General features: G+C 42.3%; 2 protein-coding genes, 2 long non-coding RNA genes and 1 other non-coding gene across 9 annotated transcripts; 2 read left to right on the top strand and 3 right to left on the bottom strand.

Annotated features, from left to right (window-relative positions):
* Positions 1–113,501: 113,501 nt before the first annotated feature.
* LOC117346879 lies at positions 113,502–126,850 on the bottom strand. 2 transcript variants are annotated; one of them, XR_004536674.1, is made up of 3 exons: positions 125,901–126,850; positions 116,633–116,717; positions 113,502–113,615 (listed from the first exon to the last, which is right to left on the bottom strand). It is a non-coding gene; the product is annotated as an uncharacterized LOC117346879 (long non-coding RNA). The 2 variants fall into 2 exon arrangements; XR_004536675.1 differs by lacking the exon at positions 125,901–126,850 and adding an exon at positions 117,463–117,526.
* A 62,786-nt stretch (positions 126,851–189,636) lies between these two features.
* On the bottom strand, positions 189,637–189,718 carry TRNAL-AAG. Its single transcript has one exon. It is a non-coding gene; the product is annotated as a tRNA-Leu (tRNA).
* A 257,548-nt stretch (positions 189,719–447,266) lies between these two features.
* On the top strand, positions 447,267–448,572 carry PRMT6 (protein arginine methyltransferase 6). Its single transcript, XM_033916099.1, has one exon. It carries the CDS (start codon positions 447,339–447,341, stop codon positions 448,350–448,352), a length of 1,014 nt encoding a protein of 337 aa, XP_033771990.1. The 5' UTR covers positions 447,267–447,338; the 3' UTR covers positions 448,353–448,572.
* Positions 448,573–472,585: 24,013 nt separating this feature from the next.
* Positions 472,586–536,438, bottom strand: LOC117346477. 2 transcript variants are annotated; one of them, XR_004536600.1, is made up of 3 exons: positions 536,342–536,438; positions 476,227–476,269; positions 472,586–472,994 (listed from the first exon to the last, which is right to left on the bottom strand). It is a non-coding gene; the product is annotated as an uncharacterized LOC117346477 (long non-coding RNA). The 2 variants fall into 2 exon arrangements; XR_004536601.1 differs by lacking the exon at positions 472,586–472,994 and adding an exon at positions 475,946–475,966.
* NTNG1 (netrin G1) lies at positions 536,149–1,147,359 on the top strand. 3 transcript variants are annotated; one of them, XM_033916096.1, is made up of 6 exons: positions 536,149–537,270; positions 580,329–581,021; positions 826,310–826,950; positions 929,250–929,422; positions 959,031–959,057; positions 1,146,069–1,147,359. In XM_033916096.1, the coding sequence occupies exons 2-6, from the start codon at positions 580,776–580,778 to the stop codon at positions 1,146,293–1,146,295; spliced, it is 1,314 nt and encodes a 437-aa protein (XP_033771987.1). In that variant the 5' UTR covers positions 536,149–537,270; positions 580,329–580,775; the 3' UTR covers positions 1,146,296–1,147,359. The 3 variants fall into 3 exon arrangements, with proteins under 3 accessions (XP_033771987.1, XP_033771989.1, XP_033771988.1); XM_033916098.1 differs by having other exon boundaries at positions 536,258–536,273; XM_033916097.1 differs by lacking the exon at positions 536,149–537,270 and adding an exon at positions 568,324–568,402.
* Positions 1,147,360–1,153,433: the final 6,074 nt, after the last annotated feature.

The raw sequence follows: 1,153,433 nt of genomic DNA, 5'->3' as shown, positions 1-1,153,433 counted from the left end.
CCGTACCTTAAGAAGGACATGGCGTTACTCGAGAGGGTTCAGAAGAGCGACATGTCTGATAAAAGGGATGGAAAACCTTTCATACGTTGAGAGATTGGAGAAACTGGGTCTCTTTTCCCTGGAGAACAGGAGACTTAGAGGGGATATGATAGAGACTTACAAGATCATGAAGGGCATAGAGAGAGTAGAGAGGGACAGATTCTTCAAACTTTCGAAAAATAAAAGAACAAGAGGGCATTCGGAAAAGTTGAAAGGGGACAGATTCAAAACGAATGCTAGGAAGTTCTTCTTTACCCAACATGTGGTGGACACCTGGAATGTGCTTCCAGAGAGCGTAATAGGGCAGAGTATGGTACTGGGGTTCAAGAAAGGATTGGACAATTTCCTCCTGCAAAAGGGGACAGAAGGGTATAAATAGAGGATTACTACACAGGTCCTGGACCTGTTGGGCCGCAGTGTGAGCGGACTGCTGGGCATGATGGACCTCAGGTCTGACCCAGCGGAGGCATTGCTTATGTTCTTATGTTAAAAAGCAGCACATACACCCCCCTCCCCTTTTACTAATCCGCAATAGCGTTTATTAGCCCAGGAAGCCACGCTGAATGCTCCACACTGCTCCTGACGCTCATAGAGTTCCTATGAGTGTCGGGAGCAGAGCGGGGCATTCAGCGCGGCTCCCTGCGCTAATAACCGCTATCGTGGTTTAGTAAAAGGTGGGGGGGATAGTTTGGTGGAGTAAGAGTTTTCTAACAAATAAACAGTGTTTATGTCAGGGACCCCCCACCATTCAAGTTACATTGAAATGAATGCGTCACTACATCATGTCAATGTGTACTGCCCCTCATCTGAACGTATTTCTCTCATCTTACGTAAACAAAGCAAATGGTTGTACGTCAGCTGTTAGACACTTTACCACTCATCAACTTATTTCTTATAAAGTGCACTCTCTCTGAATTCAGATAAGTATTTGCCCACTTAGCAAGAATGAAGTGTGCAAATCACTGCTATTTATTTATTTAATTCATTAATTCATTCATTTTCTATCCCGTTGTCCCCAAAGAGCTCAGAATGGGTTACAGGTTAAACATACATAGTATACAATTAACAGGTTACGATTTACACTGGATTTGCCATAATTTCAGTACAAGTTTACGATACACATTTTTATCCCAAATTGTCATATACTAGGGGTCTAATACTAATATATGTGAATGTACAGTTTACCGATTGCAATTTACCATAGCTATCCTTACAGTACAAGTTTTCCAGTACAGGTTTTATCCTGACACACAAAGACAATTTACAGGTTGGATTTGCCACAATTACAGTACAAGATTTTACAATACGTTTTCCTTATGTGACACATACTGGATTCTGGTACTAATATACATTTCTTTGTAATCCATCGGTCAAGGGCAGGGAGGTTAGGTGAAGAGGTACGTTTTTATTGCTTTACTAAAGTTGAAGAATCCTTCTGAATGTGTTTTTTTTCACAAAAACATGCAAGGTTTGAAAAAGCTCCAGAAAGGTGTCAGGGGTGTAACTGTGTAGCAAGATCCCGGTTCCATCTATCGCTTAAGGTGGTCAAACGCCCCTGGGAAGCGGAGGAACGAACCACCCGATACCAGACCGAGAGAGAACTCATGGAGGCCGGCCACTCCTCGCCATACTGCAAACAAAGACTCTGATAGTAATGGCGGGCTTGTAAATATGCAAAGAATTGATTTTTGGGAATATCCCACTTGTCCTGAAATTGGATAAATGAAGCAAAAGCAACCATGTCCCCATCCAGCATATGGGAGAAAGTCAAGGCCCCATTAGAAGCCCAAGCAGCAAATGGAGAACGGCCTAGTCCCGGAGTGAAACTGGGATTACCCCGGAATTACAAAAAGGGAGAAGCCAGTGGGGATCGAGCCTGTGCCCGATGCCACCACGCCAAGCCTGGAAAAAAGGATACAAAAAACGCAATTTGGAAGGCAATGCTCCCCCTACACCTATGGGTGCATGCACAAGATTTAAAAAGGTAAAGGGTGCACACCAACCTGCCATCCATCCCAACGTGGAAAACCAAGCAACCCCCGTCACCCCCTCGTGAATAAAATGCATAAGAGCCACCACATTCTATGCACGAACATCAGGGAGTCCCAGGCCCCCCCTCCTGCTTAGAGAGTGTCAGCTTCACATAAGCAATACGCGGCGCCCAGTGACGCCAAAAAAACATAGAGAAAAGAGAGCGAAGTTTCCCTACTGACTCCCTAATAAAAATGATTTTCAAAAAAAGAATGTGTTTTTTTTCACCTTTTTTTTTCAGAGCTTTCAGGGCATATTTTATAAAGGACCATAACCATTGCTCCCTCTGAGCTGAGCAGGAGTCCTCCACCCACTGTCCTGCCAGTGGGGCGTGCTGTTTCACTAGCACATTTTTTCAATAGTGATGGATAGTCAGGCTGTGCAGGACTCCAGGGAACCCACAAGTCTCTAACGATTGAAAACACAATTTTGAAGCCTCACCGTCCACTGAGAGTAGTGTAGTTGGAGGACTCCAGATCAGCTTGGAGGAAACAGAGATCATAACCACTGATCTCATAAGAACATAAGAATTGCCGCTGCTGGGTCAGACCAGTGGTCCATCGTGCCCAGCAGTCCGCTCCCACGGCGGCCCCTAGGTCAAAGACCAGTGCCCTGAGACCAACTCTACCTGTATACGTTCCGGTTCTAACTTTGTCTTGAATCCCTGGAGGGTGTTTTCCCCTATAACAGAAAGAGTTGTCCTCGAAGAGTGCTCACAAAATTGTACTTCACCCCTGTCAATCGGAATTTAAGACTGGCCACAATACAAAGACTGCCTTTACTTCCCTTCAAAATGTCTACCACTTTTGACAACGGAAAGATCGCCTTAGTCGTCTCCTTCAACCTCTCTGCAACCCTTGATGTTGTAGATCATCAGATATTATTGTCTAGACTAGCAAAGTTACAGGCACAAATCATTGCTGGTTTGTGTCTTGTCTTCCATTGCCATTATTCTTCATTTTCAGTGCATGTTTCATCCTCCCAATAACACTTTACTTGGGTCCTATAAGGCTCCATCCTTGCTCTGTTTCTATACAATCTTTTCCTCAGCCCTCTTGATCTCCTTATCCAAATTTACAGTATTAGTGCACATTATATGGATGATAATTCTCTTAATTCACTTGTTGAATTTGATTAGATTGGGATCTTCAAATCTGGACAGATACCGGACGACTGGAAGATAGAGAACGTCTCACCAATTTTCAAAAAAGGATCAAGAGGAGAACCGGGCAACTACAGACCTTTGAGCCTTACGTCTGTCCCTGGAAAGATGGTTGAAGCACTCATCAAGGATAGCATAGTCCAACACTTGGATACACATGACCTGATGAAACCCAGTCAACATGGCTTCATGAAAGGGAAATCATGTTTAATGAATTTACTTCAATTTTTTGAGACTGTGAACGAACAAATTGATAGTGGAAAGCCGGTGGACATAATATACTTGGACTTCCAGAAGGCGTTCGACAAAGTTCCACACGAAAGACTTCTCAGGAAACTACAAAGCCATGGAATAGAGGGAGATATACAAAGATGGATAGGCAAATGGCTGGAAAACAGAAAGCAGAGAGTGGGCATGAATGGGAAGTTCTCTGACTGGGAGAAAGTGACTAGTGGTGTACTCCAGGGCTCGGTACTTGGGCCGATCCTATTTAATATTTATATCAATGACCTGGAGGAAGGAACATCCAGTGAGATCATCAAGTTTGCATACGACACAAAGCTATGCCGGGCAATCAGATCACAGGAGGATAGTGAGGAACTCCAGAGCAACTTGTATCAGTTAGAGAAATGGGCAGAGAAATGGCAGATGAAGTTCAACGTGGAGAAATGCAAAGTAATGCATTTAGGCAGTAAGAATAAGGAACACGAGTATAGAATGTCAGCTGCAACTCTGGGTAAGAGCGAACAAGAAAAGGAATAGAATGTTGGACATGATAAAGAAGGGAATCACGAGTAGATCGGAGAGGGTCATAATGCCGCTTTATAGAGCAATGGTCAGACCCCACTTGGAATATTGCGTCCAACATTGGTCTCCCAACCTAAAGAAGGATATAAAACTGCTGGAGAGGGTGCAGAGGCGAGCAACAAAGCTAGTAATGGGTATGGAGAAACTGGAATATGAGGATCGACTTATGAGACTGGGATTGTTCTTCCTTGAGAAGAGGAGGCTGCGATGGGATATGATCGAGACCTTCAAAATACTGAAAGGAATCGACAATATAGAGCAGAAAAAACTATTTACATTGTCCAATTCGACACAGACAAGAGGACACGGAATGAAGCTGAGGGGGGACAAGTTCAGGACGAATATCAGGACGTTCTGCTTCACGCAGAGAGTGATGGACACCTGGAATGCTTTCCCCGACGAGGTTATTGCGGAATCGACCGTCCTAGGATTTAAAAGCAAACTAGATGCACATCTCCTTATGAAGGGCATAGAAGGATATGGGTGACTACAAATTATGCCAGGTGTACACCTGGGAGGGCCTCGGCGTGTGTGGATCGCCGGACTTTATGGACCGAAGGTCTGATCTGGAGATGGCACTTCTTATGTTCTTATGACTGTCTGCTATTTCTAATTGGTTACTTTCCAGCCATCTTGTCTTTAAACCCTGTTAGCTGATAGGTCACTCTCCTCAGCTACTTTTGTCTCCCATTCTATGTGGTTGATAGGAAGGCAAAACCTTCATGTAGATCATGTAGAATCAATTAAGCTTCTTCAATTGAAGCAAATAGCATCTCCTAGCGCTTCAATCCGGTGCTATCGCTCATTTGGCTACCGTTCCGGCTTATTAGCAATCCATTCAATGTGGTTTACAGCAACTACGGACCCCTGAAGGTCTTTTTTTGACTTAAACATGGACCGTGTTGGGTCCATACCACAATTCTTTTGCTGTGTTGCCTATAAAGACTTAATTAAGACTTTATTGCCTATAAAGACTATTAAGATCATCAGTTCCACAGTTGCTTTCCTTGTTTTAGTTTTAAGAGGCCTCACATTTTACAGCTGAATCCACTGGTTTAACTTAGACCTCTGTCTCATATGACTTGTCTGGAAAGAGAATGCTGGGCTCGATGCACCCTTGGTATGACTCAGTAGGACAACTCTTATGTGTTTATGTTCTTATGTCTGTCTGTCTGTCTCTGGAAAGTAGGGACTATCTAATATATGTAGATCTATTTTTTATTTATTAAAAAAAATTTGTTTATTAATTTTATATAGCAAAATATAACTGATACACAGTGTAAGAAAATATACATAAATTAGCAATATGTTCAGAAAACACCAAGAAACTATACAAAAATAACTTAAGACCAACCCTCAACCCCCCAAAATAAGCCCACCCCCACCCACCTCCTCTATGTGTATAAAAGGATCTTGAGCTGCAACCAAATCCAAAAGGGTACATTTTATGCGAGTATGTTTAAAGATAATTAACATATGTATCTAGCAGACCCCATGTTTCTTTAAATTTTCAAAATTCCCCTGATTTTTCTGACATCTCTCTTTCAAACCTATAATATTACATACAGTTTCCCACCAGAATGAAAAATTCAAACAATCTCAATGTTTCCAACTTCTCGTTATCATCTGTATTGCAATTTCGGCCATAATTAGTAACAGTTTATCTTTATCTGCTCTAAAATAGATCTAATATACGTAGATCTAATATATGTAGATTTTTATAAACAGTTGTATATGCCTGAAGCATAACATTAGCATTCGTATTCCCGTCACCTGCAACTGAAAGCTAATCACCATCAATCAATAATCACACAACTCAGTTTTATTGGAGTAAATATTTGACCGCAGCTTTATTATCTATCTGAATATTATCTCCACTTACAATACAATCTGTGTCAAAAACCAACAAACCCCCAATGCATATTTCACACACCCCCAGGGAGCTATTTGGTGTCGAAACTAGCTCCCATTAAGTCTTTAAATTTATAACATTCCCCCAAACATGACCCACGGTGACGCAAGGCCATACTTCCCCTCCCCCCAAACATGATCCTCGGTGACTCAAGGCCATGCTTCCCCTCACAGCGGTATCGCATACGAGTGTTACATTTATTTATTTATTAACTGCTCATCTCCCAGATCCAACTGGGTCAAACCTCATTTTCCGCCCCACCCAAAGCTGCGACCACCTCCCCCCAACCCCATAAGCTCCACCAAACCCACCCAAGTCGACATATAACATGTACACCCCCCACCCCACCCAACACTGACCCAAAACATAATACCAGCCCAAATGGGAGGGAGGGAGGGATAATCTTTTCCTGAAGAGACTACTCTACTGTTCCCCTTTCCTCACAGAATTCACTCCAGCCTGTCACAACATCCAACCAATCACATGACTGCTCCACCTTAGAAACCTCCCTAATCATTTTTATTTCTTACAATCTCTGTCTATTAATCCTTTCTTACCTCCTCTTATAAACTTGTCAATCCTTATTCTACAGACTCTTGACAACACCTCATATATTCCCCTCACCCTCTGCCCCCTTCCTCCCATTTTACCCACACCATCATTCAATAAATAGTACAAGCCGGCGACATCAGCTCAGCTAATGTTATATCATACTAGATGAATCTGGTGTTCTTCTCTATAAGTGTAATAATATTATTATAACCCAGAAACATTTAAAGATCAAAACTATCCATGGACTTGTGTATTCACTGCTGTACTTCGCATGAGATTCTTTATAAGTCAGGTCATAATATGTTTGCTATTTAAGATTTAGATTAAATACATATTTAGAATTTAAGATTATTTGAAAAAAAAAAAATAGGTACGTAAAACTAAACTTGCCCACAACTGTGCCAAACTTCCTCTTGAGTTTAGAAACTACATTTATAACCAAGTTATTACACAGCTTTATCAGCAAGCCAAGCATTGTTTAGCAGTTTTTAAAAAATGTAGCCAATATTGCAGACCTGGTTGTACATATAATACTGTGATTAAAGCACATTCAGAAGCAGCTACTTCTAGTGCATTTGTACAAATTTGGTGAAAGATATGTTTCCAGTACTTACCTTTAGCTTTTGTTTCAAAAACAGGAGTTGAGTTTTAATAGTGTTTAGAGCAGAGGTTGCTCATTCTGATATGCAGCAGGCTTTGCTGAGTTGGACTTCTTGTGAAGTCGAATAGAACAAGGATGCCTGGGAATCAAATGCCATCTCTGCATCTGAATGCTGTTAAGCAGCTCCCATGGCATTTTTCACAGTCTTTCAATGTGTGCCTGTCACTAAGCTTCCTCCTGGAGATAAAACAGAAAATGTGAACTCCTGCGGGAGGAAGCATTGAATAAAAACCTTTCTTGAAGCCCTGAGAATGTTACAGCTCAGTCAATCATCCGGCCTTCAATCAGGAGGCTCATCTCACCCTGTCTACAGAAGGTTTTGCCATCTATGGATATTAGACAGAGATGGTTGAGTGTTTAATATATACAGGGCAAGGTATAAAGTGAAAGTTCCTGTTTTAGACTTTGCAAGTTTCATCACTTTCTCCCGAGGATTCTTCGTCTTATAAAGAAAAACTCAGCTGAGTGACATTGCATTGTTTCAGACGGAAAAATGGTTGCTTTTTTAACTTGAAGCTGATTATTCTTTTACTATTGGTTTCGGTCTTTAAATTTCCAATCTTTAGATCTAGAATGCACTAGCATTAAGGGGTCTAATTTTGGATATTTATAAATTGATAAAGACCCATGAGTTGCATATTTTAAATGCATCACTTGTATTTAAGACAGTGGCATTAGACTAGAACACTGTTGCCGTATGCTGTTGATGTATTAAGTAGAGCTGTACCGAATAACATACCAAATATGGATAGGCATTAAATTTTAGAGCAACAAAAAGAAATCCAACCAAATCTGCAGGAAAACCACCGAAACAGGAAAACCAAACAAAAACTGCAGACAATGTACATGATATACACCAAAAAACTGGCCTTGTGAATAATAAACCAGTGAAGGGTGATCGAAACAAAATTATAAGAAAGCAGTTTCAAGATTTGGAAGGCACTTTGTTCCAGCAGCAGTTTTCTTCAGCTGCATGTCACCACAGCAAATTTTACCAGCATGAAAGTAATGGAACCTGTTTAGAGAATCAGCAATCGGGTCCCCTGAAGCAGGGTATCGAAACGGGGCCGCGTTGGGTCCCCCCCTAAACCTGCTTATAAGTTAAGTAAACCTGTTAGAACTTGCCATAAGTGCAGTGACAATTGCAAGTTTTAAACCAGTACCTTGTTTGGACATTTTTTGAAGTATTTTGAAGTGGTTTTTCATATAACACCTTTGGAGGAGTGATTAAACAATTTTCATAAGAGGACTATGACTGGAAGGTAAACTCTTTCCCTAAGGGAGGCCTCAAAACCTTCCCTTCAGAGTTTCAAATCTCTGAGCTTTCTTATAATTTTGTTTCGATCACCCTTCACTGGTTTATTATTCACAAGGCCAGTTTTTTGATGTATATTGATAGCTTTTTCTGGCTTTGAGTCTATAAATTTCATATCCCTGAAAGTATTTCGACAATGTACATGATGCAGGCAAGAATTACTTTTGAGTGACTTCATTTTTGGCAGCGTTTTCGGCGTATTCAACACACAGGCATTTGTTGTTATCTTCATTTTTTGCGGTACATTTTATACCTTACTATGGACCCCTGACGAAGGCGTGTTGTCCGAAACACGGACCGTGTTGGGTCTCTTGGTTGGTAAAAAGGTTTTTATATTACTGCATTTTAACTTTGGTACAATAAATTCTTGCCTGCATTGTGTACATTGTCTGCAGTTTTTGTTTGGTTTTCCTGTTTAGGCATTAAAAATTTTAACATAGCAAATTATAAAAGAAGCAACGTGAAATCAGAGACCTAGGCCCAAATTCTGTAACCAGCGCCTAATGTTAGACACCTATTTCGGAGGCGCCCAACCAGATAGGCACCTATCTAAATTGAATAATGCTCAATTAAGCTTTTTAATCAGCAATAATTGAAACTTAGGCGCCTATCAAGAAAGAGCGATTCTGGAATAAGGCGCCTCTAAAAATTTAGGCAGCCTTAAAAAAAAAAAAAAATCGGCACTATGTATATTAGGCATGGGCATGGCTACATGTTTGGTGCCTTGTTGCAGACTCTTAAGCATACTTAAGCACTTGCATGAGTGCCTAACTTTTAGTTGTGTCTAGAGCTCGCCTATTTATTGGGTGCCTCCAAAATAGGTGCCGCTCAGAGTGATTCACTAAACAGCACCCAATTTTACTTGAATCAAGCTGAACGATGCCTAATTCGGAACCTAGCTTTTGTGCGTTTCTTATAGAATTTGCCCTCAAGTGTTTATTTCAGTAGGATATAGCATAGTAAAGCCCTGGACTACTCATATACAAATTTAAGTCTCTATTCGGCTAAATGCAAATTATGTATTCAGGGCACTAATCGGGGGCCAAATTGAACTGAATACAAATATTTGGTACAACCTTATAAGTATCAAGTAGAAAGCATTATAGGCTTCAGAGTAGAACAGTAAACATGGTGTCGGGGAAAAAAATGGGACTCCCAACATTTTTCCAAATAATCCAAAAATGTCCTACAGCAGCAGATGCTTCTTCCTGAAATTCGAAATATTTCTGAGTATGTCTCCCTCCATATTCACAGGGGTTAGGGGCGCAGCCCACTCACAAATACCAAAATTCATGAATAACTTTAACTCTTCTCCATATCTTCCTGCAGAAGCTCCCTGAGACCAGCAGCTGGCCTTGTTGGTTTTTACAGGAGGAAGCCGGTATGCCAGTGTCATTCTCGCTTCTCTTGCCACTACTGTGTACAATCAGATCAACAGTCATCCTCAGAATGCAGCGCGGGACTTTTCCAGCCGCATGCATGCTGATGAATCTACAGCAGCCCGCCTGTTAGGACACAAATTTCCTATTTCTCTGAGATCAGGATACTATAGATTTGTCAGCGCGCATGCGACTAGAAAGATCACGCACTGCCTTCAAGCTTCGCTAAGTCCTTCCTCATATTATTCACACCATCAGGGGTGCCTGCTCTATTGTAGATTTTGGTATCATCCACAAAGAGGCAAATCTTACCCAATAGCCCTTCAGCAATATCACTTATTAAAATGTTAAAAAGAACAGGCCCAAGAACCAAACCTTGAAGCTCACCACTGGTAACATCCTTTTCCTCAGAGTAATCTCCATTGACCACTACCCTCTGTTGCTTTCCACTCAACTAGTTCTTGACCCAGTTCATCACTTTGGGGCCCATCCTGAAGGCACTCAGTTTATTTATTATACGTCTGTGTGGAATACTGTCAAAGGCTTTGTTGGAATCTAAATACACCACATCTAGTGCACTCCCTCTATCTAATTCTCTGGTCACCCAGTCAAAGAAATTGATCAAATTTGTCTGACAAGACTTGCATCTAGTGAATCCATGTTGCCTCGGTTCCTGTAATCCACTGGATTCAGATGTGTTGAAGTTAAGAATTGAAAGCAGCTTCAAAGAAGTGGGCTTTGAGCATGGATTTCTATACTGCCAGAGACCAAACTTGATGCACTGATTCAGGCAGTTTTTTCCAGGCAAAAGGTGCAACAAAGTAGAAGGGATGGAGCCTGCTAGTAGTCATAACATTTACATGTGTAACTGGCACATAAATATTACTGTCTACTATATACCTGTAGAATTATCTCCCACATAAGCACCCATCCTTGAAATTTAGAAGAACTATATGGAAAGAGTCACTGAAAATTCTTCAAGACCCACTCCATCACTATCTGGATAATGATTGGGTACTGCAGTTTGTGGGCACTGTACGTAAGTCTACAGATAGCTAGTGATATTCAGAAGCTCTTTTAGGACAGTAAAAAGGCTGTCATATTTATCTGTAGAGCTATATAGATTGCTGCTGAATGACCCTGGTTATCCATAACGTGGCAGTACTCATTGCTGCATACATATATTCAGTGCTGCTGCAAATCATGGCATAGAACATATTGAAAATATCTAAATGCCACTGCTATTGATTGTGGCTTTTTGAATATTGATCCAAGAGTATTTATAGCATGCAGCTAATCACATTTTAACAATTACTTGCAATAATTCTAAATAACATACATAGATTATTCCATTTTTTTTAAACACTGCTTCTAAAGTGCAGAAATGTAGTTGGCCTACCCCATTCTCTTTGTTTAGAGGGAAAAAAAAGGAAAAGAAAAATTGGCACTCTGAAAACTTAACATAAGTATATACTGTATTTTTTCAGCCTGTATGCACTTTTTTACCTGCCTTCTAGAAATGTTCTATCCACCCCATTACATTTCTCACTCAAAATCTCTCAACTTATCCCTGTGGGTGGGGTTTGAGCTGCCTGAGCCAATCAGGCCCTAAGGCCAGCCATTCAACGGATGGCTGGCCTGCCAGACGGACGGGCTTGGCACCCGTCCGTCTGGCCAACGATTTAAAGGTAGGAGGGGGGATTGGGGGTGGGGGGATTGAGGGGTCAGCGGGGGGGGGGGGGTACATCGAGGGCAGGAGGGCCTAGGATCCCTCCTGTCCGTATTTTAATGGGGGGGTAGTGGCTTCGCTTGGGCAGGAGGAGGTGAGCTCCCTCCTGCCCGATTTTGTAGGGGGGGGGTCGTGGCCAGGAGGGCTTGGGCTCCCTCCTGGCCATATAATAATTGGCGGACAGGGAGGGGGATCGCCGGGGCAAGAGGGCTTGGCCTCCCTCTTGCCCCGAAGCTGTCGGGGACGTTCGGGGCTGGCGAGGCAAGAGGGCTTGGGCTCCTTCTTGCCCTGAAGCTGACGAGGACATTCGGGGCTGGCAGAGCAAGAGGGCTTGGGCTCCCTCTTGCCCAGATGCTGTCGGGGGTTCGTGGTATTGCCGGGCAGGAGGGCTTGGGCTCCCTCCTGCCCGATCATAATCGCCTGGGGAGGGTTGATCGCTGCAGGAGAGATGGCTCATCTCTCCTGCTGCGATGGTGATCGCTCACCCCTCTCCAAACCGTGGCACTTCGGGGTGAAGATCGCCGGCAGGGGAAATGCCCTGCCGCAATGCTCACCCTGAAGTGCCGCGGTTCGGAAGGGGGTGGGCGATCACCATCGTGGCAGGAGAGATGAGCCATCTCTCCTGCAGCGAACATTGCAGTAGGGGGTAGGCAGATTGCTGGGGCCGCTGAGCTGAAGCGATCAGCTCAGCGGCCCCTTTTGGCACTTATACCTGTTTTGACTTGGTCTAAGTCAAAACGTATAAGTGCCGACTAGGCAACCTGCCTAAAGTTTTGGTTATACCTGCTGCACATTTAGGTCTAGGTTGGCCCACTGCCCGCCCTTTCCCCTCCTCTAAAAACTCCTCTTTTCGCTCTATGCATTTAGAGGTAGGGGAAAGGCCTAAGCTGGTTTTAGATACGTCTAAAACCAGCTTTGATTATGGGTATTTGGACGATCAGGCTTTTTGATCGTCCAAGTACCCGTTTAGACCACTTTTTAGACGTTTGTTTTTTATTATGAGCCCCATAGCTAGTTAAGTGCAATATTCAACAGTTAACCAGCTATGAGCACTGCATAAAGATAGGACTGACTTTTATGTGGTCCTATTTATGCTTAACCGGCCAAGTGCTGACTCTGATCCTGGAATTCCCCCAGCAAATCTGGTTTTCAGTTCGGCACTAACTAGCTCTTTTCAAGGATACTAACTAGTTAAGTGCTGCTGAATAGGACTGGCTAGCCCCAGACAGACAATTTTTTCCATTCAGAAGCTGTTACATGCCAATTAAATCATTTTGAATATTCACACAACTAATTGTATAGTTATATCTGGAGGGGCATAATAATTAAAAAAAAGGTCTAAGTCTATTTTGGGCCTAGGGTGCTAGTCATCCCAAATCAGCAGCGTCTAAAGTCCTTGCAAGTTTGAATAGGCTCCCTCAAATTTTACCCTTGACCCTGAAGTAAGGTTTCACTATGAAACATGCATGTTGGGAGAGGTGAATGAAGGACAGATCACTATAAAGCTAAGTGACATTCTTCTATTTGACATTAATATATTGAAAATTAAAAAAAAAAAAAGACAAAATTAGAAAATGAGTCTAAATGAATAATTAATAAAGGCTGGACCGACGAAGAGCAAAGCAACCGGTAGCGTTGTCTGAAAGTCCATACAATTGAGAATATCGATTAGAACTGAGAATATTAATTGCATTTACCATCTGCCTTTGGTAAGATACCAGTAAGACAAAGTGAGGTATCTTAAAAGATTGACATTCTTTTCCTACAGTGGTCAGTAGCTGGTAAAGATATGAATATGTTTAAGTGCATTTCACTGGTCACCTAAAATTTAAAATGCACACAAATAACTTTTATGCACATCTACCTATAAACTAATTTGTATGAGAACAATTTGCATGTGCAAAATAGTTCTTGTTCTCAGGCTGTGCACAAAAAAATCACACTCAATAATCACAAAACCTGTTTCAAAAACTAACTAAACATTCTTTGGCCATGCACACTCCCACTTTCTCCTGAGGATTCTTCATCCTATAAAGAAAAACTCAGTTGAGTGACATTGCATTGTTTCAGACAGAAAAAGTGTTGCTTTTTTAACTTGAAGCTTATTATTCTTGTAGTATTGGTTTGGGTCTTTAAATTTCCAATCTTAGATCTAGAATGCACCAGCATGAAGGGGTCTAATTTTGGATATTTACTAACTAACCTCAGAAATCATCCACCTCTAACCAGTGTAAAAAAATAATATCTAGGAACCCTCATAAAAGACAATGAACAAGTAGAGCAGAGAGACTATCTGCCTGTCAAAAGGGAAAACTAACAGTAAAACATGCAGGGACTGAAAGGTTGTTGAAAAGTCTGCAATAGGCCTTTAAGTGTTCATAGACCAATGGTAGATGCTGCTGGAAATGCTGACTTCATGTTTTTACAGCCTCTAAAGACCCATGGAAATTAGTATTGATCAGTTACAAACAGAAAATGTTTCCTATTTAATACCAGTGAGATTAGAGCAGCTTACTTTATATTTCAAAAAGACAAGTTTGTTTAACTGTACTACTCTGTTGCCAGTTAGATGCTTATCGGTCTGCTGACTATACGCAAGTGCTTTTAAAATTCTGCCATTACTGTTTGTGGTTTCAGTAGTCTTGGAAAGAGAATAAGGGGGCTACGCATTACATGTGCTGGAATATTTGAGAAAAGGGCATAAGCAACCTGAGATTCTAAGCCAGGGATCTCAAAGTCCCTCCTTGAGGGCCGCAATCCAGTCGGGTTTTCAGGATTTCCCCAATGAATATGCATTGAAAGCAGTGCATGCACATTGATCTCATGCATATTCATTGAGGAAATCCTGAAAACCCGACTGGATTACGGCCCTCAAGGAGGGACTTTGAGACCCCCTGCTCTAAGCAGTACAGACAATAATATGATGCACATTCAAGTTTCATTAAAAATTTGATTAAATCGCAATGTCAAATCTCAAGCGAAGTGCAATTTAGATAAAAATCTAGGGAGCAAAAAGCACGTAAAGACAAATACAGCGACTAACATGCACAAAGGGAAAGTGGGGAGACCTACAACAAATTAAAGAAAAGAAGGATGAAAAAAAAATACATATCTACAGCAATTGCATTGGCTACCAGTTGCCTTCAGAATACAATATAAGACAGTAATGATCTGCCATCAATTCTTGTATGGAAACATCCCAGAATTGTTTAAAAAACTAACATGTCCAGTTATACACCAAACAGATCATTACGTTCTGAAAATTCAGATTTACTGAAGACGAATGTAAACCCAAGGCTTGTTGAGACTGGCAAAATGACTTTCTGCTGTGCAGGAGTTAAAAAAAATGGAACTTCCTTGTGGGCCAAATATGAAACTGCCATGTAAAGGGTATGTTCAGGAAATTACTCAAGACACAGCTATTTGTAGATGCTTTCTTCTAGTTAATAATTACCTTTTTCTGCAAATTGTTCACGATAAACTGTTCACGATCATTGTTATTATGGCTTTAGTTTATAAGAATGTTTTAACATGATTTCTTAGGATTATTTGTATATCATGATGAGTTTTAATGCCAAAAAGTGTAAGGTTATGCACCTTGGCAGCGTAAATCCACGCAGAACTTACACCCTGAATGGTGAGACCTTAGCAAGAACTGTTGCAGAACGGGACCTAGGAGTAATCATCAGTGAAGATATGAAGACTGCCGATCAAGTAGAGAAAGCATCATCCAAGGCTAGACAGATGCTGGGTTGCATCCGTAGAAGTTTTGTCAGTCGGAAGCCCAAAGTTATAATGTCATTGTACAGGTCCATGGTAAGACCTCATCTGGAATATTGTGTTCAGTTTTGGAGGCCACATTATCAAAAGGATGTGCTGAGAATGAAGTCAGTTCAGCGAATGGCCACTAGGATGGTCTCAAGCCTCAAGGATCTCCCATATGAAGAACGTTTGGATAAGTTGCAGCTATACTCTCTCAAGGAATGCAGAGAGAGGGTAGACATGATAGAGACGTTCAAATATGTTACTGGCCGTATTGAGGTAGATGAAGACATCTTTTTCCTTACAGGACCTACAGCAACAAGAGGGCATCTGTTAAAAATCAAGGGTGGGAGATTTCATGGTGACACTAGGAAGTATTTCTTTACGGAAAGGGTGATTGATTGTTGGAATAATCTTCCACTTCAGGTAATTGAGGCCAGCAACGTGCTCGATTTTAAGAAAAAAATGGGATAAGCATGTGGGTTCATTTCGAGGAAGTACTTAGGGGGGAGAGTTCTTAGAGTGGGCAGACTTGTTGGGCCGATGGCCCTTTTCTGCCATCATATTCTATGTTTATGTTTTATGTTTCTATTCTGTTTTTAAATTATGTATGTAGCTTTGTGAACCGTTTAGATATAAACGGATAGGGATTTTTACAATAAATGAGGCCTTGTTCTTTTTTTAGAATTTATATTCCACATATCCTACGCGGATTACAAATTATTCAGGTACTCAAGCATTTTTCCCTAACTGTCCCGGTGGGCTCCCACTCTATCTAACGTACTTGGGGCAATGGGGATTAAGTGACTTGCCCGGGGGTCACAAGGAGCAGCGCAAGATTCAAACCCACAACCTCAGGGTGCTAAGGCTGTAGCTCTAACCATTGCATCAAATGCTTCCACACTCCATTCAGTTTTGGATCAGCAAATGATACCCAGTTTATGTTTTTTTAGGCCTTGATATGTAGCCTTCAGTAAAAACACAAAGGGGTTTATAATAAAACATTGAAAAATAGTAATAATATTGGATAGTGAAGCACAAAAATAAGATAGGGAGAGAGAACAAGAAGAGAAGGAAGGGAGAAGCTAGGAAAGATGAAGATCGCTGTATGCTTTTGTCACTCCTGCACCCTGAAGGCCAGAATGAGCAAATGAGTTTTCAAAGCTGCTTTCTATTTGGAATAGTAGAGTTCAAATGAAAGGTCACAGGGAACGGAGCTCCAGATAGGCAGCAGAGAAGAATGTACTACACCTAGTGGAGTGGGAGAGTTGTGGTGCAGTAGTTAAAGATATAGCCTCAGCACCCTGAGGTTGTGGGTTCAAACCCACACTGCTCCTTGTGACCCCGGACAAGTCGCTTAATCCCCAATTACTCCAGGTACATTAGATCGATTGTGAGGCCACCAGGACAGACAAGGAAAAATGCTGGAGTCTGAATAAATTCATGCAAACCATTCTGAGCTTTCCTTGCAGAACAGGATAGAAAATTGAATAAATAAATAAGAGACTAGTCAAGCTCAAGAAACTGGGAGAACAGAAAGGTGATATTGAAGTGAAGAGTATCCCCTCTTTTTTAAAAATTTTAATTGCTTATACTGTATTTTTGTGTGAATGCTTTTTATTAATTGTAAACCATCTAGATACTTTTTCGATAGCCTGTATATCAAAGAAATCATAAACTTGGAAACTTAGAGCTCCTTTAACGAAGCCGCGTTACCGGCTTTATCGCGCACACCTTTGTAGCGTGTGCTAACCCCCGCGCTAGCCGAAAAACTACCACCTGCTCAAGAGAAGGTGGTAGCAGCTAGCACGGCCGGTAAATCAGCACGTGCTATTACGCACGTTAAACCGCTAACGCGGTTTAGTAAAAGGAGCCCTTAGAGGCTTCAATGGGGTATATGTTAGCATGTACTGTAAGGTTGTCCAGATAAATCTAAAGTTGGAAAAACTGTGTAAATTGAGGTTTCCCCCATGAATTTGGGTGTGCTTGATCAGAAAATAATAATAAAAAAAAATTCTTTAAAGGCAATTCTGGGGTCCCTCAAAGTCACTGATTATAAAGCTGTTTTTCTTAAACCCTGGGTTTTACAAAAACGTAGAACAGCTGTTTACCATGGGCTGGTGAGCTAAATGCTCTGACACTCATAGGAATTGAATGAGTGTTCAAGTATTTACCACGCCAGCCCATACAGTAAGAAGCTCTTCCAGTTTAGTACAAGGAGCCCAAAATCTATTATTTATGGAGCAAACTTTTTGGTATTATAGCTATAACATTTACGTATTCACACTCAGCAATGATACATTGATAAAGACATTTTAGGCAAAATATATATATATATATATTTTTTTTATTTGTTCATTTTTATAGCCCATCCTCCTCAGGAGCCCAGAATGGGTTACAATAAAATAAAATTAGGTACTTGGAACTACCCTAACTGTCCCGAAGGCTCACAATCTAGCTAAAGTATCTGAGAAAACAATTAAATAGTAAGAATATAACAATTTTAAAAAAAAAAAAAGAATAACATTAAAGTAAATCAGAAACCTCAAAGACCTAAAGCAGTCCAAGCAAGACAGAATAGAAGTCCAATTGGGCTCTAATCAGTGTAAGGCAACAGAAAATACAAGAAGAACCCTCGATGATAGTCTTTCACTGGCCGAAGATGATCTCTAGATCCCAAGGGCTAACGGCCGAAGATTGCAGGTAGAAAGGAGGAGGCAGGCACAGCTGATCCACCGACCACAGCGGTGCAGCACACAACATTCGTGGGTTCTCCCTCCACAGCCTCTCCGACATCTGACCGGCCAATTCCAGTTCCCGATCTAGCAGTATCTTATTAAATGAACCTTCAATTTCTGCAATGTCTTCAATTTATTGTAGAAAATAACATAAATTCAACATACTTTGCTAGTAGCTAAACATGTACACTGTGGTGTGGTCATCAACCAATGGCGTTCTACTCAAGCATTCAAATTCTTCTTGAGATAGTCTAGATAAAGCCTGAAACGATGTTCAACTCCTTGCAACAGGGCCTCATGATGCACTGGGTCTGTGGTAGTGCCAGTGGCAAAGTCAGTTATCAGTTTGACACCTCGCTTATCGCAGCATGAGACATTGTTGCAAGGAGCTGAAGTATCACAGGCTTTATCCTATCTCAAGAAGACATTGAATGCTTGACTGTTTGGAATGTCTTTGATAGATGACTACACCAAAGTATATCTGTTTAGCTATTAGCGAAGAATGTTATATTTCTGTTAGTTTCCACAATAAAATGCAGATATTCAGGGATCTTCTATAGTTTCTTCCTTTATCCTCCTCCTCCTCCTCATGAATAGTGGGGGTCTGATTCCCTGTCCCAATTGATACCTGAAGGTTACTAAAGCAGCTCAAGAGTTCTTGCATTGCTTTTCTTTCCCTGTATTTCCAGGGATGAGGGTACCAAGGACCTTCTTCCCTTTGCTGTGTGGTGTGATGGCTGAGGAATAAGGAGCCAAACACAAAGAAATTCAAAAGTGGCTAGCTGTATATTTTCCCTCAAAGAGGGGTCTTGTCCTTCCATTATCCCACTAGTCAGAAGAACCCTTCTCTAGTTGCAGTAGCTATGAGAGCATTTACAGGTCAAAGTACAGTGCATTAGTAAAACCACTAGAGGGGTTTTTTTTTATTTCATTATTTCTTTCTTTCTGCTGGAAACAGAACCCTAGCTGTCTCTACAGGCTAAAATACAAAAATGAATTCCTTCTCGTCAAGTACTACATACAGGAATATTTGGCAGATTAAGCTCTAACAGTAGTACTACAAGACTACCACTAAGGGTCATAACTGCTCATTTGGAACCCAGCACTGGAAAGGTCAAGAACGACTAAGGGTTGTTCCTATTCTTAGGCTGCATATGCCTTGGAACCCCCAAACAAGTACCAGGGGAGTCTTCAGGGGTTAAGGGACAGGGGTTGTGATCTTCTATGGGAGTTGGGGAATAGGGGGTTTGATCTTTTGCTTTGAGGTGAGAGCGAGAAGGTTTAGTTTTCTGTTTCAGGTGTGAGGAGGGTTTTAGACTTCTTCAGGTGTGTAGGTAGGAGATCAGGTGAATTACCTTTTATGTATGGAGCTGCAATATATGCATCAGCAGATAGCATGGGTACCCTGGTGCTCTGTTGATGCGTTTAGCATACAGCCAGTATCTTCCCTGTGCAAGAAATGCAGCACAGATGCTTGCCATACCCCTAGATTGGCACTTATTGCACTTTTATTTCACTTATGATATGGTAAGTGCAAAAATTTGCAATTTAGTTAAACAGGCTCCTTGTATTTTTATTATTCTAAAATCTATTTCGCTATAAAGCATCTCACTTCTATACAGTATAATATGAATATATTCTTTAAACTTCTATAGATGACATTTGACTTTTACTCTACAGAAGGTTCTAAAGATTTGATTTAAACATCTTGAACGGCTTTTCTTAGCTAAGGGCACTTTTACCATTGACTGATTTAGTACTAACCTCAGAATATTTGCCTCCTAGACTCACTCAAGTCTCATGATTACTTGATGTCAATTTAAAGCATAAATGCTCTCTATGGGCTCCAGATATTAAAAAAATATATATATATGACTTTTATCTAAGGAAGTTGTCTGTTTAATTAGTTGCCATTCGCATGAGCTGTTAGATCACATTAACAAAGAAACAATGGATTCCAGATATAAATAACAGCAGATGCTCAGAAGAGGCCTTACCACAATGCCTTAGATAGTTGTATGATAATCTGAAAAGTGCATCAGTGGTTTAGACTCAATTCTTGCAATTAATAAATAACAAATAGTAAGGGACAGCTTATGTTTTACTACATGAAAGATGTTTGATATATCACTAAGGGGTCCTTTTAGTAAACCGCACTAACAAATAGGCAGAGTGCAATCTTACGCAAGCCTTTCTCATGCCTTAAGCCCATTTCTAGCATGGCCATTAATAATGGCTCTTTTCAATTTGTTTCATTACTGGCAATGCACTAATCTTAGATGTGAAATATGGGGGGAGGGGGGTCACCATCTCGGCTGTCTTTTCTTTTTAAAAAAAAAATCTTTTCAAGCCCTTATTTCACACCCTCCTGAGGGGATTTTGCAGGTGGTTGACTGTAATGTGAACTGAATTTGAGCCTTCAATATTGATTTAACTGAACTTTCTCAGGCAACTTAGATTACTTTAATTTTTTCCTCTTTTTTCTTTTTTTTTGTCTCCAAGATGTAAATTGCTTCGTTTTCCTTGAATTGTGGAATTGATTAGAGATTATAATGCAGTGGTGTGTGGTGACATTTATAGCAGGGGATTCAGTAGATGAGCTAAACCTTGGCTTTCAATATTTCCACAATTCATATGCATGAGATCTATTGGAGGCCACACGTGCAAATAATCACATGCATATTTATTGGAGAAATCCTGAAAAACTGACTAGATTGAGGCAGTCAAGGACCAAGGACGGAAACTCCTGTGCTAAACATTAGTGCAGTACATACCCTTAACCAAGGTTAACGTGCTCACTGTGCTGAACAATGTCATGTCTTGATCTCTTTCTGAGAATCACCTATAGCATTTCCTACTTCTCCTTTTGACTGCAGTATTTATAAGAAGAAACTTAAGTTCTGCATCATTACCACCTTTCCAAAATCTGTCCTTCAGATTTATACACAGGCTTTGTGATATTTTGAGGCTGAAGCAGCAAGTTATGGTGGACCCACAAACAAGAGGCAAAAGCAGCGAGCAGCAGACACATGACCTCCAGGGTTCATGCAACAAAATAAACTAAGCTTTGCCTTGTCACTCATTCCTTCTGCAGGTCGTACTCAGATAGGAGTGACAATAGGCAGACAATGCAAAGTCACTGTTACTGTGAGCCAAACTGATGGTACAGTTATCTAAAAACATTCATGAAAATGTCCTTAACATTGGAAACAGAACCTGATAACAAGATCACAAATCTTGTAGCTTTGGGATGAAGATTTCCTTAAAACATGAAACAGGACCATTGATAAGCTCAACATATAACAGCCCCAGAAAACCAAAAAGAAGGACTCAATGACCTCTCACCCCCAGAGAACACAGCAAGAGAGGCCCGGCAGTCCCAGCATATCACCTCTCACCCCTAGAGAAAACAGCAAGAGAGGCTTGGTGGGTCCATCACAATTCTGGAGGCCATACCTTCAAAAAGATATAAAAAGGATGGAGTTGGTCCAGAGAAAGGCTACTCAAATGGTGTGTGGTCTTCGTGATAAGGCATATGAGGACAGACTTAAAGATCTCAATCTGTATACTTTGGAGGAAAGGCGGGAGAGAGGAGATATGATAGAGTCATTTTAGATACTTACGTAATATAAATGTGCATGAGTCGAGTCTCTTTCATTTGAAAGGAAACTCTGCAATGAGGAGGCATAGGATGAGGTTAAGAGGTGATAGGCTCTGGAGTAATCTGAGGAAATACTTTGTTTATGGAAAGGGTGGCAGATGCATGTAACAGCCTTCCGGAAGATGTGGTGGAAACAGAGACTGTGTCTGAATTCAAGAGGGCCTGGGATAGATAATGGTTACTGTGGATGGGCAGACTAGATGGGCCAGTTGGCCTTTATCTGCCGTCATGTTTCTATATTTCTATCACATCATCTCTCAATGGGAGGTTATAAGTTGGGACTGCCAAACCTCTCTTGTTTTTCTGAGACATACCATACTTTAGTTGCCAACACAGTACCATGAGCATGCTCAGATCATGTATGAAAACGATGCCTGCTTGTGGTGCCAATGTTAAGCTGCTATTGACTACCATCTATAGCTGAGAGAGGGCAGCAGGCATGCTCCACATTCCTTCAGCTGGTGTCTTTTTGGCTACATTACTGGTGGAAATGATCCATAAAACTCACCATACATTTTGGTTCTAATGTAAATCTCAACAACAGCTGTATAGTAAATAAAAATCTTTAAAACAAAAAGTTACTTAGAACCTAGAACAAATTCACAATGCTACCACTAACTTCCAAAACAAAGATCATACCTATGATATTTTAAGGCCCTAAAATATTAATACATCTATTGGTAAAATGACAAACCAAATAGTTACAGAAGGCTATATAGAAAATCCATACTAACAAAATACCTCGGTCACATATACAGAACAAAAATGCTAAATATATAATCACTTGGCCATAAACTATAAACAAATTTAACTAAAACTCTAAGAAGCTAGACTTTGCATGCAGTACAATATCAGAGAAAAAGAGAGAGATTTATTTCCACCTACACAAAATATAAATTAGAGCTCATGCCAGGGAAGTTGTTGTGAACGGGGTATAACTACAGCAATTGCCCTTGGTCCCCTGGTCAGAGAGAGCCACAAGACTGCTGGAGGCTGAAGATGATGCAGCTTGGTGATAGGTCTTGGGATTCCCTTCCCAATTTATGCCCTGGGGCCCAGCCATGAATAACACCAGCTCTGGCAAGATATACATTCCAAATCTGACATATTGTAATCAGAAAATAGAAAATAAAGTTATAGGGTTTTTTTTTACCTTTTGTTGTCTGGTCATTTTATTTTTAAAATCAAGATGGTCCCAGTCTCTGGTTTCTTCTTCCCTTTGTTTTCTCTTAATGCACTCACCAGGATCTCCTGTCCATTTGACATTTCTTTTCTGTCCTCCTTTTTTCTTCATTTCCTACCGTCAGACATTGATTTTTCATTCTCATCCTTCTCCAATTTGTATACTTCTCAAATGTCATCCCTCATTCCCAGTCTTCAAGGGTTTTTTATTTTACTGATTCTTTCTACCTCTTTCTACCTCTCCATCTGTCCCCATGATCCATGTCAAACATCTCCCCTCTCCTCCCTCTCCATCCATATCAGGCATCTCTCCTGTTTTCCTATCCTTCATGCCCAGTCATTTCTCTGATCTTCCTTTCTACGTTCCCTTCTGTCCATCATCTCTCCAATCTTTCCTCCCACCAAACTCCATGTCCAGAATATCCTCACATCTTTCTACCATATCCAGCATTCTCCTTGATCTCCTGGAGGAAGGAAGATAACCAATGTGACACTGTCATACCAGAGTACAAGTTATATCGTAGTGATAGGATGGATCAAATCAGTGGAGGCATAGCATTATATGTTAGGGCCTTGAATCAAATAGACTGAAAATTCTACAGGAGTAGAAACACACCTTGTAATTCCTATGAGTAGAAATTTCATGTGTAAGGGGGAAAAGGATAGTGATAGGAGTGTACTCCGTCTACCTGACCAGGATGAACGGACAGATGCTGAAATGTTATCAGAAATTAGGGAAGGTAACAAATTGGGTAATGCAGTAATAATAGGTGATTTCAACTACCTAATCACACTAGACGAGAAAAATCAATCACAAGAAACACTATTAAATTAATCTCCTTCTACTGGCGAGAGGGAAGCAAAATTGCTGTACACCACTGTGAAGGAGAAAAAGACCTCAATTCCATCAAGGCACTAATCATAACAGAGCTATACTGTAAAAAGAGTGAGCCCTCAAATCATTAGTCATAAAAAAAACTCCTTCAAATAAAACAGCAATATCCCTTCCCAATCCACAGCAGGAATTCACAGGAAAGGGAGGAAAACGGATGGAATAAAGAAAAATTGCTCTTTATGAGAAGTGTAGTGTAACTGAGTAAGTAGTCTAAGTTCCAGCAGGAAAAAAAGAAAAGAGCACAAAGTCCATGCCACGACCCCCCCCCCCCCTTCCCCAGCAAACTTCTTATCAAAACTCAAGCATGAAGACCAATCAAAAACAGGTACTTATCCATCCAAACTGGAACTGAAGGAGTCTGGGACTGGTTTCTTAAGTGTTGAACTAAGTTTTCTCTTTAATAAAATGCTGAATTATGTTTAGCTGCAGACCTAACTTATCTCATGTTCTAGGCTGCCTGTACTGGGTGTTAGCTTAGACAAGAGCGTATCCATAGGACCAACTACAGATAAGAGACAGCCAAAATGACCTGTTTCATGATTACGAGTTTACACCCAGTAGCGTCTACCACGAACTTTCAAGACTCAAAGTAGACAAAGCCATGGGACCTGACAATCTACACCCCAGGGTACTCAGAGAGCTGAGTGAAGTTCTGGCTGAACCACTATCCGTGCTCTTCAATCTTTCCATGCGCACGGGAAAAGTACCACTAGACTGGAAAACAGCTAACGTAATTCCACTCCACAAAAAGGGCTGCAGAACAGAGACAGAAAATTACAGACTGGTGAGTCTTACATCCATAGTGTGCAAACTCATGGAAACACTGATCAAACAGAATCTTGACAAAATTCTAGACGAAGAAAATTTACGTGATCCACACCAACACGGATTTACCAGGGGAAGGTCCTGCCAAACTAATCTGAATGACTTCTTTGACTGGGTGACCAGTCATCTGGATGCCGGGGAGTCCCTGGACGTGATATATTTGGACTTCAGCAAAGCTTTTGATAGCGTCCCACACCGTAGGCTGTTGAATAAACTGAAATCAATGGGATTAGGGGATACTTTCACTAAATGGGTAAGGGATTGGCTAGATGGTAGGCTTCAGAGGGTGATGGTGAATGGTATCCCCTCCAAAACGTCAGCAGTGACGAGTGGAGTACCTCAGGGCTCTGTCTTAGGGCCGATTCTATTCAATTTATTCATAGGAGATTTGACCCAAGGGCTTAGAGGAAAGGTATCACTGTTTGCCGACGACGCCAAACTATGCAACATAGTAGACAAAAGCAGTGTGCCTGACTTTATGACGCAGGACCTACGGCAGCTAGAACAGTGGTCATCAACTGTGGTCATCAACATAAAAAATGTAAAGTAATGCACCTAGGCAAAAAAAATCCACACAGAACATACACACTAAATGGTGAAACCTTGTCCAGGACCACGGTGGAACGAGATTTAGGAGTGATCATTAGCAATGATATGAAGGCTGCCAATCATGTGGAGAAGGCTTCGTCCAAGGCAAGACAAATGATGGGCTGCATCCGTAGGGGTTTTGTCAGCAGAAAACCTGAAGTTATAATGCCACTGTACAGATCCATGGTGAGACCTCATCTCGAGTATTGTGTTCAATTCTGGAGACCACACTACCGGAAAGATGTGTTGAGAGTTGAGTCGGTTCAACGAATGGCTACCAGGATGGTCTTGGGGCTCAGGGATCTCACATATGAAGAAAGGTTAAAAAAACTGCAGATGTACTCACTGGAGGAGCGAAGAGAGAGGGGGGATATGATTGAGACCTTTAAATATATCACGGGGCGTATAGAGGTGAAAGATGATATCTTCAGTCTTACAGGGCTCACGGTAACCAGAGGACACTCGCTGAAAATCAGGGGAGGGAAATTTCAAGGTGATGCTAGGAAGTACTTCTTCACCGAAAGGGTGGTTGATCATTGGAACGAGCTGCCTCAGCAGGTGATTGAGGCCAACAGCGTGTCAGATTTTAAGAGAAAATGGGATATTCATGTGGGATCTATAGGAGAGTAAGAATCAGGGAGTGGGTCATTGGTATGGGCAGACTCTATGGGCTATGGCCCTTTTCTGCCGTCAATTTCTATGTTTCTATGTTTCTATGTTTCTATGTTTCTATTTTAACTTCTTATGGCTATCTCAGCATAAACGACATGCAACAGAAAGACTGCAGGGCTTAAAAAAGTGACCTGCTAATGATCTACTAGTATGAGCTTAGCACCAATGATTGTTAAGAAAAGTAACACGTGAAAAGTTTTTCTAGAATTCAGTTGTATAGCCAGAAGAATGTATAAATATCTCTGCAATGTCCTGTTTTCGGCACTTCTGAAGCCAGCTTGGAGCTCGGGAGTCGCATACGTATGCTAATAAACTATCTGTGCCTTCTTCAAGTCTCTAAGTTTTTTGGCTTCCCAAAGTGACCTTTCAGAACAGGATACTTTTTGTAAATCCACAGTCACTTCCTTCAATACTGCAAACGTATGGCTCCAAGACGTGCTGCTGTTATAGTTGAGGACCCAGCCCCCCTCACGACGCGGAAGCGAAACGGGGTCTCCCGTTGGGGCGTTTGCACTGGCATTTAAATACTGGGTGAAGAACTTGCGCTACAATCCACTTGTGTTTTTGTTTTGGAGTTTGTTTTTGACTTACCTGGTTTTGCATTGTTTGACTAAACCAGTAGCAGTGGAAGAAAAGGTGAAGTGTGAGCTGAGCAGGATATGTTTTTTCCTTTGTTTTTGCACCCTCCATGAAACTACTGTGACGTTATATGGAGTGCTGAACTGACTTTATACAATAAAGTACATTTCTTTTCCACTTTAAAAACCTGTCTGTGTTTACTACATTCTCTACTCCACACTCCAAGCCTCGTCTAACCACTCGGCCGAGGTCTGTGTGCTCCGGGCAAGGTCCCTAACTTCGGCCAGTCTGGCCACGCCCGATCACAATACACAGAACAGAAATATTTTTTAAGCAATTCATTCTTATCTTTATCAGCGTCTACATATTTCTCCCCTTCACTTTTGAGTTTAGATAGCCAATTCTTAATAAGGACCGGAGACTGGCGTGGACTTGAAATCAAGACTGTTTGGAGAAGTAGAGCAGTGTTATGTCCAGCAGGTTAAAATGTTGGCCTAGAAAAATTTGAACTAGCAGAGGGAAAGAGCCTAATGGTAGGGCCCCTGGGAAAATGTTATTAAGTCTTAAGTCTCAAAAAAAAAAGAATTTGAGGAGAATTAGGAAGCTGAAGACTAAGGGCCTCTTTTACTAAACCGCGCTAGCGTTTTTAGCGCCGGGAGCCGCACGGAATGACCCACGCTGCTCCCAACACTCATAAGAACTCTATGAGTGTCGGGAGCAGTGCGGGCCATTCAACGTGGCTCCCTGCACTAAAACCACTAGTGCGGTTTAGTAGAAGAGGGGGTAAGGCATGAGAGTATGAAACTAGTCTATTCTAAAACCAGAAAGGATTTGTTTATTCATATTACCAGTTTTTACTGCCAAACTGAATCTGGGATGGTTCAGAAAATTCATGAAACAGCAACGAACGTAGAGTCAAAACTGTTGAGGAATGCAAAGAATTACAAGGAGACCTGAACAAACTGAGTGAGTGGGCAAAAAGATGGCAGATGAGCTTCAATGTAGAGAAATGTAAAGTCTTGCATGTGGGGAAGGGGAACCCAATGTACAGCTATATGATGGGAGGGAGGGTACTGGGGGAAGGCTGCCTAGAAAAAGATGGGGGTATTGGTGGATAAAACAATGAAGCCGGCGGCGCAATGTGCAGTGGCCTCAAAGAAAGCGAACAGAATGTTGGGCATAATCTAAAAGGATATTACTAGCAGAACGAAGGAGGTTATTCTACCACTGTATCGAGCGATGGTGCGCCCACATCTGGAGTACTGTGTCCAATAATGGTCGCCCTACCTTAAGAAGGATATGGTGATATTCGAGAGGGTCCAGAGAAGAACAAGGATGATTAGGGGCATGGAAAACCTTTCATATGCTGAAAGGTTGGAAAAGCTGGGGCTCTTTACCCTGGAAAAGCAAAGACTTAGGGGGGCATGATAGAGACTTATAAAATCATGAAAGGCATGGAGAAGGTGGAGAAAGACAGATTCTTCAGACTAACCGGGCCAACAAAAACAAGAGGGCATTCAGAAAAATTGAAAGGAGACAAATTCAAAACGAATGCTAGGAAGTTCTTCTTCACTCAGAGGGTGGTGGAAACCTGGAATGTGCTCCCAGTGGAGGTGACAGGGCAGAGTACAATATTGGGCTTCAAAAAGGGATTGGATGATTTCCTGAAGGAGAAGGGGATTGAAGGGTACAGATAGAGGGTAACTATACAGGTACTAAATGAATAGGGAATAAAGAATTTTAGTTTAAGGACCACTTACAGGTCACGGACCTGGGGGCCGCCGTGGGAGCAGACTGCTGGGCATGATGGACCCCTGGTCTGGCCCGGCAGAGGCAATGCTTATGTTCTTATGTGACCAACTGGTGCTCAATCCTTTTTATTGTGTTAGATTTGACACGATCGTGTTTCGGACCTCTTCGGACCTCTTATTTATAAGATGTACAAATTCACATGCTCATTATTAATTGAGTTGACATTGAACCATGAAAAACACCACCGCTTGTAAAAACAGTGTTTGCTACTAACCGCACCAAATTGAAAGTTTGCCAAGCAATGGTTCAGAAAACATCAGACCCTGAACAAGCAATGGCCTCTTATCCCATGGAGAAAGCCAGTGCTCTGGTGTTGAGGAACTTAATTAATCTTGGCTGGGAGCCAGAAAAACTTATAGCATTCAGAAAAACAAAAGTTTTAGAATTCAATGTACAATATGTATAAATCTATATTATTTTTTTAATCCATATAAGCAATATACAAATAGACTTTACCCTATAATTGAGTTATGACCCCAAAGTTTAGTCCTCTTGATGGCTGAAACATTTATTTTTACAGGACCTAAGTTATATCGAGGCTGCATCAAACAGAGAATAGTTTGGTTGACAATAGCATTTCATATTATGTCAGCTCATTTAAATAATAAGCAAATGGATTTGCCATATTTTTATTGTGCAAAAATCCATGTGAAATCATGTCCTCTTTTGCAAGTAAACTTAACTATGCCTTGTCGAGCTGCAGTTCACACAAAATATTTATTTTCACTAACAAGCTGATTTGGATGATTTCTCTGCTCATTAGCAATTTAATATAAATTTTGCATAAGCTTTTGCAAAAGAAAAACAGCTTAAAATTGCTAGCGGGCATGTGCTGTTTACCACAAATGCGATATTGCATGCTATTTGGAATTTGTATACATATTATCACTTTATACAAACTTCTTTGTAGCTTCCAGGAATGTAGCAGCTGGAAAGATATGTACAAAAAGTGATTCAGCGGTCTCCAGGTATGTAGCCTTTTTTCAGATTATATTTCCTTGCTTCTTACCCCGCATATATTTTTCTTTCCCTTACCATTTTCTCCAGTCTTTGAAGGCCACAGCCCAGTCAGGTTTTCAAGATTTCCGCTATGAATATTAGGGCTGCACATTATCCATGATTAATACATTAATTATTAGTCACAATGTAAAAATTAATCATAATTAATAATTGTGTGCAGCCCATGTGCAAACCACTTTCTGCCTCCCTCTGCCTACCTACTCACCGCCTGGTTTGGCATCTCTCCCTTCCCCCCAACCCAATGCAGCTGTTCTTTTCCCCTCCCCTGCAGCCAGCTCACCTTGACATACAGTCTTCAGTCCTACAGGCCAACAACCTGTGCTGGGCCTTTCCCCCTCTGATCTGGCCTGCCCCTTCTGACACAATTTCCTGTTTCCAGGAGGGACAATCTGGGTCAAATGAAAGGCTTGAAGCAGGACACAGGCAGCTGCCATTGGCCTGTCAGGATCAAAGACTGAATTCCAATGTAGGCCAACTGTGTGGAAAGTGGTGAAGAGTAACCATGGTGAGTCTAGTTGGAAGAGAGTAAAGATTAGCTGCAGTTGGACCCTAGTGGGGGTGGGGTGGGGAATGGGTTGTAAAGAGCAGCTGTGGTTGTATTCGGGGAGGGATGAAGAGCAGCTACAGTTGGGTTCTGGGGATGGGGTGAAAAACAGCTGCAATTGGGTCCGGGGGCGGGGAAGGGAATTGCAGCTGTGGTTGAGACCAGAGGGGTGACGAGCAGTCACATTGGGTCTGTGGGGGAGGGAGGGAGTTGGACCTGGAGGTGGATGGGGTGAAAAACAGCTACAATTGGGTCCGGGGGGGGGGAGGGAAAGTGCAGCTGTGGTTGAGTCCAGAGGGGTGAAGAGCCCTGGACATTGGACCTGGAGGTGGAGGGAGGGAGTTGGACCTGGGAGTAGAGCAGGGATCTCAAAGTCCCTCCTTGAGGGCCACAATCCAGTCGGGTTTTCATGATTTCCCTACTAAATATGCATTGAAAGCAGTGCATGCACATTGATCTCATGCATATTCATTGGGGAAATCCTGAAAACCCGACTGGATTGCGGCCCTCAAGGAAGGACTTTGAGACCCCCTGGAGTAGAGGGAAGGGGAAAGGAGAGAGAGAGTTGGACCTGGGAGTAGAGGAAATCTTTCTCCGTCACTCCAAAGACCAGGACATAGGATGGGAACTCCTACGTTTGATGCTATTCAAATCCTAGTACTAGTCTATGATATTTATAAAGTTTAATACATTGTTAACATTCATTACCATATTTATTTCTGTGAGAAGTTATATCACAGGTTTCAAAATAAAGTGACATTTAATCATGTATTGGAGCATTGAGTGACAGCAAATCAGCTGTTAAGCAGCCCCACATTGTGGAAACGCACGTCAGATGTTGCTAAATAAGAGCAGTTCAATGCAGTTGCCATCTTTGCTGATTTGAGCGTTAATAGAGTCGCTGAGTAAGTTGGGATACAGAGGGAGGTATCCTTTTATTATTCTTACTCTGACACTGCTGTGTTCTGTGTTTTTTATGCACAGGAGTCCACCGCCCTGACGCAACTATACAGCGAAACGCCAGCTAGCTTTACGTTGGCAGGAGCGGACCAGCAAAGGAACTTTATTACATCAAAAACTTCCCTGCCTAAGCTAAGTTTCATGTTTAAAATTTGACAATTTTGCTGCAACTGAATCTAAGGCAGGAGGGGAAAGGGGCCGATGAGGTTATTTCCTTGTCCAGTGCGGTTGTTGAGTTAACTTACTGACAACGCACGGGGACCTGAGGCCCCTCCTCTTATAAAATATCTTTAAAGTATAAGATTGTTTGAGATAAGTCTAACAAAAGAGTACTTATCATTGTTCATATTTTTAAAATTACTGAAGAGTTTAAACAAGAGAGGTATTTTTGTGAACTCCTACCTTTGACCCTGCTTGTCACTAGACACTAGAGAGACTTTCCTCATAGCATGAGAGAGGAGCAGTGGCCACAGTATAGCTGCTTCCTCTCCTCCACAGGTCAGCCATAGGTGAGTATGTGCCAGGGCTCAGGCCCAAAAATCTGCTTAACCACAGTGGGTGCCAACAGTCTCCTGCAAATGAATGAGGGGCGAGAACTGACAGCCCTTGAGCATGTTCAGATGCTCAAGGCCCTGCAAAGGTCCAGAATAACTGCCAGAACAGTAAGGATTAATGCTGGGGGGTTGGCAGGGTGAAGGTTAGTAACAGCAGTCATCAAGGGATGGGGTAGCAAGGGTCATTGGGTTGAGTGCAGGAGAGCAGCAGCTGTTATTGGGGAGTGATGGGAGTGCATGAGAGTAGGTCATCAGAGGTGGGAGAGCAGCACCAATCATTAGGGATATAGTGGAGGAGAGCAGTGCTGGTCATTGCAAAGCGAGCATTGGCCATTGGTTGGAAGTGAATATAAACCAAACCCCCCATTTTGGGGCCATTTTTTAGGCTCAGACATCTCAGTTTATATTCAAGTATGTAAGGAAGTCTAATGTTAGAGCAGCAGACTTAGATATAGGGAAGCTTAGATCTAATCCCACTGTGACTCCTTGCAACCTTGGACAAGTCACTGAACTCTCTCTTCTGTAAGATTTCTAGGGATAAGGAACATTCTGGTCTTAGCCCAAAGTGACAGGTACTTTTTATAATCACTTTTTTTATAATCTACTTCTCCAGCAGTGCCGGTTTTCCACCTTGCAATCTGTGCAAAACTTCCCCCTTGCAATCAGTGCAAAACTCTGCTGCACGACTCATCTTCTACCAACCTCGCTACACTCATGTCACCCCTATCCTTAAATCACTTCTCTGGCTCCCTATCCAACTTCAAATACAGTTCAAACTCTTACTGCTGCCCTACAAGTGTGTTCATTCTGCTGCCCCTCAATATCTCTCTCTTCTCTCTCCTTATACACCTCCCCGAGAACTCCGTTCCTCAGATCAGCTGCTCTTAGCTGTACCCTTCTCCTCCACTGCCAGTTCCAGACTTTGTTCCTTTCATCTAGCTGCCCCCTATGCCTGGAATAAATTACCCGAGTTTGTCCGCCAAGCCCCTTCCCTTACCTTGTTTAAAAGCAGACTGAAAACCCACCTTTTTTATATAACCTTCAATCTATAACCCTACTCCTCTGCTCACCAATCCAGCCAGCTGATTAACCGTTCTCCTTAACTGTATCCATGACATCCTGTTTGTCTGTTTAGATTGTAAGCTCCTTCAAGCAGGAACTGTCTATTTTGTAATTCTGTACAATGTTGCGTATGTCTGGTAGTGCTATAGAAATAATTAATAGTAGTAGCAGTAGGTCTGTACTGGCATTGATTGTGCAACAGCAGAAGAAAGATATGTACAGCTCCCCCTCCCGATTCACAGTTTCCCCAATAGCAAATTTGGTTATTCGCAATTTTTTTGCTTCTTGATTTTTAATTGAGAAACGCTGCCCTAGACATCCCCCAGACCTTACCTGGTGGTCTAGTGGTGACGCGGGGCAGGAGCGATCTTCCTATGTTCCTGCCCCTTGCACAGCCATCATCAAAATGGCTGCCATGAGATACAACAGGAAATCATGGCAGCCATTTTGATGATGGCTCTGCATGGGGCAGGAGAGTAGGAAGATTGCTCCTGCCCCATGTCGCTGCTAGACCACCAAGTAAGGTCTAGGGAAGGTCTGGGACACGGGGGTGGGTCAGAGCTGGCCCTGAAAGTTATCCGTGATATTTCAGTATTCGCGAGCCGGCTCTGCCCCTAACCCCTGCGAATATTGAGGGTCTGCTGTATATTGAGGGTCTGCTGTATTTAACTTACAATTTTCCAATAGTAGTTCAACAAGACTTACATGCAGGTATAGTAGATATTTCTCTGTTCCTAGAGGATTTATAATTCAAATTCATGCCAGGAGCAATAGAGAGTTGTCTACAAAGAGTATCGGGATATACGAACCATCATGCTACTCCTTCATGTCATCTACCATTCAGTGATAACTGTGAGAGAATATTCTTGTCAAATCCTTTTCTTCATACATATACCGTGTTAGAACAGGATTTGTTTGGACATTAAAAAGTGAGATCACTCTGTCACAATCCAGTAAATCCTGCACATCATCAGTGATCTAAACCAGTGTTCTTCAACCACTGGTCCATGGACCGGTGCCGGTCCACAGAAATTTCCTGCCAGTCCACAGGGCCAGCATGTACATCAGGCCCAAAACAGTGTTCTTCAACCGCCGGTCCATGGTGCGATCGATGCGGCGTTATCTTCGAGCCAGCTCCCTCTTCCTCACTGATTCAGTGCACAAAGCCACAGGCAGTGGCTCCTATGAGCATCCTGTGCCTGAACGTCAGAGGAAAGGCTTCTAGATGAGGCACAGGATGTGCAAGGAGCTGCTGCCCACAGTTTTGTGCACTGCATCAGTGAGGAAGAGGGAGCTGGCCTGAAGATAATACCGGGGGCGGCATAAAATAGCCAGGTGGGAGCAGGCCAGAAGGTAAGGCATAGCATGGAGAGAGGGAGACAGCAAAAGTAGGGGGGAATGATTTTATTTTTGAATTTAGTGATTGAATTATGTCAATTTTGAGAATTTATATCTGCTGTCAGTGTGCTTTGTGTAGTTTAATTTTGTGGTTAACCATTATGTGTTGTTAATAAGATTATATTGTGTATCTGTGAAAAATGAATGGAAAAAATAGTATTACAATTAGTACTATTCTGGGGGCAAGGTCTGGGGTGGAGATTGGGTAGACATGGGTGGGGTCTGGCCCACGACTTAGCCCAGTGTTCTTCAACCGCCGGTCCACGGACTGATGCCAGTCCACAGAATAATTCTTTTATTTCTGCCGGTCCATAGGTGTAAAAAGGTTGAAAAACACTGATCTAGACAATGTTAGCAGGCATGCATTTAGATAATGACCAGTCTATAATGTCTTTTAATCTTATAAGAACCTAAGAATTGCAGATGTTGGGTCAGACCAGTGGTCCATTGTGCCCAGCAGTCTGCTCACGCGGCGGCCCTTAGGTCAAAGACCAGTGCCCTAACTGAGACTAGCCTTACTTGCGTATGTTCCAGTTCAGCAGGAACTTGACCAACTTAGTCTTGAAACCCTGGAGGGTGTTTTCCCATACAACAGACTCCAGAAGAGCGTTCCAGCTCTCCACCACTCTCTGGGTGAAGAACTTCCTTACATTTGTATAGAATCTATCCCTTTTCAACTTTAGAGAGTGCCCTCTCGTTCTCCCTACCTTGGAGAGTGTGAACAGTCTGTCTTTATCTACTAAGTCTATTCCCTTCAGTATTTTGAATGCTTCGATCATGTCTCCTCTCAGTCTCCTCTTTTCAAAGGAGAAAAAGCCCAGTTTCTCCAGTCTCTCACTGTACAGCAGTTCCTCCAGCCCCTTAACCATTTTAGTCGCTCTTCTCTGGACCCTTTCGAGTAGTACCATGTCTTTCTTCATGTACGGCAACCAGTGCTGGACGCAATACTCCAGGTGAGGGTTCCTGTGATTTTAAGGGACGTTCATACTTCCCAAAATATATGTTGAAGTCAGATATTTGTTCCCTTGTGTTAGAAACCCAAAGAATCTCCATTTTGCTCGAGTTCAAGCAGAGTTTGTTGCTTGCTCATTCCTGAGTTGCAATTAGACAGGCAATCAGTTTACTCAAAGCTGTGGGTACAAAGATCTGGTTTGAGTATGAGTAGTTGAACATCATCGGCATAGATATAGAATTTTGTGTTCATTGACTGAAGCAGCTCAGCCAGAGGCTTAAGGTAGATACTAAAGATGGGAGAGAGTATGGACCCCTGTGGTACCCCACCGTTCAGTACCCAAGGTAATGATGTGCTGTTGCTGAACAGAACTGATTGCGGTTTGTCTAACAAATATGATTTGAACCATCTAAATTCTGTGCCACAGATACCTTTTAAGCATGATATTATGATCCACAGTATTGAAGGCTGCTGAGAAATCCAACACTAGTATCGAGGCAGATTCCTTGTCATGGTTTCTGTGCAGATCATTAAGAAGGGACACAAGAACTTGCAGGCAAAAACCCTAATAAGAAAAAGCCCTAATAATAAATGCTCTAATTTTGCAATTAGCGTATCTTAGTACAAATACACCAGTAAAGCATATTGCTGCATGTATAACGCGGGGAGAAGGGAAGGGTTGGAGGGAGAGGCAGCAGTAAAGCAAATTCCTATATGTAACACGCGGGGGGGCACAATTTACTTATAATAGCATATCAATTGATACAATGTGTAATAAGAATAACCTATTTATTAGCATGCATATTTGTGTGATCCAGTGATACAGGTAAGTAGTGTATGCATTCAAAAGGACATATACCTAAAGAGGAGTATTAACACTCTTTCCCCAAAATGCATGAAAATACAGTATTCTGCTCACCATCTCTGGGGTACTTTTTCCTGTTATGAGTAACAGCCTGAATATCTTCACTGCCCAGTTGACTGTCTTATTGTACTGTCCAGGACTCTAATTAGAAATGTGACTTACTGCAATCAAAATTTTTTAATTGGGTGATTAATCACAATTAAAATATTTGATCAAACACCTAGACTTTTAACTAATAATAATATAAGCAACATAAACAGCATATGAAAAAGCATTAAAGAAATTATAATTTTATGAGTCTAAGGAGTCTAATCTGATCAACGTGGGGAACCCTGAATGCTTTTGTATTTTTTTATTGGAATTTGTCCATTGGGAGTTTCAGAATTAAGTAGGTCTTGAATTCGCAGAGGAGGAAATGTTTTAATAAATAATGCTTCCAGAACTGGGAGCATTGCAGTAAGTGCCTTGAATCTATCAGCTGGTTTGTTTCTTTGTGTTCCAGATGAATAGCAGTGGCTCACAATCCAAACAGATTTCATTCTTTTGAGCTTAATACAAAATAACATTTAAATAAGTTTAAAATTATGGATATATTTAAAGTTGATGAATTAAAGGACGTAACACATTAGATGCTATTTGCAAAAACTGATATTGTGATGTAACTACCCCAGATTTTACAGATGCACAGAGAAGGGATAATCTGCAAACACTCTAACAGCAAACAACACAGAGCAGACCAGCAGGTATAGAGAGATGCAATTTTATTACAACCAAATCCCTCATGTGACCACATTTTGACTTAAAAGGCTGTGTCGAGGGTAGAGCTGTCAATATAGACATGCTGGTACATAATAATTAAAAACAACGAGATAAAGTACATTCAAATTAAAATCACATGCAAATAAATTAACCAAATGAAATCAAAAACACTTTGCAATTTAAAACTATATAGATAACATTCCTAGACATAGAGATGGAATTACAAAATCAAAACAGTAACAGATGAAAATTCCATCAAATAAACGCATGAGAGGGGCATAATTTACTTATAATAGTATATCAAGTGATACATTGGGGTCCTTTTATCAAGCTGCGGTAGGGGGTTTAACGCACGTTAAACCGCTTGCCACGCTAGCTGCTAACGCCTGCATTGAGTAGGCGTTAGATTTTTAGCCGGCCACGGGGATTAGCGCGTGATGAAATGTCTGACGGGCTAATCCCGCAAGCACGGCTTGATAAAAGGACCCCAATGTGTAATAAGAATAACCTGTTTATTTAACATGCATATTTGTGTGATCCAGACAAATACTTAATGAGGAGTATTAGCACACTTTTCCCAATAACAAAAATTTATCATCCAACCTAAAGATGATTGAAAAAGGCCAATTTAAAAATAAGAGTTGCAAACTGACACCCCCCCCCCACACACACACACACACACTTTTACAAAATAGTGAAAGCATTTTTTTTTAGCGCAAGCCAGAGTGCTGAATGCTCTGTGCTGCTCCCGACACTCATAGAGTTCATGAGATTCGGAAGCAGTACAGAGCATTCAGTGCACCGGTCTGCGCTAAAAAACGCTTCCATGATTTTGTAAAACGGGGAGTTAGAGATTCAATCACATGTTAAAATAATGATTTAAAATGCAAGAGAGCTCAAAAAATACTCACAGTAGTAATATTCTGAACAGTGCAGCGGCATTTCTCCTCCACCAGCAGAACCTGTAGAATCATAAGAACATAAGGACAGCCATACTGGGTCAGAGCAATGGTCTAGTCCAGTTTCCTTTTTCCAACAGTGGCCAATCCAGGTCACAGTACCTGGCAGAAACCCAAACAGTAGCAACATTCCATACTACCAATCCAGGGCAAGCAGTAGCTTCCCCCATGTCTGAACATAAGAATTGCCGCTGCTGGGTCAGACCAGTGGTCCATCATGTCTCAATAGCAGACTATGGGCTTCTCCTCCAAGAGCTTGTCCAAACCTTTCTTAAATCCAGCTAAGCTATCCATATAACCACATCCTCTGGCAATGAGTTCCAGAGCTTAACTCTACTTTGAGTAAAATAAATATTTTTTTCCTGTTAAAAAGTATATTCCCATGTAATTTAATTGAATGTCCCCTAGATTTTGTACTTTTTGAAAGGGTGAACATTCGATTCACTCTTACCTGTTCACCACTCAGGGCAACAGTAAGAGAAAAGCCACACAATCAACGTAATCCAACCATACTATGCTCAAAATGCAAATGATTTATCTGTGTAAAACCACTTTAGCTAAATCCCAATAAAGAATAGGATTGCTTACATGTTCACCATTAAAATATTAAAGAAAATATCCAAATCCAATATCTGAATAAATATGAAGGGCAAATCTCTAAGAGGTGTGCATACTAGTGATAGTAGCCCTAAATTCAAGCCAAATGGGAGCTTGATCCGATATTATAGTATGACCAGTCACTGCCTCTATGACATGATGAAAAGACCCCTGACCTACCAAAATATATATATGTGAGACTGTGTCATGTGAGCGTGTGACAAATGAATAAAGTCCCATTCCATCAGGTGGAGGATACGCTAAGCATCCACAACATCCAAGGCTTCACAAAACAGGGGTATGTTTTTGGTCTTATCAATGAGTTGTTTACAAGCAGTATATGTTTTATCTACCCCAACAAGATGGGCAGGGCTGGTCAAACAGTGCATATGAGTTAGTATCTTGTGAAAAAATGTCTTCTTATATATACAAAGATTACATATCAGGAAAAGCACCTCGATCTATTGTTAAATATGCCATAATAAATTGTCCTGTTAGATCAATAATTGTATTGTGTTTCTCCACAACCAAACACTTAGACCCTCCTTTACAAAGCCACGCTAGCCTTTTTTTGCACCAGCCGTGACAGTAAGAGCTACAATGCTCATATGAACGTCTGAGTTCTTCCCACCATGGCTGGTGTTAAAAGCTTTATAAAGGAGGGAATTGTGAAAGAAAATAAGTACTCCAGCCTTTTTCCCAACAGCAGACACTTCTATCATATCACCAACTCTCCACATTTTAAGCTTTCTATGTTCCTCTGAGCTCAAATGGGTCTCTTGCGATAAAGCTAAAGCTATGTTTTCTTTTAGTTTAATAGGAGAAGATAGTCCCCCACATTCCAAGTAATAATTTTAATCGTCTATTATCTATCCTTTTTTGACAGCCTTTTAGACAAACCTCCCATCCACCAACCCCATCTCTCAATAAATAGGTATTACATAGGGCAAAAGTTATGAAAGAGAAAGTTGTTATGAAAGAGAAAAAGAGAAGTGTGCATCCAAACAATAATAATCCTAAAAAGCCTCTATTCAATTCATCTGAGAAGAATAATCTAATAGAAACATTCCCCCCCCAAAAAAACCTCAAGCTTTCCCAATCATCCCAAGCCCACACATTCCCATGCAATACCAATAGAAAGGCCTCTGCTTAGGCCAGTCACCCTAAACATCCATCCACTATTCCCAAGATGAATATAAACAATATAATACAACTCTCCCCACAGATTTATTTATTTAAGCATTTATATACCACTTATAGTCTAAGTGGTTTACATTCAGGTACATACTCAAGCATGTTCTCCCAAATTACTCTGCTGGCATAATCTTAACAGCAAGAAATCCGAAGGATATAAGTAAAAGATCAGGAATGAATAGTACACAGTACAATGAGCAGGGAGCAGAAATATAACTACAAATTAAAATTCAAAAATGAATACTTAAAAAAGGGGTAATTTTTAGTGATGGAGCAATCTTTCAGCAGCTATCAGAAAAGAAAAAACAGAAGCAACACAGAAAGTATAGATTGAAACTCCCATATAGCTCTCTTAGGATGGTGAAGTGACAGAACATAGCGGGTCCAATCAAAATAATTAATCCCTGAACAAAAAGCATCAAAAAGAGTCTGATAAGAGTTGTTCAGATACAGCACAAAGAAGCAAATTACGAAGAGCTCTGAACAATTCTCAGCCCAACCAACCAACTTCCTAAATTCCGAATGTTATTTTGTCACTATAGCTGAAAAGAGTGTTATCTTATTTCATTAAGTACCAATTTGCAGATATGAAATTCTATGGGGTCCTTTTATCAAGCTGCGGTAGGGGTTTAACGCGCATAATACCGCGCGTTAAACCACCTGCCGCGTCTATAATTAAGTTTGTCTGATCCATAATTTTTAGGTATTTTTTTTAGCATGTCGGTAATTCTTATTTTAATTATCCCCTATTTTTAATGACTTTGTATTTCACTTAGAATTATGATTAGCGATTTAATCAAATTTTAAATAAACTATCCAGTCTTTTATGGGCTTCCTCAGCACGATCAAATATTTGTTGAAGCTTTTTATCAAGTGCTATTTCCACTGACACTGTGATTTCTGAGGCAAGTTCTAAAGCCTAGATTGAGCTCACTGATGGGCTCATTGGGCCTTTAAGATCCACCATTTTAGTGTCAGTATCTCTGGCTTTCTCTTTGTCCTTTTGGGTAGATTTTCCAGCCATTCACGCCTAAAGAGCCACAAAGAACCTCAAAGAGTAAGCACCAGTAGTTCCTCTATCAAGCAGAGCACCGAATAGTAAGATTGTGGAGGGAGTTGGTAATTAGTAGGTAATAGCAAAGGGTTTGAAGGAGCTCAGCAAAATGCTACTGCTCCATTCCACAGTGTTGGATGACCTCCTGTAAATGTATTATATTAGTAGTAATACTGTTCCCTCTAAGCTGAGTGTGAGTCTCCCAACTGCATTGATGTCAGTAGAGGATGATGCTTCAATATTGCGCTTTCAATTGATAGAATTGGTGGGGTCCTGGAGTCCTACCTGTCTCTTACTTTTGAACATGTGGTAATGAAAAAGCACCCTCCTACTGGCAGGACTGTAGATGTAGGACTCCTGCTCATCTTAGAATAGTGGTTCTCAACCCTGTCCTGGAAGACCACTGGCCAGTCGGATTTTTGGGATAGTCCTAATGAATATGCATGAGAGAAATTTGCATATAATGGAGTGACAGGCATGCAAATCTGCCCCATGGATTTCACTAGGGCTATCATGAAAACATGACTGACTGGTGGTCCTCCAGGGAACAGTGGCTTAGAGGGAACAGTGATTATTAGCTCCCATTATTTTACTCATGTCAATGCATGTTTGTATTGAAAGGTTTACTGAAGGATGTCTGTAAGATTACAGAAGACAGAGGTATTGCCAATAGTTGAGAGTCTAGGCGTGGAAAAAGAATTGTTCTTGCCACCAAAGATAGCTCAATGAACGTTTGAAGTTTTTCAGTGTGGGGACATTTCCAGGGGGACAAAGACAAATGCATGGTATCTAAAGTCTAACCAATAAATGTCTTTCTAAGACGTGATGGAAGATAGGTCAGCCTTAAGGCCAGTGCCTTATTCTCTGCCAGCCCTACAGCTATTTTTCTCATTTATCTTGTTTGACCTACAGGATGTATGGGTAGAGCCTCACAGCCACAGGGAGCGGGGACTTGAGTGCTTGTCAGAGTAATTAGTGGCTCAGACGGCACCTCTCTCCCTGTGGGCAAGAAAAAAAAGCAGAGAGGCAAGTCTAATCCAAATTAGTCAATGAAAATAGACAAGCTGTCACTTTCCTAAGACAAAGCACTACCTGCATCTCCTCTTCAGGTTTATTTTCCTTTTTCCTACAGGCATTAGTTTTATTTTCAGCAGAACTCTCAGAGATCCCTTTTGCTTAATTAGTTCATATTATTAACAAGTAGAGAGAGAAGCAAATAGCTGCCTATAGACTGCAATTTTAACATATTTCTCCTTCATTTATCATGTGAAATGGCCCTAAACATCTGCAGTTCTCACTCTAGTTATAAATCCCCAGAGAGAACACTTTATTTTTTTTATATCAGGCTTCTTCTTTTTAAGTGAAAGGAACGTCCCAAAGAATCCTGGAAGGTTTAATTAAAACTAATTTAAAAAAATAAACCAAAACCCCTCTTGATTATCTTTTTACCAAGGCAACAACTAAATGACAGAGATAGAAAGAAATGGGCCAACAGACAAACACACAGCAGTAGAGCTGTACTTCCACAGAGTAATAATGAGTAGATTTCTGCCCACAGGGAAGAGAAACTATAATACCACTGAGTCACTGTTATTGTATTCATCTGTGGGACATCTGAGTTTACAGTACAAAAAATACATTGTTAGTGTCATAGGAGATACTGCTGCTGCATTACAACAGGACGAAGAAAAAAAAAGCATGTTGTAGGAATTATACAAGGCACCCCCAAAGAATACCCTAATCTTGGGCTCAGTTAGAAATACATGTCCCAGTAGCCACTATTCTTCTGTTTCTACTATATAGAAATTTGTTCAGTTGAATAACAACATAAGAATAGCCTTACTGGGTCAGACTAATGGTACATCTAGACCAGTAGCCCATCTTCACGATGGCCAATACAGGTCACTAGTATCTGACAACCCCACCTCCCCTCCTCCCCCAACAATAGCCACATTCTATGCTACCAATCCAGGGCAAGTAGTGGTTTCCACCATAAGAACATAAGAACATGAGTTGCCTCTGCCGGGTCAGACCGGAGGTCCATCGCACCCAGCAGCCCGCACCCGTGGCGGCCCATCAGGTCCATGACCTGTTAAGTGACCCTGTCTTTCCTGTACCTATCTCTATGTCTATCTATCCCTGCCTTTCCTATACCTATCTCTATGTTTATCTGTACCCCTCAATCCCCTTATCCTGTAGGTATTTATCCAAACCTTCTTTGAACCCCTGTAGCGTGCCCTGCCCTACCACAGCCTACGGGATCACATTCCATGTGTCCACCACCCTCTGAGTAAAGAAGAACTTCCTAGCATTTGTTCTAAACCTGTCCCCTTTCAATTTCTCCGAGTGCCCCCTTGTATTTGTGGCTCCCCTCAGTCTGAAGAATCTGTCTCTGTCTATCTTTTCTATGTCCTTCAGGATTTTGAAGGTTTCTATCATGTCTCCTCTAAGTCTCCGCTTTTCCAGGGAGAATAGCCCCAGCTTTTTCAACCTGTCAGCATATGAGAAGTTTTCCATACCCTTTACCAGTTTAGTTGCTCTTCTCTGGACTCCCTCAAGTACTGCCATGTCCTTTTTGAGGTACGGCGACCAGTACTGGACACAGTACTCCAGATGGGGGCGCACCATTGCACGATACAGTGGCATGATGACTTCCTTCGTCCTGGTCGTGATACCCTTTTTGATGATACCCAACATTCTGTTCGCTTTCTTTGAGGCCGCCGCACATTGTGCCGATGCCTTCAGTGTTGTATCCACCAACACACCCAGGTCTCTTTCAAGGTTACTTACCCCCAGCGATGATCCCCCCATTTTGTAGCTGAACATCGGGTTCTTTTTCCCTACATGCATGACCTTGCATTTCTCTACGTTAAAGCTCATTTGCCACTTTTTTGCCCATTTTTCCAGTTTCGTTAGGTCCTTTTGGAGGTTCTCACAGTCTTCCTTGGTTCTAACCCTGCTGCAGAGTTTGGTGTCATCTGCAAATTTTATAACCTCACAATTTGTCCCCGTCTCCAGGTCGTTTATAAATATATTGAACAGGAGCGGTCCCAGCACCGATCCCTGCGGAACTCCGCTCGTGACCCTTCGCCAGTCGGAGTATTGGCCCTTTACTCCAACCCTCTGTTTCCTGCCCTCCAACCAGTGTTTAATCCATCGGTAGACATCCCCTTCCACCCCGTGGTTCCACAACTTTTTAAGCAGCCGTTCATGGGGTACCTTGTCGAAGGCTTTTTGGAAGTCAAGGTAAATGATGTCAATGGATTCCCCTTTGTCCATCTGTCTGTTTATCCCTTCGAAGAAGTGCAGTAAGTTCTTAAGGCACGACCTTCCCTTGCTGAAGCCGTGCTGGCTCGCCCTCAGCTGTCCATTGCTTTCCATGTGCTCGCAGATGCTATCCTTGACCAGTGATTCCATCATCTTTCCCGGAACCGAGATCAAGCTCACTGGCCTGTAGTTTCCCAGGTCTCCCCTCGATCCCTTCTTGAAGATAGGTGTGACATTCGCTATTTTCCAGTCCTCCGGGATCTCCCCAGTGTTTAAGGATAGGTTATAGATTTGCTGGAGTGTAACCGCTATTTCATTTCTCAGTTCTTTTAGTACCCTTGGGTGGATTCCGTCTGGGCCTGGTGATTTGTCACTCTTTAACTTGTCTATCTGTCGGAGGATATCCTCTTGGCTTACCTCTATTTGCTCTAGCTTTTCGTCCTGACCCCCACTTATAATTTCCTCGGGTTCTGGAACATTGGATGCATCCTCGCTTGTGAAGACCGACGAGAAGAACTTGTTTAACCTGTCAGCTACCTCTTTTCCCTCTCTCACCACTCCCTTCTTATTTCCATCATCCAAAGGTCCCACTTCCTCCCTTGCCGGTTGCTTCCCCTTCACGTACTTGAAGAATTGTTTGAAGTTTCCCGCTTCCCTAGCCAGTCTCTCCTCGTATTCTTTTTTTGCTTCCTTAACCACCCGGTGACATTCCTTTTGTTGTTTTTTGTGTTCCTTCTGGTTTTCCTCAGTTTGGTCCCTTTTCCAATTTTTGAACGATATTTTCTTGTCCCTTATCACCTTTTTCACTGCGTTTGTTATCCACACCGAGTTTTTTGCTCGATTCTTTTTGCACCCTTTCCTAAACCTGGGGACGTACGGGTTTTGTGCTTTGTGCACCGTGTCCTTGAGTAGGGACCAGGCTTTCTCTACGGTCTCCATCTTCCCTGAGCTGCTTCTGAGTTTCTTTCCAACCATCTTTCTCATAGCGTCGTAGTTCTCTTTACCTTTGATGTTCCTGCTTCTAGTTTGTACTGGATCATATTGTGATCGCTGTTTCCCAGTGGCACTATTACTACTACCTCCTTTGTGGGTCCCCCTAGCCCGTTGAGGATTAGGTCGAGAGTGGCATCTCCTCGCGTTGGGTCCTTGACCAACTGTTCCATGAAACAGTCCCTCACAGCCTCCAGGAATTTTGTTTCCCTCACGCAGTTGGAGTGTCCAATACTCCAGTCTATCCCAGGGTAGTTGAAATCCCCCATCACTACCACACTTCCTCCTTTGCATTCCTGCCTCAATTCAGCCTCCAGATCTTGGTCGTTGGCTTCCGGCTGTCCCGGTGGGCGATAGTACAGTCCCAGTTTAATGTCAGCCCCATTTCTTCCTGGTAACTTAACCCAAAGTGATTCCAAAATGTCCGCCCTTACTGCTGTTTCCATCCTGGTCGAGTGAATGTAGTCTTTTATATATAACGCTATTCCTCCACCCTTCTTGTACGTCCTGTCCCTCCTATAGAGTTTGTACCCCGGTAGGACCACATCCCATTTGTTTTCCTCGGACCACCATGTCTCTGTGACTCCAATTATGTCTAGGTCCTCCTTGTTGGCTATGACTTCCAGTTCTCCCATTTTGGCTCTCAGGCTCCTTGCGTTTGTGTATAAGCAATTATAGTCCCGGTTGTTCGTTTTCCTTGCTGGTTTCTCTTGTGGTTTGTTGCTCCCGCCGACCCCCTCTAGGGCTGCCAGCTCTCGAGTTTTGTTTTGTTCTTCCTCCTTCTGTGTTGTGTCCCCTTTATCCTCAGCCTGCTTCCCCACTTTTACATGCCCCTTTAGCTCCTGCTGTTTGCTCTTCTTTATGCTCTCCAGTTCCAGTTGTTTCTTGGACCACTGTATTCCATCCTTAAGTCCTCCTCTACAGTTTTCCCGCTCAGTATCTTTGTTCGATACTCTAGTCCGATGTGTCGTTGTTGGATCGACTGTCGGCTTTCCCCTTCTCCTCAGTTTAAAGCCTTGTCTATTGCAGTCTTCACGTTGTTCGCCAGCATTCTTGTTCCCACCTTGCTCAGGTGCAGTCCGTCCCTCCTGAAGAGCTTGTTCTTCCCCAAAAAGTTGTCCAGTTCCTTACAAAGTGGAAACTTTCCTCCTCGCACCATCTCCTCAGCCATCCATTCATTTCTTGCAGCTCGGTCTGCCTCCTCGCATCCGCCCTCGGTACTGGCAGGATCTCAGAAAAAGCTATCTTCCTTGTCCTCCGCTTCAGTATCCTCCCCAGGGTCTTGAACTGCTCAGTTAGTGCAGTCCTGTTGTAATTTCTTCTGCTGACATCGTTGGTTCCAACGTGGATTATCACCGCTGTCTCCTCCGTCTCAGTTCCTTCCAGGATCCTCTCTATTCTGTCAGTGATGCCTTTCGTTCTTGCCCCCGGGAGACATGTCACCAGCCGGTCTTCTCTCCTTCCTGCTATGTGACTGTCCACTTCTCTCAGGATCGAGTCTCCCACCACGATCGCAGATTTCCCCTTCTTCTTCAGCTTCCTTTTTGGTCTCCAATCTGTGTCCTCGGTGCAATCCGGAGCTAATCCCTCTGGGCTCTGGTGGGTCTCAGCATCCTCAGTCTGCTCGATAACAGACTATGGACTCTTCCTCCAGGAAATTTCCTCCAAACATTTCTTAAAACTAGCTACGCTATCTGCTCTTACCACAACCTCTGGCAATGCGTTCCAGAGCTTAGCTATTCTCCGATCGAAAAAATATTTCCTCCTATTGGTTTTAAAAGTATCTACCAGTAACTTCATTGAATGTCCCCTAGTCTGTGTAATTTTTGACGGAGTAAAAAAAAAAAACGGATCCATTTGTACCAGTTCCAACATCACTCAGTGTTTTGTAGACTTCAATCATGTCTCCCCTCAGCCGTCTCTTTTCCAAGCTGAAGAGCCCTAACCTCATATGAGAAGAGTTCCATCCACTTTATCTTCTTGATCACTCTTCTTTGAACCTTCTCTAATTCCACTACAGTAGAATCTCAGTTAACTGGCAAAATAATCACTGGGGAAAAAAATAGTCCCCTGAGGGACCTTTGGACCTTTGGCAGTGGTCCTAAGCCACAATGCCCCCCCCCCCAATCTCTGTCCCTCAAACCTCGAAGCAGTAGCAGTCCTGAGCCGCGAATCCCACCTCACTCCTAACCTGAAGCAGTCCTGAGCCACAAATTCCCTCCCTTCCTCCCTCTATCCCTCAAGCTCCAAAGCACTGAAGCAGCTGATATGCGAACCTCCCTCCTACACCATAGCACGAGCGAAGCAGCGGTCCTGAGCTGCAAAGTCCTTGTCCTTCCAGCAAGCCCTGAACAGCAGAAGCAGGCAGATCCTGAGCCGCGAATCCCCTTGCTCCCTTCCTCCCTTCCTTACCTGAAGCGGCAGCCGTTCAGCAGGAGGCAGTGCTCAAAACATGCTGCTGTGGCTAGCCCCGATAGGGCCTTTCTTCTGATGCGTTATTCCGAGACATTACATAGTAACATAGTAGATGACGGTCCATCCAGTCTGCCCAACCTGATTCAATTTAAATTTAAATTTTTTTTTTCTTCTTAGCTATTTCTGGGCAAGAATCCAAAGCTCTACACGGTACTGTGCTTGGGCTCCAACTGCTGAAGTCTCTGTCAAAGCTCACTCCAGCCCATCCACACCCTCCCAGCCATTGAAGCCCTCTCCAGCCCATCCTCAACCAAAAGGCCATAAACCGACACATACCGTGCAAGTCTGCCCAGTACTGGCCTTAGTTCTTCAATATTTACTATTATTTTCTGGTTCTAAATCCTTTGTGTTCATCCCATGCTTCTTTGAACTCTGTTACCATTTTCCTCTCCACCATCTCTCTTGAGAGCACATTCCAGGCATCTACTACCCTCTCCGTAAAGTAGAATTTCCTAACATTGCTCTTGAATCTACCACCCCTCAACCTCAAATTATGTTCTCTAGTTTTACCTTTTTCCTTTCTCTGGAAAAGATTTTGTTCTTCGTTAATACCTTTCAAGTATTTGAATGTCTGAATCATATCTCCCCTGTCCCTCATTTCTTCTAGGGTATACAGTACATATTCAGAGCTTCCAGTCTCTCCTCATACGTCTTCTGGTGCAAACCATCTACACCCTCCCAGCCATTGAAGCCCTTCCCAGCCCATCCTCCATCAAATGGCCATATACAGTCACAGACCATGCAAATCTGCCCAGTACTGGCCTTAGTTCAATTTTTAATATTATTTTCTGATTCTAGATCCTCTGTGTTCATCCCACGCTCCTTTGAACTCACTCACAGTTTTACTCTCCACCACCTCTCTCAGGAGCACATTCCAGGCATCCACCACCCTCTCCGTAAAGTAGAATTTCCTAACATTGCCTTTGAATCTACCACCCCTCAACCTCAAATTATGTCCTCTGGTTTTACCATTTTCCTTTCTCTGGAAAAGATTATGTTCTACGTTAATACCCTTCAAGTATTTGAACGTCTGAATCATATCTCCCCTGTCTCTCCTTTCTTCTAGGGTATACATATTCATGGCTTCCAGTCTCTCCTCATATGTCTTCTGGCGCAAGCCTCCTATCATTTTTGTCGCCCTCCTCTGGACCGCTTCAAGTCTTCTTACATTCTTCACCAGCTACGAAGGTCTCTAAAACTGAACACACAACTCCAAGTGGGGCCTCACCAACGACCTGTACAGGGGCATCAACACCTTCTTCCTTCTACTGGCTATGCCTCTTTATACAGCCCAGCATCCTTCTGGCAACAGCCACCGCCTTGTCACACTGTTTTTTCGCCTTTAGATCTTCGGACACTATTACCCCAAGGTCCATCTCCCCGTCCGTGTATATCAGCCTCACACCTCCCAGCTCATACGGTTCCTTCAGTTTATTAATCCCCAAATGCGTTATTCTGCATTTCTTTGCATTGAATTTTAGTTGCCAGATATTAGACCATTCCTCTAACTTTTGCAGATCCTTTTTTCATATTTTCCACTCTCTCTTCGGTGTCTACTCTGTTACAAATCCTGATATCATCCGCAAAAAGGCAAACTTTTCCTTCTAACCCTTCAGCAATGTCACTCACAAACATATTGAACAGGATTGGTCCTAGCACTGAACCCTTCCTCCGAGCGACTTCCATTAATCAACACCCTCTGGCGTCTGTCCGACAGCCAGTTTCTAATCCAGTTCACCACTTCAAGTTTGTTCAACAGCCTCCTATGAGGAACCATATCAAAGGCTATGCTGAAATCTAAGTAAATTATATCTAGCATATGTCTTTGATCCAGTCTTAGTCTTGTTAACCATCCCTTTTAAAATAATTCCTAGCATCTTGATTGCTTTTTTAGCCGCCACCGCACATTGGGTGGAAGGTTTCTTAGTTACCTGAGCCAATCAGGGCCTTAGGACCCTCCCCGGTGCATCCCAGAATTCACCTGGAAGGGGAAGTCCCGCCATTTTGCAGTAGCTGGGGTGGAGTCAGGGAGTGTCAGGGGAATCTTGGGAGTGGCGGGGTGGAGTCAGGGAGTGCTAGGAGGATGTTGGGGTGTTGTGGAATATCAAGGGGTTCTTGAGGATATTGGGGTGGAGTCAGGGGGATATTGGGGTGTTGGGATGGAGTCGGGAAGTGTTTTATGGGGTTCAGAGATTATAGGGTCAGCAGGAGGGAATAGGCATCCCTTCTGCCGGGGAATGCCTCAGGGGGTGGCGGGAGTAGGGAGTGGGCATCCCTCCTGCCTTTGACTGTGTCAGGAAGGATCGCCATTGCAGCAGGAGGAATTGGACACTCTTCCTGCCACAGACAGTTGAGGGGGGGCTTCAGGGGTTCCGTCAGACAGAGTGGGCATCCTTCCTGCTGGCTGTCTTCACGGGGGGCTGGGTTTCCTGCTGTGGCCACTAAACTGATCACAGCAGGGAGATTCCCTTGCCACGATTAGCTCAGCAGCAGTGCAATTCTCTAGCCGGTGCCTGTGACATGGACACCGATTAGAGAATTGGGGTGTTTATAAGGGGTTAGGCGTCTGTCCATTAGGACAGATGCAATTCTATATAGGATGCTCATGTGCAATTCTCAAAAGTCACTTAGGCGGCTGCTGAAACTGAAAACTGAAACTGGGCACCCTGTACAGAATCAAGCCCTGTGTGTAACTGACTTCCTGATTTCTCTAAAGAAAGAAATCAGTCTATTGGGTGTAATTGTGGATGTAAGAGTGGTAAAGATGACATAAGAACATAAGAAATGCCTTCACCGGATCAGAATCAAGGTCCATCCTGTCTGGCGACCTGCACACACGGAGGCCAAGCTAGGTGTTCCCAAATGGACACCTTGATCACCCGTATCCCTCAACGTGATTTGCAACAAGGTGTGCATCCAACTTGCCCTTGAATCCCAGAATGGTGGTCTCTGTCACAACCTCCTTCGGGAGAGCATTCCAAGCGTCCACCACTCGCTGTGTGAAACAGAACTTCCTGACATTAGTCCTGAGTCTGCCGCCCCTCAGTTTTAGTCCATGACCTCTTGTTCGAGTCACTTTTGACAATGTGAATAACGAAGTTTCTATTTTGTCGAAACCTTTTAGTATTTTAAAAGTCTCTATCATATCCCCTCGCAGCCTTCTCATCTGGAGGGTGAACAATCCCAGTTTTTCGAGGCGTTCTTTGTAGCTCAAATTCTCCATACCTTTTATTAGTTTCGTGGCTCGTCTCTGCACCCTCTCCAGCAGGGTTATATCCTTCTTTAGGTAGGGAGACCAGTGTTGGACACAGTATTCCAAGTGTGGTCTGACCATTGCTCTATAAAGCGGCATTATGACGTCCGCCGATCTACTCGTGATGCCCTTCTTTATCAGGCCCAACATCCTGTTTGCTTTCTTTGCCGCCGCTGCGCATTGAGCCGACGGGCTTTAGGGTCCTGTCTGTCAGTACCCCCAGGTCCCTTTCTTGTTCGCTCTTGCCCAATGTTACACCTAACATTTTATATTCTTGTTCTTTGTTTTGCCTGCCCAGGTGCATCACTTTGCATTTTTCTATATTAAATTTCATCTGCCACTTTTCCGCCCATTTCTCCAGTTGGTTCAAATCTCTTTGAAGTGCATCTCTGTCCATTTTCGACCCAACTGCCCGACATAATTTTGCGTCATCTGCAAACTTGATTATGTTACTTGTTGTTTCCTCTTCTAGGTCATTTATGAAGATTTTGTGTTAAAATCTGTGTTGTCTGGATGGGATTTATGAGAGATATTACTGAGTACGGTGCTGTCAAAGTTGGACTACTACTATTTATTTCGATAGTGCTACCAGATGCACGCTGCAATGCCTTACATTTTGGTATTACTAGTACTCAAATATGGGCATTGCATATACTACACAATTCTGCTGCATGTTTATTGATGGGGGTGTCACACTTTGGCCACATTTTGCTGGTCTTACAAAGGATGCACTGGTTATCAGTGCTATTTCATTTGAATTATAAGATAATAATGTTGTACCATTGAATGTATGGAAAGTTGTCCTGGTATTAAAATGCAGTTCTGTATTTGTTGTTGTTGCACTGTTAATATTTGAAAATTAATAAAGATTTAAAAAAAAAAAAAAAAAAAAAGAATGTGAGAAGGCCAATTTCTAATTTACCTTTCATTTCCAAAACCACTGAAAAAGTAGTAGCAGCACAACTTTCTGATTTTCTTCATTGTATAAATGTGCTCCACCCACGCCAGATGGGTTTTCGGCCACATCATTCGACTGAACACTCGCTTTTAGGTCTTACTAATTATGTTAGATCAACCGTGATGTTGTTCTTTTTTCACTGGATATGTCTACTACTATTAATTATTTCTATAGCGCTACCAGACATATGCAGCACTGTACAGAATAACAAAGAAGACAGTCCCTGCTCAAAAGAGCTTACAATCTATAAAGACAAGACAGACAAACAGGATGCCATGAAGACAGTTAAGGGGAATGGTTAATCTGCTGGCTAGGTTGGTGGGTAAGGGAAGGGGCTTGGCAGACAAATTCAGGTAGTTTATTCCAGATATAGGGGACAGCTAGATGAAAGGAACTCTCTTTTAATTGGTCCCCCTCAATATCAACTTCGGTGTTTTCAGCTTGTGCAAAATACTGCACTTCGCATGCTTTGCCGTCAGTCTAAATATGATCAGATTACCCCTTTAATAATGTCTGAACATATACTTCCAATCACTTATAGAATTCCTTTCAAGTACAGATTTCAGATTCAGTCTTCAGTTCTTCCTTCTTTCTTGGTTAATCATTTGGTTTCTTATTTACCTCAAAGGAATCTTTGCTCTTCCCTCCTAACTTTGTTGACTGTTCCCTGCTTTAGGCAGATGTTTTTGGATGTTACTAGGGACTCTAGCTTTTCGGTAATGGTCCCCTACTTTGTGGAATTCTCTTTCATTATATTTAAGGCTGAAAAATAATTTATAAACTAAAGGCGTTATTTTAAAATAGCATTTGATATAACTTCCTTTTCATTCTATTTTATCTCGGTTAACATGAGGTTTTCATGTTTCCCTTTACCTTTGTTGTTTTCCTTCCCTTCTTTTACTAATGCATTATAACTTTTCCCTTCTTCCTTTTTCCAATTAGTGTTTGTCTAGTTTTATCTTGTTGTGTTTGATTTTTGAATTTTGAATTTTTGCGCTTGCTTTTATTATCGTAAACCACTTTGATTTATCTTTTTGTGTTTAATAATTGTGGTATATCAAATAAGCTGTATTACTGTACATTATGCCTGTATGGCACAGTATGCATTTTTGGTGGGTGGTTCGGTCATGTGGAATTCTATACCAGGCTATTTTTGATTATGCAGTAATGGCCTAATGTTTAAGAAATTATTAAAAACTAATTTCTTTGTTCAGGCATTCTGCAATGTGGGATAGTACGTGGTCCAGATTGCTTTTAATGCAGAGGAAAGAATTGCTGGCTGCTATTACCATAGTGATGTAGTCTAGTGAAGATTGTATATGTATTATTTTATGTGAATGTGGATGTTTTATTGTAAATTGCCGGGGTTTAAGGTGGGTAATAAGTGCTTGAAATAAGTAAATAAATATTTATTTTTGTACTTGGCGCAATGGAGGGTTAAGTGACTTGCCCAGTGTCACAAGGCGATGCAAAGGGTATCTAACCAGTTTACTAGGTTTTCAGGCTGCTGCACTAATCATTAGGCTACTTCTCCGCTCATGCATGTTTGATATAATGGCCTATTAAAGAATCTTTGGATTAACTCACCCTGATATATGATATTTTAAGATTTTAAAAAAATAAATAGCATGTTAGACATTTTGAGAGAAATAGAGGAAAGATAATTCTGTGGAGGATAAACTGTTTTGTAATGTGCCTATCGAAGATAACAGGGGGAAGGGGGAACCTTCCTCTTTTCTAGTACTAAAAAGAGCTGAAAATTGTCCTAAATAGCTATTTCATTGGATGGCTTGGTTATTGTTTATGATGGAAAATGGAGTAGCAGGAGTAGATTTGCTAGTGATGATTTTGCTCATCATTTCACCAAATCATTTCACCAAATCTTTCAATTGGACTGTTTCATGGACCACTTTGCCACTAAGATTGAACGTCTGGTGTATCCTTTTCATCAGACTGTTTCATGGAAGGATGCTGAGTCTTCAGATGCCATTAGGGCAGTGGTTCCCAACCCTGTCCTGGAGGACCACCAGGCCAATCGGGTTTTCAGGATAGCCCTAATGAATATGCATGGAGCAGATTTGCATGCCTGTCACTTCCATTATATGCAAATTTATCTCATGCTTATTCATTAGGGCTAGCCTGAAAACCCGATTGGCCTGGTGGTCCTCCAGGACAGGGTTTGGAACCACTGCATTAGGGAACTACCCACTTATTTATTTAGATTTATTAATCACCTGTTTGAAATGATTCACTCCAGGTGGTGTACAACAAGTACAATTCAACATAAAAAACTTACAATTTTGTTAACAGCATAACAGGAGTAAAAAAAAAAGACCGAATAAAAACAAATAAACTCAAAATCAGCAAATTGAAACTTAATAGTAAGACTACCATGAATCAGTTTGAAAAATATACTTATTTAATAGCACTGATAAAGCAGAGATATAATACAATATCAGCATAATACTTATGAAACATCTAATAAGCACTCTTCAGAACATTCTAATAACATAGATAGGATGCTAATGGTTTTCTACAATGCAGCTTATCCTATAGGCAAGAGGCCAAATGCAGTTATTAGATGGGGACAAAGTGGGTGGTACAGAGCCTGTTGGGATAAACAGGTGGGAGACTGCTACTACTACTACTATTTAGTTTGTAGCGCAGCCGGTACCTGTGGAAACAAGGAGGTCCGGCCCACGCTCACAGTTACGCTGCTCCGACGTGCCTCCCTAACTGAGGGAGATCCTGCTGGATACTATTCTCTGGCTTATCCATAAAGCACAAAGACAAAAAAAATCAATTATTCATTAATCCTGAGTTATCCACTTTATTCGGGGAAAAGTGTGATAAGTTTTGTCCAATAGTTTGTTCCCCAACACACAGTCATAAAGCAAACACTTTAAATCAGGAACTCAAGAAGAAGCGGTCACCAAAAGTAAAAGGGACCAACTCAGACCTTTAGTCAGGTAAGTAATCAAAAATCAATTATCAAAGGAAAAACAAAAGAGCATGAACAGTTCTCTTCACTGACACACAAAGTTCAATTTCACAGCACTGCTGAATCAGTTCAGGTGCACAAGCCTTCTGCTGTTCTGGCTTCTTCCCCAGCCAGTTCCACAAGAGTTGGAAAGGGGGGAGGGGAGCAAGTGAAATCACCAATTAAATAATCTGAATAACAGACATGCCACTAATGGCCCCACTAACCCAACCAGTTGTTTAGTGAATTCTTCCCCCAGTTTACTTCCCTCAGGTTCTCACATATACCCTGACAATCCCAGTCAGCGTAAAACCCAGCTGAACAATCAAACTTGCAACAGGAAAAAAAAACGTGTTTTTTTTTCCTTTTTCTCCTCTGCTTAATTCAAACAGTGCAGGCACTGCCAGCACAAGTCCTTTAAAGGGTTTTCCCTTAACAAACCCCCTTTCCTTCAAAGCAGTACAAACCCCAGCCACAGTAGGGAAATAAGCCTCACATTCTCCAGCCCTGCCACTTAGCTGACTTCCATAAGGACTTCTTCAGGCAGACTAGCACTTTCACTGAACTCCATACGCTCTACCCCGGGTAGCTGGTTGTCCAAAGGGTCTGTGTCAGGCTCCTGCATTTCCCAGTCTCCAAGCTCTGGAGTGCCTTCAGGCGGGGAGATCCTTCCCTGAGCTGGATCAGGCCAGACTGCCCTTCTCCCTCTCAAAGCAGCCTCCAAAGTACTCAAGGGAAACTGCCCTGCCCTTTGAGGGGGAGGAGTTTTCTGCTTACTTTTCCTGGCTGACTTTGGGAGCCTAATCATTCCCTGCAGCTGATACCCACCAGAGGGAGAGAGGTTCCTCAGTGGCTGTTGTGAGCTATTCTGAAGCTCCTCCTCTCCTCCCTGGAGATCAAACACCTCAGTATCCCAGGGAAGACTAGGTTTTTCCTTAGGCTTGGTCACAATCCTATCCCCGTGGTTTGCCCTCTGTATCCAAGGGCCAGGTTTCACTAAGACCTGCCCTGGTAAAAGTTGCGTTTTAGGGATAGGATTGTGACAAGTTACAGTATGCGTAGCAAGCTAGGCCTGGTGCAGAATGAGCAATCGCCCTATGCAAGGAATCTTGAGGCTAGAAATGAGAACAATTTTAATGATTTTACAAAGATTGACTAAGATCAAATTGTCTGAAATAATAAAGATAATGAAATCTACTATTTCCTACTTGCCTGTCTCTCACTATTGAAAATATGATAATGAAATAGTACCCTCTATTGGAGGACTCATGCTCAGCTTAGAGGGAACAGTGCTGCCAATCCTCAGACCTATCTCCCGTCTCCAAATCAGGCCACACACACCTGTAACCATCCCTGCCCCCTGCTCCTTATCTGCACCACTATGCAACCCACGTATGATGTTCAGACCCTAACTGTGAACCTTTCACACACAGTCCAACTTGAAAAGCAGCAGGATCCCCAGAGGAGGCCCAGGAAGGAGAGGGCTGGAGCCCAGAGGAGATGGTGGAAGTAAACTCTGGAGCCTAGGAGGTGCCACTTTGGAGCCTAGTAAAATCTGGTAACCCAGGACATGATTCGGGAGCTTAGAACACACTGGCAGATCCTGGTACAAATGGTGGGCTGCTACAGACCCTAGTACAACAGTGCTGACCCCCGAACTGAGAGCTGTAACAGACAGACACAAGAGTGGTCATACCTGGACAGACAGAGCATCCATCCAGCCCAGTAACCTATCTCCAACATTGGCCAATCCAGTTCACAGATATCTGTCAAGATTGCAAAGGCCACAACAGATATATTGTAACTCCTTCCTTCTCAGACTGAGGTAAAAGGTATCCCTCTTGAAATAAGATTTGTTTAGTAGTCGTGCACACCGAGGGTTAAATTGATATCTTTCCCCAGGAGAAGGGGTGAATTACATAAACAAAATAATAATATATAATAATATGGTATAATCTTGGAATAAAAATAGTTATTAAACTTATAATAAAATAAATATAAAGAAACACTAAGGATTCAAAATTTAATATAGAAATAAAATTTAATAAACAAATGCTGTAAATCAAATCTAAACAAAGAGATTCTACTTCCCTTCTGAGTAAAGTTTTTCCTCAGATTTGGGTATTTGAGGCTTTATGTTCTTGCTATGTAGGGGTACCACGTAGGCGCGCTGTTGCTAGTAGACTCTCTCTTGCTGGAACCAACCTACTACTCTGACTTAAACAAACCAATAAGGGAAAGCCCTATCCTAATCTAATAACCCCCAAATTGCCTAAATATACTTTCTAAGCTAGGAAAAAAAATAGATAATTGATGCTCCCTATACTTTTTCCCTCCCCAGAATTTCCTATTTCTAAAATCACTCAAATTTCCTATATCTCAAAACATAAATAAAACCCAAAGTCTCAATATAAATTTTACAGAAGATATTAAAAAAACTTCCAAAACAAGTTTATCAAATTTTCTTCACCAAAATTCCCTCACAACATTGCACAGAAATTTCACAGACTATTTCTAACACCCAATAGTCTCACAGATAAAACAATTTTTCATATCCGCCAGAAAGAAATATTTCAACCTTGGAAATTACCAGAATCTATGAATCAAACTTCAACTTCAACCACAACCTACAATTCCTATTCAAAATTAAATAAAATCAACTATAATTACCTTCACAAGAACCACACAAGCCAAAACACCTCCTCACAGAACCAAGTCACCCTCCCAACTGTCAAATCTGACATTTAGAATGTTCAAGCAGCTGATGCTGATCTCTGCACGAGGATAGCAAACCTGTACAAGAAATCAGCAACAACCAACCTCAAAATTACAAGAAAGCATGAAAACAACAAGCCAAACAATAAAGAAATAAAATAAACCAACATTCTTACCTGAAAGAAGATTTTCAAACTTTTAAAATCTTCTTTAAAACTTCTTTTTTTTTTTCACTTCAAGAATGTTCAGCACAAGCCAACTGTCAGCACGAGCCATTACTATGACAGCACTGACGCTGTCAGCTGCCCGCGTGCCAATCACAACCAAAATAACAAACCCGAAGAAGAAATCTTCAGGGGAGGCTCTCCGAAGTCTCTCCCCATGGCGCAAACTTCCTCCATTCTTTGACGACACCGCCATTAAACTTTAAAAGTTTAAATAAAAAAAAGAAAATCTGCCTGGGTGCATCTCGTGCCGGTCGCTGCACTACGCATGCACCAACATCTGGGACGTCATCATCATGCAAGCGTGATGACATCTTTCACAAGCTCATTGCCAGCGATCCGGCTCCCAACACCCCCGGACATCCTAACAGGCCCACACCGGCCCTACCTCCTCTTAGCGGCCTAACACACCACAGAACAAAACCCCAGAGCTCTAAATTAAAGCTCCGGGACGTCCTCCTCTTCGGGATGACATCAGGCCCACCGCGCATGTGCAAATTCCATGATGTCATCACATCCGCACGTGATGACATCAGACGCTTACGCGGCACCCGGGAATCGGCCTTCCTCGTTTATGGCTCCTCCTGCCCAATCAAAAACAACAGGGCTGCAAGACCCACAGCCAGAAACAGGCCCAAAACTTCCCAGTGGCCCAACACCTGCCACCAGCACCTCCCTGTAGGCCCGATGCGGCCCATATTTCAGCGGCCACAATTGGAACCACAAATGACCCACCTAACACATGGATCCAGCAAAATCCCGGATCCAAACTGCGGATCTGAACCTCCCGGATCCCAGGTAAAATGTTTTAATTTTTATTTTAACTTAGTTACAATATGCTGCATATCCGAGGCCAGATTGGTCCTTTTCCCAAAGCCTTATTAATCATGGCAAATGGCCATTTCTTGTATGGACATTATGCATATCCCTCTTTTAATATCTGCTGTACTAAGTGCTGCCACCACAAGCTCTGGCAGTGGGGGCCATAGTTCATTTACATGTTGATATTCTACTGACAATAGGGTGGCAGGACATATAGAAGAACATAAGAATAGCCTTACTGGGTCAGACCAATGGTCCATCAAGTCCAGTAGCCTGTTCTCATGGTGGACAATCCAGGTTCCTAGTACCTGGCCAAAACCCAAAGAGTAGCAACATTCCATGCTACCAATTCAGGGCAAGCAGTGGCTTCCCCCATGTCTTTCTCAATAACAGACTATGGACTTTTCCTCCAGGAAATTGTCCAAATCTTTATTAAAACCAGCTACGCTGGGGGGGCGCTGTTGAGCCCGACTGGGATGGTCGCTTGAACAACTAGCTCCAGCAACCTTTCTTTACTTTTTGCTCTTTTGCTGCAATATTTTCGTTTTTCACCCCTCTAATTACCACCTTCAGCTGTATGAACTATGGCTTCAACTACTAAGGGCAAGAGACACAAGCCAGACCCACCTTCTCCGGCGAAAAACTCCAATTCAGAGACTTCTGATACTGCTGCATCTCCCTCCATGTCTGACTTGTGGGAAGCAATTAAAACAGTTCAAGAACTTATGACAGACACCAAAGATGCAATATCGGAGCTTAAAGAAGATCTGGCAGTGATTCACACTGATTTGTCTTCATTTAAATCCAAATTGGCTGATTTAGAAATCAAATCGGCAACTACAGAGGCTAATGTTAAAGCACTTCAGGGCCATGTGAAACGCACGCTGGCCCTGGAGAAAGATATGGAAGACGCGAGTAATCGTTCTCGCCGGAACAATTTGCGTCTTTTGGGGGTCCCGGAAGGGCAGGAAGGAAACAATATGGTCACCTTCCTCGAAGCGTTCATCCCCAAACTGCTGGATCTTTCATTCACCCACGACTTCGAGATTGAGCGAGCCCACCGGTCGCCATCTTCCAGGCTCCCACGCGACCGTCGACCGCGACCCATCGTGATGAAAATCCTGAGATACCCTCAAGTTATTGCTATACAACAAAAAGCAAGATCTATGGCTCCCATTACTTATGAGGGTAACCGGATTCTTATTCTCCCGGATCTTCATAAGAACACAGTCAAAACCCGGCAGCAACTCCTAGCATTCCGTCCCCAGCTAAAGAAGATGGGCGCCCGCTTTGGCCTCTTTTATCCGGCGCGGATGCGGGTGACATATTTAAACCAAACAAAAGACTTCACCGATCCGGAGCTTTTGGCCACCTACATAGAAGAAACTTCGCCCACCCCGATTGACAATGTGTGAGTCTGATCTGCCCTGCTCTGCTAGCAGAAGCATGGCTGTGCTTTAAAGAGTGACTCTCTACTTCAGAGCAATGGAATTTTCCTCACCACGATGCATTACTTCCTTTTGTAATTATGGCTCAAGTTTTTTTCTTTTTGCACAATGTCTGCCTACTCTCCTTACCTCTACTGCACTCCTCTGCACCACGAGCTGACAATGTGCTCTCTGTTTGTTTCCTTTCCCGCCTTGGGCCTCGGCACCATTAGATTTAATGCTGCCTGCATCTGTCTCTGGAGCCGTTTTCGGCTCTCTCTCTCTAGCCTCTCACTGTGTGTGGCTGCCTTCTGCTTTCTCCTCGGTCACTCTGACACCTTGTTTTCACTCACAGCGTGCTCCTGTATCTGTTCAGCCCTGTTAGTTCTGCTTCAACTGTTTTTGCTACCTGGATTGTTATGACTGGTTATCTTTCAATTAGCCTAATAGCTCAGTTGTTTACTCAAGGTTTTACTGCTTGAACTTGCTGATATCCTGTTTTTGTTTTCCTGCAGCAAGAGCTCCTGTTTTCACAGTCTTTGTCAATAGGTTTGCTGGTGTGTGCTGTCCTTCGGCCTGGGCCTTGGCTTTGGCTTCTCAGCCCACCCATATTTTATGGCCTGCTGCTATTTAGCAGGGGGCTTTCTCACCTTTTCCAGTATATTTTATTGCTCTTTACTTCTTTCTCTCTTTATTGGTATTTCACTGATATTTATCACTCCTGTTCTATTTACTACAGATATGTATGCAGTTTCTGATGGGTATTTCATTCCTTATATTTTATATGCAGACAATTATCAGATTCTTTTTATTATCTTCAAATATCATTATCAATAACATCTTTGAATGTCAAGGGTCTTAATAATGTAATAAAACAACGGAAGTTAATGTCATATTTGGATGATATTAAATCTGATGTTATTCTGCTACAGGAAACTCATCTTAATTCTGCTGACTCTGCCAAGTTTACCAAACGTGGTTTTCTTCCTCCCCTTTTCTCCCCTGCTGAGGATGGTAAGAATGGTGTCATTACTCTGGTGAGACAACATCCCTCCATTTCCACACTTTTTAGCTCTCATGATACACATGGTAGATGGGTAAGTGCTAAGCTTTCTATTTCCAATCATGCATTGCGAATCATTAACATCTATGCACCTAATATTGATTCTCCAGATTTCTTTCATAATATCGCCAACCATATATTGCAGGATCCAGATACTCCCGTAATAATAGGGGGGGATTTTAACCTCATTCTGGACCCTAGTAGGGACCGGAAATCGCACGCCCCCTATAAAAAATCAAAATCATGGTATGCATTGCATGATATTATGACTCAGTTACAACTAACAGATCTTTGGAGAATCCACCATAGGGATGATGAACAATTTACATTCTTTTCTGCCCCCCATGCCACATACTCCAGGATTGATTATTTCCTTGTCAGCACATCTATCTTAACACACATTCTTTCATCTGACATTCACTCCATAACTGTTTCAGATCATGCTGCCATTACAATAAATTGCACACATTTCTCCCTAGAACCTCGCAGTAAGCAATGGCGGTTTAATTCTTCACTCCTTGCTGAGGACCATTTTTCGGATTGCATTAGTGCTGCCATTGAAGAATTTTTCAAATTCAACATTCCCACACATACTAATTGGATTGTTACCTGGGACGCCTTTAAGGCATTTATTCGTGGCACTATTATTCAATTCTCAGCCAAACTTCATTCTTCTCAGAAAACTGCACAACGGGATCTGGAATCCCGCATTCGTTTGGCTGAGTCCATCCATATCTCTGATACATCTAATATACAAGCTCTAACTGATCTTCGCAATCTTAAATTGCAATACAACTCTCTTTTAAGCTCCTCTGCTGCCAACTCTGTTTTTGTTCAAGCATCCACATATTACGCCGACAATAATAAACCGGGTCATCTACTTGCAAACTATCTGAAAAAATCTCAAGATAAGATTACCATATCTTCTATTAAAGATGTATCTGGGCAGTTATCTACAGACTATTCCTCCATCTCTTCTGCCTTCCATGATTTTTATCAACAACTATATTCATCAGAAACCTCCCCCTCTATTCCTCAGCTTACCTCATTTTTATCTTTTCCCCATCCTTCACTCTTACCTACCGAGACGTCTCCTCTCTCCTCTTCCTTCTCTGCTCAGGAACTCCAGGACGCCATTAACTCTCTAAATTCGAATAAATCACCAGGCCCCGATGGCATTACTGTTGAGTTTTACAAGGCCTTTCTTCCTACTCTGCTTCCACATTTGCTATCTTTCTTTCAGTTTCTCTGCAATCAGGGCGATTCTTCAGGCTCCTTTACAGAGGCTACCCTTATTGTGTTTCCCAAACCCGGCAAAGACCCCCAAGATGTCAAAAACTATAGACCTATCTCTCTAATTAATGTGGAGGCTAAAATCTTTGCTAAAATTCTTGCTACCCGGCTCCAATCTGTTCTTCCATCTCTTATCTCCCCTGATCAATCTGGCTTTATCCATAACCGATACTCCTCCAATAATACCCGCCTTTTGTCACATATCATCCACCACACTACATCTCATCCAGACAGACTCTTGATTATGGCCCTCGATGCTGAAAAGGCCTTTGATCGCCTAGAATGGCATTTTCTTTTTCATATTCTCCGTTGGTATGGATTCCCAGATCCTTTTATTGATATGATCAAAGTTCTATATTCCCACCTGACGACTCGGATTATGATTAATGGCCGTACCTCGCAACCTTTCTATCCATCCCGTGGCACCAGACAAGGATGTCCCCTATCCCCATTACTTTTTAATCTCGCTCTGGAGCCGTTATTAGCGGCTATCAGACACGACCATAGAATTAATGGCTTCCAGTCTGACCAATTTTCAGTTAAACTCTCGGCCTATGCGGACGATATCCTGCTCTACATCACCCCGGACTCTCTTTCTCCTGTTCTTGAACAAATTAGACAGTACTCAGCCATATCTGGCTATAAGCTAAACATAACTAAATCAGAAATACTTCCGCTAAATTGCATCGATGTCCAAACTGATGCAATTAACTCTGGCTTCATATGGTCCCCTACCAAAATTAAATACCTTGGTTTATTCTTTGGTCCTACTCTCGAATCCACATTGAAACTTAATTCTGATTTCATCTTCTCTATCATTCACACTTGTACTTCCAAATGGTCCCCCCTCAACCTCTCCTGGTGGGGCAGACTTTCTACAATACGAATGATGATAACTCCCAAAATAAATTATGTTCTCAGTATGCTTCCATGTCTTTTTTCTCCCTCCGTCTATTCTCGTATTGAGCGTCTCCTTTCTTCCTTCTTGTGGCACAACAAACAGCCCCGGATTGCCTTGCGTAAATTAAAGTGTCCTCGGGACCAGGGAGGTGTCAACTTCCCTAGCTTTCGGGAATACCATTATGCTTTTCTATTATCTCAAGGCTCCCTATGGTCTAATCTTTTCCTCATAAGCACACCGCCCACGTGGTTATCCTTAGAGCATTCTTTACTCGATCCGTACATCATGCAACATGCACCTGCCATTCCTCTGCCTTCAGAGGCCAAACGCAATCCGATTTTACATAGTACTTGGCAAACACTTAACCATATTGACTCCATCTCAGAGAACAAATTAGCTGATTCATTAGCGGCACCTATTTGGCATAATCCCAAACTTAAAATTGACAATTCCGTGGTACTTTGGAAATCTTGGCAACAGCAAGGTCTCTGTACTATTGCGCATCTTATCAACGCGAATAAATGGATTACCTTCTCGGACATTATGGCAAAATTCCATATCCCTCCCACCCAATATTTTAATTGGATTCAGCTGCATCATTGTCTTACTGCGAGGTTCTCATCTCCCGCATCCTTGCATACTACACCTGACCTCCACTCAAAGATACAACTTTTCTCTGCTTCCAAAGGTCAATCTTCAAATTGGTACAAGTATATGCAGGCAAAATCATATCCTTTCCTCGTCGAATCCATCTCTAAATGGGATCCGATGTTGCAATCCCCTATTACCGAGCAATTATGGTTGGCGTTATGGCCCAGATTATTTAAATCCCTTCACTCAGCCTCTCATAGACAAACAGCTCTTTTCCTCTATCATAGAGCCTTCTGGACTCCTATTAAATCAGCCAAAATAATGAAGTCCTCAGTTAACTCTTGCTGGTCTTGCAAAGCATCTGAAGGCTCCTTGCGGCATATGCTCTATGATTGCCCCCATTTGCAGATTTTCTGGAATTCGATCTGGCACACGATTTCTAAAATTTTCTCTATCACTGATCCTTTCTCATTTGATATTTTGATTCTGGGTTCCTCGGCACTCACTGCTCATCTATCTGTGTATCATGACCGCCTTTTTACCCTTTTATTAATTCTAGCCATTCAACTTATTTTACATAATTGGAAAGATTTTACAAAATTAGATTATAACCAATGGTGGAATTCAATGTGCCTCCACAATAAATTTGAACGACATATGGCTGACCGCCATAAATCTAGAGCGACTTTTGATAAAACTTGGTCGATTCTGGCAAACATCAGCACTTAGACCCTTGACCATAAACCGGATCATTTACCTATAGTATTCTGGTTTGATCTTTCCTTTATTTTCTCTTTATTTTATTTCATACTATTTTGTCATTGTCTGCTGACGATATACAGTCACATGTGCACTGTTTTAGCGTGGACTATATTGTATCTTATCTCTCTCGATTTACTCCCTTCACTATCCCATACGAAGCTTGTTCCTCGTTCTTATAGGCTTTTATGATGTGCATACTAACATGATTGATATACTGTTTACTGTTCATTTATCTTGTTATTGCCACTTCTTATTATGTAATTGAATATACTGGATGGGTGTCATCACCCGGTTTATAACCTGTGCTTCCTTGGAAGCTCTTCTTTTTGTACTTCAGTTTTTTTTTTATGTTTTCCAAAAACCAATAAAAATTTTTTTGAACTGAAAAAAAAAAAAAAACCAGCTACGCTATTCGCTCTTACCACAACCTCCGGCAATGCATTCCAGAGCTTAACTATTCTGAGTGAAAACAAATTTCCTCCTATTGGTTTTAAAAGTATTTCCCTGTAACTTCAGTGTTCTGCCTACCAACGTGTGTATTTCCAGTGTGAATCAAATGTCTGCACATCCTGAAAGGCAAGGCTGATGGATAGGCTCTGGCTCCTGCTCTAAAAGGCCTACATTTCCTTCACCAACCCATTCAGTGCTCCTCCAGGTTGCATTCAAGGAATGGGGGAAGGGTGTGTGGATGAATGCTGCAGAACACAATATGCACTGATGTAGTGTTTGGTCCAGGTCAGTGAAGCAACATCAGTGCATATTGTGTTCTGCAGCATTCACCCAGCTTCACTGACCTGGACCAAACACTACAGAGCAGGGCTCTGACACAGCATCATGAGCAAGGGTGGCAGGTAGAGACCCACCTATATGAGCAGTGCACTCTGGGAGGCACACTCAGGCCTGAAGCCACAGTTCATGTAGGCAGCAAATGTTGAGGGAAAGGTTTAGGATGATGGGGCTGCATGGTGTACGATAGCTGTATAGCTGGCCTGCTGCTTCCCCGGGCCAACTCTATGCTAGAGCCATGGGCCAAATATGGATCTTGCTGGCCACATAGGTGAGGTAGTCTGTTAGCATGCTGGGCCAGATGGGGGCCCACATTCTCAGCTGTCACCTACTTATCACCCCCTAAATGAGTATTCCTGCCTGACCCTTGCTGATTGCATCAAGAAAGCTGGACTAGGCCCACTTCTCCACAAACCACATACCCAGTAGCCCTACACCCTGGTCACCCATCCCCCCCACCACACACACACACAGTGAGAAATGCTCAACATAAAGGTCTGTGGTCTCACACTAGCAACCTATGAGGGACAAACACACCAGGTTTGGAAATGGAATGCATAGATTACTGTTTGTTCTAAGTTCAACATGGCTGAGGCTTTTAAGATATGCACAAACAGCTGCTTCTCAGCATCATGTTACAATGAAAGACATGTGACATATAAAATGTTAATTTGTTTAATAATCAAATCTTGACAAGGTCATGGTGAGTTTTACAGGTTGGTAATAACAGAGATGATACTCATATGACATCAGGTTGTCAATGTCATGAAATATACAGAAGATAAAACTGTGGCATCACTTCACAAGCCAAAGGTGATGCTAACAGATACCGCTTTCAATAAATAAATACGGATAACAATGTGACATCATATTTAAAAGGTTATGCTAATAAATATCATGGGCAGATGAAGGGATGGACACAGATGGGGGATATACATGAGAAGGACAAAGAACATCTATATACATGTCTATATCCAACCAGATCAATCTGTCAGGCATAGTCCAGAAGGTGTGCTCAGCCACTGGAGAGACTAGAATTTACTCAGGGGAGTAGAGTGGGCAACAGCCACAGCTTGGGGAAAGAGTGGGTAGCCTTCTGCGAGTACCTCGTCCCATTCCACCATAACAACTAGGACAGCAAGGACTGCAAGGGGAAGCTGTGTCAGTTGGAGGTGCAGCAGCTTACAAACCCCTAGTTCTGTGGGGATGGTTCTGGGATCGAGGGGGGGGGGTCCCTGCATTGGATCTTCTGAAAGGAGGGACACAAAATAAAGAGGGAGGGAGAGGTACAAGTCTCAAGTGTACAGAGCTTCCCTTGTATCCCTGGTGACTAGTGGATGTAGCATCTCCTGTCCAGTAGCCAGCTCCTGCAATACAGCAAGGAGTCCATTGTTAAAATAGTCAAGACAGCACAAAGAAGCAATGATCTGTGTATACTTTCACAGGCAATAACAAAAAGCGGACCAGTTGTATAAAAAAATGCTGTGATTTATTAGATAAGCCAAAACCCATAACAGAGCAGACCAGTGGTGTAAAAAATGCTGCAATTTATTAGATAAGCCAAAACCTTATCTAATAAATTGCTTATCTAATATCTAAATGGTTTATCTAATAAATCGTAGCATTTTTGACACCACTGGTCTGCTCTGTGTTATTGCCATTGTTAAAATAGAGCAGGACCAGCTCCTCTTCTAAACATAGGGGGACAGGTCAGATCAGGGGTAGTAGTTTACTTGAAGACAGGAACAGCAGGGAGATCCAGCAGAATCTAGTGTTCCCCAGCATCAGGCAGCTGCCCAGAATGGAGAGATAAATGGTTCATATTCCAGGTATAGCAAATTGCAAACAGTGAAGGCCCCTTCCAGGGTGCGAATGTTCAGATGAGTGGAAGAATCGAAAATAGCGACTAAGGGGCAGGACCTCTGCTAGGCATTTTACCAATTGAGACATAATCAAAACCTGAGTGAGAAGACTTACATTTCTGGGAAATGAGATTGAGTCATTAATTAAGCTTGACTTGTCAATTGTTGCAGAGTAATGTTGGAAATTAGACAAATTAACATTGTAAAATATTTGCAATCCTTGCTTGGTGCATTGACTTTTGCCTGACAGTGTACATTTTTGAGGAGGCTGGCTGTATGTGCAGTAGAAGTGAGAAAGCAGCATAATTTTATGCAGATATGCCATCAGATTTGTAGATTCTGAACTTGATTTTGCGGGTATTAAAATTTTAAGTTTGTTTTACAATCAGAGGAAATTAGCTCAGAAGATCTGCATTTGTTTTCAGATGCAGTTGATGGCTTTGGATTTACAGGTAGAGCTCAAGGTGTGTGTGTCACCTTTGGGAGAGTTGGGTTTCAGTATAGGGTCACTAGAAATATCACCTTCCTTGGAGGTGGATACACCACACCAAAAATTTTTTTTTAAACCCCACAAAAGCTTTGGATAAAATTTAGGGCTCCTTTTATTAAGGCGTGCTAGGGCTTTAACATGTGGAATAGCGCGTGCTACATTGCCGCGCGCATTGAGCTGGCGTTAGTTCTAGAAGCATAGTGCATGGTGTAGCGCATGGTAATTTCCTGTGTGCACTAAAAATGCTAGCGCACCTTAGTAAAAGGAGCCCTAACTGTTGATATTATTCACAGATTATATCAATTTAGTCTGAATTAGCCACTTTGTGTCAGAAATAGCTGCATCAGAGGAAAACAAGATTCCTCTTTTGATGTCAAAACTTACACTTGTTTTCTTCATTTCCAACGACAGACAAGTGGCCTGAAAAATGTATCAAACCACTCTATCAGCGAAATATCTCATAGTAACATAGTAACATAGTAACATAGTAGATGACGGCAGATAAAGACCCGAATGGTCCATCCAGTCTGCCCAACCTGATTCAATTTAAATTTTTTTTTTTTTTTTTTTTTTTTTCTTCTTCTTAGCTATTTCTGGGCGAGAATCCAAAGCTCTACCCGGTACTGTGCCTGAGTTCCAACTGCCAAAATCTCCGTCAAGACCCACTCCAGCCCATCTACACCCTCCCAGCCATTGAAGCCCTCCCCAGCCCATCCTCCACCAAACGGCCATACACAGACACAGACCGTGCAAGTCTGCCCAGTAACTGGCCTAGTTCAATATTTAATATTATTTTCTGATTCTAAATCCTCTGTGTTCATCCCACGCTTCTTTGAACTCAGCCACGTAATACAGACTCTGCATCTCTTCTTTAAAGGGCAGATGAAATGGACCAGGGTTTTAGTTAAGATTAAGCATCAGATTAGCAAGTGGGTCACGGACATTGGTGGGGTACAGGTTAGACATGACTGGGCAGCATTAAATTATCCTGGGGGAAGCAACAAACTTCAAATCGTTCTTCAGGTACATAAATGGGAAGCAACCAGTAAGGGAAGAAGTGGGACCATTGGATGATGGAGACAAGAAGGGAGTGGTAAAGGAGGAAAAAGAGATAGCTGACAGGTTAAATAAGTTCTTCTCGTCGGTCTTCACGCGAGAGGACACATCCAATATTCCAGAACCCGAGGAGATCATAAATGGGGATCAGGATGAAAAGCTGGTATAACTAGAGGTAAGACAAGAAGATGTCCTCTGACAGATAGACAGACTAAAGAGCGACAAATCATCGGGTCCGGACGGCATCCACCCAAGGGTACTCAAAGAGCTAAGGAACGAAATAGCGGAACCACTTCGCCAAATATGTAACCTATTCTTAAAAACTGGGGAGATGCCAGAGGACTGGAAAATAGCAAATGTCACGCCCATCTTTAAAAAGGGTTCAAGGGGTGACCCAGGAAACTACAGGCCGATGAACTTGACCTCGGTTCTGGGAAAGATGATGGAAGCACTGATTAAGGACAACATCTGTTAACACATAGAAAACAATGGACAGCTGAAGGCGAGCCAGCACGGCTTCTGCAAGGGAAGGTTGTGCCTCACAAACTTACTGTACTTCTTTGAGGGAATAAACAGTCAGATGGATAAAGGGGAATCCATAGACATCATTTACCTTGACTTCCAAAAAGCCTTCGACAAGGTACCCCACGAACGGCTACTTAAGAAGCTGTGGAACCACGGGGTGCAAGGGGATGTCCACCGATGGATCAAAAACTGGCTGGCAGGCAGGAAACAGAGGGTTGGAGTAAAGGGCCACTACTCAGACTGGCTATGGGTCATGAGCGGAGTCCCGCTGGGACCGCTCCTGTTCAATATATTTATTAACGACCTGGAGGCGGGAACAAAATGTGAGGTTAGGGTTAGGACCGCGGAAGACTGCGAGGACCTGCAAAGGGACCTAACGATACTGAAAGAGTGGGCAAAAAAGTGGCAAATGAGCTTTAAAATAGAGAAATGCAAGGTCATGCATGTAGGGAAAAAGAACCCGATGTTCAGCTACAAAATGGGGGGATCACTGCTAAGGGTAAGTAACCTTGAAAGAGACCTGGGGGTGATGGTAGACACAACATTGAAGGCGTCGGCACAATGCGCGATGGCCTCAAGGAAAGCAAACCAAATCATTAAGAAGGGTATCACGGCCAGGACGAAGGAAGTCATCTTGCCACTGTATCGTGCAATGGTGCGCCCACATCTGGAGTACTGTGTCCAGTACTAGTCGCCGTACCTCAAAAAGGACATGGCAGTACTTGAGGGAGTCCAGAGAAGAGCAACTAAACTGGTAAAGGGTATGGAAAACTTCTCATATGCTGACAGGTTGAAAAAGCTGGGGCTATTCTCCCTGGAAAAGCGGAGACTTAGAGGAGACATGATAGAAACCTTCAAAATCCTGAAGGACATAGAAAAGATAGACAGGGACAGATTCTTCACACTGTAGGGAACCACAAGTACAAGGGGGCACTCGGAGAAATTAAAAGGGGGCAGGTTTAGAACAAACGCTAGGAAGTTCTTTTTCACCCATAGGGTGGTGGACACATGGAACGCGCTTCCGGAGGCCGTGATAAGCCAGAGCACATTACAGGGCTTCAAAGCAGGTTTGGATAGGTTCCTAGAGGATAAGGGGATTGAGGGGTACAGATAGGAGTTGAGGTAGGTTATAGGAATAGTCAGGGACCATTGCACAGGTGATGGGCCTGGAGGGCCGCCGCGGGAGCGGACCGCTGGGCGGGATGGACCTCTGGTTTGACCCAGCAGAGGCAAATTCTATTTGAGAGGAATAGGGTTTTTTTAAATCAGAGGTTGAACATGAAGGACCAGGTGGACTCTGGCTAGAAAGGGTTTCTTTACTCTTTGGAAGCTTCAATGTATTAGAGCAGGGGTAGGGAACTCCAGTCCTCGAGCGCCGTATTCCAGTCGGGTTTTCGGGATTTCCCCAGTGAATATGCATTGAAAGCACTGCATGCAAATAGATCTCATGTATATTCATTGAGGAAAACCCGACTGGAATACGGCTCTCGAGGACCGGAGTTCCCTACCCCTGCATTAGAGCGTATTTTGATGTTTCATCATTTAGAATTTTGGTACAATCTCTTATATTAAGTCAACTTGATTACTGCAATATTGTCTACTTAGCAATGTCTCAGAAGAATATGCAATGATTGTGAATGATGCAAAATGTGGCAGTTAGGTTAATTTTTAGGTTGAAGAAATACGATCATGTAACACCTTCCTAACGAGTGCTGCACTGGTTGCCGATGGAGGCACGTGTGAAGTTTAAGTTTGGTTGTTTATGTTTTAACATTTTATTTGGTTTAGCTCCTAAATACATAAGAGCTTTTCTCTTTTGCAACCAACAGACATAAGAGAAGCTCACACCAGAGATAAAGTAGTGACTTTCCTCATGTCTACCTTAATAACAGTTTCTGAATTTTTCCTCCAGGAACTTGTCCAAACCTTTTCTTAACCCACCTATGATTTTATCACATCCTCTGATAATGAATTCCAGAGGATGTAAACATAAAAACATCAGCAATATCTTTTTTCATATCAGACTGCATTATGGGGCAAAAATTCAGAAAGAGGGCGCACTCTTATTGGGAAACCGAAAAAAAAAAAAAAAATGGCCAAAAAGACCAATTAAAATGAAGATTCCAGTAAACAATATGGGAAATGACACAAATGAACTATGTGAAACCAATTCCTGAACTTCTAAGAGTTAATGGTGTGGTTTATTAATGTAAAATGTAAATATAAAATACAAATGCAGTAACAACAAACACATATAAAGCCAAACACCATATTAATTGTTGAAATGCAGAAATTACTCAATTATTGTGCTTATAAGTAAGCTGTGCAGATGATATAGATGAGTCTACACAAATTATTATGCTCAGAATCATGGAGGGGGGTGCTGGGGATGACCCCAGAACCAGCCACCTCACTGCCCAATCATCGCATGTGGAGAGTAGACAACATATTATATCATGTGAAATATGTTTTGTTGTGAACGTCTAATAACTTAATAAGAGACTCAGCAAACTTATCTGTTAGCTTGCAGGTCCCGACGTGCACGTTTTGCCCCTGCCTCAGGGGACCAACAATGATATGTGGAAAAACAATCATGCGGTGGGCTCAAAGATTCAAAAACAACACTTGTCTCGCGCAACGAAGCGGAAGACAAATGTCACAGCTTGTTTCTTAAGTTCTTGCTGTAGTCAGATGGCCAGACTCAGCACGGGTCGTGTTTCGACAATAATTGCCTCCCTCAGGGGTCCTGCAGGGCTGTGGCTACAGCTCCATGCTATTATTCCCCAGCCACTCTGCTTTGCTCCCCCTGCAGGGGGGGGAGGAAGGAGCAGGAAAAGCAACAGAACGGAGAGCAAAGCAGAGTGGCTGGGGAATAATAGCATGGAGCTATAGCTACAGCCCTGCAGGACCCCTGCAGGAGGTAATTATTGCCGAAACACGGCCCGTGTTGGGTCTGTCCATCTGACTACAGCAGGGATAGGGAACTCCGGTCCTCGAGAGCCATATTCCAGTCGGGTTTTCAGGATTTCCCCAATGAATATGCATGAGATCTATTTGCATGCACTGCTTTCAATGCATATTCATTGGGGAAATCCTGAAAGCCTGACTGGAATATGGCTCTCGAGGACCGGAGTTCCCTACCCCTGGACTACAACAAGAACTCTATGCCTTAATATAGTGTTTGGCTTTCTATTTATTTCTTATTATTGCATTTGTATTTTATATTTACATTTTAACTCTTTGAAGTCCAGGAATTGGTTTCACATAGTTTGCTTGTGGACATTTGTTCTTTTCTGGTACCCAGGTCCAACACTGTGGGAGTTTGGACCATCCTTGTGGCACTGACCACCCCACAGTGTCTTTTGTTTTTTTCAAAATGACACAAATACAGATTTTTCTGTATGCTCATAACCTATTATATATGAAATACTGAGGTTTGATTTACAGTTTGACATTTGAATCTCATCTTATTGTTTTACACCAAATCTTAGTCCATCATTTCTTGCACCAACATCACCATTCCAATATTCAGAATAGGGAGAAGATGTATTATAGATGCAGCAAGGAAAAGCCTATATTTTTACGGCCACTGACATAAAAAGTAAAATCAGTAAAGTAATAATGGAAAGGCAAACTGCTTTCTCCAAGTTAGGTTTCTGTAATCAGTCCTGAAGGCAGCTGATCTAAAATGCATCAGCTGTCACCTGTTCAGTCCCAGTCTGACAGTTCAATATACCCCTCATCTTCTGAGAATGGCAGAGCTGAGCCCTAATTAAACTACCTCTGTATGCAAACTGTCAGAGAGTGCTTGGCATATCATTAGCACTGACCTCCACTGCTGCAGTGACAACAAGGCACATTATGGCCAATTGTCATCAGAGTTAAAATGAATGTATAGGGCACTGAAATTCAGTAGTCTGGAAAGGAAATGACACAAATACAGATTTGATTAACTACATAATTCACTGAAGGATCTCTGGATAAACATCAAAAGATTGTCAATCAATTAATCACAGCATTTTTAGATTAATATAGTTTCTTGTTCCATACAACTGCATATTTTTATTTCTTAATATACCTAAAAATATACATATTTTAGCAATCTATAGGAAATTAAAGTTTTGATTCACCAAATAATGAGAACAATTTGAGGTGATAACCTATTCAACTAATAAAAGGAAAAGAGAACAGGGGATAATAATGAAGGATCAGAGACGACTATGGATGGAGAGATGGGAGGATAAATTAAAGGAAGAAAGGTGAAAATGAACATCTGGAAAGTAATGAGAAAAGTTTGGAAAACATTCTATTAAATTTTGAAAATACAAGGTATGTGCACACACCTATTGCATTTACAGTGGTACCTTGGTTTTTGAGCATAATCCATTCCAGGAGCATGCTCATAATCCAAAACACTCTTTTATCAAAGCAAAGTTCCCCATAGGATATAATGGAGACTCAGACGATTTGTTGCTATGGCTGCCAGCGACCGACATAAACATGACAGAACTGGGGCTCTGGGGCACTGGGGCTCTTTCTACAGCTGAACCAACCAACCTTCTTTTTCATTCGTTTTGTGCCGTGGGTGCCTACCTTCGTGCCGGCTTTCTCCTCCTTCTTGCCACAGTGCTCGTTTAAAGCCGCGGGTAGCGGTTCCCACGTGCCCCCCGCGTCCAACCCGGAAGCCCTCCTTCTTCCGCCCCAGGATGATTGCCTTCTTGCCGGCTCCCTCCTCCTTGCTGTGGTGTTTGCTCGGGGCCGCGGGCGGCAGCTCCTGCATGCCCCCCTGCAGTCGACCCGGAAGCCCTCCCTCTGATGTCGCAACATCAGAGGGAACGTCTCTGGGCCAGCCGCAGGAGGCGTAGGAGCTGCCGCCCGCTGCCCCGAGTGAACACCATAAGAACATAAGAACATAAGAAGCGCCATCTCCGGAACAGACCCTAGGTCCATCAAGTCCGGCGATCCGCACACGCAGAGGCCCCGCCAGGTGTACCCTGGCATAGTTTTGGTCCCCATATCGCTCCAAGCTTCTCGTAAAGAGAAATGCATCTAGCCTACCCCTACCCATGTCACTTCATGCCACTCATAAGGAGATGTACATCTAACTTACCCTTAAATCCTAGAATGGTGGATTCCGCAATTACCTCTTCTGGGAGAGCATTCCAGGTGTCCACCACTCGTTGTGTGAAGCAGAACTTCCTGATATTTGTCTTGAACTTGTCCCCCCTTAGCTTCAGCCCTTGTCTTCTTGTCCGTGCCACATTGGACATTGTAAATAACGTTTTTTCCTGCTCTATTTTGTCGATTCCTTTCAGTATTTTGAATGTCTCAATCATATCCCTCGTAGTCTCCTTTTCTCAAGGGAGAACAACCCCAGTCTCTTAAGTCTTTCCTCGTAATCCAGGTTCTCCATACCTTTCACCAGCTTTGTTGCTCGTCTCTGCACCCTCTCTAGCAGTATGATATCCTTCTTTAGGTATGGAGACCAATGCTGGACGCAGTATTCCAAGTGTGGTCTGACCATCGCTCTATAAAGCGGCATTATGACTTTCTCCGATCTACTCATGATTCCCTTCTTTATCATGCCTAGCATTCTATTCGCGTTCTTCGCTGCCGCCGCACATTGCACCAACGGCTTCAGTGTCCTATCGATTAATACTCCCAGGTCCTTTTCCTGTTCAGATTTTCCCAGAGTTGCACCTGACATACTATACTTGTGTTCCTTATTTTTTCTGCCTAAGTGCATCACTTTGCATTTTTCTACATTAAACTTCATCTGCCATTTATCTGCCCAATTCTCCAATCGGCTCAAGTCACTCTGGAGTTCTTCACTGTCCTTCTGTGATTTGATGGCCTGGCATAGCTTTGTGTCATCTGCAAACTTGATGATCTCACTGGATGTTCCATCCTCTAGGTCATTGATGAAGATATTAAAAGATGGGCCCAAGTACCGAGCCCTGGGGCACACCGCTAGTCACATTTTCCCAGTCCGAGAACTTCCCATTTATGCCCACTCTCTGCTTTCTGCTCTCCAGCCATTTGCCTATCCTTCTTAGTATATCTCCTTCTATTCCATGGCCCTGCAGTTTCCTGAGGAGTCTTACATGTGGAACTTTGTCGAACGCTTTCTGAAAATCCAAGTATATAATATCCACCGGTTCTCCATTATCAATTTGTCTGTTCACTGTCTCAAAAAATTGAAGTAGGTTCGTCAAGCATGACTTCCCTTTCCTGAATCCATGTTGGCTGGCTTTCATCAGGTCGTGTGTGTCTAGGTGCCGGGTTATACTATGCTTGATCAGCTCCTCAACCATCTTCCCAGGGACCGACGTGAGACTCACAGGTCTATAGTTGCCCGGTACTCCTCTTGATCCTTTTTTGAATATCGGCGTGATAGTTCTCCGATTTCCACTTTTAGCTCTTTCAAGACTCTCGGATGAATTCCATCCGGTCCAGGGGATTTGTCGCTTTTGAGTTTGTCGATCTGGCGGTATATCTAGTCTAAGTCCACGTCTACTGTGGTAAGGCTGTCCTCTGTTACTCCTTTGAACACTTTCACTGCTTCTGGAATTGTTGCAGTGTCTTCCTTTGTAAAGACAGACCCAAAGAATGAATTTAGTCTGTCTGCGATTTGTTTGTCTTCCTTGATGTACCCTTTCCTTCCCTGGTCGTCCAGCGGTCCAACCGCCTCATTTGCGGGTTTTCTCCCTTTCACGTACTTGAAGAAGGGTTTGAAGTTTTTGGCCTCCTGCGCTATTTTCTCCTCATAGTCCTTTTTGGCACAGCAAGGAGGAGGGAGCTGGCAAGAAGGCAATCATCCAGGGGCAGCAGAGGGAACAAACGTATTGCCCTCGAGCGGGCCACACGGGGCAGCAGGTTGGACACCCTTACTTTGGGACATGCTCATATAGCGAGTCAAGCTCGGTTTACGAGTCGCAGATTTTACAAAATGTTTTGCTCGTCTTGCAAAACACTCGCAAACCGCAGTACTCGTAAATCAAGGTTTGACTGTATATGAAACTCTTCATGGAACGCCTACTTTTCATGTGGATACTTGTGTGTATTATCAGTGTAGGTGCCTTCAAGTGGCTGAAAATCCTCTTGCCTTCAAGGTTGACACACAGTATGCAGCGTAGCTCTTTTTGCCCCGTATCATGAAACTAAGATATGGTGTTTCCTAGGTCTCTAGACACTTTACAACATAATTAAGTGACTAGATTGGGGTTAGAGGAGTAGGCTGGTAACCATGGAAGCCAGGTTCAAATCTCTGTGATCTTGGACAATACACTTATCCCTCTTTTGCCTCTGGTATAAACTTAGGAGTTCTTTTACGAAGCTGCAGCAAAAAGTGGCCTTAGCATGCCCTTACGCGTGGCCTTTTCCATGTGTTAGGCCACTTTTTGCCATGGCTGACAATGGTCCTATTTTCCATTTTCCAATTTAATAGTCATGCACTAATGTTTCTAATTCTACTTTACTGTTGAAAAGGATTAAAACCACAGACAGAGTAAATAATCTATCTGTAGTAATGGTTTATTGACTTTTGTTTCAGGAAATTATCCAAACCTTTTTTAAACCCTGCTAAGCTAAGTGATTTCACCACATTTTCCAGCAAAGAATTCCAGAGTTTAAGTACATGTTTAGTGAAGAAATATATTGTCTGGTTTGTTTTAAATTTACTTAGATGCTTCATTATATGCCACCTTCTCCTAGTGCTTCTAATTTTTGGAAAGAATGAAGAAGTGATTCACATCTACCCTTTCCACTCCACCCGGTATGTTACAGACTCTATCTGAGCTGTCTTAGATGCCACCTATAGCTATTTATTTTTCCACATCCCAGTACTGAATATTAAATTGTGGATGTGATTATAAACTCAGAATCTTTTTGAAAGTGTTTATTAGCTGTAACCGTAGAAAACTGTTAACTTCTGTCTATGCAGACAAAATTACTATGTAACCTATTTATCTGGAGCACCAAGACTGTAATTAAAACTATTAAAGGAAAAATCTCCTTCCATTACAACATCGTCAGTTAACATTGCTGAGTTAACCAATTCAGATTCTTGAAAAGGGAGCTACAATATATTCAGGGCTTGATGGACCTTCGGTCTGTCCCAGTATGGCAACTTTTATGTTCTTATGCCTCTACCTACTTGTAATTCAAAGGCACCGAGGTAAAAACTGTCAAAACATTACTAAAGTCGACAAGGATATATGGTTCATTAGTCTAGGAATGGATGTGTTATGAACCAGTTTGTGAGCAGCCTGATAATTCAACTCAAGTTGCAAGTTTATGTATAACTACCAAAACTACATCATTAAATTTCAAATCATGCCCTGAACAAAGACGCTATAATTGTAGACATTTATCATCGGGCTGTAACTGGCACTTATCGTGTCAACTAAGCATCCGATCAATAATCAATCTGCGTAATATCATTATTTTAACAGGAAATCTGTAGTGCCGACGGTCTGGACACAACTGCATTGTGGTGTCACCATTAACAGAAAAATTAAGCCGTAAATGGCTGAACACCCACAAGTTCTTAAACGCTGCAGAAAAGGAGTTAACAGGGATAGAAATAAATTGCCCCTCTCAGAGCTCTCCCTCGCCTGCTTAAATTCAGCCAAGCGTGCATGAGATTGTTCAGTGCTGCTTACACCTGACAACACTGATCTCAGGAGGCTACAGTTTAAGCGCACAACCCGTTATTGAAGGCTGTAAAAGACATGGCACTTTTTAGTCATTCATCAGCATGTGAAGATTGCACTATACTGTGTGCTCTGTCAGGATAAACAGATGAAATAGTCAATAAGAACATAAGAACATAAGAACATAAGCAATGCCTCTGCTGGGTCAGACCCGAGGTCCATCGCGCCCAGCAGTCCGCTCACGCGGCGGCCCAACAGGTCCAGGACCTGTGCAGCAATTCTCTATCTATACCCCTCTATCCCCTTTTTCAACAGAAAATTGTCCAATCCTTTCTTAAACCCCATTACCGTACTCTGCCCTATTACGTCCTCTGGAAGCGCATTCCAGGTATCCACCACCCGTTGAGTAAAGAAAAACTTCCTAGCATTTGTTTTGAATCTATCCCCTACCAATTTTTCCGAATGCCCTCTTGTTCTTTTATGTTTTGAAATTTTGAAGAATCTATCTCTCTCTACTTTCTCTATGCCCTTCATGATCTTGTAGGTTTCTATCATGTCTCCTCTGAGTCTCCGCTTTTCCAAGGAGAAGAGCTCTAGCCTCTCCAGTCTTTCAGTGTATGAAAGGTTTTCCATGCCCTTAATCATTCGTGTCGCTCTCCTCTGGACCCTCTCAAGTATTGCCATATCCTTCTTGAGGTACGGTGACCAATACTGAACACAGTACTCCAGGTGCGGGCGCACCATTGCCCGATACAACGGCAGGATGACTTCTTTTGTTCTGGTCATAATACCATTATTAATAATACCCAACATTCTGTTTGCCTTCTTCGCGGCTGCTGCGCATTGCGCCGTAGACTTCATTGTTGTATCCACCAGTACACCCAAATCTCTTTCAAGGTTACTTCCCTCTAATACTAATCCCCCCATTTGGTAGCTGAACATCGGGTTTTTTCTCCCTATATGCATGACCTTGCATTTCCCTACATTGAATTTCATCTGCCATTTATTCGCCCACTCCTCCAGTTTGTTTAGGTCCCTTTGTAGATCCTCACACTCTTCCGTAGTTCTAACCCTTCTACAGAGTTTAGTGTCGTCCGCAAATTTTATAACTTCACATTTCGTCCCCGTTTCCAGGTCATTTATAAATATATTGAACAGCAGCGGTCCAAGTACAGACCCCTGCGGAACTCCGCTCGTGACTTTCCTCCAGCCCGAGTAGTGACCCTTCACTCCAACCCTCTGTCTCCTGCCTGCCAACCAGTGTTTGATCCATCTGTATACGTCCCCTTCCACCCCGTGGTTCCACAGCTTCCTAAGCAGCCGCTCATGGGGTACCTTGTCAAAGGCCTTTTGGAAGTCAAGGTAAATGATGTCTAAAGGTTCCCCTTTGTCCAACTGGCTGTTTACCCCCTCAAAGAAGTGCAGTAAGTTTGTTTGGCACGATCTTCCCTTGCAGAAGCCATGTTGGCTCGCTTTCATCAGCCCATTTTTTTCGATGTGCTCACAGATGCTGTCCTTTATCAGTGCTTCTACCATCTTGCCTGGAACCGATGTCAAACTTACCGGCCTATAGTTTCCCGGGTCTCCTCTTGACCCCTTTTTAAAGATAGGTGTAACATTTGCTATCTTCCAGTCCTCCGGAATCTCTCCAGTTTTCAAGGATAGGTTGCAAACTCTTTGGAGTATTCCCGCTATCTCGTTTCTTAGTTCTTTTAGTACCCTAGGGTGGATTCCGTCCGGGCCTGGTGATTTGTCGCTTTTCAATCTATCTATCTGTTGGAGGACATCCTCATGGCTCACCTCTATTGCTGACAGTTTTTCTTCTTGGTCACCATGGAAAATCACGTCGGGTTCCGGTACACTGGATGTGTCCTCGCTTGTGAAGACTGACGAGAAGAACTTGTTTAACCTGTCGGCTACCTCTTTTTGCTCCTTTATCACTCCCTTTTTGTCTCCATCATCCAACGGTCCTACTTCCTCCCTCGCTGGTTTCTTCCCCTTAACATATCTGAAGAATGATTTGAAGTTTTTTGCTTCCCTGGCCAGTTTCTCTTCGTATTCTCTTTTCGCTCTCCTAACCACTTGATGACATTCTCTTTGGCGTTTCCTGTGTTCATTCCAGTTTTCCCCAGTTTGGTCCTTTTTCCATTTCCGGAATGATTTTTTCTTGTCTCCTATCGCTTTCTTCACCTCGTCGTTTATCCATGCGGGGTTTTTTGTTCGGTTTTTTTTGCACCCTTTTCTAAACCTGGGGATGTACATATGTTGTGCTTCTTGCACTGTGCCCTTGAATAGAGACCAGGCTTGCTCTACCGTTTCTGTTTTCCTTGAGCTGTTTCTAAGTTTTTTTTTAACCATTGCTCTCATAGCATCATAGTTCCCTTTCTTGAAGTTGAACGTTGTCACTGTGGTTCTCTTCCCTTTTGCTGTACTTACTCCTAATTTGTACTGGATCATGTTGTGATCGCTGTTTCCTAGTGGTCCTACTACTTCCACTTCTTTTGCAGGTCCCCCTATTCCGTTGAGGATTAGGTCAAGAGTGGCATATCCTCTTGTTGGTTCCTTGACAAGCTGATCCATAAAGCAGTCCCTCACAGCCTCTAGGAATTCTGTTTCCCTCGCACAGTTTGAGTTTCCAATATTCCAGTTAATCCCGGGGTAGTTAAAATCTCCCATTACTGTCACATTCCTGTTGTTGCCTTCCCGCCTCAGTTCTGCTGCCAGATCTTTGTCGTTTGCTTCCGTTTGTCCCGGTGGACGATAGTATAGACCCAATCTTATGTCAAGGCCACTTTTTCCTGGTAATTTGACCCATAATGACTCCAGTCCTTCCGCCTTTGGTTCTATATCCACTCCGGACGAGGGAATGGTGTCTTTTATGTATAGTGCTATTCCTCCACCCTTCTTGTGGGTCCTGTCTCTTCTATAGAGTTTGTACCCTGGCAGCACTACGTCCCACTGGTTATCCTCATTCCACCATGTTTCTGTGATTCCAATGATGTCTAGGTTTTCTTTTTTGGCTATGGCTTCTAATTCTCCCATTTTGGTCTTTAGGCTCCTTGCATTAGCGTACAAGCAATTTAAGTCCTGGTCTTTTCTTTTCTCTGCTGGTTTTACATGTGTTTTGCTTCTCTTACCTTCCCCTAGTTGGGCTGCCAGTCCCTCATTTCTGTTCCTTTCTTCCTCATTTTTTGGTGTATCTTTTCTGTTCTTTTCTTCCTCATGTTTTGGTGTATCTTTTTCGTCTGCAACCTGATTTCCTGATCTCTCCTGTTCCTCTAAGTTTATCTGTTTGCCCTTTTTGTTGGTCAACAGCTTCTGTTGTTCGTCTCTTGCCTGTTCCCAGCATTTTTCCCGCTCAGTATCTTCTTTGGATACTCTTGTCCGAACCGTCGACGTCAGGTCGATTATCGGCTTTCCCCTTCTTCTCAGTTTAAAGCCTGCTCAATTCCTCTCTTGACGTTGTTTGCTAGCAGTCTCGTTCCTGCCTTGCTCAGGTGTAGTCCGGAAAAATCTTCTCGTATACTGGTTGTAATCCATGTTTGCCATATTCCCTTCTCAATTTTGTTCCTTTTTTTTGTAATAAGTTCCATTGCATTCCGAAGCCGACTTTACAAGTTGCATTTACAAGTTATCTCATTTGTCCTAGAAATATAATAGGACATTAGAGAAGGGCCCTAAGGTCCAATATATCTGCTCAATTGCCTTCCTGCTGCGGTGCTATAAACCCCCATTTGAACTCCAGCGTAACTTTCACGTCTTCACAATTTAAAATAATTTGTGCTCAATCTATGGACCAGGTGAGGCCTAGGCCCAGGGAGCCCGTGATAAATGACGTCAAAATCCCGGTTCGGCATCTCTCCCTTTTTGTCCTCCACTATGTGAGTAAGGAAGGAGAAATGCCAGATTGGTATTCAGGATTTTGGCACCCTTTATCATCAGCAACGTGTGTATGTGTATTAGGGGAAGATTTGAGAGGGGGGGGCTACCAGATCATGAGGGGGGGGGCTCCGATTCAAAAGTTGACTCAAGGTGCCACAGTCCCTTCAGCTGTCCCTGTGTGAACTTTTCTCAGTACTATCCAGATAGTGCATCTGAAAATTCATACAGATCACCCCGGTTCCACCACAGGGGTTGGCAACCTTGGTTCTCAAGCTCCAAAACTTAGACTGGCTTTCACCAAAGAACAGGGCCGGATTAAAAGATAGGCCCAGAAGGCACGGGCCTAGAGCCCAAAATGGTCAGGGGGCCTACCGGTGCGGTGCTTTAGGGCTTCACCCTTGCTGGATTCACCAGCAGCATAGGTGCCTATCTTCTTAGGCATGATTCTAAAAAAAGAATTTGTAAAAATATAATAATATATATATTTATCATATATTTTCTTTGGTTCATTTATTTTACACATCCAGGGGGGTAGGGGGTTGGAAGGTGGGGAATAAATATTGATAGCGATATTTGGGTAACTTTATTCTTCATTTGTATTAGATATTAGGATATATTCTGCTATTATTATATGTAAAAAACTGAAATTATTGAATGATATTTATGTTACCTGTAAGGATTTTAGTGTAATATATGTAATACATACTGTTTTGTCATTTGTATGACACTGTTTTTGATTAAAAATCAATAAAGAATTAAAAAAAAAAAAAAAGAAAAAGATAGGTACCTAATTCCAAAGTAGGCATGTTTAGGAGCAGAGAAAGACTTAGGTGCTACCAGGCGTGATTCTCTAAAGGACATAAGTGCCTGTTATATAGGCCTTTAAATCCTTGGCCTACATTTAAGCCGCCTGCGTTTTAAGTTAGGCATGATTCTGTAATAGGTGCCTATGTGTGATTGACAAGAGATAGGTGCCTATATTATTTGAGAAACCATTTACAGAATTTTCCCCCTTTTACTAAGCTGCGATAGCATTTTTAGCACACGCAGGATTTTAGCGTGTGCTAAACCCGTGCTACGTGGCTAGAACTAATGCCAGCTGAATGCTGGCGTTAAGGTCTAGCGAGCGTGTCAATTCAGCGTGCGCTAAAACCGCTATCGCAGCTTAGTAAAAGGAGCTCTAAATGCTTTGAAAATGAGCTCCTATGTCTTCCAACCGTCACTGAAGCACAATCTGATGTATACGTCACCATTCTGTTCATCTCGAAATCTTTATCACAATAAAACTGCTTAATTGCTGAAGCTATCACAGCACTTTCACAAAATAATTCCAACAATGTATTGAATCACCAGTTTTCCTAAATTTAATATATAAAATCAATACTTTTTTATATCTATACTTTCATCAACTATAAGTGTGTGTAAAGTTGATTGGCAGATTGCATCTGAACTATTTATTGCTATTTTGTATTTGTTGAATTCAAACCCTTAATTTTTGCTTTCCAGCTTTCTGTGAATTATTGTATATTTTGATAAGTGATCATGGATTTCCTGTACAGAAAGCATGGATGAATTAAGCTTGACAGCTAGAAGGCAATTATCAATTACAATTTCTAGCTCATCAGCAGTTGATTTTATTCTGTGGCACAAATTCTTTCCTCTCGTTTTGAATTTCAGAAGATTTGGTCCAATAGATTTTTCAAAGTCCTCAGTTCTGATTTCAAAGCTTTGTAATAGCATCCACATGGGTTTTAGGAACGAGGTGACATTTTAGAAAATCCAATTCCATTTTGTGCAGTTGTTTTGCCTGAACTACATTCAGTTTAACTTCTGCTTTCAAGTACTGTATATTACACAGATAAATAGGTATTTGAAAATTTTTCTGAAATGCACATTGTCCCACTTCCACTTATAACAGGGGTAGGGAACTCTGGTCCTCGAGAGCCGTATTCCAGTCGGATTTTCAGGATTTCTCCAATGAATATACATGAGATCTATTTGCATGCACTGCTTTCAATGCTTATTCATTGGGGAAATCCTGAAAACCCGATTGGAATACGGCTCTCGAGGACCGGAGTTCCCTACCCCTGACTTATAAAAATGCCAAATTCTTCTTCATCAGTTTCGTATTTGAATATTTATAACAGTAAGGCTTTCAGACTGAATAAGGACAGCAAATATGAACTGAACAGTTCTCAGACCAACCAGTGGCGTAGTAAAGATGAGTGGCACCTGGAGCAGTGGCATCCCTCCCCTGTCCTCTTCTCCAGCCCCCTGCTGCGCACGTGACTCCCTTCTCTTTCCCCTTCCCTTTTTAACTTCTCCACGTCAGCTCGCCCTTTGATGTCACTTCCCACCTGGAGCAGTGGCACCCCTCCCCTGCCCTCTTCTCCAGCCCCCTTCTGCGCACGCAACTCCCTTCCCTTTTTAATTTCTCCGGTGTGAGCAGCATGCCCACGTCCGCGTCAGCTCGCCCTTTGATGTCCTAGGCACAGGTCTCAGAAGTGACGTCAGAGAAAGTGCTGACGCGGGCAGCAACCTCGTGCCAGGGAAGTATAAAAGGTACGGAGGAAGGCAAGGGGCATGTGCACACGGCAAGGAGAGGAGCGGGGGATGGGGCGGAGGGAGAGAGCAGAATGTCACCGAGTCCAACTAGGAAGAGAATGATGTGGATACGGTTCAATCCAGGGGTCTCAAAGTCCCTCCTTGAGGGCCGCAATCCAGTTGGGTTTTTAGGATTTCCCCAATGAATATGCATGAGATCTATGTGCATGCACTGCTTTCAATGCATATTCATTGGGGAAATCCTGAAAACCCGACTGGATTGCGGCCCTCAAGGAGGGACTTTGAGATCCCTGGTTCAATCAATGATCGGAAACAATGTGAAAACATGAATTTTGGTTTCTGCAAAGTGGCACTTAACTAAATAAGATAAGTCTTTTCAGTTACAGTGGCATAATAACGTTCAGAATTTAGGAAGTCGGTTGATTGGGCAGAGAACTATTTAGCACCCCCTCCTAGCAATTACCTCTCGCACAATGCTCATGACCAGAAGTTGTAAGAAGAATTGCATGAGCCAAGAATCCTCTGGCTTTTTTCAGATGCCCTTTTCTAGGCTTTAAGGGAGGGAGAATAATGCAACCGACGTGCCTTTGATTTCCTCTCATTGCTTGCTTGGGCACCACAGGAAGATCTGTGCCCTGGAGCTTTTCACATGCTGTGTGCTTGCCTATATGTGCAGCTTAACAAAAGCTAACTGCCTCTTTTACAAAGACGCACGGCAACGGCCCTGAAGCCCTTTAAATCTCTATGGGCTTCGGGGCCATTAGCGCGGCTTTGTAAAAGAGGTCGTAAGTGTGGACTATAGAGAGAAGATAGAGCAATTCATTTATTTATTTTAAAATAAAATGTATAGCCCGCATATTCAACAATTCTATGAGGATTACATCAACACATACATAATTAAGTTATAACAAGGACATACACATAACAAATAAAAACAACATAAAACAATAAAAAATAACTCCATAAGACTACCAACAGTCTTGTCTCCGATTAAAACACTAAAATCATTAAAACAAATACCAGCAAAAAATGTAGCTTACTAAGGGCTCCTTTTATCAAGCTGCGCTAGCGGGGTTAGCACGTTAGACATTTCATCACGCGCTAACCCCTGCGGCCAGCTAAAAAACTAATGCCTGCTCAATGCAGGCATTAGCGGCTAGCGCGGCAGGCGGTTTGACGTGCGGTATTACGCATGTTAAACCCCTACCGCAGCTTGATAAAAGGACCCCTAAATCACACAAACAATCCTATGAAGAAGCTCTTCTACAATTTCTGGCATCAAAATGCCAACATACACTGATTCATATTGCAAAAGTGCTTGTATACAATACAGTTTTTAGCCCCGTCCTAAACTGTAATACATTGGAAGTCTGCCAAAAATCCAGGGGTAACCTATTCCAACAGATAGGGCCCCGTACTGACACCATAGTATTAATGTGACCAGACCTCACTACGCCCAATGGAGGCACATCCAAGCCCAGCTTATCCATCGAGCGTAGATTCCGTATTGGCTGATAAAAAGTGTAACAGGGAACGCACTGCCGCATCATTCAATATCTTACAAATTAGACAAAGAACCTTAAATTCAATGTGTGCGCTAATGGGCAGCCAATGCATGTCTCTCAAAATTGGTGTGATGTACTCAGACCTTGAGACATGCGCATTGTGCCGCCGGCTTCATTGTCCTATCCACTAAAACCCCAAAGTCCTTTTCCAGTTTGCCTTCTCCCAGTACCATCCCCTATTGTGTAGTTATACATCGGGTTTCCTTTCCCTATGGAGAAATGTAAAGTCTTGCACATAGGGAAAGGAAACCCGATGTATAACTACACGATGGGGGGATGGTACTGGGAGAAGGCAAACTGGAAAAGGACTTGGGGGTTTTAGTGAATAGGACAATGAAGCTGACGGCACAATGCGCAGCGGCCTGAAAGAGGACGAATAGAATGTTGGGCATTATCAAAAAAGGTATCACTACCAGAACGAAGGAAGTTATTCTGCCACTGTATCGGGTGATGGTGCGCCCACATCTGGAGTACTGCGTTCAATACTGGTCGCCGTACCTTAAGAAGGATATGGTGATACTCGAGAGGGTCCAGAGAAGAGCAACAAGGATGATAAAAGGCATGGAAAACCTTTCATATGCTGAAAGGCTAGAGAAGCTGGGGCTCTTTTCCCGGGAAAAGCAGAGACTTAGAGGGGACATGATAGAAATTTATAAGATCATGAAGGGTATGGAGAAGGTAGAGAAGGACAGATTCTTCAGACTAGCGGGGGCAACAAAAACAAGAGGGCATTCACAAAAATTGAAAGGACACAGGTTCAAAACAAATGCTAGGAAGTTCTTCACTCAAAGAGTGGTGGATACCTGGAATGCTCTGCCAGAGGAGGTGGTAGGGCAGAGTACGATTTGGGGGTTTCAAAATGGGATTGGATGATTTCCTGAAGGAAAAGGGGATTGAGGGGTATAGTTAGAGAGTTACCATACAGGATATTAAAGGATTAAGGAATATAATGTTTTAGGTATAAGATCACTTACAGGTCATGGACCTGGGGGGGGCTGCCGTGGGAGCGGACTGCTGGGCATGATGAACCCATGGTCTGACTCGGCAGAGGCTATGCTTATGTTCTTATGTTCTTATTGCAAAGCCTTGAGATCACATTTTGGCAAACCCAAATACAAAGTGTTACAACTGTCAACATCATCACAACGGTAGTTTTACAATTATCTTCTGAAAAATAATCCTCAAGTCTATGCAACAGTCGCAACTTAAAGAATACACTTGACACCACCAATTTACTTGTCTGTAAGTAAATAGGTACAGTTCTATTCCATGTTTACCTATTTAAATTCTAAGAAGATTATATAAAGAGAGCTAGATCAAACTGTCTAGAGCAGTGGTTCCCAACCCTGTCCTGGATGACCCCCAGGCCAATTGGGTTTTCAGGCTAGCCCTAATGAATATGCATGGAGCTGATTTGCAAGCCTATCACTTCCATTATATGCAAATCTTTCTCATGCATATTCATTAAGGCTAGCCTGAAAACCCAATTGGCCTGGGGGTCATCCAGGACAGGGTTGGGAACCACTGGTCTAGAGGTTGATATCATCTTATTAATTATAACTATTTTGTAAATCATATATTCAAAGATAATTGGTCCTCCAAATCCTTACAATTAAGCTAAATAATCTTTGTCATTTTCCTATCTTTTATTAAATGAATCAAAATTCAAAATAAGGACCTGATATTGCCTGGTAAATTTGACCACTTTGTAAGGAAACAACCCCCGCCCTTACAAAACTGTAATGTGTTTTTTTAGCACCAGCTGCAGCAGTAAAAGCTCTGATGCTCATAGGAATTCCTATGAGCATCAGATCATAAGAACATAAGCAATGCCTCTGCTGGGTCAGACCCGAGGTCCATCGCGCCCAGCAGTCCGCTCATGCGGTGGCCCAACAGGTCCAGGACCTGTGCAGTGATCCTCTATTTATACCCTTCTATCCCCCTTTCCAGCAGGAAATTGTCCAATCCTTTCTTAAACCCCAGTACCGTACTCTGCCCTATTACGTCCTCTGGAACCGCATTCCAGGTGTCCACCACACGTTGGGTAAAGAAGAAATTCCTAGCATTCGTTTTGAATCTGTCCCCTTTCAACCTTTCCGAATGTCCTCTTGTTCTTTTATTTTTTGAAAGTTTGAAGACTCTGTCCCTCTCTACTCTCTCTATGCCCCTCATGATCTTGTAAGTCTCTATCATATCCCCTCTAAGTCTCCTCTTCTCCAAGTAGAAGAGACCCAGTTTCTCCAATCTCTCAGATCAGAGCTGTTACCGCCGCGGCCGGCGCTAAGAACCATGCTACAGTTTTGTAAAAGGGGGGAAAGTCTTAAATAGTTTCCAATATCGTATATTTTTAGGGTTTGGGAAAGAGAACAGCTCTGAAAATAGTGTGATCATATCTCTAAGTGGGTTAGCTTTATGTATAGCATTACAGAATGAGTCTTACTTCTAAGGTATGTTTGGAATGATCTCAGTTTCTCAGATTTATTGCCACTGTTTGCCTTAGTACTTGTAAGAAGGGCCGCTGAAAAGTTCTCAGCCCAGCCAACAAAGTTGGTGGAGTCGAGGCCAGCAGCGTGCCAGATTTTAAGAATAAATGGGACGCCCATGTGGGGTCCCTACGTGGGTCAGGGCAAAACATTGGCTAATCTTAAGGGGAGGGTCTATAGAGTGGGCAGACTTGATGGGCCTTGGCCCTTTTCTGCCGTCATCTTTCTATGTTTCTATGAGTCTCCGAAGGCTGCAAACTTAATCTAGCGATTTTCCACTTTTTTCCGTTCCATATTTTAACGGAACGAAAAAAGTAGAAAGTCACTGGACTAATTGTATAGCCCTTGATGGAGACTTCCCCAGCTTGGTTGGCTGGGCTGAGAACTTTTCAGCGGCCCTTGTATATTGCTTCCAGGAGAGGTGATAGGACAGAGTACAATGACTTCCTGGAAGAGAAGGGGATTGCAGGGTACAGATAGAGGGTTACTTTACAGGATATTAAACGAATAGGGTATGAACTTTTTAGGTAAGGAGCACTTACAGGTCATGGACCTGGAGGGCCGCCGCAGGAGCAGACTGCCGGGCTCGATGGACCCCTGGTCTGACCCGGCAAGGGCAATACTTATGTTCTTATGCTAGGATGAGCTTCCTTCTGTAATTCATAGGATGCAGTGTCTACAGGCAACATGTCAAGATGATCAATACTTTTTTTTTTTTTATCACACCTGTGGACTCAGCATGAATGAGAATATTTCTTTATCTTTTTGCAGTATTTTCTTAATGCACTGCTTAGGTACTCAAGGATCTCCTTTCTGTCATGTATTATACTGAATAGTCACTTGACACTAATATTCCTATTAGCAATGATGACCTTTCGTCTTTCTCCTTTGTCACTATTATCGCTGATTGTAAAGGTTTCCTCTTCAGGAATCCACGTAATTATCACTGGTCTTTTTGACCTGATGAAGTTCTTCCTTGTACAGGGATCATCGTGGCTTTGAACTGCACCAAGGTTGCTAACTTCACCTGAAGAGTCTGCATTATCACTGTGATCATCATCAGCTCTAGTGCCTTTCTATCTTCCTGGCATACTTCAATTGTAGTGGTTATCTTGCGAAAGATTAAGGATACATATTTTAGAACAAGGTCACCACTTGGAGGTATGCGGTAAGATAAATGGCAAAAGAAATTTAGTCTCTCTCCTTTAGGAATGAAGAGTAGCTAGATTGACATCTCTGCAGATCTCAACAGGGTTATAAAGAATGTTTTGTGCTTCTCATTTCTTGTGCTTTTTTCCCTTTTCTACTGTTTTGTCTTTGTCTTCTGTTTTTCTCTGCCTGTTCCAATCCCCCCTCCCCCCCCCCCCGCCCCCACATACACCTGGGAAACAGAAATTTATCTGTCCAGTGCTTGGAATCAGCGATTTTATCTTTAAATGATGGGAATCAGCGATTTTCTCTGTACTGTATAATCGTTGGTAATCAGTGATATTCTCTGTGTGCAATTTGGAAGCAGCGATTTTCTTTGTAAAAGCTATGAATCGGCGATTTCAGTGACGTAATTGGGGTGGAAGAGCCAGCATACAAAAAAATCACGACTAATCGATACTGCGATTGATGAAACCGCGAATATGGAGGGAGAAGTGTAGTTCAATCTATCATTGAATTTTATTTGATAACTGAAGATATTGTATTACTTAATGACCTCTGTCATTAAGTAATACAATATTACTTATTTTTTTCAAATCCACATTGTGATAAGAGAGAAGGTGGGGTTATTTGCAAAGATTGATGTATATTTACTAAGATTAATATACCCCCTTCTTTGCTAACACGTAGCGTGGGTTTTAGCACCGGCTGCGGCGGTAACTCCTCCAGCGCTCATAGAATTCCTTTGAGCGGAGCAGTTACCGCCGCTGCCAGCGCTAAAACCCGTGTTACGCATTAGCAAAGGAGGGAGATAATGACTACAGTAGGTATAGAAGTGTTATTGTTAACATTGAGTTGAATATGTTATTGTGTTATTGCACCCCTTGGATTTTATAAACCACTTTGATTGTACTCGCAGAAACGTAGTGTATCAAATCCATGACACTTTATTCTTTTTCCCTACTAGTAAATATAATTTTAGATCTTATGAAAATTATCCACGAATTTTAGGGAGACCCAAGAATGCAAATATATCTTAGAAGCAAAGGTTAAAACTAATGAGCATTCTTAAACAAGAATTGCTTTAAGAGAGAAACAAAATTTTTCAATCCAATACAAGCTGTCTTGTGATATTTCCTCCACATGTGCTTTTTTCTTCAAGCTTTTTATTAGGGCTGCACATTTAGGGCCAAATTCTGTAAAGGATGACCGAAAGTTAAGCATCGTTTAGACGTCCAGCGGGAAATTGCTGAGTGCTATTCTATAATGCATAGATGTACTATAGAGAATCACACTCAGCAAGTCTAGACATGTCTAAATAGCTAGATGCCCTTTACACAATCACCTTTTAGGTGTCACATAGACATCTTCACAATGTCAACGTGTCTCATTATGACAGTGATTTTATGCTGTTTTTCAGTGAAATGCTGGCACCACTATTATATTTTATTTAATCCTTTTTAAAAAAAAATTATTTTGCTTCTGTCACAGAAAGCTGAGTGGGATTTCAACCAACAACGTCAGGGTGCTAAGGCTGTAGCTCTAACCATTGCACCACACACTCCGAGAGAACGGGAACCCAAAGGCCTTGAACATGCGCAGATGCTCAAGGCCCAGCGCGAAGAAGGAGGCAGATTTTCAGGCACCGGCACCGGCATGTCCTGTGCATTGGTGCCGGTGCCAAATGGGGGTAAGGAATGTGATCAGGTGGGTGGGTGCCTGGGGCATGCCGGATCGCGGGGGAGGGGGAGGCGCCACGAGCGGGGGGATGGTGGATCACTCGGGGGGGGGCAAAACAAGCGGGGGGGGGAGAGCAATGCCGGTTCTTGGGGGGGTTGAGCAGCACCGCTGGCCTCGGGGGATGGGGGTGGGTGGGAATAAATCAAGTGAGTTTCCCTTAGTTCCTATGGGGAAACTCGCTTTGATATAAGAGTATTTTGGTTTACGAGCATGTTTCTGGAACGTATTATGCTCGTAAACCAAGGTTCCACTGTATATATATATATATATATATATATATACAGTGGAACCTATATATACAGTGTGTGTATATGTATATATATATATATATACACACACTGTATATATAGAGGGGCATAATTAAAAAAAACGTCTAAGTCCCCTTTTAGCCTAAGGCCTTAAACGTTGAAAGTAGAAACAGGGAAAATGTCCATTATCAAAAAAAATCCAAAAGGAAGTTTTTATTAAATAATGGCCTGCCTCTACGTTCAGCTGTTTAAACGCCCAGACCACCACTACGTCTAAACTTACACCCATATAATCAACCTAAAAAAAGCCTAAGCCCCAAACATCCAAAACAAGAGCTTTTAGGCGAAGGAGGAGCCAGTCCTTCGCCTAAAAGCTGGATTCTGTAACCGGTGTCTGTCAAAAACAACATCGGTTACAGAATCCACCCCCCCACACACACACACAATGATCCAGGCAGGAGGGAGCCCAAGCCCTCCTGCCCCATCGAACTGCAACCCCCCCTCCCCTGCAGACATCGGGGCAAGAGGGAGCCCAAGCACTCTTGCCCCGTCGAATCGCAATTCCCCCCCCCCCCCCCGGCCGAGTCTGATGAGGCCAGGAGGGAGCCAAAGCCCTCCTGGCCCAGCGATCTCCAACCCTCCTCCCCCACACACACGATCCGACCAGGAGGGAGCCCAAGCCTTCCTGACCCAGCGACACCCTCTAATCCCCACCCCCCACGTCCACTTGCTCTGAAGCACAGCCCTTGCATTTCTAGGTCTTCACTTATAGAACTCACAACCAAGCTATGAAGTGAGCTGAACTGGACTAAATTTAAAGATGCATTACTCTGACTGATGAGTTGCCATAATTTCCTTGAGTCTCCTGAACCAGTTGACTGGAGAGATTTCCTAGTCCTTTAACTTATTTACTTTTCTTTTATTTATTCTCTTTTGATTATTGTAATTTATTATATTGTAAACTGTTCTGATGTGCCTTATGCTTTGAAGGGTGATATATCAAAACTAGTGTTATGCAATACTTATGTAAATCACAGCTCTTCCCATGCTTTATCCAAACTCCTCCCTTGAATAAGTCTAGAAAATAAGTATATGCTGGGCATGATCTAATTTTCTATGTACTCATTTACTGGAGTAGGCCAATATTTTAGGCTTGAACATAGTTTAAAAATTTACCCTCAATGTATTTTATTTCCTGTACAACTTTCTGGATGAGAGTCTCCTTACTCAAATCTTAGCCAGGAATGAAATACCATGATAAATAATCTAATATGCTTGGAATATGAAGAGGATATTATAGAATTATTTATAAGAATCTTTTCAGCAATGATGTGCATTAATTGCTCTCTTCATTGACCCTTTAGAGATAAAGTAAGCCAAGTTGTATAAAATACTTGGATAACATATTGTCTATCCCAAGGAGACACAGAAGAGATTTTATTTTCTCCTAAAATGAATTATCTTAAACAGTGCAGCATCAACAAAAGAACTGTTCTGACAGTTATGGATTACAATTAATATTAGCTATTAGAAATCCTTACTTTTCTGTAATGCCCTTTCAGTGTATCTCTGGGTCCGGGGCCTGACCTGGCTGGAGCCCCCTGAAGGCAGTCTCCATCAATCCCTCACTCCGTTAATGTTTGGTGCCTCCACCTGGGGAAAAGGAGTGTTAGTGGAAAAAAAAAATTTCTGTGTATAAGGTTGACTAATGTTTGAGGAAGACAGTTTCCTTAGGAAGGAAGGGGATTTTGGTGGGAAACTGAGGCGGTCAAGTTGTCCAGTACCTGAATAACTGCAACAATCATGATGCCAGTCATGGAAGCTTAAGAGAACATTTACATGTGTAATTAGTGCCTACATGTTACCACCAATTTTATATATGAATTAACCCCATAGTTTTTGCAAATATACTGTATAGTGAAGTTCATATATATATTCACACATTCTCTGCTGCTCTTATCATTTTTGTACTAAAGAGAAATTAAAGACTCAAAGAGCCCGATTCTGTTTAGGATGATGGTCTCAGCAGCTGCCTAAGAAGCGGCCGAGAATCATGTGTCAATCATGCACCGGCATTCTGTACAGAACTTAAGGCACAGACGCTTTACCACCCCCACCACCATCCCCACACTCCCCGATTCTCTAACCGATGCCTATGGCAATTGGCGCTGGTTAGAGAATCGTGCCTGCTTGACTGCAAAGGTAGACAGCTCAGCCCAATGCCCCCCCCCCCCATAAAGATCAGCAGGAACGATACCCACTCATTACTGCCACTGGATCCCTCCCTTTGGTATCTGGGCCAATCAGAATCTTAGGCCCCACCCAGTGCATCACAGGCTGCACCGGGAAGGGAGCCTAAGGCCCTGATTGAAAGAGGTGCCTAAAGCAATTGTGAAATGTAGGCCTACATTTTTGCAGGTCTACATTTCAGGCATCAGTTGCGGGTCATGGAGACACGTAGGGATGCTTAAACATGCCCAAGGCCACTTCCCTGGCAAAACCACACCCACACCCAGCCTTGGGCATCCTTAAGTGTCCCTATGCGTCTCTGTAGACACGCAACAGATGCCTACAATGTAGGTATCCTTCCTCACCCGAGTTCTTTTTTAAAAACACGTGCAGCCTGATTGGCTGCCGGACAGCGATAGGACACCTACCGCCACCTAAAATCGGGATGCACAGTTAAGAGAACCAGGCCCAAAATGAAGATTACAGGACTTTCCATTAGCCACTACCTCCACCCAGTCCAAACTTCTACAACATAATTTAAATCATGTGCTCCTTTACATCTTGTGCACATTATATAACAATGAGATTCAAGGAGTATCCAAATTCAAAAAATGCCCATGCTTCTTATAAACAATTTTTCATGAATCCTACAATTCAAGCATAAAAATCGCTGAAGTTGAATAATACCCACCTAGGTTAGCACTACCCAGATGTTCAAAAAGTCCAACACCTAAGCAGTAAGGGCTATCACTGCCTTTTGAACAATAACGAGTCCTCCTACTTCCAGGGCATTGATCACACTGTTTCAGTACAATTTCAAAGCATCATTATAGTAAACTCTTGCCAATTTAATCAGGCTTTTCAGACCACCTGTTCTTTTATAACATAAAAATGCAGTTCATATGTTCACCCTTTCAAAAATGCAAAGATGAGGTGGTCATGCCATTAAATTTCAAAAGAGTATATTTAAAAGAAATAAGAGGGTTTTTTTTTTTTTGTTCAATGCATAGTTAAGTTTTTAAAATCAATGTAGGAGGATGCGGTGAAAGCAGTCATGTAGCTGAACTGAAAAAAATATAGTTTGCGCACGTTCATGGAGAACCCCCCCCCCAAAAAAAAACAAAAAAAAACAATGGACTATTATTAAGCAGACATGGGAAAAAACACTGCTTATCTCTGGGGATAAGTTGTATGAAATCTAATTACTCTTTGGAATCCTTCCAGGCGGTAGAATAGCAAGGTCAAGGTGGTGGGAGTGGTCCACCCCAGATGTAGACCATAAGGGGGTGTTCTGATCCCTTCCCCGCACTGCAGCCTGCAATCATTGAGCCACCAGCAGTGTCAGTGAGCTAAACACACTGCCTTCAATGTCCTGGAAGCTTTCTCTCTGCAGCATCATGGGTATATTGATGTTCTAGTACTCACTGTAATGTTTAAGATGCTGCCTTTTTCAAATTATACCCTTGTGTGACTCATGGATTATTACTAAAATAATTTTTTTCATATAGAAAAGGGAAACATTAAAAAAAATGATTGGCCCAAGGTGTCAAATACACAGGGTACACCACTGCATCCAGGGACTTTTAACAGGATCTGGGCTTGATGAACCTTTAGTCTGACCCAGTTTTATAGTTACACCTCACAGGTGTTCCAACCCCCCCCCCCAAAAAAAAAAAAAGCCCAGTCTTTTCCCCTAAAATATATTCAAAATACATCTGCATGACTATCTTTCTTTAGTATTATTACAACAATACAACTCTTCAAGTTATTACATTGGTTGCCCATCTGCTTCTTACAGTTCAAGCTTCTAATCACCTACAAATGCATTCATTCTGCAGCTTTTCATTACTTATCAGTTCTTCTTTCTCCCTTCATCCTTCCTGATGAGCTTCATTTATTTGACAAGTCTCTTTTATTCTTATCTGTGCCTTTCTCATTCATTACTAACTTACAACTCTATCCTTTCAATCTGTTTGCATGAAACAGACATTCTGATTATGTCCTGCTCTGTTTCTGGCCATACACTCCATATGGCCATAAGGGAGTGTGTGGTGCAGTGGTTAAAGCTACAGCCTCAGCACCCTGAGGTTGTGGGTTCAAACCCAAGCTGCTCCTTGTGACCTTGGGCAAGTCACCTAATCCTCCCATTGTCCCGGGTACATTAGATAGATTGTGAGCCCACTGGGACAGACATGGGAAAATGCTTGAGTAACTGAATAAATTCATATAAAACCGTTCTGAGCTCCCTGGGGAGAACAGTATAGAAAATTGAATAAATAAATTCAATCCAGATTAAACATTCACCTTTTTGAGGTTACATTCAAATCTTGATCACTTCCTTATAATACATTTCCCTCTTGTTTGCCATATATGTTTGTCTTGGGTAGACTAAGGACTGCAGAGCTACATAGCTGCAGATCATAATCTCTTTTAAAAAGGCAATAGCAAAAGCTAGAAGGATGCTTGGGTGCATATTTCTTTCTCATTATCTTTCTTAGCTATGTCTCTTATATCACTTGGAGGCCTGCGTGTCTAATGGACACTAAAAGGACTCTTCCACTCTATTAGTATAAGACAAAAGCTTTGTTTATTTCTCCCCCGCCCTTATCCAGGGCGCGTTACATATGAACATACAAAATAAGACATTAACATTTGTCGTACAAATAATACAAAAACACACTATAACAAATTACATATGACATACACGTCACATCGACGATGAATATCATTTAAAACTAACGAAACCCTAACATACATCAAAATATAAAATTACTTAAGGCATACAAGATGCCTCAATGGTAGACATCATTATGCCAAATAAAACAGACCAGACCATCAAACACCTCCGTGACCAGCACTCAACACTCAACAGTCATCACTCCTTCTCTTTGGGATCCTTCCAGGCAATGGAATAGCCATCACTCCTGTCTCCATGAATTTGTATATGAATGAGAAAGTGTTTTCCCTCTCTCTCTTTCTCTTTCTCTCTCAGAAACTAGAGCTACCACTATGTCTTGGTCACCTGCGAAGACATCAGCCTTTACTAATCCTACAATGACCTTTAGACATTTCTTTAAAAGAACATAAGAATAGCCTTACTGAGTCAGACCAATGGTCCATCAAGCCCAGTAGCCCGTTCTCACGGTGGCCAATCCAGGTCACTAGTACCTGGCTAAAACCCAAGGAGTAGCAATATTCCATACTACCGATAAAGGGCAAGCAGTGGCTTCCCCCATATCATTCTCAATAACAGACTATGGACTTTTCCTCCAGGAACCTGTCCAAACCTTTCTTAAAACCAGCTACGCTATCCGCTCTTACCACATCCTCTGAGCACATTTCATTAAATGATAGTTCCTATGAAACAAACTTTTCTGTTATTTCTCCTATTTCCAGACCTAAATAGAATGCAAAACCAAAACAAGATTTAAAAAAATAGTGACGTCTAACAAAAAGCTCTCGATCCAAGATGGCGGTGACTGACTGGACACGCTGAGAGCTCCATTCAAGAGCAGAGTCCCGGCAAAGGATATACCTGAGATGCCGAAACGGAGAGGCCGGAGCACTGCTGCCACCTCACGGCGCTCCTTGGGTGCCTGTTTTCTGTAACATTGATAAGCTTCTGAGATGGATGCAGCAGGTGTCAGCAGAGTCAGGAAACAGCCTTCTGAGGACATAGGGTACAGATGCCGCTGCGGTTCCTCCTGGGCTAGAAACAATATTGAGTCCAGACTTAAGGGCTCCGCCCAAGCAGCCTCAGATTACCAGCTCTCCCAGGGGTGAGGAAACCCCTGACCTTGGTGTGTTTTACTCCCCCAGAGACGAGCAACATCTTGGTGGTTGGACCCTCAATTCAAGGGAACCCAACTAGAACATCTGGGTCAATTCCAACTTTGGTGGATGGATTGGGCCAAATGGGCGGACAACAAGAAGGTCTACAGACTGGTGAGAACTACTACACCTTTAATATCACTTGAAAAACCTGCAGTGGTAACGCTGGGGTCTTTATGGGACCTTATGGCTGGTTTGGTGAAGGCCATAAGTCCCAATCTTCAGCAAATTGAAAGGAAACTATTTGAAAATTCTAAAGAGTTAAAGGATATGAAAGTTGAAGTGATTGCCTCTAATGTCTTGCTTCAGAAACATGACCAGGAGATAACAATCTTTAAACAATTGCATGAGAACTTGATAAAGTACAATGTCAATCTTAGAAGGAAAGTGGAAATGCTTGAAAACAATTCATGTTATAACAATTTAAGATTGATTAATTTCCCTAGGCTACTTCTGTAACACCTAGGGAAATGCATAAAAGATATTTACTAGAAATATTGGGAATTTCAGAGGAAATGTTACCTCCGTTTTCTTCTGTATATTATCTTCCTGAAAAAAATCAAGTTTTAAAAACCTTACCAGATCAAGAGCCTTTAAATGTATCTGAAATGCTGGAAATATCTGCTAAAGAGGCAGCAGTGCCATCCACTTTGATTATATCAGTAGCTCTCTCAATTCATAAAACATGGTTGTTAAAAATGTTTCTTCAAAAATAGGCAAAAAGAATTTATAGGTCTTAAAGTACAAATGTTTCCTGATTTGGCAGAAGCGTCGCCATGAATTTTTGTTAATGAAACCTGGGGTTACAGCTTTGGGGTGCCACCTTTTATTTACAGCACCCTTGTAAATGTATTGTTATATATCATGCTGTTAAATATGTCTTTTTTGAACCAAGCCAGTTGACAACCTTTTTGTCGTTGTCCCTTCTTGGAAAAGGAAAAAACTTGAGCCGTTTAGATGAAATATACACCTTTACTCAACGCTTTAACCAGTCTTAAATCTTATTGAATTTTCTTTTGTTCTCGCTGGACTATACAATTTGAGGACTTGAGCATAATTAGCCAATTTATTTTTATTTTTTATATTGTTTACTAAGATGGAATATGTATGTGTCTAATATTGCTTTCTGTACAAGTTAAGTTTGGTAATTAAGTTTGAAAAATCTAATAAATATATAATAATAATAAAAAATAAGTGACATCTAAAATCTTTGCTTGAAAATTATAGTTGGTCCATTTCCTCTACTCTTGAAACATGATATACAATGGCATAAAATAAATTTTGAGTGCCTAAATTTGCTTTAAGACTATATACTATAAACAACAATAGATTTCTGTAAATGTTACTATGCTACATCAATAAATACTTTAGCTATCCCCAAATGATAGATAATCTTATGAATAAGTGAAATAATGAATCATGTTTATCATAGTCTGCACTGAAAACAGGAAAGCAGGATATAAATAAATGCCACGTGATCACCCACATGAGAATGAAATCTGTATCTCACATCCCTGGGGCCAGTTTTAATGGCATCATGGTTCCTGTACACATCAATAGCAAAATGTGCTGAAGAATTCACAGATCTGTTGTAATCTGGCAGAAGCAATGATGTGAATGATTTTACTATAGCTCATCATGGAACTGAAGTGAAATCTCCAATTCATTTCACATTGACTATCTGTTTATATCTCTAGTAATCTAATTTAATTTCTACCTTTGGTCTAGAGGCAAAAAATTAAGTTGTCCAAAAAATAGCATAAAGTTGCACTTGGACATCTTACTCGCCAAGATGTCCAAGTGCCAATTTTTGAAGCTGATTTTCTGGACATCTTACTAGGCTTCTTAGTGCCATGTGTTCAAAGTTTGAGGGGGGATGTTACAAGTATGCTATGGGCAGGCTTTGGGCAGATTTATCACTTGGATGTCTTGTGGGATAATTGTATAAATACTTTATTATTTCACAGCTCTAGTTCATCTATTATATATAATTAAAATTCATTCCATTCATGAATACACTCATTCAATGACCGATCAAGCTGGGAAAAAAACATAAGGCCTGTTGATACGGGCCGTATCTTCTTAATACTCCTGCCGCTAAAAATGAAACAACAGGGTGATCTAAAGTCACAGTCCCAGCGGATGTAAAATCATGTGCAAATAGTGCAGTTTGTGCAAATGAAAGCAATGAGTGCAAATAGTGCAGAAAAGTGCCAAATTACATTATGGTTCAATGCCTGGCCCCCCGACTCGAGTTTCGTACTCTTCTTCAGGAGGGGTCTGTATTAAAAACAAAACCTAAAATTAAAAATACTAATTGAAATCTGTATATATCACAATATATGAATCAGTGTAATTCCTTCTCTTCTTCACATTTTCATATATCACTAAACCTCAAATAAACATACCTGCATAGCAATATGTCCAGGATGTAACTTAGACATCTGAAACTAGACCTGTTTTAAAAGCATCTATGTGCCAGAAATATACCCAAATTGACCTCTCCCACTTCACAATGATCTGAATGAAATTGTTAGCAACTCTAACCACTAGATTTATGATGGGAAGTGTGAGGCCACCCAAACCCTACTATACTGCCATATAGGTGCCAGCTGCAGCCATAAGGGCTATTGGGGTGGTAGACAGGTGGGTATAGTAGGTTTTGGAGGGCTCACCAGAAATTCTAAGGGGTTTTGGTGAGATGTACCTCTGGCATTCTTTATGTGAAGTTTATAGCATTGCCCTCTAAGGTGCCCCACTTCTCTTGTTATGTCTGTGTGGCCAGTCCATTATAATACTGATCCCTCAGATGTCCAAATGGTCTGTATTTGGACGCTTTGAACTTGGATATTTTTGTGGTGAAAAAATGGTGAAAAAAAATAGGTAACCTAAGGTTGGATATCCCGATGGCCAAGATGTCCAAATAGGTCATTTTCAAAATAAAAGTGGACATCTAGTGGTTTTGAAAATGGATGTTTCCCCAACCTAACCTTTGGATGGCTAGCAAGAAACGTCCAAAATCAGACATCCTGTCAAAAATGCCCTTTAATGACTCTGTAGCATGGTGACAAGTTTCTTGAGTTTTCCAGACTTCACTAGCCTTACAGAACTTTTTGATGACCGACTAAAGACCAGGATTGGATTCTTCTTTCAAAAGGGTGCTACAATACATGTGTGTGTCTGTCTTTCTTTCTTTCTCTCTCCTTGGCCGCTGTCTGTCTTTCTTTCTTTCTTTTTTCTGTCTCTCTCTTTCCTCGGCTGTCCACCACCACCCCTTGCCTGCTCCCCCTGTCCAGCAACAGCCCTTCTCCCTTTGTTTTACCTCCCCTCCTGTCCAGCAGAAGGCCTTCTCCTTTCCTTTTACCTCTCCCTGTCCAGCAGCACACTTTCACTGCTCCCCCTGTCCAGCAGCAGCCCTTCTCCCTTCATTTTACCTCCCCCCTCTCCAGCAGCAGGCCTTCTCCTTTCCTTTTACCTCCCCCTGTCCAGCAGCAGCCCTTCTCCTTTCGTTTTATCTCCCCCTGTCCCTGTATTTCTCTGTTGCGCCATGCCTGCCTATCTCTCCATGGCCCCCTTATGTTTACCCCCCAGAGCAAAGCATGATTGCTGTCTGCCCCCAGCACACCCCTCCTCCCAAAGCAGCCCCTTTCCCTCTCCCTCTCCCCCTCCACTTCTTACCAGCATGGGACACCTCGCAGCACCCGCACGACAAACTCCTGCTGTTGCTGAGACAAACCACCGCTCAATCCACTGCACGTGCCGTAAGCCGCCCCAAGCCCACGCATGCACCACAAATGGAATGCGGCCACGGCAGCACACAACACAGCGGCAAGGATCACAGCCTCCTAAGTGTGCATGCGCGCTTAGGGTTTTATTATAGAGGATTGTTGGGGCATAAATTTATATAGAAGGTACTAAGATTTAGATGCCATGAATATGCATAAATGACTAGAATATTGTCTTACAAACATATAAGTGTGCTTATGTGTGTGTACATTCCAATTTTCCAGCTGGGCACTATTCTAAAAATGACACCTAAATATGATGAGGATAAGTATTCATATTGATGGAGTCTAAGCAGAGCCTTGCAGGGCACACACTATACTCTATATGGGTTCTTTTGCAATTTAGGATGTGATCCTTTACACTAGGGGTGTCCAACCTTTTGGCATTCCTGGGCCGCATTGGCCAAAAAAATGTTTCTGGGGCCGCACAAACACTGCAGCAAGACAGAGGAGGGAGCCGGAAAGACGGTAAACACCTGGGGACAGCAGAGGAAAACACTGCATTGCCCTCGATCAGGGCCGCACAAAATACTTCACGGGTCCGCATGTGGCCCTCGGGCCACAGGTTGGACACCCCTGCTTTACACCAACTCTATGGCTGGCATAAGTTACTGCCTTATTTCCAGGCATATTTGACATGTTAAGGTTGGCATGTTACTCTTTTGTTTCAAATAGAATACTGGCTCCCAGTGGAATATCATATTGTGGGTAAGATATTACTCCTGACCATTAAACTATTACACTCAGATTCCCCTTCATTTTTGGCCTTCAGTGAGGTCCTTAGGCCCCTCCTACTGCATCCTAAGATGCATTGAGACGGGGACGGTCCATCATTCTGAACTTGTGGCCCTATCGGCAGGATGGAGTGGGCTTCCCTCCTGCCAATTTGCCAGTGGAGAGTACGGTGTGTCGGGGAATGTCGAGAGAGTCCAGAGATGTTGGGGGATGTTGGGATCTGGAGATGTTGGTCGGGGAGATGGATGTAGGGGATTGGTGGTTTTGAGGGCGGGAGAGAGAATTTTCTTTTCTCCCTGCCGATTCAGCTGATCTTGGCAGCACTGCACTGAAACTGGCTTAGCTGAAGGGGATTCCCCTGCTGCAATCAGCCGATGGGAAGCCTATTGATTTCCCCCCCCCCCCACACACACACACTCTTTGGGTGGTAGGAGGGGGGTCGTAACCACTGCAGAAGTGCTTTAAATCTTCCAGTGGTCTTCTTGTCAGTTTGAGCACTTTTGTGCAAATTAGGGCTCCTGTTTACTAAGCTGCGATAGCATTTTTAGTGCGCGCTAAATCCATGCTACGCGGCTGGAACTAACGCCAGCTCAATGCTGGTATTAGCATCTAGTGTGCGTAGCAATTCAGCGTGCGCTAAAACCGCTATCGCAGCTTAGTAAAAGGAGTCCTTAGACACAACTAAAACAAGTCTAACTCCCTGCATCTAAGTTCTGGACAGTCCTGGGAAAGCTGTGATTATCTCTGCAGGATGTTTAGGTCTAAGCCCACCTGATGCCTGCCCATAATACACCTCCCAACATGCCCCTTTGATCGCTGAACGTTCAGCAGCTTAGAAGTGCTGCTGAACGTCCAGAAATTTGGTTTTGATTATCAGCACTTGGACGCCCTGGCTATTAGAACTTCCAAGTGCCTACTTAGGTGGGTTTTGGGAGATTTCAAATTTTTGATTATGAGCCGCATAGGCTACACATAGATGTGTTGTGAACACCAAAATTTAGGAGTCCTTTTACAGAATTGCCCTCTTACCCCATATCTAGTGCCCTCTTACCCCATATCTAGTGAAAAAGTAATAGAAAATTTCCCAGAAAAAGTAATAGAAAATTTCCCAGAACTTAAACAAATATCACAAACCTGGTTAGGCTGAAGTGAGCAGCATATCGGATGTTCTGAAGGCTAAATGGAAGATCCAATGAACAAACAAGAATGGTTGAGTAAGAAGAGACATCAAAAAACAGACTGAGTAGAAACGGGCACATTTCAGAAGAAAACTTCAAATTACAAAACCCCTAGCTTATGTACATAATCACAAAACAAAAGAGGGACATAATAAGTTATTCGGATTAGTTTGGGGGTCCATTGACGTCTTTTGTTACTTCATTATAATTGTCTCTTACCTTAATTTCCTCTAGATTATACACACATCAAGGGAAGGGTGAGAGGGAGGGAAGTGGGGGGGGGGTTATGAGGTTATTTCCTTTGTTTTAGTACTTGATTTAATCTACTGGATAGGGGGGTAATTCATTTTGTATTGTTACTTGTGGATTGTAAATGCTGAGTCTGATTACTAATGTATGTACAATTGTATGCACTTTATAATAGCCTTGACAACAACAACAACAACAACAACACAACAACAAAACAAAAACAAAAAAACCCTAGCTTAAAAAAAAAAACCAAACTATCAGGTGGTGGCGGCTGTGTGGAACCAGGATCTCTCCCCATCTGAACATGTCACGGGCCAGGGGATTCGTCTTCTGATGAAACATCTTCCTCGACTGACTCGTTCTGTGGTCCTACAGGAGCAGCACTTCAAGTTTCTTCTGTGGCTGCATGTCTAAGGGCTTATGTTTCTGGATATGCCTCTCATGCTCGGTGTCCTCGGTGCCAGTCCACCCCTGCAGGCTTGCTTCATATGTTCTGGTCGTGTGACCGTATTCAAACCTTTTGGTCTTTTGTAGCACTGTACCTGCGGTCTGCTCTGCGCAAGCAGATTCCCCTGAGGGCAGACGTTCTGCTTTTTTCTCAGGGGGCTCATTTGGGATTGTCTAGAGAGGGCAACACGTTATTGCAAAAGGTCTCTTTGTTAGCCCGGAAGTGTATCCTTTTGTTGTGGCGCCAAGCTGAAGTGCCTACCTTAACTATGTGGACAAATGAATTGTTTACTTTGTTAAAATTTGAATACCTGGATGTTCGTAGGGGAGGTCCGGGGCCCTGGAGGAAATTCCGGAGAATATGGGCTCCCGTTTGGGAGGGATTGTCCCTGAGAGCTCGTAGTTCTTTATTGAACTTTTGACACTGGAGTGTGTGGGGTGGGGTGGGGTGGGGGGGGGGGATTCGGGGGGGGGGGGGTTGGTTTCTGTGAGTCTTCGTGAAGGAAAACGTGAATGACCTGACTGTTTCTGCTTTTTGTCTTGTTCATTATGGTTGGTATGTTGTTGTATTGCTTGATTTTGTATACTTGAAAGAAACTTAATAAAAAATGATTGGAAAAAAAATATTAATACAATTCAAAATACAATAATAAAATGTGTATTCCGCTAGAAAAAAAACAAAAAAACTATCATTTAAATGAAAGGAAGTATCAGAAAACAGGTACCACACTAAGAGGGGATGCTAAAAAGTTTTCATCCCAAACAACTTCCTAAATTCTGGGCCCCTTTTATCAAGCTGTGCCAGAGGTTTTTAGTGTGAACCAGTGTGGTAGAATTCTTATGAGCGTCGGAGCACTTGGTACTTTGCCAGCCTGCACTAAAAACCACTAGCGCAGCTTGATAAAAGGGGGCGGGAGGTCTGAGCGTTATTTTGGCGCTGAAAAGAGTGTTCTCTCATTTCATTGCTAATTTACAGAAACTAAATTTTATGTTTTTGACATTGTTTCAGATCATGAATTGAACCATCTCCATGTCATTCATTCTCTTCTTGGTTGAGCTGAGAACTTTTCAGCACCCCCCTCCATAAGAGCTAGATTATTTTCTGCAGCAAACTGAATTTCAACACAGGCAAAAGTTTCTTCATCACTTGCTTTAGGGAGAAATAATTTCATCAAACTGCTTGTCTTCTTGCACGTGAACTCATAACAACCAACTCGGTCACCACAAAGGACTTGAAATGAGCTTTATACTTGGGAAATGCAGTTGATGAAAGATAAATCTTCGTTGGTATCAGTGACATAACTAGGGCAGGATTAGATAAGTACATAAGAAATGCCTTCGCCGGATCAGACTCTAGGTCCATCCTGTCCGGCGACCTGCACACACGGAGGCCAATCCCGGGGTTCCCTGCTAAGACCTTGTTTACCCGTATCCCTCAATGCGGTTTGCATGAAGGTGTACATCCAACTTGCCCTTGAATCCTAAAATGGTGGTCTCCGACACAACCCCCTCTGGGAGAGCATTCCAAGCGTCCACCACTCACTGTGAGAAACAGAACTTTCTAATATTTGTCCTGGGCCTGGTGCCCCTCAGTTTCAGTCCATGACCCCTTGTCCAAGTCACCTTTGACAATGTGAATAACGATGTTTTTTGCTCTATTTTGTCAAATCCTTTTAGTATTTTGAAAGTCTCTATCATGTCCCCTCGCAGCCTCTTCTCGAGGGTGAACAATCCCAGTTTTTCGAGGCGTTCATTGTAGCTCAAATTCTCGATGCCTCTTACTAGCTTTGTAGCTCGCCTCTGCACCCTTTCCAACAGGGTTATATCCTTTTTCAGGTAGGGAGACCAATGTTGGATACAGTATTCCAAGTGTGGTCTGACCATTGCTCTGTAAAGCGGCATTATGACGTCCGCCGATCTACTCGTGATTCCCTTCTTTATCATGCCCAACATCCTCTTTGCTTTCTTTGCCGCCGCTGCTCATTGAGCCGACGGCTTCAGGGTCTTGTCTATCAGTATCCCCAGATCCCTTTCTTGCTCGCTCTTTCCCATCGAGGGCCCCTAGGCACACAAGTACACTGGGCCCCCTGCCCCGCCCCACCCTACCATGCGCCCAGGCAGAAACAGGAAGCTACATCAGAGGGAAGCTTTGGGCAAGCAGCGCCACTTGCAAAAATACAGTTACCGTTGCCTTTCTTACCCGTGTTGCTTGCTTGTCTTACTTTCCGTCGATGGGGAGGGGGGGCCATGTTGCTAATCGGGGGGGGGGGCGTGTTGCCGATCGATGCTGGAGGGGCCCATCACTGTTTGGGAAAAAACAATGTTGATGCCCTCCTTCATCGGGCCCCCCTGACCATTTTGGGCCCTAGGCATGTGCCTACTGGTTAATCCTGCCTTGGACATAACTGCATCCAGCATTCAGTTAACATGAAAGCAGCATGTGCCATCAGGAGAAAATAAAATGTATAAAATCGGTATTGAAAGTAAAGGATTGTTAGTGCTGCAGAATTTATAAAAGACAAATATTAAGATGTGTGAATAAGGAAGCACTTAAGACAATTTTACAGAAATAAAGATGAATTCAAATCACTAATTATGCCTTGATGTTGTGGCATAGGATCTGAAAAACCATGGGGGTGATTTGAAAAATTTGGTAAAAAAATAAATCAAGTTAAATAGCGTAGTCTCCAATGAGGGCGACACACTTAGGGCTCCTTTTACGAAGGAGCGGTAGGGCCTTAACGTGTGGAATGGCGCATGCTAAACTGTCACGTGCACTAGCCACTACCGCCTCCTTTTGAGCAGGCAGTAGATTTTCGGCTAACGCACACTATAGCGCGCGCTAATCCGGTGCGTGCACTAAAATGCTTAGCGCACCTTCGTAAAAGGAGCCCTTAGTCCGGCAAGTTTCCAGAGTTTTTTGTGGGGTTATCATAGGAAAAATAGCTTACGAAAAAAATGGAAACTCGCTCGACTATAATGTACAGCCCTCAATGGAGACTACGTAGATTTATTTTTTTTACCAGGCTTTTCAAATCACCCTCATGGTTTTTCAGATCCTATCCCACAACGTTCAGGTATAATGTGTTTTGTTTTGTTTTTTTAAACCAAACTTTCAAACCACCCTCGTGAAACAGAGCTTGTTAACAGTTTGGCACTTTTACTTCAAGTGATTCCTATAGTACAATTTTCTCTATCTAGCAAACCCAAAATAACTTGTTAACAAATTGCATTTCCCAGCAGTGATACAGTAGCTGTCACAGCAAACAGCATGAGTACTCCTAAATGCTGTGGATGGCCTTCCGTATTGATCAGTTAAAAGGAACACAAACAAAATGTAAACTTGGGAAATCCATTTACAAGCACTGATGCAATCTTTAAGGCCAGCTTCTTGATATCTTGCTCACTTTGTATAAAATACTTTATTTTTTTTTTCTTTTAAAGATAAACATTATATAGCAACATGTTATCAATTAGTTTAGTATTCCATATTGATAAACTTGTTTCAGATCCACACATTTTTCAGCTGCTTGTGCTACGGTCACTAGGGACAACCAAAGTACGTAGTTACATAGGAACAGAAACATGGCAGCAGATAAAGGCCAAATGGCCATCTAATCTGCTAATCCACAGTAACCATTATCTCTTCCCAGGACAGGATTAATTCTTCGAGGGCCCCTAGGCACACAAGTACACCGAGCACCCTGGCCCCGCCCACACCCCACTTCAGCTCCGCCCTCTGCTACACCCCCATTTATTTACCCGTTTTCTTATTTGTTTTTATGCTTTTTATTAAATGATTTTATATATATATCCCCTTTTTTATTGTATATCACCTAGAAATCACGATAGGCAATAAATTTTAATAAACTTGAAACTTTACTTATTTCCACTTGTATTTCTTTTTTTCTTTTATTTTAAAATTCAAAACAAAGATTACCATACCAGTGCCTTCTTCTATGCAACCCCCAAACATCTCTGAACAAATCCCCCTCTTCCTTCTCTTCCCAAGACTTCCTTCTCTTACCGAGGACTTTTAAGTCTGAACCCTTTCCATCTGTATATAAAAGTGTACTACAACCTTGATTCATCATCAGGTGGGATTACCATTTGATTTCACACTTCCCACTAAACAGAGGAAAGTTAAATATACAATACCATACAATGATAAACTGCCCTGGCGGCACTGCCATGTTCAACCTCACCCAATCAGTGTCTATGTCACATGGAACAGGGAATCCCCCTTTGAACCCAAACCACAGAAAACCCCCCGAGGTTGACAATTTACTGGCAAGCAAGCAGGGCTAGCAGCCCAAAGTGATCAGATTTCCTGCAGATTTTACTGTCAAGTTGGGGGGGGGGCTGTGCCCTCTGCCTCTACCCCTACCCGTGCGTGACCCAGGCAATGCTGAGAGAGAGCTAGGAAAGTGTCATCCGGCTGCATTCATTGCCCAAGACTCGTTGTTGCTTTAGATTTATAAGTTTGCATACCAGGCATGTGTCAAAGAGGGGGCTCGCCCACCTTACATTTCTTAAAGTGATATGACTGCGTGAACGCTGGCCCTGCCCTGGCTCACTGCAGTGCGTGGGTGGCCGCTATGCAGGCACAGTGAGCCCAGTGATGCTGTTATATATACCTTGAGGATGGGAAGGAGAGAGGGGTAGACAACTGCGTGCAGGTCTGAGACTAGGCACTACACAATGTGCTTATCTCTGATGCATTTTCTTTGGATAGCAGCCAAGCAGAGGTACTCCTTTTTTTCTTGGCATCTCGTGAGTGAAGCATGGATCTTGTAGTTTATAAAGAGGGATGAATTAGAAGAAGGATCTTTGGAGGGCGCTACTTTTACAAATATGCTTCCAAATCATATGCATCTAAGTGTGTTGACGGGGAGGAGATTGAGGCCGACTGGGGCAAAGTTTTACAATTAATTTAAATCGCAAGCGCTGATTTAGAAGAGATTGTGGGAGGCAACAGGAGCAGAAAGCAATAGGCAGAACAGTTATTTTGATTTTTACATGCTATTCCAATGAAAGATGATTTTTTACCCTTAAGCTAACCCTTACTAGTGGGTATTGGATTCTGCAGAGCCCCCATGCTCCCCTTTTCAACCTTCGTTTTTCTCATAAAAATAATAAAATTTTACTGAACTTAAAAAAAAAAAAAAAAAATCTTTATTAGCAATTGCAAAAGGCACACAAAGAGCTGATCCTGCAAGCCTATAGGAAAACAGGTCAGGTGGATTATGAAGGGAAAAAGTTGCTGTTATTCAATGATTACTCTATGTACGTGGCTTTCCTTCGCAAGGAAATGGCGCCTCTCTGTACCATGCTTCATCATAGGGTAGTGAGGTTTGCGCTTGTGTATCCAGCGTCCCTGCGCATCTGGAGAGATGGAAAGCCCCAAACCTACACTGACAGAGCAGCAGCACAGCACTTTCTGGACTCCCTGCCGGCAATTGCTGAAGGTGGAGCGCCGGCGGCTGATCCGGTGGTTTGATGCTGTAGACTGTCTTTCGTGCTCTCCATCTGCGGCCTCCACCAGTACCCGCCACTTCTGGGATGGCTTGGACCACTGAAGGCAGTTATGCCTGGATTCTCCTTTTCAACCTTCCGTTTTAAGGATATTTTACTTTTGTTTAGCCCGGAGTTGCAGTCCTTATAGAGAAGATGCGGTATATAAGCTTAAGGTTTACTTTAGTTTAGGACATCTCGTTAAAATGATGTCTTTTAGAAGTGGCATTTGCCACTGCTACGCTCATTATCTTCTCTACATCGTATTTTACCAGAGACCAAAAAAAATCAGTTGATATTGAAAAATAAAATGATTTGGAAGACTCTGGAACAATTACGTGCTTCAGACTCTTGATGCAAGCCTTGTGCCGAAACATGACTCGTGTCAAGTCTAATTGTAGTACCGAATAAAGAGTGCTTATCTAATTCCATTGGTCATTGTCTCTTGCGCTGTTCTTTTTGTAGCCAGAAAAAAAAAAAAAAGGACAGATTGAGACATCCAGGTTTTACTTCCACTGAAATCAATGAAAGTAAAAGTTTTTATTAAGTTTTATTAGGATTTTATATACCGCCTATCAAGGTTATCTAAGCGGTTTTTACAATCAGGTACTCAAGCATTTTCCCTATCTGTCCCGGTGGGCTCACAATCTATCTAACGTACCTGGGGCTATGGAGGATTAAGTGACTTGCCCAGGATCACAAGGAGCAGCGCAGGGTTTGAACCCACAACCCCAGGGTACTGAGGCTGTAGCTTCAACCACTGCGCCACACACCCCATGGCTCAATCCATCCTCTTTTTTTTCTGGAGCCATAGGGATCCTTTTACTAAGGTGCGCTAGCATTTTTAGCGCACGCACAAGATTAGCGCGCACTAGCTGAAAAATTACCACCTGCTTAAAAGGGGGCGGTAGCGGCTAGCGTGCGCTATTCCGGGCGTTAAGACCCTAACATACCTTTGTAAAAGGAGCCCATAGGGTAAGATTGGTTCAATCACACCCAAAAATGTCAATTAGGGTATAACAGCTAATGAATCATAGAATTCACTCTATTCTGTTGTATAAGCTAAGCAACATGGTCTCAGGGAACAGGACTGCTGTCACTGTCAGTCTAACAGTGGTTGGTTACCCCATTGCATATTTGTCCATCCCTGAGAAAGGAATTTTATGCCTGCAATGTAAAAACCTTATTTACCATTGGATTCACTGACCTTCACTAGGTAGGTTAGTAAATACCCTGGTAAATTAGTGCACAGATGATTTATTTTGCTGTGAATTAATAAATAGGATCCTGCAGAATCTAAGCTTTACAGGGAGAGGGAAATATCCACCATATCCAAATAAAATGGCATGTGCTACATCCAAATACGCAAACAATACATATCACCTACTGTACAGTAATTTGAAGAAAGAAAAACAATCTGATGCTCTAAATGAATCCAGAAATAGTTTGCTCAGCATCAAGTTTTTTGGTTCTTGTTGCTTCTGCAGGTATACAATAGGCTTATGTTGCTTGTATTGTTTGTTTTAATCCTATGTTATTTTGCTCAGTGTGATATGGATACTTTTAGAACCCGTTGAATGGTTTTAGCAGCTAAAACACTGAATGTTCCATGGACTGATCCCACCTTGGGAGAGGGATACAATTTCTCACACTTCAGACTACACCACCACACAGGCTGGCACATTTAGTTTCTGAGGGGATATACTGACTGCATCGTTATTTCGGTACCTCTTGGGGCTTATCCATTTGGCATCTTTGCTGTTCACCTGTCATCACAAATAAAAGCAAAAAGCCGCTCTGAAAGAGACTGTATGTGGATTGACCATAAGGAAACATTCTCTGCCTGTGGGTTTGCTATGCTTAACTCCACGACACCCTTGCAGTCCCTCCAAAAATACTCATTAGGTCTGAAAATATGAAATGGGGTCTTTGCTGGTAAGGAATTGATCTTCGCTTTCTATACACAGTTAAATTTACAATTGCATTTATGTATAGGGAGTCAGTTCAAAATATCTCATTTTACAGTTTAAAAACTGTTCTATGGGCCAACATGTTTAGTCCAACGCATAATATTTTGAACAATATAAATGCAGACAGAGCTGCACTCCTGCCATTAAGGCCACAGATATTTATCTTAATTTTCATAAAAGCCAGTCTAATAGAGCCAGTAAAATTGAAAGAAGTACTTAAGTATGCTAACACATGCTATACATATGTTTAACTTGTGTTAATGTTGCATATCTTTAACTTGAATTAATGTTGCATTATTTAAGACACCGGTGCATTGGTCCACATTAATATTAATGAAGAGGTAATGCAAAAAAGCAAAATAAACTGTTTTGCAAACAAGCTCAATATAACAACTTATAGTGCAAACTCTGTGTTATGTCAGTTGTAATTCTACAACTTAAGTACTAAGGTCCAGATTCACTAAACGCACCGATCGTGTCCCGACCAGTTTGCTATCGCTCCCCGACCCGATTCACTAACCTTGTGGCCGATCAGTTTCCAACCCGATCCGCCCATGCAAATGAGGGGAAATTGCATGCATAAGTAGGAAGGCAGCGATTCATTAAACAGAAGAAGGAACACCGATTGGGCTTGCCGATTCGAAGTGAAGCGACTGCTGAGGACCATTCGCTTTACTTTCTTACTGACTCTCCTGCCCTCTTCTGCCCTTTAAAACCACAGGCTCGCAATACTTTAAGCAGAATATATAAAAAAGGAATTTTTCCTTTTTTATATATTCTGCAAAAAGCGCATTGCAAGCCAGTAGTTTTAACCCGACAGTGCCCCCCCCCAAAACAAAAAAATGACCCCTGCACCAGTTTACACCACCATCACTGCTACCATTGGGCCCGGTTCCCCTGAAAAAACCAAAACTCTGGGCAATCCTCAATGCTCCCACCTACCCCCTCACTGTGCGCGCAAATGAATATGGCAGGAGGGATGCCAACTCCCTCCTGACATCGCAAACCCGCCAAGTTGCTATTTTCAAAATTCTGAATTAGGGGCCCCTTTTACAAATCCTCAGTAGTGAAGCTACCATGGTAAACACACCGAAGCCCATTCAATTTCTATGGGCTTCAGTGCACTTATCGCTACCATGGCTTTGTAAAAGGGGCCATAAGACGTATAACTCTGCAGTTCAACTAAATTGCAAGGGGGTATGTAGGAATCATGTCTTGAGCAGCCTTAAAATTTGGACATTTTTCAGCTACAGGAACACAAAAAAAAAGGTCCAGAGAGAGAGAAAGGAAAAAAAAAAGAAATTTTATCTAGGCTTGTTTCAGTCATAAATAAGTCAGAAAATGGTGCCCCAACTGACCACAGGCAGGATTAAGACCAGGGCCGGATTTAGATGAAAAGAGGCCCTAGGCTATTCCACTTATGAGGCCCTTTCACCTCCCATTTTAAGTTTGTAAATTACATGAGAGATAATAAAATACATCATTACTGTGATATATATCAGTATGTTAAATGAAACATGTTGTTATTGGTATTAACCTTTATAAAAAATGTGACACAGATAATAAATAAAAAAAAGTCGAGAACACTTATTTGGACATTTATTCTCAGCACCATATATAGTACTTGTAACAATAACTAATCAAACATAACACACAACATTGCCCCTTCCTATGTCCATAGTGCCCCCAGTGCGTCCTTCCTCACCTCACCCTCCCTCCGATGCCCGCCTGCCTCCCATCCCCCTTTCACTGAACCCCCCCCCCCATGCCAATCTGGGCCGCCCTATCCTGACGGATCCACGTTTTGCCTCTCTCCCCACGGGGCTGGGCTTTGCCCAGCTGTTTCCGGACTGACGTCTTTCCCTCCCCGATCCTCCTCCCAGGGCGAGACAAAGAAAGGGAGAAGCCGAGTCGGCGCCCCGTTGCGGCCGGAGTCGGTTCCAATCCCAAAGCGTAGAATTTCTCCTTATTTTCGGTTCAGTGTTTTAGTGTTCACTGTTTTTAGAATAGTGTAATTTTAATTTTGCTAACAATTTGAATGTAGGCCCCTCTTGATCTTGAGGCCCTAGGCTGAAGCCTAGTTAGCCTATAGGAAAATCCGGCCCTGATTAAAGCATAACCCCCTCTTCATCTCCCAGTGCTCAATGACTTCTCCCCTCGCCCTTCCCCCCCCCCATAAACACACACACACCTCCCCAAGATAAGACAGTGATATTATGGGCATTCCTGAGAAAGCAGCAAGTAAATAGATAGAGTAGTATAGTGGTCAGTGTAATGGACTGTGGACAACAGGACCCAGGTTCAATTCCTGCTTTAACTCTTTCATTTCAGTACAAATATATGAGCCGTTCTAGTACATAGACATACCTCCTATACCTAAATATACAGTATATGTGACCTGTAAGCCTGAGGGATACTTAAGTGGTAGTTCTTTAGGTATAGTATGTTTTCTCACCATATAACATGAAGAGGTTTAGATGGGATTTTGTACCTGGGTATCATTACGTGAAGGGAAAAAACAAGCAAAGTTCACCACAGTATTTCCACAGAAACAAGAACAAAGAAGAAAACAAAAACTGTGGAACTGAGGATCTTGATAAAAACTTTATTTGAACAAGGGGCAGAAAATAAAATATCCAATAACTCAGAAAAAACCCCCCACAGTATATGAACTGTGGCATAGACCCGACACGGGACGTGTATCAGTTGCGACATGACCTTCTTCCAGGGTCCTGAAAACAAAATGAAATTGAAAATAAGAAACTACTTGGATATGTGCATGAAAGAATGGACGTGATCGACAGGTGAAACATAAGTGTACTACACATCCCCCTCCGTATTCGCGGGGGTTAAGGGCAGAGCCGGCCCACGAATATGGAAAGCCCGCAAATAATAAATCGGGCTGGTTCTGCCCTTATCCCCGGCTTCCCACAGCTATTGTTATCCCTGTAACACCCCCCCCCCCTCAAGCCTTACCTGGTGATCTAGCGGGTTTTCAAGCAGGAGCGATCTTCCCATGCTCCTGCCCCGTGCAGATCACTCACAAGAAATGGCTGTCTTGAGCTCCCGTAGTCTCTCAAGCCATTTCCTGTGAGTGATCTGCACGGAGCAGGAGCGTGGGAAGATCGCTCCTGCTTGAAAACCCGCTAGACCACCAGGTAAGACTTAAGGGGGGGGGGCTTATAGGGCTAAATAAAGCCTGAAAAATTAAAATTTATTTTTTGGTCAAAAATCACGAATAACCGAATCCGTAGATAAGGAATTCACGAATACAGAGGGGGAAGTGTATTCTGAATAATTAAATAGAAGTTGAATAGGGTGAATATGATAGACATAGATGTTCGGCATAGAGGCCGCTCAATGCTTATTTAGTTTAATTTATTTAATTTTCCTTTAAAGCGGCAGTTTTTCCATTCAGGTGTAATTCTTCTATAGTAAAATTATTTTTTACTTTAACCATGTATTCTGTGTCTAATTCACACAACACTACGATCTTAAACTACATTGCTCTTTTAGAGTCCCACAGTGTAAAATGGTAGAAGGCACATAAGAAGCAGTGAAAAGTGCAATTAAAGATGAAAAATAAATGTTAAACAATGCAAATAATAAACATAAAAAATAATTAAAAAGATGAATCAAAGAAGGCACCAAAGTGTATTGTGTCATAGTTTCAAGTTTTCTTTATTTTTGATATGCTGTTTATCATACAGGTATCTAAACGGTTAACAATACAATAGAATATAAAAATTTAAAAAAAACAAAATAAAAACATGGCTAAGCTGAAAGGAAGGAAGCACTTATGCATTTACGTACATGATTCGAAAAGGAAACAAGGGGAAACGAGAGTTATTAAATACATCAAAATGGAAAATAAAAATAAAGGGAGGTAAAATGGGAAGGGAAGTATAATTGGATAGCCAATGAAAAGGAAACAATTAAAAAACTGTGATATTTGAAAGGGATTGTACATACTATTAAAAACCACAAGCTTAGGAATTGCAAAGAAGCGAAACAAAATACTGTGTACTACAAAAAGATAAGAGAGTAATAATAATAATGAATGATAAAAGAGATCTTTAAAACAAAGCCATAGAAATATTAAGAAGCGTATATGTCTGTAAAAACAAACCAGAGAACATTTAGCAAAACGGAAATAAGATGAAAAACTGACTCTAAGAGAGCAATGTAGTTTAAGATCGTAGTGTTGTGCGAATTAGACACAGAATACATGGTTAAATTAAAAAATAATTTTACTATAGAAGAATTATACCTGAATGGAAAAATTGACGCTTTAAAGGATAATTAAACAAAATAAGCATTGAGTGGTGGCTATGCTGAACATGCATGTCAAAAGATGGAAGGATATGAAACACAAATGCATGCAGTGAGGGTACTTGATTAGTAACTTACCAAACGGACTTTGACACCTAAACGGTTTAAAAAGAGATGCCACGAGGCATATGAATGCAAAAGTCCAACTAAAATAACGTAAGTGCCGTATTATATCAGCGTAATAACAGGGAAACAATAATAATAATAGTATGATATGCAATGATATGGCTGCCGCATTGAATAAAGATCTAGACTAGGAGGACATTATAAGGCCACCGTGCTAAAACTTGCCAGTCTAAAAAATGCAAAACGCCAACTAAAATAACTTAAGTGCCATATTATATCAGCGTAATAACAGGGAAACAATAATAATAGTAGTATGATATGCAATGATATGGCTACCGCTTTGAATAAAGATCTAGACTAGAAGGCCATTATAAGGCCAATGTGCTAAAAACATGCCAGTCTAAAAAATGTAAAAGTCCAAATAAAATAGCGTAAGTGCCGTATTATATAGATACCACTCATTTCTTCTTAATCATTTCTTCACCTCGCCTTCATTCACCACAGGGGTCACCAAACAGCAGCATTTTAGTACTGCAGGTTGCTGACTTTTGTGGTAAAGGACTAGCACTGTTTGTGAGCCACCTTGAAGGTAGCATTAGTCCATCAGGCCACCAAGCTGTAGTCTGGTAATTCTAGGCTGACTCATAAAAGGGTCAGCAACAAAAAAAATTAAAATTAATAGGCATCCACAAACCCCTGTTGTATTCCTCCCAACCTGAAGGGCCCACCATGTGTGATCTCTCACCTGAAAATTCCACTCCTCTCCTATCATAATTTAAAAATTATCTGGTGTTTAGTGGGCGGGCAGGAATAATCCCCAATATCTCCTGACCTTGCAGGTGTCAGAATCGAAAATGACACCAACGATCTATGAGGCAAGATTAGAAAGGTTAGGGCTCTTCAGCTTGGAAAAAAGATGACTGAGGGGAGATATGATTGAAGTCTACAAAATCCTAAGTGGAGTAGAAATGGATCGATTTTTCACTTCGTCATAAATTACAAAGACTAGGGGACACTCGATACAGTTACAGGGAAAAAATTTTAAAACCAATGGGAGAAAATATTTTTACACTCAGAGGTTGTGGTAAGAGCGGATAGCGTAGCTGGTTTTAAAAAAGGTTTGGACAATTTCCTGCAGGAAAAGTCCATAGTCTGTTATTGAGAAAGACATAGGGGAAGCCACTGCTTGCCCTGGATCAGTAGCATGGAATGTAGCTACTCTTTGGGTTTTGGCCAGGTACTAGTGACCTGGATTGGCCACCATGAGAACGGACTACTGGGCTTGATAAACCATTGGTCTGACCCAGTAAGGCTATTCTTACGATAGTTTTTGTTTTATCCAGTCACTTACCTGATTATTGAATTGAGGGAAAAGTTATCAAGGAGTGATAAATGCAGGCTTTTACTGCACCTTGATTTACCATGGTTGTTGGACCCTGTGGAAAAATATTAACACTATTAGCCAACTCGCAAGCAGTATCAGTCCATGCACATTATTTTAGCCAAAACCATACCTGAAAGCATGTACTATATTGCTATTGAGGTGTGATGACACACACAAATGTATGCTTTTTTTGTTATCATTTCAGTTTAGTATTTTAAGTAATAAAAGCAGAAAATTGTGAACAATTATACAGGAAAAGGAACTTGAGTTTTCAAAACCGAGAAAATTGTGCTCATGCATAGAATGCAAACAACAGATCTTAAGTGAACATCTAATTGATTGTTAAACTACTGAGAATGAAAATTCAGGAGCAAAGATACTTTATGGACTTTCATTAGTATACCATCTTAATGTAGTCAGGAGCTGTATACCATTTTGCTACAACATTCAAAAACAATTTGGATAATGTCCTAAAAGAAAAGCCCATAAGTTTCAAGTTTTAATAAAATTTGATGGATCGCTTAATCTAAATACAAAGCGATGAACAGGTTTCAAAGCATGTAGCACATTTCTCAATGCAGGGAGATGGACCTCATTAACGTAGGCTAACCAACAAACAAAATGGACCCTATTGAGATAGGCTTCCGAAAATCCACTGCTTATTTCTAAGCAAAACAGTATAAAAATCTGTTTTATTCTTTGGGGATCTTGTCAGGTACTTGTGATCTGTTGGAAAATGGATTCTAGGCTAAATAGATCTTTGGTTTGTTCCAGTATGGCAACTCATATGTTCTTACCTCATACTGGGATGACTTCCAGGTTCTGCTTAACCCATATAAACCAGATGTGGACTTCTGCGGTTTTTGATGGATTGTTCTGTGGATTTGCTAGAGGAAAGATGAATTTCCTTAGCATTTGGCCTAAAGCTTTCTTATCTTTGGGCTAGATTCACTAAGATAGCGACAATCGCTCTTGGCCGATTATCTGGCCTATTTTCAAACACTATCATTATCAAGTTTATATGCTAATGATTTGCAAGGAGGTGAAAATCATTTGCATGTAAACCCACCGACTCAATCACTCAGTGAGCGATTGAGCCATGGGACAGACATGGTGGGACAGATGTTCTGTATGACTTGAACGCACACCATCTGTCCCATTAAAAAAGCCGATAATCACCTGCCCCCCTCCAAAGCCACCGTTCCCCCATCTGCCTGCCTGAACCCCCAAAAAACCGGCAGGAGGGATGCCCACTCCCTCCTGCCACGAAGGCTCCTGCCTGCCCGCAAACCCCCAAAAAACCGGCAGGAGGGATGCTCACTCCTTTCTGCCATGAAGACTCCCTCTGGCCCACCCACCCACTCCCCTCCCAAAAAAAATGGCATTTACTTAAGGGCCCTTTTACTAAAACTTAGCACATGCTAATGAAATTAATGTACTCTAAATGACAAGAAGCACAACTAACCCCCCCCCCCCTTCACTAAGCCATAGTAAAAGTGCTAAATGCTCCAATACTGCTCCGACGCTCATAGAATTTCTATGAGCTTTGGAGCATTTAGCGCCCCAGGCCATGGTAGAAACTTCTACCGCAATGGCACCATCAATGCTGTACAACCTCTAACACACCCCCTCAAAATTTTGACAAACTACTGATCAATAGCATAGATATCTGTCTAGAAAATAGGTTTCAAAAATTATGAACTGGGAGATTTTGGCAAGAAAAACCTCCATCTGTCCCTTTATGCCACTCTTTGGCCATTTCTTTGATTTAAAAATGAGCCCCAAGATGTCCCATACACAGGGTTTACAAAAATAATAAATTATTTTCAATATTATTAGCACTACAGATGCATTGACTTATAAAGCATGAAGATGATGGCAGCAATAATTATTTTTCTGTATAGTGACTGCAGTAAGAAAATCAATGCCAGTTACCTAAATAAAATCTACACTCTCCTTTTCCCCTTGACAGCACCTCCCTGCTGGCTATGCAACAATACTAATGGTCTTGCCTTGGACTTTAGGCATCACAGCAATGTCAATATAATTTTTTTTCCACTTTTCTTCCTTGCCAGCTCCCATCTGCAACCAATTCATATCTTTGGTTGCTCATACGTTTCCACAAATGCGTTTTCTTTCCACCTACACACTTAGCTGTCCCTTTCCTCACTTCAATGCTTCTCTGATCACAGTGACAGCCTTTACTGCATGTCCCTCTAAATCTACTTCACCTTTAATATTTCAGCAAAATGCCAATGAAAACTCCTTTCTACCCATGGGAGCTCAAAATCCTTTTTCTTTCTCCTCACACAATAGATAAGGCTATATTCCCATCAGACTAAACAAATAAGCAATAAAATCAGAATCAGGGACACATATTGAGGACTTGCCAACTGTGCCCTAGGAATATAGAGAGTTAGTTAACTCTTTAGAGAAAATATTCTGCTTGCTAAAATATTTATTTTCAGGAAATGCAGCAGACAAATGTAAAGCAAAATCACCACAGATGTATATTTATGAAATGATTGTTGGAATCACTTTGCAAAACAAGGTTGCACACTTTCAATGACTGCAGTTGATGCTTATATGATCTATAAAATAAACACTTTAGCTACATGGGTTTTTTTCTGGATGTATATAGAATAACTAGGTTTTGAATATCTAATAAAGGGGCCCTTTAAATAAAATGCACTAGAATCTGGGCATGGGATTTTACCATGTACTAAGCCTAGATTTAACACAGCACTTTTGGGGTATTTTAAAAATATATTTCATTGCAGGTCATGCAATAATGTCATTAGTGTATGATACCTGCTGTGACAGGAAAGCAGCTGTCACGGGGAAAAACCCTGCTCTAAAACCCACAATCCCTAAATCTAAGCCATTTCAGCCATCAGAGAATAGGGTTTTAGGCAGAGTAAAACAAGCAGGGTTAAAACAAGAGAACCATCCTCCAGGTAGCCCAGTAGGGAGGGCTCCCAAACCACAGTCTAATTGCCATTATTCCTTTCCTAAGAGCAGAGAAGTTTGCCTGCAAAAGCAAGCTGTGAAACAGAGAATCAACCCTGAAGCGGGCAGGGCTACACTAGGGAAGCTGCAGGCACCTAAGCTCTCAGACATGAAGCAAGAGAGGAATAAATTAACCCCAGCTGAGGCTAGGGAGGAGAGCAGAACACCACCCATAGCTTGAAGCTGGACCTTCCCTCCCCAGAGGAAGACAGACAACTTTTTGCCCTCCAAAAAAAGACAAACAGAACTGCCACCAGCAGCTAAATACTGGGACCTTGCAGAGGGGTTTGTCGGAGAAAGGCTAGGCTATGATACAGAGGGGGGACGGGGAAGATTGGCCAGCCCGCTCTTCTAACTACCCTGAAGGGGGAGGGGAATGGGAAAATGTAAATGCAGAAAGCAAGGAAATAGCTGATTTTGAATGTGAGACCGGTAGTATGGGCTGGGAGAGCCATACTAATATCCCAGAAGAATATAATTTGCCAGAAGAAGGCATGGTGTTGTAATGTAACTGCTCACTAGCACTGCTCTTTGCAAATGTTTCTCCAGCCAGAATATTAAATGAGCTAGGAAGTGGAGCATGTATTTGCTGGGGGAGGGCTACAGAGGGCTGACAAGACACAGTAACCGAGCACAAGTGCTAGGGGAATTAGCCATTCCCTGAATAAACTTCTAAACTGTGAAGTAGAAAGAGGTGCTTAGAAACTTGGGTGGGGCATAGAACAGCTGTATGCACAGGAAGGGTTGTTTTGTTTCCACCCCCACTGCTTGGCAGAACAGGAGAGGTCACAAGAAAGGAAAGCAGCAAAAGCTGAGAAGTTAAAAGTCAAAGAAAACTGTTCTGGTTTATTGTTTGGACTGGCTATGAAATACCAAAGAGGAGAGTAAGCTGGCAGAATGATCCGGAAGATATAACCCAGCTACCTGCAGGTAGGAGTCCCAACAGCGATTTTAATATTATTTTGGCCTGGGTTATTAGGGGCAAAGGAAGCCTGATGGCAATGAACTTTGAAATGAAATACAATAATGAGAATGAATGCTTTACCCAGGTTGCAGTGAAGACTGAACTGCATTGAAATTATTACTGGATTTAAACCCGGTATTTTGTTTTTTTCTTTGTGGACAAATAAAGAGTAAACCTTATTTTGAACTGAATCCAGGAAATTCCATGTTTTTCTTTACACCAACCAAATCAAAGGCGCCTAAAATCTTGCCTGCGGTCCGAACCGGGTCTTTCGCTAGCCAAGGACCTGGCTTGGCCACACTGCATAGAGTTAACATGGGAGCATTTAGCACTTGGGGGGTTAACACTTTCATGCTATTCTCTCTTCCCATGACACACTCCCTACCAAAAATCAATACCATGCATGTTAGCACACCCAAATAGAAAAAAAATGCTGCAAAACACTACCCCCCCCCCCCCCAATACACACACACACACTGTACAAAGCCGCACTAGTGGCTGCTGCATGGCAAAAGCCCTGAAGCCCTGTAAATAAATCCCTATGGGCTTTGGGGCAGTTACCGCAGTGGCAGCCACTAGTATGACTTTGTAAAAAGGGGGGGAGGGAGGAGGGTTAACACATTTCTGCAGTAGCCTGTTTCCATGAGCTAATTGCACATTAAGGCCTTAAAAATCTTTAGTAAAGGACCCCCAAATTCTTCATAAAATGTACATGAACAAACAGCCATGATACTTAAAGTCCTAGATTTCAAACATACGGACTTTAATGCAATGGGAGAGTACCTGAAGAAAGAGCTGTTAGGATGAGAGGACTTAAGAGAAGTGGAAAGACAGTGGTCTAAGCTGAAAGGAGCGATAAAAATGGCTACGGACTTTTATGTGAAGAAAATAAATAAAAACAAGAGAAAAAGGAAGCCGATATGGTTCTCCAAACTAGTGGCAGAGAAAATAAAGGCGAAAGAGTTGGCGTTCATGAAATATAAAAAAAAACCAAGAAGAGGAGTGCAGAAAGGACTACAGGGTGAAACTGAAAGAAGCCAAGAGAGAGATATGTCTGGCAAAAGCACAGGCAGAAGAACAAATGGCTAAAAAAATGTAAAAAAGGGAGACAAAAGTTTTTTCAGATATATTAGTGAAAGGAGGAACATGAAAAATGGAATTGCTAAACTAAAAGATGCTGGGAACCGATATGTGGAGAGTGATGAGGAAAAAGCAAATGTGCTAAACAAATACTTCTGTTCTGTGTTCACAGAGGAAAATCCTGGAGAAGGACCGAGATTGTCTGGCAAAGTTACACGAGAAAATGGAGTAGATTCTGCGCCGTTCACGGAGGAGGGTGTTTATGAGCAACATGAAAAACTGAAGGTGGACAAAGCGATGGGACCAGACGGGATCCATCCCAGGATACTAAGGGAGCTCAGAGAGGTTCTGGCGGGCCCTATTAAAGACTTGTTCAACAAATCTCTGGAGACGGGAGTGGTTCCTGGGGATTGGAGGAGAGCGGATGTGGTCCCTATTCACAAAAGTGGTCACAGGGATGAAGCAGGAAACTACAGGCCGGTGAGCCTCACTTCAGTTTTTGGAAAAATAATGGAAGTGTTGCTGAAAGAAAGGATAGTATACTTCCTTGACTCTAATGGGTTACAGGATCTGAGACAACATGGCTTTACAAAAGGTAAATCGTGCCAAACAAACCTGATTTAATTTTTTGATTGGGTGACCAGAGAGCTGGATCGAGGACATATGCTAGATGTAATTTACTTAGATTTCAGCAAATTATGGTTCCTCATAGGGGCCTGTTGAACAAACTTGAAAGGCTGAATTTAGGACCCAAAGTAGTGAACTGGGTTAGAAATTGGCTGTCGGACAAACGCCAGAGGGTGGTGGTTAATGGAAGTTGCTCAGAGGAAGGAAAGGCGAGTAGTGGAGTCCCTCAGGGTTCGGTGCTTCGGCCGATCCTGTTCAATATGTTTGTGAGTGACATTGCTGAAGGGTTAGAAGGAAAAATGTGGTTTTGTGCAGATGATACCAAGATTTGTAACAGAGTAGACACTGAAGATGGAGTGGAAAATATAAAAAAGGATCTGCAAAAGTTAGAGGAATGGTCTAATGCCTGGCAACTAAAATTCAATTCAAAGAAATGCAGAGTAATGCATTTGAGGGCTTAATAATCGGAAGGAGTATATATGCTGGGAGGTGAGAAGCCGATATGCACGGACAGGGAGAGGGACCTTGGGATGATAGTGTCCAAAGAACTAAAGGCAAAAAAAACCCAGTGTGACAAGGCGGTGGCTGCTGCCAGAAGAATGATGGGCTGTATAAAGAGAGGCGTAGCCAGTAGAAGGAAGAAGGTGTTGATGCCCCTGTACAGGTCATTGGTAAGGCCCCACTTGAAGCATTGTGTTCAGTTTTGGAGACCGTATCCGGCGAAGAACGTAAGAAAACAGAGGAAGGCAACGAAAATGATAGGAGACAGAAGACATATGAGGAGAGACTGGAAGCCCTGAATATGTATACCCTAGAGCAGGGGTGTCCAACCTGCGGCCCGAGGGCTGCATGCAGCCCCGTGAAGTATTTTGTGCTGGCCCGTTCAAGGGCAATACAGTGTTTTCCTCTGCTGGCTCCCTTCTCTGTTTTGCTGCAGCATTTGCACGTTTGTGCGGCCCCAGAAAAAATTTTTTTCAGCCCAGGGAAGCCAAAAGGTTGGTCACCCCTGCCCCAGAGGTTCAAATACTTGAAGGATATTAACGTAGAACAAAATTTGCCACGTCGCAAACTCAACTAGAGATTTTCAGCTACACATGCACTTGTTTATACCTTTTTTGCGGTTTATTTCATACCTTATCAACCATGTACCCCTGAAGAAGGCATGTTCTCCGAAACACGGACCGTGTCGGGTTCCTTGGTTTGGTATAAGGTGGTATTTTTACTGCATTAAATATTTGGTATAATAAATTTTGCCTGCATCTTGTACATATCAGTCTGCAGTTTCGTTTCTTGTTTTTGCTTGTCGCAAAGTAAACCTCACTGGCATAAAATAAACCTCCTCTTATTTAATTAAATACCATAACGCCTTGTGCAATGCATGAAGCTGAAGTCACTCACTGAAAGAATGGAAGAATAACGTAAATCTCATAAACATCTGTGGGGAGGCTCCAACCTTACACCTTATAATATATATATCAACATTTATTTAAGGGTTCCCATATTTTGTTAAATTTCCTCATATTGCCTGCAAATATTTGCTCATACTTAACATATAAAACACCAAATTCCACAACTTACTGTAATCCAATTTAGAAAAATCATTCAAGTGAAAAAGTATTGATTGAATAGTTATCATTACTAGGGGCTTCTTTTACTCAGGTGCATTAGGGCCTTAACACGCAGAATTGTGCACGCGCGTGCTAGACCTTAACGCCAGCATTGAGCTGGTGTTATTCTAGAAGCGTACCGCACGGTTTAGCACATGGTAATTTTGTGCGTGCACTAAAAACGATAGCGCACCTTAGTAAAAGGAGCCCTAGGTTTTTCAGTAATTGAGATTTATAGGTATCCAACCCAGTATCTATCCCAATAGTGCCCAATATAACTATTCGATAAGATACAGGTTCCGACAGGGAAAGTACCTTAGAAATAGTTGACCAAACTTTATCCCAATAATCAACCAAGTAAGAACATGAGAACAACATATGCTCCATAGTGCCCACTGCCAACTTACATGACCCACAAACATTCCTCCGTTTGCTATTTTAGATATTTTTAATGGCATCCACAAAGCTTTGTGTATACGAAAAGAGAAAGATTGGATTATACTAGCCCAGGGGTAGGCAATTCCAGTCCTCGAGAGCCACTGGCAGGTCAGGTTTTCAGGATATCCACAATAAATATGCATGAGATAGATTTGCATCTCAAGGAGGTAGTGCATGCAAATCCATCTCATGCATATTCATTGTGGATATCCTGAAAACTTGACCTGTCTGTGGCTCTCGAGGACCGGAATTGCCTACCCCTGTACTAGAAATATAGAAAAATGAAGGCAGATAAAGACCATAAAGCCTATCTGGTCTACTTAACCACGCCATCTTCTATCTCCTCCTCTCCCTTAAAGATCCAACATACTTGTCCCAAGATTTCTTGAATTTAGATACACTTTTTGTCTCCACCACCTCCACTGGGAGGTCATTCAAGTATTCACCACACTTTCCATGAAAAAGTATTTTCTGAGGTTACTTCTGAATCTATGCATTTTCACTTTCATCCAGAGTTTCCTTTCAATTGAAAGAGACTCACCTCTTGCGCATTTATGCCATGTAGGTATTTAAAGATCTATATATCCCCCCTCTCCCACCATTCCTCAAAAGTACACTTCTCCCTCCATATCCATAGTGGTTAGGGGGAAAGCCGGCCTGCGAATATTAAAAAACCGCAAATAATATTCGGGCTGGCCACCTTAAGATCATTACATACTATCACACCCAAGTCCCGCTCCTCTTTCATGCACAACAGTTCTTCACCCCCTAAACTGTACCATTCCCTTAGGTTTTTGCAGCTCAAACACATTGCCTTGCTTCCTAGCATTAAATCTTAGGTGCCAAATTTTGGACCATTCATTAAGCTTTGTAAGGTCCTTTCTCATGTTACCCACACCATCAGGGGTGTCTATTCTATTGACGATTTTGGTATCATCTGTAAAGAGGCAAGTCTTACCAGACAGCCCTTCAGCAATATCACTTATAAAAATGTTTAAAAATGAACAGGCCCAAGAACTGAACCTTGAGGCACACCACTTGTTAGCATCCCTTTCCTTAGGGAATGTGACTGCTGTATCTGAAAATTACCCTTATCACTAATATATAAAATAAACCAGCCCATCATTGTATTACACAGGCTTATTGATTACAAATGGGCCGTCATGGTAGACAGTGTGTCGCGCAGTGGGTGCTGGGACCCGAGGCGGGTACCCTCGCTGAGTGCAATTTATGATCTTGGTGTGCCTTCAAAAGATAAAAGCCCTGCTGGGAAAATGGTAGTCAGAATGGCACAAGCTCCCAAAATCACAATAAGGCCTCAGTCCAGCCACTGTTCATATAAAGTAGACTTATTTAGTACTTATCCGATGTTCAAAATATGTTTCAAAAGAAAACTAGCATTAGTCCAGTGGCCTAGCTTCCTTCGTTCCCTGAGAATCAGGGTCGCACAGTTTCTGCTTACAGGTGATTATTAAACTATCAATATAAAGACAAAAATCAAATAGTTCACCTGTTCCTGCAATTGCACTGCAGCCCCTCTGGCTGCTGGGTCAGCGCATGGCTGGCAACACCCTTGCTTCAGGGTCAGGGTAAGTCCAGGAATTCAAACAGCTGACATTTTGCCAGTGAAAAACAAAATCAAAAATACAAAATAGGTATTTAACAGTTCATCGAGTCCCAAAACTTTTCACTATCAAACTCACTGTGCCTGCCTAAATGTAGTTAGGCTTCCCCTACCAACTCTAATAAGTTTGGGGGGGGGGAGGGAGGGGATGGAAAATTGCTGAATCCACTTTAAAGAAATAGCCTTTTAGGACCCACAATCCCAACCCTTTGGTTCTCAAGTGGATTCTGCCCCACAACCCTCACTGTAGCAATCAGTGGCTTGTAACTTCAAAAGCAGAAGAAAAAACACAATACAAAGTCCTGTAGACAGCACAGATGAGTGCTCTCGGAGTTTAGCAGTGTTTTAAGGCAGCAGTGGCGACAGCCTTTATACTGTGTTCTTCAACAAACATAGCAAACCAAAAGTCCTTTTCAGGTAATAATAATAATAATTTATTTCTTATATACCGCCAAAGCCATAGTAGTTCGAGGCGGTTTACAATAAGAAGAGCTGGACAATCAGCAACATAGTTAGGGCAGCTTTCCCTGTTAATTGCCCTTGCAAACTTCCAAAACAGCTTCAGGCTGCTGGGAACAAAACCAGCCAGCAAAACACAGTTCTTTTATCAAATAAACACCAAAACAGTATCAGCTTCTTTACTCTAGCCAAAAAGTAGTCAAAAAGCAAGTTTCAACTCATGTCCATTTGTTCACCAACTGGTGGCAGAGCAATCTCCATTGCTTCCTGTGGTTCCAAGCATGGCAGATGATTAGCAGGTAAGGATTCCTCCAAATCCAACATTTCTATATCCTCTCCTTGCCTGACCTCTGGAGCACCTAGCCAAGGATCTGACTCCTCTCCTGGTTCAGCTCTGTCTCTCACTGACCTGCACTGCTCAAGCTGCCTTAGTTTGTGAGTGCCACACCCAAGTCTATGTGGGGGATGGGCAGACTTCAGCTTTCCCTGGGTTTTCTCCTGCTCTGCATTTAACCTAAGCAGGTGTGTGCCTAAAGGAGACAGTGACTTTTTCCTAGGCTGTGTCCTAACAGTGTCTGGCTTAGGTTTAAAAGTGTGTTTATCCCCATAGTGTCCCAAATCCTCCTAGGGCTCCTGCTCTTGGGAAACCTCCCCAGAATCTGAGTCCTGGTCCATGTCAATAGTACAGCTGCTGCACTGATCAGCTCTCTTCAGCTTCAGGGCTACGTTTCTAGGCTTTCTACCCGGAACAAGGCTAGCAATAGTACTGGGCTTGTGACAAGTGTCAGACTCTGCTGTAAGATCCTACTGGATCCAGAGGTAGCAAAGCCCCAATTTGTCCTACATCTTTTCATCATCTACCAGGCCCATAAAATAAGTATAAATATGTAATTATATTATACTGTATTAGCTTTATACTGTGTAAAAATATTACAGGAAATAAGATGAAAGAATAAGCACCCTCTCATCACAATTGTAAGATGTCAATCAAATTTAGATTACTTCAGAAATTCCTTCAAATAACAGAATATCAATGCATAAAAATCAAAAATCAATAGGTTGAGTTTGTTTGCCAAGGTTACTGTGAAATCAATATCGTTGTTAATATTGTTATTGCGTCTATGCCTTTGGCAGTATGCAGTCACAATTAGAGATCTATCAGAACCATTTCTAACTCCCTCCAGAATTTTGTTTTGACTGAGGATGAAATAACATGGAAATAAGAAAGGCAAATCTGGTAGTCCACCATACCTTGAGGACTTGGGATAAAAGACTTGGGATAAAAGACATGGGATAAAAGCTTCACGTTTACAGCAGTGACTATCTAAATTTATTATCTTACAGTTCTCAATACAGTATAGTTATGGGATGCTTATAGCAAATATTTGTAATATGCATGTATTTGTTAGTCTAAGAATCAGAATAATTACATATGTTGATTGCATTAGAAATTATACTTTGTTAGAAACAGCAGCATAGCCTGAACTAACATAACATAGTAACATAGTAGATGACGGCAGATAACGACCCGAATGGTCCATCCAGTCTACCCAACCTGATTCAATTTAAATTTTTTAATTTTTTCTTCTTAGCTATTTCTGGGCAAGAATCCAAAGCTCTATCCAATACTGTGCTTGGGCTCCTACTGCCGAAATCTCCATTAAAACCTACTCCAGCCCATCTACACCCTCCCAGCCATTGAAGCCCTTCCCAGCCCATCCTCCACCAAATGGCCATATACAGTCACAGACCGTGCAAGTCTGCCCAGTACTGTCCTTAGTTCAATCTTTAATATTATTTTCTGATTCTAGATCCTCTGTGTTCATCCCACACTCCTTTGAACTCACTCACAGTTTTACTCTCCACCACCTCTCTCGGGAGCGCAATCCAGGCATCCACCACCCTCTCCGTAAAGTAGAATTTCCTAACATTGCCTTTGAATCTACCACCCCTCAACCTCAAATTATGTCCTCTGGTATTACCATTTTCTTTTCTCTGGAAAAGATTATGTTCTACGTTAATACCCTTCAAGTATTTGAACGTCTGAATCATATCTCCCCTGTCTCTCCTTTCCTCTAGGGTATACATATTCAGGGCTTCCAGTCTCTCCTCATATGTCTTCTGGCACAAGCCTCCTATCATTTTCGTCGCCCTCCTATGGACCGCTTCAAGTCTTCTTACGTCCTTCGCCAGATACGGTCTCCAAAACTGAACACAATACTCCAAGTGGGGCCTTACCAATGACCTGTACAGGAGCATCAACACCTTCTTCCTTCTACTGACTTTTTTTTTGAGGAGGGGAAGAGGGTAAGGTTATCCTGGAGAGTGATCTATGCCAGTGGTTCATAAACCTGTTCTGGGAGCCTTCCAATCAGTTGGGTTTTCAAGATATCCCTAATGAATATGCATGAGGCAGATTTGCATGCCTGTGACCTCTATTATATGTAAATCTGCCTCATGCATATTCATTAGGGATATCTTGAAAACTTGACTGGCTGGGAGTCCCCCAGGACAGTTTTAACTGGCATTTCAGGTCTGAACTGTGCTAGTTATTTTCTTAATAAGAAATAATGCCTTCAAGAGAACCTGACAACGGACTTCTACATAGTCTGCAACAAATGCCATATATTGTGGGTGCCAGTTTCACAATATTTCAAGAACTTACTTTTGCCAAAGGCAGTATTACTTTTTTTTAGTGCCCTATGTTGTTACCCCTAACCCAGTGGATTATTAAGGAGCCCTTCACAGGCCTCTCTTTTGTTCCAATAATAACTTATTGACAGTCTGAACACCCTGTACATGTGCAGTGGGGTTAAAATAAGGCTTCTATACAAGTCAAACTTCTATACAAGTCCCCTCTGGTGCCAAATGCCAAATATGTTATGAAGTAATAAAAAGCACTGTAAAATCCCATTCAGAGCCTATAGCAAATCTGCCATACCATAACAGCACCGTCAGAAACTCACAGCAGTAACCCTGAGATCATACTTCACATACCTTGGCTTAGGAGTGAGGTTTATTGCTGTCATGATATACACAAAAATGATCTATTTGGAGACTTTGTCTCCCCCCCCCCCCCCCCCCAAGACAATGAAAACAGTAATAAACCTCCAATTAGGAAAAAAAAAGAACAAGTTGGATTGCTATAGATCATTACACAGCACATAACACTAGCAGAATATACCACACCTCAGTCACGCAAGTAAAAAGTGACAGTTTCTCACCAAATACAGATCACATAAAAATATATGAAAACAACCATTTAACTGAAAGCTTCAAAGTCAGTCTCTGTACGCAGTGCGAAACTGGAGAAACCGAGGTGCACATTTCCTAAAACTGACATTGCAAATAATAAATTTAAAATAAAACACTTTTTCTAACTTTGCTGTCGAGGGATTTTATTTTTCCAGTCAGTTAGTCCCAGGTTATATTTTCTGCTGCTGCTCTTTGTCTGTTTTCTTCCAATTTTTCCATGGTTTGTTGTCTATTTACGTTTCTCCTCTCTCCTGCCTTCATCCATTCTTCCTTTATATCTCTCTTTAACATTGATCTTTCTCTTTTAGCTCTTCCACTTTTTTCTTTTCTGACTATCCATTCCTTACCAAGACCCCCCCCCCCCAGGGCCTCTTTCTCTTGCTTCTGCCTTGACCAATATCTCCTCTCATTCGCCCAACGCCTACAATCCAGCATCACCCTCTCCCTTCCAATATTCCAGCTTTGCCCCTCTCTCCTTCCTCCACCAAAGTACAATCTCTCTGTTCTTGCTATCTTCCCTGACAGTGCAGCATCTCCCATTCCCCCATCCCCCAACAGTGCAGCATCCTCCCTCTCCAATGAGAGGAGAGAAACAGCAGCTCAAGCCTCATCATTTTTCTGTAAATAATCCCAAGCTGCTCATTTGACCTAATCACGACACCATGCAGCAAGTCTTATGGTTTCTCTCTGAGTGTGAAACAGCACACTGGAAGTGAAACCATAAGTGTCATTTGCTGTTGTGACCTGGCAAAGGAATGCAATTAATTACAAGAAAAAAAAACAACTCAAAAACTGCCACTTATCTTGCTATCAAGCATAGTCTCCTGCATGTCTTTCCTTCCCTAACCTTTCCCACTTGGTATCCAGCACTTCCCTCTACCTCCCAATTTAAAGGGCTCATTAAAGGGCTAATTCACACAGCCAATACAAGAAGAGTTCTGTAAAGGGTTTTTAAACTATTGGATCAGAAAGTCTACTATGACTTATACACACTTTCTCTAAAATGTATGGCTATATGTTTTATGTTCCTATGTGCCATTCTGCAAGTGACATTCTTTTTTCCTGGAATTGCGGGGCACAGGAGCCCTGGAGCTGGAGGGGGGTCCTTTCACAAAGCTGAGGTAAAAAAAATTGGCCTTAGCATGCTCTTACACAGGTCTTTCCCATGTGCCAAGGAAAATTTTCTATTGATTTCATTTATGGCCATTGGCTAATTTTGCTATTAGCATGTAAACAAAAAAAAAAGCACCAAGGGATGTCAAGCCTGAGACATAAGGTGTGGAGGAGTAGCCTAGTGGTTAGTGCAGGCTGAGACCATGGAGAGCTGGGTTTGATTCCCACTGTAGCTCCCTGTGACTCTGGGCAAGTCACTTAACCCTCCATTATCTCAGGAACAAAATAAGTGGTGTCGGGTCAAAAGCGCGCCGGGACAAAGGCGCGTGCAGACAATTGAGCGCAACGCGGAGGAAAGCGCCAAAGAAAATGACTGTTTTAAAGGGCTCCGATGGGGTGTGGGGGGGGGAAACCCCCCCACTTTACTTTATACAGATCAAGCCGCGTTGTGGGGGCGTTGTGGGGGGTTTTGGGGGTTGTAACCCCCCCACATTTTACTGAAAACTTCACTTTTTCCCTAAAAAAAAACCAGGGAAACAGTTAAGTTTCCAGTATAATGAGGGCGGTTACAATCCCCCAAACCCCCCACAACGCCGCCACGATCTGTATTAAGTAAAGGGGGGGTTCCCCAACAAAAACCCCCATCGGAGCCCCTAAAAACACTATTTTTATTCAGTGCGCGCTTCCGTCTTGCGCTCAGTTGTCGGCGCGCGCCTTTGTCTTCGGCGGTTTTGTCTATGAACCAAATAAGTACCTACAGTATTACATTACATTAGTGATTTTTATTCCGCCATTACCTTGCGGTTCAAGGTGGATTACAGAAGAGGATTTCTGGGCATGTCCAGAGATGTTTACAGAGTACAGCGGGTTGCTTCAGAGGATTGAAATGTTTCATACGGTGTTAGTTAGTCTTCATGGATTTCTTGAATAGCAGGGTTTTTATTTCTTTTCTGAAAGTTTTGTATTCTGGGGTCGCGATTAGTAGATTGGAGAGTTGGTGGTCTAGTTATGCTGCCTGTGTGGCTAGAAGGCCATCGTACAGTTTTTTCCATTTGATGTCTTTGATTGGAGGGTATGTGAATGGTGTCTGGGTTCTCCTGTGTCTGGTTGTGGTAATTTGGATTAGGCAGTTGTTCAAGTAGGCTGGGCTGTCACCATTTATGGATTTAAATAGTAGACAGTAGAATTTAAATAGTATTTTTGCTTGAATTGGGAGCCAGTGTGAATCAAGGTATGCCTCAGTGATGTGGTCGTGTTTTCTTAGTGAACCTGTATTTTGTACCATTTGTAATTGTTTTATCATTGTTACGGGGCAGGGAAGATAGAGGATGTATATATGTAAACTGCTTTGATTGTACCCACAGAAAGGGAGTGCTGAAAAGCTTTTACCCCAACCAAGAAGAGAACATGGAATCAATGATCTGAAACTATGTCAAAACAGAGAATTTCATGTCTGTAAATTGGCTCTTAACAAAACAACACTCTTTTCAGCTACAGTGACAAAATAACACTCAGAATTTAGGGAGTTGATTAGTTGAGCTGAGATGTTTTCAGCACCCCTTGTATATCAAGTTTCATTGATGGACCCATTTGGAAGATACCAATATTCAGCATTTCATTTTGAAGAGTTATTGTTTTTAAACTTATTATGCTGTTCCTATACATTTCTTGTTTGGTCTTCAGAGCTTATACCAACTGTTAGACCTCCAATACAAGCATATGACGCTGAAACACAGCCCATGATGGGTCCAGCAATAAAAAAATGTTGTCCCAGGCTTGACAGCCTTAGGTTTTTTTTTTGGGGGGGTTCCTTGTTCTTCATGTTGTGTGCTCTTACCATCGCCTCATTGTTGATACTAACATGTGGTCATTTTAAAAAATTACAATGGAAATACTTACTGCCACTTATTTTGTGGACGCCTGTTTGTAGAGCTGTTCAGCCTTCAACTTCTGGCTTGACGCTGTTTGTTCAAGTCAATAAGAGGATTCTTAAGTGCCTTTGTTATTAATTGGGTATTGTTTGTTTGTTAGGTGCAAATGGTTTTTTTTTTTTTAAGAAAATGTATTTTATGGTACTATAATTTAGCTCCAATTTTAGAAATGTAATTTTGTCTTGTATTCTGAAATTATGTTTATATTTATGGAAAACACTTTGTTTAAAGGCGGTATATAAATTTAAAAAAATAAATATGCTAACCAGTTAGTGCATGGTAATGTAAATATGCTTACCAGGTAGCACAGGAATGCCCACTTTCTGCCCCTGAACATAAGAATTGTCATACTGGAACAGGCCAAAGGTCCATTCAGCCTAGTATAACAGTAGCCAACCCAGGTCCCCGGTACCTAGCTAAATCCCAAGTAGTAAAACAGATTTTATGCCTCTTATCCTAGGAATAAGCAGTGCATTTCCCTAAGCCATGAGATGGCCTATGGACTTCTCTTTTAGGAAATTATCCAAGACTTTTTTAAACCCCGCTAAGCTAACTGCTTTTACCACATTCTCCAGTAACAAATTTCAGAGTTTATGCATTGTGTGAAAAAATATTTTCTCTGGTTTGTTTTAAATCTACTACCTAGTAGCTTTATTGCATGTCCTCTAGTCCTAATATTTTTGGAACGAGTGAACAAGTGATTCATATCTTTTCCACTCTACTCAAAAAATTTCACACAAATTTGTAGCATGTAACTAGTGCATTCAGATACATTATATATATATGTGTGTGTGTGTGTGATGCTTTAGCATTTCCTATATTAGTCCTCTTTTTTTTTTTTTTTCAGTGTTAGGTTAAAAAGGGGTTGCTGAAAAGTTCTCAGCTCAACCAACCAACTTCCTAAATTCTGAACATTATTATGCCACTGCAGTTGAAAAGAGTGTTATCTTATTTTGTTAAGTGCCAATTTTCAGAAATGAAATTCTCTGTTTTGACAGTGTTTCAGAACATTGATTGTACCATATCCACGTCATTCTCTTCTTGGTTGGACTGAGAACTGCTCGGCACCCCCTGGTAATAGGTTTTGACGCCTCTTCTGAAATTTTTAAAATTATCATCCTTCAGATATTGTGATGAAGCTTTCCATAAGGCCAGGGCTAAATACAAGAAAGCAGCTTGGCAGGTATCCAATCTGGCATTGACCGGAAAGGGCAACCCCAGGCAATTTTTACTTTGAGATCACAATGTTCTTGTGGGTACATAAAGGATAAGAAGCTCAAATATAAAGAGAAATCTATATGCACTGAGTTTTAAAAAATATACAAAGCTTGTTTTTCTACTTAACTCTGTCATACTTGAACAATTTCAATAAAATTTAGAATATATCATCCTGAATAAATTTGCAATAAACTTACTTGCACATAGATGATGTTGCCACTGACTAGCAATTATTGTCATGATTGACATAAACAATTACCATGGTTTTTAGTCTGAGCTGAAAAGTTCTCAGCCCAATCAAGAAGAGACTGTTATGGGGTATGGTTTGATCAATGTTCTGAAACAATGTCAAAATATAGAATTTTGTTTTAGTAAATTGGCACTTAATGAAATAAGATAACAATCTTTTCAGCTACAGTGGCAAAATAATGCTCAGAATTTAGGAATTTGGTTGGACTGAGAACCTTTCAGCATCCCCTCATAAGGTTAGAAGACAGCAAGGTTGTTTCTACATTTCACTGGAAGTGACGTCAGAGAAAGCGTCAAAGCCGACGTGGGCTGCAAGTTCTTCGCTGCTAGCGCCAAAGTTAAAAAGGTATGGGGAAGGGGAATGCACAGCGGGGGGAGGATTGGGATGGCGGACGGAGAAGAGGAAGGGTGTCAGCGCCCTGAGAAAGTCCCCGCCTGGGGCGGACTGCCCCCTCACACCTCCCTTACTACACCATGGGCCTAATCAGACTTAGCCAGGTTTTTTCCTGGCTTAATTTACCAGCACCTATCTCGTATGCCTAGCTATGCCACGCCTATTCTCTCGCCCCCTCACCACGCCTACTTTTCAGATAGGCATCGCAAGGCACCTCGACTTAGGCATTGCTAGGCGTCCTACGAGTTCCATGCAGAACTCTTAATTGGTAATGTTTTCGGGGTTTTTTGATTAGCTGAAAACTGGCATGGTCAATTGCCATGCCAATTAAAACTATAAACCCCTTTTACAAAATTGTGCAAGAGTTTAATAACATCAGCCGGCACGCTGAATGCTCCAGCTTGCTCCAATGCTCATAGGAACTCTATGACTATCAGATCAGAGCAGAGCATTCAGCGTGCCGGCCAACGCTAAAAACCTCTTGTGTGGTTTTGTAAAAGGTGGGGGAAGTTTCATGTAGGTTCTGAAGTAAGGTGTAGCTAGGTGACCTCGATTAGGGTGCCTAGAACATAAGAATAGCCGTAATTCAATTGCTCCACAAGTAAATAAACAAGGACAGAGATTAAATGTACACACAAAAGAACTTTCTGAATTGAAACAAGAAACTATAACAATTAAAACCGATTTACTGAAAGTTTCTACTGAGTTGACTTCCAGGAAAAAAAATCCAAGAAGCACTTATAATTGATAACACTTCTTTAAGGAAAAAAATTGGAGGCTTTGGAAAATAACCTGCGTATTCTAAATTTTCCTAAGATAGCTGCTGTTACTCCAATAGAGATGATAAAAAGAAATTTTAAAGAAATTTTGAGCATCCCAGAACAATCTATGCCTTCACTTGTAAAAGCTTATTATTTACCACAGAAATTAGATTTATTGGAGACATCAGATGTTTCTATTGCTTTTCTGGCAACACTCTTACTGAAGGAAGGAGTTCAAGAAAGGATTGGACAATTTCCTACTGGAAAAAGGGATAGAAGGGTATAGATAGAGGGCTACTGCACAAGTCCTGGACCTGTTGGGCCGCCGCGTGAGCGGACTGCTGGGCACGATGGACCTCGGGTCTGACCCAGTGGAGGCATTGCTTATGTTCTTATGTTCTTATGTAGCTCTTCTACTGGATAAAAAATGGATTTTGAAAATGTTCTTTAAGAATAGATCTAAGGAATTTTTGGGATATACAATCCAAATATTTCCAGATGATTCTTAGACCAGCATAGGAGGTGTTTTCTATTTGAGGTTTACTTGCAAGTGTGTGATAAGATATCAGTCCTTAAAATATGTTTTCCTAGCACCTTCACAGTTGTCCAGTTTCATATTTCTTAAACGTTTTGAGAAAGGAATGTAACATCATGATATTTGAAAGATTCCCTTCCTCATTAGTTAACTGTAATTTCCAGATAGGATTGATATTTTTTATTTTCTTTTGTAATCGATCTGAAGTAATCTGGAATCTCCAATTTGAGGACTTGAGACAGATTAGCATATGGTTTGTTTCCTTTGTTTAATTTATGATATAATTCAAGATACTTGCTTAATCTTTCTTTCTGTACAAGTGTTCAATGCTTGACAATTATTTTGAAAAGTATAAATAAATAAAAGAATAGTCTTACTGGGTCAGACCAATGGTCCATCAAGCCCAGTAGTCCAATCCAGGTCACTCATAAGAACATAAGAAGTTGCCTCTGCTGAGTCAGACCAGAAGTCCATCGCGCCCAGCAGTCCGCACCCGCGGTGGCCCATCAGGCCCATGACCTGTACGGTGATCATTGTCTGAACCCTTAAATCCCCTTGGTCTCTATCTATACTCTCTCTATATCCCATCTCTACCTCTATCTGTATCCCTCAATCCCCCTATCTTTCAGGAATTTATCTAATCCTTCTTTAAAACCCTGTAGTGTACTCTGTCCTATCACAACCTCCGGCAGTGCGTTCCATGTGTCCACCACCCTCTGAGTGAAAAAGAACTTCCTAGCATTGGTTCTAAACCTGTCCCCCTTCAGCTTCTCTGAGTGCCCCCTTGTACTTGTGGTCCCCATTAGTCTGAAGAATCTATCTCTGTCTACCTTCTCGATACCTCTCATGATCTTGAAAGTCACTATCATGTCTCCTCTGAGTCTCCGCTTTTCCAGGGAGAAGAGCCCCAGCCTTTCTAACCTGTCTGCATACGAAAGGTTTTCCATGCCTTTTATCATTTTTGTCGCTCTTCTCTGGACCCTCTCAAGCATCGCCAGGTCCTTCTTGAGGTACGGCGACCAATACTGGACACAGTACTCCAGGTGCGGGCGCACCATCGCTCGATACAGCGGCATGATGACTTCCTTCGTCCTGGTTGTGATACCCTTCTTAATAATACCCAAAACCCAGAATCTGGCCCTTACTGCCTACAAAATAGCAATAAGATCTCACATGCTAATTTTTGTTAATGGTTACATGTTAATGGTAACATTAGTGCATGACCATTAAATTTTTTAAAAAAGGAAAAGCGGCCATTTTTCAGCAGCAATAAAAATGGTCTTACCCTCCTTACCCTGCTTAAGGGTACACTAATGCTACATTTTACCACAGCTTGATAAAAAGGGCCCCAAAGAGTTCTTTCTCTCTTTGGTTTCCCAAGCAGGCCTGATCAAGAAAACCCAGGAAGAAGACAATGAGGGTTTTACATGAGGCAGGCTCCGACAATGTATGTTGAGCTTCTCTCTCTCTCTCTCACTGGACAATATTCCAAATTCTTCCTTGTAAAGAGTCCTCATTAAAGACTGCAGGAAGAAATTTTGAAAATGAGCTGCTTTTGTAAAGATTTTGTACCATTGGAAGCGAAGAGGTTTTCAGCACATTTTCTGAGAAACTTTACCAGGCTATTTCATTAGTTAGATGAATAAAATCTTGGCATCTCAATGCTACTACTTTGTTCGTGAAAGCTTAACAAATTTTATGTCTAAAAGCTATTACATTTAAGCATGAAACATAACAGAATATACGTATAGGTCAATACACCACATGAGGATGCCAGTAACAGGATGCAAATTCAGAAGTATCATTAAGCAGAAATGCTACTTACTTATATTTAATGTATTTTTATCATCTTCAAATGTTACATCAATTTCTACCAGAAGCCGGTATTTTGAATATAACAATCTAGTCCATGGAAGATGTTCTTATTGCCAATAGGCTAATTAAAATTTTATAACATAGATAACCACTTTTTTAAAGCTTTTATGCCTCTCTAATGGGTTTTAAGTGTATGCATATATCAAGTTACTGTACATCTCATATGAATGATATAAAAACGAAAGAAAGATGCATTATCGAGTTAAAATGCAAAGTGTGTGATTAGACTATAAGTTATAAAATCGATAGGAGGTAGAAATGGAGGAAAATGGTTTTGCAGCAAGGATATTATTGTGCTATTTTTTTTTTTCTTAAAAGTTGAGCATAAAGGTTGCAATTTGTTTTGTTTCTGTAACTATAACGATGTTTTAGAACTCCTGTACCAGTATGTATTGACTCTAATAAATATGCTATATTGGGAAAAGAACTGGACATATAAAAAAGCTCCTTTTTTAAAATTAACAGACTATGTAAACAAAAAACTTTTCAGCTTAATTTTGTATAAAATATCTGTTGAATGATCCAAATGATAATTTGAATAAATAGGTAGTAACTCCAATGGATTGAAATTAACTAAAATCACCATGCAATTTCTAAAGAAAATCAATCAATCATTTTTATTCCATGCTGGTATTAAATTAGGATGTGAAAAACAACATTTTTGGCCCACAAACACCACATAACCCACAAACACCACATAACCCACATTAATCTTAGTTCAAAACACAAGCTGCACATTAAAACACAATCCACAGACAAATAGTTTGGTGAAACTTAACCTGACCTTTTCTTTTCCTTCTCCCTCTACCGTCTGTGAGGATCCTGGCCACTAGTGCAACATTGTCACTGCAAGAACGCTGAAGGGACATGTCCTTCTCCCTAAACTGGGAATATCTAACACCTTTCTGGACCGTTCCTTATAAGTCAAACACTAAGGACAGCCAAAACTAATCACTTAAAAATACTCTCGTCCAGACCTACTAGAGGACAATTCCAGCCCTGGTTTTCCATCTTACAGAGCTCGAACTTTAGAATAGCTGTGGGTTGTTTTTTTTTTTTTTTCCTATTATCAGACCCTTCCCCCCATTTACTTACAACAGTAACTGAATAATTACTAGTGAAACCCCCATATGTATTTAGAGTCCTTTTTCCCTTCCCCACATGCAGGAGGACAAACATTCACCACCAAGCTGAGACTCAACCATACTACTTGGGATCTTGCTAGGTACTTGGAACCTGAGTTGGCCACTGTTGAAAATAGGATACTGGGCTTTATGGAACTTTGGTCTGTCCCATTGTAGCAATTCTTATGCTATGTTCTTATTAGTTAATCTGGGTTTTCACCTTCCTTTAACTGAGAGCTGCAATTTTCTCTATTACGGCTGGACACTACTCTTCCAGGGTTAACATATGGCTCAATTGCTCATCATCTTCACCCAGTTTTGGTTTCAGATTATCAATCTGCAGTCTCTAACCACTTAGATAGGTCTTGTATGTCATATCCCAGAAAAATTATCTTCTCCACTACTACTACTATTAGTACATGTTGGTAGCCTTCCTCTGGACAGACTCCATCCTTTATCTTTTTGAAGGTGCGGTCTCCAGAATTCTACACAATATGTATTCTAAATGAAGCCTCACCAGATTCTTATACAGGGACATCAATACCTCCTTTTTCCAACTGGCCATACTTCTTTCTATGCACCCTAAGCATCCTTCTAGTTTTCGCTGTCACCTTTTCAACCTCTTTGGCCATCTTAAGTTCATCACATACAATCATACCCAAGTCCCACTCTTCTGTTGTGTACATAAGTTCTTCACCCCTTAACTGTACCGTTTCTTTGGGTTTTTGTAGCCCAAATATATGACCTTGCATTTCTTAGCATTAAATTTTAGCTGCCAAAATTTCAGACCATTCTTCAAGCTTCGCTAGGTCTTTCTTCATGTTGTTCACACCATCCGGGGTGTGTACTCTATTGCAGATTATGGTATCATCTGCAAAAAGGCAAATCTTATCTGACTGCACTTCAGCAATATCGCTTATAAAAATCTTTAAAAAAAAAACAGGCCCAAGAACAGAACTGCAAGGCACGCCACTGGTAACATCCCCTTCCTCAGTGCGATCTCCATTGACCACTACCTTCTGTCGTCTTCCACTTAACCAGTTCATGACCCAACCCATCATTTTGGGGCCCATCCCAACAGTACTCAGTTTATTTATTAGATGTCTGGGTGAAACACTGTCAAAGCTTTGCTAAATTCTAAATACACTATATCTAGCGCACTCCTTCTACCCAATTCTCTGGTCACCCAGTGAAAGAAATTGATCGATTTGTCTGACAAGACCTACCTCTAGTGAATCCATGTTGCCTCTGGTCCTGTAATCCACCGGATTCCAGAAACTTCACCATTCTCTGTTTTAAAAGCATTTCTATTAGTTTTCTTACCACAGAAGTTAGACTTACTGGCCTGTAATTCCCTGCTTCTTCCTTACTTCTACTTTTATGTAGAAGGACCACATCCGCCCTGCTCCATTCCTCCGGTTCCACTCCTGACTCTAGAGTAGCATTGAAAAGGTCAGTCAGCAGAGCTACCAGAACTTCCCTAAGTTGTTTCAGCACCCTTGGATGTATACCATCCAGTCCCATCGCTTTGTCTACATTTGATTTAGCTAGCTCCTCACGAACACAACCCTCTGAAAATCGATCAGAGTCTACCACTCTACCATCCCTATTCACATTTGTCTTCTGCGGTCCCGCTCCCGGATCTTCAGCCGTGAACACAAAACAGAAATATTTGTTAAGCGATTCAGCCTTTTCTTTATCAGCTTCAACATATTTCTCTTCTTCACTTTTGAGTCTCACAATGCCACTTTTGCACTTTTTCCTATCACTGATATATCTAAAAACATGCTGAAAAAGAAAGACCCGTACCACACCACACTATCTGCCCACCTGTGCCTGCTTCTTGCTATAATTCTTCAATCCTCTTCCACACTGAACTTTCAAACAACAACTGATATATGTCCAATGGTTACTATCCAACCCTCTAGATATACTTCTCATGTGAGATTGATAGAAATTATGCTTTTGTTCTTTCCAGAATGCTCTTCAAGGATTTAAGCCTTAAAAGCTTAAATGAATGGCTAAAATCTAATATTTTTCTTTTAAAAGAATGGTAAATTATTTCAGTTAGTCCCAAATTTTCATAACATTTATGCAAATGGAGAATGTCATGCCATCAACTTTTTATTGGTTTTGGCAGACATCATCCTTCAAATTCAAAAAAAAAAAAAAGGTGCTCAAAATTGTACAAATGTGGGCGCGTACCCAATGTATGTGTGCAATTTATTTGAATAATGAGCCATGCTTTGTGTATTATTTGAGGACAATAGACAGACACTTTTAATTTAGGAGTGTATTTATCAATGGGGGCTACTGATAAGGTGTGTTATTTTACTAACAAGAGGCGAAGCTATCAAACTGTGTTAGAGTCAGGTTATTTGCACCTTAACTTGATTTAAAGGCCCTAACGCAGTTTGGCTTATTTTACTACAAAAATAAGATGCAAAAGCTTGCGAATGTATGTAAAGCACCTCCTTACTATGTAAAAAAAACCTCTAGTGTAACTTGCGGTATATACCTTTTTACTGCTCAAGAGCATCAGGCCACAAAGCCCAATACTCCCAGGCCAGCAAAACAACCTCCTTTCATTCAAGTCCCATTCCCCAAAGGCTCCAGGCCCCTCTAGATCTAGATTCCCATCACTAACCAAAAGGTTCCCCCCCTCACCCCCCCCCCACACACACACACTCAGCTCCATACCTTCCCAAAAACCTGAAGCTCCCCATATTGCAAAAGATACAAGCCCTCCCCACCATCCATAAGGCTCTAGACCTCCTCTGGCTCAAGAACCCCAGCACCCCCGAAATAACCTACCTTGCAGATTATTGGTGATACAGGGTATCTTCAGGAAGGAACAATGCCCAATTGTTTTTGCCCAATAAAGCATTGTCATCAAAATGGCACCTCTAGTGGTAGTACCAAATGGCTACCTCTAGGGGGGCATATTTCCATATAAGGAAACATGAACCCTAGTGGTAGTCATGCTATTTTGATGATGGTGCCAGACTGAGCATTACTGTTGCCCAAAGAACCTATGGATCACCAATAATCTACATTGTAAGCCCTTTTCAGGTTCTTGAGCCAGGGGATGTCTGGAGCCTTTCGGGATAGGGCTTGAACTTGGGGGGCAGGGGGGGAATGCTGATCTCAAGTCGCTGGAATAACATTCATGTTATTTTAGCACAGGTCCCATTTTACGCAGTGAGCCCTAGATACTAATAACCAGGGTTAATAATAAAATAACATCTTAGCCCACATTGAATCTTCCCTCCTAATTTTGGAACCCTAACTCAGTGTTTCTCAACTCGGTCCTGGAGTACCCCCTTGCCAGTCAGGTTTTCAGGATATCCACAATGAATATGCATAAATTTTATTTGCATGCTCTGCCTCCATTATATGCAAATTGCTTTCATGCATATTCATTGTGGCCGAGTTGAGAGACACTGCCGTAACTAATATCATATATATAGAGGCTCAAATGGTTTGTTTCATCTTTATAATAGCTTTTAACAAGAACTGTGCAGTGTGCTACTGCTATTCTACTTTTGTATTTTTTTGTTAACATATTCAGTGTCTTTGGAAGTGAATGTATTTCATGGTCATTACAGAATTGCTTTACCATGTATTCTTTGTTTATTTTCACTTTTTTCTTTTTGGTGTTGCGTTCCTACGTCAGCTTTAGAATAAGTGGGCAATGGCTGAGCATTAGTGCGATAGTACACCCTTAAAGGAGCGTCTTGACATTGACAACTATCACTGAAACTGTCTTTTATCTCACTGGTACCGAATGTTACCTTCTCATCCTATAAATAGACCAGTTTTACAACGTCTAGTAATTACCATCTTTCCCTCAGCTCCTTGTTGTTCCTTAGAGAACAGAAATCTTACGGCTCACACATTCATAATCCTGACATGACTTTTTTTTAGCGCAAATGCACTTTTTCTAATGCAAGCGTACTAGCCCTCCTTTCATCTAATGGCCTATTTATTATTCAACAAACAAAGAAAAGCAGGGGAGCAGCCAGTAGGATCCAAAGACCTCTGTTTGAATAAATATAAATGCCATTGCCCCCTGTTGGTCGATATGCATGTGAGGGTCTGGTTTGCTTGGCCAGGTGGATGTTTTTGGCCAGTGCAGGAGTTAACACGTGATGAAAAGTCACGCGCGTTAACCCCGCCAGCACGGCTTCATAAAAGGAGCCCTAAAATTTTTGCAAACAGTGCTCATATTATTTGAAACTTCTGTTGCCTAGAATAAAAAAATCCATTCTTCAAGACAATCCTGGTCACAGCCACTCCAAATAAAAGAAGCAATGCCTTATGTTATTTTATTTTCAAGTTATTAAAGCTAACCATGAGGCCATTTTACTAAACCACATTAATTACTTAAAGTGTAATTTACCACATGGTAACTGCTAGCGCACAACTGTGTTAAGGGGATTTTGTGGTAGTTTTGCCGTTGCCATGCAGTCAATTGCACATTAATGTTCTCCACCGGTTAGAGGTTGTAAATTTAAAAGTCGTCACCAACATCTTTTCTCACATCAAGCAGCATTATGGGTAAAGATCTAGAACAATTACTCGTGCCTACTACTTATAGGGAAATCAGGAAACACCTAAAAACATATCTGTTCCTGAAATACTTAGGAAACCAACCTATACAATCTTAGTCCTCAAGAAATGAGCTCTAAAACTGTTAATCACTAAGGCTGACGCACGTGCGGGGCGGGCCGCCCCCTTCCGTCCTCCCCAACATCGAGAGCGCCGGACGAACGCGAGGGCGGCAGACACCAGCAGGGGCGACGCAACCCTTCTCCCCGCGGCAGTCGGACCGACGAGGAGCCCTCCGGGGTCCCCCAGCCGCGAACGGAAAGCCGCAGGGCCGAAAACAAGCATCGGGCGTCGACTTACTTGGGACAGCAGCCGCGAGGCCCGTAACGCCGAATTCGGGCCGCTGCCGCGTGGCATCAAGAAACCGACAAATTCTTACCTGTCGCGTTGGTTAGTAATTTATATTTTCTGTTGTTTTTTTTTTTTATATATATTGTGGTTTGCGCAGGAAACTGGGTGGCGGTGGAGCTATAGGGAGATGGAAATGATGCCTCCTTCTCCAAGCTCTTGCGTCGCCGAAAAGGGTGCGTCCCCCTTCCCACTCCTCTTTTATCTACCCCCCCTTTCCTCCGCCCCCCCCCCCCCACTAGTGGCAACGGCTTTCGGCCGATTTGTCATCGCTCCTCCCTATGGGGATCGGAGCTGATTCTAAAACTGTTAATCACTAAGGCTGAACTTTGTTTATTCCACTCAATCTGTAACATCTTTAATCACTGTAAACCGCATAGAACTTCAGGGTCCTGCGGTATATAAAAAAAAATTGTTATTATTATTATTAAGGCCTGGATTCTATAAACGGTGCCAGTATTTGCGGTCGCCTAAAAATGGCCGCCGATCGCGTGTCAATCACACATTGGTGTCGTCGATAGAATCACAGCTGTTTTTAAAATGGGCACCTTAAATGTAGACCAGCATTTTACAGGCCTACATTTAAGAAACCTGTCTTGCGCCTATGGAAGTGCCTAGGGGCGCCTAAGGATGCCTATGGCTACTTCTGGTGGCCCCTACCAGCCTTAGGCATCCTTACACGCCCCTAAGCGCAATACTGATACATTAAATGAAGGCGCCGTTCATGCCTCTGGATTGGTTTGTTAGCTGGCGATAGGGCGCCCTACCACCGGCTAACCTTCAGTGCGTCTTCAAAAATTTCCCCCTTAAGTGCTTTGTCTATTGGGGGAGGTGAAGTGGAAGAGAACGGGCGTGGAAAATGTTCTGTGATTAGTGCACTACAAATGCCACACCATAATCTTCATGTTTGTAGTTTAGTGTAGAATCGCTTACCACTTCCTAAATAGGAGGCGCTAACTCCTAGATTGTACAAATGGTACCAAAATGAGTCATGATCCTGAGATCCATGATCCATGCACAAATAAATTAGTTAATGAGTTGATAACAGTCAATAATTGGCTACTAAGAATCATTGATGTTAATAGGGCTAGATTCACAAAGCAAACAGATCGTGTACCAATCAGTTATCGACCCCTTTGCAACCAGATTGCCCACTAACCTCTCCTGTGATCCGATTCGCATCCGTGCATGCAAATGAGGAGAAGCGCATGCAAAGTAGGAAAGGACATGATTCACAACACAAATTTCCCAAAACGACTGGGCTGGCCAATCATCCCAAGAAGCCACTGCTGGGGACCAGTTGAAAACGTTATTCCGACTCTCCAGCTCCATAGAAGCCCTGCGCTGCACCCTGATCTGTCTCCTGCCTGCTCTCCCCGAATGTCGCCCTGCTCTGCCCCGATGTCTCCTGCCTGCTCTCCCCAAATGCCACCCTGCTCTGCCCCGATCGCCGCCCTGCTCTTCCCCATCTCTCCTGCCTGCTCCTGCTCTTCCCCACACTGCGAGCCCGTGGTTTTAACCCGCGGGTTTAAAGCGGGTTAAAACCACGGTCTTGCTGGTCTACAAAAGTTTATAAAAGTTAAAGCAAAAAAAAAATAGTTGCGGCCCCGAACACGCCTGCCTGCCCAGACTCTCCCAACCTTCCCCTTAGTGCACAGGCTCCTTAAAAACAGAAAAAAAATCTATGCCTTGCCCGGAGGTCCAGTGCATGCACAGATCATCTACAGATGGTCTGCGCTTGCATTGGGATCACTATCGAGTGATCCGGGCAGGCAGATGGGGGCGTTCCTCCGATCGCCCCCATCTGCATATTAGGGTTTCCTGAATTCATTGGACCTGCCCAGATCGGGCCGGTTCGTGAATCTAGCCCTAATTTGGATTTGTGAACAAATCTGGCTGCATGTAATTCTGTAATGATCCACGCCCAAATCCTCTCATGTACAACTCAAAAAGGGGCGTAGCCGTTGATCAGCATGGGTGTGTCAGGAGCATTCCAATGAATTTTGCACAGAGTTACAGAATTTGCGGGACATGCGTCCAAGTTGCCCATCAAGAGTTACACCAGGTGTCAGCTGGCATAAGTTCTCGCGATTAAAGCTGGATATAAGAATCCCCGCTAGGTGATATTCTATAAAGGAAACCCATCCCAGAGAACCCTTTATTAAATAACAGTGAGTGCTAATTTTTCCCGCTATTTACTTCTCGGTGCCATCCGGCCCTATGTACTTCCATGTTAACCCCAAGCGCACAGCAGATGTAAATTTAAGGTGACATTTAGTAACGGCAAATGCTGGGAATGTCCCCAATGGTTGCTGCAGTAAAGTCTCACTTTAAGCCACAGTAACAGCAAATTTTACTGCACTTTAGTATGTGTATAATATGCAAAATACTAATTGGATATATAAGACAAAATAAAATAATGAACCTTTTTCTTTCCACTAAGATTACGCTGTGTTTGATGTGCTTTCATTGAAGCAGAAAAGGAAAATGTAGATGTGAGTAATGGTGCAGTTCCTGCGTGAAGGATGCAGTGTACCTAAGTTATGTCTCACATTTTCTCCTGACTTATAATTCAGTGCTCCAATCATTACACTACACCTCCTTCTACTTATAAGTAATTTTTTCCTTCATTCTGACAGAGAGTGTTACATGCTGTTATTACTTTGCCTGCTCAAGGCATTTCAACACAACTAATGAGTTTAATGTGTGAAATTGCCACCTTCAAATTATGGCTTCAGCAAACTATAAATCTTACAACTCTTTTTAATCACGCATGCTTGATTAGATCAGAGATCACACTAACGTTCTGAGCACAAAGTGACCAAGCACTTTGTAGTTATCTGCATGACTCCCTGCAGGTTTTCTACTTATCAAATGCATGACTCACACTATATCTAATTCCGGTTGGCCCAGGTGCCTAAGGCCTCCTCCTGTGGGCGAGGTTTGAGGCGCCTGGGCCAATCAGGCCCTAAGGCCTGCCATTCTGAGGATGGCGGGCCTGCCGTACGGATGGGCTTGGGACCCATCCGTCCGTCCAACTTTTTTAAGGTAAAGAGGGGTCTCGGGGGTGGGGCGTTGTGGGGTCGGCAGGGGGTTTCGCAGGGATGGCAGGTGGGGGTGGGTTTTGGGAGGCCGATAGGGGGTTCGGGAGGCATTCGTGGTAGGGAGCGTCGTGTACAGGAGAGCCTGGGATACCTCCTGCCCGTATTTTAATGGGTGTTGGGAGTAAGGGGGTCGCCTGGCCAGGAGAGGTTGGGCTCCCTCCTGCCCCGATTGGATCGGCGGAGTGGGGTGGTTGCTGGGACAGGAGGGCCTGGGAACCCTCCTGCCCCGATCGTGTCACAGGTATGGGTAGGGGTTTTGGTGAGGCAGGAGGGGTTAGGCTCCCTCCTGCCCCGATCTTGTCGGGGGGGGGGGGTAGATCACAGCTGGAGAGATTGGGCATCTCTCCTGCTGCAATGGCGATCGGCCACCCCCCCAAACCGCAGCACTTCGGGGTGAGGATCGCGATCCTCACCCCGAAGTGCCATGGTTCGGGGGCGAAGGGTGGCCGATTGCTGTTGCAGCAGGGGAGATAAGCCATCTCTTCTGCCGTGATGGTTGCGGTGGGGGGTGGGCAGGTTGCCCACCCACTGAGCTCATCGTGGCAGCCGCGATCAGCTCAGCAGCCCCTTTTTCAGCACTTATACCTGTTTTGACTTGGTCTAAGTCAAAACGTATAAGCGCTGACTAGGCAACCTGCCTAAACTTTTGGTTATACCTGCTGTATGCCTATGATTAGGTCAGTCCACCTCCCACCCTTTCCCTTCCTCTAAAAATGTTTCTTTTCGCTCTATGCGTTTAGAGGCAGGGGAAAGGCCTAAGCTGGTTTTAGATACGTCTAAAATCAGCTTTGGTTATGGGTACTTGGACGATCAGGTTTTTTGATCATCCAAGTACCCATTTAAGCCACTTTTTAGATGTTTTTTCTTTGATTATGAGCCCCATAATGTAAAGTTACAGGTTGAATTTGCCATAGTGACAGTGGAAGATGTTTCAATACTATGTTTGTTTGTTTGTTTTTGCTTGTCCTGTGGATTAAAGAACCAGAGGTAACATGGATTCACTAGAGGTAGGTCTTGTCAAACAAATCTGATCAATTTCTTTGACTGGGTGACCAGAGAATTAGATAGAGAATGTGCGCTAGATGTGGTGTATTTAGATTTTAGCAAAGCCTTTGACAGTATTCCACACAGACGTCTAATAATTATACTGAATGTACTCGGAATGGGTTTCAGAGTGACGGGCTGGGTCAAGAACTGCTTGAGTGGAAGGCGACAGAGGGATCAATGGGATATTACCAGTGGTGTGCCTCAAGGTTCTGTGCTTGGGTCTGTTCTTTTTAACATTTTTATAAACGATATTGTTGAAGGGTTGTCGGGTAAGATTTGCCTCTTTGCGAATGATACCAAAATCTGCAATAGAGTAGACACCCCGGATGGTGTGAATAACATGAAGAAAGACCTGGCAAAGCTCGAAGAATTATCTGAAATTTGGCAGGTAAAATTTAATGCTAATAAATGCAAGGTCATGCATTTGAGCTGCAAAAACCCAAGAGAACAGTATAGTTTAGGGGATGAAGAAATGGTACAATTTAAAGGGTGAAGAATTAATGCGCACAACAGAAGAGCAGGACTTCGTTGTGATTGTATGTGATGATCTTAAGCTGGTCAAACAGGTGACGGCAAAAGCTAGAAGGATGCTAGGTTGCATAGAGAAAGGTATGGCCATTAGGAAAAAGGAAGTATTGATGCCTCTGTATAAGACTTTGGTGAGATCTCATTTAGAATATTATGAACAATTCTGGAGTTCGCACCTTCAAAAAGATATAAAAAGGATGGAGTCGGTCCAGAGGAAGGCTACTAAAATGATGTGTGGTCTTCATCATAAGGGGATAGACTTAAAGATCTCAATCTATATACTTTGGAGGAAAGTCGGGAGAGGGGAGATATGATAGAGACGTTTAAATACCTACTTAATGTAAATATGCATGAGTCAAGTCTCTTTCATTTGAAAGGAAACTCTGCAATGAGAGGGCATAGGATGAAGTTAAGAGGTGATAGACCAGAGTAATCTAAGGAAATACATTTTTACAGAAAGGGTGGTAGATGCATGGAACAGTCTTCTAGAAGAGGTGGTGGAGACAGAGACTGTGTCGGAATTCAAGAGGGCCTGGGATAGGCTTATGGGATCTCTGAGAGAGAGAAAGAGTTAATGGTTACTGCAGATGGGCCATTTGGCCTTTATGTCATCATGTTTCTCTGTTTTTATGTCCAAATGAAAATAGTTTTAGTTGCTAGAGTAATCAATTTTCAAAAGAACTACATGTCAGAGAGAGAAGAGTTTATTATGCAAAAGACCTTCTTGAACCAACACAATGACATTGATGAGGGAATAAATTGCTAAACCAGTGGGTTAGAGACAATGTCATGAGCTCTGCCCCCAGTGCTACTAGTCCAAAGTGATGATGCAAGATGTCAGTAGGCCTGGATGTTATTCGCAGGAAACCATCCCAACATCATTTATTAAGGAGAGAGGGAAGAATCAGGGTATGAATGGGCACAACCACTGGCCTTCAAGTAGAGAATGACAGAATGACAAATTTCATCACCATTCCAATCTCCGTGAATAACCACAGGAAATAATCCCTTATTATTCTTTAGTGTCTATCTCAACCTCAGTCCTTCTACACCAGCATTCTTTAATGCAAGGCATGAGGGTCAGTGGCTATGCCCATTCATACTCTGATTCTTCCCTCTCTCCTTAAAGAATGACACAGAGATGGAACAGTGATGAATTTTGTCACCATGTCATTCTCTATGCAGGTGTAGGACTGAGGTTGAGACAGACTCTAAAGAATGACACAGGATTGTTTCTAGCAGTTATCCGTGGAGACGGATGGAAACAGTGACAAATTCTATTACCGTGTCATTCTCTGCAATTATTTATTTATTTGGTTCAATTTATATCCCCTCCTCCCCAACGATCTCAGAATGGGTTACAGGGTTGACATGCATAAATACATAGACAAGCGGATTATGAGTTTACATGCTTACAGTAATGTTAGATCATCTTAGGTTGACATATACAGAGAGACAAGTTTAGTTTAGGCATCTTTTCTCTTCAACAACAGCATCACTATACAGTAAACTAGGGCAATGGTATACATTCTCAAATAGGATGACAAAAGATTTTCTAACAATAACAGGTGTATATCTATTTATTTATTTTTTTTTACTTCTCCTTCTCCTTTCCCAGACCCCCCAGTGCCAATTGACTGGGCTTGTCACTAGCAAAAGCAGATAGACGCAAAAAGCAGGTGGACGCATTGATAGTAATATCCCAAGTAATATTTTCCTGGCAGGGACAAGGTTGTGGTCATTTTCTTGAAAATTTCCATTGGATCTTCTTCATCTCACCATCACAGGCACTCCTTCTTCCTCCTTTCATTCCATCAAAATCAAATACCAATAAACAATTCACAAAGTGCATACTATCTGTACAATAAAACAAATGAATTACGGTACCTCTTATTGACTTCTGATCTATTTTTTTTCTTTCTTCTAACTCCTTATAAAGGCCCAAACATTGCCTGGTGATATCACCTTGCACAAATCAGGAGCACAGCATTTAGGCTGCAGCCACGATGTTCCTGATTCTGCTTGCACATGTCTACTTTCAGCACACAAAGTTGCAGGTATGATAGAATAATGGCAGTAGCACATATAAATTTCATAAATAGCTACTAATTGGCTTTAACCAATTATTAGTTATAATTGGTGCCAATTGCTGTTAATTGGCACTAATTAACAATTATATATGCAATTGCCCGTTAGTCATGATTCTAGAAATTGAGCGTGCAAAATCCCTAGGATGCAACTGTTCTTGCAAGTATATATGCATGTTATAGAATACTTCATTTCATATATTCACACTTAATTTTCAAATATATTCTTTATTAAGGTCTCAAATAAATTTCATCCATTCAGAGCGTATATTTTTTTAGTACTGTCCATGAATTGACCTCATAACTAGCCTTCTTCAATGACACACGGAAGTACCACCTAGGACTCAAAAAATCTCATTGTCCTAGGCTTTAAGTACTACTTCCTCACTGGATCATATATTTGCACTTTTATATATAAATACTTAATAAATATTCTTAACGTTTCTTGTAAATAATTTTTTAATTCATTGTGTGATTACTTAGCTTTAATGTGGTCTTCCTTTCAGGGATAGCGGTGCCGACATATTTCACCCGAAAGTTTTTTCAAGGCCACTGATCTCTTATAGAAGCTTCGCGCCATTCCAATAGACCACTTAACCTACTTTCATACTTAACATACTTGCATTTATACTCGCCATTGAGCTATAATAGCAATTACGCATGTGATTACCAAACGAGAGTTCAAGCTTACCCTCAAATACTATATATGGCACCCTAATTTAGGTTAACTGAAGACACCCACATTACGAAGAGCCGCTGAACTGTTCTCAACCCAACCAACAAAGTTGAGACAGTCTCCATCAAGGGCTATATACTTAGTCCAGCAATTTTCTACTTTTTTTCATTCCATATTTTTCCAATGGAACAAAAAAAAAAGTGGAAAATCACTGGACTAAGCATATAGCCCTCAGTGGGGACTGCCCCAAATTTGTTGGTTGGGCTGAGAACTTTTCAGCAGCCCCTTGCATTTGGTCTTTTCCATTTTCATTATTCTTGGTAGTTTATTTTGGGTTTTAATGGCTTTATATTTTCCTATAATCTAGGTCAGGGGCTGGATACTCCTGTAGTGCAAACTTAAGCATGCTTTAGGTGACTTCCTAGGTTAAAAAAATAAATTATATGTTGTATTGGTGGGGGGGGCTCTATCTTTGTAATTTTTATTGATTCTTCTAAAGCTGTGTGTTTGTCGCGGTCATTTCTAAGTAAATATCCCTCATACCATATTTCTATCCTCTGATTTTTAAGTGGATTTTATGTCAAGTTATAAATTCAAATTTGCCCCCTAAGCAAGCACTGGATGCCAGAACATATTGGAGAGATGGGCTATTAAGTAAAATGTTTTGGACCTAATAACTCCACTTTGTATAAAGTTGTTTTCAATTAATTAATTTTAAAAATTAGCTACTGGCTCAATAGTTGTATGTCTCTGAAGCAGCCAAGTAGAAGAGTTAGTACAGAAGGCCATCCCATGGAGTATTCTGTGACAGTTTTACCAGTGTTTGATGGTTTACTTACTGGATAGAAAAATCTCAGGCTTAAGACTCATTTTTTATTCTAAAGCTTGCAGCTAAAATACATTTTCCTTACTTGCATTGAACAAATCAATTTAGAATTTTCTACTGTGTAACTGCACTCTGAGACCTACCTACTGCAAAACATTCTAGTTTCAATTATTCCATGATGTTTTAAACTATCTTAGAAAGCCATGATCATTTTACTATTTCCATTTGCTGCATCTGCACAATCTTTTCTTTTGATTAACTCTTTAAACAAGATTAATTTTTTTTTCTCCCAAGAAATTGACGCTTCCCGCCACCTTACAAAAGGATATATCTGCTCTCAATACTCACTGAAAACATAATGGGCTCCTTTTACTAAGCTGCGATAGCGTTTTTAGCACACGCAAGATTTTAGCGTGCCCGACACGGCTAGAACTAATGCCAGCTCAATGCTGGCGTTAAGGACTAGCGCAGTGTTATTCAACCTTTTTACACCTATGGACTGGCAGAAATAAAATAATTATTCTGTGGACCGACATCGGTCCGTGGACCAGCGGTTGAAAAACACTGGGCTAAGTCATGGGCCAGACCCGCCCATCTTTACCCAATCTCCATCCAAGACCCCGCCCTCATAATAGTACTAATTGTAACACTATTTTTTCCATTCATTTTTCACAGATACACAATATAATCTTATTAACAACACATAATGGTTAACCACAAAATTAAACTACACAAAGCACACTGACAGTAGATGTAATTTCTCAAAATTGACATAATTCAATCACTAAATTAAAAAATAAAATCATTCCCCCCTACCTTTGTTGTCTCCCTCCCTCCATGCTATGCCTTACCTTCTGGCCTGCTCCCACCTGGCCATTTTATGCCGCCCCAGGTATTATCTTCAGGCCGGCTCTCTCTTCCTCACAAATGCAGTGCACAAAGCTGTGGGCAGCAGCTCCTTGTGCGTCCCGTGCCTCATCTGGAAGCCTTCCCTCTGACGTTGCAACGTCAGAGAGAAAGCTTCTGGTTCAGGCACAGGATGCGCGTAGGAGCCACTGCCGTGGCTTTATGCACTGAATCAGTGAAGAAGAGGGAGCTGGCTCGAAGATAACGCCGCATCAATCGCACCGTGGACCGGCCGTTGAAGAACACTGTTTTGGGCCTGATGCACGTGCTGGCCCTGTGGACCGGCAGGAAATTTCTCTGGACCGGCACCGGTCCACGGACCAGTGGTTGAAGAACACTGGACTAGCGCATGCTAAAACCGCTATCTCAGCTTAGTAAAAGGAGCCCAAGGTGTATTAACAGTCCACAATGGGATTAAAATGAAAAAATTAGCATTGACTTGAAACTATGTTATAAAACCTCCTAAGTATCTTCTGGATTTTACATTTAGATGTACCATCTAAAATAATCAAATTAGTGGAAGATTAAAATTTATATCTGAAGGGTGTATTTAATAAATAAAAAGTTTTAATCTCATTTCAATGAAACGAAACTGAGCAACTGTGGTGAGCCACAATCTTTTAATAACTTACCACAAGTTCCATGGAAAAATAAACATACAAAAGCGCAACCATTCCATTTTGACCAGATATGTGCCTAAAAAATGATTTGAATTATAATTTATTGATGAAAGTGGATTTTAGATAGAACATAGAATTGAGACACTCAGGTCAGGACATCTCAAATTCTGCTACAATTTGAGAAAAGGATCTGCTGGCTTACTTAAGAACATAAGAATTGCCGCTGCTGGGTCAGACCAGTGGTCCATCATGCCCAGCAATCTGCTCACGCGGCGGCCATTAGGTCAAAGACCAGTGCCCTGAGACTAGCCTTATCTGCGTACGTTCTGGTTCAGCAGGAACTTGTCTAACTTTGTCTTGAATCCCTGGAGGGTGTTTTCCCCTATAACAGCCTCCGGAAGAGCGTTCCAGTTTTCTACCCCTCTCTGGGTGAAGAAGAACTTCCTTACGTTTGTATGGAATCTATCCCCATTTAACTTTAGAGAGTGTCCTCTCGTCCTCCCTACCTTGGAGAGGGTGAACCACCTGTCTTTATCTACTAAGTCTATTCCCTTCATTATCTTGAACGTTTCGATCATGTCCCCCTCTCAGTCTCCTCTTTTCAAGGGAGAAGAGGCCCAGTTTCTCTAATCTCTCATTGTACGGCAACTCCTCCAGCCCCTTTACCATTTTAGTCGCTCTTCTCTGGACGCTTCCGAGTAGTACTGTGTCCTTAACATTGTAAACCGTCCAGATACATGTGATGGGCGGTATATCAAGCCTTAAATAAACTTGAAACTTAAACTTGAAACATGTACGACAACCAGTGCTGAACGCAGTATTCCAGGTGGGGGCGTACCATGGCCCGGTACAGCGGCATGATAAGGCATGATAACCTTCTCCGATCAGCAAAGTAAGGCAGCAGCATCCATTTTGCAAATGTCAATGTCTACCATACCAGGTGAGGATCAAAGTGCAAAACTACCAGACAAACACAAAAGAAGACCCGCTGTCCATGTCGAGTCAGAGAATAAAGGTTTTTTCAAGATTTTGGATAGCCCTTGGTGCTTCTTTTGTGTTTTACAATACCAATGGATGCAACTTGGTAACATACATATAAGAACATAAGAATAGCCATACTAGGTCAGACCAATGGTCCATCTAGCCTAGTATCATATGTCCAAAAGTGCCCAACCTAGGTCACAAGTACTAGGCAGAATCCCAAATAGTACCAAGATTCCATGCTACTGATCCCAGCACAAGCAGTGGCTTCCCCCATATCTAGCCCAATAGCAGGCTACAGACTTTCCCTCCAGGGACTTGTCCAAACCTTTTTTAAACCCAGTTACAAGGGAGTACTGAAAAGTTCTCAGCCCACCAAGAAGAGAATGGTGTGGATATGGTTCAATCAGTTTCTGAAAATTGGCATTTAGCGAAATAAGATAATACTCTTTTTAGTCACAGTGGCAAAATAACGCTCAGAATATAGGAAGCTGGTTGGTTGGGCTGAGACCTTTTCAGCACCCCCTTGTACGCTACCTGCTGTAACCATAATCTCTGTCAATGAGTTTAAGAGCTTAACTATTCGTTGAATGAAAATTATTTATTCCTGTTTGTTTTAAAAATGTTACCATGTAACTTCATTGAGTGTTTCCTAGTCTTTGTACTTTTTAAAAGAGTAAAAAAAAAAGAAAGATTCACTTTTACCTGATCTACATTAGTGTTTCTCAACTTCTTTAAGCCAAGTACCCCCTAAGTCTAACAAATATCAATCGAGTATCCCCACCCAGGCTCCACCCCCAGTCCTGCCCAGGCTCCACCCAAGACCCACCCAAGTTCCGCCCCTGACCCCACCTCCATAATAATAGTACTAATACAAATGCAATTTCTTCCATCCATTTCTCATATGTAGTACACACAATATAATCTTATTAATACACTAGTCTTTAAGCCCGTTACATTAACGGGTGCTAGAAAGCAGCCCCCTTTCCCTCTCCCCCTCCAGTTCCTCCCTAACTGTCTCTCCGTAGCCCCCCTTCTGTCTTCCCCCCCCTAAGCAAAATGATCTGCCTCCCAGCACACCCCTCCCCCCGAAGCAGCCCCCTTTCCCTCTACCCCTCCAATTCCTCCCTGACAGTGTCTCCGTGGTCCCCCTTCTGTCTCCCCTCCCAAGCAAAGCTGTCTGCCTCCCAGCACACCCCTCCCCCCCAAATCAGACCCCTTTCCCTCTACCCCTCCAATTCCTCCCTGACTGTCTCTCCGTGGCCCCCCATTTTGTCTCCCCCCAAGCAAAGCTATCTACCTCCCAGCACACCCCTCCCCCAAAGCAGACCCCTTTCCCTCTGGCCCTCCAGTTCCTCCCTGACTATGTCTCCGTGGCCCCCCCTTCTGTCTCCCCCCCCAAGCAAAGCTGTCTGCCTCCAAGCACACCCCTCCCCCAAAGCAGGCCCCTTTCCCTCTCCCGCTCCAGTTCCTCCCTGTCTCTCTGTGGTCCCCCTTCAGTCTCCCCCCCAAGCAAAGCTGTCTGCCTCCAAGCACAGCCCTTCCTAAAAGCTGGCCCCTTTCCCTCTCCAGCTCCAGTTCCTCCCTGTCTCTCCGTGGCCCCCCTTCTGTCTCTCCCCCAAGCAAAGCTGTGTGCCTCCAAGCACACCCTTACCCCAAAGCAGGCCCCTTTCCCTCTCCAGCTCCAGTTCCTCCCTGTCTCTCCGTGGCCCCCCCTTCTGTCTCCCCCCCCAAGCAAAGCTGTGTGCCTCCAAGCACACCCTTACCCCAAAGCAGGCCCCTTTCCCTCTTCCTCTTCCTTCTTCCCAGTTCCTCCCTGTCTCTTCGTGGCTCACGCGATTTTCTCTTCTCGCGGTCTGGCCAGCTCCCCTAGTCCCTTGCCGCCGCCACCCCCTTCCCTTCCCGCGGTCGACAAACCTCTTGCCTCCAGCAGCCGCCGCAGCACTGTAAACATGCTGCTTCGCGGCCTCTACTGCCCCGATTTGCTCTTCCGTGTCCCTGATGAGGTCATCAGAGAAACGGAAGAGCAAATGAAGGCAGTAGAGGCCGCGAAGCAGCGTGTTTACAGTGCTGCGGCGGCTGCTGGAGGCAAGAGTTTTGTCGACCGCGGGAAGGGAAGGGGGTGGCGGCGGCGGCAAAGGACTAAGGTAGCCGGCCAGACCGTGACAAGGGTGGGCTGAGAGGAACCCGGGACCGTTGCAGAGGCTCGTTGCACAGTGTAAATACAGTTGCTCAGTGTGAGGCTTCATTTGCTCTTCCGGGTCTGCATTATGACTCCTCAACGCGCCATCTAGCGCATGCACAGTCTTGCGGCCACATCCCAACAGAAAAAGGATCAGGGAACACGTTTCGCTACTGTGCATGCGCGGGCTAGCATTTTATTATTTAAGATAATGGTAACCACAAAATTTTTTTAAAAACCCAAAAAACGTGGAGGGGCATAATAAAAAAAAGCGTCTAAGTCACCTTTTGGCCTAAGTCCTTAAACTTTCAACGCAAAAGCAGGGAAAGCGTCCATAACCAAACCAAACGTCCTTGTTTTGATTATGGCCTTCCTCTGCCTAAACATCCAATCACCACTACATCTAAAAGTACACCCACACTACTTCTACACTTTTCAGCCATAATGAAACAAAAAAACATCTAAGCCACAAATGTCCAACAGAAGGGCTTTTAGGCGAAGGAGGAGCCAGTCCTTCATCTAAAAGCTGGATTCTGTAACCGGTGTCTGTCAAAAACAACACCGGTTACAGAAAACCCCCCCACACACACAATGATCCAGGCAGAGGGTGCCCAAGCCCTCTTGCCATGTTGAATCACGACCCCCCCCCCCCTGACAACATCGGAGCAAGAGGGAGCCCAAGCCCTCTTGCCCCGGCCAACCGCGGCACCCCTGACATATCGGGGCAAGAGTAAGCCCAAGCCTTCTTGCCCCGCTGATTAACATCGGGCCAGGAGAGAGCCCAAGCTCTCCTGGCTCCGGCGACACCCCCCCCCCGCCGCTACTTGAATGGGCCAGGAGGGAGCCCAAGCCCTCCTGGCCCTGGTGACCCCCTCGCCGTTACTCATTCGGGCCAGGAGGGAGACCAAACCCTCCAGGCCCCGGCGACCCCCTACCCCCACCCCACACTACATTACGGGCAGGAGGGATCCCAGGCCCTCCCCCAATGACCGCCCCCCCCCGAACCCCCGATTGCCCCCCCCCAGCCGACCCCACGACCCCCCCACCCCCCTTCCCCGTACCTTGTTTCATGTGGCCGGACAGACGGGTGCCAAACCCGCCTGTCCGGCAGGCAGCCAACGGCAGAATAGGGCCGGATTGGCCCAGCCGTCCCAAAGCCCCATCCACAGGTGGGGCCTAAGGTGCCTGGGCCAATCAGAATAGGCCCGGGAGCCTTAGGCCCCTCCCGGGGGCGGGTTGGGCCCATGTGCCTTAGGCCCCACCCCCAGGAGGGGCCTAAGGCTCCCAGGCCTATTCTGATTGGCCCAGGCACCTTAGTCCCCACTTGTGGGCGAGGCTTTGGGATGGCTGGGCCAATCCGGCCCCATTCTGCCATTGGCTGCCTGCCGGACAGGCGGGTTTGGCACCCGTCTGTCCGGCCACCTGAAACAAGGTACGGGGAAGGGGGGTGGGGGTGGGGGTCGGGGGGTCGACCGGGGGGTCGCAGGTCAGCTGGGGGGGTGATCGGGGGTTCTGGGCGGGCGATCATTGGGGGGGGGGGGGGTTGCGTCGAGGGCAGGAGGGCCTGGGATCCCTCCTGCCCATAATGTAGTGCGGGGTGGGGGTAGGGGGTCACCGGGGCCAGGAGGTTTTGGGCTCCCTCCTGGCCCGAATGAGTAGCGGCGGGGGGGGGGGGGTCGCCAGGGCCCGGAGGGTTTGGGCTCCCTCCTGGCCCGAACAAGTAGCGGCGGGGGGGGGGGTCGCCGTGGGCCAGAAGAGGCTGGGCTCTCTCCTGTTCTACTCAATTCGGGGGTCGCCGCGGGCCAGGAGAGCTTGGGCTCTCTCCTGGCCCAATGTTAATTGCGAGGGGGGAGGGTGATGGATCGCGGCAGGAGAGATGCCTCATCTCCCCTACCGCGATGCCATCACTCCTCTACCAGAACTGCCGCGACTCGTGGCAGGAGAGATAGGGCATCTCTCCTGCCACGGGTCACAGCAGTTCGGGTAGAGGAGTGATGGCATTGTGGTAGGGGAAATGAGGCATCTCTCCTGCCGCAATGGTTGCGGTGGGTAGGTTGCCGGGCTGCTGAACTGAAGGCACCAGCGGCCATCAGCTCAGTGGCCCCTTTTTCGGCATTTAGACCTGGTTTGACTACGTCTAAGTCAAAAAGGTCTAAGTGCCAACTAGGCAATCTGTAAATGGTTTGGTTATACCTGTTGTATGCCTAGGTGTAGGTCGGCCCACCTCCCGCCCACTGCCCGCCCTTTCCCCTCCTCTAAACACACCTCTTTTCTCTCTGTGCATTTAGTGGCATTTACATCTAAAAACCAGCTTTGGTTATGGGTACTTGGACGATCAGGCTTTTGGATCGTTCAAGTAGCCATTTAGGACACTTTTTAGACGTGTGGGTTTTTTTTATTATTATTACCCCCAAAGCATACTGAATGCAGAGAAAATCTTAATTATCTTTTATATTTGGTTTTTTTTACAAAGAGGTCAAGGCAGATGACTTTAAAATATGCAATGTCACCTCAATAACAACTATAGAAAAATAGACAAATATAGTGCAAAATATAAACAGCAGATATAAATTCTCAAAACTGACACATTTCGATCACTAAATTGAAAATAAAATCGAGTTAGGTGCCAGTAAGCATTAAAAAAATGTTGGCACTGGTATATTAGGTCAGGGTTTTCTTTGTCCAAACTATCAATAACTGGCCCAATCCACTCCCAAACTCTGCCCCTAATCATGTCTACTTTACAGGTGAAAAACACCCAGTAATACACACTCAGGTAATTCTTATACTTAATGAGTATTGGGAGTTCAGATTTCACCAATTCAAACGAACTGGAATGGAGTGGTGCTCTTCATAATTCCCTTTTATAATTTTTGTTTCTAGTTTATAACTTAATTTTCTTTATAACTTATGTAGTTTAAAATTTAACTTACCTTTTTAGTCCTTCCGGGAAGGGGAACCGGAAGGACTAAAAAGATAAGTTAAATTTTAAACTACATAAGTTATAAAGAAAATTAAGTTATAAACTAGAAACAAAAATTATAAAAGGGAATTATGAAGAGCACCACTCCATTCCAGTTCGTTTGAATTGGTGGAATCTGAACTCCCAATACTCATTAAGTATAAGAATTACCTGAGTGTGTATTACTGGGTGTTTTTCACTATATTGGTGTGTAAACAAAGTTACTTTACAGGTGGGCACCTCGATGTAAATGCACATAAGAATAGTCTTACTGGGTCAGACCAATGGTCCATCAAGCCCAGTAGCCTGTTCTCACGGTGGCCAATCCAGGTCACTAGTACCTGGTCAAAACCCAAGGAGTAGCAATATTCCATGCTACTGATACAGGGCAAGCAGTGGCTTCCCCCTTGGCTTTCTCAATAACAGACTATGGACTTTTCCTCCAGGAACTTGTCCAAACCTTTCTTAAAACCAGCTACGCTATCCGCTTTTACCACATCCTCTGGCAACGTGTTCCAAAGCTTAACTATTCTTTGAGTGAAAAAAAAATTTCCTCCTATTGGTTTTAAAAGTATTTCCCTGTAACTTCATCATACCTACCAAGTTAGGCGCCCACCTGTAAATTATTTTTTTAATTGTTTTTTAATCTTGCTGTTCAATTAACAGTGCTGATTGAACCAATTAAAAAAATTAAGTTAGAAGCCTAGATCAGCTAGACATGCCGATCTAGGTGCCTAACGATAGGCACTTTGTATAGATTTGTAAAAGATTTGTATAAGATTTCAGAGACTGAGGTGAAAAATTCAAAAACACTGGGATCAAATGACTTACCCCAATAAGTACAGGTGTGGCATATCTAAATGGGGGAGGGGGAAGACATCTTAAAATGGCATTTTAAGTGAGTAAAATGTTAGTAATACTATTGGATTGTTGGTTTAATCATTTACTATATTACTATGTTAATTTGGCTTTAAAACTACTGTCTGCCATTGGCTGAATGTTGCCCAGTGAACTTGGCAGAGTGATATGGATGGATAAAGCCAACAAGGATTCCAATGTTCAAGGAAAACATATTTATTGGCAGTATTATCAACAGAATAAAATGAAACAACATAAAAATGCCATTAGAGCATACTTTATATTAAGTTCTGTAGAGAGCAGTCATAACCCAATTTGTTATGCTATTAGTTCAAAAGGTTAACTTTTTGGGGTCAGTCTATCACAGCACAAATTATGCAGCTGAATTATTTACCAGGTACAAACCAATTCAGAGGTATCTCTGATTTACAATTTAGATCTGGGCAAGATGCCAATGAAAGAAGGAACAGCAAATACAAATCAAAGAAGAGCACTAGAAAGAGGGGAAATAAACTTGCACAATTTTAATATCAATTATATTTTTGCAATTTATAGGGAAAAGGGAAGATGATTGTTCTTGAAAATTGCATTGTTTCCCAGGTTTGGACCATCAGCCAGTATACTTTCTAGAGCTTGTCAAGTTTCTTTACATAACTGAATATTACAGGAAAAATTCCTAAAATATACAATTTTAGCAAGTTGAGAGCATTAAAAAATTTGAGCAGCTCATACATTTTAATAAATTAGAAACAAAAAAATAAATGTTTGAATAAATTATAAAAGCAATTGTCTAGCTCATTTACTTATTTTTAGAGTTCTTAAACTCAGCATTTAAATAAAGTAGCAATTCTCCTTATATGGATGACTCCTACTGCAAGACTACCACTAGGGGTCATCAGCACCATTTTGAAACTGGTGCCGGAAGGAGACTGCCTCTGTCCTGGGCTACTAGACTACTGGGCTACTAGGAATTCTATGAGCATCAGAGCTGTTAACGTAACAGCTGGCGTTAAAAATGCTAGTGCAGCTTTGCAAAGGAGGGGGATAAGTGCAGCCACACTATTGGCAGTTGCAACAGTGCACTGCACTAAGAGAATGGGGACTTGTATACTGTCTTTTTTGTCACTTTGGTATTTCCAAAACTGATATTCAAAGCAGTGTGCCCAGGGTCACAAGGAGCAGCACTGGGATTATCTCACAAACTCTGGTTCAGAGGCAGCAACTCAACCAGTGAGCCACAACTCTTCCATGATCTATTTATCACAGCTAGCTATTCCTCCTCTCCACCCCTGTCATGCCCTTTATCCACTACTACCCATATTAAGTAGGTAGCATTTTTTTTGTGTGTATGTGTGTGTGGAGGCGGGAGGGGGGGTTGCTCCACTGGCTGGTTTTAATATCCTTTAGCACAGGTAGACACCAATGTCTACCACACAGTAAAATATGTGCTAGATGCTTATCAGAGCTTAGTGAAAGAACCTCAAATTTATTTATTCTCAATCCAACATCCAAGTCACATATCATTTGATTTAGCTCAATTCTTATTATTTTATAAAACTCTGTAACTCTGTAAATATATATTTTTATGTAAGAAAAAAGGCCTCAGAAACACCTCCTCCGTCCTTGATAATGAATTTGAATCTGACGGGAATGGCGGTGTAATATATTCCTCACTGGCCTCATAACAACATATGAATTGCCACTGCTGGGTCAAACCAGTGGTCCATCATGCCCAGCAATCCGCTCACGCAGCGGCCCTTAGGTCAAAGACCAGTGCCCTGAGACTAGCCTTACCTGCGTACGTTCTGGTTTTACAGATGCATTATTTATTATTTTTAATCTTTTCAAATGTTTTAACCATTCATCTTCAGTATCCAAAATATAAATATGTAATATGTTTCATTTCATTTTAAAATTTGTTTATTAATTTTATATAACATATATAGTTGATACATAGTTTAAGAAAATTTACATAAATTAGCAATACGCTCAGAAAACACCAAGAAACTATACATAAATAACTTAAGACCAACCCCCCCAAATAAGCCCTCCCACCCCACTATCCTGTATGCGTATAAAAGGATCTTGAACTGAAACCAAGTCCAAAAGGGTGCATCTTATGCAAGTATGTTACATTTAAAGAAAATTAACATATGTATCTAGTGGACCCCATGTTTCTTTACATTTTTGAAACTCCCCAGATTTTTCTGATATCTCCAAACTGATAATACTGACACCAGAATGAAAAATTCAAGTAATCCCAATGATTCCAATTTCTCGTTATCATCTGTATTGCAATTCCGGTCATAATTAGTAACAGTTTATCTTTATCTGCTCTAAGTGGATTTTTAGACAAAGAAGTGCTGAAGATAACTGTAGTATAAGACAATGGTAAAGTCACTTTAAGAATAAGCATAATTTTGCTCCAAATAGACCTCCCAAAAACCTTTATTAAAAGGACAATGAAACAAAAGATGATCTAAAGTACCTGCTTCAATTTGACAGTGCCAACTTCTGTTGGAGCGTGTACTATCTAATTTTTGTAGTCTCACCGGAGTCCAAAATATTCTGCATAATAAAAAATAAAGTGTTTGTCTCATTGAAGCAGAAGCAGTACAGTAGACTCTTTTATTCCAAAGCCAGGGCCATATAGCAGGAGATATATTATGGACTCCTTTTACAAAGCCGCGTTAGCGGCTTTATTGCACCATGATGTTTTATCACGGGCTAGTCGAAAAACTACCGCCTGCTCAAGAGGAGGCAGTAGCGGCTTGCGCAGCCGGCGATTTAGCACGCACTATTACAAGCGTTAAACCACTAACGTGGCTTCGTAAAAGGAGCCCTATGTTGTATTTCCGAACTACAGATATCTCGTAGGCCCCCAGTAACTATTTAGGTAGATATTTATTAACTTATACCACGCAGAGGCCTCATGTCCATGAAACGCCACTTGGAAACAGAAAAATGGAAGGCTGTGTTGACCTTTTAAAGTATGCCAATCCGGAATACCTTTTAGAATTGCCTGTTTTAATTGTCACTATTTAAAGTGCTGACTCCAAATGACTGTTTCAATTGGAGAAAATAATTATTCAAAAAGCCACCGTTGTATAATCAATAAATTATATAGGTGTTTGTCTTAGTAAGATTCGCTCTAAAGGCTAACCACTCTAACAAGCCATTTACGGTATTTTTCTCATATGAATGGACCTTCAGACCGCATTCGGTACTAAACTCCCGAATGCTTATGTTCGTCGGTCCAACCTTTATTTACATAAGCATTCGGGAGTTTAGTACCTAATGTGGTCTGAAGGTCCATACATATGAGAAAAATACTGTAAATTAATTGGAGAAAAGACATCAATTTATCTTGATGACAAACATCTTCTAGAGTTCTAACCCCAGCTTGCAACCATGTTTTCCATAGTATTTTTGTTTTCTCCACCATAATTTTAGAATTTAGCCATAAAGACTGGGATTTTGTTTTCATAATAGGAGTTGGGAGTAAATTATCCAATAATTTTAAAGTCTTCCCAGTTGCCTATGCTGATGATATTCAGCTTTTACATCCTTTAGATTCTAATAACCCTCTGGATATCATAGCAATTAACAAGAAGCTCGACCGAGTTCACCAATGGCTGGATACTAATAGATTAGCGCTTAACATTAATAAAACAAATGTGATGCTTTTTCCATGGAAAGATAGTTCTAAACTCATTTATCCTATTTCCATAAAAATTGAACCCCTACAATCAGTTAACAACATTAAAATTTTAGGGGTTATTTTTGATTATAAACTAACTTTCCATGATCACATTAGCGGCATTATTAAAGCAACCTTTTACGGGCTTCGTCAAATCCGCTCTCTTTCACAATTTCCCTGCTCAAAATCTCTTAAGATTCTCATTCACTCCTTGGTGATTTCCAAAATTGATAACATTAGCATTCGCATTCCCGTCACCTGCAACTAAAAGCTAATCACCATCAATCAATAATCACACAACTCAGTTTTATTGGAATAAATATTTGGCCGCAGCTTTATTATCTATCTGAATATTATCTTCACTTACAATACAATCTGTGTCCAAAAACCAACAGATCCCCCAATGCATATTTCACACATCCCCAGGGAGCTATTCGGTGTCGAAACTAGCTCCCGTTAAGTCTTTAAATTTATAACATTCCCCCAAATATGGCCCACGGTGACGCAAGGCCATGCTTCCCCTCCCCTCCCCCCAAACATGACCCACGGTGACACCAGGTCATGCTTCCCCTCCCCCCAAACATGACCCACGGTGACGCCAGGTCATGCTTCCCCTCCCCCCAAACATGACCTACGGTGACGCAAGGTCATGCTTCCCCTCCCCCCAAACATGATCCACTGTGACGCAAGGCCATGCTTCCCCTCGCAGCGGTATCGCATACGAATGTTACATTTATTTATTTATTAACTGCTCATCTCCCAGATCCAACTGGGCCACACCCCATTTTCCGCCCCACCCAAAGCTGCGACCACCTCCCCCCAACCCCATAAGCTCCACCAAATCCACCCAAGTCGACATATAACATGTACATCCCCCACCCCACCCCACAATACTAACACAAAACATAACACCAGCACAAATGGGAGGGAGGGAGGGATAATCTTTTCCTGAAGAGACTACTCTACTGTTCCCCTTTCCTCACAGAGTTCACTCCAAACTGCCACAACATCCAACCAATCACGTGACTGCTCCACCCCATCACCTTAGCAACCTCCCTAATCATTTTTCTTTCTTACAAGCTCTGTCTATTAACCCTTTCTTACTTCCTCTTATAAAATTGTCAATCCTTATTCTACAGACCCTTGATAACACCTCATATATTCCCCTTACCCTCTGTCCCCCCTCCCCCCATCATTCAATAAATATTACCAGCCGGTGACATCAGCTCAGCTAATGTTATATCACACCAGATGAATCTGGTGTTCTTCTTTATTGCAACGCCCTTTATAAGGGAATTGCTCAGAGTAAAATCAGACGTCTACAAATTATCCAAAATGCTTCCATTAAACTCATAACAAAAGCCAGGAAATTTGATCATGTAACTCCCCTTCTTAGGAAGGCGCACTGGCTTCCTGTATCTCACCGGATAACATATAAGTTATGCCTGCTTACTTTCAAATCCCTACTTTATAAAACCCCAGCATTTATTTATAAATTATTAATCCCTTATACTTCCAATAGAACGTTGAGATCTAATGAACAGCATTTGTTGACGATTCCTTCTCTTAAGGTTATTAATACGAGACGGCAATTTATTTGGAATTCTCTTTCTATTTATTTGAGGGAAGAGCACAATCTGGACAAATTTAAGAGTACCTTAAAAACTTTTTTTTTTTTAAAGATGCCTTTGATAACTAATTAGCCAGTTTTCTGACTAATTTTTTTTTGTTGTATAATATTATGGAAATTTTCTGTTTCCCGTGCCTTATGTATTTTCCTTGACTGTTCTGCTTTCTTTTAAATATTTTGTAGTTCACTTACCTTTCCTTCCTTGTGTTTATGGGTTTGTTAAGTTTGTTAATAGTCCTGTAGGACTTAATTATTGTTAAGTATTGTATTGTTCCCTAAATATTGTAATTTTATTATGTTCATCGCTTAGAAATATGATTAAGCAATCAATCAAAAACTTTATTAAACTTGAAACTTGCTTGAAAAATTACCTTTATATATTCTTGGGAGCTTAACACTCAATAAGAGATTAAGACGAAAAGGGGCCATCAATTGACTTTCAAGAATTAACCAATCCAGTAGTTCATCAAATAATTCTGGAAGAATCCAGTACATACCTTGACACAATATATAGGCCTGATGGTATATACGAAAATTAGGAAAATTTATTCCACCCCCCCTGATTTAGATTTCTGTAAAGATGATATAGTAATTCTGGGATTTTTGCCTAACCATCCGCAGCTTCCAGGTCAAATCAAAGTTGAGATGAATTTAAGCTAAGTATAAAATTCATCGTTTGAAACATATTACATATTTATATTTTGGATACTGAAGATGAATGGTTAAAACATTTGAAAAGAGTAAAAATAATAAATAATGCATCTATAAAAGTAGATATGTATTAAGGCCAGTGAGGAATATATTACACCGCAAGGGTGGAGGAGGTGTTTCTGAGGCCTTTTTTCTTACATAAAAATATATATTTACAGAGTTACAGAGTTTTATAAAATAATAAGAATTGAGCTAAATCAAATGATAAGTGACTCAAATGTTAGACTGAGAATTCATGTATTTAAGTCTATCTACTTAAAAGACTTGTGAGACCATCTATAGAGAGAACGTACAGTTTCAAATTTATTTAAGTCATATTGATCATGTGTTATGCCAGGGCTGTCAAATGTCGGTCCTCGAGGGCCACAATCCAGTCAGGTTTTCCCCAATGAATATGCATGAGATCTATTTGCATGCACTGCTTTCATTGTATGCTAATAGATCTCATGCATATTCAATGGGGAAATCCTGTAAACATGACTAGATTGCGTCCCTTGAGGACCGACATTTGACATCCCTATGTTATGTGCATCAATATCATAAAACCTAATATCACAATACAGTATCAGAATAGAACATTTCCCTCCCAAACTTCCCATTTTTCTTTTACCTTCCTCCATTACCTCAATGCAAATAGCCAAGCTTTGGCCAATTTCAGAAACCACAAGTATTTTTATAAGCAACTTATTAACATGTATTTTTATAAAACATCACACAAAAGGCTTCCCCTTTTGTTTTTGCAAAAAAAAAACCAACAAACCCACACAAACTATACTTGTAAAAATGGGGCTGGAGGTTTTGCATAGCTGGTGAAACTCCATCTAATCTCTGGTGGGCTAGTGGCTCATAAAATTCCCATAGCACCAGTGCAAGGTTACATGTAATACAAATGATACCCTGCATGCCAAGTCCCATCCCCGTGTGCCTAGTTCCACCTCTTGAAAAAAAAAAAAAATACTATATGGTTCCTGGATCTCCCAACCATTTCCCACTCTCCCCAACTCTCATTCACCCCAAAGGGATGTCCTGTAGTAAGAGGATGGATTCCTACTTGGTCCTGCTCTATGCTGGCCATCTTGAGTAATGCCAAAGCCAAACCAAAGAACACAAATCCTATAAATCATCAATTCAAATTAAACATAGGAAACATCATAAAGCTATAAAGAAAGAGCAGCCACTCCAGATAGCAATGTCTAAAAAGTGGAGAAAAAAGAGACCTCAGAAGATTTACCCCATGTTTTACTCAGGTGCGCTAACTGATTAGCGCGCACTAATCAAATTAGTGCACTCTAAACGCTAACACGTCCATAGACTAACATGCACGCATTAGCATTTAGTGCACGCTAAATCGATTAGCGCTCTCTAATTGGTTAGCGCACCTTAGTAAAACAGGGCCTTAGTCCCAACAACTCAGTCCAACAGTCCTGTTTAGGGGATAAAGCATAAACACAGAAAAAAAAACTCCACAGAAAAAAACTCCACTTAAACAGCATACAAAATAATCAGAGTAGCAATAAACTTATCTTCATAGCTGTATCCTAGGAACTCTTGAAAAAATTAAATCCAGACCGGTTTAAAAAAAAAAAAATCACCACATAGTTTCCAAATTTAGCTGCCAGAGAAAGTCCTAAACCCGACAGTGGCCTTGTTTCACAAAAGCTATTTCAAGGGCAAGGCATAATCCTCTATCTGGTCTCCGGTCAAAAATAACAAAATCAAGCAAAAATCTCAGTGAAAAAGATTCACAGAAATGTCACCGATATCTTTCTCATCTTGAGTAATGACATCTTCTGACCTACAGCAGTATGGTAGAATGTATTTGTAGTTTTCAAGATTGCTCCACAGGAAGGAATAGAACAGAACAGGTCATTTCTATACCGCATAACCGATAAGTCTGATGAATTTAACAAATAATACAAACTAAAGAAAACTGATCAACTTGCAAACAAATGTGTGTTCAGTTGCTTTTGAAAATGATTGTAAGTCATGGAACTCAATAACAAAGGTTTCAGTTCCTTGTCCCAGAAAGCCGCCTGATAAGAATTGTTCCTAACCTCTACTGAAGAGCATCCTTTTAGTATCATCTGGCGGATGCAGAGAGGTAGAGAAGCCTTAGTTTTTATACTTGTAGTCCCAAGACTAAGATTTGGAGCTCCTTTTTACTAAGGTGCACTAGCGGTTTTAGGGCGCTTAACTACAATGCCGCACGCGCTAAACGCTAACGCCTCCATAGAGCTTGCGTTAGTATTTTTAGTTTAGCGCATGCTAAAAACGCTAGCGCACCTTAGTAAAAGGAGCCCTTGGGCAAGAAAGCTACGCAGGACACTGGTTGCCTTCAATAAGAGTCTCTCCTAAAAGGGGCTTCTGACACCAGGACCAGGACACCAGGACACAATGCATAGGGAGTGACATTTTCTTGATATCTCAAATTGCCACAGTCGGGAACATGCTGAGTTTCCAATCTAGATTACATAACACATGTTGGGCAAAATTTAGCTGCAAGATTTAAATGAGCTAGGAGCTCATATATAGTTAAATTGTTCCTTACCTAGTACATTGGCCTGACTGCCTGACAAAAAGGGATCAAAAGTAATTTTATACATTCCAATTTTTACTGAATAATTGAATTACAATTAATTCTCTTTCTATCTCTGTCTTTCTTTCTCTCTCTAAACTCTTACAGAAGCTCCTTCAGACTTTTGGTCTGGCATTTGCCATTCAATCTAGAAGGTTCTTTTGATAATCCTCAGTGGTTCTTCCAAGAAGTGTATTGCACTTTAAGAGCAATTCTATTCCTTGGTGCTCGTGGTTACGCACCTCTTGCACGTGCAGATGCTCATAAAAATAGCACTTACCCCCCAAATTTTATATATAGTGCCCCAAAATATTGGCACTGACTAGAACAGAATTCAGTGTGATTCTGCAAGATTCACGTACCTTTTATGGAATTGTGCTGAGCACCTTAGGGGCATCCTTTTAGGCCAGCTAAAACCAGGCCTAAATGCCTGTGCCTAAATTGTACATGGATTGGACCTATTCTATAACAATGCACATAGCTTTTAGGAACACCTACGACCCACCTTGATCTTCTGACCATACCTCCTTTTCAAATTCATGCATTGCAACTGGTGCATACTTTTTATGGAATCATGCTTTCCAAGTTGTGTGTATAACTAGTTCCAATTAGCATCAGTTATGAGGTGTTATTTGCCAATTAAAAGTGATGATTAGGCCAATTAATCACTTAAGTCATGCATAAATCTAAGGCGCCGTATACAGAATTTAGGAGCATATAAACAAGCAATCAATGAAAAGAACAGTATTCCCTTTAAAAGACGCAGGAATTAACACTGTTGCACAAACTTAATAATGTAGAGAAAAAGACCTCAGTGCACACAGTACACCCCTCAATTCAGGCAATAACCAATTAGTCGAAAGGGCACACACCAATCGCAGGTCAGAAAAAATCTCCACACATCACCAATTTTGTCAACAGTCCATTCCCATGAACTTTTGGAATTAATAATCCTGGTGCAAAATCAAATCTCTATAACATCCATTTGCATGGGAATAGTTCAATAATCTAACAGATTGTATAACCCCAAAGCTGGTGTTTTCCTCAAACAAGGGAGGCAAAAATTGTTCAAAATCAAATGGGGAGTCCTGTGCTTTGCCAAGTCCCTGGCGTAAACCCCAGCAAGTCTAAACAATTCAGATCAGTTCAGTTCAATTCAATCTTTATAGTGTTCAAAACTCAAAATCACAAAACCCAAAAGGCAAAAAATACCCAAAAAACATTCATAATATTCCAAACATGCCAAAAAATTGAACAAAAACACTTAGCTGGTAAATGCCGCTCTCAGCAACAGCACAGGAGGGCAGGACATGGACGGGGCTCCCACATATATACACAACTTACAAAATACTGTAAGTTATACGCACCTTTGCTGCATGAATGAATGGTATAAAAATAAAACTTAAATGGTTATGTGTGGCCTTGATGTGTCAAATGAAGCTTAGATGGCGACTCCGACTGTGAAGAACTAAAGCTGGTACCGGGCAGACTTGCATGCCCTGTGTCCCATTTATGGCAATTTGGATATTAGGATGAACTGGAGAGGCCTATGATGGAAGCGCCAGCAATTTGGAATGTGAGGACAGTGTCAGGCAAACTGTGACAGTCTGTGTTCTGCAAATGGCAAGATGGTTTAGATAGACTGAAGTGAGATTCGTCAGCAACTCCAGTATTTGGAACCTAAGGACAGTACCGGGCAGATTTCTAACATCTTTGTCCCAGAAATGTCAAAGAAAGACAATTTAATCATGAACTATTCAGGTCTTTAGCTGCCGTCATTTACTATGGGCTCCTTTTACAAAGGTGCTTTAGGGCCTTAACGCATAGAATAGCGCACGCTAAAATGCCACGTGTGCTAGCCGCTACCGCTTCCTTTTAAGCAGGTGGTAATTTTTCGGCTAGAGCACGCTATAGTGCGCGCTAAAAATGCTAGCGCACCTTAGTAAAAGGAGCCCTATGTTACTATGGGGTACGTTAGGTAGATTGTAAGCCTGCCGGGACAGAAAGGGAAAAATGCTTGAGCACCTGAATGTAAATATTGCTTAGCCAACAGCCATTGGCATTGATAGGTGGTATATAAATAACCAATAAACTTGGCATCTTGATTCATTTTCAAAAGACAAACATGCCCCAAAATAGCATAAAGTGGCACTTGGACATTTTATTCACTAAACTGTTTTTAAAAAATCACCATTTTCAAAACCTATTTTCTAGATGGTTTTCTATGCCTTTTGTTAGTAGTTCATCTACATTTGAAAGGGGTTTCTTAGAGGCATGTTTTGGGTAGGGTTTGTATGTTTTGCAGCGATAATCAAACAATTTACAAAACGTCCAGGGCACAATTTGGATGTTTGCGGCTAGACCTGTTTTAATAATGAATAAGTGCCAATAAGGTGCCCAAACTGACCAGCGTGAAAGCATGGCCTCCTCAAACTCCCCCAGTGGTCATTGACCCCCTCCCACCAGCAAAAATCTGAAGGTAACAGTACATACCAGTCTCTATAACAGTTGCAGATGATAGGGCTACTTCTAGTAGAATGGCAAGCAGGTGTTTGGAGTAGCCTGGTAGTCAGTGCAGTGGACTCCAGACAAGGGGACCCAGGCTCACATCCCACTCTAACTAGTACACGGATGGTGGAAGGTGTGAGCCCAACAGAACCCACTCTACTGACATGTAGGTGGTGTTGGGGTGGTATACACCTGTGACATAGCCACGGGTTTGCCAAGGTGGGCCCAGGCCCACTCATTCTTGCATCAGGCCGACCCAGTCTAGCAGCCCTTGAGGCCCCAAAACCTATCAGTGCTGGCATCTTACTCCCCTCTCTCCCTCTTCATCTGTAGCCTGACATTTCTCTACGCCCCACCGCTAGTCTACCTGAAAGGAATCACTACTGGTGACATCTTTAGGCAACCTGTGACAGTTCTGAAGGCTTCCCTCTACTATATCCCTGCCATCAGTGATATCACTTCCTGCTTATTCACGGGTGGAAAAGCAGTAGAGCGAAGCCTGCAGAGCTGGCACAGATTGCCTATAGGAATTGCCACTAGCGGCATTTTTGAGGTATACTGGGGGGGAGGGGTAGCCTTAGAAAGAGACAGTCAGATAATGGGCCACAGGCCCTTGGAGGAACAGATGCTGATTTGGGGCAGAGGAGATGGAATGGAATAGAGAGGGAATGATGGATACGAAGGCTCAGAGGAAGATTTTAAAAAATGTCATGTTTGTATGGAAGGGGGAGGTAACAAGGACCTGCCCAGGTTAAATCTGGGCTCACCCAAAATGACAGGTCTGGCTAAGCCCCTGGTATACACTTGGGTACAGTTAGTTTAGGTGAGTTTTAGAGGGCTCCCCATACAAGGTAAGGAGGTTATGGTAAGATGTGTACTTGGGGCCCCTATATGAAGTTCACTGCAGTGCCCCCCGAGGGACCCATATCTGCCGGGATGTCTATATGGCCAGACTTACTAACATTTCTGGCCCCTCTACATCACAATGGTTTCTTTTGTGCATATTTCATTTGGACTTTTTTTCCCCCAAAAAAATGGTCAAAAAAATATAGACACACTAAAGGTGAACACATCTAGAAAGGTCATTTAAAATTAAACAAACTAATATAGCTATTTTGCAGTTTTGAAAATGGCCATTTTCTCCACCTGATATTTGGACGTACAATACTTGCAAAAATGTCTAAACTTGGCTTAGATGTCATATTGAAAATACCCCTCCACATGAACTGTGTATTTAAGTGGTTGCAGTTTACATCAGCTCCAAATGTTAAGCGTGCCAACACTGGATATGCTAATGGTCTATGACCACTGGGTGCTCAGCTGATATTAGAGAATGTGCTTCTATGATGTGTTATCAGAATGCCCAACTGGAGTTGCCCTGTTATTTTGGCCGCTGACCTCCTTAGGGAATGAAAGCAGTGCTGAACTACCAATTGCCCTGTACCTTTAGCAGACAAATAAAAGGCAGATTTCCATTTGTTGTTATTGTTGTCTGAGCACAAAGGAAAATTACCTTTGATGTCCAATATACTCATATTTTAATTCTGTCTGCCAAATTAGAACGGGTCTAGCTTTAAATAACCCATGTTTAAAACCCTTGAGCAAGCACTGCCCTGCAAAATACAATGACCCATTTTTCCCACTTTATTTCTTGAGTAACAAGCTATCGCTGTGCCATCATTAAAATATTTATGACTTACATGCCATCACTTTACAAAGCATTAAACACGGAAAAGCTGAACTTAAAACAAGAGAGCAGGTCATATGTTAAATAAAACAGACACCAAGGTGCCCAGTGAGATCAGAGAGGTATCAATAGCACAGAATGTCTCATGGTAATGTGGAGTGGAGAGAGTTGGAAACCTCCAAGGAATTATCAGATGATTATGACCCGATCAGACACATTTGTCCACATTTGTCATATTTGTGATTATTTGTCCATGCTTGTTAATGTATCTTGTATGAATGAAACTGCCATTTAAGTTTCAACTGATTGAACATCAAAACTGATTGAACTTTAGGGCTTACGGTGAGGGATTGCTTGAATAAGTATAATTAGTTCCAGAAACTGAAATTTAAGGGGGATCAGTCAAATAATTACTCATTGGCAAGGGAATTGCAAAATGCTTCTGAACTGTAGGGAACAATATTATATCTTACACTGACGGCATCTTTTACAAAGCCGTGCTTGCGGCTGCCCTGCGCTAACGTCCCCGAAGCCCATAGAGATTTAAAGGGCTTCGGGGCTGTTGCCGCGCGGCTTAGTAAAAGAGGCAGTGAATATGCAGTATGAACACTAAGGTGGAATGGATATGCTTAATGTGAATGTTAGAAGTGTGCTCTGACTGGTTGACTGAATCAGGTGGTCCAGATAAATAACAGGGCTGATGCCAAGTCTCTTAGGGCTCCTTTTACTAAACGGTGATAGAGGTTTCTACTGCGGGCCAGTGAGGTAAATACTCCGACACGCATAGCGTTAGTTTCTCAGGAGTACATGAAATGCCATTTGGTATAGACAGATTGTGGAATAAACACAAGTCCATGAAGCAGAGAGAGGCTTGGAAACTCAGTGCCATAAAATCTAAGTAAAATTTGTTGCAATATTAAAGAATTAAATATGAAAAATTATTTGGTTAGACTTGATTAGCCTTTATGGTACTGATGGTCCTAAAAAGTTGGACTCAATATTCAAATGGTCTCACTTTTTTATCACATTAAGGGGGGGTAATTCATCAATGTGCGTAACTATTAAGATGGGATATTTTACCACAAGTCATACAATTTTACCACAGTCCCATTTTATCCAATGATATCTTGTACTAAAGTTGCACAACTTGTGGTAAAATAACCCATCTTAATAGTAACACACATTGATGAATTCTCCCCTAAATCTCTTAACTCACCTCTGTAGTGGCTGAATTATCACTGCATTCAAAAATATCTCCAGGCTACTGTAAGTAGCTGTGTAAAAAACTCTGATGTAGATGACATACTTATTACATTTACTGCATGTGATTCCTAGTCATAACACATTCAAACAACATACACAATTATTTCTTTATGGATCCTCAGAAGGCTGACCAATTATATAACTCTCTGAACATGCAGCACAATCCTTCATTGATCCTTCATTTTCTCATTTTGTCCAATAATTTTTTTTTTTTAATAATCCAAAGAGCATTTATCTTAAAGAAGAAATTGAGAAGCATAGAAATATGATGGCAGAACAAGGCCAAATGGCCTGCTCAGGCTTCTTAAAAAATGGCAATCTGCATATGTGGCTGTTAAATGGGGAGTGGTTAGAGCTACAGCCTCAACACCCTCAGATTGTGGGTTCAAATCCCATGCTTCTCCTTGTGACCCTGGGCAAATCACTTAATCCACCTAAAATATATACAGGATCTGAGAAATATTCAAATAATAATGCAAAAAGGTATTTTGCCAAATCACTTGCCCCAGGTACATTAGGTAGAGTGTGAACCCATCAGGACAGATAGGAAAAAAATGCTTGAATACCTGAATGTAAACCACTTAGGTCCGGATTCTGTATAGGATGCCCGGTCTCAGAAGCCGACAGGCATCCAATACAAAATTGCGCCTAAGCTCGCCTAAAAAGAATCCAATTCTCTAACCAACATCCATGTTACAGATGCCGGTTAGAGAATCGGGTTGCCACTGAGCTTATCACGGCAAGGGACCTCCCTGCCACAATAAGATTAGTGGCCTTGGTCACCCATCACCACCCCAAACAATTGCTAGCAGGAAGGATGCCCAATCCCTCCTGCCAGAACCCCCACCCCCCATAGATCACGGCAGGAGTAATGCCTAATCCCTCATGCTGGAACCACACCCACACCCCCCATAGATTGTGCCTCCCCCACCCATACTAGAACCCCTTCTAACTCCAGTCTAACCCTCCGGACCCCCCTCTATATTTTTTTCGAAGGCTGGCCAACTGGCCCACCTCCATCTGAATAAGGAAGACCTGCCCCTTCCTAGTGCATTCTGAGATATACCGGGGAGGGGCCTAAGGCCTGATTGGCCCAGGTGCTTAATGCCCCACCCATAGGAGGGGCCTCAGGTACCTGGGCCAACCAGGATCTTAGGTTGGCCCATGCCTAAGTCCCCTCTCATGGGCAGGGCCTTAGGCAAATGGGCCAACCTAAGATTCTGGTTGGCCCAGGTACCTAAGGCCTTACCCATGGGAGGGGCCTTAGGCATGGGCCAACCTAAGATTCAGGTGCCCAAGGCACCTCCTATGGGCGGAGATTAAGGTGCCTGGGCCAATCAGGCCTTAGGCCCCTCCCTAGTTCATCCCACAGTGCACTGGGAAGGGGCAGGGCCACCTCATTCAGACAGAGGCGGGCCTACTGGCCAGAGGGAGAGAAGGCCCATCTGGCCGGCCTTTGAAAAAGGTTAGAGGGGGGTCCGGGGGGGTTCAGGTGGGGTTAGGAGGGGTTCTAGTGTGGGGGGTCTCGGTGGGGGGGGCAGTGCGATATTCAGGGTTTAGGGGGTTCTGGCAGAAGGGATTAGGTATATAAACTGTCATGATCTATAGGGAGGGTTGAGGGTTCCGGCAGGAGGGATTGGGCATCCCTCCTGTTGGCGATCTACGGAGGGAGTTTGCCAGGCAGGAGGGACTAGGCATCCCTGCTGATGCGATCTATGGGGAATGGGAGGGGTTCTGGCAGGAGGGATTTGGCATCCCTCCTGCCGGCAATCATTCGGAGGGATGGGGGATGGACGGGTGGCTGCAGCTGCTAAACTTATCACGGTAGGGAGATCCCTTGCCGCAATAAGCTCAGCGGCCACGTTTACTTACAATGCAGGCCTGCATTTTGCTGGCCTACATTGTACACGTTTCCCGCTGGCCTAGGTCTGCCTAAGGCTACTTCCAGGCAAAACCACGCCCATGCCTAGCCTTAAGCGAGTTTAAGTAGGCTTGCACACCTCCCTAGGCTCCCGGAGGTACCTCCAATGTAGGTGGCCTGCCTCGGGAGCTTTTTTTTTTTTAAACCATGTGTCCCTACCACCGCCTACAATCAGGATGCCATTTATAGAATCCGGGCCTTAGGCTATAAGTGGTATACATTATAAGTGCTAAAACAAATAAATAAATGTGAAAGTAATATAAATGTAACTATTCTATAAAGCAGGAACAAGAATAGTCAGAATACCCCTGACTCACCCATGTAAATTTTGTCTTTATTAGGCATGCAGTTTATAGAAGAGAGTTGTAGTAGCTGGTTTTAAAAAATGTTTTGACAAGATCCTGGAGGAAAATTCCATAATCTGCTGTTGAGACAGACATAGGAAAAGCCACTGCTTTCTCTGGATTGGTGGCATGGAATGCTGCTACTATTTGGGGTTTTGCCAGGTACGTGTGACTTGGATTGGCCTCTGTGAAGACAGAATACTGGGCTAGATGGATCATTGGTCTGACCCACTAAGGCTATTCTTATGTTCTTATATGCACAATCTAGCAGATAATGCACTAATTCTATATACTATTTCAAAGGGTGTGTCTCTTTAAGAACTTGCTCCAGTTGTAGTTTTTCAACTATTACAACCGTTCTAACGATCCTAAGTGGCACCACTTAGGGTTCAATATATCTCATGTGTCTAATTGTCTCATGTGTCTCATGTGTCTTATTGTCATTGGATCTTATTTTAAGCTTCTTAAACTTATTTATAAATTTAACTGAAGAAATTAAATATAAATAAAAACAAAAGCAAAAGTATAAGTTAAGCTTATATGCACAATGTCATATTAGTATCAATTAGTACTTGGTATTTATTGCCAATGTAGTGCTTATTAGTTAATTATGTTATATGCATAACTGGCCCTATCCTATAAGAACATAAAAATTGCCACTGCTGGGTCAGACCAATGGTCCATCGTGCCCAGCAGTCCGCTCACGCAGTGACCCTTAGGTCAAAGACCAGTGCCCTAACTGAGTCTAGCCTTACATGTGTACATTCTGGTTCAGCAGGAACTTGTCTAACGTTGTCTTGAATCCCTGGAAGGTGTTTTCCCCTATAACAGCCTCTGGAAGACCATTCCAGATTTCTACCACTCTCTGGGTGAAGAAGAACTTCCTTACATTTGTACGGAATCTATCCCCTTTTAACTTTAGAGCGTGCCCTCGTTCTCTCTACCTTGGAGAGGGTGAACAACCTGTCTTTATCTACTAAGTCTATTCCCTTCATTATCTTCAATGTTTCGATCATGTCTCCTCTTAGTCTCCTCTTTTCAAGGGAGAAGAGGCCCATTTTCTCTAATCTCTTATTGTAGGGCAACTCCTCCAGCCCCTTAACCAATTTAGTCACTCTTCTCTAGACCCTTTTGAATAGTACTGTGTCCTTCATGTACGGCAACCAGTGCTGGACGCAGTATTCCAGGTGGGGGCATTCTATGGCCTGGTACAGAGGCATGATAACCTTCTCCGATCTGTTCATGATCCCCTTCTTAATCATTCCTAGCATTCTGTTCCCCCTTTTCACTACCACCACACATTGTGCAGACAGCTTCATCGACTTGTTGACCAGTACTCCCAAGTCTCTTTCCTGGGGGGTTTCTCCGAGTACTGCACCAGACATCCTGTATTTGTGTATAAGATTTTTGTTACCAACATGCATCACCTTACACTTATCCATGTTAAACCTCATTTGCCATGTCGTGGCCCATTTCTCGAGCATGTTTATGTCATGTTGCAGGTCTTCGCAATCCTTCTGTGTCTTCACTACTCTGAATAACTTTTTATCGTCTGCAAATTTAATCACCTCACTCATCGTACCAATTTCGAGGTCGTTTATAAATATGTTGAACAGCACATGTCCAAACACCGAACCCTGCGGCACTCCACTCATGACGCTTTTCCAGTCCGCTTTTACCCCCACTCTCTGTTTCCTATCCGCCAACCAGTTTTTAATCCACGTATTTCACCCTCGATTCCATGGCTCGCAATTTTTTTGAAGTAGTCGTTCATTTGGGACCTTGTCGAACGCCTTCTGAAAATCCAGATATACAATGTTGACCAAGTCACCCTTGTCTATCTGCCTGTTTACTCCCTCGAAGAAGTACAGCAATTTATAAAATGTGGGGGGGTATAGGCATACAAAGAAGGAAGTGCTAAAGAATCATGGGATATTTGGGATCCTGGCAACAAGCACAACCACATGGCTTTTCCCCAAACAGCTCAAAATGTCCTGTGAAATTTAACCACAGTATACAAGAAACAGGGGCAATTTTCAAAGCAATTTACAGTGGCAAAAAAGCATTTTATTCCTACCAACTGATGCACAGCATTTGGCATGTGCTAATATCCATTAGTGCATGTTAAGTTTTAGTATAAGAGACCCTAAGTGGGCTAAGGCTATTTTTTTACCATAGCCAGAAAAAAATGGCTTTGCAGGGGAAAATTGTATTACTAGCCATGTGCTAATGTTACCCTTAGCTCATGGCCACTAAATAAATTTATCACATGAACCCTTAGGGCTCCTTTTACTAAGCTGCGCTAGCGTTTTTAGCGCACGCAGGACATTACCGCACGCTATACCGTGTGCTACGCTTCTAGAACTAACGCCAGCTCAATGCTGGCATTAAGGTCTAGCGTGCGTGGCAATATAGCGCGCGCTATTCCACGCGTTAAAGCCCTAACGCAGCTTAGTAAAAGGAGCTTTAATGATGCCCATTTTGTAGGTGGTAAGGGCTCAACACAGTATCTATGCGCTAATCAGCACACGCTAATGTAGCTGTGCTAACTGGTTAGTGCAAGAACACACGCTCTTCTTCTCAGACACACCGTCTCCCCCCACAAAAATATTTTTAGTACACGGTTAGAGTACAGAGGTTTGGGAGTTATCACAGGATGCCTGAGCGTGTCCCCCAGTACACAATTTTAAACTGCTTTATGAGGGGGTGCTGAAAAGTTCTCAGCCCAACCAACTTCCTAAATTCCAAGCACTATTTTGCCATTATAGCTAAAAAGAGTGTTATTTTATTTTGCAAAGTGCCAGTTTGCAAAAATCACGATGCTATATTTTGACATTGTTTCAGATCATTGATTGAATCATGTCAATGAAAAGTGTGGAATTTTAAAGTGTGGCACTCCAAGCCGTCATGAAGCTCCTATTCCTGCAGAAGAAACTCCAAAGGAAATCCATGAATGTGACAAATGCTCATGAGTGACAAATGCCCATCATACTCCACCGTAAAGAAGTGGCGTGCAAACTTTCAGCGTGGAGATTTTGAAATCGAAAATGCAGCAAGGTCTGGGAGGCTTCAGTGACAATTCCTGAAATTGCTTACCATGCTGGTGCCAACCTTTTGGAATGACTAATCACGTGGTTAACCCATTATCGTCCTGAGACAAAGCAATATTCCATGCAATAGCAGCACTCAGGTTCTCCAAGGCAAGGGAAATTCAATACTCAAAAGTCAACAGGTCATGGCCACGGTGTTTTGGGATCAGGAAGGTGTTGTAATGACTGACTATCTTCCAAGGGGGCAAACAGTTAATGCAGAATACTACTGTAACTTGCTGTGCCAATTAAAGGAGGCATTGAAAGAAAAAAAGAAGAGGGAAGTTGCAGAAAGGAATCCTCTTTTTGCAAGACAATGCACCTGCTCACAAGGCTGGCAAAACGATGGATGTTTTGACACAGTTGGGGTTTCTGTGCAAAGACTATCCACCCTACTCATCAGATCTTGCTCCTTCTGACTATTTTCTGTTTCCACCCTAAGAAGAGTTTGCAAGGGTGACAGTTTTCGAGTGATTCAGAGGTAATTGCAGTAGCAGAGCAGTATTTCAGTGACCAGACATCAGAATATTTTTTGGGAACGGTTATAGAAACATTAAACATGATGTGCCAAGTGTGTTGAACTTAGAGGTGAATATGTGGAATAACTTTTCATGTCCCTTCTTGGTTGAACTGAGAACTTTTCAGCACCCCCTCGTAGACGCACATTAGTATCTAATACAACTTAGTAAAAGGGCCCCTTAGTACATGCTAATGTCCTTTAGCACCAGCTAAACATTAGTGAAAGGGCCCCTTAATTTTAACCAAACTAAAGGAGGCATCTCTGGGGCATGTGTAGATGGATGGATAGGTATGCATGTCTGTTCCACATTCTAAATCATCACATGTATTCTTCCACCAAAATTCTACAAATACAGGAGACCATAGTCACTTTGTACATGCTACAAATCTGAAGCAAAAGCATACTTGCACTTACTGAATGACACGGCGACAAAATTCATCACCGTTCTCATCCCCACGGATAACCACGGGAAACCATCTCCATGTTATCCTTTAAGGAGAGAGGGAAGAATTCGAGTATGAATGGGCACAACCACTGACCCTCAAAAGCCTTGAACTGAAGAATGCTGGTGGAGAACGACTGAGGTTGAGATAGACACCAAAGAATGACACAGGATTGTTTCCCGTGGTTATCAGGGGGGGACGGGAACAGTGATGAATTTTGGGTGTCAGGTCAAATGTGCGCCGGGACAAAGGCACGCCCAGACAATTGAGCGCAGCGTACACTGCCGCGCCGCTCTAAATTACTGTTTTTAGCGCTCCGACAGGGGTGTGTGTGGGGGGAACCCCCCCACTTTACTTAATAGAGATTGCGCCGTGTTGTGGGGGCGTTGTGGGGGGTGTGGGGGGTTGTAACCCCCCACATTTTACTGTAAACTTCACTTTTTCCCTGTTTTTAGGGAAAAAGTTCAGTTTACAGTAAAATGTGGAGGGTTACAACCCCCCAAACCCCTCATAACGCCGGCGTGATGTCTATTAAGTAAACTGGGGGGGTTCCCCAACAAAACCCCATGCCGGAGCCCCTAAAAACTGTAATTTAGAGCGGCGCGGCGGCGCACGCTGCGCTCAATTGTCGGCGTGCGCTTTTGTCTTTCGCCGCCATTGTCTATGAACCAAATTTTGTTACCGCGTCAGTCACTGCAGAACCCACAGGCAAACATTAGATGCAGGGTTTGTCCACATGCGGACAACATAAGAATTGCTTCTCATATGGCTTGTAATGGATACCAGTGGTTATTTCCCATATTTTCGTGATATTGACCTATACCTTGCACTTCTCATTGTCCCAAGACATTTTGAATTGCTGTGATTACTTTAACTTTGGAGATTTAGAACTCAATAAAAATGTTAAATATCATTGTCTTGATTCTTTGTGTATTCAATTATTAATTCTGTAAACCTTTCCCATTTCTAATCAGATGGTGCTATTTAGCTTTGCTAATCACACATTAATGTTATCTCCATAATGGGATCTTTTTGTTCCTGAGAACAATGAAAAACAATCCACAGCTGTAAAGCAGAAATAACATGCAGTCAATTGACATGTTTTTGAATATACATTATCAGCTTTAAGAATATGAGGAGGGTAGGGCTGGAGTTTTGACAGATTGAATAATAAAATGAACTTGACTACGATAAGTCTCACGTAAGGAAACAGAAGAATAAAGCAATTTCCTAAGTTATTAAATGCTTTCCATGGAGAAATGTCATTACATACTTGAGTTATACTGGTATATAATTATGGGGGCATCACATATAACAGTGTTCTTCCATTTAAAAAAAAAAAAAAATCCAGAAGTTAATAGAGAAAATTATTTCCTGCCATATTTCCTAATTGCAAGTCCAGAGTCTGACTGATGAAATTTAAACAATAATTCACAGAATCGGCTCTGGTTGCCTTACTCCGTGGTATATCATTTCAATTTAGTGGCGGCCTGAAAAACAGATATAGTAGCATTATCATGATTATTTCATCAATGTATTTCTTTTACTGGCAAATACAGTTATAGGATTCTGTGCTCATAAAGCTATATTGGAGCTCAGATATCAACTGCTCTTACGGCAATGACCCAAATTATAAAGTTTCTTTAAACTGATGTGTGTATGATAAATCATAAATCATTAACACTGTTAAAGTACAGACAAAAGTATGGTCATGTAAGAGACCATAACAAGGACTCAAAGGGCCTGATATTCAGCAGACGGTGGGCCATTTCTGATGACTGGTATTGAACCAGCTCATCAGCATTTCTTATACACATGGACATGTATTTTCACACCCAACACATCGACCAATTAAAATGCTGCCAATGTATAGAGCCTTGGTAGATAATGAGGCCCTCAACTGCACAGATCTTCCTCAGTATTTCTCCCCTTCAGATACCTTTTCAATCCCTCTGCCTCCGATGACCTCAAACCTCTCCTTCTTAAGAACATAAGAATAGCCTTACATGGGTCAGACCAATGGTCCATCAAGCTCAGTATCCCGTTCTCACAGTGGCCAATCCAGGTCACTAGTACCTGGCCAAAACACAAGGAGTAGCAATAGTCCATGCTACCGATACAGGGCAAGCAGTGGCTTCCCCCCTGTCTTTCTTAATAACAGACTATGGACTTTTCCTCCAGGAACTTGTCCAAATCTTTCTTAAATCCAGCTACGCTATCCGCTCTTACCACATCCTCTGGCAACGCATTCCAGAGCTTAATTATTCTCTGAGTAAAAAAAATTTCCTCCTATTGGTATTAAAAATATTTCTCTGTAACTTCATCGAGTGTCCCCCTAGTCTTTGTAATTTTTGACAAGGTGGAAAATCGATCCACTTGTACCCATTCTACTCCACTCAGGATTTTGTAGACTTCAATCATATCTCCCCTCAACCATCTCTTTTCCAAGCTGAAGAGTCCAAACTGTTTTAGTCTTTCCTCATACGAGAGGAGTTCCATCCCCTTTACCATCTTGGTCGCTCTTCTTTGAACCTTTTCTAGCACCACTATATCTTTCTTGAGATAAGGAGACCAGAACTGAATGCAATACTCCAGATGAGGTCGCACCATGAAGTGATACTGGGGCATTATAACATTCTTAGTCTTGTTAACCATCCCTTTAATAATTCCTAGCATCCTATTTGCTTTTTTGGCCGCTGCCACTGCACATTGGGCAGAAGATTTAAACGTGTTGTCACGATGACACCTAGATCTTTTTCTTGGGCATTAACCCCCAAGGTGGACCCTAGCATCCGGTAACTGCGATTCAGATTATTCTTCCCAATGTGCATCACTTTGCATTTGTGCACATTAAATTTCATCTGCCATTTGGACACCCAGTCTTACCTTACTTAGATGGCTGGCCAGAGGGATGCCTACTCCCTCCAGTCAGCAGGCCTGCCTCTTCAAAATGACAGGCCTTCCCTTCCCCGGTCCATCATGGGATTCACCAGAGAGAGGGCCTTAGGCTCTGATTAACCACTGTGCCACACTCTCCCCTATCTTAACACCACCATATTTTTTTTTTAATATCTATTTGATTTGCATGATTTCAATCTGATCACTAATATTCATAGTCAGTCCTGTATATTTTTAAATTTTACAGTTCATTTTATTTGTAATGCATCATTCAGGTGGATTCTTCCAGTAACAAATATGAGGGTAATGGCGAAGTGTCATCCTTTGTCCAGGCTACTGGATCCAAAGCAAATTAATGGTTAATTTGAAGAGTAAGGTAAACTCATTTAAATCATTAATCTATTATAGCTATTAATGTGCATTGTAAGCCATCTTCAACAGCTAAAATATTCTTGACATTAAAAGAAATGAAGAGAGGGAGCAAGATGAGGCTACCACAATTTCCCAAGAGATGGGAAGCTTCTCTGAAATATGAATAAATCACAATTGCGTAAGGGAAGTTTTAACTTCAATAGAGGAAGGAAAAAATAAGCAGCAGATAATATTCCTTTTCTATCAGCTGCAGAACGGTAAAGACAAAAATGGGTAGCAGCCTAAGAAGTATCTTATAGACTAGCATTTCTGTTTTCAGCTCAGTTTTTTTATGCTAATAGGCTCATTATCTTTCAGGGAGAAAATATAAGGATGCAATGAAAATTGCATAAAGTGATGTGTTTCTAATTAGAGTTTGGAGGGTAGGTTTGCAGTACATTTTTTTTTATATGATTTAGCTGTATCCTTATTCTCAGTACAGTACTCCCCTGAAATTCACGGGGGTTCCGTTCCAGGACCCCCCCCCCCCCCCCCCCGCAAATTTTGAAAAACTGCAAATGTGTTTTTTAGGCAGGGGAGACAGGAGAGGGCAGCTAGAGCGCCGGCAGGTGAAGGAAATCACTCGCGGTCTGCTCTGACCGCCTCTTCCTGTAGTAAAGTTGGGCTACACCAATCAGGAGCTGCTTTGATACGCAGCTCCTGATTGGTGTAGCCCAACTTTAGTACAGGAAGAGGCAGTCAGAGCAGACCGTGAATGACCGGGTCCGTGATTCGTGAACTGCGAATTCGTGGGGGAACACTCTATATGCAATAGCGGTTCTCCTTTGGTTCATCAGTTTGCAGCTGTCTCAAATACAGTGGACAGAGCTGAGATTTTACATCCTATTACAAAGTTGTTGTTTTTCTTTTCTTCATTTGGCCTATGTGACTTCAAAGTGTTAAAACAGAAGAGCCACAGACTTGGAGCTTAAGTATTTATATTTTGTGGGAAGGCTGACTGTACAATCCAACAATTTCTCTTCCTTTCTGGTGAATTTGTCTGGACTAATCGTTGCATCCACAAAATTTAGCTATAGACGAGGAGGTAGCACAGAGGATATTGCCAAGAGGCAGCTAGACTTTATGGGTTAAATTTTATATATGGTGCCCAAAAAATCAGCACCCAAATAGTGCTATTCTATAAGCCGCACTTACCCCCCTCTTTTACTAAAGTGTGCTAACTAATTAGCATGCACTAATCAAATTAGCGCACACTAAATGCTAACGCGTCCATAGAATAAATGCATGCATTAGCATTTAGCGCACGCTAAATCGATTAGCATACGCTAATCGGTTAGCGTACCTTAGTAAAAGAGGGGATGAGGGGGTGCTGGGTGGCTCTTAGCCTGGGTTGGGTTCTTGAAAATGAGCTGCCAGTTTGCCATGGTGCGGCTGACCACTTCAGGCTGCTTACCGGTGCTTCTTCCTTTGATTGGACCTCTTGTGTTTACTTCTGTTCTGGATTCTTGTCTTTTACTTCATAGAGCATGTGTTTGTTGCGCTTTGGCTATACTGTTTGCTCCAATAAAGATATTTTTTTTTTTTTAAAAAGAGGGCCTTAGGGTCCTTTTACTAAGGCGTGTGCTAAAAATTAGCGTGCACTAAATGCTAACGCATGCCAACGCGCCCATAGGATATAATGGACATGTACACATTAGCGTTTAGCACATGCTAATTTGTAGTGTGCGCTAAGATGTACTAGCGCGCCTTAATAAAAGGACCCCTTAAAGTTAGGTGCAGTGTATAGAATAGTGCTATTCCCAAGAACTATGGGTGGGTCAGGGCGCTGGTCTTTGACCGGACAGTTGACCGCGTAAGCGGACTGCTGGGCACGATGGACCACTGGTCTGACCCAGCAGCAGCAATTCTTATGTTCTTATGTCAAGGGAGTTACTTTAAGGGCTCCTTCTACTAAGGTGCGCTAGCGGTTTTAGCATGCGCGCTAGACGCTAATGCCACCATTGAGCTGGCGTTAGTTCTTGGCACATAGCGTGCGCTAAAAACGCTAGCGCCCCTTAGTAAAAGGAGCCCTAAGTTACACACATAATAATAGAATAAGGGCTTTTGCGCCAAAATGGATGCATTTTCCCTGGTGCAAATGGCCATACCTAAATTTAGTTGTGGATACCCACAGCCTGCCCATTTCCAGACCCCTTTTTTGTCTTGCATATAAAATTTAGACGTATATCCCACACCTAGCTTTACACACGTAACTTGTAATTGATTTCAATTAGCACCAATAATTTCTTGTTAAAATGTCAATTACCTGTACTAATTAGTTTGTTATTCAATTAAATTGTGTGCATAATTTGAGTACGATATCAAAATTGAGTGCACAATTTTTAGTGTTTTTTAATAGTATCTGTTCACGGCCGATATCCAACAGTTGAATAAATTTAGATGAAAACAACTGTCTTAAAATTCATTTATTTACTAATCTAAGGTATGCATGAAACTGCTGTATTTAGATGCTAACATTTAAACCTACTAAAGACCTGGTATAAATGTGCAAGCCTATATTTAGACATGCTAATATTGATTTATGCTAGTATTCTATAAAAGTGTTTGTATGCACATGTGTTCTTATTGAATATATTGCGCCTTGAAGCACAAGTTAATGGCGGAATAGAAATCTCTAATGTAATGTAATGTAATATACCCGCTGCCCACACAAATATGGTGCCTCAATTGAGCCCATACTCACAGAATTGTCCCCTAATATCTTTTCAGTAACAGCAATTTAGACTCAGTACCAGAAATGTTGTGAAGTAATACAAAACCCTGCAAAAAGTCATTCAGGACCTACATCAAATACACTATGCCAGCACTAACTTCCAAACTCACACAGTAAAGGCCATACTTAGAAAAAAGCAGCACTATAAATGCACATTTATTGGGAAAATTGAACTAACCAAATTGTTCCAGATTGCACACCTAGAAAATCCATGTTAACAGAATATCTGGCCTCAGTCACATACGTGGAGGGGCATAATCGAAAGGGACGTCTAAGTCCGTGTTCGTCTAAGTCGCAAGTCATCCAAAGTCAAAAACAGCCTAGGACACATTTTCGTAAAGTACGTCCAAAATTTTTTTTGTTTTGAAAATCGTCTAACTATACGTCCTGCCGATCTGATCGTCCAAGTCGCTAAAACGTCCATCTTTATACCACATTTTCATCTAACTTTTCGTCCAAGTCAAAAATGTCTAGAACAAGCCCTGTTGGACGTGCAAAGTGATAGACTGAACACCCACCCAGACATGCTACCTAAATAGTGGGGTACCTTACAGGGCACTGCTGTGAACTTCACAAAAAGGGTGCCATGTCTTCTCCTCAGTACAACTCCCTTGGTGAGCCCCCCAAACCATCTCCAGAATCCCCTAGACTCACTTATCTACCATCCTAATAGCCCTTATGGCTGCAGGAGCCACTTATATGCCAGTAAAAAAGGGTTTTGGGGGTGTATAGGGCAGTGCACATGTTTAGGTATCAATGCAGTGATTACAGGGGCTTATGGGCATGGGTCCTCCTCTTCATGAGTCCCTAACCCACCCTCAAGATGGCTTAAGCTGCCTCTGTGCTGGACGACTAGGTTTTCCTATGCCAGACTGCCAAGTGATGATGGTCTGGAGGCTGAATTTTAAAGGTGTGATTAATATTTTTATGGGGGGGGGATTGTTGATCACTGGGGTAGTGTGTGGGGGTCTGTTTTATGTGTTTGCAGTGCTTATCTAGTGACTTTAGGTGGGTTTTTTGTGACTTAGACCATGTTTTACATGGTCTAAGTCACAACGTCCAAGTTCCGTCGCTCTTGGCCTGTATAACTTTCGGTTATACATGCTGTACGAATAAGTCTAAGCCGGCCCACGTCCCGCCCAACTCCCGCCCTCAACACTCCTCCAGAAACACCCCATTTAGCTTTGGTTGTTCAGCGGCACTATGAAAGCCTAGGTTGTTTAGAAATACATCCAAAACCCATTTTTATTAACGGCACTTGGACGTATTTGGGCAATGTTCGTCCAAGTGCCAACTTAGGCTTGTTTTTGGACGTTTTTCTTTTTCGATTATGAGCCCCGTAGAGCATAGATAGGTTCCTGACCATAAACTACTACTATTAATTATTTCTATAGCACTACCAGATGTTTGCAGCACTGTACAGAGTCACAAAAAGAAAGTCCCTGCTCAAAAGAGCTTACAATCTAAACAGACAAGATAGACAAACAGGATGTCATGGATACAGCTAAGGGGAAGGGTTAATTTGCTGACTGGGTTGGTTGGCAGTGGGGAGTAGGGATATGGATTGAAGGTTATATCAAAAAGGTGGGTTTTCAGTCTGCTTTTAAACAAGAATATACCGAATAAGAAACCACAAACTTAAAATAGAAATATGTAGGCAAAAATTAAACTGAAATACCAAGAAGCCAGTGTCGGCATGTAGTACAGCACCAGATGCATTTTCTCCTGTACTATGCAAAATATTAAAAAAAAAAAAAGATATCAGGGCAAGCATTAAGGAGTTACAACAAAACAATTGCCCTGAGTGCCAGACCAGAGAGACCCCCAAAGCTTGCCTGAAGCTGAAGCTAGTGAGCATTGGGGGTCCCCTCTCAGATTTCTGCTCTGGGATCCAACTGTGCCTAACATCAGCTCTGACATATGCATTCCAAAACTTGGCATAATCCAATCGTTAAATAGAAATGAAGATTCTTAATTCTACCATTGTTGTCTGGCCTTTTTAGTTTTCTAATTGTATAGGTCCTAGTATATGGTTTCTACTTCCTTCTGCCATGTCCAGCATCTGTCCTCTGTGTCCATAAGAACATGAGAATAGCCTCACTGGGTCATACCAATGGTCCATCAAGTCCAGTAGCCCGTTCTCACAGTGGTCAATCCAGGTCACTAGTACCTGGCCAAAACCCAAGGTGTAGCATTATTCCATACTACCAATACAGGGTAAGCAGTGGCTTTCCCCTTGTCTTTCTCAATAACAGACTAGATTTTTCCTCCAGGAACTTGTCCAAACCTTTTTTAAAACCAGCTACGCTATCCATTCTTACCACAGCCTCTGGCAATGCGTTAAGAGCCTAACTATTTTCTGAGTGAAAAAAATTTCCTCCTATTGGTTTTAAAAGTATTTTCCTGTAACTTCATCGAGTGTCCCTTTGTAATTTTTGATGGAGCGAAAAATTGATCCACTTGTACCCATTCGACTCCACTCAGGATACTGTAGACAAAAGGCACAGAATACAATAAGACCAATTCAAAGGTACAGCTTGGAAGTGGTGGGATTTGAACCCACACCTCCAAAGAGACTGGAATCTTAATCCAGTGCCTTAGACCGCTCGACCACACTCCGCTTGTCCACATCTCTGCTCTGTGTCATGAACCCCCCTCTTTGTCCAGCAACTCTTTTTCATTGAGCATTTCCTCTCTTTACCTCTGTCCCTGTCTTTCTATTCACCCCTTTCCTGATGATCCAGCATCTCCTATCATTAACTGCCAGAATGGAGCAGGGAAAGGAGTTATTTACAATGTCCAATGTGACACAGACAAGAGGACATAGACTGAAGCTGAGGGGGGACAGGTCCAGGACAAATATCAGGAAGTTCTGTTTCATGCAGCGAGTGGTGAACACCTGGAATGCTCTCCCAGAGGAAGTAATTGCAGAATCCACCATTCTAGGATTTAAGGGTAATCTAGATGCACATCTCCTTAAGAGTGGCATAGAGTGATACAGGTAAGGGTAAATTAGATGCATATCTCCCTTGAGAAGCATACAGTGATATAAGGACTAAAACTATGTATCTGTTGTAGAGGGAAGTAAAAGCCTCAGAAATTGGAACAATATATCTCATTCAGAGACACACCAACTGCTATATAGGGAGCTATTTTGTGTAAGGTTGAGGGTGGGTGAAGGTGAAGGGCAAAGTGCAATAAGCTGCTCAAATGAAAAACCCCTGACACAGTGGCTCATAGTGCCACAAAACGCTGGCTGCATTGGACGAGAGAAGCAACAACTCTTATTGCCACTAGCTTATTGGAGATATCTGAAAGTATTTTTTGGCGTGACTAAAAAAAAACAAAAACGACAATCCTATCGAGGATGTCAACTGTGTTTGAGATAAGTTTTCTGTTTTATTTATTGTTTTGATGTCCTGGATGTTGGCGACTTGATCCTATGTGTTATGTATGATCTGGATTAACATTTTACTTAAATCAGTATAGATATGTGACTGTAAGAAAATGTATTTTTGATACAAGAAGATTATCTAAATGAAAGAAGATTACTTAAATGGAAGGAGATTATTTAAACGAAAACTATGAAGATTATCTAAACATTTATAGATTGAGTTATAAACTGAGGAGGGAGGTTTGTATGACAATGATTGAAGCTGGAATATATAGCAAAAGAAACTCGGATATGTGAAATATCAATAGTATAATGTGCCACACTTTCACAAGATATATATATTGATGTCACAAATAAGTGTAGGCAGTGCTGCTTTAGTTTAAGGGAATGTATATTTCAGAAAAACGGAGGAAAAAGCCTCAGACAAATGCCCTCCCACCACCACAATGGCGGATAAAGGTGGTTGGGTGGTAACCTCATTGGCAGAAAACCTCCATTGCACTCCCTGTTAAATAAACTATAAGCAGGGCTGTCTATGCAATTGATAGATGAAAAAAACTTTCAACTTATCTATGATCAGTACACCAACGATGGCCAGCGTTTCACCAACTTGCTGCCTCAGGGTGTAACAAAATCCGATCAAGCTAGGGCCAGAAAAGAAAATTAAATCAAAACTGGACTTATGCATAACTTCAAACAAGTTTAAAGAAGCCACTTTGACATACCTTTTAACCGGGACGAGAACGTCTCCTCTGAGGGCATTTGATCAAAAAGATGGCCACATCACGACTGTACAGGGTTAAAAGCTCCCGGGAGATGACGTCAAAACCCGGAAGTGGTTGTTCAGTAAAAATGCTGATCAAGCTACTGACTCGCAGGGGATCAGTGTTACTACGTTGCTGATCACTGTGATTATCAAAGGGAAACTAAATGCAGCTGTGGTTCTCGAGGGACTGCAAAGGCTGTGTTGTCTTCCAAAAATGACATTACATTGACTTAGAAAATTACATTCTGTTAAGAATCTATATCTAATCCTAATAGTTTATTTGAAAAAAATGTTTTTATATATATGGAAATTTTTTTATATATATATGAAAATTTTTATTTATTTTATTTAGTATTTCTTATAATTTTTTGCTTTCACTTGATTTTTGTGATGTTTCTTGTATTTTTCAATTATATTAATAAAACCGTTAAAGAACTGTTCCAAGTTGTCTAAGTGTGTATGTCAAAATGAATCACTCATTCTAATTAGTGCTCACCAGCAACGCAGAACCATGGACTAACAATCCCAGAATGACGAAAAGGAGAGAAGAAGAGAAATATGTAAATGACTGGAGTTACAAAAATATACTCCATTCAAGTCTCAAATTCAACCCGTTAAGTTCTTCACTGTTCAATTTGTGGATCCATGTTTGTTCTGCCCTTAACAGTCGCTGCTGTCGGTCTGTATGGCTTGCGTATATATGGTCAATGGCACAACACTGTAGGTCCGTGAATAAATGATTGTGCTCTAGACAGTGAGTGACCATAGGGGCCTGAAGTCTTTTGTTACGGATACAGCTTTTATGCTCGATAGCCCGTGTTTTGAAAGGGCGGGTTGTTTGACCCATGTAGATCATGGGGCAAGGGCAAATGAAAATGTACAAAATGTACAAAAGTGGAAGTGCATGTAGTAGCATGTTTTAACTTGAACATTTGACCTGTATTTGGGTGAATAAAAAAAGTCTGTAAGTTCCCGTGTGACAGTACAAATAGAACAACTTCCACATTTAAGGTGGCCTGCTGGTTGAGCAGTGATTGGGTGTGAATCCATAATATCAGATGGACTTAATAGTTCTTTGAAATTTTTTTGACGAGAGTAAGCCATCCTTAAATGAGTGTCACTGAAGGTTGGATGCAATTCCATTATTTCCCAATGGCGTCTTAGAATCCTTGTGATACTGTTAATGTTAGGAGAATATTCAAGTACACACGTGACAATGTTATCCACTGTTTCATTGTCTTTTTCTTTTTCTCTGGGCAGAAATAGAAGATCTCTATTTAAGAACTTGGCCCTTTTGTAAGCTTTTTTCAGTACTGTTGTTTTTTCAGTCTGTGTTTCAGACGAGTATATAATTGTTTGCTCTTTAATTTGTAGTCTGCAGTATCTGCAGATAGCCTTTGCAGTTCCTCGAGAACCACGGCTGCATTTAGTTTCCCTTTGATAATCACAGTGATCAGCAACGCAGTAACACTGATCCCCTGCGAGTCAGTAGCTTGATCAGCATTTTTACTGAACAACCACTTCCGGGTTTTGACGTCATCTCCCGGGAGCTTTTAACCCCGTACAGTCGTGATGTGGCCATCTTTTTGATCAGAGGAGACGTTCTCGTCCCGGTTAAAAGGTATGTCAAAGTGGCTTCTTTAAACTTGTTTGAAGTTATGCATAAGTCCAGTTTTGATTTAATTTTCTTTTCTGGCCCTAGCTTGATCGGATTTTGTTACACCCTGAGGCAGCAAGTTGGTGAAACGCTGGCCATCGTCGGTGTACCGATCATAGATAAGTTGAAAGTTTTTTTCATCTATCAATTGCATAGACAGCCCTGCTTATAGTTTATTTAACAGGGAGTGCAATGGAGGTTTTCTGCCAATGAGGTTACCACCCAACCACCTTTATCCACCATTGTGGTGGTGGGAGGGCATTTGTCTGAGGCTTTTTCCTCCGTTTTTCTGAAATATACATTCCCTTAAACCAAAGCAGCACTGCCTACACTTATTTGTGACATCAATATATATATCTTGTGAAAGTGTGGCACATTATATTAATGATTGAAGCTGGAGCCATGTTGGCGTGTCTCTGAATGAGGTATATTGCTCCAATTTCTGAGGCTTTTCCTTCCCTCTACAATAGATACATATTAAGAACAGTAATACGAATAAGAATATTAAACTGGGAGTCATTAATAGAAAGCAGATACTTAAATGTAACACAAAGGGCTTTTTTGTGGGTTTGATACTAGTTTACTGACCACATAATATGTAGAGAGAGTTTATCAGTACATTCATTAGTCGTACACATGTTCACATTTGCATATCACTTGCACATCGAGAGAATTTCTCTTCGATTTTTGCTCTGACAAAATGATATAAGTAGAATCCCATGATTTTGGAACATGCATGGATTGAATTTGATTGGAGATTGATTCACATGGACTTTTAAGTATTAAATATAGAAAAAGAGAATATATTCATCACTCACATATTTTACTTTTTATTCCTATCTTTGCACTTTAGCACTTTGCACGTTACTTTTGTCATTTGATATTTTGTTTAGGGATGGGGCTTTTTGAGTCACTATCCCCTATATTTTTCCCTTTCAGGGTTTTTCACCATGCACTGTAATCACAGACGAGACAAATGATGTATGTGGCAAAGCTTATTTAGGTTTGCTTAAAAACCTGGTGCTGGTCACCTATGAGCTTTTGTCCGGGGCCGGGAAAGGTTATCAATATCGCAATTGAGCCCATACTGAAGTGTCTCATATTTATTTATTTATTTATTTAACTGCCTAGCAACTCTCATTGGTGGTTTTGATTGTTGGCTGCTGGTTAATACCCTTTGAGTGTTTAATATAGGGTTCTGCCATTATATTTTTGTTGTTAAGAATCCCAGACATGTCAGATACAATGCAGCTGATGTTCTTATTTGACATTTGATATAATTATCAAGCTATGGTTACATAACTTATAGCATCTGCAATACACATTTTCTAATTGTAGCCTGAAGACCTTGTTGGACTAGCACAAAACCGACTTTTTGGGGATTTGTAATTCATCAAGTCACTAGGACTCACACACACACAGTAGATGTAGCAGTAATCTTCCGGAAAGACCCAGAGGTTGAGAAATGCAACGTTCAATAATATGACAAGGTCAGTATGAGCTGGGACCAGCCTATCAAAGGATATAGATCAAAATCAAAGATCTTCATACAATGACCTTTGAACTCAATATGTACTGCTTTATCACCTCCTGCTCCATCAGGTTCAGAAATATGGTGAGTTGATGGCACAGGTGAAAAAACTGCTGTCCGCAGTCTTTCTATATAAGTAGTGAATGGTGGGCCTTCTCCAGCTCTTGGTCTGACTCACTTCTATAGGTATACTCTCTGCACATCCTCCTCCAGAATTCACCAGCCTCTAGGACAGGGATTCTCAACCCAGTTCTCAGGACAAACATATCTGCAACAAATATATATAAGATAGATTTGCACCAAATGGAGGTAGTGCATGTACTGTATTCATTGTGAATATCCTGAAAACCTTATTAGCTAGATGTAGCCCAAGGACTGGGTTGTGAACCTCTGCTCTAGGATAAAGTCCGCTATGTGGGTGTGTTTATATAAGGGATGTTTATATAGAGTGAAGGAAGCAAGAGATATGATTTGCGAGTGTGAACTGTTGGGGTAGTTGTGTTAGGTTCATATAGCCCGACAGCACCTTAGCAAAGGAAGAAGGATGCTGATAATTCAACTCGACCTCTCTGCCGCATTTGACCTGGTTGACCACACCATACTTCTTCAGATATTAGAAGCTATAGGGATCTCAGGCGGAGTATACAACTGGTTCCAAGGATTCCTAAAAACAAGAACATACAGAGTAAAAACAAAGGATCTCATATCGGAGTCCTGGACAAATCCCTGCGGAGTACCTCAAGGCTCCCAACTATCACCCATACTCTTCAATCTTTTCATTTCCTCCCTTGGCACCCTGTTAGACAAACTCGAAATAACCTCATTCAGCTATGCAGACGATATTACCATACTCCTCCCTTTTGACTCACAAAACCCCACTACAACAGATAACCTGGTAAAAACTCTAGAAGCAGTGGAAAATTGGATGTCAGAACACAAACTGAAGCTCAACCCAGATAAGACTAAATTCCTACTGCTTGAACAGGACAAAACCCCTTCTACAACCGAACTAGAAATAAAAACCACCAAATACCCCAAACAGCCCGCTCTCAAACTCCTTGGAGTAACATTAGACAGACGTTGCACTCTTCAATTGCAAATCAACAAAATCACACAAAAAGCATTCTTCACCATGCGCAACCTTCGCAAAATCAGAAAATTCTTTGACAAAGAACATTACAGACTCGTAGTCCAATCCCTAGTCCTAAGTCTAATGGACTATTGCAATATTCTCTACCTTCCTTGTCCCACCTACTTAATAAAACAACTACAGACCGTGCAAAACACTGCCCTCAGACTGATCTATTCCCTTGGAAAATTTGACCACATCACCAACGCCTTCCTAGATTCACACTGGCTTCCAATACAAGCCCGCATCCAATTCAAACTCTACTGCATATTATTCAAAACATTAAACGGAACGGCACCCACCTACCTAAACAACCGCCTAAACAGGAACCTCTCATCCAGACAGAGGAGAACCCAATCCCCCTTCTCCCACCCCCCTTTTAAAGGAACCAAGCGCAAAAAGATGTACGACAACCTACTAGCAACACATGCAGCTAAATTGGACCCCTCAATCACCAACTTACTGACAGCATCAACTGACATCAAAGCTTTCCGAAAAGAAATCAAAACACTGCTATTTAAGAAATTCATCCAAATGTACTAACCCCTTTTTCTTTTCCCCTCTCTCTCCCTCCCAGTATCTTCCCTTCAAAATTGTTTCAGACCTAACACTTTTAATTGTATTCATCTTCCTGGAAACGTCTAGCTATCTTCTTGTTGTATTAGGCCCAATGTCTTTAATTGTATCCCTCATCCTGGAAATGTCCAGTTATCTTTTGATGTAATCCGCTTAGAACTGCAAGGTACAGGCGGAATAGAAGTCATTAATGTAATGTAATATGTAATTATCCAGTTTGTGGATATGAAGGGTTTGGGTTTATGTATTGTAATATTTTTTATATTATTTTAGATGTTTGTATGTAATTTTTTTGTGTATGTTATTTTTGCGCTCCACACTGATAAAGGCAGAATATAAAAAAACAAACTAACTTCTTAAGTATGTTTAAAACTCATAGGCTGAGCTCAATGCTTTGCTTATAAATACTAGTCCTTGAGGTTATTTGATTCTTTAGCCAGTCCTCTGCCCTCATCTAGTCGCCATAATGTTAAGACTGAGGAGTTGTCCTTCTTAGGGCTAACTAACTACAGTCCCTTTCCCTACCTGTTGTTTACCTAAGTGTGCTTTATCTTAAATTATTGTAGTTCAGTCCCACTTCCCTATTTGTGTCCAGTTAGTATATGTGTTTATATTTAAATCTACTAACATGATACTGTATTGTACAATATTTTAATACTAATTGGTTTTGTTTCTTTTAAAGTTTACTTTTTATTATTGCTGTACACCACTTAGAAATTTGAATAAGCGGTATATCAATTTTTTAATAAACTTGAAACTTGAGTTCTAAATGATCAGTCGGCCATTGTGACTGAAGTACACCAAACACAAATACATTTGGTTTAATGTCCTTTTGTGGATAGGCTTGATTATTAGTAAATAGGCCTCATCACAAGCAAGGGACACTTGGGAAATAATGCATATTAACATGCACTTCAGCTTGATAAATAGACACCAATGCCTTCCTGTGATCGAACCATATTCTTATTATATTCTGAAGGCATCAAAATACATTTTTACCAAGAACTTTTATCCACATCCCCTTCATTTTTTCCAAGTTAATAGTGGCATGGCAAGCACAAATCTAAGAGCAGCTAATTATTGTCATCGAAAGTGTTTTAACAGTATATACAATACAAGGCAAACTTCTCTGACACTTTCACTATCCAATTCAGAGTCGCATATGACAAAATAATTTGAGGGCTCTAACTTGTAAAGACTTTTCTTACTTCTTCTTTGTCTAAAGCATACAACGGAATCTCTAGGGACAGCAGTTGGAAATCACAAACTCTGCAAAAACCAATGATTCTTCCAAGATATGCTTGACCAAGCTTCTTGTAGTACAGGATAGGTTTTACTTCAAGAGAATCCAGAAGACAGAGTGAAGGTTGAATTCTCAGTGGGATTCTTTATCTCTGAGCAGATTTGATCATTTTTTTTCTTCTTTGTAGTGTCTAGACAACTTGAGCTCAAGCTGATCAGATCTTTCACCAGGAGAATTTTTTTTTTTTTCTTCGCTGTTTATGAACTGCAGCCGCTTGCTGGTTTACCTCTAGGGCAAGAAAGAACAGTACAACTGGATGTGTTAAGCCCACTGTGCCTCAGCAGCTTTGTTGGCAATGGAAAGAAGGGCACCGCCATTAGGTGATGCGGCCCAAGCACTCATCCATTGCATAAGTTTCAGATTCAGTATTTCAAAGCCATAGGTATCTTTCCACTCATTACTATTGTTAAGATTGTCGTTCTTGATGACTTAATAATTAGTTAGCATAGCTACATCACCACACACTGCCCAATTAGTGCAGGATTCGCATGTGAGCCCTTAGGTCCTGATTCTATAAGTGGAACTTAGATTGATGGTGTCTAGACGATTTCCGTGTGGAAGTTAAATTTAAAAAAAAAATTGGTTTAATTTGTGTGATAATTTTCTCATTTTTCTTGGAGTCATTTTAATAAAAATACACGGAGAGTGCAGTTATTTATTAAGTTTTATTAGGATTTTTATATACCGCCTATCAAGGTTATCTAAGCGGTTTTACAATCAGGTACTCAAGCATTTTCCCTATCTGTCCCTGTGGGCTCACAATCTATCTAATGTACCTGGGGCTATGGAGGATTAAGTGACTTGCCCAGGGTCACAAGGAGCAGTGCGGGGTTTGAACCCTCAACCCCAGGGTGCCGAGGCGGTAGCTTCAACCACTGCGCCACACACTCATCCTTCTATAAAATCTTGCTGCTATAAGAGATTCCTTGAGAAAACTTTCTCTTTTCAGGCCGCTAAAATGAATATATGGCTCAGAAAAATGATGTTATAAGCTTCTTCTTATTTAGATTTTAGGAAATTACTAAAGACTCAATTATTTAATAGGCTGACATCGTAATGGTTTCGTCTTTTCTCTTATTTCAACCATGTTGCATTTTATTCTTATGTTTCTTACCTGCATGGTTTGTACTTTTATCTTGATCAATTTTATTGATATGTTTGTACCTTTATTCTGATAAATTTTATTGAAATGTATGTACTGCCTTTTGTTGTATTTTATCGAGATTTTTATTGAAAATGTATGTATTGTTTTTTTCTTCATGCTGTGAGCCGCTTAGAACCTCTCCGGTATGGCATATAAATAAATAATAATAATAATTATTATTATTATAATTGAAAATGCCATTAAACGCCAACTAAAAAAGATTTAAAAATAATCAAAAGGCGTCATCTATACTGGAAAACTAGGGAAGTCTCTTCTTTTCAAAATTACTGAGCTTGGTGAAGTTACAGGGAAATACTTTTAAAACCAATAGGAGGAATTTTTTTTTTCACTCAGAAAATAGTTAAGCTCTGGAACGCTTTGCCAAAGGATGTGGTAAGAGCGGATAGTGTAGCTGGTTTTAAGAAAGGTTTGGACAAGCTCCTGGAGGAAAAGTCCATAGTCTGTTATTGAGAAAGACATGGGGGAAGCCACTGCTTGCCCTGTATTGGTAGCATGGAATATTGCTACACCTTGGGTTTTGGCCAGGTACTAGTGACCTGGATTGGCCACCGTGAGAATGGGCTACTGGGCTTCATGGACCATTGCTCTGACCCAGTAAGGCTATTCTTATGTTCTTAAGTGGTTCAGTTGTGAGAAAATTTCATCAGCTGTGCTTTACACCTTGAGACTCGCTTTCTTTTTTTTTTCCTTTTCTTCTTTCCTTTTGTTCCCTTTTTATTAGGGTTTCTAGATGATTTTGATTTTATGTTTTTAATTTATGTTTTCTAATTGGGACCATCTTCATCTGTCATTAATAAAGACATTGTTTGGAGCTTATAGATCTGTTTTGGGTTTGTTTGTTTTGTTTCTTGGGGGGAGGGAGGTATTGTTTTGCTGTGCTGTTCCTGCAGTTATTTTTTTTTTTTTTTTAACTATGTCCCTGTTTTCTGAAATGGTTCTGGTCACAACACTGGAATGAGGGAGTTCATTCACAGACAAAAGGGAGCAATGATGGAAGGTGGTGAGCTGAAGTTACAGTGGTAGCAGTAAATACATGAGGAAGCAAATCCTTTCCTCTACAATTTAGCATTTCTTACTTGGCACAAAAACACTGATGCCAGTTCAACTACCCTGACTTCTGAGTAATGGGAACATAAAATCATTACCGTCAACACTTGTCTGACAAAGGTTACTCTAATAGAGAATTACAACAGTCACCTTGAAGAAAGAAAAAAAAAAGTCATTTCAACTGATTTGACTTTTTTGAGCTAACAGCTTTAGTTCTTATTTTAAATGTACAAAACAAACAAGTTAAACAGATCTGGAAATCTCATAAAAAATGTATCACCTCTTTGGTTGATATGCAATTCTTGCTTGAGGAGGCGGATTATTATTAGCTCTTACACATCACAAGGATGAGCAGTTACAAAGGAAAACTATTCCAGAATTAATGTTGGAGACTATAAGAAGCACCTTTATTTGTCAGCTTGTTATCCATTGTCTTCTCCTCCAGCTTCCTAGTTCTGTCATTATCAGTATATACACACACACACAAAGAAAACCCCAGTTATTCCACAGTAAAAAGGGAGTTCCAAAAAAAAGCAAAAAAGCTGTGGAATAAATGTTCTTGATGCAAGTGTGAGTTAGGTTCTTGTAAGATACACACTCACCCACATAGAAGAGCAATCTCAATAAAGTTTATTGGCAACAGTATAATCTCGTTATAACAGACTTCAAGGGGCCTGGAAAAACAGTCCATTATATCCAGAGTTGCATTTTTAAAAAACTTTATTTAGGTCAACTTGAAACAACGTACAATCAATGAACAACAGTCACTGCACAAGCATAACAAAACTCAGCAAAACATTGGTATGGCACGAAATGATTGAAAAAACCAGAACACTAAAAGCATTATGTCATACTGTATTGGAAAGAAAAATACTCTGTCATTTTCTTCTGGGCTGCATTTTGATACTATATCACCAGAACGCCTGCATGTTCTTTATAGCCGAACAAAACTACAGCTAAAAGCGGCTCTGGGGACCAAATTGTTTGCCCGTTATATGCGAAAGTCCGTTATATGCGAATCCGCTAGAGGCGGTGATTTTCTGCATGTTCATAAAGGCACACGGCCGAACCTGCATGTTCATAAAGGCACCAGCGGACCTCGTCTGCTATAAATGATATTCCGTTATAAGCTACTTCATTATAACAAGATTATACTGTATATGTAGGATACAAATTCATCCATATGAAGCAATAATAGTGCGGACCCAACACGGTCTGTGTTTCAGCTGTAATAGCCTTCCTCAGGGGTCCCGAGCATTGGGTGCATGATGATTATGAACACAAGTATGAATGAAAATGGTTTCTGCAAAACTCCTCTCTTCTAAATGAGCCTTTGGGCGTAGTGAACAGCAACTGCATTGCAAGTCATTATCAACAGTTTAGTGGAGTCCAAAGGCAGAGCCAACCTGCTGTTAAATCTACTGTATCACTGTTGATTTATTAATTATGTGAATTATACTTGTAATTCACTGTATATGAACAGTTCTTTATTTTGTTTGTTTGTTACTCGCATTGAACTGCAAGGTATTGTGGAAAAGAAATAAAATTTTATGTTATGTTCTTGCAGGCTTACGTGAAGGAAGCAGAATCTGTGAGCTTAGACTACCTTACTCGCTGCACTCATTTAACCTGGTACTGTTACTGGAACATGGTGATTGGGGGGAGTATGCTATGGGGGTATCTATTTTTGAAGCCAGTCACAATCTAGATATTGACACTTAATCTGGGTATAACATGCAGAGCCCTCAAGATACAGTCGTGCTCTCAGCCAACTTTTGCATTGTTGCCCCTCATCCCCTCCTACCACCTGTGATCCAATATCTCCCTGTGTCTCAAGTCTCCCTCTCCTGCTAGACCAGGCGAAGCACTGACTCAGGGCCAAAATCCCAGTCCAGTATCCCTCTAGAAGTCTGAAAGTAGACAACTGGAATTTTGGCCCCCTTTATCACTGGTGCCCTGGGACAGGGCCACACTTGGTCCACAGGTTGAGCCGGCCCTGATAACAATGATATTCAGCACCCCAGATAACTGTCCAGACACTTAGGGCTCCTTTTGCTAAGGTGTGCTAGTGTTTTTAGCGCATGCACAAAATTACCGCACGCTAAACCACGCGGTATGCTTCTAGAATAACGCCAGCTCAATGCTGGGGTTAAGGCCTAGCGCGCATGGCAATTTAGCGCACGCTATTCCGTGCGTTAAGGCCCTAACGCACCTTTGTATAAGGAGCCCTTACTGTGTTAAAATTATCCAGACACCAGTGCTGAATGTACCCAGGATCTACTTTGGACTTCCCTGGTGCTGTCCAGATAGCAGCAAGGCAGTCTGCAGAGATTCTCTATATTATCTGGAATGGCCCACTCGGGGGCACGTATCTGGGTAGCACAGTGGAGAGTGTGTGGTGCAGTGTTAGAGCAAAAGCCCCAGTACCCTGAGGTTGTGGGTTCAAATCCCGACCTTGGGTTCAAATCCCGACCTTCTGACCTTGGGCAAGTCACTTAATTCCCCAGTGCCCCAGGTACATTAGATAGAGTGTGATCCCATCAGGGCAGATAGGGAAAAATGCTTGAGTACCTGAATAATTTGTAATCCGCATAGAATTGTAGGATATGCAGAATATAAATAAATACTATCCGCGTGAGAGCTGCTGAATATACAGAGTGAAGAAAAAAAAAAGTAACCCCTAGAGTATTTTTGACATTTTCTCGCAGCCACTTTGAATTTCAATGAGAAATTTAAGTACTTCTTTAGTCATCATACGTATGTTTTACTATTAAACAACATTTAATTATCTTAAACTATGTTGATGTTACTGATACGTTAGCATTACTACCCAGCAATTTTTTTGTGTCACAAATGTTCAAGCTAAAACACACTAATTTGTCATTCAAATAGTACAATTAATAATGTGTCTGAATTTTACAGTCACTGTAAGTGCCCAAAGTATCCACCCCAAGCTTCAACACAGGCCTTCAATCACTTTGGGATGATCTTAACAGCTTTGTCGATTGGTCTCTGTGACAGGCTTTCCCAGATCGTCTGCAGCGCTTCCTTGAGTTCAGCGAATGATTACAGCTTTGGGTGGCGCTTGTGATAGGCCTCCATCACTATGACATTATCAGGGGTAGGGTTGACAGATTTTTCAATCAGAAAATCCTGTTTCATTTGTGGAAAATGGCTTTTAATAAAATTCCGCAACTGTATACATGTGAAAAAGTATGCATACGGAAAGACTGTGCCTATTATGGGATCCATGTGTAGGCATTCCTAGGGGCATAGTTTGGGCTGAGAGGAGGCAGAGTTGCAATGTAGAGTCAGTGACTTAACAAGGGAAGTTGGAACCCAGGGCGGTTGGACTTGGCATCACTGCGCTGTGCACCGTCTACTATTCTCTGCTGTGCACCCTGCATAACTCTTAAAATGTTTGCCTAACGATGCCTATGTTAAAAAGTAGACGTGGTTATGGGTGGAGAATAGGCATGGTTGACTTAGGCATCATTAGGCATATGACATAGGCGCCGCCAAATTAAATGAGTGAACAGCGGGCCTAATGGAGCGGTGACTACATATGTCTGAGATGCCTAGTGATACCTAATTCCACATGGGTACCACTAGGCGTGAATCTATAAATGACACCATTTTTTGATTGTCTACCATGCCAAGTGGTGCCAAAATGTAGGTGCTACTTGGTGCAAAGACGCCTACAGTTAGGAACCTAGATTGACAAGCCATCGATCTAGGTACCTTACTCCCACCCCCTTTTACTAAGCTGAGGTACAGGTTTCATAGAATTCTATGTCAGAGCAGCATCGGAGCATTTAGCATCTCAGGTCATGGTAGAAAGGGGGGGGGGTAATTTTTTTAATTGGCTCAGTCGGCACTGTTCATTGAACAGCACAATAAAAAACAAAAAACAATTATAAAAAAATTAATTTTTGAGTAGGTACTTAACTCACTAGGCACTATGTAGATGTCTCCATTTAGGCGCCTACCTGAAAAGTAGGTGTGGTTAGGAGTGGAGTTTAGGCCAAGAAAACCCTGACCTAATATTCCAGCGCCTAAGTTGCAGATGCCTAGTGGTATCCATCTTGATTTAGGTGCCACTAGACATGTCAATAAACAGTGCCTAACTAATGACATGCACCTACAAATGCACCTAGACACCTACAAATTTAGTTGTTGTTTTTAGAGTCAGGCCCTAGGGCAGTGTCTCGCAAACTTTGCAAAGTCACGGCCCACTAAACGTTGTGGCCACGGCTCGAAGACATTCGGAAGTGTGCAGACATTGACACGATGATGTCACATGCATACATGACATCATCATGTTGACGTCTGCACATGCGCAAAGGCCCTCCATATGGGGCCCTGAACCACCAGTCGGGGGGGGGGGGGGGGGTGATGGAAGGGAAGAGACATGAAGAGAAGGAGAGGCATTGTTAGGCATGCATTAGTGCCTAACACAGCTTAATAAAAGGTTCTCTTGCTTTGACTTCATGAGTTGTCCTCACTTTCCTCTAGAAGGATATAGCAAGTTTTTACCAAGAGGCTCTCATGTCTACTAAGAGAACAATGACTTGAGTCATGAAAAGCGACATATAAAAAAATGGCTGTTTTTTTCCATTTCATAAGATGAGTGCAGGTAACAATTGTTCAGAATAGGTAGAAAATAAGTGCCACTGCTCCATCCGTAACTTTTGCAGATATCTATAGGGAGGATATTTAATCAACAGAAATGACTGTACTGGGGATAATTTCTACCTTCGAGCTATAGTTAACTAAGTGAGGGGTACATGTCTGAAACTCATTTAAGGTTCTTTTTTTAGAATGCATCCCTCATCAACCCTATCTTATTTTATTCAAGTAATAACATACAATAAGCTCTATTTTGATAAGGGTTTATTGCAAATCTCAGATAAAGTGACAGCCTACTGTAGTGCCTTCAGCTGTCAGAGAAGAGCAATAATCCGTACACAATGGATGTGTCTGAGTGTCTTGTTGCTATCATGAGATAAACAGGAGAAAGGAAGAGGATGAAAAACAGGTCTTAGATCTACGGTATCCATGCATTTATTGGATGTCATTGACATGCCTGTCTATTATTGTGACCAAATGGAACTGCTTCTGTTCTCAAAATTTAACCTATTTCATGAGCTAGGATTTTAAAACATCAGGCGAGGAAAAAATAGGCATTTATTTCACCTGTCAAATAGGCATTTATTTCACCTGTCAACAAACAGAGTATCAAAATACCAAAACGATTGGTAAAAAAACGTTTTTAATTCCTACTCTCAGAACAGGCAACCGTGACTACACTTCCCCCCTCCCCATGCGCGGTTTCAGCAATCACGATTTCACATATTCGCGATTTTATGGGGAAGGGAAAAAAGAAATAAAACCCACAGTTTAGCCTTCCCCCTGGCGTCCCGGCCTTACCTGGTGGTCTAGCGGGCTTTTGGGGCAGGAGCGATCTTCCTACGCTCCTGCCCCGTGTAGATCGCCAATAGGAAATGGCTGTGGGGAGTTCCCATCGTAGTCTCGAGAGACTATGGGAACTCACGGCAGCCATTTCCTATTGGCGATCTGCATGGGGCAGGAGCATAGGAAGATTGCTCCTGCCCCGAAAGCCCGCTAGACCACCAGGTAAGGCTGGGATGCCGGGGGGAAGGAAGGAGGGAGGCGGGGGTGGGTGAGAGCCAGACCAGAAGATATTTGCGGTATTTCACCATTCGCGGTCCGGTTCTGCCCCTATCCCCCACGAATATGAAGGGAGAAGTGTATATTCATCGACAAATAATAATAGCAATAATAAGACCTCAGTACTGGAGGAACTGCAGTTGTCATTTTGCAGTCTTACCCCGGACTGGCGACTCATGGGTGAAAAGCACCAGCCTTCTGCCTAAATGAGTCTGCCCCCTACATCAGTAAATCTTATAAAATTTTACTTTCATTAATATGAAAGAATATAAAAGTGTGAATAAAACTTTTTTTTACTGTATTACTCTCAGTGCACTTTTCAGTGAGAAAGAATTTAAAAGACTAATTACTAATCCACAGACTGCCCTATTATTAACTTCATATGAAAAATAGTGATAAAACTGGTATTTTGCAATCAAAAATATGAAGATAAGGCAATCAAACTTATCTGAATCCCATAAGGAATACTGTTACTACTCGGCAGAGCTCCGTTTTGTTATCTTCGTCAGGAGCAGGAACAAATTTATCCTTTTGTTGAAAATAGATAGGCAGCAGTTCTTCTCTTCATTGGTACTCCTGTCAAGTTTGGAAATAAAATTTCAATATTTCATCTAGAGCTTTCCCCAATCAATGCTGAACAGAGTACTCATAATATCTTAATCTTTTTTTCTTTAAAAAAGAGACTAATATAGTTAAAAAAAAAAAAAAATAGAGCCATGTCCTTAAATTTAAGGGGGCAGTTATTAATAATAATAATAATAATAACTTTATTTTTATATACCGCCAACTATCTTGCGACTTCTAGGCGGTTTACAATAAAGAGGAGTGGTTTACAATATAGAGAAACTGTAGTTACAATATAGATAAACTGTAGTTACAATAAAGAGAGACTGTACATACAGCGGATTAAAGGGTATAACATTGTACATCTGGTAGTTCCAACATTAATAAATATTAACAGCAGTTTGTGTGCCGTGCTGCTTACACATGATTAGAAATGTTCCTTTATTAAGGTCCATTAAATCAGTGTTTTTCAACCTTTTTTGGGCAAAGGCACACTTGTTTCATGAAAAAAATCACGAGGCACACTACCATTAGAAAATGTTAAAAAATTTAACTCTGTGCCTATATTGACTATATATAAAGTAATTCTCTTGAATAGGAATCAAATAAACACAAAGAAAGTATTTTATAATTACTTTATTATGAAATATTAAGTAAACAGAATAGTGAAAAATTATAAAATACTTTATTCAGTGCGAAACCTGGGCCTGTTTGGCTGAACACAAAGCTGATATTCTGGCTGGAATGGAAGAAAGACACACACGTAGCTCTTCGTCAACAGCTCTCAGTCTCTCTCTGTATTTGGTTTTTATAGCATACAAAAATAGACAAATATACCCTCCATCCTTTTTATTAAACCACAATAGCAGTTTTTAGCGCAGGGAGCTGCGCTGAATGCCCAGCGCTGCTCTTGACGCTCATAGGCTCCCTGCGCTAAAAACCACTATTGCGGTTTAGTAAAAGGTGACCATATTGTAAAATATAGACAGCAGATATAAATTCAGAACTGTGCATAGTAAGTGAAGGGAAGTTTTCATCTCTGGGAATTTACCCAGTTAACTATTAAGTTATTTGGGCAAATTCCTTTGAAAACTGTGGTAATACTGCCTCCACTTTGCTAAATTTAAAATAAAATCATTTTTCCTACCTTGTCTGGTGATTTCTGGTTGCACTTTCTTCTTCTGACTGTGCATCCAATCTTTCTTCCCTTCTATCAGCCTGTATGCTTTCTCTCCTCCACACCTCATTCCCTCCCCCAACTTTTTCTTCCTCTCTCCCTGACCTTTCTTTCTTTTTTTCTGTTTCTCTTCTTTCCTTCTGTTTCCCTGCCTGCCCCCTTTCTTTCTTTCTCCCTGCCGTTCCCCAAGCCACTGCCACTGCCATCGGGGAACAGGACCCACCAATGGATAACAGGCCCCAAAGCCAATGCCGACGCATGCTCTCCCTGACGTCAATTCTGCAATCGGAGAGGAAGTTCCGCCCAGCCAGGCAGTGATTGGCTGGCCCGAACTTCCTCTCCGACTGCAGAATTGACGTCGGGGAGAAGAAGACTTATCGGCTCGATAGATTTTAGATCGCCAAGACAAAGTGAGTCCTGGGTGATCGACTCACTTTGCCTTGGCGAGCTACTGGCGCCCCTGCCTCGGGCCCCCTGTCAGCTCCGGGCCCCTGAATGCAGGACTGGTAGTACTGTCCTGATGGCGGCCCTGCGGCACACCAGGCAACATCTCGCGGCACACTAGTGTGCCGCGGAACAGCGGTTGAAAAACACTGCATTAAATGATCGCCTTTTACCAAACCACTATTTCCTGCAAGATTTAGCAACCTGCGATATCTCAGATTTGCAGGTTCCTAAATCCCATTTTAAAGGAATAACGCAGCTTTAGAGCCACTGCTAGAGCCACTGCACAAGTAATTATTTCAATGGCCCAGGATCATAGGGCCACAAAACTGGTGCCCAATATTCTTAGGCCAGCAGAGCAGGGTCTCTCCCTCCCCTGGCATATGGCCACCTCCTGGTTCAAGCCACCTCTTCCAACTAATGCCTCAATCACCCAAAAGTCCAAGCCCTGCACTCCTCCTCCCTCACCCTCAATTATAATGTAGCCCATGCCCTCTCAAACAGCTACCTTTTAAATACTGGTGGTTCAGGAGGTCTTCAAGCTGTAGTGATGTCCAGTCTGGTGCGGGCTTCAAAATGGTTTCTCTAGCAATAGTCTCATATGACTACTACCAGGGGGGTCTTAATTCTATATAAGGAAACATTACATTAGAAACTTTTATTCCGCCATTACCTTGCGGTTGAAGGCGGATTACATAAGAGGTTATCTGGACATTTCCAGGAGAGTTACAAAGTAGAGTGGATTGTTTCGAGGGAAGATCTAGACATTGTGCCAGGGTCATTACAAACTAGATAATTTGGTTAGAAGGTTGTAGGAAGATTGAAATGCTTCCTGCAGTGTTAGTTTGCCTTGATGGATTTCTTGAATAACAGGGTTTTAATTTCCTCTTTTAGTGCAACTGTAAAATGGCTATAATTTTCCTTTGTGCAATAATGGCCATGGCCAATCTTCCCTTTAGTGCATGAACCCTTAACTATGCCTATTTTGTAGACATTGAGGTCAGATTCTATAAATGGCACCTAACGTTAGATGCCTAGATTAGTGAGTCTAACTTACCCCCCTTTACAATGCCACGCTAACGTTTTTAGCACTGGCTGCCATGGGCATCTGAGCTGTTACTGCCGCAGCCAGCGCTGCAAAATGCTAGCACAGCTTTGTAAAGAAAGGGGTTAATTATTCAATTTGGCTTAATCAGTACTGTTAATTGAAATGTGCCATTAAAAAAAAATCAATAACAAAAAATAATTAGCTGGTAGGTAGGAAAAAGTTTCATAATTTTCACCGGTGATTTTTTTTTTTTTCTGAAGCTAAAATTGTTATGCAACACCTTAGGTAGCATGATAATGATGGTGATTATTTTTATTATCATTATTCCTAAACAGTTTCACTTATAATCAGCCAGCCAACGGCAGTCTCATTGGCTCTATGAAATGTTGCTAACCATCTAGTCTGGATCAGTGAACAGAAGTCAACATAAGATATTTCATCTGATAATCAGTGTTATTTAACCAGCAAGGAACAGTTAAATAGCACTAAGCTGGTACAACAGGAAACAACTGGCTACCTCTGCTGAATATTTGAGGCTATTGGCTAGCCTGGTCACTGGCTATGTCACATGACATAGTTGATTAGCACCAGTATTCATTGGCTATCTGGATTACTTTAGTGGCCAGACAGACTCGCAAAAATTGTAGGTCTATCTTTGGCCACTATAAGTTAGCTGGTCAGCTGATGAATATCAGCTTAATCGACTATGGGGCTCATAATTGAAAGTGAAATACGTCCAAAAAATGGCCTAAGTCAGCACTTGGACGAACACAACCGAAAGACGTCCAAGTACCGATAATCGAACCGGGTTTTGGACGTGTTTACAAACGACTTAGGCCTCCACAGTGCCACTGAATGACCAGAGCTAAATGCTATCGGAAGTTCACTGAAAGCTGAATTGCAAGCTAAACCAGAGACTGACACCCATTTTGGAAGACTTAAGAGTCTTTCGCTGTTACCATTTGGCTTCCTGAAGAAATTTTGAAACGTGGCACGTCAAGGCCAAAGAACTATACATAAAAGATAAGTGCTTTTTAATAACACAATCTTTCAAGTCATGCACATATAAAAGTGTGTTAAGGTGAAAGTTTTGCAATGATTGGGTGGTGAGGTTTTTGGGGGACTTTCTGTCCCCTTTTTCCTCCATGTCTCTGAACACAATCTATCCACTGATTAAAGTATAAGGAATATGGAGTTTCAAGAGGACTTTTAAGAAGTTACAGCAATTACACTAGAACATTTACATAAGCATGGATTAGTGAGAGAAAGCCAACTTGGATTTAGTCAAGGGGAATCTTGCCTCACCAATCTACTGTGGTTCTTTGAAGGGGTGAATGAACATGTGGAAAAAGGTTGATACCGTGAATTTGGATTTCAAAATGCACTTAACAAAGTACCTTATGAAAAACTTCTGATTAAATTAGAGTCATGGGATAGAAGGTAATGTTCTATTATGGATTAAGAACTGGTTGAAAGACAAAAAATAGAATAGGTTTAAATGGCCAATATTCTTAATGGATAAGGGTAAATAGTGGGGCTCCCCAGGGGTCTGTGCTGGGACTGCTGATTGTTTAACATATTTGTCAATGATTTAGAGATGGGAATAACTAATGAGATAATTAAATTTGCTGATGACACAAAGTTGTTAAAAGTTGTTAAATTACAGGAGGATTGTGAAAAATTGCAAGAGGACCTTGTGAGACCAGGAGACTAGGCATCAAAATGGCAGATGGCATTTAATGTGAGCAAGTGCAAAGTGATGCATGTGGGAAAGAGGAACCTGAACTATAGCTACCTAATGCAGGGTGTCACGTTAGGAGTCATTGCCCAGGAAAAGGATCTAGGTGTCATTGTTGAGAATATGTTGAAACCCTCAGCTCAATGCGCGGCTGTGTCTAAGAAAGCAAATAGAATGTTAGGAATTATCAGGAACAGAATGAAAAGCAAAGATGAAAATGTTATAATGTCCTTGTATCACTCTGGTACAGCCACTCCTCAAATACTGTGTGTGATTCTGGGCTTGATGGACCTTCGGACTGACCCAGTATGACAATTCATAGAATTCTTATGAGCGTCAGAACAGCGATGGAGCATTTAGCGCTCCGAGCTGTGGTAGAAACCTCTTCCGCAGCCTAGTAAAAGGAGACCTAAATATCAAAGTCATAAATGAAAAAATATATATTTTTGTACTATCTTAGGCCCTCTTTTACTAAGCCTTGGTAGAGGTTTCTACCATGGCCCAGGGCACTAAATCCTCTGCTGCTGCTCCAATGCTCATAGGCCGTAATAGAAACCTCTACAGCGGCTAAGTAAAAGGGGGGTTAGATAACTATAAAAATTAATTATAACTGCTCAGAAATACAAAAGTGTCATAAAATTCTGACTGTAAAGGCAATTCGTGTTTCCATCATTGTGCTGTAATTTCTGATGCCTGCAAACAATTGTAGGATTATAAGTCTGTAAATTCAAAAGTTATTTGAATTATGTGCTTATCTCAATAATGTTGAACATCTCCACAGGGTTTCATCAAAGAATACAATGTGGTTGTCCTTCCCTAGCGCATATGTCAAAATTATGAACTGTCACAACTGTAGTATATTTTCCTATCCTTCTCTAACACATAACCGTGCTTCACCACCAGGCTTTCTCAAGGGAGAACTTAAACAAACATGATCTTTGAGCAAATACAAAATATAGAGAAAGCATCATTATGTCCTTACAGTCCTATAACAGACACACAGCTGATGAAAAAAAAAATGCTTCAAAAATAATATAAACCTAACAAAGGAACTGTTAACATATAACAATTCGATGGAGGAAATTCCTTCTTGGTGATTACTCAAGTATGACTGACAAAAAAATGAAAAATAGTAGGGTCGTCCATAAGAGCATAGTTCACCCCTGAAGGAAAAGGGGATCCAGGGATACAATTAGAGGGTTACTATACAAGTACAAAATGCTCTAGAGTAATAGATCACTACAGGTCATTGACCTGGGGGGCCGCCGCAGGAGTGGACTGCTGGGCACGATGGACCCCTGGTCTGACCCGGCAGAGGCAATGCTTATGTTCTTATGTCTCTCCTCACTCAGCTACCATATTTAAGCATTCCATGTGTTTCTAAAGTGGATATCATAAGAAAAGATGGTTTAAAAGCAGACTGAAACCCTACCTTTTTGATATAGCCTTCAATCCTTAACCCTACTCTTCTGCCCTTCAACCCAGCCAGTTGATTAACTGCTCCCCTTAACTGTATCCATGACATCCTGTTTGCCTGTCTTGGCTGTTTAGATTGTAAGCTCTCTCGAGCAGGGACTGTTTCCTTCTTCTTTGTGACTCTGTGCAGCGCCGCATGTGTCTGGTAGCACTATAGAAATAATTACCGTAATAGTAGTAGTAATATGCCAATGGCTTTGAGATATCATAGTGAAAATCAAAAGAAACTGTGGAGATGATGTTCTTTTTAAAAAAAAAAAAAAAATCTTTATTCATTTTAAAGCTAAAAATAAGGGCAACATATTATACAGACATTTTACACTTTAACAGCACTTAAATTCTATCAACTTATATTTCATGACAAATACATATATCATCCCCCCCCCCTCTAACAATTGCACTCAAATTAAAAGTATTTCCCCACCCTGGACGTGTATGTTCAAAGGGCAAAATCAACAATCACTCCTTACAGAATCTTGTCAATGGCTCCCAAACCTCCTTAAATTTCCTATAATGTCCCTGCTGGATGGCAATCATATGTTCCATTTTAAAAATGTGGCATAAAGATTCCCACCAGAAGATATAATTTAACCAATCCCAGTTTTTCCAGTTCTTCAAATTGAGTTGTATGGCAACTCCCGTGATAATAAAGAGAAGTTTATTATTATGGGAAGATATTGGGCTTTATTCCTCATTAACGTGCCAAATAGCACGGTATCGTACATCAATGCCACTGGATTTTCCAATATTTGAGATGATGTTCTTGATGCAGGCTTTTTTATTCAGTCAGTTTGAAAAAATGCAGATAAAATTCACATGTGCATAAAAATGGAGAGGACTCAACACGATCTGTGTTTCGACGAACACATCTTCCTCACGGGTCCTATGTAGTGCTATAAGGTCAGAGAAAGCAAATGTGGATGCAGAAAAATCAACATAAAATCCACAGGACTACTAGGGAACCCACTGGCATCCTCTATTTCCGTACTTCCAATGAACTGAGAACTGCCGCAAATAAGAACTATTCACACAAACTTTCTTGCTCCCAATCTGGCCTGTGGGATCTGCCCCTTCCCCCGCCCCTCCCCCTTCTCTCTGCTCAGCTCCGTTTGTTTTTGTTTCTTTGCTTTCCAACCCAGTAACAGCGTCATTTCTATAGTGGATATCATAAGAAAAGATGGTATGCAAATGGCTTTGAGATATCATTGAACAGGTCCTAGTCCAGATGATCATGCAGAAAAGATTGGCCCTAAGGACCTGATTCTATAAATGGCACTTAGCAGTGCTTAACTTGTACATGCCACTTTGCGCTGTTGTCAATCATCCACTATAGAATCATGCCTAGCGGTGCAAACTTTTTATTTCTTTATAAGAAAGGTACTACTAGAATTGGTTGAGAGACGTGATCTGTTTAAAAAAAATAATAATTTCTTGCAAGTCATGTATCTTCTTAACAGAAGAGCGATTTAAGCATGCCAAACTCCTTGCTTAGTGCGGTGACAGCACGATCCCTGTCATGCTGGGATGGGGGTCATTCTTTTGAGTGACATCCAGTCATTCTGCCATTTAGGACACACTCTGGCTTGCTGGCTTCGGAGGAATGATTGTCACGTAGCAGCTTGTGAGGGAACTTCATTTGTTCCAGTTTCACCTTTCCTAGCCTGGGCCAGTAAAAGGTGACAGTGCTGATTAGTCCTAAAGATGGGCTAGAGAAAAAAAAAAAAAAATAGAAAAGACTATGCAAGATGCATTAAGCAACGAGGAACAAAGAGTTTGGTCCCAGAAAGAATAAATTGTATTATAACATGTTCATTTCCAAAGAGAAAAGATGCATTTTCTGTCAACAAAAATAGCTATTAATGTCATATTATTTAAGCATCTATTTAGTTTGTGTAATGAAATGAATACTGCTAGTTCCTAATTATTTATCAAGCGTAAAAATGTTCAAGAGAGAATTGCCCCTTGAAATACAATAGCACTTGAAATAATACGTCTTAAGTAGTGTTCAAGAACAGTACTTAGGACGTATTATACAGAAAAATAAAAATATCAGGGAGGGAACACTATTATCAAAGTGTTACTGTATTTCAAGTGTGTTTTAATCTTGATATACCGCACATCAACTGTCTAAGCAGTGTACAATTAAAAAGTAATGGGGACATATGAAATCAATGGGAACAGAAAGAGGAGAAAAGTAGAAAGAAGCTTAAGAAGGACAAAGTAAGGCAAAATAAAAGAGGGAATAGGGGGAGGAACTATGAAGGATCTTCAAACGTTTCCACACTTTTACACTTCCCTTCCGCCCCCCCCCCCCCCCTTTTTACAAAACTGTAGCACAGGTTTTAGTGCCAGCTGTAGCGGTAACAGCTCTGATGCTTATAGAAATCCTAAGTGTTGAAGCTGTTACCACCGTTGCTGGCGCTAAAAACTGCGCTATGGTTTTGTAAAAGGGTTTTTTAAAAACACTATTTATTAAATATTTCTAAAGCAAATTATATTACTTTTCCACATAATCACTCTGTCTTATGATACATTTTTCCCATGACATTCTATGACATGCCCTCTTACCACTTTGCCCGCCCCAACCATTTCCCACGAAAATATGAAAGCGCGGAAACTTTTTGAAGAACCCTCGTACAATGTCTTGATAGGAAAGGAAGCAAAGGGAAATAACTTGAGGGAAGAGAGAAAAAGATTAATATAGGCAATTCCATGTTCAGGCTGTAAAATGAAAGCCTTGCCAGAGGATGTGGTAAGAGCGGATAGCGTAGCTGGTTTTAAGAAAGGTTTGGACAAATTCCTGGAGGAAAAGTCCATAGTCTATTATTGAGAAAGACACGGCGGAAGCCACTGCTTGCCCTAGATCAGTAGCAAGGAATGTTGCTACTGTTTGGGGTTCCGGAATCTTTTGTTACTCTTTGGGATTCCAGAATCTTGCTATTCTTTAGGATTCTAAATGGAATGTTGCTACTGTTTGGGGTTCCAGAATCTTTTGTTACTCTTTATGATTCCAGAATCTTGCTATTCTTTAGGATTCTAAATGGAATGTTGCTACTGTTTGGGGTTCCGGAATCTTTTGTTACTCTTTGGGATTCCAGAATCTTGCTATTCTTTAGGATTCTAAATGGAATGTTGCTACTGTTTGGGGTTCCGGAATCTTTTGTTACTCTTTGGGATTCCAGAATCTTGCTATTCTTTAGGATTCTAAATGGAATGTTGCTACTGTTTGGGTTTTGGCCAGGTATTAGGGATCTGCATTGGCCACCGTGAAAACGGGCTACTGGGCTTGATTGGCCATTGGTCTGACCCAGTAAGGCAGGGGTGTCCAATGTCGGTCCTCGAGGGCCGCAGTCCAGTCGGATTTTCAGGATTTCCCCAATGAATATACATGAGGTCTATTTGCATGCACTGCTTTCATTGTATGCTAATAGATCTCATGCATATTCATTGGGGAAATCCTGAAAACCCGACTAGATTGCGGCCCTCGAGGACCGACATTGGACACCCCTGCAGTAAGGCTATTCTTATGTTCTTATGTTCTAAAATAGTCTACTGTAGTATATCATAAGCATCTCTGAAAAGAAGGGCTTTGAGGCTGGATTTGAATTTGACTAGAGAGGTTTTATGGAGAAGATATGATGGCAGAGCATTCCATACAGTAGGGGCTGTTACAGAAAATATGGATTTATTTATTTAAAAATTTATTACTCGCAACTATCCAACAATTCTGAGCAAGTTACAATCCAACGTACATAATTAAAACAATGTCACAAACTACAACAAGACAAACAATAATATTCTTCATAACTCAATTATTTACCAAAGCAATCATACATAGCACAATAAAAAAGATTCAATCATTTACCAAAACATCTCTTTAGTATTTTGTATAATCTTTTATTATTGTACACCACTTAGAAGTTTGATTAAGTGGTATAAGAAATTTTAAATAAACTTGAAAACTTGAACTAAATTTCTTGAACTGAAGTAAACTGATAGAATTCTTCATATCCAATGGTAATGCATTCCAGAACATTGAGGAGGAGTAGCATAGGTAATGTGATGCACTTGGGCCCCCTTTTACAAAGCCATGCAGCCAAGTTCCGCACAGCAAATGCTCCAACGCCCTTTTAATTCCTATGGGCATCGGAGCATTTACTGCACCGGCCCACGCTGTTGGGCTTTGCAAAAATGGGCCTTCGTTAGGAGTCCTTTTAGTAACCTCCAGTAAGCACAAACAAGTTTTTAACATAGGTTAAAATACACTACCGCAGGGTGCGCTCAGGCATCCCTGGGTAGTTTCGCAATTTGTGCATATTACCCATGTGCCATAAATTATTATTTTTTTTAAACCACTGGGGATGTGTTTAAAGATGAAGAGTGGGCATGGCTATGCTAGTCGATTAGTGCATGGTATTGCCATAAGCTAATTGATTAGTGTGATATTAACACCTAAGCCCTTAGGAGCTGATTCTGTAAGTGGCACCTACCGCGGAAGAGAACTAGAAAACGGGCACTTGCTGCGTGTCAATAATGCTGCTTAGAGAATTGTGGCTAGCAAGGTTTTACAGGCCTGCATTTTCGGCACCTAGGGTCCTTACAGAATTGCGGCTGATCTCAGGGGAGGGGGGGTCATTCAGGCAGGAAGGAGTGGGCATCCCTCCTGCCAATGGCTGAGCTGATTGCAGCAGGGGAATTTCCCCTGATCAGCAGAGCCAGCAGGACTCCCCGAAGCCGCAGCTTTGGGGAGTTCTTCTGGCTCAGTTGATTGGGTATTCCCATGCCAGGATCAGCTGCTGGCAAGCAGCATCTAGTTTCCACATTGGGAAATATAGGCCAACTTTTGCAGGCCTACATTCAGGCATTTGTCTCCCATCTATGGAGAGGCATAATGCTGCTTAAGCCCGCCTAAGGCTACTTCCGGGCGAAGCCACACCAAAGCCCTACCTTGGGTGTGCTTAAACATTGCTGGGTGTCTCCGTAGATGTGCTCCGGAGGCTTAGAATGTCAGCATCCTGCCTCAGAGAGGTTTTTTTTTTAAAACGTGCATCCCGATTGGCTGCCTGATGACGGCAGGACACCTACCGCTGCCTAAAATCAGGACGCATGGTTCGAGAATCAGTCCCAGAGTGCCTACCTAGATGGAAAGGGGATTGGGGGTATCCCAGAGGGCACTTCTTCATGGTGAGAGGCTGGGTGAAGGGAGGCTTTGTCAAGGGTCAGGATGGGGATTAGGGGGGCTTTAAAAGAGGAAAAAATGTTATGCTGGTCCAGTCAATATTCAACAAGCATCTGCATTGCTGTCTTATTTGGGTCCCTGCTGAAATTTGTCCAGTACCCATATATTGTAAGTTCCAGCAGCCAACAGTTGCCAAATTATCCCCCAGTATTCAGTGCTGGTGCCCAGACATGGTCCAACACTGAATATCTAGGACTAATCTAGCCAGTAATAGTCAGTGTTTAAAAAAATGTTGACTGTCACTGGCTAAATATTGGCTGGAATACTTCTCTCAATACATCAAAGAGACTGCCAATTCAATCAAGCACCTGTTCAGTATAGTAAACAGCCTACCGCAACACCAAAGTGTCCCTCCTCACACAGACATATGGAAATCTTTTAACCAATAGCAGAAGAGGGCCTTGAAAAAAATGCTAAGAGATCTTTAACCTGCTCCTTTGACCCTGTCCATCAAAGTGGGTCATAAAAAATCATAAACTCCTCTCTTTTCAATACATAGCTGCCAACAGCAGAACAACCTTGACCAGCACAAACTTGAAAGTTACCAGCCAGTATCTAACATCTCATTTCTAGGAAAACGTATAGAACAGTCTGTGTTCAACTCAACACTTGGCTAGAAGAGAGAAACTGGCAAGATCCATGTTAATCTGGATTCAGAATAATACCCCAAAAGGAGTATAAATGCCTTTAGAACTGGGACAAATACTTTATTTCAAATGAGAGACCCGACACTGTCAGTGTTGCAGCTTTTGACCTGCCTCGGGGCTCTTTTTAACTATCATGCACTATTTCTTTCATGGAGATTGCTCGTCTCAAAATCAGATTAAACTACTTCCACGACCCGTGGCAATAAATGTTTCCCGCGGTGTTATTGTGTTTTGCTGCATATTTGGATTCCCTTTTTTGTGTGTGGTACTCTAGATTTAGGCCCAGTTATGGAATGGAAACACTCCCCATATTCCTACTAAAATATCTTCACAGAAACTCATGCCGCTGTTTGCCTTGTTGTTAATATTGCTGGATTTCTCAGCAGCTTTTGACATTGTGGACATCAACATGATACTAGCACAACTGGTAAAAACAGGAAACAGTAGCACATGGACAGGAAACAGTAGCACAGTGCTTGCAATGGGATACCACAAGAATCAATACTTTTGCATATTCTGTTCAATATCTAGCTCCTGTGGCCACACTGGAGCTACCCTACTTATGCAAACCAAAGAGACTTGGGGGTCCTTTTACTAAGGCATGCTAACTGATTTAGCGCGCGCTAATTGATTTAGCGCATGCTAATGACTAGTGCGCACTAAATGCTAAGGTGTGCTAAATCGATTAGCGCGCCTTAGTAAAAGGACCCCTTGGTTAGAGCTATATGGCTGTTCTATAAGTACTCTGCCTGCTCCTTCCCAATTCCACCCCTTATTACGCATTAGCTCTCATTCCCCAGGTATCCTGAGTTGTGCCCACAAACCCCTCCCTCCCCATTTTCCTCTCCCAGCTTGTCTAGGGATGCCATGAGGCCAGAAAACATGCTATGTCCTCTGCCATAGTGAAGGGTGGCCTTGAGGGTTAAATGATGATATCCAGCTTCTCACTTGCTTTAGGGTTGTTTTTCACAGCAGTTAAATTGTTAATTCTTTTTTTAAAAAAATTTTGTTTGCAGCTAGGGAATTAATCTCCAGGGGCTTTATTGTAGGATTAACAAGGATAGGAGACAGCATTCATAAGATTGCTTTTCCTAAGATTAAATAATCATAAGTAAAAACACTCAGGGTCAAACCAAAGTCATCCCAAAAGCAAACAAGCATAGGCATACACAAAGATAAATTTATCCTCCCATAGCATACAATATGATGTTGGAACAGAATTATTAAGGATGAACTCATAAAAATCATCTCTAGCAATATCACGCCTTACTGCTGTCAGAATTTTTGGCACTTAATTTTTGGTGTTCTTTGTAGAATCTACCCCACCCGTATGCACTGAAGACAGCTATTCTGTAAACAAAAGTAGGGCATGTTTAACCATTAGGCATGACAAAGTGTTTGCCTAGGGCGGCACCTTCTGAGAGGTGGCAAAATGCAGTAACAAACAAAGCAAAACAATGAATCTGACAGTAGCTGAAACTGAAAAGAATCATCCGCTTTTTTTTTTTTTTTTAACCTGTGGGAAGAGTGAGCATACGTATATACATGAAGCAAAGCTGAATATTTAAACTTACAATGGCATAAAGGATTTTTATGGGAGGGGTGATGTTTGGATGATCATGTTGAGTTTAATTACAAAATTAATAGGTGGGGAAGGGAAGAGTTAGAGGCCTGAAAGTTAGTTGTAGGGAGAAGTTCATTGTAGCTGATGGTTCACCTGAATAAAAACAAAACAAGACTGTACTTCTAACCATAAGCAACATTTTTCATTGTTATCACCACAAAAAGACCGACTTATTCCTGAAAGCCTTCAGGAATCAAATTGGAAGTGGCGTCACTCCCCGATTACTTGATCCTTTTCTGGTTGATCTATCCCTTATAACCCATCCAAGACTCTTCAATTGTCTGCTCAGAATTTTCTTTCTATTCCGTCACTGAAGTACATAAAAACAATGAGATCTACCATTTTTTCCATGAATGCTCCCTCTCTTTGGAATAGTATCCCAACTTATTTATGAGAAGAATCAATCCTTTATCATTTCAAGACTAAGCTAAAGACATTTCTATTTCTCGATGCCTTTGAGATCTAACTGCCCTTGTAAGGGCGACCTAGAATGATTTTACCTCAGTATCCCCTCCCGTTGTTTTTCCCCTGAACGTTATCTTTTACCTTGAAAATTGTAGTTCTTGCCTTTTTACCACGTTTGTCATGGTTTTAAATGTTTTTGTATGTAATCGTCATCCCTAGTGATGCCTTTTCACCTTAAATCTGTATTTTAGCTAATGTATGTTTTTATGAATTTTTACACCGCCTAGAAGGCTGATTAGGCGATATAAACTAAGTTGAATGGCCTTGTCAGTTTGAGCCGAGCAATTATTATTATTTTTTTTATATTTCCAATTATTTATATACCACTTATATCCTAAGTGGTTTTACATTCAGGTACACTATCATATTTCCCTATCTGTCCCGGCGGGCTCAAACTTTATCTAGTGTACCTGGGGCAATAAGGGGATTAAGTGACTTGCCCAGGGTCACAAGGAGCAGCGAGAGATTTGAACCCACAACCTCAGGGTGCTGAGGCAGTAGCTCTAACTCCAGTGCCACACACTCCCAGAGTTATTATAAACCGCCTTCCTTTGATGGGGATGTGCTGTCTTTCTAGTTGTCTTCTCTTTCCCAGCTTAAGTTGATGTTACTTTCTATTCTTTATTTAGCTTGCTCACCACCTTGTAGTGATTTTCAGGAAAGGCAATGTAATAAATCAAATAAACCACAAATCTATATATATATAAAATCGGAGGTATGTATGTGTGTATGTGTGTGTGTGTGTATGTGCCGCGATCACGCAAAAACGGCTTGACCGATTTGAACGAAACTTGGTATGCAGATCCCTCACTACCTGGGATGATATGTTCTGGGGGTCTCGCGGCCCACCTGCACACGTGGGCGGAGCTACAAACATAAAATCAGATTTCACCCATTCATGTCAAAGGAAAAAATGTAAAAAGCTGCCATTCTCACAGTAATTCAAAAACGGCTTGACCGATTTGAACGAAACTTGGTATGCAGATCCCTCACTACCTGGGGTGATATGTTCTGGGGGTCTCGCGGCCCACCTGCACACGTGGGCGGAGCTACAAACATAAATTCAGATTTCACCCATTCATGTCAATGGAAAAAATGTAAAAAGCTGCCATTCTCACAGTAATTCAAAAACGGCTTGACCGATTTGAACGAAACTTGGTATGCAGATCCCTCACTACCTGGGGTGATATGTTCTGGGGGTCTCGCGGCCCACCTGCACATGTGGGCGGAGCTACAAACAGAAAATCAGATTTCACCCATTCATGTCAATGGAAAAAATGTAAAAAGCTGCCATTCTCACAGTTATTCAAAAACGGCTTGACCGATTTGAACGAAACTTGGTATGCAGATCCCTCACTACCTGGGGTGATATGTTCTGGGGGTCTGGCGGCCCACAACTCTATTTTGCTTGCTCAAGGCTGGGTTCTCCCAGCAATTTATATGTTCTTGCTCCAGGAGGTGAAACTAAAAATGTTGTTTATAATCACGTTTTGCGTTAGTTGTATTGTATTCATTTTGTCAAATATTTCACATTATATTTTGAATATTGTACTTTTTATTAAGCTGTAAAAAAATAATTTCATTCACCACTATAAAGTATCTTTATTTGAATCCATTTACAGTGTTATTGCTATAATTAAATACCCGTGCAACGCTGGAGCATCAGCTAGTGATTTTATAAAACTGGCATCCCTTGTATACCTAAAATTGTGTTAAAATAAGTAACATCATGAACGGTCATTCATGGAAATTTGGATTTATTTATTTATACCCCGCCTTTCCCAAGGTGGGTCACAAAAGAATACATACACAAACAGTACAACAAATCAAACATGAATAAAACATGATAGTGATCACGTAAAGCCTCCTAAAATTGCAAAGAGGCTACCAGTGCCAAAAAATTATAAATTTTTGACAGAAATTTCAATTTGACTCTTCAGATTTATTATTTCTGATAACCAGCTCTCATGGTTAAAGTGTATAGTGTATCATAAGAACTGCCGCTGCTGGGTCAGACCAGTGGTCCATCGTGCCCAGCAGTCCACTCACGCAGCGGCCCCCAGGTCAAAGACCAGTGATCTATCTGTTTTTGTAAGAGTATTATACTTTATATGTTTAAATATTTTTATTAAGGAGTCACATTAACCAGTCTCTAGTGTATCATCATTATTATTAACATTATACATTAGTTCAGTTGATTTGATATATCACAAATATTAACAAAAGAAGTTAAATCTAAAAGAAAAGGAAAGGGATCATTTCTAAAGCAGTAGACATGTAACACAATAGAATCGAAACAATAGACCCAAGAGGGAAAGAGATAGGAGAGGATTACAAAACTATTATAGGTAATGAGGGATGGGGAAAAGGTAAAAAGAGATATCAGTAAAAGTGAGATTGTAAAGATGTTGACTCAAAAGCCATTGTAAAAAAGTAGACCGCTAATTTTGACTTGAAATTTTTGAATGATGTTTCAGATCTTAAATATATCCCCTCCCCTCTTTTACAAAGGTGTGCTATGCTTTATGGCGTACGCTAAATACACGCTAAACACTAAACGTGTGCTAAAATGCTTAGCACACTTTTGTAAAAGAGGGCCTTAGTGGAAGAGAATTCCACAAAATGGGAACCATTACTGTAAACCAGTGTCTCTCAAACTGTGTGCCATGGTACTGTGGTGTGCCCAAAAGAAATTCCAGGTGTGCCACTAGAGATTCCAGAATTTTACTCTACTGAAAACTACTGGCAAATAATTTTATTTTTATTTTTCATGCAGTAGTTATCCTAAGATGAGTAACAAAGCAATCAATGCTTTCTTACCGTGTGGATCTTCTTATCTTTTTGAACTTGGATTTTCAGCTTTTACAGAAATTAAATTTTAAAAAAGAAAACGACCCTGCAGATGGTGGATGATGAAATGCATTTTGCTTGTCGACTATCGAGCCACATTTTGAGTTAATTTGCACTCAAAAACAAGCACATCCATTGCATTGATTTCTTTTTTGTTGTTGTTGGTTTTGTAATTTTATAATTTCAATTATAATGTGCCACAAAAGACATTTGATCCATTTAGGTGCCAGAGTTTAAAAAAATGTTTGAGAGACACTGCCATAAAACAAGAGTCCCTATTAACATCCAAGAATATCTGCCTAAAGGAAGGGACAGCCAGAAGATTCCTTTGAGGAGAGTAAGGAACTAAAAAACTAGCCAAGAAAGAAGGAATCTGAAAAGAGTCTGAAAAGAGAGAATATTATACTTAAAAGGAATTCTATAAACAATTGGGAGTATGTGTTTAGACTTAAGTAATGGAGTAATGTGGTCAGACTTGGAACAATGCTAGAATAAATGAATTGCAGTATTTTGCACAAGTGGAAGTCTGACATCAACACCGTAAAAAACAGAATAAGGTAATGGCCATACAGTATATATGTGCAATTGTGCATCACTACAGCTGGAAAAATGCAAAGTTCCCAGCTTTGGCAACACAAACCTTCTTGTGTGATATTAGCTTTAGGATAGAGAAGCACCAGCTGTTCATTTGTATCCAGTACCTAAATATTGCAAAAGCAGCTGCTAGTCTACAAAATGTTCACTAAGGATCCCATTTACTAAAGGATGTTGAGTCTTTGGAGCCAGATTTTATAAACGGCACCTAACTCAGTAATCACCTAGCAAAGCAGCACCTATCGTATGTCAATCTAAGTTGGGTGTCCTATGTAGGATCGCACTTAGCAGAACCTAAATTGACTTAGGCACTGGTAGGTATCATAATGTTAGGAACCAGTAGGTTAAGCCAGGGTTTTCTTGGCTTTCAAACTTAAGGTTTAGTTTAGTTTAATATACCAGCACCTAAGAGAGACATCTACTGATATCTAACTCAATCCACGCCCAAACTCTGCCCCAACCATGCCTACTTTCCGTGTAGATTTATTAACCATGTAAATTTATTCTGTTGGATTTATTACCGCGAGGTGGTAGGTGCCTATCAGCTAATTATTTTTTTATTGTTTTTAATCAGTTTTTAAAGACGCTTTCAGTTATCAGCACCAATTAAGCCAATTTTAAGAAAATTAAGTTAGGTGCCTAGATCGATAGGAATCTTAATGTATGGTTAGCCACAAAACATGTTAAAGCATTTTGTGGTGTTTTGCCTGTTGCATGTCCTAACATGTTAGCCATGTTTTAAAATATTTTTCAGAGGGAGAGTGTTGTGGGCAGAAAATGGGTATTCCCACATTATGATTAACACATGCCAAATAGACAATGCAGAGCTAACGTACGCACACCTAACACTTTCTAAATAACAGTTACTGCAAACTAATGACAACATTAGCACATGACCTGCACTAAGAGGCCCTTTTATTAAAGTGCAGTGAAATCTGGGCTTAACCCATTTTAATGTGGGACACTCTCATAGAGCTTGGTTCCTGCATGAGCACATCGGCAACTGGGTCCACGCCTTTTGGCACCATTCTCTCTGGAGTCAGAGGACATGTTTAATGGCTTTTGAGTCTGAAAGATACTATAAAGTTGCCGTCAGACTTGTTTCCTTTATTTGCAAAAAGAAAATTAGCAATAAAAAATGTTTCTATCTAGATCAAGAACAATTATCTTATTTAAGGCAGTACTGAGGATCTCTCCATGTGTCCACTCATGTCCTGGTCCAAACTCTAACCCCCTGTCCACTCTCCACCCTCCAACATGGGCCTTTCTCATGTGCTAATAATAGTGTAGGCCTCATTTTAATGCAGCTTAATAAAAGGGCCCCATGCTCCACCTTGGGCATGCTTAAGCGTCACTACACATCTCTGTTCCAGGGTCCTACAATGAGGGCATCCTATCACAGGGAGGTTTTGTTTTTGTTTTTTTAATGTGCATCCCTATTGGCTGCCCGACAGCGGTAGGATGTCTACTGCTACCTGCCATCGTGACACACGTTTTTGAGAATCAGGCCCTTACTGCCTCCACATAGGTGATGGTAGGGATTCACATACTAATGACCATGCGCTAATAGGAAAATTAGTGTGTGACTATTGATACAGAAAACACAAAAACTATCCATTTTATCCCTGTGGGAAAAATGTCCTTAGCATTCAGGAATGGCCCATGTACAGACATGCTAAGGCCACTTTTTATTGCAGTTTGTTAAAAGGGCCCCTATTTTTGCTATTTGAGTTTTTCACTTTACCACATAAAGTTGTACTGAGACCCTCCTCTCTGCAAGGATACTTATTATGGAGTACATGTCATGACTTCCAACTGCCCCACTATACCTTAGTAGACTTGACATTCCATACAGACCTTTTCACTATCTCCGTTCATCTGACTTAACTTCTCTGGTCTTCTGCCTCTGTCAAAAATCCGTCTCATGTCCTCATATCATTCAGCCTTCCATTACATTGGTCCAAAACTCTGGAATGATCTTCCATGTCACATTAGGAATCTAACTACCATCACTGAGGGCTCCTTTTACAAAGTCGCATTAGGGCCTTAATGGGTGTGCTAGCCGCTACCGCCTCCTGTTGAGCAGGCGCTAGTTTTTCGGCTAGCATGCGCTAATCCGGTGCGTGCATTAAAAACGCTATCGCACCTTCGTAAAAGGAGCCCTGAGTTTAAGAAAGCTCTTGAAACTCATGTTTGCAGTCATTCAGTAGTCCTTTTTTTCTGTACTGTTATTTAATATTGTATTGTTATGCCAAATGTAATTTTATATTGTACTCTGTAATTTTATTTTGTACCTTGAACAATAATTTTGTCTTATTATGTATACCGCTGTGACGCCCTTTCGGCCAATCCAGCGGTATAGTAAGTTCTAATAAAGGTAAAGATATACGTAACACCTAAAAAATTGATGCTGATCAGAACGATGCTTAGCACAATTTTTTCTATATATAGAATTGTGCTTAGTTGTCATACGTGACATAACATTTATAAATATGAGAGAAAGAATGCAGAATGTATGGGGTTTAGTAGTTCATTTAATAAAGTGTGGAGCATTTGTTACCTCGCAATAAGGGTCATGTATCTCTCCTTTTCCTAGCTTTCCTTACACATCCAGGGTGGGTGGGTGGGTGGGGGGAGGGAAATGTATTTTGAGGAATAAAATTATTGTAATCACATCATATGTTTTATTGTATTAATAATTGGGAGGAGGATTGGAGAAAATGATTATTTTATGTATTACTTGGGTAGTTAGTAGTGCTTTTTATGCAGTATTTTATGTTCAATTAATTGTATTGCACTGTCAAAGTTTGAAAATCAATAAAGATTTTTTAAAAAAGAAAAACAGCCTCATACATTCTACCAATATAATATCAGAATGTGTGCCTTACTCTTTTTTTACTGTATGTGAGCAGGAGTGCTTCAGCTTAAAAGAATTAGTAGGGAACAGCAAAGACCTCTTTCAGACTTTCAAGAAGGACTGCTTCAAAAGACAGTAATGCTCTTTCCATAATCACATGCACATCACAAATATCTTAGCCTTTGTCTAAAAACTAATCTCCTGGCTAATACCTGCATCATTTCTATTAAATTATATTTCATCATCCACCACTGTTCTGACTGTTAAATTGACAGGGCGGTAATCTTCTTTTCAAATGCTGCGAATGATCTCTGGAAGCACCACATCTATTTAAGTCCATGGATTTTCTCAAGACATCAAACTACAACCTAGTTATTTTCCTCTGAATCAGAACAGTGGTCTCCAACTCAAACCCTTTGCAGGGCCACATTTTGGATTCATAGGTACTTGGAGAGTCTCAGAAAAAATAGTTAATGTCTTTTTAAAGAAATGACAATTTTGCATGACGTAAAACTCTTCATAGTTTATAAATCTTTCCTTTTGACAAGTGTTAATAATAATATTGTAATTTATAGATAGACATATGATCAAGAAATTGTTTTATTTTACTTTTGTGATTATGATAAACATACCGAGGGCCTCAAAATAGTACCTGGTGGGCTGCATGTGGCCCCGGGGCCGCGGGTTTGAGACCACTGATCTGTAACTAATGGCAGAATTCTAAGATTAGGGGTAGAATAATCCAGCTTTTGTGATTGAACCCATCACCCAGAAGTCTAATGACTTGAAATTTTATTTATTTATTTAGTTGGTTAGTTAGCTTTTTGTAGAATGATGATACAGTGTGAAGATTGTAAATCATGACTCATTCTGGATTATTATTCTTATTTCATAATGGTGTTAATCTCCCTTTGCTGGTATACCTATAAAAGCTAAAGGCGTCTTTTACAAAGCCACGGTAGCAATTTTCACCTGGTAAATGCACTGAAGCCCATAGGAATTGAATGGGCTTTGGTGCACTTGCAGCGGGAGAATCCCTAAAATTACTACGAGTCTGTCATAGTTACTTCCTTTGTTTGCACTTTAAACTGGGATTTGTTATTATGTGCTTAAATCAGTGTCAATTCATGGTGAACCTTTGGATAATTATCCTGGGCTTTGTTCATTTATCAGTCCAGCAGCTAATTGTCGAGTTATTGAGTGCTTCAATTTAATTTTATTCTGTGTCTAATAGGCAAACGCTCATATAAATTAAACCTGCTAAAACAATGTTTTTCAATGCAATGCCCAAAGGCCAGTGGCGGACCCTGGAGATCTCTGGGGAGACCTCCATTCTCTTTCTTTTCTTTTTTTTTTCACTGTAGATGAAAAGAATTCATTTAAACATTTTATATCTTCTTTAGGATGCCCCCAATGAAAAGTTTGGAGGCAGGCTGATGGGGATGGATGTCATGTCATGGCTCCATTTGGCGGCCCTCCTTCGGCTTATTTGGATCCCAGTATAAATATTAATGACGACCACTGTTCTAAACATGAGCATATCAAGAAAACTGTGAAATAACTTATAAGTTTCACGACTCCACATCATTATTTTCTTGGTTGGGCTGAGAACTTTTCAGTGGCTCCTCATGCACCTACTGCAACCTGGTGTAAATCCTCATGCCCAACTGCCATCATTTACAGAAATCCAAGTAATCTACAACACGGTGCCTAATTTCTGGGAATGCCCCGACCCACCCATGCCCTACAATGGCTATGTCCCCTTTTGATTTGCATGATATGAAATTTAGGCACCCATATTATGGAATAAGGTATAAGACAGATGTGTGTAACACATAATTAGTGACAATTAATTCCAATAATTGATTGTTGGCACCTGATTGGCTGGTTAGTTTTTGTACATCCAGGATCTGCACCCAAATTTGGGAGCCCAACTTCAGGCAATCTTTATAGAATCTGGGGGTCAGGATACAAATTTAGGCGAAAGGTGAGAATGGCTTTTGTGAGAAGCAATGTAACCAGCATTAGTGAACCGCCTCGAACTTATATGGCTTTGACGGTATATAAGAATAAAATTATTATTATTATTATTATTAGTCTGGCAAGTTCTACCACTATTCCCATTTGTTGCTACTTCAATACAGATACAAGGGATGTGCATTTGCTAGAACATATATTCAGTTTCTTAACATATCTTAAGGGACCTTTTACAAAGCTGTGCTAGCCCTTAACTCAGGCGCAAATTAACTATGAGCAATAAGTACTTTAGTTTGTAGGTAGAGTTAATTTGCGTGGATGGTATCCCACTGCCTTTTTTTCTGATAGCTGTGTCTTTCTCTCTTTTTAGCTACGGGGAGCTACTGGGAATATCTCCTGATGAAGCCCTTTTGAGGTGAAACAGGAATACTCCATGGAGAGAATTAATACTTTATGGTCCTGGCTATTCACCCACCAGCTATAAAAGCTAAGTAATTTGTATTGTTTTTGTAGCTAATAAATGATTAGTGGTACCTATGTAAGGATAGAGATTTTTTGATTAATGATGATCTGACAAGATTTCTCTATATCTGACACCTGTGGGCACTTAAGGTCCGTTCTAATCTTTAGAAAATCTGGGTGTCACTCACATCTATCACGTTTGCCTTATTTTGGTGCATACCTTCAAAAAGATATAAACAGGATGTAGTTAGTTCAGCTACCAAAATGGTCAGTGGTCTTTATCATAATGTGTATGGGGACAGACTTAAAGATTTCAGTATATACAGTATACTTTGGAAGAAAGGTTGAAGAGGGGAGATATGATTGAGATATTTACCCCCGTGGCTTAAACGCATAGGGGTAAGTCTCAATTGAAAGGAAGTTCTGGAATGAAAGGGGCATAGACTCAGAAGTAACTTAAGGAATTACTTCTTCGTAGAAAGGATTTGTGGAATGGCTTCCCAGAGGAGGTGATAGAAACAAAAACTGCTTCTGAATTCAAGATGGCTTGAGACAAGTACATAGGCTGTCTAAGGGAGGGGAAGGGATAATAAATGGCATGGGTGAGCAGACTGGAGAGGCCATATGGTCTTTACCTGCCTTCATTTTCTAGGTTTCTATGAAATGTGCATCACTTTTGGCAGGCAGTAATAAAAAAGTGTTGGCGCTCAGTACCAGTGGGTAGTACCTGAAAAAAAAAAGCCTTGGATCTATCTATCTGGTAAATTTGAGATGGTAGCTATGAATCTGTTTCATATACTGTACAGCAACACATTTTTACAGGAGAGAGAGATAGAGTTGAGACGATCCCAATACAGGGGGCTGCTGAAAAGTTCTCAGCCCAACTAACAAAATTGGGGCAGTTTCCATCGAGGGCTTTACCCTTAGGGGAAAATTCTAGAAACGGTGCCTACATTTAGGTGCCGGTAGGCACTCTACTGGCACCTACGTTCAGTAACAAATGCTGTTTAAAAGAGCACCATTAAAGCACCTACCGGTGCCTAAATCATGCCTACATGGGCACTTTAGGCCACCGAATGCCACTATGGGCATGGCTAATGCTGGAAGTGCCTTCAGGCGGCCTAACGTGCCTGTGTAGGTGTGATTTATGACAAAGATTGGTGTTGGAAGTGTAGGGCCAAAGAACCCTGGCCTACATTTTGAGCATCTATCTTTCATGGAGGCAAGATTCTCTATAGGGCACTGTCCATATTTTTCAGATGGAACAAAAAAAGTAGAAAATCACTGGACTTAAACCATAGCTTTGTTTTTAGTGGCAGTAACAATGCTCATAGGAATTCTATGAGTGTCGGAGCTATTACCGCCGTGGCCAACGCTAAAAACCATGCTATGGTTTTATATAGTCAAATATATTTATTGAGCTCAACAATACTAAGTAACAAGCAAAAACAAGCAAGCTCAGTATTTTGAATAACAAAATCTATACCTATAAATAACCCAACACAACCCCCAAAATAAATAACCCCCCTCCCTCCCAGGGTCCTCCTTCCAAGTACATTCCAATCCAGAAAAATTTAACCAGGTAACCAGGTGAAAAGGAGGGGTTAGTGTATATAGTCCTTGATGGAGACTGCCCCAACTTTGTTGGCTGGGCTGAGAATCTTTCAACGGCTCCTCGTATGAGGGGGAGGTAGGAGCATGAAAATTAATTGGAAAGGGATGGGGGACAGAAAAGCTGATGATTTGCCCAGGGTGTACCTGTGCATTAGTTCTCCGGTGGAATTTATATTTCTGCATGGAAGAGACTTCTCACAAATTCTGTACAAAATAAATTCAAGAGTATAGCTACCCATGATGGCTTTCTATGTAAATTATCTTTCATTGAGTTTCAATTAGAAACAGAGAAAAAATGAAAACAGATAAAGACCATATGGCCTGTCCAGTTTACCCATCCATACCGTCTACTATTCCTTATTCAATCTTGACAAGATCTTTTTCTACATACTAACAGGATCTAAAGCAAATCTATGGCAGTACCCAAAAACATCAAAAATACTTTTCTCAAAAATCCCCAGCATAACTAGGATTTAAATAACACTCCATGAATAGTGTCAAGTATAGTTACACTGGGGATTTATGGAGAAAGTATTTTTGTCTATTCTATTTTTCTACCTGCACATTTGAAGTCGTTTATTTCCCTTAACGTGTTGAGTACCCAGAAGTATTTCATCCACAGTAAACTATTCCATAAGAATTCATCGGTTTTGTAGTCTCTCTAGCTTCAATTATACAGATTTAAGCTGCAGGCATGAGCAGCTGTTGTGCATACTTCTCTGGAAGGCGGATTTAAGATAGATTTCCTTTAGCATTACTAAGGTGAATTATGTTTATGACAATGTATCATTTTTCTATTTTTATTTACTTATTTCTGAGAATTCCTTGTGCTAGATTATTTTCTGATTTATAAAGCTTGTCACTCAAACAGTTTATTGTGTCCTAAAAGGTATTTTTTTCCTTGCATTCAGAGGTCTTAAATATCACATCTTCTAAAATCCTCTAGTAAAATCCTCAATGTAATTCCTAATCTTCTATTTTATTATTCCCCATTGTCCTACCACTTATTTCTAAAACACTGCTAGAAGCATGCCATCCTGATTCCATTCGATTAAGTGCATGATAATCCTCATTTCATTGGTGGATGAAGACTGACTGGCGCGTCTTCTGTAAGACATCTCAATAGTAAAAATAGAATTGGAGCTGCTAACATGTATTAATGTAGTAGAATGCTGCAGACTTATTACATTACATTTGTGATTTCTATTCCGCTTGTACCTTGCGGTTCAAAGCGGATTACATAAGAAGAAGCTGGACATTTCCAGGAGGGTACGTGACATTTAGGGTAAGACATAGTTGCAGAATGAGTATAGGCTTGGTAACATTGGATGAAAGCAGTTATATTACATTACATATCTAATCTTTTCCAGGCGTTGGTAGGTAATATGAATCGGTAGGATTATGTGTCTTCTTGTTCTTTGAGATCACAAGACAGAGCTTTTTTGTCTGTTACCACTCTTTGTTCTGACTCCAAAGTTGCAAATCGATCACGTATATTTCGGACCTTTATTGTGGAACTTGGTTCTAGATTCTATCCATCTGACCTTTGATTTTTTAGCATTTCAGAAAAGATTGAAAGCCCATTTTTTTTTCAACTTGACTTTTCAAATTTGGGGGGTCTTTTATATTTGTTAGCATTTAGCGCACGCCAGTGGCATACCTAGCATATGTGACACCCGGGGCTCATCATTCTTTGACACCCTCCCCCCCCATCTATTTGAAAAATATATTTTTTAGTAACAATCCACATATCGCACAACAAAAGTGTACCTAGGAAAAGGCAGCATCTTAAACACTGCAGTGAGCACTAGAACACCAACACATACATTATAAAACTAAACAAGCCAGATCCCGCACAGTCAATTGATCCTGCAGTCAATGCCAACTGAAAACTATGTCCTTTTCATACACACAGAACAGAGATACACCCTCGCCCAATATGGAATAATCACAAACTAAAAATATGTAGACAAACTAGAAATATGTAGACAAAAGTTAAACTGAACCGCCAAGAAACCAGACTCTGCATACAATGCAACACCACAACACCACAAAAACAGTGACACATGTCCCCTAATACTGTGCAAAATATAAAGACAGTAGATGTAAATTTGAAAAAACTGATACATAACAATCACCACTTTACAAATTAACAAATAAAAATAAAACAAATAATGAGAAATAAGAAAATACAATTTTATTGGACTAATCCATTTTTCAATTAGCTTTCAGAGGCCAAATCTTTCTTCAGAACAGTACAGTATACTTCTGTTATGCTATTCTGTCCTGAGGAAAGGGGTGTAGTCCAATAAATTGCCTTATTTCCATTTCCTATTTATAAACTTTTATCAATATAGTTACAACACTACTTGATTCTAAGTAAAGCAACAAAAAAAATCTTTCTACCTTTTGTCGTTTCTGCTTTAATCATCTTCTCTCTCTTCTTTCTATACAGCGCTTGTCCTCTCTCCCTTCCATGCAACATCTGCCCTCTCTTTGCCCCTTCCATCCAGCTTCTTCCCTCTCTCTCTACCCCTTCCATCTACTGCCCACACTCCCTCTGCCCCTTCCATCTACCGTCCACCCTCTCTCTCTCTTCCATATGGCATCTTCCCTCTTTCTATGTCCCTTCAATAAACTGTATATCCGGGGTCCATTCTCTCCTTTGCACATGACTCATTTCAGCTTTACCCCCTCTCCATTTTTCTGTCTCCACCCCTCCCCTATGCTTTGGCATCTCTCTCTTTCTCTTCTCCTTTCCTTCCTTCCTTCCCACTCCACACCATGGTGTGCTATCTCTATCTCCTTCCCTTCCCTCCCCCCATGTCATGGCATTTCTTCCTCCCCCTCCATGGTCTGGTATCTCCTTTCCTTTCCATCCCTCCCATGGACTTGGCATCTCTGGTTCCTCTCCCTTGTCTTCCTTCTCCCTTCTTCCCTCTCTCTCCCCAATTGGGTGCAGCAATAGCAGCATTTTTCTCACCCCCTTCCCTGTGCAGCAGTAGCATTTCTCCCCCCTTCCCTGTGCAGCAGCAGCATTTCTCCACCCCCTTCCCTGTGCAACATTTTTCCCCCTTCCCTGTGCAGCAGGAACATCTCTTCCCTGCCCAGCATGTCTGGCCAGTTCCCCTGCTCAAAGCAGCAGGCGTCTACACCTCACATGATCCGCGGCTGCATTGGAAGCCTTCTCTCTGACATTGTGACATCAGAGGGAACACTTCTGACACAGCCGCGGATTGCGTGAGGGCCGATACCCGCGGTTTTGAGCACGGGAGCCGGCCAGAAGTGAAACAACCACCGGTGGGAGCACAAGCTGGGACGGACACCACTGTTTACAGAAGGGATACCCACACTGTTTGGGCTTGCGAGTTACTTTTAAAATGAGCAAGTCAAAATGATCTACCAATAATAAAATTAAAAAAAAACACAAAGCACACTGTACACAGAGAAAATGTTAATCATCATTTATATTCGGGGGGTTTTTCAAAGAGGTCAAGGCAGATGACTCTATGCAATGTCACTTCAGTAACAACTAAACAAAAATAGACAAATACCCTCACCCTTTTTACTAAACCAAGATAATGGTTTTTAGTGCAGGGAGCTGTGCTGAATGCCCCGCACTGCTCTCGACGCTCATAGGCTCCCTGCGCTAAAAAACGCTATTGCGGTTTACTAAAAGGGGGCCATAGTGCAAAATATAGACAGCAGATATAAATTCTCAAAACGGACACATTTTGATCACTAAATTGAAAATAAAATCATTTTTCCTACCTTTTTGTCTGGTGATTTCATAAGTCTCTGGTCCTTCTTCTGGTCCTTCTTCTTTCTCTTCCTGGCCTCCCTTCTTTCTTTCTCTCTCCCCCTGGCCCCCTCTTTATTTCCACCTTTCTTTCTCTCTCCCCCTGGCCCCCCTCTTTATTTCTGCCTTTCTTTCTCTCTCCCCCTGGCCCCCCTCTTTATTTCTGCCTTTCTTTCTCTCTCCCCCGGCCCCCTCTTTATTTCTGCCTTTCTTTCTCTCTTCCTCTAGCCCCCACAAAGCCATCGTGCCAATTTCTCCACTTCCACGATTCTTTCCTTACACCCACCCCCAAGCCAGCAGCCGATTTCACCCTGCTCCTTCCCCGAGCCAGGCCCGACGCGTACATTCATCGGGCCCACAAGATTTCACTTTCAGCGTCATTTCTAACGGGGAGGAAATTGCAGGCCAGCCAGACAGCGATTGACTGGCCCAGAACTTACCCTCCGACGTTAGAATTGACACCGGAGGTGAAGCCTTGTGGGCCCGACGCTTTTCCCCGTCCACCAGCCCGCCTCACTTTTTGTCTCCATCTACCAGTTTCCGGCCGGCCGGCCGGATTAAGAAATGACTGCGGGGGAGCCGGTGCCGGGTTGCGGTGGTGAGACGGAGCAGCGGCAGAATAGGGAAGGTGGCCGGCTGTGCACCCCCTTGTGGCGTGCACCCGGGGCGGACCTCCCCCCCGCCCACCCCCCTTAGTACGCCACTGGCGCACGCTAAATCAGCTAGCACACCTTAGTAAAAGACCCCCTAGGTTACTTTGTAATCTTGTAATTCCTTGGCTTTTCATTTTAAGGCACATGTTGAATTTAATTTAACTTTTCCTGTTATTAACTTTTACTTTGGCCCTGCCAACTTTCCTCAATCGTTGGACTGGGAGCAGAGTGGAGGACTCCTTGAGCATGGAAGCGCACTCCGCCCCTCTCAGATGTTACCATGCTGAGCCAGTTGGAAGGCTCAGCATGGGAGCATCTTGAATGTAATTTAACTTTTCCTGTCTGAACCTTTAACCTTTGCCCTGCCACCTTCCTCATTCGTTGGACCAGAAGCAGTTTGGAGGACTCCTCGGGCGTGGGAGCACACTCCACCCCACCCCCCACCCCGACATTACCATGTTGAACCAGTTGGAAAGTTCAGCGAGAACATCTTCAATTTAATTTAATTTTACCTGTTTTAACTTTTACTTTGACCCTGCCAACTTTCCACAATGAAACTAATCTCACAAACATATCACCCTGATAATCCTACTCTTAACCAGCTGGAAGGCAGTAGCAAACAACCTTTTCCCAACACCCACCAGTTCAACTATGAACAAAACCTACCACCTAACCAGAAGAATATCAATAGACAGAAGCTCAAAACACCAGACCAATATTCAACACTCCATCACTCCAACATGGGGAAGAAGACCAACAAACCCCAGGACCAAACCTCACCCTCACTCTAGATCTCTCATCTACCCAAAAACGACCCACAACCTTTAAACAGAGCTCACCACACTTACATGTGCCTACTTAAACATCAGAGCCGTAGGCCCAAAAACAGAACATATCAAAAACTGGATAGAAAACGAAAACCTAGACTGCCTCTTCCTCACAGAAACCTGGCTAACATCAGACACAGATCCCAGAATAACTGAAGTCTGCCCACAGGGATACAAAATAACAGTGGTGTGCAGAAAGAAAAAGAGAGGAGGAGGTCTAGCAATCTTAATCAAAGAATCCCTAACCCTAAATATACTTGAAAAAACATCCACCCCATAAATTGAACTTCTAGCCTGCCAACTCTCATGCTCCACACTAAAAGGTACACTAAACTACATGCTCTGCTACATAACACCAGGAAACTGGACCACAGCAAGGCCTGAACTTGAAGACTTCATATATAGAAACTCACTAACAGCAACCTACAACCTAATCCCTAGAAGATCTAAAACCTACACCTTGAAGACCAATCATCCAAACAAGTCGATAACTTCCTTTTATTTCTCGATGCCTTATCATTCCAGATTTTAGACCCACAAACCACTCATGAGAAAGATCACCAACTTGACATTGCAGCCTTCATGACCCATCAACCATCTCAATCAAAAATTCATACATCTAATGGAATATGGTCCCGATCTCTCTGGTCAGACCACTACATATCAACTGGACCAAATACAAAACCACACCAAAATCCAAAAAAGTAACCTATACCTCACGCACACACATCGAGCCAATCAAATTCTGGAAAAAAATAGATGATACAATACAGGAATGCAACCCCAAAGACTTCATTTCACAATGGTACAAACTGAGCACTCACACCCTTGATGAACTAGCCCCAATACAAACCAGAACCAGCAGACAATCAAACCAATGGTTTGACAACGAACTACTCCTACTCAAACGACAATGTAGACGACTAGAAAGAACATGGAGAAAAACTAACCTTGAACATACAAAAACCGCCTGGAAAAAACTAAACAAACAATACAAACTACAACTAAAGGATAAGAGAAAAGTATACTACACCAACTTAATAGGCACAGAAACTCAAGACACCAAAAAACTATTTCAAATACTAAAAGATCTAACTGACACCAAACCCTACCTGACAACTAACATTATCCCCCCAGCCACCCTCTTATCAGAACACTTCAAGAACAAAATTACAAATGCCAGAGCTACCCTCAACGGTACCCCAACCCACTTAAAAGAAATCACAATACCCCCCCACAGAAAAAGAATCAACAGCTGCAGACAGAACCTGGTCCCTCTTCCCCACTATACAATGGTCCAACCTTAACAAATTCTACAGAAAGTACAGCCACGCTTCATGTGACCTCAACCACTGCCCATCTTAGAAACTTCCAGCATGAAATTCCGTACCCTACTCCTACAATGGATACAAACCATGCTCACAAATGGCCTCTTCCCAACTGACCTCAATAAAATCTTTGTCATACCGATCCTAAAAGACCCCAAAGGAGCAACGGATCAACATCCAATTACAGACCCATTGCCTCAATACCTCTCTATGTCAAACTAACAGAAGGGCTAGTAGCCAAACTCCTCAGCAATTATCTGGAAGACCACAACATGCTCCACCCCACGCAATCTGGCTTCAGAACCAACTTCAGCACAGAGATACTACTAGGCTCCCTTATTGACACAGCTAGACAACACCTCAGTACAGGCAAAAAAATGCTGCTCATACAACTGGACCTGACCGCACCATTTTATCTGGTTTTACCATAACATCCTACTGCTAATTTTGGACACAATAGGTATCACTGATAAGGTATACTCATGGTTTGAAGGATTCCTCAAATCCAGAACCTACACAGTATAGTCAAACAAAGAAAAATCAGAACCTTGGTCCAACCCCTGCGGCATACCCCAAGGATCCCCACTATCCCCCACTCTCTTCAATCTCTATACTGCTTCCCTCAGTGCCTGCCTGGACAAGCTAGGCCTAACCTCATATAGCTATGCTGATAACATCACCATTCTCATAACTTTTGATCAACCAAAGCCCTCAATGACAAACATACTACACTAGAAACAATAATAACATGGATGAGAGATCATAAACTAAAGCTGAACCCAGACAAAACAAAATTCATCCTCCTCAAAAATAACAAAGTCCCAACCATAACCAATATAGAAATTAACTCAATCAATTACCCCATTCAACCCACCCTAAAACTTCTAGGAATGACGATAGATAGATGCTGCACCATGCAACCACAAATCAATAAAACAATACAGAAATCATTCGCAATTATGAGAAACTTAAGACAAGTTCGAAAATTCTTCAATAGAACACAATTCCAGCTTTTAGTACAATCCCTAGTCCTAGGTCTTTTAGACTATTGCAACATTCTCTACTTCCCCTGCCCAGCAACAATGATAAAACAACTACAAACAATCCAAAACACAGCGCTGAGACTTATCTATTCATTGAGGAAACATGGCCACATCACAGAGGCATACCTCAACTCACACTGGCTTCCAATTCCGGCAAGAATACTATTCAAATTCTACTGTCTACTATAAACCATAAACGGCAACAGCCCAACCTACCTCAACAACCGTCTCATCCAAAGTACATCAACAAGACATAGGAAAACCCACACTCCATTCACGTATCCTCCAATCAAAGATGAATGTAATGTTCCTCTCAACCCTGGTCCTAGGAAGTATCACTAGAAATGCAGTGGCCATTTTGAACCAAGAACTGTATGGAGTAGGAATGGCTGGGGATGGCCCCTTTCCCATTCCACTGGACCACCAAGACTTCTTCTGGGTAGGCCAGGGGGGAGGGACTACAAGGGCTAGGGCATCAGGAGTTGGCCTCAAACTAGGGGTTAGAAAGGTACATCTAGGAGGAGGATTGGTTTGGGAAGTCTTTGTTTGGAGGAAGAGGGGAGGGAAATGGGGCTATTACTTATACAGCTCCAGTCCCTTTAATATGATATCCAAGAGCATCAGGCCACTTATTAATGGCTCAAATTTCCCTGCCAAGAAAAATTATGCCAGCTTTTAATTGGCATGAATTTTCCAAACTTTTTCCACAGATAATGAATGCAGTTCAACGTAAGCTGCATTATTATAGTTTTATAATAATGAGTTGTTTTGAATACATTTGCATGCTTAGCAACTTATTATTATAAAGTCCACAGTGAGTTGCACTGTTTAATTTAAAATTTTGATACAGCGCTCATAAGCAAACCAGTGTATGTATAAATATATAAAAGATTAAAAGAACAGTAAAGCATACAATCATATGAGGGAGATAAAATATATCATAGAGAGAACAGAAAAGAATGGCACTCTTAGATTTTCCAGGCTAGATCACCCTTCTCTCCCCCTTCCCCTTTAGAATGGAATGATTCAGTGCAATCATTTCATTGTGGCTGTTTCAGAGCAGGACATTTCATCCCAAATGTTTCAGCCTGGCTGTTTCATCATGGGCCATTTCAGCACGGCAAATTGACAATTTTGTAATAAAAATGCAACAATGAAATAGTCATTTCATTGCAGCATGCTGAACTATTCCAGGCTCTTCTCAGATGTATTGAATGAAATATGGAAATGTCAAGAAAGTGCAATAGTGAAACGAAAAAAAAACTCCATTTTATTACAGTAATTGAAATTTTATCATACAAATGTTGGAAACAGAATACTGGGCCTTATCAATATAAAGTTGATAATTTTCTTTCTAAAAAGCTATACCCCAAGTCCCCTTCCCAGCATTCTCACAGGGACGATCAGTGCCCGATCAGGCATCAGCCTATTTGCACCTCCTAGATCCTCAACTTGTAGTCACGCTGGTGGGCACCTGTAGGCCGGAGGACTGGTAGGGGTGGGGGTGGCCTAGGCATGTGGAGACTGGAGGTTTCAGCAGCCTAATGTAGCCTGGCTGACAACAGCAACAGATTTGGAAATGGGCAGAGAGGCTACACTGTGATGTTGACATATATCAGAGCTAGCATTTACCCAATTGCTTGAGTCGGGCCTAGTGCGTGGTTGTGTAATGGGGATGGGATGGATTGCTCTGCCCCTGGTGTGGTGCAGAGTTAGCAGTATTTCTAATGCTGCTCTTTTGCTACCATCACTTGTACTTGGGCATACATGGTCCCACAGGCTGTGTGAATGGTCAGCCTCATTGTCCCAACCTTCCCCTCCCCACTTTCACCCATTGTGAATAAACTTTGCTCCCCAAGGGTTGCCCCCTTACTATTATAATTATTTTGTTTAAATTTATTTTCTTTGTTTAGTTGGTTTCAGTGTTACAAATGCCTGCCTTTTAATTCAGCAGTCCAGGAGGCGGGATGGGATTTAGACCCCTGTACCAGGGTTGTTTTTGGTATCAAAGGAGGACCTAAGTCTAAATTACCCTTCCCTTCCTCTCCCCTTGTTAAATTGATACTCAATTCTATAGATGAACTCAATCACAATATTCTCTGCATTAAAGACCTGTAAATAGTATAAAACGTAGAACAGCCAGCGGTAGACCTATAGAATACTTGCACTAATTGTGCACACAATTGTTGGATTCTCTACACATACGACAGATTGCTATTGGAGGCGTTTTTCACAGCGATTTTCTTTTTGTATTCTGTTTTACCCACTTTTGAAGTAAACATCGGATGTTAATCTGTTTACTTTTACATCAAACTTCGAGACTCCTGATGCAGGCCATTAGGCCGAAACATGTACACGTTGAGTCTGTGTTGTGATATTAAGAAATAAAGGAAGGTTGTTTGCGAAACATCTGGAGCTCACCAGTCTTTATTTGGACTCCTCCACTCCTTTTGTGTCTACATATTGTGAGTGTGGATTTGATTCTCCTGTTTGACTCCATTCTCTATGCTGAAACAGCCACACTGAACTGATTGCACTGAACTGGCCGCAATGAAATGTTTCAAGTGTCAAGTTTATTTTTATTTTAATATACCATCTATCTACCAGTCTAGAAACATAGAAACATAGAAAGATGACGGCAGATAAGGGCTACAGCCCATCAAGTCTGCCCACACCATCGACCCTCCCTTTTAAGTCTAATGTCCCATTTAAGTAGATTTGTAAGAATGCCATTCTACTGACCCGCTCTTTCAAGTCTATACCCTAGTGATCCTATCCTTTGGCTGACCCTCGTAGGGATCCTACATAGGTATCCCATTTATTCTTGAAGTCTGGGACGCTGTGTGCCTCTATCACCTGCATTGGATGCTTGTTCCAATGCTCAATCACTCTCTCCGTGAAGAAGTACTTCCTGGCATCTCCACGAAACTTCCCTCCCCTGAGTTTGAGCGGATGACCTCTTGTGGTCGAGGGTCCCTTCAGGAGAAAGATATCATCTTCCACCTCAACCCGTCCCGTGATGTACTTAAATGTCTCAATCATGTCTCCCCTCTCCCTACGCTCCTCGAGAGAGTAGAGCTGTAACTTGCTCAGTCTTTCCTCGTACGGGAGACCCTTTAGCCCCGAGACCATCCTGGTGGCCATCCGCTGAACCGATTCTAGGCGGTGTACTGCACATCCATATTTAAAAGCAAAACATGGTTATCGAAGGGCAGCGTAAATAGACTTTGGACGGAGACTTGGTACAAGAGTTGGGGAGGAAATACTAGTTGAAATAGTTGCCTTATAAAACAAAGAAAAAAAAGAGAGGTAGTGGTACAGTAGGATTTGTCTATGTAGAAAAAGAAGAAGAGGGAAGAAAAAAATGTGAAAGGAGGAATTAGGTAGTGAAAGCATCTTTAAATAGAAAAGCCTTAAGATTGGATTTAAAGTTGCTTAGATTATCTTCCTTCCTAAGGGCATTCCATAAGCTCGGGGCTGTAACAGAAAAGATTGATTTCCGGCAAGTATCATACAAGATGTGGCGAATCGAGGGGACAGAGAGAAGATTTTGTTCAGACGAGCAAAATGATCTGAATGGAGAATATGGTATTAACAGACAGTTGATGAATGCAGGTGTATGTTCAGATCTCGTTTTAAATGTAAGCAGGAGAATTTTGCATGATATCTGATAAGTGACGGGGAACCAATGGGTGTTTTGGAGTAGCAATGTGACATAATCATACATTTTTTTTCTTGTGAATGATTTTAATAGCAGCATTTTGGATAATTTGTAGTCTTCCTTTTGAGTAATTCCTTGGTATAAGGAATTGCAATAATCTAGATGAGAGATCGCTATGGAATAGATTTGATCAGGGGTGTCCAACCTTTTGGCTTCCCTGGGCCGCATTGGCCAAAAAAAATGTTTCTGGGGCCGCACAAACGCGCAAATGCTGCAGCAAGATAGAGGAAGGAGGCGGCAAGACGGTAAACACCCGGGGGCAGCAGAGGAAAACACTGCATCGCCCTCGACCGGGGCCGCACATAATACTTTACGGGGGCCGCAGGTTGGACACCCCTGGATTAGACTATTCAGTGACTGGGGTTCAAGAAGACTGGCAATAGAGCTGAATCATCCTAGACCCTCTCCCAAGCTCCCAGAGCCACTTATCATGATGTACCTAACACTTAGAGAAAGGGTAGGTCTTAAGAGACACTGTGAGGAATGCTCCAGCTGAAGATTAAATGGTACTGAATCCTATAGTGAAGGACACATAAAAGTAAAAATAGAACTCGGCACATTGTTAAGGTGGGTATGTGTAAAGATTCTGTTGTATGGACTGAAGATTCCTGGAAAGGAAATATGGGAGTGGTAGGTGGAACAGAAATAACTAGGGTTACCAGATGTCCTGAATTCCACGGACATGTCTTTTGGATGGCTTTTCAAAACTCGACACTTTGTACCGGTTTTGAAAAGCTTCCAACAAATCGCCGTTGGACAGGAGGGCATCTGGGGTGGGAATGGATGGAACTTGGCGGGCCTGGGGGAGGGTCTAGAGGTCCAGATTGTCTATTTGAAAAATCTGGTAATCCCAGAAATAACAGAAATTCAGAATAATAGATTTTTTTTTTTTTTTTTGCACTGCCAAAATTTTGAAGATTGGTTTATAAGGAGCAGATAGTCAGTGTTTGGATTAAGTAGAGGTGTTGCATGATCATACTTGTATATCCCAGTAATACTAGCACAAATCCTAGAGAGATTGTGCTAAGATTGAAGACAGAGATATTACACCTGCTCGAGGGCAGGTATAAATATATCTATGAGGTGTAGGGTGAGGGCAGGCCTTGTGCAATACGCCTGATCATAAACTATGTGTATGGATTGTGGTTCTGCCCATAGTGTACCCAAAATCCACCCTTGAACAAGCCTATTGTACAAATACATGCCAAGTTGCACCATGACCTAATTTTTTAAGAACTTATTCACGTGTGAAAATGGTTTATAAAAACTACCCCACAGCAAAATAATGAAGATAATTTCCACTATGGACTACTTCTATTTATTTGGAGGAAAAGACCTCAGATACCACAACACATCTGGAAATGTGATTCATCTTTCATCGGTCAAAAAAAAATCTCCATATTGTAAACATTTTAAACTCTCAACTTTATTATTTGTTGAATTTAGTATTTTTTTTTCTTTTCCACTATAAAATTACTCTCCATGTGTGTGAGTGACATATGTGTTGAAAGCTTTAGAATTACAAGTCTAAGCCTGATTACTGGGCCTGTCTAGAGCAGGAAACATGTAAAAGGTGGTATTGTAAGGAGATGGATCTGAGCAACTTGACTCTACGGGCTGCTAGGCAAGGGGAATTGATCTTGTCATCGTAGGCTCTGATTCCATGATGTCGTGCTGGAAAAAATAGTCTATGGTACTGTGAAGTGCACAGCAAGTATAGAACATTCACAAGGTTTCCAAAATGATGCTTGATTGCACAGCATCCAAGGGTAACCTTCATATAACCTGATGTCTAAAAGACAAGGCAAGGGATTCTATAAATAATAAATCACAAGGCAGAACATAAGTACATAGATAATTGATAAAATAACATCTGTTGCTCCACTTTCATTTTATCCCCCAGGTTCTATTATAATCAAATATTATTTACTGAGTAAGGATGCACACAATTTTATTTTTAGTTCTAATTCTTTGTATCCAGGGGGATGGGGGGGTTAGAAGATCATAAGCCACGCAGGATCCAGAAGGGATCTTAATCCAAATCTGACAAAAATATTTAGCACCGAAGATGACACAAAGCTTCTACTCAAAGTCAGTTCCTTCTCCGGATACAGTTTGTAAAAATGTATCTGTTTGGAATGTGCATGGGAAACAAAATTCTGGGTCACTTTTCAGGTCATTTTTATAGCACACATTCTCCTGATTTTCAGGCTTTTTCTAAAAAAAAAGAAATCCTTTTAATAAATAGCAAAACATATAAATATGATGGTAGATAAAGCCAATTGGCTCATCCAGTTTGCCCATCCACAGCATCCACTATCTCCTCCTCTCTCTAAGAGATCCCACGTTGCTGTCTCACGCTTTCTTGAATTCAGACACAGTCTTTGTCTCCACCACCTCTACTGGGAGAATATTCCACCTTCTCTCAAAAAATGTATTTCCTTGGATTACTCCTGAGTTTATCACCTCTTAACCTCATTCTATGCCCTCTCACTCTGGAGTTTCCTTTCAAGTGAAAGAGACTCACCTCATGTGTACTTATGCTACTTTTGTATCAGCATAAACAACGCTGAATCAGTGGGTTGAATGGGTGGTGTTTTATGAGTGATAGCCGTTGTGACGTCATGACTCGGAAGTGCCCCCAGAAATTGGATCCTGTGGTTCTTTTTAAGCAGTGGGCTTCTTGTGCCGGTATGCACGGGAGAGCGGCAAAGTTTTCTTTTGTTGTTATTGGGTTGTTTTTTTTTATAAATTTATTAATTGTTACAGCATATAACAAATTCAGGTAATACAAACAGTTGTAAAGGAAATAAATAAAAATATACAATACTAATGTTATCCAGTCCACATTATTAAGAGCGGCAAAGTTTTAGTAGAACTGTATTCCCCGAGGAAGCCTCTGAGAGGCGAAACAAGGCACTTGTTGGAACTGAGCATGGGTTCTGGACGTTTTCATCTACAGTCGCCATGTTGTTTCATCGGTCTGGCCAGACGTTTCCAGCTACAAAGCCATGGCAATTTCAAACCATGGTTCCCAGCTAAGTACTTCTGTATTGATTTTTCCCTGTGCACAGTAATGGGTGTATATTGCCCTATTGATAATTACATTTTTGCGGTGGTGGAGTTTTTTGCCAATGATATTAAACTTAAGCAGATTTAAAACATTAAATTATTGATGTATGGGGGGGAGAAACAAGATGGCGTCTTGGCAGCAAGACGCGGTGACAACAGCTCCTGCCTAAAATTATTTTCTTGCTTTCTCTAGAACAATTACAGATATGCCAAAAAGAAGAGGTTGAGCGGCGCTAGCCTGACCACTGGAGCCTACCTTGCAGCAGCAGGGAGCTATCACCGGCTTCTTCACGTCTTCGCCCCGGGGCATTCCCGCTGAGCCGAACTCAAGGGAAGCATCGGTGCTGGGGAGCGAGATCTTGCTCAGCCCCTTGGGACCAGCACCTCCTTCGCAGCTGGGTGGAAGGGAAATGTTGGCAGCTACGGAGACATCGGAAGTTATGCTGTATACTGAGCCATCGGGCTTACTGACTCCCCAGGACCTTCCGACTGGATCATCTTCACTGAAGGCGGCTAAAGCAATTTCAGCAGTGCAGGGGGAATTACCAACTCTTCAACCCCTAGAGAGACCTGCAGAAATTACCCTGGAATCAATTTGGACTGCACTGGACTCCCTCCACAAGGTATGCCTGGGAATCCTACCACTTGTTCAAAATCAAAATATGAATATGCAAAAGTTTGAAAAGGTTTTAAAAGCCGAAGGGGAGAAAGTTAAATCTTTAGAGCAATCTGTTCAAGGAGTTCAATCTTCTTGTAATTTACTTACTCGGGACAAATTGGTGTTTTTGAGGAAAATGGAAAATATGGAGAATTATACTACACAGTTGAACTTAAGAATTTTGAATTTTCCAAAAACACTTACGATGTCCCCAAAAGATTTGTTCTATAAATTTCTGGAAGAAGTTTTTAAATACCCCAAAGTATACTTTATACCAGTTTCCGTTAAAAAAATCTTCTTCCTCAGAAGCTGTTCAATCTAATGTGGACTTAAGTCCTAATAATATATCTAGAATTTTTGTAGACCTCAGAGGAAGAAGTTGTACTTCGAACAATGCTTCTTGTGACATTTGTATTTCTTCAAGATAAGGAAGCACTTCGCCTATTTTTTAGGTTGAAAGAAGTCTCCTTTGTGGATGGAAAAATTTCTATATTTTCTGATGTCCCAAGAACAACTCAAACAAGAAGGAAAAGATTCCTGGAGTTGAAAGAGAGAGTTAAAATTTTGGGGGCAAAATTTCAATTGCATTTTCCCTGTAAATGTGTCATTTACATGGATAAGAAAACTTATGTTTTTTATGAACCTTCCCAATTGCAGCATTTTTTGGAAGGGAAGGAAGTTTCAATGCAGAATGCCAATTGATACTAATTTACTGGTCTGTTTTAAAATGAAGACAACGAGCTACCAACTGATTTTGTTATTCTAAATTCCTAATTTTTCCATTCCCATGAATGTGAATTGTTTTTCCCTTTAATGTGTGCTAGTCAAAAGTTTGTAAGTAATTGAATTTTGAATGAGCATTTTATTTTCTTTGTATATTTAATTTGGGAAAACTTTTGTTTGTTCAATAAGCTTATTTTGTTGAAATAATGATAAATGAATAAATAAATAAATTTGTAAAAAAAATATTGATGTATGACTGCTGAATATTTAGGATAATTTGAGGCTCTCCACCCTTTTTTATCAGGGCACTGCAGGCCATCTTTGGCGAGTAATATTTTTTCTAATTTTGTATTTTTGAATTTTGAGTGTTACTCTTGACATTTTTCTTGTGAGACAATTTAAACAAATCTATCATATCTTCCCGCTCCTGCCTGTCCTTCAAAGTATACATATTGAGATCTTAAATTCAGTTCCCGTATGCCATCAAGCGTCTTAGTTGCCTTCCTCTGGACCGACTCCATTCTGTTTATATCTTTTTGAAAGTGCTGTCTCCAGAATTGTATACAATATTCTAAATGAGGTCTTACCAGTCTTATTCAGGGGCATCAATACGTCCTTTTACCTACTGGCCATTCCTCTCCCTATGCACCCTAGCATCCTTCTAGCTTTCACCATCGCCTTAAGATCATCGCATGCTATATCACTCAAGTCCCGTTCCTCTTTCGTGCTGAAAAGTTCTTCACCCCCTAAACTGTACTGTTCCCTTGGATTTTTGCAGCCCAAATGCATGACCTTGCATTTCTTAGCATAAAATATAAGCTGCCAAATTTCAGACCATTCCTCAAACTTTGCTAGATCCTTCCTTATGTTTTCCACACCATCAGGGGTGTCTACTGTATTAGACATTTTGGTATCATCTGCAAAGATTAACATTAGTTAGTTAGTTAGTTAGTTAGTTAGTTAGTTTGTCCTCCCGAAGGAGCCCAGAATGGGTTAGAAGAGTACAGTCACAATATAGACAGAACATGACTTAAATGATAATACAGACTTAGCGGACATAGCATAGTTGATAATGCAATATTTCAGATACAGACCTAACATAAAGGTAGTACAGCTTTGCATTACAGGTCTAAATATGGTTGATAGTATAGCATTTGTGTTCCCATGGGAGCACACTTAAATTATACTGGGAGTGACATTTGGGTTAAGCAGGTAATACATTTAAGTTGTACTAGTGGCGGCATTTGAGTTTCAGTAGGTGTTCATTAGGTTGTACTAGGAGATGCCTTTGAGCTCCATCAGTCAGGAGTGGAGGTATTGAGTCACTGAGGCGCTGGGTTAGAAAAGAGGAAGGGCTTGCACTTAAAAAAAAAAATCTGCGCCACCTCAGGGTCCAGTTTCTTCTGCCGCTCAGCGGGAAAGAGCAGGAGTATGCTTTGGTGCTCCTGCTCAGTGCTGAGTGGCTTCTTGACTGGCTCCTGCGAATTCTTGCGACTCATGAGAATTTGCGGGAGACAGTCAAGAAGCCACTCTGCACCATGCAGGAGCACCAAAACTTGCTCCTACTCTTTGTCGCTCAGCGGCAGACGAAAGCGGATCCTGTGGCTGTTGCCACCAACTGGGTTAGCAGTGGGGCAGGAGCATGGAAAGGTCGCTCCTGCCCGCTGCCAGAGGAGGTAGGAGGACAGGTTAGGGAGTGGGAATAGGTTGCAGAGCCTGGGAGGGAAGGGGGCTGGGTGCAGAGCCTGAAAGGGGAGGGAGGGAAGGGGGCTGGGTAATACTATTATGGGGGCAGGGTCTGGGGTGGGGATTTGGTGGGGTCTTGGGCAGAGCTTGCAGGCCCCCCAAACAAAAAAGTGTTCCACTGCCTGTGGTCCAGGGAACTAACTGCTCTGACACTGCTCCAGTGATTAAAGGAATTCTATCAGCTTTGGAGCATTTAATGCTCCGGGCCATGGTAGAAACCTCTACCGTGGCTTAGTAGAAGGAGGGGGAGGAGAGAGATAAAATCCAGACTTAATGCATTTTAACATGGGAGTTTTCTGAGTACTACTGCTATTATTCATCATTTCTATAAGCTCAGATTCAAAAAGTCAGTATTTAGGGCTTTTGAAATATATATTTTTTGCAGATCCCATGCTAATTTTTCCCAAAATATTAATGCAGAAGAACCTCTTATTTACTGCTAAATGCACCCACGTTAAATCATTATCCAGTTAGCACATGCTGAGGTGAGCACACTAAATCAATAAAGCTTCCATGCGCACGACACATCCCCTTCCCAAAACACACAGTTAGTGCACACAAACTAGCAAATGGCCATACAACGCTTTAATACATTTTGCAGTAAGCCTTTTTTTTTTCCCCATTCTAAACATCTTAATGACCTTTAGTAAAATGACCTCTTAAGAATCCCATTTCCTAAGCTGCACTAAAAAGTGGTTGTGCTGAGACTAGCATGTGGGTTTCCCGCGCGCTGAACCCACTTGTAGCATGGCTGCAAAATGGCCACATTTTTCACATTTGTTGTAATGGTCATGCATTCGTTTTCCCGTTGGTGTGTGGCCATTAGCGCACAAGCCCTTAACTAGAACTATTTTCCAGGTGGGAAGAGATCCCACACTGACCATGTGCTAATCGGTTAGAGTCCAGCAATGTCCACATGGTAAACAATTAGCATAACTGTACCCACTCTCCGCCCCCAAACACTCACCCTTTGCAATTTTTAGCTCATGGACAGCATGTGTGCATGCAAAACCTACCGCAGGATGCCTGAGCAGTAGGCACATGCTAGCACTTATGCCAGTTTAGTAAAAGGGCCCCTTAGTTACTAATCTAATATATAAGGAAGTGCACAGGATCATCTCATCCCTACTTAGGATTGCTGGATCCTAATGGCCACCCTTTTCCTCTGAATATATTTTGCTGAAAAATATATAACTCCACTCCCCAAGCCATAATAGAGGTTTCTACTGCAGCCCAGAGTGCTAAATGCTCTGATGTTGCTCCAACGCTCATAGAATTCATTTGAGCTTTGGAGCATTTAGCACCCCAAATCATGGTAGAAACCTCTAATGCAGATTTTTAAAAAAAGGCCATAGGCCCAGATTCACTAACCTGGCCAATCGGGCCCGATCTGGGCAGGACCGACGAATTCTGCAAAGTTAAATATGCAGATTGGGGCAATAGGAGGAATGCCCCCCCCCCCCATCTGCCTGCCCGGATCGCTGGTGTGTGATCCCCGCGCATGCACAGACCATCTGCTTTTCCTGCAGATGGTCTGCGCATGTGTTTTGTGTCCGGTTTTTATTTTGGTTGGGGTTTTTTTTGGGACTCCCCGTCGGTAACTCTCCTCCCTCACCAACAAGTCGGTCACCGGACTGCATGGACCTACTACTCCATGCTCCCCATGCTCTCGCGAGCCTCGGCTCACTTTGCCATTTTTTAAATTTTTTAATTGAGCCCGTGGTTTTAACCCGCTTAAAGCCCGCAGGTTAAAACCATGGGCTTGCAGTGCGGGACAGAGCAGGGCGACATTCGGTCACTTTTTAATGAAAAATAATGCATTTTCACCCTTTAATTTTGCAACCACAGGTGAGAGACCTTACCCCCCCCTCCCCCCCCAGGACCAGAGCAGGGCGGCATTCAAGGTGAACAGGAAGGAGAGCTTGCAGAGCAGGGCAGAGAGTAGAGTCAGATCACCTCATTTGCATGCATGGATCGGAGTATGGTCAGCAGAGAAGTAAGTAAATCAGGCCGGAGGGAAATTTGGTCGTTAAGGGGTTGCAAACAGATCGGTACACGATAGGCTTGCTTTGTGAATCTAGCCCTTAGTTTAGATGTCTCCATCAGAGAAGTGAAACACATTTCCTAAATGAGAATATACTATGACAATTATACTCCCCACACCCATGTTAAACAATCTGGAAGCCCTAATGAGTGGATTTTTATATGTGTAAAGCACTGCTGAATTAATTGCTGGGATGAAAAGGTCCAGAATCTCCAAATGTCACAACATTTATATAGTGTTTTAATTGCCAGTGAAGTTATCATTGAAATTAATTAGAAAATTAACAGTGAATAAATATCAAACATGATTTTGGATTTATTTATGGGAAAAATTCCAGGAAAACATTTGTACAATGAAGTCTGAAACAAATTTAAAAAAAGAAATCCAAGGACCCCTTCTTACACTACTGTGAGAAGAAATAACACTAATGTGTGACCTTGTTGCCATAGTAGCTGTCAGAAGTTTTGCCTCAATAAAGCCTTTCTCAACACACACACTTAATAAGATATGCTTTCACTGATTAACACCTAAGAATAATGATATTATCTTGCTAAATTACTACAAGCCAAGCCAAATGGTGCACCTGCAAACTGATTCAAATATTGTTTCTCACCTTTCATGCTTTCATAAACAAACTCCTTAAGCAGCCAAAAATGATTCATTGTCATGTCTCGTTGTTTGAATTATAAATATAGGGGAAGACGAAGAAAGCCTCTATGGCACTTATTACTGGCGTTTCACTGGAGGTTTATTTAGCCGTTGTTGATATATGGAGCAATGTACGAGCGGGTGCTCAAAAGTTCTCAGCCCAACCAAGAAGAGAATGTCGTGGATGTGGTTCAATCAATGATCTGAAATGATGACAAAACAATAAAATTTCATTTCTGCAAATTGGCACTTAACAAAATAATACTATTTTCAGCTACAGTGGCAACATAACGCTCAGAGGGGCATAATCGAAAGGAGCCACTTATATGCCAGTATAAAAGGGTTTTGGGGGTGTATAGGGGAGTGCACATGTTTAAGTATCAATGCAGTGATTACAGGGGCTTATGGGCATGGGTCCTCCTCTCCATGGGTCCCTAACCCACCCCCAAGACAGCTTAAGCCACCTCTGTGCTGGACGACTAGGCTTTGCTATGCCAGACTGCCAAGTGATGATGGTCTGGAGGCTGAATTTTAAAGGTGTGATTACAATTTTTATGGGGTTGGGGGGTCGGTGATCACTGGGGTAGTGTGTGGGGGTTTGTATTATGTGTTTGCAGTGCTTATCTGGTGACTGTTTAGGTGGGTTTTTGTGACTTAGACCATGTTTTACGTAGCGCGGGTTTAACGCGTGTGGCAATTCAGCGTACGCTAAAAACGCTATCACAGCTTAGTAAAAGGAGCCCTTAGTGTGTGTCTGCATGTGATAATGTGATATCACCATTTAATAAATCTCTGTCTGAAATCTGTTCACTATATTTTCTGATCTGGACTGACTTCAGAGTAAATGCCTTTTACAATTCACTTGCACTGTTACAGCTATTAAAACAAAAATAAAAGTATAGCTACCAGGATTTATTTAAATAATGTTCAGTCTTTCAGCTTTCCCTAGTACTACAAAGGCAGTGATACTGTTATTAGTATCTGATATAGCAGTGACAGATGTATTCTGCATTAATTTTTTTTTCTTCTAAATACCAGTTCCATTTTTCAATCTGACTAGAATCATTCCCTTCGCTTTACACAGCATATGCTTGAAAAGGATGTGAGGTCTATTATTTGCACACCATATGCCCTTATGTTAAAGTGATTTGTATAGCTGCTGTCAATACATATATTTTAGTATGCCATGTGCCATTTTTAAAAGAAAATATTCATGAGTAGAATTAGAGGCAGTCTGTTCCAAGTCATTTTTAGTCACTTGGGGATATCCAATTATGTTATGCAATGATTATTAGTTATATTTGATTACTGTGGTTAGGTATAACTTTGTGTGTTTTGGTTTAGTCTTGTTATTTTGTTGAATATGGCATTGATATGTTTTGGAGTTTGTTCTAATTAATTATGGAACTTGTTTATGTATTACAAGGCCTTGATAGAGCACCATTATTGTCCAAAGGCATAGCACAAAGTTATTCTCCAGCTTTAGTAAAAGGACCCTTCTGATTCTTTGGATTTGCAAAACCAAGCCTATTGGATGTATTTGTGCAATCATTCACTCTTGGTATAAACAAACACCCCTGCCAATCAGTACTGATCATGAATCTTGGACTCCAAGTGATTTGTAAGACATATGTTTCAAGTATCTTCAAATAAATAGACGCACGGCCCAATTTTCAAGGGCACATATTCACATATGGGATTAGCACCTGCTGCTGACTAGGGCCAGTCATCAATTTTCTGCTGCCTTATCCAAATAATGCTGCTGAAATGATTGCATACTGCAGTGCAGATAGTAGCAATATTCAGAACCACTAATAGAATAACAGAAGCGGGACCTTGGGATGATAGTGGCCAAAGATCTATAGGCGAAAAAACAGTAAGACAAGGCAGTGGCTGCTGCCAGAAGAATGCTGGGCTGAATAAAGAGAGACGTAACCAATAGAAGAATCAAGGTGTTGATGCCCCTGTACAGGTCATTGGTGAGACCCCACTGGGACTATTGTGTTCAGTTTTGGAGACCGGATCTGGCAAAGGACACAAAAAGGCTTGAAGCGATCCAGAGGAGGGCAACAAAAATGATAGGTTTGCACCAAAAGACGTATGAGGAGAGACTGGAAGCCCTGAATATGTAGAGGAAAGGAGGGACAGGGGAGATATGATTCAGACGTTCAAATACTTGAAAGGTATTGACATAGAACAAAATCTTTTCCAAAGAAAGGAAAATGGTAAAACCAGAGGACATAATTTGAGGTTGAGGGGTGGTAGGCTCAAGAGCAATGTAAGGAAATTCTTCTCTACGGAGAGGGTGGTGGATGCGCTCCTGAGAGAGATGGTGGAGATGAAAACAGCGACGGAGTTCAAAAAAGTGTGGGATGAACACAGAAGATCTAGAATCAGAAAATAATAGTAAATATTGAAGAACTAAGGCTAGTACTGCGCAGACTTGCACTTTCTGTGTCTATATATGGCCATTTGGTGGAGGATGGGCTGGGGAGGGCTTCAATGGCTGGTAGGGTGTAGATGGACTGGAGTGAGCTTTGACAGAGACTTCAGTAATTGGAACCTAAGAACAGTACTGGGCAGAGCTTTGGATTCTTGCCCAGAAATAGCTAAGAAGAAGAAGAAAAAAATCTTCAGCTAGGAAAAGAGACGGCTGAGGGGAGATATGATTAAAGTCTACAAAATCCTGAGTGGAGTAGAACGGGTAAATGTGGATTCATTTTTCACTCCATCAAAAATTACAAAGAGTAGAGGGGATACTCGATGAAGTTACAGGTAAATACTTTTAAAACCAATAGGAGGAAATTTTTTTTCACTCAGAGAATAGTTAAGCTCTGGAACGCATTGCCAGAGATTATGGTAAGAGCGGATAGCGTAGCTGGTTTTAAAAAAAAGGTTTGAACAAGTTCCTGGAGGGAAAGTCCATAGCCTGTTATTGAGAAAGACACGGAGAAACCACTGCTTGTCCTGTATCCTGTATCAGTAGCATGTAATATTAATATACCTTGGGTTTTGGCCAGGTACTAGTGACCTGGATTGGCCACCATGAGAACAGGCTACTGGGCTTGATGGACCATTGATCTGACCCTATTCTTGTGTTCTTGTGTTCTTATGATAAGGCTAAACTGTTTAACAATGATTTCTGTTCCATGTTCAAGGATGAAAGACCAGGGTAGGACCACAGAAAACAAATGCAAATGGGAACAGATGTGTGGTAGACTGTGATAGAATCATAGAACACTGTGTTTGTGAGGAACTAGCTAAATTAAAAATAGACCAAGTGATGGGGCCTGATGGAAAACATCTGAGGGTGCTCCATTGTCTCATCTTTTCAATGCTTCTTTAGAGCCTGGATTGGTCCCAGAAGTCTGGAGATGGGCAGACGTGGTCCCTCAGTACAAGAGCGGAAGTAAGGAGGAGGTTGGATTTACAGGCCTGTTAGTCTGACTTCGGTAGTGGAAACGCTTCTTAAGTGGAGGATATTGAGATTTCCAGAACTGAATGGACTGCAGGACCTGAAGCAGCATGGTTTTATGAGAGGCGGATCTTGTCAGACAAATCTGATTGATTTCTTTGGGTAACTAAACAGTTGGATATGGGATGGGCGCTATATGAATATACTTGGAATTTAGCAAAGCCTTTGACATGGTCAAATGGAAGAAGATAAAGGGTAGTGGTAAATGGAGTTTGCTATGTGGAAAAAGAAGTTGTTACTAGAGTGTTGCAGGGTTCTGTTCTTGGGACCAGCTCTTTTTAACATCTTTGTGAATGATAGTGCAGAAGGACTGCCTGGTAAAGTTTGTCTTTTTGTGGTTGATACCAAAATCTGTAATAGGGTAGACACCATGGATGGTATGGATAACATGAGGTGGCAAAGCCTTGAAGAATGGTCCCAAAAATGGTAACTAAGATTTAATGCTAAAAAATGCATGGTCATATACTTGGGCAGCAAAAATCCAAGAGAACAGTATAATATAGGGGGCAAAGTACTTGTGTGTATGAAAGAAGAGCGGGACTTGGGGGTGATTGTGTCTGATGATTTCAAGGTGGCAAAACAGGTAAAAAAAAGTGATGATAAAAAGCTAGGAGGATACTTGGGTGCATAAGAAGAGGAATGGCCAGTAGGAAAAAGGAGGTGATAGTGCCGTTGTATAAGTCTCTGGTGAGGCCCCATTTGAAATACTGTATGCAATTCTGGAGACCACACCATCAGAAAGATATAAGGAGGATAGAGTTGGTCCAGAGGGCTGCAACAAAATTGTTTAGTGGTCTTTGTTATAAATCATATGGGGACAGATTTGGAGACCTCAATATGTATACTCTGGAAGAAAGACGGGAGAAAGGGGATACGAGAGAGATATTTAAATAGCTCTGTGGCATCAGTGTACAGGAGGTGAGCCTTTTTCAAATGAAGGAAAACTCCGGCATAAGAGGGCTTAGGATGAAGTTAAGATGGTCAGGAGAAATCTAAGGAAATATGTTTTTTTACAGAAAGGGAGGTAGATGCATGGAATAGTCTCCTGGTAGAGGTGGTGAAGACAAACTGTATCCAAATTCAAGAAATCATGGGACAGGTACGTGGAATCTCTTATGGAAAGAAGATAGTGGATGCTGTGGATGGGCAGACTGGATAGGCCATTTGGCCTTTATCTGCCATCATGTTTCTATGTATGTTTTCTATGTGTTAGGTGTGCATTAGTGCCTAATACAACTTAGTGAAAAAAGCCCGAGTCACTTGCATTCATTGACTCCAGTTTGCTATTAATTAAAATATGTCCCCTCATTTTATATAAAGCACTGAAAAATTGCTACACACATTTGGTCACGTACCCAATTTGCATTCACAAGTGCCAGTAATTGACATTATAACAAGCAATTATTGGCACTAACTAGAATCAATTGGAAGTTACATTTATACAGTAGGCATGGGATCTGAACCTAAATTGTATGCATAATGTCAAAAAAGGGGCATGGAACTGGGGAGAATCAGGGGCATTCCTATTTATTTATTCAATTTCCTATATTGTTCTCTAGGAGAGCTCAGAACAATTTAGCATAAGCAGCATAGAATCTGTTTTACTACTTGGGATCTAGCTAGGTGCTCCTTGTGACCCTGGGCAAGTCACTTAATTCCCCCCCCCATTGCCCCAGGTACATTAGGTAGATTGTGAGCCCGCCAGGACAGACAGGGAAAAATGCTTGAGTACCTGAATAAATTAATGTAAACCATTCTGAGCTCCCCTGGGAGAACGGTATAGAAAATGGAATAAAAATAAAATTAATGCTTGGGACCTGAGTTGGTCACTGTTGGAGACAGGATACTGGGATTGATGGACCTTCAGTCTGCACTATCATTCACAAAGATGTTAAAAAGAGCTGGTCCCAAGAACGTCTCCCCACTCCTCTCCAAGCTTCACTGGCTCCCAGTATACTCCAGAGTCCTCTTTAAATGTGCCTGCTTAGCCTTCAAGATCCTACATGGCGTCCTTCCTCCCGTTATCCCACTCTTTTGGAATTCCTCAAACCCACACTCCACCAGACCCTCCCAAAAACTGAAACTATCATTCCCCTCTATAAAAGGTATATCCCGCGCAGGAAAACTTGGAACATCCCTCCCCTTTAGAACCACAGAACTCTGGAACAACCTCTCATCCCCGTTCAGAAATTCAAGCTCCTTCCAATCCTTCCGCAAACACTTGAAAACTTAGCTCTTTTCAAAAATCTAATCACCTCCCATTCTCTAGTATCCTGTCCCTCTCTATCTTCTCAATCCCTCTCCTATATCCTTTCATTGTAGTTCCTTCCTCTTACCTCTGTAAACCGTGCCGAGCTCTGCGCTTGCGGAGATGGTGCGGTATACAAACCTAAGGTTTAGTTTAGTTAGTTTAGTTTAGTCTGTCCCGGTATGGCAATTCTTATGTTCTTATAGAACAACACTTTTTTTCAAAAATTTTTAGACATCATATATAGAATTTCCTTCATAATGTCTATCCTGGATCATAGACCCATATACAGTACCTAGGGGCTATAATTAGCAATCCTTGACCAATACTCCTTAAAATCAATAGAATTGATGTTAATGAATATTTATTTTTCTTAAAACTCCCTTTAATCCTTGGGAGCATCTAGTACTTTATGAAGCTCTTCTGTTCCACCTTTTTTTAATAAGTTACAGGGAGAAAGTTTTATATCTGCATCTTATTATGAAAGGCAGGCTTTCATTTTTCCCATGACTGCAAGAAAACAAATGAATGTATTAAAACTAGGCATAATTTTATTTTATTAGCCATATATGTATAAGCACCATCTTACAACATTTATCACTGTAAATTAATTTTACATATCCTGTAATAATCTTTGCTATCCAGCATGTATAAAGATAAATTATATCACAGCAGCTCACAGAACAGTATAATTAGATCTTGTTGGGAAGATTATTGGAAATAGAATATTTTACCTTTCATTCATTATAACAAAGTGAAAGAAACAAGAGAACAATGTCTCACTCTGCTGCCATTTTTCTTGTAAAAACAGAGAGTGGCTTGGGGAAGACCATTCCAATTTATTGTCTAGATAGTGTGTCCGTAACCAACTCTAAACGAAGAACATACGAATTATCATACTGGGACAGACTGAAGGTCCAACAAGCCCAGTATCTTGTTTCTAACAGTGGCCAACCCAGGTCCCAAGTACCTAGCTAAACCCCAGTAATAAAGCATATTTTATGCTGCTTATCTTAAGAATAAGCAGTAGATTTCCCCAAGCCATCTCAATAATTGCTTAAGGAATTCCATTTTAGGAATTTATCCAAACGTTTTTAAACCCCGCTAAGCTAACCGATTTCATCACATTCTCCAGCAACGAATTCCAGAGTTTAATTATTGCTGGTAGGAAAATCACTTAAACTAAGGTAACATCTGAATGTAAAAATAATTATATTTTTACAGAAACAAGATACAATTTTGTGCAACCTGAAGAGCACATATAACCAAAGCTGGCACACCAAGAAGCACCAAATTACATTAATCAGAGAGAACAATCAACTGCAAAACGGTTTTAAAAGTACAATTAGACAAATAAGGCCTAAGACCACATATCATGGGGAGTTTGAAAAACACATCCCATACCATTGCCTGCACTTGGCCCCTAAAAGTAAGCCCTGAGTTCACAAGGACTCCCAAATACTTTACCTCCTGCACTATTGGTATAGTTATATCCAGGAACTCAAGATCAAGTGGGATATCAGAGCCCAGGGACCTCCCAATACACATCACTTTCGTCTTTTGGATGCTCAACTTTATTTTATTACAGTTTATCCAGCTCTTTATTTATGCAACAACCATCTGCATCTGTGATATTGCTGTATCAAAATCACCATCAACAGAGAAGAATTGAATGTCATCAGTGTAAGTCTGTAAGAGACTCTAAGACCCATCAACAGCTTACAAAGTGGTGTAAGATATAGATTAAATAATGCCGACAGGGTAGACTCCTGCAGAACCCCTGTCCAGACCATCCTGCAACAGGACAGTCTTCCATCAACCTGCTGCCTGCCACACAAAAAAGATTCAAATCAGGAGAGCACTATTCCACCTACCCCACAGCTCTTCAATCTATCTAGCATTATTGCGTGATCAAGGGTATCGAACGCTGTGGAGACATCCAAAAATGCCACCAAATATGCCTTCCCATTGTCCAATCCACTCTGCATCTTACCCAGAATCGACACCAACAGGGTCTCTGTGCTGTGATGTTTCCAAAAAGCATATTGATGGTCATTAAGAATACAATGCTTCTGCATATACCAGCTTTTTCAGAATTTTTGCCATTACAGGTAAAAATGCCACCTGGCAAAAATTACTAATTTCTGTGACTCCCAGTTTTTTATCTTTTATCAGTGGTCTAATTGTCACTATCTTAAATGAATCAGGGACCTCACCCTCCATCAGCATTAGATTTATTATCTTCATGATTATCGGAATAACATTACAACAAGATGCTTCTAAACATCCACAGAGCAGATGTCTCCCGAAGATTGGGTGGGCCTACAAGAACATAAGGCCTCAGCCACATCCGATTTGTCCACTATCTCAAGCATATCCCACAACCCAACCAAGTTAGTAGAATTAAGAAGCCATGGTGCATGTCTGATTTTGAAAACATGAAGAGATATGTGACACAATGTAATGACAAGAAGACATTATACACACCAATGGTTTGCAACCTCACATATAAAGAATTGAACAAGGACAAGAACTTTGAGGAAATCATACAAGATGTGGACCTTAAGATGACAGAATATAAAAAAGACATCAAAACAGGGAAAATGAATAAACTTAAAAGGGACCGGGGGGTCACGTGATGGTAGCGGGCTCTGCTCTCCCTCAGTATAAACGCTACATATCTTGCTAGTAGTCAGCGTTTTTTCCCCGGCGATTTCGCTTCTCGCTGCTTGGGAACGCTGTGGCATTGCATCAGGAGCTCCGGAACAGTGCAGCTCGGTTCCATTCGGCAGGGATGCCGATCAAGACCACGAGGCCCGGCAAAGAAAGATCTGCTAAGCCTCCCAACATGGCCGCCGCTAGCCCGATCTCTCCAGGGCCGCCCCCGCATGATGCAGACATGCAGGTCTCCGTCTGCCATCTCTCCAAGCTCCTGGATGAGAAACTCTCCAAACTGCACACCGTGATGGAGGAGGTAAAAGACAGCATAGCGGGCCATGCTGCGCAGCTGCAGCAGGCGGAGGAGCGCATTTCGGCGCACAAGGAGCAGGCGGTGGCGGCGGAGGTTCGTATTAGTGCCCTGGAGGGACAAGTTAAGCTGCTGGAAGAACGGGCGGAGGAGGCGGAGAACCGCAGCCGTCGCAATAACCTGCGGCTAATTGGGGTGCCGGAGGCTGTCCGAAATTCTGAACTGGGCGAGTTGGTGGCCACGTGGCTTCCCCAAACCCTGGGACTTCCATCTTCCTTGGGCCCAGTACAAGTGGAGAGGGTTCACCGCATCGGGGCCCCGCGAGCTGAGGGAGCGCAGCCGCGCCCGGTCATAGCCCATTTTCTGAATTATGCCATTAAAGCCCGCATACTGGAGGCTTACCGGCGCACCCGCTCCCTGGACTACCATGGCACCAAGCTCCTGCTTTTCCAGGATTTCTCCATCAAGCTGTCTGAACGCCGGTGGGCTCTGGCACCATATTGCACCCAGCTTCATGCCAGGGGAGTTAAATTCTCCCTCCAGTATCCAGCTAAAGTCCGCATCTCTCATAACAACAGTGTGGTCACCATGGATACCCCGGCGGCGCTTCGCTCATATCTGGAGGGGCTGCCGGCCTCTTGAGGGGCTGAAGATGGCGGAGTCCATGTTTGGGTTTCTGCCCTACGACCCTGGATAGGGGATGGAGTTCTCTTTGTTTCCTGGGCAGGGGGACCTGCTTGTTTCTGCTTCCACCTTCGAGATTACGCCGGGGGGAGGGCGGCCCTGGGGGGATCTTGCCTCCTCTCCCTGAGTGTTTCCCTGCCCGTGGCTGCATTCTTGGACCCTGTCTCGGTTGATGATTGAACTACGGGGCACGGGTCTGTGCCTAGCCTGCTGGGGGCAGCATCTCTTGGACTGTCACCTGATGCGGAGACCTTGATGGGCATTTTTTCCTCTGCCCACTCCGGCGGGAGCTAGACTGTTGGTCTTGGTCCTGTTGCACTTATGCTGACTACTTGCATATCTTGCGGACCTTTGTTTACTGGAGGGAGGGGGGGTTCGGGATATTGGTTACGTTTATGGTTTTCAGGATGGGTTGTCTGTTGGGTGGTTGGATTGTTCCTGGGGAGGGGGTAGGGATGGGAGGGGGCGGGGGGGAGTGTGTCGGGTGGGGTATGCATGGGGATGTGTGATTGGAGTCTCGAGAGTGCGAGCTTCTTCCCTATCACAGAGGGGTGAATCCCATGGGGGGTCGGTGGGAGGTGGGCCTAGCTGGGGGGGCCTTCTTCCCTGTATTTTTCTCTTGCCCGTTTTACTCCTGCAGTTCCAGGCAGGGTAGATAATGGTTAATTTAAAACTTTCCACCCTCAATGTGGATGGGATCCACTCCCCGATCAAAAGGAAGAAAATACTTTCTTGGTTTCGTAGGGAACGTATAGACATTGCTTTCCTGCAAGAGACTCACCTCACGCCGGTAGACCATGTGAAACTCAGGAGGGACTGGGTGGGGGAGGTGTACTATTCCTCATATAGCGCCCGTCAACGGGGGGTAGCTATTTTGGTTCACAAACAACTCCCGTTTCAATTGCATAAGGTTATACAAGATAAAGAGGGTCGATATGTTCTAGTGTTGGGCGAGCTTTGGGGCCGGAAGTACCTACTTGGTAATGTATATGCCCCTAATATCTATAATCACGGTTTCTTTTCAGGGATGTTGTCGCGGCTGACACAGTACCCGGGATACCAAGTTATTTGGGGGGGGGGATTTTAACATCACAGCGGACCCTGCTCAGGACTGCGCCCCCGCCAAGCGCATCCCTCGAGACCTTATGGGCAAGGGAGTTAATTTTCTGACTACACAGCTTGGGCTCCTGGATATCTGGCGCTTATTTCACCCTACGGAAAGTACTTATACGTTTTACTCTAATCCTCATAATCTTTATACTCGTCTTGACTATTTCTTGCTCTCTCCCTCGCTGTTGCCCCTCGTTCATGCTGCTGACATTGTGGAGGTCCCGCTCTCTGACCACTCTCCTATGGTCCTCTCTTTTCAAATCACTGCTGATTCCTCTGATCGGACTTGGCATTTCCCGGGATACCTGTTTAAAGATCTTGCTTTTCATAGATTTCTGCGGGAAAAGTGGCTAGATTATTATAGTACCAACTATGCTTCTGATCTTGACCCGGGTCTCTTCTGGGAGGCTTCCAAAGCGGTACTGCGTGGCTTCGTTATAGCATATGTCGCTGGAAAGAAAAAGAAATTGGAAGCGGATCTGTTGCAGTTATCGGGCGAACTGCAACTGTTACGGAGGCGTCACCAGCGGACTCTGCAGGATGCTGATCGTATCCGCATACGTACTCTTCGACTACAAATTGATGTGATCCTCACCCAGCGAGCGGAGAGAGATCTGTATTTTCGTCGTTACAATTTACATCGGTGGGGGGGGCAAGTGGGCCGGTTGATGGCCCGTCTGGTCCGTCCCTATCGTAAGCGTCAAATCATTACGGCCATTACCGATCCAAAAGGTCAAACCTACACGACGGAAGCACACATCCAGCAACAATTTGTGACGTACTATAAGGATCTGTATGCTTGTCGGCCGTTCGCGGATGCGGATCGGGGCCACTTCTTTAGGGATGTCCTTTTACCGAAACTTCAACCGTCCCAGGTTCAAGCCTTGAATGCCCCGATTGATAGCCTTGAGGTGGAGTTTGGTATTAAGACACTTAAATTAACTAAATCTCCGGGGCCTGATGGCTATGGACCAGAATATTATAAGATCTTGTCTGACATCATCTCCCCTTCTTTGGCAGCTGCTTTTAATTCTTTGCATTCCCAGAAGGGTGTGGACCGCTATAATATGGCGCACGTTATTTTGCTACCCAAGCCGGGCAAGGACCCGTCTCAGGTGGGATCTTACAGACCCATATCACTTCTCAACCAAGACGCCAAACTGCTAGCCGCCTTGCTTGCTCGACGTCTGAACTCTTATCTTCGCCTTCTTATTCATGAAGATCAGGCAGGATTCGTACCGGGAAGATATGCCTCCATGAATCTTACGAGAGCTTTGATGGCCATTTATTCTCGTCGAGGGGGAGACAATAGGGCGGCTATAGTGGGCCATGATATGGAGAAGGCGTTCGATAGCATCTCTTGGTCCTACCTCTTTTGGGTTATGGGTCACTACGGGTTGGAGGGCGCATTTCTGGACTGGGTGCACAGTCTTTATTTTTTGCCCCAGGCTCGGCTTCTGGTTAATGGACAACTCACACCGCCATTTCCGCTTGAACGCGGTACTAGGCAGGGGTGCCCTTTGTCCCCGCTTCTTTTCCTTCTGGCTATTGAGCCATTGGCGGTTAAGATTCGTTCCAATTCACTCCTTCTTGGTATTAAAGTGGGAGCCAAAGAGAGTCGCATTAATCTATTTGCGGACGATATTTTGTTATATTTGGAAAACGCACCTTTACACCTCCCGGTGGCTCTCTCACTTGTCCGAGATTTTGGGACCATATCGGGCCTCTGAGTTAATTGTGCTAAGTAAGAACTCTTGCCCCTGGCTTCCCATAGACATGAGCTGTGGCATGACGATCTTCCCATTACTCCCGTCCGGAAACCCATGCGCTATCTCGGAGTCTATTTGAGCACCCATTATCATCTCCTCTATAAGTATAATGTTCTTCATCACATTGAGGCTATACGTCACCTTTGTGAGAAGTGGAAAGATTTGCCTCTTTCTTTATGGGGTAGAGCGGCATTGTTTAAAATGGTTCTTTTGCCAAAACTTTTATATCCGCTTCAAACGATCCCGCTCTGGATCCTGAATAAAGATGCTCAGGCCTTTCGGTCTCTCCTTCTTTCTTTCCCTTTTTAACATTTCCTTTTCAATATCAGTTTCAGGCCCATCTTTAACTCTATTAGAACCTACAATTGATTCTATCACTCTCACAGTACATGTAATAGCCCACATACATCAGAGCATACCAAGTCCTTCTACCATATAGTTCAAAACTTTTATGGTATGTCTTCAATCTTCATCATTATTTCTGGCATAACAATTATACACACTGATTTGTATTTTCATTTCCCTTTTTAAAAATATTGTTTTTGTTATCATTTATATTCGATTTTGGTTAGCACTTTAGATAATAGATCACCCTCTCCACATGGTTTCTCCCAATCAACTCTACAACCAATAGAATCGTCCCACATAACAAAAACTAGTATTTTGTTTTAGTCTCCCCACTGAATTCTCTTAGCATTTTTTTGCTACTTCAGCTTGTCTGTGATGTTCTTTGCTCACATAGTAAGTTTTTTGGACTTGTTATATTATAATGTTTTAGCATATTATAGTTTTTTTAGCATTTTATGTTACATTTTTAAGTTAAATAATGTGTCCAGTGGTGTTTTTATATCCTTTTGGCTATCTGGTGTGTCTTACTTCTGTTTCAGTTTTGAATTTATAGAAGTATATTTTATAACTTAAATTTCCATCAACTTGTAATTACACTAGAGGATATACACACTCACGGTTTTAGCATGCAGCCTTATTTATATCCCAAAGCCACATGGGGCTTTTAATCTTTTTGCCTTAACCTTTAATACAGGTCTATAAAGCTGTTTTTTCTCCACTTTCGTTGCTTTGCTTTTTACTTCAGCACAGCTTCCCTTTTTACGTGCTTTCTCATTTCCTAAATCTAACTATGGTCATCAGTCAGTTTTGCCTTCTGTAGACCATTAGTCCTTATGTATCATGCCATTTATCCTCATGTATCATGCCATATTTGTACCATTAGTCCTTATGTATCATGCCATATTTGTACCATTAGTCCTAATGTATCATGCCATTTATCCTTATGTATCATGCCATATTTGTACCATTAGTCCTTATGCATCATGCCACTAGTCCTTATGTATCATTAGTCCTTATGTACCATTAGTCCTTATGCCATTAGTCCCTATGCATCATGCCATTTATCCTTATGTATCATGCCATATTTGTACCATTAGTCCTCATGTATCATGCCATTTATCCTTATGTATCATGTCATATTTGTACCATTAGTCCTTATGCATCATGCCATATTTGTACCATTAGTCCTCATGTATCATGCCATTTATCCTTATGCATCATGCCATATTTGTACCATTAGTCCTCATGTATCATGCCATTTATCCTTATGCCTCATGCCATATTTGTACCATTAGTCCTCATGTATCATGCCATTTATCCTTATGTATCATGCCATATTTGTACCATTAGTCCTTATGCATCATGCCATATTTGTACCATTAGTCCTCATGTATCATGCCATTTATCCTTATGTATCATGCCATATTTGTACCATTAGTCCTCATGTATCATGCCATTTATCCTTATGTATCATGCCATATTTGTACCATTAGTCCTCATGTATCATGCCATTTATCCTTATGCATCATGCCATATTTGTACCATTAGTCCTCATGTATCATGCCATTTATCCTTATGCCTCATGCCATATTTGTACCATTAGTCCTCATGTATCATGCCATTTATCCTTATGTATCATGCCATATTTGTACCATTAGTCCTTATGCATCATGCCATATTTCTACCATTAGTCCTCATGTATCATGCCATTTATCCTTATGTATCATGCCATATTTGTACCATTAGTTCTCATGTATCATGCCATTTATCCTTATGCCTCATGCCATATTTGTACCATTAGTCCTCATGTATCATGCCATTTATCCTTATGTATCATGCCATATTTGTACCATTAGTCCTTATGCATCATGCCACTTATCCTTATGTATCATGCCATATTTGTACCATTAGTCCTTATGCATCATGCCACTAGTCCTTATGTATCATTAGTCCTTATGCCATTAGTCCCTATGCATCATGCCATTTATCCTTATGCATCATGCCATATTTGTACCATTAGTCCTCATGTATCATGCCACTTATCCTTATGCATCATGCCATATTTGTACCATTAGTCCTCATGTATCATGCCATTTATCCTTATGCATCATGCCATATTTGTACCATTAGTCCTAATGTATCATGCCATTTATCCTTATGTATCATGCCATATTTGTACCATTAGTCCTTATGCATCATGCCACTAGTCCTTATGTATCATTAGTCCTTATGTACCATTAGTCCTTATGCCATTAGTCCCTATGCATCATGCCATTTATCCTTATGTATCATGCCATATTTGTACCATTAGTCCTCATGTATCATGCCATTTATCCTTATGTATCATGTCATATTTGTAACATTAGTCCTTATGCATCATGCCATATTTGTACTATTAGTCCTCATGTATCATGCCATTTATCCTTATGTATCATGCCATATTTGTACCATTAGTCCTTATGCATCATGCCATATTTGTACCATTAGTCCTCATGTATCATGCCATTTATCCTTATGCATCATGCCATATTTGTACCATTAGTCCTCATGTATCATGCCATTTATCCTTATGTATCATGCCATATTTGTACCATTAGTCCTTATGCATCATGCCATATTTGTACCATTAGTCCTCATGTATCATGCCATTTATCCTTATGTATCATGCCATATTTGTACCATTAGTCCTCATGTATCATGCCATTTATCCTTATGCATCATGCCATATTTGTACCATTAGTCCTCATGTATCATGCCATTTATCCTTATGTATCATGCCATATTTGTACCATTAGTCCTTATGCATCATGCCACTTATCCTTATGTATCATGCCATATTTGTACCATTAGTCCTCATGTATCATGCCATTTATCCTTATGTATCATGTCATATTTGTAACATTAGTCCTTATGCATCATGCCATATTTGTACTATTAGTCCTCATGTATCATGCCATTTATCCTTATGTATCATGCCATATTTGTACCATTAGTCCTTATGCATCATGCCATATTTGTACCATTAGTCCTCATGTATCATGCCATTTATCCTTATGCATCATGCCATATTTGTACCATTAGTCCTCATGTATCATGCCATTTATCCTTATGTATCATGCCATATTTGTACCATTAGTCCTTATGCATCATGCCATATTTGTACCATTAGTCCTCATGTATCATGCCATTTATCCTTATGTATCATGCCATATTTGTACCATTAGTCCTCATGTATCATGCCATTTATCCTTATGCATCATGCCATATTTGTACCATTAGTCCTCATGTATCATGCCATTTATCCTTATGTATCATGCCATATTTGTACCATTAGTCCTTATGCATCATGCCACTAGTCCTTATGTATCATTAGTCCTTATCAAGAAACAAACTAGTAAAGGGACCCACTAGCTACTTCAAAATTCTTTTCATTAGGTGGTGCTCAGATTCCAAGATGGAAATAAAGAGTTCAGTATGGGGACCAAACCCCTATAAAAACTCTTAAGGTATCTATCATTGCACCGTATGAAGAAGATGTTTTAAAGTGCTCACAAGGTGAACTCATAATATGCTCAGAGTCTTTAGAAATACTGAATGAATGTCCAATCTTTGAATGAATTTCAATATGTAACAGCTTCAAAATATGCAACTATTCAAAAAAGGACTTAGCTGAAGAATACTGAAAGCGTGGATGATTGCTGGGTCCTGACGCGTTTCGCCGCCCTGGCTTCCTCAGAGAACCCGCGGCTTTCAGGCTTGTATTCAAAAACTTGTCCTAAAAGCACAATGCAGATGAATGTGTCAAAACATTGAATACAGAGTCATTATTCACTAATAAGAACCGTTTCCTGAGCTCTCAACGCTAACAGCTGGGTACCTGTGGTGAATCAATAATTTCTCCGTTTCCTATGACGTAAGCGCTCAGCTGAGCGCCCGGTATTTATGCAGGAAGAAATGTCAATCACCTAGTGGAGGAACGCCCACCACTCCACTTCCTTGTTCAAACCCAAGGGTGTCACTGTTTGCCAATGATAAATCCATCGTTGTTCATGCTTCCAAAGCCAAGCCTGATAATTTCCCCCTCTCTTACAGTGGGCCACCTCAAGTACTGTGAACTGTAAATCCTGTAATTGATGTGAGGAAGCTAACCAATGTTGTACTAGGGGGGCATTGACATCCCCCCTCCTGATTTTGCTCAGATGTTCAGTGATACGTGTCTTGATACTCCTGGTGGTGTGACCGATGTACAACAGTTTACAAGGGCATGAAATGAGATAAACAACCCCCTGCGTGTCACAATCTGAATACTGCTGCAAAACATGTTTCTTTGGTAACCTAGGGTGGTGTATACTGGTAATAACCAGTGCATGCGCACATATGGTACAATGTCCACATTTAAAATGTCCCATGGGTTCTTGAATCATAACGTCTGCTGGTGTACTAACAAAGTGGGACGAGGACACAATATCCCGTATATTTCTTCCCCTAGAAAAAGCAAAAAGGGGGGGTTGGGCAAGACTGGGGTGAACCTGCAACAAGTGCCAATGGGTCATGATGATTTTTTTAATGTGGAATACTTTGTAAGAGTATGGAAGGGTGCACACCATCCTGGATTCAGATTGATCAGTGGAGGGTTGAAGCAGGTAAGTACGATGGGCATAAAGGGCTCTTTTGTATGCCTTTTTGATGATGCCATTGGGATATCCACGGTCTCTGAATCGTTGCCACATATCACCTGAGCGGAGTTTGAATTCTGCCTTGGTGCTGCACAGACGCCGCAATCTTAGAAATTGACCCACGGGTAAATTATTTCTCAGATGGCGGGGGTGGTAACTCTCATAATGTAGAAGAGTATTCCTATCTGTAGATTTGCGATGTATGGTTGTGACAAAAGCCCCGTCTTGTATGGAGATGTGAATGTCCAAAAAGGCTATGTGTGTGTAAGAAGTACTCGCAGTAAATTGGAGATGCGAGTCACAAGTGTTGAGCCACTGTAAAAACTGCTGAAACAATTCCATGGTGTTAGTCCAAATCAAAAAAATATCATCAATGTAGCGCTTCCACACATGTATCTCTGAAGCATATGTAGATGAATAAATGTGTGTGTTTTCAAAGTCAGTGACGTACAGGCATGCAAGAGACGGGGCCATAGTGGCCCCCATGGCAGTACCCTGTATCTGCATGAAAAAATCATTGTCAAACATGAAGTAATTGTACTGCAAGGCAATAGTAGCAATGGTGACTAAAAAATCAATTCTAGCTGGAGATAACTGAAGTGTATCAAGATGTTTACGAACAACCTCAATAGCACTCGTTTGAGGGATGTTGGTATACAACGCCTGTATGTCAAGAGTGACCATGATTGCCCCACAAGGGATGCTTACTGACTCCTGGAGCCACACTAACATAGAGGTTGTATCCTTTATGTATGATTAAGCTTCAGACACTAGAGGTTTTAAATAGAAGTCTACAAAGTCCGACAGAGGCTCCAAAATGGAACCAATGCCAGAAACAATGGGGCGCCCTGGAGGAAAGGTTGCATGTTTATGAATTTTAGGGACGAAGTATATCACAGGGATAGTAGGGTAGTTTTGATGTAAAAAACGATACTCCCTGTCCGTGATAGTGCCCTTTTCTAATGCCTGTAAGAGGATGTGGTGAATAAGATCAGAAATGTCTGTGGTGGGGTCGCCAGGTAAAGCTGCATAATACTGTGCATCACTCAGTTGTCTGTGTGCTTCATTAACATAAGCAGCAGTATCCTGTATAACGATGCCACCACACATTTAGGAACCCTTTTGCTTTTTGAATTTACCCAGTTGTTTATATTGTCATTAGTCCTTATGCCATTAGTCCCTATGCATCATGCCATTTATCCTTATGTATCATGCCATATTTGTACCATTAGTCCTCATGTATCATGCCATTTATCCTTATGCATCATGCCATATTTGTACCATTAGTCCTCATGTATCATGCCATTTATCCTTATGCATCATGCCATATTTGTACCATTATTCCTAATGTATCATGCCATTTATCCTTATGTATCATGCCATATTTGTACCATTAGTCCTTATGCATCATGCCACTAGTCCTTATGTATCATTAGTCCTTATGTACCATTAGTCCTTATGCCATTAGTCCCTATGCATCATGCCATTTATCCTTATGTATCATGCCATATTTGTACCATTAGTCCTCATGTATCATGCCATTTATCCTTATGTATCATGTCATATTTGTAACATTAGTCCTTATTCATCATGCCATATTTGTACCATTAGTCCTCATGTATCATGCCATTTATCCTTATGTATCATGCCATATTTGTACCATTAGTTCTCATGTATCATGCCATTTATCCTTATGCCTCATGCCATATTTGTACCATTAGTCCTCATGTATCATGCCATTTATCCTTATGTATCATGCCATATTTGTACCATTAGTCCTTATGCATCATGCCACTTATCCTTATGTATCATGCCATATTTGTACCATTAGTCCTTATGCATCATGCCACTAGTCCTTATGTATCATTAGTCCTTATGCCATTAGTCCCTATGCATCATGCCATTTATCCTTATGTATCATGCCATATTTGTACCATTAGTCCTCATGTATCATGCCATTTATCCTTATGCATCATGCCATATTTGTACCATTAGTCCTCATGTATCATGCCACTTATCCTTATGCATCATGCCATATTTGTACCATTAGTCCTCATGTATCATGCCATTTATCCTTATGCATCATGCCATATTTGTACCATTAGTCCTCATGTATCATGCCATTTATCCTTATGTATCATGCCATATTTGTACCATTAGTCCTTATGCATCATGCCATATTTGTACCATTAGTCCTCATGTATCATGCCATTTATCCTTATGTATCATGCCATATTTGTACCATTAGTCCTCATGTATCATGCCATTTATCCTTATGCATCATGCCATATTTGTACCATTAGTCCTCATGTATCATGCCATTTATCCTTATGCCTCATGCCATATTTGTACCATTAGTCCTCATGTATCATGCCATTTATCCTTATGTATCTTGCCATATTTGTACCATTAGTCCTTATGCATCATGCCATATTTGTACCATTAGTCCTCATGTATCATGCCATTTATCCTTATGTATCATGCCATATTTGTACCATTAGTTCTCATGTATCATGCCATTTATCCTTATGCCTCATGCCATATTTGTACCATTAGTCCTCATGTATCATGCCATTTATCCTTATGTATCATGCCATATTTGTACCATTAGTCCTTATGCATCATGCCACTTATCCTTATGTATCATGCCATATTTGTACCATTAGTCCTTATGCATCATGCCACTAGTCCTTATGTATCATTAGTCCTTATGCCATTAGTCCCTATGCATCATGCCATTTATCCTTATGTATCATGCCATATTTGTACCATTAGTCCTCATGTATCATGCCATTTATCCTTATGCATCATGCCATATTTGTACCATTAGTCCTCATGTATCATGCCACTTATCCTTATGCATCATGCCATATTTGTACCATTAGTCCTCATGTATCATGCCATTTATCCTTATGCATTATGCCATATTTGTACCATTAGTCCTAATGTATCATGCCATTTATCCTTATGTATCATGCCATATTTGTACCATTAGTCCTTATGCATCATGCCACTAGTCCTTATGTATCATTAGTCCTTATGTACCATTAGTCCTTATGCCATTAGTCCCTATGCATCATGCCATTTATCCTTATGTATCATGCCATATTTGTACCATTAGTCCTCATGTATCATGCCATTTATCCTTATGTATCATGTCATATTTGTAACATTAGTCCTTATGCATCATGTCATATTTGTACTATTAGTCCTCATGTATCATGCCATTTATCCTTATGTATCATGCCATATTTGTACCATTAGTCCTTATGCATCATGCCATATTTGTACCATTAGTCCTCATGTATCATGCCATTTATCCTTATGCATCATGCCATATTTGTACCATTAGTCCTCATGTATCATGCCATTTATCCTTATGTATCATGCCATATTTGTACCATTAGTCCTTATGCATCATGCCATATTTGTACCATTAGTCCTCATGTATCATGCCATTTATCCTTATGTATCATGCCATATTTGTACCATTAGTCCTCATGTATCATGCCATTTATCCTTATGCATCATGCCATATTTGTACCATTAGTCCTCATGTATCATGCCATTTATCCTTATGCCTCATGCCATATTTGTACCATTAGTCCTCATGTATCATGCCATTTATCCTTATGTATCATGCCATATTTGTACCATTAGTCCTTATGCATCATGCCATATTTGTACCATTAGTCCTCATGTATCATGCCATTTATCCTTATGTATCATGCCATATTTGTACCATTAGTTCTCATGTATCATGCCATTTATCCTTATGCCTCATGCCATATTTGTACCATTAGTCCTCATGTATCATGCCATTTATCCTTATGTATCATGCCATATTTGTACCATTAGTCCTTATGCATCATGCCACTTATCCTTATGCATCATGCCATATTTGTACCATTAGTCCTCATGTATCATGCCACTTATCCTTATGTATCATGCCATATTTGTACCATTAGTCCTTATGCATCATGCCACTAGTCCTTATGTATCATTAGTCCTTATGTACCATTAGTCCTTATGCCATTAGTCCCTATGCATCATGCCATTTATCCTTATGTATCATGCCATATTTGTACCATTAGTCCTTATGCATCATGCCACTAGTCCTTATGTATCATTAGTCCTTATGCCATTAGTCCCTATGCATCATGCCATTTATCCTTATGTATCATGCCATATTTGTACCATTAGTCCTCATGTATCATGCCATTTATCCTTATGCATCATGCCATATTTGTACCATTAGTCCTCATGTATCATGCCACTTATCCTTATGCATCATGCCATATTTGTACCATTAGTCCTCATGTATCATGCCATTTATCCTTATGCATCATGCCATATTTGTACCATTAGTCCTCATGTATCATGCCATTTATCCTTATGCATCATGCCATATTTGTACCATTAGTCCTCATGTATCATGCCATTTATCCTTATGCATCATGCCATATTTGTACCATTAGTCCTCATGTATCATGCCACTTATCCTTATGTATCATGCCATATTTGTACCATTAGTCCTTATGCATCATGCCACTAGTCCTTATGTATCATTAGTCCTTATGTACCATTAGTCCTTATGCCATTAGTCCCTATGCATCATGCCATTTATCCTTATGTATCATGCCATATTTGTACCATTAGTCCTTATGCATCATGCCACTAGTCCTTATGTATCATTAGTCCTTATGTACCATTAGTCCTTATGCCATTAGTCCCTATGCATCATGCCACTTATCCTTATGTATCATGCCATATTTGTACCATTAGTCCTTATGCATCATGCCACTAGTCCTTATGTATCATTAGTCCTTATGTACCATTAGTCCTTATGCCATTAGTCCCTATGCATCATGCCATTTATCCTTATGTATCATGCCATATTTGTACCATTAGTCCTTATGCATCATGCCACTAGTCCTTATGTATCATTAGTCCTTATGTACCATTAGTCCTTATGCCATTAGTCCCTATGCATCATGCCATTTATCCTTATGTATCATGCCATATTTGTACCATTAGTCCTTATGGATCATGTCATATTTGTACCTGTCATTATTATTATTTTTACCTCACATGGTTGTTGATGCACTGTTATATATGGATTTCAATTTATCATGCCTTACTTTCACTGCCTTTAATGTCCATGAGTATGAACATTCAGCTTGCTCTTTAATTATTAGTTCATATATATAATCCATTCACATTTTTGTTTCATTCATTTCATGGGTGCATTATATTTCATCGTGACCATGTTTTACATATCTTATATCAGTTAACTTTAAAATTACAATATGAAATGATTTGTCTAGTAATTTGATAGCTAAGATTGTTCTGCTGTCTTAGAACCAAGTCATTTTATTCTGTTATTTTAACTGCATTATTCTATGTGTTCATGTCCTATTATGGTTTCTTCATGTTTGAATATGATGTCTTTTTATATAGTTTAAAAACAATAGACTGTTTTCAGTCCAATTCTTTATATGTGAGGTTGCATACCATTGGTATGTATAATGTCTTCTCGTCATTACATTGTGTCACATATCTCTTCATGTTTTCACAATCAGACACGCACCATGGTTTCTTCATTCTATTAACTTTCATTCTTATGGCTTCTCTTAGGCACCTTATAGATTCCTGTGCTTAAGTTTATACTCTAATACACACCTATGGCACTTTTTCCTCTCATGTCTCTTGTCGATGTTTCAAGCCTCTGTATATAGCATGTCACATTTGGCTCACTTGTTTTATCTTGCAGTCGAGTATAGACACTAATATGCATGCTCCAGATTGGCATCACAGTCACTTCTTATCTTTCTATTTTTTCATTTTTTATCTTTCTCTTTATCATTATTCATCATTAAATTTTCCTTTTAGGACCTCTGAGGAAGGCGTGTTCACTGAAACACGGACCGTATAGGGTCCGGTTGGATTTTTATCACAGTACTTTTTTATTTGAATTTTTATGGTTTTATATGTCAGTGTTTAATAAATTATCTCCAGAACATCTGTATCCACAGTTTTTGTTTTGTTTTCATCGGTGGATTGTCTTCACTGTGGATCATTGGGTCTCCCCATTTTTCTTTGTTGTACTGGGGATCTATGCCAGGATTTACACCAGGTTTGATTAGGTGTAAATCCTTGCACCCAAAGTTTGATGTGGAAATCAGCTCTAACTGCAATTCTATAGAGAGTATGCAATGTGGATATAGAACTCTGGTACTATTTATTGAATCTAGTCCTATGTGCAGGAACTTTCTCTGTCCTTAGGGGCTCATTAAGGTATTTTTTTCCCTGGGGGACTAGGAATTGAACCCAGTTTTCCAGGCTGTCAGCTCACTGCACTAACCATTAGGCCACCCTTCTTCCTGATTTATCCCCTTTTACAAAAGTGCAGAAGAGGTTTTTAGTTCTGGCCGGTGCATCGAATTCTCTGCGCTGTTCCAACGCTTTTAGAAACTCCATGATCATTAGGGTGGGCAAGTGAACCATGGAGAGGAAGACCCAGGCTTATAAGCCACTCTAACCACTACATTTATGATGAAACATCTGAACCCGCCAAAACCCTACTCTACTATCATATAAAGTAGGTGCCATCTGCAGCCATAAGGGCTATTGGGGTTGTAAACAGGTGGGTATAGTGGGTTTTGGAGGGCTCACCATAATCTATAAGGGAGTTAAGAAATCTATAAGGGAGTGAAGAAAAACAGCAAGGGTGACCCTATGGTGTTTAATTTCTTTATTGCATTGATTAAGACTCAACACATATGTGTTTTGGCCACAATGGACTATTTCAGGAGTCTAAAATTAAAATGACAAAAACTTATCAAAATATTGGACAAACATATCAAACCAACATACAAATTTAAAAAGAGAAATTTAAAAATAATAATATATGGTTAAAACATTGCAAAGATAATTTCAGAATCTAATGAAAATGTAAAAAATAGTACCTTGGGAAGGTAGCATCAACTGTTTCGTTGTAGATGATGATAGAGTGCCATTGAGTTGAGTGTAACTCACAGGGATCTCTAGACAATTTTCCAATACAGAATTAGGTTTTCTGTGATAAGCTTGATTGCTGCTGAGATAGTACTTTCTTATTGAGTCAATCTATCTGACTGCTGGTCTTACTTTGTTTATGTTGCCCTCTTACCTTTAAATCCTTAAAAAAGGCTAGAGCACAAGACAAAAAATCCAAACTGGATCTAATGGAGAAATTTTTTGAGGATCTCAAGCGCTCACAGCTATAAGCCCGATGTATCTTACAAGCTGATAACCATAGGGTGAGCTATCATCGGTCCTTTTAAATTCTCCAATTTACTTTATTATTTATCAAAAACATTCTTTTTGTTCTTTTATTCTTTTTTTATAAATTCTTTTTTTTAAAAAACTTATTAATTATTCTGACTTTCAGTTAGCAGCCAGTACTCCTATATTCCACTATATAAGTCATAGAGTACTTAACTTGATGACTTGATGACGACGGAAGATCTCCGTTTCGCTCTTACAAATTTTAGAAGAGCTTCATCAGGGAAAGTGCAAACATTAACACTATAAAATGAAAAAGAATAATACTTAAGCTTAGTTAATATAATAAATAATTTATAGTTTTAAATGCTTGTATTAATGAACGCTCTATGGCGGTACTTCTGGTTATACTAATAAACGTTCAGCCTAATCTGAACACTTTTCTAATAGTTTAGAAGTAAGATTTATAGCAACTACTTTCATAGAAATACCATACATATCAGACTTGCGAAAACTAAAAAAATGTTAAATTTTCTACGTCAGTTGTTAAACTTTAAGCTAAACTTTTTTGTTGTTGTTGTTAACCTATAGCAGCCAATCGGACTACGCATTTTAAACATACCTATTTATATCGGCAGCAGTTCTAACAAATGAAAGACTCCATGGTACAGAGGCACGACGTGCCCAACTTATCTCTCGCCGTCTTCAGAAAATCTACCTGACTTCGAGGGTTAAATATGAAGGCGTCTGATGTCATATCCGGATTAGAATACTCTATTCAAATTCAGAGCCATTTAAACATTGGGTCTGATGTCATATCCGGAATTTATCCCTTAGTTTTAATTCAATGTTGTTCTTAGTGACGTTTACATATTAGATAAAAACCAGCCAATTAATGGCTATGTTTAGGCCAGACGGTTGCAGGCTGTGAAGGCGATCTATCCACCTTTGTTCTAATTGTAACAGTTTTTTGTACATCGGGCTTTTAGCTGTGAGCGCTTGAGATCCTCAAAAAATTTCTCCATTAGATCCAGTTTGGATTTTTTGTCTTGTGCTCTAGCCTTTTTTAAGGATTTAGTGTGTTTCACAAAAATTTAGAGGTTCCTTAAGCCCTCTTACCTTTCCCAGCATAATATCCTTCTCCAGTGAAACCTTCCCTTTCATGCTATAATCAAATTATGAAAGATTTTACCTTTTATCAGTCCATGATACTCATGGTCATCTTTTCCAACACAATAATTCAAAGGTATTGGTATTTTCTGTAAAAATATAATTATTTTACACTCAGATGTTACCTTAGTTTAAGTGATTTTCCTATCAGTAATAATTAAACTCTGGAATTCATTGCTGGATAATGTGAGGCACCACTGGGTTCGTCCAACAGGAGAGCACAGCTCCTTGTTGAGACACTGAAGATAAGGTACATGCACACCTTGTAAACATTTTTTAACTTTATATTTTAATTTCAAATAAACCATCTAAGTAAAACACTCAAACAGAAAATAAGCATGGGTTATCAAAGCAAATACTTATAATAATCCATATGGTCATTAGAAGCTGCACATATATAAAGCACCTCCTTATGGAAATATCCATATCATATTGGAATTGATCTGAAAAATTTTTTTATAAAAGGAAAATATGTAAGTATATTGACAAAAAAAAAAAAAATCAGCTACCAGGTCTGTAAACACAAAAGTACCCACCTTCTAAAAAATGTCCCCATAAATAGCTGGTTGATTACAATAATAATGTTGCCAAATCTGCAAATATTAATGAATAAGACTGATGATATCAAATTTGTCAGATCATGTATGTTTACAGTAAGAGGAAAATATAACCCTGGACTCCTTTTACAAAACTATGGTAGTGATTCCCCCACAGCAAATGCACCAAAGCCCATTCAGTTCCTACGGACTTCGGTTCATTTGCTGTTACCGTGGCTTTGTAAAAAGAACCCTCTATTAACAAATTTGCAATTATGGTATAATAAACATTCGTTATATCTAACACCTCTTTTACCTATGTTTTCAGTATGTCTATTGTACTCTCAGGTAAGCGTAGCTCGCTAACAGTTCCTAAGGGTTACAAAGAGTTTGGGTTTTCACGATACTGCCTATGACTATACACGAGAGCAATTTGCATGCAGACTACTTCTGCTCCATGCAAATACATCTCATGCATATTTAGGATACCCTGTAAATCTAATCCATTTATAGCCCTCAGGGACTGGAAGTGAATAACACTGCCTTAGGTGATTATATCCCTGAGTATTTCAAAAATAGCTTTCATAACATTTAACTGTATAATAATTCATATCGAATAATTATGGATACCTTGTAACGCCTTATAAGGAATTGACATTTTGAAACCACCTATTCAGAAACTGCCGTATTTTCATACATACAGATAAGATCTGTAAAATGAAACCTGTCTTCTAATATATAAATGACAGCTTTCTTTGTGTGTAGCGCTTAAAACACTAGAAAATGTGTTGGTGTCTTTACAATCAGTGACTATTGTAATTTTAACAGATGTGCTCAGTAGCCATCCTTTTTAAGATGAAATTATACCTGACAAACACATATATCAGTTTAACATTGATTTCATCGTCTCTTAGCTATAAGAAGTTAAGATAAATTGCTGAGAATAAAAATATATTACAGATAGCAATAACATTCCCATGAAATATGAACTTCAAGAAAACAGGAAGTGAAGTAATATCTTCTACATCAGACCTTAAAATACTCTGTCTCTATAAAGACAAAAAGATCTGTGTAGCATATGCCAGTGTTTCAAGGACTGCTTTTTTAACTGCAAAAAAGGTGCGATCTCTATTGTAATATTAGCGTTCCTTTATTTTTCACTCGGTTGTCATATCACACCTCACAGAAAGGTTTTGACAACACTTCTAAAAGAAGACTGGTGGTATACAGTTACACAAGGAAACTGGGAGTTTGGATAAAGCCGGCAGCATCCAAAAGACTGATACATTTTCTCCTTCTGTAGAGACTGAGGTTAATATATTATTGATCTACTTCTTGAAGTAATGATTCTTTGGGCAAAAAAAAAAAAAAGCAATATTAGATAATTAGCATTTCTGTGGCTCAGACATTTTTGCACTGCACATCTTTTAAAGCAGACACATCAAGGAAAGTGTATATAATGAATCAACCAAATCCAAAGTCCAAAGAGGAAACACCAAAAGAAAACATCCAATGAAAGAGTAGGACTGAACGACGGACTTCCAAAGGGAGCCAGAAGAGTAGCCAGGTGAACAATTTTATTGAATAAATCTAGAAAATGTATAGGAGACCCAACACAGCACAGTGTTTCAGCAAAAGATGTGCGTGCCTCAAAGGTCAAAACATGATGCAGCTTACATTTTGGAGTCCTTTTTTCCAATATTTTGAAACAAGCTCTGTGTCTGCAGATTCTGTTTTGAAATCCTAATAAATCCCAAATAAATAAATAAAACAATAAACAAATAAAATACTGGTGAAACCTGAAATGTCCTGAGATTGATGTCTCAAGTCTAACTTCTACGTCCTTCCTAAAATGGGGCTGAATATGTATTTGGGAGTAGCTTTAAATCCCAACATTGTAATCCTAGATATACTTTCCCTTTCTGAAACAGGGAATTCACCTGTAGTTTTTGGTTCCACCCTAGTTCTGCCCAAATTTTCAGTGGCATTTACCTAGACAATGCCAAAGCAGCCTGAGTGGATTTTCAGCCAGGGTGGACACAGCTGGGATTTACCTGGCTTGCAACAACATTCAGTCCACTCCCCAGGAAATGATCTGGAAGGTTATACTATCATCATCCAATCAGTTATCTGGGTACCAGTCTCAATATCACAGATACTTAGATAAGTGCTGGTGGCTGCATTATGGGAAGATTAGGTTCTTATCTTGATAATTTTTGTTCCAGAATAAAGTCTTGATCAGTGGGTTATTAACTTCTACCCATGAGTTTTCTGAAGAAGGAATCATCTACAGCTTTTCAATTCTGCCTCCTTGTGTCAGTAAAATATACAAAAATAGGGCCAAAAAACCTCTCTAAATAGTCGAGAGTGGAGTGATTAAAAGTGGTATCTGAAAGCAATATGAAATAATCACTCAGGTATTCATAAATACATTCTTTCAACTAAATACAACTGTTAATGAGATTTATGCTCAGAGATATGGAGGTGATAACAGGGGCGAACCGCAACACTACCACCTCACCGCCCAATCATCGCATATTATCACTGTTATAAATACTTGAGTAGGTGCTCAAAACTACACTGTTGTTCACTTTCTAAATGTGTAAACATAATCTTAAAGGTCTGAACAGCAAACATCTTCTAGCTTGCAGGTTCCGACGTGACACGTTTCGTTCCTGCCTCAGGGAACTAATGAAAAGTTTGAAAGTTTTCAAAGCATATGGGCGTAATGGACTCTAACAACTAAACGCTTCTAGGTTATATCAGATTTTTTTTTGGGGGGGAAGGCCCATCATTCAGGACTGGCGGGCATGAAGCAGGAGTCTCAGAGCGGGCTTCCTGCTTCCAACTTTTTAAAAAGTTATGGGGGAGGTTTGGAGGGAGATTCAGGGTGTAGGGGGCGTCTGGTGGCAGGAGGGAGTGGGCATCCCTCATGCCATTTTTTGGGGTTCGGGGGGGACAGTATCTTGAGGGTACTTGGTGCAGAGGGGGCCATGATATGGGGTGTTCTGTGTGGCAGAAGGGATCCCCCAACATCTACCCGACATCTCCTCACATCCCCTGACAACCCCCATACCTTCTTATGACAAATCAGCAGGAGGGAAGCCCACTCCCTCCAGCCTATAGGGCCACATGCTCAGAATGATGGGCCTTCCCCTTTCCAATGCATCTTGGTACAGGGTTGTCGGGAAATATGAGGAGATATTGGGAGAAGTGTGTTTGGGATTGGTGGGTGTGAGGGAGGGAGGGAATTATTTTATCCCTGCTGATTCAGCTAATCCTGGCAGGGGAATCCACCATCAGCTGAGCACCGAAGCTGGCTGAGCTGATGGAGATTTTCCTGCCGCAATCAAACAAGGTAGTTGGGTACATCTGCAGAATTTGCTTTTATGTATTTTTCATGTGGATGGTTTTAATTTTTGAAAATGGCCAAAAAAGATAGACATACTAAGGACTAAAACGTCCACATAGGTCATTTTCAAAAATAAAAGATAGACGTCTTGTTGTTTTAAAAATGGACAATCTCTCTATTGGATTTCTGGATGATTTTTTCAAAATGTCCAAATTAGACTTAAGACATCCTATTGAAAATCCCCCTCATTGTGTCTAACCTGGGTGCTATAGATAGGCTTTAATCTAGTTCTCTCAGGTTTTTAGCTTTAGACAAAAGACAAATTGAAGGGGCTTTCCTTCAGAGTAGATGGTCAGATGGCAGGAGAGGATCTAAAACAATTTTGGTGCCAAAAGCAGAGTTTAAATCTTCCTTTGGGGTGTAGCTACTGCCAATATCCTACTCCTTCAGACATCCGGTTTTTACTTCCATTGCTTTCAACAGAAGTAAAACCCAGATGTCCTCCTTTTTCTGAAGTTATACAACTAGCGATTTATTAAGGTCAAAACAAAATGATTAATAAATATATGAAAAATACGTTTTGTAAAATCTAGTTATTAGTAGGGAAACATCCAGGTCATGTATACCAAAACCAGTACCTTCTTGAGAGGAGTCGGCTTCACTACCAACAAATTGTAAGAAGCATGGAGACAGCAGAAGATGGCTTTTTTCCCCTGAAGTAGCCCTTGTCGGGCGAAACAGAAAGTCTTTTCTGTCGGGAGTATGAGTTGGAAGCCTTTGGTGAAAAGCCTTTTTCAGATGAGTGTATTTTTTCCGTATTGTTTTTGACTGTGTGCTCCATACCTTTAAGAACTCTTACACTAATGTAATTAAGCTGTAGCCCTTGCTAATTAATTCAGTTAAGTTTGGGATTCTGGCCTGTATTACTACACACTGACGTTTATACACAAAAAGACTTTGAAGAAAAAAGAAGAAAAAAAGTGACCAAAATAAGATTTTGTATGAATGGAAACGAGTGAAGCAATTACTTATATATATGTTTACGGAGTTTTTTTATAAACCCATGATGATGTGTGGATGGTTGGGCACTTGTGTAGTCCCAACCTCCCTCAATTGAGGTTTATTTTTTCTCCGTTTCTATTTTTGGTTTATGTGTTGTCAGCTTTGGTTTTGGTATACATGACCTGGATGACTCCTTTTTCTGAAGCCATATGGTAACTCTACCTTAGCTTCTCCTAGAATCTGCTTCCAGAAACTATCAGAATCCTTGAGCTGGGCTCTGGCAGTTGCTGAGCCAGCAGGTCTGCACTGTGTTATCAATTCCCTTTGAAACACTCTAGCTCAAGTAGGTGCAAAGAGCTCCAGGCATACACAAACAGACAAGATAGCAGCTCTAATTACTAGGGCTGCAAGCAGATATGGCTGCAGAAAAACCACAGTATCAACAAACTCCCCTCCAGAAAGGTCCCCCACTAATTTTTCTTTATTATTTTTGAGCCTCAGCCCCACTACTCCACAGCATCAATAACCTTTCATAGTAGTGAGCTTTATGTGTGTGACTATAATACCTCTGGAAAAGAAACGGTTAAAACACATCTTTTGGAGTGCAGAAAAACCACAGCACATAATGCATTGAATAGCTTATAAGCAGTCATGTGAAATATATGCACACATACCCACAGTACATAATACAGTGGAACCTCGGTTTGCGAGTAACGTGGTTTGCGAGTGTTTTGCAAGACGAGCAAAACACTCAGCAAACTTTCATCTCGCAAACCGAGCACTGCCCCAATAAACGAGCACTTACAGCTGCATGCAGCGCTGCTTCAGGGGATTTCTCTTCCGTCCGCTGGCCAGCCTTCCACACCGGGTGCCTTCCGCATGTTGGAGAGCCTCTATCTGAGCCCACGCAGCCGAGTGCTGTCCCACCTGCACGTTGTGTAAGATCACGCACGTCAATCATCCAACATGCTCTCCAACATGCAGAAAGCACCTGGCATGGAAATCTGACCGGCGGACGGAAGAGGAATCCCCCTGAAGTGGCGCCGTGTGGGTTCAGGGGTTCTTCAGCAGCTGGCGGACAGACGAGGCATCCCCCCGAAGCGGCACTGCGGGGTTCTTCAGCGGCTGGCGGACGGAGGAGGCGTTAACTAGAGACCCGGCACCCGACACCCAGCACCCGACAGGTACAGACCCCTGGGCCACCCCTCGCCACTTCCTCAGCACCTTTTTGGGTTCTGTAACAAATTGTCAGTGTTTACATTATGGCCTATGGGGAAAGTTGCTTTGATATACAAGTACTTTGGATTACGAGCATGCTTCTGGAATGAATTATGCTTGTAAACCAAGGTACCACTGCTACACAAGGCTTATGACAAAAAAAGTTATTCAAGTACTGACTGGCCAGGACTCTGTCTTACTACATCCCAACAAGGGCTCTTAAAATATTATGGTTAGGGTTACCAGACATTCAGGAAAACCTGGACATGTCCTCTTTTTAGAGGACATATCCGGGTGTCTGGAGGGATTTCTAAAACCCGGCAATTTGTGCAGGCTGTGGAAGTTCCCGACCTCAGGCCTGTGTCTGGAGGGCGTCTGTGTTTGAGCAGACATCAACATGATTACATCATACACATGCGTGCGATATCATCATGTTGACATCTGTGCATGTGCAGACGTGGTCCTGAGTGCAGGGGAGGTTTATATGTGGGCAGGACTGGGGACGGAGTTAGAGGTGGGATGGGGTGAGGCTGGGGGTGGAGCCATATGTTCTCTTGTTTTATAGAGGAAATCTGGCAACCCTAATTACAGTAGACTTGGTTCTGTAAAGCAGAGGCTCAGTATATCAATTAGCAAACTGTACTACATACCAATTAACCTCCTTAATGCCAAAATTTCTTATTTAACAGTAATGGCCACATTCATAATAAAACACTTTGACCTATGGAAAATGAATAATGAGAGAAAAGGCAACTAGCAACATTCATGAAAGCAGATATTCAACAAATCAAAATATTTAGGATGCCATGAAAAGAAGATAATACAGAATGCACAAGAGGAGAAGTCTTCATAAACACTCACACAATGACCTATCATTCTCTTCAAAGATAAGTGAACACTTATTCTATTAAATACTTACACTCCTTTTATTCCTCTCCAGCAGTCCTCACGCACAAAATATTTTTGCTCATGCCTCAGGCTGATTCATTCAAGTTGGGCTCCGGCATCCACTGCGCCGATTATTTCCAAAGGGAACAATTTGCACTTTGTAGAAAAACGAACAGCTAGCTTGAACAATTTATCTTCTTTTATTCAGTTTGATAATGCTGCCACCAAAAAAAAAATGTAATCTCTGTTTATATCTAAATACCAACCATGCTTTAAAGGGTACTGTATTCAACAGTGTGAACTCATCATAAAACAAAGACACATTAATATATTGGAGGGAATTCTATAAGGAGTATGCCAATAATTAAGCATCAAAAATGCATGCAAATTGCCTGAATATGTGCTATTCTGTAAAATAGTGCCCAATTCAAAGATGTAGTTTGCTGATGGACATTCACAAGGGTGGAGTTTGGGCAAATTGGCCCGGATTCTTGTAACGGCGTCCCAAAGTTAGGCAGCGGTAGGTGTCTAAGCAATCGGGATTTATGTTTTTTTAAAACAATCGATGCGGTAAATGGCACCTACGTTGAAGGCACTGTTTGCATGCCTACGGAAGCACCTAGGCATGCCTACGGATGCCTGAGGTCAGCATGAGCGTGGTTTAGGCTGGAAGTGGTCTTAGGTATCCTTAGGAGATCCTAGGCACAAGACAGGTGATTTAAACATAGGCGTGTAAAATGCTGGCCTACATTTAAAGCAGCTGTTTTAAAAACAGTTGCAATTTTTAAACGGCGCTAATGCATGATTGACACACGATCAGCGGCTGTTTTTTAGGAGGCTGCAGATACCGGCGTCATTTACAGAATCCAAGCCATTATGATCAGGGCGCACATTTACACATATACATAGGTGGTCAAATGTTTGAGTAGGCAAAACAGGAGGGGCTAAGATGAAGTTAAGATGATGTAGGGCAGGGATAGGCTAGGGTGGGATGGTGCATAAAAAGATAACAGGACAAAAAGCTGCAGTCTAAATCTATCTCGAACACAGAGCAGCACATAAAGCCCGTAGTTATTTATTCAAAATTCACAATACAGCAAGTAGCTGTTTATTCAAATTCACAAAAATATCAAAAACAACCTTTATAATCAGTGGAGACAATCGGTCAAAAGCACTTCAAATATTAGCCCATCAGCCCAACATGTTTTATCATTTTTGGCACTCTTCTCTGTACCTTTTCTAATTTTGCTATATCATTTTTGAGAGGTGTTGACCAGAATTACACGCAGAACTTACACCCTGAATGGTGAGACCTTAACAAGAACTGTTGCAGAACAGGACCTAGGAGTAATCATTAGTGAAGATATGAAGACTGCCAATCAAGTGGAGAAAGCATCATCCAAGGCTAGACAAATGCTGGGTTGCATCCGTAGAAGTTTTGTCAGCCGAAAGCCCGAAGTTGTAATGCCGTTGTACAGGTCCATGGTGATACCTCATCTGGAATATTGTGTTCAATTTTGGAGATCACATTATCAAAAGGATGTGCTGAGAATGGAGTCGGTTCAGCGAATGGCCACTCAGGACTCAAGGTTCTCCCATATGAAAAACGTCTAAGTAAGTTGCAGCTATACTCTCTCCAGGAACGCAGAGAGAGGGGAGACATGAAAGAGACGTTCAAATATGTTACTGGCCGTATCGAGGTAGAAGAAGACATCTTTTTCCTTACAGTACCTACGGCAACAAGAGGGCATCCATTAAAAATCAAGGGTGGGAGATTTCATGGCGACACTAAGAAGTATTTCTTCACCGAAAGGGTGGTTGATCGTTGGAATGATCTTCCACTTCAGGTAATTGAGGCCAGCAACATGCTCGATTTTAAGAAAAAATGGGATAAGCATGTGGGTTCACTTCGAGGAAGTGCTTAGGGGGAGGGTTCTTAGAGTGGGCAGACTTGTTGGGCCGAGGGCCCTTTTCTGCCATCATATTCTATGTTTCTATGGTATTTGAGGTGCAGCCACACAATAGAGTGATACAAGGGAATAATAACCATTCTCCTCTTTGTTTTCCATTTTTTTCCCGATAATGCCTAACATTCTATTTGCTTTCCAGAGAATCACCACCGACTGAGATTATTTTCCTACGTGGCTATTGATTTTTTTCAGCGATTCAGCACCGATGGGTTCCTGATGAAGGATGCTGAGTTACTCAAACCGGGCTTTGTTAAACCCTGCCATAAGGGGATCTTTGAATGCGGTGATTCCCTGGATTTTCCTGCTAAACCAAAGGAAATTGTTTTCATCTAATCAAAGCTAAGTCTGAGTTTATTTGGGGAGTTGACTTGGGGGTTCTCAGAGTGGTCTTTCTGCTTGATTTCACTTGTGTGATTATTATAATTATTTATTACACTGTTTTTCACAATTTCTGTTGAGGCACACGTGAGATATCCGATGATGGTGTGCTGGTAGGGGTTTGTTTAGCCTTTGCCTTGCTGTTCAAAGCGCTGGAGGTTCTCCTCCCTTCACTGACCTCTCACACTGAGGATATCCCGTTTCACAAAAAAAAATATTTATATAAAATATTCTATTTATTGTCTTGTGTTAACACAATTTTCTAATCTTTAGAATACCACTCTTAGAACCTATTGACTTATTCACTGCCTTTACATTTGTGTCTTTTGGGATAGTGAATCCAAACATGAGCATTATAGACCTTATAGACCTTCAGAAGTTTTAGAAAATGTTGATGATTCTAGATTATAATGGTTTCTGTGAACGCTGTAAATAATTATTCTTTTTGAATGATTTGAAATGTTTGTCGACTGTATAAATTTTTGGCCTCTTTTACAAAGTCGCGCTAGCTGCTGCGCTGCGCTAACGGCCCCGAAGCCCATAGAGATTTAAAGGGCTTCGGGGCTGTTGCTGCGCGGCAGCCGCTAGCGTGGCTATGTAAAAGACGCCGTTTGTTTTTTTATGTGTTTATTCTATATATGTTTTTACTTGCAAAACCACCTAGGAATAGGCAGTTAAGAAAACCTTTAAATAAATAATAAATAGCATTGGACAATAAAAGATTGGCCTCGGAGGGAATATATGGTGGTTGGAGGACAAACTGTAATCAATGAACTTTTGGTAGCATGAGATAGAATCATACTGCCACCACTACATATAAAACTAGGCCTGATGAAAAAATTTGTAAAGGATTTGAATAAAGTTGGTTTGTGCATTGAATATAGAGCATACAGTATGTTACCTGGACTTACCATGGGAAAACTGGAATTTTCAATGGTCCACAGATCAGACAACTTACAAATGACCCACATTTCATAGCATCAATTAATGAAATCAAATTATGTGCCTGGTTTTCATTTATTCTTGTTGTGAAAAACTTTCTTGGCAACAAGAAGGCAGACAACTACACGCAATTAGTAGAGGATATGCTCTTTCATTTCAACAGGCTTGGTTGTAACATGAGTGTTAAAGTCCGTTATTCTCACAGTTACTTAGATCTCTTTCCAGAGAACCTTGGTGACTTAAGCAAAGAGCAAGGTGAAAGATTTCACCAAGACATAAAAACAAAAGAAGCCGATACCAAGGAAGATGGGATGCAATCATGATGGCAGACTATTGTTGGAATCTTATGTGGGATTGTCCTGAAAGATCCCACTCTCGGAAGTCTTAAAAAAGGAGCTTCTTGTGTGTTGAATGACTGGAAAGTTTGTATCATAAATTTGTGCTTTTGGTATGAAGTAAGTAGATTTTCACGGTGTACACTTTAATTTTTAATGTTTCCTTCATGCTTAAAATATATTAATTTAAACACATTACATTAAAATATCCTGACTTTTTAATGGGCGAGCAGAGTGAAGAGTGGTTTATGGCAAACATTCTGTATCTCAAAATCTAGAGAAAACTGGTGCCATTTTTTTTGAATTAGCAGGTCAAATATACCCAGAAACAGTCTAACATTTGAGGCACCAAAATGAGTGCTGGCCAGTGTTCATTGGCTCAATTGTAAAGTTGGGAAAAATAGAACAGTAAAAAACTCAGATAAAACTTTTTTGGACAGGACATTGGAGTATCAGGCTGGGAAGATGAACTCCTGGATAAATCCGCTGATTGCTCAAACCTACTCTTACTTTACATTTAGAAAATCATTAAAAACTTATTTATTTGATAAACAAGAATGTTGATTTTAATTTTACGATGCGGTTCTATTTTTTTTAGTTCGAAGATTTTATTAAATTTTAATATACGGACTAATTTAGCTGCAGTTCTATTTTTATCCTTCTAAACTTTTTATTTTTTAGTAATATTTGAAACTGTATTTTAACTAATGCTGTATCTGACTGCTGTATGAAGTAGTGATTTTTTATGAAATTGTATTTTATTCGCTGAAATATTTCAGTTTTCTTTTTCTGTTATGAACCGCCCAGAACTGTTGGTAGGGCGGTATATAAAAAAATAAACTATTATTATAAAACATTGGAGAAAAGTACTGGGCAGACTTGCATGGTCTGTGTCTGTATATGGCCGTTTGGTGGAAGATAGGCTGGGGAGGGCTTCAATGGCTGGGAAGGTGTAGATGGACTGGAGTGAGCTTTGACGAAGACTTCAGTAGTTGGAACCTAAGAACAGTACCGAGCAGAGCTTTGGATTCTTGCCCAGAAATAGCTAAGAAGAAAAAATCTGATTGAATCAGGTTGGGCAGACTAGATGGACCATTTGGGTCTTTATCTGCCGTCATCTACTATGTTAAAAACCTGTTCTTCAAAGCCCCACACATTTCAGTAATGGTAATAATCATAGGACTCAGGTTGACAAAACTAGCAATATTTTCTCCATAGTTGAAACAATTGCAGCATTTGTAAGCACAACCAGAGCAAAGCCGGAACATGCAAGCTCATTCGCTTATCTGTCACGCTGGAGCTCGCACTTTGAACCTTCGCATGAGCACTTTATAACTCCAGAATCGCCACAGAATTCAATGTAGAGTTAAAGTTCACTGTAGTCTTCTGATATTGGTAATAGTCCACCGTGATTGGGAAACAAAATTCTCGATAAGATCCTTGTTTCACGAACCAAGCCGCTGCATCTGGAGAAAACACCGGCACAAAAATCACTATTTGAATGTCCTAATGCATGCTTATTAGGCATTTCTGTAGTATTATGCTGACATTGTATTATATCTCTGTTACTTGAATTTTAGTGCTGTTAAATATAAATATTTCTGATACTGTTCATGGTAGCCCTGTTATTAACAAAATTGTAAGTTTTATGTTAAACTATACATGCAGGACACTGCCTTGGATGAAGCTCTTCATAAAGGCTGTTAAACCTCAATAAATAAATAAATATGCCTGAGCCTATAAGAACATAAGAAGTTGCCTCTGCTGGGTCAGACCAGAAGTCCATCGCGCCCAGCAGTCCACACCCGCGGCGGCCCATCAGGTCCATGACCTGTCAAGTGGTCCCTGACTCACCCTATAACCTATCACTACCTCTAACTATAGGTGGAGTCATGCATTAATGCACATGACAGCTAACCACAGTGGTGATGCCATCTGTTCCTTGGACTCCATCCTAACCTCAACATGCAGCAAGCAAAACCCCCTAATGACAAACCCAACCTACCCAACCAAAACCCCCTGCTCCTTCAAAAATTACCATCCCCAACCCTGCTCCCACCCTAGAGTCCTACCTCTGACCCTCCTGGGATTAATTCACAGGTCTACATTTGTGAAACAGTGAACCTGCATAGCAACCAACCTCCTCTGCTGCCACCTGGATTAAACCTTAATCCAAAATGGTGCAAATGACTCCCTAGCAGTAATCTTGCGGTACTACCACTAAGAGGTCTTCCTTCCACATAAGGAGATATACACCTTATATGATAAGGCACCAATTCAGATGACAGCTAGAGGAGGATATACTCTTTATATGGAAAGATTACCCCCTAGCGGTAGTACAGCAAAACTACCACTGGAGGTCATCAGTGCCATTTTGAATTAAAGCACCAACTATTTTTGAAAGGGGAGGAAAATGGACCTCAGATAGATACACATAAATTGAGCAGAGACGTACTGTGATCTCGCTGTAAGGTGTCTGAGGTCATTTTTCCTTTCTACTTCTATCCATTCATATAGTCATAATTGGCATTTGTACTGTGCACTTCTGTTTTCAACACAACACAGTAAACCATAGTGTAGGTTTGTACTACTATATACTTCTTTCTAAATGCCATGTTAATTACTTAACACAACTTAGTAAAAAGGCCCCTTCAAATATAAGTCCTCCGGGAATAGGAAATTATCTAGCATTCATGAATGTAACTCTCCTTGAGCTACAACTCCTGGCCTATGAAGACCCCAAGGTAGGGTTATTATATGGCTCCAGAAAAAGGAGGTCGGATTAAGACATTTGGGTTTTACTTCCATTGTATTCAATGGAAGCAAAACCCAAATGTCTCAATCTGTCTTCCTTCCTTCCGTTGCTTTCAATGTAAGTAAAACCCGGATGTCTCAATCCATTCTCTTTTTTTTTCTGGAGCCATATGGCAACCCTAAGGCTTGGGTAGGTGACACTGTAAAGAGGGGAAGAGCATATTGGAGGATGGATCAGAGCAAGATTAACTCTTTGTTGGGCCCTAGGCAAACAGGTATGTTGGAGCCTCTCATTGCAATTTAAATATATTTGAAAGCTCCCACAATGGAGCCTTGCATGATTGACTACAGAGGAAAACTGGCAAAGGAGGAAACAGCAGATAAGAGGCATTGCTGGCTGGCTCCCCCTGCTGATTAGAAAGCAGTACACAGGGAGTGAGGAAGAATAGACAGAACTCTGTGGTGAACAATGGCTCTGCGCCCTCCCGATTCTCTTCTCTGTGGCAGCATCTAATGTACCAGGGCAAAATTCTGCCCTGTGATTTGAGAGGGCCCCCTCCTAAATATTTGGGCCCTAGGCCCATGCCTAGTTTGCCTATGCTTTAATCCTGCCCTGGGCTGGATATTTGCCCAGGGAAGGGGGCTTAATTTGACAAACTTTTCAGAATGAAATGAAACAGGACATTTTTATGTTCATTTCAAAGAAAATCACATTTCTTTTGTATAATTACCCAATGATTCTAAAATCTAAGTGCAATATCTGTGGCACTCTATAGCTTAGTCTTAAAACTAGCAACATGATTTATAAGTAAGCAAATTTTTACTTTCAATTTTCCAAGCTTCCAAATCAGCAATTGTGCAATATTATGTTTCTCTAGCCAGATCAAATCTTAATTGATGTAGTGTGACAAACCCTATTAGCTGCAATATTGTACTCTTCTAATGAGTTACTAGGCATGAAAAGGAGATGCTGTGATTTAAACCCATCTACTCTGAATTAGGAAGACTGTCATTTTTATGTTCAATGAAACACATGCTAAAAAGAATACTCATGTTCATAAATTCTATTCCATTCACATTTAAAGTATATGTAGGAAATATTTCCTGCATCTATATTTCGAGAGTGACACAAAAGTCTAGACATAAAATTTTAATGACACATTTCCACCCATCTTCCCCTAAAGACATCACAGGAATACATATTCCAGCATTAAAAGCACAAAATCTAGTAATGCTTAAGGGTAGAGGGAGATTTTACTGAACATTGCATTCCCCATTATCCATGTAATATCTAAAATTAGTTTGACTAAAAGAAGAATACTATTTAGCATTTTAATGCATTCACTTGGAGGAACTGCCAAGCCAGTCAAATATATTAGCCTTTGATCTGTTGGACAAAAGGACGATGTAGCACTTTGTAGTACGCTAGGTGCAATATTTTGTAGCCCATGCTGACATTATGCAAGTGGAATGCAGAAGGTGTCTTTTAAGAGAACAGTGTCCTAGCTCTAGAATCCAATAAATGAAAAATGTGAGATGCATGAAAATTCGGTATTCCATAAAAGTACATCTGATTTCTGTGTCAATTTTTATTCTCTAGAGAGCAGCACTTCACATTGGTCAAGCACATGTTACCCCAGCACCATCAATATGGCATATGATGTCCAGAGTATCATAGGAATTCCTAGATCTGTACCGAGTGCCCAGGACCATCGCTTGTGTCCCAAATCATAATTTGCCAAGCTGGTTTATCTATGATTATTAGAGTTGTCCAGGTCTTGCCACATTGGGTAAGTAGAGCCAATGTTTCAGTCATCATGCTGAAACATTAGTTTCAATTACTCAGACGCAACAATTATGATGCCAGTCACGGAAGTCTAAGGCAGCATGGGTTCTCTAATTTTTTTAGTAATCAAACCTCTAATGATTTTAAAAAAAATTCTGAAAAATATGCACAAAATAAAATAGTAGAAGAATTACAGCAATGACAGTAAACATTAACAACTGTTTTTGACCCAAGGAGGTTAATTTTTTTATGTAACTATCCTCATCAGTGGATGTGGATAGTTTATATTAAAGTGGACAGTTTTATTAAGAGAAAGCACATATATATTTTCCTCATAAACCCCCTCTTTTATGAACGCATAGCGCGGGTTTTAGCGCCAGCAGCTGCGGTAACCGCTCCGACGCTCATAGGAATTCTATGAGCCATTACTGCCGCTGCTGGCGTTAAAACCCACACTATGGCCCTCTTTTACTAAGGGGCGCTAACCAATTAGTGCACACTAATCGATTTAGCGCACAGTAAACGCTAACGCATGCATATTAGTCTATGGATGCGTTAGCGTGTAGTGCACACTAATTTGATTAGCATGCGCTAATCGGTTAGCACACCTTAGTAAAAGAGGGGGCATGTGTTCATAAAAGGGGGAAATTACCAATTATACATGCAACCTGCAGTAAAAGCAAAATGCATTAACCAAGGCAGCCTACACCTTGGTTTCACCATGCCATGAAAGCACATGCAAATAGAATTAATCTAGCTTCATTGGGAAGTAAAAGCCACAGCTTTATTGCAAATGCCCTAACAAGTGTATCAGACACAGAGAAGTGTTAGAACTACTGCTAGAAATGATAAATAGTACAGATCTGTTGGAAAAAAAAAAGCATTTTGGAAATGCAAAATAAATTTTGGTCAATGCTAATGCTGCAATTTCTAGAGTAGATTCTCTAGGCACCCTCAAGCAGAATTTAATAATTTATTATTTTATTTCTAAAATTTATAGACCGCCTATTCCTAAGCGGTTAACAGTAAAAACATTCACAATAGTTCCAGACAAAATACATTTTAAAAAATCTTCAATTACAGTGCAATCATATTAGCAGAATCCCTCAAAAACTGGGGAAGCAGTGTATTAGGAAACAATGCTACGTTAAGGGCTCCTTTTACAAAGCTGAATTAGGGCATTAATGCGTGGAATAGCGCACGCTACATTGCCATGCACGCTAGACGTTAACGCCAGCATTGAGCTGGCATTTAGTTCTAGCCGCGTAGCGCGCAGTAATAACCTGCGTGCGCTACAAACGCTAGCGCACCTTAGTAAAAGGAGCCCTAAATCATCTCAATCACAATTCAAAATATCCAGACTTACTGGCAGAGCAAAATCAGAAAAAGACCTAAACATATAGCTCGGTCTTTAACATTTTTCTAAACTTTGACCAGTCAGAACAGGTCCTCAGGATGCCGGGAAGATAATTCCACAACTTCACTCCTGCCACGGACATCATTGCAGTTCTAAATTTAAATTTAACACATCGGACAACATTTTGCTTCGTAGAGGTCATTTTTATAAACCGCAATACCATAAGCAGTTCAAAGCGGTTCACAGTAGCAGAGACAGCTGACAGACAGCAAAGTTACAAACTGCAATTGAAATACAGCAGCATAATTATAAAGTTAAACAAATTTATCAAAAAGATAGGTACATAAGAACATAAGAAGTGCCTCTGCTGGGTCAGACCAGAGGTCCATCGTGCCCAGCAGTCTGCTTGCGCGGCAGCCCAAAGGGTTCAGGACCTGTGTAGTAGTTGTCCTCTATCTATACCCCTCTATCCTCTTTTCCTCCAGAAAATTGTCCAATCCCTTCTTGAACCCTAATACCGTACTCTGTCCTATCACACCCTCTGGTAGCACATTCCAGGTGTCCACCACCCATTGGGTGAAGAAAAACTTCCTAGCATTGGTTTTGAATCTGTCCCCTTTCAACTCTACTGAATGCCCTCTCGTTCTTGTAGTTTTCGAAAGTTTGAAGAATCTGTCACTCTCTACTTTCTCTATGCCCTTCATGATCTTGTAAGTCTCTATCATATCCCCTCTAATTCTCCTCTTCTCTAGGGAAAAGAGCCCCAGTTTCTCCAATCTCTCAGCATATGAAAGGTTTTCCATACCTTTTATTAAACGCGTCGCTCTCCTCTGAACCCTCTCGAGTGTCGCCATATCCTTCTTAAGGTACGGCGACCAATATTGGACGCAGCACTCCAGATGCAGACGCACCATCCCCCGATACAATGGCAGGATAACTTCTTTCATTCTGGTAGTAATACCCTTCTTGATTATACCTAGCATTCTATTCGCTCTCTTTGCGGCCGCTGCGCACTGTGCAGACGGCTTCATTGTCTTATCCACTATTATCCCCAAGTCCCTTTCTTGGGTACTCTCACTCAATAACATCCCTCCCATTGTATAGCTGTACCTCGGGATTTTGCTTCCTATATGCAATACTTTACATTTCTCTACATTGAACTTCATCTGCCGTCTCATCGCCCACTCCCCTAGTTTGTTCAGGTCCCTTTGTAATTCTTCGCAGTCCTCTTTAGTCTGAGCACCACTAAATAGTTTGGTGTCGGATGCTAATTTTATTATTTCGCACTACGTCCCTGTTTCTATATCATTTATAAATATATTGAATAGCAGCGGTCCAAGCACCGACCCCTGCGGAATACCACTCGTGACCCTCCTCCAGTCCGAGTAGTGGCCCTTCACTCCTACCCTCTGCTTCCTATATGCCAATCAATTTCTGATCCATCGGTGTACGTCTCCTTCCACCCCATGGTCTTTACTGTTCTTCTGAAAGACTGGTAGGAAAAAGCTTTCAAAATAGATTCACTTAACCAATCATTCAGGGCTCCTTTTATTAAGCTGCAATAGCATTTTTAGAGCACGCAGGATTTTAGCGTGCGCTAAACCTAACGCCAGCTCATGCTAAAACCACTATCGCAGCTTGGTAAAAGGAGCCCTCATTTACCAGCTTGAAATGAAAGCGTCCTATTCAAGAACATCTTATAATTCCAACTATGTATGGTCTACAGAAAATCTATAATTTGTTCCCAACCCCCTCCAGGAAGACCCTTGCTGTTTCTAGTATTGCTTCTCTATCACAATTCATATTGGTGTTTGTGGACCAATTTTTGAAACCTTTTGTTTATTGAATGCCATCCTATACTTATGATTCAAGCAACATCGTTAACACTTAACATTTGAATCCAGGGACATTTTGCTAGTTACATTAGATGTTCAGTCTCTCTATACCAATGTTCCACAAGGAGAGGCAACTGACATAATCAGAGCTACACTAAAGAAGAGATTTCTACTTTTTTCAATGTGTCTCTGATTATGTCAATTGCATCTCATAGAGGAACACTGGTAGAGACAGACTTTGCTTAATTCAATGTTGACTCTATCCCATTAATTGATATTGATCTGTGTATTCAGTGATTTTGTTCTTTATAATAGCTTTATCATTTATTAAATTATTTTTTTTTATTGAGAACTGATATAATGCACGTACAAGACAACATTTTTCCCAGAACTGACATCAAGCTCACTGAACTGTAGTTTCCTGCATCACCCCAGAGCCCTTTAAAAAAACTGACATCACTTTATCCACCTTCCAATTTTCAGATGCCATGGATGACTTTAATGATAGGTTACAGATTACTAATATTAGATTTGCAATTTCATTTTTTTTGCAATACACTGAGGTATATAACATATTAAGGCTTAAGGCCTTCTATTACTAAGCTGCATTAGCGGTTTCTACTGTGGTCCGGAGCGCTAAATGCTCCGAAGTTTTTAGGAATTCTATGAGCGTTAGAGCAACATCAGAGCATTTAGCACTCTGGGCCACGTTAGAAACATCTAACACAGCTTAGTAAAAAAAGGGGGGGGAATGTAATATATTAGATGATAGCAGATAAAAACCTTTATTGTGCATCCAGCCTGCTCAACAAGATAAACTCCTAGAAACATGATGGCAGATAAAGGCCAAATGGCCCATCCAGTCTGCCCATCCGCAATAACCTTTATCTCTTCCTCTTTCTAAGAGATCTCACATGACTATCTCAGGCTTTCTTGAAATCAGACACAGTATCCGTCTCCACCACCTCTACTGCGAGACTGTTCTGTGCATCTACCACCCTTTCTTTAAAAAAGTATTTCCTTAGATTACTCCTAAGACTATCACATCTTAACTTCATCCTATGCCCTCTCATTCCAGAGCTTTCATACAAATGAAAGAGAAACGACTCATGCGCATTTATATCACGTAGGTATTTAAACGTCTGTGATGGAGAGAAGCCATTTGTTACAGAATCCATAAGGCATCCGGTCAACAGTGAAACAAGACTCATGTCGGAGGTATATGGAGAATGGTTGAAGAACAGTGTGAGGCTCATGGATGTTTTTGCCAACTATAACGCTGGAAGACAGCACAGATCATTCTTCTTCAGTTATGTGAAAGCTTACTATTGTACTTTTCTGTACAGTGGTGGGTGGTTGCCCAGTATGAGATGAATATTTAATGGTGTGGAGTTTTTTGTGCCGATGGCAAGCAGAGTGGCAGTTTGAAGTCCTTTTGGACTGCTGTCATTATATGTGGTTATTTCAGGCTTTTTCTCCACCATTATTTGTTAAAGAATATCTCTTCAGGCCAGGCCAGCCCACCCCTGGCTGGTAGCATTTTTGGTGATCTTTTATTTAAACATATCGATCATATCTCCCCTCTCCCATCTTTCTTCCAAAGTATATGGATTGAGATCTTTAAGTCTGTCCCCATACGCCATTTTAGTAGCCTTCCTCTGGACAGACTCCATCCTTTTTATATCTTTTTGAAGGTGCGGCCTCCAGAATTGTATACAATATTCTAAATGGGGGGTCTCACCAATGTCTTATACAGGGGTATCAATACCTCATTTTTCCCACTGGCCAAACCTCTCCCTTCCTTTCAGCATCCTTCTAGCTTTTGCCATCACCTTTTCAACCTGTTTGGGTACCTTAAGACCTTAAGATCATCACATACAATCACACCTAAGTCCCACTCTTCTGTCGTGCACATAAGTTCTTCACCCCCCTAAACTATACTGTTCCATAGGGTTTTTGCAGCCCAAATGCATGACCTTGAATTTCTTAGCATTCAGTTTTAGCTGCCAAATTTCAGACCATTCTTCAAGCCTCGCTAAGTCTTTATACATTTTATTCATACCATCCGGGGTGTCTACTTTATTGCAGATTTTGGTATCATCCGCAAAGAGGCAAATCTTACCCAACAGCTCTGCAACAATATCATTTATAAAATGTTAAAAAGAACAGGCCCAAGAACAGAACCTTGAGACACGCCACTGGTAACATCCCTTTCCTCAGAGCGATCTTCATTGACCACTACCCTCTGTCGCCTTCCACTCAACCAGTTCTTGACCCAGCCCGTCATTTTGGGACCCTGTCCCAAAGGCACTCAGTTTATTTATTAGACATCTGTGTGGAACACTGTCAAAGATTTTGCTAATATAAATACACCACATCTATCACACTCCCTCTATCCAATTCTCTGGTTACTCAGTCAATGAAATTGATCAGATTTGTCTAACAAGATCTACCACTACTGAATCCATGTTGCCTCGGGTTCTGTAATCCACAGGATTCCAGAAATTTCACCATTCTCTGTTTTAAAAGTGTTTCCATTAATTTGCTTACCACAGAAGTCAGACATACCAGCCTATAATTCCCTACTTCTTCCATACTTCCACTTTTGTGGAGAGGGACCTCATCCACCCTTCTCCAGTCCTCCGGTACCACTCCTGTCATGACTCTAGAGAAGCATTGAAAGGTTCAGTCAGCGTAGCCACCAGAACTTCCCTAAATTCTTTCAACACCCTTGGATGTACACCATCTGGCCCCATCGCTTTGTCTACCTTTAATTTGGCTAGCTCCTCACGAACACAACCCTCTGTAAAATTAATCAGGGTCTACCACTCCTCCATCCCTATTTGCATTTGTCTTCTGCAGTCCCGCTCACAGCGCTTCAGCCTTGAACACAGAACAGAAATATTTGTTAAGCAATTCAGCCTTTTCTTTATCAGCTTCTACATATTCCTCCCCTTCACTTTTGAGTCTCACAATGCCACTTTTGTACTCCTTCTTATCACTGATATCTAAAAAATGTCTTTTCTCCCTGTTTTACCGTGTCAGCTATTTTCTCTTCCATTTGTATCTTTGCTTTCCTGACTACTCATCCAGCCTCTCTTAACTTTTCCAGATATTTTTGCTTGTCTTCCTTTCTGCCATCGTTTGTAGTTTATGAAAGCTAACCTCTTATTCCTTACCTTCTCAGATACTACTTTTGAGAACCAAAGCAGCCTTCTTTTCCTCTTACTTTTACTTACTTGCCTAACAAAAAGGTTTGTCGCCCATGCAATAAGTCCTTTCCGTTTTGCCCACTGCATTTCTACTCCTTCCAGATGTTCCCATCCAAACATTTCCTTGACATAATCCCCTATTTAAAGTTAGTTTTTTAAAAGTTCAGAACCTTTATTTTTGAATGAGCCCTCTCTATACCCATCTTAATATTAAACCGTATCATGCAATGATCACTGAATGCCAGATGACCACCCACAGTAACATCAGAAACACTTTCCCTATTTGTAAGCATTTAAGTCCAGTATGGCCCCCATCCTGCATGGGTTCCACTACCAACTGCTGGAACAGCTCTCCTTGTAGAGAATCCAGGATCTCCCTACTTTTAGAAGACTCCACAATAAGGATACTCCCAATCAACATCTGGCATGTTAAAATCACTTATTAGTAAAACTTCCCCTTTTTAGATATATTCTGAATGTCTACTATTAAATCTCTGTCCACTTCTTCCATCTGTGAAGGAGGCCTGTATATCACACCAAAGTAAATATATTTACCATTCCCTCTTTCCAAATTGAACCAAGTGCCTCTTCCTTGTCCTGCAGATCCTGCAATTATGTGGCTTTAATATGATCTTTAACATATAATGCTATTCCCCCTCCTTTTCTTCCTACCCTGTCTTTCCTGAACAAATTATAGACTGGTATAACTACATCCCATCACGTCTCTGTGATTACAACTATATCCAACTCATCTTCTTTCATCACAGCTTCTAGATCCAGAATCTTGTTTCCCATACTTCAAGCATCAATATATACTGCTTTCTAGACATTGCCCCATTTTCACATCCATGTGGAGGTATTCAGTGATGATACAAAGGAATTGAAATAAATCTTGGTGAACCTGAAAGATATAATAAGCCAAATTGACAAGCTAAAGAGCAGCATATCATCTAGGCCCACAGGCACCATCATTTCATAATGACCAGGAGTGCTAAACACAATACAAATTATTCTTCCTTGAACACAAATGAAGGAGCCTATTGGTTCTCAGCTCCTATGCCTGGACCATTTCTCATTTTGTTTTTAGTTTTCTGAATGTAATTAGAAATATTAATCTATATATCATTTGTACATCTCTTAATGTAAAGTGTCCAAAACAGAGCCATCTCAGAGTTTCCAAGTTACCCAGTTGCAGAAGGGAAATTTCTGGCAAATCTATCCTGATGCACTATGGGACGTGCAGCATTGATATCAGTGGGTGAAATCAGAAGCTGAACATACCATAGTGCTTTAGGATGTAAGTTCAAAACCAGAACTAGCCAAAACATTTCTTTCTTGGACCTGAAAAACTTGGTAGTTTTGTATTCCCATAGTACAGCCTCTCGTGCATGGAATAGCAGAATCTTCTGCACTGGAAGTGCTCTGATTATGACGTGCTTTTCATGAGATCATTATGCTAAGTTGTCAATGAAAACCTGCTTTGAATACTACTGCACTGTAGTGCATTGGCCCCATTCTTCATTCATTGAATCTACAGATGATTTTATTGGAGTGCTTTTATTTTTCTCTAGAAGCAGATTCAGCTACAGATGAGATGAACCAAAAGAATACAATTTGGGGCTGTGATCATTCCAAGAGGATTGCATAAAATCACCAGCAACAGCCCCGTTTACAGTAAAAGAGCAAAATGCAAAAAGATTTCCATTGTAAATAATGCATCGCTCCAAGTGACTGCCTACATGCTCACAGAAAGATTTTGCAAGTTCCTTTGCCAGTGCCTATTTCCCCCACAGTGATGCTTTTGCAGTCCTGCTCTTGAGACACTAAACAGCAGAGAACTGATTTGGTAAATGCAAAATCCACACCGTATCAGCATCACAGAAACATAACTCCTTCAGACACTTGTTTTGATTGTGTGATCGTGTAGAATTCTTATCAAGGGTGTGATGAATAATTAAGATGAAAGATTAAAAGAGCCTTCTTTTTGAATAATGCAACTCAATTAGTGTAAATGTCTGAAGTCCCCTGTAAACAATGAAATTTGGTGAAGACAGGAGGTAGCAAGTGCATGCTTGTATAAGATGCTGCTCTGAGCTGATATAAGTGTATAGGAAAGGAGATAAGACATGACAATCCTTCTGTCCTCATTGCAAATATCATTGTCCAGTGCATATGTATATAAGCAGTTTGTAGGATGATCTAAAAATATTTTAATAAGAAAATTCATCGCCAAGATAAAAATAATGAAGTCAATTTTCAAAGCCATTTGCCTGGGTAAATAGCAATTTACCTGAGCAAACTGACTGAAAAATCCCTTTTCTCAAGTTATCTAAATGTGTACACAAGGATTCTACAACATAACTGCATTCACCAGACTTGTAGGGGTGGGAGGTGAGATATTCCCAAGGGTGTGTTTTGGGTGGATTCTGAAAATGAGTGATATTTCTGAACTATATGCACTATTTTCAAGCTACATTTTGCTTGCACTAAAATCTGCTGCAAAAGAATCCAGGAACTTTGCACCCATGGCAGTTTTGTGTGTGTCAAGTTTGAAGGTAAAATGTAACCGTATGTTTTGCACCAAGGCAGCAAGGTTGTTGTTTTGTTAAAATGTGTCTCAATGCGACGGGTGGGGGGTGGGGGGGTTAAAAGAAACACGATATAGTGTTTACAGGAGTTTCCAAAGTATAGCCACATCTGGTCCGCGATATGATTTTATGCGGCCCGCGGAAGAATTGTGCGGAAATGCGCCAATTGGACTAATTTTCCAATGAGAATCCATTTTTTTAAAACCACGGGGTGTTGATAGATTTCAAATGCATTAATTAAAATTGTGTTCAAAATATATTGATATTCCATATTATATTAGTATTATTCACTTTATTTAATACTGAATCGTAATTGTATACTTTGCGGTATTTCTTTGTACTTGTTCAGCCTTGATCGACGATGTCAATTTGCGGCGTTGTAGGTAGCTCTGGCGCTGTGACTAATCTGTAAACTGAATATGGACGTTTGATACTAGTCATTATGGTTAATTGTCCGTAGGAATGGTACAGTGTAATACTTAGGGTTCCTTTTACAAAAGGTGCGCTAGCGGTTTTAGCGCATGCGCTAGCCACTACCGCCTCCTTTTAAGCAGGTGGTCATTTTTCGGCTAGCGCACGCTAATCCAGTGCACGCGCTAAAAACGCTAGCAACCTTTGTAAAAGGAGCCCTTAATTTTTAATTGCATAAATTTATATTTAAGGATGCATATTCACTTATTCACATATTTGCTTGTTAAGAACATACCGTGTTTCCCCGATGATAAGGCAGGGCCATCAAATAAGACATCCCCCCCTTTTTAGAAAAAAATGTAAAATAAGGCACCCCCCCGCAAATAAGCCACCCACCGATATCTGCGCTTACCCGAATCGGGTGGTACGGTGGATGACTCCGTGTGGTCCCTCCGTCTACCGTATTTGCCTTCATGGCTGCGTGCCGCGCCTCGTCATGAAGTGAAGAGGAGGAAGTGACAGGACTGCAGCGTGCGCACGTGACTCCGTGCAAGGAAACACAGGCAGCTTCCCTCATCCCTCCCTAACGGAGACTGCAGGAGTTTGTTCACGGCCAGAACATCCAATACAGGTAATAAAATTCTGTTTTTTTCAACAATAACTGTGTACTGTAGTCTTCTTCATGGGTAAATAAGGCATCCCCCCGAAAATAAGCCCTAGAGCATATTTTGGCCTTCCAAAAAAAATAAGACAGTGTCTTACCATCGGGGAAACAGGGTAAGAACATAAGCACTGCCTCTGCCGGGTCAGACCAGGGGTCCATCGTGCCCGGCAGTACGCTCCCGCGGCGGCCCCCCAGGTCCATGACCTATAAGTGTTCCTTACCTAACCTAAAATGTCCATACCCTGTTCGCTCAATGTCCTGTAAGGTAAGCCTTTATCTGTACCCTGTTATCCCCTTCGCTTCCAGGAAGTCATCCAGTCCCTTTTTGAACCCCAGAATTGTACTCTGTCTTATCACCTCTCCGGGAAGCGCGTTCCAGGTGAAGAAGAACTTCCTTGCATTCGTTATGAATCTGTCTCCTCTCAGTTTTTCTGAATGACCTCTTGTTTTTGTTGTCCCTGCTAGTCTAAAGAATCTGTCCCTCTCCACCTTCTCTATGCCTTTCATGATTTTATAAGTCTCTATCATGTCCCCTCTCAGTCTCCGCTTTTCCAGGGTAAAGAGTCCCAGCCTGTCCAACCGTTCGGCATATGAAATGTTCTCCATGCCCTTTATCATCCTCGTTGCTCTCCTCTGGACCCTCTCGAGTATTGCCATGTCCTTCTTGAGGTATGGCGACCAGTATTGGACGCAGTATTCCAAATGTGGGCGCACCATCGCTCGATACAGTGGCAGGATAACTTCCTTCGTTCTGGTAGTGATACCTTTTTTGATAATGCCCAACATTGATAATGCTCGCTTTTTTTGAGGCCACTGCACATTGCGCCGCAAGCTTCATTGTGTTATCCACCAATACCCCCAGATCTTTTTCTTGGCTGCCTTCCCCGAGTACCCTCCCTCCCATCGTATAGCTGCACATGGAGTTCCCCTTCCCTATGTGCAAGACCTTATATTTCTCCACATTGAAGCACATCTGCCATTTTTTTCCCACTCACTCAGTTTATTCAGGTCGCTCTGCAGTTCTTTGCATTCCTCAACAGTTCTGACCCTGCTGGAGAGTTTTGTGTCATCCGCGAACTTGATAACTTCGCACTTCATCCCTGTTCCCAGATCATTAATAAATATATTGAACAGCAGTGGTCCCAGCACTGACCCTTGCGGAACACCACTTGTGACCCCTATCCAGTCAGAGTAGTGCCCCTTTACTCCTACCCTCTGCTTCCTGTCCGCCAGCCAATTTTTGATCCATCTGTGCACGTCCCCTTCCACCCCGTGACTCCACAGTTTCTTCAGTAGGCGTTCATGGGGCACCTTGTCGAAGGTTTTTTGGAAATCTAGATATACGATGTCTACGGGGTCACCTTGGTCCAGTTGTTTACTTATCCCCTCAAAGAAATGCAGTAGATTCATCTGGCATGATTGGCCTTTATAGAAACCATGCTGGCTTGATCTCATCAGATTATTTTTTTCTATATGCTCATTGATACCTTCCATGATCAGTGATTCGGTCATCTTTCCCGGAACTGAGGTTAAGCTCACCGGTCTGTAGTTTCCTGGGTCGCCTCTCGATCCTTTTTTGAAGATCGGTGTGACATTCGCTATCTTCCAGTCCTCCGGGATTACCCCTGTTCTCAAGGACAGGTTGCAAATATGCCGCAGTAATTCTGCTGTTTCATCTCTGAGCTCTTTCAGTATTCTCGGGTGGATCCCGTCTGGGCCCGGAGCTTTGTCAGTTTTTAATCTATCTATCTGCCTGAGAACGTCTTTGAGGCTTACCTCCATGCATGATAATTTCCCTCTTGATCTCCCCTGAAGATTTTTTCCGGTTCTGGCACACTGGATATGTCTTCTATTGTAAAGACCGACGAGAAGAACTTATTTAGCCTACCAGCTACCTCTTTTTCCTCTTTCACCACTCCCTTCCGGTCACCCTCATCCAGAGGTCCCACCTCCTCCCTTGCTGGCTGTTTCCCTTTCACATATCGGAAAAATGGTTTGAAATTTCTTGCTTCCTTGGCCAGTCTCTCCTCATGCTCTTTCTTGGCTTTCCTGACTACTCGGTGACATTCTTTTTGATGCTTCCTGTGCTCTCTCCAATTTCCTTCGGTTTTGTCTTTTTTCCATTTCCGAAATGATTTTTTCTTGTCTCCTATTACTTTCTTTACTTCACTGGTTATCCATGCAGGGTCCTTCATCTGATTCTTCTTGGATCCTTTCCTAAATCTTGGTATATATAGGTTTTTTGCGCCTCGTTTACTGTGTCCTTGAATAGGGACCAGGCTTGCTCCACAGTCCGAGCTTCCTTGGAGCCGTTTCTGAGCTTCTTTCTCACCATTTGTCTCATGGCATCATAGTTCCCTTTCTTGAAGTTAAATGTTGTTGCCTTGGTTCTCTTTCCCTTAGGTAAACCTACTTGCACTTTGAACTGAATCATGTTGTGGTCACTGGTTCCTAGTGGTCCCACAACCTCCACACCCTTTGCGGGTCCTTTCAGCCCATTGAGGATCAGATCCAGAATCGCTGACCCTCTCGTTGGTGCCTCGACAAGTTGTTCCATGAAGCAGTTCTGAACAGCTTCCAGGAACTCCGTTTCCCTTGCACATTTTGAATTTCCAAGACACCAGTCTATCCCAGGATAGTTGAAATCTCCCATAACTATGGTGTTTGGGTTCTTGCATTCCCTTCTCAGCTCGGCTACCATTTCTGTATCCTCAGCTTCAGTTTGCCCAGGTGGACGGTAGAACAGTCCCATCTTTATCTCGGATCCATTGCTTCCTGGTACTTTGACTTTTTATTATAATTTACTAGTTTTTTAGCCCGTTACATTAACGGCTGCTAGAATAGATATGTAGATTTAGGCATTTCTTTCTCTCTTTCTGTATGTGTGTCTTTTTTTCTTTCTCCCAGCAGTAGCCCTTCTCCCTTCCTTTTACCTTCCCTCTGTCCAGCAGAACCCCTTTTCTGCTCCCCCTATCCAGCAGTATCCCTTTTCTGCTCCCCCTGTCCAGAAGTATCCCTTTTCTCTTCCTTTTCCCTCCCCCTGTCCAGCAGTACCTTTTCCCTGCTACCGCTGTCCAGCAGTAGCCCTTCTCCCTTCTTTTTACCTACCAATATTCCCATTTCCCCTTTTACCTTTCCTATTTCCACCTTTTTCTACCCCATCCAGCATCATTAGAGTACCTGTTGCATTGTTGGTGTTCCAGTGTCTCCTCTGCCTTGACTATTGTGGGCCAGGATTGCCAGGGGTGCCCTGTGGGATAGGCAGGGGCAAGGGTCAGCAGAGGTGGGGGAGTTCTGGGTGGCAGCGTGAGTTCACTCTGGTGCGGGGCCTCTGCCGTGTCGCGGGAAGCTGGTGTCTGCACTTCTAGCCACTTTCTCTAGAGTCCCTACTGCAGCGCGCAGGCGTCGCGTCGCGTCATGTTGCATGGCGGTGATGTCCAGACCTTGCACTGCCACGTCTCTCCTGAGCCACGACGAAGAGGGCAGGGGGTGCTAGCGGCTGGCAGCCGCCGCTCCGCACCGCCTTTCGTCTCAAGCCACCACGGCCTCCTCCCGGCAGCCACCGCTCCGTACTGCCTTGCCGCGGCAGCGTCTAAAGACAAGTCGGCCGGTAGGGCCGCATTGTGAGGTGGAGAGCAGGGAAGCTTGTCTGGCACGCATGCGCACTAGTGCCGCCGTGACAGATCAGGGAACACGCGGCGCGAGTGCGCATGCGCGCTTAGCGTTTTATTATATATGATGATAAAATATGAGAATTTAATCTCAAATATTCTGTAATTAGTTTATAAAATTTTCTGCTTTCAATAAAATTCATGAGTTCTCTCTTTTTTTTTTAACTACGGCCTGCTGAAGAGTGCTGAAGTACCCCATGTGGCCCTCATGGCGAAAAGTTTGGAAACTCCTGATTTAGAGCACTAAGGCCCCGATTCATTAAAGTCAGCGATCGTCGCTAAACCTGTTTTCACAGGTTTAGCGACAATCGCTGCTACCCACCCAATTCACTAAACGGCCCACCGCCAAATTTCCAATCCAATCCACCCATGCAAATGAGTAAAAACCCATGCAAATAGCCAAGCGATTGATTCACTAACATTTGCTTGGCTATTTTTCATCGGGTTTTACAATTCTAAAACCCGATTGCTGAAGACCTGTCGGTAACTATGTTACCGACATGTCTGCCTGGTTTGGATTTTTTTTTCATTTTTTAAAAATGGTACTGATATTTTGTGTGTATTACACACGTAAAATATCTGCCCAATTTTTTTAAAAAATGAAAAAGCCCCCCCCCCCAACAAAGTGCCCCCTCCCTCTCTGAACCATAAAAAATAGCAGAAGGGATGCCCACTCCCTCCTGTCACTAGATGCCTCCTCCCTACACTGGACCCTTGGAAGTGGGGTGTTTTGCCGGGGGTGTGCCGTGGGCAGGAGGGCCTGGGATCCCTCCTACCCATATTTGTGGGGAGGGGGCAGTTTGGGGGTGCCACCTTCGGCAGGAGAGATTGGGCATCTCACCTGCCGGTATTCACAGCAGTTCGGGGGGGATCACGATCGTGGCAGGGTGTGGGCAAGTTGCCGGGGCTGCTGAGCTGATTGCAGCAGTTGCGATCAGCTCAGAGGTCCCTATTTGGAACTTATACCTGTTTTGAATTGGTCTAAGTCCAAACGTATAAGTTCCAACTGGGCACCTTGTTAAACCTTTGGTTATACTTGCAATACAACTAAGGGCTCCTTTTACAAAGGTGCATTAGGGCCTTAATGCGCAGAATAGCGCAAGCTAAAATACCACGTGCGCTAGCCGCTACTGCCTCCTCTTGAGCAGGCGGTAGTTTTTTGAGTAGCACGCACTAATCTGGTGCGCGTGCTAAAAACGCTAGCGCACCTTTGTAAAAGGAGCTCTAAGTCTAAGTCGGTATACCTCCCGTCTCCCCCCCCCCCCTCAAAAAACACCTCTTTTAGCTCTAGGCATTCATAGGCCGGGGAAAGGCCTAAGCTGGTTTTAGATACGTCAAAAACTAGCTTTGATTATCTGTACTTGGATAATCTGTCTTTTGAACACAATTTAGGCTACTTTTTGAACGGGTTTTTTTAAAATTATTATTATGAGCCCCTTAGTTTGTTAGCATGCCTTTAAAAAATTGGTGTTTTCTACATCAATTCCATGTTAACCTATGAATTAACACTTGTGAAGTCAAGTAACACACATTAACAAATTTTTATTAAAACAAATGTGTCTAATACACTTACAAATCTCCAGAAATCCTGGGGAAAAGGCAGAAAACAACTTGAAAATGAACCATATCCTGTGCATGTCCATGGTGCTTCAGAAATTATCCAAACTAGATACAGAGATACTTTTAAAAAGTCAGAAAACAAAGGTGCCCTTCCTTTATGTCTGTTGTTTATTCTTAGCTCCATCCCAAAAACTGCACAGACAGCCTATGGGATTTCATTAGTTAACCACAGGTAATACATGAGGGTTGATCAGCCAATGTACTTGTCAAGGAAGACGCTCAACAGATTTTCATTAAGTGGATGAACTTGCCAAGTTGCAGATGCCTCAGAAAATCACAGGGGAAGGAAACAAACACTGACTATGAATAACAATTAACAAATAAAGCACTTATTAATTAATGATATGCAGCACTTTTGGGGGAAAATAATCAAACTGCTCACATCAGTGCAAACTCGTTGGGTAGTCATAATCCATGGGGGTAGTCATTCTGCTTTGATTATTGCTTCGGGGAAAACAATACCTGCCAAAATTTGCATCTTCCTTCACTACAGATACTTTTCTGGCCAAACCCACATGAGAAGTTTTGTCATTCTTATGGATCTTAGTTTCCAAAGTGTGATGAAGCCTTTGCGTGCAACTTGATCCACTTGAGTGGTCATAGATAGCTGTCTAACAAGGTGAACTCCCAAGATTCTAATCAAAGGGGTGATGAGAAAGGTATTTCTTCTCAGAATTAGGGTGTCCAAGGTGCAGTTGGTAGAGGTGGCTAGAAAAAAAAACTTAGTTTTTTCAGTGTTTAGTTTTAACTTGAAGTGTGCCATCCACCCTTCTATAGTGGATAAGACCGAGTCTATTCTTTGAATCTCTGCATGTGGTAGGCAAGTGACAGGGAGGATAATAGTAATGTTGTCAGCATAACTGTAGTGGATAACATTTAAGCTTTTTAGATGAGCTCCCAGGGAGGATAGATAAACATTGAAGAGAAAGGGTGATAGAGGGGATCCTTGAGGAACACCACATTTACTGGTCCATTTGTCAGATAGAGTCTCTCCAGACTGCACTTGGTAGCTATGACATTTTAAGCAGCAGCAGTAAGTCGTGGTCCACTAGGTCAAATGCACTATTGAGGTCTAGTTGTATCACTAGTGCATTTAGACCTTTACTCAGTATGTCATACATGTTATTTAAGAGGGAGGCAATTACAGTTTCTGTACTGAATGATGGTCTAACGCAGGGGTGTCCAACTCACGATAGTAAGGAGTGATATGATCATACTTCTTCAAGCCGTAGATCATTTTCACAGCTGTATTTTGTACCAGTTTAGCCAAATTTTTCTTAGTAGTCATCAAATATATAGCATTACAATAATCTAAAATACTCAAAAGTAATGTCTGGACTAAGAGAGTAAAAGCGGTAGTGTCAAAGTAGGATCTGACAGTACGAAGTTTGCACAGGGTATAATAACTCTTCTGAACCACTGCATCTATCTGAGTTTTCATGGTCAAAGACTGATCGAAGATGACTCCCAGAATTTCTCTGATTCTTGATAGGGTTACCAGATGTCCGGGAAACCATGGACATGCCTTCTTTTTAGAGGACTGTCCGGGTGCTCAGATGGATTTCCAAAACCCGGCACTTTGTGTTTTGGAATGCCTTCAGCTCAGGGCCATGCCTGGAGAGCCTCTGAGCCTGCGCAGATGTCACACGTGTGCATTGCACGCATACAACATCGTCACGTCGCATCCATGCAGGCTCGGAGGCCCTCCAGACACGGCCCCACGCTCAGGGAAGAAGAGATGAGGTTCATGTGGGGGCTGGGCTGGGCTGGGCTTGGGGCAGAATGGGGTGTGACTGAGGGCAGAATGGGGCGGCACCACCTGTGCTCTTTTTTTTTTTAATGAGAAAATCTGTTAACCCTAGTTCTTGGCTCACGGCTGCAGAGCTGCCAAGTTTCCCAGTTCCAGAAGGGAGACTTTTTTTTTGACAAGTCTGGTGGTTGAACTTGCATCCCAAATCAATGAGCGCTATTTGTAGTCCCTAATACTACCAAGTGAAATCAGTGCTTGATACGGTTGCCAGATATCCGGATTTATCCGGACATGTCCTCTTTTCAGAGGACTGTCCAGGCGCCTGGACGGCTTTTCAAAACCCGGCACTTTGTCTGGGTTTTGAAAAGCTGTTGAGATCTGGGATGAGTCTGGAGTCCATCTGCACATGCGGCAATGTCATCACGCCACATCAGCGCATGCGCCGATGCACTCCAGACTCGGCCTGAGGAGATGAGGTTTTGGTGAGGCTGGGGTTGGGGCCGAGGTGGAACGGGGTGGGGCCACATGTCCACTCTTTCTAGATGCAAAATCTGGTAACCCTAGTGCTTCAAGTCCCATAATGTACTAGGATAGGGTTGCAGAAATCTAGAACTAGCTCAGAATCTCCTTCCTGGAACTGGGCAACTTGGCAACTTTCCTGCTCTAACCATTAAGCTTCTCCATTTGAGGCATGTGCTTGCCTGGTCCTCCTACTCACCGACCAAGTATATCTACCACCATGTCCACAGATAAGCTCTGCACTTTCCCTTATACGTCTGGAGAAATGAATGTTGGGGGGAGGGAGTAAGGGTAGGGTTGCCAGATTTCCAGGAAAACCCCGAAGTGTGAGGCGCCTTGTTGCAGAATTGCTGTTCTTAAGCGTGCTTAAGCGCTCAGCTAGGCAACTAACTTTTAGTTGTGCCTAGAGCTGGCCTATTTCTTGGAAGCCTCCAAAATAGGTTCCGCTCAGCATGATTCATTAAACAGCACCCAATTTTACTTGAATCGCGCTGAACAGTGCCTAATTAGATGCCTAACTTTTGGGTGCTTCTTATAGAATTTGCCCTTTAACTTTTGGTGATCTGTAGAGAATTACCCCCGAGTGCACTTTTTACACATAAAAAAAATATGTGCATGCATACTCTCCTGTTGATGCCTGCCTCCCCAGTACTAATGTCTAAAGCTTCATCCAAGTTTTTAGCTGATCTCTACACATGGCTAGTAGACACGCTAAATAAAGGGGAGTTTCCCAAAGAAAGAGGCCACGTCATCATCATCAGACCTATCCCAAAAGACATGAAGAAACCAACTGCTCAGATTGAGAACTACAAACCCATTGCCCTAACTCCCCTCTTCATAAAACTGGACTAGTTCAATCTCAACTAATGAACCACAGAGAAAAGTTTCACCTACTCCATGATTCCCAATCAGGCTTTAGACCAGGGGTGTCCAACCTTTTGGCTTTCCTGGGCCGCATTGGCCAAAAACATTTTTTCTGAGGCCACACAAACACTAACACTAGACGATGAACAAAAAAAGGTTGAGCAGGTCTCAAATCTGCAATCACTAATATAGAGGATGTATATATTCTAATAATAAAATAATAAACACTTTCAATAATGGTTGATGCTGTGATGTCCTAAAATGTGATATAAGGACAGTATAGGCTATTAAATAACTCAAAATGAAGGGAAAAATCAAGCTCCGAACCACAAAGGGAGGAGCGAGTACAAATCGGCCGAAGCCTTGGGCCAATCGGCACGGAGGAGGGGGAGGGGAGGAGGGGGGAATAGACTAGGGGAGCGGAAGGGAGGTCGCCCTTCTCGAGCCGGCATCACACGAGGCGGACGCGGCTTCCCTCACGCTCACCCTCATAGAAACATAGAAACATAGAAATAGACGGCAGATAAGGGCCACGGCCCATCTAGTCTGCCCACCCTAATGTCCCTCCCCTACCTTCGCCCTGTGAATAGATCCCATGTGCCGATCCCATTTGGCCTTAAAATCAGGCACGCTGCTGGCCTCAATCACCTGTAGTGGAAGACTATTCCAGCGATCAACCACTCTTTCAGTGAAAAAGAATTTCCTGGTGTCACCTCGTAGTTTCCCGCCCCTGATTTTCCACGGATGCCCTCTTGTTGTCATGGGACCCTTGAAAAAGAAGATATCTTCCTCCGCCTCGATGCGGCCCGTAAGATACTTGAACGTCTCGATCATGTCTCCCCTCTCTCTGCGCTCCTCGAGCGAGTATAGCTGTAATTTGTCAAGCCATTCTTCGTATGGAAGATCCTTGAGTCCCGAGACCATCCGGGTGGCCATTCTTTGCACCGACTCCAGTCTCAGTACATCCTTGCGATAATGCGGCCTCCAGAATTGCACACAGTATTCCAGGTGGGGCCTCACCATGGATCTATACAATGGCATAATGACTTCCGCCTTACGACTGACGAAACCCCTTCGTATGCAGCCCATGATTTGTCTTGCCTTGGATGAAGCCTGCTCCACTTGATTGGCAGACTTCATGTCCTCACTGATGATTACCCCCAAGTCTCGTTCTGCTACCGTTTTTGCTAGGATCTCGCCATTAAGGGTATAAGACTTGCATGGATTTTGGCTGCCCAGGTGCATAACTTTGCATTTTTTGGCATTGAAGTTGAGTTGCCATGTCCTAGACCATCGCTCCAGTAGGAGTATGTCGTGCATCATGTTGTTGGGCATTGAATCTTCGTCTGTTGTGCGTTTGCCCACTACGTTACTTAGTTTGGCGTCATCGGCGAATAATGTTATTTTACCTCGAAGCCCTTCTGCCAAGTCTCTTATAAAGATGTTGAATAGGATTGGGCCCAAGACTGAGCCCTGTGGTACTCCACTAATAACCTCTGTCATTTCGGAGAGGGTGCCGTTCACCACCACCCTTTGGAGCCTACCTCCAAGCCAGTTCCCAACCCATTGCGTCAATGGGTCACCCTTGACCACGACTGAAAAATTTTCTCCTCACCTTCGGCCATCATCTGCAGCCTCGGCGGCGCTCGGCCACCAGCGCGGTGCGATCGCAGTAGGAGTTTCCCTCTCTTGCTCTGTGCCTTGAGGCACTGCATTTGTCTTCCGTGCGTCGGGGGTTCAGGTCTTGAAGCGGCGTGCACTCTCCTCCCGGAGACACGCCTGCTCGAGCGGTAGGCAGATGCGGCTTCGTTGCCCACAGCAGCCCCAGCGCTACCAGTAGACCAGCGGGTAAGTGCGCGGGGCCCTATCACCGGTCACTTAAGGTCTCTGGCTGCCCCGAGTGAGCGGGTCGCGCGTCCACGTGGCCCAGCGGCCGAGTCACTTCTCCGGCGTGGCCTTTTGAGTTCCGGCTGTCGGATCGTGCCCCCACAAGGCTCTGTGGCCACGTAGCTTCTCCGGCGCTGCCGCGCCCACGTGGCGGTTTGTTGCCATGAAGGGCTCCGGCGGCCATGGGGGAGCGGATTGGAGGTCCGACGAGGAACAGATTGGGCACCCTCACGGCCCTGCGGCCAAGTCGCTTCTCCAGCACTGCCGCAGTGCACGTGGCTGGGTAGTCGAGCCCCAAGGGGGGGTTTGGGCCTCTCCACACGCTGCCAGGGGGAGTCTCTGGCCCCGAGCGGCGGACGAGTGCGGTCTGTGCTGCGGGCTGCTAGCCCCAGCGTGGCTGGGGGGCGCATGCGGAAGGGTGGTCGGGCCCTGAAAGTGGGGGGGTCGGGCTGATGCACACGCGGCCGGGGGGAAAGCTCCGTCCCGGAGCGGCGACCGGGTGCATTGATTCAGAGGGTGATAACTTGTGGTTTGGGCTGTCGACACTAGTCAGGAGATAGGCGGGCTATTTTGAATGGAACATTGAGGATTTTCCCTCATAAACATGGGGAGACTCCACATGCTCATGTTGATTGGGGGTTTCCTTGTGCTGTTTTCTTCTAGTTTATTGATTTTACTATGTAAGAGGTTCTTGGATCTCCGGAGGAACTTGCACTCGGCGACGCGGCCCGCTAGCCCCGACGTGGCTGGAAGGTTGGCACGGTACACGTGGCCAAGTGGTCGAACCCCGGAAGGGGGGTTGGGCCGTTACACATGCGGCCAGAGGCCCGGAATAGTACCCCATGGCCGGGAAGTATGCTGGGCTACAGTGTAAGCGGCCAGTTGAACACGCTGCCGCCGCGGCCGATCAGAAGAAGGTAGGGCACCTGCCATGCAAAGGACTGTCCTATAATGTGATACAAGGACAGCATAGGCTATTAAATAACTCAAAATGAAGGAAAAAGCCTCAGAAAAGGGCCCTCCCACCTCCACTGAAGTGGTTTGTTAAAGGTGGTTGAGTGGTCACCTCATTGGCAAAAAACCTTCAATGTATAAAAGCCTTATGCTGTACTTCACTAATAAAAGATAAAAGAAAAACTTTTCAACTTATCTTCAGCTGATCGGTACACCATTATCTAATAATAAACCTTCATTAAGGGGACACTGTGAAGAGGAACCCAAAAAAGCAGTAATACTTACCCTGAAACATAGAAACATAGAAAGTGATGGCAGATAAGGGCCACGGCCCATCCAGTCTGCCCACCAATGACCCTCCCTTACCTTTCTCTGTGAAGAGATCCCACCTGTCGATCCCATTTAGTCTTAAAATCAGGCACGCTACTGGCCTCGATTACCTGTAGTGGAAGATTATTCTATCGATCAACCACCCCCTCGGTGAAGAAGTATTTCCTGGTGTCGCTATGCAATTTCCCGCTCCTGATTTTCCACAGATGCCCTCTTGTTGCCTTGGGACCTTTGAAAAAAAAATATATCCTCCTCCACCTTGATACGGCCCGTGAGGTATTTGAACGTCTCGATCATGTCTCCCCCTCTCTGCGTTCCTCGAGTGTGTAAAGCTACAAGTTATCCAGCCGTTCATACTGGAGATCCCTGAGTCCTGAGACCATCCGGGTGGCCATTCGCTGGACCGATTCAAGTCTCAGCACATCTTTGCGATAATGTGGCCTCCAGAATTGTACACAGTATTCCAAATGGGGTCTCACTATGGATCTATACAATGGCATTATGACTTCGGGCTTACGGCTGACGAAACTCCTGCGTATACAACCTATGGTTTGTCTGGCCTTTGATGAAGCTTTCTCCACCTGATTAGCAGTCTTCATGTCCTCACTGATAATCACCCCTAAGTCTCGTTTTGCTACAGTCCTCGCTAGGATCTCACCATTAAGGGTGTAAGTCTTGCATGGATTTTTGCTGCCAAGCTGCATGACCTTGCATTTTTTTGCATTGAAACTTAGTTGCCAGGTCCTGGACCAATGCTCCAGTAGGAGAAGGTCATGCGTCATACTGTTGGGCATTGAGTTTTTGTCAGGCCCTGTTGTGCTCTTGCATACTATATTGCATAGCGAATAACGTTAATTTACCTTGAAGCCCCTCAGCCAAGTCCCTTATGAAGATGTTGAATAGGATCGGGCCTAAGACTGAGCCCTGCGGCACTCCACTGATCACCTCCGTCGTTTCGGAGGGGGTGCCGTTCACCACCACCCTCTGAAGTCTATCTCCAAGCCAGTCCCCAACCCTGACTGAGTAGAGCCAGTCCCAATCCCTGTGGAGGCACGGGTGATTTTTAAATTGGGCTGTTTATATTACAAAGTAGCTTTTGGTGTTTATCCTTTATATCTTGCTGAAAGATTTGTTATCATGAGTAATGAGAGGAGTAGGAAAACCCATGCCTTATTTGCGTTCCCTCCTGTAAAGGGTTGTAAAGGTAAGAGACATCTTGGCCATTGCCTTTCTTATCAGGCTGCTTCTCATGATAAAGATTTCCACTGATTAGATCTATATCTTATAAGCACTATCGAAAATTTTGAAGACCTTTCTGTTTTCCATATTTCTGACTAACTAAATCTTCGCATCCCATTAACATTGTATTTCCTTATAGCATAATGTTTTGTAAACGCATTGAACTCATGGTTATGCGGTCTAGAAATCTGTTATTATGTTATACATGTTATGTTATGTTGTACAAGTCATTTTCATCTTCCATTGCATCTGGTATAAACTAGAGGAGCCAACAGATAAATGGAAGCAGCAAAATTTAAAAAATAAAATAAAATAAATCACTTTTTTGGTGTTTATAAAAGGATATAGACAGAGACAAGGCAGTATTAGGAGAGTGTTCAAAGGAATTTGCCCAAGAAACGAAATATCTAACTAGATAAATCCCCCAGGCTGAAAACTTCCCTTTCATTTTCTATGCACACAGATCCATTTGCAGGAATGGATTTTCAAAGGGAAGTTCTATTTATGTGACACAGCAATATACACAAATGCATGCACTCTGTCATCCACACCATCATGCAAACATACATATATAGTAACATTGTTTATGACGGCACATAAAGATCCGAATGGTCCATCCAGTCTGCCCAACCTGATTTAATTTAAATTTTTTCTTCTTAGCTATTTCTGGGCAAGAATCCAAAGCTCTACCCAGTACTGTGTTTGGGTTCCAACTGCCGAAGTCTCCATCAAATCTCACTCCAGCCCATCTACACCCTCCCAGCCATTGAAGCCCTCCCCAGCCCATCCTCCCCCAAACAGCCATATATGGGCACAGACCGTGCAAGTCTGCCCAGTACTGGCCTTAATATTATTTAATATTATTTTCTGATTCTAGATCCTCTCACGCTTCTTTGAACTCCATCACCTTTTCCTATCCACCACCTCTCTCGGGAACTCAATCCAGGCATCCACCACCCTCTCCGTAAAGTAGAATTTCCTAACATTGCTCTTGAATCTACCACCCCTCAACCTCAAATTATGTACTCTGGTTTTACCATTTTCCTTTCTCTGGAAAATATTTTGTTCTACGTTAATACCCTTCAAGCATTTGAACGTCTGAATCATATCTCCCCTGTCCCTCCTTTCCTCTAGGGAATACATATTCAGGGCTTCCAGCTTCTCCTCATACATCTTCTGGCGCTACCCTCCTATCATTTTTGTCGCCCTTCTCTGGACCGCTTCAAGTCTTCTTATGTCCTTCGCCAGATACAGTCTCCAAAACTGAACACAATACTCCAAGTGGGGCCTCACCAACAACCTTTACAGGGGCATCAACACCTTCTTCCTTCTCCTTGCTATGCCTCTCTTTATACAGTCCAGAATCCTTCTGGCAGCAGCCACCGCCTTGTCACACTGTTTTTTCACCTTTAGATCTTCGGATATTAACATGTTTTTGTCAGCACGTCATAACCATTTTACCCACAACACTAAGCTCACAGGCACTGAATATCCAGTTGCAATAATTATGATGATATTTATTTCTTTTAAAAATTTTCTAATATTGTGGGAAACTAGGAACCAGCATATGTGGAGTGATGATGTAATCATCAGTTCATCACTTGCGTTCCATCATGTAATTAACAGCACTGACGTCATTTGTCACATTCTGCAATGCACCATTTGAAAAAAAAAAATTTCCCCATTTATAGTTTTTACTTGAAGTTTGTGCGACTTGTATTTTGAAATTGAGTGACGATGATGAAGCCCAACAGCTTGGATACAATAGTGGACATGAAACCAAAACACTGCCTCGTAAAAAGGCAAAACTGCGGCATAAGCAAGCTTTCACGGATGATAAGAACATAAGAATAGCCTTACTGGGTCAGACCAATGGTCCATCAAGCCCAGTAACCCATTCTCACAGTGGCCAATTCAGGTCACTAGTACCTGGCCAAAACCCAAGGAGTAGCAATATTCCATGCTACCGATCCAGGGCAAGTAGTGGCTTCCCCCATATCTTTCTCAATAACAGACTATGGACTTTTCCTCCAGGAACTTGTCCAAACCTTTCTTAAAACCAGCTACGCTATCTGCTCTTACCACAAGCTCTCAGATCCTGAACCAAAAGACTGGATAAAACTAGACAGCGGTAATCGCCTTGCCACTATTTGTACAGTATGTAGCAGTACATTATGCAGTATCAACTTGTGTTTGAACATATTGGGGTTTGTAATACTAAGGCCCTCTTTTACTAAGGTGATTTAACCGATTAGCGCGCGCTATACGCTAACGTGTGCATGTTAGTCTATGTATGCGTTAGCGTCAGTTAGCACACCTTAGTAAAAGAGGGGGTAAGTAACAGAGTTTAAATTTATTTCTCATTGTCTGGGGTTTTATGGGAGTTTTGTTGTTGTTGTGGGGATTGGGAAATCTAGGTTGTTTTTGAAAACTCTACTGGCAACATAGCTGGCGAGTGGTGATCTTCTGTCATTGCCTATGACTCTTCCTCTGGTTTGCAACCCAGGGATTACATGATACAGCAACTGCTGAAGACTCAAAGTCATGTCTCTGAACTCAGAGACTGAGGGTCACATTCTGCAAGCTCTGAAGACTGCCCTTTCCTTCCTATCCCTTCTCCACCTTGCTCTGATACTTTCTTCTTTTCCATCTGCCCTTCCTTCTCTCTTGCGTGACCGTGTTTTCTCTCTCCACCCCTCCTTCCATTGTGTACCTTGAATTTTCTTCCTTCTCTCTTCTCTCCCCATGCTACTTTTTTCCCGTGCTGAGTTTTAAGCTCAATCATTTTTCTTTTAAAAAGGATAGCACTGCTGCTCTAGCTCGAGAGCAGAGAAATAGACTTGCCTGCTATGCCCGTACAGAAGAGGCAACTTCCTCTCCTGCTGAGCTTTTGAAGCACTGTAGCTCTCTCGTGTCTGCTTCTTTATTTAAAGTTCTTGCTGATCTTGAGGATGCTCCCAGAAACCCAGCTTCGTGCTTAAAATACAGAAACTCCAGACCAGACCAGGAGCGATCTGAGCTTTCAATAACTGTAACAGGTGACTAGAGCATAATATAGTACTAGGTTGATTTTTGCTTAGCTCAGAAGCTTCTGCAAGTCAAACCGCTTTAGGTGTAAGGACACTGGGTGCAATGAAGGTTTGTAAAAGCAGCACTTAAAGCAGAAAAAATAAAAAACAACTTATGTCATAGAAAAGCAATAAAATTCTCCTTTGCATCAGGTAACCTTAATATTTAAATCCAAATATATTCATGCATAGATGACTTTTTTTTTTTTTTTGCTTGCCTGGGCCAATCTACTGTCCTATAAAACTTTTGCAAGCTACACAAAACCCCTGCAGGAATACAAGAGTAAATACATCCAACATTTCATGCTAGAGTTCCAAATAGCTGTACTGTACAGTATATCTGTAGGGTGAAGCCAATCATGTTTCAGTTTCAAGTTCATTATATTTCCAATTTAAGAAACAGGAACTACAAGTCCCAGCATGCAATGGATACAAAACAGGCCGACAAAGCACTAGGTTTGCACAAAGGCTTTAAGGAAGTAATTTTATAAGGAGGCACAACTGTTCCCTCTAAGCAGATTGGGAGTCCTCCTACTGCATTGCTGCCAGTGTTTCAATGTTGCGTTTTCAATCACTAGAGGCAGGCAGGTTCCCCTGGATCCTGCAGAGCTTGCTCATGCCTCATTATTGAAAATTTAATAGTGAAACAGCACCCCACCTCCCTTCACAGTGGCTTTTCAAAATGGCTGCTGCAACCATGAGCTACTGTGAAGGGTCGCGGCATCCAATTTGAAAGCCACCACAAGGGGGCAGGAGTGATGCGGCTATACTCTTGCCCCCAAAGACCCCTGCTAGATCAACCAATATGAAGATGGTTGGAGGACCTACCTATACATTGGGAGAGCAGATGGGGGAAAACTTTGCTGTGGGCAGGGGGAAGGAGGAGGCATTATTGGGGGGAGTGCTGGAGATTTTTTTTCTGAAAAACTACTTATGCAGGCCTCTGCCTGATATTCATATTCAGCCACAGCCAGCATAAGATAAGCGGCACCGCCCTCATAGCTCACCCCTGACAGCACCCCCTTTTTTTTTGGGGGGGGGGGCAGTCAAAGCTGATATTCAGCGGCATTGCCCAGTTTAGTACTGCTGAATTGAATTAGAGGCTTCTGATTTTTCTTTGGAGTATGATTCTAAAATAGCATTTAAACACAGCTGCAAGTAATGACATCAAGAGATGGGGAGTAGAGAATGACACGGTGGTAGTTACTCGCGGCTAGCCACGGGTAACCTGCCGAAATGGTGAGGGGGGGAAAGTACTCACTGCGGGCACAGGGACAAGGCCATCCACCACCCCATGAAGAAGTGAATGGCCTTGTCCCCGCAGTTAAGGGAGGGAAGGCGAGTAGTCACTGATCGTGCGCGGCCCCTTCCCTACCTCCGGCCAAATCTATCTCCCTCCCTCCCCCTTACCTTCGCGGCACTTTAGAAAATAAACTGAAGCCGTCAAAGCCTGCCTGTGCCACTCTGCAGTCACGTGTGTGTGGGCGTCAGAGGAGAAGCTTCTGCCCACACACATGCGACTGCAAGGCGGCACAAGCAGGCTTCGCCGGCATCAGTTTCTTTTCTAAAGTGCCACAAAGGTGAGGGAGGGAGATAGATTTTGCCGGAGGTAGGAAGGGAGGGGACCACGAGCCTTCCCTCCCTTAAGTTTCTTTATGCCGCAAAGGTAAGGGGGAGGGAGATTCTTGGGCCGCTGAAGGGTGGATGCTGCAGTGAAGGGGACGGCGGAGATGGGACGGTGGTCCGGTGACGGGGCAGTAATGGGGACAGATTTTTTCCCCATGCCATTCTCTAATGGGGAGAAAGGCAGATGCTTTTCTTTTCCTTTGGGGAAGGAAGTGAAAGGGTGCATATGGTGCCAAGCAAGGTCTTTAGAAGGTTACTTGCCTAGTCTACAGAAAAAAAAATTTATAGTGTTCTTGGAAGCTGGAAATTCTAATCAGGTACTGTGACATTAATAAAGGTGAACGAAAAAGACTTCTCTGGGATAGAGGAGGAGACCCTGAGGGAGTACGACTTTGGATTTCAAATGAATGGGAGAGTGCTTTTGATTGAGAATCCTGATACTGTGTGGGCTGCAAAAGATATTTCTACAAATTTGTTCCTATGTTGGATTTTGGATCTGGACTGTAATCTGTACAGTTTCGTGGAAATTCATAAAATCTGAACTGAATTTCCTATATACTTTTCAAGCTTGCTTTCTTTGGTTTTGGAATACAATTTGATGTGAAGATTCTTTCTTAACAACTGTGCTACTCCCATTCGCAAGCATGTTTCCTCCCTGTCGTACAGTACTTGGCAGGAGCTTTTTACCTAAATAGGAATAGCCCTGGGAACGATGGCTTATATATCGTTTTGAGCTAACATTTTGAATGCTCTTCTTGTTTATTTTATAGTCAGCTCATCTCATGATTCTGTCAGCTTATTCTTTGTTTACTATATGGACAGGGAAATGGCTGTGTGGGTAGTAGTGATTGAGAAACGCTGAGCTATTCATTGAACTGTTCTATGTCTGGCACATTTCTGTAGTTTGGGAAGAATACCACTTTCTGATATTTTTATCTGAGATATTTATGCTTTCGAGCTAACTGTAGCACTGTTTCCTCTAGTCTAAGCTGAACAGGAGTTTTCCACCTACAACCTTAACAGCGAAGGACACTGTTTCATTATGTAACCACTGGGGTCTCTCAGAATGGCCAACAGTCCCCAAGTGGTCACAGAAAAAACTACTGGCCTGGGCGCGCTACTCTGAATGGAGTCAGCCCTGCAGGAACTAAAATAAAGTAAAATAAAAACACAAAAATTCTGGTTGCCAGAAAATTCTTATGAAGGTTTTAATAGTCAGAATGGGCCAGAGCCCTTCAATAAATTCAAGTTCCTCCAAAACAAAACACCAAGGAAAACTCCTGCCCAGCTTTCAGGATTTTCCTGTTCCAAAACAGAGAAAAAAAACTTTACTTTGTCTTCCCAAAGAATTCCTCTTATTTTCAGGAGTCCTCTGCAACAGCCTGCCTAAAGCAGGTTCCAGGAAAGTCCAACTTTAAACACTTATTCCAAACAACCATATAGGAGCCTCCAGCTGCTAGCAAACACAGCTGAGGACAGGGGGTTTGCCACAAGTTTGCCTTTAAAGCTACATGAATTGCTTTCAAAAATCCCTCCCAGGATGACAACAAACTTCTCCCCAAAGTTATTGGTAAACTTCAACTCTCTACTAGCCTGAGCTCTCAAGTGAAAAAAAAAAAACCAGAAGGAAAAAAAAAACCCACTCAGGTTTTCTTCCAGGCACTAACTAGTGCCCAACCCCCCACACAAAGTCCAAACAGAAAAAAACAGCCAGGAATAAAAATGCAATGTCCTTAACTCAGCACAGTCAGCAAACGTAAAAGCCCAAAATATTCTCTCCCAGAAAACCAGCACATTTGCAGCAAACAGAAACACAGTTCTTTCAAAAAGATTATAATGTCCCAAAATTAGCCAGCTCAAAATCAAACACTCACAGCAGTGCCTTCAGGAATGCCTGATAGCCAAACCTATATCCATCAGTTCTGGCTCTTGAAACAGCTCTGGTGTAATCAGCATTTCCTGAATTCCATTTGCTCCTCCTGGGCTGGAGCTGAAACTTCAGTAAAGGAACCTGCCTCCTCTATCTCCATAGGATCTGGCTGATTACCCTGGCTTAGTCTAGGAAGCTGCTCCTTGGGGAGAGGTCTATTCCTCTTCCCTATCCTCTCCAACAACCAGTAGTGGAGCCACAACCTAACCTGCTTGCTCTAGCCTTAGGTTGTCATGGGCTCCCCTGGTGGCTGTTAGGGAGAATGAATGACCTCCTAAAAACAGGACTACCAGGACCAAGGAGGGCACAGAGCCTGACTGGTCACAATTATCATATTTTCAATAGGGGCAGGCAAGCTTTGCAGGATTCTAGAGGACCCGCCTGTCCATAATGATTGAAAATACAGTATTGAAGCACCATCCCCTACTGGAATCAAAGCAGTTTGAGGACTGCCATTTAGCTTAGAGGGAGAGTGTTTTGCAGTGGTTAAAGCTACAGCCTCAGCACCCTGAGGTTGTGGGTTCAAACCCACACTACTCATTGTGACCCTGGGCAAGTCACTTAATACACCTCATTGCCCCAGGCTCATTAGATAGAGCCCACTGGGACAGATAGGGAAAATGCCTGAGTACCTGAATAAATTTATGTAAACCATTCTGAGCTCCCCTGGGAGAACAGTATAGAAAACTGAATAAATAAATAGTGTGAAAAGTTTCATCCTCTGATAACCAGAGCTAGTATTGTGACATCATAATGCCTCATTTCACCAATGCCTAGAAGTCACAATGATGTCACAGTGATGTCACAATGGCTTCATTGTCTTAAACTTGGTTAACTTCTACTACATTTTGATTTTTAGAGTGGTGCGGTGGTTAAAGCTACAGCCTCAGCACCCTGAGGTTGTGGGTTCAAATCCATACTGCTCCTTGTGACCCGGGGCAAGTCACCTAGTCCCCCCATTGCCCCAAGTACATTAGATAGATTGTGAGCCCGCCAGGACAGACAGGGAAAAATGCTTGAGTACCTGAATAAATTCATGAAAACCATTCTGAGCTCCCTTGGGAAAATGGTATAGGAAATTGAATGAATGAATAAATTGAAGAATCAGCATTTTGGGCCTGATTCTATAAATATCACCAACTGCATGTTATTCAAAATTAGGTGCCATCTGTAGAATTACACCTAGTGGTGCATAAGTTGACTTAGGCCACGGTTTTCTTAGCCTAATTTACTGGTGCCTAACATAGATGCCTAACGGTGTCTAAGTCTAACCACGCTCAAATTCCGCCCATAACCATGCCTATTTTTTCTGTTAGGCAGAGACAGGCACTTCAGTGTAGACTCCTATTCAGCACCTTCCAATGTAGGTACCTATCCAAAAATTATTTTTTTGTAAGCATTTTTTAATTGGATTTTAATACTATTCAATTAACAGTGCCAACTGAACCAATTTAAAACATTAAGTTGGACACCTACATTGGTAGGCATCCTTATCTAGCTGCCTACCAGTAGGTGCTATTTATAGAATCAAGGCCTTTGTGCCTAGGGGTCAGAATTTACAACTGGATGATGTACCTCAGGCTATATTACTTTCCTGAGAATTAGTTTTCCTCCTGAGGATTGTCTATCAAAGCACAGAACATGCTCAAACATTAGATGTCGGCCATTTGGATTCTAACTGGAAGCTTCATATTTCTAGTTTAACTGTGAATAACTAGCAATAAAATCTTAAAAGGCCAAGGGGTACATTCTGGAACTGGACCCCAATCCTCACTGAACACATACACATACACACATCTTCCAGTGAGACCAGAAAAAAAATCCCAAAAAATAGTTATTAAGCAACCCATGATTGGGAAAATAATACATTATTCATATCGGGCTTCATATACAGAGCTGAAGTAGAGGTTTCTACCGTGGGCCAGTGAACTAAATGCTCCAACACTCAAAGGAATTCTATGCGTGTCGAAGCATTTGCCTCACTGGCCCGGGGGGTAGAAATCTCTACCATGTCTATGTAAAATGATCCCTAAAGTAGTTATATTGCAATGAAATTGACTATAGTGCAATTTAATCTAGAGTCCCATGTACTTGCAAAGATTGGTTTATGCTTAAAAATAAATAAATAAGGAAAAGCATAACATGGTAAAAATGCTTCAAAATTAAAGATATAAGCATATGAGAATTAAAAGAGTTTGTCTATGTTCTGATTAAACATGATGCAAATAATTGTTAGAAAGTCAAGTCTTATCTATAAACTGGTTCTGTTGCAGAAGAGTGACTAACACCATATTCCTGGAGGGCATGTTTCCTTCATACAAGAAAGAAGACAAGTAGGAGCACAATCTTGTTACAATGCTCTTTTGGTGACCTCAGTTTTGACCAAAAGGAATTACCATCCAAAAACAAGTTGTTAATCACTTAGCAGGCAAGCCTGGTCTTGCACTGTACTCAGCAAAGAGTGACATTTGTACTGACTTAACGAAAATAGTTTAAAGATTTACATCACTATTTGGAACTATAAGGAGGCCAAAAATGCCACTTCATTTACAACAACTTGGATAGAGTTGATGCTCTCAGATGTGTAATTCTTCTATCTATTTCCCTCACAGCTCAGCATGCCTTCTCAAATATATTGAATGCTAGATACGACTGAGAAGGTAACCAACAAGAGAGCAACACATTTCCAAAGAACACTTAGAGAAGTCAAGGTCATTACAGACAAATACCTCCAGTTAAACACAGTTATATTCAGCATCAGGTTGAGGAGGTCACCAGAAAGACAGCCCATAGGAAGGAGGCCGGAGCAAAACAAGGATAAGCAGACAAGATGACAGCAGGGTCAGGCTACACAGATAAATGAAAAAGAAGCAGATAAATTTGAACTAGTATAGCCAACATGCAAGCTCTTGTATTGTTATGAAACTGGAGTTGAACCAAGAAACAAATAGTGCATCCAGTCAAAGATTGGGTTACCAAGTATCAATGGGGAAAAAAAGCAGAAAGGGTGAAATAATAAGAAATTGTACAGCAGAGGTTCCAAAAGCAGATCAAATGTTAAAAAATATATATTTGGAAGAGAATCATAAGGTATCTATGGTATTGTCTTGCTTGAGGATTGTACACAATTTTGTTCTCCTAGTTCAAATAGTTATAGCAGAAATAAAAAAGATATAGAATAGGGCAGCAAAATGAATAAAGGACATAGTATAGATTCCCTTTGAAAAAAGACTGCATTAGTCTTCCAAAGGTATTATTTTCTCTTAAGAAAAACTGAAAGTTGAAAATGCGGTACACTTATCTTATAAAGTAGATAGTGGGGACCAGCTACTGATATGGTCCTTGTCTCATTGAATTGCTTCAGAAGAGTTGGTCCGTTCTAGGAGAACATCAATATGGTGAAATTAAGAAGTATAAATTCAATAAAATCACCATTGAAAATAAAGACAGCATAAGAACCCCATGAAAGATCTATCTAAGGCCAGAGTAGACTGGTCTCCTATACATAATGTGAGGGGTGCTGAAAAGTTCTCAGCTCAACCAACCAATTTCTTAAATTATGAGTGTTATTTTGCCACTGTAGTTGAAAAGAGTTTTATCTTATTTTGTTAAGTGCCAATCTGCAGAAACAAAATTCTATGTTTTTGACATTGTTTCAGATCATTGATTGAACCATATCCATGTCATTCTCTTCTTGGTTCAACTGAGAACTTTTCAGCACCCCCTCATATATCCTGAAATTCCTAACCAGTCCAAGGATCAAACAGGTTGTGCTACCTCTTATAGAAGAGACAGGAAATTGTATAAAAGCAGGACGAGGTCTGAGTTCACCTTCTATTTAGGATCTCAGCCCTGCAAGGTAAGCAAATAATCATTCATCATTTATTTATTTATTTAAAAAAATTTATTTCCCACATATCCAGCACTTCTATGCGGGCAACAATATAACACACACATAATAAAAGTGCAGTCAAAAAACACAAGCAGCATACTAACAACAACATATAGTAAAACTACAAAACAATTCTCAAACGCAATAATATACATTAACTTAAATGACAAACAACAACATTCACTTTTACAATTATACAAAATAATAATAATAATAAAAAAATAGAAGCAAAAGTTAAAATCACTAAGGGGTCCTTTTATCAAGCCGCGCTAGCAAGGCTAGCGCGTCGGACATTTCATCACACGCTAACCCCCGTGGCCGGTTAAAAAACTAACACCTGCAATGCAGGCGTTAGCAGCTAGCGCGGCAAGCGGTTTAATGCGCGGTATTACATGCGTTAAACCCCTACCGCAGCTTGATAAAACTTCACTATAAAACCCTAATCAATCCCCCTGTTTTACCTAGGTGCGCTATGCATTTTAGCGTGCACTAAGCACTAACGCATCCATAGACTAACATGCATGCATTAGCGTTTAGCATGTGGTTAACGCACGCTAATATTTAGCACGTGCTAAAACGCTTAGCGCACCTTTGTAAAAGGAGCCCAATGAGTCCTCAGCAATTAGCAAACAAACAAAATGTATAACAGTCTGACTCATTTAACAAAAGTACATTCAAACACAGTTTTTAACATCTTTCTAAATATACTTCAACTATTTGGGGCAGGCGATGGTCTCCAACACCCAGAGCTCTCTTTGGATTTTACAATATAGCCTCCCCTAAACCCAAAGGATTGTCAGCATTTATGGCTAGAGTGATGCTGATGGGAAAGAAGGCTATTTTGTCCACTTGGCTGTCTGATGAGCCACCAACATACAGCCAGTGGAGATCACTGATGATAGTGCATGCTTCTTTGGAACGTAGGCAGTTTGCTGATGTTGACACTACTCCAGGACGTCGCTTTTGTTCGATTTGGGAACATTTTTGGATGGACCTTACTCCACATGCCCAGAGTCGATTATTGAATTTCTGAGGCTGTTTAATTTTGACCAGGGTGCTCTTTTTCTGCTCTGCCTGAAGGGGGGGAGAGGGGAGAAGCAGGTTGGATCGTAGGGTATGTATACATACTTGAAGCTTGCCTTATCTCCAGTGGCAACGCATTCCAACAAATCGGCCCCTGCACTGTTAACATGGTTAGGTGTTACAAGTGTTATTCAAACATATAAACCACTATGAGTAGACAAGAACTCACTTTATATGGCTACTCAGATAACCACCTTCTATATACAAACCTATATAATCACCTATAAATCAGGTACAATTGGGGACCAGTTTGGAAGCTAACTTCTTAACCAGAAAAATATGCCCAGATGCGCCTTCACACACCCTTTGAAATCTCAGGTCCATACAAGGAGTTAGGTCACACTTATTTGTGATTTGGAGATGTAAATGCCGATGGGAACATTTTCTGAAATACTGTATACAAGTATTCCCCTAGTAAAAGAGGAAATACAAGCCTGATATTCCAAGTGGTTTAAATGGGCAGGAGAAATAATCTAGCTACTGATATTAACCTGCTGCTGAACAGGCCATTCCCTCTAACCAGCTAGGTTAGGGACAGGCCAGGAGTGGAGTTTGGGTGGAACTACAATCACCTGGATGATGGTGCTATTCAATCTGCAACTGGCTAAGTAATGGCATAAAAAAGGCAGTTAATAAATCCAAATAAATATCGTTAAGACAGTGAAAAGACGGTCCAAATGTTATGCACCAAGTTAACTGGGTTAGCTGTACCTGGAATACTGTGTGCAATTCTGGAGGCCGCATTACCGTAAGGATGTGCTGAGACTGGAGTCGGTCCAGAGAATGGCCACCCGGATGGTCTCGGGACTCAAGGATCTCCCGTACGAGGAACGGCTGGATAAGTTGCAGCTGTACTCACTCAAGGAACGCAGAGAGAGGGGTGACATGATCGAGACATTCAAGTATCTCACGGGCCGCATCGAGGTGGAAGAAGATATCTTCTTTTTCAAGGGTCCCGCGGCATCAAGGGGGCATCCGTGGAAAATCAGGGGCGGGAAACTGCACGGAGACACCAGGAAATTCTTTTTCACTGAAAGGGTGGTTGATCGCTGGAATAGTCTTCCACTTCAGATTATTGAGGCCAGCAGCATGCCTGATTTAAGGCCAAATGGGATAGACATGTGGGATCTATTCACAGAGAAAGGTAGGGGAGGGTCATTGGGGTGGGCAGACTAGATGGGCCGTGGCCCTTATCTGCCGTCTATTTCTATGTTTCTATGTTTCTATCTTTTGTTTCAGAGATACAGCATGCTGGATTTCTTTCTTTTTTTTTTTTTTTTACTTTTTCTTATTTGCAAATGCTTCATTTCTGAAAGAAATATTTTTGAGAAAAGGTACAAATTTTCCTTAGTTGATTGGTTTTGGAGTTATCTAAAGACCCCTGCTGAGACATAGAAGCAGCTCGCATTATGATTCATCTTTTTAGAAAATGAAAAATGGCTTTCTGGCAATGAAAAATTATTTACTTCTTAAGTGACTAAGCCCTTGAATTTACTTCCATGACCCAAACACATTTTGCCAATTTCAACATATTAATTAAAATGTATTTTCAATTAAGAAAAATGTGTTTATAAAAATAGAGGCTATAAGGGCAGGTAAGGACACTCAGGCCCCACGAGTCTCCCTGTTTGCTCCTTTGGGCAGTGTAATGAACCACAATTCTCTCTAGCATTTTCTTCACAAAAGATTCCTCCTCCCTTGTCCCAAGCAGCATTTCAGTTATTGATATTGCCTGTACAGCTTCTACTGGCAGTTTCTTAGGTCGCTAACCATGGTGCTGAAGAGTCTACCAGCTTTTTGGCTCATATTGTGATCTCTTGTTCTAGCAATCCTTTTCAAATTAAAAAAAACAAAACAAAAGCACTTATCTTTTAATGTTCATATATTTCATGTTGAAATGTTGAATGTATGTATCTAATCTCCTCCTTTCTTCCTCTCATGTCCTCTAGAATATGCATATTTAGGGGTTAATTTACTAACAGGACATGTTATCTGTAGCAGGGCCCATAGGAATAAAATGGGTCCTGTAGCAGATAACATGAGCTAGCCATTAGTAAAAGACATCCTTATCTCTTTAAGTATCTGCTTTTGGGGCAGATTCCATACTCTGAGGACTTTCTTAGAGATCAGATTCCACAGGTGACCTTTGAAGGGAGAAATGCTGGCCTAGTGCCTAACCTTCAGTAAGCCTGGTTCTAAGAGAGGTTGTAGAGGCTCAGCTCAATTTACCAGTTTTCCTTCACTCAACATGTTTCTAGTTTAGTAAATCACCTGCTAAATGTAATTTATTATTCTCACATACAGCACGGTATCAAAACAATTACTAAAATCCAAGTCCCCCATCAAAATCTATAGTCAGTCAACTAAAGAAATTGATCAGATTTCGCGTAATGTCTAGCAGGTAGAAATAATTTGACTGAGATCCTTCAACTTACTTGATTTGAGATACTTTACTATCTCATAGTAATTTATCATTTATAATTATTTATCTTTTAAATCAGTCTCCATGGCCAATCTCTTCCCTATTTCCACTTTTATGAGGAGAAACAGCTGCCTTTCTAGAGACCTCTGGAAACATTCCTATCTTTAGAGATCTGTCACTTCAATCACCAGAATCTCTGAGCTCCCTTTCTATTCTAAGAAGTATGCCTTCTGACCCCACAGTTATTTTCACATTTCAGGGATGCATAACCCACAAGAAAAAACATTTAAAAAAAAGTTTTGGTACTCATGCTTTCATGCATGCATGTATGTCTCCTAAATGCTTGTGGCAAAAGTCCATGATTCCATCTCTATTCTTCTATGGTACAGAAAAGACCTAAACAAGTAAAGTAGATGATGTTCTCTCATTTAAAAAGGTTCTTAATTTTCTTAGATTTTCTTCCCTGTATTTAGTCATCCCCAACTGCCTCCCACTATATTTTCTTTTCTCATGTTCTTCACCAGCTGTCTCTTTCCTCTTTCCCTTATTTTGCCAGTTAACCTACTGAACAATTAGTTGGAGTTACTAAGAATTGTGGGTGTCTTGCAGATGCATCTGTCACATGATATAAATAGTACAGATGGACATATTTTTTAAATCCAAATCCATAGATGTTTGCAATCTGAAATCAATTCAAATCTTCAAGACTGCAGAGAATACAAATCATTCTGCTAGATAAGATCACATTTAAAATAAAAGAGCCATAATAGTGTTATTCAGTGTTGCCCCAGCCTGGCAGCCCCAGACCCAGCCATTGCAGGCCAGTCCTGGTAGCCCAGTGGTGAGCCGAGACAGGAGCAATCCTTCCTGCGTCCTGTCTCGACTGCTTCTGCTTTGCTCCACCCTGACTCCACCCTGACTCCCTCCTGCCCCCCCCCCCCAGCAGACACATGCACAGCTTACTTTTGATGCCCTGGTGGTCCTGAGGTAAACTGGGATATGAATGATGCTCATACGCTCCTTCCCCATGCAGACTCTTATGAGGTTGCTGTGGGAACTCGTAGCAGCCATTTTCAACAGCTGATTCTATAAGTGGCACCTGAAATGGCAGATGCCTAGAAAAATGGCATTTGCCGCATGTCAATCACATTCAGGTGCCAGTTAGAGAATCGTGGCTACCAGCGTCTAACAACAAACTTAGATGCTGGTAATGTAGGCCAGGGTTTTAAAGGGCTAAATTTCTGGCACCTAGGTTCATCGTAGAATCATGCCTAATAGCACTTAGTGATACCTAAGGTGAACTCCGCCCCTAAACACGCCCACTTAGGTGTGCAGCATCGTTAAGCACCACTTGGTGTCCAGGTGTTAGCCCCCAGTCCTGGGAGGGTCCTAGGTTTTCTGTTGTTGTTTTTTAAATTGGCTTTTAATGGTGCAATCAGTTATCAGGCCACTTAAAACCGATTAAAGCAATTGTTAGGCGCCTAACTTTAGGCAGCCCTTACAGAATTTCCCTCCAAACATATAAATTAAACAATAACAAAAAAAAAACCCCTCAGCATTTGACCATGGCTGCAAAGATGAGTTAATTGTAGCACATTGTCAATCATTGGTCTTTCCATTTCAACTTTAACCCCCACCTCCTCCCCTTTTATAAAACTGTAGTGTGGTTTTTACACCGACTGCAGTGGTATGTATGTAGCTGTTCTAAGACTAGAGCAGATGTTGGTTATTAGGTCTAAGTGACTGGGCAGGAGTATAAGATATTAAGACTCGGTCAGTAAAAGCAGGAGTTTTATAAAGTATTGATTTAAGACTTAGTAGGCAGATCTTGTAAGTTATTCGATGGGCCACCAGGAGCCAATGAGATTTCTTGAGGAGTGGTGAGCCATGGTCAAATTTCTTTGCTTTCCATATGAGTTTAATTGAGGCGTTTTGAATAAGCTGTAAGCGTCTACTTCTTTCAGGGGAATTCCTGTGAACAAGGCATTACAGTAGTCAATTCTAGAAATGACCAATGAATGGATTAATATATTAAGAGATTTGGGTTCCAACCATTTTGATACTGATACTGGATTTGTCATAGTCTTAAGAATGTGGATTTGACTACGCTGCTAATATGTTCATGAAAAGATAGTTTCTGGTCAAAAATGACCCCCAGTATCTTAATGGAAGTAACTGTTTGGAGAGTGATGCCTACCAATGTAATGGGAGCAAGAAGATTAATTCCATCTTTCCAAGGAAAAAACATTACATTAGTTTTATTGGCGTTAAGTTCCAGGTGATTTATATCAAGCCAGTGGTGAACTTGACTGAGTTTTGCATTGATGGATTGAATTTCTGTGGGGTTCTCAGGATCAAAAGAGGATGAAGTTGCTGGATATCATCTGCTTAGGCAAGCACACTGAATCCTATAGACTGGCAGAGGGTCATCAAGGGAGCAAGAAAGATGTTAAACAAGAGGGGTAAAAGAATAGATCCTTGGGGAATTCCAAAATTAGTGGTGAGGTTTTCTGAAATAGTATTATTAAATGAAACTGTTGAAGAACGATTGGTAAAATATGAGCAAAACCAGGCCAAGATCAGTGATATATAAGAACATAAGAATTGCCGCTGCTGGGTCAGACCAGTGGTCCATTGTGCCCAGCAGTCCGCTCACGCGGTGGCCCTCTGGTCAAGGCCCTAACTGAGACTAGTCCTACCTGCGTATGTTCTGGTTCAGCAGGAACTTGTCTAACTTTGTCTTGAATCCCTGGAGGGTGATTTCTACCACTCTCTGGGTGAAGAACTTCCTTACGTTCGTACGGAATCTATCCCCTTTCAATTTTAGAAAGTGCCCTCTCATTCTCCCTACCTTGGAGAGGGTGAACAACCTGTCCTTATCTACTAAGTCTAGTCTCTTCAGTACCTTGAATGTTTCGATCATGTCCCCCTCTCAATCTCCTCTGTTCGAGGGAGAAAAGGCCCAGTTTCTTTAATCTTTCACTGTAAGGCAACTCCTCCAGCCCCTTAACCATCTTAGTCACTCTTCTCTGGACCCTTTCGAGTAGTACCGTGTCCCTCTTCATGCACGGTGACCAGTGCTGGACGCAGTACTCCAGGTGAGGGTGCACCATGGTCCGGTACAGCGGGATGATAACCTTCTCCGATCTGTTTGTGATCCCCTTCTTTATCATTCCTAGCATTTTGTTTGCCCTTTTTGCCGCCGCCGCACATTGTGTGGATGGCTTCATCAACTTGCCGATCATAACTCCCAAGTCTCTTTCCTGGGACGTCTCTCCAAGTACCACCCTGGACATCCCGTATTCATGAGATTTTTGTTACCTACATGCATCACTTTACACTTATCCACATTGAACCTCATCTGCCATGTTGATGCCCATTCCTTGAGCCTGATTATGTCACGTTGCAGATACCTATAGCTTCAAGTCGTCCAAGGAAAAGGTCATGTTGTCAAATACTGATGAAATATCAAGGGATATTAAAAGAACGGAGTTGTGTTGATTCAGATGGTAGTGAATAACCATTGATATACCTAATAATAAATGCTCCGTCGATTGATGTTGTCTAAAGCCTGTCTGGTTAGGGTATACAATGTTTGTTTTTCTATGAATCCTGAGATTTGAGTACCCCTCCACCACCAAAGAGAGGTCAAAGCCAAGATGGTTGAAGATTGATGACTATGTTCCCCCTAGTTTACTGTTTGTTTACTTCTGATGGGGAAGTGTAAGAGATGATCCTAGATCGAGCCTCAGTTTCTCCCCGCCCTTCAATCTCTGGTCCTTTGGATAAATTTGTTGGGTATGAGAAGTCACAGCCTAGAAGCTCTGAGTGAAGCTGTGATAGAGATAGTAAGATCACTGGCATCCTCAAGTTTTGGTGTGATCATTAGCTCAGAAAACATAAACCCACTCATTCATCCTGATTGGAACACATAACCCCACCCACTCATCCATTCCCGTAACATCAGAAGCCAGGCAGGTGCATACTACTACTATTTATTATTTCTATAGCGCTGAAAAGCGTATGCAGTGCTGTACATTCTAACACACATATAGACAGTCCCTTCTCAGAAGAGCTTACAATCTAATTTAGACAGGACATTTCAGGGTTGGGAAAATTATAGTGGGGATAGGTATCTGACAGCAGTGAGTGGGAGTTAAGAGTTAAAAGCAGCATCAAAAAAGTTTTCAAAAAAGGGATTGATGGCCTGCTGATCCAAAGGGTTATAAACTGAGCAGAATCCCTTCTTGATTTAGGAGATCAATGTCCCACACTTGGTCAAGCTGGTTCTAGAGTCAGGGATTCATCTGTGAGTAGAACTATGAACCAAGTTGCTAATTCAACTGTACTTTACTCTCAGTTTCTGTCAGTATCTTTTCTCCTTTACAATTTTCATTGAAGCATCCAGATCAGTTCTTCTTGGAAGCGATTTGACAAGCTCTTTTGAAATTAGGTCAGGCTATTGTTCCCCATGTGAATAGCCTGTTTTAAAAATTGATGAACAAGAGATTAAGCTGAATAACTGTATAGCTGAACTCACAGATCTGAAGGAAAGCCTGGAAACATCTAAATCTGAAATGAGAATTATTCAAGATTTGGTCAAGAATAATTCAGTTCATAGAATGAAAGCGGGGGTGCTTTGGAAAACAAGGTTCAATCTTCAAAATTGCATTTAATAAATTGTTCCCCTTTATTTATGAAAGCCCCATGAGAAACTTTCCTTCAATACCTGACCGAGATATTGAATACACATTTATTATTTTGCTATGCCCTAGTCCCACCCCAAACAGGCTCATATTCCATCCGATAATCAGCGTGAGTTAACAATCTGGTAATGGCCGCTGCCTGGTTAACTTGCATTTCAGTGGTTAAGTGAGCATTTTCAGCAGCATTTAACTGGTTATTGCCATTGAAAATGCCCGGTTAGAGCCAAAAATAAAACAGCGATGGGGGAATTTCAGGGCGTGACTGATTAAGTCCTACAATTTGGAACTTAAGTGGCCAGGCTTAGCGGAAAAATGAGGTTACATAGAAAGTAGGCCTATCTTTAACTGCTAAGCTATGGCTCGTTAAGTCTGAATATCACCTTCACAAGATTCTACTTTTCTGTTCCAGAATATTTATTCCCAATCACCTGGGGTCAGATGCCTTCCTTCTGGACTGGACTGACAAGTTTCTAAAAGCTTTTCCTCCAATACCCTTAACAGGGAAAGCCTTGTTCAAACTCTGCCAAGAACCAGCTACTATGATCCTCATATCACCTATGTGGCCGCAACAACCATGATTTCCTCTTCTTCAGCTCAGTGGCCGGGAACCCATCCCACTTCAACTCTTCCCCACCTTGATAACTCAGAACAAGGTATCCCTGCTTCATACCAATCTGCATTTGTTGACTCTCGCAGTGTGGTTTCTATGTCTCAACAGGCAGATGTGTTCACACTATGTGCACCAGTATCAGCCATCATTGATGCTTCCAGAAAACCTTCCAAGCAGCATTGTTACCGCTTCAAGTGAACTTGTTTTGCACTCTGGTGTACCAGACAATCATTGCATCCAGACACATATCCTCTGACATCAGTTCTTGATTATCTCCTACACTTTTCCAACTCTTGTCTTAAAACCATTACAATCAGAGTTCATCTCAGTGCTAGTAGTGCTTTTCATACACCGTTGGATAGGAAGCCTCTATCTGTATATCCATTGATCTCTAGATACATGAAGGGGCTATTTCATACCAAACCACCAATCAAACCTCTTCCAATTGCTTGGGACCTTAATATTATATTTCAATGTTGATGAAGCCACCCTTTGAGCCACTTGTGTCTTTATCTCTCAAATATCTCTCTTGGAAAGTAGTATTTTTAATCTCTGTCACTTCACGCCGAGTCAGTAAACTGCAAGCTCTAGTCTTAGAACAGTTACATACAACATTCTACCACAATAAGGTGGTTTTTCATACTCATCCCAAATTCCTCCTGAAGGTCGTCTCAGAATTTCATCTGAACCAGTCTATAGTTCTCCCTGTCTTCTTTCCAAGACCACGTTCCCACCCTGGTTAAGCTGCTCTTCACATATTGGACTGTAAACAAGCTCTTGCATATTACCTGGATCAAACCAAACCTCATAGAACTTCTACTGAACTCTTTCGCTTATTCAATCCAGACTTGGACTTCTGTCACCAAGAGAATAATCTCTACATGGCTTGTGGACTGTATTACCTTTCTGCTATGCTCAGGCTGGGCTGACAATTTGAAAGGTCGTGTCACAACACATAAAGTTAGAGCAAAGGCAGAAAATAATGGGTATATATTGAAGAACTAAGGCCAGTACTGGGCAGACTTGAATGGTCTGTGTCCTGTATATGGCCATTCATTTGATGATGGGCTGAGGAGGGCTTCGACGGCTGGGATGATTTAGATGGGCTGGAATGAGCTTTGGTGGAGACTCCAGTAAATGGAACCTAAGCACACTGCCTGGCAGAGCTCTGGGTTTCTGTTATCAGTTGTCATATGCACATTTCTGATTTGTATCATCAGAATTTATACATGTATACAATATACACATCTAAATGCCAGGTTGGACATACCTAAAATACTCATTGGGCTTCTAAATAAACACCTTAATATGTGCCGATATTGAAATAAGGACATTAGGGTAGTTTTGGGGTTTGATTTTAATTTCCTGGTATTCCACTCATTTTGTGGTGGCTTTTACACCCAGTTTTCATACAGACCATTTTTGTGGTAAAATGGGCAAAAATGGCTTTGAAAATCACTCATACTCCAGTGGCTAATATTGAAGAAGTTTTTCTGGATATGGAAAATCCCTAATTCTCCTGCGTTTTAATCTGACAGCAAGGAAACAGAAGTGATTCCGTTTAATGAACATCAAAAATATCCTCCTTTTTGAAAGCAAGATCTCTTTTTTTTTCTCATGAGGCTATCATATTGGTGAATCAGCGTTTAGTAATCTAATATCCAACTCCTGTGGGCAATCAATCATATGATACTTTGCAGGGACTCTTGCTGGGAAGAGGTTCTACTTATTGAATTGCCTAATGGGATTAGAACTGAACCAAGACCCTTTACAACCTAGCAGTCATCAACAATGAGGAAGAAAGCTGCTAACACAGAATTTGCTTAATTAATATTATTATATATAGATATATTTTTTTTATCACCGCAAGGTTATTGAATAGAAATGGATAAATAGTGCAGGAGGATTATTTGACAAATGCTGCTGCAAGTTACCAAAAAAAATCTATGAAATTTATGACATGCTTGGGACTTTATGGCCCTCTTTTACTAAAGTGCGCTAACCGATTAGCGTGCACTAATTGATTTAGCATGCGCTAAACACTAACATGTGCATGCTAGTCTATGTACTCGTTAATGTTTAGCACGCGAAGAAGGGGTATATTTTTGAATTAAACAAGTCTCCAGACTATTCCCCTCTTTTACTAAGGTGTGCTAACCGATTAGCACGTGCTAATTGATTTAGCATGCGCTAAACACTAACATGTGCATGTTAGTCTATGGACGCATTAATGTTTAGCATGTGTTAATTCAATTAGCGCGCGCTAATCGGTTAGTGCACTTTAGTAAAAGAGGGGATATATTTTTTTATTAAACAAGTCTCCAGACTATTCCCCTCTTTTTCTAAGATGCGCTAAGTTTTTAACACACAATAAATATTAGCACGTGCTAAATACTAATGCGTGCATGTTATCCTATGGACACATTAGCGGTTAGTGCACACATTGATTTAGCATGCGCTAAATGCGTGCTAAAATGCTTAGTGCACCTTAGTAAAAGAGGGCCTATATTTCATAGTAAACTACCATAATTGTTTAAAGGATTGGTACGAGAGATTAGAATAGTTTGGCAAAATATTTGTACTTCTTTTCTGCTGTTCAGATATGATTTAAGGGCTCATGTTCAAAACAGAAAAACATCCTAAAAGGCCCGGATTCTCAAAACGGCGCTGATTTTTTAAGCGCCAGTAGGCACCCATAGCTCCGTAGTGAAATGCTCTAACACTGCTTAGTAAAAGGAGCCCATAATCTGGGGTTGATCAGTTGACATTCAGAATACCAAGGTATATAGTTTAAATAGCAATTGGAATTCAATTGGCAGTCGAAGCAATTTAAATAAGAATAGGGCCACTTTCTCACATCTTCCCCCCCCCCCACCTCCTTGCAAGCAAGATGAGCTGCAGTATTTTATAATGTCTGTAATTTTTTAAATAACCTTTTTGAACATCTTACATATGCAACATTACAATAATTAAAAGAAATGATTAATGACTATATTGATTGAATATTTAAAAAATATATGGATTCGTTGAAACTTCATTTTGAAGAAAATTTTCTTGATCAAAAAATTAATCTGAATATTCAATGTTAATTCTGGGTCTAAGGTGATTCCTAACATCTTTTAATTATGACTCAAACCAATATCTCTTGTCCTAGACTCTTGAACTAGACTCTTTTTTTTAACCATGAATAGATCTTCAGAAGTGCATAATAATAAGGTAATAACTGCAAATGAGAAAAGCTGTAGTTCCCTTGGAAAGCTGACCCATACTCATCAGAATATTAAAAAGAATGAGACAACAGTAAACTCTGAGGAGTACTACAAGGAAGCTGCCAGGATATTGACTCTCTATTCTTCATATTGGGGTCCTTTTACTAAGGCGTGCTAACCGATTTAGCACACGCTAACCGATTTAGTGCACACTGCTAAAGATTGCAACAGCCATTTTTACCATGGAGCAGGAGTCAGTGGGGTTCAGTCCTGCCCCATTGTCATGCCGGACCACCAAGTTCTGATATATCCAAGGGTATCTATTCTGACTGGTGGTGGGGTGGGGGGGGGGGTTGTCAGGGGTTTGAAAGAGTGATGTTTAGTTTCTGAGAGGGTGGAAGAAGTGATTGGACCTTGCTGGGGAGTGGGAAGGTGAGGAGGACATCAAACTGTGGGCTGGTTGGTAGTTATATGGGTGCCGACCAATATTTAGTGCCAGAATCCATATAACTAATTGGATAAAGTCAGGACTGTTTTTATGCTGTCCTTCAACCCCAATTATCTATGTGGGTGTCAGCAGTGAATATTTCTTGCATCTGAATAACTCCCAGCTCTGCCCCCTGATCTGCCCATTGAGGCCTAGCTGATTAAGTGGGGACATCATCAAGCAACTTTTTGGGTTTATCTCATCTTAACACTTACTAAGGGAATTTGCATGTGTTAAACACTAAGACCCTGATTCTATAAACAGCGTGATTCTCAATCATCTTCTAGGTGCCATTTATAGAATCACACTTAGCAGCATCTAAGCAACCTTAGGCACCGATAGGCATTGAAACCTTAGGCACACTCCCATTTAGGTCATGGTTTTCTTGGCCTAAATGAGTTCTCCTAAGTGCCTAAGTCAAACCATGCCCAAAATCCACCCGGAATCCACCCCTAACCATGCCTACTTGTTAGTAGGTGCTTCAGTGTAGACTCCTACTTCGAAGTGATAGGCACCTATCGATTTAGGCACCTACCACCTAGTTAACTTTTTAATGTGTTTTTTTTTATTGGGGGAGGGGGGTTTAATGGTGCTTTCAAGTACCAGTGCCAATTAAGAAAATTAACCTCCTCCTTTACAAAGCCGCGCTAGAGTTTTTAGAGTTTCACAATTCCTATGAGCATTGAAGTTCTTACCGCCTTGGCCAGCTCTAAAAACGCTAGAGCAGCTTTGTAAAGGAGGGCCTAAGTTAGTTGCCTAGATCGGCTAGGCGCCCCTATCTAGCCGCCTAACTTCAGGCACTGCTTATAGAATCTGGGCCTAAAAGCCCATAGGTTAAAATATGTGATTTAGAATTTAGTGTGCACTAATTCCCATAATGTGCATTAAAGGTGCATTAAGCCCTAATGCTCCTTGATGAATTCCCCCTAAACGTCACTGAATATTGGCAGCTGTGTGGGCACAAGTGATTTACACAGGTAGAAGCCTGTGCGACCCGCTTTATAGCACTTTGACTCTCAACCCATTTATTATTTTCCTGTATTTCACTTAGTATTTAAATTGCATTGGATTGTTTTGTCCACTTTTCTACTTTTTTAATACTTTGTTTCTTTTTGTTATTTAAAACACAGAAGAAATTTTTAATATTTCTATTGGGAAATATTGGACAAGATTCTATAAATAGAACCTAAAAACTTGGACCCAAATTCTGTAACCGGCACCTAATGTTAGGCACCTATTTCGGAGGCACCCAACTACAAAGACGCCTATCTAAATTGATGAACAAGGTCAATTAAGCTTTTTAATCAGCAATAATTGAAAAGTAGGCATCTATCAAGAAAGAGCGATTCTGCAATGTCGCCTCTAAAAATTTAGGCAGCCTTCAAAAAAAAAACAGGCGCTATGCATGTTAGGCGTGGGTGTGGATACGTGTTAGGCACCTTATAGAATTGCTGCTCTTAAGCATGCTTAAGAGCTCACATAGGCGCCTAACTTTTAGTTGTGCCTAGAGCTGGCCTAGATAAGGGGCTGGAGGAGTTGCCGTACAGCGAGAGATTAGAGGAGACTGAGAGGGGACATGATCGAAACATTCAAGGTACTGAAGGGAATAGACTTAGTAGATAAAGACAGGTTGTTCACCCTCTCCAAGGTAGGGAGAACGAGAGGGCACTCTCTAAAGTTGAAAGGGGATAGATTCCGTTCAAACGTAAGGAAGTTCTTCTTCATCCAGAGAGTGGTAGAAATCTGGAATGGTCTTCCAGAGGCTGTTATAGGGGAAAACACCCTCCAGGGATTCAAAACAAAGTTAGACAAGTTCCTGCTGAACCGGAACGTATGCAGGTAGGGCTGGTCTCAGTTAGGGCACTGGTCTTTAACCTAGGGAACACCACGGGAGCAGACTGCTGGGCATGATGGACCACGGGTCTGACCCAGCAGCGGCAATTCTTATGTTCTTATTTATTGGGCGCCTCCAAAATAGGTTCCCCTCAGCGTGATTCATTAAACAGCACCCAATTTTACTTGAATTGCGCTGAACAGTGCCTAATTAGGCACCTAACTTTTGGGCGTTTCGTATAGAATTTGCCCTTTGATGCTATTCTATAAACAGTGCTCAGAGTTAGGCACTATTTATAGACCTGCACTTGGCACTGGGAATTGTGCCTACCTTTAGGTGTGGCCATTTACAACAACTGAAATGTGGAGTAAATCCTTGCGCCTAAATTAGATGCGGATTCCCCCATTATTCTATAACTGCGTGTGAAAATTGCAGGAACACCCCTAATCCGTCACAGCCCCCTTTTTGGAACCATGTGTAAAATTTACATGTGGAGCCCATGCCTTCTCATATATATGTATAGTATGTAAATTTTAATAAATCCCAATTATCGCTGATAACTGCTTGTTAAGATCCCAATTATCAGTGCTAATTAGCTCTTTAATCAATTAAATTGTGCATGTGCCTAAATATGCACATGCAGTTTTTAGATCCTTTATTAGAATTAGGCTGATTAGGTGCATCTTTGCCTTATTTTGTTTTCCTTAATGGGAATGTAATGTAATGTAATTTATTTCTTATATACCGCTACATCCGTTAGGTTCTAAGCGGTTTGAAGAAAATATACATTAAGATTATAAATGAGAAGTAAGAAGGTACTTAAAAAATTCCCTTACTGTCCCGAAGGCTCACAATCTAACTAAAGTACCTGGAAATTAATAAAGAAGAGAAAATAAAGATGGTTGAAAAAAGAAAAATTCTATGTGAACTTATAGGATGGAAATTAAACTGACAGTGAAGAACTGTATGAAAAATACATATGAATGCAGTTAGAGAGGGTAGGTTACAATCTATTTATGGTATTTGTTTAATTGGAAGGTGTTAAGGTGGGTAATTTGGGGGAAGGTTATCTGAAGGTAGGTGAATCTTCTGGAGGTAAAAGAGGAGGGGTTAAGATATTTGGATGAATTTTTTGAAAAGCAGGGTTTTGATTTCTTTTCTGAATGTTTTGAAGTTGTCTGATATTGTCATAAGATTGGAGATGGAATGGTTGATTTTTGCTGCTTGTGTTGCCAGAAGGTTGTCAAACATTTTCTTGCGTTGTGTGCCTTTGAGTGGGGGGAAGGCAAAAGGGTTCGAGGTTCTTCTGTGTCTTGAGGTGGAGATTTGGTTTAAGCGGTTGTTTAGATAGGAGGGGGAAAAGCCGTGTAATGCTTTGAATATCAGGCAGTGGAATTTGAATTGGATTCGTGCTTGTATGGGTAACCAGTGAGAGTCTAAGAAGGCAGTTGTTATGTGATCATATTTTTTGAGTGAGTAGATCAATCTGAGGGCGGTGTTTTGTATGGTCTGGAGTTGTTTTATCATAGTGGCTGGACAAGGAAGATATAGGGAGTTGCAATAATCCAGCAGACCTAAGACTAGGGATTGTACGATTAGTCTAAATTGTGCTTGGTCAAAGAATTTTCTGATTTTACGGAGATTTCTCATGGTTAGAAAAGCTTTCTGGGTTGTTTTGTTGATCTGGGGCTGCATTGTGCATTGATACTGGTAGTTGCAAGGGGTAATCTATGGTGACAACTGTACTAGCTCAGGAAGACCAACAGTAGGAAGAATGGTTATTTTGCAACGGCAGCTGTGAAACCAATGGCACTGCTCCCTCCTATTGCTGTGATCACAGTCAATCAGTCTAGGAAAAGCAGCATGCGATCCCTGCCATTATATAATATACAGCTTTACAACAATAGCAGTACGACAGAACTATTTAAAGAGATGACATTTGCTTGCATTCACTTGTCGCAGCTGAAAGATGTCCTGTGATCATTTCTCAAAATGAATAGCAACTGTTGTGAAAGAACGGCAAGACTGAGTGGAGCAGATGCTCTTCTGGTAGCAGATGTATATATTCCTTTGTTCATAGGCTACCTATGTATCTAACAACATGCAATATCCCTGTAATGAAGTAATACAGTGGAAGGAAAAGAGAGCTTTCTATGGGGAATGAAACTGAGAATATTATGGGAAGATTAGGTTCTTACCTCAATAATCTTCTTTCTAGTAGAAAGGCATATGAGTCTTGAACCAGTGGGTTATTCTCCTTTACTCGCAAGTTTGCAGAAGGCATCATCAACCTTTTTCTCTCAGCTCTGCCTCCTGCATCTCTGGGCTGTGCCCCATCTCCTCAGTTTGTATCAAAGCAGTTGACAATTCCTATGAGGAGAAATAAATAATAATAATAATAATAACTTTATTCTTCTATACCGCCACAATCTTGCGACTTCTAGGTGGTTTACAATCAAGGGAGCTGGACGTTCAGCGAGTTGCAATATGCAGATGATCAGAGGAAATACAGAGTGCAGAAATTTTAAGAAAGCAAGAATATAAATATACAGTTTGCTGAGCGAGAATATAAGATATACAGTTTGCTAAGAAATTTCCGAGAGGACCCGATAGGAAAAGATCACGCATTTCAAAAAATACAGCGAAAATTACAATATGATAATAATAACAGTTTATATATATCGCTGAACCGTAAAGTTCTATATGGACTTATGGGGGGAGAGAGGGAATGGGTAAAAGGTTGGGAGGAACTTTATTGTGGAGAGAGAGAAGAGTGGGTCAGTTGTCTAGGTATTTCAGGAACAGGTATGTTTTTAAGCGCTTCCTAAATTCCTCATAAGTGGTCGGTGAAAGCAATTGATCTAGGTCTTTACCCCATATGGCTGCTTGGTGTGAGAGAAGGTATTCATGGTGTTTTTTCAGTTTGCAACCTCTAACTGGAGGGGAAACGTGTGCTTCTCTTGCGTCTGTTGGTGGAAGCAGAATGCAGGATACTGGGTACTCCTTGACCAGACCAATGCTGTTCTGATCTGCAACAAGTCAATGCCAATGTAATCATAATTGAAAATAAGGTGGAAATGAACAAGCCACCTACCTAAGCGCAAACAGCACTAGCATGTAGCTCCCCATTCTCTCGCTTTTCTCATTGAAACAGAGAGCTAAATCAGTACTCTTCAAATCTGTCTGCCAACAGACAACAACATCTGGAACTACATACATGTCTGAGTCTGCAAGCAGTCTAATTGAAATCTGACAGGGCAGGCCTTCAAGACTCATAAGCCTTTCTACTAGAAAGAAAATTATCAAGGTAAGAACTTAATCTTCCCTTCTAATGCAAAAGGTATATGTGCTTGAACCAGTTGTATGTACCAAAGCAGTCCACTGAGTCTAGGGCTGGGTAGATGAGCCTGCTGTGGCCACCGAAGAACCAAAAGTGTACTCCTTTTGTGCTGCCACCTCCACTCTGTAGAAGTTCATAAAAGTATGAAGGGTGGACCATATAGCTGCTCTTCAAATTTGCCCGAGACTCTGCCCATGAAGAAGCCATACTCCTCCTAGAGTATGTTCTCAAAGCAATATATCGTAGTTTACCACAGCCAATATACGCAGAGGCAATAGCTGCATGAATCCACCTGGAACTAGAAGCCTTAGAGGCTGTCAATCCCAGGCTGCTAGGCAGTGAAGTACATTTAGACACTTGTGCTACCAATGAATCCACTTTAGGTGGGACAAACAGTTGCTGAAAATCTGGAGCTATCAGATACAACTTTATCATAGTCCTGGCAACTTGCAAGGGGCCTTTAGGAGTCTTTCAATGTTCTGTCAGCATCTTGGTAATACCTGGATGTGAAAGATAAAATGTGATCTGAGCCTTAGAGCAGCTCAAAACTGAAAGCTGAGCCGCAGAGGTCTGTGGGAGCTTCAGCCTTAATTCCTGCAAGGATTCTATAATTATTTATAGCAATGTCGCCGGCTTAAAAAAACTCTAGTAAAAAAGTCTCCCCAACCTAGTTCTAGATGGTGTTGCAACAGACAGAACTTTAACTAACTACTAATCAATAATCAAATGAAACAAATCAAGACCAATGCTTAAATATGTAGTGTAAAGGGCAGGTCCTTGGTTTTCACAGCTTGCTTCGGGAAACCTCCCTCAAAGCATTGCTGCCACAATAGTACAGAACCTTACCCCTATGTGAAATATCAGTGTGAAGTCTTAATTTGTGCACATGCTGCTGTGTGCTTATTTGACTTTGGACCGAAGATACTGCAACATTTCTGTAAGTTGATGCTGCAATTCTTAAAAACCTATATGCTAAAACGCTATAACCTGTCATTAGTCATAACTTTAAAAGTTTACGTGACTGAAAAAAACTAATAACAGATCAGGAATCGTGAATAACAGATTTAGAAAAATGTGCTGTGTTGGCAGACGATTCCGAATATAAAATTTTTGTTGCCTTGTGTTATTATCATTCAACTGCCATTAAGGCTATTTATTAGAGCTCATACGTTCAATGTAAAGAGTTCTTCAAGTAATCTAGGAGCTCATAGAAATCAACTCTCCAGGACCTCAGTGATACCACTCAGGGATCAAGTACTTTCATAAACCTAGAGCTTTAAGTATCCACTCGTCACTTGTCCATTAATTTTCTTAAACTCATTTTCAAATATAATAGTTGCTTGGCTTTTAGGTTCCTTCTTCCAACACCAGCTTTCATAAACTTTAAAGTAATCTACAGGATTCTAGAAACTTGACCATTCTCTTTTTTAAAAGTGTTTCAATTAATTTGCTTACCACAGAAGTCAGACTTCTTTCTTATTTCCACTTTTATGGAGAGGGACCACATCCGCCTTTCTCCAGTCCTCCAGTACCACTCCCGACTCTAGAGACTCGTTGAAAAGGTAAGTCAGCAGAGCTACCAGAACTTCCCTAAGTTCCTTCAGCACCCTTGGATGGACACCATACAGCCCCCAACCTGAAGTAGAAGATACTGGATATACCTCTAATAGGGGCTACTTTAAATTTTCAACTATGGTTATGGGAGTGCGTGGTGCAGTGGTTAGAGCTACAGCCTTGGCACCTTGTGGGTTCAAATCCCGCACTGCTCCTTGTGACCCTGGGCAAGTCATTTATTCCCCATTGCTCCAGGTACATTAGATAGAGTGGGAGCCCACCGGGATAGTTAGGGGAAAATAATTTGCATAGAATTGTAGGATAAGCAGAATATAAATTATTAAAAGACCACTGAATCCGTAACATCTAGCAATTACCTATGCGATGAATATTGTAGTGCTCTGTTTTGATGTCCTCATCTAGTTTCTACAACATTTAGAGTTTTATCAGATGTCAGCCGGTACCAGGGTTTCATTCATCATGCTTACTTATAGTCAGAAAAACCATTATTTATGTTTTTACACTAACACCCCTTACACACTGTATTCAGCACCTGTTAATTTGATGGTTATAATCTTTATCACCTAACTTAAAACTAATTAAAGATAATTTAAACAGCCTATGCATTAAGTAGCCAACTGTTAATGTTAAATGATGCTTCAAAGTGTATTTATTCTTTCATCACCTCCAGTGTTCTGATCTTCTTTTTCATTTATTAACACGCTTGTCTTCAATTTGCCTATATATCATTATTCATGAAATCTTTCTTGTTACCCTTCCTCTCTCCTTTCCTAAGCAGTATCTCCTAAGGCTGCTCCGAGTGAACAATGCTCTTGTTACATAAACATTAGGCCTTCCCCACTGTGGTTCATACTAGATTTGTTAATCGAACGATGCAATGCAATTTAAAACATATAGGACCCAATTTATCTACAGTTTATTTTCTAGTGGAAAATTAAATCAGGACCTAGTGGTACCTTAAGTTTCAGATACTTGCCTATATTCCTTCTAGAATGTTTCAGCAATGTATATAAGTAAGATTTTATACATTTAATAAAAATAGGGCTTGATGTTAAGCCTAAGGGCTCCTTTTACTAAGCCGCATTAGGGCTTTAACGCACGGAATAGCGCACGTTAAATTGCCACGTGTGCTAGACCTTTACGCCAGCATTTTGTTGGCGTTAGTTCTAGCCACATAGCGCGGGTTTAGCGTGCGCTAAAATGCTGCGTGAGCCAAAAACGCTAACGCAGCTTAGTAAAAGGAGCCCTAAGTTAGAAACATAGCTGTTTTTTGTGTGTCTAAAATGTTAGCTCTGCGTCACTTTTTACAAAACCACTAAATTTCACTGACATAGAATTCAATATTCTTGCTGCTAGAAAGATAATTTAAGAATTGAAGCCCCTAGGAAAGAGGGATGTAATTTCATTAAACATGAAGTTGGGTATTTCTTCTTTTTTTTTTTTTTTTCCAATTTCATGAATGGTAGGCAAATGAGAAAGACATTTGACTATCTAAATAGACATCCTCCTCCTATAGAATATAATGGAAATGTGCAGGTCGATATCCAAAATAATTTTTGTAATTAGCATTGATGCCAAATGCATTTTTTTAAAATTTGCAGCAAATACATGCATTAATTTTGGATGCATAAATTACAATTACATTGAACGTTATATGCCTGGAAAAGAGAAATGTTTTGGGGTGGGACAAAGGGAAAGAAACAGCTTGAAATTCAGCCACTTAGCATATAAGTTATATTTCTAAATACCAAATGCCTAAAGAGCAGATATACAACTTTAGATAGATATGTATTCATTTAAAAATTATATGTGAATTTTTAGAAGTGGCATTTAGACATTTTTTCTCCACTGAGAATACTTATAAGATATACAGCAGCCTTTTAAAGCCTAAATCACTTATATCATCACAAACATACAGAGAACATAAAATTGTCAACTGGATTTTATTTTTCTGTTAAAATGAGAAGTGAATCACAAGCACCTCAATCCACCAGAGCTGTATAATATTCCAGGTGAAATATAACATGCATTCAAGGTAATTTTATAAGAAGGTGCCTGTAGCAAAGTATTCAAAAAGGTGCTTATATGCAATAAGCAGGCAGAACCTAATGCACACTGTGATAGGTTTCATAGCCCTGAAACTAGTAGAAAATCCATCAAGAGACAGGCTGGGCAGAGGAGGATTTAAATCCATTAGGAAGAAAAGGAGTACATACTCCTTTAAGGTTGTAGAACCAACCTGGAGCTCAGGTCATCCCTCCCCCCACCCATAACGAGAAGAAAACCAAGCCAGATGAGGTCACTGATTTTAGTGAGGAACCTGAATACACAGCATCTAAAGCTGATGTAGGTAAAACCTGAACTGGAGGTGAAAGACCCTGGGGGTGGGACCATTCCTATACACAGCAGAAGAAACTGACTCTTCCTCTGGGAGCCGAACCCAAGACTTCTGAACCTCTATTTAGGATTCCAACTAACAGTGAACTAGCCTCATTAATCAGGCAGTTATGGGAAAAGGAGGAGGCGATGGAGGTAGAGCCAGTGGCAGCTGAAAGAGCTGTAGAAAGAAAAGAGGAATGTAGTGAGGAGATGGCCACAGCCTGAGCTGGGTAAGCTGAACTGACTAACTTGCTGCAAAGGTATTATTTAAGGATTCCTTTCTGTTTTGAGAAGACGACTTTTACTGGCTGTTTCCTTCATGAGATATCTGTGGGAAGAGAGTTCCTGACTTAGCCTGAAGGAAGAAAAACAGATTCTCAAGGTAGGAAGGGTAGGGAAACCAGCCAATTATCCAGAGAATGAAAAATTATTTGAACCTGCCTGGACTGACACTGATTCAAAAGGGAATCATTAGGACTAAGCAGAGGAAAGCAAAAATTGTGTGAGGGGTTTGTGCACAAAAGTTCTTCACCCCCTCAACTGTACTGATCCCTCAGGTTTTTGAAACCCATATGTATGACCTTGCATTTCTTAGCATTAAATCTTAGATGCCAAATTTCAGACCATTCTTCAAGCTTTGCTAGTTCCATCCTTATGTTAGTCACACCATCAGGGGTGTCTACTTTATTGCAGATTTTGGTATCATGGTATCATCCGTAAAGAGGCAAATCTTACCTGACAGTCCTTCAGCAATATTGCTTACAAAAATGTTAAAAGAACAGGTTCGAGAACTGAATCTTGACGCACACCACTGGTCACATCATTTTCCTCAGAGAGATTTCCATTGACCACTACCCTTTGTTGCCTTCCACTCAACCATTTACTGACCCAGTCCGTCACTTTGGGGCCCATCCCGAGGGCACTCAGTTTATTTATCAGATGCTTGTGTGGAATACTGTCAAAGGCTTTGCTAATATCTAAATAAACCACATCTAGTACACTCCCTCTATCCAATTCTCTGGTCACCCAGTCAAAGAAATTGATCAGATTTGTCTGACAAAACCTTCCTCTAGTGAATCCATATTGCCTCGGGTCTTGTAATCCACAAAATTTCAGAAACGTCACAATTCTTTATTTTAAAAGTGTTTCCATTAATTTACTTACCACAGAAGTCAGACTTACCGGCCAGAAATTTCCTACGTCTTCCTTCTACTTTTGAGGAGAGAGATCACATCCATCATTCTCTAGTCCTCCAGTACCACTCCTGATTCTAGAGGGGCATTGTAAAGATCAGCCAGAACTTTGCTAAGTTCCTTCAGTTCCCTTGGATATACACCATCTGGCCCCATCACTATATTCACCTTTAGTTTAGTTAGTTCCTCACAAACACAATCCTCTGAAAATCAATCAGGGTCTACCTCACCTCCATCCCTACTTGCATTTGTCTTCTGCGGTCCTGCTCCCGGTGTTTAGCTGTGAACACAGAAATATTTGTTAAGTAAGTCAGCCTTATCTTTGTCAGTTTCTACATATTTCTTCCCTTTACCTTTGAGTCTCACAATGCCACTTTTGTAGAAACTGACAAAGATAAGGCTGACTTACTTAACAAATATTTCTGTGTTCACAGCTAAGCACCGGGAGCAAGACCGCAGAAGACAAATGCAAGTAGGGATGGAGGTGAGGCAATATGGATTCACTAGAGGAAGGTTTTGTCAGACAAATCTGATCAATTTCTTTGACTGGGTGACCAGAGAATTGGATATATCTAAAAAATGTCTTGTCTCCCCGTTTTACCCTGTCAGCTACAGTGGTGCCTCACACAACGAACTTAATTTGTTCCAGGAGCAAGTTTGTTATGCGAAAAGTTCGTTATGTGAAACGCGTTAAGTGCAGTGACTAACGACTGCCTGCAGTGCCTGCGCGGAAGGATGCAATACATCGGCAGCGATCGTGGAAGCTCGGGCGACTTCGTTGTGTGAAACGAAGTTCGTTGTATGAATCATGAAATGAAGTTCGTTGTGTGCAGCGTTCGCTGTGTGAGGCGTTCTTTATGCGAGGCACCACTGTATTTTTTCTTCCATTTGTATCTTTGCTTTCCTGACTACTTGTCCAGCCTCTCTTAACTTTCCCAGATACTTTTGTTTGTCTTCCTCTTTCTGCAATCTTTTGTAGTTTATGAAAGCTAACTTCTTTTTCCTTACCTTCTCAGCTACTACTTTTGAGAACCAAAGCAGCCTTATTTTCCTCTTACTTTTTCTAACTTTCCTTACAAAATGGTTTGCTGCCCTTACAATTGTTTCCAGAGAAAATCCAGGAAGAATGAACGACATACAAGAAATGAATAAGAAAGACTTCAGGAGGTTTGAGAATCCTCTGGGATGAGTATTGAAAGGTTATTTGTCCCAGAGATGATGCCCTCACCCTGACTAATTTTGTGGACTAATACCAGGACTCAAGACCTGAAAAGCCTTGGAAGTTGAAGCTTGGTAAGCCAAAGTATCCTGATGTGGCCAGAGCATTGCCAAGAGCCGAAGTGACTGGCAATGACCAGAAACTGGAGGTGACCAGAGTGCCCTGAGGTGACAATGTAATCTGAAGTGATTGGACTCCCAGACAGACCAGAGGTACCTGAGCCATCTGTCCAACATAAGGACAAAACGAAGGTCCATCAAGCCCAGTATCTTGTTTCCAACAGTGATCAATCCAGGTCACAAGTTGCTGGCAAGATTCCCAAAGAATAAAAGAGATTTTATGCTGCTTATCTTAGAAATAAGCAGTGGATTTCCAAGAAATTATCCAAACCTTTTTAAACTAAGCTAGCTGCTTTTATCACATTATCTGGCAATGAATTCCAGAGTTTAAGTACATATTGAGGGGTAAATTCTATAAACAGCATCCCAATTGTAGGCAGCTGTAGGCATCCTACCACTGTCTAACCAGTCAATTGGGATGCACATTTTCCAAAACAAACTCCAAAAAAACACCATGGCAGGTGCCTACATGGTAGGCATATGTGGTGGTTATGGGAGACACGTCGGGACACTTAAGCTCACCCAAAGCTGGGTGTCGGCATGGCTTCACCCAAAAGGGCCTTGGGCGAGCTTAAGCAAACCTAGGTGTCTCCCTAGGGCTGTGATAGACGCCTGGAATGTAGGCCAGCAAAATGCTGGTCTACATTTCAAATAGATGTGGCCACTGAGCTTATCATATCAAGGAAATCTCCCTGCCATGATCAGCTGAGCAGCTGAGGCAGGGAACCCAAAACCCGTGAAGACCCCAAACAGAAGGGATGCCCATTCCCTCCTGCCCCCAATCCCCCACAAAACACCGAGCAGGAGGATGCCCATTTACTCCTACCCCTGATCCCCTACAGTACACCAGGCAGGAGGGTGCCCATTCCCTCCTGCTTCCAAACCCCTACCCTCCTGCAGTATGCCAAGCAGGAGGGATGCCCATTCCCTCCTGCCCCTGAACCCCCACAATATGCTGGGCAGGGAAGACTGACCGAGGGATGCCTACTCACTCCTGCCACCACCACCCCAAATGCCCGATATCACACAAAGTTGAACTCTCCCTGACACTCCCCAAGGCTGCAGGCCCCACCATCATGCACCGCTATCTCTACCCCCCCGTACCTTTTAGTTGAAAGTCTGGCCAGAGGGATGCTCGTACCCTCTGGCCGGCAGGCCCAACACTCCAAAATGGCAGTCCTCCCTTTCTTGGTGCATTCTGGAATGCACCGGGGAGGATATAAGCTCGGATTGGCTCCGATGTATAAGTCCGCTCCCATAGGATGCACTGGGAACAAGGCCTAAGGCTCCAATTGGTCAAGGTGCCTAAGGCTCCTTCTATGGCATCCCAGAATGCACCAGGAAGGGAAGGCCCATCATTTTGAAGTGGCGGGCCTGCCAGCCATAGAGTGTGAGCATCCCTCCGGCCAGACTTTCAGCTTAAAGGTACAGGGGGTTAGGAGTTAGGGGTACAGTTATTGGTGCAGGGTGGTGGGTAGGGGGCCTGCAACCTTGGGGAGTTCGGGAGTGTTTAGCTTCATGCAGTATCAGGGGTTCGGGGGACTGGCAGTAGGAGGGAGTAGGCATCCCTCCTGCCAGTCTTCAATGGGGGGGATCCCTCCTGCCCGGCATACTGAGGGGGGTGGGGATTCTCTGCCACTGCTGCTGCCGCTGAGCTGATCGTGACAGGGAGATTCCCTTGCCGCAATCAGCTGATTGCAATGGATCCTTCGGTGATTCTCTAACCAGCGCCTGTGACATGTGTGCCAGTTAGAGAATCAGAGTGGTTAGGCAGGATTAGGCATCTGTCTCTTAGGGCAGACTTGATTCTGTATGGGATGCCACTGTGCAATTCTCAGCTGCTTCTTAGGCCGAGTAAAGAAATAGTTTCTCCTGTTTATTTTAAATTTACTACTTTGTAACTTCACTTTGTGTCCCCCTAGTGCTAGTTTTGGGGAAAGAGTAAATATATATAGATAGATTCTAGTTTTGCTAAGTCATATTTGCTTGTATAAGAGTGTAGGAGAATTAGGGCCCCCTTTACAAAGCCATGATACCAAGTCCTGTGCAGCAAATATGACACAGCCCATTCAGTCCCTTTGGGCTGTGTTATATTTGCTTCTTTGGTACTTGCTACCTCAGGTTTGTACAAGAGGCACTTCGAGAGAGAAAGTATTAGAATTATTGTGCTACATCAGAACCTTTTAGGAGTATAATGTGAATTTGGATTCAGCCAATCAGACAACATAATTTAATATTACAACATAGTGCCACCATATGAGGTCAATTCATTTTTATTTCCACTACATATTTTCTCATTCAATCAAATACATATATAAATGATGCTTAGCAAAACTAGGAAATCTTAGCATGTATGTATAATGTAAGTCTTAATGAAGAGAGGAAACATAATCTTTCTTTGTTTGGTTTATTTTTGAGTGGGAGGGGATGAGATAGAGGTTGCAAAATGAAAACCTTTTAGAACTGACCTTGATTTCATATATTTCTCCAGTTAACGTGTGTTATAAATATTGGATTCAAATTCTACAGTATGTTTACATTCCAAGCCAGTTGCTTTCGTAAATCATTTGTGACCTCTTCTCTGGAACTGACTCTTAAATTATTTTCTTTTGAGATGGCTGCGAGACATGGGTGCTAAATAGTAAACTCAGTGTAGAAGTAATTAAAATGAGATTTCTATTGATATTCACTATGCATAGAAGACTTGACAATAATGCTGAAGTTGGCTTTATGGTAGGATTAATTAGGTGTTACATTGGATGATGACTTCTGGCCCGTTCCCCAGGGGAACAATTGATAAAGGCATTGCTCTAATCATGGATTTGCTTTCCTTTTTAGCAAATATTATTTACTTTAATCACCAAGGGGACCTTTTAAAAAGATGAAATAAAAAGTGGCCTTAGCGTACACATTTGTGGGTCTTTCCTATGCGCTAAGGCAAATGATGGGATGTATCAATAGAAGCTTCGTCAGCCGTAAACCTGAAGTCATAATGCCACTCTACAGAATCATGGTGAGACCTCATCTGGAATACTGTGTGCAATTCTGGAGGCCACACTACCAGAAAGATGTGCTTCGAGCTGAGTCGGTCCAGCGGATGGCCACTAGGATGGTCGCGGGGCTCAAAGGTCTCTCATACGAAGAAAGACTGGGCAAACTGCAGCTCTATACCCTAGAGGAGCGCAGGGAAAGGGGTGACATGATTGAGATATTTAAGTACGTCACGGGTTGTGTCGAGGTGGAAAACGATATATTCTTTCCCAGGGGACCCTCGGTTACAAGAGGGCACCCGCTCAAACTTAGAGGAGGGAAATTTAGTGGTGACATCAGGAAGTATTTCTTCACAGAAAGGGTGGTAGATCACTGGAACAGACTTCTGGTGCAGGTGATAAAGGCCACCAGCGTGCTCGACTTTAAGACTAAATGGGACATCCACGTGGGATCCCTACGAGGGTCGAGTTAAGGAACTAGGTCATTAGCATTCAGACTTAATGAGGTGGGTCAATAGAGTGGGCAGACTTGATGGGCTGTAGCCCTTTTCTGCCGTCATCATCTTTCTAAGGCCATTGTTACGACATTACTTTATTTATTCATTTTTCTATACCGTTCTCCGAGGGGAGCGCAGAACGGTTTACATGAATCTTTTCAGGTACTCGAGCATTTTTCCCTGTCTGAACCGGCGACCTCACAAACTATCTAAAGTACCTGTGGCGATGGGGGATTAAGTGGCTTGCCCAGAGTCACAAGGAGCAGTGTGGGTTTGAACCCACAATCTCATGGCGCTAAGGCGGTAGCTTTAACCACTGCACCACTCTAGAAATCAAAATGTAGTGGAAGTGAGTCAAGTATAGAACAATGAAGCCATTGTGACATCACCAAGGAGGTTGGCTCTTAGGCATTGCTGGAATGAGGCATTATGATGTCACAATACCAGCTCTGGTTATCAGAGGCTGAAACTTTTCACACTATTTATTCAATTTTCTATACTGTTCTCCGAGGGGAGGTCAGAATGGTTTACATGAATTTATTCAGGTACTCAAGCATTTTTCCCTGTCTGTCCCAGTGGGCTCACAATCTACCTAATGTACCTGGGGCACTGGGGGGATTAAGTGGCTTGCCCAGGGTCACAATGAGCAGCGTGGATTTGAACCCACAACCCCAGGGTACCTGGTTTTTCCATTATTTGAAATAATGGTCCTGCACTAATATTTCTAAACAGAATGACATAAAAACAAAATTTTGGGTGGTCCAAGTATCAATGCACTAAGGGCTCCTTTTACTAACCTGCGGAAGAGCTTCTTACTGCGGGCTGGCAAGATAAATGCTCCAAGGCTCATTCAGTTTCTATAAGCGTCGGAGCATTTGCCTCGCCGGCTTGCGTTAAGAAGCTCTTCTACAGTTTAGTACATAGTCAGCGTAAATAAATAAGTAAACGTCCACCAAATTAGCCCAGAAGCTTATCTTAATTCCACTAATTAACTGGGGGTAGAAAAAGCCTCAGAAAATAGGGCTAGTATCCATATCTCAAGAAAAATCCTGTTATCCTTATACAGTCATAGGCATAAAAACCTCCCCCGGTATATACCCCCCTTTTACAAAACCGTAATGCAGTTTTTAGAACTGGCTGCAGCGGTAACAACTTCGACGCTCATAGAATTCTTATGCGCATCGGAACCGTTACCGTCATGGCTGGCACTAAAAAACGCACTACGATTTTGTAAAAAAAAAGTGGGGGGGGGGAGATCATTTTTAATTATGTTAGTGATATCCCAAATTTAACAACTAGTGTCCAGTAAATTCATAAGAACAGTGATCTCTGGGTACGTGAAAAGCAGCAGTCCTCATGTATTTATATTGAACAATTCTTTATGGTTTCATATATGATGTAAAAAAAAAAAAAAAAAAATCTCAATAGGACTCAAACAGCTTAAAACATTTTTCTTTCTTTATTCATTTTTTTATACTGTTCTCCCAGTAGAGCTCAGAATGGTTTACAATAATTAATTCAGGTACTCAAGCATTTTTCCCTGTCTGTCCTGGTGCTGGTGGGCTCACAATCTATCTAATGTACCTGGAGCAATGGGGAGATTAGGTGACTTGCCCAGGGTCACAAGGAGCAGTATGGATTTGACCTATAACCTCAGGTAGTAGCTTTAACCACTGCGCCACCCTCTCCTACCTGCCTATCGCCACCTAACAAAAATCCATGTGCAATTCAAATTGGTTTAATAAGCTTAAATGGTGTGGTAATTGACTCCTAGTATAGCCTATATAAAGCATCAATATTGAAAAGAATATATGGAGCTGATTATTTATTTTTTATTTTTTATATCCCATCCTCCCCAGAGAGCTCAGAATGTGTTACAAATTGACATTCATATCTTAAATATTTGAAAATATTAATCTTTGAAAGTAAAAGATCTGAAAAAAAAGATCACTTAGAAATTGGCACTTTGAAGTTTATTATATGCCGTTGTGGATTGATGATGCTCTTTTGAAAAACTGCACACTCTTTGAGAAGAGTTTGCATTCTTTCCGGAAGATGACCCAGTGCCAGTCTGAATGATTGATTATGTTTTGCTGCGAGTGAAAGTACCTGATGCAGTGATTGTAATTTTTCCACTGTGAAACACTGGCCGCGTCAGAGTCTAGCAGCGGCAATGCATCCAGTGTGGAATTACGAACAAACACTGAGGCACCTACTGTACATCATTAAAGTTAACCCCCTCTTTTACAAAGGTACGCTAAGTGTTTTAGCATGGATTAAGTGCGTGCTGAATCAATGCACGCGCTAACCGCTAACGCATCCATAAGATAACATGCGTGCATTAGCGTTTAACGTGTGTTGAGCACATGATAATATTTAGCGTGCTCTAAAAAGCATAGCCATGAACAGGCGTATAGGCGTATCCTCCCAAAGTTGCCCTAAAGTACGGAGGCCAGCTGGGATCCATTTATGGCGAATAGTAACGTCCCTGCCGGGTGAACCAGCCAGCAAGGACACTATCGCCATCTGAGCAAAAAACAAACGCTCCGGAAACATCTGTCGACGAAGCACATGCCAACTTCGCAAAATCACTTGTAAAAACGGATTAGAAGTACGTGTCACCAGGTGTAACCGTGCAAATGGGACCCAAGGTAACATCCAAAGAGATACCATTGGTATGAAACACTGCTCAATATGAATCCATGGGCGATCTTCATAAGTAACCCACATAACAATTTCTTGTAAAAGGGCAGCTTGATAGTAAAGCCGAACGTTAGGAATACCCATCCCCCCATCCAATTTAGATTGATAAAGAATCGTGCGACGGACCTGAGGAGGCTTCCTTCGCCAAATGAATGCAAAAACCTTACACGACAAAAGATGAAAAAAAATTGCCGACAATGCTATGGGTAAAGCCAAAAAAACATAGAGCAATTGGGGTAAAAGCATCATTTTAATAGCCGAAATACGGCCTATCCAACTAAGCTGTAACCCCTCCCAATGCTCAAGTTCCGCAAACAAAGCATGCAAGCGAGCTGGAAAATTATATTTATACAATTGACTATGATCAGCGGTCAAATTCACTCCCAAGTAAGTAATATAGTGGGGGGTCCATGTAAAGGGAAACGCCACCTGTAAAGAAAAGCCAATATTTATATCTGTCCAGTGGGGGTTTAAGATGCAATATCATCCCACATATGACTACATCAAATGTCAATGGAATCGATGATTCCAGTATGGTATTAATCTGTCCCCATATCGATCTCCAAAAATTGAGTACCAAAGGACAATAGAACAACAGATGATCCAGTGTCCCTATTTCAAATGACAGTGCCAGCATCTATTAGATTTAGAACTATCTAATTTCTGTAAATGAACAGGGGTCCAGAAACTTCTATGTAAAAAAACAACAACATGTATGTCTCATAGATGCTGACGCTGTACATATCATCCTCCAAGTCCAAATCCGTGGCCATTGAGAAGCAGAAATCTGCTGCTTATTCTCAACGCTCCAAATGTCTCTCAGACTAGTTTTTGTTTTTTTGTTCAAATACTGCGATATTAATTTATACCACTTGGCGGCCTGATGTCCTAGAAAATCAGTTTGGAAGCATAGGCCCAGCAAGCTATACTGATTTTTTTAATTACACCACTCAGGGAACTCCTTCTGAATGGCCTGCTTCAACTGCAACCACTTATATGCTTGAGACTTGGAGATACCAAATGATTGTTGCAGTCATGAAAAATCAAGCATTTTTCCATTTGATAGAACATCATCTAATGTATGCATGCGTGCCTGCAGCCAATGTTTCCAAAGGATCTTAGACTCGCCAATTTGGATCTTGGAGTTTAACCATAAGGATTGACACGTGGACTGTTGTACTGGTATGGAGGTTAAATTAACAATATTCCAGGTGGTAGAAAGAATGCTATTGTCCTTATAAATTCTAGGTAATTTGATACGCAAAACATGACTCAATCTCAATGGGGACATAAGTTGCCATTCTAGGTACAGCCAATCCGGAAGATGCTCCAAGACTTCAGGAAGCATCCAATATATACAGAATAAATGCTTGATGGTATCTATAAAAATTTGGAATAAATGCTTGATGTTATCTATAAAAATTTGGAAAATTTACCCTACCTACCGCAATTGGTTTTGCAAAGATACTAAAGCTATTCCAGCTGTTTTATCCAGCCAAACAATTTTTTATAGAAGGACCCTTGAAAATAAACCAGCAACATACTCATTTGGTAGCAAACTACAGGCAAAATCATCATTTTGACAGTTTGGACTCTCCCCCACCAAGAAAGATGTAATGGGTTCCAATGCAATAAAGATTTTTCATTTAATGTCATTGTGTCTTCCAAAGTTTTTTGAATCATGATGCCTAAATATTTTATACCATCTTCCTTCCAGAGGAATGGGAATGAATCAAATAGTCCTTTTGCACAATGCACGTTTAACGGAAGAACCTCTGATTTACTCCAATTTATTTTATATTCAGAGAATTTGCCAAATCGATCTATCAATTACTGGAATCATATTTTAAGTTTTATTTAAAAAAACATTTTTTTAGAATTTTACTTTGTAATTTATTTTTTTTTTTATAGTTTTACTTTCCTGTTGATAATGGAGTTCCTTTCCTTTTGTTTAGTACTATGTAAACCGCTATGATGATATATTGAACAGCAGTCTATAAATACTAATAAACATAAACATAATTGATTTTTAAAACTTCACATGTCAAGTTGCCTTAAAATATCCAATTACAATTCAGGGCTCCTTTTACAAAGCTGCGCTAGGGCTTTAACGTGCGGAATAGCGCGTTAATTTGCTATGTGCGCTAACCACTACCACCTCCTTTTGAGCAAGTGGTAGATTTTCGGCTAGCGCACGCTATAGTGCTCGCTAATCCGGTGCGTGCGTTAAAACCGCTAGCGCAGCTTAGTAAAAGGAGCCCTCAATGATCTATGGGAATGAGCCCTTTTAAGTTCTATATTGTAAAAGACATTTAGGGCTCCTTTTACAAAGGTGTGTTACGGCCTTAAAGCATGGAATAGCGCACGCTATAAAGCCCCGCGCGCTAGCCACTACCGCCTCCTCATGAGCAGGCGGTAGTTTTTCAGCTAGCACGTGCTCTAGCATGCACTAATCTGGTGTGTGTGCTAAAAATACTAGCACACCTTCGTAAAAGGAGCCCTTAGAATTACCTCACCCTATAAAGGCCTTCAACATAATATCACTTACATTAAAAAATGGATCCATATTTGAAAGTCTTTATTTCCAGCACATACATGGATGCATTTTGGTCAGGGTAATTCTAAAAGAGGTTGCCTAGATTTAGGTGCAATGAAAGCACTTATATGAAGCCTATTCTATAAGTAGGTGTCTACTTCAAGAAAGGGAACTATGTTGCTATGAGGAAAATGGTGGGGAAGAAGCTCAGAAATATCTTTAGGATGGAGACTGTGGAAAGCGCCTGGACCCTATTCAGGGACACCCTGCAGGAAGCACAAAAAATGTACGTCCCCAATTTCAGGAAAGGCTGCAAGAACAAGCGGTCAAAGGACCCGATTTGGATCTCAGCAGAAGTAAAGAGGACAATAAATGACAAAAAAGTGTCCTTCCGGAGATGGAAAAAGGACCCAACGGAGGAAAATCACCAGGCGCACAGGAAATGCCAAAAAGAATGCCACCGAGAGGTTAGAAAAGCAAAAGGGAAATACGAAGAGGGGCTGGCCAGGGAGGCGAAAAACTTCAAGGCATTCTTCAGTTACATAAAGGGGAAACGACCAGCGAGAGAGGAGGTGGGGCCGTTGGACGATGGGGATAGGAAGGGAGTGATTAAGGAGGATAAAGAGGTAGCTGAGAGGTTGAACACGTTCTTCTCGTCGGTTTTCACGAGAGAAGACACATCTAATATACCGGACTCAGAGGAGCTCATGAGTGGGGAACAGGCTGAAAAATTGGAGCATATAGAGGTAAGTAAGGAGGATGTCCTCAAACAGATAGACAGGTTAAAATGCGGCAAATCACCGGGTCCGGACGGGATCCACCCAAGGGTTCTGAAGGAACTAAGACAGGAAATAGTGGGCACAATCCAGCATGTTTGTAACCTATCCTTGAAAACTGGAGAGGTACCAAAGGACTGGAAATTGGCGAATGTCACACCTATCTTCAAGAAGGGATCGAGGGGTGACCCCGGGAACTACAGGCCGGTGAAACTGACTTCAATTATAGGGAAGATGGTGGAAGCTATGATCAAGGACGGCATTTGCGAGCACACTGAAAGAAATGGTCTACTGAGAACAAGCCAGCACGGATTCTGTAAGGGAAGGTCGTGCTTAACGAACCTTCTGTACTTCTTTGAGGGAATAAGCAGTCGGGTGGACAATGGGGAACCCATCGACATCATTTACCTCGATTTTCAAAAGGCTTTCGACAAGGTGCCACATGAAAGGCTGCTTAGGAAGCTGTGGAACTACGGGGTGGGAGGAGATGTGCACAGATGGATCAAGCACTGGTTGTCGGGTAGACTGCAGAGGGTTGGAGTAAAGGGCCAATATTCTGACTGGTGGGGAGTCACAAGCGGTGTGCCAAAGGGATCGGTGCTGGGGCCGTTACTCTTCAACATATTTATCAATGACCTGGAAAAAGAGGCAAAGTGCGAGGTCATAAAATTTGCAGATGATACCAAACTGTGCGGCAGAGTTAAGTCCAGGGAGGAGTGTGAGGACCTGCAAAGGGACCTGGAGAAGCTGGAGGACTGGGCAGACAAATGGCAAATGCGCTTCAATGTGGAAAAATGCAAGGTCATGCATATAGGGAAAAAGAATCCGTTGTTCAACTACAAAATGGGGGGGGCATTGTTGGGAGACAGCAGACTTGAGAGAGACTTGGGTGTGCTGGTGGATGCATCACTGAAGCCATCTGCACAGTGCGCAGCAGCCTCGAAAAAAGCCAACAGGATGCTGGGCATCATAAAGAGGGGCATCACAACCAGGACGCGGGAAGTCATCCTGCCATTGTATCGAGCGATGGTGCGTCCGCATCTGGAATACTGCGTTCAGTATTGGTCGCCATACCTCAAGAAGGACATGGCGGTGCTTGAGAGAGTCCAAAGGAGAGCGACGAAACTGGTAAGAGGGCTGGAACACTGCCCATACGCCGAGAGGTTGGATAGGCTGGGGCTCTTCTCCCTGGAAAAAAGGAGGCTCAGGGGAGATATGATAGAGACCTTCAAGATCATGAGGGGCATAGAGAGGGTGGATAGGGACAGATTCTTCAGACTGAAGGGGACAACAGGTATGAGGGGGCACTCGGAGAAACTGAAGGGAGATAGGTTCAAAACAAATGCAAGGAAGTTTTTTTTCACCCAGAGGGTCGTGGACACTTGGAATGCGCTGCCGGAGGAAGTGGTCGGGCAGAGGACGGTACAGGGATTCAAACAGGGATTGGACGGATTCCTGAGGGACAAAGGGATCGTGGGATACTGAGAAAAGTATCCAGGAAATAAGTATAGAAACCCGACCAGGTCGTGCATGTGCAAAACCGGAGGGTTAGGACTTCGATGGGAAGATAGGACTTCAATGGGAAACCAGGGTGGCAAGGGGGCCCCTTCTGGTGATTCAGACAGGTGACCTGTTTGGGCCGCCGCGGGAGCGGACTGCTGGGCATGATGGACCTATGGTCTGACCCGGCGGAGGCACTGCTTATGTTCTTATGTACTTTTCTTTGTAGAAATACTAGCCCATATTTCCATATGAAAACGTGCCTATATTTAAGGCGTGCACACTTACACCAGACACAGAGCTGGTGTAAATGCTCACACCTTGATTGCAAAAGAACACGCATAGACGATAAGATATTACAATCTATGGGCCAGATTTTACAGATTAGGGGTGGACAATCATGGCCCTCAAGGGCCACAACCCAGTCGGGTTGTCAAGATTTCTACAATGAATATGCAATAGATTGATTTGCATACAATGGAAGCAGTCCATGCACATTAATCTTGTGCATATTCATTGTGGAAAGCTTGAAAGCCCGACCGGGTTGCGATCCTCAAGGATTGCCCACCCCTGCTATACATGTAAATGTTGCCGACATTGAGGATGCCTAGTGCCACCTAACAAAAATCTGTGCGCAATTCAAATTGGTTTAATTAGCTTAAATGGTGTGGTAATTGACCACTAGTATAGCTCATATAAAGCATCAATACTGAAAACAATATATGGAACTGACTGTTTATTTATATATTTGGTTTTATGTCCCATCCTCCCCAGAGAGCTCAGAATGGGTTACAAATTGACATTCACAGTTGTAAATTAATTACATTACATAGGGATACTTGAAGGGTATTAACGTAGAACAAAATCTTTTCCAGAGAAAGGAAAATGGTAAAACCAGAGGACATAATTTGAGCTTGAGGGGTGGTAGATTCAAGAGCAATGTTAGGAAATTCTACTTTACGGAGAGGGTGGTGGATGCTTGGAATGCGCTCCCGAGAGAGGTGGAGGAGAGGAAAACGCTAACTGAGTTCAAAGAAGCGTGGGATGAACACAGAGGATCTAGAATCAGAAAATAATAGTAAATATTGAACTAAGGCCAGTACTGGGCAGACTTGCACAGTCTGTGTCTGTATATGGCCGTATGGGGAGGATGGGCTGGAGAGGGCTTCAATGGCTGGGAGGGTGTAGATGGGCTGGAGTAGGTTTTGACAGAGATTTCGGCAGTTGGAACCCAAGCACAGTACCAGGTAGAGCTTTGGATTCTTGCCCAGAAATAGCTAAGAAGAAAAAATTTAAAAAATTTAAATTGAATCAGGTTGGGCAGACTGGATGGACCATTTGGGTCTTTATCTGCCATCATCTACTATGTTACTATGTACGTTAGCACTCATAGGGTTATAAAGACATTAGATAGGAATAAGGTATGTACAATATTATATTACTAGTGTTTAAGCCCGTTACATTAACGGGTACTAGAGTAGATGTCTGTCTGGGTTTTTTTCTTTGTCTCTCTCTCCTTGGACGCTGTCTGTCTGTCTGTCATTCTTTCTATCTGTGTCTCTCCCTGGCCCCCTGTCTGTCTGTCTGTCTTTCTTTCTGTCTCTGTCTCTCCATGGCCCCCTTCTTATGTCCATAGTGTCCCATCCTATGTCCTTAGTGCCCTCAGTGCCTTCTTCCTATGTCCTTAGTGCTCCTTCCTATGAATGACCTTAGTGCCCCTTCCTATGTCCTTAGTGCCCTCAGTGCCTCCTGTGTCCTTAGTGCCCTTTCCTATGTTCTTAGTGCCCTTTCCTATGTTTTTTAGTACCCCCAGTGCCTCCTTCCCATGTCCTTAGTACCCCTTCCTACGTCCTTAGTGCCCCCAGTGCCCCTGTCCTGTGTCCTTAGTGCCCTCAGTTCCTCCTATGTCCTTAGTGCCCCCAGTGTCTCCTTCCTATGTCCCTCTCCCTGCCTTCCAAATTTTGTCCTACCCCCTACCCCCCGAAGCCAGCCTGCCTGCCTCTCTCCCTCCCATCCCCCTGTTCAGTAGAACCCTTGAGCAGCATCTTTCCATTTCTACCCCATCCCCCCGTAGAGTAGAACCCGGCATTTTTCTATCCCTCCCTCCCATCCCCTGTGCAGTAGAACCGTTGAGCAGATTGTTTCCATCTTCCTCCACCACTAACGCCGCCGTGCAGCAGAACCCACTGGCCCTCCCATCTGACCCTCCCACCGCGAGACGACCTACAAACCTCCTGGCTCCAGCAGCATCCGCTGCACTCTAAACATGCTGCTTTGCGGCCTTCTACTGCCCTGATTTCCTCTGCCGCATCCCTGATGACATCATCAGAGACAGAGGTGCGGCAGAGGAAATCAGGGCAGTAGAAGGCCACGAAGAAGTGTGTTTAGAGTACTGCAGATGCTGCTGGAGTTGGGAGGTTTGTGGTCATCTTGCGGTGGGAGGATCAGATGGGAGGGTCAGCGGGGATTCGGTTGCGCCGAGGAGAGATGCGCCGGGGGGTGACGATGACGAACTGCCTTACAGTGAGTAAGGGGGGAGTCGAAGCATGCATGCGCACTCCTACCAGCCAGGGATCTACGGATCACGGATCATGGATCACACAGGTAGGAGTGCGCATGCACGCTTAGCGTTTTATTATTATAGATATAGAGTTACAGTTAACACTCCTATGGTTACATTAACAGCATAAGGGTTAAGGTTCAGCAGAACACGGTGGCGTGATTTTATGGTCAGGGTGTGCAGTGAGAAGAATCTATCTGACAGTAAGAGGGGGGGGGGGAGTTCTTCTTTGCATTCTCAAGGCTCGGAATATGCAAAGTTCCCAGCCCTGATAATGCAAATAAAATGATTTTGCACTATTTAGCTACAGGATTTAATAGTACAATATCAGCCACTAACCCACTGGTTAATATATCAGGCCCTGTAGTATATGTTTTAATACACCTCTTGCCCAATATTATTCATTTTGTCATTTCATACCATCAATATAACAAGAAATATGGGATCCAGAAATATCATGTGAGTCTCTAATAATCCGGTTCAGTGGATCCAAAATGAAAAGATGCTTTTCTTATAACCTCAATGGCTGCCTTACAACAGAGCAAACATCACAAAATCGCAGGGGTGATACATGAATTTGAGACTGAAGAGCAGGCTGTGGAAAACTGTTATTTGGGAAGATAAGTCAAATAAAAATAATGTGATTCAAACTTTGACCTCATATTGAGTCAGCCAAGAGTGGAGAAAGTTAACTACAATTCACTAAGGCCCTCTGTGACAAGAAATCTGTCTTGGCATTTGAGAGCTGACAGCATGCTTCTCCCCCTGTGGACCCATTAAGGCAGTCTATAGAGAGGAATGTATTTTAGCTATACTGTAGAACCAGTACACCATATTTATGGATCTCACAGATGACTAGCTGTTGCATCTTTTTTACAGCAATGTTGGATTGGAGCTGTTCCTGTGCAGCTTAATGAAATTTGAGGAAATACCTGCTTCCTGAGGCAGAATACAAAAACAATCACAACGGCGGCGGAATCCATCTGGCAAATATGACTTTTGATAGTAGAGCACTGTTGGGAAGCTTTGCACTTAAGGCCTAATGATAATGTAAACCCGATTATAAGCAACCAGAATTTATTTATTTTTTTAAACTCTTTATTAATTTTCCATTCAAAAACAGTGCATTAATACAATTGACTTCAAGACAGCACTTACAATCGATCAAAGAAATACTACAAAACATTTCCTCAACCCTGCGCGCTAGATCTTAACACCAGCATTGAGCTGGCGTTATTCTAGAAGCGTGTCGTACGGTTTAGCGCACGGTAATTTTGTGCCTGCGCCAAAAACGCTAGCGCACCTTAGTGAAAGGAGCCCTAAGTTGAAGACCTTCCTATTTATAGACGCCTTTGATACATAACTGCCCTCGTTAGGGAACAATCTCATCGTTGTTTCTCAGGTCTACCCTTTCCTTATTGTTCTTCCCTTATTTGTTCTTTCCTTTACTGAGTATAGTTCTCCCCTTTTTCCTCTTGTTTTACTTCTGTTTGATTGGTGTATGTATTTTTGTTTTTACTGACAAATCCCCTGTAATGATATGTTCTTGGGGGGGAATGGTTAAATATATGTTTACTAGTGTTTAAGCCCGTTACATTAACAGGTGCTAGTAAAGCCTCCTTCCCTCACATGTCCCCTATTTTCAGCCCCAGCTCCAAACCCATTTTAACCCCCCCCCCCCAGCCCTCAGCCCCCTTCTCCCATCTTTTCCCTTTCAGCTTCCAGCCCCAGCCCCCTTTTCTCACCAGCAGCATTTCCCTTCCCCCCCTACCCTGTGCAGCAGCAGCAGCAGCTGCATTCCCTCCCCCTCCATTTCCCTGTGCAGCAGCAGCATTTCCCTCCTCCCACCCCACTTCCCTGTGCAGTAGCATTCCCTCCCCCCAGTCTCCTCATATGTGACAGAATTGGAAATTTCACATCTATTTACTTGCACTTCTCTTACATTCAAAAGTAAATCGTCATTTTCAACAAACATCACTGCTGTCTTTTGCAAATTCAAGTTCAACTGATTATCCCTCATCCAATTTTGTATTTCTATACAAATGGTCAATTTGTTTTTAACACAATCTACCTCCTTCCTTACTGGAAAGAAAAAGGGTATATTGTCTGTGTAAATACGATAATGAACTTCCAGCTCATCAAGAACCTGCCCTATCAATGCAATACGCTGTAGATATTAAATAGCAATGACGATAAAGCAGAGATCCCTGTGAGATTCCCTTTTTCATTGTCACCATTTCCTTGCCACATTTCACTACAATTTCTGATTCATCAGGAAGGAGCAAAACCAGTTCAAAACTGTTCCACCCACCCCACCCAATGTTTAACTTCAAAGAAAAGCACTGCGCCATGCTGTTGCTGGCCTCGGCGTCTTCTGTCCACTGCGGCCAGCCCTAGCGGAAACAGGAAGTTGTCAGAGAGCGGGCCACAGTGGAGAGAAGACGGCGAGGCCAGCAGTAGCACGGTGCAGCACTTTTCTATGAAGTTAAACGCAGCGGGTGGATGAGCAGGCAAGGGGGAGAAGTAGATGCTAGCAGGGGCGCCTGTGCCCCACCCATCCCTGTTCCTATGCCTATGGAGGTTTCACTGGTAGTGAGTGAGGGCGGGAGGGGGGAGTGGCCGGCGTGTTTCCTGCCTCCATGTTCGAAAATGGAATTCAGCACGGAGGGACACAGCACACTGTCAGGAAACACGCCGTTTTAAGTGCGCATGCGCGCTTAGGATTTTATTATAGAGGACTGAGAATGGCCAATGGCCCAGACACGGAAACGCAATCAGCAAAAGCACAGCAGAACAATCCATGAGGAACAAGTGCTGGATTTGCTATTTGGGGAGGTTTGTCTTTGTTAGCTTTTCCATTGTTACTTTTGTTCTGTTTTTAATCATTTGATTTTGTGCCATTGTTGCTGATAATGATTTTTATTGTACACCGCTTTGAAGTTTAGATTAAGCAGTATAACAAATTTTTAATAAACCTTGAAACCTTGAATATGCTTTGCTATGAAGTTTAGCAATATGTCCTTAAATGAGGTCCGATCACAACAAAAACATACAAAAATACATTTGTTGAACACATTATAGGAATTTTTGAAAAAAGTAGAAATTAATGAAGAAGAATGAAAAATATCATGAACATTAGAATTTATAGATTGATGAGCACGGTGTGGGCTATGAATGACAGCAACTTATTCAAATAGAGCTCCTTTTATAAAGCTGTGTTAGGCTTTTTTATTGCCGGCCACAGTGGCATTAGCTCCGATGCTCATAGGAATTCTACGAGCGTCGAAGCCAATACTACTGCGGCAGGTGATAAAAAAAACCCCAGGACTCCTTTTATTAAGGCGCGCTACGGGGGTTAGCGCATCGGACAATTCATCACGCGCTAACCCTCGCTGCAGCCTAAAATCCTAACACCTCGTCAATGGAGGTGTTAGGTACTAGCGCAGCAGGTGGTTTAACACGTGGTATTCCGTGCGTTAAACCGCTACCGCGCCTTTGTAAAAGGACCCCCTAATGCGGCTTTGTAAAAAGGCAGGGGTGGCGGATAGTGAGCTAGTTGAAATCTAGAATTGTTTGTCTCTTATAAATATAGGTTTATATTTATTCAGCTGAATTTTTTTATCTGCATATTTTTTAGGATTATTAAATTTTTTCCTGTTATACTATGTATCTCATCAATTGATTCTGATCAAGAATTCAGCTCTGGCTCCTCTTACACCTTTTCTCTATAAATTATTCAGGCAATATATCAAGGTGAGCTAATAAGCTTTTTTAATCAGGCTGGTGGTGCCCAATACAAGTGAGACAATTGCTGTGTTTTTTTCTGCCATATTTTCTTTGTTTCTGATTCCCAATGGAGAAAATGTGAAGTGGCTGCATGTGTTGAAAGGTTTTCAGCCTATCTTGGGATGTGTTAAAACTAGCACAGTCCCAGGAAAATTAGAAAAGAAGGGGCAGAATCTAATCAAGGTTTCCAGCGGTCTGGGGACAGTGTTCATAATCAAGATGCCCATTTCCAGAGTTACTGATCTTGATAATAGCAGGGGGGTGGGGCATTGATTGTTTCTACCAGAATTGCAACACCTTCTTGAGTTGTTCTGGGACTCACTGCTAGGTAGTGAAAGTAAGGTTGATACGACTGGTAAAGGATCAAAGTCCACTATTACTGCATCTTGATTTTCTCTGTTCCTCAACCATGACAATCAAAGTGAGGCCATTATTGTATGTGAAACATATGCCTGGTAACTGACATGATGAGGATGATCTGAATAATTCTTATCCTAAATCTGTGTAGAGGCTGATATGATACATTCCCCCTGAACATTTCTAGCTTTCTAGTCTAAGGGGATTGGGTATTAATTGGAGGCCTGCTAGTTCATAGTAGAAACAAAGCCCCTACCAATGCCTGTTTCCTTTTCTGATGTAATAGGTTGTTTTTTGAATGGCATCCATCACTATGGTTCAGGGAAAGTACTTTATTGCTGTACTGGCAGGCCTATCCTGTCTGTTTTTTAGCTTTCATTACGACATTTTATAAAGCATCGCCCACTCTGTATGTAAACTGTGATAAATAGTTTTAAGTCCTTTGGGGATCCATTCTTATTGGCTTAACCTTATCACTTTGTTATCAAGTGCTGCAACTGAGGGTGCTCTGTAGCTCAGGAGGAAGGGGAAGACATCTTGGCTGGTAAGTTGAATACTGTCAGCAATACTTGGGGATGATATGTGATTGTAACCAAGAATCCTTTGTGTTTGGTCGCCAATACGGTTGGCATGGTTGAGTCTTGTCAACCAGAGATCAAGCATGGGTGACTGGGACCCATGCAAAATAGCAGGCGCAGCTCTGGTCACCTTGTTGGACAGATTGAATGGACCAGATAGGTCTTTAACTGCCATCATTTACAGTGATACTGTCAGGTCTTCATTTTCCTCTCCCCTTTCCTCACAGTATAAGCAAAGTGCTGGTTCAAACTGAGACCTGTCACCTACCAGTAAACTTTCAGAGTGTAATCCACCACTTACCATTTTACTTGCTTCAGGTACACAAACTAGTTTTGGCACTTGCACTTTGTCTAATGCTCTGAACAAATAGGTCTATGCAATGAGAAATTGTTCATATTGTTTGGGATAGTTTGGGATAGGCTATGCTGCTCCAATAAAGGAGTGGCCCATTTCAAGCCATCTGTTGTCCACTCGGATGGACTCAAAAGGATAATTACAATGTTGTAACATGAACAATAGACAATATTAATTCAGAAATCTGTACAATTCCTTCTGGGATAAGCAATGAATGACTTGCCAATGGTAAACGTTATCTAAAACCCATAATTTCACCCTCTTCTTATCTCCTAAAGACCTCCACTTCCCTTTGGTAACTCTTTACCCAATATATATTACCTTAAAAATTCTATGTCATCGCTTATTCTATTCCTTCAAATTTTGAATGTAATTTTGTTTTAGTTTGGATGTAATCCGCCTTGAACCGCAAGGTAATGGCGGAATAGAAATCACTAATGTAATGTAATGTAATTTCTGCTAGTCTTTGTGGAGCACTATGCAGGAAATATACTTATAAATGTTGTAATTAACTATGTATGAACATGATTGCTGAATCCACTTCTTTTATCCCCCCCTCCAAAAAAAAAAAAAAAATCACTGACAGCAGTCATAGCTGTGGCCAGAAGTTGTTGCATCTTAATCCCTGCCCCTCCTACTGTGGGAGGTTAAGGGGTAGCAGGAGAAGAGAAGCAAAGGAAAGGCCACCTGATCTAACTCTTGCCCAACTAATCTCTCTTCTTCCTCTGCCTCCAACCCCCACCCCCACTCCAAGAAAAAGTACTGCATTTTCCCTCTAGGACACAGCTTTGTTCTGACTGTACCATCTATTGTATTGCAACCTCCTCCCTTCCTATCCCTTAATGGTAGGTGGAAAGGGACAAATTAGGAGGCATAGTAGCTCTTCACTGCTCTATCTACTGCATGCTCACCTCATCCCATCATATTCCTTAGGAAGGGAAGGGATGGAGCAAAAAGCTCATTCTCTGAACTACTTCGGGACAGTAAGGGAATTTTTTAAGTACCTTCTTACTTCTCATTTATAATCTTAATGTATATTTTCTTCAAACCGCTTAGAACCTAAAGGATATAGCGGTATATAAGAAATAAATTACATTACATTACATTACATTACTTTCTAACAGAGATGGGGCAAAACTCATGAGTCTATGAATTACCACTCCCCTGTCTGCCACCGCCTACTAATTCAAATATCATGATTTCCTGCCGTGGATCATTATTCTGAACCGCATTCTCTATTCAGGCTAAAATTATTTTTTATTGATCTAGGTCTCCTTTTACTAAGATGCGCCAGCGTTTTTAGCACGCGCAGCATTGCCGCACGTGCTAAGCCCGTGTGACGCGCCAAGCTCAATGCTGGAGTTAGCGTCTAGCGCGCTCAACAATGCAGCGCACGCTAAGCGCGCACTAAAACCGCTAGCGCAGCTTAGTAAAAGGAGCCCCTAGTCATTTTTGTTTGTTTTATTTTTCTCTAGTAATCTGACCCCTTCTCGACCCCAGTTCATTGAATGAACAGCTTCATCCAAGGCCTCCTTGTGATTGGAGAGGAAAAGAAAGAGAACAGCTGTATCCTTGGACTGTAGATAGTTTAGAGTGTTTTTAATATCCCTGTGTCTATATTCTTGTGCTTATGCCTATATTCATGAGCTTATATAGAAAATCTCAGTAAATCAATCAGAATTACATATTGCATTTTCTTCAAGTCCAGCACAAACCCTAGATCAATGCAGCATAAACAGTTCTATGATGCACAGGAACACTGCCAAAAAGCATAAGATATATTTTCATGGCACCGAAAATTCTCTGTTGGAGGTAAATATAATATAAATCTATATTTACATTCTGAATTTCCTTTTGAACTTTTGAAAAATTCTATGCATGAATAAGTTGCTTGCAAATAATAAGCATCCCAATGCACACAGCAGTTGAGGGATAGTCTTGAAAGAAGCGTGTAGCTGATCCGACTGCTAATGATGGCTTTTCGATACGCTGTATTATATTGTCTTTCACAGTACATCTCCATTACATGATGCCATTGAGTGATAAGAAAACCTTTACATCATGATAATCAAATTAACTGTGCAAACATACTCAACATTCCATCAATACTTTTTTTTTTTTTTAAACCCACTTTATGCTGCCAACAGATAGGAGACACTGAAGTTATATTGACAGAATTTGAGAACTGAAGGAGCAGAAAATTACAATTGCATGTTGCCTACAGCCAACTGGGAGCAGATGAGCAAGCATGTGTGTGTGTGTGAATGCACTTTAGAGAGGAAGAAATGGGAACGAAACAAAGGGGAAAGAATAAAGCATCGGGAAGAAGGCCTGGTATGGAGAAAGAGAAGCAGCATGCTGCTAAGATCATCAGGCACACCTGAGAAAAGAGGCAAAACAGAACAAGATAAGAAAGACAAGAAGGCTGAAGTGAAAATCCTTCCTAATTTGAAATAGCTGCCTCTTTTTTGTTTTCAAAACTACATATCTAGCAGTCCTCCTTCATCTACATTTAGAATGCAATTGGGAGACACAAGATGATTTTCGGGCACTAAGGATGCAAAAAAAAAAAAAAAATGCAGGTGATAGAAAAGAAGGATTAACCCTTTGGTGTAGGGTTACCATATGGCTCAATAAAACTAACACTAATGGATTTGAAGTGCACGGCTGCGGTAGTGGGTAGACCCCTGACGAAACTTCAGTGAAACATGTCGGGTCTTACCGTTCAGTCTGCATGAAAAACAAGATTTCACCATTACTAAGTTAAGTAATAATACACTAAGAAATGCATGTTATTTAAAACTTTGAAGAGACCGGTGAGGATTTCACCATTTGTAACTCCCCGTATATACACTTTGGTGGGACGGAGGAGTGGTGGTTCTGAGGTCTTATGAAAAAACAAAAAAGAAGTGCTTTCCAAACATTATGAACACTCAGTTAAACTAGATGTTGGATTTGAAAGGCAAACAGCCAAATACCTTAGAAACAATTCTAACTCAATAAAAAGGAGGACAGACTGAGACGTCCAGGTTTTACTTCCATTGACAGCAATGGAAGTAAATCCTGGATGTCTCAATCCATCCTTTTAATGGAGCCATATGGTAACCCTACTTTGGTGGGCCTTAAGCAAACAAGTGTGTTGGGCCTCCCATCATAACAGAAATACAATCTTGTGCTTCCACAAACAGGGCCTTGAGTGGCTCTGATTACATGGGAATATTAGCTGAGGAAGAAGCAATGGGTAAGAAGTGCTGCTGGCCGAATCCTCCTCCTGACTGAGGGTTAATATACAGGAAGTGTGGAGAATTGACAGGCCTTTATAGATACCGGTGGTTCTCCTCCTTTTCCTGTCTCACACTCTTCTTTCTGACAGTATCTGAGCTACCAAGAAAAAAAGCTCCCTTGGGACCCACTTATTCAGCACATCCTGTCCTGGGAATAAGATAAATAGAGGAAAAGATAACAGTGATCCAATACTGTCTCTCTGTAAAACTGCAGTTCTCTCAGAGCTAATTTTATAAGGCTTTTTTTAAGGCAAGCAAATGAACTTTTATAAAATTATTCCAGGCTTTATACATGTGAAAGCTCATATAGTGACAAAAAGGCACAAACTTTTATATGGCCTGTGTAGGCATGTTCTGGGGGTGGGATTTGAGTGGAACATGGGTAGAATCATGATATTTATGTGATTTTATTCAATATGTATAAATCTCAAAGAAATTCCAGTTAAGCACGTGCTTAACTGGAGTTTCTTTGAGATTTATAGATTTATTTTTACTCCAGTTCCTCCATTTTTTTTTGTCCAATATGCACATGCTTAACACACTAACAAATTATGCCCGCTCCCGAGCATGTATGTATTTTCATGGCAAAACAAAAGAGAACCAACAAGACATGCAGTGAAAGTGCACAACAAGAAAACAAAATAAAACTGCAGGAAAATGTACAGGGTACAGGAATTTATTGAAGTAGCAAAAAAATTAAAATTAAAACATTCAACCAAATACTTAAGCAACATAAAATACATCCAAAGAACTGGTCCTAATATTCATGTGGAACGGACCCGACATGGTCCGTGTTTCGAAGAAACACTTCTTCCTCAGGAGTCCCAAATGTTGATAATCAGAGTATCAGAAAACCAGATTGGTTGAAAAAAACCCCAAATCAACACTAAACCCCTCTTTTACTAAGGGGAGCTAACCGATTCGTGCGCTAATCGAATTAGCACGTGCTAAATGCCAACACGTCCGTAGACGTTAGCATTTAGCGTGCGCTAATCAGTTAGCGCGCCTTAGTAAAAGCGGGCCTAAGCGTGAAAATCTCCTGTGTAAGGCGCTGCACTCTGAAAGATATTTTATAAAGCCACATAAGAACTTTTATGGGGAAGGGGTAAAACATGGACCTGACGGACCCTGCAGATCTAAAACCGCACGTCCTTAAAAATCTGAGGTCCGTGCCACTTGTAGTTAGTCTCTGGCTCTGACAGACCTCGATGGCAATTTAGCGCTGACAGATCCGTCTCAGCATAGGGAGGGAAAAGTATTAGGATCCGTTAGCGCTAAAATGTCACCGAGGTCTGTCAGAGCCAGAGACTAAAAGTGGCACGGCTACTTTGCTGGCAATAATTGAATGTTTATAGAGCCCGGACGGTTGGGCCGGGTCCCCACCACTGGTATCTTTTGCAGGAGAGATTTTCTGCAAAACTTCATTAAGGGGAATAGTTTTAGTCTCTGGCTCTGAAAGACCTCGGTGACATTTTAGCGCTGACGGATCCTAATACTTTTCCCTCCCTATGCTGAGACGGATCCGTCAGCGCTAAATTGCCATCGAGGTCTGTCAGAGCCAGAAACTAACTACAAGTGGCATGGACCTCAGATTTTTAAGGACGTGCGGTTTTAGATCCGCGTGGTCCGTCAGGTCCGTGTTTTACCCCTTCCCGCTTTTATGTCTTCATAAAAAAAGGCTAGAAATAGGTGTTCATGTGACCTTTAGGTTTTCTTGTTTGATGTGATAGTAGTTCTTGTTTAATTTTCAAGGGTTGGTGGGGAGAGGGGGTTTCTATATTCAAAATGAATGAAGATCTCTTAAAAAGAAAAGGTGCGGTGGCCTTGTTAGTCTACTCTTCAAGGTAATATGTAGAAATAAAACAAAATGAAAAAAAAAACACCTTTTTTATTGGATCACTTTACCCCCTTCTTTTACTAAGGTGCGCTAAACGCTAATGCGTCCATAGACTAACATGCATATGTTAGTATTTAGTGCGCATTAAATCGATTAGCGCACCTTAGTAAAAGAGGGCCTTAATGTAGTATATCATTAGCTTTTGAAGGTAAACCCTTCTTCCTTGGATCAGATATAAGCACATAAGAAATTCAAACTGTTTTGTCACTTCTTTGCCTCCAAATACCACTGAAATGCTTTCATGTTTCCCTTATATATACGGATGTTGCCAACATTTGCTTATTTCTGATCCGAGGAAGAAGGGGGTTCACTTTGAAAGCTAATCATAGACTACATTAACCTCCCTCCACCTTTTACAAATCCGCTAAAGCATTTTTTTGCGCCAACTGGCATGCCGAATGCTCTGCGCTGCTCCCGATGCTCATATGTTTCTGTTTTATTTCTATATATTACCTTAAAAAGAAGAGAAATGTGTGTGCCTAAGTCAAAATCTGGCACCTAACTTGAAAACATGCCCATGATCCAACCCTGACCACCCCCTTTTATGTAGGTGCTTTGGACTAGGTACCTACTATTTACAGAATTATGTTTTTCGTGTTTGGCATCTAATTTTCAATTAAGTCCAATTAATGATGTGTTAAGTGCCAATTTTCAGTGCCAGTTACGCCTATTCACCAATTATGTTCGGCACCTACACCAGCTACGTGTGCCAATGTAGGTGCCTAACTTTAGCCACACTTTATAGAATTGGGGGGGGGGGGGCATTTTTGCAAAGAACATGGAAAGATTTTTCCAAAAATTAAATGGAGCAATTTTTGGGCTACCATTGAATAAAGTACAGGATGAATATATTCACTTGCTGAAATGGATTGTATTTGTTTGTGTTTCTATACTGTTCTCCCAAGGGACCTCTGAATGGTTTACTTGAATTTCTTCAGGTACTCAAACATTTTTCCCTGTCTGTCCTGGTGGACTCACAATCTATCCACTATACCTGAGGCAAAGTGTGGGGGGAAGGGGAGTGGATAACATGTGCAGGGTCACAAGAAGCAGAGTGGGTTTGAGAACCTCAGATTGCTAATGCTGTGGCTTTAACCACTGTGCTACACTCTCCCCTTATATATATACTGTATGTATGTGTGTATATATATATATATATATATATATATATATATACACATACACACACACACATATATGTGTGTGTGTGTATATATGTATATGTATGTATATGTGTACATGTGTATGTATATATACATGTGTATATGTATACACTATATATATAGTATATATATATGTGTGTGTATATATGTATATGTGTATTGAGGAGTAGTGGCTCGTGGCCAGTAGGGGGTGATGTTTATGGGACGGTAATGGAATGGATTTCAGACCATGATGGTGCAGTATTTTTGTGAAGTTTTTCTACAAAAGTGCCTGTTTTTCATATGATTCTGGGTAATTCTAGTTAGATACAAGCATATGTGTTAGTTAAGGCCACACCCAATAGAAGCGTACGACAAACTGGTGAATATAAATGAAGCTAAAGCCAGAAAAACACACTACAGATTAATATAAGGAAAGCATATAATATCTGTTTATGTACTTTGCTATTAGGCTAGATCATGGAGGAAATCATAAAGGATACATGGACTTCATTTTGGTTCTTCGTTTTGCTATATCTGCTATGTTTTTGGAATACATTTTGGTTCTCTGTCTTTGCTATATCTTCTCAGTCTTTGGAATCCATTTTGTGGTCAGTTTATCCAAGTCTTTGTTCTAAGCAACGTGGTGTTAATTAATACCAGATGTGCTTAGACTGCTAGAAAGATAACGTGTCCCAAACTAAGATATAACAGGAATTAAATATAATTATGAATGAAATTATGAATGAAGGCTTGGCCAAGCAAGTATGAATCAAGCAAGTATGACTGAAGTATGTGAATTGTATGACTGTGTATTGAACTAAAGAATGGGTTTTGGAAAAAAACATATGATATATCTTTGCAACCTAAAGAAATCCTAAAGCAACATCTGGAAGTAATTAAGTCAGAGACTCCTGCTCTAACATAGGAAGGCTTTTGTGTGAAGCTGTCAGCTCAGGGGGAGACCAGCCCCTCCTCCTTCAAGCTGACAACTTTTCAGCACTGTGTGTGGATGAAACTTAGCTGACAAACAAGCTGACCAATTTTCAGCACCCTGTTAATAATTGTAAATTCTCTGAAATAAGTTTTAAGAATGATAAAGGAATATTGGAAATGTTATGAATATAAGAAATCAAAAGTAATTTTCTGAAACTTTGTCAAACTTTTAAACGTAGAGGAATTTCTTTGTCTAACTTTTAAGACCACCCATGTTATTTTATTGGTTGTCAACCTGATGATGTCACAATAAGCCAAAAGTATATAATAGAGTGACTTGAGATATTGAGGTGAGCTCGTTATCAGAAGGCCAGCATTTGGTAACTATAACGATCTCCCATTAGCGCAATGCAAGCAATTATGCTTTATTCTTTTGATCTCATAATGGAAAAATAGAAACAATAACTCAATAAATCTTAATTATAATTTTTAAAACCTTGCGCTGGTGTCATTTTGCATGTTTTATTATTTTTCAAACCTTGAGCTTTCAAGAGGCGTCGATGTCCCTTGCTCAGTATGTATGTATATGTGTATATATATATGTATGTATGTATATATGTATATGTGTATGTATATATGTGTATATGTATGTGCTCCTTTGTGAATGTTTATTTACAGGATTCGATCTCCAGAGGGAGAGGGAACCAAAATGAGCACTGTTTTTCGCTGTGGTACATTTGTTCAGGCTGCTGAGTTATCCATATACCTCCATGCTACAGGTTTCAAGAGGAAGAATGCTGGAGCTGTTCCGAGGCTGCATTGTTCAGTTGTGCCCCTTACAATCTCTACTCAGGTATATTGACATTCACTCCTTGGACCCTGTGGCCATTGATGATCACCAGGAGGAAGTGGAGCTGGAAAAGGGGAACACTTTCGATAATAAGAAATTACCGTATTTCAGTCATTCTGGCGGAGTAGACTAGTTGTTAGAATGGCAAATTTAAAAATCAGGGAAGGAAGGCTTCAGATCCTGCTAATGTATCTTCTGACCTTAGTCAATTCATCCTCCATTGTCTCCAGAACATCTTTGATTATAAACCCCCTTGGATCTGGAAAAAAAAAATGTAAGTAGTTAATTCCCAGCAAGAGGGAACAGTAGCTCAGTTCTAACTGTCCTCTATACCATACTACATAAAATTTATAACCTGCTCTAATCTCAAAAGTAGTTTATAGGCAGCTAACAACACTTTACAGCTACATTTTCTCTTCATTTTTACCTTTTATTCATAAAACATAATGAGTTTTTAAATTTTTCTGAAAAATAAAATAGGAAGAGATTTTCCTTAATTATGTAGGAAGATCATTCCAAAGCTTAGTACCAATATATTCAAAAGATTTACTGAATAAAGACTTCAAAGGAATATTTTTAACCATTGAATAGCTACGCTTCAAAGATTGTTGATAACGAGAAGCAACTCTATTTACTGGAAAAGAGAAATTCCTTAATAAACCCTCTGGCCCGATACCATGTAATAATTTATATATCAGTATAACCAGTTTAAAATTGATTATTTTCTCAATTGCCAACAAATATAATTGAACCAACAATGGGGTGATTCAATCATCTATCGTTGCTTTAAATATCAAATGGAGACCTGCAACCTATTTCTCAAATTCAGTGCAACATTACCATATAACCCCCCTTTTACAAAAGCGCGGAAGAGGTTTTTAGCACCGGCGGGCAGGCTGAATATGTCTCCCTCTTTCTCCGTCACTGTTCACTTGTCTTGAGAGATTCAGGCATCTCTCCCACCCCCTTTACTGCCACATCCAACATTTCTCCCTCTCTCATTCCCCCCCCCCCCCCGGGTTCATTTGCAGCAATTTTCACCACTGCCCACCAGGAAATCTATGATCATTGAAGCAGCGCAAATTATTCAGCATGCTATCCAGCACTACAAACCTTTTCCACACTTTTATAAAATGGGGGGGGGGGAATAATGAGTTGCAGTAATCCAACTGGGCTAAAATAATTGCCCTCGCTACTTTGGCAAACCACTAGAAAAAAAATCATTATCTTTTGATGATTAATCTAGCTAATGAAAGAGCACTGAGCAAAGATAATAAAGTCAATCTTCTTGAGAAGACGCAATTTTCATGGCAGGTTCATAGTGATGCAGCAGGGATCTCAAATGAATTAGTCCTATCAGATAGTAACAGGTACTTTAGATAGTTTGTGAGCTCGCCGGGACAGACGGAAAAATGCTTGAGTAGTTGAATAAATTCATGTAAACCATTTTGAGCTCCCCCGGGAGAACAGTATAGAAAATTGAATAAATAGTGTGAAAAGTTTCAACCTCTGATAACCAGAGCTGGTATTGTGACATCATAATGCCTAGGATCCAATCTCATCAGTGATGTCACAATGGCTTCATTGTCCTATACTTGGCTCCCTTCTACTACATTTAGATTTTTAGAGTGGTTAAAGCTACAGCCTCACCACCCTGAGGTTGTGGGTTCAAACCCGTACTACTCCTTGTGACTCAGGGCAAGTTACTTACCCCCTCTTCTACAAAGCCGTGCTAGCAGCTGCCACGTGGCAACAGCCCCAAAGCCCATAGAGATTTAAAGGGCTTTGGGGCCGTTACCGCGCGGCTTTGTAGAAGAGGGTGTTAAATCTCCCCATTGCCCCAAGTACATTAGATAGACTGTGAGCCTGCCAGGACAAACAGGGAAAATGCTTATGTATCTAAATAACCCCCCTCCCCCCGCCCTTTTACAAAACCACAATAGCGGTTTTTAGCGCAGGCTGGCATGCTGAATGCTCTGCACTGCTCCCGATGCTCATGGGGGGAGGGGGGTGTAAATTCATGTAAATCATTGAGTTCCCCTGAGAGAGCAGTATAGAAAATTGAATAACTAAAACGGGTTCCATTTCTCTATGTGTGAATGTTTTGGGGTTTTTGTGGGGGAGGGGTTTCGGGGGGGGGGGCTTTGATCCCATCTTCTTCCTAGACAGAGATCCTCTATGATTATCCCATACCTTTTTGAATCTCCTTGCTGTTTCTGTCCACACTACTTCCACCAGTGGGGTATTTAGCTCTTTCTAAGTGTTTCCTGATGTTGTTTTTCTTTATCTCCTTGCAGCTTCATTTCATGTCCTCTATATCTATAGTTTCTCTGTCTTTGAAAAAAAAATTGCTTGCTCATTAATACCTCTACCTTGTACTAGAACCCCTACCTACTCCTTCTTACTGTACTCTCCGAACTCCAATGACTTCATTGTTTGTAACTTCTGTTTAACTGACTTCCGGTCAGCTAACTCTGTTTAACTGACTTCCTAACTTCCACGACTTCTTCATTTGTAACTTTGTTTAACTGATGTGAACCGCCTAGAACTCTCTGGGTATGGCAGTATACAAAATAAAAGTTATTATTATTATTATTATTATTATTACTTTGGCTACATGACTTACAAAAATCCTAATAAGATAACCCAACCAATAGTAAGTATATATAACTCAAATATTACTACTACAGAGAAATGCTATAAAGGAAGGAAAATATCTCAGTAATGCTTTTAGCATGGGTTACTCATTAAACTTCCATGCCAATCCAGCACATAGTCATTGATCAGAAAAACATTCCATACAATATTATTGTGTCCTTGCATGCACCTTATGTGACCGTAATGCTATTTTTCCAATAACCTTTCATTTAACTTATGTAACTGTAGCACTATTTTTAAAAAAATATTTTCTTTAAAAGATTATTGTAATCTTCTGTTTAGTCAATAGTTTGATAACAAAATTAGAACAGTTCAAATCATAGTATTTCCATCATACAAAAAAAGTCTTAGCAGAAAAATCAGTGGCTACTTATCTCACTCTACGGATGCTCCATTTCTCTGAATGCTTCATCTGAAGCCTCAGCTTACCAGCTGTGAAAACGCTTTCATTCCCTAATATACTCATATACTGTAGTTCCTTCTGTATTATTTGTGCTTTCTGTATTTTTTCTGCCTTTATTGTAAGTGAATAGTTACCTTATCCTATATGATGAATAAAAATTGTTTTGTTGTTGTTAGGTGCCATCGACTCGTGTTTTAGTCCTAGCAACTTCATGAATTACAGATCTGAAAAGAAATAAGTTTTGTGCTGGTCCAGTAAGGTCCTCCAGTGTCATCCCCATGGTTGTTTTCAATGTGTCCAGCCATCTGGTTGCAGGTTGCCCTCTTCATCTGGTTCCTTTGATTTTCCCAAACATGATGTCCTTCTCCAATAACCATTCTCTTCTGACAAATGTGACCAGAATAAGACAGTCGTAATTTCAACATTGGGCTTTGAGTGACAAAACCAGTTTGATCTCTTCCGGAATTGATTTGTTAGTTCTTCTAGCGGTCCACGGCATGCATAAAATTCTTCTCCAGCACCAAAGCTCATGTGTTTCTTTCTTGTTGCCGTAGTATCCAGCTTTCGCATCCAAAAATGACCACTGAGAAAATGAGTGCTTGGACAAGTCTGATCTTCATTTGGAGTGTTATTCCTTTGCCTTGGAGTGTTATTCCCTTGCCTTTGAATACTATGTGCTCCTTTTACCAAGCTGTGGTTGCGGTTTTAATGCGCACTGAATTGCCCCGCGCGCTAGACGCTAACACCACCATTGAGCTGGCGTTAGTTCTTGGCATGTAGCGCGGGGGGCAGCTCGCGCTAAAAACGCTAACGCAGCTTAGTAAAAGTTGCCCTATGTCGAAAACTTTCATTGAGGAGTGACCAAGTGCTATTCTGCAAAGTATTTCTTCCCTTCTACCCTGCTAGTTGCTTCTTTGTTTACAAAAGAGCCCAGGAGTTTGAAATTCTTTACAACGTCTGTTCTTTTGCCTTCAAGCTCAAAATCTTCATCGTTTTCCGTGTTCATGATCTCTGTCTTGTTTATGTTCACTTCTAATCCCAGCTTTGACTTTTCTCAGTATATACCGCATGGTTTCTTTGCTGCTGGTGATGAGTGTTGCATCATCTGCATAGCGTAGGTTGTTTATATTTCAGCCACCAACTTTGAAACCAACGCTCTCTTCTTCCAAATTTGCTTTTCTGAAAATGGCTTTCGCCATTAAGAAGACAAGATGCATACCTGCCTGATGTCACATTTTAGTGGAAACTAATCAGTGTTGCCATATTCAGATCCCACTGCAGTTTCTTGATTTTAGTAGAGGCTCTTTATCAGCTGAGTTTTGTGTTTTGGTATTCCCATTTGTGCTAGAGATGCCTCTTTGAGGAGGTATAATAAGATACACGAAAAGTATTAAGCAGTTAACATGCAAATGAGCATGCACTGTAATTGCAGTGACATGACAATGTGTGCTAATTCATGTGTTAACTGCATGCTGTGTTATGGACAGAAAATAGATACAGACATTGTAATTAGCGCGGAGCATGCTCTCGTATTCATTTTTGCTGGTAAAACTCAGTAAATGCGCTTAGCAAAAGGATCACATATGTATTCATCCATTATTTTTGGCAGGACTTGATTCACTAGCTTCAATCTTGGCAAGACTGTGTAGAGTACGATCCATGATGATTTAATCTATGCTTTTGCGTACAGTATTTCATTTTATATCTACCATAACGAGAATAATACAATGAATTAAAATGTTAGGGCATATCCCACCGCACAGGTGCACACAATGAACTGCAATTGCCTCCAATCCACACTTATTATACCCAGAGACCTAAAGGTCATCTTTTGTTTTCTATCCACTGGTCATTAAAGTGCTTTTAATAACAGAACAATACCAAAAAGGAACGGAGACTACTTTATTCCCCTTTTAAAAGCACAGCTGCCTAGTGTGAAAGGATCACAGCATGCCGTATGTAGTCAGCTGAGATTTCACTGCCACTAAATGGATTTTAAAAGTTTACAAAAGAAATGGTCCCATTCTTCAGACTGATTGGCAATATGATGTCCATTTCTCACGTCCCCTTTTTTTAATGCAGTCATATAGATCTACACTGCCAGCAATGCTCTAAAACTTGACGGTGTCTTTCCATTCCAATTTGTTTTCAGCTCTCCCCGTCTAACATTTACTAAGTGTGAAATGCATTTCTATTGTATTGGCATGGCATCACCGTGCTACTCACAGTTCTAATGGCAATTCTGTGCTAAATCCTGATTACTACTCACGTACCCTTTTCACTGCTTTCAGTCTGCTTTTTCTGAAATGGCCCCTTGCAATTCCTTCCCACCTGCCACATTAGACATATAATTCCATTCCGTAGTATTTGTAAATAAAGGGTAGGAATAATATTGATTTTTGTTTTATTGCTCGCAGTTTTTCCATTGCCCACAATGCATTTGAGTATCAAAAATATTTCATTAAAAAAAAAAATCCAGAGAGAAAGCTTTGCTGTGTTAGAATGGATGTAAAATGTTTGAAATTTGAATATATTTAAGTTTAATATCTGCAAATGCAATAAGCAAAGCTGTTAAGGAATACTTTTACAAAAGTGTGGTAAAATCTGGGCTTTAAAAAAAAGAAAAATGTGCAGGTCATGTGTTAATGTTCCCATTAGCATGTAGAACCTGCAAAAAGTTAAAGCAGCGGTACTTTAACGTCTCCAATTTAAGGGGTGCTAAGTGTTCCTATGTTAGTCACTAAACATAAAGGGAATAGCCAAGTTAATGCATCAATCGCTTGGCTATTTTGCATGGGCTTTTAGCTAATTTGCATGGCCGGATCGTAAAATGGGCGATCGAGGGGGAAAACACATGGTGGGCCATTTTGTGCATCGGGTCGGTAGCAGCAATCGTCGCTAAAGCTGTGAAAACAGGATTAGTGATGATCGCTGACTTTAGTGCATCTAGCCCAGTGTGTCATAGTTTTGGCTCGAAAGGCTCAAGGTGTTTGCTATATGGAGGGTTGTTTGGGAGCAGTTTAAGTCTTTCCTTGTAGGGAAGATGCAGCAGGTAAAAGTGGGTGATAAGATCTCTCTGCCGGCTGGTTCATAGTCAGTGGCGTGCAAGACGCCAGCGCGCCGACAATTCGGCGCAAGACAGAAGCGCGCGGGGGAAATAGTAATTTTTAAAGAGCTCCGATGGGGGGTTTGGGGTGGCAACCCCCCCCCCCCACTTTATTGGTTAGTGTTCGCACTGCTTTTGGAGGGAGGTTCGGGGGGTTGGAAACCTCCATTATAGAGAAAACTGAATTTTTTCAGATTTTTTCGAGAAAAGTTCCATTTTCTCTATAATGTGGGGGGTTTCACCCCCCACCCCACCCCGCAACGGCAGCGCAAACACTAACCAATAAAGGGGGGGGGTTGCCACCCCAAACCCCCAGTCGGAGCTCTTTAAAAATTATTTTTCCCCCGTGCGCTTCTGTCTTGCGCCGATTTGTCGGCGCTGGATTGTCGGCGTGCTGGCGTCTGGCGCGCGATTATCCCGTCACCCTGCCGACTATACTATCTACATGTATGACCCATGGGTTGGCTTTGACTGCAGTGCTGTTTAACCTATATTTGGTTCCATTGTGTTGGCCGTTGAAACTTGAATGTGCACTAGAGAATGACACGGTGAAAAAATTGGTCCCCGTCACCGCCCCGTCCCCGTCTCACCATCCCCGTCACCGCCCCGTCCCCGTCTCACCATCCCCGTCACCGCCCCGTCCCCGTCTCACCATCCTCTTCACCGCCCCGTCACCGCCACTGCCACCCCATTCACCGCCCCGTCACCGCCACTGCAATCCCATTAACTTTTCTTTATTTACGTATAAAGGAAACATTCTTTAAAACTTTAAAACTTAGTTAAATATTAGTTAATAACTATACAAAAACAAAATACGCAGAGAAAAAATTAATTAATATAAATTCTCAAAACTGACACATTTTGATCACTAAATTTAAAATAGTTATTTTTCATACAGTTTTTCAATCACTAATCTTCCACCACCCCTGGGGCTAGCAATGCAAAAACAAACACGACATGTACTTTAAATGCTGCCGTGATTAGCATAGTGACCGCGGCTACGGCTGCAAGTCTCCCCTCCCCCCAGCGATCACGGCAGGAGGGCACCCAACCCCTCCTGTAGACCCCCCCAACGGCCCTCCCGACAATCGCAGCAGAAGGGTACCCAACCCCTCCTGCCGGTCCTCCCAATGGCCTCCCCTAAGATCGCCGGCAGGAGGGTACCCAACCCCTCCTGCTGGACCCCCCCCCCAACGAACCCTCCCCCCCCGGAACCCCCTTAGTCTTACTTTCCAAGTTGGACCGGACAGCTCCTCGCTCGTCTGACCAGCAGGCCTGCCTCCGTCCAAATGAGGCGGGCCCGCCTCTACCCTGCCCAACCCACAGGATCCTAGGGCCTGATTGGTCTAGGCACCTAAAGCCACTCCCGCTATAGGAGGGGCCTTAGGTGCTTGGGCCAATCAGGCCCTAGGATCCTGTGGGTTAGTCAGGGGAGGGGAGGGGCGGGCCCGCCTCATTTGGACGGAGGCAGGCCTGCTGGTCAGACGAGCGAGGAGCTGTCCGGTCCAACTTGGAAAGTAAGACTAAGGGGGTTCCGGGGTGGGAGGGTTCGTTGGGGGGGGGGTCCAGCAGGAGGGGTTGGGTACCCTCCTGCCGGCGATCTTAGGGGAGGCCATTGGGAGGACCGGCAGGAGGGGTTGGGTATCCTTCTGCTGCGATTGTCGGGAGGGCCGTTGGGGGGGTCTACAGGAGGGGTTGGGTGCCCTCCTGCCGTGATCGCTGGGGGGAGGGGAGACTTGCAGCCGTAGTAGCGGTTCCTAGAAGGGGGTACATTGGCCCGCGGGGACAAACCTGTTCACCGTTTCCGCGGTCGGTGAATGGCCTTGTCCCCGTCACCGCAGCGACTGCTAGTTTTCTTCCCCGTTTTCGGCGGTGACCCGCGGCTTAAATGCGGTGGCCGCGGGTAAACCGTCACCGTGTCATTCTCTAATGTGCACTTTCAGATGCATGCAGATGACATCCAGTTCTTTTTCCCATTTGAGACTATTGTTGAAGCAGAGTGGAGAAACAAAGAAGCATGATGGCAGATAAAGGCCAAATGGCCCATCCAGTATGGCCATCCAAAATATGCTCCTCTCCCTAAGAGATCACACGTGCCTATCCCACACTTTCTTGAATTCAGACATAATCATTGTCTCCACCACCTCTACCGGGAGACTATTGCATGAATTTACTACCCTTTCTGTAAAAAAAAGTATTTCCTTAGATTATTCCTGAGCCTATCACCTCTTAATTTCATCCTATGCCCTCTCATTCTGGAGCTTCCTTTTAAATGAAGGAGACTCACTTCATGCACATTCATGCCATATATAAGTATTTAAATGCCTCTATCATATCTATCTTCTCCCTCCTACAAAGTATACATATACTGACTACTACAACTACTACTACTATTAATTATTTCTATAGCACTACCAAACATACGCAGTGCTGTACAGAGTCATAAAGAAGAAAACAGTCTCTGCTCAAAGAGCTTACAATCTAAACAGACAAGACAGACAAACAGGATGTCATGGATACAGTTAAGGGGAATGGTTAATCAGCTGGCTGGGTTGGAGGGCAGAGGGGAGTACAGGGCAATCAAGCCATTGTGACATCACCGATGAGGTTGGCTCTTATTGGTGGAAGGAGGCATTATGACATCACAATCTCAGCTCTGCTTCCCAAAGACAAACAGGATGTCATGGATACAGTTAAGGGGAATGCTTAATCTCCTGGCTGGGTTGGAGGGTAGTGGGGAGTAGGGTTATGTATTGAAGGTTATATAAAAAAAAGGTGGGTTTTCAGTCTGCTTTTAAACAAGGGAAGGGAAGGGGCTTGGCGGACAAACTCAGGTAATTTATTCCAGGCATAGGGGGCAGCTAGATGAAAGGAATGAAGCCTGGAATTGGCAGTGGAGGAGAAGGGTACAGCTAAAAGCAACTTATCTGAGGAACAGAGTTCTCTGGGAGGCGTATACAGAGAGAGAAGAGAGGAGAGATTTTGAGGGGCAGCAGAATGAACACACTTGTAGGAGCTCGAACTGTATGCCAAGGCAGATAGGGAGCCAGTGAAGTGATTTAAAGAGATGGGTGACATGAGTGTAGCAAGGTTGGTAGAAGATGAGTCGTGCAGCAGAGTTTTGCACAGATTGCAGGGGGGAGAGGCAACACTGCAGGAGACCAGGTAGACGTAGATTGCAGTAATCTAAGTGTGAGGTTACGAGAATGTAGACATCGGTCCAGGTAGTGTGCTTAGAGAGGAAGGGGCAAATTTTGGTGATGTACAGATAGAAGCAACAGGCCTTAGCAGTTTGTTTGATGTGCATAGAAAATGAGTGGTTAGAATCGAAGATGACTCCAAGGCTATGAGCAGAGAAGATTGGAATGATGACAGACTGGAATGATAGGTTTTGGCTAGGTACTAGGGACCTGGATTGGCCACTGTGAGAACTAGCTTGATGGACCATTGGTCTGACCCAGTAAGGCTATTCTTATGTTCTCATTATTTTCCCATATGGAGAGTGGAGGAGGAGGATCAGAGGGTTTAGGAGGAAAGGACATCCAGGCAGCAATGTCAACCAAACAGGCAGAGACTTTTTCTTGGACTTTAGGTTAAATTTTGGGTGTAGAGAGGTAGATATGGGAGTCATCAGCATATAGGTGATAGTGGAACCCATGGGAGGAGATCAGGGCACCGAGGGAAGAGGTGTAGAGAGAGAAGAGGTCCTAAGACAGAATAATCAAAAATAACGGTGAAAGATGTATATCATAACAACATATATAAGAATTGCCGCTGCTGGGTCAGACCAGTGGTCCATCGTGCCCAGCAGTCTGCTCACGCGGCGGCCCTTAGGTCAAAGACCAGTGTCCTAATTGATACTAGCCTTACCTGCATACATTATGGCTCAGCAGGAACTTGTCTAACTTTGTCTTGAATCTCTGGAGGGTGTTTTCCCCTATAACAGCCTCCTGAAGAGCGTTCCAGTTGCGACCACTCTCTGGATGAAGAAGAACTTCCTTACGTTTGTACGGAATCTATCCCCTTTTATCTTTAGAGAGTGCCCTCTCATTCTCTCTACTTTGGGGAGGGTAAACAACCTGACTTTATCTACTAAGTCTATTCCCTTCATTATCTTGAATGTTTCAATCATGTCCCCTCTCAGTCTCCTCTTTTCAAGGCCCAGTTTTTCTAATCTCTCACTGTACGGCAACTCCTCCAATCCCTTAACCATTTTAGTCGCTCTTCTCTGGACCCTTTCGAGTAGCACTGTGTCCTTCTTCATGTAAGGCGACCAGTGCTGGATGCAGTATTCCAGGTGAGGGCGTACCATGGCCCGGTACAGCAGCATGATAACCTTCTCCGATCTGTTCGTGATCCCCTTCTTAATCATTCCTAGCATTCTGTTCACCCTTTTCATCGCCGCTGCGCATTGCGTGAACAACTTCATCAACTTGTCGACCAGTATTCCCAAGTCTCTTTCCTGGGGGGTCTCTCCAAGTACCGCACCAGATATCCTGTGTTTGTGTATAAGGTTTTTGTTACCGACATGCATCACCTTACACTTATCCACGTTAAACCTCATTTGCCATGTCGTGGCCCATTTCTCGAGCATGTTTATGTCACGTTGCAGGTCCTCGCAATCCTCCTGCATCTTCACTACTCTGAATAACTTCATATCGTCTGCAAATTTAATCACCTCACTCGTACCAATTTCCAGGTCATTTATAAATATGTTGAAGAGCACGGGTCCAAGCACCGAACCCTGCAGTACTCCACTTGTGATGCTTTTCCAGTCCGAGTATTGTCCATTTACCCCCACTGTCTGTTTCCTATTGCCAGCCAATTTTTAACCCACATGAGTACATCACCCTCGATTCCATGGCTCACAATTTTTCAAAGTAGTCGTTCATGCGGAACCTTGTCGAACGCCATCTTAACATATAACTAGTAGCACACCAGGTTGACAATAAACAAACTGCCTAAGTGGAGGAAATGATCTCAGATACTGGTGTATTGGGAACATATATCATTCTTCCAAAATTTGTTTAGTGGTGCTAGGTCTTTTCCATTGATCAAAAACCTACATCTTACCTATATTGCCAATCTAATTTTCTTTTTTAAAATAATTTTTTCTTATATTTAAAAATTTCTTCAACTGATTACTATTTAAATAGCACAAATGAGTGACCAAGCACTTATGTAGCACAATTCTTAAGCAGGGATTACTCAGATTATCCAGTTGATTTAATTTGACAACTTGGATATCAAAATTCATTGTCACAGGCTTACAAAACTTGAGATGAAGTCCCTTGCAAAGATCAAACTGATCGTAGAATCAGCCAGCCAGCCAGTTATTTTTTTAAGTTGTAAAGCTCCGATACGCTCCAGGTGGCAGCTGCCAAGATTTAAATGCTCGACGGGTCCCGTTTTGCCGCCAATTGCAAGCTTCATCATGAACAAGTTTGAGTAGCAATGGATCTTCAGTAATGAATTTTCAGAGTGCATCAAGCTATGGATCCGATTCATCGACGACATTTTCCTGTTATGGACGGGCATTGAGTGACAATTGGATGATTTTTGCGCCTGGTTGAATAGAAGGCATTCGAATAGTCAATTCAGTATGACCAAATACATTACCAACATATCCTTTTTGGATTTGAGTATTAAGAAAAGAGACACCTCATTTGAAACCATGGTATTCCATAAACCTACAGATAGGAACACATTCCTGGAGTACACTAGTTGCCATCCAAGGCCCTTAAAAAATAGCTTTCCCTTTTCTCAATTTTTGAGGTACCAACGGAATTGTACAACAATAAGGGATTACAAGGAACAGGTTAAACAGCTACAAGTAAGTTAATGAACTGTGGCTACCCAGCAAAAATAGTGAAGAAGGTATATATATCAGGGCAATGTATGCCAAAAGAGATTTACTCCTGAGAGAAAAGACAAGGAGCGATGGAGATTGGAATACCACCTGTGTCTTAAGATTTGGAGGTGACATAGAGGAGACTGTAAAAATTTTACGGAAGCATTGGCCTATGATCCAACTTTTAGAGAGAAGGAATTGAGGATAGCATACAGCCGACATCAGAATCTGAAAGAGATTCTTTGTCCCTCAGATACCCAAGCCAGGATGGATGACAGTGGAACTGAAGGAGGCCATCTGATGTGCGGCAGATGTAAGACTTGCGAACATACGACCGAAATGAGAAATATTTTTGAAAACCCCCAGACAGGGGAAAAATACAAATTGCGATATAAGAACATAAGAACATAATGCAGCACACCTTGTGTAGTTTACGCGTTAATATGTCCCTGTTCGAAGCTATATATTGGGCAAACCTCTTGGCCCTTTTGGGATATAATGAGCGAACACAGGAACAGTTTGGCCTGTGGGAGAACTTAGGAATCTTAAGTGCAACACTTCAATGATGCAAGCCATGCAGTAAATGAGATCAGATGTTTTGTCCTGGACCATGTACCCCTGTTTAGCAGAGGGGAAAACAGGAAGCTTGCCTTAATGAAGAAAGAACAAGAATGGATCTTTCGCCTACGGACTGAGGAGCCCAATGGCTCCAATACGCTCCGGGTTGACTAGTATCTGTTTTTCAGATTTTTACTTACCCATCCTGTGGTTCTCCGAGGATGTCCTTTTTCTGATTACCTCGTGTCATGCTCAGACATCCAGCAATCACACACAGGGGGCTTAACAACAAATACACTTCACAAGCATGTTCCTGATTGTGGTGCCCTTTGGCATATCAATGCGTATACAATGCATAATTGACATGAATTTAAAAAATGTTCTCGTGCTTAGCATCTAAGATGTGACAATGCTAGAGTTCTATGAAAATAAAAATACATTTTTTCTTTGAGTAATAACAGTACTTTCCAAGAATACGATTTCTTCACTGAATACGGGAGTTTCTTTTAGTCTCAGTATTTGACAGTCCACATTCTTGCTGATGCAGTCACGCGTCTGCAATGACGTCATGAAGGTTTAAATTGACGCCACGCAGAACTCTGGTCATCTTTGCTCCACTAATGAGTGTGAAGTTGTAATGCCGATTGTAAGTTTTATCTGAATATGAGGGGCGAGTGTTTCGCTGTTTTTTGCTGTCTTCCGGTGAAAAGAAGGTATGCAAACTGACAATTGCCTCTGTTTTTCCCGAAGGTGGAGAGTCCCTTGCCCTGACGGAGCCTACCGGTGAAATGCCCAGCTAGCCACTGTCGGCAGAGGGGACATAACAGGGACAGCACAGAGTATATTACAGCGGTATTCAGCAGGAACAGACTAAAATCCAAAAAGAACTTAAGCAGAGATAAGTGGTTTCTCTTATATTGAATTTTCACAGCATTGATTGTTTATAGTTTTTTGAGAAGATAAGAGCATTGACATACACAACAGCTGTGATCAATAGTATCTGCTTAAGTAGGAGGTTTTTAAGCCCATGAAGTTCTTTCCCTTTCTAGTATGGTTCCTTCAGTCATGTAATTGTAGCATACAGGGATCTGAGGCTCTTCCTCCTTTAATTGAGGTTCATGATAAATTAAATTAAATAAAAACAAGAAATAAAACAAGAAACATAGAAAAGCATCGCTAAACATATTTTGATGCAGTTTAAGATTTTTTTTGAGCTTTAAAGTGAACATTTCTTATGTTTTTATGAGAGGGCATTTGGAAAAATTAAAAGGGGACAGATTCAGAACCAATGCTAGGAAGTTCTTCTTCACCCAACGGGTGGTGGACACCTGGAATGCGCTTCCAGAGGGCGTGATAGGACAGAGTACGGTATTAGGGTTTAAGAAGGGATTGGACAATTTTCTGAAGGAAGAGGAGATAGAGGGGTATAGATAAAAGACTACTACACAGGTCCTGGACCTGTTGGGCCACCGCGTGAGCAGACTGCTGAGCACAATGGACCTCTGGTCTCACCCAGCAGAGGCACTTCTTATGTTCTTAACAAGAGAGGCATTTTTGTGGAATTTTATGGTTTTCTCTTCCACCTGCATATAAATTTGGGTGAGATAACCCATAAAGGGTTCCCATAATCATCATGTAAATCTTACCGTAACACTAGATATAAAATGAATGTTTTAACACGCCGCAATTGTCATGCACACACTTGTCGGTGCGTGAATTTGACGGGGCGGAATTGTTGGTGTGCAATTATCCTGCGCGCTTTTGTTGGTGTACCAAAGGATGAGAATCAAGTAAAGGGCCTTAGATCTGGCCATGAACAAGTCACTGCAGATTTTGATGAGGGCAATCTCTGTGGAGCGTTGGGGGCGAAAGCCAGATTGTAGAGGATCAAGAATCTGTTGAATTGAAAGGAAGTCCAGGAAGCAACAGAGAATAGCACACTCGAGTAGCTCGGATATGAATGGAAAAATGGAGACAGGGCGATAGTTGGACAGGCAGATGGGGTTCAATGAGGATTTTTTGAGAAGCGGCTTAACCACCGCATGTTTGAAGGCAGCGGGGACAGTTGCAATGAAAATGGATAGGTTGAGAATATGGCAGATGGGAGGGATAACAGTATGTAAGATAGGGGTCAAGTAGAGGGGTGGAAATAGGGTCTGAAGGGCATGTAATAGGCTTAGCTGAGGACAGAAGTTGTGCATTTTCTTCCTCTGTGATTTCAGAAAAGGAAGAAAAGTCAGCGGTAGTTGACGGAGGATCGAGAGGGTGGGACCAGGCAATGAGAGCATCCTGAAGGATGAAGGATAATGGGGTGGTGTGAATTTGAAGTTCAGGAGAATGGATGGTGGGTAGGGGAGAAAGATGTGACTTTGTATTGAATTCAAGGAAGTAATCAGTCATAGTCTGGAGAGAGAGAGAACGAGGGCTTGGAGGTGGGGGCACTTTGAGGAGGGAGTTCAACGTAGCAAAGAGACAACGGGGGTTGGAAGAAAGGGAGTTAGTTGGACGTAGTAGTCTTATTTGAACTATGTGAGCACAGAATTAGAGGAGGTCAGCATAAATTTAAAGTGAAGAAAGTCAGCATGTGTGCAAGATTTGAGACAAAGATGCTCAGCACAGTGGGTACAAGATTGTAAGTAACAGATCCTGGGAGTGAGCCAAGGTTAAGGTTTGGTACGCCTGACAGAGCGGGGAACAGAGGAAGCAAGGGTGTACTGTAATTTTTACCATTTTATGCATCTTTATCAATTCCTTTTTGACAGGAATTTTTCAATGATCTCAGTAAATTTTAATATTTAGAACAAACTGAACTGGATCTTTAATTTTTTGACAATGCTAATGATCCTAGAAGCCAAAAGCTAATGGTCTCCAAAACTTAGCTGGTCCCATCCTAGAACCTGTGGCATATCCGGTGGTGGGCCCAAGTGGGCATAGGCCTATCTACTTTGGGTTCAGGTCCACCCGGCAGCAGGTTTTGCCAAGGTCCATCAGCCAAAGACTCTTGGCATTTCTACCCCCACCCCAGATGATTGGATGTCTCTTATGTCCATTCCCCCTCTGGTATTTTTTTTTTTCCTTTAGTTCTTCGCTGGCAGTGAGCAGCACCTAACTGAAGATCAAGTCTTCTCTGTGACACAATTTTCTGTTCACAGGACAGGGAAAGAGTCAGGGTCGGTACAAGCAGGAAAGTATGAGTCAGTGCTTGCTACCAACAAAAAACTAAAGGATTGAAAGGGTAGTGGGGGGTTGGAGGAGTGAAGTTAAAAGACTCCTGGTCACCTGAAGGGAGAGGAGCGGGAGAGGTGCTCTGGCCCAAAATCGAGTGTCTGGCTATGCCCCTGCTCAGATCCCAGGTTTGCAATGCTTCCTAGAATCATATACTCCAGGTCTCCTCACCAATGGGTCCTTTTACTAAGGTGTGCTACCGATTTAACGCACGCTACATCAGTTAGCGCACTTTAGTAAAAGGACCCCCAAGAGTCCACACACTGTGATAGCGTTTTGTAGCACGCGCAGAATTTTAGCACATGCTAAACCCGCTCTACACAGCTAGATGCTGGCATTAGCATATAGCGCGTGCTAAAACCACTATCGCAGCTTAGTAAAAGGAGCCCATAGTGAGGAACCAGGGATGGGGGAGGCTACAAGTGATTTTGTGGCTCTAGTTTTAAATTTCATGATTTCTTTATTTACCATCATTTTCATTATTTCAACTTAATCCGGATAAAAATAAAAAATCATTTGCCATATTTTCCTTAAAGATATGTATTTTAGATTAAATTGCTTTCCTTTTCCAGATCTGTGATCAAGGCAATTTACAAGCAGATTTCTGAGTTAGCGAGCTAATGAAAATTAGCAAATCACTTATGCAAAACTAAAAAAAAAAAAAAAAAATCTCTTTGTTGTACTATGCCATTTGCTCTGGAGCTCAATGCATCAGTGATAAGTTTCATAGCCCCAAGCGGTACTGGCAATGATTTTCATTTACTGGAAAACAGAACCAACCGTATTCCTCGTAATTATTATAACTGCACATTTACTGCCTGCTGCTGTCCCTGCACACAGATTCTGCCCAAGCTGATTTGGCACATCTGCTGTCATCTTGCAAATAATATTACACAAGCTCTCACAGTAAGTGTTGCTATGAAGTAGCTGTGAAATCCAAGTGTGCGTGTCATGAAACACCTGGTTGTTGCCACACAGTGCCAAAGGTACCTCAGTCCTCTCTTCCACTGAGTTGTCAGGTTTTTTCAGGCTTTGAAATCAGAATTCAGACCATCAAAGCTCACAATTCTCTGAGGAACTGCATCCACCATACAATTCAGTCACATAACTGAGAGATCTTCTTTTTAAGTACAGAAAAGTGATCACAATGGTGTCCCGCTGAGTGAAAAGGTACCAAAAGAAAGGAATGTGAAATTTAAACCACAAGATAGAGGGAAATCAATTGTGTAAATTTGCAAAATATCAGCCTCAGGTATGGACTAATTATATCTTTAGAACATGAGAAATGTTTATCAATTAATAATATTTTTTAAAAAGGTAATTAACCCAAGGTACCTGCAGTTTTTAGGCTGTAGACCATGAAAAACACCAAAGTTGCCCCTCCAGACCCTACCCTGAACCGTTAATGATTATGGTATGGTAGGAGTGGGGGAGGGGCTTCAAACTTCATAGGGGGCTCATCTAGTGGCCCAATGCTCCTAGTGGGTAAAATAATCCCAGCAAATTTCTGGGGTTATTTTACCATGGATTTTGAGCTCTAATGCATCTTGCAGTGTATCACCCCCAAGTCATGTTAAGAGACTTTCATAGTAATAAGAACATAAGAACATAAGCAGTGCCTCCGCTGGGTCAGACCACAGGTCCATCCTGCCCAGCAGTCCGCTCCCGCGGCGGCCCAAACAGGTCACGACCTGTCTAAATCACCAGAAGGTGCCCCCATGCCTCCTTGGTTTCCTAATTGAGTCCTATCTTCCTATCAAAGTCCTAGCCCTCTGGTCTTGCACCTGCACGACCTGGTTGGGTTTCTACATTTATTTTCTGGTTAGCTTTCTCAGTATCCCACGATCCCTTTATCCCTCAGGAATCCATCCAGTCTCTGTTTGAATCCCTGTACCGTACTCTGCCTGATCACTTCCTCCGGTAGCGCATTCCAAGTGTCCACGACCCTCTGGGTGAAAAAAAACTTCCTTGCATTCGTTTTGAACCTATCTCCCTTCAGTTTCTCCGAATGCCCCCTCGTACATGTTGTCCCCTTCAGCCTGAAGAATCTGTCCCTATCCACCCTCTCTATGCCCCTCATGATCTTGAAGGTCTCTATCATATCACCCCTGAGCCTCCTTTTTTCCAGAGAGAAGAGTCCCAGCCTATCCAACCTCTCAGCATATGGGTAGTGTTCCAGCCCTCTTACCAGTTTCGTTGCTCTCCTTTGGACTCTCTCAAGTACCTCCATGTCCTTCTTGAGGTACGGCGACCAATATTGAACGCAGTATTCCAGATGCGGACGCACCATCGCTCGGTACAGTGGCATGATGACTTCCCGCGTCCTGGTAGTTATGCCCCTCTTTATGATGCCCAGCATTCTGTTGGCTTTTTTTGAGGCCGCTGCGCACTGTGCAGATGGCTTCAGTGATGCATCCACCAGCACACCCAAGTCTCTCTCAAGATTGCTTTCTCCCAACAATGCCCCCCCCCAATTTGTAGTTGAACCACGGGTTCTTTTTCCCTATATGCATAACCTTGCATTTTTCCACATTAAAGCGCATTTGCCATTTGTTTGCCCAGTCTTCCAGCTTGTCTAGGTCCCTTTGCAGGTCCTCACACTCCTCCCTGGAGCTAACTCTACCGCACAGTTTGGTATCGTCTGCAAATTTTATAACCTCGCACTTTGCCTCCTTTTCCAGGTCATTGATAAATATGTTGAAGAGTAACGGCCCCAGCACCGATCCCTGCGGCACACCGCTCGTGACTCCCCGCCAGTCAGAATATTGGCCCTTTACTCCAACCCTCTGCAGTCTACCCGACAACCAGTGCTCGATCCATCTGTGCACATCCCCTCCCACCCCGTGGTTCCACAGTTTCCTAAGCAGCCTTTCATGTGGTACCTTGTCAAAAGCCTTTTGAAAATCGAGGTAAATGATGTCGATGGGTTCCCCAATGTCCACCCGACTGCTTATTCCCTCAAAGAAGTACAGAAGGTTCGTTAGGCACGACCTTCCCTTACAGAAACCGTGCTGGCTTGTTCTCAGTAGGCCATTTCTCTCAATGTGCTCGCAAATGCCGTCCTTTATCATAGCTTCCACCATCTTCCCTATAATTGAAGTCAGGCTCACCGGCCTGTAGTTCCCGGGGTCACCTCTCGATCCCTTCTTGAAGATAGGTGTGACATTCGCCAATTTCCAGTCCTCTGGTACCTCTCCAGCTTTCAAGGATAGGTTACAAACATGCTGGATTGTGCCTGCTATTTCTTGTCTTAGTTCCTTCAGAACCCTTGGGTGGATCCCGTCCAGACCCGGTGATTTGCCACATTTTAACCTGTCTATCTGTTTGAGGACATCCTCCTTACTTACCTCTATGTGTTCCAATTTTTCAGCCTGTTCCCCACTCATGAGCTCCTCTGAGTCCGGTATATTAGATGTGTCTTCTCTCGTGAAAACCGACGAGAAGAACGTGTTCAACCTCTCAGCTACCTCTTTATCCTCCTTAATCACTCCCTTCCTATCCCCATCGTCCAACGGCCCCACCTCCTCTCTCGCTGGTCGTTTCCCCTTTACATAACTGAAGAATGCCTTGAAGTTTTTTGCATTTGCATATTTTACATCTCATTACTTAATAATGCATGGTGACTAAAATATTGCCATAGTCACACTGAATATAGTAGAGGGTGTGTTTAATCGTAGCTTAAAGGGCAAAGAAGTCAAAGAATTACTGTATAACTGGATAAGACTTCTCAGTATGCAAATAAGCAAAATATATCTGACTATGCCAGCACATTCACCTTTGGTATTTAAGCAGGCAGTTCACTCGGCAGCTCTACAGCCGTCATATGAATGAAGCAGTGAAGCAAAGTTACATTATGTATATGGCAAGTACCCTTTCTAACTTTTCCTGTGTTGCTTTTTGAAGAGTTGTATTATAGAATTTTTATTTAATCATGGTTATTGTGCAATCACATGTGAGTAACATTTTATATTTTAATTCACAGATTACAAGGTGTTTTGCCCGTATCACACGGTTCATAGACAAAACCGTGGAAGACAAAGGTGCGCGCCAACAATTGAGCGCAAGACAGAGGCGCGCGCCGAAGAAAATGACAATTTTTAGGGGCTCCAACGGGGGGTTTTGTTGGGGAGCCCCCCCCCACTTTACTTAATACAGATCGCGGCGGCGTTGTGGGTGGTTTGGGGGGTTGTAACCCCCCTCATTATACTGTAAACTTAACTTTTTCCCTGTTTTTAGGGAAAAAGTGAAGTTTTCAGTAAAATGTGGGGGGATACAACCCCCCAAACCCCCCACAACGCCCCCACAACGCGACGTGATCTGTATAAAGTAAACAGGGGGGGTTCCCCCACACACACCCCCGTCGGAGCCCTTAAAAACAGTTATTTTCTTCAGCGCGTGCCTCCGCGCTGCGCTCAGTTGTCGGCACGCGCCTTTGTCTTCCGTGGTTTTGACCTGACACCGTATCACACTACTCTTATTTCCTTGGCATTTTGAGCAGTTTACATCACCCTCTGGGTCCCTTGAGAAAGAATTTCGAAACATGGTCCATGTCGGGACCTGCTGACACAGTTGAAAGCTAAGTGGGAACTTCTTTCTCTCTTTTGCCATTGAAAATTGGTTGAGCACTTGAACAGTGTCCTTTTCAAGCTCTTTTTCAAAATAAGTCATACACAGTGATAGGGCGGTGGGTTTGGCTATAGGAGCTAATTTCACAATTCTGAGTGTATGTGAACACTTTACTTATTTTATAAGTCAGATATATTTTGCTTATTTGCATTCTGAGATGTCTTATCCAGTTATAAAATATTGCCATGCCATATTTGAAAAAGCAGCTGTTTAAGTCGCAGTAAGGGCCAATTACCCTGTCTTAAATCCTTAACACTGCTTCATGAATTCCCCCATTAATAACAAATCCTTTCGATAAGTTTTTTAAATATTTATTTAACATTATATTTTGTTAAAGCCCGTAGGCTGACAAGGGATTAAACATCTGGAATCATGATATGAATCACAAATGTTATTGTTTGCTGTATTTTAGATATTGATTGGTTCTAGTGTTTATATGACTGGTTGAAAATTAGTTTAACAGATGTAGAGTGAAAACTAAAATATTGCAATACCAGCACCTGACTCTGCTACAGGAGCCACCTAATACATTGAAAAATTACTCAAAGCACCCTCATAGACTCAACAAGCATAGATAGCAGCCTTGATCTTGATCTGGCATGAAAATACATAGTTCTTCAGCAGGGGCAGGTTTAATCTCACAGCCAGTACTATAATGCTAATGAACCTCACTCCTATGCCGCAGTAAATGGAGTATGATCTCTGACTCAAATTTAGGGCTCCTTTTACAAAGCTGCGCTAGCGTTTTTAGTGCACGCACCGGATTAGCGCGTGCTATAGCGCGCACTACCTGAAAAACTACTGCCTGCTCAAGAGGAGGCGGTGGCGGCTAGCGCGCGTGGCATTTTAGAGTGCACTATTCCGCGCGTTAAGGCCCTAATGCACCTTTGTAAAAGGAGCTCTTAGTGTTAACGCTTGGCATCGGGTCAAAGAGAGTTTATTTCTGAAGTTCATAAGATGTGACATGTTTAGTCAATCTATCAAGGTGTGCTTGAAAATTCCTTTTAATGAAGCCTGTGGAACCCAAAACAAAGGGGAATATTTCTACATCTTTCCATCACATTTTCTTGGTCTCTGACTGTGTTTCTCGGTGCCTAAGGATCTTCTCTCTCTCCATACATTTCACAGAATAATCACTTGGCACTAACACCTCTATTATAAAAATTATCAGGTTTGTTATAAGGGTTCTGAGACTTTTTTCCCCCCAAGGTTTAGCATTATTTCACCATGTGCCTTGTAGTGGAGAGAATTTCTATTGCTGTTAATGAGGTGAGAGTAGGTTTTTTTTCTTTTTCTTTTGTTTTAAAATAGAAAATGTAAGTGGATATATCCTGCTCTGTGCCCAATGTTGGAGGAGTGTCTGGGAATGCAGGGTATGTTTACAAAGCTGTAAAATCAAGACTTTGCTCCATTTATTTATTTTTTTGATTTTGCTCATGCCTTTTTAGTAGCAGCTGATAGCAAGTTATTTTCAGGTACCCTAAGGAGAGGGGGGATTCATCAAAGGGTGATAAGCTTGTTAGCATGCACTATCATGTTAAAGCGTATAACCATGATAGAACACACTAATCGATAATATTCTATGGGTATCTTTAGCAGTTAGCATGTGCTATCGCAGTTGTGCGCACTAACATAAGTATTGCACTTTGATGAATCCCCCCTTGAGTACCAGTATTTCCCTGTTTCTAGAAGGCTCACAGTTTAAGTTTTGCAGTTGACGCACTGGAGGATTAAGGGGGGGAATTCCTGAAGGCACAGTAATGTTCACCCTTTAATGCACCTTGATGGCCTATTTGATCCCAATACCACAGGTTGCTGAATCCTGGGGCAAGAGAATACAGATGCTTCTGAGCCACCTTGCAAGCAGTGTTAGTCCCATGACCTGATGCTCCTGGACCTGCAGGTCTAGGTCCCCCCAGGCTTCCAGGTTGCGCCGGACTTAAGCTTCTCTCGCACATAGGAGCTATCTTAAAAAAAAAATCATTGGTGATCCAGGAGGGTCCAGGAGGAGTCATCCAGGGATCTGAGGAGATCATCTAGTCGGACTAATGCCCAGTCACTTCTGCTGGCTTCAAAATGGTGCCCCTACTAATAGTAGCCTCAATAGTAATTGTACTCAGGATACCTTATACACTCCAATGGGAATTCAGATTCCACTGTTCTCAGAACAAGTCAGTGGTGTTGGAATTCTTCACCATTCCCCTTACATGGAGAGTACTAAATATCTTTTATGGAGATATATATTTTTTCTTCTTTTTCTGTTCTGCTTTTTTTCTCTTTTTACATCCTTATATATTCTACACCCAAATAACTTAATATAGCTTAAATAGCTTATAAATTGAAAAGGAGTTAAAAGTGTATCACTTAGCTTAAGATCCTTATCGGTTCCCCTTCCCGACGCGTTTCGGAGTTCTTTTTCAAGGTCGGGGGAACTGAAAAACAACACACATAGCAATAAGTGAACACATCTAGATAATGTTAAATAAATTTAAACCATTCTAAATCTTCCACTCACCAAAAGATAAGGGTAGTCCTTGCTAAATCTTGGTCTCGGTTTTGTACCGAACAACAAGTATGATGCGTTTGAAACTAGACTGTCTATTTATAGTCTCCTGAGAAAACTCCATTTAAAGATGTTCTTTTCAGATCATAGCCCTAGAGAAGATGGGACCCTTATCTCCCGGAAATCGGGTTGGATGCCCCCTACTCCTCTGCACCCGAACTTGATTACCTTTAGAGACTTGTTATTAGCTGAAGTGGAAACGATGGAACAACAGAAGTTGGACACTCGCCAAGACTTTAATTTAAGTTATGATCAATGGCAAGCTCTTTTAGAACTACAGAAGCTTAAATCTTTAATCATTATTCGGGCAGACAAAGGGGGTGCCATTGTGGTACTTTCCGAGGAACAATACACTAAGGAAGCATATCGTCAATTAGGGGATATACGTTATTACCAACCATTACAGGGTGATCCTGTGGGAGAACTTAAGGGAACTATCTCTAAAATTGTATCTAAGGCATATAAAGAAAAGAGGATTACTCTCCGTGAAGCTATGTTCCTGAATCCCAAATTTCATGTAACTCCGAAAATCTATTTCCTCCCTAAAATACATAAGAGTTTGGAAGCCCCCCCTGGTCGACCGATCGTCTCTATGAGGGACTCCCCTCTTGAACCTCTATCAAAGTTTTTGGACATTTTCCTACAAAAGGAGGTTCTGGAAATTAAGTCACGGGTCAAGGACACTACCCATATGCTTGGCATGTTAGCTGAGATCAAGGGGGTGGAGCCCTCATGGTGGTTCGTTACCCTCGATGTAACAGCCCTATACACAATGATACCCACTGAGGGGGCTCTGTTACTACTACAGGGGGTGTTCGAACGGCAAAAAATAAGATCTAACATCACAGCCTCATTTCTAATGGAACTAGCCAATCTAGTTCTAACAAAGAGTTATTTCTGGTTTCGACAGCAATTCTTTCTCCAAACGCATGGGATAGCAATGGGAGCATCACTTGCTCCGTCTTTGGCATCCCTGTACATGGCAAAGTTGGAAGAAGAATATATTTATAAAAGCCCATACTTTGAACATGTGCGGATTTGGAAACGCTATCTGGATGATATCCTCTGCCTATGGTCATCCTCACTGGAGGACTTAACTGAGTTTTTAGACTGGCTAAATCAAGTGGACAGGAATATTCAGTTTACGATGTCCACCAATCAGAACCAAATCAATTTTCTTGACCTTAACATCATGAAACTGAATGGTGAACTAACCACCACCATCTATCGAAAACCAACTGATCGGAACAGCCTGTTGAGATTCCACAGTTTCCACCCTATAGGATTGAAACAAGGTCTTCCTATTAGCCAGTTCCTCCGATTGAGACGAATCTGCCACTCTTTGGATGAGTTTAGGCTACAGGCCAGAGCAATGAAACAACGATTTTATGAAAGGGGTTACCCTGTAGAGGTGGTCCAGAGGGCTTATAAAAGAGCTAAATATGCTCAGAGAGAATTGTTGCTGAAACCTTCTGTTAAGAATTCCACTGAAGATTCTGAAATAGTAACATTTGTTCAGAACTTTTCCACCCTTGCTCCTGAAATTGCCCGCTTTGTACGCAACCACTGGCACATAGTTCAACTTGCTATCCCCACCTTGGTTGAATATCCAATATGTTCGTATCGCCGAGGGAAAAATCTAGGGGAAAGTTTAGGGCACTACATTCTTAGAGACTCTCCACTTATAAGCAGGGGGAGCCATGAACCATGTGGCCAATGTCAGTGGTGTCCGTTTGTACTGGCAGGGGAGACTTGGATTCATCCCATTTTAGGTACCAAATACAATGCTAGACATAACACCAATTGTAATTCAGACTATGTAATATATTTAATCCAGTGCCCATGTCCCAAATTGTATGTGGGCCGGACCACTAGGGCCATTAAGATCCGCCTTACAGAGCACAAATCTAGAGTGAATACTAGTTGTGAAGTTTCTCCTCTAGTTAGACATTGGAAGATATGTAAACATAGTTTGAAGGACCTGAAATGGAGAATACTAGATAAGATCACAGTGGGGTGGGAGGGAGGGAACATTGAGCGCACTTTAAATTTGCGGGAGTTGCGCTGGATGTTCCAGCTTCAAACTATGGCTCCATCCGGGTTAAATGAAGCTTCGGATTGGATGGCCCAAGTGGATTGCTGAGGTTAATAAGTAGGGGCTTTTATGGTGAATTTTTTCTGGCTTGTCTGGGTTGCTAGGATACGGAGGGGGGAGGGACTATATATTTCCCTCTGTGAACGCCGCGGCCATCTTGTCGGATAGCCAGTGGCAGAAAATGTATGGTTGAGGACTACCCTTATCTTTTGGTGAGTGGAAGATTTAGAATGGTTTAAATTTATTTAACATTATCTAGATGTGTTCACTTATTGCTATGTGTGTTGTTTTTCAGTTCTCCCGACCTTGAAAAAGAACTCCGAAACGCGTCGGGAAGGGGAACCGATAAGGATCTTAAGCTAAGTGATACACTTTTAACTCCTTTTCGATTTATAAGCTATTTAAGCTATATTAAGTTATTTGGGTGTAGAATATATAAGGATGTAAAAAGAGAAAAAAAGCAGAACAGAAAAAGAAGAAAAAATATATATCTCCATAAAAGATATTTAGTACTCTCCATGTAAGGGGAATGGTGAAGAATTCCAACACCACTGACTTGTTCTGAGAACAGTGGAATCTGAATTCCCATTGGAGTGTATAAGGTATCCTGAGTACAATTACTATTGAGGCTACTATTGTTTCACATTTTGAAGTGAGTCATAAAAGTTTGGTAGATGCCCCTACTAATAGTCATGCACAACTAGTGCTAGGGTCATATTTCCATATGAGGAAACAGAATTAAAACAAACATAAAATAGATATATATAAAGAGGAAATAGCAATGAAATATTATTCCACAATGGAAGGTCTAAGAATAAGGCTGGGCAATCTATCGGCCCCGCAGCTGAACTTCCACTAGCCTCATTAATGGGCCTCCCTTTATTGCAACGTTTGCATACAATGTCTACCTTTCATACACACAGATAATGGCCATAGAATGGCACATGTTCCCAGAATATGAGGATGATGCATGTCTTCAAAATATAAGGTTACATCTAGGTTAGTCAGAATGAATAAACACCAGAGAAAAACAAGTCATATCACTAAGTGAAAATTCATAAGAAATTAAGAACATAAAAATTGCCATACTGGGACAGACCGAAGGTCCATCAAGCCCAGTATCCTGTTTCCAGCAGTGGCCAGCCCAGGTCCCAACTACCTAGCTAGATCCCAAGTAGTAAAACAGATTTTATACTGCTTATCCTAGGAATAAACAGTGGATTTCCCCAAGCCATCTCAACAATGGCTTATGGACTTCTCTTTTAAGAAATTATTCAAACCTTTTTTAAACGCTGCTAATCTAACTGATTTCACCACAGTCTCTGGCAATGAATTCCAGAGTTTAATTACACATTGTGAGGGGCATAATCGAAAGGAACGTCTAAGTCCGTTTTCGTCTAAGTTGCATGTCGTCCAAAGTAAAAAACAGTTTAGGGCACATTTAGGAAAAATATGTCCAAAATCTTTTTTGTTTCGAAAATCGTCTAACTATACGTCCTGCCGATCTGATTGTCCAAGTCACTAAATCGTCTTATCTTTATACCACATTTTTGTCCTACTTTTCGTCCAAGTCAAAAACACCTAGGACAAGCCCTGTTGGACGTGGGAGGGGTCTGCAAAGTGATGGACTGAACACCCAGACATGGCACCTAAATAGTGGGGTACCTTACAGGGCACTGCTGTGAACTTCACAAAAAGGGTGCCATGTCATCATCTCACTACAGCTCCCATATAGGTCACGGTGAGCCCCCCAAACCACCTCCAGAATCCCCTAGACCCACTTATCTACCACCCCAATAGTCTTTATGGCTGCAGGAGCCACTTATATGCCAGTACAAAAGGGTTTTGGGGGTGTATAGGGGAGTGGACATGTTTAAGTATCAATGCAGTGATTACAGGGGCTTATGGGCATGGGTCCTCCTCTCCATGTGCTGGACGACTAGGCTTTCCTATGCCAGGCTGCCAGGTGATGATGGTCTGGAGGCTGAATTTTAAAGGTGTGATTATGATTTTTATGGGGTTAGGGGGGGTCAGTGATCACTGGGGTAGTGTGTGGGGGTCTGTTTTATGTGTTTGTAGTGCTTATCTGGTGACTTTAGGTGGGTTTTACATGGTCTAAGTCACAACGTCCAAGTTCCGTTGATTCTGGGCTGTATAACTTTCGGTTATACATGCTGTACGACTAAGTCTAAGCTGGCCTACGTCCCGCCCAACTCCAGCCCTCGACACTCCTCCTGAAACGCCCCGTTTAGCTTTGGTCATTCAGCGGCACTATGAAGGCCTAGGTCATTTAGAAATATATCCATAACCCGTTTTTATTATCAGCACTTGGACATATTTTGACAATGTTCATCCAAGTGCCGACAGGCCGGTTTTTGAACGTTTTTCTCTTTCAATTAAAAGCCCCTATGTGAAGAAATATTTTCTCTGGTTTGTACTACTTAATAGCTTCATTGCATGCCCCCTAGTCCTAGTATTTTTGGAAAGAGTAAACAAGCGATTGACATCTACCCTTTCCACTCCACTCATTATTTTATAGACCTCTATCATATCACCCCTGAGCTATCTCTTCTCCAAGCTGAAGAGCCCTCTTCAAAGAGAAGTCGTCCCATCTCTTTTATCATTTTTGTTGCCCTTCTCTGTACCTTTTCTAATTCCGCTATATATTTTTTTTTAGATACAGTGACCAGAACTGCACAAAGTATTTGAGGTGCAGCCATACCATAGAGCAATACAAGTGCATTATAACATTTTCATCTTTGTTTTCCATTCCTTTCCTGATAGTTCCTAACATTCTATTTGCTTTCTTAGCAGCCGCTGCACATTGAGCTGAGGGTTTCAAAGTATTCTCAACAATGACACCTAGATCCTTTTCCTGGGCAGTGACTCCTAACACAGAACCCAGCATCACATAGCTATAGTTCGAGTTCCTCTTTCCCACATGCATCACTTTGCACTTGCTCACATTAAACGTCATCTGCCATTTTGACGCCCAGTCTTCCAGTCTCACAAGGTCCTCTTGCAATTTTTCACAATCCTCTTGTGATTTAACAACTTTAAACAACTAATTCAAAACTGGCAATTTCTCCCATTCACAGTTAGCAGTTAATCACATCAAACACAGTCCTGCAGTTAGTAGAGGGTTCAAAACAAGTTAAACTTATCTTCAGTGTGTTATGGTACTATCTTCAGCATGTTATGGCAATGGCTCCCGCCCCAACTGATGATGGCCAAGCGTTTCACCTTGTGGCTACCTCAGGGAAAGGGAGGGTGAAGCCTACAAAAAAAAATATTAACTTGCTATTACTTACTGTGCAAATGAAACTGCAATGTAGAACTTGCTGTTTTCACTTACTTTCACTTCGGCACTATCGGTGCTCATAACGTCCATGCCGAGAGGGATGCATGGCTTCTGATGTTTGTTTTTAAGCCCAACCCACTACTGCCGGCATTAGCACATCACAAGTCAAACTTTAGTATAATGATGTTTCCCTATATGCCAGAAAGTGATTCTGAAAGCTTATTGAAAAATGTATTAGTACAATAAAATGATATTATCTTATTTTCCATTTTTGTTGTATTTTTATTTGTTAATTTATAAAGTGGTGATTGTTATTTGTCTTTTTTTTTCAAATTTGCATCTACTTTCTTTATATTTTGCACAGTATTATTGATTGAACAGTGTCATTGATTCTGTGGTGTTGCATTGTATGCAGAGTCTGGCTTCTTGGCGGTTCAGTTTAACTTGTCTACATATTCATATTTCTATTCTTAGTTTGTATATACTTATCCCATGCTTGGTGAGGATCTGTTTTTGTGAAAGAGGCTAGTTATTCTGATAGCACTGAATGTCTATATAGAATCAATCTGTACTATCCAGTTTGATTAGTAGCTTGGAAACAAGAGTATTTCTAAAGTGGACATTGATATTCCTTTGTCTGTTTGGGCTGTTTGATTTCTCGCTGAAAGGGCAATAAGCCATGTCCTCTAGTTTAATGTTAAGGATTGCCTATATAGGTTTCAAGGTTCTTAGAAATCTGAGAGAAAACCCCTTTTACAAAGCCACGGTAGTGATGCTGTCACTATAAAAACATCAAAGCCCTTCACTTCCTATGGGATTTGGTATGTTTACCATGGCAGCACAATGATGTTAAGATTGTACAGCCATTGTGAGTAGGGTTTTTTTTCTTATTTTCTTAAACTTTGGTAATGAGGTTTAGTATGCAATACATTTTATCATGTGCTTTGCTTGAGTAATGCATTATTAAACATCTTTTTCAATTATTATCAAAGAGAAGTCCTCTTTACCTTCAAAAATAGAAGCCCCGTTCACCTATATGTGGACACCTCCAGCACACCTGATGCCTAAGTCACATCCACCTAACTCGCACCCAACTAACGCCCAAAAGTAGACCTGGTTTTGTAGCGCCTACATTTTAGGTGAGATTGTAGACACATTAGGACGCTGAGCGGCATGCAATTCTGTAAATGAATGTTCATATTAAAACCACGCCCATGCCTATCACAATAGGTGCAGTTGTTTCCGATGGACGTCTATGAAATTCTGGATGCCTAGTTTGTGAATCGTGCACAGCTCTTGGACATCTAACTTCCAATTTAATGCTTGTTAAAGTCATTAATTGGGCTTATTCAATTTATTTAGACCCCTAAGTGGTTGGACGTCTACTTTAGTTGTCCTTTACAGAATTTGCCCCATAATGTTTATTTGCAATGCCTTAGGCCCATAAAATTGCATTAAAGTATCTTTCTTCTTTGAGTGGGGAGATGTGAGGAAATAAATTAAGACTGCTGGGATGGGAAGGGGATAAGGATGAATCTTTTTCAGTGCAACAATATTCACCAAAAAGATGGTATGTGGGATCAAAAAGGAAAAATCTACAAGAAATACCATAAGGCCTACCAAACGTCATACAATAAGTGATTATAAGAGAGGAAAAGGATCTCAGAAACCTGCTTGGTATTCAGGAATAAACCTAAGCTGCCACTGAGATAAAAACACACGCAGTAGGTGCCATGGGTGACTGCAAAAGTACTGTCACAGCCAGAAAGAACCCTTAAGAAAGCCAGTTATCTACAGCAAAATGGGACCCATCAGGCCATGGCTGCCTGAACCGCTAAGATAAGTGTGGGCTGTTCTATTGAGCACAATGCACCTGTTTAAGCATGCAGTATTAATTTTAAGATGGAGTTAATCCCAGAAAAATAATACATAATAAAAATAAAAACATTGAGAGGTTTTTCAGGATCGATGATAGAAACGTGGAACCTTGTAAGTCTTGGCTAAGGTTTATTCCTGAACACCAAGCAGGATTCTGAGATCCTTTTCTTCTTACTTATTATATTAAGTTTGGTGGGAATTATGGTATTTCTTGATGAATCTATAAGCACTCAGATCTTCCAGCATCTAGACTCAGCTAACCAGCAGAGGGAATTCACTGACTCCAGGTCAATGACACTGTTTATTCCACTCAAGTATTCCTCTCATTCCCCTAAACTGGGGCAGAGATCACCAAGATGTTCCCCTTATACTGAAGTAGTCGATCAGTGACCCCCCCTTCTGAGTTCCCAGCCAGAATGGTTCTTGGTTGTGGAGGTGCCCCTTACACATCAGTCTAGCCAATGTATGATCCAAGGTCTACCCCAACCTCTCAGGGCCTCCTGTAGCCACACTCCCCTCCATTAATGGATGAATTCTGTGAGTCTCAAAATGCCAGAAAATGTGTGGCGGGTCCTCGGACATGGAGGGGTAATTCAGTAGTTTTCCTATCTCAGTACCGAAAAAATTCTGTTGATCGTGGCGCTCAGTCCAATACAACCTCCTCTGGCACCATCTCAGTCCTCCAGAAGTTGGGGCATTCTTCATCTGGTTTCTCCTCAAAAGCCTGTTTGAAATTAGTGACCCTACAGTGTAGCCTTGAGTCCTCAAGACACACAAGCCCCTCTACCTCAACCAGGCAATGTCTCTTCAGAAGTATATAACTACTTTTTACAACTTTTGCTTTCTTATTTTTCCAAAATTCACATTGCATAAATCAAAAGACATTTAGTGAATCAAGCCCTTAGTAAATGAGAGTTTGAGCCTCCACTGTAGGTTATATTTTAGGGAAAAGGTACAAAATACTAGGTATAACCATTAGTCTCTGCTTTCAAAAAATTTCTGCCAGAGGCACAGACTAAGAGAAATCCTTTTGAAACAGGGGTCTGTGGAATATACTGTACTTCATGGTTGCTAAGAAAAGTACATAAGTGTAGTTCTCTTTGGCTTGCAGTAAATTAACAGGACAGAGGGCAGTGCACACATGGAGAACCTTCAACATGGGGTAGGGATGTTTCTTGCAAGGCACTTCTTTCATGCATTTGTTTATGTGTCTTAGATCTGTTCTTCAAGGGACCCTTCTGTTTGTTTTCATCTGAATGCCCCCATTCCCTTTTCATCCCTCATCAGAACACTTGCATTGTGCCTGCTTTGACCTTGCAGCACTGCACTTCAAATATTTCTAAAGGTTTTGCATTACAGAAGCGTACCAACTCATAAAGATTTGTTCTTCTGAAATATGATGCATTAATGTGGTAATGGAAAGGTCTATCAGAGGATTAGGTCTATAAATTAGTGGCATTCACATTTATACACATATTACACAAATAAATGTTTAGAATAGGGCTGCACATCGATTAATCGCAATTAAAATTTTTAATCGCATAAAGCGCCCCCCTCACATTTCCTCCTATCCTCATACAGTGGCAAATATAGACAGCAGAAGTAAATTCTCAGAACTGACATTTTTAATTACTAAATCAGTTTTCTTACCTTTGTTGCTTGGTGATTTTAAAGATGGAACAAAATGATTAGAAAAATAAAATCAGATGTACTGAACAAAAATTCAAAAACGAAAATGCTGACCTATTGTTGATCTGTAACCTGTCATTAAAAACATCCATGACACAGAAGATCGGAAGGTACCAATATAATGCTAATTTTTTAAAAGGCTTTCAATATTAATAATAATAATAATAATAATAACTTTATTCTTATATACCGCCAGACCATGCCAGTTCTAGGCGGTTTACAGCAAGAGAAACTAAAACAGTCAGCGAACTGTACAGAATCATAATAGAATAAATGACAAGCCAAATGAATAAAACAGTAAAAAAAACTTAGGTTACAAATTTATCAAATAATTGCATTTTTACTAATTTTCTAAAAGAGTAGTAAGATGAAATACATGGAATAATTTTACCTAGCTAATTATTCATTTTGGCTGCCTGAAAAGCAAGAGTTCTATCGAGGAATCTTTTGAGACGATAAGATTTTATAGGTAAGCTGGAGACATACCAAAAATTGATTTAAAACAGATACAGGCAATTTTGAACAGTACTCTAGCCTCCATTGGTAACCAGTGTAATTTTTGGTAGTAGGGACTGATGTGCTCCCATTTTTCAAACCAAAAATCAATCGTACAGCTGAATTTTGTACAACTCGTATTCTTTTAAAAGTTTTCTTATAGGTACCCAGATAAATTATGTTACAATAGTCAAGAATACTTAAAATGGATGATTGGACTAACAAGCGGAACGATGCTGCATCAAAATATTTCTTGATGGTTCTGAGTTTACATAAAGTTGAGAGCCACATATGTATATGCCTACCCATAAAAAAACAAGGAATGTGATCAACACATAAATTTGAGCACTTTCGTTATAGAATGATCCCTTATGTGGACAGTGCCAGGGTGAAGCGTAGGCTGAGCCAAGGCAATCCCAAAACTTATCTAGATAGTGTCAATAATTGGTCGGTCTGCTCTCTGGTTAACTTAGGACAGAAAGAAGGCTGTTCTAAGTTATGTGCATAATTCTTTTTTTTTTTAATTCAATAAATTTTTATTCAGTATTTTTTAAAAAATACAAGGAGCAATTCAAATACATAAAAGTAGTATAACATTTTGCATTAATATATAGTTATTTATAAAGGCCCATATTATTAAGAAAAGCTCAGAGTATTGGATTTGTTTGTGGTGATGTATGACAATAGAAAGTGAAATAGGACAAAGTAAAAATTGAAAGAGAGAGGAAAAAAGAAGAGAAAGAAAAAAAAAAAAAATTTTTTTAAAGAGAGGAGAAGAGAAGACAGGAGTGTCTACATAGTAGAATGCAACCAACAACAGTAGGAGGTAATCCCACTGTTTACAAAACTTCTTTCAGAATAACTTCTTTGTTCTATTTAAGGTCCTCAGCGGGCCACCACACACTCAAATCATTTCATTGTGTGGGGCTTTATGCTCCCATTCGTCATTGGACCCGTATATATAACATCAGTTTATATGGAAAAAATTTTTTTGTAGAAATACTAAAAGTACTTAGCTTATGGATTTGACGCTAGCTGGGAGGGTAGAAACATCAGCCACCAACATGTTTCGCCCATATAACTCTAGGGCTTTATCAAGGCACCCTCTCCCGTTCATAACCGGTTTACTCCCACCATCGCGTCGTAGACGAAATGGTCTTTCAAAAGTGCTATATGTGAATGTTCTTCTTTCAAGATGCTATATGTGAATGTTCTTCTTTCAAAAGTAATTATTAGTGTGCCCAGAGTTTCATTCTATGACATACATAGTAGAATGTACATATAAATCTAAAAATGACTAGGGTGATTTTTTGTTTTTCCAATTCATGGATTTACGGAGTGAAATTTTTTTTTCATATGCATATGATTCAAATCTGTGGTACATACATAGAGAGTTCCACCAAAAAGTATAATCTAATAACGAAGATGATTTCCAATTTTTCAGAATATGCATGAGAGCAGTCACAAACATGGTATCAATGAGTTTAGGAGGACAATTTGATTGCGCGAAACAGGGGTGTTGAGATCGAAGGATTATAATGTCCATAGAAATCTCTTCTGAGCAGTTGGTGATAGATTGTATGGTATTCCAGATTTTGGACCAAAAAGAACGGACCAGAGTACAATGGAAGAACATATGATCAAGAGTTCCTTCCTCTTTCAAACAGTTCCAGCAGATAGAATCTTGTTTTAATTTGGCTTTCCACATATGAAATGGGGTCCATATTGCATTCCACATTATAAAGAGCATTGATTGTGAAACTCTAGAAGATAAAAGTGGGCGGTTTGTTGAAGACCAAAAGAGTTCCCAGTCAATGTCAGAAAGTGGAATGGTTATTATATTATCCCAGTGTTTCATAGCATGATATGAGAAAGTGAAGGATTGGTCTCTTAGAATATTATAAAAAAAAGATATAGCTTATGTGATATGTGCATAATTCTAATCTAATCTTTTTATATCTTTGTCAGATTTGTTCAGGTACATTAGATAGATTGTGAGCCCGCCAGACAGGGAAAAATGCTTGAGTAATAAATTCACGTAAACTGTTCTGAGCTCCTCCGGGAGAACGGTATAGTAAAATAAATAAATAAATATACTGCATCATCCCTGCAAAAGAGGACTCGATGTGGTTTATATCAAGACTTTGAACAGTATATTAATTTAGAAAAAAAAAATCCCTAATCTGAAATAGCAGAAAACATGGAAGTCTTTAGTGTTTTTCAAAAGATTTGATAGGTAGTGCATGACCACGGACTGATGGGCAATTCATTCTATAAAGTAGTAAATAGAACAGAGGAAGAATGGAAGACTTGACTCCTTGACTGAACCCCTTTAAACAGAAAGGATACCTTATAAGCATTAAGGTATACGTATTTATTCCAGTTCTGTGGCTGGCATAATGTAAGTTCGCACACTTAAATTATAGGCACATATTTTGCTGTTACATTAGAGCTGAATAAAGAAAAGTAGGCACTTATGTTCCTTTATTTTGAAAAAAAAGGCCCTACCAGGTCCCTCTTTCAAGGTACACAGTTACAGAATTACCTCCAGAGAGGTAAGAGTATTGAGACCTCGGCACTATCCGGAAAGTGCTTCTGAATATGCCAGTCAGCAGACAGCAAGTGCCGTTATCTGGGTAAGTGCTTTTAATATTGACCTGGCTATGATTACAGAACAAGACATGCTCTCAGACAGGCATATCAGAAACTGTAAGCATGGTATCTTATTTTGTACTTAGTGAATTGCAATTTTCCTTTTTTCCCTTTCTCTATAGGAGATTTAATCCTTCCAGTTTGGCCATGGACAGTGCCCCGGGAGTATTGGCTGGCAGAACACAATCTTCCTTCCCACTCATATTATTAAACCCCACAACGCCAGCCACAAGGCCATGAAGGGACTGTTCTGAGCTCATGATGCACATACTGTACATTATCATTCACTGTCTTTCTGGCTAAGATCAAATGTAAGACCTCGATAGGCACAGTATGTGACCACTTTGCTTCCTTTACATCGCCTTCACTATGTACCCATTCCATTCCAGTATTTAGATCAATGCTGTCTTGTTAAAATGTTTATTTTATTTTTATTTTTCCTCTAACTCTACTTTTCACTTCTCTATTACCCTCCAGGTACTTTAGTTAGATTGTGAGCCTTCGGGACAGTAAGGGAATTTTTCAAGTACCTTTCTTATTTCTAATCTTAATGTATATTTTCTGTAAACCGCTTAGAACCTAACGGATGTAGCGGTATATAAGAAATAAATTACATTACATTACATTCCCACAGGATAAAATACTCCATGTCGACACCTTGCATAAAAAGAAAATAGACTGACCTTGAAGAGCCAGTCTCCTTAATATGATCTCCATAATAACAACACAATAAAGGATCATCACACCCACTGTGTAACTAGGTCATACTAAAGATTGGTGGTAGTGTGTTGATTTCTTACACCTTTATTTATTCTAGCAAAATTTAGTCACTCTAATCAGACGCATTTTGTCACATGGATGAAGTGCTTCTTTCCAGCGCATCAGGGTTTGTTTGTTTTTGTTTTTTTGGGGGGGGGGGTTCTTTCCTTCTGAAACGTATGGTTTTTCTCATCATGAGGGCTTTTGTCTCTAGAGAAAATGACTCCAAAATAGTATCATCTGAGCAAATGGAGGCTGCGAACTAAACAACCGCCTATTAAGGCAAGCAATCTTTGCAGTGCCTTATCCGAAGCAATTTGGTATCCAAAGGGATTCTGAACCCAGCTATGAGTCTGTAAACCTCATGCAATTCAGCAGGATTATCTGATGGAAGGTGCAGGGATCAGGATGCTGTACAGGAGAGGCCTGACTGACGTCAGTGGCTATTTTCAAATGGAAAGAAAGGACACAGCATCAGCTTTGCATCACTGAATTAATCCATGCCAAGTGGGAATTACCAGCTACTTTACACGAGGAGCCTGATATGTGTAGCCATGTTGCATGTTTCCCCTATATGGCTCTATTTCCTATTTTATAATGTAATTCTTTACCTTAATCCTATTGTTCCAATAGGTCCTGTATGTTTTAATGTATGTTACCCTATTTTACTATTTTTATTATGTACAAACTGCTTAGAAGGCTGATAGGTGATATACAATTTTTTTTTTCATATCATTTTTATTAGAATTATGAAGGTCAAACAGAGGAACAAAGGAACAAATGAAATACAACAAGGTCATGAGCAAACAGAAGTGGCTGTGAACAGAGCAATACATTCAGCAACAGCAGATAACATAGCATTAATATAACAACCATAGTACATAAGAAAACATTGAGAGGCATAAAGCTCCAGACCGCTAAACTTGAAACTTGTTTCCAGTGTGTGAAGTCAGATGTGATCTGTGTAATCTGGCAGCAACAAGGCTCTTCTGGGAAATCTGAAGCAAGATAAAGAGTAAGGGCCACTGGGAATACAGTACTCTCCCGAAATTGTGGGGGTTCTGTTCCAGGAACACCCATGCATTTCAAAAAACCACGAATGTGGTTTAAGGGGCTGATCAAAGGCAGGAGCAGGCAGCTAGGGCACCGGCAGGTGCTGAAAATCATTTGCGGTATTTTCCGACCGTCTCTTCCTGGTACTAAAGTCAGGCTACATCAATCAGGAACTGCTTGATTCCATTTCAGGTCAGTTGGCAAATGTCCAAAACTTTACCTGCAATTTTAATAGAGCAAACATATTCCAAAACATCACAGTTCAGAGAATTCAGCTGCACAAACATGTTCCTATATATAGTACACTTGGATATTTCATTGTTTAATAACCTGCATTTTCAGCGAATGCTTAGTTTTGCAATTACATTTTGTGGTACCTTTCTTTTTTTTTTTCAAGTCAAACGATTTTTATTGATAAAATAAAATAATATAATCAAAGAACAAGAATACATAAAGCAAAAAAAAAAGAAAGAAAGAACAGCAGCACAAAGCAGCAAAGTGAACATTCCAATATGCAAGTCAAAAAGACCATAATGTACAATATATAGAGGTAAAACACCAAAAGCATGTGGAGGCAAGGTTACATAGGCATCAAATATGCAGTACTACATGATATGAGATATTCAAAGAAGAAATGAAGAGCAAAAGAGTGAGGAGAGGTCAATCTGTGCTCTCACAGTAAGTTTTTAATGGAGACCAGATAGAGCGAAAAGTAGATTGAGAGCCTCTGCACTCGGCCACTCTAGCTTCATATTTGTATGCAGACAATACCATGGACCACCATTGAGAGGTGGGAACCTGTTTGCGTGATTTCCAGTGGAGCATCACAGTCTTTATGGCCAAACCACAGAGAATGTCAAATAGGACCTCCATATGGCGTGGAAGAGGTGGATCAAATACTGCTGAGCGTAGTATGATCATACTATACGACAAGATTGCAGGAGAAGGAATGATGTGGCTCACAATATCACCAACCGTCGACCAAAAGCCAGTAACAAAGGAACAGTCGAATAGTAGGTGCTGAAAAGTTCCAATAGAAGTTTGACATCTCCAGCATACATTAGGAGAAGTGGGAGTAACTCGTTGTTGTTTGATCGGGGTCCATAATGACTTGTGTAAAGCAAAAAACAAAGATTGTCTGATAGAGGCCGAGCGCAGGGGTCTATTACATTGTCGCCATACCTGGCTCCATTGATTCTCAGAGATAGAAAGAGCTAATTCATGTTCCCACAGTTTCTGGATAGGCAACATTGCGGTCGGAGCTGCAGACCGGATAATATGGTAAATCACAGACATGACATGAGGCTTAGTACTCCAGGTGGACAACAGAGGAATAATAGGAGAGGAATTAGTGCGGTGAATTTGTCGTAGGTCATTCCCAAAGGTTGCAAGAAGGCTGTGCCTGAGCTGTAGATATCTATATGCTTGGTTGGAGGGCAGGTCAAAAATAAGTTGTAATTGAGTGAATGACATTAAAGAGTCCGCCCTCACAAGATCTTGGATATACCAGATTCCGCACCCAATCCAAACAGACCAGTAAATCATGCGGGAACCGACAGTAAGCTGGGGGTTTCCCCAAATAGGGGAGTAATAAGATAGATAAAGGGGGATCCTCATATCTCGTCCAATATTCAGTAATGCCTTCTGGGAGAGAGAGAGGATCACCCAATCTCTAAAATAAGAAGCTCCCGAGGAGAAACATATCTTATCTAATGAATGTGGGAGAACCAAGGCTCGTTCAATTTCTCCCCAGTAAGGGAGACCAGCATCATTTGAAGGCAAAAACCATTTACTAACACCTCGTAAGAGCGCCGCAGAAGCATATATGGAGAATTGAGGAAAATTTACTCCACCCAAATGCCAGGGTCTTTTAAGAGTTGACAAGGCAATGCGTGGTGGCTTACCATTCCACAGAAATTGGGTCAGAATCTTGTCCAATTTTTTGAAAAATGCAGGGGGAAACGGGAGAGGGAGCATTTGTAGTACATATAATATTTGAGGAGACATCATCATACGTATGGACTCAAGCCTACCCCACCATGTCAAGTGCAAGGGAGACCATTGAGAGCATAAAGATTGTATTTTGGAAAGTAATACCGTGATATTTAAATTCAAGGTGGTCTGCCACGTGCTGCAAAAACAGATACCCAAATATTTAATATCATTGGGACACCATGTGAGGCCAAAGGGGGATATCATTGTCTGAGTGCAGTACGGATTCAAAGGGAGCACTTCAGTTTTTTCCCAATTTATGGTATATCCGGAGAGAGTACCAAACACCGATAGAAGAGCTAATACAGCCGGTAGAGTGTTCTCAGGATTAGAGACATATAATAGCACATCATCCGCAAAGGCGGAAAGGCTTATCTCTCGGGAGCCCACTTTTATACCCTGTATGTCAGTAGATGTATCCAAGCGTCGCAACAAGGGTTCCAGGGCCAAATTGAACAGGAGTGGCGATAAGGGGCATCCCTGGCGGGTTCCTCGAGATAAGGAGAAATAAGATGAGAAATGACCGTCCACATTCAATCTGGCCCTAGGATTGGAGTATAAGAGGCTTACCATATCAAGAAAATTGTCTCCCAATTGGAACCAGCGTAAGGTATAAAATAAATATTTCCATTCGACATAGTCGAAAGCCTTTTCGGCATCCAAAGACATCACACATTGAGGAATGGAGTCATTACGGGCAGCCTGCAGCACATGGCAAAGTACCCTGGAATTATCAGCAGTGAGGCGGCCCCTAACAAAACCACACTGAGTTGGATGTATGAGCAAAGGTAGGACTTTGGCGAGTCTATCCGCTAGTATCTTGGCATAAATTTTACAATCATAGTTAAGTAAGGAGATTGGCCTGTAATTTTTAGGGAGCAAAGGATCTCGTCCAGGTTTAGGAAAGACCACTATATCCGCTTCCGTAAAGGTTCCTCTACTGGAGCCCTTATCAAGAAAGTCTGTATATAGTCGGAGAAGCAATGGAGTTACGATGGATTGAAAAGATTTATAGAAGCCCAGAGGGAGGCCATCACCTCCCGGGGCCTTACCTGCTCGAAGGCCGCCGATGGCTATATTGATATCCGAGGCAGTTATGGGATGATTAAGTTCTTCGTGTAATTTAGATGGAAACGAAGGAGGCAGCAGGTCCTTAAAGAACTCATCAAAATCACTCTCCGAGGGGGTGACCCCTGATGTGTATAATTTCTCATAAAAAAAACGAAAATGATTGGTGATGGCAACAGGGTCAGTGATGAGAGAACCCTCTGGTTTAAGAGCAGTGATGTGATGAGCTCGTTTTTTCCGTTTAAGATAATTAGCTAACAAGGAACCTGCTTTATTTCGATGTTCATAATATAAGGCACCTTCATGTAGTAGCGCTACACCAGCCTGTTCAGATAGAATGGAGTTATATTGAAATTTCAATTTGCGGAGTTGTTGCAGGTCTATGATATTAGATGAGATATGATGTCAGGTTTCTAACACTTTTATCCGAGTGTCAAGCTCAAGGAGGGATTGTTTGCGTAATTTAGCAATATGGGCTGAATAGGCTATAGTTCTTCCCCGTAGGTATGCCTTGTAAGCATCCCATAAAATTTGACATGAAACGTGTGGTGTATCATTATGCATGAGATATTCAGCTGTCCACGTCTCAACTTGGGACAAAAACTCTTGATCTGACAAAAGAGCAGTGTTCAGCCGCCATGATGGTGTGGTAGCTGGGGAAGCTGATACGGTGTAAATTACTGAAACAGCAGAATGGTCCGAAAGAGGACAGGAAAGGATGGATGTTGATTGAACCGAGCGTATGAGTGTATTAGAAAGCAAGAAATAGTCCAGCCGCATAGCAGACACGTGAGGCGCTGACCAAAAAGTATACTCTTGGACTTTGGGATGGAATAGACGCCAGACATCAGTCAGGTCAGAAGTCTGGAGAATATTTAACAGGAGAGAGTGTGTAGACGGCGGGCGATAAGTAGAATGAGATTTACGATCTAGGTGTGTATCAATGACTAAATTCCAGTCGCCACCTACAATGACATAGTCTGTGGAAAGGGAAGCCAACACCCCTGAGATCTCATGAAAAAACTTCGGATCTGAATTATTGGGTCCATAGACCGATAGGAATGTGTAACTGCTGGAGTCAATTCTAAGGGTAACCGATACCCATCTACCCTGAGAATCATGAGAGGAATCAAGAATGGTATATTGAAGGCGCTTAGATAAAAGGATAGCGACCCCACCTTTGGTGGAGGCAGCAGGGGAGAAAAAACAATGGGATACCCAATCTCTCTTTAGTTTGGCAGATTCTGTGGCATTCAGCTTGGTTTCTTGTAAAAAAACCACTTGAGCGGAATGATGTTTGCAGTATAATAGCATTTTTTTCCTTTTAATAGGATGGTTTAAGCCTCTGATATTTAAAGACAAAACTTTACAAGTAGCCATCATGTAAAAGCAATTCTCAAGTCAGGATGAGCAATAGCACTGCATAAGTACACAAAGTTCCATGCCAAGCAAAGTACATAAAGATTCTGCTGCTTAAACTGTAATCAAAAAGAAAAAGAAAAACCCCACACATACACGCAGTCACACACCCTCCTACCCTCCCAACATTCACACTAACTCCCCACCACCCACAAGACAAAAGCCTTGTAACTATCCCGCCCATAAGGCGAACCTAGGGCCTAGGGAGGGGGAGGAGACACAGTAACAACATGGAGGCTACAAGTCCACGCACACCCCCAGCAATCCCGATGTATATTGAACGGTTCAAACAGTAAATATTAAAAATAGAAATTCAACACTTATATTCAACACTTATATCCACCATAGTGGAGCAAAAACATCAAAGAAATATGCAGTAATTCACAGCTGCATCAGCACAGTATAACATGACTTCACCATGTACTTGCAAAGAAAGAGCATATATTCATGTGTCCATACGAATAAGATCTTCTTGTTCTTTCAGGAATTTGTCTACCTCAATAGGATCAGTATAAGTTTTAGTTCTGTTCTGATACGTGATCTTGAATCGCGCAGGAGCCAAAAGACCAAAACGGGCCTCAATGGCGCGCAAACGAGGGCGTAGGGCCAGAAATTTGCGGCGCTTCTCAGCCGTATCCTTGGTATAGTCCGCAGAGATGTAAATCGACTGGCCTTGCCACTCTATTTTCTTCATTGAACGCATTTTCTCTAGGATTTTGGCAACATGCTGGAAACGCAATAATTTTAGCACCATAGGGCGTGCACGCTGGGATCCCGCCGCTGCCTTGGTTGGTACTCTGTGGGCGCGTTCCACCTCTAGTTCTCGATCAAATTTGAGAGAGAGCACTTTAGGAAGCCAGTCCTCGAAAAATTTACAGGCGTCTGACCCTTCCATTCCTTCATTTAGGCCATTGATGCATAGATTCTGTCTCCTGCCGCGGTTACCGAGGTCCTCCAGGAGACTCTCTAGCACGTGCAGGGCTCGGCGGTCCATTTTTTGGTTGGTGGCAATTTCGTCTACAATCTGATGTTTGCGTTCCAGTGCGAGCAGGCGAGTATCCATTGCGGTAAACTTTTCGGTTAAGTTTATTATCTCATGCTTGATGTCTTTTATGTCGTCCTTACTTTCGGACATCATGTCCGAGATCATTTGCAGTTGCTCTGAAATTGTGATGTCGGGATCAACACGTGAGCGGGCCGCGTCTCCCTTGGTTGGCGTCGGTGGGTCTTGTTTTGGTCGTTTTGCACCCGATGTTCCGGCAAAAGCAGCCTCTATTTTACCTTGTTTAGGTTGAGGCATCTTCACGTGTAGGAATTGTGAAGCAGCCGTAGGCTATTAATGGCGATAAGTGCTGAAGAGACGGGATCGCTGGCAGGAGCTCCGGACCTAAGCCTCCATCTTGTTTGGGCTCTCTAGCGCTCCCCGTACCTTTCTTTTTAAATAACCAAGTTACAATGGATGTTACTTAATAAATATTTTATTTTTCTTTAGAAATATACTTTTCATAAGTGTGTCATCAATATCAAATCACTTACTACAAGCTGGTCAGATAAGGAATCTTAAATTATGAACCAGATGAACAAGAAATTTCTCTGTTGACATAAGGGGACAAATTATAATGAGTGCCTCCAAACAGGTTTCCAGAGGGCACTGTTAGTCTACAGCCAGAACAATCTTTTGTGTGCTTGTAATACCAGAACCAAACCACCATGGAAGCTATTGCAAAGAACACTAGACTACAGCAGGGCTGCCCAAGTCCGGTCCTCGAGATCTACTGGCAGACCAGGTTTTCTGGATATCCGCAATGAATATGCATGAGAGAGATTTTCCTCCATTGCCTTCTTGGTATGCAAATTTCTCTCATGCATGTTCATTGCGGATATCCAGAAAACCTGGCCTGCCAGTAGATCTCGAGGACCGGACTTGGGCAGCCCTGCACTACAGCTTTGCCCAGCACCCAGAGTGTGAGGCAATAAAGAACTATTGTTCGTTGTTTGCTGCTATATACATACCATAAGACCTGAACCAGAAGCCCTCTTGCTGTGAGACCAGCTATGAAGATCTTAAAGAATGCAAGTGTTGACCTGCCTTGGTACCCATGCTTTCTTCAGTGGGAATTGAACCCTGTTCCCCTGGATCACAGTCTGCTGCACTAACCATTAGGCTACTCCCCTACTGCAAATATCAGAAGTTGGGTGGCCCTAAGCGATTTAAGTGTGCAGGAGCCCCTCTTGACTACTTAAATTAGTTTGAATATTGGCCCATTAGTCTTGCAAACTATGTGCCAAGGCACACAGATTTCAGGTGTGCCTCCAAGATGCCAACGAGGAGGAGAGGCACCAGTGCTGCTTAAAGGACGTGCCTTTCTCAGCGAGAGGCACATTCTGTAGTCAGTCAGTCAGCCCAGGGGGTATATTTTATGAATCACTCACTTCATTGGTCAATTTTGTTTCCAGATTTTCTTATTGCCATTACTTAGTTTATAATCTTCCAAACAGTTTTATATATTATATTCTTTTTTATTATCTTAAATATTCTTAGAGTTGTTCTTCAGTTACCAGCTCATTCTTTAAAAAAAATTATCTTTATGGAATAAAAAAACTTTTGATGCAGCCGATCGCAAAACATGGTACTATGTTGGAGTATGTGCAGGAAGATTGAACTGCATTTATGAATATGAATGAATGAGCTAGATAACTGAAGAACAGCTCTAAGACTATTTAAGGTAAGTGGAAGAATATTTTTTTAAAAATATAAAACTGTTTAGATGTTTATTAGCATAGTGATGTCATTAAGAAGGTCTGAAAAAATGGACCAATGAAGAGTGGAGTTAGTGATTCATACAATATAATTTGAAATCAGCTCAGATTCTGAATGTCCACAAAGATTTCTTGATATGTTTCCTGAGCTTTATAGATGTTGATTAATTAGTCCATGATAAATTGTCATGCACTGAAGTTGCCATAAGTATGAAGACATTTTTTTAAATTACCACAGGAACTTACTGCCTCTTATTTTGTAGGCGATATGGATTCCTGCGCTCTGTTTGCTAATCAGCACGCAATAATGTAAATATGCTAACTAGTAAGCATAGGAATGCCTACTCTCCACCCTGAAATTCCCCCAACACCCACCCAACATTCCCCAACACCTCCTTACACTAACCCAGCATTCACCAACACCCATCCTACACTCCTCTGACATTTCTCAAAACAACCTGACATTTCATCACACCCCAACATCCCCCTGATACCTCCCAACCTTCCCCCCTGTATCTTTAGGAGATGGCTGGCAACAAGGATGCCCACTCCCTCCTGCTGGCAGGCCCACCTTTTCCAAAATGGTGAGCCTTCCCCTTCCCGGTGCATTCTGGGATGCACTAGGGAGGGGCCTAAGGTTTTGATTGGTCCAGGTACCTAAGGCCCCTCCCAAGAGTATAATTTCTTCCCTCATTCTCTGCAAATAGTTACGATTTAGTGGCTTGGATGATCAGATCGGCAGGACATATAATTAGATGATTTTCGAAAGTAAAATAAAGTTGGACGTATCTTTCGAAAATGTGTCTTAGGTTCTTTTTAACTTTGGACGGCTTGCGACATGGACGTAAATGGACTTAGACGTCCCTTTCGATTATGCCCCTTCACATTACTGTTTCATACTTTTTAAATAGCACATATTAGCATTTACTTCAAAAATTCCATACACAGTGATGGGGCAGTGGGTTCGGCTATAGAAGCTTCGGTTTTTGGTTGAATTACACATTTCTGAGTGTATGTGCCAAAAAATATATAAAAGATCTTTTCACAATTTACCTAACAGTTCCCCTTTTCTAGAAGTTTCATACAGTATCAATACTTCATACCATTACTGTATCTTGTTGGCCACGAATTTGGACTTGGAGATTGAAATGTACAACATCAGCATCTATTAGACAAACTTTGTTATTTTTCTGGACTCCAGTTCTGTTAAATAAAATGGATAGTTCTAAGTCTAATAGATGTTGGCATTGTCACATAGATATTGGGACTTTTATATTTATATTTTGGAAGTCAATTTGGGGACAAATAAATTTAGTTATGGATTCAAATGTTCCACTAACATATGAGGCTATAATTTGTGGAACTATATTACATGTAAAACCCACTTTAAATAAATACAAGAGCCGTCTTTTTATGATCATGACAGGCATAGACATGCAATTGATCACGAGTAACTGGAAAAACCATGACAGAATAAGTTACACTTTTTGGTGGGTGAATGTATGCACTACATACAAATATGAAAGAATTAAGTAATTAAAGATATTCACTGTGAAGAAACAAATGTAAGAGTTAAGCTGATTTCACAATTTTAGGAAATTCAATTCTGTGCTAGACATTTGTTGTAAAATTGCTCTTAGGAATATAAGAAATGTTTTAATGGTTTCTTTACATGAATATCCAAATTTTAAACAAAATAAATCTTGTAAAAAAAACAAACTAGTCTGTTTCCATCTTGTGGAAAATCCTGAAATCTAGAAATAATTTCCTTCACCTAACTTACCCCCACCCCCACACTTTTACTAAGCTGTGGTAGTGGTTTCTACCACTGCCTGGACCGTTAAATGCTCCGATGCTCATAGAATTCCTATGACCATCGGAGCCTCTACTGTGGCTTAGTTACAGAAGGCCTTTGTGTCATTGCTAGTTTAATTGTGTAATCCATTGGGCTTCCAGTTTGTTGGTCCGGATTTTCCCTTCCTAACTGGATTAAGAAGAAAGCCCTCTACATGTCTTCAGATTGCGAGACTCAGGGAGTTGTATACATTGTTCAATGCCCGTGTCTGCTACATTATATCGGACAGACATCACGGAGCATTAAGTTCAGGATCGCAGAACATCTGAGTAAAATCCGGACCAACAAACTGGAAGACTCTCTAGTACAACATTGGATGGATAAAAAACATGCTATCGAGGACTTCCGTTTTTCAGTTGTAGAAGTACTTAGATTACCAAGAGGTGGACACCTCTCCCGGGTCCTATGGATTAAAGAACAATGGCTGATTTTGAAATTACACACCTTACACCCTGAAGGGTTGAATAGCGAAGTAGAATGGCAAGCATTTTTATAGTCTTTTATTGCCCTTTGGTTAGCCCTAACATTAGCCTTCACTGACAGTCGGTTTAAGACTCAGCTGGCCTTTACGTCATCCCGTGCAGGCGTGATGATGTCAGCATACTCTATTTTAAACTCATGTCAGCGTTCTCACAGCCGTTAAACGAAAGCAGAAGCAGAGAAGTTCCTTTCTTAATCAAGCATATATGGCAAGTACCCACAAGCTGAGTAGCTTCTACATTGAATTGATACCGTTTATTTATTGCACAAAGTTATATAACTATGACGATGTTTAAGTTTTCTTTTCTTTTAACAGAACATGAAATTATTGCCCCAATTGCACTATCACTAGTTCTTTGGCATTTGAACCGCTAAGACTCAAGTTTGGGTTCCTTGAAATAGAATTTCGAAACATGGTCCATGTCGGGACCTGTTGAACACCTTTAAAAGATAATGTGGGATTTTCTTCCCCTTCTTTTTGTGTGGCATTGATAATAATTTCTACTTTTTAAATAGTACAAACTTCAAATGGTATTATAGACACAAAATATGAAACTATTGAAAACCATTTGCACAATATCAAAAATGGACAGTCATACTATTAAATCCAATTACTTAAGTAGTAAATCTAATTAATAAGTTGGAATATAGAAGTAGCGTCCATTTTTGATATTGTGCAAATGGTTTTCAATAGTTTCATACTTTTTAAATAGCACATATTAGCATTTACTTCAAAAATTCCATACACAGTGATGGGGCAGTGGGTTCGGCTATAGAAGCTTCGGTTTTTGGTTGAATTACACATTTCTGAGTGTATGTGACAAAAAATATATAAAAGATCTTTTCACAATTTACCTAACAGTTCCCCTTTTCTAGAAGTTTCATACAGTATCAATACTTCATACCATTTTGACCTCCTATGCTTCTATGAGATATAAGAAACCAGCCTCCCTACTTTATTTATCTATTTACTAAAACAATACTTTAGCCAGCAAGTTGTCTCAATTCATAGCTGATACTGCCTTGCTGGTATTTTTTCTGGCAAAGTTAACTAATCTTAAAGATTATTTTAGCCCCTCTAGGGGCCCTGTCCTTCCTACATCCCTAATCCCAGACTCTAGCAGTGATCACTCCCCTCCTTACTACAGGTTACCCATATTGTTGTATTCTTGAAACCTTCCTCTCCTCAAAGTGATCTGATCCCACCCTCCTCTGAACAAGATAAAAACAAAGATTTTATTTTCTGTAGTAAAAAGTTACAGATAAAGCTTTCCTCATATGGCAAAAGCCACTCAGTTAAGAAGGCTGTTGTTTCTTCAATTAAAGTTTGAAACAATGACTATAGGAGATCATTTCCATGTAAGTCTATATAATTATGGATATTTTCGATGACCCAGCACATGAGAGACTGTTCTGAATAAGGAAACTTGTTAATGATTTTTTGGGTTTAGTATTAAAGTGGCGTTTTAGTGAGTTAGGCCCTTAAAGATTCAAGAGGGTTATAGGTTAATCTTAATTTTTCTTTGTTAGTATTTTTATTTCTAATTATTATTTCCCTGTCTCATCACTGCTGTGGACTATATCTGTTCCTTGTGTGTGATACTGTATGTACTCTTTGTTTAAAGATCTTTTTAAGAAGTTGCTGTTCTAAAATTTACACTGAAATGAGCCCTAGTTCTCAGCAAAAATACCCCAAAAGCTTAGCATGTTGGGCTGTTTTCACATTATCATTAAAAAAAAAAATCAGAAATGGCATTGTTATCACTGGCAGTGCATTGTAATCACCAGAAGTTAAGTGAATGTCTCAGGATGCGCACCAGACTTTATGCCTGGTACTTATCAGCAGTGTTTTATTAAAAGGTTGTGCCTAATTCATTGATAAACCCTGATGTGGCTGGTTTATTCAGGCAATATGCTTGAGGCCAGTGCTCAGTCAGTGTTGCCTCAGACAGGGGTGATCAATCACTGGGTTTCGCTGGCACATACAGCATTGTGCTATACCATGGTAAATTAGCCCCTGTGGCTTTTTATTTTCTCGGTCATGCACTATACTAGTATTCTTGATTTAAAATGCACTTATAGGATAGTGAGTAGAATTTTAACTCTTTCCAGATCAACAAAATTTGGATACATATGCTATATTGTTGGAGACATTTGTTAATGCTTTCCCCACTTTTTCCTCACCGCTCGACAGGAATATGCTTTTATGTTATATCTACTATGGCCCCGATGCTTTATAATCACTGTTAAAATCCCTTGCATCACTGTAGTGCCGGTAAATTTAACAATTTCAAAATGATGAGTGATGCCCAAAGAACCTCGCATGCAAATAAGGTTTGCGGAGGTCCACGGAAATCCCATCTGATCAGTTGTTGCAGAAAGCGACTAACACATGCACAGAATAGTCCACAGAAAGAAGATTGTGGGGTCAAGAAATTCTATGTCTTAGGCACGCCTATGTCCATCATTGGCATGCCGATGCTATTTGATAGAGAAGGGAGAGGAGGGGTGTGAAGAACTACAATCAAACTATGCAATCAGCAGCTTTCAATGAATGTGTATAAGACACGCCTTTAATACACGCACATGAGACATGGTTTTAACACACGTGTGCTTTTTCATTTGCTATTTTGAGATTTATTTATTTTTTTCCATTGGTGACTATAGGATAAATTTACTGATAAATATGACAATGACATCGGCCTGATCTGGGGAATTTCTCTTTTTTTTTTTTTTAATTTCTATGTCACGCAGTCTTCAGTCCCAGCCTGACACACACACCTGAAATGCGCTTTTAATAGTACAGGCACCCCTGGACCAGCTGGTAAAAAGTCAGTACTTCAGTTTGTGCATCACCAGGCGATGTCAGAGTATCTCCTAGAGTGCTCATTTTAATATTAATGACCTCATCATACTACATTTGCATAGCAGTTGGAGGCAGCTACAAAGCACGGAAAAGACTGGTGAGCTATTATATGCATCGGCAGGTAAAATACTTTTGATGCTAAACCGATTAGAACTTGTTTAGCGTCGGTCATTAAATGCATGGTAGGCTTAGAACATTGGGGCCTATAAGCTCGCTCGGTTCATAGTCTAAAGCACGCGAGGACAAAGGCACGCTGATAACCAAGCAAGGACAACTGAGCGCAGGGCTTAATCGCACCGAAGAAAACCCATATTTTAAAGGGCTCTGATGGGGGGTGTGGGTGGGGAACCCCCCCCCACTTTACTTAATAGAGATCGCGCTGGCGTTGTGGGCGGTTTGGGGGGTTGTAACCACTGTTCCCTCTAAGCTGAGCAGGTGTCCTCCAGCTGCATTGCTACCACTAGGGGGTGGAATATTTTCAGTCGCTAAGGACAGGTATGTTCCCTGGAGTCCTGCAGAACTTGCCTGTCCCTCACAATTGAAAAATGTGACAGTAAAACAGCACCCTCTATTGGTGAGACTGTGGGTGGAGGACTCCTGCTCAGCTAAATGTAACCCCCCTCATTATACTGGAAACTTAACTTTTTCCCTGTTTTTTCAGGAAAAAGTTAAGTTTTCAGTATAATGGGGGATTACACCCCCTACACCCCCTCAACATGGCAGCGTGAGGCAGCGTGATCCCTATTAAGTAGAGTGGAGGGGGTTCCCCCACCCCCCGTCAGAGCCCTTTAAAATATGGGTTTTCTTTGGCACGATTAAGCCCTGCGCTCAATTGTCCACGGTCGGTTGTCGGCGCGCCTTTGTCCTCGCGCGCTTTTAACCCGTCACCAGCTCACTCTGTCATGGAAAGTAATGGTTGGCTGTTAATCTACAATCCATTTTTGCTCAGGATCCATGGTACAGCCCTCTTTATATTTATCAAGCTATCATACAGATGCAAATGACTTGAGACCTACTAGATGCATCTTTTTCTCTCCAGTATAGTTGAAGACACTCAAGTTAGTAATCAGTGGAAATTTTTACTAAGACACACTAGAATAGAACTATGAGAAGAAAGTCTGAAGACCAGGGTTAGCAAATTGGGAAGTCACCTAGAGCAGCAGTTTCTGAGGAGCAGCATAGAAAAGCTACAGCAAAACAATAGGTTCTGGCAGCCACATAAACTCAAAGATTCATCAAACAGATAGGTGCCATTGAATCGTGTTCGAGTCCTAGTGGCTTGATGAATTACAGATCTAAAAAGAGATTGGTTTTGTGCTAGTCCAGCAAGATCCTCCAATGTAATCTAATCTAATCTTCCATTTGTGAGTCGCACAAACCTATACAAGCACTAGGCGACAGATCAAAGAGGAAGTGGAAAAGTAGTAGGAGGGGCATGAAGAAGCAAGGGGAGTTTTCAACATGTCCAGTGTAATCCCCATGGCTGTTTACAACATGTCCAGTCATCTGATTGCAGGTCGCCCTCTTTGCCTGGTTCATAGAAACATAGAAATAGACGGCAGATAAGGGCCCACGGCCCATCTAGTCTGCCCACCCTAATGTCCCTCCCCTACCTTTGCCCTGTGAATAGATCCCATGTGCCGATCCCATTTGGCCTTAAAATCAGGCACTCTACTGGCCTCAATCACCTGTAGTGGAAGACTATTCCAGCGATCAACCACTCTTTCAGTGAAAAAGAATTTCCTGGTGTCACCTCGTAGTTTCCCGCCCCTGATTTTCGACGGATGCCCTCTTGTTGTCGTGGGACCCTTGAAAAAGAAGATATCTTCCTCCGCCTCGAAGCGGCCCGTAAGATACTTGAACGTCTCGATCATGTCTCCCCTCTCTCTGCGCTCCTCGAGTGAGTATAGCTGTAATTTGTCAAGCCGTTCTTCGTATGGAAGATCCTTGAGTCCCGAGACCATCCGGGTGGCCATTCTTTGCACCGACTCCAGTCTCAGCACATCCTTGCGATAATGCGGCCTCCAGAATTGCACATAGTATTCCAGGTGGGGCCTCACCATGGATCTATACAATGGCATAATGACTTCCGCCTTACGACTGACGAAACCCCTTCGTATGCAGCCCATGATTTGTCTTGCCTTGGACGAAGCCTGCTCCACTTGATTGTCAGACTTCATGTCCTCACTGACGATTACCCCCAAGTCTCGTTCTGCTACCGTTTTTGCTAGGATCTCGCCATTAAGGGTATAAGACTTGCAAGGATTTTGGCTACCCAGGTGCATAACTTTGCATTTTTTGGCATTGAAGTTGAGTTGCCATGTCCTAGACCATCGCTCCAGTAGGAGTAGGTCGTGCATCATGTTGTCGGGCCTTGAATCTTCGTCTGTTGTGCATTTGCCCACTACATTACTCAGTTTGGCGTCATCGGCGAATAATGTTATTTTACCTCGAAGCCCTTCTGCCAAGTCTCTTATAAAGATGTTGAATAGGATTGGGCCCAAGACTGAGCCCTGTGGTACTCCACTAATCACCTCCGTCATTTCGGAGGGGGTGCCGTTCACCACCACCCTTTGGAGCCTACCTCCAAGCCAGCTCCCAACCCATTTCGTCAATGTGTCACCTAATCCTATAGAACTCATCTTGCTCAGCAACCTGCGGTGTGGTACGCTATCGAATGCTTTGCTAAAGTCCAGGTACACGATGTCCAGGGACTCCCCAATATCCAGCTTCCCCGTCACCCAATCAAAGAAGCTGATCAGGTTAGATTGGCATGATCTCCCCTTAGTAAATCCATGTTGTCGAGGATCCCGTAGATTCTCCTCATCCAGGATCTTATCCAATTGGTGTTTGATTAGAGTTTCCATTAGTTTGCTCACTATCGATGTTAGACTCACTGGTCTGTAGTTTGCTGTCTCCATCTTTGAGTCCTTTCTTGTGGAGTGGAATGAACGTTAGCCATCCTCCAGTCCAACGGGACGCTGCCTGTACTAAGGGAGAGGTTGAAGAGCGCGGACAGTGGCTCCGCCAAGACATCACTCAGCTCCCTAAGCACCCTGGGGTGCAGGTTGTCCGGCCCCATTGCTTTGTTAACCTTGAGCTTTGACAGCTCACTGTAGACACTGATGGGCGTAAACTCAAAGTTACTAAATGGGTCAACTGAGCCAACCCTTGTCTGTAGCTGAGGGCCGAGCCCCGGCGCTTCTCGGGTGAAGACTGAGCAGAAGTATTCATTTAATAGTTGGGCTTTTTCCGAATCCTTTTCCACATAGTCACCGTCTGGATTCCTAAGACGTACAATCCCACCTGAGTTTTTTCTTCTATCACTGATATACCTGAAGAAGGATTTATCTCCCTTCAGGATGTTCTTTGCTAGAGACTCCTCTATGTGGAATTTAGCCTCCCTGACTGCTGTTTTGATGGCTTTTGATTTGGTCAGGTAGTCTGCTCTAGAGTCCTGCTTCCCTGATTGTTTGTAAGAGATGAATGCTTTTTTCTTCTCCTTGATCAGGTCTGAGATCTCCGCAGTAAACCACTGTGGCTTATTGTTCCTTCGCCGTTTACTTACTGATTTAACATAGCGGTTTGTTGCTTCTTGTATGGTTGCTTTCAAAGTCGACCACATGTCTTCCACGTTATCGGTTTCTTCTTGGCTTTGTAGCGCCTGGTGAACGAAGTCTCCCATTTCTTTGAAATTTGTGTCCTTGAATTTGAGGACCTTGGTTAGTGTAGTAGATTTAGTGAAACCTTTCCTGAGATTGAACCATACCATGTTGTGGTCACTGGAGGCCAGTGTGTCGCCCACCGAGACCTCTGTGACACTTTCTCCATTGGTAAGTATCAGGTCCAGTATTGCCTGATCCCTTGTCAGTTCCAACACCAGTTGCCTGAGGCTTGCTCCTTTCATAGAGTTTAATAGCCTCCTGCTGCTGCCAGAAGCAGAGGTAAGTGTAACCCAATCCACATCAGGCATGTTGAAGTCACCTAGCAATACTGTGTCCCCACGCAAGGTGATATTTTCTATATCTCCGATTATTTCCATATCCAGGTCATCCTGTTGTCTTGGGGGTCTGTAAATTACGCCAAGATACAAGCATTTGTCCTTCCCTCTGGCCAAATTAACCCAAAGGGATTCCCCAGTATACTGGACATCTGAGATTCTCGTGACCTTAATGTCATCTTTAGTATATAATGCTACACCTCCTCCCATCCTGCCCTCTCTGTCCCGGCGAAGCAAGTTGTAACCCGGTATGACCATGTCCCACCCATGGGAGTCTGTGAGCCAGGTTTCAGATATCGCCACCACATCCAGGTCGGCATTCCTTATTTCTGTTTCCAATTCCAGGATCTTGTTTCCTAAACTGTGTGCGTTGACGTACATAGCCCTCCATGTTGTATTTTTGTTACGTCTCAGTGGGGATATTCCTTCAATCTTCCCAAACATAATGTCCTTCTACAATAATCTTTCTCTTCTGACAGTGACATAGCTGGTTAGATCTCTTCCAAAATCCATCTGTTAGTTTTGCTGGCAGTCTATGGCAAGCGTAAAATCCTTCTCCAGCACCAAAGCTCAAATGAAAGCTCAAATGAGTCAATCTTCTTTCTGTCTTGTTTCCATAGTGTCCAGCTTTCACTTCCGTAATTGACCACTGAAAAAATGTGATGGACAAGTCTGATCTTCGCATGGAGTGTTATTTCCTGCCTTTGAATATTTTGTCAAGAGCTTCATTGAAGAATGACCCAGTGCTAGTCTGCAGAATATTTCTTCCTTGCTAGATGCGTCCTTGTTTACTAAAGAGCCCAACAGTGATGCATGTGGTAACAAAAATCTCATGCACGAATACAGGATGATCGGGGTGGTACTTGGAGAAACCTCCCAGGAAAGAGACTTGGGAGTTCTGATCGACAAGTCGATGAAGCCGTCCGCGCAATGCGTGGTGGTGGTGAAAAGTACGAACAGAATGCTAGGAATGATAAAGAAGGGGATCACGAACAGATCGGAGAAGGTTATCATGCCGCTGTACCGGGCCATTCAAAGATTGTCTTTGTTCAAATGACAGATTCCCCTGAATTTTCTTTTTATTGTGGCACCATTGGGAAATGTCATTTAAAATGCACTGTTTAAAGGCATTTACAAGTGGGTCAATCGAAGTTGGAGGAGACCAAGTGGATTTCAATTTGACTATTGACCTGTCATGAATTAGAACTTGATCTGCAAAAAATATTTGAAGTTGTAATTTCCGTAAAAATCTTTCTAGATCAATATTGAATTGAAAAAAATTGAATCTGGAAGAGGGAACAAAAGATAAACCGTTGTTCAAAACAGAAATTTCTTCAGAAGTTAGAATTTTGTTAGATAGGTTGACTACCACTGGCCCGATGTTTGCAATCTGGTTCAAGATCTTGATCTTTGATTGCCTACTCTTCTTCTGACTCTGACCTCCTTGGTGGCAAGCTTCCCCTTAAAAAAGATTGACTGGTGTTACTAGAGCCTGAAGAGGAGGTTGAAAGATCTGACATGCTGGGATTAGTGACATTTTGATCAGTGGCTGTCGTGTCTTTGTACATCCAAGTGTACACATGGTTATTCAAATAGTCTTGCTCGTCTCTCTTAAATTTTTTTAATTTGTTGCGTTTCAAGTTATCCCTAAATTTGTCCATATTGATCACGCTGAGGTCGGCATTTTGTGAATTATGAATGGGAAGTTTTTCCTCCAATAAGAGCTCAGCCTTCTCAGCTGACTGCGTATTAAACATGCATGCGCTGGCGTCTTTGATTCACAAGCGCCATTTTTTGAGCAAACAGTTGTTTGAGCTGACAACAGTAAGTACTACATTTTCAATTGATTTATACAACTTAAAAGTTGTTTTGTTATTCATTAAATTCATTTTTGTATTGCAGTTGCCATTAAATCCCCCGAGGAAGCCACCAACGAGTGGTGAAACGGGCCCCGTTGGATCATTACTGTGGGTCATTACTGCAGGGGCGGTTTATGTCATCGCCCTGAAGAGGCACTTTTCTACATAAAATTAAAAGATAAGTGCTATCTTCATTTATTCATTTTTTCATAGAGTTAAAGATGAATTCAACCACAATCAACAAGCCTTAAATTCATGAGTGAGAGTACAGGGTCGATGAAAGAAAATCCTACCTGCATTACCTTCTAGGCGTTCAAATTATTGAACGTTGCAGGATCTCTGAGACCCTTTCTCTCAACTTAATCACAACTTTTAGTTGGTTTAGAAACCTGTTTGTTGTTTTGAATGTTTATTCATTGAGGTTTCTGTAAGCCTTAGCTAGTTTTATTGAAACTTAGTTGCCAAGTCTTTGACCAATGCTCCAGCAGGAGTAGGTCCTGCGTCATACTGTCGGGCATTGAGCTTTTGTCGGGCACTGTGCTTTCATCTGTTGTGCGGTTGCCTTCTTTGCTGCTGATGTATCATCTGCCTAGTGCTGGTTTATATTTTGGCCAGCAACTTTGAAACCAACACTCTGTTCTTCCAAATTTGCTTTTCTGAACATGGCTTCACCGTAAGTTTAACAGGTAAGGAGACAAGATGCATCCTTGCCTGACACCACGTTTTATTGGAAACCAATCAGTGTTGCCATATTCTGGTCTCACTGCAGCTTCCTGATGTTCGTAGAGGCTTTATCAGCTGAGTTATATATTTGGATATTCTCATTTGTGCTAGAGTTCTCCATAGCTTATCATGATCCACAAAGTCAAGCTTTGCTGTAGTTGATGATGCAAAAGTATAGGAGTTTTTTGTATTCTTTGCTCTTCTCCAACTAACATTAAGGCCTTAGGTGGGGCCTTAGGCACTTGGGCCAACCAGAGTTTTAGGCCTTGTTCCCAGTGGAAGTGGCTTAAGATTCTAATTGGTCATATACCTAAGGCCTAAGATTCCGATTGGCCCAGATGCCTAAGACTCCTACTATGAGAGGGGCCTTAGGCATCTGAGCCAATAAGAGCCTTAGGCCCCTCGCCAGTACATCCCAGAATGCATTAGGAATGGGAGGACCACCATCTTGGAGGTATGCCCACTACCTCCTGCCGCTGAACCCTTTAGGAAACAGCTGGGCAGGATGCCGGCCAGAGGTGACCCGTCAAAAGCTCGCCGACATTTCTGCCCCGACATTCGTGCACAGGACAAATGTACACCGCCCTATTACTTACACACAAATGTCCTGCACACTGACGGTGTACCCATCCAGAGGGTGTGAGCATGCCTGCCGGCCAGAGGGTGTGAGCATCCCTCCAGCCAGACTTTCAATTAAAAGATGTGGGGATTTGGGGGAGTGGGGGTAGAGTTAGGGGTGCAGAGTGGGGAGTCTGCAGCCTTGGGGGGATTGGCTTCATGGGGTATTGTGGGTTTGGATGGTGGAGGCAGGAGGGAGTGGGCATCCCTCCTGTTGGTCTTCAATGAGGGGCAGTGGTTCGGAGGCAGGAGGGAGTGGGCATCCCTCCTGCCCAGTGAACTGCAGGGATTTGGGAGCAGGAAGAAGTGTGCATCCTGCCCATCTGCTTCCTAAAGGGTTCAGCGGCTCAGAAGCAGGAGGCCGTGGGCATCCTTCCTGCTGGGGGACTTCACGGGGGTTCCCTGATACAGCTGCTCAGCTGATCGCGGCAGGGATATTTCCTTGCTGCAATCATCTCAGCGGCTGTATCTATTTGAAATGTAGGCCAGCATTTTGCTCGACCAAGGCCACGTCCAGGAGAAACTATGCCCATGCTCAGCCTTGGGAGAGTTTAACTGTCCCTACGCATCTCCTTTAACTGTGACAGATGCCTACAGTATAGGCGCCTGTCTCAGGATTTTTTTTATAGAAAACGTGTCTCCCGTTTGGCTGGTTAGACAGGGTAGGACGCCTACCGCTACATACAATTGGGATGCTGTTTATAGAATCTGCCCCTTAGTGCTCTTCTCTCAGTCATTTCTAAACAGGACATGCGTTAGAAAAAGGAGGATGGATTGATACATTCAGGTTTTAGTTCCAGTGAAAACAATGGAAGTAAAACTCAATCTGTCCTCCTTTCTGGATTCTCAAAAGGCAATAATGGGATTTACTAACATTATTATTTTTTTAAAATTCTTTATTCATTTTTAAAACTGAAAAAAGTGCCAACAAGTATACATACATAAAAACACAGCACTTATGTTCGTACATAAATATATTAGAAAATCACTTAATCCCACCCCATCCCTCCCATTTCCCCCCTCCCTGGATGTGTGTAGGAATCAGAAACCTTAAATAAAGATGCAATCTATTGTCTAACATAAACCTCTAATGGACTCCAAATAGTTTTAAATCTTTTACTAGTCCCCAATTGCTGATAAAATCCTTTCATATCTGTTACATTGACAAAGGGTTTCCCACCAAAAAACAAAGTTTAGTCAGTTTTTCATTATTAGCTGCATGGCCACTCCCGTCATGACAAGAAGTCTGTTTTTATTTATATTGATTGGACTTTTACTAACATTATAAACCCAGTGTATTGCACTATAGACTAGATACCACATATAAACACTTCAGGTATACTTGCACACTTCACTCTACTAGAAAAAGTCACTTATATGTGCTTAGAGAACCATTGACAATTAGAGACTGTACGATGAGCTAGGGAGTAGAGAATGACGCGGTGACAAAATTCATCACCGTTCCCGTCCCCGCGGATAACCGTGGGAAACCATCTTCATGTCATTCTTTAAGGATAGAGGGAAGAATCAGAGTATAATTGGGCACAACCACTGACCTGCAAGCTTTACTTTGAAGAATGCTGGTGTAGAAGGACCGAGGTTGAAATAGACACTAGAAAATGACATGGGATTATTTCCCGCGGTTATCCGTGGGGACGGGAACGGTGATGAATTTTGTCACCGTGTCATTCTCTACTAGGGAGTCCACCACTAAAATGGCTCATACAGGTCCACAAACTAAAAGTGCTAATATACACAAAAGCCTAAGATGCCAGACTGCATGCAATACAACACTAGAGAAATAGAAAAAAATTTCTTCCTGAATAGTGCAAAATACAGTATAGACAGCAGATGTAAATTTTCAAAAACTGACACATTTCAATCACTAAATTGAAAATAAAATCACTTTTCTGCCTTTTTGTTGTCTGGTGATTTTATTTTTCTAATCATATTTTTGGTGTTTCTGGTTACTCTTTCTTCTACCTGTGCACTTAACTGTTTCCAGGGCCTTATCCATTTGCTGTTTTTCTCTCCTTCTTCACTTTCTGCACTACAGTACATCTATCTTTGGCATTAACGTTTAACATTCAACTTTCTTCCATTTTTCTGCTTTCTTCTCAAATCTATCTACTCTACTCATATCTTCCCTTCCCATCTATCCATGTGCACCATCTCCTCCCTCATTCTGCCCTTTCCTTCCCCATCCATGTGTACCATCTCCTCCCTCTTTCTTCTCCCCTATTCCAATCTATAAACAGCATTTCTTCCATCTCTTTCTTTCCCCACCCATCCTTGTGCACTATCTCTTCCCTTGCTTTCCCATGTTCTGACATCTGTCTTCCCTTTTTCCTCTCCTATAGTCTCATCCCCTATCCCTTTCTCCTCTCCTTCCCTCATCTGGCATCTGTCACCTCCCCTCCTTTCTCTCATCTGACATCTCTCTCCTCTGCCCTTCCCTCATCTGGCATCTCTCTCCCCTTCCCTCATTTGGCATTTCTCTGCCCACACCTGTTCTTCCTTCATCTGGCATCTCTCCCCTCCCCTGGTCTGGCATTTCTCCCTTCCCGGCATCTCTTTCCTGTCCTTCCCTTCCGTGGTCTGGCTTTTCTCCCCCTCCCCATTCCTAGTACCTCTGCTTCCCGACCTTATCCAGACTTACCTTAAAACTCCTGATGGTTTAATGGTTTCTTCATGTGCAGGAAAGATCCCCAGTCTTTCCTGCCTGCTGCTTCCACTAGATTCACCAGTATTACAGTTTCAAAATGGCTGCTGAGACTTCATGCGGCAGCCTTACACGAAGTCTCAGCAGCCATTCTGAAGCTGTATTACCAGTGATTCTAGAGGTGGTAGTGGGCAGAAAAGACTGGGGATCTTTCCTGACCATGAAGAGGCCACTAGAGCACAAGGTGTTTTAAGGTAGATCTGGGAGGGCAGGCTTGTTCCCCTTGTTCCCGTGGCAATATCAAGGAATGGACCACCAGTACCATGGTAATACTAGGAAAATCCCTGACATTCCAATTTTTGGGGATGGTCAATGCCCCTCTCCCCTTGTTCTGACACATATGCTTCAGGAGTTACTCCTATACCTGTCCCCTTTCATCTTTATCCTATGCTTCCACATTCCAGAGCTTCCTTTCCAATTGAGACTTGCCTCCTGTGCATTATATCTCTCCTGTCCAGTCTTTCTTCTAAAGTCTTGAGATCTTCAAGTCTGTTCCCATATGCTATATGACAAAGACCACTGACCATTTTAATAGCTGTCTTCTGGATTGACTCCATTCAATTTATATTTTTGTGAAGGGGCAGGCTCCAGAATTGTTCACAGTATTCTAAATGAGGTTTCACCAGAAACTTATATAGAGGCATTATCACCTCCTTTTTACTGCTGGTCATTCCTCTCCTTACAAATCCAAGCAATTTCTATCTTTCACCATCACCTTTTCTACCTGTTTGGCCACCAGATCATCACATACAATCACATCCAGGTCCCGCTCCTCTTTTAGGGAACGGGGGAACAAATGTATACTCCTGCTCCACCCCAAAAACAATTGAGTAATCCAAATCCTTTCACTAGAGGAATTCTTGGTGTTTGGTCTGATCAGTATGACTATGATTATGTTTTCCCATCTGTCTTGATCACTTGGTTATACAGTGTTCCCCCAGTCGTTCGCAGTTCCGGTCATTCGCAGTATTTTCCGACTGCGAACCAACAAGGAGAGGGCAGTGGGAGAGGCAGGAGAAAATAGCCGGAGCACCACAAGTGCAGGAAATCACTCGCGGTACGCTCCGACCACCTCTTCCTGCACTAAGTCGGGCCTTATCCAATCAAGAGCTGCTTTGACACGCAGCTCCTAATTGGATAAGGCCCGACTTAGTGCAGGAAGAGGTGGTCAGAGCATACCGCGAGTGATTTCCTGCACTCGTGGTGATCCGGCTGCTCTCCTGCTGCCCTCTCCCGCTGCCCTCTTCCGGCTCCCCCATGAAAAACCGTATTTGCGGTTTTTCGAGATTCGTGGGGGTTCCTGGAACGGAACCCCCGTTGATATCGGGGGAGTACTGTACTCATGTACACATTAATTCTGTAGCAGTGACATAACAAAGTATTTACTTTTCAGAGCTTAAAATGGCATCTATAGATGCATCAGGAGACGCGTTTGACGTCCCACTTTAAAGTCTGATCAGTCGTGTTAAACCCTGAGGCAGCTGATTTGTGAAACACTGGCCACCATTGATCAGCAGAAGATAAGTGGAAAAGTTTTTCTTCTATCTTTTGTCTTTGCTGATAATGCACAGCATACAGCTTTTATCTCTATTGAAGGTTTTTTGCCGATGAGGTGACCGCTCAACCACCTTTAGCAAACCACTTCGGTGGAGGTGGGAGGGCCTATGTCTGAGGCTTTTTCCTTTAGTTTGAAACAGTTAATAGCCTATGCTGTTCTGATATCATATCCAGGGCAGGATTAACCAATAGGCCAAGTAGATACATGCCTAGGGCCCGAAATGGTCAGGGGGGCCCGATGAAGGAGGGCATCAACATTGTTTTTTCTAAACAGTGATGGGCCCCTCCAGCATCGATTGGCAACGCGGGCCCCCCACCCCCACCCCCATTGACGGAAAGTAAAACAAGCAAGCAACGTGGGTAAGAAAGGCAACAGGAACTGTAATTGTGTAAGCGGTGCTGCTTGCCCAAAGCTTCCCTCTGACGCAGCTTCCTGTTTCCGCCTGGGCACATGGTGGGGTGGGGTGGGGCAGGGGACCCAGTGTACTTGTGTGCCTAGGGGCCCTCGATGAATTAATCCTGCCCTGATCATATCATTGGACATTCCAGCTTCAATTGAGATTGAAAGTGCTTATTATTATCTATAGGCATTTGTACATTACAGCCTACATTTTGCCAACTTCCTGAGACATGGAAATGGGTAATTATCTGCAGCAATCAAAGGTCTGCAGTATTTTTTTTTTCTCATTCTGCAAAATAATATGTTCAGGTTAACTCAGGATATGTTGGGCTCTGTCCAGGGCAGATTTAATTGTATTTACAAATTTGTGCATACTTCAGAGTTTAATCAGTCTGTTAATATAAAAGATGCCTGGCTTGTGTGTGGAGTTTTGGCCTGCTACCAGTTAATTACAATGTCCACTGCCTAAAGATATTTCCTCCCCCATCCCCAATCCCAATGTGCACACACGCACATACACACACACGCACTCGCCAATTACCTACAGTTCTTTAATAGAAGGAGGAGAATCTGTGTGTCAAGAATGCTGGTTCTTTAATTTTCCAAACGAAAGCTGTCAAATGAAGGACATGGAAAACACTGGCACCCAGCCTGAGCTCGGTAGTAGGACAAACACATGTTCATAAATCATTTTTCAAACACAGAGACAATTTTGAAACATTAGAGTCAGCCCAGCATTACCCAATTACATATCTGAACAAGGAACCATAACAAAGTAAACAGAAACTCTTTAGAATGTCAGGATGAACCAAAGCACTCAAGGATAGAAAGTAAAATTTAAAAAAAACCCATGGAGAATCAGAAACAGAAAGAAAAAAAGTGAAAGCACGGCAAGGAGGAATCAAAGTCACAAATCCAAATGAGTGGCATTCATTGGAAGAAACACTAGCAAAATCTATTAGCCACCCACACACACACTCACATCAGTAAGATTCAGCTGAAGTAAACCAAAATTCTAAAAATCAGATGAAAAATGGACTGCAAATAATTTTATTAACAGAAATAAAACTTCAGAGATTAGCAAACACATGACCTGTGCTAATTTATTTCAATTTGAGACAGAAAAATCTCTAGCAGGCATTTAGTAGTTACTTCAAATCACCTTCTGATGATGCTTGATAATATTGCTTATAACAAACATATGGATTGTATACAGTGCAGACTTTTCCAATTGATTTTTAAAAAATTTAAGAACTATTAGTGATGCAAAAAATAATAAGGATGCATTTTATTCTAGACAATACCAGTACATAGACAGCTGAGGAGAAAATCGAGCGGAGATAGCAATTGTAAGGAACAGGGTGAAGAAAAACAAAACCATCTAAAGATCATAGTTAATAAGAGATAAACCACATGAATGAAATATTTAAACATGTGTCTAGAGATGTTTTTGCTCAGTGTTACAAGAAGCACATCCCATGATGGTACACAGGCACTAATGAGGCACCTGCTCTAGCACATTTTATCAGATATAGTATAATCTCGTTATAACAGACTTCAAGGGACCTGGAAAAACAGTCCGTTATATCCAAAGTTGCATTTTTAAAAACTTTATTTAGGTCAATCAATGAACAACAGTCACTGCACAAACCATATCAGCAACATCAAGAACAAAACTCAGCAAAACATTGGTATGGTACAAAATCATTGCAAACTGTACTGTAAAGAAAAATACTCTTTCTTTTCTGGGCTGCATTTTGATGCTATATCACCGGCATGCCACGTGCCCTGTAGGCGTAGCCTGCATGTCCGTTATAGCCGAATGAAACTACAGCTAAAAGTGGCTCTGGGGACCAAATTGTTTATCCGTTATATCCAAAGGTCTGTTATATGCGAGTCCGCTATATCCAATGATTTTCTGTATGTTTATAATGGCGCTCTGCCAGGACTAGTGGACCTCGTCCGTTATAAGCGAGGTTCCGTTATAAGTGAGTCCGTTATAACGAGATTATATCATTAAGATTTTCCTTTTCCATTCTAATTCATGTTTTGTTCGGGAACAAAATTATGGGCTCCTTTTACTAAGCTGTGTTAGGGCTTTAAAGCGCGGAATAGCGTGCGCTACATGCCGCACACGCTAACGCTGGCATTAGTTCTAGCCGCATAGCGCGGGGTTAGCGTGCGCTAAAAACGCTAGCGCACCTTAATAAAAGGAGCCCTATGTCTAAAGATGTTTGCATGCTTTGTCCTCCAGGCCTGGATTTTAGCACATGTACCTACCTAGGCCAGGTTAAGATTCAGGAATAAGCAAATTAGGCATTTTCCTAAGGTCTAAATATTTAGGAGGGGCCATCTTAGATGTGAAATTCATTGGTTTCCAAAGGAAGATTTTTTTTCCCCCAGTAAGTCAGCTGTAAATACGGTCAGAAGGCAACACATTTGTGTCCTCTGCTAGTTTTCCTCTGTAATCAGTACCTAATGGGGCCATATAAGTGGGAATTTATTTTAAAAATGGATGGTGGAAGCCCAATATGCTTGTTTTCCTAGTGCCTACCAAAAGGTTTATCCTGCCTTAGCCAACTTTTAAAAATACCAAATATTCGGGTGTAAGTAAAGACTGCTTTGCTCTCGCTTCCTTCAGGGTCATGCATAGGTATCGTTTCAAAGGGGCACTGCCACAACACTCTGGTGTTCCCCTGATTTGCTCTCCAGCACGGCCTATGGGTGCCAAAACCTTAAAATAAAAATTAAAAAACCCTTAAAATTCCACCCTGCCTTCCATATTTCCACTCCTGCCATGATGAGACTACGTGACCTTGGAGAACAACTCTGCTTTTCTTCAAAATTCCCTCCCCCAATCACTGCACATTAAGACCTGATTGCAAGAGCCTTGCCTCCTGTGCATTTATGCCACAGAAGTATGTAAACATCTCCATTATATCTCCTCTCGTCCATATTTCTTCCAAAGTATACACATTAAGATCTTTAAATCTGTCCCTTTATGCTGTATGATGAAAACCACTGACAATTTTAGTAGTCGCCTTCTGGATCAACTCCGTCTTGTTTATATCTTTTTGAAAGTGTGGTCAGTGGCATAGTAAGGGGGTTGGACCGCCCCAGGTGCCATCTTAGAAGGGGCGCTGGCTCTTCTCTGCCCCCCCCCATTTCAAGCACAAACATTATAAAATGCAGTAAACAAATAAGTCAATCTTCCCAATAAAATTTCCTTAATACAGAATTCTTTAAATCTAAAATACTGTAAATAATAACCATAGAGCAGTGGCGTACCTCCGGGGCCCATCATTTTTTGACACCCCCCCATCTGTATGATAAACATGATTTTTAGTAACAATCCACACGTCACACTTGAGTACCTAGGAAAAGGCAGCATCTTACATACTGCAGTGAGCAGCACAAGATCAATTTACCCACTGTAAAACTAAACAAGACAGACTAGTACAGATCAATCCTGCACAGTCAATCCTAACAGAAAACCATATCTTTCGAACACATAGAACACAGAAAACACCTTCGCCTAGTATGGAATATGTAATCACAAACTAACCCCCTCCCCCTTTTACAAAACTGTAGTGTGGTTTTTAGCCATGGTGGCTAAAAACCATAGAATTCTGAGCATCAGAGCTGTTACCACCACAGTCAGCGCTAAAAAACGCTCTACAGTTTTGTAAAAGGGGGAATAAAACAGAAATACATAAACAAAGGTTAAATTGAACCACCATGAAGCTGGACTCTGCATACAATGCAACACCACAGAAACAGCGATGCATCTCCCCTAAAGCAAAAAATTAATAATTAGAATTTTTCTCTACCTTGTCTTCTCTGGTTTCTGCTTTTCTCATCTTCTTGCTAATCTCTTCCTTTCATCCACTGTCTACCCTCTCTCTGCCCCTTCTATATGGCATCTTCTCTCCTTCTATTCCCCTTCCAGAAACTTTATGCCTCCCCCTTCCATCTCTCCCTTCACCCCCATTGGTCTGGCATCCATCTTCTTCCCTTCCCTCCTCCAATGGTCTGGCATCTCTCTCCTCTCCTTTCCTTCCCTCTCCCACACCCCCATGGTCTGGCATTTCACTCTCTCCTCTCCCTTCCCCCTACTTCCATCAGCATCTGCCCCGTTTCTTTCCCTCCAACCCAATTCCATCCAGTGTCCTTCCCCCTTAAGTCTCTCTCTCGTTTCTCTGCACACCAATTCCACCACCCTGGCCCCCTTTCTTTCCCTCCACCACCCTTCTATGCTCCTCTCTCTCTCTCTCCAAACCAGCAAGGTCCCATGATGACTGCTTCTGCTACCTCTGCTCTGGAAGACGTAATTGACGTCAGAGGGGGTGGGCTGGCAGATGCAAGGATTTGCGGCAAGGTCCCGCGATGAATGCGGCTGCCGGTCCACCCCCTCCAACGTCATTTACATCTTCCAGAGCAGAGGTGGCAGATGCAGTCATCGCGGGACCTTCCTGCACTTCAGCATGGCTGCTGACTCTGCTTTGGAATAAGTACAGCAGCCGCACTGAGGTGCAGTGCGGTAGGTTCTGGACCCAGCCGGCTATGCACTCCCTAGGGCTGGCATTCGGAACGGTCCGTACCTGCCCTTGGTACGCCACTGCCAATGAGTTAGAGAAAGGCGTTCACAAACAATTGTGTTTTTAACAATTTTTTGAAAGACATACAATCTTTGCAAAATCTCATTATACCTGGAATTGAATTCCAGAGATTCTTACTAGCAATTGAGAAGATAGATGTTCTAGATTTTAAATAGCAAATCCAATTTTCTTTTAAACTGATGAGCAACATCCCTCCCTCAGATCTCAAACATAAGAACATAAGAATTGCTGCTGCTGGGTGAGAACAGTGGTCCATCGTGCTCAGCAGTCTGCTCCAGCGGCAGCCCTTAGGTCAAAGACCAGTGCCCTGAGTCTAGCCTTACCTGTGTAAATTCTGATTCAGCAGGAACTTGTCTAACTGTCTTGAAACCCTGGAGGGTGTTTTCCCCTATAACAGCCTCCAGAAGAGCGTTCCAGATTTCTACCACTCTCTGGATGAAGAAGAACTTCCTTACGTTTGTACGGAATCTGTCCACTTTTAATTTCAGAGTGCCCTCTCATTCTCTCTTCCTTGGAGAGGGTGAACAACCTGTCATTATCTACTACGTCTATTCCCTTCATTATCTTGAATGTTTCGATCATGTCCCCTCTCAGTCTCCTCTTTTCAAGGGAGAAGAGGCCCAGTTTCTCTAATCTCTCACTGTACGGCAACTCCTCCAGCCCCTTAACCATTTTAGTCACTCTTCTCTGGACCCTTTCGAGCAGTACTATGTCCTTCTTCATGTACGGCAACCAGTGCTGGATGCAGTATTCCAGGTGAGGGCATACCTTCTCCAATCTGTTTGTGATATCCTTCTTAATCATTTATAGCATTATGTTTGCCCTTTTCGCTGCCCCGCATTGCACGGACGGCTTCATTGACTTGTCTACCAGTACTCCCAAGTCTCTTTCCTGGGGGGTCTCTCCAGTACTGCACCGGACATCCTGTATTCGTGTATAAGTTTTTGTTACCGATATGCATCACCATACACTTATCCATGTTAAACCTCATTTGCCATGTCATGGTCCATTTCTCGAGAATGTTTATGTCACATTGCAGGTCTTCGCAATCCTTCTGTGTCTTCACTACTCTGAATAACTTTGTATCGTCTACAAATTTAATCACCTCGCTCGTCGTACCAATTTCCAGGTCATTTTGAAATATGTTGAAGAGCACGGGTCCAAGCACCGATCCCTGAGGCACTTTACTCGTGACGCTTTTCCAGTCTGAGTATTATCCATTTACCCCTACTCTCTATTTCCTATCCCCCAACCAGTTTTTAATTCACGTATTTCACCCTCGATTCCATGGCTCGCAATTTTTCGAAGTACTCGTTCACGCAGGACCTTGTTGAATGCCTTCTGAAAATCCAGATATACAATGTCAACCGGGTCACCCTTGTTTATCTGTCTGTTTACTCCCTCAAAGAAGTGCACAAAATCTATATATTGTGATCACTGTTTCCCAGCGTCCCTTCTACTTCTACACCTTGTGCCGGTTCTCGTAGTCCATTTAGAATTAAGTCCTGAATTGCATTTCCTCTCGTATTTTCCTTGACAAGTAGTTCCAGGAAACAATTGCCTACAGCATCCAGGAACTTGGTCTCCCTACTACTGCCGGAGGTGCCTAAGTTCCAGTCTATCCCTGGATAATTGAAGTCGCCCATGATAACTGCATTGCCTCCCTTGCAGTTGCGTTTAATCTTGTCCGCCATTTCTCCATCAGTTTCTTCGGACTACTCTGGAGGTCGATAGTAGATGCCGATCTTTTTTTCCATTCCATTTGTTCCCAGAATTTTGGCCCATAGAGACTCTACCTTATTTTTCATTTCTGGCGTGTTCTCTCCAGTAGACTCAATTTCCTCTTTGATGTATAGGGTAATGTCCCCCCCCCCCCCACACCTTTTTGTCCTACTCTGTCTCTGCGGTATAGCTTGTATCCCGGTAGCACAGTTCCCAGATGTTTCCCTCATTTCACCATGTTTCCATGATGCCGATGATGTCAAGGTTATCTTTTTGTGCCATAGATTCCAATTCCCCCATCTTATTCCTTAGGTTCCTTGCATTCGTGTACATACACTTGAGTTTGCAGCCTGTTACTTTCTTGCATTTCATTCCCTCTTGTGTCCTTTTCGATCCGTCAGGATTTCTATCTTGCCTATGATCCGGTGAGTCTTCCCCACTGTCTTCCTACATGGTATCCTCTGGGTATACCGGTTCCCGAACCATCGACTCTTGGTCGACTGTCGGCTTTCCCCTTCTTCCTAGTTTAAAAATTTCTCAATTAACATAAGAACATAAGCAATGCCTCCGCTGGGTCATCATGCCCAGCAGCCCGCTCATGCGGCGGCCCAACAGGTCCAGGACCTGTGCAGTAATCCTCTATCTATAACCTTCTATCCCCTTCCACACGAGGAAATTGCCCAATCCTTTCTTAAACCCCTGTACTGTCCTCTTGCTTGATATTGCTTGCAGGTTGATAGATTTCTCACAAGCTTTGAAAGCAAGTAGGAGAAGAGGAGTATTTTCTTCATAATTATGTGGAGAGGCTAGGAAAAGTTTAATCTTATCTGGATTTAACTTTGATTTGAAATCACTCATCCAGTTATCAACTATTAAAATGACTGAAGTTATGAACTGAGTGACTACTGATAATTGAGAGGTTAAAGGACTTATGATATCATCAGCATAACTATACAGTTGAATTCGTAGATTTGCCAATCTTGTCCCCAAAGGTGCTAGATATATATTGAACAACGGTGAAAGAAGGTATCCCTGTGGAGATCCCTGAGTTGTTCTATGTACCTGAATGAGTGTTTTCAAAATAAACTTGGTAGGTTTGGGATTTTAAGAAGTCTTGAAACCATTTCATTATCCAGTTTTGAACTAACTCTGAATTTTGATTGCATTGCTAAATGTAACTATTCCTGAATTTTGATTGAACTGTTAAATGTACCACCTGACCCCAGCTCCTGTAGCCCATAAAAATGGGAGATTCACTTAAGCTCTTTTTCTTTGGATCGCCACTGGATACCTTCCCACCTTGCTGGTCGACTCATCTGCACCCAAGACTCCATGTTCTACTCCCAACCATTCTGCAAATAATTTTTTCTTCCAGCAAGGACATCATCTCCTCAAGCCACCCTCTGCAGACAACAGTCCTCCTTCACCCTTCTAACCAGAAGCAACAATAAGAAAGACATTGGGACACTGGATCATCTGTTGTTCTATTGTCCTTTGATACTTAGCTTCTGGAGGTCAATATGGGGTAGAATTAATAACATTTTGGAATCATCAATTCCTCTAACGTATGAGGCAGTCATTTGTGGTACAATATTACATTTTAAGCTCCTTATAGATCAATATAAAAGTTGTCTTTTCCTTATAATGACTGGGATAGCTATCCAGATGATTACTCGAAACTGGAAGAACTGTGATCATTTAAATTTTTTGTTCTGGTGGGCAAGTCTTTACTCTAGTTAGAGATTTGAAAGAATAAATGCTGAGAATTTGGGGCAAGGTAATATATCTAAATTGATATGGGGCCCATTGGCATCATATGTTACCTCATTATAATTGATTGTTGACTGTGAGTCAGTTTTTTGTTTACTTTGGTACATATCCAGGGAAGGATGGGAAGGGGTTATTTATGTCATAAATTGATTTTTGAATATTCACACTTGGGATGGGTGGGAAGATATCAATATTCAGAATAGGGTAAGGTTTTTATGGTAATATATGTTTTTGTGTTTTATTGAATGATTATTGGATGGGTGGGTGGGGGAAAATGGTTGATTATGAACATGTGAAAGTTGAATTTGGGCTTGGAGGATGAGATGTACGGTGTCTACATCTATGAGACAAACATGTTTTTTGTTACTACATAGAGCATTTTGGACCCCCCCCCCAGTTCGTTTACAACAATTAGATAGCTCTAAGTCTAATAGATGCTGGCATTGTCATCTTGAAGCAGGGACATTAGATCATTTGCTATTCTATTGTCCAATGATACTTAGCTTTTGGAAGTCCATTTGGGGACAAGTAAACAATTTACTAGAAAATCCGGTGGCACTATCGTATGATACTGTATTATTTGGTAGAGCAATAAGAGCTAAGAGCCAAATATCTTCTAAAAATAACAAACTTTTGCTTATTATGACAGGGGTTGCCATACAACAAATTACGACAAATTTGAAAAACTGGGATAGGTTGAGCTATAATTTTTGGTGGAGTTCGTTGTGCCACGTCTTTAAAATGGAACGAGTAATTGCCATATAGCAAGGGCATTTAAGAAGTTTAAGGATGTTTGGGAGCCATTAACAAAATATTGTACAGAATGAATATTGTTTTGGTTTTTTTCCCTTTATTTATACATGTCCAGGGTGGGGGTGGGGGAGGAGGGATATGTTGTTTCTTGTCTGAAATTCAATTCATGGTACAAGGGGGGAATATTTGATGTATATTAGTTCTTGATGGAATATTAAGTGTTCTTAAAGTGATTATATCTTAAATTGCACTTAATGAAAGATGTAAAAATGAACAAAAAATGTAAAAAAGAAAAAAGAAAGTTGAATGTGCTTTTATTGTATCATTATATGTTGCATTTGTTGTATTGCACTGTTGAAGTTTTGAAAATTAATAAAGAATTTAAAATAAAAAAAACAATAAGACCTTTTGGGCCCTTTTCAGAGTGAGCTACTTTTAATCCAGCTTAATCATTCTGCTCCTTTAACAATATTTTATCATGTGGCACATTCTCCTTATTTAAAGATTCCTACATTTAGAGCTAAAATTATTGCATTTCCTACACAGTATTGTAAATAAACTTGCTCTGTAAAATAAAATTCTAGTTCTTCCTTACATGCTTTAAGTATCTGTTCTTAAATATTGTACAGTGCTGGTTTACAATGTAGGTAAAGCCATTCCCCAAATTAACTTCTACCGTATTTATATATACAATATTTTCTTATTATTGTCTGACCCAGAATAGCACTGTAAAGTTACCTGAGTCAATGGATGAAACAGTGCTTTCCCAAGATCACAAGGAGTATTAGTGGGACAATGTGTAACAGTGAGCATTTGAGGGGTTTTATCTGGAATTGTAAGTGTTAGTATCTGAGTACCCAGACATTCTGTTCTATGTTCTGTGATGTTGGAGGTATATTTTATCCAGTCCTTCATATAAATGCTACTTTTCAAATTCAAGAATAGCTACCATACTGGCATTAATGGTGGATTTTCTTTTTGATCTGATGGTGAGCACAGCTGTCTACATTTTTTTCAGTTAACATTAAATTAGGAAAACAAACCTCTCAGACTGGGGCTATAATCTCTGCAAGACCCTCCAGGAGCAAGCATATACTGCCAAGATGAGCTTGGCAACAGATGCACAACCATTTGGCTCTGCCATAGTCATTATCAGAGTGTTCGTTCCCCCTTGTCAAGTTTTACTGCTTAATTAGAAGCTGCAAATTGCACATAAGTTGATGCTCAAAGTGGGAAAGAAAAACGAGGGTAATGATTTTGAGGGGAAAAACACTAAAATGGCAGAGTAAAATATAAAATCAAACTGCACAGCAGTCCCCTAAGGGATTAAATTAAAAAGGGACCCCACTCTCCCCCCCACCATCCTCACAGCGTCAAATCTACTATGAGACAAGACAGATAGCTTAAGGGGAGATTTAAAAAATATATATATATCTGTGTTCTATTGCTCATTCGCAAAGTCATCATCATACACCGAACGCGTCCTCTGTGGACCTGCACAGGCTACCGGAGAAACGCGACGCATTCACGCCAAACTACAAATCCCAGCATGCCATTTGGCGCCTGCCCACTTCTCAATGCGGAAGCGGCCGCCTATTGTGTGTGTGTGTCCACGCGGTCACAAGCGAGCAACATGTCCCTGCCCCAAAAGAGGAAGCGGCAGGAGGGAGAATACTTCGAGTGTTATTCGGACGTGTTTGTGCACGAGGAGATGATCGCGGACGAAGTGCGCACGAACGCCTACCGGCTGGGGATCCTGCGCAACGCGGACGCCCTGCGGGGGAAGGTGGTGCTGGACGTGGGAGCGGGCACGGCCATCCTCAGCGTGTTCTGCGTCCAGGCGGGCGCCCGGCGGGTCTACGCGGTGGAGGCGAGCGCGATCTGCCGGCAAGCCCGCGAGGTGGTGAAGCTGAACCGCATGGAGGAGCGGATCAGCGTGATCGAGGGCGTGATGGAGAGCGTGGAGCTGCCCGAGCGGGTGGACGTGATCGTGAGCGAGTGGATGGGCTACGCCCTGATGTACGAGTCCATGCTGAGCTCGGTGCTCGCCGCCCGGGACCGCTGGCTCAAGCCCGGCGGCCTCATCCTGCCCGCCCGCGCCGAGCTCTTCATCGCGCCCATCAACGACCCCGCCACGGACTGGCGCCTGGATTTCTGGAGCCAGGTGAAGAAGCAGTACGGGGTGGACATGAGCTGCATGACCACCTTCGCCAGGAAGCGCATCATGGGCGAGGAGATGGCCGTGCAGCCGCTCTGCAGCGAGGACGTGCTGGCCCACCCCACGCGCTTCGCCCAGCTGGACCTGGGCCGGGCCACGCTGGACGACATCCGGACGCTGAGGGGCAACTTCAGCTGCTACTGCTTCGGCTCGGCCCTCATGCACGGCTTCTGCATCTGGTTCTCGGTCACCTTTCCGGGCCGCGAGAAGCCGCTCGTTCTGTCCACCTCCCCCTTCCAGGAGGAAACCCACTGGAAACAGACTCTCCTGTACTTGGACCAGCCCGTGACGGTGTTCCAGGACACTGGCATCAGCGGCGACATCGCCATGAGGCCTTCCGAGCACAACCCCCGGCACCTGCGAGTGCGGCTCAATTACAGGATAGGAGCCCAGGAAAAGAGAACCAAGAACTACCGCATGGGAGACTGAAAAGAGGCGGCGTCTTCCGCGTTATCTGTTGTATCTAGTTTGGGTCCTGGGATGAAAAGCTGCACTCTGCCTAACTTGGGGGTATCTTCAGCAGAGTCAGATGACTTAAAGAGTCTCCCGTTTGTGGGGAAACTAAAACACTTAGTAGATCCAACCTTAACTGTTTTGATATTTCTTCACCAAAGAAGTATTTAATAAAGTTTTCACATTTTAGTAAGTATGGCGCTGCAACTTGGAAAAAAGTTCTTTAATAAGGTCTTTTCATAGTTTCTGCCCAGTTAAATAAGTAGCTGGACCTGGTGGTTCTGTATAGAAGGTAAACTCAAATGGAGTTTATTTCACTAGCGGTTTTCCACTCTTCCGGTAGATCTTGTTTAGTATTTTAGCACTTCAAATTCATAAACATTCTGGATAAAAACACATGAACTGTTATAATCTATAAAGAAGAGACCTTTTAATCTTTATGCAACCAAACAGCTGGACAGATGAATTTTAGTATTGCTGTTCTGTGCCCATTGACCCTAAACATGTAGACGGTGCTTAGTTACCCAGTTCCAGGAAAAGATTTTAAATCGGTGCTAAATCTCTTGACAACCATCTCCTCCTGATACATATGGAATCTGCAGCACTCGTTTCAATGGGAAGAATCAAGACAACACCTACCATCCTTGAATTTAGGTTGTAAATTCAAGGATGGGCCAAAAAGTCATCATTCTGGAACTGGCTAACACCAGATGTGTAAATGTAATTTCAATCAGCCCTAGTTCTGGGGTAAATTAAACATTATTTAGACTAGACAGTACTTCAGTTTTCTATATTGTTCTCCCAAGGGAGCTCAGAATGGTTTACACAAATTTATTCAGGTACTCAAGCATTTTTCTCGGTCATGGTGGGCTCACAATCTCTCTAATGTACTTGGTGCAATGGGGGGGGGGGGTTAAGTGACTTGCTCAGGGTCAGAAGGAGCAGCATGGGTTTGAACTCACAACCTCGAAGTGCTGAGGCAGTAGCTTTAACCACTGTGCCACACTCTTATGTTGAAAGTTTGGATTAAGCTTATGCCTTTTCCAGTGGTGGCTCAAGCCAAGTTACGTTCAGGTATAGTAATTATTTTTCTGTCTCCAGCACTCTTCAGTTGTTCTACCTGAGGAAATGGACTCACCCAAGTTCACAAAGAATGGCAGCAAGATTTGACTTGGGCTTCCCAGCCCATCACTCTTTAGGCTACTTCTCTTATAGGCAAGTTAGAGTTGGCAAACTCAGAATGTTTTCTGAGGCTGCCCATTAGTGTTTGGATCTCAAGCAGTGTTGCTCAGCCTAAGTCGAGTTGTGCTCTGTACTAAAGTGAAGTGCTAGCAATGTCCAACAGTAATGCTGCCAGATTCAAATCGATTCGTTGTCCAAGAAAATCAGATTCACCAATGCAGTGACCAACACACCCCACCCCACCCAGTAAGACCGTCATACTCCGAGGCTGGTCAGTAGCAGCTTGCCCTGCTGGGGCCTTCCCTCTGCAGATGGGGATAAGGAGGAAGAATTGGTGTGGAGGAGAGGAAGGGAGAGATGAACCAAAAGGGGTGATAGGGAGAAATCATATGGTGGAGGGAGACATAGAGAAGAGAGGGAGAAATGTTGGACATAGGGTGGAGGACAGAGAGATTGGTGCATGGGGAGAGAGAAAGAGATGTTGCACATAATGGAGATATGCTTCATGAAGGGGGATAGAGAGGATTGACCCAGGGCCCAAGGGAGAGAGAGATATAGACAGTGGGAAAGAAACAAATGTTGGATATGGTAGTAGAAGGTAGAAAAATAATTTTTATTTTCTATTTTGCGATTACAATATGTCAGATTTGAAATGTGTATCCTGCCAGAGCTGGTGTTAGACAGCAAGTGTTAGCTGGGACCTAACAGAGGAAAAGTATTTTTTTGTTTATTTTGTTTACATCACAGCGCCTGTGTGTGTGTGGGGTGGGGGGGGGGGTGGGGTTAGAAAGACTACAACATAAACTTGCCGGGACATTGGAAAAAAATGCCTGATTGGCTGGGAAAAGTGAATTGAATCGAATCAAAAATTTTCCCTGAATTGGCAGCACTATCCAACAGCACAAGAAGTTGCTTACAATATTTTCCCTAAAGTTCAGGGCTTAGAGATGGACAAGAGCTGTTATCTTTCTTGGAGGCTTAAACTCATCTTGCTTGCTCATGAGCTGTTTACTGGAGAAGGGTTGAAGGGGAGGATGTTAGAAGTCTACAAAATCTTGAATGGAGTGTAGTACACCTTTGAACACAAGAGACTAGAGGACAGACCATGTTACATAGTAATACATTTATTTTTAAAATTTATTTATCGTCTATAACTAAACAGCTTCCATACAAACATACACAATAAAACAAATCAAACATAAAAACTGAATCTAATATATCTTTCTTTACCAATCTGTTCTCCATTATAAACATCATACTGTCATTTTTACAGGAAAGCAGCTCCAAATAGTAGAGTCTTTAATGGGTTTTTTTTGTTTTTTTTTTAAATAGCCTTATCCATACATATCCTTATATGTCCCAAAAGGGCATTCCACAATTTCATTCCTGCAAAAGAAAATGCAGCTTCTCTAGTTTCAGAGTATCTTGGTAGCACAGCTACATTCACAAGGATTGTATTTTCTGATCTTGATGATCTCCCTGGACAATAAATCATTACTGTTTTCCTAAAATACTCTACTATTAAACAAGTTAATCATGTGAACCAACACAGAACTGTACAATCTTTTTTTTTTTCCTTCCTTAAAACAATTTTTATTAAATTTTAAAAGAAATACATAGGGGTCCTTTTACTAAGGCGCGCTAGCTGTTTTAGCAGGTGCTAAATATGAGTGCGTGCTAAACGCTAACGCGTCCACAGACTATAACGGACGCGTTAGCATTTAGCGTGCATTAAAACAGCACGCCTTAGTAAAAGGACCCCATAATATACAAAGATGAAATGAACCATATCAATGTAGTGGACACCTGGAATACGCTCCCAGAGGAGGTGATAGGGCAGAGTACAATATTGGGCTTCAAAAAGGGATTGGATGACTTCCTGAAGGATAAGGGGATTGAAGGGTGTAGGTACAGGTATTAAATGAATAGGGGATGAAAGACTTAGGTAAGGTCCAATGACAGGTCACGGACCTGGGGAGCCGCCACGGGTGCGGACTGCTGGACACGATGGATCCCTGGTCTGACCCGGCAGAGGCAATGCTTATGTACCAAACATTAGTCATGTGATAAAAACAAATAACAATATATTAATTGCGATATCTAAGCAAATGTTCCCAAATTTTATTAAAGATTCTCACATTGCCACACTTGACTGCTAGTATTTTTTCATACTTAACGTATAAACAAACCAAATTCCACCAATTATTGCCATCTGACTTAGAAGAATCTTTCCAATGGATAAGAATTAATTCAATAGCTTTCACAACTAGATTTTTCAAAAGTTGGGCTTTATAAATGTCCAGTTCCTCTTCTATATCCAAAGTACACTCATTCTTAAGTTTTTCAGATTTTGTCCCTTCAGGTCAGCTTGGAAATCCATATTCTCAAGAACCTTAGAGCTGTTGTGAGCCATCTACTAGGCCCTGTTTCCAGTAGAGCCAGATCCTTTGGCAAGCCACCTGTTCCAATGGTAGTTACATTTCTACAGCTATAGCTTTGATCTGTGCTTAAGTCTTTGATCATTTCATCCCTGAATAGGAGCAATTGGACACAAGATCACAGGCATCCCCTCTTCTAGCTGCAACTGTTGAAAGAACAATGTGAAGTGGTAAGGAATATAGTTATGCCTACAGTGAGAAGGTCAGCTTGGTATAGTTCAAATGAGTCTGTTTTACAAGTTATGTTGTGCAATGACAAGGAATAGGAGTGAAGAGATGCAATAGAGAAGATATTGAAGATTAGAGGTGAAGGAGATGAGAAGACAGCTGGTATACAGCAAGGTGAGACCCAAGAAAACACCATCCATCTGAGCTTCCTCTTGCCTATACCATAGCGACAGCATAAGAACATAAGAATAGCATTACTGGATCAGACCAATGGTGCATCAAGCCCAGTAGCCCGTTCTCACGGCGACCAATCCAGGTCACTAGTACCTGGCCAAAACCCAAGGTGTAGCAATATTCCATGATACCAATACAGGGCAAGCAGTGGCTTCCCCCTTGTCTTTCTCAATAACCGACTAGACCTTTCCGCCAAGAAATTGTCCAAACCTTTCTTAAAACCAGCTACGCTATCCGCTCTTACCACATCCTCTGACAACGTGGTCCAGAGCTTAACTATTCCCTGAGTGAAAAAAAATTTCCTGTTGGTTTTAAAAGCATTTCCATGTAACTTCATTGAGTGCCCCCTAGTCTTTGTAATTTTTGACAGAGCAAAAAATCGATCCACTTGTACCCATTCTACTCCACTGAGGATTTTGTAGACTTCAATCATATCTCCCCCTCAGCCGTCTCTTTCCCAAGCTGAATAACCCTAATCGTTTTAGTCTTTCCTCATACGAGAGGAGCTCTATCCTCTTTACCATCTTGGTCGCTCTTTGAACCTTTTCTAGTGCCACTATATCTTTCTTGAGATAAGGAGACCAGAATTGAGCGCAATACTCCAAATGAGGTTGCACAATGGAGCGATACAGGGGCATTATGACATTCTTAGTCTTGTTAACCATCCCTTTTTTAATAATTTCCAGCATCCTGTGTGCTTTTTTGGCCGCCGCCACACATTGGGTGGAAGGTTTCATCATATTGTCTACAATGATACCCAGATCCTTTTCTTGGGCGCTAACCCCCAAGGTGGACTCTAGCATCCGGTAACTGGTTCAGGTTATTCTTCCCAATGTGCATCACTTTGCATTTATCTTCCAATTTCCTAAGGTACGCCTGCAATTTTTCACAATCCGCATGCGTTTTAACAACTCTGAACAGTTTAGTGTCATCTGCAAATTTAATCGCCTCACTTGTCATTACAATTTCCAGACCATTTATAAATAAGTTAAATAGCACTGGTCCCAGTACAGACCCCTGCGGCACTCCACTGTTTACTCTCCTCCATTGAGAAAAAATGACCATTTAACCCTACCCTCTGTTTTCTATCCAATAACCAATTCCTAAGCAGAAATGAAGGCATTTCTGAGCAAGCCCTATGTTTCCAGATTGACCTTCACACATCCAGGCCTGGTCAATGTACAATCAGGAGAGGAAGGAACTTTATATTAAGGTGTCAGATGGTCAGAGGGAGCTCATGAACCAAAACCAAAGCCTCTTTTGTTTAACTGTTTTTTTGTTAAATAACATTAACTGCATAAATAACATTTTAAAGTCAAACGTGATTTAATAAGACAGCATGGGTTCAGCCGAGGGAGATCTTCCCTCACCAATTTGCTTCACTTTGAAGGTGTGACTAAACATGTGTATCTAGATTTTCAGAAAGCCTTTGACAAAGTTCCTCAGGCTCCTGAGAAAATTAAAGAGTCATGGGATAAGTGGCAAAGTTCAGTTGTGGATTAGGAATTTGTTATTGGATAGAAAACCGAGGGTAGGGTTAAATAGTCATTTTTCTCAATGGAAGAGAGTAAACAGTGGAGTGCCGCGGGGATCTGTACTGGGATCGGTGCTATTTAACTTATTTATAAATGATCTGGAAATTGGAATGACGAGTGAGATGATTAAATTTGCAGATGACACTAAACTGTTCAAAGTTGTTAAAAACATGCAGATTGTAAAAAAATTGTAGGCAGAACTTAGGAAATTTGAAGTTTGGGCGTCCAAGTGGCAGATGAAATTTAATGTGGACAAATGCAAAGTGATGCACATTGGGAAGAATAACCCAAATTACAGTTACCAGATGCTAGGGTCTACCTTGGAAGTTAGTGCCCAAGAAAAAGATCTGGGTGTCCTTGAAGTCTACAAAATCCTAAGTGGAATAGAATGGGTATAAGTGGATCCATTTTTCATAACATTAGCATTCACACTTGTTCATCTCCAGACAACCTCTAATCCATTTACTCTAATAAATCACAGACACTGCTTAATTGGAAAAATGTTTGGCCGCAGCTTTATTATAACTCCCAACTTTAAACATTTCAACAATTAATTCTTATATTGGTAACATTTCACCCCCGTAAAATCGGCTGGACCAGAAACCCCTCTTTCCCCACCCCTCCCCCATGAGCTATTCAGTGAGAAAACTAGCTCATCCCCTCCGGCAACTCCTTGCCACTTTACTCCATAGCATGGCCCATGGTTCTTTCTTCTCTATATATCGATGAATCACATTAGGATAAAAACTTTTATTGATAAATCTTGTACTGTAACATTCAAATTTATCCTGTAAACTGAATATTATGTACATTGGTATTAGATCCCCAGCATGCGTCAAGGATAAAACTGGGATTTCAAAAACAGGCTAGTCCTAAAAATCCTTAAATTTTTAACTTGTTTTAATGAATAACTAATTATAATTAACCCCAAAGGCTTTACTTTGAAACAAAGTCCAATGATACCTTAAAAACTTCATCCTCACGACATACTTGGTACAATTAATAATGCCTGATTCTCTTTTCCATCAGCAGGAATCCATTCTGTAAGATCTGAATGAGATCTGCCCCTCTTGCTGGTCACTGGGTTATAGTATCCAAATCTATGATTATAGGAAGACTACAGGAAACATGAAAAGAAGAAAAAGCGTAGAATTTAGAAAGGGGGGGGGGGAAAGCACAGTGATTTAGAATTAATAAACTAGAAGAAATAACAAAAGAAAACTAAAAAGCAAAATAGAACAAAGCAGAGAAAAATGGAAACTTATGAGAGGTAAGAGCAGAACTAACAAAGACAAGGAAGACTAAGAAGATGGTAATTCCTAAAGTCCATTACCGGAGACACACCTTGCCAATTAGACTTTCAGGATATCCACAATGAATATGCATGATAGATCTGCATACAAATCTCATGCATATTTATTGTGGATATCCTGAAAGCCATACTGATTAGGTATATATCCTGCGTGGAGAACCATTGTCCTAAAATTATAACAGGGGTTCTCAACCCAGTTGTCAGCTTTCAGCATTTTCTGTTGGCCTAACTAGAGTGGCAGCAAAGGTCTCTGGGATATTATATTAAACATTCTGACTCTGGAATGTTAATGCAGATAGACCAAAGCCTCCTGGCCATTCAGCCTTAGAATGCCACTAAATGACTTCTAAAAGACCAGTACTTGAGATTAACAAAGAACATTTGGCGCAGTGCGGGGAGTATTCTCCATAGCCCTGAAGTTTCAACAGATGTGCTAAAGATTAAGGTAAAAAATGGCTCCAGCTGCCATTTCTTAGACAGGTAGTTATCAATTGAGAGCCCTTGTTTCAGAAAAAGCCAATTGTGACAGAAAGAGGATGGAAAATACCAGAAACTCAAGTCTATGAGGGACAAGCTTTGCCCCCTGTTTCTGTCTCTCTCCTTCAGCCTTTCACACCTCACAGACCTACACCCATTCAGACGCACACATCACAGTATAACATGTAGGCTGCTTTGCATGGGGATTCCTTAAGTTATGGGGTATCTGCCCCAGCTTCATGTCACATGGATCCAGCAGCAGCATACTTGTTATAGAAAAGGTTCTAGTGATGTGCACTTTCCAGTAAATGAATCTTTCATCCAGTTGTATTTTGCTTATTGCTTAAATATGCTGGACAGCTGACAAATAATGGCATGTTTTCAGCCACATATAATTTGGATCAGGGCACAAGTTCTAAATGTGAGCATGAATATATGTATTCTCTGAATAAAAACTAAGGCCCGGATTCTCGAACCAGCGCTGATATCGACGGCTGCCTAAAAAACAGTTTTGGAATTGCAACGACACAAAAGATAGGCGCCTGAAATATAGGCCAGGGTTTTTTCTTTGTGTGAATCATGCCTCCGTAGGTGCTTTAGGCCGCCCAACACCACTTTCAGCATTGGTCATGCCTACTTTGGGGTTCGATGACCTAAAGCGCCTACGTAGGCACGATTCCGCCGCAGATAATCTAGGCGCCAGTATGTGCCTCTAATCTCAGTTAAAAACAACATTTGGATGGCATTTTTAACAGAGGTATGGGTGCCTACAAGCGTCTAGAAAATCAGCACCGGTTCCAGACTAGGCCTAAGGGTCTAAGTGCCAGGCAAGAACACACATTCAACCTTTTTTTATTTTTTATGTCTAGTACACAGCCTTCTGAAAGAGAACTCAAGTCCTTTCATGAATGAATGATCTACCTTTGTAAGAATGCTACTAAAATGAACTATATATGTGTAATGCACTATGTACATTGATTGTAAAGTGCTTAAAAGTGTTCCAATAGGCAGGCATAAATGCATTAAATAAAATGACATAATTTGAAAAGCACAAAAATCAATCAAAATAAATGAAACAATATTCATCAAGACCTTTCCATAAGTGTTTCAAGGCTTCTATAGATGAGGACAAAGCTGGCAGTGATGGGGTAGGGACAAAAACAGAACTTGTAGGGATGGGGATAGAAATAGATCCCACAGGGACGGGGACAAATTTGTCCCTGTATCATTCTCTAGCTTCTAGTTTAAACTGCTGTTATACTTGCAAGCAGAATAGGATCCTAAAATCAAAAAATGGAAAACCAAATATCTCTGTAAATTGGCTGCTTTCCTTCAGCACTCCCAACTGTGCTGTTGGCACCTTTTACATGAACATTTATTTAAGGTTTTATTTTACTGTTTACTACATAATTCAATAAAAAGCACTTGCCATGGAAACCCCTGTGTCACTTCAGCAGCATTCTGACCCCGGCAAATGCAGTTAAGGATAGGTGGTGACATAGCTGTGAGATGTGGATTCTTTTCTTGGGGTAATACAAAGCTAGTTTACTTTATTCTAGTGGTATGTTAACCCATTCACATTCAATCCTCAGCCGCAATCAAGGCTTATTAGCTATCATAAAGAAATTTTACATCTCGGTGCAGTTAAATTTCAAGTTTTAAGGGATAAGCCTTGGTAAACCTTTGTTTTTTCCTGTTTTGGCTTGTCATTAAACCTGAACTACACTGCTATGAAATGAAACAAGGTAGATTTGTCCTGAAAGAAAAAAGGCAAAGCTCTATCTATGACCCCAGGAAAGGAAGCCACCACAGTTAGTGGATACCTGCATCGAGGTCTCCAGCCGAGCAGTTAAATTCAAATCCTGTACTTTGATTAGCTGTATCATCCGAAATTTTATTTATTTAAACATTTTTTAACCTCTTATTATCCAGGCCAGAGTTTCTCAACATGGTCCTGGAGTACCCCCTTGCCAGTCAGGTTTTCAGGATATTCAATGAATTTGCCTGAAAGAAATTTCCATATAATGGAAACAGTGTATGCAAATCAAATTGATGCATATTCATTATAGATATTCTGCAAAACCTGACTGGCAAGGGGATACTCCAGGACCGAGTTGAGAAACTCTGAACTAGGTGACTGGTAAGATGAATACTGTAGCAATACACATTTATAACATTCTTCCTATTTTAAATGAAAGATTTCTAGTGTCTTTTAGAAACCTAGATGTAAGGAGGATGTGGATCTGTCCTGCTGATCTGTGTGGTAGAAATCAACACAAGCACAAGCAAATAGGCTCCATGGTTGTTCTCTCCCTTCCCTGTGAACTGGGTAGATCCCTCCTCTCCAAAATCACCGGCCTCTGGAACGACCTCACTGTCCCGCTGCGGAACCTGGACTCCCTCCAACTATTCCGAAAACAACTGAAAACCTGGCTTTTCTCTAGCATATAATAATCTCTTCTCCTGATTACATCCCCTCTTTTTATGCTTTGTAAACTCTCTTCTCTCTTCCCATATTTTTTAAACTCTGTCAACCGTGTCGAGCTCCACTTCAGTGGAGAAGATGCGGTATATAAACCTAAGGCTTAGTTTAGTTTAGTTATGCTTGTGGTACAGTAGTTAAAGCTACAGCCTCGGCACCCTGAGGTTGTGGGTTTAAACCTATGTTACTCTGTGTGACCCAGTGTCCCAGGTACATTAGTGAGCCTGTGGGGACAGACAAGAAAAAATGCTTGAGTACCTGAATAAATTCATATAAACAATTCTGAGAGAATGGTATAGAAAAATGAATATATATATATATATGCTGGGAGAATAATATAGAAAATTGAATAAATATAAATATATATATCCTTGTTTCACCATTGACCAATATGAAATAGGGTCATACAAGTGGTTTTGAGAATATTTAAATGGGGCAGATGAAGTGTAAGCAATAATTTTTGGTGTCTTTGAGAGTTCACATCATAGTGAGAGCATGCTTAGTAAGAGGTATGCTTGCTATACCCAATTCCACATTTTAGTTAGTAATGAAAATAATACAACCACTGCACTCTTTCTCTGGAATAGCTTGCCCCTAGCAATTTGGAGCAAACTATTATTTTTATCTTGTAAATTGACCATAGAGACTTGGCTATTTCAACAGCTTATGACGCATAAGTAACTAATAATTGCCCATGTTCACCTCTTCCTTGTTCCTCACCTTACCTACAAGAGGCCGCTGGTAAGTTCTCAACTCAACCTCGCCCATCTACCTTACACCATCCCTCTCTCTCCTCTTTTAAATCGTAAAGGATGTGAGTCTCAGTTTGTGTGCAAATTTTCCTGTCTGGATTTTTTAGTTCCTTGTAACTTCATGCCATAGTCTGTACACGGCTTTATTCTGCGCAATATAGCAAATAGAAATAAAGAATATTAAGCATATATACTAGGACAACAGACTGTTTATTTATTCATTCTCCAGGAGAGCTCAGAACGGTTTACATTAATTTATTCTGGTACTCAAGCATTTTTCCCTGTCTATCCTGGCAGGCTCACATACTATCTAATGTACCTGAGGCAAGGGGGGTGGGGGGAAATTAAGTGACTTGCCCAGGGTCACACGGAGTAGTGTGGGTGCTGAGGCTGTAGCTATAACCACTGCACCACACTGTAATGACAGTAATAATGTATAACAAAACAAAAAAATGTGGCAAATCAATCTATATGGCTTAACTCCAAGATTCAAATTGGCAGATTTAAAGTCATTTGGAAACAATGGATTATTGCAGGTATACGGGTTTTAGACGATGTTAATTTAAATGGTAAACTGCTTGATTTTTCACAGTTGCAGCAAAAATATGGTCTTAATAAAACACAAAGTTTGAAGTGGTTGCAACTGAAGCAGGCTATTCAGGAGGGGTTCCCTGAAAGGAAGAATCTTAATAATCAATATAGTCTGGAATTCTTATGCTTTGAGGCGGACTTCTTGGGACACCAAGCCGCACAGTGGTATAAATTGATAACAGGATTTATAAATAAAAAACCAAAGACTGGCCTCGGAGACATTTGGAGCATTGAGATTAAGCATCAAATTTCTGCATCTCAATGGCCACAAATTTGGTCTTGGAGGATGAGGTGTACAGTGTCTGCATCTAAGAGACAAACTTGGTTCTTTTTGTTGCATAGAGCATTTTGGACCCCAGTTCGATTACAAAAGTTAGACAGCTCTAAGTCTAATAGATGCTGGCATTGTAAACTTGAAGTAGGGACTCTAGATCATTTATTATTCTATTGTCCCTTTATCATGGCCTTTTGGAAATCAATTTGGTCCCAAATTAATTGTTTATTAGAGAATCATGTAGCATTATCATATGATACGATTCTATTCGGTACATCAATGAGAACAAGGAGTCAGATTTCATCAAACAACAATAAACTTTTATTGATTATGACAGGGGTCGCAATTCAAAATATCACAAGTAATTGGAAAACTGTAGTAGATTAAATTATACCTTCTGGTGGAATTCGTGGTGTCACATTTATAAAATGGAAAGCATAATTGCTACTCAAAAAGGGTATTATAATAAATTTAAAAAGATCTGGGGCCATTGACAACTTATAGTAATGATTAGACACCATTTTCCAGTGAAAGTATATTTGCAAATGGGGGGAGGAGGGTGGTTTATAGTTTACTGTGGGTTAAATCAAAAGAAAAAGAATATTTATATTGTATATTTTTGATTAAATGTTAAAGGAAAGGGGGGGTGGGAAGGGAATAAATTTATATATTTGATGTTATATTAGAAAGAAATTCAAGTGATATATTTAATATCAAATGTTTTATTATTTGTACACTTGATGTAAGATTAAAAATGAATAAAGAATTTAAAAAAAAATGTGGCTGTATATTAATGTAAAATAAAAATCCACTAATAAAACACATGCCTGGAAAAAATGGGGAATCTCAGAACGCCACCCTTTCCAAAACAGGAACAGCGTGGCAGCACTTGTCACTGATTCAACCCAAACGTGTGATAACATGTGATAACTACCACTATTTAATCCAAATTTTTTTGTTTTATTTAGAAAAAAAAATTTTCTTTTAAATATTAAAAATCTTTAATTATTGCAGTTTATATTATTTTCTGTAATTTCAACTTCAAATTCTTGTGTTTTTAATCGTTCTTAAACTTGTTAACCATGTGCTGCCACGCTGTTCCTGTTTTGGAAAGGGTGGCGTTCTGAGACTCCTCATTGTGATAAAATAAGTTTTTTTCCAGGCATGATTAGTAATAATGTATGACATGATTGCCCCCACTATAGAGTTGATTTGCATTTTCCAAAGATGAAGAGGTCCTGGATTTGAATATGTTTATTTGCCACAGTGAATGAGTATTTTTCTGCTGGAATTGTTTGAAATCATAGTTTAGGTTAATCAAGCATTAATAGAAGGATCTCTTCAAATTTAGTTTTCAAAATGAATAGTTTGTCCATAGTATCTGTCTATTCGCATACTTCTTATTTGATCTGACTGGTTTATTTCCAGTCAACATCATTCCAGCACATTACAAGAAATGCAAATGCTGAAAACAATTGGCCAGTAAGATGTGCTGCTGAATAGTTATCGACGGAACTCATTCAGGCATGTGTTAGTAAATACTGTGTGTTCGTTTTCGAACACAGCACTTACAGAACATCCACCATGGTCCAAGAGGAGACTCGGGTTTCATTATATCACAGGGCGTAGCAAAGGTGAGAGGCGCCCATGGGTGGGGGTACCCCTCCTCTGCCCTCATCTTTGCTCCCCGCTTCCCCCCTACCACGCCCCCTTCCCCCATACCTCTAGTAATTCACCGCTGCAAGCAACGAGAACTTCAATGTGCTTCGCGTGACCCCGTCGGCACTCCCTCTGACGTCACGTCCTATGCGCGGCAGCTGGGAGCGATATCGGTGGGAGAGGCGACAGGGTCGCAAGGAGCACATTGAAGTTCTCGTTCACGGTGGTGAACCACTAGAAGTACGGGGTAGAGAATGACACGGTGACAAAATTCATCACCGTTCCCGTCCCCGCAGATAACCGCGGTAAACCATCTTCATGTCATTCTTTAAGGAGAGAGGAAAGAATCAGAGTATAATTGGGCACAACCACTGACCTGCAAGCTTTGCTTTGAAGAATGCTGGTGTAGAAGGCTGAAATAGACACTACACAATGACAGTCTCTGGTATCCAGAGCAGATATTGATGTCATAATGCCTCATTCCACCAGTGCCTAAGAACCAATCACATCAGTGATATCACAATGGCTTCATTATTCTTGGCTCACATAAGAATCAGAGTATGAATGGCCACAACCACTGATCCGCAAGCTTTGCTTTGAAGAATGCTGGTGTAGAAGGACCGAGGTTGAAATAGACACTAGAAAATGACATGGGATTATTTCCCGTGGTTATCCGCGGGGACGGGAACGGTGATTAATTTTGTCACCGTGTCATTCTCTAATATGGGGGAAGGGAAGGGGGAGTGTGCACGTGGCAAGAAGAGGAGTGGGATGAGATGGAGAGGTGGAGGAAGGGTGCCGGCTCCCCCACCAACATGGTACCTGGGGTGGACCCCGCCCCCTTACTATGCCACTGCTTTGTACCTTAATATGTGAAACCAACAGCAAGTCACTTCACCTTCTGCTACCTAAGGGCTAGCCACGTGTCAATAGCACTTAAGCACCGTTTACAGAATCGCGCCTAATGTAAGAAACGTAAGCAAGGCTTGTTCAGGTGCCTCAGTTTTTGGAGGATTGTGCTCACACCCCACCCATAGAAATGCCCACTGAGACGTTAGGTGCCACTAAGCGCATTGCCTATCTTTTAAAGATAGGTGTTTATCACCAAATTAACATTTTTTTAACCAATTATTTTAAGGATATTTTGCCTATTTAAGTTAGGTGCCCTTCATAGAATCCGCCCCTTAGCGCCTGATTCTATATAGGTTGGTGAAAGTTGGACGACCATATTTGAGCACGGAGCCCCGATGCACATGTAAGCTAAATTATTGAAGTTATTTGTAGTTAATTGGCACTAACCTGGATTTATGCACACATCTGCCTGCATGCAATTCTATAATGCTTGGTGCCCAAAATGTCTCACATGCAATCCAAAAGGGCCATGTCCAAAGGAGGAGCATGTGCAGGTCAGGGCATTCCAAAAATGTAGGCACAGTGATAAAATACCAGGGCTACGTGTCCAATTTGTGCACCAGGATTTGCATCAGGTTTTAGCTGGCATAAGTCCTCACATCCAAAGTTGGGAACAAGAATCTGCTCTAAGCACCGCATTGGAAGCCCCTGAGATCAGGGAACTGCCTATTCCACCTGTATGTAACTCACCTTGAACTACTGGTGGAAAGGTGTGCGCTAATCCTTGTAAATAAAATACCATATACCAAGGGAATAACTGTATATAAATATGGATTTGTAGAGAAAACTAGCAGCTCTTTCATCTCACTATAAAATTGACAAATATTCTCTTTTGGAAACATTGGTTTGCAAGTCCATACAGATTTATCATCAAAATGTTGTCAGGGGTTTATCCAGATGTGCATAAAGCTGAAGTCTTTTGGTTTCTCCTATCATATATATGTGGAAGGCATACATATTTTGTTGCCTCTTTCAAGATCGATCCCTGAGGTACTTCTTCAGTTACAAAATTTTTTTGATGGGGTTACTGCTTGGATGAATGAGATCTGACTTTTGTTGAATGCATCTAAAACAGTTACTGTACATTTCATCTGGTCCTTCTCATTTATTCCCAACAGAAATTTGGCTGCCTAATGCATTGATACCAATATCTCCTACCATGAAATATCTTGGTGTAGTGCTAGATACTGAATTGTCATTTCAGAATCAGATACGTTCTGCGTTGAAAAATCTGTTTTTTTTCAGTTGAGGATTCTGAGCAAGTTGCATTCAGTAATTCCTCAGCAAGACTTTCAGAAAGTTTTACAAAATCTGATACTGTCTGGTTTGGACTATTGCAATGTGCTCTGTGTAAGACTACTGGAAACACTGGTCTATTTTCTGCAGGTGTTGCAAAATTCAGCTGTTCGTATTTTCTATGGACTGGATAAATACAATCATATTTCTCCTTATCTTTGGAAGCTGCAATGGCTTCCAGTTACAGAGAGAAATAAATATAAACTATTAATGATGATCCATAAAACTTTGAATCAGGAATCATGCCAGCATTTACCAGAGAAGACCTGCTAGTAAGTTCCTAATATGTACAGTATTTGATTTGTATGTATATTTTACTATGTACTTCGCCTTAGGATAAGGTGGGTTATAAATCTTAATAAATGAATTGAAATGAAATAAAAAATAGTATATTTGTTTATAGGTGCTATATTATATATGTATATAATAAACTGTTGATTTACTAATATATGAATGTCAGCCAGCCAGTTGTGAAAATGTTTAATAGTTAAATGAAAGGAGGTTTTTTTTGCCAATGATTGACATTAGTCCTGCAGCTGTATGAAATTGAGTCATCAAGATTTTTATACACTGGGTCTTCTGAGGCTTTTTCCTCCTTAAGCAGTTGAGATTTAAGTGCAATGTGTTTATTTCCACCTCTGTCTGAGGTTTAGATTGTTTTCTATGTTTATTGTGGTGGGATTTCTCCTTGTATTTATTAATACACACATGAATATATCATGAAATCTTCTAGTTAGTAATTTGTTTTTGTCATAAAAGGTATATTGAAAGAACGATTTTACCCAATATTCAGACTGCTTCGTTTATGGGCAGAGGCCCAAATTCTAAATATGGTGTCCTCAGTTGTGTGTACAAATCAGTGTGCATAACTGATTTACATTCACAACTTAGGCCCAGATTCACTATAGATAGCGACTCAATCGCTGTTGGCCGATTCTCTGCCCGGTTTTCAAACAGCGATTGATTCACTATCAAGTTTGCATGCAAATGATTTGCACAGAGGTGCAAATCATTTGCATGCAAACTCACTGACTCAATCACTCAGTGAGCAATTGAGTCAGTGCAGAGCCCTGACAGAAGTGACAGGAGAAGCAGCCTCCTGCCACAGCTATTAGGGCTCCTGCCAGGGGGGGGGGGTGTCCATTTTTTTTTTTAATGGCACAGATATTTTGCATGTATTACACACGCAAAATATCTGCCCCAAAGAAAAAAAAAGCCCCCCCCCCAAAGCGCACCCTCCCTCCCTCCTTGAACCAAAAAAATGGCAGGAGGGATGCCCACTCCCTCCTGCCACTAGACGTGCTCCCCCCTCACGTGAATATGGCAGGAGGGATGCCCACTCCCTCCTGCCGTCAGGTCAGGTCCGCCCCCGAGGCTGGATCTTCAGTGCCAAACTTTTCATGCATCTTCGCGTTTTAGCATTGGATTAATACAGCACTTATCCATCAGTGTATTATCACATTTCAGTGACCCCTGATGCAGGCGACTCGTGTCGCCGAAACACAGTACTGTATCAGGTCTACAGTTGATGTTCATTTATCAGTATTGGAATAAACAAGATTGTTGTTACAATTTGCTTGTTTTTGGAGTGCTCATTGTCCAATCCCACTCTGCCTTGTGTATTAATGTTATGTACACAATAACTCCCAGAGTATCGAATTACATGCAATTTTTTTGGAGCATCAGAGGGAATAGCCACCATAAAATGAATTTACGTGAAGTTATGATAACACCCTCTTTTGTGTCAAAAGTTATTTGCAAAGATAGGACTTGCTAGGGAGACAGTGTTACTGGGAATCATATAGGCACATCAAACCTTTTACCTCAAAGTCTCTGGTTTAAATCCAGCTCAGGTCACTAAGGATGAAAATTATCTTTTTAAAATTGCTGAGTGACAAAGACAACATCAGCATGTTGTCTCCATTCAGTCCCTAGTGGGCAGTTGTTCACCCCACAATAAAGCTGCCACCTCAGATAATGTAAGGTTCTGATTCTCCACTAAGGTACACAAAGGCCAAATGTTCTACTGACCCTTCTAGAATTTCATGGAAGCATATTGGCAGGACAATGAAGAAAAACTTTCACAGTTGCTGCCATGATAAACCCATTCTAGGTAACTTCCGTTTCCGGTCCTGCTAACCCAGCATCTTTAGAGAAAATTAAATTTGTTAAAAGCAAAATTTAACATGAAAGTTACATGTACCTGTATTTATATTTAGTATTGATATATCACTTATAGCCTTCATAGATTACATTCAGGTTAGTTATGTGCTTGAGTCCCAGCAACTTATAAATCTAAAAAGAAATCGGTTTTATGCTAGTCCGGTAAAGTCCTCCAGCATCATCCCTAAGGTTGTTACATTACATTCAGGTACTCAAGCATTTTTTTCCCTATCTGTTCCGGTGGGCTCACACTCTCTCTAATGTACCTGGGGCAATGGGGGATTAAGTGACTTGCCCAGGGTCACAAGGAGTAGCATGGGATTTGAACCCATAACCTCAGGGTGCCGAGGCTGTAGCTCTAACCACTGCATAATTCCCTAAGGAAGGCTCATATTGACAATTTTTTTTTTCTTAATGAAAAGGATCAGGGCACAAAAAGGATGAGGAATGCAAAACTGTATCAGGAGATTAACTTTTTCAGTGTTCAGTATGACATGATCACACTGGCTAAATCTGAAGTGAAATAAGGGATATGGATAGATGAGATTTTATCAGATATCTTTTGCTGACTGGAAATTTGGAATTAGCAGTCTACCACATATTTACTAATTATTTTGGGGCTGATTGAAGCTAATTGTGCAGTCAACATACAGCTGTGAATTTCAGCTTTATTCATCAGAAAAATCAAAATCAGTCTGTCCCCAGAGCCCATTCAGTGTTTCTAGCAAAAGAAAGAGGAAATGCACTGTCACACATCAGTTACACAAATAATTTGAATCTGCCCCTTTAGGACTTCGATTCTATTGATCTGAAGATTTTGTGAGGTTATTCAAAAATCAAATCTACTTTTTATGTCTCTGGATATGCACAGTGGAGCTAGGCATCAAAATGGATTTGAGCTTCCCATGCTGATACATGAATCAGTGTATAACATATATTTTAAACAAGTCTGAAATGGTCGTGAATAATAGATAACATTTGGCACTCACACTGCTTCCAATGCACATACCCATCTCAAATCCCCTCAACACCTCCAATAACAGATCCATACAACTTTCTGTGGATAAAATATATTTGGTTGCATCTTTATTGAACGCTTACAACTAATAACAAAGTAACAAGTCAGAATTCAATTTACCCTTTCTTCCAGAGGGGCATTTTACTTCCCTTTACCCATGAGCTAGTCAATAATTACCTATCTGCTTGTCAAACCCAGTAAGTGTATTCACACTTATAGTAAGCCAAATCCCCTGTTCCCTCCCCCCCCCCCTCCAACACACCTACGGTGTTGCCCAGCCTCACAGTTACCTGTGGCGGTAATGTATACAAGTATACCACAGCAATAATTCTTTAAACCTTCATCTCATATTGCTGGCTGCCTAGAAGAACTCCCTTTTCGGCCAACAGCAGGGTTTTTTTTGCCATTTGAAGGAGGGAAGCTGCTGGACCCACGAACAGAAGGGGAGGAGGGGAGTTGCTGGACCCGCAAAAGGGGGAGCGATTTGCTTGGACTGCTGGACTGGCTGGAGCTGAAGGGAAGGGAGACAGGTGCTGAATCTGGTCTGGGGATTGGGGTTCGGAAGGGAACATAAGAATAGCCTTACTAGGTCAGACCAATGGTCCATCAAGCCCAGTAGCCCGTCCTCATGGTAGCCAATCCAGGTCACTAGTACCTGGCAAAAAAAACAGCGAGTAGCAACATTTCATTCTACCGATCCAGGGCAAGCAGTGACTTCCCTCAAGTCTTTTTCAATAACAGACTATGGACTTTTCCTCCAACAAATGGCCAATCAGGGACTTCCTTAGGCTCTTTCCTAAGGAAGTCCCTTATTGGCACAAATGCCTCAGGCCCCTCCCAAGGGAGGAGCATGAGGCGTCTGAGCCAATTAGGGCCTTAGGCACTTCCCCATGCATCACATGATGCACCGGGATGGGGCCTAAGGCCCAGTGCCATCGGGGCCGGGCATCGGAGCAGGAAGTATGAGCCAGGGGAGAGCAGGGGGCATTGCGGTGGTGGTGGAAGGTTCGCCATGGGGGCTGTTCGGCGGCATTGGTGTGTGTGTGGGGGGGTTGGCACAAGGATGTTGTCAGGAGGCAGGAGGGAGTTAGCATCCCTCCTTCCATTTTGGTGCATGTGGGGGACGGGTGTTCGACATGGGTGTGCTTTGATGGTGGGGGCAGGCTTTCTTTTCTTCTTTTTTTTATAGGCCTCATATTTTGCATGTGTAATACATGCAAAATATCAGTGCCATTAAAAAAGAATGAAAAATAAAGCTGGCAGAAGCCCTGACAGCAGTGACAGGAAGCTGCTTCTCCTGTCACTACTGTCAGGGCTCTCCCCAACTCAATCGCTCACTGAGCGATTGGGTCGGGAGTTTGCATGCAAAATCACTGTTTTAAAATCGGCCACGAATTTGCCAACAGTGATTGAATCGCTATCTTTTAGTGAATCTGGGCCTATATCAGCCAATAAACGGTTAGCTTGACCATAGTAAATATCGAGAAACAAAGCATGATTTACTAAGGATTTTGTTTCCCATTCTGTGTCTATGGGGAAAAGGACTCAGTAAATCAGGCCTTTAATGTGCTATGCCTTTGAACAAAATGCCAAGATTACCTCAGATACCATTTTTTAAAAACTGATAACAGCAAAGTCTGATGTGTCACCAGAATTAGACGGGAGGGAGAAGAGTCATTAGCTCTGCATTGTTGTCTAAATGGGGTAGCATCTTTCCATGGCAAGGCAAAACACTCAACATGTAATGAATGGTTTGGAACCACTCTAGTAATGCATTGTTTGGGCAAAAGCTATTGCACCTCATTTCTCAGCCTGTGTTAGCTCCCTCTTTTGAATGCTCTCCAGCCGAGGGATAAAGTTTTCTATTTAACAACCATTTTCATCTTGATATTGATTTTACAGAGCAATTTGATACTTGAAGTGATGTGGTTGAGGGGAAGACTCTAGCAATTATTGCTTTCTTCAAAATGTAACACTTTCAATTGCTTTCAAAAAGGCTAGAATAAGGTAATGATCACTTTATCTTTGTCAAACCAAACAATAATATTTTCAATTACAGTGGTTTTAGACCTTTCAACTTTCTCATACTTTTCATTCCATGCTATGCAATAAGAACAAGAACATTTCTTATTAAAATGCTTTCCAGCATCTCAACATACTCAATTCTGTGTTGAAGCACTCCAACAAGATTTTTTTTTGTAATTAGTTTTGCAGGTAAAGAGAAGGAATAGTCAAACCATTTGAGACTGGATATATGAGGGTGGTTTGAAAAGTTTGGTAAAAAAAAAAAAAAAAAAATCAAGTTAAACAATTTTTTTTTTTAAATTGACAAAACCATATTTTTCTTACTGGATGGAAAAACCAGAAACTCGCTAGACTAATCCCTTCTTTTTCATAGGAACTCAATGAGCGACAGGAGCAGCGCTGGCCATTCAGCGTGGCTCCCCAATGCAAGAAACTGCTATCACAGTTTCGTAAAAGGAGGCCTAAGTGTATAGCCCTATGAGGGTTCTTCAAAATGTTTATGCACTTTCATATCTTCGTGGTAAATGGATAAGGCGGGAGAAGTGATAAGTGGGCGTGTCGTAGTAGGACGCTGGGAAAAATGTATTGCAAAACAGAGTGATTATGTGGAAAAGTGATATAATTTGCTTTTCAGATATTTAGTAAATAGTGTTTAAAAAAATAAAACTGCGGAAACTTTTTGAAAATCCCTCATATAAAATTTTTTTTAAAAAAAATATTTGTTTAACTTAATGTTTTCATTGTAATGGTGCCTAAATGCTGTAAAGGTACATGAATGGGCACATCAGATATTCATTGCATACAGATAAGCATGGCAGTTAAACTGATTACTAATTCTAAGTCATTTGATCATGTGACACCTCCACTCCAACAGGAACACTGGCTGCCTGTTGTACACTGGATAACATTTAGTTTACCAAGTTCATCAATCAAGACAACCACTATATCTTTCACGCCTCCTGATCCCATATGCACCTGCTTGGGCATTGCATTCATCAAACCAGAACTGTCTAGATATCCCTTCTTTTTGGATTATCTTTCTTGACACTGCTCATAGTAAAATCTTTAATGGAATTCACTCCTTTCAATACTGCATCTGGAATTGTCCCTAATATGTTTTAAATAGGGTTGTAATAGAGGTGGGCAGCGTGTTCTGGAGAAGGGTTGCACCACACTCAAGAAAAAACCCTTTAATTAAACAGTAGTGCAGAGCCTGTTTCTTTACAGGCTCCTATAAGTTTGTGTTCTTCCAAGAAAACAAGTAGGCTTTTCCCCAGTCTTTTCCCAATCACAAGTCCCATTCTCCGTAGGGCCTGACACGCCCCAAACAGTCTTTATTTTAGGTGCAGGAAATAGTTAGGCAGCATTTGGTTCCAGGTCTTAGCAGGCACTGAACAAAGGCAAGTTTTTAAATGCAGTAGTGTCTTACCTACTACAAACTCTGTCAGTGCCAAGCCCTTCCAAGCAGCTTCTCCAGCTCCTAGGTGCCCTCTAGCACACCTTTCCTCCTGGGTCTGGCTCGGCCTTTTAAGTTCCCCTGAGTCACTTCCTGGTTTCCTACTTTTCTCCTCTCTCCCCTACCTGAGGAAACCTTTTTCTCACTGCTGCTGTGGTTGTGAGACAATTTAGCCTGAGGTTTATTCTGAGTCTGAACAGCAGTGTAGTGGCAGGGTTTCATACACTTTGTCACAAGGGTCTATTGACTTTTTAAAAAAATGATGCTTTTAATACTTGACTGATAAATTTTATATTCTATTCCTGCCTTTGACCCCTCAAATGGAGGGGGAGATAAAATAAAATATTAAATATTTTGCTATGCTGAACCTATTTCACTTATATTGCAAATATATATGGCATCCGTTTTATTTTATTATGAGCCACCTAGATAGTTTTCTGTTAGGTGGTTTATGAAACAATAAATAAACTTGAAAATACTGTTTTCATGAGATTATAGCCCACCTTGAGCAGCCCTAGAACTTGGAACAAATAGCAAATAAGTGTTCATTTAATTAACATTTATAATTTTATTTTATTAGGATTTTTTTACTACCTTTTTGAAGACATTGACACAAGGCAGTGTACAGCAAGAGTAAGTCAAACATAGGCAGTAGACAATTACAGCTGTATAAATAAAATGTCAACACAATACACAATAAAACAAAAGAACATAAGAATAGCCTTACTGGGTTAGACCAATGGTCCATCAAGCCCAGTAGCCCGTCCTTATGGTGGCCAATCCAGGTCCCTAGTACCTGGCCAAAACTCAAGGAGTAGCAACATTCCAAGGCAAGCAGTGGCTTCTCCCATGTCTTTCTCAATAACAGACTATGGACTTTTTCTCCAGGAAATTGTCCAAATCTTTCTTTAACCTAGCTACGCTATCTGCTCTTACCATAACCTCTGGCAATGCGTTCCAGAGCTTAATTGTTCTCTGTGTGTAAAAAATATTTCCTCCTACTGGTTTTAAAAGTATTTCCCTGTAACTACATCGAGTGTCCCCTAGTCTTTGTAATTTTGACAGAGTGAAAAATCGAGAGTGTGGCGCAGTGGTTAAAGCTACAGTCTCAGCACCCTGGGGTTGTGGGTTCAAACTCCCACAATGAATATAAGCCTCACTAGTTAAGGTTCAATTACAGAATGGCAGAAGAGCCCTTAAAATATCCACATCTGTGATTGTTCTATTTGGGCTCAAATCCTGGCCTTCTGGTTGAAAAATGTAGCTAGTATACTTGCTGCTGTTTTAATTATTGTCTTTTTTTCTTTTACAAAATGTATAAATAAATACAGACTGAAAACAGCACATGATCCATTTTTTACTTATCCTTTAATGCAGTGTCTCAAGCATGCCCCGAAGGGACCTGTTTCGCCCACAAGGGCTTTTTCAAGGGTTCATAGAGAAGCTCTTATCTCAGCGTCCTCTCAACTCTGGGGCTGTATAGAATTGCCCCATGTGCTAAACCCGCACTACAGGTTAGAACTAATGCCAGTTCAATGCTGGCATTAGCGTCTAGCGTGCGTGGCAATTCTACGCGCGCTAAGCCTGCGCTAAAACCGCTATTGCAGCTTAGTAAAAGGAGCCCTAAGAGAATCCTGCCAAAATGGTCACAGGGCCAGATAAAGAGGAGAAAGATAAAAGTTCCGCCTTGAAAAAATAGAATCATTACCTACAGAAGTGTCCCTGATAGATGGGTATCTCAGAGGAACAAGATCACCTAAGATAATGAGAACAATTCAAGATATGAAATTGAAATATGCTGCATTAAAGGAATGTATTATCGGAATATATAAATTTAAGTAGCAGCAGAAGCATAAAAACCTCAGAGATATGAAGAAAAAATATGTCAAAATAAACCATTTAGATAGAACCAAAACCAATTCTACAGGGAACTGGGAAAGAATATCAGCACAATGAAAAGAACATCAACAAAAACTGAAAGAGAACGGTTTTAGAGAAATCTGTACAAGGACCCTGTAGACCAGTGTTTCTCAACTTCTTCAAGCCAAGTACCCCCTAAGTCTAACAAATATCAACCGAGAACCCCCGCCCAAGCTCTGACCCAGACCCACCCAGGCTCCGCCCCTGACCCCACTCCCATAATAATAGTACTAATTGTAATGCAATTTCTTCCATCCATTTTTCATATACACACAATATAATCTTAATACATAATGGTAACCACAAAATAAAAAAAACACAAAGCACACTGTACACACAGAAAATGTTAATTATCCACTATAATAATACCCTTAGTGCACTTGCACACTTTAAAATTGGTGGGTCCATGATCCGTAGTGCCGTGCTCCCACATGCGCAGTACAAACAGCATGTGGCAGTGGAATTTTGCATGCGCCTGTTTCCCCAGTGACGGTTGAGCGACAATTGCGTCTTGCGTGCGGTGTTTATCCCTAAGAGTCTACGGCAGTTTCCTTTCAGCTTCACAAATGCGCACAAGCCCCAGTGGCACGGCAAGCCCATGTACCATGACCGGAGGAGTTTCATGCAGGATAGCCACAGTCTCTGTTCCCGTGTGAAGCTTCCAATCTTGAAACAACGCTCACTGTTCTTCTGAATCATTTAGTACGTTGCTTGCACAGGAACACTAACAGACAAACATCAGACAGCAGCAATCAGGAAACCTGCACAAATCTCATCCGGACTATAAAAAAAAACCCTAAACCCCCCCCCCCCCCCAAGCAGCCTCTTACTGCCAAAGAACGAGGAAAATTAAAAAGCTTTTGAAACAATCAGCAAGTGGAATCAGCACAGCACAAGGAGGATTAGACCATCTGCCTGCCAGCACATAGTACGCCCAGGCTGCTGATAAACTAAAAAAAATAAGTGGTTCCTGGAGAATGCTCGCTTAGGGCCAAGAAGGAACTATGGCAAGCCTGCTCTCAGGGCTCTCTGGAAGATCTTTCCAGCAAGGCAAGACTGGACAATGGCCACCCTGTCGGCTGAGCCCAAGAAAATGGGGAGCGGCGACATCGACACGAAGCCACTATCCTCCATGCACTACCTGATCAACAAGTTTGACGGGTCAGGGCAGCCACGAGGCCCGCCTCCAGGAGGAGCCGGATCTGTCCAGCTGAAAGGAAGCGGTTGCAGAGCCTCGACAGCCAGGTGTCCTACCATGATCCTCCAACTTTTCGTGAGAATTCCAAAAGACTTGTGTTGGTAGCCTGAACAGACCTTGGTTTAGGAAAAGGGGGGGGTGCTGGGAAATGGAGACATGGATCGATCTTGCTTTTTGGTGGGAAAGGGGTGTAATTAGTTGGGGACAAAAAGCAATTTTTATTTACTTTGGGGGATGGGTGTGATTGATTGGGGCCATATATTAATCTTCCTTTAATTTGGGGGGAGGGATGTGCTTTGTTTGGTCATGGAGCAATCTTTCTTTTCTTTAAGGGGAAGGGTGTGATTAGTTTGGGTCATTGACCAATCTTGCTTTGCTTTGGGGGAAAAGGGAAGGGTTACTGCTCAACAGGGGGAGGTAACAGTAAGGGAGAAGGGCTACTGATGGACAGGGGGAGCAGGGAAGGGGTACTGCTGGACAGGGGGGAGGTAAAAGGAAGGGAGAAGGACAGAAAGAAAGAGAGAGAAAATGAAAGAAAGAAATGCCTCAGCGCCCCATTGTGCTAAAAGTCTAAACATCTATTCTAGCACCCATTAATGTAAAGGGCCACTAGTCATTTATATTCTTTTTTTCCCCCAGAGGTCAAGGCATATAACTGTAAAATACGCAATGTCACCTCAGTAACAACTATAGAAAAATAGACAAATATATTGCAAAATAGACAGCAGATATAAATTCTCAAAACTGACACATTTTGATCACTTAACTGAAAATAAAATAATTTTTCCTACCTTTGTTGTCTGGTGATTTCATGAGTCTCTGGTTGCACTTCCTTCTGACTGTGCATCCAATATTTCTTTCTTTTTACCTCATGCATGCTTCCTCTCCTCCGGACCTCATTCCCTTCCCCAACCAACATCTCTCTCTGTCCCTCCATGTGTCCAACTTTTTTTCCTGTCTCCTCCACCTCTATTGGCAACATGTCTCTCTCTTTCTCTCACTGTCCATCTGTCTTAAGAGATCCAGGCATCTCTGCCACCCCCTCTACTGCCACATCCAACATTTCTCCCTCTCTCTTCCCCTGGATCATGTGCAGCAATTTTCACCACTGCCCACCAGCCCAATGCCCATTTCTCCTTCTATCACCCCTCTCCAGCACAATGTCACATCTCTCCCTCCATCACTATATCCAACATTCCTCCCCCTTGCATCTCCTTCAATCTATCCTTCTGTTCCCTCTCCACCACCATATCCAATAAAGTTATGTTATGTTAATGGGCAATTACGTGCAGTGTGTGAACCGCTGCCTGCTCGTCCCTACAACGAGAGCTGCTGAAGGCAGAAGAAGGTAACTGGAGGGGGGGAACCCAACACACAGGCACACTGACCTAGCAGGCTTTCCTCTGTTGTCAGCTCTGACATCGGAGGGAAGCCTTCTGGGTTGACTTTGGTGGAGGGGGGTGGGCAGGAAGGAGGGATCCCTGGCAGCAACTTAACAGGAGAGTGGAGGGAAGGAAGGAGGGATCACTGGCAGCGGTTTTGACAGGAGAGTGGAGAGCATGAAGGAGGGATCCCCGCCTGCGGCTTCAATGGGCAGGTAGGCAATATCCTCAGTGGCAGCCAGTGCTAGGTACCCCCCAACAAGTGGTTCGTGTACCCCTAAGGGTATACGTACTGCATGTTTTTGTTTTCTATGAGCATTGGAGCATTTACCTCACTGACCCATGCTAAAAACCTCTAGCGCAGCTTGATAAAAGGTGCCTTATCTTTGTAAAACTAGGATTTGGTTGTTTCAAGCACTTGGACGTCCATTTGGGCATTTTGAGATGTCCATATGTTTGAAAATAGGCATCTTAGTCTCTCTGCTATGGCCTTGATGATCTAACGGATCCTCTCACTCCCTCATAGGCTTTCTGCTTCTAAAGTACCTGAAAAAATTTTACTAGCAGTTTTTGCTTCTACAGGAAACTTATTTTCAAATGTTCTCTTACCCTTCCTTATCAATATTTTTTCATCTAAATTGCTGGTATTATTACTGCTTCCTGTTTTCTTCATTTTCTTTCCATTTTTTTAAAGGTGTTTTTTGTTCCAATAGATTCTCTAATTTCACCATGCTAGCTGTTGTTTGAACTTCCTTCTACCTTTTTTAGGTTTAAACAGTTTTTACAGACATTTTTATATTATAAAAGACATATCCAATAACAGTATAACAACAAAGAACAACAATGGAAGTTTCCAACCTATCTTGTAGGTAATCTCTGACTCCTATCATTAGGGTTCAACCATATGTATTAGTATAGAAAACAAACAGTACCAGAAGTACAAAAATGGCTACAATAGCCAACATGATAACAGAGAAAGGGAATCCAACAGTAAAATAAAAAAACAATAACATCCACAAAGGTGAAACTGCCTCCAGAACTGGGATAAAAATTGTACTTTATTGCATGAAATATATATATGATCCGACACTGACAGCTCTTGCCTGCCTCAGGGGTCTAAAATGAACAGGAAAATGTATCATATAAAAGAACAACATATGAACAAACACACTATAAAAAACCAATCTTATAATCAATAATAACACTTGTGAAATCAGCAGTATATAAAGTTACACATAAAATACATTTAAAAACATTAAAAAATATAACAATCTTTACATTCCAATTTTATCATATAATTTAAACACATCCATTCATGTAACATCTTTTATCACTTTTGTAAAAAAAAATTTTAATATATGTATATAAAATTATACCTTTTCGGTCTGTAAAATAATGAATCCAAATGTAGTGCAAAACCTACAAAGAAGGCAATAAAATAAATCATTCATCCTGGGCACATCTTCATTCCAACATTTTCATCACTGATAATAAACTTAGGGCTCCTTTTACGAAGTCGCAGTAGCAGTTTAACATGCGTAATTGTGTGCGCTAAACTGCCGAACGCTGTAGCCGCTACCGCCTCCTCTTGAGCAGGCAGTAGTTTTTCAGCTGGCGCGGGGGATTAAAAGTCACGCACGCTAAAGCCGCTAATGCGGCTTTGTAAAAGGAGCCCTTAATTGCAATCATAGTTTGAACCAAAGTTGTCAAAATAATTTTCTTTTCCAAAATTTCATGTGATTGGAGCCTTAAGAAATCAATTACTATTAATATTTTGGGTTGAATCCCTCTATTGATACTAGTAATTAACTACCTCATGTAGCAATCTTTAATTGATAACCACATGAGACTACACCTTCAGATGTGACTCATTACTTAATTAAGATTATTGTTAAGTTAATTATCTCTCAAACTTTCAGGACAATCATAAAATCTGTTGTTATCAGTTGATTTACAATGTTTAATTTATGTTTCAATCAATTTATCAATTGCGATAATAAGCTGGATTCTTTCTAAATTTAATATCAATTTAAAGTCAGCTACCGCATAAGAAAGACCAAAGGATCCACAGCCGGCTTCTCTTCAACCGAAGAGCTGAATCATATCACATGATCTGCAAATGAAGTCAGCTGTGGATCCTTTGGTCTCTCTTATGCGGTAGCTGCCGTTAATTTGTTATATTATTGAATTTATTGAATTATTTTGATTTAAAGTTGTTGTTTTTTTATTTTTTTATTTATGAGAATTGATTTTCAATTTGTTTGGCTCCCCAGAGAAATTTTCTTCCTCCTGAAAAAGCTATTAGTGAAACAAGAAATCATGTAGAGGAAGCGGAAGAGTTTTGAAGACCCAGGATAACTTGTTGCTGATAATTTGAACTATATTTTTTTGTTTTACTTTGGGAGATTTATTGTTTTATTATTTTTTCACATTTGTACACTTGGAAACTACAGTCAAGGCTAATCACGGTGTCATTAACCTGAGATATCGAAGGAGGAACTTATCGGTTTCAACTGTTTGATATAAATACTTTTTATTTTATTTTTTCATTGCTGGTTCTTCTTTGGTGTTGCACTTAAACATCTTGCCCCTGGCTTTGGGTTGGCCAGGAGTGTACAGGTGCGATGATGTTTTATTAGACCGTTGCTGGCCTGGCTGGTGCATTTCATACACTCCACATAAATTTTTATTAAGATTTATTGAACTGTTTAAGACACAGTGAGATTTTTCTCTGACTTATAGGAATGCCCACAACTCATAGTAACATAGTAGACGACGGCAGATAAAGACCCGAATGGTCCATCCAGTCTGCCCAACCTGATTCAATTTAATTTTTTTTTTTTCTTCTTAGCTATTTCTGGGCAAGAATCCAAAGCTCTACCCGGTACTGTGCTTGGGTTCCTACTGCCGAAATCTCCATTAAAACCTACTCCAGCCCATCTACACCCTCCCTGCCATTGAAGCCTTCCCCAGTCAATCCTCCACCAAATGGCCATATACAGACACAGACCATGCAAGTCTGCCCAGTACTGGCCTTAGTTCAATTTTTAATATTATTTTCTGATTCTAGATCCTCTGTGTTCATCCCACGCTTCTTTGAACTCAGTCACAGATTTACTCTCCACCACCTCTCTCGGGAGCGCATTCCAGGCATCCACCACCCTCTCCGTAAAATAGAATTTCCTAACATTGCCTTTGAATCTACCACTCCTCAACCTCAAATTATGTCCTCTGGTTTTACCATTTTCCTTTCTCTGGAAAAGATTATGTTCTATGTTAATACCCTTCAAGTATTTGAACGTCTGAATCATATCTCTCCTGTCTCTCCTTTCCTCTAGGGTATACATATTCAGGGCTTCCAATCTCTCCTCATACGTCTTCTGGTGCAAGCCTCCTATCATTTTTGTCGCCCTCCTCTGGCCCGCTTCAAGTCTTCATATGTCCTTCGCCAGTTACGGTCTCCATAACTGAACACAATACTCCAAGTGGGGCCTTACCAATGACCTGTACAAGGGCATCAACACCTTCTTCCTTCTACTGGCTACGCCTCTCTTTATACAGCCCAGCATCCTTCTGGCAGCAGCCACTGCCTTGTCACACTGTTTTTTCGCCTTTAGATCTTCGGACACTATCACCTCAAGGTCCCTCTCCCCGTCCGTGCATATCAGCTACTCTCCTACCAGCATATACTTTCCTTCCGATTATTAATCCCCAAATGCATTACTCTGCATTTCTTTGCATTGAATTTTAGTTGCCAGGCATTAGACCATTCCTCTAACTTTTGCAGATCCTTTTTCATATTTTCCACTCCTTCTTCGGTGTCTACTCTGTTACAAATCTTGGTATCATCTGCAAAAAGGCACACTTTTCCTTCTAACCCTTCAGCAATGTCACTCACAAACATATTGAACAGGATTGGCCCCAGCACCGAACCCTGAGGAACTCCACTACTCACCTTTCCTTCCTCTGAGCGATTTCCATTAACCACCACCCTCTGGCGTCTGTCCGACAACCAGTTTCTATCCCAGTTCACCACTTTGGGTCCTAACTTCAGCCCTTCAAGTTTGTTCAACAACCTCCTATGAGGAACTGTATCAAAGGCTTTGCTGAAATCTAAGTAAATTACATCTAGCATATGTCCTTGATCCAGCTCTCTGGTCACCCAATCAAAAAATTCAATCAGGTTCGTTTGGGACAATTTACCTTTTGTAAAGCCATGTTGCCTCGGATCCTGTAACCCATTAGATTCAAGGAAGTACACTATCCTTTCTTTCAGCAACACTTCCATTATTTTACCAACAACTGAAGTGAGGCTCACCGGCCTGTAGTTTCCTGCTTCATCCCTTGACCACTTTTATGAATAGGGACCACATCCGCTCTCCTCCAATCCCCAGGAATCACTCCTGTCTCCAGAGATTTGTTGAACAAGTCTTTAATAGGACTCGCCAGAACCTCTCTGAGCTCCCTTAGTATCCTGGGATGGATCCCGTCTGGTCCCATCGCTTTGTCCATCTTCAGTTTTTCAAGTTCCTCATAAACACTCTCCTTTGTCAGGATTTTCTTCTGTGAACACAGAACAGAAGTATTTGTTTAGCACATTTTCTTTTTCCTCATCACTCTCCACATATCGGTTCCCAGCATCTTTTAGTTTAGCAATTCCATTTTTCATCTTCCTCCTTTCACTAAAATATCTGAAAAAATTTTTGTCTCCCTTTTTTACATTTTTAGCCATTGTTCTTCCGCCTGTGCTTTCGCCAGACGTATTTCTCTCTTGGCTTCTTTCAGTTTCACCCTGTAGTCCTTTCTGCACTCCTCTTCTTGGGTTTTTTAATATTTCACAAACGCCAACTCTTTTGCCTTTATTTTCTCCGCCACTAGTTTGGAGAACCATATCGGCTTCCTTTTTCTCTTGTTTTTATTGATTTTCTTCACATAAAGGTCCTTAGCCATTTTTATCGCTCTTTTCAGCTTAGACCACTGTCTTTCCACTTCTCTTATGTCCTCCCATCCTAACAGCTCTTTCTTCAGGTACTCTCCCATTACATTAAAGTCCGTACGTTTGAAATCTAGGACTTAAAGTAACGTGCGGCCACTCTCCACTTTAGCCGTTATATCAAACCAAACCATTTGATGATCGTTACTTCCCAGGTGAGCACCCACTCGAACATTAGAGATACTCTCTCCATTTATGAGGGCCAAATCCAATATCGCTTTTTCCCTTGTGGGTTGTAGTAATAATAATTATAGTCAGTATTTGCCTGGAACTCCTGGTAGCTGAGGATCCTGGAAGACATTTCACTATTGCCTCGTGCCCGGGCTCCCCCTTTAAGAAGAAGGGAGCCAGGGCACGAGGCAAGCCTCGGCAGCGTTTTTGTTTCTTTTTTTTTCCTTTTGCAGGAGCGGAGAGGCAGAGGGGAAGGCAGGAAGAGCAGCCAGAGCAGGCTGCAAGTCCGGGATCGCGGTGAGAGTTAGCTCCGCCCCCCCCACCCACGTCAAGGTTGCATCGGGCCCGGGCTCCCCCTTTAAGAAGAAGGGAGCCAGGGCACGAGGCAAGCCTCGGCAGCTTTTTTGTTTCTTTTTTTTTCCTTTTGCAGGAGCGGAGAGGCAGAGGGGAAGGCAGGAAGAGCAGCCAGAGCAGGCTGCAAGTCCGGGGTCGCGGCGAGAGTTAGCTCCGCCCCCCCCACCCACGTCACAGGTTGCATCGGGCCCGGGCTCCCCCTTTAAGAAGAAGGGAGCCAGGGCACGAGGCAAGCCTCGGCAGCGTTTTTGTTTCTTTTTTTTTCCTTTTGCAGGAGCGGAGAGGCAGAGGGGAAGGCAGGAAGAGCAGCCAGAGCAGGCTGCAAGTCCGGGATCGCGGCGAGAGTTAGCTCCGCCCCCCCCACCCGCGTCACAGGTTGCATCGGGCCCGGGCTCCCCCTTTAAGAAGAAGGGAGCCAGGGCACGAGGCAAGCCTCGGCAGCGTTTTTGTTTCTTTTTTTTTTCTTTTGCAGGAGCGGAGAGGCAGAGGGGAAGGCAGGAAGAGCAGCCAGAGCAGGCTGCAAGTCCAGGGTCGCGGCGAGAGTTAGCTCCGCCCCCCCCCACCCGCGTCACAGGTTGCATCGGGCCCGGGCTCCCCCTTTAAGAAGAAGGGAGCCAGGGCACGAGGCAAGCCTCGGCAGCGTTTTTGTTTCTTTTTTTTCCTTTTGCAGGAGCGGAGAGGCAGAGGGGAAGGCAGGAAGAGCAGCCAGAGCAGGCTGCAAGTCCGGGGTCGCGGCGAGAGCTAGCTCCGCCCCCCCACCCGCGTCACAGGTTGCATCGGGCCCGGGCTCCCCCTTTAAGAAGAAGGGAGCCAACGGCGCCTAGCCGTTCGGCGCACGGCGAAGGCGAGCGGCAAAGGCGCTCGCCTTAGCGAGAGCGCCTTTGCGAAGAGCCTTGAGGAGAGCCAAACTACACTCAACTAGGATATCTTAGAGCAGCAACCTATCCCTTTAACCTATACCCTCCCCCTAATTTCACAAACCCTCGTACTTAACTCGCTACTCTCACACTAACTCACAGACAGCCACCCCTTCATACACCCTTATCTTCTAACTTTTTAATCTCTCAGACAATCCAAACCTTCACAATCTCTCAGACACCCTAATCTCTCAGACATCAATATCTCTCGCAATCTCACACTAACTCTCAGTCGGCTATTTCTAACTTTCTCTCTCTCTCTTTTTTTTTTTTTTTTTCTCTAACAGGCAGACCTAAATCACAACTTGGAAATGGCAGGGAGGACTAGAAGCGCCAAGGCTACAATCAATTCCAGCATTCCAGCCACCATGGGAATCCAGGAGGAGATCACGGACGGCTTGCAGAGGGAGGAGGATCCAGGACGATGGACAGAGGTCTCCGTGCAGACCGAGTCCATCTCTCGGCATTACACCACAGTCTCTACGCAGACAGAGGAGGCCGCTCAGCTGGATGGGGCCCTCATGCAGGAACTGTGGAGCCTCAGGGAGGAGGTGGAACGCCTGAGGAGCATCCGCAAGGATGAAGCCTACATCGACGGAGTCGTTCAGGAGTTGTCTCAAGTCACAGAACATGCCCACGACAAGTCCATTCTCGAGACACCCAAATCATCAGCTTTGAAACCGACATTTGGGATACAGGCAATGGCCAGCGACAATGACACCTGGCAGCTGGTGACCTCTTCCACAGGCAAAGGCAAACAAAGGAGATCCACCCCCTCTTTTTCAATCTCTTCATCCTCTTCTTTTTCTCCCCAACAGGCCAACCCTACGTCAACCCCTCACCTCGTCCTGAGGAACAGATTCCAGATTCTCCAAGAACAAGCTGCCGACGACAAACAAGAACAGACCCAACACGAAGAACAGGAGCAGACCCAACAAGCAGCTCCATCTGATGACCGACTCTCCCCCCCACAACGAAAGAAGTGCAGAGTAATAGTCATTGGGGACTCCATGCTGAGGGGCACCGAGGGACCAATCTGTAGACCGGATACACTCTCGAGAGAGGTTTGCTGTCTACCTTGAGCCAAGATACGGGATGTCACCACCAACCTGGGTAAACTACTCACACCTCATGACCATTTTCCTATGCTTCTTATCCACATAGGTACGAATGACACTGCAAGGAACACCCAGGAGACCATCGCCAGAGACTTCGGAGCCTTGGGTGTGAGGCTGAAGCAGACGGGTGTGCAGGTGGTCTTCTCTTCAATCCTCCCAGTCAGAGGCAAGGGAAGAGCCAGAGATGAATGTATCCTAAGAACCAACGAATGACTACAAGGATGGTGTCGGGATATGAACTTTGGATTCCTGAATCATGGAGAGGCGCTACAAGGACTTCTGGGACCAGACGGACTCCACTTGACCAGCAGAGGTAAGAACATCTTCGGACACCGACTAGCCCGCCTACTTCGTAGGGCTTTAAACTAGGTAAGTTGGGGGAGGGTACCTACTCATGTACTGGTGCGGAAAGGAACTATCCTGATGGGATGAGTCGACACTCTGCTTCCAAGGTAAGGACACACATAGCAAACAGTTCTCTAGGAGCCACACAGACTCAGGTGGAAAAAGCCTTACAGCGACCTAGCAAACACAATGTGTGGAGGGCCATGTATATTAATGCTCACAGTTTAGGCAATAAAATTCTAGAGCTGGAAACTGAAATAAGGGATGCCAACCTAGACTTGGTGGCAATAACCGAAACATGGTTTACGGACTCACATGGGTGGGATATGACTATACCGGGGTACAATCTACTTCGTCGTGACAGAGAGGGCAGGTTAGGTGGTGGGGTAGCACTATACATTAAAAAAGACATCAAAACCACCAAGATCACAGATGTCAAATACACCGGGGAGTCCCTCTTGGTTAACTTGGCAAGAGGTGGCAATAAATGCCTGTATCTTGGTGTGGTATACAGACCCCCAAGACAAATGGAAGACATGGACACGGAATTAATTGAGGACATAGAGAATATCACTCTATGGGACGACACTGTACTGCTTGGGGACTTCAACATGCCTGATGCAGACTGGAACACATTTTCAGCAACCACCAGTAGCAGCAAGAGGCTTTTGGCCTCCATAAATGGTGCACAACTAAAACAGATGGTAACGGAGCCCACTAGGGCCCAGGCGATCCTTGACCTGGTACTCACCAACGGGGAAAGTGTCTCAGAGGTCTTGGTAGGAGATACGCTAGCCTCCAGCGACCATAACATGCTATGGTTCAACCTTAGGAAAGGATTCCCTAAATCAATCACAAAAACAAAGGTACTTAACTTCCGGGGCACCGACTTCACACGCATGGGAGATTTCATCCATCAGACGCTGCAGGACCAAGCAGAGACCGGTAATGTGGAAGCTATGTGGTCGTACCTGAAATCATCCATACACGAAGCTACTAATCGCTACATAAAATCGGTAGACAAACGGCAAAGAAACAATAAACCCCAATGGTTCACTGAGGAGATCTCGCACCTCATTAAGGAGAAGAAAACAGCATTTCTTTCCTACAAACGTACGCAGAGAAGGGAAACCAAAGTAGAATATAAGACCAGGTCTGCAGCGATCAAAACAGCAGTTAGGGAGGCCAAACTTCGAGTGGAAGAAACTTTGGCAAAAAACATTAAAAAAGGGGACAAATCTTTCTTCAGGTATATTAGTGATAGGAAAAGGAACACAGACGGCATAGTACGCCTTAGAAGACCGGACGGAAACCACGCAGTGGCGGATTCTGAAAAAGCCGAAATACTAAATGAATATTTCTGTTCAGTCTTCACCTGTGAGGCACCGGGACACGGACCACAGCTGAAGGCAAAACAAATTGCGGAAGACCCGTTTCAAAATTTTGAGTTCACACCTGAAGACGTCTACAGTGAGCTGACAAGGCTCAAGGAGAACAAGGCCATGGGACCGGACAATTTACACCCAAGAGTGCTTAGAGAATTGAGAGATGTTCTGGCGGAACCGTTGGGCGTACTCTTCAATCTCTCACTAAGCACGGGGAAAGTTCCGTTGGACTGGAAAACAGCCAACGTCATTCCTCTGCATAAAAAGGGTTGCAAGGCTGAGGCTGCGAACTATAGACCGGTGAGTCTCACTTCAATAGCGTGTAAACTCATGGAAACACTAATTAAGCATAAATTAGATACGGTCTTGAATGAGGGGAATCTCCGGGACCCCAGTCAACATGGATTTACCAAGGGTAGGTCCTGCCAGTCCAATCTTATCAGCTTCTTTGACTGGGTAACAAGAAGGCTGGACTCGGGAGAGTCCTTAGACGTCGTATACCTTGACTTCAGCAAGGCTTTTGACAGTGTCCCACACCGCAGACTGCTGAACAAGATGGAATCAATGGGGTTAGGAGTAACACTAACTGCATGGGTTAAAGATTGGTTAAGTGGCAGACTTCAGAGGGTGATGGTTAACGGCACCTTCTCCAAAACGTTGGAAGTGACCAGCGGAGTGCCGCAGGGCTCAGTCCTGGGTCCACTCCTCTTCAACATATTCATTAGGGATTTGACTCAAGGGCTTCAAGGTAAGGTAACCTTATTCGCTGATGATGCCAAACTATGCAATATCATAAACGGCTACAATCTGCAGAATACTATGGAACAGGACCTCCGTACTTTAGAAAGCTGGTCCTCTGTCTGGCAGCTGGGCTTCAATGCCAAGAAATGTAAGGTCATGCATCTCGGAAATGGAAATCCATGCAGAACTTACACCTTGAATGGAGAAACTTTGACCAAGACTACAGCAGAACGAGACCTGGGAGTGATCATCAGTGCAGACATGAAGACTGCTACTCAAGTGGAGAAGGCTTCATCTAAGGCACGGCAGATGATGGGTTGTATCAAGAGAAGTTTCGTCAACAGGAAGCCTGAGGTCATGATGCCATTGTACAGAGCCATGGTGAGACCTCATCTGGAATACTGTGTGCAATTTTGGAGGCCACATTACCGTAAAGATGTGCTCAGAATTGAGTCGGTTCAGCGGATGGCCACCAGGATGGTCTCGGGGCTAAAAGGTCTCTCGTACGAAGAGAGACTGAACAAATTGCAGCTCTATACTCTCGAGGAGCATAGGGAGAGGGGAGACATGATTGAGACATTTAAGTACATCACGGGACGGGTCGAGGTGGAAGATGATATCTTTCTTCTCAAAGGACCCTCGAACACAAGAGGACATCCGCTCAAACTCAGGGGAGGGAAGTTTCGTGGAGACGTCAGGAAGTACTTCTTCACGGAACGAGTGATAGAGCATTGGAACAAGCTTCCAGTACAGGTGATCGAGGCCTGCAGTATCCCAGACTTCAAGAATAAATGGGATACCTATGTGGGATCACTGCGAGAGTCATACCAATGAATAGGGTCGCTAGGATATAGACTTAATAGAGTAGGTCAGTAGAGTTAAGGGGGCCAGTAGACTTAAAAGGGGGTCAATGGTATGGGCAGACTTGATGGGCTGTAGCCCTTATCTGCCGTCATCTTTCTATGTTTCTATTTTGGTCTCCTCGCCTTGTGTTCCAAGGTTAATGCCTCTGATGATGGAATCCCCCAACAGTAATGGTTTTCTGTTTTTGGTCTTTTTTATTTGTGCTTGTTCTCTTGAATTACCTTCATTGGTTCCAGTCCCACCTCCCTTCCCTGGTCACTCCCCTTTTTGAGATCTGCACAGTAGAATTTATGCTCACAACTTTATAGAATATATTTAACAAGTTGTACATGTAAATTCTAATTAGTGCCAATTAGTGCTGATAATTAAGTGGCCAATATCAGCACTGATTGGTTTGTTAACCAATTAAGTTGCACATGCAACTTTACAGAATTGTCGCCTAAGTCACCAAATCCCCCTGCAAAGTAATGTTCACTTATCCGGTAAGGCTTACTTTTTCTCAGAACTTTGTTTAAAAAAATGCTCTGATGCTTATTTTTGGAAAGCAGGTTATAAAGAGGCTAAACTGGAAGAGCTCTGGCCCATATGGTGTGCCCAGACTAAAATCTGGTGTAAATCTTGGCACATTAAGGGCTAGATTCACTAAGCAAACCGATCGTGTACCGCTCGGTTTGCGCTCACTTTCCTACTACGGCTCGATTCACTAACCTTCCTCCAGACCCCATCCGCACCCTATCCAATCTGTGCATGCAAATGAGTAAAAAGGCATGTAAATTTCTTAAGGCCTCGATTCATGAAACCATTTCGTCCAAACTGACTGGCCTTTCCGTTCCAAAAAGTTTCGACTGCTGAGGACCAGTTGCTTTACATTCTCTTCGACTCTTCCTGCCTAGCAACTGCCGCGTGCATGTTAAGAACCCCATTAAAATATATATATCTACCCCGCAAAAAAATCTAAAATATATCTAAACTTTAAATAAGAACATAAGAAGTTGCCTCCGCTGGGTCAGACCAGAGGTCCATCGCGCCCAGCAGTCCGCTCCCGCAGCGGTCCATCAGGTCCATGACCTGTAAGGTGATCCTTATCTAAACTCTTTAATCCCCCTTTTCCTTATATCTATACCCTTTCATAGCCTATCTCTACCTCTATCTATATCCCTCAATCCCCGTATCCTTCAGGAATTTATCCAACCCTTCTTTGAAACCCGGTAGTGTACTCTGTCCTATCACAACATCCGGAAGTGCATTCCAGGTAGCCACCACCCTCTGAGTGAAAAAGAATTTCCTAGCATTGGTTCTAAACCTGTCCCCTTTCAATTTCTCTGAGTGATATGTAAACTTTCATGTACCTAAGCGTTAGAAATATTTTTTTGGAATGCACATAGCGAGCGCAGGAGTGAATCTCAGATTTGTAATGCACATGGTGAGAAAATAACGGATTAACCCCATGCTCTCCTTGCACATTGTACATTTCATATATCAATACCAAATTTTTTTAAAAAATCAAAAATAACTTTTAAGGACCTTCCCCCCTTCCTTCCAGCTAGATTGTCGTGTGCATCTGATGTCACGGGGGTCGCCTTTGGTTGCTTCGTGCTTCATGGCAGAAAGAGCTGCACAGCCTCGAAGGCTGTATATAACAGCGCGTGATCCCAGCGCATTCAACTGCTGTTAACTCTTGTGCTTTCTAGCAACTTAGTTCTTTTCCTGAGAGAAATGTTAAGCTGTTTGGAAGCGCGCAATAAACTTCGAGATCGATCCGTAAAAAAGGATGAACTCGAAGAATTCCACAGCTCACTCACAAACCTCCGATGCTATTTCTCCTTAAACCTCTCCAACAAATTTTTCAAAAAGCTATGGTAACAGTTTATACAGCTTGCAACTGCACTTAAGAAAAATAGTGGTTGGTAAAAAAAAAAAAAGTTCTTATATTGCATTTTTTACGACTACAATGCTTTGCGGTAGGTGCATTCGGAGCCCGCCAATGACGTTCACGACTAAACCCCGCCCCATTTCTACACAGTGAAGTCCTAAAGAGCTAGCGCATGCGTTATGTGCTTCAAAACCAACAAGGACACAGTGCACACGCGCGTTGATCGATGTTACAGCGAGACGTGTGCACGAACGGGGGGGGTGTTTACGATTTGATCATTTGCACGGCCAGAATGACTCGGAAACGGATAGGACACGAATAGGATCGATTTGTGGGCTTGAGTGAATCTAGCCCTATAGGTGCGGATCCTCGTTATTTGGCAATACTGCACACGTCATTAGTGAATGCCTGTGACCCACCCATGCCCCTCCCATGGCCACATAAGATTTGCACATGGATCTTTATAGAATAGCACTTAGCAAGATGTGTGTGCAAATCCACAATGCTGCCAATTAGCACCAATAATTGATTAGTATAACTCAATTAGTGGTGCTAATTGTCTCAGCCAATTTAGTGGCACACAGGACAGTGAGCAATTTGGCATGCCATTTCTATAATCCATAAACATCAATTTTCAAATACTCCAGTAAAATATTTGTGCTGGGAGCTTATGCACTCAAATGCCTAACCCCTGAATCTTCAGACATACATGAATTGAATTTCAAACCAACATCAATCATAGAGGGGGAAATGCCTCAGAAGCTGCAGGGCAAGCTTTGCTTTGGAGCTATGAAGGGGAGCTTAGGTTGCTTACTTTCTCCCCTCCATACTTATATCATAGGCAAAACAACCCCAATGTATGGCTTTAACAGATAATTTAAATCAACAAAATCAACCAATTGACATGAAATCAAGCACAACTGAGATTACTTGCAGAGAGTCTTACAAGGTTCCTGCCGCCTGACACAATATGGATAGACAAACGCAATCGCAGAAAGACGCTGCGATTAAACTGCAATCTCTGCTAGGTTGCAGCTTTAACCACTAGGCCACTCTTTCCTCCTTTATCCTTGGGGTTTCACAGAAATTTTTCTCAATGCTACATTTATTTTTGGAGCTCTAGATTTATAATAGCTTTAAAAATCTTGTTCCAGCTTCCCTGGTGTTTACTGTTAAAGGATTTGTAGTGTTAAAATGACTACTATGTTAGAGTACTTTAAATCCAAAAATAAGTATTATAAAATTAGGGAGCCTGAGTGTAAATTAAGCCTGTGGAGTTTTAAAGCTTTAATATAACAGTGAAAGCAGACTCTCATTAGGCTTAAAAACAGCATTCGGCATATGAGGAAAAGAACATTTTCACATTAGTTGTTCATTGTATAATTGTCGACAGTAGAGGTTGAAGTGATTCCAAATGAAGTCATCAGCACTAATTCAAATACACAGATTGTTAAAGACATTTAACAAGTACGCAGCTATAGAGATCAGCTTAGTAACTGTCTTTGAGTTGCCTAGTCAGCCCTCTATCTCATGGCTATTGACAGAGTACATAAAACTCATTATATTTTTGATTACAACACCTCCTTAGCAGTGCAATTTATTGAATTTATTTAAGCAGGCAATTCAGATGTCCCTGTTTGGTTAGAAAAGAAGTGCCTCTTATTTGTTCAAACGTCAGAAAATCTCTGGTTTGTCATCCGACCTATGAGAGAGATTCATGATGCACATCAGGATGAAAAAAAAGAGAATTCCGGCAGGATGGATAAACCTTCCGTTAGAATTATTCAAACTAATTTTCATATACTTTGTTCATATATGTACAAACATAGGGGTCCTATAACTAAGATGTGGTAAAAAGTGGCCTTCATAAGCCCTTGTGAAGGTTTTTACCTACACGCTAAGCCCATTTATACCACAGCTGTAAAAATGGCCTTTTTTATATTTTTTGTATCAGTGACATGAAGTGAGGGCTTTCAGGGGATTCGGTGAGCTAGAGCTCTACAGCCTTGCTTTTTTATTTTTATTTACTTTTTGATTTATGCAGTTTGATTTGTTGAGTTAGGCAGCCTGCTTAACCAGTCAAACTGCATGAAACAAAAAGTAAACTCCACACCACCACCACCACCACCGAATAAAGCAGTGCTCTTGGGCTGGGGATTCTTCAACCCCCCTCTGAAGGCCCCGACAGTACAGATATGAATTTGATTGGCTGAGCAGCATCTGCCTGTTGTCTGCTTGACCAATCAGATTCAGAGCAGTGCCCTTAGGGCCTTTAGGGGGATGAGGCAAAACCTCTGAAGGCCCTGACCACACGTCACTGTTTTGTATTAATGGCTATGCATTAATCTTAAATTTCATTAAACATGACTACCCTGAAGTAACACTAAGTACTAATACAACAAACAACAGGTTATTATAAATGTAGGTTACTGAAAAGAGAAGGAAAAGACCTCAGATATCCACAAGTCAATCATGTATTCAACTAGGACATTCATACCGCCCATATACGGACCAATCTCAATCACAGGTCAGAAAAACATCTACTTTATGTTGCAGCCCCACTAAAATAATTTTATACATGGGAAAAAATGATAGTCATAATAATGTCAATAACTATCCTAACATTGATCCCTAATAAGGAGAATCATATCAATGACACATTCCTTAATCATATTCACACTCAATGATTCTATTTGGATTGTTGAGGATGAACTAATACGATTAGTTCACAAGATTGACCCATGGATCCTTGAGGTCTTTCCTCTTTTCACAATTATCTACTTTTATAGTAACCTGTTGTTTGTTGATTGTACATGCGGTCATTAAAATCAATGAACTCATTTGTACATACTGCCACTCATTTTGTAGGCTTTAAGGTCCAGATTCTATAAATGACACCTAAACTTATGCACTTAGATTGGCGTGCCTAGCCAATCTAGGCACTTTATTTAAAAAGCTTAATCAGCGCCAATAATTGGCAATTATTGATGTTAATTGCACTTAATTGGATGGTAGACGCCTAGTTCAAGGTGCCTACCATAAAGTAGGCATGGTTAGGGGGGATGATCATGGGCATGTGCCGGAATTTAGACCAAAAAAACTCTGGCATAAATATGGTTCACCTAAGGTTAGAATGTCTATCGACATTTAAGACCCAGTGGTGTAGTGAGGGGGGCGGGGGGGGGCAGACCGCCCACCTTTTCAAATTCTTTAGCAGCAAAAGTGATGTCAGAGGGAGAGCTAAAGCCAGCGCGAGCAGCAGCTAGGAGATGCTGCTTGCTGCCCTTAAAGATTTTGAAGAGAAACGCAAAGGGATGAGAGGGAAGAGATATGTAGGGGGCACACTTGTGACAGGGAAGAGTGCGGGAGGGGGCACATGGCATGATGATGCTGGACCCTCGCTACACCGCTGCTAAGACCACTTTAGGTACCACTAGGCATGTTTTTATAAAGTGCACCTAACTTTTTATAGAATCACACCAAAGTTTTATGCGCCATTTATAGAATTAGGCCCTAAGGGCTTCTATTGCAAAAGGCAAGGAGCCATTTTTGTGTGTAGTATGGAATTTTGAAAACAAAAGTTTTGTGCTCAAATACAGCATTAATACAGAATTTTTAATCTTGTTACCTAAATGGACAATTTAGAGCAGGGGTGTCCAACCTTTTGGCTTCCCTGGGCCGCATTGGCTGAAAAAATTATTTCTTGGGCCACACAAACACGCAAACACTGCAGCAAGACAGAGGAGGGAGCTGGCAAAACGGTAAACACCCGGGGGCAGCAGAGGAAAACACTGCATCGCCCTCAACCGGGGCCGCACAAAATACATCACGGGGCCACATGCGGCCCTCAGGCAGCAGGTTGGACACCCCTGATTTAGAGCAATTAAAGTGCCATAAAAAAGCAGTAAGAGCCTATTTAATGATATCATAAGGCAGAGTCATAAAACAATAATAGGAAATACAATTACAATTAGCCAGGTGGACAGTGACAGGTTCTGTTTTAGTGGCTAAAAGCAAAGTTTTGAATATAAACTGTTCAATGATGTTTAGTGTTTAAAAGTACTGATTATGAGTTATATAAGCTGACTAAAAGCAAAGTTTTGAGTAGAAGCCTGTTCAATGCTGTTTTAGTGATTAAAAATACTGATTACGAGTTATACAACTTGATTACAAGCTATTCTGAAAAGTAAAGTTTTAAGTATACTGTATATGAAAACACACATACAATATTTATTCCATGTGTGCAATTAACTTAATTATTTGATAGGCTAGGACTTGGGGACGGGAATGACTCTGTCTTTGGTTCACTCTGGAATCCTGCCAGTTCCTAAGTGTGTCCAGAGACGGTAAATGTTCTGTCTGCAAAATGCCAGCCTTATTAATTATGAGTTAATTATCCGGCTTTGATAATGATAAAGGGAGCAGGTAGCATTCAAACATAGAGATCTTTTCTGTGTGGATGTCCAAGGGTGTTTGGCCCAATGAAGTTCTCTGTGTCTGGCTGCAACTTGGATCTCTCCAGTCACTGGCATAAGATGAAGCATACAGCTTCAACAATGATGTATATTTAATTTATGTTTAACTTATGTATATGTGCATGAGCAGTTTGTTAGACTAATGTACAGGGAATAAAAGCTTGTTCTCTGTATTATATTGTGTGCCGTATTAACTGGCAAACAGATACTCAAAAGAATGTGAAAGCAAAACAGGGCTCATGCGCTATTCCCACGCTAACCAGTTAGCACATAGTAATGTAGCTCTGCTAACTAATTAGCACAGGAATACCCTCTTTCCATACCAGACATGCCCCATAAAAAAATTACTAATATTTTTTTAGTGTGCGGTTAATGTACATACATTTGGCATTTACCTGAGCGCCTCCTATGGTATGCCATTTTAAGCTGCACTAGATGTGCAGCAGCACTTACAATAATGTAATCAGTAAAGGGATCTTATAATCAAGATATGAAACTACATTTTTCTGAAGGTAAGTTATACTTGCCCACTTGAAAGAGGATTTCTAAACTTTTCTTAATTGCTTTACTAAAGCTTATAAGAGCCTAGCACTAACCCTTAGTAGTAGCAAAACAAAAGTTCTGTTGCTGGTGAAATACCAGATCCAGCTAAAAACATTATTATTGACATGGAACAACCTGAATGCATAAGATAAGATAACATAAATCTTTATTTTTATACCCCACAAGACTTTCAGTTCTAAGTGGTTTACAGAGCAAAACAAAAGACACAAATTCTACAAAAATAGCATTTGGTAATTAAGGATTTAAGAATAGTAACAGAGGAAGAATAAGGATGAAATAGTGAGTAGGAGAGATATCTCAATGATGAGAGTGTGAGTTATTAAACTAGTTCATCCTATTTGAGAAGAGGAGTGTTTTAAAGAGCTTTCTAAAATGCATGTAGGAAGTTGAAGTTCGGACTAGTAGACTCCACTCTGGATCCTTAGAAGCTGCCTGGTAGGCCAAGAGCCTGGAGACAAATCTAGAATGCTTAGAACATTTTGGCTGTTTCAGTAGTTAACTCTCACTGAGGGTGAATCTGAATGCTGAGGATGGGCAGTAGTCTTACTTTTAGAAGACTCTTTTTCTAAATATTAAAAAATCACAATAGTAGACTACCTAATAAAGCAATAGTAATCCCAACCCTTCTTGGTACTTCTGAGTCTTGGGTGAAGAAGACATTTAAAAACCTTGGAGTGCCAGAACTAGGCCTTTTTTCCCCTAAAAACTCCTCAACAAAATACTGGAGAATCACCATACAAATGTCAATATCCTCATGTGGTAACATGAATGAGTGTGGGCTGGAACCCTGATAAACAGAGCCACACAACAGGTTAAAAGTGAACACAAAAATAATATTTTATTAAAGGTGCAGGGTAAGGGGGTTCTGTTCAGTTCACAGGTATATGAGAACATATACATAAAACTAGATGTAGGAACCTCCTCTTGCAGCCTACTTCTGCAGGGCCACGGTCTGCACTATTGTCTCTCAGCAATATTATGTGCAGTTCTGGTCACCGCGTCTCAAAAAAAAAAAAGTAGTGGTGATGAAAATGATAAAGGGGTGGGATAACTTCCTAATAAGGAAAGGCCAACATGGCTAGGGCTCTTCTGCCTAGAGAAGAGACAGCTGAGGAGAGATATGATAGCGCGCTATAAAATACTGGATGGAGTGGAATAGGTAGATATGAATCACTTGTTTATTCTTTCCAAAAATATAAGGACTAGGGGACATGCAATGAAGCTACTAAGTAATATATTTAAAACAAATTAGATAAAATATTTCTTCACCAAGCATGTAAGTAAACTCTGGAATTCATTGCCAGAGAATATGGTAAAAGCAGTTAGTTTAGTGGGGGGTTTAAAAAAGGTTTGAATAATTTCCTAAAAGTCCCTTTGGTCTGCCACTGAACATATTGCTTTTGAAGAATAGATATTTAGGGGCATTAACTGATTTCATCCAGTTAAATATGTAACCAGAAATCAGCCCAAAGTTGATCAAGTGTAATAAAGAATTGAATCTTCTGGTTTGGAGAGGTACAACAAGATATTCATTGGTGTATGCAAAGAGCTTACATTCCTGTCTTCAAAAAGAAATACCTGAGATATCTTTAGATTGGCAGATTGCACAAAGGAGGGGCTCTAATGCGAGTCAGAAAAGCAACTCCATTTTCTCCTTTTCCTTTGCTATTATCTGCAACGTCTGTCTATGCATTTGCAATCGAAGGACTGGGCTTTTCATCCACTTGAGAAGTCTTAAAATAATTGCTTTCTGAAAGAAGACCATTGCTTTGTGGGACTGCCCTCAGTTTTCCTCAATATACCACTTAATGCTTGGACGGCAAACAGATTGGATTAAATTGAGTTCCATTTGGACTGTACCAGTGGTACAGCTGATCATTAGAGTTAACCTGATGGGCTGCCAGCGGAACTGGATAAATCTGAAAAAGTGGTTCTCAATCCAGTCCTTGGAGATCACTAAGCTGGTCTGCCTTTCAGGATCTATCTAGCTATGGTTTGTTTTATGTCACTAAGCTAGTCTGCTTTTCAGGATATTTATCTATCTATTTGGTTCATTTTATATCCCATCCTCCCCGCCGAGGTCAGAACAGGTTACAAACGTAACATACATAATAGGTAGACAAACAGATTGTGAATTTACTCGTGTCCAGTAGGCTTAGGTCGTCTTGGTTTAACAGAGGGTCAAAGTTAGCATACAATCTGATCATTTTAAGTTAACATACATACATGGGTAATAACACATTAGTCAACTCCTAGAACCTTACCTTCCAAAAATATTCTGATTCCTAAATAAGCATCTACCTCACTATCCAACAAACTTCTTACGTCATTGTTAGGTAATTTCTCTTCTGTAACCCGTATATACTGATATTCTCCACTGTATCCTGTTATCACTTGATTCTCTGCTATGTAATTCTTTCGGAAAAATCCAGATATCTTATAATTGAATCCTCTACCACACCATGTAAAGAACATAAATCACTGTTATGTAATTATCTAGGTAATCATTGTTATTTAATTCTCTCGGTAATGTCCAGATCTCTTCTAATTTGTAATCCGCCTAGAACCGCAAGGCACAGGCAGAATAGAAATCACTAATGTAATGTAATGTAAAAGTGTTTTATGAAGGGGTGCTGAAAAGTTCCCTTGTCATTCCCTTTTTGGTTGGACTGAGAACTTTTCAGAACCCCTTCATAAAGCACTTTATACCCATGCAAATTGTTTCAAAGTTCGTATCTCTTATGTATTGCATCTGTTTGTGCTTCTCAAAGGATGCATAAGTTAGATGGAGTGGTAGGGCTGCTGCCTTAGTACCCTGAGGTTGTGTGATTGAATCCCAATGCTACTCCTTGTGACCCTGGGCAAGTCATTTACTCCTCCATTGCCCATCGCTTTGGATGTGTAACCACAAAAAGACGGTATACAAGTCCCATTCCCTTTCCCTTACATATTTTCCCCTGAACTAAGTGTTCCAATGAAATATGATAATATTGGGCTATTTTTGTGCATTCTTTTCCTTTCTTATGCTTTCTGCTATAGGGAAAAATGCTTGAATGCCTGAATAAATTCATGTAAACCATTCTGAGCTCCCTTGGGAGAACGGTATAAAAAATTGATTAAATAAATAAAAATATTGAGAAAGACAAGGGGGAAGCCACTGCTTGTCCTGGATCAGTAGCATGGAATGTTGCTACTATTTGGGTTTTTGCCAGGTACTAGTGACCTGGATTGGCCACCGTGAGGATGGGATACTGGGCTAGATGGACCACTGGTCTGACCCAGTAAGGCTATTCTTATGTTCTTATGCGTAGCCAAACAAATTAAGAATTTACATATGTACAGTGGTCTTAGGTCGCCTTGGTTTGACAAATACAGAGGGTCAAAGTCAGCATACAATCTGATAATTTTAAGTTAATATACTTGTTATGCCCCCATTTTATGTGGGCATTTGCTCAGTTAATGTTTGTTTAAATGTGTAGTAGTTATGGGTGCTCTGTGGACTCAACTTCACAGAGAGCTTTGCTTCCAGTAGTTTGGGCTGCTTTCACAGAGCATGGGCCTGCCTCCTTCTTCAGTCTGAGACGAGCAGTGGCCATATTTGCTAAGCACATGCTATAGTGAGAACCTGAGAGTGGTATTCTCCCACCAGGTTTTTCACTCCTTTAATTCTGACAATCAAATACAGCTTAGATTACTTCTAAGTCTGGAGAACGGTGTCATCTCCACAGTGTGGACACTTCTAGCACAGATGTGATATGTTAGTGGAGTGAGAAGGAATGTACAGGTATGAACTACATTGAACTATCATCTGACTGTAAGTTGTTTGCTTCGTTATTAAAGAACTGTTCAATTGATTTAGAGTCTGACTGGTGACATCAAAGATTATGGAACTGGGAGTTGGCTGAATAGGAAACTCTTACAGTGGCCAGTAACTTAGAGAAGTCCTTGCTTCAGTACAAAAACCTGAGGACTATGCAGAGAGCTGTATCTGTATAGTAGAAGTTAGACAGCAACAATACTGTAGTTGTTCTCTTCAGTTAACTTACATAGTTGGTATTTATGGGAAGAGGCAATATTGTTCTTATACTATATATCTTCATGTACTGCATCCATCATATAAAGGGTTCATACATATTAATTAAGGATATCTTGAAAATTAACCTATCCAGGGTTTGGGTTAAGAATACCCATCCAGATCATGCACTATTCAGTCTGAATCTTCACATTTGCTAAGTTTAAATCTTTTTGATACAGATTTTAATTTAAGTTGGTTTAAATTACATTACATTACATTAGAGATTTCTATTCCGCCTTTACCTTGCGGTTCAAGGCGGATTACAAAAGATATAAAAATGGGGGTTACAAAAGATATAAAGAATGGGGGTTACAATGGAAGAATAATAGTCATTTCTAGTTTTGTAAAGAGTAGATCATTTGTAGAGAGTTGTAAAGAGTCGATCAATTGTCATTTCTAGAGTTGTTAAGAGTAAGTGTTGTTAAGAGTAAGAGTTGTTAAGAGTAGGTGTGGTTAGGACTGTTTCAGAAATTTCTTGAAGAGTATAGTTTTTATTTATTTTCTGAAAATCTTGTAGTCTGGGGTGGTTAACAGTAGGTTGGAGATTTGGTTATCCAGTTTTGCGGCTCGAGTGGCTAGGAGGCCATCGTATTGTTTTGTCCGTTTTACTTCCTTGATCGGGGGAGGTGTGAATGGGGAGTGCGTTTTTCTATGTCTGGTTGAGGTTGCTTGGATGAGGCGATTGTTTAGGTAGGCTGGGCTGTTTTCGTTTAGGGTTTTGAATATCATGCAGTAGAATTTAAATAGTATTCTTTCTTGGATTGGTAGCCAGTGTGAGTGGATATAGGCCTCTGTGATGTGATCATGTTTCCTCAGTGAGTAGATGAGTCTCAGAGCAGTATTTTGGTTCTTAACCCAGTCTTCGGGACACACCAAGCCAATCACGTTTTCAGGATACTTACAATGAATTTGCATACAATGGTGATAGATTTGCATGCAAATTAATTGGGTTGGGGAAGATAGGCTGGATATAGAGGGTGAGAGAAGATGGGCTTTGGGGGGAAAAAAGAAAGTGGATTTTGCTTTAGTTACAAGACACTTTGAATGAACCTGACCCCTTTCTCTGGTTTACTGTATCACTGAAGGGGACTTCTTCCTGCCCAGGTTGCAGACCAATTTTCGCAGCAACAGAAGGTAAGTAAGTAGACCTATTTTGCTAAAAGTACAACCACCTACAGTTGCTTACAGAAATAGATAAGAACATAAGAATAGTCTTACTGGATCGGACCAATGGTCCATCTAGCCCAGTATCCCATCTTCACGGAGGCCAATCCAGGTCACAAGTACCTGGCAAAAAACCATATAGTCACAGCAATCCATGCCACGATCCAAAGCAAGCAGTGGCTTCTCCCATGTCTATCTAAACAGCAGTTTATGGACTTTTCCTCCAGGAACTTGTCCTAACTGTTTTTTAAAACCAGCTACATTAACTGTTCTTATCATATCCTCTGGCAATGCATTCCAGAGCTTAACTATTCTCTGAGTGAAAAAATATTTACTCCTATTGGTTTTAAAAGTATTACTTTAACTTCATCAAATGTCCCCTAGTCTTTATAAATCTTGATGCAGTAAAAATCTATCCACTTGTACCCATTCTACACTACTGAGGATTTTGTAGACTTCGATCATATCTCCCGTCAGCTGTCTCTTTTCCAAGCTAAAGAGCCCTAACTTTTTTAGTCTTTCCTCGTATGAGAGGAGTTCCTTCCCTTTTATTATCTTGGTTGTTCTTCTTTGAACTTTTTCTAGTGCCACTATATGTTTTTTAAGATAAGGAGACCAGACTGAACGCAATACTCAAGGTGAGGTCGCACCATTGAGCAATACAGAGGCATTATAAGATTCTTAGTCTACCGATGGTGGACAACACTCATCATCTTGGTGGATATAAAATGTTCATTTTAACAGTTTGAGACTGCAGAAATATTGCAGATGTTTACAAAAATATCTGGCCTTCATGTGAGGTGGGGGCTGGAGGGGAAGAAAGACATGATCCCACAACCGTCGTGACCATCCACCCAGAAGTCGTCTCCTATGACTACATCATGCAAGGCAAAGCCTGAGATCTAATTAAGTCCGTGCCTTCAGTGAACATAAAGGTGTACCATAGGGGGAAAAAACAGATAATGCCAGCAAGAAGCTGCAGAAAGGCCACCAAGAAAGAACAGAAGAAAAAATTTTGATCATAAGAAAGAAGAAGGTGATGTCTCAGAAAAGGCCACCTGGTCTCTGCATTTCTGGAACATATTTTTAATGAGATATGTTTGGGGTGGGGTGGGGTGGGGTGGAGGATTTAGCAATATCAGTCTTCGGAGATGTTGGAGTAACTATTTTACCCCAAAATCCAAAATTTTCTGCTATCTCTCTTGATCACTCTATCCATTGCAATAATTCATAATCTGTGGTAATTTGGCAGCGTAAGTTCCTGATAACAGAAATGAACCTAGGGATGCATTTTGTGTAGGTAATGCTGAAGACCTGAGAACAGCTGCTCTTTCATATTGGTCAGGAGCAGCACCTGGATTGGCTAATAACTATCAGACATGAAACCAAATTAGATCAAGGGACAGCAAAATGAGCAGACGAGAGAAAAGGGGTCTCTGTGGAGGAATGTGGAGAACACGGACAGAGCATTTATAAACAAAAACAAAGCTGCTCACTTTATTGCAGTTTATGTGGCAAAATAATGTCTTTAAATTTAAAAAGGGGGTTTACAGTGGAATAGATACATATAGCAGTTTGCTGCTCACAAACATTTTAACCAGTGAGCTTATCTAAAATATTCATTAGATTTTGAGTGTCCTTGTCAGAAATGTATTAATGTATTAATAATTGTGATGTTAATGTACTGGTTTTAAAAATAAGATATTTCCTTCATTGAACTGGAAGTCACTCTTCAGGTATTTTTAGCCAAACTGCTGTTCTTATGCTATATTTATAGTTTTCATTTATACCATGCAAGGAAGCCATTTTGATTCTTCATGCAAATACTTCATATACAGCTGTGTTAACCTACCATTCTTCCATCCACATTACCATGATAACAACATATCACAACAAAATAATGAGATTTTCTTTTCAATATGAACAAGTTATGTTAAATAAGGCTCCTATAAAATGATAACCTAGTTCAGAGGTTGGCAACCTTTTTATAGCAAAGAGCCAATGTATCCAAAATGTTTGATCCAAGATTTTCCAAGATCCTCAAGGTGTTGCTTCTCTCCCCTCCAACCCCTCGCAGGTCTCTGCACCTCTCATCCCTACCTCCCTCCCCTGCCCCTCTCTCCAACTCATAGCCAAGGTTCTCTCCCAATCCCATGATCCCCCCCTCTCGGGCCTACTGAGGTACCTTTTGGTCCAGTGAGCATGGCCCTCTTGCTCCTGCCTCCTTGTGGCTGCCTTCTAAAAATGGCTGCCATGATCTCTCGCGGCAGGTCATGTTACTACAGGAAATGCCACGAGCAGCTGTGAGAGGTTGTGGCAGCTATTTTAGAAGGCAGCCACAAGGAGGCAGGAACGAGAGGGCCTTGCTCACTGGACCACCAGATACCTCGGTATGCCTGGGGGGGAGGAGGGATCAAGGGGTTGGGAGGGAGATTAAAGGGTTGGGGCCTGGAGAGCCACAGTCACAGCCACATACAAGAAAAGCCGCATGTGGTTCGTGAGACGCGGGTTGCTGACTCTTGACCTAGTTTATAGAGTTGTCATAAATGTGAATATAGTATCAACATAGGGGGTCATTTACTAGCAGAGATATTTACCATAAAGACCCATTGCTAGTAAATGACCACCACAGTTTGTATAGTAACTATGGATAAAAGAACAACTATATGGGGTTCTTTTATCAAGCTGCAGTAGGGGTTTAACGCGCGTAATACCACACGTTAAACCGCCTACTGCACTAGTCGCTAATGCCTGCATTGAGCAGGCGTTAGTTTTTTTGCCGGCCGCAGGGGTTAGCGCGTGATGAAATATCCGACGCGCTAACCCCGCTAGTGCAGCTTGATAAAAGGACCCCTATATTTCATATTTGATGGGGAGAATCTTATCTTATAGAATTGTTTAACTTCTTAGATTTAGTGACCTGGGAGAAGGTGAACCAGGCCACTGCTTCTAGTGCAGCTGAAAAAAAGATACTGAACAGGCTGTAGAGATTGTCACAGAAACATTAGCATGGGGTGAGCAGCTTGTGCAAATCATAATTCCATCACTGCTTAAATCAGTGAAAGAACTTTGGCAATGAAATAAATTAATATTCTCTAAAAGGTCAATAGTTCACAAAGAAAGCCGAGTCAATATGGTGATGTCACTCAAACTACCTTCACTGCATTTTTTTTGTAATGTTGGGTTAATAAACAGCAAATATATTTCCTGTGTTATTTTATGGTAAAAAAAAGAAATAAAAAATAAAACAAGAACAAAAAACACATTTTCTCATCAGCAGGGAACAGAGGCAATTCTACCACCCAACAGTGCTCTATCGAAGTCCTTAACCCTACATATGAGTTATAATGTTTAGAGACAAGAATGTGATATATTTCTCCTGCTGCTTGAGAATGCTAGGGAGTAAGCAAGATATTGTCAGTCATGATGGCACTTTAGAGATGCGACCATATGGCCATGGGGAGCCAGACAAACTCATTAAATATAGGTCATCGAATTACTTTCAGATGCCAATGGCTTAAAATTGTTTAATAACCCAATCTACAAGCAATTTGGTTACCTGAAACTCTGTAGTCTGGAGTAATGTACTAACCAATTTAAAAAACTGCTTTTGCTTCAGAATACTTAATCTCTAAGAGGCTCGTTTTCAAAGCACATAGGACTCCTTTTATGAAGGTGCGCTATCGTTTTTAGCGCACGCACCGGATTAGGGCGTGCTGTAGCGCGCACTAGCTGAAAAACTACCTACCGCCTGCTCAAGAGGAGGCGGTAGCGGCTAGCGTGTGCTATTCTGTGCGTTAAGGCCCTAACACGCCTTCGTAAAAGGAGCTCTTAATCTGCTACTATGGGGCTCATTTTCAAAACAGAAAGACATCCAAAAAAATGGCATAGAGTGGCACTTGGACATTTTTCTCGCCAAAACATCCAAGGTATCATTTTATAAATCAATTTGCTAGATGTTTTACTAGGCTTTTTGTATGCAGTACTTTTCACTTCTCTATTACCCTCCAGGTACTTTAGTTAGATTGTGAGCCTTCGGGACAGTAAGGGAATTTTTCAAGTACCTTTCTTATTTCTAATCTTAATGTATATTTTCTGTAAACCGCTTAGAACCTAACGGATGTAGCGGTATATAAGAAATAAATTACATTACATTACATTACATTACATCTAAATCTCACGGGGGCATGCTGGAGGTGTGTTATGGATGGGATTTGGGCAGGCTTAGGCACTTAGATATTTTGCAACGATAATCAAACTTTTTACAAAATGTCCAAGGCACATTTTGGATGTTTGGGGCTAGACCTGTTTTAAAAATGAATAAGGGCCAAAAAGGTGACCAAACTGATCGGATGACCACTGGAGGGATTAAGGCAGTACATACATTCCAGTCTGTATTACAGCTTTAGATGGCCACACAGAGACATTTCAGCTGAGCAGAAGGGCACTCTAGCTGATACTGAAATAAATGTCAATTTAAAAAGTGCAAGGTACAGATCTCACCGTAACCTGTTTATATTCTATGGCAAGCCCTCCAAAACCCACTCAAAACCTACTGTACCTACATAAAGATGACACCTGTAGGCATAAGGGCTATTGTTGTGGTGTACAGGTGGGCACAGCAAGTTTTGAGTGGATTTTAGAGGGTTCACCATATAATGTAAGCAGGTTATGGTGAGATAAGAATAGCCTTACTGGGTCAGACCAATGGTCCATCAAGCCCAGTAGCCTGTTCTCACGGTGGCCAATCCAGGTCACTAGTACCTGGCCAAAACCCAAGGTGTAGCAATATTCCATGCTACCGATACAGGGCAAGCAGTGGCTTCCTCTATATCTTTCTCAATAACAGACTATGGACTTTTCCTCCAGGAACTTGACCAAACCTTTCTTAAAACCAGCTACGCTATCCGCTCTGTACCTGGGACTTTTAAATTTGACATTTACTGTGGTACCCCCTAGAGTGCCCCTCTGCTCTGCTCAGATGTTTGTGTGGCCAGTTGGCTACCTGCGTGTCCTGATGGCTTACTTTTGTGTGGTTTATGTTTGGATGTTTTCGTATTCAAAAATGGTCAAAAAAGATAGGCACACTAAGTTCCATATTCTATAAATGGTGCCTTAAGTTAAGTGCCTAATTTAAGTGGAAAAAGCCATTTAAAAATGATTAAAATTGTTTACCCTACCGGCGCCTAGAAAAACAGTGCCTTCATTGCAGCTATGGAGGTGCTTTATGATGCCTAATGCCACTGTAGGCATGGCTAATGCTGGAAGTGGTGTTAGGCATCATAAAGTGTCTCCAGAGCCGCAATTCATGTGAAAGTAGGAGCTGAAAATGTAGGCCTTTAAAACCCTGGCCTACATTTCTGGTGCCTATATTTCATGAAGCCATAATTCTAGAAATAGAGCTATTGCATTATTGACACGCGATCGATGGATTGTTTTTAGAAAGCTGACGATGATGACGACATCTATAGTATTCAGCCCTAAGTCCAAAGGGGCAGATTGTGTATAGGACGTTGGTGGCAGCTGCTGAGAATTGCACATCGGTATCCTATACAGAATCATGTCTGACCTAATGGACAGATGACTAGGAAAAGCAAAGTATTAACCAATTTCCTGAACTGAAGTAAACTGGTAGCATTCTTTACATCCAATGGTAATACATTCCCAAATATTACACCCTGCACAGTTAATAAAGCATGCCATATACCAACCAACTTTATCTGCTTAATAGATGGAACCTCAAGACTGATGTTATCTTCAGATTGGAAAGAACAAGGATGATACATCTGCAGAAGAGAGCTAAGTAGAGTTGGACATTTGTCCTTCAACAGCTTAAAGATTATACAAACCATTTTAAACTCTATGCGATAAGGAATAAGAAGCCAATGAAGATCACGCAAGATAGGTGTAATATGATCAAACTTGGATGCTCCCACAATCACGTGAGCCAACTGTAATGCTTGAATCATGTACTTTGGCAGGCCCAAATACAGAGAGTTACAGTAATCAAACATAGGTGTCAACATTGCTCCAATAACCGTTCAAAAATTCTCCACCGACAAATAATCTCTTAACCTTCTTAGCATATGAAGTCTAAAAAGACCTTGGAAATTACCATCTTGACTTGCGGCTTAAAAGATAGCAGCGAGATGGGGACTCAGGCCTATACTCCACTCTAACTACTACACTTACGGTGGAATTTGTGAGCTTTCCAAACCTCATCCTAATCCCACTGTACCCACATAAAGAAACATAGAAACATGATGGCAGATAAAGGCCAAATGGCCCATCTAGTCTGGCCATCCGCAGTAACCATTTTCTCTTTCTCCGAGAGTTCCCACGTACCTATATAGGTGTCACCTGCAGGCAAAAGGGCTATTGTTGTGGTATATGGTTGGGTACAGTGTGTTTAGGGGCCTACCGTACAATATAAAAGGGTTATGAAAAGATGTATACCTGTGATTTTTTTTAATGTGAGGTTCACTGCAGAGCCCCCTAGGGTACCCCACTGCATGATGATGGATGGGGCAGGGCAATTGAGCAACTGTTAATTTTTGTCTTAAAATTTCCAAAACTCTGTCTTCTAATATATAAATATTTCAAAACAGTGTTATTTAAATGTATAATATACAGTAATAAATGTATGCAATAGGTATGTCTCTCTCTTGCTCTGCTGGCATTGTTTCCTAATTTTAATGGTGTTATTCAATCAAGAAAGTTATGAACACTCTGTCTATGCTAGGATTTTTCATATGCATCATGTAGGTTGCTTTGCACAGGGGAAGATCCATGGACATCAAAAGATGCATCCAAAAGTTATTACAAAAATACTCAAATCATTATGATGAGGCCAAATTCTAGATACAAGTTCAATTATTGTCCATTTACAGTGAGATCTTGGTCTTCTGAGAATAAACTCTTGTAGTAATTGATGTACCACATCTCTGTTCCCATGTCAGATCCACAACACTGAGTTTTAGCCTGTGGTCTGCTAATGTTACATATTCTAGTTTTACTTGACTTCATTGGTACATGTGGTTTTAAATACTTAATAAAACCAAGTGTCTTGTAAATCTCTTTACTCTGCATTTGCTGTTGAGTTCCGCCCCAAGAAAACAAGATGGATTGTACCCTGTAGGCCAAACTAGTTACTGGGAACATCAGTGGAAAAGCATCATTACAATGACGTCACCAGCATAAATAAATAAAATGAAAAGTAGTGCTTAAAAGCATTTCCTTTAAGACTTTCCTTCCATCTGTCTAAAGAATTGTATATTACATATCAGGTGCACTTTCACAATTAGCCACATGACATACCTACCTCGCTGAGCTGGTTAATCTTTTGTTGTGAATTGTGATAGTCCATAACAATCCAGTAACAGACTGCAGTAATCACTGCTTTTATATTACTTCAGATTGTGCTTATATGCTTTGCTTTTAAATTAGGAATTTTATGGGTAGTGCATGCTCATGGATTTATGGAGAAATGCCTTTTAATTCAACCAGTTAAATAGCTCTTTATTTCAAATGTTTTAGCAAAACTTAGATTGTGAGCCCACTAGGGACAGAAAAAATATACCTTAGCATATGTAAACTGTTTTGATTGTACCCACAGAAAAGTGGTATATCAAGTTCATGACCCTTTACTCTTTAACTTTTTATTTGGTAGAAATAAAAAGGCTACCACAGTCTGAAAATACGAGGAGCCGCTGAAAAGTTCTCAGGCCAACCAATAAATTTGGGGCAGCTATAGACTGTCCAGCAATTTTATACCCTTTTCTGCTCCACATTTTTCTGATGGGAAAAAAAAGTGGTGCAACCAAACCAAAGAAATTGACCCTGGGATATCCACAGAGAAGAAAATCCAGAAGAAACCAAAAAACACTGTGGAGTGACAATGTTCCTGAAATGGACTTTATTGAAAATTTAAAAGTTCCAGAAGTCAATGTAACCAATTCACTTAGAAATAAAACGATCCACATTAAAAGCCTTAAGGACCTAATCCGCGGAGAGCATGGGACCCAACACGGTCCGTGTTTCGACAAGATAGTCTTCTTCAGGGGTCCTAAAAATGATAGGGTAAGATTGGAATGATATGTAAACAATGACGATGTTAGTGGATCTAGGATGCAAATGGCATCATGCGTGAAAGTGATGGAGTGCAAAAATCAAAAAGTGACTGGTGAAATCTGTGATTAATTGGATGTCTGCTAAAATCTAAGATTAATGAGAACTAGTGAGAGAAAAGGACCAAACTTATGAGAATAAAGTGTAAGTAATAAATGGAGAAAGAAGGGTGAAATCTGTGATTGATTGGAGCCAGTGTATACTGAAATCTAAGATTAATTAGAACTAGTGAGAGAATGTGACTGGACTTATAAGAATGAAAGTGATGAATGGAGAAAGGAGGAGTTCTTCAATAAAATAGAATATCTACTGTAAATAATAAAAGAATAAATAAATTAAAAAGAGTGAATCTATTGGACTAAATGTATAGCCCTTGATGGAAACTGTCCCAACTTTGTTGGTTGGGCTGAGAACTTTTCAGTGACTCCTCGTACTTTAAAATACAGAGGGTGAGCTCACTCCTGCTTGCTTAAATCATGCTGGACAGGTCAAGAGGAGATATTCTTATGGGCAAGAAAGGTGATCCTTGATACAGGGTTGTTGTGCAGTACTCCCACGATATTCGCGGGGGTTCTGTTCCAGGAACCCCTGCGAATGCTGAAAAACCGCAAATACAGTTTTTAGCAGGGGAGATAGGAGAGGGCAGACGGAGAGGCAGGAAAGGGCAGCCGGAGTGCCAGCGAGTGAAGGAAATCACTCGCGGTATGCTCCGACCGCCTCTTCCTGCACTAAAGTCAGGCCTCACCAATCAGGAGCTGCTTTGACATGCAGCTCCTGATTGGTGAGGACCGACTTTAGTGCAGGAAGAGGCGGTCGGAGCATACCGCGAGTGATTTCCTTAACGGAGTGTGCTCCGGCTGCTCTCTCCTGCCGCTCCAGCTGCCCTCTCCTGCCCGGTCATTCGCAGTCGGAAAATCCACAAATGACCAGGACCGCAAACAGCGAACCGCAAATGACCGGGGTAACACTGTACTCCAAAAGAGCATCCAATGTGTATATGTGGTTTTCTTTTTTTGTGTGTGTGGAGATACTTTTTTCTGGGGCAATTTTTAAAGAAAAAATTTGCATGTACATTCCATTTGAAAACTGGCACACAAGTGATGTGCTACTAGTATCTTTTCAAAGTGCTCTAGCTAGATTGTTACACCAGGTAGAACTTGTTGTTCTTACATAATAGTAATTTATGTTATATTACTATGCTGTAAACTAAAACTCTGTTTACACCGTTTATGTATTATGCTGCCACCTGCTGACCTCCATAAGGATCTGCATCAGTATCTTAACCCATGTGCAGTCTTTACTCTGATTGGATTAAGTGGTTAAGAGGATCATGGGAATTGTCTTCTGTATATCTGATATTCCATTGTTGGCTAGAACTCTGAAGGCTCTACAGTTCAGCCTCATACTTTACCCAGCAATCCAAAAGATGTGGTCCAGTAGTTCTACTCCTAATGACTGAAAGCCTCTATCCAAAACTGTTTTCCTAATTTCTTTGTCCATTAAGTTGTATATTTCCCTGTTCCTATTGTTTCTTCAATAAAGTCATGGAATTTAAGGAATCTATCTTATATACCAAACTGAATTCAGGTTTAGCTCTCCATTTATGTGTATAATGTAATTGAATCATTGAGGACAGAACAGTACAAAAGCCTTGTTAGGTTGCATCCCCTTTCAGACTTAGCAAAAGTAGCCCTAAGGAAGAAACATTTATTGGGAGTCAAAAGCAGACTCTCAAGGACTCTGTCAAACAGGCAGCTCCTGTTGACATCTGCCTAGCTGGGGTAGTAAAAAAAACCCCTATGAATGGTGTTGAGTGATAAGGGGCTATACAGTTGGCTCAGTCAAATCAGAGTCAGCCTTCTTTGGGTATGTCTGTAAACAGGGCCTAGTCATGCTTCAGACATACAGCCAAAAAACTAGGGTTACCATATGGCTCCAGAAAAAGGAGGATGGCTTGAGACATCAAGGTTTTACTTCCATTGCTTTCACCAGAAATAAAACCCGGATGTCTTGATCCGTCTACCTTTTTCTGGAGCCATATGGTAACCCTAGAACAGAACTGCAGCATGGACACAGTGATGTGACTCCTCTAGCAACCTAACGCTTCTAGTGTAAACTTCAGGGTTAGTACATTCTGAAACCTATCAACTTTATCTCTGCTAGAAAATAAATGTTCTTAAAACGGATACAAGTTTTATAACCCTTAAAATATTACATTATGGCTGACTTATAAATCTTTTGTCACTCCTGTGTCTTTTAAGATGGTAAATACTGAGATCCCAGTTCAGATTTAGCAAGCACAGGAAAGCACTGTCTAAAAGGCTGTCAAAATAACCTGAGAGACCTGGCATTTCATGTATGGGTAGGATGTGCAGGAGCAGTTTTAATGTGATGTGTTTCTACGTATTGGTTTAATATTATGTATGTTTTTCATAAACTGCCTAGGTTTAGGCGGTATGTACATTTTTAAAATAATTAAATAATGTGCCAGCAGATACTCATTTGTGCTAGCCATTTTCAAAACCTAAGTGTAGGTTTTCCCGATGATGTCACAGAGCCCACAGTCTTTGGCTGGTATCTCTTTTTTGGGAGAAGGGGGCAAGAAACACTGGGGGATTACATGGTGACCTTACTTAATCCCTTCAACAGAGTGCTGCACAAAAACCTAGACATCCCGAGGAATAGGTTTAGATCCTTTTTGGACAGAAATGTGCATTCCCCTTCTGAAATATGGAATGCACATTTATTTTTTGGCCCTAGCCTACCTAGTCCTCTCTCCAAAAACCCAGACCATGCCCCTTTGCGATATGCAGTTTTTGAGTGGAGTAGCCACTTCATGGTTAGAACAGAGGACTGAGAAGCAGAAAAGTCCACTTAAATTCCTATTCAGAAGAGTAGCTAGACCTGAGTTTTTGGGTGGGCTTGGGAGTGGACTGGGTGGGCCTGACACATGCATTTCCACTCTACTTCCCTCCATCCCCCCTCACCCCACCCACCCTGCTCTACCAAAACAAGTTGAGCCGAGTTGCCAGTAAAATTAAATACCTTGGCTGCCGGAGATCCTTGGGCCCCTCAAGAAAGAGTCCTTTCTGGAGTCCCAAGCAGACTCATCCTCCTGGCAGTTATCAGAGCATTTCCAGCTGCTGACTTCAGCACTCTCTACTCCCAGCCATGCTCAGTTCAACTGGCATCCCTCATGCACACTTATGTGGGGGTTCCTAGTGAACTGAGCATGTGTGGGAGGGAGGGAGGGGGAGTGCCGACGTTGGCAAATGGAAATGTGCTACTAGAAGGATGAGTCTGCTCGGTAATCTAGAAAGGACTTGTCAGCTGACAGGGCCCAGGGATCCCTGCCAGATGCATTAACAATGTATATTGCCACTGAGGACCCAAAGAGATAACTGGGATCTTCCCAACTCGGGCCACTGTCCCTACTGCAGCTTCTTGTGATCTTGGACAAGTGGACAAGCCACTTAACCTTCCATTGCCCAGGTAAAGATCGTGAGCCCTCCGGGGTCAGGTAAATATCTACAGCAGTGCACCTGAATGTACATCTCTTCAATGGCTTTCAGTTTTGCAAGAGATATATAAGAAATCAGAAGTACAATAAATACTGCAAATGTTCATATCCCAGCTTTGGAAAAAAAACCCTCCAAGAAACAGATTTAGATGCGTATGCAATGTAAACATCTAAAACACACATGGGGATTCTAAAATAAGCACTAAAATCTCAAATAAAAGCTGTCAGATTTTACATAAATTCAGGAAATTGCTGTTAAAATTGAAGTCAGCTAAAGCTGATCTCTAGCTGTTGGGTCCCAATTAGCTGGATGCCACTCATGGTGTGAATTCTGTTCTGGAGAAGCTGCCACTGAATTTGCAAGAGAAATGGATCTCACAAGGTTCGGAATAATTTTTTTAAAAAAGGAAAGTCAAATTGCATATTCACCCTTTGATTTTTGTTTTGGGAACATGAAAAAAAAAATGAAGAAATGATCCAAGTATTTCATTTGGCAATCAAAGCAGAAAAGCGGAGACTTAGAGGGGATATGATAGAGACTTACAAGATCATGAAGGGCATAGAGAAAGTGGAGAGGGACAGATTCTTCAAACTTTCGAAATCTAAAAGAACGAGAGGGCATTCGGCAAAATTAAAAGGGGACAGATTTAGAACCAACGCTAGGAAGTTCTTCTTCACCCAACGGGTGGTGGACATCTGGAATGCGCTTCCAGAGGGCATGATAGGACACGGTACGGTATTGGCGTTCAAGAAGGGATTGGACAATTTTCTGAAGGAAAAGGGGATAAGAGGGTATAGATAGAGGGTTACTATACAGGTCTTGGACCTGGTGGGCCGCCGCATGAGCGGGCTGCTGGGCAGGATGGACCTCTGGTCTTACCCAGCAGAGGCACTTCTTATGTTCTTAGAGTGATCAGGGCAAATGACTCCAAGATTGAGATGTCAGCCACAAGTTGTGATAACTCAAAGAGACCATTATCCATACAGTACATAAAACAGAAGTGTCTTCTACAACCGCGTGTTCCTCAACTAGGGTGCATTAGGAAAGTTCTTGGTGTGCCTTAATGAATGTAGCCAAAGGCATAGTAAAGGCAGGAAGTGCCCCAGACTGTGGCACTCCCCTCCCCTTGCCATCCTCTCTGTGCCCCTGCTCCTGTGCACCCCACTCCTTCCTACCCCAACTTCCCACTTGCACTCTCCCTTCCCCTCTCCCCCCCCCCCCCCGGTACCTTTAAATCTTCACCCGCATGAGTGGCTTCTCCAGCATGCCTCTGGCACCAGCATTGGATTTCCCTCCCAGTCTCCAGGAAGTGGTGGATGAAAGGACACATTTTAATGGATAAGTTTTCTGTCTCTGTCCATGCTGGAAGTAATCAAATGCAGAATGTTGTGTTTACTCTCTTAATGGTTTGGGAAGAGGTCATTTAATTTATGTTAATAAAGTTAGCTCTCAGACAATGAAGGCTCGACCCCCCACTGCTATGTACCGGTTGAGATAGATAAAGGAAGCTTTTTACACCTTTTAGCTTTAAACAATGAAGTACATATCCTGCTCCTTTGTAATTACTTCTTTGAAGCCTATGTATCCTGTCACCAGACATGGTCTGTACGTCATCTGCTAATACCACTGAAGATATATAAATGAATGCAGATTGATATTAAAACAGGCAAAATCTCTTTAGAATACTGTCTACGTATCTTTCTTTCTAAGGGGAATTGCCTCCAGATGACAGAGTGTTTTGCAGGGCAGTTTTGGGACCAAGAAACGGATCCTGTTCATTTCAGTGGAGACAGACTATGTCTGAATTCAAGAAGGCTTGGGATAGGCACATGGGATCTCTCAGAGAGAGAAAGAGATAATGGTTATGGCAGATGAGCAGACTAGATGGGCCATTTGGCCTTTATTGGCCATCATGTTTCTATGTTTCTATTGTCACAACCCTGGCCCTAAAGCTCGGCTTGTTCCAGGGAAGTCTCCTCCTAACCCTAGCCTTGCCTTGAATAGAGCTAACCAATGTGACAGGTTGGACACAAATAGAAAGAAAGGTTCTGAATTCCAATTCAAACCCCATGTTACAAAACCCTGGGGAGGTGAGGAATATGGTGAGAACAGCCTGGAGCAGAGGGAGGTGCCTTATACAAAGGAACAGCCTAAGAGCCAAACCACAAGCTCAGCTGCTGGGCCTAATTAGAGCTCAGAAGAAAACCCAGCAAAAGCAACAGGCTGCCCTTCCCCCTTTCAGGACAGGGCGTGGTCGCCTCAATGCTTTAGAAGCAGAGTTAAGAAAGACTAAGTTAGTCTACCCTGGGTCAGCCCAGGAAGGAGGTTCTCAGGACTGGCCTCCTGAGTCTCAGAGAAATCAGGATATTGAGATGGTGGATGCAGCTCCTGTTCCTGAAGCCAGCCAGCTAGCCATCCCAGAGCCCATGGAGTTTATGGACACTGCCATGGAACCAGAAGCAACAGCAATGGATGAAAGTTAAGTGCAATAACTTTAATTTTTGCTGTGCTTAATTTTGTGGACTTTTGGGTTTTGGAAACCTGCATGCACCTGTTTGAAGCCCGGTGAGCAGTGCTGAGCTCACAGCTGTAAAGGTGCCTGGATCTGGTAACATTAAACCCAGGTTTAGTTTGTTTGGGAGATTTTTGCTTTTTGCGGCTGGTTTGGAACTGCATTGTGGACTGTGTGAAGGGGTAGTAGAGTGGGGAGAATCCACACAAGATCCTTGGGTGGGATTGTGGGGCCATTTGTGGCAAGCTTATTTAAAAAAGTGGATTTAGCTACTCCTCTCCCCCACCAACTGCTTGTTGAGTTGACTGGGACAGGCCTGTTGCAAGCCAGGCCTAATTGAAACACTTTCATACAAGTAGAAAATTGTAATAGTCTTATTCCTGCCCTGCTTGGGACTGCAGGCTTATTAGGACTGGACTACTACAGACTATTGGAGCACTTACCTATTGATACCTGCAAGAAAGGTGTGGGCTTTTGTTTTACAGCCGGATGTTCTTTTTATGTTTTTTTTTATTCATGAAATTAATGGACTAACCCCTGGCTAAGGGGCTATGCACTCAATAAATTGAGACTCAAGTATATAAGAAACTATATTGTCCCTGACTATTTGTTCTTTCTTCCTGACTAAGAACCAGCAGGACTTCCAGCATCTTCTGGAGGCACGTCCAGCGTGGTCTTTTCTGAGCGTTGACCGGGGGCCATCGTTAAAGCCGGCAACGCCACACTATCAATTCCTGGCCCCGTGACCTGGAAGTGATTTGGGGGAGGGGGAGGGGGAACAGGCTGGTGTGAGCAACCAGACAGAAGTTGCTTATGCTAACAAAGATCTACAGAGGTATGGGGTGGTAGGGATGGATGGCGTGGTGTTGTGTGGTGGAGAAGTGCCAGAGCCTCCACCGACACGGTGCCCGGGGTGGTCCGCACCGCTCACCCCCCCTTACATCACTAGGCATGGCTAAACATGGGCTGAGACACCCATTTCTACATCTAGAGCAGCGGTTCACAACCCTGTCCTTGGGGGTCACCCAATCATGTGGATTTTCAGGCTATCCACAATAATTATGCATGAGAAAGATTTGCATACAAAGGGATGCAGTACATGCAAACCTATGTCATATGTATTTATTATAGATATCCTAAAAACCTGACTGGCTTGGTGTGCCTCCAAGGAGTGGGTTGGTCTAGAGCAGTGTTCTTCAACCACCGGTCCATGGACCAGTGCCGGTCCTCAGAAATTTCCTGCCGGTCCACAGGGCCAGCACGTGCATCAGGCCCAACACAGTATTCTTCAACCGCCGGTCCACGGTGCGATTGATGCGGCGTTATCTTCGAGCCAGCTCCCTCTTCCTAACTGATTCAGTGCACAAAGCCACAGGCAGTGGCTCCTACGGGCATTCTGCGCCTGAACTGGAAGCCTTCTCTCTGATGTTGCAACGTCAGAGAGAAGGCTTCCAGATGAGAAGCACGGGACGTGCAAGGTGAAATTAGTACTATTATGGGGGTGGGGTCTGGGGTGGAGATTGGATACAACACATAAATGGGCGGGGTCTGGCCCACGACTTAGCCCAGTGTTTCTCAACTGCCAGTCCACGGACCGATGCTGGTCCACAGAATAATTATTTTATTTCTGACGGTCCATAGGTGTAAAAAGGTTGAAAAACGCTGGTCTAGAGGACAGAAGGGAAGGGGGGATCCATTAACATATAGAGCAAAATTCTGCTTCTGAATTTGCCCCCTTCTCTCCTATCATTCAGGGACTGAAGGGGAGAAGCATGACTGGAGCAGACTGTTCAGAGCAAAAAAAACTGCATCTATTCCCTCTGCTCTGGGTATTTAGTTTTAGGCCTACCCTTTGGAATTCCTTACTGCTAGATACTCATTTAGAGCTAATGTTTAAAAGATGCAAAGCCTCCTTAAAAGCTATTATTTCTCAACCCGCCCACAGGAAGGCCTAAGGCACTGGGCCAATTCCAGTTGGCCCAGGTGCCTAAGGCCCCTCCTATGGGTGGAGCCTTAGGTGCCTGGCCCAATCAGGCCCTAGGCCCACCATTCAGAGGATGGCGGGCCTGCTGGGTGGATGGGCTTGGGAGGGACCCGTCCATCCGGCCAACTTACTGTATGTTCAGGGGGGTGTCATGGGTTAGGAGGGGGTTGGGGGTGGGGGGTCACGGGGTCACCTCTGCAGGAGGGATTGGGCTCCCTCCTGCTGGTATTGTGCCAGGTGAGGGGTCGCGGAGTCTCGTGCCTTGGCAGGAGGGGTTGGGTTCCCTCCTGCAGGAATTGTCTGGGGGAGGTGGATCACAATCGCAGTAGGAGAGCTTGGCCATCTCGTGATCCCCCCCTCCCCCAAACTACCGTGATCTGCGGCAGGGGAGATTGGGCATCTCTCCTGCCACAGTTCACGGCCGTTGGGGGGGGAGGATCGTGATCGCAGTAGGGGAGATGAAGCAGGTTGCTGGAGCTGCTGAGCTGATCATGACAGCCGCGATCAGCTCAGCAGCCCGTATTCGGAACTTATACCTATTTTGACTAAGTCAAAATGTATAATTTCCGAATGGGCAACCTGTTAAAGTTTTTGGTTATACTTGTTGTATTACTAAGTCTAGGTTGGCCCATCTCCTGCCCTTTCCCCTCCTCTAAAAACGCCTCTTTTTGCTCTAGGTGTTTAGAGACAGGGTAAAGGCCTAAGCTGGTTTTAAACCAGCTTTGATTATCGGTACTTTCTTTGATTTAGCATTTAGCGGTAGGACCCTTGACATGTTTCACCTCAGCTTCGTCAGGGATCCACTCTAAAATGAAACATTAAATATGTATTACAATCTTTAACCCTCATTCTGTTATCAAAATGTATACTTTGAGAACATTAAACTCCATTTGTACCATTACCGCTGTCATCCAAATTGCTCATTCATACGTCTGTTCTATTGCAAGATGGCGGCGGCGTGCTTAGGGCTCATTTATATATGCTAACTCAACCCGCTAAATTATGTATTATGTTAGGTCCTACCGCTAAATGCTAAATCAAAGAAAGTTACATCATTATAAGATAAGTGAAAGTTTAATTAAAAATTTAAATTTAAAGATTAAATTAAGTATTAAGAATTGAGAACGTGACGTGGAAAGTCATATAAATATAAAAGCTGTAAAACCTTTGACCAATGAAGACTGGCACAGTTAGCTCCCCAGAGAAATATGCTGTATGGATGGAGGAGTGGTGGCTCTGAGGTCTATGGTAAATCGGCTGATATGACTGTGATAAATGTGATATGAAGGAGAGTTAATGAGAAGAAAGTATCTTAGAGTATATTTTTTTGAAGTAGTGCCTATAATCAAAAGCATTTCTAAATAGAGATGGCATTTCCAGAAGGCAAACAGGAATATCTTTACTGATACAGCTGAGCAAGAAGCAGCAATAATCCCATATTGTGTTATCTCAGTCAAAGTTTTGTACATCTGGTATGTCACACTTTACACAAGCTTGCTATACATCATATTTCATGACAGTTCAGACACTGAACTTCTACCATAGTATATAGTTAGCACTGACTCCCGCCATGGCTGGCAACATAATTAAATCACTGAATGCCATCCATCAAGTTAGATGAGAAATGGCCACAGAACAACTTGACTACACTCATTTCAGTAGAAAAAAACTGGAATCTGTTCCATTGACTTGGAGCAGCACAGCATCCTCCTACCTAGAAGCATTCAGACGTCACTCCAAATCAGACCACAAGACATCTCTTGAATGTAGCCAAATTGCCCCTGAAATGCCAATTCTATGACTAGCAGAGAAAGATATACCAAAATAATGAACTTATTTGATTCTACAAAAAAAACCCAGCTTGATGGGGGTAATATACTTGAGCACCTTAGAGCTACCACTGCCAGGAGGTTATGACAACATATACCCAAAATTCATAGAAACATAGAAATAGACGGCAGATAAGGGCCACGGCCCATCAAGTCTGCCCACCCCAGTGACCCTCCCTATCTATCTTTGCGGATAGATCCCACATGTCTATCCCATCTGGCCTTAAAATCTGACACACTGCTGGCCTCAATAACCTGAAGTGGAAGACTATTCCAGCGATCAACCACCCTTTCAGTGAAGAAGAACTTCCTAGTGTCACTGTGCAGTTTCCCGCCCCTGATTTTCCACGAATGCCCCCTTGTTGCCGCGGGACCCTTGAAGAAGAAGATTATGTCTTCTTCCACCTCGATGCGGCCCGTGAGATACTTGAATGTCTCGATCATATCTCCCCTATCTCGACGTTCCTTGAGTGAGTAGAGCTGCAATTTCCCTAACCGTTCCTCGTACGGGAGCTCCTTGAGTCCCGAGACCATCCTGGTGACCATTCTCTGGACCGATTCCAGTCTCAGCACATCCTTGCGGTAATGCGGCCTCCAGAATTGCACACAGTACTCTAGGTGCGGTCTCACCATGGACCTATACAGTGACATAATGACTTCAGGTTTACGGCTGACGAAGCTCCTGCGTATGCAACCTATGATTTGCCTTGCTTTGGATGAAGCTTGCTCCACTTGGTTTGCAGACTTCATGTCTTCCCTGACAATCACCCCTAAGTCTCTTTCTGCTTCAGTTCTTGTCGGGATCTCGCCATTTAGGGTGTAAATCTTGCATGGATTTTGGCTTCCCAGGTGCATGACTTTGCATTTTTTGGCATTGAAACTGAGTTGCCAGGACCTAGACCAGTGCTCCAGCAGAAGTAAGTCATGCACCATATTGTCTGCCATTGCTTTTTTGTCTGTTGTGCTTTTGCTCACTACATTGCTCAGTTTGGCATCATCGGCGAATAATGTTATTCTACCTCGTAGCCCTTCTGTCAAGGGCTAGAGCATGGCTATACTCCCTTATCACAAAAATTCTAAATGAGAAAGCCTTTCTGAAGATTTGACAGAACTAGAAGCCATGGCACTACTAACACCAAGAAAGGGTTTTGCAGTTGTATCTAGCTACAGTTTGATATCAATACTCAGCACTGGTGATCAAGGGCTGGCCTCAACATTTATGTTGAAAATGGATTCCATATACAGTAAATCGCAAAATTCACAGCAGCTTATGACACCATCTGGCACACTGGTCTATTGATAAAGCTGACTGAAACTCTCCCTGCTTGGCTTGTCAAAGCAGTGGAACTTAATTAGCAACTGTCAATTTAGGGTTCATTTTGATAACAACGTGAGTGCTTGAAAACCTCAGAAGAATTGATTGTCTCAAGGATCAGTGCTCTCTCCAGCATTTTTCAATTTATATACCAACAATCTCCTAGTTACCCAGTACAGAAAATTAATTTCCGCAGATGACATATGCCTTAGCTTGCAAGCATGCAGCTTCTCAGACTTGGACAATGTAGCTACAGTTCAACAGTAGTGTCAAACCTGGTGGTATATTTGAAGTTCCAGCAAAGATTTTCTTGGCATAAGAACATAAGAATTGCCATACTGGGACAGACGAAGGTCCATCAAGCCCAGCTTCCTCTTTCCAACAGTGGCCAACCCAAGCACCTAGCTCAATCCCAAATAGTAAAACAGATTTTATGCTCCTTAACCTTAAGCAGTGGATTTCCCCAAGCCGTCTCTATAATGGCTTATGGACTTTTCTTTCAGGAAATTATCCAAACCTTGAATGTGCTCAAAAATGCTGACCATGCGGGCTTCAACCCCTACGGTTCAATGAATCCAATGTTGCTCTCACTGTCTAAGATAACGACTCCAGTCTCCTTGCCTGACAGATCTTTTACATTGCTCCAAAGCACATTGTAACTCAGAAAAATTATAATGGCTTGTTAAATAGTGAGAAACTAAAGGCTCTTCCATTCTACGTGTATTGATGCATGAACGATGTTCCAACAATCTCTTCTTCAAAATCTGGGAGGTCTGTCCTACATACAATAATGCACACAGGCATTGAATCACATAGATAACGCCTTCCAATTGACAGGTGGCATTACTCCTCAATGTATATCTGCATTGTGTTATGGGATGAATAAATTCCTGTATCTCCATAATAATTGGGCACATTATACGCCTTCCACATTTAAAATGACCCCCAGTAGGTTTTATAGGTGAAACTTCAGTTCTCAGAACGTTCGAGCATAGAATATCTGACAGGTTCCTATTCTTTTCATAGGCAAATAACAGGCTGGCATTTGCCAGACATTAATTCAAATTCAACAATGGAGCATGTTGTCTTATAATCCACTGAATCCTCCTAGACATGTGAGTATATCGAGAGACAAATGGTAAAATTCCATCTTGTTGATTATGGTCCTGATATCCCAGCAATTCCTCTCTAGGATTAAACAGAGCCCTCTTATATAACGGCCATCCTAACCCTTTCCTACTGGGCAGAAACCCCTGGAGACATATCCTCGGTGTGAGAGGACATTTCTTCTCCTGTTGGGCAGGTTCTGGCTACAGGATTGCTTCCTACTTCACCAGGGTGATGCTCTCATTTAAGAAGACCTCCCTCCTCTAAGGCAACAGTGTGGCTGCCAGACTTGAGGTGGAATTTTTCTACAATGTTCCTATTGGTTTTCTTTATGTATCTCTCTCTATCTCCCTCTGCTCCTCCAAATCTTCTACTTTAGCCTCAAGAGATTGGACCCATTCCCTGAGTGCTAGGAGCTCTTTGCACCGAGCACATACATAAGACCTCTCAAGAACTGGGAGATAATTGAACATGTGACACTCAGTGCAAAAGACTAGATAGCCCCTATCTTGCTGCTGGACTGCAGTCTGCATATTAATATTGGTGATTTCTTTGTTAAGTTGCTACAGGAGTTGGAAAATGTACACTAAAGTCCCCTAAAATTGCTAATATTATGTTAGGCTATGGTAATTTTTATTATTATTTTATAATGTTATAATTCGTAGGTTACACTCCCAGGGTTTCTTAGACTATTTCTTGAGATTAGTTTATTACTTTTTTAGCCTATTAACTGGTTCAAGGGCCTATAAATCAGAGATCAAGTCAGGAATGGATAGGAACTGGTAAGGGTGGGTGGGAATTAAACACTAAACAAAGACTTTCCTCAACTGCTATCTGTGCCCTAATCTGATCTGATCTTATGCTCTGAAATGCAACATAAAATACTAATCTAGACTAAACACTTTTTATATAAGCACCTTAACAGAGACTCTAAAGGCTACATTATTGTTATGGTCACCGCTAAACCCATTTCAGATAGGCTCTGACCAGTATGCAGTATAATCAACAAATGGCACTGAGACTTTGCACACTGCATCCGACTCCTCTATAAATTGACTTTGTCTATCGTCCCTGTGGGGTCAACTAGACAATGGAGCATACTGGCAATACGTGTCCACTCAAATGTCTGCCTGGTGGTCTTGAGACTTTGCACACTGCATCTGACTTCTCTATAAATTGACTTTGTCTATCGTCCCTGTGGGGTCAACTAGACAATGGAGCATACTGGCAATACGTGTCCACTCAAATGTATGCCTGGTGGTCTTGAGACTTTGCACACTGCATCTGACTCCTCTATAAATTGACTTTGTCTATCAATAAGCACACATTAAAATAACCAAGTTAAGGGATTTATTTTATTTATTGCACTTATATTCCGCCTATATCCTAAGTGGATTCCAACATATACAAAACTGCTATAAAATCAAGCATAAAAAACAATACATCAACATTGTTACATAATCATTCTGCTCTGACATCCTACCCTCTTCCTTCAAGAAAACCAGGAGCAGCCTACAAAAAAAGGCATGTCTTTTATATACGAGGATGAATCAAAAATTAAAGGCAATTGTTAAATTATGGGATAACCGGAACGGAGCTAGCGAAATGCAACATATGTTCTTGTACATTGCCTGTTGGGTAGTTCATCCACGTACAGTGCAGCATTTGGCCTTTAGTCGTGTGGCAGTCATGAGGTATGACATCTGGAATTTTTAGAAATTGAGGGTCAAAGGGTGTTAATCATTTAGCACAGGTATTTGATGAAACAGGGAAAATAAGGAGTTATCCTGACCTTTCTTTTTTTTTTTTTTTTTACTTTCTTTAGTTTTTAATGGCAACAAAAAGTGCAATACAATTTGTATACAAATAATAATAATCAAGCAAACACTTATAATCAATCAGTATCTATACAAAAGATAAAAATTCCCTCCCCCATCCATCATTACCATCAGGAATAATACCAAAACAAAGATATACCCCCCTCCCGCACCCCCCTCCTCCCCCCCAGGATGTATGGGTAAAAAGCAACCGGACCTTTCTTTAACAGTAGGAGGTGGTCCTGGGTCTCTATATGGTTATATGCAATTGGTGAGTTATCTGAATAAATTACAGAGATTGGGTATTTCACATGGAGTTTGTGATAGAATTATTACATTTTTCAATCAATGCGAGGACTTGCCAATTTCAGTATCTTTATTACATAAGTGGTGGTGGAATTTACTTCCAAATCGCACATATGAAAATTTTTTACTAAATTGGAATGAGGAATTAGGGACTCAGATATCGCTTCTTCAATTTAGTCAAGCAATTATAGATTACCTAAAATTATTACAGGTTTTTTATGGAGGGAATGTACATATAGAATGATACATAGGGCCTATGTCTCACAAGTACAAGCTTTTCATGCGAGATTGGTAAGTTCTCCAATGTGTATCAAATGTGATAAAGATCTTAACACACTGACCCATACTTTCTGGCAATGACCATTAATTAAGTCTTTCTGGTCTGCCATCCTATTATACTTAGGTTCATTATGGGATAGTCCTGTTGTGGGATCTCCAAGGGGAGTTCTTTTTGGTAAGGCAGCGGCTTGTGGGGTATTTGGTCAAGGGAGATGTCTTTTGTTTCAGAAAGCATGTTATGATAGGTCATAAATGTATTATGCAGTACTGGTTACAGACAGAGCCTCCTAGTTTTTGGCATTGGAGGAATCAATTACATCGTTTAATGCTATTTGAAGTTTGGGAGGTTCGTAGATCTCCTAGATGTACTTGTTTTTTTTAATGAAAACTTGGGATCCATATGTTCAAAAACTTTCACCTAAAGCAAGAAGTTTAATTCTTAATGATTTACATTGAAGCTATGGTTTTCTTAATTGCATTCCAAAATGTGTTTGTTTTTGTCACCTTTCATCCTGGGAGGGTTAGGGAGAATGGGTTGGAGGGTTTGGGGAATGGGATGGAGGGGAAAAAATGGATTGGGTTGAAGGGTGTGGGAAAGGGGATGGAGGGAGAGGGAAAATGGAGAGGAGAGTGATAATGGGGGATTATGGTTTATAATATAAAATGTTTGGAAGAATGATAATATTATTTGATAATATACAAGTGTATATATAGAGGGGCATAATTGAAAGGGACGTCTAAGTCCATTTACGTCCATCTTGCAAGTCGTCCAAAGAAAAAGCAGCTTAAGATACTTTTTTTTTTTTCGAAAATCATTTAATTATACGTCCTGCCGATCTGATCGTCCAAGCCACTAAATCATCTAACTTTATACCACATTTTCATCCAACTTTCCGTCCAAGTCCAAAACGCCTAGAATAAGCCCTGCTGGACATAGGAGGGGTCTGCAAAGTGATGGACTGCACACCCAGACATGCCACCTAAATAGTGGGGTACCTTACAGGGCACTGATGTGAACTTCACAAAAAGGGTGCCATGTCTTCTCCCCCCTACAGCTCCCTTATAGGTTACGGTGAGCCCCCCCAAACCACCTCCAGAATCCCCTAGACCAGTGATGGCTAACCTTTTTGAGCCCGAGTGCCCAAACTGCCGCACAAAACCAAAGAATTTCCTCAAAGTGCCAGCACGTCAATTAAACCTTAATAACAAGATTTTAGTATCTAAAAACTCTTTATAAAGTTGCCTGAACTATGTAACATCATTTTTAAAGGTTGGAATCTTTGTATTGTCAGAGAATCAATTTGATTCACAATCCTTTGGTTTTCATTTCAATTTATTGGCAATTTATAATGTTTTAATGATTTCATTCATGGGCCGAATACACACATACTTTTCTCTGTCGCCGCACTCTTTGACCAAAAGATTTGTAAGCCTGCAACCACGTCAAGGTAGACTCTTTCAGCAGCTCCCCTCCCTCCCCCTTACCTTTGTGGCCAAGTCAAAATGATCTACCAACAATAAAATTTTAAAAACACAAAGCACGCTGTACTCAGAGAAAATGTTAATTATCATTTATATTCCGCGGGTTTTCAAAGAGGTCAAGGCAGATGACTTTATGCAATGTCACCTCAGTAACAACTATACAAAAATAGACAAATATTCCCCCTCCCTTTTTATTAAACCGCAATAGCGGTTTTTTGCGCAGGGACCTGCGCTGAATGCCCCACGCTGCTCTTGAAGCTCATAGGCTCCCTGCGCTAAAAAACGCTATTGCGGTTTAGTAAAAGGGGGCCATAGTGCAAAATATAGACAGCATATATAAATTCTCAAAACGGACACATTTTGATCACTAAATTGAAAATAAAATCATTTTCCTACCTTTGGTAATTTCATCAGTCTCTGGTTGCACTTTATTCTTCTGACTGTGCATCCAATATTTCTTCCCTTTTTTCAGCCTCCTGTATGCTTTCTCTCCTCCAGACCTCATTCCCTCCCCAAACATTTTCTTTGTTTCACCCTGCCCCCTTCTTTCTTTTTCTCTCTCTCCATACCCCCTTTCATTCTGTATGTCTGTCTTTCTCTCTCTCCGTGCCCCATTTTTCTTTGTTTCACCCAGCCCTCTTTCTTTTTTTTTTTTGGCTCCCTGTCCCCCCCTTTCTTTCTTTCTCCTTGCCCTCCCCTATGCCACCACCATTGGGAAAATGCTGCCACCACCACTGGGGAATAGGCTGCCACTGCCGCTATCGGGAACAGGCTGGCGCCGAGTTCGCCCTGCTTCTCTTCCCCACGGGGCCGACCAACTCTCGCCACTCGACGTCAATTCTAACATCGGAGAGGACGTTCTGGGCCAGCCAGGCAGTGATTGGCTGGCCCAGAACGTCCTCTCAGACATCAGAATTGACGCGGGTGGCGAGAGTTGGTCGGCCCCACAGGGAAATGCAGGGAGAACTTGGCACCGGCCTGTTCCCAATGGCGGCGGTGGCACTCAAGTGGCTAAAGAGACGCAGTTTGCCAGCCTAGGGAGAACACTGGAGGGTGGCCAGCTGTGCACCCCCTTGGGGCGTAAAACCGGGGCAGACCGCCCCCACCCCCACCTTGGTATGCCACTGTCTGTACCTCACTCCCTCCCTATGACCAAAAATTCTCCTTTCTTCTATTCCCCGTGTACACAACCATCTCTTTCCCTCCCTTCCTCTCTCCCAAGTCCTTGCCTTCTGTGTCCAAAAACACATTCCCTCCCCCACCTCAGCATCTCTTTCCCTCCCTTCCTCTCTCCCAAGTCCATGCCTTCTGTGTCCAAAAACCCATTCCCTCCCCCACTTCAGCATCTATTTCCCTCCCTTCCTCTCTCCCAAGTCCATGCCTTGTGTCCAAAAACCCATTCCCTCCCCCACCTCAGCATCTATTTCCCTCCCTTCCTCTCTCCCAAGTCCATGCCTTCTGTGTGCAAAAACCCATTCCCTCCCCCACCTCAGCATCTCTTTCCCTCCTTTCCTCTCTCCCAAGTTCATGCTTTCTGTGTCCAAAAACCCATTCCCTCCCCCACCTCAGCATCTCTTTCCCTCCCTTCCTCTCTCCCAAGTCCATGCCTTGTGTCCAAAACGCACTCCCTCCCCCTTTTGTGTTCCCCGTTTGTCTCCCAGCCCATCTTAGCAACTTTCTCAGCAAAATGTAGCTCGAGCTGCGTAGGCTTGTCTTCTATTTCCTGCCTGTCCCGCCGCGCTCACATAGCCGATCGGAAATCTTCCCCGACTTCAGCGCTGACGTCGGGGGGCGGGCTTTGCTTAAGCCCTCCCTCCGACGTCAGCGCTGACGTCGGGGAAGATTTCCGATCGGCTGTGTGAGCGGCAGGGCAGTCGGAGTAGAAGACGAGCCTCGCGGCTCGAGTTATATTTAACCCCGCGGGTCCCCCATTGTCCCCGTTCAGCTCTCTCTCCTGTGCACCCCCTGGTAGTACTGCCCTAATGGCGACCCTGCGCGTGCCAGCTGCAAGGCCTTCGCGTGCCACAGGTTCGCCATCGCTGCCCTAGACCCACTTATCTACCACCCCAATAGCCCTTATGGCTGCAGGAGCCACTTATATGCCAGTACAAAAGAGTTTTGGGGGTGTATAGGGGAGTGCACATGTTTAAGTATCAATGCAATGATTACAGGTGCTTATGAGCATGGGTCCTGCTCTCCATAAGTCTCAAACCCACCCGCAAGACGACTTAAGCTGCCTCTGGGCTGTACAACTAGGCTTTCCTATGCCAGGTGGCCAGGTGATGATGGTCTGGAGGCTGAATTTTAAAGTTATGATTAAAATTTTTATGGGGGTGGGAGGCTGGTAATCACTGGGGTAGTGTGTGGGGGTCTGTTTTATGTGTTTGAAGTGCTTATCTGATGACTTTAGGTAGGTTTTTCTGACTTAGACCATGTTTTACATGGTCTTAGTCACAACGTCCAAGTTCCGTCTAGGCTCTGTTGTAAAACTTTTGGTTATACATGCTGTACGACTGTCTAAGCCGGCCCACGTCCCGCCCAACTCCCGCCCTCGACACGCCTCCCGAATTTGGAAAATTTACCCCACCCGCCGACTGTGATTTTTGCAAAGATACTAAGGCAATTCTAGAAGTTTTACCAAGCCAAAGGATTTTGTAAGAATCCCATTTAGTTGTTTTTTTTTTTTAAATAAAAGAACCTTTGGAAATAAACTGGCAACATACTCATTTGGTAGCAAACTACAGGCAAAATCTCATTTTGATGGTTTGGACTCTCCCCCACCAAGAAAGATGTAATGGGTTCCAATGCTCACACATTTCTTTAACTTTCAACAATAAAGACTTTTCATTTACTGTCATTGTGTCTTCCAATGTTTTTTTAATCATTATACACAGATATTTTATTCCCTCTTCCTTCCAAAGGAATGAGAATAGATCAAATAAACCTTTTACATAATATACATTCAATGGAAGAACCTCTGATTTGCTCCAATTTATTTTATAACCAGAAAATTTGCCAAATCGATCAATCAATTCCAGTAAATGAGGAATGCTTGATTCAGGACTCCTCAAATGAAGCAAAATATCATCTGCATAGGCCGAAACTTTATAGTCCCGTCTTGCATATAGAATTCCCTATACCTCCTTTTCCTGCTGAATGGCCAATAACAAGGGTTCCAAAACAATATCAAAAAGCAAAGGAGATAGGCGAGATCCTTGTCTCACTCCCCTCCGCAGACAAAAACGCTCTGAAAATGTATTATTAATATATAATCTAGCTGAGGGGGAACTATACAAAGTTTGAATCATTTGAATAAATCCGGAACCTATTCCAAATCATTCCATTGCTTGGTACATAAAAGTCCATTCTACACGATCAAAGGCCTTCTCTGCATCCAAAGAAACAGAGAAGGCCAGATCATCCATTGTTTTTGCTAAATTTAGCATATGAAATGTCAATCTGGTATTATTTGCAGAATGTCTTTGAGCAACAAAAGCCATTTGGTGCATACCAATCATATAAGGGAGAGGAGCCTTGGCCAATCTTTGAGCCAATAATTTCGCCAGAATTTTACCATCCACATTAATTAATGAATAGGCCTGTAGTTTGAAACCAACATGGGATCTCTGTTTGGCTTTGGCAAAACAATTGTTAAAGCTTCTGCCATAGTACCTGATATCTGACCCTTCGTCAATTGTCACAGTGCCAGAGCTACCTTCAATGTCGTGAATTGACACTGTTGATCGAGGCAACACAAGTACAAAGAAATACCACAAAGTATACAATTACGATTCAGTATTAAATAAAGTTGTGAATAATATTAATATTAACATAATATGGAATATCAATATATTTTGAACACAATTTTAATTACCGTAATTTTCGCTCCATAAGATGCGCTTTTTTTCCACCCAAAAGTGGGTGGAAATCTTGGTGCGTCTTATGAAGCGAAGGTACAATCAGAGCCTTAAGCTCCTCTCTGGTGCATCCTGGGAGGGGCTTAAGACTCTTACCCATACGTCTAAGGCCCCTCACATAGGGGAGGCGTTAAACAACCTGGGTCAATCAGAGCCTCAGGCCCCTCTCTATGCATCCCAGGATGCAACAGGGAGGGGAAGGCCCACCATTTTGAAGAGGCGCGGGCCTGCTAGCGAGAAGGAGTAGGCATCCCTCCGGCCAGCCATTGTAAGTACGGTAAGGGGGAGGGGGCAGGAGTCATCAGTGGCACGGGGGTGTGTTGGGGGGCTTGTGTGGTGGTGGGAGGGAGTGGGCATCTCTCCTACTGCCGGGGATGTTGGGGGAGGGGCAGCGTTGCTTGATGGCAGGAGGGAGTGTGCATCTCTTTCACTGTGAGGAAGGGTTAGTAGTGTTGGGTGATTGTGTGACATGGCAGGAGAGAGTGGGAATCTGTCCTGCCGATCTTCAATTTTATTATTATTTTAATTTGCATGGGTAGGGGGAGGATCTAAGCCAGACATGGGCAACTCTGGTCCTCGAGGGCTGGAATCCAATTGGGTTTTCAGGATTTCCCCAATGAATATGCATTGAAAGAACTGCATGCAAATAGATCTCATGCATATTCATCGGGGAAATCCTGAAAACCCGATTGGATTCCAGTCCTTGAGGACAAGAGTTGCCCATTTCTGGTCTAAGCTGTCATACCTTACTTTCCTGTCAGTGCCTGAGCCAATCAGCACTCAAGCACTGATCAGAAAGTAAGGCAAAAGCAGCTTAGACCTGTCGGCAAATTTTGACCACAAATGTGGCACAATGAGGTTAGAGAATCAGTCGGCGATTATAGAGAATCGTTTGGAGTGATCATTTTCATATTAATGAATTTGTTATACTGCATTTGCACGGCTATATCAGAGACTGCTAGAAAACTCAGAAAAGACCTCTGGTAAGCCATTTTAATCATCCGCCGCTAAAATACATACATGCTAAACCAGCTGAACCGGTTTAGCAAGCAGATTTAAGTTTTGAGAACCCGCCCCTCAGTGTTTTCCAACCTTGTCCTGAAAGGATACCTGGCCCATTGTGCTTTCTAGAATGCCGCTATGAATATCTGTGAGATAGATATGCATATATTGACGATCCCAGTACTTTATATGTATATTCTAGTGCTGCCCGATTCGAATCGGTTCACCGATTCACTTCGGGCGAATCGATTTAAAATAAAATAAAAAAATCGGCTTCCCGATTCGGACCCTCCACCCTCGCCCCCTAAAGCAGGAGCGGCAGCGCTGCTCTCGCTGGCCGGTCCCTGCCGCACCTGCTTTAGAGGGCGAGGAAGGAAGGTCAGTCGGGAAGTGCTGCTGTGCTACTGTCCAGTTCCCCCTCCCCCCGGCTTCCCCCCTGGCCTCCCCGCACCATTTAACTTCTAGTTGCAGCCTGCACAGAAGATCCCGGTTATAGCGTCTTTGCAAACTGCTTTTAGCTGTTTCCTCCGCTGCGATCCTGCCTTTGACGTCAGAGGAGGGGTGGGACCGCAGCAGAGGAAACAACTAAAAGCAGTTTGCAAAGACGCTAAAACCGCGATCTGCTTATTGGCGACTTTTCCGTGGTTTCTCGTGTGCCACCGGGAGCCCACTTGCTACAGACCCGCGAGCAGGGCTGGATTTTCCTATAGGCTAACAAGATCCGTGTCACAATTTTTATAAAGGTTAGTACCAATAACAACATGTTTCATTTAACATATTGATATATATCACAGTAATGATGTATTTTATTATCTCTCATGTAATTTAAAAACTTAAAAATGGGAGGTGAAAGGGCCTCATAAGTGGAATAGCCTAGGGCCTCTTTTCATCTAAATCCGGCCCTGCCTGCGAGCGATACAGGAGGGGCCGTTGGCGGAAGCGGTGAGCTCCAGCCGCCACGAAAAAAGCTTGGGGCTGCTCACCACTAAGTTTGTGTCTCTGTTGCAGGAAGCCAAGAACAGCGTGCTGGACCTGAAGGCGGCTGCTGATACTCTTGCAGTGAGACAAAAAAGGAGGATTTAGGACATCACCAATGTTTTGCAAGGAATTGAATTAATTGAAAAAAAGTCTAAAAAAGGTGTCCAATGGAAAGGTGTAGGTGCTGGTTGTAATACTAAGGAGGTCATAGAAAGACTGAGACATCTTAAAGCAGAAATTGAAGAGCTGGAATTAAAGGGGGGACAGGCCTTTAAGGGGGGACAGACCTTCAAGGGGAGGACAGGCCTTCAAAGCGGGGACAGGCCTTCAAAGCGGGGACAGGCCAGGGATGGTGGCATAGGCCTTTAAGGGGGGGGACAGGCCATCAGGGATGGGGGGACAGGTCTTCAGGGGGAGGTACAGGCCTTCAGGGGGGAACAGACCTTCAGGGGAGGGGAGGTCCTGGTGTAGATGTACATGGAGGGAGGGAGGGAGGGAGGGAAGGGGGGGTTCAAAGAGACATGCATATGCCGGACTTTGGGGGGGGAAGAAATAATGGATCTAAAAATAGAGGAGAGGGAGAGAGATGATGGACAATGGGATTTAGGGAGGGAAGGAACAGAAAGGGAGAGAAGTTGGACACAAGGAATGGTGTGGAGGGGGGATAGAGATACTGGATAGGAGGGTAGTTGGGAAAAGAAAGGGAGAGATGGTGGACCCTGGGGAGGTGGGGAAGGAGGGAGAGATGCTGGATGAAAGGGTAGTTAAGAAAAGGTGGATCTGTGGATGAAGACAAAAAAAAAAGAAAGATGCCAAACCTCCGGGGGAAGAAAGGGAAACGGAAGGGGAGGACAAAGATGGCAGATGGATGGTTAGCACGGAGAAAGAAGAAAGAAGGAGACCCTGGCAAGCAAGTTATCCGAAGACAACCAGAACCTGGGACCAACAAGATTTGAATAATGACCAGACAACATAAGGTAGAAAAACTAATTTTATTTTCTGTTTTGTGATTACAATATGTCAGATTTGAAACGTGTATGCTGCCAGAGCTGGTGATAGACTGCAAACATGAGCTAGGATTTAACATAGAGAGGAAAAGTCTGTTTTGTTTGTTTATTTTGTTTACACCACAGTGCCAGTGTGGTTAGGAGAAGGCAACGGGGGTGAAGAGGCTATAAAATAAACCCACCAGGATGTTTGAAAAAAAACACCCAATTGGGCAGGAAAATCGAATTGAATCGAAAAACCAATTCAATAGGCTGAATTGAATCAAATCGAAATTTTTTTTCCTGAATCGGGCAGCACTAGTATACTCTCTCATGCATATTGTATAGGATGGTCCTGAAAACCTAACTGGTTAGGTGTGCCTCCAGGACAGGAATATAAGGGCTGAAGTATACCAACCATGCCCACTGGAGACACCTCCACAACATTTGCCTACACTGGACCTGGCAAGAGTATGAGCCTCTACTTCCTATTTCACTTCCATTAGCAGGGGCATCGCAGTGTTTAGAGCTACAGTCTCAGCACCCTGAGGTTGTGGGTTCAAACCCAAGCTGCTCCTTGTGACAAGTCACTTAGGGGCAAATTCTATAAGAAGCGGCCAAAAAGTAGGCGCCAATATAGGCACCATTCAGCGCGATTCAAGCACAATTGGGTGCCGTTTAGTGAATCACGCTGAGCGGCACCTATTTTGGAGGTGCCCAATAAATAGGCCAGTTCTAGGCACAACTTAAGAACATTGATTCTGTAAGAAGGCGCCTAACACATAGCCACGCCCATGCCTAACATACATGGTGCCTATTTTTTTTTGAAGGCCACCTAAATTTTTAGAGGCGCCTTGTTACACAATTGTGCTTTCTTGATAGGCGCCTATGTTTCAATCAGTGCTGATTACAAAAGCTTTATTGCGCTTGTTATTCGATTTAGACAGGCATCTCTCTAGTTGGCGCCTCCGAAATAAGTGCCTAACTTTAGCCGCTGGTTACAGAATTTGGGCCTTAATCCCCCCATTGCCCCAGGTACATTAGATAGATTGTGAGCCCCCCAGGACAGATTGGGAAAAACACTTGAGTACCTGAATGTAAACCACTTAGACTATTAGTGCTATATAAATACTATAAATAAATAAATACTAAAGTATTTTTTGTAGAACAGAAAATGCAATATTAAACATGTATATAACTTCAATAATGAATTTTTTTAGCAACACCCCTCTGGTGCATTGTACAAATGAAATGCTCCAAGACAGACTATTTCAGCAGACTTCCACATAAAAATCTCATTAGAGCAAGAAGGTGCAAATATGGAAATATCAAATACACAAAAAGGGAGTTATTATCATAGTAGAATTTAATAAATATGAGCTGATATTTCTGCCAAAATGTCATTCTAGCTGTAAACGTATGCCATTTCACTAAGAAAGCTGTCTGGTTCGTGAAATAATGCTTTCAGTTTTGACTGGCCTTTCCATCACAGCCTTTCCAATCATCACAATATTTCTGTTTTTTAGATCTTGGAATAGCATTTCATAGCTCTCAGAGGGAAAATCAGACTAAACACACACATTCCAACCACCCACAATAAAAAAAAAACACAACAGATTTTCATTTATATTATAAGTCCTGCATGCCCCAGTATGTTATGCTCTTTACCTACATGAAACAAAGCAGACTCTTACTGATAGAAAGGATTTACCCCCCCCCTCCTTCTAACAAGATTGCTTAAGATTAATTAGGTGTGCAAACATTCTGTACAAACTGAAATATATAGTCCATTTAGAGCAGTACTGTAAAACACGGAAATGTAGCACAGCCTACAAAGGAGACTGCCAATAATTTCACCCATTTTAGCACTGTGTATAGTTCAGTGTAAGCCAGGGAGTGGTCGAATAGGGAGGTAACTGGGTTTCTGGAAGGACTGGTTGCAGTGCAGAAGCCCCGACGCTAGAGCTAAAAAAAAAAATCTAACTTTCCAGGTTTTTCCAAGACTGTGCAGTTACCCACTTTTTAGCAGCTTTTTCTTTTGCACCGTAAGGAAACAGGTTACACCCAAAACAAGTTGCATATGGCACAGTTTAGGAATTAAAAAAAACACAAAAACCCCAAAACAACAACTCGTGTCTTTCCTGCGAATTGAGACATTACAGGTAGCAGCATTTCAAGAACTAGTAATCATTCTCCTACTAATAATGACCTTCAGTAAAAGCCATTCATTCATTTTCTTTTATTTGGAAAGACTAATAACAGTATTGTTTAATGCTACAAATATCAAATCGAGGGTAATGCACCCATTAGTGCAACACTTTAAACTAAATTTGTCTTACTATATTCTCCCAGGGATGCTACTGGACAACACTAAAATGAAGTGCGTCTGGTAGAAGCTTTGTATCATGTCTGTGCATAACATGCTTTTCTGAACACCCTTTTAATAAAATAGGGATCTACTTTATAAGGCGGTCGTAAATAGATGGAGGTTGTATCCAGTAACTTAAGGAGGTGCTTCAACACAAATGGAAATTCCAAAACTTAAGTGAAAAGAGCAAAACTGTAGCTCTGATAGCAGATTTACGGCATTTCCGTCCGAAATCTGTTGCATCCATATAAACGTACAACTGCGCCAAGATCCGGACGCACTCGCGCAAAGCGTAGCAGAGAACAGATCCCTTCGCGTGGAACGGCCGTGAGTCGACATATTTGACTCCTCCCACAACGCAAACAGCCGCTAAACTCACACTTTATAATCCCCAGCTCTCCAGTAAACCCTTCTCGAAGATCAGAAGTATAACATACCTCTAAATAATTCCAGGGGCTTTCAGTTCCCTTAAAAAAAAAAATGCAGTTATAAGGGCCCTCCAGGCTCCATATCAAAGGACAAAGGTCACAGCAAGGCTAGAAATACATTTTTCCCTTTAGAAAGGATTCCTTCAGAATCTAGGTCAAATAAACGATGGAATAGAAATCAGGCTCGCTGCTGGCTTAATTTATTTCGGGTCCGTGCTGCTTTAGACTCCCATCTAAAGTAAAACGGCCCGGACCCCCAACTCCGATTTGTTCAGTCTGGGAAGGGGAAGGGGTAAAACGCGGATCTCACGGATTAACTGCACGTCCTTAAAAATCTGAGGTCCTTGCCATTTTTTAAAAAATTCTTTATTCATTTTTAAAACTACAATTGTGCACAAGAGATGATACATTTACATAATAGCACAATAAACTTGATAGAAATAATGACAAGACTTCATTTTCCCTCACCCATTTTCCAATTGACCAACAATTCATAAAATTACCTGTAAACAACCTATCTATATCTCTTAAACATACCCCCCTCCCGGCCACTTTTAGTCTCAGCATAGGTTATGGTTCTGACAGACCTCTATGACAATTTAGCTCTGATGGATGCTAATGCTTTTCCCTCCCTATGCTGAAACTAAAAGTGGCACAGACCTCGGGGCAAAAGTTTTGCCACTTTCAGTCTCAGCATTGGGAGGGAAAAGCATTAGGATCCGTCGGAGCTAAATTGTCATAGAGGTCTGTCAGAGCCATAACCTATACGGAGACTAAAAGTGGCACGGACCTCAGATTTTTAAGGACGTGCAGTTAAGATCCGTGAGGTCCGCATTTAGCCCCTTCCCCTATCAGAATTGCTAATTTCTGGTATGTCCCCGTTATATACTTCGTGTCGAGAAAGAAAGCAAGCAAGCAGCAGACCTAAAATTCACATAGAAAGGAAACACAATTGATCACGTTTAGGCTTTAGAACACAAAATTGAGTACCCAATAAACTACCAAACCCCAGCTCTCATTCCTTTGCACATGTACTGTGTAGGCTGCCCGGTCTAATCCATGCCTGTCTTGTCACACTGGCTTCCCAGTAGAAGCTGCTGACTACTGAGTTCAAAGGAGGAGGAAGAAACTAGCTTCAATGTCCCTTCAATGCATCCCTCCCTCCTTTCATCTCATGCCCTTCGCCGCACCCTCCACTCACATTCTAGCCCATCTCCATCTGTCTCTTCTCCCGGCCCCCACCCATTCCTCCACGAGGGATGGCAGAGGTCAGATGTCACGACAGTTCAGCGACTGCCAAGGAGAAACCAGGGAGAAGTCCGGGGTGGATCATATATAGAGAAGCACATCGGACCGGCCTCGGTACTTCCCAAGCGTTCTACTAAGCAGAGTCTACTTCTGGGCCTAAGAGCCCAAAACAACTCAAAGACCAGTTCTAACCTTATGCACCCACAGGCCCCTATTGCCAGCCTTGAATGACCTCCACAGGTCCATCTGCTAATCTGTGTCTAAGTGCATTATTAGCATGACCTCTACGGGACAGAAAAGTTATTGGTGGCAAGTCAAATGCGCGCAAGACAAAAGCGCGAGGTCTTGCACTCAGATGACTTACGCTCAGATGTCTTGCGCTCACTTGTCTTCGTGCATTTGTCCGCGCACATTTGTCTATGAACCAAAGTTATTATAGGAATCCAGGAAAGGTTCTTCTCTCAGGCCCAAATGCAGTATGTTTGGTCGACATCAAGAAGAATCCTTAACAGAATTCAAGTAAACCTGCCATCCACAAAACACCTTCACTACAAGCAAATTTTTCACTCTATGATAACCTATCTGTGTGGAAAAACCTGGAATGACCTCCCAGAAGCAATCAGGAAAGAGACAAACTACACTGCATTCAGGAAAAACCTAAAGACCCACCTCTTTGACATTTAACTGTTTCAGCTTCTGTATTGCACCCCCTACTTCTAGGCCCCTCCCCTTACTTCTTCCATGCCCCCCCTCTCTAATTTCCCTCTTCCTCTTTGATCTGTCATCTTGAACTCGTATAGGTTTTTTGGTTTTAAAAAAAAATCTTTATTGATTTTCAAACTTTGACAGTGCAATACAAAGAATTAAACATAAAATAATGCATAAAACACACTATTAATTACACAAATAATACATAAAACAATCATTTTCTCCCACCCTCCTCCCAATTATTAATACAATAAAACATATTATGTGACTACAATATTATAATTAAGTAATTTTAATCCTCAAAATACACTTCCTTCCCCGGATGTGTAAGGAAATCTAAGAAAAGGAGAAATACATGACCATTACTGTGAGGTAACAAATGCAATCAATGGGCTCCACACTTTATGCAGGGGTAGGGAACTCCGGTCCTCGAGAGCCGTATTCCAGTCAGGTTTTCAAGATTTCCCCAGTGCATATGCATTGAAAGCAGTGCATGCAAATAGATCTCATGCATATTCATTGGGGAAATCCTGAAAACCCGACTGGAATACAGGTCTCGAGGACGGGAGTTCCCTACCCCTGCTTTATAGGTTTGTGCGACTCACAAATGGAAGATTAGTATGTGAGAAATATCAAAATGGAAGGGAGGGGAGAGACGTTCAGAGGGGCAAAGCTATCAGAGCAGGTATAACTTCTTCACCCCATGGTACGGGACCCAAAATGGAAGTTCCTCTTCTAACCCAAACCGAGATATCACAGTGGGCTTCGGGGAGGGGGTAAAACATGGACCTGACGGACCACCCGGATCTAAACCCGCACGACCTTAAAAATCTGAGGTCCGTGCCACTTGTAGTTAGTTTCTGGCTCTGACAGACCTCGGTGACAATTTAGTGCTGACGGATCCGGCTCAGCTTAGGGAGGGAAAAGTATTAGGATCCATCAGCGCTAAAATGTCACCGAGGTCTGTCAGAGCCAGAGACTAAAACTATTCCCCTTAATGAAGTTTTGCAGAAAATCTCTCCTGCAAAACATACCAGTGGCGGGGACCCGGCCCAACCGTCCGGGCTCTATAAACATTCAATTATTGCCAGCAAAGCAGCTGCGCCACTTTTAGTCTCTGTCTCCGACAGACCTCGGTGACATTTTAGCGCTGACGGATCCTAATACTTTTCCCTCCCTATGCTGAGATGGATCCGTCAGCGCTAAATTGTCATCAAGGTTTGTCAGAGCCAAAAAAGTGGCACAGACCTCAGATTTTTAAGGACGTGCGGGTTTAGATCCACGAGGTCCGTCAGGTCCGTGTTTTACCCCTTCCCGTGGGCTTCCTAGTTCCTATCCCAAAGGGAGTTCTCAGTTAACACCTTCCTTTATCTGCAATGTTCTCATCTTCTGGTGACTGTGGGAAGCCAGAATATTGATTAATCTCCCACAAATCGGATTTAGAGCAGGAGCCAGAGGAACCCCCCCCCCCTCCTTTAGAGCAGGAGCCAGAGGACCCCCCCCCCCCACACACACACAACTCATCTGGTTGGGCTTCTAATAGGAAGGAAACTAATTTCACCGTACAGATGAAATGGTTCTTTTCCAAAACAAAATAATCTGCCAAGCGCCGAAGCTTATTCGCAGCCAGCACCCCCCCCCTTTTAAAAGTTGGCCCACTCTACAGCTTTCCTTTCCGGGTGCATCGTTTTATGTCGAGATCTCCGCCCATCAGTAAAAAGCATCAGTCTGAAGCTCCAAAATCTCTCAGAGGTGACAATCACACCCAGTGTCCCGTAAACAGCGCTCTATGGCAGGGGTGTCAAAGTTGGTCCCCGAGGGCCGCAATCCAGTCGGGTTTTCAGGACTTCCCCAATGAAGATGCATGAGATCTATTTGCATGCACTGCTTTCATTGTATGCTAATAGGTCTCATGCATATTCATTGGGGACATTCTGAAAACCCGACTGGATTGCGGCCCTCCAGGAGGGACTTTGACACCCCTGCTCTACGGGCTGCACTTTTAACTGCGGACCCTGCCCTTGACCGCCTTCATTTTAGGCATCCCTTGTTTTTTTTTATTTTTTTTTCTTTTTTAAACGCCCATCTTTTGGCGCTGTGGAATCAGCGACCCTATGGACCCCGTGCATCCTGTTTCCTATCGAATCGGGTGTCATTCACAGCAGGAAAGAGAAGCTGCCGCCAATGCTCGTTCCAGCCCGGATTTGGGGCTCCAGATTTGTCATTCCCTATGCTGATTTTTCTTAACTTTCACACCAGTTCTTTATCCTAGCCAGGAGCAAGGGGGGGGGGGTCTCTACATTAAAACAGGGGCTAAAGCAATTTAGAACTGTAAGGGGGGGAGACATTGCAAAGGGGATATTACTTCTATCAGGAGACACGGGCACATGCGATCGATACAGAAGTGCAGTAGCCAACGCTCCTGAGCACTTGTGGGCTTTAGGACCGCTCGGAGCGCCAGAGTCCGGAGGTAGTATAAGGTTTGCAATCCCTCTACTTGCTGGCAGTTGCAGAAGATTGCTTTTAAGTGAAACGTACCTGCTGCCATCCCCATGAGCTTTTATGTTCCACATCACCTTCCTCTTAACCTTATCTGCCGCTCCGTAAGTTAAAAGCTCCTTCCCCCCCCCCCCCCGCGCAGATCCGAACCGGGAGCTCCAACAGCAGGAAGGAGGGTGCGCTGGAGGACCGGAGCCCACGAGAGCCGGTGGGGGATGTACGTTTCGCTCCGTCTGGCCGCCGTCCGCGCGATGTACAGTGACATTCTGGACCTGAGCGGAGGAACGCGCGGCGGCAGCGCGGCCAGCGTCGCCCGCGAGGCTCTGTTCGGCGCCGGCGCTCGTCGCGCCGATTTACGTCCCTTCTGAGCCCCTCTCGGCGTCTTCCGCGACGAATAAAATGCAGCAAGCCGCGCCAGCCTTTCCGTTGCGTCCCCAGCCGGGGAGGAAGGGAAGGCGCCTCCGAGCCCCGCAGCCCGAGTAAAAAGTTTCGCGGGAGGAGTGGCTGGGTCCGGACTAGGGGAGCGTGCCAAGAAGTCCACAAGTGGGTGTGGAAAGAGAAAAGATCTGGCCAGGAAAGCCCAGCGTCGCCTGAGCAGAAGGGGAACCCCCCCACCCCCCCGGCTGATCGACTGTCCCAAACTTACCGATCCTTGGCTGGAAAGAAAGGGACCGACCAGCACCCGAGGAATGGCCGACGTTTTGATCGACAGGGCTTTTACCTGGAGGCTCTAATCCTTACAGGAGGGACTTTTCTGCTCGTTTTCTCGCCTCAACTCTTTGGCATTCGCCCAAGTTTGCGGGCGGCTGCCTGTGGGCTGAACTCTAGGGGCTGCCAGAAGGAAAAAAAAAAAAGGCAAAGGAACAACCTCTGGGGGACTCCTGGCTGCATCCCGCGCAAATGAGAGGTCCAGACCTGCATCCCCCGTCCCTCTCTCCGCTAACGAGAAGCAATTAAGGATTTTCACGGTAAGCGCAGATTTCCTTTGTAGATGTTATTTCGGCGATGACACGAGCCCCCCCCCCCTCCCCCACCCCCTTCTTTAAATGACAGGAAATTGACAGATTGTTGATAGAACCTCCAGGTTGGAAATTTAACTTTATCATCCAGCTATTGCTGGTTTTGAACAGTGCTGATGTTTTAGTTTGAGCCACTTGGCTGATTATCATGCCAGACTGGGAGTCCCTTTGTTTTAATCACTTTTTCTATGCAATAACACAATTCTATAGAATTGCTGAAGAAACCTGAAGACTGAGATATTTCAAACTGATGTGATCAGCTTAGCGGCATAGTTTCATGTGACAAGGCGCATCATATACACACAACTGCATTTGTGTGGAAGATGATTATTATTATTATTATTTTTTAAATGCAAAAGTACATGTCATGCCCAAACATTAGTGTCTTACTGGGCCCGGGAAACAAATTAATTGTTTCGAACCGAGAAACTTGACTAGTAGACGGAGCTGCGCCCTCTGCTGGTAGTTTAGGTTACACGTTAAAGGATCTATTTTCTTTGACATGGGTCTTTGCCCTTGTGCAAAGGTGGAAAAGTACTAGCGGGGATTTTAAATGGTCTTTTGTTAGAACAGGTGGAGCTCAGTAATTTAGTGCCTCAGACATATTACTGTATATAGCCCTGAATGCAATTCACACTAGATCCCTGGCAAGACATTGCTTTATTTTTCATTTCTCTCTCATAAACAGCCTTTACCTATTCCTCAGCTTCTGACATTTCTCAATTCCACCCCTTCAGAAGCAAAATGGGGAACTCCGTTCACACGATTCAGTAACTGTAAAATACAACCATTTCTCCAACTCCACGAAATAGCTAATTAATCGTGATTAGTTGTTTTCTGTTTAACGAGAAGCGGCATTGTCTTGGAAGTGACAGACAAAGGGCATTTCTGGGGGTGAAACTAGAAGCAAAAACAAAAAAACTGTGGATACAGATGTTGTGGAGATAATTTATTATACACTGACATATAAAAACATGAAAATTCAATTAAAAAAGTACAATGATAAAAATACAGTGATAAAAATCCAACTAGAAGCAACACGATAAATGCTGCAAATGGGAATTCATCTGAAACCTTTTTTTTTTTTTTTTTTGCTGCGATCATGCATAAGCATATGCCTGAAAATGGAGGAACTGTATTGTGCAGTATAGCTCTGATACATATAGAACTACCCAGAAAGAAGAAATGCACTCGTTCAACTCCTAAGATCCAAGCAGTCGGGATCACAATTAATGAGCTATCATTAACACAATGGAATGTGCGGTGCAGACCACGATCGCTCAAACTCATTAAAACAAAGAAAGATCCTTTCTAAAGTTTTTGCATTTCTGCGGGATGGCTTTCTTGTAACCAGAAACTGCTTCACAGCCTATATTTATCTATTGCCGCAACTGTGTAAATTTTAAAAGCCCATTTGAGCATCAACAAGAATTAAAGTTTGGTGAGTCAGTATAGAGTCACTTTTCACCTGGAAACGACCTTCAAACCCCTTCCTCCACAAAAAAAATAAAATAAAACAGCTTAAAATGGAACCGGGTAGCCATAACTTTGCTAATTCTACTCAATTTGTAGCATCTTTTAATCTTTGTAAACCGCATAGAACTTAACGGTCCTGCGGTATATAAACTGTTTATCAGACGGATAATGAACCTGTCTGCTTACTTTTACAGAAGAGGCCTGGCTTTTGTACCTTCAAGAATCCATATTGTCTAGAAGCTGTGAGCCTCATTGAGGGATTCGTGCCTCCTTATAACTTAGAGCTTGTGAGTGCTGATTTTGGATAAAGTAAGTGTACTGAGCCCCTCAAGGTAACTCACCTATTCACAAGCTCATTGCTTCATAGAGGTTTTTTTTTTAATAGTCTAATTTTAAGTAAAGGAAGAATGGAGTGACTGATTGAAGGTCACACAGTTAGTAATGAAAGGAGAATTTGTCTCTGTCTGCAGCTTTGTTATGTAAGCTGGATGTTATATCACCAGCTGGGCTTTTTTTTTTTTTTTTTTTTTTTAAGAACCAGTAAATGCTTACATTAGTTCATGTCATTGTAGAATGAGAAAATGTGCATTTAATTTTTGAGTCAGTTCATACATAACCCTTTTCAATAGCATGAATGGAATTTGACACGAGACATTATAAAGTATGAAGAATCAGATCCCATTTACAGTAAAGCCAGGCTGCTGTATCAATGGATTTTTTTTTACTCCTTACCCAATATGGGCATAGTATGCACAAGATGACTTGATGCAAATCATTCAGTGGAGGTAGAAAGTCAAGGCACCCTTGTATTTTATTTATCACGTGCATATCAGCCATAAGCCTTTAAGCTATACTTATTGCATAAAAAAAGAAATATATAAAAACATGTTTGCACAAAAAGAATTATAAAGAAAATAAGTGGAATCGATGAAGATTGCCCCAGCTATGGTTACTCTACCTGGCTGGTATTCTGAGGGTTCCTGAAGACTAATTTATTTGTCTATCCGTTTGAGCTGTGCTATAATCTATCCTACTTATCAGTTTGCATTTGAATAGTTTGATTATCATACAAGATAGCATATCAGGTATAAGCAGTATTGCACACAAAATGGGCAGCGCCTGACAGACAGAACAGGACAAGACACACAGCAAAATAGAAGCATGAGACCTTAAACTGAGGCTGAGGCCATGACTGAGAAGATTCAGGTAGGTGGGTTTCGGGGCCGGCAGTGTTATAATTGAGTATCCTCAGACCTGATGTTTGGGTTTTAAAAATGAGAAATCTGGTGGTCTAAAATATTGTTAATCCCTGCGTGCCAATAAGTTTTGTATCCTGGGTTTAAGAATTATTAGTTGATGTTTCTTTGTAATTGCTTTCTTTTTGTAAGTATTGATGGTATTGTTAATAGCATTTTTATTATGTTCATGCTCTTTTTTTAATATTGTAAACTCGCTTAGAAATTAGATAAGCGATTAAATCAAATTTTAATAAAACCTTGAAACCTTATTTAGATTTGGAGAGGGACATTAACTGATTTCTAGCTTATTTTAAACAAGGGGAAGGTATACCATGCCCCACCTGCTATGATCAGAATTGGCATATCCTCTGTTGTGATATATTTCTAAAACATCTGATCCCTCTGTTATCTCTTTACGAGGATTACCTATTTGCTTTGCTTAGGGTGTGCATTCATTAGCATTCATAAAAAAATATTAGTGCACACGGTATTGATTTAGAATATACCAAGCTACAAATTGACATGCATCAAGTTAAATGTTATGCATTAACTTATGCATTAACTAATTCTAAAGCATGTTTGAAACATTGTCAACAAGAAAGTTTAAAACAAATAGAAAAAGATCTGGAAATCAGGAAATGAGTCTGAAAATGATTCCTCCCCCCTCCCAATTAAAAAAAGTTCTAAAACTATTTTCCATGTGTACCATAAGGGCTTCTTAATTGCCCCTATTTGTTTTCTGTATGTTTAATGCATGGTCTCACTCTAACTGCACTGGATGAGATATTTCTGAACTGGAACCATCTTTAGTTTTCACAAAAGATTTTGCCTTTTCTGGAAAAAAACAATCTTTATTGAAAAAGACTCTCTTAATAGTTTTTTTCCTTTATCACAATGCTCAGTGCATGATCTTTTGACCTTATATAGATCCCTTTTTCAGCTGTAACATAACATTTCAAACCAAAGCCTGTGTGATATTAAGAGCTGATATACTATAAAGTATTTTGACTGCTTTTATGCAAAGCTAGACAAGTATCGCAAGTTGTTTAATTTTATTTTTTGCAGAATTAGAATGTCTTTTAAAATTCCAGACCCTGAAAATAAGGGTCTTAAATATGGATGCTAATATATTTGATCATGTCAAAGTTCTTATTGCAGACATTCGTTGGAAAAATGATGTGGGAATAGGGGATTGTGGCATCTGGCATGCAGTTGGTACACTCTGTATGGCACTCTGTAATGCACGTGTTGTTCACCCGTGGCAAATCTTTCAAACCTCTATGCAAGTGCTATTATTAGAAACTCAACTTTTAGAATAGTGGAAGTAATCACATAGTCATATCGCACCTCATAATCTTAATATGTTAAACATCTATCTTCACGATCCTCAGCAGGGCCACCAGGCACTCAAATATCTTTCACAGTGCTTGGCTTTAAGCTCCAAATCGTCCCCTTAAATTTGCATTTTTCTTTTGCTTTAACTTATTAGAATCTCCCCCATATGAAGTACCACCACACAGCTAAGTACTTTTAGTACACATTCAGTTAAAGCAAAAGAAAAATGCAAATTTAAGGGGACGATCCGATGACGATTTGGAGCTTAAAGCCAAGCACTGTGAAAGATATTAGAGTGTCTGGTGGCCCTGCCGAGGATCGTGAAGACAGATGTTTAACATATTAAGGTTATGAGGTACAATGTGAATATGTGATTACTTCCACTATTCTAAAAGTTGAGACTATAATGCACAGTCATATTGTGTTAAAATTTTGGAAAATAGTGATCCAACATAACTAACAAGTGCACTAAATGAATTCAGTACAGATTTTGCCTGTAGATTTATTCTAATCAAATATGTGTTCATGAAGAATCTTTGTAGTTATTTACTTGAGAAATGCCTGAGTCAGTCAGAAAACAGCCAGTTTAGCTAAGTGTTTCCAAACCCTGACCTGGGAGGCTTGCCTTGATGTCTTTTAGGCATTATACACCACCATGGTGTTAGGAGTTTATGTTTATTCTATTCGATTAACTGCCTCTTGCTAACTAATTAGTCATATTTTCAGGATGTCTGCAATGAATATACATGAGATAAATTGTATATTCTGATCTCTAATGCATATTCATTGTGGATAACCTGAAACCCCAAGTAGTTAGGGGTTGCCTCCAAGACAGGATTAGAAAACACTGGCCTACACAATGGCGTAACTGTTTGGAAAGAATCCCTTAATGCAGTGGTTCTCAACCCTGTCCTGGGGGATCCCCAGCCGGTCGGGTTTTCAAGATATCCCTAATGAATATGCATGAGAGAGATTTGCATGCCTGCCACTTCCATTATATGCAAATCTCTCTCATGCATGTTCATTAGGGATATCTTGAAAACCCGACTGGCTGGGGTCCCCCCATGACAGGGCTGAGAACCATTGCCTTAATGACTTAATCTGAAATTAGTTTGCATACAGCTTTTTAGTTTTATTTTTCGTTTTCCAGCAGACTTTGTCCTGCTGCAGTGTGCTTGTTTGCCAAATTTTCACAGGCTTTGGAAAATGATGGGTGACGTGATCAAGCATTTGAAAAAAATTAAGTTGAAACGAGAGCAATTGTTAATTAGAGAATGACACGGTGACAAATTCATCACCGTTCCCGTCCCTGCGGATAACCGCGGGAAACCATCTTCATGTCATTCTTTAAGGAGAGAGGGAAGAATCAGAGTATGAATGGCTACAACCACTGCCCTGCAAGCTTTGCTTTGAAGAATGCTGGTGTAGAAGGATTGAAGTTGATAGACACTACAGAATGGCAGTCTCTGGTATCCAGAGCAGATATTGTGATGTCATAATGCCTCATTCCACCAGTGCCTAAGAGCCAATCACATCAGTGATGTCACAATGGCTTTATTATCCTTGGCTCACATAAGAATCAGAGTATGAATGGCCACAACCACTGGCCCGCAAGCTTTGCTTTGAAGAATGCTGGTGTAGAAGGACCGAGGTTGAAATAGACACTAGAAAATGACATGGGATTATTTCCCGCGGTTATCCGCGGGGACGGGAACGGTAATGAATTTTGTCACCGTGTCATTCTCTAATAGTAATATTCTACAATAAATTAAATCTAAAGGGATATGCCCAATAACACATAGGTCCACTCTGTGTATTTGGATAACTTTTTGAAGCATCCAACGTTTAAAATTTGTGTGTGTGTGCACGCAAGCGCAGATATTTATAAGGAGAAGCAGACAGCGAGGGCAGAAAAAGACCATCCATTTGTATACAGTTTTTCCCATCCTACTTGAAGGATATTTCTCAGTTTCCATTAGCAAGGCATGGCTTTTTGTAGGATATTGCTTCTTATCCAAATCAAAGGCTTTTTTAATTATTATTTTTCTTTGGTTCTCTGCCATTTTGGAAAGAAGAGGCTCTGCAATTTAATCTTTTAATCCAACATTCAGTCCTCCTTCCTTTTCAGCAAGCCCCACAGTGATTCACACATCTGCCAAACCTTAGTGAAGCCGTTGTCCAAACATTTGGCCATATAATTTCCCAATTGCCTTGCCGCCAGCAATCTGTTTATTTGGTTTCTGGTAACTTATAGGCTACTGGTGTTATCCTGTCTGTTCCATGGCCTGTAGGATTACCAGATCAACATTCCTTTATTGGCTCTTTATAATACTGTACTCCTCTTTTGCTCTTAAGAAATTTGTTTGCAATTTTAATCTCTCTTTTTTTTTACTGGTTACCCATTGAATTATATATTCAATTTAAATGTCTTTTTAAAATTTGTTAATTCTTCATAAGATTGTTGTGGTCTTTGGTCTTGAAAAGCTATTGGAGAGATATTTCCCTGTTTGAGCTTTGCATTCCTCCTTCTCAGGATCTCTTTGGTTTTTGAAATACATAGAATGGGAATGGTGTCTCAACTTGTGCCTGTTCATAGCTTTTTTTATGGGAATGCTCTCCCTCTCTTGATTCATCAGGAATGTGATTTTATTTGCATTTTCATAACGTAGTGAAGGCTCCTTTGCATTGGCTTTTTCTTCTGCTCTTTGACTTTTTTAATTTTTATCTGTTAATATACCATATTTGTTTATAAATATCAATGTGTTTTTGTGAACTGCTCAGGGGCATAACAACGTGCCGGCATAAATCTATTTAAATAAGTGCTGCAACCTCCCTGCCTGATTCCTACCACTGTTATAGAACATGATAGCAAATTACCTGTTTCATTCACGGCGTAGCTCTCAATTAATCTGTGAATTTCCCTTCACTTTTTTCCCCACTAGGGATTTCTGTGCCCATCCCAGGCTTTCTTAAATTCTTTGAGTATTTTTTGCCTCCACCGGCTGTACTGGGAGGCCATTCCATAAACACTAGGGGCTCCTTTTACTAAGCTTTGATAGCGTTTTTAGCGCATGTAGAATTTTAGCGCACACTAAACCCCCCCGCTACGCGGCTAGAACTAACGCCAGCTCAATGCTGGCATTAGGGTCTAGTGCGTGCGGCAAATTCAGCGCACAATAAGCGCGCGCTAAAACCGCTATCGCAGCTTAGCAAAAGGAGCCCTAGGGGTGGGCAAACATTTTTGCCCGGGACCAAATGCACGGCCCTGCCTAGATGAAAGGCCACTGATGGTCTCTGAAGAAAAATCCAGTAGAAATGGGTGGTGGACGTCTTTGTAGCCAGCAGTGGCCACATCACTTCTGATCTACGGGTGTCACATGTGGACAGGTGGCAGGCTCTCGGGGCTACAGGCATCTTCATATTAATAAGACATTTACATTGAAGAAGTACTAAAGCTATTTTAAATGTGTTATTGATGAAACATACTGTGATTTGTGAGACATTCTTGAAAACCTATTGCCATTCTAATTAGTACAGAACTGGGAAATGAATCATGAGCTTTCTTGCTTGCATATAGGGTAGATATCTCATGGGTTTTTTGTTTTTTTTACTGGCCCCGACTCATTTGCTCTCTGCCGCCCTTCCCAGCAGTGCAAGTCCGTGGTTTAAAGCGGGTTAAAACCACGAGGGCATATTAAAATACACCGTCGATGCCAGGCCATTTTCAGCCCACTTTTCATTCAGTCAGGTAATACTCATTCCCCTGTACTATACATAATGCTTAACAGCGCTTTACATCAGTTTTATAGCAGAGAGGAGTATAAATGTTCAATGGTTGGTTTGCTACACAAAACTGGTAACAGCCTGGAATACTGAGCCATAAGGTTCCTATATTTTCGTGCTTCAGGTATAGGTTGATTAGAGGATGTTATTGCAGCCATTTTTATAAGTGCTTTTCTTGCTCTGGGCTCACTTTTAAGGTGCTCTCCATCTTCTTTCTGTGTGAAAAGTCCCACTTAAAATTGCTTGTTCTCAACGGGTCATTGAGCACACCAGCCTTGGTGGCAGATAGGAAATGGTTTTAAGATCGGGAGTTGCTGCCAGGATGGATGAGCTGGAGTAAAGGAATGGGGCATCGCGGAAGTACAGGCTGGCTTTGATTTCACCGTGTTGAATTCACTTCTCGAAGGTTTTAATTTTATTGTGTCGAGGATGGAGAGCAGGGGCAGGTCCAGAGCCATTCTGGCGTTGCCACTGACTATTAATATGACGAAAATAAACAGCTCTAGTGTGATCTGAGCCAAAATATGTCCCTGGATATAGTTGTCATGATGAGGTCTGCAGCCATTTGTTTAGTCAACGAAGCTATCAGTTGCAGTATGTCTAACCCAAAAATACATTAGCAGCAGCGGTGGCAAAATATCAGTTTCTCCTATTAAGCAGATATGGTTATGTATTCAGCCTATCTATTGGAACCTGAAGATCTTTATGAGTGGCTGTTGCAGGCAGCAGAGTATCTTTAGGCAGTGGAGATTATTTAGTACTGAGGGTGTGGCGGAGTGGTTAAAGCTACAGCCTCAGCACCCTGGGGCTGTGGGTTCACACCCACACTGCTCCTGGATTCACTAGCCTGCCCAATCGTGACCAATCCGTGTCCCATCCGGGCAGGACCAATCGATTCTGCAAACAAGAATATTCTAATGGGGCGATCAGAGACACGCCTCCATCCGCCGACACGGATCGCTAGGTAGTGATCCCGACGCATGCACAGACCATCTACTTTGCCTGTAGATGGTCTGCGCATATGTTTGCTATCTGTTTTTTGGTTTTTTTTTACAGGCCCCGACTCACCTGCTCTCTGCCGCCTTTCCCTGCAGTACAAGCCCGTGGTTTAAAGCGGGTTAAAACCACGAACTCGCACTGTGGGGAAGGGTAGGCGAGTGGGGGGCTAAGCGGGGCAGGAGAGTTGGGGCAGAGAGCAGGAAGCAGGGCGGCCAGAGTAGGAGAATCGGGGCAGAGAGCTGGGTTTTAGCACCACCAGTCGCTAGTTTTTTTAATCGGCCAGTCAGTCGGTGTGCCAGAAGAAGTTTTGTGAATCGCATCCTTCCTGCTTTGCATTCATGGATCAGGATCGGATTGGTACACAGGTTAATGAATCGGGTTGGAGGGAAATTGGGTTTCAAAGGTACACGATCGGTTTGCTTAGTGAATCAAGCATCCCCCCATTGCCCCAGGTACGTTAGTTAGATTGTGAGCCTGCCGGGACAGATAGGGAAAAATGCTTGAGTGCCTGAATAAATTCATGTAAACCGTTCTGAGCTCCCTTAGTTAGTATAAGTGCTTTGAAAATATGCCTCACTGGGTTTAGGAGTGGCTACCAAATGTACAAATCCCCTTAATCCCTTTCCATGAATATTTAGCAGCACCATACGTACTGCTGCTGAAAATTCCCTTTAAATGCCCTGGCACTTACAGGTATGCAGGGCCGGATTTTCCTATAGGCTAACTAGACTTCAGCCTAGGGCCTCAAGATCCGTGTCACATTTTTTATAAAGGTTAGTACCAGTAACAACATGTTTCATTTAACATATTGATATATATCACAGTAATGATGTATTTTATTATCTCTCATGTAATTTACAAACTTAAAAATGGGAGGTGAAAGGGCCTCATAAGTGGAATAGCCTAGGGCCTCTTTTCATCTAAATCCGGCCCTGCAGGTATGTGTTGCATACACGGCCCAACCGATTTTCAGAAAGCCGCTGTTTATTTAGTGAGATACACATTCCATAAAGATTTCAAAGGAGCGGGGTTTGGTCAGTGCCGCACGTGTATTCCCCGTTTCACAAAGGGAATACATATGTTTAGGGAATAAGTTCCATGTCGGCTTTTACACCCGCCCAAAGGCGCATATCATTTTTTAAAAAAATACTTGTTTTGGCCAGGCCTGTACATACGAGATTAAGGGAGTCATTCTCCTTAAATGCCGTGTAGTTGATGTTTGCCTCCAAAAATGAACCCGTCTTAAAATCGTGGCCTCACCGCTTAATTGGCGGCAGTTTGTAAAATGGGCTGCTACACGTGGAAGGGTCAGCACTGCACATGTGGAAGTTGTGTAACTGCCATGGCCACGTGTAAGTGCTGATAACCTCCGAACGGAAGCTGCTGGGTCTGTGCTGTTCATTTTTGCAGCGTGTACAGTATATTTGTAAAAAGCCTGCTCCCCCTGCATGCGCTGAGGCAGCACACACACATGCGCTCTTGCAGGTATTTTAGAAAAAGGGTAAGGTGGATGGGACTTGTATACCACTTTTTCTGTGTGTGGTTGCAATCAAAGCAGTTTACATATTTTAGACAGGTCCTTATTTTGTACCTGGGGCAATGAAGGATGATCTCGGGGCCCAAGGGTCTCTCGTACGAAGAGAGACTGAACAAATTGCAGCCCTACACTCTCGAAGAACGTAGGGAGAGGGGAGACATGATCGAAACATTTAAGTACCTCACGGGACGTGTCGAAGTGGAAGATGATATTTTCTTTCTCAAGGGACCCTCGGCCACAAGAGGGCACCCGCTCAAACTCAGGGGTGGAAAATTTCATGGCGACACCAGAAAGTATTTCTTCACAGAGAGAGTGGTTGATCATTGGGACAAGCTTCCAGTGCAGGTGATCGAGGCAGACAGCGTGCCAGACTTTCAAGATAAGGAAATTGGGTCATTAGGGCATAGACAGGGGGTGGGTAAGCAGAGTGGGCAGACTTGATGGGCTGTAGCCCTTTTCTGCTGTCATCTTCTATGTTTCTATGACTTGCCCAGAGCTGCAGTGGGAATCGAACTCGCAACCTCAGGGTGCCGAGGCAGCTGCTCTAACCACCAGGCCATGCCTGCACTGTGTCCACAGATCCTTTTACAAAATCCTGCCAGAATGGAGCATATACCAACCTGGATGTCTCGGTTCTGAATTCTATATTAGGTGTAAAATGGGACTTTTATTGTCTTATTTGAAGCAACTCTACTATAGGCATAGACAGTGAAATGCTGTTTTGTTTAGGGAGGAGGGCCCAGGGTCTCCGCCCTGGCCAACAGAATCCTACAACACAGCCTTTCACCAGTTCCCGACTCCCCCCACCCTCCTCCTCCTGGAGCTATACTTTTAACTGTTCAGGTAGGCGCCGTGCAGCATCAAAGAGCAGGCCTTCCCCCGGAAGTAGAATGAAGGGTCCTGGAGCAGGCCTGCTCATTGACAGTGCTGAATGCATATATATTTTTAAATACCATGGTAGGCATTTAAAAAAGACCTTTGGTGCTATGGCTGAACATTCCATGATCCTTTCTTTGTTTTGATTTTAATATTTGTAAACCGAGTCTAGCCCTCTGAGGGATGAATCAGTATATAAAGCTAAAGAATTGGATTGGATATAGATCTAATACAGAGGTCTCAAAGTCCCTCCTTGAGGGCCGCAATCCAGTCGGGTTTTCAGGATTTCCCCACTGAATATGCATGAGATCTATGTGCTTGCACTGCTTTCAATGCATATTCATTGGGGAAATCCTGAAAACCCGACTGGATTGCGGCCCTCAAGGAGGGACTTTGAGATCCCTGATCTAAGGGTTTTTTTTTTTAAGATGTTGGAGCCTTTATGCTAAGCCTTTTCCCCTTTGGCACAAAGTAGGAAAATATCTTTAGTATATCAGGGTCACTACTTAAATAGAAGGCATGCAAAGAATGGCACCACAGTCGTAATCTACTCAAGACAAAGAGCCTAGGTGAATTCTGAAAGCTTTTGATGACCCTTAACATACGATCTTTAATGCACTTTGGTCAATATTTCTCGGTGTGTCAACGGGAACTCATTAAAAGGAGATTCTGCAGACTAACTGAGCTATGCCATCTTCTTTCTTGCCAAAGCTTGACATTTTTAATACATTAATAATATGACTGTAATGTAATGGAAAGCTATTAATCACAACTGGTTAAGTGCCAAAAATTTAAGTTATAATTGGCTGCTTCTTGTCAAGAATGTCTGTCGCTTAGTTCGACTTGTGTCTGATTCTAGAGCATCTTCCACTCTTCTGCCCCAAGCTCACTGATAAGAATCTGCACTTTTCTGTAATGACCGTCAATGTGAACTGGACTTCATTAAGGAGAATTTGCTCTACTGAGGATTTCTAGCACCTTGAATATTAAGAAGCGTGCTGCCTTCAATATTCCCTTCAATGCCTTTTCTATCCGTTATCCTGCATATGTGCAGTAATTCCTGTAAGTGTGTGTGCATATGCATTCCAAGTTCAAATCTTGCTGTCAGAGGTAAAAAAAGGCAACAGAACAGCAAACGCAGAGGGAAAAAAAAAAGTTTATAAGAGGAATTATAAATGAAGTTGATGAGGTTGAAAGATTATGTGGATCTATTCGATTATTGAACAGTGGTGCAAGTTTTGGAGTCGGGGTGGGGAGAGAGATTCACGGATCATATCTGGGCGTCCCTGTAATTTGGCGTCTGTAAATGGTTTAGAACGTGGCCCAGTAGGTGGGTGAAAACGCTTTCAGAACTGAAGGCTTTGCGCTGGCTTACTGTGGAGCGGAGGTCGTGATGGAGACCAACATTCTGGGATTCAAGAGCAAGTTGGATGCACACCTTCTTGCAAATCACATTGGGGGATACGAGTAAACAAGGTTTCTCAGCAGGGAACACCTGGCTTGGCCTTCGCGGGTGCGGGTTGCCGGACTGGATGGACATAGAGTCTGATCAGGCGATGCCATTTCTTATGTTCTTATGTAAGTTTATGCTTTGCTCCCTTATATTTAAGATTTTCAAGATGATAGGTCAAATCACTTAAAGGAGATGCCCTCACTGGTATTCCCTTCCGGTGGAAAGAATTTGTGTGCCATACTAGGACTGAAAGGTCCCAATTCCATAAATAGCGCCTGAGACATAGATACCAAGGAACGTGGCACATAAGGGAAAATTCTATAAGAAGCGCCCAAAAGCTAAGCGCCGATATAGACACTGTTCAGCGTGATTCAAGTAAAATTGGGTGCTGTTTAGTGAATCACGCTGAGTGGCGCCTATTTTTGAGGTGCCCATTAAATAGGCCAGCTCTAGGCACAACTAAAAGTTAGGCGCCCATGAGAGCGCTTAGCATGCTTAAGAGCAGTGATTCTGTAAGAAGGTGCTTAACACGTAGCCACGCCCACGCCGAACATGCATAGCGCCTATTTTTTTGAAGGCCGCCTAAATTTTTAGAGGCGCCTTGTTACAGAATCACGCTTTCTTGATAGGCGCCCATGTTTCAATCAGTGCTGATTAAAAAACTTAATTGAGCTTGTTGTTCAATTTAGATAGGCGCCTCCAAAATAGGCGCCTAACTTTAGACGCTGGTTACAGAATTTGGGCCATAATGCCTGTCAATCTTCAGTTAAGCACTGTTTATAGAATCGTGCCTAGCAGCGCCTAAATTGGACTTGGGCGCTGGAAGGTGCCTGAACCTTAGGTGTACCCTTATTTTGTACCTGAGTTTTCGTACCAGGGTTTTCTTGGCCTAAATACCGGCACCTAAGTCCACTTTAGGTGCCTACACACAAAACACACCCACGATCTGCCCATAATCCATCCCTAACCATGCTACTTTCTGGTAGGCGCCTACCCGAAAGTTGTAGGTACCTACTAACCAATTAATTTTAAGTGAAGCCAATTATAAAGTGCAATTAAGCTTTTAAAATAATTAAACTAAACTAAACTAAACCTTAGGTTTGTATACTGCACCATCTCCACGGTCGTGGAGCTCGGCACGGTTTACAGGAATTGTAATGAGAAAGAACTCCAGGGAAAGGGCTAGATGAAGATCGGAGGAAAGAAGAATGTTAGAGGGCTAGGATGTCAGATGAGGAGGGAGTGTTAGATTTTTGAGAAAAGCCAGGTTTTCAGATGTTTACGGAAGGGTTGGAGAGCACTCAGGTTCCGAAGAGGGGAGGTCAGATTGTTCCACCTAGTTAGGCACCTAGTTTGGCTAGGTGTACCAATCTAGGCACTTAATTTTAGGCGTCTTTAATAGAATCAGGGCCTAGTCAAATAACCACTTTTCAATCTGCTGGCCCTGTGATGTGGAATTTGTTCTGTGAGTTGTTGAAGTTGGAAGAGGATTATGTATATTTGGAAACAAGTTAAATATTTTCTGTTTGATAGGCTTTTAGGCTTTTGGGACTTGATGTACTAAAATGTATTACCATATTAGCATGCACTAATGTTGTTAACACGCATTATTAGTAAATAGGTCGCACATATTGCATAAAATGAATCCTTGGCTAGTTAGAGGTGGTGGCTGGAGGTTGTTGTGGCTCTTTGTGGATTTGTTTATGTATGTGAAATCGTAATCCACCTTGAACAATGGTAATGGCTAAGGCAGATTAGAAATTAAATAAAGAAATATGAATCTGTCAATGACCTTCATGTGAGCCGATATCCCCAAATTGTTTTGACCTCTGGAGAATGAAAGGAGTTAAAAACCTGAAGAGGAGCTATTCTAAAAATAGATATTTGGTATATACGAGTATTTTAGGGATCACTATCAATCCAGGACCAATAAATCTCTCATATGTATTTATTGATTTCAAAAATACAAAATGTTTGGTATTGAGGAAAGATCCAGCTCTTCGGGAGTCTAGGAATGGATGTGGACAATTTTTCACATTGAGGTTGTAATGGAGAAATAGCAGTTAAAGCTAGATACATGACCCTTGGATTGAGTACATTTTAATCGGGTACAGGTCCGTTTTGGTTTTCAGTTCGCATGGGTTTTTGGGATATCATTGGGACTGATTTAAACTTACATGTAATATGAGGTAATGGAGAATGATGAGCATGTCCCTGCTATGTAGTCATTTTTGGTTGTCTGAGCACATTTTACTTTCACAAATATTTTACATTTTGAGTACAGTTAAGCTTTTTATGACTAGAAAACAGTTTTGTGTTTTTTTTATGTCAACATTTATTTAAAAATTTATATACGGCCTAAGAACATAAGAATTGCCGCTGCTGGTTCAGACCAGTGGTCCATCCTGCCCGGCAGTCCGCTCACGCAGCGGCCCCCAGGTCAAAGACCAGTGCTCTAAATGAGTCCAGCCTCACCTGCGTACGTCCCAGTTTAGCAGGAATTTGTCCAGCTTAGTCTTGAAACCCTGGAGGGTGTTTTCCCCTACAACAGACTCCGGAAGAGCGTTCCAGCTCTCCACCACTCTCTGGGTGAAGAAGAACGTCCTTACGTTTGTACGGAATCTATCCCCTTTCAACTTTAAAGAGTGCCCACTCGTTCTCCCTACCTTGGAGAAGGTGAACAGTCTGTCTTTATCTACTAAGCCTATTCCCTTCATTATTTTGAATATTTCAATCAAGTCCCCTCTCAGTCTCCTCTTTTCAAGGGAGAAGTGGCCCAGTTTCTCCAATCTCTCACTGTACGGCAAGTCCTCCATAATAACTATGCGGCTTGCAAAATCACACGCATACATATTTAAGAAATTCTAAACATGTTTCAACAAGACAAACAGAAGAAGACATTAACTAACTGTAATATTATTATATAATATTTTTTTGGTCCTGGGTTGATAACAGTTCTAAGTATTAAACTCTAGGATTTATTTTTAGTTAATTTATATTTCTCCCAATTTGTTAAGATATATTCTGAGGAAACAAAATACTAGTCATCAATGCCCTCTATGCTGCTCAGTCTGCTGTGCATTTAATATTTGGACGGTCTTACAGACAGGTGGGTTAACCCATTTTCACACCTGAGGTGGCTGGCCCAGTTGTCCATGAGGTCAGTGGGGATAACCCATTCAATCATATGCAAAAATCTGCAAAATTCTTAGATAAATATTGATGTTATGATGCACTAGATCCAAACATCCACAAACTGGCAGAATTAAGGGTTAGCTCATAAGAACGTAAGAATAGCCTTACTGGGTCAGACCAATGGTCTATCAAGCCCAGTAGCCCGTTTTCACGGTGGACAATCTAGTTCCCTGGCCAAAACCCAAGCGACATCCCATGCTACCGATCCAGGACAAGCAGTGGCTTCCCCCATGTCTTTCTCAAAAACAGACTATGGACTTTTCCTCCAGGAACTTGTCCAAACCTTTCTTAAAACCAGCTATGCTATCTGCTCTTACCAAAACCTTTGGCAATGCATTCCAGAGCTTAACTATTCTGTGAGTGAAAAAAAAGTTCCTCCTATTGGTTTTAAAAGTATTTCCCTGTAACTTCATCGAGTGTCCCTAGTCTTTGTAATTTTTGATGGAGTGAAAAATCGATCCACTTGTACCTGTTCTACTCCACTCAGGATTTTGTAGACTTCAATCGTATCTCCCCTTATCTGTCTCTTTTCCAAGCTGAAGAGCCTTAACCTTTTTAGTCTTTCCTTTTACGAGAGGAGTTCTATCCCCTTTAACATCTTGGTCGCTCTTCTTTGAATCTTTTCTAGTGCCGCTATATCTTTCTTGAAATAAGGAGAACAGAATTGAATGCAATACTCTAGATGAGGTCGCATCATGGGGTGATACAGGGGCATTATAACATTCATAGTCTTGTTAACTATCCTTTTTTAAATAATTCCTTGCATCCTGTTTGCTTTTCTGACAGCTGTTGCACATTAGGCACATGCTGCAAGTGACAGGACATCCCCCTCCAAGTGCATCATGTGATGCAGTGGGAGGGGCCGAAGGCCCTGATTGGCTCAAAATGACGATTTAGTAGCTACTAAATAGGCTAAATAAAGAACTTGACGTGGAAGCCTAATAAAGAAAAAAGAAAAAATAAGAAAAAGCAGATTGAGATAAGTGATTTAACTGCCTAGTATATAAGGATACACTGTGAATAGGACTGAGTTTTAATATCTTAATTTCACCTTTAAGAGTTTTGAATTCTAGTCACTACACTTAAGGTCTATTTATTAAAAAGTTTCAAAAATCTAATTAGGGTATGGGCCTATGACTGGAGCATGGAGCTATTGAAATACGCTGACAGTTGAGTCTGTGATAGGACTACGCGTATGCTCCGAATCTGAGGCCCTCCTCTAAGTTTCCTACACAGTGGATATATCATGTTAAGTGGCATTTTTCTCTATATGAGTAAGGGACTATAAATTACGCCAGGTGTACACCTGGCAGGGCCTCCGCGTGTGCGGATCGCCGGACTTGATGGACCGAAGGTCTGATCCGGAGATGGCAGTTCTTATGTTCTTATGTTCTATATTTCTTAAAAAATGCCAAAACATATCTCCCTCCCCCCTCCCAGGATGTGCATGTTTTCCCCAATTTATACAAATAAATCAATCTTTACAATATTTAGTTAATGGTTCCCAAACTTCCATAAATTTTTTTTTATAATAATCCTTCTGAATGGCCATAAACTTTTCCGTTTTAAAGATATAACATAGGGATTCCCACCAGAATGAATAATTTAATCTATCCCAATTTTTCCAAGTCTTTAAAATAAGCTGCATGGCAACTCCCGTCATTATAAACAAAAGTTTGTTATTTTTTGCCGAAATTTGACTTTTTGCCCTCATAGATGTTCCAAATAAAATGGTATCATACGGTAGTGCCACTGGATTTTCTAATAAATTATTAACCTGATCCCAAATCGATCTCCAGAATTTGAGGTATGCCTACATTTTATAGAAAAGGGCTTAGCGCTCTCTAGTCGGCACCTAATTTTGTAGACGGCATATATAGAATTGAGCCCTATGCGTCCTCAGTCCCAAATATAGTACTGTTTCTGATTGGGGTCTGTCTTAGGCACAGTGGTAGACATGTGGCTTCTATTACTTTTGATGGGGACAGTTCTGAGAAATTATTATTATTTTAATGGTTTGAGATGAATAGGCAACGTTTTTCACTTAGCAAGCCAATAAAAATTTTAACAGAATAATGGAAAAGCTGGTTTTAAAGGGCAAGCAGCACTTTTCCAGGAGATACTTCATCTCTCACTAGTAAAATTCTTTCTGAACTAAGCTAACACTTAGAATTTAATCTTCAACACAAACATCATGTTTCCCTTTCATCATTTGTTTAATTAATTTGTCTGTCTGTATATGTTATAATTAAACAAGATTGCTCGTGTTTTTATGTAACTTGCCTAAAGTGCTCTAGTGTTTAGGTGTGAAATAAATATCTATGGGTATTTTTAATTTCTTTCTCAGTTTTCTTCCTTCTCACACTCTGTTGGTCATCACACATCAAACACTTTACTATGCATGTCAGGAATGACGGTCTAGCATATCAAATATGATAAACATAAACATTTTCAAAATGCATTCATGTTTTTTTAGCTTAAATTCCTAACAGGAAACTGGCTTGCTAAAACCCTTATTATCTATTTGACCCACCTCAGTAGGTGCAGGGGGAGGAGGGGCATACTTTTCAGCTATTCATCCAAGTTCATTCAAAGTGAAGGCTACTAGAGAGAACAGAACAACATATGAATATCCATACTGGTTCAAAACAATGGTCCATCTAGCCCTGTCTTCTGTTTCTAACAGTGGCCAATCCAAGTCACAAATACCTGGCAGAAACCCAAATACTAGCAGCATTCTATGCTACCAAAACACCAGAGCAGGCAGTGGCTGCCCTCATGTCATGAACCTTTTCCTCCAGGAACTTGTTCAAACCATTTTTAAACCCAGACATGCTAACCACTTTACCACATTCTCTGGCAGGAATTCAAGAGGGCCTGGGATAAGCACCCTCAGAGGGTGAAAGAGATAATGGTTACTGTGGATGAGCAGACTGAATGGGCCATTTGGCCTTTATCTGCCGTCATGTTTCTATGAGTGAAAAAATATTTCCTCCAATTTGTAACTTCATTGCGGGTCCCATAGTCTTTTGTATTTTCTGAAAGAGTAACAACTTGATTCACATTTACCCGTTCTACACCACTCATGATTTTGTAGACCTCAATCAATATCTCCCCTCAGCTGTCTTTTCCAAACTGAAGAGCCCTAACCTCATATGAACCTCTTCCTCATATTTGCATTGCTCTTCTTTGAACCATTTCTAATTCCACAATATCGTGGTGCCTAATACCTAAGTGGGCATTTCTATGGGCAGAGCAGGATTTTGACGCTGCTAAATGTGATTTTCCAAGAACTTAGGTGCCTGAAATGTAGGCCAGGGTTTTAAGGGCCTAAGTCTGATTGACATATGGCTGGTGCCATTTTTCTAGGTGCAGTTTATAGAATCGGTCCTTTACTGCTTACAAAATGGGTGGCGGTAAGGGCTCATGTAGTAATATTTTTAATGGTTGTGTGCTAATTGCTCAATTGGCACATGGCCATTATTTCTGGAAATAGGAAAATTAGCCTATTTCCAGCTGCTACACAAGTGTATACATTTTTGTCTTTTCTGTGAATCGCATAGAATGATTTAGCGGTATAAAAACAAGTTTTGACCTTGGTGCATGGGAAAGACCCAAATTTGCAGTGACTTTAGTAAACGAACCCCAAAGAGAGCTACATTTACCCCCCTCTTCTACAAAGCTGCGTGGCAACAGCTCCGAAGCCTTTAAAATCTCTATGGGCTTCGGAGCCGTTACCGCGCGGCTTTTGTAAAAGAGGGGGTTAGGGTTATGTTTATTATAATGAACAATTACAGAGTGAGGACCAGCCTTAAAAAAGGTTTAAAAATGTCATATAACTTTTCCTAGATATTTAGGCCCTGATTCTCCAAAGTGCGTCCCGATTTTAGGCAGCTGTAGGCGTCCTACAGCTGTCTAATCAGCCAATCGGGATGCACATTTTTAAAACAAATGCTCCCCAGGCAGGCCGCCTATATTGAAGGCGAGGCCCGCAAGACACCTAAGCTCGCCTAAGGGCCTTAGGCGAACCTAGGCGGCCCTATGCGTCTCCCTAGTAGAGGAAGAGACGCTTACAATGTAGGCCAACAAAATGCTGGTCTACATTGTAAGTAGACGCGGCCGCTATACTTATTGCAGCAAGGGATCTCTCTGCTGCTATAAGTATAGCGGGCCGCGGCCGCCTGTCCAATTGCTGGCAGGAGGGTGCCCAAACCCTCCTGCCAGAAGATGCCCCCCCGACACTACCGACTGCCCCCCCCCGACACTACCGATCGCTGGCAGGAGGGTGCCCAATCCCTCCTGCCAGAAGATGCCCCCCCCCCCGACACTACCGACTGCCCCCTCCGACACTACCGATCGCTGGCAGGAGGGTGCCCAATCCCTCCTGCTGGAAGACGCACCCCCTCCGCACCCTCCCCCCCGCACTAACAGCCCTCAAACCTCCCCCCAACCAAACTAACCTTTCCTTGTTGGCCAGACGGGACTTGCCCGTCCAGCCACAGGTCCGTCTCGTCGAAATGAGGCGGGCCCGCCCCTTCCCGGCCCATCCTTCTGAAGCCTAAGGCCTAATTGGCCCAGGCTCTAGAAGCCCAGACCAATCAGGCCTTAGGCATAGCGGGTCCGCCCATCCTATCTAAGGTCTGATTGGCCCAGGCTCTAGGCGCTCATTTTGACGAGACGGACCTGTGGCTGGACGGGCAAGTCCCGTCTGGCCAACAAGGAAAGGTTAGTTTGGTTGGGGGAGGTTTGAGAGCTGTTAGCGCGGGGGGGGGTGCGGAGGGGGTGCGTCTTCCAGCAGGAGGGATTGGGCACCCTCCTGCCAGCGATCGGTAGTGTCGGGGGGGGCATCTTCTGGCAGGAGGGATTGGGCACCCTCCTGCCAGCGATCGGTAGTGTCGGGGGGGGCAGTCGGTAGTGTCGGGGGGGCATCTTCTGGCAGGAGGGTTTGGGCACCCTCCTGCCAGCAATTGGACAGGCGGCCGCGGCCCGCTATACTTATAGCAGCAGAGAGATTGGGCACCCTCCTGCCAGCGATCGGTAGTGTCGGGGGGGCAGTCGGTAGTGTCGGGGGGGCATCTTCTGGCAGGAGGGATTGGGCACCCTCCTGCCAGCGATCGGTAGTGTCGGGGGGGGGGGGGGCGGTCGGGCCTCGCCTTCAATATAGGCGGCCTGCCTGGGGAGCATTTTTTTAAAAAACGTGCATCCCGATTGGCTGATTAGACAGCTGTAGGACGCCTACAGCTGCCTAAAATCGGGACGCACTTTGGAGAATCAGGGCCTTAAAGTCTCTGAATAGGTTATACGTACAGCCTGATATACTAAAAGATTTCTTTCATTTTTTTTTTAATGTCTATGTAAGAAAGCTTATTAGGGTGCTACACACAAAGTAGCTGGCAGTGTTTTAAGCGTGTGGGTCTCCCACATTCTGAGGCTACTTTTTAGCCTAGATCTAAGATGGCTGACGGTGCTATTTTTTTTTTTTTTTCAAAATCTTTATTCATTTTTAAATCTCACAACAAGTATAAAATAATATAACAATTGATTCATATAGATCACTTGAAAATCTTTTCTAATATCATCATAAATACATATGTTTTAAACCCTCCCCCACCCTCCCCATCCACCAATAATATAATTCAAGCATATTATACACATATTATATTCAAGGATACTGACAGTGCTATTTTATTATTTATGACCACACACAAATTGCACAGTTAGCACATGGCCATTAATGTTTGAGCTCTCAATGTCACGTAGGGGTCCTTTTATTAAGGTGCACTAAAGATTAGCGTGCACTAATTGCTAAGACTCCCATAGGATATAATGGCATTAGCATTTAGCGCATGCTAAATCGGTTAGCATACTTTAATAAAAGGACCCCTTATTTAGTGGCAGGGCAGGATTAATTCATCGAGGGCCCCTAGGCACACAAGTACACTGGGCCCCCCTGCCCCGCCTCACCCCACCATGCGCCCAGGCGGAAACAGGAAGCTGCGTCAGAGGGAAGCTTTGGGCAAGCATCACCACTTGCACAATTACAGTTCCCGTTGCCTTTCTTACCCGCGTTGCTTGCTTGCCTTACTTTCTGTCAATGGGGGGGGGGGGGGGGCCGCGTTGCTGATCGGGGTGGGGCCCACATTGCCAATTGGGGGGCCTGCGTTGCTGATCGATGCTGGAGGGGCCCATCGCCGTTTGGAAAAAACAATGTTGATGCTCTCCTTCATCGGGCCCCCCTGACCATTTTGGGCCCTAGGCACGTGCCTACTTGGCCTATTGGTTAATCCTGCCCTGTTTAGTGGATGTTAAGGGCTCCTGCGCTAATCAGTCAGTGTGCACAAATGCCCACGTACTAACTGATTACTGCAGGGCACACCTACCCTCCACCCTTAAACAATACCACACATCCTAAAGAAAAAAATGTATCTTTTTAAACATGTGGGTGGCATGTGCAGTTAGCGCATGGTTCCTGGGCACGTGTTACTAGCAGTGTTCCCTCTAAGCGGGCGGGTGTTGTGAGCAAACTTTTTTCACTGTGAGCTAAAAATATCGGGCGCCAGCAAGTTATGAGCCAAATAAATATGTTGCTTTCTACCACAGAACTTCCTTACGTTTGTATGGAATCTATCCCCTTTCAACTTTAGAGAGTGCCCTCTCGTTCTCCCTGCCTTAGCTACTAAGTCTATTCCCTTCAGTACCTTGAATGTTTCTATCATGTCCCCTCTCAATCTCCTCTGCTCAAGGGAGAAGAGGCCCAGTTTCTCTAATCTTTCGCTGTACGGCAACTCCTCCAGCCCCTTAACCATACGTGACAAAAAATCAATTCATGTAGCAAATGCTACATTTATCTTTTGGCATGGCCCATCATGTAGCAAATGCTATAACTGATGGGCCATGCCAAAAGATAAATATATATATACTAAAAAATAAAAAATAAAAATAAATATATACTAGGAGTAAAGGGGCATGCAATAAAGCTTTTAAGTAGTAGATTTAAAACAAACCTGGGAAAATATTTTTCATTCAACATGTAATTAAAAAAAGATTTGGATAATTTCCTTAAAAAATCTGCATGACATTATTAAGATGGACTTAGGAAAGCCCACTGCTTATTCCTAGAATAAACAGCATAAAATCTGTTTTACTCTTTTGCACTGTTGTGCTTTCAGCAAAATGTTTTAAACACAAAAACAGAAAATCACATGCACAGGCATTAGGTCACCCAGGCATCTAGAATTAGCAATCTTGCACAGCCAGCCTATGATTGACAGGAGCTGCCAAATCACATTGAAAAGGATGATAAGGAAGGCAGATAAGAGATGGTGGAAGGAAGACAAAACGAAAAGGCAAGAACAAAACTGAAGTAGAAACGAGCCAAACATACAGTATAGCATACAAAAAATGGCTTCCAAAAACTGATTGGCATCCAAGTTCTCTAAAGTTTCACACAGTCATCTTCTAATAATGTCACCATATACAGTTGGCTTGCCAGAAATATGTTTAGGATGCCACTGCAACTCTACCAACAGCATATTAACTTAACAGTGTAGCTTCAAAATAACTGCATCTCTATCCTTCCCTCCCCCCTGTGGTTTTTAGCATATCTCTCTTCTCATTTCCTCCACTCAGATCTGATCATTCTCTGCTCTCTCTTCCCTTTTCTTCTCTGGTCTTCCTTCTCTATTTTCTGCCTCCATCTAAATTAAATTCTTTCTTACTATTTAGTCCCGTTTCCCTCTTTTCACTGTGTCTACACACAGCTTGTCACCCCTTTCCCTCACCCCTCCATTATCTTACTATTTTCTTCCCCCTTTATTTATCTCCTCCTTCCATCCAGTATGTGTTCTTTCCCCACTTCCATTCAGCATCTGCTCTCCCTTCTCAACTGACATCCATCTGCCTTCTGCTCTCTCTCCCTTCTTCTCACTTCCATCATCTGTCCCCTTCTCTCTCTCTCTCATCTCCTCCATTCCATCATCTGCCCCTTCTCTCTCTCTCTCTCTCTCCCCCCCCCAACTTCCATCATCTGCCCCCCTTCCCCTCACCTTTGTGGGTCACTTTCTTTCCCCTGAGGGTGGCTCATGTCACAGGGGAAGCTTTGGCCGAGCAGAACCGCTTGATTGACAGTGGAACTTACTTGATTGATGTCGATGCTGGGGCCCGTTGCCGTTTGAAGGAAAAAAAAAAAGGTGGAAAAAAGGAACCTGTAAAGGCGAGAGGAAGGGAAACCTCCAGGACAGCTGCTTTTTGCCCTCCTTCAGCGGCCCAAGAGTTCAGACCAGCAGCGGCAGCTGTGTATGCTTTTAACTTCGGCACAGAGCTGCCCCTAATCAATAGTTTAGCGCGGTTTCATGAGGCAGCCTCGGGGCCTTTGATAGCCGGCCCGCTTCGATGATGCGATGTGGGCCGGCCTAGCAAAGGCCCCGAGGCTGCCTTATGAAACCGCCCTAAACTATTGATTAGGGGCAGCTCTGTGCCGAAGTTAAAAGCATACAGAGCTGCCGCTGCTGGTCTGGAGGTGCGGAGACAAGGCAGGAGGCAAACGCGGTGGAAGGCAGGAGTCCCGGCGAAGGCAGGAGTCCCGGCACAGCGACTACAACAGGAAGTTGCAAGTCAGCTGACGCCGGCCTTTCGTTGCGGCAGGGACCGAATCCTTCGCGGACCGGCAAGATTTTGTTTGCGGACCGGCGGTTGAAGAACTGTGCTCTACACTGTGTGCGCTGTGACGAGAAACTTGTGCGCTGCGAGGTAATATTTTGTGCGCCAGCGCACCCCAGCGCAGCTTAGCGGGAACACTGGTTACTAGCACCATTTTTTGGTGGCAGCAAGCATGTGTTGGTGCTTAACGCTGTTTAGTAAAATGACCCCTTTATTTGATTGGCAAAGGTTTCTGCTGGAAATTTTTCCAGTCCTGAATTTTGGTGACCTTGAACAAATGCAAATGGCAGATCTTACAAACATTCATCTCTACCAGTGACCTACAGCCCTTTAAGGGCTCCTTTTACTAAGGTGCGCCAGCGGTTTTAGCGCACGCTACAATGCTGCGTGCGCTAGACGCTAAAGACTCCATAGAGCTTACGTTAGTATTTTTCGTTTAGCGCATGGTTTGCGCGCGCTATTCTTCAGCGAGAGCTAAAAACGCCAGCGCACCTCAGTAAAAGGAGCCCTAAGCACTTATTAGTAGATCAAACGTAGCAAGATTAAACGGTATGTGCATTTCATGACCGACAAACAGGTAAAACAGATATAGAGGTTTATATTATTAGAGTTTTTTGACATGTAAAAATAGAAAAAGTCCTGTGTTTATCCCAGGACAAGCAGGCAGCATATTCTTAACGCATGGGTGACGTCACCGACGGAGCCCCGGTACGGACCTTTTTAACTAGAAAGTTCTAGTTGGCCGCACCGCGCATGCGCGAGTGCCTTCCCGCCCGACGGAGGAGTGCGTGGTCCCCAGTTTCTTCGTTTCCGCGGAGCGAAGAAGACGCATGTGTTTTCAACGGCCGTTGAAAAACTATTTTCTGCCTTCCAGCTCACGTACTTTTTTCATTTTTTCAGTCTTTTTCCTTTCGGATCCCGTTACTTTTCTTAAAAAAAAAAAAAAAAAACTCGTTGAGTTTTCTTTATTTTTTCGGGCCGGCCCCGGCGGGGCCTGTTGCCACCATACAGGCCTCCGGCTTTGATTTTGCAGAGGCCGTGTTTCCCTTCATGCCCCCTCAACCGGGCTTTAAGAAGTGCCAGCGGTGTGCACGCCCGATCTCCCTCACCGACCCGCACAATTGGTGCCTCCAGTGCTTGGGTCCAGAGCATCGGGCTGACACCTGCACCCTCTGTGCTACGCTTAAAAAGCGTACTTTGAAAAATAGGCAGATCCAGCAAAATATTTTGTTTGGTACCGGATCTGCCATGGAACCGGCTGCGATGTCGACAGCACCCCAAAAGTCGGCACCGACGACATCGACACCACCGGACCCTTCCTCGGGGCCGTTGGGCCCAGGTAAGCCGGCTAAGAAGCCTCCCACTTCCCTTGAGCGCCCTCCTGCCACGGTTGCGACACCGGCCCTCCCGGCACCGCACCGGCCCCGCAAACGCTCCGCTCCGATCTCGGTGAGTGCCTCATCATCGGCCTCCTCATCGCCGGAGCGTAGAGTGGCACCTATGGTACCGAAGAAGAAAAAAGCGGTACCGGTGCCTCCCCTGGATGACCGCATCGCAGCCATACTCCAAACACAGTTACAGGAGCAGCTGCAACAACAGCTCCAGCAACTGTTGCCGGCGTTGCTGGCACCGCACCTTCCGGTACAGGACCGATCCGAGCCTCGCACTGTCCCCTCGGTGTCAACCCCCACGATACTGATTAATACCTCCATGCCGGTGCTCTTGGCAGAAACACCTACAGTGCATACCCGTGATGCTGCCGACCCTGTCCGGTCCCAGGAACGACATCGGTCTTCCTCACCCAGTACCGCCTCGGTGCGCTCAGGCAAATCTCTCTCAAAGACCCGCCATGCCGAGCCCCCCACACCGATGTCCAAACGTATGCACCCCGACATTAGGGACCCGGACTTGTGGGAAGACTCCCCTCACGGTACCGAGGAGGACGCTTCGTCAACCGACGAAGAACCCTCCATGACCGACACCGTATCAAAACCAGAGCAATCCTCTTTCTCCAAATTCCTTAGGGAGATGTCAGCAGCTCTTTCCATTCCCTTAGAGTCCGACTCTAAAAAGTCTCAAGCTTTCCTCGACGCCCTAGACTTTGAGCAACCTCCCAAAGAATTTCTGAAGTTGCCCGTCCACGACATCTTACGGGAAACTTTCTATAAGAACTGGGAGGCTCCCCTCACTGTTCCTGGAGCCCCTCGTAAATTGGATAGCTTGTACCAGGTTATTCCAATCCCAGAGTTTGACAAACCTCAATTGCCCCACAAGTCCCTCCTGGTGGAATCTACTTTGAAAAAATCTCAGGGTTCCAGTGTATATGCCTCCACCCCTCCTGGCAGAGAGGGAAAAACCATGGATAAATTTGGTAAGCGCCTTTTCCAAAATGCCATGTTAGCCAATAGAGCCAACAACTACACCTTCCATTTCTCCTTCTACATGAAGCATCTGGTGCAACAGCACTCCTCCTTACAGAAATATCTTCCTGAACGTAAGGTCCCTCTTTTCCAGCAATATATTTCTAGCCTCCTCCAACTCAGGAAATTTATGGTTCGCTCCATCTACGACTCATTTGAGCTGACCTCTCGCGCATCTGCCATGGCGGTGGCCATGCGCCGTTTGGCATGGCTGAGAGTCTCTGACCTAGACATTAACCACCAGGACCGCCTGGCGAACGCACCTTGTCTGGGTGATGAACTCTTCGGAGAGTCCCTGGACTCAACAACCCAGAAGCTCTCAGCACATGAGACCAGGTGGGACACTCTGATCAAACCTAAAAAGAAGACTCCACCTGCTCGCCCCTACAGACTTCCTACCAGCGCAGGTTCTCGGCCAGACCTCTCAACCCGCCCCAACAGCAGCCTCGCTGACCTCGTCAACAGCATCAATCTCAGGCTCGCTCACAGTCTCACCAACCTGCCAAGCCTCTACCTCCTTCAAAACCATCTCAGCCCTTTTGACTTTTTCCTCCAGGGCATAGCCAGTCTCCCACCATCATTGCCTCTTCCTCAGCCTATCGGAGGCCACCTCCAAATCTTCCTCAGCCGTTGGGAGGTCATCACATCAGACCAATGGGTCCTCAACATCATTCGCCACGGCTACTCTCTCAACTTCCAGACTCTTCCACCAGACCATCCTCCCGTAGAGTCTGCTTCTCACTCCTACCAAACCCCCCTCCTCCTGAGGGAGGTCCACTCTCTCCTTCTTCTCAATGCCATCGAAGAAGTGCCTCCGGACCAAAGGGGTCAGGGATTCTACTCCCGCTATTTCCTGGTTCCCAAAAAGACAGGAGACCTCTGTCCCATCCTCGATCTCAGGGACCTCAACAAGTGTCTGGTCAAGGAGAAGTTCAGAATGCTCTCCCTTGCCACGCTTTAACCTCTTCTCTCTCAGCACGACTGGCTATGTTCCCTGGACCTCAAAGAGGCCTACACTCACATCCCAATCAATCCAACTTCACGTCGCTACCTACGGTTTCAGATACAGCACCGTCACTATCAGTACAAAGTGCTACCTTTTGGCCTCGCTTCATCGCCCAGGGTGTTCACCAAGTGCCTTATTGTGGTGGCGGCCTTCCTCAGGTCTCACAACCTCCAGGTGTTCCCCTACTTGGACGATTGGTTGGTGAAAGCACCTACGTCTCCACTTGTGCTACAAGCCACCCATCACACCATCTCTTTCCTCCATCTCCTGGGGTTCGAGATCAACTACCCCAAGTCGCATCTGCTTCCCACACAGCGATTTCAGTTCATTGGAGCAGTTCTCGACACCACACTGAGGGCGTTTCTCCCCTCCGACCGTCAACGGACCCTGCTCCACCTCTGTCGTCAGGTGCTCCTTTATCACTCCATTCCAGCCCGACAGATGATGGTCCTCCTGGGCCACATGGCCTCGACGGTCCATGTGCTTCCTCTGGCGCGACTCCACCTCAGGACACCTCAATGGACTCTTGCCAACCAATGGTCACAGACCACGGATCTTCTTTCTCATCCCATCTCTGTGACATCGTCTCTTCAGCAATCTCTTCAATGGTGGTTGAACTCCTCAAATCTTTCCAGGGGTCTACTCTTTCATCTACCCCCTCACTCCATGATCATAACCACGGATGCCTCCCCCTATGCATGGGGAGCTCACCTGGGAGATCTACGCACCCAAGGACTCTGGACCCCTCAGGAGCGTCAGCATCACATCAATTTCCTGGAACTCAGAGCCATGTTCTATGCTCTCAAGGCCTTCCAGCACCTTCTCTACCCTCAGGTTCTTCTCCTGTGCACAGACAATCAAGTCGCCATGTACTACATAAACAAGCAAGGCGGCACAGGATCTCGCCTCCTTTGTCAGGAGGCTCTCAGCATCTGGACCTGGGCCAAGGCCCGCAATCTCTTCCTCAAGGCTGTCTATATCCAGGGCAAACAGAACTCCCTGGCCGACAATCTCAGCCGCATCCTTCAACCTCACGAGTGGACTCTGGACCCTTCCACACTCCACTCCATCTTTGCTCGCTGGGGCACTCCGCAGGTGGACCTCTTTGCAGCTCCTCACAACCATCAGCTGCCCCAGTTCTGTTCCAGACTCTTCTCTCCTCATCGTCTGACCCCAGATGCATTCCTGCTCGACTGGACGGATCGGTTCCTCTATGCCTTTCCTCCACTACCTCTGATGTTGCGGACGTTATCCAAACTCCGCAGGGACAGGGCCACCATGATTCTCATCGCTCCTCGGTGGCCTCGCCAACACTGGTTCTCCCTCCTGCTCCAGCTCAGCTCCAGGGAGCCCATTCCTCTTCCTGTGTTTCCTACTCTACTTATACAGCAGCATCGGTCTCTACTACATCCCAATCTGTCCTCGCTCCACCTGACAGTTTGGTTTCTCTCGGGCTGACCTCTCCAGAGAATCTGTCTCAGCCCGTCCGTCGCTTTTTGGATGCCTCCAGGAAACCGGCCACCCTCCAATGTTACCATCAGAAGTGGACCAGGTTCTCCTCTTGGTGTCTACTGCATCACCACGATCCCACCTCATTGGCGGTGGAAACTGTACTGGACTATTTGCTCTCTCTATCTGATGCTGGCCTCAAGTCCACCTCTATCAGAGTCCACCTCAGTGCCATCACTGCGTTTCATGAGCCTATCCTCGGAAAACCGCTTACGGCTCACCCTCTGGTTTCCCGGTTCATGAGAGGCCTCTTCAATATCAAACCACCTCTGAAGCCTCCTCCTGTCGTCTGGGACCTGAATGTGGTTTTATCAGCCCTCATGAAACCCCCCCTTTTGAGCCTCTTGCCACAACTTCGCTCAAACTTCTAACATGGAAGGTGCTTTTCCTCATTGCCATCACCTCTGCCAGGAGGGTTAGTGAGATGCATGCACTGGTCGCCGATCCACCGTTCACTGTTTTTCACCATGACAAGGTGGTTCTGCGTACCCATCCTAAATTCCTTCCCAAGGTGGTCTCGGCTTTTCACCTCAACCAGTCCATTGTGTTGCCTGTCTTTTTCCCTAAACCCCATTCTCATCCTGGGGAACAGGCGTTGCACACGCTGGATTGTAAGCGTGCCCTCGCATACTACCTTGACCGTACCAGGGCTCACCGCTCGTCCCCTCAGCTCTTTCTGACCTTCGATCCTAACCGTCTAGGTCGTCCTGTCTCTAAACGGACGCTTTCCAACTGGCTTGCTGCCTGTATTGCGTTCTGTTATGCTCGGGCCGGTCTCTCACTGGAAGGTGCTGTCACGGCCCACAGGGTCAGAGCTATGGCTGCTTCTGTGGCTTTCCTCCGTTCCACACCCATCGAGGAAATCTGCAAGGCTGCCACTTGGTCCTCAGTTCACACGTTCACTACTCACTACTGTCTGGATGCCTTCTCCAGACGGAATGGACACTTTGGCCAATCTGTGCTACAAAATTTATTTTCCTAATGGCCAACCATCCCTCCTCCCTCTCTGTTAGCTTGGAGGTCACCCATACGTTAAGAATATGCTGCCTGCTTGTCCTGGGATAAAGCACAGTTACTTACCGTAACAGGTGTTATCCAGGGACAGCAGGCAGATATTCTTACGTCCCACCCTCCTCCCCGGGTTGGCTTCTTAGCTGGCTTATCTTAACTGGGGACCACGCACTCCTCCGTCGGGCGGGAAGGCACTCGCGCATGTGCGGTGCGGCCAACTAGAACTTTCTAGTTAAAAAGGTCCGTACCGGGGCTCCGTCGGTGACGTCACCCATGCGTTAAGAATATCTGACTGCTGTCCCTGGATAACACCTGTTACGGTAAGTAACTGTGCTTTATCTATGTTTTCACAGGACAAGTAATATTACCAGGCAGCAGAAATAAGAGTGCATGATTCAAGACAAGCCAGAGGTAGAGAGTACTATTGGAAGTGCCATTTTTCTGCTGTTTATCCCATACACATATATTTTATCTCTTAGGCTTCCACAACTGGCATCATGCTTGTTGCAGTTTTCTGGGTCTTGCTGCGTCTGGTCAGATAGAATCGACGTTTCAGCTGTGGCTTTCTTCAGGATATACAATGAGGTCTGCAGGTTCACTTTTTATATATAGATGGTCCTCAAACCCGATTGGTTGGGGCTTGATGTGAGTGAGGCAGGAAAGTCCATTGTCACCAATTTGAATTGTGGTGGGAAAGTCTGTTGGTCACAAATTTGAATTTAGGTGGGAAAATCAGTTGGTCTCTTTTTTTCCGTGGAATGGAGAATTATCTGGTGAGTTTAAAGATATTCTCCCTTGTGATGCTGTGTACTATGTTCTCTCAGGCTTTTGTGGCTGGCATCATGCTTGTTACAGTTTTATGGGTCTCGCTGCATCTGGTCAGGTAGAAGCAACATTTTATATATATATATATATATATATATATATATATATATATATATATATATATATATAGTGGGTCCTCAAACCTGATTGGTTAGAGCTTGAGGTGAATGAGACAAGAAAGTCCATTGGTCACCAATTTGAATTTTGGTGGGAAGCTCTGTTGGTCACAAATTTGAATTTAGGTGGGAAAATCAGTTGGTCTTTTTTCCGTGGAATGGAGAATTTGTGGTAAGTTTTTAAAGATATTCTTCCCATGAAGGTGGGTTATATGTTCTACTAGACTTCCGCATATGGCATCATGCTTGTTGTAGTTTTCCAGGTTCAAGAACAATCTGACACCAAGTCAAAAACTTTTAAACCATCTGATGCTATTTTTGGTGATAATACCTGGCTTTGTAAACATCTGTAAAGCCTTTAGAACCCCAAGATAAGGATGATCCTATAAAAATAGCAGCATCTGAATGACTAAAGACTTTGGAGGAAAGACCTTTGGTTCCTCACAAATATTTGCTTTCAGGAAACATAGGAAATCAAGGTGGCAGACACAGTTTTGTTACTCATGTGTGTTTGGACAAGTAGCTAATCAACGCTGAATGGAATTTCAAATATTCAGCACACTTGCTAATATAATGTATCACAAATTGCAGCTGGATAATAACATTTTATGAATTGAATGTAATGAAAATTGTGCTTGCATCCATAAAGCAATTATTATAAATTATTTTGCTATGGAAACACAATTCAACCATCTGTTGGCATTTCAAAGTGTCTGTGACTTAGCTGGTGTGAACACTGTGTAATATTTACATTTACATAGTGATGCACTGAAGGGATGGTCTAAAGACTAAGCATTAGCCTATATGAATTTATTTCAGAGGCCAATGTGCCTTTATGTTCTAAAATATTAGGCAGTGTCTCCCAAAATGAGGCTATGGGAAAAAATGTACTGCTGGCCCAGGGTGTCTGCAAGTGGCCAGTGATCGAGAGGCATGTCCTGAGCTGCAATAAAACAGTGAAAGGCTTGTCACACTAAAGAAAATATTAAATATAAAATATAGGGTGATGAGCGATTAAATTTACTTCTTTAGTTATATTGATTTCTAAATGTTAGAAGTGTGTATTCATTAGTGCAGAATTTAGCTCATCAGTGCCTTAAAAATTTAGGGGCCCTATTACTAAAACTTAGCATACGCTAACAGAATTAGCACACACTAAATGCTAAGAAACCAATTTTATACCTTTTGGTCTTCGCATATAGGGCCTGATTCTATAAATGGTGCCAAGGTTAGGTGCCCTAATCACAGATGCCTAGTGATGCCTAACTAAAATTTGTACATAATTATTTTTCAAAAATTGGCTTATTTTGAACAGTGTTTTTGGTAGCGTTCCAAAGGGCAGGAGGATGAGAACCAGGGAATCCAGGGATCAATTCCCACCGATGTTGCTTGAGATCTTGGACAAGTCACTTAATCCTCCATTGTAAGCCCTCCAGGGACATGAAAATGTCTACTATACTGGAATGTAACTTGCCTTGAGCCCTTACTGAGAAATGTGTGATCGAAATCTAAAGCCAGATCCAAAATCCAATACCAGGTGTCAGAGTGTGAAATAATACAAAACACTACAAATGTCACTCAGGATCTGCAGAGCAATTCTGACATACCGTAATAGCCATTACTTCCACAAGGGGCAGAACAAGCACCTACCTAGGAAAATACAGTACCATAAACACTGCAGTGAGCACTAGAACATCACTAGTGGCACCCGGGGCCCATCATTTTTTGACACCCCCCCCCCCATGTAAATTTTTTTTTTTTTTTTTTTTTTTTTTGCAATAACCATGAAATGGAATAAATGGTCAGAATAGAAACAGGCAGTGAAAATTTTCTTTTATTGAACCTCATATATGTAACCATTATTCCAAACATAACATAACATAAATTATGTCTGAATTGTCATGACATCAGAAGTACATATGGAGTAGTTGCAGGTGATGCTTGGGACAGTTCTGATTATGTTAGTTCGGTTTTATGTGTTTTTTGAATAGAAGGGTTTTTATTTCTTTTTTGAAGGTTTTGTAGTTTGTGGTCGAGGTCAATAGGTTGTAGAGTTGGGGGTCAAGTGTTGCAGCTCGAATGGCTAGGAGGTTGTTGAACAGTTTTTTTCTTTTGACGTTTTTGGTTGGAGGGTGTGTGAATGGTGCGTGAGTTCTCCTATGTCTGCTTGAGGTGGATTGAATTATTTAGCTGAAGAAATTAGTTACCCCCCCATTCCACACACATTAATTCTCTTCCATTTTTGTTCCCATTATACTGGAAAACTACTGGAAAACTAAACAAACCAGATTAGAACACATCAGTTGTGTTGTCAATGTTAACAGAAAACCATATCTCTTTCACACATGCAGAATAAATCTTCACCCAGTATAGAATAAGTAAGCACAAAATCAAAATGAAACTGAGCACTCAAGAAGCTAGGCTGTTCATACAGTGCTCCTAGTCCTTTGTATTCTGTCTTTGCACATGCACAGGAAGAAATTGTATTAAGTTAGATTTAATATGGTTTATACAGGAAGTTCCCATGAACTGATTACTCACCCTGTGTAAACCATATTAAATCTAATTTAATACAATTTCTTCCTTTTCAATGGTAGGTGTGCATGTGCAAAGTTAGAATACACTTCTCTCTCGGTATTCGCAGGGGTTAGGGGCAGAACTGGACCGTGAAGTGTGAAAAATTGCAAATAACTTTGTGCTGGCTCTGACCCACCCCCGTACCTTACCTGGTGGTCTTGTGGGCTTTCAGAGCAGGAGCGATCTTCCTATGCCTCTGCCACGTGCAGATCGCCAATAGGAAATGGCTGCTGTGAGCTCCCATAGTCTCTCGAGACTATGATGGGAGCTCATAGAAGCCATTTCCTATTGGCGATCTGCATGGGGTAGGAGCATAGGAAGATCGCTCCTGCCCTGAAAGCCCGCTAGATCACCAGGTAAGGCCGGGATGCCAGGGAGAAGGCAGGAGGGTGGCGGGGAATGTCCAAAATAAAGTTTTGGATTTTTTTCCACCTTAAAAAAAAATTGCGAATAACTGACTCCGTGGATGCTGAAACCACGGATTCGGAGGGGGAAGTGTACAAAGGACTAGGAAGAGGTCTTTGGGATTGATTTGTACTTGAGACTGACCCCTCCTCAAATACATATATTCTTAGGCTTTTTAATATTTTTTGTTCATACAGTGCAACACCAGAGAAAAAGAAGGTAATGTGTCCGTCCGTCCCCCCCTGTTATTATGCAAAATATAAAGATAACAGATGTAAATTTCCAAAACTGACATATTCTAACTACTGCATTACAGATTGACAAATGCAAGTAAAAAAAAAAAAGGAAAATGATACCATGTTATTGGACTAAATATATATATTTTTGCAATTAGCTTTTAGAGGCCAAACCTCCTTCCTCATGTCGGGACAGTATATTGCTTTTATGGTATCCTGTCCTGACCTGAGGAGAGAGACCTTGGTCTCTACTTCCATTTTCTATTTTTACTTATTAACTACCACATTATTATATCTTAAACTAAAAATTAAAATTATTTTTTATACCTTTGTTGTCTGGTTATTTTCTTTTTTCAATTGTGTTGTCTCAGGTTTCTGCTTTCTTCATCTTGCCATGACTTCCTGTCTGACAATTTTCTCCCCTCTTATTCCTTTCAGGTTCCTCAATTTATTTTCTACCTCTGTCCAGATTTAATTTTTTATTGCTATCCAATACTCAATTTCCCTCTACCTACAGCTTGCTTTCCTATTCTACTTCCTCTTAGTCTCACTGTATCCTCTTCTCCCCATTCAGCATCTTCCCTCTCTTTTCCCTCTTCCATCCAACATCTGTCCCTTCTCTTCCTACTTCCATCCAACATCTACCCCCTCTTTCCTCACTGCTTCCATCTAGCATCTGCCCCCCTCTCCTCCCTGCTGCCATCCAGCATTTATCCTCTCTGCTTCTACCCATTTGCCCCTCTCTCATCCTCACTACCATTCAGCATGTGTCCTTGCTCTCCTTCCCATACCAATCCAGTATCGGCCCCTCTCCCCATGTCAATGCATGTGGCCCCTCTCCTCCCCAAGTCCATCCTGCATGTACCCCTCTTTCCTCCCTATGTCCATCCTGCATATGTCCCTCTTTCTTCCCCATGTACATCCTGCATGTGCTTCCCTCTCCTCCCCGCTTCTTTTCCCAAACAAGCAGCAACAAAACAAAAGAAAACCAGAAGGCCGCATTGTACTTACCACAGATGCTAGCTCTACTACGGAAAAAGAAACATAGAAACATAGAAATTGACGGCAGAAAAGGGCCTCAGCCCATCAAGTCTGCCCACACCAATGACCCACTCCCTGACTTTTATTCCCCTAGAGATCCCACGTGAATATCCCATTGTCTCTTAAAATCTGACACGTTGTTGGCCTCAGTCACCTGCTGAGGTAGCTCGTTCCAATGATCGACTACCCTTTCGGTGAAGAAGTACTTCCTGGTATCACCATGAAATTTCCCTCCCCTGACTTTCAGCGAGTGCCCTCTTGTAACCGAGGGCCCTGTAAGACAGAAGATATCATCTTTGACCTCTATACGCCCCGTAATATACTTAAAGGTCTCAATCATGTCTCCCCTCTCTCTTCATTCTTCCAGCGAGTACATCCGCAGTTTTTTTAGCCTTTCTTCGTACGTGAGTTCCCTGAGCCCCAAGACCATCCTGGTAGTCATTCGCTGAACTGACTCAATTCTCAACACATCTTTCCGGTAGTGCGGTCTCCAGAATTGAACACAATACTCGAGAAGTGACATCAAGTGTGTGGGATCAGCAGTCACAAGTAATTACAATGTAGCCCTCTATTTTTTGTTTTGTTTTGGGATGGCAGCAGTGGTGGCAGTGATCCAGCTCTCCATTACCACCGGAATACCATGGGAATGGTTCCCATTCTTGTGGCACTACCTTGCAGCAATCCATCATTCCCAGGGGGTTTTCTGCAGCTCTTCCCATTACTGCAGTAATTACCATGGTAACTGTGGCATTACAGCAGTAATGGTTACCTTGTCACTCTAGTACACACATGAGTGGAGTTTGGGAGAGGCACGGGCATGTCTCTAACATATGCATGCAGCTTATGGAATACTATAAGATATACACTTTGCATGGTGGACTAAGGCATAAATCGGTACATCTGCTGTTGACTTGGTATAAATGGTTATACCAAATTTAATACAGCAAAAAAAAGCACAATGTTCATTGAGGTCTTTTTTTGCTATACCAAATTTAGGCATGCCAACATGGGTTTACACTAGTCTTCTACACACAAATGCCATTATGAAACTGGTGCTCAGCGTGCAGGCATCAGTGAGCCTAATTGGAGGTGCCAAGTTATATAATACTTTTGAGTACTCTTTTTTTTTTTTGATTTGCCAGTAAGTTAAAATGAAGATCTGTAATTATGTGAGAGTGATTCACATATGTTTATTGTTGTTCTCTCTATTGGTTGAAAGATCGGGGAGTTTGTTTGATTTTAAAATTTAGTGCATGCAGGTTATACAATACCTTCAGTTATGCACATAAGTTAATTGGTAAATTAGCTGATAATTGGCACTAAGAACCTATCATTAGCGATAGTTGCTGCTGTTTGGTGCTAATTAGCATTAATTTTCAGTTATGCCTGTAATTGCTCTTAGTTAGCATTCTATAACTTTGGCATGTAAATTCCTTAGCACATAACTACAAGGGAGGGGTGTGTCAATGGCATAGCGAGGGGGGTCAGATCACCCCAGGTGCCATCTTAATAGGGGTGCCAGTACCTCTCCTCCTCTCTGCCCATACACCTCTTCAAATCTTTATGGCAGCGAGCAGCATCTCCATGTGCTGGCCTCAGCTCTCCTGATGCCACTTCCTTGTCGCAGGACCAAGAAGTGATGTCAAGGGGAAAGCTGAGGCTGGTGCGAGCAGAAGGTAGGAGGTGCTGCTCACTGCTGGTGAAGGTTTGAAGATGTATATTTGGGGGGGGGGACACTGTGGAGAAGTGTGCGGGAGATGTGGGAGGCATACGGTGCAGTGATGCTGCGTGCCTCTGCCCCCGGTGTCTCCTTCCCTCACTCTGCTGCTGGAGGGTGTGACTGTGGGAGGGATATGGATGTGTCAGGGGTATGCACAGGGCAGACTGAGATAAGTTCTTATTTTTAAGCCATTTTATTAAGGGTCTAAAACTGATAAGGCTTAACATCTCAGGTGTTTTTTGAATGAACGCCATTTAGATGCGTCATTTAACCATGTACTTTAATTCTCATATTAGATCAGGGGTAGGGAACTCCAGTCCTCGAGAGCCGTATTCCAGTCGGGTTTTCAGGATTTCCCCAATGAATATGCATTGAAAGCAGTGCATGCAAATAGATCTCATGCATATTCATTGGGGAAATCCTGAAAACCCGACTGGCATACGGCTCTCGAGGACCGGAGTTCCCTACCCCTGTATTAGATCATTTAGACACTAGGGTTTTGGGCGACTGATAGTTTTTGTAACAAGAATAGAGTTTTTAAAAAGAAAAGAACAAAAGAAGCTTAAAGAACTTATGAATGATAGATTTTTAGATTAGCTTACAGAGTGTTTTAAAATGATGTGAGTGGGTAATCTCTGCTAGGCACGCCAGTGCTTTTTGGCGGTATTGAACCCTGGTGAACTCGTATAAAATCTTTCACACGAGTTCCCACTTACTGATGTAATACTCTGCATGCAACACTCTAGAAATATTTGTTTAAACGATTCAGTTAGCCCGAATCCCTATAAGTGTCTAGAGAATAGAGAGCAGGTCTCATTTTGCATTTTCAGGGGGTATGTGCAACATTTATGTGCTAAGGTTACAGAATACTGACAGTTACGTGTGCAGTTGTAATATTTAGGTGCAGACATTTATATCAGCTATTGACATGGTATAAATAGCCATGCCTAGACATTGATGCATAAATGCTGACTAATGCTAATATTCTATAATGGCAATTTCATGCTTAATTGCCTATATAGGATTCATGCTTAGCACGCAGCATAGGGCCTAACTTTTAGGTAACTGGTACTGAATTACTCTCTTCCCAATCAGTTTAACATGCATTAGCATAGGAATTAGCATGCTTTAAATCAATTAGGGAGTGTTTACAAAGTTTTAACACACATTGCATTTTTAAAATTAAAAATGATTCTGTCAAGTGAACTTAAGAAAGCATCTGAAAATCAGAAAGAATGGCCAATTGAACCAAACCTAAATCAAAAATGTTTGCCTTGTACTGATCCATATTAAATATATGTCTCCTCCTGCATGCTAACTTAATTTAGAAGAATTCACCCTATTAGATATCCAGTGGTATCCCTCTTCCCATCCCTCTCACCCGCAAGAAATATCAAGACAGTAAGAAAGCTGAAATGTAATATTTAATTCCATACTTGTAGCTTCTAATAACATTAGAGACAAAGTAGTGATTAATAAATTCAGTTTCATCTCCGACAATAGGGCTTAGAAAACAACCAACCAATATAGTATAGAGATGCAAAAGGAATTAAAAAAAAGACTTGAAAGGCCTGATAGAAACAAAGCCATTTGCTAGCAGTTCCAGATTGGATCATTGTTCCTGCTATCACTAGACTCATCTAAGCAAAGGTGCAAAGCTCTTGTATTGCTGATCATAGATTGTAGAAGCTCTGGTAACCCATAGGACCCCTGATGTCAGTTGTTAAACTAACAAAAGCTAAGAGAAGTGGGTCTCTAAGGTTTTATTGCAAGAGCTAGAAAGCATACACGAAAAGAGGCTATGATGCCTTTGTCATTGTAATAACTGTTGTTATGTTTGTTTGGTTTTTTTTTTTTTTTTTGGGGGGGGGGGTCCCCCAGACTTTGGTTTGTCCTTTAGAACTGTCCCTATAATGCCTTAAATGACAACTCATACCGAATCATGTTCTCAAGTTTTTCCTCACGTTGCCATTATGCTGACAACATCTGGGCCAATATTCAAAGCAAGTTATGAGTTCTTCAGATCCTGAAGTGGGTAGGATGCCGAGTTTTCTGGGCATAACCACTTATTCCAGGATTGTTCTTCATCCTGGTACTTTCTGCTTTTTCTTTTCTCTCCTCTGCCGGGGGCCTGTTTACTTTTTCTCTTTTGGAGAGCACTCATATTGTCTTCTTCTGCCCTTTCTTAGTTCTGGCTACCACACAGGTTTAGGGGGGGGGGGGGTTGGATTCCTGGGTTTTACACTTTTCTTCTATTATATGGTTGATCTGTTTCTCTTTGGGGATGGGTTTGCTGGGGTTTTTATAAACTACTAGCTGATGCCCCGGCGTTGCACGGGTATTTAATTATAGCAATAACACTGTAAATGGATTCAAATAAAGATACTTTATAGTGGTGAATGAAATTATTTTTTTACAGCTTAATAAAAAGTACAATATTCAAATTATAATGTGAAATATTTGACAAAATGAATACAATACAACTAACGCAAAACGTGATTATAAACAACATTTTTAGTTTCACCTCCTGGAGCAAGAACATATAAATTCTTGGGTGAACCCACCCTTGAGCAAGCAACATAGAGTTGTGGGCCGCGAGACCCCCAGAACATATCACCCCAGGTAGTGAGGGATCTGCATACCAAGTTTCGTTCAAATCGGTCAAGCCGTTTTTGAATTACTGTGAGAATGGCAGCTTTTTACATTTTTTCCATTGGCATGAATGGGTGAAATCTGATTTTCTGTTTGTAGCTCTGCCCACGTATGCAGGTGGGCCGCGAGACCCCCAGAACATATCACCCCAGGTAGTGAGGGATCTGCATACGAAGTTTCGTTCAAATCGGTCAAGCCGTTTTTGAATTACTGTGAGAATGGCAGCTTTTTACATTTTTTCCATTGACATGAATGGGTGAAATCTGATTTTCTGTTTGTAGCTCCGCCCACGTGTGCAGGTGGGCCGCGAGACCCCCAGAACATATCACCCCAGGTAGTGAGGGATCTGCATACCAAGTTTCGTTCAAATCGGTCAAGCCGTTTTTGAATTACTGTGAGAATGGCAGCTTTTTACATTTTTTCCATTGACATGAATGGGTGAAATCTGATTTTCTGTTTGTAGCTCCACCCACGTGTGCAGGTGGGCCGCGAGACCCCCAGAACATATCACCCCAGGTAATGAGGGATCTGCATACCAAGTTTCGTTCAAATCGGTCAAGCCGTTTTTGAATTACTGTGAGAATGGCAGCTTTTTACATTTTTTCCATTGACATGAATGGGTGAAATCTGATTTTCTGTTTGTAGCTCCACCCACGTGTGCAGGTGGGCCGCGAGACCCCCAGAACATATCACCCCAGGTAATGAGGGATCTGCATACCAAGTTTCGTTCAAATCGGTCAAGCCGTTTTTGAATTACTGTGAGAATGGCAGCTTTTTACATTTTTTCCATTGACATGAATGGGTGAAATCTGATTTTCTGTTTGTAGCTCCACCCACGTGTGCAGGTGGGCCGCGAGACCCCCAGAACATATCACCCCAGGTAATGAGGGATCTGCATACCAAGTTTCGTTCAAATCGGTCAAGCCGTTTTTGAATTACTGTGAGAATGGCAGCTTTTTACATTTTTTCCATTGACATGAATGGGTGAAATCTGATTTTCTGTTTGTAGCTCCACCCACGTGTGCAGGTGGGCCGCGAGACCCCCAGAACATATCACCCCAGGTAATGAGGGATCTGCATACCAAGTTTCGTTCAAATCGGTCAAGCCGTTTTTGAATTACTGTGAGAATGGCAGCTTTTTACATTTTTTCCATTGACATGAATGGGTGAAATCTGATTTTCTGTTTGTAGCTCCGCCCACGTGTGCAGGTGGGCCGCGAGACCCCCAGAACATATCACCCCAGGTAGTGAGGGATCTGCATACCAAGTTTCGTTCAAATCGGTCAAGCCGTTTTTGAATTACTGTGAGAATGGCAGCTTTTTACATTTTTTCCATTGACATGAATGGGTGAAATCTGATTTTATGTTTGTAGCTCCGCCCACGTGTGCAGGTGGGCCGCGAGACCCCCAGAACATATCACCCCAGGTAGTGAGGGATCTGCATACCAAGTTTCGTTCAAATCGGTCAAGCCGTTTTTGCGTGATCGCGGCACATACACACACACATACACACATACATACCTCCGATTTTATATATATATAGATTGTATTGTATTAGGCATACACTGACTTCTTGCACTCTGTATTTTGCTGTATTATTGCTTTGTATTACTCGCTTGCCTTGGCTGGGCGGATGTCCCTGTTCTGATGGAGTGTACTTGTTCTTTCTTGTTTCCGTTTGCTATTGGTTTTGCCTAATAAAGAAATATAATACAAAAAAAAAAAAAAATTAGCTTAATCTGTGCTGTTAATGAGCAATAATGAGCTCATAATCGATGCCTACCAGAAAGTGTGTGTGTGGTTATGGGCAGCTAGCGAGTGGATCTTGGGCATGTATTGCAGCTAGATAACGAAATTGGACTTAGGCGCCAATATTTGTGCCAAGAAAACCCCGGCATAAATAGGGGGCACCTAAGATTTTGACAGCTGCTTGCGTCTAAGTTCAATTTAGGTGCCGCTAGTTGCACTTTTCTAAATAGCACTTAGCTGAAGATAAATAGGCCACTATTCACCGTGTTCCTTGGCACCTATTTTTTAGGTGCCGTTTATAGAATTGGTGCCTCAGTGACGGACAGTCAACACAAACTTGCTTATCTTTATATTTTCAAACATTCTACAGATAGTGCCAAGCCGTTTAAATTACTAGATTTTTAAATTCAATTTTCTATACCGTTCTCCCAGGAGAGCTCAGAACGGTTTACATGAGTTTATTCAGGTACTCAAGCATTTTTCCCTGTCTGTCCCGGTGGGCTCACAATCTATCTAGTGTACCTGGGGCAATGGGGGGATTAAGTGACTTGCCCAGGGTCACAAGGAGCAGCGTGGGTTTGAACCCACAACCCCAGGGTGCTGAGGCTATAGTTTTAACCACTGCGCCACACTCTCCCTAGCCAGATATTGTCCATAGAATTAAAAGCCAGATTAGAGAGAAGAACAAAGGAAGCCACCAGAAATTATCAGTCTGGTGGCAATATTCAACTGCGAAATAGTTAAGATATCTATTTAATTTAGGCCTGATGAATAGGCCCACATTTAAATAGATGGTGCTGGCATAGTCATTACTGACTACAAATTTTCAGCACCACTACATGTATGGATAGCGACGTTGAACACACACATTAAACATCGGAGCCTGCGCTTAAGACAGTGACTGCATCGGCTCAGCATCGGTGCTTCCATTTTTAAGGAACAGAGAACAACGATTTCTTCCTCTCTGAGTTATACATGAGTTAGGTAAAGAATTGGACAAGAAAGCTTTTATGTGAACGGATTGAATGGATGTCTTGTTCTAGCACACCAAGTACCCCAGTAAGGGTTATCCATATTGTACTCATCCATTCCATCTCGTATCAAGCCACCAAAATGTCAACGCATCATACTTTTTATGTCTTGTATTGATTATAGGACAGTAACTCTACCTTTCTTATTGCTTCTAAAAGGGCGCTGGTGCCAGAAGAAAAAAAAAATGATTGATGGGGAAAAAGACACCAAATGCTAGAAGCTCGTCCTTTTGCTTCCAATACTGATGTATCAGCAAGCTCAAGACATCCCTAGTGAGTCGTGAACAGAGTGGATCACTCAGGTTATCATCGGCGCAACAGAAGACCCACTCCTTTGCTATATTTAATATCTGCTGCTGGACACTTTTTGGAAAGAGTTCTGATAGACGTAACATTTGGCAAAGAGCCAGCTGCAAGTGGCATTGAAGAACTGTCACTCGAATATGGTCAGCTTCCATCAGAGCCCTGTGTGTCCTAGTAGAATCACTGAATCTTAACATTCTCATGTGATTGTGGAGCCTGTGCTTTATGAAACTCTATACACCATATAAACAACTGCATTAAGGAACAATTGTTGTCATTAAGAAGACCTCAAAGGACTTAGAGATGCATTTATCAGGTTTGCTGTCACTTCACACCCTTTGGGTTACTGTGTCTTCATCAATGCAGCACTATGCGTCTGAGTATGGGCATTATGATGTGTGCAAGACTCTGATGAAATCGGACGAAGGGATTGTTTGGGAATACATGGCCTGTCAGCCTGAATCCAGAGACATGACCAAATACCTGAAAGTGAGATTGGAACCCCCTGAAAGTACCTGTGGAGAACCTCCTGAGATATTCTGTGCTATGGTAAGTAAAGTGTTTTCAATGCTTCATGCTGTCTTTTGTACACCGATGTTTTAACTCTTGAGCAAAGTGTTTGGAATTTACCATATTGATTCTTCGTTGTATGAATTTGCATGCACGTGGTCATGTGTGTTTACAAGGTCAACTGTAAGCAAGCACATCCCTGGAATAGCACATTTCCACTGGAAGAATTTTGGCTATTTTTTTGACAAGTAATAGACTGGGGATGCACATTCATTAGCATGCATTCAGTTTCTTAATATACCTTAAAATTTTAGGGGAGGGTAGTTATTAAGATGCATTAGGGTCATAATACATGTTATTTGCCCCTTAATGCATTAAATGGCAATAACTTGTGTTATACTACCATACTTAATATAAGTTACTATGAGATACATAACAGTGAGATGCAAAGCATACAAATGCATGTGAAATACTGCATTACTGTGCGTATCAGACAGCACAGCTCGCATTAAACAACATTAGTTGTGTTATTCCTGAAACAAATAACACAAATTAAACACTGACATTATTTTTCTTGTTCAAAACATTGGGCTGCTAAGATGCAGCCTGATTACTTCTAGGCTATGTCTTAAAGGGGCCAAAACAAAAGATGCTTACCCTTCTCTCTCTTAAATAAAACTCTGGCGGTCTAATGTAGGGCAGTCACTCCTGCCTAAGCTATCTCTGGATTCAAAATGGCATCTACTAGGATCTAGGCAGCCATATAGCCTACAACTAGAAATAATGGCTACCATTTTGAACTCTACCAGGGATTGCCCCTGCCTCTCTATAAAAGACTACCAGGGAGATTTAAGGTAGGCCCAGAGGAGCCTAGAGGGAAGAGCCTTCTTCAAAGGGAAAATCAGTGGGTGTGGCCTCTACGTGAAAAACCTCTCCATGGGGAAGGGACCTCTGGGGGTGGGGGGGGGGGGTTCTTGATGTCTTTGGGGATAGAGGAGGGTAGTACCTTATGTTCCAGCCCCTTTAAGAAATGCTCTCTGGAAGCATCAGGCAAAATAATTCTTTTACCACAGGTGTCACTAACCTGTGGTGGTATGTTGCCGCAGGTCGGTGACTTTCATGATAAATTAAGGTGTAGTGAAAGGCCAACTTGTCCTACTTGGCACACACATAAATTTATGAATTAAAATTTGCTAAATTGTTTACCTCATGCTAAAAAGTTCTAATGCAGGGGTTTCCAACCTTTTGGATTCACTGGGCCGCATTGGCCGAAAAAAAAATGTTTCTGGGACCGCACAAACTTTCAAACACTGCAGCAAGACACAGGAGGGAGCCGGCAAGATGGTAAACACCTGGGGGCAGCAGAGGAAAACACTGCATCACCCTTGACCGGGGCTGTACAAAATACTTCATGGGGCCGCATGCGGCCCTTGGGCCGCAGGTTGGACACCCCTGTTCTAATGCATGTTTTAAAAATGTTAAAATGGAGGCCTGGGTAAAAGCTTATAAAATGTTCATACAAGGGAAAAAAATCAGATTGGTTGGGGCAGCAGAAAACCTAGAGCCTGCCTAGGTGAGTCTGTCTCTCTCTTTTTATCTCTCTGTCTCTCTTTATCTTTGTATCTATCTCTCTCTCACAACACAAGCAAATGCATAATTAACTGTTAGACGTGGTTTATTACTTATTTCAAACAGTAAAAGTAAAAAAAAACTATATAAAGCTTGTTTTCTGTATAACTCTGCCAAAATCTGAGCAATTTCAATAAATGTTGGGGATATACCATCCTGATTAAATTTGCAATAAGCCTACTTGCATGTTGGCCAAATGGCTTCACAATACATGCAGATGCCATTTTGTTTTAAACAGTAACCATGGTTTTCAGTCATAAGGATCTGATCCTTATTAAAAATTTGTATCTGGAGAAAGGTTATAGTTCTCAAAGACTGGTGCTAGAGTTTCCATAAAAGAGGTGGAAGATGGCAAGCCTAGAATATATTTTGAAGAAATTGGGCGAAAAGGGCTCAATTGATAGGGCCCAATCAGTTCACACTGAAGAAAACATTGTGAAAGTTGAAGAACAAGGTAGTGAAGAGACATCGTTTAGGTGAGGTGACCAGTATGAGCGTAGTCGTAGTACAAATTTATTCAGGATGATAAATGCCAATTTTTATTTCTTTTTAATTGGAAAAGTTTTGACAGTTATGCAGAAAACAAACTTTACAATTTTTTTAATATTGTGTATACAGTCAAGTAAAAAAAAAGCACAATTGGCCTCCAAGAATAGGCTGCCATCCAAACTTTAATGAAGGATCCAAAGAGACAGAAAAGTAATCTGAAGCTTTGCAGCTTTGGTATTGCTGATTACTTATTTGTGAGCGTTTTTATGTTTACATTGATATTTGAAAGAACAGAAGATCTCACCCAGGCTGTATCACTGAAATTCACAACCCCTGAAGCAAGTGTTATGCTGAAACACAGCCTATGTTGGGTCTTTCATTAAAGTTTGGTTGCCAACTTGTTCTCCCATAGTGCTTCTTTTTGCTTGTTTGCTTGGCTTGGTTTTGGATCCCTATTTTTCTGTTTGCCTATATTTTGTATATAGCAACAATAGTACATGTAGCACTATATAGTGACTGACTGCTTCAGAGAAATAGCAAGTGTTTGAGGCATAAGAAGATAATGTGATCAATACATAATCATAGTGAGCACCTGCAGTGTGCCTATGAGCCAGTATTCTAATCGCTTTTCTAGATAATAACTTTGGTGAAATATTACAGGTCGATATTCAGCCCATAGAGGTTAGCAGCCTTAAGGGTTCAGACTAGTGCTGCCCGATTTTAGGAAAAAAATTTCGATTTGATTTGATTCAGCCTATTGAATTGGTTTTTCGAATTGATTTGATTCGATTTTCCTGCCCAATTGGGTGTTTTTTTCAAACATCCTGGTGGGTTTATTTTATACCCTCTTCACCCCCTTTTCCTTCTCCTAACCACACTGTCGCTGTGGTGTAAACAAAATAAACAAGCAAAAAAGACTTTTCTTCTTTCTGTTAAATCCTAGCTCACGTTTGCAGTCTAACACCAGCTCTGGCAGGATACACGTTTCAAATCTGACATATTGTAATCACAAAACAGAAAATAAAAGTAGTTTTTCTATCTTTTGTTGTCTGGTCATTATTCAAATCTTGTTGGTCCCTGGCTCTGGTTATCTTCCGATAACTTGCTTGCCAGGGTCTCCTTCTTTCTTCTTTCTCCGTGCTAACCATCCATCTTCTATCTCTGTCCTCCCCTTCCGTCCCCCAGAGGTCTGGCATCTTTCCTTTTTTTCATCTCCGTCCCCAGATCCACTTTTTCTTAACTACCCTTTCATCAAGCATCTCTTCCTCCTTCCCCAGCACCCCAGGGTCCATCATCTCTCCCTTTCTTTTCCCAACTACCCTCCTATCCAGTATCTCTATCCCCCCTCCACACCATCCCTTGTGTCCAACTTCTCTCCCTTTCTGTTCCTTCCCTCCATAAATCCCATTGTCCATTATCCCTCTTCCTCTCCTCTATTTTCAGACCCATTATTCTTCTCCCCCAAAGTCCGGCGTATGCACGTATCTTTGAACCCCCCCGTTCCTCCCTCCCTCTGTGTACTTTTACACCAGGGCCCCCTCCCCTGGCCTGTCCCCCCCTGAAGGCCTGCACCCCACCCCTAAAGGCCTGCCTGTCCCCCCGAAGGCCTGTCCCACCATCCCTGAAGGCCTGTACCAACATCCTTGAAGGCCTGTGCCACCATCCCTGAAGGCCTGTTTCCCCTTTGAAGGCCTGTCCTCCCCCATTGAAGGCCTGCATACCCCCCGAAGGCCTGCCTGCCTGTCCCCCCTGAAGGCCTGTCCCACCCCCCACCCTGAAGGCCTGCCTGCCTCTCCCCCCCTTGAAGATCTGCTCCCCCCTGAAGACCTGCACCTCCCCCTGAAGGACTGTCTCCCCCTTGAAGGCCTGCATGTCCCCCCCCTGAAGGCCTACACTCCAGCCAGCCTGTCTCCTCTGAAGGTCTGTGCCCCCCCAAAGTATTGCATCCCCCCCCCTCCTGGAAGGCCTGCATGTTCCCCCTGGCCTCCCGGAATCAATTTTCCTAATTTCAGCAGCCTGCAATAAGATTACTGGCGCTAGCGATCTTTGCAAGCTGCCATACGGCTTAGGAGTGTTTTCTCTTTGCTGCAGTCCCGCCCCTCCTCTGACATCAGAGAAGGGGCGGGACCGCGACAGAGAGAAGAGAGCTCCGAAGCCGTACGGCAGCTTGCAAAGATCGCTAGCGCCAGCAATCTTATTGCAGGCTGCTAAAATTAGGAGAATTGATTCCGGTAGGCCAGTGGGGAAGACGGACAGCACAGCAGCAGGAGGCTAGCTGGTAAGCCACTTCCCGACTGACACTCCCCACTCGCCCTCTAAAGCAGGAGCGGCAGGCCAGCAAGAGGCAGCGCTGCCGCTCCTGCTTTAGGTGAGAGGGTCAGTCAACGAATCGGGAGGCCGATTTTTTTTGTCCTTGTAAATCGATTCGAATCGATTCATCCGAAGTGAATCGGTTCGAATCGTGAATCGGGCAGCACTAGTGCAGACCATTGCTGGCATAATGTGACCTGAATAGTCAGTGCCAGGTCTAATCATTACACTGGCTTTGGATATCTGGGTCTTGATTGACTGCCGGCAGTTGTCATAACTTTATCCAGGCCCTTACCCAATTACAGTCTGAAAATCGCTACTACTTGGGCAAAATCCCATCTCCATCTAATAATAATGCTCCCAGACCATACCTGGCACTACCTGGATACTGCTATGGCAGGCTCCCCAAATTTTAATTGACATTATCTGGTCATGTGATGTTGAAAATCCAAGAATGACCCAGCCAGCAGGACTTAATTGTTTAGAAATCTCTCCTGCCTGGTAAATTGATTTTAAATATCAGCATTTTAGAGTTTAAACATGTCTGGTATTTTTTCACCACTTCTGTCACCCAGATGGGTGACACATGAAATGCAACACATTTGTGTGCACATACATATGTACCTGTGTATTAGTGATTATGGAATGCATTTATTTCTTGCACAAAGTGAGAAGATGGTGTGTGGAACATGAGTGACGTGCTCCTGGCCGATTCACACAGCTCTAGGACTTGACAATTTACTAATTAAGTAATCAGTGATGGCTGATTCCTACAGCATCAAGTGATCTGGTTTTCCATGCCAGGAGTAGGACTGAATTTGCAAAATCTCCTAGAAGAGAAAAGGAAATTTTAAATTTATTTTCCCTATAGTCTTTTCTTTATGGAATAGGTTCTAAATAAGTGTCCCTTTATAGACCTTCCCTCCATATGCATTACACAGTCTCTTTAGTTCACAATATAAAGATCATTTTAACATTGTCACTTTAATCAGGATGAGAATTTGTTGCCATTATAGAAGACTCCTGATAATTGTTCTGGTAGTTATGGTATCATTACATGCTCCTTAAATTTTTTTTTAGCATGTAAAAATAAATTACTAGTGTTTTTCCCTGAGACTAGAGAAGGCTGTTGTGGAAGGTGACACGCTGTATATAAGCATAGATCCTTAACTTAGGGAAAATCTTTCTGATGTGGTTTATGATTGGTGGTTTGGTTGGAGGCATATGCTGTGAAGTTTCATTCTGACAAAGCGCAGACATGGCTGGTTAGTCCATTTGCTTAATTCACGGTCATGAATTTGGCTTAGGCAACGAAATACTGTACCTATTAATCAAAGTGACATCTGCACAGCAAAAGATAGGGATAAAGAGAATTGCTATTCAGGATGTCAGCTTTGGAAATATCATTTTGTAAAGTTAAAACTGGCCATAAAGAGTGATTATTACTTTGTCTTTTTTGGGTGGGGGTTAGTTGTTTTGCCTTAAAGGTACCGCATGGAAGTCTTTTGGCTTAGCGTAAAATAAATACAGTATTCCCACATAAGTAAAATAAATGTATGCTAGCATTAACAGAAAAGAATAAGAACATATGCCGTTGAGGACTCAAGATATAGCAACATTGTACTGGTTATATAGGACCAAATTCAATAAATGGCGCTGAAAAAAATCCACGCAGAACACTGTTCTATAAACAATGATTTGAGCTTCCACAGGCTGTGTCCCGTATATGAACATTCAGTTGAGGATGGGATGGGGAGGGTTTCGATGGCTGGGATGGTTAAGATGGGCTGGAGTGAGTTTTGATGGAGGCTCCATTAGATGGAACCTAAGCCCGCTACTGGGTTTCTGGCCCAGGAATATCTAAGTAAATGGACCATTTAAACTAAATAATTAATTTATGGTTGGACAAACTGGATGGACCACTCGGGTCTTCATCTGCCGTCATTTACCATGTTACTATGTTTATTTTTAGAGTAGCACTCGGAGCCGATTTCTGCACAAGGATTGACACCAATTTAAACCTGGTGTACAGCTTGATACATAAGTTACAACAAACTCCAAAAACAGAATTGCCAAAGAACCTTATAAAGAGACCCACAAAAAGGTCAAAGGTTCCCAAGAGTGGTAGTGAAACAGGGTCCCCAGCAAAGGTTAAATCAATAACCAACACAATAATGTGTATAAGGTAAATAACTATCAGAATTTTACAAGACTTAGGTACCCTCAGTGCGAAGGGACAGTGACGGGAGCGTAGCCCCAACGCTTCACGCATCAAGGTGGCGCCGGGAAGGCGTACACCCCCACACCTTTTTGCCTTTTTGTGATACATAAGTTAGGCATGGATCGCTGGCATCTTTAGTGAACGCTCCAAACCCATCCAAGCCCCCTTTTGATTTGCATGCAGATCTTTACAGAATTGCATTTAGCAAGTTGCACGTGCAAATCCAAACGGTTGACAATTAATGCCAGTAATTGATTATTAGCACTCAATGATTGGCGCTAATGGGCTCATTACAGCTTGCTTCCTCTTTCACTCACCCTGGCGTGCACATTTCAGGATAGTGTGCAGTTTTCCAAATGTAGATTTGCATGCCATGTATAGAATCGGAGAGATAGTGCCACTGACTGAAACAGGATTTAGCAGTACAGAAAAGCAAAGATTGTTAAATACATCAGATACTACTTCCAGAAGGACAGTTACTGCCGCCCTTTGGCAGTGCAATTGCAGACTCACTGGGCACTGATTCCTGCGTCCCTGCTTTGCACAGCCCTGGCCAAATGCCCACGTAAGCAGAGTATAATTCTGGCATGCCCCTCTATACAGACAGCTGAAATGGCAATACAGAGCCATAATTTGCTTTTTAGGTTTAGACAAACTTGTCTGCCACATCCTAATGGAACACCCGGGTGACTTAACAATGGTAAAATTATCTGCAATTATCTCAAGCTCCCAGCTAATTTTCTAGATAGGTTAAACAGAAGCTTGGTAAGGAAGTCTACATACAGAGAAAGGCAAGCGCGTTTATACAATTTATGGCGTAGAAGTGCTGATGGCAGTGGAAATGTGAGCCCTTGAGTGCTGCTATAGATTTCATAGCCAATCAAAACTAAATTAGGAAACAAAGATTATTAAAAAGTCTTCTGTGCATGTAATTCTGGCATAATATTATGAGTTGGACATTAACTGTATCCCTTGGAGATTTTCAGCATCATTAGTGCAGCATGCCTTTAATTACAAGAAGGCTTGGATTACTAAAAAAATAGGCAAAATAACGTACTCTGTGGCGCTGTTAGGAACATGGTTATTATGTTTACTGAAATAATTAAAAGAAGGGGTATTATTTGTTTTCTGAATTAACATATAAGTTACGGTTTGAAATGAAAATGAATTTTATCCCAGTATCTTTATGCACACTCTATCAGCACTGAAGAAGTTCTGCTGTGGGGGAGACCTTCTAGATAAGGCAAAATAGGCGCTGAGATCTCCATGCCATAAGCTTTTATTTGCAGCTGCCCAGGGATTTGGTTCCTATTTGTAACACGCCCTTAGTCGCCACTCCCTCCACTGATTTAGTCTGTTTACAGCAAAAACAGTTTTGCATCCATGGCTTCTTCCAGATCCCATATTGTGGAATCTAACTTGGTGCCAGATGTAGACATCCATGGAGGGGGAAGGGGAGGGAGAGGGAGTTATTTTACCACAAGTCGTGCTATTTTTGCATAGGGTCTCCAAGGGACCTTGAGCGACAATAGCATGTCTTGTGGTAAAATAACCAGTCTTAACAGTAACTCACATTGATAACTTTCTCCTGAAATGACAATTGTATAACCTAGAGGCTCACTTTTGGGTGTATCTTATGTGTATTAGCATTTATTTAGAATATTAGCTTTTTTTTTTTTAGGTGCGTGGGCACACTTGCTTGCATACATGTTAGTATTACATGTATGTGTTCTGCAAATAATTGCTTAACTCATTTCAATTTTATTTAAAATTTGATATACCGCTTATCAAGTATCTAAGCGGTGTACTTAGTTAAAAAGTTAATATAAATAGGGGTACACAATATACATGTAGACCAGGGATCTCAAAATCCCTCCTTGAGGGCCGCAATCCAGTCGGGTTTTCTGGATTTCCCCAATGAATATGCATTGAAAGCAGTGCATGCTCATAGATCTCATGCATATTCATTGGGGAAATCCTGAAAACCCGACTGGATTGTGGCCCTCAAGGAGGGACTTTGAGACCCCTGATGTAGACAATCAACAAGACATACTTAAGATATAAAAGGGATGGGGATGAAATACATTAATCAATAGAAAAGTAATGCATTAAATGGGAAAAACAAATGGAGGGGTAATAAAATCTGAGAGGAAATAATTTAATAAAATGGTGAATGTAGATGTGGTTAAAGATCAACTGAATCTTTGAATAAGAAAGTTTTTAGATTGGATTTGAATTTATTTAAGTTTCCAAGTTTTATTTAAAATTTGATAAAACGCTTATATAAAATTTTCAAAGCGATGTACATCAATAAAAATACATAGGTAGAACATATAATTGACGGACTTTACACATGACAAAACTGAAACGAAGGGGAAATGGAAGGAACTACAATTTTTTAAAGAAAAAACAGGGAGTGGGAAATACATCAGGGATGGTGGTCACTGGTAATCAGAGTTAGTTAGAATTAGTGTTAGTTAACAATGAGATCTGAACAGAAGTTGTAGAGCTAATTTTAAATTAAGTTCCTAAAGCGTCATTAAAAAGGAAGCATTTCAGAGAACTCTTAAATTTATCTAGTATCGTTTTTTTCTCTTAGATGGATAGGTAGGTAATTCCATTGTTGGGGGGCTGTTACCGAAAAGATTTTGTTTTGCCTTTTATTTATAACATTCAAGGAGGGGATTGTAAGAAGATGCTGATTGGAGGATCTTAGAGTTCTAGAGGAAGTATGGGGAATAAGAAGCCTGTCCAGAAATACCAGTTGGTTTGACTGTTTAATTTTAAATGTTAAGAGAACTAGTTTATAAGATATTCTATGTTGAATTGGGAGCCAATGAGCGTTTAAAGAGGGTTCTTCATGAAGGTACGTGGGCATTGTGTTCCATAGTGGAACACAACCATGACAGAGCATGAGTGGGACATAAGCCACAAAAGTTAGTGTTTACCCTGAGCAGCTAATGATGAAACAGGGGATCCCTGTAGGGAAGTGGATATTATTATTTCTCTTGGAAGCTACCTGATCCTGGAGAGCTCTGGAATGGGATATACTAGAGTGAAGTGAACTGGACATAACAATCAAATCAGGCAAGCTAAAAAAATAATTATTCTACCATTATTGAAAAAGCAGACAATTCTACGAATAAATTGTACTCTATTGTTGTAGAACTGTTAGATAGGCTTCCTTCTCACATTAGATGTTCTTCTGTTTCTACTGATCCTTTAGCAACTTTTTTTTTTTTTTTTCAAATAAGATTAATAAGCTCTGCTCTTTCTCTTGTAATTGTCAGATGTTGTCTGATGAACCTGACTTTTCTCTTACAGATATGTGGCCAAGGTTTCAGAAGTCTCTTTGACTTCTTGTCCAAAGCTTATGGGACAATTTCTAAAATGATTTTCCCTTCGGATCTTGTTCCTTCTAGATAGATTGCTATTCTTCTACGTGGTTTACTGCCTCTTTTGCTTTCTATGGCTAATGATAGTTTTTCAGGTATTGTTCATTTGTGCTGGAAACCATGCTATTATTACTTCTGTTGTAAAAAATTATTATCTTGGTTTAGATCAGTGGTCTCAAACTCGGGGCCCAGGGACCACATGCGGCCCGCCAGGTCCTATTTTGAGGCCCTCGGTATGTTTCTCATAATCACAAAAGTAAAATAAATTAGTTTCTTGATCATCTGTTGGAGCTACAGCCTCAGCACCCTTGGGTTGTGGGTTCAAACCCCACGCTGCTCCTTGTGACCCTTGGCAAGTCACTCAGTCCTCCATAGCCCCAGGTACGTTAGATAGATTGTGAGTACACCGGGACAGAGAGAAAAATACTCAAGTACCTGATTGTAAAACCGCTTAGATAACCTTGATAGGCGATATATAGAAACATAATAAACTTGAAACTTTAGCTATAAATTACAGTATTATTACTAAAACTTAGCCAAAAGGAAAGATTTAGCAAGAGTTTTACCTCATGCAAAATTGTCATTTCTTTAATAAGACATTAACTATTTTTTTTAGGCCCTCCAAATAACCGACAAATCCAAAATGTGGCCCTGCAAAGGCTTTGAGTTTGAGACCACTGGTTTAGATGTTCCTTCCAACTATTGTCTGTTATCTAATCTTTGTTTCACATCAGAACTTACTGAGAAGTTAGTTCCATGTCAATTGAGTTTTTTGGGAAAAATGCTATACATTCTAAACATCTGGGTTTTGGCACAGTTTTAGTTCAGAAAAAATATTTACAGGAACAGAAAGGGCATTCAGTTAGGATAAGGCCTTAGCGGAGAGACTGAATGAATTCTTTGTTTCATTCTTTATGGAGGAAGATGTAAGAAATGGTTTTCAAGGGTGATGATGCAGAGGAACTAAAAGAAATCTCAATGAACCTGGAAGATATACTGGGCCAAATCGACAAATTAAAGAACTCAAAGCCGTAGTAGCAATTCTTCCATGGCAAATGCGCCAAAGCTCATTCCGTTCCTGTGGACTTCGGTGCATTTGCCACAGAAGAATCATTACTGTGGCTTTGTAAAAGGGCCCTTAAAAACCTGTCACTAAAATTGTATGTAATACCTAAAGAATGAAAAGTGGCCAACATACCACCGATTTTTTAAAAAAGCGTTCCGGGGTGATCTGGGAAATTACAAACCAGAAAGCCTGACTTCAGTGCCAGGCAAAATAGTGGAAACTATTATCTTAAATAATAAAATGCTAGCCCGCGCATGCGCACTCGTGACGCGTGTTCCCTGATCCCTTTTCTGTCGGGATGTGGCCGCACGAGTACGCATGCGCGCTTACTAGGTCACTGGCAGAAGACGAACCGTCACAGAGGGAATGAACGCGGAGTCCTGCCGTCCCTCAAACGTAAGTCTCCTCCTTTGCTCGACTCCGGCCTCTGCTCCTCACCAGTCCTGCCTTCGGTACTGTCCCTGTTAAACTGGCTGCCAATAACAAAGCCAGATGCCATGGGTTCTTCCCTTTTGCCAAATTGCTAAAGGCTCTGCCGGCCTCGATCCTGCACATCTCTGAAGTTACTTCCTGATTTTGAGGGGCGGGATCGAGACCGGCAAAGCCTATAGCGATTTAACAAGAGGGAAAGCCCCCGTGATATCTGGCTTCGTTATTGCCAGCCGGTTTAATGGGACCGAGACAGGACCGAAGGCAGGGCTGCTCACAATCCAGATGTACCGCTGGCTCATCACTCCCCCCTCCTTCCAGCGGCCGGCAAACAACATGGAGGACTGCTTCCGGGAGGAATCGGCTTCCAGCCTTATATGTCAGGCCTGACTCGCAACTCCATTGGAAGAAGCAAGGAGTAAAAGGTGATGGGCGGAGAGAGAGATGAGGTGTTGGAAGAAAGAGGGGAGAGGATATGCTGGATGGAGGGAGCAAGACAGATACTGGTTAGAAGACTGAAAATAAAGGGGGAAGAGAGCGAAAGAGAAGATGCTGGAAGGGAGGAGTTAGCAAAAAAAACAACAACAAAAAACTCCCCAAAAAACAAACAACTGGAGAAATAGAAGCAGATAGAGATGCAGAAAAATAAATGGAGGAAAACTGAAAGATAAGGTTAAAGTCAGAGATGGATGTAGGAGAGGAAGTGAAGTCAGGAATGAGAGAAGAGCCAGATAGACTGCAAACCCTGGTAAGAAAATTGAGAGAAGAGATAGAAATACAGAAAGCGGCTAAAGAGAGAGAAAAAGAAATAAAGACAGATACACACACACATATTCTAGCACCCGTTAATTTAACGGGCTATAAGACTAGTAAAGAATAAAATAATGAGGGGGTGCTGAAAAGTTCTCAGCCCAACCAAGAAGAGAATGACATGGATATGGTTCAATCAGTGATCTGAAACAATGTCAATATATAGAAATTTGTTTCTGCAAATTGGCACTTAATGAAATAAGATAACATTCTTTTCAGCTAAAGTGACAAAATAACACTCAGAATTTAGGAGCTTAGTTGGTTGGGCTGAGAACTTTTCAGCCCTTCCTCATATGGAACATTGAGATAAACACAGTTTACTGAGACAAAGTCAGTATGGGTTCAGCAAAGGAGTAAGTCTTGCCTCACCAATTTGCTTCATTTCTTTGAAGACATGAATAAACATGTGGATAAAGATGAGCCAGTTGATGCAGTGCATCTAGATTTTCAGAAAGCTTTTGACAAAGTTCCTCATAAGAGACTTCTGAGAAAATAAAGTCATAGGATAGGAGGCAATGTTTTGTTATGGGTTAAGAAATGGTTATTATATAGAAAACAGAGGGTAGGGTTAAATGGCCATTTTTATCAGTGTAGGAAGGTGATTAGTAGAGTGTCTCATAGGGTTATGGAATGGGACTGGTGTTTTATATATTTATAAATGACCTGGAATAACCAGTGAGGTAATTAAATTTGCAGATGACACAAAACTATTCAAATTTGTCAAAACATATGCAAACTGTAAATAATTGCAGGAAATATTTTTTTAACTCAAAGAATAATTAAGCTGTAGAACTCATTGCCAGAGGATGTGATGACAGCGGTTAACATACATGGGTTTAAAAAAAGGTTTGGACAAGTTCCTGGAGGAAAAGCCCATAATCTGCTATTGAGACTATAGAAGAAGCTACTGCTTGCCCTGGGATTGGTAGCATGGAATATTGCTATTTGGGTTTCTGCCAAGTACTTGTGACCTGGATTGGCCACTCTTAGAACCAGGATAGTGGGCTAGATGGACCATTGGTCAGAACCAGTATAGCTAATCTTATGTTCTTAAATCCATGCCAACTTAGATAGCAGTCAGATTGTTCTTACTGTTTCATTGGATCATGTGTCTTCTCTTGATATGGTTGATTATAAGATTTTGCTTATTTGGAAGCCTGTGATTTGGCAGTAATCCTTGGATTCTCTAACCAGCGCCCATGTCAGCAGCTGCCTTAAAAGCAGCTGCAGAACATGCGACAGTGCCAGTTAGAGAATTATGTCTTAAGTGCCTACATAGATGCGATTCACACAAAGATAGGTGCCAGAAATGTAGACCCAGAAAACCCTGGCCTACATTTTTGGTGCCTATCTTTCTCGGGTGATTCCAACAATAGTCCATAGCCTGCCATCAGCTGATCATGGCAGAAGAATCCCCAATCAGCTGAGCTGTCAGAACTCTGTAAAAACCATGGTTTCGTTGCATTCTGCCGGCTCAGCTGATCGGAGATTCCCTTGCCGTGATTAGCTGAACCAGCAAGGAAACCCTAATTCCTCCCTCCCTCCCACCCACCGATCCCCCAGTACCCCTACAAAGAGAGACCCCTCCCACCAAGTCCAACAACCCCACACACCCTTCCACACCCCTCTTGTATCTTTGATGGAAAATCGGCAAGAGGCCTACTTCCTTCTAGCAGGCCTGCCTTGTCAAAATGGTGGGCCTTCCCCTTCCCAGTGTATCCTGGGATGGACTGGGAGGGACCTAAAGGTCTGGACCAGAGTCTTAGGCCCCTCCCAGTGCATCCTAGGGTGTACCAGGAAGGGGAAGGCCTGCTATTTTGAGGAAGGAAGGGAGGAAAGGAGAGAGAGGAATCAGGGATCTCCCTGCCAGTATAGCTAATCCATACCAGGGGAATCCCTGATCAGCTGATCGGCAGCTTCAGGGTGTCCTGCTGGCTCAGCTGATCAGAAATTCCTCTACTGCGCTTAGCTAATAGCAGGTTGTGGACTAGTATCAGGATCCCCTGCAAAGATAGGAGCCAGACATGTAGGCCAGGGTTTTCCGGGCCTACATGTCAGGCGCCTAGCTTTGTGTCAATCGTATCTACAAAGATGCTTTAGAGTGCCTAATGCCACTTCTGGCTCTGGCCACACCTACTTTGCCGTTCATCGGCCTAAAGCGCCTACATAGGCACGATTCTAGTGCCTTTTATTTAGGCATTTGTAGGTGCTTCGACTTTGCCATTTTTTGCCCTTTCTACTGGTGTTCTTCAATTAACTTAGGCATTGGTAGGGCACCTATCGGCACCGGTTTTAGAATTTCCCTGTAACTGTCTTACAATGGTTTAAATCTTTTCTGATTGAACATTCTTATACTGTTTATACTGCTTCTTTTTCTTATAATCTATCCTTAAATTGTGGGGTTCCCCAAGGATCTTCCTTATTACCGGGTCTTTTCGATGTTTCCTTTCTATTGGCTACTTTAATTCAGGAACTAGGTTTTAGATTTCATATCTATGCTGCTGATTTAATTATTGCTAGATTTGATGCATATGTCCTGGCTCTAAAACCTTTACAGCCTTATTTAGATTTAGTTCCCAGATGGTGGGAACATAATAGTTGGTATTGAATTTCTCTAATACCTCCACTTGTTGGATTACTGGAAGATCGAGCATCCTAGCCTGGTGCCTGCTTTTTAGGGTGTCTTCTTTCTCTGTTGTCGATTCTGTTTTAAATACCTAGGATTTATAATTAACTTTCAACTTTCCTTTTCAGAACATCATTTGCTACATCATGAAAGGTTTTTACACTCTTCGTTTAATCAGTATGTTAAAAAGCTTGCTAACTGAGAAGGTGTTCTTCTTACTTTGGCACATACATTATTCATGTCTAGATTTTGATTATGGCAAAGTGGTCTATGCTGGCCTTCCAAGCTCTTCTTTAAAATGCTTGCAAACTCTTCAGAGTTCTGCCATTTGACTTTTGGGTAACGCCCATCCCCAGGACCACATCACACCTCTTTTCATGCACTTTCATTGGCTTCCAGTTAGATCCTGTATTTATTTCAAAATATTGTTGCTTGCATGGAATGTTTTACCCCTTGGGTTTTGGCCAGGTACTAGGGACCTGGGTTCATAGACAACGGCGCGAAAGACAAAGGCGCTCCAAGACAATTGAGCGCAGCGCAGAGGCGCACGCCGGTAAAAATTACTGTTTTTAGGGGCTCCGACGGGGCCCCACTTTACTTAATAGACATCACGCCGGCGTTATGGGGGGTTTGGGGGGTTGTAACCCTCCACATTTTACTGTAAACTTAACTTTTTCCCTAAAAATAGGGAAAAAGTGAAGTTTTCAGTAAAATGTGGGGGTTACAACCCCCCACACTCCCCACAATGCCCCCACAACGCGGCGTGATGTCTATTAAGTAAAGTGGCCTAAAAACATTAATTTTGAGCGGTGCGCGCCTCTGCGCTGCGCTCAATTGTCTGGGCGCGCCTTTGTCCCGGCGCGCTTTTGACCTGACACCAGGGACCTGGATTGCCCACCGTGAGAATGGGCTACTGGGCTTGATGGACCATTGGTCTGACCCACTAAAGCTATTCTTACGTTCTTATATAAGGCCTATTATGATCCAGTGGCTGGTTATTTGGCTTCTTTAACCTCTTCTTAAGTCCTAATAGATCTCTCCACTCCATAGCAGACATTTGTACAGTTACTCCTCATCCCTCTAAGGTTCACTGGGTATCTACACAGAACTGTGCCTTTTTAATTTGGCCCCTCATCTACCCCTCAACCTTAAAGGTGAGTTTAGCAGGAGTAAATTTAAGGCTTGCCTTAAGGCTTATTTTTTCCAATTACGTTTTGAAGGCCGTCGAGTTTCCCTTTCCCCACTCACTGCAGGCTTTAACATATGTGTGTGATGAATCAATGTTTGTTTTGTCCTTTCATATTTTGGAGTTCCTTTCTTTGGCTTTCTATTATTTATATTGTACACCAGTGTACAATATATTGTACCTCCAGCAAAAAGGTATATCAAATTTGAATAAACAAAATTAAACAAGTGAATCTACAGTAGTTGATGGCAGTCAAATGTTGAAAGCTATTAACGAGGGAAGAGATTTTCAACGCTGTTCTGTTATATTATATATGAATCCATTGAGTGGATAATTTGAAGTATAAGGTTCAAAAAAAATTGCTGATAAGTTTGAATTTTTTGGAATATGACTGTTTATGTGGAGTTTTTCTTTTTGTGACCAGTGATAACATATGTTCTTCTCTACCACACAGCTAAAATGGTGCAGCAAATCTTTTCCTCCACATTTTGATAAGTACTCTTCTCGGTGGATTCAATGCCACCTGTTTGAAACAATTTGTCTTCATTTTCATGATATTCACTGTTTCTTCTTCCTTCCTATTTCTTTTTTTTTTTTTTTTTTGATTGGGCAGTTTATAAAGACACACATGAGCCCCATATTCAAAGGATTTGTGTTCTAACTTTGAGGCCCTCTTTTACTAAGGTGCGCTAACCGATTAGCGCGCACTAAACGCTAATGCGTGCATGTTAATCTATTGATGCATTAGAGGGGCATAATCAAAAGGAACGTCTAAGTCCGTTTTCGTCTAAGTCGCAAGTCGTCCAAAGTAAAAAAACAGCTTAGCACACATTTTCAAAAAATATGTCCAAATTTTTTTTATTTAAAAAATCGTCTAAGTATACGTCCTGCCGATCTGATCGTCCAAGCGGCTAAATCATCCATCTTTATACCACATTTTCGTCCAAGGCAAATACGCCTAGAACAAGCCCTGTTGGACATGGGAGGGGTCTGCAAAGTGATGGACTGAACACCCAGACATGGCACCTACAGGGTACTGCTGTGAACTTCACAAAAAGAGTGCCATGTCTTCATCTCACTACAGCTCCCTTATAGGTTTTGGTGAGCCCCCCAAACCACCTCCAGAATCCCCTAGACCCACTATCTACTAACCCATTAGCTCTTATGGCTGTATAGGGGAGTGCACATGTTTCAATATCAATGCAGTGATTACAGGGGCTTCTGGGCATGGGTCCTCCTCTCCATGGGTCCCTAACCCACTCCCAAGACGGCTTAAGACGCCTCTGTGCAGCATGACTAGTCTTTCCTATGCCAGGCTGCCAGGTGATGATGTTCTGGAGGCACAATTTTCAAATTGTGATTAATATTTTTATGGGGGGGATCGGTGATCACTGGGGTAGTGTGTGGGGGTCTGTATTATGTGTTTGTAGTGCTTATCTGGTGACTTTAGGTGAGTTTTTGTGACTTAGACCATGTTTTAAATGGTCTAAATCACAACATCCAAGTTCAGTCGATCCTGTGCTGTGTAACTTTCAGTTATACATGCTGTATGACTAAGTCTAAACCCGCCCAAATCCCACTCTTGACACTCCTCCTGACATGCCTCATTTAGCTGTGGTCGTTCAGCAGCACTATGAAAGCCTAGGTCGTTTATAAATACGTGCAAAACCCAGTTTTATTATCGGCACTTGGATGTTTTTGACTGGATTGTCCAAGTGCCGACTTAGGCTGGTTTTCTCTTTCAATTATGAGCCCTTTAGCATTTAGCGCGCGCTAATTCAATTAGCGTGCTAATTGGTTAGCAAACCTTAGTAAAAGAGGGGGTGAGAGTTAGGGTTGAGTGGATAAATTTTTACTCGACATTTCACATAAAAAGTGGGTGGTTACAGGGGCAGACTTAAGATAAAGAACTAAGGAACCTAGAATTGATTTTAAGCATTAGACTCATAAATCTAAGCAAACAAATGGCAGGCCTAAATTTAAAAGCATAAACTTTTAAGTTCCTAAATTAAGATACATTTCAGTTGAAAAATTATCCTCCTAAGGTTGGCTGAAAATAGGGCACAAATTTAGGAGGCTAACTTTTAGGAGCACAGCATTTTCTAAATATTGAGGCCTATCTCTCTTTTTATAAAAAAAACCCCCAGAAACAAAACTTAGGTACCTGTTTGACCTGTCAACCTAGGCAACTTGTTATAAAATTAAACCATCTTGAAAATATGTTTATAACATATTTTATGTTATATAACATATAAAATATGTTATATAACATATAAAATATGTTTATATAACATATTTAGATAACAAGGTTATCTAAATTGGAAGTAAGCAACGGTTCGTTCTTTTATTATTTTTTATTTATAACTTCTTTCTTATTACAATGAAGCATAATATTTACAACTTGAATACAGATCATTTGGTACATAATGGAAATAAAAATCAGAAAAAGAAAAAAACCAATTTGGCTATTTAGTTCACAATATTGTGAGATAAATCATCAGGAAATTAAACATACATGGCTCCTTTTACGAAGCCGCGTTAGCGTTTTAACGCATGTAATAGCGTGTGCTAATTTGCCTGCCGCGTTAGCCGCTATCGCCTCCTCATGAGCAGGCTGTAGTTTTTCGGCTAGCGCAGGGGTTAGCGTGCGCTAAAAATGTGCGTGCGATAAAGCCGCTAACGCGGCTTCGTAAAGGAGCCCACAGTATAGAGAAGCGGTAATATTCTGCATTACCGAAAGCCGGTAGGGCAAGCTACACATCATTTGTTAGGGATGTTCCTCTTTCTTTTGATTCAATAAACTCTAACAATTGTTTGGGTTAAAAAAACAGAATTCTTACCCCCTCTTTTACTAAGGTGCACTAACCGATTAGTGCGTGCTAATCGAATTAGCACGTGCTAAACGCTAACGCGTCCATAGACTAACATGTATGCGCGCGATAATCAGTTGGTGCACCTTAGTAAAAGAGGGCCTTAGTCTGATAGGTAATAAAACATTTTACTGGAAATTTTAACAAAAAAATTCCTCCCAAGGCTAGGATCCTTGGCCTTAATGCAAAGAATTCCTTTCTCCGTCTCTGAGATTTTTGAGCCATTCAGGAAATGTACATACTTTAGAGCCCAAAAATTGGTCATTTAAATGCCGAAAATACAAATGCAATATATATTCCCTATCACTCTCTAAAGCTAAGGTAACTACCAGGGTTCTCCTTTCTGTTACTACCTCCAGTGAACTCTCCAAGAAGGTTGCTAAATCCATATCCACCCTTTTATCTCCGTGAACCTCATTAGGAGTAGACATAGATACTCCCACAGAGCTTTTCATTTAAAGGTAACTAACTCTAGCACTAGGAGGTAAATTATCTGGCAGAATACATAATACTTCTCCAAGATATTTCCTAACCATCTCAATGGGAGAGATCACTGGGGATTTAGGAAAATTCAAGAGTCTTTTTCTTAGTTGGTTTTCAAAACTCTCCATTTTTCTTGCCACATAAGTTCTTTCTTTTAGCAATTCAAATTCCACCTGCTTCATTTCAGAGAGTTTTGTTTCCTGTTTCTCCACTTTTTCTTTTATTTGAGTAATAGCCAAATCCTGTTGCTGCACTTTGGAGAAGATTGTCCCGCAAACGGTAGAGAATGTAGAAAAAGTTAGTTTTAGATTTACATCCATAACAGATATGGCTTGCCATAGTGCCTCCATATCTAGTTTAGTGGATTTCTCCAACACCCCAAATGTATGGTGGTCCCTCCCGAAGCTCCTCTCACCTCTGCCCTGGTGCAAGATTCTCCCTGCTCTTCCTCTGCTATCGAGGCCGACGCTGGAATCCCTCCTAAGCCGGGGGCCGAGGATTCCATCCTGGACAACGGCATCTCCTGCCACCGGCTTGGGGTGGCATCATCTGCTGCTCAGGGCTCAGCGACACCCTTTCCGCTTGCACGGGTTTGCCCGAAAAGCTCAGGCTCTCCCCTGAAATAGGCAATGCAGTCTCACCCGGTCGGGAAAAAGCATCCACTATCGTCGTCTGCACTAACCACGAGGGGCAGGAGAAGGCTGTGAAGCAGTTACAGCAAGTCACGGTAACAGAGCTTCCTTCTCAGGTGCCCGCTTCTGACGCCATCTTGATTGAATCTCTTGATCCCAGTAAGCAACTGTTCTAAGGAGATTTTATAAAGGCACATAGGCACTTTGGTGGCAATTCTATAAACTGGCAATTCCATTTTAGTGCCCTGATGCAACAAGGGAAGTGCCAGTGCTATAATGGAATCAGGGCAAACTCACTTTGGTGTACCAAAAAAGATATGCATGCATGCTTAGATCTCTCAATCAACACGTGGATTCTATAAAATCCACACATCCCAATGTCATTCTTTAAGGAATGAGGGAAGAATCAGAGTATGAATGGGTACAACCACTGACACTCAAGCCTTGCATTGAAGAAGGACTGGTGTAGAAGGACTCGGGTTGAGATAGACACTAAGAATGGTGTGGAGGGGGGTTCGGGAAGGGTGTTGGTGTGCAGTTGGGGGGGGGTTATGGGGTTTGAGGGGGTGCTTGCCTTCCAGCAGGATGGCTTGGGCTCCCTCCTGCCAGGCATTGGGGTTCGGGGAGAGGGTGTTTGCCTTTTGGCAAGAGGGCTTGGGCTCCCGCTTGCTGGTTTGGGGTTCGTGTGGTTGGTGGTTTTCAGCAGGAGGGCTTGGGCTCCCTCCTGCTGGTTTGGGGATCACGGGGTTATGGGGTAGGACGTTGTCAGCAAGAGAGCCTGGACTCCCTGCTGCCGGTTATCACGGCAGTTCAGAGGTGTGTGTGTCGTCAGGAGAGATTGGGTATCTCTCCTGCTGTGATAGCTGCGCTGGGGGGGAGGGGAGGAACACGACAGTTCCAGGATTCTGTAACCGGCGTTGTTTTTGACAGACGCCGGTTACAAAATCCTGCTTTTAGGCAAAGGACTGGCCCCTCCTTTGCCTTAAAGGTCATGTTTTGGGTGTTTGGGACTTGGACGATTTTGTGGTTGGGAATGTGTCTTAAGGATAGGTGTAGTGGTGGTTTGGGCGATTAAACTAGTGAACGTAGAGGTAGGCCATTCTCAAAAAAATCCTTTTTGGATGGATTTTTTTGAGAATGTACTTGTCCCTGCTGCCTACTTTTTGCGTCTAGGGACTTAGGCCAAAAGGGGACTTAGAGGTATCTTTTGATTATGGCCCTCCATGTGTCTAAATTCAAATCAGGCCTAAAAACTTTCCCGTTCCAAGACACATTCATTATTTAAAGTAATTCCATCAGCATTGTTCCTTTTCCTCTAGGCCCTTCGCTGCACCCTTTGCCCCTTCAGGTTCCCTCTCTATCCTTTTGGTTTGTCCTTCCCCCTCCTAAAAATTAGATGATGTATCCTTTTCTGCTTTTCCTTTTGTATCCATATTTATACTTTAGTGTGTCTTTTTGTTAGTCTGTCTTTTTATTTTATTATATCATGACCTCTGAAGCATTTGTGCAAATGTTTTTCATTTTATGTAAACTACCTAGGTACTTAAGTGGTATATCAAATGCAATCAACTTGAAACTTGATTAATGTGCCAATCTAGGTGCCTAAATTCAGGCACCAGTTGTAGATCTTCTGTATAGGTCCCTGGTGTGACCACACCTTGAGTATTGTACGCCTTTGTGGTTGCCCCATTTCAAAAAGGATATAGCAGAACTAGATAAGGTTCAAAGAAGAGTGATAAAAATGAGAAAGGGGATAGAACATCTCCCTTATGGAGACAAAAAAAACCCCCTGAGAAAGGATATGATGGAAATTTATAAATAGGGTAGAATGGGATAGAATCGTTGTCTAGACTTTCAAAGAACACAAAAATTAGAGGACATTCTATGAAACTAATACCCAACAGATTAAAAACAAACTAAAAAGTTTAGTAGCACACAACACATGGGATAAAGTGCCACATGGATCAGAACCAATATTCAGCCCAAAACAAGTAGAGATGACCAAGGTATTCAGGCTGGCAAAACTTTAATAGGTAGCTCGCATGGAACACACTTCAAATGAACCCGACACGGGCCGTGTTTCAGCAAATGCTTGCTTCAGGGGTTCATAATCTCCTAAAATTGTAATACTATATGAAGTCTGTTATTTAGAATGTGTGCCAACCTCAGCTGAAGCTCCAGGAGGCATTTCCCTCTTTGCAGGATTAGAAATTAATTTGGGGCTGTTTTTCTACTGCAGGGGAGAAGCCGAGGATTTTTTGCCTTACAGAGTTGGGAGAAGGGATCAAAGGTCAGAAAGAGATTTGGAGCTGGAAGTTTCTGTTCTTCAGAACCAATATTCAACAGCACTGTCTAGTTAAGTGCTGCTATCAGCCCAGAGTGGTTTAATCAGTCAGCAGCCTCTCCTGCCTGGCTAAATCCCAACCCCTCAATGTTTCTACAGTGTTGGAGAAATATGATTTAAATGTTGCAGCAAACTTTGGACTTCAGAGAGATAAAGAAGCTCTTCTGAAAGAAGCTGAGTGAATTTTGGAACCAGACAATAGGCAAGAGCTGTTTGTCACAAAAGAAGTGTTTTTCAGGTGAATTTGCTAAGATCAGATGAGCAGGCAAGTTGTTTATAGTTTTGTTTAGTGAAATGACTGTCCCCTTGGAAATGTTGGAGAATGAGAGGTCCATATCATATGAATTACCCAAGCGAAAAGCGTCATGCCCTCATTAAGTTTCCTGCATTTTGTCTGCACTTTATACTGGGCATCTGACACTATAATGACCTAATGTCAGTGCATCCCTGCTAACATCTCCTTTTTGACATCTTAATGACTTCTGGTGAGATGGAACATTTTAAAGCCTTTTAGTATTGTCACTCTGCTTATAATGACATCATAAAAGCACTTGCACCGGCTCTGTAATGGCAGAGACCATGTGGGTGACACAGCTATTAAAATAAATCTTCCGATGATTTCCGAGCCAGAACTGGACAAGCTACGCCTTCAGATCCTATGCAGTTTAGCCGAAAAACGCTCCACAATAAATGAATAAACTGCATGGGGGTCTGAAGGTCCTTCAGACAGGACGAATTGTCCAAGAGGGTGTCCTGAGTTCATGATACCTCGATGTGTTCCAAACCTTTGGCACTGTCTGTAGCAAATGATACAAGGCAGAGATTCTTCACTCAAATGATTTTCAGACCAAACTATATTAAACAGTTCATGAGAGCACAAACGACCAACCCATAGTAAGCTGGCCTTCCAAGGGACAGACTGGGCATCATATAATAAACTATTAGGGTGTTCTTTAATTAAGCTGCAGTAAGAATTGGCCTTAGTACACCGTTATATGGGTCTTTCCCATACACCAGGTGTGTCAAACTTAATCACATAAGGAGCCGAAATCTAAAATTTAGGCTAAAGTTGCGGGCCAAATTTTTTATTAAGTTATTTAGGGGTCCTTTTATTAAGGTACGCTAACCGATTTAGCACGCGCTAAATGCGCACCTTAATAAAATTGCCCCTTAGTCTTAGTAGAAGTATAGGGTGTCACCTGCCGGGGTCCCGGTAAGGTTAAGAATACCCCCGGTAGAGGGTAGCACACTCCTGACGCGGCTCCCAAAGGGGGAGACCTCACTGGTGTCTCCCTATCTTGGGCTTTGCTAAAAATAAAGCACCGTGAGTCAAGTTGAACAAAAAATAATGTGTAAAGTTTAATTAGTCACTTAACACACAAAACTATAAATCATATCAGATATTATTATAGTCCAAGTTTCCTTTCCTCCCAAACAAGGGCAAAAGAAAGAAAACAGAAAACAAAAAGACTTTTAACTTTCACCCAGTCCAGTGAAAGCACAGCAAGCTTTCTATCAGGTATAATGCCAGTCCAGGTTTTAGGGCTTGCTCTACCTGATCACACAGTCTCTGAAAAACACAGCACAATTAGTCTCTTAAGCAATTATCCAGCCTTGAGCTGGAGTCCTGGGCTTACTAACCAACACAGTCCTGTTTCTTCACCAGGTATTTACAGTCTTGGATATAAAGTAAACTTTAAGCAGGAACAAAAGACAAAACTGAAGCCTTACTGCAGGCTCCTAAACTTCCAGCCCTGATTAGCTCACAGTCCTTTGGCTTCTCTTGAGCTTCTGCACAGCTGCAGTGTAGCCAGATAATCAGGCTGCTGCAGCACTGCTCTAAGCTTGTGTTACAGCACAAACAATCAAAATTAGTCCTTCCAAAACTCCTCTCCACTATTATTCCTGTACAGCCTCGTACCTGCAGTGTTTAGTGGAAAGTTGCCAAGCCCACATCCATGGCTTCTTCCATAACGGTCTCTGGCATACACCCTTCATCCAGGTCCATGCTTTCTGGTGTATCCAGCGGCTCTGCTGGCTCCTGAGGCCTTGGAGCCTCACACTCCATTGGCTCTGGAGTGAGGTCCGGCCTTCTCCTGGCCCGGAGAACTCTCTCTGCCAGACGCTCTTGGGCAGCCTCCTTTAATGCTCTGGAGAGCTGCTTAAAAGGCTTAGGGCCACGCCCTACACTGGGTGTTTGTGTGCCTAGCTTGTGTGTTCTTGGGCTCCCCCTCAGGCTACAGGGCAGAATATCACTGGGAGCTTGATTAAACCTCCTAGTGTGACTGGAAGCTTTTCTGGGCCGTGGAGTTACCCTATACTCTGGGTACTGCTCTAGGTTGGAAGACTCAGGATAGGCAGCTAGGCTTTCAGGATCTTCTTCCTGATCCTTCTCAGGGAGAGTCTGGTCTCGAGTAAGAGACTGAGACCGGGGTTTCACTCTGACATGACCGTCTCGGGGAGCGGAAATGTCACAAGGGTTACAACCTCTCCAACCCCACGCCGGCTCTGTGTTGTAAACAAAATCAATAAAAAAGTTTTCCTCTCTCTTTTAGGTCCTAGTTCACGCCTGCTGTCTAACACCAGCTCTGGCAGGATACCCATTTCAAATCTGACATATTGTAATCACAAAACAGAAAATAAACTTGTTTTAAACCTAGGCATGAGGCCTAAGTGCCAAGAAAAAGACTAGAACAACCTTAAAAGTTAAAAATAAAGTTTTTTAGAAGTCAGTCTAAGGTTGTTCTCCACACTTGCTTCATATCTCTTGGTTTGTCACAATCATTGGACCTAAGAGAGCCACATCCAAGACTATTAGAGCATGTTAATGCAGAAACACCCACTCCCCACACTTCAGACACACCACCTCCGTGCAAAAATAAAACAATGAGCTAAGACATTGGTAGCATGTATCGAATGGGAGCTTACTATAGTTGACTCATTGTATAAAGCTTCATCACAAATATGTACAAATCTAATCCAGGCCCATACTCACTGCAGCATCGACTCAGTTGGCCTGCCGGCAGACATTAAAGCTGCCTGCAGAGGATCATCGGTCAGCTGTAACAATCCTCATCAGGCTGCCGTCGGTCTCCGCAGCACATTCCTTGTGCTGCGGTCCCGCCCCTCCTCTGACGTACGGGACTGCGCCAGGGGGAACGTACTGCCGAGGCTAGGGCAGCCTGCTAGGATCGCTACAGCTGACCGGTGATCCTCTGCAGGCTGCTCTAATGTCTGCCGGCGGGCCAGCTTCAGTGCAAAGTGATAATCATTTGGCGGGCCAAATTTTACTACACTGCGGGCCAGATTTGGCCCACGGGCCAGAGTTTGACATGTCTGCCATACACTAAGGTCATTTTTACTACGGCCAGCAAAAGGTTTTTTTTAAAAAAAATTATTTCATATATGGCCATGGGCTAATATTTCCATTAACATGTGGACATTTTTAGAAATTACTATGGGAGCACTTACCTATGCACATATGCACTTAGGTGAGAGCTCTCACAGTAGCCATAGAGGTCGAGTAATCAGGAGAGACTATATGTGGATGAATGTACACTCTGCTTATGTTCCTTTGGGCCCTACCTATGTGTAAAGCCACATTCAAACTTCACATTATTGAAGATATTTGTGTGGTTTCAGAATAGCACATAGGCAATGTGTTCTTTTTTCTATAACACCTTTTATGTGAAACCAGCTGCCTCTTTGTCTTGGCTCAGCTGAAGACTCATTTCTTTTCTCTGTCCTTTCTTGGGTTAGTAGCCACCTTAGGAAGAGGGAGATGGGTTGGTCCTGCACGGTCTGCGACCGCGTTCATTATTGTTGTTGCATGTTTTTGTGTGCCGTTGTGAGAATGTCGGAGCTTGAATAGAGCAATGAACAAACACTAAATTTCTTGTTAAACTTGGCAAGAGTGGAAGTGAAATCAGTTAGTCCAAGTTTATGGGGCTAATGCCATGAAGAAAACAGCACTGTACAAAGTGTCACTGATAAAGAGAAGTCAGTGTAGCCAGTAGCGATCAGAACTGACAAAAACATTGCAAATATTCATTAAGTTGTGCTTTAAAATCATCGGCTGACTGTGAGAAGCAGAGCAGACCAAGTAAACATTGATAGAGAAACAGAAAAATCTTAACTGAAAAGCTTGGCACGAGAAAGGTGTGTGCAAAAAATGGCCTCTCATGACTCTAGCCGGTAAACAAATGAGTAATTCCATGTCAACTGGACCAATTTCAAGGAGGGTCCACACTTGACATGTTCCGCAGTTACAAAAAATTGACCCAAATAAAGGGGCCCCTAACTCTGGACCTGGTTGAGATCATGCCCCCAAACTTTGGATATCTTCATTAGAGGTCCCAATTTCTGAGATGGTTGAGTGGGGAAGTCTGGACCACTTGACATGGAATGACCCAAATAATCATATTGGAACACCCTCCTTACTCACCCGATCTGGCCCCCAATGACTTTTTTCTTTACCCGAAGATAAAGGAAATATTGAAAGGAAGACATTTTGATGACATTAAGGACATCAAGGGTAATACAATGACAGGTGTGATGGCCATTCCAGAAAAAGAGTTCCAAAATTACTTTGAAGAGTGGACTAGGCGCTGGCATCAGTGCATAGTTTCCCAAGGGGGAGTACTTCAAAGGTAACCGTAGGCATTGAGGAATGTAGCACTTTTCCAGGATGAGTTCATGAACTTAATTGTCAGAACTCGTAGATATTTTCTGGGATTACAATCAAAGCAGTTTACACCGTATACAGTGTACTTGTGACCACAGTCACAAGGAGCTATAATGGGAAGTAAACCTGGTACTTGGATCTTGGGCCACTGTACTAACCAGTAGGAAGGATTGTTAAGGGGCGGGAATACAAGAGGAAGAGGGGAAAGTGAGAGGGTCTGCTGTAGGCCAAGAACAAGCTGGCAGAAAATGCGAGCATTTCATTTGACAATGGGTAGAGCTGATTGGGGGGGGGCTCTGACTGAGCACATGAGAAGCAGGAGACAATGTGTGACTGAAATGTGATGGTGCAAGTGTGTCTCTAAAGATTAACCCCCGCTTTTACGAAACTGCAGAGGCAGTTTTTAGCACAGGCCGGCATGCTGAATGCTCCGCGCTGCTTCCGATGTTCGTAGGAACTCTACGAGTGTTGGAAGCAGTGCAGAGCGTTCAACGCGCCGGCCTGCGCTACAAAACGCTTTCACGATTTTGTAAAAGGGGCGTGGGGGTAACAGGAGAGTACATGGCATTTGTGTGTTTGACAGTCTCTTTAAATGAAGCTTCCCTCTGAGCTGACCTTATACCTGATTATATTACTGATCACTTTAAATTTCCTGATAGGAAACGTTTTTCTCGGCATTTTTGATTATTTACATTTCCTACTGTAAAAGGTTGCATATACAAAAGATTTTTCCATAGAATTTTATCTTTTCAAGCTGAACCATGGGATCACCACTTGTCTGTCCTGATACCAAACTCTAACTCCTATCATTCCTTTAGAAAAATGCTAAAGACCTACTTATTTTACAAATTCTTCTGAATGTGATTATAATACACTGTGCTTGTACAGTGTCTTGATTGTTGTTAACCGCGTTGAACTGAGAGGTTATTGCATTATTTAAGTGAATTTGTTACGTTATATGGTCCTGCACCGTCTGCGAACATATAAGTGGATACTTGTAGTCCTTTGAGTTTGTTTGTATTATTCTTACTTTTCTGTCATTTTTAAAATTTATGATCATAGTTCATATTTAAATTCAAACAGTGCACAATTTGAAATAGTAAATGGAATACATGGTTGAAATAAACCAAGAACAGAAGGTAAACTTATATTACATTACATTAGTGATTTCTATTCCGCCATTACCTTGCGGTTCAAGGTGGATTACAAATGAATTGTCAGGACATTAGAAGTGTATAAGGAGTTGTTTGTACATTTTTTAAGTTGCTAAGAATTACATCTGAATTGTCATGATATTAGAGGTACATAAGGAGTAGTTGCAGGTGATGCTTGGGACCGTTCTGAGTGTGTTAGTTTGGTTTTATGTGTTTTTTTTGAATAGTAGGGTTTTTATTTCTCTTTTGAAGGTTTTATAGTCTGTGGTCAAGGTCAATAGATTGTAGAGTTGGAGGTCAAGTGGCCAGGAGGTTGTCGTACAGTTGTTTTTTTTTTTTCTTTTGAGGTTTTTGGTTGGAGGATGTGTGAATGGTGTGTGTTCTATGTCTGGTTGAGGTGGATTGAATTAGTCAATTGTTCCAATAGGCTGGGCTGTCTCCGTTTATTGCTTTAAATAGTAAGCAGTAGAATTTGAAGTGTACTCTCGCTTGTATTGGGAGCCAGTGTGAGTTGTGGTTTGCCTCTGTGATGTGGTTGAATTTCTTCAGCGAGTAGACCAGTCTTAGGGCTGTGTTTTGTATTGTTTGTAGTTGCTTTATCATGGTTGCTGGGCAAAGGAGATATAGTATGTTGCAGTTGTCTATTAGACCTAGGATTAGGGATTGGAATTGTTGGAATTGGAATTGAGTTGGAATTGTTTTCTGTTGAATAATTTTCGAACTTGCCTTAGGTTTCTCATGACTGCAAATTATTATTTTTTTTATTGTTTTGTTGATTTGTGCCTCTGTCTATCAGCACGCCCTGAAGTTTTAAAGTGGATTGAATGGGGTATGTTGTGGGGTATGTTGTAGAGTTTATGACAAGGTTTGTTATGGTTGGGATTTTGTTATTTTTGAGTAGGATGAAGTTTGTTTTGTCAGGATTTAGTTTTAGTTTGTGAACTTTCATCCATGATTCAAGTGTTCTATGTATTGTGTTTGCCATGGATGGTGCTGGTTGATAAGGGTAAAACCTTATAAAGGGCATTTCTATAACTGCACACCAGTGGTTAGTGCCACATGTGGGTCTCGGTGGCACATTAATTGCCACTTATGGACTCACTTGCCTTAAGCACTAATTTATACAGGAGCTCAGAAGTGGCATTGCACAAATCTGTGAGGCAGCTGTCCATGTCCCTTAATGTGCTCCATTCATAGTTTGGACATTTTCGTTTATAAAATGGATGTTCAAGCTACTTAGACTTCCATTTCTCATGTATTTTAGAACAGCAGATCCTGCTCTAAATATGAGATACAGATATTCATATCCGACATTCAGACTTAGATGTCCATATCCTGAATTGGACCTCCTTAAGTCCACTTTCTAGAACAATCCCCTTCTTTTACTAAGGTGCGCTAACCGATTAGCGTGCGCTAATCGATTTAGCATGTGCTAAACGCTAATGCGCCCATTGTGTTCTATGGATGCGTTAGCGTTTAGCACGCGCCAAACCAGTTGGCGTGTGCTAATGGGTTAACCCACCTTAGTAAAAGGACCTGAAAGTAATCTGCGTTTAACTGAAGTGAGAGAAACTGTAATATTATTAGCGACAGTTTCTTGGATTTTAAGATCTAAATTATACTTTGCTGTTCTACTTTGAAAAATGCCAGGTCTCTTACATGTTCAAATGCAAGTGAGAGAATGACAGAACAGATTAGTGTTAAACTGCCAGACTAATGAGAGCAAACTTGGAAAGAAGGCTAGAAACTATATTTTAGCTATAGCTGCAAAGTACACGTCCACGGAGGGTGAATTTAAAGGCTCCTTTTACTAAGCTGCAATAGTGTTTTTTAGCGCGCGCAGAATTGCTGCTTAGTAAATCACAGCTTAGTAAAAGGAGCTCTAAGATGTTGGTGCCCAGAGATGCATTAGGATATAGTCCTAATGCATGAGGAATCAGGTTTCTGTAAAGCCACAGGTATTCGGTGCCTAAGGCAGTTGCCTTTGTTGGCGGTGCTCAGCTCCAGGTCTGTTTTCATGGCTTTGGGAAAGGTTCACAGTGAAACTCCCGCTGTCTAATTTTGTATTCCTAGCATAGGTTCCCCTTTTTTTTCAGGTCTGTTGTAACCAACAGACTCATCCATCTTCAATTTGTTTGCAAATTTACTGGCATGGAGAACAGTAGCAACTGCATCTAGATTGTAACATAGGCGATAAACCTCACAATTTTTACTCGTTGTAGGCGAGTGCTTTTGCTAAGCCTAGGTTTATGGATTTTAAAGAAACACTGTTACTGCAAATATTTCCTGTCAAATCTTAACATGTTGGCTGCTATGATCTAGTTTTAACCAAAAGGAAGAAAAACTGGCTTTTATCGCATATTAGATATTGGCAGTCTTCAACAAGGCAGCCCTATGTATAGATTCTCTTACACAATGTGATTTCATACCCTGCAAAATTTTCATGCTTTTTCTTTTTATGCTGTATAATATTTTACCCCAACAGAAAATTGGAGGGGTTTAATATTCAGTCTATGGCAGTCAGCATTTTTTAAAGTGACATAACATAATAACAAATTTCTAGACTGCATAACCCTAAGTTCAATGCGGTTAACAAAAGATTATGCTATAAGAAAATACAAAGATAATGTAATACACACAGATTTAGTTAGCCAAAAGAAAAGTCTTCAGAAGTTTTCTATAATGTGTATAAGATGTAGATTTGATCAATAATGGGCAGAAATCTTTGTCGTAGTAGGCTGCTTGATTAGAAAGACAATACCCACGATATTTCTTACTTTTACAGCCCTACTCTTCTCATGTGTCATGATAACATATCTATCAACAAGATAAAATGGGGCCACACTAAAAGTGACTATAATATAAGCAGCCTAGCTTAAAAATTACCCGGGCCTCTACAGGATGTATTACCACAAGGTTGGAAAACCATAGTCCTCGAGGGCCACAACCCAGTCGGGTTTTCAAGATTTACATAATGAATATGCATGAGATCTATTTGTACACAATGGAAGGAGTACACTTCCCCCTCCCCATTTGCGGTTTCTGCACTCGCGATTTCACATAATCGCAATTTTTTTCTGGGAAGGGGGAAAATTTAAAAACCCATATTTTTTACCTCCCTGCCGCCTTCCCGGCCTTACCTAGTGGTCTAGCGGGCTTTCGGGGCAGGAGCGATCTTCCTACGCTCCTGCCCCGTGCAGATCGCCATGAGGAAATGGCTGTAGGGAGTTCCCGTCATAGTCTCGAGAGACTACGGGAACTCACAGCAGCCATTTCCTCATGGCGATCTGCACGGGGCAGGAGCGTAGGAAGATCGCTCCTACCCTGAAAGCCCTCTAAACCACCAGGTAAGGCCGGGAAGGCGGCAGGGAGGTGGGGGTGGATCAGAGCCGGATAATCGCGGTTTTCCGCTATTCGTGGTCCGGCTCTGCCCGTATCCTCCACGAATAACGAGGGAGAAGTGTACTTGCAAATCAGTCTCATGCATGCTCATTGTGGCAATCATGAAAATCTGACTGAAATGTGGCTCTCAAGGCCTGTGTGTGCCCATCCCTGTATTATACCCAGAATATTCAATGCCTGGCCTAATTCAGCCACTGGAGCTGGATATATGGGTCTTTGTGGACTATTGGAAGTTTTGTGGTCCTACTTGTCTGATTAGTTATCCAGATACAATGGTATTGACTGTCTGCAGTGCTCAGATAACTTTTGGGCAGGGTAGCTAAAAATCAATGATTTAAAAAAAAAAAAAAATGGATTAAAAAAAATTAAGTCAGATGTCTTTAATTTAACATGGATTTTTAAATAAAATGCCTTTTTGAGGAAAAATCTATTTAAAGATGAATTATAGTCCAAAAGTTATTCATCATGAAATAAAGATTGGTTATTAATTATGTAGCATGAGGTTGTATATTCATGCAATGCTTACATTTTTGGGTAAATGTATTCCATTAATCCAAACAAATGTCACAGGCAGTTTTTCTATCTAGAAGATAGTATCACAGATGCTTGGCATACATTTCTCAAAACTGTGTATTTGTGTCTGCAGAGATAACATGCTTCTTCACAGGAAAAATGTTATAAAATATACAGAGTTGAGAGAAAGACCTTAGCCTCATTGTTCCATTGCAAATTGATGTACACAGAATCAACCCCTTACCTCTTAAGTGCTAAGTTTATATATCTGCACAGGGAGCTAAGTTTGAGGAGTGAGGGGCAAGTAGTAAAAATTAAAGTGAATCCTTTGAGCAGAATATTCCACAAGTCTTGAGATCTTTGTGTGTATAGCCTGAGATTTATCATATTCTCTCCTTATAAGAGAAAACCAATAATGGCAGCAGGCTGCAAAAGAGACCCAGTCTGGGAATATTTTAATGAAGTTCCTCTACTTATGGGTAGAGTAGGCATGTGTGCAAAATGCAAAGAAGTGCAAGACCCCTGAATGAAACAATATCACGAGAAGTACTTTTATGAAAATAACAAAAGAAACATATTTAAATAGGCAGGAACATCAGGTTGGTAAATGTTTTGATTTCTTCATTTCTTAAAGACTGCCTTGAGAAATTGTCATATTTGTATAAAAATATATTTGGTACTATTACTGTATTTTACCATCATTTTGATATCATTGTTATAAAGAAATAAAGAATTGAAACAAGCAAATATGACTTTTTCAGCCAATACCAAGTAGCAGTGAATACAGTGAGTAATACTAAATAAGCAAAATGGTATCAATAAAAAAAAACAAAAAAAAACAGCACTGACATTCTTGTTTAGGGGAATCTATCATCAGTCTAAAGGATTCTGAGATCACCATCCTCCTGTTCTACAGTTTCAGAGCTGTCTAGGATAGTGTTTCAATCACATCATATACATCACATATCCACAGTATATCACCTAAAAGAAAGAAAACATCTGAACATTCAGGATACCCCCCCCCCCCCAGAAGACTAGAAAAAGAGGCAATTGACGAAAAAATTGCCCAGTTTGTTTATGCTATAAACTCTTCTTTCTATCTGATTGAAAACCCATACTTCATGAATATGGTTCAGTCATACCAGGATACAGTACACCCAGCAGAGCAGATGTTGCTGGGAAAGTGATGGTTAAAGTATATATGACACGGAAATGGAGCAATGTTCAACAGGTCTAGAGGGTAAAATTGTTAACCTAAGTCATGATGGGTGGAGTAATGTCCACAATGATCCTGTTGTATGTGTTTGTATAACAACATAAGAAAAGAATGTCTTTCTTGCAGAAACACTGATACATCAGGAAATGCACACACAGCAGAATACTTACAGGAAGTAGCAACAAATGTTATAATAAAATGTGCACAAAAATTCAAATGTCTTGTATGCAGTTTAGTTGCACATAATGCTGCAAATGTTTCTAAAATGAGAAGAAATTTAGAAAAATACAAAGAGTATACCAAGCAAATAACATAGTGCTCATTTGCTGTACCTCCTAGCCAAAGACTTCAGTGTCCCAGAAATAAAGACTAATATCATTGAAATTGCTAAATACTTCCATAACAATCATTTTGCAGCAGCAATTCTGAAAAGAATGGGTGGAAACAAGCTAAGGCTCCCCACAAGATGTTAGCTGGAACTCTGTGGTAGACTATTTTGAGGAGTATATCAATAATTGGCTTATTCTGATGACAATCTGTGAACCAAATCGAGACAAAATAGATGGCATTGTTATGGCCAAATTTCTCAACATTGGGCTTATGAGAAATGTTGAAGATATGCTGAGAATCCTGAAACCCATTTCTGAAGCTTTAAACAAAATATAGAAAATTATAGTCTGTTCTCATTATTCGTGCATTTCTAATGCATGATTTTGTATATCCATAGTTCCATTTATTGTGACCAGCATTCCCTATTTGCTATGCTGTGTTCATTTATTTGTGGACCTGCTATTTTAAAAAAGCATTCTTTGCTTTCATTTTCACTCTGATGTTCGTTTCCAGATATGGCACCCAAGTGTCCAGAGAGTGAATCACATGCATCTACAGTGCTGTCCCATGCAGGAGCCTAACCCTATTTTCTTAATAGGATCCACTGATCACTTTCCATTATTTTAGCATGGACCCAACGTTTTGTTATTCACTATTCATGACCATTTTTGGGAAACATACGACAGTGACTAACAAGAATGGACTGTAACTGTTTTATTGATGATGCTGTTGAAATTTGGAAGAAACTGAGTGAGCACTTAAAACAGAGCTGCACAATGACAGAATTACAATGTTTCCAGCTCATTGTCTTGCATTATTGTCAATATCCAGTACCAGTGTCAAACCTTAAGTGCTGAAGAGCTATGACATGGGTATCCAGGAATCATTCATCTGTAATGCCAACTAAAACAAACTTCAAAGCTAATGGGGAACCATTCAAGAAATATGTTTACCAATGATATTTTAAAGAAAGTCAAAGAAAATGTGTGGCTCAGTGGTTAGTCCTACAGCCTCAGCACACTACTCATTGTGACCCTGGGCAAGTCACTTAATCCCCTCATTTCCCCAGTTACACTAGATAGATTGTGAGCCCATCAGGACAGATGGAGAAAAATGCAAGAGTATCTGAATAAATTCATGTAAACTGTTCTGAGCTCCCTTGGGAGAATGGTATAGAAAATTGAATAAATAAATAAATAAAAAGAGTTTGAGCCCGCCGGGACAGATAGGGAAATCTAATAATGTACCTGAATGTTAAACCACTTAGGATATAAGTGGTATATCAATAAATAAATAAATAATGATGATAATGGTGACCAGTGAACTGATGGAGGTCACTTATTAAGCATTTGGATTTAGATTGGAATGGAAAAATGTATCAAACCTTGTACTAGATGATATTGCCCCAAAACATGCCATAAAAAGACATATAGATGAAAAAAATAAATGGTATGATATTGAATTGTTAGAAATTAAACGGAAACTTAGACAACTCAAAAGAAAATGGTTAAAATCTAAACTAATTACTGATAAGGAACTGTGGCAAAAGGAGGTACGAAATTACAAATTAAAAATCAAAGAGAAACACAAGACCTATTATTCAAATCAGGTTGGTAGTACTAACATTAATCCCAAAAAATTGTTTAATTTGATTAACAAGGTGTTTGATATGGCAGAAAATCTACAATTATCTCAAACTCCATTGCCGACTGCAAATGATATGGCAACTTACTTTAGTTCTAAAATCAAGGGCCTACGAACCTCTTGTACATCAAGTCCTGGAACAATAAATAACTATTGGGAGATATCTTCTAATGCAGTTCCAGTTGACTTAATATGGTCCACTTTTGATGACCCAGACTGGGCAGATTTTTCCAAATTATTTTCCAAATATTTTAAATCTTATTTTATGTCTTGTGCACTTCTGGAATTCCAGATGAAAGTATTAGAATGGATTATTGATTTTTTAGATAAAGGTATTTTTCTGCAAGAGGAGGGTAATATAATTATTACACCTATTGTTAAAAATAAAATGGACTCCTATTCCCTGACCTCTAATTATAGGCTGATAGCGTCCATTCCCTTCTTTATAAAGATCATGGAAGGGTTAGTACAAATTCAATTAATAAAATATTTGGAATCCCATTCCCTGTTGCATGATTCTCAATAAGGTTTCGGATCCCAATATAGCACAGAGACGGTAATAGCTTCACTTTTGGACCACTTAAATAATCTTTTGAGTAAAGGTAGTAGTGTACTGGTGCTTCAGTTTGATTTGAGTAGCGTGTTTGATTTAGTCGACCATTGTAAATTGCTTGAATTTCTGGATTCTTTAGCAATCCAGGGTAAAGTCTTTTCATGGTTTAAAGCAGGGGTGTCCAAACTTTTGACTTCCCTGGGCCGCATTGGCTGAAAAAAAAAAATTTCTGGGGCTGCGCAAATGCTGCAGCAAGACAGAGGAGGGAGCCAGCAAGACGGTAAACACCCAGGGCAGCAGAGGAAACACTGCTTCGCCCTCGTCCGGGGCCGCACAAAATATTTCACGGGGCCGCATGTGGCCCTCTGGCCTTAGGTTGGAAACCCCTTGTTTAAAGGATTCCTGGAATCAAGAATTTACCAGGTTAAATTTAAGGATCTATTGTCAGTAGCTTAGAAAAACCCATGTGGTGTCCCACAGGGCTCCCCACTCTCTCCTACACTCTTTAATTTGTATCTTCTTTTATTGGGTTACTGGAAGCGCAAAATGGGCCTAAAGATGTTTAGCTACGCTGAATATATTACAATAATCATTCCCTGTTGTAATATGCTATCCAAATTATCGAGTCAGAGTTAAACACAATGGAATCTTGAATGCAAGAATTTAAGTTAAAATTAAATCAGGAAAAGACTAAGGGCTCCTTTTACTAAGGTGGGCTAGCATTTTTAGCGCGCGCTAACCACGCGCTAAATGAAAAATACTAATGCAAGCTCTATGGAGGCATTAGTGTTTAGTGTGTAGTATTCTATCGCGCGCTAGCACACCTTAGTAAAAGGAGCCCTAAGCTTTTCTTTGCATCATCAAAAAAGATAATTCCAGAATCAACAATTAAGATCAACTCAGTATCATTTCAATAAGCCCTACAATTAAAATCTTGGGAGTGGTTTTCGATCAGAGTATAACTATGAAAAATCAAATAGATACTGTGGTCCAGGAGAGTTATTATACTCTATGGAAACTCTGCACTATCAGAGCTTATTTTGATGCTACTGCCTTTACACTTTTAGTTCAAACGCTATTACTTAGCATTTTGGACTACTGCAATATTATATATCTGACAAGTACAAAGAAAAACTTGGTTAGGCTGACCTTGGTCCAAAATACAGCAGTTAGAATGATTTACGGACTGAGGAAGTATGATCGTGTAACCCCCCCTATTATCATGAGCTACACTAGGCCCGGGTGATCTTTAAGTTGGGATGTTTATACTATAAAGTCGCTTTTGGTGCCGCTCCGCTTTACCTAGTTGATAGATTTGTTACTATGATTCACGGGAACAGTAGCCAGTCCCATGCCCTATTTATGTTCCCTTCGGTTAAGGGCTGTAAAAATAAGAAATATCATTGGCACTGTCTTTCCTATCAAGTATCTCAATCCGATAAAGAATTCCACCCATTACTGGCCAAATCAATATCCTATAAACATTACAGAAAATTTTTCTTTTTTCTAAATTTGTAACTAGCTAATTCTTGCATATTCACTCATAGCATAATCTTTTGTTACCCGCATTGAACTAAGGGTTATGCAGTATAGAAATCTGTTATTATGTTATGTTATGTAGCTTCTTCTGCTGGCATAGAAAGAATTTTCTCTTTCTTTGGAAGCATTCATTCCAAACGGAGAAATCGTTTGGGACCCAATAAAGGAGGAAAACTTGTTTTTCTTTTTTAAATTTTTATTTATCAAGTTTTCAAATCATATAAAGCAACAAACTTGTACAGAAAATAAATATATACATTTCCAAGTTCAATAAATATTACCAAAAGGAAAAATCTAAGTATACATTCCTTAAATCCACAAGGACACCCTGATCCAAGACTGCAAAAAGTGGAGGTAACAAATAAGAAATTTTTTAACAAGAAATATACCTAACTCCTCAAGGGGCAGTTATAATATAGATCTAAATAGGAGGTTCAATTTAAACCTCTTCTATACATTTTGTTGCTAGGAAAGCTGTGAGATGAGATGGTTCAAAGGAATGATTTAAATGCAATAGTGTTGGTGGGGAGGGAGGAAGAGCTGAGAGGAAATATGTGGCCCCCTCAGTCCTTCCTTGGCTAAGGTGACCATACGTCCCGTTTTGAACGGGACAGTCCCGTTTTTAGATCCCCTGTCCCGTTATCCCCACACACAGCTTCGGGATGCTGAAATGACCTGTTTTCAGGGACAGCGTCCCGAAGCTGTGCGCGAGGACAACGGGCAGGCGATCACTTCCCCTCCCTGCCACGCCAAAGCCATCCTCCCTCTTTCCCTTCGTCCTGCGCCCAATTCAACCCCCTCCCCCAGGTCTGCAGCCGCTGCTGCTTGCCAGCCTCTCTCCTTACCTTCCTCTAGTGAGGACCAGAGTGAGGCTTGGTGGATCCTGAGAGGAGCTATTGGAGCCTCAAAATGAGGCTTGGATAGTAATGAACAAAACCATTGGAGTCCCAAAACGAGACTTGGATGGCTATGAGGGCAGCTCCAGAACGAGGCTTGATTTTCACAGCGCTGGTTGAATAGTTAATGCCTCCCAAAAATACCAGTAGCAGCCAAGAAACTGAGGTAGGCGGGGAACAGGGGAGAGGAAAACCCGGACAAACTCTCCCATTTTAGACAGACGTCTGGACACTCCTTTAAAAAGAGGACTTGTCTGTCTAAATCCGGACGTCTGATAATCCTAGATAGAATAGGAGGGGGAATGAGGGGGTTGTAAGGGCTCCACTGAAAGTTTCTGGGTGGCAAGCAGCAGCGGCGGACCGGGGGGGGTGTTGAATTGGTGCTGGAAGGAGGTGGGGAGAGAGGCTGGCAGGCGGTGGCGGCGGACTGGGGGGTTGAATTGGTGCTGGAGGGAGGTGGGGAGAGAGGCTTGCAGGCTGCGGTGGCAGCGGACTGGGGGGGTTGAATTGGTGCTGGAGGGAGGTGGGGAGAGAGGCTGGCAGGCAGTGGTGGTGGACTGGGGGGGATTGAATTGGTGCTAGAGGGAGGTGGGGAGAGAGGCTGGCAGGCAGTGGTGGTGGACTGGGGGGGTTGAATTGGTGCTGGAGGGGGTGGGACAAAGGCTGGAAGGCAGTGAGGGGGACATAGGAAAGAGGCACTGGGGGTACTAAGGACATAGGATGGGACACTAAAGACATAGGAAGGAAGGAGGGAGGGAATAGAAAGGGACAATTGTTGGGCTTGAGTGCAGAAAGAAAGAAATGAAAGAAAGGATACACAGTCAGAAGGAAATGCAACCAGAGACTCATGAAATAACCAGAAAGCAAAGGTAGCAAAAATGATTTTATTTTCAATTTACTGATCAAAATGTGTCAGTTTTGAGAATTTATATCTGCTGTCTATATTTTGCACTATATTTGTCTATTTTTCTATTGTTACTGAGGTGACATCTTTGAAAACCCCCCAAATATAAATAATTAACATTTTCTCTGCTTAGAGGGTGCTTTGTGTTTTTTTTAAATTTTATGGTTACCATTATGAAATAATAAGATATTGTGTGTACATGAAAAATGAATGGAAGAAATTGGGGGCGGGGCTAGAGCGGGATTGGGGGAGGGACTGAATATTAATAGATGTCCCGTTTGGATGAAAAAAAATAAATGGTCACGTTATCCTTGGCTCCTCCCACTCAAAATGGACTTCTGGCTACACCCCTACTCTGGATTGATCTAGATCTAAGTGGAAAATGTCAAAATAGTCAGAGCTAATATGCAGTGGAGAGTCCAAGATGGCATCAGAATAAGACATGGGCAAGAACGCTCCCTTAGTTTTTTGGGTTTTTTTGTATGTCTTTATTGAATTTTCAAACTACAATTGTGCAACAAGTAATTCATATACATATAATATTACAAGAAAAGCACAATAAACTTTTCAGACATTAATGTACAATTATATTTTCCTCCACCCTCCCACCTAATATTCAAATAAAATAAAAAACCTTCAAAAAACTATCCATAAATTCCCTGAATAAAATTCCAATGCAACTCCCTTCCCCCTCCCCCCCCCCCATCCTGGATGTCTATGTTTACAGATCAATGAAATAAAATCAGTTATCATTCCTTACAAAATTTAGCCAATAGCTCTGAAACATCCATAAAATTCCTGTAACGTCCCTGTTGTATTGCCATGAAATGTTCCATTTAAAAAATATAACAGAGGTATTCCCACCAGAATGTGTAATTTAACCTATCCCAGTTCTTCCAACGCTTCCTTAGCTTTTGTTTTGTTTTGCCACTTTTCCCTTTCATTTTCTTTTTCACAATTTTCTTTGTTTTCCTATGTTTTGGGGGTGATACAGTATTATCCCCGCTGTTACCCTTTCCCCTGTGTCATCTGGTTATTATAGCTCTTCTGATCTTGGCGATTATAGAATAACAGTCTAGCGCAGGGGTGGGCAACTCCGGTCCTCGAGGGCCGGAACCCAGTCTGGTTTTTAGGATTTCCCCAATGAATATGCATTGAAAGCAGTGCATGCAAATAGATCTCATGCGTATTCATTGGGGAAATCCTGAAAACCCAACTGGGTTCCGGCCCTCGAGGACTGGAGTTGCCCACCCCCCCTAGCGGCATACGGGCCTAGGAATTACTAGTGCTGTGAAGATATATTCCCCCTTCTCCCAGGAAGGCTCCCTAGGAACCTGTCGGTGTGTCTCAATTGCCACTCCTGGAGATGCTTGTGGTGACTCACCATGACTCTTGCAGGCCACGCAGAAGGTGTGGTGATGGTTATGCTTCATTTGGGACTCGGTGGTGAGGAACTGGTGAGGAGATCAAGCTGGAGGCAGCTGGTTCCAACGAGGGTCTTTTTATCAGCAGCTGTTTGGAAGGAAGTTGGAGGTAGAGCAGGCGGGAGGAGGTGGCCAAGCCTTTCCGGTGCAGCAAGATTGATGAGAAGGATGTGACTGGCCCAGCCCATTCAGAGAAGTGGAAATGGTTTCTTGTCTGGTCCATCTAGCATGATTTGCTATTTAATGTTGGGACTGAGATGCAATGCTAGCTGGAATTTCTACCTTTCTGGCTCTATGTCTGGGGTACTTTGGTGTTTCTTTCTCTTGTGCATTAGGATTTTTTTTTTTTTTTTTTTTAGTTGATGAATATACTATCTGTAGATAAATTAAGAAGTCATTATTGGAATATGCATTCTTATGTTTATATATGCTAATAAATAAATCAATCAAATTAACTGCTTCTTTGTATAACTTTCGTTCAACAATCATTCAACTATATTCAAAACAACAAGACTGTTCCCTTTTTGAAACAGACTAAACAGGATTGTCAACTCGATCCTCAGATGCACCGTTCCACGTTCAAATAGATTTCATAACACTAAGCTTAACGTGCATAAGTCTTCACCGGATCCTATATTATATCATAAATATTTTATATTGTATTATTCTATTTCTTAACTTAATAAATATTTATTTTATGTAAACTGTTTAACTTATCTTTCAGTTTGTGGTCTCTCTTTTACAGGGATTCTTTTTGCCAACAGGTTTCGCTGGAAAGAGCTTTTTCAAGGCCAGGTCCCTAAGCAGTCATACGCCGTCCATCTAGACCACATTATTCAATGATCAAAGAAATAAGAATAATATAATTAAGTTAAGAAATAGAATAATACAATATAAAATATTTATGATATAATATAGGATCTGGTGAAGACTTTTGCACGTTAAGCTTAGCGTTATGAAATCTATTTGAATGTAGAGTGGTGCATCTGAGGATCGAGTTGACAATCCTGTTTAGTCTGTTTCAAAAAGGGAACAGTCTTCTTGTTTTGAATAAATAAATAAATGCATTAGAGTGTAGGTCAGACAGAGTGAATTAACGATGCAAGACATCCTTCAGCCTGACCAGTTTGTTTTGAATTTTGACCCATTTTATACCAAAAGTTAGAAGAAGAAAGGGAAGCAAAGCATATAAAAGTATTATTACTGCAATTTTATATATCCTTAATGCTTTCTTAAACTAAAGATGGCATCTTAATGTTGTTTTATCTGAGAGGATCCGAAAGCCATTTTCACAGTCGCTCTTCTTTAAAAGGCTTGATTTAAAATGAATAATTGAGCAATGACAGGTTAAAACACCGAGCTGATAATTATGGGAGCTGAAAGAGCTGAGGCCAGGAAGAAAATTTCTGCAAGGGAGCAGAAAACGGAAGGTGATAAGGATAGGGGAGTTGGAAGTTCAGTTGGTTCCATATTTGCTTGACTGTCTTTCACAGCCCACACCTAAGTGGTTTAGATGAAAACAAATAGCTATGATAGGAAAACATACAGAGTAGCATACAGAATAGCAAAATAGCAGATACATCAAAAGTAACAGGGCTAGCTAATGTAACATTAAAGTAATCTGTCTGTAAAGAGACAGATACATCAGACGAGGCCATGAGGGAGCAGAGTTCAGTTTAGAGAAGACAGATTGTACAAAGCCTAGGTTTAAAAAAATGGTTTGAAGTCCACCTCTGAATTTCTAGTAGACAGTTTTCATTATTTGGATGTACACTTCCCCCTCCCTATTTGCGGTTTTGATGTTTGCGGTTTTGATTATCTGCAGTTTTTTCCCCTGCCCCCCCCCCCCAAGAATCGCTCGTTGGCATCAGAAAAAAAACAGTCCCATGACTTGGAGGGAGGCGATTGGAGGCGGCGGGAGGCGATCGGAGGCGGAGGGAGGTGATCAGAGGCAGCGGGGGGCGATCGGAGGTGGTGTGGGGCGATCGGAGCATGGACCTTCCTGTTGTAGTCTCATGAGACCAAGGGAACTCAGCAGCACAGCTCTACATGGGGCAGGAGTGTAGGAAGATCGCTCTTGCCCACGTCACCGCTAGACCACCAGGTAAGGTCCAGGGGTGGGTCAGAGCCGGCCAAAAGTTATTCATTATATTTCCCTATTTGCGGGCCGGCTCTGCCCCTAACCCCCGCAAATAGGAAGGGAGAAATGTATATTCCATACAGCTGAATGATCAGGAAAAAGGGATCATATGAAAAATCTCTAGATTGACTTTAGATTGAGGGGGTAGGGGGTTCCAGCAACAGATTGTTGCTAGAAGAGTGGAAACAATGGTGATTATACCATTCCCTTATCTGGCACCCTAGGTCCAGCGGCATAGTAAGGGGAGGGACTTGATGTGTGGTGGTAATTCATTACAGAGTTTAGGAACCAGGAAGAAGGCTGAGCTCAGGGTACATTTATAATATGCTTTTGTGGCCACTGGTAGAACTACTATAATTGATGACTATCTATTGAATGGATAATCGGGTAGGGGTATAAGGAATCACCATGGTAGACAAATAAGACGATACACCTATGTTGCAAGCCTTGAAGGTTAAGCAAAGTATTTTAAACCTAGAGTCAAGTTGTACAGGTAGCCAATGCAACAAATGGAGTAACAGAGTGACATGGTCAGATTTCTTTCTGGAACCAAGCAGCAATGTTTTGCTGTGCTTGAAGGTGACACAATTGAGATTAATAACCTCAGCAAACAGAGAGTTACAATAATCAAGCCAGGAGGTAATAAATGCATGAATGAAAGTTTGAATAGATGGTGAGTCAAAAAGGCTACGTACTGCATGGAATTGATGATGTGAAATAAATCCTAGTTGTAGAGCACATGATATGTATTTCTGAAAAGTCAACTGTGAGTCAAAGATAACCCCTAACTGTATTCTTAATATTTGTTAAACTGACTGCCTTCCTATGCATGGTCATGCATCATGTGCCTGCTAATCCAGAACAATTGAACCGGATGCATTTCATTGTAACCCGTTCTGAGCTCTTCGAGGAGGATGGGATATAAATCAAATTAAATAAATAAATAGTGAAAAGATTCAATTGGTTGGATATGCATATTCAACAGATAGGGAACCAGAGGGGAGGTTGAAGATGGAAACCTGGAAACCAACATATTTCTCCCTCCTTATTTGCGTTTTTTTGGTGCTGGAACCCCCTGCTAGTGAATCGACCTTACCTGGTGGTCTAGCGGAGATTTGGGGCAGGAGCGATCTTCCTACACTCCTGCCCCGTGCAGAGCAGTCATTGAAAATGATTGCTGTGAGTTCCCGTGGTCTCATAAGACTACATCGGGAACTCACGGCAGCTATTTTTGATGATGGCTCTGCACGGGGCAGGAGCATAGGAAGATCGTTCCTGCCCCGCGTCACCGCTAGACCACCAGGTAAGGTCCGGGAGGCAGGAGGGAGGTGGGGCGGTTCAGAGTCGGCCCAAAAGTTATTCACAAATTTTCCATATTCGCAGGCTGGCTCTGCCCCTAACCCCTGTGAATAGGGAGGGAGGAGTGCAGTCTTTCCTGGACTAATTTGTGAGAGCCTGACTGTTGAGAGACAGTGAGTAAGCAATCTTGAAGTAGTTGTAAGTTTGGGTTTGTAGGAGAGGTTGGAAACACAAGGAGAATATCATCGGCGTAGTACAAGGTGCTGAGATGTTATGATCCTGGATAATTGTTGCCAAGAGACAGAAAAGAATATTGAAAAGAAGAGGGGGGGGGGGGGAGAGAATAGAACCTTGTGGAACTACATAGGAAAGCAAGGGGAAAGAGGAAACCTGACTAGAAGTGTGTACACAGAATGACCCATCTTAATGGTAGCCCATGTTCATACCCCCTTTGATAAAAACAAAGTCCAGTAGTCCAGTGGTTGAAATGTTCTTCAGATGAAAAGATTCTGGTCTTCTGCAGTACATTTTCAGAGATTAATTCAGGGTAATTATATGCTGTATGTTTTCCTATGAAACAACCACGGGGCATGTAAATAGTTAAGCCAGTTTCTGTATCTTTATGAAGATGGATTTTATAAGTCTAATTATGGAACTTATCATCAAATGATAAAATCCAAAGTGACAGCCAATTCTGTGACTAATGGATAGTGCAGTGTTAAAAAAAAAAAAAAAAAAAGGAAGACACTTTCATAGAGCTGAAAAAAAGTGACTGATGGAGAAAACTTGTCTGAAAAGAGCAAAACATGAAAGCCATTCTTCTGAGGGAGACAGGCTGATTTGGAACGTTTTCTGAGCTGATTGGACAGGTGCTGTTCAAGGTGCCTGTAAGAACATCCACACAAATAATTGTAGATTGTGGTGTTGTGCAACTTTGTTGACTAGTTGAAGGAAAAATTGCAACATTTTCGTTTTAATGAGATCTTAACTCCTCTTCTCCACGGTATTTTGCATCTTAATGCTTATACTGTTGGCTGTAACTTAAGATTCCAGAGCTTTTCTCACTCTTTGGATATTCTTTTCTCTAATTTCTTGTGACACGTGGCAGTGGTCATGCTTAGAATAATTTATGGGGTCTTTTACTAAGGCGCGCTCGCCAAAATTAGCGTGCACTAAATGCTAATGTGTCCATAGAATATAATGGGCGGGTTAGCATTTAGCGTGCGCTAAATTGACTAGCGTGCCTTAGGGCTCCTTTTATCAAGGTGCACTCCGGGGGTTGGCGCGTCAGACATTTCATCACGCACTAACTCCCACGGCAGCCTAAAATCCTAACGCCTCGTCAATGGAGGCGTTAGGTACTAGCGCGGCAGGCGGTTTAACGCGTGGTATTCCGTGCGTTAAACTGCTACCGCACCTTTGTAAAAGGACCCCTTAGTAAAAGACTCCCTTATTTATTTAAAAAAAGATTTATACACCACTTACAAATCTAAACAGTTTACAAGTAAGGTCCAGGGGTGGGTCAGAGCCGGCCAAAAGTTATTCTCGATTTTTCCCTATTTGTGGGCCGGCTCTGCCCCTAATCCCCGCGAATAGGGAGGGAGAAGTGTATGTTCCATACAGCTGAGTGATCAGGAAAAAGGGATCATATGAAAAATCTCTAGATTGACTTTAGATTGAGGGGGTAGGGGGTTCCAGCAACAGATTGTTGCTAGAAGAGTGGAAACAATGGTGATTATACCATTCCTTTATCTGGCACCCTAGGTCCAGTGGCATAGTAAGGGGTGGGACTTGATGTCAATGGAGGCGATAGGTACTAGCGTGGCAGGTGGTTTAACACGCGATATTCCGTGCGTTAAACCGCTGCCGCGCCTTTGTAAAAGAACCCCTTAGTAAAAGACTCCCTTATTTATTAAAAAAAATATTTATACACTGCTTACAAATCTAAGCAGTTTAGAGTCAACATACAAAATGTTTAAAAGAACACACCTTGAATATCTGATAATAACTGCTACTGTCCACAATGCTCACCATATTCCTACTTATTTACAGAATATCATAGATAAAATACTGTCTGCTGCTTTATAGGGATTATCACAAATCCCATTCAACCATCAATCACACTTAGGGCTCCTTTTACTAAGGTGTGCTAGCGATTTTAGCGTGAGCTACAATGCCATGCGCGCTAAACGCTAACGCCTCCATAGAGCTTGCGTTAGTATTTTTCATTTAGCGTGTGGCTTGCGCGCACTAAAATCGCTAGTGCACCTTAGTAAAAGGAGCCCTTAATCTTTTCAGATAAACACATCAACAAAAAGCCATATCTTTAAAAGCTTCTTTAAATATCTTTGGACCTACTGACCTGGCAATGAGTTCCAAAATTTCACACCAGCAACTGAAGACGTAGAATTTCTAACTCTTGCATGCCCTATATTCCTTTCCTTCTCAGTAGATGATCTCATGGCATTTTCTGATCTTAACACCTTTCTTGGGTGGTACAACTTTAACATTTTTTGCAGACATACAGGTGCTTTTATCATATAGTACTCGCTGGCTTATCGATAGTACTTTGTACCCTTTGCTGCATAGGAAGCCAATGAAACTGCTTCAAAACCTACATAATATGGGTCATATGTGATACAGAAATATACCGTACACCAGGTAGGATAGAAATAAGCACTAAATAGGTAAGGTGTGGCTCACTTGTAGAGCTGCTGCCTCTGCACCCAGAGGTTGTGAGATTGACTCCCGGTGCTGCACCTTGTGGTCCTGGGCAAATCACTTAAGCCTCCAGTGCCAACTGCGTTGAATGCCAGTTTTGAAATGCCAAAGCCACAAAAAAGTGGTATACAAGTCCCAATCCCTCCCACCCCCCCTAAACTCTATCCCCTTCTATTGAGAAAGACGCAATTCAATCATAGCACTTAATTGGAGAAAAAAGACTTCACATAATGGGCTCCTTTTACAAAGGTGGTTAGGGCCTTAACGCACGGAATAGCATGCGCTAAAATGCTGCACACGCTAGCTGCTACCGCCTCTTCTTGAGCAGGCAGTAGTTTTTTGGCTAGTGTGCGCTAATCCGGTGCATACACTAAAAATGCTAACGTACCTTTGTAAAAGGAGCCCAATATTGCGGAACTTGACATAACAGCTACTGCTGAAAGCAAGTACGTTCACTTATTGCAGGTCAGAGAAAAACTCCACTTTTGTGCAAACAGATTTCTTATGTGTCTTAATCAACAATAGGTAGAGAACACCAAAATTAGAAAAATACAACCCCCCCCCAAAAAAAAATCCTGAATCCTGCTAACGATAAACACCCGTGGAAGTCCCATCTGCAGTAATTCTTCAGTGGTGAACCATGCAAAATCCAAACAATCAGGGAGCAGTAGAAAAGCAGGCAGACAATGCTTTAGCCAAATACTAGGCTACCATAAGCTGCCACATAAAATAAACCCAACAAAATTCCAGCATAAACAGAACTCGGTTCAACCACATAATGATTCAGTTCAATCAGGCTTTTCAGAAATCTGCAGGTAGCTGTAGTAGAAAAAAATCCAGTACAGTGGTACCTCGGTTTACAAGTTCACCGGTTTGCGAGTGTTTTGCAAGACGAGCAAAACATTTGCAAAATCAGTGCCTCGGAAACTGAGCATGGCAGCTATTTCCTATTGGCGATCTGCATGGGGCAAGAGTGTAGGAAGATCGCTCCTGCCCCGAAAGCCTGCTAGACCACCAGGTAAGGCCGGGATGCCGGAGGGAAGGCAGGAGGGAGGCGGGGTTGGGTCAGAGCTGGACCAGAAGATATTTGCGGTATTTCATCATTCACAGTCCGGCTGTACCCCTATCCCCTGCGAATCCAGAGTGAGAAGTGTATCAGTTTGGGTGGTTGTAGTAGTTATTCCTCAGACACAGGTTCCCATTGATATATATTGCACTCTGCATATTATATTGTATCTTTTAAAGTACCGTAGCAGTGGTTTGGGGTTTGTTGTAGTTCAGGATAATCTCATAGCATAAGGTATGATGCAGTACTGCATATGCATACTTGATCTTGAATTGATCTTGCCATTTTCAGGGCACAGACTATAGAAGTCTGTCCAGCACTGGCCCTGTTCTCCGACTACTGAAGCTGTCATCGACGCCCTTCTCCAGTCCATCCAAATCTGTCCAGCCTTAATCAGGACACCATCTGTGGAAATCTGCCCAGCACTGGCTTTGCTTCCAATTAATGAAGTTGCCGTCTAATTGCCACCAAGGCCCTCTTTTACTAAGGTGCGCTAAGCGTTTTAGCGCATGCTAAATCAACGCGTGCATTATCCGCTAATGCGTCCATAGGATTAGCGCGCGATAAAATTTATCGTGTGCTAAAAAGCATAGCGTACCTTAGTAAAAGAGGGGGGTAAGTTTGTTTGGTTCCATTCTCTTTCCATACAGGATTCCTTTGAGTTTCTCATGCATTTTTAAGTAGTATTACCGTTTTCATCACCCCCACTGCCCTACGAGACGGCATTCCAGGTATCTACCACATAAAAGATTTATGAAGCCCTATTTGGAACTATAAAAGCATATAAAGCATATATTTAATCATATTTCCTCCTAAAAATCCCTTAATAAAATAACCAATGAAAAATATGTAAAAAAAAAAATACAGGTAAACAATACAGTATATGATTTTAAAGATGGAACAGAAAAGCTGAATAATGCTCAAATCAACCATTTCAGCATAAAGATAGCAAGTTTTAAGTAGCCTGAGGACAGAACTTTTAATGAGCTTTACGCATAACTGTCAAACACAAGCCAGCTGTTTTGGTGGGGAAGCGGCAAATGTTTAGTTGATCCTGGTCATAATTTACAACATGATGTACACAGATGGATTTATATTTCAGTATATATGGCATTTTTTTCCCCAATAGGCAGATATGTACTGTTTCATCTTTGGGGGGAGGGGGTCAGTACCAATTGGGGGAATGTGGGGTGACTCATACTTACATCCCTCAAGTGATCATCTAGTCACTTTGACACCTTTTTGGCACCTATTCATTGTTCAGTGGCGAACCTAGAGTATGTAACACCCGGGGCTGATAATTTTTTAACCCCCACGATAAAAAATATTTTTTGTAATTATATATTAATTATTTATTTATTCTTATATCCCATCCTTCCCAGAGAGCTCAGAATGGGTTACAGTTTAACATTCACAGTGTTACAATATAACATTACATAGGGTTACAAATCTCTCCAACCCCATGCCAGTGCTGTGGTGTAAACAAACAAAAAAGACTTTTCCTCTCTCTACGGCTGGAGAGATGGACATACACCAGGGACACAGACCTGCGGCTGGAGAATCAAGAGAAGACAGAGAGGACAGCAATCGTTGTGGGGGACTCCATCATCAGACAGGTCGACAGCCACATAGCGGGAGGAAGACTGGATCGGCTGGTGACTTTGAAACGAACAGGATCCGTTTCTTGTTCCCGAAATCGTCCTGCAAAACATTCTGTCATCTATTTCAGACATCCGGAGGCAATTCCCCTTAGAAAGAAAGATACACAGATAGAGTTCTAAAGGGATAGCCTGTTTTATATTAGTCTGCATTCATTATATATCTTCAGTGGTATTAGCAGATGACGTAAATACAGACCATATCTAGTGACAGGATACATAGGCTTCAAAGAAGTAATCAAAAAGGAGCAGGATATGTACTTCATTGTTTAAAGCTAAAAGGTGTAAAAAGCTTCCTTTATCTATCTCAACCGGTACATAGTAGTGGGGGGTCGAGTCTTCATTGTCTGAGAGTTAACTTCGTTAACATAAATTAAATGACCTCTTCCCAAACCATTAAGAGAGTAAACACCCAACATTCTACATTTGATTACTTCCAGCATGGACAGAGACAGAAAACTTATCCATTAAAATGTGTCCTTTCATAGACAGAGACAGAAAACCTATCCTTTCCTTTCAATCCCCTCTTACATCATGAAAATGACATCATAAATGCACAGCATGAGCGTGGAGGGAGAGATATTCTAGATATGTCTCTTGAGGAGGAGTTTTAGGGGCTGTAATATGAGTCAAACAGCGCAGGAACAGTCTAAAAATTACATAAGCAACAAGAGTGCAGATAATAATAAAGATTATAACAATAAGAAGGTCTTTCACCCACCCCTGCATCCAAATAAAATACAGATCCCAAGGATTAGATAAACCAGAATTACGTTTAAGTTCAACATTCTTATTGATAGTAATAAGGGACTCAAACCTAGCCTTAACTTGGTCTTGGGCCTTGAATTCATCTGGGACCCCTATCTCATCTATGTATAGCTAAAGTGCACTGGCCTATCTACTGGCTGAGTAGTTTAACACGGAGCCGGAGGTCTCCACAGATAGTAAATATCACCTAAAGCAAAATCTAATGCGGCAACAGTGAAGCATACCTATAATTTCCAAAAAAGAATACTAGGCTGTAGTTAAATTTCCAGTATGCCTCGGACAATAGTTTCTGATTAATACATTAACACATTTTAGCTAATCATGATTTAATCAGGACTACTTGAAACCGTCTTCCTGCCCTCAGGGTCTATCTGCATCCCCATGCCAGAGTCAGATTGATACAATTTCCCATAGGCCTTTGGTGACACCAGCTATGCCAACCGAAAATGCTGAACGCCTGCAACGGCTATGCTGACACCTTCCATATTCTTTGAAATGAAAGCAAACTTGTGGTACCCTTAGCCAGCTTGCCTCGCTTATGCCTTGTCAATCTCTAACAGTATATCATAGCTGTCCTCCAAGCTATGAAGATGAACAGTTCCCATTATGAGTTCAAACCTCTGTCTTAGGTTGCATAGGTCGTATCTATATCTTACCCATCGTTGAGCGAATGAACGGTGCATAAGAGGTGCAGGAAACTTTCTCAGGAGGCCCAGGCAAAAAGGTACAAGGATGTCATAAGAGAGTATGTAAGTATGGGATATGGGATAATATTATCTCTGACCCTGGTAATGGGAATGCAATAGGCCATGCCAAATTAAAACCAAATTAGAACCAAATTAGCAAGTTGTCAGAGAAGATACTGGAAATTCATGTATAACTGCCTTAAAAGCTAAAAGAAATGTACACATGTTTCACTCTACAGCAAAGGAGAATCATAACAATACATAGCAAAATTTGTAGAATAGTTAAGATAGGATGAATTAAAACATTAAATACATGGTTTGCAGTGGGCGAATACTCAAAGAAAAGTTCCAAAGCTTGAGACATGAGCATCTCGGAGCAAATTTTGTGCAATCTATCCATTTTCAAAAGTGATAGTATGGTTCACTTCTTTGGAGGTTTTCTTAAGTTGTTCAATAAAGTTCAGCAGCTTATGAAATGTCTCATTGCCCATACCAAGAGGTAGTAGATGTACAGCATATGAAATAAAGTCTGGAATGTCCATAGAATAGATTAAATAGGTGGAATTGTACAGCAAAGCATTCTTAGGAAGGTGACTATCTCCGATGAACAGCAAACATTGTGTACAGCATGTGTGGAAAAGTCTTTGCAGTCAGGGTGCAGGAAGATGAATTACAGTCCAGCAGGAACAGGCAGTCTCTTTAAACTGGTGAGATGCACACTTGGGATGAAATGATGTTTGCACAGGATCTGTTGTTTGCACAGGATCACTGGAAATTAGTGGTGTTCACCCTTGAGATGAAATGATGTCTGTGCATACAGGGAGGGATTTGAAAAGAGTCCCGATTTCATTCAGCAGCTGTACTTCAGTGTGATCCAAATAAGAGATAGAAAACGGAAGAGAAACCATGTTGCCTGTACTGAATGTAGAGAGAGAGAGAGAGAGAGAGAGAGAGAGACCAGGTTGCCTGTACTGAATGTGGCAACATGTAACAATATTAATACATTTACTTGTTATAGTTATGGCAAAAGAGAGACAATATTCAAGTACTTAAGGTTCTTAATCAGACATTCCAAAAAGATATGTTTTTGTGTGCCGCATATAACTATTATGGCAATTCAGAGAGACTATAATTCTGTACTGAATGTATTTAAAAAAAATTATGTCAGTCAGAAATGTGTACTGAATGGTTCATATCAAGTGAGCACCATAGAATAAACACTGTATAGATATAGAATAAAACCTTTTCTTAAAAATATAACCCCTAACTAAGCTATATTTAGCATATGCAAATTATAGGGAAAAAAGAACATTGCGCATTTGGGCAAGTAAAAAGTGGGAAAAGAGCTAGCTCTAGAAATGGCCAATATTATATATCCTGGGGTACCCCTCAAACCAAAACAAGTAGACAAAACACAGACCACATGGCACAGACAAGACACAAAACACATAGCTCTAGGCTTCAAACTATTCTTCCATCATTCAAGTGTTCAGAGCTGAACTTATCTCTGGAAATAAACACATTGTTATAGAAAAACAAAACAGAGATGAACACATGAGTAAAGTATATGGACAAATAATGCATATCATAACCATCTCATATTTAGAAAAGCTAATGTCTCTTTGGATCGTCTTTATCTCTGCAGTGACAAAGAGGATCCCTGGAAAACACCAGAAATATCCTAGTGCCAAAACTGGGATGGGTATGCATATATCCGAACCGCTGCTAAGAAAAAGAAAAGAAAAACACATTTTAATTTTGCAACATCCTAATTTCAGCTAAAACAATAGGAAGGAATTTTTTTCCAAATCACAAATGTGCCAGCTGTGGCTTTTCAGATTGTATCTTTAATAGTCCTATTCATGCGTTCGACAATACCGGAACTCTGTGGGTGATATGGGAGATGAAATTTCCACTCAATGCGGAATGCGATAGCTAAATCTTTGCATACTCTGGCAGTGAAAGCAGGACCATTATCTGAGTTGATGTGTGTGGGACATCCCCACCTAGGGATGATTTCGCGAAGTAAAATGTTCACCATAGTCTGAGCAGTTTCATTTGTAGTGGGAAAAAACTTCAGGTTATCGGGAGAACATGTCAGCAATAACAAGGGCAGCTGGTATACAGGGTTTCCCCTCTTTGCACCAAAGTCCGTCCGAAGGGTGGCTTTGGGCACCGGCCAGATGGGCATTGATTAAGCCAGTGACCAGGGTCTCCGCAATTAAAACATCCAGTACTTCTAGATGGATTATTACCATCTCAATCGGAGACAGGGGTCCGCCCGCTACGAAACCCGTGACCCCCTCTTCCGCGAGGAGCGGACAGGCGCGGTCCCCAGGTAGGTAGCTGGCCCTAATAATGCAGGATTTCCCGAGGCTTAGAGATCTCAAAGCGTAGGAGAGTGTTGCGTAGTGGTTAGCGCTACAGCCTAAGGAACCTGAGGCTTGGGGGTTCAAACCCCGCACTGCTCCTTTTTTCAATCTGAAATTATGCACGAGAACTAGTGGGCCATTCTGAAATCATTTGTTTGACCAGAATCTGCAAAGGAGAATGGAGGTTAGAAAGGAAAGTCTGAAGTAGGGAATCCATATTTGCATGGGCACTAAGTCCTGCCTCTTGGGTCCAGGTTTCATTAAACCTCTTCCACACCTATCAAGCTCTGTCTGCAATCCTAATCGAATCACATTGGATTCCTGTTACTCATCGCATTACCTTTAAAATCCTACTTTTAGTTTTTAAAACACTGTCTTTGAACGAACCCCAATTCATTAATAACTATTTATTCCCCATAGTATATCACGTTCTTTAAGATCCATTAATCAAAAACTCTTAACAATTCCATCACTGAAAGTTATCGGAACTCGTCATCATGATATCTTCTCTGTAATGGCCCCACAATTATGGAACACCTTAACTCAGCATGTAAGAGAAGAAAATGACCTAAACCATTTTAAAAGCAATCTGAAGAGCTTCCTTTTTAAAGACGCCTTTAATTTATTTATTCCCTATTCCTATTGTTTTCACCATTCATGTCTTCTTTTGTGCTTTATTAATACAATTGTAGTTCTGCCCTTTTTTCCTTATGTATCTGTTAGTTTGTATGTCAATATGTCAAACTCATGTAATTTACTATAAATTAGCATATGTGTACACCTTTTGTTTTTTTATTTGTAAATCGCTTAGCAAATTAAATTAAGCTATTCAATAAGTTAAAAATAAACTTGAAACTTTAATCTCACAAATTTCCATATTTTTCTTGCTCTATCTGTAAAACTAATTCTGGCCCCTGTATTAATTAAAGTTAATTTATCCTGACCCTCTTTGGTAGTATTAACATTGGGGCGGCCTCAAGTGCCCAAAATCAAAGCTGAATTCAGGGTCTGACTTCTTTCCCTTATCCTGCGTCTCCAAAATTGAGTCCACAGGAAAGTGATAGGAGTCCAGCAGGGCTGTGAAGGTTTGAGTGATCTTGGTATTTAGATACAGAAAGTCAGGACATCCCTATGTACTAACACTGTTTTTTTTTTTTTTTTTCTGGCTGTCAAATCACTTTTTACTCTTTCCAATTCTATCTGCATTGTTTCTCGATCCTGTTGCAATGCATTATATAAAGGCATCAGTAAGAAAGAAAGATAATGCCTCCAAATTATTCAAAATACTGCCATTAAAATCATTTCACCTTAAAAGCTCAAAAATTTGATCATGTCACACCACTTTTGATTAACTCCCATTGGCTTCCCATAGATCATTGATTTACTTATAAAATAATGTTACTGATACATAAAACCATAGCTTCCGGTCTACCTGATTTCATCAACAGGTTATTAATCTCCCACAACCTGCATCACACATTACATTCTTCTTATCAAAACCTGTTATCCATTCCCTCTTTAAGACACCTTGGCACCGTGCATACTAATAAAGTTCATCACTTGATAAATTTAAAACTAGCTTGAAGGCCTTTCTTTTTAAAGACGCATTTGGAGTATAATAGTCCTTTTAAGGACTGTAATGGGACTTTGCTCCTTGCTTTTCTAATTCATTTTAATCTTTTCTACAAAGTGCTAGATTATTTATTTTTTGTTTCCTCCCTTTTGTTTTCATCCTTCTCTCTTTCTTTTTCATTATAATTTGTTTTGCTTTGTTTTTAAATATATGCCTTTCTGACTGTCTGTTTTAATAATTACACAAATGTATTTCTACCATTTTTCATTTTGTTTCGGTAAGTTCCCCAAACAAACCTGAAACCTAAAACGGAATTTATTTTTTATTTTATTTTTTTCTCTTTTTTTTTTCCGGCGACACAGCACAAGAAACGGCAGAAATTTAAACCTATAAGCAGTGCAAACACATACGGGAAAGACAAGCTGCTGAAAAGTTCTCAGCCGGCCCGTCAGATACTCCATGCTATCCACAAACAGTGCTGAGAACTAGTCAGCCTGCTTGTCAGTACAACAAAGGAGAAGGAGGATGAGAAGGAGGGGCTGCCCTCCCGCTCTTCCCGCCAAAGACTGCCACAGAATCAGCTCTAGGACACCCACTGCAAAAACCAAACCTGATCTAATACATATATGCAGATGACATCTCCATCCTAACAGCATAACAAATGAAATCTCAAAATACATTACTCATATAATGACCGAAATAGAACATTGGACAAGCAACTTCAAACTGAAACTTAACACAGAAAAAAACAAAAATCTTCCTTGCAAGCCCAACGGATAAAATTGCCAATTCAACGCTACATATAAAGGACCATGATTACCCAATTACCAACACAATAAAAATATTGGGAGTCACATTGGACACACACACCTCACTATGATTGAACACACGAATATAGTGGCAACAAAATGTTTCACGATGCTATGGAGATTAAAGACCATCAAAAAATACTTCGACCCACTATCGTTTAGATTACTAGTGCAGTCACTAGTGCTTTCTACCCTGGACTATTGTAATATCGTTTATTTGGATTTCATTCAGAACTCAGCTGTCCGCTTGATATATGGATTAAAAAAGAATGACCATGTCATCTCCCATCACAAACCACTGCACTGGCTGTCAGTCGAGGCAAGAATATTATTCAAGTTCTCCTGCATATGTTTCAAGCTAGTTTGGGGACCAGCACCTACATATCTACAAACCCATTTCGCACTCCACAACCCAACAAGACAAACCAGAAACAGCTATCTTTTTTGCATACCCAAGCATAACCAATTGTAAATACAAAACCTTTCTGGACAGAACCTTCATGCTCCAAGCAAATAAACAACAACATTGGCTAGACAGTCACATTAATAAAACAGAACTGACCTACAATGCCTTTAGAAAACTCATAAAAACTACCCTATTTGACAGATACATCACCTAAACAGAACCTCACCAAGTACTCTTTCTTTTCACAATGCTCTCTGAAATCCTAATTCTTGCTGTTTCTGAATCTCTAAACAAACTGTACATTGTAATTTTTTTCCTTTTTTCAGGAAAGCTGCGATTTTTCTTTACAGGTCAGCTCCGAAATTCTTAGCAAACATTATATTTTGTAATTTTGATTCCTAATAGTCTCTGTACTCTGTACTCCCTCCACATATTGTAAATCGCTGAATGTTCAGCTCTCTTAAATGTAAACCGCCTAGAAGTCGCAAGATTGTGGCGGTATAGAAGAATAAAGTTATTACCATTATTATTATTATTACTGAAGCAAACAAAGTCTCATCTGTCTAGGAGGTGGAGAATCCTAAGTGCCTTTATGACCCATTAGAAAAACAATATCACAATGCAGGAATTTTTTCAATAAAAAAAAACAATATAACAATGCAGAAATTTTTCGCTTACCTTACCTTATAAGCGAGGTACATTAATAATATACAATATAATCTTATACTCTATAAAATCTTATCTAAGCGATAGAAGAGAAAAGCGCATGCAAAGAATGGTACAGATGACAGAATGCGCAGACGTTTCTATAAATCCACAATAGAGACTTTCCAAAAGTCTTCACTTAATTTCTTTCTTCCCGAAAGAATGGCAGCTGCTTATTTTCGCGGCGGGAATTTACCGAAAACTCCACATTAATATTTGTCCTTGCCAAAAGGACAGTAACCGCGGCGGGTTTACCAAAAACCCTACAATTTAAATAAAGGGTTGGAACATGATGCCAATACCTGTGAGTATTAAAGAACAGAATTCAAAATTCAGAAATACTCACAAAATATTGGTAATATCAAGTCCATCACGGACGTAGCCCCCAAATTGAAACGAACAGGATCCGTTTCTTGGTCCCGAAATCGTCCTGCAAAACATTCTGTCATCTATTTCAGACGTCCGGAGGCAATTCCCCTTAGAAAGAAAGATACACAGACAGAGTTCTAAAGGGATAGCCTGTTTTTTGATTAGTCTGCATTCATTATATATCTTCAGTGGTATTAGCAGATGACGTATGTACAGACCATATCTAGTGACAGGATACATAGGCTTCAAAGAAGTAATCAAAAAGGAGCAGGATATGTACTACATTGTTTAAAGCTAAAAGGTGTAAAAAGCTTCCTTTATCTATCTCAACCGGTACATAGTAGTGGGGGGTCGAGTCTTGTGCATATTCATTGGGGAAATCCTGAAAACCCGACTGGATTGCGGCCCTCGAGGACCGACAATGGACACCCCTGAGGTAGGGACTCTCGCACTAAACCTGCGCTAATCAGTTAGCACATGGCTATGTAGCTGTGCTAATTGATTAGCACGGAACATGCCCACTCTCTATTCCAAACGTACCGTCCGCCAAAAAATAAAAATAGTGCGCACGTATGAAAAATTACCATCAGACGCCTCAGCGCACCCCTTGTCTTTTTTTTTTTTTTTTAATTACTGCAGTAAACACACATTAGAGCTTACCACAGCTTTGCAAAATCACAGCTATGTAAAAGGAACCCCATAATGATTCTGTTCAATTCATCCAATTTGAATTTTTTTTTATTTTTTGTAAGATCGGAGTGGCCCATCCAGCCTGTTTAATAAAGTTATCTTAAGGAGATGATATTTTTTTCAACTGAAACAATTGCAGCGACACAGTTATTGTAAAAGGCAGCAAATTACTAAATAGGTGACGGTAGGGGCTTATGCACTAATCCGATCATTAGCACATGGCCATTATAAAACAATTCAGAAAAATTGGCTATTTTACCCCATAAGAGCATGCTAAGGCTGCTTTTTACTGCTGTGTGATAATGATGTACTGGGATCTACTGTGCTAAGGTTTAGGGCTCCTTTTACGAAGCCGCGTTAGTGACTTTAGCGCATGCACATTTTTAGCGCGCGCTAATCCCTGCGCTTGCCCAAAAACTACCGCCTGCTCAAGAGGAGGCGGTAGCGGCTAGCGCTGCCGGCAAATTAGCGCGCACTATTACGCACGTTAAACCGCTAATGCGGCTTCGTAAAAGGAGCCCTTAGTGGAAGCCTTGGTAGGGATGAAGCTAATACCTATTCAGAATACTTGAAATAGTGTACAAAAAAGCTGAGAAGGGACCAATTCCGAAGAGATTGTTTTTGACAAAGTGGCCTTAACCAAGGAATGCACACCTAGGGGCAATTCAATAAAGCATCACCTATATTGAGGCACATAGAAAGGGTCTATTGGGGTCCCAATACCTACTTTCCTGTGTAGAATACTAGTGCAGTTGTGTAGTGAGGGAGGTTGGCACCCAGAGTGGTGGTGCCCGGAATTGCCGTGCCCAGCACCCCTTCCCTACTCTTCCCCACCACTTGAGCACCCCCTATCACCTGCGTACCTCTTCCATTGTTTGCCAGCACAAGCAACATCTTCCATAGTAAGGGGTGGGGGCAAGGGAGGCGGTCCACCCTGGGCGCCATGTTGGTGGGGACACCGGCACCCTTCCTCCTCTCCACCCCCCCAGCCTCTTCCCATTTCACCCCTCCCCTCCACGCACACGCACCCCCTTCCCCCATACCTCTAGTTGAAGTTGTTCACACGGTCAACAGCATGCTTTTTGCGAACCCATCGGCTCTCTCGCTCATGTTGCTTTTGGGTGCCATGCATAGGAAGTGGCATCGGAGGGAGAGGCGACAGAATTGCAAGGAGCATGCTGTTGACTGCAGCGAGCAAAAACTTCAACTAGGGCAGGGGGTAGGCAGTTCCAGTCCTCGAAAGCCCCAGGCAGGTCAAGTTTTCAGGATATCTACAATAAATATGCATGAGATAGATTTGCATCTCAAGGAGGCAGTGCATGCAAATCCATTTCATATATATACATTGTGGATATCCTGAAAACCTGACCTGCCTGGGGCTCTCGAGGACCTGAATTGCTTACCCCTGAACTAGGGGTAAGGGAAGGGGGGGGGGGGGCGCCCAGCAGGCAGGATCTGGGAAGGAGCAGAGGGGGGTCACGTGGCAGGTGGGATCAGGGAAGGAGCGGGGGATGGGATGGGACACAGAGACAAGGGCAGGGGACGGGTGCCACCATCACAGTCACCTCTCACCCTCACTAGACTACTGTGTCACATCCTGATCCTGTGACCAGGAAGTTACATCAGAAGGGAGCCAAGGCCGGCGCGAGCAGCAAGTGGAAGATGCTGCTTATGCCAGTAAAATATTTAAAGAGATATGCAGGGGGCAGAAAGGAGGAGAGGCACTGGCTCCCCCTACGAAAATGGTGTCTGGGGTGGCCACCCGCCCTCTCCCTACTATGTCACTGTACTTGTGTAACCAGATACAGAATATATCTGTGTATGTTTTTTAAGCAAACTATAAAGCTATCAAAAATTGGGAAGGAAGATCAGATGCTAACAGTAAAACCACTAAACCAAAAATTTTCCAATGTTCTTGTGTCCATCACAACAGGCACACTAGCAACAGACAAAATGTGGTGGTTTGACGTCCGTCATCTTGAAAGCGGGGGGTTTTTGGTCTTTTTTTGGCTTTGCCTCTGCTGTTGTTTTTTAAGTTACTGTTCAGCCTGTATGTTAATTTTTATATATAATTTGACTCCCAGGTACAATACTTTAACCTCATTGGTATATTCTTGTGCCTAGTACTCCTTTATTAGTATTAAGTATTTTGCCCGGGTTTTTTTGGCTAGACATTTTTTCTTCCTCAGTTGGTCTAGGAGGGAGGTTTTTTTTTTTTTTCCTCTCTAGCTTGTTTCTGGAGCGGACCTATGATAAGATGGTTCAGACTCTCTAGTGGAGACGGGTTCTCCCTGAGTTCTGATTCCTCTGTGGAGTTGAGGTCCCTTTTGATAATGTATGCAACTATTAGGGGGTAGCTGGACACAAGAACTTTGTAAGATTTTATGTTTTTTTTTAAGTACCAGCACCTATACCAGCCATAGTGCTGGTTTATATGCTAGTGCCTAGATTCTAGTGGTATATGTTCTATGTGAACACCCATCTCCAGAGCACATGCTATCAAAGAGATGTGCCTACTTATAGAACAGTGTGAAGCCAGATTATTATTTATGTAAGTACCATATTTTTCATTCTATAAGACGCACCCCCCTGTAGAGGAGGAAAAAAATTTGGTTCAGAATTTTTTTTCTTGGTATTCCCTCCTCTACAGGGGGGTGCGTCTGGTACTGGGAAGGCCGAAGCAGCCCCCTCTCCCCCCCTCCCCCCCCGCTGGACAGCTGCCTTTTTCATTGCAGAGCAGTGCACAACGCAGGAGCGCAACCTTTGCGCTTCTTGCCTGGTCCCGCGCCACTCGTGATTGACTGAGGTCATGGAGCAGTGCGGGACCAGGCAGGAAGCGCAAAGGTCGTGCTCCTGCGTTGTGCGCTGCTCTGCAACAAAAGGCAGCCATCCAGCAGGAGACCGCGCTGCACCACCGCCAGTTTAAAAAGGTACCAGGGGCGGGGGGGGGTTGAGGTGTATTCACTCCATAAGACGCACCCACTTTTCCACCCCTTTTTGGGGGTGGAAAAAGTGCATCTTATGGAGTAAAAAATAGAGTATGTGTTCATATATGCACAAAAAAATTAGTAGAAAATTGACATTTACACACAGAACTGCCACCTAAATCTACACAACACCTTACAGAATTAATTTCTCTACTATTAAGGAGAATGTGGCATTGTGGTTAGAATTACAGCCTCAGCTCCCTGTGACCCTGGGCAACTCACTTAACCTTCCACTGCATTAGGTACATTAAATAGATTCTGAGCCCACCGGGACAGATAGGGAAAATGCTTGAAGTACCTGTGTTTAAACCGCTTTGAGTGTGGTTGTAAAACTACAAAAAGGCAGTATACAAGTTCCATTTGGGTAACGTGGAGGTCCTAAGATTAAGACTGAGAGATGAGGTCTTGGAGCTAAGAGAGAGGTGAGTAGGCATTTTGAAGGCCTTAGCTAGAACTGCAGCTCTAAGATTAACTGATTGTAAATCAAAGGAAAAGCCATTTCTAATACCACCAATTCATTGTATAATAGCAGCCAGGTCTCACAGGGCAAGAATTCTTGTCTTGCCATCATATTTCTCTAAGGTATCTCAAACCTTTCAGCCTTCATCGCCGAGCCTTACAATTCCCATAGAACAATGTGCACCTTGACATGCCTTATTGCTATGCTGGGGTTTATTTATGGGTGGGTTTTATTTTTATGAGGTGATGATTTCAATATTATGGCCTACTTCCCTCGTGCAGGCCAGATTTGCTTGGATTTATGGATTTATTTTAGGGAAAGAATGCAATTGAAAACTGATACCGCGCCACATGTTTTGACAGTAAAATCCAGCGTATATGAACAATGCTAGGTGTTCTTGAAGGCACCTGCCATATTTCTTATATTCTCTGCTCTGGAGCAATGGCCTGTTAAGCATTTTACACACTCTATTAACCAGGACAGCTGGTAAGAAATACAGTACCCCAGACAACCTTCATTAGTCCTGTCCTCTATACTCATAAATCTCGCTAACTTAGCCTAACTGTGCTAACAGTCACTTATCTTGTTTCATTCAGAAAACTGATATAAAAATATTTCCCAGCTGTTAAGTGTAAATCCTGCCCTTACGGAACTTTCTCTCTACTGCAAGGAATCCGGTGACAATATCACTGCCTTCACTTTTGTGACGCAAGTTATTTTTCTTCCGTATGGATGCTGCGCACATCAAGTTCAGTGACTGAAAGTGCAATAGTGGTGGCTGTTAACACAGGTTAATTGCCTCATGTGAATAGCATGAAAATTAATGTTGCATTAATTTATTAGTATGAAAATGAATGCACTAGCATGGACATCATTACAAAAAAATTAACACTTTCTATTATATTCATATTAATGGGTCATTTTTCATATGTTCATAGTAGCATTCATTTTTTGTGTGTGAGCAAAGCTGTTGTACAAACTTTTGGGGGGGGCTTTACTAAGGGCTCCTTTTACAAAGGTGCGTTAGGGCCTTAATGCGCGGACTAGCGCGTGCTAAAATTCCCCGCGCGCTAGCCGCTTCCGCCTCCTTTTAAGCAGACGGTAATGTTTCGGCTAGCATGCGCTAAAAATGCTATCGTACCTTAGTAAAAGGAGCCCTAACTGCACGCCTTTTTTCCAACAAGCTAGTAGTAATGTGAGAGGTAAACCTGAGCAGTTCTGACTTTTCTTCTTCTTCTATAGACTTGAACCCCCATAGAAAGCCAAAGCCTGATGGATTTCATATGGAAAGAAAACAAAAAATCGTGAAGAATCAATGTCCAAGTTGATGGCTTTATTGATACAAACAAGTAATCCACATAAAAACATCTAGGGCCGGAACCTCTAGAAACATATGGACCCTACACTGTCCGTGTTTCGACACTATTGTCTTCTTCAGGGGTCCCTACTGGTCCTAAAATTGAACTTGTGGATTAGAACAAAGGGTCTCTTCCATGAAAACGACACGCTCAAAACGACAGAGCCTGGGAGCTTGGAGCACGACTCTGTCGCTGTGAGCACGTCGTTTTCCGGGAAGTGACCCTTTGTTCTAATCCACAAGTTCACTTTTAGGACCAGTAGGGACCCCTGAAGAAGACTATAGTGTCATAACACGGACCGTGTAGGGTCCATATGTTTCTAGAAGTTCCGGCCCTAGATGTTTTTATATAGATTAATTGTTTGTCTCAATAAAGCCATCAACTTGTACATCGACTCTCCACGATTTTTTGTTTTCTTCTGTGTTTTCCTTGCGCGAAAAGGGTCAATTTCTTTTGCTGCATGTAGAAGGGGCAAGTCTATAACCTAGGCCACTGCAATTATTCACCCCTTGTGCATATAAATATCTAGAATACTAGCATTTGTGCACATAATTTACTGACGTAGTTTGACATAATTTTGGGTGGGCCCACAGTTAGGATGGGTGGACCTTTGCCTTGCATCTGTCCCTAGATCCCGCATGCGCTCCCCCTCACCAGCCTACCTCAGCATCTTTACAGGTGCAGCAGCGATGTGCTTCTGTTATCTGTGCTAACCTCGCAGACTTCCCTGTGCCACGTCTTGGAAACATAAAGTGATGCCGACGAGGGTGGGATGCATCACAGGGAAGTCTACGGGACCAACTGACAGCAGAGGTATGTCACTGCTGCACTGGCAAAGATGCTGAAGTAAAATCAGAGAGTGAGGGTGGAGCTGCTGGGGCACAGGAGGAGAATTCTGGATTTGGGGGCAAAAGGGAGGAGGGTAGGAGGTTGCCATTGAACATTTTTAATGAGCCAAGAATGGGTGAGCCTGTGCCTACCCAGGCCCACCTGTAGCTACGTCATTAACATAAGTGTGCACTTATCTGTGAAAGTGCCAGCTTCATGCATTTTTTCATCTTGCACCAGCCCTCTGCAATTCACTACCAAAACGACTCTGTTTAGAACTGTGGTTTTCAAAATTTAAAGCTGGCTTGAAAACCAATTTATTTTCAAGCGCTTAGGGGTACACCTCTTCTCTTCCCCTATTTTCTATTTTTTTTTATATATAACCCTCTCATCATCCCTGTCTCCTCAGCTCATAACCTTGTTTTTAAAAGGGATTCTCCACAGTAAATGGGTATTTAGATGCTGAGAAAGTTTTCGAATAGCCTGTCTTCCCTGTATCCTCCCCCCAACGGTGGGGAAAAAAAAGAGGCAGTGCTGGGGGTGGAGCCAGGGCAGATCTGTAAATATAAATATGGAAGTTTCATGCCACTCTAGTGGTCTAACAGATTAAGCACTGTCTCTCTAAGTCAGGGATTGTGGATTCAAGTCTCACCTGGGGTAGAACATGCTTTGTTCTAGGTATTTGTGACCTGGATTGATCACTGTTGGGAAACAGGATACTGATTTAGATGGATCATTGATCTGACCCAGAATGGCTAGTCTTTATGTTCTTGGGGTTATATTTGACGTCTCTATGCACACATCCAATGGACTGATAGGAACATCAAGATTTTTCTCTATAAAATCATCAATATTTGTCCCATTCTTTCTAAGCACACTACCAAAACTCTTAACCATACTTTCATCACCTTCTGCTTTGGTTATTGCAACTTGCTCTTCACAGGTCTCCCACTAAATAATTTCTCTCCCCTTCAGTCTGCTTAGAATTCTGCAGCATGACGTATCTTCTACCAGTGTTGGTATATTCTCTTAATGGCTTCCTATCCATTTCCTTGTACAGTTTAGACTCTTCTTACTGATTTACAAGTGCATTAATTCTGCAGTAGAGAGTTGCGCGGGGACAGAAATCCCACCCATCTCCGCCAAAGTCCCACCCGTCCCCGCGAGGAATCCCTCCATCCCCACCCGTTCCCGTGAGGAATCCCCTCCGTCCCCGCCTGTCCCTATAAACTTCAGAAATAGTTATTTCATTTAATTATGCTACTGAATTAAAGGCTCTGGTAGAAACCCATTTACAAATAAGCAAAAAGACTTTATTAAATTTGGAAATATTAATTGGGAAGAATACATACTTTGTAAACGGGTTTCTACCAGAGCCTCTAATGTTTATAAATTTTTATCAACACAACTAATATACTACTTTATCCTGAAGCAAAAAAAAAAAAGAAAAAAAGAAATAGAATTTTTTTTCCTACCTTTGTTGCCTGGTTTCTGCTTTCCTCATGTTCTCATTCAATTCCTTATCCACATAGCACAACCTCAAGAGTATAGGATAACAAGTCCAAGTGTTACTCTTAAGGGAGAAAAGACCTCAGTGTCTAATAGGGAAAATCAAAGCAACCCATATAGACAGGCTAGTTGCAAATATCACTTGCAGCCAGCAGACACATCCTCGGTCAAAAACTCCCAAAACGTTGAGGACACAATTTCACAGTGAATTTCAACAGTCTTAATTCTAAGTCTCAAAAAGTTTTCAAAAAAACACTTATCTGAAAATTGTTGTCTTCTCAATCAAATTGCAAACACAAGAACTTGATCCTGGAGCTTGGAAGCAGGAGAAAATCACTCCATAGGAGACAAACTCAGAGCATAGCAGCTACTAAATATCACCACTAGCATAATCCAACAGGGTTCCCTGTTTCGCTGTTTCGCTGTCCAGAATTTCTGTCCAGAAATTGAAACGGGTGAATCGATGCTCAAATCCCTGAAGAAGCGCACCAGTGAAACAGGGAACCCTGTTGGATTATGCTAGTGGTGATATTTAGTAGCTGCTATGCTCTGAGTTTGTCTCCTATGGAGTGATTTTCTCCTGCTTCCAAGCTCCAGGATCAAGTTCTTGTGTTTGCAATTTGATTGAGAAGACAACAATTTTCAGATAAGTGTTTTTTTGAAAACTTTTTGAGACTTAGAATTAAGACTGTTGAAATTCACTGTGAAATTGTGTCCTCAACTTTTTGGGAGTTTTTGACCGAGGATGTGTCTGCTGGCTGCAAGTGATATTTGCAACTAGCCTATCTATATGGGTTGCTTTGACTTTCCCTATTAGACACTGAGGTCTTTTCTCCCTTAAGAGTAACACTTGGACTTGTTATCCTATACCCTTGAGGTTGTGCTATGTGGATATAGATTTATTTAACAGCCTCTCTTGGTTCTATTTATTTTTTCTCATTCAATTCCTTCCATCCACTATCTCTCTTCTCTCTGCATCTTCCATTTGCTCTGTTACTGTGCCTCACCCTTTCTCCCCCCTTCCAAATTGGTCTAGCACCCATCTTCTTCCCTCTGCTTCCCCATAGTCTGGCATCTCTGTCTTCTTCCCTGCCAGCGTCTTCTCCCCACTCTCTCTTCCCCATTTCCTTTCAGCGTCCTTCTCCCCCTCTGTCTTCCCCATTTCCTTTCAGCGTCCTTCTCCCCCCCCGTCTTCCCCATGTCCTTTCAGCGTCTTTCTCCCCCTCTGTCTTCCCCATGTCCTTTCAGCGTCCTTCTCCCCCTTTGTCTTCCCCATGTCCTTTCAGCGTCCTTCTCCCCCTCTGTCTTCCCCATGTCCTTTCAGCTTCCTTCTCCCCCTCTGTCTTCCCCATGTCCTTTCAGCGTCCTTCTCCCCCTCTGTCTTCCCCATGTCCTTTCAGCGTCCTTCTCCCCCCGTCTTCTCCACCCCTTTGTCTTCCCCATGTCCTTTCAGCGTCCTTCTCCCCCCTCAGTTTTACCCATTTCCCTTAAGCATCTTTTCCTCTCCACTCCACCTTTCCTCCCTTTCTCTCTCCCTGCCCCTTACTTTCATGGCGCTTCCCTGCCCGCCCGACAACAGAACAGGCCCGGTCCGACAAACCTCCCTGCCCTGTAGCCGCGAATCTAAATTACCTTCTTACAGCAGCTGGAGTATTGAAGCTGCTGTAAGAAGTTAATTTAGATTTGCGGCTACAGGGCAGGGAGGTTTGTCGGACTGGGCCTGTTGTCGGTCGGTTGGGGGAAGCGTCACAAAGGTAAGGGGACCTGGCCGGCTGTGCACACCCCCCTAAGGCTGCACCCGGGGTGGACCGCCCTCCACCCCCCCCCCTTGGTACTCCACTGCCTTTCCCTACCTGCCCTGCCGCAGCACACAGCCGACCGGAAGTCTTCCCGATGTCAGCACTGACGTCAGAGGAAGGGAGGGCTTTGCTTAAGCCCTCCCTCCGACGTCTGCGCTGACATCGTGGAATATTTCCGATCGGCTGTGTGCTGCGGCAGGGCAGGTAGGAAGAAGACGAGCCTCGCGAGTACATCCAACCCCGCAGGATCCCCGTGACCCTAGGGGGTGTCCCCACAGGATCCTCGCAACCCTCCCCGTGACCCGAAGGGGGAACCCGCGGGATCCCCGTCGTCCCCGTTCCCGTGCAGCTCTCTATTCTGCAGTTCCTCAGTATTTTTCCTCTTATCTCTCCCTACATCCTTTCCCAGGAACACTATCAAGTAAGTCACACTTATCTCTACACTTGTACTCTACCACTAACTCCAGACTCTGTTCCTTCCATTTTTGCTGTGCCGTCTGCCATACTTCCGGAGTTGGTATATCCCTATTCAAATCCAGGTTGAATGCCCCCTTTTTGAAGTTGCTTTTAATGCTTAATCCCCTATTCACTTGTTCCATACTCATGTTGTTTTAACCATTTCCATAAAAAATGTAACCCTTAATCCCATTTTGGTCACATTTGTTTTGAACAGCTCGTCCTGGCCTAATATAACGTCACCTAGCAAAGCCTAAGCCTGCTTAGGTGATTCTATAAATGGTGCTTAGCGGTTGATTGGCAACCATGCAAACTGGTGCCTAGGAATTAGCACGATTAGGTGTGTTTATAGAATCAGACCCTTAGCTTGTGGTAAGGCCCTTACGCCCAAGTGACGGCCCTAACGCTGCTTGATGAATTCCCCTCAAGTGCTTTTGGATATTGCCCCCAATATTTTTATACTATATTGTAGATTAAATTTCCCCAAACCATCAACTCATGTCAATTCTCTTTGACATTTAAGTAGCATAATTATATTATTATTTAATTTTTTTTTTTTGGGGGGGAAGGGGAATTGTGTTAAATTGTGGATGGAATAGTGTACGTGCTTTGTTACTTGACAAAAGCATGGAAATAAAGATTAGATCCCATGAAAGGGTACCTCAGACGTCACTGGGACCAGTATACCCAACCTCTGACCACCCAGATACCCATTCGCCAGCCCATACACAAGACGCTTCACTGGTGAACGGCCCGAGATAACTTAGCGAAAGGGAAACCAGACCACCACCTCACCAGCTGGTGGCCACCATGGATGCCTCCAAATATGGATGGGGGACACACCTTCTCCATCTTCGCACAGGGGACATATAGTCTGCCCAGGCGTCCTAACTCCATATCTACCTACTGGAGCTCAGGGCCATAGGGAATGCCCTCAAAACCTTCAAACAATAGAACACAAAAATATAATATAACATTTCTTGGCTAGCTTTTGTGAAGTGGTACTCCCTTCCTTTGAAAAAACCTGTAAGTATACATTTTGGGCATGAAACTCCTGGAATCAATTTGAAAATACAAGCAAATGCAGTCAATTGAAACTGAAGATGACTGTGATACTAGCAAATATATGTTTGCCATACAGATAAACTAATATGATAACTGGAATGTCTTCTTTTCTCTTTACCAAGAAGAGCCATTTTTATTGTATCTAAGAATAGAACAGGGAGTGGTGAGGCCTGATTGGTGAGGCCCGACTTTAGTACAGGAAGAGGCGGTCGGAGCATTCAGCGAGTGATTTCCTTCACTCGCTGGCACTCCGGCTGCCCTCTCCTGTGAATGACCGGGACTGCGAACTGCGGACCGTGAATTTGTTGGGGAGCACTGTAGTTAGGAGAGAAAAAAGGCTACTAACCAGAGAGCACTACTGGTCAGCAATGAAACGGGAAATTCAGTGTTAGCTCAGTATCTGATGTTATTTTAAGCACTGGGTCAGCATTAAAAAAAAACAACAACCCAAAAACTGACTATTGCAGGATGAATATTAGCCCCACTGTAGTCTTATATCAATAGAAAACGAATGATTTGAATGACGTGTCTCATGACACTAAATAAAAGGAATTTTTATCGGAATTTTTATCACAGAGTAACCAAACCTAATTATCATTGCAGAGCACACAAGTGTATTTTTATTTATTCAGTCATAATAGGCCAGTGGTGAAGTCTCGTTTTTCAAGCTCAGAAAGTCCTGTGGAACCAGCTTATTTGTTATCACTATTGTTTTGCAGTTGTAAACCTTCAGGCATTATAAGTGCAACGAAGAATAAATTAATTAAGACTAGAGACCTGTCTGTAGGGTTCCAGATGCATAAACTCTACCGGCTGAGCAATTTGTACATATTATTAAGCAGTCATTCTCCTGCCTCTTAATGAATTTGTTCTTCTTCCTTTCTTAATTAGCCTAACATATTTCATCATCAGATTAAGGTCAGGTGATGAGGTTACGGCTGTGTGGAAGCTCAGTTCGTAGCCCTTGCTTATTGCCTGCAGTATGCTTATAGGAACTGAAACAAAACAGCAGAAAGGCTATGGCCTAGAGCTGATGAAGTTCCAGACCAAAGTCTCCCATGCCCACGGCCTTTTCATAATTCAAAGAAAGAGGTGCATAAGGCCATTTTAGTTAACCACATTCTGATTGACCAGTTAAAGTGCTTACATTTGACAGTCTTGTCTGTGGCCACTCTATTAATGGCAGAGTTGATCTTGCACTGGTACGATACACAAGACAAATTTAATGTGTCTGTTTATTGCAAGTCACAAAGAGCTGTTCTGATGATTTTCATATATATTTTCTATATGAAGACATTTCTAAAGTTCTGATTAGTAATTGGACGCTTACAGAGAAATTGACGATCTTATGACAAATATGAGAACATAAGAACATAAGAATAGCCTTACTGGGTCAGACCATTAAGCCCAGTAGCCCATTCTCACAGTGGCCAATCCAGATCACTAGTACCTGGCCAAAACCCAAGGTGTAGCAATATTCCATTCTACCGACACAGTGGCTACACCCGTGTCTTTCTCAATAACAGACTATTAAAATGTTTATTTTATTTTTATTTTTCCTCTAACTCTACTTTTCACTTCTATATTACCCTCCAGGTACTTTAGTTAGATTGTGAGCCTTCGGGACAGTAAGGGAATTTTTCAAGTACCTTTCTTATTTCTAATCTTAATGTATATTTTCTGTAAACCGCTTAGAACCTAACGGATGTAGCGGTATATAAGAAATAAATTACATTACATTACATTACTATGGACTTTTCCTCCAGGAATTTGTTCCAAACCTTTCTTAAAACCAGCTATGCTATCTGCTCTTACCACATCCTCTGGCAACGCATTACAGAACTTAACTATTCTCTGAGTGAAAATTTTTTTTCCTCCAATTGGTTTTAAGAGCACTTCCCTGTAACTTCATCGTCTTTGTAATTTTTGACGGAGTGAAAAATCGATCCACTTGTACCTGTTCTACTCCACTCAGGATTTTGTAGACTTCAATCGTGTCTCCCCTCAGCTGTCTCTTTTCCAAGCTGAAGAGCCCTAACCATTTTAGTTTTTCCTCATACGAGAGGAATTCCTTAAGGGTGGGGCCACTAAATATGTCTCCACCCCCACAGTAGCCATAACCCTGTAGTAGCCACATCCATTTTACCAGCCATGTAGCCTATAAAAACGCATCACTGAAAATAGTATATCAAGGCCCATGTGCTCAACACTTACCGTGCCTTTAACAAACAATGATAAACCAGACTTAACCTGTTTAGCGTTTGAAGTATTTCAGCTATCAATGCCCAAAATGGCTAATCACGGTCTTTTCTGTGGTTTGTAGCAGCCTCCAATAATTGTATGCAAATAGATTACAACGAGCTCATCAATATTAAAATGAGCACTTAGATCAATGCCCAGATGATGCACAAAATGAAGCGCTAGTTTTTATCGCTCTGAAATCTGCAACGGGTCTGGAGGTGCCAGTAGTTTTATAAAAGCACTGAACAGCAGCTTTATTTTATTAATGGGCACAGATGTATGTATGTTGCACACACACATCTGTGCCCATGAAAAAATTAAAATTGTGCCTCTACCCCCTGATGATGGTGGTGTATTCTGTGTTCCTTTTCTTGTGATCTTTTATTACTTTGTAAAAACTGCCTTTTTGTTTTTATTGTTGCATCCACTGTCTTTGGGAACCATATTAGTTTCTTTTTCCTCTTGGCTTTTGTTTACTCTCCTTAAAGATCTGTTTTTCTTTATATACCTCTTCAATTTAGCTGTCTTCCACATCTCATCTTCTGCTACCCTGGGTCATTTGATTGACTTAAGGTTGTGTACTGGGGAGTCTTAATTGCAGCTAATTCTTCTCTGTGTTGAGTCAACTTTTTTTTCATAGCAGAGAGTTGGAGACTGATGGACCAAGCTTGAATACTCCAAATTGTTGGCTTTCAGGCACAACAACTAGTCCAATAAAAAGCCATTTTGATTTATTGGACTTCATATAGAGTTGTTGAATTATGAAAAGAAAAGCAAATCTGATTACCACTTAGAGACGCCCTAGAGATCCCACGTGGACAACGTACTCTGAAACATGATGACGTCAAAATAACGTCAAAACGTAAAACCAGCAAAAGCTGAAAGAAAAGTACTGTCTGTTGAAAAATATACAATTGAACGTGCACACTGGAATATAGAATGTATATTTTTCAACAGACAGTACTTTTCCTTCAGCTTTTGCTGGTTTTACGTTTTGACGTTATTTTTACGTCAACACGTTTCAGAGTGCGTTGTCCATGTGGGATCTCCAGGGCGTCTCTAAAAGTTTCAGGTGCCATTGATTCCAGATACCCGGTAGGTGTTATCTTGCCTGTGGTTGGAGTTACTGCATTTTTTGAGAGTTTATTGTTCTCTAACAGTTAATAATTTTTCTACATCATGTTTCTAGTCGGGACTTAACTGGATGTTTCAGCTCCTGAAGAAGTTTGCGAAACGGAGCTCTGTCGAGCTGAGACAACTACCCACTGGGACTCACATAAGTTTTGTGAATGAACTCTCATTTTTTCTTATACCTTTTTGCATTTTGAGCACTCAAACACTTTTGATATGGGGCTTTTTGAGTCGTTCGTATTGGCCCTCCACTCCCCTCCCTACTACAAACTGCTACACTGGTTGCCAATGGAGGCATGAATAATGTTCACGTTCTCTTGCTTTTGCTTTAAACTGGTGCGGGGAATGGCCCCTACCTATCTCTTACCACATTTCGAGCTACATATCCCCACTAGGACAACCAGAAATTGCAATCTTTTTGCCTATCCAAGGATCACTGATTGCAAATACAGGTCCTTTCTGGACAGATCTTTTAAGTTTCAAGCTAGTAAACAGCAGACCTGGCTAGGCAATTACATCAACAGAGCCAGGTTAACCTACGGCACATTTTGGAAAGAAATTAAGACAGCACTGTTCGATAGATTTATCTCCTAATCAGATACCATTTTAAAACTATTAACACCATGCTGATCAATTTTCAATTTTTATTTTGATTTGATAAATCGCTTATTCAAATTTACTAAGCGAGTTACAATACAATAAAGATGAACATACAAGTTTGAAAAATATGTGTATTTTTACTAATTGTATTCTGTAATTCGGTGACTGTTCAGTGACATCTTCGCTATTTGAATTCTGTAATTCGCTGATTGTCTAGCTCTCTTCAGTGTAAACCGCCTAGCAGTTGTAAGATTGTGGCGGTATAGAAAAAATAAAGTTATTATTATTATTATATATTCTCTGGCATTATTTATTATTATTATGAAGACTGAATGATGTACGCAACAGGACTTATTGAGGTTTTTCAACCTGGTGCTAGTCACCCATAAGTTCTTTCCCTGGGGCCAAAAAAGTTATAAAAGTATTTAACTTTAGCCCGTACTGAGGTATCTCATTATTAAGTTACACCTAGGTAAAAGCCAGCACTGGTTTTTTTGAGGGGTTTGTGAAGGGTTCTGCCAATCAAATATTGGCCTAGCCCAGGGGTAAGCAATCCCAGTCCTCGAGAGCCGGAGCCAGGTCAGGTTTTCAGGATATCCACAATAAATATGCATGAGATAGATTTGCATCTCAAGGAGGCAGTGCAGGCAAATCCATCTCGTACATATTCATGGTGGATATCCTAAAAACCTGACCTGGCTCCGGCTCTGGAGGACCGGAATTGCCTACCCCTGGCCTAGCCAGCTATATCTTGCCAGCCCAAAATAGACCAGCAGTTCGATGCTGGTCACTGGATATGGCTCCAGCATTGAATTTCTGCATTGAATTTGCTGCAATCTCCCACAGTCTGAATTATGGGGGAATTATATATATACATTGCTGCTATCTACGGTATACAGCAGGGGTCTCAAAGTCCCTCCTTGAGGGCCGCAATCCAGTTGGGTTTTCAGGATTTCCCCAATGAATATGCATGAGATCTATGTGCATGCACTGCTTTCAATGCATATTCATTGGGGAAATCCTAAAAACCCGACTGGATTGCGGCCCTCAAGGAGGGACTGTGTCCATTCATACCATCTACTCAGCACTACAATCCCTTTACTGGCCTCAGAGATCCTCACTGCCTATCCCACACTTTTTCTTAATTCTGATACTATCCTCATCTCTTTCACCTCCATTGAGAGACTGTTCCATGCATTCATTACCCTTTCTGTAAAGAAATGTTTCCTTGGATTATTTCTTTACAAAACAGAATGGGAGAAGGTGGATTTTGAAAAGGGAAATTTGTCAGGGATAGAATATGGTCCCAGGCGTTGGTGATATAGTTTGCAGCTTGAGCACACAGGCTTCCCGTTCTTATCTGCTAGCCAAGTGGACTTCACACGCAGGACCACAACACTGCAGACAAGCATGTGTCAATGATATCCATCCACAACAACCCACTTTCAAACTTTTCACTTGGGGTGTCTTCAAGGAGGTGGGCATTTCCAAATACGTTCTCTTCATCTCTTGAGAAATGCTGTGGGCTTCAAGCAAACAAGTCTCCCCCCTCTCCCCAATTTGTTTCTCCCTTTCTGTCACAAATTTGGGTAGACAGGCAAAATAGCAAGAAACCACCAACAGCAAAAAAAAAAAAAAGGAATGAGGGGAGGTCTCTAGGAGGTGCTATTAACCCCTGGGCCTTGCATTAAAACACACTCTACTAGTCACACTCTTTTTTTGCTCACCATATAATCAGATTTTCTTGCCTTTCTCAATCATCTTGAGCTGATTTGTGTTAAATTGTTGCTGCTTATTTTGAATCGAGATTCTGGGCTCCTTTTACTAAGGTGCGCTAGGGGGAAATTTGGCGCACGCATAAAATTACTAAACCATACGGTACGCTTCTAGAATAACGCCAGCTCAATGCTGGCGTTAAGGTCTAGCACGCGCAGCAGTTTAGCGCGTTAAGGCCCTAACGCACCTTAGTGAAAGGAGCCCCCTGTGTGTGTATGCTTGATAAGTACTGCACCCCTTGGAGTTTGAACATTACCCAACTTTCTGAAGTTTAAAAGGATTCTTTTGTGATAATTTTAAAATTAAATGCAATGTTGACACTTCTAAATTGTGCTTGGGAAGGAGCTTTTAGGAGAAAATCGATTTTAACAAATGATATATTACATTCTTTATTGGAAGAGAAATGTGTTTCTTACTTCTTGGAGCACATTCAACATAGTAGTCAAGTTCCCTTAGAGCATTTACTGACAAGTAGCATCTCTCTCAAGCAAATGCTGAACTCCAGCCCTATTTCCTTTCCATTGAGAAGATTCTTTAACTAGAACAATTAGCATGAAGGAGGGGGTTGAGTCCTCTCTTACCTCTCTACATGTCCAGTGAAGGAGACATTTCATTTTGGAAGATGTGTACCATTTGGAAATACCTTTTCAATATGACTGGCCTGTTCTTGGCCCACATTTAGTCATATTAAGGTACTCTCTACTGTCACTGCAAAATGTTGAGTTTTCTGGCAATTAAGATTATTCTGTTCTTCTTTTGGTTGGATTAAATGGAATACCACACTTCATTAAAGCTGTTTTATTTGGAAATGAACAAACCTGTTCTGTCCTGATGACCAGGGCTACAGTTTTGGTTTATTACTTTGAAAACATGTGAATATATTTCTTTCTTCCCTCAGAAAAGATAACTGAATTTATATAAATCAAAACTGGAAGTTTATTTTCTTTTTCAAATGATGAAGCAATTAGAAACTATCTAATGATGGGTTTTACTGAACCATGGAAGAACTTCTTACTGTGAGGCCAGAGGTAAATGCTCCAGCACTCACAGGAATAGAATGAGCGTCGGAGCATTTGTCTCGCTGGCCCGCAGTAAGAAACTCTTCCACAGTTTAATGAAAGAAGCCCTAAATTTGGTTCTTAAAGAAGCCCTAAATTTGGTTCTCTTTGGGAACCTCTTGTCCAATTAGAACCAAATTTCCGAGAATATTGAATTTCCCAAAATGCTCTCTCCTAAGATACTTAGAAAATATTTTAAAGAGGTTCTACAATTGGGCAATGCTGAAACTATTATGTTGAATAGATGTTTCTATCTCCCAATGAGGGGATCGGTAAACCAAGAGGATGGTACATCCGATGAATCAAACCAGAGGAAAGATCCATTGGAAAATTTAACATTATTTCTTGAAACAAGTTACAATGATATTTCAGATCATGCCACCCTCTTGGTTACCTTTGCCTCAGAAAATTGTAAAAGTATGGTGTTGAAAAATTATTTCTTGAAAAAAGATTTTCTCTTTTGTGGCCAGAAACTGCAAACGTTTCCAGACGTTTGTAGAGCTACCCAGTTTAGGCGGAAACAATTTCTTCAATACAAATCTCATGTATTATCACTGGGAACAACTTTTTTCTTAAAATTTCCTGCTAAATGTATGATTACTTATTTAAATATGTCATATGCCTTTTTTGAACCTGAATAGTTGGAAAGATTCCTGATAGATAGGGAAATGGGTGTTCAAACTAAAACTTAAAATACAGATATACAGGCTTTTTCCCCCCTTTTATTTGTTGATTATGTATGTTTAAGAATGACCTCTTTCTCTTCCTTGATGTGGACTCATATTGCTTTAGAATACTGTATGTATTATAATTGTTAGATTTAAATTTTTTTTTTTTTAATTTTGGTTCTGTTTTCTAGAAATTCCTTTTTTTTCCCTCTGTACCATTTAGGAAATATCCAAATTATTCCCGACAATGTAAGTAAAACAAGTTTTTCCCTTACCACTAGACCTGTGGAATTTAATACCACAAATGAAATAAGTTTATCCTAAAATATTTGTATGAGTGGGGAATGGAAAAGGTGAGCTTACATTTTATTGGGACCTTTCCAAAAGGGCATCGCAACACCAGCTCCTTCACTCATAGCATCTTGATTCACGAGAGGTACCTGCCTCCAGGGCCGCCATCAGAAATTTCTGAGCCCCTTACTGAGCAATCCTATTGGGCCCCCCCACGCACCCCTTCCCCCCGAACCCCCTTTCTTCCATGGGCCGAATACACACATACTTTTCTCTGTCGCCGCACTCTTTGACCAAAAGATTTGTAAGCCTGCAACCACGTCAAGGTAGACTCTTTCAGCAGGGCCCTAACCTAACCTAAACTAAACTAATCTATACTGTGACAGGGAAGCTCCTGTCCAGTGGCGTACCAAGGGGGGGGGCGGGGGGGGCGGTCCGCCCCGGGTACCAAGCCCTGAGGGGGTGCTCCCGGTCCGGTCCAGTTACCCCCCCCCTGCGCCGGGTGTCGCGTCTGGAAACAGCCTGCAGCAAGATCGCGATGCCAGAGATCTTTGCCTGCTTCGGCTGTTTCCTCCGCCGCGGTCCCGCCCCTCCTCTGACATCAGAGGAGGGGCAGGACCGTGGCGGAGGAAACAGTCGAAGCAGGCAAAGATCTCTGGCATCGCGCGATCTTGTTGCAGGCTGTTTCCCCAGGGCAGTAGCGTACCAAGGGGGGCGAGGGGGAGGTCCATCCCGGGTGCCGCCTTAGGGGGGGTGCACAGCTGGCCCGGTCCCTATCGCGCTCCTACCCTCCCAGCGAAAGCAGCATCGGCGCCATTATCGAAAAAGGTAATGGCGCCAGGCCTTGGAGCACCAAGGCAGACCGCTTCTCCCCCCTCCCAGCCGAAACCCCGCTGACCATCCTATCTCTCCCCCCCCCCAAGTGAACCTTTCCGACCCTCCCAGCGAAAGCAGCAAACCTCCCTCCAGTAGCGTCGGCTTTATCCTCCCTCTGCCGCATCACTGATGACGTCATCAGTAACGCGGCAGAGGGAGGAGAAAGCCGCGAAGGAGATTTGCTGCTCTCGCTGGGAAGGTTGGAAAGGTTCACGGGGGGGGGAGATAGGAGGGTCAGCGGGGGTTCGGCTGGGAGGGGGGAGAAGCGGACTGCCTCGGTGCTCCATTACCTTCTTCGGGCAGCAGCAGCGTTTACAATTCGCTGCTGTTGCCGGCTTCAGGCCTTGTTCTCTGCCGGGTCCTGCCTACTTCCAGTTTTCATGAAGACAGGACCCGACAGAGAGGAAGGCCTGAAGCGGGCAACAGCAGTGAATTGTGAATGCTGCTGCTGCCCGATGAAGTTCAGGACATCAGGACATCGGGGAAGGAGCAGGGAGAAATCGGCTGCTGGCTTGGGGGTGAGGGTAGGGAAAGAATCGTGGAAGTGGAGAAATCGGCACGATGGCTTTGTGCAGGCTAGGGGGAGAGAGAAAGAAAGGAAAAAATAAAGAGGGGGGGCCAGGGGGAGAGAGAAAGAAAGGCAGAAATAAAGAGGGGTCAGGGGGAGAGAGAAAGAAAGGCAGAAAGAAAGAGGGTGACCAAGGGGAGAGAAAGAAAGGCAGAAATAAAGAGGGGGTCAAGGGGGAGAGAAAGAAAGGCAGAAAGAAAGAGGAGGGCCAGGGGGAGAGAGAAAGAAAGGCAGAAAGAAAGAGGGGGACCAAGGGGAGAGAAAGAAAGGCAGAAATAAAGAGGGGGGTCAAGGGGGAGAGAAAGAAAGGCAGAAAGAAAGAGGGGGGCCAGGAGGAGAGAGAAAGAAAGGCAGAAATAAAGAGGGGAGCCAGGGGGAGAGAGAAAGAAGAAGGATCAGAAGAAGGACCAGAGACTCATGAAATCACCAGACAAAAAAGTAGGAAAAATGATTTTATTTTCAACTTAGTGATCAAAATGTGTCCGTTTTGAAAATTTATATCTGCTGTCTATATTTTGCACTATGGCCCCCTTTTACTAAACCGCAATAGAGTTTTTTAGCGCAGGGAGCCTATGAGCGTCGAGAGCAGCGTGGGGCATTCAGCGCAGCTCCCTACGCTAAAAACCGCTATCGCAGTTTAGTAAAAAGGGAGGGGGAATATTTGTCTATTTTTGTATAGTTGTTACTGAGGTGACATTGCATAAAGTCATCTGCCTTGACCTCTTTGAAAACCCGCGGAATATAAATGATAATTAACATTTTCTCTGCGTACAGCGTGCTTTGTGTTTTTAAAATTTTATTGTTGGTAGATCATTTTGACTTGGCCACAAAGATAAGGGGGAGGGAGGGAGGGGAACTGCTGAAAGACATCTAATAATCCTTGCAGGCTTGACTGCAGGGAATTATTTTTGTAAAATCATGTTTTGTTATGTGACTGGCATTATCTAGACTTTAATTTCTATGAATGAATAGAATGAAAATGATATAAAATTACTTGCTTGTTTTTATGTGCGTGCGCTGAAGGAAAGTGGAGAGAGAGTGGGCTGAGGATGCTGAAGGGAAATGGGGAAGAGAGTGGGGAGAAGACGCTGATTTATAAATTGACAATTGTACAGAATATTGTTTCTTTTTATACTTTAATATAAACAATTCAAGGCTTGTGTGGATGGAATCAGGTGGTTTGCGGGGATGGGGACCGAGCTTACGGGGATTAGTCCAATAAAATTGTATTTTTTAATATCTCATTATTTGTTTTATTTTTATTTGTTAATTTATAAAGTGGTGATTGTTATGTATCAGTTTTTTCAAATTTACATCTACTGTCTTTATATTTTGCACTGTATTAGAGGACATGTGTTACTGTTTTTTGTGGTGTTGCATTGTATCCAGGGTCTGGTTTCTTGGCGGATCAGTTTAACTTTTGTCTACATATTTCTATTTTTAGTTTGTGATTATTCCATTTTGGGCGAGGGTGTATCTCTGTTCTGTGTGTATGAAAAAGACATAGTTTTCAGTTGGCATTGACTACAGGACCAATTGACTGTGCGGGATCTGGCTTGTTTAGTTTTACAATGTATGTGTTGGTGTTCTAGTGCTCACTGCAGTGTTTAAGATGCAGCCTTTTCCTAGGTACACTCTTGTGGTGCGATATGTAGATTGGTACTAAAAATCATATTTTTCATATAGATGGGGGGGGGGGTGTCAAAAAATGATGGGCCCCGGGTGCCACATACCCTAGGTACGCCACTGCTCCTGTCAAAGTGAAAACTACTGCTAAAACTCCCCAGAATGCAGCACAGGGCTCGGTAAAACCCGGCATGGAGCCAGGACAGCTGGCTCAGCCAAAAGAATGCAAGCCAAGGCAGGTCCCAGCACAGCTGAAGAGTCAGTTAGGGAAGGCTCTGAAAACCACTAATTTCCCCTATCACTCCTTTCCCCAAGTCAGGGAGAAACCTGAGACCAATTTGGAGAGGGGTGGAGTCCGACCCGGGAGTTTGCCTTATAGGCAAAGTCAGTTGGGGTGGAGGAGGAGGACACAGCTGACTCTGATGAGAGAAGGAGGTTCCAGGTCACAGAGGGTGCCTAAGCCCCAGCATGAGCGTATGGCAGGAAGCCAGCACCTAAGGAAAGGTGGTACAGCACTTGGGAGGTACAGTGACTGGCAGCTTAAACCCCAGAGAGAAGGGTTGGGAAATTATCCCCAGGGAAAGGCTGCAGGCATTTTGGCAGACTTGCAGAGAGGGGGATGGGAGGCACAGCCTGGGAGAAATGAGGAAATGTTAAGCCAGAGTTCCCATGAGGGTGAATGGGAAATGTGCAGTGCCCTGAGTGATAATGTAAGTGAAGAGGACATGGACCTGGGGGGGATACAGTATGTGAAAGTCCTCAGCTAATCTCATGAAGAACGTTCTCCAATTGTTTCTTTGTTTCACCCGGAAGCCAGAGCATTGCTGGCAGAGCTAATTAGGTGAGAAAAATGTGTCAAGAAGATAAAGGGAGCTGAGAGGGGAAAAGGCTTGACACAAGCCGTGCTCAGCTATAAAGCCAGAATGTGTTGGGGTCCAGAGAGATCAATAAATCCCAGTGGGGATACGAGCCAAGGAAGGCATTGAACTGATATAATATTTTGATGTTATAGTATTTTTCCTTTTAATAAGGAGGGGCAATCCAGCTCCTCAGTAAAACACCTGAGACTCACCTGGACTGTAATATAATAGCGTGCAGGATGCACCCAAAGGACTCTAACAAACCAAGGTGAATGTTTTCTTTTTGCTTCAGTTTTCTTTTCTTTGTACTTTGGGACACTAATAAACCTGGTACTGTTTTTCAAGGAATCCGGTATCCGGATCTTCCTTTCACCACCATATAAAAGGCGTCCTAAAATTCTTGCTTGTGGTCCAGGCCAGAGTTTCCCACCTACTCGGGGACGGGCCCGGCAACAATACCTATCTATTCTAAACTAACATATGTCTAATACTGAACTAATAACAAACTAACAAACATCTGCATAATAAATAACTAATAAATAATAGTGCTAGTAGCTATAATTCACTTTTGAATGTAAAATCTCAGTTAAGGATTTCTTTTGACCTTTGTAGGCCAGAAGTAGATCACAATTGCACAATATTTTTTGTAACAAGTATTAAATGTGTTTTTATAAATACTGTAAGCTTAATAAATATATCAGAAAAAACTACACATCTGAGCGCATATCTGAACATACACATCTGTATGATCCCATCCTCCTCAGCTTGCCTATAGCTGCATCATGCATGTTAAAAATGTACGATGTTGATATGTGCACCTTCCTTCCTTCCCATCCATCCTCCTCAGCCTGTTCTTACACATCCACAGCTGCATGTTAATGATGATGTATATGTTATGATGATAAATAAGTGCATATGAGCACATCATTAACATGCAGCTATGGATGAATATAAAAAAGAAACAATATTCTGTACAATTGTCAATTTTTTTTTTTTTAACCATTTCTGGTTTTTATTTTCTCATGTCTACAAAAAAATTTCCATGAATGCCAGCAGAAAATCTCCTTTATGCTTCTTCTGTGCTAGCAGAGGCATCTCCTCCTTTGGTGTTTCTTGTGTAAATCACCTGGGCCCGGTGCTTGGATACTAGTTTAATTAGCCCTTTGTTGAGCAGCTCCTGAAGAGCGGCTCTGGCTAGAGAACCCCTGATTTTCAGCCTCTCTGAGACCACAGCAGGTGTGATGAGCTTGTAGATTGTCAATTTATAAATCAGCGTCTTCTCCCCACTCTCTCTTCCCCATTTCCTTTCAGCGTCCTCAGCCCACTCTCTCTCCACTTTCCTTCAGTGCACGCACATAAAAACAAGCAAGTAATTTATATCATTTTCATTCTATTCATTCATAGAAATTAAAGTCTAAATAATGCCAGTCACATAACAAAACATGATTTTACAAAAATAATTCCCTGCACAGTCAAGCCTGCAAGGATTACTAGATGTCTTTCAGCAGCTCCCCTCCCTCCCTCCACCTTACCTTTGTGGCCAAGTCAAAATGATCTACCAACAATAGAATTTTAAAAACACAAAGCACGCTGTACGCAGAGAAAATGTTAATTATCATTTATATTCCGCGGGTTTTCAAAGGGGTCAAGGCAAATGACTTTATGCAATGTCACCTCGGTAACAACTATACAAAAATAGACAAATATTCCCCCTCCCTTTTTACTAAAACGCGATAGCGGTTTTTAGCGCAGGGAGCTGCGTTGAATGCCCCACGCTGCTCTCAACGCTCATAGGCTCCTTGCGCTAAAAAACGCTATTGCGGTTTAGTAAAAGGGGGCCATAGTGCAAAATATAGACAGCATATATAAATTCTCAAAGCAGACACATTTTGATCACTAAATTGAAAATAAAATCATTTTTCCTACCTTTGGTAATTTCATCAGTCTCTGGTTGCACTTTATTCTTCTGACTGTGCATCCAATATTTCTTCCCTTCTTTCAGCCTCCTGTATGCTTCCTCTCCTCCAGACCTCATTTCCTCCCCAAACTTTTTCTTTGTTTCACCCTGCCCCTTCTTTCTTTTTCTCTCTCTCCATACCTCCTTTCTTTCTATATGTCTGTTTTTCTCTCTCTCTCTCTCACCCTGCCCCCATCTTTCTTTCTCTCTCCACACCCTCTTTCATTCTGTATGTCTGTCTTTCTCTCTCTCTCCGTGCTCCATTTTTCTTTGTTCCACCCTGCCCCCTTTCTTTCTTTCTGGCTTCCTGTCCCCCCCTTTCTTTCTTTCTCCCTGCCCTCCCCTATGCCACCACCATTGGGAAAATGCTGCCACCACCACTGGGGAATAGGCTGCCACTGCCGCCATCAGGAACAGGCCGGCGACAAGTTCTCCCTGCTTTTCCCTGTGGGGCCAACCAACTCTCGCCACCCGACGTCAATTCTAACGTCGGAGAGGACATTCTAGGCCAGCCAGGCAGCGACCAGCGGTTGAAGAACTGTGGCCTAGGACCCTGGGGGAACCCGGGCCCCCTGTCAGCTCCAGGCCCCTGAATGCAGAATTGGTAGTACTGCCCTGATGGCGGCCCTGCCTGCCTCTTTAACTTAACAGAAGTCAAAAAGAGAAAAATCAAACTTAGCAGTATAGCTGCTGTTTGTGAGCATGCATGAGTATGTCTAGGACAGTGGTCTCAAACTCAAACCCCTTACAGGGCCACATTTTGGATTTGTAGGTATTTGGAGGGCCTCAGAAAAAAATAGTTAATGTCTTATTAAAGAAACTAGTGTTTAAGCCCGATACATTAATGGGTGCTAGTAAAGCCTCCTTCCCTCACATGTCCCCTATTTTCAGCCTCAGCTCCAGCTCCAAACCCATTTCCCCCAGCCCCCTTCTCCCATTTTTTCCCTTTCAGCCCCAGCCCCCTTTTCTCACTAGCAGCATTTCCCTCCCCACCCCACTTCCCTTTGCAGCAGCACCTCTTCCGTGCTCCCCTGTCCCTCTTCCCTGTTCCCACAGTCCAGCAGCACCTCTTCTGTGCTTCCCCTGTCCCTAGAAGACAAACTCACCGAGCACGTCCGGTGCCGGGTCACGAAGCAGGCGTCGTCCCCGTAGCACATGCCATCCGCGGAAGAGGAGCAGAGCGCGGGGAAGAGGGAGGGTGAGCCTGTTAGAGCCGGTTCCTGCACATCTGCCGTGAGGTGAGCTAACCCACTGCCATCTTCCACTTTCGACGTCGTGTTCCGGACGCAGTAGCCGGGGAGCCAGGCCCCCTATGTCCACGCTCTGTTAATATTCAGATGCCATCTCTCTGTCTCGCAGCGGGCTTGCCGGCTACAGCCACACAAAGTTCATTTTTTAGTTCAAAGCCGATGCTGTGTCTCCTCTCTCAATCTCCGCCAGAGTCGGAAGTCTTCTCCGACTCTGGTGAGGTTCGATAGAGGAGCCGCAGTGCGGGCTTTGAACAAAAAAATGAACTTTGTGTGTCCGGAGCCGGCAAGCCCACTGCGAGACAGAGAGATGCGTGGTAAGTGCGCATGCGCACTCTGCCAGCCACAGAACTACAGATCAGGCAACACAGCATTAAGAGTGTGCATGCGCGCTTAGCGTTTTATTATTATAGATTACAATTTTGCATGAGGTAAAACTCTTTATAGTTTATAAATCTTTCCTTTTGGCTAAGTCTTAATAATAATATTGTAATTTAGAGCTAAAGAGACATATCATCAAGAAACTGTTTTATTTTACTTTTGTGATTATGATAAACATACCGATGACCTTAAAATAGTACCTGGCGGGTTGCATGTGGCCCCCGGTCCATGAGTTTGAGACCACTGGTCTAGAGGCAGTTGTTGTAGGAGCCAAGCAGTACTCGGTAATGGAGGCAGAAGTGGCAGATATGGGCATGCATGGGCATGCCAGTGAGTGTCTGGTGTGTTGTGTGATGAGAGTGAAGGCAGGGATGCTATGCTTGTGTCTGAATGGAAGAGTTTCTGAGTATATGTCACTCTCACACACATGCAGAATTTTCAGAGAAGCTAATCACTGACAAGGGAACTAGAGCATGCATGTGATGAATGGAGACTTGCAAAAGGAGGCCAAGGGTATTGAGAGGTCCTAGCAAGATAGACCAGTGGAGTGAGTGAGTGCTAATGAATTCCAGATCTGCTCAGGCTTGAAAGTGTTCCTTGCTGGGTTCACTGTCTAAGTGGGAATGGTGCATGAGTAGAGACAAGAGTTTGGGCCCTTGTCATTTTTGTGCACAGGAATAACGAAAGAATGGCTTTCATGTTTGGGACAACAGGATCAAAAATGAGAGGAAAGTGCATATGGGAAACAGAGGCTCTTGCAAAAATATGTGTACAAATGTATTTCAAGTGGAATGTGTCTCCGACCAGGACTGAAGGCAGGAGATTTAAGAGAGGCTTATGAGGCATAATTTTAGAATACAAATGAATAGACCAATGTGAAACCAAAGTGAAAGAATATGTGTGTATAAATGTGTGAGTGAGTTTCAACAGATGCTGATACTGGAAAATGAAAAATAATGTTTAAAGCAACATTGAATATTTTAAAATAATAAGGTCTGAGGAGGGGGAGGGGGATGAATGTTAATGAAGAGTACATGAATGAATTCCTTTGAATGTTGGTTTATTTCTGGATAGCTTTGCAAAATGGAGCTATATTGCTGTGAGGAAAAAAATGCATGACTTTGATTGGGTGCACAAGTCAAGGTGGGAGAATAGTGCAAGCAGCTTTGTTTACAAGACAAGGTCACTTATTTTTCTACTGGGAGATGGGCTGAAGGTCTATGTGAAGCAAGTTGTATGTGACTAAAATAATCAAGATTGTGAGGAGAAAATGTTATTGTCATGTGAGACTTAACTGCTTTGAATTGAGTTTGATACACGCCTCTGCTACATTTTATGCTGGTTTTGTGCTACGAGTTTGACATGTTTCGACTAGTTGTATCATGTTTAGGATACTGTTATTTATACAGATTTTAACACCGCTTGTCTGTAACATGTCCTGTTACCATTTCTGTTTCTTTTATGTTTGTACTTTTTTTTTCTTTAAATGACTAAAACCAATATACTTTTTGAACAGTAGAAAGCATGATGTCTAAGAGAAGTGAATCTGAGAAAATTCTGAGTGATGTCAGATAATTTTTTTTAATGAAAAGCTTTTAAAAAAAAAAATCCCTTTGACATGATGAAAAGAGAAATTTGGGAAATTTTTGATTCTAAATTTCAATTTCTGGATTTGACAGGCAATGCTAAGTGATGGCAAATGAAGACCTGAATGGTCCATCCAGTCTGCCCAACCCTACCCACTCATTAAATTACTGATTTAATTTAAATTTTCCTTCATCTTAGCTATTGCTGGGCCAGAACCTAAAGCTCTGGCCCGGTACCATGCTTAGGTTCCATACTGTACCTGCAAATATTTATAAAAAGTAAATTCTGTTAAAGCAGTCAGTGAGTATTTGATATCTGATTTATTTGACTGACCAGAGAACTAGAACTAGATGTGGTCTGTCTTGACTTCGGCAAAGCCTTTGACACCGTTTCCCATAGGAGGCTTGTGAACAAATGAAATGGGCTGAAGTTAGAACCCAAAGTTGTGAACTGGATTAGAAACAGGTTGACTGACTGACATCAGAAGGTGGTAGTGAATTCACTAGGAGGAAAGAAAGATGTAGAGCGGAGTGCTCCCAAGGATCTCTGTTGGGGCTGATTTTATCCAGTATATTTGTGAGTGGTATCGTTGAAAGGTTAGAAGGGAAAGTTTGCTTTTTTTTTTTTTGCAGATGACATGATTTGCAACAGATGGACACCCCAGAGTGAGTGGACAACATGAAAAGTGATCTAAAAAGATTAGATGAATGGTCTAAAGTTAGTGAGACCCTATTTGGAGTATTATGTTCAGTTTTGGCATCTATATCTCAATAGGGACATCAAAACACTTAGGTGGTTCAGAGGAAGGAGACAAAAATCATATGGGGCTTGTGCCAAAAGATGCATGAGAACAACTGAAGACTTCAACATGTAAAACCTAGAGGAAAGGAGGGATGGGGGATGTGATACATGTAAATACATAAAGATATTAATATGGAGGAAGGAGAAACAGGAGAAAGTAATTCCAGAAGAGCTGTGGGATGCAGTTGGGAGAATGGGGGACTCTTTGCTTTGTAAGTTAGAGTCAATTACAGAAAGGCAGAGAGTCCCTACAGACACAGGTAACCTGACATGGAACTCATATTGAACAGAAAACTTGTCAACTATTAAGGATGTTCAAGGAGTATTAATAAAAGACCGTGTTACTCAACAAAAGTTAGAGACCTTGGAAAATTATCAGTGATGTTTAAATCTGAGGTTTATTAATTTTCCTAAATCTCCAGTTCTAACACCAACAGATATGTTAAACAGATATATTATAGAGATATTGCAAGTTCCTAAGTCGACTTTACTCTGTGGACTGGTGAGAAACTCTTCCTCAGGGAGGAAGGAAAGAAAAGCTGACAGATAGTTTTGAATTTTACAGTTGTTCTGTGGTGTCATTGGCCAAACTACTTGCTTCCTTTACCTTGGAGTCAGACCGTAATTAGTTCCTAAGACTGTATTTTCACTACAAAGACATTGAATTTCTGGGACATAAAGTACAAATATTTCCCAACCTAAGAAAAGCCTTTTGGCTCTAAAATCTGATCTATTGGTTTTAGGAGGGATGTTTTTTCTTCAATTTCCATGTAAAATTTATTGTATTCCGGTTGGGCCAGGAATCTCAGGGCTTGGGCTCCCTCCTGCCTGGATCATTGTAGGGGGGGGGGGAAATCTGTAACCGGTGTTGTTTTTGACAGACACCGGTTACAGAATCCAGCTTTTAGGCGAAGGACTGGCTCCTCCTTCGCCTAAAAGCGCTTGTTTTGGGCATTTGGGAGTTAGACTTTTTTTTAGGTTGATTATATGGTGTTAGTGTAGGCGTAGTGGTGGTCTGGGCGTTTAAACAGCTGAACGTAGAGGCAGGCCATTATAAAAAAAAAAACCCTCCTTTTTGATGTTTTTTTTTTTGATAATGGACATTTTCCCTGCTTCTACTTTCAACGTTTAAGGCCTTAGGCCAAAAGGGGACTTAGACATTTTTTTAAATTATTATTATGCCCCTCTATGCACCTATATGGAGAAGCCTGTATCAGAATTAATTTCCTTTTCCTTACTCCTACTTCTGCCATCTCCTTCAAGAACCTTGCTGCAGAAGACCCTCTCATCTAATTTAACCAATAAAAGGGAGACTGAAGGCCAGATTGCTGAATCCAAAATGATGTCACTGACACTCTTGACTGGTACTAAAGCATATTCAGCGTGCACCTTCAAAGGCCATAAGTAGAGATCAGGACACGGGGCAAAGAGATCTCCTGGGTTGTGAAGGTTGTATGTGTTTTGATTGTGGAAGGGTGCAGGGTTTTAGGACAACCTAAATGTCTTTCTTCATTTTAGACTGGAGGAGCCTTCTTGCCTCTTTTCTGTCCAGCAGTGCACATTTTCTTTGCAATATGGAGGTTTGTAGAGAGGACCCAGAAGGTTTGACTTTACTATGGGTGGGGAAAAATCTGAGATGGGAGTTCTAGAAGGCCAGGACATTTGAGTTCCAGGAAGCTAAGGGGATAATGGAATATCATATCTGCATCTCATTAGTTTTGTATATCAAGTATTAAAGCCCAATATAATACCAGCTAAAACCAGCAGGTGACACACTATCATAATGGTTTTGATGCTGGTTAGAACATAGACTCCAGTATGCTCATTACAACCAAAATACCAGAAGTCATTGCAAGTATGTTTTAGCCTAAATACCGGTAAGTAGACACATTTGAGTTGCTATCCTCAGAAAAGGATCAGTTGTGTGATAAGGCAGGGTGAAAGTATCTACTAGGTAACCAGAGTTTACTCATAGAAACAAACACATTGAATTGTGCACATGTTAGCTAAAATGACCAGTCAGAAACTGACTCCCTCTTTTACTAAGGTGCACTAACCCATTAATGCGTGCTAAATGTTAACGTGTCCATAGATTAACATACACACGCGCGCACCTTAGTAAAAGTGGGTCTGAAGCTCAAATAATTTCACAGGAAACAAACTATCCCTCCCCCTACAAAAGTGTGGAAGAGGTTTTTAGCACTGGCCGGTGTGCTGAATGCTCTGCGCTACTCTGACGGTCATAGAGTTCATGGGAGTCTCCCCTGGGAGTGACACCTTGAGTTGTCGGAGATGGCCTGCGGCAGATGTGCTGAGGATGATGATGATGGTTCCCTGGCCGTTGCACAGAAGAGGATGGTGATGGTTAACCAGTTGATATTGATGTGCAGCCGATGGGATAGCCATGTTGGGGATGGCTGACTGCTGGATTTTAATTTCTCTCCCTCTTGAGGCACCCGGTGTGCTGGCAAAGATCGGCTGTCACCTGCAGAAATTTGGCAGCCTAAGCAATGAAGTCATTTCAAGCTGGACTTCAGTCTAGATTGTTTTTGATTTTATTTCTCACTTTCTTTCCATTTTATGAATTATTTTTAATTTCATTCAATGTTTTGCCCCTTGTTTTGTTTTTATTTTATTTTTTAAATTTCCCCAGAATTCTATTGTTTAACGGTTCGGGTCCTCCCTTCTGCATCTAATCCTATCTCTCCTCTTTTCAACCTTCCAAAGTCCTTTCGATCAATGTAGTCTTTTTTTTTTTTTAATATCTTTATTCATTTTTACATCATACAATCAAGTGTAAAAGAAATCAAATCATACTGTACATTCTTCACTTGAAACTCTACAATCATTTTATATCATAGATTATCTCCCCTCCCTCCCTTTTCATATATTACCCCTCATAATGTCATAAAACCCACTCATCCCCCTTCCCTCTACACATATTTAATGGGGATAAATACAATTATTTATTATAATACTCAATTAATGGTCCCCACACCCCTTTAAATTTCTTATAATAACCACTCTTAATTGCCAATGTTTTTTCCATTTCATACACTTGACAAACCGAACTCCACCAAAAACAATAATTCAATCCCCTATAGTCTTTCCAATTATATGTTATATGTTGGATGGCAACTCCTGTTAAAATCATTAACAGTTTATTATTATTCGATGAAATTTGACTTTTGGCCCTCATAGACATTCCAAACAAAACTGTGTCATATGATAAGGCCACAGGATTCTCTAACACAGTGTTTTTCAACCTTTTTTGGGCAAAGGCACACTTGTTTCATGAAAAAAATCACGAGGCACACCACCATTAGAAAATGTTAAAAAATTTAACTCTCTGCCTATATTGACTATATATAAAGTAATTCTCTTGAATAGGAATCAAATAAACACAAAGAAAGTATTTTATAATTACTTTATTATGAAATAAAAATTATAAAAATTATAAAATACTTTATTCAGTGCGAAACCTGGGCCTGTTTGGCTGAACACAAAGCTGATATTCTGGCTGGAATGGAAGAAAGACACACACGTAGCTCTTCGTCAACAGCTCTCAGTCTCTCTCTGTATTTGGTTTTTATAGCATACAAAAATAGACAAATATACCCTCCATCCTTTTTATTAAACCACAATAGCAGTTTTTAGCGCAGGGAGCTGCGCTGAATGCCCAGCACTGCTCTTGACGCTCATAGGCTCCCTGCGCTAAAAACCACTATTGCGGTTTAGTAAAAGGGGACCATATTGTAAAATATAGACAGCACATATAAATTCAGAACTGTGCATAGTAAGTGAAGGGAAGTTTTCATCTCTGGGAATTTACCCAGTTAACTATTAAGTTATTTGGGCAAATTCCTTTGAAAACTGTGGTAATACTGCCTCCACTTTGCTAAATTTAAAATAAAATCATTTTTCCTACCTTGTCTGGTGATTTCTGGTTGCACTTTCTTCTTCTGACTGTGCATCCAATCTTTCTTCCCTTCTATCAGCCTGTATGCTTTCTCTCCTCCACACCTCATTCCCTCCCCCAACTTTTTCTTCCTCTCTCCCTGACCTTTCTTTCTTTTTTTCTGTTTCTCTTCTTTCCTTCTGTTTCCCTGCCTGCCCCCTTTCTTTCTTTCTCCCAGCCTCCTGTCCAGCAGTAACTCTCTTCCCTTCCTCCCCTCCCAGCAGCATCTCTCCGTCTCCCTCTCCAGTAGCAGCTGTCCCTTTTTTTTTCCTTGCCCAGCAGCTTCCCAGATTCCTTTCCCTCCTCCCCTCCCAGAAGCATCTCTCCGTCTCCTTCTCCCTCTCCAGTAGCAGCTGTCCCTTTTTTTCCTAGCCCAGCAGCTTCCCAGATTCCTTTCCCTCCTCCCCTCCCAGAAGCATCTCTCCTTCTTCTCCTTATCCAGTAGCAGCTGTCCCTTTTTTTCCTTGCCCAGCAGCTTCCCAGCTTCCTTTCCCTCCTCCCCTCCCAGAAGCATCTCTCCTTCTTCTCCCTCTCCAGTAGCAGCTGTCCTTTTTTTTCCTGGCCCAGCAGCTTCCCAGATTCCTTTCCCTCCTCCCCTCCCAGAAGCATCTCTCCTTCTTCTCCTTATCCAGTAGCAGCTGTCCCTTTTTTTCCTTGCCCAGCAGCTTCCCAGATTCCTTTCCCTCCTCCCCTCCCAGAAGCATCTCTCCTTCTTCTCCCTCTCCAGTAGCAGCTGTCCTTTTTTTTCCTGGCCCAGCAGCTTCCCAGATTCCTTTCCCTCCTCCCCTCCCAGAAGCATCTCTCCTTCTCCCTTTCCAGTAGCAGCTGTCCCTTTTTTCCCCTGCCCAGCAGCTTCCCAGACTCTGATAGTGGTTTTCTCCCCTCCCAGCAGCTCTTCTTACTTCCCAGCGCAGCGATTCACGAAGGCAGCTTCGGGTCCTTTGTTGTGTCGCGCCGCCTCTGAGGAAAGAGGAAGTTGCATCATCAGAGGCAGCCGCGACTCAGCAAAAGCCCCGAGGCTGCCTTCGTGAATCGCTGCGCTGGGAAATAAAGGAGAGCTGCAGAGAGGGGAGAAAGCCACTGTCGGAGGCTCCCCAAGATCTCTCCGGCCCAGCGCACGCTTCCGATGCTGATCTTGCCGGTCCTGCGCGGACCGGCAGGAAGTTCAAATGAGTCAATCTTGCCGGTCCTGCGCGGACCGGCAAAAATTTCCTGCGGCCGATTGAAGAACTGTGGATTAGATCGCCAAGACAAAGTGAGTCCTGGGTGATCGACTCACTTTGCCTTGGCGAGCTACTGGCGCCCCTGCCTCGGGCCCCCTGTAAGCTCCGGGCCCGGCGGCCCTGCGGCACACCAGGCAACATCTCGCGGCACACTAGTGTGCCGCGGAACAGCGGTTGAAAAACACTGCTCTAACATACAATTTATTTGACCCCAGATCAATTTCCAAAAATTATTAATAAACGGACAATAAAATAATAGATGATCTAGAGTTCCAGCCTCAAGATGACAATGCCAACATCTATTAGACTTAGAGCAATCCAATTTTTGTAAACGAACAGGGGTCCAGAATGCTCTATGCAACAGGAAAAACCATGTTTGCCTCATAGACGCAGACATTGTACATCTTATCCTCCAAGACCAAATACGTGGCCATTGAGATGCATTAATTTGATGCTTAATCTCAATGCTCCAAATATCTCTAAGTACAGTCCTTGGTTTTTTATTTAAATATCCAGACAATGTTTTGTACCACTGTTAGTCTTGTTAGAGGAAAAAATAGGAATATAAACATTCTATCTCTATTTTACCTCTTTTATTCTACTAAATGTTTTTTCCCAGGTACTTTAGTTAGATTGTGAGCCTTCGGGACAGTAAGGGAATTTCTAAGTACCTATCTTACTTATAATTTTATTGCACCCTAATGTATATTTTCTGTAAACCGCTTAGAACCTAACGGATTAGCGGTATATAAGAAATAAATTACATTACATTACATTACATTATTAGCTTTGGAGCAACGCAGAGCATTCAGTGGTGCCGGCCGGCGATAAAAACCTCTTCCGCACTTTTGCAAAAGGGTTATATGCTTTGCTAATAAAACTTACCATGCTGTGTCGCTCTTTGGCAAGATCATTTTTCTCTTTCCTGTTTCAAGGTCATCTGCAATCAGTGTGAGCTTAATACCGTGATGGCGCAGGCAAGTTTTCATTTCTGAGTGCTTTGAAGTAGGAAAAATTAAGACACCTTTTAGCAAGTTAAATTGGATCTAATAACACAACCATAATACCATGAGAGCACTAATTAAGTTGTGATTAACTTTCAAGTCACTCTGAGTACTTACATGCTCTCAAACTTATATTAATAGAACTCCAAAATTGTAAATAGACCCACAGTCTGGAAGCTGCCTTTGGAGTTCAGTAGCAGAAGATTTTCTAGCTGGAATAATTAATTGCAATTTTTATAGCACCTTGGATAAAATATATTGGGTCAGATTTAAGCCTTAATACGTTTAAGCCGGCAACAGTTTTACCGTATTTTCACGCATATAACGCGTGCGTTATACGCGTTTTTACCTACCGCGCATACCCCTCGCGCGTTATATGCGTGAGCGCGGTATACAAAAGTTTTAAAACATAGTTCCCACCCCGCCCGACGCCCGATTCACCCCCCCCAGCAGGACCGCTCGCACCCCCACCCCGAACGACCGCTCGCACGCGCTCCCACCCGCACCCGCATCCACGATCGGAGCAAGAGGGAGCCCAAGCCCTCTTGCCCGGCCGACTCCCCGACGTCCGATACATCCCCCCCCCCGGCAGGACCACTCGCACCCCCACCCCGAAGGACCGCCGACTTCCCGACAATATCGGGCCAGAAGGGAGCCCAAACCCTCCTGGCCAGACCGCTCGCACCCCCACCCCGAACGACCGCTCGCACGCGCTCCCACCCGCACCCGCATCCACGATCGGAGCAAGAGGGAGCCCAAGCCCTCTTGCCCGGCTGACTCCCCGACGTCCGATACATCCCCCCCCCGGCAGGACCACTCGCACCCCCACCCCGAAGGACCGCCGACTTCCCGACAATATCGGGCCAGAAGGGAGCCCAAACCCTCCTGGCCAGACCGCTCGCACCCCCACCCCGAACGACCGCTCGCACGCGCTCCCACCCGCACCCGCATCCACGATTGGAGCAAGAGGGAGCCCAAGCCCTCTTGCCCGGCCGACTCCAGGACGTCCGATACATCCCCCCCCCCGGCAGGACCACTCGCACCCCCACCCCGAAGGACCGCCGACTTCCCGACAATATCGGGCCAGAAGGGAGCCCAAACCCTCCTGGCCACGGCGACCCCCTAACCCCACCCCGCACTACATTACGGGCAGGAGGGATCCCAGGCCCTCCTGCCCTCCACGCAAACCCCCCCCCCCCCCAACGACCGCCCCCCCCACGAACCTCCGACCGCCCCCCCCCAGCCGACCCGCGACCCCCCCTGGCGACCCCCACGACCCCCCACCCCCCTTCCCCGTACCTTTGGTAGTTGGGCCAGAAGGGAGCCCAAACCCTCCTGGCCACGGCGACCCCCTAACCCCACCCCGCACTACATTACGGGCAGGAGGGATCCCAGGCCCTCCTGCCCTCGACGCAACCCCCCCTCCCCCCCAACGACCACCCCCCCAAGAACCTCCGACCGCCCCCCCCAGCCGACCCGCGACTCTCTCCATGCCCCATTCTTTCTCTCTGTCTGTCTTTCTTTCTCTCTCTCCATGCCCCATTTTTTTTCTTTGTTTCACCCTTCCCCCTTTCTTTCTGGTTCCCTGTCCCCCCCTTTCTTTCTTTCTCCCTCCCATCCTCCATGTCACCGCCATTGGGAAAATGCTGCCACCGCCGCTGGGGAATAGGCTGCCATTGCCGCCATCGAGAACAGGCCGGCTCCGAGTTCCCCGCGTGGCCGACCAACTCTCACCACCCGAAGTCAATTCTAACGTCAGAGAAGACGTTCCGGGCCAGTCAGGCAGCAATAGGCTGGCCCAGAATGTCCTCTCCGACATCAGAATTGACGTCGGGCGGCGAGAGTTGGTTGGCCCCGCAGGGATGAAAAGAAGGGAGAACTCAGCAGGCTTGTTCCCCGATGGTGGCAGTGGAAGCCTTTCCCCGGCGGCAGCCTATTCCCCTGTGGGTGGCCAGCTGTGCACCCCTTTAGGGCATGCACCTGGGGCGGACTGCCCCCCTTGGTACGCCACTGGCTAAGTCTATGTCTAGCGGCTTAGTAATATGGCTCCATATTTGGCCTGCTTACGTACAATGTAATAGTTTGATAGTTGAGATATTGTTCAGTGAGAAACTTTTAAGTTTGATTTCAATGACTGTAAAATTCTGTGCTGCAGCCATGGCCATCAATAAACCACCTATGACACTGGAATGGATGTGTTCATTTGGCCTATTTACAGTGTGTGTGTGAGCGCTATGTATCTGTGAGAGTGGGGACATGCTGAGTGTCAGGTTTTGAGGCCAATTAATGTGAGGTAATCATGTTAATTGTGTTTCCCATCCATTATTACCTCCCAATTCAAAACAAAAGAAAACAGAAAAAAGAGACATGCTGTACAATGTAAGGTAAAATTAATGAACTCTGTCACATGTAAATGAATGCAAAGCAGCTAATTTTTATGCCAAAGCAATAATGTGGCTTTTAATAGTGATTGTTCTGCTCCGACTGGTCATGTGCACGCTTATATGTTGTTTTGTACTCTACTGATAGTCTGTAAGCTAGGGCAGACCATTTCCTGCCAGGTTCCTGCAATCTTTGTACGTATAACTTAAATATTGTATGTGACCCATTCCCTCCATTCTTTATGCGACCTGCATGGCTTCATGTGTCAGCCCAAGGTATAACCTTGACCCTCTCACTCGATTCCAGAGCCCCTAATCCTTCTGGGTATTGCTTTGCAACCTTCCCTTTAGTGTAAAAATGTCTTGTGCTTAGAAAGTAAAACATTTCACTGTCTTTCTCTTCCCCCTCCTGGAACTTGCATCATTTTTTTTCTTCACAAGTTAATTTAACATCTTATTACTTCAGCCATTCAGCATTCACTTCTTCAGTTATTTAACATCCATCTCTGCAGTTAATTCAGCATCCAGCCATAGTCATAGTAAACCAACCCTTACCTGAAAGAATGACAAGAGAATTGGGTGAGTGCAGTGGCATAATGAGGGGGCGGGGGCATTCCACTGGGGACAATGACATCCATCCTCTTCTCCGTCCCCCCTCCCCCCCTCCATGCATCTGTGCCCCTTCCCTTCCCTCATACCTTTTTACTGTTTAATTTTCCCGGCGTGAGCAGCATCACAAACTTTCTGCCCACGTCGGTGTTGGCTCTCTCTGACGTCATCTCCGGTTCCCACGCCTAGGAAGTGACGTCGGAGGGAGAGCCGACACGATGCAGGCAGCAAGTTTCATAATGCTGCTTGCGCTGGGAAAAATATAAGAGGTGCGGGGGAAGTGAAGGGGGGCACAGATGGCAGGAGGGGTCGGGAAGGAGCAGGGGCAGAGAAGAGGGCGTTACTGCCCCGGGCACCACTCACCCACACTACACCACTTGGTGAGTAAGTACTTACACAATCAAAGTGCATAGCCAGATTAGTCTCGTTAACGTGTGTGTATGTGTTCATCGATGAGTATAAATGACTAGAATATGTTCTATGTAAATCTATCTGACTCCTTATACACTTCTCCCTCGTTATTCGCGGGGGATAGGGGCAGAGCCGGACCGCGAATGGTGAAAAACCGCGAATATCTGTCTCTGACCCACCCCCGCCTCCCTTCCGCCTTCCCCTGGCATCCCAGCCTTACCTGGTGGTCTAGCTGGTTTTCAAGAGACTACGGGAACTCCCCACAGCCATTTCCTAATGGCTATCTGCAAGGGGCAGGAGTGTAGGAAGATTGCTCCTGCCCTGAAAACCAGCTAGACCACCAGGTAAGGCCAGGATGCTAGGGGGAAGACAAAAATATGTTTTGTTTTTTTCTCTCCTCCCCCCCAAAAAAAAATCACGATTATGTGAAATCGCGAGTAGGGAAACCGCGAATGGGGAGGGGGAAGTGTATCATTGCTGCCGTAAGGGGGCTCCTGTAATCTAGGTGCCTTCATTTGTGTTACCAATGTATATTTAAATATCTGACATGTAGCACTTATGTGCATATGTGTACACTGAAGTGCTAGTAGGACGCCTAAGCGCTGTTCTCCAAATACCCACTTAATTTGCATGGTGTGAATCTGCAAAGGGGCATATACGGAGACAGAGCATGGGCAAGATATGGCCAGTTCTGCACATAGGTCCAAATTCTCTAAACGGTACAGTAAATTAGGCGTCAGTAGTCACCCCACCACTGCTAATTTAATAATTATAATTGTGGTAATTGACCGCATTGTTGTTTTTTTTTAATATATCTTTATTAGATTTTCAAACTACAATTGTGCAGTAAGTAACTCATATTCATAAAATATTACAAGACAAGCACAATAAACTTTCAGACATTAATGTACAACTAAATTTCCTCCCACCCTCCCACTCAAGTAAAATAAACCCACAAGAAATTATTCATATATACCCTGAATCAAGCTCCAATGCCACACCCTTCCACCATCCCCCAACCCACCCACCGCGTTGTTTAAAACCAATTAAAATTTCATTTAAAAAAAGTAGGTGTCCATAGGTACCTCCCAAAAAAGATGCTATAATCGCTTCTACAGAGACAGCTATGGTCAAAGTAGGCGTGGCTTACGCTGGAAATGACCTTAGGCACCTCTGTAGATGCAATTCTTGTCAAACATAAGTGCCGGGAATGTAAACCTTCAAAACCTTGGCAAATGGCGACTACCTAAAAAATAAAAAACCACCAGTTGAATATCAATCATGTTATGGTGCCATTGCAGAATCCGGCTCATAACTTACAAAGTCACATGTGTCCCTGCCACTTTTAGGCACCTGCACTTAAGTCTGCAGCTGGTGTAACTGCGAGTGCGTTAATGTTAAGCACACTGATAGTAGTTTATGCTAGTATTCTATAACACAGGGGTGGGCAACTTTTATACACAGAAAGCTGTATAAATGTCATTACATAATATTGGAACCGGAAATGCGCAGAACTCTACAAACCTTTTGTGATAAAAATAAGTAAAAAATAATCCAGGGCAAGCAGTGGCTTCCCCCATGTCTTTCTCAATAACAGACTATGGACTTTTCCTCCAGGAACTTGTCCAAACCTTTCTTAAAACCAGCTACGCTATCCGCTCTTTCCACATCCTCTGGCAATGCTTTCTAGAGCTTAACTATTCTTTGAGTGAAAAAATATTTTCTCCTATTGGTTTTTAAAAAGTATTTCTCTGTAACTTCATCGAGTGTCCCCTAGTCTTTGTCATTTTTTACGGAGTGCAAAATTGATCCACTTGTACCCGTTCTACTCCACTCAGGATTTTATAGACTTCAATCATATCTCCCGTCATCCATCTCTTTTCCAAGCTGAAGAGCTCTAACCTTTATAGTCTTTCCTCATACGAGAGGAGTTCCATCCCCTTTATGGATTATTGGTGGAAGTATGAACATTAACCCCTTCTTTTACTAAGGTGCGCTAACTGATTAGCACGTGCTAATCGAATTAGCTCGTGCTAAACACTGTGTCCATAGACTACCATGCATGCGTTAGCGTTTAGCGCATGCTAAATCAATTGGCGAGCGCTAATCGGTTAACGCACTTTAGTAAAAGAGGGCCTAAATAGAAGTTTGAACCCACTAATGGTTCTGGGGTTCAAATACCGCTGACACTCCTTGTGATTCTTGATCAAGTCACTTAGGGCTCTTTTTACAAAGGCGCGCTAGGGCCTTAAAGCGCGCAATAGCGCGCGTTAAATTCCCGAACGCGCTAGTAGATTTTCGGTTACCGCTAGCTATAGCGTGCGGTAATTCTGTGCGTGCACTAAAAACCCTAGCGCACCTTCATAAAAGAAGCCCTTAATGCTCCATCACCTCAGGTGCAAGCTTAGATTGAACTACTACTTTGGTACTCCATGCTTCATGGCTTCCTTGAGGAAATATCCTACTTTTCCTTCTGACAACTATTGAAATCATTTCTATTTCATCATCACTATGGAACTCTGCGATACTCGCCATAATCCGCAAACGAGCGTCTCCCACTAACTGCAATTTCTCCCTTCAACTATTCATATCTTATTTTATTTTATTTTTTTCTATTTCTTTTCTCCTGCCTGATATACCCCCCCACCTCTTTTACAAAATCATGAAAATGGATTTATAAAAAAAAATATTCTTTATTCATTGGATTTTAGTGCAGGCCGGTGTGCTGTATGCTGTGTGCTGCTCCCAACACTCATAGGAACTCTATAAGCATCAGAAGCAGCGCAGAGCATTCAGCCTACCAGTCAGCGTTAAAAAATGCTTTTGCGGTTTTGTAAAAAGGGGAGGGGGGATAGTAATTTGTATTTATCTTGTTAGATTTACAATTCTATTTTTTTTCTCTACAAGGTAACCACTCTGCTTCACTTTCCCTGGTTCTCTACATCTCTCTGGGGCTCCTTCTTCCTTCTCATCTTCTTTCTACTTTTAATATATGAATGATGTTCTTTTTCTCTTAGGCGCTGTAGTTTAGATTGTGAGCCCATTCAGGACAGAAAGTGAAGTCCAAAGTGCCTAATGTATTTACTTTTGTAAACAACTTAATACTCATGTACAAGCTTAATATCAAATATAATAAATGCAATGCGATACAATACAGTACTGAGCAAGGTGTGAGCCAAATCCAAAAATCTCTTTTTTTCCTTCCCTTATTTACAGAATACTTTTACCAATTTCTTGCTGTGGAAAAAAAAAAACTTTTTCACATAAGCCAGTGAGCATCCAAGAAATACAGGGCTATGCACATCCACGGGCGTCTTCTGCTCAGGCACCCTTGTTCTCAGTCAGAAACGATCCATCGAGGTGATATGTGCTCCTGTGATGCCTTTGACCATAAAGGCATTTAATCACATCAGTCAGTTCTATGTATTATCTGCTTTTTTTTTCATAGTTACCAGGAGGCATGAGAGTGGTTGATGAAAAATAGTCAATGAACACATCAACATTCAAGGCATCTCCGCCAGCTCTCCTCAGAAAGGAGATTTTTCATAATTTATTCTTCCTGATACTTCTTATTCTGAACCAAAGTGCTGCCTTCTTTTGACTGAAGTATAGGATTCTCTTTTGAAATCAAAACCTTTTGTCTTTCTTTTATTTTTTTTTTTTCATGCCTTCCTTTCTTGACTACCACTTCTGGCCTTATTTTTCGAAAGGTATTTTTTTCCCCTGCTGTGCCGACAGCAGTGTTCCTTGGAGAATAACTGTGCTACATGCAGCAAATTATTGACCTAATTATAATTTAGCATTGTAATGAAGGAAAAGTGTGCTTAATTAGCCCAACAATTTGAATATTATTTTCCCCTTCTACTAAAGAAATAATGAAAGAGGGATTCTCATCTCAGTTTTGGCATTTGAACATATGAAGAGGTTTATGTCAAGATACACCTGTTGTTCATTGCCGCGTGTGAATCTCTTCATAAAGCCAGTTAATAGATGCTAATGAATAAATAAACAACAAAACAACCTTGTGAATTGCCTAATTTAATAATAAACTCTTGGAATGGAGGAGAGCCAGGGAATCGAGGGTTCAAGTGCCACTGTAGGTCTTTGTGATCTTGGGCAAGTCACTTAACTCTCCATTGCTTCAGGTCTTTTTACTAAAGTATGGTAAAATTTGGGCTTAGTATGTTTTAACGTGGAATTTTCCTGCATGCCCAAGTCCAAATTTAACAAAGCACTTTGTAGGCTTTTTAAAAAAATTTTTTTTATAATTTTCAGGTTGAACACTAATGCTGCGATTAGTGTGCGAGACCTGCAAATTAGCACAGGAGCACTTAGTGGTCCTTTTATCAAGCCACGCTAGCGGGATTAGCGCGTTGGACATTTAATCACGCGCTAACCCCCGCGGCAAGCCAAAAAACTAACGCCTCGTCAATGGAGGCATTAGCGACTAGTGCAGCGGGCGGTTTAATGCACAGTATTCCGCGCGTTAAACCCCTACCGCGCCTTGATAAAAGGACCCCATAGACTCTGGTTCTATAAAAGACACCTGTAGCAAGGCACCTAAATCGGCACACTTAACCAATCTAGGCACCAAACTTAATTTTAATTGGCGTTGATAATTGAAAGCGCCATTAAAAAACAATTTTTTAAAAATGATTAAAAAATGAATTAGCCAGTAGGCACCCAACTCAGTAGGCACCTACCACTTCGATATACGTGACTACACCAAGGTTCCATCCAGCAAAAAGAGGTGTGGTTAGGGCTGGATTTGGTGCAGAGCTTGGGCATGGACTGAATTAGGTGCTGGTATTGTAGACCAATAAAACTTAATATGAGCTGCTGCCTAAGGCGTATACGCCCAATAGTAGCTAAATTTAGGTGCTGCTTTTTCTAGGTGCCGACAGAATCAGGCGCCATTTATAGAATCTAGCCCTTACTACCTCCCGTTTGTGTTATCCGGTTAGCTAACTGTATAGTGCGGGAATGCTCCCTCTACAATAATATATTTTAAAAAGAGTTAGCACACTTAGGACCTTTTTTACAAAGGCATGCTAAGCGTTTTAGCATGGATTTAGCATGTGCTAAATCAACCCGTGCGCTAACTGCTAATGCGTCCGTAAGATAACATGCACGCGTTAGCGTTTAGCGCGTGTTTAGGGTGTGCTAAAAAACTTAGCGCACCTTTGTGAAAGAGGGGGTTAGAATGTCACAATAGGCATAATAACTGCAAAATGCATTTTATATTGGCCTGTTTTTCATAGTAACATAGTAGATTGACAGCAGATAAAGACCCGAATTGGCCATCCAGTCTGCCCAACCTGATTCAATTTAAATTTTTTTTTTAATTTTTTCTTCTTAGCTATTTCTGGGCAAGAATCCAAAGCTCTACCCGGTACTATGCTTGGGTTCCAACTGCCGAAATCTCCGTTAAAGCCTACTCCAGCCCATCTACACCCTCCCAGCCATTGAAGCCCTCCCCAGCCCATCCTCCACCAAACGGCCATATACGGACACAGACCGTGCAAGTCTGCCCAGTACTGGCCTTAGTTCAATTTTTAATATTATTTTCTGATTCTAGATCCTCTGTGTTCATCCCACGCTTTTTTGAACTCAGTCACAGTTTTACTCTCAACCACCTTTCTCGGGAGTGCATTCCAGGCATCCACCAGTAGTAGAATTTCCTAACATTGCTCTTGAACCTACCACCCCTCAATTTCAAATTATGTCATCTGGTTTTACCATTTTCCTTTCTCTGGAAAAGATTTTGTTCTACGTTAATACCCTTCAAGTATTTGAACATCTGAATCATATCTCCCCTGTCTCTCCTTTCCTCTAGGACAGTGTTTTTCAACCGCTGTTCCGCGGCACACTAGTGTGCCGCGAGATGTTGCCTGGTGTGCCGCAGGGCCGCCGGGCCCGGAGCTGACAGGGGGCCCGAGGCAGGGGCGCCAGTAGCTCGCCAAGGCAAAGTGAGTCGATCACCCAGGACTCCCTTTGTCTTGGCGATCTAATCTATGGAGCCGATAAGTGTTCTTCTCCCCGACATCAATTCTACAGTCGGGGAGGAAGTTCGGGCCAGCCAATCGCTGCCTGGCTGGGCGGAACTTCCTCTCCGATTGTAGAATTGACGTCAGGGAGAGCATGCGTCGGCGTCGGCTTTGGGGCCTGTTATCCATTGATGGGTCCTGTTCCCCGATGGCAGCGGCAGTGGCAGTGGCTTGGGGAACGGCAGGGCGAAAGAAAGAAAGGGGGCAGGCAGGGAAACAGAAGGAAAGAAGAGAAACAGAAAAAAAGAAAGAAAGGTCAGGGAGAGAGGAAGAAAAAGTTGGGGGAGGGAATGAGGTGTGGAGGAGAGAAAGCATACAGGCTGATAGAAGGGAAGAAAGATTGGATGCACAGTCAGAAGAAGAAAGTGCAACCAGAAATCACCAGACAAGGTAGGAAAAATGATTTTATTTTAAATTTAGCAAAGTGGAGGCAGTATTACCACAGTTTTCAAAGGAATTTGCCCAAATAACTTAATAGTTAACTGGGTAAATTCCCAGAGATGAAAACTTCCCTTCACTTACTATGCACAGTTCTGAATTTATATCTACTGTCTATATTTTACAATATGGTCACCTTTTACTAAACCGCAATAGTGGTTTTTAGCGCAGGGAGCCTATGAGCGTCAAGAGCAGCGCTGGACATTCAGCGCAGCTCCCTGCGCTAAAAACTGCTATTGTGGTTTAATAAAAAGGATGGAGGGTATATTTGTCTATTTTTGTATGCTATAAAAACCAAATACAGAGAGAGACTGAGAGCTGTTGACGAAGAGCTACGTGTGTGTCTTTCTTCGATTCCAGCCAGAATATCAGCTTTGTGTTCAGCCAAACAGGTCCAGGTTTCGCACTGAATAAAGTATTTTATAATTTTTATTTCATAATAAAGTAATTATAAAATACTTTCTTTGTGTTTATTTGATTCCTATTCAAGAGAATTACTTTATATATAGTCAATATAGGCAGAGAGTTAAATTTTTTAACATTTTCTAATGGTGGTGTGCCTCGTGATTTTTTTCATGAAACAAGTGTGCCTTTGCCCAAAAAAGGTTGAAAAACACTGCTCTAGGATATACATATTCAGGGCTTCCAGTCTCTCCTCATACGTCTTCTGGCGCAAGCTTCCTATCATTTTCATCGCCCTCCTCTGGACCGCCTCAAGTCTTCTTATATCCTTCACCAGATATGGTCTCCAAAACTGAACACAATACTCCAAGTGGGGCCTCACCAATGACCTGTACAGGGGCATCAACACCTTCTCGCTTCTACTGGCTACATCTCTCTTTATACAGCCCAGCATCCTTCTGGCAGCAGCCACTGCCTTGTCACACTGTCTTTTTGTCTTTAGATCTTCGGACACTATCACCCCAAGGTCCCTCTCCCCATCCGTGCATATCAGCTTCTCTCCTCCCAGCATATACGGTTTTCCTGCATTAAATTACTGTTAAGGCTTAATCCCCTTTAGGAAATGGGCCCTCCAGGGACAGGGAAATACCCTTTCAATGGCGTAGTAAGGGGGGCGGGGAATGGACTGCCCCATGCACTGTCTTGGTGGGGGTGCCGACACTTCTCCACACACACCCCTCCCATGCCATGCTCGCATCCCCCCCCCCGTACCTCTTTAAATCTGGGTCAGCGTGAATAACTTCTCCAGCCTGCTGCTCGCGCCGGCCTGGCTCCCCTCTGAAATCACTTCCTGGTCATGGGGCCAGGAAGTGACGTTTAGAGGGAAAGCCAATGCTGGCACGAGCAGCAGGCCGGAGAAGCTGCTCGCACTGGTAAAGGTTTACCCCCTTTTTACAAAAACGTAGTGGGGTCTTTAGCGCTGGCTATGGCAGTAACAGCTCCTATGTTCATAGGAATTCTTTGAGCGTCGGAGCTGTTACTGCCACGGCCGGCACTAAAAACCGCACTACGCTTTTGTAAAAGCGGGGATTAAAGGGGTACTGGGAGAACAGAGGGTGCGAGTGTGGCATGGAAGCCAGGGAAGGAACGGGGAGGGGGTGGTAGTGAAGGAGTGTGCCCCCTACCTTCGCTACGCCACTGTACTCATTGTACCTGAATGCAATGTGCCTGAATACAATGTGAAAAAAGGCACCGCTGAATCCTACCTCCCTCCATTTGGGAAAACAATTTCCTCTTACAATGTAACTTTTTTCTTGGTTGCATTTATTACTGGATAGAGAAACTACTTTTTAATTCAAGCCCTGTTGTTGAAATGTACTACCTTTTTAGTCAAGAGACCAGCATCCGAGCTTTTTTGTGCTTTAAGTTCTCCAAAGCATTAGCATTTGGACAGCCTAGGATTACTTCATCTGACAGTTCAAAACTACAGTGATCTGTTGTATCTAGCCCATGCTTTGCTACAGAATATTTAAATCAATAATAATGCTATCAACACTGGAAATCAAATGCAAAATAATTTCCCCTGGCTTCCTGTGTGTAATGACATTTGCTCTTTTGATGAATTGCTAATGTGTTTTTGGACAGAAGAACCAGCAGAACAGCCAAGTCTGGGATTTAAACGGCAAGACTGACATGGCAATATTTGTAATGCACACAGATATTTACCAGCAATAGAAAGCAGAGATTTCTGTACTCGGAGAGGCTTCAGTGTCTTTCCCAGAAATTAAAGCATCTCATCAAAATATTCCTTTACACAACTTCAGAGAATAATGGATTCTTAATTAAATGATAATGGTATATTTCAAAGCAAATGAAATAATAGCAGTGACTAACAGCAGCCTGTGGGTCTGAAGTACTAAAGAGTTTTCGATTTTGAGCCTGTTTCATCATGGCTTTTTCCTATAGACGGAGAACGGAACAAATGCCTTAGTTGCACCATTAGGGCTTATCTTCTAAGCATTTTTCACAGACATTTGGGGACAGTTTTTTAATATAACTTTCTGAATTTGAGGCCTAGTGAGGGGTGGTGGCACCTGGCATTACCGAGCCGTGCCTCCCCCCCCTCTTACCTGCCACTTGAATGCCCCACCCCCACCCCACGTACCTCTTGACGTGTTCGCTGGCGTGCTGTGAAAAAATTGCTAGAGGACCTATTGAGAGTGGGAGACTAGACGTCAAAATGGCAGATGATGTTTGATGTGAGCAAGTGCAAAGTGATGCATGTGGGAAAGAGGAACCTGAACTATCGATACATGATGTAGGGTTCCACGTTAGGAGTCACTGCCCAGGAAAGGGATCTAGGTGTCATCGTTGAGATGTCATCAAAGTGCAGTGGCAGCTAAGAAAGCAAATTAAATGTTGGGAGTTATCAGGAAAGGAATGGAAAACAAAGATGAAAATGTTATAATGCCCTTGCCTTGCTCTATGGTATGGCTTCACCTCGAATAGTATGTGCAATTCTGTCCGCTGTATCTCAAAGATGTAGAGGAATTAGAAAAGGTACAGTGCTTTTATAGTGTAATATGATTGTATTATATGTTGCACTTACTTATGCTTCAAGATGAATAAAGATATTTAAAAAAAAAAGAAAAGGTACAGAGAAGAATGACAAAAATGCTAAAAGGAATGGGATGACTTCCCTTTGAGGAAAGGCTAAAGCAGCTAGGGCTCTTCAGCTTGGAGAAGAGATGGCTCAGGGGTGATATGATAGAGGTCTATAAAATACTGAGGCCTAGATTCTCTAAAAGTTGCGTTAAAAACAGACGGGCCGCTGTCGCAGCTGTTATAGTAGCGATTTTAAAAAAGCGAGTTATTTTCCCAAAAAAGCTTATGCAAATGAGGTTGGTGGAGAATCAAGTTTCAAGTTTATTTCATTTCTTTGATTACTTCGCATAGTCCAAATCCAATACGATTTACATAAATTCAAAAATTGAATACAATTTTAAAAACCAACAAACATTCACTACTAATACATTAATACATGTAAGGAGGGAAGCGGTTGATAGCAATTGACATAAATACAATTCTAAAAAAAATAAAACCAGGGGAGGGTCAAGACACAGGTTGGGAAAGACTCACAAAGACTCGCTAAATTTGCATGTGCCCATCACTGGTGATAACGATGGGCACATGCGCAGAATAAAGGCAAAAAACCCAACAACAACAACAAAAATCGAGCCACAAGTAACTCTTCACCGGACAGCAGGAGCGATGCTCAATCTCTCCCACCATCAACTGACACCCCCAACCCCTTTCAGCAGTGGGAGAGATGCCCACGCTCTCCAGATGCCATGCAACCCCCCACCTTATGCCTCTGACTCCCGGCCTCTCCCCCTTACCTTACTTTCAGATGGCTGACCAGAGAGATGCCTAAGCCCTCCATCCAGCTGGCCTGCCTCTACAAAATGGCGGGCCTTCCCTCCCTGGTGCATCCTGGGATGAACTGGGGAAGGACCTGAGGCTCTGATTGGCCCAGGTTGTTTAAGGCCCCTTTTATGGGTTGGGCCTTATGCATCTGAGCCAATCAGAACCTTAGGCCCCTCCCCAGTGCATCTCAGTATGCACCAGGGAAGGGGAAGGCCTGCCATTTTGAAGAGGCAGGCCAGCTGGACGGAGGGAGTAGGCATGTCTCTGGCCAGCTATCTGAAAGTAAGGTTAGGGGGGGGTCATTGGAAGCACTGGGGGTGAGTGTTGCATAGTGGCAGAAGAGCATGGGCATCTCTTCTACTGCCGAGGGGGTGGGGGGTTGGGGGTGGTTAGTTGGTGGCGGGAGAGACTGGGCATCTCTCCCGCTACCGCGGGGGGTGGGGGGTTGGAGGTGGAGGAAATTGGGCATCTCTCCCACTGCTGAGGGAGTGCTGGAGGTGTATTTCTTGGCGGTGGGAGAGATTGGGCATTTCTCCTGCTGCCAAGGGAAGCTATAATACATGCACTCAAAAAGTGTGCTTTTACTACTACCACTCAAAAAAAAAAATAGACAATTTATGATTCTTCCTATAATTTTTTAAATTTTTTTCATTAACCACAGTCAAAACACATGCCAGAAGATGTATTTTTAACAGTGCTCTCACTGTACCGGCATCCCTAGACCAATCGCTGATTTTTGTCACCAAAATTTGACGCCACTCTTAGAGAATGACTCGGCGATTTTTAAGAATCCACCAGAGTGCTTGTTTCAATATTCAAGAGCCCATTTGCATGGCAGTGTCGTAGCCTATTCCATGAATCTACCACCCTTATTTATTTATTCATTCAGTCTTCTCTATCGTTCTCCCAGGGGAGCTCAGAATGGTTCACATGAATTTATTCAGGTACTCAAGCATTTTTCCCTATCTGTCCCGGTGGGCTCACAATCTATCTAATGTACCTGGGTCAATGGGGGGATTAAGTGATTTGCCCAGGGTCACAAGGAGCAGCGCAGGGTTGAACCCACAACCTCAGGGCACTGAGGCTGTAGCTTTAACCACCGTGCCACACTCTCCTGAGCCCATCACCTCTTAACCTCCTTCTATAAGAACATAAGAAGTTGCCTCCACTGGGTCAGACCAGAGGTCCATCGCGCCAAGCGGTCCGCTCCCGCGGCGGCCCATCAGGTCCATGACCTGTGAAGTGGTTCCTGACCATTCTTCTAACCTACCTCTGGTTCTATCTGTACTCCTCAATCCCTTTATCTTTTAGGAACCTATTTTAAATTTTAAAACCCTGATGTGGTTTTTTTACAAGAGACTCACCTGCCTCTCGCTGCTGCCTTAAAATTTCAATTAAAGGGATACTCCTCTCACTTTTATTCTCCTGCGACCCAGCGTAAGAAAAATGGAGTCTCAATATTTTTCCATGATAAACTCTCTCCTGTAGTTCACTCTTCTACGACGGACAAGGATGGAAGATGGTGCTTGGTGCACGCTGCGTTGCACTCAGTGAACTTTGTGTTCCTTAACATTTATGCTCCAGTCCTAGACCACCCAGAATTTTTCCAAGACCTTCAGATGGCGTTAGTAGAATACAGTTCTTGCCCTTTAGTACTTGGAGGCGATTTCAATCAAATTCAAGATATTTATATTGATAGATCATCTTCTTGCAAACCCTCCAAATCCAAGTCATTCACAGCCTTACATGCCCTTAAAGATGCCTTCTCCCTTGTAGATCCATGGCGTTTGTTTAATCCAAAGGGTAGAGAATACTCTCACTTCTCACCACCTCATAATACCTACTCAAGAATAGACTTCTTTCTTATATCCTCCTCTCTCATTCAGGACCTGGCAAACAATGTTATTCACCCAATCTCTCTTACAGATCATGCGGCCACCTCCCTACACCTACTTATCTCTGCCCCCCGCAAAGAATCTTCTTCTTGGAGACTAAACAATGCTTTACTCTTAGACTCAGAAATAGCTGACAAAATTCAATCTTTCACTGCTGAATTCTTCGAACTTAACTCCAAAGATCCAGAAATTTGCCCATCCATTGTCTGGGAGGCTTATAAAGTCTCCCTTAGGGGTGAACTTATCAATCTCGCCTCTTGGAAAAAGAAACAATCCATGAAAAAAGAGAAAGACTTAGAATCTTCTATCAAAGAGTTAGAACTACAACATATGTCTGCCCACTTACATGATCCATCTATTTTTCAACGTATACAAAATCTTAAATACGAATTTAACACTTTAGTTTCCAGTACTGCTAGACGGGATATTTTTATCTCAACCTCTGGACATTATATGGGAGACAACCTTATGGGACGCCCTTTGGCTAGATATCTTAAAACTAAATCCAAACGCCTACATATCACAGCCATTCAAAACCCATTGGGGCAGATGGTTAAAACCCGGTCTCTGATCTCCTCTCAGTTTGAAAACTTCTATACTACTTTATATAAATCTGATTTTTCTGCTTCAGAATCGGGGATAGACTCTTTTCTTGCTTCTTTGGTTCATCCGACCTTATCGGACTCTGTGAAATTGAAACTGGACTCTCCCATTACTGTATCTGAAATAGAAGCCGCAATATCAGCTATGCCTACCGGCAAAGCCCCAGGTCCTGACGGGTTTACCAATGAATTTTTTAAGCAGTTTCGTAATCTTCTGGCTCCTCATCTTCTTTCTTACTATGAATTCCTCCACTCTGATCCAGACAAACAATTCAACTTCACTGAGGCCACTTTAGTAGTCATTCCCAAACCTGACAGAGACCCTACCTTGGTTAAAAACTTTCGCCCCATTTCTCTTCTTAATTTAGATTACAAGATCATGGCAAAACTTCTTGCACTGAGACTCAACAAAGTGATCCCCTCTCTTATTCACAAAGATCAAACGGGGTTTATTAAACAAAGGTTTATAGGAGACAATATACGCCTCTTTCATCATATTAATGCCCATGCTAAAACACTCTCAGATCCCGTAATCGGTTTGGCCATAGATGCCGAAAAGGCCTTTGACCGAGTTGAATGGCCTTTTCTATTCCAAATTTTAAAGTGGTACAACTTTGGCCCGTTCTATACAGATTGGATTAAAACTTTATATCATCAACCCACAGCTCGCATTTTAATTAATAATTCTCTCTCCAACAAATTCTCCCTACATAGAGGCACTCGCCAGGGCTGCCCTCTGTCGCCGCTGCTATTTAATTTAGCGTTGGAACCTCTCCTCTCTGCTATCCGACAATGCCCAACAATAACAGGAATTGAAACCACTTATTGTCATATCAAATTAGCAGCATACGCTGATGATGTCCTTCTCTTTATCCGAGATCCTGTTGCTTCCCTTCCCTCACTCGTTAATATTGTCTCTCATTACTCCAAGCTTTCTGGATACTCAGTTAACTGGGAAAAATCAGAAATTTTCCCTCTTAATGATCTCATTTACCCCTCAGATCTCGCCCAATTTCCCTTCACGTGGTCACACGGAGCTGTAAAATACTTGGGAGTGTTAATACATAAAGATCCGATTCAAACTCAAGATCTAAACATATCTAAAATTAAAAGTTTAGTTCTTAACACCCTGTCTCGTTGGTCTCCACTCTTCCTTTCATGGTGGGGCAGAATAGCTTCTATCAAAATGACCCTTACTCCTCAGATAAACTATACCCTCTCAATGCTTCCCTCCTTATGCAAGAAGAAATTTTTTCATTGGTTGAATAAGAAAATATCTGACTTTGTGTGGAATAACAAAAAACCTCGTATTGCTCTCGACAAGCTGAAAGCCTCTAAAATTAATGGGGGTTTGAATGTACCAGATTTTCATTTTTATTATATCGCATCATTGGCCAAATATGGAGCCTATTGGATTATTAACCCTAGTACCCAAGACTCACCAACCTGGTTTGACCTGGAACGGTTTTTATGTGCACCATTACATGTTTCATGCTTGTTGACGGTGCCAGTGCCCAAACTTTTGAGAAAATACTCCTTATTGAGTGCAACGCAGCATGCCCTTCATATACTAGACGTAATCGCAGAGATTTCAATTAAAGACAGTCCACTCTTGTCCATTTGGAATAACCCCAAAATCCAAATCAATAGTAAATCTCTTTCATGGAAAAGGTGGCAGCGGGCTGGTTTGTGGTCTCTCCATCAGATAACCACTCTCACTTCGTTTGTTCCCTTTGTCACAATTTGCTCTACTTACTCATTGTCTCCTTCTGCTTACTCACAGTGGCTTTCTCTTACTAAGACGTTATCTTCTATGTCTATACGCTTTGATTATATGACATCCATTCACACTTTGTATCACTGGTCCACATTGGCTATATCAAAAGGTAAAGCGATATCTCTCTTCTATAGTATTCTAAGAGATCACTCTTTCACATTTTCCTCTCATTCCATGAAACATTGGGAATCTATGCTGACAACCTCACTTACTGATGTTGACTGGGAACTCTTCTGGTCATCGACAAACCGACCTCTTTTATCATCCAGAGTCTCACAATCAATGTTCTTCATTATGTGGAATGCGGTATGGACACCCTTTCGGATGTGGAAAGCTAACCTAAAACAAGACTCTATATGTTGGAATTGTATGAAAGAAGCTGGGACTCTTGATCACATGCTTTTCCACTGTGCTAAAGTTCGTTCCTTTTGGACATGCATTTGGGACACCATAAAGTCTATTACCAATTGTTCAGAAGAAATTTCCTTTGACATTATAATTCTCCGATCTCAACACCCTTGTTTTACACAGTCTAACTGTCCTCCTAAACTCATTGATGCAATGTTTGTGACTGCCCTTATGCACATCTTGAAAAATTGGAAGTCCTCTTCATTACTAAACTATACCTTTTGGTGGAATTCTTTGAGCATGTATCATAAATTTGAATCATATGCTTATGAAAAGAAAAATATAATTCGACTTTCCAAAAGTTTGACACAATGTAAATCACCCTGGAAATTCCTAGACTCATATGTTCAATCTATTTCATAGACACTCCTCTCTTCTTCTTCTTCTTTTTCTTTACCTTCATCTTTTTCCTCATTTTATTCTTTTTCTTTCTTCCTTCAATTTCTCTTTCCTCTTATCTTTTCTTTTATTATCTTTTCATGAACAGTCCTAGTACTTTAGATCTTTTAAAACGATTCAATTCTACATTGCACAATATAACTGAATATTTGTTATACTAAATGTTTTGTTTTATTTTTTGATACCCTGTACTTGAACTGTTTCTTATATTTTTTCAAAAAACTCAATAAAAAATATTGAACTTAAGGAACCTATCCAAACCTTCCTTGAACCCCTGTACTGTGCTCTGGCCTATCACAACCTCTGGAAGAGTATTCCATGTGTTTACCCTCTGGGTAAAAAAGTAGTTCCTAGCATTTGTTCTAAACCTGTCCCCTTTCAATTTCTCCGAGTGACCCCTAGTGCTTGTGGTTCCCCACAGTTTGAAGAATCTGTCCTTATCCACTTTCTCAATGCCCTTCAGGATTTTGAAGGTTTCTATCATATCCCCTCTAAGTCTCCTCTTCTCCAGGGAGAACAGCCCCAGCATTTTTAACCTATCAGCGTATGAAAGGTTTTCCATACCTCTTATCAGTTTAGTTGCTCTTCTCTGGACTCCCTCGAGTACTGCCATGTCTTTCTTGAGGTACGGCGACCAGTACTGGACACAGTACTCCAGGTGCGGGCGCACCATTGCATTATATAGTGGCATGATGACTTCCTTCGACCTGGTTGTGATACTCTTTTTGATGATGCCCAGCATTCTGTTTGCTTTCTTTGAGGCTGTCGCACACTGCGCTGATGGTTTTAGTGTTGTGTCCACCATCACTCCCAGGTCTCTTTCAAGGTTGCTCACCCCTAGCAATATTCGCCCCATTTTGTAGCTGAACCTCGTGTTCTTTTTCCCTACGTGCATGACCTTGCATTTCTCTATGTTAAAACTCATTTGCCACTTTTTTGCCCACTCTTCCAGCCTCGTCAGGTCCCTTTGCAGGTCTTCACAGTCTTCCGTGGTTTTGACCCTGCTGCAGAGTTTGGTGTCATCTGCAAATTTAATGACTTCACATTTCGTCCCCGTCTCCAGGTCATTGATAAATATATTGAACAGGAGCGGTCCCAACACTGATCCTTGTGGAACTCCGCTCGTGACCCATTGCCAGTCTGAGTAATGTCCTTTTACTCCAACCCTCTGTTTTCTGCCTGCTAGCCAGTGTCTGATCCATCGGTGGACATCTCTTTGCACCCCATGATTCCACAGCTTCTTAAGCAGCCGTTCGTGGGGTACCTTGTCAAAGGCCTTTTGGAAATCGAGGTAAATGATGTCCATGGCTTCCCCTCTATCCATCTGGCTGTTTATTCCCTCAAAGAAGTACAGCAAGTTCGTGAGGCACGACCTACCCTTACAGAAGCCGTGCTGGTTCGTCTTCAGTTGTCCATTTTTTTCTATGCCCTCTCACTCTGGAGTTTCCTTTCAGTTGAAAGGATCCATACCTAATATATATACCAGGATTTATACCACATTTCAGCTGGTGTAGGCCATCGCTTCCAAAGTTGATCACGGATCCTAATGCTAAGTGCTTTTCTATGAAAGGTGCACTCTATGTGGATTTTTTTAACACCCAAATGTGAGTGCTGTTTAATGAATTTGCTCCTTTGTGTGGTCTGTCTAAGTGAAAAATCTATGTGTACTTGTTATGCAAGGGTCTTGTAATTAATTTTCAGAGACAAACCGAATGGATATTTCCACTTTAAAAACTGGGGTCTAAGAGGAGAGTGAGTTATGTTTACCCGTGCCTGAATAAAGAAGTGTGGCATCTGACATCATCTTTTAAATGAAAGAGACAAAGTTGCAGTATTAGTGCTTACTTTAAAATTGTAAGGCTATATTTTGTGGGAAATCTATTTTCCAGATGTATCTAGTGGCATAGTAAGGGGGAAGGCAGACCACCCCAGGTGCCGTCTTGGTGGGGGCACCTATACCTCTCCATCCCCAAAAACTCTTTGCCTCTTCGCCAGCGTGACCAGCATCTCCAACCTGCCGCTTGAGCTGGCTCTCCCTCTGAAGTCACGTCTAGGTCGCGGGAGCTGGAAGTGATGTCAGAGGGAGATCCGAGGCCAGCATGGGCAGCAGGTTGGAGATGCTGCTCATGCCGGCGAAGAGTTAAAGAGGTAATGAGGAAGGGAAGGCTATGCCACTGGATATATCTAATTTTCCTGGCACTCAGGAGCTGAGTATTGGTAACGGGAGCTTCCTTTTTTATTAATTTACCCTGAAAATGTCTTGATGTTTCAGAGGCATCAGTTTATTTTCTATGAAACTACACAACTAAGGAAATATTTATTAGATCATTAATGATAAGCCTGTATCTAAAGTGAGGGCAGGGTGGAATTGATTGAGTTTGTTCTGATTATAGGTCTTTGTGGTAGAAAATTGATATTCTTCTCCCTAGACATGGGCCATATTAGTTTAATATATCTCATCTTTGATGTGATAATTTTTTTTTCTTGTTGGATTTCAGTATTTCTTCTTGTGATATTTCTGAGTATAATCTCATAGAAGCTATTTTTTTTTTAAAATGGGAGTTTCGATAGAAAGTCCCCCAAAGACATGTTTTCTAGCAAACATCTATCTACATAGGAGTTTACCAAATGCCTATAAAATATTCTCTGGGTATCTTTTCTCTCTGTTCCTTTGAAAATCTAATGATTGGTAATTTATTTTTCTAGGTTATTTTTCTAAATTGCCTTCACAATAGGAATCCCCTTAAGTAAATCTAGATTTATGTGTTATTATGGAAGTGTGTTTAGTATAAACACACTCACTATAATGGGAGTATCAATTAATTACATCCAATTCTTTGAAAATTCCCTAAAACTTCCACAAAAAAGAATTTCTGATCTTAAATATTCTTTATCAGTACTACTTCATTCCTATGGATTGACTGTTTTTTTTATTTACTAGTAGAAGAAAGGAGAGGGAGCTGCCACTTTGCCTTCCCTGGGACACTCTGAGGACTTTGTCTTGCTGCCCCGAGTCTCCCGCAGCAGTGGGAAAGCGGTTTTGCTGGCTGCATCAGGCAGGCACTAGGAGAGACAGACCCCCTGACGTCATTGGGTCCGTCTCCACAAAATTACTTTAAATTCTACACTGCTGCTGCGGTTCTTCGGGAGCTGCCACTTTGCCTTCCCTGGGACACCCTGAGGACTTTGTCTTGTTGCCCCGAGTCTCCCGCAGCAGTGGGAAAGCGGTTTTGTTGGCTGCATTGGGCAGGCACTAGGAGAGACAGACCCCCTGACGTCATTGGGTCCGTCTCCACAAAATTACTTTAAATTCTACACTGCTGCTGCGGTTGCGGCCGCAGGGCGCAGCCTTGGAGCAACGTGGAGCCGAGGAGCAGGAAATCAGGTTGTATAAACATTAAATAGCCAGGTCATGGGGAAAAGAAAGATTAAACCTAAAAGTTCAACACCTGCTCTACCTGGTCCCATGGACAGACATTTGACATTCTCTATGAATAATCCTCCACAAACTTTATCGGACATGACATCTCCCATATCGGGGGCATCATTGAGTCCCCTTGAAAGAACGCCCCCCCTTCATCCAGTGTCAGGTGATAGCGGGAAAGATATTCCCGCTATTTCCACTGAACATGTGCCATCCTCTACTCAGATAAGTAAACTAGTTTTTACTGGAATACCTAAACCACTTGAATTTTCAAGTGTAGTAGAGGATCAACCACCTGTAGTAGAAACACAGGATATTACCCTCAAAGATTTGTGGTTGGGTATATGTAGGGTTGAAGGGATTCTCAAAGAAACAGTGAAACAAACGTTAGACTTTTCACAATCTGTCTCTCAAAAATTTGAAAATGTGGACTCCAATTTGAATTGTTTGGATAAAAGATTAAGTGTGGTTGAAACACAAAGTAATACACTTCAGGCTATCTCAGTATCTGCTGTTAAGGATTCTACGGTGTTACATTCAAAAATGGAAATGATGGAAAATCCTTATAGAGCGAGAAATCTCTGCTTGGTTAATTTTCCAATAATTCATCTATTGTCTCCTGAAATTTTGCTAAGGAAATATTTTAAAGAAATATTGGGATTACCTAATGCTGAAAATGTCCCAAAAAATAATAATTATTATGTTCCGTAAAAGAAAATACAATCCGCCCAGGAGGTGGACCATCTGGTTACTAATGAAATAAATCTGACAGAGTTTTTGGAGGATAATCAGGATATGATCCAGAGTAGGTCCACTCTGGTAATAACATGCATGAGTGAGATAGATAAAATGTTAATAATGAAAATTTACTTTAAAAATAGATTGACAAAATTTTGTGGAGATTTGGTTAGGATTTTTCCTGATGTATCAAGAGCCACGCAATTAAGAAGGAAATAATTTTTAAAATTAAAAACAAGGGTCGTGGCTCTTGATGCATCATATTATTTAAAATTTCCATGTAAATGTCTTGTTAAATTACAAGACATTGAATATGTATTTTGGGATCCTATTCAATTGCAACAATTCCTATTAGCTAGAGAACAGAAATTAGTTTCTTATTCCTTAATGTGTTTCATAACTGAGAAATCGGAGGAGGTAAGCATCCCATATAGTATGGAAGGGTTTAAGATTCATAAGGATGAATCAAGAACCATTTCTTAGTTTTCTTCTTATTTTTTTTTCGTAATTGAATGGTGGCATGTCTTCCCATTGTTGTGGACTTTGAAAGGAATTCTGTTTGTATGTATAAATACTGTTAAATTATGTTAAGATCCTTTTTTTTCTTGTATCATCTGATATTGTAATTATTAAATTTGCATAAATTTAAAAAAAAAAAAAAGAAATGAGTATTTTGAAGATTTTTTTTATGTGACGAATGTGCTTATATGTTTGATAAATTGTATTGTACACTGATTGTTATGTATTTATGTGAAAAATATTTAGGATTAAAGAATACTTAAGATTAGCAATTCTTTTTTGTAGAAGTTTTAGTGTGTTAGGATGTCACACTTAACCCCCTCTTTTACTAAGGTGCGCTAAGCGATTAGCAAACGCTAAACGCTAATGTGTCCATAGACTAACATACACGTGTTAGCGTTTAGCGTGCCCTAATCAGTTTAGCGCATGCTAAATGCTGATGCGTGCATGTTAGTCTTTGGACGTGTTAGCGTTTAGTGCACACTAATTCGATTACCGCACACTCATCGGTTAGCGCACCTTAGTAAAAGAGAGCTTTAGTCAATAAAACCAACTTTGATTCTAAGGGATTCTTTCACTATGCTGTGGTAAAAAGTGGCCTTAATGTGCCTTTGGTTTTCCACACAGGCATCTATTTTTTCTCCCCAATTCTTTATTTATTTTTTAAAAATTTACAATAAGTGTAACAGCATTTATAACATTTTAAACTCAAATACAACACTTCCTGCTATTCAAGAAATTTGTCCAAACACCTTAACTCTCACCCTCATTCCTCTCCTCCCTGGTAAAATCCCCTCTCAAAGCCTCCACTTCTCTGGTAATCTTTTCCTCTTCTAAAATGTAAAGCTCCTGGAAATGTCCAGCTTTCCCAATTGTTATCCTATTTGTAATATTGCCTAGAAATGTCCACTTATCTTATTTGTTATCTAACTCGCAATTTCTCCTAGAAATATCCAGCTTTCTAATCTCACTTGTAACAAAGATTGATAAAAGGTATGGAAAACCTTTCCTATGCTGAAAGATTGGAGAAACTGGGGCTCTTTTCCCTGGAAAAGCAGAGGCTTAGAGGGGACATGATAGAGACTTACAAGATCATGAAGGGCATAGAGAAAGTGGAGAGGGACAAATTCTTCAAATTTTCAAGAACTACAAGAACGAGAGGGCACCCTACTATCGGCAGCTGCACTGGCTACCAATGGAAGCCCAAGTAAGGTTTAAATTTGCCTGCCTCTGCTTCAAAGTACTATATGGCCTGACCCCCAGGTACATAACGGACCTTTTCGTATTTTCTAATAACAAACTCAAGAGAAACACACCCCCAAAACTCATTTCCCCTCCAGTTAGAGGCTGCAAAATGAAAAAAACACCACGAACACCTTCTCTCTCACCAAGCAGTCCTATGGGGCAAAGACCTAGACCAACTGCTTTCGCCCACTACATACGGGGAATTCAGGAAACGCCTAAAAACATACCTGTTCCAGAAATACCTAAACAATTGACCCGCTCTCCCTCTCCCTCCCCCCTCCCTATTCCACCTGAACTTACAGAACTGTTATAAATATAATCTTTTATCTTCATCTTATTGTAACTTTACGTTGCTATTTATCCCCAACAGGTCCTGTCGAACATTACCTACTAAAATGTACATATTACATTTTCGCTCAGCAAATTGTATTTCTATACTATTGCCTCCTGAGGTCTCTGATCTCTGTATTTCCTCTGAATATCTACTTATTGTATTTCGAAGTTGCAAGATTGTGGCGGTATAGAAGAATAAAGTTATTATTATTATTATAAATTAAAAGGGGACAGACTCAGAACCAATGCTAGGAAGTTCTTCTTCACCCAGAGGGTGGTGGACACCTGGAATGCGCTTCCAGAGGGCATGGTAGGACAGAGTACGGTATTGGGTTTCAAGAAAGGATTAGATGTTTTCCTGAAGGAAAAGGGGATTGAAGGGTATAATAGAGGATTAATATTCAGGTCCTGGACCTGATGGGCTGCCGCCTGACCAGGCTGCTGGGCACGATGGCACTGCTTATGTTCTTATGCAAGGCTTAGAAAAAAAAAATTAGAGTTGCTCCCTATAGGACTATAAGAACCAATAGTAAATGCGGGCTTAGGACCAATGTATAGCAAGAATTTGTGACAAGAGTAGCGAATGGAAAATTGCAGCTAGCATTCTTTTGGCTTAGACAGGAAACATATATTTACCACTTCATATCCTGTTTTTAAACACTTCTGAGGCAAAACCTTTAGTGCACAGAAGTCGTCTTTGGCATATATGCTGAATAAAAACAAACCCTGTTGCTTTCTTCAAGTCTCTGGTTATTGTGTCTGCCCAAGTGATCTTTCAACATGATAGAGACATTTAAACAATTGGCCTAAGTGTGCACGAGGATAGTCTCTTTCGTTTGAGAGGAAACTCTGGAATGAGGGAGGCATAGAATGAACGTGAAAGAGGATAGATTAAGAAGTAACCTCCAGAAAAAAACTTTTTACCGGAAAGGGTGGCCAGGTAAAACCTGGCCTAATGTACCAGCACCTACCTCTGTAGTATCTAGCGATGCCTAAGTCCGCTTAGACGCCATTTAGACATGATTCTATAGGCGGCGCCTAGCAGTTGATTGACAACTGCGCGGACCAGCATCTAAAAGTTAGACCCGTGTTTTTTTGAGTTAAGCATCTAACTTTTCAATTAAGTCCAATTAATGGCAATTATGAGGTGTTACGTGCCAGTTACGTGCCTATTAGGCGCCTATAATCAGCAGACTTTATAGATAGGGTGTCTGATGTTGTTGAGTAAAGGGGTCCCTATATCTGCGGGAGGGCCTGCATATGGTAGCGTATACAAACATGCTCTATCTTGTCAGCATGCATTTTTATATGCACGCATAAAGCATTTTGGGCTAATGTTATTTAAAAAAAAAACAACAACATTTTTTGCATGTTAGAAAAAAAACCTCTTTTACACATGAAAAATAATCTTTATAAAATCACAACCTGTAAATGTGATAAAGTGGAAAGCACCTGAAGGCTGCAGAACAAAGAACAGACATGAGCAGAGTGATAAAAGGAGAAAAAAACTGAATTGCTTTGCTGAATTGTGAATCAGCTGAGCGGGCAGAGTAAAGGAAGAGACATTATTCAGAAGGGAATTATGCAAAGCCAAGGCAGAAATGATTTAGTGGCAGAAATGGTATGTAAGGGACCAGTGCAAGCACTGAGCAGATGAAAATCGCGTGATATGGTGGGAGAAAAATGTGGCAGTGAAAGACAGTAACAGCCTCCCAGGGGACGTGTGAGCCAAAACAGCAACAGAATTCAAGCAAGAATGTAATAGTCAAAGAGGAACCTTAGTGAGCAAGGAAGCCAAGGTTTGAATCCTGCTTCTGCCCCTGACACTCCTTGCACACGTGGGCAATCCACTTTATCCCCGATTGCCTCAGTTCTTTAACACTGGTACTCACAAATTCCATTTGCCTTTCATACTTCAGTCATTCTCCAAAATTAACTACAAGACACCAACATAGAGGCAAAACATTGGCCGCAGCTTTATTACATCAAACATAACTTGACCACATTAACATTAACAGATTGTTTTTGAGGGGTGGGGGGAATTTGTTTTTGTGTTTGGTGATGATTTGTTCTGTATGATATTTTCATTACTTGCAAAGTTAATAAAAACATTTAAACATAACATTAACAGATCAGAATTCAATACAACCAGCTGTCTACTAAACTAACTCTTATCACCCCAAAACACACAACCTGCAGTACCATAAGATCATGCTCTGTCGCAGGGTGGTATTGCACGAGTCCCAACTTAACAATCACCAATAAACCCCAAATATCTTGTTAAATAATGTAACTGACCGTCTTCCCCTCCAGTCCTTTCTTCTTCGCCTGCTGCGACCGCTGAGAACCCCAACCCAACCGTTCTACTCTCAGTTTTCTGTAGACTAAAAAATCCATCCACCTGATATTCAACTGATGGCGGGCAGTGCTTTGATTGCCTGCTGCCTGTATTAAACCCAGTTATTCAATGCTGGGTTGTTTCTGGTGACCAGCATCAAATATCTGGATTTGTCAATGCCAGCTAGTGCATGGCCAGTTAAGGCGATAAATCAGACTTAACCAGCCATGGCTTAGTAAGCAAAGATAGATCTGCTTTTTATGTGGCCTTATTTACTCACTAAGCCTGGCCACTTAAGTTTCAAATATCGGGACTTAAGCAATCATGGCCTCTGGAAAGTTCCAGGAATGCCTCCAATATTGTCAGCTTATTTTTTGGCGATAATTGTGTATTTTCAGTAGCAATAACCGGTCAAATGCCACCGAAATGCCTGATTAGCTACTGAGATATCAGAAAACCAATTGGTGGCTTTTCCTAGCTGGTTAACTCGCGTAGGCTACTTTCCCTAAATTTTTGTTGTTGGGTTTTTATCTGTCGTGTTGTACAGATTACTTCCTTCTATTTTTTTTAGAAGTGGTGCAAAAAGTATGTCTCAAGTTTTTTATCCAATATGATTCCATTCTAATGCTGAAAAATCCACATGGTACCAGATTGTGATGAAAGCATATCAGCAAAGGCTTTGCTGAAATCCAGTGCATGCTACCCAGTCAAAGAAATAACATTCAGTTTGGCATAATCTGTCTCTGGTAAAACTCTGGATCCTTCTCATTAATCTAGTTTTATTCAAATGATTGTAGATACGAATATTTGATACATGATTTTTATTATGATCTATATGTTTGAACTGCTTTCTGTTTATAATTCCTATAATATTCAATAAAACCATTGAACTAAAAAAAAAAAAAAAAAAAAAAACTATGTTGCTTTGAATCTTACAATCTACTGGTCTGTAAAAGATTAAGAGGGGCATTTTTAATACGACATCTGCATCCAATTTTGGATATTTAGGGAAAAATGTCCAAAAATCCATTAGACTCGTCAATATTTATCCCTTGGCACTCAACATTTTTGTCAGCACTGCCTCCACAGCCTTTTTATTTATGGATATTCAGTACTGGTCAAAATCTGGATAGCCTATTTGCTATTTTACGATAACATTATCCAGATAACTATCCAGTTGGTGAACTGAGTATTGTCACTAAATATGTAACTCCCAGATTTGCCCAGACTCTGCCCCTGGACGGTCCTTCCACTGTTTGGGTACTGAAGTGATCTGACTAGAATTTCAGCAGCACTATCCAAATCATAGATAAATTATGGGATGTATAAAACAAACAAACAAGCCATAGAATTTATTTTGGAGGATATAGTCATAATGACCACCATAGTAGGATTCTTAAGATTTGGCAAGTTCCTGAAGGAAAAGTCCGTAAAACTTTATTAGCCAAGTTGATTTGAAAAAGCCATTTTTCATCCCAGAAAAATATGGAAAATAAATCTAATTTTTGGGATGTTCCAGGTACTTGCAACTTGGACTGGCCACTATGAGACTGAATGCTAAGCTGGATGGACCTTGGTATGACTCAACATGGCCTTTCATATGTTCTCATTCTTAGTTAAGGTAATTGTCTTGTTGTCTATTAGATTAGACACTAATAATATGAGCATAGTTGTTAATTTCAGTCTGTATTGGGAGGGTCTTGATTTTACAAGAGTGAAATCTTTTCATTTATTGATGTCAGTGTTAGGCTTTTATCAAAATGTAACTGACAGGAAGGAAATACTCTGCAGAGTAGCACTTAGTCACTCTTCAATGAAGGCTCTCGACAAAGTATTCAAAGGCAAGGAGTTAACACTCCAAACGAAGATCAGACTTGTCCACGCACTCATTTTCTCAGTGGTCAGTTAGAGATGCAAAAGCTGGACACTACGGAAACAAAACAGAAAGAAGATTGACTCATTTGAGATTTGGTGCTGGAGAAGGATTATAGGCATGCCATGGACTACCAGAAGAACTAACAAATCGATTCTGGAAGAGATCAAACCGGCTATGTCACTCGAAGCCCAAATGATGAAGTTATGACTGTCTTATTTGGTCACCCCATCAGAAGAGAGAGATCACTGGAGAAGGACATCATGTTTGGGAAGATCGAAGGAACCTGGCAAAAAGGGCGATCTGCAATCAGATAGCTGGGCATGTTGAAAACAACCATGGGGATGATGCTGGAGGACCTTTCTGGACTAGCACAAAACCGATTTCTTTTTAGATCCACAATTCATCAAGTCGCTAGGACTTGAACATGAGTCGATGGCACCTAACAACAACAGCAACTGGTTTTACTCATGATGCAGAGCGTACTCTAGTTTATCTAGTTGTTTGGAATTGTGAAGTTTGGATACTTGCCTGATCCCTTAGATCATCATAAGCTGTCCTTGTGTTTTTCAGAGAATAATTGTATCGGCCTGCCAATAAATTAAAAAAAAGAGTAAATTGTTCATTTCTCACCTTGAAACTGGTGATGATGAGTTTGTAGATAAACAGATCCTGCCGTAATTGAAGAAACAGACAAGTAAGAAAGATGAATTATGGAACTGTTCCCTTGTAACAAATGCTGGATTTTTAAAAGAACTGTTCAGCCTAGCAGATGCCTAATTGTTAATTTACTGCTGAGTTGATTTTGATAAAAATAAATGTTTGAAAGGCTGGGCATTTTTGGCACATTCACTTTATTCTTAGCACTAGAGAGGATTTTATGGCTTTGCTAGGCCATGCAAATGAATGGTTAATGCATGTAAGAGAATATTATGGGCTGGATTCTGTAACTGGCACCTAAAGTTAGGCACCTATTGCATGTTATTAAAATGCATGCAGGAAGACCTTAGGAAACTGGAAGACTGGGCATCCAAATTGCAGATGAAATTTAGGCCCCCTTCTACTAAACCGTGCTAGCAGTTTTTATTGTTGGGAGCCGCGCTGAATGCTGCGTGTTGCTTCTGATGCTCATAGGAACTCTATGAGCGTCGGGAGCAGCGCGCAGCATTCAGCGTGGCTCCCGGCGATAAAAAATGCTAGCGCGGTGTAATAGAAGGGGGCGTAAGTGTGGACAAATGCAAAGTGATGCACATTGGGAAGAATAATCCAAATCATAGTTACCGGATGCTAGGGTCCACCTCAAGAAAAAGATCTGGATGTCATCATAGACAATTTAGTGAAACCTTCTGACCAATGTGTGGCGGCAGCCAAAAACACAAACAGGATGCTAGGAATTATTAGAAAAGGGATGCTAAATAAGACTAAGAATGCTACAGTATAATGCCTTCGTATTACACAATGATGCAACCTTACCTTGAGTATTGCATTCAATTCTGGTCTCCGTATGTCACAAAGATAGCAGAATTAGAAATGGCTCAAAGAAGAGTGACCAAGATGATAAAAGGGATGGAACTTCTCTCGTATGAAGAAAGACTAAAGAGGTGGAGCTCTTCAGCTTGAAAAAGAGCCGGCTGAAGGGAGATATGATTGAAGTCTACAACATTCTGAGTAGTTTAGAACAGGTACAAGTGAATCAATTTTTTTTTTTCTTTTTCTTTTTTGCTCCATCAAAAATTACAAAGACTAGGTGGCATGCAATGAAGTTGCAGGAAAATATTTTAAAACCAAAAAGAGGAAATATTTTTTTTCACTCAAAGAATAGTTAAGCCCTGGAACTTGTTGCTAGAGCAGTGGTTCCCAACCCTGTCCTGGAGGACTACCAGCCAGTCGGGTTTTCAGGATAGCCCTAATGAATATGCAAGGAGCAGATTTGCATGCCTGCCATCTCCATTATATGCAAATCTCTCTCATGCATGGTCATTAGGGTTATCCTGAAAACCCGACTGGCTGGTAGTCCTCCAGGACAGGGTTGGGAACCACTGTGCTAGAGGATATGGTAACAGCAGTTTATTGTTTATTAGAAGCTTCTATACTGCTACTAATGACTGGAGAGTCAATTATGAGTGGTTTGCATGAGCTTCAGTAAAGGTGTTACAATAGCCCCAGTAATGGTGTTACAATACATGAGCTTTATATATGTGAATCTTACCTATTTATTCTATCTTACTGTATACATACTATAATTAAAGCAGATGGGTTTAAAAAAGGTTTGGATGAGTTCCTAGAGGAAAAGTCCATTGTCTATTGAGACAGACATGGGGTTAATCACAGCTTGCCCTGGATCAATAGCATGGAAAGCTGATACTATTTGGGTTCTGCCTGGGATTGGCCACTGTGGAAATAGGATACTAATGTTAGAATTTTAGAACAGGATTTATCTACAAACATGAGAACTGGATATCAATGTGCTGGATACATCAAACATAAGCATCCATTTTTCAAACTGAAATGTCCAAACTATGATTTGGGCAAAGCGAGACACATGAATAACATTGTGGCAGCATAGGAACATCCATGATATAAAATGACAACATAGCTGTCAATGAGGAATAGCCTAATGATTAGATCAACAGTTGATCCAAAACACAGCCACTAGGCTTATTTTTCACAAAGTTAAATTTGAACATGTATCCCCATGGTTGGTCGGTTTGCATTGGCTCCCAGTGAGAGGAAAGGTAATTTTTAAGATATGAGGGTTGTTCAATAATTTATCTACCTGAGTATGAAAGAAAGTAGCAAGCGTGTTGTAACAAGTCTTTACATGTTGTGACTTGTGTCAAGGTTACTCATGCACAGTTGTGGCACAGTGCAAGTCTAACATTCCAAGAGACAGGATGTCAGGAGAGTCCTCGTGTAATCAAGTAAGAAACTGCTATATTTGGAGCGCTGTTCAGTGATACATTTTCTCACAAAAGAAGGGGAAAAGTCAAAGGAGATCCATGAATGCATGATTTCAGTTTATGGTGAGTCTGCCCCATCACCCTACAAAGTTAAATTTTGGATCAAGCAGTTTAAGTGGGGTAGAGAGTCCATTGAAGATGACTCTTGCACTGGACTACCTGTGGAAGCAACTTCCACAGAAATGTGCAAAAAAGTCAAGGATTTAATTTTGCCAGACAGACAAATTAAGGTTTCCCGAATAGATGAAGAAATGGGCATCTCAGCAGGTACAGTTTGGAAAATAATTCACGAAAAGTCGGGCATGTCCATGGTTAGTGCAAATGGGTTCCAAGAATGCTGTCGCCATGTCAGAAGACCACAAGGTTCTAGGGTTCATAGACAATTGCGCGCAAGACAATCGCGCGCGGATAAAGAGGCGCAGACAACTGAGCGTAAGACAAGTGAGCGCTAGTCAATTGAGCACGAGGACAACTGAGCCTGAAGACAACTGAGCGCGAAGACAAGCTAGCGCAAGACAATTGAGCGCAAATTATTTTCTGTAATGTGCACGAGCGGGACAACTGAGCGCAAGACAACTGAGCGTGATGGTTCTAGTGCTGTCAGGAGAACTTGGAGATGCTCCGTGAAGACCAAGTGAGGTTTTTTTTTCATTGTTTGGTGACTTGGGATGAGACTTGGGTCTATCACAGAGATTTTGAGTCCAAAATGGATTCAATGCTGTAGAAGCAGAACTCATCCCCCACGCCCAAAAAAGTTCAAGATGGAAAAATCTGCACGCAAAGTCATAGAAATCATCCAACCTACAGACCTGACCTGGCTCCCTCGGATTATTTCCTGTTCTGAATTTTAAATAAATCTCTTTGTGTCCCCAGGGCAGGATTAATTCATCGAGGGCCCCTAGGCACACAAGTACACTGGGCCCCCTGCCTCGCTCCACCCTACCATGCCCTGCCCCCATTTATTTATCCATTTTCTTATTTACTTCTTTATTTCCACTTTATTTTTTTTTTTTCATTTAAAACAACAAAGATGACCAAACCAGTGCCAGTTTACAGTTTTTATTCTATGCAACCTCCAAACATCTCTGAACAGTCCACCCCTTCCTTCCTAGAGGAAGAGATCTTCAGCTGGCAGGGCTTTGGGAAGTCCACCAATTTATATTTTGCATATGGGTAGGAGGCATGGGACAACAAAATTTAGTGCCTGTCATTTTATTGGACTAATACATGTCTCACTTAGCTTTCAGAGGTTAAAATCTCTTTCTTCAGGTTAGTAAACTATACTGCTGTTACAGTATCCCTGTCCTGACCTGAGGAAAGTAGTTATGGTCTCTGAATTAGTAAAAAAATGTATTAAAATTAAACAGGATCACCTTATTTCCATTTTCTATTAATAAACGATTATCAACACAGCTACAATAATACTTTATCCTAAAGCAAAAAGAAATAAAACAAATATAAATTTTTTTCTATCTTTGTTGTCTGGTTTCTGCTTTCTGCTTTCCTCATCTTCTCATCATTCTCTTCCTTCCATCCACTGTCTGCCCCTTCCATATGGCATCTGCTCTATTTCTATGCATCTTCCAGAACTTGTCTGCTTTCCATCTCTTCCTCACCCTCATAGGTGTGGCATCCATCTTCTTCCCTTCCCTCCTCCAATGGTCTGGCATTATTCTCCTCTCCTTCCCTTCCCTCTCCCACACCCCCATGGTCTGGCATTTCACTCTTTCCTCTCCCTTCCCCCACTTTCATCAGCATCTGCCCCCTTTCTTTCCCTCTAACCCAATTCCATCCAGTATCCTTCCTTCTTATGTCTTTTTTACCCTTTCCCTGAACCCCAATTCCATCAGCATCTGCGCCCTTTCTCTCCTTCCACCACTCGTCCATGCCACCCTGCCCCCTTTCTCTCACTCTACCACCCTTCTAGGTCAGAGGGGTCTGCTGAAGAAACAGAGAGCTCAGGTATTTGTTTTTTCCTTTGGCAACGTGAACCCCCCCAGGAAAAATTGGCAGCGCTGCCCCTCCTGGGAGATCGACAACACCCCCTCCCCCCCCCCGAGAGATCGCCAACACCGCCCTCACCCCGGCATCGACATCAATGAACCAGAATAAGTGACGTCGGAGGGGGTGGACCAGCATCTGCAAGGAGTTGCTGCAAGGTCCCATGATGACTGTGTCTGCCGGTCCAACCCCTCTGACGTCACTTTCTTCTTCCCTGAGCAGAGCCGGCAGACATAGTCATCGCGGGGCTTTTCAGCAACTCCTTGCATCTGCCGGTTCACCCCCTCCGATGTCACTTATTCTGGTTTGTTTATGTCAATGCTGGGGGGAGGGCAATGTCGATCTCCCGGGGTGGGGGCCAGCGCTGCAAATCATTCCTGGAGGGGCCCAGTGCTGCCGATCTTTCCCAGGGGGCTCGCATTGCCAAGGAAAACAAAAGAAAACACCTGAGTCCTCTGTTTCATCGGGCCCCCCCTGACAACTTCGGGCCCTAAGCACGTGCCTACTGGGCCTATTGATTAATCCAGCCCTGCGTGGCCCACAGTTTTCAGTGATGAAGATGTCAAGAAAGCTATGACATCCAGGTTTGAAGTTCAAACAGACAAATTCTTTTTAAAGTGGTTAAAGTCATTGCAGGAAAAGTGGATGAAGATTATGGAGCTATCAGGAGACTATATTGAAAAAAAAAAATTTTTTTTATCGCTTCTTTTCTACTGAGGTAGATAAATTATTGAATGCCTCTTGTATGTTGGCTTGTTTTTAAAATCCTAGAGAGCTACTGTCCAACTGACCTAACTATTAATCACCTTGTTAGGGGTTTATAGATATCAATGAACATCTACATATCTCGTGTTACGATTTCCTTCTATTAGAGGTATCAAATTGAAAACTGTCCATGAAAACTTTTATAATAATTTTAAGAATTTTTTTAATTTTCTGAATTTAGTTTTTTTAACATTTGTAACTTCTTGGACTGTTTGTAGTCTTTTTTTCTTAATTGTTAACCTAGTCTAAGCCTAGTCAAATGGATAGATGTGAGCTATAGGTATATAGCATCATCATCAGGCTGAAACCCAGGGTCTCTTGTTTAAATCCCACTGCAGTTCCTTATGATCTTGGGTAAGTCACTTAACTTGCCATTGACTCTAACTTGTGTGCCTGCTGGGGATAGAAAAAAATACCTACTGCACAATATACACTGCTCGGGATGATTTCACTTAATCGCCCCAGCAGAGTGCTACTCAATTAGAGCATCTTTCTGTAACCTGGATTTGCTGAGTACCAGGTCTAAATACCAACATGCCTTCTGAAATTAAAGTTAGAAATCCATATTTTTGCCCCTTCCTATTTCCACCCTGGACATATCCAGATCACACCCCCTTGCCCTAAGGACACACTGCATTTTAGACATCCATGTCTCAGCTTTTTAAAATCAGAATTTGGATGTTCATGCATTATGGATTGTTTACCAGTTTTTGGACATCCAAAACATAAATAGTGCGTCTAAAATAATGGCCAAAATCTTAATATAACTGAACCATCTTAGAGGAATAAGAATAAGTCTTCAGTTTCTTTCTAAATACTATAAGGCTGGGGTCCAATCCTAAGTCAATGGGCACTTGTTCCAAACTTCTTGGCCAATTACCCTAAAATCCTTAGGTCTCCAACCTACTTTCCTTATTTTCTCTATACCTGGGATTTCCGGCATATTTCCCTAAACAGGATCGCAAGGTACACAGGAATTCATTTTGTCCTTAAGTACCTTAAAAATCAAGGTCAACAGCAAACATAATTGTCTCTCTTTGCTGGGGAGTCAGTGCAATTTAATCAACAAAGGTTAAGCCCTTTTTCACCATTTTCCCCCTAATGCTAATCTTGTTGCATCATTCTACAATATCTATAAATTTTTACAATTAACTGTTGAAAGACATACATACAAAACATAGCAGTAATCAAAAAATTAATATAAAAACATAAGCCACTGTCAGTAGTGCCTTAGTATCCAAAAATAGTTTCAATTGCCTAATCAATTTTAATTTAAAATAAGCCTTCTTTGACGTATAGTTATTGCTGCCTGTTAACCTCACATGACCCTGCTGTAGAGCCTTGAGTGGATGACTGATAGTGATAATCAATTTATGTCAAATGAGAGAAAGACTGAACTAATTTGTGTATGGAAACCATCTTGTTGTGTATCAGTTGCTACATCTAATCTGGGTAAGATCATCTTGGAAAATATACAAGCTGCAGGCAATGTGACAATTCAACTGAGTGAAAATTGGTCCGTGAAGCAACTTAAAACAGCATCTTTCTTTAACGTGCATCTAATAGGGAATTTGCATAATTTTGTGTCCGGATAATTTTGCATATTCTTACAGTTGTTAGAAATCGGTCATCTTGATTACTGTAATGCCATTTATATAGGATGTAAAAAAAAATCTTACAGAGTAAACTTACACAGTGTTAAACCTAACTTAGGACTTCATACACCTAGGACACTAATCGAAAATTCTTTTGTGCCCTTACTAGGGTGATCATTTATAAAATATTTTCAGATTTGGCTAATATACCAACTCGTATGTATTCAGGTTTGTTTGTGGCACTTTAATGTATTTGGCAGTTTTGTGGAATATAAGTGGTAATAAATAAATAAATGAATAAATACATCTAATGTTAGTATTACAATGTGTGTGTGTATACAGTATATACTATCTATCTATCTATCTATATAAATATATATATATATATATATATATATATATATATATATATATATATATATGTTTAAGTAAAAGAAAATTTATTAGGGCTTACCCAGCTGTCATGAATAATGTAGCTGGTAAATTGAAAAGTAGCACTTTAGCTAATTAAGTAAATCAGCAGAAAAATCTGTGAAATCTGTCACCTAGAAACAATCTATATATGAAATAAAGAGTAAGGGATGGGTTAGGAAAGGCAGGGAAGAATTCCCTTCTGATAAAAAAAAAAAAATGCCCAAGTCAGTTTGATTTTAAAGAGGAAAGAGATAGGGGAGAAAGAAGGTGGAAAGGAAGAGGAGTGTAGACACTAGAGCAGACATAGGCAACTACGGTCCTCGAGGGCCGGAATCCAATCGGGTTTTCAGGATTTCCCCAATGACTATGCATTAAATCTTTTTGCATGCACTGCTTTCAATGCATAGTCATTGGGGAAATCCTGAAAACTCCGATTGGATTCTGGCCCTCGAGGACCGAGTTGCCCATGTCTGTACTAGATCTACTGAAACGGACAGCAGGTGGAAGAAGGAAGAAAGAAAAGGAAAAAGAGGCATTTATAATGATGACGTGATAGGGAAATTGAGGCATTATAAAGGAGATAGAAGAAATGGAAGAAAAATGAAAAGAATGTATGCGAGATAGTTGAAAGCTGTGATAAAAGTAGCACTGGACAGCGTCGTTGATGAGAAGAGAGATGGAAGGAAGAAGAGAAAGATGGAAAGAATGAGAAAGAAAGATGAATGTTGGATCCATGGAGGCAATAACAGTGATTGATGGTACTACAGTAGCAATTGCACATGGGAGAGGAGAGATATAAAGCAACAGAAGAAATGGGAAACACACACATGTATGCAAAGTTATTACCACAATGGCCGTGCACTCCATTCCACTCCCCCACCCCCACCCCAAAATTAGAAGGGGATTGCTACAGCTTTTTATTTGCACTGCAACAGGCAGGCACATTTTTTAAAGTATGACTGTTTTGAAGTAATATTAGAAGGGGATGTATGTGAAGAGTGACCGCCAAGAGTCCTAAGTCAAGTGCAACAATGTATAGGGTGCATTTTAAGAGGGCTGGGTGCCATATTGCTGCTGGGTCTAAAACAGTGGTAGGAGAAATAAGTTTTAATAGCTGCCAGTTTGAGCCCCATCTTCCCAAAAAGACCCCACTGGCTATGCCAGGAAACCCCAGCCTTGTGTTTTGTTTATAACATTTCCAAACTATATGAAAGCAAAAAGGACAGGGTTTTTTAAAAAAACTTTTGTGCAACTATACTCATTTGGGAGATAGATGGGTGGAAATTCTTTTTGAGAAGCAACTTTTTCTAGTGAGAGGTTATTATACATCAAAACGTTACAAACAGAGAGAAGGCTTTTGATTACCTTGAGTTAAATTGGCTAGAGGGCTTCTGATTTAAATTTCTAAGTCATGATCAGAGCATCAGGGGGTACCTTAGAAATACCATTTTCCCCGATTCCTGATGTCTTGCAATCTTCGGTTTCATGTTTTTGAAAAATTGAAGGTTGTTTTTTCATCAGTGTGGTTGATTCCCCACTGTGACAACAGCTGCTGGGGTTTTTTTGGTTGTTTTTTTTCCCAGCAATGTCACTGTCTGAGCATTACTGACCCTAAATGAAGTTCTGAAATGGTTTGGAAGCCTACATAGTTTACAGACCGTGTTCATCTGATTAAAAGTCACTTAACCCTTTTCAAAATAACTTAAAAGATGCTCAGCTTTGCAGGAGAATTAAAGCAGAAAAATCTATGGTTCATCTTCCTTCCTGATCTTCTAGGGCTCAATATTCAGAGATAATTGCCTGGGTAGCAGCACCTGTTAACCAGATAACTAATACACACAAGGCTGAATGATTTTCAGTGGCACTGTCCACATAATACCTCTGAAAATGTTTGACCACGTCAGCATTAGCCAGGTAGTGCTGGTATAGTCCAGGGGCAGGAAGTTATTTTAGTACTTGGATAACTTCCAGCAGGTGCCTTATACCTGGATATTTGGTGCTGGATCCAAGTAGAGCCCAGCACTGGATCGGTTTAGTAAAAAGGGAGGGGGTATATTTGTCTATTTTTGTATGGTTGTTACTGAGGTGACATTGCATAGAGTCATCTGCCTTGACCTCTTTGAAAAAAACCCCGGAATATGAATGATAATTAACATTTTCTCTGCCTTTCAGTGTGCTTTGTGTTTTTAAAAAAATTTTATTGTTGGTAAATTATTTTGACTTGGTCATTTTAAAAGTAGCTCGCAAGCCCAAAAAGTATGGGCACCCCTGTACTAGACCATGGAGGGAGAGATGCCAAGGCATGGGGAGGAAGAGATGCCAGGGCTTGGGAGGCATTAGAAAAAGGGAAGGGGAGGACAGAAATGCCAGACCATGGTAGGCAATAGGAGGAGGAGAAAAGAGAAGGAGATAAGAGGAGCCACAAAAGTGAAAAAAGGAAGGAGAGAGATGGACAACAAAGGTAGGAAAGATGATTTTATTTTCAACTTAATGATTGAAAATGTTGATTTTGAGAATTTACATCTGCTGTCTATTCATTGGTTTCTCTGGTGTTGTACTACATGCATGCAAAGTCTGGCATTAGGTTTTGTCTGTGTATATTAGGACTTTTAATTTGTGTTCCTGTATTTGCATAGGGTTGATTTGTGTTCTGCATATGTGATCAAGACCAGATGTTCTGGTAAGAGTGAATGATGAGAAACGTTATTGGTGTCATGGCCCAAAGTAGGAACATATTTGTCGGCATTCTTTCACCCTTTTGAACTCAAAACAGCCCTCACTATATGGAAGCGGAGATGCAGGCTTTTTTATTGCCAGCCATGACAATATTAGCTCCAATGCTCATAGGAATTCTACAAGCTTCAAAGCTGTTACGCTGTGGCCAGTGCTATAAACCACGCTACGATTTTGTAAAAAGGGGGAGGAGGGGTAGTTTGTGATTATATATTCCTACTGGACGAAGGTGTTTTCTGTGTTCTGTGTGTACGAAAGACATGGTTCTCTGTTAGCACATTGACTGTGCAGGATCAATCTGTACTAGTCTGGCTTGTTTAGTTTTACAGTGGGTGAGTACATAAGATGCTGCCTTTTCCTAGGTACACTCTTGTGTGATATGTGGATTGTTACTAAAAATCAGAAGGATGCTGGGCTGTATAAAGAGAGGCGTAGTCAGTAGAAGGAAGAAGGTGTTGATGCCCCTGTACAGGTCATTGGTAAGGCCCCACTTAGAATATTGTGTTCAATTTTGGAGACTGTATCTGGCGAAGGACGTAAGAAGACTTGAGGCGGTCCAGAGGAGGGCGACGAAAATGATAGGAGGCTTGTGCCAGAAGACGTATGAGGAGAGACTGGAAGCCCTGAATATGTATACCCTAGAGCAGGGGTGCCCAACACGTCGATCGCGATCGACCAGTAGCTCAGGAAGGCAACGCGAGTCGATCGCAGAGCCCATCCCGGGCTCCGTGATAGACTCGTGTTGCCGTCCTGATCTACCGGGCCGATCAGCCTTCCTTTCCAGTGTTCTCTCTAGGGCCTTTTAGCTGGGCGGTCCGCCCAGCTGTCATCTGCTGCTGCCGCCGCTGCTGAACATAAAAAAAAAACAAAAAAAAAACCGGCTTGGAGATTTCAGCCCGTAGCGAACTTATGCTCCGTGGCTCTAACGTGTGCGTGCCGGCTTCCATTCTCTTCCCTCCGAAACCGGAAGTTATGTCCGGGGGGGGGGGAGGGAAGCCGGCACGCACATGTTGAGAGCCCTGAAGCAAGCGTTCGCTACGGGCTAAGGCGGGAGACAGGTTAATGAAGCATTTCCTCTTCTTGCTGCCGGGTCCTGCCTACTTTCTGTTTCCGCGAAGGCAGGACCCGGCAGCATTTCACCCAACAGCTCGATCGCGATGCTGGTCGGCCGAAGCAGGGAGAGGTTGGGGCGGCGTCGGTTTTCGGGTCTGTTATTGGTGGCGGTTTGGGGCCTGTTATTGGTGGCGGTTTGGGTCCTGGTCCCCGATGGCAGTTTGGGTCCTGGTCCCCGATGGAGTAGCAGTGCTTGGGGGAGGGCAGGGAGAAAGAAAGAAAAAGGGCAGGCAGGGAGACAGAAAGAAAGAAGAGAAACAGAAAAAAAAGAAAGGGAGGCAGAGAGAAAGAAAGGGCAGGGAGAGAGGAAGGAAAAGTTGGGGGAGGGAACGAGGTCTAGAGGAGAGGAAGCATACAGGCTAAAGAAGGGAAGAAAGATTGGATGCACAGTCAGAAGAAGAAAGTGCAACCAGAGAATCATGAAATCACCAGACAAGGTAGGAAAAATGATTTTATTTTAAATTTAGTGATCAAAATGTGTCTGAATTTATATCTGCTATCTATATTTTACACTAAGGTCCCCTTTTACTAAACCGCAATAGAGTTTTTTAGCGCAGGGAGCCTATGAGCGTCGAGAGCAGTGCTGGGCATTCAGCACAGCTCCCTGCGCTCTAAAAACTGCTATCGTGGTTTAGTAAAAAGGGAGGGGGGTATATTTGTCTATTTTTGTATGGTTGTTACTGAGGTGATAGTGCATAGAGTCATCTGCTTTGACCTCTTTGAAAAACCCTGGAATAGGAATGATAATTAACATTTTCTATGCGTACAATGTGCTTTGTGGTTTTTTTTTAAAATTTTATTGTTGGTAGATCATTTTAAAAGTAGCTCGCAAGCCCAAAAAGTGTGGGCACCCCTGCCCTAGAGGAAAGGAGAGACAGGGGAGATATGATTCAGACGTTCAAATACTTGAAGGGTATTAACATAGAACAAAATCTTTTTCAGAGAAAGGAAAATGGTAAAACCAGAGGACATAATTTGAGGTTGAGGGGTGGTAGATTCAAAGGCAATGTTAGGAAATTCTACTTTACGGAGAGGGTGGTGGATGCCTGGAATGCGCTCCCGAGAGAGGTGGTGGAGAGTAAAACTGTGACTGAGTTCAAAGAAGCGTGGGATGAACACAAAGGATCTAGAATCAGAAAATAAGATTAAATATTGAACTAAGGACAGTACTGGGCAGACTTGCATGGTCTGTGTCTATATATGGCCGTTTGGTGGAGGATGGGCTGGGGAGGGCTTCAATGGCTGAGAGGGTGTAGATGGGCTAGAGTAAGTCTTAACATAGATTTCGGCAGTTGGAACCCAAGCACAGTACCGGGTAAAGCTTTGGATTCTTGCCCAGAAATAGCTAAGAAGAAAAAAATTAAAAAATTTAAATTGAATCAGGTTGGGCAGACTGGATGGACCATTCGGGTCTTTATCTGCCGTCATCTACTATGTTACTATGTTTTTTCATATAGATGAGGGAGTGTCAAAAAATGATGGGTCTCAGGTGTCACATGTGCTAGGTATAGCTGGAAAACCCAGTTATCCTGAAAACTCAATGTATGATATAGTAAACACTTTCAAAAAGAGTGTGATAAAGTCCAGTAAAGTAAATCAAAACAGACACTGCATAGACCAGATCATTACAACATGAAGGAAAAAGCCTCAAAAAGGGCCCTCCCCCCTCACCAAAACGGTTTAAAGAGGCAGTATACAGTATACAGCACAGCATACAGCACAGCAAAAGACATGTATACAGCAGTATACAGCACAGCATAAGACACGTGGCAGTATACAGCACAGCATAAGACACGAACATAAATTGAAGGTTTTTTGCCAGTGAGGTGACCGCTCGACCGCCTCTTTAAGCCGTTTTGGTGAGGTGGGAGGGCCCTTTCTGAGGCTTTTTACTTCATGTTGTAATGATCTGGTCTATGCAGTGTCTGTTTTGATTTACTTTACTGGACTTTACCACACTCTTTTTGAAAGTGTTTACTATAACATATGCTAGGTATGTCACTGGTGCTAATAATGTTTTAATGGTAGCTCACATTGATAACTATGCCCCAAAATGTAGTTGCAAAGCATTAATCTCAAATGCTTGCAGGCTGAGTAACAAAGTTCATGATCTGCGAGCCTGATATTATAGCAGACTTATATTGTGCTGTCACAGAAACAAGGTTCAATCACTCACATGAATGAGACAGAATTATACCAGGTGTTTAGTGTTGTTTTTTTTTTTAAGGAAGGATAGAGATGGCTGAAAAGGGGGTAGATAGCATGGCAAATGAATAGCAATATTCAACTGACTGAACTCCAGAGGGCCTAGGGAAAGAAGGAAGCAAAATGGATCATCCTGGAAAGACGAGTTGGAACCTCTGTCCACATGGTTGGTGTCTACAGACCTCCAACACAATTGAAGAAGCTGGACAAAAGTCTGATTTAAAACATTCATAAATTGAAAAAGAAAGGGAGGTGTCATTGCTGAGAGATTTCAACTTGCTGGTTATATATTGGAATGTCTGATCTACAGTGACAGAAAGAAGTAGAAAGAACATGGATGCCTGACAAAATGGTGATGGGCAAAACAAGGGAAAGAGTGATGCCGGACATTGTTCTCACAAATCAGGTGCTACTAAACAGCTAAATACCGGTGAGAGGGGTATTAAGTGGTACTAACCGGTTAGTGCTGTTAAATGATTTGCTCTGTCTGCCCTGGCACTACCTGGACAGTCAAAATATATCGGGAATAGATATTTTATACACCCTAGTGTATTTAACTTAAAGCAGATACCACATGTACTACACGAGGTGATTATACAGCTACACCATTTATAAAGGTCACTTTCATTGTGCTCAGAAACTGCTGGTTATCAGAGACAGTTAAGTGAGCAAGATGACGCATTTTGCTAATCACTGCTTTAGAGAACCCTGACCATTACGGGCAGTTTTGCTCTTGCCCATACTGTATCTGTTTCTACTCGGCTTCTTATGCTGTTAAGACCAGGACAGTGCCAGGATAGTCTGTGGACAAAGCTTGACTAGAGCCAGAGGTAAAAGGCTCTGCTAACTTTATGTGGTTAGTTGCCAATCTTTTTTTTATTTTTTTAACTCTTTATTAATTTTGTATTCAAAAACAGTGCATTAAAATATACATACAATTGACTTCAAGACGACACTTACAATCAATCAAAGAAATACTACAAAACATTTACCCCCCCCCCCCAATTCAAGAACAAAAACAAATTGGATACATACAATAAAAATCATAATTCATTTGGTCAATGAATACAAGAAAATATGATACCCCCTCCCTGGATGTGTAAATCAAATAGGAAATAAGGGGATAATCCAGCTAATCAGTGTTAACAAAATTTGTCAATGGACTCCATGTTAATTTAAATAGCTTATTATTACATGTAATTTCTGAATTAATTTTCTCATATTTGTAACATAAACATAAAGAACCCCCACCAAAAGGAGAAATTAAGTCTATCCCAATTTTTCCAGTTTTTACTAACCATTTGCCTGGCTAACCCAGTCATTATGGCAAATAGTCTACTTTTACATCTATTCAATGAAGGTTTAGGTGACAACAATGTACCACAGATCACCACCTCATAAGACAATGGAATCGAAGACTCTAGAATCAAATTGATTTGTCCCCATATTGATTTCCAGAAGTTGAGTATCAAAGGACAAAAGAACAACAAATGATCCAGTGTCCCTATTTTAAGATGACAGTGCCAGCATCTATTAGATTTTGAACTGTCTAACTTCTGCAACGAACTGGAGTCCAAAAAAACTCTATGCAGGAGAAAAAACCAATCTTTATCTGGTTAGCTATATGGTCAGGGGTCTACATATAACCACTAACTGGATTGCACTTCAAGGTCAGTGCTGAAACTGGATATCACATGAGAAATGTTTCGCTTACCTTTCTCATTGATTCCTATGAGGCTAGGCCATGCAAGTGGCTTGGAACATATTTAAGTGATGCAACATGGTGATTAGCAACTGGGCAGAAGTTTTTTGGTCCCTTGCCTTTGTCTGGTTTGTGTTAAATGTTTTTTCAGGGTAGTAACACAGAACATTGGAAAAGGAATAATGAGAGGCATATTGCAGCGAGTTCCAAATATGGCTAATCTGAAAAATGTGTATAAATTATATATAAATAGCTTTTTCTGAGATGCATATAGCCTTGTCTCTTTTTAACTTAGGATTTACTTATTGTCAAGAATCTACATTGATTTACAGAAGCTCCCCATTTGATTTTAATAAAGCCCTTTTATTCTGTTTAAAATATGTTCTAAGTTTGTTTCAGAAAGAAACAGGCTGTGCAGAATATCTTATGTGCATATAAGCCTAAACTAGAGATTTTAATTGGCAATTTATGACCTCTGCATGCATAAAACACCCTTTGTAGCTTAATTTTTCTGTTCAAATTGAGCCTTGAGAAGGCTCCTAACAGTTCATTCAAATTGCATTGCTTCAGTAAAGAATCCTTGGCAAATCCAACCTTTAAAAAGACTTATCTGGAAGGGAAAGGAGTTATTGACATGTTGCATTATTTGAAAAGGGTTCCATTAAAGCAATTGGACCAATTTTCAAATGGAGTTATACATTTAGTAGTGGTCAGCAGGGTAATTTATTAGTCATTTGTTCACAAATATGCCAATATATGCACGTGTAATGCATTTTACAAAATTATCTCGCATATAAAAGTTTGTGCAAGCTAGTTCATGCATTCAGTGTAGGCCCGCTTGGGTGGTTTAAGTAGAACAAGGGCGGAGTCGTGATTTACAACATATTTTGTAAAATACATGTGATTGCACGATATTATTTATTTGTTTATTTCTTCCATTTGGGCGTCGCACATGCCTATACGAGCTCTAGGTGACATTACAGAGGAAGGGGGTTAGAAGAGGGTAGGGAGGACTATGGAGGGCAGGAAGGAGTGGAGAGGAGAGAAGCATGTAGAATATTTCATAGAGATTCCTAACTTTATAGATAGGAGCACCATCTATGTAAATGATATCTAAATGAATTAAAGGAATATATAAAAAGGAATAGAAGGGAGGAACTGTTAAACAATAGAATGTGTTCTCAAGCTGTAAACTTGTGTGGATTCATTTTGTCTGCAGGATTTGTGCTTGTATCTTATAGAAAGGGAAAGGGATTGGGACTTGTATACCGCCTTTTTGTACTTATACACAGTTTACATACAGGTTCTTCAAGCATTTTCCCTATCTGTCCCGGTGGGCTCACAATCTATCTAATGCAACTGAGGCAGTGAAGGATTAAGTGACTTGCCCAGGGTCACAGGGAGCAACATGGGTTTGAACCCATAACCTCAAGGTGCTGAGGCTGTAGCTCTAACCACTGTGCCACACTCCTCCAATACAATATCAGAAGTGAGCCAAGTATAGAACAGTGAAGCCATTGTGACATCACTGATGAGGTTGGCTCTTAGGTATTGGTGGAATGAGACATTATGACATCAGGGAAAGGGATTGGGACTTATATACCACATTTTTGTAGTTTTACAGCCACACTCAAAGCAGTTTACTTACAGGCACTTCAAGCATTTTTCCAAACTGTCCTGGTGGGCTCACAGTCTATCTAATATATCTGGGGCAGTGGAGGATTAAGTGACTTGCCCAGGGTCACAGGGAGCAACATGGGGTTTGAACTCACAACCTCAGGGTGCTGAGGCTCTAGCTCTAACCACTTTGCCACACTCTTCTCCAGCCACATAGGCCTGTGTAAATAATAGTAGTAGTAAAAAAGACTGTTAATAGATACCTTTTTGCCCTTTCAGTCCAGTTGGCCATTTTAAAATTACCTTCCAATGGAGCAGTTCTTTAAGTGGGAGCCTATTGTACAGTGCTACCTTGGTATCAGATTCCATTAGTGTAATTTGGTGATGGTGTAACTGGTGCACATAAATGCTGCCAGGGCACACTTAGGACTAAATACAGTAAATGGTACCCAAATTTGGGTACCGAAAAAAAATGTGTATTGAACACTATTCTGTAATAGGAAGTCTGAGATGGCACCGTTTAGAGAATAGCGCTCAAGCCAGGATCCGCACCCAACTTTTAGGCAAGTGGATTTACACCAACTGAAACCTCACACCTAAATTAGGCCTGCATCCCCATAATTCTGTAATAGAGCATGCATCTTTAGTGAATGACCCTGACCCACCCATGCCCCTCCCATGGCCATGCTCTCTTTTTAGTTGTGAATGGAAAATTTACATGCTGGAATAAATTACCTGAGTTTGTCTGTCAAGCCCCCTTCCCTTGTTGAAAAGCAGACTGAAAACCCTCCTTTTTATAGTCTTCAATCCTTAAATCTACTCTTCTGCCCTCCAACTCAGCCAGCTGATTAAACCATTCCCCTTAACTGTATCCATGACATCCTGTTTGTCTGTCTTGGCTGTTTAGATTGTAAGCTCTTTCGAGCAGGGACTGTTTTCTTATTCTTTGCGACTCCGTACTGCGCTGTGTGCGTCTGGTAGTACTATAGAAATAATTAATAGTATTAGTAGTAATAATGCATAAATGTGTTGCTGCCTATTAACACCAATAATGGATTGTTAGCATCCAATTAGTGGCACAAATAGTCTCGTTAAGCAATTAAATTGAGCATGCAATTTTGAATATATATAGACATGTTTTACTGGGAGGCACATCCATGTGCCCACAGGTACGCCATCCTTGCATCTGCATTGCTATGCCATTTACATGTGCTCTTACAGGATAGCGCTTATGGGATCTAAGAGCATGCACAAACATTTTGTGCATTTATATGTGCAAAAGAGGTACATACCTCTGAGCACAGTACTATAGGATTGCCATTAACACGTATGACGCCACCAGTCAAAAATAGTAAAAGCATTACAAGGCTACTTTGTTCTCTGTAAGGGTAAGGTGGTGTCTATTTGTAGTGTACTTTATAGAGGCATGTAGGCACCTATGTGTCTTTATAAAATGCTCAGGGCAACAAAACAAAGGAGAAAGTCCAACTTTGTCTGCAGAAAAAACCAAGCAGGAGAAACAAACAAAACTGCAGACTGTGTATAAGATGCAGCCTCTTTTTACTGCTTCCTTGAGACGCTTTACTTTTTGCAGCGATCCTCGGCGAACACAATATACAGGCACTTTGTTACTTATCTTCATTTTTTTATGGTATGTCCCAACCTTTTTCACCATGGACCCCTGACGAAGGTTTGTCCGAAACACGGACCGTGTCGGGTCCCTTGATTGGTAAAAGGGTTTTATTTTACTTATTTGCATTTTAATTTTGGTTCAATAAATTTTTGCCTGCATCTTGTACACAGTCTGCAGTTTTGTTTGTTTCTCCTCTTTATAAAATGCTAGCATACATCTTTCAGAAACTGAGAGTGAGAGGAGCCCGCATATATTTGCACCAACTCGAGGTTCTATTATAGCAGTGGTGTCCAACCTGTGCCCCCGGTCGAGGGCGATGCAGTGTTTTCCTCTGCTGCCCCCGGGTGTTTACCGTCTTGCCGGCTCCCTCCTCTGTCTTGCTGCAGCATTTGCGCAGCCCCAGAAAATTTTTTTTTCGTCCAATGTGGCCCAGGGAAGCCAAAAGGTTGGACACCCCTGTATTAGAGAGTATTAGTGTAATATTTATTTATATTTATATTCTGCACTATCCATAGTTCCAGATGGATTGCAACAAGCAGGTTGTTAGATTTGTGCTTCTTGATTAAAATAATGTAGTAAATGAGCGGTTGAGATATCATTTATAGGTCGAGATGGTATAATCTTATGATTTTATGGGATTTTATGGGATCTTTATGTTGTGCAAATCCTGAAATATGTATGTAATACTGTGAGACACCTTGAATAAAGGCGGATTAGAAATGTTTTAAATAAATAAGTAAAAGTATTAAATTGTGACAATAGACAATGAACAGTCAAGGACAAGTTGCAATAAAATAGGTCCCAAATGATTGGAAGGAGGATACATTCAAGGAGACTCCATAGGCACGTAAGAAAAGAATGATTTTAAACTCCTTTTTAAAAAATCCAAAGTTGGATATTGTATGAAAAGTAGAGGGCAAGGCATTCCACAGTTATGGTCCCATGATGCTGTGGAGAGATTTTCTGTAAGTTTCTAGTAATTCTAATTGAGAGGAAGGGACAATCGGAAGAAGATCATCAGAGGAACATAGCGGCCTAATAGGCTGATATCGCTGCAAAAGTGAAGAAATAAGTGGGAATGGGGCAGGGGTTCAAATTGTGAAGAGTTTTGTCAGTCAAGCAAAGAAGTCTGAAGATGATTCTATGATGAAAGCCAGTGGAGCTAAGTTAGAGCTGGGATTATATGAGTGTATTTCATTGCATTGGTGATGATTCTAGCCATAGGAGCCCGCTCAGTGGGTGCTTGAACCTTCCCCCCCACCCCCCATATTGAACAAGCTCCTTGACTATGTTCAGGGAGAGGTAATTTCCTTTGGGTTTTGCACCCCCAATCATTTTGAAAAGTCAGCTCCTATGATTCTAGCAGTGGCATTCTGAGCAACTTGCAAAGCTCTCAGATTGTGTTTTGAAGTTCTTACTAAAAGGCTGTTACAGTAATTAAAGTAAGGAGATGTGAATAATGGAGCAAAAGCTGGAAAAAGAGAAGACATCATGTAAATGCCTGACAACCTTAAGCTTATGAAAAACCATAGAGATTACTGTCGAGAGGTGGTATTTCATGGAGAGGTTGGAGTCTAAAATCACTTCCAGATTGCATAGTTTATTCACTATTGCAATACTGAAATTGTAGATCCCAAGAGATTAAGGTACTGTATATCAGGAGAAGGGAGGCCAGAAAGAAGTAAGATACTGGTTTTTTCAACATTAAGTTTCAACTGATTTTGTATCAATTTTAAGTGTAAATGCAACTCAGTAATTGTCTCATCCATGCTGTGTTTGACTTTAACTATGAATTGGATGCTGTCGGCATAGAGACGGTAGACAATGGCAAGGTTCATAAGAAGTTTACAAAGTGACAGAAGAAAGATATTGAATAGAACAGGTGAGAGGATGGAATCTTGTGAAACACCACTGGTAATATGGGTTTTCTTAGACCTACTTTGAGAGAGAAATACAGAATAGGATCTGTTAGAAAGGAAGGATTGGCACCCTTTCAACACAGTGTCTGAAAGACCAATGGAAAGTAGTCTATTTAGCATTACTTGATGGTGGATAGTATTGAATGCAGCAGAGATGTCTAGGCTTAGCAAGACTAAAACCGAGACAAAAAATATTTAGGCACTCACAGTTACACCAGCCCAAGAGCTGATATGTGTGGGTACCTAAATGTGGCAGAGAGACACATTACTTACAGTATTTTGTAAGTTATGTGCATAAGGGTAGCCCTTCATATGTCCTACCCATATTCTGTCTCTAAATGGTATAGGAATTTTTAAAATAAATAAATATACATGCCCCCCTTGAAAATATTTGCCCATAGGATAAGTGGGTATTATGCAAAATAGGGCTTAGACATCCTGCTTCCACATATGTGCATAAATGCTAGTTTTCTGAACATTTATGTGCACTACGGACTTATAAATGATAGTACCCAGTTTATAGAATTGCCTTTACACATTTATATTCAGTACTGCAGACGATACATGTAGCAATGCTCAATATAGAAAGCTTTCTAAATATCATGCTCAATATTTAGAATAATATGCTGGCAGCAACAGCTCAATATTGTCATGAATAATTGTAGATATCAAACTTAGGGGTCCTTTTACTAAGGTGCATTAACCATTAATGTGTGTGAAATGCTAAGAAGCCAATAGCTAAAAAATAAGCTTAGCATTTAGGCTCGGATTTTGTATAGGATGCCCAGTCTCAGAAGCCGACGGGCATCCTATACAGAATAGCGCCAAAGCCAGCCTAAAGTGAACCCAGTTCTCTAACCGACGTCCATGTTACAGACGCTGGTTAGAGAATCGGGTTGTAAGTAGACTCGGCTGCTGAGCTTATTGCGGCAAGGGATCTCCCTGCCGCGATAAGTATAGAGGCCACAGCTACAGCCACCCGTCCCCCCAAATGATCGCCAGCAGGAGGGACACCCAGTCCCTCCTGCAGGAACCCCTCCCCATAGATGTCCAATCCCCCCTGCCGGAACCCCACCCCACTCCCCCAGAATCTTAGGTAGGCCCATGTGCTTAAGGTCCCGCCCATATGCACATGAGAGATGGCCTAGGGCAGCGATGGCGAACCTATGGCACGCGTGCTAGCTGTGGCACGCGAAGGCCTTGCAGCTGGCACGCGGGAAGGTCCGCAATAGAGAGCTGCACGGGAACGGGGCTGGATGTACTAAATCGCGCGGCTTTTCTCCCTACCTGCTCTGCTTGCAGCACAGAGCCGAACGGAAGTCTTCCCGACGTCAGCGCTGACGTCGGAGGGAGGGAGGGCTGACTTCGGGAAGACTTCCGTTCGGCTCTGTACTGCAGGCAGGGTAGGTAAGGAGGAGTAGCCTCGCGGCTACCAAGGGAGGGGGACAGTCCGCCCCGCCCCGCCCCACCCCATGTGCAGCACAGCCGGCCAGGTCCCCTTACTTTTGTGGTGCTAACCCGACCGACAGGGCCGCCATCAGGGCAGTACTACCAGTCCTGCATTCAGGGGCCCGGAGCTGACAGGGGGCCCGGGCTCCCCAGTGTTCTCCCCAGCGCTTTTCAGCCGGGCGCAAAGCCCAGCAAATTTAGATGCCCGCCCGGCTGTCATCTGCTGAATCCTGCTGCCGCCACTGCTTAATGCGCAGCCTGAAGAGCCGCCGAAAAACCTGCCGGACTTTAAACAAAAAAAAAACCCCAGCAAGCGACTCGAACCTGGCTTCCCTCCGAAACCGGAAGTTACGTCGGGGGGGGGGGGTTAGAGAAGAGAAGCCGGCACAGACCATTAAGAGCCCCGGAGCATGCGGGAGATAGGCCAGCCACGGAGGGAAGCTTACTTGCTCTTGCTTACGTCGGGCCTTTCTCGCTGCCGGGTCCTGCCTACTTTCTGTTTCCGTGAAGGCAGGACCCGGCAACGAGAAAGGCCCGAAGTAAGCAAGAGCAGCAAGTTGTAAACTTCCCTCTGTCGCTGCCCTTTGGGAGATAGGTCAGCGACCAAGGGAAACTTGCAACTTGCCTTTGTCTGTAGCGAATCTGCCGGGTGTGTGAGATGGGGGGGGGAATGGGAGGAGTAATGCTGCTGCACCCAATTAGGGGGGGAGGGGGAAGAGAAATGCTGCTTCTGCTGTACCCAATTGGGGGGGAAAGAGAAATGCTGATGATACTGCTGTACTCAGTGGGGGGAGGGGGAAGAGAAATACTGCTGTACCCAATTGGGGAGAGAGAGGGAAGGAGGGAGAAGGAAGATCAGGAAAAGGAGGAAAGAGATGCAAAGACCATGGGACGGAGGGAAAGGAGATACCATACCATGGAGTGGAAGAGAGAGATGTCAGGGCATATGGGAGGGGGGAAGCAGGGCCAGATTAAAGGTTAGGCCCTGTAGGCACAGGCCTAGGGCCCGAAATAGTCAGGGGGGCCTGCCAGTGCTGTGCTTTGGGGCCTCACCCTTGCTGGATTCACTGGCAGCAGCAGCAGCCTCATCATCATCCCGGGCGAACCCCAACCCGATCCGACCCTCCTATCTCTCCCTCCTTCCCTCATCAGTGACGTGCCAGAGGGAATCAAGGCAGGAGAAAGTCCTGAAGCAACCTGCTTAGAGTAGAGCAGTGCTGTTTAGAGTCTTGTGATGGGAGGGAGGGAGAGTTAGGAGGGTCGTGGGGGGGAGAGTAGCAGTCTGCCCCGGGTGTTCGACCTGGCGTCATGAACTTCTTTGGCTAGCATCAGCATTTACAATTCACTACTGTTGCCAGCTTCAGTCCTTCCTCTCCGCCGGGTCCTGCCTACTTCTTTTTCCATGAAGGCAGGATCCGACAGAGAAGAAGGCCCGAAGCTGGCAACAGCAGCAAATTGTGAATGCTGCTGCCTGAAGAAGTTCATGACGCCAGGTCATGGGTGACAGAAGGAGGAAAGGGAGCAGAGGGGGAGAGACTTGCTGCACCCAACTGGAGGGAGAAAGAAGATGAGGGAGGGAATGGAATGAGATGCCAGGGATTGGAGGGAAGGGAGGGAGGAAGAGATGCCAGGGCAAGGAGGGAGGGAGGAAAGTATGCCAGACCAAGGGAAAAGGAAGGGGGAAAGGAAGGAGGAGAAGACAGAGCATGGAGGGGGAGGGAGAGATGGAAGAAAAGGAAAGGAGTGAGATGCTAGAGAATCAGGGAAGGGAAGATACCAGACTATGGGGTGCGAAGGAAAGAAAGGAGAAGAGAGAGATGCCAGAGCATAGGGGACGGGATGGTGACAGAGAGAGAAAAATGGAGAGGTGGCAGAGCTGAAATCAATCATGTACAAAGGAGAAGAGAAGGGGCACAGGATAGACAGTTTATTGAAGGAGCCATAAAAAGAGGGAAGATGCCATATGGAACGGGGAGAGGGCAGACAGTGGATGGAAGGGGCTGATGCTGTATGGAAGACAGAGCGGACAGATGCTGGCTAGAAAGAAGAGTGAAGACAAGATGATTAAAGCAAAAACGACAAAAGGTAGAAAAAATTGTTTTGTTGCTTTACGTAGAATCAAGTAGTATTGTATCTATTGATTAAAGTTTATAAATAGGAAATAGAAATAAGGCAGTTTTTGGGGGACTAAACCCCTTTCCTCAGGTCAGGACAGGATACCATAACAGCAGGGGTGCCCAAATGGTCAAGTGCGATCGACCAGTAGATCGCAAAGGCAATGTGAGTCGATCGCGTTGCCTTGGCAATCTTTTTCTTCCTGCCTCCCTGAGCCAGGCCAGGCGCGTAGAAGCGCCGGACTCACAAGACTTCACTTCCGACGTCAATTCTGACATCAGAGAGGAAGTTCTGGGCCAGCCAATCGCTGCCTGGCTGGCTTGGAACTTCCTCTCCGTCGTTAGAATTGACATCAGAGGTGAAGTCTTGTGAGTCCGGCGCTTGTACATTCCTGGCCTGGCTCATGGAAGCAGGGAGAAATCGGCATGGTGGCTTAGGGGGTAGGGAAAGAATCGGGGAAGTGGAGAAATTGGCGCGATGGCTTGGGGGGGGGGGCGGGGGGAGAGAGAAAGAAAGAGACAGAAAGAAAAGGGGAGGGGCAGAAAGAAAAAATATTGGATTTATAGTCAGAAGAAGGAAGTGCAAACAGAGACTCATGAAATCACCAGACAAAAAGATAGGAAAAATGATTTTATTTTCAGTTTAGTGATCAAAATGTGTCTGTTTAGAGAATTTATATCTGCAATAGCGGTTTTTAGCGCAGGGAGCCTATGAGCATCGAGAGCAGCACAGGGCATTCAGTGCATCTCCCTGCTCTAAAAACTGCTATTGCGATTTAGTAAAAAGGGAGGGGGTATATTTGTCTATTTTTGTATAGTTGTTCCTGAAGTGACATTGCATAGAATCGTCTGACTTGACCTCTTTGAAAACCCACGGAATATAAATGATAATTAACATTTTCTCTGCATACAGTGTGCTTTGTGGTTTTTAAAAAAAATGTTATTGTTGGTAGATCATTTTGACTTGGTCATTTTAAAAGTAGCTCGCAAGCCCAAAAAGTGTGGGCACCCCTGCTGTAGAAGCAAGGGCAAAGTGGAAATGTCCAATCAAGATGGTGCACAAAAACAGTGTCTGTCAACTCATCTGATAAATCCAATGGTCTTTATTAATCCAAAACAAAATCGTACATCCAAAGCAACTCAATGTCTCGACATGATCACGTTTCGGCCATCCGGCCTGCATCAGGAGTCTTAGAAGTCTTTGGGTAGCAAGTAGTCTTTAAATGGCAATTGGTCAAAAGTGAAACAATCATACCATTGTTCCAAGTCTGTAAATGCTGCAAAACCACACAACCTCATGTTCTTTACAGATTTTACTAACCACTTTAATGTACTAAACAAAGCTTTTGAGAGAAAATTGCATGTTTTTGAAAAAGACCTTGAGAGTAGACAGCTAAAATATTTTCCCAACCTAAAAATACATTTGGATAATTCTACAACATTTGTGGACAGTCATAAAAAACACCAGGAAATCCACAAAGCATATTCCAACATTGTAGCCGAAGCAAAGGAGAATTTTAGTAAAAGATTTTCTCAGTTCCGTAAGATGGAGCCAATCCTTTCATTTATAACTTCCCCAGAAAAGTCCACATTTGAAGATCTTGATCTTTCCTGCTTACAGTGGTTGGATATTCAAAATTTGGAAATGGAGCTACTGGAATTTCAAGAAAGCTCTATCTGGAAAAGTAAATTCAATGACCTGCGTGCGGCTCTTGAACGTATTGAGTGTGAAAGGGTGACAAATGAAATCACTGCTAGCAGTTCTGAAAATGAAATCCTAAAAGCGTGGAATTCTCTGCCAGACAATTTTAAGTCCATGAAAGCACTTGGGATTGCTCTTCTTACTTTGTTTGGGTCATCCTATGCTTGTGAGCAGCTGTTTTCGGCTTTGAATCATATAAAATCTGATGCTAGAAACAGATTAACGGATGACATGAGTGCTGCATGTGTTGCTCTGAAATTAACGCACTATGAGCCAAGGATTGACAAGTTATCAGCATGCATGCAACAACAAAAATCACATTAATTTTTTTCAGAGCATGCCCAATGCATATGTTTACATGAAGCAGTATTTTCAGTTTGCAGTTAAGACACTTTCTAAGTTATTTAAATATTATTTAAAAATGTTATTTAAAAAAGGGACTTTACATGGCCCTGTTGTATTCCAATCTGGAATTTCCAATAAAAACGGTTGGTTTAATTGAAAGCTCTTTTGTTTTCTTTATATCATATTATTAGAAATGTAATGATTTAACTATTTTCTAATTTGATTGTAAATTTTACAAAAAAACATGTATAGACTCTTTGGGAATACACACCGAGTCTTGACACAGTTAACAGTTTTAAGAAGTTTATCTTTTTTTTTACTCAGGATACATTTGACATGTTATGTGAATAATACATTTAAAATATATTGTGTAACTGAATCAAATTCTTCCTAAATTCATTAAATTGAATGAAATCATTAAAACATTATAAATTGCCAATAAATTGAAATGAAAACCAAAGGATTGTGAATCAAATTAATTCTCTGACAATACAAAGATTCCAACCTTTAAAAATGATGTTACATAGTTCAGGCAACTTTATAAAGAGTTTTTAGATATTAAAATCTTGTTATTAAGGTTTAATTGACGTGCTGGCACTTTGAGGAAATTCTTTGGTTTTGTGCGGCAGTTTGGGCACTCGGGCTCAAAAAGGTTAGCCATCACTGGCCTAGGGAGATGCGCCTAGATCCGCCTAAGGCTACTTCCAGGGCAAACCACACCTAGTTTAGGTGGACTTGTGCGCCTCCCTAGGCTCCCGGAGGCGTCTCCAATGTAGGCTGCCTGCCTCAGGAGCTTTTTTTTAAAAAAAAAAAATGTACATCCTGATTGGCTGATTAGACAGCAGTAGGACACCTACCACTGCCTACTATCAGGATGCCTTTTATTAAATCCGGGCCTTAATGCAAGCTAAATCAATTAGCACACCTTAGTGAAAGGACCCCTTCAAGGGGAATTTCTCTACAAAAATTAACTTGCAGACCTGGCCAATGGATACAAAGCTAAACATGGGGTTTAAAAATTACCTCTTTAAGTTTCTCATTAAGAATTTGGACCTGGCTAGCACTGCTCTATGTACATCTTTGCACCTCCTTTACAGCAGTGCCACATCAACAACTTAAAAGAGGCGTGTGAATTTAAAAATGGAATCTCCACATTTGTGCATTTTGAATGGAAAATAACCCCTTCCTTGTCCTTGGATCCACACCAAATCAATCAGCGTAGCTACAGACAGTTTAGGAAAATTAATAAACCTTAAATTGAAGTGCCTGACAGTATTTTCAAATTGCTCTATTTTGTTCTGAAGAACAAGATTTTCTTTAATTAGAAAATTGTCTCTCATATTTTAGTAATCTTTCTTTCCAGATCCAGCCGCTTCTGATTACCATCCACATTAGCATCTGAAATAGCAATCTTTTTCACTGAGTCTTGTAATTGGGTTGATAAATTTTGCATCTGAGCATAGGGATTTCTCCAGCCTTGTTATAGAGTCTCATAAGCTGTCAAGGCTGACTACTTTAGACTTATTCAGCGTCACCCAGGGAGCAGAAAGTAAGCTGAACTGGCCCCCAAACAGTCATTTCAGATAGATCCTCATACTTTTCTCCTTTCAAAAGTATCTCTGAATCATGTACCAAAACTGTACGGTAATCCCCAAAGTCCCTTGTAAACTTTGCTGAAGTACTGCCTCCTTCATTCCTGAGATCTACTGCTAAGCTCCATGTCTCAGTTCACAGTAAAATCTAACGTTGATGTTTTCCACTGACTAAGATCAATTAATTTCTCAACTCGTTGATTCTACTTCATGGGTAACATGTGTATGTATGTATTTAATTTATACAAGTGCACATTTATATGCAAATAAAACAATACAAAGATACGCAAAACCTTTAAATAAAAAAAATTCTATGCAATGTGATCCAAAAAACAACACACCTTAATGTTTTTTGTCGTATTTTCCACAGACCTCGGCCGATTCTTATGAAATTTAGTGTGTCATATCCTGAAGGAAGTTTACGTAAAATGATTTAAATATTTCCCACTGCAGAAGCAGACGATAATTTGTGAACAAGTCTCTGTATCAAAATGATTTTTACTGCAGAAGACTGAATTCTGAGAAAGAACTTTGTACTGCTAAAAGGTTTCGGCAGTAAAAGATTGTTGAAAGAGTCCCCACAGAAAGGTTGGAACAAAAACGGCCTTGATGTGCTGCTGTGCAAGATCCGAGCAACGGGCACTGTGGATCATAAGCGGACAACCTCGCTCGATGCGCACACTAGAGCACATTGAAGTTGTACATGATCTTGTACTGAGCCAGGAGGACGGTCCTCAAACATATTGGCCACGGCTGAGGGCGTGTCTTTATGCAAAAGGAGTGAGCATCTGATTTATTGAACATTGCTGTATGACTTTAGATTTTTGTGCAAGATATGCCATAAACCTTTTTGATCTGCTTTAAATCAGTTCACACTTCATTTTCACAAGGTAGTGCTGCAGTACAGTGGGAAATATTTGCATCATTTTATATCAACTTCCTTCAGGATATGACACACTAAGGCCTCTTTTTACCAAACTGCGATAGCAGTTTCTAGCGTGGGGAGCAGCGCTGAATGGCCCACGCTGCTCCTGATGCTCACTGAGTTCCTATGAGCGTCAGGAATAGCGCAGGCCATTCAGCACGGCTCCCCGCGCTAAAAACTGCTATCACAGTTTGATAGAAGAGGGCCTAAATTTCCTAAGAATTGGCCAAGTTCTATGGAATATGCAACAAAAAACATTAGGGTGTGTGTTTTGTTTGTTTTTTTTTTGCGGGGGGGAAGGGGTGTTTCACAGTGTATACCGTATAATTAAAATGTGATGCATAAAAAGTAAACTAACCTACCAGACTGGTCAGTAACTGATTTCATGTAATCTATAAGAGAGGCTTGAAAAAAACAAATATGCCTTCAAACATTTCTTAAAGGTCTCAGTTATGGGAACCATTCTAAGTTCAATCAGTAGCATGTTCCATTCTTGGGGACCAACTGTAGAAAAGGTTTCCATCTTAATTGCAACCAAACGAACCTTATGTTGTGCTTGAACTGATAAATACCTAGTGCCCTTAGATTCAAAGGTCTGGAAGGTTGAAGCCCACCAACACTGCCCTCCCCCCTTTTTATAAAATACGCTAGCATTTTTTAATCGCTAGTCAAGGCAGTAACACCTCTGGCATTCATAGAATTTCTGTGAGCTGTTACCGCCTTGACCAGTGCTAAAACATGCTAGCGCGGTTTTGTTAAAGAGGTGGGGGTAAATACCTGTGTATCAGCAAACTCACTGATAAAGCCCATCAAATTAATTCTTTGCTCAGGACTGAGTGACATCACAATTTAGAAGAAGCCGGTGGCACACATTTCCCCATCAGGACCTTCAAGCATTTCAAAACTTCAATAAGGGAAGAGGAATTAGATTGAATTAAATTTTTCCCTTTCAATTCGCCATTTTTAGAAGAGAAAATTCCACAAGAAGAGCAGAAAGAAGCAAAACGCAGCTACGTTTTTCACTTTGCTCCATCCCATGTACCCTCTCTTAATGCATGTAGTTTGCATCTGCCTTGATAGGTCCCAGGACCCTGCCTTCTGCTTTGTAGGACCCGATCAGTGGAATGCTTTACCACTTCTGTTTTCCCTAAATTTAAACTGCTCAAATCCTGGCTTTTCCAACTGGTCCATCCATCCTCACAGCTCTTAATTTTAACATCTACTTGCATATGTCCCATTATTTCCCCTGGCTCCCCAAATTTGCAGATGACATAAAACTGTTGAGTTGCTAAATCACATGTGGACTGTGAAAAATTGCAAGAGGACTTTACAAGACTGGAATATTAGGCATCCAAACAGCAGATAAAATTTAATATGGACAAGTGCAAAGTGATAGGGAACAATGATCCAAATTATGGATACATGGAGCTAGGAGTTAGTGCCCAGGAAAGGAATCTGTCAACATGTACAGCAGGTTGGAATCTTCTGTTGTTGTAAACTTTTCTTTTGTATGTGGCAGCAGAGCCCCAAAATAAAAATGAACAGAATGTTAAAAATTACTAGGAAAGGAATAGGGAATTTAAAAAATATATATCATAATGACTCTGTATCACTCCGTGTTATCACTGCACCTTGAGCACTCTGTGCAATTCAGGTCATTGTATCTCAAAAAGAAATAGCAGAATTAGAATGGGGGTACCGCGAAGATGGAACAGTTATCATGAAGAAAGACAAGGGAGGTTGGGGGTTCTTCATTTTGGAGAACAGACAGCTGAGGGGTGATGTGGCAGAGGCCTGTAAAATCCTGAGTGGAGGTTGAATGGGTAAATATACATCAGTTGTTTATTTTTTCAATACATACACATACTACTGCCTTGACCTATTTGTTCAGACCAGCTATTAAACATTAAAAAAATTAATAGTAATATTGGTTCTACAACACTTCAAGGACATTATTTTAAAAACTCACTTTTATTTTGGATTGTCAGCAGTAACAAATTCCATAAATGAAACACTTGTGTAACACAAGATTTGTTTACAGTTGCTATAACAAGTGGGTAAGATTGAAATTAATGCATTTTACAGGATTTGAAGAGCATTTGAGCCAACTGTTTGAGGCTGCAATGGAGAACTTTAATGGCTATGCATTGGAGAACACTGGAATAGGCTCATAGGCCCAGATTCTATAAAATGGCACCTGAAGTTAGACGCCTCGATCTAGCCAGTCTAGGTGCCTAATTTAATTTTTTTAATTGGCATAATCAGCACTGATAATTGAAAGCACCATTACAAAAGATTTTAAAAACTATTGAAAATAAATTAATTAGCCATTAGGTGCCTAACTTAGGGCTCCTTTTACAAAGCCACGCTAGCGGCTTTAGCACATGTACCTTTTTAGCGCGCGCTAACCAAAAAACTACCACCTGCTCAAGAGGAGGTGGTAACGGCTAGCACGGCCGGCAAATTAGCATGCACTATTGCGCATGTTAAACTGCTAACGCGGCTTTGTAAAAGAAGCCCTTAGTAGGTGCCTACCACTTCAAAGCACCTACCAGCAAATAGGCTTGATTAGGGGTAGATGTTAGGTGGATTTTGGGCATGGTTTGACTTAGATGCTGGTAGGCGCCTACCTTAAGCGCACTCATTAAGACCAAGAAAACCCTGGCCTAAACGACAGTGCGCCTAAGGATTTAACTTCTACCAGTGCCTAAGATTGACAGCCATACTCAATGGCACATAGGAGCTAGGCACCATTTATAGAATCGGGGCCTCACTGTGTGCCCTTGAAGATGCCCCATTATAGAATTGCCCCACAGAAACCTATGCAACAAACTTTAACATGGAGGTTAAGGTCCTCTCAGGGCAGGATTAATTTGTCGAGGGCCCCTAGGCACACAATTACACTGGGCCCCCTGCCCAACCCTGCCTCAGCCCACCATGCGCCTAGGTGGAAACAGGAAGCTGCGTCAGAGGGAAGCTTTGGGCAAGCAGCACCACTTGCACAATTACAGTTCCCGTTGCCTTTCTTACCTTGCTTATCTTACTTTCTGTCGATGGGGAGGGCTGTGTTGCCGATTGGGATTGGGCCCGCATTGCCGATTGGGGGGCCCGTGTTGCTGATCGATGCTGGAGGGGCCCATTGCCGTTTGGAAAAAACAATGTTGATGCCCTCCTTCATCGGGCCTCCCTGACAATTTTGGGCCCTAGACACATGCCTACTTGGCCTATTAGTTAATCCTGCCCTGGGTCCCCTTGCTCATTCTGTTCTGACCTGAGGAAGAGAGCCTACTTTAGAAAGCTGGTCAATAAATGTACTGTCAGTGCAATAAAAAAGTATTGCCATATTTATTTTTTTTGGTTGACTTTTGTTTCCATGGATTCAAGAAGTCTAACCAGGCAACCATATTACTGTATTGAACAAGGGAAAATGACAGAAAGAGAAGAGTACTGAAGGGGTGTTGTTTCTGGGGAGGAAATTTATTTACTCTGACCGTAGGTTATTAAACTCTGATCGTAGGTTATTAAACAAGATGAATACGATGGGACAAGGAGAAACATTGACTGCATGGGTTAAGACTGGCTTGGTGGTAGACTTCAAATGGTGGTGGTAAATGGTACTCCCTCAGAAACGTCAGAAGTGACCAGTGGAATGCCGCAGGGCTCGGTCTTGGGTCCGATACTGTTTAATATCTTTGTAAGGGATCTGCCTCAGGGACTTCGAGGTAAAATTACATTATTTGCCGATGACGCTAAGCTATGCAACGTTGTGGGCAGCGCAACCGTGCCCGACACTATGAGGCAGGACCTACTTTTATTGGAACAATGGTCCAATACTTGGCAACTGAGTTTTAATGCCAAAAAGTGTAAGGTTATGCACCTTGGTAGCGGTAACCCCTGCAGAACATACACCCTGAATGGTGAAAACTTAACAAGAACTGTCGCAGAATGGGACCTGGGTGTAATCATTAGTGAAGATATGAAAACTGCCAATCAGGTGGAGAAAGCTTCAGCTAAGGCTAGACAAATGCCGAGTTGCATCCGAAGAAGTTTTATCAGCCGAAAGCCTGAAGTTATAATGCCGTTGTACAGGTCCATGGTGAGACCTCATCTGGAGTACTGTGTTCAGTTTTGGAGGCCACATTATCAAAAGGATGTGAAGAGAATGGAGTCGGTTCAGCGAATGGCCACTAAGATGGTCTCAGGACTTAAGGATCTCCCATATGAAGAACGTCTAAGCAGGCTGCAGTTATATTCTCTCGAAGAACGCAGAGATTGGGGTGACATGATAGAAATATTTAAATATCTTACGGGCCAAATTGATGTGGAGGAAGATATCTTTTTCCTTACGGGTTCCACGGCAACAAGAGGGCATCCGCTCAAACTCAAGGGTGGGAGATTTCATGGTGACATCAGGAAATACTTCTTCACCGAGAGGGTGGTTGATCGATGGAATGGTCTTCCACGTCAGATAGTTGAAGCCAGTAATGCGCTCGACTTCAAGGGACGATGGGATAAACATGTGGGTTCGCTCCGGGGAAATGAGGGAGGGTTCTTTGAGTGGACAGACTTGTTGGGCCGACGGCCCTTTTCTGCCGTCATACTCTATATTTCTTTGTTTCTATTGCGTGAAATTGCAATAACCTCTGATTTTGTTAAAGTATGCTGTACTGCAACAAATCTGTCATAAAATACTGTAGTTATCTTTGCAATTGAAGCATATCACTGCTGTAAGCACATCCTGGATTTCAGTGTTTGACTAAAACCTCTTGTAGTGTCTTGTTAGATGTATAAGCATTCAACTGTGTCTGTAGGTGTAATATTTTTGGTTCAGAAAAGCTTTGTATAGCTTTGAATTTCTAATGTGGTAGAATTATAATACCAAGCACTTCTTGGATATCTTTAAAATTCTTCTGCAACACCTCCAACTCTTCTGTGTTGGGTATAATATATAACAGCAATTAGTTCACTATATATACTGTGAACTGAAAAAAAGCACACCAAAATATTTTTTGTCTTAATCTTCCACAGAACTTGGCAGATTCTTAAATTTAGTGCGTCGTATCCTAAATGAAGTTGATATAAAATGTTGTAAATATTTCCCACTGCACCACAACACTACCTTGTGAAAATGAATTCTTGCCACGGGATACACACAGAAGCAGACGATAGTTTGTAAACAGTCTCTGTATCACTGCAGAAGACCAAATTCTGATAAAGAACTTGGTATGCTAAAAGCAGTCAATGATTGTTGAATGAGTTCCCACAGAAGGGGCTGGAACAAAAATGGCCTTGATGTGCTGCTAAGCAAGACCCAAGCAAATGTGAATCTTAAGCCAGGCAGTGGTCGACCGTGCTCAGTTTGCACGTGAGCATATTGACCTTGTACATGATCTTGTACTGAGCCAGGAGGACGCACCACAAATACACTGAACAATTCACCAAATAACAAGAGAAGCAGGAATAAGCCAGACTACTGTGGTTAGGATAATTCATGACTCTGAAATTAAAGTGTCTTAAAAAGCATCGTGCCCAAGAGTTAACTTTATACAACAAAGACACACACCAGAAATGATGCAAGCAGCTTTTGGTTTACATCTGGTTTACAGATGAAAAGATAGTTAAGAACATAAGAAATGCCTTCACCGAATCAGACCTTAGGTCCATCTAGTCCGGCGACCCGCACACGCGGAGGCCAAGCCAGGTACTCTCTGATGAGTTACATTAGCTCCCCCAATTAACACACAGAATGATTGTTTATTCCGTATCTATTGCTGGGAGCGTGCTCATTCATACAATGCAGTGTAAAAGACAATCTTGTAAGATCATCCTTGAAGAAACTCTCACTACAGTCATAAGCATTCAAGGTCCCTCAGAGATGTCACCATTATTCTCACTTAGTTTCTTAGTATATGGCTTTATACATCAAGTCTTCATCGGGTCCAATGTTTATCAAATGTTATAAATACAGTGAATAAAATGAACCAACATTGCTCAAAGATGCTGTAAATACTTAAATACTTAGCTTTGCTTTACGTGGTCAGATTCACAGGGACTAATCAGCCCTCTCCCTATGAATCTGACCCGTAAAGCAAAGCTAAGTATTTACAGCATCTTTGAGCAATGTTGGTTCATTTTATTCACTTTATTTATAACATTTGATAAACATTGGACCCGATGAAGACTTGATGTATAAAGCCATATACTATGAAACTAAGTGAGAATAATGGTGACATCTCTGAGGGACCTTGAAAGCTTATGACTGTAGTGAGAGTTTCTTCAAGGATGATCTTACAAGATTGTCTTTACACTGCATTCAACAACAGTGAAGCATGAGGTTAATGCCAAATGCCTACTATGGACCAACACGACCTTCAACCAATCGGACATGGTCTCGGTTGCATTCTTGAAACTCAGATTCACAGATCTGTTCTTCATTGATCCTGGGGTTATGATCAACAGCACATTCTACCAGGATGTCCTCTTGATGCAGAGGCTGTTGCCAGCGATCTGTTGCTTGTCAAGAGACTACTTTATCTTCCAACAGGATAATGCCCCAGCACATCAGGCAAAGGACAGTATAGAACTGCTACATTGGGATACCCCAGACTTCATTGGTCCAGACCTCTGACCTGTGAATTCACCAGACCAAAAGGGAAAGGGATTGGGACTTGTATACTGCCTTTCTGTAGTTTTACAACCATACTCTAAGCAGTTTACATACAGGTACTTCAAGCATTTTCCCTAACTGTCCCAGTTGGCTCACAATCAATCTAACGTACCTGTGGCAGTGGTGGATTAAGTGACTTGCCCAGGATAGAATCACAAGAAAAACTGTAGGGTTTGAACCCACAACCTCAGGGTGTTGAGACTGTAGCTCTAACCACTATGCCACACTCTCTTCCCCCAGTTGACTACCAGATCTGGGGGCTGATACAGGAACACATCTACCAGACAGCAATATTTGACGTCAAAGACTTTAAACAGTACCCCCATCTCTGTTTGGGCTGAGCTGAAGCAGAGCGTCATTGACAGGTCCATAGATCAGTGGTGTCTTGTTCTGTAGGCCTCCCACCCCATGGCGGTGATGGGACAAAAGCGCGTGAGACAAACGCGTGCTGACAATTCAGAGCAAGACTTCAGCGCGCAGCAGGAAAACCTTCTTTTAAAGGGCTCCGACAGGGGGTGTGGGGGGGAAAACCCCACTCTACTTAATAGGGATCGCGCTGCCATGTGGGGGGTATGTGGGGGGTGTAACCACCCACATTATACTGAAAACTGAACTTTTTTCCTAAAAAATTGGGGAAAAAGTTAAGTTTCCAGTATAATGTGGGGTTACAACCCCCAACCCCCCAATGCCAGCATGATCCCTATTAAGTAAAGTGTGGGGGGGTTCCCCACCAACACCCCCAGTCAGAGCCCTTTAAAAGAAGGTTTTCCTGTGGCACGCTGAAGTCTTGCGCTAAATTGTCGGTGCTCATTTGTCAGTGCACGTTTGCCTCGCGCGCTTAAGACTATGAACCCCCCCCTGGCCCACCCCAACCGGCCCACCCATGGTCGGGCAGACCAGCCTGCCTGCATCCACCTCCCTCCCTTTTAAAATAGTTGGGAGCAGGAGGGGTGCCCGGACCCTCCTGCTCCTAGGCCAATCTCCGGGGGCAGGAGGAAAGTCCTCCTCCTCCTGCTCCCCCAGCTGCCGCTGTGCAATAGCAGCCTTAGGCCCTGCCCCGGGGAGTAGCCTAAGGCACTGATTAGATGAGGCACCTCGGGCTCCTCCCAGGCTCAGAGGATGTACCAGGGCAGGGGCCTAAGGCCGCTATTGCACAACGGCGGCCAGGGGAACAAGAGCAGAAGGACTTGCCTCCTGCTCCCGAAGATTGGCCTAGGAGCAGGATAGTCCGGGCATCCCTCCTGCTCCCAACCGTTTAACAGGTACACGGGGCAGGTGGCTGGGCCTGACCACCTGGGCCGGTCATGGGTGAGGCCGGTGGGCCGGTCGTGCTTGATCGGGGGGGGGGGGGGGTCCTGGCAGGGCAGGTGTGTCGGGCTGGTGGGTGGGGCTAGTGTAGGCTCTCCTGCCTGCCTTACTCTGCCCCAAACTCTCCTACCTGCTCGCTGGACTCTCTCTTGCTCTCTGCCGCTGTTTCCCGCAGTGCAGGCCTGCTTTAAAACCACGGGCTTGCACTGCGGGAAACGGTGTCAGAGAGCAAGGAGAGTCTGACGAGCAGGCAAGAGAGATCGGGGCAGAGCAGGGCAGGCAGGAGAGAGGGCAGAGCCCTGAAAGCAGTGACAGGAGGCTGCTTCTCCTGTCACTACTGTCAGGGTCTGTGTATGATCGGGGATCACACATTTGCGATCCCTGCTCACAAATGGGGGCATTTCTCCAATCGCCCCCATTTAAATACGACTGATTTGTGAATCAGTCGGACCTGCCCAAATCAGAAGTGGATTGTTCCGATTCGGGCAGGTTAGTGAATCTAGCCCCTAGTATTTTTGGAAAGAGTAAACAAGCAATTCACATCTCCTCCACACTAAATATGACCAATAATTGGTTCTTAATGCCAATTAGCAGCTAATTTGTCAATTAAGTTATGCAGGTGGCTGTAGATATTCTTTAAGCTATGCGCACAATTTTGTATGCTAAATCTGTTACAGAATATTAGCCTAAATACCCAGATACATGCCCGATGTTAAGCATGACTAATTATGTAATGTCCCTGGCTGATGTAAATGGTTGCAGCTAAATGCAGCAGTTGCATGTGTAAGTGCAGAAATTCTGTGCAAAATAAGTAGGAACGCCCATGCCCAGACGAATGCCTCTTTTGCAACTATATGTGAGAACATTTAGGCATCCAGTTGAACAACACCTAAGTGCACATTTGTGCGTAGCTACGGTTTAACTCTTGTTTTATCATTTGCCTACTATTATTGGCCATTGTCACACCTTTGCCTATCTAGAATTATCCCTTAAGTGCAAAACTGGCTCTGCAAGATAATAGATCAAGGGAGATGGTGTGTTAACATTTAACTAAAGACTTAAATATATATATTGTTGGAGATATGCCTTCCTCCATATCTTTTTAAGTAAATTATTCCCTGAAAAATCTGATATGCAGCGGTTACAAACCAGAGGGCAAATGTTTTTCTATTAAAGGAGGAGAATAATCATTGCTATTCTAATGTTTCACTGGACCAAGGGCTCTTCTGTACTGCAGAATGTCATGGAGAGGTAGCATTTGTAGGCTGTCAGGGGAAATGCCTAGTTCTTTTTCCAAGCAGCAATCTTATTTGCTTGTTACAAAGTTTATTTTGTTCTGATTACACATGTTTTGTAGGACAATGATAACATTAACAAATCACGGCCTTGTTTTTCGTATACTATTCAAATGTCAGAATCCTAGTGTTTTATTCTACAAGATTCAATTACAATATGAACTCCAGGGCCCTCCAGCTCTCTCTCTCTCTCTGCTTTAATCAAACCACCCATCACAAGTCAAGAGCGCACAAGAAGCACCTGTTTCGTATCAAGAAGCCCATTAACAGCAACAAGTAGGAAAGAGGAAGAGAGAGACAAGACTTGAGTGTTTCTATTAAAGGATTCGAATGAGAACGGTAAAGGTTTTTGAAGCAACAAAACAGATTTGGCATCGATTGACGTTACAAGTTTCACGACCTACAATCTTTATGAAAAATTAAAATGCTGCTCTAATAGTTGTTTTAAGAACATGACTGAGGCCAGTACTGACTGGCCAGTTTAGTCCTTTCTGGCAACAAAAGTCAAGTTGTGTAGTGTAGTAGTTTAAATTAGCACCAAAGAGTTTTAAATATTGAAGTTAATGGTTCATTTGAAGGTACAGAATAATTTGAATATTGGAGAAATGTTGGAGTAGAATCTTCCCTGAGTGTGTAGACTAGATCAGTGTTTCTCAACCTTTTCAAGCCAAGTACTCCCCTAAGCTTAACAAATTCCAACCAAGTACCCCTTCCTAAGCTCCGCCCCCGATCCACCCAAACTCCACCTCAACCCACCCAAACTCCACCCCTGACTCCACCCCCATAATAATAATGCTAATTGTAATACAATTTCTTCCATCCATTTTTGTAAGTTGTTCATAAGCACTTTCTTCTGTGAATAGTGTGGTATCTTTGTTTTTATCATCCACAGACCTTTGCCAAGTTTTTCTTCCTTGAATAGCGAACAGAAATAATTGTTGCACAATTCCACTTTCCCAATATTTCTTTCTAGATATTTACCCCCTGTTTCTTCAAGTCTTGTAATTCCACCTCTGGTCTTCCTCCTTTCACCAATGTACCTGAAAAAAGTCTGGTCACCTCACTTTACAAGTTTAGCCATTTTTCTTTTACCTATGCTTTTGGTATCCTGATTTCTTTCTTTATTTCTCTCAGATTTATGCAGTATTCTTTTTGTGTTTCCCTTGATCTTCTGTATTTTGTGAATACTAATTTTTTTTTCTCCATATGTTTTTTTAAAGAGGTGGCTTAAAATATAAGTTGTATTTAGGGGTCTTTTTATTAAGCTGTGGTAAGCAGTAGCAAATGCTTTCTGCAGGTTAAAACGGAACTACCCTGGGATATGCGGTAGATTTTATTTCTTAGCACAGGGTGTGCGCTTGGGGGTCGAGAGAAAGTGTGCCCTGCACTATTCAGTTAGCATGTGGGCATCGAAGTGCACTGACTGATTAGGGTAGAATTAGCACAGGAGCCCTTACCACCTACAAAACAGATAGTGATAAGGGCTCGCACGCTAATGGCCGTGTGCTAATTTTGAAGTTAATATTCGGCCATTAAAATGGAAAAAACAAATTGTAGTCATTTTAGAGCCATGCTAAAAACAGGTCTCAGTGCTCGGAAACCCACAGTGCTAAGAACAGCACAAATCACTTTCAAGCAGAGTTTTGTAAAAGGACCCCTTACTTTGTAAAGTTGCCCTTTTTTATAGTCCCTTGTAGCCCACTGTCTTCTCACTTTCTTTAGCTTCTCCTACCCTGCCAGATCTTTCTACTTCTCCATTTTGCTGAAGCCTATGGGCTCCTTTTACTAAGGTGCGCTAGGGCTTTAACGCACAGAATAGCACGTGCTACATTGCCGCGCGTGCGCTAGACCTTAACGCCAGCATTGAGCTGGCGTTAGTTCTAGAAGCGTAGCGCACAGTAATTTCCTGTGCACGCTAAAAACGCTAGCGCACCTTAGTAAAAGGAGCCCTATATGTTTGAAATCCAGGGCCTTGAGTTTGGATGTGATATTTTTATGTGTATGCAAATATCAAATTAAAGGGAGCAGAATGCTTTTATTTTAACCCTTATCTACTTGCAGAGCTGCCACAGGTGTTAGCAAGCTCTTAATAAGTTAATAGAGACATGATAACATCTGTTGCATGCACCATATGTTCGTTTCCAAGCTCCGTGGTCCATACTTAGAACCTTTGACATGAGATGGATAACTTCTTGATTGGATATCTATTGATTCAAACCCACTTCTGCAGGCATTGATTGGTTGATTCTACTAGGGGACTGGAAAGATTTGTGCTCTCGCCTGCTTTGCTTTAGTTTTTATTCTGAAAAATAAAAATACATTTTTTTAAAAAACAACAATTGAATAGCTGGGAGACTCTGAGAGAAAAGTGTTGTTTACTACAGGTACACAGAGAGCTTGTTGAAAGTCACACTGAGACTGGAAGCAGTAGAGAAACTTGGCACTCTCTTTTATCATAGTCTACCCACCAAACACATATCTTCCCGGAGGAATACTTCTCCTCATAGATATATAGAAATATACCTTGTTGCTTCCCTTTGACTAACCAAGCACAGTATTTTCCTCTCCATTGGCTCTCTCAATTACAAGTTGTGATGGTTTCTTTCATTTTATATCTTTTAGAGTGAATCCTTCATATTGAAGGGAGTTTACTTAGGCATCTCACTCACAAGATAAATGGCCACTTTCCTATTAGTGCCTAAATTTCTAAATGATTTATGCTAGATATGACAAGTGAACTGCAGCAAGAAACCAAATATCGTGCAAAAGGCACATCTAAGGAGCCGATTAGATTAATTACTATTCAGCACAGCACTTAGATTAATTATTTTGTTTGGATAGTATGTTCGTTAAGTGGTTGCCTGATTGCTGTTCAGAAGATTGATTGCTCATTACATTTACCTTGTGGTTCTTGCAAAGCAAACATCTAGGAGTTATCATTCTTAAAGGAACAGGAGTTTTCACTGGCGTAACCAATAGCTAGTAGCCAGTAACACGCGGTGAAACGGGGCATCCTCAGTGTGGGGAATCTGTGAACGGAGGAAAAACCTCCAACATAGAAAACAACCAGGCAGGAGCAAAAAAAACCCTTACTGGCACACCATCATCGAATGCCTCACGTGTGCATAAATCATACAATGAAAGTAACAGTGAAAAAATAAGTGAACAATCCTTAAATAGTCATTAACATTGAATATTGTTCACTTATTTTTCACTGTTACTTTCATTGTATGATTTATGCACACGTGGGGTTTTTTTGCTCCTTCGAGCCCCACTTTTGAGTTCTCCCTGGGAACCTATTGGTTATTTCTGCCTTTCTATAAAATTTACTCTACATTTTGGTTTCTAATGTAACCTCAACAATAGTAGATGAAAATCTTGAAAACAAAAAGTCACTCAGAACCTAGAACAAATTTACAAGCTAGCACTAACTTCCAAAACAAGGGTCCTACCTATGCAGCCTGCTCAACCAATCAAACTGCATCAAGCAAAAAGTAAAAAACACACAAAAAAAATCATGGCTGGATGGGAAGATTCACTGAAGGCCTTGAAGACACACCATTGCACCAAATAACCCCTCCTCCTTTTTACAAAATTGTGAAAGCAATTTCTAGGGCAGGCCGGTGCACTGAATGCTCTGCACTGCTCCCAACACTCATAGAGTTCTTATGAGCATCAGGAGCAGCCCGGAGCATTTAGCACACTGGCCTGCACTAAAAACTGCTTCCACGGTTTTGTAAAAGGGGGGGAGGGGAAGACAGAAAAAATTTTATGGAATTCAAATTTCAAAGTGAAAGATGAGTAAAGGCAATACATTTGTAAGAAAGATCTTATTGGGCTTTTGAAATAAATAGATCCAGAGTTTTCAGAAGGAAGAGAAATTCAGTGCATGTGGGAAGTACTAGGAAAGATAAATGGGAAAAATTAGAATCTGCGGAATATGGAAGTACTATGGTGATAGTTCATTTGTATATAGAAAAAGCAAAACGTTAACTTGTAGAACAAAGACAAGGCCAGCTTTCATGATAAATGGGTTATAATTTTAAGCAGCTAGAGGGAGAATTAGAACACAGAGATATTAATAGAATATAGTCAGAACAGAAGTTTATAATGACCTAAAAGAGAAACGATGAAGAAATAGAATAATTGTTTGGAAAAAGATGAAGAGGAACCTCATGGAAGTGAGCTCAGTTTCCAAGAGATATTCTTAAAAGGCCCCAAAGTCAGAAAACTCAGAGTAACAGCAAAACAAATAGGGCTAGATTCTATACCATATTTCCCCATATATAGGCTGCGGCCTATACATGGGTTTTACAAACCTGCCTATGGGGCACGGCTTACTTAAATGGGGTGGCCTATCTAAAACTTAAAAAACATCCCCCCCCCCGTACCTTTTTAAAATCCCCCTGAAATACGTCCCTAGCTGCCGGCTGCCTCCTCGAATCTCGCAGCAAGCGGTGCAGGGCAATTGTGATCTTTTCGGCATCCAGCCTGGTCCCACACCGCTTGCTGAATGTCTGCCTTGAGTTCTCGCGGGACTCGCGAGTCTTACGAGAACTCACAAAAGCCATCCAGCAAGTGGTGTGGGGCCAGGGTAGATGCCGAAAATGTTGCAATTGCCCTGCACCGCTAACCACGCGATTCGAGGAGACAGCCGGCAGCAGGTAATGTACTGGTGAGATAAGCCATGGTTAATACAATAGGGCAGCTTATCTACCGGTTTTAAAACATAGAAAGCCGTTTGCTGCGTCCTATACATGGGGACGGCTTATACAAGCAGCCTATATATGGGGAAATACGGTACCGCTAGGTACCTTAATTAATACGGTACCGCTAGGTGCCTTAATTAATTAATTAAATTTGTTTTATATCCTGCCCTACCCAGAGAGCTCAGAACGAGTTACAAAGTAACATATATATTTGGACAAATGAGTTACATAATAGTCAAATGGGTTACAGTGACAATTGTATAGTACAATTTAACTTTCTAAATTAACACTCGCATATATCCTAAATTAACATTCACAGATAACATTTACAGTGGGAAATTGGGTCTAGCTACTTATCAAAAGGATACAGGCTGGGGAATTAGGTGAAGAGGTGCATTTTTATTGCTTTCCTAAAGTTTAAACGCCCTTTGATGGATCTGATATGTAGGGGTAGTTTATTCCAGTAGCTTGGTAGGAAATAGGAGTAGGATCTGTATCTGGAACTTTGGAATTAGAGGCCACGACCTGGGGATAGTTACAGACATGTTTCTTCTTGGGAGCGGAGCATTCTGTTTGGGATATAAAGTGTAAGTTTGCCTAATATGTAGTCGGACGCCATGCTATGTAAAGACTTATATGCTAGTACTAATCCTTTAAAGATGCAGCATTTGGCTATGGGTAGCCAGTGTGCTGCTAATAGTGCTTGAGATATGGGATCGTAGGTGTGAAGGTTCTTTAGAAGTCTAATTGCTGTGTTTTGTTCATGGAGACACTGAAGATTTTTAGCTGTAAGTCCATTGAGTAGTGCATTGTAGTAGTCCATGCGGGACAGGACGAAGGCTTAGAGAACATAAGAATAGGCTTACTGGGTCAGACCAATGGTCCATCATGCCCAGTAGCCCGTTCTCACAGTGGCCATTCCAGGTCACTAGTTGGGTAAAGTTGGGTTCAGAGAAATAGTTTCTTATTTTCCTGAGTTGTCAGAGATAGGCTTTGATGCTGGAGAAGGATTTTATGTGTGCTGTGGACTGTCAGAAAAACTAACAAATCGATTCTGGAAGAGATCAAACTGGCTATGTCACTTGAAGTCCAAATGATGAAGTTACAGCATGATCAGAAGAGAAAGATCATTGGAGAAGGACATCATGTTTGGGAAGATCAAAGGAACCAGGCAAAAAGGGTGACCTGCAATCATGTGGCTAGACAGTTGAAAACAACCATGGGGATGATGCTGGAGGGCCTTACCAGACAGGAAATAGGGTTCAAAATACTCTTCTTAATTAACCCCCCACTTTTATGAAGCCGCGTTAGTATTGTTTTATCTCTGGCTGCATTTTATCATCAGAGCTTTTACCACTGCAGCCGGTGATAAACTATGCTAACGTGGCTTCATAAAAGGGGAGGTAAATAGTAGAAAGATAAAAACAATCATCATATCAAAAAAGACATAAAAAGTCAAGATGAACGCATTCTTTTAAAAAGAGAGCTCAGATTAAGAAACAAAAAGTTTGGGCTCCTTTTACTAAGGTGCGCTAGCGTTTTTAGCGCACGTACAAAATTACCGCATGCTAAACCTCATGGTACGCTTCTAGAATAATGCATCTCGCAGATAATCAAAAAGAACGCAACAGTGAGACCTCCGTGTGGTCACTAGAATCTGCAACAGTTGTCTTCGGTGTGTTTTGATAAATCTGTTTAAGAACTTCAGCCATGCAATTAATGTAATCCGATATGTAATTCATCTGCATCTGACAGATCCTCTTTGCTGTAAACCACTCTGAACTGTCAAGGTATAGTGGGTTATAAATAAATTTGAATTTGCTTTAACAGTAAATCTATTCATATGGAAGTCTCTTTTTTGAACCCTATTTCCAGTTTTATTACAGTGTGGATTACTAGGAGACCATAGTCTAAGCCAGGGGTGCCCAATACGTCGATCGCGATCGACCGGTTGATCGGGAAGGCAGCGCGAGTCGATCACGGAGCCCATCCCAGGTTCTGTGATAGACTCATGTTGCCGTTCCGATCGACTGGCCGATCAGCCTTCCTCTCCCCAAGGTTCCCCACCGGTCATCACTTCACGCACACTCATTCTCGCTGTGCCCTTCCTTGCCCGACTGCCAGAACCCGTCTTTCCTCTCTCGCTTTCTCCCGTAGACAATCTTTGATAGACTGGGGGATGATGTCACTTCCTGCGGGACAAGGCGGGAGGGAGCTGAGCGCCGGCTGCCCCTGGCGGAATCGACAGAGCCGCCAGACTGGAGAAAGGCAGTCGGGAGCAGGAGGTGCTCTACCCAAAAATACAAGAACTGCTGCTGCTGCTCTGATGTCTTGAGCCTGAAAATGGGAAGTTGGGGGGGCCTACGAATTCTTGTAAGTGCCGTGCTGAAAGGAGACTGGAACGGCTCTCATGGAAGGATTTATAGACTGGCTTTTTCTTTTCCTCGGCCCTGGGCATCCGGAGATTTAGGCCTGCAGAAGCCTCGCGCTGACCAGCATTCCTCTCCCCGACGTCAATTCTGACATCGGAGAGGAATTTCTGGGCCAGCCAATCGCTGCCTGGCTGGCCCGGAACTTCCTCTCCAACATCAGAATTGAAGGGAAGCGGAATGCTGGTCAGCGCAAGGCTTCTGCAGGGAGAGCTTGGGGTGGCGGTGGCTTGGAGGTCTGTTCCCCGGTGGCAGCGGCAAACCTAGTGGCTTGGGAGAGGGCAAAGAAAGAAACAAAGGGGGTAAGCAGGGAGACAGAAAGAAGGGGGGCAGGGAGACAAAGAAAGAAGGGAAACAGAAAAAAAGAGGGAACAGGGAGACAGAAAGAAAGTGGGCATGGAGAGAGAGAGAAAGAAAGAACAGGAGGCAGGGAGAAAGAAAGAAAAAGTTGGGGGAGAATGAGGTCTGGAGGAGAGAAAGCATATAGGAGGCTGAAAGAAGGGAAGAAATATTGGATGCAGGAGTGGGCTGAAGTCAGAAGATGTCAGAAGAAGAAGTGCAGCCAGAGTGAAATGAGAAGTCAGAAGAAGAAAGTGCAACCAGAGACTCATGAAATCACCAGACAACAAAAGTAGGAAAAATGATTTTATTTTCAATTTAGTGATCAAAAAATGTGTCTGTTTTGAGAATTTATATCTGCTGTCTATATTTTGCACTATGGCTCCCTTTTACTAAACCGCAATAGCGGTTTTTAGCGCAGGGAGCCTATGAGCGTCGAGAGCAGCATGGGGCATTCAGCGCAGCTCCCTGCACTAAAAACTGCTATGTGGTTTAGTAAAAAGGGAGGGGGTATATTTGTCTATTTTTGTATGGTTGTTATTGAGGTGACATTGCATAGAGTCATCTGCCTTGACCTCTTTGAAAAAAAACAGGAATATGAATGATAATTAACATTTTCGCTGCCTTTCAGTGTGCTTTGTGGGGTTTTTAAAAATTATTTTATTGTTGGTAGATCATTTTGACTTGGTCATTTTAAAAGTAGCTCGCAAGCCCAAAAAGACCCCTAGTCTAAGCAGTACACTATAAGGTAATTTGAACATTCTTTGTTCAGGATCTCCTCCCTCTGTGCATATCTCCTGCTCTATGGCTGGCATAAGTGGGCCTAACATACTGAATACGTGTGTATCTACCTGGTTACACTAATATTCATATAAAAGAAATTAGATGCCTCCTTTATAGAATAGGCTCCTATTAGGCATCCTGTAGGCCAGGGGCATAGCCACGGGGAGAGGGGTCTTGGGAACCTGCCCCCCCCCACACACACACACACACACACTTTGGACTCAGGCCCTTTCTAGAATTCCAGCACCCCCTTTTACCTTTCTGGCATGGTTGCCAAGCCCCGCCAGCCAAATAACTCCAGTGTTGTTCTCCCCGCTTTTTACTTCCTGCTCAAAGCATGTGTGAGAAGTCTTGGCTTGCTTAAAGCAGAAAGGAAGCAGCAGGGAGCAGTGGCATTGACTGGAGTAATTTCACTGGCAGGGCTCGGCATCCCCACTAGCAAAGATGCCATTAGTGCGCCTGCGCGTGGGACAGGAGCAGAGAGAAATGCTTTGCCCCCCTTCCCCCCCCCCCCCCCCACACACAGAATTTCAGGGCTGACTATGCTACTGTAATAGGCACTTAAATTTAGGTGCCCTTTTATAGAACTGACCCTTGGTAACAAATGTTAATTAATGTGTGTTATTTACTCAAGGTCCCATTTTGTACAATGGCACCTCGTTACTACATAATAATACACCTTAATATAGCTTATCTGTACAAAGTAAGGCCTACTATTTCTGTGGACTAACTTACATGGTTAAGTTAAAGGGCAAGCAGCTGAATTTCACCATTCTCCCTAAAATTTTAGGTCGCCTCTCCACGCTGCTTCTAATCCCACCTTGCTAGCATTAAACAGTCTTTTTCCTAAGACAACATAGAGCCAAAATTCATGTGCTATTTGTTAGCATTTTTGAGAAAAGCCCTTATGTGGCCAGTGCTCAGTTCTGACCATATATGAGCTTTCTAATATCCTCCCTGTAGTGCTGTCTGAATACATCAGTTAGAAATAACATAATGGGTTATGGAGATTTTTGTAGGTGTTTGGAAGGAAAGCAAAGTAAATTCTTTTCACTGTGTTAAGCATAATGACGAGGTATGATGCTCTATTTTTAGTCACATTACATGCTTCTTGGTGTGTTTCTTGTATTTATGGTATATAATGTTGACTACAAATGTCACAATCTGGAATTTTGTTTTCCCATTAACAAGCTGGATTGATAAGGCAAATGAACCTGTAGTCTATGAACCATAGGAATTGCCAAGCTGATAAAACAAGTAAATTATCAAGTGAATAAACCAAGCCTATTGTTATGCTAAACTATATCCAGATCATCCTTTCAAGGGCCTCACTCTATGTCAATTGTTAACCCCCCCAGCATGTAATCAATTACTCCTGTATGTCAACTGTATCTCCTCCAGTATGTTAATTTCTAACCTGTTCTGAGCTTTCCGGGAGGACCAGATATAAAACGAAATAAATAAATAGCAACGGGACAGAACCAGTCTCCCAAAGCTGCCCCATTCTGCCCCCATCCTCGCCTTGCTCTGCCTCAAGTCCCGTCCTGTTCTGCCCCCCAGCCCCATCCCCTCAAAGCCTCGTCTTCTTCACTGATGAGCTCCGGCCATGTCCGGAGGGCTTCAAGCATGCGCAGATGTGTGCGACACCATCCACGCATGCTCAGAAGCCCTGTAGATGCGGCCAGAGCTCATCGGGGCTTTCCAAAACCCAGTAAAACTGCCCGGTTTTGGAAAGTCTGTCTGGGATTCCAGACAGTCCTCTAAAAAGAGGACATGTCCGGGTTTCCCCATATGTCTGGTAACCCTATGTACAGCCCTCCCTGAACACAGTGGTCTCCCTAGCTTCTCAGTTTTTATTTTTTTTTTCGCTCAATGGAAAGGATAAGAAATGAAGTTCTCCTACAAGGGGCCTCTGAAAAGTTCTCAGCCCAATCAAGAAGAGAATGATGTGGAGCCAAGAAACTTACAAGTTATTCCACACTTTTCATGACACTTTTCATTTCATTTCATTGGAACAAAAATATGTCAAGAAAAGTGTGGAATAACTTGTAAGTTCCATGGCTCCTCATCATTCTCTTCTTGGTTGGGCTGAAAACTTTTCAGCAGCCCCTTGTATTAAAAGCAAAAATAGTGGTGGCTTTTTTTCAGCACTATTTTCATTACTTTTACCTTTCACTGTTCTTTGGTAAAGAAAAAGACTATTGAGTAGATATTCAGAATGATTTGACTGGATTTTCAACAGTACTGAATAGTACTGCTGAAAATACAGTGTGACTTCCATAGCGCTATCCAGTCAGTGTCAAGGCTGTCCAGTGAAGAGTTAGGATGATACTAGGATTTACCTGATTAGCGGAGGTATTCAGTTCACTAAGTAAGTGGTCAGATGAAGTTAGGTCAGCAAAAATGCTATCCTAACTTAAAGCATCCACTTTCCCGGCTACTAAACTGAATATCATTTGTATCCTATGACCCAGTTATTCAATGCTGGTGTATATGTAAGCCAAAGTCAGCCAATGACAGTCAGCACTTTTGAAAACTGCCACCAGCTGAGTATTAGGAGTATATTGCCAAAGCCAGGAGTGTGTGGAGGGGGCAGAGAAGAGGGTGAGGGAGGGGTAGAAACATAGAAACATAGAAACATAGAAGATGACGGCAGAAAAAGGGCTATAGCCCATCAAGTCTGCCCACCGTACTGTCCCTTCCTCTTAAGTCTATACCCAGTGACTAATTATTCAGATTGACTCTCTTAGGGATCCCCTCTTTCCTCCTCTGACCCTCGTAGGGATCCCCTCTTTCCTCCACTGACCCTCGTAGGGATCCCACATATGTATCCCATTTATTCTTGAAGTCCAACACGCTATTGGCCTCGATCACCTGCGCTGGAAGCTCATTCCAACGGTCAACCACCATCCCGGATACCTTTCTCCCTCGCTAATCCACTGTCAGGGTAGAGCTTTGGGGTTTTGCCCAGAAATAGCTAAGAAAAAAAAAATTGAATTGAATCAGATTGGGCAGACTGGATGGACCATTTGGGTCTTTATCTGCCGTCATCTACTATGTTGCTATGTTACCCGGTACTGCCATTGAAGCTCACTCCAGCCTATCCAAATCATCTCCTTTGCAGGATTCAGACTGTGAAGGTTTGTCCATTCATATTCTAATTAGAGATCCTCTGTGTTGATCCCACACTTTTTTGAATTCCATCACCATTTTCCTCTCCACCACCTCCCTCAATTTTCCTTCTCTGGAAAGATTTGGTCCTAAATTAATACCTTTGAAATATTTAAATGTCTTTATTATATCACCCCCTGTCCCTCCTCTCCTCCAGAGTATACATGTTGAGATCTTCTTGTATCTCACCTCGTACTTTTGGGGCAAACCCCCAACCGTTTTCGTCAGTAGCACCACTGAAAATGTCCAGTTAGTACCGAACTCGAAACTGGCTATTTTGGGTGTGTTCCAGGGATTGAGTCAGCACTTGGCCTGCTAAGTGCCACTATTTAACACTTAACTAGCCAATATACCCACGTAAATAGGATCACATAAAAATTAGTCCTATTTTTATGTGGTTCAGTTCTGAATTTTACACTTAAATGGCTATGTTTTTGCTGGCACTGTAACACTGGAAATTCAATGCTGGAGCCTGGACATGACCCAGCATTGAATTTTCAGGAATAACGCTCATTTCTGGGCCCTTGGTATACATATATGTTTCTTTCCATATCATAATTTTATTTTATAGGGGGGGTTCATCTTAGTTTCTGCCATCTGATCAGTATATTAAGATCTCCATTTGAAGAGTTTATATAATATAAATTTGGTCTGCTATTAATTATGAGGATGCCAGTCTTGTGCAAATAGTACTAGTCAATACATTTTTACCACAGTGTGTGCTAACATTTAGCTAAAGACTTAGGGCTCTTTTTACGAAGCTGTGTTAGCACTTTAACGCATGTAATAGTGCGCGCTAAACTGCTGGCCACGCAAGACGCTAACGCCAGCATTGAGCTACATAAGAACATAAGAATTACTACTGCTGGGTCAGACCAGTGGTCCATCTTGCCCAGCAATCCGCTCACACGGCGGCCCTTAGGTTAAAGACCAGTGCTCTACATCAGTGTTCTTCAACCACCGGTCCATGGACCAGTGCCGGTCCACAGAAATTTCCTGCCGGTCCACAGGGCCAGCACATGCATCAGGCCCAAAACAGTGTTCTTCAACCGCCGGTCCATGGTGCGATCGATGCGGCTTTATCTTTGAGCCAGCTCCCTCTTCCTAACTGATTCAGTGCACAAAGCCACGGGCAGTGGCTCCTATGGGCATCCTGCGCTTGAACCGGAAGCCTTCTCTCTGACGTTACAACGTCAGAGGGAAGGCTTCTAGATGAGGCATGGGACGTGCAAGGTGCAATTAGTACTATTATGGGGGCGGGGTCTGGTCCACGACTTAGCTCAGTGTTCTTCAACTGCCAATGCCGATGCCGGTCCACAGAATAATTCTTTTTTTCTGCCGGACCATAGGTGTAAAAAGGTTGAAAAACACTGCTCTAAATGAGTCCAGCCTCACCTGCGTATGTTCCAGTTTAGCAGGAACTTGTCCAGCTTAGTCTTGAAACCCTTGAGGGTGTTTTCCCCTACAACAGACTCCGGAAGAGTGTTCCAGTTGTCTACCACTCTCTGGGTGAAGAAGAATTTCCTTACGTTTGTACGGAATCTATCCCCTTTCAACTTTAGAGAGTGCCTCCTTGTTCTCCCTACCTTGGAATGGGTGAACAATCTGTATTTATCTACTAAGTCTATTCCCTTCAGTATTTTGAACGTTTCGATCAAGTCCCCTCTTTTCAAGGGAGAAGAGGCCCAGTTTCTCCAATCTCTCATTGTAGGGCAACTCCTCCAGCCCCTTAACCATTTTAGTTGCTCTTCTCTGGACCCTTTTGAGTAGTACCGTGTCCTTCTATATATACGGCGACCAGTGCTGGACGCAGTACTCCAGGTGAGGGCACACCATGGCCCGGTACAGCGGCATGATAACCCTCTCCAATCTGTTTGTGATCCCCTTTTTAATCATTCCTAGCATTCTGTTCGCCCTTTTCGCCGGCGCCGCACATTGCACAGATGGCTTCATCGACTTGTCTATCAGAACTCTCAAGTCTCTTTCCTGGGAGGTCTCTCCAAGTACCGCCCCAGACATCCTGTATTCGTGCATGAGATTTTTGCTACCGATATGCATCACTTTACACTTATCCACGTTGAACTTCATCTGCCATGTCAATGCCCATTCCTCGAGCCTGATTATGTCACGTTGCAGATCTTCGCAATCCCCCTGCGTCTTCACTACTCTGAATAACTTCATATCGTCCGCAAATTTAATCACCTCACTCGTCGTATCAATGTCCAGATCGTTTATAACGATGTTGAAGCTGGCATTAGTTCTAGCCGCGTAGCACGGGTTTAGCGTGCGCTAAAAAGCTGCATGTGCTAAAAACGCTAACGCGGCTTCGTAAAAGGAGCCCTTAGGAACATATATTAGTGGAGAGAGAGATGTTTGGAAACATGACATGCCTTCCTGCAAATCCTTTTAAGTAAATTATTCCCAGGAAAATCTGATAGGCAGAAGTGCCAAACCAGAGGGCAATTGTTTTTCTATTAAAGAGGAGGACAATCATTACTAGTCTAGAGTTCACTGGATGAAGGGCTATTCCGTACTGCAAAATGTCATGAAGAGGTAACATTCGCAGACTGTCAATGGAAACATCTAGTTCATTTTCCAAGCAGCAATCTGATTTGCTTGCTGCAAAGTTCATTTTGTTCTGAAATTATGTATTTTATAGGACCATGATAGCATTAACAAATCACCACCTTCTTTTTCACGTACTATTCAAATATCGGACCCCAAGCATTTTATTCAGCAAAATTCAATTAAAATATGGACTCTAGGGCTCTCCAGCTCTCTCTCACTCTTTCACTCTTCAATCAAGCCACCCATCACTAGTCAAGAGCACTCAGGTTGCACCTGTTTGGTATCAAGAAGCCCGTTAACAGCAACAAGTAAGAGGAAGTGAGATACAAGACTCGAGTGCCTGCATTATAGGATTAGAATGGCAACGGTAAAAGTCTGAAGTAACAAAAATGGATTTGGCATCGATTTGTGTTACAAGTTTTATGATCCACATTCTTTACTGAAAACTCAAATGCTGCTGTGACCGTTTGCTGTGTTAAGAAAGGCTGGTACTGGCTGGCCTGTTTAGTCCTTTTCGGGGGGTGAAAAAAAGTCACGATGTGCAGCCAAATATCCCTCCTTCAACTTCATTTCCCATCCTCTATTTCTATAACTCTCTCCATTTCTGCCACTCCATTATTTTGAAATAGCACCAAAGAGCTTTAAATATTGAAGAGCAGTTAATGATTCATTTCAGTGGCAGCATAATCTGAGTAGTAATAGAAATAAATCAACATAAATTGGAAGAAAAAGAAGGCAAGATAATATAGGAGTTAAAAGCAGATGGGGCCATGAAACATTAAACTTCAGAAAAAAAAAATGGCAAAAGGAACCTGTCTCCATATTTGCTTTCTTATCTTGCAATATTTGTACAAGGAAAAAAAGCCCCGATTACATATAAAAGTTTGACACTTCATTAAGTTCAGTTTTTACATTTTTATTTACTAAGGAACCTTTTCTGTATCAAGAATTGTCTTGAGATTATTCAAAAATTATATTTAAAAAATTCTATTTGCTTTTGTTTGTTTTGGTTTGGGCTCTTTCCTACCTCCCATTTCAATATAGGGACTAGGCCTTTTCTGAGAATAGCAATAAAGATCAGACCATCCACTACACATGAAAAGGGCCATATGTTAGATTGTATTAGTTTTACCAACAAACTAGATGAGGTTCACTGCCGGAGAGTTCCTTGATCAGATCATTTTCTTGTTGAATTTTGTCCCCAATTTTTATGTCCCCTATTAATACTTATGTATAGCAGAAACGAACTATAACTATTAGGAAAAAGATCAGCTCAAGAGTTTTTCTGGTCTAATCTACTAAAAGTACTACCTTGCATATCTTCTGATAAGCTGTCAGAAAATCTGTGGAAAGACTGGAGGAGATTATCAGAAAGTACCTTTCAAGCTCTCTCCCCTTTAGCAACCAAATCAGTGAGTTATGCACAGAAGGCGCCCTGTTTTTCATCTTATCATCGAGAGTTAAAATAGGAGTGTAGAAGATTGGAACAGAAGTGGAAAAAACTAATTCAGAATCTGACAAGAAGATTTGGAGAGTTAACATCAAGAAATATAATTTGGAAATTAGAATTGCAAGAAAAAATTACTATGGGGTTAGACTAGTTAGTTCAGATAATCAAAGTAATACCTTTTTTAAGCTCTGGCGTTCATTAACCTTAGTGAGCACAAATTCAAAACAAAACTGTATTCCAACTGCAGAGGAATTAGCAAAATTTTTTAATAGTAAAATTACACTCATTAGAGACACATTTCCGGTTGTAAACCCTGACGACTTCCTTTTAAGCCCCAATAGGCCGACACTAATTCCAGTGGATCGTTTTTTGAACACCTTTGATCAAGTCTCAGAAACTTGTGTTTCAAAATGATGTGAAAAGTTGAACTAATGCAGTTGTAAATTGGACCCATTTCCTTCTTATCTTTTTGGGGATATTGCTTTACAAGCTATTATATGGCTGACTTCACAATTAAATTATTTTCTTGCAAATGGTTACTTTTCGTTGAGTATGGGGAACATAACTTTGACACCATTATTGAAAAGTACAAATCTGGACCCTACAGTTCCTTCTCATTATCGTCCGATCGCAAATATACCCCTTTTGACAAAAATGATGGAGCCAATTATTTCTAGCAAACTTTCCAATTACTTGGAGCAATTTTCTATTTTGTTACCATTTCAACATGGGTTTAGACCAAACTTTAGTATGGAGACTCTCCTATTATCGTTAATTTCAAAGATTCAAAATAAATGTGTGGTATTGTTGCAATTTGATCTGTCGGCTGCGTTTGATGTCATTCATCATGACATCCTAATTCGTATGTTATCAGATATTGGTTTAAACCAAGCTGTACTGAATTGGTTTAGTAAATTCCTCTCATTGCGATCTTATGAGGTGTGTTTGGAGGGTGAGACTTCCTCCTCTTGGAAATCCATCTGTGGGGTGCCACAGGACTCTCCATTGTCGCCAATTTTGTTTAATGTATAGATGACTTCTCTGAAAATTTTTTGCTTTTCATCAGCAGAGACTATGGGCTCCTTTTACTAAGGTGCGCACTAGCCAAAAAATTACCGCCTGCTTAAAAGGAGGCAGTAGCGGCTAGCGCGCGCTAAAACCGCTAGCGCACCTTTGTAAAAAGAGCACTATATATACCTATGCAGACGATATTTTCATTTTATTAAAAGTCGATCCTGCTCTTAACAACCTGGTCCCTAGTATAGACTGCTGCATATCTAAACTTCAACTGTGAGCTTTGTCTATTCAAATGAAACTGAACGCTGCCAAAATCAAATTGCTTTGGATTGGGCCAAGATTAGAAAACCTCCCTTCCTCTGTTAAATTGAAAACAGGTATCTCACTACATATAGATTTTTCATCTAGAGTCCTGGGTGTCATCTTGGACTCATCATTTACATTTATGAACAGCAAAGCAAACAAAAATACACCAAAATTAATGTTATTTTGTAAATAAAATGGCATGCATACATCAATAGAAGTCAAAAACATGAAGTAAGTGGATCACAGAATAAGACCAAACCCTGGATCTTTGGAGTGCTTAGTTTAGGCTGCATGTGAAAGCTGAGGAAATAGAAGAGTAATAACAGACTACAATAGGTCAAAGAGACTGAAATTGAAAAAGATAAAGAAACAAATCCAATGCAATATAAAATGAACACAAAAGTTAACTCTGAGGCTAAAGCCTAAGCACGTAAGCCATACAGTTGATCTAGAAGATTAGAAGCATGCTATTGTGCTCAATGAGATGGAATAAATTGGGAGGCTGCTGCATTCGTACTGAATCCTCCATGCTTCCTTTTCTGTCACTTATCAGTAGCAGGATGACAAGACACAGAATTATTCTGAGTTGGAAGAAGTGAGGAATTGCATTGCAATCACACTTTTTGTCAGTAGGTATTCTTTAAGTTGCTTCTTTTTACTCCCATGTTCTTTTGCTTTTCTTTTGGTACAGTACTCCCCCCCCCCTCCCGGTCATTTGCAGTCAGCAATTCGCGGTCCCGGTCATTCACGGTATTTTACGACCATGAATGACCGGGACTGCGAGAGGCTGCAACCGCGAATGACCGGGCAGGAGAGAGCAGCCGGAGCACCTGCGAGTGAAGGAAATCACTTGCGGTATGCTCCGAGCGCCTCTTCCTGCACTAAAGTCGGGCCTCACCAATCAGGAGCTGCTGCTGTGACTATCCTGGTCACAAAAGCATACATTAACATATATTTTCTATATATTTTAGACATGAGCAATTAGGAAATTACACTTACTACCCAGGAACAAAAATTGTGTTAGGTAATGTTATTTTAGCTGGGATTGTCTTGTTATGGCTCTGGCTGAATATAGGCCCGGACTCACATAAGCTCTGGTGTCCAGGGCTCTTCCAATTAGTCCAGGTTGTCAGTGCTGGTGTCCGGACATGTCAAGCCACTGATGATCCAGTGAAAATCTCGACCACCACCAGCTGATTATCAGCCAGACTATGTGTAGAAGTTCAAAAGGAAACTTTCTGAGCAAAGCAAGGGTTAAATTTATGTTCCATAGCAAAGGAAACTTCCAGAGGTGAAGCTTTTCATGAAGGAGACCTTTTAGGAAATGAGCCACCACATACAATTGTGATGCTAGAAAGTTTTTATATTGGAACGTGATAAACTGATAATATCCAGAGGTATACTCAAATAGATTTGAAGATAGTATAGATATTCTAGTCTTGTCAGAGGAGGACAATTAATACGGTTGTGGCCATTACTAGAGCACTATATTGAAAATATTTTATGCTTCAACGCATACATTCACCTGGTAGAAGGTTTCCATGTAGTTATGAAAATATCCTGAATGTTCAAGAGCAGAAACTAGAGGCTACTCAATTTCTAGGCTTTGAGGGCTAGAGACTTCAGGTCTGGATGAAGAAGATGGTCCTCCTGTTAAATCACTTGTAAAGGGAATTGAAGTAGCTTGTGAGAAGGAAGAACCAAGAAGAAACCAGTTCTGACAAGGCTAATATTGCATTTTGAGAATCATGGTGCTTCAGTTTTGTTGTGCAGCAGTTCTGGTATGCAAGGAATTGGAGGACAACCATTGAGAAATGACCAAGTCTAATCTAATCTAATCTGATCTAATCCACAAATTATTAATTGAACTATACCAAAAAAAGGTTCAAGGCGATTTACATTCAAATCTACGGGAAAATAAAAAACAATCAATAATTAAAAGATCATCATAACATGAATATTACCAGTCATATAAAAAAGTTTTCAAATTTTTACAAAACCTTAAGTAATTGATATCCGTTTTAATATAAACAGGTGGATTATTCCAAATTGTAATGGCAGCACAAGTGAAAGAGGAGCTGAGCAGTTGTTTATACTGCACTCCTCTAATCGGTAGAAAATGTAGTAATAAAGTATCAAATAATCTGGTGGAAGAATAATGCAAGTGATAAAAAAAGCAAAATCAGATTATCTGAAGAGTCAGTCTGAAATATACGATGAATTATGCAAGATGACTTAAACTTAATTTGCCTCTCAACTGATAACCAATGAAAAATTTTATACACAATTTTATAGACAAAAAAACTAACCTAACCACAGTATTCTGGAGTAACTGCAATTTTTTTTAAAATCAGTTTTGATGTTAAGTTCAAATATAAATAATTATTATTTCGTTTTCTATCCCGTCCCTCCCAAAGAGCTCGGGACGAGTTACAGGTTTATATATCGAGTCATCTCCCAGTGGAGCTCGACTCGGTTCACATATAATTAAGATAAGAGTACATAGCAAAAATCATAACAGAAGAAAGAACTAATTAAAAACTAAAGTACATAATAAAAGCATAGGAAAAATAACTATAGTATTATTATACTTTCATTTCCCAAAAATGAGCTTAGCTGCAGTATTCTGTATTAACTGAAGTCGTTTTAGACTGCCCTGCTTAATATCCAGATAAACTGAGTTACAATAATCTAGCTGAAAAAGCACAGTGGATTGTACCAACACTGAGAAATGTTCTTGATGGAATAGTGATCTGACCTTCCTCAACATGCACAGACTAAAAAAACACTTTTTTGTCAAGGAATTTATCTGTTCATGAAATATTGATTTTAAGAAGTCAGTTTTCAAAATGTCTCAGAAATATTCCACATTTTGCAAATGGTTGCTAAGGTTTTACAGAATTCACTCTAGTTAGATCTAGAGATTTTCAGCATAGGTGTTTTAAGCAAAAATTCTATATATTTGCTGTACTCTTCCTCCTTGGCTAATGTTGGCTTGAGAGTGCCAATTTTCAAAGTGGTCTAGCTGCTAAGGAACAATCTAGCCCAGTGGTTCTTAAACCTGTCCTGGGGGGACCCCCCATCCAGTCGGGTTTTCATGAAATCCCTAATGAATATGCATGAGGCAAATTTTCATGCCTGTCACCTCTATTATATGCAAATCTGCCTCATGCATATTCATTAGGGATATCTTGAAAACCCAACTGGCTGGGGGTCCCCCAAGATAGGTTTAAGAATCATTGATCTACAGTAGATCTCTCAGAATAAAAATTCCACCTCACCTCCATCCCAACACACTCACAGTGAAACCTAGATATTTTCCTCCTAAATGGCATTCCAAGGATATGATGATTAGTTGAGAAACAACTTGGCCAGCCATTTGTTGAGTGCAATCATAGCTGGTTTAAATTTAGCCAGAAGGCTTCACAAAACCAAAAATATAAATACCAATAATGAATAAATTATATCAAAGAAAAGTGGTACAATTTTTCTTGCAGGACCAACACTAGGAATGTAGTTGCACCTCAGTTAAATAAATAGAATAAATATCAACAATTAAATAAATAAATAAATGAGTAAAAGGGTCTCAGTACTGGCTGAATTATCCCTGTGAGTAACCAAAAAGCCCCAGGCAGGTATTTATGATTGACTAGCACTGGATCGAAGGTCTAAATAAATCCTGCCCCGTACATCATAATACCCTTATATTTCATTTGAATGTCTCTAATGAATAAATATAAAGTGCAAACGTGCATCCATAGTGGGTACAAAAAAAATATAAAAATATAAGAAAAAAACCCCCGAAAGGGCAAAAAATTCAAAAGATACCAAATCCAATCAAAAAACTGTAAACACGTAAGTGAATCATAAACCATGAAAACATAAATTAGAAATGATTTCAAATTTGATTTCAAAAGTTCTTACATTATTTTTTATATCAAATTTTATAGAACTTTTGAAATCATTTATTCTTGAAATCATTTCTAATTTATGTTTTCATGGTTTATGATTCACTTACGTGTTTACAGTTTTTTGATTGGTTTTGGTATCTTTTGAATTTTTTGCCCTTTCGGGGGTTTTTTTCTTATATTTTTCTTGTACCCACTATGGATGCACGTTTGCACTTTATATTGTACCAATTTTCTTTGATATAATTAAATCTAGCCAGCCAGGTTATGGCTGAAAATGCTCTTTAACTTGCTAGCTAAAACATAGGGCTCCTTTTATGAAGCCGCGTTAGCGGTTTAATGAGCGTAATAGCGCACGCTAATTTGCCGGCCGCGCTAGCCACTACCGCCTCCTCGAGCAGGCAGTAGTTTTTCGGCTAGAGCGGGGGTTAGTGCGCGCTAAAAAGGTGCATGCGACAAAGCCGCTATCGCGGCTTCGTAAAAGGAGCCCATAGTTGGCCATGTCAGAAGGCCAGACCACTTTGAAACCTAATTCCTAAGGTATCATTAATAATGTTGTTGTATGTGAAAAATCCATCATCATCTGCTAGAGTTCAGAACTCCCTAATACCTAACACAAAACTGACCTTATAAAGGTAGTAACAAGCCTATAGAGCAGTAGTTCTTAACCTTGTTGGAGGTACTGAACCCCACCAGTTTCATATGCGTGTTCACCGAACCCTTCTTTATTCCTTTAGTTTTGCCGGAGCTACACTAGAATTACTCAACTTGGCATTGCAAATCATGCAATTAGGACGCTGACTCCCATCACGTTCCATTATACATGTGAATCCATATTGTACATATTCGTCCGACCACTTTCGTATTTTGCTCGACATAGTTAGTAAGGGATTAAAATATTAAGATAGGTATTACACGACATACCATCACAACAGTTACTATTCGACTACTGTGCGCATCAAATCCCCTGCAGCACAGATAGGCCAAGCGATGTTGCGTGATCACTTGCAGCCAATTATGGACAAGCGGGGCGTATCATCACGAATCATAAGCGCTTCGGTCACGTTCAATCATCTATCAGTTAAATCACAAATTTTGATCAGGAATTGATTAATGTATATAAGGCATTAGTTACAGATTGATAGATCAAGAAACCGAGTACACGATCAGTCTTGATCAAAATCACTGAATAACTGATAGATGATTGAACGTGACCGAAGCGCTATATGAGTCGGAGGTGTGTTTTGACCTCCGCTGAACCCGCAAGACTGACTCACCGAACCCCTGCTATAGAGAGTGATCAAAGAAATGTTTATAAAAATGCTCAGAGATGTGAAACTCTGAAGGGAAGGCTGAGTAACCTCCCTTGGGTAAAGAGTTTACCTTCCAGTCATTGTTATTTCATAAAAATCTCCGATCACATACTCAAAAAGCTATGAATAAAATGTTATCAATTGTATTTCAAAAAATCCAATGGGTTTTCTTGTGTTTCTTTCTTCTTCATACCATGCCATCGTCACTGTACTAAAGAACCTGGTGAAAAATACACTTAGCTTATAAGTAGGATTGGAGGGGTCCCAACGTGACCCCGTTTCGATCCCTTCAGGGGACCCGAATAATACGTGTTCAAACAGGTTCCTGGATGGAATTCATGCTGGTAAAATTTAGCTTCGTGACTTGCACCAAACACATCACGGCTGGAGAGTTGATGTAGTAACTTCTAAATATTCAGAACTCAGCAAAGCTAGAATAGCAATATGCCATCAGACTCTTTAATTTAGTAATTAAAACAAGCCTTTCTGTTATGAGCTTATAAATGGTAGATTTTATACTGCAAGAGGGTCTCTCTGTATTTAACAGAGGAACTATTTTCAGAAGAACTGTGTTATAAGCTTAGAATAGGGGATAAGCTTATGAAAATACTATAGAGTCCCAGTTGACTATAATATTTACTATTGTGTCATGCATCAAGCACCTGTAATCTAATTTATTTTTCAGTCTTAATGATAAGTTCTATCATCAGGCAAAAGCATTCTAAAAGCAGAGCAGACTTTAAAAATCTGTCTTTCCAGTGCATTTATTATTTTTATTTATAATAGCCTATGGCTCACTTTGCAATTTTATTCCGACTTGAGCGTGTGAATATTTTATACCATGTACTTGAAGACTGTATTTAAAATCCAGAAAACAGCCCACGGTAGTAACTAGCATATACCAAGCATCTTGAAAAACCCAGACCCAAGACCTAACAGCCTATCACATAGGTTTAATTAAAATATCAGGCTGAAAGTAATTATATTATCTGTTATGACAGATGCCCTAATATGTATTGTTATTGTAATTAAGGCTCCCTTTTATCAAGCTGCATTAGGCATTTTTTATCCCCTGCTGCTGCGATAAAAGCTCTGTTGCTCATAGAATTCCTAGAAGCGTCGGAGCTTTTACCACAGCGGCCGGTGATTTTTTTTAAAAAAACCCTTGTACTGTAACTATGGCATGTTGTAACTTGTTAACTGTATATTATGTATGTTGACCTGTAACTCATCTTGAGCTCTTTGGGAGGGACAGGATAAAAACCAAAACAAACAAATAAATAAAGCAGCTTGATAAAAGGGGGCCTAAATAAGATGATGTAGGCAAGTGGAAGTGCCAAAGCAGAGCATTAAAGCATTCTGCCTAGAGAATGCCCATTTTCATTATTGCATGCAGATAACACATATGCCTACATTATCAGCAACTTCTACTGTGTCTCCTTTCAATGCCTGGGCCTGATTCTATAAATGGTGCCTAATGGCGCCTAACTTCTAGGCATCACTCAACGTAGTTGTCAATCAACCGCTAGGCATCATTTATAGAATTGTGCCTAATCGCACCTAATTTATGCGTCACTAGGTGTCCTAATGATAGGTGAACTTACATGAGGCCAGGGTTTTCCTGGCCTAATATAGCACCACCTACCACAGACGCCTAAGTCAACCATGCCTATTCTCCACCTATAGCCATGCCTACTTTGTGGATAGGTGCAGTTAGGCACTGCTAGGTGCTGCTCTGAGTTTCGTGTGGAACTCTTTAGTTGTTTTTTTATTTTTTTAAATTGGTTTTTAATGGTGTGGTCAATTACCATGCCAATTAAATCAATTAAGAAAAATTAAGTTCCGTGTAGAATTCAGTTAGGCGTCACTAGGAGTCCTCAAAGTAGGTGCATAGAGGCACCTAACCTAGGCCCTAACAATCTAATTAAATAAAACACTTTTATTTGGTGATCCTCACAAATATAGAACATAAGAACATATAAGAACATAAGAAGTTGCCCCCGCTGAGTCAGACTAGAGGTCCATCTTGCTCAGCAGTCCGCTCCCGCGGCGGCCCATCAGGCCTAGTGCCTGAACAGTGATCCCTGATTAATTTTATAACTTACCTCTAATCCCATCCCTATAATCTACCTCTACTCTTATCTGTACCCCTCAATCCCTTTGTCTTCCAAGTACCTATCCAAAGCTTCTTTGAACCCCTGTAGCATGCTCCTGTTTATCACATCCTCCGGTAGCGCGTTCCATGTATCCACCACCCTCTGTGTGAAAAAGAACTTCCTAGCTTTTGTTCTAAACTTCTCCCCTTTCAATTTCTCTGAGTGCCCCCTTGTACTTGTTGATCCCCTTAATTTGAAAAATCCGTCCCTGTCTATTTTTTCTATGCCCTTCATGATCTTGAAGGTTTCTATCATGTCTCCTCTAAGTCTCCGCTTTTCCAGGGAGAAAAGCCCTAGCCTTTTCAGTCTGTCAGTATATGAGAGGTCCTCCATACCCTTTATTAGCTTAGTTGCTCTTCTTTGAACTCTCTCAAGTACCTCCATGTCCTTCTTGAGGTACGGCGACCAGAATTGAACACAGTACTCCAGGTGCGGGCGCACCATAGCACGATACAGTGGCAGGATGACTTCCTTCTTTCTGGTCGTAATACCCTTCTTAATGATACCCAACATTTTGTTTGCTTTCCTTGAGTCTGTTGCACACTGCGCCGACGCCTTCAATGTTGTGTCTACCATCACTCCAAGGTCTCTTTCAAGGTCGCTCACCCCTAACGCTGAGCCCCCCATTTTGTAAGTGAACATCGTTTTTTTTTTTCCCTATATGTACGACTTTGCACTTCTCTATGTTGAAACTCATTTGCCATTTTTTGGCCCATTCTTCCAGTGTTGTCAGATCTTTTTGGAGATCTTCGCAGTTCTCCATGTTATTTACCTTGCGATATAGTTTGGTGTCATCCGCAAATTTAATAACCTCACATTTTGTTCCTATCTCCAGGTCGTTAATGAATATGTTGAAAAGTAGCGGTCCCAGCACCGACCTCTGTGGAACTCCGCTCGTGACCCATTTCCAGTCTGAGTAATGTCCCTTTACTCCAACCCTCTGTTTCCTGTCCGCCAACCAGTTTTTGATCCATCGGTGGACCTCCCCTTGCACCCCGTGGTTCCATAGCTTCCTTAGTAGTCTTTCATGTGGCACCTTGTCGAAGGCTTTTTGGAAGTCAAGATAAATGATATCTATGGATTCCCCTTTATCCACCTGGCTGGTTACCCCCTCAAAGAAGTATAATAAGTTCGTGAGGCATGATCTGCCCTTGCAGAAGCCATGCTGGCTCGACTTTAGCTGCCCATAGTTGTCGATGTGTTCCCAGATGCTGTCTTTAATCAGTGCTTCCATCATCTTTCCCGGGACCGAGGTCAAGCTCACCGGCCTGTAGTTTCCTGGGTCTCCCCTTGAGCCTTTCTTGAAGATGGGCGTGACATTTGCTATTTTCCAGTCTTCCGGAATCTCTCCAGTTTTTAAGGATAGGTTGCATATTTGTCGAAGTGGTTCAGCTATTTCGTTCCTTAGTTCCTTGAGTACCCTTGAGTACAGTCAAGGGAACCCCCCCCATCAAAATGCATTCAACATATCATAGCTGGTTCAACATCATCTGATCAACTGACCTGATGCACTCCTATGGATTTCCTCCTCTTCTTGGTTCTCTTGTAGGCCCTTATGGGTACCTAACTCTTCATATGTAGAGTGCAAAATGAGGATTAGCTGTCTAAAAGATGAAAAATGTCATGTTTTATAAAAATAAAAAAAAAATTAAAAACCAGTATCAAATGTGCACCTTGATAAGGAGATGAGGTGAGGTCCCTTCCATTTCAGCACTGGGTCTCCTCAGAGGTTAAATAGGGGTGTACCTGGGTCAGAGGTCCAACCTATATTTTGCGGAATCCTTCTTTGTTTTATTCTTAGAGTCCACTAGATTTTCAGCAGCTCTTGCTTCTGCATTAGGCTCCTGTGCTCCTGGACACACTAACTGGTCCATACAGCACTGATCCTCCTTGAATCTTGAAATTCTTGCAGGTAATCAAGCCAGGTGGGCCTATAAGTTGACTGCAATCTTGTAATGGCTGGCTTTCTATAATGCAGTTCCCTAGGCCATGTGGTATCCCCTTGGATATTCATAGCCTTTCCACTTCCCTGGAAGCCTCTGGTGGAGAAAAAAACCAAGGGCTACAGTGTGCTGCTCTTTGTTTTGTACTTTCCTCTAGAATCGAGCGGGAACCCCTGGCCAATTATTGACTGCCAAATCCAGCCTTCATTACCTCTCACTACAAAAAAAGGGGCCTAAATTAGGAATATGGACTCCAGAATATTCCTCTTTGTGTACATGGAGGGCACATTTTTGTGACCCTTCAACACTAGTTTTGTGGAAGCAGCTAGTCTGTGCCAGAGATAGTTCTATATGGTGCTGCTGACTCATATTTACCTTCCAAGATCTACTGCTATTCATAGCTTATCTGAATAGCACTCATGTGAATTGTGACATCATCTGGATACCCTGCTAGAACAAAATGTTTGTATTCACTTCATCACCAATTATCTTTAATATATTCACACATTGCACCTGAGAACATGTGTCTCTGGGCAAATTAGTTAGTTTGCTGTGTGAGACACCTAATTTCAACATAAATAATTCTTTTCAGATAGTAAGAGTGTCTCACATGGCTTATGGCATTTCTGGACTTCAAAACAAACTACTGATTCAGGGCTTGATTTACTAAGCTTTTCCCCCTATAGGCACAGAATAGGGGAAAAGCCTTAATAAATCAGGTCCCTGGTGAGTTATTTGCACTTCTACACAGTATTAACATAAAATGTAATAGAAACTGCCTGACAGTGGCATAGTCAGACACAAGAAGTACCCTGTAGTAAGGGTAGGCTGAGATGCTGATGTACCAAACTGTGAGTTATTATTTCCCATGTCCATTACTTAATATTAGCAATGCTGCAATTGAACGCCACAGCAAACTTTTTCATTGAAGTGTGGCATGCAGAAGCTAGCAAGAAAAGAGTCTGGCTAATATTCAGTGTTATTTGGCTGGCCAAGAACAGCTCCTGGCCAGCCAAATAGCATATAGTCAGCCATCTACCAATATTTAGATATCTCCTGCTAAATATCTAGCTTAGCGACATAACCAGTCATTGCCAATATTCAGTGGCTCGTTGGCTAAGTTCAGCGGCCAGATAGGCCCATGTAAAAAGCAAGTCTGTCTTTGACCTCTAGGAATTAACCAGCCAGCCTATTAATATTGACATAACCGGCTATGTCTTGGCCAGCCCCTTCCCCCCCCCCCACACACACATACACACATAAACCCCCACCCCCAGAAATCCAGTGCTGGTCAGTGGATAGGGTGCTGGCACTGAATTTCCAGTTTCACCGCCGACTGCGGGAGATAGCCGGCTGCCTCTCGCAGTCTGATTATCAGGCTGAGTTTAACTATACCTCATTGAAACCTCATTGGTTATAATGTGTTACTTTCAGCTGCACTGGCAGGATAACATTTCAGTTTTCATACATATTAATCACAAAATCGAAAATAAAATTATTGTTTCTATTTTTTGTTGTCATTTTATTTTTTGTTGTTTATTTTTTATTTTTCAAGTAACATTGGTCCCAGGCTTTGGTTTCTGTTTCCCTCCATCTTCTCTTTAATCACTTGCCAGGGTCTCCTACTTATTTGACATTTCTTCTCTGTGCTCACCATCCATCTTCCATCTTTGTGTACCTATCTTTTCCTTCTCTGTGTACCTATCTTTCTTTCTCTTCTTTGTGTACCTATCTTTTCCTTCTTTGTGTCCCCTTTACTTCCCTGTATTTATCATCGCTATTCTACATCCTGCATTACTCATCTCCCTTGTGTTCCTATTCTCTCTCACATCTAGCACTTTCCCTCTGTGTCCATGCACTATTCCCATGCAGCATCTCCCTTTGTGTCCCTGTCCTTATTTTCTAGTGTCGAGTCTAATAGACACATTCATGAAATTGAGCACCCAAGATCGCCTTCATTGCATGGCCATTTTTAAAAAATTACTGCTTGTACACTTATCACCACTAATTCCTTCACTGACCAGTTAGTGCGCAGTAATGCAGCTGTAATAACTGGTAATTGCAGGAACATCTCTCTTTGCCCCCAGACATGCCTCCTCTCCAAAAAAGGCAAATATTTTTTAGCATGCGCTGATTTGGTAGTTATCGCATCCCACGGTACACCATCTTCAGTTGCATTAGGTACATGTTAGCATCCAGCTCAGCTTAGTAAAAGGACCCCTTAAAAATTAAACTTGGACTCCAGGGAAAGGGAAAGTCCTTTTATGTGATAAATGTAAACCACTTTGGTTGTGCCTGATCACGCTGCAGTCATTAATAAAAGTGCTTCTCCCCCATCAAAAATTTAGAAAAACCCTGAATTTCACTAATAATAATAACTTTTGTTATTTTGTCCTTTTCTTTCCATGGTAAAACTCAGGTTAAATAATACATAAATGCTTCTTATGAATATGAAGAAATTCTGAGGGTTTAGAGCGGTGGTCTAAAACTCGCGGCCCGGGGGCCACATGCGGCCCGCCAGGTGCTATTTTGCGGCCCACAGTCTGTACTAGTGCTGCCCACTCTTTGTAGCATCCTCCAGCTTCCCCCCTGGCCTCTCGCTCTTACCTTCAGATAATTACTGCTACCTGCAGAGAGGATTGCCGGGGCTGTAGCGATCCTTTCAGGCAGCCGTCATCCTCAGCAGTACGTTTCCTCTGCTGCGATCCTGCCCCTGATGTCAGAGGAGGGGCGGGACCACGGCAGAAGGAACGTGCTGTGGAGGTCGCCTGCAAGGAACGCTACAGCACCGGTGATCCTCTCTGTAGGCTGCGGTAATTAGCTGAAACTAAGACTGGGAGGCCAGGGGGGAAGCTGGAGGACGCTGCAAAGAAGGGGGAACATGCAGGACTTCGGGGGGGGGGGTGTAAAGATTTATAAACTATAAAAGAGTTTTACCTTACGCAAAATTGTCATTTCTTTAATAAGACTAACTATTTTTCTGCGTCCCTCCAAGTACCTACGAAGCCAAAATGTGGCCCTGCAAAGGGTTTGAGTTTGAGACCACTGGTTTAGAGCAATACACAGACTTAAAACAGACTTGTAATATGTCCCTGTTCTGCCCTACTCAAAGAAAATTCCTTTTTCTCTCTGGTTTCTTTGGCTTCTTTGTCTTAGCTTGGTCAGTGAAAATGTCTGTAAATAAAGGTGCAGGTCCCATCACTAATTACCGTGCTGTTATCATGGCCCTGTCTCTACCCAAAATACTCTGTCTTAAATTCTCTGGTGCAGGGGAAAGGGTCCCCAATGATCAAATAATCTTTGCAAGCTTTGAAAATCTCTAGGCCACAAAAGAGATCTCTCCTGGCCCTTTGTGGATCTTGGGTCCAAAGTACTATTTTTTATCACTCATACCACAGACAAGTGGTATATCAAATCCATGAGCTTTTACATATTAAAAAAAAAAGTACAGCCTGTTATACACACTGATGGCTTTTAACTTTGCCATGTATGTTTCTATAGAGGTAGAGCATTGTGCACTTGCACAGCTGAAATCAAAGATGATGAATCAGCTAAAAGATATTATAGACAACTACGTTGTGGTTCAAAACTCTGCTTTAATTAGGATGAAGAGCTGTCACGGAGTTAAGCAGAAAGGGTTCTAGGGAGGTCGCATTTCAGAAAGAAATATGGTTCCTTTGGAGTTGACTAGGAATCAAGATGATGTGTGGTGGACCTGTGGTTTCCATTATGCCTTTCATCTTCACCCTGCACCTGACCACTAATTGGGTGCTTCAGAAGAGGCAACTAATTAGTGGTCTGTGACATAATGAGAAAAGAGGAAGAAGGCAAACGGTAGGACAAAAAGGCTATTTCAAACTGTGCAAGCTGGGTAGCTGAAGCATTTCTGTACATAATTTTATACCGTTTCCTAATGCATGTCTTTCAGCAGGATCTATGTTTAGGATATGCTAATTAGAATGGGGGTGTTTCTTCTACAGTGATGCTGGAAAAAAAACATGCAAATTGGCTAAAAGCTGAGCAACTTGATTTTTATCTTTTTTTTTCACAGCTTTGAAATTCATGTTTTACATTTTATTTTGATTTCAACCAGAGTTATGAATTTAATTGAGCGTTTGATACTAGCATAAAATCTTTTTCTTAAAGAACAGAAAAACTTTGTGAACTATTTTTCTCATAATGATCAACAGTAATCCATGAGTTCTAGCAATGGGAATCCATTCCAGATGGGATGAATTTCTGTCATCCTTATCCCAATTGCAAGCAAAAGTCCAGGATCCATCTTAAACCCAGATGGATTTCTGCTCCGCACTGGAAAACCCACTCTAATATAGGAGGACCTCTATTATTGCACACACACACCCCGCCTTGTGCTTTTCAATATATCGATGTCCCCACTGGTTAATTAGATTCAGACCTGGATTGGATGGCATACATCCCAGGGTACTGAAAGAACTCAAACATGAAATTAATGATCTGTTATTAGTGATCTGTAACCTGTTGCTAAAATTGTCCACCTCTAATCTTCAGGTACTATGGACAATGTTACACTGATTTTAAAAAGGGTTCCAGGGGAGATCCAGGAAATTACAGATTGGTAATCCTGACTTCAGTGCCAGGCAAAATAGTGGAAATTATTATAAAAGATTAAATTACGGAACATGTAGGCAAAACATGGTTTAATGGGACAGAGTCAGCATAGGTTCAGTCAAGGGACATCTTGCCTCACCGGTTTGCTGCATTTCTTTGAAGTTGTGAATAAACATGTGGATAAAGGTGAGCTGGGAGATAGGAGTCGTGGGATTGTTGTGGAGGCAATGTTCTGTTGTGGATTAAGAGTTGGTTATTGGACAGAAAACAGAGGGTTTGTTAAATGGCCATTTTTCTCAATGGAGGAGGGTAAATAGTGGAGTGCTACAGGTATCTGTGCTGGGACCAGTGCTATTTAACATATTTATAACTGATCTGGAAATTGGAACAAGTGAGATAATTAAATTTGCAGATCACACAAAACTGTTCAAAGTTGTCAAAACACACGAGAAGTGTGAAAAATTGCAGGAAGACCTTAGGACTTTGGAAGACTGAGCATCAAAATGGCAGATGAAATGTAATGTGGAAAAATGCAAAATGATGCACATCTGGAAGAATAATCCAAATCATACCTTCCTTATTCTAGGATCCATTTTAGAAGTCAGCACCCAAGAAAAAGATGTGTATGTCATTGTAAACACTGCACTGAAATCTTCTGCCCTTATATGGCTGCAGCCCCCCCCCAAAAAAAAAAAAACAACAACAAAAAAAAAAAAAACAACCAAACCACAGGGTGCTAGGAATTATTAGGAAAGGAATGCTAAATAAGACCAAGAATATTATAATGTCTCTGAATTTCTCCATGGTGCGACCTCACCTTGAGTATTGTGCACAGTTCTGGTTGCTGTATCTCAAAAAAGATATAACAAATTTAGCAAAGGTTCAAAGAAGAGCAACCAAAATGATAACGGGGATGGAACTCCTCTCTTTTGAGGAAAGGCTAAAGAGATTGAGGTTCTTCAGCTTGGAAAAGAGGTGGGTGAGGGGGGATTTGATTGAAGTCTACAAAATCTAGAATGGTGTAGAACGGGTAAGACTGAATTGATTTTTCACCCTTTCAAAATGTACAAACACCAGGGGACACTCAATGAAATTACAAGGAAACACTTTTAAAACAAATTGGAGGAAATATTTTTTCACTCAAAGAATAGTTAAGCTCTGGAACTCATTGCCAAAGGATGTGATAATAGCAGTTAGCATAGATGGGTTTAAGAAAGATTTGGACAAGTTTCTGGAGGAAAAACCCATAGTCTGCTATTGAGATAGACATAGGGGAAGCCACTGCTGGGTTTCTGCCAGATACTTCGGACCTGGATTGGCTACTTGTGACCTGGATTGGCTACTGTTGTAAACAGAATACTGGGCAAGATGAACCATTGGTCTGACCCAGTATAACTATTCTTATGTTCTTAGTTTAGAATTAACACATTCAAATAACCTGATGGGGAGAGGAGATTCAAGATGGCGTTCTAGTCAAACACACTGATATGAGCTTGAAGTTTGAACTTTTCCTTTTTAAAAATTTTCAGCAAATTATTTCTTTAAGGATGGGTAAGAGAATGAGGACGATTAGGACTTACCTCTCTAAGTCCTCTCCTCTTTTCCTTTCCTCCACTGAAAGATTCATCATCCATCCAGCACTATCTTCCGGTAAAGAGGCGGCCTTACCAAAACTAGATGTGACACTTAGCTCGGAGGAGAGACATGCATGGGGAAGCAGCCAGAACAGTTGATAGAACCGCGAGAAGCAGGAAGTTTAGCGGCTGATTCAGCATCGATAGAGGGGAGTGACCAGAGCTTGGAGGGAGTCGGAGGGCCAAAAGTCGCCATGGGAGTGGATTTCGAGTACAGAATGACACAGGGACAAATTTGTCCCCATCCCCTGTTCCCATCCCCACAGAAACTCAATTTCTCCATACCATCCCTGTGAGTTTTGTCGCTGTCCCTGCCCCTTCCCCATTCCTATAAGCTCTGCCTTAATTGCACAAGCCTCAAACACTTATGATTTTAAAGTGTTTGAGGCTTGTGCAGATGAGGATGGAGCTTGCAGGAACAGGGCAGGGGCAGGATAAGAACTCAGGGGGATAGGACAAGAAAATGAGTTCCCGTGGAGATGGGGAAAATTTGTCACCATGTTATTCTCTAATTCTGAGCTCCTCTTGGAACTTGAGGAGTGCAGAGACAGCACCCAGTAAATTCCTGGACTGGGAGACTTGACCTGCAGTAGAATGGTGTTGAGTCCTCTTTAACTCCTATGTTACACTAGATTCTATCTGAGATGCAGTGGCTCGTTTGGAAAAAGTATTTCTGGGGAATAAGACATTGCTGGATAGTTCCTTGCAAGATTGTAAAACACGTATAATCACCCAGGAAGCAAAAAATTTTGAACCGAAGAAAAGAATTGAGGAAGTTCAACAAGATTTGAGAGTGGTTAAATCTAGTGCCTTGGTGTATGGACAAGGATTAATGGGATTGAGGAATAAAGAAGAAAAAAAAGGAGAATTACACTTGGAGGTTGAATCTACGCTTTGTTAACTTTCCTTAATTAAAAAATATTGCCCCCTTGAAATGCTTAAGAAATATCTGATGGAAATACTTGGGGTTCACAAAGAAAAAACAACAGGCTCTGGGACAGGAAGAATTGTCAATGGACAGTTTGAATGTCACACAACTTTTAGAGTACCCTATGCTTTATTCCTTTAGAAGGTAGCTTCAGCCCCACCACTCCACCGCTACTTCAATGTTTCAATGCGGGAAGAATTATGTGGGAACTCATCATCAGCTGCCCGTAACACTATGCTCAAGAAATTTTTTTTATATAAATCAAAAACTGTTTAAAAACATATCTTATTAGCTTTATAGTGTCATTCAGATGAATCTGTACTTAGCTTTAGTTAACAGCCAATATCCGGGAGTGGAACCCGACATGCATGTTTCGCACACTACACGTGCTGTTTCAAGGGTCTCCCTGGAATATATAAAGAACAAGAGAGAAAAGGGGCCATTAAAATTGCGCACAACCCCCTCTCCTCACAGTGTAACTGTCTCACTAAGATACCAACTCAGAAAATACCCACCAGGAACGTCCGTGTCATCCGACTCTACGATATTTAGAGAATAAAAGATGGCCGCGGCGTCCCAGCGGGGAGTTTAAATAGCCCGCCTTACAAAAATTAAAGGTGTACGCCCCTCAAATCACATTGGCCCGACCTCACCCAATAAGGGAAACCCACTCAATTTCTCCATTTAAACCCCGTGGCTCTACTGTATCGAGCGTGAAAATATATCTCTGTTCACATTCATTCAATTTAAAAGGATCCTTCTTCCCATCCCTCCCAACTACCCGATCAATGACTCGCCACCTAATTTGTTCTACTATGTGTTGATGGGACAGCCAATGAGCCACAAGAGGGGCTTGGATGACCGAATTAACAATACGGGACTTGTGCTCGGTAAGTCTAACCCGAATCGCCCTACTTGTTCTACCAATATAAATCAGCTCACAGGGACAGACTATAGCGTATATCACAACTTTTAGAAACATCTTTAGAAGAGTGTGTAAGAACTACATTTTTGTGACATTTGTATTTGAGTCTGATAAAGACTGGGTGATGATGCTGTATTTTTGTAATAATGATAAGTTGTTTTTGGGCAGGAAAGTATGGGTTTTTCCTGATGTCTGTGTTGATACACACTACAAGAGGAAGCAGTTTTTGCTTTTACGCCCTCAGGTTTTATCCTTGGGCACTCATTTCTTTTTACGTTTTCCTTGTAAATGCTTAATTCTCTCAGAGTCTAATAGATATCTTTTCTATGACCCAAAACGACTAAAGGCATTTCTTGCAAATAAATGGCAAATACAAGTTCCGAGTGTGGATATGAGAGAAGTGAGTGGAAACTAGTTTTCCCAATTAGAAGTGAGAGAATAAGCTGACTAGAAGCCTTGTATATTAGTTGGTGTTTTTTTCTTTTTTGATAAGAGAGCCTCTTTTCCTAAATTTCTCCTCCCTTAAATTGTGGACTTATAGGGAATTCATTGTTTTTTAGTTTGTTTATACAGAATTTATCTGTTAAATATTTTTCTTTTATTAAATTTGAATAATGCTATATGATTTCCATTTTCTAATGCATGTTATGTGGTGTATATTAATTAAAACTGAATAAATAAAAAATATTCCAATAACCCACTTAATCCACAAGATTTCCTGGTAATCAGTAAATAACTTTCTATCTTCAGTTCCTGGATAGAAACTAAGGGATCCTTTTACTAAGGTGCGCTAGTGTTTTTAGCGCACGCAGGCAATTACCGTGCGCTACGCTTCTAGAACTAACACCAGCTCAATGCTGGCATTAAGGTCTAGCGTGTGCGGCAATGTAGCGCGTGCTATTCCGTGCGTTAAAGCCCTATCGTGGCTTAGTAAAAGGAGCCCTAATACTTTGAAACTAAACTACCATAAGAATAGGAATAGCTCCTAGCCAGTTAAATAGTGTTTGCCTAACTGCAGATATTCAGCAGATATTCAGCCTAACTGGTTATCTTCCACTGAATATCCCCTGTTCGTGTATTGTCCTTTGAAGAAGTAGTGATAAATCTCCTTAGGGGGACCTTCGAGGTGTGAAGAGGGAGATCTTGTTTAAGTACTCTGTGCAATTTCCTTTAAGGACCTTGAAATCACAGGATTTTAAATTTAACCATTTTTGTAGAAATGGTATGATGCAGTGGCGTTCCTGGAAGGACAGGAAACCGGGGTGGAGCACCCCCCTCCTCTAGCCGGAGCAACCACCTTCCTCCAGGCAGTGGGAAAGTGCATGGACCGGTCATGGGGTTGCGGGCTGCCTGCACTTAGCCATCAGCTCTGCTGGTCCCCCGCCCCGGAACAGGAAGTTGATGTCAGAGGGGGCAGGAGCTAGCGATCTGTGACCTCTCCAGCAGCCCTGAGCTCCCTGCACCCGGGGCAGCCCACCCTCTCCCCGCCCTGCCCTTGGTAGGCCACTAGTCACTTACAACCTCCTGTCAGTGCTGCCACAGCATTCTGAATCAACGGGAGCTGCTGCAAACCCTTTAGTTAGGCCAGTGTAGAGTGTATTCCAGTATTCCAGTTTTGTTCGTGACATGAACTACTGTGAGAAGACTTGCCTTCTCACTGAATGGAAGGAGGCAACTTAGTTGTTGCAAATGAGAAAAACAGCTCATGAAGGTTGCTTGGTTCAGTGTGAATGTCTACAGTAGTTTTATTCATTTTTGAAAGCAGATTTTAGAAAGAACCTACAAATTGGAATTGAGATGTCCAGGTTGGGATGTGTCAAGTTTCACCAATATTGTAGAAAAGAATCTGCTGATGTAGAGGTGTTTAATTTTTTTTTAAATATATGCAAGAATGGATGTGTACTGTAGCCTTGATAATGGATGTTACTGTTGGGCAGATTGGATTGATCACACAGGTCTCTTTATCTGCCGTCATTTACTTTGTTACTATGTATATACCAGCTATGCATAGCAGCAGTCATTTTGCAATTTTCAATGTTTAAAAAAAATCAATGTATTTCAGAATATGCACATGCAGGTGCTAGCACATACGTGTGTATATCTCCCATGTTAGAAACATACATGTTTATACTATAATTCCCTATGCTGTCACAGAGCCCGATATCATTTGCAGGTACTGACACTCCCCATATCCCTCCAGTAGAGTTCTACATAAAAACATCACTGAATTAGACATCCCTGGGAGCAGCTGTAAATCCCATTGTTGATCTTGAGAGCATGAATGTTCATTCTCCTTCTAAAATGGGAAATGCACATTTATATTTTAGCCCCGCCCTATTCCGCCCAAAACACACCCAGGCCATGTTTCCTTGAAATATTCATATATTCACAACTTAGATGTGTATAGCGTGGCTTTCTAGAAACTGAATATAAACGAGTTATGTGACACATACGTAAATCTAAATGCCAACTCATTCACAGCCAAATCCTGAATAGGGCTTCTAAAATAACCACCTTGTTGTTTTAAATGTATGAGCAATGTGCAAAGTAATAACTATTTAAAAAAAACTCAAAATTCACAAGAAATGACTCATCTACCAATGTGATTGGGATTTTTGCAACATTAATGTTTTTTTTTTCTGCTCAATTGGAAATCCTCCTAGTGTTTAGAATTGCTGGTTTCTAGAGGGACTAAATTGGCTCTTTAAAGTGAGCTGGCTCTGCAGGTGAGCTCTACAGTTAGTTACACAATAGCTCTGAATTAAGTCTCCCACAAGTCCTGTTTTACTGTATAGCAATGAGGGTTTGATAAGCGTCACTTTAGTATTCAACTGCCTGCATTTGAAGGCATCGGGATAAATAATACTGCTGTGGATATGCACAGAACCACTGTACGCATGCAAAAGTCTTGATTATTCTGCTCCTTAAAATTCCAATCTGTCTACTTTATTCATTTTTTTAAAAAAGTATTGAGATTTAATTGGCATTGCTGATCTATTAATGTACACTTTCATTGTGAATATATAAATGAATATGACTACAGAAGATAAAAACTGGAAATGCTTTCTTCTGAGAAGCCACTTTGTTTATATGCTTGATTTACCCCCTCTTTTACTCAAGTGCGCTATGCTTTTTAGCACGCGATAAATATTAGCGCGCGCTAATCATGCGTTAAATGCTAATGCATGCATGTTATCCTATGGACACGTTAGCGGTTAGCGCATGCGTTGATTTAGCGCGCACTAAAACGCTTAGCGCACCTTAGTAAATGAGGGCCTTAGTGTTTCTCAAGCCATTCAAGGTGTACCCCCCTAGCCAGTCTGGTTTTCAGGATATCCATAATAAAATATGCATGGGGTACTGTAGATGAATCTACCAGGAGATAAATTACTAGTAATATTATCCATATAAGGAATTGTGGCAGGAGTATGTTTTCATCATGAAGGTTTTGGATCGATGAAAGATACTCCAGCCACAATTCCTTATATGGATAATATTACTATGATCCTTGGAGTGGCAAATCTGAGATCCTTTCCTTCATTTAATTAAGTACCGTATTTTCTCGCATATAACGCACGCGTTATACGTGGTTTTTACATACCGCACATACCCTCGCACGTTATACGCGTGAGCGCATTGTACAAATTTTTTTTTACATAGTTCCCCCCCCCCGACGTCCGATTCACCCCCCGCAGGACCGCTCGCACCCCACCCCGAAGGACCGCTCGCACGCACCCCCACCCCGAAGGACCGCTCGCACGCACTCCCACCCGCACCCACACCCCCACAGCCTCCCGACACCCCCCCATCATGTAGAAGCTCCTACCGGTGTCCTGCTGCTTCCTCTTGGCGGTCCCGACACCCGACACGATCGGAGCAAGAGGGAGCTCAAGCCCTCTTGCCCCAGCCAACCGCGGCACACCCGACACGATCGGGGCAAGAGGGAGCTCAAGTCCTCTTGCCCCAGCCAACCGCGGCACCCCTGACACGATCGGGGCAAGAGGGAGCTCAAGCCCTCTTGCCCCCCCCCCCGACTCCCCGACACAATCGGGGCAAAAGGGAGCCCAAGCCCTCTTGCCCCGCCGACTCCCCAACTCACCAACAATATCGGGCCAGGAGGGAGCCCAAGTCCTCCTGGCCCTGGCGAACCCCCCCCCCCTAGTTGTTCGGGCCAGGAGGGAGCCCAAACCCTCCTGGCCACGGTGACCCCTACCCCCACCCCTCACTACATTACGGGCAGGAGGGATCCCAGGCCCTCCTGCCCTCGACGCAACCCCCCCTCCCCCCAACGACCGCCCCCCCAAGAACCTCCGACCGCTCCCCCAGCCGACCCGTGACCCCCCTGGCCGACCCCCCACAACACCTCCACCCCCCTTCCCCATACCTTTGTGTAGTTGGCAGGACAGACGGGAGTCAAACTCGCCTGTCCGGCAGGCAGCCAACGACGGAATGAGGCCGGATTGGCCCATCCGTCCCAAAGTTCCGCCTACTGGTGGGGCCTAAGGCGCCTGGGCCAATCAGAATAGGCCCGGGAGCCTTAGGTCCCACCTGGGGGAGGGGCCTGAGGCACATGGGCCTAACCTGACCATGTGCCCAAAGCCCCGCCCCCAGGAGGGACCTAAGGCTCCCGGGCCTATTCTGATTGGCCCAGGCGCCTTAGGCCCCACTAGTAGGCGGAGCTTTGGGACGGATGGGCCAATCCGGCCTCATTCCGTCGTTGGCTGCCTGCCGGACAGGTGGGTTTGGCTCCCGTCTCTCCGGCCAACTACACAAAGGTACGGGGAAGGGGGGTGGGGGTGTCGTGGGGGTCGGCCAGGGGGGTCGCGGGTCGGCTGGGGGGACGGTCGGAGGTTCTTGGGGGGGCGGTCGTTGGGAGGGGGGTTTGCGTTGAGGGCAGGAGGGCCTGGGATCCCTCCTGCCCGTAATGTAGTGCGGGGTGGGGGTAGGGGGTCGCGTGGCCAGGAGGGTTTGGGCTCCCTCCTGGCCTGAACAACTAGCGGGGGGGGTGGGGTCGCCAGGGCCAGGAGGACTTGGGCTCCCTCCTGGCCCGATATTGTCGGGGAGTTGGGGAGTCGGCGGGGCAAGAGGGCTTGGGCTCCCTTTTGCCCCGATCGTGTCGGGGAGTCGGGGGGGGCAAGAGGGCTTGAGCTCCCTCTTGCCCCGATCGGTCGGGGGTGCCGCTGTTGGCTGGGGCAAGAGGGCTTGAGCTCCCTCTTGCCCCAATCGTGTCGGGGAATCGGGACCGCCAAGAGGAAGCAGCAGGACACCGGTAGGAGCTTCTACATGATGGGGGGGGGTCGGGAGCCTGTGGGGGTGCGAGCGGTCCTTCAGGGTGGGGGTGCGGGTGCAGGTGGGAGTGCGTGCGAGCGGTCCTTCAGGGTGCGGGTGCATGCGAGCGGTCCTTTGCAATGGGGGTGCGAGCGGTCCTGTGGGGGGGGGGTGAATCGGACGTCGGGGGGGCATCAGGCTTTCAGGGTGGGGACAGAACTTCAAGGGGGAGAGGAGAGTCGGGGCGGGCGAAAGGAGAGTCGGGGCGGGTGAAAGGAGAGTCGGGCGGCGACGGGAGAGTCGGGCAGCATGCGCGGTATACGGGTGTGCGCGGTATATAAAAATTTCTGTACATAGATTTGTGTTTTTCGCGCGCTATACCCGTGTGCGCGTTTTACACGGGTGCGCGTTATCTACGTGAAAATACGGTAATTTATCTCCTGGTAGATTAACCTTTTGAGGATCTAATTGGTTGTGGTTAATCGTTTTCACTTTTTTGTACTGTAGATGAAGCCAATACACGCAAATCTACATCATGCATATTCAATATAGATATCTTGAATAGCAGACTGAATAGGTGTGTCCTGAGGACGGGGTTAATAACCCCTCATTTGACTCTCTTCCTTTCAGATGCAAATTACTCCTACAAAAGACCATTGCAGGGGAGAGAGCATAAACAACTTTTCTTCTTCTGGAAAACTCTAGGGCCTTCTTCATTCTCAGTCCTAGAGAGTTGCCAAGGGGTCAGGTTTGCAGGATATTCCTAATTTCTAGTATATCAAGGATGGAGCAGTAGGAGTGGCCCGCCCAAGTACAGGGAGTGGTCATGGGGCCACCATTGCCTCTGCCAACTCTACCCCCTCTGACATCAATTTCCTGTTCTGGGGTGGGTGACCGGCAGAGCCAGAGTCAGCATGCATGCAGACCACAACCCTGTAACTGCTCCATGCACTCCATTACTGCCAGGAGCAGGGGGTGATCCACCTGGGTAGCCAGCAAGCCAGGCACACCACTGTTCCTAGTAAATGTACATGAGAAAGATTTGCATTCCAGATATCTCTATTCTATGCAAATCTCTCTCATGAATTTTCATTCAGAGTATCCTGAAAACCTGACCTGGTGGCAGCCCTTGAGGCCTGAGAGTAAAAACCAAGGCTCAGGGAGGTCACTATATTTAGCCTCAATCATAAACTACTTTGTTGCATCCACTGATGAGTGTTGGTAAATGGTGTAGAATTCAAAATGAAGAGGGTAACAAAGCCCGAAATGACAAAGCAGAACAAACAGCACAATGGGCCTTCAGATGATGGTGATCAACGTATGTTTTATTGAAGAAGATCCGGTCGTGTTTTGGCGTGTCTGCCTGCGTCGAGGGTCTGTTTAGAACAATTTTCTTAATTAAAAAAAAAAAAAAAGGCAAATGTAATTTATTTATTTATTCAGTTTTCTATACTGTTCTCCCAGGGGAGCTCAGAACAGTTTACATGAATTTATTCAGGTACTCAAGCAATTTTCCATGTCTATCCTGGGGCAATGGGGAGGATTAAGTGACTTGCCCAGGGTCACAAGGAGCAGTGTGGGTTTGAACCCACAACCTCAGGGTGCTGAGGCTGTAGCTTTAACCACTGCGCCACACTCTCCCCCCCATACATATTGCAACATACAGAACATAATAATGAAATTATTATAAACCATGCAAAAAACATGAATTAAACATGTCTGACAGAAATATTTTAAAATTTAGTTCAATAAAAGTATATAAATTGCTTCCTTCAAAAGTAATAAATGGCGTTATTAATTTTTGAATGACTCATACATGCATAAACACCATTAGGACAATCACCAAAAGTAAATCTAAACCAATACATACAATCTCACCTATTAGGTCGGTACAATCAATGCTAATATATCAAAAATAAAAAGATCTAAAAAAATAGATAACATAATGAACATCATTTGTTTCTCATATGAGTGTGCTGAAAAATAGACAAGGGGGGGGGCATAATCAAAACTTTAAAACGTCCAAAACCTTGCCTAAGTCGGCACTTGGACGTCCTAATACCAGAGACGTCCAAGTGCCGGTAATCAAAAACAACTTTCTGGACGTGCAGTAGTACTTCTAAGCATCCAGAGCTCAAAGGGGCGCGTTGAGAGGTGAGTTATAGGCGGGAATGAAGCAGGCTTAAACCTTGGCATACTGCAGTCATAATCAAAGCTTTCCTAGAGGGAACTTAGAGGCCAGCAGTTAGACCTGTTTTAGTTGCGTCTAAGTGCCTCAAAGCTGCCCAAACCGACCAGATGACCACTGGAGGGATAAAAGCATGATCCCCCCCCTTACTCCCCCAGTGTTCACAGACACCCTCCAACCACCCAGAAATGGGGGAAAACAACAGCTTATTGAGGGCTTGCCTTCAGCTGATCGGGTCAGAGGAATCCCCATCAGATGAGCTGGTTTCAGAGATTCTTGCCGGCTGAGCTAATGGGGATTCTTCCTGCCAAGATCAGCTGACCTGGCAGGGAGATTCCTTTCTCCCTCCCTCTGTCAAAGACACCGATCCCCCAGCCCCCTAAACAGAGAGCCCATGCACTACACCCCTCCCCCAACATACTTCAACACCCCTGACGGCACTGGCAACAACATCATCCATCACTCCCAACAGCACTGACAACATCCCCCACATATCATCCGTCACGCCTAGCAGCACTGGCAACACCCTCCACATCACCCATCACTCCCGTAACTTAGGAGGGGGAAGGTCTTCACTACGTCACTGTGTGCATAACTTTTATAGAATCATACTTAGCATCGCACTAAGCACCAATTTTTTTTTTTTTTAGGCGCCATATATAGAATACCCATGTATAGCCCAATGTGTATAACCATATGAATAGGCTGGACCTTTATCAATCATTGCACACCACAGAACAACCAACTTACCTTTCAATGCTGGTATCAAAATATGTTAGAAGTAATAATAAAGAATACTTATCTTGAAATATTGCAAAATCGCACAAATTTACGAGTCCATAAAGAGCCAGAGTTAAAAATGTGAAAGTGTCTCATATTCCAAAATGAAATGTTCATTATCAATCCAAATAAGATGTTCTGACCAAATGTTTCCACAAATGAATCCCAACGTATCACTTTTAACGGCAGCATACAAAGGTTAAGGAAATGGGTCTCCACTGAGTTCTCAGGTTTTCAAGATAATTACAACAAATATGCACGGCATAAATTTACATGCACCACCTCCATTGTATGCAAATCTGTTTCATGTATATTTATTATGGATATCCTGAAAACCTGAGCAGTTGAATATGTCCTGGGATGAGAAACCCTGGGTTAGGAATGTAAGCTGCCCCAATTTATTCAATTATCTTAAAATAGACCAAAGCTGATTTCCCCTTTCTTTTATGTATTTTGGATCAGATTATTCCGAGTGCTTCTCTGTTTCATTAAGTTACGGTAAAATTTGGAAAATTAGTCGGGTTTTTCTTATGCAGGAGAAGGATTGGGAGAGACTGGAAGTGGCTGTTAAGAATGGAAGGAGAGCCTGATAATTTGTTCACTCAAAAGTCATCAGCTTTTGATAATCCCAAGGTTCATTTGGATTTCAGAGCTGTAGCATTACCAATGATTTTGAGTCTGTTCTGAAGACTGTCAGCATGTGGCTTTGTAAAATAGCTATTCATTATTAATACACTATTGCACTTATACATCAGGTGTGCTTTATTAATGCAGCCCGCTGTCAACATTAGATTGGGTCATATGTTCTAGAGAGTGACAGTGCTCTTGCCAGGAAATCACAGACGAGTCCAATGAGCACTGTAAGATATTTTGAATTAAAAAAAAAAAAAAAAAATTAGAAAGCCCTGTGATTTGTGTTTGGAAGGCAAGGCGCCGCAGAGAGGCTCCACCATATACAATCCTTTCTAGCAGTCTGAAAACCTCCTACTGTGTAAGTGGGAACCTTTACAGAAGAAAATAAAATTGGTAAATTAAAGCTGACAGCTTCCTGTCATAAGCAGCCATTAATGAACACCATGGAGGATTGTATTCATTCCTGTTCTTTGTCTCTGTGTAATTTATACCCTGCGTTCCACAGATTATGTAGATCTAGACGTGTGAATATTTCTCCTCGCTGCCCAGTTATGCGAACCAACCGGACTTTATAAATTGGTGCTGCTAAGAAGTGAGGAACAAACGGTTGAATTTGGCTCCTTGGGGGTAAATATTTAAATAAAAAAATATATATATGTCTTTCTAAATGCCATGGTTTCATAGTGCTTTGCTGCCACTTTCTTTTCTTTCTATTGATAAAGCAATTTCCGGATAAACTTTACTGCTTGCTGGGGCAATGACTTTTCACCAGCTGCTGTGAGTATAACACCACTAGGAAATATTTCACCAAGCAATATGGAGGTCCTGGGATCAAAGTTGTTCAAAGAAATAATGCACTGCAGCTTCTAATAAGGAGAGCGCATGCATTCAAGGTCTAGTGCCAGATCCTTCATTTCAGAAGAAAGCTTAATCTGCAGGCAAGACATAGCAGAAAATCTATACAAGCCAGAGTAAAACATTACAGCACCAGAGGAGGAGGAAAACAAAAGAAAAGGAGAATGACTGTGTGTTATTCAGCTCAGAAACCATTAACATTTAGCCAGCACTCATTTGGACATTTAGGTCCGGATTCTGTATAGGACGCCCGTCCTGGGCGTCCTATACAGAATCGGGCCTACACCTGCCCAAAGTAAACCCGATTCTGTAACCGACGTCCATGTTACAGACGCCAGTTACAGAATTGGGTTTGTTTAAATGTGCCACAATTAGTATAGCGGCCACGGCTACAGCTGCCAGTCTCCCCTCCCCAACCCCTCCCCGAAGATCGCCGGCAGGAGGGTACCCAACCACTCCAGCCAGACCCACCCCCCATTGATCCCCCAAACAAAATGCCCAAACCCCCTCCCCGGACCCCCCCAATGGCCCCTCAAAGATCACCAGCAGGAGGGTGCCCAACCCCTCCTGTCGGACCCCCCCCCCCCAATTAAACCCCCCATTCCGTAACCCCCCCTCGAGCTTACCTGAAAGTTGGCCATACGGGTCCTCGCACCGCTTCCATCCAAATGAGGCAGACCCACCCCTCCCCTGCCCAACCCACAGGATCCTAGGGCCTGATTGGCCTAGGTGCCTAAGTCCCTTCCCACTATAGGAGGACGACTTGTGACCGCGGCCACTATACTAATCACAGCGGCCGCATCTACTTACCATGTAGGCCAGGATTATGCTAGCTTACATTGTAAGCGTCTCCCACTCTGCTAGGGAGACACATAGGGCCGCCAAAGTTCGCCTAAGGCTACCGCCTAGCCTTAAGCGAGCTTAGGCAGGCTTGCGGGCCTCCCTAGGCTCTCGGAGGCGCCTTCGATATAGGCAGCCTGCCTGGGGAGAATTTTTTTAGAAAACGTGCCTCCCAATTGGATGATTAGACAACTGTCAGATGCCTACAACTGCCTACAATCGGGACACACTTTGCAGAATCAGGACCTTACGGGGGAATTCATCAAAGGGCACTAGGACCCAAATTCTATACACCGTGCCGCTAGTTACCCACCTGCTTTAATTGGGTTTATTGCCTTTAATTGATCAAAATCAAAACCTTATACCAGCTAGAAATTATATCACTCAAAATATAAGCTGGATCAGTGCATTAAAATCAACAGAAGCAACACAGAAACAATTGTTCAAGGAGGAAAAGCCTCAGACCCCTGTGGGGAAACCTCTTTTAACTTAAGAGGATTGGTTAGCGTCACTGGCAAAAAAAAAACCTCCTGTCCACCCATATTACAGGTGCTGAATTTAAAGAGCTGCATTCGTTAATGCAATCAAAATTACATTCAAAAGTGCCTTGCCAAATGCTTCTTAAAGTGCTGACATTTTAAAGTGTTTCTCAAAGTGTTCACATAACCAAATGTAAACGCTGCTTTCAAACAGTTCTTAAATGCTGATATGGAACATTGTATCAATAAAACTACAAAACTTATCTCTGGCTCTATGCAAGCTTCTTTTCCTGCCCCATCTGACGTTGGCCAAATAGTGTTTCGCCAAAAGGCTGCTTCAGGTTTTGGGAGGGATAGTTTGTGTTCCTTTAGTTCTCAATACCCATGCTACAAAGATCAAACAAGAGGCACAAAGGGCTTTCCAGTTCCGAGCAATCATAAAACAAATTTATTGAAGGCCCTGACATGGTCCTTGTTTCGGTATGTCCACCTGCGTCAGGGGTCTACATAAGAATATATACATGTAACCATATCAATTGACAGGTACAAAATATAAAAGGTTAAAAGAAACATAAAACTCACAAAAACATCAATATATGTAATAATATTAACATTCCCCCCTGAAGGTCCCTCCTCTCAGAAACCGCCCGCAAACGCTCCTACAGCCACTTCATTCCCCAACTCTGGAACCAACTTCCCCCTCAACTCAGACTACAGAACTCACTAATGACATTCCGGAAAATGGTAAAGACCCTCCTCTTCAACTAAAGGTCACCCTCAGTCTACACCCAACCCCTTAAACCCCACCTCTACCCTTCTTTCTCCATTCTAATCTTCTGCCTAAATTTCTTTATAGTCCACTCTCTGCCTATACTCAAATAACTTGTATCTAAACTAAACTACTTATATTTAAACTACTGTTCTTAATTTGCTGTATGGTCCCTATATTTACACTGCTGCACAGTCTCGTATGTCCAAGTATTTAAATCTACTGTATAATCTTGTATGTCCAAATCACTCCATTGTGAATGTTTACTTGTAAACCGTTCTGAGCTACTGGGAAGACGGAATAAAAATCTAAATAAATAAATAAATAAAACAAATGAATTATTGTTGGAAAGTGATGTGATAAATATAGGGGGTCCTTTTACTAAGGTGCGCTAGTGCGTCTTAGCGTGTGCTAAATGCTAACGCATCCATTATATCCTATGGACGCGTTAGTATTTAGCGTGCACTAAGACGCACTAGCACGCTTTAGTAAAAGGACCTATTTATTAGGTTGATTATAATATGATTTAGGGCTCCTTTCACGGAGGTGCGCTAGCGTTTTTAGCGCATGCTATAATGCGTGCTAGCTGAAAAACTACCACCTGCTTAAAAGGAGGCGGTAGCGGCTAGCGCGCGCTAAAATCACTAGTGCACCTTTGTAAAAGGAGCCCTTAGTGTTGAAACAAAATTATTCAAATGAATAATAAAAAAAATTTAATAAATGTGATAGTATTTACTATATGAAAGTGATGTGTATGAATGAAGGGTGAAAAACATGCAGCGAGTGCATTGTTGCAAAATGATGGATGAAATGAGACGAAATGGAGTTACTAAATTCATTCTTACCGTTCAATGCAATCCACACAAAGATTAGCCAAACAAATAACACCTGAGGAAGTGTATGAAATGATAGCCAATTGTATCCGTAAGATTCAAATTGAAAGTGGCAAATGCCAGCTGGATATCAACTAAAACTGCTTCCACACACAGCTATATTAAAGCATATTGACCAAAGACAGAAATATACAAAATGCGTAGAGCATAAAGAAAGTCAGGTTTAAACATGTATGGCATTAAGAAAATCAAATTTCTAGATATAAAACAAATGCACTAAAGTGTAAAGAACTTCCGATTACAATCTCTCAACAAAACCAACGTGCACACATGCAATAAATCAAAATGTGAACCAATATAAATTTGAGCATTTGATCTAAAGCAAACAGAATTGTTTACAGGCGGTCCCCAGGTTACGGATGCCCGACTTACATTGTAGTTACGAATTCAGGTCCGGCAGGTCCAGCTTCTCTGTTCCTCCCCTCTCAAGTAGGCCTCCTCCTCCCTTCCAGATGCACTTGTTTCTTCTCAAAGCCACAGGCAGCAGTTCATACACGCTGCCCAAGGCTGACCCAGAAGCCTTGCCTCTGACATCAGGGGGAAAGTTTCCAAGACAGCTGCAGGCAGTGTGTAGGAATTGCTGCCTGTGGCCCTGAGAAGAAACAAGTGTGGCTGGAAGGGAGGAGGAGGAGGCGGCCTGCTGGGACGTCTTAGAGCCAGCATGGCGGCAGCCCGGACAAAGGGATACATCCATAGGAGAGAGGCACAAATTTGGGACACGGAATGGACGGAGGGAGAGGGGCACGTTAGATCATGGGAGGGAGAAGGTGCATTGGGACACAGAAGGAAGGAAGGGAGCATGAACTTGGGACAAAGGAGGGAGGGAAAAAAATATATATATATTTTATGAGCGCTCAGAGATGTGGAACTCTACAGGGCAACCTATGCAGGTCACCCTGCACCAAGAGTTCACCTTCCAGTCATTGCACCTTCTTATAACGTTGAACACTCTCTGAGACTTGATATTAAAGACGAATTTGATCCTTTGAAAAACTCGAAAACGCTTCTTTCCTAATCAGTATGCAGGGTGGATAAGTCACTGGAGTAATAGAATTGGATTGCACTTATCTTTAAACCATGTCTTTAGGGGTCCCAACGTGGCCCCGTTTCGAGTTCTGCTTCAGGAGACCTGATGTTATAAAGTTACCAACTCTTAATACCGCGATGTCCAATTGATTTAGTGGCTTGCACTTGCATCTGTAAAATGGAGAAATGAAGTATTAGCTCATATCCACTAGAAAGACACGCTAGAAAAAAACGTTATAAATACTGAGTCGTAATAGTAAAAAGCACAACCATGGGGGAACAGGCTAAATAAAGAATAATGAGTAGTACATACCGCTGCCAGAAAAACTAAAGCTTCCAACCGACAAGAGAATGCCAACTGCCGCTCTGGTTTTGAGAGGGCAGAAGGGTGTGTCAGGTTTGTTAGTGGCCCCCACAATATTAGGTGGTAGGGGTTAAGTGAGAGGCGCCCTGACAAACGCCAGGTCCCAGGTTCAGTTCCCTCACAGATGACTCACCAGGAAGTAGAATCAAAGAGGCACAGCCAGAGGTGATTGCATAAAGAATATATTATAGAAATAGTCTTACAGAAAAGCAATATTCTGAAGCATTACAATTAAGTAGAGAGCAAAGCAGTTTCCCTGCCTTACAGAGTCCAGAAGGAAGCATGAAGTTCCAGGGAAAGGCAGAGAGAGAAAAAAAAGGGGGATGGGGTGATGGTCCAAGCTTCAGGTTCCAGAGATCGGCCAGAAAGAGAGCCAAGACCCAAGAGCCCAGAGATAGATAGATAGATAGATTGATAGCTATTTGTGTTTTGCAGAGAGGAGGCTTTTATAGCTTGGAATCTTATTCTGAATATAGAAACTATTGTATGTCCCAGTATCTTTCTGTTTAGAATTTGTAAACTGTTTGAAACAATGGTTAATTTAATTGATAAAGGAGGGTGTGATACTTGCAGGCATGGTAGATGGGATTAGTCTCTGGCTTCTTTGTCCCATTCAAGCAGCCAATCTTCTTGATCTGTGCACCTGGACCCATTGTCCTAAGCATCCTCTTAATCAGACATTAACACCTTTTAGCTAGTCAAGATTCAATCAGGGCTACTTAAAACAGTTTCCCTGCCCTCAGGGTCTATCTGCATTCACATGCCAGAGTCAGATTGATATAATTTCCCATAGGCCTTCGCTGACATAAGTAATGCCAATTGAAAATGCTGAATGGTAGTGATAGCTATGCTGACAGGGTTGAGCAATAACGTGATGACGTCAAAAAAGCTGGTACTGTGTACAATTGAAAATCATAGCGTAATGACGTCAGACTCGTAGTGATGGCTGATACTATGTATACTTGGAAGTTAGAGAAACGCCAACCACTCAATCTCATTGTTTAATCCATGGGGGTGCAGTGTGTTTAAAGTATAGATCCACTTTTGTTCTTTTCTTTCCAACTTGCTATCTCCTCTGTTTCTACCACAAGAGTTTTATTTTTCAAAAAAGACCCAGAGATCTAAGTTTCGGCACAGAAGTGCCTGCCTCAGCAGTCAACAATTCACTGAAAACAGGCATAAATTCATACAGTGTTCATGCAGCTGAACTACAGAAACAAGAACAAGCTCCATCCAAAAGAGTGAGTCTTGACTCGTATTTAGCTCGCAGTGTGATTATCAACCACACAGCGAAGATTGGTACATGTATAGCAAAAAGCAGCAGGTCATCAGGGAGTAATAGTTGGAATTTGTCTGGTCCGCTTCTATTCTTGTTTTTCTCTGCCTTGCTATGCTCCACCCACTTGTATGCCAAACAAAAGAAGAATCCAACAAGTTCTGCAGTAGATGTCGAACAACGACAACAAAGGGAAGAGATGCAGAATGGATGTACAGAACACAGGAACTTTATTGGAATCAATAAACTTGTGTTGTCCAAAAGTAGTTCTCATCTATAAGAAGACAGGACCCGACACGGTCCATGTTTCGAAAAACACTCTTTCCTCAGGGGTCTCATTTTCGGTTTGCTAACTGTGTAACAGTGAAACAGGAACTTCACATCGTCATTTTGAACTTGATGCCAATTATTTTGCATTATAAGTGAGACATTGTACATCCTGGACCTCTGAGGAAGGAGTGTTTTTCTAAACACAGACCATGTCAGGTCCTGTCTTCTTATAGATGAGAACCACTTTTTGGACAACACAAGTTTATTGATTCCAATAAAGTTCCTGCACTCTGTACATCCATTCTGCAGTTCTTCCCTTTGTTTCCATTCACATGTATACTACCTCGCACTAATGCAGTATTTTATATTGTTATTATCATATATCATAGGCATTGGAACGGGGGAGGCCACAGGGTCCATGGCCTCCCCAAAAATTCTCAGTTGTTTTTTGTTTTCTTCTCCTCCTGCCCTTCTCCCGGGTGACTTGTTTAAATCCCGTTGGGAGTCTATCACAGAGCTGCCACACAGCGTCAGACAGCAGGCCTGCCCCAGAACCCTTCATTCTACTTCTGGGTCAGGCCTGCTTGTGGAAACTGCACAACGCAGGGAGGAGGTGGATGGGAGACTCAGGAGCTCCTGGGTCCCTCCAGATGAGCAGCGTTCTGCTGCCTATGTCGTATACAATTTAAAATTCTTACTTTACCCCATATGACACTAAATTCAGGTATTCCAGATTATTTTGCACAATTAATTATTCCTTATTCACCATCCCAAACCCTTCGTTCATTAATAGATAATAGACTCGTTCCTCATCCTTCAAAAACAATGAGACATTCAACACAACATTTTTTGATATTGCACCAGCACTATGGAATTTATTACCCTCAAATCTATGCTTAGAATCTCCATTCACCACCCCCCTGTTTTACTAAGGTGCGCTATGCGTTTTAGCACATGATAAATATCTGTGTGCACTAACGTATCCATACACTAACATGCACATGTTAGCGTTAGCGCATGGTTAGCACGTGCTAATTATCGTTCTAAAATGCTTAGCGCACTTTTGTAAAAGGAGCCCTATGTTTTGGGTACTTTTGAAAATTTATCTATTTGAACAAGCATTTTTCTAGCTGAAAAACAAAGAAAAATAATGGAGAGCTTACCTTTTTGGCAGTAAAGTGGTACCTTGGATTACGAGCATAATCCGTTCCAGGAGCATGCTTGTAATCCAAAATGCTCGTTTATCAAAGCGAGTTTCCCCATAGGAAATAATGGAAACTCATTTTGATACGTTCCCCCCGCCACGATCCAGCACCCCCCCCCCAACGCGATTGGGCACCCCCCCCGCCGCAATCCGGCACCCCCGATGCGATTGGGCACCCCCCCGCCGCTTCTTATCGTCATCTGGGCACCAGCATCGGCATGTCCTGTGCATTGGTACCGGTGCCCAAAGATCGGCCTCCTCTTATGCTGGGCCTTGAGCATCTCAAGTTTAATAAACGATAATTGATAGTATCGTACATAAATGTGTAAATATCAAATATCTCTGCACTTTTGTATATATGGTAACTACACGTGCGCTGTTACAGAATTGCCTTTCATATATTTATTGATTAGGTGTGCCCCTAGGGCATGGTTTGGAAACACTGAGTGAAGTCACGCATGCTTAACTGAGATCTGCTCTCTGCGTCACTGGGACATTTTCTCCTTCTTTAAACTCACACCACCGGCCAGATTCTGTATTAAAAAAAAAAAAAAATCAACAAGCCCAATGCCAGAAATGCATTAGAAAAAACCGAAAGTCATGCAGAATAAAGACTCCTTGGTGATTTGTGGCCAGCTGCAAGTCAAAAACTTATCTTGGAGACGGATGGGTCAATGACCTTGAAATAAGTATTTATTCTAAACAGGAATGAAATGGTTCTCTATTTAAAAGACTGCAGTGAAGAAATGGGCCCAGTGGCTGCGTAAGTGTTAAAAACTTGATTGCTCTTTCTCATCCGAGGCCTCCTCTCATCACCAAGATTCTTTTGTGGCAGATACACAGGCTTAGGACTTGATTGAAGTTGTTGCTTGTTTCAATCTCCTCCATGTATGCACTAACACCTTGTGGACTTTTTTTTACTCAGGAACAAAGACAGGGGCTTAACCTTTCTGCAACGTGAATATTGGAAGCTGTATCACAGATTACAGGCTGTAATAGACACCTGGTTAAATCCCTACAGAGGATTATGGCTCAGATTTTTAAACTGGTGAAGGCTGCATAGGTTGACCGAGAGGCCAAGATTCTGAGAAGGAGCGAGATAAAATCTCAAAACAGCAGGTTCCCACCATTTTTATATATTGTTGGCTTGAAAATAGTTGCCCTGGAGATTGTGGACAAGGAATTAATATAGACTGAATTAAGGCTTAAAGTGAAGTAGTAAAATCTTAGATCAAAATAATTTGTAATTCATTTGGATTATTTCCTAGCTAAGCAATCACATAGACATACAGTGTACCATATTCTCACTAATAATCGCCCTGGAAATTATTAGCAACACCAAGTCTTCTGACACCTAGGGTGGGCTTTTAATGGAGGTATTATTTCATTCCTCCAAGTGATAACTTTTTATTTTCTCCATCTTGCCCCCCCCCCCCCCCACACACACACACACATGCAATGACTGCCATTTCTGTCTTCTATCCTACTTCCTACAATAACTGGCCTTGTACTCCTCCTACTTTCATCCTCCACCTCCCACCCGGCCACCTGATCTCCCTTCTTACCTCATCTTCAGGCTATGGTGCTGGGCTAGTGTGAGGCTATGAGTATCTGCACATGTTTCAAGTTTATTTAGAATTTATTATACCGCCCACTCAAACCTTCTAGGCGGTGCCCCAAGCATGTACTGATCCTCAAGGCCCTGCACATAACCTCGAGAACAGGTAAGAAGAGAGATCTAGTCATCTCAGGGGAAAATGAAGGATGGAGGGGAGCAATGCCGGGGGTGGGAGGGGGTGGGGGGGAGGCTTAGATGATCATTGGAGGAATTTTGATTTGGTTTTAAATTCAAATATGGTGTATTGGGGTTCTGAAACAGGGGTGGGTGATTATTAGAGAGAATATGGTATTTTGTTAAAGTAATTGGTAAGGAACACTGAGAATTTCTTCACTCAGACACTCAAGGTTAATAACTTAATTTTTGCAGTGTTAGGGTCAGGTACCTTGGCAAGATACATAACTGCTAATGGAATGAAAAAACTGAAAATGAATATTTTGGGGCTTGTGTGATCAAAAGAAAATTTATATGCAACTCACTAACACTTTAGCTTGTGTGGTAAAATGGCAGTTAATAATAGAACAAGCAAAAAACCTACTCACATGGTCAGATCAATATTTTATCTGCATGGTGACTGCAGATATATCTCGTCTATTTAACTCGATTTGGATTTTTCTTAGTGTTATTCATTTAAGTGGTGTCTCCAAAAATCCACAGATACAACTATAGAGGTAAGGTATCCGTTTATCATTATCTCTGTTATATATGCAGCACCACTTCATAAGAACATAAGTATTGCCTCTGCTGGGTCAGACCAGGGGTCCATCGCGCCCAGCAGCCCGCTCCCGCAGCAGCCCTCCAGGTCCTTGAGTGGGGAACAGGCCGAAAAATTGGAGCACATAGAGGTAAGTAAGGAGGATGTCCTCAAACAGATAGACAGGTTAAAATGCGGCAAATCACCGGGCCCGGACGGGATCCACCCAAGGGTTCTGAAGGAATTAAGACAAGAAATAGCGGGTACAATCCAGCATGTTTGCAACCTTTCCTTGAAAACTGGAGAGGTACCAGAGGACTGGAAATTGGCGAATGTCACACCTATCTTCAAGAAGGGATCAATGGGTGACCCCGGGAACTACAGGCCGGTGAGCCTGACTTCAATTATAGGGAAGATGGTGGAAGCTATGATAAAGGACGGCATTTGCGAACACATCGAGAGGAATGGCCTACTGAGAACTAGCCAGCACGGATTCTGTAAGGGAAGGTCGTGCCTAACGAACCTTCTGTACTTCTTTGAGGGAATAAGCAGTCGGGTGGACAATGGGGAACCCATAGACATCATTTACCTCGATTTTCAAAAGGCTTTCGACAAGGTGCCACATGAAAGGCTGCTTAGTAAACTGTGGAACCACGGGGTGGGAGGGGATGTGCACAGATGGATCAAGCACTGGTTGTCGGGTAGACTGCAGAGGGTCGGAGTAAAGGGCCAATATTCTGACTGGCGGGGAGTCACGAGCGGTGTGCCACAGGGATCGGTGCTGGGGCCGTTACTCTTCAATATATTTATCAATGACCTGGAAAAGGAGGCGAAGTGCGAGGTTATAAAATTTGCAGACGATACCAAACTGTGCGGCAGAGTTAGGTCCAGGGAAGAGTGTGAGGACCTGCAAAGGGACCTGGACAAGCTGGAAGACTGGGCAAACAAATGGCAAATGTGCTTTAACGTGGAAAAATGCAAGGTCATGCATATAGGGAAAAAGAACCCGTTATTCAACTACAAATTGGGGGGGGGGGCATTGTTGGGAGATAGCAGACTAGAGAGAGACTTGAGTGTGCTGGTGGATGCATCACTGAAGCCATCTGCACAGTGCGCAGCAGCCTCAAAAAAAGCCAACAGGATGCTGGGCATCATAAAGAGGGGCATAACAACCAGGACGCGGGAAGTCATCATGCCATTGTATCGAGCGATGGTGCGTCCACATCTGGAATACTGCGTTCAGTATTGGTCGCCGCACCTCAAGAAAGACATGGCGGTACTTGAGAGAGTCCAAAGGAGAGCAACGAAAATGGTAAAAGGGCTGGAACACTGCCCATACGCCGAGAGGTTGGATAGGCTGGGGCTCTTCTCTCTGGAAAAAAGGAGGCTCAGGGGAGATATGATAGAGACCTTCAAGATCATGAGGGGCATAGAGAGGGTGGATAGGGACAGATTCTTCAGACTGAGGGGGACAACAGGTATGAGGGGGCATTCGGAGAAACTGAAGGGAGATAGGTTCAAAACAAATGCAAGGAAGTTTTTCTTCACCCAAAGGGTCGTGAACACTTGGAATGCGCTACCGGAGGAAGTGATCAGGCAGAGTACGGTACATGGATTCAAACAGGGATTGGATGGATTCCTGAGGGATAAAGGGATCGTGGGATACTGAGAGAGGTGCTGGGATGTAACACAAGTATAGAAAGCTAACCAGGTAATAAGTATAGAAAGCCAACCAGGTTGTGCATGGGCAAGACCAGAGGGTGAGGACTTTGATGGGAAGATAGGACTTTAATGAGAAACCAAGGTGGAAAGGGGCCCCTTCTGGTGATTCAGACAGGTCGTGACCTGTTTGGGCCGCCGCGGGAGCGGACTGCTGGGCAGGATGGACCTATGGTCTGACCCGGCGGAGGCACTGCTTATGTTCTTATGTTCTTATAAGTTCCCACCACCTGAATTGTTTATGCCCTAATCCTGAAGTACCTTGTATAGTACCCCTCTATCTATACCCTGTAATCACTTTCTCCTTCAAGAAGTCTTCCAAGCCATTTTTGAAACCCATTATTGTACTCTGTCCTATCACCTCTCTTGGAAGCGCATTCCAGGTGTCCACCATCCTCTGAGTGAAGAAGTACTTCCGAGCATTTGTCTTGAATCTGTCTCCTTTCAGTTTTTCTGAGTGCCCTCTTGTTTTTGATGTCCCTGCTAGCCTGAAGAATCTGTCCCTCTCTACCTTCTTTATACTTTCATGATTTTATATGTCTCAAAAGTTACCCAATTACAGTGGCTGAATATCACTGTTTGTAAAGGGAACTTTTTACCCAGTTCCAAAACACCCCTAATTCTCCCTGGCTTTGAAATATACCCTATAGAAAGCCACAGCATGATGGCTGAAATGTCGGTTCTTTTTTTCTTTTTTAAAAATCTTTATTAATTTTCAAATATTAACAGTGCCGTTCACAGGTATAAGAACATAAATTAAGTCAAGAAAGGCACATTCAACTTACAGATATTCTAACATCATTCATTTTATCCCCCCCCCACCCCCCACCACCACCACACACACACCCATTGATTAATCAATAACACAAATATATATATTCTTTCAAATAACCTACAGTTATATAAATAATACAATAATATAATCCCACCCCCCTCCTTCCCTCCCACCCTGGATATGTAAGGAATAGCACAGAAATTAAAGATAAGAACTACTACAGAGAAGTAATAAAAGATGTCAACGGGCCCCAAACCAATTTAAATACATTACTATGCTCCAGCATTTCAGCATTCATTTTTCTCATACCTAAAACTGGAGCATAGGTTCGCCCACCAAAAAGGAAAATTGAGGCGATCATAATTTTTCCAATTACGTGTTATCATCTGCATAGTTATCCCAGTCATAATAAGGAAGAGCCGGTATTTATAACGACCCATGGGGGGCTTAATATGTAATAATGTTCCACATACTACTGCTTCAAAAGTCAATGGAATTGATGACTCAAGAACAACATTAATATGACATGTCGGTTCTTTCTATACAGACGTGGTGAGACCCGGAAACCTGCTATAATCATAACTTTTGGAAATGTAAGGATCCATTTACTAAATTGTCACTGGGTTTTACTAAGCAGCGTAAGAGTATTTTACCATGGGCCAGTGAAGTAAATGTTCCGATGCTCATAGAAATTCAAGGAACATTGGCGTATATACCTTACCGGCCAACAGTAAAATGTTCTTACGCTGCTTAGTAAAAGGAGTCTTATGTTAGGTACTAATACGCACCTTATCCAACCAAAAATGAACTACCATGGGATGCACTACAGCATCATGAGTTAGTTTTGGAATGTGCATGTGCTAACCGCGTTCTCAAAAATTGTCCTTTTTGAGTGGGCATCGGTGGTGGAGAGCAGGCATTCCTAAAAGGGGGTACTGAAAAGTTCTCAGTCCAACCTACCAACTTCCTAAATTGTGAGCGTTATTTTGTCACTGTGGCTGAAAGGAGTGTTACTTATTTCATTAAGTGCCAATTTGCAGAAATGAAATTCCGTTTTGACATTGTTTCAGATCGATTGAACCATATCCACGTCATTCTCTTCTTGGTTGGGCTGAGAACTTTTTAGCACCCCCTTGTATGCAACCAGTTAGAACATCTACATTAGATCTATTTTTCAAAACTTGAGGTTATGTATTCCATATCTTAGTGGCTTGATAAGTAAAAGTATATAACGGTGTGCATGCATAGATGCGCTAACTATGTACAGTTTCAGAAAACATTAAATACTTTTTTATTTTAGAAATATGTCTTATCAGATTTATAATCATTGCAATAGGGATGTTTAGGCTAGCTTATGTATATCATCCAGAGAATTCTCCATTTTTGTCTTTGTGAACCACCTAGATCTGGACTGGTTAGCGCACGAACAATCAGGAGCTGCAATGGTGCAGCAAGGGGAAGCAGTCCAGCCCAGGTGCCATCTTAGTGAGGGCACCGGCACTCCTCCTCCTCTGTGCCACCCTGCTCCTAGCCATTCCTCTCCCCGCCATGCGCACACCTTTACTTCCCCCCAACCATACCTCTGTCTCTTTGCCGCCCCAAAAAGCAACTCCAACCTGCTGCTCACACCAGCATCAGCCCTTCCTCTGATGTCACTTCTGGGTTCCAGACCTAGGAAGTGATGTCGGAGGGTGAGCCGCCGTGGGCAGAGAGTTGGCGATGCTGGAGGGGGGGCGCAGATAAGAGAGTGGGGGAGAGTCACCACCACCCTGGGCGCCTCTCATCCTCGCTATGCCACTGGGGAGCCTTTACCAACTACAAAATAGGAGGCAGTAAGTACTCCTGTGGTAATTTTTTAAAGTGGCAGACTATAAATGCAGACTATAATGTAATGTAATATAAGTCAATAAATAAATAAAAATACTCCACTTACTAACTAGAAAGCACTAACACAATGAAAGAAAAAGGCCTCAGGTATTATTATGGCAGAGCCGAAGCTCAAACCACCTCCACCCACATCATTGGCCAAAAAAACTTCCAAGGTGAATGTGCTACTACCACTACACTAGCAGGACTAAGATTATTAGCAGCCTTTTAAATTATGTCGGTATCAGTGATACAGAATACTGGCCAACGTTTCATGGTAAACAAACCGTTTCTTCAGGGCTTTATCCACTTTCACTACCCCACATATTTCTGTAAAAAAGCATATACAATCCTTTAATGTATCTATCTATGATACCTCAAAAGATGATCAATGCAGCAGCCACTGTACTTACTGCGATGCTTGCTTTCTTATTCTTATCAGCGTCCTGTCGCAAAGTGGTTAATCTAGCATGATTTAAACAAGGGCTCCACCAATCGATCTCGCAAATCACGTGGAGAACGTCGGTCGCTCCTTTGATGTGGGTGGAGGTGGTTTGAGCTTCGGCTCTGCCGTAATAATACCTGAGGCCTTTTTCTTCCGTTGTGTTAGTGCTTTCTAGTTAGTAAGTGGAGTATTTTTATTTATTGATTGATTGATTGATCCACTTCCACGATTACAAGTAGATGTAATATAAGTCTGCAGCATGCATATTCATTGTCACAATCTTGGAAACCAGACTGGCTTGGGGTGCCTTCAGGAACAGATTGGGAAACATTGGCGTAAATTAGCCTTTTATTGTAAGATGTTAACCAGAAATCTCTGCTGGACACTTTGGAGATGGTGAGGTTCTTATGAATAAATAAAAAATTAATTTCTCTAGAAAACGTTTTCCTGGCTGTGTACATCACCCTACTAGTTTTATAACCTTGGTACTCGCACCGCATCTAGCCAAACCACAATGAAAATTGGCAGAAATTGGCCACCGCTCTTTTATTATAACTTCAAATACCATATATATTCAAATATAGACTGTGATTTTGGGACCAGAAATGGGGGTTTCAGTTTATATTTGAGTCCTCCCAATTGACCAACACTAGAATCTTCCCCTCCCCCTGTGATGATCAGCACTGATGTCCTTCCCTTCACCTGATGACCATGGGCACTAGGATCCTCCCCTCCTCCCCCTCCCCCTATGATGACCATGCGCTAGTATCCTGTTGGATTCTGTTTACCACTCCACCCTCTCACACCAAGATGACTAGTGCTGCAGTCTATCATGCATACCGAACCTCCCCTACTCGACCTGACATGAATGGCTTTGCAATTACCCATACTGAATGAAGTTCACAGCAATGCTCCATGCTGGGCCTGTGCGGAGCCTTCAGCATATGGGCATGTTCAAGCTCTGCATGGTCAACCCAGCACAGAGCATTTCTGGACCGGGGGAAATGCAATGCTGGCTGAGTTGAGTAGTGGGACTGGTATGACAGACTGCAGCACCAGTCATCTTAAAGGGAGTGGGTGGAGTGGCAGACAGGACCTACCAAGACACTAGCTCATGGTCATCAGAGGAGAGGAGAGGGGAGGATCATAGCACCGATCATCATTGGGTGGTGGGGAGGGGAGGATAGTAGCATCGACAGTGGAGGGGAGGATAGTAGCATCAACAGTCATTGGGGGAGGGGGTGGGTTGGAAGGCAGGACATTAATGTTGATGGTCATAAGGGGAAGAGAAGGAGGGGAAAACACCAGCACCAGTCATCAAGGGGGGAGGGGGGAGTGGAAGACAGGACTCTAGCGCCGATGACTGTCATTTTCAGGAGGGAGACTGCATAGGTGTTTGAACATAAGCTCTCAGCTCATATTTGAGTCATCCTTTTTTCCCTCGGTTTATATTCAGATGGGTTTGTAGTTGAATATATATGGTAACAAATTCTCAAATAAATAACAGTCTTAAACATCCTTGCCAAATGCATTAACTGTATCCATTCAACCCATTTAGCCCCCTCCCCCCCCACACACACACCCTGCCAGTTGGTAGCAACCTAGCTTCAAGACTCCCCTTTTATTTCCAAGCATAACTCAAGCAAGCCTTGCGGTAACACCAAGACTCCGCCTTAACTCTAGGTGATGTCACCCATGAGCCTTATTCCATCACCCCATAAATCAATTTGTTCCAATCCAGTTTCTTCAAAATTCATTCAAGATTAATTAATTCAAGCTTCTTGCCCACTTTCCCTCTGATAAGCTGCTACCAAAACTTCCCTCCCCCCCTTTAACACACATCTTCACAAACAATCCCTCATCCATCCTGCTATAAACCAACCTTCCCTAATATGGACAGGCAGGGAGGGAAAAATTGCCCACCCTTTCTGATCACCTCCCAACACCTTCCCTACCAGTAATAACCTCTATGCCCACCAAAATGTCCCACTCACTAAATCCAACCCTACTCACGTTTTTAACCAGTCAGCAACTCATCATCACCCCACAGCAGAAACCTTAGCAACACTCTCTACCATTTTCACATTTACCCACCCCTCCATACACACACACATACATTATCCCCGACCCTTCCTTTCTTTTTTTTTTATCAAAGCCCCCTTTTTTTTAAATAAAGCCCCCTTCTAAATGCAGGGGGCTCCTCTTATCCTATGTTTTCTGTCCTTGTTAAACTGTTTATTCCTCCCCTGTCTGCATTTTGTTATATCTTGAGGTAAACCAGTAGGCACCTTTTATTATAGCCATCTCTCCTGTTTTTAAAGGTTTCTTTGAAGTCCTCCTTCATCTCTCTGTGCTTTAGCTCAGTTATATTAAGGGAATTAAATGGACACGTGAAAAGGCTAGCCAGGATTAAAAAACGGCAGTGGTAAAACTGCCTAGAAGCACATAGAACCAAACATGTTGGGAAAAAAGTGTTACCACGATTTACTGTACATATAAGCTTCGATAAAAGGTCTAAATGTATGGAGAATAAACAAGTGTAGGATTTAATATGCTAATTAACAGCTACCTGAACCATTGCTAGTAGTAAATTCATAGTGTAAACAATCAATATCCCTTTCTACTAATGAGGAAAAAAGTGTTTCTAACCATACCTCCCTAATTATGCATACATTTGTAAATTTTGTAAATGTTAGTAGCATAGAATGCCTGTTTCCTCCTTATGTCCCTAAATGATCAACTGAACTGCAGATCACCTTGGCTAAGAGGGCTCAAATTAAGATTAATTTATGTAAAACCGCCAACTGGTCACAATAATTTCTTGCAGTCACTAATGTCTAAGTCTGCAAGAAATAGCTGCAAATATTATGTGCTTTGCCAAGCGGGGAAAGTTATGCTTCCTATACTGAGGCAGCTAGTGGTTTTGAAGAAGCCTCAGAACTGAGCAGGTCTGCCGCAGCTGAGGAATTTAATGAATCTGCTCATTTTACCCTCGATTGTTTTCCCATCGATTTGCTAGTCTTCTGTGCTAATAGCGTTCAGATTTGAATTGTATGAAATGTGTGCAGATATTTCTGTCCGTGCGTGTGTGTCTAAAAAATAAAACCAGGTCACACTGAAAGAGATTTTTAGGTTCCAATTTTCTCTCAACGCTGTTAGTACCATTATTTTAACGGTCATCAAATCGTTAATCTCTCAAAAGATTGCTCAGTGCGATGAAATAAAACAGAACACTTCAATTGATTTTCAGTGTATTTGTAGTCATTTGTTGAAGATTCTAATTTGGAATGACTTGCTTAGGTATTGATTTCAATAAAGTGTTTTGCCGCTGAAGTAACTGCTGAGTGTAGATGCAGGTGAAGGACGAGGCCTTCCTTCTGGTCATTGTCCCGTTATGTTCTCCGTGGTTTATTGTGACAGTTCTTTAATCTGCTCTTTTAGAGTTCCCCTCCTCCCTTATATATTCTGTGCACGGAGAATAGGGGATAAAAAGTGCAAAAATATCTGATTCCATCCTGAGTGAAATGGATTTTCTCAGTATTAATACTGAAAATACTGGTGAACTCACTTTAATTGTATTGTAGTGTTGGCTCACAATGATGCATGCATACTAGATAGTGTAATTTTAATGACCCAGGCTTTTTCTTGCATGATGTACATATGCCTTGTCCTGCATTTATGGAAAACAGAAATTTGACTTTCGTCATTTGCCAGTACCCCGGAGGGGTTTTTGTTATCTCACTCTAAAATGTTTTAGCCTGTATGTCATTGAAAAATATAATCTATTCAAAAGCTCCATTTAAAAGAAACTTCACTAAATTTTTGCAGTTAACATATATGATAACGATGCAAGTAAACCCACAGTAGCTACAAAGCCTCCGAGGTAAATGTTAGGGGTGTTCTCTGCACTTGGAGAAAGGCAGTCATAACACTAAAATGAGGCAAGGGCAGCTATCACACTGAAAGTGTGGTTTGTTGCGTATTATAACTCATGTCGTTAGATCAGGGGTAGGGAATTCCGGTCCTCGAGAGCCGTATTCCAGTCGGGTTTTCAGAATTTCCCCCAATGAACATGCATTGAAAGCAGTGCATGCAAATAGATCTCATGCATATTCATTGGGGAAATCCTGAATACGGCTCTCGAGGACCGGAGTTCCCTACCCCTGCGTTAGATGTTCAAAGAGGCAGGTAACACACATTATGGAGGAATTCAATAAATGGTGCCGAAACCTAGGCAGCAAAATTTTGATACTGAGCGCCATTCTATAAATGGTGCATGTCTTATATAGAATAGTATTTAGCGTAGATTCCGCACTTAACTTTTCAGCAGTGGACTTCTGCTAAAACGCCCCAAAACCCTACTGTACTGCTATATAGGTGGCACCTGCAGCCATAAGGGCTATTGGGGTGGTAGACAGATGGGTATAGTAGGTTTTGGAGGTGTTTTGGGGGGGCTCACCATGATCTACAAGTGAGTCCATCACTTTGCTGATCCCTCCCATGTCCAAAAGGTCTTTTTCTAGGTGTTTGGGACTTAGACGATTTTTTTGGATGAGAATGCTGTATAAAGATAGAAGGCTTGATGATCTGGATGTCAAATGGTAGGACTTATAATTAGACGTTTCTCAAAAAAAAAATATTTTGGACGTATTTTTTTGAGAATGGGCTGTAGACCCTGCAGACTTTAGGCGACTAGCATCCTAGGTCCAAAGCGGATTATGCCGCTTCACATATAGAATCTAGGAGAAACTGTTTTACTAAGCAGTAAGGCCAATTCTATAAAAGACTCCTAAAGTTAGGTCCCAGTACATCGTTTTTGGCTGATTGACTTTGTGCTGAGTTTGTCCTTCTTTGCTTTTCTTGTTCTTCTTCTTCCAATATTGTTGATACCAAGAATCAAAGGACACAGAGGCCTGTGACAATTGAAACAAATTGTGGAAGAAGAAAAACATGGCCTGAAGGACTATATTTCAAAAAGCTACAAGCCCGTGTTAATTGAAGTTTGCAAAGAAAGATTGTTCAACATATCAGAATCAAAAATAGAATATAAAAAGAAAGAAATAGAATACTGGTTCATCAATTAGAAAGTCAGTGACCAATACGCAAAAGATATTGATGGAAAATGTGACAAAAAATAAAAATATTTTTTGGCAGTGACTGAAAACTGGAGCAATTAAGACCCCCCTCCCCCCAGAAGGAACGAGATTAGGAGCCCAAGAACAAGTGTTACAACAACAAGAATAATGATAATAATAAACAACAATCTTATTAATCATCTCTAGGATGAGTTCAGTATGATTCACAGTAATGTGAATGGCAGTGCAACTCGGAAATCCACTCAACACAATGGACAAACCCCACCTCCAGTAATTTAAACTTAATTTTTCAATAAATAACACTGATGGAATTATATTACATACAACCAAATTTTGAGATAATTTACAAAATCTGAACTAGTTTTGTTCACATCTTCAATGGAGGAAGATCACTTCAGTGACTGGTCAAACGAAGGTTTTGGCTGTTCCTTGGTTTGCTGTCTTAATCTCTAGCTTTCAAACTTTTCCATCCTCACTTGGGAAGGTTTTGGTATAAAGAATCCCACACTCTCAGAAATCCAGAACTAGTTTTTTCCGAGTTTAGAGACAAGTTGAATAGCGGTAGCAGCAGAAGCATAGCCAGCCCTCCAGTTTGAGGGGGGCCCAAGAGTGAACTGAAAGAGCAACACATTCCTCCTCTCTTCCCTCCCCCCCGAACACACATGCATTAAACACACTTTTGCCGGTGGGGATGCGGAAGCCTGTCAGGCAAAGAAATGCAATGCCCGAGCTGCTCCCTGCCTCCTTGCTCCGCTTTTATAATGTGGAAGTCAGTGGTGTGTTTTCAGCCGCCGACTCCAGGACTCTCCAAGCATGCTTGGCTCTCGTGTGAACTGAGCATGTGCAAGGAGTCCCAGAGTCGGTGACAGGAGGCACATTGCAGACTTATTCATTACAGAAGCAGAATAAGAAGGAAGGGAGCGGCTCAGGCAATGAATTTTTTGGCCGGTAGGGATTAAGATTCCCGCCAGCCATTTAAGGGGGTGCTGCAGGTTTGGAGGGGGCCCAAACCCAAAGTGAGGGATCCAGACCCTCTTGTGGTTATGCCATAGGATGGCGGAAGTTGAAACTTATTGTTATGAATCAACTGCTTAGATTTAAAAAAAAAAAAAACAATGAGGAAGTTATGCTGTGTAAGAGCAATGTTATTAGCCCTTAATATGACTTGTCTTAAAGGGTTCTACTGTTGGGCTTCTTGCCCTAATGCAGCACTAAATAACTAATCCAAATGCATGTAAAGCAGCTCATTTCTATATAAATGCTATAACACAACTTGTGTTATATATCACAACAGAGACCTAATCTTCGCCTTGATATTGTGGTTGGGCATGGCTGATTGGATATGTCCAGATGCCAATATCCTAAGCCACACAGACCTCGACTGAGCGAAAGCGAGGTATGAGTAGATGGGAAGGACTGCAATAAAGTTAAAAAATAGTGCAAAATACTTGTGTGTCACAAAAGTCTAGGTGCATTTAACTCAAGTTAGTAGCAATTCAAAATGAGTTCCAAAATACAAGCAAACAATAATCCTGGCACAAAAATACAAAACAAAAAAAACAATCCATTTGTTTCCTTAATGTGGCTTGTTGCCATCCACTGGCTTCTATTTTAGCCTTTTAATGGCCTTCTCAAACGCTCTCAGGCCTATACCTGCACACTGGGCTAGGCCCTTCCCGGCCCAGCCACTATTTGCCACCTGACTTTCACTGGGGAAAAGTTCACCTTGGGGTATTCTTAGCTAAAATACCCCCAGAGGTGTTGGGATCTGTACCCGCCCTGTAGATTTTGGTGTACAAAAAATCCCAATCAAGATTTCACTAGATTTTGAATAAAGAGTTCCCCAATGTCCTGTGGCCAGCAGTGCTTTAAGTACCCAATTTTCATGCACTGCCCCAAGCAGCATAACAGAAAAACAAAACTCAGTCCTGTTTGGATTTAGGCTGTGCAGTTTTCCCTGCAAGTTCCATACAAGAAGTGGGGAAAAAAAAAACCTCTTTCAGCCAAAGGCTTTAAATAATACAGCCTGGCTAGTCTGGAATCCTCACCAATAATTTCCCTTTGATAAACTCCAAACTTCTCTACTGTTCCTCAGCCCCACTCCATTAAATCAGGGTCAGTAGTATATGAAAAATCCTCACTCATTTCTTCCATACTCTGAGCTTCATTCATTTCTATATCATCTTCATTTATGAATGAGTCCTCACCAAAATCCTCCCAATCTTGAGGACCTACCTGCCCTTCTGGTGGCAGTGTAAGATGCCTTTGTAGACTCCATTCTTCCTCTCATCACAACACCTCTCTGAAAACAGGTGTAGTGCCTGCAAACTGGAAGTCAGCGATCATCAGACCAATCTTGAAAAAAAAATCCACACTTGACCCTAACGTACCTAGCAACTTTAGACTTGTCTCCAACTTACCCTTCATCTCCAAGATCTTAGAAAAACAGTGTTGAACCAATTACACTCCTTCATCAATGAACAAAGAGCCCTATCCCCTTTCCAATTGGGATTCAGGAAATTCCATAGCACTGAAATCATCCTTCTCAACATCATCGATAACTGCCGGAAACTCATGGATAAGGGTAATGATGTCCTTCTACTGTTGCTGGATCTCGGTGCACTATTGACCATCCTCTCCTCATTGCGCGGCTCTCTGAAATCAGAATCTGAGACACTGTATTACGATAGTTCACCTCCTTTCTGAATAATAGATCCCAAAGCGTACTGCTCAATGATGCAATATCGAAACCAAAACCTATCAAATACAATGTTCCACAGGGTTCTCTGCTATCCCCTATTATTCAATTTCTACATTAGGCTAATCCTAAACATAGTCCACAAATATTAAATACGGATTCACTCCTTTGTAGGCGACATCCAACTATACCTACCACTAGGAGGAAACCGTGATGCCCAGATCGCGAAACTCCTAAAATGCCTCTTGGATAATTACAGATTTCTGAAAGAGGAGATGAAATATATTACGCCTGTTTGATTGGAAGGATAAATCATTCCTTCTTTATATTTTCCTATTTTTTTAATACTTAATAGAGCTGCATTTCCCCATTGATGTGGGCTAGATGGGATTCTAATATGCTGTTAAGTGGTATTATTTTCTTTTTGTGTTAGTAATTGCTTTTGTATTCCCATATTCTGTATGTTTTGACAGATAGATAGTAAAAATTTTATAAATTTTTTTTTAAAAAAATGCCTTTTGGAAATGAAAAACTGGATGTCCATCAACAAATTGCAACTAAACGCCTCCAAAACAGAACTCCTTTGGATCTGCAAAGAACACTGCAACCACACCCGTCCCTCACTGTGTTGGGACTCGACTACCTTAACTGCAAAGGACCAAACACACAGCCTAGGAAAGCTCCTTGACTCCAACCATATCTCTCAGGTGGTATCTTCCTCATTTTGCTATTTACGTGAACTCCAAAAAATAAAGAACTGCTTCTCTGAATCTGATTTTACCCAACTACTCTATGCCTTAGTCTCTTCCCGCATGGACTACTGCAATGCACTATTCAACGGTCTCAGGGCGAACAACATATGACATCTCCAGCATACACAAAACACAGCAAGCAGACTTCTAAAAAACCTCCGTGCCCATGACCTTGTCTCCCAGGCTCTATCGTCGGCTCACTGGCTGCCCGTGGCCAAATGTTGTGTCTTCAAGGACTTGATGCTAGCGTTCAAATCCTTGCACAACATGGCGCCAGACTATTTGATGGCAAAGCTTCTTCTGTACGTGCCGAACAGGCCCCTCCGCTCCCAGGATGAAATATGCCTCAAAATGCCTCCTGGCCGTGCCCTTCAATTGCAAATCACCAAACAATGTTCCTACTCCCACTTCTTACTGAGCCACTGGAACCAACTGCCCCCACAAATCATATCCCTTGAAGGACTCCTCAGCTTTAAGAAAGCAATAAAAATGTACCTTTTCATCGAACTCCCCTGCCCGTGACCATTGGATTACAAAGAAATGTACATTTGTACTAGATCCCAGGATGTATCACATTAGAAAAAAACTGATATTAAAACATCTTCCACTGTAACTATGGCAAATTTAACCTGCAACTGTACATTATGTATATTGGCATTAGATCCCTAATGTGTGTCTAGTTAGGATACAAACTTGTACTGAAAAACTTACACTGTTGAGGATAACTATGGCAAATATTAACCGCTGTTTATTGGTATTAGACCCTTAGTATGGATAGAATTAGGACACAACCTTGTATTGTAAAATTGTACTGTAACTGTCATATTGTAACCTGTTAACTTTATTTTATGTATGTTTAATCTGTAACCTGTTCTGAGCAACTTGGGGAAAATGGGATAGAAAATGAATTAAATAAATATATAAGTTGCACACCACAAATCATAGTATAGCCATAAAATGACAGTTTTAAAAACCCAGCCAAATGCTGGTGTTATTTTCCCATTTCAGGAGCATCAAACTTCAAAAAGCAACCTGTTAGATCTCTCTTGATCCAAGCCTACTGATGAGAACCCCCCCCCCCACCAAAAAAAAAGAACACCCTGCCATACCCAGAGGGACTATCAGCCCTTACATAGCGGTCTAGTAGTTGCTGGAACAGAAATGACCCACCTCCCTTACCTGGTGGTCTAGTGGTTACTAGAGCAGGAATGACCCCCCTACCTCTCCATGAACAGACTCCTCCCCTTGATCCAGCCATCCCTATGAAAAGAACCCATCCCCCTCCCCCATGATCTGGGAGCCCCAACTCTGAGCCAATATTATGAAATTTGTGGCCTTTATCTGCCATCATGTTTCTTTATTTCTATGAAGATGTGGGATAGGAACGTGGGATCTCTCAGAAAGAGAAAGAGATAATGGTTACTGCAGATGGACAGACTAGATGGGCCACTTGGTCTTTATCTGCCGTCATGTTTCTATGAGCGACCACTCGTTCCTACCCTAGCAGCTCCAGCTGCTAAAATTGTTGCTGCAAACTAATAGTAATCTAACAGTACTACTGTTACAGGTCAGCCTTCCATGTGGTATGACTGCAATTAGCCTTCCATATGGTGAGTTACAGCTCATGTAACCACTAGAACCAGGAGCGAATCAAGATCTCTCCTGCCCTGGTACCCTACTGGACCACCAAGAACATAAGGTAGGCCCCATGGGGGAGTGGACTGATCATGGAGCTGGGGTTTGACTGCCAGTAGAGTTGGACCATCTTGGGAAGGAGGGAGGAAGGGGAGTGCATCGAACTACCTCAGCTGCTGCCCAGAACTTATGCAGATGCAAGCTTATATTCTGTCACCTGCCTAGCTAAACGACCAGAGTTAGAACTGCTATTTAGGCGATCCTATTTGATCACTTAGCTATGCGTGCATGGATGCTGAAAACTGTCAACACTAGCGTCGTTGCAAGGTTTTAAAGAAATGTACATGTGTTTCACTTTACACAAGGTCCTTCTCAACTCTGCCCTCAGGATGTCTCTCTCCGGCCCATTTTTCTGATATTTCATGGCACTACCTAATTTAAGTGTCGATGTATATCTGTAGCTCTCCCAGGCACGGATCATGATTTAGGCAGGCAGGGGCCTCTCTTGCCCTCTTAAATCATTTTGAATTGACCAATGAGATCATACTATTGAAGATTATAGAAAAGGAGCAGATCAAGATCTTGTGAGACTGTAAAACAAAAACTGACAGGCACTTGAGGGACAATTCTATAGCTGGATGCTTCCATTTAGGTATCCTGAGGTCACACAGTAGGAGGCTATTCAGCACCTAGGTTCAATTATAGAATTCTAGTCTAACCCAGTACTGGGATGCCTGACATCTAGGTGCCTGCACTAATGCCAGCCAAAGAGCAGAATGTTTAAAACGAGCCTTTCCAACAGCATAGAGCACATTTTATTGATTGTGCCTCATTACAGAAAGCTTTGATTGAATACATCACGGCAGACTGCATTTAGCTGTATTGCCCCTACATAAAAATAAATAAAATATCCAGTCCCAGACAGGCATTAAATTTTAGGCCTTAACGAGTGCGCACTAAATAGTGGGCTGATATTTCCTATTTACCCACTAAAGTCTAATTTGCAAATAATATTTCTTCATTTACATATGGATTCATGCTAGCATTAGAGCATATCTCTGACCTTAAGAACATGAGAAATGCCTTATTGGGTCACATTAGTGGTCCATTAAGCACAGTATCCTGCTTCCAACAGTGATCAATACAAGTCACAAAATACCTGGCAGGAAACCAAATGCAGGTAGTTTCAGTGCCGCTTAACCAAAGAGAAGCACTGGCAGTGTCTTCCCCAAGTCTGTCAATGATTTGTGGACTTCCAGGATCTTAGCATAACTAGGTTTAAAAATGTTTGGACAACTTCTTTTACCACATTCTCCAGCAACAAATTCCAGAGTAAATCAAATGCATGAAAAATAAACACTTCTTTGTTTTGTTTTAAAACTACTACTTAATAAAATCATGGTGTCTCCAAGTCATAAGAACATAAGAATAGCCTTACTGGGTCAGACCAATGGTCCATCTATAGCAGCATCCCATCTTCGCAGAGGCCAATCCAAGTCACAAGTACCTGGCAAAAAGCCAAATAGTAGCAGCATTCCATGCTACTGTCCCTTGTCTGTCTCAACAGTAGACTAAGGACTTTTCCTCCAGGAATTTGTCCAAACTTTTTGTAAACCAGCTACATTAACTGCTCTTATCACATCCTCTGGCAATGCGTTCCAGAGCTTGATTATTCTCTGAGTGAAAAAATATTTCCTCCTAATGGTTTTAAAAGTATTACTCTGTAACTTAATCACGCGTCCCCTAGTCTTTGTAAATCTCGATGGAGTAAATATTTTCGCTTTTGAGGAATCCTCATCCGCGCAGAGTTACACTCGGTATTGTTTCCATTGTTTAATCCACATGCTTTAATATCTGGACTTTTATGTGATTATCCAATTGTACATTTTTGAATAAAGCCTGCATCTTGAACATCAACATCTCCACAGATCCTTTTGTTTTTGCAGTAAATAATCAATCCACTTATACCCGTTCTACACCACTCAGGATTTTGTAGACTTCAATCATATCTCCCCTCAGCCATCTCTTTTCCAAATTGAAGAGCCCTAACCTTACCCTTTGAACTTTTTGAACGATTCACATTTGCCTGTTCCACTTGACTCATGATTTTAAAGACCTCAATCATATCTCCCCTCTGTCGGCTCTTCTCCAAGCTGAAGAGCCCTAAGCTCTTTATCCTTTCCTCAACGGGAAATCATTCCATCCTCGTTATTATTTTGGTCACTCTTCTCTGTACCTTTTCTAATTTCGCTATATCTTTTCTGAGATGTGGTTTCCAGACTTGCACATATTATTCAAAATGCAGTCACATCATAGAATGATACAGAGGCATTATGATATCCTCTGTTTTATTCGCCAATCTTTCCTAATAATTCCTGCAGTTCAATGTAATATCCATTATGATACTTCGATCCTTTTTCCTAAGCGGTGACTTGTAATGCAGATGTAGAGTTTAGCATTATATAGCTATGGTTTGGGTTATTCTCGCAATATGCTTTTGATTTACCAACTTTTAATAATTTTATGTCATATGAAAATCTGATTGTTTCACTCATTGTTTCCATTTCCAGTCACATATAAATATGTTAAAAAGCACCAATCATAGAACAAACTAAGCCCTAAATGAGGCGGGATGCCCAAATAAATATAGGCAGAGTGTCCTGAGTACTCTTGAAAACTGTAGCGACTGTGGCGAAACAGGTCCTCGTCAGGCTTGTCAGAAACTCTGCGCACTAGAGATAAGTAACTTTTACTGCTGTTTGATATAAAAGTTAGAAAATAAAAATAAAAACATAATTTATAACACAGTAATTATTAAGTGGAACACAAAAAAAGGAGGTGGTGGTTACATGGGTCAATGATGGAAACTATGAACTGTTATAAAACTTGGTATTGGACTGAATGTCCTTATCCAAGTAGGTTTCAGAGACCCTTTACCATCCTTGTTCTCTTGAAGCACTCTATTGTGGGATTTTTTGGTATTTGTGAACACTCCAGTGTACATCTTCCTTCAGTGAGCAAATTCTCCTTGTAACCTTGTTCTATGTTTTTCTGTGTTTTAACCAGTTCCTAATCCACATGAAAACCTTGCTTATATCCTCTCATTTTTTGATTTCCTCAGAAGTCTCACTATCCATTCTATTTTTAATTCACATCTGGTTACCTCAGTTGGGAGGCTGTAAATAAACCTACTAAAAGTCTATACTACAAATACTCATGTTACCTATATATGATCTATAGCACAAAAGCAACTGAACTCATGAATAAAATGCACTCACGTATATTTTAGAATCCTATTCACCTACTGAAGTGTGCATCCAAGTTTTCAAGTTTATTCATTTTTTATATACTGTCTATCAAATATTAGCTAAGCGGTTTACACTAAGTTTTATAAAATATATCTTAGAATAAACATGAAATCAAAAGTATTGTATAAAAAAAGAAAAGAAAAAGGTTGTTGTTTTTTTTAAAAACAGATCTTACGTGACAAGTAAGGAAAAAACACCAGGGAGTAAAATCACATTGAGATAAAAATAAATAAAAGTGGGAGGAGATGGAGGGGGGATGCATATTTATAATCTATGCATGAACTTCAAGAATTTCATCTTGCTCCTGTCAACCTATCTGCACCTGTTTGAATTAAAAGTATGCATCTGCTTGTCATATATGTGCAAAAGGTCCATTATAAAACTATCCCCTATTGCCCAAGTTCTGTATATGATACCTTAAGTTGTGTACGCAAATTGGTGCTCACAGCCAGTTTGCGCGCACAGCTTAGCTGATTGATGGGCCTAATCGGTGCCGACTATTGGCAATTAACATCTTGTAGCTGATGCTAACTGGTGCTAATTAAAAGTTATATGCAGAACTTGGAAAGCGCAATTCTATAAAAAGTATCCGCCAGTTCTAGTGTGCAAATTTGGAAAAGGGAGGAGCACCCATGCTCATGGGCATTCTTGAAAGTTATGCGCATTGTTGTAGAATACGCCTGATCCGCACGGTATCAGGTCAAAAGCGCACGGGACAAAGGCGCGCCCAGACAATTGAGCGCAGCGCGCGCCGCCGCGCCGCTCTAAATTACTGTTTTTAGCGCTCTGACGGGGGGGCATGGGGTGGAACCCCCCCTCTTTATTTAATAGACATCGCGCCGCATTGTGGGGGCGTTGTGGGGGTGTGGGGGGTTGTAACACCCCCACATTTTACTGAAAACTTCACTTTTTCCCTGTTTTTAGGGAAAAAGTTCAGTTTACAGTAAAATGTGGAGGGTTACAAACCCCCCCAACCCCCCCATAACGCCGGCGCGATGTCTATTAAGTAAACTGGGGGGGTTCCCCAACAAAACCCCCCGTCGGAGCCCCTAAAAACTGTAATTTAGAGCGGCACGGCGGCGCGCGCTGCGCTCAATTGTCAGCACGCGCTTTTGTCTTTCACGCCGTTGTCTATGAACCGATCCGCACACAACACCTGGTTTTAGCTTGTCTAAATGCATGCACCTAAAAGTTATGCAATGCACAGGCGCTTAGCATGATTCTATAAAAGGTACACTCAACTAGTAGAATCACACTAAGCACTGTTCTAGTCAGTGCCGATTTTTTGGGATGTTATATATGGGGGTAATTCTATAAAAATAATATATTCCCATTTTCTCCTAAGCACTATTCTGCAAATATGTATATATCTTGCATAGTACATTTTGGCAAGAGGGGCAAAGCATGGCAAGAGGGGCAAACTAAAACACTTACTCCCTCTTTTACTAAGGTGCACTAACCAATTAGCATGCGCTTATCGAGTTATCGCGCGCTAAATGCTAACGTGTCCATAGACTAACTTGCACATGTTAGCGTGTAGCCCGTGCTAAATTGGTTAGCGCACCTTAGTAAAACAGGGCCTCACATACACCTAGGGCTCCTTTTACAAAGGTGCGCTAAGCATTTTAATCCACACTAAATATTAGCGCGCACTAACCACGCGCTAAACGCTAACGCGTGGATGTTAGTCTATGGACGCGTTAGCGGTTAGCGCTAAAACGCCTAGCGCTCCTTAGTGAAACAGGGGGGCAAGTGCTTTGAAAATAAGCCCCATAACTTACAGAATACTGTCAGTCTTGCATGTACTTGTGGAACTTAATCACTAACACACCTGCTCTACACCTGGCTTAAGAGCTCATACCTAAAACTTAAGCACGTTAATACCAGGTTAGAGGAAAGTAGCCACCTCTGCTCCTTTATAGAATAGCAGTTTACATAGTTTTACATATTTTAGATAGGTACTTATTTTGTACCTGGGGCAATGAAGTGTTAAGTGACTTGCCCAGAGTCACAAGGAGCTGCCGTGGGAATCAAACTCCCAACCTCAGGGTGCTGAGGCAGCTAATCTAACCACAACAGACTTCTACCAGATGCCCTGTTATTGAATTGTCCCCTTTATGGCCATAGTTTGTGCATTAATCTTTAGTGCAAAGGCAGTATATCTAATGTCTTGCCCTTATCCGCTTTAATATTATTCTTGCAACTTGTTACTTTGGGCTCCTTTTATTAAGCTGCGCTTGCTAACCCCGCTCTGCACAAAAAATACTAACGCCAGCTCCATGGAGGCGTTAGCGTGTAGCGCGTTAAAACCACTAATGCAGCTTAGTAAAAGGAGCCCTATGAGTTAGCAAGCATAATATGAGTAGGCTTCTGAAACAAATAGGACTGACAACTATAGTAGTCTTCTAGCAGTGTATGTCCATCTAATTCATTTGTGGTCATTAAGGCCCATATTCTATAAGTCAAGTCATTAAGGCCCATATTTTAAGTTAAGTGCAAAACGTTGTTTAAAAGGGTTTGAAAAACAAAAATTTGCACCTGCATCGTACCTATGGAGGTGCTTTACAATGGCTAATGTAGGTGTGGCTAATGCCGGAAGTGGCGTTTGGCGTCATAAAGTGCCTCCGTAGGCATGATTCACGTGAAAGGTAGTTGCTGGAAATGTAGGTCGCAAAAACCCTGGCCTACATTTCCGGTGGCTACCTTTCCCAAGGTACGAGGCCTGGATTCTGTAAATGGCACCATTGTGTAATTGGCACGCGATCGGCAACCATTTTTAAGGTGGCCTCTGCCCACGGCACCGTTTATAGAATCCAGGCCTCATACCAGTCTAAAGCTTACAGAGCAGGTTTTGTCTTCGCAATCACAAATAAATTAAGGGCTCCTTTTACTAAGGTGTACTAGCGTTTCTAGCGCACGCAGGAAATTACCGCACGCTACGCTTCTAGAACTAATGCCAGCTCAATGCTGGCGTTAAGGTTTAGCGTAGCATGCGGTAGTCTAGCGTGCACGGCAATAATAGTGCGCACTATTCCGCACGTTAAAGCCCTAGCGCACCTTGGTAAAAGGAGCCCTAAATAATGATAGTTAAAGGCCCTCTTTTACTAAGGTGCACTAACCGACTAGCGCGTGCTAAACGCTAACGCGTACATGTTAGTCTATGGGTGCGTTAGCCTTTAGCGCATGCTAATTCGATTAGCACGCGCTAGTCGGTTAGCGCACCTTAGTAAAAGAGGGGGAAAGTATGCCATTAGTTGCTATTTAATAAACTTGTAGTAAATAATCCCGTGGGTAAAAGTTTGAGACACTTCATTTTACAGAATAAAAAAAATAAATTACTTGACTCCATAGTAGATCAGACAACTCGGAAACTCCATAAATGTTAAATAAGCAATCATGTGGTCCTTGAAGTTGGCAAATTGCAGTTCCTTTCCAAGAATTCTCATAGTCATCCCAATTAGGCTAATATGATGAGAATCTACCAATTTATCAGAACATGCTTATGAAACAACATACGTTTATGTCCCAAGAGGTTATTTGTCGAGCTTTAAAATTCTGCTGCCTCCGTATGAAAGGAAGGCAGTAATCTGCTGCTGGGGAGGTCAGAGCAGGTGTTCAGTTATCTTGGCTTTCATGTGTTACTCAAGGGCAATGACTAGGATGGAAACTCATTATTTGAATCTCAGCTCGTATACCGGTGTGATTGAAAGGCTTTGTAGCCCCAAGGACCTCAGATGGGGAGTGAGCATAACAGTTTGTTGAAGAGAAAATACGGTGAGCCTTAATGGCTTAAGGGTTATTAGCTGATGCCTGTGTAAGTAAGGAAATATAGTTCAGGACCTGTCTTAACCGAAAGAAAATTGGTAACAACCGATGTGCTGAACTCAGACCCCCAAAAATATAAAAGCAGGCTTTGTAGTATTTATAGAAGTCTGTGCTGCGTAACCATGATTTGGTTCTGTTAATGTCAGAATCTGATAACCCACTATCAGCTGGCCCATAAAAGTTTTATTTTATTTTGGATTTTTTTTTGTTATTTGGCCACTGATATTTGAAATGTACAATGCGCAAGGATAGCACGGGGTTAATCTGCGATTTTCTCGCAATGCGCATTGCAAATCCGAAAGTCACTCCCGCACTCGCTATGCGCATTCCAAAAAAAGAAATAAAAATTGTTCCTAACGCTTATGTACATGAAGGTTTACATATATTTAAAAGTTTTGATATATTTAGGATTTTTGGAGGGGTAGATATATATTTTTGATGGGGTTCTTAACATGCATGCGTCAGTTGCTAGGCAGAAATAGCCGGCGAGGATGTAAACGACTGGTCCTCAGCAGTCGTAACTTTTTGAAACGGGAAAGCCAGTCGGTTTGGACGAAATGGTTTCATGAATCGACGCGTTAAGAAATTTACATGCCTTTTTACTCATTTGCACGCGCAGATCGGATAAGGTGCAGATGAGGTCTGGAAGAAGGTTAGTGAATCGAGCTGGAGTCGGAAAGTGAGCGCAAACCGAGCGCGTACACGATCGGTTTGCTTAGTGAATCTAGCCCTATGGCGTGCTGTATCAACTTAAACTCTATTTGATTTTCTGCGTCTTTGATATCTCAGACGTCTAGATAAAGTAGCCGCTGTGAGAATGGGGGAAATTGTAGTGTACACATTAACGTATGAAACTACCTTGCCATAGAGGAAAAAATGTAGTTGAGTTTTACATTATTGGTGGTGCTGGTAGTGGATGTGGTGAGATCCGGTTCATTAGCATTCTCAACACAGTTTAGCTGTACCATCACCCCAGCAGACAGTTGCCTTCCAGATGGAACAGCTACTGATAATATGCCACCTAATCAAACGCTGGATTATCTTGTTCTGATAAATTGGAACCTGAGACTTGTAGAAAGTCTTTTCTGGACTAGTTCCCTAGCCTGTCTGTAACAGGATAAATATAGAAATTGGGGGCAAGTTACACACAATGTAACAAGAGTGAAAAGGTGCATATATTAGATAGAAAAAATCACTCTATGGACCTGTTCAAAGAGTAAAGTTGATTGAATGATGTAACACAGTTCACCAAAACTTGCTCAGAATCAAGGAGGGGAAAACTGGGGCGAGCCCCAGAAAAACCACCTCACAGCCCAATCATCGCATGAAGGGTAAACGGTATCATTATATCATTCCATGTATGCTTGTATGTTGAAAAAGTAAGCACTATAATGATTAAATAGGTTTTAAAGTCCAAGAACTAAGCAAACTTAACTTATAGCTTGCGGGTTCCGACGTGCACGTTTCGATCCTGCCTCAGGGAACACACAGGAATAGGTGGAAAAACATGCGATGGGTACAGAGTTTCAGGATGGACAAATGTCTCCCATATGAAAGCGCAGATGGCGCAGGTTAACTGCTTTGAAAGGTCCTTTCAAAGCAGTTAACCTGCGCCATCTGCGCTTTCATATGGGAGACATTTGTCCATCCTGAAACTCTGTACCCATCGCATGTTTTTCCACCTATTCCTGTGTGTTCCCTGAGGCAGGATCGAAACGTGCACGTCGGAACCCGCAAGCTATAAGTTAAGTTTGCTTAGTTCTTGGACTTTAAAACCTATTTAATCATTATAGTGCTTACTTATTCAACATACAAGCATACATGGAATGATATAATGATACCGTTTACCCTTCATGCGATGATTGGGCTGTGAGGTGGTTTTTCTGGGGCTCGCCCCAGTTTTCCCCTCCTTGATTCTGAGCAAGTTTTGGTGAACTGTGTTACATCATTCAATCAACTTTACTCTTTGAACAGGTCCATAGAGTGATTTTTTCTATCTAATTTTTTCTATCTAATGTCTGTAACAGGATGGCAGATGTCTGGGATCAAGCCGGAGAGCTTGTAGTGCACGGTGTTTTAATTATTTGTGGGAAGCTTCTGAACAGGAATATAGTTAATCCTGGTAAATCTGAAAGCAAGGGACAGAGGCTGTACTAGGTATTCTTTCAAGCAGGCTTTACAGGCATACGGTAGCTGAGTTTTAATCATGCACCCTAACATCAGAGTATTTTTATTTTTTTTTGAATTTTTTTCCTTGCGATGAACATACCAATGTTTGAAAGAAATCCCCTTTGCTTCACTGCTGTAAATTTCAGAGAATCTGATTGACTGAGCTATCCAGCATCATTTTCGGTCAGATACAAGCCTGCGGAAAACAGTAGGGATGTGTATTTGTTAGTGCACATTCAGTTAGAGTACCTTAAAACGCATGGGCATTTTTTCAATATGGCATCTAAATCTGATTTTGGACATTTGGGGGGAAACGTCCAAAACACCAGTAGAGAAAATGACCATTTTCAAACCAGAAAAACATCTATCTTTTGGGGGGGCTTCAATGGCCATTTGCTAGATGTGTTTCATTCAGTGCATCTATCTTTTTGAACTATTTTCGAAAAACACTCAAATAAAAAATGCACAAAAACCAAACATTGGGTCGTAGGACGGGCCAACATCTTAGCAGACTGGCCTCATAGACCCAGCATTGCAGTGAACTTCACATAAAAGGTCTCAAATATACATCTCACCATAGCCTTCTTACATGGTATGGTGAGCCCTCTAAAATTCATCCACAATGTATTGTACCCAACTGTATACCACCCCTCATGCCTGCAGGTGGCACCTACAGTATACGTCTGTACAGTAGGTTTTTTGTGGGTTTTGGTGGGCTCACATTTTCCACCACAAGTGTATTAGCTAAAGTGGAATATGAGCCTGGGTTCCCTCATCTGCAATCTACTGCACTGACTACCAGGCTACTCCAGATACCTGCTTGCTACTTTAATAGGACTGGACATAACATCTGAAGCTGTTATACAGGCTGGTATGTACTGTTTCATTCACATCTTTGAGTTCAAGTTTCAAGTTTTTTATTTTGTTTGATAAATCGCTTATTAAAATTTACTAAGCGATGTACAGTTTATAAAATCAAGAATAGGAGACTAACAGGGTAAAACATATTATTTGACTCAAAAAGACTGACGTGAAACATAAGGAAAGTGGGGAAAAGTTACAATTTATTAAATTAAAATTAAAAGAGAAAAACAAAAAAAGGGAGAAAACAAAAAGGACGGGAAAAGAACAAGAAAAATTAAAAGAAAGAAAAATTAGAAGATTCCTGAGTTAAATCTTGGTGTTAATAGCCAAACGCATCTTTAAAAAGATATGTTTTTTTAACATTTTTTTAAATAGAGAAATGTTTTTTTCATCTCTAATGTATTGTGGTAGTGCGTTCCAAAGTTGAGGGGCTACCACCAAAAACATTTCATGTCTTCTGATGCCTATGATTTTCAAGGAGGGTACAGATAGGAGATTTTGTGTCATTGAACGGAGAGATCGGCAGGTACTATGAGGAGTGGAAGGGGGTCAGTAATCACTGGGAGAGGACTCTTCATGTCTCCAGTGGTCATTTGGTCACTTTGGCCACCTTTTTGGCACTTATTCATTATTGAAACAAGTCTAACCTCAAACATCCAAATGTTGCCCTGGGCAACAGTATAATAATGGATGTTTTCAGATGTTTAAAACTGGAGCAGCAAATGGAAATTTTTTGACCCATAAAGCAGAGCTGAGGTCTTTTTCCACAGATTTTGTTTTTTTGGGGGGTTCTTTTTTGCTTCAGGAAGTAGAAATGGATAGTATATAAGTGGGGAATAGGTTCCTGTGTCTGTGTGGAGAGTACGTCCTGTTTTGGATATAGTAGTGATTTCAGTTACCCTACCATTGACTGGATAAATGTTACATCAAGGATGCTAGGGAGATAAAATTCCTAGACATCACAAATGACTGCTTCTTGGAGCAACTGTTCCAGGAACCAACAAGAGGGGGGAGCTATTTTTAGTGGAATAATGGGCATAGTACAGGAGGTAATTGTGTTGGGTCCACTGGGAAACAGTGATCATAACGTGATCAAACTTGAACTAATATCTGGAGTGACATCGCTAAAGAAATTTACTTTAGCAGCATTTAATTTTTGAAAGGGTGACTGATAAAATGAAGACAATGGTTAAAAAAGGAGCTAAAAGGATTGGTGGCAAAGGTTAGGACTGTAACACAGGTGTGGATGTTATTTAAAAATACCATTGTGGAAACTTAGACCAGATGTATTCCACATATTAACAAAGGTGGACTGAAGAGAAAACAAGAGCTGGCATGGTTAAAAGATGAAGTTAAAGAGGCTATTAGAGCCAAAAAAATCATCCTTTAAAAAATGGAAAAAGGATCCAAATGAAGAAAATCAGAAGAGACATAAGCACTGACAGGTTGGATGCAAAGCATTGATAAAGAAAGCTAAAAAAGACTATGAAGAGAAATTTCCAAAAAAGGCAAAAACTCATAGTAACAGTATTTTAAGGTACCTCAGAAGTCAAAATCCTGTGAGGGAATTCCTGGGACCGTTAGATGATCAAGGAGCAAAAGGGGTGCTAAAAAAGGATAAGGTCATAGCGGAGAGACTGAATGAATTCTTTGCTTCGGTCTTTACAGAAGAAGATGTAAGAGATCTACCTGAACTGGAATTGTTCTCAAGGGTGATGAAGCGGAGGAACTGAAAGAAATATTGGTGAACCTAGAAGACATAGTAAGCCAAATTGACAAGTTAAAGAGTGATAAATCACCTGGACTGGATGGTATACATCCCAGGGTACTGAAAGAACTCAAATATGAAATTGCTGATCTGCTGTTAATGATCTGTAACCAGTCACTAAAATCGTTCAATTCTGATCACTTTATTTAAGAAAAGATATAGTGGAACTAGAAAAGGTTCAAAGAAGAGCAACCAAGAAGGGGAACTCCTTTCTTATGAGGAAAGACTAAAGAACTTAGGGCTCTTCAGCTGAGGGGAGATATGATTTGACGTCTACAAAATCCTGAATGTGTAGAATGGATACAAGTGGATCGATTTTTCACTTCATCAAAAATTACAAAGACTAGAGGACACTCATTGAGGTTACAGGGAAATACTTTTAAAACCATTAAGAGGAAATATTTTTTCACTCAGAGGGAAGGGAGGGAGGAAATAGAGAGGGAGAGATGTTGGACCACAGGTGGGGGGAAAGAGAGACACTGAACCACAGAGGGAGGGACAAGAAGGTGGGAGGTGCCCCCCTCATCCTCTTCTCTGCCCCCCCCCCCCATCACACGCGCTCCCCTTCCCTTCCTCTGTACCTGTTTAGCTTCCTGGCGCAAGCACCATCTCTAACTTGCTGCCCGTGCCAGCATTAGTTCTCCCTTTGATGTCACTTCCTAGTTGCAGAAACCAGAAGTAACCTCAGAGGGGAGTGCTGAGACTATTGTGAACAGCAGGATGGAGCTGCTGTTTGCCAGCAAAGAACTAGAAGTAGGTGGCAGGAAACTGAAGGCATGTGTGCAGCGGGGGGAGGTGTGTTAAGGATCAAGAGGACAGAGAGGAGGAGGGGTGCTCGTGTCAACACCAAGATCGTGCCCAGGGCGGTCCACCCCCACCTCCCTTACTATGCTACTGGCTGGAGGGAAAGGAACAGAAACATAATCAGGCTAGAAGCATAGTGGGGGAGGGAGAAGGAGATGTTGAAGTTCACATGGGAGGGAGAGGAGATACAGGGAATGGTGCAACTATTACTATAGGTCATAAGGATTTGTAAAACAGACAAGTGTGGAAGGTAGATATGTAGTAATAAGTAAATAAGAGTCTGGAGAAGGAGTGAGTAGGTAAATGGGGGAGCTAGGGGGCAAGAGAAGGAGAAATTAAGTTGATAGGCAGGTGAAAAGTTATAAGGAGAGGGGTGAGAAAGAGGGTGAAATTTGAAAGGACAGAAAGGAAGAAAAGAAAGAAAGGAGAGGTAAGACCTAAAGGGGCATATCAATATATGAGAGACAGATATGAGGGAATTGAAGAAGATAGGAGAAAAGAGAAGAAAGGACAAAGGGCTAGATTCACAAACCTACGTGATTGTGACCGACCTATTCCCGATCCAGGCAGGTCCGATGAATTCTTCAAAGTTGAATATGCAGATGGGGGTGATCAAAGGAACGCCCCCATCTGCCGGCATGGATTGCTGATATGCGATCCCGATGCATGCGCAGACCATCTGTAGATAGTCTGCATATGCATCTAGACCCGTCCAAGCCGCAACTTTTTAAAAATTATTTTAGCCCAGCGAGCCCATGGTTTGTTTGTTGTTTTTTTTTTTGTAAATCTTTATTGACATTTCAAACTTTATAATGTATACAATTGAAGAATCAGAAAAAACTGTATGAAAATACATTGTTATCATCACATTATTATATTGAACAATTTTTTTATCCCCTTCTTATCTTAATTATAACCCGCTTAAACCCGCAGGCTCGAAAGGCAGGGGAGATTCGGGGCAGCAGGCAGGAGAGATCTGGGCAAAGCAGGGCGGCGATGCGGCGATTTGGGGACGAGAAGGCAGGAGAGATCTGGGCAGAGCAGGGCGGCGATGCAGCAATTTGGGGCAGAGCAGGCAGGAGAGATCCGGGGAAGAGCATTGGGGTGGCAGGCAGGAGAGATTCAGGGCAGTAGAGAGCAGGGCGTGCAGAAAGCAGGGCTTCTGTGGAGCTGGAGAGTCGGAAAGACGTTTTCAACTGGTCCCCAGCATTCGCTTCTTGGGTTGATTGGCCAGCCCAGTCGGTTTTAAAAATTTGGTTGGTAAATCGCATCCCTGTCTACTTTGCATGCGTTTCTCCTCATTTGCATGCACGGATTCGAAGCAGATTGCAGGATAGGTTAGTGAATAGTGCAGGAGGGAAATCTGGTCGCAAAGTGGTTGTAAACCAATTGGTACACGATCAGTTTGCTTTATGAATCTAAAGAGAGAGGTGTCACTGACAACAATTAGCAGAAAATGAGAAAGTTGAAAAGAGACACAGGGACCGTAATGATGGAAAAATAAAATGTCCAGACAGCAGAGGTACGTCGAAACAAGTATTTATTTTGACTGTATTAACTGGAATATACTTGTATTAACTTTGGGAATAAGCACTGTGGATATCTTTGTGTTGTGTTCATTTATAAAGGGAAAACAAGTGGAAACTTTGGAGATACCTGAAGAATCATTACCACCATTCTCATGGGTTTATTATTTGCCTGACAAAGAACAAAACCAACAATAAAAAGTAAAATCTTCAGACCGAGAACCCTTAAATATCTCACAAATCTTAGAGACATCTGAGAAGGACTTAGCACCGTCAGCCACTATGATTATTACCTTAGCTTTGCCAATTGATAAAACATGGTTGTTAAAACTTTACTTTAAAAATAGACAGAAAAGTTTTCTTGGTCACAAAATACAAATGTTTCCAGACTTGGCACGGGAGACGCAAAGGCCGTGAATTTCTTCTTCTGAAACCTGGGGTTTTATCTTTGGGGGCGACTTTTTATTTGAGACATCCGTGTAAATGTATTGTGTGTTACCGTACTCTCAAATATGTGTTTTTTGACCCATCCCAATTGACAAACTTTGTGGCAATGTCTCGTCTGAATGCAAACAACCTTTGAGCCCTATAATTTGATTATTGATGACCTCATTTCAGTGCTATAGCTTTCAGTTTCTTATGTATTATTATTAATGTCTTCTATTATTTTGCCAATTTTCTTTGACTCTTGGATCCTAAGTTGAGGACTTGAGCATAAATAGCAAAATTTGTTAATTTATGAGTTATATTTACTGTATAATTGATATCTATTCTATTATTGTTTTCTGTACAAGTGTAATACTTGAAATTTAAATTGAAAAATCAATAAAAGATTTAAGCATAAAAGGAAAACAAAACTGCAGGAAAATGTACAGGGACAGGAATTTTATTAAAATGATAAAAAAAATTAAAAGCAAGACAAATACATAAACCACATAAAATACATCCAAAACCGGTCCACCTGAACATTAGGACCAGTTTTTGGATGTATTTTATGTGGTTTATGTATTTGTCTTGCTTTTAATTTTTTTTGTCATTTTAATAAAATTCCTGTCCCTGTACATTTTTCTGCAGTTTTGTTTTGTTTTCTTGTTGTGCACCATACCTGCATGTTTTTGTTGGTTTCTTTTCATTTTGCATTTATAAAGGGAATTTCTGTATTTAGTCCTCCATTATTGCAGTACCTGCTGAATTTAACTTCTAGGGGTTTCCAGCTCAATTTTTATTTTCATATTTCTGTTTCTAATCTGTGATCCCTTGTTCTGTATTTGGTAGCACGCCCTTATGCAGGTCTTTTCTGGGTGCTAAGGCCATTTTTTTACCATGATAATAAAAATGCCTCTTTTGTATTAATGGGCATACACTAATGTTGCCATTAGCATGTGGTGGTTCTGTAAAATTACCGTGTGTGCACATACTACCACCCATTTTGTAGACAGGCAGGGCTCATGCGGTATCCTTGCACTAACCAGTTAATGCAGAGTAACATAGATGCACTAACCATTAGCAAAGGAAAGCCCATTCTCCACCCCGACATGTTCCCACCCCAAAAAAATTTTTTTTTTAATGTTTAGAACGCAGTAAGCACATGAACATTTGGAAGTTACCAGGATGTATGAGCATGTCCCACAGTACTCCATTTTTAGCTGTGTGAGGTATGCAATGGTACATAACACTGATCAATATCTCTCCTCGCTTCTCTCTCCTTATACACCTCCCAGGGAACTCCGTTCCTCAGATAAGCCGCTCTTAGCTGAACCTTTCTCCTCCACTGCTAATTCCAGACTTCGTTGCTTTCATCTAGCTGCTCTCTATGCCTGGAATAAATTACCCGAGTTTGTTCATCAAGTCCCTTCCCTTCCCTAGACTGAAAACCCATCTTTTTTATATAGCCTTCAATCCATAAGCCTCTGCCCACCAATTTAGCCAGCATTAACCCTTAACTGTACCCAAGACATCTTGTTTGTCCATCTGTGCTGTTTAGATTGTAAGCTCTTTCGAGCAGGGACTGTTTTCTTCTTTGTGACTTTGCAATGCTGTGTGTGTCTGGTAGCGCTATAGAAATAATTAATTGCCCAGAAATAGCTAAGAAGAAAAAATTAAAAAAATTTAAATTGAATCGGGAAGGGCAGACTGGATGGACCATTCGGGTCTTTATCTGCCGTCATCTACTATGTTACTATGTTACGTTACTATGTTCTCAGGTATTTTATGGTCTTACCTTATATTGATTAGATTTACTTTGTGGTTTTTCCATGAAGTAATTTCTATTATAATCTCTGATGGTTTTGTTTCTAGTTTGACGTATATTGCAAATTGGATTGCAGCTGGTCAAGTAAATGTTTGCTAAACACAACCGAAGTGCACATAAACGTTTGCTGATTGGAATATCAAAGATGTCTGTGTTGGTAACATAATAACATTGTAAATGATGGCAGATAAATACCTGAATGGTTCATCCATTCTGTCCAACAGTCATACTCATTATCAATTGAAACCAATACTGATGCTAATAGAAGGGCACTAACATTTATGGTTTCCTGAAGCAGAGAACAAAACGTGTCACGTTGAAACCACTAAATAGATAAGTGCTTTTTTTTATTTTTCAATTATGAGATTAAGAATTCAACAGCACTTTAATGTTTAAAATTTGTACAAGCTAAAAAATATGGAGGATCATGCAGTGATTGGGTGGTGAGGTGGTTGGTGAGGTCTCAGAGCACAATCCTACCATGTGTAAAGCTTTTGAAATTTGAACTACGTATTTGATGATTGAACAAAGTTTCTCTTATGACATCATATATTGACCTTTTGCTTCCCACATCGATACCTATTTGATGTTTATTTCTCCGTCATTGATTTTTGGCTAATACAAGGGTTGGCAGGAATATTATGATTTTCAAAAATGTTTATTTCTGCCCTGGGTCCGGTGGACCCATAGAATATTTCAGACATTTCTTTTCTCTCTCTTTCTCTTTTTGATGTTGCTTGTGCAAAGGGAAGGAGGGTGAATCTGTTTGTTGGAAGCCATATGTTATAATACCCTGTGTCCTTGGTGATAAATGATCATTAAGATTAATTTGTTTCTTTTTATTGTTTTTCCTAGGGGAATCCATACATGTGCAATAATGAATGTGATGCAAACACCCCTGAACTGGCACACCCAACTGACCTGATGTTTGATATCGAAGGGAGAAACCCCTCCACATTTTGGCAGTCCATCACATGGAAAAATTATCCGACGCCCCTTCACGTTAACATTACCTTGTCTTGGAACAAGACTATTGAACTAACAGATAACATAGCGATTACATTTGAGTCGGGGAGGCCAGAGCAAATGATCCTGGAAAAATCACTAGATTATGGACGGACATGGCAGCCGTACCAGTTTTATGCCGCAGACTGCTTGGATGCTTTCCGCATGGAACCAAAATCGGTGAAGGATTTAACCCACCGCACAGTGTTAGACATTATTTGCACGGAAGAATACTCGACTGGGTACGCAGCGCATGCTAAAACGCTATCCTTTGAGATCAAAGACAGGTTTGCAGTGTTTGCAGGCCCCCGACTCCATAATATGGCTTCCCTCTACAGTCAGCTGGACACGACGAAGAACCTGCGCGATTTCTTTACTGTCACAGATGTAAGGATCAGGCTTCTGAAGCCAGCAACTGGAGCAACATTTGTAGATGAGCAAAACTTAGCACGCTACTTTTATGCAATATCAGACATAAAGATACATGGAAGGTAAGAGATGAATCAGGCTGGATGCAGAATATTCCATTGACAGGAGACAATAAGTTAATCTAAATTTTAAAAAGTGTTTCAAAATCCAAATATTTGAAAACAGGATTAGCAAAACATTTTTTTTTTTAAAATAATTCAATTAGTAAACGGGATCCCAAATGCTTTTTTTCATTGCGCATCTTTATTTTTATTTCTGAGATATGCATGTTTAGTCTTGTGAAGCCACCTCTTACCCTGCCGGCTCCCTCCATTATGAATCTAAGAAAATGTTGGCGATCCTTATTATAGAATTTCATACAGATTAACCCCCTCTTTTACAAAGGTGCGCTAAGCTTTTTAGCGCGCGCTAAACACGTGCTAAACGCTAATGCGTGCATGTTATTCCTATGGACGCATTAGCGGTTAGCACATGCATTGATTTAGCGCGTGCTAAATCCACGCTAAAACGCTTAGCGCGCCTTTGTAAAAGAGGGCCTATGTCACAAAGAGTTGTGTGTTGCTCACAGCCACTGCTTCGCAAAAAGCAGGCTTTGACACCCTTTCACTAAAATGCAATGGAATTTGCAGTTACCAAGGCTTGACGCAGGGCTTTACCATATGGTAGCTGCAGATTTAATATGGCACCTATTTGGTGCTTTCCCTCTATGTTCTTTTGCAGGTTGTGCATTAACATTCGCAGTAACACACAGTACCTGCCCCTAGTTAACGCTGAAGCACTTAGGATTCGATGCTATATATGTCGCCTAAAAAATCGGCTCAGCTTAGTGTGGTGGTAAGCACGATTCTATAAAAGTTAGGTGCCCTTTATAGAATCGTGCTTAGCGCTGTCTAAGCATGCTTTATTTCCACAATTTAGTGGAAATAAACAATTGAAATAGGAAACAAATACAACAAATTATAAAATAATTCCACATTAGTAACCAATATCAAAGTCCACAATATAGGGAGAGAAAATCCATCACCTCCAAGGGAAGTTGGTTTTCAGGAATAGTTCAAAATTAATCACATTAACAGAGTGCAGTTGGGTTCATTTATCTAACGTCCTGGTTGAGAGACTGCATGGAAGCCTCTGGAATTCTTCCAGCTGCCTTATCCTCAAGAAAAAAATTCAATTGATCAGGTTCATGAAATATATATCTAATACTCTGATAGGTAACGCAGCATTTACAAGGAAAACGTAACTGAAAAGTTGCTCCAATACTCAAAGTTGACTGACGATAAGCCAGGAATTTCTTCCCTCTGGCTTTCGTCCATTTCGAAACATCAGGAAACATTGAAATTTTGAATCCATGAAATTCCACATTATCAGTCCTATAGAATAGACGAAGAATTGCCTCCTTGTCCTGAAGAAAAACGAAGGTTATCAATAAGGTAGCTCTAGTAACTATTTCTTCTTGTTGAGATGTTTCCAACATACCAGTAAGATCCAGATCTCCTGGTATTGTTCCTTTGCCTTTATCCTCGTTAGGAATATTCAAATAATATAGCTTTTGTAGTGATGGCATATTTTTTTCAGGAAATTTCAATACTGATTTTAAGAAGGAATGAAATAGATATCTTGATGTTTGAAATTTGGAGACAGGAAAATTTTAAAGTCTAAGATTCAAACTTCTATTTGCATTCTCCAAGTTTTCCATTTTCCTAGTAAGTAAGTACTTTTCCTTCAGTTGTAAATTTGAGGAAACCTTCACTTCTACCATTGATTTTTCTAACTTGTCCATTCTATCGGACTGTTTTTGGAACTTCTCTTCAAAAGATTTAAATTGAGTGTTAGTATTCTGCACTGAGGTAACAAATTGGGAGCATACCTTATGTAAAGATTCCAAACTGCTCCAAATCGCTTCCATGTCGATCACCTCAAGTCTTCTTAAAGGAGCAGGAAAAGATATTCTGGGAACATCCCCAATGGGTTCCACCTCCTCCTTCCCTGCTTCAATGCAGGTTTCGGTTCCTCCGACTTCTGGTATCAACTGTGAGAGAGTCAGCAAGTTGTGGACCATATCCGGGGTCGGGGTGAAATCTGCAACGCCGATGGAGACATCAACTCCAGCGCCTCCTGTGTTGCTAATGGCGTCCCCGACATCCTCCCGGGACACGGAGGAACTCCAGGCCCCCCCCCCCTCGGTCAGCGGACATGCCCCCTCCAACCGGGACGGCGTAGGTAGTTATTGCCGCTTGCCGCGTCAACGAAGTGGCAGAGGAAGCTGGAAGAATGCCCCTCTGCTTGCCCCTGCGCTTAGGCATAGCAAGAGGTAAGAATATCCGATTGAAATATAAAATCTCCACTAAAGTGCAAGAGCCTCTTGCAGACGCGACTCACTCCATCGCCATCTTGGATCTCCTCCCCTATTTACATTTCTTGACCTAAATGCCTGTGCCTAAGTTAGGTGATCATTGGCACCTGACTCAAAAACACGACCACGATCTGCCCCTAACCACACCCCCTTTTAACTAGGCGCTTTGCACTAGATGCCTGACTTTGGTAGAATCATGCCTGCCAAGTTAGGTGCCTGACTTTCAATCAATTCCAATTAGTGCCAATTAAGAGGTGTTGAGCGTCATAGACTATAATGGATGCGTTAGTGTTTAGCATGCACTAATATTTAGCCGGCGCACCTTAGTAAAAGGACCCCAATGTTCCCAAGCATTCTGCCACCTTGTTAACTATGGGAACACCTTTCTACGCATCCCCCCCTCAAAATGACTACTTTATAAAATATAAAAACGCATGACCCATCTAACATGGTTGTTTTGTGACCCACAGGTCGAAATTATCTTACTGACTTACAGGTGCATTCATTCTGCAGCTCCTCAGTATCTTTCTTCTTTGGTCTCTCCTTACAGTCCTCCCCAGGAACTCGGTTCATTATGTACATAAGAACATAAGAATTGTCACTGATGGGTCAGACCAGTGGTCCATCCTGCCCAGCAGTCCGCTCATGCGGCTGCCCTCAGGTCAAAGACCAGTTCTCTAAAATGAGCCTATCCTCACCTGTGTACGTCCCAGTTTAGCAGGAACTTGTCCAGCTTAGTTTTGAAACCCTGGAGGGTGTTTTCCCCTATAACAGACTCTGGAAGAGAGTTCCAGTTTTCTACCAATCTCTGGGTGAAGAAGAATTTCCTTGCGTTTGTACGGAATCTATCCCCTTTCAACTTTAGGGAGTGTCCTCTCGTTCTCCCTACCTTGGAGAGGGTGAACAGTCTGTCTTTATCTGCTAAGTCTATTCCCTTCAGTATTTTGAACATTTCGATCAAGTTCCCTCTCAGTCTCCTCTTTTCAAGGGAGAAGAGGCCCAGTTTCTCCAATCTCTCATTGTAGGGCAACTCCTCCAGCCCCTTAACCATTTTAGTCGCTCTTCTCTGGACCCTTTCAAGTAGTACCGTTTCCTTCTTCGTCTACGGTGACCAGTGCTGGATACAGTACTCCAGGTGAGGGCGCACCATGGCCCAGTACAGTGGCATGATTAACCCTCTCCGATCTGTTCATGATCCCCTACTTAATCATAACTAGCATTCTGTTTGCCCTTTTTGCCACCTCCGCACATTGCGCAGGCGGCTTCATCGACTTGTCGATCAGAACTCCCAAGTCTCTTTCCTGGGAGGTCTCTCCAAATACGTGATCGCTTCTTCACCGCTCCAGATTCCATTCTTTTCATCTTGCTGCACCATATGCCTGCAATACACTTCTTGAATTAGTGTTAAATATTCATGTTGTTTTAATTATTTTCAGGATAAATATAACACCTTTATTGTCCTGAATATAGTGTAAGCTCTGTCGAGAAGGGATAGTCTCTTATGTGATTTGTGTGCAGTGCTCTGCATATCTAGTGACCCTTTAGAAATGTTACTATATGGCTCCAGAAAAAGGAGGACGGATTGAGACATCCGGGTTTTACTTCCATGAAAGCAATGGAAGTAAGTAGGACAAATTGAGGGCTCCTTTTACAAGGCCGCGCTAAGGCCTTAATGCGCGGAATGGCACGCGCTAAATTGCTGCGCACACTAGCCACTACCGCCTCCTTTTGAGCAGGCGGTAGATGTGCGCTAAAACCACTAGGGCGGCTTTGTAAAAGGAGCCCTGAGACATTTGGGTTTTACTTCCATTGAAAGTAATAGAAGTAAACCCCAGATGTCTCAATCCATCCTCCTTTTTCTGGAGCCATATGGTAACAGTAGGTAGAAGTAGTTAGTAGCAGAACAGACTTACGTAGATCCACAAGCATTTAGCTGACTAGTTAAACACTGCTTTGTAATAAAAATATGTATTTTCCTAGTGCTGACACAGTTTCAATAAAGTCTTGATATACCGCTTTTATAATCAAGGTAAGGTATATCTGGGTCTCCAATCAGGAGTACCTAAATGGGCCGCCGTGTGTGCGGATCACCGGACTGGATGGACCTCGGTCTGATCCGGTGAAGGCTTTTCTTATGTTTCTTATGTTTCCAATTAATACAAAGTTTTAAAAAGTTTAAAATATAAAAAAATATATAGCATAAAAGGAACACATAAACAATTACAATACAGAAACAACATGGGCAAATAAGGAGGATACATTTTTTAAAATAAAAGAAAGGGGAGGGAAAAACCAAATGGTAAAAAAGGGAGTCTTTGATGTGAGGCCTATCATCTGAGTTTTTTGAACAAAAAATTAAATATAGATCTCAAAAGCATCTCGGAAAAGAAATGTTTTAAGATTAGATTTAAAATTATTGAGATTATTTTCTTGTCTCAGGATAAGAGGTAAAGTATTCCACAATGTTGGAGCGGTTACAGAAAAGATTGTTTTACGTGTTGTATCATAAAACAATTGGCGGACTGAGGGGACAGCTAAAAGATGTTTTTGGGAGGAGCGTAGCATCCTATATGGGTCGTCTGGGATTAACATCCTATCTTTAAAGGATGGAATGTGATTAGATTGAACTTTAAAAGTAAGAAGTAATATTTTGAAAATAATCTTATGTGGGTAGCCAGTGTTCTTTCCTGAGAAATGGTGTTACATGATCAAATTTTTTAGCGTTAAAAATGATTATTACTGCAGTGTTCTGAATTATTTGTAATCTCCTGATCTCCTTTTGAGTGATGCTCTGAAGTGAGTTACAATAATCTAAAATTGAAATTACTAAAGAATGAACAAGAATATTGATTGAATTTGGGTTGAGTAGTGATTTGAGAGATCTAATCATTTTTAGTTTGAAGAAATATTTTTGTACCACAGAGCTGATCTAACTTTAGAAAGATAGCATGCTGTCCAGGATCACTCTGAGAATTTTAATGGTTGGTACAAATTCTATTGGGATTGAAGAAATCCATATTGGGGATACAAGGGTTTCATGTCGGTCTTGAGAGAAGTTCTCTTCAAAAGCAAAAGTGTAGGTTGGATGTTAGCGGTTATGAATGGATCCCTGATGAAACTTCGGTGAAACATGTCGGGTCCAACCGCTTAACTTATTGAAGGATAAAGAAACCATTACTAAGATAAGTAAAAACTAATTAAAAATGTAAAATTAAAGGGTTATACTAACAGCATAAAATTGCACAAATGGTTAAAAAGTAGTCTAGCCTAGAGTTACCACATGAATCTCCCCGGGAAATAACACCTAGAGTGGGACGTATGAGTGGTGGTTCTGAGGTCTTAAAGCAAAATATTGTATGTAATACCTAAAGTATGAAGATGAAAAATACATAAGCACCTTAGAAATTTGTATTTTAGAGTCTTGTGGGCTTTTCTAAAGCCAAGGATGACAAAGAACAAGATTAATTTTGCATAGTTTTCCTTCCCACACTCTTAAAATATCTTTGCATGATACTGTTTCATTGACTAATTAAATGAATACATGTGCTCATGTCTCTCATTTGCAATGACACAATTGCAAACCTATCCATAAGACCACCAGGCGGCGAGAATACAATAACATAACCATAAAACATTCTAACCAAATAACACACATCACTACCAAAAAGAACACTACTCCGATCACGTGTCTTTATCTCAATGCCAGAAAAGTAAGTAATAAGACACATGATTTATCTTTAATCTTATCTATTGTTTTGCCTTTTGTCTTTGTTTTGTTCTATTTCTATCATTTAAATTTCTCCAGAATTCTACTGTTCAACGGCTCCCCCTTCTGCTTCTATTCCTTTCTCTCCTCTCCTCTCTTCTACCTTCCAAAGTATTTAGATCAATGCTGTCTTGTTAAAATGTTTATTTTATTTTTATTTTTCCTCTAACTCTACTTTTCACTTCTCTATTACCCTCCAGGTACTTTAGTTAGATTGTGAGCCTTCGGGACAGTAAGGGAATTTTTCAAGTACCTTTCTTATTTCTAATCTTAATGTATATTTTCTGTAAACCGCTTAGAACCTAACGGATGTAGCGGTATATAAGAAATAAATTACGTTACATTACATTACATTACATAGTAGGAGCCACTGACGACTGGTCTTGAGAGAAAAGCATACATTTGGTTTTTGGTATATTAAGTGTGAAGATTTTGACAGAGCCAGTCAGACACAAGATTTAATTTTTTATTAATAATCTGGATTTCAGCATTATTGTAGTTCTGAACTGGGTGGATTAGTTGAATGTCATCTGCAGCGGCATAAACTGGGAATCCTACAGATTGGGCGACAGTTAACAATGGCACAAGAAACAAGTTAAAAAGCATAGGAGAAAGAATAGACCCTTGAGGTACCCCTGAATCATGGGAATATGACTTTGAAGAAGAGTTTTGAAAATGGACTTGATATTGTCTGTCAGAAAGGTAAGAGTTGAACCATTTAAGAGCAACTCCAGAGATTCCGAATGTTTCAAGACGATTTAAGAGAAGTGTGTGGTCAATTGTGTCAAAAGCTGCCTTCAAATCAAATGAAATCAGGAGAACCGATTTTCTTTGACCCAAATAATTTCTTACCGCTGTGACTAAGCCCAAGAGAGATAACTCTATTGCGTAATGTGGTCTAAAACCTGTTTGGTTGGGATGGAGTGCATTTGTTTGCTCGAGGAATGGTGTTAATTGATTAAAGACAATCTTTTCTGTTAGTTTGGCAAGATAAGGAATAAAGGCTATTGGGTGGTAGTTATTACAATCATCTATATTTCCGGGAGTAAGTTTGGGAATGGGTTTTATTTTTGCTAATTTCCAGTAAACCGGCATGGTACCTGATGAGAGACTATTAGTAATCATGGATTGGATAAACGGACCAAAGATAGAAAAATATTTTTTAATTAGGAAAGGTGGTTGAGAATGTCCTAGGTTTCCTGTGTTATTGATGGAGTACATTGTTTTATCTATTTCCAGCAAAGATGGTATATTAAAGTTAGCGAATATGCTGAAGGAGATAGAGTGGGAATTGTCTAATGGTGTGGCTGGAGGCACTGAATTTAAAGGAATTATGTAGTTACGTATTGTAGTAATTATATTTGAAAAATAATTTGCCAAATCCTGTGCAGGGCATTTGGAGAGGACAAAAACTATCTCCTTCTGACTAAAGATGAATTTAAATTATGTAACTATCCTGTACGTGTGCTGGTTTTACTCCATCAAGTATCTTACGGGCCGCATCGAGGTGAAGGAAGATATCTTCTTTTTCAAGGGTCCCACGACAACAAAAGGGCATCCGTGGAAAATCAGGGGCGGGAAACTACGAGGTGACACCAGGAAATTCTTTTTTACTGAAAGAGTGGTTGATCGCTGGAATAGTCTTCCACTACAGGTGATTGAGGCCAGCAGCGTGCCTGATTTTAAGACCAAATGGGATCGGCACATGGGATCTATTCACAGGGCAAAGGTAGGGGAGGGACATTAGGGTGGGCAGACTAGATGGGCCGTGGCCCTTATCTGCCGTCTATTTCTATGTTTCTATGTTTCATTTATCAGTGGCTTATAACCTGATTTACTGAGCTCCTCCCCCCCCCCCCCTTAAAATAAGAATATCCATACTGGTCCATCTATCCCAGTATCCTGCTTCGAGCAGAGGCCAAACAAGGTCACAAGTACCTAGCAGAATCCCAATTAGTAGCAACATTCCATGTTACCTAGAGATAGCAGTGACTTAGATTCACCATGAATTAGGCCTTTAATATGAACTGTACTTAAAGCATTTTGTTCCCAGAGCGACTCTGCTTCTTTCTGTAGTTTTTATACAGCAAAGAAAATGGGCATATGCCCTCATTTATCACCCCGATAAGTGCACTTCATCCTAAATTACTGACACAAAAATGGATACTTTTAACAGCTTATGATACTAGGTCAGGATGTCCAACCTTCCTGTCTCTCTCTGTCACTTAGTTATTTGTGGCAGACTGTAAGGGTCACTGCGTCTGGTATCTTCCCCAGCTGCTGTCAACTGCTCTCTAATGGACAGAAGTTTCTGTGTAACATGGAAAAGAATTATGGCAGCCACATACTTTCAATGCAATAAAGTTTGCCTCTCAGCAGAAATCTTATCGTCTGCTGGTATCGCTAATGTACCCAATTGTTACCTTTGTTTTCAAGATCATTATTTTTAGGCCAGTATTCAAAAGGATCATGTATTTACCAACAACTGTTAAACACAGAAACATGATGGCAGATAAAGGCCAAATGGCCCATCCAGTCTGCCCACCTACAGCATCCACTATCTCTTCCTCTCCCTACGAAATCCCACATGCCTGTCCCACGCTTTCTTGAATTCAACATAGTCTTTGTCTCCACCATCTCTACTGGGAGACTGTTCCACGCAGCTTACCATCACCCTTTCCTTAACAAATTATTTCCTTAGGTCCAGGAGTAATCTATCACCTCTTAACTTCATCCTGTGCCCTCTCATTCTGGAGTTTTCTTTCAAATGAATGAGGCTCACCTCATGCGTAATTATACTACGTAGGTATTTAAATTTCTCTATCATATCTCTCCTGCCTTTCCTCCACAATATACATATTGAGATCTTTAAGACTGTCCCTGTAAGCCTTCTTCTGGACCGACTCTATCATGTTTATATCTTGTTTATATTAAAATCTCCAATCTACTGATTATGACCCCAGACTACAAAACATTTAGAAAAGAAATAAAGACCCTACTTTTCAAGAAATTCCTGCAAACAACCTAATACCGCTAGCTCCTTCCCACTCCCTAATACCACTTCCCAATACCTTCCCGATTCCCCAAAGCAACCTCATCTACTCTTTATCTCTTCTAGAAATTACCAGATATTTTCTTCTTGTAATACGTTTTTTATTATTCTTTTATAATCCGCCTTGAACCGCAAGGCAATGGCGGAATAGAAATCTCTAATGTAATGTAATCTTTTTGAAGTTGTGGTGTCCAGAATTGGACACAATACACTATTCTAAATGAAATCTCAGCAGAGTCTTATACAGAGGCATCAATACCTCATTTTTCCTACAGGCCATAGCTCTCCCTATGAGGTCTGGCTGAGGCCAGGGCTTGCAATCCAGAGAGAGAGAGGGGGGGGGGGGAAGAACACTGTAGACTGTACTTGGAGCGGGGTAATCACGAACCACAGACAGTGTTTTTCTGTGTGGTTTACACAATCAAACAATTTACATATTTTTAGACAGGTACTTATTTTTGCACTTGGGGTCAATAAAATGTTAAGTGACTTGCTTAGAATCACAAGTAGCAGCAGTGGGAATAAAACTCACAGCGTCAGGGTATTGAGACAACTGCTCTAACCACTAAGACACTCCTCCACTCATGACATTTCCTCAGAATTAAAAAACTATCTCCTTATGTTCCTTACCGTGACGGGACAAAAGCGCGCGAGACTTTAGCTCACCAACATTGCAGCGCAGACAATTTGGCGCAAGACCCCAGCGCAATGCCTAAAAAATTACTTTTAAAGAGCTCCAATGGCAGGTGTGAACTTCATACTCTTCGCACTGCCGTTGGGGGTGGGTGGGGGCTGCAACCCCCACATTATAGAGAAAACTTAACTTTTTCCTTTAAAAAATTGGGAAAAAGTTAAGTTTACTCTATAATGGAGGGTTCCAACCCCCCCCCCCCAACGGCAGCGCGAAGAATATGAAGTAAACTAGAGGGGGGGTTCCCCACTTACACCCCGCGTCGGAGCTCTTTAAAAGTAACTTTTTAGGCGGCACGCTGGGGTCTTGCGCCGATTTGTCTGCGCTGCAATGTTGGCGCACCGAAGTCCCGCACATGAATGACTATGAACCGTTCCTTACTCTGTGAAGTAAGAGGCCTCAGGTTGTTAAGTTAATGAAGTGTTTCCTTTAACCTTTTACAACCTTGTCCAGTTGCGTCAATGAAGGCCCACCATCAATCCTCATCCATGGTACCACAGTGCCCAAATTTGGATGCCATTTATAGAACTGAGGCCAGGATTCTCAAAAACCCACGTTAAAAAGCGACGGTCTATCGAATCTAAAAACCCGAGACATTCTTAAAAAATCACGCATGCAAATGAGGTCAGTGGACAGCAGCGAAGATTCGCTAAATTTGCATGTGCCCATCACTGGTGATAGTGATGGGCACATGCACAGAAAAAATGCTGTCAACGCCATTAAAAAAAAACCACAGCAACAGCGGGAGAGATGCCCACTCTCCCCTGCTGCACTAAAATCCTCAACACGACCACCCCACTGCAACCCAACCACCTCCTCCCCCAACAGCAGGAGAGATGCCCACTCTCTCCTGCTGCCCTAAAATCCCTGGTGCGACCTGTCCACCCCCCCCCCTTTCCCCGCAGCAGGAAAGATGCCCACTCTCTCCTGTTGCACTAAAATACCCACCACGACCACCCAACCACAACCTGACCCAACCGCTCTCCGCAGTGGGAGAGATGCCCACTCTCCCCCGCTTTCAAGTGACCCCCCTTCCCCCATCTCTGCCTCCCTCTCCCCCTTACCTCAACATAAATGAACCGTAGGGATGTGAGCACCTTCCTCCCAGCTACCAGCTGCTTTGTCATCTAAAATGGGCTTTCCCCTCCCTGGTGCATCTTGGGATGCAACGGGGAGGGGCCTGATTGGCCCAAGTTGTTTTTAAGACCCCTCCCATGGGAGGGGCTTTATACAACCTGGGCCAATCAGAGCCTCAGGCCCCTCCCCAGATGCACTGGGAAGGTTCCTAAGGTCTTTGATTAGCCCGGACGCATAAGGCCACTCTTGAGCCAATCAGAGCCTTAGGACCCTTCCCAATGCATCTGGGGAGGGGTATGAGGCTCTCATTGGACCAAGTTGTTTAAGACCCCTCCCATAGGAGGGGTCTTAAACAATCTGGGCCAATCAGAGCCTAAAGCCCCTCCATGCATCAGAGAGGGGAAGGCCCATTTTAGATGATGCAGCAGCTAGGAGGAGGGTGTCCACTTCCCTCTGGCTCATCTTTGTTGAGGTAAGGGGGAGGAGGGGCGGCAGAGATGGGAGAGAGGGGTCACTTAAATGCAGGGGATAGTGGGCATATCTCCTGCTGCATTGGGGGGCAGTCGGGCCAAGTCACAGCGGGGTGGTCGCATCAGGTATTTTAGTGTAGCTGGAGAGTGTGGGCATCTCTCCTGCTGTGGGGGTCGGTCAGGTCACAGCAGGAATTTTAGTGCAGCAGAGAGAGTGGGCATCTCTCCTGCTGCAAGGGGGGGGCAGACGGGTCATGGCGGGGTGGTTGTGCAGCAGGATTTTAGTGCAGCAGGAGAGAGTGGGCACCTCTCCTGCTATGGTGGAGGGGTCGCGGCAGGGATTATAGGGAAGGGGTGTTGTGATGCAGCAGAGAGAATGGGCATCTCTCCTGCTGTATTTTAACACAGGGCTTTCTAGCAGTCTGTGACACTGACTAGTCGCTTTTTTTTGTTGCCACAAGCCGATGCCGCAGTTTGAAATTGGCTCGGCATTTTTTAAGAATCCACTGGAGGGCTCATTTCAATTTTTTTTTTTTTAGCCCATTTGCATGTCATTGTTGGAGATTGCTAAAAACCTTGTTAAAGACAGATAATAATCCCTTTTGATAATCCGCTGCTAAACTGCGAATAGGCTACACTGCTGGAAAACAGTTTAGCAACGGCGTTAAACTTTTGAGAATCTTACTCTGAGTCCTTGATGTTAAATAAAATATTTTATCTACTTTTTAGAGAAAGAATGTCAGCATCCCCAGTACATATAACTTTAATATGATGTGAGAATTTATTTCATCAGCTCAAGATATTAGATGTCTGGCTTGCCTCATTCACACACCCTTTTGTCTATAGAAAATGTCATCAAATTCTCCTGACACGTGTATAAATTGGTCTGTTATTTCACCCTTCCCCACCTCATGCTGAAGAAGGGTATTTGGGTATCTGATCTAGAAAAAAAAAATCACATAATTTGACTCTTAACAACTGGCAGCAGATTGCAGAAACTACCGTAACTCTTCCATGCCTCCTCTTAAAAGTAATTTTTAGCACAAAACATTGCAAGAAGGACTTTCTGAAGGCAGACCACAAATCCCATCCAGTTTTCAGAGTCAGAATGATATCGTACAAAGCATTTATGCTTAGTTACTTATATATCCCACCTTTATCCAAGGTGTAGTGGATAGAGTTACAGCCTCAGCACCCTGAGGTTGTGGGTTCAAACCCCGAGCTGCTCCTTGTGACCCTGGGCAAGTCACTTAATTATAACTTTATTCTTGTATCCGGCCATACCACACAGTTCTAGGCGGTTCACAAAAAGGAAGACTGAACAGTGAAATACAGGTATTAAGAATAAGAAGAATCAAGGATACAAATATTAGGTAAATACAAACTATGAAAATACAAAGAGAAGTCAGGTTACAAATTTGTCAAACAAATAGGTCTTCATCTTAATCCTCCACTGCCCCAAGTATATTAGATAGATTGTGAGCCCACCGGGACAGATATTTAAAATGCTTGAATACTTGATTTGTAATCTGTTCTGAGATCCTTTGAGAGGACGGGCTAAAAAAATCAAATAAATAAATACACGATATAAAAATACATGCACGGTAAAAACAAAGGACACAATCGGGCAATAAACATGTAAATACTGTCATTGTGGTATTCTGATATTTAATCCTATTCTGGTGGATGAAGTGAGTGTTTATTATTCCGATTTGAAATACATCTTCTGGGTTTTTTTGTTTCCTCAATACATGTTCATCCCATCCTTTTAGTCCTTCATAATCTTTGCCCTCAATAAGCCTTTACTGTAAACTTAATGTTAGGGGCTCTTACACCCAGGAGACTGCAGGCTATGGACTCTGAAGCTCTCTCTGGCCTGTTTATTTCTATCCCAGTGGACCAGAGATAAAGGAGGATTGCACTGCCTTCTGGACTTGTGAGATATGTTGGCTAGTGCACCAGTCTTGATGGTGGTAAAAAATTCTAAAACTGCTCCTTTGTATTTTAGCAAAGGCAGCATGAGGATGTTATAGGCCAGACTTTACGGTAGATGTCCTGCAAACAACGGGATGGTTGGATAGACTGGAGTGAGCTTGCACGGCAACTTCAGCATTTGGAACCTAGGACAATACCAGACTTTACAGTCTACGGCCCAGAAATAACAAAGAAGAGACAAGTTAATGTAATCACGCATTTTTAAATGGGCATAACTTATGGGCAGACTGGATGGACCGTTTAAGTCTTTATCTGCCGTCATTTACTATGGGCTCCTTTTACAAAGGTATGTTAGGGCCTTAACGCGTGGAATCGCGCGCGCTAAAATGCTGCGCGTGCTAGCCGCTACCGCCTCCTCTTGAGCAGGCGGTAGTTTTCCGGGTAGCGCGTGCTAATCCGGTGCGTGCGCTAAAAACGCTAGCGCTCCTTTGTAAAAGGAGCCCTGTCTGTTACTTAGTCATGGGTCCTACTTGCAAATGGGTTTATTCTTTTCTATGTGTACGGTAAAAACTCTTTAGAATAGAAGCTGATGAATGCTCAAGTTGACACCATGTTATCATCTGAATCATTTGCACATCAAACATTCATGGCACTTGCATTTTCTCATGTCTTCATTATCAGGTTTTTAACACCAGCTGGAATCATTTTAATCCTATTGTATGCATTTTTCGGTCTTGGAATTGTAATCCAAATACTCTGTAAAACAATCTCTAATCCTAGAAAGTGTAAGGAAAGCTGTCTTTAGTTGCTCGGTATAAAAAGCCCAGCATTCATGAAAATGTGAAACCAAACAAGGCACGGTACTCATACGTATATTCTTGATCATCTATGTGTACTAATTACAGGAGTTTGTTGTGTCTTTGGTGAACTGGATTTCCTGGTCAGCCTGCAATATCTGTTCCAACTGGTGTCCATGACAACCAACACCATATAGAGGAGTACAAACATTGCTCCCAGTGTACCATCTCCTCTCATTGGTGTTGGCAAAATGTGTGTGTGTGTTGAAGGGGTGGGGGAGATAGGGGAGAAACTAATGGGCGAGTCAAATACAGCACAACTATAGCTCATTACACTCCTGATTATGTATTTATTTTAGTGTTGCATTTTGATTAAAATTTTAAGCTCCCTTTTTACAAAGCCGCATTAGGCCCCTCAAATATGGAAATCGCTCCCGATTAACATAAGAGAAGAAAAATTACTTAGTAAGTTTAAAAGTCTCCTAAAAAGTTGGCTTTTTAAGGATGCTTTTAACCGATTCATTTAAATTTTATTATTTTACAGTGGACTAGGAGTACAGCTAAGTGAAAATTAAGTGGGTAATCTTCCCCAACCTCTTGTCTCATTACCTATCCCTTTTTATTTGTTTATGAATTGTATTTAATCCTTTTTTCCCCTCCCTTTTTCAAATGTATTATTTTATTAAAATACCTGTACCAATTGTCTTTTGTTTTATTTTTATTTTTTTAACTTTATCTGTATTCATTTCAATTATTTATATGTTCACCAACATCATTCCAAATAAGCAGTGTCTTAAATCTTTACAAAGAAAAAAAAAAGTTCTAAATAACAAAATATTTTACATTGCTCCATTGTTAGTCCACAATATATGGGGGGGGGGGAGCGATAGCTTTAATAAGTCGGATAAATCATAATCAGCAGAGAATATTGTTTTTTATTTTTTTATTTTAACCTAATTTTTAACTAAATGTAAATCGCATTGGATTTGGATTTTGCGATCAAATAAAATATTTTTAAATAAACTTGAAACTTAAACTTTTTTATCGCCAGCCGCAGCAATATTAGCTCCGGCGCTCTTAGAATTCCTATGAGTATTGGAGCTAATACAGCTGTGGCCGGCGATAAAAAAGCCTAATGCAGCTTTGTAAAAAGTGGGGGAGGGGTGTAGTTGCAATTAATCATATGATTAAAGGTATTTTTTTTTTATTTATTTTTTTTCTCCACTGCAGCTTCTTGTGACTCTGGGCAAGTCACTTAACCTTTATTGCCCAGCGTCACAATGATTTGCAGTAGGGGGAAAAGAACATATTTTAATCAAAATGCAGCTCCCCCCCCCAAAAAAAAAGTTAAATAATAAAAAGTAAGGAAAAGATAAGAAATACAAAATACAAATTTTATAATTTATAAATTAACACCCCCTCCCCCTCTTTCTAAGCTGTGGTAGAGGTTTCTACCATGGCTTGGAATACTAAATTTTCCAATGCTGCTCTGACACTCATAGATTTCCTTTGAGCATTGGAGCAGGGTCGGAGCATTTAGCACCCCAGGTAGCGGTAGAAACGGCTTAAAACAGGGCCTAAAGCAGGAGTAGGGAACTCCGGTCCTCAAGAGCCATATTCCAGTTGGGTTTTCAGGATTTCCCCAATGAATATGCATTGAAAGCAGTGCATGCAAATAGATCTCATGCATATTCATTGGGGAAATCCTGAAAACCCGACTGGAATACGGCTCTCGAGGATCGGAGTTCCCTACCCCCGGCCTAAAGAATCTAAAACAGCACGCAGAATAGCTAAAAACAGCTTTACAGTTTTCACAGCCTACTTCAGAAAGAAAGCCTCATTCATTCATTCACTTATTTGGAATTTCTCTAGCCACTTTCATTGAACAAACAAGCCAAAACAATTACCAATCTGTTAAATAGGAATAGGAAAGGAACACCAAATAAAATTTAATAGGACAGAAATTCACACATAGGGCTTGCTTTACAAAGCCGCGCAGCAACAGCCCCGAAGCCCTTTAAATCTCTATGGGCTTTGGGGCTGTTACCGCACAGCAGCCGCTAGCTCGACTTTGTAAAACAGGCCCATAGGATCTCCTCAATAGTCAACAAAGGTAGACTGAAACCAATAATGTGGCCTAGCTCATTGCAAAGAAGGTGCTAAAAGCATGCTCAAACAGCAAGATTTTCAACCCTCTCCAAAACGTAAGAAAGGTTTATTCAACTAGTAATATAAGCGGGAGATTTTTTTCATGAGTAGAGCACCAGGAAAAATGAGCACCCTGTCTTGTAGACTCAAAGAGCCTAATTTTATAAGAGATGCCTAGGTTAGGCACCATTAGGCACCTACATTGAAGACGCCTAGCGAAACCTAACTTAAAACTGTGCCTAAGTTATTCTGACGTGAGCCCCGTTTCAATGCTTTCATCAGGGAACGAAGTGCAATTCCATACTGTTGCTAACCATAAGATTTCCTATCAGCATTGGGCGTCTAACGCCATATGCCCTGATCAGACTTAGACGTACTGTATGTTTTGATTATGCCCCTCTTAGTTTGCTTAAACACTGCGAATCCTCATTCCACAAAGGACGCCTGGCAATTGATGGACAACCTCGGAGAATGATGCCTACAAGTTAGGCACCGCTAGGTTTTGTTTTTAGAATCAGGCCCAAATTGTGCCCTGCGTGGACCAAGAACTAATTGATGGTCATTAATAAACTGTCTTCTAATTTGAGTAGGCCTTATTAATGAATAACTCATTTTCTCAGTGACAAAACCTGAGACCTTGATATAAACATCAGTGTTCTTCCTTCGCAAACTCTTATTTTTATGCAGACTTCCATTTCCCATCTTTCGTTATTTATTAAGATAACGAGAAAAGGAGGAAATGTGTCTGTAGCAGCTATTCCGTTCTGCTCCCATCATTGTTCAGCAAACCTAATAACCCACGTGTACAGTACTAATTCTGATTTACAGACGGGCTGCTTCACTACATCAGGGTGATTTTCTCTGGTGAGTAATGGACAAGTGTAATGCACTGGTGCCTTAATTAAAGAGTGTCTCTTAGTCTTGATCTCGTTTTAATTTACAGGGTAATACTACAATAATATCACTAATGGAAGGTACATTAAAGGGCATCAAGTAGCATTAACTGTATTAAATTATGGGACTTGTGTTAATTAACTGCAGTAGCAAGCTGGCCCAAATGGCAGAAAAGGTTAAGAAATACATAAATAAAGCTTAGCAAGAAGGGAAAATAAATGAACAAGACGACATTTCCTCTGTCCATCTCCTTTGCAGGGAAGGATTTAATACAAGGGCTGGGTGTGTGAGTAGCCTCGGAAAAATATTCATTCCACAGAGTAAGAACGAGTCTATAAAGGAATGCCTAATTTTAGGCAACAGGAAGGCACCTATTTACAGTCTATTCCAGTGCCGTACCAAGGAAGGGAGGGAGGGGGTGATCCACCTGGCTGCATGCAGTATAGGGGTGCATTGAGCAGTTATGCCAGCTGCATCCTACAGACTTGCAGCTGGCTCAGAATAGGAAGATGGGGTAGAGGAAAGGAAGATTTGACAGCCATTCGCTTGTAGACTGTGGCCCCACGACTGCTCTATACACCCTTGTAGTGGAGGGAGGGAGAGCACCTATATTTTGAGATGCAAAAACTTGGACACATGTCCCTGTCCTGTCTGCTCCAGAATATGGCTAAGACTGAGCTCCTTATCTTTATGCCTAAATCCCCTCCCCCATGCCCTATTTCTGTGGAAAACACTCTCCTTCCTGTCTTGTCAGCTCGCAATCTCCTCCACTCAGATCCAACAAACTGCTAAACCATGTTGCTTCTTCCATAATGGCAGATAAAGACCAAATGGCCCATCGCAGTAACCATTATCTCTTCCTCTTTCTAAGAGATCCCATGTTCCAATGGCCCTTTTGAAAATGACCCTCCCTATGTGTGAATAGGGCTACTACTTGCCTAAGCACAGAGAGGAGAAGCAGTATGTTCTGACATAAAGAAGTTGAGAAGCACTGAACTAGAGGTGAGTTCAAGAAGGAGGGTAGGGTATAAAAGAGAAAGAGATTGGACTTCTGCTGGGAGAAAAGGGAGCAGAGAGAGGGGGAGAAATCAAAACTGGAGGAGCAGAGAAAGAAAAACAATGACAAAAAACCTCATACAATATAATGAATATCAACCACAAAATTGAGGTTTTACCAAATTAAACTTTAAATAAACTCATATTGCTTGCTGAATTTAGTCACATCTTTAAAGGAGGAAAAAAAACCTCAGATTCCCTTCAAACTCACTCATAGTTGCCAGCCTGTTGAATGGGATATTCTCAATCATCGGTCAAAAAAACCTCATTGTAATACTAGCTATCATAAATATATCATTTATCAAAACAGCGTGACTTATCTTAAAGTGTCCTGATCCCAACAGGACCCGTTTCACTATAGGCTTCTTCATGGGATCAGAAAATGAAACTTCTTGTTCTGGAAAACCATTCATCCAATATAGAAACATAGAAGCATGATGGCAGATAAAGGTCAAATGGACCATCTAGTCTGCCCATCTGCAGTAACCATTATCTCTTCCTCTTTCTAAGAGATCCTACATGCCTATCCCACGCTTTCTTGAATTCAGACACAGTCTTTATCTCCACCAAGTCTTCCAGGAGATTGTTCCACACATTTACCACCCTTTCTATAAATTACTCCTGAGCATATCACCTCTTAACTTCATCCTATGCCCTCTCATTTCAGAGCTTCTTTTCAAATGAAAGAGACTCGACTCATACACATTTATGCCACAGAGGTATTTAAATATTTCTATCATATCTCCCTTCTTCTGCTTTTCCTCCAAAGTATACAGATTGAGATCTTTAAGTCTGTCCCCATATGCCTTATGACGAAGACCACGCACCGTTTTAGTAGCCTTCCTCTGGATTGACGCCATCCTTTTTATAACTTTTTAAAGGTGCAGTCTCCAGAATTGTACACAATATTCTAAATGAGGTCTCACCAGAGTCTTATATAGAGGCATTAATGCCTCCTTTTTCCTACTGGATATACTTCTCCCTATGCACCCTAGCATCTTTCTAGCTTTCGCCGTTACCTTTTCAACCTTTTTGTCACCTTAAGATCATCACATACAAACACACCCAAGTCCCGCTCTTCTGTCGTGCACATAAGTTCTTCACCCTCTAAACTGTAGCATTCCCTCGGGTTTTTACAGCCCAAATACATGAACTTGCATATTTTAGCATTAAATTTTAGCTGCCAAATTTCAGACCATTCTTCAAGGTTCGCCAGGTCTTTCTTCATGTTATTCACACCATCCGGCGTGTCTACTCTATTGCAGATTTTGGTATCATCCACAAAGAGGCAAATCTTACCTGACAGCAACTTCAGCAATATCGCTTATAAAAATGTTAAAAAAGAACAGGCCCAAGAACGGAACCTCCCGACTCTAGGGAAGCATTGAAAGATCAGTCAGCGGAGACACCAGAACTTCCCTAACTTCCTTCAGCACCCTCAGATGTACACCATCCGGCCCCATCGATTGCCAATCTTTAATTTTCCTAGCTCCTCATGAATACAACCCTCTGAAAATCGATCAGGGTGTGCCATTCCTCCATCCCTTTTTGCATTTGTCCTGCTCCCTGTGCTTCAGCCATGAAAACAGAATAAAAATATTTGTTAAGTAATTCAGCCTTTTCTTTATTAGCTTCTACATATTTCTCCTCTTCACCTTTGAGTCTCACAATGCCACTTTTGCACTTCTTTCTATTACTGATATATCTAAAACATGTCTTGTCTCCCCATTTTTCTGTCTCAGCTATTTTTTCCTCTATTTGAATCTTTGCATTCCTGAATACTCGACTAGTCTTCCTCTTTCTGGGATATTTTGTAGTTTATGAAAGATAACCTCTTATTCCTTAGCTTCTCAGTTACTACTTTTGAGAACTAAAGCGGCCTTCTTTTCCTCTTACTTTTATTTACTGCATTTCTACCCCTTCCAGACATTCCCATCCAGAGAACAATTCCTTGACTTAATCTCCCATCCTAACAAAGTTAGATTTTTTAAATTCTAGAACCTTTACTTTTGAATGAACCTTCTCTATACCTGTCTTAATGTTAAACCATACCATGCAATGATCACTGGATGCCAGATGATCATCCATTATAACATCAGAAACACTTTCCCATTTGTAAGCACTAAGTCTAGTATGACCCCATCCCACATGGGTTCCATTACCAATTGCTGGAACAGTTTTCCTTGTAGAGAATCCAGGATCTTCCTACTTCTAGAAGATCGCGCAATAGAGATACCCCAATCAACATCTGGCATGTTAAAATCACCTATTAGTAAGACTTCCCCTTTTTTAGTTATATTCTGAATGTCTACTATTAAATCTCTGTCCACTTCTTCCATCTGTGAAAGAGCCTGTATATCACACCAATGTAAATATATTTACATTCCTTCTTTCCAAATTGATCCACAGTGCCTCTTACTTACCCTACAGATTCAGCAATTGTGTGGTTTTAATATGATTTTTAACATTTAATGGTACTCCCCCTCCTTTTCTTTCTACCCTGTTTTTCCTGAACAAATTATAGCCTGATATAACTAACTATATCCTACTCACATTACTCCTCTCCTGAAGTCATTTCATTGGCTTCCCATCCATTTCAAACACCTCTTACTGACCTACAAGTGCATTCACTCTGCAACCCCTCAAAATTTCTCCACTCCCTCCTATGCTTCCCCCCGTGAACTCTGTTCATTGGGTAAGTCCCTCCTATCTGTACCCTTCTCCTCCACTGCCAACTCCAGACTCCATCCCTTCTGTCTTACTGCACTGAATACATAGAACAGACTGCCTGAGTCATTACATCAGGCTCTGTGTCTATCAGTATTCAAATCCAAGGACAGATATTAATTTAATAGAGGCATTCTGGATTATCTGCAGCCGCCTAATTTCTTTTTGAGCCATTCCCTTAAATAATGCATTGTAATAATCAATTTTTGAGATAATCATTGAATGAATTAATATATTCAATGATTTTGGACATAAAAATTTGGATATTGCGCGTATTTGGCGAAGTCTAAAAAAGGTAGCTTTAACCACATAACTAACGTGATCATGGTAAGTTAGTTTTTCATCTAAAATCACCCCTAAAATTCTAATTTTATTTATCTGCTGAAGAGTGACCCCTTGGATGGAAATTGGATCAACGAGCTTATGATTATCTTTCCAAGGGAAGAGCATAATATTTGTTTTATTGATATTAAGGGATAATCTATTGGTGTCAAGCCATAAATGAATCTGTTTTAATTTCTCATTGATAGCTGAAATTTCAGAACAACTATTAGGGTCCAGAGGATGTAAAAGTTGTATATCGTCCGCATAGGCAAATACGGAGAAGCCAATAGATTGGCAAAGAGTCATGAGAGGAGCTAGAAATATATTGAACAGAAGGGAAGACAGGATAGAACCTTGTGGGATACCATATGTAGCTGAAAAACTAGCAGATATAGAATCATTAAAAGAAACTATTGAAGAATGATTGTCCAAATAAGATCTAAACCAAAGCAGGACTTGCTCCGTAATGCCGATGGATTGTAGTCTATCCAGTAAGAGATTGTGATCAATTGTGTCAAAAGCTGACGAAAGATCAATTGAAATCAAAAGAACAGATGAATGATGATCCAGGTGGTAGAGTATAGAAGTCGTCTACCCTAACTCTTGTTAACTGTGTCGAGCTTTACGAATGTAGAGATGATGCGGTATACAAACCTAAGGTTTAGATTAGATTAGATTAGGTCATACCAATCAATGAATATAATAGTGAAAAAGTACCTCCCACTGGCAGGACTGTAGATAGAGGACTCTCACTCAGCTTAGAGAGACAGTGATAACACAAACTCAGTAGGCGTAGTAAAGGGGGGGGGTCACCACCGGCGCCATCTTGGTGGGGGCGCTGGCACCTCTCCTCCGTCTCCTCCTATTAATTATTTTGATAGCACTACTAGATGTAAGCAGCGCTATACAGAGTCATATAGAAGACAGTCCCTGCTCGAAAGAGCCAATCAGGACCTTACCTCCCCCCATGCAAGCCGGTGATGCACTAGGCGGAACCCTAGGCCTCAATTGACTAAGGCTGGAGAAGTTGCTCGCACTGATGAAGATTTAAAGAGGTATGCTGGGGGGAAGGGAAGACACGAGCATGGTGTGGGGAGGCGGAGAGGTAGCGCCCAAGATAGCGCCCAGGATGGTCCCCACACCCCCTTACTACACCATCGCATATATACGTAAATGCCAAAATTCCAGCTATGTCCTAGTCTATAAAATGATGCCTGAATGTGATGGCGGGCAGTTGGAAGGTGGATGTTCACAAGGGCAGAGTCTGGGCAGAACTTGGGTGAGGCACACAGTTACATGTATAAATTATTAAATAATATAATTGCATATATTTTTTAACAGTCTAGATCAGGGGTGCCCAAATGGTCGATCGCAAAGGCAACGCGAGTCGATCATGTCGCCTTGGTGATCTTTTTCTCCCTGCTGCTTCCCCGAGCCAGGCCAGGCACATACAAGCGCCGGACTCACAAGACTTCACCTCTGACATCAATTCTGATGTCGGAGAGGAAGTTCTGGGCCAGCCAATCGCTGCCTGACTGGCCTGGAACTTCCTCCCCAACAATAGAATTGACGTCGGAGATGGAGTCTTATGGGCCCGGCACTTGTACGAGTCAGGCCCGGCTCGGGGAAGCAGCAGGGAGAAATTGGCATGGTGGAAGGGGGAAAGAGAAAGAAAGACAGGCAGGCAGGGGGAGAGAGAAAGAAAGGCAGAAATAAAGAGGGGCGCAGGGGGGAGAGAGAAAGAAAGACAGAAAGAAAGAAATATTGGCTTTACAGAAGAAGGAAGTGCAACTAGAGACTCATGACATCATCAGACAAAAAGGTAGAAAAATGATTTTATTTTCAATTTAGTGATCAAAATGTGTCCGTTTTGAGAATTTATATCTGCTGTCTATATTTTGCACTATGGCCCCCTTTTACTAAACCACAATAGCGGTTTTTAGCGCAGGGAGCCTACGAGCATCGAGAGCACCGCAGGGCATTCAGCGCATCTCCCTGCGCTAAAAACCGCTATCGTGGTTTAGAAAAAGGGGAGGGAGTATATTTGTCTATTTTTGTATAGTTGTTACTGAGGTGACATTGCATATTTTAAAGTCATCTGCCTTGACCTCTGATAAAAACCCCGAATACAAATGATAATTAACATTTTCTCTGCGTACAATGTGCTTTGTGTTTTTAAAAATTTTATTGTTGGCAGTTCATTTTGACTTGGTCATTTTAAAAGTAGCTCGCAAGCCCAAAATGTGTGGGCACCCCTGGTCTAGATGTATTAGTGCTACTATTTATAATTTCTATAGCATTGAAAGGTGTATGTAGTGCTGTACATTTAAAATGTAATAGATGGTTCCTGCTCTGAAGAACTTACAATCTAATTTGGACAGACAGACAGGATAGATAGGGGTTATGGATTTACTTGCTGAGAGAATGATAGGATGGTTTGTGAGAGTTAGGAGTTGAAAGCAGCCTCAAAAAGAAATTAGGCGGCTGCAGATAATCCAGAATGCCTCTATTAAATTAATTATGGGAGCAAAGAAGTTTGATCATGTAACTCCCTTACTTCAAAGCGCTCATTGGCTTCCTGTGTCTCATCGTATTTTATATAAATCATGTTTACTTACATTTAAATCTCTATTATTTAAAACTCCAGCTTTTATTTATAAAGCATTGATACCTTATAATCCTTATAATTCTTCTAAATTACTGAGATCAAATGACCAACATTTATTGGTCATCCCCTCTCTTAAAGTTATTAATACTCGAAGGCAATTTATCTTTACTATTATGGCGCCTCAGACTTGGAACTCACTCCCGCTATACTTAAGAGAGGAGAAGAACTTGGACAAGTTTAAGAGCAAACTTAAGAGTTTTCTTTTTAAAGATGCATTCAATATTTAATTGAATTGTCAACTGCTCTTTTGTTTATTTTTAACTTACCTATTTAGTTGTCTTTCCAATCCTGTTGTGCTTAACCTTTAATTGTTGACTCTTTCATTTCTAAGATTGTATTTCTTTCCTGCCTTCCCTATTGTGTCAGGTATTGCGTTAATCAGTTTATTATTATGTAAAAAAAACAAAAAAACTTATCCCTTTATTAATTATGTATGTTTGAAGTGAAAACAGGCTTGGATCCAAGATGGCCGCTGCATCTCTGCTGCAGTGAGGACGCCGTCGAGTTTACTTACAACAATGCCGAAGAGACGGGGCAGGAACATCGGAGGAGCCTCCCGGTGACCCTTAACCCCTGCGGTTACCATTGACGATTTTCTTCGGCGCCTACAGCGGGAACAGGAAGAGTTGGATGCCAGCTCGCTAGGGATGCCGCTGGAGAGTAGCGCGGTGGTGAGATCCCCTGGGCTTGATGTCACCCTTAGCCCCGACGTCAGGACGCCACCCCTTCAACCGACGCCGCAAGCAGCCAGCTCTCCACGGGACCAGAATGCACCCGAGGAGGTAGCTTCTTTGTCTCCAGAGGCTATTATGGAGGGCTTGCCGAACAGAACCACGCAGAGTGACATGCTCTCTCTGCTAGGACCTGCGACCGGGACAACAGAGGTTGGGGGAATACAAGACTTCACTGAGGTAAAACCGACTTCAGAACAGTTATACACTACACCATTACAACTTTTTTCTCCTACTAAACCCCCCAAAGTTACACTTGAAGCATTATGGGACTTGGTAGTAAATTTGGGGAATTCTTTAAATCCTCAAATAAAAAATTTGGACAAAGAATTAAAAGAACAGAAAAAAGAAATAAGAGTTAAAACAGGATATATCTCAATTAAAAACAGAGACACAAAATACAAGTAAGGAGCTAAGATTATTAAAACAAAATCAAGATTTGCTGGTTAAAGATAATATAATACTCAGGAGGAAGCTGGAAGCTCAGGAGAATAATGGCTGAGCTAACAATTTGAGATTTATAAATTTTCCAAAAGATCTTGTCAACTTCTCCTAGAGAAATGGTGAAAAGGTATTTTATGGAAATACTGGAAATTCCTGAAAGCTCTTTACCTCCTCTTACAAAAGTGTATTATCTTCCTGCCAAGCCCCAATCCAAAGAAGAAGAAAAAATTGAGGAATCCCGGGACAGACCATTGAACATTTCCGCAATTTTGGAACAATCGGATAGAGAATTGGCTGTTTCAGCCACTCTCTTGCTGTCTGTGGCCTTGGCTCCAGACAAGGATTGGATATTAAAACTTTTCTTTAAAAATAGGTCCAAGGACTTCCTGGGATATCATATTCAGATTTTTCCTGATGTCCCTAGAGAGACTCAAAAGAGAAGAAAAGAATTTCTACTTCTGAAACTTGGAGTGATTCAAATAGGGGGTATTTTCTTTTTGAGATATCCATGTAAATGTGTAGTCAGATATTTATCTTTGAAGTATATTTTTACAGAGCCGTCGCATCTGATAAGTTTTCTCTCAGCGAAACGTCTTGAGAAAGGAATAACAGCACCCATGGAAGGTAGTAAGATATGGTTTTCCTTTTAACTTATTGATTTATATTTGCTCTACTCTTTAAATCTTGGATCCAATACATGGAGGACTAGAGTGTGATCAATTAGATTATTTGCTATTTTATTTATGTATCTTTATTTTCAAATTGAATTAAGTATTATGGTATATCTCAATTTTCGAAACTTAGTTATTGATCTTACTTTACTGTACAAAATGTATATGCTTGGTAATATTATAAAATTCTATAAATAAATAATAAAAAAAATTTATGTATGTTTATTTCATGTATATTTTAAATATGTATTTTGTTGATTTGTACATCGCTTAAAATTTGGAATAGGCGATTAATCAAATAATAAATAAACTTGAAACTTGAAACTTGACAAATAAGTTCTGCAGGATTCCATCTCTAACAATTGAAAACACTATACTGAAGCACAAGCACACACACACACCACACACACCACACACCACACACACACTCACAACACACACACGCACAACACACACCACACAAACACACACACCACACACACACACACACACACACACCACACACACACACACCACACACCACATACACACAAACACACACACCACACACACACACACCACACCACACACACACGCTCAGCTTAGAGGGAACATGTTTCAATCTGTTTTTCCACTTGTTCCACCATATTATTCAAGGTGGGAGGGAATGGGTAAGAGAAACTTGGAAGATGTTTTTAAGTGGGTGTCTGTTTTTGGAGCTGACTGTAGGCTAAAATATTATATGAAGAAAATACTATTAATACTATTTTATAATTTCAGTTCCCCTTAGGTAAAAATTGTGGAGCCTGAGAAGACGTTTTCTGTTAACCTGCTGTAAAATGTAGTTAAATCAGGAACCCTCTGTGTTGAAGTTCTGGAATATGCACATTTCAAATTAGAGGCTGCAGTGTTATGTAATGGGTATCAAATATTCTCAGAGTCAGCGAGGATTCCTTTAGTTAAGAAGAGATTGCTTACTAAAGATGTTGGTTTCACCTCTGAGGAGTGATTATCGAGAGTATGAAGAGTGATTGTAGATAATACTGCTTCCGATTAAATTATGAACTTTATTAGGGAGAGCAGAACAACACCTTATGTTCTTATGGGCTTCTCAATTTATCCTCAGCTCCCAGAGATCTTTTTTAAAATGTATAATATTTTTCTAATTTATTTATGGTTAAGAGCACAGGTCTTTGTTTTCAAAAGCAATCATATTGACAGATTTCTTTTTCAAGACAGGGGAGAATATCTTGAGACAAAACTGGGAGATGGTTCAGTATTTCCTCCTGTGAAATTATGAGATCAGTTTCCACTCAGCCAGACAACAGGGCTGTGGAGTCAATACATCAAACCTTCGACTGAATCCGACTCCTCTAGTTTTCTACTGTCTGACTGACTCCAACTCCTGTTAATATTAGGCTTTAAATTGTTTATACTGGATCTAAAGTACTGGTAAATATAAGTTATATTTATCAGCATTTTAGATCCAGAATAAAAAATATGGGGCTCATAATCAAAAGAGAAAAACGTCCAAAAACCGGCTTAAGTCGGCACTTGGATGAATATTTCCCAAATACGTCCAAGTGCTGATAATAAAAATGGATTTTGGACGTATTTCTAAACAACCTAGGCCTACATAGTGCCGCTGAACAACCAAAGCTAAACGGGGCATTTCGGGAGGAGTGTCAACGGCGGGAGTTGGGCGGGACGTGGCCCGGCTTAGACTTAGTCGTACAGCATGTATAACCATACAGCCGACGATCGATGGAATTTTGACGTTGTGACTTAGATCATGTAAAACATGGTCTAAGTCACAAAAACCCACCTAAAGTCACCAGTTAAGCACTGCAAACACATAAAACAGACACACACACACTACCCCAGTGATCACTGACCCCCCCCCCCACCCCCATAAAAATATTAATCACACCTTTAAAATTCAGCCTCCAGACCATCATCACCTGGCCACCTGGCATAGGAAAGCCTAGTCGTCCAGCACAGAGGCAGCGTAAGTCATCTTGGTGATGGGTTAGGGACCCATGCCCATAAGCACCTGTAATCATTGCATTGATGATGAAACGTGCACTCCCCTATACATCCCCAAAACCCTTTTGAACTGGCATATAAGTGGCTCCTGCAGCCATAAGGGCTATTGGGGTGGTAGATAAGTGGGTCTAAGGGATTCTGGATGTGGTTTGGGGGGCTCACCGTGACCTATAAGGGAGCTGTAGTGAGGAGAAGACATGGCACCCTTTTTGTGAAGGTCACAGCAGTGCTTTGTAAGATACCCCACTATTTAGGTGCCATGTCTGGATGTTCAGTCCATCACTTTGCAGACCCCCTCCCATGTCCAACAGGGCTTGTTCAATGCATTTTGGACTTGGATGAAAAGTTAGACGAAAATGTGGTATAAAGATGGACGATTTAGCGACTTGGACGATCAGATCTGCAGGACGTATAATTAGACGATTTTCAAAAGTAAAAAAATTTTGGACGTATTTTTCAAAAATATGTCCTAGACTGTTTTTTACTTGGATGAATTGCGAGTTGGACGTAAACGGACTTAGACATCCCTTTCGATTATGCCCCTCCACATACATATCTAAGTATATAATAATACATATATCATATTGTATTTTTTAATGTAAGATTTTTAAATTTGAAGCTGGAATTGGAGTCAATACATTTTTTCCAACTCCAACTCCACAGCCCTTTCAGAAACATCAAAGGATTTCAAAATTTCCCATAGAGTGATTAAGCACAGTCACTCAAAGAGTGAGCCTTCGATGAGGTAGGCCATGACATATACCTAGTTTCCTTTTCCCAATCCCAGCTGCAGATATATAATAACTGCAAAACAGGTAAATACAGTGGTACCTTTGAATCCGAACTTAATCCATTCCAGAACCCCATTTGAGTTCCAAAACATTTGAGTTCCAAGACAATTTTTCCCATTGAAAATAATAGAAACTGGATTAATCCATTCCTTGGTCCCACAAACTCAGCAAGATCGGGCCCCCCTGGCATAGACAGCAAGATCGGGCCCCCACCGGCATAGACAACAAGATCGGGCACCCCAACCGGTATAGACTGCAAGATCGGGCCCCCACCGGCATAGACAGTACAATAGTGTGCCCCAAAGAGATTCTGGGTGTACCACAAGAGATTCCAGAATTATACTTTATTTTAAAAAATTCCCTTCATAAGTTTATACCACAATAGATTACATGTACGTTGCATACGCAAGAGTCTGTCAATGTTATGAGAGTCTGTGTACATAAGTATACAACCGCCCAGACAAACATCATTTTTTGACGTGGTTGGTCCTTGAAAACTAACGGCAAATAATATTTTTATTTTTTATGCAGTAGTTATCCAAACTTGAGCAACAAAGCAATCAAGGCTTTCTTACCATTTAGATCTTCCTATCTTTGCAAACTTAGCTTTTTAGCTCTGACAGAAATTAAATCGGAAATAAAGAGAACGACTGCAGATGGTGGATGATGAAATGCATGTTTGCTTGTGGACTATCGAACAGCATATTGAGTTAATTTGTCCTCAAAAACAAGCACATCCATCGCATTGATTTGCAATTCTATTCTATGTAGTTTAGTTTCATCGTTGTTACAATTACATAGTTTAAAGAACTTTAAATAAATAACTCTCAAATTTAAATATTTTGTTGGTTTTGCAATATTGTCATTTCAATTATAATGTGCTATGAAAAATATTTGCTGTGGTTAGAGCACCTTAGCAAAAAAAAGTTTGAAAGTCGCTGCTTTATAGAATAGTAATATAACATTAAAAATAAAATTATAGATGCATATTTTACAACATTTATTTAGCATTTTTTCTATACCACCTTCTAGCTTCAACAGAGCCCTTCAAGGCAATGTGCAATGCTTAAAAACAATATCAAAAATACATCACAAATACCTACAGCTCTCCAACACAGTGGCGTACCTAGCATGTGTGATACCCGGGGCCCATCATTTTTTGGCACCCCCCCTATCTGTACGAAAAACATGATTTTTAGTAACAAGCCACACGTCACACATGAGTTCCTAGGAAAAGGCAGCATCTTACATACTACAGTGAGAAACATAGAAACATAGAAACATAGAAAGATGACGGCAGAAAAGGGCTACAGCCCATCAAGTCTGCCCACTCTACTGACCCACCCAATTTAGTCTGTGTGCTAATGACCCAATTCTTTAACTTGGTCTTCGTAGTGATCCTACGTAGGTGTCCCATTTATTCTTAAAGTCAGGTACGCTGGTGGCCTCAACCACTTGCACCGGAAGCTTGTTCCAGCGATCTATCACTCTTTCCGTGAAGAAGTACTTCCTGGTGTCGCCATTAAATTTCCCTCCTCTGAGTTTGAGCGGATGTCCTCTTGTGGCCGAGGGTCCTTTGGGAAAGAAAATGTCATCTTCCACCTCGACACGTCCTGTGATGTACTTAAATGTCTCAATCATGTCCCCCCTCTCCCTACGTTCCTCAAGAGTGTAGAGCTGCAGTTTGTGCAGTCTCTCTTCGTACGAGAGACCCTTGAGCCCCGAGATCGTCCTAGTGGCCATCCGCTGAACCGACTCGACTCTGAGCACGTCTTTATGGTAATGTGGCCTCCAGAATTGCACACAGTATTCCAGATGAGGTCTCACCATGGCTCTGTATAGTGGCATTATGACTTCAGGTTTCCGGCTGACGAAACTTCTTTTGATACAACCCATCATCTGCCTTGCCTTGGATGAGGCCTTCTCCACTTGTTTGGCAGCCTTCATATCTGCACTGATGATTACTCCTAAATCTCGTTCTACTGAAGTCCTAGCCAATGTTTCTCCATTCAAGGTGTAAGTTCTGCATGGATTACCGCTACCAAGGTGCATGACCTTACATTTCTTAGCGTTGAAGCCCAGCTGCCAGGTCGAGGACCAGCATTCCAATGTAAGCAGGTCCTGCGCCATACTGTCTTGCAAGTTGCTTTCACTTACTATATTGCATAGTTTGGCGTCGTCGGCGAATAATGTTACTTTACCTTGAAGCCCTCGAGTCAAGTCCCCTATGAATATGTTAAAAAGGAGTGGACCCAGGACCGAGCCCTGCGGCACTCCGCTGGTCACCTCCGAAGTCTCAGAGAGGGTGCCGTTGACCACCACCCTCTGACGTCTGCAACTCAGCCAATCGTTGACCCATGTAGTCAGTGTCTCGCCTAACCCCATCGATTTCATTTTGCTTATCAGCCTGCGATGTGGGACGCTATCAAAAGCCTTACTGAAGTCCAAGTACACGACGTCCAGAGACTCTCCCGAGTCTAGCTTTCCTGTTACCCAGTCAAAGAAGCTTATGAGATTGGATTGGCAGGACCTACCCTTGGTAAAACCATGTTGACTGGGATCCCTTAGGTTCCCCTCATCCAAGATCGTGTCTAATTCACATTTAAGTAGTGTTTCCATGAGTTTACACACTATTGATGTGAGACTCACCGGCCTGTAATTCGCAGCCTCTGCCCTGCAACCCTTTTTGTGCAGAGGGACGACATTAGCTGTTTTCCAGTCCAGGGGGACTCTCCCCTTACTTAGGGAGAGATTGAAGAGCATGGATAATGGCTCCGCCAGGACATCAGCCAGCTCTCTGAGCACTCTTGGGTGCAAATTGTCCGGTCCCATGGCTTTGTTCACCTTGAGTCTTGACAGTTCGCTGTAAACATCAGCTGGTGTGAACTCAAATTTCTGAAACGGGTCTTCCGCGCTTGGTGTTGCTTCCAGCTGTGGCCCATGCCCTAGTTTCTCGCAGGTGAAGACTGAGCAGAAGTATTCATTCAGTAGTTTGGCTTTATCAGAATCTGCTTCCAGATAATTTCCGTCCGGTGTTCTAAGGCGTACTATCCCGTCTGTGTTCTTTTTCCTGTCACTAATATACTTAAAGAAGGATTTGTCACCTTTTTTGATGTTCTTTGCTAAAGTTTCTTCCACTCGAAGTTTGGCCTCCCTAACCGCTGTTTTGACCGCTGCAGACTTGGTCTTATATCATCATCAATATATCAACATCAATACACCCATTGTAAAACTAAAGCCAGACTAGTACAGATCAATCCTGCAGTCAATTCTAACAGAAAACTATGTCTTTCGAACACACAGAACACAGAAAACACCTTCGCCTAGTATGGAATGTCATCACAAACTCACCCCTCCCCCTTTTACAAAACTGTAGTGTGGATTTTAACCATGGTGGTAACAGCTCTGACGCTCATAGAATTCTGAGCATCAGAGCTGCTACCACCATGGCTAGCGCTAAAAAACGCTCCACAGTTTTGTAAAAGGGGGGATAAAATAGAAATACATAGACAAAGGTTAAATTGAACCAGCAAGAAGCTGGGCTCTGCATACAATGCAACACCACAGAAACAGTGACACAGGTCTCAACAGAAACAGTGACACAGGTCTCCTAAAGCAATAAATAAATAGAAAATATTTGTTCTACCTTTGTCTTCTCTGATTTCTGCTTTCCTCATCTTCTTGTTACTCTCTTCCTTCCATCCACTGTCCCTCTTCTCTCTGCATCTTCCATTTGCTCTGTTACTGTGCCTCTCCCTTTCTCCCTCCTTCCAAATTGGTCTGGCACCCATCTTCTTCCCTCCGCTCCTCCCATAGTCTGGCATCTCTGTCTTCTTCCCTGCCAGCGTCTTCTCCCAACTCTCTCTTCCCCATTTCCCTTCAGCGTCTTCTCCCCACTCTCTCTTCCCCATTTTCCTGCAGCATCTTCTCCCCACTCTTTGTTCGTCATTTCCCTTAAGCATCTTCTCCCCACTCTCTGTTCCCCATTTCCATTCAGCATCTTCTTCCCACTCTGTCTTCCCCATGTGCTTTCAGCATACTTCTCCCCCCTCTGTCTTCCCCATGTGCTTTCAGCGTCCTTCTCCCCCCTCTGTTTTACCCTGTTTTCCTCTCCACCCCACCTTTTCTTCCTTTCTCCCTCCCTGCCCCTTACTTTAATTGTGCTTTCTCCCCCCCCCCCGGCCCAGACAACAGGCCCGGTCCGACAAATCTCCCTGCCCTGTGGCCGGCGATGTCTAAACTGCCTTCTTACAGCAGCCGGAGCGTTGTAGTTGCATATGGCTGCTGTAAAGGTTGTCTCTGATGCAACTTCCGGTTGCATCAGAGATGAACTTTACGGCAGAAACACGCAGCTTCAATGCTCTAGCTCAGGGGTGCCCACACTTTTTGGGCTTGCGAGCTACATTTAAAATGACCAAGTCAAAATGATCTATCAACAATAAAATTAAAAAAAAAAACACAAAGCATACTGTACGCTGAGAAAATGTTAATTATCATTCCTATTCTGGGGTTTTTTCAAAGAGGTCAATGCAGATGTCTCTATGCACTGTCACCTCAGTAACAACCATACAAAAATAGATAAATACTCCCCCCTCCCTTTTTACTAAAGCACAATAGCAGTTTTTAGCGCAGGGAGCTGCGCTGAATGCCCAGGGCTGCTCTCGATGCTCATAGGCTCCCTGCGCTAAAAAACGCTATTGTGGTTTAGTAAAAGGGAAGCCATAGTGCAAAATAAAGAGAGAAGATATAAATTCAGACACATTTTGATCACTACATTTAAAATAAAATCATTTTTTCTACCTTGTTGTCTGGTGATTTCATGAGTCTCTGGTTGCACTTTCTTCTTCTGACTGTGCATCCAATCTTTCTTCCCCTCTTTCCTTCCTCCATCCCATGGTCTGACATCTTTCTCCTTTCCTTCCTTCCTCCCGTAGTCTGGCATCTCTATCAGCCCCTTCCCTTGCTTCCCTTGGATGTCTGGCATCTTTTCTCCGCGTTCCAGCATCTCTCTTACCCTCCCCATGCTATTCCTCCCCCCCTCCTTCCCGGCAGGATCCGGTGCTTGCACATTGTTCTTCCCAGCAGCACTGCTGCAACTCATCGGGCCACCGGCAGCATGAATGAAGTAAACATGCTGCCTTCAGGGACCCAGTTCTGGCCTCCTTTTTTTTTTTCAGTGACACATTTGTTTGCCCTTCTAAAGCCTCCGCCACCCCAAACTTGTCTTCCCTGCATCAGGCTGACCAGCCTTCCTATCCCCGACATCAATTCTGCCATCGGAGAGGAAGTTCCGCCCAGCTAGGCAGCGATTTGCTGGCCCAAACTTCCTCTCCGACGGCATAATTGATGTCGGGGAGAGGCAGGCTGATCGGCCCGGTAGAGTTTTCCGGACCTGGCCGGCTGTGCACCTCCCCCTAAGGCTGCACCCGGGGCGGGCTGCACCCGGGGCGGACCGCCCCCTCCTCCGACCCCCCCCACCTTAGTACGCCACTGCTCCAACATCCCAACCTAAACACCCCATTTTTTTGTTTCCTTCTGTAACTCAGCAGGTAGCTTATTCCATAATTCTGGAGCCACAACCAAAAGTGTTTGAGATCTCCACTTCAATTATTGAAGCCACCTCACAGAAAGGATCTCCAAAAAGGCTGACAATCAATGTATAGCACTCAAAAAATGTCAGCTAGTAACAACTTAAGAGTGGGTCTTGCTAAAGGCAGTCTTAAATATCTTGGTATTTTACTGAGCTTGGATGCACAGATGCTCTATTAAAGGAATATGAAGGATGCTCTTGAGAAAATCAAGCAATAATGTCAACAGTGGAGAACCCTCTCACTTTCTCTTATGGGCTCCTACCATCTGGCCTAGGGGATCTGGTCAATCGGAATCATAGGCCACTCCCAGTGCATCCCGGAATGCACTGGGAGATGGGTCTAAGATTCCGGTTGGCCCAGGTGCTTAAGTCCCCTCTCTGGTGCATCCCATCCAAAGGTTAGAGGGGGTCCTGGTGGGGGGAGGGGGCAAACGTTCAGGGGGCTTCCAGCAGGAGGGATTAGACATCCCTCCTGCCGGCGATGTACGGGGAGTGGAGGGTTTCCAGCAGGAGGGATTGCGTACCCCTCCTGCTGCTATCATTAGGGGGTACTGGGCAGAAGGGACTGGGCATCCCAACATTTTGCTGGCCTACATCGTACATGTCTCCTGTTGGCCTAGGGAGATGTGTACGGCCACCTAGGTCCACTTAAGGCTACTTCCAGGCCAAACCACACCCATACCTAGCCTTAGGCGAGCTTAGGTGGGCTTGTGCACCTCCCTAGGTTCCCAGAGATGCCTCCAATATAGGCGGCCTGCCTCGGGAAGTTTTAAAAAAAAACCCAAAAAACCCCATATGTCCTGATTGGCTGGTTATGCAGCAGTTGGCCGCCTACAATCGGGAAGCCGTTTATAGAATCTGGGCCTAATATATCAAGAATGAGATTAAAATTAGAATATAAAAGAGGGTGGTGGTTCATTATTAATTCTGCAAACTGAATTGTCATTGTATTGTCCAATACTACTGATACTACCTTCTGCATTGGTGTGCCTGTTCCTATTTGTTGAAGAGGGCCATGGTCTTAGTATTTATATAACCCTCTTTCAATAACCATTTGTCAAAGTAGTGTGCAAAAATATACCAAATTAAAAATAAATAAAAACTTTTAATATATAAAAAAAATTACCATCACCTTTGAAAAATGGAGAATGACAAAGCAGGGATACAAGAAGGGATTGAGTAAGGCATCTCTGCTACCTGTTGCCATGCACGGACTTGGGAGCTCTGGTCCTCCTCAGCAGACAACTTACTGTAGCACTCTGTCTTTCAGGAATCCTGTTAAAAAGAAAATGCATCTGGGAGTTTCTCTCTTTCATATAAAACCAGACCAGAAGATAGGCTCAGTTTGCAATACCATGTTGATCCTGTTTTCATTAAATATAAATGTTATTTATGGAAAACAAGAATGCTGCCGAGGCAAAAGCAGATCTCTCTGGGATGCAAATTTTCTATTTTGCTTAGCATCAACGGTTTTGAGCCAAGAAGTCTCTTGGCACCAAATTATCAAAATCTCTTCTTTCCAAATACGGCTTGCCTCTTTCCTGTATATTGATAGCTGCTACATTTTTAAACTCCATATTTATAGAGCACAGTGGCTTCAGTGGACTCTTTCTGCTAGCAATAAAACATGAAGAAGTAGTCAGCAGAGAAACTGCTTTCAGAAGTTCTTATGGCAGGGGCAAAATACAGCATGCACCTATCAGAAACTTGAGTTCTGCAAGTTTATTTGCACTGAAATTTAAGTTAAGTATTATATTTCACTAGTCTTTAAGCCCGTTACATTAACAGGTGTTAGAATAGATGTGTGTGTCTGTCTTTCTTTCTCTCTCTCTCCTTGGCCACTGTCTGTCTGTCTTTCTTTCTTTCTTTCTGTCTCTCTCTTTCCTCGGCTGTCCACCCCCACCCCTTGCCTGCTCCCCCTGTCAAGCAGCAGCCCTTCTCCCTTCGTTTTACCTCCCCCCCTGTCCAGCAGTACCTCTTCCCTGCTCCCCCTGACCAGCAGTAGGCCTTCTCCCTTCCTTTTACCTCCCCCCTGTCCAGCAGCACCCCTTCCCTACGCCCCCTGACCTGCAGCAGCCGTTCTCCCTTCCTTTTACCTCACCCCATCCAGCAGCACCCCATCCCTGATTCCCCTGTCCAGTAGTACCCCTTCTCCTTTACCTGCTCCCCCTGTACAGCATCCGCTAGCCTAGGCAGCCTCGGCTTTTGCTAGGCCGGCCCACCTCACATTATTGTCTGTATTTACGAACGAAGACACAACCAACATACCGGAACCTGAGCAATTCTTCAATGGAAATCAAGCAGAAAAATTAACATTCATGGAAGTGAGCCTTGAAGATGTGCGCAGGCAGATAGATAAACTAAAAATTGACAAATCTCCAGGTCCGGACGGAATCCATCCAAGGGTTCTGAAGGAACTAAAGGAGGAGATAGCAGAACTACTGCAGCAAATATGCAATCTATCCCTGAAAACAGGCGTGATCAGGGAGGATTGGAAGACGGCCAACATCACGCCCATCTTTAAAAAGGGATCAAGAGGTGACCCGGGAAACTACAGACCAGTGAGTCTGACCTCGGGTCCCGGAAAAATGGCGGAAGCACTGATAAAAGAAAACATCGATGATCACTTGGAAAGAAACAAACTTCTGATAACCAGCCAACATGGTTTCTGCAGGGGGAGATCGTGCCTAACCAACTTACTACACTTCTTCGAAGGAATTAACAAACAGATGGACAGAGGTGACCCCATAGACATCATATACCTTGATTTCCAAAAAGCCTTTGACAAGGTGCCTCATGAACGATTACTCCGGAAACTGAAGAACCATGGGGTGGACGGAGACGTACATAGATGGATCAGAAACTGGTTGGCAGGTAGGAAACAAAGGGTAGGGTTAAAGGGCCACTACTCTGACTGGAGGAGGGTCACGAGTGGTGTTCCGCAGGGCTCGGTGCTCGGGCCGCTGTTATTTAATGATCTAGAAACAGGGACGAAGTGTGAGATAATAAAATTTGCAGATGACACCAAACTATTTAGGGGAGCTCGGACTAAAGAGGACTGTGAGGAATTGCAAAGGGACTTGAACAAACTAGGGGAATGGGCGACAAAATGGCAAATGAAGTTCAACGTTGAGAAATGTAAAGTATTGCATGTGGGAAGCAGAAACCCGAGGTACAACTATACGATGGGAGGGATGTTATTGAATGAGAGTACCCAAGAGAAGGACTTGGAGGCAATGGTGGACAGGTCAATGAAGCCGACGGCACAGTGCGCAGCGGCCGCTAAGAGAGCGAATAGAATGCTAGGTATAATCAAGAAGGGTATTACAACCAGGACGAAAGAAGTTATCCTGCCGCTGTATCGGGCGATGGTGCGCCCACACCTGGAATACTGTGTCCAGTTTTGGTCGCCATACCTTAAGAAGGATATGGCGTTACTCGATTGAGTTCAGAGAAGAGCGACACGTCTGATAAAAGGGATGGAAAACCTTTCATACGCCGAGAGATTGGAGAAACTGGGTCTCTTTTCCCTGGAGAAGAGGAGACTTAGAGGGGATATGATAGAGACTTATAAGATCATGAGGGGCATAGAGAGAGTAGAGAGGGACAGATTCTTCAAACTTTCAAAAAATAAAAGAACAAGAGGCCATTCGGAAAAGTTGAAAGGAGACAGATTCAATACAAATGCCAGGAAGTTCTTCTTTACCCAACGTGTGATGGACACTTGGAATGCGCTTCCAGAGGACGTTATAGGGCAGAATACAGTACTGGGATTTAAGAGAGGATTGGACATTTTCCTGCTGGAAAAGGGAATAGAAGGGTATAAATAGAGGATTACTGCTCAGGTCCTGGACCTGTTGGGCCGCCGCGTGAGCGGACTGCTGGGCAAGATGGACCTCAGGTCTGACCCAGCAGAGGCATTGCTTATGTTCTTATGTTCTTATATTGAAGTGGGACGGCCTAGCAAATGCCCCGTGGCTGCTGCGTTTGCTGGTCCGGGGGTGAGAAGAGGCGTCCCGGCAGCGGCAGAGCAGGAGTCAAACCGCCGCTGAAATCGCTGCACAGCGCAAGCCGGTGCACGTGCCGCAAATAGAATACGGCCACGGAAGCACACAGCACAGTGGCAGGGATCACGCAGGTAGGAGTGAGCAAGCGCGCTTAGGGTTTTATTATTAGTGATATTGTAAGGTGAGCCCTCCAAAACCCATCAAAAATCCACTGTATCCAAATGTACTCTACAACAATAGCTGTTATGACACCTACATGTGGGTACAGTGTGATTAGGCTGGGGTTTGGAAGGCTCACATGTTCCACTACAAGGGTAGTAGTTAGAGCAGAATATGGGCCTGAGTCTCCATCTCCATGGTTCACTACATCGCCCACCAGGCTACTCCAGGAACCTGCTCGCTACTCTACTAGGACTGGCCATAACATCGGAAGTGGTTTCATTCATCTCTTTGCGGGATGGGGAGGTCATCTGGTCAGTTTGGGCACCCTTTTGGCACTTATTCAGTATTAAAACAGGTCTAGCACCAGACCTCTAAGTTTTGCCCTGGACGTATTCTTAGATGATCACTTATGGCAGAAAAATGTCCAGTAGGTTAAGTGGTCTATTGGAGTGGCGTGAAGCTTCTGTAAGGGATCAGTGGCCTTGAAAAAACTTTCGAGAAAGATGTCCAAGTCATAAGCCCGCCCTAGTGCTGCCCACATCATGCCTCTAACAAGCCCCCTTGAGATTTAGATGAACTGTGGATGAACAGTATGGATATTTGTCTAGAAAATAGGTTAAAAAATAGCAAATTGGAAGGGTTTGGAACGAAAAATGTCCATCTGCCTCTTTATGTCACTTTTTGGATGTCTTCTGTTTTGAAGATGAGCCCCTTAGTCAATGGGAGACCCTTCTATTAAAGGGTGTTAGAATCTGGGCTTCGTGCATCTTAATACAGGACTTTCCTGTCCGCTAAGCCCAGATTTTACTCAGCATGAAAGCTGTTTTGGTTTGCAGATCTTACACTAAGGGCTCATTTTACAAAGGTGCATGTGCATGTTAGTCTATGGATACGTTAGCGGTTAGTGCGCGCTAAACGCAGGCTAAAACACATAGCGCACCTTAATAAAACAGGAGGTAAGTTTTTCCAATGTGCTAGCTCAGGGGTAGGCAATTCCAGTCCTCAAGAGCCACAGACAGGTCAGGTTTTCAGGATATCCACAATGAGATGGATTTGCATGCACTGCCTCTTTGAGATGCAAATCTATCTCATGCATATTTATTGTGGATATCCTGAAAACTTGACCTGCCTGAGGCTCTCGAGGACCGGAATTGCCTACCCCTGTGCTAGCTGGTTAACATTTCCATGCCCTCAAAATATATTTTAAAAATAGTTTACAGACAGCTAGCATACAATAAAATTCAAAATACTGCAAAACAGTAACACATGTAGTAGTCCTTTTACTAAGGTGCGTCTGGATCGCTGGAGAGCAATCAGTGTAGTCGGTGGGGGGGGGGGCCTTCCTCCGATCGCCCCATTTGAATACAGGCCCGTTGTGAATCAGTCGGTCTGCGTCGGATCAGACATGGAGCAGAGTAAATCATGCAGGTTAGTGAATCTAGGCCTAAGTGTCTATTAAATGTTGGAAATGCTCCTTGATGCCAATAACAATGGCTGAATGTATTGCAGTAACAGTAAGATGCTTGAACAGCTGGGCACATGATGGAAGGACATTGCAGATGGTAGGAGTCTGATCAGCAGACAAGACTCTTGTTGCCACATCAAAGGCAGACAAGACACAAATGATGTAGTTATGTTATGTAATTTAACAGTAGTTCACTTAGATCCAAAAGCAGCTTCTGCAGGGTTTTTTATTTTAAATCATTCAATTCAGTTGCCAATTGTCTATGATGTATTAAGTTTTTACATATAGTCCCAATTTAGAGAATGACAGAGGGACAAAATTTGTCCCTCTCTCACTAGCTCTGACCCTGTCCCCTTCCCCGCCCCTCCCCATGGGCTCTGTCTCCGTTCCTGCCCCGTAGTTAACTGTGGGTACTCAACCCCATGTCATTCTCTACAGTGCTCCACTCCTAATAGCTGCTACTAGCTGCCTGGTCAGAAATAGGAAGTGCCTTCTTAACTGTTTCAAAACAGTCATAGTTCGCAGCAATTTTGGAGGAGCAGAGTAGTGGAGGAAAGCAACAAGTTCCCATTGCTGAAAGGGGTGAACAGGAGAGGTAGATTTCAGTGCCCTTAAGCTTGTGTGCCCAGAGCCAGTGTCTCACTGACTCACCCTATAAGCTGACCTAGTCTCCAGTGGCACACAGAAAATGGCATCATCATGTTTTCTTTTGGGGTTTTTTTTTTCTGTTTTATGTGCTTTCATGGTACTAACCTTTTCATATCTCAAGGCTCCTCTTCAGGTAGCAGGGCCTGACCTCTCCATCACCCCACTGACTTCTTCAATTTCCTCACTATGCATATTTTGCGCAAGTAAAATATTTTTCATTTTTTGGGGGGAGAGGGGAATTTTCAGAATTTATTTTTGGATGCATTGTTTTGGTTCATTTCACATATTTGGTTTAATAAAAATGTTTTAACATGCTCAAATCAATTGTACATGCATTGATTGGTAGGTTAATGAGCATAAAATTGATTTTTCTTGCACTAATTTTTTTAAAGGCATGCTAACAAACTGAATGCATGCTAAGAAATGCACATCTATCTCTTCTGTAAACATATCTGATGAATAGTCATTATAGATACCCTGAAAACCAGACCCATTTGTAGCACTTCCTGGGAACCCACTATAGAGAAAGTCTTTCTGCTGATAAAACTCCATTCAAAAAAGTAAGTCTCACCAAATTTGTAAAACTGGCTTGGAGCAGTCAGTATCTTTTTTTTTTTTTTTTTTTACCAGTGTGAGTCACATTTCATGGTAGTATTTCTCATTTTGAAACTGAGATTCACTTTCTATTTCAATATTAAGCTCACTTCAAGGCTCAATTGTCCATGTCAGCAATCAATCGCTGCATTTCTCACAGCCTCAGCCTTACTTGTATTCATTACCTTGCAACAACTAATAAATAACCAAAGTGCCCTGCCTCCCTTAGATATCTCTCATACTGGAAATAAAAATAGAATTCACTTCTCAGACCCTTTAATTTCCTTAAATGATATTGCCCCTCAAAGTTGCAAATGTCAGCATGTTTCTCCACAATAATCCATCATGCTCACCACCATTGGCATGTGTCTTCTTTCCCATAATAGGGAGAAACAAAACATCATCTGAATAGGTTAATATGTCACTTCTGCTTAGACAGCAGTCATGTCATTCCTGTTTTTAATTGAAAAGTTAATATACAGTGGATACTTGTCTGTAGATAACAACCCTGCAGACTAAGCTTCCCAACAAATGCTGCATGTCTACATAAAAAATGCAGGCTTTAATGGTCTTCTTTTAATCTTTTCAAGCTGTTAGTTATTGTCATGTTAGTTACATAGAAGCTACCATGCAAGTGATGCCTTGCATACAAGCTAGAGAATGACACGGGGACAAATTTGTTCCCGTCCCCGCAGGAACTCAATTTCCCCGTGAATTTTGTCGCGGTCCCTGCCCTGTTCCTGTAAGCTCTGCCTTAACCGCCCAAGCCTTGAACGCTTACGATTTTAAAGTGCGTGAGGCTTCTGCAAATGAGGATGGAGCTTGCAGGAATGGAACAGGGACAGGAAAAGAATTCGCAGGGATGGAGAAAAAGTTGTCCCTGTGTCATTCTCTAATACATGCACCCTGGAGAACTAGACTCCAGTGAATAAGTATTACACAGATGCTTCAACCACGGCAAAACAAAAGTGCTTCAGAGAAAAGCAGCAAAAATTATATGGAGTTTGCACCAAAAGACCTATGAGAAGAGATTTGAGGAACTGCATATGTATTCCCTGGAACAACAGAGGTGATATGATGCAGACTAGGGGTGCCCACACTTTTTTGGCTTGCGAGCTACTTTTAAAATGACCAAGTCAAAATGATCTACCAACAATAAAATTTAAAAAAACACAAAGCATACTGTACGCAGAGAAAATGTTAATTATCATTTGTATTTGGGTTTTATTTTTCAGAGGTCAAGGCAGATGACTTTAAAATATGCTATGTCACCTCAATAACAACCATACAAAAATAGACAAATATACCCCCTCCTCGCGATAACGGTTTTTAGCACAGGGAGCTGCACTGAATGCCTTCGCAGCTCCCGACACTCATAGGATCCGTGCGCTAAAAAACACTATTGTAGTTTAGTAAAAGGGGGCCATAGTGTAAAATATAGACAGCAGATATAAATTCTCAAAACGAGACACATTTTGATCACTAAATTGAAAATAAAATCATTTTTCCTACCTTTTTGTCTGGTGATTTCATGAGTCTCTGGTTGCACTTCCTTCTTCTGTAAATCTGATATTTCTTTCTTTCTGCCGTTATGCCTTTCTTTCTTTCTCTCTCCCCTGCCCCTCTTTCTTTTTCTCTTTCTTTCTCTCTATCTTTCTTTCTCTCTCCCCCTGCCCCCTCTTTATTTCTGCCTTTCTTTCTCTCTCACACTGCTGCTTGTCTTTCTTTCTCTCTCACACTGCCTGCCTGTCTTTCTTTCTCTCTCCCCCCTGCCTCCCCCAAGCCATTGTGCTGATTTCTCCACTTCCCTGATTCTTTCTCTCTTCCCCTTCCACCCCCCCCCCCCCCCCACCAAGCCACCACGCCGATTTCTCCCTGCTTCCCTGAGCCAAGCCTGGCGTGTACAAGTGCCGGACCAACAAGCCTTCACATCCAACATCAATTCTGCCATCGGAGAGGAAGTTCCAGGCAAGCCAGGCAGCGATTGGCTGGCCCAGAACTTCCTCTCCGATATCAGAATTGACGTCGGAGGTGAAGACTTTTGGGTCTGGTGCTTGTACGCACCTGGCCTGGCTTGGGAAGGCAGGAAGAACAAGATCGCAAAGGCAACGCGATTGACTCGCATTGCTTTTGCGATCTGCCGATCAATCGCAATTGACTATTTGGGCACCCCTGATGCAGACACTTTAAGTATTTGAAATATGCAAACAAACCTTTTTCAGAGAAGGTAAGTGGTAGAACTAGAACAGTTTCTCAACTTCTTCAAGCCAAGTATCTCCTAAGTCTAACAAATATCAACCGAGTACCCCAATCCAGAATCTGCTCCTCCCCCCCACTCCTTTCTCCCTTTGTCCAGATCATGTCCCCTCTCTCCCTTACTTGCTCGAGCCGCACTTGCTTTCTTCATAGCTGTCTAGCTGGGCTGCTTCTTCTGCCTTCACCGGCAGTTATTGCAGTGACGTGGGTAGAGGTTCACATGCTGCATGTGGCTGACCCACAAGCTTTTCCCTCTGACGTCAACTCTGACATCGGAGAGAAGGTTTCCAGGTCAGTTAACGTGCAGTGTGAAAGAGCAACAACTGCCGCTAAAGGCAGGAAGGAGGTAACTGGGATCCCCCGCTGCACCAAAGGCTTTCCTCCAACATCAGCTCCGACATCGGAGGGAAGCTTTCTGGGTCGGCTTCGGTAGAGGGGGGCGGGCAGGAAGGAGGGTTCCATAGTGGCAACATCGGCAGAGGGAGGCGGGTAGTGCCGTGCATCCCCAACAAGTGGCTTGCATACCCCTAAGGGTACAAGTACTGCATGTTGAGAAACACTGAACTAGAAGACATGAATTGAGATTATGAGGGGGGATCAACTTAGTAGTAATATTAGGAAGTAATTTTTCTGAGAGGGTGATGGATACCTTGAATGACCTCCTGTGGGAGGTGGTGGAGATGAAAATGGTAACAGAATTCAGGAATGCATGGGATAAGCACAATAGAATCCTGTATGGAAAGAGAATGGGATCAAAATAACTTAGTTGTTCTTAAGCAGCAAATCCAGTGGTTGACAAGTAAGGCTAATGCTGAGCAGATTCGTAGAGTCTGTATCCTTCTGGTTAGATAGATCTGGTTGAACTGGAGTGGGCTTTGACAGCAACTCCAGTAGATGAAAATTAAGTCAGAGTAAGGGAGGCTTCTGCAATCTGTGCCCTGAAAATGGCTAGGACAGCTCAAGTTCACTCCTCCCTCCGTATTAACTGAGGATAGGGGTGGAGCTGACCCACGAATACGGAAAAACTGTGAATAACTTTTGAGATGTTATTTATGCTTTTTTTTGTTAAAACCTTTGGGAATATGATGAAATCGTGAATTTAAAAAAGTCAGCACTACCAGCACGATCTACCAACACCTCCAGAGGCCAGCGTCATCCCTTCCCGTCAATGCCAAACTCCAATCCCCAAGGGGTCACTGGACCTCTGAGCTTACTGCCACTTTCCAGAGAGGCGGTTTGGGGTGTGAGGAACAGCCAGGGCCTCTCTTCTCCTCTTCCACAACTCCCCACCCACATTCCAATACAGCTTCTCTCTCACTCTCGGATGACCTCGGCCACCGCCTCCAGCCTGGGATACGTGAGCACGCGAAGTCAACGCCATGGGCCGCACCACGGCTGCCGAACCAGTTCAGGAATCGGGACGTGGCAGTGGACTCTGGAGGAACAGTGGGCGGAGCCAAGATCTCCTGGGTGGGGAGTGGTTTCGAGGGGGAGGTTGTGTTATTTTGGAGGGTATTTTAAGAGCTGCTTAAAATCGGACAGTGGTATTTATTTGGCACATAAAATGATGAGCTGGGGAAGGAAAGGCCGGAACATCATTTGGGTTATTTATAGGACTGAAGGCGTGTGTTTCCTCTGCTTCTCACTTCATATTTTGGGCGTTAATTTATTGGATCAACTATTCTTCCAAACCATTGGGGGGGAGGAACCAGCAAGGTAAAAATTGCGAATAAGCAAAACCATGAGTGCTTAAACCGCGAATACACAGGGAGAAGTGTATATTATCTTGTCATATACTAGGAGTTTATCTTAATGGGCAGACTGGATGAACCATGCAGGTCTTTAACTGCCTTCATCTACTGTGTTATGTTAAAAAAAAATAATAATAATAAGATGAAACTTTTCAGGCATGGGACTTCACCAAAGGTTGATATTAGGCATGATTCCTGGAAACAGAAATATAGAAACATGATGGCAGATAAAGGCCAAATGGCCCATCCAGTCTGCCCATCTGCAGTAACCATTATCTCTTCCTCTCTCTAAGAGATCCCACGTGTCTATCCCACGCTTTCTTGAATTCAGACACAGTCTCTGTCTGCTTTGGCACAACGCTTCTAAAAAGGTCTAAAAAGCCTCCAGAAGAAGCTGAATAGAATTAGAGCTCATTTGCTGAGACTATTCCCTGTCCCCAGCTGATGTTCACAATAAGTCTACAGGTCACTAACAAATCTGCTTCATAGTTCAGACACAGTGAGTTGGCACCACAGACCTATACAAACGTTTGTCCATTATACTGAAGTAATTGTATGTGAAAGAACTTTTATCCTTTAGTTTCGTTGATAATATGAAGGAAAAAAAAAAGCTTTCTAAGGCTTTCTTTTTGAACATGCCATCTTTTTAAGAACCCAGTGCTTGTCTGGGTGGAAAATGGGTAGATGCTCATCAAAGGAACAGAGGAAATAGTTGGGAGATGAAGGAGATATAATACTAACTGCCGTAGTATAATACCTTAAAGGCACAGGCTAAAACTTTGAGTGTGGAAAGCTTGAGAATTGAATTGAATTCCAAAAATCAATAGTCGTAATAAGCCTGAGGAGGCACTATTTTTTAACTCCACTCCCTCTGAAAAAAAAATACATGCATATGTATACTGTATACATGTATATACAATATATATAGAGAGAGAGAATGCGTAATTTTTTCAGCCACATCACTGTTTTAGTTCTTGGACAACTGTTTACATCATTACAATTCAATCTGTTTCTAGTAGCTTGTTTATTTCATTGGGGGGGGGGGGTTCTTTTGTTTTATTTGAACTGGAAGTTTTCTCCTTCTCCTCTGCCGTTCCAGTTCATTTGGAACAAGGGCTGAAATCTTCTATTCACCCTTTTTCCCCTATCTGATCATTATAATGACAGTCTTCAGGCGAAGGCTATGAGCCACTGTTCCATCTGAACCCGGCAGTCCTGAGCTCTGTGCATGGTTAGTGAGGGGGATTATTTTATAAAGCTTTTTCTGCCCCCAAATCCTGTTTTACCCTGAAAAAAGGGCTTTTATAAAATTCCATAGCCACATACATTCTTTAAAAATATATGCCTGAAAATAGGTGTCTAGTTTTGTGTGATCTGTGTGTAAGTGTTCTGGGGTTGTAGCATCGTATATCGACAGATAAGGAAACATGAAGGCAGCTGGTCTACTAGATCTACCTAGAAGTACCACCTGGGCTCAAAAGCTTTATGTACTACCTCCTCACTGGAGCCGTTATCAATTTTTATTCACAAACTTTATTTTTAAAATTTTATTTAACAACCCTTCTAGCATATTTCAAGGGTACTTAGCTTTTAATTGTGGTCTTCTTTTGAGGGAAATAGGAGTCAAACCACGTCATAAGACAATAGAATAGAGACAGTTCCAGTGTTCCCGCTAAGCTGCGCTGGGGTGCGCTGACGCACAAAATATTACCTCGCAGCGCACAAGTTTCTCGTCACAGCGCACACAGTGTAGAGCACAGTTCTTCAACCGCCGGTCCGCAAACAAAATCTTGCCGGTCCGCGAAGGATTCGGTCCCCGCCGCAACGAAAGGCCGGCGTCAGCTGACTTGCAACTTCCTGTTGCAGTCGCTGTGCCGGGACTCCTGCCTTCGCCGGGACTCCTGCCTTCCACCGCGTTTGCCTCCTGCCTTGTCTCCGCACCTCCAGACCAGCAGCGGCAGCTGTGTATGCTTTTAACTTCGGCACAGAGCTGCCCCTAATCAATAGTTTAGCGCGGTTTCATAAGGCAGCCTCGGGGCCTTTGCTAGGCCGGCCCACATCGCATCATCGAAGCGGGCCGGCTATCAAAGGCCCCGAGGCTGCCTCATGAAACCGCGCTAAACTATTGATTAGGGGCAGCTCTGTGCCGAAGTTAAAAGCATACAGAGCTGCCGCTGCTGGTCTGAACTCTTGGGCCGCTGAAGGAGGGCAAAAAGCAGCTGTCCTGGAGGTTTCCCTTCCTCTCGCCTTTACAGGTTCCTTTTTTCCACCTTTTTTTTTTTCCTTCAAACGGCAACGGGCCCCAGCATCGACATCAATCAAGTAAGTTCCACTGTCAATCAAGCGGTTCTGCTCGGCCAAAGCTTCCCCTGTGACATGAGCCACCCTCAGGGGAAAGAAAGTGACCCACAAAGGTGAGGGGAAGGGGGGCAGATGATGGAAGTTGGGGGGGGGGGAGAGAGAGAGAGAGAGAGAAGGGGCAGATGATGGAATGGAGGAGATGAGAGAGAGAGAGAAGGGGACAGATGATGGAAGTGAGAAGAAGGGAGAGAGAGCAGAAGGCAGATGGATGTCAGTTGAGAAGGGAGAGCAGATGCTGAATGGAAGTGGGGAAAGAACACATACTGGATGGAAGGAGGAGATAAATAAAGGGGGAAGAAAATAGTAAGATAATGGAGGGGTGAGGGAAAGGGGTGACAAGCTGTGTGTAGACACAGTGAAAAGAGGGAAACGGGACTAAATAGTAAGAAAGAATTTAATTTAGATGGAGGCAGAAAATAGAGAAGGAAGACCAGAGAAGAAAAGGGAAGAGAGAGCAGAGAATGATCAGATCTGAGTGGAGGAAATGAGAAGAGAGATATGCTAAAAACCACAGGGGGGAGGGAAGGATAGAGATGCCAGACCATGAGGGGAACAGAAGGAAGATGATGGATGCTAGACCAAATTGGGGGGTGGGGGGGGCAGGAGGAGAGATGGCAGGGAAAGACAGACAGTGAATGGAAGGGGCAGATGCTGGACTGAAGAGACAGAGAAGGTTATCATGCTGCTGTACCGGGCCATGGTACGCCCTCACCTGGAGTACTGCGTCCAGCACTGGTACTTTAAGAAGGACACGGTACTACTCGAAAGGATCCAGAGAAGAGCAACTAAAATGGTTAAGGGGCTGGAGGAGTTGCCGTACAGCGAAAGATTAGAGAAACTGGGCCTCTTCTCCCTTGAGCAGAGGAGATTGAGAGGGGACATGATAGAAACATTCAAGGTACTGAAGGGAATAGACTTAGTAGCTAAGGCAGGGAGAACGAGAGGGCACTCTCTAAAGTTGAAAGGGGATAGATTCCATACAAACGTAAGGAAGTTCTGTGGTAGAAAGCAACATATTTATTTGGCTCATAACTTGCTGGCGCCCGATATTTTTAGCTCACAGTGAAAAAAGTTTGCTCACAACACCCGCCCGCTTAGAGGGAACACTGGCTAATACTATATTCATTTTACCCTGCCTGCCATTATGTTTCTATGAGATAATGGTTACTGTGGATGGGTAGACTAGATGGGCCATTTGGCCTTTATCTGCCATCATGTTTCTGTGTTTGTTCACTAGTTGTATAATCTACAATTTTGCCTGCTTTATACTTTCATCTCTTCGTTCAGAAGAAATGGATTTGTTCCACAGTCTTCTAACTAGATTGTTTAGATTGGTACTTTCAGACATTATGAAACAAATGCAGTTTGATTTCTAGATCTGCTTTATAGATTTGTATAACATGCCCAGCTGTCTGGCTTTGTATATTCTAGCATAGACAGTCTTACATAATATCTCCTAATCCATTCTGCTATCCAGAATAAGAAGCAGGAATTTGAGTGCTGGAATATGCAATGATTGGTCGGTGAGGCTTTAAATGTGAGATAAACATCTCACATGGTCTCTGAGCAGCATATTTTAACACACTGATACAATAGTTATTTTTGTAGTTACAACAATTCTTATGTTGGTTTACATTTTTGCACAACAAGGGTATTGATATATTAGATCAGGGGTATTGAACTCCGGTCCTCGAGAGCCGTATTCCAGTTGGGTTTTCAGGATTTCCCCAATGAATATGCATGAGATCTATTTGCATGCACTGCTTTCAGTGCATCTTCATTGGGGAAATCCTGAAAACCCAACTGGAATACGGCTCTCGAGGACTGGAGTTCCCTATCCCTGTATTAGATACTCCCTCCTGCTGACAGGCCTGCCTCTTAAAAATGGTGGGCATTCCCAATGCATCCTGGAATTCACTTCGAGGGACCTAAGGCCCCAATTAGCTGATACCTAAAGCCCCTCCCAGAGCCAATCAGAGAAAGGCCCGCCATTTTGAAGAGGCAGGACTGCTGGCAGGAGAGAGTGAGCATTCCTCCTGCTGAACTTCAAAAAAATAGGTATGGGAGTGTGGGGTTTCTTGGAGGGGGCTTGGCAGGAGTTAAAATCCCAGCATTGGGGAGGGGGGGTTGTGAGAGGGAGACAGGAGGCTATGGATGATTTGAGGGATTAGTAAGGCTATGACAGTTCATACCCTACCATCAGTGGCGTACCTAGGGTCTGTGGCACCCGGGGCCCATCATTTTTTTGACACCCACCCATGTAAAAAAATATTTTTTGTAATAACCATGAAACGGAATAAATGGTCAGAATAGAAACAGGCAGTGAAAATTTTCTTATATTCCAAACATAACATAACATAACATAAATTATGTCTGAATTGTCATGACATCAGAAGTACGTATGGAGTAGTTGCAGGTGATGCTTGGGACAGTTCTGATTGTGTTAGTTCGGTTTTATATGTTTTTTTGAATAGAAGGGTTTTTATTTATTTTTTGAAGGTTCTGTAGTCTGTGGTCGAGGTCAATAGGTTGTAGAGTTGGGGGTCGAGTGTTGCAGCTGGAATGGCTAGGAGGTTGTCGAACAGTTGTTTTTTTTGACGTTTTTGGTTGGAGGGTGAGTTCTCCTATGTCTGGTTGAGGTGGATTGAATTATTTAGCTGAAGAACTTAGTTAACCCCCCCCCCCCCCCCATTCCACACTCATTAATTCTCTTCCATTTTTGTTCCCATTATGAAAAACATTGTTAAGTTCCCAGAAAAAAAATACATTAAAATAAGAAGTGAAAACAAAGGCCCCTACAGATGAGAACATAACTTGAGAGCCTAACTGGGTCAGACCAATGGTCCATCATGCCCAGTAGCCCATTCTCATGGTAGCCAATCCAGGTCACTAGTACCTGGTCAAAACCCAAAGAGTAGCAACATTCCATGCTACCAATCCATGGCAAGCAGACGCTTCTCCCATGTCTTAATAACAGACTATGGACTTTTCCTCCAGGAATTTGTCCAAACCTTTCTTAAAACCAGCTACGCTATCTGCTTTTACCATAACTTCTGGCCACTTCATTTTTAAGCTTAGATCTTTCCTTCCAAACAGAGACCTTGCTAGATTTCAAATACAGCACAAGGTAACTTCACACGGACTTAGCTGTGCAGGAAATGTGAATCTCCTCATACACCCACCATATAGTGCAAAAATGTGCAAAGGTCTGGTTTTTTCTTTCGGCACTACATAGCCTAATGCCACACAAGCAGCGCTGTTACAAACATATTCTGAAGGTCAATGCTAAGGTTAACAAAGTTTCCTTCCTTGGACCACAAGGAGATACTGACAAACCACTGGAAGAGATCCCAAAACAACTACCCAGGCACAACACCCAAAGACCCACTCAGTGTGTGAACCAGTTGAGTGACTAACTAGGGGGTGGAAATGGGCCCGGAGTTTGCTCAGCAGAATTTCCCAGACCACCTCTTCCTCTCAACACATTGACACGCTGCCGCCACCACCACCACTACCACCACTAGGAACACCTCACCGGGTAGGCCAGCAAAGCTTATAAACTTTATAAAACACATTATTATATTTTCTTATAAAGCACATATTTTAACTGAACTCTCTGATATCCTCAGCCTTGCCATTCACAAAAATAGAAGGAAGAAAAGTTCCCTTTTCCTGCTGTCTCATGTCCCCGGCCTATACAATATTTTTCTTCTGCAGACGCTTCAAAAGTCTGACCAAATCCTCGTTTCACTTGCATTATAAAGTACTGAGGATGCCATCTCTCCCCAATCCCAGGTCCTAAAGTCTAAGACAGTAGCGCAAACTAGTGCTGCCCGATTCAGGAAAAAAAATTTCAATTCGATTCAGCCTATTGAATTGGTTTTTCGATTTGATTTTCCTGCCCAGTTGGGTATTTTTTTTTTTTATTTTTTTTTTTCAAACATCCTGGTGAGTTTATTTTATAGCTTTTTACCCTCCTTTGGCTTCTCCTAACCACACTGTTACTGTGGTGTAAATAAAATAAAGAAACAAAAAGGACTTTTCCTTTCGCTGTTAAATCCTAGCTCATGTTTGCGGTCTAACACCAGCTCTGGCAGGATACACGCTTCAAATCTGACATATTGTAATCACAAAACAGAAAATAAAATTAGTTTTTCTACCTTTTGTTGTCTGGTTATTTTTCAAATCTTGTTGGTCCAAGGCTTTGGTTGTCTTCTGATAACTTGCTTGCCAGGGTCTCCTTCTTTCTTCTTTTTGCATGCTAACCATCTATCTGCCATCTCTGTCCTCCCCTTCCATTTCCCTTCCCTCCTCAGGAGGTCTGGCATCTTTCCTTTTTTTCATCTCCCTCCACAGATCCACCTTTTCTTAAATATGTCACAGGACGTGTCGAGGTGGAAAACGACATCTTCCTTCTCAAAGGACCATCGGTCACAAGAGGGCACGAACTCAAACTCAGAGGAGGGAACTTTAATGGTGACACCAGGAAGTACTTCTTCACAGAAAGGGTGGTGGATCACTGGAACAAACTTCCGATGCAGGTGATCAAGGCCACCAGCGTGCTCGACTTTAAGAATAAATGGGACATCCACGTAGGATCACTACGAGGGTCGAGCTAAAGAACTAAGTCATTAGCACCCAGACTTAATGGGGTGGGTCAGTAGAGTGGGCAGACTTGATGGGCTGTAGCCCTTTTCTGCCGTCATCTTTCTATGTTTCTATGTTTCTAACTACCCTTTCATCCAGCATCTGTCCCTCCTTCCCTACCACCCCAGGGTCTACCATCTCTCCCTTTCTTTTCCCAACTACCCTCCTATCCAGTATCTCTATCCCCCCCCCTTCCACACCATCCCTTGTGTCCAACTTCTCTCCCTTTCTGTTCCTTCCCTCCCTAAATCCCATGGTCCATCATCTCTCCCCCTCTCCTCTATTTTCAGACCCATTATTTCTTCCCACCCCCCTCCAAAGTCCGGCATATGCACGTCTCTTTGAACCCCCTTCCCTCCATGTACTTCTACACCAGGGACCCCCATCCCCTGAAGGCCTGTCCCCCCCTTAAAGGTCTGCATCCCACCCCTGAAGGCCTGTCCCCCCTTGAAGGCCCGCATCCCCCCGAAGGCCTGCCTGCCTGTACCCCTTGAAGGCCTGTCCCCACTTGAAGGCCTGTCCCCCCATTGAAGGCCTGCCTGCCTGTCCCCCTTGAAGGCCTGCCCCCCCCTTGAAGGCCTGTCCCCCCTTGAAGGCCTGTATCCTCCCTGAAGGCCTGTCTCCCCCATGAAGGTCTGATTGCCAGCCCCACCCTGAAGGCCTGCTTACCCCACCCCCCCCACCCCCAAGGACTGCTCACCCCTCTGGCCTCCACGCACCATTTATCGTATAGAAGCAGCCTGCAGTAAGATCGCGATGCCAGCAATCTTTGCACTGCTTCAGTGCTGTTTCCTCTTCCGCGGTCCCACCTCTCCTCTGCTTCTATACGGTAAATTGTGCAGGGAGGCCAGGGGGGAGAACCGGACGCCGGGGGGGAACCAGACGCCGGGGGTAGAACCGGACGCCAATGACTCCAAGGCTGGGAGTACCCCCCTCATGGCTAGCACCCAGGGCGGACTGCCTCCCCTTGGTATGTCACTGCCTACCATTAAAGTTTGCATGGGAAACAATGTGTTCCTCTGTTGTACATTATATGATGTGCTCATTAGAATACTAATGAGCTCCTCGTAATGCATTAGCATAGGACTCTTGGTGGCTGTTAGGATGATCGATAGCCACGTAAGGCTGCTTTAAGGAATCTTACTGGCATAGAAAACCTTTTGTGCATCGGGGCCACAGCTCTCATACTCAGGTCAGCATCTCAGTGGAAGCAGCTACATGGAAGGGTCCCTGACCTCAGTGCCCAACCACTGGGGTCTCTCAGCTGTCAAAGTATGGAAACAAAAGAAAGGATAGGAGAGTGTGTGTTGGAGGAGAGGTAGGAACATTAGAGTTTCAGGTAGATATTTCCCATGACATTTTGTATAATTTTTACTCTGAAATTATAAGAAAAAACCAAAACTGTGGTCTTTTCCTATACCATAAAGCAGTGGTTCCCAACCCTGTCCTGGAGGAACACCAGGCCAATTGGGTTTTCAGGCTAGCCCTAATGAATATGCATGAAGCAAATTTGCATGCCTATCACTTCCATCATATGCAAATCTCTATCATGCATATTCATTAGGGCTAGCCTGAAAACCCGATTGGCCTGGTGTTCCTCCAGGACAGGGTTGGGAATCACTGCTATAAAGAGTGTGCACTCTTTTCCGATAGTGCACAAATAGCATGCACATACATGTATTACCAGGAAATAGTGTGTACTCTTCTTGACATTGTCCTCACAATAATAATGTAAAAAGAAAACTTACACAATAAAAAACATGAACTTGCCCATAAACAACATGGAAACAAAACTAAGATTTTGGACTGCACACCCCTGGTACTATCTCTTTAACAAACAATAGGCGAGAGGCTTAGACAAAAAAGGGGATGCTGAAAAGTTCTCAGCCCCACCAACCAACTCTTTAAATTCTGAGCATTATTTTGCCACTGTAGCTGTAAAGAGTGTTAGCTTATTGCATTAAGTGCCAATTTGCAGAAACAAAATTCTCTGTTTTGACATTGTTTCATTGATTGAACCATATCCACGTCATTCTCTTCTTGGTTAGGCTGAGAACTTTTCAGCAGCCCCTCATACCAATCCCAAATAGTAAGCTCAAAATGTATTTATTCACCAAACACTGTAGAACAGTGGTTCCCAACCCTGTCCTGGAGGACCCCCAGGCCAATCGGGTTTTCAGGCTAGCCCTAATAAATATGCATGAGAGAGATTTGCATATAATGGAAGTGACAGGCATGCAAATCTGCTCTGTGCATATTCATTAGGGCTAGCCTGAAAACCCAAATGGCCTGGGGGTCCTCCAGGACAGAGTTGGGAACCACTGCTGTAGAATATTATATAAGTAATTTGGGGTGGCTTTTATCAAGCTGTGCTATAGGTTTTTAGCGTGGACCAGTGCGGTAAATGCTCTGATGCTCATAGAATTCCTATAAGCATCGGAGCACTTACCTCATCGGCCCACACTAAAAACCTCTAATGCAGCTTGATAAAAGAGGGATTAGGGAGGAAAAGACTTCAGGAACTCTCTCAGCCCCTCTTCTTTCCTTATTCTTGCCCCTAGCTGCCTTCTACCCAGCTCAATGGTTCTACTTCCTTTTTGTTTACAAATTAAACCCTGATTTCATACTTGAAACTGGGCTTCCCCATTGTCTTAATATCAGGCTATGGACTTTTCCTCCAAGAATTTGTCCAAATCTTTTTTAAACTCAGCTGCACTAACCACTGTTACCACATCCTCTGGCAGAAAGTTCTAAAGCTTAACTGTTTGTTGAGCTAAATTTACCCATAATTGTTCATGTAGGCATGATTATGTAGGCTACACAAATAAATTTATACTGAATTTGATTTGAGGGCAGAGTCAGGAGCAAGAAAGGTAGAGGGGCTGGCTGGCACAGAATCCACTCCCTCCTCAAACTCTTCACAGTATATAAACACTCCACACAGTTAGATTGCTGCAAACTGGGGAAGATTGATTGCAATTTGGAGAGCCAACAGTGTAACATCTTCAACAACTATTTACACTTTTGTATAATCCAGCTTATTCCCCTTATACTGTATATTTACAGTCTCAACATATATTAATTGGTCCTTCCAGAATAGGGGGACCAGGTTACCCATTCCAAAAAGGGAGACTTCCCAAAGCAGTGTATTTGTAGTCCATGAAAATCAGTGCTGCAGATCCCATAAAGCACTAGGATGAGGTTGGCAGAAATCCAAGACTGGCCAAAACGTCTCCCTTCTGGAAAGGGTAACCTGGTTACCCTGTTCCAGAGAGAAGCTTGCAGGATAATGATGGCTTTATCTTGGGTGCAGTTCTCTTTCTCCAAGTAGATTACTTAGCACTTCTTGCCTCGCCCTTCCTTTTCCTTGCAAGCTGTGTTATAAAATAGGGTCTCCATAGCTGTGCAAAAGCAATCCAGCTTGGTATGCTCTAGCTGCCCATATCTGACTCCAGGTCAGAGACTGTGGGATAAATGCACTAAAAATGGTCGTTAAAATCATATGGGTCACTGTAGGTCGATTTTTTTTTTTTTTGGGGGGGGGGGAGCGATTTCTAAACAGCGATCGATGTTTAAGTGAATTTTGCAGAGGGCAGTCATAAACTTATCTGATCGCTCACTTTGAAACTGGCTCTCACACATGCACAGAGCCAGTTTAGAAAAGCCCAAACAGCTGTGTGGCAGGGAAAGCCCCAAAGCAGCCTCTTGCCACTCAGCCATTGAGGCTTTTTCTTTTTTTTTTTTAATGGTACAAATGTTGTCGCCCCATAAAAAAAAAGTGAGCTGAAACCTCCCCCTGATGACACCTCCCCCCACCTCTGATGAACCCCGGAACCAAAATAGAGGCAGGTAGGATGCCCACTCCCTCCTGCTGTCCCAACACCCACCCATACATACACACACACACACAGAACCTTCCCTCTTCCTCACCTTACCAAAAATCAGCAGGAGGGATGTCCATTCCCTCCTGCCATCGGATGCCCCCGGCCCCCCTGAACCATCCTCCACACCTCCCGAACCTCCCCCATACCTCTAAATTATGATGACAGCAGGAGGGATACCCAGTCCCTCCTATTCGCAAGCTCGCCACTCCAAAATGCTGGATCTTCCCCTTCCTGGTACTTCTGGGATGCACAAGAAGGAGGGCCTAAGGCCCTGATTGGCTCAGACACCTAAGGCCAGATATGCATGTGTTACACACCCACAACATCTGTGCCCATAGAAAAAAAAAAATGATAAAACATGTCAGACACAGTTAGCAATAGGTCAAGCTAGACCTGTTGGGTTTTTTGGGTTGCTATTACCGATCAGATTAGGGCATGCATTGTTAGGCCATCAATCAGATGGCTAGTTTTAATATTAATGACCTCATTTTAATAGTAATGAAGTCATTTGCTTGCCAGAATCAGAAAATATACGACCACTTGGAAAACCATGTAGTGAGCCGTTTTCAACATCGGGTCGGCAAATGACGACACTCGCTAAACCAGTCAAACCACTTTAGCGACCGTCGGTACCCGATCTGAGCGTTTAGTGCATCTAGCCCTGTGTTAGTTAGTCTTAGACCCGCCACCCACCCATCTGCAGAGACTCCTGACCTTTCTACTATTTCTACTTATCATTTCTATAGTGCTGCCAGACGTTCACGGCGCTGTACATTAAACATATAAGAGACCATCCTCGCTCAATAGAGTTTACAATCTAATCACAACAAACCAATGGGACAACAAGGGGTTAGGAAATTTCTCACAGAGGGAATGATAAAACAGAGATTTGAAAATGGGCTCAAAAAGATGCTGCGTTTCTCCTCCCTCCCTCAGGTTGGACATGCATAGCAGTTGCCCTTGATCACTCCTTACAGCAGCCCTGATTAAAGCATTAACTGAAGGTGGATAAAGGAAATTTTGAGCATTAGAAGGATATGATTACAATAAAGGACATACTCACAAGAAATAGCACGTCAGGGGGAAAACATAAAGGAGTCCTTGAAAAAAGGAAAGAGAAGAAATAGTAAAACCTAGAAATTGGCATATTGGTAATTTGACGAACACAGCTGTTAAGGTTGCTTTTAAAAGGCTGTGTGGTACTTAAGCTGAATTTAGAACAAAGGAAGGGGAAAGCATTTTCCAATGTGGGACTTTTTCTGAGATTGAGAATTTATAGGTCCCCGAGTGGTACCTTCCTTACATCTGGAGAGGGTGTGGGACTGGTTCCAAGATAGAGAGACAGACTCCTGTTACCGATACATGAAGTATCCGGTTTATGTCTGACAAGCTTTTATGCACAGCGGACTGTGCAGATTGCAAAACCACATACCTCTGACTCAGTAAGGAATATTAAGGGTGACCTTCAGACTCAAAGGTTCCAAAACGGGGCAGAAACTCCTTTCCCCAATCACCTTAAAAGAAGTGTGTCATAATGTCACTCGGCTAGCACAATATTCTTGAAAGTTACAGTGCTTTATCAGCTCAGGGGGAAATTGGACCAACAGACAATAATTCTGACGCAGGGCAGCATGAAATGTCAGTATTATCCCTAGTGGGCCACAACATTAGGTAATGTTGGAACAAGCACAGAGCTCCAGAGACCTTCCCTGATAATAATAATTAAAAAATTAACTAAAAAACAATGGAAACAAACTGCTAAAGTGGCTATTCTGAAAATATTTGTGAAACAGTATTTAAAATGGCCAAAACTCTAATTAACGATGTCTTCTGTGCATACTGTCAACAGTCTTGTGGGCCGCAAAAAATTTCAGTGGCAGGCTGCATTCAGCGTGCAGGTTACCCTCCCCACTTCTAAAATATACCTATTTGTCACTATATGGTGGCAAGTTTCAAGTTTATTAAAATATTTGTTTGACCGCTTAATCTAATTTCTAAGCAGTTAACATGATAAAATTACATAAAAACAAGTTAAACAGTTACATTAAAACAGGGAAAACAAGTGACTTGCACAGACATACGGCAATAAAGGGACAGATGGGGAAGAACTACAATTGATATAGGATAGGCAAAACATCAATGGCTAAAATAATAGGTTAGGTAAAAAATTATTAATAAAAATTAAGATTTAATTCTAAACTTGGCCCTTAAAAGGGCATTTTAACCAAAAGCGTCTCGGAATAAAAATGTCTTTAATCCTGTTTTAAATTGTTTTATGTCTGATTCGTTACGAAGATATATAGGCAATAAATTCCAGAGAGAAGGAGCAGCGACAGCAAAATTGTTGGTGCGTAAAGCATTAATTGATTTTAAAGAAGGTATAACTAAAAGATTTTGAGAAGTTGAGCGGAGGGATTTTGACGTAACATTCGAGATTAAAAGTCTATTAATAAAATCAGGTTGGTTATTCAGTCCTTAACGCCAATTCTATAATGGCTGAAGGGCATGTCTAAGCTCTTATAGAATATTAGTGCAAAGCTGCATTCTGCACCAAAAATTAGGTGCCCCTACTTATGATAGGTCAATGGCTGGTGTAAGCATGCCTAAGTGCACCATGCAACTGATAGCATTTATAAGTTGCACACTTCGCTTGGCAACGTACCTGTGTTTCGCCCATTCGTATGCCTTCTGACAGTTATGCACTGGTTAGAGGGAAATTCTAGAAAAGGCGCCTAACTTAGGCCCCCTTTTACAAAGCCGTGGTAGAAGGTTTTAGCGCAGGAGGACGAGGAAAAAAGCTCTGACGCTCATAGGAATTGAATGAGAGGTGGAGCTTTTATCTCGCTGGTCTACCGCGGCTTTGTAAAAGGGGGGGGATTAATTAGTAAGTTGGCTTCAATAACGAGCTTTAACAAGCTCATAATTGAAAAAAATAAAATTTAATTGGGAGATAGGTGCCTATCTTAGGCACGATTCTACAAAAGATAGGCGTCTATCATATGGCACCTAGTGGCGCCTAACATCAAAGTTGGTGTGTTTAGGGGTGGAGCCTAGAATGTTGGCCTTTAAACCCTGGCCTACTTTATAGGCACTTAAGTTTTAAGTTAGGCATTGCTAAGCACGATTATGTAATGGGCGCCTAAGTGTGATTGACATGCAATAGGCACCTAAAGGTAGGTGCCTATCTTTCTTAGGCATCAGTTACAGAATCTGGCCCTAAGCGATTCATGCATCCTGTTTATAGACTATCACTTACATGCTTAACTGCTAATTATTGGCACCAACCACGCGCCTAAGTGTACTATTCTTTAAACTAGGTGCCAGCTTATAGAATTGGTTTTTGTATGCCTCCTGGATTTTCTTAACTAGCAATTCTTGCAAAGAAATTTGAGTTTAAAAATAAAATAGCTGACGGCGAGGTGGGCAGATGGGGCTGAACCCCCGAGATTGTGGCTTGAAACTGAGTTGGGGGGGGGAACTGAATGGGGCAAAGCACAATACCCTCCCAAGACCAAAAAGAATTCCATCGTTTCTTAACATGCGTTACTTTGGTTGCCTCCCCCTACTGCCTCTGGAACGCTGTTCCCTGCATCCACAACACTCTCTGTGAAGCAATACCGGTAGTTTCTGATAAGTCAGTCCCCCAGGAGACCCGTATCATGACCTCTTCTTCAACAGCATCTTGTCTTTCCTCTCAGAATGTGGCTGAACAAGATCAGAATTCCTGCATGGCTGAGCAAACTAAAACTACTGAGTCAGAGCTGCTACACTTGCTACTTGGCATATAAGTGTGTGTAGATTCTTAGACAGTGAAGAGCAGGTGTGCAGAGCCTAGGAGTGCCAGGGTTGCCACTGCCTCTGGGCAATGGCCATCCAGCAGATGGAGCATTGGCCTGCATGACTGTGACAGGGTTGGGACTGCCACTCTCACATCAGCCTACAGAAGGATGAACAAAAGTATGGTGGATCAGGTGGGGTTGACAGAAGCTTCTTTTTCCTGCTGAAGTATTTTTATCTATCTGTGTACACACAAAATATCATGGACAAAATGTCACAGATAAAAAGTCATAATGACAAAATGGGCATGGAAAAAGTGGCATGAACGAGGACAATAACGGTGTAGAGCAGTGTTTTTCAACCTTTTTACACCTATGGACCGGCAGAAATAAAAGAATTATTCTGTGGACCGGTATCGGTCCGTGGACCAGCAGTTGAAGAACACTGGGCTAAGTCGTGGGCCAGACCCCGCCCATCTCTACCCAATCTCCACCCCAGACCCCGCCCCCATAATAGTACTAATTGCACCTTGCACGTCCTGTGCCTCATCTGGAAGCCTTCCCTCTGATGTTGCAACGTCAGAGAGAAGGCTTCCGGTTCAAGCGCAGGATGCCCGTAGGAGCCACTGCCCGTGGCTTTGTGCACTGAATCAGTTAGGAAGAGGGAGCTGGCTCGAAGATAACTCTGCATCGATCGCACTGTGGACTGGCGGTTGAAGAACACTGTTTTGGGCTTGATGCACGTGCTGACCCTGTGGACCGGCAGGAAATTTCTGTGGACCGTCACTGGTCCATGGACCGGTGGTTGAAGAGAGCCGCGCTTTTGGAGCAATGAGATGGAACCAAGGATCAGAAGAAGTAGATTTTATTAGACTCTAAATGGCCTGTGTTTTGGCAAATACCTGGATCAGGGATCAGAATATCATTTACAGCAATGTTAAGCTTCCTGTTTTATTCCACAATGACAATATTACGGTGTCGGATAAATTTTCTGTGGTTCCTTTACCACTGCTAGAACTATTCTCATTCCCTCTCCTCGCAGGGAAACTTCCAGGCAGGCTAGAACATAAGAACATAAGAACTGCCATCTCCGGATCAGACCTTCGGTCCATCAAGTCCGGCGATCCGCACACGTGGAGGCCCTGCCAGGTGTACACCTGGCGTAATTTATAGTCCACCATATCCTTATATGCCTCTCTTAAGGAGATATGCATTTAGTTTGCTCTTGAAGCCTAGGACGGTCGATTCCGCAATAATCTCCTCTGGGAGGGCATTCCAGGTGTCAACCACTCTCTGAGTGAAGCAGAACTTCCTGACATTAGTCCTGAACCTGTCCCCCCTTAGCTTCATTACATGTCCTCTAGTCCGTGTCAAATTGGACAATGTAAATAATCTTCTCTGCTCTATTTTGTCGATTCCTTTCAGTATTTTGAAGGTCTCGATCATATCCCCACGCAGTCTCCTTTTCTCAAGGGAGAACAATCCTAGTGTTATAAGTCTGTCCTCGTATTCCAGTTTCTCCATACCCTTCATCAGTTTTGTTGCTCGTCTCTGCACCCTCTCCAGCAGTTTTATATCCTTCTTTAGGTAGGGAGACCAATGTTGGACGCAGTATTCCAAGTGTGGTCTGACCATTGCCCTATAAAGCGGCATTATAACTTTCTCCGATCTACTCGAGATTCCTTTCTTTATCATGCCCAACATTCTATTTGCCTTCTTTGCCGCTGCCGCGCATTGTGCCGACGGCTTCAGGGTCCTATCTATCAGTACACCCAGGTCCTTTTCTTGTTCACTCTTCCCCAGAGTTGCACCTGACATTGTATACTCATATTCCTTATTCTTATTGCCTAAATGCATTACCTTGCATTTCTCCACATTGAACTTCATCTGCCATTTCTCCACCCATGTTTCTAACCGACACAAGTCGCTCTGGAGTTTCTCTCTATCCTCCTGCGATCTGATCGCCCGGCATAGTTTTGTATCGTCTGCAAACTTGATGATCTCACTGGATGTTCCTTCCTCCAGGTCATTGATATAAATATTAAAAAGGATCGGCCCAAGTACCGAGCCCTGGGGTACACCACTAGTCACTTTCTCCCAGTCGGAGAACTTCCCATTTATGCCCACTCTCTGCTTTCGGTTTTCCAGCCATTTGCCTATCCATCTTTGTATATCCCCCTCTATGCCATGGCTTTGTAGTTTCCTGAGAAGTCTTTCGTGTGGAACTTTGTCGAACGCTTTCTGGAAGTCCAAGTATATTATGTCCACTGGCTTCCCACTATCAATTTGCTCGTTCACGGTCTCAAAAAATTGGAGTAAATTCGTCAAACATGATTTCCCTTTCCTGAATCCATGTTGACTGGGTTTCATCAAGTCGTGTGCGTCCAAGTGCCGGACTATACTATCCTTGATCAGTGCTTCAACCATCTTGCCGGGGACAGACGTAAGACTCACAGGTCTATAGTTGCCCGGTTCCCCTCTCGATCCTTTTTTGAAAATTGGGGTGACGTTCGCTATCCTCCAGTCGTCCGGTATCTGTCCAGTTCTGATTGTCAGGTTTGCAAGTTTTTGCAATAACTCTCCGATTTCAACCTTCAATTCCTTTAAGACTCTCGGGTGAATTCCATCCGGTCCAGGGGATTTGTCACTTTTAAGTTTGTCGATCTGATAGTATATCTGGTCTAAGTCCACTTCAACTGTGGTGAGGCTGTCTTCTATTTCTCCTGCAAACACTTTCTCCGCTTCAGGTATTGTTGAGGTGTCCTCCTTCGTAAAGACGGACGCAAAGAAGGAATTTAGTTTGTCTGTGATTTGTTTATCTTCCTTGATGTACCCTTTTCTTCCCTGGTCGTCCAGGGGTCCCACTGCCTCTTTTGCAGGTTTTTTCCCTTTCACGTATCTAAAGAAGGGCTTGAAGTTTTTGGCCTCCTGGGCTATTTTTTCCTCATATTCCTGTTTTGCATCCCTCACCGCCTTGTGACATTTCTTCTGATCATCTTTATGTTTGTTCCAGGCTTCGGTTGTCTTTATGCATTTCCATTTTTTGAAAGAGTCCTTCTTTTCTTTTATGGCTTCCTTCACCTGTATGGTAAGCCATGCCGGTTCTCTTTTGCTCTTTGTTCTCCGATCTTTGGAAATCCTCGGAATGTAGAGATCTTGTGCTTCTGTGATAGTATTTTTCAGTAGGGACCATGCCTGATCTACCGTTTCAAGTTTGTCCACCATCTTCTCGAGTCGTTTTTCTACCATGGCTCTCATGCGATCGTATTTACCCTTTTTAAAGTTCAAGGTGGTGGTTAAGGTTTTGGCATGTTTCCCTTTCCCGATGTCAAGTTTAAAGTTGATTACATTGTGATCACTCGTTCCCAGTGGAACCATGACTTCCACTTCTGTTATCGGTCCCGTGAGGCCATTTAGGACCAAGTCCAAGGTGGCGTTGCCTCTTGTCGGCTCTTTTACCATTTGTTCCAGGAAGCAATCCCCTAGCACCTCCAGGAACTTGGCCTCCTTGCCGCAGTTGGAGGTTGCTAGTTTCCAGTCTATCCCTGGGAAATTGAAGTCTCCCAATATAATTATATTGCCTGTCTTGCAAAGTTCCTTCCTCTAACTTTGAGTCAAGGCAGGTTAAAGGCAAAGGATATTATGCCCACTACACTTATTGTTCTACATTTGGTTTGTGTTGATGTTTCTCTCTGGTCTGATCTGCTCCATGTTACAATATTATAACAAATGATCATTCTTAAGAAACTGACAATACTTATATTTAAGGTATTCTGCAGTTTATTCTAACATAATTAGCGTAATGGACAAACTGGCATAAACAAAATGCCATTTTGCGATATTAAAGTAACTGACAATAGATAACTGACAATATTTATATTTTTAAAATATATTCTGCAGTTTATTCCAACTTAAAATTAGCATAAGCACAGAGTGTTCAGATGACATTGGCGTTTAACATTCTGGCAATGTCTCCCAAATAAGCAATTCAATCTCTATTACTGGAGTCAGTCACTATAGAATGATGGGTTTCACTGATCCATAACATAACATAACATTGTGCTTATTGACCGCGTAACCAGAAGTTCAACGCGGTTTACAAAAAGTTATAAAAGTAAACATGTTACATGAAATAAGATGATTCGTTAAACAGTCAAATATTTAGAAAAAAGAATTGTTTTCTAAAATGGCCATAGGAATAGGTAGTAAGCAACAATATTTGGAATTCGTTGTCATGAAGAGCTGCCTGAGATGCCAAAGTATGATTCAGAAATTTCTTACTCCTGCAACCCTGGACAGATGAAAAATTAAACAAAGGATGAGTTCTTCTACTATGTCTGTATGATGCTAAAGAAAATCTGTTGACTAAGTAAGAAGGAGATGTACCTCATTTACATCATCTTCTTTCCTGTTTGAACCCTAAGTTCAAGCAGGAGTTCTGTACTTTATTGTCCTTGCTGTAGCTTGAATACAAGTTTAGTTGTAGTAGGATGGCCAACTCCAGCAATGTTGATGAAGGCATTATGCTATCCTTCAAAGTCATTGTTGCTTCGAGGCAAGATTTGAAATACCCATGTATATTGATTCCAAATCTCCATTGCACATCTGGATTGTCTTCTTCTACCCCTTCTAGGTCAGCCAATGAAATTGTCATCCAGATAGACATAATCGTACATTCCAGATCATAAGAACATAAGAATTGTTGGTGCTGGGTCAGACCAGTAGTCCATCGTGCCCAGCAGTCCACTCCCGCCGCGGCCCCCAGGTCAAAGACCAGTGCTCTAAATGAGTCCAGCCTCACCTGCATACTTTCCAGTTGAACAGGAACTTGTCCAACTTTGTCTTGAATCCCTGGAGGGCATTTTCCCCTATGACAGACTCCAGAAGAGTGTTCCAGTTTTCTACCACTCTGGGTGAAGAAGAACTTCCTTACGTTCGTACAGAATCTATCCCCTTTCAATTTTAAAGAGTGCCTTCTCGTTCTCCCTTCCTTGGAGAGAGTGAACAACCTGTCTTTATCTACTAAGTCTGTCCCCTTCAGTATCTTGAATGTTTCAATAATGTCCCCTCTCAATCTCCTCTTTTCGAGGGAGAAGAGGCTCAGTTTCTCAAATCTCTCGCTGTATGGCAACTCCTCCAGCCCCTTAACCATTTTAGTCGCTCTTCTCTGGACCCCTTCTAGTAGTACTGTGTCCTTCTTCATGTACAGCGACCAGTACTGGATACAGTACTCCAGGTGAGGGTGCACCAGTGCCCGGTACAGTTTATCTGTTAGGTTTTTTGTTTTTTTTTAATGCTGATGGAATCAGTGGGTGGGACAAAGGCCACATGCAACAAGGCACTTCAGGTTTTAAATATGAACATTAGCTGAACATGCTGGGCCTTTCAGTAAATGGTGCTGAAAAATAGGCATTGGGAAAAATCAGCACTCGTATTCTATAAATGTTTAATTTTTAAAAAGATCTTTCCCATTAGCACAGAAACACTTATGAGAATGTCACTGTATTTGATATAGATACTCTAGGTTAAGGGCTTCAAAGGAACAAAGGAATTGGACATTTGAGCATATAATCACATGTTGTCTTCCATCCTGGTCTGTAACATCATATGTCCTTTAAAAACTGAATACCTTTATAATAGTAAATTCTCTAGTGAAAAAAATGTTAATAGATTCCCCCTGCAGGGCAGTGTAGTAATAAATGTAGATTTGAGGGGGAGGAAAAAACAGAACCCGACTACTGGCTTGGAAATTAAAAACAGGGCCTAGAAATCTGATTAATGCAACAACTGTACAGTACAGTGTTCAGAAATTGTTCTGGCCAGAAATAGTGTCAGCAGAGAACTTGGTGGAGTAATAGAATGACTTTCTGAGCAGCTCAGAAAAGAGTCTGATCCGAGTCCATACACGCCTTTTGTCATTCTGCAGTGACAGAGTAGGCAAAAAATATGCCTCAAAGCAATAAACTGTAGAGGTAGAATGTAAAGGTCACAGAGCATAAGGCCCTCGAGGGCAGTGATTTCTTATGATTATCACTTTTTCTTCACTGCTTGAAGGACAGCTACACTGGGCTTGTGCCACTCAATTCACTATTCTCCTGAGGAATTCCAAAGCACTGCCTTACTGCTTAATTAAAATCTGTGATAAAAGATGCAGGCTGTGTGTGTCGCTATGTGTGACTTATTACTGTGCTATAGATGTCTGAATAGACCCATGATAACTTTACCCACTGTTTGTCTTTTGTGCCCTTCAAGCAATGATGCCAGTCTGGAATTAAGTTAAATTATTCTCTAGCGATTTTTACTATTTGCAGAGACTCTCGGAGTGACACATCATCTGTTTGGTTTTATATTATCTTTTTTAATATTTGTTGTGACATATGTTTTTTTCCTTTATCTACCATGGACCCCTGATGAAGGTTGTCCGAAACACGGACCGTGTTGGTTCCCCCGTTTGGTAAAAAGGTTTTAATATATAGTTTGCTTGTCACAATAAAATTCGCCTACATCGTTGTACATATCTGCAGTTTTGGTTTGTTTGTTCCAAATTATTCTTGCTGCCATTCATTTTGTGCAAGGACCAGCAACTGCACATTTCACAATAAATGAGTTGTTTCAGTTCACAGTATACCACATGTCCTATTGTGTCACAGTGGGGGATCGGCTCATGGAATTGTGGCACCCTGAGCAAACTTTTGTTTTAGTGCCCTATCTTTGGGCCAATCATACCGCATGAGCCAGAGCCATACAGATGGAGATTTTCAGCTGGCATTGTCAATATCTCAGTTAAGAATAGGCATTCAGCTTAATCCATATACCGTATTTGCCGTCACTGTCTATATAGCAGTACCACTGAATATATTGATAGTGCAGTGACTGAACCAGCGCTGTTTTGTTTGGCTTGTTTGCCTAACTTAACCATGTAAAATCTTCAGCAGTGCAGCAGAAGCTTGTGTATTTCTCCTGCTGCTCTGCCAATTTTCAACCAGCTGTTACCAGTACTGTAGGAGGGTTTGAACACAAGAGGGCATACTTCCTGTTCTTGGGAGAATACAGGAAGTTTCTGTTCTCATGTACTGTATAAGAACCTCCTGCGGTACTAACAGCAGAGCTGCCACCGCTGGAAAGGGGAGTGTTTTTGCATCCTTAAGCTTCAGTGGCTCAATGGCTTTTCTTTTATGTCAGCCTAGACATGACAACATTGAATTCTACACCGTACCTCATTTGTAAGCTGTTGATGCATAAAGTATTGCCACCTTCATAAGATGTGTTCCCAACAGCAGCTGGCATAGATACGTATGTTACAAAAACAGCATTACGTAGTTTTCGGAAGGGAAGATGAGGCCATAGCAGAGAGATTAAATTAATTCTTTGCTTCGGTCATCACCAAGGAAGGTGTGGGGGAGATTCTGGTGTCATAAATGGTATTCAGTGCTGATGAGTCAGAGAAACTAAAACAAATCCCTGTAATGCTGGGGTATGGGGCAATTTGACAAACTGAAGACTAGCAAATCACCTGGGCTGGATGGTATACTACCCAGAGTACTAATATAATTGAAAAATGAACTTGCAAAGGTATTGTTAGCAATTTGTAATTTCTCTTTAAAATCCAGCATGGTACCAGAAGACTGGAGGGTGGCCACTGTATAGATATGGATGAGTACTTCTTAAGGAATTTTTGTACTATTTATTGGTATATATGAATGAATGAATATTTAAGGAACATTTAAAGAAAAATCTTTTTTGTATATAAATCGTCAACTTAAAAAGAAATAATAACATAAAACCAGTGACGAGGCTGGCTTGTTTAATATCTCAAAACTGATGTTGGAGGTACAGATGTAGCCACTAAGGTCTAATTTGTTATGACCTTTTGATTATTCTGACTCGAGCACAAATCAATGGCACCTAACAGCAACAAAGGTATTTTGAAGTTTTGTGATCTATTTACCATAATTCTTTTTGAAGTGCTAGTATTAGTAATGATTTCCATTATAAAATAGGCTTAGAATAGATATTGTTCCCCAACTTTGAGAGAGACACTCTGTTATAAAAATGGCCTTTTATGGCCATGCTGGTAAAAGGATTGTTTACCTTTTAACTTCTATTAGAAGGCATTGCTGCACTTTATGCATTATACATTTACTGCAATAGAAAAAAATTATTTGGAGATTCATATTATTCCCTTTTCCAGAGCCAGATTAACACTGTATTGAGCCCTAGATAGGATTTCCCCTTCCCCCTTTCCCTGATTTACTACTTTTTTGCCCTTACCTAAGGTTACCCTATTTTTCCGTTCCGCCCCAGCCCTGTCCAGTTCTGCCTCTGGTCCCGCCCTGTTCTGCCCTCCAGCCCCTCCCCCAGAAAGCCTTCTCTCTTTGCTACAAGTCTGGAGGGCCTGGAGCATGTGTGGATGCGTGTGACATCTTCTGTGCATGCTCAAAGGCCATCCAGATGCATCTGGATCTTGTCAGAACTTTCCAAAACCTAGACAAATGCCAGGTTTTTGAAAGTACATCCGGGAACCCAGACCGTCCTCTTAAAAGAGGACATGTCCGGGTTTTCCTGGACATCTGGTAACCCTACCTTTACCCCCCTCCCCCAACATCCATTTCTCCAGAAGTAGCAGGGAAAGTGCAGGATTATCTGTGGACATGGTGGCAGATATACTTGGTGGGTGAGTAGGAGGACCAGGCAAGCACATGCCTCAAATGGAGAGGCTAATGGTCAGAGCAGGAAAGTTGCCAAGTTGCCCAGTTTCAGGAGGGAGATTCTGAGCTAGTTCTAGATTTCTACAACCTTATCCTAGTATATTATGGGACCCAAAGTACTGATTTCCCTTTATTAGGGACTACAAATAGCACACATTGAATTGGGATGCAAGTTCAACCACCAGACTGGCCAAAAACTCTCCCTCCTGGAAGTGGGAAACTTGGCAGCTCTGCAGCAGCAGTGAGTCAAGAACCAAAGATGTTGTGCAAGTCATTTTCACCCTCCATTGCCTCAGGTATAAACTAGAGGTGCCAAGAGATAAATGAAAGCAGCAAAACAAAAACAAAAAAAATCGCTTTCTTGGTGTTTATAAAAGGATATAGACAGAGAGAAGACAGTATTAGAACAGTGTTCAAAGGACTATGTCCAGGAAACTTAATAGCTAGCTAGATAAATCCCCCAGGCTGAATACTTCCCTCTCATTTTGTAAGCATACAGTTACAATCGCAGCAATAGATTTTCAAAGGAAAGCTCTATTTATATGACACAGAAATATACACAAATGCGTGCATTCTCTCAGGCACCTCCACACCATTGTATAGATGAGGCATAGGGTTTTACTGGTTCTTAGGGCCAGGGTTCTAACTTGATTCGTAGATTTCCTTGTTAATCTTTTGTAATTTTTGAAGGTAAATAATTTCCGTTTTTTTGAGCCCAAGCAATTGGAAGATTTTCTTAAAGCTAAAGATGTGAATATTATTGTGTAACTCTTATGTTCGCTGCTTAAGTCTGGCTACAGAGGAAAAGATGGGGTTGTGCATCTGGTTTTCTTTTGAATTTCCTTTTTTTTTTCTAGATTCTTGGATCCAACTTTCTTTTGTGTTGCAGGCTGTAATTGTAATTATTCATTTCCACTGATTGTATATGTTTTTTTGCCTCTTTATTTTTTTTTTTGCTCTTGTTTCTCTAATATCCCAGGGAGCTCATAATTTAAAAAACCCAAATGTTCAAAAAGTAGCCTAAAATCTTTACTCGGACGATCATAAAGACAGATCGTCCAAGTACCGATAATCAAAGCTGGTTTTAGACGTATCTAAAACCAGCTTAGGCCTTTACCCTGCCTCTGAACACCTAGAGCGAAAAGAGGTGTTTTTAGAGGAGGGGAAAGGGCGAGAGGTGGGCCGACCTAGACTTAGTCGTACTGCAAGTATAACCAAAAGTCTAGGGAGATGGCCCAGTCGGAACTTAGACCAAGTCAAGTTCCAAATAGGGGCCGCTGAGCTGATCGAGGCTGCCGCGATCAGCTCAGCAGCCCTGGCAATCTGCCTACCCCTCATCGCATCTCTTCTGCCGGCATCCCCCTCCAACAAACCCAATACCGGCTGGAGAGATGCCCAATCTCTCCTGCCGAAGGCATGGTGCAACCCCCCCCCCCCCCCCCGCGCAACTACCAGCAAGAGGGATCCCAAGCCCTCTTGCTGGCACCCCAACCACCCCCTGAATACTGGCAGGAAGGAGGCCAAGCCCTCCTACCGGAAGGCGAACTCCACCCCCCGAATACCCCTACGAATCAGGAGGAGGGATTCCAAGCCCTTCTGTTGGAAGGCGAACCCTACCCCCCCAAACCGGCATGAGAGAGCCCCCCCCACACCCTGAACAACCCCCACCACCCCAGACCCCCTCCCTACCACCACCACCCCTAGGCCCCTCCCCGGTGCATCGCACAATGCACCGGAAAGGGGTAGGCCCGCCATTCTGAGGATTCTGTAACCGGTGTTGTTTTTTGACATATGCAAGTTACAGAGTCCACCTTTTAGGCGAAGGACTGGCCCCTCCTTCGCCTAAAAGGTCTGGGTTTGGGTGTTTGGGACTTGGATAATTTTTTAGTCAGGAATGTGGTGTAGGGATATACGTAGTGGCAGTCTGGGCCAGTAGATTGCTGAGCGTGCAGGTAGGCCATTCTCAAAAAAACCCTCAATTTGGATGTTTTTTTTGAGAATGGACATTTCCCTGCTGCCAACTTCAGCGTCTACTGACTTAGGTCAAAAGGGGATTTAGACTTTTTTTTAATTATGCCCCTCCAGGTATATAATGATATGCTAAGCATTTAAATTTTTAAAGAAAAAAAAAACCAATATGGAATTTTTGTTTGTACAAGCCCACATTGAATGGTTTAAATCTAGGATTATTGACTCAAGTCCTCGGACACACCAAGCTAGTCTGGTTTTCAAGACAGCCCCAATGAATATGCATGAGATAAGTTTGCATTCTCTGTCTCTCCTCTGTATGTAAATCTATCTCATGCATTGTGGATATCTTGAAAACCACCTTGCTGTTTCCTGAGGTCTGGGTTGAAAATCCCTGGTCTAAATGCAGTACTCCCCCAAAATTCGTGGGGGTTACGTTCCAGGAACCCTGGCAAATTAAAAAAAAATGCAAATATGGTTTTTAGGCAGGGGAGACAGGAGAGGACAGCCGGAGAGGCAGGAGAGGGCAGCCGGAGTGCCGGCGAGTGAAGGAAATCACTCGCTGTATGCTCCAACCATCTCTTCCTGTACTAAAGTTGAGCCTCACCAATCAGGAACTTCTTTGACATGCGGCTCTTGATTGGCAAGGCCCGACTTTAGTACAAGAAAAGGTAGGCGGAGCATACAGCGAGTGATTTCCTTCACTCGCCGGCACTCCGGCTGCCCTCTCCTGCCCGGTCATTCGCGGTCAGAAAATACCGCAAATGACTGGGACCGTGAACCGCCGACCATGAATTTGCGGGGGAGCACTGTATATGATATTTTTAGGGGAGAGGACACTAACAATTAGTATGTGCAAAATTAAGATGCCCATTATATTCCTATGGGCATCTTTAGCATTTAGTGCACACTAATTGTTAGCATGAGCTGATGCAGTTAGCACCCATTGATGAATTCCCCTCTTAAGGTTTACTGTACTCCCCAGAAATTCGCAGGGGTTACGTTCTCGGAGTGACTGCGAATGTTGAAAAACTGCAAATATCAGATGAGTATTGTAATTGTATATTTTTCCTCACCAACCAACTTCTGCCTCCCCCTCACCCCCTGCATAATTTACATCACAGAGCAGCCAATAGCTGAAAAGTTCACATCTCCCCTCCGCCTCCAACCAATCCTGATGGGGATCTTAGTGCTTGCAAAGAAGGAGATCTGTGCGGATGAATGACAGCTGAGTCTCGTGTGAGGTGAGAGGGCGGGGCCTGAGCCAGAGAGGAGGAGGAAGAGAGGGGGCGTGCCAAGAGCACATGATTTAGGTCACTGGCTGCAGCTTTCCTCCTGTTATTCCCTGACAGACAGCTGAAGGGCAAGCACTTCCCGCGCCGTGGTTTATTATACAGTATATGTTTTGAATTTGCAGACTCAGTAATTTGCGGTTATCAGTGTGTGGAAGACAAAACACGCTCACCTAAAACCACGGCGCGGAAAGTGCTTGCAGTCACATCTCCTCGTCGCATGCTTGCCCTTCAGCTGTCTGTCAGGGAATAACAGGAGGAAAGCTGCAGCCAGTGACCTAAACCATGTGCTCTTGGCACGCCCCCTCTCCTCCTCCACCTCTCTGGCTCAGGCCCCGCCCTCTCACCTCACACGGGACTCAGCTGTCATTCATCCGCGCAGTTCTCCTTCTTTGCAAGCACTAAGATCCCCATCAGGATTGGTTGGCGGCGGAGGGGAGATGTGAACTTTCCAGCTATTGGCTGCTCTGTGAGGTAAATTATGCAGGGGGTGAGAGGGAGGCAGAAGTTGGTTGGTGAGGAAAAACCGCAAATTCAAAACATATACTGTATAATAAAACATCTCTTTACTATGGATTATGTCACTGAGTCATGGCAACATGCACAGTGAGGAATCCACCTTGTGGTGTTTCAAGGCAGAGTACAGGAGTGGTTTGCCTTGCCATTGCATTCTCCTGTGCAGTGTGTATGTCACTGCTGCCTAATATAGGGCCCCTCAGCCTATAGCACTTGGTATTCTTTGGTGGTCTCCCATCCAGCTACTAGCCAGCTCTGACCCTGCTTAGCTTTTGATAGTAAGAGTGGGCCTACTCAGGGCAGCCAGGCCATATACTCCTTATTATAGCTAGTCCCAAATTGCAAAACACCATCATGCGATAGCGATATAGTGTTGATCTCTGCTAGTCACACTGCAATTAGATCTTCAACTAGTAAGTACCATAATAAGCCATGTTTGCTTCCTGGGCATCCATCAGCTAAGACAGAGGTCATTCTAAGAACAATGCAGAACAGCAAGACAAAAGTACAGAGATTTTTCCATGAGCAAAAATCAGGTTCCTGTTCCTTGGCGGTCTGCTAATGATATGTATTTCTAGGATATAGATTTGATTTCCTGTGATTCTGTGTGTCAGCACTAAGGCAGTAAAATGGTCGTCTTGCAGAAAGGCTGCTTAGGAACGTCATGCAGCTTTTGTTAACGCGTACAGAGGTCTTTTCATGGCAGGGATAAGCTGTGCATCTCACTCAGACTCCGGAATCAGTTCATATCAAGACGAGCGTCAAGACAGGAGTTAGTTCAAGCTGCTCTACAGTGACCCATTACCTCCATTTGTCTCCTTATGCTGGGCTGTAACTGAGTGATATGACTAATATGCTACATATTATTACAGTACATGCTCTGATATTGTAATAACTCTGGTGTGTATGTTAGCTGATACCCTTCCTTGACAGGCAGGTCCTCATTGCAGCTTTCATTGTGCTTTGTGCATCTCATTGTCAAATATATGGCACTGAAAGGCTACTGTAATAATGGAGAATAAAAAAAAGCAGTGTTTGTAAAACTCCAAGCTCACAGAAACTATTTCAGAAGTAGGCCATGAGAAAAGGGGAAAAATGTCAACCAATCTTCTGTATTCATTCCTACCTAATGTTATAATTTGGACTTTTTATTTTCAGTTATTTCTTTGGGAGGGGGGTAGGGAGGGGAAAAGGAAATGTTAGCTATATTGGATAGGAAGTAGAAAGAAGAGGGGGAAGGGTGTACTGGTGTAGCTAAGGGCGGTGGCATACCAAGGGTAGGGTTACCAGATTTTACTAGACCCGCCCCAGGCCTGCCCAGTTCCACCCATCCCTGCCCCATTATACACCAGTCCTGCCCCCATTCCCACCCTAGCCCCACCCCAGGCCTCCTGCCCCCCTCAGCCTCCTGCCCAAGAGAGCTTAGACCCTCTTATACTAAGCTGCGGTAGAGGTTTCTGCAGTGGTCCGTAGCGCTAAATGCTCCGACACATCAGAGCATTTGGCACTCCAAGCTGTGGTAGAAGGCCCACTAATAAAATAACCATATGTTATATGCATGCTTCTTTGTACCCTATCTAGAACTGATTAGTAGTAGTAGCAATTATGAATAGAACAGGTAAAACTATTTTAAATAAAACAATTATAAAAAACTTGATTATCTTACCTGCTCAGTTGGTTTACGAAAAATTACCCTTTAGTTCACTAGCAAAAGAACAAATGTGCATATATTCTGGTATTCTAGTTATTTATGTATATATCTACTGCATAATTGTTGCCATCTTCTTTATAGAATTATTTCCTTTATGCAGCTTGTTATCTCTCTCCTAAGCTTGCACTTGCAATTTCCTGCGGCTGTATATAGGATGCTGGGTCACATGGAACTTTGATGTGGGCTCCAACAGCAGTTCTTATAACGGGAAACCTTTAGAAAAAGATTTTTAAAATTATCTGATACGTTGCCTTATGTGTCTTTGAAAATATAAAAGCTTGGATATCAGAGGGACTCTGTTCCACCATGCTAGGTTATCAATGTTCAGAAATACCACTAAGGTTTGTGGCTAATTTGCAGACAGTTCACAGTTTGAAGGAGAGATGGTGTATGAAATAGCAGAGTGTGCATAGTGATGAAGCAGTAACAGGATAATTGCCGATACCCAGCTACTGTGGTTCATGGCAGGGCCAATCAATTGGGGTGAGTTCCGAGGTTAAATGACCAAAACGACTAAGGATGATTGGCAATCAGCAAGTGATATGGGTTTGTGCTGGAAGCGGGGATGTACAGAGCTATGATCCTTTAATTTCTGGAAAGAAAGCAGTTTAGTTTGGTGTAGTTAGTGTTTGAAAAGTCCTGCAGATTGCTGTGTCTTTGTCATTTTGGGTCACGTGAGCAAGATAACTTACAGAAAAGAAAGATAATTGCACGCTCAGACTATAAAATACTTTTTATTTATTTTTTTTTTTTTGAATGAAAGGACTTTAGACACAGTAGACAAGGTCAAACATTGTATAAAACAAAGCATTTTCTACTATTATCTGCCCTGGATATCTAGAATTCAGCCTAATATTCACTAGATTCTAACATAAAAATACTGCTAGAATGAAAGTGTAATCTAGGTGGAAACTGATTTACCAAATCACGAGGAATTCTGCTTGTAGCATTGCTATTTTTTGGTTGGTTGAAGGAATAATGAGGGAGGACCTTTTCAGTTTATTAATATTTAAATGAAATAGGTACAGAGAAACCGTAGATCAAAGAGATGGTAAAAAAAAAAAGTGCTTGGCTATTCTAAAGTGCAATAAAATAAGACATCCTTGGAAAATTTGACTAGTAACTTTAAACCAAAAACCCACGGATTCTATTTGGCCACCCGACAAAATCCACATGCAATTTAATGAGGAAATGGGCACCAATTGGCCACTTAATTGGTGCTATTCTATAACTTGACACCTAACTTTTCCCATGGGCGGAGCATAAGCATGTCATGGACATTCTCAAAAGTTACACTAGGCACCAAGTTATAAAGTAAAATAGTGCTGAACCATGCCTAAACTACAGGTACTGGACTTACACCTGTTTCTATCAGGCTTGTGAGGCACAACCTGTGCCCTATGCTAATCTATATATATATAAAATCGGATGTATCTGTGTGTATATGTATGTATGTATGTTCCAGCATAGCTCTGAAATACATGGAGAGATTTCAACCAAGCTTGGAATACATATGACATACTATCTGGGAAAAAATACTGTGGGGGTGGGAAGGGGGTAACATGTGTAACATGTGTTTTATAGAGATGGAGCTGCTTTGACCAATTGTGTGAAGCTTGGGGAATGATGTCACACAGTCATTCAACAGTATATAAGGAAGTGCAGCTGTGGTGTGGTGAAGCCTAAACAGAAAGTAAAAACGGAAAATTTGTGTGATGTTAATCCTCAAGTGAATGTAAACCAAAACCCAAGGGAATTTGAAAGTAAACTTAATTGTCAAATACTTCCCATTTTACCAGGCGTAATCACTGAATACAAGTCTATCGATACCGGAAGATTGGGATAAACAAATATCCGTGCAACGCCAGGTGATCACTTAGTATTCTTTAAAGATTGAGCACCCTTTATACAAAATGGGCTCAGTGTGAATCTTTTCAGCACCTAACTCTCAGCACTACATAAGAACATAAGCATCGCCTTTGCCGTGTCTGACCATAGATCCATCGTGCCCACCATGTGGAGGCTGAAAAAGCATGATTTTGCCAAGGAGTTGAGGTGGTCGTTGAGGGAGAGAGAAGAATCAATAGTGATGCCAAGGACCTTGCTTGAGAACTCAAGGTGCAGAGCAGCGCCTGTGGGTAGTGCAAAGATGGTGGGCAGGTGTTCTAACTTTGGGCCGAGCTAGAGTAATTTTGTTTGATTCATTTAGTTTCATCTGTTTCATAATATACAGTTAACACGTTACAATTTGCCATATGAGCTAGTTATATGCGGAACATTACTGCATGTTAAACCCTCCCATTGATCGTTTATAAAAGCCGTCTTTTTCTAGTCATGGCTGGGATTGCAATGCTTATGATAACACATAACTGGAAAAATCATGATCGTCTTAATTTCTCATTTTGGTGGGCAAATTTATGTTCCGCATATAAGAATGAGAAAATGAATGCGGAATTATTATGACAGGAGCATATATTTAAAATGGTTTGGGAGCCATTGACATCTTTTATGAATGCAATATAACTGGTTCTTTAAAGTGATTGCTTCTATTCACATCCAGGGAGGGGAGAGGAGGGGGATACTTTATTGTTATATAATATAAGGAATTTGAAAGTATATATCTGTAATTTTTACTGATTTATTGATTATTTAATAGGAGGGTGGGTGGATAACGATACTGTATGTTTATATTTATAAAATGTATATGCATTTTGTGCTTTATTCTCTGATTGTTAATATGCATATTGCACTAAGTTTTTGGTAAATTAATAAAATATCTAGATAAACAAACAATTTGCCATAATTACAGTGCAAGATTTTTCAATACAATTTTACTTAGGCTTTGCTAGGCATCCAAGAGAGGCACTTGTATATTAGGCCAGTGAAAACCTGTCCTATTGTACTGGCGCCTGCCTCTACGATGACTAGCGATGCCTAAGTCCACTTAGACACCGCTAGGTATGATTCTACAAGCAGCACCTAGCAGTTGATTGACAACCACGTGGAACAGCATCTGAAATGTAGGTGTATTTAGGTGCCGTTTATAGAATCGGGGCCATAGCGCCTATGTTGTATCATTGCTTCCACAGAACACACATTAAGAACCAGAATACCGGCATATACATATATGCATACACATATGCTCATAAATGTCAATATTCTAGCTATGTGCTATTCTATAAAATGACACCTAAACGCAATGGCATATAGTCTGAAGGTGGGCATATACATAGGTAGAGTCTGGGTAAGCAGAAACGGGGGTGCAGAGTTGCTAATGTAAATGAGAGAATATATGCATGCGATAATATATGCATGCTTGTTTAGCTCTCTAGGCATAAGTATCTGCACAAGTTCTATGGCTGGCGTAAGTGCTCATGCTTGAAATATACGATCGCATATATCCAGTTACACTACTGTCCTGAAAAGGAAAGTAAATGGTTACTTTATTGGAAAATGTCAATTGTGACGGGACTATGGTCTGGAGTTCTTTGATACCTTTTTGTGTTGCTGGTCTGTTTTCCACTCGCTGCGTACCACGCTGTTCAATGTCGTAGCTTTGTGTACTACTTCTGCTTGTATGTTCCTTGTTGCAATCCGCTATAATAAAACCCTTAGCGCGCATGCGCACTTCAAACTCGGTGGGTCCATGATCCGTGGCGCCGTGCCCGTGCATGCACAGTGCCTGCCTCAGCTGATTTCCTGCCCCGATCTCCGATGCCGGCCTCAGCTGATTTCCTGCCGCGATCTCCGATGCCGATTCACTTCCTGCCTTCCAACTAGCTGCCACTGCCGGGACACCTCTTCTTCTCACTCCTGGACCAGCAGCAGCAGCAGCCGTGGGCCATTTGCTAGGCCGGCCCACTTCGATAATGCGATCCGAGCCAGCCTAGCAAAAGCCCCGAGGCTGCCCAGCCTAGCGGATGCTGGACAGGGGGAGCAGGGAAGGGGTTCTGCTGGACGGGGGGGAGGTAAAAGGAAGGGAGAGAGACGTAAATAAAGGTAAAAGGAAGGGAGAGAGACAAAAATAAACACAGACATAAAGAAAGAAAGGGGGAAGGGAGAGAGAAAGAAAGACAGACATACAGAAAGAAAGATAAAGAAAGAAATGCCTAAATCTACACATCTATTCTAGCACCCGTTAATGTAACGGGCTAAAAAACTAGTCAATAAACACATTTGAAAAAAAAGAATAGGTTTTAGATAGGCGCCATCTAGGTACCTAAATATAAACACCCTTTATAGAACTACCCTCCACATGTATTTTTGTTCCACTAAGTGAAATGTCAAAATGTGAAGTTTCTAGTCACATGTTTCAGAGAATGTTGTCGGCCCACTCTTCCTCTTTTAATTAACCATGTCCCTTTATATCTCTGCCAGACAATTAAGAACTAAACTACATATTGATTGTTTAAATCTTGGCACTGACTTGCAAGAAGGCAAAAAATATGTTTAAAACAGGAGCATATGGCTAGTCATTAGAAATGTATGGCAGATGCTTTTTCTTTTTTCTTATTTTTTTAATCTTCAGAGTTAATGTGAATGATTCCCTCATGTGACCTCCAGCCTGCTGCTCGGTACTTGTATGCTATCATATCAATATGAGTTAAAACAATTACACTGGCTTTTACAAAGCTGTGGTAGAGGTTTCTACCGTGGACTGGCGAGGTAAATACTCCGATGCTCGTAGAATTCCAATGAGCAGCAGAGCGTTTTCCTCGCCAGCCCACGGTGGAAATCTCTATCGCAGCTTTGTAAAAGGAGCCCTTAGCTCGGCAGTTTTGCAGAGCAAATCATAGACATCTAAATAAAGGCTGTGAAAAGTTCTATGTTCAGGCCTGGTTTATAGGTTATGAGAGAGCCTCTTTCTACTAAAATCTCACCTACCGTGTTTCCCCGAAAATAAGGCTTATTTTCGGGGATGTCTTATTTTTTTTCATGTACAACAATCTTCTCTCCCTTCCTCTCCTTTCCCCCAATTCTCCCTCTTTCCTTTCGCCCCCCACTGCCATGTGCAGCATCTTTCTTCTCCTCTCATCCATCCCCTTGTGCAGCAGAATCCCACTAACTCTCCCACCGTGAGACTGACATCCGCTCCAAGGCCTCCTAAAGAAGCAGGGGTGGGAGTTGCTGAATTGACGAGTCCGATTTTATCAGCAAATCAGGCAGCACTAGTGTCGGGGATGGAGTCAGGGAGTGTCAGGGACATTCGGGCGGGAGGGACTTCGGGGGTCAATCTTAACTAGGACTTATTTTCGGGGTGGGACTTATATTAGGAGCGTCTTTAAAAATCATGCTAGGGCTTATTTTCGGGATAGGTCTTATTTTCGGGGAAACAGGGTAATAGAACTGGGGAGGGGTAGAGAGAATAATCATATTGTAAGTGCTTTGGGCTGTGTTTCACAGCTCGGTCCTGGAGTACCCCCTTGCCAGTCAGGTTTTCAGCACATCCACAATGAATATGCATGAAAGAAGTTTGCATATAATGAAGTTAGTATATGCAAATCAAGTTTATGCATATTCATTGTAAATATCCTGAAAACATGACTGGCAAGGGGGTATTCCAGGACCTAGTTGAGAAACACTGTTTTATAGGATAATTAACAAATGCGAAGTAGATAAATGGTCAGAAAAATAAACGGTCCTACCTGGTAACAGCAGGTTTTAAGCTGCAAGCCATTGATATCAATCTCCAGTGCTTCAGAAAGAAATTCTAACACCAGAGACAGAAAGGTGTTTACACTAATCTAATCTAGTCTAATGCTTGGCTTTATATACTGAGACATCAATCCAAGAAAGCTCGTCTCAGTTTACAATAATTAACTTAATAAATACAAACCATAAAGAATAAGACTAAGTTTTGGAAGATTAATTTTCAAAGTGTTTAGCAAATAAAATAGTTTTTAAAGATTTACGAAAAAGTTGGAGTGAACCGGAACTCCTTAAAAGGAGTGGAAGATCATTCCAAAGTTGAGAAAGCTTAAAAATCAGAGATTGCGTAAAAATCTTGACTCCTTTTATCCCTTTCTTGGAAGGAATAGATAATTTAAATTGACGATTACCTCTTGCAAAGGAAAATCTGTAAACGTTCCAAGATAAAGGAAGGAGAGGAGTAAAGATACCATATAGGACAGGGGTAGGGAACTCCGGTCCTCAAAAGCCGTATTCCAGTCGGGGTTTCAGGATTTCCCCAATGAATATACATGAGATCTATTTGCATGCACTGCTTTCAATGCATATTCCTTGGGGAAATCATGAAAATCCGACTGGAATACGGCTCTCGAGGACCGGAGTTCCCTACCCCTGATATAGGATTTTAAAAACAACACAAGCACATTTGAATTGAACTCTAAAATAAACCGGGAGCCAATGGAGACTCTGGGAAACGTAAATTTGACCTCGTGACTCCGTTGCTCCAAAGATCAATTTCGCAGCAGTATTTTGAATCGGTTGCAATCTATGAAGATATGTTTTTGTGATACTGTTTGTGAACCGAACAAAGTTTCAGATATAAATATTTCACTGATCAGAAGGGAGAGAGGGCACAGTGAGGCACTTTCCAAATATAGGAATTATACCTTGGCAGCTTGGTGCTGCCTTCTACCAGCTCGTTGTCAACAACACGCTTTTCACAGTGAGTGATAAAGGGAGCCTGGAAATGGTGCTTCATCAGCTTTACCCGCAGAGGAAGCCGTTCCTCTCCAGAAGGCACCAGTGCCAGAACTGTCTCTGGCTTTTTCTTATCTAATTGCTCTAGGACAGGACAATATTTTATTCATGGCTTCCGAAGTTGGAATCTTTTGTAGGAAAAAAAAAAAAGTGTCAGTAAAGTATTAGATCTTTGAGCACATTTTTAGAAACAAATGAGGCATACAATAGGTTTCATTTTCCCTTTGAAACATGGCTTTACCACAGAGTTGCTACAGCTTGTTTGCTTGTATGATATGGGTGATGCAGTGGAGATAAGGGTAACACTGCTGACAGAGCTATTAAGGGACACAGTGAGCAAAACATTTAGAAAGGGATAACTTTGTATATGTCAGTTGCATAGTAAAAAAAAAAAAAAAAAAATCAAACAAACCTGCTTTTAGATTCCACGTTTGTAAAACTAGGCTATTATTTTATAAAAGCTGTGTGTATTTCCGAAGAAATAAACAGAAACAGTGTTACATACAACAGAAAGGGTCATTTTTGAAATTTACATAGCTGATGACATATAGATACATTTAATTTAATTTAATATGGTGTCTTATATACCGCTAAATCTCTCAAAGGATTCGAAGTGGTTTACAAAACAATTAAATTGACTTAAGTAATGGCCAAAAGTCTAATCAGGTACTTTGAATTTCCCTCTCTGTCCCAACGGACTCACAATCTAACTATAGCACCTATGAAAAAAATAATTACAGAAATCTAATAAATAAACTGAATGCCCTCAGGTTGGGTGCCAAAATGACGGACTAGGTCAAGAACTGGTTGAGTGGAAGACGACAGAGGGTAGTGGTTAATGGAGATTGCTCTGAGGAAAGGGATGTTACCAGTGGTGTGCCTCAAGGTTCTGTTCTTGAGCCACTTCTTTTTAACATTTTTATAAGCGATATTGCCGAAGGGCTGTCAGGTAAGATTTGCCTCTTTGCGGATGATACCAAAATCTGCAATAGAGTAGACACCCCAAATGGTGTGAATAACATGAAGAAAGACCTAGCGAAGCTTGAAGAATGGGCTAAATTTGGCAGCTAAAATTTATGCTATGAAATGCAATGTCATGCATTTGAGCTGCAAAAACTCAAAGGAACGGTACAGTTTAGAGGGTGAAGAACTCATGTGCATGACAGAAGAGCGGGACTTGGGTGTGATTGTATGTGATGATCTTAAGGTGGCCAAACAAGTTAAAAAGGTGACAGTGAAGGCTAGAAGGATACTAGGGTGCATAGGAAGAGGTATGGCCAATAGGAAAAAGGAGGTATAGGCACGTAGGATCTCTTAGAAAGAGAAAGATTATGGTTCCCGTGCAGACTAGCTGGGCCATTTGACCTTTATCTGCCATCATGTTTCTATTTACCTATATATTTACATTTGTGGTGATTCTGATATATAGATGTTTCTGCTGCCACTTAGGCTTATGTGTGGTGGATTTTCTGCATGTACTAGAGAAGGTAATTAAGTAGCCATTCCCTACAAATAAATTGTGTCCCAAGAGAGGTGGATTTGAAGAGCAGACAAGTGAGCTCATTTCTCCCCTGAAGCACTCCTTCAAACCCCATGTCAAAAGGATGTTAGCCAGAGCCGAAATCTAAGAAAGTGTACATGCTGAGTAACTGACCTGTACTATGGGGTAAATTTTATATATGGTACATTCCAAACAATGCATGGAGGCTGAAGGGAGAACCAATTGGTCCACATGAAGGGACTGTATGAACACAAAGAAATGACAGCGGTAAGCATACTAGAGAGGTATAATGGGATGCTTGTGTGAAATTTCTTATTAGACAGGAGTGGGATTTTCTATTGAATATGGGGAGCTAGTGAAGCTTTTGAAAGACCCAAGATATATAGCCAACTCTGTAATTCTAGTATGAAGACAGGCTGCAGTGTTCTGGATAAGCTATAGATAATGGAATCTGAATAAAGAAGATGGCCAGGATATAGAGGTGGGGGTCTGAGACCACTTGGAACACCAAGTGCTTTTTTGGGGGAGTCAGGGAGAAAAGGCAAGGGGATCACTAGGGATTTTTTTGGGGGGGGATCAGGAGCCTACTGAACCAGGGAAATTTTGGAACGTGAGGGTAAGGGTAGGGAGTGGGAGTCTAGCAGTCCAATAGACTTGTTTATGTTTCCCTTTCTTACAGTGTGTGAGCTAGTCCCCACTCATACATTATCAGGAAGGGATCCATGGTACTCTAGAACAGGGGTAGGCAATTCCGGTCCTCGAGAGCCGGAGCCAGATCAGGTTTTCAGGATATCCACAATGAATATGTATGAGATGGATTTGCATGCACTGCCTCCTTGAGATGCAAATCTATCTCATGCATATTTATTGGGGATATCCTGAAAACCTGACCTGGCTCCGGCTCTCAAGGACCGGAATTGTCTACCCCTGTTCTAGAAGAAGCAAAAGATTGCATATTACTATGGCAATATGCTTTTTTTCCCTTACAGTACACACTTTGTAACACTTAGTAATTTGCTTGTCATTAGTTTACTGCATCAGAATAAAAAGTTTTTTTTTGCAAATGTGCTGGAATGCTGTGCGATGAAGCTTAGTGCAGCTTTCTAATGTAAAGCTTACCGCATCAAGGCCTATATGAGCAAACGGCACATACGAGGGGGGGGTCGCTGAAAAGTTCTCAGCCCAACCAACAAAGTTAGGGCAGTCTCCATTGAGGGCTATACACTTAGGCCTGGATTCTGTAACCAGCGCCTATGTCAGTGGCCGCCTAAAAAGCAGCCGCCGATCGTGTATCAACAACAGCGCCAGTTACAGAATTGTGCCTAAATTCAGCCAAGATAGAGGACTGAAATGTAGGCCTGGAATACCCTGTCCTACATTTCAGCTTTCTATGCCACCGTGAGATCCTAAAGTCAGGCTGCAGCAGCCATAAACTGATCGCAGCAGGGGAAGTTATCCACGATCAGCTGAGCTGGCAGTGCTCCCCAAAGCCACAGCTTCGGGGAGTCTTGTCAGCTGATCAGGGAGGAAATATCCCTGCTGTGATCAGCTGAGTGGCTGTAGCAGGGGACCCCTGACATCAGCAGAAGAGATGCCCACTCCCTCCTGCCGGAACCCCCGAATCCCCCTTTGAAGTCCTTCTGAAGGAGGGATGCCCACTCTCTCCTGATGGAACCCCAGAAGCACCTCCCCAACTGCGATAGGCAAGAGGGATGTCCACTCCTGCCTGCCTGCAGGCCCCCCCAAACCCATGATCTGCCCTGACCACTGATACCCCTAACCCCTCACCCTGATACCCCAAAACCCTAACCTCTCTGACACCCCCAAACCCCAACCCCTCTGACCCCCTCCCTCTCCCCCCCCCCCACACACACACACTGTACCTTTGTCTGTAAGGCTGTCCGGAGGGAGGCATGCACCATCCAGTGGGCAGGCCTGTCTCTTCACAATTGCTGACCTTCTCCTTCCCAGTGCATCCTGGGATGCACTAAGAGGGGCCTAAGGCCCTGATTGGTCCACATACCTAAGGCCCCATTTAAGGTACCTGGGCCATACGGAGTCTTAGGCCTCCTTCCCAGTGCATTCTAGGATTCACTGGGAGTGGCTTAAGACCCCAATTGGCCAGTTACCTAAGATGCTTCAACACTGCTGTATTTGCCGTTTCTGATGGTGTTTTTCAATTAACTTAGGCATCAGCAAGGTGCCTACCAACACCTAAGATTAGGTGCTGGTTATAGCATTTCCCTGTTGGTCCAGTGATTTTCCTTTTTTTGTGTTTTACCAACAGAACGAAAAGAGTGGAAAATCACTGGAGTAAGTGTATAGCCCTCAATGAAGACTGCCCCAGCTTTGTTGATTGGACTAAGAACTTTACAATGGCCCCACATAAGCCTTTGAAAGTCTATAGCTTAGTTTCTGTGTTGCTACGTTAACATTTAGAAAAAAAAGACTTATGCTGGAATAAATCTCCTGTTAAATAAATAAAGTGCCAAAAGAAACTATCTGATTTTTAGGGAAGTTTCCATTTGAAAATTGTTGTTGGTCTTCCTGGATTAAAAATAACTATAGACTTTGCACCTGAAAAATCTTCAGGCTAATTATTGTTGAAAAACCACTAGCGCTGATATGAAAATACAATCTGTGCTCATTGTATTCCAAACCCACTAGTTATATCCCTCCAGGAGTGTTTATTTCTTTTATTTATTTATTCAATTTTCTATACCATTCTCCCAGGGCAGCGCAGAACAGTTTACATGAATTTATTCAGGTACTCAAGCACTTTTCCCTGTCTGTCCCGGTGGGCTCTCAATCTATCTAATGTACCTGGGGCAATGGGGGGATTAAGTGACTTTCCCAGAGTCACAAGGAGCAGCATGGGTTTGAACCCACAACCTCAGGGTGCTGAGGCTGTAGCTTTAACCACTACACCACACACTCCTTGTAGTCTGGTAGAGGATATATGCATGATAAATGCCTGCATGGACTTTTACCCCTGGATTCTATATAACATGCCCAAACTTTCATTGGAGATGTACATGCAAAAAAATTGACTAATGGACTCAGAAACATTAATAATTGGGTGCTAAGAACCAGTTATTGAGGTTAATTGGCAGTCATAAAAATTTGTGCATGCATCTCACTCGAACGCTATTCTGTAAAACATGGTATCTAACTTTAATCGCACATATCTGAAAAGGGATTCCAAAATATTGCACCCAGATTTACAGAATTTACCCGAAATGTGCCTCAGTTGGGTGCCGGCAATTATATCTGCTTTTAGTAAGCATAAGTACAGTGCCCAAAAGTTAAGCGCAGAATCAACACTGAACACTATTCTATAAACGGCATGCTCTCATTATAGAATAACATGTAGGCCCTGATTCTATAAAAGACACCTAAAGCTAGGCGCCTGGATTGGTCCATCTAGCCGATCTATGTGTCTAACTTATTTAAAACTAAACACTTCAACTGAGAGAAATTATCTCACAGCCTTATCACCTTTCCTCCACATTTATAGTTTAGTTTTCTTTAGTTTACTGTTCCTCAGCGGGCCACCACACACTCAAGCGTTCTCATCGGGCATGGCTTTACGCTCCCACTCCTCATTGGAACTAGTATATTTTTTTATATGTAAATATATGCACACTTCTTGCGTATACTTTGTGATTAAGTTCTATAATACTAAAAGTACTTAGCTTTTAGCGAGACGCTGTGCAGGGGAATATGTGTGAGTACACCGACATGTTTCGCCCATAAAAATTATTGGGCTTTATCAAGGTTCCCACTCCCTCTCACTAACATTCAGCCACCATAGCGTCGAAACGAAACTTATTTAAAAGGCTTAATTGTCACTGATAAGATACTAGCAACTCATAATTGGCTTAATTGGGTGGTAGATGCCTAACTTTAAGGGCCGATGGATTCTCGAAACTCAAATATGTAGATGTGGGTGATCGGAGAAACGCCCCCATCTGCCAGCACGGATCGCTGGTATGCGATCCCTACGCATACGCAGAACATGGTCAGGATTTAACCCAAGCAGCAGGTAGGTAAGATATAAACCTAGTTTCTTTATCTGGGGAATGTAATATTCATCCAGAGTATGATGTGGGCTTGAGTGAAGGGGGATGCGATGCAATAAGCTTGTTGGGAGATGAAGAAATGCAGTAGGAGCTAGGGGACTAAAACATAAGGAATGAATGTAGTATTAGCTTGAATGTGTACTACAGTGAGAAACACTGAAGAGTAAAACTGACACATTTCAGAGCAGTCTCAGTTCCCATAAGGAAATTTACTAGGGGGGGGAAGGGAATCCATAACTCTTTCCCTCTCAATTGACAAGCACGGCTTCAGCAATACTCAAGCCTAAAGATAAAGCCCTAATCTTAATTGAAGCTCACCAAGGGGTTTGTTAAGCATGAGGGGATACAGCCAGGCAGGTTTGCCCTCTCTCTCTCTAAGCTCAGGCTAAAGGCTCAGTGACTAGTTTTTCCAGTATTAGTGCAAAGGCAAAATGCTGTAAACATGATTCAAACTTGATTAGCAAAGCCTATAATGAACTGTCTGAACAGCACCAGTGCATAAAGTTTAGCAGAAAGCCACCATATTTGATGGACCTAAGACTCGTGGGAGTTGTAGTCAAGTTGCTGAAATGAAAGTGAAATCAAGAGGAAAAGTAATCTTGTGTCTGCATTACAGACTGTGTTTGAAGCAGCTTGCCTTTCATTTGTGACAAGAAGTTTATGATTTGTTTTGAGACTGTTGTTTTGAATAAATTAGTGCATGGTGGAAGCACTGGGCTGAACTTGGTTACACTTGCTCCAACACACCAGAGTATGGGGAAATAAGTCTTTAATTTTTGCACAAGTATGCATGTATGTATGTATGTATGATGTGAACTGCATAGGTTTAAGTGGGGTTAAAATTTTTAAATAAATACATTTATCCATTGAAATTGCTCATTAGTTCAGTAAATGGCTTTGCAAATTGCCTTCAATATAGACTGCACTGAAAATATAGAGTGGTGTTAGAAAAATCTGTGATTCCAGCTCCCCTATATTCGCGTGGGTTCCGTTCCAGGAACCCCCGCAAATCTTGAAAAACTGCAAATACGGTTTTTCATGGAGGAGACTGGAGAGGGCAGCAGGAGAGAGCAGCCGGAGCGCCGGTGAAATCACTCACTGTATGCGCCGACTGCTTCTTCCTGTACTAAAGGCGGGCCTTACCAATCAGGAGCTGCGTGTCAAAGCAGCTCCTGATTGGTGAGGCCAGACTTAAGTACATGAAGAGGCAGTTGGACCATACAGCAAGTGATTTCCTTCACTCACCGGCGCTCTGGCTGCCCTCTCCTGCCTCTCCAGCTGTCCTCTCCTGGTCGGCGGTTTGCGGTCAGAAAATACCGTGAATGACCGGGACCGCAAACCACCGATCGCGAATTCGCGGGGGAGCACTATACACGAAATAGTGGAAGTCTGCAGTGATCCATACAATTCAAAAGCACAAGCCAAACAAAGTCACTGAAAATCTTCAAATAAATGTAAAGTGGTCATGGATCACTGCAGTAACTGAATTAAGACCATGTGAAAATCCCAAAAGCAAAGATGCTTAAATAATTTTAAAATATAAAAGGCACAAATGGGAGCATTCACATCATAGGTACATCTATCACTTGAGTAGTGACATTGAGAGCCCAAACCTATAATCAAACATATTAGTGTCTATCAAATATTTTTTTGTATAATATTCATGAGAAAAAAATGTGCAGATTGGTGCATTAGCAAGTTCTCGGAACTGAAATACTTATTTAAAACCGTTACCTCAAACCCCTAGGAAATTATGTTATGAATATATGTTTTTATTATTTTCAGTCTTTGAAACAGCACTGAATGGTCCAATCTTGTCAATGTTCCTAAAGAGATCTCTATATATAATTCAGCCAACATTGCATTTTATCCAATTAATGTAAACAACGAATTTAGGGTAAAACAAAAGATGTCCCAGATGTGGACTCTTTTTGTTTGAGTTGGGTATTCACGTTGATGTAGTGGATGTCTTTTGTTTGACACTGATTGAAGGGAAATTATCAATGGGGGCTAACATTAAGATGGGATAGTTTACTGCTAACTTGGGTGTAATTGTGTGAGCAAGGATTGGGTGTAGAACTGTGCAAACACAGCCAGGTAGGTAAAACAAAACTCTTCATTAACTCAAAAATCCTGAGTCCTGTTACTTCACAAAGCCAAGCATTCAAGGAACCCTAGACAAGCTATGTAGCTTGTGATTGATATGTCCCAAACACAGTCTTGCAAACAAAATAGTCTTTTTTTCAGTCAGGTAACCTTGCCTGGTCCCAGCCAGACTTCAGAACAAAGCTCGCAAGTATTCAGCAAAAGAAATTGGCTTACCTCAGCCAAGCAGAATACCTAGCAGTTGTAGGCGAGGCGTATGCTGGGATCACTTCTTCTTCTCTGTGGCTCCTTAACCCAGCTCTGGCCCTGCCTCTTATATGTCCTGGCAGCTACTTCCCTGACTCCACCCCTTCCGTATCACTTCCCCCTAGGGAGGAGCTATGTAAGTCAAGGTGGCTCTGACAATGTGAAGGAGTATCCAGCAGGGGAGTGGTAACAGTCTATAGACTTGCTCACACTGGATTATTAAAAACTAGGTTGCATTGCATCAAGTGGAACATGCTAAAATAGCACAATTTAGTGGTAAAGTAACCCATCTTGATAATTTCACTCCTTAGTATGTTGCTCATGTTCATTGGAGAAAATGTAAAACTGATTGAACTATATATAGATCTCTTCAGAGACATTTTGAGGACTTTTAAATGCACTAATTTGCACATTTTTCTCATGAACACTGTAGATATTAATTTATTTGACAGACACTAATATGGAGCAATGATTATGTCTGAGCTCACAATTTTGTTCCTTAAGTTTATAGAATAATAATAATAATTTTATTTTTATATACCGCCAAAGCCATAGTAGTTCGAAGCGGTTTGCAACAAGAAGAGCTGGACAGTCAGCGAAAAAAATAACAATGAAGACTTTGGTTACATAAAGTCACAATGTAGGGAAATCAAGAATATGTGATAGGAGTACAGTGGAAGGTTTAAGAGTTCTTGGTTACAAATCGGTTAAACAGGTTGGTTTTAACTAGTTTTCTGAAGTTAAGGTAGGATGAGGAGTGCTTGATGATGATGCCTAGCCAGCTGTTTTGTTGACTTGCTTGGAAGGCTAGCGTTCTGTTAAGGAATCTTTTGTATTGGCAGGTTTTTATTGAAGGGTGGCTGAATATATGTATTCTACGTGTGGGCCTAGAGGAACAATCCAATTTAAAATAGGAGACCAGATATAAGAGGTCCATGCCAAGAATAGATTTGAAACAAAGGTAGGCAAATTTGAACAGCACTCTTGCTTTTAGTGGTAGCCAATGGAGTTTTTGATAGTAAGGGGGTTATGTGGTCCCATTTTTTTATGCCGAAAATCAGTCACACTGCAAAATTTTGTATGATTCGGAGTCTTTGAATGGTTTACTTGAGGGACCCCAGATAGATGATATTACAGTAGTTGAGCAGGCTCAAGATGGAGGATTGTACTAGTAGGCGAAAGGATGCTACGTCAAAATACTTTCTGATGGTTCTAAGTTTCCATAGTGTCGAGAAGCCTTTATTGATCAGTGACTCTGTGTGAATATCTAAAGTGAGGTAACGGTCTAACGTCACACCCAGGATTTTTATGGACTCAACGATAGGGAAGGTCTGTCCGTTCAGGGAAATTGAAGTATCTTTGATTTTGTCATTTGGGCTCGCCAGGAAGAATTTGGTTTTTTCAGAGTTGAGTTTCAATTTGAACTCAGTCATCCATGACTCAATATGCTTCAGTGTTGATGCTATTTGGTTCTTCGTTTCGAGAGTCGGGTTTGTTAGAGGATGGACTATGGTGATGTCATCAGCATAGATGTAAAATTTGATTTTTAATTTGAACCTATTTGTGCGCTTTGAATTATTTCAGCTTCTTTGGTTATAGGGTTTTTACATGTCCGTTAAATTATTGTGGTGATCCATTTTAAATTTATTAGAAGATTGCAGTGAGCTATGTGTATTCTGTGGCAAGACCTGTTAATTATTTATTTGAAATAACACCTAATGAAGAAGGTTATTGATTATGGGGGAAGGAGGGATATGTGATATGAATTAGATTTTAATAAGATATTAAGGGATGTATTTAAGTATAAATTGATGTTATATGCTATTTCATTTATTGTAAGTTTTAAAAATGAATAAAGAATATTTTTTTAAAAAAGAAATACCACCTATCAATAAATCTAGGCCAGGGGTGGGCAACTCCAGTCCTCAAGGGCCAGAATCCAGTCGGGTTTTCAGGATCGCCTCAATGAATATGCATTGAAAGCAGTACATGCAAATAGATCTCATGCATATTCATTGGGGAAAGTCTGAAAACCCAACTGGATTTCAGCCCTAAAGGATCGGAGTTGCCCATCCCTGATCTAGGCAGTTTACAATAAATTAAAGAAACATAATTAAAAAAACAGGAGGTTTAAAAATAAAAGATTTATAAAAATAATAATAGTTTATTTTTATATACCTCCAAACCATCAGTTCATGGCGGTTCACAATAATAATGCACTGGGCATTAAGGCCCTGATTCTCTAAAAATGCATCCCGATTTTAGGCAGCTGTAGGCGTCCTACAGCTGTCTAATCAGCCAATCGGGATGCACATTTAAAAAAAAAAAATGCTCCCCAGGCAGGCCGCCTATATTGAAGGCGAGGCCCGCAAGACACCTAGGCCCTGATTCTGTATAGGACGCCCGGGAGAGGCGTCCTATTCAGAATCGGCCTAAACTAAACCCCGATTCTGTAACCGGCGTCCATGTTACAGACGCGGGTTAGAGAATCGGGTTAGATTAGACACGGCCCACTACACTTATCGCGGCAAGGGATCTCTCTGCCGCTATAAGTATAGCGGGCCGTGGCCCCCTGACCGATCACTGGCAGGAGGGTGCCCAAACCCTCCTGCCCGAAGACGCACCCCCCTCCCCGACACTACCGACCGCCCCCCCCTGACACTACCGATCGCCCCCCCCCCCCGACAATATCGGTCGCTGGCAGGAGGGTGCCCAATCCCTCCTGCCCGAAGACGCACACACACCCCCGGCGCTAACAATCCCCACTCCACCAAACCTGTTCTTACAGATGGGTCTTGCACGTCGAGCAAGAAGGCATGCCTCGTCGAAATGAGGCGGGCCCGCCCCTTTCCGGCCCATCCCGCCGAAGCCTAAGGCCTGATTGGCCCAGGCTCTAGAAGCCTAGACCAATCAGGCCTTAGGAATAGCGGGTCCGCCCATCCCTACTAAGTCTAAGGTCTGATTGGCCAATTTCCAGATGTAGATCGCCATCAGGAAATGGCTGTAGGGAGTTCCCGACGTACGGGAACTCCCAGCAGCCATTTCCTCATGAAGATCTGCACGGGGCAGGAGCGTAGGAAGATCTCTCCTGCCCCGAAAGCCCTCTAGACCACCAGGTAAGGCCGGGAAGGCGGCAGGGAGGAAAAAAAGATGGATTTTTTTTAACATTAAGACTGTTTTTTTTATTTTCCCCCTCCCCAGAAAAAATTGCGATTATATGAAACCGCGAGTGCAGGAACCGCGAATGGGGAGGGGGAAGTGTACTAGAATAGAGACACCACCCTGTCCCCACCCTCCCCACTGAGAAATGCACAGACAATGAAGGAATAACAGCTATAAGAAGCACAATGAAAAAAAACAAGAGCCTTGAAAGAACATGAGAAGCAGAGAGAGCCCTAGATTTTGCAGGCGTTTTTTTTGTTTTTGTTTTTTGGCATGCTGCCCAAAACATTGCTGACCCCTTATTAAGAATTTTGTGATGCCTATAATATATTTTTAGCAGTTACTGCATACTTAGCCGTACTAATTACACATACTTTTAGCCTCGCTTATAGAGCTGACAAAATTTGGAATCGTTATTTTTGTGCTAATTTGGAATCGTTATTTCTGTAAACAGTCTTGTGCCAAATCATTATGACACGCTGGAGAGTTTTGCTATCTTGGTTTGCAGCAATAGCAGTGTGCACTGGGCACATCTCACAATCTATCACAAAGGTGCAAACAGCACAGGAAAAAATATCCCACAATATGAAGATTATTAACACAAGAAAGGGTCTAATTACAGGGCACAGCTTGTAATTAAACATTGTCAACATAGCATAGCACTTCTAAGTTTCCAGACATGTTCTAAAAATGAAGGGGGGGGAAAACACACAAAACTATTTGTAAATGTTAATTAAAAAGGTGTTGATTATATTTACAAGCAGTGTGTGCATTGTTTAAATAACATAACAATTCAGCCTGTTATACTGCACAACTTGAACAGCTGGAACAGCGTGCAAAGCTCAAATGGTAGAAACTGTAACTATTGTTTCCTATCCTTCCCTTACACAAAATGTGAACGCACCGTAGCCTGGGGATATGTGGGGCAGGCCATCTTCCCTGGTAGAGAGCTCCTAGCAGGGCCGGCTCGAGGAACTGTGGCACGCTGAGTCAACATTTTCAGGAGCGCCCCCTTACCTAGGGTTGCCAGATTTTCCAATCGGAAAATCCAGACCCCCTAGACCAGGGATCTCAAAGTCCCTCCTTGAGGGCCGCAATCCAGTCGGGTTTTCAGGATTTCCCCAAAGAATATGCAATGAAAGCAGTGCATGCACATAGATATCATGCATAGTCATTGGGGTAATCCTGAAAACCCGACTGGATTGTGGCCCTCAAGGAGGGACTTTGAGAAACCTGCCCTAGACCAACCCCCCAGGCCCGCCCCGCCCTGGTAATGCCCTAATCTCACCCTAGCTCCGCCCCCCACTGCCTGCTCATGTCGGGCAGGGAGGAAGTCCACGCATACATGGATTTCATGCGATGACATCACGTGCATGCGCGGCATCTGTGCATGTGGACTTCCTGCCCGACGCAATTTCAGGAGGCTTTTCAAAACCCAGACAAAGTGCCCGCACCCCCAGACATGTCCTCAAAAGAAGGACATGTCTGAACATCTGGTAACCCTACACTTACCTACCTGTGATCCAGTATCTCGACTCCCTCCCTCCTCTCCCCCCCCCACAATCTAGTATCTCCCTCTTCTTTCTCAACCCCTCCCCCATCCACCTTCACAATCTAAGGTGCCAGCTATAACGGAAACAATCCACACATGCTGTCTGCACCCAGCGCTGAGCCATCACTCTGCCTAGGGTTACCAGTTGCCCGGACATGTACTCTTTTTAGAGGATTGTCTGGGTGCCCAGAGGGATTTCCAAAACCCAGCAGTTTGTCCGGGTTTCGGAAGGTCCCTAGCTCAGGGCCGTGACTGGATGTCCTCTGCACATGCGTGGACATCGACGTGATGACATCACATGCATGCGTGCACACGATGTCATTGCGTCAACATCTGCGCATGTGCAGAGGACAAACGGACGCAGTTCGTGTGTGAGCTGGGATGAGGGTGGAAGGGGGTGCTCACCTGGTCCATAAATTGAACCAGGCCTGGCTTATACAACCGTTAATTACCTTCCATAATGTGCCTGTCCATACTCTGTTGACCTAATTGCTCCCCCTCCATCACAAAGCTGAAATAATTATTTTCTACGTATAAAAAAACAAGGATATACATTTGCAAGACAAAATGTTCCACTAATATCTAATTGTAAAAATGGCTTTCTTATTCGAAAATACTCTAAAATAAGAAATATGGAAAAGCATATAAATTGAGTAAATGGAATGGAATGGAATTGGAACATGAGGAAATGAAATGGAAAAGGATTTTGGGGGAGATAATTTTGATTGAATGAGAAGATCTGGCATGAATTGGTTCTGAGTTTCAAAAATGGCACTCCATACCAAATTGAATTTTGTAGTTTAATGTAATAAGGTTTTAACGATTTGAATTGATAAAAGAGTAGGAATAGATATTTATTTGTGAAGATAATTAAATATTAATTTAACTAATCTATACTGGTAGGGAGATGGGGCAACAGCGGGTGAAGTTATAAGGAGGCAGGAGAGTAATTTATTTCTCTCTTGGAGTAATCCCAAATTTGGGAAACATATACTCCTAAATCTGAGGCTTGCCCCTATTAGTATTAGATTAAGTCTAATTCAATTTAATCTAAAAAGATCAATAGTTCAATTGAGACAATTTAATGAAAATTTATAGGGAATTTAAAATCAGTGCTTATTTTTGATCCTTTACAAATGGTCTTTAATATTTGTGTATTTCTTATTCTAACGGCATCAATGGCAGCTTTTATATCTTGATTCAAGAAAAAGCATTTTCTTTTTCAATCCTTAATAGCTGTGATTCTGCTACCTAGAATTTCATCATCTGTATATGATTAGGTAGTGCAGAGTAAGCACATTAATCCACTTTCTCAGTGACACATACCCATGCCCTTATGCCCATCAAACCTCAACTACACTCATGTGAAGGCCCCCTTTTCCTTATTCACAGCCCCCATCTCCATCTTGCAAGCCCATGGTTCTTGAGCATGGTGAGTTCGAGTACATATATCAAATAACAATTACTTTATAGATCTTTCTATTTTACTTTATAGATCTACCTATTTTTTTATGTTACTAAGATCTAAAGACAAATCCAATAAACGTGCTGCTTAAGAAGATTTTGGGGAGAGAAGGGGATATTTTGGGGCTGCTGACCCCCTATGATTAATGTATAAGGGATTTGCATTGGGCCACTGGGTCACCATGACTCTGCGTATGGATGCACAGGAGGTTGTCAAACTTTCATTGTTGTGTGTGTGGGGGAGAGGTATGTTGTGGTCAGTATTGTAGCTATGGGTAGGCTCAGGTGGGCAGCGACCTATCTACTTTAGGTTCAGGCTTAGCCAGCAGTGGTGCGCATTGTTGGTGAAGCTGAAGACCTCGTCTGCCGGAACCCTCAGGCCACCGAACATTCTGGTAGTCAGCAGCGCTCACAGCTGTCGACACTGGCACCCCCCATGAATGTTCAGTTCAGTTTGGGGGAGGGGGCATTCCACTCCTAAGCCCACCCAGAAATTGACTTCTGGTTGCACTACTTATTGTGCTGGTGGCCACCAGGCTACTGATCATCAACCCTTTAGGGGACTGAGAAGTTTTTGATCCTTCTGTGTTTCACAAGTATTTGGGGGTTTTTTAGTTGTATTATAGTGTTTTTGTGTAACTGTACTATGAAGGGAATAATAGGGTTGGGGGAGAGCTTCCAATGGTGCTCTTCTGCTGGATCACTCAAGGGTGAAGGAGGCATCATTTAATATGCAAATTTATTTAAAAATATGCTATAGAATTGCCTCAGAATTTGCAAACTCTTACTAAATAATCTTGGAAATTCTGCTGTAGAAAACTGTAAGTACAGTATTCTCCTCTACTCTATTTAGAATTTAGCAAGTTTTATTTCACAGTGTTTTGGTCTATTCAGAAACAGACAGTCTAATTATTTCATATAATACAGATATTGTAACTCTCAAGGTCTTTATCATCAGGGTTTTTTCCTCTGTGCTTCCTGCCTTTCTACAATTCTATCTTGTATGATTCTTGCATAAGATGGCAATTATTTACTCCTAAGAACATGTGAACAACCATACTGGATCAGGCCAGTGATCTATCTAGCCCAACATCCTGTCTTCACAGTGGCCAATCCAGTGGCCAAGTACAGTAAAACCTTGGATCGCAAGTAACTTGGTTTGCAAGTGTTTTGTAAGACAAGCAAAAAATATGATTAAATTTTAACTTAATATACAAGCAATGTCTTGTAATACAAGTGCATATAATATACACACATCACAACTGAGCCGATGGTTCTCTCACTGACACTGCAAGAGTGTAATGACTGTTATAAACAAGCAAAGTCTTGCAATACGAGTACATACAGTATACACGCGTCACATCATCGCAACTAAGCCGATGGTTCTTCTCTCTCTGATGTTGCAGGAGTGTAGTGACTGTTCTAAATGAGCGAGGTCTTGCAATACAAATACAGTGGTGCCTCGCATAACGAACGCCTCGCACAGGGAACGCTGCGCACAACGAACTTCATGTCTTGCTTCCTACAACGAACTTCGTTTCACACAACGAAGTCGCCCGAGCTGCATCCTTCCGCGCAGGCACTGCGCTTAACTGCCCTCTCTCCGCCTGGCTCCCTGTGCAGTGGCGGACCGTCGGCTCGCAGGGGCCCGGCGCCTACTGCTGATGCGTTGGGGGGGGGCGGAGCTACTCTCGCCGCTTCCCCGATGCTAGAAAAAAAAAAAAATGAACAGTTAAGTCCCAGTTTTTGCCGCTGAGACTCTGCCCTCTCTCACTGTAAAATTAGACTCTACTTAGTCTGTCTTTAAATTTAAAAAATGTGTGTTGTTTTAAAAAACAATTATGTTTTTAGATGTATCTAAATAAAAATAATAACAAAAAATTTATCTTTTTTTATGTCATCTTAGCATATTTTATGCTACAGAACGAATTATTTTTTTTAACATGTATTGTTATGGGAAAACGCGTTTCACATAACGAACTTTTCGCATAACAAACTTGCTCCTGGAACCAATTAAGTTCGTTGTGTGAGGCACCACTGTACGTATAGTATTTTGTATTAAAGTTTTTGGGTTGGGGAACGAATCGTCTGAGTTTCCATTATTTCTTATGGGGAAATTTGCTTTGATATACGAGTGCTATGGATTACAAGCATGTTTTTGGTGTATTTAATTTTAAAGTTTTGGGGTTGTGGAATGAATTGTCCGAATTTCCATTATTTCCTATGAGGAAATTCAATTTGATATACGAGTGCTTTGGATTACAAGCATGCTTCTGGAACGAATTATGCGCGCAAACCAAGGTTTTACTGTATCTGGCAAAAACCCAAATAGCAGCAACATTCCATGCTACCAAGCCAGGGTAAACAGTGGCTTTCCCAATGTCTGTCTCAATAGCAGACTATTGACTTTTCCTCCAGGAACTCATCAAAACCTTTTTTTTTAAACCAGCTACGTTAACCACTCTTTATCACATCCTCTGACAACACATTCCAGAGCTTAACTATTCTCTGAGTGAAAAAGTATTTCCTCCTATTAGTTTTAAAAGTATTTTCCTGTAACTTCATTGAATGTCCCCTAGTCTTTGTAATTTTTGAAGGAGTAAAAATTGGATCCACTTGTACCACTCAGGGTTTTGTAGACTTCAGTCATATCTCCCCTCATCCGTCTCCTCTCTAAGCTGAAGAGCCCTAATCTCTTTAGTCTTTCCTCATATGAGAGGAGTTCCATCTGCTTTATCATCTTGGTCACTCTTCTTTGAACCTTTTCTAATTACGCTATTTTTTTTTTAATATGGCCAAGCTTTCCAAAACCAGACTAACAATAATTATTCTGCTTCATGTATTAATAATTGGGAGTAGGGGGGAAGGAAATGAGTGTTTTATGTATTAATTGTGTATTTAATAGTGTGTTTAATGTAGTGTGTATGTTCAATTAATTGTATTGCACTGTCAAAGTTTGAAAATCAATAAAGATTAAAAAAAATAATTATTATTATTATTATTCTGCCCCATTGCCATATATTCTTTGTATTATACTTACAGTTTACAGCTACAGTATGTAAGATACTTATAAAGTTGTAGATAAAGTGTTATCAGATGTCTGGATTCCCCGGACATGTCCTCCTTTTGTAAGTATCTTACATGGATGGCTTTTCAAAACCCGGCACTTTGTCCGGATTTTGAAAAGCTTCTGACATCGGGACGACATCCACGAACGTGCAAATGCAACACAGTGATGTCACGCGCACACGCATGATCTCATCGTGTCGCATGTGTGCATGCATGCAATCTCATTGTGTTGCATCCGCACATGCGCAGATGCCGTCCCGACGCACGAACAGCTATGCAATTTCCATATCACATACATAAGATCTGCAATTTAGATCATCATTTAGATCTGCAGTCTGGCCTGCTTAATTGCTCTGAATTAGAGAATGACACGGTGACAAAATTCATCACCGTTCCCGACCCTGCGGATAACCGCGGGAAATAATCCCATGTCATTTTCTAGTGTCTATTTCAACCTCAGTCCTTCTACACCAGCATTCTTCAAAGCAAAGCTTGCGGGTCAGTGGTTGTGGCCATTCATACTCTGATTCTTATGTGAGCCAAGGATAATGAAGCCATTGTGACATCACTAATGTGATTGGCTCTTAGGCACTGGTGGAATGAGGCATTATGACATCACAATATCTGCTCTGGATACCAGAGACTGCCATTCTGTAGTGTCTATCAACTTCAATCCTTCTACACCAGCATTCTTCAAAGCAAAGCTTGCGGGGCAGTGGTTGTAGCCATTCATACTCTGATTCTTCCCTCTCTCCTTAAAGAATGACATGAAGATGGTTTCCCGCGGTTATCCGCGGGGACGGGAACGGTGATGAATTTTGTCACCGTGTCATTCTCTACTCTGAATATCAGGCCCAACGTCCCCAAATATATTACCTAACACTGCTTTATAACTAAACTAGTCTTTAAGCCCGTTACATTAACGGGTGCTAGAATCCCTCTCCCTAACTGTCTCTCCATGGCCCTCTTCTGTCTTCCCCCCACCCCCCGAGCAAAGCTGTCTGTCCCCAGCACACCTCCCCCCCAAAGTAGCCCCCTTTCCCTCTCCCTGTTTCTTTATGGCCCCTTCTGTCTCCTCCCAGAGCAAAGCTGTCCCCAGCACACCTCCCCCCCGCAAAGCAGCCCCCTTTCCCTATCCATGGCCCCTTCTGTCTCCCCCCAGCACACCCCTCCCCCAAAGCAGCCCCCTTTCCCTTTCCCTCTCCCCCTGGCTCCCGGTATTGATCCCCTTCTTACCCTCCCCTCCACCCCGGCGTCTTCTGGCCTGGCGTCTTCTGGCTTCAAAGCAGCCTGCGATCGTGGTGGCCAGCTTTAGCGAACCTCGCAGGCTGCTCTCCAACTCGGTAGCACGTTCCCTCTGACGCGATCCTGTGCATCAGAGGGAGCGTGCTACTGAGGTTGGAGAGCGGCCTGCGAGGTTCTTTAAAGCCGGCCACGATCGCAGGCTGCTCTGAAGAGGATCAGCGGCGGCGAGTGAGGTGACACGGCGAGGACGCGGGCAGGCAGTGAGTGAGGGCGGGCGGTGACGCGCCAAGGCAGGGAGAGAGCACAGTCATGCGCCTTCAGCCCCCGCATGCGCCGTGAGGTTAGAATGTTGCCACAGAAGCACACCTCACGGCGCCACACCGCACAAATTTTCAAGAGCATTTTATTATTATTGATAAGATGCCAAGAAAGAGAAAAAACCTGTATGCATTTCAATGCTGTGATATAACCTAGGCATATCAGATAAGTAAGACTCTACTCTGTGTGTGTGTGTCTGTGCATTTGATATATATAGTAACATAGTAGATGACGGTAGATAAAGACCCGAATGGTCCATCCAGTCTGCCCAACCTGATTCAATTTAAATTTTTTCTTCTTAGCTATTTCTGCGCAAGAATCCAAAGCTCTACCCGGTACTGTGCTTGGGTTCCAACTGCCGAAATCTCCGTCAAAACCTACTCCAGCCCATCTACACCCTCCCAGCCATTGAAGCCCTCTCCAGCCCATCCTACACCAAACGGCCATATACAGACACAGACCGTGGAAGTCTGCCCAGTACTGGCCTTAGTTCAATATTTAATATTATTTTCCGAATCTAGATCCTCTGTGTTCATCTCACGCTTCTTTGAACTCAGTCACTGTTTTCCTCTCCACCACAATACATACACACCAATATATATACATAGATAAATGAATATAGATATATCTATCTATAATTCAGTGATTTTTACCTTAAAAAGGCCTTTATAAAATGATTAATTTTTGATAAGTTGTCAGCTAAACTTGACTTAAGGCATGATACTGTACAATAAGACGATGACAATAAACAGTAAAAATTAGTAAGAGGAGGAGGAGGACAAAAAAAAGTGAATAAAATGAAAAAAGAGAGACACTGTAAAAACATACATGCGCCTTATACATACATGCCGATTTACAGATATACCGTATTTTCACGCAAATAACACGCACGTTATACACGATTTTACAAACCAAGTATAATCATGCGCGCTATATTCATGAGCGCGTTGTACACATTTTTTTATACATAGTTACCCCTCCCCCGACGTCAGATTCACCCCGTAGGACCGCTCGCACCCCCACCCCGAAGGACTGCTCGCACCCGCACCCCCACCTCGAAGGACCACTCACACCCACACAGCCTCCCCACCCCTCCCCCATCATGGAGAAGCTGCCTACCGTTGTCCTGCTGCTTCCTCTGCCGGCGGTTCCGCCCCTTCTCTGAGCCCTGCGTCTGCGCTGCTTCCTCTTCCGGCGGTCCCGCCCTTTCTCTGACGTCAGAGAAAAGGCAGGACCGCCGGAAGAGGAAGCAGCGCAGACGCAGGGCTCAGAGAAGGGGCGGGACCGCCGGCAGAGGAAGCAGCAGGACAAAGGTAGGCAGCTTCTCCATGATGGGGGGGAGGAGGCTGTGGGGGTGCGAGCAGTCCTTCGGGGTGGGGGGGTGGGTGCGAGTGCGAGCGGTCCTTCGGGGTGGGGGTGCGAGCAGTCCTGCGGGGGGGTGAATCGGACGTCGGGGGGGCATCAGGCTTTCAGGGTGGGGACAGGACTTCAAGGGGGGACAGGACTTCAAGGGGGAGAGGAGAGTCGGGGCGGGCGAAAGGAGAGTCGGGGCGGCCAGAGGAGAGTCGGGTCGGGCGAAAGGAGAGTCGGGCGGCGACGGGAGAGTCGGGGCGGCATGCGCGGTATATGGGTGTGCGCGGTATATAAAAATTTCTTTACATAAATTACAGTTTCCCGCGCGCTATACCCGTGTGCGCGTTTTACACGGGTGCGCGGTATATGAGTGAAAATACGGTAAATGGCATGTAGCCTTTCTAAGATCACTTCCCAAACTCAAATTGCAATTTAACATTCTGAAACTAGTTTAGACAGTATAAGGTGAGCAGATGCCAACATCTTCTAGGAATTCCATCCTAATGTCATATTATAGTAACAACTCTATTTAAAGAAACAGCCTTGTCCCCTGATGTTCTGCAAGTACCAAGTGCTCTGTACATCTTAGTTATTGAGTACTTACTGTTTTCCAATGATCTAAGCATATTTGTCCGCTGCAAATTGGCTCCTTTCCCGGAAACTGCTGCAGCTACCTGCTTTCTTCCAGAAGTGGAAAGCATAGCATCCGTTTGTCATTGTGGATTGTGAGTCAGTTTGAGAGTTCGATGGGCTTGGTGTGGCTGTGTCTCTGGATGTTTCTAGGCATATCAGAATGGGGATTAATGTTATGTACTATATGTAGCATGTAAGAGGTGGTGTGAGGGTTAACGTAGGTTTGTATGTGCTTATAGATTTTTATTTTCATCATCATTTGTATAGTGCTACCGTGTATGTACAACATTTTACATACACATAATAGACATTCCCTGCTCCTTGAAGCTTACAGTGTAATAGGACATACAGACAAGAAACAAAGGCAAGACTTAGGACCGTTTAGTTAAAGCATGAGGCCTAATGACAGTCCCACTAGGACAGTGGTCTCAAACTGAAACCCTTTGCAGGGCCACATTTTGGATTTGTAGGTACTTGGAGGGCCTCAGAAAAAAATAGTTAATGTCATATTAAAAAAATGACAATTTTGCATGAGGTAAAATTCTTTATAGTTTATAAATCTTTCCTTTTGGCTCAGTCTTAATAATAATATTGTAATTTATAGCTAAAGAGACATAGGATCAAGAAACTGTTTTATTTTACTTTTTTGATTATGATAAACATACTGAGGGCCTCAAAATAGTACCTGGCGGGCCGCATGTGCCCCCCCCCCGGGCCACGTGTTTGAGACCACTGCACTAGGAGAACAGCTATGTGTATGATAGTGAGTGAGGGGCAGGGCCAGACTGACATATGAACTAGACAAGCTACAGCTTAACAATTCACTTAACAATTCTTATTTTAGGAGTCTTATACAGCATTGTTATATGAAGAACAGAGAGGGCATGAAGAATAAGCTGAGACAGAAAAAAAGCCTGGTACACCAAGTGAGCAAATTACTAGGACTGCAAGAGGCTAAAAATCAAATCTGGACGTGAAATGACATCCTTGTCTCCTCTTTGCTAGGTGCAAGTGTAACCTTCATGCCAATAACTGTAACTTTGACAACAATAAATTGTCTTGTGAATGTGAGCACAACACAACAGGCCCAGACTGTGGGAGGTGCAAGAAGAATTATCAGGGCCGACAGTGGAGTCCCGGCTCGTATCTGACCATCCCAAAAGGCACGGCAAATATCTGTGAGTAGATTTTTACAATAATGCCACTCTTAGTACAAGTCCTGTGAAGTAGCTATGCTTTTTTATTATTAACATTGTACTTACATTTCTGATCAATATATTGATATGAATTGAGGGTAAAAATGGTTTTGGTTAGTTTTAGGCAGGGCTGTGGAGTCGGTAGATAAATCCTTCGATTCCGACGCCTCAGTTTCTGGAACCCACGACTCCGACTCCTCTGTATTTAATATGCTAATGTGTTTTCTACGTTGATTGAAGGAAGGCAACATACACACCATTTAACCACAGAACGACTGGCTAGGAAGACGACGTTTTACTGTATTGGCCAGATTAAACAAAAGACAAAAAAATGAAAACAATATGGTTTTATTTATTGTTTTTATCAAGTGGCTATAAAGTAGTATCATAGCACGCATAAAAACCAAGAACAGGAACTTTAGCAGTTTAAAAATATGAACCACATTCTTTGGTAGTTCTAAAACAAAAACAAAGCTTAACTATATGAACAAAAACAAAAGCTGTAAAACCTAAAACAGTTTACACTTCCCCCTCCCTTATTCGCAGTTTCGATCATCTGCGGTTTTTTTCCCCAGCTCCCCCCCCCCTGAGAATCGCTCGTTGTCATCGCCTAAAAAAACGGCCCTGGGACTTGGAGGGAGGCGATCAGAGGCAGAGGAGGGCGATAGAAGGTGGTGTGGGGGCGATTGGAGCATGGACCTTACCTGGTGGTCTAGCGGTGACGTGGGGTAGAAGCGATCTTCCTACACTCCTGCCCTGTGCAGAGCCGTGCTATGAGTTCCCATGGTCTCACGAGATTACAACAGGGAGTTCCTGTTGTAGTCTCGTGAGACCACGGGAGCTCAGCAGCACGGCTCTGCACGGGGCAGGAGTGTAGGAAGATCGCTCCTGCCCCATTTCACCGTTAGACCACCAGGTAAGGTCAGGGGTGGGTCAGAGCCGACCAAAAGTTATTCGCAATTTTTCCCTATTCACGGGCCAGCTCTGCCCCTAACCCCCGCGAATAGGGAGGGAGAAGTGTATATATTAAACTTGGAATATAGTTGTAGAGTAGAATAGCTGTTAAATGCAATCTAAAACGAACTCAATGTAATGTTGTTCTAAGAAACAGAATTGCTTCTGCCAGATCCTCTTTCATTGAAGCTCTTAAATCTGACTTGATTATTTTTAGAGCTGAAAATAGTCTTTCAACACTGACTTAGGTGGGTGGCATTGCTATTACGGTTCTAGCTACATCACTAATAATCTCGGGATAAACAAGGATAGCTTCTTCTACAGTCAGTTTCGATGAGCGATCATACTTTTCTACTTCTTTTAATTCTTTAAAAAAACTCCAGCCAGAATCTCTTTATTTGGACATTTTCTGGTCGTTTATCTTTCACGCTTATGCAACGTCGCTTTACTGAATTCAATATAAGACAAGAAACTGAAAGTTTTATTCAAAAATAAGCAATGGTTCAGAAGTTACAGCTATTTTTATGCAACATTTAAAAAAATGTGCCTGCTTTTTGGTATAGATCAGCGAAAAATTCCTGCAAACAACGTGTTAGTTATGACTATTGTTTATGAAATAGGACATTTGAACTTGCTGTATTTTTTAATTATTATTACTAAATTTATCAGGAGTCGGAGACAACTCCGACTCCAGGTACCCCAAATTTTCTCCAACTCCTCGACTCCAACTCCACAGCCCTGATTTTAAGCGGCTGTGACCCAGAAATTGCGCTCAGTTTCATAGTTTGATGAAGCTGTTCAATAGCTAAAACCATTTGTAAAGGGCACACCTACGCCTTAAAAAAAATCTTGAAATAATACAATGTCCCCCCGGTCGTTCGCGGTCCTGGTCATTCACAGTATTTTCCGACCACGAACCGCCGACAAGGAGAGGGCAGTGGAAGAGGCAGGAGAGAGCAGCCGGAGTGATGCCGAAGTCTGACACCACCTCTAAACATGCCCACTTCCAGACCGGCGTCACTATGAACCACAAGTGTTTAAACCTGTTACATTAACGGGTGCTAGAGTAGATGTGTCTGTCTGTCTTTCTTTCTTTCTGTCTCTCTCTCTCCTTGGCCGCTTTCTACACTCAGGCCCATCTTTCTATTACCTCCCTCCTTCTTTCCTATGTCCTTACTGCCCCGAGTGCCTCCTTCCTTGTCCTTAGTGCCCCTTCCCATGTCCTTAGTGCCCCCAGTGCCTCCTTCCTATGTCCTTAGTGCCCGTTCCTATGTCCTTAGTGCCCCCCAGTGCCTCCTTCCCATGTCCTTAGTGCCCCAGTGCTTCCTTTCTATGTCCTTAGTGCCCCTTCCCATGTCCTTAGTGCCCCAGTGCCTCTTTTCTATGTCCTTAGTGCCCCTTCCCATGTCCTTAGTGCCCCCAGTGCCTCCTTCCTATTCCTTAGTGCCCCTTCCTATGTCTTTAGTGCCCCCAGTGTATCCTTCCCATGTCTTTAGTGCCCCAGTGCCTCCTTCCTATGTCCTTAGTGCCCCTTCCCATGTCCTTAGTGCCCTCAGTGCTTCCTTCCTATTCCTTAGTGCTCCTTCCTATGTCTTTAGTGCCCCCAGTGTATCCTTCACATGTCTTTAGTGCCCCAGTGCCTCCTTCCTATGTCCTTAGTGCCCCTTCCCATGTCCTTAGTGCCCCCAGTGCCTCCTTCCCATGTCCTTAGTGCCCCAGTGCCTTCTTTCTATGTCCTTAGTGCCCCTTCCCATGTCCTTAGTGCCCCAGTGCCTCCTTTCTATGTCCTTAGTGCTCCTTCCTATGTCCTTAGTGCTACCAGTGCCTCCTTCCCATGTCCTTAGTGCCCCAGTGCCTCCTTCCTATGTCCTTAGTGCCCCTTCCCATGTCCTTAATGCCTCCAGTGCTCCTTCCTATATCCCCCCTCACTGCCTTCCAGCCTTTGTCCCACCCCCCTCCCCCGAAGCTAGCCAGCCTACCTCTCTCCCTATCTGCCGCACTAAAGCCAGCCTGCCTGCCTCCCTCCAAAGCTGAAGCCTGCCCCCCGCTGTTGCTATCCACCGTCTGGCCTACCATCGCTTCAAACACTTCCTGGTCCGCCACCGCTGCCGCCTGCCAAATCTAAACCAAAAGGAAAAGGGTCCGCTGCACACAAACCACTGCAGGCTCCAACTGAACACGTCAAGCACTGCCACAGAGCTATAGATCACGGAGGCAGGGATCATGCCGTTGTAAGTGCGCTTGCACACTTAGGGTTTTATTATAGAGGATATGGAAGTTTTTTCAAGCCAATGAAGTGGGTGGTGGTGGTTTGAGCATTTGTACTCTACCAGAATAGACCTTAGGCTTTTTCTTCCGTTAGAATAAGACTCTCAGTCTGATAAGTGGAGTAGTTCTGTATGTATGTATGTTATTTATTTACCCACTTCCACCAATTTATAATTTATTAGTAGTACTAAACCAGGGGTCTCAAAGTTCCTCCCTGAGGGCCTCAATCCAGTCAGGTTTTCAAGATTTCCCCAATGAATATGCATGAGATCTATGTGCATGCATTGCTTTCAATGCATATTCATTGGGAAAATCCTGAAAACCCGACTGGATTGCGGCCCTCAAGGAGGGACTTTGAGATCCCTGTACTAAACAAATGAATAAAAATAAAGGCATAATTTTAAAAACACATAAATTGCTATGAAAATTATATTAAAATAATAAATTCCAAAAGAACTGTATTAAAAAATCTAACTTGGAGGGGCATTTTTGAAAATACGCCTGAGTCTGACTTTGGACGTTTCCCGCAAGACGTCAGCATATTGTTGATTTTAGATCTCTTGCCCATTGATTTTTCCATTACCTCTTTCCTCTCCACCGTTTTTTTTTTCCATCTCAATGTATTTTTTTTTTCTTCTACCCCTTTCATTCACTAAGTTTTTTTGTCTTGTCTTTCCCCTCTTATTTTAACTTTTACATGTTTTATTATTGTTTTTTAAATTAGTATTGTAAACTGTCTAGGTCAGGGGTGTCAAACTCAATCACTTTAAAGGGCCAAAATCTAAAATACGGGCTAAGTCACAGGCCAGACCCCGCCCAATCTCCACTACAGACCCCACCCCCATAATAGTACTAACTGCAATACCATTTTTTCCATTCATTTTTCATATATACACAAAATATAATCTTATTAACAATGCATAATGGTTAACCACAAAATTAAACTACGCAAAGCACACTATATGCTTCTCAACATTCATTCCTACCAGAACACAGATAACCCCTATGCAAATACGGGACCACAAACTAAAAGTACTAATATATACAAACGAAACCCTACGATTCAAGACTCTGCATGCAGTACAACCCCCAGAGAAAAAGAAACAAATGCATTTCTTCCTGAACAGTGCAAAATATAGACATCAGATGTAAATTCTGAAAATTGACACAATCACTAAATTGAAAATAAAATCATTTTCCCTAAGAACATAAGAACATAAGAACATAAGCAGTGCCTCCGCTGGGTCAGACCAGAGGTCCATCGTGCCCAGCAGTCCGCACACGCGGTGGCCCAACAGGTCCAGGACCTGGACTGTAATCCTCTATCTATACCCCTCTATCCCCTTTTCCAACAGGAAATTGTCCAATCCTTTCTTGAACCCCAGTACCGTACTCTGCCCTATTACGTCCTCTGGAAGCGCATTCCAGGTGTCCACCACACATTGGGTAAAGAAGAACTTTGTTGTCTGGTGATTTTGGTTTTTCAAACCATCTTTTCGCAGTCTCTGGCTGCACTTCCTTCTGTCTGTGCTCTTAACTATGTATCCAGTGCCACCTTATCCATTTGCTGTTTTTCTCTCCTTCACTTTCTGCCCTACATCCATCTTTAGCATTAACTTTTAACGTTAAACTTTCTTCCATTTTTCTGCTTTCTTCTCAAAATCTATCTACTTTTCCATGTCTTCCCATCTATCCATGTGTACCATCTCCTCCCTCTTTCTTCTCCCCAAAGAAGTATTTCTTCTTATCTGTTCCCTGCCACACCCATCCCTGTGGACCATCTTATCCCTCTCCCATGGTTAGTCAACTCTGTCTTCCCCCTTCCCCCTCATATGGTCTGGCATCTTTTTTCTCTCCTTCCCATTGCCTGAAATCTCCCTCCTCTCTCATGGTCTGGCATCTCTCTCCTTCCCTCCCTCTTCTCGAGGTCTAACATCTCTCTCCTTCTCTCCTCTCCTGTGGTCTGGCATCTCACCTCCCTGCAGTCTGGCATCTCTCTCTCCCCTCCTTCCCTTCCATTCTATGGTCTGGCATATCTTTCTTTCTCTCTCTCTCTCTCTTCTTCTCATTCCAGTGGTCTGACATCTCTCTCTTCCCTATGCATCTCTACCTCACTCCTCTCCCACCACCAAGTCCAACAATTCTCTCTCCCTCCCTCTGCCCAACAATTCTCCTCTTTCTTCATCTCCTCATGTACACCATCTCTCTTCCCTCTCTCAGACACCCAATTCCCCTTTCTTTTCCCTCCCTCACCTCAGCATCTTTCCCTCACTCTCTCCATTCTTCCATTCTATGGCTCATGCTCCCCTCTCTCCTTCCCTTCGTTCTATGTCCCACGTTCATGCCCCCTCCCTCCGTCCTTCTATCATTTGTCTGAAGTTTGGGCTTCCTCTTTCTCGAGTCCCAACACGCTCCTCTCCCTCCCTCCATTCTGTGCCTCAACTAGGTGCCTCCTTCCTCCTCACTGCCGCAGTCATTTCTGTGCACAAAGCGCGGGCAGCGGCTCCTACATACATCTCACACCTGAACCAGAAGCTTTTTCTCTGATGTCGCAATGTCAGAGGAAAGGCTTTCGGATGAGGAGCAGGACGTGCGAGGAGCCGCTGTCCACGGCTGCAGCAGTGGGGAGGAAACAACTGCAGCAGTGAGGAGGAAGGAGCCAGCCAGAAGGTAAAACACCCGGGGGCGGCAATGAGGAAAACACCACGTTGCCTTCAAACCGGCGCACAGTCACCACAGGCCGCATAAAATGGCCAGGTGTGCTTGATTCGGCCTGCTGGCCTTGTGTTTGACACATGTGGTCTAGGTATTTCCTGATAGACAGTACTGAATAAACTTGGAAACTTAAGTATAAGGAGCCTCTTTTACATGAAGATCGACCACCCAGAGTTGTACTTTCAAAAGGAGAGGTTCTTATTTATCTATGGCAAAACCTTTATATTTATTTATTCAATTTTCTATACCGTTCTCCCAGAGGAGCTCAGAACGGTTTACATAAATTTGTTAAGGTAATCAGGCATTTTTCCCTGTCTGTCCCAGTGGGCTCACAATTTATCTAAAATACCTGGGGCAACGGGGGACCAAGTGACCCACCCAGGGTCACAAGGAGCAGTGTGGGTCTGAGGTGGGTCTTAGGTGCTGAGGCTGTAGCTATAACCCCTGCACCACACTCTCAGAAAGTGTGGTAGAAGGTAGCATGGCAACCATTGTTTGACAGATATGGCAAATGTAGTTAACAAGCATGGTAAAATATAATATGATAAAACATGGTATGGTGAGACATAGCATGGCAAGCATAGTATGGCAGAACATAGAATGGCAAATAGTATTACCAAGCATGGCTAACATAGTATGACATGACTTGTCAAAAATGGTAAGGCAAGCATGCATGATGAAACATAGCATTGGAGACATGGAACAGCCACATTGTGTGGTAAACATGGTATGAGAGACTGTAGCATGACATACATAGTACGGCATTTGCAGTATGGTGAACATGGTGTATAGTAAAGTATAGTGTAGTAGGACAAAGATGGCAAACAATATGACAGAGTGTGGAAGAGCATTATATGAGAAAATATGATATGGTCAGACATATTTGAGACTCAAGGCAGCGGTGGGGGGGGTTGGTCGGAGCACATTATCAGAAGATTCAGAGAATTTTGATTGGTGCACTCTTCCTGAAGTTCAGTAGACTTTCTTATCTTAATCAGGTAGGTAGTTTGTTCCAGAGGCGCATAGGTAGATTTGATGATGTTCTCATTTGAATTTTAATAGTAAACACCTTAGACTCTTCTCTATCCTTCAACGAACATCTCCAATCCCTGGTGAAGAAATGCTTCTTCAGCCTTCACATGCTAAGGAAAGTCAGACCCTATTTTCACCAAAAACACTTCGCAGTCCTAGTACAATCCATCATCCTCTCTAGATTGGATTACTGCAATTCTATCTACCTCAGCCTAACCAAGAAAAGCCTCCACAGACTTCAGCGGATTCAGAACGCCGCAGCTAAGCTTGTTTTCGCGAAAAGCAAATTTGATCACGTCTCACCACTCCTGTCTAAGCTCCATTGGCTCCCAGTAATCCCCAGGATCCACTTCAAATGTGCGTGTCTGGCCTACAAGATCCTACATGGCATCCTTCCTGCTGTTATCCCTCTATCCTGGAACTCCCCAACCCCTACTTCCTCCAGATCCTCCCAAATTTTTAAACTATCCTTCCCTTCCATAAAAGGTATTTCCCATGTAGGCAAACTTGGGTCATCCCTCCCCTTTAGAATCACTGAGATCTGGAATAACCTCACCTCCCCTCTCCGAACCTCAAGCTCCCTCCAACTCTTCCGCAAACACCTAAAAACCTGGCTATTCTCAAAACTGTAACACTTCCCCCCTCTTAGGCCTCTCACCTTCCCCCTTTACACCTAACTCTTTAATCTCTCCACTGTAGTTCCTCTCTCATCCTTCTTCCTGTAAACCGTGCCGAGCTCCGCATTTGTGGAGATGGTGCGGTATATAAACCCAAGGTTTAGTTTAGTTTAGTATTTGATAAATGCAGACTCATTCATTGGCAGCAAAATGGTGTAGGCCACTGAGGTCGTGGTTCAGTTGATATTTTACTCAACACAACATCATCAACTAGAGAGCTTGGGGCAGGGTGAAGGACTAGTTTGTTTGACCCCTTTAATCAATAAGGTTTTCCACTGCCACTGCTATCATCACTTCATTCAAATACATGTAGTACAGATAAGAAGAATATAACTGAATGATTTAGGGCTATTACAGTATATCCAACATCATTTTATATCATTCTGTCTTCGGGTACGTTTGGAAGTATGTCATTCCTGAAATATTCCTGATATGTCTTTCTACTTCAGTATCAAAAACTAGAGGAAACTGCTTTGGACCATAGCTGGCTGGAGCTTTTGGAGCATTGTACCATTGGCAAGGGTAGGGGATGGAAGGCTTCCAGATGTTTTCAAACTCTGCCAGCCTGGCTCTAAGAGCAGTATAAGCATGGGCTCCAGAGGAACTATAGACCACCTTATTAAGCTCTGCAGTCATATTTAAAAAGAAATCAAAGCATAAAACTAGCCAACAAAAACACAGCTCCGAGGCACAAAACTGATGTAGCTCATAATAAGTCATCTAGCCTTTGGGATTTAAAACAGCTGGCTGTTTCTAACACCTGGATATTTCCCTATTTAAGCAGCAGCGTTTAGTACACAAATGTTATTTGAAATATTGCTTAAAATATAGAGTTATTTTGTGACACCCGGCAAAATCTTTGAAAAACGTTGATGTGCACAGCGAGGGGAGAATTCTTTAAATAGCACTCAGAAATGGATGCTGAAATAAATTGATGCTAGATGCTAAGTGCTGTTCTAGAAAGGGGGGTGTGCCCTTTGTAGGATGGCACGTAGCACCAATTCTTGTGTCTAACTTTCGGGCCAGACTTATGCCTGCTGAAACCTGGTGTAAATGCTGGCACCCAAGTTAGGCGTGCTTACCCCGTATTCTGTAACCATACGCGTAACTTTTCAGAACGCCCTTAACACGTTCATGTTCTTTCCACGCCCGCACCCCTTTTGAAATACAGCTATGAGAGCTAGGCAATCCCGCCTTCTAGAACAGCATGCAGCTGGATACATGCACACATTTTAATGTGTGCAAGTTAACATCAATAATTGGTTGTTGGTACCCAATTATTAACGGCTAAGAGCTTGTTAACCAATTAGTTTGCACACACATCGTGGCAGTGTGCCTAAATTTGGATGCGATATATAAAATCTAGGGGTGAGGCCAAAAACATTACAGCTGCTTGGAAACTATAGCCAAAAATCAAAATCGCAGGACGTGAGTTAAATTTTAAGTTAAAGATTAAAAAAAAAAAAAAATAGGGTAGTTGAGAAATAGTGAGATATATCATGGTGACATTTTGATTACGGTACAGTAGCAAAGCCCTAATTTGACAGGTGTGGAAAGAACGTGGTGCTTAGCTCATAGAATTATAATATGATAATATTCCTAAGTAGCAAAGATCTGGTTTGACAAGTGGGAAATGCATGCGCAGCATGGCTCATGGAATTATGGTAATATTCTTAAGTTGCAAGGCCCTGGGTTAAATCTTGAAAAAAGCAAAGGTGCTATCAAGGTGTTATAATATAAGAGTAGAAATAGCTTTCTATCACAAGAACATAAGAATTGCCGCTGCTGAGTCAGACCAGTGGTCCGTTGTGCCCAGCAGTCCGCTCCCGTGGCGGCCCCCCAGGTCAAAGACCAGTGCCCTAACTGAGAATAGCCTTACCTGCGTACGTTCTGGTTCAGCAGGAACTCGTCTAACTTTGTCTTGAATCCCTGGAGGGTGCTTTCCCCTGTGACAGCCTCCAGAAGAGCGTTCCAGTTTTCCACCACGTCCTTACGTTTGAACAGAATCTACCCCTTTTAACTTTAGAGAGTTCCCTCTCGTTCTTTTTACCTTGGAGAAGGTGAACAACCTGTCTTTATCTACTAAGTCTATTCCCTTCATTATCTTGAAGGTTTCAATCATGTCCCCTCTCAGTCTCCTCTTTTTAAGGGAGAAGAGGCCCAGTTTCTCTAATCTCTCGCTGTATGACAAAAGGATAAAGGATTAGATTTTCTCTCTCATTTCTGACAGGAAAGACTATTCTGTAATTTTTTTTTACATCTCAGCTGAAACCTCTTCTCACCTCTGTCTTATTCTCAGTATATGGTCCCGCTTTATCCTGGTGTTCTACCCTAATTTTCTCCACATCTCTCTTCGGTACTGCCTGGACTCCCCAGATTGTTTCCCCCAGCATGCTAGTCTTGCTCTGCATTCCCATCTTTTTAACCTAATTCACTAACCCTCCCCCCCACCTTTTTTTACAAAACTGTAAAAGTGATTTTTAGCGCAGGCTAGCACACTGCATGCTCTGCGCTGCTCCCGACACTCATAGAGTTCCTGCATTCAACACACCGGGCTGCACTAAAAACCATGTAAGCGGTTTTGTAAAAGGTTGGGGTAAAGTATTTCTTTAATTCTATGTCTATGGGAAATAAAGCTTCATACATCATGTGTTGTGTGCGCCCTCATTCCTATTATCTGTTACTGCGTTATATACTCTTAAGATTATTTCATCTCCAGTCTTATGCTGAAAGTTTCTCATACTTCTGCTTCCCCAATACTTACACCAATCCTTTCCAGCCTATTCTACACTCATAAAATGCTCAAAGCTCCCCTGCACTGCAGTTTGACTAACTGAAAACTCCCTGGTGCTTTATAAATGCTCTTTCAGTCTAGTTTTATGGAACTTTTGTGTATTGCATATAATGCTGTTGCTGCCTAGCATCCTGCAGTAGTGGAGTGGATATAGCCTCACAGAGTGCTTTATTCAATCTTTGACAGGCTTATTTGAAAACGAGGGCAAATTTCCCAACTGCAGTCAAAATGAGCATACAGTTGTGAGCATGGTGTCGCACTGAAAAACAACTGGAATCATTAGCTCACACTAACTTAAAGAACTTGTGGCAAGCAGCATGTGAAATATCAGATAACAAATAATATTAAGATGAATGAAGACAAAGCTCGGTTTGTATGAATATTGATCCCTGAGCTCCTAAATTCAGGCAGCTAAGTTTCATCCTAAATGTACTCCTCTTGTCAGCCAAACGTAGGAGCTGGGAGGCTCCATTTTGGCATGGGTTGGCGAGTCAGGAATTCAGACCTCCAGGCTGGAATGTGCTCCATTCTGTTGGTATTTTACAAGAGGCTGTAGTGAATGCAGGTGGAGAAAGCATTGAGATGGCTTGGGGAAATCCACTGCTTATTCTTAGGATAAGCAGCATAAAATCGGTTTTATTACTTGGGATCTTGCTAGGTACCTGAGACCTGGGTTGGCCACTGTTGGAAACAGGATACCGAACTTCGGTCTGTCCCAGTAAGGCAACTCTTATGTTCTTAAGGACACCAGCAAATGCACATGTATTTGCCAGCACATTCAGCAGGAACAGCAGTTCCATAAAGCTGTACATGTGGGAAGAAATACGCTTTTTTCTCTATCCATGGAGGCCTTATACCAGGGGTGCCCAATACGTCGATCGCGATCGACCGGTCGATCGGGAAGGCAATGCGAGTCTATCGCGGAGCCCATCCCAGGTTCCGTGATAGACTTGTGTTGCCGTCCCGATCGACCGGCCGATCAGCCTTCCTCTCCCCGAGGATCCCCACCGGTCATCACTTCACGCACACCCATTCTCGCTGCGCCCTTCCTTGCCCGACTGCCAGAACCCGTCTTCCCTCTCTCGCTTTCTCCCGTAGACACTCTTTGATAGACTGGGGGATGATGTCACTTCCTTCGGGAGAAGGCGGGAGGGAGGTCTAGGGAAGTCACGACCCTGGAGAGCTGAGCGCCGGCTGCCCCTGGCGGAATCGACAGAGCCACCAGACTGTAGAAAGGCGGTTGGGAGCAGGAGGTGCTCTGCCCAAAAATGCCGGAGCTGCTGCTGCTGCTCTGACGTCTTGAGCCTGAAAATGGGAAATTGAGGTGGTTCCTATTGGGGGGGGGGGGGGCTATGCATTCTTGTAAGTGCCGTGCTGAAGGAGACTGGAACGGGTCTCATGGAAGGATTTATAGACTGGATTTTTTCTTTTCCTCGGCCCTGGGTGTCCGGAGATTTGGGCCTGCAGAAGCCTCGCGCTGACCAGTATTCCTCTCCCCGACATCAATTCTGACATCGGAGAGGAATTTCTGGGCCAGCCAATCGCTGACTGGCTGGCCCGGAACTTCCTCTCCGACATCAGAATTGAAGGGGACTGGAACGCTGGTCAGCGCAAGGCTTCTGCAGAGAGAGCTTGGGGGACAGTGGCTTGGAGGCCTGCTCCCCGGTGGCGACGGCAAACCTAGTGGCTTGGGGGAGGGCAGGGAGAAAGAAACAAAGGGGGCAGGCAGGGAGACAGAAAGAAGGGAAACAAAGAAAAAGGGAACAGGGAGACAGAAAGAAAGTGGGCATGGAGAGAGAGAGAGAAAGAAAGAACAGGAGGCAGGGAGAAAGAAAGAAAAAGTTGGGGAGGAGAGAATGAGGCCTGGAGGAGAGAAAGCATATAGGAGGCTGAAAGAAGGGAAGAAATATTGGATGCAGGAGTGGGCTGAAGTCAGAAGATGTCAGAAGAAGAAGTGCAGCCAGAGTGAAATGAGAAGAAGTTAGAAGAAGAAAGTGCAACCAGAGACTCATGAAATCACCAGACAACAAAAGTAGGAAAAATGATTTTATTTTCAGTTTAGTGATCAAAATGTGTCCGTTTTGAGAATTTATATCTGCTGTCTATATTTTGCACTATGGCTCCCTTTTACTAAACTGCAATAGCGGTTTTTAGCGCAGGGAGCCTATGAGCATCAAGAGCAGCGTGGGGCATTCAACGCAGCTCCCTGCGCTAAAAACTGCTTTGTGGTTTAGTAAAAAGGGAAGGGGTATATTTGTCTATTTTTGTATGGTTGTTATTGAGGTGACATTGCAGAGTCATCTGCCTTGACCTCTTTGAAAAAAAACCGGAATATGAATGATAATTAACATTTTCTCTGCCTTTCAGAGTGCTTTGTGGTTTTTTAAAAATTTTTTATTGTTAGTAGATCATTTTGACTTGGTCATTTTAAAAGTAGCTCGCAAGCCCCAAAAATGTGGGCACCCCTGCCTTATACCATTATGCGTGTCACATTTTTAATTTAAAAACTGACCACCCTTCAAAATGGCAAAAGAAACCCAATCAGTGGAGAGTACAAATCAGTAGTTTGGACATATAAATTCATAATGACGCCAGGGAAGAAATGGACTCAGGGGAACAGATTTTAAAAAAGGATGTGACCTTAATAGGTTAGATACCCTTCATTTCAAAAGAGAAATAATAAGAAATAAGACAGAACCTAAAAACTAAGATGATGACTGAATGTGTCCAAAAGAGAACAAAGTAACAGGAAAGCTTGTACTCTGTAGAATCAGAATGACAATGTGAAAACCAGAGGAAGATAACAAAGGCAAATATACCAAATGCTTTAAGCAGACAATTTTCTAAGGTTATCCTGATGAGTGTAAAACAAGAAAACTTGCACAGCTCACGAAGAAAGTGGTTCCTCTGGCAGATTTCAGCTGTTATTAAGTGGGAGGGTGCTCCCACACTGAACCATTTAATAGAAGTACAAGAAATCATGGCACAGACCAAATTGATGTATTATTTTTAAAAATGCACCATTCTTTCAGTTGCCAAATGCCGCAGTTTGTCATTGGCTTGAGGTTAAAAAAGAGGCTTCATTTGTTTAGAGATTGGCAGGGCATGGTATACACCAGCGGTCTCAAACTCAAACCCTTTGCAGGGCTACATTTTGGATTTGTAGGTACTGTGAGGGCCCCAGAAAAAAATAGTTAATGTCTTATTAAAGAAATGACAATATTGCATGAGGTAAAACTCTTTATAGTTTATAAATCTTTCCTTTATCTGTTAAAGGAAAGATTTATAAACTGTAAAGAGTTTTACTTCTTGCAAAATTGTCATTTCTTTAATAAGACATTAACTATTTTTTCTGCCGCCCTCACAGTTAAAGTTTAACATTTTTCCTTTCTCAAAACTGACTTATTTTAATCACTATATTGAAAATAAAATCATTTTCCCTGCCTTTGTTGTCTGGTGACTTTATTTTTCTGTGCTTTTAACTATGTTTCCAGGGCCTTCTTGTCCATTGACTATTTTTCTCTCCATCTTCATCCATCATTGGCATTAACTTATTGTTCAATTTTTCCATTTTTCTGCTTTCTTCTCAAAATCTACTTTTCCATGTCTACCTTCCCTTCCTATCTCTCTCGCCTTCCCTCCCTATTTCCATGATCTGAAATCTTTCTCCTTCCCTCCTTCCCCCCCCCCCCCCCCCTGTAATGTAACATTTCTCTTTCCCTTTCTCCTTTCTGGCCCCCTTCCCAGTCCAACATTTTTCCCTCCTTTCCACCAGTCCAACATGTTTTTCTCTCTTCCTCCTGCAAGCTTCTCCTCTGGTCCTCCTTCCTTCACCCAACCAACATCTGTCTCTCTCTCTCTCTCTCCCTCCATGAGTCCAACTTTTCACTCTCTGCCATCTCCCCCTTTCCAAGTGTAACATTTCTCCTTCCCTCCTTTCTGTTCTCCCCATCCATCTCACCCTCTCCATGTGTCCAACACTTTCTGCCTCCTGCATGCTTTTTCTCTCTGTCCTTGCCTCTTCCCTCGAATGGCACCCCTCCTTCCCACCTCCATCCCAACATGCTCTCTCCCCATATACCAACTCATCCTCCCCTCCAGTGTGTAGCACCTTTCCTTTCCCTACCTTCCTGCCAGGTCCAGCAGTACCCCTTCTCCCTTCCTTTTACCCCTCCCCCTGTCCAGCAGTACCCCTTCTCCCTTCCCTCCATCCATGTACTTCTACACCAAGGTCCCCTCCCCCAAAGGTCTGTCTACCCCAAAGACCTGCATGTTCCCCCCTTCTTTGCAGCATACTCCAGCTTCCCCCTAGCCTCCCGCTTTTATCTTCAAATAATTACCGCAACCTGCAGAGAGGATTGCCAATGCTGTAACGATCCTTGCAGGCTGCCATCGGCCTCCGGTGCACGTTCCCTCTGCCACGGTCCCGCCCCTCCTCTCTGAAGGCTGTCATAATTACCAGTATCTGAAGGTAAGAGCAGGAGGCCTGGGAGGAAGCCGGAGGACGCTGCAAAGAGCGGGCGGCACTAGACCGCGGGCCACAAAATAGTATCTGGAGGGCCAAATGAGGCCCATGGGCTGCGAGTTTGAGACCCCTGGCATACACTAAGAAAAAAATGACTGGCATTTCTTTCAGTAAAAGACTGTACGAGCTTTGGTTTTGTCAGGACAGTGCAGAGACATGCCCTTTGACCTCTTGAAATGCCATTATACATGGAAGCCTTTGTCTTACTCCAACTGAATGCCAGATGGGAATCCATAGCAAAAGGGTTTTTCCCCTAATCCCTCTGGATCGGTGGCATGGAATGCTGCTACTATTTGGGGTTTTGCCAGGTATTTGTGACTTGGATTAGCCTCCGTGAAGATGAGATGCTGGGCTAGATGGACCATTGGTCTGATCCTATAAGGCTATTCTTATGTTTGTATGTAAGAATTCTACTGCCTGTCATTGAGTATTTGGATTCTCAACCACAGGGGTGTTTTAGGCATGCTACTGAGATTCCAAATGCAACAATCATTACTGTTCAGATTTGCGCGCACAGAAAACTGTTGAGCTGCCACACAAGGATATTATTCCAATCAGATATGAATTCTAGGATTTTACAGTGTCTGATAAATGAACCAACTCCCAAGCTCATCCAATGTTCAAGAGTTGAATGAAGTAATCATAAACCTTTTGACACCAAATCATTTTATAGATAATAATCAAGGACTAATACCACTGTCTTTGTCCTGTGTTGGTTGCAGACTTTGTACAATGACTAGTATGTAGCTACTTTGCAAAAAAAACTAAATATCTCTTAATGTTTTTGAACCCTTTGGGGTTAGAGGCAGTCCTAGGAAATCATTGTATTTGAAAGGTTTTTATTTTTTCTTGATTAGTAGCTAGAAGAATGACATCATTGCAAAAAGAAAAAAAAAAAAAAAAAGACCAGGAAATATTCAAATCACATGCTCTTGCAATTAACAGTTTATTCTTAGGGGCGAAGGCTGTAAAGTATCTTATTTCACAAGAAGCCCTTCAGCACACAGTTCAGGCAGTCCTATGTGTGAAGCCATTCTGCAGTATTCATTGTGGTGTTACTCCTTAATGCATGTTTCTTAATATACCCGACCCTTCACCATAATTATAATACTGTGTTATAGCTGCATTCTAACTGAAATTTAAATCAAGAATGACACCAACTTAATGAAAAAATAGTGACAGATCAGTACAGTCTGAAAAATAGGAATCAAGGTGCAAGGTACTGAGATGTGGTTATTATAAGATTTAAATTATGCTTTTTAACACTATTCTCATATTCTGTAGGCTAATGCAGTTTCTCAACAATCTTCTGAAGGCACACCTAGCCAGTCAGATTTTCAAATTATCACAATGAATATGCATCAGATTTGCATATAGTAAGTCTCCAATATATGCAGATATATCCACGCATATTCCCTGTGATAATCCTGAAAAACAGACTTTAATGCATTACCTATTAAATCTTTCAAAAAAGATTAAAGATTTTCTTGTTTTCTGCTATTTTGGATTAGTTTTTTTATGGTATAACTCATACAAATTTTTTAATTAATATACACGTAAATCACATTGAGCCCTCTTTTGCAGGGATGATGCGGTATATAAAACAAAGGATTAGATTAGCGCGGGATGGGGCTCAAACAGAACTGATTAAAACCCAGCTTAGAAACAAGTCAGAGACCTAGGAAGAGAAAAGCACCCCTCAAGTTTATGCCTCCAGAATTCATGGGTAAAAGACTGCCAAGATAAGAAGCTCTTTTCTTGATTCATTCTGTAGAGCCTGATACTGTATGTCCAGGCCAAAGCCAGGCCTGGATTTGTTTGTGACCGTTTTGGAACTGCTGCACACTAATAAGACTTTTCCCTCTGATTTGTAAGAGATTTTATTGAATTAACAATAAGCCTGTAAAGCAATAGGCTTCTGTATGTTTGAATGTAGTAATACTTTTACACCTTATCTGACCGTTTCTGTAAGGCCCTGCAGCCAGCCCTCTTTCCCCTCCCCCCATTGGGTGTAGCAGCAGCATTTCTCTTCCCCCCTTCCCCCTTGGGTGCAGCAGCAGCATTTCTCTTCCCATCCCTCCCATTGGCAGAGTCGCAAGTTTCCCTCCATCGCTGACCTATCTTCCATAGGTCAGCGACGGAGGGAAGCTTACAACTTGCTGCTCTTGCTTGCTTCGGGCCTTCTTTGCTGCCGGGTCCTGCCTTTGCAGAAACAGAAAGTAGGCAGGACCCGGCAGCGAAGAAGACCCGAAGCAAGCAAGAGCAGCAAGTTGTAAGCTTCCCTCCGTCGCTGACCTATGGAAGATAGGTCAGTGATGGAAGGAAACTTGCGACTCTGCCAATGGGAAGAGAAATGCTGCTGCTGTACCCAAGGGGGGAGGGGGGAAGAGAAATGCTGCTGCTACACCCAATGGGGGGAGGGGAAGAGAAATGTTGCTGCTGCTGCACCCAACTGGAGAGGGGGGAGGGAAAGAGAAGTGCTGCTGCACCCAATTGGGGAGGAGTTAGGGGAAGAGAAGTGCTGCTGTACCCAATTGGGAAGGGGATAGGGGAAGAGAAGTGCTGCTGCTGCACCCAATTGGGGAGAGAGGGGTGAGAAGGAAGACCAAGGAAGGGAGAGGAGAGGAAAGAGATGCCATGTCCATGGGAGGGAAAGGAAAGGAGCTACCATACCATGGAGGGGGGAAGAGATGTCAGGGTATAGGGGGAGGGGGAGGAGACAGATGCCAGACCAGGAGGAAGGAAGAAGAGATGCCAGATAATGGAGTGGGAGGAGGAGATGGAAGGAGAGGAGAGAGATGCCAGGGCATGGGGGGGGAGGGAAGGGAAACTAAAGAGACATAAAATGCCAGACCAGAGGGAAAGAAAGGAGAGGAGGTGCCAGAGAAAGAGGGAGAGTGAGGAATAGGAGAGGAGAGATATGCCAGGGCATGGGGGGAGAGAAGGGAAGGAGATAGAGATGCCAGACCATGGAGTGGAGTGGGAAGAAAGGAAGGAAAGGAGAAGAGAGAGATGCCGGGCATGGGGGAAGAGGAAGGGAAACTAAAGAGACATAAAATGCCAGACCAGAGGGAAAGAAAGAAGAGGAGGTGCCAGAGAAGGAGGGAGAGGGAGAAATAGGAAAGGAGTATATGCCAAGGCATGGGGGAGAGAAAGGAAGGAGATAGAGATGCCAGACCATGGGGTGGAGTGGGAAGAAAGGAAGGTAAGGAGAAGAGAGAGAGATACCAGAGCAGGGGTCCCCAAAGTCCCTCCTTGAGGGCTGCAATCCAGTCGGGTTTTCATGATTTCCCCAATGATTATGCATGAGATCTATGTGCATGCACTGCTTTCAATACATATTCATTGGGGAAATCCTGAAAACCTGACTGGATTGCGGCCCTCAAGGAGGGACTTTGGGGAACCCTGTGCCAGAGCATAGGGGAGGGGGTGGAGACAAAAAAATGGAGAGGGGATGAAGCTGAAATGAATCATGTACAAAGGAGAGAAAGGGCACAGGATATACAGTTTATTGAAAGGACATAGAAAGAGGGAAGATGCCATATGGAATAGAGAGAGGGCGGACACAAGATGCAAGGGGCAGAGAGAGGGTGGACAGTAGATGGAAGGGGTAGAGAGAGGGCAGAGGCTGGGTGGAAGGGGCAAAGAGAGAGGACAGATGTTACATGAAAGGGAGTGAGGACAAATGCTGAATAGAAAGAAGAGAGCGAAGAGAAGATGATTAAAGCAGAAACAACAAAAGGTAGAAAATTTTTTTGGGTTGCTTTACATAGAATCAAGCAGTATTGTAACTGTATTGATTAAAGTTTATAAGTAGGAAAAGGAAATAAGGCAATTTTGGGGGGACTAAACCCCTTTCCTCAGGTCAGGATAGGATACCATAACAGCAGTATACTGTACTGCAGGGGTGCCCAAATGGTTGATCGCGATCGACCAGTAGATCGCAAAGGCAATGCGAGTCGATCGCGTTGCCTTTGCAATATTTTTCTTCCTGCCTTCCCGAGCCAGGCCAGGTGCGTACAAGCGCCGGACTCACAAGACTTCACCTCTGATGTCAATTCTGATGTCTGAGAGGAAGTTCTGGGCCAGCCAATCGCTGCTTGGCTGGCCTGGAACTTCCTCTCCGACGTTAGAATTGACGTTGGAGGTGAAGTCTTGTGAGTCCAGCGCTTGTACGTGCCTGGACTGGCTCGGGGAAGCAGCAGGGAGAAATCGGCTTTGGGGGTAGGAAAAGAATCGGGGAAGTGGAAAAATCGGCGGGATGACTTGGGGGGGAAAAGAGAAAGAAAGAAGCAGGTAGTGGGAGAGAGAGAAAGAATGAGACAGAAAGAAAAGGGGCAGAAGAAGGAAGTGCAACCAGAGACTCATGAAATCAACAGGCAAAAAGGTAGGAAAAATTATTTTATTTTCAATTTAGTGATCAAAATGTGTCCGTTTTGAGAATTTATATCTGCTGTCTATATTTTGCACCATGGCCCCCTTTTACTATACCACGATAACAGTTTTTAGCGCAGGGAGCCTATGAGCATCGAGAGCAGCACGGGGCATTCAGCGCAGCTCCCTGCGCTAAAAACCGCTATCGCAGTTTAGTAAAAGGGGAGAGGATATAGTTGTCCAATTTTGTATAGTTGTTACTGAGGTGTCATTGCATATTTTAAAGTCATTTGTCTTGACCCCTGAAAAAAAAAACCCAAATACAAATGATAACATTTTCTCTGCATACAGTGTGCTTTATGGTTCTGTTTTTTAAATTTTATTGTTTGGGCATCCCTGTTGTACTGTCCAAAAAATGGTATTTTCTTATTTCTCATTATTTGTTTTATTTCCATTTGTTAATTTGTAAAATGGTGATTGTTATGTAGCAGTTTTTTTTCAAATTTACATCTACTGTCTTTATATTTTGCACAGTATTATGGGACATGTCTGGTTTCTTGGTTCAGTTTAACTTTTGTCTACATAGTTCTATTTTTAGTTTGTGATTATTCCATATTGGGCGAGGATGTATCTGTTTTGAGAAGGACATGGTTTTCTGTTAGCATCGACTGTACAGGATCAATTGACTGTGCAGGATCTGGCTTGTTTAGTTTTACAATGCGTGTGTTGGTGTTCTAGTGCTCACTGCAGTGTTTAAGCTGCCTTTTCCTAGGTGCACCCTTGTTGTGTGACTCATGGATTATTACTAAAAATATGTTTTTTTATATAGAGGAGGGGGTTGTTAAAAAAATTATCAGCACTGGCTGTCATATATACTAGGTACGCCACTGGATTTAATGACCCTATTCTAACTTTACTGTTGATGTAGGTGTTGTCCCCCCACCACTACCCCACCCACACACACTATAAAGAATTAAATTAAAGTTGTATTAACATCAACAGCTTTCAAATGATTAGTATTAGAGGGAAGTAACCTTGAAAGAGATTTGGGTGTACTCAGTGGCGTACCTAGGGTATGTGGCACCCGGGGCCCATCATTTTTTGACACCCCCCCCCCCCCCCTCATGTAAAATTTTTTTTTTTTTTTTTTGCAATAACCATGAAATGGAATAAATGGTCAGAATAGAAACAGGCAGTGAAAATTTTCTTTTTTTTTTTTTTTTTTTTTTCCAAAGTATTTTTATTGAGAATGGCAAAAGGTCCAGACAAGCAACCATGGTCTGTACAGAAACTTATACATTATCAAAAAGAACACAGAATGAGAGTAACAGCAACAACAAGCATGAACAAGCCTCTCCCAAGAGAAAATTGCCAATGAGAGGCATAGCAATACACAACAAAAGGCCAAAACTTGGGGCAAGCAAACAAATCCCACCCCAGAACCCACAAGAATAATAAGCCGGACTAGACCCTCAGCCATATTTTATAATGAAAAAAACCCCCACAAGCAACAACACCCAGACCGCTCACCAGACACACCAATCCGCACAACAAGCACCCAAGAAACACCTAGCCACCACCCAGACAAAACTACCAGACACACCTACCCCACCAAGCCCAGACCCAACCCCCCCTCCCCAGAGAGTGCAAGCGCAAAGTGGACCGTGAAAAGGGCAGCTGCAGAAGTGGAAAGCCCCAGATAAGTAGGTTAGCTAAAGAAAGCCCACAGATAGAAGAAATCAGGATAACAGAAGTTCCAACAAATGCTCCCACAGAAAATTTTCTTTTATTGAACCTCATTTATGTAACCATTATTCCAAACATAACATAACATAAATTATGTCTGAATTGTCATGACATCAGAAGTACATATGGAGTAGTTGCAGGTGATGCTTGGGACAGTTCTGATTATGTTAGTTTGGTTTTATGTGTTTTTTTAATAGAAGGGTTTTTATTTCTTTTTTTAAGGTTTTGTAGTTTGTGGTCGAGGTCAATAGGTTGTAGAGTTGGGGGTCAAGTGTTGCAGCTCGAATGGCTAGGAGGTTGTCGAACAGTTTTTTTTCTTTTGACGTTTTTGGTTGGAGGGTGTGTGAATGGTGCGTGAGTTCTCCTATGTCTGTTTGAAGTGGATTGAATTATTTAGCTGAAGAAATTAGTTACCCCCCCCCATTCCACACACATTAATTCTCTTCCATTTTTGTTCCCATTATAAAAAAAACACTGATAAGTTCCCAGGAAAAAAATACATTAAAATAAGAAGTGAAAACAAAGGCCCCTACAGATGAGAACATAACATAAGAATAGCCTAACTGGGTCACACCAATGGTCCATCATGCCCAGTAGCCCATTCTCATGGTAGCCAATAGTGCTGCCCGATTCAGAGAAAAATATTTCATTCGATCCGATTCACCCTGTTGAATCGATTTTTCGATTAGATTCACTGTTAATGACACCGCTTTTTAAGTTTAAAACAAAGTATAACAATAAATTTCACAACAACAATAAATTTCACAAAGTACTTAAAAAAAAAAAAATCACATTTTTCCATTAAAGCAGTTCTGGAGACATTTGCTTGAACAGTCTTTTTTCCCAGTCCATAAGCAAGCAATATGAAAAAGATTTCCTTAATTATCTACTCAAACATTTTTGCTATTTACTTTCATTGTACCTATACTATTATTCAGTAGAAAAAATGGACTTAACTGTGCAGGAAATGAATCTCCTCATACACCCACCATATAGTGCAAAAATGTGCAAAGGTCTGTTTTTTTCTTTCGATCACTACATAGCCTAATGCCACACAAGCAGCGCTGTTACAAACATATTCTGAAGGTCAATGCTAAGGTTGACAAAGTTTCCTTCCTTGGACCAGAAGGAGATACTGACAAACCACTGGAAGAGATTCTAAAACAACTACCCAGAAATAACACCCAAAGACCCACTCAGTGTGTGAACCAGTTGAGTGGAGTGGACTAACTGGGGGTGGAAATGGGCCCAGAGTTTGCTCAGCAGAATTTCCCAGACTACCTCTTCCTCTCAACACACTGACATGCTACCACCACCACCAACACTAGGAACACCTCACCGAGTATGCCAGCAATGCTTATAAACTTTATAAAACACATTATTATATTTTCTTATAAAGCATATATTTTAACTGAACTCAGCCTTGCCATTCACAAAAATAGAAAAGTTCCCATTTCAAGCTGTCTCATGTACACTTTTCAAATCTAACATATTGTAATCACAAAACAGAAAATAAAATTATTTTTTCTACCTTTTGTTCTCTGATCAATATTCAAATCTTGTTGGTCCCAGGCTCTTGTTGTCTTGCTTGCCAGGGTCTCCTTTCTCCGTGCTAACCATCCGTCTGCCATCTCTGTTCTCCCCTTCCGTTTCCCTTCCCTCTCCCGGAGATCTGGCATCTTTCCTTTTTTTTGTCTCCATCCACAGATTCACCTTTTCTCAACTCCCCACCACCCCAGGATCCACCATCTCTCCCTTTCTGTTCCCAACTATCCTCCTATCCAGTATCTCTATCCCCCCTCCACACCATCCCCTGTTTCCAAGTTCTCTCCCTTTCTGTTCCTTCCCTCCCTAAATCCCATTATGCACCATCTCTCTCCCACTCCTCTGTTTTTAGACCCATTATTTCTAACCCCCAAAGTCTGGCATATGCATGTATCTTTGAACCCCCCCTTCCCTCTCTCCCTCTGTGTACTTTTACACCAGGACCCCCCTCCCCCGAAGGTCTGTCCCCCCTCCGAAGGGCTACACCCCACCCCTGAAGACCTGCACCCCCCGAAGGACTTTACCTCCCACCCGAAGGTCTGTCCCCCTCTGAAGGCCTAAACCCCACCCCTGAAGGACTGCACCCCCCCCCCGAAGGCCTGCACTCCCTTGAAGGTCTGCACCCCCCCCGAAGGCCTGTCCCCCCCTTGAAGGCCTGTCCCACCCCCTTGTAGGCCTGTCCCCCCTTTAAGGCCTGCCTGCCTGCCTTTCCCCCCCTTGAAGGCCTGTCTCCCCCTTGAAGGCCTGCACCCCCCTTGAAGGCCTGCACCCCCCCCTTGAAGGCCTGTCCCCCCCCTTGTAGGCCTGTCCCCCCCCTTGTAGGCCTGTCCCCCCCCCTTGTAGGCCTGTCCCCCCCTTGAAGGCCTGCCTGCCCTTCCCCCCTTGAAGGCCTGCACCCCCCCTTGAAGGCCTGCACCCCCCCTTGAAGGCCTGCACCCCCCCTTGAAGGCCTGCACCCCCCCTTGAAGGCCTGTCCCCCCCCCTTGTAGGCCTGTCCCCCCCCCTTGTAGGCCTGTCCCCCCCTTGAAGGCCTGCACCCCCCTTGAAGGCCTGCACCCCCCCTTGAAGGCCTGCACCCCCCTTGAAGGCCTGCACCCCCCCTTGAAGGCCTGCACCCCCCCTTGAAGGCCTGTCCCCCCCCCTTGTAGGCCTGTCCCCCCCCCCTTGTAGGCCTGTCCCCCCCTTGAAGGCCTGCCTGCCTTTCCCCCCTTGAAGGCCTGCACCCCCCTTGAAGGCCTGCACCCCCCCTTGAAGGCCTGCACCCCCCCCTTGAAGGCCTGTCCCCCCCCTTGTAGGCCTGTCCCCCCCCCCTTGTAGGCCTGTCCCCCCCCCCTTGTAGGCCTGTCCCCCCCTTGAAGGCCTGCCTGCCTTTCCCCCCTTGAAGGCCTGCACCCCCTTGAAGGTCTGCACCCCCCCAAAGGCCTACACCCCCCCCCGAAGGTCTGCACCCCCCTGAAGGCCTGCCTGCCCCCCTTGAAGGCCTGCATCCCTTGAATGTCTGCACCCCCCCCCCCCCGAAGGCCTGTCCCCCCTTGAAGGCCTGCCTGCCTGCCTGTCACCCCCTCCCCCTTGAAAGCCTGCTTGCCTGCCCGCCCGCCCCACCCTGAAGGCCTGATGCCCCGACCCACCCCGAAGGACCGCTCGCCCCCCTGGCCTCCCCGCACCACCTATGAACAGCCGCAGCAGGATCGCGAAGTCAGCGTCGGGTACCAGCCCTAAGGGGGTGTTCCCGGCCTTGCCGTTCAGTCCCCCGCCACCCCCGAAGGACCGCTCGCCCCCCTGGCCTCCCCGCACCACCTATGAACAGCCGCAGCAGGATCGCGAAGTCAGCGTCAGCGATCCCTGCTGCTTCCTGCGCCACGGTCCCGCCCCTCCTCTGACGTCACAGGAGGGGCGGGATCGCGTCGTAGGAAGCAGCGCAGGGATGCTGACGCTGACTTCGCGATCCTGCTGCGGCTGTTCATAGGTGGTGCGGGGAGGCCAGGGGGGCGAGCGGTCCTTCGGGGGTGGCGGGGGACTGAACGGCAAGGCCGGGAACACCCCCTTAGGGCTGGTACCCGGGGCGGCCCGCCCCCCCCCGCCCCCCCCCTAGGTACGCCACTGGGTGTACTGGTGGACACAACAATGAAGTCAACAGCACAATGCGCAGCAGCTGCGAAGAAGGCAAACAGAATGTTGGGTATTATTAAGAAGGGTATTACGACCAGAACGAGAGAAGTCATCCTGTCGTTGTATCGGGCAATGGTGCGCCCGCACCTGGAGTACTGTGTTCAGAATTGGTCACCGTACCTTAAGAAGGATATGGCAATACTTGAGAGGGTCCAGAGGAGAGCGACACGAATGATTAAGGGCATGGAAAACCTTTCATACACTGAAAGATTGGAGAGGCTGGGGCTCTTCTCCCTGGAAAAGCGGAGACTCAGAGGAGACATGATAGAGACCTACAAGATCATGAAGGGCATAGAGAGAGTAGAGAGGGACATATTTTTCAAACTTTCAAAACATAAAAGAACAAGAGGGCATTTGGAAAAGTTGGAAGGAGACGGATTCAAAACGAATGCTAGGAAGTTTTTCTTTACCCAGCGTGTGGTGGACACCTGGAATGCGCTTCCAGAGAACGTAATAGGACAGAGTACGGTACGGGAGTTCAAGAAAGGATTGGACAATTTCCTGCTGGAAAAAGGGATAGAGGGGTATAGATAGAGGGCTACTGCACAGGTCCTGGGCCTGTTGGGCCGCCACGTGAGCGGACTGCTGGGCACGATGGACCTCGGGTCTGACCCAGTGGAGGCATTGCTTATGTTCTTATGTTCTTATTGCTAATTATTACCTGCATCTTTACCTAAACTGTTTTGCCCTAGCTCTCACTTTGCACTACAGGAAAATAAAAAAGTAGCAGATAAATATCAGTCACACAGGTCTGAGACCTAATTGAACCTAATGACTTCGTTAACGCATTTCCCTTTTTTAAACCTTTGTACCATTTGAAATAGGGCAAATATCTAATTATTCCCTTCTAGAATTGGATACTTCTTAAATTTAGTAAAAATATTCTGGCACAAGTGTCAAACCTTAAAAAAGGAAGTCATATTGAGCACTGGAAAATAATAATAATTAATTAATTAAAATAGTACACATTTAGGGCTCCTTTTAGTAAGCTGCGATAGCAGTTTTAGTGTGCGCTTAGCACGTGCAGAATTGCTACGCACACTAGACACTAACGCCAGCATTGAGCTGGCGTTAGTTTTCCCGCGTAGCACAGGGGATTGCGCGCGCTAAAAACGCTAGCGCACCTTAGTAAAAGAGGGGGTTAATTTTCCCCACCACCAAATTTCCCCATCCCGCCCCACCCGGCTACTTTTTCATGCCACCTGGCTGGAAAAAAATTTCTGGGGAGAACACTGTAGTGTATTGCAAGTGATGGTATATAATAACCCAAATTAAAACAACATAAAATACTCGGCTTCAAAATTTTGTTTTAAACTGCTAAAAACTGAGTTTGACTAAATGATGCAGGATTTATGAACACCACTGTGCATCCATATTTTGACAAAATCCATTCAGACTAAGGAGCAGTCCAGATACCTTAATTCAGCCCAAGTACTGAAGTAAGTGCAGGAAATAATCAATACACAATCAGTATGAATAACCTTGTATTATTCTGCTCAATTAAACTTATTTTAATAACATAGTCCAGACAACCGACAGGTAAACAAGAAGCAAAAATGATCATTATAATCTAATAAAATACCTAGTAATCAATGATTTTTTTACAGCTCACACCAGCTGCTTGTATTCCATTTCAAAAGTCTATTCCCATATGAAAACCTTTGCCCGATTCCCAGTAGATGTTAAGTGTCCAAAAACTGGAAGACTGGGCATCCAAACGGCAGATGAAATTTAATGTGGACAAATGCAAAGTGATACGGGTCTGAAAACAGCAGATGATGTGAAAAGTCAAATGTGTATAATTTCTTATATCAATGTTACGTAAAAAATACATATGCCCTCATTTTGTAATCTTGATGTATAGTTTTGCACTTATCATATAAAAATTGCACCCAAAAGTTATAGAATAATGACAGTTATGCAAATTGACACTAACAAACAATGGGCTCCTTTTACAAAACCACGGCAGAGGTTTCTGTCCCAGGCCAGTGAGGTAAATGCTTCGATGCTCATAGGAATTCTAAGAGCATCTGAGCATTTACCTCACCGGCTCGTGGTAGAAACCTCTACCTCAGCTTTGTAAAAACCAGTGAATAACTGAGGCCGATTCTTAAAAATGGTTCCAGAGGTGATCTGGGAAATTATAGACTGGTGAGTCTGATGTCGGTGCCAGGCAAAATGGTAGAGACTATTATAAAGAAAAAATGACAGAACATACAGTATACACAAGTATAGATTAATGAGAGAGAGCCAACATGGATTTAGTCAGGGGAAATCCTGCCTCACCAATCTACTGCATTTCTTGAAGGGGTGAATGAACATGTGGATAAAGGTGAGCTGGTTGATACTGTGTATTTGGATTTTTAAAAGGCATTTGATAAAGTACCTCATCAAAGACTTCTGAGGTAATGTCTTATTATGGATTAAAAACTAGTTGAAAGACAGAAAATAGTAGCTTTAAATGGTCAATATTCTGAATGGAGAAATGTAAATAGTGGGGGTTCAAGCTCACAATACAAGCAGACAGAGAGGTTCAAATTAATTCTCTATAACGTATAACCACTCAAAAAACTTTCTAACTCATTTCTTATGGTATTATTTTCTATGCACTGAGCGCCCCTGACCTGCCCATGAACCTCCCTTAGCCACACCCCTTTCAGTTGTACGCCAAAAGATTTACGCACAAGTTTCAAGTTTCAAGTTTAATTATTCTTAATGAATCGCCTATTTTAAATCACTAAGCGATGTACAAAGCCTTAATACATACAGATTAATACCTTAACACATACAAATTAAAAATTATTGGCAATATAAAATAAAAAAATTTTTAAATACTAAACATACTTAATTACATACGTATATTAAAATGTTAGTTAGGGTATAGAGACATACTTGAATTGTGAGGATAAATAGGAAAGAAATTACAATAATTGGATAGGAAAGGAAGAGTAATAACAAAGGAAAAAACAAATAGGAAGGGGAAGTAAATTTATAGATAAATAAAAAAGCATGATAAACTATTAAGAATCATATGCATCTTTAAAGAAAAATGTTTTTAGTGTTTTTTTAAAAATGGATAAATCTTTTAATTCCCTAATGTGTTGCGGTAAGAGATTCCAAGACTGAGGAGCAATAACAGAGAACATGTCGTTACGCCTAGTACCAATCACCTTCAACGAGGGGACCTACAGGAGGTTGGAAGAAGATGAGCGAAGTGAACGAGTCGTGTTATAAGGGATTAACCATCTATTAATGAATTGTGGCTCGTTGAAAGTGATGGTTTTAAAAACTAAAAGTAATAGTTTAAACGTAATACGGTGAGTTACCGGTAACGCATCTTTCTAGAATAGCAGCTAGTAAAATGCGCGCATAAATCCAGACGGTTGCCAATTATCGCCAATATTTGTTAGCTCATAACTACTTGGTTCATTACTCAAATTATGGGCTCCTTTTACGAAGGTGCGCTAGCGTTTTTAGCGCGTGCTCAAGATGAGTGCACGCAAACCACACGCTAAATGAAAAATACTAACACAAGCTCTATGGAGGCATTAGCATTTAGCGTGCGTTGTTGCATTGTAGTGCGTGCTAAGTGTGTGCTAAAACTACTAGCACACTAGTAAAAGGAGCTCATAATTTGAGTAATGAACCAAGTAGTCATGAGCTAACAATTATTGGCGATAATTGGCAACCGTCTGGATTTATGCACGCATCTTACTAGTTGCTATTCTAGAAAGATGCATGCGTAAATCTTTTAGCGTACAACTGAAAGGGGTGTGGCTAAGGGAGGTTCATGGGCAGGTCAGGGGCGTTCAGTAATGATGCGCACAATATTAGAGAATTCGGGGGGGATCCGCACCTGATTTACGCATGAGGGTTTACACCAGGTTCCAGTTGGTGTACGTCCTTGCTCTCAAAGTTGGGCGCAGGTCCTGGCTCTGACTATGCTATAAATGATGCCCAACTAGGAACACTGTATATAGAATATGTTTATGCTTATTAAAATCTTTATATACCGCATATATAGCCCCCAAAAAAGGATTAGAGCAGTTTACAATATAATTCAATCAAAATTATAAAAAGAACTCCATTTAAATAGAAAAGAAAAGAGGAAAATAAGTAACATTTCTAATACATAATATTATATAACATCTAAATAATATAAAATGTAAAATTAATTAATTAAATCAGTGCCGTTTGGCTGCCATTTTCCGAGTCTAGTCCTTTAGGCCCCATTGGGATAATTCTGTACGAGGGGCCACTGAAAAGTTCTCAGCCTAACAAAACTAGTGTAGTCTCTATCGAGGGCTATACACTTACTCCAGTGATTTTCCACTGGACTAAGGCCGTCATTTACTAAGGTGCGCTAACCAAAGTAGCGTGCTAAACGCTAACACGTCCACAGACTAACATGCACGTGTTAGCATTTAGCGCTCGCTAATCGGTTAGCGCACCTTAATAAAAGAGGGCCTAAGTCCAGGGGAAAATCACTAGAGTAAGTGTATAGCCCTCGATGGAGACTGTCCCAACATTGTTGGCTGGGCTGAGAACTTGTCAGTGGCCTCTCATACTGTTGCCTAAATTTAGGTACCTAAACGCGAAGTAGGAAAGATACAAGCAGAGGAAAACAAATTGATGATATGTTTGCACATAACGCTCTCTTTCTTGTATGGTTATAAAATCTCCAGAATTCTGAAACAGAAATTGATTTCTCAAATGTTTTTTTGGTAATTAATATTTTTAATGAATGGCAAACAATCTCCCTTCTCATATGTTTGTTTTCTTTCTTTACAGGTATCCCCAGTATTTCCAGTATGGGTAGTAAGTAAAAAATAAAAATCTAAGCAACTCTGCAGTAGTTTTGACTGTTTGTATAGCTTCTCAGATCTATTTTCCCAGCATCCATTTCGATCCAAGACAATGTTTTGTGATAATACACTGCATGAAAAAGAATAACAGTATTGATTTCTCTTCTTTTCAGCATTTATGTAGAATATTTGGTCAAAGAGAATAGTTTTCTTTACATCATAGCCTGTCTTCATATTCTTTTCTTCTTTTTTTTTTCTTTTTTTAAATCTTTATTAAATTTCCAAACTACAATTTTTCAACATACATAATATTACATGAAATGCACCATTAAACTTATAGACATTAATGCACAACTATTTTCTCCCCTCCCCACCAAATAATCAGAAAAAGTACATACCTACAGGAAACCATCCATATATTCCTTAGTCAATGGTTCCCAAACATCCATAAATTTCTTCAGAAAATGTGTGAAAAGGAAGAGAATGAAAACTTCACATTTTACTAGAGCACTATTTCAAATATCAAAACAATATATTCATAAACAAAAAATCCTCAGTATATGAGAGGTGAAATATGTGATTATTTTTAGCATCTAAATAATATCAGTATATGAAAAATAAAAACAAAGAATATTAAAATTTTCTGCTTTCTAATTAGTGATGGTCTAAAATCCTCTAGGGTCTTAGTACATTGTGATAGCCTTTAGTAAGGCTAATCAAAGGGAGATCAGATCTTATCTCAAACACTCAAGAGCTACAACAGCTTATTGGTTGGTCTTTTAAGAGGTATTACAAATTATGAAAGCACTATTTTTCCCAGGGCATTCAAGTTCAAGAAAAACTGCAGCTGGATGTTGCTCTGCAGGCCATATTCCCTTTTCCTCTTACCAGGCATGCTCCAACTATCCCACAGTTCAAACTGCATGGAGTGGGGGGGGGGAGGAGGACTTGTGTACTGCCTTTGACATTCAGAGCAGTGGGCACTGGAGGATTGACTTGTCCAAGGTCACAAGGAGCAGCACTGGGATTTCATCTCACCACCTCGGGGTGCAGAGGCAGCAGCAGCTCTACCAGTTAGCCATGCCTTCCCATCGAGCACTGTGGGATGACTGTTCATCACCTGGTGAGGGAAAGGCAAAATACAGGACCGTGGGCTCCTTTTACTAAGGTGCACTAGTGGTTTTAGCGCACGCTACAATGCCCCGAACGCTAAACGCTAGTAAATGGAGCCCTGTATTTTGCTTTGAGTGAAACAGTGAGAGTACAAGTGGGACCACAAAGCTGTGTTCATCTGAGCCAAACGCATTTCAAGACAATCCTATACTGAAGTTTGACGTATACAATGTAAAGCAAAGGTCTTCTAACACACACACACATATACATGCATGTACTCAGACACAGTAATTCAGCCACCATGAAATGCAAATTTATTTTTTATAAAGGAACACCCAATGGAACTGTAATTGGGTGTAGTGTGTCTGACAGACTCTCTGTTAATACTAATCCACAGCTTCACTGACCTGTTGCTTACTTGGGTCTTGAGCTAAGCCAGACATGGGCAACTCCGGTCCTCGAGGGCCGGGATCCAATTGGGTTTTCAGGATTTCCCCAATGAATATGCATTGAAAGCAGTGCATGCAAATAGATCTCATGCATATTCATTGGGGAAAACCTGATTGGATTCCGGCCCTCGAGGACCAGAGTTGCCCGTGTCTGAGCTAAGCTGACATTAAGGCCTGGATTCATTAAAACTAACCGATCTGGGCGATCCATGGGCAAATCATGCCTGGCAATCGATTCACTAAAGAGTCCTCGTGCAAATGAAGTGATCGGACGCACGCCCCTTAGCTACCCCCACGGATCGCTGCAGAACGATCCAGACGCATGCACAGACCATCCACTTTGCCTGTAGATGCAATCCGCGCATGCGCCTGCTCTCTGCACAAGCTTGAGGTCAAAACGAAATGGGGGGGGTGGCTGCACTCGCTGGCCCCATGAGAATCATTTCAATGGAACAGAACACGCTTTGCAGAACAGCCCAGCCTTAAACCCGCGGGTTAAAACCAAGGGCTCGCAGAGGCAGGGCGGCAGAGAGCAGGGCACTTTTTGCACAAGGGAGATGTTTTATTTTGACAGTTATATTTTTGATACTGGTTTTTCAGGGCTGCGGGGTTGGGATTTCAAGACGGCAGAGAGCAAGACAGTCGGCAAGGACGTGAGCGACTGGTCCTCAGCAGTTGCTTCTTTTTGGATCGACAAGCCCAAACGGTGTTCCATCTTCTGTTTAGTGAATCGCTGCCTTCCTGCTTATACATGCCATTTTCCCTCATTTGCATGTGCAGATCAGATCAGGATCGGATCGGGCAGAAGGTTAGTGAATCGGGTCGGGGTCGAAGAAGGCTCGCAAACTGGTCGAGACACGATCAGTGAGCTTAGTGAATCTAGCCCTTAGGGCTAGATGCACTAAAGTCAGTGATCATCGCTAAACCTGTTTTTGCAGCTTTAGCAACAATCGCTTTTACCAAACCAATGCACAAAACGGCTCACCGCGTGTTTTTCCCCGCGATCGCCCATTTTCCGATCCAGCCATGCAAATTAGCTAAAACCCCATGCAAAGTAACCAAGTGATTGATGCACAAACATCGCTTGGCTATGAAAAAAAAAAACCCAGGGGTTTTAGCTTTCTGAAAAAATGACTGGTCTAGACCTGTCAGTAACTGTGCCTGGTTTGTTTGTTTTTTTCTTTTTTTTTCAATGGCACAGATATTTTGCATGTGCTACACATACAAAATATCTGTCCCATTATAAAAAAAGAAAAATAAAATCCCCCACCGCCAATGATGGCCCTTCCCAATGACCCCCTACACAAACCAGCACCACAACCCCCCATAGCAAAAATGGCAAGAAAGATGCCTACTCCCTTCTGATTTTCCAAATACCCCTGTGCCATGCCTCTACCCAGTCCTGGCCCCGCATTACAGAGCCCCCCCCCCTCCACCACCATCCCCTCCCCTCTTCCTACTGACAAAAAAGGCAGGAAGGATGCCCAAGCCTTCCTACCACCGGATGCTCCCCGAAATGCCCCCCCCCCCACTACCCGAACCCTACCCATATTACCTTTGGTAGACAGGAGCTGGAGGGAAGCATGGTCCCTCCAGTTCCGAGGCCTGCACATGGTAATACATGCTCCCTGGTGATACATGGGGAGGAGCCTAAGGCCCTGATAGGCTCAGACTCTCAAGGGGAAGGGCTTTGGTAAAATAACACAACTTAACAGTGGTTCACTTTGATAACTTCCCCCTTATGTGTCTTTCTTCTGTGATTCAGGCCTTAAAGGACGAAGGAGACAAAGCTTAACTAGAGAGGAGCCAAAAATCTTTTGATTTAGGGGAGAAGGTCAGGTGGGGCTTAAGACTATGATCAAGGATAGTGATTTGATTTTTGACTCATCTTTAGTTGATTAGGTGGTTAAGCAGCAGAATCCAACAGCGGCTTATTAGAAAAGCAGCGCATGGAGCCTCTTGCTTCTAATTAGGGATGTCAATTCATCATCGTGCATTTGGTTTGGTTAGTGCATCTTAACAACTATAGTATGCAGTAAATTGATCTGATGTAATGTGAGGTAACCTACAGATTAATGCACATTAAGATGCATCAGTGCATGTTAAAAACTGCTATTCCACATTAAAACAGAGGGTTTTCTTTATTGAAATCCAAAATGTGAAATGAGCCAAAAAGTCTGAGAATTGGGCTGGGGAGGGAGGGGAATAACCCAAACAAACTGAAAATGGTTTCTATGTGCACATTTCTACTTACAATTTATTGAAAGTTTAAAATACCACCATTAATATTTTTTGAGTTATAATTGAATAACTCAGATGGGATTGTTGAGTGGAGGCAATATAGCTAAAGGAGAGAATTTAATCCTGCTATCATTTGCTCTGCATAGGTATTAATTCCAGGTTGTGTGCCGTGGAGAATTATCAGCATTTCAAGAAGGAACGGCAGAAGATTTGTAATACCTGACATCTAACTGAAAAGCAATGCTCAAATAATTTAGATTAAACAGCTGCTTTGCGCCTCGTAAATGCACAGTCAGGTTTTTCAACTTATAAATCAAACCAGTTTACTTGAATACAAGTAGGCTTAGGCGCTGATTTGTTAAGCACTGGACAGAATGATGAATGCCATCAAAACTAGCATGTTTGTAAATCAGAATAGTGTTTTATATGTCCTCTCAGTCATCAGTTTAATACTGCCACGTCAGTTTTGAAATCTTAAGTAGCAAAACATAAATATAACCTTGCAAATGGAAAGCTTCAGTTTCACAGGGTTCCATTTTTCTCCCTTAATGTCTCTTGTCAGTATAGCCTGGCTGAATGTACAGCCTCATTTGTGACTTTTCTCATTTGTGACTTTTCTCAGATCATCCTCACAAGCTTCCCTATATGTCCCCTCTTTAAAAATCATTGGTACTCGCCGTGACCTGATCTTCTCGGTTACAGCCCCAACTATGTGGAACTCCCTCCCTCTATATTTACGACTCGAACAAGATTTGAAAAAATTCAAAAATAGCTTAAAGTGTCTTCTTTTCAAAGAAGCCTTTAACTAAAAGTGTATTTTCCGTTCGATTCCTAATTTCATCGTCTTTTTTAAATTCAAATTATCTACCCCCTCTCTTTAGATTCTCCTGTTCTCAAATTCTTTTCCTCACACCTTCCTTATGTTCTAACCTAATCTGATTAACACGTTTTTGTTTTTTTTTTATTGTATTTTTTCTTTTTCCCTCCTTTCCTACTGTTTTCATGTGTTTGTTACCCCAGTTCGTTTCGTTTTAATTTTAATGTTAAAGTAATTATTTTTATTTACGATGTATTTGTGATTTAAGAAATCCAATTTTATTTCTTTGTAAAACACTTTGTATCTTGAAAAGCGTTTAATCAAATTATATAATAAACTTGATAAACTTGAAACTTTTAAGACCCACACAATCATTTGAACGTATATTCTTAATGAAGAAAGAAACCGATCAAAATCTAGCAATCGAAAAGGGAGGTTTAAAATATGATTTTTTTTAAAAAAAAATTTCAGTGTCAAAAAGAATGGAAATAGGTTACTGGGAAAGTAGATCTCTGGAGCTTGAGTGTGCTACTGGTTCGGTTTTGTGTTGCATGACCTCTGTAGTGTTGTATTGCATTCAGAAGCCCTTGCATCCTCCTCGTCACCACATCAACCATCTCTGAGCATCAGCAGATGTTGACTTTTCAACACTTCCCAGGAAAAGGTGCACACGTGCTTTTCAATTCAGGATGACCTGAAAGGAGCGCTAGAAATGTATTTCTGCAAATCACAAAACATGTGCATTCATTGTGGCTTTGCAGAAATATTGTACTTTGCCTACCAGTGTGACAGTCTCTTGAGGAAGCCAAAAGTTTTAAAAGACTTCTCTGCAGACTTGGCAAAGTGCACAAGTATCTCATCAATACATAATGAGATAAAATGTCAAAAAGTTGCTTAGCATCAATTTTATAAGAGTCGAGAGAATTTGTTTTTAAATTGGCAACACCCCCTTGAGATTTGATGCACTTGCAATTGATAGAAATCAAGCCGGTCAAACCAAACCAACATTAAAGCAATTTAATTTGGGTGTCCTGCTCTTCCAACTGAAAAGTGTTCAGAAAATGAAATTCATTCTCTACTGAACCTTTCACCCCAATCCTTGCCTTCCCTCATGGGTGGATGGAAGAAAGTGACCTCACTGATTCTGTATGCTCATGTTTTGCTTCCCAGTACCAGATAGCAGACTTTTCCCCAAAATAAATTCAAGTTACTGGGAACAAGGAAGGAAAGAGTCGGGTTGTGGCACCATATTCTGTGTGACAACTTTACAACCTGGCCTTTAATGAACATGGTAGCCGAAACCCGAAGCTTTTCCTGCCTCTCCCAGTTTGAATTCAGAATTCTCCATCCCTTCCTCTTTTCTCAAAATCACTCAAAACAAATGCAAAGCATATTGGAGAATCAGCTTTTATTTATAATATATAACAGGTCCCTATACCCCAGCCATGCCCATTGCAAACCCACATTTATCTGTCAAATGAGATAGTGCCAGTCCCGCACTCATTCTCTTCCCCAGTACTAGAGAATGACACGGTGACAAAATTCATCACCGTTCCTGTCCCCGCGGATAACTGCGGGAAATAATCCCATGTCATTTTCTAGTGTCTATTTCAACCTCGGTCCTTCTACACCAGCATTCTTCAAAGCAAAGCTTGCGGGTCAGTGGTTGTGGCCATTCATACTCTGATTCTTATGTGAGCCAAGGATAATGAAGCCATTGTGACATCACTGATGTGATTGGCTCTTAGGCACTGGTGGAATGAGGCATTATGACATCACAATATCTGCTCTGGATACCAGAGACTGCCATTCTGTAGTGTCTATCTCAACCTCAGTCCTTCTACACCAGCATTATTCAAAGCAAAGCTTGAGGGTCAGTGGTTGTAGCCATTCATACTCTGATTCTTCCCTCTCTCCTTAAAGAATGACATGAAGATGGTTTCCCGCGGTTATCCGCAGGGACGGGAACAGTGATGAATTTTGTCACCGTGTCATTCTCTACCCAGTACATCCTTTCACAGCCTTTTTTTGGTGACTGGCTTTGAATATCTTGGGGGGGGGGGTTTACCCACTATAAAGTTAACTGACTAAGTCAATATTCAGTGCCGACCTGTTAAATTTATAGCAGCCAAAGATAGAGCTGCTATTTACACAGTCAGATTTGGTTGCTAAACTTAGCCACTCTTTGCTGAAAATTGTCAGTTATCACACAATATATCCAGTTAACTTTTACCTGTTAACTGGATATCTCCATTGAATATTCATTGTTTATCTCACACTGAATAACACTGCACAACAATTTTTTGGTTAAGTCTTGATTCCTGAAAAGTTTTTGGTGATTATGACAGGTACCAACTTGGTATGCTCAAATATGGTTTTGGTTTTACTGCATCACGTAAGAACTATGAGAAATAGACATTTTTATGTTTACTGACAATAAAATATATAGTCAAGTTTACGTTTCGCACAAGCGACTAAATGAAACAGAATTAAAAGTGTTTTGCTCCCGAGTTTCTTTTATATTCAGTGTCTGGTGCATCACGTTGTAGCATCCAACAATAGTCGGCAAGCATTGACGGATTCCAATTGCCCTGGTATCGTTTCTCCATCGTAGCTATGTCTTGATGAAACCTTTCACCGTGCTCGTCACTCACAGCACCGAGATTTGCGGGGAAGAAGTCCAAGTGTGAATGGAGGAAATGAATCTTGAGTGACATATTGCACTTCATTCTCTTGTATGCTTTGAGAAGTTTGTCTACCAGCTGAATGTAGTTTGGGGCTCTGTAATTGCCCAGAAAATTGTCAACAACGTCTTTCAAGGCTTTCCAGCCAATTTTTTCCGGCCCAACTAACAGATCTTCAAATCGCTTGTCACTCATAACATGTCTGATCTGGGGGCCAACAAAAATACCCTCTTTGATCTTGGCATCAGTTATTCTTGGGAACATCTGTCTTAAATAACGAAAACCTTCCCCTTCCTTGTTCATTGCTTTCACAAAATTCTTCATGAGTCCCAGTTTAATGTGAAGAGGAGGCAAAAATATCTTTGTCGGGTCAACAAGCGATTCATGTGCTACATTTTTCTGTCCTGGAACTAACTTTTTACGGAGTGGCCAGTTCTTTCTAGAATAGTGCGACTCTCTGTCTCGGCTGTCCCATTCGCAGATGAAACAGCAGTACTTTGTATAGCCAAGCTGCAGTCCTAGTAACAGAGCAACGACTTTGAGGTCTCCACAGATATTCCAGTTATACCTGGTATACTGGACATACTTTAGTAACATTTCCATATTCTCATATGTTTCTTTCATATGTGCTGCATAGCCAACAGGTACTGAAGGATAAACGTTGCCATTGTGCAACAGAACAGCTTTCAGGCTTAACATTGACGAATCAATGAAAAGACGCCACTCTTCCGGGTTGTGATCACAACCAAAGACCGAGAACAATCCTTCAATGTCACAACAGAAACAGAGACTGTCGACTTGTGCAAAAAATTTGGTTATATCATGATGCCGGTCTCGAAACACAGAAATTTTCGTACCTGGTGATAGCAAACACCATTCCTGCAGTCTCGAACCTAGCAACTCAGCTTTTGCTTTTGACAGACCCAAATCTCTGACCAAATCGTTCAATTCGGACTGTGTTATCAGATGTGGATCGCCTGATGAGGATGGTTCAAAATCCGGGTCAATGTCACTGTTAGAACCCTGCACTGCAGTTTCTTCATCTGGTTCGTCTAAGGTCCAATCCTCTGGTGGTTTCGGAACTGGAAGACTGTCATCATGTGGCATGTGTCTCATTGCTGAAGGCAGATTAGGATATTCAATTGACTTCTTGTTTTTGGCAGAGAAACCAGACACATTAGTCAAACAGAAATAACAGTCCGTCACATGGTCTTTCTGTTCTCGCCATATCATCGGAACAGCAAATGGCATCGTCTTTCGAGTACCTCTGAGCCAGGCTCTCAGACTAACAGCACATGTCGCACAGCAAATGTGAGGCGCCCATTGCTTGTCTTGATCACCTATTTTGCAGCCAAAATACAGATGATAGGCTTTCTTTACAAGGGCAGTCATCGAACGTCTCTGAGGCGTAAGTGTATATTCCCCACAGATATAGCAGAATGTGTCGCGGCTGTTACGACACCGACGAGACATATTGCCCGACACCAAAACGTCTATAGCATCAAGCTTACTTACTGTTATATTGCTACAGCTACTATACTACTATACTTTACTATACTGATACTATATACACACACGGACTATCTATATTAACCAAATGAGCAGGATCGGTGTATGGAAGCCACCATTATAGCATGGTGAGACAGCGCAAGCTCGTTCAGACCTGCCCAGACATGCCCAGGATGTCATCTTCCATAAAACAGCTTCCAACCTGGCTAGATTTTATGCATGGACATACCCAGGCGGCACAAACCGTTGTTGATAAGACACTTATGGGAGAAAAAATTGTTTGCATCCAAATATAAGAAAAAATCACGACAAAATTGAAGATTTCTCTGAAATGGTACGTGATGGGTAATTTTTGATGTAATATTCATGATCAGCACCCAAAATTCTATAAGAAACACCCAGCAGTGTTCAGGAAGCAAAAACTTTGTTGTGCAGTGTAATCACATTTAACTGGTTAAGTGCTATTTAACTGTTCAGCGCCGTTTCTGGCCAGTTAAATAGTGCCGAATATTGAGCAGAATGAAGGCTGAAGTGACTTGCCCAAGGTCACAAGGAGCATCCAATGAGAGAAGTAGGGATGTTTAACTCCTTCTTAGGATCTCCATTACCTCCTGTGCTGATAGCATGCTGACTAGAGAATGACATGAGGACAAATTTATCCCCGTAGGAACTTCATTTTCCCATCTCATCGCTGCGAGTTTTGTCGCTGTCCCTGCCCCATTCCTGTAAGCTCTGCCTTAACCACACAAGCCTCGAACACTTATGATTTTAAAGTGTTTGAGGCTTATGCAGATGAGGATGGAGTTTGCAGGAATGGGGCAGCAACAGAAAAAGAACTCTCCAGGACAGGATGGGAAAATGAGTTCCTGCGGGGACGGGGAAAAATTTGTCCCTGTGTCATTCTCTAATGCTGACTTCTGTCACCACCTGAGAAGTATGGAAGAAATTTCCACAGGAGTGCCACCCTAGCCATGACCTAGTACATGAAAAAGCCAAACATCCAGACGTATGTGTGGAAAGTAGCAGATGATGAGAAATCCTCTTCACAACAATGGGAATAAAACACAGGAGGTTACTTGGAGCCAGCTATAAGCAGGGTTTCTCGTGCCTTTAGCTGCCATTTGTTTTTAACTTCCTCTTTAGTATTGAATCTTTACTATAGAATCTGAGGAGCAGCGATATGGCGCTGGCATGAGCAAGAGCCTTCCTCCACTTCCCTTCTCACTGCCAGACCTGATGTTGCTGCCGCCCTCTTTCTACCTCCTCCTGTGTCAGCCAGAAGATTAAAGAATCATCAGTATTTCATGGGTGCTGTAAGCACAGACTCACAGTGAAGCACTGCTTTGTCCCGGGTCCTCTGAGGCAGACTTCCTGTCTGTGGAAGCAGGACAAAGCAACACTTCAGTGCATGACTGTGTTTACTTGGCCAGTATATAAGTACATAAGAATTGCCATACTGGGATAGATCGAAGATCCATCAAGTCCAGGATCCTGTTTCCATTAGTGGCCAACACAGGTCCCAAGTAGCTAGCTAGATCCCAAGTAGTAAAACAGCGCTGAAACTTCTTTAATCTTGAGGTTGACCTAGAAGGAGGAGGGGGCAGCAGCAAGAAAGGAAACTAGAAATGTTGGAAAAGGGATTGAAGGGAAGGGAAGATGAGAAGTCGGCCAACTGGGTGGGGTTTTGAGAGGGGAAGGTGAGATGTTGGACGCTATGGGGGTAGAGAGGGGAAAAAGAGATGCTAGCCAAATGTGGGGGAAATGGCTAAACTGCAGAGGTGAAGGTTTGCCTAGTGTGTCTGAAACCGTTGGGCTAGCCCTGGATCCCTGTGGTATTCTACACTGGGAAAAAAAACCCAATCACTAGTGGCCCAAGTGAATTCTGAAGGCCCGTCACCTTTCTTGCCCCATCGCACTTTATGGATGGAGAGAAGTAATATTCATTCACTGCACGGAAATTGTAGCATCTGACCCCCAGCAGTATTTTGGAATGTACCACTAGGGATCAGCATAAGAGCCATATTTGGCAGTCTGATCCTTGACAATATGTTCTAACTAGTGCTGCCTGATTCACTGATTCAAATTGATTCACCAATTCACTTCAGTGAATCGATTCGAATCGATTCACTTTGAAAAAAATCTGACTCACTGATTTAGTGAGTCTTTCAGTCTCTTGACACATCCGGGTCTTGTCTGGGTCTCCTAAAGCAGCAGCAGTGGTGAAGACCAGAAGTCAGAGACTGGCAGGGAACAGACTGCTCCTGGACTGCCCTGCGGGGGCCTGCCCTCTGCCACGTCACTGATGACATCACTGATGATGCAGCATAAGGAAGCCCTAGCGGGCAGGCCATGAGCAACCTGTTCACAACCTGTCTCTGCCCGTCCACTGGACTCCACCACTACTTCTGCTGCTTTAGGAGGCACGAAAGTTAATGTCTCACTGGAGGGGGGATTGATTGGGAAGTAGTGTACAAAAGGGATGGAAAGCTGATCAACAAGGGGATGGGAGGGAGGGGTGGAATGGTGCTCTATAGGGGGATTGGAGGGAGGGATGGAAAGCTGCTGCGCATGGGGGGAGAGTGGAGAAAGGAAGAATTGTTGGACATGGGGTAGAGGAGATGAAGAAAGAGATGCAACAAACAGGGTAAAAAAAGGGTGAGAGGGAGAAATCCTGCATATGGTGGAGGGGAAGGAGACATACATGGAGAAGAGAGAGAGAGAATGTTAGACATAGGGTAGAGGGCAGGGGGAGAGAGAAAGAAATGTTGCACCTGATAATGATGGAGAGGAAGGAAGAGATGCTGCATGGAGGGGAATAGAGAGGTTTGACCCAGAGCACAAGGCAGAGAGAGTGAGGGAGACATGGTAGACAGTGGGGAAAAAAACAGAAATGTTGAAATTGGCAGTGGAAGGGAGGATACAGAGATGGAAGATGAATGGTGAGCACGGAGAAAGAAGAAAACATCAAATGGGCAGGAAACCCTGGCGAGTGAGTTAACAGAAGACAAAGAGAAACCAGAGCCTGGGACCAACATGATTTGAATAATAAAATGACCAGACAACAAAAGGTAGAAAAAATAATTCTATTTTGTAATTACAATATGTCAGATTTGAAATGTGTATCCTGTCAGAGCTGGTGTTAGGTCCTAGCTCAAGCTCACTGTCTAACAGAGAAAGGAAAAGATTTTTTTTGTTTTGTTTACAGCACAGCACCAGCATGGAGTTGGAGAGGGCAAAGGGGGCTGAAGTGGGTAAAGAGGCTACAAAAATAAACCTGCCAGGCTGTTTGAAAAAAGAAATGCTCAATTGGGCAGGAAAATTGAATCAAATCAAATCAAAAAATTTTTCCCTGAATCGAGCAGCACTAGTTCTGACACACCAGTAAGTGCCAGATACTGCCATTTTTCAAGATGGTGGCTTACAAAGAAGAAACCATTGGTTGTCTCCCCAGGATCAAGTACGTATCATTGGCTTTGTCTTCAGAATCTCTCCCTGTGCCAGATTCCCAGGCCAAGAATGCCCTGGCTCATTGTGTCAGGATGCCCCTGACCAGAAGCCCTCTTTAAATGGGGAAGCATTTTTTTTCTTTCTCCTCGTGTCCATGGGTGAGCTAATCCCTGTTCCATATGCATGGACAGGAAAAGAAAGAGAGAGAATTCTGCATGAATGCAAAAAAACAGTAGTTGCACAGTAGTGCACTCTATTATTCAAAAATGTACCAAGTGAAAATAATGCATATTATCGAGAAATAGTTCACAGAATTGCATGAGAAGGCACATTATGAGTGATGGAGTACACTATTGAAAATATGAGGAAAAAAGTCTCTTTTCTTGTCATTTCAGGTCAGAAATGGCATGAAATGACATGGAAAATGTCCAAATAAATGCACTCCCTAGTCCACAATGTTCATCATCTGTTGTAATAAGAAGATATCAGATATAATCACTTCTATTCTTACAGAGGTTGGAATGTTCTGATAGTCTAGAGTTTCACTTGGATTGGTTAATTGTACAACATTGCCATTTACAGATGTAATAATCACTGGTTATTACATCTGTAATTCAACAGGATTACTGTTTGGATAGTTCAAAATATTATATATATATTTCAGATCTTGCATTGTTAAAATATATATATATAATTTTTTATTTTTTACTTTCCCCATCAGATGGTGGCAAGACATCTAGCTAGCTATGTCAGACAGGCAAACTGAGAGTTGGGCCAGGATTTCTATAGAAGTTTCAGATATAGAGAGGTAGATTTCCGAGTCATCAGCATAGAAGTGATACTGGAAGCCATGGGAGATTAGAGCATCAAGGGAAGAAGTGTAGATGGAGGAAAGAACAGGTCCCAGGACAGAGCAATGAGGTACACTGATTGATAGCAGAATGGCAGTGGATGAGCATCCTCCAAAGCTTATGCTAAAAGTGCAATGTAAAAGGTAGGAAGAAAACCATGAGATAACAGAGCCTTGAAACCCAAGCAAGGACAGCATATCAAGGAGAAGGTGGCGGTCTACTATGTCAAAAGTCACAGATAGATCAAGATCAAGAAGGATGAGGATGGGGTAGAAGCCTTTGAATTTGGTCATGAGTAGGTAATTGGAAACTCTTGTAAGGGCAGTTGCTGTAGAGTGAAGAGGGTGAAAGCCCGATTGAAGCAGGTCAAGGATAGCTTGAAATGAAAGAAAATCAAGATAATGGCAGTGAACAGCACATTGAAGTAGCTTGGATAAAAATGGGAGGAGGGAGACAGAGCAATAATTGGAGGGGACGGTAAGGTCCAGTGAGGGTTTTTTGAGGAGTGGTATAACTGCGGCATGTTTGAAGGCATCAGGTACAGTCACAGTGGAGAGTAAAAGTTTGAGGATATGACAGATAGAGGGGATGACAGTAGGAGTGATGGTGACCAGTAAGGTGGGGATGGGATAAGAGGAACATGTAATGAATTTGGAGGAAGAAAGAAAGTGTGCAGTTTCCTCTTCAGTGATTTCAGAGATTGAAGAAAAGGCAGCAGAGGTCAACAAGGTAGACCAGAGGGGAGAGAGGCAGAGGCGAGTTGGTTGAGAACTCGAGGTTAATCTTGAAAACCTTGTCAAGGAAGTACTCAGCCATAGTCTGGAGGGAAGAAAGAGTTGGAGGTGAAGGGACTTTGATTAGAGAGTTGAGTGTGGCAAAGAGATGCGAGGATTGAATCCAAGAAAATCAGTCAAGTGGATGTAACAATCTTGCTTTGCAAGCAAAAGGGCAGATTAGAAAGAGGTCAGTAGGAATTTGAAGTGCATGGTCAGCATGAGTGAAAGATTTCAGCCAGTGATGATCTACAGATCGGGCACAGGAATGTAACTAGTGGATCTTATAGGTCAGCCAGGGCTGGGGTTTGGCACGCCTTACAGAACATGACAAGGGAGGAGTGAGGATATCAGGAGCAGAGGAGAGAATAGTATTATAGGAAGAGACTGCCTCATTGACAAACTTACATAGCGTAGTGTTTGAGAGAAAGGAGGAGACAGTGGTGGAGAAGGAGCAAGGATCAATTGATTGTTCATCGATCTTGTCAGGGAGGAGGAATGAGTTATGAAGGTTATTAGATGATAGAAAGGGGAAAAATTGAGGTGGAGAAGTTGGCAATTGCGCAGCTTGAGAAGAGGACAAGATCAAAGCATTGGCCATTCTGGTGTGTGGGGGTATTGGACCACAGCTGAAGATTGAATGAGGATATTAGAGCAAGAAACTTTGTGGTGTAGGAGTCAGAGGTATCATCACCACAAATGTTAAAATCACCAAGATTGAGGGAAAGAAGAAAGTTTAAGAAAGATGGAGAGCCAGGAGTCGAGGTCAGTGATGAAGGAAGAAAAGGATTTGTCTGGGGGGGGTCAATAAATAACCACTATTCAAAGAGGTGTGGGAGCAAATAGACAGACAGAGTAAACTTTGAAGGAGAAGCAATGAGACTGAGGTAGGAGAAGGGGTCAAAATGTACAGGAGGGGGAGAGTTGCAGCCCACCCCTCCTCTGTGATCAAGTGGCCGAGGCGTATGAGAGAAATGGTAACCTCCATGACATAGGGCAACAACTGAAACAGAGTCTTCAGGGCAGAGCCAGGCTTCAGTTAGTGCAAGTATGTGTAACTTCCATCATGGAGGACGTTTTCCTTAGCTGATGGTGACACCTATCACCTATTACCATCCTGTTCGCTGTTAAATTTTAAATTGTGCTCACCTAGATATTTATGTAACAAGAGGTGGTAAAGAAGTAACTGTCTTGGGTCTGCTTGGAAAAAGTGATAAAATCTGAGCTGATATCTGCAGTGATGTTGTTAAAGAAATCTAAAGTAGCAGCATTTAATTTTCGAAAGGTAGACTACAATAAAATTAGGAAAATGGTTAAAAAGAAGCTAAAAGGATCAGTGGCAAAGGTTAGGACTGTAAACCAGGCATGAACATTATTTAAAAATATCATCATGGAAGCCCAGACAGATGTATTTCACATATTAACAAAGGTGGAAAGAAGAGAAAATGAGAGCCGGAGTGGTTAAAGAGTGAAGTGAAAGAGACAGAGACAAGAAAACATCCTTTAAATAAAAAAAAGGTTCCAAATGAAGAAGAGACATAAGCACTGGCAAGTTAGATGCAAAGCACTGATAAAGAACACTAAAAAATAATATGAAGAGAAACTTGACAAAGAGGCAAAAATACATAGTAACAACTTTTTTAGGTACATCAGAAGCAGAAAACCTGTGAGGGAATCTGTGGGACTCTTGGACGATCAAGGAGCAAAAGGGGCACTCAGAGAGGCTAAGGTCATAATGGAGAGAATGAATGAATTCTTTGTTTTGGTCTTTGCAAAAGAAAATTTAAGACATCTACCTGAACCGGAAATGGTTTTCACGGGTGATGATGCGGAGAAACTGAAAGAAATCTCAGTAAACCTGGAAGACATACTAAGCCAGATTGACAAATTAAACTGTGATAAATCATCTGGACTGGATGATATACATCCCATGGTACTGAAAGAACTCAAACATGAAATTGCTGATCTGGTGTTAGTGATCTGTAAACCTGTCGCTAAAATTGTCCGTAGCACCTGAAGATTGGAGGGTAGCCAATTTTAAGCTGATTTTTTAAAAGGATTACAGGGGAGATCTGAGAAATTACAGACCAGTAAGCCTGATTCAATGCCTGGCAAAATAATGGAAATAATTATAAAAGAAATAAAATTATGGAACACATAGACAAACATAATTTAATGGAACAGAGTCAGCCTGGGTTCAGCCAAGAGGTCTTCCCTCACCAATTTGCTTGATTTCTTGAAGGTGTGACTGAACATGTGGATAACAGTGAGCCAGTTGATTTTCAGAAAGCTTTTGACAAAGTTCCTCTTGAGAGGCTTCTGAGAAAATTAAAGAGTCATAGGATAGGAGGCAATGTTCAGTTGTGGATTAATTGGTTATTGGACATAAAACAGAGGGTAGTGTTCAAAGATCATTTTTTTTCAATGGGGGAGGGTAAATGGTGGAGTGCCACAAGCATCTCTACTGGGACTGGTGTTATTTAACTTATTTATAAATGATTTGAAAATTGGAACGACAAGTGAGGTGATTAAATTTGCAGATGAAACTAAACTGTTCAAAGTTGTTTAAACGCATGCAAACTGAAAAATTGCAGGTAGACCTTAGAAAATTGGAACACTGGGCGTCCAAATGGCAGATGAAATTTAATGCGGACATATGCAAAGTGATGCACATTGGGAAGAACAGCCCAAATCATAGTTACCAGATGCTAGGGTCCAACTTGGTGTCAGTGCACAAGAAAAAGATCTGGGTGTCATACAATAAAACCTTTCACCCAATGTGCAGCAGCAGCCAAAGAAACAAACAAGAATTATTAGAAAAGGAAAGGTAAAGGCTAAACATGTTATAATGCCTCTGTATCACTCCATGGTATGACCACACCTTGAGTATTGTATTCATTTCTGGTCACCATATCTCAAAAAAGATATAGCATAAGAACATAAGAATTGCCGCTGCTGGGTCAGACCAATGGTCCATCGTGCCCAGCAGTCCGCTCATGTGGCGGCCCTTAGGTCCAAGATCAGTGCCCTACTTGAGTCTAGCCTTACCTGCATACGTTCTGGTTCAGCAGGAACTTGTCTAACCCTGTCTTGAATCCCTGGAGGGCGTTTTCCCCTATAACGGCCTCCGGAAGAACGTCCCAAATTTCCACCACTCTCTGGGTGAAGAAGAACTTCCTTACGTTTGTACGAAATCTATTCCCTTTTAACTTTAGAGAGTGCCTGCTCATTCTCTTCACCTTGGAGAGGGTGAATAATCTCTCTTTCTGTACTAAATCTATTCCCTTCAGAATTGGAAAAGGAAGAAGAGTGACCAAGATGATGAAGGGTATAGAACTCCTCGGTTAAAGAGGTTAGAGCTCTTCAAGCTTGAAAAAGAGACGGCTGAGGGGAAATATGATTGAAGTCTACAAAATCCGGAATGGGTATACTTGATTGATTGAGTTTAGTATTTATATGCCACTTATAGCCTAAGTGGTTCACATTCAGGTACTCAAGCATTTTTCCCTATCTGATGAAGTTACAGGGAAATACTTTTAAAACCAATAGGAGGAAATAGTTTTCACTCCAAGTAGTTAAGCTTTGGAATGCATTGCCAGAGGTTGTGGTAAGAGCAGCTAACAAAGCTGGGTTTAAAAAAGGTGTGGGCAAGTTCTGCTATTGAGACAGGCATGGGGGAAGCCACTACTTGCCCTGAACCTGATAACATGGACTATTGCTAATATTTAGGTTTTTGACAGGTACTTGTGATCTGGATTGGCCACTATGGAAATAGGATACTGGACTAGATGGACCATTGGTCTGACCCAATATGTTCTTAAATAAATAAACAAATACACTATCTTGCAATCTTTGGGGCCTCTAGAGAATCTTCACTCTGTTGCTTCCACTCGAGATTGTCCTTCTCCTTGGTGACACCGCTCTGATGGAGATACCTCACTATGGCTCCTTTCTCTTGTCTCTTCTAGTGTATGTTGATCTACATTTGCTTCTGGGCCTACTTCAGTCACTACTTCTGCTTCTAAAGTTCACTGTTCATTCTTCTTATCTAGCAAAGCTATAGCCTCGGCCTAGGTGTTGATTCCTGGCTCCTCTGCTATTGTGGTCTCCTGCCCACATTGGCAAGTCTGCATTAGCTTTCTGGCACAATGATATAACCAGGCTGATGTCATCACATTACACTGCATAGCAAACCAAGCACCTAGACAAGAAAGGAAGAAAAAGGAGGGAAACTCATGTCTTTTTTTTTTCAATTGTAGCTCCAGGCAACTTATATTCAAGTACTTCAGACATCATTACAGATAAGCTTTGACCCAAGAAAATTGTTTGCTGGCAAGCAGCAACTGCACTGATAGGAAAAAGATGGCGATAGAACCTGCACATTCTATTTTTAACTCTTTCTGTTCTGTCATTCAAATCCTCCATAGGGACATGAGTTTCTATACTGGGACAGACCGAAGGTCCATCAAATCCAGTATCCTGTTTCCAACCCAGGTCACAAATATGTGACAAGATCCCAGAAAAGTAAAACTGATTTTATGCCACTTTCCCCCTAGTCCATTATTTAATAATATCTTATGGACTTCTCTTCTAGGAAATCATCCAAAACATTTTTAAACCTTGCTAAGCTAACCACTTTATGCCACATTCTCCAATAACAAATTCCAAAGTTTAATTACATGTTGAGTGAAGAAATATTTTCTCTGGTCTGTTTAGCTTTATCGCATGCCCCCCTGGTTGGAAAGAGTAAACAAGCGATTCACATCTACCTTTTCCCTTTCCACTCCAAACAGTATTTTATAGGCCTCTATCATATCACCCCTGAGCCAAGTCTTTTTCAAGCTGAGGAGCCCTAGGTGCTTTAGCCTTTCCCCATAGGGAAGTCTCCCCATCCTTTTCATCATTTTCATTGACCATCTCTGTAGCCTTTCTAATTCCACTATATCTTTTTTCAGATGCTGCGACCAGAATTGTACACAGTGTTTGAGGTGTGGCTGCACCATGGAGTGATACAAGGGCATTATTATATTCTCATCTATATTTTCCATTCCTTTCCTGATAATTTATTCAATTCCTGATCATTTTTCCGCTCCTTTCCTAACATTCTATTTGCTTTTAGTTGCCACCGCACACTGAGCTGGGAATTTCAACATATCCTCAGTGATGACACCTAGATCCTTTTCCTGGGTAGTGACTCCTAACTTGGAACCCTGCATCACAAAGCTATAGTTTGGGTTCCTTTTTCCCACATGCGTCACTTTGCACTTGCTCCATCCATTACCATAAGCATTTTCTTGTCACGGGATCAGGCTATAGCAAGGACCATTGGACAACAAGGTTCATTAAGGAAAGAGAGGGAGCCGGGGTCTGATTCACTGCCTTTTATGTACTTGAGATTGCCATAATGGATTCTTTTTTTCGCATGTGTCACAATGCTGTTTTCAGAATGGTTGACATTCTCTCTCAGTCTGTGATCTTGAAATCATTATGAGATGGTAACATTTTTCTACCTGCTATAGAATGTTAGTTGGTGAGTGTTGGATTTGGCTACTTCTCTTAATGAATGAGATAAAAACGATGAAGAGAGTTCTGCCAGCATACAAAATATGATCCCATTGCAATAAATATTCCTATAATACCCTTAGATTTTCTTTGGATTAGTGCATGCACAAAGAAAAATTATATGCACATCTATAAATACATCCATAGTTAGAATTTAAAGGGCCTAAATAATAAATTTATGCATCAATTTATTTTTATTTTATTTATTATTTATTGGGATTTATTAACTGCCTGTATAAAGGGATTCAACCAGGGCAGTGTATAGCAGGTACAATTAACATAAAATTCACAATTTTGTTAACATTATAACAAAAGTAAAATGACCAAATATAAACATCCCCAGAATGTCTCATATAACACTGGTTTTAAAACAGTTGCAATGGTTACCAATGCAGCAAAGAGTGCATTTTAAAGTCTTTGTTAATAATACATCAGATTTTGTACCATGTTTATCCTGCTGTTTTGAAAGGATTTTTTGGAATCTATCGGCCAAGGAGGAGTTTGAGGTCAGAAAGCAACATGAAAGTATACTTGGGTGGGAGGATGGTACTCTCCGATTCCAGGATTGGTGCAGCTATGTTATCGGTGGGTGGTGTGAAATTTTGGAATGCTCTGCCAGGTGTCCTGCGATTTTGTACTGCCAGATTGGGTTGTAAGAAAATGTTGAAGACACAATTTTGTAGGTGCCTTTTTGAACGGAGATCTTACATAAAGTAAGTGCCTGCTAACGTATTACCTGATTAATGATCAAATTTTATGGTATAGTTTTTGTAACTATGTAAAATGTTTGTTTGTCTAACATTTATGATTGTGACTATGTAAACCGTATAGGTAATATACGGTATATAAATAAATAAATGAGGTAAACTTAGAGATGGCAAAAATAAACTTAATAATAGACTAACATGAACCAGTTTAAAAATATAGACATTAAACAGCACTTCAGAACACTCATATAAGAGAAATATTACATTACATTACATTAGAGATTTCTATTCTGCCATTACCATGCGGTTCCAGGCGGATTACAAAAGAGTTATAAATGGTGGGTTACAATGGAAGATCATTGGTGATTTCTAGAGGAGTTAAGGAGTAGAACAGGTAATATCTGTGAGGCAGGAAGACGGTGGGAGGAAGGAAGGAATGTATTTGTGATGTTAAGACTGTTTCAGGGATTTCTTGAAAAGTATAGTTTTTATTTCTTTTCTGAACATCTTATAGTCTGGGGTGGTTATCAGTAGATTGGAGATTTGGTTATATGATAAATGTTAGTAAAATATAAACAATACCATAATAGACAACATGGAAGAACATTCAAATAACATAGATAAAATACAATGTCAGCATAATATCAATGAAACATCTAAGAAGCACACATTAGAACATTCAAATAACACAGATATGATGTTAATACTTTTCTACAAGATGTTCATATGTGGAGGCAGGGGAAGAATTCATAAGCGCAGACACCTGATCCATTATGTTTTCTTAAAAAAACTTGACCAAATAAGCGTGTCTTGAGGGCAGCCATTAAAGCCCGGATTCTCTAAACAGTTCAGCTAAGTGAAAAATGCCATTTAAATGATTTTCAAGGTGCCCACTAGTGCCTAAAAAATCGGCGCCAGAATTGCATCTCTGTAGGTGCTTTACGGTGCCTAATACCACTGTAGACGTGGCTAATTCCAGAAGTGGTGTTAGACACTGAAAGCACCTACGGAGCTGCAATTCACATCAAAGGCAGGCACCAGAAATGTAGGCCTAGAAAACCCTGGCGTACGTTTCCAGCGCCTATCTTTACCAGAAGTGTGATTCTCAAAACGACACCGTCATGTGATTGACATGTGATTGATGGCGTCTTAAAGAATCCAAGCCCAAGGGTCTCATTTTCCAAAACAGAAAAATGGCCTGAAAACAGCACAAAGGGGCAGATAGGCTTTTTTCACAAAAATGACCAAATCACTATTTTCAAAACTCATTTTTAAGACTTTTTTTTTCTTTACAGTTCATCTAAATTTCAAGGAGACATGCTAGAGGTGTGTTTTGGGTGGGACAAGGGCAGGCTTACATTTTGGATGTTTTTCTGCGAAAATGGGACATTGTAAAAATATCCAGGACAAAAAAATAAGATTTTTTGACTAGACCTGCTTCAATAATAACTAAGGGCTCTTTTTACTAATGCCTTATTGCGCGGAATAGCGCGCGCTAAATTGCCGTGTGCGCTAGGCCTTAATGCCAGCATTGAACTGGAATTATTCTAGCACGCGGTAATTTTGTGCGTGCGCTAAAAAATCTAGCACACCTTAGTAAAAGGAGCCATAAGTGCCAAAAAAGGTGCCGAAAGTGACCACATGACCACTGGAGGGATAAAGGTATGACTCCCTCCCCCTTAATCAGTGGTCATTGATCCCCTCCCACCCCACCCCCCCACCCCAAGTGGTGAAAGTGACAGTATATACCAGTCTATATGAAAGTTGCAGCTATAATAGCCATTCCTCAGCAAGCAGGTCCCTGAGGTAGTCTTGTGGTTGGGAAAGTGGACTGTAGAGAAGGGGACCCAGGCCCATATCCCACTCTAACTGGTACACTTGAGGTGGACAGTGTGAACACCTGAAGACCCTCCCACAAAATATCTACTGAATCCACCTACAGGCATAAGGGCTATTCAGTTCGGTACAGTCCATTTTTTTGCTTTTCCTAGAGGACTCACCATACAATATAATGGAGATGGGATGTGTACCTGGGATCTTATATGTGAAATTCACTGCAGTGGTCCCTCGGCTGTCCCACTGCTCTGTTGGGATATCTGTGTAGGCAGTCTAGTAAGACTGCTGCCCCTTCCCCCCTCCACCCCAGATACCCCAATGGCTTGTTTTTCTGAAAAGGGCCCTGAAAGAAAGATTCACAGTAACATAGTAGATGATGGCAGATAAAGACCCGAATGGTCCATCCAGTCTGCCCAACCTGATTCAATTTAAATTTTTTAATTTTTTCTTCTTAGCTATTTCTGGGCAAGAATCCAGAGCTTTACCCGGTACTGTGCTTGGGTTCCAACAGAGCACATATGCTTTTCTGATTTGAAAATGACCAAGTTTGGCACTGGAGTTTTGGCCAAATCAGAGTTGGATGTCTTATTGAAAATGCCCTTCTATGTCTTTGCTCCACAAGTACTTTGAAATGGTGGCCTTTTTGATGCAAACAATAAAGTCTCACAGATCAACATGGTTCATGCCTCATCAGCTTCTCCATGATAATCAAACAATTTCTCCCTAGTAACGTAATGTAAGGCTGGAACGTCATGGTTCATCTCTCCAGTAAATACAGCACATAAAATAAATATAAATAGCGGCAAGCAGTATATCTATGAGAATCAGTTAAATCTTCAGTGTGAAAGCAGCGTGTGCTTAAATGTGTGACACGGAATGATTTTGCCACATAGATTAATGCTTTAGGAAAACAGCGATTTTCTGTTGAAGTTATTTCTACCTGCTGTTGCCTATACTCATGAGTCTAGCAACAGATTTCGTAATCTTTTCCAGCCTGCTTTGCTCACATGCTGGAGTTCATTTGCAGATTTCACTAGCAGCTGGAAAAAAAAACACTTCCTGGTTTTGCTGGTAGATTAAAAAGGGCCAGTCCTAGAATCACTTTATAATTTAAAAAACAGCCTTCCCTAATGAATCCATTCCAAAGTGTTATCCTGATTTTCCTTCTTTTCTTTTGGGAGGGGTGGAGGGGTGGATTTTAACACAAGTATACTATAAAAACGTGTTGATGTTAGTGTACAAAAACAGATTTGTAAAAGTGAACATTCTGTCCCAAAACAGCTACTTTCTGACCTATACAATTCTCATCCAGAGTCCTTAAAAAGGATAATTTACCAATTATGCAAACTAGATTGTTATAAAGAGTATAATTAGACTCTGGAAGGATTGACATGATGTGCAAATAGCTTTGTGTGGGTGATTATCACCTTTCAAACCTGCTGGTAGCAGAGATGAGTCAGAGCTTGGTGACAGACGACAGGCCCTGTGCCGAGCCACAAGAAGCAGTCTCGTATAGACAACGGTTTTATACAAAAAGGTCTATTCAGAATGAATAGAACTATCTCCTGCAACAACAATTTTGAACAACAAATAGAATAAGGAAATAAATCTGGTCCACTCAGCGTGTTAATCTGTTTTCAGGGTTTGGGTACTTTTTTTTTTTTTTTTTCATATTTCAGTGCAGTGCAGAAAATGTCAGCGCTGCGTTTCTCAAGATGGCATTATTGAAAGGGACTTGCCAAGCATCTCTGCGAAGTCAATCTCCACATTTTGGGTGGTCAAGTAAAGAAAACTGGAGCTGCATGTCACTTTTTAAAATGTTTTACCCAAGGTCTCTGCTCAAATTAGCTCACTGTCCCTTTATGTTATCGCATTATCTAATTGGATCTAAATGCTGTATAAAGTCCCTCCTACAGGGACCCATCGGTCTTGTCAAGGGAATTCCAAGGTGTTTTCAGGCTTGAAATCATCTTGTTCCAGTTTAAGGCCACACCAGTGAGGCTTGTGCGTGTGATTAAAATGGCTCAGTACTGTATGAGAGATGAAACTAAGCCTTCAGTGCACTATATTAAGGCTAATCATTTCATTACCCAAGGGTATTATTAATCTTAATCATATTATCATGAGAGCTACTGGATTTTGTTTTCCTTTCTCTTTGCTCATTATCTAATTCAGTTTTTAAAGTGCAACAAGAAAGTATTAAAATGTTTCATAATGTCGATAATTTTGCATTAGTGTTTACAATTCTTAGCTGAAAAGCGCTGGACTAGCACGTGTTAGTGTGCGTAGAATGTTCAGAGGACTCCAGCGCGGGAAACAGCATGCATGCCAAAGATGACTGTAAATTGTTTTTAAAATGTATTCAAACGGTTGTTAGTGAGGTCATTTCATATTCCCTCCCAGTGCTCAGAGAACAGCCTGTCTCCAGCCCCCACCTGGGCCACGCTGGAGTCAAGTATGGCTCTCTGAGTCTCCCCTGTTCCCACATACCTCCTCCGGTGCTGCAGTTTCAAAACTTTGGGAAGCTGACAGGAGCTGGCAACTTTGGGCAATATGATCCTGCTGCCATCGGCCTGCCCTGGATGCCTTCATTCTACACTTCCTGTTCCAGTGTAGGCGGATGTTGCAGAGCGAAGGCTTCCAGGGCAGACCGATAGTAGCAGGATTAGGGTTACCATATTTTTCTCTGGGAAACCCCGGAGACGTGACCCCACCCCGTTCTGTCTCCATCCCTACCTGGTTCTGCCCCAGCCCTGCCCCCAGCCCCACCTCCACAATGCTTCCTCTCTTCTTCTGGATGAGCTCCAACTATGTCTGAAGGGCCTGGAGCATGCACATTGCATGGATGTGTGTGGCATCATCCATGCATGTTCAGAGGTCCTCCAGATGCAGTCAGGGCTTTCCAAAACCCAGACAAATGCAGGGTTTTAGAAAGTCCAGGTTTTCCCGATGTCTGGTAACCCTAAGCAGGATCATGTCGCTAATGCTGGCAGCTGCCCAAAGTTTTGAAATTACAGTGTCGGAGGAGGTATGTGGGGACACGGGAGACTCAGAGAGTCATACCCGACTCCAGGGTGGGGGTGGACTGGACTATCTCCAGTCCATGAAACCATCTGGACACCTGAGCAGTCCTCTAAAAAGAGGACATGTCCAGGTAAATCCGAATGTCTGGTAACCCTATGTATTCATGAAGACAAAGGGACATACCAGCTCTAATTTTGTTACACTGACTTCCAATAGAACAAAGAATCGCCTTCAAACTTCTTTGCTTGACTTATGAAGCGTTTCAAATTTGCACACACAACCCAGCCTATATCTTCACTGTTGCAGTGATACTAGTCTACTAGGTCTCTTCGTTCCTCTGATGATCTTCTTCTGGTTGTCCTTCCTCTTGATTAGTATGACTAGAAAATTACAGAAGATCTCTCTTCAGCATCATGCCCTCTACTCTTCATACAATGTCCAACTTTGGATCTTTTAAAAAGGAGCTTAAAACCATTCTTTTCTTATATGCCTATGGGGTCTCCTTGAATGTATCCTCCTAATCATTTGGGACTTATTTTCATTATAACTTCTCCTTGACTGTTCTTTGTTGTCTCAATTTAATACTTTGTGTGTTTGTTGTAATCCACCTAGAACTTTGGATAGTGCATAATATAAATAAATACTATAAATACCTATTTTCAAATGAAGAACATGAACTTCCTTTTCATTTGATGCTTGCTACAGGTACAGAGTACCTCTGGATGCTTGTACCTGCCTTTCATGATAACCTTAATGTGCCTTATTTCACAGAACATTGAGGTCTTTTTACTAACTCACTGTACCTGAGTACTGCAGGTTAGTAAATCCCACAGAACTTTTGCAAGTGTGCCAAGCCACAGGAATGAATGGTGTCGAGACTGATCATCAGCATGCTATTATTTAATGGAGCCAATAGCATTTGAACACCACATCCCAGCCCCACTCCCACCTCCATTAGCATCAGTTCATTGATACATATATTAATCTTTCTGGCATCAATGAGCCCATCGCTGCAGTGGGGCCCTCAGATCCCTAGTAGGCCATGTGGCACAAAAGTGTAGAACAGAAAGACCCCCCAATAAACCCTAGCACTGCAAGTTCCCAAGCCTCATATCCTACCAAGTATCTAATGTAAATCTGTGACCATGTGTCAGTCCCCTGCCCTTCCCAGTCTCTGACTTAGCCCTATAATCTGTAAGTCTTTGGGAGGCAAGAATGATGTTCATTCACGTCTACATTAGCCACTGCCATGATTCACAATGACAACGCTTAACCCCTACCAGTATATTGCTTTGAGGCAGGGTAGGAGAGAGGGGACCATGGGCTTACCAGAGTAATTAATTGTTATGTTAAGAGATGAGAATGGGGATGGAGGAATAGATTTTGCTTTGCAGTGCCACTGACCAATTTAAGGCCATTCTTTGGGAGTGTTGACTCTTCTATTAGAGCTGATGCTTTTAGGGTAAGTTAACAACACCTTCAGAGATGCAGTTAACTCTCCAACCCCAACACGTAGTCAAAGGCTTAACTCGGACCATGCTAATGCTTCTGTATAGTAATGATCTACTTCACATTCATTTGTATGCTATATAACGCATTATTATGCCATGTGTTGGGCCTGATTTATTTTACATTAAAAACTATGTAGCAGGCTTAGTAAATAGGCCTAATATGTTTGAAAATGCAATGTACAACTTATTTTTCCACTGACTAAAAATATGCCCCAGAGAGCAGTTCCTCTCAGTGTGTCTTGTAGAACAATGCCCTTCCCCCCCCACACACACACCAATTTTGTCCCCCTTTTATCAAGCCATGTTAGTGTTTTTTATCGCTGGTCACTGCAGTAAAAGCTCTGACACGCATAGAATTCCTATGAGTGTCAGAGCTTTTACCGCAGTGGCCGGCAATAAAAAACACTAACACGGCTTGATAAAAGGGGGCTTTTAGTTATGGAATGGTACCATTTACATGTGAAAATTAATTACTTACCATATTTTTTGCTACACGACGTACCTGACCATAAGATGCACCTAGGTTTAGAGGAGGAAAACAAGAAAAAAATATTCTGAACCAAATGGTTTACTAATATATTTAATAAAATATACCAGGCTCTGCACCCAGCACCCCTCACTCCCTGCCAGGCTCTGAACCATGTCCCCCCTACTTTCCAAGCTCTGCACCTTGTCCCCCCCTCCCTGCCAGGCTCTATACCCTGTCCCCCCTCCCTGACAGGCTCTGCACCCTGTCCCACCTCCCTGCCAGGATCTGCATCCTGTCCCACCTCCCTGCCCTGTACCCTGTCCCCCTCTGGCGGTCTAGTGGTAGGCTGGGACAGACGAGATCGGACGCGAGAACTGATAGCAACCATTCAGGGAGTGGCGCGGGGCCAGGCTGGAGCATAAAAAGCTCACTCCTGCCTTGTGTGCCACTGGCCGTGAGATCTGAGGCAGCCATCTAGCGAGGGAGGGGCAGGAGTATGGAAAGCTCACTCCTGCTGATACACCGCCGTACCACCAGGATTTTAAAAGGTACGGGGGAATCCCTCCTGTCCCAGCCTACCACTAGACTACCAGGCACAATATTCGCTCCATAAGATGCACAGACATTTCCACCCACTTTTTTGGGGGAAAAAGTGTATCGTATGGAACGAAAAATACGGTAATTGGTGCTTTTATGGTGCTTTTATTTCTGGTGAAATTTAGCACAAATTTTTTTAAAATTATGCACACAATATTTAAAAATTCTGCCTTTTTAATTGTAGCATTTTGTGCAGAATTCCCTCCTTAGGCTTCAGCCTTCCCAATTCCCCTCTCTTATTCCAGCTGCAGTTCTCTCTCCCTCTAATTTTCAGTAACACTCCTAATTCTGTGTGTTCCACCTCTCATTGTTTCTCTTCACCTCCCCAGCTTTCATTGCATCTCTCTCCTACCCAGCTATGGGCTGAACTAACCCTGGATATTCAATGCTGGGGCATACAAAGGTTCTGATATTGAATATCCGGATATGAGCACTAGCCTGGAAATTAACTGAGCAGCGGCCAATAGTCAAGTTTTATTTACATTTGATATACAGCCAATGTTTGCACTGTCATGGTGGTGTACAATAATAATAACATCCACACTGATATAGTAAAGAATGGAAAATTACATTATAATTCAATCAAGGGAGAAAGGAAAGATTAAGCACTTGTTCTCCAGTCTCAGACCAAGTTGCCACACTTGTTCTTTCTGACCTGCTGGGTTACTTGGGTTCCAAATGTGTCAGCAAACAGGATTTGAACTCTTTTTTAAAGGCTTGCTATGAAGATTCCAAATGCAGAACTAATGGCAATGTATTCCAAAGAGTCAGACCGGCAATGCTAAAGGCTGAGTCTCAGATGTTTATTTAAAAAGATGTGGTAGAACATGATCAAACAGTTCTGATGAGAGGAATGCAAGGTACAAGGCGGGCAGAGTAAGGCATCAGCGCCATTGGAGTTGCAGTTTACAGCCCCTTAAAGGGAAACTACCATTTCTTTTGTCACTTTAACATGCAATCAGAGTGCCAGGGCCCTGTGGCATCAGAAGGGATGACAGGAAGGCCAGCAATCCAGAATAATAAAATTTTCAAATCAGATAATTTACCGGCACCACTGCAACCCACAGGGTTTTAACAGAGATCTTAGAGCACTCGGCCCTGTATGTACTAAGGTAACAGAGTCCACAGACTAATAAACCCCAAAAAATGAGTATATTAAGAGGTCCGAAAGGGGTATCAGACAGCCCTACAAACCAATGAAGTTTGAGGGAGATACACTCTTCATATACCCCACGGTACCTCCTCCTCCGTGTTAATTCTTTTTCTGTTTTATTTAATTTTATCTTATTATCTTTTTCTTTGTTACTTTGTTACTTATTTGACATTATTACTGCTGGAGCTATATTATAAATACTTAGCTTTCAGCCTTGATGTCATTCCCCTGAACACCAACGCGTTTCGTGTTCTTTGTCAAGGCGACTTAGCGGCGGTATGCAGAGTATGTTCACTTTAGTAGCTTTCCCCATGTCGCCTTGACAAAGAACACGAAACGCGTTGGCGTTCAGGGGAATGACATCAAGGCTGAAAGCTAAGTATTTATAATATAGCTCCAGCAATAATAATGTCAAATAAGTAACAAAGTAACAAAGAAAAAGATAATAAGATAAAATTAAATAAAACAGAAAAAGAATTAACACGGAGGAGGAGGTACCGTGGGGTATATGAAGAGTGTATCTCCCTCAAACTTCATGGGTTTGTAGGGCTGTCTGATACCCCTTTCGGACCTCTTAATATACTCATTTTTTGGGTTTATTAGTCTGTGGACTCTGTGACTCTTTGGTTTCAAGATATTTCAATGTACTAAGGTAAGACATAGGCAATATGATGTGTGATAGGAAGCCTAAATTGTCTTGTGTGCAACTCAAAAGGGGTGTGGCCAAACGCACCCATCCAAGTCCACTGATCTATCAGAAATCACCACTGGATAAGTCCTGGGGGGTGATAGGAGGGCTGGGGTAGGCTAGGGGGTTGGGGGATGGTTTCCAGTAGAACTTGTGGATGGGTCTTTGGTGTGGGGAGAAACCTATCTAGGGGGATGGATCAAAGAGTTAGGGGAGATACGGGATCTACTGAGGGGGTCTGGGATGCAATTGAGGGTGGGAGGTCAAAGGTTTAGGTCAGGGCTGTTTTAGGGATAAGATTGGGCGGGACTGAGGACCCACATCATTCATTCTATGGCTGTTCATTACCAGTACTACAGGTACACTTAATGCATCCTCTTAAGATGAAGGTAAATGCAATCATGCCATCAGCAGTCATGGCAGCTAGTATGTGGTACTGACCCTACACTCTTCTGAGCCAGCCAACTCTTGCTTCTGCCCATGTTAGGCAGCTAGCACAGGTTTTGAAACTATATTGCTGGTATTAAAATTTAATATCCAATTTGCAAGTTCTTCCGGAATTAATCCAGGTATCTCTCCTCCCTTGAACCAAACCCCCCCCCCCCCAAAAAAAAAAACTGTTGTAACTTCACTGGAAATGTCCAGTTAGCTCTTTTGTAATCCGCCTTGAACTGCAAGGTATAGGCAGAATAGAAGTCCCTAATGTAATGTAATGTAAAATGTGGTAACCTACCCCCTCCATTATAAAGCCGCGCTAGTGTTTTTAGCGCCAGTCGCAGCGGTAACAGCTCGGATGCTCAAAGGAATTGTGTGAGCGTCGGAGCTGTTACCGCGGTGGCCTGTGCTAAAAACACTAGTGCGGCTTTGTAAAGGAGGGGGATAGTAAGGTAATGGGATTTGATATACCATTAATCAAAGTGGGATAATCAAAGTGGTTTATATTTATTATATGCTGGAACTTAAAGCATGCTAGTTGCTTAACACAGCTTAATTAAAAGGGCCCTCAAGTATTTTAACCTAAAGAAATCTACATTTCTGCTCATCAAATGCATGAATATTTTTTTTTATATTTTGTTGTGTCTTCTTTCTGCTTGGCACGTCTGAAATTCTTTTTTTTTTTCTCATTAATCTACTTGATAAAAGGACGGGATCATTTCATGCCAATGAAAATGATTTCTGGGATACATAAATCCAGAAACCCTTCCTTATACTGAAGCTTTTAATGGACTCCAAGTTTTACTTTAATTTCCAGATAAGTAACCATATAGGGTATATTTATACACTGGCAAAGCAGAGAAAAAGTTTGTGTGCATGGATAACAGCCAAGGATAAATTCAGATTGATAAACCAGAGTTCCCATAAACCAGACTTCTGTTTAATACTACAGACTTGTTAGCATTATCAGCCCTTAATTGTTCTAAACATTTGCTCTGAACCAGCAAACATCTTTTTTGAGCTGTTAATCTGCTTTGTTAGGGGTCAAGTAAATATATAGTCCATTAACAGAGCACTATACAGTATATTTAATATCTATTCAAATAAATGTTGATGTTCTGGGTTTCATTAATTGCCTGTTTTTGTTTGTTGTGGTGGTTGTGTATTGCTGAAATGCATCCTGGGCAAGTTGAGTAGCAGTTGTCTGTGGTGTCTTTGTCCTTGCACTTTTCTGTCTGGAGTAAATAAGATCACAGATGAAAATAACAATTCCTAATTTTTCCTGATGCATGCAGCTCCTCCCAAGTTTGATAGGATATGGCCGAGTGTTTCTTCCCTAGAGGTTTCTAACCGAAAGCAAGGTAGGATTCTACAAAATTCCTACTGGTTTAGAATTACTTACAAATTGCTTTTGTAAGATGAGGAAAATATCCAGCATAACTTGGCACCAAGTAACATGATTTTTTAAAAAACAATATTTTGAAGATAATCTTGAAAAATAAATCATAGAAAGATAGGGTCTTCTTTCAGATTTTACACCAAAAACTGCTAGATAAAAAAGTTATAAACACTTTCATAAATTAAGATGAATGGCAGTCCCTGGAGAAGCCTAGAATTGTAAAACTATCACAGTTTGTATTATAAATGCATTTCAAGACTACCCAGTGCTCGAGGTTTCCACTGTATACAGAAGATTCATTTTTAATGTCTTTTTGCTGACTCTGTTGGTAAACTGAAAGTCACTTTTGCTCGTATTCAGACTTCAGTCGCATGAAAAATGATTTTTCATCTAAAGCCAAGAGATCTCTGTTAGATACTAATATTTTCTTTAAATTGCTATGGGGCTCATAATCAAAACTTTAAAATGTCTAAAAACCCACCTAAGTCTGCACTTTGACGTCCTAATAGACAGGACGTCCAAGTGCCAATAACCAAACTGACTTTCTGGGATGTGTAGTGAGATTTCTTATGCCTCTGAATGACGCTGTGCTCCCAGAGCTGAAAGGGGCATATCTGGAGGAGTGGTCAGGGCGGTATTTGGGCGGGATGTAGGCCAACTTAGACTTAGACATCCTGCAGGGATAATCGAATGTTCTACTAGACATCCTGGACGAAACTTAGACGTTGTGAGTTAGACGATGTGAAAGCAGGTATAAGTGCCAAAAAAGGTATCCAAAAGTGACCAGATAACCTCTGCAGAGACATAGTAAAGACCCTCACACACTCCCCCAGTATTCACTGACCGACCCCCCCCTCACACATCCACAAAGATCAGAATAAAAAAGTACATACCTTTCTCCAGAACATCAGCACCTGGTATAGGAAAGCCTAGTAGAGCTGCACACAAGTGTCTTGAATCGCCTAGGGGGTGGGCTAGTGAACCATAGAGAGGAGTAGAAAGTCCCATAAGCCACTTTAACCACTATATGTATGGCAGATCATGTGAGCCCACCAATCCCCCCAAAACCCTACTCTACTGCTATATAGGTGCCACCTGCAGCCATAAGGGCTATTGGGGTTGTAGACAGGAGGAGGAGGGTATAGTGGGTTTCGGGGGGCTCACCATAACCTATAAGGGAGTTCTGGTGAAATGTTTATGTGGCACCCTTTATGTGAAGTCACTGCTCTGTCGCCATGTCTGGGTGGCCCCTCCTACGTCCAAATGGTCTTGTTCTGGGCGTTTGGGACTTGGATGAAATTTTGGTCGAACATGTGGTATAATTATAGATGTCCTGGTGGTCTGGGTGACCCAATGGACTCGATGTCCAGATAGATGATTTTTGAAAAAATATATATTTTAGATGTATTGTTCAAAAATGGGCATTTTCCCACTGCTGACTTTGGGTGTCTAGCGCCATATGTCCAAATCGGACTTAGACATATCTTTTGATTATGCCCCTCCATGTATTTTTCTGAACTTGGATCTTCTTCATTTTCACAAGACCACACCATTACAGACATGCTTTAGTTACCTTCCAGTTGTCTAGAACCCAAAGAGCAATTAGATGTCTTCATTCAATTGCTGAAATAAAGTTTTAAAAAGACAAAAATGGCATTTTATTTAACCTTTGCATAACATAGAAATAGCCTAGAATGAATATTTTTGTAGGATTTAGAGTGAAAATCTACTAGAAACATGATGGCAGATAAAAGCCAAATGGCCCATCCAGCCTGCCCATCCGCAGTAACCATTATCTCTTTCTCTAAGAGATCCTATGTGCCTATTCCAGACTTTCTTGAAATCAGACCCAGTCTCTGTCTCCACCACCTCTTCTGGGAGACTGTTCCACGCATCTACCACCCTTTCTGTAAAAAAGTATGTCCTTCAGAATATTGATACATTAGAAACTGCCAAAGATGCACTGATAATAAATGCAAATTATTATTTATTTATTTTTAATTTTTCAAATTTTTAACAAATTATACAAGTATCCTTTTGTGCCAGAAACAAAAATGGATTATGGGACTCATTTTCAAAAGACAAAAAACATCCCAGAAGTGACACAGAGCAGTAGATGGATGTTTTGGTCAGCAAAACATCCAAATCACAATTTTTGAATCCCATTTTTAGGCCATTTTCTATACAATTCACATGCAATGCATCTGATTCTCAAGGCGGCAAGTAATAATTGAGTGTTGTAGGAAATGTCCAGGTCAAAAATTGACCAAATGTAATAAAGGTACAATCGTATTCTGTGAAGAACAATATTATATAAATATACGTTGTAGATAGTTAAAGTAGGGGTTCATTCACACCAAAAGTAACAAAAACAGGACAGTTGACAAAATCATTTTGATATGATTTTGTCAACTGTCCTGTTTTTGTTACTTTTGGTGTGAATGAACCCCTACTTTAACTATCTACAACGTATATTTATATAATACAGGTCAAAAATTGGACATTTGAAGCTAGACTTGTTTCATTAATGAATAAGTGCCAAAAGGTGACCAGATGACCACTAGATGGACTAAAGCATGACCCCATTATTCCCTCAGTGGTCACCATCTTCCCCAAAGATCTGAAAGAAACAGTACATACCAGCCTGTATAACAGCTTCAGATGTTATGGTCAGCCCTATTACAGCAGCAAGCAAGCAAGTCCCTGGAGTAGTAGGGTGGTTAAAAAAAAAAGTAATTAACCCATTTTGTTTGTCTACAAGGCTAATTTTATTCCTTTATATAAAAATGAGAAGCACAAAGGGCTCCTTTTACAAAGCTGCACTAGTGGTTTTAGCACACGCTCAGCGCGCTTTGAGCTGGCGTTAGTTCTAGCCGTGTTGCACGGGTTTAGCGCGCACTAAAATTCTGCATACGCTAAAAATGCTATCGCAGCTTAGTAAAAGGAGCCCAAAATTTTACTTAAAACAAACAAATTTTAAGGGTTGCCAAACCTCACTGTTTTCTAACACTACCACTAAGCTTAACATTATATTGTAATTCTCGTGCATTCAACGAATTATCAACGACCTATGACATAAGAGCCACCTTTGATGCAGAAGGAAACTTCTTTCAGTGGCTGGCCTCTAGCCGAAGAACAAATTGCTTCTATTCTTCATCTTTTGTCAAAGTATCATTGTACTTTTCAATGAGGCTTATCCCTCGTTCTGTTGCATCATTAACAACAGTCGGTTTGAATGCCTGATTCCAAAGTTCCTTGAAAACTGGATCGTCAGTCCACTCTGTGGGATGTTTCTTCAGGAATATTTTCACTTTTGTTGATCTTTCGTCAATGAAGAGATCAAAAAATGACTGTGTTCTCTGTGTTACAAGACTTTCAAAGGTCACAGGTTTCATCTGTACGCATGAGACATTGTGGAATGTCTGGTGAAGGTGGATGTTGTAAGTTTTGCACTAGTCATAGCTTTGTTTCTGGTGCGATTCTGTCATCAAAAAAGGCAAGTGCTGCTAGGTTCTCAGACAGAAAACATTGATGAAACGGCTGTGAGTGCCTTGTTTGCAACAGTTTTATTCGGATATGTGTTGAGAGTAGACAGCAGTTCAACATCATTTTATGGACTCTTAATTCCCATTGGTGCTTCGTTCCACTGTCGAACATACACAGACTGACAAAGCCAAATCACATCGTTGAGTCATCATGCTGTCATCTGAAACTGTGCTCTGTATAGGAACATCCAGTCCACGTGACAGTTTAGCAGTTGACAGCAGACAGACGGACTTCCCAAGGAGCCAGTTTGCACACTAGATGACGCCATACAAACTAATTATGTGCAATCACCTACATACATAACACCAAGCAAACAGTGCATGCTAGGGTAGCCTCTAAATATTGTCTAATCATGCTGAAATTTGGCACATGAGTAAGACATATCAAGTGGTCAAAAATAAGCTTTGCAGAGACAAGATTTGACAAGGTTGATATATATATATTTTTTTACATACTACCATGGACCACCCTACTGGAGCAGTCTAGTGGTCAGTGCAGTGAACTATAGAGATAAGGACTCAGTCCATATCTCACTATAATTACACTAGTAACATGTGGGTCCTCCAAAACCTATTGTACCTGCAGGCATAAAGGCTATTGTTGTGGAGTACATTAGGTTTGGGATAGGTTTTGGATGGCTCCCCATAGAATGCAAGGGCATACTGTAATGATAAGATGTGTACCTGAGACCTTTTATGTGAACTTGAAGTCCACTGCAATGCTCTGCTTTGCTGGGATGTCTATGTGGTCAATCTTCTAAGAATGCTGGTCCCCCACCTCTACATTAAATGCTTATTTTAGTGTGTTTTATCCTTGGACATTTTTTTTCCCCCGAAATGAACCTAAAAGATAGACACACTGGGATCAAAAATGTCTAGCAAATGGCTATTTTCAAAAAAAAAGTTGGACTTTTTTCTGGTTTGAAAATGGCCTTTTTCTCTACTGGATTTTGGAATGTTTGAAATCAGATTTAGAAGTCATATTGAAAATGCCCCCGCTAATCTAACAACAAATTGCTTGATTGGAAAATGAAAGATAAAATAAATTAAAACAAAAGAATAGAGATACAAGTACATAGAGATCACCTCTTAGATTAGACCACTAATAGGCATCGACATGGCAAATGAGGTTCAACGTGGATAAGTGTAAAGTGATGCATGTTGGTAACAAAAATCTCATGCACTAATACAGGATGTCCAGGGCGGTACTTTCGGGAAAGAGACTTGGGAGTTCTGATTGACAAGTCGATGAAGCCGTCCGCGCAATGCACGGTGGCAGTGAAAAGGGCAAACAGAATGCTAGGAATGATAAAGAAGGGGATCACGAACAGATCGGAGAAGGTTATCATGCCGTTGTACCAGGCCATGGTGCACCCTTACCTGGAGTACTGCGTCCAGGACTGGTCGCCGTACATGAAGAAGGACACAGTACTACTCGAAAGGGTCCAGAGAAGAGTGACTAAAATGGTTAAAGGGCTGGAGGAGTTGCCGTACAGTGAGAGATTGGAGAAACTGGGCCTCTTCTCCCATGAAAAGAGGAGACTGAGAGGGGACATGATCTAAATATTCAAGATACTGAAGGGAATAGACTTAGTAGATAAAGACAGATTATTCACCCTCTCCAAGATAGGGAGAACGAGAGGGCACTCTCTAAAGCTGAAAAGGGATAGATTCCGTACAAACATAAGGAAGTTCTTCACTCAGAGAGTGGTAGACAACTTGAACGCTCTTCTGGAGTCTGTTATAGGGAGGCTATTAGAGCCAAAGAATTCAAATAAAGAAAATAAGAAGCAACACAAGCACTGCCAAGTTAGATGTAACACATTGATAAAGAAGGATAAAAAAGAATATGATGAGAAACTTGCTACAGAGGCAAAAACTCATAACAACTTTTTCAAGAACATGTGAAACAGAAACCTCGCATGAGGGAATTTGTGGAATCATTGGATCATCAAGGAGCAAAAGGAAACTGTTATTATAAAAAATAAAATTACAGAACACATAGTCAAACCTGGTTCAATGGAACAGAGTTGACATGAGTTCAGCCAAGGGAGGTATTGCATCACCAATTTGCTTGATTTCTTTGAAGGTGTGAATTAACATGTGGATAGAGGTGAGCCGGTTGATATAGTGTATCTAGATTTTCGGAAAGCTTTTGACAAAGTTCCTCATGAGAGACTCCTGAGAAAATTAAAAAGTCTTGGGATAGGAGACAATGTTCTGTTGTGGATTAGGAACTGGTTATTGGGCAGAAAACAGAGAGTAGGGTTAAATGGCTATTTTTCTCAATGGAGAAGGGTAAATAGTGGAGTGCCGCAGGGGTGTGTACTGGGACTGGTGCTATTTAACATATTTATAAGTGATCTGGAAATTAGAACAAGTAAGGTGATTTACATTTGCAGATCACACAAAACTATTCAAATTGTCAAAACACATGAGGGCTGTGAAAATTGCAGGAAGACCTTAGGGAATTGGAAGACTGGGCATCCAAATAGCAGATTAAATTTAATGTGGACAAATGTAAAGTGATGCACATTGGGATGAATAATCCAAATCATAGGCCCTCTTTTACAAAGGCACTCTAAGCGTTTTACCATGGATTTAGCGTGCCTAAATCAATACGTGCACTAACCACTAACGCGCCCATAGGATACAAAGTTCCACACGAAAGACTTCTCAGGAAACTACAAAGCCATGGCATAGAGGGGGATTTACAAAGATGGATAGGCAAATGGCTGGAAAACCGAAAGCAGAGAGTGGGCATAAATGGGAAGTTCTCCGACTGGGAGAAAGTGACTAGTGGTGTACCCCAGGGCTCGGTACTTGGGCCGATCCTTTTTAATATTTATATCAATGACCTGGAGGAAGGAACATCCAGTGAGATCATCAAGTTTGCAGACGATACAAAACTATGCCGGGCGATCAGATCGCAGGAGGATAGAGAGAAACTCCAGAGCGACTTGTGTCGGTTAGAAACATGGGCGGAGAAATGGCAGATGAAGTTCAATGTGGAGAAATGCAAGGTAATGCATTTAGGCAATAAGAATAAGGAATACGAGTATACAATGTCAGGTGCAACTCTGGGGAAGAGTGAACAAGAAAAGGACCTGGGTGTACTGATAGATAGGACCCTGAAGCCATCGGCACAATGCGCTGCAGCGGCAAAGAAGGCAAATAGAATGTTGGGCATGATAAAGAAAGGAATCTCGAGTAGATCGGAGAAAGTTATAATGCCGCTTTATAGGGCAATGGTCAGACCACACTTAGAATACTGCGTCCAACATTGGTCTCCCTACCTAAAGAAGGATATAAAACTGCTGGAGAGGGTGCAGAGACGAGCAACAAAACTGGTGAAGGGTATGGAGAAACTGGAATACGAGGACAGACTTATAACACTAGGATTGTTCTCCCTGAGAAAAGGAGACTGCGTGGGGATATGATCGAGACCTTCAAAATACTGAAAGGAATCGACAAAATAGAGCAGAGAAGATTACATTGTCCAATTTGACACGGACTAGAGGACATGTAATGAAGCTAAGGGGGGACAGGTTCAGGACTAATGTCAGGAAGTTCTGCTTCACTCAGAGAGTGGCTGACACCTGGAATGCCCTCCCAGATGAGATTATTGCGGAATCGACCGTCCTAGGCTTCAAGAGCAAACTAGATGCATATCTCCTTAAGAGAGGCATATAAGGATATGGTGGACTATAAATTACGACAGGTGTACACCTGGCAGGGCCTCCGCGTGTGCGGATCGCCGGACTTGATGGACCGAAGGTCTGATCCGGAGATGGCAGTTCTTATGTTCTTATGTTCTTATACCATGCACGCGTTAGCGTTTAGCATGTGTTTAGCACATACCGCTAAAAAGTTTAGAAACATAGAAACATAGAAAAAAGCAGCAGAAAAGGGCTATAGCCCACCAAGTCTGCCCATTCCAAGTATCCCCTCCCCTGAATTTACTCCCTTAAAGATCCCACGTGAGTATCCCATTTTCTCTTAAAATCCGTCACGCTGCTGGCCTTTATCACCTGGAGTGGGAGTCTGTTCCAATTATCCACTATTCTTTCAGTGAAGAAGTACTTCCTGGAGTCACCATGAAACTTCCCTCCCCTGATCTTCAGCGGATGCCCTCTGGTGGTCGAGGGTCCCATGAGCCAGAAGATATCATCTTCCGACTCGATGCGTCCCGTGATGTACTTATATGTTTCAATCATATCTCCCCGTTCTCTTCTTTCCTCAAGTGAGTACAGCCGCAATTTTTTTAATCTTTCTTCATATGTGAGATCCTTGAGCCCCAAGACCATCCTGGTGGCCGTTCGCTGGACCGACTCGATCCTCAGCACGTCCTTTCGGTAGTGTGGTCTCCAAAACTGAACACAGTACTCCAAGTGAGGCCTCACCATGGCTCTGTACAACGGCATCATAACTTCAGGTCTCCTGCTGACGAAACCTCTGCGGATACACCCCATCATTTGTCTTGCCCTGGAGGAAGCCTTCTCCACTTGATTGGCAACCTTCATGTCCTCACTAATGACCACCCCTAGGTCGCGTTCCACCGTGGTCCTAACCAAGGTCTCACCATTTAGTACATAAGTTCTAAGCGGGTTTCTCTTACCCAGGTGCATTATCTTGCATTTTTTAGCATTGAAGCCTAGCTGCCAAGTAGTTGACCATTATTCCAGCAACAGTAGGTCGTGTGTCATATTATCAGGTAATAAGCTTTTGCCTACTATGTTGCAAAGTTTGGCGTCGTCAGCGAACAGTGATACCCTTCCTCTAAGTCCTTGCGTCATATCTCTTATGAATAAGTTAAATAGAATCGGGCCCAGGACCGAGCCCTGCGGCACTCCATTGATCACGTCTGATGCTTCAGATGGGGTACCGTTCACCACCACCTTCTGAAGTCTACCGCTCAGCCAATCCCCAACCCATGTAGTTAGAGTGTCTCCTAATCCTATCGATTTCAGCTTGTTAAGTAATCTTCGATGAGGGACGCTATCAAATGCTTTACTGAAGTCCAAATATACCACGTCTAGTGACTCTCCGGCGTCCAGTTGTCTAGTAACCCAGTCAAAAAAGCTAATCAGATTAGATTGGCAGGATCTACCCTGGGTGAACCCGCGTTGGTGTGGATCACGCAGTTTTTCTTCGTCTAGGATTGTGTCAAGATTCTGTTTGATCAGTGTTTCCATGAGTTTACACACTATAGACGTGAGACTCACTGGTCTGTAGTTTGCTGTCTCTGTCCTGCAGCCCTTTTTGTGGAGTGGGATTATGTTGGCGGTTTTCCAGTCCCAGGGGACCCTTCCTGTGCTTAGGGAAAGATTGAAAAGAACAGATAATGGTTCTACCAGGACTTCCCTTAACTCCCTGAGCATTCTGGGGTGTAGGTTATCCGGTCCCATGGCTTTGTTTACTTTGAGTCTTGATAGTTCGTCATAGACGCTACTGGACGTAAATTCGAAATCTTGAAACGGGTCTTTCTGGTTATCTCCCATCTGCAGCTGTGGACCAGCTCCCGGCGCTTCGCGGGTGTACACTGAACAGAAGTATTTGTTTAGTAGTTCTGCCTTCTCAGAATCTGATTCCGCAAAATTACCATCCGATTGCTTCAGGCGTACTATCCCATCTTTGTTTCTTTTCCTGTCACTAATATAGCTGAAGAAAGATTTATCCCCTTTCTTAATTTTCCGTGCTAGCTCTTCCTCCATTCGGAGTTTGGCTTCTGTGACTGCTGTTTTGACAGCTTTAGATCTGTCTAGATAGTCCTCTTTCGCCCCCTCTCTGCATAAATGTTTGTAGGTGATAAATGCGTCTTTTTTTCTGTTTAACTAGGTCTGAAATTTCTTTACTGAACCATTGGGATCTTTTGTTTCTCCTGCGTTTTGTCGCACCGCCGGTGCTGCTTTACACAATGGCCCCCGGTCAGCGCCCAGAACAGCCGACGTCCTAAGTGCTTCCAGTAGAGGCTGGAAGTCCTGCTGGTTACTCAATCATTCAGGAAACATCAAAGAGTCAGGAACCAAGATGTTCAAACAAAAATAAAGTCTTAATTTATTGACTTCACAAAACTTTGAACAGGTTTTAGTCCATTCACTCCATGAACCAAAAAAAAACCCAAATAGGAACAAAAACTGGGTTGCAAAAACAAACACCCCCCACTTCCCGTTCAGGATCACAGGTAAGAAGTTCCTTAATTTGCCATAAATCAATCCTAATGTGTCTGCCTTAATAAGCAGGCAGAAATAAGGTAATAACACTTTCTTTGAAAAAATGAAAGCCTTGCACCCAGGCCTTGATTGAAGCAGGCCTGGCCCCCAACCAACTCAGCAGTAGTTGGTGGGGGAGGGGAGTAGCCGAATCCACTAATTTAAACTCTGTATTAAACAGAATGCCAAAAGGCCCCACAATCCCTCCCAAGGATCTTATGTGGATTCTCCCCACAATCTAACACCCCTTTGCACAAAGTCCAAATTACTGGTTTCCCTTAATGTTCAAAGGCAAACACAAAACAAAATTATTCAGTAAAATAAACTGAGTTAAAGGTTTTCAACTTCAGGCACCTTGCAGTGAGCCCAGCACTGCTTACTGGCTTCACACAGGTGCTAACAGGTTCCAAAAACCAAACTAAAAGTTCAACAACTTAAGCACAACAAACACAGGCATTGCACTTAGCTTTCCTCCATGGCACAAGGTTCTGTATCCATGCAAGAGTCCCCAAATTCCATGGACTCCGGTTCAGCTAACTGGTTGGCCTCAGAGACAGGGGCTGCTTCCAGCATTTCAACATCCAGGCAATGCTGAGGTTCAGGAGAGCTATCCTGACAACCTCCTTCCTGAGCTGACCCAGGGCAGACTGACTGCTTCCTCCTCAGTGCTGCCTCAAGAGCACTGAGGCGACCACGCCCCGTTCTCTGAGGGGGCAGGGCAACCTGAAGCTTCTGCCTAGGTTTCCTAGTGTTTCTCATAAAGCCCTGCAGCTGTGTGTTAGCTGAGCTAGTATAATCAGGCTGAGGCTGTCCCAGGCTGTTCCCCTCAGAATCCTCACCTCCCCAGGGTTCTGTAAACCGAGTTTCAAAGGGGAATGCAGAACTTTCCTTCTTCCTGGAGTCTAGCCTGTCACACTGGTTGGCTCTCTTTAAGGCTAGCCTAGGTTTAGGCAAAGCCTTCCCTGTCACAAGCCGAGCTTTAAGGCTAGGGTTGTGACAGTTTACTTACTGTCTTTATGTATCAGTCTTTTGCTTCGTGTAGGATGGACTTCAGAGACGACCACATATCCTCCACATTGTCAGATATTGCTTGTTTATGTAGCTCCTGATGGACAAAATCTCCCATGCGGTTGAAGTCTGTGCCTCTAAAGTTGAGAACCCTTGTTGCTGTGTTTGTCTTAGGGAAACCTTTCTTGAGGTTGAGCCATACCATATTATGGTCGCTGGAGGCCAGTGTGTCTCCTACTGAGACTTCCGTGACGCTATCTCCATTGGTGAGAACTAGGTCTAGTAACGCCTGGTCCCTGGTGGGCTCCAATACCAATTGCTTGAGACGTGCACCCTTTATGGAGGTTAATATTCTTTTGCTGCTACCCGTAGTCGCGGAGAGTGTGTTCCAATCTGCATCTGGCATGTTGAAGTCTCCTAGCATTACTGTGTCCCCGCGCAGTGTGATGTTCTCTATGTCCTCGATTAATTCCATGTCTTTTACCTCCTGTTGCCTGGGAGGTCTATATATCACCCCAAGGTATAGGCATTTTTCATTCCCTCTGGCCAGGTTCACCCAGAGGGATTCCCCAGTGTATCTAACATCTGTGATTCTGGTGGTTTTGATGCTTTCCTTAGTGTATAGCGCTACTCCTCCTCCCAATTTACCCTCTCGGTCGCAACGAAGTAGGTTGTACCCTGGTATAACCATATCCCACCCATGCGATTCCGTGAACCAGGTTTCGGATATCACTATCACGTCAAGATCGGCGTTTGTTATCTCAGTCTCTAATGCTAGAATTTTATTGCCCAAGCTGTGTGCATTAACATACATAGCCCTCCATATCTGTGAAGAGATTCCTTTACGAGCTAGTGTGGCTCCTAAATTATCAGTGATATTTCTCCCTGAATTATTGTGGATATCATTGGTACTTACCTTAGACTTGGTAGTGTGAGTGTGACTTACCTCCTCAGGGTGGTTTCTTACTGCTCTGGGATATAAGTATGTACCCTCCCCCAACTTACCTAGTTTAAAGCCCTATGGAGTAGGCGGGCCAATCGATGTCCAAATATGTTTCTACCTCTTCTGGTTAGGTGGAGTCCGTCTGGTCCTTGTAGTCCCTGGAGCGTCTCGCCGTGGTTTAGGAATCCAAAGTTCATTTCTATGCACCATTCTCGGAGCCATTCGTTAGTCCGTTGAATACGCTCTTCTCTAGCTCTGCCTTTGTTTCTTACTGGAAGAATTGATGAAAAGACCACCTGTGCTCCTATCTGCTTCAACTTCTTTTCCAGCGCTCCAAAATCTCTGGGGATGTTCTCTGTGGCATTCCTAGCAGTGTCGTTTGTGCCTACATGGATGAGAAACATGGGAAAATGATCATTAGGTTTTAGAATTTTGTCTAGGCTAGTGGTAATATCCTGGATCCTGGCTCCAGGGAGACAGCAGACCTCTCTTGACTGCAAATTAGGCCTGCAAATTGGTCCCTCGGTGCCCCTTAGCATGGAGTCACCAATGACTACCACTCTTCGTTCCTTCCGAGGGGGCCGGTCTGCGTGCTCTGGATTTGACGTTGTGAGCTGGGTATCCTCATGAGTCCCTTCTGCTATTTCCTCGGTGGTTCCATCCTGTAAGATCTGAAATCTATTTCTGAGAGTTAGCTGTGGTATTGATGAATGGCTATCCTGTTGAAGAGAAAAAGAAGAAGAAGAAGAGAGTGAGAATGAGGTGGGTTTACTTTGCTTGCCCGTAGAGGATGTTACTAGTTGCCAGGGGCCAGCATCTCCAATCATCTCCTTTACTCCAATCGTTGTGTTTAGTGCTGTAGGTTTGGGCATGTCGAGGATGGACCTTTGTAAAAGAAGGGGATAGTTACCAGATGCTAGGGTACATTTCAGGAGTCAGCACCCAAGAAAAATATCTGGTTGTCATTGTAGACATTATACAGAAATCTTCTATCCCTGTGTGCAGCTGTGGCAAAAAAAAAGAAAAAAAAGAAAGAAAACAGGATGCTAGGAATTATTAGGAAAGGGGTGATAAATAAGACCGAGAATATTATAATGCCTCTGCATCACGCCATGGTTCATCCTCACCTTCAGTACTGGGCACATTTCTGGTTGCTATATCTTAAAAAAAGATATAACAGAATTAGAAAAGGTTCAGAGCAACCAAAATGATGAAGGGGATGGAACTCTTCTCGTACGAGGTCAGACTAAAGAGTTTGAAGCTCTTCAGCTTCGAAAAAATGGTTGGTGAGGACGGGATATGACTGAGGTCTGCAAAATCCTGAGTGATGTAGAATAGGTAAAAGTGAATCAAATTTTCACCAGGAGGCATTCAATAAAAATTACATGAAAATGCTTTTAAAACAAATTGGAGGAAATGCTTTTTTACTCAAAGAATAATTAAGCTCTGGAACTCTTTGCTAGAGGATGTGGTTATGGCGGTTAGTATAGCTGGGTTTTTAGAAAGTTTTGGGCAATTTCATGGAGGAAAAATATCCATATTCTGCTATTGAAACAGACATGGTGGAAGTCAAGATAATGTTACACCAAAGCCTACTTACATACTAGTTCAGGGACCAACACACACAAGTCCCTTTTTTAAAATGATCTGGCATTAGTGTTCTATAAACAAATGACAACAAGATGCCATGAAGTTGAATCCACTATCTGTATCAAGTTACCATTATGCTGAGACTTATGCTCAAATGTTTTCTATGTCGGGACCTAAATTGTGGAATAACTTACCAGGATATTTGAGACTTTCCTCAAATGTTCAGCTGTTTATAAAAAGTTCTGAAATTGTTTTGTGAAGGCTTTTATAGAGGAACTAGTCTTATAGCCCATTACATTAACGGGTGCTAGAATGTATGTGTGTATGTGTCTGTCTTTATTTCTTTCTCTCTCTCTCTCCTTAGCCTATTTCTGTATTTCTGTCTTTCTTTCTTTTTCCTCGGCTGTCCACCACCACCCCTTGCCTGCTCCCCCTGTCCATTCTCCCTTCCTTTTACCTCCCCTGTGTCCACCACCCCTTCACTGCTCCCCTTATCCAGCAGCAGCAGCCCTTCTCCCTTTGTTTTACCTCCCCCCTGTCCAGCAGCATCCCTGTCCCTCTTTCCTGCTCCCCCTGTCCAGCAGTAGGCCTCCCTTCCTTTTTCTTCCCCCCTGTCCATCAGCACCTCTTCCTCTGTCCAGCAGCACCTCTTTTCTGCTCCTCCTGTCCAGCAGTAGGCCTCCCTTTCTTTTTCTTCCCCTCCCATAGTCTTCCCCTGTCCAGCAGCACCTCTTTTCTGCTCCCCATGTCCAGCAGTAGGCCTCCCTTCTTTTTCTTCCCCCACCCCTGTCCATCGGCACCTCTTCCCCTATCCAGCAGCAACCCTTATCTCCGTTCGCATCTGCCCTTCACAGGGCTCCCTTCCTTTTTCTGCCCCCCCCCCATCCATCAGCACCACTTCCCCTATCCAGCAGCAGCCCTTACCTCCGTTCGCATCTGCCCTCTGTCGACAGGCGCCTCAAGCCACCACGGCATACAGGCACCGACAGCCTCCGCGGCCTGCAGGTGCCGACAGCCACTGTGCGTGCCTGAAGCCGACAGCTGCTGCGCGCAAGAGCTACCTAAGCGTGAGGCGGCAGCCGCGTTGACAGGAGGTGACGCGGAGCCCGAGGCGGATGCTGGTAGCCCCTCCTCACGCTGGCTGGATGACCTGCGTGCTTCCCCAGTGCAGGTGCTGTGTGTGCTGAGCAGTCCATGAAGTGTAAGATGCGTGGTAAGCGCGCAGGCGCACTCCTGCCGGCCACAGCCCGACAGATCAGGGATCAGGGAACACGGCGGTAAGAGTGCACATGCGCGCTTAGCATTTTATCATAGTAGATAGTGCTTGTTAATGACGAGCTGTTAAATATTCAGTGAAGATTTTTATGAGGAAGAATTTCTGTTGGTGAGGACTTGTTAAGATTTTTATGTATATGTTTAGTTTGTTGAGATGAATATTGTATGATTGTATGAATTTGTTTTATATTATTTGTGTTTTTATTGTAACCCACTTTGGTTTTAAAGCAGGATATAAATGGAAAAATAAATAAATTAAAACAACAAATTCATTAAAAACACCTACATATCAAGCAATTGCCACAGGCCTAATGGCCTATGATGACAGCTCTATATGTGTCCTGTTTGCCTTGAAATGCACAGGAGACTGGAAGGTCCTTTTAAATTTTTACTCCAATCACACTTTGTCATCCCAAGTGGCCCTTCATGATAAAGAATTTCGAGCTTTGCTGCTAGCAGCTCACTCTTATAAAGACTTTAGATCACAATTGAAAACCTAAATATTTTCTAAATACCTGACCAACTAACTCTCTTCATTCCATGAATTATGATTTTCTTTAGTAATTTTTTTTTTAAACCGCGTTGAACTAATGGTTACGCGGTCAACAAGTACAATGTTATGTTATGTACTATATGTCACTAGTAAATTTTGTCAGAATATAACTCAGTTCTGGTTATAAACGGCCAATGTTTCTTCAGTAGTTGTACAATGCCCCTGGAGAACGGATTGAATTCAATTGTGCAAGCTATCCTTTCTTCCTTCATCTTCTCTAACTTTATCTGTAATTTGGTCCTATTTTTAGACTGAGCCCTCTTGAAACAATCTTCAATATATTTTCATGGGTAGTCTCTTTTAGAGGTTTCTTTTGCAGTTTTATTAGCTGACACTCATGCGTTCTTTTATTAAGGTGTGCTAACCGATTTAGCGCACGCTAAATACTAAGATGCCCATGGGATATAATGGATGCCTTAGCATTTAGCACGCGCTAAACCGGTTACTGCACCTTATTTTGTCAGATTGAAGATGCTGTAGCACTATTTTAAAGAGTTTAGAATGCACCTTTTTACAGTCATTATTTCATGCAGGAAGTGTATAAATAAGAAACCTCACTTCCTGCCTCTTGGAATCAGCATTTTTATTGGGTGCTAAATTTAAAGGCTGGACAGTACAAGACTGGTAAGTCACATTGATGGGTGTTTTTAGCCTCTTCAGTATTGATATCTGGGGCTTTTCAGGGGCTTACACAAATGGATCCAAGACAGTACTCTTTACAGAGCATAAGCTTGTATCTAATCTAATTTGAATTTCTGTATCACACTTATCCAGACCAGGTTCAAGGCAATTTACAAGCTAAGAGGTCCATATTGTGATATGGGGAAACTACAGTTACATCACATCAATAAGTAAAAGTTGCATAGCTGCAGGTGGATATCAAGTATTGCACACTGCATTTACCATTCCGGCTTCACACTCTAGTGCTTCCATGGCACACGCAACCACGGTACTTAGCATTTTTCTACTGAGGGGATCACATCTACTGCACCTCAAAGTTCTTCTGCATCAGCCACAGCCATGCCCTTGATCTTTTCTTCCCCATCTAGAGCTTGCAGTTCCACACATAGCATTGAGTGATCTCGCGGGCTGAGAGAAGTCGCACTGGCAAGTAGTCCTGACACTCCATCATTGAGATCTATAACCAGGAGTCCCATTGACTAAGCTCTCAGGGGGGTTTCTGGACATAGCCATCCATGCATTGTTGCAGCATAGCAGAGTCAGAAGACTTAAAAACACCAATTTTACCTTTCTCTCTCCTCTTCTGTGCCATAAAGAAACCAAGAAACAGGTCATATTAACAGCAAGCCAGAATCATGTTATCATTATGACTCTCCCCTGCGAATTATTTTTCTTTTTCATGCACTTGCCTGCAAGTTATAAAAATAAAAGAGAACCACTGTTTTATCAACTTTGTAATCATTGCTTAGAAACTGTAGATTCAAGGGGCGATTTTCAAAAGAAATTTCAGGAGTAAATGTTGGAAAATAAAGGCCATAAAAACTGTTCTCTTCTGCAAGGAAAAGTGCATGCACATCCAATGGCACATGCAGAAAAAAGGTAGAACCAAGTTTAGGATTGGCACATTTGGGGACGGGGAGTATTTTTTTTTTTTTTTTTTAATTCCCACATCTGGTTAAGTCTATGAATTTTGTATCTGCCTTTATCACTGGTCCCCTGGTAGATTTTCAAAGAGAAGAAAGAGAGATAACAATCCTGCTACAAATAAAGGTCATGGTGAAACTGTTCATGGACTAGCTGCAGCTGGATGTAAATCACAGAGTTAATTAAAAAGAGGATTAACTACAATTAATTAGACTCCTACAGCTAAAGAAGAACTAATGAATGATACCTTTTTGCTACAAACCCTTTATTTAAACCAAGAGAGTATATGAAGAGAATTTGCCAACAACTGGAGGAAAGATAACCATTGACACAGGGAAAGCTGCAAAAAGCAATCAATGCAAATTTAAGATTTCTAATTTTAAAGATGTAAAGAAGTGTATGAATAATAACAGCTTAAAACAATTGAGCTTCTGTAGAAAAAGAAATAGAGATTGAGGAGAGTACCAGAAGAAAGGTGAATATAGAAGGAGTATGGAACAACAGAAGAAAACATGGTACAAAAAGAGAAAGGTCTGAAAAAGAGCATCAGAAGAAAAGCTAGTACATGGAGAGATGGAGATTGATAAAGGAAGATAGAGGAAGAAATGATCTGGAACAGAGCTTCAAAACAAAGGAGATGGAGAGAAGAAATCTGGAAATGCAAGAGAACAAAATGAATGAAGGTCAGGCTATGAAGTCAACTGTGGAGGAAGGCAAAACCCAGAAGAAGACCCAGAGGTGGAGGAATAAATAGTTGAGCTACTATCCCATTTGGAAAGAGGTGAATATTCTGGGCTTCAGGAAATGAAAAGACCTCCCATGTTAAATTTAATACCCAGAGTGAAGAGAATGATAAGTAAAATGAATAAGGCCTGTAAAAAGGGATCGTCTATTGAGATCAGAGAAATTAATCAAATAACAGTACTATGCAGCAAAAATGATTACTGAGAAAATTATGAGAAGACTGCAAAAGACTTGGGAAAAAATTAATTGAAGGAAAAAGAAAATCATTGTGAGTAAAGATATCCTTGAGAGAAAGGATAATGAGAAGATCCAAAACTTTAAATTCAAACATGCCGCTTAAAGAGAGGGAAATCTTACATTCATTTGCCCCGATAACTAGTGGTTGAAGCTCAAAAGCTATGGAGAAATAGAAAAGAGAGAGAAAGTAAAAGATCAAAATAAGCTCTTTAGAGATAACTTAAAACAGCTTTCTTCTAAAGCCAACAAATCTCTGGTAGATATTGATGCTGGAACTGGGGAAGAAGATTAGTACAATAAGAACTCCACCAACTAAAACTGAATTAGACATTCTGGATAAATTTGTACAAGGACCCTATAGAGCACAACTACCGTAAGTAGAAGAATGGCTACCTTGCATTAAGAAGAATTTCAAAACAAGGAAACATTAAAGTTATAGAATGGCCTGAAGTAGCAACAAGTGAGCAGGATAAAAAGAGACCCACACTGGAAGACTCCAGGCCTGGATGGAGCCACCAATTTTTGCCTCGGAGGATTAACATCACTAAGACCCTCTTTTACCGTATGATCTTTACTGCCTTTCTGTTGGTATCTTGCCCTGGATAGATAGCATGGAATGTTGTTATGCCTTAGATTTTGGCTAGGTATTAGTGACCTGGATTGGCCACCGTGAGAACGGGCTACTTTTCTTGATGGACCATTGGTCTGACCCAGTAAGGCTATTCTTATGTTCTTTTGTTCATCTCTTTCTCTGATGTCAGAAGGAAAACTGTGGCTGGCACAAACAGCAAGGAGGAGATGCTTGCTGCTGGGGAAAATTTTAAGAGGTGGGTAGAGAGGAGGGCAGATGCTGGTACTCCTGCCAAGGCGGCACCTGGGGCGGTCTGCCCACCCTACCGCCTCCCATTATGCCACTGCACTTTCATGAGGTATAAATCTGTATTGTGCTGCTCCCAAGTGAAAGCAGAAAACAAAGTTGGCTGTTCAGAATTGATCTGCGTGCTAGGCCTTAACAAACTAGCGATGTTATTGAAGTGCAGCCTAAGTGTCTAAGCAGAAAACCAAGTAATCAGATTAATGCATGAAGATTACCTGCAGTCAAATTTTGCCTCTGAACTCCGGCTCTACTTGAATGTCATGACTAGTTAGATGAGATCTTTTCACTAGAAACATGAGCTGTTTGGTTATAATAACATAAGAACATCATTTAATTTTATTTGAGGTTTGGGAGGTTCGTATATTTCCTAGACGTCTCTTTTTGAAAATTTAGGACCCATATATTTAAAATCTTTCTTCTAGAGCATGAAGTATGATTCTTAATGTTTTATATTCAAGCTTTGGAAACATTCATTGCATTTCAACACCTGGTAATTTGTGTCACCTTTCATTCTGGGGGAGGGGAGGGATGATTGTAATTTGTATGGAAATACTTGAATTGTATATTTGCTTAATTCATTTATTATAATGTTATAATTGAAATAAAAACAATGGGGGTAGGGAAGGGGGAAATGGGGATGGGGAAAGGGGGGATGGGAATAGGGGAAATGTATAGAAGTATGAAATAGGTAATATGAAAATATATTTTGGAGGAATGATAGAACTCTGTATGAAAAATTAGTATTGTGAATATAATTGTACTGAATATCTTATTGTATTATATTATTGTATACTTATTTGATTCCTTCAATAAAAAGTTATAAATAAGAACATAAGAATAGCTTTACAGGGTAAAACCAATGGTTCATCTAGCCCAGTATCCTGTCTTCACAGAGGCCAATCCAAGTCACAAGTACCTGGCAAAAACCCAAATAGCAGCATTCCGTCCCACCAATCCAGGGCAAGCAGTGGCTTCTCCCATGTTTATGGACTTTTCCTCCAGGAATTTGTCCAAAACTTTGTTAAAACCAGCTACATTAACCACTCTTACCACATCCTCTACCAACACATTCCAGATCTTAACTATTCCCTGAGTGAAAAAATATTTCCTCCTATTGGTTTTAAAAGTATTACTCTGTAATTTTGAGTGTCCCCTAGTGTTTGTAAATCTTGATGCACAAAAAAAAAATCAGTCCACTTGTATCTGTTCTACACCATTCATGATTTTGTAGACTTCAATCATATCTCCCCTCAGCCCTCTCTTTTCCAAGCTGAAGGGCCCTAATCTTTTTAGTCTTTCCTCATACGAGAGGAGTTCCGTCCCCTTTATTATCTTGGCTCCTCTTCTTTGAACCTTTTCTAGTGCCGCTATATCTTTTTTGAGATAAAGAGGCCAGAACTGAACGCAATACAGAGGCATTATAACATTCGTAGTCTTGTTTACCGTCCCTTTTCTAGCATCTTATTTGCTTTTTTGGGCCACCGCCACATATTGTGATGTACTGATGTTAGATCATAAATTTGATTTGATTTCTTTCACAGAGATTTTTGTCTTCTCTCTCATTTTCTTTACAATACTACAAAGGGTATAGATTTCCATTAACAAATGTGTGATCATATGATCATTAGTTTTATCTGGCAAGGTCACAAATTGCCTTTTAGCTGATTAGAATTCCATACTCTCTGGAAAGCATAGGAAAACAAAGTAATATGAAACTTAAGTTGATCTAGGTAAATAAGTTCACCATGAAAACAAAGTTACTATTGGGTACAACATGTTTTCATTTCTATTCACATTTGGCATTATATCGCAGTCGCACATTCACATGCCATTCTGTTTTCTACTGCTCTATGACTTAACTGAAGCTATTGTTTGGGGACATCACTATACAAACTCCTATTACTCATGACCCAACAATCCTGTAATAAACAGACTTTAATAAATGTAGAGTGCAGTTTTCTAAATGCCCTGTGTATTATATGTGAAGCTTTAGTTTAAATAGAATGTAGAGAATGGGATTGAGACATCCAGGTAAGAGTGGTTAATGTAGCTGGTTTAAAAAAAAAAGGTTTGGACATGTTCCTGGAGGAAAAGTCCATTGTCTACTGTTGAGACAGACATGGGGAAGCCACTGTTTGCCCTGGATAGGTGGCATGGAATGCTGCTACTATTGGATTTTTTTGCCAGGTACTTGTGACCTGGATTGGCCTCCGTGAAGATGGGATTCTGGGCTAGATGGACCATTGGTCTGATCCACAAAGGCTATTCTTATGTTCTTATTTGCAGAGTAAGTATGCTTAGGACAGGAGTTTGGGAACAATGTGAACAGAATCATATGTGCATAAATGTCAGCACCCACAATCTAGGTATTAATTTTTCAGGATTTGTGTTGGTATTTTATAGAAACATGAAGGTGCCTATGTGTGCCTTTATAAAATAGGCTTCTTTCTCACCCTGTCAACTTAGGCACCTTGTTAGTTAGTTATTGCACTTATATACCACCTCTTTCCAAAAAACACGAAGTGGTTTGCAAAATGGAAAATAACAGTACCTTCCAGAGGTCATTACACTATGTAACATGATTTTTGTTACTGAGCAATAAGTGTAATTTCCTAATTGCTCATGCCTAGAAAGCATAAAAGATGTCTGTTATGTCCATAAATCTTTGTTTTTGTGAACAGGGTAGTCAAATTTACCTATTTAATCTAATCTAATCTTCTATTTCTGTGTCGCTCATACCTAGGTAGGCTCAAGGTGACTTAAAGAGGGAGCGAGGAAGGAGAAGGGGGAGGAATGGTGGGAGAAGGGAAGAGGAGGGGAGGGAGAGGGGTGGAGGGGGGAGGAGAGGATACAGGTGACTAAGTGTCAAATAGATGAGTTTTCAGTTTCTTCCGGAATATGGTGTAGTTAGGTTCCGTCCTGGCCATTTCAGTAAGGTCATTCCAAGTTTTTACGCCTAGAAAGGTGAGCATGGAGTGGAAAACACGTTTGTATTGCAGATTTTTTGTGGAAGGGAGATTTAGAAGTATTCTGTTGAGGGTTCTGCGGGAAGTAGACCATGCCTTGCAGAAGAGCTGGATGAGAGGAGCCGCAGAGTTTCCGTAAAGTATACGGTGAATGATGCATTAAGTTTTGAAGGTTATCCGTGATGGGATGGGTAGCCAGTGCAGTTGCCTGATGAAGTCTGTAATCGAGTCATATTTTCTCGGGTTGAAGATTAGGCTGACAGCAGTGTTTTGGATGAGTTGCATTTTAAAACATAAAAATACCAAATCTTCATTGTTTCATTCATATACCGCTTATCAAATATGTAAGCGTTGTACATAGTTAAAAAGTTAATCTAAATGGGGGTACACAGTATATACTTATGAGATAAGGGGGGGTAAAATACATAATCGATAGAAAAGTAATACATTATATGGGAAACACAAATGGAGGGGAAATAAAATTGAGAGCAAATAATTTAATAAAATGGTGAGAGTATGTAGATGTGGTTAAAGATCAAATGCATCTTTGAATAAGAAAGTTTTTAGACTGGATTTGAATTTATTTAAAGAGGGTTCTTCACAAAGGTACGTGGGCATTGTGTTCCATAATGATGGAGCAATCACAGAGAAGACTGATTTCTTTGTCGTATTATATAATATATGATTTGATAATGGGACAGCTTAAAAGTTTTGACTACTTAAGCGTAATGATCTAATAGGAGTATAAGGAGTGATTAATCTGTCGATAAATCCTGGGGATTATGTCATTCTTGATTTGAAAGTTAAAAGTAGTAGTTTGTAAGTTAGTCTATGTGAGAGAGGTCAAATTTTTGGGCTTTGAATAGAAATTTAACAGCTGTTTGAACGATTTGTAATCTCCTAAGTTCTTTTTGGCTTATTCCTTGATATAAGGCATTACAATAAGGCAATCTCTCTGGCTGAGAGATGACTAGAGAATGTATTAGGAGATATATATATTGAAGTTATACAGAGATAACCACAGTTATACAAAGATGACAGAAGATTTAGAACTGGGTAGTTCTTCAAGATTTGCAATTATTTTGCAAGTCATTTTCATAAATCAGCCCCCAGATGCAGTCTCCCATCATGTTCTCATTATATTGTCCTTGGTAGCGGCCTTCAAAGACCAGTATATCTGATGGAAATGCTCCTCTGAGTATGTTCTCATGTTCTCCTTGAATGTCTCAAGATAAGCATCAAGGAATTGGGCTTTGAGAGACATCCTACAGCCCTTTTTACTGTATTTCTTCACCACATTCTCAACCAATTCCATATAATTTTGGGCCTTGTGATTGCCCAGGAAGCATCAAACCACTGCGACAAAGCTGTTTCAAGCCACTTTCTCCTTCCAGTTAGCTTCTTGGGAAATTCCTTGCATTCCAGGATCTTCTTTATCTGTGGTCCAATGAAGACACCAGCTTTGACCTTTGCCTCAAACAAATTAGGGAACATGTCTTGAAGATACTTGATGGCTACTAACTCCTTATCTAGAGCTCTGACAAACTGTTTTATTACGACCAATTTGATGTGCAGTGGTGGAATCTGCATCTTCCAGGGATCCACCAGTGGTTCCCATTTGACGTTGTTTCTCCCCACAGAGATCTCGATTCTCTGTGGCCAGTCCCACCTTTGGTAGTGAGCCTTTGTGTCCCTGCTGTGCCAAAGGCAGAGATATTAAGGAAACTTAGTGAAACTACCTTGGAGACCTATTAGAAATGCCACCATTTTAAAGTCTCCAATGACCTCCCAGCCATCCCCCTGCATACTTCAAGGCACCTAGTATGGTCTTGATGCTGTTGCAATCCTCTTTGAGGTGCACTGAGTGAGCCAGTGGAAGAGACTGGCACTTGTTCCAATTATGGAGCACACGACTTTGATGCTCCTGAATGAGCTGTCAATGAAGAGACACCACTCTTTCGGGTTACAGGCAATTCCAATTGCTTCATACAGACTGGTCACATTGTGGCAGAAGCAGAGCCCATCTTGATGGGTGAAGAAGGTTGGTGACGCTTCCTCTGATCTGTGACTTGCACACTTCTATCCAGCAAGTTCCACTGCTTGAGCCTAGACATCAAAAAGGCCCCCAAGTTCTTGGAATCAATTTGGAGCGTTCTGCAAAAATTGTAAATTTCAAAATATTAATGTCCTGGTCACAAAAGCAACGTTTGAGGGGATTGATAGCCATTTTCTATACTTTTGTGGCATAGGCAAATAAGAAAAAACATTTTTTACCCAGGAACAAAAATATATATACTGTATATATTACATAGTGTTATTACTGAATGCACTGCATTTACCTTGTTACAAAATTGTAACCCTAAACCACTTTGTATCCTCTTCTTGGGTAGAAAGGCAGAATGTAAACCTAAAAGGGCAATTCTATAAATGGGTGCCCATTTTAGGCACCCCAGTGTTGTGCGGAGATCACCTAATCTAGAATAGCAACTGAGAACTCGGGTTCTATTACAGAATACTAGTGAAAACGCCAATATTGGCACACGCGGTTAAGCCAGGTCATTAGCAGGTGTAAATTGTAATAATACTTAAATGCAACATGCAGTGTGTGTAGCATTTAAGATTCTGTAAGTTATCAAAAAGATGCGCGGAGAATTGAGTCGGTTCAGCGAATGGCCACCAGGATAGTCTCAGGACTCAAGGATCTCCCGTATGAGGAATGGCTGGGTAAATTGCAGCTATACTCACTCGAGGAACGTAGAGAGAGGGGAGACATGATCGAGATGTTCAAATATGTCACGGGCCGTATTGAGGTAGAAGAGGATATCTTTTTTTTCTTAAAGAACCTACGGCGACAAGAGGACATCTGTTGAAACTCAGGGGTGGGAGATTTCATGGTGACACCAGGAAGTACTTCTTCACCGAGAGGGTGATTGATCATTGGAATAGTCTTCCACTGCTGGCAATTCAGGCCAGCAGCATGCTGGACTTCAAGAGAAAATGAGATAAGCATGTGGGATCACTTCAAGGAAGAAATTAGGGGGTGGGTCATTAGAGTGGGCAGACTTGTTGGGCCGTGGCCCTTTTCTGCCGTTATCTTCTATGTTTCTATGTTAATCTGGGTGCTGAAAAAAAATGCACGCTGAGCACTAGTCTGTAAATGGCGCTCCAAGTTAGGTCCCAAGATGGGCGCACAACTTTGGGTGCAAGAATTTACACGAATTAAAACCTGGTGTATGTTAGGCACGGATCTTTAGTGAATGACCCGCACATGCCCCTCTCGTGGCCACACCTCCTTTTCAGTTTCACGGTAAAAGATTTGCACACACCTCTGTGTAAAACAGCGCTTAGCAAGATGTGCACACCAATAAACAAATCTTTGCCAAATTAACATCAATTAGCACCCAATTAGTGCTGATTGGCTTGTTACTCAAACTGCACACACAAATTTCATTTCTTTTAACTTGGGTATGCACCTAAATTGTGCATGGGAATTTTAGCACCATATTAGAATCTGGGGGTACAGTATATGCGTAAGTGGGAGATAGGCCCATGTTCTGCCCACATATACAGTCTTGTGAAGTTACACACCAATGCTTTTATACATTTGCTTATGCTATAGAATGGCTTGCAGTATTTATGTTTATGTTTATTTAAGATTTGATATATCGCTCCTGCATTTTACTGACCTAAGCGGTTTACAATGTATCAAACTAAAATGAAATTAGGTACTTGAGAAAAACTACCCTATCTGTCTCGAAGGCTCACAATCTAGCTAAAGTACCTGATTAATGGCTCCTTTTACAAAGCTGCGCTAGCGGTTTTAGCGTATGCACCGGATTAGCGCGTGCTAGCCGAAAATCTACCGCCTGCTCAAAAGGAGGCAGTAGCGGCTAGCGCACGCGACAATTTAGCGTGCGCTATTTTACACGTTAAGGCCCTAGTGCGGCTTTGTAAAAGGAGCCCTAAAATAAAAATATGTAATACATTTCCAAGATCAAAAATAAAAAAAATAGAAAGAATGAAAGAAGATAAAAAATTAAAAATTAAATAAAACAACTTTAAGAGATAGAAAAGTCTCTGAGGCGGCTTGATAGTGCAACTGTTAGTGCTGTTTTCCTGTTCATTTATGCATGCACAGTTATAGAACTGCCTTTAAAACAGAATAGCAAACCGCACGCTGATTTCTCAGAATTGCTCAGGCTCGTGGCAAGGGAGGGAAATGGACATGGAGCTGCTATCCAATTATATGTTATACTTACTGCATGCTAACTGGCTGATACAGTTAACGCAAGGTCACTAAGTAATCCTTTGTTAACTGTGAGCAGATACTGTACTGCAGGACTGCCCAAGTCCAGTCCTCGAGATCTACTGGCAGGCCAGGTTTTCTGGATATCCACGATGAACATGCATGAGAGAGATTTGCATACCAAGAAGGCAGTGCAGGCAAATCTCTCTCATGCATATTCATTGTGGCTATCCAGAAAACCTGGCCTGCCAATAGATCTTGAGGACCAGACTTAGGCGGTGTCAGGTCAAAAGCGCGCCGGGACAAAGGCGCGCCCAGACAATTGAGCGCAGCACGGAGGCGTGCGCCGCTCAAAATTACTGTTTTTAGGGCTCCGATGGGGGGGGGGTGGGGGGAACCCCCCACTTTACTTAATAGACATCGTGCCGCGTTGTGGGGGGTGTGGGGGGTTGTAACCCCCCACATTTTACTGAAAACTTAACTTTTTCCCTGTTTTTAGGGAAAAAGTTAAGTTTACAGTAAAATGTGGAGGGTTACAACCCTCCAAACCCCCCATAACGCCGGCGCGATGTCTATTAAGTAAAGTGGGGGGGGGGTTCCCCAACAAAAACCCCCGTCGGAGCCCCTAAAAATTGTAATTTTCTTCGGCGCGCGCCTCCATCTTGCGCTCAGTTGTCGGCGCGCGCCTTTGTCTTTCGCGCCGTTGTCTATGAACCGACTTGGGCAGCCCTGCTGTACTGTAATGAAAACTTTAAGGCCCCACCTGAATGAGAAAATACTACAAATGCTTCCACTAATTCTTGCAGCGGAACTACAGCTAACATGAGATAAAATCCCACATTAAGCTGCATTAACTGCAAATCTTAATCCAATTTGATAAAGGAAGCCTCTATTGAAAAAATTAATTCTCCTATCTGCAAGATAATTGGTGGGGCAACTTTTTGTTTAGTACTTCTCTGCAGGTAGACTAGTGACATAATGAAAGAGTATTTAACCCTTTGTTTGGCATTGTTGCTTAGAAGCAACATGTGTCTTCTATGACTCTTATGGGATATCTGCATCTCCAAATGCCTGTTACTTTGGCACTGCTTCTCTCTTCAGCATCAAGTTACGTAAAGCAGCCGTTTCACCTTTTGCCAAAGGGTTAAAAATCTGGAAAATAATTTACTGTAAGTCTATTATTTATTTACACTCCGTACCGCTTCTAATGATCTCTTTTAAGTCTGCTAAGATCTTTAGCATATGTGCATTTAATACAGGTTAGCAGAACTCAGAGGGCAAAAACTCAGAATGGAAATTGGAAAAAATTTTAGATTTTGCTTTAGAACACTTCCCACTCCTAAATCATCATACATATTTCAAGCAGAAACATATTGAGACCAAACTTCAGTAGGATGGACGGTGCAAAATTAGAAACATCCCATTTAGACTATTTCAGACTGTAAATATACTCAGTGGCACTATCCATTTAAGCGATGTCCCTGAATATACAGATAGACATGGAATTTGCAAAGTAGAGGTTGCACTTTCACCAGCGGGGAAGGGAGGCAGCAAGGGCAGTGGCACCCGGCATCATCATGCCATGTGCCGTGCCCATCGTGCACTCTTCCCTCCCCCCCCCCCCCCACCAATATATATTTCTTTAAATCTGCTGTTTTCGAGGCTATTTATAAAAGTACGGTATGTTTCTTTCCAAAATTGCCTTGCATAGCTCCTCAATCTGAATTCACATTCAGTCCTGCAGCATCAACCCCCTCCCCCCGATCACATCCTCCAGCAGCAATCCCCATCCCAGGCCCTCAACCTCTGAGCCCACCATTCCTTCCCAAAGCATCCAAAGATCCCCACACCTTCCCTGATGGCCTTTTCCCCCAATTCATGATAAGGCATCCAGTGCCCCCTACATGAAAAACCTGACCTCACACCCACATTCCCCCCTACCTCAGATCCTACTGCGTCCAATGTTCCCTGGTGTCTAGTGAAAGCAGGGGTGATCATCACTCCTACTTTTTTGACTCCAGGTTTAAAATAGCTACCATGACCCTTAGTGGTAATCTTGCAGTACTACAGCTAGGGGGTCAGATTGCCTGAGAAGGCGGGAGGGGTGTCTTCAGATACCTTGGAGAGAAGAGTGGGAATCAGGGGTTGAGGGATCAAGGAGGGGGGGTTTGACCTCAGACCTGCCACTTCAAGAAGGCACTTATTTATACCTCAGGGCAGGTATAAATAGCAACATCCAGGTTTGTTATCAATGTGGATTTCCTTGAAAGATGGAGAATTTATGCCAGTATAGTAGGTGGTAGTTAATGGTACCCTCTCTAAAACATCGGAGATGACCAGTGGAGTGCCGCTGGGCTCGGTCCTGGGTCCACTCCTTTTCAACATATTCATAGGGGATCTGACTCAAGGGCTTCAAGGTAAAATAACACTATTCGCTGATGACGCCAAACTATGTAATATAGTAAGTGAATGCAGTTTACAGAATTATATGGCGCAGGACCTGCTTACATTGGAAAGTTGGTCCTCAACCTGGCAGCTAGGCTTCAATGCTAAGAAATGTTAGGTCATGCACCTCGGAAGCGGAAATCCATGCAGGACGTACTTCTTGAACGGAGAAACTTTAACTAGGACTTCAGCAGAACGAGATTTAGGAGTAATCATCAGTGCAGACATGAAAACTGCCAATCAAGTGGAGAAGGCTTCATCTAAGGCAAGGCAGATATTGGGTTGTATCAATAGAAGTTTCGTCAGCCGAAAGCCTGAAGTCATAATGCCGTTGTACAGGGCCATGGTGAGACCTCATCTGGAGTACTGTATGCAATTCTGGAGGCCACATTACAGTAAAGATGTGCGCAGAATTGAATCATTTCAGCGGACAGCCACCAGGATGATCTCAGGGCTCAAGGGTCTCTCGTACGAAGAGAGACTGAACAAATTACAGCTCTACACTCTCGAGGAACATAGGGAGAGGGGAGACATGATCGAAACATTTAAGTACCTCACAGGACGTGTCGAAGTGGAAGATGATATTTTCTTTCTCAAGGGACCCTCGGCCACAAGAGGGCACCCGCTCAAACTCAGGGGCGGAAAATTTCATGGCGACACCAGAAAGTATTTCTTCACAGAGAGAGTGGTTGATCATTGGAACAAGCTTCCAGTGCAGGTGATCGAAGCAGACAGCGTGCCAGATTTTAAGAATAAATGGGATACCCATGTGGGATCCCTATGAGGGTCAAGATAAGGAAATTGGGTCATTAGGGCATAGACAGGGGGTGGGTAAGCAGAGTGGGCAGACATGATGGGCTGTAGCCCTTTTCTGCTGTCATCTTTTATGTTTCTATGTTTCCACGCCCTTACCATGCCTCCTGAATGTGCATCTCCATGTGTATAGAGCCCCTTTTCTAAAATGGCTTTTACATGTGTATGCCAATCTCTGGAATTCATTGCTGGAGAATATGGTGAAATCAGTTAGCTTAGCGAAGTTTTAAAAAGGCTTGGATAATTTCCTAAAAGAGAAGTCCATAGGCCATTAATGAGATGACTTGGAGAAATCCACTGCTCATTCCTAGGATAAGTAGCATAAAATCTGTTTTACTACTTGGGATCTAACTAGGTACTTGAGACCAGTGTTGGCCACTGTTGGAAACAAGAAACTGGTCTTGATGGACGTTCGGTCTGTCCCAGTACAGCAATCCTTATCTTCTTAATCTGCACATGTAACTGCTGCTGTTTCATATGGGGATGGATCTAAAATAACCACCCAGTTCAGAAAAGAGTGTGGTACCAGATCTACCACTAAATATAACTGAAACACAAACTATCTGATATTCAGAATGATTCAGCCGACTGATGACTGGTTAAATCGCTTGGTTGAAGAATATCGTGGTTAACACCGAACTCCAAGCTGGCTATCTAGTGGCCATTCTGAGGGTGAAGTTAGCACTTGGCCACTTAAATGCTGATATTCAGCCCTTGAGCAGCCAGGTCTGGTGCATAAATATCTGTCCGATTTTTATGTGGTAATCTATGACTGCTTAAGTAATGAATATTGACTTAAGCAGCTCTGTGTTAGCCAGCTTAACAATAACCAGATATTCAATGCAGAATATTGATCCCAAAGGAGTCCCATATGCAGTATATTTCTTTTATACAGCACATATTTAAGCGAATACTTATTCTACTCATATATGAGGCTCCAGACACCCTTTGTTTAAGTGCTCATGTGACTTCCTAGCTGTTTTATTTCTGAATGCTGCAGGAGCTTGTGCTCTGATTTAATTAAATCCTACAGTCCCCAAGCAAAACAAAGATGACTGACGCATGTCTCATCTCTGTTACATCTGCACAAACCAACAAAACGGAATCTATGTAACCACATCACCACACACCATCTGCAAGTCCCACATTGCACATATTACAAATTCTACTCACATGATCACATTTTTGTTCAAATACAGAAATTCAGCACAGCTGCCTGTATTCTATCTAACACGTGGTATAGCAGTCCAGTTGCCTTCGCACAGAAGAAATTGTCAGAGGTTATATTGCAGAAGGGCTGCGTATGTATGATCATTAACAGAAACCTTTATTATTACCACACCGACACATCCAGTGGACGAGAACAGCTCGAAAAACCGAGTCGTTAGGAGGAGAGGTTTTTGTTGTCACAGAAGCAATGTAGCTTTAAATTTTTATTATAATTATTTTTTATTGCCATCTCAAAAATGTACCAATAAATAAACAGCTGGGCATACATAGGAAATATATGCCATATTAATGAAAGAAATAAATTCAAGAAAGAGAAAGCAATGAGACGGAAATATAATATTCCTTTTATTATGGAATATTATTTGGCTACTCCACAGAGTAACCTAATGGTTAAAGCAATGGGCTAACTGCTCACTGTAGTGCCTTATAATCAGTGGCATAGTAATGGGGGGGCAGAGGGATGGTCCGCCCCAGTCACCATCTTGGTGGGGGTGCCAGCACCCCTCTTCCTCTCTGTCTCCCCCACTCCTGCCTTCACTTCCCCCCTCCCCCACCGCACCTCTAGCGCTTCGCCTGTGCGAGCAGCAGTTCCAACCTGCTGCGTGTGCCAGCATCGGCTCTCCCTCTGCATCCCTTCCGGGTCCCGCTCCTAGGAAGTAACATCAGAGGGAGAGCCGATGCTGCCACAGGCAGCAAGTTGGTGATGCTGCTCATACCAGGGAAGTTCAAAGCGGTACAGGGGAAGGGAAGGGATATATGCGGCAGGGAGGTGGCAGTAAAGGACTGGGGGTGGGGCAGGGGTGTCTTTGACTCTCACTACGTCACTGCTTCTGATTTTGGGGTAGTCATCTAACCCTCCACTATTTCAGGTCCAAACTTAAGGGTAAGCCTTCTGTGGACAGGAAAATACCCAGTGTGTCTGCATACCACTTCAATAGCTTTGGGGCTTACAGTTAGTCTAAGGGGCCCTTTTACTAAGGCCTGTGTCCAAAATTAGTGCAGCAGGTGCCATATCACTGATTTTGGCCTAAGCGTGGCTTGTAGGGTGGTCTGCCAAGAGGCAGATTTCCACCCACACACCCTACAGTAACAGCACACCTGAAAAGCCCGTAATTCCTGCCTTTTTCCTCCTGTGCTAACCCAGCAGTAAGTGCTACATGCTTTTACCACAGCACACCAGTGCATTGTGGGTACGCATGCCCACAACACAACCCTTCCTCTGCCCACGGTAAGCTTTACTGCCTGAATTGCCACACGGTGATTTTCTTTACCGCAGTGGAAAATATGGTGCATCTGCGGTAATGTTTGCCTCTGAGTTTACACAGCTTGGAATCAATCTGGAATGTTGAACAGAAAAGGTACATTTCAAAATATCTATGTCTTGGTCCCAAAAGCAAAGCCTGAGGAGAGTGATAGCCATTTTCTATACTTTTGTGGCATAGACAATTAAGAAAGAACACTTATTACCCAGGAACAAAAAAAAAAAATTGTTACATTGTCAGGGCTTTAGGGCTGGATTCTATAAATGGCGTTCAAAATGGGTTCCATCAAAGAATGAGGCTATGTGCAATTCTGTTAATGGTACGCCTTCCTTATAGAATCACGCTTAGTGCCAATTCCCACACCTAACTTTGGGCATCAAACTTAGGCCTGCTGAAACCTGGAGTAAATTTTGGGCACATAGCCCATTAGTCTGTAACAACGCTTGCAACTTCCTGGAATGCATTAATGAACAAGCAAGTGCTAACTGTGCAACGTATCTCCCCGCCTTGAAAAAGAGTTGCAAAACACGTCGGCAATGTGGATGAACAGATACTAAAGGCTAAGGGGCTCATAATCGAAAGAGAAAAACGTCCAAAAACCGGCCTAAGTCGGCACTTGGACGAACATTTCTCAAAAACGTGCCGATAATAAAACCGGGTTTTGGACATATTTCTAAACGACTTAGGCTTTCATAGTGTCGCTGAACGACCAAAGCTAAATGGGGCGTTTCGGGAAGCGTGACGAGGGCGGGAATTGGGCGGGACGTGGGCTGGCTTAGACTTAGTCATACAGCATGTATAACCAAAAGTTTTACAACAGAGCCTAGACGGAACTTGGACGTTGTGACTTAGACCATGTAAAACATCGTCTAAGTCACAAAAACCCACCTAAAGTCACCAGATAAGCACTGAAAACACATAAAACAGACCCCCACATACTACCCCAGTAATCAACGACCCCCTCACCCCCATAAAAATTTTAATCACAACTTTAAAATTCAGCCTGCAGACCATCATCACCTGGCCGCCTGGCATAGGAAAGCCTAGTCGTCCAGCACAGAAGCAGCTTAAGTCGTCTTGGGGGTGGGTTAGGGACCCATAGAGAGGAGGACCCATGCCCATAAGCCCCTGTAATCACTGCATTAATACTTAAACATGTGCACTACCCTATACACCCCCAAAACCCTTTTGTAGTGGCATATCAGTGGCTCCTGCAACCATAAGGGCTATTGGGGTGGTAGATAAGTGGGTCTAGGGCAGCGGTCTCAAACACGCGGCCCGCAGGCCACATGTGGCTCTCCAAGTTTTTTTTGCGGCCCGTGGTCTGGACTGGATCATTCCCTTCCTTTTGGAGCAGCAGTGAGTCTGGCCGGTTCGTTCCATTCAAAGCCGCGGGTTGGCAGCTCCTTGCGCTATTCGCTCCTGCATCGGAAGCCTCTCTGACATCACAACATCAGAGAGGCTTCAGACGCAGGCGCAGATCTTGCAAGGAGCCGCCACCCGCGGCTTTGAATGGAATGAGCCGGCCAGACACGCTGCTGCTCCAGTGGTGTACCAAGGGGGGGGGCGGTCCGCACAGCTGGTCACCCTCCACTGTTCTTCCTAGTGCGGCTCGCGGCTGGTCTAGAGCAGGGGTGCTCAACTGCTTCCCTTCCCTTCTCACCGCCGACACCATGCTCTTTGATCTCCCTGCTCTCTCGCCGCCCGACCTCAATTATGACGTCGAGAGGACGTTCTGGCTAGCCAATCGCTGCCTGGCTGCCCGGAACGTCCTTTCCGACGTTAGAATTGACATCGGGCAGCGAGAGTTGGTCGGCCCAGTGGAGATCTCGGCCTGTTCCCGATGGTGGTAGCAGCAGCAGCAGCAGCCTATTCCCTGGCGGCGGTGGCATGGGGGGGGGCAGGGAGCCAGAAGGAAAAAAGAAAGAAGGGGGGGACAAGGAGCCAGAAACAAAGCAAAAAATGGGACAAGGAATCAGAGAAAGACAGATATAGAAAAAGAAAGAAAAAGTTGGGGGAGGGAATGAGGTCTGGAGGAGAGGAAGCATACAGGAGGCTGAAAGAAGAGAAGAAATATTGGATGCACCGTCAGAAGAATAAAGTGCAACCAGAGACTGATGAAATTACCAAACAAAGGTAGGAAAATGATTTTATTTTCAATTTAGTAATAAAAATGTGCCAGTTTTGAGAAAGAAAAGATATTAAACTTTAAATGTGAGTGCTGCAGAAAAAATAGAGTACTTGGAGGGCCACAGAAAAAAATAGTTAATGTCTTATTAAAGAAATGACAATTTTGCATAAGGTAAAACTGTTAAAGGAAAGTTTTATAAACTATAAAGAGTTTAACCTCATGCAAAATTGTCATTTCTTTAATAAGACATTAACTATTTTTTTCTGCGGCCCTCCAAGTACCTACAAATCCAAAATGTGGCCCCGCAAAGGGTTTGAGTTTGAGACCACTGGTCTAGGGGATTCTGGAGGTGGTTTGGGGGGCTCACCATGACCTATAAGGGAGCTGTAGTGAGGAGAAGACATGGCACCCTTTTTGTGAAGTTCACAGCAGTGCCCTGTAAGGTACCCCACTATTTAGGTGCCATGTCTGGGTGTTCAGTCCATTACTTTGCAGACCCCTCCCACGTCCAACAGGGTTTGTTCTAGGCGTTTTGGACTTGGACAAAAATGTATAAAAATAGACGATTTAGTGACTTGGACGATCAGATTGGCAGGACGTATAATTAGACGATTTTCAAAACAAAAAAAAAGTTGGACGTATCTTTCGAAAATGTGTCTTAAGCTGTTTTTTACTTTGGACAACTTGTGAGATGGACGTAAACGGACTTAGACGTCCCTTTCGATTATACCCCTCCACGTGCCTGAATATTTCATTGGATCTAATGTTATGACACAATAAGAAAAAACATAATTACTAATGTAAAAAAGTATGTGAAAAAAATAGTATACACTCCAGCAGGATCAATGAGGAATTTAACCACTTGAAATTAAGATACTCGGTGGTGGTCTGAAGATCCTTAAAAAACTAGAAGTTTACTCTTTGGCACAATGTGGAAATGTGTACTGTCTATTGGGATTTTCCTGTTTGAAAAAGATTGCAAGATTGTATATTAGGCGCTTGTTTTTGAGGGCATTTCATAAATATGCTCGGAGATTCTTGGGGAATGCCTATTTTTATTAAAATCTAACTGAAATATAAAAAAACAGCAACAAATGGCCAATGTGCAGAGTTACCGCCACCTCACAAAGTTTATCTTTATAGGTTTTGCCAATCAGTGTAATAACGTTGTCCTTCACTGAATAAAGAATTTTAAGCTAATCCAGAATATAACTGCAAGAAGGTATTATTTTCTTAATTTTTTTATGTTTTACTTCTGCTATACTTTCGTAGGTTCTCTGTTCATTTTATAAACCTATTGTGTTGTTCCCAAATTACTTTTCTCAACTGTTTCTTCAAGTTGCAAACCACAAGAGAGGTAGGAAGTTGTGGATTCACAGTGATTTCATGGTATTCTATGTTGTGAAAACATTACACTGCATGAATCTGTAATATCTGTGAAGTATGCCATGCCTATTAACTGGGGAAGAATGTTTGGCTGACAGTAGAAGCGCCGAGTTGCCCAGAGAATATAAAATGTGAGAAAGAAGAGACACAAGCGAGCCTTGTAGACTGTTAGATTGCATACATAAAAGCAGTTTCGATATTTCTGTCTGGGAAAAAATACAGCAGTTCTGCTAGTGACTCACAAAATAATTGCATGTGCGTGAGATTTAATGTCACTAATGTTACTATCTGAATTATGAAGGAAGAAGCAGACAGATTGGTTATGTGGGCAGCTCTTCTTTGTTGTAAACCTATTCTGATGATCTTACATTGTACCTATATTCGCCGATTGTCCAGCTCTTCTTTATTGTAAACCACCTCGAACTACCACGGCTTTGGCGGTATATAAGAATAAAAATTATTTAGAAATGAAATACCATCATAGGTCCTTTTAGACAAATGCATCTCTGAATTGCCACAAAACATATAAAAACAAACCTTACTGGGCAATTAATTTTAGTAGTTCAAACTGCCTGGCTTGATCTTGCATGGGTCCTAGTTACATGCATATTACAATATTTTTATAGGTCCCTACAAATGCATTATATTTAGCATGCCAGGGAAAAAGTCAGATCTAAAGGGTTACATGTACAGCCTCATTTTATAGAGAGAACATAGCAGTAGCATAGCCATAGGTGGTCCCAGATAGACCAGGAGCCACCCAGCAGTAGCACACTTTTGCTGTGATTGATGGAGATCCTGAAGTCCCACTACCTGTAGACTCCAGGCATCCCTCTCTCCCTCCCTGCCCCATGCATCTTAGTCTCTCAATCCCCCTCCCCCTCGTGCCATCTACATTTTAAAACTTTTCGTCCAGGGGTAGGTAGCAGCAAACAGGGATTCACACAAGCTGCTCACACTGATCCCAGAACCTACCCTTTGTGGAAACAGGAAGTTGAGGCAAATGGAAGGCTCTGGGTTTAGCACGAGGAGCTTGTGTGAATCACGGCTGGCAACCTCCAGAAGTGAACAGAAGTTTTAAAAGTTACACAAAAGGGTGGGGGTTGAGAAACAGGGAGAGATGCCAGACTGCCAGCCGGAGGAGGGAGGAGAAGGGAGAAATACTGAATTGCCAGTGGAGTGAGGAGTGGAAAAGAGAGGGTGCAGAGAGAACTTTTTGTGTCCACTCACTTTGGGATGAAGCCTACCCAAAATTGGCCATCTAGCCTTGCCACTCATACGTAGAAATCAGAACTGATGCATCCAGGTCAGGACATATACAATTCTGGTATTATTTTAGAAAAGAATCTTTCAATGCAAAACCTTTGCATAAATACCTGCAGGAGTTCATTTGTATATCCTGCATGTGTAGTAAGAGCAGCCATTCTATAAAGATTCAAGTGGAAAACACAGATTGTGGTATTCCACAATCTACAACAGGGGTCTCCAAAATCCCTCCTTGAGGGCCGAATCCAGTCGGGTTTTCAGGATTTCCCCAATGAATATGCATTGAAAGCAGTGCATGCACATAGATCTCGTGCATATTCATTGGGGAAATCCTGAAAACCCGACTGGATTCGGCCCTCAAGGAGGGACTTTGGAGACCCTTGATCTACAATGTTGGCACTTTCTCCTGTCCCTAGAAGGCTCACAATCTGAGTTGATTCTTGAGGCAATGGAGAGTCAAATGACTTGCCCAGGATTACCATGGTAGTCATGGTGGGATTTGAATTAGTCTCCCTTCATTTTCAGCCTGTTGCTCTAACATTACACATGTATTTCAATCATTTTGCAAATCTACATGAGTCATGCCATTGTGATGCACATATGTATTCTCTTTCTGAAATGGGGAATACACATGTAGATTTTAGATCTGCCCAAGCCACACCCTCTTGTGAGCCACATGTAGTGCAGATATAAATGTTAGCTTTTCATGTGTATATGATATATGCATGTAAATGCAGGTGCAAGTACTTACATGTGTAAATCATGAATGGTCACTACTTCATTCAAAGTAGTAAAAAAAATGCTCTTATTGATGAACTTGGCTCCCTATAAATTCAAACCAAGCCTAAAATTACAAGTTCTTAATTGAAGAGTTTCCTTAACTGGGCTATCAGTGGTATGTAAATGTTCACAGGTCTTGAAACAGTGATGGCACCCTCACTAATATACCCTTCCGCATTGCAAAAGAAAATGAAACTCTAACGAACCTTTCTTACCATGCTTTAAATTTAGAAATGTAGATGAAAGGGAATATAGTGGGTGGGCTATGAAATTTATTTCTATGATACACATTATAGTTATACCTTTAGGGAGTTAACATCTTTCTTACACAGTCTCATGAAAAAATCTTGATGTTCTGCAGCTCAACATGTCTTTCAACTTAAGATTGCACATAAAATATGCTCCTTTTTGCATCTCTCTAGCTCAAAAATACTTGTATATTTCACATCTGTTGATGGCAAGCTTGTTCATAAAGGGGCAAATGTACTCTCATTTTTCACAATTTTGTGCATATGCAGAACATCTGTATGCGTAGCCCACTGTGCCCATCTCTAGATTAATGAATCTCTTTGAATTCAGTTTGACCCACTCATTGAACATGGTGATATGATTGTGTCCACTCACTTTGGGATGAAGCCTACCCAAAATTGGCCATCTAGCCTTGCCACTCATACGTAGAAATCAGAACTGATGCATCCAGGTCAGGACATATACAATTCTGGTATTATTTTAGAAAAGAATCTTTCAATGCAAAACCTTTGCATAAATACCTGCAGGAGTTCATTTGTATATCCTGCATGTGTAGTAGGAGCAGCCATTCTATAAAGATTCAAGTGGAAAACACAGATTGTGGTATTCCACAATCTACAACAGGGGTCTCCAAAGTCCCTCCTTGAGGGCCGAATCCAGTCGGGTTTTCAGGATTTCCCCAATGAATATGCATTGAAAGCAGTGCATGCACATAGATCTCATGCACTGTCTTCCACCCTAAGCAAAACGATCTGCCTCCCAGCACACCCCTCCCCCCAAAGCAGCCCCCTTTCCCTCTACCCTTCCAATTCCTCCCTGACAGTGTCTCCGTGACCCCCCTTCTGTCTCCCCTCCCAAGCAAAGCTGTCTGCCTCTCAGCACACCCCTCCCCCAAAGCAGACCCCTTTCCCTCTACCCCTCCAGTTCCTCCCTGACTGTCTCTCCATGGCCCTCCTTCTGTCTCCCCCCCCCCCCCAAGCAAAGCTGTCTGCCTCCAAGCACACCTCTCCCAAAAAACAGGCCCCTTTCCCTCTCCCGCTCCAGTTCCTCCCTGTCTCTCCGTGGCCCCCTTCTGTCTCCCCCCCAAGCAAAGCTGTCTGCCTCCAAGCACACCCCTCCCCCAAAGCAGGCCCCTTTCCCTCTCCCGCTCCAGTTCCTCCCTGTCTCTCCGTGGCCCCCCTTCTGTCTCCCCCCAAGCAAAGCTGTCTGCCTCCAAGCACACCCCTCCCCCAAAGCAGGCCCCTTTCCCTCTCCCACTCCAGTTCCTCCCTGTCTCTCCGTGGCCCCCCTTCTGTTTTCCCCCCTAAGCAAAACGATCTGCCTCCCAGCACACCCCTCCCCCCGAAGCAGCCCCCTTTCCCCTCCTGTGAGAATATTTACCTGCATGGGCAACCTGCAGCACCATCCAGCCGTTCCTGAGCTGAAAGTCCTTCAATCGCCTCCCGCCTACACTTTTTTGAAGATGCGCGCCATCCCCGCGGTCTGGCCAGCTCTCCTAGTCCCTTGCCGCCGCCACCCCCTTCCCTTCCCACGGTCGACAAACCTCTTGGCTCCAGCAGCAGCTGCAGCACTGTAAACACGCTGCTTCGCGGCCTCTACTGCCCCGATTTGCTCTGCCGCATCTCTGATGATGTCATCAGGGACACGGAAGAACAAATCAAGGCAGTAGAGGCCGCCAAGCAGCTTGTTTACAGTGCTGCGGCCGCTGCTGGAGCCAAGAGGTTTGTCGACCACGGGAAGGGAAGGGAAGGGGGTGGCGGCGGCGGCAAGGGACTAAGGGAGCCGGCCAGACCACGAGAAGAGAAAATCGGGTGGGAGGCTCAACGGGGATTGGGGGGGAGGGACGAAGACGACGAAGAAAGAACCCTAGGCGCGCATGCGCACTCCTGCAATGCCACGGACCTACATCTCACAGATCAGGGATTACAGATCACGCAAGTCTGAGTGCGCATGCGCGGTTAGCGTTTTATTATATAGGATTGCCTGAACAGAAAACAAAAAAAGAGTTCCACCAAAGAAATTCCACAAGGAAAACAGCAGCGCAAACATAAAAGAAACTATGGAATTGATGATCCTGTCAGAAGTAATTGCTGCTTTTTATGCGGACGGGCAGGGATGGAGATAATTCCTTGCGGGGATGGGTGGGGACGGAGAAGATCCTGGTGGAGATGGGTGGGATTTCTGTCCCCGCGCAACTTTATTGCAATCAAGGCAGTTTACATATTATATACAGATACTTATTTTGTACCTGGGGCAATTCAAGATTAAGTGACTTTCCCAGAGTCACAAGGAGGTACAGTGGGAATCAAATCCAGTTCTCCAGGTTCTCAGGTCACTGCAGCAACCACTAGGCTACTCCTCTGGCTCCACATGTAAGTAGGATAATTGAGTATGGTGTAAATGTGCGCATATATGTAGGATGATTGATTATGGCATAATTGTGTCTGTTTTGAAAACCATTTAAAATGCGAACTTTGTATTGTAACGCCTTAATAGAAGCTCATGTACTGTGACACCATTACAGAAGCTCATGTAAACCGCTCTGAATTGACTTCCCAATCATTAGTAGCGGTATAGAGGCTTTCAATAAACATGTCATGCAGTTAAAGCTGATATTCAGTGCCATGTTATCTATGTGGCCACTAGCCCTGTATATCATTGGTGCCCTAGTATCTAGCTCCACCCCCACCCAATCAGCATAGTTTAAGCATGTAGAAGCCTCTCCTGCCCACTTATATCATACTGAATATTGATTCCTAGGTATTATGCTTTACACTTGTGCCAGCATCTAAGAGGTTAATAATCAAAACTATCATAACACATCAACTGTATACATATAAAAATAAAAACCTACATCTTTCTACTATTTCACCATAATGCTACAGAATCCATAATCTCTTGCTGTCCCTCCTCCCATCCCCCCTTCACTCTGGGAATGCACAGAGTAGAAATTGCATCAGATTAAGTTTCAACTGCCCAACAAATAAGATTCAAAATAAGAATATGTCCTTTTACAAATTAATTCCAAATGCACTTCATCAAGGCATAGATTTTGTGAAATGACATTTACAAAGGGTTTGCCACATGTGCATTCACTACTAATGAGCTGCTTTCCATAGTTTTGCATTGCAGTCACTCATCTCTAAAAATTTTGCAAGCATCAAACTATGAACACAAAATAGCCATTTGCAAAGCAACTAGTTAAATTTTACAGCTAAAAGGGTAAATAATGCACACTATCCCATTTAACATGTACCATTTTCTCATTTTCACCTTTATGTATTTCACTTTATCCACCTAAAACAGCTACCTTATATCATTTCTAATGAAAATAAATTGGATTGTTTTCATAGTCATGATGAAAATTTGATTTGCTTATCTGGTTTTAGATGTTCTTTACAGTAGAGAATGACACAGTGGATGTTACCCGCGGCTAGCCGAGAGTAGCTGCTGGTATCCCACCAAAACGGTGGAGGGGGGGAAGGTGCTCACCGCAGGTACGGGGACAAGGCCATCCACCGCCCCGTGGAGCGGTGAATGGCCTTGTCCCCGCAGTTAAGGGAGGGAACGCGCATGGTCACCGATCGCTGCCCCCTCCCTCCTTCCTTCCTACCCGAATCTATCTATCTATCTCCCTCCCTCCCCCTTACCTTTGTGGCGCATTTTAAGGTTGGAGACTTGTTGAAAGCCGCTGGAGCATACGTGCAGTCACATGCGTGTGTGGGCAGAAACTTCTCCTCTGACGCAACTTCCGGTTGTTTCAGAGGAGAAGCTTCTGCCCACACTCACGTGGCTGCCCAAACACTCCGGCGGCTTTCAACAAGCTAGTCAAACCTTAAAACGCGCTGCGAGGTAAGGGGGAGGGAGGGAGATGCACAGACTGCGTGAGGGGTGCCAAAGGACAGTAAGGTGGCGAGAGGGAAGGGTGGATGCTGCGAGGACAGGATGGTGAAGAGGACAGCAGGGACAGGGTGGTGAAGGGGACGGTGGTCCGGTGACAGGGCAGTGACGGGGACAGATTTTCTACTTTACAGTAACTGATATACTGTAGAGTACCTTATGCTGATACTAATGTTCAGCCATGACCATTTCAACTTATACATGTAAAGGAATAGAGTACAGGAGAAGCCCAAGATGGTGTCTCTGATTAACAGTTGCTGTTTGGAGCTCCACATTCCATTTCTTCTCAATTTTGCCTTTTTGTTCACTTTTCTTGCCCAAGGAAAAGAGAAAGCAGAAGGTATATCTTGCTCCCATGATGGAGTTCCCTTCAAGTTTGTGGCAGGTAGCATTGTTGGGCTCCATATGTAGCAGTTATTTCAAGGCACTCTCATGATGTCAGGTTGGGAACATAGATCCAGTTCAGGTAGAGAGGTTTCACTGAGCCTGCTAGGTCTCATACCACCTCTGCAATCAGCTGTGCCTCGCAGTTATGCTAGGATCTCCAAAATAGAGAATAACAAGGGGACAAATTTTTCCCCATCCCCATGGGAACTCATTTTCCTGTCCTGTCCCCGTGAGTTCTTTTCCTGTCCCTGCCCCATTCCTGCAAGCTCCATCCTCATCTGCACAAGCCTCAAACACTTTAAAATCATAAATGTTTGAGGTTTGTGCAGTTAAGGCTGAGCTTCCAGGAATGGGGCAGGACAGCGACAAAGCTCATGGAGACGAGACGGGGAAATTGAGTTCCATGTCATTCTCTACTCCAAGAGAACTAAGGAGGGGTTTGTGTTTACAGAGGAAATGGTCTAGTATTGAGCCCAGCACTGGCTTTGAGGGCATAAAGGTTAACCAGATGGGGAGTCCTCAATGCAGAGGCACATCCGGGCTGAAGAGAGTAGGGATAATAGTGTCACTGGAAGAGAATATGGAGAGATGACAGCCTTGGTGAATTTAAGGCCTGAGGTAATGCTTGATTCTATTTGGAACCTGCTGGCGTTTTTACTTCTAACCCAATCATTCTTCCAGTGGCAAAAAAGAAAACAGTATAGCATTAATGTGATAACCAATGCCAATAATCAAACATATTTTTTGAAGGTATCTATGGACTTTTTAGGCTTCTGAATGCCGCTGTGCACCCAGAGCTAAAAGGGGCATACCTGGAGGAGTGGTTAGGGCGGGATGGGGGCTGACATAGACTTAGTCATCCTGCAGGGATAATCAAAGGTTTTATGAGACTTCCTGGACGGAACTTATACGTTGTGACATAGGTGATAAAGGTGATCCTGGCGGGACTCCGCATAAAGGCTTCCAAAGGATGACGGTGCCATTCATATTAACAGTATATGAGCAAGATTGTACGAATTTTGAAAACCAGTCTAAGACTGTGGAATCAATACCTATCTCAGAAAGTTGATAAATCAAAATATCATGGTGAACATCCCTGTAAGGTTAAGCCCCCAAAATGTAAGGTTTTGGAGGGGTAATATTGAAGCGGCCTTACAATCTGTCAGGTCCCGGGTTCGATACCCTCATTGAAAATCCAGTAGGCAGTAAAATTACTGACAAAGACAGCTAAGAGTGCTTGCATAAAGAATATATATATTGTGCAGAAATAAGCTTAATATTACAGAAAAGCGGAATGTATAAAGATACATCAAGCATTACAATTAATGAGAGAGAAAAGACAGTTTACCTGCCTTAGAGAGTCCAGAGGAAAGAGAGAGAGAGAGGGGAGAGGTGATGTTCCAGGGAGAGAGAGGAGGGTGTTGCAGAGAGGAGGCTTTTATAGCTTGGAATCTTATTCTAAATATAGAAACTATTGTATTTCCCAGTATCTTTCTGTTTATAATTTGTAAACTGTTTGAAACAATGGTTAATTTAATTGATAAGGAACATAAGAACATAAGAAGTTGCCTCCACTGGGTCAGACCAGAGGTCCATCGCACCCAGCGGTCCGCTCCCGCGGCGGCCCATCAGGTCTATGACCTGTGAAGTGGTTCCTGACCATTTTTATAACCTACCTCTACTTCTATCTGTACCCCTCAATCCCCTTAACCTTTAGGAACCTATCTAAACCTTCCTTGAACCCCTGTACTGTGTTCTGGCCTATCACAACCTCCGGAAGCGCGTTCCATGTGTCCACCACCCTCTGGGTAAAAAAGAACTTCCTAGCATTTGTTTTAAACTTGTCCCCTTTCAGTTTCTCTGAGTGACCCCTAGTACCTGTGGTTCCCCACAGTCTGAAGAATCTGTCCCTGTCTACCTTCTCTATGCCCTTCAGGATCTTGAAGGTTTCTATCATGTCTCCTCTAAGTCTCCGCTTCTCCAGGGAGGACAGCCCCAGCATTTTCAATCTGTCAGCGTATGAAAAGTTTTCCATACCTTTTATCAGTTTAGTCGCTCTTCTCTAGATGGGATTAGTCTCTGGCTTCTTAGTCCCATTCAAGTAGCCTATCTTCTTGATAAACAATCCAGTCTGGCTGGATGTTTAATGTATGTGAATTCTGTGCAGGAGCATTTAGGGTCTATCTGCATCAACATTCCAGAGTCAGACTCACATTGGCTTCCAATCCAAGAAAGAATCCAATTCAAATTCTAATGCATACTATTCAAAACACTACACGGAGACAGTCCATCATACTTGAACAATCGCCTCATACAAGCACCCACTACAAGACAAAGAAAAACGCACGCCCCATTCATACCCCCCCCAATCAAGGAAGTAAAAAGAACAAAACTACACGACGGCCTCCTAGCCACCCAAGCCGCAAGGCTGGACAACCAGATCTCCAACCTCTTGATGACCACCCCAGACTATAGGACGTTCAGAAAAGAAATAAAAACCACACTTTTCAAGAAATTCCTGAAGCAGCAATAACATCACGACCGCTTATTAACTCTAAAACTGACACTTGATCTACCCACTACTGCACTAATAATAACAAAAGAACTCCCACTATGACCACCTATTAACTCTTTTACAAACCACCTCACCCTCAACAACCTGCTAAATGTTTATAAGATCTACAACTTACCTCTCTAGCTAATCATTGTAACTCTGTTTTTTTTAAACTAACCTTTTGTAATCCGCCTTGAACCGCAAGGTAATGGCGGAATAGAAATCCCTAATGTAATGTAATGTAATGTAATAATGTCCCATAGGCCTTTGTTGACATTGGTAAGGCCAGCAAGTTAAGACTGGGCTGACAATCCTCTTCCCGTGAACTCTCCTATCTGTACCTTTCTCCTCCACTGCCAACTCCAGACTGTGCCCCTTCTAACTTGCTGCACCATATGCCTTGAACAGACTGCCTGAACCAATAGATCAAGTTCCATCTCAAGCTGTGTTCATATCAAGGCTAAGAACCCACTTCTTTTACACTGTCTTCAACTCCTAACACACACACACAGCTTTAACCTCCTCCACCCGTGTTGTCTATCTCTTTTTAAAACATAAGACATAAGAATAGCCTTACTGGGTCAGACCAATGGTCCATCTAGCCCAGTAGCCCGAGCAGGGATAATCTTTTATATGTACTAACGACTATTGTACAGCACTGTGTATGTCCTGTAGCACTTTAGAAATGCTTAGTAGTAGTAGTAGTGGTGGAGAGGGGTGGTTTTAGATGGATTTCAGGGATAGTTAGCCTTGGGACTGTGATAATAAAGGGGGTATTTAATTTTTCCTTAGTTAATTTTCCCGGTTGCGTTTCTGCAAACATTGGTTCTTGGGATTCTCTCTAAAAAATACGGACAACCACTTAATATGTTTTTCTTTTTGTATTCTTTCTGTATATACAGCATGATCTCTTAATGCTTAGCATGTACGGTATTTCTTTTCCAAATATAATACTTATGGTGTATATTTTTGAAAAGAATTTTAAACAGGAATAAAAAAGAAATATCAAAATACATCTGTATTGCTCCATGATGAGACTGGAACTTGAGTATTATGTGCCGTTCTGGTTGCTGCATCTCAAAATAGATATAGTGAAATTAGAAAAGGTTCAGAGAAGGGCATTTCAAATGATCAAGGGAATAGAATGATTCCCTTCTGAAGAATGGCTAAAGAGGTTAGAGTTCTTCAGCTTAGAGAAGACTGAGGGGGAAGATATGATAGAAGTCTGCAGAATCCTGAATGGAATGGAACAAGTAAATGTGAATCAATTGTGTACTTTTTCTCAAAGTACAAAGAGTAGGAGACATACAATGAAGTCACACATTTGAAACAAATTGAAGAATTTTTTTTTTCACTTAACGTATAGGTAAGCTCTGGAAATCATTGCTGAAGGTGGATGTGGTAAAAACAGTTAGCTGTGTTTAAAATAGCTTATCCCTATGGTCAGTAGCATGGGATCTTGTTATTTTTTAGGATTCTGCCAGGTGTTTGTGATCTGAATTGGCCAATGATAGATAGTAACATAGTAGATGACGGCAGATAATGACCCAAATGCCCAACCTGATTCAATCTAAAATTAGTTGTTGGTTTTTTTTCTTCTTATCTATTTCTGGGCAAGAATCCAAAGCTCTGCCCGGTACTGTTCTTAGGTTCCAACTCCTGAAGTCTCCATCAAAGCTCACTCCAGTCCATCTACACCCTCCCAGCCATTGAAGCCCTCCCCAGACCATCCTCCACCAAATAGCCATATACAGACATAGACCATGCAAGTCTGTACAGTACTGGCCTTAGTTCTTCAATATTTACTATTATTTTCTGATTCTAGATCCTCTGTGTTCATCCCACACTTTTTTGAACTCCGTCACCATTTTAATCTCCACCACCTCTCTCGGGAGCTTATTCCAGGCATCTACCACCCTCTCCGTAAAGAAGTATTTCCTTACATTGCTCTTGAGTCTACAACCCCTCAACCTCAAATTATGTACCATTTTCCTTTCTCTGGAAAAGATTTTTTTTTTTAATATCATTTTTATTAAAGAGTCAACAAGAGAAACAAGCATGATACAACGAGGAAATATACAGAGGCATCAAAGAAAAAGAACACAATAGCCATCTGGAAAAGATTTTCTTTTACGTTAATACCTTACAAGTATTTGAACATCTGAATCATATCTCTTCTGTCCCTCCTTTCCTCTAAGGTATACATATTCAAAGCTTCCAGTCTCTCCTCATACGGCTTTTGGCGCAAATCTATCATTTTCGTTGCCCTCCTCTGAACCGCTTCAAGCCTTTTTGTGTCCTTCGCCAGATACGGTCTCCAAAACTGAACACAATACTCCAAGTGGGGTCTCACCAACGATCTGTACAGGAGCATCGACACCTTTGTTCTTCTACTGGTTACGTCTCTCTTTATACAGCCCAGCGTCCATCTGGCAGCAGCCATCACCTTTTCACACTGTTTTTTCACCTTTAGATCTTCAGACACTATCACCCCAAGGTCTCTCTCCCCGTCCGTGCATATCAGCTTCTCTCCTCCCAGCATATACGGTTCCTTCCGATTATTAATCCCCAAATGCATTACTCTGCATTTTTTTGCATTGAATTTTAGTTGCCAGATATTAGACCATTCCTCTAACTTTTGCAGATCCTTTTTCATATTTTCCACTCCCTCTTCAGTGTCTACTCTGTTACAAATCTTGGTATCATCCGCAAAAAGGTAATTTTTTTCCTTCTAACCCTTCAGCAATGTCACTCACAAACATATTGAACAGGATCAGCCCCAGCACCGAACCCTGAGGGACTTTACTACTCACCTTTTACCGGGCTAGATGGGTCTTGGGTTTGACCTGGTATGGCATTTCTTAAGTTCTTATGACCAGTAAAAGAAAGTCAAACGCATAAGTTGAAAAAGAAGTTGAAAAGTTCAAACCATAAGCGTCGCAGAAAAGCATGTTTTGCTGATGGAGCACAGGTTTCAAGTATACTTGTGAGAGTGTAAATGGTGGAGTTCAGAAGGCATGGACTAAATGAGTGAGTAAATGGTGGATGGATGTTCATCAGTAAGGGATCAGTAAGGGAATTTGGGGGTTATGAGTGGCAGGAGAAGGCTTCAAGGCTAAATGCAAACAATGTTATAAGTGGTGATTGGGAGGGGTCTGAATGAGTGCTGAATGGGAAGTTATGAGTACATGACTGGCTAATTGAGTAGGTAGATGTATTCCATGAGTGAACACACGTTAACAGTAGCATGGAATGTGACAGAAGGAGTGGAGGGGGAGGGGGGTTTAAATGGCAGAGGGTGAGTAAGTGGATGGGGATTATGATTGGTGTGTTGACTGAGTGAGTGGATTGGGAGTTTATATGACTGTGGGATGTTAACCGCATCGAACTTCACGGTGTATTGTGTTATATAAATACAATTTTATATTACGTTATGTTATGTTACACACATATACACTCCGTTTCTACAGGAGAAAAGGAGCCAACTGTTGCACTCCTCCATCTGGATCTATCTCTCACCTCAATACATTTGGAGGTAAACACATCACCTCCTCCTCCTCTCCCTACCCACATAGAAACATGACGGCAGATAAAGGCCAAATGGCCCATCTAGTCTGCCCATCTATAGTAACCATTATCTCTCTCCGAGAGATCCCACATGCCTATCCCAGGCCCTCTTGAATTCAGACACATTCTCTGTTTCCACCACCTCTTCTGGGAGACTGTTCCACGCATCTACCACCCTTTCTGTAAAAAAGTATTTCCTCAGATTACTCTGGAGCCTATCACCTTTTAATTTCATCCTTTGCCCTCTCATTGCGGAGTTTCCTTTCAAATGAAAGAGACTCGACTCTTGCACATTTATATTATGTAGGTATTTAAACGGTGTCAGGTCAAAAGTGCGCCGGGACAAAGGCGCGCGCAGACAATTGAGTGCAGCGCGGGGGGGCGCACCGCACAAAATTACTGTTTTTAGGGCTCCGACGGGGGGGCGTGGGGGGGAACCCCCCACTTTACTTAATAGACATCGCGCCGCGTTGTGGGGATGTTGGGGGGGTTTGGGGGGTTGTAACCCCCCACATTTTACTGAAAACTTCACTTTTTCCCTGTTTTTAGGGAAAAAGTTAAGTTTACAGTAAAATGTGGACGGTTACAACCCCCCATAACGCCGGCGCGATCTCTATTAAGTAAACTGGGGGGGCTCCCCAACAAAACCCCCCGTCGGATCCTCTAAAAACTGTAATTTTCTTTGGCGCGCGCCTCCGTCTTGCGCTCAGTTGTCGGCGCGCGCCTTTGTCTTTCGCGGGGTTGTCTAGGAACCATTTAAACACTCAATCACATGAGGTCCTTGGGTATCCAGATTATACAGGATACTCATGCAGCATCAATTTTTCCTTTCCCGTGCCGATGAATCAGAGGACATCTGTTTATGTAATAGTTTTGTATATGATAGAGTTAAGTTTACTATTGTCACACATTGGAGTGGAAGAGTAGCCTAATGGCTAATTCAGTGGACTGAGAATTGAGGAACTAGGTTCAAGTCTCACCGTGGTTCTTGTGAGTGACTCTGGGCAAGTCATTTAGCCATCCATTGCTCCAAGTAAATTTAGATGGTGAGCCCATTAGGGCCGCGTCTCGCAAACTTTTATAGCTCCAGCACACTAAGCGGAGCAAATATTTTTTTGCAGCAAATTATCATTAAAATTTAAAATTGCAAGACTAGCAAAAAATTTAATTTGAGAGCTATTTATTTAAAGTTGGGTAATTGTAACAACGGTGAAACAAAAGTAGATAGAATAGAATTGCTAAATCAATGTGATGAATGTGCATGTTTTTGAGTGCGAATTAACTCAAAACACAGATCGATAGTTGACAAACACACATTTTATTACCACCATCTGCAGTCATTCTCTTTTTTTTTTTCAGATCAAATTTCTGTCAGAGCTGAAAATCCAAGTCCACAAAGATAAGAGGGTCCAAATGGTAACAAAGCCTTGATTGCTTTGTTGCTCAAGTTAGGATAACTACTGCTTAAAAAATAAAATTAACACTAAAATTACTTGCCATTAGAGTTCAAGGACCAATCACGTCAAAGAATGATTGTCTAGGTGGTTATTTCCTTATGCACACAGATGCTCATAATATTGACAGACTCATGTATACGCAATGGACATGTTCTCTATTCTAGTGCAGTGTTCTCCCTAGGGCCTTTTAGCTGGGCGGTCCGCCCAGCTAATTTAGACGAGCGCCCGGCTATCATCTGCTGCTGCCGCCGCTGCTGAACATTTAAAAAAACCCAAAAAAAACCGGCTTGGAGATTTCAGCCCGTAGCGATCTTATGCTCCGGGGCTCTATTGGGGGAAATGCTGCCAGGTTCTGCCTTCGTGGAAACAGAAAGTAGGCAGGACCCGGCAGCAAGAAGAGCAAATGCTTCACTAACCTGTCTCCCGCCTTAGCCCATAGCGAACGCTTGCTTCAGGGCTCTCAACATGTGCGTGCCGGGTTCCCTTCTCCCCCCCCCCCCGGACATAACTTCCGCGAAGGCAGGACCCGACAGCATTTCCCCCAGTAGGTTCGCGATCTTGGCCCGATCAGCCTTCCTCTCCCCGACGGCAGAATTGACGTCTGGGAGAGGAATGCTGGTCGGCCGAAGCAGGGAAAGCCTGGGGCAGCGTCGGCTTTCGGGCCTTTTATTGGTGGCGGTTTGGGTCCTGGTCCCCGATGGCAGTTTGGGTCCTGGTCCCCGATGACAGTGGCTTGGGGGAGGGCAGGGAGAAAGAAAGAAAAAGGGCAGGCAGGGAGACAGAAGGAAAGAAGAGAAACATAAAAAAAAGAAAGGGAGGCAGAGAGAAAGAAAGGGCAGGGAGAGAGGAAAGAAAAGTTGGGGGAGGGAATGAGGTCTAGAGGAGAGGAAGCATACAGACTAAAAGAAGGGAAGAAAGATTGGATGCACAGTCAGAAGAAGAAAGTGCAACCAGAGACTCATGAAATCACCAGACAAGGTAGGAAAAATGATTTTATTTTAAATTTAGTGATCAAAATGTGTCAGAATTTATATCTGCTGTCTATATTTTACACTAAGGTCCCCTTTTACTAAACCGCAATAGAGGTTTTTAGCGCAGGGAGCCTATGAGCGTCGAGAGCAGCGCTGGGCGTTCAGCGTAACTCCCTGCGCTAAAAACTTGCTATCGCGGTTTAGTAAAAAGGGAGGGGGTGTATTTGTCTATTTTTGTATGGTTGTTACTGAGGTGACAGTGTATAGTCATATGCTTTGACCTCTTTGAAAAACCCTGGAATAGGAATGATAATTAACATTTTCTATGCGTACAGTGTGCTTTGTGGGTTTTTTTTAATTTTATTGTTGGTAGATCATTTTGACTTGGTCATTTTAAAAGTAGCTCACAAGCCCAAAATGTGTGGGCACACCTGCTCTAGAACATCGCTCCTTAGTTTTATCAAGTGGTGCAGTGAGGGGCCAGCACTTTACATCTTATCACCTCATTCTTTCTTTTTTCTCCTCATGTACAGAACGGTTTTTTATTCTAAGAAGCTCTGGCACTAACAATACTACGGGTGCCTTATGCTACTTTCACCACCACTTGCAGCCAGGTTCAGCATTTTATCTTGGTTTTGGTTTTTTATTTAGTTTTTCACCAGTATTTTCATTTATTTATTAAAACAGCCTTTTTTAACAGCCCGATGCCCCTCCCCTATCAGTGTGCATTCAATCCACTGCCAACACTTTTTTTGCACCTCTTTCAACAGATCAAATATCATAGCCCCACTGTCGCGTGTTCACATTTATTCTGCGTACGAGTTTATCTCATCAGTGCAGAGACCTTTTCGTTAAGTCCATTTTACTCTCCCTTTTTTACTTTCCCGAGTGCTGTGGTTTTATTCTTTGGTTTTAATAGAAGCTCATTTGAAGAATAATTTAGATCTTTCCCAGGTTTCACTTTTCATCTACCCGGTCTTTTCTGGTTTCCTTTCTATAGTCTGCTTTTCATCTGGAGTCTTTTGAATTACATTTTATGACATATTTTTATGGTTATAATTGTATGATATGTCTAAATCGGTCAAGTTATCCATTCTTTTTATTATTTTGTCCCCTCATACAGTGGCAGACCGCCCCGGGTGCCAGCCTTAGGGGGGTACACAACCTTCCGAGCTGCTCTAAATGGCACCTGCACCTCAGCGCGGCTGCCGTACTTATTCCGAAGCAGAGTCGGCAGCCACACTGAAGTGCAGGAAGGTCCTGCTATGTCTGCATTTGCCGCCTCTGCCTCCGGAAGACGTAAGTGGCGTCGTAAGGGGTGGACTGGCAGCTGCAGTCATTGCGGAACCTTGCCACAACTCCCTGCGTCTGCCGGCCCACCCCCTCCAACATCACTTACATCTTCCAGAGGCAGAAGCAACAGAAGCAGTCATCATGGGACCTTGCTGGTTTGGAGGGAGAGAGGAGCATAGAAGGGTGGTAGAGGGAGAAAAAGGGGGTAAAGGGGGTCAGGGTGGTATGGAATGGTGGTGGAGGGAGAGAAAGGGGGCAGATGCTGATGGAATTGGTGTGCAGGGAAAGGAGAGAGAGACATAAGGGGGAAGGATACTGGATGGAATTGGGTTGGAGGGAAATAAAGGGGGCAGATGCTGATGGAAGTAGGGGGAAGGGAGAGGAGAGAGTGAAATGCCAGACCATTGGAGGAGGGAAGGGAAGAAGATGGATGCAAAATAATAGGGGTGAAGCGAGAGATGGAAGGGGAATACAAGGAGAGAAGATGCCATATAGAAGGGGCAGAGAGAGGTTAGACAGTGGATGAAAGGAAGAGAGTGACAAGACTATGAGGAAAGCAGAAACCAGAGAAGACAATGTAGAAAAAAATTCTATTTATTTTTTTGCTTTAGGGGAGATGCATCGCTGTTTCTGTGGTGTTGCATTGTATACAGAGTCCAGCTTCTTGGTGGTTCAATTTAACCTTTGTCTACGTTTTTATATTTTATCCCCCCTTTTACAAAACTGTAGAGGGTTTTTTATAGCACCGGCTATGGTGGTAATTGCTCAGAATTCTATGAGAGTCTGAGCTGTTACCACCATGGCTAAAAACCACATTATAGTTTTGTAAAAGGGAGAGGGGTTAGTTTGTGATTACATATTCCATACTAGGCGAAGGTGTTTTCTGTGTTCTGTGTGTTCGAAAGACATGGTTTTCAGTTAGGATTGACTGTGTAGGATTGATCTGTACTAGTCTGGCTTGTTTAGTTTTACAATGGGTGTATTGATGTTGTACTGCTCACTGCAGTATGTAAGATGCTGCTTTTTCCTAGGTACACTCTTGTGTGATGTGTGGATTATTACTCAAAATCATGTTTTTCATACAGATGGGGGGGTGTAAAAAAATGATGGGTGTCACATTTGCTAGGTACACCACTGCCTTCATAGTTTATATCTAATCTAATCCATAGTTTCTGCTTTTAGGACCTACAGGGTATGTATCCCTCTGATTCATGACAATTTCACTTCTCATGTTATCTTATCCATTCTTTTATTATACAACTGCCCAGATAAGCATCAGTCTTTGACGTGATTGGACCTTGAAAACTAACGGCAACAGTGTTCTCCCCAGAAATTTTTTCCAGCCATGAAAATTATTTGCTGCATTTAGTGTGCCACAAAAAACATTTGCTCCGTTTAGTGTGCCGGAGTTAAAAATGTTTGAGAGACGCTGTTCTATACTATTTGAAAGAGGACAAATATCTAATTATTCACTTCTAGAATTGGATACTTCTTAAATTTAATAAAAAATTATGGAACAAGTGTCAAATCTTAAGAAAGGCTGCCAAATTGAGCATTGGAAAATAACTAATAATAATTAACTAATACAAATAGTACACAGTTAGGGCTCCTTTTACTAAGCTGTGCTAGCGGTTTTACCACACGCTTAGCTCGCGCAGAATTGCCGCACGTGCTAGACACAAATGCCAGCATTGAGCTGGCGTTAGTTCTAGGCGTGTAGCGCGGCAATTCTGCAAGCGCTAAAATTGCTATTGCGGCTTAGTAAAAGGAGCCTTTAATTTTCCCTACCACCAAATTTCCCCGTCCCGCCCCACCCGGCTACTTTTTCATGCCACCCGGCTGGAAAACATTTCTGGGGAGAACACTGCTAGTGTATACTTATGGAGGGAATTTTTAAAAACAAAGTCAAATTCTGGGATCTCTTGTGGCACCTGGAATCTCTTTCGGGCACACAGTATGAGAGACACTGTGTTAGGGTCAAAGAAATTGTGTATAAGTAATATGTAAACTTCTTTGGTTGTGTGACTGAAAGGTAGTACCACAATCTAATAATAAATATATTGCATAAGCCCTAAGCGGCTTCTTAGTAGATTGAAACCAATGTTATCACCTCATGATTTTTGGCTTGTGGTCCAAAGTATGGTATTACAGAGGCTAGACCATTGTAATGCCTTATATTTAGGGATAGTATCTTCCAGCTGTAGCGCTGAGCATTTAATCTGTGGTAGTAGTTGGTTTGAGCATGTCACTCCACCTTTTGCACCTTTCAACTAGAGGAATTCATAAATTAAATTAATATTTCCTTCAATTAGAGGTACTCAAGCTTTGGACAGGCTTTCATACCCTATGGCATTCGCCTTGGTAAAAATTTGGAATTTCCTTCAGAAATTGGACTCCTTTCCTCTGACATGTTTTAGAAAAACTCTGAAGATGTATTTGTTTGATAAATTTTTAGCTGACAAATAAGAGACTGTAGTATATGTTCTTCTTGTCCAATTATTTTTTTCCTATGTACTTATGAGCTAACTTTGTTAACCAGTTCGAGTCCCCTCTGGGAATGACCCGGTATATAAGACTAAGGGCTCCTTTTACTAAGGTGCGCTAGCGTTTTTAGCGCACGCAGGAAATTACCATGCTCTATGCTTCTAGAACTAATGCCAGCTCAATGCTGGCTTTAAGGTCTAGCGCGCACGGCAATGTAGCACGCGCTATTCCGTGCGTTAAAGCCCTAGCGCACCTTAGTAAAAGGAGCCCCAAGGATTGGATTGGATTGGACTATATAACATTTAAAGTGCTGCTGTTGATTTTTCAGGCTGTTCATCAAGGGATGCCTTGGTACTTGTCACATGTTATGACGTTGTATTATCCATGTCAATCACTGAGATCTGAGGTGGCAATGCGCCTGCCTTTCGATAGGATGCAGCAGGTGAAATATTTCTAATACCAGAGCCGTGGCCATTTTAGTGGCAGGGTGAGTTTGTGGAGCAATCTGGTTGGACAGTTACAGTTGATCAACGATCATTTGAGCAATTTAACTGTCCAACCAGATTGTTCAACAAACTCACCCCAGCCACTGAAATGGCCATGGCTCTGATATTAGCAGATGTACAGAGATTTAAAAAAGCTTTAAAAAAATCTGTATTGTAGAAGCGTTTTGTTTAGACAGATGAGAAGCAGTGACTACAGGGAAGTAGGTGCAGGATAAACAGTTATTATATTATCTAGTATTTTTATATCCTGGTTTTTATTTTGTTGTGTTTTTAATTTTGTATGTATTTGTGGAACCTGCTTAGGTTTAGGCGGACTATAAGCTTTTTAAATAGATACAACAAATATAATGCTGGAACCAACTAATATCCCACTTTTATCATCTCTGATGGTGCTGGTGTCTAAATCTGAATGCCATTTTTCAAGGATCAGTAATCCAGATCTGATGGTTGCAGTATGATGTCTGACAAGTCCACAGGGAGATGTGAAGTCTGAGCAGCTGTTAATTTCAAACTTCTTTTCAGGAGGTTAAAATAAAAGAACTATTTCCCTTCGATGCGCTCGCTCATCCGTATCAGAATCTCATGAACAGTGTTCAGCTATCTCAGTAAGGCTTAGATGTCATATTTCTTTCCCCCTATCATCATTGCAAGATATTTTTTTTTCAAATAGCAGCAGCTAGTATTCACAGTTCAGATTCATATTTAGAACCCTCGCCATCCCAATATAAAATTTGAGAGGGGGTCCTGTCATTGTTAGCATGTTGAAACAGTACATAGGAAAGATTCTGCAAAGCAACAATTAGGATTTAACATCTTTTTTTGAAGAAATTCACCCAAGATGGTGTACAGCAGAAATAATCCAGACATAGGCAATAGACATTTAGGGGGAAATTCTACAAACGGTGCCAAAGTTAATTGACAAATGCGGTTTAAAAGGGGGAAAAAACCATACAAGCTAAAGCACTTACCCAATGGCATAGTAAGGGGGGTGAGGGGGCGATCCACCCCCGGGTGCTATCTTGCTCGGGGCGTCGACACCCCTCCTCCCTCGCTTTATATACATATTATATCTTTGGCTTATATTTGAGTATATACGGTATCATGCTACCTGAATATGTTTTCATACCTATTCTGTGCCCATGTGCCTACAAACACAAAAAGCACTTAACTGAGCAGATTACCACTTGGGAACTGCTAAACTATTCCAAAACCCCTTAATATGCTTAACACGGTTGTGCGCTAGCAGTTACTGCGCAGTAACCCGAGCATTACAGCCCTGATTCTATAAATGGCGCCTAAAAGATAGGTTCCAAGGAACGGGGCATATAGTGCTTGTCAATCTTCAGTTAGGTGCCATTTATACAATCCTACCATTGTTAGGTGTCATCGACTCATGTTCGATTCTGAGTAGAGAATGACATGGTGACAAAATTCATCACCTTTCCCATCCCTGCGGATAACCGCGGGAAACCATCTTCATGTCATTCTTTAAGGAGAGAGGGAAGAATCAGAGTATGAATGGCCACAACCACTGACCCGCAAGCTTTGCTTTGAAGAATGCTGGTGTAGAAGGATTGAAGCTGAGATAGACACTACAGAATGACAGTCTCTGGTATCCAGAGCAGATATTGTGATGTCATAATGCCTCATTCCACCAGTGCTTAAGAGCCAATCACATCAGTGATGTCACAATGGTTTCATTATCCTTGGCTCACATAAGAATCAGAGTATGAATGGCCAAAACCACTGACCCGCAAGCTTTGCTTTGAAGAATGCTGGTGTAGAAGGACTGAGGTTGAAATAGACACTAGAAAATGACATGGGATTATTTCCCGCGGTTATCCGCAGGGACGGAAATGGTGATGAATTTTGTCACTGTGTCATTCTCTAATTCCGAGCAACTTGATGAACATCATCAAGTTTTCGTGGCAGAATACCGAAGTAGATTGCCGGGCCTTCTGTGCAGTATAAATTCGATGATGTCACCATTGTCGCATCAATTGCAAACCTCCACCTCCAGCACCGCTGCTGCTCAGAAGGGTGGTATATCGTTAGTCTGACATCTCCACTAAAACCTGTCCATCTTGGGAGGCACCGCTGGTCGTGAAACTACCGACAGCATAGCTTTCAGCTTCTCAGATGGGCAAGCCCCAGTGGCATGACAAGCCCATGTGCCATGTACCTAGCAGTGCCTAAATTGGTCTTAAGCACTGATAGGTGTCAAAATTGTAAGTGCCTCCTATTTATGTCGAGGTTTTCTTGGCCTAAATACTGTTGCCTAAGTTAAGCACCTACCGATGCCTAAGTCCAATTTAGGTGCCTACATGGAAAGCACACCTCCCACAATCCACCCTTAACCATTCACAGTTTCTGGTAGGTGCCTAACTGAAAGCAGTAGGCACCTACCGAGTTAAGCACCTACCACCCAATTTTAATTTTTTCAGTTATGAGCTCATTATTGCTTATTAATGGTGCCAATTAAGCTAATTAAAAAAATTAATCCCCCTTTTACAAATCGGCGCTAGTAGCTGCCACTGCAGTAACTGCCCTGAAACCCCTAGGGATTTAAAGAGCTTCGGAGGTTTTGCTGCGTGGCAGCTGGTTTAGTAAAAGGGCCTCATAGAGCGGTAAGATGAGAATGAGGTAACTCTGGGTGCAAATCCCACTTCTACTCACAAGCTTTGACTCTGGACACATCACGTCGCCCTCAGTGTTTTCAGATACCAACATAGGGCTAGAGCAGGAGTGGGCAACTCCGGTCCTCAAGGGCCGGAATCCAGTCGGGTTTTCAGGATTTCCCTAATGAATATGCATTGAAAGCAGTGCATGCAAATAGACCTCATGCATATTCTTTGGGGAAATCTTGAAAACCCAACTGGATTCCGGCCCTCGAGGACTGGAGTTGCCCACCCCTGGGCTAGATTTACTAGCCTGCAGGAATGTATAAATGCACATTAATGTGATATAGGGCTGGATCCAGTAAATGGCTCAAAATTTGTCGCAAAAAAAAAAAAAATCGGCGCTGAATGGAATTCTATAACAGGCATTCCAAGATTGACTCTCTTTATAGAATGGCATATAGCACTGGCATCTTTGCCCAACTTTGGGTGCGAAGCATGAAACCAGGGTGTAAATCCTGGCATACAAGTTGGGCATAGATCTGCACTCTTTCTATAATGCTGCATGCATTCTAAGGGAATGCCCCAACCTCCCTTTGCCCCTCCCACGCCAAGGCTCCCTTTGCAGATCTCGTAAGTGTATTTTCACGCTGATCTGCCATTTCTGCCCCATTTTTTGCACCTCGCATCCGTTAGCATCCTTTCTGTGCTGACAGTTCTGCACATAAGTAGCACTTCATGTTTGTCATCGTAAATAGAATTCTCCTGATAAGATGCATTATTTAGCACAGGCCTTATTCCTGGGAGTGTGTGGCACAGTGGTTAGAGTTACAGCCTCAGCCTCAGGTTCAAATCCTATGCTGCTCCTCGTGACCCTGGGCAAGTTACTTAATCCCCCCATTTCCCCAGGTACATTAGGTAGAGTGTGAGCCCACTGGGACAGATAGGGAAAAATGCTTGAGTACCTGAATGTAAACCACTTAGGCTATAAATGGTACATAAATACTAAAATAAATAAATAAATAGGTCCCTGCCCCATCTCCCCTCCCCTCTCTTATTCCTTCCTCCTCCTCCCTCTGCACAGGCCTGCCTCCCCACCACCAAAGGAACTCTTCCTCCTCCTCCCTCTGCACAGGCCTGCCTCCCTCTGCACAGGCCTGCCTCCCTGCCATGAAGGCCTGCTCCCCGCCATGAAGACCTGTTTCCCCCACGAAGGCCTGCTCCCTCTACGAAGGCCTGCTCCCCCCGCCACAAAGGCCTGCTTCCCCCCGCCACGAAGGCACGCTCCCCCCCACCACGAACGAACACCTGCTCCCCCCACAAGCCTGTACCTTCCCCGCTCTTACCTCCTTAAGGCTAATAGGGCAGCCTGCAGGCTCGCTGGTGTTATAGAGGGTCCTATGTACTAGTAACTCAAGTTAACAGCACAAATGCAGATTAATGTTTAGCCTCTTTGGGACTGGAAAATATCTACTTTACCTGAAATATAGGGCCTCTTCTATCAAACTGCGTTAGCAGTTTTTAGCACAGAGAGCCCCGCTGAATGGCCCGCGCTGCTCCCGATGCTCATAGGAACTCTATGAGCGTCAGGAGCAGCGCGGGCCATTCAGTGCGGCTCACCACGCTACAAACTGCTAGCGCAGCTTGATAGAAGAGGCCCATAATTTCCTTTGAGCTTGGGTTTGGAAAGACAGGTCATTAAATGATAAATCCCTGAAAAAGTTGCTTTTAAAGATCCACTGCCACTTTTGCCTGCCAGGTATTATGGCACTTGCCTTTTGAACATTCTCTTTGAAGAAACAGGCTATCATTGTCTGCCTTCAAGAAAAATGAAAGACGCAAAAGAAAAAAAGCAAGCACATAAATTGTGTGGAATCACCTACTGCAACCAGCATTAAACAAACACCTACAGGAAAACAGAGAGCAAGAACAGACAAATGGCCTGGGCCAGGCACAAAACAGTGGTAAAGAAAAGGATTAAACAGAATGATAAGTGAAAGTAGAAACATAGTGAAAGTGACAGAACTGTAACCAATGACAACCGACATAGTGGCAAGGAGAAAGAAAGCTTAGCCTACTACAAAGATGATACATGCCATGAACATCCTCACTTTCCCATCAGCCAAAGCTATAGTATGTATATAAAGCATGGACGGTCCCTGCAAATGCTTTATCTCCCGTCTGTGATTGGCGTGGCATCCTATAGTCACATGAGCTTGCATTACTGTCAACGAGTACATGCGTTTGCAGATGCCATATACTTAAAACACATTCAAAACTATACTGACCTTCTCCACTGAATAATCATCTCCAGAGCTGCTCCTTAATCCCCTTCGGTGTGTGCGCAACATCTGGTATATCCTTTCGTCCAAAAGAAACTTGGAATGAAATCCAGGGGGCATCGTGTCCCAGCTGCTCTTCCTTATCAGAAACATGTCACTGGCTCAGCAGCAGTGGCCTGAAAATATTGGCATGGAAAAAACATCCCGGTTAACAAATGATTGCACCTCATACTTCAGGAACAGTATATCATCATCCTTACAAACAGACACAGCTAGTTTAAGCAGAGTGTGGGTGGGACACACAAGTAAGTACATATTGAATACTATAATTTACATGTGTTCTGGTCAGTGGCATAGCCAGACAGCCAATATTGGGCATGCCTGAGCCCTAAGCAGATGGACATCACTCTCTCTCCCTCCCTTCCCACTCCCTTCAGCCCATGCAGCAGACTCTCACTCCCTTCTCATCCCTCAGTCCTTGCAGCAGATTCTCTCACTCCCTTCCCACTCCTCAGCTTGTGTAACAGATTCTTTCTCTCCCACCTCCAGCCTGTAAACAGACTCTCTTTCCTTCCTGTCCCATATCTCCAGCCCATGTACCTTTTCTTCAGGTTGCTGGAAGCAGTTCCTGCTAGAGAGCTGCACGGGAACGGGGACGACAGGAATCCCGCGGGACCCATGGGTTTCCCATTCGGGTCACGGGGATCCCATGGGGACGCCCCCTAGGGTCGTGGGGATCCTGTGGGGACGCCTCCCAGGGTTGCAGGGTTCCTGCGGGGCTGGATGTACTCAGATGCAAGGCTCGTCTTCTCCCTACCTGCCCTGCCGCAGCACACAGCCGAATGGAAGTCTTCCCGATGTCAGTGCTGATGTCGGAGGGAGGGCTTAAGCAAAGCCCTCTCTCCCTCCCTCCGACGTCAGCGCTGACATCGGGAAGACTTCCGGTCGGCTGTGTGCTGCGGCAGGGCCGGTAGGGAAAAGACAGTGGCGTACCAAGGGGGGGGCGGGGAGGGTGGTCCGCCCCGGGTGCAGCACAATCGCCAGGTCCCCTTACCTTTGTGGTGCTTCCCCCGACCGACCGACAACAGGCCTAGTCTGACAAACCTCCCTACCCTGTAGCCGCGAATCTAAATTACTTTCTTACAGCAGCTTCAATATTCCACTGCTGTAAGAAGGTAATTTAGATTCGCGGCTACAAGGCAGGGAGGTTTGTCGGACCGGGCCTGTTCTGTTGTCAGTCGGGCGGGGAAGCGCCACAAAGGTAAGGGGCAGGGAGGGAGAAAGGGAGGAAAGGTGGAGTGGAGAGGAAAAGACGCTTAAGGTAAAACTAAGGGGGGAGAAAGACGCTGAAAGCACTGGGGAAGACAAAGGGGTGGAGAAGGACGCTGAAAGGACATGGGGAAGATGGGGGGAGAAGGACGCTGAAAGGACATGGGGAAGACAGGGGGGAGAAGGACGCTGAAAGGACATGGGGAAGACAGAGGGGGGAGAAGGACACTGAAAGCACATGGGGAAGACAAAGGGGTGGAGAAGGACGCTGAAAAGACATGGGGAAGATACGGGGGAGAAGGACGCTGAAAGGACATGGGGAAGACGGGGGTAGAAGGACGCTGAAAGGACATGGGGAAGACAGAGGGGGGGAAGGATACTGAAAGCACATGGGGAAAACAGAGGGGGGAGAAGGATGCTGACAGGACATGGGGAAGATGGGGGGGAGAAGGACGCTGAAAGGAAATGGGGAAGAGAGAGTGGGGAGAAGACGCTGGCAGGGAAGAAGACAGAGATGCCAGAATATGGGGGGAGCGGAGGGAAGAAGATGGGTGCCAGACCAATTTGGAAGGGGGGAGAAATGGAGAGGCACAGTAACAGAGCAAATGGAAGACGCAGAGAGAAGAGAGAAAGTGGATGGAAGGAATTGAATGAGAACATGAGGAAAGCAGAAACCAGGCAACAAAGGTAGGAAAAAAATTCTATTTCTTTTTTTTTTTTTTTTGCTTTAGGATAAAGTAGTATATTAGTTGTGTTGATAAAAATTTATAAACATTAGAGGCTCTGGTAGAAACCCGTTTACAAAGTATGTATTCTTCCCAATTAATATTTCCAAATTAATAAAGTCTTTTTGCTTATTTGTAAATGGGTTTCTACCAGAGCCTTTAATTCAGTAGCATAATTAAATGAAATAACTATTTCTGTAGTTTATAGGGATGGGTGGGGACAGAGGGGATTCCTCGCGGGGACAGGTGGGGACGGAGGGGATTCCTCACGGGGATGGGTGGGGATGGAGGGATTCCTCGCGGGGACAGGTGGGATTCCTCACGGGGATGGGTGGGACGGGTGGGATTTCTGTCCCCGCGCAACTCTATAGTTCCTAGACGGCTGACCAGAGGGAAGGCTTCTAAGTCAGTCACCGGAAGCTTGTAGGATCTGCTGCCAGTGGCCTGAAGAAAAGGTATACAGGCTAGGGGGGGTCAGAGGTACACCAAGGGGTGGGAGGGTAGTGTTCCCTGGGTGCAGCCGATAAGAGGGTACTCCCAGGGCCAGAAGCAGTAGCGTTCACAACTCACTGCTCTGCCGGCATTTGGCCTTCCTCTCTGCCAGGGAAGGCGCGACACTGGCAAGAGTAGGGAGTTGTGAATGCTGTGCTGCCTACGGAGGGTGACAAAGAGGGAGGGAAGGGAGAAGCAGGGGAGAGAAATGCTGCACCTGATTGGGAGGAAGAAGAGAGAGGGAGAAAGAAGATCAGGGAAAGGAGAGGAAAGAGAAATGCCAGACCAGAGGAAAGAGAGGAAGGAAAGATGCCAGACCATGGAAGGGGAGGAAGAGATGCCAGTGCATGGGAAGGGAAGGAAAGGAAAGGAGACAGATGCCAGACCATGGGGTAGGGTTGGAAGAAAGGAAGGGAAGGAGAAGAGAGAGATGCCAGAGCATGGGGGAGGGGTGGAAACAGAGAAAATTGGAGATGTGTAAAGCTGAAATGAATCATGTACAAAGGAGAGAATGGGCACAGCATAGACTGTTTATGGAAGAGGCATATAAAGAGGGAAGATACCATATGGAAGGGGAAGAGGGCAGGCAGTGGATGGAAGGGGCAGAGACAGAGGTGGACAATGGATAGAAGGGGCAGAGAAAGAGGGCAGAGTCTGGATGGAAGGGACAGAGAAAGAGGGCAGACAGTGGGTAGAAGGGGGCAGAGAGAGAGGGCAGATGCTGCATGGAAGGGAGAGAGAAGACAGACGATGGATGGAAGGAAGAGAAGATGATTAAAGCAGAAATGACAAAAGGTAGAAGAAAGATTTATTTTTGTAGTTATAGATTAAAGCAGTATTGTAGCTGTATTGATTTAAAAAAGAAGAAAATTGAAATAAGGTCATCTTTTTTATTAGAGTAAATCTAATATAATTTTTACTAACTTTCAAAGACCAAAACCCCTTTCCTCAGGTCAGGACAGGTTATCACAACAGCAGTATACTGTACTGAACTGAAGAAGGAGGTTTTGCGCTCTGAAAGCTAATTGAAAAATAAATTAGTCCAATAAAATAGTATTTCTTATTTTTTTGTTTTATTTCTATTTGTTAATTTGTAAAGTGGTGATTGTTATTTGTCAGTGTTTTCACATTTACATCTGCTATCTTTATATTTTGCACAGTATTAGGAGACGTGTCACTGTTTCTGTGGTCTTGCATTGTACGCAGAGTCTGGCTTCTTGGCAAGTCAGTTTAACTTTTGTCTACATATTTCTGTTTTTAGTTTGTGATTACTTACTCGATACTGGGCGAGGGTGTATCTCTGGTCTGTGTGTGTATGAAAAGGACATGGTTTTCTGTTAGCATTGACTGTGCAGGATCGATCTGTATTAATCTGGTTTGTTTAGTTTTACAATTGGTGTATTGATATGCTAGTGCTCACTGCAGTGGTTAAGATGCTGCCTTTTCCTAGGTACACCCTTGTGTGACTCATGAATTATTACTAAAAAAAATTGTGTGTGTGTATATATATATATATAGAGAGAGAGAGAGAGAGAGGAAGAGAGTGTTAAAAAATGATCAGTCCTAGATATCAAATGTACTAGGTACACTGCTGGGGTGGGAAGGGAGGGAAAGAGAGTCTGCTGCACAGGCTGGAAGGTGTGGGAAGGAAGGGAAAGAAAGAGGGAAGGCTTCCAGGTCAGCTGCTGGCAGCATGTAGGACCTGCTGCCAGCAGTATGTAGCTGCTAGATGGATGGGCCTGTGCCCATACTGGGTGGGCAAGGCTCATCTAGGCTCGCCCGTAGCTATGCTCCTGGTTCTAATGCACACTTAGGCAAAAGCATTTACACCAGTAATCACACCTTGTATTTAAATATTTTTTTGGTCATTTGCACTAGTATTCTATTTTTTTTTTTAAAGTAGGTGCCTACTTTTCTTTATAGAATAATCTTGAAATAAGTGCTATAGCCAATAGGCACCATGTTTAGAGAATTACTCTCTCCATACTGCTTTCCCTAGATGTGTATTGCACCATATATGCAGTCCATGGTGTTTCATAGCGATTCTCCTTTATGTACAGTGCTACTGATAAGGCAGTGGCAAATGTAGAACCATGATAAGACCTTTTATTTTCAATCTTTGGCATTCTTCATACTTCTTAGCCCTACGTACCACAGCAGTTTATTTAATTCTCAGTCATGGCAACATATATTCCATCAAGAATAAGACAAAAAGTAAAAGATAAATAGAAATTTCTCTCCACACTGCTTCTAATGGAGCATTATCTATTCCTGTTCTGGAGGTGCACCTGACCTGACTGGTTTTGAGGATTTCTATAATGAATTTTAATGGGAAAGATCTGCAATCATCAGAGACTCCGTGTATACAAATCAACCTCGTGCGTGTTCAGTGTGGCACTTCTGAAAATCTGACTAGATAGTTGTGCCTCAAGGAGAGAGGTTTGTTGGGATCACAGTCACAAGTACTTTTCAGGAGAAGTGGTACAGTGGCTGAAGTATGGGAAAGCATTTTTGCTTTCTCATCCTTAAATTCAGGTGATATCACAGCTAAACCATGCTCAGTGGAGCCCCCTGCTCAGTTTCCAATGTTGATGGTGCCTGAAGACCAATTTTTCAATGCAGCTAATAATATTGTATAATATAAATAAGGGGCTTCTCGATACTCATATAATAGGAGCATATTTGATTTAATGTATTATAGTTGGCAAATATCATCCCAAGGAAATGTTTATAGACTCTGAGGGTTTTCACTGGCCTAATTTACCGGCACCTATCTTGGACGCCTATTCTCCACTCTTAACCATGCCTACATTTTAGTTGGGCATCTGAAGGCACATCCACGTAGGTATCACTAAGTGCCATGCAGAATTCAATGCCTAACTTTTAATTAAAAATTTTTTTTGCTAATTATTCAATTAACTTCAATCGTACAGTCAATTACTATGACATTTAAGCTTATTGAATTAATTTAGGTTAGGTACAGATTTTACTTAGGTGTCACTAGGCAGCCTCAATCATGGCACCTAACTAGGGCTGATTGTGGATTACTAGAGCCTTGACTGAAAAGAAAGGACCAACAATTTGCAAAAGACGATGATAAAAATCCCATTCCTTTGAAGATTTAGCCAGGTTTAATGAGTATGTACGGATTTATTGAAATGAAATTTCAATGTAACAAATGTTTGTTTTTAAACAGTTATCTGAAGAATGAGATAGATCATGTAATCTTTCTGAATTACTTAGGAAATTTACACAGGCATCTGGGTCTAATATGGTAGGGGATTATGGGTTAACAACACATACATTTAGTCATCGATGATCTTAGAATTACTACAGATTGGACAGGAATAGGGAGAAGGGAGACGATAGGGTGTAATAAGAGTTGCTTCCTGCCAATGACTATAATATGCTCTCTATTGAGGTTCAGGTAGGAGACCAGGGTAGAAAGTATACAGTATGAACCGCAGGGTAAGAAGTAGAGAATGACACGGTGACAAAATTCATCACCGTTCCCGTCCCCGCGGATAACTGCAGGAAATAATTCCATGTCATTTTCTAGTATCTATTTCAACCTCGGTCCTTCTACACCAGCATTCTTCAAAGCAAAGCTTGCGGTTCAGTGGTTGTGGCCATTCATACTCTGATTCTTATGGGAGCCAAGTATAGGACAATCAAGCCATTGTGACATTACTGATGAGTTTGGCTCTTAGGCATTGGTGGAATGAGGCATTATGACATCACAATATCTGGATAACAGAGACTGTCATTCTTTAGGGTCTATCTCAACCTCAGTCCTTCTACACCAGCATTCTTCAAAGCAAAGCTTGTGGGTCAGTGGTTGTGCCCAATTATACTCTGATTCTTTCCTCTCTCCTTAAAGAATGACATGAAGATGGTTTTCCGCGGTTATCCGCGAGGATGGGAATGGTGATGAATTTTGTCACCGTGTCATTCTCTAGTAAGAAGTTATATGAGCCTTAGGTGTTTATCAGCTAGTGTCATTAAAAAAAAAAAAGTTGGATGATTGTAAGGGAAAATTTTGTTTACTGGATTCAATACCAACTGGTTATCTGAAGGAGGGTACTCAGGTGCAGTGAATGCCTAATTGCAACAAGATTGTTGACCTGAAATGTTAAAGCATGCTGTTGTACAATCCATTTTTAAAGGGAATAATAGAGATAGGAGGACTTTAACTTCATATTGTCCTGTTTCTCAATTACCATTCTTAATTAAATTCATTGAAAGACTGGTGTATAATTAGATGCTGGTGTTTGTGAAAACAGAATTAAGAGCGCTAGACAATCTGGGTTTAGAAAATGTCACAGTATGGAAACATCTAGAGTAGGATGTTTAATAAACATGATAGATTATTTTGGATAAATGTTATAAGTTATGTATTTTGATCATTCCATTGTAATATATAGAAATAAAACAAAAATCAAAAGAAATAAGGTAATACCTCTTTTATTGGACTAACTCAATGCATTTTATGATGAGCTTTCAAAAGCAACCCTTCTTCAGATCAGAAATAAGTAAATGTTGACAAATATCAGTATATATAAGGGAAGCATGAAAGCATTTCAAGGATAGTTTCACAGGAAGAGGGAGGGGTGAGGAGGAGACAGAGATAACAAAGCAGTTTTAAATGTCCTTGAAGTGGGAAAGAAAGCCCAAATATTTGTTAAGTTCTGTCTGGTAGGTGTCAAAATATTTCATCATTTTCATTTCAAAGGTCTTACGTTCTTGGATTGTCTTAAAGGCCCAGATTCACTAAAGATAGCGATTCAATCGCTGTTGGCCGATTCTCTGGCCGATTTTGAAACAGCGATTGAATCACTATCTTTTTTACATGCAAATGATTTGCATGCAAACTCCCTGACTCAATCGCTGCTGCTGCTGCTGCTGTTGTCAGGGCTTCTGCCGGGTTTTTTTTCTTTTTTTTTTTTTTTAAATGGCACAGATATTGTGTGTGTATTACACACACAAAATATCTGCCCAATTACCCCCCCCCCCCGACAAAGTTCCTCCTCCCCCGAACCAAAATGCCTACCAGCACAAGCCGATGCCTGCCACCATCGCAATCTCCACTGCAAACAGAATGGCAGGAGGGATTCCCACTCCCTCCTGCCATCAGCCCATCTTCTTCCCCCCAAAAAAACAAAGGCAAGAGGGATGCCCACTCCCTCCTGCCACAATGGCCAATCAGGGACTTCCTTAGGCTACTCCCTAAGTAAGTCCCTGATTGACTCAGGTGCCACAGGCCCCTCCCTTGGGAGGGGCCTGAGGCACCTGAGCCAATCAGGGCCTTAGGCCCCCCCCCCTTGCATCACATGATGCCTAAGGCCCACAGTTCATCTGTCGCTGGAGTCTGGTGTGACAGTTGGGACTTAGCACCCCTCTTGCTCCAAACAAGGTACGGGGAGGGGGCAGGAGCAGGGGGGTCGGTGGCTGCTATCCGGTGGCAGGAGGGAGTGGGCATCACTCCTGCCATTTGTTTTTTGGGGGAGAAGAAGAGGGGCCGAGGGAAGGAGGCCATGGAAATCCCTCCTGTCATTCTGTTTGCAGCTGCGGTGATGGCGCCGGGCATCAGCATACAGCGGCGGTAGGCATTTTGGTTTGGTGGGGGGATTTTTTTTCTTTTTTTTTAAAATTGGGCAGATATTTTGCGTGTGTAATACATGCAAAATATCTGTGAAATTAAAAAAAAACAAAAAACAGGCAGACCTGTCAGTAACACACTTACCGACTGGTCTGCAGCAGTCAGGTTTTACAATAGTAAAACCTGATCCAAAATAGCCAAGCACTTGTTAGTGAATCAATCTCTTGGCTACTGTGCATGGGTTTTTGATCATTTGCATGGGTGGATCAGATCAGATGGGAGATTCATCAGACAGCAGTTTAGTGAATCGGGTCGGGGAATAGGAACGATCGTAAAACTGGTTTTGCGACCATCCTTATGGGATTGGTAAGTTTAGTGAATCTAGGCCAAAGTTCCCTTTTAGTATTCTTACCATAAAATCATTGGTGCAGTGGCCAGTTTTTCCAAAGTGTCTGACAAAGGTGACATCCTGGTTGGTATTTTAATTTTTTATATGATATCTATGTAAGTTGATTCTGGTCTTTAGCATCTGGTCTGTTTCACCAATGTAACATCCATCTTTGCTCTTTTTGCCCTGAATGATGTGTACCACATTAGAAGATGAACATTTGAAGGATCCCTTTATGTTGAATGCCTGTCCCAAATGAGTGGCCATGGGATCCTTTGAGATGGTTTTGCACAGTTTGCAATTTGCCACACCACAAGGATGGAAGTCATTCTCTTCTTCATGGATTTGGGTGGGGAGCTTATTTTTTACCAATTTTTGTTTCAAATTAGGTGGCTGATGGAAGGCCAGCACAGGTGGCGCTGAGAATATTTCTTTTAGTAATTCATCTTCCTGGAGTAGTGGTTGTAGATCTCGTATACTTTTTCTTAGTTTTTCCAGCACTGGATTGTATGTCATTACCAAGAAGGTCCTGTTTGTGATTTTCTTGTTCTTGTAGTGTAGTAAGTTTTTTCTGGATGTTTTAAAGGTTGAGGCAATATTCTCAGAGATTATTTTAGGGTTGTATCCTTTTTGTTTGAATGATTCAGTGATTTAGTCAGGGTCTTTGTGTTTATCTCTTTCTCTTGGGGCAAAGCAAATGCAATGTTATGTGGTTTGGCTGTGTATAATGGTTTTTTTCATATATTTCCCATTCCATTGTATTTTTTACATCCCATGCCATTGTAATTCACCTCAAGTTATGGAAATTCTACTTTACGGAGAGGGTGGTGGATGCCTGGAATGCGCTTCCGAGAGAGGTGGTGGAGAGGAAAACGGTGACTGATTTCAAAGAAGCGTGGGATGAACACAGAGGATCTAGAATCGGAAAATAATATTAAATATTGAACTAAGGCCAGTACTGGGCAGACTTGCATGGTCTGTGTCTGTATATGGCCATTTGGGGGAGGATGGGCTGGGGAGGGCTTCAATGGCTGGGAGGGTGTAGATGGGCTGGAGTAGGTTTTAACGGAGATTTTGGCAGTTGGAACCCAAGCACAGTACCGGGTACAGCTTTGGATTCATATCCAGAAATAGCTAAGAAGAAAAAATTTAAATTGAATCAGGTTGGGCAGACTGGATGGACCATTCGGGTCTTTATTTGCCGTCATCTGCTATGTTACTATGTTAGTAAGGTCCTTGTGTCTTTAGTGGATAACATAGACTCCTTGATTCTATATATGGTGCTCAAAATTGCACATGGAAATTTGGGCATGCACCCAATTTCCTTGCACAATTTATAATGAACCAATTAGCACCGATAATCAGGCTCTAATCATTTTTGGTGCTAATTGACAACAATTAGAATATGCACACATATCTTGCTAGGCATATTCTATAAAGATGCATGCCTATGGATATGAAAAGGGGATGAAAAAGTTTTGTCTTCGATTCCGTTTAATGTGCAAAAGATTACAGCACGTTTATTGGAATGACTCTATTTTGGAACCTATTACGCTATATTGTGGACTCCCAGAAGAGTCGATGTTGTGCCATTACCTTTGAATTTTTACGTGAGCTCATTAGTTTCTGTACTTAGAAAGTGTGGAATTTTACATCATTTTTACATGGATAATGATCAGCTTTGGATAGAAATGAGTGGAAATTTATGGAACAATGTGTGAGCCTTTAGGCTGGTTCTAGGCAGCAGAACTAAAATTAATTTTGATAAAACAGTTTTTGGAAGTCGATTTGGAGACATATTAATAATATCTTAGAAGTTGAGATTCCTTTATCTTATGAAGTTGTGATTTGTGGGACAATATTGTATGTTAAAGATCCCCTAGATAAATATAGAAAGAGATTGTTTTTAATTATGACAGGAACAGCTATACAATTAATTATGAGAAACTGGAAAAATTGGGACCATTTAAATTTCACATTCTGGTGGGCAAATTTATGTCTAATTTATAAATATGAGAAAGTGAATGCTGATTTGTCGGGAAACATAAAAATTTTTAAATTAATATGTGGCCCATTGATGTCATTTGTAGATCTTCGGGACAGTAAGGGAATTTTTCAAGTACCTTTCTTATTTCTAATCTTAATGTATATTTTCTGTAAACCGCTTAGAACCTAACGGATGTAGCGGTATATAAGAAATAAATTACATTACATTACATCTATTATAGTTTTGAATTTGTTGTTATATCAATTGCACATCCAGAGGGGATGGGTTGTTTGGGGGGAAGTGGGGTTGGGTGGGGGTTTGCACAATTAAATATTTGCATATTTGGAAGCGTATGAATTCACTTTATCAATAACTTTATATATAATAATTTTTACAGGGGAAATATGTTGATCTCATTATATATTGTAAAGGCTTTAGGTGATGTATAAAGTGTAAAATGTATTCTTTTCCTTGTATTCACTTAATGAAAATATTAAAAATGAATAAAGATTATAAAAAACAAACAAACAAACATTTTAGTATGTAGTTTACTAGGAAAAACAGAGTATTGAAATGGGCCCTTACTATTGATGGGGTTCTGATAACAGGAAAAAAAACCCCAATTGTTTAAACTTGGGGATCCATTTTAGATTATGCTTTTTTGTTTAATGATCAAATCTTCTCCATTGTAGATGCTGCATTTGCAAGTTTGTGTCTTCTTTGTGGAGACCTTTATTAGATCATGATAATTTAGCGGTTTTGCTACATGCATTTGTGTTGTCTAGAATAGACTATTGCAATTCAATTTATAGTGGACTTCCAAAATATCAATAGCAGAGATTGTTGTTAATTCAAAATACTGCTGCTAGATTGTTGTTTGGGAAAAAGATGCAGGATCATGTTACACCATTACTGACAGAACTTTACTGACTTCCTGTAAAACAGTGCATTTTATTTAAAATGCTTTACCTAATTTTTAACATTATGCATGATTAGAAGAATATGTTGAAAAGTTATAAACCTCAAAGATAAGAAAAAGAAATCCCTGAAGGATATATACCACAGAACAATACTATAATATCAGAGCAATGTAATACAAATTACAAAGTTAGAAATATTATACAAATTTTAAATTTGTAAAAATGTCACAAAATTTTCATAGAATAGCACACACAGAACACCATACAAACACTACAAACAAACCAAACAAGGTATAACAACATATAACATATAACAAGAACTATCAAACCAAGCTGGAAAAGGCCACACAAAAAATCATGCAATGATATATAAATATAGCTGTGTTCAAAAGTTCATAAATCACTTAGCTTGAGAGTTTGAAGTCTTCCTGGAACAGTGTCCACGAGGAATGAAGCAAGCAAGATGATTGTGAGCCATCCAGAAAGGAAAAAATCAAAAAACCAACATCCCAAACAGATTAGAGTTCAAATCCAACCTCCATATCACAAAATGCAGGTGCTAGTGCAAACGTGCTGTCAGTAAACTGTATAATAAGTTAGATCAGTGGTTCCCAAACCCTGTCCTGGGGGACCCCCAGCCAGTCGGGTTTTCAAGATATCCCTAATGAATATGCATGAGAGAGATTTGCATACCTGTCACTTCCATTATATGCAAATCTCTCTCATGCATATTCATTAGGGATATCTTGAAAACCCGACTGGCTGGGGGTCCCCCAGGACAGGGTTTGGGAACCACTGAGTTAGATAATCAAAAAAGTCTCAAACCAAGAGGACAGAGAGCATTTTCAAAATCTTCACAAGCAGAGGTGAAATGCCATAACAGGCAACCAATCTTCTAACATCTCCTCACACTTCCTCACTTCCCATAGAAATTTAAGATCATGAGTAGGATTACTGAACATGCCAGGTAGAGTGAAACTGCAAGTCTTTTATCAAAAAGTTTTTAAATGAATTTTTTCTTTGGAGGAAAAGTAAGGAACATCTAGGGGCAAATTCTATAAATGGCATTCCAATTGTAGGCGGCGGTAGGCATCCTACCACTGCCTAACCAGTCATTTGGGATACCCGTTAAAAAAAAAAACCCAACAAAAAACAAAACCCACAAGGCAGGCAGCCTACATTGTAGGTATTTTCGCAAGCCTAGGGAGACATATAGGGCTGCTTAAGCTCACCCAAGGCTATGCGTGGGCATGGTTTCACCCAGAAGTGGCCTTAGGCGTCTCTCTAGGGCTGTGATATGTTCCTGAAATGTAGGCCAGCAGAATGCTGGCCTACAATTCAAATAGGCACTGCCACTGAACTGATTGCAGCAAGGAAATCTCCCTGCTCACTCCCTCCCACTGCCACCCCAAACCTCCACCAGACACTGTCCTCAGCAGAAGCGATGTCCACTCCCTACTGCTGCCACCCCCGATCCCCCCGCCACTGGTCATGACAGGAGGAATCCCCACTCCCTCCTGCCACTGATTCCGTTAATCCCCTGAACCATTTTTTTGTAGGCTAGCCAGAGGGATTCTTACTCCCTCCGGCCAGCAGGCCGACACCCCCCCCCCAAGCCCACCCGGATCCCCCCGTACCTTTTTCATGTAGGCCGGCTGGAGGTATGCTTACACTCTATGACTAGCAGGCCTGCCTCCACAGAATGGTGGGCCTTCCCCTTCCAGGTGCATCCTGGGATGCACCAGGGAGGGTCCTACGTCCCTGATTGGCCTAGGCGCTTAAGGCCAACTGGAATCTTAGGCCTCCCTCCCAGTGCATTCTGGGAGTGGCCTAAGAATCCGATTGGCCAGATCCCTTAGGCCACCATCCATGGGCCAGTCATGGTCTTAGTTCCCTCCCCGGTATATCCGAGAATGCACCTGGAAGGGCAAGGCCCGCCATTGTGTGGAGGTGGGCCTGCCAACCGGAGGGAGTAAGCATACTACTGGCCGGCCTACAAGAAAAAGATACGGGGGGGATCCAGAAGGGCTTGGGGAGAGTTTGCATGAGGAATTGGGAAATCCTCCTGCCTCAGACATTCAGGGGGACCTTCGGGGTTCCGGCAAGAGGGACTGGACATCCCTCCTGCCGTCCGACTTCATAATTGGGGGGTTTCCTACCGCGGCCGCTGAGCTGATCGTGGCAGGGAGATTCCCTTGCCACAATCAGCTCAGCGGCAATGCAATTCTCTAACCGGCGCCTGTGACATGGATGCCGGTTAGAGAATTAGGCTGGTGATGGACAGATGCCCGTGTGCAATTCTCACAAGCCTCTTGGGTGGCTGCTGACACTGGACATCCTATACAGAATCCGTCCCCTAGAGTAAGATGTTTAATAATTATGATATACTATTTTGGATAAATGTTATAAGTTATGTATTTTGATCATTCTGTTGTAACTCACCTCAAGTTACCTAGTAAGGTGAGAGATCAAATTCTACAAAGTAAAGTAAAGCAATGTAGTTGATCTAGCTTGGAAATATATAGTTTTCAAAAGAATTTGCATAGGTAGTTCTACAGTTGAAAGCTGCTGTACTCTCAGAGGTTGTAAGTACACATGCAAATGAAAAAAAAAAGCAAGAGAAGGCAGCACTCACAAGGAGATACAGTTTTGCCTTTGGTTGGCATTCATTTACTATAAAGAAGGTTCTTTCATTTGTATGACACTGTTTTTGATTAAAAATCAATAAAGATTTATTTATTTTTATTTTTTTTTAAAGAAGGTAGAAAGTCTGCAAATTCTATTATGTCCATAGTGCCCACCAGTCCCAGATTTTCAAAGGGAAAGTCTGGAGAAAATTTTAATTTGAAAATGAGTTTGGATATCTGTCTAGGAGGTAGACAAATCAAAAGTGTGTGCAAATACACACATACATGTATTTATACATAGACAAAATACAAATTTGCTTGTTAAACTGTTCCTCTTTCATACGTTACTTACACTTACATGACACTCATTATCAATGCAAATAAATAAAATCAAGCACAACTTGATTTTATTAAAGGAACACATTAAAAAAATAAATTTTAAGCTGTGAAATGTCTAAAGTGCAGCTATATACTAGTTTAGAACTGCACAGTTTTTTCAAAAGGGTTTTGAGATTTTGCTGATAATTCCATATCCAATCTAAAATGAATAAAAAAAAAATACAAATTATGCATTCCTGTCAATGGAAACTGAGCTTGCAGAAACCCAAACAAGGTTTTACAGCTGTGTAGCGGTTAGAGCTACAGCCTCAGCACCCTGAGGTTGTAGGTTTAAACCCTGCACTGCTCCCTGTGACCCCGGGCAAGTCATTTAATCCTCCACTGCCCCAGGTACATTAGACAGATTGTGAGCCCGTCGGGACAGATAGGGAAAAGGTTTGAAGTACCTGTATGTAAACCGCTTTGAGTGTGGTTGTAAAAACTACAAAAAGGCAGTATACAAGTCCCAATCCCTTTCCTCAATGCCTCAGTTTTACCAGATTAATACAAAACAACCAGTGTCTTCTTTCATCATCTCCATCTCTGACCATTCTCCTCCTAACCTGCCTGAAACTGATACCACCTTCATCCTCGTAATCTGCCTGTTGTCCACCATGCCCATGTGTCTTATTCATTCATCCTTTTCTCGTGTTCTATGTTTACCAAGCATGCAATTTGCAATTATTCTGCTACTGTGTACATTCTGTATGCATTTCTGTTCTTCCTTGCAAGACTGTGAATGCAACAGCCACTCCAACCGGTGCAGTTACATCGAGCTGCTCAATAGAATCATTTGTGTGAGCTGTAAGCACAACACTAGAGGGCAGCAGTGTGAGCTATGCAGGCTGGGCTACTTCAGAAACGCTTCTGCCAAGCTGGACGATAAAAATGTATGCATAGGTTAGTTTCATTATACCTGGCTTTTGTTCTATGCCCTTTAAGCTGCTAGTGTCTACTCCTTTAGGAGCCTTATTTACTAACCTCTTTTTCCCCGTAGACGCAGGAGAGGAGAAAAGCCTTAATAAATGTGACCCATGGTACAACGAGCTTTCTCAGTGGATAAGAGAACCTCTTGTGAAGATTGCTGGTTCAGTTGTGCCACTTCTAATAATAATTTTGCTACAACCCTTGTAGTTATTGGCAGAGGCGGAGAAATTAGGAAAAACAAGGGCAAAAAAATTACAATATTTAAGATGATAGCCTATGGTGGTGAGCATTTTTTTGATGTGCTGACCGCTTCAGGCAGATATGGGACCCAGTGGCTGTCAGAAGTTATTCAGGAGAGTTAGGGTAGGCTTTGATCTGGCAGAATTTGCCCAAAGAGTTAAACGAGCTCTGGCGCTGAATGTCAACAGTGACCAGATAATTCCTGACTCCACCTGAGATCCACCTTCTGACTGCCCCGGCACCAATCAGAGCCATCCATAGTGGTCTGTATTGATATTCAATGGCACTTTCCAGTTAAGTGTCATGAAGCATGAGCACTTTCAGCATGATTTAATCATAAGAACATAAGCATTGCCGTACTGGGACTGACTGAAGGTCCATCAAGTCCAGTATCCTGTTTCTAATAGTAGCTAACCCAGGTCCCAAGTACCTGGCAGAAACCCAAAGAGTATCAAAATTCCAGAGCTGAGATTGTGATGTCATAAAACCGCATTCCACCAATGCCTAAGAGCCAAACTAATCAGTGATGTCACAATGGCTGAAAACTTGGCTATTCTCAAAAATGTAATACTTCCTCCCTCTATGGTATTTCTTCTTTATACTAAGTCCCTCTAAACCTTCTTTATACTAAGGGCTCCTTTTATCAAGCCGCGCTAGCGGGGTTAACGCGCGGGACTTTTCATCACGCGTTAATCCCCGCGCTGGCCAAAAACTACCGCCTGCTCAAGAGGAGGCGGTAGCGGCTAGCGCATCCCGCGGTTTAGCATGCGTTAAACCGCTAGCGCGGCTTGATAAAAGGAGTCCTAAGTTCCTGTAACCCTTACTATGGAGTTCCTTCTTTATACCAGTTCCTGTAAACCGTGCCGAGCTCTACGATTGCGGAGATGATGCGATATACAAACTTAAGGTTTAGTTTAGTTTAGTTTGGCTTGATTGTCCTATACTTGGCTCACATAAGAATTGCCATACCAGGACAGGCCAAAGGTCCATCAAGTCTAGTATCGTGTTTCCAACAGTGGCCAATCCAGGTCACAAATACCTGGCAAGATCTCAAAAGAGTAAAGCAGATTTTGTGCTTATCCCTTCTACTCTGTTCAAAGATAATGAATATCAACTCCCTTTTTAAATTTTATAAGATACTGTACTACCATAGATTTTTTAGAAACAGTGGATGTGTTTGAATTCATTAAACACGTGGGGAAAATTCTATGAGGTTCACCAAAGGTTAGGCACAGAGATACAGCGCAGTAGGCGCTAGTTCTATGATGGTATCCTGGAACCCAGATTTCATTATAGAATACCGATTCAAGTCCGCATCTACTTGCCTACATTTGGGCATGCTCACTTACTCCATATCAACAACAGGCATAACTTTGTGCATCAAAATGCAGCACTGTAGCATGTAGCTTACAGTATGTAAGCTATACATGTAAACTTGGGACCTGCCCAAGCCCCATCCATGTGTACATCCCCTTGCTATTTTGCACTAAGCATGTTGCACACTTGTCTTATAGAATTACATGTATGCTATAACAATCATGCATGTACTAGTATTCTATAAAGTGGAGGGGCATTTTTGATATGGCATCTAAGTCTGACTTTGGATGTTTTGTGGAAAAAAATCAGCTAGGAAAATTGTCTGTTGTTGAAACCACGTCTTTTTAAAAAATGAACTTTTCTAGACTTGTCCTTAGTGCATCTCTCTTTTTTAGCCACTTTCAAAAAAACAAAATGTCCAAATGAAAAACTGACAAAATTTGCCATTTGGACATAGAAGGGGCCGGCATTTTTAGTACACTGGCCACACAGACATCCCAGAAGAGTAGTAGATCATCAAAGGGGGCACTGTAGTGAACTTCACATAAAGGGCCCCAGGTACACATCTTACCATAACCCGCTTATAGTGTAGGGAGAGCCCTCCAAAACTCACCCAAAATCAGCAGTACCCAAATGTCTACCACTCCTATAGCCCTTATGCCTGCAGATATCACCTATATGTCAGCACAGTAGGGTTCTGGTGGGTTTTGGTGGACTCACACTTTCCACCACAAGTGTAGTTAGGGTGGGATATGGGCCTAGGTCCCCTTCTCTGCAGTCCACTGCACCATCCACTAGGCTACTCCAGAGACCTACTTGCTGCTCTAATAGGACTGGTCATCACATCTGCTGCTGTCAGACATCTTTGGGGGGGTTGGAGGGGTCAGTAACCCCTGGGGAGTGTTGGGGAGTCATGCCTTCACATCTCCAGTGATCATCTGGGCAGTTTGGGTACCTTTTTCTCCCTTATTCATTTCTAAAACAGGTCTAGCCCCAAACCCTGGATTCCCTGGATGTTTTGTGAAATGTTTGATTTTTGCTGCAAAACGTTTAAGTTTTAAGTCCTCCCTAAACACGCAACTAATGCTCCCTCTTCAGATTTAGACACACTGAAGATGAACAGCCTAGAAAACATCTAGAACAGGGGTATCAAAGTCCCTCCCCGAGGGCCGCAATCCAGTTGGGTTTTCAAGATTTCCCCAATGAATATGCATGAGATCTATTAGCATACAATGAAAGCAGTGCATGCAAATAGATCTCATGCATATTCATTGGGGAAATCCTGAAAACCCGACTGGATTGCGGCCCTCGAGGAGGGACTTTGATACCCCTGATCTAGAAAGTAGGTTTCGAAAATGACGATTTAGATGTTTTGGCGATCCAAATGTCCAAATGCCACTTTATGTGTTTTGAAAATGAGCCCTTTAGGTGCAGAGTTGATGCCTAACTATAGGTGACCTGTTATTGCATGAGGGGATAGTGGAAGATGTTTCACTCTTATGCGTACATCAAGACTCCAACCTTGTAATAGTCTATAGGCATACTTCTCATAAACACTCAGTCACTTCTGTGGTATGAGTGCATGGAAAAATAAAAGCTGAAGCTTTGGAACAGCATTAGTAACCGTTTTCCAGATTCTATATATGGTGCCCAAGATGCATGCACAAATTAATTGAATAATAGGTCTGAATCATCAGTATTTAGGTACTAACAACCCATTCAAATTTTCTGCGCACAGCTGGCTGCATTGTATTCTATAAGGCAGAGCGCCCAACTCCCATTGCACGTATCTATAAAGGGGTGTGCTACTGCCCACTCCTACTCAGCAAGTCTGCACTCAGTATTCAGCAATACTTAACCAGTTAGTGCTGCTGAATATCACTGCTAACTGGATAGGTCAGAGGTAGGCAGGGTGCCATTTTTAGAATCGGGCCCTATATGCTTATCTAGCTATGATTTATGGACTATGTCAATAGAAACCTGTTTTCATGACTATGTAATCCATTTCCATTTTACTCCACTTTGGATGCCTTTTATGCAAAGTGGGGAAAAAAAACCATATATGCAAAAAATATACCATAAGGGATTGCATTTCAGATTATGCGTGACAACACTGTAGTTAGAAATACAGTACGTGCATAACATTTCTCCCATCTTCTAAAATGCCATTTAGTATTAGTAAGAGTAATCAATTGTGACCCTTTACACTACAATCTTACAAAGGAAAGCCTTTGGTTTATAAATGGGTCTACCTTGTTGCTCGGTATATATAGCAACCTTGCATTCCCTATAGATTTACATTTTTCTTTATGTTTTCATTTAAATGATCCTTAAATTATGGTCAAGAATGTCCATCTCGTTAGCGTATGATGCAGAAAACCAAAGAAGGCTGCATGCCATTCCCTTGCAGACTTTTCAAACATCAAGTGAGCAAAACTATCTGATTTCCTGTGAAATTAATGAAGGCCATGAAACATCAATATGCCAACTAGAAACTAATTGTGTCTTGTAAACAGAATTAGTATTTATGCCTAGAACTATGCTGTGGAATAGAAGAATCCATCTAATGATTGCTTTATTCTGAGCTGTGTCAATAGATGCATCCAGGTTGGGCTGTGTAGCTTCATCTCTTTAATTACTGCTTTGAAACTGTCCTTTTCTCAGATTAGCACTGGCGAATTCTTCTGAACATAACACACTGAAAAACCCAGATTTAACCTCCTTGCATCTACTGCTGTGTATCTGCCTGGTTCTTCACACTCAACCAAAATGAAATTTAAAAACATGAAATTACTGACACATTCTGGAGTCATATAAACCGCATTGGCAAATAGACAGAGAGGGAAAGGCAGAGTTCTTAATATCAGGAATCTAACATTAACACTCAATTTGAGATTATTTCTTTATTTAAAAATGTATAACCCGCTTATCTTAAAATTCTAGGCAGGATAAATAGACACTATAAAAATGAACAAATTAAAGGTTATCAAATACCCAGAACACCAAAATTTATTTTGACAAATGCTGTCCCTGCTTTCATCTGGAAAAAAAAAAAAAAGAAAATTAAATCCCATTGAGATGCAAAACATGAAACTGCATGTAAAACAGTTCATTACTCAGGTCAAAAGCGCGCCGGGACAAAGGCGCGCGCAGACAATTCAGTGCAGCGCGGAGGCGCGTGCCGCAGAAAATTACTCTTTTTACGGCTCCGACGGGGGGGGGTGTGTGGGAGGAACCCCCCACTTTACTTAATAGAGATCGCGCCGCGTTGTGGGGGCGTTGTGTGGGGGGTTGTAACCCCCCACATTTTACTGAAAACTTCACTTTTTCCCTGTTTTTAGGGGAAAAGTTAAGTTTACAGTAAAATGTGGAGGGTTACAACCTCCCACAACGCCGGCGCCATCTCTATTAAGTAAACTGGGGGGGCTTCCCAACAAAACCCCCCGTCGGAGCCCCTAAAAACTGTAATTTTCTTCAGCACGCGCCTCCATCTTGCGCTCAGTTGTCGGCGCGCGCCTTTGTCTTTCGCCGAGTTGTCTATGAACCGTAAAAACCAAAGCACAACTTGCATTCTCCCCGATTACATATCCATACCCCCCACCATCCCTCACCAGCATTTTCCCTAGTGATTCAGTGGTCTTTGGGTAGGAACAATCCCCATTCGCTCTTGCCCTGCTGGCACCATCTTCAACATGTCACCCTACCATTAGTAGCTCTAAGGATGCCCTTATGGAAATGGTGCTGGCAGGACAGGAGAGACTGGGGATCACTTCTGCCCCAAGGCCGCTCAACCAACAGAGAAAATGCTGGTAAGACCCACAGGGTTGGTGAGGGGATAGGATTGAGTGAAGGGAACAGCATCAATCCTTTAAACTCTAGTCTGAGAGCATCAGGCTGTGGCTTTGGGGCCTAATGCTTCCGGCCAGTGGAATAGCACTGCTTGCGCATTGGCTTGCAGGTAACTTTATTCATTTATCATGGGAGTCACCTATTTGCAAGACTGTTATACCACAGGTTGCTGACTTCCATACTAAATCAAGGGGTGGTAAAAACTTACCTTTTACCTAGGGTTACCATATTTTTCTCTGGGAAACCCTGGACACGTGACCCCCACCCTGTTCCGTCTCCAGCCCCACCGTTCTGCTTCCAGCCCGGTCCCATTCTGCCCCAAGTACCGTCCATACAAAGCCTCCTCTCTTCTTCCGGACGAGATGATGTCATCTGTGCATGCTTGGAGGCCCTCCAGATGCGGCCGGAGCTTGTTGAGGTTTTCCAAAACCTGGACATATGCCGGGCTTTGTAAAGTCCATCCGGAAGCCCAGACAGTCCTCTAAAAAGGCAGGCAAAAAGGACATATCCGGGTTTTCCCGAATGTCTGGTAACCCTGCTTTTACCACACCTTGATAATCTCGCTCTCCACCCCAAAACGGCAAAAATAGTTCATAAATTTACCTTAATTAAGGGGGGAATTCATCAAGGAGTGCTAACCAATTTAGTGTGCACTAACCACATTAGTGCATGGTAATGATTAGCACATGCTAAATGCTAAGATGCCCAAAGGAATATAACGGGCATCTTAGTCTTTAATGTGCCCTAAATTGGTTAATGCTCCTTATTGAATTCTCCCCTTAGTAAAAGAGTGAAAATCTGGAACAGAGTCACATTTTTGTAAATGAGGGGCATATGTGACTTGCATAAAAGAGGCTTATTCTCCCCTTGCACACATGCACACATCAAAAATGACTCTCTGTATGTTCCAATTAGATTGCCAGATTATTCCCTCCCCCCCCCCACACACACACAACCCCTTTATCAAGCCACGTTAGGGGTTTTTATCGCAGGCCATGATGGTAAAAGCTCCGACGCTTATAGAATTTCTATGTGCGATAGAGCTTTTACCGCCACAGCCTGCGATAAAAAATTCTAACATGGCTTGATAAAAGGGGGGGGTGAGGTACGGTATATTTTTCCTGGTTTACAAATGCTGTGTTATGTCAAAGATATTTTGCTTGACAATAGCAGTATTCAGGACTTTACAGTTTCAAATATTTCTGAGGTTTGAACAATTTGTTCTACATAGTATTTGGCAAACCAATGGCAATAAATAAGTGTTATGAAAACAATGAATGTGTCTTAGGATATAAATGCAGTTGTTTCTGGCTTTAAATTGACATGTTTTGGAATTATTTTTGTAACATAGGCCCCCATTGGTGTTGCCTTTGTCATGACACTTGTATCCCTTTTGAATTCTTATTACTCATTGATGGGTACTTTAGAAAGGATGTGCAGTGAGGAATTCCAGCATCCAATCCAGGGTGTGTGGCATTCCTATTTTTTTTAACTTTATTAATTTTCAAACCTTCAGTAGTGCAATACAACAAACGTAATTTATAATTATACAATAAAGGCACATTCAACTTACACATGTTCATAATCAACCATTTTCCCCCCACCCACCCAATGATTATTCAATAAAACACAAAAATATATATTACCGCAAAAACCTTACCCCATTCAAAATTCTGATATATTGAAAAGAGGAGACTGAGAGGAGACATGATTGAAACATTCAAAATACTGACGGGAATAGACTTAGTAGATAAAGACAGACTATTCGCACTCTCTAAGGTAGGGAGAACGAGAGGGCACTCTCTAAAGTTGAAAGGGGATAAATTCCGTACGAATGTAAGGAAGTTCTTCTTCACCCAGAGAGTGGTGGAGAGCCGGGGTCTTTTGTAGGGGAAACACCCTCCAGGGTTTCAAGACTAAGCTGGATAAGTTCCTGCTAAACCGGGACGTACAAAGGTGAGGCTGGACTCATTTAGAGCACTGGTCTTTGACCTGGGGGGCCGCTGCATGAGCGGACTGCTGGGCACGATGGACCACTGGTCTGACCCAGCAGTGACAATTCTTATGTGTTCCCCCCCCTTTCTAATCTGTGCACTGGTCTTTGACCTGGGGGCCGCCGCGTGAACGGACTGGTGGGCACGATAGACCACTGGTCTGACCCATAGTGGCAATTCTTATGTCCCCCCCCCCCTTTCTAATCTGTGCCCTGGTCTTTGACCTGGGGGCTGCCGTAGGAATGGACTGGTGGGCACAATGGACCACTGGTCTGACCCAGCAGCGGCAATTCTTATGTTCTTTTATATTCCCACCCATCACAGGTGTAAATATTTAAAAATTAATTTATAGCAGAAATACCCCCCCCCTCCCCTTTTTGTAAAATAAGAGCAGGGCTCCACACCCCAGCCCCTTCACATGCAGAAAGAGCAGAAATTTTAGAAAACTGTGCATGGGGGAAAATATGGACATGGGAGTAGCTTTCTAAAGTTCTGCTCCACAATCTCAGCATCAGTATGCTTCCTCCTATTACAGCCTGACCATGATGCATGCTTCCCCCACCCTTCCCTGACGGTTCACAGTCATTCGCGCGTGGGACAAAGCCATGCCGACATTTTATCCCAGACAATTGGGCGCATGACTCCAGCGCACCACCGGAAAAGTTTATTTTAAAGAGCTCCAACGGGGGGGTGAGGGGGGAACCCCCCCCAGTTTACTTAATAGTGTTGAGGAGTGTGTGGCGCAGTGGTTGGATCTACAGCCTCAGCACCCTGGGGTTGTGGGTTCAAACCCCGCGCTGCTCCTTGTGACTCTGGGCAAGTCACTCAGTCCTCTATAGCCCCAGGTACGTTAGATAGATTGTGAGCCCACCGGGACAGATAGGGAAAATGCTTGAGTACCTGATTGTAAAAACTGCTTAGATAACCTTGATAAGCGGTATATCAAATCCTAATAAACTTGAACTTGAACTGTTTGCGCTGGTGTTGGGGAGAGTTGGGGGGGTTGGAACCCCCCATTATAGAGGAAACTTAACTTTTTCCTGATTTTTCCTGTCGGCGCAGCTTTGTCCAGCGCGATTTTGTCCCGTCATCTTCCCTGACACATTGCAATAGCCCTCCTGTGCTATCATCCAACCCCCCCAACAGGCATCCATTCCACCTGGTCATTATCACCTGATCTCGGAAAATACCCATCCCCCCATTATCATCCAACTTCTGAAGGCATCCATCTGACTCCCTCCCACTATTACCCCAACCTCCGAAGGCCACTGTAAAACTCAACAACCCCCTCAGGGCCCCACCAGAGACCGCTCCTATCATGCTGAAGATCCGGAAAAACAGTTGTTGGGCCACAAGGCCCCCAGTCTCCCCACCCCCTGATGCACCTCTGGATGGGAGCAATGCCTATTCACTCCGGTCTCAAGGCTGCCTGGGTCCAATATGGCTGCTGAGACCTCTAGTGGTAATATCTGGTGATAATGGGAAAGGGAGGAGTGGGTGCCTTCTGAAATTGGATGATGGAGGGGTGGGATGGGTTTCTTCAGATGTCGGGTGGTAGTAGAGGGCAGGATGCTTTTTTGGGGGACATGGGCTGATAGAGCGGTAGTGAGATGGTTTCCTGTCAATGGGTTGGATGATTGTTAGGGGGGGCTGTTGAAGGGTGGGGTAGAAATAAAGAATGCATAACTATATTGTGATCCCACCCAGAACACTCCCTCTCCCAACCCTCCCCACCCTCCAACTCGCCATGTGAGCTCCACATGTTGGAATGAACCCTGTTTTGAATGATATTTAAACTTCTGGGTCACTTCAGATATTTAAAGGCTGCCATTTAGACATGTGGATGCTTCTAAAATAAGCACCATAATAAATTGTCTAGATATCATTTATTTTTGTGGTATATCAAATGTTTCTTCGTTGTTTATATTTATTAGATCCTTGACATAGTGCCTTTCTGTGGTACAACCAAGTGGTTTGCATATTAAATACAGTCTTTCCCCTGTATCTGGTATCATATAAATATTGATTTAGAATATTTTTGGCTTTTATCTAGGTCAATGTGATAGTTTAAAAAATCAATAAGATAAGATTATAGTTGTATAAAATACAAAATTTTAAAGAAAACTCTCCATTCGTTGGTACAGTGTCCAGGTCTGGCATTTCTGATTTTATAAGCACTTCTTTGCAGATATTTGAAAATGCTTCTGCTTTTGTCAGCAGTCTGTCTTGATAGGATTAAATTGCATTAGCCCAATCAATTGCAACAATTAGTCAAATCAATACGAATCAAATTTTGCCGCAGAGTTTTATGGTGAGGATGCATTTAACAGAATGGACTGTATTTAGCAATTCTCCTAACTGATGTCGAACATTTGTTAACTTAGAAACTGCAGTTATGTTTAAATAAGATGAACTGGGTAACTAGTCTTAACAAATGGTCTCTTTATGTCCCCTAGGACAGTGGTCAACATTGCACCCCCACCCCCAAAATCCTCCATTGCGGCCCTCAAACAGCTGGCTAAAATGTTCTTCCTCAAATCCTGTAAATATATTCATTTCAATCTTCTCCACTTGATATAGTAACTGCAAACAATCTCTTGTGTTACCCAGGTGTCTCATTTATGGGATTTGCTACTGTTGACAATCCAAAATAAAGTGAAAGTATATCCTTGAGCTGCTGCAGAATCAATATTACTATTAAATTTTAATGTTTAATACCCAGTCTGAACAAGTAGGTCAAGGTGGTTTACATAATTATTTATTTATTTAAAAATTATTTTTACCTGCTTACACCTAAGCGGTTTACAAAGATACATACAAAACTGTCAACATAAAACATAAATATATATATTACAATCCTAAAAATCATCAGCAAATCATTTAGCAAAAGGCCTCTACAAGTAAAATTGTTTTTAAAACCTTCCTAAATTTCTGTAGGTCAGATAACAATCGACGGGACCCTGTCAGGTTATTCCATAACAGCGCTCCTGCCGCTGAGATAATAGAAGACCTTATTTTCTCATAATGCACAGTTGTAAGTTCTTCGCTAACTAACTGTAACATCCCTTCAGACCTCAAAGATCTTAATGGATGATATACTTTCAGCACCTGTGTGTCTAGGGTTACGAGAGTCATGAAGGAGACGGTCCCTGCTCAAAAGAACTTACAATGTAAACAGACAAGACAGACAAACAGGATGTCAGGGCGGGGGATGCAGTTAGAGGGGATGGTTAATCTGCTGGCTAGGGTGGTGAGTAGTGGGCAAAGGGGAGTAAGGTTATGGATTGAAGGCTATATCAAAAAGGTAGGTTTTCAGTCTGCTTTTAAACAAGGTAAGGAAAGGGGCGTGATGGATGAATTTAGGTAGTTTATTCCAGGCATAGGGGGCAGCTAGATGAAAGGAACGGTCTGGAATTTGAAGTGGAAGAGAAGGGTAAAGATGAAAGCAGCTTATCTGAGGAATGGAATTCTCGGTGAGGCTTATAAGGAGAGATAAGAGAGGAGAGATTTGATGGGCTGCGGCAGGAATACACTTGTATGTTATTAATAAGAGTGTGCGGAGGTGGAGTGATCTGAGGAGAGGGGTAAGGTGAGCATAGCGAGGTTGGCAGTAGATAAGTCATGCAGCTGGGTTTTGCACCGATTGCAGGGGGACGAGGTGGGTCAGCCGGAGACCTGTTAGAAGTTGCAGTAGTCTAAGGGTGAGGTTACGAGAACGTGGACAAATTGTGTATGCAATTTAATTAAGTAGTGAGCAATTATTGGCATTAATTGGCAACAATTTGGATTTGTACATGCATCCTGCTAGGCACTATTCTATAAAGATGCATGCGCAAATCTTATAGTGTATAACTCAGAAGGGGGCATGGGAGGGGCATGGGCGGATCAGGGGCATTCACGAAGTATTATGGAATTTTGGACCAGGTTTCAATTGGTATAACTTTTGGGCGTAGATCCCAGCACTACACGCTATTCTGTACACAAATGGCACCCAACTTGAAGCAACATTTATAGAATAGCAGTCGGCATGCCTTTGTATAGTGCCAAAATATGGGCAGCATTTACTGAATTTAGTCCTAAGTGCTGCTGAACACAGTTTAGTAAAAGCTAGGGTTACCAGACGTCTGGGAAACCCCAGACATGTCCACTTTTTAGAGGTCTGTCCGGGTTCCCAGACGGACTTTCCAGAATCCGGCACTGGTCCGGGTTTTGGAAAGCCCCTGTCAGCTCTGGCCACATCTGGAGGGCCCCTGAGCATGCGTAGATGATGTCACACATATCTGAGCGGGCTCCAGGCCCTCCAGATGTGTCTGGAGCTTGTAGCAAAGAGAGGAGGCTTTCTGGGGGCGGGACTGGAGGGTGGAATGGGGCGTGGCTAGAGGCAGAACTGGGCACTGGGCAGGGCTGGGGCAGAACTGGGCGGGCCATGAGGCAGGACAGGGCGGGGTCATGTGTCTGGGATTTTCTTTTTTAAATATGGTAACGCTAGTAAAACCGCCCCTGAGTGTAGCTCTGAACTAGTGTAAAATCCATTGGGTGTATTTTTTTCCCCATGGATCAGTATTCCTCTTGTGAAATGGGGAAAACATGTAAAGATTGCACCAAATCCCCTTGAAATTTCTGCAGCATGGAGCTCCACGTGTAAATAGCAGCGTCCTAACATTATTGTTTACATGTGTATGTGATGTACATGTGTAAAGGCAGCTATTTCCCCATGGAGGCCAGAGGCCTGTATTTCCAGTTGAACTTGGAAGCGTGGAGATGGAGCACCGACCCACCCCACAGAACATGGTTGCTTTTGTCCTAAGAACTGGATTCAGTCAATAAAAATATTGGAACTCCCCAATTGATGGGCCTGAACATGGTAATTTTAACTGTCTCCAAAAGAACAACTGAAAATTTGTGTTTGCCACACTCGTAAATTTATATCCCCGTCGCTATGATAAACAAGCTTTGCCAGCCTCTGAAAAAAGATTTGTGTCGTAAAGCAGATAAACACATGCTTTATAGTCTCCATGTAGTTTTATGGGATTGACATATCACATTGTGAAGAAGTTAAACAGCATCCTTTTGATGTATTAGCAGTGCACTACATATGTTTTCATTTATCTCCAAAGCAGACTTAAATCTTTTCCAGGCTGAGTGCTATGGTGCCTACAAGCTGATTTCCCTACAAAAACTCCTGATTGCATGATTAACTTTAGCACTGCCAGCTTTCTCTGTGGCACCCACTGAGGCCACACGCTGCTTAATGTTCCTCAACTTTTCAAACGTTAGCCAACCTGTTTCATTCATTAACATTATTAGCTAACTGACTGCATAATTTATTTTGTTGAATACCACCTGCAGACCCAAAAGCTACGGAAGCTGTGTGAATTCAGGTGCAGTAGGTATCTGTCTGGCCCTGGAAAGCTCAGAATCTGCATTTGTCCCTGATACGATGGAGGGTTAAGCGACTTGCCCAAGGTCAGCAGGATTTGCAGTGGGATTTGAACCGCCTCTCATTCCACTGCATTAACCATTAGGCTACTCCGCTCCCAAATGGATGCAGAGCTGAAGTTGCCAAAAGATCACCCATTCTTCTCTTGCCTTTTCCCTTCTTAAGAACATAAGAATAGCCACATTGGGTCAAACCAATGTAGGGTAACCAGGTTACTCATTCCAGAAGGGAAACCTTTTGGCCAGTCTTGGTTTTAAAATTACATGCCAAAGCAGTGTAGTATTTGTAGGCCATGATTCTATCCATTGAAATCAGTGCTGCAGGTCCCATAATGCACCAGGATGAGGTTGGCAGAAATCCAGGACTGGCCAAAAAGTCTCCCTTCTGAAATGGGTAACCTAGTCACCAGTGGTGAGCAATCAAGCCCTCAAGGGCCACAACCCAGTTGAAGTTTTTAAGATTTCCACAATGAATATGAATGAAATTGATTTGCATACAATGGAAGCAGTCTTTGCAAATTAATCTCGTGCATATTCATTGTGGAAATCTTGAAAACCCGACTGGATTGTGGCCCTCAAGGACCATGATCAGCCACCCTTGCCCTAGACAAATGGTCTAGCTAGCCCAATTTCCTGTTTCTAACAGTAACCAATCCATGTCACAAGTACCTGGCAAATACCCAAATAGTAGCAACATTCCAAGCTACGATTGTAGCAGTTTTCCAGGTCTTCCATGTCTGAGTAAAAAGAACCATCGTTTCAGCCATCATGATGTGGCTTTCTTCAGGGTGTACTGTGAGGTCTACAGTGTGTCTTTATATATAGTGAGTCCACAGACCTCTTAGTGGTCCCAGACGCGGCAAGACCCAGAAAACTGCTACAATGACGCCAGCCACGGAAGCCTAAGAGAACATTCCATGCTACTTCTCACCAGGAATTCACAGCAGCAGGACAAAATATCGCACCAAAAACAAAAAGAATGCACTCAAAAAAGAGAAGAAATTTGAAAATGGATGTTTTATTTCATAACAATGATCACTTAGCAAATGTAAAGTTCCAAAATAAATGATCAAATAAGCAACTAGAGCTTAAAAGACAATCTCAGATTTGTCATTTTATCAGAGAAATCTCTGCCCCTCCACTTGGATTTAGTTCTTCTCCACTATAGTTGCACCTGAAAGCAGGGTGCCAATACCCAGAAAATGTTTCTTCCATACCTCTCACTTCCCTCGGTCAGTGATCCCATGAACAGAGTAAGCCCGATATTCAAAGGATTTATACTTCTGACTTTAAGTTCCTATGTTGCAGGGATCTCAAAGTCCCTCCTTGAGGGCCGCAATCCTGTCGGGTTTTCAGGATTTCCTCAATGACCATAAACTGACCTTCCATGACCACATTAGTAATGTTGTTAAAACTATCTTTTACAGGCTGCGTCAAATTCATTCACTCTCACAATTCCTATGTCCAAAATCTCTCAATATTCTCATTCATTCTTTGGTGATCTCTAAACTTGATTATTGTAATGCCCTTTTTAAGGGCATTTCTCTGAATGAAATAAAACGTTTACAAATTATTCAAAATGCCTCCATTAAACTTATAACTAAAACTAGGAAATTCGACCATGTAATTCCTCTTCTTAGGAAAGCACATTGGCTTCCTATATCTCACCGGATAACATATAAATTATGCTTACTTACTTTTAAATCCCTATTTTATAAAACTCCAGCTTTCATTTATAAATTATTAATCCCGTATATTCCAAATAGAACACTGAGATCCAATGAACAAAATCTATTGACAATCCCTTCTCTTAGGGTTATTAATACAAGACGGCAATTCATTTTTTCAGTCACCGCACCTCAAATTTGGAATTCTCTCCCCATTTACTTAAGGGAAGAACGTAATCTGGAGAAATTTAAGAGTAATTTAAAAACTTTTCTTTTTAGGGATGCTTTTGATAATTAGTTAACAGTCCGCTGATTAAAATTTTTATTTTATTGTTTAATATTATGATTTATGTTTTCCCTGCCTTTCGTTTTTTACCCTGATTGTCTTACTTTTCTTTAAGGAATTTGTATTTCTTTCTCCGTTTTCCTTATGTTCACTGTTTGTTAAGTATGTCTTTTAGTCCGCTTGTATGTAAAAAATTGTTAAAGTATTGTATTGTTTCCCAAATACTGTAATTTTTTTTAAAATGATCATCGCTTAGAAATATGATTAAGCGATTAATCAAAAATTTTAATAAACTTGAAAACTTGAAACTTGAATGAATATGCATTGAAAGCAGTGCATGCACATAGATCTCATGCATATTCATTGGGGAAATCCTGAAAACCCGACTGGATTGCGGCCCTCGAGGAGGGACTTTGAGACCCCCTGCTATGTTGTCACTTGGAAAATTAGCTAGAGCTGAGTGTCTAAATTTATGCTCAACATTTCACTCAACTCTTTAATTTTGGAGTGTAAAAAATGGGAGGCAGGAGGGGCAGATTTAGGGCAGAGAAAAAAAGTTAGGAGCTTAGCACTCAATTTTAGCCCTGGGTGCTCATTAAATTAAATTCATAAATCTAGGCAAATGAATGACAGGCCTAGATTACAGTAATGCTTGCATCTGGGGATTACAGCTGCCAGATATAAAGCTTTGCAAGTTGTTCCAAATGCAGCAGCTCAGTTGATCTGTGGAGGGAGCAGATTCGATCATATCTCACCTTTACTGAAATGACTTCATTGGTTACCAGTAAAATAGTGGATTTTTTATAAAGTTCTTTTGTTGATTTTTAAAGTGATACACTTTCATATCCCATGGTATCTGACTCAGAGGGGACATTACGGGTATTTGTGAAGGGTTGACATGCGTACATTACCCAAAAATGAGGGCTTCAGTAATTTCAGTGGCAGGGATGCTACTATGGAATAATCTGACCAGGTCATTTAGAATGCTCTCTGACATTCATAGATTTTAAAAGGTGTTAAGAACAACTTTATTTATAGAGGCCTTTTCTTGAAAGTTGCTCCTTTTAATCATATGGTTGGAGAGTTTTTAATGTTCATTATATTGTTTTTAAAATCTGTGTATGTATCTTGTGAACTGCTTAGGTTTAAGTATGTAGAAGTTTTTAAATAAATAAAATAAATGCCCTTACATTGGTTAGTGCAGGGGTAGTCCATGGGCAGAGCTTGTAAGAGCTAGTACTTAACAGGTTAGCCTACGACCCTGTCTCCTAAGCTCTATCATCAGCCCACTGGCTACTCATAGCCAAATGCTGTGTCTTCAAGAGCTTGATGCCAGTGTACAAATCCTAAATTAAATGGCTTGAATATGTAATATTTATGAGTAGAGGCAGTAGATAATACAAAAATTCCTTCAATTAGTGCCACACTCTATTATTTTGTAGTATTCTTTTACCATTCATAGGTCATAGGGACTTCATATTCATTTATTATTTTTATGTATTTCTTCTTCACATAAATCTTCTAAACATCATTCCGAAGATTTATGTGAAGAAGAAATAAATAAAATAATAAATGAATACGAAGTCCCTATGACCTATGAATGGTAAAAGAATACGAAGAAATAATAAGAGTGTGGCGCTAATTGAAGGAATTAGTGTACAAATCCTTGCATAGGATGGCACCAAGCTACATGTCAACTAAGCCTCCTCCATATGTGCCAAACAGCCCATTCTGCTCCCAGGAGGAAGCACGCCTCCAAACACCCCCTGGTTTTGCCCTTCAACTACAGAGGGCCAGGCGACGATCTTACTCCCATTTCATACTACTGGAATCAACGGCCACCTCAGATCAGAGCCCCCGAAGGACTCCTGCACTTTAGGAAAGCAATAAAAACTTACATTGCCACCTAAATCCCTTCCTATTGCAATATGACTGAAAAGAAAAGTATTTAGAATTAGATCATCAGTTACTGTAAATATAGTAAATTGTAATCCCATTTGGGCATATATTATGTATGTCTTGTGTGTTTTGACTGTATATTATGTGGCACAGTGGTGAACTGAACCATTACGGTGGTGCAGGGGTTAAAGCTACAGCCTCAGCCCCCTGGGATTGTGGGTTCAAACCCACACTGCTCCCTGTGACCCTGGGCAAGTCATTTAATCCCCCCATTGCCCTAGTTACATTAGATACATTGTGAGCCTGCCAGGACAGACAGAGAGAATGTTTGAGTACCTGAATAAATTAATGTAAACCATTCTGAGCTCTCCTGGGAGAACAGTATAGAAAAATGAATAAATAAATTTGTATGGTCTTATATAGAGGAAGTTCTGTTCTACTTGTAATTCTTGGGATAGGCACGTGGAATCTCTCGGAGAGCGAGAGAGATAATGGTTACTGTGGATGGGCAGACTAGATGGGCCATTTGGCCTTTATCTGCCATCATGTTTCTATGTTACCCTGTAACATAGAAACATGATGTAACTTATAAAATTGCCCTTCTGACATTTAAAACAATGCTGAGCAACACACCAGCTTTCATAGATAGACTTTTGATTCCTTACGACCCCCCAAGATCTCTAAGATCTATCTCTCAATATAACCTTAATATTCCCTCTTTAAAAATCATTGGCACGCGTCGCACCTCCACGTTTTCTGTAACAGCCCCTACAATCTGGAACGCTCTCCCTTTATATCTAAAAATGGAAAAAAAACCTAAAAATTTTTAAAAGCAATTTAAAATGCTTAGTTTAACTATTCATTTTATATTGTTTCCCAGTCCTTAAGTGTTTTTTCCTTAAATGTTACTCACTTTTTCTATTACAATTGTATTTCTCCCCCCTTCCCACATGTATCTATGGCCTATGGGTCAATATTTATCTAGTTCTGTACGGTCAGTAGTCCTGTAGATTTTATAGAAAAGTACGTCCAATTGTTTTGTTTGTTTAAATTGTTAATGTTTTTACTTTGTACAACGCTTTGAAGAATCGATAAAGCGTTTAATCAAAAACTGAATAAACTATAAACTATAACCAGTTCTGAGCTAATTGGGGAAAACAGGATAATGACTGAATGAAATAATAAGAACATAAGAATTGTCGCTGCTGGGTCAGACCAGTGGTCCATCATGCCCAGCAGTCCGCTCATACGGCGGCCCTCTGGTCAAAGACCAGCACCCTAACCGAGACTAGCCCTACCAGCGCCCGTTCTTGTTCAGCAGGAACTTGTCTAACTTTGTCTTGAATCCCTGGAGGGTGTTTTCCCCTATGACAGATTCCAGAAGAGCGTTCCAGTTTTTTTACACCTGGAATGCTCTCCCGGAGGAAATAATTGCAGAATCCACCGTTTCAGGGTTTAAAGGTAAGTTAGATGTACATCTCCTTATGAGTGGCTTAAGGTAACATAGAACATAGGCAAGGTCAAGCTAGATGCGCATCTCTTATGAGAAGCTTAGAGTATGGGGACTAATACTATGCCAGGGTTCACCTGGCGGGGCCTCCGCCAGGTGTGCGGATCGCCGGACTTGATGGACCTAGGGTCTGTTCCGGAGATGGCACTTCTTATGTTCTTATGTTCTGGGTAAAGATGAACTTCCTTACGTTTGTACAGAATCTATCCCCTTTCAACTTTAGAGAGTGCCCTCTCGTTCTCCTTACCAGTCTGCTAACCAAATTAATAAACGGATAAAGTTAGAATAACAAAAAGGCTCTTTTATCTTTATCCTCCATGCCAAACGGGTACCGGTCTGAATATTGGCTGGTGCTTGGTTAACTTCTGGGTAACTGCACACACCCGAGCTCAGACATAGCACAGCACTGAATACCCAAGGTTAATTCTGCCCATGTGGATCACAGGCTGAATGTTACCCACTTTGATATTAGTGCAGCATCGAGGTGAAGAAGCAGGTAAATATGTTTATATACGCTTTTCTTGTTCTGATCGTAATTGCCTCAGGACTTCAAGGAAGATATTAACCCAGGGTGCAGCTGCATAAATTTTTTTTTTTTTTCTAGTCGAGAAAAAGAGAGGATTTAGGCACAGTTCACCTATGACCTTCCATTTGCCTGAGAAATAAACAGCAAATGGAACTCAAGTTCAATAGGAAGCATTTCCCAAGTGCAAATCAGCAAAAAGATTACCAGCCATCATGTTTCTGTGATGACTGACTTCTTCATGCAAGATAGGTATTTGCTTAAATCTAAAAATATATGCCATATATTATTAAGTTGTACACAGATTTCAGTGTAACATTCATAACAAATTGTTACAACAGCACTCAAACATTTACATAACTAAGAAGTTTCTAATATAAAATTCATAACATATGAGGTGTATCAAAAAAAATGCAGTGAATGCTGATGCCGAGCGCTATCCAATGGAAAGGCAGGTGTCTTCAATATGGGAAACAGTGCATCAGACCTTAGAAACAGTGTGTGACAAGTTTCAACTTGTTCGGTGCAGTTAGTCAGTTGTGAGCTATGGTTGAGAGAAGGTGTGTTTTAAAGAATGGCGTAATCATGGATTACAAACAACACATTAACATGAAATTTTGTTTCAAACTGGAAAAAAGTACTAAAGAAACACACAAAAGAGCAAATTCTATACACAGCATGAGGCATTCAACCACAGTCTAAAAAAAAACCTATGCAGGCCACCTACACTATAGGCATCTGTGGCGGGAGCAGGAAGGCGACTAGGGATGCTTAAAATCACCCAAGGCTAGGCGTGGGCATGATTTCACCCTGAAGTGGCCTTGGGTGAGCTTAAGCAGCCCTAGGCATCTCCCTAGGGCCACGATAGATGCCCAAAATGTAGGCCAACAAAAAGCTGGTCTACATTTCAAATAGATGTGACCGCTGAGCTGATTGTGGCAAGGAAATCTCCCCGCTGCGATCAGCTGAACAGCCACAGCAAGGAACCCACCCTTCCATGAAGTTAGCTGGCAGGAGAGATGCCCACTCCCTTCCACCGCCAACCCCAAATGCCCACCTGACACTGTTCGTGGCAGGAGGGATGCTCTCTCCCACTGCCACCCCCGGTTCCCCCAACACTGTTCATGACAGGAGGGATGCCCACTCCCTCCTGCCACTAACTCCATCGATCCTCTGAACCCCTAACACCCCCTTCCACATCCATTTGGCACTGGAAGTGGCCTTTGGTATCTGGCCAATTGGAGTCTTAGGCCACTCCCAGACAGTGTATCCCAAAATGCACTGGGAAGGAGGCTTAAAACTCCAGTTGTCCCAGGTGCCTAAGGCCCCTCCTATGGGAAGGGCCTTAGATGCATGTGCCAATCAGGGCCTTAGGCACCCCCCCTCCCCGGTGCATCCCAGAATGCACTGGGAAGGGGAAGGCCTGCCATTTTGGAAGAGGTGGACCTGCCGGAAGGAGGGAATGGGCATCCCTCTTGTTGGCTATCTCCTAAAGGTACAGGGGTTTTCAGGAGTTGTTAGGTGGAATGTTGGGATGTGATAGAGTGTTGGGGGGGGATCAGATAGGTGTTTGGGAATGTTGGAGAATGTTGGGTGGTTGTTGGGGATTTTGGGGATCGATGGGGCCAGAGGTAGGAGCGTGTGGGCATCCCTCCTGCCATTTGGGGTGTCAGGTTTAGGGAATTAACAGGGTCAGTGGCAAGAGAGAGTGGAGAGATATTGAAGGGCTGCAGAATGAACACACTTGTAGGTCAGCAATAGGAGCTTGAAGTGTATTCAAAGGTGGATAGGGAGCCAGTGAAGTGATTTAAGTAGAGGGGTGACATGAGTACAGCGAGGTTGGTAGAAGATGAGTGCGGCAGAGTTTTGCATAGATTGCAGGGATGAGAGGCAGCCCTGCAGGAGACCAGTTAGAAGTAAATTGCAGGTTACGAGAGTGTGGATAAGTGTGCTCAGAGAAGAAGGGGCAAATTTTATCCACGTTTCCAAGTTTATTTAAGATTTGATTAATTGCTTACTCAAACTGCAAAGTGATGTACATAACTAAAATCCATACAACTTTCAGGTGGACAAAATGTACAACATATAACTAACAGACAAAATTTACGCAACTTGAGAGAGAAGGGAAACAAATACAATATTTTAAAGAAAAATGAGATGAAAAGGGGAAAGACAAAAGGGAGGGTGACACTAAAAAGCAAGAAGTTTATGTGTCAGATACTAAGGAACAATTCCAGTCTGGAGTGCTAACAGTTGAAGGCATCTTTAAAAAGAAAGCTTTTCTACGGTCTAGCATGTGGGCTACCATTAAGATCTAGAGGTGTAGCTGGGGAAGGAGGGGGCACAAGGGGAGCAGTGGCTCCCCCAAATGAACTTCCAATGAAAACATTGCCTATTCAGTTTTATAAACCTACTTGTGTTTTGGAAGATTCTTCATCGTCACATTGCTCAGCTTTGGAACACTCGTTGTTTGCCTCATCCAAAGATGCTCTTCACGACTTCAGCCTTGGCTCATCCTGTTCCGAGAGACCTAGGTACTTTTTCGAAGCGTGCCTTATTGTTTGGAAAGAAATCTATTTTGGTACATTGGCTAGATGCACATCCTCCTACCTTGGCACAACGGCGTTCCTTGATGATTTCTCAATTGAAGACGGAGCGTTGTGACATTTCTGAGATGGACTCCGTTAAGGGCCATCAATTACAACTTACTTGGGAGCCTTTCTGGGCCTCTTTGACCGGGTATGCTCGTAGCCATGTATTGAATATTTGATTGTTTGTGACATTTGCTCGTCTGCTGCTCCATGCCTTTTATTTCTTTATATTCAGTTATTTTTTTATTTCTTTTGGGTGGGGAAGTGGGGGAGGTTTTATAGTTTTGAAAATTTGGTCTATGCTGTATTATTCTGTCTGTTGGTTTTTGATTGTGCTTTTGACCAATAAACAGTTTTGCATATAAACCTACTTGTGCTGCCACCTGTATTTTTTACACTGTCCGCTCCCACAGCGCCAAAACCTGACTACGCTTCTGTTAAGACCCCCGTGTTTATGGGCCCTATGTATAACATCCATTCATTCCCTGTGGACATCAGAGCGATTACTGCAGCAGCATCTGCTAGCACAGCTTTATAAAAGGGGTGTGGGGGGGGGGGGGATAAGTCAGTTCTGCAACTGGCAGCTGATCAAAAGTTAAAGCTTCTTTTTCCTTTCCATTTCCATTGCCCTCTCCAATTCCTCTCTCCCTCTTCCTTCCCCTCTCCCACTGGTAGAGCTGCTGCCTCTGCACCCAGAGGTCGTGAGATCAGATCCCAGTGCTGTTCCTTGTGACCCTGGGCAAGTCATAAGTTAAAGAAAGGAATAAAGACAATACTCTTCACAGAAAACTTTAACAAATAAAGAAACAAGGGGAATAGCAAAATGGAGGAAACAGCAATCTACTACCCACTTGGAACATGAAAGGGTGAACTCGTGAATAATACAAAGAAAGATGAATACATACACAGAAACTATAATAGTATATGTACAAGTAAGATATGCATTTATTTAACTCATGTAATGTAACACCTTTACCGAAGCTCATGCAAACCACTTCGAACTGACTCTCCAGTTATTAGTAATAGTATAGAAGCTTCCAAAAAACATAAACTTAATCCTCCAGTGCCCACCACTTTGGATGCCAAAGCCACAAAAAGCCGGTATTCAAGTCCCTTTACCTGTATAGAATAGTGTCTAGGTCAGGGGTGGGCAACTCCGGTCCTCGAGCGCCGGAATCCAGTTGGGTTTTCAGGATTTCCCCAATGAATATGCATTGAAAGCAGTGCATGCAAATAGATCTCATGCACATTCATTCGGGAAATCCTGAAAACCTGACTGGATTCCGGCCCTCGAGGAACGGAGTTGCCCATTCCTGGTCTAGGTGCTTACTCATATACAGTAAGTACTAATTAACCCTGCATTTATGCACACACAGGGTTGGATCTAGTAAAAAAACCATTCAGAATTCAGTGCCCCCCTAAAATATCCTTGCCAAGTGTGATTCTGTAAAGCAGGGGTGTCAAAGTCCCTCCTCGAGGGCCACAATCCAGTCGGGTTTTCAGGATTTTCCCAATGAATATGCATGAGATCTATTTGCATGCACTGCTTTCAATACATATTCATTGGGGAAATCCTGAAAACCCGACTGGATTGTGGCCCTCGAGGACCGACTTTGACACCTGTGCTGTAAAGGATATACACACTTTATAGAACAGTGCCTAACTTTTGGGTGTGGGACTTACAGCTGCTGAAATTATGTTTTTATTATTTAATGTGTACTAAATCATGTTTAATTTTAATTTATTCAATTTTCGGGCTCACAATCTATCTAATGTACCTGGGGCAATGGGGGGGATTAAGTGACTTGCCCAGGGTCACAAGGTGCAGCATGGGTTTGAACCCACAACCTCAGGGTGCTGAGGCTGTAGCTTTAACCACTGCGCCACACTCTTCCCCTTTACACATATTAACATACTAAACACAGATTAGTAAATGAGGAACTAAGGGTATAAATGGAACCTACATTGGCAGGTACTTAGCAAAATGTTGTCAGCCGCATGTCGGTCAAATATTTGCAGAATCACACCTAGCGGTGCCTATATTGAGTTAGGTGCGGGTTGGCATGTGTGAGTTAGGCGCTGGTATATTAGGCCAAGTCTTTCCTGCCTAAAATAACGGTGCCTGTCTCAGACACCTTCCAGCGCCTAACATATACCTTGCCTACACTCTGCCCCCTAACCATGCCTACTTTTCAGGTAGGCATATATAAGTGCCTCAGTGTCACTAGGCACTGCACCAATATCCAGGCACAACTTAAATGTTTTTAATTTTTAAAAAATTAGGTTTTAATGGCATTTTCAATTAAAATCTCAATTAACCTCATTTTAAAAAATAAAGTTACTTGTGGAAATTGTCTAGGTCAGGGGTGTCCAACCTTTTGGCTTCCCTGGGCCGCATTGGCCAAAAAAAAAATGTTTTTGGGGCTGTACAAATGTGTAAACGCTGCGGCAAGACAGAGGAGGGAGCCAGCAAGACGGTAAACACCCAGGGGCAGCAGAGAAAAACACCGCATAGCCCTCGACCGGGGCCGCACAAAATACTTCACGGGGCCGCATGCGGCCCTTGGGCCACAGGTTGGACACCCATGGTCTAGGTGACACCTAACCTAGGCACCATTTACAGAATTCCCCCCCTAAGTGCCTGTGGCAATGGAAGGAAGCATAACTTGCCCAAGTCACAACCACATCAGTGGCATAATTGACATTTGATCCCTTGCTTTCCTGGCTCTATCCACTAAGCAACTCCTCCACTCCATTTCAGAAATGCTGCTACACCATGCAGCATGAGAGGACATTTGTCTGAAATTATAAAATGTAACATTGACATATGGAAGGTCTTGTTAATCCCTCAAATTTTGTGCTAATTCATAGCAAATTCATGAGGACTAATCACTCGCACACTGTTCAGATCCGAATTCTTAGCATGGGAGTGACCCTAGCTTACAACACTCCACTCATTTTCTGACGTGTCAAAATCCATACAATCTTTATTTTAGATTGTCCTCAGTTTTGAGTTCCTTCATTACGGATTAGAAATGTAATATTAAAACTCACATTTTTAGATTGTCATTTCAGTGGTAATGGGAATAAGAATAATCTTCTACTAGTGCCTGGAAAATTTGAGATTTATAAAAAGCAAGAATATCCATTATATACTAGATCTGTGTTTAATTGAATAGTCAGCTTCAACTTGATGTTTCTGGGGGCTACAAATATTTCTTCCTAAAAGCATAGTGGTAGGGAGAGAATAAGACAAACTCGGTCCATCTACCCCACTAGGAGAATGTTGTAATTAATTTGCACGCTCTGCTTATCTCCTGGAAATGTCAATGTAGAAAATCTATCATGTTGTAAGTAAGGAACAGTTGGCAGCATCTGGCAATATAGCCCAGTTAATGTTATATATTGCAGTCAAAACTTCAGTTAAATTCAGATTAGAGGTAATGGCTAAAAATTGTGCAAAATCTTTATAAAACTTGTACTTTTCTTCCAAATACGAGGCCCATTATTTTGATTTCTAATATACACTATAGGTCAAAGGATTCATAAATTTGATATACCACCTTTCTGTGGTACAACCAAAGCAGTTCGCTTAAACTGTATACTAGGGTGGTATGCAAAAAAATGTATACAGTAGTATGCAAAAAAACCCAAACAAACAACCTTGTCAAATCTTGACTCCACAAGGCTTTTTATGTCCATTAGGTATGTATTACTCATGTGTCAAATTTCAGCTTGATTAGACAATATTTAGAAGTGACCCCGGCATGCACTGTTTGCTTCTATGTAGGTGATTGCACATAATTAGTTTGCATGCTGTCGTCTAGTTTGCAATCTGCACCCAAAAACTGGCTCCTTGGGAAGTCAGTCTGTCAGCTGTCAACTACTAGACTTCCACGTGGACTGGATGTTCTTCGAATGGTCCATTTTCATCACTATGACGAAGGAAAACCTTTACCTGAAATCTATAAGTTGACATGTGAGTCAGCAGTGGCGATATGGCATTGAACCAATGGGAATTAGGGCTTCCTACAATGATGTTGAACTTCTGTCTACTCTCAACACATATCCAAAAAAAAACTGTTGCAAACAAGGCACTCATCAACGGTTTCTGTCTGAGCACCTAGCAGCACTTGCCATTTTTGATGACAGAATCGCACCAGAAACAAAGCTACAAATGGTGCAAAATTTAGTGTTCACCATTGCCAGACATTCCATGATGTCTCATGTGTACCTGTGATCTTCGAAAATCTTGTAACACAGAGAACATGGTCATTTTTTGATCTCTTGATTGAAGGAAGATCAACAAAAATGAAAATATTCCTGATGAAACATCCCACAGAGTGGACTGACGATCCAGTTTTCAAGGAACTTTGGAATCAGGCATCCAAACTAACTGTTGTTAATGGTGCAGCAGGATGAGGGATAAACCTCTTTTTTTTTGGGGGGGGGGGCTCAACTTGGAGTTTTATTGCAAGTCAATCATATTAGCAGGTCAATCACACTACATTAGATAAAAGTGTGAGCCGAAAAGACAAGACAGGGAAAAATGCTTGAGTACCTGAATAATTTGTAATCCACATAGAATTGTAGGATATGCAGAATATAAAATAACTAGTGTTTAAGCCCGTTACATTAATGGGTGCTAGAAGAAATGTGTACAAGGAAGTGCTGAAAAGTCCTCAGCCCAACTAACTTCCTAAATTCTGAGTGATATTTTGCCACTGTATCCAAAAAGAGTGTTCTCTTATTTCGTTAAGTGCCGATTTGCAGAAATTTAATTCTATGTTTTGACATTGCTTCTGATCATTGATTGAACCATATCCACATTATTTTCTTGGTTGGGATGAGAACTTGTCAGCTCCCCCTCGTAGTGTGAAGAGTGTCAGCATCTGGTAACGGAGCAACAGTTTTAAACCTCATTTAAAAATACAATGATACTTTGAGAAAAGATGAAGAGCAGAAGCAATTCTTGCCACTGAAAGAAGTTTCCTTCTGCATCAAAGGCGGTTCTTATGTCATAGACCGTTGATTATTTGTCGAGTGCACCAGAATTACAATATACTGTTAAGCTTAGTAGTAGTTTAAAAAAAACAGCGAGGTGGGGCAACCGCTAAACTTTGTTTGTTTTAAGTAAATTTTGTGTGTTTTTCATTTTTATATAAAGGAATAAAATTAGCCTTCTGGACCAACAAAATGTGTTAATTTTTTTGTACCACCCTACAGTATGCAGAGATACTTTCTCTGTTACTAGTGTGCTCATAATCTAAGGAGCCTTTTTACCAAGCTGTATTAGGTGCTAATGCATACTTAAAGCAGCAAAAATAAAAAATGGACTACCACATAACACACTATAGCAGTGGTCTCAAACACGCGGCCCGGGGGCCACATGCGGCCCGCCAGGTACTATTTTGAGGCCCTCGGTATGTTTATCATAATCACAAAAGTAAAATAAAACAGTTTCTTAATCATATGTCTTTTTAACCATAAATGACAATATTATTATTAAGACTTAGCCAAAAGGAAAGATTTATAAACTATAAAGAGTTTTACCTCATGCAAAATTGTCATTTCTTTAATAAGACATTAACTATTTTTTTTCTGAGGCCCTCCAAGTACCTACAAATCCAAAATGTGGCCCTGCAAAGGGTTTGAGTTTGAGACCACTGCACATCATTTGTCAGTTTTTGAAATGTGCATGCACTGACTAATTTTCTTTATGAGGCAGCATTTTGGGGGTGGAAAGTGCATATTCCTCGCTAATCAGTTACTGCGTCTACATTACTACTTGCTAACTGGTTAACACATGGATAAATCAGAAGCTCTTACTCCATATAAAATAGCAGATGAAAAGCACTTCTGCTGCATGTTTTAAAAAATGGCCACATACTAATGGCAGTTTCTTCTGCAGTTTGAGCCATTTGGTACAATCCCCTAGAGAGGGTGAAGAGGTGTTTGGTGAAGGCGTTTGCTGATGGAGAATTAGTGTTGCAGCTGGAGGCGAAACAGGGCCGCCGCTGTTGGGCTTTTTTTGTGAATGCGAGATAAAGAATACAGCTGGACTTTGCGCAGGAGTCCCCCCTGCAAGAACCTAGTGACTAGTTCTGCTTCCTTATTGGATCTTTTAAGCATCGATAGCAGATTTTTGGAGTTCTTTTCAGAGCAAGATATCTGACATCTTTTTTTCTTCACTATTTGAAACTTGCACAGTCTCTATTGATATGATTGCTAATGCTTAGCCTGTTTTCTGGTTATACGCTCTATATTTTTTAGGTTTTGCTAGTAAGATTATATAGTTTAATCCTCCTTATAACTTTAGTGTAACATTAGCGTATTGCAATTAATAGGGAAAAAAAAGAGAAAATTAGGGCCTTAGCACATGTTGAAGACTCATATAAAGGGGTGCTAAGGCCTATTTTTACCACACCTTCGTAAAAGGCCCCCTAGGTTTTGTACCTGCAGTGACAATAGAGTGTTAAGTGAGTTGCCAGGGTTACCAGCAGCTGCAGTGGAAATCAAACCCAGTTCTCTGGGTTCTCATTACTCCTCCACTCTACTTTCAAACACAACCTTCTGGAAGTTTTATTTATTTATTTAAAAATTTATATACTGCATATTGACCATGCGGTTTACAAATTACATACACATTGTCTTAAAGCGATATGGGGAAGGGAAGGCGTGATTGTGGCGGGGGGGGGGGCAGAGAGCTGTTTTCGCCCCCACCAAGACAGTGCCCGGGGTGGTCTTCCCTCCCTCCACCCCCTTTAATATGCCACTGGCTAAGCCTACTTCCTAGTGCCCTGTAGCAATAGCTACTGGCCTGCATTGAACAGCAGAAGGACCTACTGTATGTCAACTAAAAGCCTGGTTGTATAAAAATAGGTCTAGTACTTGGACTAAAGCAAAAAGGGCCAGATTCAGTAAATAGGCTCAAAGTTAAGTGCCGTTAAAATCCACGTTAAGTGCCAGTTCTATAAAGGTTGCTTAGCACTAAGCACCTCTATAGAATAGCACTTCACACAGATTCTCATGCCTAACTTTGGATGTGAGGACTTGCACCTGCCAAAAGCTGGTTTAAATCCTTGCGCCCAAATCTAAGTATTCTGTATTACGCCTAATTTCTGGGAACACCCCTGACTTACTCATGCCCCTCCCATGGCCACATTCACTTTTGAGTTGCATAGACAGATCCACACGTAAGTCCTAATTAATGTCAATTAGCATCAATAACTGATATACTAATTAGTTTACATGTGGATCTGAGATCTGCACCCAGATTTGGGGGTGACCTTTAAAGAATCCAGAAGGAAATGTGGACATATTGATCGATTCCAAAGCTATGTAGAATGGAAAATATAGCAAGAATTAGAGACCTGGTATTACTTAGCAAAGTGCCCATCGGTAGGAGAATAAATAGTAACCAGCATACACACTATGCTCATTAAAAAAACAACAAAAAGCAGTCTGTCCACGGAGGCCAGGTCAGCAGTGTTCTATTAATGAGCTTAGATAGTTTTCAACTGCATAATTATTTTTAAATGGACATTTTGCTTTTTTTATTGTGTGAAGATGAGCAGTTTTTTTTTGTTGTTGTTTTTGCTTTTGTCTGAACTGAAGAAATGTTTGAAGTTCCTACTAAGTTCTAACAATTTTTATTGATGCAAACAACAACAAATACAACATTAAAACTTGTATAACAATGATGATGCATCAAATGTAATAATATGATGAACATATTGATGTGGTCAATATTACATACAACACCAAGGTGCTTAGTATAATAAAGAGGCATCGAGTAAAATACATCCCAAATAAACCTAGAAAATACCTTCATCCCCCATCAAACCCCACTCAATCTATGTATGACTACATGTTTTAAATCATTTAATACCCTCTACCTTCCCTCCCCAAACCCTCCCTTCCCTTCCCCTTCCAATGGTACTCTCTACCCCTCCTCAATCTCAGCTAGGACACCATCTTAAAACCGCACTACGACCTTTAGGAAATAAGGCTTGCAAATATGGATCCCATATTTGCATAAACAACATCTTTCACTTCCTCATCCTTCCAGCATCTCTAGCTTCCCAAATGGCCAACTGATGCAACTGGTTTCGCCAATGCCAAAACTTTGGAGGGTCAGGGATCGTCCAATATTGAAGAATACATTTTGAAGTTCCTACTAAAAGCAGTAAGTGGTTAATTCCAAATAGCAAATAGGCTTTCATCAGTGAGCACAGTAGCACTTTCAGTAGCAAGAGATGGTGGAAATTGTTATGAATTTCAGGTAGCCATACCCTGCATGTCTTTAAATCACGATGACGCACAGCACTGAACACTGCACTTAAGCATTCCTTACAAGATACACCGAGCCAGAAGATAAAGCAGGCCAGTTCTCCAGGCCACCCTACAGCATCTGCCATGAATTTGCATGAGGTATTCAATACTAGGCCTCCAACATACCAGTATGCAAACATTTTGCATGCATATTCATTAATGATAATTTGAAAAACAGTTTTGTTGTTATATTCCCAATGACTCACGTAAGAACCATTTAGCTAAACCCATAAGAAAACAGCCTATTAAGATAAATCAGTTAGATCTCACCATGACACTTTTGGACCTTGAGGGAGGTTATTTGGGGAGTGGACGGAGACCTTGGTCAAATCCCACTGTGGCACCTTGTGACCTGGTCTAAGTCCCTTAATTCTCCATTGACCCAAGAACAGCCCTCCCGGGACAAAAAAATACCTATCATACCTAATGTAACTTGCCTGGAGTTACAACTGGAAAAGGCAAATCAATAAATATGAGATAATAATTAAATAATTAGCATAGTATAACAGCCGTGTATAGAACAATGGTTTTCAATCCAATCCTGTAGCTTCTTTTACCAGGTATTGTTTCCACAATGAATATGTATGTGTATTAAGGATGCACATTGCTTGTGACAGCATGTCATTTCATCTTGCTTTTTATTTTATTTTCCCAGAATGACAAGAAGAAAATTTTGTTTTTCTGTATCATAATTAGTATGCGCTGTTTCCCAAAAGTATACACATGCATGCATTATCCGGAAGGAATACAAACACTTCCAAAAGAGTACACTGCACCCTTCCCTAAATTGACAGAGGCAGATGGCACCTCATCGACCAACCAATTTATTGAGGCATGAGCTTCATCAGAGGCCTGCCTCTGTTAGTTTTGCTATACCAGATTAACATGGCTTTTATCCCTTTGAAACCTGTAAATGACATAACAAAATTATAGCATGAAGAACTGAGCGTGGAGGTGTGGCTGGCAGTGACAGCTAGCTCACAGGTCAGGGCTGTGTGCTAGCTGTTCCAGTTGCTGAGAGTGTGGATGCATTTACTGTCATCTCAAGAGGATGTGGTAAGTGAAGCCAGGCTACTGGCAGTCCAGTAACACAGCCATGGCCCTAATATGGATTTCTCTTTCCTGATCCTAGGATGCTCCTCCCCCCACCCAGTCCAATCCTCCGCTACGCCCATCCTTTTCCCAATTGATCCTCTATACCCCCTTATTTTCCCCTAGCCCAGGGATCTCAAAGTCCCTCCTAGAGGGCCGCAATCCAGTCGGGTTTTCAGGATTTCCCCAATGAATATGCATTGAAAGCAGTGCAAGCACATAGATCTCATGCATATTCACTGGGGAAATCCTGAAAACCCGACTGGATTGCAGCCCTCAAGGAGGGACTTTGAGACTCCTGCCTTAGCCTATTCTCCACCCTGCCATCCAGTGCTCCTTTCTGATCTTCAACACCCCATCTGGTGCTCCATTCTAATCCTCTACCTCCATCCAACACCCTCTTTCAATTCCAATCCAATCTCATGATTGACTCCGCCAATCTCATTACTCCCCTCCCACTGGGTCCCTCTCTAAACCCTTCCCACATATCATCACCACCCACCACCCAGGACCCCCCCTCCTACTTTTGGGATGTTTCCAGAGGTAAGATCTGGTGGTCCGGTGGCAAGGAGTGGAACTGGTTTTCCTCCGCTCCTAATCCATCCAGCACCAGGTTCTAAATGCTATCGCTGTACTATTGCTAAGGGTCAGGTTTCAAATCCAATGACCGCTCCTTGTGACCTTAGGCAAGTCATTTAATCCTCCGTTGACTCAGGTAACTTGGTAGATATTGTCTGCTTAAACCATACAGGTCAAGATGGCCACCAAAATTCAGTAGCACTTAACTGGGAGGTGCTGCTAAATGTCAAGTCTGACCTCCATGGCACCGATGGATAGTATTTAGACATTCTAAACGCAGGGAGGAGCTGGTAGTTATGCAAGCACAGGCTATATTCAACCCACATAGCTAACCCAGCAGATAGAACTGAACAAAAGGTAATCCTGTCTTTGCCCTGTCAGAGATGTGGGTGTCATCACCAAATATCAACCTGTATCTAACCTGTCTCAAGCTTTGTTTGGTAAAGACTTGATGGGATATAAGATTACATATAACATAATATCTGCATAATTTCCAGGTCACAGCCCAAGCCCAGGTATTCAAGACAGATGTCTGGTCATGGCCAGCATTGAATATGCACTGGGCATATTTCTCCCTGTGGTTGTCAGCGACTGAAAAACCACTGACTGCCTCAGACATCAATCAGTTAGATTGTGACCAGTCCAGAAAAATACCTATTTTAACTTGCTTTGAACTAATGAGAAAAGGTGTCAGCTAAATCAAAATCCAATGTACTTAAGAAACTTTAAAAAAATCAGAGATCTATGGACCAAAAAAAAAAGAAGCATTCCAAAAACATTGAAAAGAGACAATTAATTTAGTTCATGATACCACTAAAGGATTGTCCCCCTCCCTGGGCTTAGACAGCTGTACTGTACAATACATTTGCTGAAAAGATCACTTGAGGGTTGTTTGACCTTGGCCACTTTATTGGGGATCATATTTTCAGGTAGATAAAATGCTCTTTAGCAGCATCTCAAATTCTTTAGACAGAAGCAGGCTTTTGTCAGCCCTGAGCAGAGCATGCTTTTTCTCCCCCAATGAGTGTGTCTTCAACAAACAGAGGATCTGACATTAATTATTTTCAACACACACCATGCTGTAATATCTCACTAGCTGCAACAAATTATATGATACGGTGGGCCTCACAGGGAGATATCCTGAGACACAACTGCCAAGAAGGCATGTCCCTAGGCCTGACTAGATCTATTGTAATCATAGCATGGAAAATCCATTCTGCATTCATCTCTGAAAGCTCTTTGGACCTACTAGTGTATCTCAGATTACAGGGTGGGCTGAAAGTAGGTATACAGTATTTATTCATTATCTTTTTATTTTAGAGGTGTCAGAAATAACGTTTGTGTGAAGTTTTTGCATCAGTGACATTGTTTCACTTTTACTTGATTATCGTTCAGTAGTGTATTATATCTATTCTGTACCTATATAATAAAAAAGAAATAATTAATAAATACTGTATAACTACTTTTGGTGCACTGTGTATATATATATATATATATATACAGTATGGGGCTCATAATTGAAAGAGAAAAACGTCCAAAAACCGGCCTAAGTCGGCACTTGGACGAACATTTCTCAAAAACGTCCAAGCGCCGAAAATAAAAACGGGTTTTGGACGTATTTCTAAACGACCTAGGCCTTCATAGTGCCGCTCAACGTCCAAAGCTAAACGGGGCGGTTCGGAAGGCGTGTTGAGGGTGGGAGTTGGGCGGGACGTGGGCCAGCTTAGACTTAGTCATACAGCATGTATAACCGAAAGTTTTACAACAGAGCTTAGACGGAACTTGGACGTTGTGACTTAGACCATGTAAAACATGGTCTAAGTCACAAAAACCCACCTAAACTCACAAGATAAGCACTGCAAACACATAACACAGACCCCCCACACACTACCCCAGTGATCACCAACCCCCCCCCCATGAAAATTTTATTCACAACTTTAAATTTCAGCCTGGCCGCCTGGCATAGGAAAGCTTAGTCATCCAGCCCAGAGGCAACATAAGTTATCTTGGGGGTGGGTTAGGGACCCATAGAGAAGAGAACCCATGCCCATAAGCCCCTGTAATGACTGTATTGATATTTAAACATGTGCACTCCCCTATACACCCCCAAAACCTTTTTTTACTGGCATATAAGTGGTTCTTGAATCCATAAGGGCTATTGGGGTGGTAGATAAGTGGGTCTAGGGGATTCTGGAGGTGGTTTGGGGGGCTCACCATGACCTATAAGGGAGCTGTAGGGAGGAGAATCCATGGCACCCTTTTTGTGAAGTTCACAGCAGTGCCCTGTAAGGTACCCCACTATTTAGGTGTCATGTCTGGGTGTTCAGTCCATCACTTTGCAGACCCCTCCCACGTCCAACAGGGCGTGTTCTAGGTGTTTTTGACTTGGACAAAAAGTTGGACGAAAATGTGGTATAAAGACGATTTAGCGACTTGGTCGATCAGATCGGCAGGACATATAATTAGACGATTTTCGAAAGAAAAAAAATTTTGGACGTATTTTTCAAAAATGTATCTTAAGCTGTTTTTTACTTTGGACAACTTGCGAGTTGGACGTAAATGGACTTAGACATCCCTTTCGATTATGCCCCTCTCTATCTATGATCTCTGTTTGAATCCTTTTCATATCTAATTTATTGAAGACTAGTTTATTTCAATGTAGTTTTCTGTAAGTAAACTAGCCTTAATAGATCATTGTGTCAGTGTGGCTTATAACATTTGAACTGCTCCTTCCATTTCATTCAGATATGTGCCACAGACATTACAGTATCAGAAGACCCACACACACACACACACACTCATGCATATCCCCTCCCCCAAATTCCTGAGACCTAAAATCAAAGAAGAGATTATAATATATCGGCCAGATATTCCAAGTTCCAGGTGATTTAAATCACTTATCTATGGCTAACTGTGAATATTCAGCGGGACTTAACTGGTTAATGATGCTGAATATTTGCAGTTAGCGCCTGAACCAAAAACAGCTAACTTGTTAGCATTCCAGGGGCAGAGGTGGCACTTATGTGATTAAAGGCTGATATTCAGCCCTTAACCATATAAATTGGACTGCTTAAAATATAGTTCTATCTTATGTAGTTAAGGGTTGAATATTACCCTTAACTGCTTATGTTTTAACAACCAATGTATAACCAGATACCGGCAGCGAACACAAAAACACTGACACCATTACCAGTATGTTTGTTTGGTTTAATATAACTACAAAAAATATTGCCCCACTCACTATCAACATCAAAAATATCTTCATTTAATTCATCCAAGTCTTCAGATATTCATACTTCAATATATAGTAAATAAATATAATGCACATAATTTATAATGACCTCAGCGGCTACACTCAAGCATCATATTTCATGTAAAGCTAGAGTTATACCGTAGCGAGTAGTGCTGCCCGATTCACGATTCGAATCGGTTCAGCGATTCACTTCGGGTGAATCGATTTGAATCGATTTAAAATAATAAAAAATCGGCTTCCCGATTCAGACCCTACCCCCTAAAGCAGGAGCAGCAGCGCTGCTCTTGCTGGCCGGCCGCTGCCACACCTGCTTTAGAGAGCGAAGAGGGAGGGTCAGTCGAGAAGTGCTGCTGTCCGGTTCTCCCCCCCCCCCCCAGTGTCTGGTTTCCTACCCTGGCTTCTGGCTTCCTCCCTGGCCTCCCACTTCCCCCATGGCCTCCCCGCACCATTTACCTTCTAGTTGCAGCCTACACAGAAGACGCAATTATAGCATCTTTGCAAGCTGCTTTTAGCTGTTTCCTCCGCCGCAATCCTGCCTCTGACGTCAGAGGAGGAGTAGGACCGCAGCAGAGAAAACAGCTCGAAGCAGTTTGCAAAGACGCTATAACCGCGATCTTCTGTGCAGGCTGCAATTAGAAGGTAAACGGTGCGGGGAGGCCAGGGGGAACACGGAGGCTTTCCCGGGGGGAGTGCGCAGTCCTTTGGAGTGGGGGGAGGGACAGGCCTTTAAGGGGGGACAAGCCTTCAAGGGGAGACAGACCTTCAAAGGGGGGACAGGCCAGGAATGGTGGCATAGGCCTTCAGGGGGCACAGGTCTGTAAGGGAGGGGACAGGCCTTCAGAGATGGGGTGCAGGCCTTCAGGGGGGAACAGACCTTCAGGGGAGGGGGCCCTGGTGTAGAAGTACATGGAGGGAGGGAGGAAAGAGGGGGTTCAAAGAGACATACATATGCCGGTCTTTGGGGGGGGAACAAATAATGGGTCTAAAAATAGAGGAGAGGGAGAGAGATGATGGACAATTGGATTTAGGGAGGGAAGGAACAGAAAAGGAGAGAAGTTGGACACAAGGGATGGTGTGGAGGGGGGATAGAGATACTGGATAGGAGGGTAGTTGGGAAAAGAAAGGGAGAGATGGTGGACCCTGGGGTAGTGGGGATGGAGGGATAGATGCTGGATGAAAGGGTAGTTAAGAAAAGGTGGATCTGTGGATGGAGACAAAAAAAAAGAAAGATGCCAGACCTCCGGGGGAGGGAAGCGAAACGGAAGGGGAAGACAGAGATGGCAGATGGATGGTTAGCACGGAGAAAGAAGAGAGAAGGAGACCCTGGCAAGCAAGTTATCAGAAGACAACCAGAGCCTGGGACTAATAAGATTTGAATAATGACCAGACAACAAAAGTTAGAAAAACTAATTCTATTTTCCATTTTGTGATTACAATATGTCAGATTTGAAACGTGTTTCCTGCCAGAGCTGGTGTTAGACCGCAAACGTGAGCTAGGATTTAACACAGAGAGAAAAAGTCTTTTTTGTTTGTTTATTCTGTTTACACCACAGCGCCAGTGTGGTTAGGAGATGGCATAGGGGGTAAAGAGGCTATAAAATAAACTCACCAATTGGGCAGGTAAATCGAATTGAATCGAATCGAAAAACCAATTCAGTAGGCGGAATCGAATCGAATCAAAATTTTTTTTCCTGAATCGGGCAACACTAGTAGCCAGCCTCCTCATCGGTCATACTGCTTATAATAGCTATTATGAACTTAATATATTAGTGAAATTTTTTTTAAAGCCCAAAGTGACTTATCTTAGAAATGAGCAAAAGCTTGGGGCTCTGACGTAAATTCAGTGTTTCGCCAGAGAGCTGTTTCAAGGAGCATCCCCTAAAGTGATAAAACACATAATGAATACTAAAGCCTTCAATAATTAATTAAAAGCTATCAATCTTAACTTCAAAAGTATGAAAAATCAGCTCAAAAGAGCATCTCACCATTTAATCCATCACACCACTATCTCCGTGTTGGTCCCAATATGTTTGGTTTAATATAACATAAGAATTGCCATACTGGGACAGACCAAAGGTTCCATCAAGCTCAACATCCTGTTTCCAACAGTGGCCAACCTAGGGCCCAAGTACCCAGCTAGATCCCAAGCAGTAAAACAGATTTATTTATTTTTTTTAACAGCAATGCAAAAATGCCAAATAGGAGAGTTGCAACATGCTGAAAGTCAATTCAGCTTTTTTCATCCGGACAAATAAATTTGACAGAAATACCCATAAGCCAAGCATTCCATGCCACTGAAAATGCCCAATTGTAGATTACAGTGAGATGGGCAGGTTTAGCCGCAGGAATGGACAAAAGCCTCATATTAGAGGACAAAAAAAACAAAAAACTCCACATGCAGGACAAAGGGGAAGATCTGATCTTTGAGTGAAAAGTACTGTCTCCTTATATTCCATCCCATTTTATTAATTTGATAAGCAATTTACAACAAAATATTAAAAGGGCAGCTCTACAACTGTGCACATGTAAGTTGCATGTGTAAGTGCACTGTGCGCTATTTTCTAAGGGTCTCTTTTATTAAGCTTCGGTAAGCACTTATACCTACTTACCGCAGCAAAAAAGTGTTTAATGTGTGGCATGCTTAGGGGGTCATGTGATAACTTTTGAATGTGTGCATACTAGCCTCATGCTAAAAAATATCAAAAGGATAGCTACCATGGACAGAACTATTGTTTTCAAAGCATTAGAAATACATAGTAATCTTACCGGTCAAAAAATATATTTTGCCGGTCTGTAGAAATAAGAGTGATGAAAATATTTACTTGAATGGTATTTCTGAACCCATTAAGGAAAAAGACAGTCCCAGTAATGTGGGCTAAAATGAATGGCTGTTACTTATAGTATGGTTTTTTCCTGGTTTTTTTCTTGATTCTTTGAGTTATGTCATGTAACAAAGTAAATAATAAATAAATAAAAGATCTCACCGGTTAAATCATGTGGATCTTGTTGAAGCACTTTTTGCAGATGAGTGATATATGATCTTTAAAGGATCAATTAATATCTGTATAACTACCCCTAAATTTTTTTAAGGATGTAACCCAGGTTATTGGAGTGCTCTTCATTTGTACATTCGATGGTAGAGTGTCTGGTTTCTTTCTATTAAGCAAATTGTCCTTGGCATTTTCCAGGTTTAATTTCATTTTATGACCTGTTGGCCATTTTGCATTCTTCTCTAATTTCTGGTTAAGTAAATTAATCTCTGTATTATGGTAGTTATCGAGTGTAGCCATTATTTGAAAATCATCTGCACACGTGAAGCATGTTAGGTCAAGGGATTGAATAAATTCATGTAGCAATTCAATGAAAAAGAGTGGGTGCTAGAAGAGAACCCTGGGATAGCCCCACTTGTGAAAGAATGTGGAGCTGAAGATGATGACCATAGTACTGTGTACAGTGGTCCCCCGGGTCATTCGCAGTTGGCGATTCGCGGTCCCAGTCATTTGCAGTATTTTCTGACCAGGAATGACCGAGCAGGAGAGGCAGGAGAGAGCAGCCGGAGCACCAGCAAGTGAAGGAAATCACTCGTGGTATGCTCCAAGCGCCTCTTCCTGCACTAGTCAGGCCTCACCAATAAGGAGCTGCGTGTCAAAGCAACTCCTGATTGGTGAGGCCTGACTTCAGAAGGTAGTTGAAAATGAACTGGTGAAGGAAAGATCTTTTATGGCAAGGAAATTGGAATCTTTTAAAAATCAATTAAGAAAAAATAACTTGAGACTTTTGAATTTTCCTAAGTGTCCTTTGATTTCCCCCTTGGATATGGTAATAAAATATTTTACAGAAATTCTTGCTATTCCAGCGGACAATTTGCCTCCGATTGTGAGAGCTAATTACCTTCAAATGAAGAAACCTGCAGGGGTCTCTACCCCTAATGAGACTCAAGTTGACAAAGTTTTGGGCATGAATTTAACAATGTTCCTGGAAAGTTCACTTGAGGTTATAATGGAAAGAAAAACCTTGCCGATAACTCTTGCTTTGGAAAGTGATAGAGAATATGTATTGCGTCTTTATTTCCAGCATATAAATCAGTTTTTGGGCTCTAATGTGCGAATATTTCCTGACATGTCTCAGAGGTCCCAGAGGCGAAGAAAGGAATTCCTGGCATTAAGGCCAAGAGTCCTAGCCCTGGGAGGAATTTTTTTGTTGAAGTTTCCCATGAAATGTTTTATTACATATCAGACATATAATTTCTTATTTTTGAAGCCTAAACAGCTGTTAGAATTTGTAGAATCTAGGGAGGGTGCAGCATCTATAACTTAAGATATGTAACTTGTCATAATACCGGATGTAGGATTAACGGGGTATTGCTGTTCTCTTGTTTGATTATTATATTTTCCTTTAAAAAATTTTTTTTTTCCTGTTGTCCTCTCTCAAATTATTGTGGTCCATATAAATGAATAGATATTTCTTTTTCCTTTTTTTTCTTTCTTCTTGGAAATGATGGATCTGATTCAAGTTGAAATTATTATACTTGATTGCAAATAAGAAATGTGATAAATAAAGAATTTATAAAACCCAATGGGTCCTGCACCATTATATCATTCTGTGTGTTATATGAATTGACCTTTTATTGTCTGCTACAGTTTTATTAGAGAAGGACATTTGTTATTAAAGACTTTTAGATCAAGGACATCGTATCCACAGTTTCTTTTTGTGTTTTGTGTTCTTCCTTCTTACTGTGGATAATTTTGGTGATCTCGTGGTCTTAAACCATGATAGAACCATTCCTGAAATTCCTATTGTGGACAGTCTAGAAAGTAGAAGAGCGTGGTCAGTGATATCAAAAGTGGCAGATATATTGATCAGAATAAAACTGTCATACTATTATCATTAGATCTGAGTTGGGATTTGGGGCAGTAATGCTAGGAGTACTGTTTCACACTGCAGCCTTTGCGGAACTCAAATTGATTGGAATGGAGGACACTAGTCTTATCCAAAAAAAATCATTGTTAGATACATATGGCAGAGTAGCCACCAGAGAATAGTTTGAAGCTAGGCAGATGCTGATCAATGTATCTTTGAGCCTAGGAATAATAATTGCCTTATTCCAAGTGATGATTTGTTTGAATTAACTGTGCTAGATAAGGGAGGAGGGCTTTTACATTGCCTTAATGTGTTTGAAGGTATTAGATCATGTAGAGCTGTTATATGAAAACATGGCCCCTAGCAGTAGTACCATGAGACTACCACTAGGAATCAGCAACATCATCTTGGATCTTGCTACTGCCGACGACCACTTGACCCCACTTGCTGATCCGCAAGTAGGTTCTGATGGGGGGGGTCAAGGAGTTGGAAGATGTAAGAGCTTAGAGGGCAGGTATGGGGTTGCAGTCATTGAGGAAGGTTGGTTTGTGCATGGGGCAGATTGGACTTTTAGGAGGAACCTTTGACAGTGGAGATCATTTATTTATTTAAAAATTTTATATACCGTCTACAACTAGGTGGTTTACAGAGTATGAACATAAAAATTTAGGAATAAACATCATAAAGCAAAATCTTAAAAACAACTACTCTTAAAATAGCCCACTGTGCCACTAAAAAACCTTGGACATTTCACAAAAATGCTGTAACAAACGTGTTTTCAATCTTTTTTTTATTTTATTTTTTTTTAAATCTTAACCGTTCAGAACACAGCCATAACTGTCCCACCAATGCGTTCCATAGCTTAATACCTGCAATATAAAAGGCAGTGACTCTGATTTCAGCATATCTATCTTGAATTATCGAGTCCAAAAACTTTTGTATATGCAGAAGATTGGGGCATCAGACGGGTAAGGGACCATATCAGAGATGGGAGCTGAGATTGGGCAGAGTCAGATGTAGTCAGCTGCTCTTACCATTTCTTCTTGTAATGGTAGGCATTCAACTGCGCTCTCAGCAGTTGTATCATCTAACGCAATGTACAGACCACACGCTAGCTGTCACAGCCAATCACAGCTCTCTCCTGCCCAGCTCATGCCAAGTTCCAACCCCTACCACTGTTAGGCAGCTGGCATGGGATTTTTACCATTCTGGCTCTTTTAACTTGTACTAGACTTTGGTGCAGGTGTTTACTGTCTACTATGCTTTAAAGTTCACATTAGTTGTTTAATGCAGCATAGTAAACATCCCCCTTATAATAATAATAACTTTATTTTTATATACCGCCATACAACAGTTTACAAGGGAAGCGACATTACAGATAAGAACATAAGAAACGCCTTCACCGGATCAGACCTTAGGTCCTTCTAGTCTGGCGACCCGCACACGCGGAGGCTAAGCTAGGTGCTTCCTGTTTGAGACCTTGATTACCCGTATCCCTCAATGTGATTTGCAAGAAGGTGTGCATCCAACTTGCGCTTGAATCCCAGAATGGTAGTCTCCGTCACAACCTCCTCTGGGAGAGCATTCCAAGCGTCCACCACTCTCTGTGCGAAACAGAACTTCCTAACTTTCAAAATTACATTGGAATGTTAAGTTTGGTCAGGTTTATCTGGAACTGTTTTGGAAGTACATCAAGTTGAAGTGGGGTTAGAGAAATTTGTCAAAGAGATAAGTTTTGATTGACATCCTAAACGTTTGGTACGAAAGTGCATTTGAGATGAAGTTGGTTAAACATTTGTTCCATTTGGAATGATAATGTTCTATCGAGGTATCTCTTATAGGTACAGCCCTTTAGGGATGGAAAAGCGAATAAGAAGACATGATCAGTTTATCTTTATCCATTTAATTAGGGCAGATATATTTATAACTTAAATGGATAAGAAGTTTAAGAACTATATTCAGTGGTCCTACATAAAGAGACGTGTGTCTGAGAATAGGCTTAAAGATAATTCATTTGGCTATAAAAAGTTACAGACTAGGGGACACTTGATGAGGTTACAGGGAAATGCTTTTTAAAACAATAGGAGGGAATATTTTTTTCACTCGGAAAATAGTTAAGCTCTGGAACGCATTGCCAAAGGACGTGATAAGAGCGGTTAACGTACCTGGTTTTAAAAATGGTTTGGATGAGTTCCTGGAGGAAAAGTCCATAGTCTGCTATTGAGACAGACATGGGAGAAGCCACTGCTTGCTCTGTTTCAGTGGCATGGAGCGTTGCTACTGTTTGGGTTTTTGCTAGGTACTTGTGACCTGGATTAGCCACTGTGGAAACAGGATATTGGGCTAGATGGACCATTGGTCTGACCCACTATGGCTAATCTTATGTTCTTATCTTTAAACGGCAGCTGCCCTGCCCAGAATTGATCTTTAAGAGCATCCAAGAGGCCAAATGCCCAGTGGCATACTCTGTTAATGAAACACTGAATGCATTGTTGCAGGTTTTGTGTAGGTAGAATATGACGACCTGTCCTGCTATGTTAAAAAGAATTCTGCAGGCAGTAAAAGAAAGGAAAAAAGATATCTATTCATGAGCTTCAATAGAATAGTACAGGTTTGAGTCATCAAGGGTTTTCTCTCATTCTGAATCTGTAAGAACATTCCCTTGATGCATCTTGCCCTAACTGTTGAAACTGGATAGTGAGAAATCAAGCTGTGTTCTGTTTGAGCTGCCTTTGCTAACCGAAAGAAATATCTCTTTTTTTTCATCTGATAAAATTAATATCTTTGGAATTTGCAAAATGAATGGCAGCCTGTGAAACATCCTGTGGGTTGTGGCTCAGCATGCTTTCTGTGCATGATCAAGGTCCTGACTAAAAAAAAAAAAAAAAAAAAAAAATTCAAGATAGAAACATTTCAGTTCTTTACTGGTGATCACTCTGGAAAGGGTACTTATTTTTTCCTTTCAGTGTTCACAAAGAACATTAATTACAGTATGGTTCAGATCAGTAGCATTGTGCTTTGTTTTGTGCCGAAATACAAGAAGTGGCAATGTCCAATAAAGACTGGTGAATTCAATCTATTTCTTAAAAGTCCTTTTATTCATCCAAAAAAACTCAAAGACTCGACATGTACATGTTTCGGCCAAGCTGGCCTGCTTCAGGAGTCCCCAGGACCTTGAAATTGAATTAATATGCCTCTAATGCAAGGACTTCTTAATCGATGGTCTAGTATTGGACTTTCTTGGTATAATCATATACGAGGTAAAGTTGTGTCCAAGGAAAAAGTATCCTCAGCATTTTGAGCAAAATCCACCCCAAATAACTTTAAAATCGTTTATCCCAATTTGTGCACAGCTAGCGACAATCCCTTCTTTGTTATTTCCTGTGAGAAAACAGACTCCTGCCCTATAGGCCTCCTTCTATTGTAAGGGGTGTCAAAGTCCCTCCTCGAGGGCCGCAATCCAGTTGGGTTTTCAGGATTTCCCCAATTAATATACATTAGATCTATTTGCATGCACTGCTTTCATTGTATGCTAATAGATCTCATGCATATTCATTGGGGAAACCCTGAAAACCCGACTGGATTGCAGCCCTCGAGGAGGGACTTTGACACCCCTGTTCTATGTGCTTCCTGTTATTTTATGTCTGTCTTCTTGTAACCCGTTCTGAGCTTTTCGGGAGAATGGGATAAAAATCAAAATAAATAAATATTGTCACAGAGCATTTCTGAAGATGTCCGGATAGCATCTATAGTCGTTATCAATCTGGGCGACCATTAAGATGTTATTTTACCACTAATTTGTGCTATTTTAGCTTTCATTTTATGCAATGAGACCTACCCCCTCTTTTACTAAGGTGCGCTAACCGATTAACGTGCGCTAAACGATAACACGTCCATAGATTAACATGCACGCGTTAGTGTTTAGCAAGCGCGCTAAATCAATTTGCGTGTGCTAATTGGTTAGCCCACCTTAATAAAAGAGGGCCCTAGTTATTAATAACTGGGGTTAATGATAAAATAACCCATCATAATGGTAGACCATATTAATAACTTTCCCTTTAACCAGCAGTAAAATGGGTCAGCTACATATGGAAGTTGCCAAGCTCATGCCTATTTTTAAAATTGCTGCTCCTACTATGTGTGCTGGCAAGTACACACATCTGCAAGTATTAGAGAATGATCACTGACCTGATGAAGAGAGGATAACTTTCAAAAGATGCTCAAAAGATGCAGTAAAGACTCTACTCTTCAAGAAATTCCTGCAAACGACTTAATTACAGCTAACTCCTTCCCACTTCCCAATACCACTCCCTAATACCTTCCCGATTCTCCAAAACAACCTCATCTACTCTGTATCTCCTCTAGAAATTACCAGATATCTGCTTCATGTAATACCTTTGTTGTAATTCTTTTGTAATCCGCCTTGAACCGCAAGGCAATGGCGGAATAGAAATCTCGTAATGTAATGTAAATTAAGTCCAGCTAAAAGATATCACCTGCAACTTTATTTATTTATATGCCATTTATATCCTAAGTGGTTTACTCAGGTACTCATATTTCCCTATCTGTCCCTGTGGGCTTAAACTCTATCTAGTGTGCCTGGGGCAATGAGGGGATTAAGTGACTTGCCCAGGGTCACAAGGAGCAGCGAGGGATTTGAGCCCACAACCTAAGGGTGCTGAGGCTGTAGCTCTAACCCCTGCAACACACACTCCCAACTTGCTTGTTGACCCTTATTTATAGAAATGCTGGGAAGAAAAGATGAGGAAAGAGGCTGGAAGGAGAATCATGAAGAAAGTTACTTTTAAGAATGGTTACAAAGGTATATTTTTTTGGTACTTGACCATCCTTTTGCATGGTACATTTGCCCCAGGTACATTAGATAGATCATGAGCCCACCGGGACAGATAGGGGCAAATGCTTGAAGTACCTGTATATAAACTGCTTTGAGTGTGGTTGTATTCAAAAAGGATAGCTTACAAGTCCCAATCCCTTTCCCTTTTACCAATTACTTTCTTTCCGGAGAGGGGTGTATATTTGTTCTCTCAGTCTGCAAAAAAAGTTTACTTTGTGTTGGGTACTTAGAATACTTCAACTGTTGCAAGCATCTGATTTATATTCAAATCCAAGCAGGATAAAAAGATCTCATCTTCCATTAAAAAGGTGCTTTTAATTAACTATTGATTTCTCCTCAATTATTCAAGACCAACTATGATCAGCGTTGATGGGAAAGATATGTTACCACTGCTCACGCCCAAATCAAACGGAAGACCTGTTACCTACCAATAGTCAGCCTTGCAACTGCATTTAAGGGGAGCATCAACAGTAAAGATTTTTACTGTATGGTCTGATTTGAAAAATAAATTTATCATTCCTATTCTAAAGCTTCATTTTCATGATTTTCAGACATTACCCTGTCCCTGATTTCAAAAACAATTTCTTTCCTATTGGGTATCTGTTTCCAAAATATTACACACTTTAATAAATATATCTTACACCAAGCTTGCAAACCTTGCAACAGTCTGCTTTCAGCTCATGTCTAACACTCATGAAACATGATTTGTTATAATTATCAGTCCAAATTTGCACTTTCAAATACCTGCTGGAGCTTAATAGCAGCAATTTAATATCAGCAGCTGGTTTGGGGCTACGCTAAACTTTTACTGCCTTATTTTCAGCTCTGTTATTCTCAGCAACAAAACTTTAAGGATGACAACGGCTATTCATCAGCTGGGGAGAGTGGCCTATACTTGTTTTAGAATAAAGTAGGTTGTGAACAGGAACTGAGTGATCAATGATTTCAGCAAGTTTGTCTTGATAAACACTGATGTTACCGTTCTGCTATGTCACAAAAAGGTCACTGTAAGATGCCCTCTTCAAAAAAATCCATGACATCATGAAAAAATAACCCTGATAAATATACGTCAGAGAAGGGGCGGGATTGCGGCAGAGGAAGCAGCGCAGCGTAGGGCTCAGAGAAGGGGCGGGACCGCCGGCAGAGGAAGCAGCAGGGCTCACTGGCATCGGGAAACAACGGTAGGCAGCTTCTCCGTGCGGGGGGGGGGGCTGGGGGGGTGCGAGCGGTCAAGTGGCTTCAGCTTACACGGCGAAAGGAGAGTCGGGACCAGAGGAGACTCGGAGCAGAGGGCAGGGCAGCGAAAGGAGATTTGGGACCAGAGGAGACTTGGGGCAGGGCGGCGAAAGGAGAGTCGGGATCAGAGGAGACTCGGGGCAGGGCGGCGAAAGGAGAGTCGGGACCAGAGGAGACTCGGGGTAGGGCGGCGAAAGGAGAGTCGGGACCAGAGGAGACTCGGGGCAGAGGGCAGGGTGGCGAAAGGAGAGTCGGGACCAGAGGAGACTCGGGGCAGAGGGCAGGGTGGCAAGAGGAGAGTCAGGACGGCAGAAGGAGATTTAAATTCATGGAGCAGCATGCGCGGTATACGCGTGTGCGCGCTATATAAAAATTTGTTTACATATATTTAGGTTTCCCGCGCGCTATACCCATGTGCGCGTTTTACACGGGTGCGCGTTATATGCGTGAAAATACGATACATTGAGTGCCCCTTTGTTTTTGACAGACTTACCCCCCTCCCCCCTTTTAAGAAGCCAAGTTAGCATTTTTTATCACCGACCATGGCGATAAAAGTCCCAATGCTCATAGAAATTCTATGAGTATCGGAGCTTTTACCGCTGCAGCCAGCGATAAAAAACGCTAACGGGGTTTCATAAAAGGAGGGGGGGTTATCAATAAACTAAACAAAGTATTTTGTCGGTGTTAATAGAAATTGATGAAACAAAACAGGCAGAAGAAAGAGAGTAGGGGTAAACCAAATGACTTCCAACAGCCAGGCATATAACCAAACGTTTGTTGACAAAGCACCTGATTTTAGAAAGGCCCAACATGGAGCAGTGTTTCGGCAGAGAGCCACCTGCTTTAGGGGTCAAAATGCTCTCTGAACTGCAATTTGAAATGGACAATTGGTGCTGAGGAAACAAATCCAGGAATAAAGAGCCACCAAAGGATACTAAGGCCCTCTTTTACTAAGGTGTGCTAACTGAATAGCGCACGCTGATCAATTTAGCGCATGCTAAACGTTAACACGCGCTTGTGAGTCTATGGATGCATTAGCGATTAGCGCGCGCTCATCGGCGCACCTTAGTGAAAGAGGGGGTAAAAGTCAGGCAACTCCTGACGCCGATAAAGTGCAGGAAAAACTGGTAAAGAAAACAGGAGCATAGTTGAACACAGCCATTTGGAGTCTTAAGAGCCACCGATGGTGATATTTGAAGTGTGATTCCACTTTAATTGATTTTGCCTGTCCCAAGGACTAGCCAATTAGAGAGGCTAAGTGAGTCTAGATATCATTTGAAGCAGGAGTTATATGCCATTCCTTTTTGTATGAATTTTAGCAAAATCAATTAAAGTGGAATCACACTTCAAATATCACCATTGGTGGCTCTTAAGACTCCTGAGGCAGGCCTGTGGGCCGAAACATGTACACGTCGAGTCATTGAGTCGTTGGATGTATTATTGTGTTATTGGAGCAATAAAGATTTTCATATTATCAGATGTGTTGGAGGACACTTTTATTAGGGCACATCATTCTGATCTGGACAATTCCATTCTGTTTTTTGCAGGGTCTAGAAGGGGCCTTAAAAATTATCATTTATTCCCATTTCAGAAGGGGAATGAATGCCTGCGTCATAACAGATCAATGTCTAGTTGACACCTGTTACCTAGGACAACTAGGTTTCTGAAAAGTACTCCACTCTAGGGATTATTCACCCGTGCTTGATGTCCTCCTCCCTCCCTCCCAAAAGCCAAACTAGCAAAGGGATTTCAGGCTATGTGACAGCTTCAGAAAAAATGTGTGTGTATGGTTCTAGCAGGCTAAGGTAAATGTTTACAGTATATTCACACAACATTTGTGTTGCTATTCCATTCCATTCACACTCGCTCTTCCACACTTTCTCATCAATTATTAACACTAAGCAAGAAATACTTCACACAATCCCAGGACATTTTACACAACTATGTGGTAATGTATTGGCTGCAACTTTATTAATTCCATAACCGATAAAACCCAAGTAAAATTTGCAACATATCAAAATAGAAATGGAACAAAGATAAACTGCCCAGAGCGATCTTTTACACACACACATGCACACACACCCCTGCCATAACACACTAGTCCAGTGTGTCGCAAACTTTTTAAAGCTGCTGGCACAGTAATCTCGGGACTGCGGTTGGAGGGCACCCAGAAATGCACGGACAGAGACACGATGTGTGCGATGTCTTCGTATTGATGTCCGCACATGCGTGGATGTCCTTCGGCCGCGGCCCTGAGTCTCCTATTACCGCCGGTGGGAGGGTGCTGGAGAAGGAGAGGTGAGGAGAAGGAGCAGAGGCGTCGGCAAGGAGGAGAGGCACCAGCGCCACGAGAGGCACATCCTGTAAGCAGTCAGCCGGGGCCTCTCCTCCTCACCGGCATCTTGGGGCACACCTGGAATCCTCCGCAGCACACTAGTGTGCCACGGCACACAGTGTGTGATACACTGCACTAGACCCTAAAATCGTGACAGCCAATATCAATCATAGCATGATTCATGGTGTCACCGAGTTACATCAACCAGGGCAGGATTAATTCATCAAGGGCCCCTAGGCACTGGGCCCCCTGCCCCGCCCCACCCCACCATGCGTCCAGGTGGAAACAGGAAAATTACAGTTCCTGTTGCCTTTCTTACCCACGTTGCTTGCTTGTCTTACTTTCCGTCAATGGGGGGCCGCGTTGCTGATCAAGGGGCCCGTGTTGCCGATCGATGCTGGAGGGGCCATCACCATTTGGAAAAACCAATGTTGATGCTCTCCTTCATCGGGCCCCCCTGACCATTTTAGGCCCTAGGCACGTGCCTACTTGGCCTATTGGTTAATCCTGCCCTGACACCAACTATCATGGTGATATCACCCAAGAGAGTCCCAGCCCCATTATGACTCTCTATATGCCCCATAAGCAAAGCCACAACCAATCCCATCCCCCTTCTTTTCCCCCCAAACCCCCACAAATGCACACTCATAAAAACATACCAAAAACTGCAACACTCCCGTTCCTCTCCCTCACAGAGAAGGGTGGGTGGGATTAAATTTCTTTCCACTGCTCCCAAACTAAGCAACCTTCCAGACCTTTCCACACAACCCTCATGGCCCTATTGCTTGCCAAAATTCCTCTCTCTGTCTGCCTCACAATCCTTAACCCCTCTCTATCATCTCAACTAGTCCTAGACGTTCACCCACCAGTAACCACCTTCTATTCCACTATTCAGCCTTCCCTCAAGGTTCTTTTCTCCCTTTCTTTTGACTCTCTATATGCCCCATAAGCAAAGCCACAACCAATCCCATCCCCCTTCTTTTCCCCCCAAACCCCCACAAATGCACACTCATAAAAACATACCAAAAACTGCAACACTCCCGTTCCTCTCCCTCACAGAGAAGGGTGGGTGGGATTAAATTTCTTTCCACTGCTCCCAAACTAAGCAACCTTCCAGACCTTTCCACACAACCCTCATGGCCCTATTGCTTGCCAAAATTCCTCTCTCTGTCTGCCTCACAATCCTTAACCCCTCTCTATCATCTCAACTAGTCCTAGACGTTCACCCACCAGTAACCACCTTCTATTCCACTATTCAGCCTTCCCTCAAGGTTCTTTTCTCCCTTTCTTTTGACTCTCTATATGCCCCATAAGCAAAGCCACAACCAATCCCATCCCCCTTCTTTTCCCCCCAAACCCCCACAAATGCACACTCATAAAAACATACCAAAAACTGCAACACTCCCGTTCCTCTCCCTCACAGAGAAGGGTGGGTGGGATTAAATTTCTTTCCACTGCTCCCAAACTAAGCAACCTTCCAGACCTTTCCACACAACCCTCATGGCCCTATTGCTTGCCAAAATTCCTCTCTCTGTCTGCCTCACAATCCTTAACCCCTCTCTATCATCTCAACTAGTCCTAGACGTTCACCCACCAGTAACCACCTTCTATTCCACTATTCAGCCTTCCCTCAAGGTTCTTTTCTCCCTTTCTTTTGACTCTCTATATGCCCCATAAGCAAAGCCACAACCAATCCCATCCCCCTTCTTTTCCCCCCAAACCCCCACAAATGCACACTCATAAAAACATACCAAAAACTGCAACACTCCCGTTCCTCTCCCTCACAGAGAAGGGTGGGTGGGATTAAATTTCTTTCCACTGCTCCCAAACTAAGCAACCTTCCAGACCTTTCCACACAACCCTCATGGCCCTATTGCTTGCCAAAATTCCTCTCTCTGTCTGCCTCACAATCCTTAACCCCTCTCTATCATCTCAACTAGTCCTAGACGTTCACCCACCAGTAACCACCTTCTATTCCACTATTCAGCCTTCCCTCAAGGTTCTTTTCTCCCTTTCTTTTGACTCTCTATATGCCCCATAAGCAAAGCCACAACCAATCCCATCCCCCTTCTTTTCCCCCCAAACCCCCACAAATGCACACTCATAAAAACATACCAAAAACTGCAACACTCCCGTTCCTCTCCCTCACAGAGAAGGGTGGGTGGGATTAAATTTCTTTCCACTGCTCCCAAACTAAGCAACCTTCCAGACCTTTCCACACAACCCTCATGGCCCTATTGCTTGCCAAAATTCCTCTCTCTGTCTGCCTCACAATCCTTAACCCCTCTCTATCATCTCAACTAGTCCTAGACGTTCACCCACCAGTAACCACCTTCTATTCCACTATTCAGCCTTCCCTCAAGGTTCTTTTCTCCCTTTCTTTTGACTCTCTATATGCCCCATAAGCAAAGCCACAACCAATCCCATCCCCCTTCTTTTCCCCCCAAACCCCCACAAATGCACACTCATAAAAACATACCAAAAACTGCAACACTCCCGTTCCTCTCCCTCACAGAGAAGGGTGGGTGGGATTAAATTTCTTTCCACTGCTCCCAAACTAAGCAACCTTCCAGACCTTTCCACACAACCCTCATGGCCCTATTGCTTGCCAAAATTCCTCTCTCTGTCTGCCTCACAATCCTTAACCCCTCTCTATCATCTCAACTAGTCCTAGACGTTCACCCACCAGTAACCACCTTCTATTCCACTATTCAGCCTTCCCTCAAGGTTCTTTTCTCCCTTTCTTTTGACTCTCTATATGCCCCATAAGCAAAGCCACAACCAATCCCATCCCCCTTCTTTTCCCCCCAAACCCCCACAAATGCACACTCATAAAAACATACCAAAAACTGCAACACTCCCGTTCCTCTCCCTCACAGAGAAGGGTGGGTGGGATTAAATTTCTTTCCACTGCTCCCAAACTAAGCAACCTTCCAGACCTTTCCACACAACCCTCATGGCCCTATTGCTTGCCAAAATTCCTCTCTCTGTCTGCCTCACAATCCTTAACCCCTCTCTATCATCTCAACTAGTCCTAGACGTTCACCCACCAGTAACCACCTTCTATTCCACTATTCAGCCTTCCCTCAAGGTTCTTTTCTCCCTTTCTTTTGACTCTCTATATGCCCCATAAGCAAAGCCACAACCAATCCCATCCCCCTTCTTTTCCCCCCAAACCCCCACAAATGCACACTCATAAAAACATACCAAAAACTGCAACACTCCCGTTCCTCTCCCTCACAGAGAAGGGTGGGTGGGATTAAATTTCTTTCCACTGCTCCCAAACTAAGCAACCTTCCAGACCTTTCCACACAACCCTCATGGCCCTATTGCTTGCCAAAATTCCTCTCTCTGTCTGCCTCACAATCCTTAACCCCTCTCTATCATCTCAACTAGTCCTAGACGTTCACCCACCAGTAACCACCTTCTATTCCACTATTCAGCCTTCCCTCAAGGTTCTTTTCTCCCTTTCTTTTGACTCTCTATATGCCCCATAAGCAAAGCCACAACCAATCCCATCCCCCTTCTTTTCCCCCCAAACCCCCACAAATGCACACTCATAAAAACATACCAAAAACTGCAACACTCCCGTTCCTCTCCCTCACAGAGAAGGGTGGGTGGGATTAAATTTCTTTCCACTGCTCCCAAACTAAGCAACCTTCCAGACCTTTCCACACAACCCTCATGGCCCTATTGCTTGCCAAAATTCCTCTCTCTGTCTGCCTCACAATCCTTAACCCCTCTCTATCATCTCAACTAGTCCTAGACGTTCACCCACCAGTAACCACCTTCTATTCCACTATTCAGCCTTCCCTCAAGGTTCTTTTCTCCCTTTCTTTTGACTCTCTATATGCCCCATAAGCAAAGCCACAACCAATCCCATCCCCCTTCTTTTCCCCCCAAACCCCCACAAATGCACACTCATAAAAACATACCAAAAACTGCAACACTCCCGTTCCTCTCCCTCACAGAGAAGGGTGGGTGGGATTAAATTTCTTTCCACTGCTCCCAAACTAAGCAACCTTCCAGACCTTTCCACACAACCCTCATGGCCCTATTGCTTGCCAAAATTCCTCTCTCTGTCTGCCTCACAATCCTTAACCCCTCTCTATCATCTCAACTAGTCCTAGACGTTCACCCACCAGTAACCACCTTCTATTCCACTATTCAGCCTTCCCTCAAGGTTCTTTTCTCCCTTTCTTTTGACTCTCTATATGCCCCATAAGCAAAGCCACAACCAATCCCATCCCCCTTCTTTTCCCCCCAAACCCCCACAAATGCACACTCATAAAAACATACCAAAAACTGCAACACTCCCTGTTCCTCTCCCTCACAGAGAAGGGTGGGTGGGATTAAATTTCTTTCCACTGCTCCCAAACTAAGCAACCTTCCAGACCTTTCCACACAACCCTCATGGCCCTATTGCTTGCCAAAATTCCTCTCTCTGTCTGCCTCACAATCCTTAACCCCTCTCTATCATCTCAACTAGTCCTAGACGTTCACCCACCAGTAACCACCTTCTATTCCACTATTCAGCCTTCCCTCAAGGTTCTTTTCTCCCTTTCTTTTGACTCTCTATATGCCCCATAAGCAAAGCCACAACCAATCCCATCCCCCTTCTTTTCCCCCCAAACCCCCACAAATGCACACTCATAAAAACATACCAAAAACTGCAACACTCCCGTTCCTCTCCCTCACAGAGAAGGGTGGGTGGGATTAAATTTCTTTCCACTGCTCCCAAACTAAGCAACCTTCCAGATCCTTTCCACACAACCCTCATGGCCCTATTGCTTGCCAAAATTCCTCTCTCTGTCTGCCTCACAATCCTTAACCCCTCTCTATCATCTCAACTAGTCCTGGACGTTCACCCACCAGTAACCACCTTCTATTCCACTATTCAGCCTTCCCTCAAGGTTCTTTTCTCCCTTTCTTTTGACTCTCTATATGCCCCATAAGCAAAGCCACAACCAATCCCATCCCCCTTCTTTTCCCCCCAAACCCCCACAAATGCACACTCATAAAAACATACCAAAAACTGCAACACTCCCGTTCCTCTCCCTCACAGAGAAGGGTGGGTGGGATTAAATTTCTTTCCACTGCTCCCAAACTAAGCAACCTTCCAGACCTTTCCACACAACCCTCATGGCCCTATTGCTTGCCAAAATTCCTCTCTCTGTCTGCCTCACAATCCTTAACCCCTCTCTATCATCTCAACTAGTCCTAGACGTTCACCCACCAGTAACCACCTTCTATTCCACTATTCAGCCTTCCCTCAAGGTTCTTTTCTCCCTTTCTTTTGACTCTCTATATGCCCCATAAGCAAAGCCACAACCAATCCCATCCCCCTTCTTTTCCCCCCAAACCCCCACAAATGCACACTCATAAAAACATACCAAAAACTGCAACACTCCCGATATATCTGTTCCTCTCCCTCACAGAGAAGGGTGGGTGGGATTAAATTTCTTTCCACTGCTCCCAAACTAAGCAACCTTCCAGACCTTTCCACACAACCCTCATGGCCCTATTGCTTGCCAAAATTCCTCTCTCTGTCTGCCTCACAATCCTTAACCCCTCTCTATCATCTCAACTAGTCCTAGACGTTCACCCACCAGTAACCACCTTCTATTCCACTATTCAGCCTTCCCTCAAGGTTCTTTTCTCCCTTTCTTTTGACTCTCTATATGCCCCATAAGCAAAGCCACAACCAATCCCATCCCCCTTCTTTTCCCCCCAAACCCCCACAAATGCACACTCATAAAAACATACCAAAAACTGCAACACTCCCGTTCCTCTCCCTCACAGAGAAGGGTGGGTGGGATTAAATTTCTTTCCACTGCTCCCAAACTAAGCAACCTTCCAGACCTTTCCACACAACCCTCATGGCCCTATTGCTTGCCAAAATTCCTCTCTCTGTCTGCCTCACAATCCTTAACCCCTCTCTATCATCTCAACTAGTCCTAGACGTTCACCCACCAGTAACCACCTTCTATTCCACTATTCAGCCTTCCCTCAAGGTTCTTTTCTCCCTTTCTTTTGACTCTCTATATGCCCCATAAGCAAAGCCACAACCAATCCCATCCCCCTTCTTTTCCCCCCAAACCCCCACAAATGCACACTCATAAAAACATACCAAAAACTGCAACACTCCCGTTCCTCTCCCTCACAGAGAAGGGTGGGTGGGATTAAATTTCTTTCCACTGCTCCCAAACTAAGCAACCTTCCAGACCTTTCCACACAACCCTCATGGCCCTATTGCTTGCCAAAATTCCTCTCTCTGTCTGCCTCACAATCCTTAACCCCTCTCTATCATCTCAACTAGTCCTAGACGTTCACCCACCAGTAACCACCTTCTATTCCACTATTCAGCCTTCCCTCAAGGTTCTTTTCTCCCTTTCTTTTGACTCTCTATATGCCCCATAAGCAAAGCCACAACCAATCCCATCCCCCTTCTTTTCCCCCCAAACCCCCACAAATGCACACTCATAAAAACATACCAAAAACTGCAACACTCCCGTTCCTCTCCCTCACAGAGAAGGGTGGGTGGGATTAAATTTCTTTCCACTGCTCCCAAACTAAGCAACCTTCCAGACCTTTCCACACAACCCTCATGGCCCTATTGCTTGCCAAAATTCCTCTCTCTGTCTGCCTCACAATCCTTAACCCCTCTCTATCATCTCAACTAGTCCTAGACGTTCACCCACCAGTAACCACCTTCTATTCCACTATTCAGCCTTCCCTCAAGGTTCTTTTCTCCCTTTCTTTTGACTCTCTATATGCCCCATAAGCAAAGCCACAACCAATCCCATCCCCCTTCTTTTCCCCCCAAACCCCCACAAATGCACACTCATAAAAACATACCAAAAACTGCAACACTCCCGTTCCTCTCCCTCACAGAGAAGGGTGGGTGGGATTAAATTTCTTTCCACTGCTCCCAAACTAAGCAACCTTCCAGACCTTTCCACACAACCCTCATGGCCCTATTGCTTGCCAAAATTCCTCTCTCTGTCTGCCTCACAATCCTTAACCCCTCTCTATCATCTCAACTAGTCCTAGACGTTCACCCACCAGTAACCACCTTCTATTCCACTATTCAGCCTTCCCTCAAGGTTCTTTTCTCCCTTTCTTTTGACTCTCTATATGCCCCATAAGCAAAGCCACAACCAATCCCATCCCCCTTCTTTTCCCCCCAAACCCCCACAAATGCACACTCATAAAAACATACCAAAAACTGCAACACTCCCGTTCCTCTCCCTCACAGAGAAGGGTGGGTGGGATTAAATTTCTTTCCACTGCTCCCAAACTAAGCAACCTTCCAGACCTTTCCACACAACCCTCATGGCCCTATTGCTTGCCAAAATTCCTCTCTCTGTCTGCCTCACAATCCTTAACCCCTCTCTATCATCTCAACTAGTCCTAGACGTTCACCCACCAGTAACCACCTTCTATTCCACTATTCAGCCTTCCCTCAAGGTTCTTTTCTCCCTTTCTTTTGACTCTCTATATGCCCCATAAGCAAAGCCACAACCAATCCCATCCCCCTTCTTTTCCCCCCAAACCCCCACAAATGCACACTCATAAAAACATACCAAAAACTGCAACACTCCCGTTCCTCTCCCTCACAGAGAAGGGTGGGTGGGATTAAATTTCTTTCCACTGCTCCCAAACTAAGCAACCTTCCAGACCTTTCCACACAACCCTCATGGCCCTATTGCTTGCCAAAATTCCTCTCTCTGTCTGCCTCACAATCCTTAACCCCTCTCTATCATCTCAACTAGTCCTAGACGTTCACCCACCAGTAACCACCTTCTATTCCACTATTCAGCCTTCCCTCAAGGTTCTTTTCTCCCTTTCTTTTGACTCTCTATATGCCCCATAAGCAAAGCCACAACCAATCCCATCCCCCTTCTTTTCCCCCCAAACCCCCACAAATGCACACTCATAAAAACATACCAAAAACTGCAACACTCCCGTTCCTCTCCCTCACAGAGAAGGGTGGGTGGGATTAAATTTCTTTCCACTGCTCCCAAACTAAGCAACCTTCCAGACCTTTCCACACAACCCTCATGGCCCTATTGCTTGCCAAAATTCCTCTCTCTGTCTGCCTCACAATCCTTAACCCCTCTCTATCATCTCAACTAGTCCTAGACGTTCACCCACCAGTAACCACCTTCTATTCCACTATTCAGCCTTCCCTCAAGGTTCTTTTCTCCCTTTCTTTTGACTCTCTATATGCCCCATAAGCAAAGCCACAACCAATCCCATCCCCCTTCTTTTCCCCCCAAACCCCCACAAATGCACACTCATAAAAACATACCAAAAACTGCAACACTCCCGTTCCTCTCCCTCACAGAGAAGGGTGGGTGGGATTAAATTTCTTTCCACTGCTCCCAAACTAAGCAACCTTCCAGACCTTTCCACACAACCCTCATGGCCCTATTGCTTGCCAAAATTCCTCTCTCTGTCTGCCTCACAATCCTTAACCCCTCTCTATCATCTCAACTAGTCCTAGACGTTCACCCACCAGTAACCACCTTCTATTCCACTATTCAGCCTTCCCTCAAGGTTCTTTTCTCCCTTTCTTTTGACTCTCTATATGCCCCATAAGCAAAGCCACAACCAATCCCATCCCCCTTCTTTTCCCCCCAAACCCCCACAAATGCACACTCATAAAAACATACCAAAAACTGCAACACTCCCGTTCCTCTCCCTCACAGAGAAGGGTGGGTGGGATTAAATTTCTTTCCACTGCTCCCAAACTAAGCAACCTTCCAGACCTTTCCACACAACCCTCATGGCCCTATTGCTTGCCAAAATTCCTCTCTCTGTCTGCCTCACAATCCTTAACCCCTCTCTATCATCTCAACTAGTCCTAGACGTTCACCCACCAGTAACCACCTTCTATTCCACTATTCAGCCTTCCCTCAAGGTTCTTTTCTCCCTTTCTTTTGACTCTCTATATGCCCCATAAGCAAAGCCACAACCAATCCCATCCCCCTTCTTTTCCCCCCAAACCCCCACAAATGCACACTCATAAAAACATACCAAAAACTGCAACACTCCCGTTCCTCTCCCTCACAGAGAAGGGTGGGTGGGATTAAATTTCTTTCCACTGCTCCCAAACTAAGCAACCTTCCAGACCTTTCCACACAACCCTCATGGCCCTATTGCTTGCCAAAATTCCTCTCTCTGTCTGCCTCACAATCCTTAACCCCTCTCTATCATCTCAACTAGTCCTAGACGTTCACCCACCAGTAACCACCTTCTATTCCACTATTCAGCCTTCCCTCAAGGTTCTTTTCTCCCTTTCTTTTGACTCTCTATATGCCCCATAAGCAAAGCCACAACCAATCCCATCCCCCTTCTTTTCCCCCCAAACCCCCACAAATGCACACTCATAAAAACATACCAAAAACTGCAACACTCCCGTTCCTCTCCCTCACAGAGAAGGGTGGGTGGGATTAAATTTCTTTCCACTGCTCCCAAACTAAGCAACCTTCCAGACCTTTCCACACAACCCTCATGGCCCTATTGCTTGCCAAAATTCCTCTCTCTGTCTGCCTCACAATCCTTAACCCCTCTCTATCATCTCAACTAGTCCTAGACGTTCACCCACCAGTAACCACCTTCTATTCCACTATTCAGCCTTCCCTCAAGGTTCTTTTCTCCCTTTCTTTTGACTCTCTATATGCCCCATAAGCAAAGCCACAACCAATCCCATCCCCCTTCTTTTCCCCCCAAACCCCCACAAATGCACACTCATAAAAACATACCAAAAACTGCAACACTCCCGTTCCTCTCCCTCACAGAGAAGGGTGGGTGGGATTAAATTTCTTTCCACTGCTCCCAAACTAAGCAACCTTCCAGACCTTTCCACACAACCCTCATGGCCCTATTGCTTGCCAAAATTCCTCTCTCTGTCTGCCTCACAATCCTTAACCCCTCTCTATCATCTCAACTAGTCCTAGACGTTCACCCACCAGTAACCACCTTCTATTCCACTATTCAGCCTTCCCTCAAGGTTCTTTTCTCCCTTTCTTTTGACTCTCTATATGCCCCATAACCAAAGCCACAACCAATCCCATCCCCCTTCTTTTCCCCCCAAACCCCCACAAATGCACACTCATAAAAACATACCAAAAACTGCAACACTCCCGTTCCTCTCCCTCACAGAGAAGGGTGGGTGGGATTAAATTTCTTTCCACTGCTCCCAAACTAAGCAACCTTCCAGACCTTTCCACACAACCCTCATGGCCCTATTGCTTGCCAAAATTCCTCTCTCTGTCTGCCTCACAATCCTTAACCCCTCTCTATCATCTCAACTAGTCCTAGACGTTCACCCACCAGTAACCACCTTCTATTCCACTATTCAGCCTTCCCTCAAGGTTCTTTTCTCCCTTTCTTTTGACTCTCTATATGCCCCATAAGCAAAGCCACAACCAATCCCATCCCCCTTCTTTTCCCCCCAAACCCCCACAAATGCACACTCATAAAAACATACCAAAAACTGCAACACTCCCGTTCCTCTCCCTCACAGAGAAGGGTGGGTGGGATTAAATTTCTTTCCACTGCTCCCAAACTAAGCAACCTTCCAGACCTTTCCACACAACCCTCATGGCCCTATTGCTTGCCAAAATTCCTCTCTCTGTCTGCCTCACAATCCTTAACCCCTCTCTATCATCTCAACTAGTCCTAGACGTTCACCCACCAGTAACCACCTTCTATTCCACTATTCAGCCTTCCCTCAAGGTTCTTTTCTCCCTTTCTTTTGACTCTCTATATGCCCCATAAGCAAAGCCACAACCAATCCCATCCCCCTTCTTTTCCCCCCAAACCCCCACAAATGCACACTCATAAAAACATACCAAAAACTGCAACACTCCCGTTCCTCTCCCTCACAGAGAAGGGTGGGTGGGATTAAATTTCTTTCCACTGCTCCCAAACTAAGCAACCTTCCAGACCTTTCCACACAACCCTCATGGCCCTATTGCTTGCCAAAATTCCTCTCTCTGTCTGCCTCACAATCCTTAACCCCTCTCTATCATCTCAACTAGTCCTAGACGTTCACCCACCAGTAACCACCTTCTATTCCACTATTCAGCCTTCCCTCAAGGTTCTTTTCTCCCTTTCTTTTGACTCTCTATATGCCCCATAAGCAAAGCCACAACCAATCCCATCCCCCTTCTTTTCCCCCCAAACCCCCACAAATGCACACTCATAAAAACATACCAAAAACTGCAACACTCCCGTTCCTCTCCCTCACAGAGAAGGGTGGGTGGGATTAAATTTCTTTCCACTGCTCCCAAACTAAGCAACCTTCCAGACCTTTCCACACAACCCTCATGGCCCTATTGCTTGCCAAAATTCCTCTCTCTGTCTGCCTCACAATCCTTAACCCCTCTCTATCATCTCAACTAGTCCTAGACGTTCACCCACCAGTAACCACCTTCTATTCCACTATTCAGCCTTCCCTCAAGGTTCTTTTCTCCCTTTCTTTTGACTCTCTATATGCCCCATAAGCAAAGCCACAACCAATCCCATCCCCCTTCTTTTCCCCCCAAACCCCCACAAATGCACACTCATAAAAACATACCAAAAACTGCAACACTCCCGTTCCTCTCCCTCACAGAGAAGGGTGGGTGGGATTAAATTTCTTTCCACTGCTCCCAAACTAAGCAACCTTCCAGACCTTTCCACACAACCCTCATGGCCCTATTGCTTGCCAAAATTCCTCTCTCTGTCTGCCTCACAATCCTTAACCCCTCTCTATCATCTCAACTAGTCCTAGACGTTCACCCACCAGTAACCACCTTCTATTCCACTATTCAGCCTTCCCTCAAGGTTCTTTTCTCCCTTTCTTTTGACTCTCTATATGCCCCATAAGCAAAGCCACAACCAATCCCATCCCCCTTCTTTTCCCCCCAAACCCCCACAAATGCACACTCATAAAAACATACCAAAAACTGCAACACTCCCGTTCCTCTCCCTCACAGAGAAGGGTGGGTGGGATTAAATTTCTTTCCACTGCTCCCAAACTAAGCAACCTTCCAGACCTTTCCACACAACCCTCATGGCCCTATTGCTTGCCAAAATTCCTCTCTCTGTCTGCCTCACAATCCTTAACCCCTCTCTATCATCTCAACTAGTCCTAGACGTTCACCCACCAGTAACCACCTTCTATTCCACTATTCAGCCTTCCCTCAAGGTTCTTTTCTCCCTTTCTTTTGACTCTCTATATGCCCCATAAGCAAAGCCACAACCAATCCCATCCCCCTTCTTTTCCCCCCAAACCCCCACAAATGCACACTCATAAAAACATACCAAAAACTGCAACACTCCCGTTCCTCTCCCTCACAGAGAAGGGTGGGTGGGATTAAATTTCTTTCCACTGCTCCCAAACTAAGCAACCTTCCAGACCTTTCCACACAACCCTCATGGCCCTATTGCTTGCCAAAATTCCTCTCTCTGTCTGCCTCACAATCCTTAACCCCTCTCTATCATCTCAACTAGTCCTAGACGTTCACCCACCAGTAACCACCTTCTATTCCACTATTCAGCCTTCCCTCAAGGTTCTTTTCTCCCTTTCTTTTGACTCTCTATATGCCCCATAAGCAAAGCCACAACCAATCCCATCCCCCTTCTTTTCCCCCCAAACCCCCACAAATGCACACTCATAAAAACATACCAAAAACTGCAACACTCCCGTTCCTCTCCCTCACAGAGAAGGGTGGGTGGGATTAAATTTCTTTCCACTGCTCCCAAACTAAGCAACCTTCCAGACCTTTCCACACAACCCTCATGGCCCTATTGCTTGCCAAAATTCCTCTCTCTGTCTGCCTCACAATCCTTAACCCCTCTCTATCATCTCAACTAGTCCTAGACGTTCACCCACCAGTAACCACCTTCTATTCCACTATTCAGCCTTCCCTCAAGGTTCTTTTCTCCCTTTCTTTTGACTCTCTATATGCCCCATAAGCAAAGCCACAACCAATCCCATCCCCCTTCTTTCCCCCCCAAACCCCCACAAATGCACACTCATAAAAACATACCAAAAACTGCAACACTCCCGTTCCTCTCCCTCACAGAGAAGGGTGGGTGGGATTAAATTTCTTTCCACTGCTCCCAAACTAAGCAACCTTCCAGACCTTTCCACACAACCCTCATGGCCCTATTGCTTGCCAAAATTCCTCTCTCTGTCTGCCTCACAATCCTTAACCCCTCTCTATCATCTCAACTAGTCCTAGACGTTCACCCACCAGTAACCACCTTCTATTCCACTATTCAGCCTTCCCTCAAGGTTCTTTTCTCCCTTTCTTTTGACTCTCTATATGCCCCATAAGCAAAGCCACAACCAATCCCATCCCCCTTCTTTTCCCCCCAAACCCCCACAAATGCACACTCATAAAAACATACCAAAAACTGCAACACTCCCGTTCCTCTCCCTCACAGAGAAGGGTGGGTGGGATTAAATTTCTTTCCACTGCTCCCAAACTAAGCAACCTTCCAGACCTTTCCACACAACCCTCATGGCCCTATTGCTTGCCAAAATTCCTCTCTCTGTCTGCCTCACAATCCTTAACCCCTCTCTATCATCTCAACTAGTCCTAGACGTTCACCCACCAGTAACCACCTTCTATTCCACTATTCAGCCTTCCCTCAAGGTTCTTTTCTCCCTTTCTTTTGACTCTCTATATGCCCCATAAGCAAAGCCACAACCAATCCCATCCCCCTTCTTTTCCCCCCAAACCCCCACAAATGCACACTCATAAAAACATACCAAAAACTGCAACACTCCCGTTCCTCTCCCTCACAGAGAAGGGTGGGTGGGATTAAATTTCTTTCCACTGCTCCCAAACTAAGCAACCTTCCAGACCTTTCCACACAACCCTCATGGCCCTATTGCTTGCCAAAATTCCTCTCTCTGTCTGCCTCACAATCCTTAACCCCTCTCTATCATCTCAACTAGTCCTAGACGTTCACCCACCAGTAACCACCTTCTATTCCACTATTCAGCCTTCCCTCAAGGTTCTTTTCTCCCTTTCTTTTGACTCTCTATATGCCCCATAAGCAAAGCCACAACCAATCCCATCCCCCTTCTTTTCCCCCCAAACCCCCACAAATGCACACTCATAAAAACACACCAAAAACTGCAACACTCCCGATATCTTCCTCTCCCTCACAGAGAAGGGTGGGTGGGATTAAATTTCTTTCCACTGCTCCCAAACTAAGCAACCTTCCAGACCTTTCCACACAACCCTCATGGCCCTATTGCTTGCCAAAATTCCTCTCTCTGTCTGCCTCACAATCCTTAACCCCTCTCTATCATCTCAACTAGTCCTAGACGTTCACCCACCAGTAACCACCTTCTATTCCACTATTCAGCCTTCCCTCAAGGTTCTTTTCTCCCTTTCTTTTGACTCTCTATATGCCCCATAAGCAAAGCCACAACCAATCCCATCCCCCTTCTTTTCCCCCCAAACCCCCACAAATGCACACTCATAAAAACATACCAAAAACTGCAACACTCCCGTTCCTCTCCCTCACAGAGAAGGGTGGGTGGGATTAAATTTCTTTCCACTGCTCCCAAACTAAGCAACCTTCCAGACCTTTCCACACAACCCTCATGGCCCTATTGCTTGCCAAAATTCCTCTCTCTGTCTGCCTCACAATCCTTAACCCCTCTCTATCATCTCAACTAGTCCTAGACGTTCACCCACCAGTAACCACCTTCTATTCCACTATTCAGCCTTCCCTCAAGGTTCTTTTCTCCCTTTCTTTTGACTCTCTATATGCCCCATAAGCAAAGCCACAACCAATCCCATCCCCCTTCTTTTCCCCCCAAACCCCCACAAATGCACACTCATAAAAACATACCAAAAACTGCAACACTCCCGTTCCTCTCCCTCACAGAGAAGGGTGGGTGGGATTAAATTTCTTTCCACTGCTCCCAAACTAAGCAACCTTCCAGACCTTTCCACACAACCCTCATGGCCCTATTGCTTGCCAAAATTCCTCTCTCTGTCTGCCTCACAATCCTTAACCCCTCTCTATCATCTCAACTAGTCCTAGACGTTCACCCACCAGTAACCACCTTCTATTCCACTATTCAGCCTTCCCTCAAGGTTCTTTTCTCCCTTTCTTTTGACTCTCTATATGCCCCATAAGCAAAGCCACAACCAATCCCATCCCCCTTCTTTTCCCCCCAAACCCCCACAAATGCACACTCATAAAAACAATCCCAAAAACTGCAACACTCCCGATATATCTGTTCCTCTCCCTCACAGAGAAGGGTGGGTGGGATTAAATTTCTTTCCACTGCTCCCAAACTAAGCAACCTTCCAGACCTTTCCACACAACCCTCATGGCCCTATTGCTTGCCAAAATTCCTCTCTCTGTCTGCCTCACAATCCTTAACCCCTCTCTATCATCTCAACTAGTCCTAGACGTTCACCCACCAGTAACCACCTTCTATTCCACTATTCAGCCTTCCCTCAAGGTTCTTTTCTCCCTTTCTTTTGACTCTCTATATGCCCCATAAGCAAAGCCACAACCAATCCCATCCCCCTTCTTTTCCCCCCAAACCCCCACAAATGCACACTCATAAAAACATACCAAAAACTGCAACACTCCCGTTCCTCTCCCTCACAGAGAAGGGTGGGTGGGATTAAATTTCTTTCCACTGCTCCCAAACTAAGCAACCTTCCAGACCTTTCCACACAACCCTCATGGCCCTATTGCTTGCCAAAATTCCTCTCTCTGTCTGCCTCACAATCCTTAACCCCTCTCTATCATCTCAACTAGTCCTAGACGTTCACCCACCAGTAACCACCTTCTATTCCACTATTCAGCCTTCCCTCAAGGTTCTTTTCTCCCTTTCTTTTGACTCTCTATATGCCCCATAAGCAAAGCCACAACCAATCCCATCCCCCTTCTTTTCCCCCCAAACCCCCACAAATGCACACTCATAAAAACATACCAAAAACTGCAACACTCCCGTTCCTCTCCCTCACAGAGAAGGGTGGGTGGGATTAAATTTCTTTCCACTGCTCCCAAACTAAGCAACCTTCCAGACCTTTCCACACAACCCTCATGGCCCTATTGCTTGCCAAAATTCCTCTCTCTGTCTGCCTCACAATCCTTAACCCCTCTCTATCATCTCAACTAGTCCTAGACGTTCACCCACCAGTAACCACCTTCTATTCCACTATTCAGCCTTCCCTCAAGGTTCTTTTCTCCCTTTCTTTTGACTCTCTATATGCCCCATAAGCAAAGCCACAACCAATCCCATCCCCCTTCTTTCCCCCCCAAACCCCCACAAATGCACACTCATAAAAACATACCAAAAACTGCAACACTCCCGTTCCTCTCCCTCACAGAGAAGGGTGGGTGGGATTAAATTTCTTTCCACTGCTCCCAAACTAAGCAACCTTCCAGACCTTTCCACACAACCCTCATGGCCCTATTGCTTGCCAAAATTCCTCTCTCTGTCTGCCTCACAATCCTTAACCCCTCTCTATCATCTCAACTAGTCCTAGACGTTCACCCACCAGTAACCACCTTCTATTCCACTATTCAGCCTTCCCTCAAGGTTCTTTTCTCCCTTTCTTTTGACTCTCTATATGCCCCATAAGCAAAGCCACAACCAATCCCATCCCCCTTCTTTTCCCCCCAAACCCCCACAAATGCACACTCATAAAAACATACCAAAAACTGCAACACTCCCGTTCCTCTCCCTCACAGAGAAGGGTGGGTGGGATTAAATTTCTTTCCACTGCTCCCAAACTAAGCAACCTTCCAGACCTTTCCACACAACCCTCATGGCCCTATTGCTTGCCAAAATTCCTCTCTCTGTCTGCCTCACAATCCTTAACCCCTCTCTATCATCTCAACTAGTCCTAGACGTTCACCCACCAGTAACCACCTTCTATTCCACTATTCAGCCTTCCCTCAAGGTTCTTTTCTCCCTTTCTTTTGACTCTCTATATGCCCCATAAGCAAAGCCACAACCAATCCCATCCCCCTTCTTTTCCCCCCAAACCCCCACAAATGCACACTCATAAAAACATACCAAAAACTGCAACACTCCCGTTCCTCTCCCTCACAGAGAAGGGTGGGTGGGATTAAATTTCTTTCCACTGCTCCCAAACTAAGCAACCTTCCAGACCTTTCCACACAACCCTCATGGCCCTATTGCTTGCCAAAATTCCTCTCTCTGTCTGCCTCACAATCCTTAACCCCTCTCTATCATCTCAACTAGTCCTAGACGTTCACCCACCAGTAACCACCTTCTATTCCACTATTCAGCCTTCCCTCAAGGTTCTTTTCTCCCTTTCTTTTGACTCTCTATATGCCCCATAAGCAAAGCCACAACCAATCCCATCCCCCTTCTTTTCCCCCCAAACCCCCACAAATGCACACTCATAAAAACATACCAAAAACTGCAACACTCCCGTTCCTCTCCCTCACAGAGAAGGGTGGGTGGGATTAAATTTCTTTCCACTGCTCCCAAACTAAGCAACCTTCCAGACCTTTCCACACAACCCTCATGGCCCTATTGCTTGCCAAAATTCCTCTCTCTGTCTGCCTCACAATCCTTAACCCCTCTCTATCATCTCAACTAGTCCTAGACGTTCACCCACCAGTAACCACCTTCTATTCCACTATTCAGCCTTCCCTCAAGGTTCTTTTCTCCCTTTCTTTTGACTCTCTATATGCCCCATAAGCAAAGCCACAACCAATCCCATCCCCCTTCTTTTCCCCCCAAACCCCCACAAATGCACACTCATAAAAACATACCAAAAACTGCAACACTCCCGTTCCTCTCCCTCACAGAGAAGGGTGGGTGGGATTAAATTTCTTTCCACTGCTCCCAAACTAAGCAACCTTCCAGACCTTTCCACACAACCCTCATGGCCCTATTGCTTGCCAAAATTCCTCTCTCTGTCTGCCTCACAATCCTTAACCCCTCTCTATCATCTCAACTAGTCCTAGACGTTCACCCACCAGTAACCACCTTCTATTCCACTATTCAGCCTTCCCTCAAGGTTCTTTTCTCCCTTTCTTTTGACTCTCTATATGCCCCATAAGCAAAGCCACAACCAATCCCATCCCCCTTCTTTTCCCCCCAAACCCCCACAAATGCACACTCATAAAAACATACCAAAAACTGCAACACTCCCGTTCCTCTCCCTCACAGAGAAGGGTGGGTGGGATTAAATTTCTTTCCACTGCTCCCAAACTAAGCAACCTTCCAGACCTTTCCACACAACCCTCATGGCCCTATTGCTTGCCAAAATTCCTCTCTCTGTCTGCCTCACAATCCTTAACCCCTCTCTATCATCTCAACTAGTCCTAGACGTTCACCCACCAGTAACCACCTTCTATTCCACTATTCAGCCTTCCCTCAAGGTTCTTTTCTCCCTTTCTTTTGACTCTCTATATGCCCCATAAGCAAAGCCACAACCAATCCCATCCCCCTTCTTTTCCCCCCAAACCCCCACAAATGCACACTCATAAAAACATACCAAAAACTGCAACACTCCCGTTCCTCTCCCTCACAGAGAAGGGTGGGTGGGATTAAATTTCTTTCCACTGCTCCCAAACTAAGCAACCTTCCAGACCTTTCCACACAACCCTCATGGCCCTATTGCTTGCCAAAATTCCTCTCTCTGTCTGCCTCACAATCCTTAACCCCTCTCTATCATCTCAACTAGTCCTAGACGTTCACCCACCAGTAACCACCTTCTATTCCACTATTCAGCCTTCCCTCAAGGTTCTTTTCTCCCTTTCTTTTGACTCTCTATATGCCCCATAAGCAAAGCCACAACCAATCCCATCCCCCTTCTTTTCCCCCCAAACCCCCACAAATGCACACTCATAAAAACATACCAAAAACTGCAACACTCCCGTTCCTCTCCCTCACAGAGAAGGGTGGGTGGGATTAAATTTCTTTCCACTGCTCCCAAACTAAGCAACCTTCCAGACCTTTCCACACAACCCTCATGGCCCTATTGCTTGCCAAAATTCCTCTCTCTGTCTGCCTCACAATCCTTAACCCCTCTCTATCATCTCAACTAGTCCTAGACGTTCACCCACCAGTAACCACCTTCTATTCCACTATTCAGCCTTCCCTCAAGGTTCTTTTCTCCCTTTCTTTTGACTCTCTATATGCCCCATAAGCAAAGCCACAACCAATCCCATCCCCCTTCTTTTCCCCCCAAACCCCCACAAATGCACACTCATAAAAACATACCAAAAACTGCAACACTCCCGTTCCTCTCCCTCACAGAGAAGGGTGGGTGGGATTAAATTTCTTTCCACTGCTCCCAAACTAAGCAACCTTCCAGACCTTTCCACACAACCCTCATGGCCCTATTGCTTGCCAAAATTCCTCTCTCTGTCTGCCTCACAATCCTTAACCCCTCTCTATCATCTCAACTAGTCCTAGACGTTCACCCACCAGTAACCACCTTCTATTCCACTATTCAGCCTTCCCTCAAGGTTCTTTTCTCCCTTTCTTTTGACTCTCTATATGCCCCATAAGCAAAGCCACAACCAATCCCATCCCCCTTCTTTTCCCCCCAAACCCCCACAAATGCACACTCATAAAAACATACCAAAAACTGCAACACTCCCGTTCCTCTCCCTCACAGAGAAGGGTGGGTGGGATTAAATTTCTTTCCACTGCTCCCAAACTAAGCAACCTTCCAGACCTTTCCACACAACCCTCATGGCCCTATTGCTTGCCAAAATTCCTCTCTCTGTCTGCCTCACAATCCTTAACCCCTCTCTATCATCTCAACTAGTCCTAGACGTTCACCCACCAGTAACCACCTTCTATTCCACTATTCAGCCTTCCCTCAAGGTTCTTTTCTCCCTTTCTTTTGACTCTCTATATGCCCCATAAGCAAAGCCACAACCAATCCCATCCCCCTTCTTTTCCCCCCAAACCCCCACAAATGCACACTCATAAAAACATACCAAAAACTGCAACACTCCCGTTCCTCTCCCTCACAGAGAAGGGTGGGTGGGATTAAATTTCTTTCCACTGCTCCCAAACTAAGCAACCTTCCAGACCTTTCCACACAACCCTCATGGCCCTATTGCTTGCCAAAATTCCTCTCTCTGTCTGCCTCACAATCCTTAACCCCTCTCTATCATCTCAACTAGTCCTAGACGTTCACCCACCAGTAACCACCTTCTATTCCACTATTCAGCCTTCCCTCAAGGTTCTTTTCTCCCTTTCTTTTGACTCTCTATATGCCCCATAAGCAAAGCCACAACCAATCCCATCCCCCTTCTTTTCCCCCCAAACCCCCACAAATGCACACTCATAAAAACATACCAAAAACTGCAACACTCCCGTTCCTCTCCCTCACAGAGAAGGGTGGGTGGGATTAAATTTCTTTCCACTGCTCCCAAACTAAGCAACCTTCCAGACCTTTCCACACAACCCTCATGGCCCTATTGCTTGCCAAAATTCCTCTCTCTGTCTGCCTCACAATCCTTAACCCCTCTCTATCATCTCAACTAGTCCTAGACGTTCACCCACCAGTAACCACCTTCTATTCCACTATTCAGCCTTCCCTCAAGGTTCTTTTCTCCCTTTCTTTTGACTCTCTATATGCCCCATAAGCAAAGCCACAACCAATCCCATCCCCCTTCTTTTCCCCCCAAACCCCCACAAATGCACACTCATAAAAACATACCAAAAACTGCAACACTCCCGTTCCTCTCCCTCACAGAGAAGGGTGGGTGGGATTAAATTTCTTTCCACTGCTCCCAAACTAAGCAACCTTCCAGACCTTTCCACACAACCCTCATGGCCCTATTGCTTGCCAAAATTCCTCTCTCTGTCTGCCTCACAATCCTTAACCCCTCTCTATCATCTCAACTAGTCCTAGACGTTCACCCACCAGTAACCACCTTCTATTCCACTATTCAGCCTTCCCTCAAGGTTCTTTTCTCCCTTTCTTTTGACTCTCTATATGCCCCATAAGCAAAGCCACAACCAATCCCATCCCCCTTCTTTTCCCCCCAAACCCCCACAAATGCACACTCATAAAAACATACCAAAAACTGCAACACTCCCGTTCCTCTCCCTCACAGAGAAGGGTGGGTGGGATTAAATTTCTTTCCACTGCTCCCAAACTAAGCAACCTTCCAGACCTTTCCACACAACCCTCATGGCCCTATTGCTTGCCAAAATTCCTCTCTCTGTCTGCCTCACAATCCTTAACCCCTCTCTATCATCTCAACTAGTCCTAGACGTTCACCCACCAGTAACCACCTTCTATTCCACTATTCAGCCTTCCCTCAAGGTTCTTTTCTCCCTTTCTTTTGACTCTCTATATGCCCCATAAGCAAAGCCACAACCAATCCCATCCCCCTTCTTTTCCCCCCAAACCCCCACAAATGCACACTCATAAAAACATACCAAAAACTGCAACACTCCCGTTCCTCTCCCTCACAGAGAAGGGTGGGTGGGATTAAATTTCTTTCCACTGCTCCCAAACTAAGCAACCTTCCAGACCTTTCCACACAACCCTCATGGCCCTATTGCTTGCCAAAATTCCTCTCTCTGTCTGCCTCACAATCCTTAACCCCTCTCTATCATCTCAACTAGTCCTAGACGTTCACCCACCAGTAACCACCTTCTATTCCACTATTCAGCCTTCCCTCAAGGTTCTTTTCTCCCTTTCTTTTGACTCTCTATATGCCCCATAAGCAAAGCCACAACCAATCCCATCCCCCTTCTTTTCCCCCCAAACCCCCACAAATGCACACTCATAAAAACATACCAAAAACTGCAACACTCCCGTTCCTCTCCCTCACAGAGAAGGGTGGGTGGGATTAAATTTCTTTCCACTGCTCCCAAACTAAGCAACCTTCCAGACCTTTCCACACAACCCTCATGGCCCTATTGCTTGCCAAAATTCCTCTCTCTGTCTGCCTCACAATCCTTAACCCCTCTCTATCATCTCAACTAGTCCTAGACGTTCACCCACCAGTAACCACCTTCTATTCCACTATTCAGCCTTCCCTCAAGGTTCTTTTCTCCCTTTCTTTTGACTCTCTATATGCCCCATAAGCAAAGCCACAACCAATCCCATCCCCCTTCTTTTCCCCCCAAACCCCCACAAATGCACACTCATAAAAACATACCAAAAACTGCAACACTCCCGTTCCTCTCCCTCACAGAGAAGGGTGGGTGGGATTAAATTTCTTTCCACTGCTCCCAAACTAAGCAACCTTCCAGACCTTTCCACACAACCCTCATGGCCCTATTGCTTGCCAAAATTCCTCTCTCTGTCTGCCTCACAATCCTTAACCCCTCTCTATCATCTCAACTAGTCCTAGACGTTCACCCACCAGTAACCACCTTCTATTCCACTATTCAGCCTTCCCTCAAGGTTCTTTTCTCCCTTTCTTTTGACTCTCTATATGCCCCATAAGCAAAGCCACAACCAATCCCATCCCCCTTCTTTTCCCCCCAAACCCCCACAAATGCACACTCATAAAAACATACCAAAAACTGCAACACTCCCGTTCCTCTCCCTCACAGAGAAGGGTGGGTGGGATTAAATTTCTTTCCACTGCTCCCAAACTAAGCAACCTTCCAGACCTTTCCACACAACCCTCATGGCCCTATTGCTTGCCAAAATTCCTCTCTCTGTCTGCCTCACAATCCTTAACCCCTCTCTATCATCTCAACTAGTCCTAGACGTTCACCCACCAGTAACCACCTTCTATTCCACTATTCAGCCTTCCCTCAAGGTTCTTTTCTCCCTTTCTTTTGACTCTCTATATGCCCCATAAGCAAAGCCACAACCAATCCCATCCCCCTTCTTTTCCCCCCAAACCCCCACAAATGCACACTCATAAAAACATACCAAAAACTGCAACACTCCCGTTCCTCTCCCTCACAGAGAAGGGTGGGTGGGATTAAATTTCTTTCCACTGCTCCCAAACTAAGCAACCTTCCAGACCTTTCCACACAACCCTCATGGCCCTATTGCTTGCCAAAATTCCTCTCTCTGTCTGCCTCACAATCCTTAACCCCTCTCTATCATCTCAACTAGTCCTAGACGTTCACCCACCAGTAACCACCTTCTATTCCACTATTCAGCCTTCCCTCAAGGTTCTTTTCTCCCTTTCTTTTGACTCTCTATATGCCCCATAAGCAAAGCCACAACCAATCCCATCCCCCTTCTTTTCCCCCCAAACCCCCACAAATGCACACTCATAAAAACATACCAAAAACTGCAACACTCCCGTTCCTCTCCCTCACAGAGAAGGGTGGGTGGGATTAAATTTCTTTCCACTGCTCCCAAACTAAGCAACCTTCCAGACCTTTCCACACAACCCTCATGGCCCTATTGCTTGCCAAAATTCCTCTCTCTGTCTGCCTCACAATCCTTAACCCCTCTCTATCATCTCAACTAGTCCTAGACGTTCACCCACCAGTAACCACCTTCTATTCCACTATTCAGCCTTCCCTCAAGGTTCTTTTCTCCCTTTCTTTTGACTCTCTATATGCCCCATAAGCAAAGCCACAACCAATCCCATCCCCCTTCTTTTCCCCCCAAACCCCCACAAATGCACACTCATAAAAACATACCAAAAACTGCAACACTCCCGTTCCTCTCCCTCACAGAGAAGGGTGGGTGGGATTAAATTTCTTTCCACTGCTCCCAAACTAAGCAACCTTCCAGACCTTTCCACACAACCCTCATGGCCCTATTGCTTGCCAAAATTCCTCTCTCTGTCTGCCTCACAATCCTTAACCCCTCTCTATCATCTCAACTAGTCCTAGACGTTCACCCACCAGTAACCACCTTCTATTCCACTATTCAGCCTTCCCTCAAGGTTCTTTTCTCCCTTTCTTTTGACTCTCTATATGCCCCATAAGCAAAGCCACAACCAATCCCATCCCCCTTCTTTTCCCCCCAAACCCCCACAAATGCACACTCATAAAAACATACCAAAAACTGCAACACTCCCGTTCCTCTCCCTCACAGAGAAGGGTGGGTGGGATTAAATTTCTTTCCACTGCTCCCAAACTAAGCAACCTTCCAGACCTTTCCACACAACCCTCATGGCCCTATTGCTTGCCAAAATTCCTCTCTCTGTCTGCCTCACAATCCTTAACCCCTCTCTATCATCTCAACTAGTCCTAGACGTTCACCCACCAGTAACCACCTTCTATTCCACTATTCAGCCTTCCCTCAAGGTTCTTTTCTCCCTTTCTTTTGACTCTCTATATGCCCCATAAGCAAAGCCACAACCAATCCCATCCCCCTTCTTTTCCCCCCAAACCCCCACAAATGCACACTCATAAAAACATACCAAAAACTGCAACACTCCCGTTCCTCTCCCTCACAGAGAAGGGTGGGTGGGATTAAATTTCTTTCCACTGCTCCCAAACTAAGCAACCTTCCAGACCTTTCCACACAACCCTCATGGCCCTATTGCTTGCCAAAATTCCTCTCTCTGTCTGCCTCACAATCCTTAACCCCTCTCTATCATCTCAACTAGTCCTAGACGTTCACCCACCAGTAACCACCTTCTATTCCACTATTCAGCCTTCCCTCAAGGTTCTTTTCTCCCTTTCTTTTGACTCTCTATATGCCCCTATAAGCAAAGCCACAACCAATCCCATCCCCCTTCTTTTCCCCCCAAACCCCCACAAATGCACACTCATAAAAACATACCAAAAACTGCAACACTCCCGTTCCTCTCCCTCACAGAGAAGGGTGGGTGGGATTAAATTTCTTTCCACTGCTCCCAAACTAAGCAACCTTCCAGACCTTTCCACACAACCCTCATGGCCCTATTGCTTGCCAAAATTCCTCTCTCTGTCTGCCTCACAATCCTTAACCCCTCTCTATCATCTCAACTAGTCCTAGACGTTCACCCACCAGTAACCACCTTCTATTCCACTATTCAGCCTTCCCTCAAGGTTCTTTTCTCCCTTTCTTTTGACTCTCTATATGCCCCATAAGCAAAGCCACAACCAATCCCATCCCCCTTCTTTTCCCCCCAAACCCCCACAAATGCACACTCATAAAAACATACCAAAAACTGCAACACTCCCGTTCCTCTCCCTCACAGAGAAGGGTGGGTGGGATTAAATTTCTTTCCACTGCTCCCAAACTAAGCAACCTTCCAGACCTTTCCACACAACCCTCATGGCCCTATTGCTTGCCAAAATTCCTCTCTCTGTCTGCCTCACAATCCTTAACCCCTCTCTATCATCTCAACTAGTCCTAGACGTTCACCCACCAGTAACCACCTTCTATTCCACTATTCAGCCTTCCCTCAAGGTTCTTTTCTCCCTTTCTTTTGACTCTCTATATGCCCCATAAGCAAAGCCACAACCAATCCCATCCCCCTTCTTTTCCCCCCAAACCCCCACAAATGCACACTCATAAAAACATACCAAAAACTGCAACACTCCCGTTCCTCTCCCTCACAGAGAAGGGTGGGTGGGATTAAATTTCTTTCCACTGCTCCCAAACTAAGCAACCTTCCAGACCTTTCCACACAACCCTCATGGCCCTATTGCTTGCCAAAATTCCTCTCTCTGTCTGCCTCACAATCCTTAACCCCTCTCTATCATCTCAACTAGTCCTAGACGTTCACCCACCAGTAACCACCTTCTATTCCACTATTCAGCCTTCCCTCAAGGTTCTTTTCTCCCTTTCTTTTGACTCTCTATATGCCCCATAACCAAAGCCACAACCAATCCCATCCCCCTTCTTTTCCCCCCAAACCCCCACAAATGCACACTCATAAAAACATACCAAAAACTGCAACACTCCCGTTCCTCTCCCTCACAGAGAAGGGTGGGTGGGATTAAATTTCTTTCCACTGCTCCCAAACTAAGCAACCTTCCAGACCTTTCCACACAACCCTCATGGCCCTATTGCTTGCCAAAATTCCTCTCTCTGTCTGCCTCACAATCCTTAACCCCTCTCTATCATCTCAACTAGTCCTAGACGTTCACCCACCAGTAACCACCTTCTATTCCACTATTCAGCCTTCCCTCAAGGTTCTTTTCTCCCTTTCTTTTGACTCTCTATATGCCCCATAAGCAAAGCCACAACCAATCCCATCCCTCTTCTTTTCCCCCCAAACCCCCACAAATGCACACTCATAAAAACATACCAAAAACTGCAACACTCCCGTTCCTCTCCCTCACAGAGAAGGGTGGGTGGGATTAAATTTCTTTCCACTGCTCCCAAACTAAGCAACCTTCCAGACCTTTCCACACAACCCTCATGGCCCTATTGCTTGCCAAAATTCCTCTCTCTGTCTGCCTCACAATCCTTAACCCCTCTCTATCATCTCAACTAGTCCTAGACGTTCACCCACCAGTAACCACCTTCTATTCCACTATTCAGCCTTCCCTCAAGGTTCTTTTCTCCCTTTCTTTTGACTCTCTATATGCCCCATAAGCAAAGCCACAACCAATCCCATCCCCCTTCTTTCCCCCCCAAACCCCCACAAATGCACACTCATAAAAACATACCAAAAACTGCAACACTCCCGTTCCTCTCCCTCACAGAGAAGGGTGGGTGGGATTAAATTTCTTTCCACTGCTCCCAAACTAAGCAACCTTCCAGACCTTTCCACACAACCCTCATGGCCCTATTGCTTGCCAAAATTCCTCTCTCTGTCTGCCTCACAATCCTTAACCCCTCTCTATCATCTCAACTAGTCCTAGACGTTCACCCACCAGTAACCACCTTCTATTCCACTATTCAGCCTTCCCTCAAGGTTCTTTTCTCCCTTTCTTTTGACTCTCTATATGCCCCATAAGCAAAGCCACAACCAATCCCATCCCCCTTCTTTTCCCCCCAAACCCCCACAAATGCACACTCATAAAAACATACCAAAAACTGCAACACTCCCGTTCCTCTCCCTCACAGAGAAGGGTGGGTGGGATTAAATTTCTTTCCACTGCTCCCAAACTAAGCAACCTTCCAGACCTTTCCACACAACCCTCATGGCCCTATTGCTTGCCAAAATTCCTCTCTCTGTCTGCCTCACAATCCTTAACCCCTCTCTATCATCTCAACTAGTCCTAGACGTTCACCCACCAGTAACCACCTTCTATTCCACTATTCAGCCTTCCCTCAAGGTTCTTTTCTCCCTTTCTTTTGACTCTCTATATGCCCCATAAGCAAAGCCACAACCAATCCCATCCCCCTTCTTTTCCCCCCAAACCCCCACAAATGCACACTCATAAAAACACACCAAAAACTGCAACACTCCCGTTCCTCTCCCTCACAGAGAAGGGTGGGTGGGATTAAATTTCTTTCCACTGCTCCCAAACTAAGCAACCTTCCAGACCTTTCCACACAACCCTCATGGCCCTATTGCTTGCCAAAATTCCTCTCTCTGTCTGCCTCACAATCCTTAACCCCTCTCTATCATCTCAACTAGTCCTAGACGTTCACCCACCAGTAACCACCTTCTATTCCACTATTCAGCCTTCCCTCAAGGTTCTTTTCTCCCTTTCTTTTGACTCTCTATATGCCCCATAAGCAAAGCCACAACCAATCCCATCCCCCTTCTTTTCCCCCCAAACCCCCACAAATGCACACTCATAAAAACATACCAAAAACTGCAACACTCCCGTTCCTCTCCCTCACAGAGAAGGGTGGGTGGGATTAAATTTCTTTCCACTGCTCCCAAACTAAGCAACCTTCCAGACCTTTCCACACAACCCTCATGGCCCTATTGCTTGCCAAAATTCCTCTCTCTGTCTGCCTCACAATCCTTAACCCCTCTCTATCATCTCAACTAGTCCTAGACGTTCACCCACCAGTAACCACCTTCTATTCCACTATTCAGCCTTCCCTCAAGGTTCTTTTCTCCCTTTCTTTTGACTCTCTATATGCCCCATAAGCAAAGCCACAACCAATCCCATCCCCCTTCTTTTCCCCCCAAACCCCCACAAATGCACACTCATAAAAACATACCAAAAACTGCAACACTCCCGTTCCTCTCCCTCACAGAGAAGGGTGGGTGGGATTAAATTTCTTTCCACTGCTCCCAAACTAAGCAACCTTCCAGACCTTTCCACACAACCCTCATGGCCCTATTGCTTGCCAAAATTCCTCTCTCTGTCTGCCTCACAATCCTTAACCCCTCTCTATCATCTCAACTAGTCCTAGACGTTCACCCACCAGTAACCACCTTCTATTCCACTATTCAGCCTTCCCTCAAGGTTCTTTTCTCCCTTTCTTTTGACTCTCTATATGCCCCATAAGCAAAGCCACAACCAATCCCATCCCCCTTCTTTCCCCCCCAAACCCCCACAAATGCACACTCATAAAAACATACCAAAAACTGCAACACTCCCGTTCCTCTCCCTCACAGAGAAGGGTGGGTGGGATTAAATTTCTTTCCACTGCTCCCAAACTAAGCAACCTTCCAGACCTTTCCACACAACCCTCATGGCCCTATTGCTTGCCAAAATTCCTCTCTCTGTCTGCCTCACAATCCTTAACCCCTCTCTATCATCTCAACTAGTCCTAGACGTTCACCCACCAGTAACCACCTTCTATTCCACTATTCAGCCTTCCCTCAAGGTTCTTTTCTCCCTTTCTTTTGACTCTCTATATGCCCCATAAGCAAAGCCACAACCAATCCCATCCCCCTTCTTTTCCCCCCAAACCCCCACAAATGCACACTCATAAAAACATACCAAAAACTGCAACACTCCCGTTCCTCTCCCTCACAGAGAAGGGTGGGTGGGATTAAATTTCTTTCCACTGCTCCCAAACTAAGCAACCTTCCAGACCTTTCCACACAACCCTCATGGCCCTATTGCTTGCCAAAATTCCTCTCTCTGTCTGCCTCACAATCCTTAACCCCTCTCTATCATCTCAACTAGTCCTAGACGTTCACCCACCAGTAACCACCTTCTATTCCACTATTCAGCCTTCCCTCAAGGTTCTTTTCTCCCTTTCTTTTGACTCTCTATATGCCCCATAAGCAAAGCCACAACCAATCCCATCCCCCTTCTTTCCCCCCCAAACCCCCACAAATGCACACTCATAAAAACATACCAAAAACTGCAACACTCCCGTTCCTCTCCCTCACAGAGAAGGGTGGGTGGGATTAAATTTCTTTCCACTGCTCCCAAACTAAGCAACCTTCCAGACCTTTCCACACAACCCTCATGGCCCTATTGCTTGCCAAAATTCCTCTCTCTGTCTGCCTCACAATCCTTAACCCCTCTCTATCATCTCAACTAGTCCTAGACGTTCACCCACCAGTAACCACCTTCTATTCCACTATTCAGCCTTCCCTCAAGGTTCTTTTCTCCCTTTCTTTTGACTCTCTATATGCCCCATAAGCAAAGCCACAACCAATCCCATCCCCCTTCTTTTCCCCCCAAACCCCCACAAATGCACACTCATAAAAACACACCAAAAACTGCAACACTCCCGATATATCTGTTCCTCTCCCTCACAGAGAAGGGTGGGTGGGATTAAATTTCTTTCCACTGCTCCCAAACTAAGCAACCTTCCAGACCTTCCCACACAACCCTCATGGCCCTATTGCTTGCCAAAATTCCTCTCTCTGTCTGCCTCACAATCCTTAACCCCTCTCTATCATCTCAACCAGTCCTAGATCTTCACCCACCAGTAACCACCTTCTATTCCACTATTCAGCCTTCCCTCAAGGTTCTTATCTCCCTTTCTCTCCTATTCTTTAACACACCTCCCCCTCCCCACCCTACTCTAACTTTCCTCAGTTCCTCCCCCCTCACACACACACCCCTCTTTGAAAGTGCATGAGCCTTGGCCGATGTTATCAGCCTTGCAGCTTTAACACTGAGGTATTCCCAACATAAATGCTTATTTGCCTATTTTGACTCCTTGATATTTTACATGTTTATTTTTCTAAAATGGATATCCATGCTGCAAATAACCAGAGTATAAACATTCATTTCTCCATGTATTATAAAAGAGATTCCATCTCAGGAAATACTAGCAGAACCTGAAATAGACTTAGGGCTCCTTTTACGAAGCCGCGTTAGCGGCTTTAGCGCACGCAACTTTTAATCATGCGCTATCTCTGTGCTAGCCGAAAAACTACTGCCTGCTCAAGAGGAGGCGGTAGCGGCTAGTGCATCCGGCGATGTAGCACGCGCTATTACGCGCATTAAACCGCTACCCCAGCTTCGTCAAAGGAGCCCTTAGTTGTCCTGCAGGGATAACGGAATGTTTCATGAGACTTCCTGGATGAAACTTATACGTTGTGACTTAGATGATGTAAAAGCAGGTATAAATGGCAAAAAGGTATCCAAAGTGACCAGATAACCACTGCAGAGGCAATGTAAAGACCCCCACACACTCTCCCAGTGATCACTGACCCCCTCACACTGCCACAAAATCAGAATAAAAAAGTACACAGTACCTGTCTGGAACATCAGCACCTGCTATAGGAAAGCCTAGTAGAGCTGCATAGAGGTGTCTTAAGTAGCCTGGGAGGTGGGCTAGTGAACCATAGAGAGGAGGACACAGGCCCACAAGCCACTCTAACTACTACATTCATGGTGGAAAATGTGAGCCCCCCAAAAAAATCCTACTTTACTACCATATAGGTGCCATCTGCAGCCATAAGGGCTATTGGGGTTGTAGACAGGTGGGTATAGTGGGTTTTGGGCGGCTCACCATAACCTATAAGGAGTTCTGGTGAGATGTTTATGTGGCACCCTTTTCGTGAAATTCACAGCAGTGCCCTGTAAGGTGCCCCACTGCTTTGTTGCCATGTCTGAGTGGGTGAGTGGCCCGTCCATTACAAGATTGGCCCCTCCAACATCTAAATCAGGGGTGTCCTACCTGCGGCCCCGTGAAGTATTTTGTGCGGCCCCGGTCGAGGGCGATGCAGTGTTTTCCTCTGCTGTCACTGGGTGTTTACCGTCTTACCGGCTCCCTCCTCTGTCTTGCTGCAGCATTTACGCGTTTGTGCGGCCCCAGAAACATTTATTTTCGGCCAGTGCGGCCCAGGGAAGCCAAAAGGTTAGACACCCCTGGTCTTGTTCTGGATATTTGGGACTTGGGATGAAATTTTGGTTGAAAATGTGGTATAAAGATGGACATACTGGGGGTCTGGATAAACAATAGCCTGGACGTCGAAATAGATGATTTTCGGGGGGAAAAAAAAATTCTTGTCCTATTTTTTGAGAATGGACATTTTCCCACTGCTGACTTTGGGTGTCTAGCGCCATATGACCAAATTTGACTTACACATTTGTTTTGATTATGCCCCTCCACAAGATATACTATATAAGAAAATAATACAAGCATTAGCAAAATATTACACAGAAAAAAATTATTACTAAATTATCTTAGAAAATGTATACAATTTCATTTTGGAAAACAAGATGAAGTAACTTTATAAGAAGAAGAAATCATATTTCTTAGAGGAAAAACAATTCTGCCTGATATTCAGCACTATTTAGCCGGCTAGGCCGGTTAAATAACACTCAGCAGACTAACTGCTAATATTCAGTGGGAGATAGCCAACCAGCTATATCTTGTGACTAAGCCGGCTAGCCATGAATATTTAGATGCTGGCTAGCTAAGTTTTACACTTAAGATAGACCAGCTATGTAAGCGACCTATTTTGGGCTGATAAAAAGCTGGCTAGGGTTGAATATCGCATAGCTGGCTAACTTTGAAGGGAGGCCAGCTGTTAAAAAGAACACGGGGGTATTTTTTTAAAGGTTCACATTTCACAAGCACTGAATGAATTGAGATATATGGTGTATCATCGTTGTTGATCTGCCTCCTTCTTTGATTCAGATAAGTAAAGACAGTTAATTATTTTAATGGCATATTCTATTTAGTATTTGATGGATGGTAGCAAGAGGGACTTTACAGTGCCATGATGGTCCCTCATGACAACCCGCATTGGTACATTTGATGGTACTTTTGCACTTTTTGGTTGGTGACTGAGCACTTTATGGTATTTCCTCAATATTTTAAAATCACGTTGGCACTTTAGCATGGACACTTTATAATTATTTATTTATTTAAACTTGTGGAGACAAGTTGTTTGACTATTTATGGTTCAACACAAGTTATTACAGTAGTTGCTCCATGAAAATTTTTTTTAGTAGTTAACTTTGTAGCAGCCCCAAAATCCCAGATATTCAATGTCAGTCACCAGAAACGACATTGAATATCCGAGTTCAGGAGTGACTGCAGGAGTTAGCTATGCTGCCTCCCCTGGTCTGAATATCATCCCCAATGCATTTATATTCATCCAGTAGCTATAGGAAATGTAATTTTCTCCCCCTCCTCTGAGCACAGAAATGGACACACCTCGGAGACAAGCGACTCTCAAACCAGCTTTCAGGATATATCTAGCTAGTCAGGTTTTCAGGATATCTAAAATGAGAGAGATTTATATATCTGCTTCCTTGATTTGCAAATCTAATGTATGTGTATTCCTTGTGGATACCCTGAAAACCCAACTAGTTAAGTGTGTCCGGAGGACTGGGCTGTTGATTTCCCCAAGCCATATATCATTATATCTATTCATTTTTATTCCTCAGCAATAGTATAATACAAGATGGTCTAACAGGGTTGGCATTAGGGATGTGCAAACAAGCAATTGCTCTAGGTTCCCATGCTACAGGGGGCCCTTAAGCCTACTTAAAGCTGAAAGAGATGCAACCATCTAGTGGGCTTTGAGGCCCTATCCTAAATTTCTTTCTGGGGTACCAGCATGCTTAACACCAAACCTGCAATCTAATTGTCCCTGAAGAGTCCTATGTGGTGATTTTGCTGTTAAAATGATACCCTTATCTAAACCGTCCTGAATCTTTTGAAAAGAGCTCTGTTTCTTTAAAACAAAGCTTTGCCATTCAATACAGAAAAGACACTTTCAATGAGCGAACATTAGGTTCCTTTGCATCCAAACATCTGAAATAGACAATAAGGTTCTTCAGCTTTATAGCAAAGATCTATACCATAATAGCTAATATGATTTTAAAAAAAAAAAAAAAAGTGGTAAACTGCAATTGCCTGGAAATTAGAAGCACATCTGCTATGTGTATCTCAGCTGAAAATAAAAAATCAATATGTGTTTTAAAGTTCATAGCTCCGTTTGCCTGATAAACATAGGTTTATTCTGCCTTACCTTTTTTTTTGTTTGTTTGTTTGTTTTCCATTCTGCAGCAAACGTATGTGACAATGAACTGCTGCGGTGCCAGAACGGAGGAATATGCCACAACAACGTGCGGTGCCAGTGCCTTGCGGCCTACACGGGCATTTTGTGTGAAAAACTGAAATGTGAGAAGGAATCAGGTGGATGTGGCTCAAAGTCCAACCATGGGGCAAGATCACAGAGCTCTTTACTCACGCTGACAGCTCTACTAGCGCTGACCGGCCTCTTCAAAATCTAGATTCTGGTTGGCTAGTCAACTCCAGACTGCTTGAAGAAATGTGCCACCACAATAAAAAAATTTTAAAAAAGTCAAACGCAAGCATTTGCTATTGAAATAATAATTTAAAAAGCAGACAATAAGAGAAGACCATCTGAACTAAGCCATATTTATATCAAATTGTGGACAGCATTGCAATCAAGACTGTTAAATTCTGACTCAATTTGGCAGTTGCTGGCATTAGCATTACAAATCATGAAAAAGTAACTGCAGGACCTTATGCTAGATTTAAAGGCATTGACAGTCTAAAACAAAAACACTAAGAGTTATAAAAACGAAACAACAACCTTTGCTACTTTGACGTGATGAGCTGTTGTACCTCTGCCCAGTGTGGACCAACCAAATCGAGGCATTCTTTGCTGTCAGTGCATTGTGGGTATAAGGAAATCCGTTAAAGCTGCCATATTGGCTTGCTTCAGTCCTGGAACCCTTCCACCCTGTGCTTTAGTGAACGTTGCTCTGTAAACCCTTGTTGGTTGAAAGATTTGTCCGATGTTAGTGATGCACATGTGTAACAGCCCTCTCCTCCCCTCAAAAAAAAAATCAAATCAGTCCTTTCTTTGTATATCCTAGCAGCACTAAATTCTTGGGATGATAGTGTTCACATACAGGAGTGGCTATAGGGAAAATAAAAGAGTGTATTTATCCTTTTGTATTCAAATGAAGTTATTTTTCTTGAAATACTGTAAGAGGTAGATTTTTTGTATTATTGCCAATTTGTGTTACCAGACAATCTGTTATTGTATTTGACTAATCAGATAAAAATAATTACATTTTAGTTTGATTTTTCCCCCTTTTTATCTTTTTTTTTTTGTTGTTCTTTTGTGTATTTAAGGCTTTGTTTTCATTGTGCAGAGATTTCTCTGTATAGACAACGTGCTGGCATCAAAGAATATCAGTTTACATATATAACAAGTGTAATAAGATTCCACCAAAGGACATCCTAAATGTTTTCTTGTTGCTTTAACACTGGAAGATTTAAGAAAAATAAAAATAATAAAAAAAAAATCCTGCATAAACAAATGCAAGTCCACAACTTGCAGTTTGTCATAATGCATAAAAGAAATGGACTGCTTTCTTTTTTTCAACATCAAATTCTTTAGCGGTGGGAGAGAAGGAGCGAAAATGTCCCATTTAGCAGCGTGGAACTTTCAGTGGTTTAAGCGTGTGCAAGTGTTCTCTGAAAAAGAGCTGTAAAATCAGAAGATTAAATCCATACTGGTTATGCTCTGTAGAAGATGCTGTACTAAAAGGCTACCTAGTTCATGTGATGAGCATGCACTTAAGGGCGAATTCTATTTATTTCCCCCCCCAAAAAGGGCCAAATTCTATAAACAGCGTTTAAGAGCACCTACACTTGTAGAATTATGCCTAGTGGTGCCTAAGGCATCACTAGTTCTGTTAGGTAGGCGCCAGTACATTAGGCCTGGTTTTACTAGGCTTAATATACCAACGCCCATCTCACATGCCTAGCGATGCCTAAGGGCTCCTTTTGCAAGGTGCGCTAGTGGTTTTAGCGCAAGCTAGCCACTACCGCATCCTTTTAAGCAGGTGGTAATTTTTCGGCTAGCGCACGCTATAGCACGCGCTAATCTTCTGCATGCGCTAAAAACACTAGCGCACCTTTGTATAAGGAGCCCTAAGTTTACCATGCTATTCCCTACCCCTAACCGACCTACTTTTCAGGTAGGCGTCAAAGTGTACTTCCACTTAGGCAGTGCTAAGCACCACTCTGTGTTTCAAACGGATCTCTTAATTAGTTAATTTTTTTTAATGTATGTCAATTAACTTCAATGGTGCAGTCAGACATCTCCTGTGCCTATTTTTTTTGTTGTTATTGTAGTCAGTTACCATGCCATCTAAGCTAATTAACATAATTTTGGTTGCACCCAAGTGCCTCATTAAATATTTGGGGACAAAATATACATTTTTTTGTTCCAGACCATCTCCGGAGTTTTCTGGCTATGAAGAAGATCTCCAGGGCTTAAAGGGTGTGATTATATAATGAGGAGTCATTTCCTTTATTGTTTTTCTGATGGTTAAATTAAGTCTCTGTATTTCAGGACTTCTCCCCCACAGTGTTTTGGGGGTCTAAGATTGTTAACTGATATTTCCTTTAATTGAATTTTCTTTCTATGTATTATTACTTTTCGTGTTACTTAAACAAGTGTATTGCGTGAGGAAATCTTAATTGGTACCAATTAACATCAATAATTGGTTGTTAGCCTCCAATTATTGCTCGTTAAAGGCTCTTTATCCAATTAAGTTGCATATGCATTTTGGATCAGTGCCCAAATTCAGGCGCCATGTATAGAATCTGGAGGATAAAGGTACACAGGTAAAAAGAATCAAAACTCAAATGTAAAATAGAAAAGTGCTACAACCAGCATGCCAAAGGACCTCTGCGGTATACACGAGTCAGCTCCCAGTGGAGCTCTGGTAGCATAGCTGCAGACAAGGAGAACATTTTCTCCCATTAATGATTATCCGTGCAGGTTCTTCTGCTTTTATCTCTGTTGTCAGACAATGAATAAAAATATGTTAGCGGCACCGCATGAGAGCCCTGTACATGACTGCAAGGTCGTCATTATGAGGAATTCATAAAGATCATGTGCAAGTCACAAAGCCAATGCAGAGGGTAGTATAAACTGGATTTCTATCAAAGGGCTGTCACCATAAGACCAGGGAATGTGAAGTGACATTCTGCCTACTTGTGATACGTATGATAATTTTGTGTTTCATGAACACGTACATGCTTGCAAACTGTTCTTCCCAATCTAATTGCATTTGTTAGAAACCGGGGCCTGAAACTGCAGTATAGAGCAGCATGAGATCCGTAAGATCTTACTTTGATAGCAGATATGACTAACAGTTCCTTGAAAAGGATGAGCAATGAGGCAACTAGCTTTGGTGCCTGTGTGTTCTTTTTTACCATTCTTTTGAATGTCTTGCCCTTATTCCACCAGTATCCTCATTAAATGTGTGCTGTTCATAAGACACGAGAGGCATCTGTGGCCTTATGGCCGTATTTATTCAGTAGAACACGAGGTCAGAAATGACTGCATCATACTTCTCAAAAGCTCTTTCTATCCCCAAATCCCCAAACCCTTTTTGTTCTCTAATCTTCACTTAGTAAATGTCAGGCAATGGTGTCCGAGGGGTGACTGAGAATAAAGCATCCTTTCTGTGCAAAGACTTGAGGTTGTGCTTGTAATAGAATTGGTCCTACTTGAGATGCAGTTTCCAAGTTTATTAAAAATTTGTTATAACACCTTATCAAAAATTTCAAGGTGGTTATACAGTAAAATCAAGGAGGGGACAAATGATAACAAAGAAACATCATCACTTAAAACAACGGACAAATAAGACCAAAGGACATACTGAAACGAGTGGAAAAGGGAGAACTACAATATAAATAAAGAAAAGAGAGAAACACAGGAAAATACAAAATGGTAGGGTAACACATAGCAGTCCAACTTAAATGGGCTGAAATTAAGTTTATAAAATCCTTTGAAGGACAATCAAACTTGGAATGTTTCAAAGAAGGATTTGAATTTCTCCATAGATGTTGTCTCTCTTAAGAAGTTAGGCATTGAATTCCAAAGGGAGGGAGCAACAACCGTAAAAATGGAATTTCTCCTTGAATTGATGTGTCTAAGCGATGGGAATACTAATAGATTTTAATCTGAGGATCAGAGGATACGTGGTGAAGAGTATGGGATCAAAAGTTTGTTGATAAATTCCGGCTGTCCTGTTTTTCTTGTTTTAAATGTCAGCAGTAATATTTTATAAGTGATACGGTGATCAATAGGAAGCCGATGGGCTTTAGTCAAGAGGGGAGTGACATGGTCAAATTTCTTGGCCTTAAATATGATCTTAACGTCAGTATTCTGGACTATCTGTAGGGAATGAGGCAAGATCAATAGGAAAACAGGGATAAAAGAGCAATTTTGTCTTTTTATATTTTTATTTTGAATACCAGTATTTTATCTCATGTGTAGAACAGTCTCTGAGACAGTTTTCCCTTTCCCATTTTCTTACTCACTCCAACTGCTCCTCCAAGCAAACTTCCAAATTTTATTTCTCTTTCTCTGCGCCACTTTTAAACCACACCGAAAGGCTGCCAAAGGAGTAATAGATAAATGAGCTCGAGGCTGGTCGAGTAGTCAGGAAAGCAAAGATACAAATGGAAGAAAAAATAACTGACACGGTAAAACATGGAGACAAGACCTTTTTTTAGATATATCATTGATAGGAAGAAGTGCAAAAGTGGCATTATGAGGCTCAAAAGTGAAGGGGAGGAATATGTAAAAACTGATAAAGAAAAGGCTGACTTGCTTAACAAATGTTTCTGTTCTGTGTTCACGGCTGAAAATTCAGGCATGGGACCACAGAAGACAAATGCAAATAGGGATGGTGGAGTGGTAGACCTGATCGATTTTCAGAGGATTGTGTTCGTGAGGTGCTAGCTAAATTAAAGGTAGACAAAGCAATGGGGCCGGATGGTGTACATCTGAGGGTGCTGAAGGAATTTAGGGAAGTTCTGGTGGCTCTGCTGACTGACCTTTCCAATGTTTCTCTAGAGTCAGGAGTGGTACTGGAGGACTGGAGAAGGGCGGATGTGGTCCCTCTACACAAAAGTAGACGTAAAGAAGTAGGGAATTACAGGCCAGTAAGTCTGACTTCTGTGGTAAGCAAATTAATGGAAAAGCTTTTAAAACAGAGAATGGTAAAGTTTCTGGAATCTGGTAGATTACAGGACCAGAGGCAACATGGATTCACTAAAGGTAGGTCTTGAAAGACAAATCTGATCAGTTTCTTTGACTGGGTGACCAGAGAATTGGGTAGAGGGAGTGCACTTGATGTGTTATATTTAGATTTTAACAAAGCTGTTGACAGTGTTCCACATGGACGTCTAATAAATAAATTGAGTACTCTTGGGATGGGCCCCAAAGTGATGGGCTGGGTCAGGAACTGGTTAAGTGGAAGACTAGAGAGGGTAGTGGTTGATGGAGATCGTTCTGAGGAAAGGGATGTTACCAGTAGTGTGCCTCAAGGTTCTGTTCTTGGGCCTATTCTTTTGAAACATTTTTATAAACGATATTGCTGAAGGGCTGTCAGGTAAGATTTGCCTCTTTCCAGATGATACCAAAATCTGTAATAGAGTAGACACCCTGGATGGTATGAATAACATGAAGAAATACCTAGCAAAGCTTGAAAGATAGTCTGAAATTTGGCAGCTAAAATTTAATGCTAAGAAATGCTAGCTCATGCATTTGGGCTGCAAAAACTTGAAGGAACAGTACAGTTTAGGGGGTGAAGAACTTACGTGCATGATAGAAGAGTGGGACTTGGGTGTGACTGTATGTGATGATTTTAAGGTCGCCAAACAGGTTGAAAAGGTGATATCAAAAGCTAGAAGAATGCTAGAGTGCATAGGAAGAGGTATTTGTTAGTAGGAAAAAGGAAGTATTGATGCCCCTGTATAAGACTCTAGTGAGACCTCATTTAGAATATTGTGTACAATTCTGCAGACTGCACATTCAAAAAGATATAAAAAGGATGGGGTTGGTCCAAAGGAAGGTTACTAAAATGGTGCGTGGTCTTCATCATAAGGTGTATGGGGACAGACTTAAAGATCTCAATAGGTATACTTTTGAGGAAATGTGGGAGAGGGAGATATGATAGAAACATTTAAATACCTATATGGTCAAGTTTCTTTCATTTGAAAGGAAGCTCTGGAATGAGAGGGCTTAGGATGAAGTTAAGAGGTGATAGGCTCAGGAGTAATCTAAGGAAATACTTTTTTATAGAAAGGGTGGTAGATGCGTGGCACAGTCTCCTGGAAGAGCTGGTGGAGATAGAGACTGTGTCTGAATTCAAGAAGGTGTGGGATAGGCATGCGGGATCTCTTAGAGAGAGGAAGAGATAATGGTTACTGCAGATGGGCAGACTAGATGGTCCATTTGGCCATTATTTGCCATCATGTTTCTATGTTTCTATATTGGATGAATGGGTTTCTAGAACAGCAAGTTTCATTTTCTGATCCCATGAAGAAGCCTATAGTGAAATGGGTCCCATTGGGATCAGGATTCTTTAAGATAAGTCACGCTGTTTTGATAAATGATATATTTATGATAGCTAGTATTACATTGAGGTTTTTTTGACCGATGATTGAGAATATCCCATTCAACAGGCTGGCATAGCCGAGTATGAAGGGAGTCTGAGGTCTTTTTTCCTCCTTTAAAGATGTGACTAAAGTCAGCAAGCAATACGAGTTTATTTAAAGTTTCATTTGGTGCTACCTCACTTTTGTGGTTGATTTTCATTATATTGTGTGAGGTTTTTCGTCATTGTTTTTCTTTCTCTGCTCCTCCAATTTTGATTTCTCCCCAACTCTCTCTGCTCCCTTTTCTCCCAGAAGAAGTCCAATCTCTTTCTCTTTCATACACTACCCTCCTTCCTGAACTCTCCTCTAGTTCAGTGCTTCTCAACTTCTTTGTCAGAACATACTGCTTCTCCTCTCTATGCTTAGGCAAGTAGTGGCCCTATACACACATAGGGAGGGTCATTTTCAAAAAGGCCATTGCAATGAATAAAAACTCTTTTTATATGTGGAAATCACAAAGAGGCCCTTTTGCTAATCTGTGACAAAAGTGGCCTTAGTGTGCCCTTACGTGTGGCTTTTCCTCACACTTTGACCACTCTTTGCTACAGCTATAAAATGGCCAAATTGTTGTTTTCCAATCTAATGGCCATGCATGCTGGTAGTATACACATCTGTCAAAAGTACCATGGGATGCCTCAGCATGCCCTCATTAAGCCATTTTAAGCTGTGGTAAGCATGCGTTGGTGCTTACCAGAGTTTGGTAAAGGGCTCCTAAATACCTTCAAAAACTGCCTCTGTAAAGGAATATGTTTCACAAAGTCCATTATTTTTCCCAGTAATGTGTCATGGAGGTAAAAGAAGTCTATTTTTATTCACTGAAAAATATATCCATGATAGTAATGAACATAGTTACATTGATCACATATACTGTTCTTATAGGGTTTCCAAATGAGTGAATGATAATTTGCATATGCTCTACAATGGCTGATT

Source organism: Geotrypetes seraphini, chromosome 12 (genome assembly GCF_902459505.1).
Source record: "Geotrypetes seraphini chromosome 12, aGeoSer1.1, whole genome shotgun sequence".
In the NCBI taxonomy this organism is placed as follows: domain Eukaryota; kingdom Metazoa; phylum Chordata; class Amphibia; order Gymnophiona; family Dermophiidae; genus Geotrypetes; species Geotrypetes seraphini.
This window is presented reverse-complemented; position numbering and strand designations above follow the sequence as displayed.

Excerpts from the sequence above, each read along its gene's own strand:
- NTNG1 (XM_033916096.1), top strand. The coding sequence starts at position 580,776 with ATGCATTTATCAGGTTTGCTGTCACTTCACACCCTTTGGGTTACTGTG. Across the intron at positions 826,951-929,249 it reads GACATAAAGATACATGGAAG|GTGCAAGTGTAACCTTCATG; the intron begins GTAAGAGATGAA and ends CCTCTTTGCTAG. Across the intron at positions 929,423-959,030 it reads AAAAGGCACGGCAAATATCT|GTATCCCCAGTATTTCCAGT; the intron begins GTGAGTAGATTT and ends CTTTCTTTACAG.
- PRMT6 (XM_033916099.1), top strand. The coding sequence starts at position 447,339 with ATGTCCCTGCCCCAAAAGAGGAAGCGGCAGGAGGGAGAATACTTCGAG.